Source organism: Aphelocoma coerulescens, chromosome 19 (assembly GCF_041296385.1).
Source record: "Aphelocoma coerulescens isolate FSJ_1873_10779 chromosome 19, UR_Acoe_1.0, whole genome shotgun sequence".
Lineage (NCBI taxonomy): Eukaryota > Metazoa > Chordata > Aves > Passeriformes > Corvidae > Aphelocoma > Aphelocoma coerulescens.
In genome coordinates this window covers 7384036-8449267 of record NC_091032.1, presented here as the reverse complement: position 1 = coordinate 8449267, position 1065232 = coordinate 7384036, and the positions used below count along the sequence as shown (strand labels likewise).

At 47.4% G+C, this 1065232-nt stretch overlaps 51 protein-coding genes, 2 long non-coding RNA genes and 5 other non-coding genes across 128 annotated transcripts; 25 read left to right on the top strand and 33 right to left on the bottom strand.

Annotated features, from left to right (window-relative positions):
* Nucleotides 1-16911: 16911 nt before the first annotated feature.
* YPEL2 (yippee like 2) lies at nt 16912-38798 on the bottom strand. Its single transcript, XM_069033183.1, has 4 exons — nt 38500-38798; nt 24052-24095; nt 23213-23321; nt 16912-21938 (listed from the first exon to the last, which is right to left on the bottom strand). Exons 1-4 carry the CDS (start codon nt 38614-38616, stop codon nt 21849-21851), a joined length of 360 nt encoding a protein of 119 aa, XP_068889284.1. The 5' UTR covers nt 38617-38798; the 3' UTR covers nt 16912-21848.
* Nucleotides 38799-54241: 15443 nt separating this feature from the next.
* GDPD1 (glycerophosphodiester phosphodiesterase domain containing 1) lies at nt 54242-70016 on the bottom strand. The gene is made up of 10 exons (XM_069033428.1): nt 69624-70016; nt 65331-65373; nt 62316-62451; nt 61665-61710; nt 60994-61112; nt 60308-60397; nt 59449-59582; nt 58879-58938; nt 58063-58114; nt 54242-57553 (listed from the first exon to the last, which is right to left on the bottom strand). Exons 1-10 carry the CDS (start codon nt 69757-69759, stop codon nt 57431-57433), a joined length of 939 nt encoding a protein of 312 aa, XP_068889529.1. The 5' UTR covers nt 69760-70016; the 3' UTR covers nt 54242-57430.
* A 1148-nt stretch (nt 70017-71164) lies between these two features.
* Nucleotides 71165-76041, bottom strand: SMG8 (SMG8 nonsense mediated mRNA decay factor). 2 transcript variants are annotated; one of them, XM_069033477.1, is made up of 5 exons: nt 74319-76030; nt 73405-73550; nt 72325-73020; nt 72145-72234; nt 71165-71608 (listed from the first exon to the last, which is right to left on the bottom strand). In XM_069033477.1, exons 1-5 carry the CDS (start codon nt 76000-76002, stop codon nt 71411-71413), a joined length of 2814 nt encoding a protein of 937 aa, XP_068889578.1. In that variant the 5' UTR covers nt 76003-76030; the 3' UTR covers nt 71165-71410. The 2 variants fall into 2 exon arrangements, with proteins under 2 accessions (XP_068889578.1, XP_068889579.1); XM_069033478.1 differs by having other exon boundaries at nt 72145-73020; nt 74319-76041.
* Nucleotides 76042-76237: 196 nt separating this feature from the next.
* PRR11 (proline rich 11) lies at nt 76238-81157 on the bottom strand. Its single transcript, XM_069033429.1, is given in 11 exon segments — nt 76238-76924; nt 77266-77362; nt 77451-77510; nt 77623-77732; nt 78235-78333; nt 78474-78722; nt 78990-79112; nt 79306-79453; nt 79874-79985; nt 80668-80707; nt 80710-81157. Coding segments are annotated over 11 exon segments (1221 nt in total). The 5' UTR covers nt 80827-81157; the 3' UTR covers nt 76238-76858.
* Nucleotides 81158-81295: 138 nt separating this feature from the next.
* Nucleotides 81296-90803, top strand: SKA2 (spindle and kinetochore associated complex subunit 2). Its single transcript, XM_069033430.1, has 7 exons — nt 81296-81403; nt 86034-86123; nt 86667-86843; nt 88007-88093; nt 89146-89185; nt 89796-89928; nt 90353-90803. Exons 1-7 carry the CDS (start codon nt 81371-81373, stop codon nt 90477-90479), a joined length of 687 nt encoding a protein of 228 aa, XP_068889531.1. The 5' UTR covers nt 81296-81370; the 3' UTR covers nt 90480-90803.
* Nucleotides 90804-91735: 932 nt separating this feature from the next.
* Nucleotides 91736-113289, top strand: TRIM37 (tripartite motif containing 37). The gene is made up of 25 exons (XM_069033225.1): nt 91736-91934; nt 93196-93297; nt 94605-94645; nt 95230-95346; nt 95625-95712; nt 96549-96671; nt 97806-97929; nt 98652-98719; nt 99181-99305; nt 99994-100044; nt 100309-100390; nt 101761-101837; nt 102444-102623; nt 103154-103268; nt 103390-103602; nt 103983-104119; nt 104814-104911; nt 105889-106089; nt 107712-108023; nt 108642-108770; nt 109247-109430; nt 110095-110213; nt 111656-111808; nt 112347-112425; nt 112722-113289. Exons 1-25 carry the CDS (start codon nt 91914-91916, stop codon nt 112723-112725), a joined length of 2943 nt encoding a protein of 980 aa, XP_068889326.1. The 5' UTR covers nt 91736-91913; the 3' UTR covers nt 112726-113289.
* A 2139-nt stretch (nt 113290-115428) lies between these two features.
* On the bottom strand, nt 115429-174838 carry PPM1E (protein phosphatase, Mg2+/Mn2+ dependent 1E). Its single transcript, XM_069033226.1, has 7 exons — nt 174357-174838; nt 126524-126642; nt 122019-122218; nt 120429-120617; nt 119776-119919; nt 119430-119523; nt 115429-119162 (listed from the first exon to the last, which is right to left on the bottom strand). Exons 1-7 carry the CDS (start codon nt 174758-174760, stop codon nt 118099-118101), a joined length of 2214 nt encoding a protein of 737 aa, XP_068889327.1. The 5' UTR covers nt 174761-174838; the 3' UTR covers nt 115429-118098.
* Nucleotides 147985-167864, bottom strand: LOC138120488 (uncharacterized). 2 transcript variants are annotated; one of them, XR_011155876.1, is made up of 3 exons: nt 167768-167864; nt 167323-167476; nt 147985-149108 (listed from the first exon to the last, which is right to left on the bottom strand). It is a non-coding gene; the product is annotated as an uncharacterized lncRNA (long non-coding RNA). The 2 variants fall into 2 exon arrangements; XR_011155875.1 differs by having other exon boundaries at nt 167323-167366.
* Nucleotides 174839-175005: 167 nt separating the features above from the next.
* Nucleotides 175006-183077, top strand: LOC138120487 (uncharacterized). 2 transcript variants are annotated; one of them, XR_011155873.1, is made up of 5 exons: nt 175006-175402; nt 181497-181594; nt 182254-182347; nt 182566-182635; nt 182996-183076. It is a non-coding gene; the product is annotated as an uncharacterized lncRNA (long non-coding RNA). The 2 variants fall into 2 exon arrangements; XR_011155874.1 differs by lacking the exon at nt 182566-182635 and having other exon boundaries at nt 182996-183077.
* Nucleotides 183019-198920, bottom strand: RAD51C (RAD51 paralog C). Its single transcript, XM_069033228.1, has 9 exons — nt 198730-198920; nt 197842-198100; nt 197431-197597; nt 196293-196426; nt 193751-193882; nt 191583-191649; nt 188865-188925; nt 186573-186633; nt 183019-183126 (listed from the first exon to the last, which is right to left on the bottom strand). The coding sequence occupies exons 1-9, from the start codon at nt 198845-198847 to the stop codon at nt 183019-183021; spliced, it is 1107 nt and encodes a 368-aa protein (XP_068889329.1). The 5' UTR covers nt 198848-198920.
* A 489-nt stretch (nt 198921-199409) lies between these two features.
* Nucleotides 199410-228683, top strand: TEX14 (testis expressed 14, intercellular bridge forming factor). 4 transcript variants are annotated; one of them, XM_069033224.1, is made up of 31 exons: nt 199410-199545; nt 206420-206534; nt 206798-206963; nt 207298-207434; nt 208055-208136; nt 208560-208690; nt 209504-209617; nt 209917-210040; nt 210415-210593; nt 211060-211211; nt 211877-212067; nt 212261-212411; nt 212722-213662; nt 214337-214440; nt 215415-215494; nt 216063-216329; nt 216887-216987; nt 217263-217376; nt 217732-217822; nt 218518-218608; nt 219714-219776; nt 220819-220943; nt 221666-221856; nt 223121-223172; nt 223671-223742; nt 224499-224576; nt 226128-226245; nt 226437-226532; nt 227178-227287; nt 227687-227750; nt 227933-228683. In XM_069033224.1, exons 1-31 carry the CDS (start codon nt 199410-199412, stop codon nt 227967-227969), a joined length of 4473 nt encoding a protein of 1490 aa, XP_068889325.1. In that variant the 3' UTR covers nt 227970-228683. The 4 variants fall into 4 exon arrangements, with proteins under 4 accessions (XP_068889325.1, XP_068889322.1, XP_068889323.1 ...); XM_069033221.1 differs by lacking the exon at nt 199410-199545 and having other exon boundaries at nt 206297-206534; nt 227178-227296; XM_069033222.1 differs by lacking the exons at nt 199410-199545; nt 224499-224576 and having other exon boundaries at nt 206297-206534; nt 227178-227296.
* Nucleotides 200317-200530, top strand: LOC138120803 (small nucleolar RNA U3). Its single transcript, XR_011155975.1, has one exon. It is a non-coding gene; the product is annotated as a small nucleolar RNA U3 (small nucleolar RNA).
* Nucleotides 201534-201747, top strand: LOC138120802 (small nucleolar RNA U3). The gene has a single exon (XR_011155974.1). It is a non-coding gene; the product is annotated as a small nucleolar RNA U3 (small nucleolar RNA).
* Nucleotides 202888-203101, top strand: LOC138120801 (small nucleolar RNA U3). Its single transcript, XR_011155973.1, has one exon. It is a non-coding gene; the product is annotated as a small nucleolar RNA U3 (small nucleolar RNA).
* On the top strand, nt 204242-204455 carry LOC138120800 (small nucleolar RNA U3). The gene has a single exon (XR_011155972.1). It is a non-coding gene; the product is annotated as a small nucleolar RNA U3 (small nucleolar RNA).
* LOC138120789 (small nucleolar RNA U3) lies at nt 205462-205675 on the top strand. The gene has a single exon (XR_011155961.1). It is a non-coding gene; the product is annotated as a small nucleolar RNA U3 (small nucleolar RNA).
* Nucleotides 228684-231963: 3280 nt separating the features above from the next.
* On the bottom strand, nt 231964-234228 carry LOC138120509 (pinopsin-like). Its single transcript, XM_069033264.1, has 4 exons — nt 233796-234228; nt 233068-233250; nt 232467-232612; nt 231964-232278 (listed from the first exon to the last, which is right to left on the bottom strand). Exons 1-4 carry the CDS (start codon nt 234226-234228, stop codon nt 231964-231966), a joined length of 1077 nt encoding a protein of 358 aa, XP_068889365.1.
* A 574-nt stretch (nt 234229-234802) lies between these two features.
* On the bottom strand, nt 234803-273656 carry DOC2B (double C2 domain beta). Of its 12 annotated transcripts, none has more exons than XM_069033665.1 (15): nt 273595-273656; nt 271865-272084; nt 270004-270268; nt 269660-269755; nt 269304-269445; nt 268231-268512; nt 263138-263678; nt 253229-253308; nt 248003-248077; nt 245784-245893; nt 239499-239625; nt 239134-239291; nt 237730-237811; nt 237442-237538; nt 234803-236840 (listed from the first exon to the last, which is right to left on the bottom strand). In XM_069033665.1, exons 6-15 carry the CDS (start codon nt 268288-268290, stop codon nt 236704-236706), a joined length of 1467 nt encoding a protein of 488 aa, XP_068889766.1. In that variant the 5' UTR covers nt 268291-268512; nt 269304-269445; nt 269660-269755; nt 270004-270268; nt 271865-272084; nt 273595-273656; the 3' UTR covers nt 234803-236703. The 12 variants fall into 12 exon arrangements, with proteins under 12 accessions (XP_068889766.1, XP_068889759.1, XP_068889762.1 ...); XM_069033658.1 differs by having other exon boundaries at nt 271865-272372; nt 273115-273647; XM_069033661.1 differs by having other exon boundaries at nt 271865-272372; nt 273595-273641.
* A 2475-nt stretch (nt 273657-276131) lies between these two features.
* Nucleotides 276132-311105, bottom strand: RPH3AL (rabphilin 3A like (without C2 domains)). Of its 5 annotated transcripts, XR_011155949.1 has the most exons (10): nt 311043-311105; nt 304196-304306; nt 302856-302999; nt 301209-301338; nt 297768-297854; nt 290357-290537; nt 284605-284718; nt 284008-284190; nt 281735-283875; nt 276132-278530 (listed from the first exon to the last, which is right to left on the bottom strand). XR_011155949.1 is itself a non-coding variant. In XM_069033671.1 (9 exons), the coding sequence occupies exons 2-9, from the start codon at nt 304270-304272 to the stop codon at nt 278496-278498; spliced, it is 951 nt and encodes a 316-aa protein (XP_068889772.1). In that variant the 5' UTR covers nt 304273-304306; nt 311043-311105; the 3' UTR covers nt 276132-278495. The 5 variants fall into 5 exon arrangements, 4 of the variants coding, with proteins under 4 accessions (XP_068889772.1, XP_068889776.1, XP_068889773.1 ...); XM_069033671.1 differs by lacking the exon at nt 281735-283875; XM_069033675.1 differs by lacking the exons at nt 281735-283875; nt 311043-311105 and adding an exon at nt 308463-308558.
* Nucleotides 311106-315439: 4334 nt separating this feature from the next.
* LIAT1 (ligand of ATE1) lies at nt 315440-316943 on the top strand. Its single transcript, XM_069033751.1, has 3 exons — nt 315440-315482; nt 315610-315783; nt 316582-316943. Exons 1-3 carry the CDS (start codon nt 315440-315442, stop codon nt 316941-316943), a joined length of 579 nt encoding a protein of 192 aa, XP_068889852.1.
* A 1723-nt stretch (nt 316944-318666) lies between these two features.
* Nucleotides 318667-324455, bottom strand: RFLNB (refilin B). Its single transcript, XM_069033381.1, has 3 exons — nt 324191-324455; nt 322630-322739; nt 318667-321373 (listed from the first exon to the last, which is right to left on the bottom strand). Exons 1-3 carry the CDS (start codon nt 324392-324394, stop codon nt 321043-321045), a joined length of 645 nt encoding a protein of 214 aa, XP_068889482.1. The 5' UTR covers nt 324395-324455; the 3' UTR covers nt 318667-321042.
* Nucleotides 324456-328768: 4313 nt separating this feature from the next.
* On the bottom strand, nt 328769-388778 carry VPS53 (VPS53 subunit of GARP complex). Of its 5 annotated transcripts, XM_069033205.1 has the most exons (22): nt 388684-388778; nt 385950-386030; nt 384852-384901; nt 383990-384056; nt 371186-371272; nt 370823-370938; nt 369587-369706; nt 364129-364207; nt 363081-363224; nt 361614-361756; nt 360860-361001; nt 359333-359434; nt 355944-356038; nt 351143-351385; nt 349561-349708; nt 348620-348702; nt 345075-345153; nt 340004-340152; nt 335158-335227; nt 332773-332910; nt 330136-330240; nt 328769-329818 (listed from the first exon to the last, which is right to left on the bottom strand). In XM_069033205.1, exons 1-22 carry the CDS (start codon nt 388765-388767, stop codon nt 329648-329650), a joined length of 2496 nt encoding a protein of 831 aa, XP_068889306.1. In that variant the 5' UTR covers nt 388768-388778; the 3' UTR covers nt 328769-329647. The 5 variants fall into 5 exon arrangements, with proteins under 5 accessions (XP_068889306.1, XP_068889307.1, XP_068889308.1 ...); XM_069033206.1 differs by lacking the exons at nt 383990-384056; nt 384852-384901; nt 385950-386030; nt 388684-388778 and adding an exon at nt 371692-371777; XM_069033207.1 differs by lacking the exons at nt 383990-384056; nt 384852-384901; nt 385950-386030; nt 388684-388778 and adding an exon at nt 371626-371643.
* Nucleotides 388779-388974: 196 nt separating this feature from the next.
* On the top strand, nt 388975-395001 carry TLCD3A (TLC domain containing 3A). Its single transcript, XM_069033153.1, has 5 exons — nt 388975-389214; nt 389840-389923; nt 391973-392186; nt 392284-392379; nt 392781-395001. The coding sequence occupies exons 1-5, from the start codon at nt 389093-389095 to the stop codon at nt 393048-393050; spliced, it is 786 nt and encodes a 261-aa protein (XP_068889254.1). The 5' UTR covers nt 388975-389092; the 3' UTR covers nt 393051-395001.
* Nucleotides 395002-395104: 103 nt separating this feature from the next.
* On the bottom strand, nt 395105-398400 carry GEMIN4 (gem nuclear organelle associated protein 4). The gene has a single exon (XM_069033151.1). It carries the CDS (start codon nt 398362-398364, stop codon nt 395167-395169), a length of 3198 nt encoding a protein of 1065 aa, XP_068889252.1. The 5' UTR covers nt 398365-398400; the 3' UTR covers nt 395105-395166.
* A 714-nt stretch (nt 398401-399114) lies between these two features.
* GLOD4 (glyoxalase domain containing 4) lies at nt 399115-402700 on the bottom strand. Its single transcript, XM_069033152.1, has 9 exons — nt 402583-402700; nt 402249-402298; nt 401507-401627; nt 400942-401086; nt 400604-400740; nt 400233-400319; nt 399977-400090; nt 399810-399896; nt 399115-399496 (listed from the first exon to the last, which is right to left on the bottom strand). The coding sequence occupies exons 1-9, from the start codon at nt 402670-402672 to the stop codon at nt 399431-399433; spliced, it is 897 nt and encodes a 298-aa protein (XP_068889253.1). The 5' UTR covers nt 402673-402700; the 3' UTR covers nt 399115-399430.
* A 53-nt stretch (nt 402701-402753) lies between these two features.
* MRM3 (mitochondrial rRNA methyltransferase 3) lies at nt 402754-405094 on the top strand. The gene is made up of 4 exons (XM_069033231.1): nt 402754-403028; nt 403592-403836; nt 404121-404288; nt 404452-405094. The coding sequence occupies exons 1-4, from the start codon at nt 402754-402756 to the stop codon at nt 404997-404999; spliced, it is 1236 nt and encodes a 411-aa protein (XP_068889332.1). The 3' UTR covers nt 405000-405094.
* Nucleotides 405095-406000: 906 nt separating this feature from the next.
* Nucleotides 406001-453868, bottom strand: NXN (nucleoredoxin). The gene is made up of 8 exons (XM_069033459.1): nt 453517-453868; nt 419467-419584; nt 417969-418102; nt 417538-417638; nt 417030-417136; nt 411877-412056; nt 409268-409392; nt 406001-407186 (listed from the first exon to the last, which is right to left on the bottom strand). The coding sequence occupies exons 1-8, from the start codon at nt 453832-453834 to the stop codon at nt 407004-407006; spliced, it is 1266 nt and encodes a 421-aa protein (XP_068889560.1). The 5' UTR covers nt 453835-453868; the 3' UTR covers nt 406001-407003.
* Nucleotides 453869-459038: 5170 nt separating this feature from the next.
* Nucleotides 459039-468281, top strand: LOC138120746 (multidrug and toxin extrusion protein 2-like). Of its 4 annotated transcripts, none has more exons than XM_069033683.1 (18): nt 459085-459169; nt 459669-459901; nt 461010-461111; nt 461514-461582; nt 461929-462077; nt 462222-462264; nt 462893-462937; nt 463329-463426; nt 463673-463770; nt 464093-464206; nt 464399-464466; nt 464755-464863; nt 465256-465331; nt 465633-465702; nt 466271-466403; nt 466685-466779; nt 467009-467090; nt 467459-468281. In XM_069033683.1, the coding sequence occupies exons 2-18, from the start codon at nt 459764-459766 to the stop codon at nt 467710-467712; spliced, it is 1743 nt and encodes a 580-aa protein (XP_068889784.1). In that variant the 5' UTR covers nt 459085-459169; nt 459669-459763; the 3' UTR covers nt 467713-468281. The 4 variants fall into 4 exon arrangements, with proteins under 4 accessions (XP_068889786.1, XP_068889784.1, XP_068889785.1 ...); XM_069033684.1 differs by having other exon boundaries at nt 459094-459169; nt 459666-459901; XM_069033685.1 differs by lacking the exon at nt 459669-459901 and having other exon boundaries at nt 459039-459169.
* Nucleotides 468282-469096: 815 nt separating this feature from the next.
* Nucleotides 469097-475180, top strand: LOC138120744 (multidrug and toxin extrusion protein 1-like). The gene is made up of 18 exons (XM_069033681.1): nt 469097-469172; nt 469490-469654; nt 469741-469842; nt 470007-470075; nt 470326-470474; nt 470572-470614; nt 470718-470762; nt 471096-471193; nt 471345-471442; nt 471970-472083; nt 472171-472238; nt 472482-472590; nt 472730-472805; nt 472884-472953; nt 473248-473380; nt 473661-473755; nt 474117-474255; nt 474617-475180. The coding sequence occupies exons 2-18, from the start codon at nt 469496-469498 to the stop codon at nt 474835-474837; spliced, it is 1788 nt and encodes a 595-aa protein (XP_068889782.1). The 5' UTR covers nt 469097-469172; nt 469490-469495; the 3' UTR covers nt 474838-475180.
* A 930-nt stretch (nt 475181-476110) lies between these two features.
* On the bottom strand, nt 476111-479794 carry LOC138120747 (aldehyde dehydrogenase family 3 member A2-like). The gene is made up of 10 exons (XM_069033687.1): nt 479594-479794; nt 479146-479377; nt 478963-479048; nt 478666-478874; nt 478412-478529; nt 478149-478290; nt 477809-477975; nt 477157-477256; nt 476260-476495; nt 476111-476152 (listed from the first exon to the last, which is right to left on the bottom strand). The coding sequence occupies exons 1-10, from the start codon at nt 479753-479755 to the stop codon at nt 476126-476128; spliced, it is 1479 nt and encodes a 492-aa protein (XP_068889788.1). The 5' UTR covers nt 479756-479794; the 3' UTR covers nt 476111-476125.
* Nucleotides 479795-481013: 1219 nt separating this feature from the next.
* Nucleotides 481014-488558, bottom strand: LOC138120429 (aldehyde dehydrogenase family 3 member A2-like). Of its 5 annotated transcripts, none has more exons than XM_069033076.1 (12): nt 488276-488558; nt 487381-487554; nt 486772-487003; nt 486589-486674; nt 485533-485741; nt 485279-485396; nt 485016-485157; nt 484676-484842; nt 484444-484543; nt 483773-484008; nt 482751-482874; nt 481014-482459 (listed from the first exon to the last, which is right to left on the bottom strand). In XM_069033076.1, exons 2-11 carry the CDS (start codon nt 487540-487542, stop codon nt 482794-482796), a joined length of 1533 nt encoding a protein of 510 aa, XP_068889177.1. In that variant the 5' UTR covers nt 487543-487554; nt 488276-488558; the 3' UTR covers nt 481014-482459; nt 482751-482793. The 5 variants fall into 5 exon arrangements, with proteins under 5 accessions (XP_068889177.1, XP_068889181.1, XP_068889178.1 ...); XM_069033080.1 differs by lacking the exon at nt 488276-488558 and adding an exon at nt 488087-488140; XM_069033077.1 differs by lacking the exon at nt 488276-488558 and adding an exon at nt 487737-487984.
* A 4021-nt stretch (nt 488559-492579) lies between these two features.
* Nucleotides 492580-528847, bottom strand: ULK2 (unc-51 like autophagy activating kinase 2). Its single transcript, XM_069033075.1, has 28 exons — nt 528145-528847; nt 526860-526952; nt 525612-525653; nt 517278-517310; nt 516878-516914; nt 515510-515683; nt 514357-514430; nt 513739-513840; nt 513330-513388; nt 512938-513020; nt 510899-510949; nt 510436-510521; nt 509673-509844; nt 508716-508776; nt 508383-508475; nt 505247-505384; nt 504096-504241; nt 503780-503860; nt 500764-501050; nt 500474-500667; nt 499869-499978; nt 498915-499067; nt 498074-498282; nt 496681-496859; nt 495691-495809; nt 495197-495354; nt 494536-494671; nt 492580-494446 (listed from the first exon to the last, which is right to left on the bottom strand). Exons 1-28 carry the CDS (start codon nt 528235-528237, stop codon nt 494379-494381), a joined length of 3231 nt encoding a protein of 1076 aa, XP_068889176.1. The 5' UTR covers nt 528238-528847; the 3' UTR covers nt 492580-494378.
* A 1178-nt stretch (nt 528848-530025) lies between these two features.
* NLE1 (notchless homolog 1) lies at nt 530026-542196 on the bottom strand. Its single transcript, XM_069033330.1, has 13 exons — nt 542185-542196; nt 541765-541911; nt 541464-541681; nt 541285-541364; nt 540950-541026; nt 539664-539761; nt 538105-538297; nt 537552-537687; nt 537227-537273; nt 536897-537099; nt 535872-536031; nt 535714-535784; nt 530026-535248 (listed from the first exon to the last, which is right to left on the bottom strand). Exons 1-13 carry the CDS (start codon nt 542191-542193, stop codon nt 535236-535238), a joined length of 1452 nt encoding a protein of 483 aa, XP_068889431.1. The 5' UTR covers nt 542194-542196; the 3' UTR covers nt 530026-535235.
* Nucleotides 542197-542824: 628 nt separating this feature from the next.
* On the bottom strand, nt 542825-561513 carry AKAP10 (A-kinase anchoring protein 10). 5 transcript variants are annotated; one of them, XM_069033766.1, is made up of 15 exons: nt 561170-561513; nt 557565-557612; nt 555285-555467; nt 554473-555012; nt 552957-553055; nt 552429-552513; nt 551971-552094; nt 550768-550904; nt 549689-549833; nt 548795-548968; nt 547296-547405; nt 546870-546952; nt 546261-546313; nt 545215-545310; nt 542825-544168 (listed from the first exon to the last, which is right to left on the bottom strand). In XM_069033766.1, exons 1-15 carry the CDS (start codon nt 561327-561329, stop codon nt 544163-544165), a joined length of 2043 nt encoding a protein of 680 aa, XP_068889867.1. In that variant the 5' UTR covers nt 561330-561513; the 3' UTR covers nt 542825-544162. The 5 variants fall into 5 exon arrangements, with proteins under 5 accessions (XP_068889867.1, XP_068889870.1, XP_068889868.1 ...); XM_069033769.1 differs by having other exon boundaries at nt 561308-561513; XM_069033767.1 differs by lacking the exon at nt 557565-557612.
* A 4306-nt stretch (nt 561514-565819) lies between these two features.
* LHFPL7 (LHFPL tetraspan subfamily member 7) lies at nt 565820-622030 on the top strand. Its single transcript, XM_069033096.1, has 3 exons — nt 565820-566126; nt 576309-576447; nt 621594-622030. The coding sequence occupies exons 1-3, from the start codon at nt 565839-565841 to the stop codon at nt 621818-621820; spliced, it is 654 nt and encodes a 217-aa protein (XP_068889197.1). The 5' UTR covers nt 565820-565838; the 3' UTR covers nt 621821-622030.
* A 2568-nt stretch (nt 622031-624598) lies between these two features.
* On the bottom strand, nt 624599-629467 carry SPATA22 (spermatogenesis associated 22). Of its 5 annotated transcripts, none has more exons than XM_069033092.1 (9): nt 629328-629467; nt 628959-629051; nt 628416-628544; nt 627633-627687; nt 627405-627500; nt 626688-626991; nt 626239-626368; nt 625789-625886; nt 624599-625452 (listed from the first exon to the last, which is right to left on the bottom strand). In XM_069033092.1, exons 2-9 carry the CDS (start codon nt 628999-629001, stop codon nt 625261-625263), a joined length of 1047 nt encoding a protein of 348 aa, XP_068889193.1. In that variant the 5' UTR covers nt 629002-629051; nt 629328-629467; the 3' UTR covers nt 624599-625260. The 5 variants fall into 5 exon arrangements, with proteins under 5 accessions (XP_068889193.1, XP_068889192.1, XP_068889194.1 ...); XM_069033091.1 differs by lacking the exon at nt 629328-629467 and adding an exon at nt 629140-629168; XM_069033093.1 differs by lacking the exon at nt 629328-629467 and having other exon boundaries at nt 628464-628544; nt 628959-629197.
* Nucleotides 629468-631969: 2502 nt separating this feature from the next.
* Nucleotides 631970-637734, top strand: ASPA (aspartoacylase). The gene is made up of 6 exons (XM_069033095.1): nt 631970-632384; nt 634235-634430; nt 635585-635678; nt 636106-636213; nt 636788-636897; nt 637418-637734. The coding sequence occupies exons 1-6, from the start codon at nt 632158-632160 to the stop codon at nt 637628-637630; spliced, it is 948 nt and encodes a 315-aa protein (XP_068889196.1). The 5' UTR covers nt 631970-632157; the 3' UTR covers nt 637631-637734.
* Nucleotides 637735-638791: 1057 nt separating this feature from the next.
* Nucleotides 638792-662990, bottom strand: TRPV3 (transient receptor potential cation channel subfamily V member 3). Of its 7 annotated transcripts, none has more exons than XM_069033085.1 (22): nt 661232-661253; nt 660713-660816; nt 659000-659113; nt 658434-658512; nt 657503-657589; nt 653431-653553; nt 650887-650991; nt 649228-649314; nt 648427-648584; nt 647960-648136; nt 647634-647774; nt 647160-647440; nt 646352-646528; nt 645516-645674; nt 644985-645086; nt 644336-644409; nt 643547-643712; nt 643004-643070; nt 642398-642669; nt 641855-641967; nt 641173-641243; nt 638792-640722 (listed from the first exon to the last, which is right to left on the bottom strand). In XM_069033085.1, the coding sequence occupies exons 6-22, from the start codon at nt 653547-653549 to the stop codon at nt 640628-640630; spliced, it is 2364 nt and encodes a 787-aa protein (XP_068889186.1). In that variant the 5' UTR covers nt 653550-653553; nt 657503-657589; nt 658434-658512; nt 659000-659113; nt 660713-660816; nt 661232-661253; the 3' UTR covers nt 638792-640627. The 7 variants fall into 7 exon arrangements, 6 of the variants coding, with proteins under 6 accessions (XP_068889186.1, XP_068889184.1, XP_068889189.1 ...); XR_011155864.1 differs by lacking the exon at nt 659000-659113 and having other exon boundaries at nt 639385-639451; nt 640184-640722; XM_069033083.1 differs by lacking the exon at nt 659000-659113.
* Nucleotides 662991-667361: 4371 nt separating this feature from the next.
* On the bottom strand, nt 667362-679844 carry LOC138120554 (transient receptor potential cation channel subfamily V member 1-like). Of its 2 annotated transcripts, none has more exons than XM_069033331.1 (18): nt 679236-679844; nt 677897-678080; nt 677191-677221; nt 675346-675661; nt 674632-674798; nt 674192-674344; nt 673684-673824; nt 672914-673212; nt 672158-672334; nt 671790-671954; nt 671408-671503; nt 671043-671113; nt 670453-670618; nt 669941-670007; nt 669196-669512; nt 668496-668623; nt 668125-668240; nt 667362-667674 (listed from the first exon to the last, which is right to left on the bottom strand). In XM_069033331.1, exons 4-18 carry the CDS (start codon nt 675645-675647, stop codon nt 667505-667507), a joined length of 2535 nt encoding a protein of 844 aa, XP_068889432.1. In that variant the 5' UTR covers nt 675648-675661; nt 677191-677221; nt 677897-678080; nt 679236-679844; the 3' UTR covers nt 667362-667504. The 2 variants fall into 2 exon arrangements, with proteins under 2 accessions (XP_068889432.1, XP_068889433.1); XM_069033332.1 differs by having other exon boundaries at nt 677897-678041.
* SHPK (sedoheptulokinase) lies at nt 679830-688144 on the bottom strand. Its single transcript, XM_069033333.1, has 7 exons — nt 687727-688144; nt 686396-686537; nt 683946-684129; nt 682636-682788; nt 681409-681584; nt 681102-681302; nt 679830-680247 (listed from the first exon to the last, which is right to left on the bottom strand). Exons 1-7 carry the CDS (start codon nt 687946-687948, stop codon nt 679853-679855), a joined length of 1473 nt encoding a protein of 490 aa, XP_068889434.1. The 5' UTR covers nt 687949-688144; the 3' UTR covers nt 679830-679852.
* Nucleotides 688145-688257: 113 nt separating this feature from the next.
* CTNS (cystinosin, lysosomal cystine transporter) lies at nt 688258-695952 on the top strand. 2 transcript variants are annotated; one of them, XM_069033335.1, is made up of 11 exons: nt 688258-688348; nt 688770-688843; nt 689624-689702; nt 690267-690351; nt 690442-690545; nt 691394-691525; nt 692204-692303; nt 692398-692517; nt 693540-693710; nt 693916-694033; nt 694389-695952. In XM_069033335.1, the coding sequence occupies exons 2-11, from the start codon at nt 688780-688782 to the stop codon at nt 694517-694519; spliced, it is 1104 nt and encodes a 367-aa protein (XP_068889436.1). In that variant the 5' UTR covers nt 688258-688348; nt 688770-688779; the 3' UTR covers nt 694520-695952. The 2 variants fall into 2 exon arrangements, with proteins under 2 accessions (XP_068889436.1, XP_068889435.1); XM_069033334.1 differs by lacking the exon at nt 688258-688348 and adding an exon at nt 688523-688579.
* TAX1BP3 (Tax1 binding protein 3) lies at nt 695374-699788 on the bottom strand. Of its 2 annotated transcripts, none has more exons than XM_069033337.1 (4): nt 699706-699788; nt 697549-697668; nt 697181-697258; nt 695374-696957 (listed from the first exon to the last, which is right to left on the bottom strand). In XM_069033337.1, the coding sequence occupies exons 1-4, from the start codon at nt 699742-699744 to the stop codon at nt 696820-696822; spliced, it is 375 nt and encodes a 124-aa protein (XP_068889438.1). In that variant the 5' UTR covers nt 699745-699788; the 3' UTR covers nt 695374-696819. The 2 variants fall into 2 exon arrangements, with proteins under 2 accessions (XP_068889438.1, XP_068889437.1); XM_069033336.1 differs by lacking the exon at nt 699706-699788 and adding an exon at nt 699130-699237.
* A 101-nt stretch (nt 699789-699889) lies between these two features.
* On the top strand, nt 699890-700710 carry EMC6 (ER membrane protein complex subunit 6). Its single transcript, XM_069033249.1, has 2 exons — nt 699890-700056; nt 700162-700710. The coding sequence occupies exon 2, from the start codon at nt 700204-700206 to the stop codon at nt 700534-700536; it is 333 nt and encodes a 110-aa protein (XP_068889350.1). The 5' UTR covers nt 699890-700056; nt 700162-700203; the 3' UTR covers nt 700537-700710.
* Nucleotides 700711-700874: 164 nt separating this feature from the next.
* Nucleotides 700875-715434, bottom strand: P2RX5 (purinergic receptor P2X 5). Of its 5 annotated transcripts, none has more exons than XM_069033710.1 (12): nt 715268-715434; nt 708247-708397; nt 707752-707871; nt 706896-706971; nt 706471-706567; nt 706032-706112; nt 705417-705555; nt 704690-704826; nt 704328-704421; nt 703740-703805; nt 703316-703398; nt 700876-702918 (listed from the first exon to the last, which is right to left on the bottom strand). In XM_069033710.1, exons 1-12 carry the CDS (start codon nt 715318-715320, stop codon nt 702843-702845), a joined length of 1173 nt encoding a protein of 390 aa, XP_068889811.1. In that variant the 5' UTR covers nt 715321-715434; the 3' UTR covers nt 700876-702842. The 5 variants fall into 5 exon arrangements, with proteins under 5 accessions (XP_068889810.1, XP_068889811.1, XP_068889808.1 ...); XM_069033707.1 differs by lacking the exon at nt 715268-715434 and adding an exon at nt 711116-711326; XM_069033708.1 differs by lacking the exon at nt 715268-715434 and adding an exon at nt 711116-711326 and having other exon boundaries at nt 700877-702918; nt 707800-707871.
* Nucleotides 715435-718784: 3350 nt separating this feature from the next.
* HASPIN (histone H3 associated protein kinase) lies at nt 718785-722911 on the top strand. Its single transcript, XM_069033705.1, has one exon. The coding sequence runs from the start codon at nt 718805-718807 to the stop codon at nt 721577-721579; it is 2775 nt and encodes a 924-aa protein (XP_068889806.1). The 5' UTR covers nt 718785-718804; the 3' UTR covers nt 721580-722911.
* A 7394-nt stretch (nt 722912-730305) lies between these two features.
* On the bottom strand, nt 730306-745273 carry LOC138120754 (transient receptor potential cation channel subfamily V member 2-like). Its single transcript, XM_069033706.1, has 21 exons — nt 745198-745273; nt 743787-743866; nt 743354-743489; nt 742817-742926; nt 741341-741602; nt 740588-740705; nt 739403-739698; nt 738627-738760; nt 738166-738318; nt 737464-737604; nt 736691-736989; nt 736116-736292; nt 735533-735691; nt 735311-735406; nt 734754-734824; nt 734284-734449; nt 733538-733604; nt 733149-733456; nt 732743-732861; nt 732206-732300; nt 730306-731488 (listed from the first exon to the last, which is right to left on the bottom strand). Exons 7-21 carry the CDS (start codon nt 739639-739641, stop codon nt 731358-731360), a joined length of 2355 nt encoding a protein of 784 aa, XP_068889807.1. The 5' UTR covers nt 739642-739698; nt 740588-740705; nt 741341-741602; nt 742817-742926; nt 743354-743489; nt 743787-743866; nt 745198-745273; the 3' UTR covers nt 730306-731357.
* Nucleotides 745274-747279: 2006 nt separating this feature from the next.
* Nucleotides 747280-749704, bottom strand: UBC (ubiquitin C). Its single transcript, XM_069033182.1, has 2 exons — nt 749567-749704; nt 747280-748811 (listed from the first exon to the last, which is right to left on the bottom strand). Exons 1-2 carry the CDS (start codon nt 749702-749704, stop codon nt 747432-747434), a joined length of 1518 nt encoding a protein of 505 aa, XP_068889283.1. The 3' UTR covers nt 747280-747431.
* Nucleotides 749705-756335: 6631 nt separating this feature from the next.
* Nucleotides 756336-759516, top strand: CENPV (centromere protein V). Its single transcript, XM_069033764.1, has 5 exons — nt 756336-756568; nt 757506-757604; nt 758355-758424; nt 758791-758905; nt 759250-759516. Exons 1-5 carry the CDS (start codon nt 756336-756338, stop codon nt 759372-759374), a joined length of 642 nt encoding a protein of 213 aa, XP_068889865.1. The 3' UTR covers nt 759375-759516.
* A 293-nt stretch (nt 759517-759809) lies between these two features.
* On the bottom strand, nt 759810-814392 carry PIGL (phosphatidylinositol glycan anchor biosynthesis class L). 3 transcript variants are annotated; one of them, XM_069033763.1, is made up of 8 exons: nt 814115-814392; nt 813214-813385; nt 809509-809608; nt 779067-779157; nt 773786-773853; nt 766244-766275; nt 761525-761658; nt 759810-760415 (listed from the first exon to the last, which is right to left on the bottom strand). In XM_069033763.1, exons 1-8 carry the CDS (start codon nt 814127-814129, stop codon nt 760317-760319), a joined length of 711 nt encoding a protein of 236 aa, XP_068889864.1. In that variant the 5' UTR covers nt 814130-814392; the 3' UTR covers nt 759810-760316. The 3 variants fall into 3 exon arrangements, with proteins under 3 accessions (XP_068889864.1, XP_068889863.1, XP_068889862.1); XM_069033762.1 differs by lacking the exon at nt 814115-814392 and adding an exon at nt 813599-813691; XM_069033761.1 differs by lacking the exons at nt 813214-813385; nt 814115-814392 and adding an exon at nt 812595-812864.
* Nucleotides 814393-814589: 197 nt separating this feature from the next.
* Nucleotides 814590-869093, top strand: NCOR1 (nuclear receptor corepressor 1). 6 transcript variants are annotated; one of them, XM_069033487.1, is made up of 47 exons: nt 814590-814608; nt 827903-828080; nt 829383-829522; nt 831014-831209; nt 832195-832377; nt 834257-834370; nt 835679-835735; nt 836179-836231; nt 836958-837024; nt 837415-837587; nt 839522-839612; nt 840126-840304; nt 840772-840826; nt 841449-841550; nt 845994-846124; nt 846633-846850; nt 848473-848535; nt 848884-849023; nt 849701-849827; nt 850483-851038; nt 851735-851864; nt 852154-852349; nt 852948-853118; nt 853860-854020; nt 854432-854552; nt 854656-854757; nt 855238-855335; nt 856158-856326; nt 856749-856889; nt 858156-858239; nt 858723-858979; nt 859092-859452; nt 859963-860187; nt 860981-861190; nt 861855-862004; nt 862535-862708; nt 863118-863283; nt 863520-864016; nt 864465-864593; nt 864706-864863; nt 865015-865238; nt 865654-865791; nt 866052-866194; nt 866679-866732; nt 866996-867217; nt 867506-867688; nt 867860-869093. In XM_069033487.1, exons 2-47 carry the CDS (start codon nt 827973-827975, stop codon nt 868045-868047), a joined length of 7605 nt encoding a protein of 2534 aa, XP_068889588.1. In that variant the 5' UTR covers nt 814590-814608; nt 827903-827972; the 3' UTR covers nt 868048-869093. The 6 variants fall into 6 exon arrangements, with proteins under 6 accessions (XP_068889588.1, XP_068889585.1, XP_068889589.1 ...); XM_069033484.1 differs by lacking the exon at nt 814590-814608 and adding an exon at nt 814704-814728; XM_069033488.1 differs by lacking the exon at nt 814590-814608 and adding an exon at nt 814704-814815 and having other exon boundaries at nt 827948-828080.
* A 2757-nt stretch (nt 869094-871850) lies between these two features.
* On the bottom strand, nt 871851-875126 carry TTC19 (tetratricopeptide repeat domain 19). The gene is made up of 10 exons (XM_069033489.1): nt 874907-875126; nt 874765-874838; nt 874585-874695; nt 874433-874471; nt 873917-873973; nt 873639-873700; nt 873416-873510; nt 873067-873221; nt 872624-872786; nt 871851-872162 (listed from the first exon to the last, which is right to left on the bottom strand). The coding sequence occupies exons 1-10, from the start codon at nt 875094-875096 to the stop codon at nt 872029-872031; spliced, it is 1080 nt and encodes a 359-aa protein (XP_068889590.1). The 5' UTR covers nt 875097-875126; the 3' UTR covers nt 871851-872028.
* Nucleotides 875127-875147: 21 nt separating this feature from the next.
* On the top strand, nt 875148-884646 carry ZSWIM7 (zinc finger SWIM-type containing 7). Of its 3 annotated transcripts, none has more exons than XM_069033492.1 (8): nt 875194-875277; nt 875777-875877; nt 877569-877590; nt 879605-879703; nt 879939-880041; nt 883587-883699; nt 883836-883940; nt 884374-884483. In XM_069033492.1, exons 2-8 carry the CDS (start codon nt 875799-875801, stop codon nt 884399-884401), a joined length of 549 nt encoding a protein of 182 aa, XP_068889593.1. In that variant the 5' UTR covers nt 875194-875277; nt 875777-875798; the 3' UTR covers nt 884402-884483. The 3 variants fall into 3 exon arrangements, with proteins under 3 accessions (XP_068889591.1, XP_068889593.1, XP_068889592.1); XM_069033491.1 differs by lacking the exon at nt 875194-875277 and adding an exon at nt 875324-875411; XM_069033490.1 differs by lacking the exons at nt 879605-879703; nt 883587-883699 and having other exon boundaries at nt 875148-875373; nt 875778-875877; nt 884374-884646.
* A 2221-nt stretch (nt 884647-886867) lies between these two features.
* On the bottom strand, nt 886868-899839 carry ADORA2B (adenosine A2b receptor). Its single transcript, XM_069033293.1, has 2 exons — nt 899331-899839; nt 886868-888041 (listed from the first exon to the last, which is right to left on the bottom strand). The coding sequence occupies exons 1-2, from the start codon at nt 899693-899695 to the stop codon at nt 887348-887350; spliced, it is 1059 nt and encodes a 352-aa protein (XP_068889394.1). The 5' UTR covers nt 899696-899839; the 3' UTR covers nt 886868-887347.
* A 10453-nt stretch (nt 899840-910292) lies between these two features.
* SPECC1 (sperm antigen with calponin homology and coiled-coil domains 1) lies at nt 910293-994586 on the bottom strand. Of its 7 annotated transcripts, XM_069033057.1 has the most exons (15): nt 994513-994586; nt 974236-974412; nt 972119-972254; nt 942075-943633; nt 940045-940252; nt 939330-939403; nt 938794-938972; nt 931159-931304; nt 930869-930969; nt 930012-930093; nt 927467-927617; nt 926447-926549; nt 912844-912960; nt 912258-912317; nt 910293-911630 (listed from the first exon to the last, which is right to left on the bottom strand). In XM_069033057.1, exons 2-15 carry the CDS (start codon nt 974401-974403, stop codon nt 911541-911543), a joined length of 3174 nt encoding a protein of 1057 aa, XP_068889158.1. In that variant the 5' UTR covers nt 974404-974412; nt 994513-994586; the 3' UTR covers nt 910293-911540. The 7 variants fall into 7 exon arrangements, with proteins under 7 accessions (XP_068889158.1, XP_068889160.1, XP_068889159.1 ...); XM_069033059.1 differs by lacking the exons at nt 972119-972254; nt 974236-974412; nt 994513-994586 and adding an exon at nt 961890-962086; XM_069033058.1 differs by lacking the exons at nt 910293-911630; nt 912258-912317; nt 912844-912960 and adding an exon at nt 918060-919437.
* Nucleotides 994587-994793: 207 nt separating this feature from the next.
* Nucleotides 994794-998372, top strand: TIMM22 (translocase of inner mitochondrial membrane 22). Its single transcript, XM_069033067.1, has 4 exons — nt 994794-995086; nt 995459-995655; nt 996625-996697; nt 997769-998372. The coding sequence occupies exons 1-4, from the start codon at nt 994861-994863 to the stop codon at nt 997843-997845; spliced, it is 573 nt and encodes a 190-aa protein (XP_068889168.1). The 5' UTR covers nt 994794-994860; the 3' UTR covers nt 997846-998372.
* A 1181-nt stretch (nt 998373-999553) lies between these two features.
* ABR (ABR activator of RhoGEF and GTPase) lies at nt 999554-1037415 on the bottom strand. Of its 3 annotated transcripts, XM_069033064.1 has the most exons (23): nt 1037362-1037415; nt 1023528-1023712; nt 1018979-1019083; nt 1018341-1018526; nt 1017826-1017933; nt 1017138-1017198; nt 1015023-1015075; nt 1014751-1014891; nt 1014306-1014427; nt 1014053-1014218; nt 1013817-1013939; nt 1013668-1013743; nt 1013418-1013522; nt 1012891-1012965; nt 1012655-1012752; nt 1012411-1012542; nt 1005361-1005420; nt 1005158-1005267; nt 1004780-1004919; nt 1004180-1004314; nt 1003812-1003917; nt 1002024-1002171; nt 999554-1001861 (listed from the first exon to the last, which is right to left on the bottom strand). In XM_069033064.1, the coding sequence occupies exons 2-23, from the start codon at nt 1023633-1023635 to the stop codon at nt 1001772-1001774; spliced, it is 2448 nt and encodes an 815-aa protein (XP_068889165.1). In that variant the 5' UTR covers nt 1023636-1023712; nt 1037362-1037415; the 3' UTR covers nt 999554-1001771. The 3 variants fall into 3 exon arrangements, with proteins under 3 accessions (XP_068889165.1, XP_068889166.1, XP_068889167.1); XM_069033065.1 differs by lacking the exons at nt 1023528-1023712; nt 1037362-1037415 and adding an exon at nt 1020761-1021134; XM_069033066.1 differs by lacking the exons at nt 1012411-1012542; nt 1012655-1012752; nt 1012891-1012965; ... (11 more) ...; nt 1023528-1023712; nt 1037362-1037415 and adding an exon at nt 1009447-1009786.
* A 4256-nt stretch (nt 1037416-1041671) lies between these two features.
* On the top strand, nt 1041672-1042403 carry BHLHA9 (basic helix-loop-helix family member a9). Its single transcript, XM_069033750.1, has one exon. It carries the CDS (start codon nt 1041672-1041674, stop codon nt 1042401-1042403), a length of 732 nt encoding a protein of 243 aa, XP_068889851.1.
* A 2690-nt stretch (nt 1042404-1045093) lies between these two features.
* LOC138120451 (trafficking regulator of GLUT4 1) lies at nt 1045094-1051856 on the top strand. Its single transcript, XM_069033140.1, has 3 exons — nt 1045094-1045483; nt 1050526-1050658; nt 1051228-1051856. Exons 1-3 carry the CDS (start codon nt 1045094-1045096, stop codon nt 1051233-1051235), a joined length of 531 nt encoding a protein of 176 aa, XP_068889241.1. The 3' UTR covers nt 1051236-1051856.
* The last annotated feature ends 13376 nt before the right edge of the window (nt 1051857-1065232 follow it).

The following is a 1065232-nucleotide window of genomic DNA, read 5'->3' as shown; positions in this document are numbered from 1 at the left end:
GTGGCAAAACTTGACTCTCCACACATTAATGTCTGATTGAATTATTGTGATTAGAAAGAAAACGTCCTGCCACGTTTTAAAATCTCTGACTGAATGATCCTGATTAGAAAGAAAACATCCTGCCACGTTTTAAAATCTAAGGGACAAGAAATAATCTCGAATTCTATCCTAAATCAGAGTAATATCTTCTTTCCATAGGTCAGCTAAGTGTCATATTGTGTTACATTAGACCATTACACAATACTGGACATAACACAATTGTACACCTACAGAAAATAATAAAATATTGATAAACAAACCTGCTTCCCCAAAACCTCTTTCTTAAGGAAGAAAAAGTTCTTTGATGTTCGATCTTTTTATACTTTCAAGCCTAACCGACAAGAAGGGAGATGTAATCTCTGAAACAGAGAGCAGCCAGCAAGCTCTAAGTGATGTGTTAGAAAAAACAAATTACTTGTTGTTAGAACTGTAAAAGTTTGGGGCTGGACAAGCTTCAGTGGTCTCAGACCTAGGGGCAGGTTAACAAAGCTTGGGGGAAAAAAAAAGGATGCCACAAAGAACACAGAATTTATGGGACATCTGGCAGAACTCCCAAGATACGGGAGAAACTGATAAACCCAACCCAGCTCCAAGCGGGTAAAAGGTAATTCTGGTAATTCTGTGACCACCGAGCCAAGAAACCCACTGACCCCAAAGAAGAGAAAGACTCAGCATGGCACTAATTAGCATCAGAAGCGAATCATTAACCAATAGAAGATAGAATACTAATTAACAAGAGAAATATGTAACTCGTGGCAAATGAACACTAATTCCTTTGTTTGCTAAAATGTATAAATAGTAGAAAGTTTTGATCGTTGGGGTGCCTGATCTGTGGGGTTCTGTTCGGTACCCAGGCTTGGCAAGGCTAAAATAAATAATCCACGTCTCTCTGGAGTGTGCCTTTATCGCCTTGTTGCACTCCGGGTAACAAATCTGATTTTCAAGGGCATTAATAACCCCAGAGCTCCCTGTGATGAACAAATGAAGGCGCTCGCCCCAGCTCTGCAGCACCGTCTGCGAATTCACAGCAGACCTGAAGGTGGCAAGCGCTGAACACTGAACACAAACCAGCTGCAGTCCAGCTCCCCCGTTTTCCCCAAAACACGATTTTTGTGGTGTATTTTGCGCGTACCTCAGAGTTTGCTCCCTTCACACACTGTTGTTTCACCCCCCATTAGGCTCTATCAGTGAAAAGAATCACACAGTAAATTTGGTGTCGCACCAGGAGTGAATTCAGGCCATCCACTGACTCTGGTTATCACAAATTCCCTCAATTTTCGCCTCTGGTGTGATGGGAGAAATATTTCCCCGCTGGGAATGTGCACCCTGAGGCTTGGAAGATACTCCGTCAGTGCCCAGTGTTGCCACCTTCAGCTGTGTCTAACCTCCAAATAACTGCTTAGTCTGCCAACAACCTGGCATTGTAAAATCCCACAATAAGCTGGTTTGCAACAATCTGGCAAAAAAACCCCAGAGGAATGTGCCAATACATTTTATGTTGGTACACCCCGTTATGGAGAATATCGCATTTATCGCCTCACAGTTTACTTGTGTCATGTTGCCACAATAATTGTAAATTATTGGTGATCATATACACATTGGGAACTTCAAACACACCCTCATTACACTTTTTGGTGTGTATATACCAAGAAGTATTTAATGGTTTTAATAGACACCCATTTATGCACGCACACTTGCAGTTTGCATGATTTTATTTAAATCACATCCTGCTTTTGGCAGACATAGGGCTAGGTAAGGTTTTTCAATTCTCTTTTTTTATTTTATCCTCCCAGGCTGGGAATAGCAGATTTGGTTGTAATCAACCCCTTTGCAGTCTTGAACTTTGTCCTCCTGGAATACAGTGCCATTCATTTAAGGATTTCCCTCTGTCTAATAAACATTAATGAACCTCACTTTACAATTCCCCTGTGATCTTATCTCAGTTTCACAGATGGGGAAAACAGAAACAAATTAAGGGGTCTGCACACACCACAAATCAAAGAGCTGGGGGAAGAACCCAGCAATCCTAGCACAATTCCTTGCTCCAATAACCGAGAAATGTGTTCCTACCCCTGCAGCTGCTCTGGCAGTAAATGCGTTGCACGGGGCAGCACTGTTACCTTCAGGCCATCCAGGAAGACTGAAATTGCTCTTTTCCTGACGTTTAGCTCCCCACCTAACTGCAAGTTCTCTGAGGTGATAGAAGGCTGCGGCCCCGCCAGCTTCCTCTGCTGGATTATCCCTCAGGATGTCTTTACTCCCTCTGAGCAGAGGATCTCTTTTCTTTTCTGATTAGCAGAGATCTAGCAGGATGTGGGGAATATTCCAGTCCCTACTGGTACACCGTGGGGTTTATCCATCTTCCCAGAGGAGAGGCCTGATTTCCTAGGGAATTTTCATCTCCTGGCTCTGGACAATGTGGTCCATTCCATGACGAACATGGCACCCCTCGGTGCCTGTGAAGAAAACCACATCTATTAATTACATCCAGCAAGGAAAGACAGGTAATTGCCTTGTGCCTGGAATCTCTAAGTAGGGCCACTTTCTAGAAGAACAATCCCCGAGCTGTGATTTCAGCAGAGACAGAAGAAACCAATGTTCCCTGCAAGCTGCACTCCTGTCAGCCACCCAGCAGTTTTTCTGACAGCCAGGATTTTTGTGGCACTGGCTGTGAGTCATTATTGAAGAAGTGTTATTCTTAAAACAGAGGAAGAGTGCTGGAGAAAGGAGGTGTTAGACAGGAAAAAACCCAAACCCCTTTCACACCTCCATCTGCTGTCTTACAGTGCCTTGCTACCAAACATTTACAAATTGACAAGTTTTATTGCAAATCTTGCTCCGCTTGTTAAAAATTGCTTGTTTTTGAAGACAGAATCAGACATTTAGCCTTCCTCCTCCATAATGAATTTCTTTTCCTTGTGTTTAGCTCCATGGAAAGCAACAATTCCTGCGGTGCAGCCTTCTGCCAGGACAGCCAGGTTATTCCTAACTGCACTCCCAGGTTTCTGATAAAAAAAAAGGTTGCAGGAAATACAGCACTGGCAGGAATCTGCACTGGCTTATCTTGGTTTGTTCTGCAGGTGGGCAGTGTCCGGCCAGATCCAGGCTGGGAATTGCTCTGGTGGAATAAAATATTTCTGTGCTGGAGAGGGATTTGCAGTTCTCTGCTGAGAGCCCATCTCGACTGCAGCACTGAGAAGCTCCTCAGCCAGGTCTCACTGAGCTACGCCGGCACAAAGGGTGAGAGAACTGCCACAGCAACTGCTCCTCCTCTTGTTGTTGGCCAGACAGCCCTGCCCAGCTCACGCTGAGGCCGGTCCCATTCCCCTTCCCAGCTGCTCCGAGGCGCTGGAGCTGTGTCTGCACATGGCCCAGACCTGCAGTGAGTCACAGTCACACACTCAGGTCTCTGTGCCCCAGTTCTGCAAAGGTTTCTACACAAACATCATTGTGTTCAGCAGAAGAGACCTGGCATACTCACTGCAGGCCTAACTGATATCCTTAAAAGCCCTGTTTTCTTTTTAAAGTTGGTCTAGGAAGTGATTTTGTTAATTTGCCCCCCTCAGACATTCGCCTGCATCACCCTTTTTAAATTTAACTCCAGTGTCAGATCTGCAGCTGTTTCCGAGGCCACATCCATGAATGATTGCTGCTCCTGCCAGGTGCAAGCATGAATAAAAAAGGTCACGGGCTGGGGAGAGGATTAAGCTTTGGCTCAGCTGTTTGCATTCTCACACAGAGCACGGTCTGTCCATCCATCTGTCTGTCAGCCCTCACACACCATCCAGACAGGTGAGGAGCTGAATATTGGAAACAATTCGGTGACGCTCATACAAAGCCACTACACCGGTGTCTGTGGTTTAAAAAAAGCTCCCCAGCAATCCTCCAAGCAGCCCTGGGATCAGTGAAATTATCTGTGCAGAAATATAAATGCAGAATGGCATGGGAACAGTCTCCCTGGAGACTGGGGTAGGGCAGATTGGAGAATACCTAAATCTCTAAATGGTGTCTGTGGTTTTCATGTTAAATTGGAACATTTTCATCCCACGCTTACCTAAGGAGATGAAGGAAGGCAGCTTATGGGCACTTAGCACATACACTGAGAGCAAGCAGGGAAAAAATGTCCAGGAGGCATGGAGCAGATCCATCTCCCTGGATCTCCACCTGAAGTGTTTCACTGATTCAAGGCCTTTTGTACCTGCAGTAGTGAATGCTGTTGGCTATTTTAAGACCTTCTCAAGCTTGCACTTCTGTTACAACCCATGGGAGGCTCCCAATCTATTTCTGTATATCAGACATCCTTCCTCTTCTGACTCCCTTATCAAATGTGCAAAACAATCAATAATTCACTTAGGCTCTACATTCCCATTAGAGTGCACCATGGCTGTGATTTAAATATATTTCTGTGACTGTAGAACAAGCAGATACCCTAAACTACCCTGGAAACGTCCTCTTACATGTGACAGCATCTCCTGCCACCCAAAGTAGTTTTATTTCTCCAGCTGTTAAATCTAGGACAAAATACTACTCTTTTGTTCTATATTAAGACCATGGAATAACAGCAGCTGACTTCCCAGCCTCTGTCCTCGTGGAGGGGAACACAGGATGAAGAATCAAACCCCAGCATGAGCTTTTCTCATGCTAAGTCATTAAGAAAAGCCAGATCTCCTTGATGCTCTCCCGCATTAGGTAACAAAAAACTGGAGGTTGATGAGCTGGGGGTTGCCTTCCTCCCCTTCCCATGGTCCCCACTGTAGGTCCAGGCTCACCTGTGATTTCCTTCCACAGCCTTGTTCTGAAGGAGATGAGGTTCATGTGGCTTAATTGAGAAGAAAAAAGCAGGTTTGAAACCCTTTATCCCTAACTACCTCCCAGTAATGAACTCATCCCTTACACCCCTCTGGGTCGGCTCATTTTGGAAGAGGGAGCTGAGCTCCAGGAGATCAAGTGGCTTGACCAAGGCTCCAGGTGAGAGAAGGTGTCCAGAGTGACAAATACCCAAGTGCTACATCCCCGAAACTTGAGAGATCTGTGCAGACCAAACAAGTAATTAAAACTTTTCCTTACCAGAGAGCCTCAAGACCCAGGGACAAAGAGCCTATCAAACAGACCACAAAAACCCCCTCGTATTTTGTCTGGGATTCTACAACCTCTCCCATTCCCTCTTGTCCCTGCATTAAACCTTTCCGTATCATCAGCTCTGTGTGTCCACAACATCCAGCAAGGAGGGCAGAGCACGAAGGAGCCACACACCACGTCCTGGTAATGACTTCACTTCTTCCACCAGCTCTGGAAAAAAACAAAAACAAACCCAAATCCCTGGTCCTGCATAATTGTGGCTCTGTTATTCATGGATCTTAAATCGTACTCCTTCGTGAATTTTTATGTGCAGTCCATTCTCTTTCCACTAATCCTACACTAGGCTGGAAGCCTTTATAGACTGAACATTTGCCCTCCTTCGCTTTTCATTCTCCGCAGCAGCACCGTGGCTGCCTGTCCCCAGGCACCGCCCTCGTCTCAGCTGGGCTGGCACTGAAGTTCAACCAACATGAAAGTGTTTTCTTATTAGATCCTCCAGTTCTGTGCATCCCTGGCAAAAGCAGCAGGGCTGCTGCACAGGCAGCCTGGGAACAGCAGCTCTTTATTTTGCCCACGATCTGGCAATCTCATGGTGTGCGTATGAGTTGTGCAGTGCTGATTGAGGCAACGCCTGTCTGCGAGTCTTTAGCACCATTCTTTTATAAAGCCCTTTTTCCAGCTAAAACCATCTCCACAAGCCATCAGGAAGGAGTGAAAGCCCTTCAGGAAATTCTCCTTTCCAAGGAATTCCTGACGAGTGGCACACAAGAGCAAACCACAGACGGTTCTGCACCACCACAAACTCTGAGATGCTGAACAGCCCTATTTTAAATGACGCTTAGGTTAAAAACCAGACAGGACCATGAGCTACTCTCATCTCACCTTCTGCAAACTGTGGTTTGAGCCTGTTCTTTCACTACTAAATTTAATAATTTGTTCAGCTGAAGGGAGACTTCCAAAGGGAAGATACCCAGACTCAGTCTGGATAGAGGAGTAAGCCACCATTTCCCTTGGAAACCATCCCTGAGGAATCATTCTGCCAGGTCTGCCACAAGGAGTGGAGTCTACAACAAAGTGAGGCAAGATGCTCTGTTTGTGTAAATTCCTAAGAATATCTCAAACCCAGCCCTTCCATGCATCTCACAGAACTCTTATTAGATGAGAAAGAAATGTTGTACAGTTCTCAGCTCTAAAAATATGAGAACTTTGATATATAAATCCATGTTGAGGACCTTGCTGGCGCTAACTACAAATGTTCCCAGTTACCTCTAATTCCACACCACTTGCAGAACCAGTGGTAATATTTCTTTTCCAAGATGTACAGAACATACCCAGTGCTCTAAGGATTCCAGCCCTGGGGATAGTTTGTGTGCCATCAGGGCACCAGGCAGGGGCAGGAGGGAATTGGGCTGAAAATCTGATTTGACTTGAACAACACTGACCTGATGAGAAGCACCGAGTCCCAACCAGGCCTGCAAATCCCATCTGTTTCTTATTTCTATAACGGGCGAGCTAAAACCCTAAATCCACACAGCTCTGAGCTTTGAAGCCAAATTTTGCAGCTTGAGTCCATTACTAGCAAATGATGACTGCTAGCCCAGCACGGACCTGCTCCTTAAATTAAAGGCTGGGATTTATAACTCGACATTAAATGAAGGAGATGTATTGCAGGGTGACTAACAGCTAACCTGGGAAGGCACTTGGAGACAGAAATTCATGGACTGGTGAACAAATTGCCCCACCTCTTTGCTCCCCATAAAATTATTATCACAGCACTTGTGGTTAATGGTGTTCTGAGGGTTAACTGATGTTTGAGAACCCCTTGGATGCTCCTCAGCTGTTGGCAGCTAATAAAACCCTGCACTGTCTTAGTTATTATATTAAGTTACAGTTTTTGCTGGGGTTTTTTTGCAGCAATTTGATGTCAGAAAAAATCTAATCTATAAAGCAAGCAGCTCTTTAGCTTTGTGAAAAATAAAACTGAGTGTATTCAGAAAAAAAAAAAAAGCCTCGTCTCTGTCCTTTAATTCCCAGGAACAAAGCTGGGGAAGGCTGGTCCTCGAGTGCAGATGGAATTTGGCAATTCCATTCCCATTAGTGCAGAGCAAACCCGTTAAATATATAATGGCTCGAGGACAATGTGGATTGGAAAAATAAGCTTGGAACTGTAAGGCTCCTAATTATTTTCCATCCATCTACCTTCACATTAAACCCCAGGGTTTGATGCTTCCGTGGCTGCTGGGGCAGCCATTGAGTTTTTGAAGTGATGCTCTGTTTATAGAATTGCAATTACTCAGTATCAGCCTTTGTTTGGAGAAGAATCCCTGTCCATCCTCGCTAATGGCTTCTTCTGATCTCATCCAGTGTGGAGGATTTCCTGAGCATATTAAAAACATTATTCACTCTGCCTTTTTAGTTTAGCCAAAGATTTAACGACTTCAGCATAAGAACTGTGTGTTTGAACTAGATTTGCTCCCTGACAGCTGATGCTGTGCACTCTGTTCCCTCCACGCGCTCACAGGCACAAGAGGAGTGCTTGAACTGCTCAGAGTAGAGATTCTTTTGGGGCAAGAACCTGTGAGGGTGCTGAGGAAGTGTTACCCTGAAAAACTGTGGCTGCCCCACCCTTGGAAGTGCTCAAGGCCAGGTGGGATGCAGCTCTGAGCAACCTGATGTTTTTAAAGAGTATTTAGTCTCTCACTGGAGAGATGAACGAGGATTGTAAAATACCACAGCAAAACCAGACTTAATTCCCCTCCAGGACACATGAGCTGGCGTGAGCAGCACTTCCAGCCACCTCATCCTTTGGACAGGGTGAGGCTGGGGATGTAATTGCAGTTACTGTTTGCCAGAGTGGTGCATTTTCATGGTAGATTTAATTTTACTCCCTAGTACTTCATTTTTTTCTTTCCTTAACTTACAATGAGAAAACAGCCCTGCAGGGCACAAGGGAGGGCAGGCTGGCAGTGCAGGGCACCTTCTCCCCTGCTGCAGTTCCTGGAGGAGAGGAGGTTAATTAGCAAATTGTAATCAGTGCAGGGGGAGATCAGCACCTGAACACCTTTTGGTGCCCTTGTGGGGCGATTTTGGGGTGCACAGAGCTCATTAAACCCATTTCTTAAAACATTCAGAACACAATTTCAGTGTGGACATAAAAAAAGATACCTCACTACCCCTGTCCTAGGAGTGCCGTGTTGGACACTCCTCCAGCTCTCCAGACTTTGCTTCCTCTCTCAAAAGAAAAAGGGAAATGAAAAGAAAATAGAAAATTCTCACTATTGGACTGCAGAAAAACATTTCCCCCTCGTTCAATACTCATTCATTGAGCCTAAACTAGCTCACATCTATGTGTCAAGCATAGCAGAACTGTTTACAAACAAGCCACTAAAGCAGCTGTGTGACCAAAATTTCCTTCAGCCATAATAATTTTCACCCTCAGACTCATCAGACACGTCTGAGACACACATAATAACTCCCACCGGTGCACACTGACAGGCTGAGTTACTGATTCTCCCTAATTCCTTTTTTCTGCCATGAAATATGGTCTCCTCTATCTAAAGCAAATTGATCTTTTCACCCAATCTATTTGACAGATCTACCATTTAGTATTCAATTACCATTTCATGACTAAAACCAGCTTGTGATGCAGACACCAGTCCCCAGCATGAACTCCTGGTGTCTGCATCAACCCCAGGTCTCTGGAAGGCAACGAAAAACCCCTTGGAGCAGCTGCTGCCTCTGCTCTCTTTATCATAAATAAAACTAATGCAAGAACTGGGGAGATAATCGGGGAAAAAGCAAAATGTTCTGGTCAGGGCTGTGTTATGGGCATCTGGGAGGTGCAGGATGGGCATGGAGGGGGATGGATCATCTCTGGAGGAACTTCCTTGGGCTCTGCAGCTAAACCATGACCACTTAATTAAATGTTTTGAAGTAAAAGACCTTAAACTGCAAATAGAAGGAGCATCAGCAGCAGCTTAGAGGGATCTCAAATTCAGCTGGCCAGGCTGTGTTTGCAGAGATTCCCGGGGTGGGTTTGCCAAGGAAGGCCAGGCTCCATCCCGTGTGCGACGATGACCCCGCTGCCCTGGGGTCCTGGGGGTGCGGCAGCCGCGCGCCTGCTCCTCGGCAGGAGACAGCTCCCAGCCTCATCCTAATTAATCATCTCCTAATGACTTTGTGAACCGGGAGGATTTCCTTAATTATACCACACATTAGACTTTAATCAAGAAATCAATTTTTCACGCCACCCCAAAGCCGCGGGTGCGGCGTCTTGGGCGGGGAGGGCCCGAGTGTCCCTCGCCCTGCACAGAGTGGAATTATACCTGGAATTTGGGAGCGGTGCGTGCCAGGGCTCATTCCCAAATCCAGCTGTAAGTGATTGAATTAAGATCCCTGCACAGCCCCGTGCCTGTGCCCTGCTCAGCCAACAGTTTTTCCATGTGTTTTTCAGCCACCTGACACAGATGCCAGGCACGGCGGGCCCTGGTGTGCTGGCTTAGCACCCGTGTGCCCGGCTGGACTCGGTGGGGAAGGATTTGTATTTGCAGCAAAGTGGTTTCACCCATTCCCACCAACACCAACACAGCCCCTCATGCACCTCCTGCCTTTGCAAACCCTGTGGAATTAAATATAAATCCTGAGGGCACTGGGATCTGCTCCGGCGTGACACCGTGCACGGCGGCAGTGATCCGAAGGAGAGAAGTTAATTAAATATTAACCTCACTTTTTGGTTGCAATTTTCAGGACGCTGCGAGGCTGAGCACAGCAAAGGGTTCATCTGAACTTCTTGTTCATTGGGGAGGATTGATGGTTGCTCCTGGCCTGATGCAACCCCTGATCCATTTCCTCTTTCCCTGGTTTTGTTGGGATTCACCCCAGCCCAGCAGTGCCTGAGCCAGCAGCTCCTTGCAGGGGGATCCCACAGGATCTCTGGGGTCTGGGGGTCTCACCCCAACCAGCAGCACATTCCCAGCAGAGTTTCACAGCACAGCACAGCTCAGATTCTTTACACTTGCTTAATTACTGGGGTTTTATTCTCTCCCTTCTGAGGAGCTCTGCGTGGCACAGCCAACCCCAGCCAGTTTTATTTTCCCTGGTACCATCCTTCCTCCCATCACTCCCCTGCACAGATGATGAGGCTGCTGGGACAGGGATGGGATTTCCTGTACCTGCTGCCTCTGCGAGGAACTAAAAATAAAAAAGCATCTGCTAAAAATACTGAATGATCAGTGAAAAAAAATGCTAAACCCTAGAGATCTCCCTGGACCCTGAGGATTAATTTTAATTTCCCTTTAATCCGGACACAAATTGTGACGTCACCACTGGCAGGCATGGCTCGGCTCCATGGACAGAACCTGCAGTTGTGCTTCCCCAGCTTTTGGGTGCATTCCAAAGGAAAATGGACACACGACAAGCAGGAGGCCACAGGGTTCAGTGTAGGGTGCCAGAAATGTTTCTTCAACCCCGTGGCTGCAGCTCCCAGTGTCTCCTTCCCCAGCTCCACTCTCGGATCCAGGTTTTGTGTGCCTGCCTACAGCCACTTTTGGGGTGCTCTGATCCTGTACCCCACTGTGGGAAAGAGGAGAAAAAGGGGCCAGCAGTCCCAGATTACAGCCTGGACTTCTGAAAAATAAGATTTGACAATACTCTCCCCTTTTAAGGGAAGGAAAACAGCGATCAGAGCAAGTTAATCTGTAATCTTCCAAAGAGACAACAGAATCCATTCCTGGAAGGAATTTCTCATCTAAAGGAGCAAAGGATGTTCTGTCCCCAAAAATCTCTGTGAGCACTGCAGTGACCACCTGCCCCCACACTGCCCAGGGCACACAGCCTCTCCCTCCAAATCCCTGGAAAATACTTCCCTGGCTTTATCCCAGCGGTGAAACAGGGATAACATGAGGAGAGGGGCACATGCTGGGCTCTCCCTGCAGTTCCCCTCTCCCAGACACCCACAGCAGGGGGGCTGAGCATCATTACACAGAAACTTTGCTCCCAGCTTCCCCAGTGATCAGATATATGCAAATATATGCATGAAAAATTTACATACAGAGCTCGCCTGGGACTTCCTTCCGTGCTGGCAGGAAAACTCCCTTAATTCCCAGAACAAGCCCAGCGTTTGGTGCTCCCCCCATGCAGCAGCTAAATTTGGTGTGGGGGTTTGGGGATGGTCAGGCTCAGAGGAAGGAGGCAGGAAGATATTTTGGGGGTCCTTGGGCAGGAAGGGCTCATCCTCAGGAATATTTGGAGCACTGAGGGCCCGTGAGCAGACAAGGGCTCATGGTTTGAGGTGTGATTTATGTGCAGCAGCACCTAAACACCTGAAATGGGGTCTTTAAAAACACCTCAGGCTTCGCCATAATGCTGCTGCTGTGGGGCTCCATGTGGAAAAAAATATAAGGAAAATCAAATGTAAGCAATTCCTTAAAAGCTGCTCCAAATGTGCTTTCAGTCCAGGAGTGATCAGAGAGGCAAGTCAATATTTTCCTGGAGAGGAAACGCCGCCGTGTTTACTCCTGGTGCTGTTTGCTGAGCGCTGCTCTCAGTCCTGCTCTGTGTTTGCCCAGGGCAGGATGTGGGGAAGAATTCAGGGTTTGTGTGGAGGAAGCTCTGTGGTTTCAGGAGCTGCAAGGCACAGGACCTGGGTCGTGTTTCTGTGAGTCTCAAACAAGGGGCTGCTGTTGGGCAAGGTGGATAAAACCCAAATATTGAATTCAGCGGGGCCCAAGCTGCAGCTCTGGCCTGCAGGACTCTTCCCACCAGGATGAGTTTGCTCTGCTTGTTGGGAAGATGCCCCATGTCTGCCTTTAAGATTTCCTCCCCCTTGAAGGCACCTGACCCAAAATTTGCTGTTTGTGCCACCGTCCTGTACCAGATGCAGCGATGCTGGGTGTCACATGTGACATCCCCGTGCCTGGCACAGCAGAGTGGAGAGACCCATGGGAATGAGCCATGCAGCACCTTCCCTGGGGAAAGCTGTATCTGTGCAGTTCCTCCTCAAAATCCCACCCAAATCCTGCACCCTTTGTTTCCTGGCACAGCCACTGCCCACTCAGAGCATGGAGCAAGAGCTCACCCAGCCCACGGTGGGAATCTCCCACAGAAAAACTTACAAGCCCCTGAAAGTGGTGGCCAAAATCCAAATATTGCCCTGGGATATGACAGGATGAACACACTGCCAGCTCCCTGGTGTGGGTAACAGGGGGCTGAAGGGCTCAGGAAGGTGCCCCCCGTGATCCCTTTGCTCACCAGCCTGGAAAGGAGCACAGAGCTCTCCCCTTCCCTGCCAAAGGTCAGGATTGAGCTCCACAGACCTTGGCAAGGGTTTGTGCAATGAAATCCCCTCCAACACCTCGGGAAAGGCTGGCCTGAGCTTCACCTCCTCTCACTCATTGGAGATTGGGGTGGTTTGGCTGGGCAGAGCAACCAGGGGACGTGGCCAGGCTCCCTGTGCCACCAGGATCTGCTCCAAATCTCCCCCCACGAGCCCTTAATCAGCTTCCACCTGGGATTAGCTCAAACATTCCCAGCTTCTGGTTCAAAATAGCTTTTCTTGCTTGTGGGCAACTAATCCAAAAGGAGCCCTGTCCCCGTTATCCAGCACTTCCAGCAGGGGTGGGGTTTTCCTAAGGCTTGAACCTTGCCTGGTTCCCAAATATTTTGGGATTGAGAACCCAGGGCATGGAATGCACATGTTCAGAGCTGGGTTGTGATGGGGATTCATGGAAGCAGCTCCAGTAAACCCAAGCAAAGTCTGGCCTGGTGCAAAGCAGGTACAAAGAGCACAGGAGCCCACTTTGGGCTGAATTATCTGTATTTGGGGGAAATTCAGGTTTGGCACAAGGGATTTCACTCAGGAGCTCACTGGGGGCAATGTGCAGACCCTTTCTGCCAATATTAAATGCAGACAAAGAAACTCCCTGTGTCTCTGAGGCCATCAGGACCTGGGGATAAACTGAGTAAAAACCAGCCCCTTCTGTAGGATGGATCCCCAGAGCAAAGAACTGCTGAAAACCCACAGAAAAAATCATCTCCCACAGCACCCAGAGGAGCAGGGAGGTTGGGAAGGGACGTGCAAGCAGTCACATCCCCAAGTGCAGCTGATGACGTGGCTATGATTTAATAAAGGACATTATTAGTGCCGTGCTAATGGCTCCGGGCGCCGGCAGCGGAGCCGTCCAGCTGCTGGCAGCTCCCAGCCCAGCCCAGCTCATTCCCACCAGGCTTCAGTGTTCTAAAGATTAAATTCACCTCCACAAGCCTGCAGAAGGATTTGCATCAACAGTCCCCCATCACAGTCCCAGTGACAGCCTCCTGTGCAGCCCCAATGACCGGGCACACGGAGGCACAGCAGCTCCATAACAGCTCCAATCCCGCAGTTGGGCAGAAATCCCACCTCAGATTAGAGATAACAGAGGCTCATCCCTTCAGCCACTTCATTTCCTCCCCATAAAACCTGCTCCCACCTGGCTCCTTCCCACTGACCTGCTGCAACACCCAGCAAGACTGAGCAGCAAAACCCAGCTGAGGTTCCAGCAGCACCACCACTCCCCAAAAAAGCTCCCTCCCAGGAAAAATATGTCCAGAAACCAGCAAAACCTGGGGACTGGGGGAGGCCCTGGTGATGGGCACAGCTGGTACCTCCTCAGGGGCACCTCAGCCATCACTCCTGGTGCTTCCTTACCCTTTATCTCTTCAGCAGTGATTGGGGTGTTGATGAGCTGCCCTGGGGGAGATAAGGGCCCCTTCTCTGTCAGAAATTGATATTGACTGGTGAGGTGTTCATTTTTGTGTCCTCAGAGAGGGAATTTTGGCTGAGCTCCCATTTTGTGCCACAAAGGCTCCTCTGCTTCCCCCTGGTTCAGGCAGCATCTGCACCACAGTTCACCTCCAGGCAGGGAACTCCAAAAAAAATCCCTGTGAAGCAGAGATGGAGCAAATCCCCCATTTCCTCAGGGTGAGACATCTGCCAGCAAAGGGACTTGGCAAAGACAGGGAACCTGCGTCAGAGGCTGAACCCTCCAGTGCTCCGGCTCCTCCAGCACCAGGGCTTGGCTGGGAGAGGCCCTCTGTTTCTGTCTGAAACCTCCATAAAAATAGCACAATTATGGGAAAATCCTTGTCCAAGTGGAAAAGAAAACACCAGTCTGGCTTTCACAGGGAAGCAGAGCTCTATAAAAGCGCTCCTATAGCATTTGCTGTTTCTGTCAGGCGTCCAAAGCCTCGCTCAGAGCCCTTCACCCAGGGGCACAGCTCCACGGGGTGAGGTCGGGCCCCTGCTAAAGGATTTTATGATTTTTTTCCCCCAGCATTTCACTTCATCAGAAGTTTCCATACATTGGGAACAAACTGTCTGCAGGAGCCTTCCCTGTGGAGCAGAGCGGGGCAGCCCCCACCGGGAGCAGCTGCTTGATCCCGAGCCATAAATAACAGGCCAGGCTGGAAAGCTTCCATGGGGTTTTTTTTTTCACAGAAGTCGAGCTGGTGATGTCTGTCACCCCCTGTCCCTGCTGTCCTTCCAGCAGCCTTTCCCTGAGTCCCCCAGTGCCTGCCCTCACAGGGCTGATCCCCTCTGACAGACTTGGGGTGCCCTGAGGGATGAAGGGATTTAATCCTGGAGAGATTTAATTAGAGGTGCCCATCCCTGGACAAAGTTTGTGCTCACAATTCCCCCAGATTCCCCAAAACAGAGCAGAAACCTTCCTGGCTCCGTGGTTTTTGGGGGCCACATGAAGAGGGGTGGCACCAGGGCTCTGTTAATTCCCCTCTCTGCAACCAGGGCAGGGTCCCTGCAGGGGTGACCACATTCCAGGTGACATTTCCTTCGTGCCTGGCCCGATTCTGTGGGACATTTCTCGGTCAGCAACAGAGAACGGCCTCGGCTCTATTTATACCCCACCCTGGAGCCGGGTAAAAATAACCCCGGCGTGTTTGGCAGCCTGAACACGCTACTGCAAATCCTCCCTGTCAGCAAGAGAATCCTGCTCGGGTCGGAGCCGGGGTCCCGCCGGGAGAGGAGGTGCTGGGGGAAGCCCAGGGGCATCCGTGAGGTTGGACCCCGAGCGGAGGAGGAAAGGGATCAAGTGAACCCATGGAGCAGCAGCTGGCAGCATCCCTGGCCGGTGCCAGCGTCCCAAAAAGCCGGCTGGGAAGCAGAGCAGGAGTGTCAGATCGCTCTTGAACCGGGATTAAAGGCCAGGCGCTGCTGTATTTTTAGCTTCGTGATCATCCTTTGGGAAAAAAAAACAAACCCAACCCTCACTGTGGCCGGTGGGATGGGAGAGGAGTCGGGAGCTGCCCCAAGCTCGGCCCCGCCGCTTTTTATGGCCACGGGAAAGGTCACGGTGACTCCTGCAGCGCTGTCACCTCGCGGGGACCGGGGACCCATCCATCCATCCATCCATCCATCCATCCATCCATCCATCCATCCATCCATCCATCCATCCATCCATCCATCCATCCATCCACCCATCCACCCATCCACCCATCCATCCCTCCCTCTTGCAGAGCCGCTGCCGGAGCCCGGGGCTGCTGCTGCCTGAGTCAGCTTTATCTGCCGGGCTATTAATAGCTGCTGCTCGGCTCGGCCCCGCTCTAATTGCAGGTTAATGAAACAGTCGGGGAGAGGCTGCCCCGCATCCCGAACCGCAGCTTCTCCCTCCTCGCCCCGGCTGGGAACAGCTCCGGGATGCGGGAGCCGCCGGGTCCCGGCCCCCCCCCAGCCCCGGGGGTCGCTCCACGCCGGGGCTGCCGCGGTCCTGGCACTTTTCCACCTCCATCCCAACGGCCTGATAAAGATTTGGAGGCTCTTCCCAAGGCCACTGCTCAGGGACGGCCTTGAGTCGTCCCTCCTGTTGTCACTCGGATGCTCGGGGTGGGAAATACTGAGCACGACGCTTTTTCCTGGGGGAATTTTCCCTGCAGGACTCGCAGCTGTGATGGTGAACAAGGAACGCTTCCATCGGAGGGGAGCAGCCTCATCTGTGGGTCCCCTCCCCAGCCCAAGGGATTCCCACTGCCCACACCACACAGGGTTAAAACCTTTGGGCTGCCCGAGTGCCCGGGCAGCAGCTCCGGGGGTTGTAGGAACAAGCCCAGCGCCAGGAGCCTGCACAGGGGCCTGAAGGTCATTTTTTGGCGATGCCATTGTCCCCAGGGTGGAGGCAGTGCCTGACTCTCCCGTCTCTTAGGGACACATCCAGAGTATCCCAGGCTGGTGAGGTGCCAAGAACAGCAAATTAAGGTGTTGGTGAAATAAAAGCTCCGGTTACCCTGACCGCAGTGCATGGACTGTCCTGCTGCCCAGGCCATGGGATGGCGGTGCCCAGTCGCATCTTCCTTGGTCCTTTCCCACCTCCCAGGAATCCCCCGGCTTCTCCTCACCTCCCACACCCCCAGCTCCTCCCAGGTGCAGCTTTTCTGGCCGTGGCCTGAGCTCAGAGTTCAGGGCTCAGAGTTCAGGGCCCTGCGCTCTCCAAAGAGGGTTAAGTTGCTTTTTCGGTCCCGTGGGGAATTAAGGGCACGCAGCAGCGTGGAGCACTGGCACAGGGCATGGGGACAGGGCACGGGGACAGGGCACGGGGACAGGGCCCTGCCACCTCCAGCAGTGGGATGAGCAGGGATTGCATCAGCCCATCCCGAAAAACCCGAATAAAGCACTGCCTTGCACCTGTCTGTGCTTGGATTTGAGGTGGAGGCAGCAGGAATTGCTGTATCCCATCCCCTGGGAGCAGCTCTGGATTTCAGGGATTTGCACAGAACAGAGCAGAAATTTGGACCAGCAGCTTTAGTACTTGAAAATTTTATTTTCTCAAATGAGCACCAACACATATTGTAAATATGACAAACAATACGCCTCCCTCTAATACTGAAGAACTATATACAATGTACAAATACATGAAAAGGTGAAAACCAATTATTTGAAAACAAACAATTGCATTTATGACTGAAGCAAACGACCTGAAAGAATATGCCAAAAAAAAAAAATTAAAATAAGATCAAAGAAATAAAAGTATACACAATTTGTAAACACAAGAGCATCCAGAGACAGGCTGGTATTGGAAATACTGTCCTTAGTTTTGTCAGTGGGGAAAGCATTCCCATTTCCTTAGGAAGAACAAAACAAAGGATACACAGTTGTAACGATGAGAACAGCTTATTTGTGGTTGTACCTTACACAATGCCATTCTGCTTGCATTTAAATATGTTGGTTTTTAAATTTTTTTTTTTCTGAATTCAAGATGATTTTGTTTCCCCTCTTCTGCTTGTTCTTTTTCACCAGGATTTCTGCAGAAAATCTCTGTCTAACCTGATTGTTTCTGAGCACTGAGGCCTCCCCTGTGGTGGGAAGAGCTCCTTCCCACTGAGCTGAGCTTGGTGTTTGGTGTCCCCTCTTCATCCCAAAACTGCTTCCTGTGGAAGCTCCTCTGGAAACAGGGAAGTGCAGTGAAATGCATGATTCACACTCTCACAGACCAGTTAGAAGAATGCATACAGAGAAAATTCTCACTTGATTGCCATGAGAACATCAGGTTTTATTTCACAGGGTTTGTTTTGTTCCTGGGTGTTTTGAAGTCCTGTGCACCAAACCCAGAGAATTCAAGAGCCTGCAACAGTTCTTGAAAAGCTCCTTGCTCAGCAAAACACAGTCCAGTGGTTTGTGCTGTTGGTCCACTTTGGGATAAACAAGAGACCAAATGAAATAAAAATGAAGAAGGGCGAGAAGGGGGGAGATTAAAGACAGAACGGAGAACAAAATAAATGAACTTTACTGCCAAGAGAGGTAAACTTTTACTCTAATTTGTTATGTAGCAGCCTGGTTTAAAACAAATAATAAACAACAAAAAAACCTCCCCTCAAAAATAAAACCAGGATCCAAAGATTTATGGTTTAGGTTAAAAACATCGAGTTAAAAAGCTCCATCCTCCATCCCTGCTGTCCCCGAGCAACAGCGAATCCGAGGCTGCAGCTCCTGGCCAATCCCAATTCCTACAGCTCCGGATCTGCTTCACTCCAGCCAATACTGGTGCAAGAGAAAGTTCCAGGCCTGGATCCTACAATCCAGGGCAAATCGGGAGCCCCACCGGGCTCCAGGGAATTCCTGGTGGGAGCACGAGGTGACGCTGGGCTCGGCCCCAGGGAAACCCAGAGGGAAACTGGAGCTCTCCTGAGTGCCTGCAGCCTCTCCCATCCCAAATATCCTGGGGGCTGCTGTCCCCAACCCAGCCCCAAATCTGCCAGCTGGGAGTGGGAGCGAGTCCCCTCTCCTGCCACATCCAGAGGAAACACGGATCCACTTCAGAGGACAATGTAAATTATGATTTTTGTTTCCCTTTAAACATATTTTCCAACAAATACAGAAGGCAACAGGATCATCATAAACAGCAACAACAAAAAAAGTGCTCTCAGGGAGGGGCTCTGAGAAAACAGCACCAAATATATTATTTCTTTAAAAAAAATTAAATATTATTTACAAAAGTATATTTCACAAGGTAACACCTGGGGGTTATTTTTTCTGCTTTGTATATATTATCATCTGAATATTTCTTACAGGGGTCAGGATTTCACACCAGACAATTCACCAGAGCAAGAACAATTTAAAACTTACTCAAGTCTGAGCTTTGGGGTAGAGGAGGGGATGTAAACTCGAGGGTGCTCGCAGCTGCCCAGACACAAGGCTGGACATCCAAAAAAGAAGGAAAACTCGCTGCTGTCCGTGTTTTCCCGAGGATGCTGCCCATGGAAAACAGCACCATGTGCTCAGGAGGCAGCTCCCATGGGCCATATGTCCATTTCTCCTGGGAAAAGACCCCACCTGGCTCAGCTCAGCAGGGAAGTTCTTTGGTTATCTCTGAGTGTGTCACTCTGTGACTCCCCCACTTCTCCCTGTGCTGCTGTGGGAGCCCCAGGAACACAGATCCCACATTCCTGCCAGCCCCCAGCACAGCAGCTCCCAGGGCAATTAGCAGCCAACTAAAGCTCTTCCTGCTTCCTGGACACACCCAGGAGCTGCACAAGCCCATCTCTCCTCATCCACCTGTGCAGGGCATCCCAGTCCCTCCCCAAGGAATCTCTGGGTGCTGGGGACAGCCAAAGTCACACACACTGATTCCCAGCAGGGCTCGAGGCCAGGCTCTCAGCAAGCGACTCTGGCAATGCTGATGGGACAAAACCAGTTAAAAGCAGATTAAGACCTTGCCCTATTCAAGCTGGGACTGGTTGCCATTAAAGCCCAACACCCGCGACCAGTAAAATCCAGCCAGGTCTGATGGGCACTGTCCTTTTTTTGTCCCAAATAAATGGATAAAAACATTCACACCTGGCAGCTCTCTGGAGCTGTTATTTCTCAGAGCAGTTCTCTGCACAGCCCTGCCTTTTATATCACTTTTTCATCAGCAGTCACTCCAAATACCAACATCAAACCACAAGCTCTGTGTGCTCTTCTCGACCTCATAGGATTTGGGATGATCCCTTCCCTCTCCCAGCTCCTTTAAAGGCCCTGTGGAGACTAAAGAGCTCTTTGAAGAACAGGAATCACTTCCCTCTAGTCAAAACTCAATAAATTGCCACGGATCCTCAACCACAGGATAGGGAAATGGCACCAGGTCAGTGCCAGAGTCCACAGGACAAGAGGTGCTGTGGAATCTTTGATTTCTACTGGATTTGTCACTGGAGGGAATGTGGCTGATGGAAGCAGAGACAATCCCAAACAAAAGCTGAAGCAATTGTTACACAGCCAGAGCAGAAGGGTGAGGGCAGAAGCCACCTCTGGACAGGCTGGTCACAAATGGATCCAACTCCATCCCCTGCAGGAGCCTGGCCAACTCCATCTCATTTCTCCAAGGTTGTCAAGAACAGAGCTTTGAGAGAGAAAAAAAACCCCACCTCTGCTTCATCAGGTTTGGGTTTCAGCACAAGGATCCCACACCAAATTCCACCCTGATCCTTAAGGAGAGTCTCTATTCCCATTCCCTGCCAACTTCACACCAAATGACTCTTCCTAAGCCCCCTGGAATCTCTCAGGGGTGGGGGCCAGTGACAACGGATTACATCAGCTCCAAAGCTTCTGTTTCATAAGGAGTCACCACCCCCTGCACAATACTCCTTCCTTCTGGATTAAGAAAGATTTCCCCCCATGGATTAACTGACTTGAAAGAATTCTGCAAACAGAAAAGAAAAACTCACTGAGGGAGAGATGAAACAAATTCAGCTCCTTAGTCTCGGGTTATGCACCAGGTACTGGCTGGACTGTTGCAGAGCAAACTCCGTGTTGTCATTCTGGCCTCACACAGTTCCCCTCTCACACACGACGCCCCTTCCCCACCACCCACCTCGGGAAGGTGCTCAGGAATCACAATGGAAAATTAAAATGGGAAGGACTCGTTGTCCCTTGCAGTTCTGACACCCACATCTACCCCCCAAAGGCATAGATCATTCCAGGGGTGGTGGGAAGATGTTTCATCTCTTTTTTTTTTTCTTTCCCATTCTCCCTGTGCCTGCACCAGGCTGCTGGGATTGGGAAAAGGGGGGAAGGATTTGGGGAGGATACGTCAGGGCTTGAAATATCCACCTGTGCAACACAACCGCCAGGAACTCGGCTCCCTCCTCGCCCCACTCTCGCACCATTTCTGTGCCAGGCTCCCACAGTGGGGCCTGGGATTCAAGGAAAAGGTTCTGTAACAGCATTTTCCTACTTGCACTTGTGAAAGGTTGGTAAAACACCGCCCAGGGTGCTCAGGGGAGGCCAGGAAATCCAGGGGTACCCTCTGTTACTGTTTGTCCCCATCCTCCTCTACGGAATTTCCTCTTCCTTGCCTTGCACGTGCCTTTAGTCACCCCTGCCACGTTTTCTAAGCTGCAGCTCCAGCCTCCTCGTGTCTGCAGTGGTTTTTTCCTCCTCTCTGAAGGGCTCAAGAGTCAGGATTTGGTTTCTCCAGCCGTGAGGACGCTCCCCACAGCCATGCTCTGTTGGGACCTTCGGCCTCGCTACCCTGAACCAGCAAGAAAAAGGAGAGGCAGGGAATCTCTCCAGCCTCCAGGTCCTGCCCCCTCAAACAACAAGTTCATAAATAGCAAACAAAACACAGATTGTGGGGGGAACTGGTTCTGCCTTGGGCTCAGCCAGCTCGGGCTGAGGCTCCGCCGATGGATTCGGGACTCGGAGAGAAAACGCAGCCGTGAGGTAATTTCTGTCCTTTTAGACAAGGAGAGATTTCTCTGTCCTTTTAGACAAGGAGAGATTTCTCTGTCCATTTAGACAAGGAGATGGTTTCAAGCCTTGCTTAACCAGGACTGAAAGGAGAAGCACAGCGTCACCTTCTGATGGTTCTCCTGCGGGCCCACTCCCCCACCCCTCTCCCACCTTCTCCTGCCCAAACCTCGGGGTGTTCCTCCTGCACCTGGGGAGGTGCCAGGAGAGCCCAGGTCAGGCTGGATCGAGCACTGGGCACATGGAATGGCTGTCGGGCATTCGGTGCATTCTCTGAGCCAACGCCAGAACAGAGAGAGAAGCAGCCAGGGTCAACTCACAAACAGAGACAAAGCAAAGAGACAGAGAGACAGAAATTTAGAGGCCAGTCACCAATAAAGATGGAGAAGGGTGTGAAGATGCTCCCGGATTGCAGAGCCTCTAAATGCATGGAACCAAGCGTTCAGTCACTCTCTCACTCTTGGATATAATGTTCGGTTGGATGGCATTCTCTTACACGCTGCTAGGGCTGGGCTCTTCCCACTCAATCCCAGCCATTATCCTTGATCATGTGAGCTAGTTCAATGATGTATTTGCCTTCTTTATACTTCTGGCTGCTTTCAAAAGCGTGTTCCTGAAAAAAAAAACCAAGGAGGAAGAGTGAGATCAAGGTGATGTTTGGATGTAAATCACGTTATGGATCAGATCTGGGAATGCTGGTGCAAGTCGGAGCCTTGGCTACAGAGAAAAAGTCAACTGCAGGTCTTCCTGTTGGCTTTCAGGAAAACTATGAGGGGAAAAAAGTCTTAAATCCTGCTTCTAGAACCTTAAATCCTACTACTAGCTGTCTTTACAGGCTGGGAAAAAGGAATTGGCAGCATGGAACGTGCAGATTTCTGTAGGCCAATGGCAACTGCTCCATGGACCAGGATGTAGGGATCACTGGTGGTAAAATCCACCTCTCTCCAGGGTGGTGTGGGAATTTATTAAAGTTTGTTAGAGATGAAGTGGTTCTCACTGAGAATGGGATCGATTATGGGGAATTAAATGTGGAAATGGAATCCCATGTGAAGATCCCACTCTGCACAGATCCGTGCCTGCAGCTGTGGAAACACAGGAAACCTCTGGGATCACCAATATCCCTGAGCAGGAGGGACTCCCCTTACTGAGGCTGCACCTCCAAACCAACTCAGCTCTGCTCAGGTGCTCTCCCTGTGCACCTGAAACTCACCTGGCAGGAGGTCATTCCTCGCTGTTCATGGAATTCTGTGTTTTCCTTTACTCAGTTGATGCCCTGAGTGCCTTGCTCTATTTGAGAGACCCACAATGTGTTTCTGCATGGATTCCTATCTCATTAATTTTTGATGCTTTGTTTTTTACAGCCTTTCAACTGATTTAGTGAAGAATATTTTTGCCCAGAGGCCACAGATAGAAACTAGGATTTGTTTAGACACTGGTGAAAACGTTTGGACAAAATGGTTTTGTCCAGAAGCAGAAATTAGGATTAACATCAGATTTTATTGGGAGGTAATTGAATTTATGGAGAGCAAACAGATAAACTCATGTTCAACAGCATTTCCAGTGAGAAGAACACAGCATTAATGGAGCATTCTATTATTCTGATAACATCTACCAGAATAATAGAAAGAAGACAGTGATGATCAAGACTGAAATGATCCTCATTTATGTTAAATGTCACTGAGGGGCACTCACCAAAACCAGGTGTAAATTATTAGTAAAAAACCAACTACATTAAAGCTGATGCTCCAAACACAACACACACAAGGCAGGAGGAAAATAGATGGTTACAGATGAAAACCTGCATTTTGGGTTCCCAAAACGGTCTTTCCACCCCCTCAAGCTGGAGCAAAGCTGCCCAGGGGCAAAGCCAGGGACACAAATACTCACATATTTCCAGCCCAGCGTGGTTTTGCAGTTTTCACAGTAAATATCTGCCACGGCGTGCAATCCTGTTAACAACACCCGCTCCTCTGCAGGGCCACAGCCCACGTTAACTCTGGGACAAAGCACAGATGCTCCCCATTAGTGCCTTTCCCCATCAAGATGCTCCAATAAAGCTGACAATGATTTCATTGCAGTGTTTGAAAACATGAGCAGGAGGTTCTGAGTTTCCCAGCTGTGCCCAGAACAAAGCTCTCCTGCAGTTCCAGAGCAGAATGAAAAGGTAAAATGGGATTTTTATTCAAAGCTTTGAACAGAAGATTAATAACACTCCAGTCACTTGTGCTAATTAGGCATTTGAGAAAGATTTTCATTCTCAAATTGATAAAATGGTATTTTTACTTTCCCAAATGGAAAATTGAAAAATGTGACTGAAATCAGCAGTTCTGCTGAAAGAGAGACCAGCAGTGACCTCCCCAACACTATTTCCAGTCACTGGGAAAATTATACCTAGTTTTCATGAAGTGCATATTTAGATATCTCCACATTTATAAAACTCTGGCTCTTTGGTCCAGCTACACCCTGGGAGAAGAGAATGACTCAGCCATTAGCTCTGATGGCTCAACCTGATGACGAAAAAAATCACCTTTTCCTTGCTGCTTATCTAAAACCTCTACATGACTCAAATATGAATCAGGGGCTATTTCTGCCTCTTTCTCCCACTTTTCAGGAAGCTCCCAAGCCCCAGGCAGAGGTTTTCTGACGAAAACTATGGTTTTTTTTCCTTTTCCAGGAGGGTTTTGTTAAATCCGCCCCGAGCGACGCGGCGCACGCAGGGTACTCACACGGAGTTGAAGAGGTATGCTCGTCCTTGGCTGCCCTGGAAGGACTGGAAGGCAAGAAAACAAAGCTCAGTTGGCTGCTTGAGAGGAAAGAGGCCTCTGTTATCCAGCTCTAACACCTGGCCTTTTCTCAGGACACACCTGGAATCACCAGTGTTCTCATACAGGCCCAACGTGCTGCTCAAGCGTTGAGTTTTCTCTCGTGTCCCAGCAAAATCCCTTTTCACCCTTTCAGTGTTTGTGAACTTCACACCACACCTCAGCCTCACCTGAAGGCTGCCAAAAATTGGTTTGAATCTCTTTTCAAACTGCACTTGCACACTAATTCCCCTTGGGAATTGCACAGCTAGATGCTGAACCAAGCTGAGGGATTGGGATCTATCTGTTCCAGGAGCTATGGCACACAAACACAGTTCCAGGGATTTCACAAAAGGCCTCAGCCCTGAGGTGTGTGCAAGCCTCATACTTGTACTGGGGCCTAGGAGATCTTCAGGACTGGGGTTAAACACAGTGGGAGATTGAGAGGAAGATGGACAAGAGAAGCACAGAGCAGCCAAACAACCCCAGATAATCCAGGCCCATCCTCTCCTGCCTCACATTTCCTCAGGATCTTTGAGCATCACCATGGAAAGGCAGCGTTTTGGAGGGAGCAGGGCAGTGCCAGCCTGGCAGGACACTGCAGGCACTCCCAGCACTTCCAGCAGATCCCACTGTGCCATGTCTGTGACAGTGCCTGGCTGACAGGCACCAAGTGCCACCTGCATTTTTAATGTGCTTTGACAAGCACACACTGAATTAAACATTTGGTGCTTGAGCGAGAGCTGGGCTGTCTGTACACAGGTTACCTTGTGGGACACCTCAGGGAATGTCTGCACTGAGGGGCAGGAGCTGAGGAAGTCAAAAAGCTGCTTTTCTGGACCATTTAATCCTTTACTTTGCACCTCACCAGGAACCTTGGAATGTTCAGTGGTTTTCTTAAAACCTCAGCTGATGATTTCAGACCAAAAACCCTTAAAAGGGGAGACAGGGTTTTGAGGGAAGAGAAACATTCATGTTTTACCTCCCTGGCCCTCTAACAATGGTCATTTATTTGGTTAAGAGCAACCCCACATCCCATTAAACAATCTCAGGGGGGTCCCTGCCCTCCCTGGCTCATCCCATTCCACCAGTGCACTCCTGCACCTGCCCAACTCCTGCCTCGTGGAGCAGCAAAGTCAAAGCCCTGACAGCTTCCTTGGGAAGATCCCCAATGGCAAAAGGATCCTTTCCACAGAGCAGAGGCACCTCAGAGGGCAAAAATGCCACAGGGCACCCGGGCAGGGAGCCACAGCCAGCAGTGCCAGCTGCCTGTGAGGTCTGCATGGCAGCAAGGGCTCTGCCAGCTATAAATTCCTTGCCTGGCACAGAATTCCCTCGGTCCTGCAGGAATAACTGTTCTTCAGAGCAATCTGAAGCCCAATATTAGTTGCCACCCAGGGCACAGAAGAGCCACTGTGGATTCAGAGAGGATGCCCGAGGCACTGGGATATCTCTTTGACTCAGACAAAAGCAGTGCCCCGAGGAATGCCTCTTTTCTTGGGAAGGAATTAAATAGGACACATGGCTCAAGCATGTTTGTGTAATTGCATTTATTAGAGAAGCTGCTTTTAATCCCTCTGCAGAACTCAGGCTCTGTGCTCCTGCTGCTGTCATACCCCCCATCCAACCAGCCTGGCTGCTCCCAAACACACCCTGCACCATCCCAGTGTCCTGGGGGGAAATCAAATGATGATTCCCTGGCCAGAAAGGAGGGTTCAAGCCAGACCTGGCTGCAGCAAACAGGAGGGCACTGCCTGTCCCTGCTGCACGACTGGGATGCCATGGAAAAGGGTTCAGGGATGAAACACAAAGTCCCACAGCAACGTGTGTGCCATCAGAGCAAAATGAAAGCAGATGAAGCTTGCTCACCATCCAGTCCTCCCCAGTAAACACTTTTCCATAAACACCAAAGTGGCTGAGTTTGCCAGTAACAGCAACTATGGGAGCAGAGTTTTTATTGGTACAGAAATAGGATTTTCCATTCCTGATGTACAAAGGCCTGTCTTTAATAAACAACAAACCCAATCCCATCAGCTGTGCTGGGGCCCACTGGACATTGTTCCACTCCCAGGGACAGTAGCATCCTTCCAGAGGTGCCTGCCCTTCCTTCCAGCTCAAGCCAGTGCTTGAGGGTATCTAAGGGTGGTCACTGGAAAAAAAAAAATCACATTATTTATCCCCTGCCCAAGCAGAAGTTTTCAACAAACCACTGCTCAGTGCCATCTTAATAGTCACCCTGCAGCCAGCAAAGGATTTGGCAAAACATGTACAAAGAAGGGAGAGAAGTCTGATAACCACAAGTTCCCCAGTGCATTTGCCCTCTGTAAGACTCAGCTGGCTGTATCTTTACAAAGGTGGCACAGGCAGCTTTTATCTGGGTGCTGTAACCTGAGCATTTCCTGGAGATGTTCCTACTCCTCTGGCACGCCAGAGAAACTGGCATAGCTGTAATGGGAACTACAAAATCAGAAAAAAACAGGTATATTTATACACGAGCAGACGCTCCTGTGTTTGTTTTTGTTGTTTTGTTTGTTTTTCTAAGAGACACGCAAAGACTTCCACAAGACACTTGATTTTCACTGAAGTGACAGCCAGCAGCCAGACCTACTTTCTATGCTCTGCATTTTCTCTGTGTAGATTTTCCTGATACACATTCAAAGGTGCATCTCACCCCACCTCTCACAGAAATCCAGACTTCTTGCTCTCTGAAATAACAGCTCCTGGCATCACTTTCCAGCTGAAAAAAATGGAAAGGATCTTTCTGTTGTTGTTTCTCACTGGAAGCCCAAGCACAGATTTTTTCCTGCACTGCTAATGCTCAGAGTCTGGCTGGAAACACATCTGGACATGCCAGCAACACAACCCTGCCTTCCCCATCCTGCCTGAGCCCTCCAAAAGACAAAACGAGCTGTTGGGATTTGAGATGCACGACAGCTTGTTCCTCCTGACACTCAGCTCAGGAACCTTCCCCACTCCTGGGCTGCTCAGAAGAGAGGCATCCAAAAGCTGCAGGGCCCGAGGAGGGCTGATTGGAGTATCCAGGTGGGGAGCCACGAGCCTGGAGTCAGCAGTTTGGAGCAGATCCCAGCCTGCCAAGCTCTCTCCTCATGGCAGAAGCTCCATGTTAAGATGCTTTGGCACCTGCTCTGGTTTAAGAAGCTCCTGCCACCCAGTTTGCAGGCACTTGTTATGGCCCCTCAGCTCTGCTGATCCCAAATCAGAGTGTGAAATCGTTGTTTTAAAAAAACAAATGTTTTGCAGGGGGTGAGGTGGGTTTGAAGGAAGTGGCTTTTCCCTCTTTACCCTGTTATCCAGGACAATCCCAGGGAGTGCTTCCTGGCCACAGTGTGGGGGCCTGTGGAGCAGGGAGTTCTCTACATGCTCTGGCAGAGAGGCAGAGTGCAGAACTGCAGCTCTGGAGAGAGACTGAGCGTGCAGAGAGGGATTTGGGGTTTCACAGATGCTGCTCAACCAGCTCTGCTGCAGGAGCAAGTGGGACCTGCACCCACATCCAGCTCCTCTGGGGCAGACACGTCCTGCTCACCCAGCCTGCAGGAGCCCGAATCCTGCTCTATTCAGCAGCCATGACCTTGGGAGCTGCTGGTTTGGGTGAGTCCATTTGTTACACTCTGCTCTCAGCCCGAAGTGCTGAACCCACTCTGAGCTCCCCTCGGCAGAGCCACGCACAGCAGGGCTCTGCCCTTCCACCCCTCCAGCCTGCTCCCTGTTCCACCTCCAGACCTTTGCTCTGGCACATTCCCCTCTCTGGTGGCACAGGAGGCAATTCTGACATTCCATCAGTGATGCCAGGGCAAGGCACAAACTCTATAAACACCGTCCCGCTTCCCCCTGCACCTCCAGCTCCTCATTCACAGCACAGCCCACTCAGCAGTTCCACTCTCTGAGCAGATGACAGGATTAATACCCCAAATCTTTGTGACGGTATTTGACAATAGGCTAAACACAAAAAGAGCTGCTGGAATCATCTGGAAAAAGAGGAAGCAGTTGCCAGGACTAAATGGCTCCACAGTGATGCTTGTTCCCTGCAGACTGCAGCAGAGAAAACCCCCACTTACCTATATCCAGCTGGCAGCCTTTTAACAATCCAATAAAACAGAAATGAAAAGGCAACTGGTCCCAAAGAGGTCCAAAAGGGAAAAGGAACAGCGTGTGCCCCTTCACGCTCTGCTCCTGAAATAATTCCCACTGCAGGGATGCAAATGGAACTGAGGGCCCAAAGCCACCCCGGAGAGCCACGGCCGTGGCACGTCCTGGGCAATGTGGAACGGCCGCGTCAGGAGGAGCCAAACGAGCACAGGAACCAGGATTTCCCAAACAGGACACGTTCCCTGGGATATCCCACTGGGGCAGTGGTGCAGTGAGAGAAGGGATGTTACAAACCCTCAGGCACTGAGTCTGTGCCTGAGAAATCCACCCAACGACCTCTCCAGAGAGATGTGGGATCACCGATTTCCCAGCTTTTGGGTTTGAGTTACTCCAGCCATAGCACAACACTGACTGGAAGCTTTATCCATTCTTGCTGCTGGTTTAACCCTTAAACCCATCAAAGATGAGATGTTCTCATAAAATACAGCTTGAACAGGGAGAGGACATCTTTAAGTAAGACAAAATGTGATGTCAATCCAACGTGACACCAGTCTGAGTACCAAGATGTGCCCCAAATCCCAGGTTTCCTCATGCTCATGTACTTAATCCCAACTCCTACCTGCTGCTTTCCCACATCCCACACAAAGCTCTGCCTTTATGGCACCTTTCAAGCCCTATTTGATCTGATTTGATTAAAAAGATGAGCCCTGGAATGTGTGTAGAGGAACCACTTCATGTAACAGCACCAGGTGTACGACGGCTCCGTGAGGAGTTTCCTCGTGAGTCACTGAGCAGCAGGGAGGAAACTGGAAAATAAAACTCTGAAAATTCCTGCTGCAGATTCCTGCACCAGCCATTCCAAACATCCACTCACATCACACTCCAGCATTTCCCATGGGAGCAGGAGTTCAATTACTTGGTCCCTGTATCCACACAGACTACAGAGACCTCCTCAGGGTTCATTAATTCCACCTTGTTCTCCCTCACAGAAGGGGCAGCCCATGATCAGATTAAACAGAGATTCAATTTTGCTCCGATTACACAAGGCACAGACCCATGTCAAGGGAACAGGTTCCATCATTCCACCTCGTGCACAGATGTGACCTTACCCTGTTCCAGCTGCATTCCTGAGTTTTAATTGAGTTTTAACACGGGTCCTTAATGCTATTTAAAGCCCAAAGTCGATATGGAATTAGTGGACCAAACTCATCTCTGAAATAATTCAATTAATTCAGCACGGCCTTTATTCCCCTGCAGTTTATGTCACTGTGCAAAAACACAGGGAATAGCCAGGATCTGCTGCATTCCATCCTCGGAACAGCTCCATCCCAGCAGCTCACATGGATTTTGTGGCTCAGGTTATGCAGCCTGTGAGCAGGAAGGTGCACAGATGAAAGGCTTTTTGTCTGGTTTTATTCTGATGGGAGATACCATTGCAATTTTTTATTCTGCCTCCCAACCCCTAGCCCTACTCCAACCCACAAGAATCCTTGTGCTCCAAAATCCCAGTGTTCCAGTGCCATACAACAGCTCCTGATCCTTAAAATCCTCAGGCAAAGCTAAGAAATGGTTCATTTTTAAATTCTTTTCAAGAAGGACTTTTTTGGTTCAGTTTGGTTTGGTTTTCAAAGGGGGATTCTCCCATCCTCTCACATTTCTGGGAGCTGGAGACAAGAAAAATCCTCATTTTCGGAATATTCTGTGAAAATGCTGAAGTATCATGAAGCTCAGTGGACATCCAGCATTATCTCTGGAATGTCACTCTGCCCAGGAAGATGGAAAACCAACAGGCACGTGGGGCTTCATGAATGGATTTAAATGGGTCAGGATCCAGGGGCACATTCCCAGTTAGCAATCCATAACCAGAGGGCAGGGCAGGGGATTTCTCTCAAAGGGGAAATTTCATATTGCAGTTGCAAAAGGGAGAGACAGAATCTCATCTGAGGCTCTGCAATTAATGAAGAGCAGCACTCAGGGAAGTACAAACTGCCTAAAATCGAGGGGGTGGCTTTTCCTCGAGCACTTGGATTTCAAACACAGATTAAGACACTGCTCTGCTGAGCTAAATCCTGAGCCAAACTCTATAAAAATGTCAAAATTCACAAAATAGTTGTGAACTGCTCTGTCCCCTTGTCCCTCATGTGCCTGCCAGGCTGTCCTGACTCACTTCAATCACAACACTGAATTCTCCTCGTGTTATCACAAGCCCAGTGCTATTCCCCCTCCTTCCTGAAGCCCTGGGCTCCTGGACTCTGTTCTTATTTATTTTTAAATGAGTTTCCAGCTCACAGACTTCAAAGGGAAATTTCAAAATGTGAATGCTAAGGGCGCAAACTACTGAAGGCAAATAAAAGAAATACATCAAATTTATTACTTCTATAAAACTTCACAATATTTTGGAGCTTCTCTTGTGATTTCCACAGTCTCTGGTTACTGCTGCTGTTGTGCTTCAAAACTTGACTTTAAGATGAAAAAGGATGGAAATACTGTGGGGAGAAAGAGCAGATGGAGTGTTTACTTTTAAAAGCAATTACTCCAATTTATTTAGGGGCAGAGAAAAGCAGAGCAGCTCCTGAGGCAGATCCCCGTTCTCTGCAGCCCAGGCAGGGAGGAGAGATGTGTGTGATTATGAATCCCAGAAGGGCAGGGAGCCTGGGCATTGGTTAACCCTGATCCCTGCACTTCCATGGCCTCATTCCCAACAGGCACCAGCATTCCCTGGTTGAGAGCTGGAGTTGAGATGAGTTTGGCACCTCTGGCACTTCAGTCACCAGTGACAGCCATTTACATTTGGCATGCAGAAGAGAATTTTGTTATTTACTGTGAAAAACTACAGAGGGTGACAATGAAGCCCTTTCTGGATAGACAGGGATGGAAAATGTGATTTTTCCTGTGGGTTTCATCCCCCACTTTTGAGTGCTGCTGTTTTCCTGCAAGCTCAAAGCATCCACCAATCCAGCCATTTTAAAAAGCAGCAGCAGGGGGAGAATAAAGCCCTTTATTTCCACATTAATTATTGCTGCTGCATGGGTTTTGGAGATAAACACAGAGCTGGGATGGAAGATGGAAACTGCTAATGCAACGAGTTATTTAATTAGCAGCATAATAGTGAGTGCCCACGTATCAGTGGAGCACTGTTTGCCATTAATGCAGCCCATAATAGCAGCAATGCTGACAGTGAGGGCAGACTTGCTTCTCAGCAAAAGCAGATCTGTCCAGGGCAGCAGCTCCCCTGTGTCCCTGGGGAAGATCCACTGCAGGGAGATGAAGCCATCAAACACCTCATGACTGAGAATTTCGAGTTATCCTTCCTTGTTTAATTCATCACCTAAATTCTCAATGTTTGTCTCTTGTCAAAACAAGTTTTGGTACTGGAATCTATTTTATTACTGTGGATGTGTCCTCAGAGCTGAGCTGGAACCCAGGTGTTTTTATTTGAGATGCTCCAGTTCAATCAGATTTTAACTCATTTTTTCCATGGCAATCACTGCTGAAAGGGATCATTGGAAATCTCCCCAGTTCCAGGTATTCAGCCTCAGTTTCTACCTTTGTTATTGCTACTTACCCTACCAGCTGTGATTCCCACTGTGCATTTTAAGAGAGGAGACTCTGGGTGGGAGTTTCCTTGTCTCCCTGAGCTTCAATCCTTGCCCATTCCAGTCCTGCTGGATGAGGAAAACTGCAGATGCTGCTCCAGGGAGGACAGGCTCCTACAGACTCCTACAGGGATGTGCTGCTGCCTGGCAGACACAACAGCTCCCCTAAAGCAGATGTGAGAAGCCCTCTGACAGCATTTCCTGCTACTCTAAATTAGGAATTATCATCAGGGACTCCTCAGGGTCTTCTCCCCAAAGGCAGCAGGTGGGAAAAGCCCCCCTGCATTGCCCCATATTTGTGTGGGTGATTAAATTACAGATTAAACCAGAGCTCTGTGTTGTTCCTGGGCTGCTCCTACAATGATAAACCAGATTAAAACCACACACCTGCAAGGGAAATTCCCAGGGCAGCTCCTTGCAGGAGCAAGCCTTGGAGCCTGCTGAATTCCCTCCTTTTCCAGCTGCAAGGGCCAACAGCTGAAACCCCCAGGAAGGCTCAGACCTCACCAGCTCCGAGCTCCAGTTGTTCAGGATTTGCAGCAGTTGCAGCAAAAACCCTGATGATTCAACTGTCCTTTGTCCCTGGCAGCTCCCTGGATAATAAATGGGAACAATATTTTATTTATGCCCAGGTCATCAATTCTAAGGCAGAGGAAGCAGCAGATAAAAGGAGAGCTGTTTCCATGAAGAAAGTGATGGATTAGAAAAATCCATTTTTACCCTGTTCCTCCTCCTTGAAAGGGAATTCTAAACTCTTGTGATTTATTGTCTTTTCCCTTCTTTTTTTGGAACAGAATGAAATATTTTTAAAATCGCACAGCAGTTAATTGCTGTATAAACACAATTATGCAAGGAGCTACAAATTACCTTGGGCTCATTCTATTAAACAACCATAACCTGACTACATGAAAGGCTGATCCTGACTCTCTTCAGTCCCTTTATGGACAGTAGGATCTGAGGGAACACAGTCACTTGTAGGGTAAACCCCAGAGGAAGCAATTCCACAGGACAGAAGGATCTAATTTAGGTGGCTGCATTATGGAATGGGCACCACAAATTCTCATTGCTCAGCTCAGATTTCACATCCTGACTTTTTCCTGCAAAGGGCACTTGTTGTTTGTTTATTCCCTCCCAAACACAGAGCTGAGGGACTCAAATAGCAACCTCAGACCCTCTGCCCTCCTCCCTGCAAACACCAACTTGCCTGGAAAGGGTTCTGGGGATGGATTTGTCTGGAAAAGTCTAATCAAGGCTCCATCTCCCGCTGAAGGAAAAGGCCCATTGAACAGCTTTGATGACACATTGTTCTGCTGAGGATTGAAATCCTCTCGACCTGCATTTAATTTTAAACTTCATGGAAGCCAAGAATTACATGGTGCCTCCCATCTCACGTTCACAGCAGTGAAATGGGAAGCTAAAAAACTCCTAATGACTTCTCCCAGAGCTGCTCTGCTGTTTATCATTTACTGCTTGAACTCTAATACTTGCAATTAAGAGCAAGCTCTGAATAATGCCTGGAAGTGGCAAATTCATTAGGGAACAAGAGCTGGCAAGGAGGATCCAAAAGCTACTGGACAGCTTCTAGAAATGTGCATAAAATGGATAAATCTGGTGCATGAAGAGCTCACAGCAAATAAATGAACAGAAGATTTCTGTGCAGTGCTGAGCCAGTGAGACTGATACAATTATGAAACGTGTGAGCTGAAAAGATGCTGCTGCTGAGTGTGAGGCTGCAACAATGAGATCAGCCCTGTTCCCATCCCTAAAAAAGATACTGAAATGCTAAAAATGTAGAAGAGAACCACAAAAATTATATGGAACTGGAAAAATTCAAATTGCACCATGACAGAGCTGAATCTGTTTAGTCTGTCAAAAAAGTGATCAAGAGTGACTTTGGTTACTGCAGACCCTTTACAGGGAGAAGAGTAGGGACTAGAGATGTATTTTATTAGCAAAAGAAATAAAATAATGGCCAGTGACAGGAAGCACAAATCTAAGTTCAAATCAGACAAATCTAAGTTCAAAGTCTCTGATTTTTAATAGTAGGGATGATTAACCACTGGAAAAAAAAATGACCAAAGGGAGCAGTGAATTTTCCCTCTTGAAGTCTTCAAATGGAGACTAAATGCTTTTCCTGCAAGAATTGCTGCAATCCCAGTGAAATCCACTGGCCCATGCTCCAGAGGTCAGGTGTGATGATGTGATGGGTGATGGCTCCTCCTGGCCTTAAGAGTTCATTACTGTGGAGCTGGGAACTTAAATTCACATTTGGGAAGGAACAAGATCTACTTTAAAGCAAGAATAAAACCTGTGTAATGAAATATAAGAACTTCACCCTTGAGAAGGGAATACCCATCTCACCTCATACACTGCTTTTTCCTATGATGGAAATGCAGGATTTTCATCAGACTTGTCTTGGACACCTATAAAATGCCTCTTTTTCCATTAAGTCAAAGATTACCACGTTGTAATTTAAAGATTATTCTTCTACCTTCTGTGCACGTTGCCCCCACACAGCAAATAACTTCACATCTTCAGAGTGAACTGAACTACAAATATCAGCTGGTTCCTGACATGTAAAGCCCTGAAGAACATTAAACACTGGCTTGTCCACATGAAAGAAAGAAAAAAGAAAGAAAAAGCAAAGAGCCAAACCAAAAAACCCAACAACTGCTGCTCCTTTCACCTGTATGTGGTGCATCAAATACTTCCAAGCAGCTGAATTCCTCCAGAAGTTCTCTGGGAGCACCAAAGCTTCAAATCCTTTTCAGATCCTCCAGTTGCAACATGGAGCAAAGTTTGAAGCTTTCAGCGAGCCATAAATCTCACCAAGAGGCTGCTGAACCACCAGGCTCAGTCTCCAGCAGCCAGGGAAGAGAGAGGCCACAAGGACTGGGAGGGAATTTTCCTGATAAACCTCCCAACTCCCGACTGAGAAGATCAAAAAGAGTTTCTAAGTGCTCCCTCATTAACAACCCAACCCCAAATGAGAAAGTCAGGCACACAGAAGTCCTCTATTTTTCCTAAATTCTCAGTGCTGGAGGAGCTGCAGCCTTTTGTGCTGAAGAATTTCCCATTCATGTTCAGCGAGGTTCCATGCAGACATCAAAGGAAAACATTAAACTTCCCCGGCAAGCCTCGGGCTAACTTCAGAGGATACATCACTGCATAATGTTTAGCAGTTGGATCACAGCAATTCGTGGAAAAAAAAGAAACTGCAGGACGCCCACAAGACATTCTCCACATATTTCCATAATCAGGGACATTTCTGCTGAATTACTGCTCACATAGCACAAAAAACCAGCACCCAAGACACTCCAGTGCCATCTTCGGCCTGGATCCTTCTGCTCTTGTTCCCAACCTCCTTGAAGGGCACCAAGGACGTGTGGATTCAAACAGAAAAGGCAGACAAAGAGTTGGAATGGCACAGAGGAGGTAGAAATCAGCATCACCCCTGCCAGTTGGAGAAACTTGTTTAACTTTACCTTGTTAAGTGTCTATTCTGTTGGCTGTTCCCTCAGGCCCCACTAGAAAATGATGCAAAAGAAAAACTCCCGTGACTCCTTCCTGGAGACATTGATTATGGAACATATTTTTTTCTTAAACATTCTAAAAACCATGGGATGTTGTGCCTGTAACAAGAAGTACCTTTCACTTATTTTTTTGGCATTGAAATGTGCTTTTTAAGTACAGTTGCCTGGAACAGTGATTTTGTTTTTACATTAAAATCAAAGAAGATTGGGACACCCTGTACTGATTTGGAGGAGCAGACAGGACCTCCTCCAAACTCTTCCAAGCAGACTGGACAAAGCAGCAGCATTTCAGGTGGGGAGAAGAAGGAATAAAGACATCCAGTGACTTATTCAAGGTCACACAGGAATCTGTTGCAGGGCAGGGTTGAGTTCCCAAAGTCTCAGCCCACTTAAGCACTGGAAAAAGCAATGAAACAAGAGTATGTACTAAATTTGGCACAGCCTTTTAAATGATGCATTGCTCCAAGGGAACAAGAACCTCCACTCATGCTAACCCAGACACCAAAGGAACACAGAAAGGAAAACTACTCACTCCACCCAATTTATCTGATCACCTTAATATTTCCTAAGTCAATAAGGCCTTTCTTGGCCAGACAGTCCAACCTACAATTCAGATCTTGTTACAAATCAGACACACTAAACCACTTTCTCCCTCAGGCTGCAGGAGATAAAAGGCCAAGTAAGAAACATTTTGGTAACTGGCTTCATGTAACAGCTTTGGATTTTCTTAAAAGCCTCAGCATCGATTGTTTTCTTTAAATAGCAGTGGTTTATTGAGAAACCTTCTCTACCCCTGCACAAGCACAAGGTTTTCCTGAAGTAGAGAAGGGAGCAAAAACTGCCCTGCCAAGGCATATTTGTCAAAGAGTTTTGGATACCTGGTCCTGGCAAAACACTTTGAAGCCAGAGTTAACACTGGTGCTGAAGGGCTGGGAGGGGAAACTTGGGAGATGGAGAGGAAATGAAAGTATGGACTGACACAGAACAATCCTGGGATTCAGCTCCAGCTTGTGCTTCATCCAACAGCTCGAGCCAGTGCTGCAACTTGTGTGCATCCAAAGGAGCTAAAAGCTCCTGGAGTGCAGAGCAGCCCAGCTCTCGTGTGGTCTCTGCACAGCTCGGGGCAAAAGGAGCAGAGGAATTAATTTCATGGAGGCAAATCACCAACACCCTGCTGTTCCATAAAAGCCTGTTTTCTTGGGAATGTTCCCAAGGATGGTGTCATTTGGGCTGTTTGGATTCGAGTGGCACAGTCAGGTTCAGGATGAGCTGCTCCACAGCCTGAGAAACGCTCCCGTTTGCAGAATCTCCCACTCCCTTTCCCATCCTCGGTTCCTCCCTTTGCTTCTGCCACGTTTTCATATGGAAAACAAGCAGTGCCTGGTTCAGGGATGTGAAAGTAAGGCTGTGATGAAAGAACTGAAACATCTCCCCGAGGCCTTCTGCAAACTGAACTCAAACAGATAAAAAGGCAACTATTTAAGTTTGCCTGGGAAAGTTCCTCCACATTTTGGAAGCCCCTTGAGGCAGGGACTGCCCTTCTGTTCTGTCAAACAGCCACTTGTACAAGCCACGATTGCACAACTACTTTTATAAGGTTTCCAATTACACAAAGAATGTGTTTTTATTCATGTTTACAACCCTGAGAAACAAACCCCGAAACCCCAAACCCTTTGCATTGAAATTCCATGACTTGCTAGTGGCTCCACCAGCAATGAGGACCCAACTATTTACACCTTGGTCTAGAATGAACTTTTTGAAGGAGCAGATCCCACAGCACACTTCCACAAGTCACACACAGCCTCACATTTTGCTTTCCTCCTTTCCCTCTCCCGTCTTTATTTTAGCAGTCAGCATTCCTGAGCAGTTTCTGCCTGCCTTGGGCTAGAAGCTCAAATTCCAAGCAGTTGGCAGCACTGGCATTGCCCTGCTGGAAGCTACTTAACCTGCAAAGCTGGCTGCATTGGAGCATGGACATGGAACAAGGAGGGGAAAGAAGCATCAAAGGTGAAAGCACTGGGAATGTACAGCCTTGTTTTTCCCTGGCTGGGGACCAGCTGTGTTGAGAAAAAAAAAGCAGAACACAAACACTAATCTACTGTAAAAGCAGCAAGTAAAACAAGCTTCTTTCCTCATCCAGAAAAGCACCTTCTGTGTCCCAACACAAAATCCAGGGTACCAAATGAAAATCCAGGGAGTCACTGCCCCATCTCAACTGGGCACAGGAGTCTGGAGTCACCCAGCTGCCCCCAAAGGTGAAGCAATTTCACCTCGAGGGCACAGATGCTGTTTCATTTACACTTCAAACCCCTTTCCAACTGGGCACAGCACCTCTGTCCCTGGTGATCCCGGCCTTTCCAGGCTGCTCCAAGAAGCTGAACTGTTTCAGCTGCACACACAGAGCTCACAGCAGCATTTCCACTCAGCTCAGCTCGTAAATCTCTGGCTGTGCCTGTTTTTTCTGAACACAGGCTTTATAAGCTGAATAAACTTTACGGAACAGTTATTCCAAGGCAGCCGAGACCTGGGAACTCGACGCCTGACCACAGCCAGGCACTGCAGGCTCCAGCAGACACTGGGAAAGTTTAGTTTTCCCACTTCAGAACAAGCTCCTCTTACTGGCCTGCTCCTTCTGCATCAAAACACTTACTGGCTCTGAAAGCTTTTAATTTAGCTTATCCTAACACCCCTCAAGAGCTGGAAGGGACCCATCAGGATCGGAGTCCACCTCCTGCACAGCACACCCCAAGAATCCCACCCTGTGCCTGAGAGCTTTGTCCAAATGCTTCTGGAATTCAGACAGGTTTGATGCTGTGACCAAACCCCGGGGAACCTCTTTCCAGTGCTCAATCACCCTCTGGGTGAAAAACATTCTCTTGATATCCAACCTAAACCTCCCCTGACTCAGCTCCATCCATTCCCTGGTCACGAGACTGAAGAGATCAGTACCAGCCCCTCCACTGCAACCTGTGAGGATACTGAAGACCCCAGTCAGTTAAAACAAACAGCAGCTCACAAATAGATCCTTTGGGCTGAGAGCCCATTTCCCAAGGAAAAAGGCAGCTGGATAAGGCCAAGCACTTCCACAGCCACCGATCCGCAAGGCGAGCGAACCATCCGCTCCTGGGAGCACCTACCTTGGAAATGAGCTCATCGTGGTTGGCCAGGTGGGCCCTGCAGTGGATGCAGCTGTAGGTCCTGTGGCATGAAGGCAGATATGCCTGGAAAGTCTTGGACCTTGTCATCTTCACCATTGGAGCCACTGAGCGCTGGCTGAACTCTGGGGTGGCCCAGGAGGCGCTCCCGCAGGACGGGTCGCACGGGAAACACCGGAACACGCAGGTAAAGGCCGTGGTTTGGCAGGGGATGGGTGTGTGGGGCAGGCTCCACACGCTGGTGATGCTCCAGAGGAAGAGATGTGGGCAGAGGAAGCGGGGATTTCACACCAACCTGTGGTGGAAAACAGACAGAACACTCAGCTCGCAGAGGTGACAGCGCTGTCCCAGCCCGCACTGGGATTTAGGGTTGGATTGAGGAGCAGGAGACGGGAGTGATGCCTGGGGATTAGATCAGCAGGATGGAGATTTATTTGCTTGCTGGCTGCCCTCACACCTCCCTGCTGCTGTTATCTCCATCCATTCCTCCAGCACTTAATGGCTCTGGAAATGACTGCAGAGGTGTGAAGATGCTGGGATGATTTCCATCGAGCCTGGTCTCCCAAACCCCTCTGGGGAACTCGGCACCGCCCCGGGCGCTGCCACCCAGGGAGAAAGTGAGGAGCAGAGGTCGGAAGACTTTCCCTGCTGTCCCCTGTCTGAGTCACTGCTGTGACACCCCAGAAGCCCATGGGAAAACTGGGAGCTGGACCTGGGTTTTCTGAGCCACCAGGTAAGGATATGAGTCACCAAACCAGTTTTTCTCCCCATTCTGCCCTACTTTCCACATGGGAAATGCAGGATTCCTTCATTACACTCTCCTTTATAACTCCCTGCAAGCTCTGAAGGTAGAAGCTACTCTATAAACTGCACTCCAGCATTTTATTTTTTTTTAATCTGAACATCTGACAGCAGCCAAAGCAAGGCACAGCCTCTGAAGACTACACCTGATAGCAAGAGACAGTTAAAAACCCTATTCAGGAAGGAAACACCATTTCACACTCTGACATCATGACAGCACCTGTGAGGCAGCTCAAGTCTGGGTCTCTTTCTGCTGGCAGAAATGGAGTTTTCAGATCCCACACCTATAGAAGTCCTACCAGCTACAAATGTTCCTTTTGAGGATGGAAAAGCATAAAGGAAGCAGCTCTCCTCCCTCCCGGATCCACGGCATGCATGTGTGCTCTACATATTAATCATGAACTCTGACTGCTCCTCCCAGGAGCATTTTCCTTTCCATGAAACATGTGATTCTGCTCAGTTTCTGAGCCTGCACTTTGTGTATCAAACATGGAACACCACCAGCTTCCCCACTACCACCACCACCCATCCCCAAAATAAAGAAAACAAGAAACAACATCTTAGGCACCCATGAAAACCCTGCCTCCAACACTTTCCCCAAGCTTGTCACAGTTGACAAAGCAGATTCAAGATATCCAAGCCATGGGCAGAGACACTTTCCACCATCCCAGGGCATTCAGAGCTCTGTCCAACCTGGCCTTGGACAATTCCAAGGATGGGGCAGCCACAGCTTCTTGGCCAGGCCTCACCACCCTCACAGGGAAGGATTTTTTGGTTATACCTACCCTAAACCTCCTCTCTGTCAGTGTGAAGCCATTCCCCTTGTCCTGTCACTCCCTGTTCCTATAAATGGTCCCTCTCTCTCTGTCTTGTAGGTCCCTGCAAGTACCAGAGGGACCATGACCACACACAGTGCTCAAAAGGAGGCAGAATCCAGTAAAGAGGATACACACAACAGGATACCCATTTTTTTGTTCCTTTTTTTCTGAAATATTTTTCTTCTGCTGTCCAGGAGGCAGCTTCCTCACAGTCAAATGGGAAAAAAGCATCTTGTTCATCAGGCAAACTGCTGATAAAGCATATCTATCATGATCACAACAGTCAGCACTTCCACAGCAGTGCTCATTCCTAAAGCTTTCTGCAAACACCAACTAATCACGATTAACCTTTTCCAATTCAAGTTACAGCCACAGCTAAGCAGCAACCATCCTGACACAGAAGGGTTAATTTTCCAGCTTGTTAGGAACTCACCCCTCTCTTGGTCAGTCCAAAGGGGGTCTTGCCAAGAATTTACCTGGCCAGTTGCTAAGGACTGGGCATTGTTTGCTCCACAGCTGCAGCTCTGGATTTCAGCAAGATTTGCTTTTTACACTCATCAGAGAAGGAAGATAAATCAGTCTCCACCTGTATCCTGCCCCAGTTCTCTGTGTGCACCAGAATTTTGACAGAACGGAGTTCTGCATTAGTCAGCATTGTTTTCCCATCCCAGGTGAGAAGCACTCAAGGACTGCACCCTAAATTTGCAACAGGGCAGAAACCAGACATAAACCAAAGCAGAATCCTCGTTTTCAGCTGATACAAAACCATCCCCGAATTCCAAGGCCCTGATTGAGCAGCTGATGTGTTTTGTGCCAGCCCTAAGAGATCCCAGAACCTGGAATCTGTGAGCATCCAAGTGCAGGGAAGCAGGAGACCAAGTGTGCCCTTCCTGGGGCCAAATGCAACTGCATCCCAAGGCACTGAGCCCTGGCTGGAGACAGATTCCCTTGGACAGAACACCTGGAGGAAAGCACCAGGAAGGACTGGCAATCACTCATTCCTGAATGAGAATCCAGACTGTGTCTAAACCTTAAACTTGACTGATTTGTAATGAAATGGTGCAAAGCCCTCTCTCCTTCACTTCAGCATGGATCAGTAAAATGCTCATCACCACTTTTACCACTTCCATCCTGTCGTGCCAAACTTTCCTTTCCTGATCAGCTGGAGAAGGTAATCCACAGGCACCCCCAGAGCCCAGTGGAGAGATAAATAAACCCCAACCAGAATAATATCACAGCAATCCCTTAATTTGTTGTTTGCTGACCCCTCTGTCCAGGCCTGCTAAGCATCAATGCTCCAGAACAATGAATAAAGCAGGAAATACTACAGCTGCATTTATCTGACAGAGCAATGAACACACACAGGAATTATCTGCTGCACACAGCTTTCTGCAAAAGCATTTCATGAGCATTCATTTATTTGACCTCATAACACACTGAACATCAGCAAAAAACATTTGACCTTTTAAAAGCAGATTAAAAAAAAATATTCAGGCGAGATGGTATCAGAGGAACTGCAATTCCTGTTCTCAGGGCTGTGCTGAGAAGGCAAACTCGATCTCTCTGCTTCAGGCAGGGCAGAGAATAAAGATTTGTGAGCCAAGATCTTGGTGGGAAGCCTCGTTAAGAAAATGCCTTGAATAAAAACTTCAGATAAGCTCAGCTACGGCAGCTATAATTTATCAAGACAGCACTTTCACACAGTCTGATCACATGTGCATTGTCTACCAAGAGCTCTGTCCTCATCCAAGTGTGGGAGAGGAGGGAAAACCTACAGGAAATGTATTCTGACATCCTACAAGCACAGCCAGCAGCTTGTAAGGACCAATTTCTGTCTTAAATATAATTTTGAAATGTATTCAGTGGCTCCCAGCAATGCAAAACCCAACCCCTTGGATTTTTCATGTCCTAATGACAACTACATTTGAATTAAGAGACAATTACCAGCTAACAGTGCATTTGTTCTGCTGCAGAACAAAGGCACGAGGATGAATTTGGGCTGTGCCTCTGGTTTTCAGAATGATGAGTTCATGTGCATCAGCATCACAGGCAGTGGGCATCAGTGGAGTCATTCCACTCACTTTAAAACAGAACAAAAGAAGGTTTGTTCACTTTATCATCATGGCCAGTACTGTCAGAGAGATGAGTATCTGTCACCAGCAACATCATCCATTATTTTTGTTTTCTCATTCAGGAGAAATTTATCTCTGGGATGGGACTCACTCAATTCAATGGAAGAGAAATTTGTGCCAATTAATTCACAAGTCAGAAAGCTGGTTTAGACAAAAGGAAGGAATTCTAAAGAAAAAGCTTTCAACATCATTTATTGTGGGTTATCAGTGAGAGAATCAGCTGAATGTTCTGCTTGCCTGCACTGGGTGTGTTGGGCTGTCCTGCTTCATCCTGCTGAGTTTTGAGCAGATACCAACTTCCTGATGGAAAAATCATGACACACATTTTGCCATTTGGACAATTTCTTGGTTCAGAATCCACCCTGTACCTGTGGGTGTCCAACACCCACTTTCCACACAAAGCTGTCAGCAATTCAGGAAACACAAAAAAAGGGAGGAAGTCTGTGCCAAGCACCTGCCAGACAAGGCCACTGCGTGTACAAGTCCATATGCCAGAGAATAAAACCATCACACACAAGTCTAATTTTGAATAAAATCCATTTGCAATGCGGCTCAGATGCAAATGTTCATTGTGGCAGGACAAACAACAGGTTTGTTGGGTCTGAGAGTTTGTTTTAGGGATTATTCCATTTTAAAGATAAATTTCAGCCTGTGAAATACTTATTGAAATACAGCAAATGCTACAGAAAGCTGTTTGCTGCAGCTCTAAAATAATCCAGATATTTGGAAATTCAACCTTTCTTCCTTGGTGGGTCTCTTCTCATTAATACAGAAAGAGTTTGAGCTGTGCTGAGTGTGAGGAAAGCACATGAGGAGCTGGGTTTGTAGAGTTTTCTGTGTCTAAGGTGTGGCAGCCTGGGTTGCTCCAGGTTCTCAAGGTAAGTACAGCCACTTACCAGGGTTTTCTTGACAAAAACTGCCTTAATATTCCTTACTGCAGCTTAAAGAAGGAAGGCTGGTCTCTAATTGGAGTCTGGGTTTGATGCCCAGTTTTGCTTTCCTATGGAATAGAAGTTATCAGTGTCAAGTGTTGGACCCTCAGAGACACCTGGCACTGCTAAAGGAGCATTTTATACTCAGATGGTGACAAAAAATCCTGGTTTGGGGCAGTTTGGAGATCCTCAGTTCTGGGAAAGATGAACTGGATCATCTGAAAGTGGGAAGGTGGGATGTACCTTGTGGAAGGTCTGGGAGGAAGGATAAGCATCCCGAATTTAAACAGGGAACACAAGGGAAAGCCAAGAAAGGAGCTGAAATAGCAAATGGGTGAACACAATGTGCTTCACTCCTTCAGCATCGAGTTTCTGAAGTGTACCAATTTCAAACCCTGGCTAAGGTGACACTGCAAAGAGCTCAGCAGCACCACTGATCCCAGAGTGTCCTTCTCTAACACCTGCACTCCCTCAGCTCATCCTCCAGACCCTGGAAGCAGGAAAAGAACATGAGAAAACGTGGAACAGGAACCTTTTGCACTTACTTTTATCAGCTGCATGGACACAACTACAACACAAATAATAATATTTAACCCCTTTTCCTCCTCTGGGCGTCTCCTAGCAAGTGACTTCATCTCTTCCTGCACTGCGAGGAAGCACTTCATGGTTTTGGGAAGAAGGGAATGGAGGGATGGAGGGATGGAGGGATGGAGGGATGGAGGGATGGATGAAGGTGATACTGATGGCAAACAGCATTCCAGACACCTGCCAGGAAACCACTAGAGGGCATCAGGAAGAGCTGCAGCAGGAGGCAATCCCAGACTCTCCAGCCGGCCACAGGGAATCCGGGACGGGCAGGATGCCAACCCTGCTGCACCTGCCGTGCTCCACATTCCACAGCCAGCCTGGCAGGAAAAACCCCGTGTTATCCTGCTGAACAGCTCCCACCACCAAACCCGGCAGAACTGCCAGGCTGATGATATTAATCACCTCTGAAAGACTGGGGTTTGGTGGTTTTTTCCCTCTTTAAGACCATCACTCCATATCTATCACAACTCTTCTCATCAAAAACAGACACAACACCCCACAACAAACCCCCCGCGGTGTCTCTGATGGACAGGCTTCCTATAAAGGTCATCTGGAAAGTACAGGAAAATGAGTTGAAACTTAAAAGCAACAAAGAGCAAATTTTAAAACTCACTTCGGGTTAGAATTTTGTTTAAGTCTGTGTAGTTTTGTCACTGTAATCCAGTAAAAACCCATTAAGCTTATTAAAAATATTTTTTTAAAATGGTTCTTTACATAGCTGATTTATGTTCTGCCAATTTGGAGATTAAATCAAATTTAAAAGTTTCACTTATTTTCATAACCCACACCAGTGCATCTTCAGGTTCTTAAATGCAAGAAGCAAGTCCAGAGGGCTCCTGCATTCCAAGCAGGAATTCTTGTGTGAATTACAGCATTCAGCCAACTGGAAAGGGAAAGAACAGGTTCAAATAACTCAGTGAAGATGGTGCAGAGGTGCTTTTTTCTGTCTCCTGACTACAGAGAGCAGGAGACAATGAGGATTTTCTGAGTTTCTTTACAGCCTAAGGCTGGGCTTGGACCATTCAGTGTCAGCACTGCTCACTCATCTCTCCCCACGACTCAAAGCACCATCAGACAACACTGGGAAGCAGAGAAGGGAAATAATTCTGGATATTTTAATCAAAGCCTTTCCTTTACAATTGCATCTCAAAAAGGCACGGGACAAGCTAGGACAGACATCACCTGGCTTCATAATTTATTACAGAAGGTTTATTTAAGCCTTTTTTTATTTAAAGGTATTACTGAAAGATTATAATTTATTACTTTTTCCAGGCCTGTCTCTGAAACCACATAAAGCAGGGACTGCAAGATTCAGCCTCTCCAAGGAATGACTGACACCTCTGGCTGAATTCTCTTCCCACTCTCCCGAGTTGCCTGGCAGCGATATCTTTGCAATGCAGAAGAGCCTGTGCTGCTGCTAAGGAGCAGCAGGGCGAGATTACAGCTGCAAGCTGCCCACCTTCAGGTCCCTCCAGCCAAATCCAGGGCCCAATTCCAGCAGGGGCCACTCCAGTGGTACCAAACAGAGCAGGAAAAGTCGCCTGGAGAAGCAGCGCGATTCCGAACGAGGCAGCGCTTCCGTCTGCTCCCACCAGCAAATCCCACTCGTGCCACAAATAAAAGCTGCAAGCTGGACTAATTTAACACACAAGTGACTCCATTTCCTCCTCTACATTTTGCAAAGCTCCAGCAGCCCCAGGAAGGGGTAAGAGTCCTGCAGCAGAACTGGCTGGGCTGCAGCTCCTTGTTTCAGACCCACCCTCGTGCTGAGCCAAGCCACACGTTCAAGGTGAAGGTCACATCTGGAGCCCCAGATCAAGGACTTTGCCAGCGTGTTCCACAAAATGAAACAAGACCCTTGCCTTGCTATTCTAACACCATCCTGAACTAAAAGCATCAAGGAAAAGCTCTTCCCATCCCACCGATCATTTACTGACAAAAAGTGGAAATGCTCTTCATCATCCCAACTTCTCAGCTTGATTTGCTTTAATTGCAAAACAGTCTGGCTGTCCAAATAAATCTTGTATCATTTCATTTGCTGTAGTGTTCCTCAGATCACTTTATTATCTCCCTCTCTGGCAAACGTAGGTATGACCAGGATTCAATTACCTGGGGCTGCTGCATGGATCATCCATTTCTCCCTGATAAAGCCAGGGAACACAGTGAGAACATTTATCTATTGCAAGGATCATTCCAATATCCTCAAAGACATTAAAGAAAGGTTTGCTATAGCTGCCTGCCATGACTCACTACTAAAAGCTCCCCTTATCAAATTCCTAAATTTTCGCCTGCCCACAAACCCCACCTGCTCAGAGGGTTCTTCCCAGGAACATCTTTAGCCTGGCCTTCCTCTGCCCAGCAGCTCATCTGTCATGGGACAGACAGGGACTTTATTTTCTACCCTGGTACATCTGACTCTTTTCTCAGTAAAGCAAAGGATAAGATGGTGAATTCTGACCCATCTCTGTCAGAAACACTTTTAATGCAACAGTTCCTGCATTAACAAGGGACAAACTGCAGCACTTCAGCCACCACCCTTCTTGCTTTCCTTTAGCAGCACCGTGCGTCAAGGTGGCAAAGTCAGGTGAGGATTTAGAGCTTGAATCTTCACATGACAGATACTTTAAAACTGAATCTAGTTTAAGAAGGTCAAGTCAGCTGTTACCTTGCCAGGTTTTGTCATTAGTTCCTCCTGGATATCCCCTCTAGCCTGCCAAGGCAGGTGAACTGACTCACCTCGCACAGTTCTGCACCTACTGACACATGTTTGAGCTGGGAGTTCCCGGGATCCTCGTAAAGATTTCTTATTTCCCCACAGTTAATAATTAACCCCATCTTTCTTTGTTTGTGATGCTGGACAGTCTGTTTTTAGTAACATCTTGCTCCAGCCATATTTCATCAGTGAAACCTCAGACTTTCCTCTGGAGCTCCACGGCTGAGCCGTGTAATGCCCAGGTCACACCACGCTATGTTTTGTCCTCGTGGTGCCAATGTGAAACAGGAGAAGTGGCACCACTCTGCCTTCTCTCTCAGCAGATCAGAAAGTTCTCTGAAGGGCAAATTCAAAGCATCCTCAGCTTTTGGAACTTTTAGTAGCCTTTGCTCGACTGCGGGAGTTTCGTTCTGTACAAGTCACGACAGCAGTGAAAAAGGAGTCTAAAAGTGATGTATTTTTGTGAGTCAGCAGAACATCTCACATTTTAACATTGTCCACCAACACCTGGGCAGGTGTAAAAGAACCAGTCTCTAGATGGACATGTCAGTGAGGAGACCGGAAGGCAGCTCGGTTGCATTCCCATAACTTCCAGTGACTCACAGTGCCTGGCACTATCATTTGTTAAAGCAAGAGTGAAGCAGGGATAATAGCTATTTACTAAAAACAGAGGAGCGTGATTAGCTTTAATTAGCATTGTCAAGTGACTTGAGATTGTCAGGTACAAGATGTGGGAGAACTAAGTCTCATTAATTATGTTATTTCCTGCAGCCTTAAGTAGCTTGGCCAGTCCAGTGACGCTTCCGGAGACGGAGCTGCTCCCGATGGCCAACGCATCCCACATCAGAGGGTGGAAACACTCCCACACAGGCCTGGAAGATGGGGCTGTCCAGTAAAGGGTTGCAGAGAAGGAGAAGAATCAAAACCAATCAGCTTATGTACTGCAGGACAGCCACAGACCCTGATAAACAGGGACAAAAAGGCAAAATGACATGGCAAAAACGAGACTTGGAGGTAACTGACTCCAAATTCCAGGGAAAGGAAGACCAGGACCAATAGGGGCAACAGGGAACATGATTCAGGCCCAGTGCACAGTACTCCTGGAAAACTTTTTATCCCCCCCAAAAAGACAAACTATAAGAAATCCACATTCTCAACCAGCATCACACGACACTGATTTACCACCTAAGATCTGCTCCAAAGAAATGAAAAATCTTTGAGTCAGAATAGTCCCTCTCTTCTATGGACTCCTCTTGGCTTCTGGAAGGAAAAGAAAACCTGTCCTTAGCCATTAGTTACTGTGACTACATCTAAAAGACAAGACCTGCAAATAAACAGGCACAGAAAAGAGGGAACATCCCGAAGGACCAACTTACAGGTATCTATCAAGGAGGGGAAAAAAGGCTCCTGTATCCTGGTTTCCAAGCAATAACTACACTCTGCTGCATCTTGGACATCCTGATCAGCTTCAGAACAGCCCAGTGAACTGAACTCTCAATTTCCCCATTCCAGACTCCACTCTGTGATCCCTGTGCTCCAGCACTCCACAGCTGACCTCTAATGAAGACTCTGCTTAAGCTCAAGCAAACACAGCTCTGTCAGGTAATGACCAAAGCCTGGCTTTACTGGTGTCTCTTCTTCCACACACACATGGTCAAAGGCAAGATCGTGATGCAAGAACTAGAAATAAATGGTTTTTTACTCCTCTGCAATCCCTGAAATGCTTTTGTAGTACCACACCAGATGAAGGAGCTCCCACTTTCTAAACTGCCAGCCAGGACCCAGAGTGACCAGTTCCTTAATTAAATTCCCTCTCAGCAACAGGTATTCAATCCATGAGTCAAGGAGCCTTTGAGGGAATGTGGATTTACAGGTAGGGATACTGTCTTCTTCAACACAACCCTGACTCAACTGCACACACCAAGCAGCAAGGAAAGGAAATAATTTATTCAGAATCTATGGATCCAGAGGACACGAGGGAGCTCAAGGACCAACACAGGTTTGCCAGTTATTCCAATCTTGGCACTGGGAAAGAGACACCTGCAAAGAAAACTAAAATAATAAATAAGAGAAGCACTTGACATCTCCATCAGATGAAAGCAACATCTCTGGCTTCCCTACAGTATTCCCAACTTCAGCTTCAAAGCACAGCCCTCACTTTCACACGGCCTTTCGGCAGGGAACAGGAATCAGGGATCCACGGAGAAAAGGAGAACATCTCAATTCCCTGTTCCAGCACTGCCGTTACACAGCAAACAATGTTTACAAGGAACCAGAGGTGGGGATCCAACAAGATGAGATCTTGAACAAAATCAGTGGGAGTGCTCTGTGAGGATGAAGTCACAAAACACATCCTTTCCAGGCAGAATCCTCTCACGGATTACAAGGCAAGCTCCCTCAGTATCTGCTTGTTTACAACCCTCTCACTCAGCACAGGCCTCCCTGCACTGCCCAGCTTTAAGTAACCATAAACGCATTAGGAAAAATCCTTATCTGGAGCAGGCCCTGAGGAAGGCAGTGCAGGAAGGCAGTGGCAGGAAGGCAGGTGCTGTGCTCTGTCCCGCCCTTGCCCAACTGCACGCGAGGAACACTGGTCTGACAGGCCTTCCTCGGGCTGTTTTCTAAGACAGGAAAACGTGGGGACAAAGCCACTCCAGTAAATCGTAGGGTAAGGAGGCAAGGATTCCACTTGGTTTTTTTCCTACCCCGTTAAAAATCACATTTTAAACAGGAGCATTTCAAGTCAGTTTGGCTTCACAAATCAGCATTAAAACCTGAAGCTATGGACCCGTGGCTACTTCTGCCACCTCGAATTTCTCTGGCTTTTCTGGATCACACCCAGATGTTTCTATGGAGATGCAGAACCCCGTTACCATTTCACCCTCAGCCCTGGCCCTCGGCGGAGCTCCGCAGAAGAGGAAGCTGCTACACCCTTATCGGAGGCGACAGCAACAACACAGACCAGCTGAGTTACCCTGCGCCCGGTTTCGGTGCTCCGTGCGCCAGCACTGCCCTGGGAGGGGCATCCCCAGGGTGCCCTGCAATCCCTGTGCCCCCTCGGGCACGATGTCAGCGCTGTAGCAGAGACACAGCTGGGCACGGCCCGGGCTCCGGGGACTCGCAGCGCCGCTGGCAAAAGGAGCTGCTGCCCCGCAGCCCCGAGGGAAGACGCTGCACCTCGGCGGGGTCACCGCCCGAGCCCCCCGCACGCCCTGTCCCACCTGCGGGGTCAGGGTTTATAGCGCGTTCATCGCCACAGCGAGATGGGTGGCGAGGAAGGACTACCTCTGCTCCTCCTCCTCCCCCGGCGTTTCCTTGTTGATCCCCGGGTCGGTGGCACCGAACCCCTCCCGGCCGGACCTGTTGCCCCCCGGCCTCCAGCCCCTCGCCCGGCCGCACACACAAAGGCCGCCGCTCGCCCAGCCCGGCTCTCCCACCGCCAGCACCGGGGGCTCCCCCACCTCCTCTACCGGCCCCGATGGAGCCTCCCGGGGATGTTCCCCCGGATTCACGCGGCCGCGGGGTGGGTGGAGGGGGGAAACACAGGGACACACGGACACAGATGCGGCTGTGGCGCAGCTGCGCCCGGCCGCCCAGCCCCGGCCCCGCCGCGCGCGGGCCGGGACGTTTCTCCTCGGCGGCCGCTCGCCCCTCACGCCCTCACGCTCTCCGTGCCGCCCTCACTCACCGCGGCCGCACCGAGCGCGTCCCGGCGCGGACCGAGCGCGGCGGCCGCCGACGCGCACAGAGCCCGCAGCGCCTCCCCCGCCCGCCGCCTGCTCCCTCCCCTTATACCCTGCCGGCACTGAACGACACCGCCTCCAGCCAATCGGCGCCCACCGGCACATAGCAACACGCCGCCGATTGGCTGCCGCCGGCCGCAGCCCATTTTTGCCGAGCCATTCAGTGCGCGGCGCTGGCGCGGCGCTCCCGCCCCTTCCCCCCCCGCGCGCCCCGCCGGGCCCGCACGCAGCGGCTGCGGCGGCGGCAGCCAATGGGAGCGCGGCTCGCGCGGCCGCACAACAAACACGGCGCGGCCTCTTAAAGGCGCCGCGCCCGCCCGGGGTGCGCGCAGGATGCGCGGGGGTCCGCGCGTCCCCGGCTTTCAGCGCCGCGGCGCAGGGGAAGGGGGCGGCTGTGGGCACTTTCCCCATGGTTTGTGCGTTATTTCCGTCTTCCCCCGCGCAGGTAATTAGCGCCCGTTAATAAACGGTGGTAATTAGCGGTGTCTGGTGCGTGGGGTGGGCTCTTGGGGTGCCCTCGGGGGGGGGGGGGAAAGCAGTGGCAGAGCACAGACACAAAATCCACCTATACTCACCCCAAAATTCACCAATATTAGCCCCCAAATCCACCAATACTAGCCCCAAAATTCACCAGTGTTAACCCCCAAATCCAGCAGCGCTAATGCAGCTTCTCCAACGCAGCACTGGGCTAACTGCAAAAACGAGGATATTCCATATTGCTCCTGGAAATCTCCATCCCTGCCCTTGCCATGAATTTTTCCAGGCGAGGTCTTGGCAATTTTATACCCAACCATCTGCAGATGTGCTCACACAGCCTGAGCACACGCACAGCAAACCCCAATTAAATGCCATCCCCTCAAAGCTCTGTAATTAAGACACGAGCACCCAGCAGCTCAGGCCGAGGTAATTCGACGGCTTCCCCCTGCACGTTTTTATTCCCAGCTCAGCCTTTGAGTGCTAATAACAATAATTCAGTGTGTAAAGTACAGGTTTAATACTCCCAGAATGGTTTGGGGTGGAAGGGACTTGAAAGCCCATCACATTCCACCCCTCTGCCAGGGGCAGGGACACTTCCCACTATCCCAAGGTTGCTCCAACCTGGCCTCGGACACTTCCAATATTAAAAATATTTAATTAATATTTTCGATCTGTCCATTTCTCACACCCAAGGATTAAAGTTCTACATCTTCGGGGATGAAACAGATTTGCTTTATGAGATTATTTCCTGTTCTAACACTCTCTGCTTAAGCAAATTCTTAGCAGTATTTTACTGCAGAATTCCTTAATTGGTAATTCCTGGTAACGGCAAGGGCAATGTTCTGGTTCAAATGTTAAATATATGGACTAATAAGGCAATATTTCTATTAACTGGGATACTTTCAGTGGGTAAAACAACATTCTACCTTGTGCTATAAACTATTTCCCTTCCACACAAGCCAACCCCAACCCCTCTGGATCACAATACTGAGCCAGCTGGCAGCTGGCTAAGGAATTCCACAAGCAGATTTTAAATACTAAATGACTTTTTTTTTTTCACCCCCTGTACACCCGTGGTACAATTGAAACACGCTGGTAACAAAGACTCAAGCACCAGGGTAGTTAGCAGCTATTAAATACACCCAATAAAGAGGAAAATTGCTGTCTTATCTTTAGGCAGCTGCAAGAGGAGCCTGCTTTGAAGGCTTACTTTAAGCTGCTTCTTGTCTTAGATAACCTCCTTCCTTCCCCAGCCAGCAGCAAAGAGCAAACACCACATTTTCAGCCCCTCTCCCCCGGTGCTAAAAGTTCTGTATTTAACAGATCTAGACAAGGTTATCAGCAGGAAGTGGTGACAGAATTTACTTGAACTTTAAATAACCCAGAAACCACAAGAAACCATCAGCAAAACAAATTTACATCATCAAGAGGCTGCTGCACAGCAGTGAAATTATTTTTTTTCCCTTCCACCTGTGCAGCAGAATTTTCAGTTTCATAATAAAAATACATTATTATTTATAAGGTGCACATCAATATTCTTTATATATATGTACACACACAAAGGTTTCTGTTGGAATAAGGCTGGTTTAGGATGGGGATCAATTGGAATTATATTGCTTTAATGTCAGCATCGCCACGGAAATCTGGGGGCTCACACAGCTTTGAAGTTGTAGTAAAATATCACCATAAAAAAGCCAAAATTTCTTCTTTATGTTCTAACCCCTATGATTTACAAAAATTTGAAGGTTTTTAGGGGTAACAGTGTTTTACCAGCAGCATTTCACTCACTTTTGCAAAATAAAATGCTGGTTGGATTAAATGCTCCTTACTAAAGCTTCAAGCCCCATTTTCACATTTGATTCTGGGTTACAGAGCCTGGCTGCAAACTTTGCAAGCACAGCTTGAGCAGCACCATGAAAACTTTTACTGGGCTGAGCTTTGAGGAAATCTATTGATTTTTTTCTTAAAAAAACCTGAATTTTGGCTCTACAATATTTGACAACTCGGCTTTCAACTGAACAGGATTTTTAATTTCACTATTTGCAAACAGCCATTTTTTGGAGCCTGAGCAGTACAGCTACTGTTTTTCCCTGCTCAGTCTGACATCAGTTTAAACCTTAATTATCATTTAAACAAGAAAAGCCCAGCTGATAAAGCATCACAGCCTGGGGGAAACTTTTGCCATGGCAATACTGAGAGGGGAAGAAATACCAGATCACCCACTGAGGTACTGCCTCAACATCTTGGGAATTAAATGTGTTTAAATCTGAAAAAAATCTCAGTTTCTTGGAATTCCCAAATTTTATCTGCAGCAGGTGTTAATTGCCTTGTAATCAAGATACATCAGGTGATGCTGCCCTTTTTCTTTATTTGTAAAATGGGAATACTTTACATTTTTTAGAGACATGAGGAAGCATCCTTCAGGTGTTTCCATCATTAACAGAATTAGGTTTTTTTCCCCCCAATTTGCAGCATCACTATTTTTGGTCCAACAAGAAACCAGCCAGCATCTCCCAGCGCTTTATCCTGCCCCCAAAATCACCAAGCCATGACTGTGCAGCTGTAAAACTCAACACCTACAGCTCATCCCTCGTTTTCCTTTCCATAGCAATATTCCAGATTTTAGAATTAGGAACTCCCCCTCCCATAAATCCAGTTTAATAAACCGATGGCAAAACTCAAAATCTGGGACCGAACGAGCATTTCTTTTTAATCCAGCTCTGCACTGCGGGTTCCTCATCCCGCTCTGGGAATCTCAGGGTGGAAGAGGGATCCCTATGGAAATCCATCGGGAATGTGCGGGCTGTGGCGGCCTCCCGCGGCAGGAGCGAGCACGGGCCGGAGATTCTGATTTACTCAGCTTTCCTACCAAAATTCATCCCTTCTCCAGGGGGACACTGGGAATTCCAGGGGCAAACCGGAGTAAAAAAAAATATCCTGAAAATTCCTTAAAATAATCGGCACCTCGAGCCTTCTTGCTTTGGATAAAGTGCTGGGAATTGTTCTGAATATTCTGTTTGAGCTGAAGATTTATGACAGTTTACAGCACCTGAAGTGAAGAGTTCAAAGACTCTTTAATGTCCCCCAGTTCCCTATTCTGCTTTACCAGACATTTAGGATGTATTTTAAGAAATCAAACAGCATCCAGAGACATCTGGAGAATCCTTTCAAAGTTACTAAACACTGTAACATACAGTGAAAACCCTTTCAAAGTTACTAAACACCGTAACATACAAACCCCTACTTCACCTCTCTCACCTAAATATGAACCCTCAAGGTTTTAAAATTACACTTGACCTTAAAACCTAGTATTTAATGTAATTTAATGACAACCCAGTAGGAAAGCTGGAAGTTTACCTCTAGGACAAGAGGAAATGTTATCCTGCTGATCATCAGAAAGGACAGCAACTTGCTGCAAGTGGAATTCCTGTGGAATACAAACTCAAACCAACTACACTGTAAACACAAAATCAGTCTCAGAAATTAGGTTTTTAGGGAAAGAAGTCACAGCTAACAAACATTCAGTTTTAGATCTTTTATGAGCAAAGATGTTTTAATGTGCCACATTTCAAAAGCATCAAATCTTTCTTCACATGAAAAGAAAAATCACTTCATAGCTTTGGAGCTAGAGAGTTCCACGAGACTTTCTGCAAATTAAAAGTGCATGAAATACATGCATCATCCTTCATACATAAAATAGTCTGCAACAGGGTTGAGAACACAGTGTTAAAACAATAGTTAAGAGTTAAAAGTACCTGAAAAGAATCTCTCCTCAGAGAGAGATTAACTGAACATCCTCCTGGACAGTTGTGCAAGTTCTCAACAAAAGCTTTTCTGTACAAGTGGTTAAAAAAAAAAAAAAAATCACACAGCGAGTTCTGGAATATTCAAAACAAGGATTTGATACAACAAATGTTTTACAGTTACCCCAATTCCATGTTATTTTGTTACAAACAGTTATCATGGCCTAAGCCCTGTGCATTGGTGCTGGGATTCATCCATGGCACATTGTCTGTCTCAAGAGATCAAACTTGAGCTCCTCTACTAAAGCCCAAACAGGTGAACGAATAAATCCAGCAACCTTTCCAGCACTGGACCCTTTTCCCCTCCCAATCAAATTTCAGATATTGAGCAGCAGATTTATCCAAGAGAGGTCAGTGTATAAACAGCACAGTCAGAAGCTACATCAGATGTAGTAACACTGGGGGTCTGACAAAAACGTGGTTGAAAAATGTGTTGAGAATCTTAGAAGGCAAAAATTTCCATCTCTACTACTACAGAGAGAATAAAAATATTAAAATTAAATATAAACCACTGTCACTTCAGTACCTGTGTTTTGTCATTCAATATAGAATAATGGAAAACTATTTATTGAGTGGTGAGGGAAACTTGAGACAAACTCAGAGATCAAAACTGGTATTTTAAAACTTAGCTCTTCCTAACAAAACAGAAAAGTTTTGTATAGCTAACCCAAACAGAAAAGTTTTAATGTATAAGAGCTATTTGATGGTATTCTCTAAAACCAGAATTGTATTTGCATCTTAATATCGGTGCATGTGTCAAAAATTCAATAGCAATAAAATTGAGTTTATAAAAACCACATTGCATAAAAACTATCTGGAGCTACAAACAGGTAATAACCCAGGATTAGGACAGAAAGGTGAAATTTTTAAATTTACTTACTGAGCTGCATGTGAAACATCTTCTGTAACTATTCTGTGACTTCTAAAAAGCAGGCAAGAGCTGTGACTTGACTGATTATTATTAGCACTTATGTGACCAGACAGAACTGGTCTGAAAGGGAAACAGAAAGCTTAGTACCTAATAAATAATTTCATCCTTTTCCCCCCATGAACAGTTAGGAAGTTACATTTTCCTCTCTTCCATTCAATAAGCAACAAGGCTGATTAAATTAGGAGGAAATTGAATCTGCAGTCATCTTCACCAGGCAGATATTCAAAAGGACAACATTAACTCATTTGCCCCCATCACCACATGTTCCCTTGAATCCTAAATGCAGTAGTTTTTTTCCATTTCAGACAGACATATTCCTCAGAAAGGAACTGGGGTGCAGAAACAAACACCCTCCATGAAGATGGATCTGGCAATTTCACAGCCTCCTGACAGGCAGTGGAACAGCAAAGATGCTCCACAATCATAAATATGGCACAGCAGCCAGGGGGGTGAAACAACAACCCTCCCAAATCTGAGCTACCGAGGGGAAAAAAATTACTTAAAAATCAGTTTTTAGCACAGTGGGTGCACCTTGCAGTAAATACACACTGGCTACTGTGTTTATTATTAAGTTTATCATTTTCACATGAAACTCCTTCAAGAAGCTGAACAAAACTCTTGTTTAGAGAGAGCATCTGATGATTCAGTGACTGAGCTCTATACAGTGGGTGTAATTAAGCCACAGTAATCAAACTCCTCCTGAACTCCCAACCATGACATGAGCACACCAAGGCACATGGGCACTGCAGGCTCCAACCTGTCTTGACACATGGATAACTCCTGATCACAAGGACAGAACAGCATGGGAAGCTTCTAGAAATACCTTCCTGCCTAACCCCATTCCATCACACCTGGGGTTTCCAGGCTTTTGCCAGTTATTTCCATGTCCATGCACATAAACTTAATGGATATTGAATGGATTTTTGTGGAGAGAAAAGACTAAAGTCTACACACATTCTAGATTGACACTTCCTCCCTTTATAATATACATATAGATCTACTTTGGGTGAATTCATTTAATAGGAACATTTTCATTTGTCCTTAAAACTCCTGACCAAATTTAAGTCTTCTTTGGTCCCTCACCCTAGAAACAACTTCCTGTTGTTCAAGAACCACAAATGTGCAAAAGACTTTTAGGACACTGTGAAAAGGCTATTTCAAAGTGAGTGCAACCTGTAATAAGTGCAATTTTCCATCCTGGAAATCCAGCTACTGCCATGCCAAGGTGGCCTGACAGGCAGGCCAGAACCAGGGGCAAGCCAGGAGCCTGCAGTGGAACTCAGTGTCAAACCCAGATCCTGATGTAAATCCTGGACCAACAAGCCACAGTGTTGCCATCACCTCAGGAAGGGTCTAAATCCAATTCCAACTCAAAGTCAACATTCCTGTCAGTGAGAATAATGGAGTCAATTTATACTGAGTTAATTTTGGCTAAAAAGTGACCACCTTCACTGAGTACACTTCACTACCTGGCCAGCCACAGGGTCTGCTTTGCTATTTCTCCTGTGCCTCTTTTTCTATTTTTTTTTCTTCCTCTAGAAGTTATCTGAAATCTAAAAGCAACACAAGAAATGCAAACACACAGGCTACACTTTCAGAAATTCTTCAGTTTCTGCTCACTAGACTATAACTGGAATAACTGACATGTCTTGACAGCTGCTTAGGAACACTTGTGACAGGTGAGATAATGCTTATTATCTACAGGTACCTTATCGGGCAACTTTCTCCCTAATCATCACCATTTGTGAAGTGTCCTGTTGCTAAATGAGCTATTTACAAATGTAAACTATGTAATTAAAGTTTTAAAATAAATAGACAACCTTTACATTAGGTAGTGACTTGACAAGATAACAGATCATCAATTATATCTTTCCAACAAAAATGATCTCTGCATGCTGCCCTCAATTATTTTTTTTAATGAGGAAAATCCTTGGCTCACAATCTGTTCTGGAAGGACTTTCTCAGTTTTCCTCCTTTATGCTGGGTAATTATGTAAGAACTCCTTCAGTTTTGTTGGATAGTCTGTCATCACTCCAGTAGCTCCAAGATCAAATGCTCTCTTGTATTCTTGCTCTTCATTCAGTACCCAAATGTACACCTATGAAATGGGATAAAAGAACCAAGTTATTACAGGAAACAGTTTTTTTAAAAGGTGACTTTTGACCCAAATTGTTTTATCTGAGGGAGATGCTGCTGCATACAAACATACCCAACTTTTCCTCCTCACCTTCCAAAAGGGACATTTTTTATTGGTGACTCCAACTCCACTACCTGAGACTTCAGATCCTTCTAAAAGTCAAAATGTTATTTTGTGAAAGCCCCACAACAGATAACCAGTTTTGCATATTTTATAGGCTTAAGTGTAAAGTGGGGGGAAAAAAATCCCTAAACTTAAAGAACTTCAACAGAAAAAAATCTTTTTCCAAATGCACAAATCTTCCTTTGCAATCAGAGCACTGCAAATATAACAGCAGCAGCTTTTGCTTAGGAACTAAACAGCAACTTACAGTCCCAGAAACACAAAGAACATGCTGGGGGGAACAGGAACCCCTTTTAAGGCTGTGTCTGTCTGGTTTGAATTCTCACTTTAGCTTTGCCCTACTGTACCTGGATGCCCCGAGCCGTGAGATGGTCAAACAGTGCCTTCCTCATCAGCAGCCTGGGGAAGGAGTGGGAGATTAATTAACAACTTCAAGTATATATGGAGTTTTCAGTGTCTGTTGATGTCCTGCAATGAAGTTCCCATAAAGTGTGTAGAGTCAATGTTTTCCACAAGAGAAAGCTAAATCTAGGAAACTCCTAGTTTAAGCAACTCAAGTATTAACTCTGCTGAAGATCAAATCCAGCAGCTAAATCCTTCATCCTAAAGGCACCTTATACCATGTCTGATGAACCAAGCACTCTGCTTTCAGGAGAGATTTTATCCTTCAAAAGACATGAAAATATCCTGGCCACTGGAGAAATTAAACTAACAGATGTCAGAGACAGGAGCAAGAGCCAGGAGACACTGCAGTCACTGAAAACCTATGACTAAATTCCCTCTGAAGCACAGATATTCTTAAAATGCAAAGTGCTCCTTGTAAGGCAAACAGTGTCTCTCCTCTGACAACACTGTGGAACAGTCACATCCATGAAATCTGCATTCTGCATTTAACTGCATGCTAATTAGCTGAGCACACTTAAGGACAGAAGCTTCACAGACAATTGGAATAATGCCCACTGTTACTGCACCTTCAGTGTATGGAAAATAAAAAGCATAAAGCACACCTACGTAAGATTTGAATATGATTTATCCTGCACTGACAAAAAAACCCTGGAAAAATATGATGCATAGATGTAGAAATAGCTTATCTTAGTTGCTTGAGTCAACTGTTAATCTAAAGGCAAAATATAAATAAAAATATAATCAGATGAAAATCTTACGTGTCAGCCAGCCAGATAATAAATTTCTGGCTTCTTGACATCTTCTCTGGTTCTTTCAGCCTGTTGAGGAAAAAGAAACCAAAGATTACCAGAGCACAGATTAAAATCTTAGTTGAGATGTTCCTACAAAAGGAACATGAGGAATTAATCTTGCTCAAATTAGAGCAGTAATTTCACTGCTCAAGACAGTGACTTAGAATTGGGTTATACAAGAGAAGTGAGCTACATTTAAGAAAAGCAGCAGAGATGAGAATTCTGCAGCACTTTGAGTGAAGAATGAGAAAGATTGTGAAATCTCATATCCATCCTACTGCTGACTTGTCTTCTGGCCCTATCAGACTAATTTGTTCTCAAGAAAAGAGGAGAAAAGAGCAAGCATTAGTTGTAAGTACAGAACTGCTGTGTATTACCAGGCACAGAATTCCCTCAGGAATATCCAGAAGTGCCTAAACCAACAGAAAAGCAACCTCAGCCCAAGGACACCAACAAAACCAGTGCTCAGGGAGGCATCATGGTTCACCTGCTTTACACTGATGCCAGTGCAGCACCCACTGATGGGCTGTAACTCACTTGAGGATGATGGAAGGCATGGGAATCTCAAAGAATTCCTCCTTGAAGGGAATGAATGGCAGCAGACCAGTGTAGAACAGGCCAAGAAGCAGGAGGACACGCTGGGCACAGAAGATGATGGGAATGTCAGAGTTCTGCAGGAAGCAGGGAAGAGATTCTCAGTTATCTTGGTAGTTTTTGAGTCTGCTGCAATTAGATTTACTCATCAATGCATGTCTGAAGTTCAGCCTAAGATTAAGCTGCTTTATATGAATAAACCTGACTGCTCTTTAGGTAGGAAATGGGGTGTTGTCCTGCACAGATAAATTGAAATAATCATCTAGACTGAACTATCAACAAGATGAATTTCACCCAGGTGCATAACTCCCTTGGACTTATAAGCACAGTTTTAATTTAATTCTAAATTGTAAAATTCATCAGCACAAAAAGGAGTTTGAGAATTATAGCTGTGAAACAACAGCTTTATGCTGATGCAACTGTGTCCACTAGTGGCCACATCCATTATTTTCATGCAAAGAAACAGACAATAAGCAATCCTTGGAAAAACTGCTTTTTATCAGATGAATGATGTGCAAAAGAGGCTCTAAGAACCCCTGGCATAAAATTACAATGTCCTATATTTCATAAAACAAGAATAAAGCATGAGTAAGCGTAATTCCTCAAGTATTTTATGGCAGGGTAGAGGAGTGTTAACTGTGCTTGTCTTACTTTAGCAGTATGGCAAGCAGAATACAATCTGAGCACAGAATTTCTCACCACAAGTAGGAGCCTGGCCTAGCTGGTTAAATCTTGATTTGCAGGGTGCTTTTCTGTAGGTTTTGTCAGCACAGTAACAAAGCTTAGCTGGACTCAGCCTTACCTCCTTGAAGCACTTAGATACAATCTCATAATTGACATTCCCCCACACGGTCAGATGCTCTCTCTTGTACTGACTCACCAGCTCTGAGACCTGCAGCACAGAAAGCACAACTCTCACATGGAGTCACTGGAAATTAAGTGCAGCATTACTGAACTGGAACTCTACTGGCTTTGGAGATCATTATAGAAGAGTTCTCTACTCTCTCCCATCATAAAGTGGTTGTGGTGCTTTGATGGGAAATAAACAGGTGTTCAGGACAATGAAAAAAGACCATTAGACCTCCAAAAAACCATAAAGAATTCAAGAAACCTAAATGACAAAACAGCATTTGCTGGAAAGATTTCCTTCTCTGTGCTGAACACATCTACACAATAACATCATGTTTTTATGTTGTTTTGGGGAGCAACAGTCCCTAAGAACATCCTCCCCATGAAGTACAATCCAAACATGTCTCCTTTCTCACCCAGATGAAGGGTCCTAAAGAGCTTTTACTGACTATCTTGCACAAGATCCCTTCTCTGTCTCCTTTATTACCTCACACACAGAGCAAGACCCAACATGTGAAGGGTGAAGCAGTCCAAGAACAGATCTTGGTATCACAGACTGCCACAAGTCCAAAAAACTTTTGGAATATCAGCATCATTCCACTGCTTTCACTCTCAGATCAGCAGAGATTCTCATGGTACCTTTTTGATCAACACGTTGTTGTTCATTTTGATGTCAATGTTGACAGGAGTTTCTGGAAATGCCTCAAACACCTCTTGCAGGAGTGGGATACGATTGTCCTTCCCCTCACACTGACATTCTGGGCAAACAAGAAACTTGTCACTGCTGTGGCCATTTTTAACAAACCACAGATAAAACCAGAAATGTCAGAGCACTCATTAACTTAAAACCTTTTATAAAGTTCCTAGGATTATCACGTTTTTAAACAAAAAAATTACTTCATTCAGCTGTAATTAACTATGACAAGCTCATTTCCATAATGAAAATGCCCTGAGCATGTTGCATATTCATGTTTTAACTTCATGAAATTCACTCATTATTTAGCAACAGTAGGAGTGCAGGCAAAGTTAAAATCCTGAAATAGCAAACACAGGCTCAGTTACCACACACCAAATGCAACAAGATAAATATGAAAAAGACCAAATAAGAACAAAATTTCCTTCTGAACTCTAAGTCATACCTACAGTAACTACTGTACTGGTTTCCACAGCCAGGACTATATTTTTCTTTTGAAACTTCTCTTATCATGATATTGAGAGAAGCAAATGCACTTTTCTACTCCCTTTGCCAAAGCAGGAAACAGCCACACTACAAAATGGAAAAGTGAAACAGCAAGAGACAAACATCTCACCTTTCTGAAATGTGACATCCAACTTGCAGAGATAAGGTGGAAGTTCCTTAAAAACAAAGAGAAATGGAACATTAATTCACATGCACGGATATCATCATGACCCTCCTCCAATAAGGCAAAAAAAAATCATAATTCATAAGCCACTTACCTTTAAAGTCTTTTCACCCACGAAAGTGATTTAGTAGCACCACTTTCAGTATTAACTGAACTATTTGGCATTGTTAGATTTTTGTCACCTGTAGTTGAATAAGGCAAAACATTCCCAGATGCCTGAGAATTCTGAAAATTCCAGTGTCAAGGCAGGAGGGAATCATCTCCCAGTTTTCCCACTAAGAAGCTGGTCACACCAGGAAGAGCTTGTTGATTAACCTTCCTCTGTCATCAGTGTGGCAAAACATCCCAGCTCCAGAGCCATTCATCCAGCCTGATACTGGAGGAGTTAATCACCCTTTGGAATGTGCCAGGTTTGATCCCCTGACTGCCCAGGGAGTTTAGTGAACTTTGGGGGTGGTTTGTTTGGTTTTTTTATTAAGATGAATCCTCCCCTTTGGTTTTGGGCACCAGGCACACACAGACATGCACGCAGCCCGCTGCCCACCCCACAAATGCATTTTTCAACACCCCCCAGAGCCCATTTTCTCCTCAACTCACCGAGTATTTGAGGTCAGATATGTTGACATCAACTCCTGTTGATCTCTTCAGGTTCTCATCATGGGACACAACCACTTGCTCATCTTTTGTCAGGTGACAATCCAGCTCCAACATGTCTGTCCCCAAATTAACTGCGCTGCAAGGAAAGTCTGCCTTGAACCACTCGAGCTCTTTGTGCAGCTCCAAACCCAACACATTCCATAAACTAATCCCACTGCAAGTACTTTGGATGCTTTATGGTGCAAGGAATCCTCACAATCGTGCTGCAGAGCAAGGAGCAAACAACTCTGCTGCAGTGGGAAGCTGACACAAGAATAAAAAACATCTCATGAAGCAGAGATGGGATTTTTGGCTCTGTCTCCCATAGGAATCAGGAAGCAAACCTATGGCTTGCAGCCTGCCACCCCAGGATTGAGAAACCTACTCCTAAAGGACTGGTTGAAGGTTTGGAGTGGGGTGTTTATTTGCAGCAGCACATCTGCCCACTGGAGGAAGTGAGGTTTTGAAAAAAAGTAATCAAATTTGCAGTAAGAAACAAAAAAATGACACGGATGTGAAAGCTGGGTTTTTGTTTTTTTTTTTACTTGATTTACATTAATCAGGAAGGGATGGATCAGGAAATTAGCAGTGGGGCTTTCAGGCTTTTGGCTTTCTTTTGGGCAGCAAAACAACCTTAAGAAATTATTATTTTAATGAAAATTTTTCATTTAAATTGAAAAAGAAATAAACCACTAAACATCCAGTCATATTTTGCAAAGCAAAGTAGCTATTCCTGTTCCAACACACTTCTTTGAAAAGCTCTACTCCAATCCCAAATCCATTCCATAGGAGTTTAGCTCACACGAGTAAAGAAAGCAGAAAGTGACAATGACATTGATGAAAAACAAGTACAAGAAACCTGACACCAGAATAAAAAAGAAGCTTTACTGCAATGAGCAGTGAATTGCTCATTTAATTAGAAAAGAGGTGTCATTCCAGCAGACAGATAGAAGTCTGAACTCTTCCTTCAAAACCTTCTTTTTATCCATCTCTGAGCAAACCTACACCACCTGTGAGTTGTGCCTACCTGACACTCAAAGCTCTGTAAATTCAGTAACAGCTTTTTCCTTACGGGCTTTATTGGCTGCTGAACACAGGCCATGAACATCCACAAATGCAGTAACAAACCAAAAAAAACTACCAGAACATACTCCCCAAAGTGTTTAACACAATTTCTGGTCCAGCTGGGATAATGATCAAGGAGGGCTGTCAAATTAAAGCCAATTTGTGAACTGTTCTCCAGTGCTGTTAATTAAGAATTAGGAGAGGAACAAAATCCTGTTACATATGGAAGAATCACAGGCTGTACTGGGTGATTTTTTTTCTCCTGAGGGAAAGCATCTCCAAATCTGCCACAGGAGATTTGCCAAATTTGTAGATGTTCCCATGTAGTACCAGGTTTTATCATTTCAACAGCAAATTTTATTAGCAATATTTCTTGCTTAAGAAAGTCAGGGCTGACGTTGCATGGAAAAGGGAGAACAACAACTTTCCTTGTTAACAAATTTGAGACTCTGCCAGGCCCTTACGAGCAGCTCACTGCTAAATAAGCTTCCTCAAGTGCTGAGCCTTCCCAGCTGGAAATCAGTTTGCTCTGTCAAATTCACACTGCTCCAGAGAAGGCTCCAGACTCAGAACATCGTTGTGGATTCAGATCCAACTGCTCCAGAACTCAAGATGTGAGGCAGACTCACATTTGCAAATGAGGATGAGAATGCTCTTGCTTAAAAGCTGTTATTTTATAATCTAAAACCACCACAAAAGCATTTAAATATGGTAGAACAAGATTACAGCCCCCCCATCTATTATGCACTTTACCTAAATAAAGAAAACAAATCAAAATATTGTCATTGGTACAAAAAGCTTGTAATTTCTGTCCAGAATATTTGTAAATTAAGCAGTACAGAAACAAGGCCTCATCCCCCTATACACACACTGTCTTCTGGATTCAACTACAGCAACAACCAATATTCCTGCTTGTGCAAACCTGCAGGAACAGCTCCTGCAGGCACACCCTGCTTGGCTTCACACCGAATCTGATGGATTATAAACTGATCAGCTCATACCAGCTGTTTGAGCCAATCTTGATAAATTTTCACCAACTAGATCAGCGATCTTCTACCCCCATTCCTTTTGCTACCTCACTCATGGAGACAGGAATGAGCAAATGCGAAGGACAAAGCCTTTTTACCCCTTCCCAGAAGGGGCCAGAAGAGTTTCCATTGCCTTGAAAAAAAGCAGGCCAGCAGAAAAAAAAAAACCAAAAAGCCACACAAAACTACACTGAGCTTCCATGGAGATGGAAAATAGCGCAGTGCTTTCTTTTATTTGGTTGGGAAAGCTGGCACCCCTCAGGCTGCAGGGAAACAGCAAACTGGTGAGGCTCCAGAGCACAAAGCAAATTAGAAAAATCCCAAACAAGACAAAGAGGAGCCCACATAATGGGGTCCCTTCTCAGCAGCAGCTGGAGTTTCAGATATGCTTCTTTTCCAAATGCCTTTAAGAACCTTGTTAAAATTCACTACTTAAATGCTGGAGGCTTAAAAGGCTTTCTGGTCCCAACCCCATTCTAAACCCATGGGTAAGAGGCTTTCACACATTTCGTGACTGCAGCGTGTGTGCAGGGAAAAAAACAAACAGCAGCATTTTTAGCTTTATAATGATAAATAAATTAATAGAAGTAATCACCATTAAGTACAGTATTGTTTCTGTTTTATTGGCTAACACAGATCGGACCTGAGGGGTTTGTTTCCATTTGTTCTTGTGCACAGACCATAATTTGTGGTATCTCAACTCCTTCTGGTGAAACTGGAGTGGATGTTTGGCAATCCATGAGTCATCCAGAGGAGAGCTGACTTTCAGAAACAGGACACTGTAACCCCAAAGAACTGATGAAATCCCACCTCCCTTGATTGCTGCACTCGATAAAGACACTGAGAACACCTAATTTAGGCATTCCCATCCTTTTGTACTCACTGGTGAAAGGCTGCCATTGTGTTCTCCAGGTTCTCTCCAGCACCTGCAGAAATAACAAAAACAAAACTTACACAAAATCCTTTTCCTCCCCCCAATCCCACTGAAAATAGATTTTAAAAGTAACAGAATTTAAAATGTACTTATTTTGAGAAATGAGTATGAAGCTCAAGGCAGAAGTCCCTGTTGCCACCAACCTACTGGAGAGACACGACATTCTCCAGGTAGAATGACTTTAGAAAAGAACTTATCTTGGATTTGTTTAACACTTTGAATAGTCAAAACAAAGTGTTTACTTTACCAGAGGTATAGCTAAGAAAATAAGCCCCACATACACAGTATATGCAAAAATCTATTTAAGAGTTGGTGGGACAAGTAATGAGAAAAAAACACAAACAAAAAACTATGAATAAAAGCACCCAAGACACTCTAAAACTGACACTCCCTAAATGTATACCCTAGCTGATGCTCAAAGAGGTGACAACCTCTTTTTTCAGTACAAGGATATTCCCCAGCAGCACAGATCTGTCAATAAAGGTTTGTGCTGCTGGAAAAAGGAGGTCTCACACATGAGGAATGAAACACACATCAATTTTAGTTCAGAAATGAAAGGACAAGCAAGTTTAATTTTCTCTCGGGCAAGAGTAAACTCTGCAACTCCTAAGACAGCATTCTCTGCAAAAAAAAATCTTTAAAAATCAGTCTGATTAGGGACTGGAAAAGGTTGTGCCTTCTCCCTACCTCAGAAATAGGCAATATTATAGACTGAAAAACAAAACAACCTCAGGAAGATACATGTGCTGATGAAGATATCTATGCAAATTTTAACTGCTCTTTGACAGTAATGAATGACAGGCTTTGTAAACAGCAATTATAAGAGCTTCAATTAAGGCCTTGCCTATTAACAAGGCCTCACCAGGACATGCTTACCTAAACCTGTGTTCAGTTAATTAAAGCAATGCACAGCTACCAATTTAAAATTGTTGTTCTCAGGTAGGTTTACAAAATGAAAGACTTAACTGAGAACCATGATGACAAAAATCTGCAGGGTTTAATGTAAAGCAATATGATGAGTCCACAGCAGCTTCTCTGATCAGACATTCACCAACATTTTATGGGATTTGATTGCAGAACTAGGAATTGGCTGAGTGGCAAAAGTGAACCAAGGGACAAAGGAGAGCACGAGAAGCTCATGGTATCCATCTGCTGTTTGCCTAACAAATGGGACACCCCTGCACAGGACCTGGCTGATTAGTTACAAATTAACTGCAATAATAATTAAGGTTTTTAGATAACTGATCAGCTGTGGCAATACAGCCCATACATCCTGAACGGTGAGGGAAGGGCAAAAACACCTGAGTCAGGTCTTCAATTTGTGAACGAAGCAAGAGTATCCTAACATTCCTGGGCAGAAAGTTCCAAACATAAAACTTTTAAGTGGCTGATCTAACAAATCACATGTCAGGGAGGAGGTCAAGAGCCAGGGATGGTGAGTCAAACGCCTGACTTGTAGCATTTGGGGGAAATAAGGAACAAAGTTGAGAGGTCAGCTGAAACAAGAATTCTAAATCAGCAACCACACGCAGAAAAGGGAACCACACAAGTTATTTGATCCAAGTAATTTTGTCCCTTGAAAAGTGAGAAGGCTGGGCTGACCAAAGGGCTTCTGACACTTCCTCAAACGCTCCTCCAGCTTCATGTGCTGTTGCATTCCCTACGTGGAACTGACCTTTCCCAGCCAAAATGGGCACATCCAGACATTGTGAGGGCACGTGTGCACTCTGAAAGCATCACCACGGCCAAGAGAGAGCCAACACCAAGCACTAGCTCAAGGAGATGACACTCAGAAGTTTTTGGGGCCAGCAGGTCAAGGGAGGTAGTCATTGCCCTCTGCTCAGCACTGGTGAAACCACACCTGGAGCACCACATCCAGTTCTGGGCTCCAAAGCACAAGACTGATATGGATCTACTGGAGTAAGCCCAAGGAAGGGCTGTGAAAATTAAGGGATGAGATATTCTTGTGTACAATGAGAGGCTGAGGGTGCTGGAATTGTTTTGTCTGGAGAACAGAGGCTGGGAAGGATCCTACACCTGTAAATACTAGATAGGAGGGAGTAAAGAAGACTCAGGCAAACTCTTCTTGGTGGTGCCCAGGGAAAGGATAAGAGGAATGGGAACAAATTTAAATACAGAAAATTCAGTTTATAAATACAAGAAAAAAACACCCTTTTTTATTGCAAGAGTGATCAAACTTTGGAACAGGCTTCCTGGAGAGGTTGTGGAGATTTCATCCCTGGATGTATTCAAAACCTAACTGGACCAGGACTTGCTCTGGTCAGATGAGATGAACTTCAGTTCAGATGATTTTCCAATCTGAACTATTCTCTGTAAAAATCATCATGCCACCCTTTCTCAGAGACCATGCAATCCAGGGCTGCTGCCATTGACAGAGCACTCCAGCACAGAATATCAAGACTTAATAATTGTTCTCAGAAATGACCAATTTTAAAATTATGCAAAATGTAGAAACAACTCAGGGACGATTCTACAAAATGAGGTGAGAAAATTCTTGAACGAAAAAGCAAGTGAAATCAAACCCCTCAGACTTAAAAAACTTCACTGTACAAGGTTTCATCTCAGAGAGGAAAAAGCCAAACAAAGTTAAGCGTTACCTTGATCTCCGAAGTTAATTGGAGTAATGCAATAGGAAACCTGACACTGAGTCTAAAGCTACAGCATGACTAAAGCCCGAGGAGAACTCAAGTCCCACAGGAATTTATGTTACAGGGTAAACACCACGTAAAGCATGAGGTAAGGGTAAAGCATGAGTGATCTTTAGTCTCGGACGAGCAGGAAGCTGCTGCAACGTTCAGGGCTGCGCTGCTGCCTCAGGTGGATTTCACAGGATGCAGAACAATTCACAGACAGTGGACTTTGAATGCCTGAGGAATAATCCTCCCTTAAGTGAGGCTTTCCTGCTGTTCCGATGGAGCTTAGAGCAACTGGCCCAAGCACTCTCATTCGAGGCTTAGGGCTGTGTATCTTAACTAAGTTCCTTGCAAAGGAGTGAGAACAGAAGATTAAGGGGATCATACCAAGTTCCAACAAAGCCACCTGCAAGTTTTTAACCGCTTACAAATAAAAAAAAAAAAAACCAAACAAACCAGGAAATCCTCAAAATTAAGAGCCTTTTCTTTCGTTGAAGGAATAATATACATACCAAGAAACAGATAACATACATATTCCACACCAAAAGGTGCATTTTATGCTATACTTAAGGCTATAATTATAAATAAACTTAAACCGTTGAATAAACTAAATTAAAGAAGTGCCAGGAATAAAATCATTAAGATATCACCTCTAGATTTTTTATTTTGATAATTCAAGGCAGCAGCAGTAGTTAAGGACCACTGGCTAAAACTGTGATCAACCCCTGCATAAACTGGCACTAAGTATGATATTGAAAACTGTTTAAACTCAGCATCAGACATCTCTCCCACAGAATATCGAAAGATACTTTCTAGAAAGCTGCCTATTTTCAAAAATTAGGTGAGGCAGCAGGGGAAAGCACAGAACTGAACTCTACAGGAAAGGAAGACACACCTTGCTGCATTTTCTCCCTCCCAACGCTTTGGAAATGTAGAAGAAACTTTAAAAACCTATTTTAGCTATTTTAGACAGAATCAACATGCCTGACTCTCAAATGGGATCGGTTTTACCAGGGCACTGAGCCATTCACTGTCTGCCTGCAACACCAAGGGGAGCAAGAACAGAGTCACAGCAAATTCTGTTTCCCCTGAACCAGAAACCAAAGCAAACAGGCGGTCACAGGCAAGAAGATTGATCTCTTGTACCTGATCTAAGCAACAGCCAGACGCCCCTCTGGTTGGGGAGAGAAATACCAGGATACAGAATCGTTAGAAGAAAAAAAATATAGACGCGTTTAAAACATCACGCCCCACGCAAAAACCAAAGCTGATTTCGGCTGGCGCGGCTGGACTTCGGAGATTAATTCCGCGCTGAACCGAAGCACTGGTCAGCAGGTGGCACCTAAAATTAGGCTGTGGGAGGAAGGTTTAAAGGGAGCCCGCTGCAAGCCACAGACACCGCGCAGCCCCTCACGACCCTCCCGTGCCCGGGGGGACAGAGCAGCGCCCCGGGGCCGTGAGGGAGCATCGCCCGGGGGCCGCGGAGCCCTGGGCGCCAGGAGCCAGGCGGGGACCATCCCTCAGGAGCGGCTGAGAGCAGGAAAGCTCCCGCATCCCCTCCCCTCCATCCCCGCGCCCCCTCACTCACCGCCGCGGTGCGAGATGTGCCGGCAACGAAAGCGCTGCCGCTTGGGCCGGTGGAGCAGCCCCGGGCACTTGAGGAGGAGAGCGGAGGTGAGGACGTATCCACCCAGCGTGGAGAGCACGTAGAGCGTGGCCGACATCCTGCACCTGTCACCGGCTGCCCCGGCCCGTCCTGCCGCGGTCCGTGTCCCCGTCCCAGCCCGCAGCCGGCTCGCGGCGAGGCGGAGCCGCTGCGGGACCCGGAGGCTCTGAGGCAGCGGAGCCTCTGCGCCCGCGCAGCCGCCCCGGCGCCCGGGGGAGCGCAGCGCGCAGGCGCGGCAGCCCCGCGCCCTTCCCAGCCGGCCGTGAGGGGCTGCCCGCAGCCGCGGCCGCTTCGCAATCGCTGTGGGGGCAAGTTCCAATTACGCTCTTTTGCACCCCACCGCGCCCTCCTGGCCCCCTGCTCGCAGGTGGAGGGATGTGTTTTCCGCACCCCCGTCCAGCGCCCGCCTCACGGGCGGGGCTGGCAGTGTCAAAAAGCATTTCGCAGATGCTGTGGGGAGAATCTTAATTACACGCTTTCGTTTTCCACGTGGCTGTGCCGGCTCCCTCCTCAAAGGTGGAAGGATGCGTTTCCCACACCCAGCTCCTCAGAGATGTCGTATTCCCAACGAAGGGATGTGTTTTCCCCCCCTCAGCGACGTCATATTCCAAAGGGGAGGGATGCGCTTTCCCCACACAGCCCCTCAGAGATCATAGAATCATGGAATGGTTGGGTTGGATCTTTAAAGATCATCTAGTCCGGCCCCTAATGTCGTATTCCGTACAGTAGGGATGCATTTCCCACACCCAGCTCCCCAGAGATGTCATATTCCAAATGCAGGGACGTGTTTTCTTCATCCAGCCCCTCAGCGACGTCGTATTCCAAATGGGAGGGACACTTTTCCCACACCCAGCCCGAGAGATCACAGAATCATGGAATGCTTGGAAAGGATCTCTAAAGACCATCTAACCCAACCCCTAATGTTGTATTCCAAATGAAGGGATGCATTTTCCTCACCCAGCCCCTCAGAGATGTCGTATCTGAGCAGAAACCAGGTCTCAGCTCCGGTCATGCAGTATAATTACTGTACTATAGCAAACTGGCAAATTAAATTTTGTGTGCGTGTTAATTAGAAACAAATATTCTAGAAATTAAATTAGGTCTCAGCATACAGCTGCTGTCACTAATACATCTTACCTCAGTTAAAAGTTGATTTTCTGTGGCTGACTTCTTGGCACCAAGAGTCACTTGATACAGGTGAGCAGCATTTGCTGTTATTACACATCAGAACTGCAGTATCTTTTTTTTTTCTAAAGACAAGATGATTTCTCCCATCATCACATTAAAAGAATCATCTACATACAAATAGCTTGTTCAGAAAAACAGAAAATATTTTGCTCATCACTGCCTCAATATGACAAAGTAAACTCTTGATTTAAGGCAATGCCAATTTTTGAATATTCCTAAATAGGTATGTAAAAAGATAGGATGGGGTAAAGCACTGTCATCAAAACATCTAGTAATACAGGATCAGCACTTTATGAAAACCAGCTTTTATTTTTTACATATGAAAACTTATTAAAAGGAAAATTTACATGCCTCAGATTCCTTTTCCTGCTTTGATATCAACTTTATTTCCAATCTGACCGTGTTCAGTGAAATAGTGGGGGCTTCACACAATTGAAGTGACAACTTCTGGGTAACCAAAACCCATGAATTAGACTGAAGACAGCCTTCTTAAACTAAAACAGATCCACCCCAAACCATTCTCATTGTGTAATTGCTTTCAGTATTCCTCGGAGAACTTTGTAGCTCATTAACTGTTGGCTTTCTTTGGGAGGGAAGCAGGGCCCCCGTTCTGTCACGTATGCGTAGGGAAACCTCAGCACCCAGAGTCCATCAGAGGGAAGGGTGATTTCCTGCTTCTCAGGGTAAAATATAGGACAGGGTGGTGGCCCTGGTTGAACCTAAAACCAGAAGAAAACATGCGTAGGCAATCAAACATCATTACTACCTCAAAAAGGTAAAAAAATGCAAATGGCGCTTTTTCAAATGTGTATTTAAAAAATGGAGAAGATGGTGAAGAGTTAAGAAAACCAACATTCTTTTGCCTCCTAAATTCAAACAGTAACTAATAATAACTATCTGAGCAATAAGTCACTGCTTTTCTCCATGACATTTAAAATGACAAAGTCATTCTTACAGAGTCATTGTTAGCTTTTTTTTTTTTTAAAAAAGCCATTATTACAGTAGGGAATGCCAATAACTCATCCTTGATAAAACACTTTTTTAAACTTACTTTATACAAAGAATAAATTTGGCATCTTGAAGTATAAGAAATCCCAAGTGCTTATGGAACAAACACTTTTGGAAATGACTGTCCTGGCTGAAGTTGGTTTGAGTTGGAGTTTCTTGAGACTCTTTTCCTGTCACCCATGTCAAATAATGTTTCCACAACCACCCCTGCCTCTGCTGTTCCCAGATTCCCTCCTGCACTCCTTACCTGAGGCGTTAAGGTGATCTGCAGAGGAGCGTCAGGAACCACCACGAAGAGCCTCATGAACTGGGCATAGTGGGGCTTGAGGCCGCGTCCCTGCGTCGAGGACAGGATGTACAGGGGCATGTCGGAATTGAGCGCTTTCAGGGCAGATTCCTTTGGCCCCCCTCCCATCACCTTCATCACCTTATCAGGCCCTGAACACATGAACCTCCTCCCACGTGCGTCTTCATATTCAAAGCCCACAAAAGCTCGAGCGATGTCGTCCCTCCGCCGGCCTCTTCCCATCACCACCGCGCTTCTCTTCCCAGGAACAGCCTTGTTGGGTGCAGGCCAGGAATTGGTGTCTAAGTCTCCTTCATCTTCAGTTCTCGTCCTGATGACAATGTCCCAAGGCATTAAATAGTTTGTTCCCAGGATAAAGCCCTGTTGATCTAAGCCTGTGTGGAAGTTGTAAGCCTTAGCAGGCCCCAGCTTGACCAGTGACCAACTGGAGAATTTGGGCAGAAGGCCTTTGGGGCAATTGGAATGGAGCATCCCGGGGAGGTACTCAACAGTGGATGCCTGGCGATCAACCAGGCTCGGCCTCTTCTCACTCTTGGAGTCCCCGCTCTGCCCGTGGCTTTCTGCATTGTCCCCTCCACCCTGGGCATCGGGTGGGTAAGTGCCCAGGCTGCCCGTGGACTGGCCCAGGCTCAGGGCTAAGCTCAGGCCTGTGCTCTCTCCCTGAGTCTGAGGTTCCTTCTCCTTGAGTTTCTCGATCTCACCTTCCGGAGGGGCAGGTGATGATTCGTCCCGAGCAGGCGCTGGGTCAGGTGTGCTTGGCTGAAATATGGGGAAGTTGATGTGCTCCAGTTTTCCACAGCACTTCTCTTCCAGCAACTACAAGAAAGAAAACGTGGTTTAGTATCCACTCCGAGATGAGGGAGCTCAGTCACAACACTGAGCAGCTACAACTAAGATTCAGGAGGTTTGCACCACGTGAGAACCAAAGCAGCAGCGGGAACACAGCCCACAGACCTGTATATTTAAAATTCACATGAACCAACACAAAGCGTAAACAGGTACATAACCAGGTGCTCCTGTGTGTGTGCACTGGTGAAGACTGGAACTGCCCAGCCTGGTCAGCCCATTTCTGCTCCCAGAAATGTCTTCCCCAAGCAAGAAGTTGATAAGGTTAAGAGGAAAGTTGTGGTCACTTCAGAATACAGACTCTGCAGATGAAACAAAAGCACTGCTTCAAGTACCAATAGACCTAACAGTTACCTGGTAAAAATCATAATTAGCTGCTTTGATATCAAAGGGGTCCTCCCGAGGAGCTTGCTTCCTTCCACAGTTACAGGCACCAGTGGAACGAGCCCGGCTGTTGTGGTACAGAATCGGAGGATTTCTGTCTGCTTCTGGCTTTTCCCCTAAAAGCAAAATCAATCAAACCTTGGGTAAATTGCTCACCATTCAAAACCTTTTTTATTCCCTTCATCCATTGCTCCCTCCCTGCTATACAAATACACAAAGTGATTTGCCACCAGTTTGTCAAGCAACTCCTCCCTTTCCCACTTTTAATAATACAAAGATCCAGTGGAGTTTATACCACTAAACCAAATAGTCTTTGTTTTTACAACCTCCTCCTGAAGGCTCAAAGTTCTTCTGCCTGCAATAAACGTGCAGAAGTCAGTTTTGACTCCCTGATCCACCAATTATTTAAAACAAAGGGGGACACTTATGCTTTTTAGAGAACTTTGTTCTTACGCCCCTGTTATTAGAAGGACTCCGGTGTAATGCTTCTAATTAGCAAGACAGAATCAGTTACCACTAAATCAGAACATCAGAGTAACTACAAAAATCAGAGTTACTACTAACAGTGGACTGGCTCCTAAACATTACACAACATAAAAGAAACCTGCACAGCAGCTCTGCTATGATCCCACTGTACAGAGATGATGACAGAATCATTTGGGTTGGAAAAGACCTCTGAGATCATCGAGTCCAACCTTTGCCTGGTCACCACCTCGTCATTTAGAGCAGAGCACCGAGTGCCACATCCAGTCCTTGAACACAACGCTTTAAAGCTGCAAACTTTCATCTTCTGCAGCATTTCAGAATCCGTGCTTTCAGCCTAAGACATTTTAAAGCAGGTACAAAATTAACCATGACACCAAAGCACAAGTGAGCATCTTTACCTGCTTTGGGGAGCAGATGGAACTTGTGCACGCAGTGCTGGTCAGTCAAGCTCCGCTCCTCGCAGAGCTGGTGCCCGTTGCTCCAGAACTTGTAGCAGTCCTCGTTGAGCTGCATGGCGTATTTGTGGAAGGCTGGGCCCCGGGCGTGCTGGCTGTACACGCGCAGGGCCTGGGCCAACTGGTTCTTGTGCACTGTCATGGTGTAATTGTGGGGCAGGTTGGACTGGTAGGCACTGTGGGCCATGGGCAGAGCCTTCTGACAACGGTTTTCGGAGAACTTGGTGTCTATGTCTAAGTAGCCTTCCAAAACTTTGATGCTGCTCATGATTTTTGAGCTCAGCTCGCCACAGGTGGGGTCATCGTCTTTGCCTTCGATGGTCACTTCATACAGTTTTAGAGCTGCAGCCACCCACTTCTGGTAGGTCGGGAGCTCAAAGTGAGAGGGCTGTGGGTTCCTCCCCACACTGTCTTCGAAGCCCTTCTTGCTGAGCACCAGCTCCACGTGCTGCCACAAGAACTCCTTGAGGGTGCAGTCCACGAGCTGCCCAGAGGAGCTGGAGCTGCTGCTGGTGCTCTCTGCGTGGAAGGAGAGCTGCTGCCGGCCGTGCCTCATCATCTGATACCTCCTGGGTCCCGACAGGGTGGGAGCCAGCAGCGAGTCAGTCTCTCTCATAGTGCAGTTGCTCCTCAGCTGGTCCAGAAGCATGGCCACGGGATCATCTCCATCCTGAGGCCCACCGGCCACAATGTACACGAAAGCCTGGTTGGCTGGCACGGTGAACAGGCAGTTGATGCTCTGGTTGGTCAGCACCCTGCTCTTGCGGAAGATGCGGTAGATCTGATCCTCCAGAGCGTGCTGCAGCCTCCTCTTGGGGGAATGCTTCTTGGGGGGCGGCTTTTCCAGGTGACCACAGGGGTCCTGGCCCCTGCTTGGCAGCGGATCCACCTTCAAAGCCCCGTTGAGCTGGAAGAGGAAGAGGAGGCGTGGAGGGCATGGCCTGCAGTTGAGCTTCCACTCCTTGCCGACCGGGCAGTCCTTGATGGCAGCCTTCAGGGAGGGCAGCACCTTCTGCCGCAGCCCGTCCAGCGCCCTGAACACGCGGTCGTAGGTGATGTCGAAGGAGCAGGTGGGATGCACCAGCAGCAGGATGTGGCAGACGGAGAAGAGGTAGAGGAGGCTCAGGCAGTGCAGCTTCTCCTGGTGCTTCCAGAACTCGTGCGCCTCGGCGTGGGGCAGCGGGGCCGGGCCGCCGGAGGGGTGGCCGGGCCCGGCCTCCCGGTTCTCGGCCGCCGCCAGGTCCCTGCAGGCGCGCAGCAGCTGCGGCGTGTCGCAGATGGAGGTGAGCACCAGGTACAGCACGCGGCTCTCCTGGCTGTAGTACGCCTGCAGCTGGTTGTAGTCCTTTGTCGCCGGGTCACCCTCCTGCCCCGCGGCGCCGTCCGCCAGCTCGGGATCCTCCTCCGGGAACAGCGGGAACACCTGCCGGTCGCACACGGTGCTCACCAGGGCCTCCTTCTCGGAGCACAGCTGCAGCGCGGTTTTGCCGAAGATGCCCACCACGCACACCTCCTCCTCGCCGCCCGCCGCGCCGCCCGCCTCGGCCGCCAGCAGCAGCTCCCGCAGGCTCATGGGCCCCACGGCCGTGCCCATGGCCCCGGGCGGCCCGGCCCCGGGCAGCGGCATCGCCCGGCCCCGGCTCCGCTCCCGCCCGGAAGCGGCGGAGCCCCGGGCCCGGCCCCGCGCATGAGCGGCCCCGCCCCGGAGGGCGGGACACGGCGCAGGGAGCGGCGGCTGCGGGGGCGGCACCGCGCCTCGGGTGGGACTGCACAGCCAACACCGCCCCCGCGCCTCGGGGCCGCGCTCAGGGCTGTGCCACCGGCACTCACAGTCTGCCCTTGGCCCGGTCCGTGTCCTGAGCTGAGCCGCGGTGCACGCACAACCTCTGCCCACCCCTGAACTGGACTTGGAAGGAGGCTTGGAGTTGCTTGTTTTTAAGCAGTGCAGCCTTTTAATAGTGATCAGACACCAGCCAGCAGTGATACAGGGTGCAGCGGCCTCGTACATTTGTAGCCACAGACTCGAACTGTTTGTTGAATCTTGCAGCTTTCCACTTTAATAACATTAGTGCATTAAACTGTTGCTTTTCTTTGAAACTGTACAAATACCGTCACGATATTTTTTGTTAAAAAAAGATATAAAAGATATAAAAATACTGAATTTCAGCAAACACACATATTTGTATGACAAGCAGCACCAGTGCTGGGAACATAATAGTCCCTGCTTCAGCAGCACCCAGGTGTCAAAAGACTTGGGAAATTTCCTATTTTTTTTTCCCCATTATGAATGAAGATGCAACCAAATCGAGAGACATTAGAGAGCTAAAAAGCACAATCTGCTTTACATGGTTTCATAATGGCCCGTTCTCCTGTGCACTAGATTTACTTACAAATACATGTGCCTGAGTGTGATAAAAATGGGATTCAAGCGGCTTCCTGACCACAAATGGAAAATACATTGTTCCATAAACCTACTTTCCTTTTTACTTTTCATCAAAGCTGTTTGCAGCACTCAACCGTGCAGGCGAGGGACTCTTTGGGTGAGCCATCTGTCAAAAGAAGGGAAGGGTCAGAACTTGGATATCTGAACTCATCATCACTGAGGTAAAACAGTGCAATTCGTAGCTGAAACCATGAAACAGACACAGCAAAACATTCAAATAAGAGATGCTATTAACCCTCCCATTTTCTTCTTCTGCAAAGTGGAACTACGACTTCTAAAGTCGGCATTGAGGCACCCAATTGGCCACCAAAAAAGCGATTTTTCCTCCTGGGATTGTCAAATAACCTGCCATGGAATGTCCATTCTGCAGTGTCCTTCAATCAGTAAGGAATTCTGTGGATTTTAAAGCCACCTTATGAGTCCAAGAAGAGAAACAGAGTGACTTGCCTGAAATTTGCGCCGTAGTGCCTGTGTCATTATTGGTGTCAGCCCAGAGCCACTTTCAGTGTTTTCTTTATTATTTAGAGGAGTGCCACCAGGACTTCTGAAAGGGGAATCACAATGAGTTTGATTGGTTCTCTATTTTTTCTAGATTAGAAAAATAGAATTCAAGAGAATAAAAAGGAGCAGACCTTTGTATATCGACTTTCTTCAGATGTTTCCGAAGATCAATCTGATTTTTAGGGGAGGTACTAAGAGAACAAAAGAAATGGGTACAATGAAGTATTTTCCACTCAGTAAAAAATGCTAACCACTGTTTAAAACAGAAAAATCTAATATCAAAATAAGGAAGAAACATCTTACATTAAAGATTTTGTGGCATGAGCTGATGGCTTGGATTTAGGTCTCAGACTAACACTCTGTAGATCTGTAACTGTAATTAATGCCCTGCATGGCTTCACTGGTGATTGTTCCTAAAGCAAGGAAAGAAATGTTACCCCAAATAAAACTTCAGAAGGTCTCACTACCCTGAAATCCATGTAATATTTATACTCTGAAAGATTTTTGTGGTTTATGGCTTTTATGCTTTTTTTGAATTAATAAGATTTGAATGCGTCTTGGATAAAAATAGATTTATTTAGGAAAAAAACAACAAAAAAAAACCGCTAAACACTTCTGCAAACAAAATTCCAGCTGGGCAAAAGCAAGTCCAAAATCTACTGATAATATACAAAGCTACATGAAAGCTCCATGCCCTTAAATGTAAAATTAGAGCTGTCCTGAGTGCCAGGTGAGATTGGAGTTTGTCACTTTATTTCTTCCCTTCCAAAGCCCAGGTGCAGAATTAGAATGGTTACTTGAAACTGATCACTGGGTGTTTGGATGAGCATCAATTTTGCAGGAAATACAGCATTTCCAGGGTGGATTTTCCCTTGATACACCACCACCTATTCATCCCCGTGTCCTCCAGTTTACCTTGTCCATTCTCAGGTTGCTGTTTGTCTTCTTCAGTTTAACATTCAGGAGGTCTTTGAGGGTGATGTGCATGGGCCCATCCTTTTTCACTGGTGGTGCCTGAAAGCAAAGGGGTTTTGAAGGGAAATTAGGATGGGAAAGTGACTGAGCGCTCACAGAGAGGCTCATTCCCGATGAATCCAGGTCCAAAGAGAATGCAGACATGAAATCAAAAATAGAGGAACTTTCTGATTCCCTACCAGCAGTGGTTTGGAGGCTGTGCCCCGTTGGAGGAGGAGAGGTGCTGGAGGCAGTTTTGGTGGGGGCAGCGGTGGTGGTGGTGGAGGAGGAGGAGGAGGAGGAAGAGGAGGAGGAGGAGGGGGTATGGACACAGGCACAGATGCTGATGGTGGTGCATCCATCTCTGTCCCCACAGGAGCACCCAGAACTGGCTTATGACACCTTTGGCAAAGAGAACTTTCTGAAGACAAAGCTGCCACTCTGTTCATCTGAAAGCGACACAAATAAATGAAGAGAACATTAAATCTGCCAGCAAAAGTAGGTGGGATTTTAGACAACAAAGGTGCTGGCTAAGGTTCAGCTATAAGGATATAAACAGTTCCCTCCTGCTGTGAGGTAGCAGCAGTTTAGCAACTCTTGAGTGCAGAGAATGCCCCTGAGGAGCTGCTCAGATTTCAGTGTCTCTGCACTGACCACAGTTCCTTACATTCTCACACAGGCAAACGTTACCCTGCCCCAGCCGGACTGAGACTGACCTGGAGTGCTCCTTGTAGCTTGGAAAATTCACTTTCCAACTTCTCCAGCTTCTCCCTGAACATATTTAGTTCCCTAAGGTAGACTTGTGATGGAAATACGGTGTCTTTAACCACCTTAAAGCTCTAAGCACAAAAAGAAAGCAGATTATGTGTATTTGTGTGTTGACTTTCTTCAGATGTTTCTGAAGATCAATCTGATTTTTAGGAGGGTTACTAACAGAACAAAAGAAATTGGTACAATGAAGTATTTCCACAAAGTAAAAAGCATTAATCCCTGTTTAAAACAGAAAAATCTAATATCAGAGGAAGGATATACCTGTGCAACCCTGCTCTGGCACCACCAGTACAGAAATGATGCTGCTGTTGTCAAGGGTTTTACCACATTTTTTACGCTGGGCAAGGCTAAGGACCAGAGGGAGCACCTTGGGACTGGTGATGTGTTCAGAGGGAGATGAGCTGGTGACCTGAAACAGAACATCTCAGAATGAGGCCAGAACTTTATTTATCATCTCAGCCTCTAAAAAAGTTAACTGTGACCAATCATCTGGAAACTACAGGTAGGTACCAGCAGGTAACAACAGAGTAGAAGTGATCACAGAAACCTGGAAAGGCCAAGATACATATCAATAAAGGAGAGGGAGGAATCCTATTTGAAACACTTTTTTATTCAAACTGCTTTTCCTGGTTACTAATCATAGAAACATTAAGGTTGGAAAAGACCTCCAAGGTCATCATGTCCAGCCTTCAACTGAGTAACAAACCGAAAGATATGAAGTGCCACATCTACTTGGCACAAATCCTTCCCTCCTTTCCATGAACCATTGGGAGCAAACTGCAAACCCAGGTGTGGAGTGAAAAGGCAAAGTTCAAGCTGAGCCTCTTACCGTGGAGAGGAACAAACTGAGCCCTGAGGCGTTACAGCATTTCTCTTTTTTTCCAGTCGAAAATTTGCTCGGGCTCTTCGTTTCCGTTTGCATTTCTTATACCTTGCCATTGCTGGTGAAAAAGACACGTTTAAAATGAATGTAGAGAGCTAAACCAAATTATACATTGGGACAGAGATGCCACCAAAGAGAATAACGTGGGCTGCACCTCAGAAATCCAGTCAGAGGTTAGTCACAGCTGCCTTGGTGGAATTATCATGTACCAGTGATAAAAAACATATCCTTAATTTAGTATGATCCATGGAGACGTGTTTGTGCACGAGTAGTGAATGCAGAAAGCACCATTTTATATGAGCTTCTTTTTCCCTTTTCTATTTCTATCATAGATAGATAGCATTAATAAATAGCTATTATAAATACAATAAAAATATGAATGAATTAAATACATACATAAATATATTATAAATAATATTACAGACACGTATATAGATAAAGACGTAATTATAATATAAACTAAACAGAAACGTGATAACTATTAATATATAAACGGATGTTCAGTTTTTCTTTATCCTGAGGTGACAAGTACTGAATTTGGGGAAAATGACGCTTGGGGAGAACGGTGACAAAAGACACGAAGAATCCAGGGAAGCATGCTGAGGGCAGCCCGGGCCGGTCCCTGACCGGTGACCGGTAACACCCCAGCCCCGCTCACCCAGGACCCCGCAAGAGCGGAGACTCCTCTCTCCCTCTCTCTCCTCTCTCTCTCTCCCCCTCACACCCGCACCTACACACACCTGTGGGGGTATCCCCGGGGGTGTCCCGGGGGTGTCCCGGGGCCGCCCGGTCCCCCGGCCGCGCTCCGCGCCCGCCGCCGCCGCCGATTCAAACCGCTCCCCGCGCCGCGCCCAGCCAATGGCAGCGCCGCTCTCTGCCGGCCCCCCCACGCGGCGCATGTAAGCCGCGCGCTGATTGGCCGTCGCGTCGAGGCGCGCCCGCGCTCTACGGGAGAGGGGCCGGCGCTGCCCCGCCCCGTCCCGGGCGCGCTGAGGCGAGCGCCGCCGCCATTGGACGAGCGGGCTCGGTCCCGCCAATCGGCTGCGGGCAGCGCTCGCCTGGGGAAGGCCGGTGGGGTGAACGGGGAGAGCAGCGGCCCCGCCGGGGCTACCGGCGCAACCGGGAGAGGAGCGGGGAGGGGGAGCGGCGCCCCCGCCCCCTCAGGGCCGCAACAGACGGGCCCGCGCCGCTTCCCGCCAGCGCCGCGCGCCCCGCCCCGGCCAATCACCGCCGGAGCCCACTCCGGGCCAATGGGCTCGGCCGTACCTCGGAGCGGGTTTACATTCTCCGCGGGCCAATGGCGAGCGCGTCCCGCGAGCCGCGAGCCAATGGGAGGCGCGCGGCGAGTGACAGCTGGCCAATGGGCGCCGCCGACTCTCCCGTGCCGCGGCGCGGGGGGTGGGGATCTCCCCGCCGCCGCCTGAGGAATGTCAACTATTCAACATGGAGACGGCGGTTACCAGGCTCGAGACCCTGGTGAGGGCGGGCGGCGGCCGCGCTGAGGGGCGGCCGCGCCGCGGGCCGGTGGCGGCGGCGCCTCGGAGGGCGCGGGGCCGCCGCGGAAGGGAGGGAGGAAGGGAGGGAGAGCGGGGGCGCGGGCGCGGCGCGACGGAAGAGCGGCCGCTCAGCCGCGCCCGCGTTCCCCATCCGGGCCCTGAGCGCGGCCCGCGCCGCCCTCGATGGGGCGCCCGCCGGCCGCGTCCGGGTCAGGCGGGTTCGGCCGGGCCGGTCCATTCCGCCGCCCCCCCCGAGGGGCGGGGCTTGCGCCGCTCCATTCACCCCTCGGCACGGGGCAGGGCGCGGCCATTTCCCGCGCACCTGGGGGGAGCGGTGGGGGTGGGCGCGCTCATTGCCCGCCTTGCGGGGGGACGCGGCCGGGCCGTCCATGTCCCCGCGGCGGGAGGGGGGGCGCGGGGCAGAGTGGAGCTCCCGGACTAGTCCATTTTCTCCCAGCGGGGGGCGAGGGTGGAGCGCTCACCTGGGCTGGACCATTTTCGCTGCGGGGGGGAGAGGCGGGCTGGGCTGGTCCATTGGCGCGGGCGCGCGGGGGAAGCGGGGCGATGGCCCCCTCGGCCCTCCCTTCCCGAGCCCCAAATTCCTGTAGTTTTTCCAGCCTTTCTCTCCTTTCCAGTGCTCTGAGGCAGCCCCCCGAAGCACGACGGGGCTGTCCCATATGTAATGGTCGCCTCTCTGCCTGCCCCACTCCTGGAAAAGTGAAAAAAGGCAAAAATTAACCTCCCAAAAAAGAGCTGTGCTGTGTTTCCCCTCATTGGAGGGGCACTGCGAAGCTGTGTCCAACCAGCCAAGTTCTTTGTGCTCTCCCTCAAACCTTGGTCTTGCTTCTAAATAATGTTCTTACATTTTTACCCCATAGTGTAAGCTTCATCTTCCCATATATTAGTATTCTTTTTTAAGGCTAGTTTAATTCAGAAATATGTATAGAGATACTTGAGTTAGAGGTTTTATTTATTTATAGTCATGGTTTGTTTCTGTGTTTTATTGAAAGTGATTCTCATTTTAGGACATGTGAATAGGGAGGTGGTTTTGCTCCCTTTAAGTTAACGGGTGCTTTTATTCTGGAATTCAGAATAATCTCACATCTCACAGCTTTGTGCCTCTTGCGTTTCCTTCTGCTTTGTTGTTTCCTCGTCCTGGATTTCCTGTGAAGTCAGCTCTCTCCACAGAAGTGTGATAAAATAACACTTCTAGTTTCCCTGGAGGTTTTGACATGAATTTCATGGAAAGCTTCTTTTTAAAGTCTCATGGAAGCAGGGATAAAGTAATTAGTGGGAGCTTGAAGAGAACAATGGGTATGAAAATACCAGGTAATCAATGGTTATTTGTGACAGGAGCACCATAACATCTACAGTATTAGATTAATGATGGAAAAGATCATAAAACTGCTAATTTAAATAAGAATATGTCAAAGCCAGGTCGGAGCAACCTCATTTAGTGGGAGGTGTCCCTGCCCATGGCAGGGGTGGAATGGGATGAGCTTTAAGGTCCCTTCCCACCCAACCCATTCCATGATTCCCTGAACTCCAGGCGCTGTATTTCAGGACTCAGGACTGGGCTGCACAAGTTCCTTGGAGTCAGCTGGGATTTGGGATCTTTCCAGCAGCTTCAAGATGCGCAGTCAGGCCTGCAATGAACACACAGAGCATCCTTGTGCACAATCATCTCATTTACCTTTAATGCCCAGCCTGCACTGAGGGAAACTTTGTGGAGATCCATTTGCCAAAACGGGATAACAAATGGTTAAACTGTCAGATGAGCTGCAAGTGCTTCATTCAGAGCAATTCGGTTCATTGCTGTCACTGTTTTTTGGGATACTGCACCTCCTCTGTCCCTGAGTGGTGTCTGTCCAGTGCCCTTTTTATGTTGTACTACTGGTGATGATGCACAAAAAGCAGTGCAATGTTAAAAGGGCATTGGCCAGCAATACAATCTGCATTACTCTGTATTCTTATTATGGTTACAGTCACATCCCAAGTCACTGTCTGAGACCAGAAGGTGATTTGCAAAACAGCTGTAAAATGAGATTGCCACTGGTTTGTTTTTTCTTACTCATTGTCTTCTACTCACTTGCCAAGGAGAAACATTGACTGTCATTTAATGACAAATGCCATCATCTCTGTGTCTTAGAAATGGTCCAGGTGACTCAGCTCTGTGTACATCAGCAAACATCCCCCTCTCTCCACTCCATTCCCAGGTTTCTTTGCATTTTGTTAAGGATCTCAGCACCTTCAAACCCCAAGAGTTCTCAAGCTCTCAATATGAAGTTATTGTTGTGTTAAAAAACCCCACCTTCACTGAGATTTATGGAATACACCCTCCCTGTGATGGTGCTCTCACATTCCAGTGGTAAAGGACATCCCCAGAGTTGGGAAAGGAGTGCTTAAGTTCATTTTAATGTGATTCAGCACCTGCAAATTATAAAGAACAAACTTGGCTGTCTAGAAGATATTCCCTGTAATGCAGTTTAAGAACATCTGTGTGATGGCAGTTCAGAATCTTAGCTTGCTACGAGGCAAATCCAAGCAATAAATACACTTGGAAAATGGAGTTTCCAGTTTAAAAAGAACCAAAGAGTTTGAAATCGAATTTCTGACAGATCTGTTGAGCATTTTATTGAGTGGTTGGGTTTTTTTCCCCTCTTGATCAGTGGAATGACAGACTATGAATAATAATAATGTGAGTTTTTGTATGTGCGTGTTAGGACTTGGTGAGCTTTAACCTTATCCAACTCTTCACGATCCACAGAAACCTCTGGCTGAGTTGATGTGGTTTTTTCCTTTTTTTTTTGGTGAGTGTGTGATTGATTGTTGCCCAGAATTGTTGCTGCTAACGAGTGCTCTGACTTTATTGCACTACTGTACTATACAGAGAGCAGTGCAATAGTATTGTCAAAGCATCTGAGAGCAGAGCCCTCAGCACTGGCCTCACTCTTGCCTCAATTTCTAACATTTTCTTCTAAGCCTGTGAGTAAATTACAAATTCACACTTCAAACCCTGCATTTTCTATGTGGTTGCCATGAAATAATCATCCTACAAATGCTTCTGACCTGGAACATTAAGGGGAGATTTTTGCAGGTGGATGTTTCCTGAAATGCAGCAAGAAATAAATATTTATAAAATAAAAGCAGTCCTACTGAACTGTGTTAATCTTGTCACAAATCTTAATATTCTAGCCACATTTAGCTTCACATCCAGTTTTTAATGTCCTGAATCACTGTAGTAGCATGATGTTAGTTAGCTCCTTATGGAAGTCTCGGGTTATCAGTATTGAATATTTAATGGCTCATTTTGAAAGCAGCTCATATTCGTTGTCTGCTTTCCCAAAAACTGATCAAATGGAGGAGCTGGAAAAAAGCAAAAAATGTTCTTTTGGGAGTGCCTGCTGTGGAAATGAAAACCTACAAATATTTCTTAGTGGAGGAGAACAGAAACCATTGAGCAGTCGGGGAAGAAATCCCTCATGAACTCTTTAAAAATGTACAGTGTACTGAAAAGTATTTTATTCTTGGATTTTGTCCTGGCTGGTTTCTGGGGCAGGTGTAGGAAGGAGTTTTCTTGGGCAGATGGTGAGTTATGGCAGTACTGGGTGAAAGCTTTCCCCTTGATTTATAGATGCACAGGCTCTTCACTAGATTTATTTTCCTTTTCTTAAGCTATTATTTGAAAATGTACTGGAGGTGTATGAAACATCATCCATCTTCACTCCCTCAGAAAGAGGCTTTCACTGGAGAGTATCCTGGATCAAATCCTGTTCCTTCAGGCTGAGTTTCCAGATCCTCAAAGGCATTAATGGCCATTCCTGAAGGTGGATCCCAAGGCTGATGTTTAATACATAAATTTCCCTTTGGAATCCCAGCCTGACCACAGACTCTGAATATTTGTTACTTTACAACACTGCCTGTAACAAATGCAGCCTTACTTTGATCCTTAAAAAAAAATCACTTTGGGGTTAATCTCAATATAAACAGTGAAAACCAAGTTAAGGAAGTCACAACCATTTTAAACTTGCTTTCATCATTGTCTCTTCTGTGACTGTAAAATCACTGAGTTATTATGTCAAAGAATTAATGAGTTGCTTGGGAGCTGGGAAAACTGCCTTTCTTGAAAGTGGAAGTCTTTAATAGATATTAAAATTGCAGACTAAAATTAATTAAGTAGTAATGCTATCAGCAGACTGTTTTACAAGGCAATTAGACAATTCTCTGGTGGCTTATTTATCCCAAGGAAAGAAAAGTGATGTCATCAATTTTATGAGCTGTTAGTCAGTCTGTTTTATCAGGGAATAATAAAATGTTTTGTGGGTATTAAAACCATCTGAAAGAACACATCCCTAATATGATTATTAATAAAAGCTCTGATGATACTCTTGGATCCTGAATTTACTCATAACCTCCTCTGTGTAAATAACTGAGTGTTGTAGTTTTGCTGACAGAACTCTTAATATTTGAAAAAATTAAATTTGAAAACTTTTATGGTCCCTGAACCTTTCAAAGGGAGGCAGCTGCCTCCTGCTTTCCTGAAACACAGTTTGGGGTTTGTCTGCAGTTTTTGGTTTTTAATATACTGTGCCTGACCTTAAATATTTTAGTTCCAGAAAGCAGAATCTGATCTGGATTATATTCAGCACAGAGTGGAGTTTGAAATATTGAAAAGTCTTCCTGATGATACAGCAGCAGAGGTAGTATTTTCAGATTAAATTCAATTTTTTTGCATGAAGTTGGTAATAAATGGATATTTTACTTTAAACTTGAAATATATGTGATTGTTCTTTCATCTGTTGTCAGGCTTTTATTATTATTATTACTATTATTATTATTATTATTAAGTATTTGCTCATATATCAAGATAAGTGGCCTAATATGAATTCAAACCAAACTCCTTTGGTTTCTTGGGACAGTGAAATTCTCCCATGTTTTGCTCTGAGAAATTAGTGGTGTTAACACCTAAATTCAGGCCACAGATTCCAATCTGAGCTAAAACTCACCCTTGCTCTGAGATCCAAGATAAACTTGCCAACAAGCAATGACCAAATTCAGCTTTGGGGGAGAGATGAGAGGAAAACAATAAATGACATACAAATAAGTCCTTTTCTCTGGTACATTTTCATTGTAAAGGGTCATTTCTTGTTAAATTTTGGTGTCTCCAACAGCTGCACTTTTAACTGATTTGTGGCCACATTAATTTTCTCATCTTACATAATTTAAATATTCTACTCACACAGGAGAATCCAGTTGCTCTCCTGAAAGAACTCCCAGTGCTGAAATCCCGTTACAAATCCCTGTGTGTGCAGATGGAAAAAATTTCCATGGAGCAGAAGGAATCCATGGAGAGCATCCGTGCTGCCCTGGAGAAGACAATGGAGATAGTTCAGGCACTACAGCAACGAACTGAGCTGGAGGTGGTATTTTCATTTAAATCACTTTGTTTTCACTCCCGGGAAGGAACATGAGCTTTGTAACCTTTATGTAGCACGAGTGGTTCCACTGGAAACTGTTGTTTGTGCAGACTCTTAGAAGATAAGGAGGCAGTTTCCCAGAAGGAATGCTGGCAGGATTGAAGCTCTTTCTGTAAATCCCAATCCCCAGCAGTTACAGCTGGTGGTGGTCAGATTTGGAGCTGAGGAGTGTGAATAGTGACACAGTTTGGGTCATTTCATAGGAATCAGCACCTCTGTGCACAGCTGTGTCCCAGGGCCACACTGACAGGTTTTAGAAGTAGACACCTTAACGAAAATAGAAAGTGAAGCCAGTTTTAAAAGGCTAAAAAGCTTTTAGATGGCAAATGTATTTTCACTGTCTGAAGGGAGAAAGTTAAAACCATTGTAACAAACACCCTGGGATTGCTGTTACTCCAAAGCTGTTTTTCCTAAGATAATGTTTAAGTTGTTAAAAAACCCAACAACAAACAACATTTTCGTAAGTGGTCTTCAGACACTGCTTCATTACTGAAGAGATTGTGAAAGCATTAATTTTGTCCCTTTACAAATAAGGTGATTTAGATCAATATTCCAATGACAGTGCCAGGAGATTGGGTTTAATCTGTCAACAGCTCTGGGCAAGTTACTGGTAACTTTTTATAGACAATATGGGCTGTATCATGATTTAAAAGACAGTAGTTATATGTCACAGAAAGGAAAACAGATCATATCTCACTGTGTTTCAAGGATATTTTTCCCAGAATAATTTTATACTTGGGATTTTCTTAAAGTGGAAGATCCTTTTCTTGAGTTATATGTAGAGCTTTAGGTAAAGATTTTCTTGTACTTTCTGTATTTCTTAAACCAAAGATGGATTAAACTTCTGGAGAAATGTAAGTCTTCTTGTTTTTAATTGAAAAAATTATCTTATTTGACTAATTTATAGTATTGGTACTAGAGGAAGATTATGGTTGATTTTTCAGAAATACTTTGCTTGTACATTTGCTTTCAGTGGAAGGAAATTAGGAGTCTACTGTCAGTTTCCATGAGCAAAAGGCTGCACAAGCATTGAGTCCTTCTGTAAATATCATCACCTCAGGAACTGAAGTATCAGACTTCTCTGTGTTTGCTTTTTTTTTTCCCAGAGCTTGCCTCTGTCAGCAGAAGAACAGACTGCAGCTCAGCAGTTAAACTTGCAAACTGGAAAAGAAGTGGAATTGCCAGTGGAAGAGGTAATTAGGGCATGGAGTGTCAGTATTCCAGAAACCTTTAATCCTGAGTGCAGCTCAATGCAGAAGGGGCTGATTTGGTGATTTAATACCTCTCAAATGAATGGAATTTTTCAGGAATGGGATTAAGTTCTTTAACAAACTTCTTCATTTTTATTCTATACAGATTAAGCTTTTTTAATTGTTCCAATTAGATGGTCCACAAAGGAAAAATTAGCTTTGATGGAAGACTTTGTTCCTGTTATTTTTTAATTGGGATGTGTTTATGTTTCTTGTCAGAGATGCAGTTGGTTGGTCTTGTTGATCTTCTTGATAAAGAAACATTTGGGTGGGAGTGAGGAATGTCATTGATTCAAACCAAAGTATCTCAAAGTGGGGAGAAATTTAATTTCCTTTGAAATATTCAACAGATTTTGGGATATGAGTAACAATCTATTCTAACTGCAATGCAATAGAACATAGATCTAAATTAATATTTGTTAAAAAGCCAGATCTTCTCCCATAGCTCAATATGTAATTATCCAATATAATTATCTGCGAATATTTGCTCTGGGTCTCATATTAAAAATATTAAATAAGCTTAACAGAGGGTGTTTCTCTGTTGGACCTTTTCTTTTTCTACTTCCCCTCACTGCCCACTGTCACAGGAGACCTCACTTCCTGTCCCTTTGTTGCTTGTTGGTTTGCATGAAGCCTGTCCAATTCCTGCAGCTTCACTCCCTCTTTGTTTGCAAATATCGGCTCCTCCCTTGATAAGTGCTCTCAGTTTATGTCCATTATTAATTCTAAATCGTGCAGTGCTTTCAGATCCATGCTGGAAAGCTGGAGACACTCATCTGACTTGCATATAAATCTTTCTGTATCCATTTTAAACTTCATGTATTTGAAACTGTGTTTAATCCCTAAGATTTTGCTGATGACTTCAGATCATAGCAAGATCTTTGGTTATCCAATGGTAAAATGTAATTAATGTCAATTTCATGCAGAAATGAAAGTGTAAAAAATGATTTCTAGGCAAAATACTAACAAATACTGACATTATTGTTTATTTTTAGCCATCCTGTCCAGGACCTACAGTCCCTGACTCAGCTGAAGGTGGGTGCTGAAAAAATAAACTTCCAACTGTTTTCTTCTCATAGAAGCTGTGATAGGCAGTAAATTCACTGTTTTCAGTCTCAAGCACCAGTATCTACTGGTTTTATGTGAAGAATTTAGACTTTACAAGAAGGACCTGACCCCTTAGTTACATTCCATGAGTAGTTGTCGTGTTTCTGGGATTTTTTTTTTTCTTGCTTTTGATGGGACTGAAGTGGAAAACTGTTGTGTTTATGGTCTGGAAGAAATGGTGCACTAATCTTACCTGAGAATAGCTCTTTTTAAATCCATTTATCCCTGCTTTGAGAAAGGAATTTGCACAGTTGGTTTTGGTTGTTTTTTTAAAAAAACAAGACCAACTAGTCATTGACAGACCAAATTTATCAATTCTCATCAGATCTCAAATTAAATGATTTTTTACTAAGTCTCCAGATACAGTGATTGTTTCTTCTTTCCTTTCCCTTGCTGGAAAATCTTCCTTTAGTCCCACCTAGGGGAGTTATTAAACAGTAATGGAAGTACTTTCTATCTTTGACCCAATTTCTGAAGAAACAAATATTTTCCATTTCCAGTTTTTTTTAACAAATATTTTCTATTTCCAACTTTTTAGACCCCCAGTTCAAACCATTGACTGAGGAAACATTTATGAGTGTGCCCAGGAGCGTCAGAAGCACTGTCAAATTAGCAGACTTGAACTATTTGTACAAGGGGTTATTTAACCACTTCGTTGTAAAGAAGAACAGGTAAGACTCAAAGCCATGCATTAAAAGAATTTTATAAACTGTAAAGAATTTCAGCCTTTTCAAATTAAATAAAACCAGCGATTTAAGCATTCACTGCCATGTTGTAACTTCAAAAAGCCCTGACACTAAACTGTGAGCCCAAACTCTGCTCTCCCCTCACCAACCCCTCTCTGGGGTGAGTGCTGGGGATTTCTTACAGGCTGATATTACAAAAACAGGAAGTTTTTGACTCAGAAATTCTGTCTCTTTAACCCTAAGATTAGAAATGACTGCTGTGATTTGAGGTATCACAGAAAAGTTGATGGTAATATGAATAAGTTTGAGATTTACAGAGCACTTAGAAAAATGCTTGATTAAACAGCATGTGCGTTTTAGCCTTTTTCTGCCAGACCTGATGTTTTACTAAATTGTTTTTGTCTTACAGAGCAGCACTGAGTATTTCACAGATGAACAAGATGAATATGAAAGCCACCGACTCAAGAATTCAAATCCTGAAAGAACTCGGGATTGTGGAACTCAACAAACAAGGAAATGTTAAATTAGCTGTGTAAATGAAAGCTCATCTGTCACAGAAGCATCTTGGTCACAGCTCCTGGATTATTAAGGAACAGGAATTTCTCCGGAACAAGAGTTTAAAGTCCACTGTTGGGAAGTTGTTAATGTTTATGTATACACATTCTGTTGATAATATTTGGAATTGGAGAGTTCAAAAACACTGAGGTTGGCACTTTACCTTGCCTGTTTAAAGGATTATGGTTGATGCATTTTTGAGGAATGTTGTGACACTTCCTTGCTGCATTCCTGAGGGGGTTCTAAAGCCTCTTAATTGTACTTGCATTCCTGAATAAAGATTTATTATACTTTTGTTTACATGACTCCTGACCCCTGAACCTGCTCCCTGACCTGATTAATTTTCCTTTGATGTGAAATCCTTTGGGTTTTTTACAGTCCAGCTGGGGTCAGAAGGGATTTCTGGGCACTGGCCAGTCCAAGCCCCTGGACTGCAGCGCAGGGCAGGGTCCTGAAAATTCCCAAGGATGAAGAGTTTACAACCTCTGTTACACTGTTTGGCCACCCTAACAGTGAAAACCATTCTTATGTTTACTATTTCTATATTTTTGTATTTTTATATATGTAATATAGATATTTTGTATCTTATTTTTTACATTGATGTTGTTACATTTCAGCCTAATCTGAGAAAGTAAGATACCTGAAGTTGTATTCAGTTTTTTTCTTATGAAAAATTGTGTCTGTCAAAGGAAAGTTTAAATTAGTGCTCTTAGGCAGGGAAAGGCTGGTTTCTGAACTCATCTGTGAACTGCTTTAGGGTTTGATGGGAAAAGAAACAGGCTGGGTATTGAAAAGAACAGGAACAACTTGATTTTTTGATGTCCGCTGCCAAGTGTGCCCTTTTACCTACGAGTAACTTATCAGCTTCAAGCAATTAATCGGTTTCACAAACTGATTTAGTAGTTTTTAATCACACTGATCTACTTCCAATAGAGGTCTCGATCCTTGCTGCCACTACAGTCAGCAGCGTTAAATATTTAATTTATTGGTGAACGCTGGTTATAACAACTGAAAATAGCCGTCAGCGGGGTGCAGAAACCCATCCCCGCTCCTGAAACCTCGCCGGTAAGGAGGAATTAATAGAAATAATAAAGAAAAATAAGAGAAAATAACGAAAAATAAAGGAAAACCCAAGCGCGAGGCGCTCGCGCCGCCGGCTCCCCTCAGGCGCTGCCGCGCCTCCGGCGCGCCCCTCGCGCCGCCACGCCCCCTGCGGGCGGCCCCGCGCATGCGCAGCACGGGCGGGGCGGGCGCGGCCGCGCTGCCGCGGTCACGGCCCGGCGGGTGCGCGGGGCCGGAGCGCCGAGTCCGCTCCCGAAAACAGCTCTCCTGGAGCCTCCGCTCCTCACCCGCGGGCACGGAGAGGGAGGCCGGGGACAGCCGTCCCCGCTCCCTCCGCCGGCGGAGCCGCAGCCATGGACGAGCAGAGCGTGGAGGTGAGCGGCGGGCGGGCGGGCGGCGCGCGCGCTCCCTCAGGGCGGTGAGGGGGCAGCGGCTGCGGCTTCTCCTCCGCACCCTCCCGGTTTAGCGGGGCCCCTCGGAGGGCCCCTGTCCCCTGTGTGAGCGGGGGGAAAAGGCCGAGTGGTACCAAGCGGCGGCGGCCCGGGCGCTGGGAACAGCCTGCGGCGCTGCGGGGCTTGGCTCGGGTGGGCAGGGAGGCGGCAGGTGGGGAGGGGGTCGGAAATGAGCTGGCGGAGCTCCGCAGGTGCCAGTTCCGGAGGTGGATGGATCTAGGGATGGATGGGTGGGTGGGTGGGTAGAGACCTGGCACACACGGAACCCGCTTTGGCACCGTGGCTGTAACCCGGCAGCTCAAACACCTGCTGGGGGCTGTGTCACAGCCAGGCTGGGGAAGAATGGAAAAGACCGGCTGTGATCACCTCCTGTAAACGCATATGGTGCGTTTCAGTGGCTTGCAACTGTTAAAGAAGACATTAATATATGGGAGATACTGTGGTATCTTTTAAATTAAAGATGTCGTGCTTTTGTGCTGATTCACAATCTCAATGATTTGGGGAGAAAAAATAGCACCTCTGAAGGACCTTATGAAGTTCCATAGTTAAAACCAGAAGGGTTATAGCTCCTGTATGATACAGAAGGTAAAACTTCTTTATCAGTTAACTATCTATCAATATGGAAAGCAAACGTTGCTTTCAAAATACCTTTCTTGTTTGGGAAATGTTTTTATCACTCAAGATTGATTAAATGGGGTACAAGAGAGTGTAGAAATTATAGAGCTGGTGCTAATGGTAGACCTTAAAATATATAAGTCTTTTAAAAATAAAAAAAAATACCCAATTCAATTCAATTCAAGCCCTCTTGTGTATAACACATACATGCGCTTACCACGATTCAGAAATAGTTCAGTGCCAGTCCACTGTCTGCAGGTACAACACCATTTCTTCTGGCAACCGCTCAATCACAAGCAGGACTATCTTGGCTACAGGAAGGACTGCTCCAAAAGAGATAAGACAAATAGAAGCTGTTCCTTGAAGAAGGAGAACAGTGTTTTAAAATGGGTGCTGGGAGCTGGTGCAGTGTAGAAGCTGAGGGGGAGAGTTGTTATGTCCAGGTTATATCTCCCTCGGAGGTGCGCTGTTTGGAACAGAACTGAAACCTGGCACTGTGCCTGGAAAACAAATGCAGCCCTGGTGTGTTTGAAGCATGCTTAACAATAGTGATAATCCCCCTTTGCAGAGCATTGCCGAGGTGTTCCGATGTTTTATTTGTATGGAGAAGCTGCGGGATGCCCGCCTGTGCCCTCACTGCTCCAAGCTCTGCTGTTTCAGCTGTATCCGCGTGAGTTTGCTTGGTTTAGTTTATTCTTTCAAATGTTCAAACTGAAAACTGAGCTTATGAAGACATTCTTTTCCTGGAGTTCCAAGGATTCTTTTTTTTTTTTCCTTCCTCCTTTAGTTTCCCTTACAAAACCTTTTATAACACCCCTGAGGAAGAAGTAGGCAGGCTGTGCATTGCCTTCAGTGGTGCTAATTATAGGCACCATCTGGAATAATTGCTTTAAGGAAGAGACACACAATGATCCCTTCTTTAGCACCTCCTGAGAGCTGGCAATGCCTGCATGGAAGACAAAAGTTGGGACAGAAATCAGATGCTGACTTTGCATCTGGTAAGGTCATAGCATCACCTCCTGTATCCTGGAGGTGTTTTATAATGCTTGTCAGGCTGGTGTGGTGTGATCAGGTGGGGCTAAATCTTTCTCAGGGGAGTCTGAGGCAGCACCTGAATCCTCATTCCTTTGTTGAGGCCGTGGTTCCCAGTGTATCACACTCCAGTTCCAAATCCAGATGCTGTTTTGTGTTGCTGTAGCAGCAAAAGGTTCAGCTGAGGTTTCCAGACCTCCAGTAGTATTTCCAGAAATTGGAACAGACGTTCATCCTTCGCTCTGGAAGCTCTGACAAGAGCTGTAGGTGAAGGATTTGTGCTGCATATTAAGGATTGTAGATGACATATTGTTGCTGGGTGGTGAGAGATTATTCATGAGACTCTTTAAATGTAGTAGAGAGCTGACAAATATAAACCCATCAACGGCTGAGCTTTTACACTTGTGAGCTGTAGTGGGCAGGTGAAGTTCTTTGCTCAGCTGTTTGTCCCTGGAGCTTTCTGGAAAAGAAACATTCCCAGGCTCCTTGTGGATTTGATCACTGAACTTCAGGTATTTAATTTGTCTATAAATAACCCAAGAGGAAGAAATAAATTATCTTGAAGACTAATTAGACTCTGAAAAAGATACTTGTGGTGTCTTTTTCTTTCCTTTATTGAAACACACTCTTTAGTCTAAGACTCTGGGAATCTGCCAGGTGGGTGGTTTCTAATGCAATATTTGGTACCTCAAAGTTCTCTGTATAATTTTAACTGAAGCATCTCTGACATATGAAGCCAAGTGGTTGCTTGTTACTAAGACACAAGTAGCAGCTTCTTCTGTGACTAAGTGGTTGAACAGTTAAATTGAAAATTTGTTGAAAAAAGGAAAAAATATAGGAAAGCTATAATAAAAATAAGTAACTCCTAATTAATGATAGAAGATGCTTGCCTGCAGTTCTTTCATTCCACTCTGTTTAAAAAGGTTTTTCCTTTTTCCATCACAGCGTTGGCTGACTGAACAAAGAGCTCAGTGCCCTCATTGCAGGTAAGGTATTTTTAATATCAGGAATTGGGTGGATTGTCCTGTTATGATCAATCTCTTTTTCAGTGCAGGTTGCACTATATTTATAAGCTTGGTTTTTTGGTTTTTTTTTGAGACCTGCCTGCTGTTTCTATAAAAATTGGCCCTGGTATAATACTTATTGTAAAATGTGTTCTAGTTTTGTGACAAGCTAAGCAGGATCTTTGTTCTTCCTACATAACACTGCTGTGTACGTAGCTGGTGTAATAAGAGTAACTAGAGGGAATTCCTCTTTATATTCTTCTTACAAAAGTCAGAGCCCAGAAGCTTCAGTTTTCAGTGTGAAAGTGTCCATTTTTTTATGCCTGTAATTTGTGTGATGTGCTCATGCAGCTGTATCATTTTAGGATTAAGTTCCTACCTCTCCCCAGTCCCCAAATGAGCTAATTGACTTTTTTTCTCTTGGAATAACTAGTACAATGTCTCCTTTTTTTTTCTTTTGCTTATGACTCTTCTGGTAGTGTAGAATTAAACTGAATTCACTTCAGTGCTTCTCCTTTGGCTCCTGGAGCCAAATTCCTGCTCTAACTGTGCCATCCTTCTTGCAGAGCCCCCCTGCAGCTCCGAGAGCTTGTCAACTGTCGCTGGGCAGAGGAGGTCACACAGCAGCTGGACACACTGCAGCTCTGCAGCCTTACAAAGCATGAAGAGAATGAAAAGGACAAGTAAATGGAGTGTTCTTTGCATGAAGTGTTTTGTGGTTTGCATTATAGGAGCCAATTTTAGTAATGTACTCTCTGTATCTGTGAAGTGCTTCTTGAGAGAATACTAAAAGCAACATTAATCTTACAGAAGGTTTTTACTGAATGTAACTGTTCTTGCAAAAGATGGTTTGTGCTTTACTTGCAGGATTGTGTAGCAAAACTAGTGAAAATATTAAACTGAGTTTGTAGAAAATTCATAGCTGTTTTCTGTTGGTGATATGTGTATTTTTTGGTTTAAGGTGTGAAAATCATCATGAGAAGCTCAGTGTTTTCTGCTGGACCTGCAAGAAGTGTATCTGCCACCAGTGTGCACTTTGGGGAGGAATGGTAAGAGGAGACTTGCTGGAATGCACATGGTGTGAGAGACTTCAGGCTTTGTGTCTGACAGTGGTTTTGAAGAACTAGAAATGCAGTGAAACTGCTGTTACAGCTGTTGGATTGCCATACAAATTCTGCAGTTTTATGTGTATTTATTACTTAATGATATTGCTTGTGAAACACAGTACTTCTTGTTTGTAGTTAGAGAAGGAAATTGAATTTTTGCCAAAAGCAGGTCAGAATTGCCTTCCTTGTTATAACCTTCATGATGTCTTGGACAAATTCTGTGTGATGGAGAGAGTTTTGTGGGCAAAGGAAGAAGCCTTGCTCAAAAAACACAGATAACACTTGTTATTTAATTGTCCTGGCCTCTAATCTCCAAAGCTGTGGCACAGTTCCTCAGAGTTTATCCATCCAGATGGGTATTTCAAGGAGAAACAGCTGTTGCTGTCTGGAATGTAAGTGGTTAACAGTGTGCTGCCTTTGTTTGGGAAGGGTGTTTTAATAATAATGATAAAAATAAACCTTCTATCAATATTTGATTTGGTAAAGGATTGTACAGTGAATGAAGCAGTTTATTTTCGGAGGACTCTTGAGACTCCAAATAACTCCTGACAGGAAGTTTTGATGGAATGAGAGCCAAATTCATGACTTCTTATAAAGGGAAGCGAAAGACTGACTTCCTACATACAATCTGCTTTGGAACCTTTCCAGAACGAGTGATACACTCATAGGCTTTCTTCCCTTCTCTTTCAGGAATTTAATAGGAGTGGAATAAAGTGGAAAAGAGATGCTCTGTTATTCACCACCTCCTCCTCCTCCTCCCCCTTTTTCTCTTTGAACAGCATGGAGGACACACTTTTAAACCACTGGCAGAAATCTACGAGCAGCACGTCACAAAAGTAAATGAAGAAGTGGCAAAGCTTAGGAGAAGACTCATGGAATTGATCAGTTTGGTGCAGGAAGTGGTAAGGAAGTTTTCCTGTAGTATTCCAGTGGCAAAGGATAACTGTAAAGTGGGAAGTGGGAGTAGTACCTGTTAGAAGGTGATGGGATTATTCCACAGAGAGATCTTTTTGCTTTTTCATTTGACTCTTCTTATACAATGTGAAAAGATCAAAATATTCTCGGTTCTGGTTTAGAGTTAGGTAATAGAATTTTTGTTTTGGTGAGTGCTGTTTAAAAGCTGGAGTTGGAAGATGTGTTTTTATCAACACTTAAAGTACACTCTGTCACGTTAAATAAGAATAAAAATGCTTTATTCTAGCAGCTTATTTTCCTTTTTCTAGGATAATAATCTGTAAATGCATTTGAGCCTGCAGGATGAGCAGCTCACCAATTGGAGATTTGTTTCTGTATCTCCTTTTTCTTCTCTGTGGAGTGAACGTGTCAAAGATACAAATATTGACACGTTCAGCTTGGGCAGTTTCAGTGGGAATTCCAGCAATTTGATGCAGTTTCTTGGTTCCCAGGAAGGATTACTTTTGTGTTACATTTATGATGTGTAGTCTTTGTGCAGATAAAATCAGGAATTTTTTGATTGAGTTTCTGTATGATTTTTGCCTGTTGTTCAGGTGGTTGTTTGCCACATGCACTGATAGTTTTGCTCTGCTCCAGCTCAGGTGTGACTTTATCACCACATGGGCCACTTGTGTTTATAAAATGCTGAGAGTTCGTGGCCTTCCCCTGCCAGGGAGACGGATGCTGGTTTTATCCGTTATTGTTACCACAAAGAGCTTTTCTGGTTTTATCACATCATTCTCGTTACCACAAAAATAATTTTTCTGTGCTGCACAAGTTGCAGAAGAGAAACTGGCAGCTGCATTTACAGGTCTGATACTAAAGAATCCCCATATGACAAATCCCTGTGTGATGAGACAATGTTGCTCAGCTTCCCAATTAACCCTTGGGCACGCTGAGGGACCCGGTGAAATCCTGGCTGCTCCAGGAGCAACGCTCAAAACCAACTCCTGTTTTTCCTCATAGGGGATTTAGGGAGACTTAAGCATTTCTGGGATCTGAGAGAGTGGAGTCAAGGTGTGCATGAGTGGAAGATGCAGATGTGTGAAGGCTTTTGTCCGTGTTTTTCCCGCTGCCTTCAGGAGCGGAACGTGGAGGCCGTGCGCAGTGCCAAGGACGAGCGCGTGCGGGAGATCCGCAACGCCGTGGAGATGATGATCGCCCGCCTGGACACCCAGCTCAAGAACAAGCTCATCACTTTGATGGGTGGGTATTGGCCTCTGTGAGGAGGAGGAGAAATTTGTTAACAATGTGTAAATCCACTGAGCAACTGTTTTCCTGGGAGCATGACTCCTTCCACACTGCCTGGTGTTGAGCAAGCTCACTGCTGGTAGAAAACTTCATCTGCAGCAAAGCTTTTGGTTAATGAGGTAGTTACTGTGATAAGTTCTAAATTTGACATAACCTGATTATATTCTGTTTAAAACTCCTATATAATATCTTGGAAAACATTCCCATCTAGCTGGAGGATGTTTAGCACCTTTCAACTAAAGTGCTTTTACTTCATCATTTATGTTGGTCAAGAAGTGCATCTTTCTAATTAGAAAAGTTTGAAAATTACATCTTTATGATAAATGCTCCTTTTAGTGTAATTTTAATATGAGTGAGGCTTGTCTGGATAAGAGTCAAAACTGCTTTTTTTTTGTGTCCAAAAAAGCACCCCAAAACAACAATCCTGCCATTTCTGGGACACAGAGGGTTTTGTTACTGACTTAACCTCAAATGAGTTCTTCACTACAGCTCTAATTAAAAATGTAGACTTGCTTTTCAAATGCTTTCTCAATCAACCTTGGTATATTTAGAAATCCTTTACCTCAGTATGTTCTGGGGCAGCTTCCATGTGAGGGAAAAAAGAAAACGAAAATTACACTTTCTTAAGAAACAGTATGTGGTTTTGGGGGTTTTTACCATGTCTTTTCTTTAAACAGGTCAAAAAACATCACTTACTCAAGAAACTGAACTTCTAGAAACCCTACTTCAAGAAGTAGAACATCAGGTGATTATGAAAAGAGATCCCTCCTCAGTTGGCTTTTCTTGATTTCTTTTTTATTTTAAAACTATTAATTGATGGAGATTTCTGGAGGATATCTCTTCACTGAAGTGGCCTTAGGTTGCATGATTTCTTCTTAAAAACAAGTTGATCTTCTAGAAATACTCAAAAGATGTTGTATTGCTTGAAAAACTAGTACAGGGATTGGCAATATCATACAAAACTACCCAGTTGTATATAAATTAGTTTAACCTAAGGGAAGTACACAGTAGTTGTTGTAACTTTCATTGTGGAATTCTGGAAAACAAAATAACCAAAACCTCCAAGCTCCCTTTTACGTTGTGTCGTGGGTAAACTTTCTGAAGCTGTGACAAACATGCAGTTCAGTTGTTTGAAAAGAAAAGTGGATAAAACCTCTGATTTTTACTCAGCTAAGGATATTTTTCCTTCCTTTTTTCCCTGCATAGTTACGGTCCTGCAGCAAGAGTGAGCTGATATCCAAAAGCTCCGAGATCCTGATGATGTTCCAGCAGGTCCATCGGAAGCCCATGGCCTCGTTTGTCACCACTCCTGTCCCCCCAGACTTCACAAGGTGAGTGTTACATTTCTGTTCTGTCTGTTCAGTGTTTAAAAACATATTTAAAGTACTTGAGAGGAGAGTTTTCCTCTTAGGTTACTCCTTGTAGTAACCTGTGCTGCAAGTAGGCTTTTCTGTCCCAGCAGGGCTTATTTTGTGTCTGTAGTCCCTGCTGGGGAGTCAGGACAGTGGGTTCCAGCTCTCAATTTTTTTTTTCTCTTTTACACTTAGTTTACTGATTTGTCCTTTTTTTCTCTTATTATTGGGTCATTCAGTATATAATTGCCAGGCTCTCATGAGATGCCTCTGCAGGTCACCTTAATTCAGAATATACAGCCAAAACCACTTCATAGCACAATTCTTCATCAGGAGAATGCTGCTGGTGCTGGGTTCTGAGGGAGCCTGTGCTGAAAAAATGCCTTAAAAAAATGGAAAGTCAGAGAAGTCTCAAGAATTCCTCAGCAAAAATTGGTTTGGCTGTGTCTTGGTTGAAATCTGAATGTTCATTTTCTAGTGGCACCAAGGTATCCCCTCCTAAGGAGGCTTATAAATGGAATTATACTGCAATAACCCAGTGTAGTCCTGGTGAATTGCAGTGGCTCTGGTGACCTAAATCATCTAAAATTCTTCTACAGATTGTGAAAGTTGGGATTTTTAATGCCATGTTATTCAAGTGTAATGTATTTATTCTTTTCCCCCACAGTGAATTGGTTCCAGCCTATGACTCAACTACATTTGTCTTGGAAAACTTCAGGTAAGAATGTATCTTAAATTACTGTGAATATTGGGAACATCCTTCTGTTCCTTCTCTACATGAGAAATGTTATTTAGAACACAGAATAATCTCCACAGAAAACTGTGAGATGTGGACTAAAACTACAGAAATTCCATTAACAATCTCTTGTTTGCCAGGTGAACAATTATTTTCCGTGAGAAGGACAATTGTCTGTGCAGCTCATGGCTCCATGAGGGGTTTGCTTTGTCCCAGTACCAAATATTTTTCCTCCTGTCTCACCAGTACCCTGCGCCAGCGAGCGGATCCCGTGTACAGCCCTCCCCTGCAGGTGTCAGGACTGTGCTGGAGATTAAAAGTTTACCCGGTGAGTTTTGTCTTCAACTGCAGCTTTTATCCCATCCCAGTTCATTCCCAGGCTTTCCAGTGAGGAATCATCAGTTTTTCTCATGCTGTATATGAAAAGCTGTAGGAAAAGAACATTTTAAGAGTTGATCACCAACCGCTGGAGAATTTCCTCTCTGCCTCCAGATCTCCAGTGAGAACATTCTCAGTATAGTTTGTCTGGTTAATTTAAAAGCAATTAAAGATGGGTCCTACTAATATGGCATAGGAACCTTAATAGATATTTTAATGTCTCAGTGATTTGTGCAGATGTTCCTTTACAGAACTGAGGTATAGAGTAACTTACTCTGAGTTATACTTACTGGGGAAGGTGGGAGGAGGACCAAGTATTAGTTGTTGACTCTGCATTCAATTCTCAAACTGGACATTAAAATGTGTATTTTGCTATGTCCCTTCAGTGGGCCGAATATTCCAGTTTCTGAAGCTTTGTCCATGTTGGAATGTTGACCCCCAAGCTGGGATCTTTCCACATTCCCTGCTCTGGTCAGTGCTGCTCCTGCAGCTGTGTGGAGAAGGAGGAGTTTGGTGGTGGAGCACCAGCTCTGTCTCAGTGATTTATTTTTGTGGCATCCTTGGAGAATTGACTCTGTAAGTGAAGCCCATGGATGCCCAGAATTGTATTATTGCAGTGCAGAGGTGGAACTGTGTGGAAGTTTCCAGAGTACTGTAAATTCAGGATTAGCTCCATGAGCTGTGCTGTCAGAAGGCATTAAAATTTATTTTTTCAATGGTAAGTTGAAATGTTCCTTCAAGCTGGAGGATTCAAGTTGAGCCATTCTTCATCCTTGATTCAGGTGAGTGTAATGGAGGTTTTGCTGCATTTTTTCTTGACTTCTGGTGGCTCTAATATTGTTTCTTAGTTAACTGCCCTAACTTTTCATGTTGCATGGGATTTTTTTCTGAACAAATTGCTCTTTTCTCAAAAATTAAGTAGCTTTGAAATGTGACTGTATGTAAAATATTTCAGAACTAATGTTTAACCTGAAATAATATTTTTCTGGTACATTAAGTGTTTGTCTATTCAGACTTCCACTTAATCAAATACCTAAAGTGCTATTAGAGTAATTAAAGCTTTGCCTTGAGATTTATATCTGAGATACCAGCACTGCACTGTGTATGTGCTTCTTGTTGATTCATGTTACAGTAGGAGGCCACTGAAGTCTAAAAATCACAACTGTAACATCCAAAGTAGATTCCTGCTGCAAATCCAGTGTTGATTGAAGCTATTTTCTAAACTTTTCGAAGTCTTCTGTATCAAAGTGTTTTGGGTTTTTTTTATTTTTTCTGGTTTTTCCTTTCTATTTTTAATCAACTTCTCAATTTCATTTCAAGGATGGAAATGGAGTAGTTCGGGGCTACTACCTGTCAGTGTTCCTGGAGCTGTCTGCTGGATTGCCAGAGACATCCAAGTAAGCAAACCTGCAGTAAGGGGTTTTTCTATCAGTGTTTGCAGAGACTGCAGAGCCCTTGGGAAAAGAATGGTGAGACTTCTGTTGTCCCTTGAGCTTTGAATCAGGCACAGAGATAATATTTTAAAGTTGTTACTCAGTGGCTTTCTTGAGATAAAAAAGAAGGTGGCAAAAGAACTGATAAGAGTATCTGTGTGGTAGTTTGGTCTTGGAGTTCACTCTACTCCTCCCCCCTTTTCCTCCCCCCTTTTCCTCCCCCCTTTTCCTCCCCCCTTTTCCTCCCCCCTTTTCCTCCCCCCTTTTCCTCCCCCCTTTTCCTCCCCCCTTTTCCTCCCCCCTTTTCCTCCCCCCTTTTCCTCCCCCCTTTTCCTCCCCCCTTTTCCTCCCCCCTTTTCCTCCCCCCTTTTCCTCCCCCCTTTTCCTCCCCCCTTTTCCTCCCCCCTTTTCCTCCCCCCTTTTCCTCCCCCCTGTTTATTTAAGTGTTCAGTAAAATTGTAAGCCCAACTCACCAATTCAGCTGAGCAGGGAAGTGTAGCTCTTAAACCTGACCCACTCAGAAATTCTGTCACCTTTTGGCCCTAATCCCTGTGCCTTTCCCCTGGGCAGGTATGAATACCGTGTAGAAATGGTCCATCAATCCACCAATGATCCCACCAAAAACATCATTCGGGAGTTTGCCTCTGATTTTGAAGTTGGGGAATGTTGGGGTTACAACCGATTCTTCCGCCTGGACCTGCTGGCCAACGAGGGCTACTTGAACCGACAGAACGACACCGTGATCCTCAGGTGGGGCTTCCCTGCTCTCCTTTCAAAGTGCCATCACCAATCTACTGCTGAAATAGGGAATAATTAACCAGTTGAATTTAAAAGATTAGTGATGTGTTTTGCTCTAAATGGATTTCACTGTCAGCAGCTTTAAAGACAGAAATGTGCCAAAGGGAGTTGTGGAAATGTTATCTTTCTTGGAGGAGTAGCTGCTCCTGGCACTAATGAGGGTTAGAGACCTGTAGCTACCAGAATTAAAGGAAAAAGATGCTTTCTCCCTCTCTTTAGAAACAGTTGTATTGAGCATTGGAGAACTTTGGGAATAAAGGAAGTCTGTGAGTCTCTCCTACAGAACTCACTGTGGCCAGTCAGGGTGTTCAGGACACTGAGTCCACAAGGACCTGTTGTCTGTTAAGTTTATTTCATCACTAGATTTTAGGTTTTAAGGTTTTTCTGCAGGGCTGTTTTGGATAGAGGAAGGGATGTTTTAGAAACAAGCCCCAAACCAAACAAACTGCTTCAGAAAACCCCTTTTGAATGTTCCTTTGAAGGTTCCAAGTGCGCTCACCAACCTTCTTCCAAAAGTGCCGGGATCAGCACTGGTACATTGCTCAACTGGAAGCAGCTCAGACAAGTTATATCCAGCAAATAAATAACCTAAAAGAAGTAAGTGGGATGTTTGTGAATGTAAATCACCTGTTAAAGTGTATCTGCAAGTTAACAAAGGTGCTTGATTTGGTGATGCTGCTCCATTGTTGTTTTCTCTGTTATTTTTGTCACCTTTTAGAGGCTTGCGATTGAACTGTCCCGGACTCAGAAATCCCGAGGGGTTTCCCCTCCAGACACTCACCTCAGTCCCCAGAATGATGAGGGCTCAGAGACAAGAGCAAAAAAACCTGGACAAAGCATTGAAGCACTGCTGGAGAATTTCACTGCTCCAGGATTAGCACGGGAGAACAAGGAAGAGGAGGAAGAGAAGGCCCAGCAGGAAGACTTCAATGTAGGAATTCTCTGTTTCCTGCCTCTATGTAGCTTTCTGTGATAAGGCAGCAATAGAAACAGGGGAACTTCTGAATTGTAAATGAGGTTTATTATCCTTGCTATGGAAATAGATGACACACTTGAAAGCTGTAAGTGAGAGGTGACTCCAGAGAGATGTTCCAGAACAGAGCTAAAAGATCCCACCACAAAAAAAGTCTCCAAGTTGCAGCTGAAAAATCTGACTTGTGTTTGTTCCCAACCTTTAATGTGCTTTGAGAGCCCCCTCAGTGCTGTGTGATAGTGACACAGGGGACAGAGAGTGTCTGCTCATAGCTTTTGGGGATGCATCAAGGTGCAAGTGAATGTTTCTTTATCAAAAACCTCCTGTTTTTCCTGTAGCACGAGCTCTCAGATGGTGACCTGGATATAGATCTTGCTGGTGAAGACGAGGTGAACCACCTTGATGGCAGCAGCTCTTCAGCAAGTTCAACAGCAACCAGTAACACTGAAGAAAATGATATTGATGAAGAAACTATGTAAGTAACTTTAAATGCCTTTCAGATCATCCTGTGCCTTGTACCCAGGGTAATCATCCCAATTCCACTGGAAACTGAGTAATTTGCTGGGGTGTGTGGGATTCCAGTGTGATTTGAGAGGTGGTTCCTATACTGGGAGCAACATGAACTCATAGAGTTAGTGCTAAACATTGAATTTTTGGTCAGCTAATTACTGTCTTTCTGATCTCTTTATTTATGTTAGTGCTGCATTCTGTCTTTGACAAGTGATAATCTGTGAAGGTTCTTTCCCAAAACACTATTAAGAAATCTGTCTCAGCACTGTAACAGAACAGAGGTCTGGTATTGGGAAGTGTTGTAGTAGTAGGAGAGTGATGATAAGGACAGGTATTTAAATTAGGGAATTCAAGGCTGAGCAGAGCTGATGTCAAATCCTGGAATCTTAATTAAAATGTGAGAATGTGCTGCAACACTTACAAATACCGGAGTTGCAGGATCAGATTTTGCAGTCTAGGTACATATGGCACTTTTGGCCTCTTGGTTAATGAGTCAGTCATTTAATTACTACACTTCATTTGTTCAGTTTGGGTAGCTTGGAACGCAGGAAATACAATTTACAGCACTTTCTGTTGTTTTTTGGTGCCATAACATTTAACAAGAGCTGAGGAAAGCTAACAGTTGTATTCTCCTTTTCACACCCTGATCATCCCCGAAGGTCTGGAGAGAATGATGTGGAATACAGCAGTACTATGGAGCTGGAAGATGGAGATCTCATGGAGGATGCAGCAGCTGCTGCTACTCCTGGAGCATCAGGTATGAAAAACAACTCCAGAATTCCCATAAAAGCAAAACGCTGCTGGATTCCTTCCCCTGCTCCTCTTGGAAGCGACTCCAAGCTGTGTGTTCTGCAGGCAGTTCTATTTTGGGAACTGCTGCATCATGTGGTTTGTACTGATTATTGCAGTGTAGCAGAAACACTTCATTGGTTCAATAAAAAAAAAAGGGGGGGGGGGCGAATAATCTGAAGATGCCGGTTTAAAAATGATGTCAAAGTTTGGAGGGCAGCTTTGTGTCTCTGAAATTCCTGAGAAGGAATTTTTACTGATGTCTGTGTGACCTCTGAGTGGGTGACACATTCACTTGGGGTGTAGTGCACCGCAAAACCCAAAGAATCTGGAGGGAATGAGGTAAAGAATCCTCACAAGTCAAGCAGAAATACATTTTAAATGCAACACAAAAAGGTGTTCTGGGATTTTTTTGCAGCCTAGAGATGATCACAGCCTAAATTAGCCATAAGATTCTGAAAGAAATGTATCTATATGGAACACAGAGATATATTATGGAATTTAAGTATATTTAGGACAAAGATGCCAGAAGTGGCATTCTCTGGAATTGGTATTTGTGCTGCTGTACAAGTCTGTTGGTGCTTGAACGACAGAATTCCCTGTTTGTAAGTTCTGAAGTTCAGAGAGAGACATGTTTGTCTCCTTACTCCTTTAGAGTAAGTCTAATCTTTGTCTTGATCTGTTAACAAATCTGTTTATGAAGAGATTTTTATAAAAGGTAGGAAGTGGAGCACTTTCCCCTTTCCAGTTGTTTTTATTTTACTCTTAAATTAGAAGCATATCTGATTGCTTTCAGCACCCAGAAATCCATGAAATACCAGTGTCTCCTTAAGTTTCATGGGATGCTTTCATTCCTAATCTGCTTGTGTGAGTCTTTTTATTTTTCCTAGGGAATAATGCATGCCTGTGTCCCACACATCCCACCTTTGTGTCTCTCCTGGTCAGGCACCAGCCACAGCTACAGCAGTGCCAGTGGGAGACCCTCACGGCGGGGAGCCAGCGCCCTGGGCTCCACAGCCAGCAGCAGTCTGCTGGATATAGATCCCTTAATTTTAATCCACTTGTTGGACCTAAAAGACAGAAATGGCATGGAAAACCTTTGGGGCCTTCAGCCACGTCCTCCTGCCTCTCTTCTGCAGAACAGAGGTAACTACACCATGCATCTGATGGTTTAATTCCAGCCTGGAAATGCTGTGGGATGACTGAAAAGCCCCTTTCGTGGAAGGGGTTGGCACTGGAAGCCAACACAAAACACAATTCTGTGCTGAGACAGCAGCTTCACCTCTCCCTGCATACAGCTGGAGTGGCTGGAAGTACTTGGAGCACGGTGCAAACCAACCAAATAAATACTGGAATTTAGAGGCCATTAGAACTAGAAAAATGTGACTGATTGTAAGGCTGGAAAAGAAAAAAAAGGAAATGGATCAAAATGTCAGAAGCCAAAAATAGTGATGGTATTTAAATAATTGAGGAATATTTGTGGTTCAGTTGGGACTCTTGACCCGAAAACAGCAATTAACTCCATGTGCAGCAGCAGCAGAGCTGGCAGTCCTGGCACCCCTGGCTCTTCCTGGAGGTTGCTTGTTCCTCTGGTAGTGAGAAATTAAATGTATTATTGAGGTTTGATTGAATTTTGTCATGATTGACACTTATTTGAGCTGCTGGCTCACAACCATTTGGTGACTTTGTAGAACAAAAGAGAAATAAATGTCCCTTTGCTCCAAGTGATGCTTGGGTTTGCTGCCACAATGCCATTGGTGGTACTGAATTTAACTCCAACTCTTTGTTCCTTTGTCATTAGCTTTTTAAATGTAGTTACATAAACAGTCATGAATTTTCAGTGAGTGTAATCCATATTTTCAAAAGTGGAAGTCACTTCCAGAAGTACCAAAAAAAAAAAAAAAAGGGGAGCAGCACATGAACTGTGAGTCCCAGTTCTATTTTGCTTTTGGAAAAAGCCCTGGACAAAAGGAGCTCAGGAGAGGGCACTGCACTTTGTGCTGTGCCACTCAAGCAGGTGAAGCTCTCCTGTTGTGCTGAGTTGTGTGAGTCTTTAGCTACTGAACACACAGCCAAAATCAGCTGTTTTGTGGAGCTTCCCTTGGGATTTGACTGTTCCCAGAGCTTACTGAAGTTGGTCAGTAAAGACAAAGCTGCTGTTCCATTTGGAGTTTGCCAGACCTCACCTCCTGAGGTGAAGGTTTCTAAGAGCCACTTGACTTTAGAGTTTGGAACAACTGAATTTGCAGTGAAAAACAGAATTTATAACACTTCAGATAGATCCAGGTTGATCTAATTCCAGCTGAGCAACACAGAGGCTTATTCAGGTATTAGCTGCTCAACCTGATCTTCTGCTGTGAGGTAATTAAGAGAACTCCTTCCCTATTTTCAGATTTCTTTGAGTACTCTGTGTTATGACATGTTGGTGGTCTGAGAATCTTCTAGACACAGTCAACAAGTTTTATAAAAATTTGAGATGAACTGGCAGCCTGGCTGGCAAGGTGGTAGCTCAGGTGTCACCAGGATTCCTGCAGCAGTACTGGGAGCCTGGCTTCTCCCAGTGAGCAGGATTGGGAACCTTCTTCCACAACAGGGAGCAAGCCCTGCTGTCCCAGCAGCTTGGCAGTGCTTGCAGCCTCAGTGTGGTGCTGTGCCAGGACAGAATGTGTGTCCCTAGCAGGACAAAAGGTACAATTCTTAGCTCTCCACGTTTATTTGAGAATGGTTTTCCTTACCTGCTGTGTTCTCTGCCTTTTCCTTTGGCAAAGCCTCGTCCTATTCCCTGAAGGATCGAGACCAGCGGAGGCACCAGGCCATGTGGAGGGTGCCCCCCGATCTGAAGATGCTGAAAAGACTCAAAACCCAGATGGCTGAAGTTCGAAGCAAAATGTCTGATGTGAAGAACCAGCTGTCTGAAGTGAGGAGCAGCAATGCTGGCTCAGGGGAGGGACAGCCCAGCTTCTTCTCCATCGAGCAGGGGGCCCTGGCTGCCTGTGGCACTGACAGCTGCAGCAAGCTGCAGGAAATAGGGATGGAGCTCCTGACCAAGTCTTCAGTCACCAGTTGTTACATAAGGAATTGTAAGTGCATGGAGGATTTAAATCATCTTTACAGCTGGTTCATGTCCCCAGCAGTTCCTCAAACTTGGGTTCAGCTGGAGATCAGAAATGTAAACCTGCTCTGCCATTGAGTTGCTGAAACTGATTTCAGCCCTTTCTGTAAAACACCAAAACTTCACCCCACAGCCACTGCCAAACCTGATGCAGTGACAATGTTCTGAGGTTTAACCCAGGCTCACACTGGTCTGAGCTGGTCACTCCCTTGACTGCTCTGCATCAGGCCCATCTGGGAACTTGAGGCTGTTGCAGGGAACAAATTAAAACAGTCCTGACTTGCTGGAATCTAAAATACAAGTAAGGCAGGATTTAGGTTTGTCTATCCTTTATAATCTCATGCTGGCTGAAGGAAGCTTTCTGAAGGATGTTTCAGTGCAAGGCAGGTGAACATGACTTGTGCAGTCTTGGCCAGGCTTCCCTCCAGGCCAGGCCTTTGACAGGAAGGTGTGGCAGGATTTGTGCAGGAGTGGGAGTTAATGAAAAATGACAATAATGTGGAGCTTCACTTACAACAAGCATAAGGCCGGGGTCTAGCAGTGCTTTGAGTGAATACTTGTCACATCTTTACACTTTTTTTTGCAGCTGCCAGTAAGAAAAGCACCTCAGGCAAGCCCCTTCGCTCGGGAGCAGCCGGGAGCCTGTCCCTGAGGAGAGCCATGGACAGCGGGGACGGGAACCTGCGCCTGAAGGGGGACAGCCACCCTGCTGAGGGTACACTGTCACCTGTGTGGGATGGAATTGGCATCTCTTGTACTAAAGCTTTTCAAGGAGTCTTTAATTTGGCAGCTGGAGTTTCCCTTAAACTTGCATGGATCCTTTCTCCCACGGAGTGTTACTGTACCTTTGATAGCTGAGCTGGGAGGCAGCACCTCACATTCACTTACCAGAACATAAATAGATGTGTTATGTTCTGGTGTCTCAGCAAATACTTCAGGAATGAACTTGACAGTGAAAATCCCGGATCACACAGCACTGAGCCAGGTTTAAATTGTGATTTAGCTTAGAGGGAACTCAAGGAAACTCCAGTAAGAATTTTATGGTAGTGCTGCTCCTGAGTTGCACGATGCCCTTCCTTTAGTGCAAGCACAAGGAAACCTCTACCACAGAAATTGGAATTTTGCCCCTCTCCAGCAGTCAGGGAAGGAGGGGAGGGTCGTGTGGATCACATTTGTGCTCTCTCTGCTCAGGAGGCCTGGGGAGCTCCAAGCTGAGTGCTCGGCCCCACGCCCGGGCCCTGGCTGGCCCCGGGGCTGCTGAGGCACTGCCAAAGCAGGAGGAGAGACCCTGTGAGGGATCAGATTCTGAGCTGGGAGCTTCTGGCTTGAATGGCTTGGCTGCTGTAGAGAAGAACAGAAAAGTTGGTGCTCTGGGGTAAGGGTTTCTTCATTTTTCCTCTTATCTCCTCCCCCACCTTCCCTTGGTCTACAAAAATGCCACAATCTCCTAAAACCAGGTGCTGGCAGCATGAAAGAAGAATTACTTTGAAGTTTACTTGGTTGATGCTGTTCCCTCTGGACAGCAATTTTTGGGTTTATAACTAGGTTACAAGTCTTCTTTCCTTTTTTTTTTCTTTTTTTCCCCTTTTTCTCTTATTTTGATCAGCTCTGGCTGGAGTTTGACACTTGGAATTGAAAGGCAGTCCAGGTCTGTTTTCCCACTTACCCTCTAACTGAAATTTAATCACTTTTGATTTCCTCATTTAAGATGACGCTTTTTGCTCTTAATTTGATTTTTCAGCTGTTTCATGATAATTCTCTGTTGGCCAGCTAAGCAAAGAGCAATGGAGTTTTCAGGTTATTTTTTCTAAATAAGTAGAGTCACCTTTTTTGGGAAAATATTAAAACTTTTCAAGGTTTTTTGATTGCTTTAGAAATACTAAAATGCTAAAAAAAAAGCTGGAAGTTTAAGTGGGTGTGTAGGAGACTTAAATAAGGAGCAAAACTCAATGTGGCACTAAAAGGCTTTGTTTCCACCACTGAGTTCAGGCTGAATTTCTAACGTGGGGTTTTGTATTTCTCCTAAATTCCTTCCCAAGTTCAAACTCCAAGGGATGTCGGATGGAAGGAGCCCAGTCTGCTGGCCTGGAGAGCAGCTCTGAGCCCGGGGAGCTGCAGGGGATGGGCTCTGAAGGTGCCTCTGCAGGACCAGAGGAAGGTAAATTGGGCGTTGTGGGGGGCAGGTGCAGCGTGGCCGCGCTCCGGGCGCTGCTGCTCCGCCTCTGGAGCGGGAAGGAACGAGAGAAAACCACCCCCAAAAGCTGCTTCCATGGCTGCTGAACTTTGCTGTACTTTGGCAGCTGCAGAATAAATCTGAGTGAGGAGAGAAGAGCTCTGTGTGGCTGCTGTTGGGGCAGGATCGGGGCTGTCGCGTGGGGCCATCACTCTCTGGACAAGCAGCTGCTTTTTGTACCTTGAGACAGCTCCAGGTCTCTGCTTTGCTGTTCAGTGGAGTGGCCTTGAGAAGAATTTCTTATCTAATTAAAATAGCAATCAGTGACCTTGGCTTGTAATTCTGCTCCCTTCAGGGACAACCCCCCGTGGTAACGTTCTCCACAGCCACACAAGAGCCTCTCCAGCACCTCATTCATGCTGGGTGTTGTACATAATCCAGTTTCCTTAGAGACTTGAAGGAAAGTTTTCCTCCTCCCTTCCTGCATCCTTTCCATGCTGGAAAAAAATAACGCTGCCTTTTTTTTTTTTTTTTTTCCTTCTGAAAGTCCACATAGAGTTTTTCTTATCTTGCTAAAACTCTCCTGCCTTCCACCCCTGCACTAATTTGAATTTCAATGACTGGATTGTAGCGCAAAGCCTATATTAAGGTGCCAGCATCCATCTCGAGCTGCAGTGTGCAATATTGTGTGGGAGTTGGCATTTACAGAAGGTCTCTCAGTGACAAAACTGAATTTCTGCTCTTAGTCACTGCAGCGTGATCATGATGTGCTCCTGCAGTTCTGCTCTCAGAGCACGGAGCCCAATAGGAAAACGCTTTAGAAACTGAAATACTTCATTGTTAAAAACCCCAGGAAGCAAATATTACAATTTTTTTCCCTTCAGAGGAAAAACTACAGTAGAGTTGGCCCCTCACTTTGCTTTTTCTTAGCAATGAGTATCAGCTCTTAAGAGGCCAAGCCAAGTAGACCCTGTGTCATCCACGGAGAGTTCTGGCTGCCCAGTGCCCACCCATGGTCACCTCCTGGAGACACCAACAGCTCTGGTTCTGCTTTGGAGGGGAAATTTGTTGTGTGAGACTCAAATACACTATTGCTGCTTGAAGGCTCTGGTAGGTCCCATCTACCCCCCAGGTTGTGCTGCCTTTTAGCTCCTAGAAAAACAACTTTTATTGTCTGTCCCAGTTGCTGAGTAGACTGAGCAGCTCAGCTGGTGGCATACAGGACAAATCCAGCTGTGTTCAGGGCTGGTACCCAGTGCTCTGCCAGACCCCTGAGTGCTTGGAAAGTGCTCCTTCTTCCCTCAGTTCTCCTGATATCAAATCCCAAGAACTGGCAGGAACTCTTCCATGGGACAAAGTCAGACGTTTCAGCTGTGCAGATCCTGCTGCCATCATTTTGCCCTGGGTGTCTCTGGTTTCTCTTGCAGCTGGGGTGTGTCAGAAGCACGTCCTTCACCTCCTGCCAGGGATGAGCAGTGACAGTGACATCGAATGTGACACGGAAAATGAGGAGCAGGAGGATGCCACCTCTCCCTCGGAGGTGTTCAACCAGGCCTTCTCTGTCCAGCCCCCCAGCGAAGGTAGAGCTGATAGAGCCCCTCTTCCCAAACATTCCCAGTCTTCCCAGAGCTCCTTGGGTACAGATCCCTGTGAGGGGCTGTGGAGGTGTTCAAGCTCAAGGAACTGCCAGTAAGATTTGGAACTCCTCTCTTGGGATCCCAATTAAAACAGCTCAAAACAGGAGAGGGAAACACTTGCTAGCCTTGAGAAGTCAGTTTAGGTGAGTCTCCTGGGAAGGGTTGGAAAACCCATAGCTCCAGTTCCCAACTGGAACTCCCTGTATGCCAGGATTGGCACTCTAAGTAGGCTAATTCCAGGGAGGTAACCGCTGCCTTAGACATGGATTTGCATCTTAATTGGCAGGAATGTGCTTCCAGCAGTTCAGTGGAGCTTCAGAAAGTCCTCTGGTTAAGCTTTCAGTTCCAGTCCAATGGATCAAAGCTGTGAGGCCATGGGGGTGAAGTGTTGGCCGGAGTGAGGGGAGGGAGCATTCCCTGGCTGTTCCAGTGCTAACTGGTGAGGGTGACTGGGTTTTTCTGGTGTTGTTTTCACCCTCAGAGCACTCCTCGGTGTTACCAGACGGGGATCAAGTCAATTCTGACGATCTCAGCTTTGTTCCTGGAGAGGACAGCACCAGGTAATTGGGAAGGTTCTCCTTGGCCAGCCCTGGGGCTGCACCTTCCCTGTGCTGCTCCAGGAGCTGCAGCCACGGAGCCACTACTCATCCTGTGTCAGGATCCTGAGCTCCCTCCGGCTCTGAGGCGGTCTGGGAGGAGGGAGGGAGGGTTGAGCTCTGAACACTTCCATAATCGGTACAAAACTGAGTGGGTTGAAGGAGCTGGCATAAAATTTTAACTCGTAAGATTGTGTTTGAAGCCTTAAAACTGCTCCAGCAAGAGAGTTTTCAGTGCAAACTGACTTTGTTTGGAGCAGGTAGAGCATGGGCTTGAGGCCTGAAGACCCAAGGCCGCATCCCTGGGGAGAGGGGTGTGCATTCCCTGGAGCTGAGCCCGAGGCCGCAGTCCCTGGCTGCGTGGTTCTTCTGCCATTGTCTTAACCCTGTCCTGGGGCACAACGACCTTTGCAGGCCCAGCACTGAAGGGTGGCACTCGTGCTCCACCAGCCTCAGCTGCTCTGAGGAGTGGTGGGGAAGGTGCTGAGCCCCGTCCCCGGGGGGCATGAGGGTCCTGCTGTGCTGCTGGAATGAGTGTGTGACTGTCCTTGGGAATGCTGGGGGAAAACAGCCACCACTCCAATTGTTTTCCCCAGTTGGTGACGTGGACCAGCCACAGCCATTGCCAAACTCTTTGTTCGTTGCATTTTGAGCTGCTGAAATCCTTGTGAAGCTCCTCTGGGAGCTGATGCCTGGTTAGTGACAAAGCATGAGCCCGGTGTTGTCCTCGTGTGGCCGCCTGTGCCCTGTGTCCGTGTGAATGTGCTCTACAACTCCTAGTTTAAAACTGTTTGCACTTTGTTAATAAAATGAATGTTGAAATCTTGAGTCTTAGGTGTTTGTGTGTGGATAAGTAAAAGGGTGGAGGCTGTCAGGGTCAGCTCCACCAGGGAGGGACTTTTTCCTGCCCTCCACCTGTCACTTTTTTCCTTAATTATTCAGTGAAAAGCACTTAAAACCCCTCTGGGATTCCGTTTGTAGAAGCCAGAGCAAATGCTTAAATCTCGATTCAAACAGGAATTGAGAAGGGTGCGGAGTCTTTCCCCAAATGTGGTTTATGTTTCTCAGCTGCAGAGGGAGCAGAGCCTGTTCCAGTGCTGAGCCTGCTGGGGGCCAGGGCCAGGCCCCACACCCTGGAGGTGCCTTGTGAGTGTTTGGGGCTGTGTGGTGATTACTGCACACAGCTTAATTAGGTTAATCATGGCACTCTGCCTCTTCAGCACTCGCAGCTGCTTTACTCTCAATGAGAGGCCCAAGCTGAAGGAAATGCCTGCTGAGGCACAGGGGCTGCTCTCGAGGCCGTGTCCAGCTGTTGGAGGGGCAAGGGAGGAGCTGTTGATTTGCTCACCTTATGGACAACTTCTTTAGAGTTGGTTTGTGAAGAACAGGGGGGAAAAGAGGCTTGAAGACATTGATCTCCTTGGGCTGTGCTGTAACAGCCCCTCCCTTTTGGGCTGTGAAACAGCAGAACTGGGCCACAATGGCTCCTGGGCAACCACATGGAAGCCAGAGCTCAACAGAGTAATTCCACGTCCCTATCCCACGACGGAAACCCCCTTTCAGCACAGTAAAGGCACAGCTGCTCGCTGCCTTTGTTAGCTCTTAAATAACCAGGCTATCTGAAGTGTGGTTTAAATTACTGTTTTATTAAGATATTGGTAAAACTCCAACAGTTTTTCCTGTATAAACAGCTTTCATAAATAAAATATGGATGACTAATACATGGTTAGAACTAAACTCGCGGGTGAACTGTAGAACAAGATTGCAAATGGAAAAGTCCCAACACTGGTACATGATTCAGCTTGAATTTATTCACTTGATAAAGAACATGTTTCATGAACAAGGTACTACAGAAAGGTCAGCAGGAGCACCCAGGAGCTGAGACGTGCCTGGCTGGCCACGAGCAGCAGCACTTGGGGTGAGCTCAGCCACCTCCCCTGTTCTCGTCCCGAGGTGGCTTCCAGAGGGAAGGAGAGGAAAAACCGGACACGACAAGGGTTGTATGAGACCCTGACAGGTGGGGGTTGTTTTTCTTTAGCTTTAACGCTGGCAAGGGCAGTGCCATGGCTGGGGTGCCAGGGCTGGAGCGGGGCACGGACATTGGAGTCAGAAGTCGTGTTAATGCTTCCTTATTATTGCACATGATACAAGGGTAGAAAGTTTTGTTCCTGTCGCAAAGAGGATGTGAATTAAAGAAAGATTGCCCTAAATTACAGACATGAACAAAGCTGCAGTATCCCCTTGGATGGCTTTGTTTATGTGACTAAGTGCTGAGTGACAAAATTGTGCTAAAACAGCCCCTAATTTAGACCAATCTTTCTCATTTTGCTTTATTCCTGCAGAATCTTGGGGTCGGGAGGATTTGGTGAGGAGAGAGTGGACCTGAACTACAGCAGCCATATCTATGCACACAACTCGTTGTGCCTCATCTGCCCATGGGACAAGTGACACACAGTGCTCCAAAAACAGGCGGAGTTTCTAGGATGCTGCACCACCAGCAACGTGGTGTAAGTTAAAGTCTGCTTGGCCATTGTCCTTCGGCGCCGCGGCGCCACCGAACCCAACAGCTCAGCTACGGCACGGTTCTCACTCGCAAGGACAATGGATGGCACTTCTAGGTCAAGAAAAGTTCCACACGTGCGTTTCCACCCACCTCTAGTGCAAATGGAATGGGTTAAGAGCTCCCTGCTCTGGTGCTGTTCTGCTCTCTGCACCGCACACATTCCTCAGAGCTGGGAAAGCACAGCGGCCCCTCCCGCACGGGAGCCCCGCGGTGCTCACAGTGAAGAGCTTCCGAGCGAGTTTTGAGCAGCTCCAGGCAAACCAGCCCCGAGCCCCTTCCTCAAAACCACCACAACTGAAACAGAACAAAAATAAAGTCATGTTGTCACTGCTACCTCCTGGTTCTGCAACCACGGTCACCACGTCGACCGAGAGGGATGCGGGGTTGTGTGAACGCGGAAAAGGGATACTTCAGCTCTTTATTGGAAAGATTTCGTTGTACAAATTTTCACCACCACTAAGATACACGATAAAAATACAAAACACAGGTCACAGACTGAATCTCAGTATCAACAGTTAATAAATACAATGAGATACTTCTCTATTAGCCTAATATTTTACACTGTCACCAGATAGACGATCAAGGTACGAGATACAGAACACTTAGATACCGTTAGAGAGGGATTATTGCTTACGTCAGCAAGCAGCAGATAAGGGCACAGGAGTTTGAACTGAAGGAACTACTTCCTATCACCAGTGGCATTAAGAGAAAACACTGCATTTCACAAGCACTGCTTTTTGTCTAGTGTGTAGAATCAAGAGCAGCATAATCAGACCAATAACCACTACTTTTAATATTATAGAACTTTAAAGGACTTACCTTACAAATGGTTCCTATCTACTCTATAAATATGCAGTTAGTGAAGAAATGAACACTTGCTCTATCTATACAATGGTTTTACCTGACCACACTGCAACTACGATGGTGGATTTTTTTTCTCCTAGCAAGATAAATGGGATGAGTCGCAGAATTACCATTTATGAATCCACACCTAAAAAGCTAGATCCTTCCCAAAACAGCACACATGCAGTCCAGTGCTCTTCAACTGCTCCTGCAGACTGGGAAGAAGTTTTATCATCCGTGACGGGTTTGCATTCTAATTTACTCACGTCAAGAATTGCACTTACACCACCTTTCTCTCCAGAACACGACAGTCAGCTAAAGATGGACTTTCAATGAGTCATTATTACTGTGAATAATTTAAAACAAAGGCACCACAGAGATGCCCCAGAGTTGCATATTTTACCATTTCATGGTTTCTCAAATTTCCTCGGTAAATCTGACTTGGAACAGAAGCTGCAGCTAAAGAGAACGTTGACAACAGCTAAGGCAGAATAAGATGGCAGATAAGAGCCAATGATCCCGTAAGATTAAAACAAAGTCTGAAAAAGATCAAAGGAATCTAAAGCCACACTCCAACTCCTGGTTGCTCACAAAGCCTTTTGCTGTTCATCAGATTGCTTTTAAAATAGTGCATCAAAGAGAGAAGCAGCGGAAATTGGCAGAATTCAAGCCTCGCCATCTCGTCGTGTTGAATAATTTTCTTGACTACTTAGTATTTTAATACTTTGCAAATTCTAGCTAAACACTAATACTGCTATTGTTACTGCTAAAATGATATGAATTGTTCACTAAGTGCCTATGAAGACTTACTTTATTCATACTCCTCCCAATGCATCCCTGTGACAAAGGGTAGTAACAGGATCTGGACTTAGTGGAGCTGATGGGAATCGGCTCTTTATTTATGTCCCAATTAGCGGCTCCCCTAAGGGTGTGACCTCACCTCGGGGGCGGGGAGGGGCTGGTGGCCGATGCTTATGCAAAGAAGGGCAGCTGAGTTCCTCCCTGGCCCTCCTGGACCCGGGGGAGCCAGAGCAGAGCCCTGCCCGGGCAGGGAATTCCACCCTCTCTGCTGAAGCCCCAGCGCAGCCCCTGCTCTGCTGCCTCCTCGGCCTTTCCATCCTCTTTGGATTGCTCCGGCATCCATCCCTACACACCCCGAACACACCCCATGGCAGCCGTGGTGCTGCATCCTTGCTGCTGCCATTGGATGTGAAATGCTGCCTTTGCCACCTGGGAATCCTCACCAGAACCACACAGCTCATCCAACAGCTCCTGATCTCTGCTGGGACGGGTGCAGGGACAGAGGGTGGGACTGGACACCTCCACGGGTTGGGTTCTCTTAAGACCTGAGATGAAGTTAAGGTGGGAAGAGGTTGGCTCAAAGCATTAAGCACAATCATGTTCAACTCATTGAGAACAATTTCCTAAACTGAGAAATGAGAAAAATGCCACTAAAAGCACCAGAAAGATACGAAATTCCCTACACTGCACCTCCAGCCATAGGAAATAATTTTTTTTAAAAACGGCAAGAAAGATTTTCTTCGTACTCTGCATTTTATATTACATGAGAAAAAAAAAAAGGTAAATTATGAGTCTGTACCTCGATGGGAGTCTGAGACCAGAGCAGCAGGAGCTTAGTGTGTCCATTCCTAAGGTACCTGGTAAACCCTGTATGGCTTTTAGTCATCTACCTGCAAAAGTGGATGCAATTTTCTAATTCATCTTAACGCTCACCTGGAACAAACAGAAAGCAGAACACAAAAAGAAAAAACAAAAAACCGAAAAACCCCACACCTCGACTCTATGGAAACTTCCCCCCGCTCTAAAAAAATTTGGCAGTTCTAACCCAGATCGTTCTTTGAGTATTGCTCCACAGACATTTCTCAGGCAGGTGCAACCTTCTGCGTGTTTAGGGGCCGTGCCCTGGCGTTGTCTGTCCACGTGCAGCGGCTGCTGGGCTCTCCCTGCTGGATGTGGCTGGACACTCGTGTGTGCGGGTGGTCGGGCGGCTGCGGCATTGCTCGGGGTGGCACCACCACCAAACTTTATTAGAGATTGAAACAACTACATTGGTTAATTCCTAGATCTATTTACACAGGGGTTGAGCTTGGCAGGGGACTGGAGTACAGTTCGGAAATGCCCACCTCTTTTTTTTTTCGCTTTCTGATGATGCCAGTTTTATTTTGGGAATGTCTACTTTGGGAGTCTGACAGGGGAACACGAGGGGGTGGTTACATTTTACAGCATTGATGAAGGTGTGGGTCTGGTATACAATGACTTTGTCTTCGCATCAAACACTCGCTGTAAGAGCCGTGGCTGGGCAGCCTCCGCCACGGGGAGGGTCGGGCCAACGCCCTCCTGCTCCTGCGGCCCCGGGCAGGGAAGGCCAGGCTGGATCCTTCTCCCTGGGAAGGCTCGTGAGCCGAGAGCGGTGTGTGAAACTTTGGTTTGAGCCTGGCTCCTCGCCGCCTCTTCCCATTGCAGAGCCGGAAGTGAGGGAACGCAGCTCGTTTTCCCAAGGATTTGAACAGTTCATCTTCCAGCCCAAAGAAGACGGGGGATAAACCCCTGACCCTGTAGATGCCCTGCCCTGCAGCACCCGAGCTCAGAGGGGCCTCGTCCTCCCTGGGATCGCTCTGTCCGCAGCCCGAGGACGCGCTGAGCTCCGGGGACTCGCTCTTCACCGGGGAGCTGCTGATCGAATCCGCACTCTTTGGTATGCCAGGACTAAACACTTGGACTGGTGGCAGACATTTGGCACTCTGAGGTGTACTAGTTTCTGTTTTTGTCAGGTCTAAATAGCCTTGATCATCCAAGGGGTTAACGCTGGACCCTATGCTTAAGCTAGTTCTGTCGGTGAAGGAATCCACTCGTCCTTCATAGCCTAAATCTGCAGGTGCTGAGCACTGGTGCTGGGGCCACGGCCGTTTGCAGTCTCCATGGTTCTCCTTGTCTTCCCCATTGTCTTCTTGCCCACCTTGGAAAGAGTTCTCTGTCCAGTCTGACTCCTCGCTGACCGCGACCGCCGCGTTCATGTCCCTGAGAAACACCACAATGACGGTGATGTTGTCGCTGGAGCCGGCATCCCGAGCAGATGCCACCAATTTATGTGCTACCATGCTGCTGTCACCATTATTCTCCTTCAGATGGTCAGCCACCACTTTGACTGCCTCATCGGGGTTGACTGTGTCATAGAAGCCGTCACAGGCCAGAATGAGGTAGTCTTCAGAGCCATCCAGCACCGTGGAGGCAGAGTCTGCGTCCCCACAGATGTATGGCTTGTGCTCAGCATCCCCTGTGGAAAAACAGTAGAGAAACACAACTGTGGGTTTGCAGCCACAGCTTCCATCAGCCCTTTATTAACTCAGTGTGGAGCCAATGACTCTTACCCCAAGTTAAAGCAATTATGTGGGAATTATTCCCTTAGACTGTAGGGGGAAAAATTGAGGTTATTGCTCATAGGTCTATCTTCAGCTGTATTTCAAATTTTGATGACTAGAAAATAAAAATTTTATAGTTAAAAAGCAAAGAAAGTCTAAAAAAGGAATGGAAGCCCACTCACCAATAGCTCTGGAGACAGAGAGGCTCCCGTTCACCCTCCAGGCTCCAAACCAGACCACGCAGCCACCCAGGGCCTCGATGCGCTTCTTCTCATCCTGAACAGCAACACAAGAGAGGTTTGGACAGAGCAGTCAGAGCTGCATCACACACTCAACTCTCCTGTAAGTACTTGGTTTTTCACAGACACAGCAGGCCCCATGAGACAAAGGATTTGCACACAGATCCAAACAAAGCAGGCTACGTGGAACACGTACTGCCACTCCAAGAGATCCTGGCATGGCAGCACTCCCCCAAAGCTGGTACCTGTGGTGTCACTGCCCAGGGGTGTTTAGGCAGGCCATTCTCACCTCTCGATCTGGTTTGTGAGGTTTCATCAGTTCCACAGCTTGGCCTCTCCTCACGAGCATGACCTGGGAGTCCCCAAGCCAAGCCACATGCAGCATATTCCCTCGGATGAAAGTCACCACCCCGGTGGTTCCACAGCGCAGGCTCTGGAAAAAATACATTTCCATTTCAAAGCATTTTCTTACTTAACTCAGGGACAGAACATGTTGAAACTGCAGCACAGAGCCTATTCCCAGGGAGGAACAGGCAGTGCTTTCCCTACGGCTACGACTGCTCAATAACAGCCCCTTGGAGCCAACCTGGCTGAGTACGAATTTTCCCCATGACATCCCTGCATGGGACCCACCTGCCAGGAGCTGGGCACTGCTGGGACTGCTCTGGCTGCCTCCTGCCACTGACAGGAACATCTGTGTGTTACTGAACCCAAGGACTGAGCCTGGTCAGCAGGTGAGCGTGGGAATGGCAGCAGCATCCTTAAGAGGAGCTGGATGCTGTGAGAAGCAGGAGGTGACATTTTTATGGGATGTGAAGCTATGGACAGAAAGCCACCACTGGGGACCAGTGCATGGACAGCTCTGTGCTGACCCTGGGCTGTGCTTGGAGGCCCCTCTGACAAAGGCAGGATGTACAGGTCAGTGCTTTGGGAGCCCCTCACCTCCCGGGCTGCCTTCTGCACAAAGCGCTCGTCAGTCACGCGGAAGGCTCGGCACAGAGCCTCGGCTGGGTCCTGCTGGAACATCTCCTGGTGGACCATGTTCACGTGCAGGTGGATGGAGGCATAGATGGCAGCATCCACTCCTCCATGACCATCAAACACCGCAAAATAAGCTTGTTCTTCTTGGTCCTGCCAGTGGAAACACAGGGAGGAAAAAACTCAGGGGAAAGCAATGCAAGCAGCTCACTGGATTGACTTAAACCTTTGAACTTGGGATTTGTGGTGTCCTCATTAAATTGCAATTAGAGACAGAGTCTCCACTGGAAAAGCAAAGTACCCTGACCACCTGCACTTGCATCAATGGGAAATTTCCACCTTGTTTTTGAATTCTACCTGCAAAGTGCAAGAGATGCCCTGCCAGAATCCCCTGTGCAGTGCTCTCAGTTCTCCTTAGGTCCCATTTGTTACAGCTCAGTCACACTACTCAAATAGGAAGTGCCATTCTCATCAAATTGTGCAGGAGATTTTGTGACTGCGAAAGCCACAGAGAGAGAAGAACATCCAATACAGTTTGCATGAAGTCTACATCATGATTGGAATCCACCAGGGATGAAATGCCAGTACAGTTAAAATGTGAAGCCAGCCAGCCTCTGCTTTCACTCTTTTCTTAAATCTAAAACATATCATCTTAGATGCCTGTGTTTTAAAAAACTGCATGTTCTCTCTCATCAGAAAATTGTGATTACATTCACAAATCAAATACAGCAAAATCACTCATCCTCAAGGCAGTTTTCTCAGCTTCCCCATCTCTGCTCAGAGAAACAACGCAGTACCAGGAGACAGAAACTCCTGTGCCTATTCACACACACACCACCAACCCACTGACAGAGCCAATTCAACCTTGACAGCCAGCTCAGTGACTGGAATATTTGCACATTGTAATTTTTAGGTAATGGGCTCCAACACAAATTGGAATAAGAAAGCTGACAACTGACAGGTAAAGGAAACATCTGCCTCTGTTTGGATTAATATCATTTAAAGGTAAGAATGTGGATGGGGCAGAAGATGGTTATTAAAGTGACAGGGTGTAATAAAGAAGGAATTATGCAGCAATTTGATCCTTAAGGTAAAATTCTTGCCACTTCCTTATATTTTCCATTCCTCAGTGTCCAGTTTTATATCTCAAGGGAGAGCAAGAATGAGTGTCTGACCAATGGCCACATCAAGAGAGTAATGGAAGGGAAGACAGGCTCCAGTTCCACCAAACTACTCACATTGCTAGAACTGTGTGTGAGCTGCACCCCACAGTCCTGTAAGCTTTGGGTTTGGTTTGGGGTTTTTTTTACTTTCTTTCCTTATTTTTGCTTTTGGCTTCTTCCTGCCAGGAGGAAGGGTTGAAAAGCAGAGCAGACCCACCCCCAGCTGCCAAATGGCTTCAGAGATGAACTGTGAGGTGACCTGGTCAACACCAACTGCCAACCCTCCTCAGGTCCATCACCTTTCACTTCCTTTCAGTGGAAAACTGCCTGGTTTCCCAGAATGGAAACCTCTGCTCATAGAACCTGTGTCTCCCACGTGCTCTGTGCTTACCTCGAGGTTGAAGAGCATGTTGAAGTCAGGGATGCAGACGTGCTTGTCCTCCATCTTCCTGCGCATGTTCTTGATGGCGTGGATGGAGGTCTCGTAGTAGCGGTGGGGCTTGGGCTGCAGAGGGAAATCTTTCACCCAATTGCTGCAGATCTCGTGCAGTTTGCTGTAAACTAAACGGGCCAACTTCACTGTCTCGATCTCTGGGGAAGGCACAAAGCACAAATGAAAGCCTTGAGAATGTTATAAAGTCAGAGTTTTCTCCCTTGCATACATTATAAAGATGAAACAAAACCGTTTTAGCCAAGCAGTTGATGTCAGCAGGGAAATTCTGGGCTCTGATGCATGAAAAGAGGAAGCCAAACTCACCATAATCAGCGTTCATCAGTAAGCAGCTCATTGTTTGTTTGTCTTTTTAACTTCAACATTTCCCCATGCCTTTGGGGAACTCATTTGCGGCAGCAGAGAAAATGAAAGGCACGAAAAGCATTGGATCCCTCACGTGGCCCTGACAGGGACTTTGTCATGGCACAGGGTGTCACCTACAAACCCCCTCCTCCATAACAGTGACACACTGGGTTTGGACCAAATTCTCTATTCTAAACACCACTGCACTGCAGAGCTGAGGCAAGACAGTGGAAATAATCTGCAGAAATTAGTAGAGTCATTTTAAGATGTTTTGTGCACTTTCAGCAGTGCACAGGTGCCTTCTTAGCTATTTCCAGATTTCCTATTATTCCCATATTCCTGACAACAGTGTGTCAGAGAAATCTGCGTGAGCAAATGAGAAAACCATAAAGGTCTCAAATTTAAGAAAATGCTGAACTGTCACTCCTGAGAAATTGTCATTTTAAAACATGAAAACTCAGGCACTTGACATTTGTTCTGAAATCCAGGAGAGGAAAACAGGAAGTCAGCATCAGAGCTGAACACATCCAAATCTCTTTGTTCATGATCGCTCACCAAAGCCAGGGATCTTCAAAGCTGAACAGCAGCAATTCAGGGGTGCCAATCACTCCTGGAGGAGGAGGAGCTCACATGCAGGGAGGAGAGGGGAGAGTTACAGCATCTCTCGGTTCACAGGAATTCTGTGAAGAGCCTAAAAGCAGCGTTTACTAATTTCTGTCCTAGGTCTGCAGTGACCAGGGGGCCAAGACCCTTAGGAACAAGATACTGTCCCAGCTCTGTTGATTATGAGCTGGTTCAATCAAGAGGCATTAATCTGGAAATACACTGGATAAATAACCAAAAGGAGTCTTGGCTCCTTGATCACACAGCTTTAAAACCAAGGGGTGGAAATCAGACCACTGGTTCATCCCACCACTGCCACAGTGTGGGGATGCCACAGTTCCTCACCCCTCCTGTACTGGGGGTTCCTCACCCCCCCGGCTCTCCCTGGTGCCACCAGAAATCTCTTTGGGTAATGTATTTAAAGAGGGAACTCATCCAGCCTGATGTGTCCAAGTGCTATTTTCCAGAGGAAAGCCCACAGATTTTGCTGTCCCATTTCTCCCCAGTGGGCAGAGGTGAAGGGAAGTGGGCACATGTCAGAGTCATGTGGCTGTGGCACCTCTGCAGGAGGATGGCAGTGAACCAAGTGGCCCCGCTGAGATCCTAACACCCTTCCCAGGGGACCCTGCGTGCTGTCAGCATCATCAGTAACTGCTCGTGAGGTTAAAACAGGAGAATAATAAAATACCACAATAAAAACCACCCCCTCACAGCTGGAAATTACTCATCAATTGTTAATGTTGCCGTGCTGAGCCAGAGCTGACTCAGCTGTCACTGCGGTTGTGTCACGGAGAATTTCATTTCCCTCCTGCTGCTCCCAAATCCCCAAGGCTGGAAAGTAATGCTGAGCTGCACCACAGTGAGTGGCAAATCCAGCCCAGGCATTGCTGCTCCCAAAGATGGCAGCAGGGCTGAACCAGGATGAAAAGAATACAGGGAATCAGATCCTGCTTTGTAGTGCCATATTTCGTGAGCTGTGTTGAAAACATGGACAGTGTGACAACAAGGGTCAGAACCAACAGCCAAGGTTTTCCTTAATCCAGGAACTCTAGATCTCTTTGGAGATCTCTAGGATCCATCTCCTAGAACCTGGAACAACTGGGTAATGGGACATTATGATTTGCTTTGTGACATCTCCTGGATATTTGATACCACCACTAGGTCACACGGTCCTGCTATCCATCCTCTTTGGTGGCTCCTTAACAATGGCAAACTTCCATGTGATTCTCTTCCTCCACAAAAAAACCCCAAACCTTAATGTCCTTAACCCGACCTTTCCAAAAAGAAATCCAACATCATTCAGTTCTCATGGAAAATCTCTTGCTCCTCTCCAGTGCAGCTGGAAGAGAAGAGTCATGGCCTGTGACTCAGATATTCAAAGACACACGGTCACCCCAGATATAACAGACCCCTATTCTTGCAATCCTATATTTGTGGACTCCAGCCAGTTCTCCTTCTTCTAACATTTGCATTCTTCTGTCATGGAGCTTCTCATTTCCTTTCCACCAGCACACCAAGAACCCTCCTAAGTACAGGACATGATTTGTCACGTTGCAATTCTCAGAGTGAAATGTGCCACTAAGGAAATTTGAAATAGCTTTTTTTTTTTATCTTCCAGCAAATTCAAACTTGAGGCAAATCAGGTAAATGTCTCCTTGTATTACACAGAGTAAAAATCTTTCTGGGTTCATAAAAAAGCCTGACACAGAACTGGATATTAAAGCCAGCCAGCTAAATTCAGCTTGGTTTCACATTCTGCAGCAGCTTGAACAGCATCAGGGCACAGCGAACTCTGAGCATCAAACTTCAAGATGTAGAAATCCCATTTTCACCACCTGCCACACTTTCCTCTGCCTTCTTCCAAAGCATGAAAGTCTCCCTGTATGCTACCACTGAGGGCAGACCTCCTCTCAGCACCACCCCAGGTTTCTCAAGGGACTCCCCTGGGAAGGTTCTCTAGGATGGAGCTGCTGCTCCCCCCGGTTTTGTTTGGGTTTTCTAGGCCAAACCTTGCACCTGTGGCTGATGAAGCACTGATGGAGCACAGGGTGCCCAGAGCAGCTGTGGCTGCCCCATCCCTGGAAGTGTCCAAGGCCAGGTTGGACAGGCCTTGGAGCAACCTGGGATAGTGGAAGGTGTCCCTGCCCATGGCAGGGGGTGGGACTTGATCTTTAATGTCCCAAACCATTCTGTCATTCTATGACACTTGAGCTGATGTTCTGTTTTGGAAAATTATCACTTAGGTTATTTGAAATTGCAGGGTTTTTATGAAACTGTTGCTTTACTACAGGCCAGAAGATGTTCTCTCTCTTCCTCTCCCCTTAAAGCCTCACAATTTAACACTTCACATTGCATCAGCAAAGGGATATTTTATTTCCAAGTACCCTCATTATGACAATTCACCTCAACAAACTGCATCTGGAGCCCTGTGCTTAGTGCCTGCTCCAGCCTGGTCCCATCTTAATCTATGTTTGCATCTGTGTCTTACAGACTTAGATATATTTAAATGGCAATTTCTGTAGGTGTGAGGGTTTTTTCCTTTCTTTTTTCCCGTTTTTTTGTTGAATTCTGTAGATATTCTGTGTGGAGGCTTAGTCAACATTTCCTTGGAGACTGTCAAATATTTATGCAAGTTTCAGAGATCTCAATTTTGAAATTAATGAAGGCTGCTCAGACAGAACAATGACAAATCTATTCCATTTACCTGCTCAGCAGGAGGAGGCAGCAATACCTACAGAAAGGGAACCCAGAGCATGTTTTTCTGTTTCTCAGGTTTCCAAGGGCCTCTGGGGAACACAGCAGCATCTTCCTTTTTGAAGAGCCAGATTTATAGATCCTCCTTATCCCCAGAATAATTTACAGGAGTTTTTTTAATCAAAAAAGGAAGGAATGGATGAAGTGGTTTGGGGACTGTATTTTCAAGATCAAATGACAGAATTTCTGTCAATGCACTGGTCTTTGTTGTAATGAACAACCCAACCATTTTTCAAGGTTAGTTAGGCCAGCAGAGTCCTGAAATGATTTAGGGTGCATGACCTTGAGCTGGATGCTGCAAAAATCTTGTCAGCCAACACAGATAAATGAGGAAAAGGAATTTTCTTCCTTTTAATAATGAAATCTCTTTATACTACCTTTTGCTAAAACCATATAAAAAACTTACAAGCCATAGTAAAAACCACACTGACTGAAATAATTCAGAATTAAATTATCTCTTCCCACATATATTTGACTTTGCTCCAAGGATGAGGGAGGACAACTGGCACTTGCCAGCAGAACCACATTGTATAAAGTGCTGAGAGAGAGAGATTCAGGGCCATCAGATACAGCCAGGAAGCTGCACTTAAAAGAGTGATTCCAAAGCTGAGAAAGCTTTGACTGAGAAATTAGCCCTCCAGCTCTATCAGGAGTGGTGGAGAGCTCTCCATTAACCTTTTTACATCGACAAGGGATGTTCCTGTACCAGAAATCCTGTCCAAGTTCCTTTAGGTGGCACTTACGGATGATGCCGTCGGCGTTGTCCACGTGCTTGGGCAGGAAATGCGCCGAGAGGTCGCTCTGCAGGACTTCATCTGAAGTTGCTCTGGCTAAAGCAGAGGCCAGGAATGAAGGGCAATTACTGGAAAAGAGAAATCCACAAAAAGATGTTTTAGTGTGATTCAGCAAGGTAACATAAAGGTATTTTTCACCAAGGTTCTTCTTCGCCAGACAGCACCACGACCCCACAGCAAGACCTCAAACTCTCTGATGGATTTCAGTTGCCCTCCTTCACTCCTGTGTTCCCTGTTTCTTAAGTTTTAATGTTTCAATTCATAACCTCTATTTAAATTCTTTTCAAATCTAGACTTGAACCCTCCAGAGTCTGTCACATGACTGTACATTTTTTACATATGTATGACACTTTTAACTCAAGTCCAGTTTCTCCTAAGAATTGAAGTCAGAATTCCAGAATTCTTCAGATTTCAAAGTGCCCAAAGCCTCTCCAAGGGGCACTGAGAGTTAAGGTTAACCCATAGGGAGCTGATGGGCATAAGGTTAAAAAGCTCCCTCAGGAATGATTTCTATCCAGAGCGAAGTGGCTTTAACTCACTGCAGTTTAATTACACCTGGTATCCCCCAAGGTTAATTAATCTATAGCAAGCTGAGGCCGCTTTAATGTACATTCTCTCATTCAAGAGGAATTTAATACCTCTTAATTTATGTATGACTTTGCATTTCCCATTGGTCAGCCTGAATTTCTCCAGGTGTCTCCTGCTGACACAGCCTGAAACCTCCAGTATCCACAGGTATTATTGGGGTAACAATGTCTTTCCCAAGACATTCTACTGTCACAGGGTCACAGAGAGGCACAGAGCCGATTTCAGCCCAGAAACTGTCCATCAACCACAGAATTCCATGTCAGAAATCCAGGGAACAGGCAATGAACACAAACATTCCGTAACCTATTCCTTCTGTTTAACATAACGATAAATGATTGAAGGACAAGATTGGCAAGAAATAGCTTTGTCCAACATTGTCATGAGACAAGCTCTGGCCCTTGAAGTCACACAGAGAGCCACTCACACCTCGTTGCGGCCCCATCCTAAGGTTTTCCCTGGAATTCGCAGCCGGGCATTCCGCTCCAGCCTCAGCAGCCCTCAGGAAGCCCCGCTGCTGGAAATCAGCTGCCTTAGGGCCGACTCTTCCCAGCACAGCTCAGAACTCTGATCCTATTTACATCCGGCAATTCCTGGTGTAGGAGCGATGAGCCAGAGGAAAACACACCGGGACATCCCTTGCTTCTGGCACGTGGAGGAGCTGATTTTCTGTCTTGTCTTTTCTGTCTTTATTTAGCTCAAAAAGAGCAGGTTTTTCATGCAGTGATGCTGGTTCTGCTCATGTTAACAGGAGATTCCCTCCAAAAAGGGAGAAATTGCAATGCCCGGGATAGAATAATTATGCCAGCAGTTACCAGCAGGGCACCCGCAGGAATCTGAGCTTGTTTCCAGTCCAAGGCTTCCCCTGAGCAGCTCAGTGCTGAAACTCTTTAGAAAAACCAAACTTGTTTTGTGTCACTTACAAACAACCCCTCAGAAACATCCACTGGGCAAAGAGAGAACCTGCTTAAGAACTGGGGCAACAACAGCGCCTAAAATAGAGACTCAGCACCTAAACAGCAGAGGAAAAAAAATATCCCTAACATGAGGAACCTCTGCTCTGCCTGGGAGGGGGGACAGCAATGTCTTTGGATACCCGGAGCCATGAACACTTGTATCTGAAATTTGAGATACTATTTTAACTGCAGTGACCGATGACACAAGTGAAAGGTGCATTTATAGGGGGTGTAGCCGGTCAGAGTATTTTCCCCACCAGCTCCATGTGCTATTCACGTGTCCTCACAGCCAGAGCCAGCAGTTCCACACAGCAGCTCCTTATGCAGCCAAAGAGTGCATTTCCATTACAATGCTAAACCTACACAAAAAGCCACTAAAGATGTTATTAGATAAATTAGAGGATTTTAAGTACATCCTTCCTGATTCTCTGGCAGCGTAGGTGTGTTTAGAACACCCACAGTTGCATTGCAGCAATCCTGGAATAACTCTAGGAAGGTATTAAATCAAGCCTAAAAGTGCTCTGCTGCCATTAATTAAGTTTGAGAAAACCAGTCTGAGGTGGGTTTAACTCAGCCCACATATTATTATGTTACCAGCTTAACACACAACTCCTCTCCATCCTGATAGCATTAAAGTGGGGAGGACTTTCCAAACGCCTTCCCTGAGCTATTCCTCTGTGCTCTGAATCTAATACAAACTCTCCTACTGAAAAAAAAAAAGAGATGGCAAATTTTAAATTCTTATTGCATGGGAGTTCACCACGGGGGTTTGAGCAACTGATCAATTTCGAGGGGAAAGGTAGAGAAAATAAATCAGCTCAAGGCTTTCCTTCTATGTCTGGCCACTCTCTGTCCTAATAATAGCAGCTGCTGGCCAAAGAATTAATTGCCCTTGACATTTGTTGATCACAAAGCTTCTTATGCAGCTGTTCCAGGGCTGTGCCATGTGAGCAGGGAAGTGACCACACGAAGACAGATGACTTCCTCTTCCTGATTAGCACCACTCAACATTTACTTCTCTCACTTGGCTCCTCAGAGCACTTTTAGTTGAATTACTTTTTCCCTTCAAGGAACAGCAGATTGCACTGGAGGTTTAAAATAGCTGTTGAAGGCAAACTGCTCTAAGGACACTTCATTACTGCTACACCAAGACAAATGAAGAGACAGCTCTGGATCTCTGTTTCCATCACCAAAGTGAGCACTCAGGTGAGCAGCTACAGCATCCCACAAAACAGCAATCCAAGGAGGGCAGTTCCCCCCTCTCCTCACAAAACCCAAAAAGTATCACCAGGATCCATGGGGACAGGGAGGAGCTTCCACCCTGGGATTACCTGCTGGCTACTGAAAATAAATTCTTCTGCCACATTCTAGATGCTCAAATGTTAATAGTCATGAAGTTTGAAACTGGGAGGGCTCGGTCTTGTTTAGCAGAGAGCTGAGAGCTAAATGCCTTTGTCTATTCATAGCTGTGCCACTAACTCAGCAGCTGACCTTGGACGAGTCACTTCACCACTCAGACCTTCATTCCTCATCTGCAAACAAGGGATGAGAATGTCATTCCCTCGGGGAGAGGAGAAGGAGGAGGAAGGCTGTAGAAGGCCTAAATCTGTGTTTGTGATGTATTCTGGAATTTCTTGATAAGAGCACAACTGAAGGGAAAAACACAAAGACGAGAGTGGGAGATGTTTTCAATCTATAGAAGATTTATACTTTCATACTTTTGATAGCCTTCCTAGCTTTTTCTCACTCTTTTCTCATACACTGCCAGAAGTGCTAAGTGGAACACACAGGCAAACAACAGCTCTGGATAACTCACAGTGTCATCAACAGCTGCAGGAAAGGGGAAAACCAGCAAACAGAGACCTCAAGTTCTTAAAACTTGTAGTTTTGGAGCATTAGCACTGCTGATGGGAAAGTGATGTTGCAGCCCCTGCCTAAAATCCACAATGAGGGCCACCAGTGCTGAAAATCCCAAAGGCTGTCATGGTCTGGGGTAGCTGATGAGGCATCACTAACCCAAACAAAGCAGGGAAAATGGACCGAAACGAACTGGGGCTTTTTCAAGGGGCAAAACGGGCAGTAAATCACAAAAGGTACAGTGTTCCTGTTACCTCAGGAATCCCCTGACACCACAGAACAGCAATTGTTTTAGTTAGAATGAGGAATGATTGAAATAGAAATGCTATTCAATCTGCTGAACACAAAACAAATCCACAGGCAAACAGGATAAAGCAGCATATTTGGTTTCACACAGCAGTCCAAGACCAAGAACATGACCTGAAAAGAACCAAGTACAGCACATTCCCCAAGGGCCTATAATTTACTGTGCTAGTAAAAGACTTCGTAGGGATGACAAGCTAACGGCACCCTTTCCAAAAGACATTCCACCAGGGATGCAGTTTGGGAAACACTCCCGCTCATGTGGCCTGTTGCAAGCTCTTGTTAGAAAGCAACTTTTGTTAGATTCAGTTTAAGAAAAACCTAGTTTGTTCCCTGCCTGTATTTACAAAACATTCCAAAGTCTCATGAGACTTCTTCCAGATGGAGCTTTGGATATGGCCTGGAAACTCTTTGAAGAAGCCTTTGAAATCTTTATTATTGAAAGTTCCCATGCTGTGAAGTGCAGCAGTAACGAGCAGAGAAATTCTTTGGGAAGCTCCTTTGGCTGTTTCCCCAGCCCTCCCTTCCTCCACCTCCTGTTTCCGTGGCCATCCAGAGGGACTTGGAGGCAGCTGAGGGGTTCCTGTTTGTCTCCAAACTCCTCCAGGTCACCCAGGACTCAGAGGGAAATATGCTGTGAAGCATTCCAAGACCCCAAAATGATTATGGATGCATCCTCTGGTTCTGCCAAGTGGATGCTATTTCCAGCTCCCATCTCTGCAGGTTCTCCTCTCCTCACTCCCAGAGCAGCTCTCTGACCTGTGCTGTTCTGCTGCTCTGCACAGCTGCTGGAAGTTTTGATGCTTATTTAAAGCCTGATCACGGTGGACAAATGGAGTATTATTTTTTTTCCCCTAACACATGGCGAAACCCTGCACTAGATTTTATCTGCTGCAGTGAGTTACTAAAAAAAACCTGGCACACACACACAAACACAAAAAGAAACAAATAGAAAAAACAATGCACCTTTTAAAAGCTTGCATAACCAAAGCTCCTTGAGAAGTCATTTGAGCTGGCAGTGGTGAGACAGTAAAGATGCTTGATAAATCTGTTTGAAGGAGCTGCAAACGTGCTACCCAAGGAAGCTGCTATCTATAGGCTTCCCAGAGACAGCTGCCTGCTCACATCCCCAGCGATCCTGTCCTTGTGCTGACAGTTGTAAGCAACAGAAATATAATACACAGGCATTGCAAAAAGACTCTGTTTGAGATACATTTATCATGCCCATGTCTGTGCAGACACTGCATTTACCAAATATTTAACCTTTTGCATTCTGCTCACTGACATTTTCTAGACCAATTTTATATAGATATGTTCCTGTAGTTAAGTCTATCTAAACTGGATGTTAAAAAATAACCAAACCAGAGGTGCTGCTCATCAGAAAACCTCTGCCACAGCTGGATTAAGATGCTTCACCACACTGTTCTCAACACATGAATTAGGCTCAGACCTCTAATGCACTTTCTGCTGTGTAGCATTCCCTTCTCCAGAGGGTGAAGTGCACACGACAGTACATAAAACCACCAAAATGCGAGCAAGACAAAATAAAAAGGTCACCTTTGTCTCTTTGATGAGGTACAATGTCACGAAGGGCAGCATGTATCTGAAACATAAATGCTTGCTGCCCACAAACCACTCATAAGCATTTGTGATTTAATGACTGTCAATAAAACACCATTGACCCTGCAGGGGTGAACTGTGAAGAATCCAAACCACACAAACCAGCCTCTCCCAAGCTCCTGGCTGGATAAATTGCCTGGGTATTATCTTTGAAACCAAATTCTATTCTTTCACTCATCCTCATAGCATGGCAGTTCTGAGGTTACTCATATTCCAATCTCTGGGGCTGATGGCATGGCTGCTTTAAAAATGACAGAAATCACCTCCTGTAGCACCAACAACCCCTAAAAACCAAGCATGGATCTGCCAGGAGCTGGAAGCCAAATAACTGCAAGAAATTGAATTCCCAGAAGTGACTGTGGGATGGTTTTCTTCATTACAGCAAAGAGCTGAAGATACAAAGTTTGCTGTTGAAAATCATGTCCCAGCACTTCACAGCCAGATTGTATCCATCTGTTATTAAAAGAAAGGGAAACCTGGACTTTGAAGGAATGCAGAGAAAAATGGACCACAATCCATGAACCTTTGGTATAACACCAAGATGTTGAGGATGTACCAATATAGACTCTCCCCCATCTAAATCAGAATATTTTCTGAGGAGCAAGATTCTGAGGGATTGGGATAGTTTTCTAATAAAATTTTAATTGCTGCTATGAAATGCCCTTTACAAAATTATAAAAATATTATTATAAAATATAAAAAACCCCAGCAAGCCACTTATTTGATGGGCATTGATTGTGCAGCTTAGATCCTCAGTATTCAGCTTTGCAAATGCAAACACATAGTGAAAATAAATCTGTGTTTACCCTATCATTAATTCATCAAAAGAAAGGTAATTTATTGGTATTACCCACTCATGTGACTTTCAGGGATTTATACTGAGAGGAAAGATCCTTTTGGATTTTGTTGTTCTTTTACAAGGATTATCCTGCATGTTTACACAGCACATTCTCTGCTCAGGGTGTGAGCGTGTCCAGAGTCCTCCAAAACCCACTCAGTGCCCACTTGGCACTGCTGGGAATGGAATGGGGACAAAGCCACATCAGTGCCAGGTGCTGCTTCCCTGGAGAAGTAAATTTCTTCACTGGAAACCCAATGTCAACAGCAGTTACCTCACACTGAGTTTCCCTGCCAGACCAAGGCCTGTTTAAAGCTCCACAGGACTTTAAAAATGTCATTGATTTTTCTCTCTTTGGTGCTCAGTCAGTTTGAAAGTCAGCATAATTCAATATCTTTCTCCTGGTTCCATTAGCAAAGAAAGGATTCCATGCTTCAATCTATGCTGCCTTATTGGAAAAAGTAATTTAATTTTACATCTGAAAGTGTGCCAACATCAGCATAAAAGCGTACACTGTATACATCAGATTTAATTTATGAATTCTGCATTTTGTCAAGCCAGAATGAGATGCTGTCTAAAATCAATGAGAGTATCCAAGCTCACTCTGAAGGTACTTATATACATTCTTATTATTTCAGATATTTTATGTCCTAGCTGGAGTTTTTGATGATTTCTCTCCTTGCTATAAAATATTAATGACACAGTCTCTAGAAAAGTTCATGTTGCAGCAAACTTGCAGAAGAGTTCAGGCACATCATTTACTTACCACTGATTCATGCCCTGATTTTTTCTCTCTGTTATAAATAAACTTTCACTGATACTTCCCTTAAGAGGAAGGAATATTCCATACAGATCTGATGCGTCCAGAAATACAAGTTAAATAAGAATCCCCCAATGCAGAGCCTCTGTTTTATTAGAGATCAGATTAACACACCCAAGTCTTCTGTCAAAAAGAAAAATGCATTTTGCTGTTATAGCTAATGACTTAATTTCAAATAAATGAAATAAAACGCTCCACAGCAACACATCCCCTGCTCTCTCCGGCAGATCATCATTAAGGCAAACAAATGTGAAATGACTTTTTAAAACAGGGTGAAGATGGTGCCTGTTCAAACACCCAGCTCTCAGTAACACCCCACAGAGCCAGGCCCCAAAGCTCTGTGCTCCTGTTGTAACATTTGTCTTCATGTAACTGAGAAAAAATAAGAGCTACAGGCCAGGATTTCCAAATGACATTTGATCACTTAACTTCTTTCAACCCACTGAACAAATATCAAATATAAGGCAAAACACACCCCGGAAGATTTATGGCCACTGAGTCAGCAGCGAATGTTCCCTCGCTGCCTTCTCACTCCTGTGCAATGCACTTCATCACACAAATGGCTTGGGTGTTTATGCCAGATGTAAGATTAGATAATTACTCATCCAAGTCCTGGATGTCAACTCTTTTTGGTGATAAAAAATTTATTCCAAATGCTCCATTTATAATCAGTGGACCTGCAAAAGCATTCTGGTGTTCTGCAGTGATACATCTCGGGATGTAATTCCGTGCAGGAACACGCTGTGTTTGTGCTGTACCAATGCCCTGCCTGATGTCAGCCCTTCCCAGCACGGAATTTTGTGTCTGCAAAATAGGGACAATGCTATTGACCTCTGGAAAGCAATTTCAAAGCCAATGATGAAGTGCCAGATATTATTAATTAAACCTAAAGTGGGGATGGAGCAAGAGAACAGCAATTCCCGTGCACTGATTCCCAGAAAATCCTGCTGCTCTTGTGCACAACATGCAAGAGAAAGAAATTAAAGCAAACATGAATAAACAATGCAGTACCTCTAAAAATAATTTTACAGGCAGATATGTAACTACAAGCAGATTCAAAGATTACACAGTGGGCACATTAAAGACTTTATTGGAACCTCAAATTCACAATTACTGACATTGATGCCCATGGAACAAGATGCTGGAGGGATAAAAGGGGCTCTATGATTGGGGTGAGCGCTCCTTTAAAGGAAAAACCCTTTAGTCACTCAGAAAGATCCCATCCTAATTCCCACTGTCACTTGTCCTTTGCAGAATTGCAAAGGATAATGGCAGGTTTAGGGGTTTAGGCTTTTTCTTTAAAGGATAATCAAAATGTTTTAGCTATTCTGTTTCACATTAAAGTCCCTAATGCATTCTGTTCTACTGAGCCACATAGTTATTTCAGTCATTCTTAATAAATAACAGTTGCCAGTAGTAGTTAAGCCAACAGATCTGAATTATTTATAGTGTTGAGGAAGAGAACAGTAGATAAAATACGTTAGGGCTTTGGGTTGTTCTGGCCTGAACGACACAATGGCAGCCTTTAGATGTTTTTCACCAGGCTGTAAAATATCCTGTTACCAATCCTGGTTTAAAAGATTTCCTAAAGAGGCAGCAGCCAAACCTCCAGCCATCCATCTTCAATAATCACAGTCATGAACAGCAGGTGAGAGACTCCCAAATACAGCACTGGCAGAAAGCTCAATTTCATTGGACAGGTTAAATGGCTACTTAGGATTAATCCTAAATTATTATAAATAAGCAGAACTTACTTATTTACATATCATTTAGCATGGATCTAAATCTTCCAGTAAATTATTTAAAATAGTGTTGATTTTAAATGTTTCTCTTCTCCCTTTGCCTATAATCCCCCTTCCATTCAGCTGGAAAAATATCACCTACATTTTACAATGGCAAATCCAACTTCCCATTCCAGGCTGGAGCATGGCAACCCCAGCCCCTGCCACTCCTTTTTAAGAGGCCACATCATGAAACATTGAACACACAGAAAACAACAGGGACAGAAATTATCTTGACATTAACTTGACAAATTATGTTACACACAGATGTTGAGTTTAATGCTCTTTGTAGCTTAAAAGATGCATTCCAGTATCTGTCCTGATGGGCTGCTGGGATAATGTGCCTCTGCTGGGCAGTGTCTGGGTGGAAATTTGTGGGAATATCTGACTTTCCCACCTTGTGCTGACATCACAGGGGACTGCACCAGTGGGAAATTCACTGTACAACAGATTCACAAGGACACTTGTGCCCACAAACGCCAAGGAGAGATTTACACTCAGATGCTGCAGGGAGAAGAACTGGGGGAGTAGTTGTAGCAACATAAGCTTCAACCACACAGTTTTCCTTTTATAGCTCACCTTCCACTTTCTATATGGATCTATTTACAGCAGGAAATGCTGCAAATTGTAGCATCTCTAAGGAGTAAAAAGAATTAAAAAATAACAAAAGAAAAGAAAATCTGGAGAGGTAAAAATCCAACCAGACTTTCTCCTACCAAATACTGATGAAATGGAGGAGGAATAACCCTTGGAGGCGATGTCAGGTTATTAAGGCCTCTGGAAGTGGCTCCATGACATGTCAGACTGTAGGAATGAGGCACAGCATCCCAGAGAGGGGCAGGCTCAAGTGACAGGATCTCTGTGCTTCCCTGCTCCCCCTTCCTTGGCTCAGCCTCCCTCCTCTCCCAGTTCCGAGGTTTATTGAGGATCCACATTCTGAGGTTACCAAGGTGGGGAAGATTCTGTGAGGTCCAAAGCTGAGAAATGTGGTTTTCCATGGGGCCAGGCAGGTCCTGAGCCCATGGAACACAGAGCCTGCCTGCAGTACACAGCTAAATTTAGCTCTTTTTGCTCACAAAGGCTCTAGGAATTGATTCCCAACAAACTGGAGATTTCAAACAACCCTGCAGTGCTGTGGCCTCTCTCCTGTCCTGGAAGGTACAGGGAATTATTTAAAATTTGAGAGAGATGTCTTAAAATTATTCCCAGCCCCATTTAAAAACAAATCTCTGCACATTTTCCAATCACTGTTATAAGGTCAACTGGAAAAAAAAGATGTGTCACCTTTTATAGCTGTGACATTACAAATCTCACCAGATTATGGATGTTGGTTCTTTACCATGGACTTCCAACACCACACAAATTCTCCCACACAAATCCTGCCTATTCACCAAAATTTGGGACTTTGTTTATGCAGCATAATCAGTCTTGTCTTTAAGTCTTATTTGTTGCATTTGATTTTCTATGAGATTAACACCTTCAAATCACCCATTTCAGAGGTGACAACTCTGCCTCAATCCAGTGCAGCTCATGTAAGAATTACCCAACAGCTCTGCTTTCCCTCTCCCCCTCCACAAAGAAGATTGCCAACTTTTCCCCTAAGCTTATTATCAAACCTGTGATCTCTTCAGAAGAGGGACGAGCTCTAAATATAAGAAAGAATCTGTTACATAATACCCTGAGCAAGGAGGCAGCACACAACAGCCTGTAGACAGCATGAGCCTGAGTCCATCAAGAGTGGAAAAGGGAGGGAAATCTGTGACATTGGCCAGTGCCAGGCCTTGGGTCCATCCTGTGCAGAGCCAAACCCTCAGAGAACACGGAATCATGTGCAAAACTTAAGGGTTTATCTCTGTGGAAGATAAACGAATGCAAACAGGTGACATTATCTGGAAGTTGATTCAGGATGTGGCAGAAACTTACTGAGATCAGAAGAAATCTTCCTCAAACACAAGGAGGACTTGTTTGAAGCTGCCTGAACCCGGATTGTAAATAATGCACAGGTGAGGACTGACTCACCCCCGTGATGAGTAGGCTCAAAGCTGCTTCCAATGGAGCAGTGTCACAGCTCTAATCAGCAGTTAAGAGAGTTCCTCAGGAGCCACACTATCAATTACCCCAGTAATACATATTCAGGGGTATGTAAGGATATGCAGGGATACCAGACAGAGAGAATACAAAATCAAAACATCAATAAAAAATAAGGAACCTTTGGAGACAAATTATTATCTTCTATGTCTACAGTGCTTTGTGCATTCCCAAAGGATTTAGAATCTAAAAATAAATTATTACTTCTACCAGCACTGACATCCAAGCTACCTTGGATGAAAAGCAGCAAATTGCTAACCATGGATAGCAATATTACACAACTGTTTTGAACAAACAGCAAGAAATGAACCATGCTGGAAAGAACGGCAGGACTCTACACAGAAATTGAGGCTAAAATTTAACCAGAATAATGTGAATATTACCTTGATTTTCTACACTTGTGGTGGGATATAAATTAGAACTGTCTGCCTTATATCTCATCCTCAGTCTCCATCATCCTTCTCTCATCATTCTTTAGCACCATACTGAGACACTGCCTTGAAGGAAAATACTCAACATCTGCAGCTGAAATACATTTTTATATATATATATACACATATATGTATTTAAATATAAGCAATCACCACAGATTCCTTGGGAAAAGGAAGAGGGAAGATTCCTAGAGCAGGTAGAACATCGAAGGTCACACAAACCCATGTAGCTAACCCAGAAATAATTAGAACTCTGGGCTAAGTAATGTTTTGAAAATAAATTCAATCAATTCTGTCTCCAAAACACACTATGGTAATGGTATTGGTAGATAAAATCTTCTAACAATGATTAAAAAAATAAAGAACCAAATGGGCCTCTGCAAGGCACAGTTCTGGATTAAGGGCAGCAGTAAATTAGAATAATAATTATATACACATAAAAGAACAAATTCAGGAGGAGGCAATCAAGGAAAGATCAAATACAAGTAGGTTTTCTTAGTTGGAGCAGAGATTTCTGTGAAAGAGTTTAGAGAAGAGCCATGAAAGTGCAAGGATTTTTATCTGTCAACAAAGCAGCAAACGTAAAAAATAAAATCAGTATTCTAAATCCACACTGGAAATGACAATGAATTATTTTTGCTGGGTTTATCTGTAAAACACTGCTAATAGCACACAATTGGATCTATCACATGTACAGTCAGGCAGCACCAAGATTCCTCAAGGGCAGAGAGTTTTCAAATCAAAATACAGGTGGTGCACCCGCCTGAGTGAGCTTTTTAATGAGGCATGGAGGCGACACAAGAGACACAACTGCAATGGGTTAGATTGAAAATAATATAGCAAGATAAAACTAAAGATTAGGAACACCAGCTGAGCTCTGAGATAACACAGGAGAAGTTACTGCTAAAGCAAGATTTGAGTTATAATAACCCAGCAGTGGTAAATTGGAAGATGTAACGTGATAGGAGCCTGAGCACTGCTCCCAGTTCTGGGGCTGACAAATGACACCTCTGCCAGCAAATCATTTAATCCCTGCACATCCATCCATCTAGGAGTCAAAGAGGTTTATTGCCTTAAAACTTTGGAAGAATACCATGAAATTTAATTTATTAATACCTGAAAACTATGCTTTAATCCTTGGGCAGAAGGTGCTGGGGAATGACAAGGTATTTACAAAGTTACCACTGCCTTATAAAATATTTCTGTATTTTGTTCAGTGAATTCTCATCTGTTTCTGTCCTGTTTCAGTTCACGATTCCACAGCACTTCTTGACTTAGAGATGTTAAAAACCAATAATGGACTGATGGCAAAACGCTCACTTTTATCAAAACTTGGTGTTTTCTAATATTTAATATGGTTTCTTTGATCAGGGCTGGTTATGCCATCATCAGCCATCCCACATTTTTGCTGAAATCATTCATTTGATTTGTAGATTTTTAGAAGTACCAAAGACAGGGAGACAATCACTTCATTCCCAAATAAAGCTCAGCAAGGCTGGAGCCTGAGCACTGATTTACTTTCACCTGGCTGAGATGGCAGCAAAGGAAAATGCTCAGGAAAATAAAATAGAGACATAAGAAACCACCAAAGAAAATAAAAACTGATGCCCAGCAGAGTGGAATTGACCTCACTCTGCCATTGAGAGCCCAGACAGACCAAACTCTCTCACCCACAGGGACAGCCTGTGGCAGGAAGGCTGAGAAATCCAATTAGGGAAACTTCCCAGGCTCCCTGTTTCCAGGGATATTGGATTCTTCTTGATATTTAGAAGAACTTGTCAAGAACAATTGCACAGTTCCTCCTGAGCCTTCAGCTCTGAGTCACCATCACATTAGGGAAAGGTGAGCTTCATTTAGACAGCACAGAAGGGTAAATTACCTGGTTTTTTTAAGGTCTCATGTAGCCTTTAAGGGACCACGTTATTTATTTGTTTATTTACGGTTGTATTTCTCACATCTTCCCTTTTTTAAAAGAATGATGAGAATGTCATTAATCTTCACAGGGATCAATCATATTTCTGGGCATGAGGGAAAGAGGTTTCCATGTTTGATGGAGAACTTTGTATCTCTGGTACTTTTCTGCAGAAATGGCTTAAAGGAACAAAGGGATATTCCTTTAAGATTCTTCCTCCTGCAAAATGTATTGCCCCAATCTTCCTAGCAAGGAAACTGGAAAAGCTGAAAAGAAATAATTAGCATTTATAGCCACTTCTTAAACACAGATCTAATCTTGTTAGAAAGAAAATGTCCATTTTGATAGCAAGTTTCATTTAGGCTAAAAAAGGAATATATGTGGCCCTTCAAGTACATGTGTTCAGTCTAATGTGATCTCGGTCGAAAACAAAAATGAATATTACTGATTTTAACACCTCACTGATCAAAGCTCTTCTCTGATGCAGGGAACAAGAAAAATTAGCAGAGAAAAGAACAGAGGACATGAAAAATTTGCAGGGAAAAGAACAATATTAAGTACAGTAAGACACGTCTGAGTAACTGCTCAGGTTCTCATATCTGCAAAACCTCACCAAGAGAGAAAGAAAGAAATAGAAAGAAAGGAAAAAATTAATGGAATGATTGAGATTAATTTGCCTACTTGCTGCCACAGTAATTAAAGACCTCTTTCTTATCATGTGAATGTCTCAGCCATCCCATTCATGAGGGAGATTGACATACTGATACATTTTACTTTCAAGTTAGAATGGATTTCTCTTCCATTTCAGCCACTCTGGACTATATTGAAGGAAAATAGTGCAGAAGACTGATAAGAGCAAGAAACAGTGAATAACATTTAGTCAGGATTGCAAAGAATTCTGCATCCTGGATCTACCTTTGATAAAGGAGCAAGATGGCAACAGGAATTGGACATTTCTCCTCTCTGTCTTTTCCATGGATCTTTTCACCCTCCCACATCCCAGCCCGTGCCCACACAATTCAAACCAGCTCTGCCTTGTGTTGCTCAAGGATGACAATTAACAGAGACCTCCCAACATTTTCCTTGCACATCCTTCCAGCCAGACCTCTTCCCTCCAAAAGGGATTGTTGTGAAGTGATGGTGCAGAAAAAGGCACAGGATGTGAAATGGTCAGGAAATAGGGGAAATTAGAGGAGTAAAAGCCCTGGCTGTACTCCAGGTTGTTCCAACAATCAGCCTATATCTATTTCCTTCTAAGTCTCCCTATTGGAATAAAATGCCTGTTGAAATACCAATTCTTAAAAATCAAAAGCAGCAACCAATTAAAAAAAAAAAAGGAAAGTAAACCCCCAGATTTCTCACTCCATATATTTAATACGAGGTTGTTTCCTGATGAAACCCTTAGTAAGTGGGAGTAGTCAGGGAGACACTTGGATTTACATAAATTTGAGACAGAAAAATGCTGTTAGAGTAAGTCCATGGCACTGCATGGTTGGGATTGAGTCTTCCAGTAGAAATTACTCCAGGCTGCAGACAGACACAGCGCTGAGTCTCAGGCAAAATTCGTAATTAACTTCAGAGTATGTCCTTAAATTCAATCATTGCCCTCCCCTTTACAACATTAGCACAATATTTACAGGTTGTTCATACACAATATGCCAGCTCTAAGTTATTATTTTACCTTGCTTTTAAGTCCATTTTATCATTGCCACACAAATTTTAAATACGACTCCGTGCCATTCCTGATATGATATGATTTTTACCCTTTTAAAAGGAGCAGTACACATATCACAGCAACACTCAGCAGTTAATATAATTTAATGCAAAACTACACACAATTTTCAAAATGAATAGTGGAATTTATTTAAGAGTTCTGCTAGACTCGATATAGTGCATCATCATACAGTGGAATAGGTAACAACTTAGGATTTTTTCCTCATAATGGCCAGTAAATTCAAATTCTAATAATTCTTCTATAAGAAATTCATCTGCTAAAGACCCAGGTGAAGCATAAGACACTCACCAAAAGATACCGACGTTCTCAGCTTGCCAAACGCAGAAGAGATTTAAAAGAATCATCCATTTGTTTTTTTGGCACAAAAATCCCAACATTCCATGAACAATTTCTAAGAGATCCAAGATGGAAATAGCAAGGAGCACACCCAGCAATGCCTGGTGAAGAGTTTACTAAAGGGACAGAGAGAAAGTGGCAGAACAAGACCCAAACATGCACCACAATCCTCACAGCCAGACGACTCCTGCGCAAGGTGTGTTCTTCCAGCCACTCCTATCTTTTTTCTGGTTACAATCTAATTTCCCTTTGGGGGAACAAAAAAAACAACAAAACAAACCACATTCAGATTTGAAAAGAAATGTGTAAGATGAATGTATGAAGGCTTTGGAGGCTGCAATAAAAAACAACAGATGGCTGAAGAGTGACTGCACGCCCCAGTTCACTTCTGGGCCCCTGGTCCCGTTCTGACGCCAGTGACGCCAGCAGAGCCCCTCCAGTGACTTCCAGCCCAAGGATCACGGATTATCCCACATGTGCTGGAGAGGAGAGGCCTTGCACAGGCTGTGCTTCCTCACTCCTCAAGCTGCAGCCATTCCATGCATCCTCCAGGATTCAAGGATAATGTCTATTTTCTGGTATTTTGTTCTCCAACTAAATTACTTCAGTTGCAATAAAGATTTTAACTTTAAGAATGCAAATCAGAGAGCAGTGAGAAGGACCAAAAGTTTAGAAAATGTTGCCCATGAATAAATGATGATGACCGAGGAAAACACCAGAATTCACGTGGAACAATGAGACTGAGGAAGATTTGATATTGTTTCCTGTGCTAATGAGGAAGGGATAAACATGACTGACAAAATTAACAGGAGGGATTCAGACTGGGCACTAGGAAAACTTTCCACCTGTAACTCCCATCACCAAGACCTGGAATAGCCTTGCAAAAGGACGTTGTGGGATCTCCACTGCCAGGATTTGAGGTGAGGTCAGAAAAGGAGCTCCCAGGATGGGTTTAGATTTAGTGAGTTCTACCTTGAGGTAGAAACATGGACTCAATGACCTCCTGAGCTGCTTTTCAGCCCTATTTTCTATGGTTTTTCTATTCTATTAAAAACATGTGAAATTTCCCTTAGCTCTTTTCCTTAAAGCAAGGAGGGTAATTCAAGAGACACCGGATCTCCAGAGCATAGTCCTTAATTAATTAACCTCATAACGTAACCTGCAGTCACATTGTGCAGTGTGGTGCACTCCCTCTCCAGCACCTGCCCTACATTCCGGTGTCTTCTGCCTACGGAATGTGGAGCTGGATCACAAAGAGAGTGGTGTGGCCTAACTCTCTGGGAAATCAATGGGAATTGAGGTGACTAATTAGGAATTGTAATCAGGCCTTTAATCCAAAGCAATAGAAAGACATGCCTTTGGAATCCGATTAGCTGCTTAATAATTCAAAACAGGCCCCCAATAATATATTGACTGCCTGGGAAAAGGCATCTTTTTCTGAGGCCCAGAGTCTCACATTTCCACTGAACTCCCAAGGGAAGAGAAGCCAACCCTCAGTCAAAGCAAAATCCATGAGGCATCTGCATTGACTGTAACATTTTGGGGTTGTTCTCAGTCAGGGCTGCTCATTTATGGCTGTAAAATGCTACAGGACCGAAGAACCAGCTCTTCCACATCTCTTTGTAAAGAATCGTTCTGTAATGATTTCAATTCTTCTAAGACTTCTCTGCCCTATTTAAAAAAAATATTTTAAATCATTGTTTTAGGGTAGCATCTCCCACACAGGCAGATCTTTGGGTGCATTACACTGGCAACACCCTTTGCTGATCCCCTGCTCTCATCCCAGCTGCTGAGAACCAGAACTGAGAGACTTAATTACTGCACCTTTCAATAAGGATTTAATTTTATTTTTGTTCTTTCTGCTGCAAATGCCCATGAATCAGAGGGTCACTTTAAACACAGAATTCAATTTAATTATACTCAAAGGCATTTTTATCATTAAACAGGTCAACTTATTAAAAAAAATACCTTGATTATGAGTAATGGAAAGCCTGGCAGGCAATCCAGGAGAGCTTCACTCTGAAAGCTCCCACATCCATTTGTTTAGATTTGTTTACTAAGCACTGGGCAAGGTCCCACTGAATGAACATGACAGCATTAACTGAAACTGCATTCAATATTTAATTGGAAGTAGATTTTAATGCTTCTTTACTGATTTTTGTTTTAAAGGAAATATTTACCAGTATTTGTAAACTGGGCTATTAATTTCTAATAAAGGCAGGGAATAAGAAAAGCAACACAAGGCCATTGACTGAGAATATGACCCTGAACTGGATCTGGCAACATCCTTCCCAAGGTGCAGAGTGATTCCATAGAATCAGGCCCAGCCCTCAGCTAGGATTGGATCCTTTCTCAGGTAGGACACTGTTTTAATTACATGCCAGGCAGGATGTCTCTGATGGACTATCCTCATGTGAACCAGATCTAAATAGAAAAATCCATGCTGTTCATGAAAGCCTTGATGAACAACGTAGAAGAGAGTAAACATTCTGGAGAAAAACCATTCTGGATAGGAGGGAGCAGAAGAAAAGGAAAGCTATTTTCATGCTTGGGTCTTTTCAAGGCAAGCATTTGCATATTTTTGCTTTATTTCGTATGCAACTCCGTGTAACATGATTTCTGTGCTATTTATAAGGCTAAGTAGTCAAGTAACTGTGTGGTTTTTTATATCCCCTTCCTTTATGCACCCCATTTTCATTAACTGTTTGTTTTCTAACAGTTCAACAGGCCTTGAACTCATCTGTTTATTTAACTGTATGGTCAATACTAATTTCAAAACTGGTTGTTATTTTTAACCACTTGCTGTATGTATAAAAATGAATTAATTCTATTAAGCTAAATGCTTTAAAAGGTGATTACACAAGGATGCAAGGCAAGAAGTAAATACAAGTTTTTACTGATTTCCAAAAGGTTCTTACCTTTATCTTTATGTCCTCATGACACAGAAAGGGAATCAAACTGCAGAGATAAAAAGCTATTACCTGAGAGGAGCCTGATTGCAAAGCCAGTTCTTCTCTGGACTCAGAGGCATATGGAACACATTCCTAACTCACCCAGGATTACTTTATGACCCTGATCATAGATAACCACAAACACACAGATATCTCAAATGGAAGAACGAGAAGCAATTTCTGTTCTTGGAAGAGTCTTTTGCTGATTCATGAAGCTATCCAGACACAAGAGTAGGAGCTCTCACAATCCACAAAGACAACGTGGTATTACCACAACCCTGGATTCTCATACTTCATTTTCAGCTTCCTTTTCTACATAAGATCAAACATCACACAGCTACAGCACCACAGAACTGTCAGAAAACCAGGATCACATGGATATTTGCCAAAAATTGGTTCTTATGGCAGATGATCTCAGAGGTTCATGAGGTTTGGTTTTATCAGGAGAACTGATGCATTATCTTCCTCTACAGATGTTTATTTAAAAAGGGATATATCCAGTTCTTCTCACATCAGTTGCTGGTGTTCCTTTCTCTCCCATGGCCTCGTCTCTCTCCTCTCCCAGCTTTGTAATATGCCCTCAGCTGAGGTTGTTACTCTCCTGTCCAGACTGGAAAGAGCAGCAGATTTCCTGGTAATGGATTCATCTGCTGCTCTCTGATGATCTATTTTTGCTCAGATGATTCAATTTAATGTTCCTACAGTGTACAAGGCTGACCTAAGCTCTCTCAGGTGATGACCTAAGGAGTACCATTACCTTCATTAGTCATAAAAAATTTCCAAGATTAAGTCTCTTAAGGAAACAAATCCGAATGAAAAGAAGAAGCAAGCAGTGTAAATACACAAACTTGCTGCTGCAATGTGACACTGAAGAGGCACTAAAATGTGCTTAATAGTCTCCAGTTAGGTCTCATACATTCATTTTCCAGGTATTAGGTAGTTGATAATTGTTTGGACACAAGAGCAAAGACCTTTCAAATGGCACAGCACTTGGATATTTAATTGGAATTCTCTGTAGGAGTTTGCCATATTTTTTTTGTTACCATTCTCACAAATTCCTGAGGTAGCTCTGTAAATAAGGTCACCACAAAGAAATGGGGCTGTGTATGAACATAACAGAGCAGCACTTGGTTCTTGTGCTGCCTCCTCGCCCTCTTTACTTTTGCATGTGCCCCTTTCAGCCCTTCTGCAGCTCTGTCCGTGAGTTTGGCAGGTGGCAGTGACAGGAATCCCAGTGATGTCATCTTTGTCACTCAGCACTTCTGAGGACACCATCCCTGTCACCTCCACGATAACGAGGAGCACACCAAGTGCAACAGCACTTTCTAAATGTTGAACAGGGTAAAGGAGCAACAAAGGCAAAGCAGGAGCAAGGGATGGTGGTGATGGAAAGTCTTAGTCCCCCCTAGAAGTCCAGGAATACACAGATATGTGTTGGAAGTTTCGGGATCTGGGTTGTCTTTTCTTGCATTCCATTGGAATTGCAAGTGGTGGCTACTGAGCCCTGCAGAAAATGCTCCGTGACCTAAGGAATTTACAATTTCAATATTGAAATTGTCAGTCAAAAGGAGAGGAAAGAAGGGCAAGAGAAGTGAAGCATTAAAGGCATGAAAAGAATAATGATTTGCCTCCCAGGTTAGTTCCACTCTTTGGGATGTTGATTTCTATTCAAATATTGTTTAGATTGTTATTATGAAATTAGGACAGGTAACAAGAGCAACTTCCAAACACAGAGGTCTAAACCACAACCAAACTGTGCTACAAATTAGCAGCACTCAGAATGATAAGATATCTAATGAAATATTAGTCTTGCTGCCACATATGTCAATCCCTAAACTTAGGGAAAGGAACACCCAGAATATAAATTGGACTCAAGGCAAAAGCAGCTGCAAAGCAAAGAATGAGCTGATTTGACACTTGCTAAAAAAAGTCCATTAATCAGAGGAGAAATATTTATGCTTTCAAGTCAGAATACCAGACTTGAAAAGCCAAATATCTGCATAAATCCCTCATTGTATTTCCAGACTTTCAGCCACAACACAACTATTTCTGTGAAAAACGTGATTACACAATTTTGTGTGTGCGTGTTAACAATTGGTGAGAGTAGAATTAACAGATGTCCCACATCAAGACATCTAAAAAATGCCACACAGGTAACATGAAGTATATTTCAAGCTGATACTGGACCACTTATTAAAAACAGATCATGTTTCATATAATCTAAAAGTGGTAGATATAACCTGCAAGTTGGAATTCATTTTATACTGCGGAATTTCTTCCTATTAAATCAGAGTGGTTCTTTAAAAAGCAAATTATTTGCGATGGGTATTTTTAATGGGAATTTTAAAAAAATAGCCAATACCTAATCTTAAAGTTCTCCTGAATTTCTGTTGCTATAACAACGCATGAAAACCTTTTTCCTGTTGAGGACATCTGTAGCTATTTTTACAGGCAACAGCTGGATTTGTCTGTCTGAATTTCACTTAGTGAAAGAAAAAGTGTTTTATTTGCTGCCTTTGAACAAGCTTTTAATATAATGACAAATGTCAGAGCCCAGCAGGCTCAGTAGCTGAATAATCTGGTATAAAACATGGATTACATGGCAAAACTGTAAATCAAGCAACAATTCGATAAAAAGCAGTGAGAGTCTCACACTCCCCTATGCACAGACACCTCCTCCTCCCAGATTTAGCACTGGAACAACAAGGGCACAACAAGTCTTTAGAAATGAGATCTTTGATCTCAGGAGATGCCACCTTTGTACTTGAAATTTGTCTAAAATTTACCAATACAGAAGACCAAGAGTCTGACTTGCAATTTCCTGTAGAACGAGGTGTGTCAGGCACCTGGGAACATCCAGCATTCTGAGCTGCCCAAATCCATCGAAAATGTAACAGCCAACCTTTCTCATCCTTCTCTACAAAACTTGCTCATACAATAAAAGCAGCAAATCAAGTCAGTGATGAACATGCAGATTTCTCCATAAATAACTAAACTCTCCCAGCACCTTGCAGGATTAGGCTTTGTGTAATCTTGCCCCCAAATTACAGATATCTGTAAGACTGGAAGGAGAAATTTGGGGCTCAGACAACCAGGCAACACCCAAATTGGCATTGAGAGAAGGCCATTTTAATTGAAAACTCCACTTTATGTTGTGCGGGATGTATTTATTAATATTATTATTCTTGCACATAATTTAGAATATAGGATCATTAGCACGAATCCCTGGAGTGAATTGTTTGAGGATTAGGGAAGAATGAGCTGTATCCTGATGCTGATTACAAAGCACTGCTCCCATGTGTGGGGAGAGCCTGCTGGAAGCTCCATCACTGCACCTCCAAGCACAGCAGCCTCCAGTGGTGCAGAGCCTTTCAGAGTACAAGGAGTCACAAAAGGCTACATGGATTCCTGAAAAATTCCCTCCTGCTGTTTCCAAAAAGACCTGGTACTGATTAACTGAAATCACAAACAGAGATAGCACAGAGACTCCACTGGGATGTTGCAAATACACAATATATGCATTACACAAAGACAGGAACTGCACCTATGATGGGGCACAGGGTTTAGGAGAATATTTGCTTTATTTTTCAAACAAAAGAGAGGAGGGCATGACATTTTGTGAGCAGGGTCCTGTATCTTTTTCTTTCTGACTTTAGCTGTAAATACATAATTACTGTAAATGCATTCAACACCTACACGACTTCTAAACCAGCACAGAACTGTTCCTATTGCATGTGCTGATCAATAATTACCAATTTCATGCAGAGACAGGTAAATTGCCAGTGCTTCACCCCAGGACACTTCATGTTCAGACAGACGCCTACAGTTTAAAGCAACAGTTTGCAACACAAAAGGCAAAACCAGTCTCAAAATTTTTCTTAATAAGTTGCTTCCAGCTGATTGCTCACCACATCAAGATGTATGAGTTCCTACTGCAAAAGTACTGAGTATGACTTCGATGTCAAGGAGATTTACAGCCCAGTGGCAAACAATAGTTTTGTTGACACTTTCTAAGCTGAATTTATTGGAGAGCTTCCTGAAGAGAGGAGAAGCATTCGATTACCCAGTAAATATCAAAGAACATGCTTGGTGCTGCTGTTCGTCCCTTGGACAGGAATTCCAGGCTTTGAAGTGTGACCTTTTGTTCAGGCCTACTGGAGTCTGTGTTTAAATTGTGTGCTGGAGAATTGGACACAGTGCTGAGCTTAGGAGTGATTTCCATGCAGGTTTATCCACAATGCAGGAAGCAGCACAGAAAGTAGAGACTGAAAGGCCCAAGGCAGTAGTTTTTCAACGATTCTCTAACAGAACAAACCAAGCCCTAAAAAAAGATTAAGAGCAGGGATATGAAACAATTGAAATTTAATATCTGAACTCTGCCAGGCTGAGGAGCACCTGGATGCTCTGCTGTTGGTAGTAAGGGAATAAAGGAAAATAACACAGAGAATAAAACTGCCTTGGAATGCAGCCAGGACAAAGCAGAGAAATTCTGTCCCAGGATTCAGGATCCATGTGAAGGCTCACCTGAAGGGCCACTCATTAATTGATTGTTCTGTTGATCTTCAAAATATGAGGCCAACAGACCCAGCAAAGTGTAGGGATGTGACAGGATGGGCACGGAGTGGAAAGCAACTTATTTGTTAGGATATTGCAAAAAACAAGTAGTTCAAGCAACTTAAAGAATTGGAGAATGACCTTGTGTTAATCAGGTTAGCATGCCCAAGGGAGTGGGAGGGAAATCTCCTTACTTAATAAGATCAGTCTTGATTTTAGAGATAATAGGGACATAATTACAAATTGGTGAGGATGATGTGACCTCCAACCCATCTTTTAAATCCTCATCTCGAGATACTTAATGAACCTAGTGAAAGTGGAAAATGAAATGGAGTAAGGAATAGTGATCAGAGCCAAAACCTGGTGGAGAAGTCTTCAACAACAGCCACACTGAATTTTGAGGAACTGAAAGAAACATTTTAACACCACGTGAAAGAAGATCTATATGCAGCAAAACCTTTTAACACATCCTGTAAAGCAAATTACTTCAACACACTCACACTTTAACAGTGTAGTTTGCAGCTTTAACACACAAAATGAGAGCAAAACACAGAGAAAATGAACTGGTCTTTCTTTGTAGTAACCTCCACACACATCATCTTGGATAACCTTCCCAAAATGTGGCCTTTCCTGTCTACTATTTATATTTACTGTGGTTGTTACAATGGGTTTTGGAAGTAAACTCTCAGCAATCAATCTTTAGAAACACAACAGGACTTGGGTTTTGCACAGAGGGATACAAACATCTGTAACCCTGCAGGTGCTACCATCTGCTCAGGCATTAGAATTTGTACCCACAAATACAAAACTCTTTCAGGCACTATAAATACCTTTGGTTTAATATTCTTGGTGATTTTATGAATGTTTTAAAAGTTAAAAGCTTATGCACAAACATTAGAAAAGATATATATGTTAGAAAAGGAAGAGAGAGGTTTAGAATGGGTATTGGGAAGGAATTCTTCCCTGTGAGGGTTTGAATTGCAGAGAGAGGATTGCTGCCAACAGTGACTGACCTTGAATTAAGCCTCAACATGATAGAAAACACTTGAATTTTCCTCATTTCCAGACCACCAGCATTCAAAACACATGAGTGACAATGATCCCCCATGTGCTGAAATTCTGAAAAGTTACCTTTAAACAAAAGGATCAAAGTAATACCACAGCATTAGCAAATCTCTTTACTACTGGTTTTCCAGATGAATTATTTAATATCAAAACCAAAGAAAAAATTCTAACCTAGTGACTTCAAGATGACACTGCTCTCTGTTCCCAATTACTATGTGATCCTCAAGCTGAAATCAAAAGTTGCAACATAAATTTAATGCTATATAAGAAATCTACGGTTTAAAGAAATTTAAAGCAGAAAAAAGAACAGAGGATAGCTTGGGGGGAAAAACAAATCAGTGGAAAGCCATGAAATTTCTCAGTGTTCCATCCTTCACGTCACAAATAATCTCTCTGGAGATATAAACACATTGGGAAAATTCAATTAATGCCTTCAAACTGACAAGAGTGGTTAAAAATAATAAAATTAAGCCTTTTTAATCAGAAAGCATTGCCAAAAGGTGCATCCAGTGAAGGCCAGCACTGATTCCAAGGCCTGGCCACTCTGACTGGGAAGGATCCCACTTAGTGAGCCCAGAGTGTTCCTAAACCTCCTAGGTCTGTCCTGAGCCATCCCCTCCTGTCAGAGCTCCCAGAAGTGCTGGAAGCTCTTCCCAGATCTCTCTGGCTGGAGGCTGGGTTGCTCTGATATATTTCTATGGAATAATAGAAAAAAAAAAAAGTGGAAAATGTGAAGATTGCAGGCATGTTCCCTGGAAAAAACATATTTGATCACAGGAAGTCAGCAGCAATCCTGACCTACGAATTCCTTACTAAAAGAAGTTCCTCCCACTGTTGGTTCCAATTTATGCTCATTTTGAGATGAATTAAAAAAAAATAAAAGGAGAAAAGAGGGGAAACAAACCAAGTATTTTGTTGAAAAAATACTAATGCACTATAGAAAGAGTTTTGGTGTTGTTATGGAAACCCAGAAAGCACAGGCTAGGAAAAAGAAAAGTGAATAAAGAAGCAATTTCAACTGCAAATATAAACATGTCCTTGCTTCCCGGAAAAAGTCCTTCCAAAGGATTTTGTTGATGCTGTGCATCCAAGCAACTGAAAACTACAAATTCTTCCCCAGAGAAACACAGATATGAAATCTGAAATCCACTGTAACAAAATAAAAAACAGGACAAGGAATAAAAAAAACCAGATGGAGTTATCAAAGTGTTGTTTTCACACCCACAAAGAAGCAGTTTGCTGAAAAAGCAGAAAACTTCAGACATTCTGTTTTAAGTAATCAATAGAGCGGTGGGAAAGGACAGGATTCTGTATTTATCTGGAGAAAAATAGTTCTCTGCTCCTCTCCCACATTTGTGTTTGCATTTCATACATTTTGAGCAGGTAGCCAAAGAAATAATTCTGTTCTCTGAACATAAATGACTTATGAAATATTGGTTGTTTTATACAAAGCTATTCTGAATATGCAGAATAGAATGCAAAAATCTCCATTATCTATTAGTCTATAGTGCTTTGCACATGAAAAGTTAATTAAAATATATTTCCTGACACAATCCTAAGTTGCATCAAAAAAGAATGGTAATTAAGTGCACAGATATAACCAAGTTTTGGCTTCAAAATTCTCATTCTACCATTAGGTAGAATGCTCAGTGAAATGGCACAAATCAGTCCTGCTAATGGCATAATGCTCTTATGTATCTGGATAATCTGCACTGCTCAGGTATCCTGGAACTTGTCAGTTCAGGATCAGGATGGATCCTTTAGGGAAGAGCACCCAAAAGTGGCCCTTTCTCTACAGAAGGACAGAGGTGCCTGCACTGAAAACACCTTTCCACTGCTTGAGAAAGAAAAAAAATGGATTTTTACTTGTAGCAATGATCATCTGCACATGTAAATCAACAAGAAGACAAGAGAGGGTTTCTCGTCAATTCTAAATATTCAGGGGGTAGATTGTCATTGAATCCTCAGTGGTTTTAGCACCAAACATCCCGCCTGCACCTACTGAACAATTACTGCTGCTGATGGAATAATGGGCAGGAAATCAACTGCACACATCCAATAAGCACTTCTCTAAATTAGCTAATCTTTGAAAACAGTTTCTCTTCCTCACCAAAATAAAACACCAAAAAAAAAAAATCCCCCAAGGGCAGCAGACCACAGAGTTCACATTATGGACCCAGTGACTTCTAAATTCATTCTGGAAAGAAAACCATTTTTACTGCAGCCATCCATCACTCACCCAGCTCAGGAGCTTTTTACTCCCTGCAGGGCAAAGTCTCTTCATCCTCACTTCTGTCATTTTAAACCACAGAAGGGAACAAATCACACACCTCAGACTGGGGGGTTATTCTTTCTTAGACCAAATTTTTAAGTCATTTTGTGGCTGGGAACTCTGAACTCAGGGATCTGAACTGTGCTGACAGTAATGGTACCAGTTAAGGAAAATCACTGAACTCTTCATGCACATACATTTGTACATAAATAAATAAAAATCAAGCAATATTCACAGAGGTGTTATCATTGTAGTTACAGAAAAAGACTGAACTGCACTCAATTACTGGTATTAACTTTGGTTTGTTGATTCTGTGCTCTTGCACACACCTTTAGCTCCAAAATCCTGTCAAACTCCTTAATACTCTTTTAGTAAAACTCAGAAATAGAAACATGGAACTTAGCAGGATCTAATGGGTCTTTTTTTGCAGGGAAAAAGAAAAAAACAGGTGAAGGAAAATTCATATGATTTTTCAAACTGAAGCATTTTACCTCATTTTGTGAGGATACTCACAGAAAGCCACCCTGCTTTCCAATCTACTTTAGCTACCCACACACACAAAGCCAAGGTTTTATATATTGAAGAACACAAAAGTGCCCCAGTAAAATAGTGTCACCTCTCTATTTGAACCACTGTATCTCCAGAAATACAGTTTCAAATTCTAATGTGTAACAAACATTCCCATTGAACATCCTGGTGGGCACCTTCACTGCCAGTTCTGAGCCAGGAGCAGAATAATTGCAACAAAGAACCTGGGGAAATGGTGCCAGAAAATGTATTTTCCTTTGGGTCAAGTGGGAGCAGGACTTGAGAAGCACCAGGATGGTGTCCTGCTGCCATCCTGTCCCTACAGCACTTATTTCTTTGGGGCACAGAATTAGTTACAATCTCTGCCATGAAAGATACAATGCACTGATTTACCCCTAATTAAGGATGAAGTAAAGAAACAACACTTGATTGTTATTTACCTTTCGACATCTGTCGGCCTCTTTCAAATACAGTGATTTGAAAGGGGAGAAGAAACCTCACTAATTGCTCTCAGAGCTGTGTGAAGAGTTCAGGCTTTCTGTTTCTGGGTTTTTGTAGGGAAGAGCTATGTTTCAGATGTAGTGTGTGTTGCTATGGTAATTATTATTTTACTGAATGGTATACATTCAGAACTGATTTCATATTGTCAGACAGCAATTAAACAGATTAGGCTGTGTATACTCACAGTTCTGAAATATTTCCAATTTGTTTTAAATTTTAGGGCATGTGAAAAGCACTGGCCTGGGAAGTGAAATATCAATTCAAAGGGCAGCTCCAGCTGTAGAGGTTTCCTCTTACCTCCTCCTCTACTCACAGGCCAGGGTATTTAGGAGTAGAGACACGGCAGGACATTTTGGGGCCTCAGTTCTCACTCTGTCTCTCTATCTCCTCATCTCCTGCTCATTCTCCTGCTGCAGACTTGAAATCTCTCTTTCCAGATGGCTGCAGCAGCAGCTCCAGTGGCCATCCAAAACTGAACATACTGGCTTCCATCTCCCAATATCACCCTGCTCCTCAGAGGAAGTTTTCACTTGCTAGCCACTGAAAAAACCTCAATGAAGATAAATTACTTTCCTCATCCTGCAGTCCCTTTGCCACCATCAAACCTCTGAAGGCAGGCTGGCATCACTGCAGCCCAATTTGATCCCCAGGACACCTGAACAACAGAACCAAAGCATGAAGTGCTCACTCTTCACAAATTCTCTGATTCCAGGTCCAACAAGTCCTTCAGGCTGACAATCATTTCCAGATTTATCCAGCCCTCCCAGGTTATGGAAACACAAAAGAAGTCAAGGAAGAAAAACAGGAAGCAACATGATTTAATTTTCCTGAGAGATTCCAAGTATCTCAGAGTAAACAGAGAGACAATATTCCCCCAGGACAAAAATGATGCTAAAATTTGTGTAACCAAACCCAAGAAACTCTTTGGAATTTTATTTGCTAGGTCTTAGCTTGGCATAGGAAGAAAGCATAGCAGCCAGGATAGGAAGTTAAGAAAACTCAGGCTTGTGCTCAGCTTTAATACAGGTTTTCTTTGGTAAACCAATCAATTCCAGAATCCCATTTTTCCCCATGCTAAGAAATAACTCAAGACAAAATTTAATCCATGTGAGTAGGGATAGTCATGGAGATGAATGATGAGTTTGAAAACTCTTGGATGAGAAACACTTGAAAAATGTCCAGAATTGTCAGGAAGGAAAGGAGCTGTGCAGCTTGTGAACAAAGGATAATAATCTCCAAAAAAACAGAGCAAATGAAGCCTCAGTTCTGTAGGTCCATGGCTGGATATGTGCAGTAATACAGGTAAAAATAGGGTGTAGCTTTAAGCTTTATGGGGAGGACACCTGACAGACACAGAACAGCAAGAGAAATGATAAGATTATCTAATTATCCATCTATTTTCCTGGTCATTCTTTCTCTCAAGTAAATTATTTTCATAGGTTGACATATTACAGTTTGTGGGAGCAGGTCAGTGAGGAGATCAGGAATGAGTCAGCAGTGGAAGGCTGATGGAAACATTAATCTTGAAGAAAGCTAAAGGATGAGAGGAAAACAGAATCATCAAAGATCAGAGAGGGTATAATGGGCACAGAGGGTCTGAAAGGTGAACAGACTGATGGCTGCACAAGGGAACATCAGCCTGCAGGAAGCTGGCACAGCACAGGTCATCAACAGAGAGGAAACAAATTGACTAAAATAAGATAGAACCTTGAAAATTAGGATAAAAATAATTTGGATTCCAAAAGGATACATAATTTACCCAAAGGATGTAATGTCCTGGCAACGTGAGTGAAGCAATTGTACAGCATTTGCTATTTCTCCTGGTGATAAGGAATCAACATAATCTGGGCATTTCAGACAGTTCACAAAGGATTTGGCATCCAGTCAGGAAAGTCTTGACTTATCTTTTTGTCCCAGTTCCCAACCCTGTGAACAGTGGGGGCTTTGTGTGGCACCAGTGTATTGCCACATAGCCAGGTTGTTCACAACAGCACTCACTGCCAAAAATCACCAAAACAAGAATGATTTTTTTATGTCTTTTGGATAAAGCTGTCATTTCTGTAAAATACACTTCGCTGGGTATCCCTGACATATGGTCAGAATAATTTGGGTTGTTTTCTTAAATACAACCTTCTCTTAAGGCAAATTTACTGCAAGAGCTATGGAGGGGAAAATTACGCAAAATGAATCAGTTCCAAGGGAACTTACAATACATATTTAATTCTAATAGATACTGAAACTCTCTGTTTGGCTTAATTTTCAGGCTAATTATGACTAAACCAAAGTGCTGATTCCTTCCCTTTCCTATGTGTTTGATAAAATTTGGGTTTGTCTGGAGAGAACAGGGAAGTACAGACAAGGTCATTCACCTTCAGCTGCTGAAAGAGCTCGAAGGAAGAACCTGAACTGTACTTTCTGCCTCTGGAAAAGGATGCAAATGGTTAACTGGTGACAGGATTCCACAATATGAGTTTAGGAAAGCTCATAATCCCCAGCTTTTCAAAAGGGCTGCCACATTAAAATGCAGTGGTGAAGGAACAGATCATTCTTTAAGGCCACACTGGCAGCTGAAGTGACTGTCACAGCAGTGTCCCCAACTTTTCCTTAAAATGGTTCTAACAATGTCCCTCAGCCTTTGCCGAGTTAACTTGCAGTTAGCACGTGTGAGGCTGAGCTCAAAGTTATTTTAGGAGCCAACTGGAAAGGAGATTCAGCCTTTTTAAAAATGGAATTGTTTTCTCTGGTTTAAGACTGTTTCCATGGAGAGACCACAGCATATGAACATCTTTAGGCCAAGTGCTTTGCTGCGGGATTATCTGAATGGAAGCACCACAGGAGGAAGGATAACTGAGGCCAGTTGTTTAAAATTCATGGGCCTCCTCCTATACTTAACTCAGGAGCAATTTATTTTCATTATTTTGATCTGTTAAGCATTTAAAAGTTAAACAGTGCTATACACACCTTCTCTTAAGTGACAGTTCTTAATATAATATTTACTCAGGGTAGAATAAACTTAGTGGCAACAATGTCATGCTGTTGGGTGAGGGTGACAAAGCGGCAGGAAAATCACACTGTAGATTAATGTAAAGGGATGCACGAGGGGAAGAAACATCCATCCTAAATTCACATACAAAACAGTGGGCTCTGAACAGAGTATTGCCTCTTGGGAGAAGCATTCTTCTGAGTTATAATGAATAGGTCTATTAAAAAGGCAGTTTACTCCACTAAAGGAAAATAAAGCCAACAGAGTGGTGGCAGTTACTGGAAACAGGGATGTTGTTATCCTACTTTGTAAACCCTGCGTGAATATTGTCTCTGATTGGGATCTCAGTCCAGCTTCTCTCCTTACAACTTCCCCTCCCAGTACAGACAACAAAAAGTACACAGAAGGCAGTAATAAACCATGAAAGGAGTAGAATATCTGCTCTTGGAGGCAGAACTAAGAGTTTATACAGTTTAAAAAGTAAATATACTGGATATGCTCTGTGCTCTTGCATGCCTCTGTAAGGCAAACCCAAAATTCAACCTTTCCCCTCAAAAAATGTTAATTGGAATTTGGCAGAAAAAAGTTTTGGGATCTAGGAGCTAATGTTTAAACTTGACAGACTGACAAAGATTTACCTAAGTCGTGAGAACATTTTCAGAGCTTAAAAATGCAGTTTCCCTCCAGTGTGCTCACCCCATCACATGAATTGCAGGTTTAATCTGTGTTTCACACAGTCCAATAATTCATGTTCAGGCTCCAGCTCTCAGGAATGTGGGTAGGAATGCCATGGGCCTTTTCCAGTCAGGAATGTTATGGGATGCAGCCCATTTGTGGTGGCAAAGCCAAACTAGGGCAGTCAGCACAGAACTTAGCACAATTCAGTGTAAATGTCTCAGTTCCATGGTCACATCTCAGGAAAATTAGGGTCAAACCACTCGGATATAGTCCCAGTTTTGGCTAATGGAAAATGATCACCTGAACTACCTTAAAATCCAGTATAAGAGCCCTCCCTTGTTTATTGCATGGAGTTGTTTGTTCTATGGCCAGGCCAGGAGGACACCTGCACACTTCTCCCAGGACAGAAGGGTCATTAAAAACCTGACTGGAAGAAGGAGAGGAAGAAAATTTCCTCTGGCAAGTCAGGATGTTGCCACTTGCTCTGGCTTTGCTACTCATGATAAATCTGAGTGTCAGACCCTCGGAGCTGAGTCCCAGATCAGACAAGCTGATCCTCAGAAGACAATGGTTGAGTCTAGGAACATTTTCTGTAGCTAAAGAAATTCCATTTAATAGCAGAACATTTACCTTTGACATCAGTACCTCTGTGTACACGAGAGGAACAATTTACCCTGACATTTTCCACAGCAATACTCTGTTCCATTACAAATGCATCATGTTCTTTCCATTCTTATGCATGAAGAATAATGACCTTAAAAGTAACATTTCAATTTACAGGAAATTTTAACTAGCACAATCACCATCCCCAAAGGAATATGATATTGAAATATTATTCTCTTGAACTTTGCCAAACACAGTGAGATATCAACACAAATAACAAACCTTTCACTGATTTAACATACTGATACTGTGGTGAGGTATTTTTGCAAGGAAAGGTTAATTTGCTCCTCTCTGCACAAATAATATTGATAATTAACAGACAGTCCATATTCACTCACTCAAACCAAATTTCCTGAGATGAACAGGGATACAAAGAAGTAAAATTACCAGATTTTGCCCGGGTTCTTTGACCTGCATTTCTTGGACTAATGAGAAAGTATCTCATTAGGATGCAAATGAGCAGCCCACGTGAAAGGAATTCCAGCCTACCAATTGCCTTTGTAATTTCCTGTATTATGACAAACATTTCTAAATACAGGCAGACATTTTCTAACCACTAACTGCAGATTTTCAGATTTTTTTATGTCAAGATCCCTGGTTTACTATCAGTATACACTATGATATGTATATATATAGGAACCCTTTTCTTTTCCTATAGAACAGAAACCAGTTCTGCAGCAAACACGGGTTAATGAAACAAGGACACTGATGAGCCACAGAAGTCCTGTCAGCCACAACTCTGTAAACAAAATATGTCAGCAGAAGGAAAATGGAAATGTTCATGTATTTTCCTTCTTGAAATTCAGGATCTGATTCTGCTGTTTGATTGCATCTCTGGGGATAAACTCAAAAACCAGACAGGCTTGCTTTGTCATGTTTCTCCTCTGGAGAATTTTGAAAAAGAACCCATTTGCACCAGTGAAGGTTGAAAAAATCTGAATCAACAGTGACACGCTCAGCTGGTTCCTCCCTCCAAGACAAGTGAAACAATAAGATTTGCATTTTTTATCCAACTGAAGCCATTGCCCCCAATGGATTTTACACATTCACAAATATATTTATGATGCCTCATTAGCCTGGCATGATGAATAAACTCCATCAATCAACATTTATTTTACTAGATTTAACTGCTATTACTCTTGAGTTGAAAAGGAAATGAAGAAAAATGTAGGCTTGTAGGAGCTGTTCGCCCAAGGGCTTTGTTAAGGATGAAGGAAAAAAAAAAAGTAATGGAATCATTTAGGTTGGAAAAGACTTTAAAGATTAAGTCCAACTGTTCCCCAGCACTGCCAAGGCCACCACTAACCCATGTCCCCAAGTGTCACATCCACATTGCTTTTAAATCCCTCCAGGGACAGTGACTCAGCCACTTCCCTGGGCAGCCTGTGCCAGTGCTTGATAACCCTTCTGTTTTGTTTTTCTGTTTTTATCAGGGAACAAGAATTACTCATCTGCTGTAATTATTCTTGTTAACAGCCATATCTTCCAGCAGGGTGAGGGCAGAAGGTGCACTGCCCCTCACAATAAGAACCTCCAAAGTTAATGGGAGCTGCATCAAGAGAGCTGAAAGTGATGAGCTTCTACTCACTTGGCAAGGAACTGAGATGTCAGGAATTGGTGACATTGTTGTGGCTCTTCATGTGCCACTGTCAGTACCACGTAAATCACCAGCAGAAGTGCCAGTGGTGTGAAATTTTAGATGAGCACTGACTGGGGAAGGGGAGCAGGAACGCTGAGCTAACCCCTGGTACTGCAGCTGGCAGAAATTGTGCTGAGATTTAGCAGAGGACTTGGGTTTCAGGAGCGAAACCACAGCCTCAATCAGCCCTAAATTAACATATATTTCTTTCCAGAGCCTGTACACGCACGTCTGTGTGTGTATGCCTTTAAAGATAAGCCAGCAAGCAGACAGATGTTGATTCATGGAGAGTTAGAATTAAAATTGCCTCCTTGCTGATTACACCATTCAGCATGAGGCTGTTTTGTCCTATTTGATGTTACTTTTTCATTGCTGAATGCTACAACATTGTCTCATCTCCAGTGTCCTTTAACACCATGTTCATAATGCCACAAAGGTACTAATTGACCAGAACATTCCAGTGTGTGTATTAAGACTTCCATCATGCAAAAATAACAACATAAATGGCTGGGTTTGCCTATGCTATCTATCTGTAGATAGGTAGCTATAATCCCCAAATCTCTCTATATCCCAATCCCTCTGTCTTATCTCCACAACAATACTGAAAAAACCCACAACAAACCATGCTTACATTATGGCATATTAAAAGCTCAGCACAATTTCATTAAATAGCTGCATTTGCTTTGTTTGAGATTACAAACACAGATCTCCCTCTTTCTGGCAATCCATAACCCAAGATATTTGGCACTCTATCAACAATTCCAGACTTGGAAGGATTATAGATGTGCTGACAGTTAAAGGGAGTTAGAGTTCCCTGCCTAAGACAGATAAGTAGCATGTACTCTTTGATAAGTCCTATCAGAGCCCCACTCTGACAGGAATTCCTCCACGATACCACTAAATCTTGCACCGTGAAGCTCATTAAAGGCGCTGCCATTTGTCCCACCAGAGCCTGAACTCCCCTGTCACCAGTAAATATATTCCATTTCTTTCCCCAATTACATACACACTGCTTTATATTCCAGAATCAGAATATATTCAAAGATCTGGGGGGGGGGGGGGGGGTGAGATGGAAGGCTTCTGCAAGAACACACAGAGATCCAGCCCTGTGCTTAATCTGGTGAGCTGTAAGACAAAGCTGTCCAGTGGCTTTGTGTCAGAGGAATGAGCTGAGTAGTACAACACAAATTCCACCATTTGTAAACATTTCATTCCCATCATTTGCACAGGGTTGCTCTGTTGAGATGAGGAGTTTCTGGAGAAACACTGCAGTTGGGGGGTTCAAGCTCAGCTCTTTAGTTGCAGTGATTCCTCCCCGTGCCAGGTTTTTGCATTATCATTACCCACACGCAGAGCACAAGGATCCCAGCCAGCTCCATTCAGGAGCAGCACATCTAAGTTGACTGAACATTTTTCTCCTACAGGAATATCACGATGATAGGCTCTGCAGAATGTGGTCAGACTTGTGCTCACTTCACTGGATGCTACACCATTACGAAATCCATTCTGAAATCTCTTCTTGCCTTCAATATAATTGGGAAAATAACAGAGCTCCAGCAGCAAAAGCCTTGCTGTATGTGTAATGAAGATCTCGGATCAAACATCTCAACAGATTCTCTTAAAATAAGTGTATTATAATTGCCTAGATTATTACCTGCCAAAGCTCAGTGGGTGGGCTCTGAAGGCCTACGCTGTCAGGAATCCCAGGTTCTTAGAATCCTGTCATATCTGTCTGCATCCACCCCCTCAGTGTTTCCAGTTTCCCTTCTTCTGCTTCTGAAAGTAATTCCCTTGGTAGCTGTCACATTAAGATATTGGGATACAGCCTTCCCACTGCACTTTTGGATTCCAGCTGAACCTGACTGTCAACTTCACTAACAGAAAGTGAGTACAACCTCCTCCAGTGCCTTGAGATTAATTTGCCTTGAGCTAATGAAAGTCAATTTCTAATTTCAACCCTTAATTGTGATCAATAGGGCTTGAATGAAACTTATCCAGACAAACAGGGAGAGAACTGATAGGCAGAATCCATATCCAATGTGGCCATTTAGGATTACGTGCCAGCCAGATTGGATTCTTCAGGTTTTGGTATTTTTCAGGAACAGGGAAATGACAGCTCAGAGTTATCACAGGAGCAAATCTGGTGAAGTAAATGGATTTAGAATCCCACTGATTATCACTGTTTTTTACATAAATGGACATTCCATAAGGGGCCTCATACACTTTATTGGGAGAGTTCTGTTCCTTGCTGGTGTTAAGGCCTAAATCTTGACCAAGCCATCACCTCTGACTCTTTACTCCCTCACTTTTACTCTAAATCACCTTAGAGCATGGTCAGCTTATTTCAGTTCCCACGGCATTCCCTGAGACACAATGGAGAGGAAAACGTCACAATTCTCCTGCATTCTTAATTCAGAACAAAAACCCCACCACAAGACCTTGCACATACACACACCAACGCATCATTTAACCGATTCTATATTTTTAATAAGCTTCCAATCAGGTTATTTTTAACTAAGAAAACTCATTTGATCTCACTGGTGGCTCATGGAAAAGCTTGTTGGCTACAGATTAAAGCTGTTACAGACAGGAGCAGGGCTGTGCATTTGTGTGCTTTTTTTCTTATTATTGAACACCATGGCCAATATTTTAGAGAGATAAAATAATCAGAACGATATTTTCAAGCCTGATATCAAGGGCAACACTTCCCAAAGTGCTTTGTTTATGCTGCCATTTTTCGTGAACTTTCCTGGTTTGTTGTTCCTACCAGTGTTATGATGAGGGCAACAATTTTAGACACTTCAGTGTAAAATTTCCTTATCATGTCACTTCCCCTTGCTCTAAGTGAGACTGGCAGCTTGTATTTGCTACTCATACTCGCAGTAGTAGTCTCTCCTCTTTTCACAGAGAGTACTACAGTGGTTTTATAACTACACACAGAAAGCAGCAGTAAAAGTGTCAGTAAAATTAATCAGCCTTGTATCTGTTTTAAAAATACTTGCCTTATCATGCATGTATTTTGGTTTTCCTCAGATTATGGTTACAACAAATGAATAATAAACCTTTGCAAGCAAATACAGAGAGGCATCGTCCTCATACAATTGAATGCGTTCACACAACAGAGATGTGTGAACTATCTTTGGATCCAGGAGGTGGAAAAGAACAGATGAATCTGTGGAGAAGAATAATACTTGTGGAATGTTTTCTTTTACAGGATATGTTGGATATCCTGTAAAAGGAAAATGGAATTGGGGGAGTTACAAATATACTTAATATACTATACTATATAGAGTATATACTATATAAATATACTTAATACTGCAAATTCCTTATCTTGATATTAAGTCAACACATCATTCCACACTTCAGTTCTGCCAGCAACAAGCAGAGAACCAGATCTCTTACAAAGGAGGAAGAACAAATTAATAATTACCAACTCCTCTAAGATATCAGAAAGAACAAATGACCAATCCCATCCGAACTGGTCTAAGTTCATCAGGGGTAAGCAACTGGTCTAAGCACATTCAGGGGTAACTTGCCATGTCAATGTCCTTCTGTTTGTTATGAGATTTCCAAAATATGAGAAATTCTTATTTCCCATGTATAAAACAACAATAGGAACTGGTAGAGAGCGATAGATTTATCTTTTCAAGCTACTCCTGGAAATCTAAAAGCACCTATAGCTGCTTAGACCACAGAAACACTGAATGAACAAGATAATTTGGACCATCTGTTTACCTTGTCAGACTTCCTTTGTCACACAAGAAACACTTAACTCTGGCAAAAGAGAATGGTGAAACTTAAGGAAGATAACAACTCTACAAATCCATAGTTACGATATTTCAGCTGTTGCACTACAGCTACATCATTGACTAAGTAAAGGAGTATGGTTGGGAAAAAGGTGCAGCTTTCCCCAAGGAATCAAACAGAATATCCAATTTTTCACCTTGCAGAGGGAGAAGTGCTGTAGTTTGTATCGATTTCAGCTGTCCAGCCTTTAACTGGAACTGATTGGGTGATTAGAGCAATCAGTGTTTTACTGGGAGGTTTAAACACAGCCTGTTTGGTGAGGAGCTGGCAGGTAGCTGAAGTGATCATCCTGACAATTCCTTTTAATTGTCTGAGCTGATCCAACGTTTCAAGTCTAATTACTCTCACAATTTTATTTTAAAAATTATTTTCAGTTGACACTGTGTCTATTACATTTTCTCACTCTGCCCCTTTCTTCTTGAAGTATTAATTGGTGACTGCCATGTCTGTTGGAAAACAACCCCACTGACATTTCAGACTGTTCTTTTTTAAAGGCAAGTTTCCAAGCTCTTTGATTGCAGAGTAAAAGTCTAAAATACTTCGAAGTACATTTTTCAGAAGCAAACCCAACACCAGAGTTTCTTCTCAATTATTTTAAATTTACATCAGTTGTATCATTTTGAGCTAAGTTGTGATACAGTGATTACTTAGTTTGGCAGCACTTTCTAACTCACCTTTTCTTTTGCACATTCTGGTTGTAGGAATTTTTAAGGCATTTTTTAATGCCATTTTTATTTGGGACTTTTCTAGAGGCATGAGGAAAGCACTTGTCAAACAAGACTCCCAACTGGATTAATATTTGTAGCAGCAGCACAATATAATTATCATTTAATTTATAACTACAGAAAGACATGAAAACTTTATCATGGAACAGGAAGAGGGTGGGAAGAAAAGATCAAGAATTAAAAGGATTTTCTTAAGTGGAGAAGAATTTTTGAATGTTTACTTTTAAACCAAAACTGACTTGCTCTTTTTTTTTTTTTTTCCCCTATAAATTTTTCCAACCTCCTGCCCTGCTTTATGTATTTATCCTTCCTTTTTCCTAGAAAAGTAAAACAAATCATCTTCCTTAAAATAAAGGATAAATATAGAGTAAATTAATTAACTCAGTTCTGAGACATAAGGCTTTATGAAACTGGAGGATGTGTTAGTTTATTCTTGGATTTAAAAGCAGCAATTTTTGAGGGTCATATCCTGTGCCTTTTTATTTAGCCCAAACTTCCTTTGACATAACTTGGAAGTCCTTGACATGCAAACAATGTGGATTAACTTACACACACACTGTGTAGCTTGGCATTTTCCTGGAACTTCCCAGGTTTATTGTTGCTACCAGGATCACTACCAGGGTTTAACACCTCTGAATGTTTTCTGTTCTATCTGCCAGACAGCCACAGGCAAAAAGAACACTGTCATACCTCGTACACCACTGAAAGGAGACAGTTGAATTATTTTATCAGTCTTTCCAAAAAACCTTAGAGTGCAGCCTAAAACAGCTCCCTGAAAAGCATCTGGAGCTGGTAGCAGGATATTAATAGCAAACCCCATGAAAGCAAGAGCATGAGAAAGCACCAGATCCTTCTCCAAATTAAAATAACAGCACAGCCCCGGTACCTCACAGTGATGTCAAAGTACAAACACAGCCCTGGGTAACCAACTTCAGCTCAGGAACTTGGCCATGATAAAGAAATTGAGGAGTTTCTCTGTTTTGCAAACCCCTTTCACACACTGACAGTGATTCTAAGGAACGAATGGGTGGGTCAGGTCTGTGGTATTATTTAACTCTTTCTTCCTCTTTCTGTTTTATTATTTCACACTACCTTGATGAGCTGGCTTTCATGTCTTTACAAACATAAAGCAGACTTCCTCAAAGTGCTTTCCTTTTTCTTTCTGTACTTCCTCAACAGATGTTCTTTGTTATCTCTGTTTCAGAAAACTAAAAAATAATACTGTCCCCACAAGGTGTAAATTCCAGATTTAATATTTTAGGGGTTTATTCCTGTTAAGATGCACAGACAGAGCATGGAAACAGGAATTGCACAACTTCATCAGTTTTCAGAGGACAATAAATTAAATTGAATAGTTTCTACTATCTTAATGCAAAACTAGCTTTTTATTAAGTAAACCATATATTTTCTAATATATAAAAATATATCTTGTAATTGGTTTTTTAAAGCTATTTAATATAAAATTACATTACCAGAAATGGCAGAACAGCTTTTTTAAAGAATGATAACCTAAATATTTAGAGTTCATTGCGTTCTGCACTGAATTTTCAACTAGGATGAATTAAAGAAGTATTTTTCAGACTTATTGTATTCTACTCTATATACTCTCTGTTGACAAACCTTTCTACTTCCATCTCCCAAGACACAGGAAGTGTGTAAAATTTGGGGGAGGAGAGAAATATTTTTAGGTTATTTAGTAACTTTGTAGGATAAACTATTTTTTCTCTAATCCCCAGAGCCAGATTTAGAACTTTGTGGCTTGGCTCACGTTTTTGGAGATGACTTTATTGCATGTCATGGACAGCATCAGCACTTAGGAAAACAATGTGAATGTGAATTGTGGGGCGCTAAACCAAAAGTATCTAAAAGCCAAAAATGCTTCTCTAAAATTAGTATACAATGTAATTAGTGAGATTTGAAGCATCCTGTATGATCACTTGGGTCCTTCCTAATCAGCCAAACTGAGAGAGGTTGGCAGCAATGAGGAAAGTTTAAAGCATTTCAAATTGGTTCTCAGCTGAGCAATGCACTGGGGAAGGGGAGCAGTTACTTAATGCAGGCTTGGCTCCTCTCCAGCCTGGACACACATCCCCAGAACCTGCAGCTGCATTTCCCCACTCACCCCAGCGGGAATTGCACCAGTTTTACACAGTGATAACTCTCACTCTCTGTTTATATAGAAGATAATTATTTCCATTGATTTACACAGTTTGTACCTCTGAGGTAAAAGGTTAAAAGCTCACACTTCTGTTTTATCAATGCTCATTTCTACTGGGGGCACTTTGACCAACAATTCATTTCAGCTTTGGATCAATTCATTTTCTGCTAAAATCTGGTACTTTGTATATTTTAGAATCTGAATTTTTCGGAGTGCCAAGAAGAGGAGACATGAAGTTCATGTTACACCAGGTAGATCCCTCACTCTCTGAGGAGCAAACTTCAGTGAGAAAGCAGAACCAAGAACAACCCAACACCCCCATGTTCTGCAAGCATGAAGTGCATCTGTCCCAAACAGGACTGTTGCTCTAATCACCAGAAATATTGAACTTCTGACTTCTCATTACCAAACATTTAGGTTTTTACCCAGCTTTTCAGAAGAAAGTGGTAATAAGAGAGCTGAGAGCATAAACTCTTTTTAGACAGGGACCTTTATAAAGAAATACATTAATTCAATCATATTTGCCTTAAACACAACGAGATGACAAACAGAATGACACCAGTTATAGGAAAAGCTTGGAAAAGCCTTAGTTTAAAATATATGTCATGTTGTGTACCATTAGTTTATAACTTACCAAAATCCTACTTTTTATGCAGTTTGGAATTTTAGATAATTTATCACTGTTGTCAGCTGGGCCCAGAGGTTCCAATAGGAACTGAATGTTTCCCTGGATTTTCAGGTGATCTATTACAAACCAACAAACCAAACACCTTATTTTTAATATTGATTTTGTTGAGAAAAAGAAAACAACAAAAATGTGTTGAATTCTCAACTAGAGCATGGGGGTTTCAGCCTTGCAGAACTTTGAGTTAGGACTGAAAGGAACAGAATCATTCTGGCAGCTAATTAATCTAACATGCAGAGCACCGTGTTTGTAACACTAACGAGGAACAACTCACCACGTTCATTTCAGCTCTCTGAACCTCAGTAAGAAGGTCGTAGCCTGAGGTGAAAGGAACAGCCCTTGAGACAGTGCCAAGAAGTTAAAATGCCAAGGGCCTATTTTTACACGCTGCTTCTATTTTTAGTTACACCGTGATGGAAGTACAGCGCCTATGAAAAAATCATATTCTCAAACGAGAGAAAGTACTCAAATTCTTCACTGTAAATGAAGAGCAGAAGAAAATAAACTGGAAAAATTGATATGTACAATTTAACAGGCTTTACTGGATCATCAAAGGCCAGCAAAAATAGCTTCAAAATCACATCCTCTGAGAAAATGAAGGAGCTACCCACAATTTTACCCAATTAATCAAACATTCATTTTCTTGTAATTACAGTTTCCCACTTCAGGTTTGTGTGCACCCAAGCCCATTTTCCCGTGATCAAAGTTTAGCAACCCACTTTGTAATCCTGCTCTGCCACCAAAACCCATCCAGCTTCAGAGTGCACAGAGAGTTCAGAGCTGTGAGCAGCACCACAGCTTCAAATGCTACTTCAGTTACTCAATCATTACTTGCCCTCAGCTGTTTTCCATCCAATATAAACATAAACTGAGGTAATCCTCCAATCTGGTTAACTTGTTTAACTTCTGTATTAATTATAGAAGTACCCAAGGGCAGCTATTTCCCACGCACTCCTAATTTATGGCTCTGATGATTACTTCTTTATGAAATGTCTTATTAAAGGCGGGTAATGTTGTTTCTTCCTAATGAAGTACAAAGGCACGGCAGAAATGTTTCTGTAAAACAAGTCCACAGTCTGCAATCATTTTATCTAATCACTAGCGTGTTATAACAACAAAAATCTGGAATATTTGGCTAGTAATTGAGATTTCAGCCAAGCCAAACAGGAGGCCCTAAACTACAACACATAGCAATGGCCATTTAGCGGTGTCATGGGTTCCTAACATGTCACACATGCATATTGTCCAGGATACATTTATTTTTATAATAATTTGCATTACATAATTGTGATTGCATTGCATAAGACAGTCTTGCAGCATGCTTCAAAGAACATCTAATGTTTTAAACTGCTAACTCCATTTCATCCCATTTCTCACGTCTTTCCTAGACAGCGAGAAGGAAAAAAAACAAAAATGAGCAGGCACCAAAGAATGGGAAGAAAGAAAATGGTGTGGAACAGCCAGAGAATATTTCAGAGTATCAAATATAGTAATAAATAGTATTCTCATTACCTGTGTACTGCATGCTCTGTTGCTTTTGCTTTTAATGTGATCATGTAAGCAATTTAGCCAGACAACAAAAATGAATGAGAGCAAACATCACCGACACAGCAGCCAAGGCACTGAAACTTCTGCTCACATAATGCAAAGCAAACTGAAAGTTTAACCTCCTTAAAGTTTAACTGGCACATATGAAAAGAACCACAACTAAGTTCTTCAAAGAACAGGTGGAGAAATACTCTGCCACTGTTGAAGGCAATCACAATGAGGGATTTTAAGGATAAAAATGTTCTATGCAGAGTGTTTTGTGCAAAAAAGAATTACCAAACAAACTCTCCAGAGGAATGAAGCTCATCACATCCAAAAGGTAGAGTCAAAAGTAGTTTCACACGATGGCCAATAAGATTTTTGTTTCAAAAGTGGTTGTGTAAGGTCCAGAAAAAGAATGTGTTAGCACAGATCTAATTCTTCAGTCAGTTTGTGCTCAAAAGCAAACAGCCTCACTTAGGAGGAGCAGAAACTGTGCAAATTGCTCTTGGGTCAAAAAAAATCTTGGTGTGAAAAGCTCCTAACAACATTAATTCCCTTTAATGTGTTGTACTACCAGCAACGTTCATTGAAATAAAAGCACTGGAATGAATATATTTCCATAATCTGTTCACTAAGAATGATTTTTTTAATGCTATATAAAGCAACTTCCAAGCATAGTCACCCTCATGCTTGAAAAACTCAGCATCCTTTCAATCATTAAGTAGAAAGTTTTGAAATGTCACCTTATATGTTAACCATTACTAAATGTAAATCTGCAATTTGGATAGCTCATTTGAGCTGATATTCCTTTTTTTAAAATGAGTATCAAAATATTTTATTTCCTTCAGTATTTTTAAAAGCGTGGGAGCACGAGCTGAATAGAAACAACAAGAAGAATCCTTCAATGTGTAGAGAATTAGCTGTGTTTTGAAATGTTTATTTCTAAACACCACCTCTTTTTATAATGATTTCCAGGCTAGAGGGGATGAAATGTGTCTGCCATGACATCACCAGCATCCAGCACACGGGTTCTTTTTGAGAGTGACAACGCACTAACAGCAATACTGAAGCTCTTGAGTTTCTGCACACACTCCTGTGGGATGATTTAGGATTTCTTTACAGAGAAACACCGGATTTCTAGCACCAAAATCCCTTGGGTCTGATGTCAGCATTCTCAGCCATACCCAGCCAGCTCAACAACCACCCTCTGGAAGGGATTCCTAATCATGGAGGGGCTCCTGGGAGGTGTTAGCACAGCTACAACCTGGGGATGGGAAATCCCAGACTGGTTTGGGTTGGAAGGGACCTTAAAGATTATCCAGTGCCACCCCTGCCATGGCAGGGACACCTTCCACTGTCCCAGGCTGCTCCAAGCCCCATCCAACCTGGCCTGGGACACTTCCAGGGATCCAGGGGCAGCCACAGCTTCTCTGGGCAACCTGTGCCAGGGCCTCCCCACACTCACAGGGAACAATTTCTTCCTAATATCTAATCCAAACCTAGATTAGACTAAATATTCCTAATATGGAGTCTAAATTGAATGTTCTCGATCCAATCTCATTAACCATAGAAAATGCCCCAACCAGGTGCACCCAGTATCCACTCCTGCCATTCATTGTGGGCACAGGCCAACATTATCATTTCTATTGTAAAACCTCACAAAAGATGATGAAAAAAGCACTATGTTAAAAAGGATGCAATGTCTTTTTTGTTGGTCCCTGTGATTAATATTAGACATGGCAAGTAGTTAATTATATTTCTTAAAAGGGCTTTGAGATTGCAATCAATAGAATTGATTATAAAAGACAAATTATGAAGGAGTAAAATATCACAGCCTATTTAATATGATGCTAAGAAAGCCAATCCAGCACCATATATGAATTTCAACTTAAAGTGACAACAGCTTTCATATGATAGGGGTTAAGAGAGCAAGATTAAAACACGTGTATCTGCTTTTTAAAGGGAGAGAATTCCATCTCTCCACTCAAGAGATGGAGACAGCAGGAAGAACAGTTTTCAAGAGCTTACTTTATAAATAAAAGGATTTCTGCTCATGGAAAATTACCATGAGAAGGTCTTCTTTAATTTAAAATTGCAATTTGAGGGGCAAAACCTCCATTCTCATTTAGTGTTCACATTTTACATAAATCCAGTGTTAAAAGGGTGAGCCTACATTGCCTTTCTTGATTTCTTTTTATAGTAAGACTGTGGGAAATCCATAACCAAAAAATGTCTTCTCTCTTTAAGAGAAAGGATCAATTAAAAAACTCACTTCAAATACTGCATTTTATTGGAATCTAAGTATTCTGTGAATGTTGCACAGCATTCTGTGAAGAAATCGAAAAAGGCAGTGCTTAGAAGTTTTTCTTTTCATGTTCCAAGTCAAAGCAAGATTTTTGCAATCCTCAAAATAATCACGTTGTCATCAGGGACTTAGTTAAGCACTTAAGATGACATAACAATAAATTTTAGTTTTATTTTACTTACCATCTTCTGAAAACTCAACACTGGAGAAGCAGGGCTACTTCCTAAGCTTGTTCAAATGAAATTGGAATTCCTAAGTGAACATTTGAAAGCAAAACTGTTGAACCACCAAAATCACTGTAAGTAAACCTGAATCTAGAAACGATACCAACTATATCTATTCCCATCAAAGCTTGGGGGGAAAAAAGAGAAAAAGAAAAGCAAGAAGAATATGCAGTTGAATTTTAAAAAGTATTTCATTTGCACAGGAAAAAAAGCACAGCAGCAAGACAAATTTGTTCTTCCTGGTGACACAACTTGTAAGAGTCTGGCTGTGTCCTCTCTTGGCAAGCACAACTTTGCTGACTTGTTTTTCAGAGGTCTTGTCGAGAACCAGATTTTTAAATGCATCAGATTTAATATAAGTATCAGGAGGAAGAGAAGAGCACACGATATGTAACTTTGTTACATCGAGTTAGTAACTTCCTTTAAAATGAGTCAGAAATCAGGTCTGCTCCTGATTCAGCAGGAGCAAGTGATGAGGTCTCAGAGTTAAAAGTTTTAAGGCCTTGGTATGTTTGTTTCTACAAAGAAACCATGTAAATTATATATTTTTCTCTTGAATAGCATGGTATATGAATGCTCATGGTAATGAAAGCTCATTTTGTGGTTATCAGCCAAGGTTCCAAGGCAATCCCTTTTTGACTATTTTCTCCATCTAATGCACCTCCTATTGATGGGTTTCATTCTGTGGAGGGTCACTAAGAAAACACAGTGCCCATTTTGTGGCATTTAGACAGATACAAAGATTACATTAATCTAATTTTCCAAGCATATGTTGCCTCTAGGAAAAAATAACAGGAACTGGAAACCTCAAAGGGGAACATGAGTCTTTTAGAAAAGGGCAGGAAAATCTCATAAATAAGAACTCTTTGATACTGATCTACACAGTGGCAGAAACCCATTATATTTTGTCATGATTAGCAATATGTTCTCATTTCTGAGATGGTCTTACTTTCCTCAAAAAGATCTAAAGCCCTGTGCTTAAAATAGCTGAAAAACAGCTGTTGGATTTTTCACAGCAATGGGTTTTATCCTCATGCTACATAGAATGCAAACCAGTCATTTGACTAATATATAGTTGCAGCAAACATGCCTTCAGAACAGAGTCTCTCCTGCTAATGACAAACCAAGGAAATATTCCCTTTTACATGAGTTTTAATGCGCTTTTTAATTTTTTTAAATTTTTTTTTAACACTATCACAGCTGTTTGGCACAAGAGCAGCTTTACTTGTATGCATGAAGTTTCCCACCTCTGGAAGCATCTGACCAGTTGAACCCTTGGCTGTAAAGGGTGAAAACATTCTGCTGTTGCCTCTTTTATAGTCTTATCACATTTTAAGTTTCTCTGGCGACTGGAGAGTGAACTAAAAATACAGTACCTTACCTGAAGAATACTTTTGCATATTTGCACTTACCTCAGATTCCACCATCATTCAAGAAAAAGCTATTTCAGTTTAGCTCTGTCTTAGCAGTTGTTCAATTTGTCTTATAATACTATTAAATAAGAAACTATTTTCTTACAACATGATCCCCTGCTCCCTCAATTTTGAGGTGGACCTTGGTTTTTGCCTAGAGAAGGGAGCCTGCATTGATTTCACCACAAACAAAGCCAAGGGATGCTTCATTCAGTGGCCATCCAAAGATTAATACTGAAGGCTGAAACGACCCAAAGAACCACAACCTGGCATGAGCTGTCTCTATAAAAAGAACCCTCTCAAAATGTCTCTTTTATTTTTTGCTTATTAATTTCAGCCATGAATACGAGCTTCAGAAACTGGGGAATCTGGAGTATGGGGACAGGCAGAGACAAGGGATGGGGGAGGAATTCCAGTTCATTTCATAGGTATACTTCAAATAATACTTTCAAATAATCTGCTCCACGTCTAAAACTTTATTCCCACTAACGTGACTTTGGATTTCACAAGCCTGTTTAAAAATAACCCAACAAAACACGTCCTAAATAGGTAGAAGGGACTTGCCTCTCTGCTCCCTACCACATCCTATGAATGTGCTGCTGTATTCCAGAGACTTTCCAAAGGTGGCAGGGCGAGCATGTGTGAATAGGAGAGCTTTGTCCTCTGCAGCTATCATTGTGTTGTCCCTACCGTCCACAAACGCAGAGGGCAGATGAGAACTGGATAGAAACAGACCATGCAGTTGTAAAACCCGGTTCTTTTCGCTCTTTATTTATTTATTTCTGCGACTGAGTAACACCTCTCATTACAATTACCGGCTCAATGGCAGAAAAGCTCCCCGGTGTGCTGTGCAGATTTTCACAGCTTCATTTGTCTCCTCCTGTGGCATCAGTTTAAAAAGGTTCCTAAAGAATCGCCACTAACAACCGTTTCTATTTCGAGCCTTCAAAGCCGGAGCTGAGCACAATACAAGGCACTGGTAACTGATCTTTAGGTTTCAGTCCACAGACTTTCCACACTGGGAATAGATCCCATCTGTTTCCTCTTTATGCACCAGCCTTTAGAAAGCACAGATCTGGAAACTGCCTCCGTACAGAACCGAGTATAGCCGGCTTTCCCCAGCTGACGGCAGAAAAATCCCCATGATTATGGATAGCTCTCTCCCAAGGTTTTCTGCTCCTCTTTTCTCCCCGCTCCGTGAACACACGGTGTGGTTTTCTCCATGTGCGGTGGCTTTTTGGAAGGGTGAGGGTGGTGGACCACCTCTCTTTTCTTGCCCCTTCTTTTCCATTCTTGGCAGAGGTTTCCCCATTTACAAACCTCACAGGGGGAACATTTCAATTTCAAGCCCCAGCACAATCAACCACAGGCAACCCCCCCCCCCCCCCCGCTTTGGCACCAGAGCGTGAGACATTTCCCCCACCGCTCTCCCTCCCCACCAAGCTGCTCTCCAGATGGATGCTCGTGGCTTTCCCTTGTCTCTTCCCTTCGCCTGTCCCGGCCAGAGGGAAGGAGAAAGCACCGAGCAGAGGATTCTTTGGGGCAGGGGCAGCCGCACAGAGCAGGACGCTGTGACCCCGGGCTGCTCCGCACCACCGAAGTCCTGAACTCTTTTGCCTCGGGGATCCCCCCTGTCCTCTCTTCCCTCCCTCAGCCCCATACTGGGGGGGGTCCCCTGAGCCCCACATTGGAGAGTCCCTCAGCCCCACACAGGAGGGTCCCCTCAGCCCCACACAGGAGGGTCCCCTCAGCCCCACACGCGGGGGTCCCCTCAGCCCCACACGCGGGGGTCCCTCAGCCCCGCGCCCTGCCCCGCTCCCCTCAGCCCGGCACTCACTACTTGTAGAGCTGCTGCAGGCAGAGGTCCAGGCACTCGCCTTCCACCTCCTCCTCCGTGATGTACTCCGAGAGCGGCCGGGGCAGCGAGGGCAGCGGCGGGGGCGGCGGCGGCGGGGCGGGAGGCTGAGGGTCGCCGGCGTCGCCCTCGCCCTCGCGTCCTTCTCCCTCCTCCGCCTCGGCGGCCGCTCCCGCTTCTCCCTCTGCCCCGGGCTCCTCGTCAGCGTCGCCCGCGGCTTCGGCAGCGGGCGAGGGGGCCGCCGGCTCCGACTCGGGCTCCGGCTCGGGCTCCGGCTCTGCCCCGAAGGGCCCGCGGAACTCGCCCAGGAACAGCTCGAGGAAGCGGCGGTAGGTCTTCTCCTCCGCGCTGCCGCCGCCGCCGCTGCCCGAGCCGCCCGCAGCCATCGCTTCGCATTCCCGGCCGCCCGCCGGCGGATCAGCACTGCGCCCGCAGAGAGCTCCCTGTCCGCCGCCGCCGCCGCCTCCTCCTCCTCCTCCTCCTCCTCCTCCCTCCCGCCCGCCGCCTGCGCGCGCGCTCCCGAGCCCAGCCCGCGGGGCCGCGCACGCCGCGGGGGGTGCGGGCGGGGGGGGGGGGGCCGCCCGGGCGTCGGGAGCGCGCGCGGCGCTGAGGGGGGCCCGGCGGGGTCTGGCGGCCGCCCGAGGGGGCGGCTCGGGCCGCGGCGCTGGCGGGGGAGCGGGAGCGGCGGCAGCCGCGCCGCTGTGATGAGTCATGCGAAGGCAGCCAGACGCGTAGGTTCCTCACAGGAACCCGGAGGAAACCTGAGCGCACATCGCCTGTTACCTAATCCCTGCCTCCTTCGGGGCTTCCCTGGAGCTTCCGCCGTCGCCGTCGGCGCCTCCGCGGCTGCCGGAGGGTGCGCGGGGCCGGGGCGGCAGCGGGGGGCGGCCCGGGCTCACCCCGCCGTGAGGGGACGCCGCTGTCCCGCCAAGCCGCGGCCCGGGCCGGGGCCAGGAGCAGCCTCGGAGAGCGGGTTTGACATCGGAGCGTGTTTGCGTGAGGGGAACTGGCCATGAGAAAGGAGGAGGGTAGGTTTAGTTCAGGTGTTCGTAAGGACTTCTTCGCTGTGAGGGTGGGGAGGCCTCGGCACACGTTGTCCGAAGAAGCTGTGGGTGCCCCATCCCTGGAAGTGTCCAAGGCCAGGTTGGATGGAGCGCTGAACACCCAGGTTCAGTGGAAGGTGTCCCTGCCCATGGCAGGAGTTGGAATAGATGATCTTTAAGGTCCCTTCCAACCCAAACCATTCCATGATCCTATGATAAATTACATATTATGCAGTATCTACACATTCCATGTTCTGGCAAAGGAGAACTTGTGAGAAGCTGAAGATGCTGCTCCAACCAAAACTTAAAAGATAACCCGTCAGTGGGAGACAAACTCTACTGAATATTCTCTTGCTGTCTAATAAATGTCTTTCATTTGTGAAAGGCATTTTGGCTTGTTTTATTCATTGCTACTGGAAGCTATTTTCAGAGCTATCAGGTCCATAAATACCAATAATGAACAGGTCTAATTGCCACACATTTAAAATAGCTTGTACACATGGGAGGGAACGATATCCTTAATGTCAGATATACCTTGAAAAATGGTCAAATCACGAGCCTCATATGAAAAAAGATCCTCAAATTTTTATGTATTGTAACAAGGACAGTATCTTGCTGAAACCTGTTGTTCTCTGCATTGTAGTAATTACCTCTGCATGTCAGGTGCTCCTGTAAATCTGTCTTCTATTTGGTGAATTATTTTAGAGCCAAACTAATTTTAGAATATTTCCTGCAACCTGCATTGGCCGATCATATTGCAATCTTGCGAATATGTAAAAGCCCTGAGAGGTAAAAATGTGATTGCCACAGTTAGTCTTGGTCTTTCACAGCTGACAGTGACAGAAAATCACATTGCTTCTCCTGCAAGGTTATCTCTAAGCAATATTTTTCTTTATACCATTTCTTTATTTTCAGTCTAACACTTGTTTATTTAGGGGTGCCAGGTAGGTTTGAAGGGTAAGAAATACTGAAGGGTAAGAAACATTGCAGTTCTTTTTGAGCAGAGAGCTCCCAGTTGCAGCTGACGATGTCATTGCTGGATTTTGGTTTGGTTTTTTTTTTTTATGTTTGTGTGTTCTGCATCATCAGTGAGTCACAAGCCCCGGGAGGATGCATATCAATGCAAGTATCACAAAGCAGTTTTAACTTCATGATTAGTTGTTTTTCACTAGGAATCCAGAGGCAGTTGGAGTTTCTAAGAAACTGTAATCCAGATAACCTTGGCATAATATGATCTGAATTATAAAAATTCCTATTATAACAATGTCTTAGGGAAGTAACAGCTAATTCAACAAGATGCAAGATCAGCTTCATATTGTATGACAAACAGCAATTAAAACTATCTAAGAAGAGATTCAAAAGCATTTAGGCAGCCTTTCTCTAAAATTTTTGTTAATTCTATGTACTTTTTAGTTGTTTCAAACAGCACAGAAGAGAATCTAGGAGTAATACCTACTCCGTTTCTTGTTGAAATGTTAAAGTTACCAGATGTCCTTGATTCATCTTGGCAGTCCCCATGTGCTTTTCATCATTTGTCTCGTGGCAGAAGACACTAATTAAAATGAAATAGAGTAGAACTCCACACTCAGGACACTTTGTCAACTTTTGGCACTACGGTCAAGTCGGGATTGTTTTGCTCTGATATTAAATAGAGAGCTGATGGCTCCCAGCCACGCTGACGTTGGTTTCTGGGAGGGGAAGGTGGAAAACCATTCCCATTAAGCTGGGAAGTGGAGCATACGGTCGCTGTGGGTGGTGTGGCTGAGCCAGGCAGGAGGAACCTGCTGGCCCTGCTCTCTGTGGGGCCACTGGGGTGGGCAATTCCCCCAGCAGGAGCCACCCTGCTCCTCAGTGCTGCCCAGAAAAGGAAGCTCTAAGCACAATGTGCTACCCACTGATCCCTCAGAGCGTGTGCTCAGTGCTGTTACGAAATGTTTGGAGTGTTCAGGAACTCTGGGAGCTAAATTTAGAGTGCCTGGCTACACTCTGGATATCACTGGGTAGCAGCCGGGTGGATGGTTCCCATGGGATGAGGGAAGGTGGATGGAATAAACTCAGAATTCACAACATATGAGTCTGGTACCATTGCAAATCATATGGAGAATGAGGTTTGGATTTGATGTGAGAAGGAAACATGGGTGTTTGTATCCATTTCAGCTTAATCATGTTGCTTTTTGTTTGAAAAAAGAACATTTTACAGTATTGTTTTGGAAGAAATCTGTTTTAATTTAGCCTTAAAACAATGCCTTCCTCTTTCTCATTTGCTGTTGAGAAATAAGCAGGGTTTGAACAGGCCTTGGGGTGGTGGCCTGAATTGTATGGTGGGCAAAAAGAAGTGCTTTTTAATTCTTTGTCACCTTTGGAAGTGATTCCTGTGGGCTGACAAACAGAAGACATGTAGGGTCATGAAGAGTGCTTTGACAATACTCAACATACCTGTGATATATGATCTGATACCATACAAATGAGTTTAATAGGAAAAATCCAATGGTAAATGCCTCTTCAAAGTAGGGCTTCTTTCTTTAAAAAGTAGGGCTTTTGCAGTAAACCTGAATTAATTTTAGAAGCTATGTTCAGTTTTAATAATTCCAGTTGCTTAAGATTAAAGCAAGAATTTGTAAGGAATACAGCAAGAAGACTCTTGTTGACAGAGTCAACATCCATCAAGCCCCAGTTAATTTTCTTAGGTTCAGTCTGTTCAACTGCAGCTTTAAAAAGCTGAGTAACTTCTGTCACCACAATTTTACTGACTCCTTCACCATAATAAATACTGTATTGGGGTGTTCCTAAACACCAAAGTTCTTCTCTCTTTTTCTTTCTCTTACTATTTTTCTTCAAAGTTTTTCAGGTCAAGTCAGCTTTTCCAGATTAATAGTCAAAGATTATTCTGAAATATCCCATCCTTTGCAAAACACGGGATTTCAGGCCTGAATCCCACTTCCAGCTGTCATGGAAATTTCCAGTCCCATCCCAAAGGAAAATTCCATTTTCGGCCTTCCATTCAAACCCCTGTTTAGGAAAGGGTGTGGTTTGAATTAGTGTCCCCCTCAAATCCCACTGATGCAGCTGATTCTAACTTCTTTCCACAGTCTCAAACCCTACGATTTAGCCACAGAAACTTGTGTTCATTTCACAAATTAATGAGTGAATGACTTTAGACAGCTAGATTTATGTGACATAACACATTTACTATCAAAAGCGTAGTAAGCAGTAAGCTTATCTAGTAGAAAGAAGTGTTACAGTCTCATATTGACATGCTGCACTTTATAGGCATTATTTTCTTGCTAAGGACTCAACTTGTTCTTTAGCCCAAAACATTTTAATTTAGTAACATATATGATACAAAAAGAATTACTGAGTGAGTGTAGTTGTAACTGTGTTGCTAAATTTGCAGTGGTTCACGCTAAATAAATTAAGAGTATTAGAAGGATATGTGTCAGAAATTTAAGCCCCCAAAATAATGCAAACTGAGTCGAACAGCATATTTGTGGCCTTTGAGAAATACACCCAGATCCAATTAGAACCATTTGTTGGGGTCTGTAGAGTTTCTTTTTTACTGTCCTATATATGTTATAAAATATTTTAAACATTCCCCATTCTCATTGTTTGAAACTGAAATGTGATTTATTTTTTTTTAATATCCCAATGCTTCTTTGGCTCTGTTTAAATCAATGGCAAGTAATTCTTGTAATAAAGTGAGCAGAATTAGCTATAATTCTTGAAGGATGACTTAGTAAAATACACACTTTTCTATGCATTCCTTTGGCACATCATCTAACATTTTTACTACTTGTGTAATGATGGAACTATTGGTTTTAATGCCATTTATTATTTCAATAGATAGAATTAAAAATGTGTAGAGCTTAGGCTCTCTAATAGATAGTGGATATTGAAGGAATATTTCTTGCTTGTGGGAAGCAAGACAGGAGCTGACAGTTTAACAGTGGGTGCATTTGTGGGTGAAATTCAGTACTGGGAAAGGGGCCAGTTCCCGGTGATTTCATTCTTCAGGATAGAACATTAATGCAGGCATCTTGCTCCAGCCAAGGGAAGCCAACTCCCCTGACCCTAATCATCCCAAATGAGTGCATGGCCAGGAGCCACGAGACACTGAGTGCCCAGGCTGGGGAGCAGGCAGAGGGAAGCCCGGAGCAGGTAGCAGCTGGCCCTGGTTCCTGGAGCCGAGGGGCTGCTGCGGAGGAGGGCTGGCCGGGCTGCTCCCAGACAGTGCCAGCGCCACATTCCCCTGCAGCCAGGCTCCCTGGGCGAGCTCTTAGCAGGGCCCTTGTGCTTGAGCTGCTTTGGGAACACAGACTGACCTCCCTGGGTCTCATCCTTTTAAAAAGCTGTTATTTCCCTTCTGTGCTCTGCTGTAATATTTGTGTTAGTGCCATGTCGGCGCTCTGTTTATTCCATTTCCTTCAAGGATAAGAAAGCATCAAACCATACTTCAAACTTTACCACATATATTTCACATAGAATTAACCAGTACAACACATCTTAATGTGCCTTTCTAAAGAATTATTATCCTGAGCATGGTAAAGACAGTCTCTTTTGAGAAGCTGGAGCACAATCACTTATCCTTCCAACTTTCCTATCTTCTTTTGTTCAGGAAAAAGGGTGGAGTTCAAAAAGCAGGTAGTAAGGATTTCACCTTTGTTGTTAATCCATGAAATACCTGAGAATAAATCTGATTCTAAATTTAGTCCCCCTGTAAAGTAAGTAAAGGAACAGTAACTGAAATTCAACAGGAAAATGGTTGTTATATTTTAAATGTACTTTTCTCAGCTCTGTACTCAACACTCAGGTTAGTGGCCAAATCTCCTTTCCACACGAATCAATCACTTTGTGATTGACTTCAATAGGAGACCGATTTCCTACCTTGAACCTTGGCTACACCTTTGTACCTCCAGTTAAGCTATTTCTTCTCCACGTTTTCTTATATTTACTCTACTTAGAGGCTAGCTGGTTCCTCAGTATTTCATAATGGAAAAGGTGCAGAACACATCAAATCAGGAATAAACAAATTGTTATTTTCCCTGTCCAAATGAAAGAGTTTTGAAGCAGGACTCAGGGCTTGAGAATTCTCCTGTGACCACAGTGTTTGCCTGTTGCCAAGGCCTGTGGTGGGATCTGGACTCTTGTTGTGGTGACAAAATAAGTTCCTCCACCGCAAGTAAATGTCGTCCCCACAAAATGGAATCATTTCAAACTCAGCATGACAGTTAAAGCCCTTGGCTTTCAGCAAACTGGGACTTAAGCAGCAAATCAAACAACCCATTTTCTTTTTGATGCAGTGCCATGAGGTTGGCTACTTAGAATCTTACTTTTTGTGCAATAATAAAATTCTCTTCTGCCCCTCGCTGTTGGGCACTGATGCTGTGACATGCATGAGAATTCCAGGCACACATGGAAAAAAATCAACTTGCCATGGAAGATTTACTGGTGAGGCAACGGTCAAATTTTTTCTTTCTCTGCAATTCTGAGCCTGGAACAGCTTCCTTGTCTCCAGCAGATGAGAACGAAATCTGGCTCATTTAATCTAATTTTGTCTCCGCCAACAGATCCTTCTCTCAGTTCTGGTCTGCAGAACTGATTTTTATAATAGCTTCAATAGGAAAAAAAGAGAGAAAAATTTAAAAATCTCAGCATAGAGAGCCTCCAATGTTTCCTCTGGACATTTTGTAGCTCCCACTGTTAACCAGTAACTGTGCATCTTTTTTATTTGAATAATGATGCCCATAACACTGGAAGCTCTAACATTTACTCAGCCAAAACCATTTATCTTGTTATAACAGGATCAGCATCTCAGCTGGGGCTTTTGGATGCTACTCTACTACAAACAAAATTAAAACCACAGTCAGCTGAAATTAATAGTATATGGGAGCCACACTGTTACTCTGCTCACACATGGAAGGACGTGGGGAGGGTGTTAAATCCCAGCACAATGCATTGAGAGAAATGGATTTTTCCATAATTACCAAACCCCTTAGATAGCAGCTATCACCAGGATCCAGGAGAGCTCCTGAAAATATTGCTCCAACATTCCTAATGGATGGTTTTCCTTGTGGCTACGTAGGCAAGAGCTCGGTGCCAGCTCCCCCCTCCTCCCGCACTGCAATACGTAGGAAGCCTTTATTCCCAAACGGGAGCGTTTGCTTGCTGACATCACATGCGGTAGGATCCTTTTGTTTGCCTGTGTCTCCTGCATTGAAATGTTTGTCTGAGTCACAGATCCCGCTGCCTCCCTTCCCTTATGTCATGCTGCTTGCTTCAGAGCTTCTCCCTGACTCACAGTTTTTAAATTTTGACACAGCCCGGTTTGCTGCATGGCAACTCAATACTTCTCCCTTTAATACTTTATTATGTAATTTTTATTTAAACCCTATAATGATGCAAAAAACACTGCCTTTTTTTTTTTTTTTTGCAGCCTTTTTTGAATAGAGAGATTTTATGACTCAGATTCAGCACTGAATTTTGTTTCAAGGCAAAGTCAGTTTAGTGTATACTAAATTAAAAATTTAAGATAGTGACTCCCACAACTTGAATTCTCCATTTAGCTGCTGGCTGAGTTTCCTCAGCTCTAACGTTACCGAGTGCTCTGCCAAAAGGGGTCATCTCTGTGCATGTGTACAAACACTTCTCATAATTGAAGTAATTACTATTTTGCAGTGCAGCACCTTTCTTCTCCTCTAATAATCTCCTCGATTTGTTTTCTCTTAATAAAAAGAGGACAAAAAGCTGCTGTGCTTTCAGAGTACATTCATTCTCTGGGTTTAGATTCTGGAGCTGCTGATATTGCTGGTGCCTAAGTCTGGGTTTCCTTTTTATTACAGCCACGAACAAAAGAGATCCTGATTACAGCCTGAAATGAAATGAAGAACATGGAAGTCAGAGCTATGCAGCAGTTTGGTTCAAGCCTGAGTCATGGTAAAATATTCCCACTTACTGAGACAGGAACATAAAATTATCGTGCTGGATTAAATCCTTTGTCCTTCAGATCCAGTCTTTCATCTCTGTTGTTGCCACTACAGGATAAATGAGAAGTTCAAAGCAGAGCTTTGATTGTCCTTGACCAAGGACTTTGCAGCAGGTGAGGGCTAAAGCCCCACTCTGGTGTAGCACTGAAAGCTGCATTTCTCTTCCAGCATCCACTGCCTGTGTCCTGCTCTGAGCCTGTGGTGAGCACAGTGCTGCATCCACCTCCTTAAAATTCAGGTACACACAAAGCCAGATGACTGATCCACATGTCTGTCATTAAATGTGCTGTGCTGGAGGCTCTCATTTCATTGTCTTTTTACCCAGTGTGAAAAGATGGAGTTGTAGCCCCCCTCCCCCAAAAAAAAACCCAAACAAACAAAAAAAAAAAAACAATGCCAAAGCTGAAGCCACTTGTTATAGAAAACATAGATTTTTATTATAGAAGTACAATTATGCCATACACAAAGGAATTTTGTGCCACAGAAACTTGCAGGTTGCAGTCTTAATATTAAAATAAAGTCCAGAGCAGGAACTGAAGTTGAAAGTCTCTCAGGCTGCCTTTGGCTGCACATCCACTCTGCCACTGCTCTCCCACAGGTTTTTAACATTCCACTTTGGAATCACTGCTGCTTCCCCTCCCCTGTCCGTGGCCGTTTCCGAGGGTTCATCTCAGTCCCCTCTGCACTGTGAGTGACAGCTGGAGGCTGCACATCTCGGAAGCCATGGGACTGGAAGATGGAAGGAAAATCATGAGCTAAGGCTTATAGGGATAGAAAGCATGAGTAACCAGTTCCCAGAAGATCAGAATGAGAGATGATGCTGCCATTTATGTTTATAGACCAGGTTAAGCTCAGCACTGCAAACTTTACAACACATGTGCCTCGTTTTGTTTTTTAAAGGTATTTTATTTTCACCAACCAGGCTATCACTTTCATTTTACTGTTTATCACCCCTATGGCTATGAAAAACTGCTTCTCTGTAAATTAACTTATGTTGCCTATTTAAATAAATCAAAAGACAAATCCATCAGCTCCCACAGAAGCAAGGAGATGACTGGATTAATTGCCTCAGTCATTTTCAGAAACAAAACTGTGAATTTCTACAACCTAGGATATTTTTGTTCCATGTACCTACTTAATGAACTGAAAACATCAATGAGACATTGTAAGAGAACAGCAGAGCTGAATCTGCCTCTAGACTGCAAAGACTGTTCCAGCATAGTAATTTATGGGACACAATAGGATGAAAACCTTTGACTGCCAAAAACTAAATGTAGAAGTGAAAACTACATGCTGCTACTCAGGAGAGTGCTTGAAGTGTTCTAGCTGGCCTAGTACCACTCATATTTTCTGTTACTGTAACTCACAATTTAATTTTTAACCATTTTAAAATATGAAAGGCCTCGAAGTCAGTTAGTTAAACATGTCATGGATGCAGATGGAGATGATGAGATGTTGTGTGAAGCCTGCAACTGTCTGAATTCCCATCTCCATACAAATGCTGTGCAGAGAGCACTGCTGACAGCTCAGTGAAGACTCTCAGTGCAGACTTAGAGAGGAAAAGGCATTAATCAGAACACAAAATTGCTTTGCTGATCCAAAACGCTCAGGTAGAGACAATGTGGGGACAAGAGCATTTCAGGAATGCTGACATTTTGGGTTGGTGCAGTGTGAAAAAAGCAGGCAGAATTACCATCAGATGACTCTTCCCAAATGCCAGTGTGTCCCACACCAAGATCAATCCCAAACCCGAGCAAAATGTCTTGTTTAAGTCTCCCCTTCCTGTATTTCTATTTCTGAAAGCCTCACCTCACCCAACCCGGGCTTTTTAAAGGAACAAACAGCAAGAGGTGCCACAAGGGCAGGATCTGTGCAGCCCCTCTGCTATTTATAAGCAACTCAAGTGTTATTCTAAAGAGCATAATGGGGAATCTTCAAGTTTAATGTTTCGCTGCATCTAATCTCTGCCATTTCCCTGAGGCACAAAGGTGGATCTGTAGCCAACTATCCACTTAATCCAGAATGCTGACTCCCAGTGAAAGCATTCCAAGGGTTATAAGGGCCAGAACATAAAGTAGACTGCCCAGGATGGTTGTCTTGTACTTGGTTACAGGCAGGCACCTTGAAAACACAAGAATTTTGTGTATATTTGTGAGGTTTGGGAGTGGGTTTTAGATGGTGAGGAGGTGGCTGCTGGAACCAAGGACAAAGCCCAGACTTCTGTCATTTTGAATTGTTCCTTAATGTCCTCTGGATTTACATCCTCTGCAGCCCAACTGGCAAGGGTAGATGGGTTTGTTACCTGAGCAGCGTTCCCACTGCTGGCCTGGCAGACCCTCCACAGCTCAGGGAAACACAATTCCTCCCTGGAATTTAGATCCTGGGTCTCTGTCTTTCACTACGAAATAATCAGGTCACATTCCTGGGAAATTCAGGTGAATCAGCTGAGCTTACTCCCTTGTGCATAAATCAATTTCCATTTCTATACTCTGCATTTAAGAATGAATCCTTATCAGCCTGTGGAAGAAAGGATTTCATGGGAGAGGAGTTCCACAGCCCCCTCAGAGTGGTGACTGATGCCAGTGTGCTGGAAAGGACAGGGATAAAAAAACCCCACAGCTCAGTCATGAATTTACACATTTCATCAGCTCATGGGCACTGAGCAGCCACTTTGCCAATGGTACCAAAGCACCTCATTTGAACATTTCTAAGTCCTAAGGAATTTATTTTTTGGTTTTTAAATATTTTTTTTGTATGCTGGTTATACACAAATCTGACTTGGAAACACTGGATGTATTGACATCTTCCAATTTAACTATGGAATGAGAAATGGTAACAGCAGACTGTTCTCAGACCTGAATTTCATGAAAGAGATGGGGATAATACATTTTTTACTTAAGAAATCATCTGCTGAAGCAATTCATCAGGATTAAGGGAAAAAACACAGGGATAATCTTAAATTTTAACTAATCTTTGATTAGGATTCACTCTCAACTCTATTTCAAGATTGTGTGCATTCACACAGAAGAGAGCATAGGTGTTTTATGGTGCTTATAAAAGTGAAAGAAAAAGGCAATTAAACTGTCTGAGATAAAATCCATCTGTTTGTCAGCTGGAGAAAAAAGGACTCACATCACATGATCCAAACAACCTTGGGATGCAATCCCACTTCCCCTTCCAATCTTTATAAAAGTATATATTTGCAATATTTCTTCTGTCCAGGTGAATACATTCAGGAGTGGAGGGGGAAAAAAAAAAATCTGATTTCTCTTTGAAAGTTTGAGGATCTCATCTGATGGCAGCATTAAAATCTGCAGAAAATGCTATGGCAACGTGTTTCCATGAGGACACGTAGCAAATAGTTACGGAGTTGTACCTATGGATCTGACGTTCGAGGATATAAGAGTTGAGTGGAGCTGTCTTTTCAAACCTAAATACAGCTTAGACAGCATCTCTTCTCATTTATATGTATCTAAGCACTCCACAATAGGAAATAATCACAGGATTTAACTAGGGATGAATAAGGACTCCAGCCATAAGCTGGAAGCTCCTTACATGGTAGTGGCAGAAGAGAAAACTCTGTGTATATTGGCTGGTGTAGGGTCAGTGTAGGATAAACACAATATGGTTGATACCACACATAAAGCAGAGATGGGGAAACACCTATGGAACAAAGCACTGGTGAGGCCTCTGGAATACTGGGTTGAATTCTGGTCATCCTGATCCTAAAAAGATGAACTCAGCTGGAACAGATGCAAAGAACCACCTGAGAAACAGCACCCTACCTGACCAGGGAGAAAACAGTTCAGGTCTCCCAAAACGAAGGCTCAGATGGTTCTTGGTAATTGCACTTAGGCCAAAAGTTAACACCAAGGGCAGATAAAATAAGCAGCACTAGCAGCAGAACGAGTGGGGACAGGCTGCCTGGAAGTTTGATCTGGAAATCAAACGTATTTTAACTCTGAGAGGAAAAAATGCTGGGTCACTTTTCTAAAGAGAAAAGGTGCAAATTACCCCTAAATCTGGAGATATCCCAGTATTACTGGTTCCCTTCAGAAGGCAGCTGAAAAGCAACACTAAAAAAGCAAAGACCATTCTCAGATTTGTCTGAAAATTCCTTTACAGCTGACAATGTGCTCCCATCTGTGAATCTCCATCCCCAAAGGAATACTCACTGTGATGTGATAGGCTATGGTGGACTCCTTCTGACTCGGTGATTTGTACAATGTGGCCAACCTGGTAAAAGAAACCCCAGGTAATTATGATTAATTAATAGAGTAATAAAAATTCCAAATAGCCCAGTGACCAGACCCAAGTTTTCCTACAGTACCAGTGGAATTCTTATGGATGTATTTTCATATAGGTCATTCAAACTGTGGATTCTCATCCTTACATGACCTGTCAGCTCAAACACAATCTAGACCTACTAAAAAGAGTGAATGATTAATTAGCCTTGTTTCATCACAGAATTTGATGACATTTTTGGAACAATATTCATTATGAATTAAATCCAAATGTCACTTTCTTAAAATGCAAACAAAAAAGGTTTTGAGCACAACTCTTCCCTACTCCATTAATCATTTGTTCACTGACTTCTCAAAGCTGGGAGAGACCCTCAAGAATTCCAGTACTTCTAGGGAGGCTTTTTCCAGAGATTTCACAAGCCTGTCAATATAACCCAGAGGCTGGAGAAGATGTTCTATTTCTATGCCTGCCCTTGCCACTGACACACAGCATAACCTTGAGAAAGTAGTTCCCCTTTCATTTCTCCTCTGACACTTCCCTGATTTGGTGCATTTAGACTCTAAGCAATACACCTTGATTTGTGTTCTACAGTAAATGCTTGCATAATACAGAGAGAAAATTGCAAAGCAGCTCAAAAGCAAAGGGGTTTTCAACCCTTGCCAGGGCTGCTGGTCTGCACCGTGCCCACCTCCCCAAAACTCACACTTACATAAGCCAATCTAGAAAGTGTTCAGCTCTCTGTAGCAAGACACCCTGCCAAAAATCCTGTTAATTATTTTCGGGGTTTTTTTTCCTCCCTGAGGTGCCATTCTATTAGAGAGCACGTAATTACAGCCTGAGGAACACTGCCACTTCATGTTAGCTACACAGGGAATTCCTCAGAACACTCAAATGCTGGGTTATACTTGACAAAATTGCCCAAATCTGGAGCTGCAGAAGCCAGGCTTTCACAAGAGCTCAGCTGGAGCCTCTGACTCAACAGGATCTTTCCTCCCAGCAAAGAGAACCCTTAGAATTAAGCTCTGACATTTTCAGTAGTAGACAGAAAGGAGGAGACAGGTACCAGAGTTGGCCAAAGCACATTTAAAATTTTTTTTAAAAAAAAGGCAAATGGATCCTCAAATGATCTTTGTGCCTCAGTAACCTGATATAAAAACAACAAAACCACAATGGATCATCAGCTATAGGCAGCCTTTGCAAAAATAAGACAGCATTGAGCTATTTCTGCTTTTACAGTTGTATCCAGAATTGCTGTTTCTGCAGGCTCCACTCCATGTTAGCTGCAGATTTACATCAGTAAATAAGCCATGTTTGTCTATCCTTGGCTTGTTTTCTGGAACTTCTATCTGCAGCCTTCCTAGCTCTGTTGCAGAAGAAAAAAAGTTCTTTTCATATATAAAATTAACTTTTGTTCACTGCAATCATTATGTTGATGCAACTTGTCCTAAAAAGACTGTTAACTAATCAGTGATGTTAATTTAATTCCAAATTAAACAGCCTGCTGTAATCATTCTGCATTGCCTTCAAACTTAGAATTTAAAAACAAAACTCCCCAAGAAAGTGTCACCGCATTTTTCTTTCAAATTCAACAAGCAAAACTCTGCACAACAACATTCCTGCAGCATTTTTGCTCACTGTTTGCAGCAGATTAGGGAATTGCAGCACAGCTCCTTAATCTCAAGCTGCTGCATGGTGATATTATACACAGGACAAATTTAACTGACCAGGAAAGAGAAATGACCTTGCAATGCAAAGAGGGGAAAGGAGAACCAGGAAACAGAGGAGATCTCATTGCAACAGACAGAATTTCACATTGTTTTTAGAAGGGTTCAACCCACCCTCCACAGCTCAGCCCTGTGCTGGCCATCAATGCAGCCCCTTCTGCCTCTCTGCAGGTCACTGGAACCTGGAATTGCACAGCTCTCCAGGATCCTCCTGCATTCCAAAGCAGAAGGGTCCCGTGGCTGCCCCTGAAGCTCAGGGTCAGCAGCCTGTCCTGAGGGTCACTGTCTAGGTGGTTTTAATGCCTTCCTTGGCATCTCTGGCTTTGGACTGACAGGGGATGAAAACACTGAAGCAAAAAAATTCTACCTGAAAATATTATAGTGGCTACAACCAACCAGAGCAAGGCAAGGAGTCAAATTCAAACCCGTGCTTCAGTCTGAAAGATTCTCCAATGCCACACTTGTCATTACATGGATTTTCCTCACATTTTCACTCACCTCTGACTGTTGTCCCAGTGAAAGATTAAACGGACGGTGGCAGCGTGTCCCCAGCTTTCTCCTGAGGGACACAAAATGACAGATCATTATCTCTTATACCACCACCACTGTCAGCAAGCTGAAATGAAATTAATCTTCAAAAACCCCCCATGATTAAAACAAAACATATCCTTTGTGCAGTGATGCATCACATCTTTTTCATACTTGCAAGGATTGCACAACAAATACACTGAGACAAGAAATAACCTCTGTAGTCAGTGTGTTTTATAGAAATCTTGATGCAATACTTCCATATTTGTAGAAAAATGTTATGGACGCCTAATAAAGGACAGGTACTAGACAAATCTTGAAAACAGAGGCAGCTTGAAGAAGAGATTTGTCTAATTACTACTGAAGAAGTCTGGTGAGGAGGTCTAAATCCTACTTCAGAACTGCAATATTCTGTCTCTCAGGCATAATTATGAGCAAACATCACTCCCTTTGGGATAGCAGCTTTGGGAGAAAGTCAATGATTATTAAAGTATTAAGGGCCCCTGAAGCAGTCTTCTGCTTCTGACAGCAAAATGCAAAATAACACAACCAAAAGCAAGGAGCAGGGAAGTGTGGTGAAAAGAGAGAAGGAAGTTTGGATTGTTATCCTGATTCAGGGGCACAGTCACTTGTTTCAGCTCCCACCTGACCACAAATCAATGTACAGACAGCTTTATTGGGTGCTTTTTCCTCTGTTTATCCCTGTCAGCCATCTAAAGATGGATTGCACTTTAAAGCAGTCAAGTCTCCCCTGTCTACCTGCTCTTTCCTGTCCATCCCTCCCTGGTCTCCACCACACCCCCAGCCCCTCGTGCCCCCTGTGCTCTGGTATTTATTAGAGCACAGAGAAGGAAAAAAATGATCCCACTGTAATGAAGACCTAGACCCTCTAGGCATCTTGCTAGACCTTGCTCCACTACATCTGAGTTGAGATTAAAGATTTTGGCTCTCAGATATGGCTCTGAGGCAGAGATCAAAACACATTTTACAATGGCTACAAATTCCACACCAGCACGTTTCCAACTGCATTGAATATGAGTGAAAAATGCTACTGTAAAATGAGATATTTCTGAGTTGAACTGCCTGTAGATTAATATTTGACCTCCTTTCTAAATATATTTAGTAGAAATGTTTAGGAACACCCAGCTTAGCTATCACTAGTGGGAAAGAAAGCTGTCCCCTTCATAAAGCTCTTGACTTAATACCTTGCAGCATCTGTGCTTTTTTCTTTTCTCCTCCCCTCCCAATTAAGATCTTCCCTTCTGCACAGGAGCTGAATAAGAGTTTAGAGATTATTGCTTTCATGAAAAAGCTGTTTTTCAGGCTTACCAATCAATGGGGGAAAAAAACCCTATTTAGTGGAGGCAATAGGATTGATTGATTTTACTTGGGGATTTGCTGCTGACCCTTCCCTCAACAGTTCCTTTGGCTCCACCAAACCATGGTGTGGGAGGCTCTTTAGGCCTTTATGATGAGACTTTTGAAATACCATCTCTTCAGAGCAGGGCATCAAAACCACTTGGTTAAATATTTTACCAGCTGGTACCAAACTGCATTTTTGGAAGAGTTCACACTACTCAGTTTAACAATGCTTTGGTCACACACACTGGGGAGAGTCACAGTCAGCTCCACGGGAGGTCATGTCAAATTAATTGTTTGTGAAAGAAAATATGCACAAGGCAATGCAGGATATCTGTGAATTATAACCTCCCCTGAATGTCTTCACATTCTTTACTGTCCCCATGACTCAGTAAACACAACATCTCCCAAACAATGCTGGCCAGTGAAAAAAAGACAGACTCTATTAGCTTTAATTGAGTTTGTAGCAAGAAAGGCTGCCAAAAATAATCCATCAGAGAGCAAGAGGCAAAACTGACAAAAAGGGTCAGATCCTGCGAGCTGGGTCTGCCTGCACAGCTCCAAATTCCACGTTCTTCACATTCCTGCAGGAGATGGGCTGTGTTTATTCATTTTACTCTACATCTGTGCCAAATGGTTTGGTGCCTGTACAGACTCTGGGAACATCTTTGCCTTTGTACTGTCCCCTTCTCCCTCCTCTCCAGAACAAGGGAATTATTACTTAGCTCACAGAAGCTGAAGAATTTGTGCCCTTTAAGTGAATCATAAAATAATGCAAAGCTACAGCCTGAAATAAGATTTAAATGCTGAACCTTTCCTTAATTTGTAGAAATCTCCACTTCAGAACTGTTTTATTTTCCCCTGTGACTGCAGCAGAAAGGCCTGGATGAGGTATCTGCTCATTACAGGGCAAAATTGAGCAGCTAGAAAAAAAACTCTTTAACCTGGCTCAGGGCAGGCTGTGCCTGAGGATCCCACATAGAACTTCCCTCTACATCATAACTGCAGAGAATTCCAGTGATGCAGCAAATATGAAATGCCTTTGCAAATAATTAATGGAACATGTTCAAGGGTAATGGGAAAATAAACAATTTAAACTGTTTGGGAGAGGCAGTGAATGGTTCTCAGGGAATTTAGGAAATTGCAGCTTAGTTTGGGGTATGAAACCATTAAGCTGGGTTCTTTTTTAGTGATTTAACCTCTTCCTCACCACATTCCTGCTACAGGATTACTCCTCCCAGGTACATTTTTGGGATGATTTTTCTTTGTACATAAAACCAAAGGAAAGGAAGTCCTATATCAATTTTCAACACAAAGATAAACTCTTACCTAAAGCAGGTACCAACGTGGACTGGGTTTGTCCAATCCTTGTTGTCATTTGGTTTGTCAGAACCACCTGAAAGAGGAAGCAGAAGCAAAGAAATAAGAAAATGTCCTGGAAAAACACCATATTGGTGGGAGGGAAGAGAGGGAATTTTCAAAAAGCTTTTACTGATGAAGCAGTTACTCAGGCAAAACTCTTGGCAACTGTGATGAAGCTCCTGTGTTAATGAGGAGAAACTGTAAAGGTGCCTCATCTTTTCAAAACAAATTATGAGAACCCTGCAAAATGTATTTTTGGTTTGAATGGGAGATTTCTTTCATTCAAGACTTTAAAGAAACCTCCATTTCATCCTCTCCAAGGGATGCAAACCCCACACAACTTATTTATCCCACAACATTTGTCCTAAATGCTGTTTGGATCTATGTTTAGCTGCAGGTGACTTGCTCCATGAGGAGCCAGCTCTCAGTCCCTGGGGTAAATGAACTTGGTGGTGCTTCTCACAACGTGCATTAGCCTGGTGATTAACTGAATTTCTGTGCCTTGTAGTCTAAAAATGCACAAGTGGGTACAACACAAAGCAGAATGGAAGTGAACAGACAGAGCGGGGGAGTGTTTTCGCAGCCCCAATCACTTGTAGGAGGCTCACAGACAGTCTAGGTTAGATCCCTGGTAGAAGTGGGGGTGGGTGAGACAGAAAAGAGCCAGGAATATTAATCACAAACTTCATTAAAAATGAAAAATTGTACCCATCCTAGACCCTAGAGAGTTCCGTTGTTTGACATGCTCAGAGGATTCATGCTGGAGCAGTTCAGGAAAGTGTGTGAGAGGAAACAATTCTGCTGAGCACACCCTAAAACATTTACACAGCTGGGAGCCCAGCACAGATATTGCACATTTTAGAGAAGTAACTCATCACAAGTGCATGGTAACAGCCCCAAATAGCCTCCTCATCTCCCTGCTGGAGAAGGGCTGGGCATCCTCACTCCAAGTCCAGGTTTAGGATCTGACTTCCTTCCATATTAGAGCATCCAGGCTGCCTGACGAGCAATCCCTGGCATGCAGGCTGGATTTAGCCCGCTCACAGCTCATGGAACTAACTCAGACACCACTAACAAGAGGGCAAATCCAAGCAAAACCATTCCTGAAGCTCTGACTCCTTCAGCAAGAGTTTATTTAGCAAGTTTGCACCAAACTGTGGCCTGGTTGAGAATAAATAATTTATATATTTTATCCTTGACCAAAGAAAAACACTGTCCAATGACAGCAGCTGCTGTTCAAGGTCACCAGGTACCAAGCTGTGAAGGAAAGCACTCAGGAAACCTGAGGCTTTGCAGACCCTGGAACATCATCTCCCTGGTGCCCAGAGCAGCAGGAAGGAGCTCCACAGCTCATGGCAGGACACTTTGGGAATGCTGGGCTCTTCCCTTCCCACAGCTCCCAGAGGAAGCACAAGGGGAGTTTTATTTTTAGCTGCTTGGAACAAAAGCCAACTGCGCCAGAGAGTTGTGGGTGACAAGGTCACAAGTCACCTGGATACTGTTAGAGGCATAAGCACCATTTTGAGGGCTGGAGAAGCTCTAATTCCTGAACAATGCTTCTCTGAGCTGCCAGACTTCCAAAACAACTTCTGGAACAGCTGCAGCTTCCCAGTGCCATCTGCTGGCTGCGGCTCTGCTGCCTCCAGACCGTCAGTGACGTAGAAACAATGCCCAGGAAGGAAGCTCTGGGTTTCCATGGATGCCAGAAGAGAAGGCCAATCCAGCAGATAAAGTGGTTCCATAGTTCATTTTTAAACAAAGAGTGGAAAGTTGTGTTGGAACTGCTGAATACTCTGAGGTATTTTTGTAGGTAAAGTCATCAGAGGAGCATCCCTTGTCCAACCAAATCATTGGAGATGATGGCAAACAGCATTAAAGATGCCATTCTACCACTTAATTAAGATCCACAGGATGCTGTTGATGCAAATTTTACTTATTTGGGCAAGTCTAGGAATTTCCCACCTTTTAGGTGTTTTGCCTTTGTGATCCCTCTACATTTAAACTGGCAAGAATGAATGCAGAGGACATTACTGCAGTTTTATTTTGCTATTTAGAGACAAAAGCAAATCACATCTCCTTGATTATTTGCAAAAAAAAAGAGCATCTTTTGGGATTTAAGCCTGCCCTGGACTTACTGCTGATTTATGGTCGTTGGCTATGATGATGAGCTGCTGGGCTAGCCCGTTCAGCAGCCTCGTGCGGAGGGCCAGGTCCTCAAAGTCGTGGCGAAAGGGAAAGGCAATTCCATCAATCACCACCAGCCGGACCTAAATGCAGGAGAAAAGATAAAAAACTGCCATTACCATCCTATTAAAAAATGACAAAAAGCAGCCAGACCTGTTCTTAAGTGCAGTGGAATGTTTTATTTCAGACTTAGGTGAATATGATGGGCAAAGCTGGACTCGAAGCCTTGCAGAGGAGAAGCTGGAGAAAATATTCATTAAACATCAGAACTGTACTTCAGTCAACTCTCCACAAACAGTAATTTATTTCACCTTCTCCCTAAAAAATCAAATCCAAATCAAAATCAGAATACACACTGTCTGAAGCCACTGCTGAGATAACTCAGCTCTTATCAGTGATCTGTCTTGGAAACACAGAGTTTAACAGATGCCTAAAGATATTCCAGGCACACTGCACTGGAGCTGAGGATCTATCTTGCCTCAAGATGTTTGCTTTGCTGAATTATTTCTTTTGTAGCAATCATTAGCTGAAGTCAGAGCACGCTGCAGCTGCTGGCTCATCACCCTCAAGACACTGTATAAACATTAGTCTGGGATTTTGATTTATTCTATCTTCATTTGTTGTGGCTGTTTTGATGACCCAAGTTTGAAATACAGGAGAGAGATGGATGGTCTTACAGTGCCTGCATGTTCAGATGTCACTCAAATCCTTGGTGTCTACAAGTTCTTGCATTACTGCACAAGATAACAAATTGGAAACAACACAAGAATCCTGATTTTCTGCATTATTGATTTAACTCATTACTGGGAAGTTCTCTTTATGACTGGAACATACAAGCCTGCACAAACATCACAATGAGATCGTCCTGGGCCTCCAGCTGACAAAAACAGACCCTTAATTTGCAAAAGAAGATGAAATAGTTGGGATTAAAAGAAGATATTCATCTGTATTCTCATTTCCCCTCCTTCCTACAAATTCTTTCCCATGAGTCTGTACATCTTCCTCATGTATCATTTCTTTAAGAACAACCAGTTTAACAGCATAAACATGACACATGCTAGACAGGAATGTATACATGGTTATAAAACTTGGCTATCACAAATATGCCCAGGTAGGATGCAATTTAGTTAAATTTCTCCCAGTTGCAATCGTTTTAAGGTAGGAGACAGGAAAACTTAAAGTATTTAAAGTATTAAGAGAGTTTGGTAACACCTGCCTTGTCCATGCCAGCTTGGCTCTAGCAGACCTTAAAGAATTGGGTTTTTTATGACAAGAATATTTTCTAACAGTCTTTCTCATATTATTAACAAGATCTCAAACTAATTCTTATTTCCAAACGGCACATTTGGATCTCTAACTCTACATCTTTCTTATCCCTAAACCTCTACAACTTTGTCTCTCTCATAAAAACCCCTAAAATCTGGAGGCTTCCTGTGATGCCAGACTTGGCTCCAGAGGGATCAGACTAATTTTAATGAGAGCTGGACTGCAATGAGCAATCTGTCAAGTCACTCTTAGCCTGTCCAAAGAATCAGAGGAAGGTCTTGTGGTTCTCCTGCAACCAACTCCAGGCTGCAGGCCAAGCCCTTATAATCAGCACAGATGGTTCCAGGGAACTGCAGCCCAGTGGAACTGTGCTAATGAAGCCATGTACTTTCCACAAGAGCAAACACAACAGGGCACCGTTAGTACCTGGCAGGGAAAGGGAAATACCAGATTACACCAGGCAAAAGTGAGGCTCCCATCTGTGTTTTCAAGAACACAGCAGCTCCCATAAATGAAAAGTTTTGGAGTATATGCCAAAGACAATCTAATCCAACATTGATTTGTGCTCTGATAGAACGAGGCACAGTCATGTTCCTCAGATCCTGACAGGGAGTGATCCGCAGTGCAGAGCCTAGAAATCTGGAGGGGAGGTGGTGAAAATCTGCCTTACAATAGCATTTCTCTAAGACATTAGGTACTAGGAAACTTTCTGGCTGCAGTCCACCCAAGAGTCAAGCTGCAGGCTCTGGTTGCTTGTAGCAACAGAAGATGCACTGAAAAGAAGAAGAGTCACTTTCCAGATGGTGCAGGATGTCTCTGGTCCTCAGTGATCTTCTAGGGCAAAAAAAGTGGCACTAAGCCTTTCTGATGCCACCCTCATGGTCACTACACACCCCCCTGGCTCAGAGGCTCTTGTGTGGAGCAGTTCTGTGGTGATTCACAGCTCAGTGCTCACAGAAATGGAACATGTGGCAGCACAGACCCAGCGTCCTCAACTCAGAGTGGAAATTCAGGAGGACGGCAAAAGCAAATTACTCTCAAGAGTAATTGGGATGGGAACGAAAAGGCAAACAAGCAGAAGGCTTTACATTTGTACTCTGCTATCAGCCAATATTTTACTGCCAAGCTGACGAGGTACCAAGGTGTTTACTCATGTTACTACAGCAGACAAAAATCTTCAGCGTGAGGATGAGTGACACCTCCTGACAAGCCTGCAATAACCCCTACCTTGGAATGCTCTGACAGGAATTCTGGCAGGAGGTAGACCTGGGCCAGCAGCTCTACGTAGTCACGACAACGGAAGTAATAGATGTGAGAGAGGATATTTTCCAGAGAGAAAGTCTCCAAAGCTTTCCGATGATCTGAGAACAAAACAAACAGATGAGTAAATGAGTCAGAAGTCTGTACGAGCATATTGTTACTTTCATCATCCCACCAAACCCTGCCCTCCACACATAGCAACAGCAAAGCCCCCAGAAACAGAACAGGCAAGGTAAGGAGTGTGGAAACATATTTTCCATCTGGCTTGAAAGTCAGGAAGGTGGTGAGCAGATGCTATCCCAGCATTTGCACACAGACACACTGGAGCCTCCAAAGGAGGCCTCCAACAATGAAAAATTTATTTCTGAAGCAAGAACTTCTCCAGTAAATCATTTTCAAGCCAGAACACCACCAGAGGACATCAGGGACTATTAATCATCCCTTGTTTAATATACAGGCAGTAGCTCATTTAATACAGTGTCTTTTTACCTCAGTTCAAACAGAAGTTTGGTGCATAAATTCTCCATGAGTAACATAAAAGTTGTGTCCTTATCCCCAAGTGACTGATGACTTAGAGAAGAAAACTCTTACTAAATGCAGCCTGGCTGTATTGACTTTATGGAGGAGCTGAATCCCAGCTATGGTTTTACTGTATGGGCCTTCAGCAGCAACACTGCCTCATAAAATTCTGCTGTTCCTTTTTTCTTTCCCCACCTGTTCCTGTGTTTTGAAACAAAACACTCAGTTTTGCTCAGCAGAGTTGTGTTTGAGTGTTGCTACAAACATGATCATTAGGGCACTAAAAAAATGGAAGGAAAGAAGGAAGAAAGGGAGGAAGGGAGGAAGAGCAAACACCAAAACCTCACACAGCACCTAAAACCCCCAAGACCAAAATGATCACAAAATCTCCATGTAGAAAAATAATTATTTTTGAAGTAGACCAGCTCAGTCTTCTCCAGACGCAGATGTAGTTCAGGGTTTGACACACACAGGTGGAAATAAAAAGCTGTCAGCAAACACTCCAAAAGTAACACTGCAGCCTACGAGACACTTGTTTCACTCCATCCTTGCCTGCTAGGCAGAAAGAAATGACTTAGCAACGTACCTTCTTCTTGCTGAGCCTCAGCAATAAGGTGGCAGTGCTGCACACAGGCAGCTGCAATGTCCACCACTCTGTCCACCATAAAGCTCCCCTCAGTGTCAATGAACACGGCTTCCCCAGCAACACCCCCGAAGCATTCTGGGATCTGGACATCGACTGCCAGCTGCATACTGCCATGGGAAACAGGGAAAAATGGAATATTTACACCCCAGAGCTGTCCCAACTCACTCCTGGAGTGATATTCCTGCTGAGGAATACACGGAACAGGGAGCAGTACAGCCATTATTATATTTACAGTGCTGGAGAAGAATCAGGGATTGCAGTCGCGACAACAAGAAAAATGAATTCATTTCATAGCTGAGTTAAACAAAAAGTGATTGTTGGTTGCACAGAAATCATGGAAAAATAAAATACCACAACTGTGTTTTGCCAACACCGGGTGCTCCGCAGATCTCTGTGATTTTTGTCAGCTGCACACCACCTCCCAGGATGTTGTCCAGTGCTGAACAGAAGGTGATGATGAAGCCCTGAGTTTGCTCTTCTTCCAGAAGCTCCAGGGCTGTGCACCTCCTGGTGGCACCTGATTCCCCAGCTGTCCTTGCTGCATCCCTGTGACATTCCTGCCTCACCACCTGCAGCGCTTCCAGTGCCTCTTCCCTCGAGATTCCAATTTCTAGAGAAGCCAAAACCACAAAACACCATCTTTATTTTATAAGCAGTGACTGATTCTGCAGCATGACACAAAATGATTCTTATTCACCCTCTCAGGACAACATGCACACAGCCCTGGCACTAATGAAATAAAACTACCCATCATCAAAAACCCAGACTGGTTTGGGTTGGAAGGGACCTTAAAGACAACCCAGTTCCATCCCCTTCCATGGGCAGGGACACCTTCCACTACCACAGATTGCTCAGAGCTTCATCCAACCTGGCCTTGGACACTTCCAGGGATGGGGCAGCCACAGCTTCTCCGGGCACTCTGAGCCAGGGCCCCGCCACCCTCACAGGGAGGAATCATGACACATTCCTTGAAAAAGGCAATTTTCTGACTTCAAAGAAGCTTATTTTGTTTAAATCACGTAGTAAAAACAAGAGGGAAGCTGGGGAAAGAAGATGAAAGAGCCTAACAGAAACCCTTTCGTTTTCCTGCATCACTCAGTGTCAGCTGATCTTTTACCAGAATCGTCTTTTTTTTATTATTATTACTCACTGTGCCCGTTTCCCAGAGGCCGGGATGGGGAAAGGGGAAGGGCCCGGAATATCCAGGGGAGGCCCCGCGGGGCCGAAGGCCGCCGGTACCTTTGCTCAGGCCGCAGGGGCCGGTGTCCAGCAGCTCCTGCGCCGTCTGGAAGCCGGCGGCGGCGAGGCGTGCGCGCAGGGCGGGGGCCAGCGGCAACGTGCCCACCTCCCGCTGCATGGCGGCACCGGGAAGCACCGGGAGGCACCGGGAAGCACCGGGAGGTGCCGACAGGCCCCGGTCCCACCCCGGCCCGCCCCGGTCCCGCCCCGGCCCCGCCCCGGCCCCACCCTGGCGCGGACCGGGCGGGCGGGGCCGCTGCGCATGCGCGGGGCGCTGCCCGCGTGTCGGGGCCGTTCGGGCGGCGGGTGAGCGGGACCGCGTGGGCCGCGTGTGTCCGTGGGCTCTGGGAAGGGGCTGGGGCGGGCAGTCCCGAGCCGGGAATGCCGCTGGGTGTGTTCCGCCTGTGTGCTCGCGGAGAGGCCGCTGCACCCGGCAGGTTCTGTGATTCCCCGGTTGTCGCCTCTCACGTCCCCGCTGTGCTCCCGCACCGGCCGGTCCGAGAGGAACCTCTTAGGGAAGGCAGAAGGCAGTTTTCCCCTTCTGTCTTTGGATATTCCTGCAGGAAGCAGCCATAACTTTAAGCTACTGCAGGTTCTGAAGTCAGAAATAAGTTACTTAAGCTGCAGTGCTTTGCAGCTTGATAATGTTTCCTACCTTTCCCCAGTTCAGTTCAGGAAAGATGGCTCATCCCATCCCTCCCCCATTTCCATGCCCAGTCAAGCTTGGAAGTATAAAAGGAGACTCCCTGGAAGCTGACCTGCATGAGTATGTCAGGGAAGGGAACTATGTGAAAGTGAAGAAGCTTCTGAAGAAAGGTAAAAGCTAAGTTTAGACAAATACTGGCAGAAAAGTGTTACTTTTTCCTGTATTCTGTTATTTCTGGTTTAAAATAGTCAGCATACTGCTTCTAGAACCCAGTTTTCTGAGCGAAATATATTAACAAAATGATTTATAGCTGCCGTTTTCCGTTAACTGGGAATAGTTCTTGAATCAAAAAATGTATTAAAGTAAGTTAATTGAAAAGAAAACCGATGTTTTATTAGTAAAGTGCTCATTAGAAATGATAGAGGCCTTGTAAAACTAAAATTCTGAAAGTCAGGTGTTGGAATATTCTCTTTAAATGGGATTTTAATTTGGATTGCCAAATTCTTAAGGGACGGCTTAGACACTGGGGATTTTGACAACCAGATTTGTACCACATAGGAACAGGGGATTTTGTAAATGAAACCCAATACCTGCTGCAGTTCTTGTTCGGTTTTAGGATCACAGATCTCAATGGGTTGTGCTGATCCAGAGCCGCCGGTTCTCAGTGCGGGGCCGGCGCTTCTCTCCGGGCGCGCCGGTGATTGGCCAGCGCCGGCAGAACATGCAAATCAGAGGGGCGCGTTCCCGCACGCCGCCACGCGCGGCCGTTCCGCGGGGCGGGAGCGCTCCCGAGGGGCTCGGGGCGCGTTCCGGCGGCGGCGGGGGCTCGGCGGGAACGCGCGGGCTCGTCGCGGGTGCGCGGGAGGGGGGCGGTGCGGTGTCGCCGTGCGGTGGGCGCGGGTGCGCGCGGGGCGGGGCTGTGCGTGCGGCGGTGTCGGGTTAAGACTATACTTTCAGGGATCATTTCTGTAGTTGGTCACTAGAGGAGAGTGATCGCACCTGACCGGCGTCACAAGCCACGAGGAGGAGCGGGGTGTTCTCTCCTGAGCGCGAAGCGGGCGAGCGGCGCTGCTTGGGCAGGAGCCGCTGGCCATTGATGACCGTTCCCGGCCCCGCTGCTGGGGCTCGGGAGGGAGAGAGCACGGGCTGAGTGGTTTGTGGCCCTTTTTTTACCTCGGTTCTAAGGAAAGATTCGCTCTGAATTAAAAGGGGGATGTTCCCTGCTAGGGGTGCTTCCTTCTCCTCATACGGAACCAGCCCCTTCTCTCTGCGGACGGTCCCGGAGAGGGCGGGAGCAGCCGCACGGATTTCGGCTTTAATGTCCAGTGAGGGTGTTCAGGCCGATGGTATTCCCGATCCATCTATTAGTGCAGGGCAGTGGGACTTTTTGGGTGCGGTAGAATCGTCTCTGATGAACGGTGCTGATCAGAAGGTGACACGGGACTGAGGGGAATCTGTTCAGGGTTTGCCTTTCATCACTTGTGGAAGTTGGTGTCGCTCAGGCTGCAGATTCCGATGGCGGTTAGGGAGAAACCGCTCCATGTTGTGCTCTTTACAGCGTGCGGTCGGCCGTGGTGTGGGTGTCCGGGGCGCTCTGGCTGCGTGCAGAGATGGAAAGGCCGGAGATCATTAAACGATGCTCTGTGGGGTGGTTGTGGTCGGTGCGCGCGTGTGTCCCTGAAAGCCTCGGGAGCGGCTGGGAGCCAGTGCACCGCCTCGGCGGCAGGCGACAGTCGTGCCGCGCTGCTGGCGATGGTACCGGGGCTCTTGTTGCCGCGGGGCGGCGGCAGCAGGGGCTGTGACGGTGCCTTGTGTGGTGTCGCGACAATGGTCACAGCCCGAGCTCGGGCGGCAGCGTCACTTCTCGTGGGAGGGGAGAGCGGGAGCGGAACGGCGCGGCCGCCGAGGACGCCGGTGATTGGCCAGCGCCGGCAGAACATGCAAATCAGAGGGGCGCGTTCCCGCACGCCGCCACGCGCGGCCGTTCCGCGGGGCGGGGGCGCTCCCGAGGGGCTCGGGGCGCGTTCCGGCGGCGGCGGGGGCTCGGCGGGAACGCGCGGGCTCGTCGCGGGTGCGCGGGGGGGGGGCGGTGCGGTGTCGCCGTGCGGTGGGCGCGGGTGCGCGCGGGGCGGGGCTGTGCGTGCGGCGGTGTCGGGTTAAGACTATACTTTCAGGGATCATTTCTGTAGTTGGTCACTAGAGGAGAGTGATCGCACCTGACCGGCGTCACAAGCCACGAGGAGGAGCGGGGTGTTCTCTCCTGAGCGCGAAGCGGGCGAGCGGCGCTGCTTGGGCAGGAGCCGCTGGCCATTGATGACCGTTCCCGGCCCCGCTGCTGGGGCTCGGGAGGGAGAGAGCACGGGCTGAGTGGTTTGGGGCCCTTTTTTTATCCTGGTTTAAAAACAGATTTTGGCATTAATCCATCCGTAGACCGTTCACTTAAAGCTGTGTGTCTGGCTTTAGTCCTGCCGTGGAGGGATCAGACTTTCTGGTACATTAGAGCCGCGCGATGCTGCGGGAGCTGCTGATACCAAGCCCATCAACCAAACTTTTCCATTTTTTATCAGTAAGCAGTAAGTACAGCCAAGCAGCAAAGATTAAACAATTGTATTATGAACCTTGGAGGCTTCGCTCATATTTTGTTTAAAGGAAAATGGGTCGCGGTCCCCAGAGGAATGGGGTCTGGAGAAGTCAGTGGGACTGAGCAGTACCTGGGGGAAGGTAATTCCTTCCAGCCGTGGGACATGCAAACACTGACCCACTGATCACCTACTCATAACAACGCCCCGGCCCAAGTGGAGGGATGAACAGCAGAAGCGGACTGATTACCCTGGGAAACGAGAGATGCAGCTAGTAAATGAAGGGATCGGTAGTAATTAATAAGCGGTGCAATTTGTAAGCAATTAATGCCGATGCCTTCATAAGAATGTATAAATTGTGTAAAGTCTTGATAATCGGGGAGCCGTCTTTTTGTGTGAACCACCCCGCTCCCTGCTTGGCCCAAACTAGAATAAAGCAACAAAAATCCTTCGCCTCGCTGCGTGAATGGGCTCCGCACACTGGCGAACGAGCCAAGGCGGGAGGGGCGGGGGTGAGGGCGAGCGTGTTGCGGCCAGCGAGCCGCTGCTGTCGTCGCGTCCCTGGGGGCTGGGTGTCCGTGGAGCCGCCGTGTCGGGAATGGGAGAGGAGCTGCTGGCTGCCAGCCCAGCGCGGAGGAGCGGCTGCGGGGGCCGCGGCGGGGCGGGGGGGAAACTCCGGGCGCGCGCCGGTGATTGGCCAGCGCAGGCAGAACATGCAAATCAGAGGGGCGCGTTCCCGCACGCCGCCACGCGCGGCCGTTCCGCGGGGCGGGGGCGCTCCCGAGGGGCTCGGGGCGCGTTCCGACGGCGGCGGGGGCTCGGCGGGAACGCGCGGGCTCGTCGCGGGTGCGCGGGAGGGGGGCGGTGCGGTGTCGCCGTGCGGTGGGCGCGGGTGCGCGCGGGGCGGGGCTGTGCGTGCGGCGGTGTCGGGTTAAGACTATACTTTCAGGGATCATTTCTGTAGTTGGTCACTAGAGGAGAGTGATCGCACCTGACCGGCGTCACAAGCCACGAGGAGGAGCGGGGTGTTCTCTCCTGAGCGCGAAGCGGGCGAGCGGCGCTGCTTGGGCAGGAGCCGCTGGCCATTGATGACCGTTCCCGGCCCCGCTGCTGGGGCTCGGGAGGGAGAGAGCACGGGCTGAGTGGTTTGTGGCCCTTTTTTTATCCTGGTTTAAGAACAGATTTTGGCATTAATCCATCCGTAGACCGTTCACTTAAAGCTGTGTGTCTGGCTTTAGTCCTGCCGTGGAGGGATCAGACTTTCTGGTACATTAGAGCCGCGCGATGCTGCGGGAGCTGCTGATACCAAGCCCATCAACCAAACTTTTCCATTTTTTATCAGTAAGCAGTAAGTACAGCCAAGCAGCAAAGATTAAACAATTGTATTATGAACCTTGGAGGCTTCGCTCATATTTTGTTTAAAGGAAAATGGGTCGCGGTCCCCAGAGGAATGGGGTCTGGAGAAGTCAGTGGGACTGAGCAGTACCTGGGGGAAGGTAATTCCTTCCAGCCGTGGGACATGCAAACACTGACCCACTGATCACCTACTCATAACAACGCCCCGGCCCAAGTGGAGGGATGAACAGCAGAAGCGGACTGATTACCCTGGGAAACGAGAGATGCAGCTAGTAAATGAAGGGATCGGTAGTAATTAATAAGCGGTGCAATTTGTAAGCAATTAATGCCGATGCCTTCATAAGAATGTATAAATTGTGTAAAGTCTTGATAATCGGGGAGCCGTCTTTTTGTGTGAACCACCCCGCTCCCTGCTTGGCCCAAACTAGAATAAAGCAACAAAAATCCTTCGCCTCGGTGCGTGAATGGGCTCCGCACAGTGGCGAACGAGCCAAGGCGGGAGGGGCGGGGGTGAGGGCGAGCGTGTTGCGGCCAGCGAGCCGCTGCTGTCGTCGCGTCCCTGGGGGCTGGGTGTCCGTGGAGCCGCCGTGTCGGGAATGGGAGAGGAGCTGCTGGCTGCCAGCCCAGCGCGGAGGAGCGGCTGCGGGGGCCGCGGCGGGGCGCGGGGGAAACTCCGGGCGCGCGCCGGTGATTGGCCAGCGCAGGCAGAACATGCAAATCAGAGGGGCGCGTTCCCGCACGCCGCCACGCGCGGCCGTTCCGCGGGGCGGGGGCGCTCCCGAGGGGCTCGGGGCGCGTTCCGACGGCGGCGGGGGCTCGGCGGGAACGCGCGGGCTCGTCGCGGGTGCGCGGGAGGGGGGCGGTGCGGTGTCGCCGTGCGGTGGGCGCGGGTGCGCGCGGGGCGGGGCTGTGCGTGCGGCGGTGTCGGGTTAAGACTATACTTTCAGGGATCATTTCTGTAGTTGGTCACTAGAGGAGAGTGATCGCACCTGACCGGCGTCACAAGCCACGAGGAGGAGCGGGGTGTTCTCTCCTGAGCGCGAAGCGGGCGAGCGGCGCTGCTTGGGCAGGAGCCGCTGGCCATTGATGACCGTTCCCGGCCCCGCTGCTGGGGCTCGGGAGGGAGAGAGCACGGGCTGAGTGGTTTGTGGCCCTTTTTTTTTTACCTCGGTTCTAAGAAAAGATTCGCTCTGAATTAAAAGGGGGATGTTCCCTGCTAGGGGTGCTTCCTTCTCCTCATACGGAACACCGCACTTCCCGCTGCGGACGGTCCCGGAGAGGGAGGGAGCAGCCGCACGGATTTCGGCTTTAATGTCCAGTGAGGGTGTTCAGGCCGATGGTATTCCCGATCCATCTATTAGTGCAGGGCAGTGGGACTTTTTGGGTGCGGTGGAGTCGTCTCTGATGAACAGTGACAATCAGAAGGTGACACGGGACTAAGGGGAATCTGTTCAGGGTTTGCCTTTCATCACTTGTGGAAGTTGGTGTCGCTCAGGCTGCAGATTCCGATGGCGGTTAGGGAGAAACCGCTCCATGCTGTGCTCTTTACAGCGTGCGGTCGGCCGTGGTGTGGGTGTCCGGGGCGCTCTGGCTGCGTGCAGAGATGGAAAGGCCGGAGATCATTAAACGATGCTCTGTGGGGTGGTTGTGGTCGGTTCGCGCGTGTGTCCCTGAAAGCCTCGGGAGCGGCTGGGAGCCAGTGCACCGCCTCGGCGGCAGGCGACAGTCGTGCCGCGCTGCTGGCGATGGTACCGGGGCTCTTGTTGCCGCGGGGCGGCGGCAGCAGGGGCTGTGACGGTGCCTTGTGTGGTGTCGCGACAATGGTCACAGCCCGAGCTCGGGCGGCAGCGTCACTTCTCGTGGGAGGGGAGAGCGGGAGCGGAACGGCGCGGCCGCCGAGGACGCCGGTGATTGGCCAGCGCCGGCAGAACATGCAAATCAGAGGGGCGCGTTCCCGCACGCCGCCACGCGCGGCCGTTCCGCGGGGCGGGAGCGCTCCCGAGGGGCTCGGGGCGCGTTCCGGCGGCGGCGGGGGCTCGGCGGGAACGCGCGGGCTCGTCGCGGGTGCGCGGGAGGGGGGCGGTGCGGTGTCGCCGTGCGGTGGGCGCGGGTGCGCGCGGGGCGGGACTGTGCGTGCGGCGGTGTCGGGTTAAGACTATACTTTCAGGGATCATTTCTGTAGTTGGTCACTAGAGGAGAGTGATCGCACCTGATTGGCGTCACAAGCCACGAGGAGGAGCGGGGTGTTCTCTCCTGAGCGCGAAGCGGGCGAGCGGCGCTGCTTGGGCAGGAGCCGCTGGCCATTGATGACCGTTCCCGGCCCCGCTGCTGGGGCTCGGGAGGGAGAGAGCACGGGCTGAGTGGTTTGTGGCCCTTTTTTTATCCTGGTTTAAGAACAGATTTTGGCATTAATCCATCCGTAGACCGTTCACTTAAAGCTGTGTGTCTGGCTTTAGTCCTGCCGTGGAGGGATCAGACCTTCTGGTACAGATTGATTCCACCACAGTTCACCTCATCCCGCCACTGGAGTGTCAGGCCCACCATTGTCCTGTTTGAGTAAAATTAAAGTCGCACAGCACTGGAAATCCCAGAGGGTTCTGAGTGGAAAAGGACCCACACGCATCATGGAGTTCATCTCTTCAGTAAATGGCCCGTGCAGGGGATTGAACCCACGAGCTCGGTGTTATCAGCACCATGCTCTGAGCAATTCCTTATTTATTAATTCTGTCCTCCTGTGTTGTGTGTTCATCCACCTCTCCTTATAAACCCATCATATGTATATGATATATATATCCATATATATGTATATATATCTCCATATATATACTTATACATCCATCTCTCTGATTTAAACAGTACACATAAGCACTTACTACTTCCTTACACAACACATAAAAGTACCATTCGTTACTTACACAACCTTTATTTCAAATCCTCGTGATCAAGCAGTGCCTTCAATCCTTATAGAAAGTCACACTCTTTTTTTTTTCTCAACTTCTGCTGCTGTATTTTCATATCTGCAGCACCTCAGAGCAGTCAGTTGAGTGGTGATCAACCACCAGCTTTTATTTAAACAAGCACCACCTCGGAATCTTCGGTTTCCTTGCAGGAATTTTTGTGGATGCCGTGAATTCCATGGGCCAGACCTCTCTCTTCACTGCTGCACTGCTGGGGCTGGGTAAAATAGTGGATGTGCTGCTGGAATATGGCTCAGATGCCAATCAGTTAAGTATCAAACTTTTTTTTTTTTAATAGAAATCAATCTTTGAGTGGGTTTAGTCGGTGTGAAACACAATATTCCCTGGGCATAAATGAACAAGTGCTTAAGATGCACGTTGGTATTTTAGCCAAAGCTCCTCAGAGGTAAACAGAGAAATAATTTTCCTTTCTTCATGGTTTATTCTGTTATTTGGGAGTGCATAAGCATTCCAGGAATGCTGCTTTTCCCCCTGCTGAGTGCAGCTGAACCTTTTTTGCTGTTCCCCAGTCGCTGCTATGATGGGAGCACCCCAGTCCATGCAGCTGCTTTTTCGGGAAACCAGTGGATCCTCAGCAAGTTACTGGATGAAGGAGGAGATCTCAGAGTCCACGACAAAGAGGGGAAAACTCCCCAGTACTGGGCTTTGTCAGCCAGGAAGGAAAGCAGTGCTCAGGTATTTGTGTCAAGGCTTATTCTTGTCTGCAATATTGATTTAAAACTCCTCTCTCCTGTTATCACAATGCTCTTCTTAAAAAGAAACCTGAAATTATGAGTTTCTGTAGGTGAGGTTTCAAGTTTTGTGGCCTGTTTGAAGTCAGCTTTTCTCCCATTGTCATGTAATTGATTTTCCTCAAATTTTTTCTCTTAATGCATTTCTCAAAATGTCCATTTCCATACTGTGAGTAACCAGTTATTTCTTCAATACTCCTGATTCGTGAATTTGAAATGGTTTTTCTTCTTCTGAAACCATATTTTTATTGTTTTTCCCTCCTCCTCCTCCTGCCCAGATGCTGGAATTTATCCAGCAGTGCACACTGCACATGCAGGCTGCCATTTGGAATTTTCCCTCTGATCTGCTCAGGAAAGTTGGCTCCTCAAAGGCCTTGATCTGCAGCCCCTCGAGGTTTGGTGGCCTTGTCCAAGGGTAACAAGAGATTCTATTTCCATATCCTATTTTCATAGAATTAACCAGTTCTTGTGTCTTTTTGCCAATAGTAGATTTAAATCCACTGTGATAAATTTTATTTCTGTTGTGACTGTTCCAAACAGAAACTTGATAGTTGTAAATATCTCTATATTAAGAGAAACTTTTTAATTAAACTCTTGAAATCACCATTAAAAGCACTGGATTTTAGTAGCATTGAAGTATTAACATGAAGTAGTTTGGGTTTTGACTTTTTAAGGTCACTGCAGATCTTTTTTGGGGGGTGTTTCCAGCTGTTTCAGGAGTTTTTGTGTCAGATACATGTTGGGAAAAATACAAACTTGTGAACAAAAAAGCAGTGCAGGATGCTTCTGTGTGTGCATATATACATTTATTTCTACTGCTTTAAATAAATAAACATCATAAAAGTGCACCTAAAAAAGTTTTAATGAGCTGCACAATGACTTGGAATTTTAACATCCACATGATGTGTGTGGGACCAATCAAATGCAGGGTTCTGGCAGAAATTCTGCTTTTTTTCCTCTCTGTCTGTATTTGTATTTTACTCCAAGCCTTGGAGTCAGTAAGTTACTCCTACTGCTTTTGTTTTTGATATTTAGAACTGCTGACAGTCCTCTGGGTAAATTACTGAAAGGACAACCCAGTGTGGCCAAGAACATTTACAGCTTTGGTTTTGGGAAGGTAAGATGCTGTGGGGAGTGATTTTCCAATGATATCAGAGCAGTTTTTTTCCAAAATCTCCTCTTCCTCACAGTAATTATCCCACCTGTGCTATTTTTAACTTTTAGTGCATTCTTATTTCTGCTGAAAAGATGGGAACCAGCCCATGAAGGGCATAAATATTCAGGCCTTTGGTGGTTAACATGTCCTAGTTTGGTTTGGAACAGGAGAAATTCCTGTTAAATGTCCCCTGTGGGGGTTCCTAAGGGCTGCTTCTGCTTTGCCTGTTCCAGCTTCTCTGGGAAGTTTAGGTTCTGGCACTGATTTTTCAGATTTCATGGTGATCTTTGAGCTAATGCTGCCCTTGATTACACTCAGGTTGTTAATGAGCTTGCTGGATTTGGGGAACTGTGGGATTTTCCTTTTGGTGATGCCCTGTTTCAGTTCTATCTCGCAGGCAGTGGCCACCTGGGCTACCTGGCCTCTCTCCCAATTATTGGGGAGAAAGATGTGGTTCAGGCTGATGATGAACCAGCATTTTCTTACCACGTTGGGCCCTACATGGTCATGACCAAGTAAGTGGAATTAAAGGGATTTTAGCCCCTCTCTGTTACTATTACACAGCAAATTGTTGTACCAGTGCTTTGTTTGGGTAACTTTCCACATCTCTTCTATATTTATTCCCCATTTCCTGCTTTGCACCTTGTTTTCTGCTGTTCATTGATTAATATCTGAGTCAGACTCTGCTATCTGAGAGGCCAAGAACAACCCTACAGGCAGTATTAACCCAATTATGGCTAATCATTGATGCCAGTGTTTCAGTATTGATCCCTTTGTGGTGGGAAATAATGTTTGGGGTTGTACAGATTGTGTTGTTCAGCATTTAATCCTTGTAAATGTTGGTCCAGGAAATCCTCTGGATATCCAGGTGTTCAGCCCACTTGCTCAAACCTGTGGTGAAATGAGAGTTGCAAGGGCAAGCTGAGCATTGGTTGAAAATCTTTGGTATCCAGCAATTGTTGTAATTATTGGTAACAATTATAATAATATTCTATTGTCTAATTATTGTGTATTAAGCAAGTGGATGTGTCTCAGAGGCAGCCAGAGAATTGACAGATTGGGGATTTGTGTCACAGGGGGCTGATGGCCTTTGGTGAGGGGGATTCCTTGTCATGGAAGGGGTGGGATTTGGGGCAGTGACCCTGCCCTGCTGCATCAATCTTCATCAGGATGCATTTATTGTCCATTTGAAAGAGCAGGACCCTCAGATTAAAATTCCTGACAGCGGGAGGCAGCACCAGAGCACCACAAAATTCTTGGTAAATAACCCCATAACTGGGAAAAACACTGCTGGAAGCATTTGGTAGGAATTCCTCTTCTCCTTGCAGCTTGGTGTGGGGAGGCAGCAGAGTGACAGTGAAGGAGCTGAGCTTCCAGCCCCACCAGAGCAGCTGGAAGCTGCGCCTGGCTGATCTCCTCCTGGCAGAGCAGGAGCACAGCAGGTGGGAAAGGCTCTGGGGTTTGGGGTCTCCAGGGATGGGAGGAATGGGATTAACCCTGGGGGAATTGTTAGTCTGGGGTTACACTTCTTCCCCAGATCAGAAATACAATTTTCTGTCTCTTCCCGCTCCTGGTCTTTTAAAATGGAGTATTTCAGTGAAAAATGCATTTACACTGAAATATATTCCAGTGAAAACCCAACATTCATGTCCTGTTGATAAAAACACTGAGCAGGCCAGGGCTTTTCTTCTTTCCATCTCAGATTTGCCTTGCAAATTTGCTTTTTCCTCTCCCTTTGCAGCAAACTCCGCCACCCTCACTTGCTGCAGTTGATGTCTGTTTGTCTGTCCAGTGACCTGGAGAAAACTCGTTTGGTCTATGAAAGGGTTCACTTTGGCTCTCTCTACAGCATCCTCCATGAAAGGGTAACTGGAATGCTTGAATTCTAAATAATAGTTAATTAGAAGTTTAGTGACTACATCTGACATCTTTACTCAAGAAGACAAAATCCTTAGTCTGTATCTGAGTTTCTGGCTCTTTTCCTTATTTTTTAAAGCAATTTATCTGTGTTTTATTGTTGTCATTTGGTATCTTTCTCTTCTTTTTAAGGTGGTGTTATTTGGTTTGGTATTGAGAACAAACAAATGAATTTCCTCTTTTCCCTCCAATTAATTTTGTTTGCTCTCTTTGCTGCCTTCTGCAGCAAATAATAACCATCAGAAATAATAACAACTTTCTCTTACATCAAGTTTAAAGACCTGCCATGCAAATTTGGTGCTTTTGGGGTTTTTTTCTGCAGCGTACAGAATTCCCAGTGCTGCAGACTGAGACCATTCTGCACATTTTGCTCCAGATCATCGATGCTCTGCGTTTCCTGCACTCCCGGGGGTTTATCCATCGCTCCCTCTCCTCCTATGCCATCCAAATTGTGTCCTCTGGGGAGGCCAAGCTCTGCAACCTGGAGTACATGATAGAGAGGTGAAAAACTCCCTCAGGGTTGCTGTGAAAGGGGAGGGTTGAACATCCAACACCTCGTTGGACTGGTGGTAATTAAGTGAGATAAAGAGTATTTCTTGTATGAGGGACCCCACTCATTTCACCTCAGTAAATTATTACTGAAATGCTCCTCTGGACACATGGAAATATAAATTTTTACAGGCTTCCTCTGTTTTATCCATGGTCAAAGCTAAAGGGCTGTTTGTAAAGCTCCTGATGGGAAATGTTCAGCTCTTTTTTAGTTCTTTTTAGTGTAAATTTGTTAAAAGAGGTGTTGCTTTCCCTGCCAAAAGACATTTACTGCACATTTCTATTTGCAGACGTGCCCTGAACCTTTTAGGTATTTAAACTAAAAGCTGTAACACATTCAGGAGTTTAATTCCTAAATATAAACCTTGTAGTTGAATGTGTTGTATGTCCTAATTTACAATTTTTTCCCTTTTTGCAGCAAAGACAGTGGAGAGCACAGTGATCTGACCCGAATTCCTGTCCCAGTCCAGCTGTTTCGCTGGTGCTCCCCTGAAATAATCCTGGAGAAACCTGGCACAGTCAAATCAGATGTTTTCAGCTTCTGTGCAGTGCTGCAGGAGGCCTTGACAGGTGAATCCACAGCTGTGGGCTGGGATGGTTTAACTTCAAAAATGAACCAGGCAAAAACCCCCCCAAAATTAATGACAATAACAAAGATTATTGGGAACTTCTGTAAATAGGATCAGAAAATTTAAAGTTGTGTGGCTAAAAGATGAAATTAATGTGGATATGGGAGGAATACAGTGATTTTCTGTATTTCTGTTGCTGTTTATTTTTCTTCTTCCTACCAGCACAGCAAATCATTGAGTTAAATCTTTTCAGTGTTCAGAACAAGCTTGTGCAGCTTTCATGTTTTTGATCTCTGTGCTAGCTTAGAGATGAGTTATTTTTACTCTGTTATTATGATGTATTGTTGCTGTTGTTACAGATAATGTCTGTTTTGTATTCACTTGGACTATTCTGACAGTGAAATGGGATAAACAATTACCCTAAAAATTAATCCCAGTGAAGAATCCAGAGCAGGGTTGTTTGCAGTGTCACTCTCCTCCAGATATTTCTGTCAGCTCCCTTTAAAGCATCCACTGTTGGAGTAAGACAGGGAGGAGATGCTGGTGCTTGTTTTTAGTTGTAAATTAGGGAATGGAAAGGGAATAACATGATTTTTTTTTTTTTTTTAATTTCCATTAACATGAATGTACAGCTGGTGACATAAACTCTGTACTTGTGTCTTGCAGAGAGCCCTCCCTGGAAAGGTGTGGAAGACTCGGCTGTTAAGCAGCTCATCCTGTCAGGGGAGCAGCTGGAAGCAGATGTCAGACTGCCCCTGATCTATTATGATGTTGTCAAGTCAGGGCTGGAACCCAAACAGAGGAAGCGCTCCATGAAACTTCAGGATATTCAATATATCCTGAAAAACGACCTAAAGGTGCCTCTCAGCATTGTCACCTGTGATGGATATGCTGTGTCCATTCAGATTCAAGTTGTTCTGCTTAAATCTAGAGGAAGTGGTCCAACACTGAGTGTTCTGACCATGGAGCTGAACCCTCTCAGAAGAGCAGGCAGGGACACACAGCTGTCAAATACAGTTGTGGTTTATTCCATTTGTTTTTGTTTTACAGGACTTGGTTAAATCTGAAAGTGGCCACGCTGATGAAATGTCCAAAGCACAGAGACCTGCTGTTCTTGCAGATGTGAACATCTGCTGGGCATCAGCTTTTAGCTTCCAGAAGAGAACAGTGGAATTCCAGGGAAAAGAGATAAGCAAGGCTGGTGAGTTTCTTGGAGCAGGGTGTCAACGTGTCCTTCACGTGTTCCTCAGCCCACAACAGCCTGACATAAATCATTAAAATGGGGGCACTCACAGATTTTATGGTGTTGTAAGTTGAAAATAGGAAGCAGTTGGCTTTGGATTTTAGCTACCACTTAATTGTTAATGTAGACTCAAGGCTCTAAATCTGTTTTGTTCAGGTACAGTTTTCAGCATTTCCAAATTTCTAAAATTAACTCCTAAGTGTGCAAAAGCAGCGTGGTTGCCAGACTTGTGGAGAAATGATTTAATGCTTAAAATTGAATTTTTCAGGTGGCTTTTGTACCCCCAAAGACTCTGTTTTTCCCAAGGAGAACAGTGGTTTGGTGGGGCAAGAGGCAGCAGCCAGCACAGCGCCAGCTGCACAGGACAGAAGTCTCGATGTGTCCTCTCAACTGCAGACAAGAGCCTCTCACTCCAGTGAGAGTGATGTGGATGGCAGCCTGTGCAGCTTTGAAATGAATGAAGTCTTAGCCAGTTATCCAGAAGGTCCCCAAGACTTCCTGGAAGGAGGACCTGGATTAGGCCAAGCTCTAAAGAATACAGAAAGGCAGCAAAAGGAAGATCAGAGCCCGTGGGAGGGTGAGGAGGAAGGGGGATCCTCAGGGTCCAGCACAGGGCTCACTGGAGAGGAGGAGGAGGAGGAAGAAGAGGAGGAAGAAGAAGAGGAAAGGGTGAGAGAGGCCTTTGCCCTGTCACAGGTGAGAAGAGATGCTGGCAGGAGGCTGAGCAGCCCTTCCCAAACCGAGCAGCACATCAGCAAATGTGCCCTGAACCTCAAGATTATGCAGAGCCTGCTGCAGGAGGCAGGAGATTCCCTGTGCAGGGCAGAGGAGAAACTGGACAGACTGAAGGCCATGGGAAAGCAAAAGGAGCTGCTCCAGGAAATCAGGATGAATCTGCTTCCTAAGGAAAGTTCTCAGGGAAGGCACTGGAATGGGTCTGATGCTGCTTCCCAAAATACCAACAACCCTCTTTCTGCAGCTGATATTTTTTTACACAAGGCTGTAGCTCCACCATCCAGGGACTACATTCCACCACCAATAACGTGTCAGGCACCAGGCAGAAACAGCTTCCAGGCTGTTCCCAAGACAGCCAAGGAAATAGAGGCCATTCAAAATGAGAAGTGGAAGAGTAAAATTGCAATGAACCATCATGATCCCAGCTGCAGCATGGGGAAGGGCCTGGATGATGAAGTGAGCCTAAACTGGGAGGTAAAGTGTTGAGCAGGAGGCCTGATTATCATTTCTGTGTTCCTTAGCAGGCCAAGGGATGTAGGGATGGGTGGTGTCCAAGAGGAGGGATGAATCTGTCCTTTGAAATGTACTCATGTGTGTTATATACAGGAATGAAAACAGCTCAGCAGTGCAGTTGTGTTATTTCCTCTTTCTCTCCACTCCTCCCAGGACAATACTGATCCAGTGGCTCAGAGCGGGGTTAAAATCCAAATCTTGCACTAAAATGGAGGTGGGACTCTCAGGGAAAGGCCAGTGGAGAAATATTTTTGTGTTGAGGCCTAAGCTGTTACAGGGAAGGGCTTCTGGATCACTTTCATTATTAAATACATAGACTAAAGACAAAGAGAGAAATTCAAGTATGTATTTCCTGTGGGGATAATCTTGAGTCATTCAGGTCCACTCATCCCTCCTGGAAGCTGCATATTTTGATTGCCTGCCTGCACCTGAAACCTCCTATAAATGCAGGGCAGGGTTTTTGCTAGGCTGAGGCCTGGAGCTGGTGTCCTTTTTCCTAAGCAGAGCAGCTAAAATACAACTTGGGCAATAAAGTTTCTGCTGTCCTGTTCTTAGGCTGCCTCACAGACAGCTCAGCCAGTAATTAGCAGAATGCCCAGTGTGTGCTGAATCAGGGCTTGTTGGACTCATTTCAGCATTTACTCCCACACGTGTCTGCGAGATGCCAAGAAAGGTTCAACTTGCAGTGTCAGAGAGGAGCTGATTCACATCCTGCAGCGAGAAGGGAAGAGGAGAAGTGGTGAGTTTTGATCTTATTCATAGAAGAGTTAATTCTGACAGATTCATCTGGAGAGAGACACTGTCAGAAGGAGGCACATCAGGATCAAGGCTGGCATTAAATGTTTCTCAGGAAGCCAAAAACCATCTGTACAGAGAGGAGCCTGCTGTGAGTCATTGTCAGCTGCAGAGCTGCTGGGGAGCTGCTGTGACAGGGCAGTTTGTGTTAAAGACTGGTGTTAAAAAAGATTTCACATGCCTCTGGGATGGAGGTCAGTGGTCCAAAACTGCACCAGTGCCTAAGGAGAGCAGTCTGGGAAGGTGTTAATAAAGGTGGTTCTCCTCTCTGGGCACAGCCTCCTTCAATTCCCAGTAGAAATGCTTTTAATGTCATCTCTTTGTATTTCTAAGCATGATTGGAAAGCACATGTTAAAATTACCTGGCAAAACTTGTGCAGATTAATCTTGGAGAGAGGGGGACAGACCCCTCCTTCAGTGTTTGGGTCAAATCAGGAAAACTGTTGCAGTTTTAAAATGGATTCATGACCTGTTTGGATCAGAAAGACCTGTTGCTAAAGGTTAGAACAGAAATATTCCAGGTGCTGACATGGTCAGTGATGGTCAGGGAGTGAACTCTGGTGGGAGAGTGGTTGTTGTCCAGGTCTAAAATTGAGATCACCTCAATAAAACAATCCCCACACCATCCATGGTGTGGTTTTGGAGCTGCAGCAGCTGAAGGCAGTCGACAGCTCTGAGATGCAGAGATGAGTGTACAGCTTAATCTGGTTAATCTGTAATAGACCCACATAACTGTCGGTGCTTTCCAAGCTTCTGGCAGCTCAATCTGCTGGTTCTGCCGGGTTGTTAAAAGGCTGAGAGCACACGTGCTCTAATTAAGGTTAAAACAACTTGGAGCCTTTTCCCGGCTGGAGAATACTTGACACAATATGCTCGTGCTCTGAAGGAGTTTGTGCATTTCACAACCATTTATTGCAGGTGCTATCCAAAACCAAGGGCTGAGTTCTGCAGCAAAAAAAACAGTGAGAAGAGGAGGGTGATGCAGTCGGAATGGAGGAGTGAGTAAATCAGTGTTAAGTCAGTGTTAAATCAGTGTTAACTCAGCATTAATATCAGAAATGTTGCTGCAGTGCAGTGCATTAAACCCTAACACATGAGGGAAGGTCTCTGTGCCTTTAGTGCTGAAGCTCCATGAGGTCGTTCTTGGATGGAAACCAAGTGAGTGGGATCCCGTTGTCTTGCACATTCCTGGCATAAAATCATCCCAGGCACGTTGAGGTGGTTTGGTTTGTGGAGCTGAAGGAATTTCTAGCCTGGTTTGGGGCTGTGTGTGGATTCAGGAAGGGCAGGATGGCAGTGCCCAGTGGATGGCAGCACGGGCATGGATAATAGAGAATCAAACTTAACAAACCTGGTTCCTGTAGAGACTTGTCCATATCAATCTGTGCAGGTTTTAAGCTTTATTTAAAATGGAAGGAAGTGTTTAGCTCTTTCCATGACAAAGGCTGTCCTGATACCAGCTCTAACTTCAGCATTTCCAAGTCTGCAGGCACAATGGAACACGGGGGATGCTTTGAAGGTCCAGGTTCTGTGGTGTGAAGTGGTAATTTTGTTCTTTTCGTGTAGCTGAAGTAAAGCAAATGGCCCGGAGAGTGGCCTCAGGACGGCTGGGGCTCAGCTGTCCATACCCTGCCAGTGAATGCACGTCTGAAAGTGAAGCAGAAAGTGTAAAGGAACCCTCCCAGCATGTCCCTGCTAGAGCTCCAGAAAGTCACGAGCAGCAGAGGTGCAGGTGGCAGCCAGGTGATGCTGCTGAGCCCTGGGACCTGGGCAGTGAGGATAGAACTGAATCTGGGGAGAGTGATCCGGAGCCCTCACTCAGGAGTTCTACAGGTGAGGCTGAGAAACAAAAAATACTCTGTTCTCTTTTTGTCTTTTTCCATTTCCAATCAGATTTCTGCTTCTGTGATTTTTCCAAAGAATTGTCCATTCTGTCTTCCAGAGTTTTTATCTCAGAGCAGGTCTGTCACTCCTTGATGGGCATAAACAGAGATGAGTATTAGGTGTTAATAGGTGGAGGGAATGAGAGCTTGGAGACCTTCACCATTACTGATTGTTGTTATCAGCATGAGAAACCCAAAGCTTTCAGACCCTTGAGTGTGCTTTCACACTTTATTTCTTCCAGTCTCACACAGCTGCTTCTTCTGTAGCAGCTCAGTGGGCAAAGCTTTTGAAAAAGTTGTGGACAAAGGAACAGGGCAAAGTTCCCCTGCTTAGATTAATTAACGAGGTGAGCATTTAAATGTCATTATTTCTCCGTGCTCCTGACAGACAATTAGTGTCACTGTCTGCTCTCACTGATATTCCAGCAGTGCCTCAGATCACTCACTTCACATCACTTTTTTTTTTTTTTTTTTGGTTAATAATTTTATTCCATTCTGACATCCTAGGGAAGAGCTGCCAGTCCCCAGCACCAGATGAACAAGCAGAGTCTGGAACAGCCATTCATAAGAGTTCAGTCCTTCCTCAGCAAGCTGAGAATCTCTCTAGAGTATGTACAGAAACCCAAGGAATTTAGTTGCAGCTGCTTATCCGTGGAAAAGTTTAGCCTGGTGTTGCATCCTGTGCTGATCTGAGTAACAATTCCCCTCCTCCTTCCCCCTTTTTATATTGTTCTGTTCTGTCAACCACCGAGGTAATTCGAGGAGCAGGAGGTGGGTTGAAAGTCGGTGAACAAATTAAATAGAATTTCAGAATTTCAGTGTTTTGTTGGCTGAAGTGTGTATTTGTTACTGGGATCGTCTCAGGTGATGATGTCTTTCACAGGGACATTCAAGGGAATTACATTGTTCCCTTAATTCACCTCCTGATGTCACTGAAGAATTCTTCACTCCTGATTATTTCCTTCCTCCTGCTCTTGAGGGAAGTTCAGAATCAGAGGTAAAAATAACATTTTTAGGACATAAGTTCCACAACACGTGGTTTAATTGTGCTCCCATTTGGTTTGAAGAGAGCTGTGGAAAATGAGAGATTTTTTTTTTTAATTGTTATTCTTTTCTTTTGAAATAGTACCTGCAAATAAAGATTTTGATAAGAGTAAGCAAATTAATCTTCATTAATTTCTGGAAGATGCAAAACTTTTCTGTATTACTTTTAAATCCAATCTGAGCTGTTTGATGAGCTCCTGAAAAGTTTCTCTCTTCACTCTCATTGTTGGGAACATCATCCTGGGAGGGTTGTCCTGCCCTTTGCAGCTTCTTTGTCAAAAATTTAATTAATTCCTTTCCCTTTCCAGACCTCAAACACTGAGGGCAAAGCAGAAGATATTTGTGAAGGATTTTTACAGAAATTACCTGGAAATGCAGGATCAGGAATTCAGGCTCCAGGTAAATGCCCTTTTTCTTGAAGCACTTCTGAGACAGGGACACAGAGTGGTTGCATTGATATTTTTGCCAGCAGCTCTCCTGTCACAGGACTGGACCTTCATTCTTCAGGTTTAATTGATGCCTTATTCCTCCTTATTTTTGGGAGAGTTCAGGACACTCAGGATTTGGGTTTGAAATCATTCCGGATGCAGTGTTGATGTACTTGCTGTGTTTCAGTTTAAAAGCCAAAACAAAAACTTATTTGAAACCTTTTTATTTTTATCCTGGGGCTAAGTTTAATCTTTTTATGCAACTTGCTGTGGTGCTGGAAACTGAATTAGAGTTGTATTTACACATTAATATTCTCATTGCTGGGAGGATCTTGGGCTTAAAAACAGTGAGAGCTGACAGAGTGCGTGTGCAGAATAATGGAGGAGTCATTGTTGTTTCCTTACTCTCTTGTCTCTTTTAGCTCAGATTTGTAAATGTTGTGATATTCCCCAGTGCTTCAGTGACTGCCTGGCAGCTGTGCCATGTTTATGAAAATGCATCTTTAAAACACATTTGTCTCTCGATAACAACAAGGGTCGCAAGAACTCGAACAAAACCAGAAAAAGAATTTTAATAAAGTTGCAATTTCCTGCTCAATGAGTTGTGTTGTTTTCTTTTGTACTTGCAAAAGCCAGTAACAGGGAACATTTGTTATTTGTATTCAGGAGGAAGAATACCCTTCTGCAGCCCAAGCCCACGGAGCTGTGGCAGTAACAAGCTGGGAGTGAATCAGCTGAGCCAAGTGCCTGTAGCCAGGTAGAGACTGATTTTCATTGTTCCTCCAGGCATGAATTAGCTTATAAAGTGTGCTCTCTTCATTAATTCTGCTTACATATCTAATATTCAAATGAGATGCCAGTGGTGGTTTTTAATGATTATCTACATAACTCAGCTCCTTGCCAAGGAAATACTGAAAGGGCTTTTCACTGGTCTCAAGGGGTTTTTGTCTTTTGCAGAGTTTGGTGGGGGTTTTTTGCTTTAATGAGGGAGCTAAAATAGGGGGAAAAAGCCATGTACATATCAGAATTCCTTTTCCACTGATAAACCACGTCCTTAAACAGAGCAAAGATAATTCAAATTAAGGCTTCAGTCATCTGCTTTAATTTTGTTGTGCTTTGGTTGTGGAGCTCAAGTGCAATGAAGATCCTGCCTTCTCCCTTCCCATGGGATCGGCCCAGCCCAGTGCAGGAACATTCACTGGATCTTGCCTGGGGGTAACATCAGATTTGGCAGTCTCTGAAATCTTGGAGATTTGGTTGTCTCCTCTGAAAAACAGGAAGGTTTCTTGTCCTGTAAATTTTGTATTTTACCAGCATGGAGAATATTTGGGCAGAGCCCTGTGCTGGGCTCCCTCCTCCCCTCACAGGAGCTGAGTTCCCTGGGCCAAAGGGAGGCACCAGCAGTGGAAATCACTTGGCTTTGGGATGAAAAAGAATGGTTTTGGTTGCTCCCTTCACTTAGGAACCTTTGCTAGCAGGACAGAGGGGATGTTGCTCTCTGAGCATCTGCCTAATCCTCTTTGACCTTGGGTGGGCTCATCACAGTCTGAGACAGATCAAAGGATGATGAAACAATGGAGTGATGTGTATTCCTAGATCTTGATTTGTTTTATTTAATTTCAGCTTTGTTCTGAAGCTGCAAATGTCAATTCGAAGTTTTCTCCTTACTGAAAACAAATCCGTAATCTCTTGAAAATGACTTTTTTCTCCTACTGCTGTCCATGTTTAGGCAATAATTTTTAAAAGCTTCAGTCTACCTCAGAGAGAAGGTAGTGCTTAAACTTCCTGAGAGAAAGGAAACCAAATCCTTCTATTTCCATCATTTTCTGAGGGTGAAAATGACCTTTCCTCCCTCATTTCAGTGTGGATGCAGCACGAGAAGCAACACTGTGGGAGCCACAGGAAGAATGCCAAGAAAAAGATGTGTAAGAGCCACATTTTAGAGCAAAACTTCAGCAAATTGGTCATTAACTGCAAAATTCTGTGTTGGTGCAAGACAGGGAGATGGGACAGACCAAGATAAAACTCCCCAGAGCATTGGGAGAGTGTTTTCCTGTGAAAAGTTGTGAGATTGGTGTAAATGAGTTGTCCTTAGTGTGAAATATTTTCATATTCCTAAGTAATTAACGTGGTGTTAATCTGGCTGTGCTTCTTCCCATTAAAGTGTGAGGATTCCTCGTTTCTTCTCTCCATATGGCACAGGGAAAATAAAATCACTTTAAAGAGCAAATAGTTCGTGTGGAGCCAAATAAATTTTATTGCAGAAATAGTCCTGTGATTCTCAGGGAAAAAAAAAACCCAGCAGAATATGTTTGTGACTCAACTAATAACGTTAATTTATTTTTACAGCTAATGGAGATTTGCATGTAATTACTGATTACAGGAGGTGTCTGTTCTTTCCATGGCTCTTTGAGGATGATGTAATCCAGGGTGTATCTCCCCAAAATGTTGGTTTGATTAATTTGGATTTCATTTTTGTCACTTGGGTGTGTGTCAGTGCCTGTGCAGATCTTCAGCAGTCTCACTTTATCAGAGTCATTCTTTTAAATGCTCTCAAGACCTAGATTTAGTCTTAATTAATGACCCATTAATTTTTGTTAACCCTTGAGGACTTCCCTTGGCTTTTGGGAGTTTTTTCCACCTTTTGGTTCACATTTGTATTTCCTGCCCTTTCTGGAGGCAGCTTCCTGAGCTGGTTTTATAGGGGGATTATTTAAGAAATCCTGGAAAGGAAGGGGAAGCAAATAATTAACCTTTTCTGCCTCTGCAACGTTCCTGAAGATGGTGATTTTGGGCCTTCCCAGATTCCTGTGGGAAGTTTCAAAGGGAACATCTCCCTCCATTCCAGTGAACTAGATAAGACTGCACGAAATTAAAATTTCAAGACTCTGAAAATAGCAGGATCTGGTGATTCACAGGTGCAGGAAGTGGCCATTCTAACTGTCAGAACATCTCTCAATAATTCAGATCAGTGGCAGATATTCAGGATTTGTCCAGCATCCCCTGCGAGCAGAACTTCCAGAGGGGTGTGGAGTGTAAAACACCTCGGCTGAGCCACGCTCCCACCAGTGTCAGCACCCCCCTGGGCTCAGGTAATGCAGGGAGGGGAAAAGAGGATTCACAGGGAATGATTTCACCTCTCTGTGCCAGCCAGACCTTTCTGCCAGGACTTTTTGATGGTAAAATCATCAAGGTGAATCATGGAAGCTCCACTCACACCGTGCAGAAATGTCAGGCTTGCAGTGAGTAACCACAAGAAATGCTGCTGTTCCTGTTTGAAATCCCATTGTCCAAAGACATTGAATTAAAGGACAATTTACAGGGGCACAGCAGAAAAAAAACCCCCTGCCTGAAAGGTCTCTGGAAGATATTTACTTGGCAGCCTTCATAAATCAGAAATTGTTTAAATCATTGAAATTTGAACTGATACCCGTGGATTTCAGCATTTAAAGGCAATTTAATAAGCACTCCCTATGGTTTGAGTGTTGAAAAGAAGTTAAATAAGGCGATAAACGTTTGTTTAACTGAAGTGCTTAAGGGTAATGAATTAGCATTTGTGCTTCATTAATTTGGTGTAACAGTGGCTGAAATTTCTCAGTTGGCAAAGTTTTGTCTGAGGTGGAACTCCTGGGTTATCAGATTGCTCTTTCATGGGTAACAGTTTCTCAAGAGTTTCTTGTGCAGGTGCCTGTTCCCTTTAAACGTTTTTCTGCTTCTGTTGAAATGTGATAGAGATGCAAAAATTCCAAAAATAATTCTCCAGCTTCACTGTCTTTTCTTTTTTTTTCTCTCCTTTTTTTTTTTTTAATTCTAGAAGAAAAAGTTCCAATAGCCCTTGAGAAATACAAACACTGCTGTGAGTTTTCTTCAGATTCTTCCTTTTATGACTCTCAAGAGACCTCCCCCACAGTGTTCAATACTTTCACCACAGCCTGTGAAGGGGAGAGGAGCATGGAAATTCCAGTGGTGGCTCCAAGAGTTTGCCCATTTGGACTGAAAGAGCCTGTAAGTCAGAAAATAACTTGTGCCATGAGTTACTTTAAATACTCGTTTGATGTTCCTTAAAAATATTTTTGAAAATACTTTTCCTAAAAATAAATGCAAGTAGAGAAATGCTTGTGGGTCGCTGTGAGTATTTTGGAATCGTGGCTCTGTTGATAAAATGATAAAAGTCCTGATTGATTTCAAGGCAGTGCTGCCACTGATTATACAAAGATTTGGGCTCCTTTTGCTCCTAAATGTTGGCCGCTCTCCAAGTGGCCCTTCCCTGCCCTCCATCCCTTCTCTGGCTCTAAGGAATTGTCCTTTCCCAGCCTTTGGAATGTTGGAACACCGAAGTGATAAAAACCTGTGAAAAGCTTGGCTTGAATGAGCCCTTTTATCAGAGGTTTGTCCTTTTCCTGCACATCAAATGTGCCCAATCTCATCAGCTCTGTTCTGTCAAACCCCCTCCCTTTGGAGTGCCAAGTTTCCAAGGTCACTGCAGTGATTTCCAGGCATCTTTTTGGCACTGAAGGTGTTCCCGAGCCACACAGCATTATCTCAGTTGTCTTTGCAGACAGTTTTGTATAAAATAATTGCCTTTTCACTTTTCTTATTATTTTCACTGCTGGGGTTGTCGTTTAAAGATGAAATCAAAGTTTGCTCAGGCAGGACAGCAGGGAGTGCTCATTGTGTGGCTGACCTGGCACAGGCAGCTCTGTGTCGTGCTGCTCCTGGGCCAGAACACTTGGAATTCATTAAATTCATTTACAAGGCAGAGCTGCCCTGAGTGGCTCTGCCGATGGTGTCACTTCTTATCCAAAATCTTATTCTAGAATTAAGTGCATATTTCCATTTTGGGGGCAGTGGGGATTTGCCTCTGGTTACAAATTCTTAATTTTGGGGGGCTTTTAATTTTTGTCCTGGCTTTAATAATGAAAGATTCCAAGCAGAGAATGGGAACTGAAGAAATCTTGGACCTGTCCAGTCAGAAAATTCCCATCCAACTGTCCATTCAGAGCATTGAAATAAAGATTATGTAGCTGATGGTATCTTAAAGCTAAAATAGGAGTGCACAGCAGCCCAAGCAAAATTTTTGACACATCAATCTTACTCTAGTTCCATATTCTGAACACATTGAAAAGCTTAGTTTAAAACTTAATGGTCAGCTCAGGCTTTAATTGAAGGTTCTGCCTCGTTTTAGATTTAGGATGTTGAAGGAGAGGATTGAAGACCTGCAGTTTTTCAATTTACCTTCTTGTGTTTCATTCTGGTTGATCTCACACAGGTTGGGTTGCCACCAGTTGCTTCATCCCTGAGAAACACCAGGCAGGCACCTGGTAAGTCTTTTATCCCAGCCAGCCCCAGCCAAAATAAATTGTTCAATAAACAGAGAAACAAACTTGAAAGGAAATTTTGCAGTTTATTAATTATTTTTCCCTTTTTTTCCCCTTCTTTTTTTGCTCCTGGATGTCACTTTTTAGAGGGATAAATCGCTTTGCACTCAACCGTGTACTGCTGGTGCTAATTGGGTTGTGGATTTTGTGTTTGCACCTGCAGACCAAGAACTCTGGCCTCTAAATCAACCTCTGTTTGAAGTGTAAATATTCCTGGCCTCCAAATTCTGATACAGCATTGAGAGCTGAATGTGCGAGTCTGGCTCGAAATGATTTTTCCATTATGGAATTATTTAAGGAAATTCGATAAAATGTGAATGAGCCAGGCTCGTGCTAAATGAAATATGTAAGCAAGATGCTATCAGAGTGTAAGCCTATGTCACAGTTATTAAGGATTAATCACTGCTAATTAACTAGAATGCTTTTTTTTCTCTGTCTCAGCACTCTCAGAGGCATCTCCCCCCACCATTGATGAGCTGCCTTCACCAGCCCAAGAGCTGCTGGATGAAATTGGTAAGAGGCACTTCACCCCAAACGGTGGGAGGCTTTCCAGCTGTGCTCAATCAGGATTTCTCCCAAACAATTCACTGCCAAAATACACAAGAGCTTCCAAATTAGTTGCAGTCAATGATTAGGAAGTTGGGCATCAACAGCTTAAATAACTGGCAGTTCTTGAAGCCTCTGCATTGCACTGAGTGGTTCCTTGCTGCTGCTGACAGCACACTGAGTGCAGGTGGAGTTGAACACAGAGAGGAATTTGGTGTACACTGAATTTTTCAAAGGTGTCCTGGAGCAATTCATGTTCCCCATTAGAGGAGGCAGCTGCACCCCCCCAGGTGTCTGTGCAGAGCTCAGTGATTTACATTTCTTTTTGTACTCACATCTCCAGGCAGAAAGTGTAAAAACTCTGCCTTTTTTTCACTGGGAGGATGTTAGAGAAGAGTTTGCTTTCCTTATTCCTCATTGAGCTCTTCCTAAATTAACACCAGACATTGGGATAATTAAAATGTCCGCAGCTCTCTCAGAAATGAGACACCCAGACACATCCTGAGCTTATTTTTATTTCCTCATTCACCAAAACAAGAACCCGTGGAGATTGGCATCATCAGTGATGCCACTGATGATGGTCAGGGGCAGTTTGTAGGTTAATAAATAAAATAATTATAACTCATGTACAGATTTTCCTCTAGAGTTGGGTACATAAAGTCATCTGGTACTTTAGTGTATAGCCAACCAAGATAAATATGGAAATAATGCTGTTTTTAACAGAACACTTAAAGCAGCAAGATTCCCTCTCTCCAGACTTGAAAGGGATGGGATTGCAAGACTCTGGAGTGCAAATGAATGGTTAGTTGCTAATAGTCCCAATGTAGAGATCAAAAATAGAAAATTCCTTTTGCTGTGCTGCAAAATGAGTCTGAGTCCTTGTCACTGTGTGTTCAGCTGTGACAATAAACTGCAGTTTTTAGCTTGGTCCCCCCCACCAGTGTTTGCTGCCTTTCCCTGTGCGTTCCCTCCGAACTCCACGGGGAGCTGCTGTGGGAGGTTTGCAGGTCTAACCATGAGAATTAATTTTCTGCTTTTATTATGCCACTGTAGCTTGGGCTGTGTTGAAACACAGGTGACAACACCCACAGAAGGAGAGGTGGTGGGCAGGTGATGTCAAAACCACTGAAGTTTCCATTCTGGGAGGGTGATTCAGTTCAGAAAGTGGCCAGTGCACCCTACCTGTTAATGTTCCTAATTCTCCAGCATGAGATAATGCCTCTGATTTCACAGAGTAAGAAAATAGCTTCCACTGGGGTAATGAATATTGTATTTCCTGCTCTGTTACAAAGACAGCAGAGTGGTGAATCTTTGTGCTGCTGCAAATGCAAATGGTGCAAAGTGGGAATCATTTTTAGATGTACAACAAGTCGTGTCAGAGGAGCAGAAAACCTAAATGTTTATAGGCTGTGCTTTTTTTTTCTCCTCAATGAGTCACAAAGTGAGCAGCAGTGAAAAAAAAAAAGAAAGACAAAAAAAAAGGCAGAACATGAGTTAAGTCTGTAAAAAGCTAAATAGCACAGTCACTGAGAATGATGCTGGCACATGTTTGGTTATCCCACAGCTTTGTTAAATCTTATCCTGAAGGATGGAAGTTCACTGGAGCTTGTTTTTAGGTGGAGAGGACTGCAGCAGACTCTTGCTGGCTGCTCAATCACTGTGCTTTTGCATAAAGCACAGCTATTTCAGACTCCCGTTTGTTGTGGCAGCCTCGTGCCTCCTGCTTAGCTCAGCCCGGCAGAAGGGGCTGAAATATTCCCTGTTAGGCTAAGCCTAAGTCTAACCCCATCACCATGAATTTCCAGATCAGAAAGTTGGAGGAGCAGCAATGCTGGGGCCTTGCTGGGATCACCATGGGATGCCCTTTCCAGCCCAGTGTTCGTGCAGCTGTAGGGTCTTTAACTCTCTCAACCCTCAACCCAACCTTAACCCTAATTTCTGTGGGGATCAGAACTTGCTGATAAATCTGTCTTTGAGGGAAAATCACTGGATTTTGATAAATAGGCTAACCAAGCTCCCATCCTCAGGTTTCCCGTTGATTTCTCTCCCATATCTGAGATTGGAAGGGGAAAGATTAAAGATTCCTTTCCACATACATTTTTGATTTCAGTGGGAAACAAAATGTTGAGTCCTGTGAATCTGGAAATGTGTTGGAGTGAAATATTTATTCTGCTGGCCACCTTTGACTGCAGGTAATGGGATTTTGTGTAACTGGCAGAAAATCAGGCCACTGGGGAAAGAGTGATTGAGAAGTGGGCAACTGGAAATTCCTCAAGTGCAGTAAAGAAAACAACATTTTAATGTCTTTATTGTCTTCCTTTGATACTAAAATCTTGCTGTTTATGTGAACAGCTCCTGATCAAATTAAAATGGAAAACAGAGAGTCAGAAAAAGAATCTGAGAGAAATGAGAAGACAAATCAGAGTTTATGGACTAAGGAGTCATTTAATCTAGCAGAGGATACAGAAAGGTATGAAAAAGGATGGGAAGGCGTGTTTGGCTTTGAGTTACAAAGATGTAAAATTTTGGGGTTTTATTTTTATTTTAACAAGATTCAAAGCTTACAGAAAGCTTTAAATACCCTGATAATTGTGACTGTTTTATCTGGAAATTTGCAGCATGAGCTTTGTCACCATCACTTTTAAATCTTTTATTTAACAGAGCTCACTCCAGCCTCGATGATATTTTGGAAAGAATGCTCCATGCAGTTCCTGGAGATGGGGAGATCCAAGAACAACCTCGGGGACTCACTCTTGGGTGAGCTGATAATTTATATTTGTGTTCAAGGGTTTATTTTGTGTGATGTGTACAGATCTGGGCAGCACTGCTCAGAAAATGGGCTGTGACTCCTTAGGGAGTGGAGTGTCAGGGAACTTGCCTGGTGACATCAATGTGAACTCACCTACTAAACTGAGAGGGAAAAGAATGTTTTGTTAATACAGTTTCCTGTAGGTAGAAAGCAAATACTTCATCAGGCTTGGAAGGCAGGGCTTGGTCTTCACAGAAACCAGAAATAATTTGACAAAATGGGAGAATTTTCTGAGGTAGAAAAAATGTGCATTAAGAGAACAGACTCATGAAAGCTCTTTATAAAGAAGAGTTTGTGAAAATGGTTCTGCTTTCATGTCAGTATATTAGGAAATTTGAAGAACATGGCAGAAGTCATTTAAACATCATTTTAAGGTAAAAATTTGTATCCCAAATAACCCTTTTTCCTCTTAGAACTAAAGATCAGAGCCCAGGAACTCTGAACAGCTCCACAGTGAGTGACCATAAGTCATCCCTAACTTCTGTCTCACTAAGGAACATAAGACATTCTTGTGTTTGGCATCAGAATTTCCTGTTTCATCCTGTTAAAAAAAAACAAAAACGAGGATGATACACAAAACTCTGTCATTCAAGGGCTGCAAGCCTGCAGGATCCAGAAGATGCTGAAAGGAAGAATGGAGTAGAGGAGAGCGGAGCCTGGGCTGGAGGCAGAGCACCAGGAAGCTGTGCAGGGACTTCAGCAGGTGCTCTTGGTCTGTAGAGCTGCTGGATGCACCCAAAGTTTGAAATGTCCCAAATCTCTGGTGACTTTGGGAAATATTGATGGTAGTTTTTAAATGTAGAAGTCTGGGAGGTGACATCAGTGTGTTTGTTATTGCACAGCATTTGCAGCTGTGCCCCTGTTTTCTGTCAGACCTCAGCACTGAGCTGGGATTGGGCTTCAGGGATGGAAATCAGGATTGGTTTCTGATGACGATGAGGCTCCTGTGGGATGCACCAGGAGCACCAGAGCTGGGGCTGGGTTCTGATTCCAAATGTGGCTGAATGAATCAAGCAGAAAAACCTGGAGCACTTGATTCACTTGCTGTCTCTGGAGTGTTGTGTGGCTTTCACATTCTGAGCTGAATTTCCCTGTTTTTTAGACGAGCACCCCAAGGATCAGAAACCCCACCCCCAGCAGCAGCTGGCTCCAGCTCCACCCTTCAGGTGAGGCTCTCTGTGAGTTAAACTGGAATTGTGGTAGAAATTTATGTGTTGCATGAGCTGCATTCCTGTTTTCCATGAAAAAGAGGCAGTATGAAGTCCCATTCCCTTCAACTGGTAGTTTTATATCAGAAAAAAACAACTGCATAACCTTTTTTCCCCTCCTTTTTTTTTGTCCCCTGCAGGATAATTGTTTTGGATGAGAGCTCTCTCCATGATTAAAACACAGAGTGAATAAATTCTACACATCACCTGCTTGCTGCTGCTTGCACGGTGTTTAGTCTGTGAATTACAGCCCTTTTCTGGCCACACAAGTACCTGTAAAGCTCAGATTTCCTTTAACAGCAGCAGGTACAGAAGAAAATCTAATGCTCTATGCTGTGATATGGTTTGTACTGGTTTATGCCATTGTTGCATGCCCAGGCAGTGTCAGTGTTGCAGAATGGAACTGTTTTTTACTGTCACATCCTTATGAAACTGGTTTTTATTCTGCATGTGCACTTTTTCAGAAGCTAAAGAATTTCTTGCTCTGTTGCATTATGCAGTTTTCACATTAAAGACAAAATGATTGTAATTCTGTGGGCTGCTGGTGGTGCTCAGGCACTGAAATGTTTCCATGCTGGAGTGTTACAGCCCATGTAGTGTCTGTTTTTCCTTGCTCATTAAATTTAACAAGGTAATTTCTTGTTTTCTCTTTACTTAGTGCTTTTGTGATCTAGTGTTGAACTGATTTGACTGATTAAAGGGATTAATTGCTGTGCAAAAAGCTAATGAGGAAAAGGCAGTGTTCTCCAGAGATTGCAAGTGCAGCAATATGTTCCCTGCCAGCATCAGACAAGAATGTGAAAAAAATGTGGTTGTTATGAAGATACCTGATGTTTAATTCAACCCCATTTTTGGTAGGCCTCATCCAAAAAAAAAAAAAAAAAAAACCCACAAAAATCCCTGGATATAATTGAGTTTTGGATTAGAATTTTGATGGGCACAGCAACTTCATATTTAACATTTCTTGTGATAAATACTGTTCAGGTGCAGGAGTGAAGGTTGTCCTGTTCCCTGTGTGACAGACACAGGGATTTGAGCTGGTTTTTGTACATCTGGGTGTGCCAAGTTTTGCATCTTCATTCCTGTTTTTGCAAGGAAATGCTCCAGTTCTGTACCTGTTAATTTGGTTTTGCAACACTAATAAAAGTTTCCAAGGTTATTGTGCTGCCATGTGGGTTTTTTTCTGGTTTGGGAGGTTCTTTTTTGGGGTTGTTCTGTTGGGTTTTTTACTTGTTTTTAACGCTGCTTCCCATCATCAGACTGTGATACAACCAGATGCTGACAGAGTATCCAGTTGCAGTATCCAGGGAGGATACTGCAGAGGTGGGGGAGCTTTCTGAGGATAGATCAAGAGAAAATAAAAATCTTTCATGTGTTTGTCCTGTTGTGGCAGTGACAGTGCCTCAGGATAACAGCAAGGCCTAGAACAGGCCTCGCCCCAGGCTGTGACACAATTCTGTCCCAAAAAAGGTTTCATATTCTCTAACCCAGGCTTGTACCAACCTGGATTCTCTGTGTGGGACTTCTGTGCTCCAGGCAGAAGGATTTTTATTCCTGGTAGGAGCTGCTGGAACAAGATCCTGCTCCCCATGGCCCTGGGGCTGTGTTACCTGCAGGGACAGAGAGCGCAAAAGTTAAATTGCAAATTTTTATTGTGTGATCCTGTCCTTGGCGGCTCATGACTCAGAACTGAGGGTAATTTCCTCTCACTTTGGGCAGTGTTTTTGTTTTGTTTCAGCCTTGTTCAATTGAAAAAAAAGTAGCTAAAGCCTGTGGGGCTGCAGCAGTGTTGTGGAGGAGAGCAGCACACAAGCGTTTTCACACGCACAGAATTATCCATCACTTTGGGCTGCAACATGTGAAATCTCCTCAGCTTCCTGCATTTCTTGTTCTATTTTATCTGTGGGACCAAATGGTGAGCAGACTGTGAACCATCTCCCTATCTTTTTTTAATCTTAATGTGCAGAATTTTTATTTCTGTTGGTGGAGGGCCTTTCAAGTAGCCCCATAGCCTGTCTGATCTCCTTATCGGGGCCAGAACACAACAGAGACTTCAGTTTCTCAGCTGCTTGTACTTTCCCAGATTTAAGTTTAGCATGGATGTAAATCATCCTGATAACATAAAGCAAAGGCACAAAAGCTGTAATTAACAGGAACAATTAAACAAGGACCAGTGCAAGACAGCAGAGGAGATCAGAGGGGCCCATCTAATGCTGCTTTTCAGCTTCCCCGAGAATGAAAGCCCAATTAATTAAATTAAAACAGTGATACTGAGCTGTTCTAATTCCTCTCTGAGCCCTGTGAGCTGAGCTGTTGTGCTCAGCAGGAGAGAGGGAGGCTGAGACACGGGGATGGGGATTGGTGTCCTGTCCCCCCACACCAGGTCATGGAATCATGGAATGGTTTGGGTCGGAAGGGATCATAAAGATAATTCAATTCCACCCCAAGCTCCATCCAACGTGTTTCATTCCTTTGTACTGGGCTGGTTTGGGGATTTTTGTTTTGTTCTTGGTTTGGAGCAGAGAATCTCAGGTGGAGAAAAAACAAACCCCTCAGTCTCCCAGATCTCATCATTCTCCAGCCCAGTGCAAATTGCTGGGGTGCCTGGCTGTGGATCGCCTCATTTTGAAAGCAATTCAAGGGTTCAGGCTTAAAAACCTGTAAGACAACTCTGAAGGCAGGCAGGCTTTTTTAGAGACAGAGGAATTGGGTGAAACCCAGTTTCAGCGACTTGCTGTCTTCAGTATCGCCTTTAGAAGCCTTTCCTGGGTTCCTAAATGACAGAATCTGCCTCCAAAACCAGAAATGTGATTGCAGCTGGGGTAGATAAACACTGAGATTTGAGATTCAAGATGAGGTGTGAAGCTGCAGAGCCTCCTGGAGGTTTTTTATCTTTTATTTTATCCTTTCAGGCTTTGGCATTTTTTGTTTGCTGTTAATGGGCAGTGGTGCCTCAGGGCCTGTTACCACTCGTGTTTTCAGCCTTGCTGGGAAATCAGTGGACTAAGACCTTTTCCTATTGCCTTAACTATAAAAAAACATTAACTTAGTATCTTTGCATTGTTTTTTTTCTGGTTTTCTGTAGCCATGTTTGTGGCACTTGACATGAGGGATGTGCCAGCTCTGGTAGCAGGAGGGGATGTGTTTTCTGTCCAACCCTCTGTCAGCCAAACAGATGAACTGCTTAGTATTTATTAGTGTTTATTAACACAGTTGGCTCTTAAACATTCCTGCTGGATTTATGCCAGACTTACAGCATCACCCTGAACTTCACAACAGGACCAGGCAATGCAGGCAGGGCTTGCTCTGTCTGGGGATGGTGACAGACCACGTTCCACCCAACTCTGGGCCAAACAGCAACCTGGGATGTTGTGCACTGTGGAAAAAAATTTTATTTTGTGTTCTTGAAAGGCTCCAAGGTGAGGGGCTGGGAGGGAGGGGGTTCCTTAGGAAATAGTGGAAATCTGCAGTTTCTCCCATAATGGAATGGCTCCTCTCCAGCAAGAAGACACTGTCATGTCTTTTTTTTTGCTGGGGACCTCTCCAACCTCTGAGAGCCCCCCATCAGCTGCATCCTGATCCCTTCTGTGCTCCTGTGGGTGGCACAGGCAGATCCTGGAGCTGGCACTGGTGCAGGCAGGATGTGGCAGCCGTCACACAGGATGCAATGGTGTCACCTTGTTTCTCAGCCCTTCTGCAGCGACCTGGGGACTGGGGGCAGCTGGAGAGGTTTTCCCCAGCCCCCGGGGGTAGTAACCACAGCACAGCATTCCCAGCAGGCAGCTCTGGAACTGGGCAGGGAAGGAAGGATCAGGTTATTTGTGGCAACAGAAACCTGGCGTCACCTCGAGACTTGGCGGGTTGGACACTGGTTATATTTTGGGAAAGATCTCTGTCTATTCCCAGCCCAACTCTTTGCAGTTTATGGACAATAAAAGTTTCATTCTGTTTGCTTAGTGCCTTCAACGAGCAGCCTGTGATCCAACATTAAGTTGCCTGACCCCATAAAACCATGGAAGCGGAAAATGAGCTCTTGTTCGGGCTCGCAGGCTGCTCCCTCCCTTTCCATTTTATTCCCCAAATCCTTGCTGCTTACACAGCAACCCCGGGATCGAGCCTGTGGCCACACTTCCAGATAGGATAGATAGTTCCTCCAGTTTTTTTGAGGCTGTTAAGCTGTTTCCAGCAGCCCCAGTGAAGCTGTGGTGGATTTGTTTGCTTGTTTGTTTGTTTGGAGCTTTCTCACCTGTTTGTTCATGAAGACGTAGATGATGGGGTTGTAAACCGTGGCCGTCTTGGAGAAGTAGGAGGGCAGGGATGCCAGGGCTGGCTGGATGACGATGTCCTTGCTGGTGGCCACCACCAGTGCAAAAGTGGCGTAGGGCAGCCAGCAGGTGAGGAAGGCCACCACCATGGCCACCACCATGCGTGTCACCTCCCTCTCCGCCCGCTGCGTCGTGTCCGACTCCTGCTGCTGCGCCGCGGCCTGCGGGGAGTTGGGGACAGAGGGAGATGCCTGTCAGCAGCTTGGAACAGCACTTCCATTCCTTGGGAGCCCTGAGGGCAGCACCAGGAGGTGCCAGCTCTGCCAAAACCTGCCCTGAGGCCCTTCATGCCGATGGGGACGCTTTGGGAGCGGAACAGCGCGGACTCACCTGAGCTGGGCGCACTTACCGCCCGCAGGGTCAGCAGCAGGTTGGTGTAGGAGAAGAGGATCAGGCTGAGGGGCATCACAAAGCAGGTGACAAACAAGGCCAGGATGTAGCTGCTGTTGTTGCTGCCACCCGTGTACCAGTTGGGCCCACAGGAGGTTCTCAGGCCTGGAATAAAGGTCGGGAATGAGCCCAGTTACGGGCTTGGATAAAGGCTCAGGAATGGGCTCCAAAACAGCCATGGCACCCAAGAACCTCTCACTTTTCCATCCCCAAGGGCCTGGAGATCAGGCACGGTGGGGTTTTGGCTGGTGAAATGCCCTCTGTGATTTGTTGTGGAGTTGTGCCAAGCCCCTACAAGAGCAGGTTTGGGCTGGGTGTGTGCTGGGTGCTGCTCCAGCAGCCAGAGCAGATCCTGACTCAGATAAGAGTGGCTGCAGAGTGTCCTGTGGTGGGGAACTTCCAAAGAACAGCCTCCAGGAGAGGATTATTGGCTGGGCAAGCAGCAGATATTAACAGGAGACATTAGCCCTTTAAACTCCGGCACAGACACTCTCCAGCTACCCCAGGCTTGAAAACAAGATGCAAGAAGACAACACAGTGGAGTCTGTCACCTCTCCTACCTTCAGGCACGTAGCTGCTCCAGCCCAGGAGTGGTGGGGTTGTCCAGAGCAGGGACCAGCCCCAGGTGAAGGCACAGCCACTGGCAGCGTGCTGGTGCTGGAACCGAAAGTCTCCCAGGGGTCTGCAGATCACCAGGTACCTCTCCAAAGCCAGGATGGCCAGGGACCACAGCCCCACGATGCCTGGGGGGACAGGGAGGGGTCGTGTCTCAGGGACAGGTTCTGCTGCCTCTGCTGGGACTGGGTAGATGATGATTTAGTTCAAGAAAATGTTGTTTGAACAAGAAGTCGGATGTTTTTTCTTACAGCAGGGAGAGCTGTGATATTTGGCCCTTAGAAATGAAGTTGGCAATGGGTGGCTGTGATGCCTCATGGTTACAACAACAGTGTCCTCAAGGAGGGGTTTCGTGCAGTTTCCTATCCCTGGTACACAGCCAGCCCCATGAGTGCTGACAGAGCTCCCAGCACCCATGAAATGCATCCCAAACAAGGATTCCCCATGCCCCCAAGAGGCATTTCCCACTCTGTGAAGACCAAGACTGGATATGTGGTGACCTGGCACACCCAACAGTCTCCCCAGCCCTTCCCCGCGCTAACAAAGAGCTGAAGGACACAAGTTTCACAACATGCAAGCATTGACTTTAGGTGGTGAACATCTCCAAAGCCCCTTTGCTAAACCCAGAAGCAGCAGCCGAAGCCCAAGGCAGGTGTGGAGTTCATCTCCTTACCTGTCAGGGACACCATGAAGCCCTCCAGCTCGCAGAGCCGTTGCCCGAACACGAAGAAGCCGCTGATGTTGTTGGAGAGGCTGACGGAGCTGCCACAGAGCGTCACCAGCAGGTTGGCCACGGCCAGGTTCACCAGGATGTAGTTCAGGGGCGAGCGGAGCTTCTTGTGCCTGATGGACACCACGATGACCAGGCCGTTGAGCACCGAGGCCGAGGCCACCACGAGGCCCATGAGCACGGCCACCGCCAGGTACATGGCCCGGGGGGCCTGGTGGGGCCACTGGGGGCCATCGAAAGGCCCTGGGGTGCCGTTGTTCGGGGGCTCCTGGGAGCTGTCCATGGAGCAGCAGCACCTGGGGCAGGTGACCCTCCCCAAACGCGGAGCCTCTTTATAGAGCAGGAGGGTCTGACGTGCCCCAGAGCAGCTGGGCATTCAAATATCTTAAGCTTTATTTTAATCTGAAGGGTTTGTCCTCCCTCCCTCCCTCCCTCTTTTTATAATCAGCTCTTTATTCCCGAGGGGATAAAGAGTGACTTAAACAAAAATCTGATGACTGAACAGAGCATCATTTAATTGAGTAAATATTTTTTTTCCTCATGCTTTCCAGCTGGAGTTTCCTGTAAGCCCGGCCTTGGCACCTGGGACTGGACATCATTCCCTGTGCCCTGGTTTGGCTGGGCTTCAAGGCAACTAAATACATACATAAACATAAATAAATATAAATACACATGTGGTATATATATACTTCATTGGGCCATATATATGTATTTTCCCTCTCCATCTATCTATATAGATATAGACATATATAGATATATAGATATCCCCATATATATATTTTTATAAATACTTTTAAGTACATATATAGTATTTATGCTATATTGGGCCAAGCAGCCCCCAATGCTCTGGTTTAAAAACCATTCATCCCCAAATCCTTGCCATCCCCCAAACTCAAAAGCTGCAGCACCAGCATCAACCTCTTTTTTTTTAAATTTTATTTTTTATCCTTTTTATGTTCGGTTCTCATTATAAATATTAACAAATCTGACCAAAAGTACACAGATAGGTAATACTGAAATACAAAAGTCTCTCAGGATGCAGGGAAAGACGGTTTCTGCAGCCTTCACATGGTAGCAAAACATTGGTATCAAACATTTCACAAGGCCTGGCATGACAACCACCAACTCTGCATGCAGCTGGGACGGACGGACGGACGGACGGAGTGTCCACTTAGAAAAGGCCGGGATACAAAGTGAAGGAGCCCACACACACATGTCCTACTCCACCTCAGGCATAAACCAGTTTCAGGTGCTGGAACAAAGGATGGATTGAAAGGAACTTTGCCAGAAAAAGGGAGGCACAGCCAAACCTGGTGCTCCTGGAGCTTCCCTGGAAGCTCAGATCCCAACCAGGTTTTAAGGTGCTGGACCAGAAAGGATTAGTGGGAACATCCGACTTGACAGGCTGCCAGCATTCCAATAAAATCCATGCATATCTGCAGGATGCATTACAAATATTAAGTTGTTAAAAAAAAAAAACCCTATGAATGTTGGTTTTTTATCTTTTCTCCCCCCCATATCAAACAAGGCGTAACACGATCCTCACTGGGAAAAGTAAACGTAGGCTTCCAGAGATTTCATTGCTTCCCAGGAAAAAAAAAAAAAAAGAAGTTGGCAACGTGTGCACAGGGCTTGGAAGCTGAGGGTGATTGACACTTGTAGGGAAAGAGCAGCTCTTCCTAAGAAATCATTGTTTAAAGGCTTCAAAAAATTTTGGGAATGGCGCAGCATTTCCCGGAAAGTTTTAGCTCATCCCACCAGATGTCTGGTGGCACGAGGCTGAAGAGACCAGCCAAGGTGGATCACAGAGGATGATATCTGGGATTGATGATATTAATATATTATTAGTGTGCCATATTAATATTACTGTGCCATACACAGAAATTTATTTGATTTGGATGCTGTCTGAGGCAGAAAATGGATCAACCTCATGGCCGTGCCGAACCACAAACACAACCCCAGCTCAGCCCCGAGGCTCAGCATCTTCATTATTTAACGGATGAATTGGAAAGGGATGAAAAAGGGAAAAATGACACCAAATTTCAGCCTGAAGGCTGGCTTTGCTGGAAAAACAGCCGTGCTGCTGCATGGCATGGTTTCATTAGGAGAGCGGCTGCTGCTGATCCTGGGAAGCAGGAACAGCCAGGCTGCTCCACTGAGCTTTTTATTTTGCCTCCCAAACGTGAGGCTGCCCGATCCCAGGAGGAAAGCCGTGGTCTGCACAGCTCTGCTGACTTCCCATGAGTTACTGGAGAGGACGAGCACAACATTCCTGGAAGGAAAGCAAACACTCCATCCAGGTTTACCAGGGACACGATCATTCCAACGGAGGAGCTTTAAATGCGTAAAAGATTGTTTAGGCCCAAACCACAGAGACTGACAAACCACCAGAGATATGGCACAAGCTGCCTTGAGGAGACAGTTCTGGGTTTTGTGTGTTTTTAGGGACGCCTTTTGCCGATGCCGGACACACGGACGCAGACGGACGCATTCATTGTTGCCACTGACTTGCAAGGCAGCGAGAAGGTAACTGAGTAGAGCCAGGATGTGGGAGAGGAGCCAGACTGCAGTGCATGCAGGGGTGCACACCTGTGTGTGTGTGTGTGTGTGTGCACGTGCATGCTCGAGAGTGGGGCTGTGAGTGTGGCAGGGCGCAAAGAGGCATTTTGGAAAAGCCTTGGGAGCCGGGAGCGGCCGCTGGAGCAAACCACCTGTGCCTTCTCCCCTGGGAAGGGCTTCCCTGCAGCCAGGCCCTGCTGTGGGGTGTCCTGCTCTCCTGGCTGTCCCGGGATCCTCCGTTAGCCAAAGCTGGGAGGAGTCCAAAGGCTGTGGAGCTGCGGCCCCACGGGGCTCAGTCGCTGAGGATGGCGCCTGGCAGCTCGTTGGTCAGCGTGTGCCAGCGCTCGATTTTCTTGTCCTTGTTCTTCAGGCAGTCGAACCAGTGCTTCAGCCGCTCCCCTTTGGCATTAATTCCTAACACGACTCCGCCTTGGGAGAGAGACAGAGAGAGGGAGAGGTGGGGGGGGGAGTATCAGCCCTGCAAGGGATGCTGAGAGATGCCGAGGGATGCCAGGGGATGCTGGAGGGAGCCGTGTGATTCAGCATCCTCACAGCATCCAACCTGATGTGAAATAGAGCCCATCCTCCCCACCCCCTCATGGCTGTGATCTGGGACCTGTCCCAGGCAGTGCCCCTGTCCCTTGTGCCAAGGGCTCACTGCAATCACAGCAGCTGTCAGAGGTACCGGGCACTTGCTAGTGATAAATCACAGGACCCAGCAACAAAATCACAACAAGCCCGGACATCCAACAGAGATAAATGGAACCTCCCTGTTAAAGATGTTTTTTACTCAGAGGAAAACATCTGAAAACAGAAGGGGAGAGGGAGACACATTTTCTCCCTGCTTGGATGCTCCTTGAGAGGCTCAGGTGCAGGAGAGGGATAAAAGCAGAACCGAAACCCAGCGAGAATGAATGTGGGGATGGAGAACAAACCAGGAGGCTGGAGGAGTGCAGGAAAAATGAGAGGCACACACAGTGAAGATAAATAAAAAAGAGGCCAAGGACACCCTCTGGAGTGTGCCACTCACCTATGAAATCATTTGATTTCCCGATATCATAGTCCCACACGGTGACTTCCAAGGTCTTCTTTGCCAGGTCACCGTGCTTGATCTCATAGAAAAACTCCTGTGGGGGAGCAGAGGCAGAGTCAGGATGAAACAGGGGCTGGGGCTGTCCATCCTCCTCCTCAGGCTTTGCTGCCCATGGGGATCCTAACCCCAATCCCTCACACGGTGACTAAAGTGGGGTTTCTTTATCTTTTAAGTCTGAGGTTGAGAAAAGCCCCTGGGTGAGAGCCACACCCACCCCAAACCCACCTCATTGAACTCGGGGTTCAGCGTTTTCTTCTTCACCGCTGTCTTGTGCTTGGATTTCTTGTCCTCATCTGGTTTCAAGTAACTGCAACGAGACCGAAGCAGCCCAGTGAGTCCCAGTGAGGAGAGCAGGAGGCCACGGGTGGGGACATCTGTGGCTGCAGGACCAGCTCCTGAGCAGAGCCAGGGTGAGGTAGGTGACTGAGCCCCCTGAACCTCCAGATCCTCCTCCCCTGCTCTCCCCCCTGTCAAAATGCTGGGGATGGCTGGGAGGAGGCAGCATTTCCCCACCTTAGAACCGAGCCAGCTGCTGGCTGCAATCAGAGAGCACCGATTATCCCCTCTCCAGTCCCTAGGGGACACTGGCACTGCACACATGCTCCCCAAACCCATCACTCCCAGCCCAGGACCAGTCCACACTCAGGAGTGTGTGACCAGCCTGCTCATCCAGAGCCTCTCCAGGAGACAGGAACCACATCCGTGTGGAAAAGGGAGCAGGAGGGAGCAGCTTTGAGCTGTTCCCTGCAGGTATTCTGCAGCACAGCACCAGAGCTGGACAGCAAAGATTAAAGTGTCACCAGGCAGAGAGGGGACCCAAAACGTGGGCCAGGCCAAAGTCAATCCATTGTGGGTTTGTGCTGGTGCTGTGTCTTTAAACATCGGTTCTGCTTCCTCGCTACACGTTCCACATCTTGTTCGTAATTTAAAAATTAGGGCTTGTACTGAGTAGCATCACTTTTCTATCTGCTCTGATCCCAGCCCTGCAGATGCAATCTCCAGTGAATGGCACAGGGGACACCCAAAACTGGCTGGGTGCGATGGGAATTGTGTTGCTCAGGGACTGAGCCTCCCATGGGCATCTAAAAAAGCAAGAAGGGATTTTTATACAAACACCTCCACCCCTAAAAAACAATTAAATAAGAAGGTGAAAGTGTGCTGCTGCTGAACTCCATTCCTGGTCTCCCAGGTGTGGTTTTTCCCAATAGCTCTGCAAATATATCCCTGAAAGTGCCCCAAGTTTGAGTCAGCACAGTGGGGACAGGGAGGCAGGACAGGCACAGGGTCCTTCCTCGCCATGGCCACCCCTTCTTTGCAGAGAATTTGAAAAATGCCATCCCCCCAAAAACCAGGAGCTGTGGTGAGTCAGGGCTGAACCAGCGGGGACAGCCCCGCTCCACCAAGCCCTGCACCCACCTCACCTGGAAGCTCTGCCAAAATAAGTGCCAGGGAATGACGCTCCAGGCAGAGGCAAGCTGCTGCCGTGACGGCCTCATTTGCATCTCCTAATGAGAGCAATTAATTCCCGCTCCGGGCAGAGGTGGGAGGGGACAGCAGGGAGAGGACAGCAGGGCCGTGGTGGCCGCAGGTCACACTCATATTTGTCACACTCACATTTGTCACACTCACATTTTGACGTAGGGGTCGGAGTAGCCATTGGCATCCATGGCAGCCAGGTGGGCGCAGCGCATGATGCCCACCTGCAGCCCCTGCTTCTGCGAGATGTACTTGAGCGAGATGAGGATCCTGCCACGCTCCTCCAGCGACTTGTCCTCTGTTTTATCTATCTGGGGAGGGAATGCACCCAGTCTGGGGGCTGTACTGGGATACAGCCACAGCCAGACACCTCCCCAGCCAAGGGATGCTCTTTCCCCCTCCCTGTCCCTGATGGTGTTTGAGGGGCCAAACAGCTCCATGATCCCACATGCCACAGGGAGAAGCTGCTGTATCTGTGATCCCATGGTGGGGTGAGGCTCTGAACCCCCTTCACTCACCGGCAGCTGCTTCTCCAGGCAGATGTTGAAGTTTTTGGTCTGGTTGGGCTTCAGTTTCTTCAGCGGGATGCGCGTCTCCCCGATGAACTCGTTGTGGCGGAACTTGTCCTCGTCACACACCGAGATCCTGCAATGGGCACAGGCTGAGGGGAGGGGCTGCCCCCCTGCACTCCAGGTCCCCCCAGTGAGGGAACAGCTGAGCTCACCCTTCCCCAGGCCATGGACAGGGCACCTCCTCTGCAGGCAGCTGGAAAACAGCTGGAATGCATCCAGCTGCTGGCACAGCCCAGCCAGGGCAGCTCTTGGTGTGAGTCGCTGGTCTAAACTCCCATCCCAGCCCAGGCACTGTCAGAAAACTGAGCTGGAGCCTCAGCCATCCTAATGACTCTTCCATTAAAACATCAAAGTCATCAGTGACCAAAGCAAAATTATTCAGAGTTGCTGGAGCTGCATTTTGCCCAGCCATGGAGGCTCTTCCTCAAGCCTCCCTTGGACAGCATGGCCAGGAGAAGCCTGCTTCCCACACAGCTCCTTCCCGAGGGGCTCAGGCACTGCACGGAGTGTGGCAGCTCCCAGGGTGACCTGGCTGGGACACAGAGCGGGTCTGCCACCTCCTGTCCCAACAAACCCACAATGCCAGCAGTGATTTCCACACCCAGCCCATGGAAAGCATCACACCCTGGCAGGTGAGGCTCTCCCAGCCCCGCTGGGGTCCCAATGACAGCAGCTGCATCCGAGGGCAGTGACGTGGTGCTGAGCCGAGGCTGTTTTCCATGAAAAAGCTATAAATGCCTTTCCCTGAGCTGGCAGCTAATGAGTCATTCCTCTGCTGCTTCCCAGCCCGCTCTGGGCGTCGGGAGAGACGACAGAAGAGCAAAGTTAGTGCTTGCAGAGAGCCTCTGCTTGCAGCTCCCGAAATCCCAGAGAGGGCCAGAAGGGTCCCTTGAGGGAGCAGCTGTTCCCCAGCAGTGCTGGTGATGGGGAAAGCCACCCCACCCCCCTCCAAAGGGAGCATCCTGCATCCCCTCTGGAGCCATGCAGGGACTGGCTGGGCTCCCTGCCCATGAAGGCATTTCCTTTCCCTGCCCTTACATCCTTTCTCCTTTTTAAAAAAATGCTCTTACAGAGTCTTCTCATCCTTTTGGTACCTGATTGTTTCCTCTTTCACCCACTCCCTTTGGTTTCCATCTGCTATGGGTGGCACCTCTGTCCCCAGGGACCACGGGGGAAGGGGGAAAAGCAATTCAAGATAAATAATGCCCTGTGATCCCACCTGAGAGCAAGGAATTGCACACCACATCTTTGGCCTGCTCAGCATCTTCACGGTTTATCCATGGATGGGTTATCTGTGGATGGTTTAGTGGCTTATTCAAGGATGGTTTGATCACCCTCACACTCACAAATGAGTAACAAGGAAGCAAGGAAGCCGTGGGAATGTCTTGGTGCCACTGCACAAGGATCATCAAGGCTGGGGAACAGCAGAGGAAAGGGATTTGGGAAAAAAATCGAGTAGGAAAACAGGGAATGCTGCTCTCCAGAAAACTGTGGCTGGATGCAGCGTTACTATAGATACCCACGAAAAAAACACCCCACCACCACGGTAAAATCCTCAAAGAGAATCTCAAGTGCAGGCACGATATTCCCCATTTCCTCTTGTCTTTCTTGTAAAGAACAAAACCTACAAAGGAGAAGCAGCAGCTCCAGAGTCAACGCTGCACTTGCCAGGCACGTGGAACCCCATCTGGGCAGAGATGGGGAGGGGCAGGAGGGGACATGGCCTCACAGGGAGCTGGCAGCCCGGGATCTCTGTGTATACCCAGCAGTTGTGGAGCTGTGCTGGCTCCCTGGCACTCAGGGAGACAGGATTTGGGATGGTTTAACTCTCAAAAATGTGAGTAAGGGTTCTGCTGACAATGTCCAGATACACCCCAGAAGCACAGCAAGATCCCAAACACAATGTCCTGCTTGCTGTGAAGACTCAGGAGCCTCAGGATGGGTAAGAGCCCAGGAAAGAAACGTGGAAAACTCCAGTGGTGGTGGCAGGGGAAGCATCTCCAGTGTCACACTGGGAGAGAGCCCACTGGGCCCTGGTTCCATGCCCTCAGGGATATGGGAAGTCCCTTAGGAAGTAGTTTTTGGCACATCGGCAGGACCTGGGAACTGCCACTGCCCTGAGCAGCACAATGGAGCTGGAGACACCTCCAGGTCTCTCCCAGCCCTGTTGTCCCTGTGGCACCTCTGGTCACCTCTCAGGTGGGTCCCCACATCTTGTGCCCATCTGTGTGGGACACCAAGAGAGGGTTTTGTGTCATCTCTCCCAGTGCCTCAGGCTCAGCCCCCAGTCCCAGTTCCTCTTCCTAGCTGCTGTTCATCCCCACTGGAATGGGATTTCCAGCTCTGCAGTACCCTGGCCCTTCAGTGAAGGCAGCGAGCTTTGAGTGAGAGGAGCAGGAAGCTCCAGCCCCAGCCCTCCCTTTGGGAAAAGGCGTAATGCAATCACAGCAGCTTGGATTTTATTACGAGAAATTGATGTGATGGAATTTTTATGCCTTGGGTTAGAAAATCAGCCCCATGACAAGCAGCACGAGATGCCTCTGGCAGCCTCATTCACCTTCCATCCCCGGCCTGTAACTGGGGCATCACCCCTCTCTCATCTCTCCTTATTAATCCCAATCCCTCCAGCCCGGTGTTGGGTTGGATATCCTCACTGTGGGGTCCTGATCTTTACATTAAGGGCTGTGAAAACCACCTTGGAAGGGAACTAAGCAGCAAATGAACAATCACTGCTCATTAAACTTCTCCCTCCTACTCAGCCTGGGCTCCTGGGTTAGAGTCCTGACTCACTGCTCAGCTCCAGCAGCTGACGCACGGCTTCTGCTCCCTCACACGAGTTCCTCAGCCTCTTTCCCAGCATGAAAAGGGGGAAATGGGGGTCAGCAAGGACCCTTTTCCACACAAACCACACAGAGCAGAGCCTGAGATGCATCCCCTGTGTCCAAGATCCCTTATGGCAACACAGGAGGCTCTCCATGAGGAGCAGGTGATGCTGGCTTGGTTTAAGGACAGGCAACACCAGGCAAGGAGACAAAAATAACATCTTGGGAAAGTCCAGTTGTCCAGAAAAAAAAGGAAGATTCCATCCTGGGCTCCATCACAAAATGCCTCAAAGTCTGAGTGCAGAAACCACAGCAGCAGTGAGTTATAATTACAAGTGCACCTGCAATTCCAGGCAAACCCCATTCACCCAGAGTAAAGCAATTTGGGACCCCAAACCTTGAAGTGGCTGCACTCCACTCATTAGTCCTGATCAAATAGTATTTTCTGAATAATACATTTAATGAGTCATGATGTTTGTCAAACACATGATTAAACAAAGAATTCCTGGCATTCGTGGGCTAGCTGAGTACTCCATGAATAATGCATCAACTCGCCAATATATCTGGATATGAATAATTGTATCCAATATCTGGCCAGCTCGGGTATTTATTATGAATGCAATTTATTTATTGCATATTACATGTATTATTTAAATGGAGGCGATTGTATTCTGCCTATTCCAGTTTCCCCTGCAGCATTTCTCTGCCTCCCCCTGACATTGTACCCTGTGGTCAGAGTCCAGGTGGGAATGGGGGCTCCAGGGTGGGATTTCCCCCCAGTGCTGGCAGGGAATCTGTCCCCAGTCCCATCCATCTGTGCACTGCAGTGTGTTCTGCATGGCTCTGAACCTGCCTTTTCCCAGGCTGGTGGGTGGTTTCATCCCTGCTAAGCCTTGGGCTACACTCAGGGATATTTAATTCAATGAATGGATGAGACCTTTTGAGATCCTCCCACCTGCCACGCTCCACGAAATCCCAAATATCTGGTGCTTTTTGAGGGGGTTGGTTCATTAACAAAATCCTGCTTGCCAGTGCTGCCTTCACCTCTCCTTCGCCTTGGGGAGGAGAACCCTGATGGCTCCTGGGGTTTGTGACAGCAAAGTCACTCCACCAATTTGGACAAGGCCACACAGGGATGAGGGAGAACCTTTCTGGGTTGGGGCTGGGGGGCTTGGGCAGGAGGGGTTCCAATTCCCAGCTCTCTGGGATGTCCCTACTCCAGCTGCTCTGACAAATGTCACTTGTCCCCTCCAAAAAGGCTGCAGGCGCTGGCAGTGTCCCATGCCAGCACCACCCCGCCAATCCATGCTGGACACGTCCCACCAGGTGGGCAGGGAAGAGTTCTGGCTGCTTTTCCAGCTTCCCTGACACATCTCCAGGCTGCAGGGAGGCGAAGGCTGGCGGCAGCTTTGATCTCCACCTTTATTTCTACATTAAAGAGACTTTGGAATTGAGTTCTCTGCCCAGCTCAGCACCAGGGAGGCTCCTGGGGAATGGTCACCACCCAGACCTAGGGAAGCATCACTAATGCTCTTTCAAGTAGCACCAGCTGCCTGGCAGGAGCCTCTCCTGATTAGCACAGGGAAAACCTGCATCCTCTTGGCTTTGAAGTTGGCTTTTCCTGATGGAAAAGGAGATATTTGGAGGAGAAGATGGATGGGTGAAGCAGAGCACCCAAGGCAGGACAATGCATGGAGATGTGTCCTGCGGGAAGCGGCACTGGGAGAGTGCAGGGCCAGCTCATAGAAGAGAAACAACTCAAGCCACACCAAAACACTGACAGATGGTCAGTTTAGATGGGATATTGGGAAGGAATCCTTCCCTGTGAGGGTGGGGAGGCCCTGGCACAGGGTGCCCAGAGCAGCTGTGGCTGCCCCTGGATCCCTGGAAGTGTCCAAGGCCAGGCTGGACAGGGTTTGGAGCAGCCTGGGATAGTGGAAGGTGCAAATGAGATGATCTTTAAAGTCCATCCAGACACATTCCCCTGCAGACTGAGGGGTCCCAGGTGGGGTACAGGGGTCCATGAACAGTTTTGAGCTTTGGGGAGGGCACAAGGAGCTCCATGACACCCAGGCTGGCAGGCAGGAATGGGATGGGGTAGCACAGGATTTCTGTGGGGAGAAAGGCAAATCTAGCCCCACACATATTTTGGTGCATCCCCCATCCCACAGCTTCCAGGATCACAGCCCTTCCCAAGGGAGAAGCAGCTCCCAGGACCCTGAAAGAGTGGGGGTCGAGCCCTCCTGCTCCCTGTTGCCTTCCAACAAACAACTCAGCCAACATCTCCTTACAAACCGATTTCCACGCTTCAGGAGGCTGCAAACTTCAAAGCCTGGAGTGAAAAAATACCCACCAATAATAACAACAAACTGAAGGCTTCCCAGCCCCACCAGCCTGCAGCCCTTGCAGTGTGACTAATGTTTTCCAAGTGAAATAATAATCCATGGTGCTGAATTTCCCATCTCCCTGCACACTGCAGGCAACAGGTGGGTTCTGCCCCGCTTCACCTCCGAGCAGCACCTCTCACAAGGCAGCTTTGTGCTCTTGGTGTGGGGAAAATCACAAACTCCCAGGGCACCTGCAAATGAGGAGGGTGGGATTCCAGCCACGGAGCTGGCAAAGCCCTGAGTCCTTGGAGAAAGATGCAAAATCCTTTGTTTGAGAGCGGATCTTACAGCAAAGCCTGCAGCAGGGTCGCAGATCAGTGTGGTGATGGAGCAGCCGAGGCTGCCCACAGTTCCTGCCCTCATCCAGGTGGGACAGAGGCCACAAACATGCAAATCTTCACACTCAGATCCCTGCAGAGCATCATTCCAAGCTCTGCCCCTGCCCGTCCCCATCCTCACACAACCCCTCTCAGCCCCTGGGAGATGCTGCCAGGAGATGTTGAATGCACAGACTGAACCAACAGAATAAAATAATAAAATAAAGACCCGCACTCTTTGTTTGGTTGGACAGTAGCTCACAGAGGCCTCCAGCTTCCTCCCAAAAAGCTCAGCTTTGAAAGGGACCCAGAACTTCCCTGAGGAGATTTTCTCAGCGAGACACGACCGCAAAGCCTCAATGTGTGCCAGTGAGAGCTGGGCACGAAGAGGTTAAACCCAAACCACAGCACCTCTGCAGGCAGGAGCCAGCCAGAGAGCTCTGAAGTTAATGATGCAGCAGGAACTGGTTATCCCAGCCCAGGCTGCCTGTAAATCATGCTCTGGGGTGATGGATGTGTGCAGGGCACTCACACAAACTCTCAGCTTTGCTGGGGGATAACTCTGCCCTGCTCTGCTGTAAGCAGCTCCAGGACCCTCCTGTGGGGCTGAGCCTGTGGGAAATGGTCACTGGGATGGGGAGGGACAGCTGGCACAGGGCTGAGGGAGGGGAAGGGACCCCGTGTCCCCCCAGAATCGAGCCCTACCTCAGGGTTTTGCGGATCATGTCCTCGTCGGTGATGCCGTAGTAGGTGAGGGTCTCGTTCCAGGTGGGGTTCAGGGTGTTGCGCAGCGTTTTGGTTCTCAGCTTGTTTGCCTGGAAAAGCAAAGGAAGTGGGGGTCAGTGGGATGTGCCCCAGGAGGCTGTTTGGGCAGGAGAGGAAGCCCAGTTTGGAGATGAAGGGGCAATGGGTGCTGCCACTCTTCTGCCCCAGTGCTGTAACCCAAATCCACCCCTAATCCAGCAAAAACCAGAGGGGCAGGGACACAGCAACTCCCTCATTTCCAACCCAACCCAACCCAATCCCACATCCTGGAAACAGCCAGCAAAGTGGGAACCTTGGTAGAGCACAGACCAGGATTTCATTTAAGCAGTAGAAGAGAGCAAGGGAGAGGAAAAAAATCCTTTTTGGAGTCAACAAAAAATGCCAATTTGCTGTTCTGGCTGTTTGCTTGCACTCCTGCTCCCAGCACAGCTCTTGATCCTGCCTAACTCCAAACAACTTCCTTGACAGGCGTTCTGTCCTGAGCAGGAGGATGGGGACAGCAGGGCTTGTGTCCCCTACGTGGATGGGACATCCTGGCACACAGCCACTCCCCAGCTCAGGGGACATTGATCTCCTCAAACCCTGAGCCCTCCTCACTTCTGGCGAGAGCAGAAAAAAGAGGCTGAGGCTGCAGATTTGGCTTCTCCAGCAGGCTCCCAGCCTGGCACAGCCTGGCAGAGCAGCAATTTTCCCTTTAATTAGGTGTCAGACAACTCAATCCCTGCCTCAGCTGCTGCTGGGCATAAGAAACTCTCAGCACATCAATACCTCAAAGTTGTCTTGTGGATGTTTATGGGAAGCTTCTGCATTCCCCACCTTGGATTCACGAGCCCTGAGTGACAAGGACAGCAGGGAAAGTGCCCCAATGGCCTGCTCAGACCTGTGGGTACCAGATCCTGGGGCTGGGGCTCCAGGGATTGGGAAGGAAAGTGGGTTTAGCCAAGGGGGTGACATGATGAGTGTCACCCGGCTGCTAAAGCTACCCTGGGAAGGGACACGAGTGAGATCAGAGGAGCTGAGCTCTGGAAGTGCCTTTTTCTCCCATTTGGAATGACTCAGGTGTCAGCAATCAGCTCTGCATGGGGCATGAACCCAGCCCTGCTTCCCACACCCCCAGGTGCCTGAGCCCAAATCTGGGACAGAAACACCTGAGAGACTCAGGGACTGTCCTGCTGCTGGAGCAGCTGTGCAGGAGCATCCAGCCCAGGACAAATCCACGATGCCCCCAGGGCTGCTCCCCTCTCCCAGGGCAGATCCGGGCAGTGCTGTTTGGACACAAAGCACAGGGACGGGGCAATCCAGAGGCAGAGGGGGTGAGGACAGGGTTCCCCCGTGGCTTGTGAACCTGCAGCTCCTGCATCCCCTCCCCTCCTGCCTCTCCAGTCTCCACCAGCTTCAGCAGAAATGCTAATCAATGGCTTTGCAAAACATGGAAATGACTGATAATATCACTGATGAAAGTGCTCCCGGCTCTGTTTCCAGCAGAAACTCGGGATGTGGTGAAAAACTCCCTCTGCCACCCTGAACGTTAGGAATTAATCCAGCTGAACCGTAACAAGTAAATACACCTCCCCAAAAAAAAAGGTCTTTCCTTTTGCGTGGAATAAGAGTGCAATTAATATTCCTAACACACACATCGAGCATTTAAATTCCACGTCCCCATCACTCGCACTGAGCTCTCACCACACATCAATATCTTTAATTACTCTTCTCTCCAGCAAGCGCTGAACCCAAGGAGATGGAAATATTTCCCTTATGATTTATACTCTGTTTTATTATGATCTGAGGGGTTTTAAATGCAAAAGAGTAAGGGGGAAAAAAAAAAAAAAGAAAATTAAAAGGGTCTGATTTGTTTACAGCTGAGATTGTTTCACTCGGTGCTTCCCAGGGGCTCCTGGATTGCAGCGTTCCCACCTCCTGCTCCCAAGGTAAGGAATCAGGGCTGGCACCTGGCTGCCAGCCAGTGGTTTCCCAGAAAGGCATTTTCTATCCTTATGAGGATGGATTCAACCCCAATTCCTACCTCCTGCTCTCTGCAAGCACCTTTTGCTCAAGAGATTCAAGGTCTGGTGCAGCTCTGGGTGAGGAGCTCATCCCAGGCCTGATTTCCAAGGAAAAAGTGCAGCCCCAGGAAAAGAAGAAGTGCAAAGGTGTCTCACCTTACTGGCTCCGGGGAGCAAGTGCAGCTTGACGTAAGGATCAGCCAAACCATTGTGGTCCATTGGCTTCAGGCCCTGGAGAGGGAACAGCAAAAAGCAGGAATCAGGATAACAGTGGCATGCTGGGCAGGCAGGGTGGCCTCACTGAGCCCATCCTGTTTCCCTGGGATATCGCTGGTCCATGGAGCAACTGTGCTTTCCCCAGGGCTGGGGAAGAAGGGGAGCTTGGATTCTGCAGGATCCAGGCTCAGCATTCCAGCAGTGCCTGTGGATCCTGGGAGGGGCTGTGGGAAGCTCCTCACCTGCACGTGGCACCATCCACTCCTCCCTCCCAGCAGCCGACTCTGCCACCCTCATCACGATTAATTTGGGGGTGAAGCAAATCAGCACAGCGATTTCCCAGCTTTGAAATTACAGGGTTCTGTCATTTAATAATTGCCTCAGAGCAAACACACACCTCTGCTGTTGTGGTGCCACTTCCAAGCGCTCCCAGAGGGTGTGATAGCACCTACCTACTCCCAGCTATTAAGGAAGAACAGCTCCAGGCCAGTGGGAGGCTGGTGCCAGCCAAATGCTGTGGTGTTTGCAGAGAATTCTGGGGTTGCAGGAGCACCAATCCAAGGAAACACTGGCTGTGGCCATTCCTGATGGATTTTCTACAAGCCCTTAAAGGATGACGTGGATCAGGTTTGTTATAGCAATGCCCTGCAGCTAGTCCTGCTTTGGGCAGAGGGAGGACACAAGCTGTGCCTCTCTTCCTCTTTTAAACCACCTGAAAATTATCCAGGGGTGATGCACAAACCCAGCCCAAAGCCAGACCTGCACAGGCTGCATGGAAAAAAAACTCCACAGGGCAGGGAAGCAAGGCAGGAGCGTGAAAAATGGAGCCTAAATTTTACCAGTCCTAAGTAGAAATGAGAATGGCTCCATCGTGGAAGTCCTTGGATTATTTCCAGCCTGGCTGTGGGATCCCTGCAGGAATTACTGCTGGGCTGGCTGAAGGCAATCCTGTGCCTGGATCAGAGCAGGGTTTCTCTGCAGAGGTACCCATCCAATCCTGGCTCCAGCCCGGGCATGGAGACAAGGCTGGGGGATGCTGAAGAGTCCTCACACCCTTTTTGTGATGAGCAGAGTGCCTGGATAATGAGTGTGTGCAGCTGCCAGGGATCCAGCGGCAGGGGAGCGTTTGTATGGAATGCTGGTGGAATGGCTGCTTGCAGAAGGAATGCAATCATCCAGGATTTGGGCAAACCAAGGAGGGAAATGCTGGGGGAATCACTTCCATGCTTCCCAGGTAGGGAATAACTCACCCAGCCTGACCCACAGCACCACAGGGCCCTCCCTGAGCTGCACAACTCGGTCCAGGATGCTCCTGACCTTGGGAGTGTCTCTGATTTGGAGCAAGGGCTCTGCTACAGAGACAAACGCACTGCCCTGGGGCAAGGGAGGCCAAATGGTGCCCAGCAAAGAGGATTTTGCTTCTACAGCAGAGCCAAAGGATAAAAATATCAGCAGTGAATGGAGGTGAAACGGCTCTGCTTTAACTGCAGCCTCTGGGGTGATGTCCCTGGTCCAGGAGATGCTGAGGATGGGCAGACAGGGCAGGAAGGGGCTGGACTGTCCCCACTCCTCAGGGATTCACCTGACCAATCCACTTGTGCTCTCCCCAACCTCCCTGGTCAGAGGTGCCCAACCTGCCCGGGCTGCACAGCAAATGAAATCAGAACCAAGCAGGCAGATTCCCGGGAAAATGGATGGAGAATGACAGGCAGCTCTGTAATTCACCCATCAATTCAGCTCAATTAAATTACCTTCTGAGGAGGCTATTAAAGGCTTTTTTAATAGATGTGCTATGGAAGATGGAATGACAGGAGCCCGGAAAATGGCTCCTAATGTCACGTCTACCTCCTCCCGTGTCACTTGATACGTGTTTGGCACAAACAGCTGCATTTAACAGGGCTCTGCTTTGCAAAGCTGCTCCTGTGCGGGGATGATCCCTCCCACGAGAGGGCCCACGTTGCTTCCCCTGTGTGGAGGGATCACCAGCCTGGAGCTTCTCCAAGAGGGATGAGAGGCAGAGAGGGACAAGGCACAGAGGCAGAGACTTCCCTCAGATCCAACTGGCTCCAACAATTCCTGCTGCTGCACTGACTTATGGAGCTGAGATTAAATTTCATCTTTTCCTCTACCCAACCCCAAAATCTCTGCCGCAGTCCTAAGGAGACCTACAGCTTCCTTCATCCAGGCTCTGCCAGCTGCTCCCCGTGCCAGTGACATTTAGTTAATCAATAGGATTTAATTACAAGTTGGGCTAATCAGGTTGCCGATTAATGCCACGCTAGAGGCGTCCAGTGATCACAGGAGATGGATTCATCCCATCCTTCACCCCACAACGAGCTGCCTGCCCAAAAACCAGCCTGGATAACTCCCAGGCTGAGGCATCCCATTCTGAAAGGGGGCAATCTGCGTTTCCACCCTGACAGCCCCAAGGAGCCAGACAGCTGGAGGAATTTCCCTGCAGTGATAAATATTTATGAGTCAATCCATAAGTAATGCTCAGTGCAGACCTCCAGCACTCGCCTCGGCTGGAAGGGAGGGAGCAGCCAAATGCTCAGTGGGGTGGAAACTCCTGGGTGTTTTCCAGCCAGAGGTGCAGGGAGAGCAGCCCAAGGATGCTCCCACAGGCAGCAGCTGCCTGGCATGGCCTGTCTGGGGCCAGGAGCTCCTTCGCCATTGCCCTACAGCCCCCTGAGGCTTGTCCCAGGCACTTTTCTCCCAAAAGCAGGAGACCACTGGAGCTATAGGCTAGCACAGCCTGCTGTGTCTGTGCTGCTGCACGCCCCTGTAAATCCCCTGTAGCAGGTTGGGCTCTGTAGGACTGAGCACAAAGTGAGACCCTCAGCGAAGCCATGGCATGGCAGGGCACAAAACCTGGTGCCTGCACGTTCATCAAATCCTTTTCCACCCCATTTTCTAGGTGGGGATGACACCCAGCCCATCCCAGCTCTGTCCCACACAGGACAGCAGAGACCCACACAATGCCAGGGCTGGTGCAGGGCAGCAGCAGAGAGGGAGAGCCCTTCTGCCAGCCTGGCTGCTCCTGCAGTCCAGGAACGAGCTTTACAATGCCCTGATTTATCCTCCTATTGATCCGAGCTGAGCTACAAAACCCGAGTTCAGCCGTGCCTGAAGTGTGACAGGCGGGGCTGCTGCCAGCGCCGAGAGCCATCAGTGCGAGGTGGCTGCTGGCAGCCTGGCTGCTCCTGCCTCTTCCTGGCTGCTCCTGCCTGTTCCTCCTTGTTCCTGCCTGCTCCTGTCTTCTTCTGCCTGCTCCCACCTGTCTGGTGACACCCAGAATCTCGCAGATCCTGCTGTGAACTGCCACCGAGAAACCCCTCACACGTCCCCAGGGTCAGCACCAGGGTAAATTCCCACACGGAGTGACTGTGCCAGCCTCCAGCAGCTGAGGTTTGCAGGGCAGGGAATCGGTGGTGGGGCACAACAGGTTGGATTGAACCTGCTGCTGGTGGCTGCTCCCTCTGTCCTGCTCCCCAGGAGCTGATAACAGCACTCGTGAGGAACAGCAGCAGATATGAGTGTGCTGGGGATTAAAAAAAAATAGAGAGAAGCGAAAAAAAGGGAGAGAGGGAGGTTGTGTGGGGTTATCAGAGAGGAAGAAAAACATGTCTCACGTGGCTGAAATAGCCCAGGTTTGAAAGGCTGCTGGCAGCAACCAAGGCTCCAGGAGCTGCTGGAGTTGGACACATCCCGAGGGCGTTTTCCCTGGAGGCTGAGACAGGTACCCAGGACCTGGTCCAAGGGTAAATCACATCCCAGCACTGCTGGGGCTCTCCCCCATCTCCTCCTCTCCAGCTCTGCTTGCAACACCCCCGGAGCCAGCTCCGGCTCCGCCGCCGGCAGCGGGGTCCTGGCCCTTACCTTTCTGTAGTCAAGTTTTGGCAGCTTTCCCCAGGCAAGAGATGAAATGAGAGCGAGCAGATGGCAATGTAAATAAAAGAGAAAAATGGGAGAATGAGAGCAGAATGGAAATGAACAGGACTCGAGAGCTTGAATGTCAGGGTGGCGAGGGGGGCTCTGCCCTCCCCGCGGGCGGGGGCGATGCTGGGGTACCCCCACACCCCCTGGGATGGGATCAGCTGGGTGGGCACGGCAAGGACCAGGGCTCTCCTTTGTCAGCCCTGCCTGTGCTCTCGCTGATGTGAGATTTATCAGTTGCTGCCCACAGCTCTCCTTCCTCCCTGTCTTCCACCCACTCCAAACCCAATTAGAAATCTCCTCCTTGGCACCGCTCCCGCGTGCGCCGAGGGAAGCCTGACCCAGAGGCTGCCGGCGGATTCACAGGAGACAGGGAGGGAAGCAAAGCCCACTGTCTGCCTCAGCCCTGCCCTGGCTGTCCTGCCGGGGAGCTGGGGCTACTGCCCTTGCCAGGAGCAGCTCCAGGAGGGCTGGGGCGGATCCTGCCACGCTCATCCCCAAAATCCCCAAGCTTTGGTGCTACAGGCTGTTTTCCAGACATGGAGAACCTTGGTGGGGGCTGCAAACCTGCCATGGAGGGGAGAGGCGCATCCTCTGAGGGCAAACAGCGTGGTCTGACCCTCTGGGGCTCAGTTCACAGCCTCTTCTCCTGCCTTCTGTAAAAACCCTCCATCTCTTCCCAAGATCCGCAGGGATTGAGGTCTTCTCCCCCCAGCCCACCTGGAGCCCTCGTTGCTCTGGTCACCAGGCTGGGTGACGCAGAGAGGAACCCAGCAGCACCTTCCACAGGCCTGGAGGCAGAATCAGGCCCTCAGCTCTCTGTTTCTGCTCCTAAATGTGCAAAAAGCCCCTAATTGCCTCAATCACGCAGACGGCAAAGGCGCTGAGGCGCAGCACTTTGGGGCCGTGATTAGCAGCATTTAAAAGAGCCATTTATAAACCGACAGCCGGTCACAGCGTCAAGTAAATAACAACATCGGGATGGGCTGCTCTAAAAAGCATCAATCCCTGCTCGTCACGGGGGATGAGCAGCCGGCTCCCGACTGCTGGGAACGCCCTGAGAGGCCGGGGTGGAGGGGAAGGAGAGGGCAGAGGTGTTGGGATGGCAAAGGAGTGGCTGCGGTCGGAGAGAGCAGAGCCCCTGATGGAAGCCAGGGATGCTTGGCACAGCCATGGGTTGGGTTCCTGTGGCACAGCCAGTCCTTGCTGTCACCCAGCTCTGAGCCGTACCTTGGCTTTGTTGATGGTGCAGTGGAGAGCGTTGTTCTCCTGGTCGTAGAGCAAACTGAAATCCAACGTCCCCAGCGTGGCTGCAAGGGAGAGGAGATGTGATTAACCCGCAGCACCCAGCAAGCACGGGCTGCTCTCCCTCTGAGCACAAAAGGAGTGCATGGAGATACCGAGGAGCAGGCTGCAGATGTTATAAAACATAAAGCATCCTGCTGGGAGCCCTGTTATGAAACGTGGCTTCGTGCTGGGAGGGCTGGTGGCCATTCCCAGGTTGGCTGGCACAGCCCTGGGGAAGAGTGAGAGGGAGGAGTTGGTACAGCTCACCCAGCACTGGCTTTGCTTCCGTGGGCTTTCACCTGGTTTATCCCCATCCCTCAGCAGCCTCACTGCAGCCAGGAGCTTCCCATTCCCCAGGAGATGAAGGGTGTCCTCTGGGAAGATTTGGGAATGGCTGGGACACAGCCGAGAGCTGCTGTTGGCACATCCTCCCCTCCAGCACCGCTGGCATTCCCAGAACGTGTATTTGTATAGTGACACCTTCAAACAAATGAGCCACCAGTGGGATCCTTTCCCAGCTCCAATCTGGCTGCAAACTGTAAATTAAACCCAGTGAGGATGGAAATGCTTTTCTGGTTAAAATGAAAAACACCAACAGCTTTTAATCAGCGCAGCGTTCTTTTATGGCATCCACAGGACCCAGGAACAGCAGCATCTCCTGGGAAGGGACACAGGGATGGGGCAGGGGACCAGAACAAAACCAGGGGAGCCTCAGCAGCAAAAGTACTTTTGATTTGAGAAATTCTTTCCCTTTGGACGGTCTGAGCACGTCTCACTAATCCAAAGCAGAGGAAAAGCCTTAAAAAAGACAGGCTTTCCAAAAACATGGCTTAACCTTCTCCAAGGCTCCCAGGCCTGATTTGCACACCAAAGCCTGGACATGGAGCAGCCTCTCTCCTGGCTCAACTTTACCTGACACCAGCCTGGAACTTCCAGGGTGGCTCTGGACCCAGCAAACCCCACCTTTCCATATCCACCTTCCCAAAAGGGGCTTGCCTGAGTGCTGCCCTGCCACCACACAGCATCCCACCGCTGTTTCCAAGGTAACTGCACCCTCCTGCCATGTTCAGAACGTGAAAAAAAATCCAAAATAAAACCCAGAACAGTTCTGCTTAATATCAAAGCTGGGTTTGCTGCCTTGGGGGGAGTTGGACAAACTTTATGGCAGGAAATAAGGTGCTTTTTTTCCCCCCCAGCATTGATAGCAGCAAGGCACCCACGGAGTTTAAGGGTATTCAGGGGACTGAAACCTTCCTGCTGCAATTTCACAATGATCTCCCAGCCCAAAGGCAAAGGAGCAATAGGTTTGCCCGCTGGCAAAAAAAAAATCATTTCTCCCAAGCAAATATCTTGAGTTCATAGCAGAGTAAATACCCAGAGAGGTTTCAGCCAGAATAATGTACCCCCCCTCCTTTGTGGAGCAATTTCATGGCACATTAGCTCCTGGTCTGGGTTAGTCACAAATCAGTGGGGTTTTACCTGCCAGGCAAAGATGAGGGGTGAGGCCAAACCTGCAGTACCATACTCTGGGTATGGCTCAAATGAGCATTCCCAGAGCAATTCCCAGCTAAACCCCCTGCACATCCCGCAGGGAGGAAGGAGCAGCAGTGTCCCCAGTGCCTCTGGGGACAGGGAGCTCAAGGATGGCAGTGCGAGGAGTGTGAGGCTCCACAAACCAAGCCAGCAAAACTTCCCAGATCTGCATTTTTCACTCAAGAGCGGAAGATGAAACCTCCGGTTTCGGAGCCTCATCATTTCCACCTGCCCTTTAATCAGTGCTTCCTGCCAGCCCCACCGCTCGGCCCTCTGAGTTCAAGCTGTTATTTTATTTTTATCACAGGAGGGGGCCCGCGGTTCAGCCTGCTGGATTTGGCAATTTATAAAACGAATTAAAAAGCTTGGCAGGCAAACAGAATTCGGCCAGGAAACACTGACAAAGCCCCAGCCTGCCCCAGGGGCGAGGACAGCGGGAAGTGCTGCTCCAGCAAGACGGGCAAAACCTAAAATCACCTTAGCACAGCAGCTGGAGCTTGTTCTGCAGGTGGGGACTCGGGTCTGCTCCCAGTACTGATAATGCATGAGCAAACATCCCGCAGTTCCCATTCCTCCCGGAGCTGACAGCGATGGGAGGGCACAGACAGGGGTGCAGGACTCGCCCCAGCGCTGCCAGGCTCCAGCCCTGGCTCTGCTCCACCCTGGAGGGGTTTCCCTCTAAACAGAGAGGGTTTTCTTGGTGGATGGTGAGTCTCAGTTGCCAAGGAAGGGTCTGCCTTTGGGTAGAGGGATGTGGAAACATCAGCGCAATATTTGCTAATGTGGCTGTTTGGAGATTATAAACGGGATGGGGAAAACATGGGGTTTGGCAGCCAAGGTGCTGCTGTGGAGCTGGAGGTGAGCACTGCCACCAGAGCCAGGAGCCAGCAGATGCCCAGGACTCACGGGACACATTAAGGGCACGGTGACAGTCCCACAGCCTCTGTTCCATCCTGGGAATGCGCAGCCAGAGATGGATCCAGCACAGCCGTGAAGGCAGAGACAAGGCTGGAGCTCCAGCTTGGGGCTGAGGAGGTGGCAGGAAACCTCTGACTGCACCAGGGGTGGGAGCCACCCCTGCACCCCACAACAGCACCCTGTGAACCCTCAGGAGCCTCTCCTCAGCCCTGTGCTCCTGGAATGGTCAGCACACCAAGACAGTGACCAGGCAAGCCACCACCACCACACCAGCACTGTCTCACTGCTCCCACTCCTGCAAACCCCAGCGGCACATCCAGCCCTGGCTGTGGGAATCCTGCATCCCCAGCTGGCAGAATTGGGCCCAAAACCTCTGCAGAGCAACCCAATCCCCCTTCTTTGATTGCTTTCCTGCTCCCACACGAGATGCAGCTCGATTGTGATCTTAATTAGGGGAGCAAGTACCGAAAAAAGAAAAGGGCAGCAATTAGACTCAAAGTGCTGTTAGCAGGATTATTTAACTCGACTGGGCTATTCTGAACACTGCCCTCTAATCACAGAGGCTGCAAATAAAAAATATAAATAAATGCCTTTGTCAGGCATTACAAAGGCAGCTTGGCGCTCTCCAGACAGCAGGCAGGATGTATCATTATTATTACAATTATTCTGCTCCAATGATAAAATAACCATTAGGAAAGCTGAACTCATTAGCAGGTTCTGACCTTCTTTCCTCTTCATGAACTGGGAGAGATTGATGGGAAGGTGCTGGGCAGGGCCTGGCTTTTAACATGGGCTCTAAAAAGGAAAATAAATCCCTTTTGCACGGGAAGGTGGCCTCTTCTCCCACTGACCTTTGGGCGTTTTGATTAATTCAGGGGGTCAGGAAATTATTAGAGGGCAGCACAAGCAGCAGATGTGTCCGTGGGCTCGGCCGGGCCCGTGGGCAGCCCGGCACAGCCCGCCAGAGTCGGCAGGAATTGTTTATTGCTGGCATTTCCCGGCAGCTCCCAGGGTGAGGTGAGGCTGAAGGAGCTTCTATTTATACCTGGGGGATGAGAGGCAAAAAGTGGTGATAAATCTGTGCTCTGCTCCCTTCCCCAGCCCCTGCCCTTGCAGGCACCTGGGTGGCAGATCCGCCCTCTCTGTAGCCTGGGATACTCCAAGGAGAAGAACTTCTCATCCCAAGACATGGAAGAGCCACTGACACTCACAGAAAAAGCTTTAGCAAGGCCTGGAAGTGATGATGGAGCACATTCCTTCCCTTGCTGAGGCAGGTGTGACTGCCATCAGAAAGCCCAGCACAGCTCTATGCCGGGAGAAGTTGAGGTGTGCACACAAAAACCCTGCTATAGAACTAATTAAAAAGAAGTCCAAAAGCCTTAAGTCCCCCTGCTTATCAGCATTGCTGCTCCCGAGATAATCTGCTCACGGATTTTGTGCCAGGGAGATCAGAGTGGAGCAGTAAAAAGGCTGCTGGGGATTGTCTGGATTAGCTCTCCCTTACAGAAAGCACAGGTTCAGTAACCTTCAGACTGGGTATTTTTTAATGCACTATAAAAGATAGGTCCCTATTCTTCCACTGCTTTAATTTTACCTTGCAATGGAGATAATTTTAAAGGTCCTGAAAGGCAGCAAGTAATTCTGTGCACTTACAGCCCCATATAAAATGTTGGTAAATGACTCCTCGGGAGGAACAGAAATTACCTCCTGCTGCTTCCAAGCAGGGCTGATGAAGAGTGTTTTGGTGGGTGGCTGTGTGTGTGCTCCTGCCTCCCTGGTGTCCTGACCAGGTCCAGTGGCACACGATGGGAAAGAGCTTGAGGACTGGCTCCATGAGGTCTGGAAAACCCTCAGGGTTATCCCTGGAAAACAGCACCATCAATTCCTGCAGCCTGTGATCTGTTGCTGCCAGCAGGGCAGGACATTCCCAGTCCCAAAAAAAACCCCGGCAGGGACCAGATCCAGCACACAGGCAGGAGACCTTCCCTCCTCAGGAGATCCACGGATGTGGCTGAATTCAACAGGATCAGGAGCAAGGAACAAACACAACTTCTCTCTCTTGCAACTGCTCCCTGCCTGGCCATGGGTTTTTCACTTAAAATCTGCAGCAATGAATATTTCTTCGTTTTGGAGACACGGCCTCCTTGGTAAGCTCTGGAGCAGGGAGCTGCTTCTTCAGGAGGTTGGTTGATGGATGCTCATCAGCTCTTCTGTCTTCTCCAGGAGGAGTGTTCAGAGGAACACTTATCTGCTCAGAACAGTTCAGAGATGCAATTATGTTTTACAGCACTAAATGGTCCCTGATGTCAGCAGCAATTAGACTTTCAGCAATTTCAATTTAGAGATGGCCTTCAAATCTCTCCCTCTCTCCTCCTTTAATGAAATACAGCATTGCAATTAACAACCCCCCAAAACTGCCTTCAGTGTTAAATACAAAGATGAGAGATCTGGGAACCCCCTTAGCTCGAGCATGGTGGAGCAAGGGGTGTCAGTTCTGTGTCTCCTCCTGCACCCTGAAACTGGGAAAGGTGAAGGGCCAGCCAGGCTGGTGGGAGGAGGGAACAACCTTGTTATCCAGCAGCTGTGTGGTTCCTTCATTAGCAGAGATGCCAGAGGCCATGGCCCATATGCTCGTTCTGTGGATTTTGGAGGAGGGATGCCTGGACAGACCCTTCTCAGCCTCGTGTGCTTTCCTCTCCTGCTGCCCCATGTTCCTCTCCAGCACTTCAGGGTGTCCCTGGCCATGGTCAGTCCCTGGGAAGAGGAAGGCTCCTTGGGGGACCAGGATGTGCAGGCTGCACCTGGATCACTGCTGGGACGGTCAGCGGGAAAGAGTGAGAGCTCACCCACACCAGCACATTCCAAATATCCATCTATCCCACAGGAAACCAGAGAGGAGCTAATCCAGAGCCACCCCAGTTAACCCCCCATGGGATGCCCCAAGGCTCCCCTGGGACACCTGGGTGTGACACTGCCTGGTACCCGCACACATTTCTTCAGCTCAGGCTGTGCTCTGCTTGGCAAAGCTGTGCTCTGCTGAAATCAGTTTGTTTAGTTTCCTGAGCAAGAAAAAAATACTTCTTTTGGCCTTATCTGGATTGAAAAGACGATTCAAAGCTTATAAATAGCAGTTGCAGCATATGCTAAGGAGCTACGTTTCAGAAGTAAATACCCTGCTCGTTCCTCGCCGTCTCCTCTGCCTCCCCCTGTCTGGCCAAAAGCACTGCCAGGTGACTTGCAAACCCTGCACCCCTTCAGACCTTCCTTCTTCTTTATGTCTTCAAGCAGCCAGTAATTAATATCTCCAAGATGGCTTTGCCTGCCTAATTATCTTCTTTGCTCAAAATAAGAGTCTTCCTAAATAACTTGTGCGGCGCTGCAGGCATCACGAGCCGCCGCGCACCAGGACTGGCCTCTCAGCTGCACTTTGGAGAAGTGGTTTTCATGCTGCTGCAGCTCCAGAGATCAGGAGCCTGCTCTTCCATGAATAAAACTGGGCATGCCGTGGAATTGGCTGGGTCTGTGCATTTAGGAGCAGTCCCAGAGTGCTGGCAGAAGCAGGATGGGGCAGCATTTCCAGGGATACCGGCTCCCAGCTCTCAGGCTCCTTCTGCACCTGAAAACCCGGAGCCAAACACATTCGGGAAGGGAGGAAATTCCAGTGTGACCAGAGCCTCTTTCCAAAGCCAAACAGCAGCTCAGGGAATGGGGCATTTCTCCAAGGGCTGGAAACTTGATTGTTAAAGGAGGATGGCTGCTCCCTCCAGAGCTGTCCCCTACGAGAGAAGCCCTGGCAGTGCTCCCTCACAGGGACTGTCTCTACCTCTGCTTGTGCAGAGGTTCCAGAGACCTTTAAAAATCCCTCAGGTACAAATTCCTGCTGGTGCCGTGAAGGGGAAGGTGCAGACAGCGGAGGGGGCAGCAGCATTTGGGTGAAATCGGTGGAGATGGGAGGCGAGAGCCAGCTCCTCGCAGGTGGCACATTGCCATCTAGCTGGCATTTGCTTATTTTCCTTGCAAACCAAGTTTCCCTGGCACTGTGCTGCCTGATTGGGTGCACTGGAAGCATCCCTGGTGGCTGGGGACCCCAGGGACCCGCTGCTGTCACAGGGCACCAGCCAGGGGAACCAAAGATGAGGTGACAGCCACGTGTCCCGAGGCAGCAGGAGCAAATCCCCCCTTCCCAGCCTCCTGCCCAGTCCTCTCAGCTCACAGCAGACGCTGGTCCAACAGCACCAAACCACTCTTCTGCACCAAATACACATTTCCCACTGCTCCTGCCTCATTCCTTCCACCTCCTCAGCAGTTCTGTTGGGGACAAACCCACTGCAGGAAGAGTCCTGTGATGAGTCCCTCTCCCAGGGAATGGCAGCGGGTGCCCACCGCAACCCTGCAAATTCTCACAGCAGAACTGCTGGCAGGTCTGATGGGAAGAGCTGGCTCCATGCAATTCCCAGTGATCCCAGAGCCAGCCCAGATGTCTCCACTCATTATATGCTGTGTTAGTTCCCTGGCCCTGCCTGTTCCCTGCCTCTCGCTGCATTCAACAGGCGGCTGGAGAGGTGCCCAGAGCCACAAAGCTGAGCCTCTGCAGCCACCTCCCATGGCTGGCCCCACCTGTCCTCCCACCTCAGCCAGGCCCCTGCCCATCTCTGGAAGGATTCCACCCACCTCCTGCAGCCTGGGGATTCTCAGTTTTCCAAAGCACCAATTCCATGCTCGCATCCCCCCTGCCACATCCCTGCTCTCTGAAGATGCCGAATCTCTGGGTCAGGCCGCCCTGCTTGGATGGGAGCAGACACTGCCCCACCCTGGGGAGAAGGCAGTTCCCACTGGCTCCACAGACACTCCAAGGTTTGCTGGTGGGATTTGGAGCACGACTCGGCAAAGGATTAAGGAACAGGGTGCAGACAACCAGCCCAGGTGAGCTGCAGCAGGGCCGGGCAGGACCTAGCCCACCCACTCCCCGCAGCCCTGACGGGGTTCTGGAGTGCGGGCTGGGATGGCATCTTCAGTCCTGCTGGAAAAAGACAAGAACCCCCAGGCTGGAACAGTAACTCCAGGCAGGAAAGAGCTTGGGGAAACCCAGACAATTGCTGCATTTCTCCAGGAAGGGGCAGCTCTCCTCCTCCCACCCAGCCAGCAGCAGCATTGCCTTGGCTTTGGAGGAGGGAAACCCGCAGGCAGGTGGGACAAAGAGGAGGGAGCCGTTCCATCTTCATCCTCCTCCTCCCAATGGATCCTGCCACGGCAAAATCCCTCTCCCTGCACCTCTCTGGGGCTGGGAGCATCTCTGAGGAGTGAGGCAAGATGTGCCTGGCAAAACCTCGATTTGTGGGTGCTGCACCTGGGCTCCGACACCACCATCCCCGGAGACCTCCTGACCTCCCTGAACTCCACGTGCCACCCAAGGGGACTGGCACCACCAAAACCCCAGCGCTATCCTGGCATACAGGCACAGAGAGGTTCTCCAGGGGAAATTTAGTGCAGGTGATTAATGCAGCTGCCCTGAATCACCCTCCAGAGGTGTGGGGGAGCTCCACGACATTCCCCAGCGTAGCTGATGGCTCGAGTCACGCTGCACGGATCCCTTCCCTGCTCCCAGGCTGCGGAATGGGTGCAGGGAGCTCTTGCCTGGATTTACAACTTGGCTGCTAAACATGGGGGAGTGACAGTCTCATCCTGCACATTCATGCCAGCCAGTGTCCTCAGGGTGTCTGGGCCATCCCGCACTGTCCCCAGAGATGTGACACCAGCATTGCCACCTCCCCACTCTGCTCCTGGCACCGCTGTGCCTTTGCCAGCCGAAACCCCAGCACCTCTGGCAAAACAGCCTCAGCAGTTTTCCTGACACCTGTTACACTGCAAGAAACACTTCCTAGCACCAGCCAGGGTGAGAGAAACACCCGCCGGCCCTGGCACGGAGCCAAGCTGCTTCCAGCATCCTGCATCCAGCATCCTGCATCCAGGATCCAGCATCGCCGACGGATAAATGCAGAATGCAGCGCCCTGGGCAATTTCCATGTGAGTCACCCAGAGAAACGCTGCACTCTGGGGCCCCGGGTGCTTTGGCTCCCACACATCCCCCTGGGCCTGCAGCCCAGCTGCTCCCGTTTCTACTTCCAGGGTGAGCCAAGACGATGGGATAATTAGAGCAGCAAATGACCCAAAGCCGGTTAAAGTCCCCGTTAACTGCCCGGCTGGGACAAACACGGCTTAGCAGAGATGTTCTCCCCGGCAGTGCCAGAGCTGTCACCTCTCCACGGAGAGCGTGACCCCGACACCGGCGTGGGGACAGAGGCTGTGGCAGTTCGGGGCTGGCACCCAGCCTCTCCCGGGGCTGTGCCCATTCGGGGACACAGGGAGAGCCGTGCCAACCCTGCAGCAGCAGAGCCCTTCGGGGAGCCCTCCTTGGGGCCACACTCCGGGCTGTGGAATCAATGGCAGCAGCCCAGTGGCCGGCAGCGAGGCAGCGATGCCGAGGCAGGGCTGTGACATTGTGCGAAGGGAAAGCCACCGCCTGCCCGGCGCTGGGCCGTAAACAGCTCAGCCTCCCCTTCCCCCAGGACGAGCACGCAGCAGCGCCCAGCAGCACCCACTCCCTTCCTCGGCATCTCCCGGCTCCAAACTTTGTGCTCAGCCCCTCGCAGGATCCGGCCCCCGGAGGCTGGGCTGAACCGAGCCCTTGGGGTTTCTCTAACTCCAAGGGAAATCGTGTTATCCCGGTGGCCTGGCAAAGCCAGGCAGCAGCTGCCTTGCAGCTCCACGGCGCCGGGTGGGAAGGACGTTTTGGGTGGGGAGGGGTTAACCCTTGCTGCAAACACCTGCATCCTCCAGAACCAAAGGCTTCTGCTCCAAAGGCTCCCTTGGTCTCCTGCAGAGTTCTGCAGGAATGGAGAGATGACACGCCAGAGTTTGCCGAGGGAGAGGGCAGAGATCGCCCGGAAGGATGTGATTCCCGACAAATCTCCCCGATGTGGAGCCGGGCGATGCTGGAGCGGATCGCCAGCTCATCAGCAGGGTGGCTGGAGCAGCCTGCACCACCGAGCCGGATTAAAGGGCTCTGAGCCCAGCTGGCAGCCCTTGGAGGCACGGAGCCGAGCAGGGACGAGGCACAGAAGTGCACCAACCACAACAGCAACTGGTGGCTCTTAGGAGACTTCCCTACTTCGGGTTCAGCAGCCAGCCTGGCTGCGGCACGGACACTCCCAGGGCCCCCCTCCACCCCGGAGCAGCGCAGGGAGAGCCTCCCCGGCTAAACCTGGGGGCTTCTTACTGCTGCAGTGTGATCCCAGGGGCGGCCAGCATGACTGGAAGGGTGCACCAGGATGGGCAACCAGCCCTAACACCCACCCTTGCCCTCAGCACCCAGCAAACTCCCATGGAAACTTAGGAACTTACTGCAGTCGTCGGACTCGTAGCCCTCGGGGTCCACCACCTCCTCGGGCGCTTGGCTCTTGGCCGGCTGCTCTGCGGGCGTCGTTCCGTAGGCTCCAAAGAGCTGGTCCACATCCTCATCATCCTCCCGGGGTGCCTCGGCGGGGCTGACCGAGGGCTGGCTGACCGCGGGGCGCAGGGCGCTGCTGCTGCGGCCGACGGCGGCGGGGAGCCCGCGGGGGAAGCGGGGGAAGTAGTCGGAGATCTGCTTGATGGGTTTGATGGGGCCGGGGCAGACGTCAATGGCCATGTGCTCCTGGATACTTATGGTCATTTTCTCTCCTTTTCGGAGTGTCATGCATGCGGCTGTCGCTGCCAAGCCCTGCCGGAGAAGCCCGGACCGTGCGGGAGAGGGAAGTTTCTGCCGGGGGCTGCGGAGGCAGGTGAGGAGGGAGGCTCCGGCGGGCCCCTTACGTGGTTGTCGCGCCCTGAGCCTCGGTCGCCGCACGCATGCTGCTGCTGCCAGCCCTGGCGTTCGCACAGCCCCTGATCCTGCCAGCGCTGCCTGGGAATAAATGAGCGAGACACAGAGACGGATAAGAGGCAGGGGGTGGGCTCTCGGGTGATGTCACCAGCTAGCAACAAAGCGGTACCCAGCAGCGGAGGAATGAGGGCTGTGGCCGGCCCGCCGCCCCGGCCACACGGCCACCAGCGTGGGCAGCCGGCCCCCCGCCCCTTCCCCAGCACAGCCCCGGACCCCCGGGGGCAGCCGGCAGAAGTTGGGGTGATGGGGTGTGGGGAGGTGGGCTTGGATTCATCTCCCTGCCAGAGCAGGGCTGGTCCCTGCCAGACCCCTCCAGGGGGTTGAGGTCACCGGGCAGTGTCAGGAGCCATCGTCCTGCTGTGCCGCATCCCGGCGCGCCGTGGAGAGGGACCGTGACAGCCCCCCGGGACCCTGAGAGCCCCCAGGGACCGTGGCAGCCCCCCTGCCCTCCCGGCTCCTCGCAGGCTGTGCCAGGGAGATGCTGTGCCACATCCTGATGGCACCGCTACCCTCTCCCCGTGGCTCAGCGGGGAAGGCACGGCCCCACTCGGATCCCTGCTGCCCTGGCTGCTCCAGCCCACAGCAATGTCCCCCCAGAGCTCAGCACCAGCTGGACGAGCTCCTGCAAACACACCAGGGGCTGAAGCAACACATGGTCCCTGCTCGTGGCCCCGGGTGGCACAGCCTCTGCCAGCCGGCGTGTGGCTGTGCCATGGGGCTGGTACAGCATCACGGAGGAGCGAGCCGTGGGCTGGGCCAGGGCTCAGTGCCAGTGTGGCCATGCTCAGCACCCCTCCTGCTCCTTCCTGGCCATGGCCAGGGCCCCAGCACCAGCCAGGACAGGGACAGGCTCCTGCCACAGGCTCCCCTGAAAATGCTGAGCTGCGCTTTGCTCAGGGAGCTGGTCTTAATCTGCTGTTTTTACTCACCTCCCCCTGTGTTCAAATCAATAAATCTGTGCCTTCACAAGCTACTGGAAGTGGACTTTTTAGCAAGGAGTGCCAGAAGAGAAACACTGTGAGAAAATGGTGCAAATGCTGCCCGTTAACTCACCCTGCCCAGGAAAATGTGTCTGAAATATTTCAGAGGAGCAGCACCCCCCGTGCAGCCTGTCTGCTGGCTCAGTTCTGGCGGGTCTGGAGTGAGGCTGGGACACTTGGCATGCTCTGGTCACCCACCACCATGTCCAGCTGCCCACAGCCAGGCCCACCAGGTAGCCTGGCACATCCCTTAGCGATGCACACAGGGCTGCAGTCTCCTGCAGCATGGCACGCAGGTGTCTATTAAAACCAAAGCTCTGTTCTTCAGAGGATTTCCCCCAAATCCTAACAAAATGACACCCAACCTTTCTGTCTAATGCAGAGCTCAGTTTTCATTCAGATTTTGGTAAATGTTAACGCACGTCCCTGAGTCATAACACGCTGACACCAGGCAAACCAACCTAATTTAGTCCTCACAGGGAAGTGAATGTTTCTCTCCTGAAGCATCCAAACTTGTCACTGCTCTGTACCTAGACACGAAGCACATCTAAGGATGCTCTAATGACCTGGGAGAACAGGAGACAGCTCATTGTTCCTTTGTGTCCCTGCCATATTTTCACTCCGAGGTGGCTCCTGCCTGTTGCAGGTCTAACAGCAGATCCACTCTCAGACAGTTTTGTCCCCTCCCCACATCCAAGGACTCCCAGGACATTAATTCAGATGGAAATGCCACCTGCTTTGCACATGGAGGCTGAAAATCTTGCAGGTGGGCCGATGCCGGGTGGGAACATCACGGCGAGCGCAAGGAGGTGCCTCCGTATTCGGGTGTGTTCATCCACACAGGCTCCATCTTTGGGTGCAGCATCCAGGATGTGGTGTGCACTCAGACAGAACGAGGCAGAAATTGGGCCTGATGCCCAGAAAATTGCAGCAATTTCCTCTCAGAAAGGGCAAATAAATAAATGAATAAAATCAAGTTACGTGTGAGAGCCTAATGCCGTTACTACCATTACAAAAGCGTCATCGTCATTCCAAATGTTTCCTCAAAGAGCACAAGACCCAAATAGGCAAAGATCATTTTATAGGACAGAGAATCAAGGCTCTGGGAATTAAGGTGAACCTCTGAGCTCTTCCTCCTCCTGCATCCACAGCCCACAGCCAGGATCAGGGCCCAGCTGCACCCACTGAGAGATGCTCAGCTCACCCAGGGATTCAGAAGAGCAACAAGGGGACAAAAAAGGCAGAATTGAAGCAGACAAACTCCCTGAAGCAGGGCAGAAGTGGGCCCCAAGGAACACCCCATCACCAGCCTCATAGACTGAGATAAACAAAAACCAGGACTCACTGCTAATAGCCCAGGTGGGATTTCTCATCCCTACCCTATCCCAAGCCTAGAAAGCAGCTGGAGCCTTTTCTTAGCTTTTAATGAGTCCCAGATCAGCTTGGTTTTGATAAACCACACTTTTCCTACCTTCCCTTACTGCCTCAGTGTTTCCTTGGGGGCTGCACAGCCCCAAATCTACCGAGGGCTCCCCAAGCGTGACTGGGGCTGGCAGCACACACGACAACACGGAAGGTGAAAGGGACAAAAATAGAGAGTTGGGCTGGAAGACAAAAGCAGGGCTTGCAGATACAAAGCCAGTTTCCAGGTAAAGCTCTTAATTCCCACCGTCTGTCTAATGCCCTGGAATGTGACTTGATTTGATCCCTGGCTCTGCTGGGGCAAGTCAGAGCTGCTGCTGTGCCCACGCACGTGGCCTCTGCTGCCCTGAAAGGGGGAATTTGACTTCCCCAGCAGCCCCCCAGGAGGGAAGAGACAGAGTTTAAATGTTAAAACGCCAATTTTAACCCAGAGCTCTGCCTGGCAGGAAGCAAAGCCACTCTGTCAGGGAATATCCATCCCTGTAGGAAGTGGGGGCATCCTTCAGGGAAGGTGGAGGTGGCCATCACAGAGCCAGCATCAAAGCAGGGATGGGATGAGGGGGAAGAGCAATTGTGCCTGTCAAAAGCCATGTTTTCTCCCAAGAAAACAAGATCCTGAGCTCAGCAGGGTGACACTGTACTTGGGATGTGGGATGCAGGAACCATCACTCCAACTCCAGCCCAGGCTCCGAAAACACCCAGGTTTTAATTTCAATGTTGTCCTGAACAGGGGCACAAAGCACATCCAGAAAAAGCCTGTGGCACTCACTCTCCCTGTGCCACAGCCCACCTTCCTCCTCTGGAACTGCCCTGCAAGTGGGCAAACAGAAGGGTTATTCCTACAGCCCCCAAAACTGCAGCACATGGATTAAACACACATCCAAAAGGACACAGTTCAACCCATTTTCTTACAAATGCTAAGCATCAAATGCTGCTGTTCCAGGGTTGAATCAATGAGAGCAGGGACTGATTCCAGTTTGACCAATTCCTTTCCAAATGGAAAGCACATCCCACTGCTTGCCAGGGATTCAGTGACTGACCCACTGGTTCTTTATTTATTACTTTGTCAACTCAAAATCTCTCGGAACCCCCCTGCTCTGCTAGTGCTGCTGGAGAAGAGCCTGGAGAGAGCACAAAGGGATGATGCCAAATTAAAGCCTTCATTTGGAGGCACTACCTCTGGATCTCATCCTTGAACTCGGAGGGGTGGGACAGGGAGGTTTGTCAGTGTCCCCAGGGAGGTGGCACAGGCAGCACCACCCTGCACAGCCCTAGCTGGGATTTTGCTTTTCCCAACCATTTTTAAGCCTGAAAGTACCCACAGCTGTAGGCAGGAGAGGGTGCCAGCAGATACCACCAGCTCAATCTGGTGGATATCAACTGGGGGGTATCAACACTGCTAGGGGATGCCAACACTGCTGGAAGAGACCCCTCCATCCCTCCGGCGTGGCTCAGGACTGACACTACCTTCAGTTTCCCTGGCTGGGAGCTATGAAACATATGTTTTATTCCTTCCAATGAGCCTAGCTCCAGCATGGCTGTGTGCATGGGAAGGGGGTTAATTGAAAAGCAACATGTGCCTGGCTCCTTGGCTCACTCAGGGCACTGTCTCCTGGCTGATGCACAGCTCCTGGCAGCTTCCCCTCAAAGATCCCTGCCCTCGATTGCTGGGGAGGCTCGGCTGAGCCCATCCAGGGGATTGCACTCCTTACCTGGTCAGACAGCCTTTGCATTTGCTAAGTAAAGCAATAATAATAATAATGATAACCGGGAAACTTGGCAAAAATAATCCTAAGGAGCTTATTCCAGGCTGTGCCGATTACGGCTCCTCAGCAGCGCTGATATCCCAGTGCACCCTGGCCCCCACTGCTCCTCTGCTTGGATAATATCTGAGGTTATCTGTGCTCCAACAGGCCCTGCTAACAACCATTATTTGACCAGATTTAACCAGCAATTACTAGCTGTGAACAAAATCGCTGTGGTGAAATACAACCCACATCCTATTACAGCGCAGACACAAACAAACCCTTGCAGAGAGCCAGGCGAGGGCCAAATGCCAGCAGGGAAGAGCCCTCTCCCCTCAAAATACTGCTTAAGGTTCCCAGAGACTTTGTGAAACACCCAGCCAGCAGCAAAGGTGGATGGAATCTTCCTGGCCAGCATTTTGTTACCTGGAGATGGGCCTGGAAAGGAGCTTCCAGGAGGGAGGGAGGCATCTGCTGTCCCTGCATCTTCAGGATGGGCCCAGAATAGCTCTACTTTTGGTAGGGGCTGATGTTTAGCGTGTAGCATATGCTGCCATTTCCATGTGAATCCCAAAATACTTGGTGTTTTCTTTTGTAGTTTTAATGCACTTGGTTTCTTGGAGTCCTGGGGAATGTCTGCCCTCCTGCCAGGGAGGGGCTGTGCTCTGCTCGTGCACCCTGACACGCCACTGCCAGCACTCCAGGCACCTGCAAACCAAGCAGAGGGGATAATCAGCTGCTGTAAATCTCAGCTCTGTGCAGCACAGAGTAAATCCACACAGGGATTCACCAGGGTGGATCTGTGCACAGGAAAATCCACCCAAACGGTGCCCAGGAGGAGAGTGACATCGATCCTGGGGCACAGCACTGCCAAGGGCCCAGTCCTCAGGGGCTTTTTTCTTAGGGATGAACCTTTTTAGACATTTCTTCTCTGATTTCCCTCATGATCTGTGGGCTCCTCTCAACTCCAGAGCCTCAGCAGGGGTTTGCCATCACCAGGCCGGGCAGAGCCACCCTCTCACACGGTGCTGGCTCTGATTGTTGTGTGCCTGTGAGATAAATGCAGACCCACTCCCTTGCAATCAAGGGAGGGGAGACTCCTGTGCAGCATCAACTCCTATTAGACTAATTTTATCTGCTCTCAGTGCCTTTCCAAGCTGGAGTCAACGTCCTCTGAGATTATCCAGCTGACTTGTCTTAGGAGTTTTACCCTGCTTTTACCTCTTCCCGACTGTCTCCCAGCTGCAGGAGGATGAGAACATTCCTCCTCAAGACTTCCCAGACAGGCAGGAGCAAAGCCTGGTGTTAATTTGGCAGCAGCACCTTACCCTGTGGTGACTGGGACATGGATGCTGGCCTGGAGAGCTGTGCTGGGGCTAGGCACTGCTGCCTCCTGCACCCCCAGCTCTTCCCACTCCATAAATGTCCAGAAACAGAGTTCCCATCAGCATTTAGGGCCCGGCCCCGTTGCCATGGAAATGGAGAGACTTTCTGCTCACATTTTGGTGGGAAGAGGCATTTCAGGAGTCACACCAGCTCCTGGAGTCAACGCAGGAGGAGCCAAGTGAGGGCAGAAAGCAGCCGAGCTTCACAGAGGCACCGCAGGAAACTGCTCCCACCCCACGCTCTGGGAATTGGGAGCTGGATGAGAGCAGAGAGAAAAGGCCACCAATAACCAGCAGCAGAGTGAGCTCCAGGGATTCACGAAATAACATCTTGGGTTTGCAGTATTAAAGAGCAATTTGGCTGCATTAAGAGAGCTTTATAGCTGCTCCTCTCCCACATCCTCATCAGGCTAAGGACATCCTGTCAAAAGCAATCTACCCAAACCACCCCCCCCGTGCAGTCCCTGTACCTGTCACAGCTCTGGGGCAGCTCTGTCCTGCCTGCTGCTCCTCCCAGGGCTGGGAGATGTCCTGCCCATCCCTGGATCGTGAGGCTCAGCCACGAGCTGCGAGAGAATGATCCGTCATGGATGGATGCCAGGACGTTTTCCTGGCCCCATCCACAAATCCCAGCATCATGCCAACATTGTGAGAAGCAACACAAATGAAAGAGCAGGAAGAGGAGCGAGAGGAGGAGCAGGAAGCAGAGACCCCACAGATTCACTGTGGGATTAGGCTGCTGCAGAGGCAAACAACCCCAGATTCCCTGACCCAGGCAGGGCTGCTCACAGAGGTGCCACAAAGACAAACTCACAGCAACACCTGCAGGTCAGCAGGGAAGAAATTGAGGCCAAAGCCCAGACAAGCTGATTCCTGCCTGGAGAGCAGCATTCCTGGCAGGGCTGAGGAAGGCAGGCCAGCCTGCAGGATGCTCTCGGATCCACGGGCTCTTCAGCTGCCTGACCTTATGTCACCCGACTCAGGACAAAGTTCCTCTCCACTGTAGGGAAGCCCAAGCATTTTCCAGCTCTGTGGTGAATCTGGGACAACAAAAGTTTGGAGCAAAGGATACCCACCAGCTGAAAAAAATGGGAGACAAAGGGATTCCTCAAAATACAAACTTTAAAATGAAACCCGTTGAGGGGGGCACCTCCCAGGTCATTTAGCAGCCAGAGGAGTCACTAGATGGCCCTGCTAGTCCTGTTCATCTGATCACAGCACGGATATCGAGGAATGCTGGTTTGGCTGCTCTGCAGGACCTGGGAAATCTGCTCCACGTCTCCTTCTGGGAGGAAGGGCCTCCCGAGGGGTGGCAGCCAAGTGGCACCTTGGCCAGGACACGTGGCAGGTGAAGGGTCCTTCCTAGTGCCACCATGCCCTGGATGTCCTCTTCCCTCCCTGAGAGTGGCTCCACCTGCCAGGGATGCTGGAAGCCTCTGCCTCAGCGTAATCGTGTTGACAGTGATGGGTGTAAGAGCCAAGGAACCATATTAATGAACCCCGTGTTGCTGGATAATCATGACATTAGCATTATTGGATTAACATTTGCATAATTTGGGCACGAGCTGCTACCTGCACGGAGACATATGTTTACATGAATTTACATCCATTTGCATCCCAATGAAGCTGCATCCTCAGCAGCTTCCCGGGTGACCAGTCACGGGCCATTGGCAGCTCCACCCCAGGGGACATCTCCTGCTGTCGGGGACAATCCCAAGCTCAGGTGCCGACAAACAGCAAAGTTTCCCCTCCTCAGGGTGCTCCTCACACAGGTTGTGCCTCACTGTGCCCTTTGCCGTGCCAGGAGCAGCATCCCCAGCCTCAGCATCGGGGTCACCCAGGCTGAAGCCGTCCCTTTCCCAGTTCCCACAAACTCCTGCTGCCTCCCAGGTGCCAGGATAACGGGCAGTTAAAGTCCATCCTACTCACAGCTGTGGAAAGGGATCGATAAAACACTCCCAGCAGGCTGCGAAGCTCAGAATTTAAGAGGCTAATAAAGGGAACCCAAAATGAACTCCTTTCTCTGTCTTTTCAAATCGCGTGCTCTTTGATTCAATTACTTGATTTTAGAGGAACGGGGAGGGAGATTCAATTACTTGATTCTTGATTTCTTAGCATAGGAACACGGACTCTGCAACCACGGAGCACAGAAAGGCAAAAAAAAATCCCTTCAAAGCAGCATGGCAACAATTTGGTGGCAACACCAGGTTTAGAGGGCTGTAAGAAATCAGCAGTTTCCCCTCCTGGGCTCCACAGCAGCCTTAAAGGAGTGCAGTAACATCTGAGCACAAAGTCCTACACCCCACCCACAAAACCACAGGGTGAGAGGTGGCGGCTGCCTGGCTGCGTGTCCCTGAGTGCTTTCCTAAAGGAGAGCTGCTCAGGGAGGCACCAAATCCCTTCACAGCCCCGGGAATTATGAGCTGGGAAGGGCCAGGAGCTGCACAGGCATCTCCAGCCCCAAAAAATTGGTGTTGGCTCCATCTGAAGGCTGCCATGAAAACAGACAGCAGGAGCAGCCCAGGGGCGTCCAAAGCATTTCCATGCAGGCTCGGGGGAACCACAAGCCTCACTGCCACTGAAAGCTCTGCAAATCACAGGGATTTATCTCCCAGTGCTGGCCTGCAAGGTGCAAAGAGCTAAAAACCCCAAAGTGCCCTTGGGATTAAACCTACCTGAACCACCAGCAGCAACGAGAGCAGCAAATCCTGCAGGGAGCTCACTGGGAAGTTTTTTCCTGGGATGCTGTGAGCTGGAGCAGCCCTCTCTGCCCTTATCTGGTGCTCACAACGATGCTGCCACCTCAATAAAAGCTCAAGTGGTGTTTTCAGGGTCTACTCACCCAAACCAACCCACACCCACTTGGTTTCTTGCTGCTTTCTGCCAATGAAGAAACTGGAAAGAAAAGGAGCACGGAGAAACCACTCACTTGGGTGAATCCAAGTGTGGGGGATCGGGTTCAGAGCCCAGCTCTGTTGTGAGGACGGTGAGGAAGGCAGCCTGGCCTTTTCCCTGCAGCTTCAAAGCCTGGCATTTAGCACATCTCTGCTTCAGCCACTCAGGCTGTTAAATGGGGACCTTTTCACCCACAAAAGCCACGTCAAGACCCCTTGGGAAACTTTTATCCTTATTTTAAGTTTTCATTGTATTTCATTCCAAAGTTGTTCCCGCATCTGGAAACCTCTGGAAGCAAAAAGCACATGACAGACAGAAACAGAGGGGTCAGAGGCACTCTCACCTCGACAGCAGGGGCAGCACCAGAGTTTCTGGCTGAAAAAGCCCTGCTTTGGAGGAGGAACACGTTTGCAGCTGATTGTGTCATTAGGTGCCAAAGCCAACTGCTAATGCCTGATGGCTCCGTGTCACGGGCAATGAGGCAAGAGCCCAACAGGAGCCAGCAGGAGGAGGGAACGTGCTGGAGCATCACTGCTGGGACCTGGACTTGGGCAGAGCACTGAAAATATTGATGGGACACTGGATGGAGGCCACTGGAGGGCTTGATCAGCCCGGGGCTGCCGGTGTGGCTCACAGCTGGACACACCAGATAACAGGAGAAAATTAAACCCCTTTCTCTCCCTCTCCTCTCTAGTGGGCTTGTCTTGGGAAAGAGGGAGGAGGGAGGAAAGGCAGCCCAGTTAATGAGTTCTGCTGCTGTACAGCAACCTCTAGCCCTGCATCCTCCCCAGGCTGGACCTCAGCAAGGGCTGTCAGATCCTGGGGGATGCAGAGATGCAGGATCAAGGGTGCAGCCCCTGGCACAGGTCGGGAGAGAGCCCAGGGAGCAAGGCAGGTGTGACTTCCAGCCGGGGAGGAGCAGGACCAGCCCCAGGCACAAACCTTGATCGCAGTGGGGCTGAGCTCCCTGCCCCACTGTGGGGTGGCTGTGCTGCCCCATTAAGTAAAACCCCTTTTCTGTCTCACCCACCTCCACAATACATCAGGACTGAGCCCGTGCTGCAAAAATCTGACTCCTGCACGCTTCCCTCTCCACAGAGGTAATGTGCCAGGCTGCATCTGATTTCTTCCTTCCCTTTCCAGTCCTTTCACCCTCCTTTCCCTATCTTCGAGGAACAGATGCACCCATTCATAACCATGCAGGAGAAAGTATGCATTCACTTTCCCAACCACAGTGCAGCTGGCAAAGCACAGGAGGGAAAGCGATGTTCTGCACAAATACAGAAATTATCTGCACTGATCTTATTAAGCTTGAATGGGGAACCGACAGGAAAAGAAAGGATGGAACTGAGAAGCATTGTTTGGGTGTCGCATCGTTATTGTTTATCCTCTCCAAGCACTCCATCATCCTAATCCCACCATCTCCCACGGTGACAGGTCAGGAGCAGGGATCTGGGAAACAGCAGGATCCAGAGCCTGCCAGAGGGATGCAAACCTGGCAAGGCAGTACCTGGGGGATCCGGCAGCACCGCGGGGAAGTCCCCCCTGAAATTCCCAGGCAGGCCCAGGCCAAGCATCCAACAACTCCCAAACGTTATCAGTGTTAAAAAGATTCATGTGGTACCAATTAGCACCAGAGCGCTAGGGTAGGCAGGGGTGAGGGAGAAACAAAGGCTCAGAAACTCCCCAACCCACACCCTCGAAGGGATACTCTTATTTATCACACGAATAAATCTGATGCCAAGATGCCCAGGACACAGAGGGCTCAGGCCAGCTCCTCCCTGGCAGTGGCATCTGCTCAGCCCAGGTGACAAGAGCCAATTCCTCATGCCACAGGCAGCACAGCAACTCTGGCAAGCACAGAAAAAAAATCCCAAGGTGGGAATTCAAACAGAACACAAGTCACCTGCTATCAAAACCGGGGAAATCTGGCAAATTTCCTACTTAGCACTTACCACATCAAGGCTGCTCAATGATGCTAATTAAACAGGTACCTCCCAGACACAGGCAGGAAGATTTACATCCCTAATTTGCATTTCTCAGTTTATTTTTCTTTCCTCCAAGGCACCATTTGAACGGCCACGGTGTGATTGCTTGGAGGAGTTTAATTTTGCACGACTGTCATTTGAAGATGAAGGTCTGTCCCGCCGGCAGCTCGATGGCTGCTCCTCCTGCCCCTGCTCTCCTGCAGTGGGGCTCAGCTGTTCACTGAGATTTTCTTGCTTTCTTGGGCTTGGCTTCACCAGCTGAGAAATAAATAATGCTGGGCTCAGCTGCTCTGGGTGATCCAGCTGCTGTCCCCATCCAGGGGCTGGGTATGGATCAGTCTGGGCATTCTTTTGAGGGTGAGTCTCTGAAATACCCAGCAGCAGTGCAGGGTTGTTAGGACCAGTCTCAGAGGTGTGATCTCTCCACCCAGCTCCCAAATCCAGCCCCAAAACCTGAGGCCAGGGCAGCTCCCACTCATGAGGGGCTGCTCCCATGGGATGGGACAGCATAGCTGGAACAGGAGTTTGTATAATTGCAAATAACTAAAAGCAGCCACAGTCCTGTGGTAATTTGTCACCTCTGAAATCAGGAGTCAGTCACACTCGGAGGGAAGGTGTCTCTGCCAGCACCTCTCTCCTGATAAGGCTCTGATTAGCAGCAATCTGATAATAAGTGCTTCCAGTGATGAGTCTGGTGGGAGAAGGGATGAGAAAAGGAGCTGGTGACGCCTCTTTGCTGCATTTGGTCAGCTCCAGAGCAACCTGGGGGGAGGTGATCGTGCCCCTGTCTGTGCTGCCATGGATCCTCATCTCTGTGGATGCCTCTCACTGCAATTCCAGCACTGCCTGGACGTGCTGCTGATCGAGGAGATGGTCAGGGAGGAATCTGAATAAGCAGCTCAGGATGAAAGTTTTCCACAAGGTGCTGACCCACCACCTGCCATCCCACACCTGCTGAAAGTCTCATTACGTGAGGGCAGCATCAGCCCTTCCAAAAACCTTCCCTGAACTCGCTGTCCATCACACCCACCTGCAGAACAAGGTGGAAGGGCAGTCTCTGAGGTGGAGAGGAACAAAGTGATGGGAGGAAGAGAAGGGAGAGGTGGGCTGGTGAGACACCGCTACTGCCAGCCCTCTCCCCTTGAAAGAAACACCTTCTGGGAGGGGAGCAACTGCTGCCAGGTTTAATTTAAAGAATGAACTCCAGAGGTTATTTGCCAATTTGTGTCACTGCCCAAGCACTCCTGCTGACTCTCCAGACTCAGTAATGGCCAGAACCACGTTGCCCAAACACCAGCTGCTAGCCCGTTTGCTTTGGCTACGCTGAATGTGCAGACGGCTCTCGCAGAGGAAGCACTGCCCTCCCCTTCCAAAACACAACTGTAAAAACCAAACATGGGAACTTGGCAATCCACGGGCAGTGTTTCTGACTCAGAGAGATCCCCCAGCTGACTCTCCCATCTGGTGGCTGTTGTCATGGCAAGTGGAGAGGGGAAGCAACAACACAAGAGCTGCTCAGTCCTTGACACGCTCCATCCTTGGACTAATGGCAGCTCCCCAGCAGAACAATCCCAACAGCAATTACCGAGGTGCTTTTAGAATGGGGAAAGCAAAAACAGATTAAAAAGCTCTTTGAAACCTTGAGGCTGAGTGCTGAGGAAACGGGAGCGGCCAGGGCCGCGTGCACTCGGCGAACAATGAGGAGATGCAGAGGCACTTCTCTGTGGGCCAGGTTAAACGGACCCCGATTGTCGGAGAGCCTTGGGAGGCTGAGGGGACAGCACTTGACAAAAGGACAATTGGTGCTGCTTTGAGAGTCGTGGCTGCAGCGTGGAAAACCTTCACAGAGGGGCTGAGGAGCAAATCTGTGCCCCTGCCACCGCCAGCATGCGTCACCGAGGAGGGGACAAGACAAAAGATGACTTTCAAGTGCAGAAGTCAGTTAAACTCCAGCCACATGAATCACAATTCCACTGGCTGGGTTATTGTCTTGCCTTGCTGGAGGATTTGGAGAGCATCTATGAAAAAACTTTTTTACTGTTTCAAGAACGGCGAGAAGTTGTCACTGAGCAAAAGCTTTATTGTTTCCAGTAGTAAAACACCAGACAGAAGATGTGAGGGATGGAGACGAGAACAAGAAAATAATAAACACAAATGACCAGGGCAGACTGAGCACATTCACTGAGCTCTTCTTGCCCACATTGAACCAGCTCAAAAGACAGGGACAGGTTTAGGATAATATTCCAACAAAAGCTGCAAAACACAACCAAGAGAATCACCACAAAGGGAAAACTGGTCTTCAAAATAAAATAGTGCACAGGGCTGCAGATGATCCTCTATCACATTCAGTTGGGCCTGCATCACATTGTCCAGGACCAGATCCTTCCCTCAGTCTTTCCACAGCTGACTGAACAACTCTGGTTCGAATTCAGGTGGAATTACCCCACGGAGTTAAAATATAGAGGTAAGAAAGAAAAGTTTCCAGTCTCACTGGCACCAGAGCTATGTCAAGTTTACCTCTGAGAGGGTTTTATAAAAGCTGGCCTCAGGTAAACATCAAGCTGATGCCTCACTGTGGCACAGCAAGCCAGCAAGGATTCCCAATTCCCAAGCTGGCACCCCACAGTGGGGGAAATGCTGTGGGAGGTGGGAGTGGGAATGGGGACACGACTGACCTGCCTGCACTGCCCAGGAGTGAAGCACAAGGAACTCAAGGGGAGTTAGAAATGACACTCAGGATTTTAAAAGCTCTTTCCAACTCAGTGTAGAGCTGGTGATGAGAAAGTAACAGGTTTAAAGAAAATAGAGTCAATTCCTAAAAGTCTTTTTCCTTCTCCTTCTGCTGTGGAATTAACTTAGGCTGGCAGGCCAGGCTGTCTGAGGTAATGAGCACGACAAGCCTCACTTGGACTGTCAAAAGCTTCAAGGCAAAACAGAACTCCTTTTGGTGGCTAGACATTTTGGAAATTGAAGACCCTACAGCTCTCAGAAGAAACAGCTCTGAAACCACACCAGTATTTCAGCAAAAGCTGACAGCTGGAGTTACTTTTTCAGATACAGATAATAATTCTGGCATTAGCCCTTCCAGAGATGCAGCTGGTCAAGCCTTAATGGCCAGGTTAACAACACAGACCATGCCATAAAATATCCCTCAGTGGAGAACAACCTCATCCCTTGCTCTCTCCAACACTGATAGTGTGGACCCCACATTCAGGGATTTCCTTTTCTGCCATCTCAGGGAGCCCATGTGGCCCAAAGGTTTTGTTTTCATTTGTAGAAGGGCAGGAACACATCACAGAGGAAGGGCTGGAAGCATTTCACCAGCAACCTGCCAGAGCACATTAACTGGGAGAGCAGTGAGGGAATGGTCCTCTGTTGGGCCATGTTCATTTAAAAAGAAAGTCGAGGATTGATTTCCGATCTCCTGCCGGAGTGTTCCAGCACCCAATCTCATTTATCTTCATACTGCAGCCATTTGTAAGAACACACACTACATGCACACAGAGTGCCCAGTGCAAAGGAAAACAGAACAAAAGAGTAATAACCGAGGGGAAAGGCTGACATTAATGGGCACAAATTGCCTTTAACTCCGTGATTTCAGAGGGAACTTTTTGGAATCCTTTGTTTCTTCATAATAGACAGGTCAGCTCCAAAGCATTTAATAAAATCCACAGACTCCTACCAGCCCAGTGTGGGTTTTGTTCAGGTCTTCAAAGATCTAATTTCTCTAGAGATGTGAGGTAATTTGATTTTTCTCATCTTTGAGGCAAATTGTCTGTCCCGGAGAATAAGCAGGACCAGGGCACGCAGTTTTCAACAGCCTGACTCATGATGACACCACCACCACAGTCAGCCAGATGCTCAAGACTTACAGGAAAAAGGCAAAAGAAAGGCCCTTGCTCATGTAAGGTGTGCATGTGGGAGGGGAATCTGCAGAGCTTTACAAGATAAAGTCATTTGAAAGCTTTTATCCAATTCACGTACTCACAGGCAACCAGCTGGGCCTGGGGGTGAGCAACCACACATTTCCCCTGACCCCACGCCCTCACACGGGCCAGTGCACAGCCAGGAGGAGTGGAAAAATCACAGCAAGTTCCTTGGAGTGTTTCTTTACCCTGAGCAGAGAGAGAGGGAGGGAACGGGAGCACAGCTTCACGGGCTGGCTCCTGGTGCCCACACCAAACTCACTCCAGTCAGAACAAGGACAACAAACACAAGGAGTGACCCTTCCCCATGGGAGCCAAGTGCAAATCACAGCCCCAGTGCCTCTTTTGGGGTTCACAGAGGACAGGCAGGTGCTGTCCCAGTGCCTGTGGAAGAGCCGGCATCACAGCGTCGGCCCTGGCAGCAGTCCCTGTCTGGAGTGAAGTCTATGGAATGGGAGTGCTGGATCCAGGAGAAAGCAGCTCCATCTTCTCCTCCATCAGAGTCGTGTTCTGGCGTGGAGCCGTCGTTTGCCTGCAAAATAAACAAAGACAGAAGTTTTGTTTGGAAAGCAGCGAAGGGGAGAGACTCCACCAAGTTGTTTTACGTTGCTTTTGCGTGCTCGGTGCCATTTTAAGAGCTTCCTAAAAATAATAAAGAGAACATCTATGCATCATTAGTCCAGCAGTCAGGGCCCATTAGACTTGATTAAAGGGAGAAAACACAGGGGAAGGAAAAGCGGAGAGGAGGAGAAATAAGGAGTTGTGCTGCTAGAACTGCCCCTTCAGTACCTGCTCCCCAGAAACCTCAGCTCTGAGGGTGACAGAGCAGATCTGCTGTGAGACCTTCCTGCCCTCCATGGGCCATGGACAGGAGCCACAGCAGGATGTGGCCCTTGCCCACAGCTGTGGATGGGCACAGGACAGGCCCTGCTCTGCTCCAGATTTGGTCTCCTGTTGACTAAACAAACCTGAGCTGATCACTTCAGCACCCCTGGCAAAACTCAGGCTCTGCTGGGACACACTGCTCCCCCTTTTGGAGAAAGGACAGGGGAATCACAGCACTCAACATGAATTGTTCAAGGCACAAGGAGTCCCAAGGCAAATTCCCCCCACCAGCTGCTGCCTGACATCCCTGTTAAAAGATAACCTCCCGAGCCATAAAACCCCTCCATGTGTTTACAAAGACTCCAAAATCCAAGCTTTTCACTTCTATCTTACTGACTTCCCCTGCTCTTTCCTTCCTGCTTTGTTTGGGAAGATGACATCAACTCTTGCCCTTGGTGCTTTGTGTAAATGCTGAACAGAAAGTTGGGAGCGTGAGGAGCAAACGTATTGCAGAGGGCAGAGAATAAGTCTGAGGAGGTGGGGGCAGGAGGCCAGACAGGCTGTTTGATCAAAGACCACAGCACAGACCTCTGCAATGTGAAAGAAGGCATAAAAATAGGAGTTCCATCTTCAGCAGCAGACTTGTTTCCTGATATATTGAGCGAAAGAGCCGAGAGAATGAATCTTTGTCATCCCTCTATTTTGAAGGAAGAAGCCTTCAATTTAAAACTCCATAAAGAATAAAAAACAGGAATAGTTGAAGTAATTTATTTTTTTAGTTACTTGAGCCTTTATTCACTTAACTTCAAGGCAGGCTTGAAAGAGCTGAAAATGTTTTGCTTCTACCATTCGAGGATGAAAATATTTTAATTCCTTCAAACATGGAAGGGGCCACAGGCTCCTCCTGAGGTTCATATTCACAAATGCATTGTATCTGGAATGCAAACCTTGAATCATTTCCTAACTGCCACTACCCAAAGCTGTGCTTTATTTATAAATACAGCAGGACCACTCGGTGCTCTGTGGATGTGAGGAGGCAGAGACAGCTCAAAGCTCCTCAGCCATGAAGGCACAATTCAATTTTTTCACTTGGGGAAAGACAGAAAACTTCTCCTCCTCGGCAGCAGGACAACTCAATCCCAGCAAGCTCTGAGCAAAAAGGGCATGAAGAGCAGTCCCCTAAATGTGATGAGGCAGCCAGTGAAGGAAGCAGAGGCTTGGCTGGGAGAGGCTGAGTGTGGGTGAGGGTCTTTCCTTCATATCTGATCCCTCTGTCCTTCCTAAACTGGGCCCTAAACGCAGGCAGAGGGAGGCAGGGCAGGGATTACCCACCTTTTCCACCCTGCTGCCAAGTCAGCCCTGGAAATCCACAATGGCTCACACAAACAAGGAACAAATCTGAAAACATTTAAGCAACTTTCTCACCAAGCACAGGAAAACAAAAGTCAACTCCCCAAAGACTTCATGAGGAAAGTCATTAAAGAAATTACTACCCCATTTGGAGCCTAATTACTGTTAGGACAAGTTTTTTTTTTTTCTTCCTACATGGAATGGAGTAGTCAGACCCACTGAAGCAAAATGTTACCTCCTCATCATCCCTGAGGGAGCAAAGCAGACATCTGAGAAGCAGAATGGAAGGGAAAATAGCAGTTAATGCTTTAACTTCAAATATGCCCAGAGAATTTCCTGCCACAAAAATAATGCAGAATGGCTCTGCCTGGCTCATGTATTAACAGCTTGAATATTTATGAGCAAAAGTGGATGCCACAGAGAGACACCACCTCATTTCAGTCAATTCCTGAAAGACAGGGCATAAATCTCCCCAAATAAAGAGAGCTGGAAGCAGCACTCCCTGTCCATCTCCCTCAGCTCCAAGCCCTTTTCTCAGCTCTCTCCCAGCACAAAGCAGCTCAAAGGAGGTACCTAGGAGCTGCAGAAGGGTCCAGGCTGGACCTGCTCACATCTGGGGGTTTTTCCAGCAGGTCTCACCCCGTGATTGCAAACCAGGACATTTCTTACCCCTCACCAGGCAGTGCCATCCTCATCTCAGCTCCCAGCCCAGCCCCAGCCCTGTTTAACGTGGCTCTGTTTAAGTGCCAGCTGCTGCACCACTCTTTAAGTATTAATGATTTAGACAACACATTGGCAAGCGGGCAGGGATGGGGAGGCTGTGATTTGCACTCCCTCATTAGCTTCTCTCGTGGCTGCCTCTCAAACCTCCTGCTTCCAGCAGGAATCAGAGCTTTCTCCAGCCCCACAGCCCATGCCAAGCTCGTTCACCATTCCCCACCAGCAAGCTGCTCATGGAACAGCAAACAGGAGTCACCCATTTCTGGGACAAGGCCCTCAGAAGATGCTGAGAACCCCATCAGCTGGCACCCATCAATGCAGAACGTGATCTGAGGGGAGATGCCTTTTGTTTAATTTACCCCCTGCAGCAGTCCCAAGCTCAAATTTGTGATCTCCATTAAAAGCTCTCCCTGGGCTAATGAAAACCGCTGTAAGATATTGATAATTTCTTTGTTTCACTCTGTTTAATATTCCCCTTCCTTAACAAAAATGTCATCATCAACACAGGTGAGGATTTTGCTCTTTTTCAAGGCATCTCTTAGCATCAGCTGTGCAGCCAGAACAAGGTGAGTCACCTGCCCTAGCTGGGAGCAAGTAAGAGGAAAAAAGGGAGATTGTGCTCTTTCCATATGTGCAAATTTAATTTTCTTTAGGATAAAACATTCTGCAGGAAAATGAGTGTGTGACCTTCCTCTTGAAAGCTATCACGTCAGAGCAGGCACCTCCAGGAACTGGAGCTTCAGAAGCAGCACCAGCCCCTCAGAAAATGCTGCTTTTGAAAGGCTTTGAGAGCAGGTGGTAGGAAAAAAAAAATAATAAAATTGGCAGCCTCTCAACTCACCACTCTTCTGAAACTTTGGTTCACGGGCTGAGGTTGCCTAAATCCCAATGCAGCTCTGACAATGAGTCATTTTATGACAAACTCCAGGCTTCATTATCTGCCTCAGCAAACCCCAGCCGGAGCTGGAGCAGCGCACTGGAAACCTACAAACTCTCCTTAATAGCTCCTTGTTTTCCCGTGGCCACCACCCTGCTGCTGGCTTGGCCTTCAGGCTGAAAGAGCTCAGGACTGTGAGAGCAGCTGCTTTTGCAGCACCACTCCCCAATTCCCTGTGCTGGAGGTGGCCTGGGATTTCGGGATGCTGAAGTGCTCTGTGAAGTTGCACTCGAGAGCAGAGTCAGAGCAGAGGTGAGAAAAAGAAGTGCAGACGAAGTCATCCGTGGAACAACACCTGAGGTGATAATATGAAGCAAAAATTGCTGCTGACATGGTGTTCTAAAGGTGTGGAGCCCTTCAGAGGAAGCGCAGAAAATCATCTTTTAACAGCCCCGTTCTGCAGCTGAGGCTCAGCAGCTGAAATGAGGAAGGATCTTTGTCCCTTGCTCTGCTTTCAGGGCAGGGCAGAGCTCGGGGGCTGTCCCACAGGAAGGGAGATGCTGCAAGAGTTTTGCCAGTCCTGACATCCAGCATGCATCAGCTCCATTACTCTTTAAAGAGATCAACAGCAAGAGCAGCCTCTGCTTGTTGGCAAAGAGAGGCACCCAAAGGGATCCTGAAGTACTCACTGCTGATTTCCTGCCTCCCTCCCCTGGATTTGGGAGGCCACGGAGTCACTGTACCAGGGCTCTGGTCTGAACAGAGCAGCCCCTTCTCCTGGGAAAGAAATTACCCCAGACATAATAAAGATCTTTACAGAAACTCCCTAGGCAGCCAACCTGGCTCAACCTTTTCCTTAGCAGGATCCTCTCCACATCTCAGGGCCAGCTTTAACTGGCCTCAGGAGATTGCTGCAGTTCTCCTTTTTTAAATACCTGCCCATGCTGCCTGTCATTTTAGCTCTCCCCCATCTACACGGGGAGATCCCCCTGGAAAGCTTTGACCCCTTGTGCCAAGCTTTGCATAAGGAGTTTTTAGCAGGAAAAAAGCTTTTTTTTCCTTTTTTTATTTTTTTTGGCCTCTGAAATGCTGATTGCACTGTCATGGCCAGGCAGCAGTTGGCTCAAAGAGCAGGCAGAGAAGCTACAAAATGCTGAGTACAAACACATTGTCCAGGAGTGGATCCCTCCATCAGAAGCAGCACCCAAAGGGGTCACACCTGCTATCCCCACCCATTCCAACCCCACAGGACAACCTGCAGCTCTCCTCCACAGGCAGCAGAGCCAACCCACAGCAGGAATCTGCCCTCTCTAATTCCACACACAACGGGAGCTTAAAATAAACCACCCAGTCCAGGACAGACTCTAATCCAGGGGGAGGAAGGACAGAGCAGAAGAATCACTTGTTTGACTTTTACTAAAATGAAAGAAAACTGTGAGTCCCTGAAAGCTGGGGAGGGAGGGAAGAGCAGAGAAACAATTTTATTCCGCCTGTTTGTAGCGGGAAGCGCGGGGAGGGGACCACAACTCCGTGTTGCACTGAAGGATGAACCTGCTCTCTCTAATCCAATTTATGCCTCAACATGCCCAGCACTAACCAGGCTCAGGAACAACAGGAGAGGCAGTTCAGAGGGCAGGAATGCTCGAGAGGGAGCAGTGCTGAATGATAACTTGAGGGGTTAGCGACTGAATTAGTGGGAACTGCAGAGAGAACACATTTGCATCTCTTTCAGCTGCTTCAGGTGTGATAGCAGCCTCTGCTTTCCCAGTCACTTAATTGTTCTGAGGTTTTTGAGGGGGGGAAAGTGTCTTTTTTCTGCACTGCAGAGTTCTGGGAAGAGCCATACTTGGCTTTAAGAGCCACCTTACTTCAGGAAAAATGTTACTCAGTCTCATAAAGCTGCTGGACTTCTTTGCATCAGGAGAAGCTCAATCTGTTCTGCTGGCTCTGCAGGATAGAGAGGAGCTCCAGACCCCTGCAGGGGCACAGCCCCAAGCTCTGAATGCTCCTGGCCGTGGGTGCAGGCAGCTCCCACCCCAGACGATTACTCATGTTGCAGAAAAGGTTTTGCATTCAGGGAAGAAGGTGTGACACTGAGACAGCATCTGCCAATACAAAAAAGGAGCAGGGAAAAGCGACCCTGAGGCCACAGCTTTGTGTGCCTCTGGGAAAGCTGTGCTCCCAGGGAATTCAGCCCCAAAAAGCAGGGATGTGCCTGGAGAGGGGGTGCAGCTTACCAGGGGCGCTGGTGCCGGCATCGCTGTCGCGCCTGTCCGAGGCTTGGTCACTCTGGCCACTCTCTGTGGGGCTGAGCTCGACCCCCTGCTCGCTGCCCAGGCTGCTGTGGCTCCCTGACAGCGTGGGGGGCTGGGGGGTCCCCAGGGCTCTGCTCACGGCCTGGCTGGGTCCCCTCGTGGGTGCTGCAGGGACAGGACAGAGATGCTGCTGAGGGAGCGGGAAGGGAGTGTGGATGTAGGGCTGGGTCCTGAAGGAGCAGAAACATCCCAGCTCCAGCCAGGAGCCCTCAGGAGCAGGGTGTCCCCCAGTTTTTGTGCTCTGCTCCCAAAAACCACCAGTGATTCCAGTGCTGTAAAGCCAGGAGCGAGGAGCTGGCCGGGGATTGCTGCCAGGAGCAGCTCCCATCTGCAAGGGCAGACCCTGGAACGCTGCAGGCCATGGAATGACCACCAGGAAGAAATCCCAGTGGGAAAGGCTCAGACCCTCACCTGGCACAGCCACAGCCAGGAGGGGAGGCAAGCAGCTGAGCCAAGAGCCAAACATTCAAGCACTTTACACTTCCCACCCTCCAGCCACAAGGAACTGCAGCTCCTCACCCATTCCTGCTTGGAGCTTTCTCCCTTGAGAGCCTTTTGATCCCGCAGGGATGGGCTTGTCATCCAGGCTGGAGGAACTGAGCTCTGAGTCGCTCTCACTGTCACTGGAAACCACTGCAGGAAAGATCAGGGGGAGGAGAGGAGAGAGACAGTTATTCACAATGTTCATAACACTTCCCAAAGAGGTGCCAGATGGATCCAAATAAAACGGGAACAAACGCTGACTCGCCGATCACGTTCTCCCTCTCCAAAGGAGACCCTACCTGCAGTTCCCCCACAGCTGCTCGCTCTTCCTCTCAGACATGATGTGGTTTTACTTTTTACAGATGATTTATAACTCTGCTGCACACACTCCAGCGGTGCCAGCACCTGCAGCAGGTGCAGACACCACCAGGGCTTCTCTCCTAAAGCTGACTGGGCCCACGGGGGACCGCAGTGCTCCTGTGCCACACAAAGTGACCCTCTAAGGGGTGGTTCCTGCTCAGCTGCAGGTGGAAGGGTCCTGGCTGCACCTGCTCCACCCCTGGGTAATGTGGGGAGAGGGGTTGTTTCCCTCCAATCTGCGTTTCAAGTGTGGCAGGGCCTCCAGGATCTAAGAGGAAAACGCCAGGTAAATCCTGAGCACATCAAACCATCCCCAGCAGCAAACTGCCCAGAACTATGGTACTCCCACACCCCCAAAGCTCCAAAGGCAAGGGTCACTCCTTTTCCTCAAGGAGACTGTTCTCTCGTTTCAAAGCTGCTTTTTTTCCTCTGTGGTTTTCTTCCCCCTGAATCCTGGCTCTCGTCCTGCTGCTTTCCACTCTCCATAGTTTCCAAAAGAGCTGAAGGAGCCTCGTTTTGCCAGACACAGCTTCCCAAACTGGCAGGTTCTTTCCACTTTTCCATGCAATTATGCAAACACCTCTCCTGCTTATACTGGTGTAAATGACAACTTGGCTGCCAGCTGCTCTGGGTAAAATGAGAAAGGCGTTTTTCCCAATTCCTGGGTTTTTGTGATGGTTTGATCTCAGAACAGGAATGGCGGGGCTGAGGAGGAAAGTAATGGGGAAAAAAAAATCTGTCTTTTGTTTGAGGGATTGCACCTCCAGCACTGCTCCATCTGACCAGGCAGATACCAGCTCCCCTGGCAGCTCAGCAGTCACTTCAAACAGCAGCTCACAACTCCTGGTAAAAAGTACAAAATCGGCCCATGAGGGATGTACCGTAGGCAACACTGCAACCTACAGCCCCTCCTGTGGAAAAAGGAAGCCCCAACGATTTTTTTAGGTCCATCAGGACGTCTTTAGAAGCTCACATTCCTGTGAGGAGCTGTTTTCTCTTCTCCTGAACAAACCACGTTGCCCCCACGCTGTGCTGCCCACAGCACCCAGCCTGAGAGGGACGTGGGTGCAGTGGTACAAGGGGACAACCACGGGGTAACCCAGAGCTGTCAGCTCCTCCCTCTGTGTCAGCCCAAACCCTTCAGCACTCCCCAGGGCAGAAGGATGGGAATCCTTCCCCTTGCACAGAGCAGGAGCTGTCAGATATTCCTGCCAAGCACCTCTGCAGGCACTCCTGTATTCAAGGCAGCGATCTGTACTACACAAACTATTTCATTAAAAAAAAAAGAGAAATGAACACCCAAAGCAGTGCTAACATCTCTGAGGATATTAAAGTTGGCTGCCAGTGTTATTGCAAAGCGTTATTGAAGTTGCCCTGGCAGGCACCTCCTCACACACACCCTGCACAGCCTCTCCCTGCTGCCTTTTCCTCCTGGCATCATCAGGAATGGGAGCTCTCACCTGCAGGGAAAGGGGCTGTGGGAGGGAAAAAAGCTCCTTTACAAGCTGGGGGGCTGCAATGCTGGCTAAGAGTCCCCAAAGCAAAGGTTTGTCTAAAAACATCTTCATTACTCCCCCAGAACTCCCTGGGAGAGGTGGGGAGTTCTATAGAAACACTGCTAAAAACAATCCATACATACCAGAGTGGGGTTTTTCCTCTAAAATCCAAATCTCAGCTGTAAGAGTCATTCTGACCATCTCATTGCTCACTTCTCTCAGAAAATGAGCTCCTGTTCCACTTGGCCATCACCTTTTTTTTTTTTTTCTTTTTTTTGGCCTCCTGGATTCATAAAATCCATTGCTGTAGAACAGCTCCTTCCTCCATGAATCCTCTGAAAACGCTGGGGGCCAGGATTTATTTGGAGAAGGCCCCAGTGAATCAGTGGAGGTGACTTTAGCTGCCTGTCCTTCTGCCATTCAGCAGCTCAGAGAGAGCCAGCACAAGAAGAGGAAAATATTAATGACACAAAGGCACTCACACCACAGGACCAGTCCTGTCTGCTCTCATTTCCTTTGCTGCCAGTAAGAGTGTATTTTACTCACTGCACCACCATCTCCCTTTCAGGTAATCCTTCATCCAAAGCTCCCAGACCTTCTGCTGGCACTTTCCAGAGCCCAGAAGTATTAAATCTGGTGTTCCAGCAGTTGCTGATCTATCAGTAAGAGTCATTGGACAGCTGTTCCTTCAGAGAACGGAACAGATTTATCCCTCCCCATCTCCAGCTGACTGGAAAAAAATAAAAGCTCATAAAATAAAATATGCCGAGATAAAACTTGCTAGAAAAGCTGTATTCCCACAGGGAATGGGTCACCCACTGAGGGCCTGAAGCCCTGCAGCTGCTGGCAGAGCCCAGTGTCCCTCCACACATGGTTCAATCCCCAAGCCAGAGGCATCAGAGAGCCATAGGGAACGGTGGAGCATAAGTGCTGGCTGTGCTCATCCCCAGAGGCAAATCAGGATGTGGGGAGGCTGTGCTGAGGCCAAGGGGAAGGAGCACTTGGCTGGGGCTGGGATCTGTTATTAGATGTGTGCTTTTGGCACAGGGAGAGTTCCTCGTGCTGCCAGCGCAGGGCAGGGCTCAGCCCGGCACACACAAAGCGCTTGGCACTTGCTGCAGCTGTCAAAAGTTCGGGAAAAGCACGTGGGAATCACAGCTCCAACAGCCACACAACCCCAGCACAGCCAGGATGAGCACAATCCCTGAGCAGGGCTGCCCTGCAGCACCCAAATTTTTGGCAAACACCGAATCCAGGGAGCAGGGAGGGCAACAGCTCCCGGTCACTGCAGGTGGGAAAGTGAGAGATGATGAGAATCATTACAGCCCAGGGTCCCACTGAGGGCAGCTCCTGTGCCAGATCACATCCAGCATTGCTCCAAGAAGGAAGAGGTGACTGGGCCCAACCCCTCTCCCTTTCAGGAGCAGCACAAGTTGCAGCTTTGTCACTGCAAAGTTGGCAAATTGGATGTTCCCCTTGGTGGCCTGCAGAGCGCTTGACACACCCCAGCACATCCCTCTCTGCTCCATCCCTCAGGGATTTGGCCTTCAGCTCACAGACACAGGACAAACCCACTGCATCCCCCTGCCCAGGTGCTGCTCTGGTGCCACTGGCACATCCCAGTGCTTGGAACAGGAAAATCCCCTGGAGACTGAGTGGAGCAGCAGGCAGCCCTCCTGCCAAGCAGTGCAACAGCTCAGGGATCACACTTCTGCTTTCTACCCAGCTGCTTTCCACATTTTCCCTGCAGAACTCAGAGCCTGGAAGAAGGAAAGCCCCGCTGCTCTTGCTCCCACCCCCTGACCCAGCGCAGAATCCCACCCACATTCCAGCACATGGAGCAGAGCTGCTGCCCAGCACAAGAAATACTGCTGCTATTCTCCTCCTGACAATACATTTGTGCCTTAACTAATAGCAGGGTTCCCATGGCAACTGCTTGTTTACAACAGAAAAACCAAAGGCACCAGCAAATCCCAGTGTCAGTGAGCACAGGAGAAATACCGAGTGTGCAAAAATAAAACTTCTGCCTGGTGGGATTGGCTTTGCTTCCTTGAGGCCATTCCTGCCCTCCCTCAGTCCTGCTGCCTTCCCACCTTTCTGCAGTAGGAGCAGATACCCAGGTTCTGGCACTGATCCCTTCCTTTTGAGGGGGAAAAGGGACATTTGAAGTTTGTCCCATCGCTGCTGAAAGGCAGCTCCTGGCATGGAGGATGTCCAGGGGCCGTGGCAGGAGCGTGCTGGCTCCTCCTGACTTGAAGCCCTGAAGAGCTCAGAGATGGCTCCGTCAGCACATCAGAGAGGAGCAGAGGGGTTGGACAGGGCTGGCCAAGATAATGGAAACCCCACGGAGAGCAGCCTGTCAGAGCTCATTCCCGGGAACATCCTGCCAAACAAGCACCAGGGCTTTGCTTGGAGCTGAAGGGACATGTCTGGGTGAGGCTGTACAAGGTGTGAGCTGACAAATGCTATCAGCCAGGCAGGGGGAACCAGGCTGCCTTGGGAAGCTCAGCCCAGCTCCCACTGCAGATTCACAATGGCAATATCATGGACACATATCTCCACGGGGGAAGGAGGCTGCCCTGCACATGGCAGAGCTTTGGGATGACAAACAGCAGGAGTCCTGGCAGTGGCAGCTTCAAAAGAGGTGAAAGGAGGGGGAGATGCACAAGCTGCCTGCTCCAGAGATGAATTCCAGCCCGCAGTGCCCACTGAAAGCCGTCCAGAGGACAGGCAGCCTCACAGAGAAGGGCAACAGGGAAAGAAAGCACCAGAAAATAAAGCCATAAATTAATATTGCCCGACCCATAAAACAGCAGCAGCCAGACAAACATCAGAGGGCAGGGAGAAAGGCAGCTCACCACCCACATCAAAGCTTACCAAAGGTCACTTTTTTGTCCTTCCCCTGCTCCTTTGCTGCTCCTGCCTGTATTTATGGGGAAGCCTTCTCCAAAAAACAAAACTCAGCTGAAAAGCTGAACTAAGCAACAGGCCAGGTCTGGGCTCAACAGCTTCAACTCAATGTTTTCTCTATCATGTGAACAAAAAACAACCTCATCAATCAGTCCCTCGGCTGAGACAACTCCTTCCAAGCATCTCCTGGAGGGAAACACAACCGTCTATTGCTGATCTAATTTGTCTTTAATTACAAAAGTTACAGTAGGGCTGGGAGTGCTTTCTTAGCTGGGCCCTGAAGGGAAGGTTTGTAAACCCAAGTCTCCTGAGATTTCTTTATTAAAAGGTTATTTCACCCTGCACTTCTGATAAGTGGAAGAGTGCACGCAGCTGGTTCACTCGACAGATCTTCTCCAATTGAGGGGATCTAACAGCAAAAGACAGAAGGGGAGAGAGGCCAGACAGTTCTGCTAATCCACACTGAGACAAGGGAAGAGAAATCAAAGCAGACTGGCAGCAGCTCTGATTCTGCAGCACTCACATGCTGGCAGAGCAATTTCTAACTCAGCTCACAGTGACTTGAGGAATCTGCCCAGCAGAGCAGCAGAAGCCAGGAGCAGGTAGCCCCAAGCAGGGAGGGAATGAGACCAGCCTTGGGTCAGCCCTGGCTGCACAGTGATGTCCACCAGGAGCAGCTCTTTAGGCTGTGACTGCAGGCAGGTGTCTGCTCCATGGCTCATCCCAGAAAAACAGTGGGGGCTACAAGGAACGGAGGAAAGCAGGGGTTGACTCAAGGATGGGGAGTCCAGGAGGACTGGGACAAGTCAGGGCCATCAGCACTCACTTAAATATCAGTGAATCCTCAAAAAACACACCACAGCACAAACTCCAACGTCCATGTGAGAAACACACCACACCTTGAGGGATAACACCTCCAACAGAGAACTTCCCTGATTACTGGGATCCTGCCGGCAGCAGGAGAAGCCAGGTCCTTCTCCCACCTGCTTCCTGGGTGGGACAACAAGCATGGGACAACCAACCTTTTCCCCTGGCCCAGGTGAAGGAGCGGCTGCTCCTGACGCTCTCAGGCTCCGGCACGGCCGCCTCGCCCTGCCAGGGCTGTGGCTGCAGCTCCAGGGGTTTGCTGCCAGCGCTGCTCTTCAAGGGCGTGATGTACTTGGGCAGCCCTTTGTAGAACCACGCCCCAGACCTCTTCCAGACCTGCCAGAGACACAGATGTGACAGTTCAAGCTGGGTGTGCACAGCAAGAGAGCACAGCCACCACAAAATGAACTCCCCACCAAGTTTGGCCCAGCCACTTCCTCCGACCCCAAATTCCTCCCCAATCCCTGTCAGCCCAGACTCATCTCTGTCCTCTTTCCACAACTACAAAACCCCAGCTGCTAAGAAGCAGCAGGTACAGATTGAAGGAGGGTGATGGCAGAAGTGCTGCCTCGTGCTGCACCAACAGCACAGCCTCAGTGTTCATCTCACAGAGCAATTCAGGCCAAGCCAGATCGTGCAACGAGCTTGAAAACCCCAGAACGAGAACGACACTCAAATAACCTGAACCTGCAGCAGGAAATGGACCTCAAGCACTAAACTGTAATAGCTCCTGTAAGAACAGCCTCTCCTCTCCAATTTAGCTTTAATGCAGCTTATGATGAAGGCACTCTATTAAGTATATTTAATATAAAGCCTGCTGTAAGCCAGGGGAAGGGAGAAGGGTGGCAGCTCAGACAAGGAGAAATGACCTCCTACAAACCTAATTCTTGTGTGCCTTCCAGCAGCCTGATAATGAGCTAATGATGCAGCCAGGGCAAAAAATAAGTTAACATAGTAAAAATATCATTTTTTATTTCTTGCATTTCTGTTCAGAGCGAAGGAGATCATCAGCGTTTCCACTCCAAGTTCCCAAAGCGTTTTACCCACAGATTCATCATGATGGCAGTGGGTGCAAATGCAGATATCCCCAATTGCAGCAATACATTTGCATTTTGCCTTTAGAGCTTAATCAAAGCAGAGGGCAGGGACAACACCTGGCATTCAGGAGTTGTTCTCATGCAGGCACAAAAAGCAGCACCGTGACACTGATGGTTGCCTGGTTCCCAGTCCAGAGAGCTCAAATCTCTGTGTTTGGGGTCTTGAAAGCCAAGTGCAGGTGATCTGAACTCAGAGGGGGACCTGGTAATATGGTTTCTAAAAGAAGAGCAGCCAGCAGAAGAAAGCAAACACCTCTGTGACCCAGCACACATGCAAGGAGAGGCTCGTGCATCACAGCAGGATCTGCAGACCAGGAGGTGAGAGCATCCTGCAGCTACACCAACGTTTTCCTGCTGGGTAACCACCCAGCAGGATGGTGAGTCTGCCTTCCAGGCAAAAAGCTGGGAAGCCAGTTTCCCAAGACTACAAGTTGTTCTTCTACAGAGTGGGTTTGGCAGCTCCTTCTCCACTGTGCCAACAGCCAAAGTGACCCAGCCAGGCAGGCACAGGCTGACACAGCTCCTTCTGTCCCTTCTGCTGGCACGTGGGGTCTGCACAGCACTCGGTGCAGTGTGTACAACAGCACAGGGACCCTGCAGGAACAGGCTCTGGTTTCCAAGGATCAGGAAATGCAAGAGATTTTTGAAGTGTGGGACAGACATCTCTGCACAGCACTCAGCCCACTGCAGCTCAGGTAAGCATGGCCCAGGCAGGAGCTGCAGGCTGGGCAAGCCCTGAGCTCCCTGAGGAAGGCTGGAGGTTTTGGGAGCAGCTGCACCCACGGGACACAGCGGGAGAACAGGGACAGCGTTGGCAGCTGGTGGAAATTGTCCATCCCTGACACACACTGGGAATCAGGTGCACACACACCTTCCCTGGATAAACTGCTGGGGAGGAAACAGCCCTCTGGTGCAGTCACTCTCTGAACAGACCTTGCAACATCTGTAATTTAATTTGGAGCACTGGAGAGACCTATTATCTTCAGGCGAGCTCCAATTTAGGCACACCATAAAACCAATCAGACACAGCACGGATGGCTGGAACAAAGGCTGGTCACCCCCAGGTTTCTCACTACCCCAAAGCAAGTCGTTACAGAAAGAGTTAATGACATAATACACCCAGCTCTGATGTGGTAACACTACTATAAAATTGATTCTCTGCATACATATTCCCTTTAAATCGGTGCTTCTAATAGAGTTTGGTCCTATTATGGCAGCAGTGAAATTGTTTTGAAATCAGCTCAAAAACAGCTGCAGCAAGATGCTCTCCCCTGTATGGATTCAGTCCCTCTGCCCCTCCAGGTTTGCAGCACTTTGCAGCACAGCCCATCCCAAAGGACCACGGATCACGTCCTGCTCTGCACATGAGCACAGGGGGCAGTTTGGGCATCCTTGGATCAAAACAGGTCGATGTTGCTGACTGCTATTGATGGCATTTGATTGATGGCCAGAGTGGCCTGACAGCAAAGTTCTTGCTTGATTTTAAATTAATAAATCTGTAACAGAGCCTTGAGAATAAAATTCCTGTCTATGAGCAGTTTACTCTTGCCAAGGAGGGGAGGATGTTGCTCCCACCAGTTCACGTTAAGGCGAAATTTGTTCCCCACGGCAGTCTGGGTTTGTGTGGAGCTGGAATTTCGCCAGGGAGAGGGACAGCCGTGGCCACAACAGATAAATGCCTTTTATAACCCTGATAATATTCCCATTAAAGTTGCATCGAGCCATCATTGCAGCTCTAGAGTGACACATGTAGAAGCAGATGGGGATTTTATTGAGCATTTTCAAGTGCAGCCTGGAAATGGGACCTAACAGAGAATCACTGGGCCCTGGTGAAACCCATGTTGCTGCTCAAACTTCCCCAAGCATACAAGTGCTAAAACAAGCCCCTGAACAGGCAAAAGATTAGGGCTTGCTGATAAAGAGATGGATCACAGCTGAGGGAATCATAACAAACACTCGCAGCCTCCCCAGAGATCTCCTCACCAAACCACATCCCCTAAACAGAGATGCTTAGGAAGGATCTTTGCTGCAAAGCCACATTTTGCTCTACCACCTCCTGCTCGTGCCATGCAGGAGCTGTTCCCATCCTGCAGCCCTTTCCTTCACAGCAGCCCGAGCTTGGTGAGAGGAAAACCACCACGTTTAGCTTCCCATGCTGACAGCAGCAAATACCAAAAGGTGGGGAAGCAGCTTCTCGTGGGCTACAGCAAAGAAAAAGGCACCTGCAGATGCAGCCACCCTGGGAGGACCTTGCTGGCATCCCCTGCCTGCAGCACATTCCCACACAGCCACTTTGTCCCAGCTCTCCAGCACGGCCCTGGCACGCTGCGAACACCACTGGCAGCGCAGAAAGAGCGAGCGCTCTTCAGCCTCGTTATTTGCATTCATCTGCTTTTCCATAACACAGAGATTTCCAATTACATTATTTACAGCAATCTGTTGTCAACTCCCACATTCAGCACTTGAGGATGAAGGAAATTAAAAGGCACTGAAATTACCATTCGGGGCTTTGTTTCCGGAATAGCAAAATCTATCGCCCCCCTGACCCCGACGCTTCTCGAGCTGCACTGGCTGCCAGCCTTCAACCATTTATCATCCCCCTTTCAATCAGGCCTCTTTTTTTTCCCCCCATGGCTCTATTCTAGAGGACACTATTTTGAGTCTAACTACTCGCTGCCACCCCCAAAATAATACGGCAGAGGCTATTGATGAGTTCTTTCAATTGCAAACAGGTGCACAGCGCTCCGATGTCGATCCAGAGTCGCCCAAAATAAGCACCCCCTCTCCATCCGTGGGGTGTCTTGCCAGGAAATCGTCATGCCAGGCAGGAATAACCCCGAGCTATGCTGCTTTACAATGTTCCAAGTGGTAGGAGTGGGTAAGTGAAAAGGGAAGCCCCAGGGGCAAAAGGGGAGGAGACGATTCCGTTCCTCCAGCGCAAAAATCTTCTTCCCCTGCGTGGTTTGTTGGGATAAACTGAGGAATGCAGGCAGCCATGAAAATGCCGTGCAGTGAAGGAGAAAGAATTAAAAGGAAAGCGAAGCAGAGGGGGCAAATTCAAACTTTTCACTGGTCCCTGGTAGCTGACGCTCTCTTTCATGTTCGAGGGAGTTTAAAAAAAAACAAACTCTCTCCCCCCACCCCACCGACACCGCTTTCATGATCCCTACAGTTCTGGATGTGTCAATTCAAATGTAAATGTGCACGAGTGCTTCCAAGAGGATTTTAATTACAATGATAGCACCGCTAATTATGGATATATATAAAAAAAAAAATTATATATATATAAAAGGGTAATTCAGGAAGGTGCTCTGCAGAACCTGGTGGGATCAGTGAAAATGAGGCTGTGCAGAGTTAAAGGGCTGGGCAGGGATTTGACAAAACCCAGCAGGTCCCTTTTCCCCTTCAGGCCAGGAGGTGAGAGGCAGATTTCGGCCACGCACAGCTAATTCAGCATGGGCACTGCTGCCCGTGCTGTTATTGTGCTCTGCCAGAGGCCTGGCAGCAGGGAATCATTCCAGCTGTGTATTTACCCACCACCACTCCTGCCAGGCACCTTCTGCTGCTCTGACAGCTGCTGCAACGAGCCCTGTGCACCGCAGGAGCTGCTCCCTTCCTGCCCTGGCATCTCCTTCCCGGGGGAGTTTCACTGCAAACCCACAGCCAGTGCTGGCTGCAGTCAGGGATCAGCATCCCCGACCTCCCCACGGCATCCCTGCAGGAGCAGCACCGCCCCAGGGAGGATCAGCCCTCCACACTCTGTGTGCAGAAAGGAAAAGCAAGATCACAGCCAAGACAGGCAGCGTGGCACGAGAAGGAGGGAAGGAGGAAGGGAGATTCTTGCCCTCAAAAGTGAACGTGAGCGTGGCTGGATTTGCTTCTACCCTTGCTTGCAAGGAACACTAAACCACAATCCACATCATCCTCAGTTCCACTGCCATCCAAAGACGTTGCAAAGAAAAACATCCACAGAATCCTGGAAGAACAAAGGAGGGGTTTCCATCAGCTCCCTCTGGAAACAGCTGGGACAAGTGGCTCTGGCCTGAGGCAGGTGAGGCCTATTTGATATATTTGGTGTGGGGGGGGTGCCTGTGGGTCCCTGGGGACGTTCCCTTTGCCAGCAGGAACATCCAGGCTCTGCCAGAACACAGCTCTTTCCTCCCAGCTCCTCCTGGCCCCTGGGAGACCCTGGCTCTGCACATCCCGATGCTGCTCTGTTCGGGATGGCTGGGATGCAGTCAGAATCCCGGGAAACAGCAGGCAGAGCCCATTCATCGCCTCCACTCTCCAGAAATAAGACAGTGTCAGAGCAACTCGTTCCTCATCGCTATGCAGCACAGCCTTCCCAGGGGAGGTTTTCAAGGAAACAGAAAGCAGCAGAGAAAGCTTCCGAGTGGCTGAGGCTGGGATTCCCAGAGGGATCTGTGGGCACCAAGCACTCGACTCTGACTGGAGAACTGCTGTAAACAACAGCTTTGGTGTTCATTTTCACCCAGGAAGGATGGTTATTTAATCACAACCGAGGCCAGCACCGATGTTGTCCACGCAGCAGAAGGGGGTGACAGGTACCACGTGTCACAAACTTACGCTGGTTTAAATCCAGCCTGCAGGGATAAATAATGCCATGGAAGATGTGTGGATAATGCCACGCACTGCAGCTGTTAGCTGGTGCATGGGAATGTCCAGCCCCACCATCCTGAGATGCTGGTGGGCCACAGTGCCTAAAGTCACTTTGAGAAGGGGACAGAGGAAGGGGGATACTGTTTTTTTACTCCACCAGCGCTCCAGTGCATTCCTGAAGCTCCCTGCCTGGATCCCTGTTCCTCAAACACCTAGGGAAGACCAAAGCCACCCATCAAAGCCAATTTCCAGGCATTTATCCTGATTTGCCTCAACTTCCTTGCCCTGGCTGACATGCCCCAAGGCTTCTGCTAATTCTCAAATCTCTCAAAATAAAGGCAGGGCCTGTGGGAAGACAGAGGGGATGTATGATTTGATGTCTGTGTGCCCACACTGTGACCCTTCCAACCTTCTCCTGTTCAGGGCAGCAGCACCAGCATAAACAAGAAAGGAGACAGACTTGAACCCACCTTAAAGGGAATTGAAAAATAAAGGAAAAGCTAAGGGTTGAGAGGCAAGTTGAGGCTACAATTTAGTCTGAGAAGGAAAGGTCCATCCATTTTCATCAGGGACACACTTTGGCTGTATCTCAGGACTCACAGAGAGTGCTGAAGGTTATCATACCCTCACACTCTGGCCACACATAACATGTGCTGGACACGTTAATATTCTCTGTCCAGTGACCAGGTTACTTATTATTTTTTTAAGAAATAGGAAAAACTCCCACAGTGGTACAGAGAGATTTAAAAAAAACCAAAACAGAATAAAAGAAATAAAGTAAATTTTAGTCCCTGTGTTTCCTTGCAGAGAATACCTGCACCTGCCTCGCTTCTATTTTGGGATCTCTATCTGGAATTCAAAACATCTGGATGATTCAGTGTATCAAATTATTATCAAAATCCAGGGAGCTGGAATGCTCTCCTGCCCTACCCACACTGCTGCTGATAAAGACCAGCTGCATCCATGCATCCCTCATCTTACCTGAACACGGATTTTGAGTGCTCCCACACAAAAAAATCCCTCCAAAGTAAAACCTAAGCAATGCAAAGTTTCCACAACTAATACCAAAAAAAAATTTCAGCACCTCCAACACCTGCACAAACACTCTCACTACACGTCAAAACTTGATTTAGCAGAGCACCCAGGTTACACTGGTCAGAAATAGCTGGACTGGATTGATGCTCAAGGACCACAAATGAAAGCCCAAAATAAATTGATGGGAACAAGTGAAAATCCGTCTGTAATCACAGAACAAATTCACAGGCCTCTCTTCAGCACAGAGCAGCGAGCCCTGATGTTGGTGGATGCTGGCTGGCAGACAAGAATTGAGGCAGCCCATTACTGGGTTTTTTTTGCAGTGTAAAGTCAAGGATGAAGGATATAAAAATTGAGAGACCTGCATTAGAAGTCTCACACACTGGCAAGTTATGGGATTTTGCAGGCAGGGAGGAAAACAGATTTAAAGGCTGCAATCCTAGTTATTTTTAGTGGGACAAATATTGCAGTTATGCTCTACATCTCTCAAGCTGTATTTAAAAAAAAAACAGTTAGCCAAGTTTATTTGCCACAGAGTGAGGAGGGAAAGGGTGTAAGGGAACAGTCTCTTTATGGCCAGAGCTAGAGAAACCCCACAAAGCCAGGCTCCAGGTGTGGTTTTTCTCCTTCACCCCCTCATAAAACAAAGTTGTCACCACTGTGTGTGTTTGAGCCTGCCTGGCCTCCAGCCAAGCCTCCCAAATGCCATTTTCTGCCTTCCAAAGCACAGGGAAGAGCCCACACACACTCTGCACAGATTTGGGGTGGGCAGGTGGACGCTGCTGAGCCCCATCTCCCCACAGCTGTGTTTTACCTCTCTCTGCTCACTGCAGATCTTGCACAACCACAGAGGGCGTTTCTGGGCTCCAACAGTTTCTATCCCACACTTGGTGCAAACTTTCTGAAACAAGGAGAGAGAAAAAAAGAAAAAAGGGGAAAAAAAAAGTGGTGTTAGCAGCTCCCCACAGCCCCTGGGGGAGAGGAGGCTGAGAAACCCCTGCTCCAACAGCTCTGCTTTGCTTTCCTTAAAAACCTAAACCATGGCACAATTTTCCTGTTTATCCTGGAGAACCGCTGACTGTAGGAAGCTGCTTGAAGTCTGTCTGAGACAAAGACAAATCCACAGCACAGCCCTTGACTTCAGGGTGGGAAGAGAGCTGAGAAGAAGAACAAATCCAACCCCACCACCCACAGGTGTATTTCCAGAGCAGCTTTTTTATTCCCCAAAATCCTACCCCCCAACCCCTGTGGCGTGGAAAGCAGCTGTAACCAGGCACAAGTGCAAGGCTGGGAATGTTCTCCTCCCTCCTCTCACACCCCTGGTCTTAAATCCCACATCTTCCCCCCCAGCTCAGCACACTCTCCTTGATCTGTGGCTGTTTAGGAAGTGGGCATGGCCACGGTTCCACACATTTCCTGAATGTCTGCTGGTTCTGCACAGCCTTTATTGCTGCACGAGGGAACTTTCAAGTCCCTGCTGGCATTCCAAGCCATTTACAACCTGAATCACCCAACATTACATAATGAAGCTGATGCCTATCAGCCCTGGCATGCAGCTTGAATGAGAAATTGGATGAAACCTTTGATCCTCACAGAGGAAAAGCCACTCACAAGAGGAGAGGAAAACCACGAGGGTTGGAGGTCCCCAGGTAAGGTTTGACATGTCCCCCACACCAGGCTGCTCCTGTGTCCAGGGATGAAGGTCTCATCTCCTCCATCCCACTATTCCTGCCCCCATCCTCATCCTCCCAGAGGAATAATGAACAACCTGTTGGGTCTGGTGCATCAACCCTCAACATGGTGCTCCCCAAGCCAAGGGGGATTTGCAGATTCAATTACAGACACCACCTAAACGACCCCAAACTCTCCCTCCTCCAACCCAAAACCTGCGGGAGCAGCTCAGCCTGAAATACCCTCCAAGATCCCAATCCCCACACGGATAGCACATTCAAACGCTCCCTCTAGTGGAAGTTCCCAACCCATTTTACTCCCAGCCATGAATTCTGAAGCATCCCAACATTAAAACAGCGTTTTCCTCCTCCCCTTCTCCGCAGAGTCGCTGGGAAACTGAGCATCGCTCACAACCCCTCGGAAGCAGACATAAAAATCAAGGGCGTTAAATGCAGCCCCATTTCTCATTAAACCCAAGACAAAGCACTTCTTTCTCCCACTCATCCTTCACCTTTTCCACACGACATCAATCCCCTCTGCATGGTAAATGGCACGCTGGGCTTTGTCTCACCGCTGCTGTTGTTAACACATCTGGCTTCGCACGCACCTTTGTCTTGCCACAAAGCCTTTATTTCCCAGATAATAAAAACTAATATCAAAAGCATTCTTTTTAAAGCAGGAAGTGGCACTCAGAAGACCCATCAGAAATGCAGGACCTCAGCTCAGCAGAAAGGACTTGCTGAAGGTAAATTCTTTGCGTTTCAGGTGCATCATTACAAATTCCTGTTATTGAATTAAATGGGCTGCAATGACACGGTAACAGAGCAGCGCCTGCCAGAAAAATATGAACTTTAAAAATCCATAATTCCCTGACAAATTGCTTATTGCACACAGTGCTGCATGAGTGATGGATATCCCTGGACAAGAGGGAACAAGCAGTTCACTCTGTGCTCTGCTGAAGGGTTGGCTGTTCCCTGAGTTCACTCCACAACATTAAAAAGCAGAAGGGGAGAAGCCCAGGGCATCCAGGCAGCATTGCCTTGGGCTGGCACAGAGCTGAAAAGTGCAGCCAGTCTGAAAGCAGCTGCAAAATGCACCCTGGAAAAGTAGGATCTCACTTAAATCAACCTGGATGTGAATGCTGCTGAACTGCCCAACAGACTCCAGACAAAAAGGGAATAAACATTTAAAAAAGGGAAAAAAACCCCAGCTTTTCTCTGGGGTTTTCTGGTCACAGCCCTCCCAGTGCCTCAGGCTCACACTGTGCCACCAGCTGAGGGTCACTCCTGCAAATGGACAGGGCTGGGAAGTGTCTGGAGCAGCCTCTGCCTCCTCAGTAGTGTACAAGGTTCACAGGAAGTTGGATAAAAGCCCCGTGGCAACGTGACTTAGCTGGCTCCTGACAAGGTGGGAGCAGAACTGCCACGGGAAGAAGGCAGGAATAGAGCACATCCTGTTATTCCACATGCCTGAAATACAGGAAACAGCCAAGAGTCTCCTGCCAGCCACCAGCCCTTTATTCTCCACAGTGCACAGAGACCACACTGCTCTCAGAGCTGCTCTCATTCCAACCAGACCTTTCACTCCCCACTGCTGCTTCCTTCCATACCCCTTCCTTAAAAGCTGCTGTCTCCGTGGTTTAGGACCCAGGGGCTCCAAGATTTGTGTTTCCTTTCCCAAGCACTGCCTTAGAAGGAATCTTCTGCATCATCCCTGCATCCCTCGAGCGATTTCTGCGCACGGGCTCCAGTGGAGGAACCTGCTCGGCAGCAGAGCTCACAGCAGCCTGCTCTGCACGAGAACTGTGTCCCACAAGAGCCAGCAGTGCCAACTGGCAGAGGTGCCAGCATGAACCAGCCCATGGTAAAGCAGCAGGTTTTACTCAGTCAGAAACACTCCAGCGCCCAGCAGGTGCCCTCACCTCGCCACAGGCAACACGCTGAGATGAAGGAACTCCCAGAGGTGACTCCCCAGGGAAAGATGGGCTTCAAGTGCAGGAAAACCAGGCTCCCAGCAGAGGCAGGATGAGGTGGTTGCCTTGGAGATCATCATCTCCGCAGCAATACAGATTAACCCCTTGGCTGTGGAGCCAAGAGCAGCCGGAGTCATCCCTGGGCTGCTGGCAGAGCAGGGCTCTCCCTGTCAACAACACACACAACACAGGCAGTCCCTGAGGAACAGGGCTGGAAAACTTACACTGGCTTGGAGCTTGAGGATGGACTTGAGCCCTCTTGGAAGGTCTCAGGGCAAACCTTGCAGTGAGTAGCAGCAACGCTCACAGGCTCTGTTGTGAGTTGCCTCTGATGGCTGCACATTTCTGCCCCTTGTTCCACTCTGCAAACCCCAGCTGAGAGATGCAGAGGGGGCTGGCACAGCCCATCCCAGCACTGAGTGCACCTCAGGCACTTCAGGATCCTGAGGAATCTCTTACTATCCCCGGGCTGCAAGAGAAAACTCGATGGTCTGACAGCACCAACGAGAATAAAATCAGTTAACCCTGCAGAGCTCTCCAGCTTCCAAGGGGCCTGGTGGCATTTCCTAGAGAGTTCTGCTGCCAGGAACAGGCACGTGTGACCAAACCCACCTTTTTGCAGTCCTGGCAGAAGACAGAGGAGCTGCCCAGCAGCCCCAGCATCTCCCCACAGAGCAGGCACTGCGAGAGGCCGTTCCCCATCGCGTTCTTCCTCATGTTCTCCAGCCTCTCCACCAGGCGCCTGCAGGCAAGAGGCAGAGCAGCAGTCACAGCACTGCAGGAAAAGCTTTAAGTGCTCAGACCAGGGCAAGTCAAAAAGCACTGGGAGAAGGCAAAGGAGTTAAACCTGCCAAGCTCTCTCCATTTTTCCATCTCCGTGAAAGCAGCACAGCAGGCACTTCCGTGCCCACGTCCCATCAGAAGCAGGAAGGCCAGACTGAAGTCCAAAGACCAAAATGAGCCTGGCTATGGCACAGGAGCGCCAGTAACTGCTCCCTGCTCTGTTCCACAGCCCATTTGGAGGACAGGAAGCACATAGGCATGCACAATGTCTGCAACAGCAGGGCTAGGAGAGGGGAGGAAGGCGGGAGAAGCAATTAGGATGCAGGGTGTGGAGAGCATGCAGAGCAAGGTTGCTCTGCCACGAGATCACTGCTTGGCAACCTTCAGGCCTCCATCTGTAGAGGGGGACAGCAGCAGCCAGGCCATTTATCAGCGGCAGCACCAGCAGGAAGCGATCCCGCTATCCATGAGTCCCATTCTCATTAGTGCTAATGTCCCATCCACCAGGAAGGGCCCATTCCGAGAGCAAAGCAAGGGCTGTTTGAAGGAGGTACTGCCCATGGCGGGGAGGTCCGGCTGCACAGCCAGACCCAGCCATCATTACTGGATTTATGACCCTCGACTTGGACTCCAGCACAAAAGAACTCCTGGGAGTGAACAAAGGCATTTCAGAGAATGCTTCACCACAGGATAGGTAGCACTTGCTGCAGCTCAGGGTCACTGGCCGCTGCTGGGGTCCCCCATTTATCACAAAAACATTGCTGTCACTTCTCATTAGCCCTCGCTAACGAGCGCTGCACAGGGAAGCAGAGAAGCAGGAAGCTGGGCCTGCTGGACATGGGCTGGGAGTCCCTGGGGTTTCCTGTCTCATGAACACAAACACTGCTGGAAATGCTGCAGGGCTGCCCAACTCCTCGGCTTTAAAGGCACTCAGTGTAGGACGATCACAGACACAGCTCAGGCCAGACCTCCAGCAGGACTGAGCACAAACAGGAACCTGCAGCAGCAAAAGGTTGTCTGTAAATTAAATAATTCAAGCTAGCAAACCCCATCCAGAGGGCTCAGCCAACTAGAACATAAACTCATTCTTTGCTCCAGGCAAAATCCCAGGGGCCTGATGCGGACAAGGGAAAACCTGACTGCACTGCCAGCAGTGATCCTGAGCCACCCGTGCACCAGCCCAGCACCTTCCCTGCCTCTTCCAGAGCCACTGCCTCAGCACTGCCTGCATTTTCCAGGGACTGTGTGTCAGCAATCCCCAAGGCTCAAAGAAGGCATGAAAAGACTTCAGAGACAGGGAAAACATGACATCCTCCCCAATGGTCGTCACCTCCAAACAAGCAGCATGGGAGGGGAAAATCACTGACCTAAGGGATGCTCTGAGTGATGGAGGCTGAGCTCAGGCAGCTGGGAGAGCCACTCCTGTCTGTGCTGACCTTTCCTTGGGAGGGAAGGGGACAATGAACGTGACCGTACCCGATGCGCTGCTGCTCCACCATGTCCAATCTCTCTGCCTTGCGGATGACTCCCAGGATGACCTCAAGCTCCTTCGGGCTCAGAGCCTGCATCTTCCTCTGCTTCTCAGTCTGGAATGTGTGCACCGACCAGCCCGTCTGGAGCCTGTGGGAGGGGGTGGAGGGCAGGACTCAGCTGGGAAAGGAAGGAAAGCACAAAACCCCTGCCCTGCCCCACAGGCTGCAGCTGCCCCGACACAGACCCACGTCAGGGTCCCCTCAGGGAAGTCTGTTCCATGACTAAAACCCAAAGTGGGAGTCTCCTCTCTCTGACCACATTTCCAGCAGCACTGAGTGCTGTGCTGTCTCTCCTTGCCCTCTCACCTCCCTTTCTGCTCCAGTTTGTATTTCCCCACTCCAAGCCCCCATTCCTGTTTGCCCATGAAGAGAAGCAGCGCCCCTTGGGCTGCCTCTCCTGGGGACACCCTCGCTGGCACCCTTGGCACCACAAATGCCAAGAGCAGACTCCCAAACACAGGGATCACCTGCACCCTCCTCCCTGGAAGGTCCCACATCCCTAATGCCCTCAGTTCAAACACACAAATCGCTGGGCATGCCTAGAAATACAAATTTGGCAACATCCTCCCTTGGTCCAGCCCAGGTTCACACGAGGACTTCAGCAAAGCCTCTGTGCCTCACATGCAGCAGCTGATGTTTCTCCTTGGCTCACTTGGCGACAGGCAGGAGCTTTCACAGCTCAATTAATTAATTACCATTCAGGAGGGGTTTGGAGGTCACTGGATAAACTTATGGCTGCAAGGAGAATGCATCCTCGGGCAAAGTTGTCTGTCTGAGGCTTTCTGCAGGCTGGGGAAGTGCCAGGGGAGTGCACTGCTCCCAGCCAGGCAGCCCCCTCAAAACATGGGGTGTTCCCCTATTTTCTAACCCTCTGCAGCAGCAGCTGAGCCCAGGGGCTCAGGCAAGAGCAGAGGTGGCACGGACCCTGCTGCCAGGGAAGGAAAGCATCCAAGAAAAATGCAGCTCTAGTGCTTGACTCATCCCCACCCTTTTAGTCTTTAGGTTATACAGTAATTTTAACTTCAGGGGAAGATGAGATCGATGACAAGTTCCTAAAACAAAAGGGTGCTGGCAGCTGGGGGATGCTATCAATTATATTTAGGGTGCTGCAGAGATCTGAGGCTGCCTCCAAGCTCTTCCTATCACCCAGGGGAGGGCTGTGGGATGGACTGCCATGGGTGCAGGATGAGGCCAAGAGCCCAGTACTGCACAGAGACACCAGGAAAGCTGGCAGAGCAGAGCTGAGAGTGGAAGAGGAGGAGGAGGAGGGCGGGGAGCACTCACTTGGCTCGCAGGGCCAGCTGCCGGTCGTTGGGGCAAACCCAGGGGCCCGTCCCGCTGCCAAAAATCATGTCAGCCATGGCCCCAGCCTGGGGAGGGGTGGCAGGGTCACACCTGAAAGAAGCAAACAGCAGCCACTCTTGCAGCAAAGCAAACAGAAGTGATCTGCCAGCACACAGACTCTCACCCACAGACAGAGATAAAAACATACCATCATCATCCTCATAAAATACAAGCCAATAAATACCTCCAGGTACCTTGAAGGCAAGGCTGGAAGTTTAGATTTTATGGTATACTCTCAAAAAAAAAAAAAAAAAAGCCAGACACTCTTTGTCAGTCCTGATTTTTCATTTCAAACTAGAGAAAAGCGTTGTCTGTGAGAATAATCTCTGCCTCCCCACCTCCAGAGCCCCAGCACTGCAGTTCTGACAGAGAAAGCCACTCCAAAGGACACAAAGAAGCTGCAGTTGCCTTTTTTTTAACCTCTTAATGGGGTAACAAACAAAAACCCACGCAACAATCAGCATGAATAGTGGCAAGTCATTTCCTTCATTAAAATTGCCTCCATAATAGCCTGATATTTATAACTCCAGCCTACAATAGCAGCTTGTTTGCATTCTCTGATGCTTAAGACAGCACCTCTTGCAGCAGATCTGCTGTGGCTCCTGTCCCTGCCATGGTCATGCCAGTGACTCCTTGTGAAATGAAAATTCCACTGAACTGATCAGAAAAGGCAGCAAGAACCAACTTCCAGATGCTCCTGGGAGAAACATCCTCCAGAGAGACTCCGCAGCTGAGCAGTTCTGAGTCCTATCAGCAGCTCAGATGAATGGAAAGCACCCAGGGACAGGCACAGCCAAAAGATTTCAATGGATGCTAAACTCGACTTGATGTAGAGAGCTTTTAACCAGCTGGATTTGCTCTCCAGCAGAGCGAGTGTCTCACAAGCCCTAATGCATGAATTTCCAGGTATTAATACTTGTCCCCAGCACAGACACTCGCCAGCTTTGAAACTGTACCTGCTGGGCAGAGATAACGTGTTTAATGCTGGTTGGCACCCAGCAGTCAGATACAACGGCAGGCAGGGTGTATCACCTGCCAGCTGTGCTGGAGTTCCCAAGCAAACACTTTTCCCAGTCTCAAACCCCAGCACGCTCAGCCAGCAGGGCTGTACCTACCCCTGCTATCTGCTGCTGCCACGCAGAGCTCTGTGCTGCTGTGCCAAGCACAGCCTGATGGCCTTGGCCCCCTCACACATCAAACTCTCCCTCCTGTGCTGAGCTCACACATCCCCCAGCACAGAAACGCCGACCTGTGGCACAGAACTGACAGCTCCCTCCTGCCAAACCCCACCTCAGCCCCCAGAGTTACAAACAAGGAGCCAGTTCCCTCCTCTCTGAACACCCAGTTTCTGGGGAAGAACCTGAAAATGCAGTGCTTGCAACAGGCAGGAGGGAAGAGGGGAAATGTGTGTGAAAAGGGTGAAGGCTCAGAACAGCACTGACTGTTCAGCAAAGTGAGGCATGGAGGAGATGGGAAAGCTGCAGGAAACAGGGCTGAAGGAAGGACAGACAGAAGTGTCACACATGATTTTTTAAACCTTTACTGCGTTAGTCAAGGTGATGGCTTTTGAAAGAGACCATCCCTAAAAGAAATCCTTGAACCCTGGCACCGACTGCTCTCCCCGCTCTGCTCAGTGCCACACACTGGATTTGCATTTCCATTCGGTCCCAGAACACCTCCTGCTCTTTTAATCTGCCTCACCATCTCAATCAAGGAGAGAACACCGAGAACACCTTCCCCACACACATCCTACAGCCTTTTCACACACCGGGGAGCAATCAGGCATGAACAGCAAAGGAACACAGAGGCTCCCGCCCTCAGGCCTGGGTTAGAAGCAGAGAGAAGCTACAATTTCACACAGAATGGCTGACCTGGGATTTTTCCAGAGATTTCCCAAGCCTGTGATGTGTGGTTACAGGATTATATGCACATGTATCCCCCCACACAAATGCATATATTAAATTACTCTTCAGCTGCACCATGTATTCCTCCCTCTCACTCAGGAACACCTGAAGAATAGCACAGCCCACACTCTGTGTCCACGCAGGGCTCCAGGCAAGCAGCCTGTGGTGGCTGGGGGGTCTTTGGAATAAAAGCTGGAGCTGGAGATGAGCCCCACAGCACAGCCAGGGCAGTAGAGTTTGCTCTGCCAGCAGCTGTGCTTTCAGGGTGGCAAAAGCTGTGCTGGAAGCATCTGCCCCTCCTCAACAGAGCTTTATCTGCTCTACCAGAGCTGAAGGCGAGTCAGAATAGAGCACATGAGCTGAGCATTTTTCTCAGGAGAGGCTTCAAGGCATTCTCCAGCCTCACAGCACAGTGAGCTTTGCTCAGCGTGACTGAACAAAAACAAGCAATGTCATGGTCTTTTGCCTCTTGTTACTCAGCATACGCTTTCTGTCCTCCACCATTCCCTGAGCAGCATCTGCAAAGAGAGAAGGCAAACAAAGCACAGCCTGAAGAGCCATCAGATCCCAAAAGAGTCTTCGGAGAGATTATTCCCTAAAATATTTACAGGAGCGTTGTCTTTCGGCGGCACCAGGATGTGCCGTCTGCTCTGATGGGAGCTGCTGGCTTTGCACCTTTGCCTCTGGAAGAAGCCTGGTGGGGACACACCTTGGAGAAGGAAACAGGAATGGGACTGCAGGGCACAGTCTGCTGGGGGAAAAGCAGGACTGGAGGGAAAGGACTGTCTCTCATGGGCATGGGAATGACGCCAGAGGAGTGGAAGGCAGGAAGCATCTTCCCTCTTATCTCAGTACAGGACAAGCAGTACAGGGAAACCAGGAACTCCCAGAGAGCAACACCACGCCAGCCTGGGGACTCATTTCCATGGGCTGTGGTGAAACATCCCCCTCGTGCAGTCCTGCATTCTGTCTCAGAAATACTCGTAAGCACTGAGCCATCCCCTCCCTGTCCTCCTCTCAACAAACTACTGAGGGGTAGAAGCAGCCAGTCTCTACCAGTGAGAGAGCAAGAGAAATCCACAGCTCCTGGCCCACCTGCAAGTGCCCTGCACACAGTTTGACAGCAAAGCACAAGCACTGAGTGTCACAGAAAGAAAACCTCCCACTCCAAGATTCTGCATTTTACCCGAATTCAGAATTCAAAAGGGAGCTCTTATCGATATTCTGTGACCTGCTTTAAAACCACTCCACCTGTTCATTCCTTTCCTGTGATGGAGGAAGTCATGTGAAACAAAACCTCATTAAATCTGAGTCCACCTGGCTGCCCTTGGCACAGGGGAGGAGCGCTGCCCTGCAGAGCCGACCCTTCATGTGGGGCCAGGAGCATCCTGGAGGATGCAGAACAGAGCACATCCCTGCCTGCAGCTCTGACGTGGCTCTGCCTCTGCTGTCTCCATGATAAGAGTTGTACTCTGGCAACCAGAACTGAGAACATGACTTCAGTCTGGGAGGGAGAAGCCTTCCAGTGGGGCCTGAGCAAAGGGAACAATGGCAGGCAGACACAGCCCTCAGACATGGTGCTCTTCAAAGGATTTCTGAGAAGGAAGCCAGGTTTTCTCAGCAGAACATCAACATGGACATCATGTATTGTACCTCAATAACTGAGCACAGACAGCAGGTCATACTTGCCACCTCACCAGCTACCAGAGCAGATGCTTAAAGAAGAATATAAGAGCAAAGCACAACACAGCAATGCTTATCCAGATCACCCTCCCAGCCTCCAGAGATTCCTGGATCATGCAGGGCCTGACCAAGCCTGCAGCTCTGTATTTAACAGCCTCAACCTTTTCCTGCCCCGAATTTACCAGCTTGCTTTTTCAGCATCATCTCACTACACCAAGTCCCTTCCCCACTCCTCCACCTCAGACATGTTGACTTTACCTTGACTACATCAAAGTTAAAGCTGAAGGGTTGACACTGGGGCACTCATGGCAGGAGAAAAACCTCCTCATGCAGTGAGAGCACAGCCTGCACCAGCTCATTACAGGTGCCCACGAAGCATCAATTCCTCAGAGCCCTGCAAATACAAAAATGTCCTACCCAGGCCCAAGAGGAGACCTGAAAGTCAGCTTTCCTTTGCCTGGTTATTTCAGCTGAGCAGCTTGTGCCTAGATTAATTTGTTTTCATAGGAAATTAATTAGACCATTTTTTTTTAAATACTTCATTAAAAAAGAATCAAAACTAAACAGTCAGCTAGAGCCAAGCTCCCAATTCCCAAGCCGTGCTGTGCTGGTGCAATTACCTCACCTGCTCCTGGGGCGTCACCTCCCCCAGGATTCCCAGGTACCTGCTGGCCCGTTTTTCCCTTTCAGCGGCTGCTCCCTCAAAGGAAGCAGTGTAATCACTCCCTGCTCCTGCCAGACCCCATTATCCCTGGGGAGCCTTGGCAACTGAGTGAGTGTTTGCTCGTGTTGCCATGACAGAGGGTAAATGAGTGGCAGGCATTGATAAGGTTAACCCAGCCCGCCAGCCGGTCCCTTTTCCTCCCAGACACAGCAGGGAAAGGTTATTTGCTCCAGACACCACTCTCCCCCTCGTGCTTTAAAGCCCCACGGCTGTATTTCAAAGCACATGGCTGGTTTGAAGTGGCAGAAAAGCCCTGGGGGCTGTAGGAGCGTGCAGAAGATGCGCACTTGGCTTTGATGGTCTGGCCAAGTAGAGCCAGAGCAAGGCTGAATCAGGGCTTCACAGAAGTTCTTTTCACACACAAACCACTTTGAACTGCTCATTCACACCCACATCCAGCAGTCTGTCAGCCCCTCCAGCGGGAGCCTGCTGGAGGCACCAATAAAACGCTGTAAAATGATTTTATAAGGGCTAAGCAGGCAGCAAGCACGAGCACAGCAGAGCCAGGAGATCCCCAGCACCTCTGTCAGGCAGAGAGACACCTGGGCATGGCTGAGGAGCAGCCTTTTGCCATTCCTTACGAACCCTCAGCAGCAGATGAGGAGCCAAGAGACACAGGGAAGCCTCTGTGATCAGGCTTGACTTGCAGCTCTGCAGCCCGAGCCAAAACACGTCATCCAAGCAAACACCACAAAGCTTTGGGACAGCAACTTAAGGACTCAAGCAGATTTTCCCCAGTCTGTCCCCCCATGAAAGCTCAGTCTAAGCCAGCAAAATGGGGACAACCTCATTCAGGTCCTCATTCTGGTTGGCCCAGCCCAAATTAAACACCAGCTGGGAGGTGTCCTCATGGTGTAAGGCCAAGCTGGCGAAGAACTGTGTGAGGATGAGGTTTGGGGGGAAAACCAGGAAATTTCCTACCCACCAGAGCTGCTTCCCAATCCCGGCAGCAGCAATAAGAAGCCAAACTGCTTTTAAGAAGGAATTTATAAAGAGCTTTTAAAATACAATGCCCTGGAGATCCATGCCAGTCCTGTGAGTGGGAAGATAAAATCAGCTCTGCAGGAAAGCCGACATCCAGCACCAACAACCCTTTATTGACGAGAGGCACTTGTAAGTGTGGCTAGTTGAGATATGGTGAGTTGTGAAAAAAAAACAGGTTTTGCCAAAGCAAAGCAGCCTCCCAGCACCCCTTGATGCCGGGGAGGAAAGCCAGCACTGTTCCACCTGCCAAGGTGTATCTTTATTTATCAGACTTTGGATCCATTTCCTCCTGATCCCCAGCCAGGCAGGTGCGTTATGCAAAGTGAATAATTCATGAAGACGGCAGGCTCTCTCTGCCTCGCGTTCCGGGGCAGGTTGATCTGGCATAGGCCTGGGAGAAGCAAATTAGCATCTAAATGGCCAATTAGAGAAACTCATTTCATTCTTCTGATATGCTAAAAAGCTCGGGAGGCCCGAGGCTGGCGTGTGGCATCTCCCAGCCTCCAGAGAAGCATCAGGTTTCTTAGAAAGAATGGGATAGAGGAGGGAAGTGCTGAACGCAGGCCAGCGTTTGTCAAGGAATCCCCTGCAGAAGAGCCACGTGCCAGGGAGTTTCACGGGTAACCTCGGGTGAACCAGGAAAAGAACAGCTCGTGGCCAGTGGAGAAGCTCTGCTGAGCAGCCAGGCCTCGCCAAAAATTCCCTCTCCTCTGAGCCACAGGCCTGCCAGCACATCTGGAAGATGGAATAACTTTTCTCAGCATCCTCAAGGCATAATACTGGTTTCAGGCATCCTTTGAACAACACCACAACCGTGGCCACTCCAAGGTTTTTATCGCCCTGGACATCGTTGCTATGAGCAGAACGAAAGCCGTGGACTTTGACCAGGTGCTGGAGAGCACCTGAGCCAACCTGCAGCCCCCCAAAAACCCCTAGGGTGGGCACAGCATGACGTTGTTACCCGCACATACAACACCCATCATCCCAGAGCGCCCAAAAATCAGGACACGCCATCTTCCACGGAATGCACGTGGCTTCCCCCACCTCACAACCTGCACAAGCCCAACAGCAGCTCCAGCTCCCAAAAGCAGGGCGTGGCTGATAACTTTTCCACATCGCTTTCACCTCCCACCTCCGGCTGGTTTCCCTCCACATCTTTGCCCCTTACAGTTCGTTCCCTTCAGGAGCCCAGCGCAGGCTCCCAGGACACATCCCGGCGATCACCCAGCTGCTCCCGGAGCGCTCTCCGCAGCCTTTCCGGGAACTCTCCCACCCGTGGAGCCCCGGCTGTGGGTGCCCCGGGCCCCTCCAAGCTGCTCCCCATTCCCAGAACCCGCGGATCCCGGGCACGGCGCTTTTCCTACAGGTGCCCGGCAGCCGGTGCGCGCCGAGCGCTGAAACTCAGCTCCAACTCCGCCCGGAGCGCCCCAAACCCAGCCGAGTTAGGCTCAGCTCAGCCGAGCAAAGCCGAGCCGCTGCCCCCCTCACCCACCTGCGCTCTGGCCTCAGTCGCGGCCGCTCCGCGGAGCCGCTGCCCCGGCGGGACGAGGCGGAAACGGAGCCGCACCTGCGCCCGCCCCCGCCCGCCCTCCGCGCGTCCCCTGCTGGCCACCGAGCGGCCCCGAGCGGCGCTGGGCACCGCCAGATGTGCGCTGGGAGAGGCTGGAGGGGATGCGGGCACCGCCAGATGTGCGCTGGGAGAGGCTGGAGGGGATGCGGGCACTGCCAGATGTGCGCTGGGAGAGGCTGGAGGGGATGAGGGCACCGCCAGATGTGCACCGGGACCTCTGTGGAGCTCCAAGCGCTGCCAGATGTTGGCCAAGAGCAGAACAGGGCTGTGGGCATAGCAAGATGTGCTCTAGGAAAGGCCAACGGGGATGTGGGCACAGCCAGATGTGCCCAGGACCTTTTCTGGGTGGTGGGTACTGCCAGATGTGCATCCCAAAACAGAGTAAGAAGCCACAGGAAAAATACACCCAATTATAAACAAGCAAAGGTGATACCAAAACAACCCCAGAAAGACCAAACAAAAAGTTTCCCAAAATAATAACGACAGAAGAACCCACCTGAAACGGAAACGAAACAAACAACCTAACCAAACAAACCACACACCCACACAAACAAAACAAACCCTCCAACAACCAAGAAAAAACCTCAAACAAAAACCCCAAAGCAAAAAAAAATACCCACCAAAAACCAACCCAAAATCCACACAAGAAACAAACAAACAAAATCCCAACCCCAACAATTTGCAGGGATTAAAAAAATGTTCACACCAAGAACACAACAAGGCCACGTGCCAGGCCTGGGACAACCACGGGGAGCTCAGACTTGTTAAAACTGAGCCCAAATCTGCTGAGCAATCCCAGTAACAGACATTTGCTGGTAACAGCAGCACAATTTGGTTTTGTGAAGGGATCTTCTGGTGAGTCAACAGCAATTCACAGGAACATAATTATTCCTTTGTCCCAGAACACAGGAATTTGGGCTCATTACTGTCTAAATGTCCAGCTGATGCTGTGAGTAAATTTGCCATGTGACAGGAAGGGATGGGGGAAAAGAGAGAGAGGGAAAAGAGAACGGAAGAGAAAATAAATTGTGTCTCCACTGCCTGTTCAGAGCCTGCTCTTGAAAAATCTGGAGCCTCTGCAAACCCTTTCACCTCCACACATCCACCAGCCCTCAGGATAAGCTGAGGGACCCTCAGCCACCTTCCACGTGAATCAAGTTCAAGTCTTAGCACATATTTTTCTTTTTGGTTCAGGCAACTGCTGAAAAATACATCAGAGGATGCATTTTGCATGAACGCAGAGCCTGCAGTTCTGTGGAAGACAGCACTTGATGATAACATTTCACACCAGGGTAGTTCTTCCACACAGTCAATAATATAAATAAATTAAACACACGGTTCAGCCAACTTCAGGAAAAAGATAAATGACCTTATTTAACCAGCTGTGCTGGCAGGGAAATGGCACACATCTCAGAGCCTGCATCCATCCTGCTGTTGAATTTGCTTGTCAGGGTCCCCACACAAATGCTTCGGAGTCTGCCTGCAAGGCTGGGCCTTGGTAGCCGGGTGCCACGGAGAATAAATATGACATTACATTAAAAATTTTTAAAGGCTAAATATGGGTTTTATCTTCAATAGCACCAAGTCAGTTTTTAATAGACTCGTTTCTCAGAAGGCAGGCACTTCCAGTTCCACCCAAAGAACCCTTCAAAGCCTCTCTTTTATCGATGATGGGTTTCACTGAATTATTCACCAGATCGCAGCTGCCAGAGATTTTAAATATCCCCGTGACAAGGACAATAAGGGATAACAACCTCCTCCTGCAGGCTCACCCGTGCTGCTGACAGGGGCACCGTGGGTGCCCTGAGCTGATCCCTTCTCCTCCCAGCCCAGCACACAGGGAACCTCTCCTGTGTCACCTCAGGCTGGGACGTTCCTCAAGGAATGGAAAATAAAGAGCGGCTTTTTGGAGAGGTTCAACTCGTGGCTGGGGTGTCCTGCAGAGGAACCACAAATGATTAGAAGCAGCTTTGTTGTACAGCAGAATGACCCAAGCTGGAACAGCCCTGGAGTGCTCCAGGAAGCGATTCCCAGTTTGGACACTGGGCTGGTGAGCAGGGTCTGGGCTCCTGTTCTCTGATCAGAGCTGAGGTGTGGCACTGCTGGAGCTGCTTCCCACAGCTTGGCTCTCATCCCTGGTGAACCACAGCCTCCTTCGGGTGGGGGCTGTCACAGTCTGCCCAGCATTTGCATGAGGGCTTCAGGTGGACAATTAAAGTGTAAATACTCAATAATAATGTTCATTATGAGCTATTTTAAGCACCAGGTGGCCAAACTGGCTGGATCCTTGTCTCTGAACGACCATTCCCCAGGAAAACAGGCTGACAACTGGCAAGGAGCTGGCACTGCTTCCCCATCTCCCTGACTGCCCCAGCTCGGTTCAGCTGCTTCACAGTTCACAGCAGGAGGCGCAGGGCTTTTCTCCAAGCTGGTGCTCTGATTGCAATCCTCTGATTCAATTTGTGTTCGTCCCTCTAATTACCTTTCCTTAATAAAAAGGTCAATGATTCCGTCCCTAATCTAAACCAAAAAAGGTCTTGTTTACAGAGCACACCTGCTCAAGGATGTACAAGACAAAGCAAACGCTGGCAGAATATTGATGCTTCATAGCAAAAATCTGCTGCTTTTAAAATCTGTTTTAAAGGAAAATTCCCAGTTCTGATCCACATTTTGCTTGCATGGGCAAGGCTCAGGTCTAATTCTCCTTTCCTTGTTCCCATTGAGCCTGCAGCACACACAGCACCGTTTCACAAGCCTGTGTGTAGATCTGTACACACCTTCTGTGCTTCTGTGGCATGGAAAAATGATGCGCATTTGGGAATAAATTGGAAAATTTAGAGGAAATTCTCAGTGTAGTTGCATTCAAAGTCAACAAGTGCACCAGGATTTGCCTGGGGATGATGCCAGGGACACCCCAAGTGCCAGCCTTCTGCAGCAGCAGAAAGGGCAGGTTAAGCAGGAGAACACTGGTCCTACCTGTCCTGGCATTCCAGGGAAAAGCTGTCAGGAGATGATTTTCTTCACAGGCAGCTCAGGCCAGCAGCTCCCACTGGGCTCTAATTTTGGCTGGCGAGTCAGGTTTTATCATAATAAAATTAACAACAACCACCACTTGTCATTAGCAACAAGTAATCCCCTTCCCTCAGCTGCTCTCCAAAAACACCACTCTCCCTTCCCAGTCTGGATGAATTATTTACACCCCATCACTGCTGCTGTTATTTTCCTTGTCTTTTGCCCTGTGTCACCATCCCTTTTATCCACAGGCAGGCTTTGGGGACGTTCTGGCTGCTGTCCAGCATCAGTGATCACCATCACTGCCAGCCCCTGCTGCTGCTGCTGCTGCCTGGGAATGAGACCATCGGTGGCAGGAGCAGGAGTCTGATGTCACCATCACCTGTCCCAGTGCCACCACCAGCGCCACATCTGAACAGATCAGGGGAAAAGAAGCAGGTGGGGAGGAGAAGAAAACACCCAAAAAGGATTAAACCACATGTTAATCCCAGGGAGTAAGAGGAACGTTGCTTCAGCAGCTGTTCCTGGAGTTCTGAGGAATGAATTTCACCTCTGGAGGAGATGTGCTGATCTCCCTCGCTGTGAGGGTCTTACAGCACTTCCCACCAACACCCAGCAGCAAGGGCAGGGCTGCACCAGCCCCAAAAACCTCGGGAGAGATGTTGCTGCCTCAGAAACTGTGCTCTCATGACTCTGGTGGGAGTAAAGGTGGGGAGGGAGGGAAAGGAAAAGGCAGACTGGGAAAGGGGAAGGAAGGGAGAGAGGTTTCCCTCAGCACCTTGATTTACAGGGCTGAGGTGTTAGGAAGGGGTGGGAGCTGTTCTCCCTGCGATGATTTGGGGTTTGGTGCTTCCCCTGCAAACCCTGCGGCACCTCGGGGCTGCACTGCCTGGGACAAGGGGCAGGGGACACGGGACAAGGGGCAGGGGACACGGGACACGGGACAAGGGACAAGGGACACGGGACAAGGGGCAGGGGACACGGGACACGGGACAAGGGACAAGGGACAAGGGGCAGGGGACACGGGACAAGGGGCAGGGGACAAGGGACAAGGGGCAGGGGACACGGGACAAGGGACAAGGGACACGGGACAAGGGGCAGGGGACAAGGGACAAGGAGCAGGGGACACGGGACAAGGGACAAGGGACACGGGACAAGGGGCAGGGGACACGGGACAAGGGGCAGGGGACAGGCCACCCGCAGCACCCGGTGACAAAGAGGCCAGTCCGGGCTTGTCCCTGTGCCACCGCTGCCCTGGAGACCTCGCTGGAGCTGCGGGGAGGGAAGGGCGGAGAGAAGGCGCTGGGATGGAGGGGAAAAGGCTGGAGGGAGGAGAGGTGGAGGGAGAAGGTGAGGAAGAGGGAAAGGGGTGGGGGGGAAATGGAGAGGGAAGGGACAGAGGAAAGGAAGATGGAGAGGCAGACAGGGGGGAGGCCATGCCGGGGCTGCTGAATTTCCTTCCCCTGCTCCCTGCCAGGCTCGGTGGCAGCTCGGGGAGGCCATTCCAGCGCCATTCGCCTTGGGCAGGAGAGGGATGTGGGCAGGAGGCGGCGGGACCCGGGATCCCCTCCAGCACCAGCACCTGGCAAGAAGCCACCACGGAGGAAGAAGCCACCACGCAGGAGTGCCACCATCACCAGCACGAGGGCAGGTGAGGAAAACCAACTCTTCCCGGGAAACCACCGATGATGCTTTAAAACCTTCCCCTGAGCCCTGTTCATACACAGATTTTCCTGCACAGCTACAAATGCATCCCGGAGATGGAGCGCATGTAACTACAGCGAATAAGCAGTAGGAGGCATAAGGCACCTGCCAGGGAGTAGAGAATTCCATGAACTGCCGGGGATTTGGGATGCTGTAAATATTTAATATTGATATTTAAGTATTCACGCTCCCACAGGTGTGGGTCACAGCGCTGATCTATCAGTGGGGGTGAGTGGTTGGTAAAACTACAGAAAAGGGAAGGGTTATTTCCAAAAATCTTCTGTGTAAAGGAAAAATTCCATTTATCTCCAGTATCTCAGTATAAAAGATGCCTGAAAGTTTCCAGAAATCCTACTATTAAAAAGAACTACAATCACGTGGCTCGCTGTATTAATGGATAACAGCTTAAAAAAATCCCCAACAACTCAGAATCAATTTCCTGCTTTAATTGAGTCAGGCAAACACGGTAAACCTGATGCCAGTGCAGAAGTGCTATTAATGCATTAACAGCCTCAATAAATACATTTTACAGCTGTGACAATCCCTATGTTGGCCAATCGGAAAAATAGATATTTCCTACTTAAAAATCAGAGTTTTTGGCCATTACTATTTTTCCTGTAGATTTGGGGTTTTTAGTAAGGCACAGCAAGCAGTTGCCTCATTTCATTTTTGGTTTATGAAATAAGCAGGAAAGCCTCAGAGGCACCACTCACCTTTTTGCTAACAGCATTTATCATTTTAACAGAAAACCAGCACCACAAAAGCAGAAAGCAGCAGGCCCGCTGCCCTCCAGCACTTCAAATCCCAGCTCCTGGGAGGAACCCTGACTCAGCCCAAAACACTGCAGAGGAGAATCAGGAAGATGCAAAAATGAACAAGGCTGTAGCATCAACCTGCAGCATTTTGGGTTCTAGTGGAGCAGAGGAAGGTCTCTGTGCTCAGCTGAGCCAAAGCCTCCGGTGGGATGGGGTTCTGGAGGATCCCGTGGCAGAGGAGGAAAGGCTGCGTGTTTATAGGGTGAACAGGAGGAAAAGGTATGAATTGTATATCCAGGAACACTGCCCAGCTGCCAGGCATCCCCCACCCCTCCATGGCAGCAGCATTTAAAGAAGATTCCTGCAGTCATTTTCTGGAAGAACAAAGCATGAAGCGAATGCTGAAGGAGCCTCTGAGCTGCATCAGGGGTGTCACCCAAAATCCCAACAATTTCTGTAGCTTAGCAGTGGTTACTCACTGTCTGTGTCTGTGTGGAGGACAGAGCACTTATATTTTAAAAACCAAACCAACCTGTTAAAATATGGATGCAACTCAGACTGCATCAGCAATTAGAAGTGTCATGCTGTGTGTCTGTCCTGGAGTATTCCTAATATTCCTAATTACTGCTGTTGGTTTATTTCCAAATAATACTCCTGACCTTTCCAGGTATTCACACTGTACATTGCAGATTTGTGAGCAGATGAAGGACCAGACCCTGTTTGGAGGCTGAAATGATTTCCAGGCATAGGGACTTACCTTCCTTGAAACTGAGCGAGCTGCAAAGTCAGGATGGGAATCCAACCCTCACCTCCTGGCTTTTGATCCAACTGTTAGGTTGAATGTTTTATTTTGTTACAAAAATTCATTGTCTCAGACCCTCAGATGTGACATTCTGGATAAGCACACGTGAGAGGGAAACAGCACATCCAGAACAATGGGGTTTCCTTGGAAGGTACTAATTAGAAGCTCATCGGGCCAACATGAATTAAAAATCACATGGAACAGCCTTGTACTCCCCTCCTTCAAATTTTATAGAGAAAGAATGTTTTTCATACAGAGTGTCATGGAAATACTTAAGGAAAACAGCTCAGCCCTCACTAAAGGAAACATTTGAAAGTTAAGTGACATCTGAAAGTCTCCCTGAACTCCCCTGAAAGACACTGTGCTGATTTTTAAAGTTTTTGTCTTAATGGCTCTTCAAATAGACCCTTTTACACAGAATTGATGCTTCTATTTGGCTTTTCTCCTGTTTAATACTTCAAAACTCCAGGATACCCAAAAGCTCTCAGAGCCTTTTGCAGGAAGCAGCGGCTTCAGAGCAGCTCCACGGCTCCCCAGACCCCAATAATGTCATTACACGCAACTCTAGAGCTTCCACAAGCACATAACCAGATGAACAATAAAAAGTAAGCAAAAAAATCCCATTAGGAATTAATTAACTGATGTTCAATTACATCCACTCCTGCTCTGCCAGAGTTGCTAACAAAATCAGCACGCCTGCAAATGTGGAAAGGTTAAAAGAACAGATTAAGCATCCAGAAAAACACCACAGCACTTCTCTCGACACAATAGCTTATAATCATCTAGTTTGGTTTTATAAAGTTTAATGCATAACACACTCCAGTCTTACATTTATGCTGTGTTTACTAATGCAGCATTTGAGCATCTACATTTTAAAAATAAATTCCTGCCTGGTTAAATACATGTTCTATTTGAAAGGGATTAGTTCTTCACTTGTAGGATATGCTGAAATCCATACCAGAAACTCTCTTTGAAAATAAAACTATACCAGATGAACGACTCAAACACATTATGGAGAGGATTTTCAGCTGTCTCCAGAGTACTTTTTCAATGTCTTACTAAACTGACAAAGCCACAACATTTGGTGTTGGTTTGGTTTTTAATATAGACAGTTTTATATAGGAAACACCCTCCTAGAATATGTAAACAACAAATAGAAGAGAAAGGAGGGGAGCTGGGATTGGCAGGAAATATTATGTACTCATTTCTAAGTAACTACCACAATAAACACTGAAAAGCTTTGAATGAGAAATAAAGAGACTTCCCTGCAGGATGGTTTTCAGATCATTTATTACCAATAAAGTAAAAGACAAATTGAAAATCAGAAGGAGGGGGGTGGGAAACATCACAGACACCAGAACACTTGCACAGAGCTAATCAGAGCTTTGCAAATGTTGGAACATAAATAATTTAAAAGGTATCTCTACCAATTAAAATATTCTTAAGAGGTACACATTAAGTTTGCTTGCTTTACAAAAATCAGGTGCTTTATCCTAAAACCAGAGCGTGAGGGGTATTTTGTGGGTTGTTTTGCTTCTAGGAACGACTAATGGCTACAACTTCAATCCTCTTAGATCTGTTCCAAGTGGATTCACTGGGAGAGCATTTGTGGGAGTGATCCAGGGTCCGTGTTCTCCCAGAATCCTGTGTCCAACAGTGGCCAGCACCAGCTGCTTCAGGAGCGAGGTGCGGGGAGCGAGGGATGGAGCAACCCCATCCCACAGAGGGGAGTGTGAAAGCCCACGGGCTGTGGGGTGAGCTGGGCCTTCTGTTACACCACAAGGACATCCTGGGGCAGCAGTTAGGGCAGGATTGCATCACATTTAAGACACATCTCCCCAGTCTTGCAGCCCGAGACCAGGATGTTTAAAGGTGACACTGCGCTGCTCTTAACTCCGGAGCGCTGCCTGCCCGACCATGTTCTCTCTCATCCTGGGATTGTTTCAGGAGCTGCCTTTCTGAGGCAAGTACCAAAGGTGAAGGATGTTCTATTCTGAGCTAATAAATAAGTAAAAAACCCTAACAACAACAACAAAACCCCAAACCATACAGACTCAAGGCTTCCTTCCTGCTGCACTCTTCGTCTCCCAACTCCTTTCAGTTCCCTGGGATACACTTCCACACCATCCATCACACTTGCACAAACACACATTAAAGCACAGCTCAAGAACAGGCTCCCGAGGTTGCCACTGACAAAACTCACCCCTGGGGCTGTGCATTGCCAAGTCCTCTTTAAAAGCTGCTCCAGGACTGGTTTTGCACACTCACACCTCGGAGGAGTTTTGGAATACATGGAAAAGCTGTGTCCAGCTAAGACAGGTCTATCAGGTGTTTCTGAGAGACTACACCCCACAAAAAACCAGCACAACCCACGCTCCCCAAAGCAGACGCTCTCCACACTGCACTCTGTCAACACAGGAAAAAAAAAATCTGGGAAAAGAAGGAAACCTCTGTCTTATTTTCATCAAGGCACACGATAAACGAACTCACGTAACATCCAGACAGACTTTCATAGTATCTGGAGCTATTCCCTTTGGTCCCCAAACTCATCATGCACTCATGAGAGGTTTTTCAGCAGCCTGCAGACAGGCAGAGGCTGCCCCATCCCAGTGACATCCCTGATCCCAAGGACACGGGTTTTGCCATGACAAGCTCAGCAGGGAAGCAGAGCTAAAAACCTGCCTGCTGTCCTTTGCTACCATTTCCCTCCTCCCAACCCCACCACAACGGTGTCTCACACCCAATCCAGCACCTCCTTTGCCATTCTGGGTCCTTCTGTCCAGCACTTTATCTGAACCTTGCTTTGGTTACAGCTCCCTTAGTGCACACAGTCAGTGTGGGTAAAAACAAGGCACTTGTGGTTTTCCACCTCCAAATCACCAAGATCCGACTTTCCGACAACAATGGGATAATTTCTGGCCTGGTATTCTCTGTTACAAGCTGTACTGCAGGCACAGAAACACTCGTGTGTCACACAGAACACAGGTGGTGTGAGCACAGAGGATTCCTCATCACCCGAAGAACTGGAATCACACGATCCTTTCTCTGCTGCCTGGAGCTGCACAAGCAGTTCATCTCCTGCTCTGCTCAGAACCCCTCTTCTTCCCAATTTACACCTTCACACAAGACGTGAATGCCATATGTTAACATTTTTGTGTGTGCTAAATGCAGAATTTTTCTCTGTTAGCCTTTTCCAGCAATTTCCAGGGGATGGTTCTTCTGGAGATAACACAATCTAAACTGAAATGCCTGACAGCTCTACGTGTAACCAAACGACCGGGTGGATTCTCTGCAAGAGAGTGAACTGCCCTTATTTTCTGCACATCCCCACGAAGCATCAAATGGATCTCCACCTGCCAGGCACTACCCCACACTCTTCCTTACCTGTCAACTTCTCCTCTGGGAAAGCACTTCCCATAATTTTCACCTGATTACTGCGCTGCGGGGAAGGGGAGGGAACTCACGGCTTTTAGAGGCGAAGAGACAAGTCCCTTACTAAGTTATGTTCCCACAGAAAACCGCGCTCGGGCCCGTTCTGACGCTTGAAAGCAGGAGTTAGGAGCTGAGAGAGAGGGTCTGTACCTGCTTTTAGCAAGTGGAGTTAGCACAGTACACGAGGGGTGGATCAGAGCGAGAGGGGCAGCCGCGGTCAGCAGCCATCCAGGCCGCAGTCGGTGCCGAGGTACTCCGAGGTTTCCAGCTCCACGCTGGAGAGGAACCTGCGCGTGGCCTTGCGGCAGTTGTAGTCCAGCGTGGTGGTGTAGACAGTCTTGGCGTGCTTCGGGTAGATGATGGTGGTGCTGGTGAAGCGCCGGGGCCTGTGGCGGGGCTCGAAGCGCACCTCGGCCTTGTAGCTGCGCCACGAGCAGTCGGGCACGCAGACGACGGTCTGGCTGCACGAGGCCACGCTCAGGCCCACGGGCAGGTACACGTCGTCGATGAAGTGCTTCTCCGAGTCGTATCTCACCGAGGAGGTGTACCTGCAACGCAAGGGAGGTGTGAGCTCTGCTCGGGGGTTTGTGGGGAAGAGGAGCTGCTGGGTAGCGGGGTGGCTCCCCAGCCCTGGAGCTGCCACCTCACGCAGAACCATCTGCTGGTGTCTTGCACGTTTATGGGATGAGAAAAGAGCCTTGTGTTAGCAGCATTCCCAGGATTATCACCGCTTAGCCCAGCTGCCAGCGCTACCGAAACTTCTTCTCAGCCCTGAGCTCTGTGAACGTACAAACCTCCTGCAAACTCCTAAACCCAGAGGCCTTGATCCACGTTTAGGCTCGGCACACAAACATCCCAACTCCTCCGAGCGCCGAGCCCGTGGAAGCACACGTTATCTCCTCAGCTTTGCTCTGCCAGGAATCACACGGGAGTGTTCTGCTATCACCCCTGGCACGGGGCACTCTCTGAAGACAAACTCCTGAAGATTCAGCTGGCAGGAAAACACTGCAGTTTGCACACCCAAAGCCTCCCTGCCTGGGTTGCAAAAGAAAGTTTCCACCTCCTTTGTGCTGTGACAACTCTGTGCTGGCTTTTCCACTAACTAAGGAGTTAACTGCCTGCAGTTCCAGCCACAGCACAGGCTCCTTCCCCACACCAGGACATAATTCACCCTACCCTCCCCTGCATTAGGCTTCCATTTGATTTTATCAGCCTCCCTCCAATTGCACAGTCATCAACCGAGAGCCTTCTTTTCTCATTAGTGCAAATCATGGTGTTCAAAGGAATAATTCACAGGCTGTGAAGTGATGCAGAGCATTAAAAAAAAAGAATTATGCACTCCTCTGAATGTTACCATTTCTTTTAGCTCACACAACCAGCCACAGCTGTTAAGATAGAAAGTGCTTATTATAAAACCATGAGGTTGCAAGAGCAAAATTCCTTTCCTTTAATGAAACCATCCTAAAAAGATCTTTGAAGCTCTTCCCTGATGATTAACTCCTGGTTAATCAGTTGAAAGGCAAAGTTTTGGAGCAGTGCAAGGAAGGAAAAGCAGGAAAGTAAAATACATTAAAGTCTTCCTGGAAAAATAACCAACAAAACAACCATAGGGGTGGGATTAAAAGAGGCTGAACACTCCTTCAGCCTGTACAAATGTCCAGGTCCAGGAATGTAGAGCTGCGGTGAACAATGGCTCTGCAAATAAATTAACTTGACTCACAGGCACTGATAAGGCCTAGCTGCTCCTTTGCAGGCTAACTCCTCTAACTCCTTCTAAACGAGATGACTGTAACACCGTATTTACCTTATTTCCTTTGGTGGTAAAGGGTCAAACTCAACTCCTTCGCCAAAGGATAAAGGACACAATCTTGGAGGGCAGCTGGAGAGAACGGGGCTGGGGGAGAACACGGAACTCTGCAAAAAAGTGCAAAAGGGTTTATGTTACCATTTTGTTGTAACTTTTATGTTACAATGCAGTACATTCTCAGGAAAACAGATTTATTTATCCCTCAGTATGGAGCTGTTGAGGTTCAGGAGGATCTGGTAGTCCAGGATGTGCTACAGGTGCATCCTTCAGGCCTGACTCCACACTGGTCTACAGCATCCAAGAGGTGGCCAGGGGCATTTTTTGAAGAAAAGGTCCTAACTTCAGGAGCTTAATTCAGAGAAGCCACTCTGGGAAATGAGAGAGGAATGCAACCCCTTGGTGCAGTGTTCCCTGTATGAACCCAGGCTCAAGTTCTAACCAACATTTTATAGGTGTCTGAGAGCTCTCTCCTTGCTGGATTCACCCCATACACCCACAGACAGACCGCAGCAGGAAATTATCACCAGGCACCTTGCTGTGAGCCACCTCCTTGCTCCACAGCTACGCCCTGGCTCCTGTTGGAAGGCATTAAATCCAACCTAATTCACACACAACTTGTTGGGAAGGATGAACTCATTCCCACTGAGCGGTGATTCATGGACTGCCCCTGTGCCCCCCTCCTGGACACTCAGCACCGTGAGCTGACACCGAATCCCACAGCCCAAGGAAACCAAAGCAGCCCTGAAGGGATGGAATCCAAGCCGTGTGTGTTTTTGAAGCCAGCTCTGCACGTGTGCTTACTATCGAGGGGCTAGGGGGCTGTGAGCATCTTTCCCTCCTGTGGCCTTTTCCAATTTCACAGCAGCACCCCTGTAGAAAGCGGATTTTTCCTCTAAATCTGCAGTCTCCAAAGTATTTGTACCACCAGCTCAACATCCAAAAACTATTTGGTGAAAAACCAAACTAACCGAAACCATTGTTTACGCAGAATAAAGTTACTACTGCGGGTCGCTCCGGAATAACGGGAGTTCCCTTTCCACAGGGATTTCCAAAGACGTGCTGCCATGCCGTCCCAGCCCCGACCTGGGGCAGGAGGGAGAGGAGCTTCCCTTGCACCAAGAGTCGACCCCAGAGCTTTGTAAAAAGCCCCGGCCGGCCCGGTTCCCGGCGGGATCCTTCCCTCCCGGCGCAGACCCGTTCCGGGACGCGACAGCGGCCGAGGGCTCGGTTACAACGGAGGGAAAAGGCGGGCGGCTGTTCCAACCCATTCCCACGCCGGCCAGCCCCGCTCACCCCCGCGGGTTTGTTTCCACCCTCCTTTCCCCGCGGGATGCCCGGGGCCGCCGGTGCGGGGTCCCGGCTGCTGCGGCACGGCGGGGTCCGAAGGGCAGCGGCTCCTCCGGGGCCCCGCACCTGCCGCGGCGGCACCGGGCCGGGCAGCGGGTGCGCGGAGCTGCCGGTCCCGCGGTCCCGGAGGGCGCCCGATGGTCCCGGAGGGTGCCCGATGGTCCCGGAGGGTGCCGGCGGCCCCGGGCAGCAGGGAGGGGCCGGTACTCACCGCGGCGGAGGGCGCGGGCGGCTCGGGCTCCGGGAGCCCGTTGGCGGCGGCGCGGTCGGGGCTGCCCGAGGAGAGCAGCCAGGGCGGCGGGGCCGGGCCGGGGCTGGGGGGCAGCCCGGAGTCGGGGCTGTCGAGCCCGGAGTCGCCCCGCTTCCTCATGTCCGGGAGGTCGGGCACCTCCCGCAGGCTGAGCCGCCCCACCATGGCCGAGCCGCCGCCGCCTGCCCCGGCCCCTGCCCGCGCTGCGCTCCCTGCGCCCGGGCGGCGGCGGCGGGCGGGGCGGCCGCGGAGCCGGGGAGGGGCCACGCCAGGGGCGGGGCGTGTCCCGGCCCGTGTCCCACCGGTGTCCCCGTGCCCCACCGGTGTCCCTGTGTCCCTCCGGTGTCCCCGTGTCCCTCCGGTGTCCCCGTCCCGCTACTGTCCCTGTCCTCCGGGCTCTCTCCGTCCTCCCGGTGCCTCCCTGGCGTCCCGGTTCTCGCCGTCTTCCCGGTGTCCCTGTCCTCCCGGTGACCCCATCCCCGTACCCCCCCGTCCTGCATCCCAGCCCGACCGCAGCCGCATGGGGTTAGGCACTGGAAGGTGGCGGAGTCACCGTCCCTGGTTAAAGACAGACCAGACGCGGCACTCAGTGCTCTGCCCTGGTTGACAAGGTGGGGATCGGCCCCGGGGTGGACTCCATGACCTCGGAGGTCTTCTCCAACATAAATGATTTTGGGATTCTGTGAAACCAGCCCCGACGAGCTGCCCTCCACAGCATCCCTGGTCCAACCCACAGTGCACCATCCCAATGCGCTGCCAGCAGAGATTTTGGGGAGCACTGAAAGAGCTGCCAGATCCTGGTGGGCTGCCTCCACCTCCAGTGGTGCTTTCCCCAATAGCAGGGATTTTGGCAGCCGGGTTAAGCCGCCCAAGTTTTCCCTCCAGGCTGCTCTTTTTCCCTCCCCACTCCCGAGCATTCGGACTCAGGCAGCAGAGCTGCCGCCCCTAATTGCATTTTTCAGGCAAAGCTGCCGAAGCCGAAACAAGAGAACAGAAGGAAAAGGTCTTTCTAGCACTACAGGAGACCGAGGGAACCTTTTTTGGAAAATCCTAATGAAATAATTGCGCCATGTCATCAGATTCGGTGGGGGAATACTCTTGTGGAGGGAAAGCAACTCTGCAGCTGGCCAAAGTCAACACTCCCCTGCACAGAAAGCAGCAGTCTGGGCTGACGGGCCCAGCACAAGTGAACCCAAACCTCTGAAAAAAATTCCTTCCCTGCCCCAAAATTAAAAGCAGAGCAGAACTTTCAGCCGTAGGCGTCTGTGGTTTGCAGCTATGCGGTGCTGGGAACTCCGGAGACTTCCTCAAGGAATTTACATTCCTTTGAAGAAATACTATGAGGCTGTTTGTCTTTGCTGAAAAATGCAGATGGAAAGAAAAAGAACATTAAGAATTTTGACTGAAATCTTTGGGGTCTGAGCAAATGTGCTGGACAGGTGTTTTCTTCCTTTTGATTTAACTGTATCCCCCCCCCCCCCCCCCCCCAAAAGAGATGCTGGTCTCTGCAAGCAATAGGAAAGCTGATCACTCCTCACTCCAAAATCTCCCATAAAAGCCCTTTATGAAATCAGATGCCTTGGAAGGCACTGGAGTAGTTTCCAGATGAACACAATCATCATTTCAGAACTGCTGTGCAGCTCCTGGGTGAAAACCCACACTGCCAACAACCCCCAAAGTGCACAATTTAGGAGGAGGGAACTTGTGGCACATCCCAGCAGTCACCTCCGAGGGCTGTGGGTGCTTCCACAGCCACTCCCATGGGGATCAGGGTCCAAGTGAGAGGGATCTCAGTGCCTGGGAGAAGGAGAGCCCCACAGGCTTCTGGAAATCTTCCTGCTCCTTATTTACTAGCAAAAAAACCTCCCATTCTGGCATGGCTTGACACAAAGCAAAAATTTTTTGTGCCCTTCCAGGCTCTCTCGTTTCTGGGCTTTGCAGCCCACCCGAGGGTCTCCTGCAGCACCAACATCCAGACCTGCAAATCTGCCTGCCAGGATGAAAAGGAAGTGTTTAACCAGAATTTTAACTGCTCAATAACTCAAATACTATCGAGTCACTGTGTACAGGGGCTCTGCTTCTCAGGATGTGTACTCTGCCCTCTCGCAAAGTCTGACTGGTTTTAAGTCTCTCAAACCGTACCAACCTCTGCCATCCCTGATGGCATTGGAAATCTCTTCCCCTGCCTGTTTGCCCACATTATTTACTCTTTAACTGCCCACACACAGGCAGGACAGAACAGATACAAGCCTCTTATCAAGATCCTCCTTCCATAAAGGACTTTCCACCAGGCCGGGCGTGCTCGGCTTTATCAGCAACCCAACAACAGGTGATGCCACGCAGGGGCTGTCACCGGGAGAAGCAAACCAAAAGGATCCCGTGTTATTTGACAACGATGGAAAGCTCTTTCCAAAGGATTGGAAATGCCAGGCTGTGCCACAGAGGAGCTGTGCTCACCCAGCACTGGACTGACGGCAGCGCTGCAGGGATGAGCGCTGACAGCACGTGGCCGAAGCTGCTGAGGTTTCATCAGCTTTTACAGCCCTGCTGCCACCGCCCTCCTGGAGCCAAGGAAAGGCTCGTGGAGGTTGGGACATCGTCACTTGGATGCTCAGAGTCCTGGCTGTAAATCTGGAGAAAGAAAGGAACACCCAGCGCCCGGCGCAGGCTCTGCCCAAGGGCGGAGGGGGCAGGACCGGCAGGAGAAAAGCAAATGAGTCATTAATTCTGCGAGCGAAAAGAGCTGCTCCAGCGTCATGCAGCGCGTGGAAAAAGACACTGCCCCTTGATTAATTTCAAAGGAAAAATTAGGATCTCTCAGAAATCTCTCCTGCAGTGGCAGACAGCAAAAATGATGCGATTATTTAGGGGCATAAGGTCGGGAGCGCTGAGCCACCCACGCGGTGCAGGGAGCTGCTGTGAATGCGGATGCTGCCGGAGAGGAGAACGTGGAAAAGGCAGAGAGGAGCTGCAGGAGCAGAGGGACAGCAGGGAGTGCTGGGTCCAGCACGTTTTGGGTGAGGTCCATCCCGGCCGCTGGGGTTTGCAGCGTGGCAGCTGTACAGAAAACACCCAGCAATGAGCATCAGTAACCATTTAATTCATTTTAGTGTCACACCCCACATACAGGCAGAATTACACCCCGGCCTGAAACCATAAAAAGTGGCATTTAGTACAGAAAACACATAATCATCCTTTATTCCCCAAAGCTGTAAACTCCAAAGAGCTAATGCACAAATAGAGACCTGCCAAATCTAATAAACACCCAAGAGCCAGGGGCACAAAACTCTTACAGCAAAAGTAGAAAACTGTGGATTTGCTCTCTGAAAGTGGAACTCCAAACCCCCAGCCCTGTGGCGTTCTTCAAAGGCTGAAACTAAAAATTCATTTCTCCTTTTATTTCCTCTTATCTACAGAATGAAATGCAGAGAGTGAAATGGGGGAAGCCTTTAGGTAAGACACATGATGATAACTTCAACATCATCTTCAGCTATTCATAATTTAGTAAGTGACTTAGCCTTAGACAAAGCAAAGAAAAACTCATCTAAAATAAATAATTCATCTCCCCGTGGGAATAATGAATCTCTGCAAACCCATGTTCCCTCCAGCTCTGCAGTGTGGTAACTCGTGAGCCATCCTGCACGTGCACCTTGAGGTAATCTGTCCTTGGGGAATGGCTGCTCAGAATCCCAAAGTGCTTTCAACCCTTCCTTCTTTGGCCACCCAACGGGAAATCAGGAGAGGAAATAAACGAGGCAACAGCAGATTTGTAAAACTGGAGTGATGAGAAACTGCTGTCCCTCCCCACAGGTGGTGTTGCTGATGCTCTTCACTCCCCATCCCAGTGGCTTTGTGTGGATGGAGCTCATGTTCCTGGAGTCTGACTCCCCCTTCCTGATGTGCAGCAGTGATTTTTACAATCCCTGTGAGTACAGCCCCTAAATAAATACAGTCCTAAGGCCCAAACTTGCCCTGGTGGGGAGCATGACCCTCCCAGGAAGGCATCTGACAGCATGGTTGTTCCTCACCTGCCACACTGGTACAGGACTTCTTCCTCCTGCACATGCAAGTGAAGCTGAGTCAACACAGGCACGACTGGTTTGTCTGCCCGGCACCCCTGAGGGATTCATTCACAGTTGGGCGTACGCCTTCCAAGTCTCCCAGAAAGGGTACAGAGGAGTTTGGGAAGAAATCCAGCAGTGCTAATGATAAGGTGAGGCCTCCCTGCACAAAGACTCCTTGGGGAAGCATCCACTGATCCCAACCCCGCTCCATGCTGGCTCTGTGGCTGGGAGCCAGGAGCTGGGCCATGGGAAGAGGGGCCTGGGTTATCCAAAATATTTCACTGCTGGTTCTCCTCCCCTCTGCACTGCTGCAAGCTGAAACTCAGAAGAGGAGGTGAGGAAGGGTTTTGAAGCCTGAGGCTGCTGTAAGCCTTCTGTCCTGGGCTCTGGCTCCTTGATAGAGCCAACATTTCCAGCACCTCTCCTTGCAGGTCAGCAGAGGTGCCGAGAAGGCACATCCCTGCTCAGGACACGCCCGCTGGAGTGAGAATGAGGGGCTGGAGCAGTCTGACACTTGCTACATGAAGGGCTCTTTGTGGAGACGGGCAGAGATGCTGGCCAGGAAGGATGGGAACTCCCACTGGGGACAGCGGGCGAGCCCAGCACACGCCAGGGAAATACCAAGCAGCTGGAGAGGGCTCCATACATGTCCTGCCTGGCCTTTAAGCTGTGCCAGCTGGGTGGCAGGAGCTTTGCCAAGGTGCAGAAGGCATTAATTCAGCCCTTTCCTCCTGTTCTCAAAAGGATTTGCCTTGCTGTTTCACGGTGCTTTATGCATGCCTGTCCTGGGAGCAGGGGAGAAGGCTGCCTTGGGGTTCCCTCCTGGGCATCCCACTGATTCAGTGGAGCTGCAGATCCCAGCTGTTAAAGGGTTGGGGTTTTGGTGGCGGTGACGGTTTGGGGTTGGTTCCCCCCACCCCACAATAAATAATGAATCAGAGGAAAAGCTCTGCAGCAGGGAGTGAGCAGTAACACAGAACTCAGGCAAAACCCTCAGTGCTGCAGCAGGAGCTCAGCCAGGATAAAAGCTGCGACACCAAGTATATCACAGCCAGACAGTCTCTGAATCCACCTAAATTGTTTCTGTAGCTGCTGGCTTCCAGATGCCTCTATTTTCTCCATCATGTGGACCTGGCAATGTCCTGGGTTTCACTCCTGCTAAGCTAAGGGCAATCACCTTGGTCAGATTCTTCCTTGGTCTGAAAGCGTCGCAGTACGCGACGGTTAAGAGCTCACAGGGATCGGAGTGACGGCACACGGGCGTTTCAGCAGCACACTGTAAATCACAAGCCTGACGAGCTCTGCTCCCCCTCACTGCCACCAGTCCCAAGCCACGGAGTTTCCTTCTGCTCCCTCAGAGTCTCTTTTTGATGAGTTTCTCCAGTTTCCGTATCCGAGAGGATTCCTGCTCGGGCGTGGGAGCGCTCAGTGAGAGGGAGCCGGTGCTGTCCCCGCCGGGGGGAGGAGCAGGGAGGCGCAGGCGGAAGAGATCCAACATGCTGCTCTGCTCACTCCTCTTCAGGCCCTGAGGGAGCAAAGGACAGGAGTCACTGATCTGGGAGCAGCTGCAGCAGAGCCCATTTCAAACCTCGACCTCCTGTTCACCCACCAGGAGCTGCACAAAGACCTCTGGGTGACCCCGAGCTCAGCTCCAGGAGCAGAGCAGGTATGAAGATGTGGAATGAACTGGAAATCTCTTCTTCAGTAGCAACTCTACTTTCAGAGTCTGCCTTACAGTGCTCCTCTTACCCCCAAGCCCCTCTGAATTCACACTGAAATAAAGTCCCCAACGATCCCAAAGCAGCACTAGGGGATGAGCAGAAGCCCTGGACAGGTTCTAACCTTCATGTCAAGGATCTTCTGGAATGTGTCAGTGCTGCAGTCAGCGAGGAGCTTGATGTAATTGTCCACAAACACAACTGGGGGCTCATGTGGAGCCATCACCACCTGCCAAGACAAGGAAGAAGAGATCACACAAATAATAGGAGTTAAAGGCAGTGCTCAGTCAACTCTGGCACAGGAGTGACAGCAGGACTGGCTCCTAAAATGAAATGCTTAAGGAACCAGAAAGAGGCTGCTTATAAGAGAGGTAAAGGTGAGTGAAGAGAAGCAGATTAAGGAGCAGGGAGGAAGTGCTGGGTCTCTTTCAGCACAGCAGTGGTGCTCAGGGGCTCTGCATCATGTTTCAAAGAGCAGCAGGACTTTGTGGCCTGTGGGCTGGCAGGCACTGGTCTATTGCTAAAGCTCCAGATTTTATCTTGTTGCATGGGGAAGACAAGCTGGGGAGTCGCTCAGGGGACAGCGCTGGCGGCGGCGGTGACACTCACAAAGTCCCCAGAGATCAGGCAGCTGGGACACAGTCCAGACCCTCACTTCAGCTGTGTGTCCCTCTTGCTCCCTCTGCCTGGAGGCTGGACACACAATGTGTCACAGGGGAACATGACAACACTCTGTGGCCACTCCCTTGGTCCCCAGGACAGCGTGGGGCAGAGCTCTCTGCTCTGCAGTTCTCCTGACATGTCACCGATGGGTGAGCAGTGCCACATGCAGCCACTCTGCCCTTAGGGTGCAGCTCCTCCTGGACATTCCTATGGAGAGACTGGGATGAAGGATGGGAACCCTCCACCACCATCTGCCCAGGAGCAATGGTAAAAACACAGGAAAAAAATCAAAATAGCCTCAAAGTTGGAAAGATGATCCCTTATTGATGTGCTTTTCTTACCTAAGCAACAAGCTCCACAGAGAACACATCTTTCGATAATGCTGGGCAGCCAAACCATCTTTCTGGGGAAGAGTGTACATGTGTGTGTGTAAATGGGCAGAAACAGCACCAGACCAGACTCTTCCCTGTCTCCAAAAACATTTCCATATGTTTGCATTGACCCAGCTCACCCCACACTGTATTCTGTCACCAAGACATTTCTTTCTTTCCCTGCACTTCAGACCAATGAAACATCATAGCCATGTATACACTTATAAATCCTTAATTTACAGCCCTTGTAAAAATCTTCTGCCAAGATGAAAAGCTGGAGCTTCAGACAGCACAGCCAGAGGAGAAGGGGAAGAGCTCTGCGGGATGTGCACGGCCCGGCGCCCTCCTCCCTGCTCCCATCTGTGCTTCGTGGGGCTCAGCTGAATGGGTTTGTTTGTGCTGTCCAAGGGCCCAAAGTCTGTCTTCCTGCATTACCTGCCCCAGAACAAGCCTGGGAACACACACTGTAGCTGCCAGTGCCATTAGCCTGGGGCTGTTTGATTCCCAGTTACACTGACACAGAGCCCTCGCTGGGGGCCACAAGTGCTTTGTGCAGCAGCAGGGCCAGCACGGGCTGGGTGACACAGCCTGGGGACCTGCAGCACTCCATGTGCTGCTCTCCTCTCCAGCGTGATGCTAAGGGCAGACAAATGAACTCCATTACTCTTCTCATTCACACATAAGCTCCAAGGAAAGACCTGTTCTGTACGCAACAGGCACCAATCTTCCCCGCTCCCATTAGCACAAAGCAGGATATTTTTATTCAGGTCATTTCTAAGAAAATTTAGACTACGATTCACTTATACCTCAGTCACCTTATTCCAAAAGCAAGGAACTGGAGAACTAATGTCTGAATGCAGAGCACAAACTCAGCTGTGACATTCCCCTGGGCACGGGAGCAAAGCCACACTGAGCAGCAGGCCAGGAGGGACAGCTCGGGCTCCTCACCCCTCCCTTGCCTTGGCTGTGGTTTACCGGAGGCTCTGGCTGGCAGCTGCCTGTCCTGCCTGACCCCAGGTCCCACTAATTCCTTCAGAGGAATGCCTTCCCAGCATTGCTGGCGAGCAGGGGACAATCCCATCACCCGGGAGGGCACAACTGTACAGCTCCCAGAGCTTCTCCTGGGATCAAACCTGACTTCTCCCTCCAGCACCAACTGGGAAGGGCAGATTGCTTTGCTTGTTGCTTTTTACGAAGACAACACACTGCTTTCGGGTCATTTTCCAGGCACCAGGTCTGGAAAATGAAAAAGGGCTCTGGTGAGTACAGTAACCCAGACATGTTTGCACTGGCTGTTACACTAGACAGTAAACAGGTGACTCAAGCACGGCTTGGCTCCCCTGCGTGACGGAGTCTGCACAAGGGCCTGGAGTAACCTGAACCCCGGGGTTTGCCCCACAGCACACACTCACGGATGCAAACTCTGATTTTCACAAGCTCCTGAGGGAACCTGGTGCCCCAACTCTCCTAGCAAGCAGAACTTGAGCCCGTGGTTGCCTTGAAAAGTGAGGGTGAGAACTCAAATGTGGTATTAGAAGAGAGTGGGGGCAAACCCAAGGGGAGTGAGCCAGTTCTGCAGAGCAGCTGGCAGAGCCCCTGGACAGGCTCACAAACGTTCATGTGCAATTGCAGATTGCTGCATTCAAAGGAAGGGCCCCCTGGAATTCGCTCGCTCCGATTCCCAGTCCAGCAGTCTGGCTGGCAGGTTATCAAAAGTCTTGAGTTACCTTCAGGATCATTTCAGCCCGAGTCATGCCTTTCACCACTATCTTTGTGTAGCTGGCAGGAGCCTTCCTCACCACTTGGGACCCAATGGAGGGCAGATCCAGGAGAACCATCTTCAGAGAGTGAGTGTCCAGCAGCAGCTGCAAGAGTTAACCATACTCTGTTACTCAGGCCCCTTCTACCAAGATCCATCAGTTGCTGTAACCCAACATCCTTAAAAGTTTAACACTTCCCACACTGGGAAAAGTCCTGGTAATTGGACTGCAGGAACAGGAGGGACTGACTCATGTAATGACACTTCCAGGAGACATGATCACCTGTGGCTACACATCAGCATTGTGGTTGATTTTAACGGAGCACTGCTCTGCTGACTGGAAATGACTTATGGCAGCCCAACATCTGGCACATCAGGCACAGATTTCCAGTCCTTCCCCCCAACAGGACAAAGTGAAACAATCTTGATTACCTGGAGCTGTACCATGATTTAGGTACCGAGGTCAAATGAACCAACACCCCGCTTCCTCCTGCACCCAGCCACCCACAGTGTCAGGTTTTCTGCCTTTACTCAACCACTTGATTGGGGTTTCTTTCCTCAAAAACTGTCACACAGTGCAGCTACACTGAGAACTGCTCACAACCTGGATGTTGTTTGTTACTACCCCAGCAAATAAATAAGCAACAACCACGAAATTGAGCCCAGACAGAGCAGCACTGTCTGACAACAGAATGCTGTGGGTTAGAGCTCCTTAGGGCAAAATGATCCTCCATACCACACTCCTCTGATTGCACAAAGGATGTCTGAAGACACAAGACCAGTGAAGAACAGAAATTTGAAATCAAACTAGAGGAAGAGCAGCACAGTTTTATTTAGAGAGCAGTGAGTGTGAAAGCCCGCTGGGCTGTCGGCACACCCAGAGCATTTCCTCAAAAAGGGAACTGGTGGAAGCTCGTTCTGGAGGGACACACAACACTGTGGGCACTGCAGAACCCCCAGCAGCGACCACAGCAATGTGAACACTGGATTCAGCACATGTGGGAATTCAAAGGAACGCAAAGGGCTGAGCTGTGGAGGAGGAGGAGAGGCGGGTCAGGCCGGCTGCAGTCTGGACCCCGTTATCTGCGGCAGCGTGTCCTTGCTGGGAGCTGCCTTCTCATGGCTTACATGAGAAGAATCAATGCCATCAATCTCCTCCTGGGGAGCCAGGAAACCACAGCACAGATGAGCAGCTCTGTGCACCCCAGGCTGCTGGAGACCACAGCTCAGGCTGCCATAGCTGGATTCCTGTGTGTCCACCAGGGATCCCAGAGATGGAAGATATTTCCATGGCTGGGGAATTCACGTCTTTCCCATACAAATTCTCTCATGGCTAACAGGAGTTCTGCACACTCTGCAGCCTTTCCTACAGGCACAGCTCTTGCAGGATCTGTCCCTTCACCTTTACACATTCCAGGTCCCTGGCATTGCTAACTCACTGCCAAAGCGCACTGGGATGGAAAGTTGTTAAATCAGAGAAGAAAACACAGAAAGCAAAACCCCACAGGTCTTGTTCCCTGCACTGAACACCTTCATAAATACCACCCCAGTATCCATATTCCAACCATAATTATTAGCAAACAGCAGGAAAAGCTTTGTGTAGGACCAGAAAGGCCAGGAAAATGTATTCCCCAGCAACATTTGCACCAGGGAGGACAAAGTGGCATGGAAAGATGTTGGTGGGTGACCAGGAGGGTTCAAAAGATGTTAAAGGAACTGGGGTTCTACACAGTGCAGAGAGAGAGATCAGCTGCTGAGACCTCTGTACCTCTGGCCCCAGGGAGGTATGTCCCACTCCTAATGAGATGTATTCACTGGGAATCAGCCTAATAAAAACCTTCCCAGTCTGCTTTAGAGAAGCAAATTGGGCCTGTTATTCCCATACAGGAATACTAAAACCTTTTAACATTAGACACAAGCCCACCGCTGGTTAATCACTTTAGAAGCTTATTTAAAAAAGACTCCCTTTAATCACTCGCAGGTTATTGCTCATCACACAAGACGAGCAGGCACCGAGCTTCACTCATTTGCTTTCCATTAAGGACGAGGAAGGTTTTGATGTAAAGCTCCTGTTTCGTTTTGCAGACACTGCTCAGAACCATCTTTGATGCCTAAAACCCAAGCAGCTTTGAAGGCACCCATTTGAAGTTCACGGCAGGCCCATTAGGGATGATCCTGCTTTTTTTTGCTTTTCCTTTTACTTTTATGAGCCCACAGGCCTAATAAGCTCAATGTGCAGATGAAACCCTGCCTCTTCCAAATCCCATCCTCACGGAGCAACAGGGTCCCAGCCTCCATTTCTTGAACCCAAAAGCCATCAAATATGACAGCCAACGCACCTACTTCTTCTTACCTGCTCAGCACCCACCATGCTGATAGGTTTGCACTTGAAGAGATGGTTAATGAACTTGGGAATGAAGGAGCTGCAGGAGAGACACAAAATGACACAATTACATCAGAATATTTGCAGTCAGACAGTCTTCTGTGGTGACAAGGCATGCAGAACCAAACCAGGATGGCTTCCACAGACACCCCGAGTGCCAGCTTCCCAAGCTAATTCCAGACATATTAAATATACTAAATAAAAAAGACCCCAACCCCTAGGCACAGTTCTTTTGCTTTAATCCCTCCTAATCTCAAAGTTCATTGAGAAGCTAGGTAAATACTCTAGGTAAATAAACTGCTATAAACTAAATATGAAGTATTACAGTACAAGGTCAGCAGACAAACTATTGTGCATCACAAAAACAGCAACACACCAGGATTAGTCTCACTGACCATGAGTGGAAGTATCTTGACTGTATCCAGAACCTACATTTTCCTGCACACAAGTAATTCCATAACATGCATATTACACACTGAACTTGAGGTCCAGCCAAGGCTGGAGGTCTGCTGGGCCCTGGACACTCACACAGAGGCACCCTTCCAGAAAGCTCTTGGCCAACACAATCAAGACAAGAAAAAGTTTTGGGAAAAGGAAAACACCATTACCATATTTTACTGTCATGGACTTCAGACTCAGAAAAATGACTGCCCAACCAGGGAGAGCTTAGTGAGAATGGAAGCCCAATATTCACCACTTCAGAGCATCAGCTTTGGTTTCAGCTTTTTGCCTCTTGATTTGAGGCTTTCAGGCAGTTCCATTCCTCAGTGGAGAAGCAGATGCTCCCTCCCAGCAAAAGCACTGCCTGGGCACCTGCAGGACAAGCTCCTGCCCAACCCCTCCACCAAGGAGTAGCACCAGGAAAGCTCAGGAGCTGCATGAGCAACAAACTCTGTCAGGACCACACCACTTGAACAAGTCTTCCTCTTGCTGCCTTGTTTTTAATGTACTCTGCTTCTTTCACGTGTCCTCCTTTGGCTGAATGCCTGCAGGGCTCACATTTCCAGGACTTGTCCATGACCTGGTGGCAGGTCTTAGATTTTAATGGCTCTGTCCTAAGTGAGTTTCTGTCCTTTGGGCTGAGGCTGTTGATGATGATGATTAAATTCAGCGTGGTTCCCCCCTTACATCTGTTAAGCTATTTGTTTCCTCCCCACAGCACAAGGAGCACGGACAGCATCTTGTTTGTCCTGCCACCTGTTTTCCAAGCCAGGACATTTATTTCTCATCCTTTCTCACGGAAGAATGACAAAAGTGTAGCTCAGGCACGCAGCATGCCAAGCTGCTGAGCAAACCCAAAGGAATGGTTCAAGGAAGAGCCCTTTCAAGCAAAGGTTCCTTCCCTTCCCTCAGACACAGTCACTACCTCTCTCAGTGAATCATTTTATCCTGGAGAGGTGTCAAGGAGAACAATTTCAAACTACTGTTGAGAACCAGCTACTGGGCTGCCCCAAGCAGCTTTGAATTTGGCCACCAGAGAAACAACCTTGGCAACGAAACAGGAAGAGGAGGAGGAGGAAAACAAACCCTGTCTCCTCTTGCACAAAAGCATTACAGTGCAGATTTAACCTATCTGTTTTTAAAGTCCATTTTTCAGGTCTGTAACTAATTCCCAGAGGGCAATTAGAGAGTGATGAGCACAGCTGGAGCTTAGGTGATCCTACAAAATGATGAATTGGCAGCAGGTCTGGATGCAGCAGCTCGCTGCTGGCAGAACAGTGCAGGAAATTAATTGTGCCTTTGATAGTGTAGGTAGATCCAATTGTCCCTCCCTCTGCAAGGTCAGGCATGGAGCTAAAGCTCATGTTGTGTATGAGAAACAGGGTGAGCCTTTCCTTCTGCAGGGTGGCAGCCTGGCAGCCCAAGGCTCTCCTTTCCCTGTTGGTTTTAATCTTCTTTTCTATATAAGCACACAATCTCCCATAGACAGCATTCTGCCTCACATGAAACAATTCCCAGGCCCCTTTGGATGGCCACCCACCATCAGTGCAGAGGGGTAAAGCGACCTTCCATCCCCACATGCCTCTTATTTCACGCTGCCTTATTGGAAACAGCTTCCCAATTCCAGCAGGACAGACAAGACAAACTGTAAGAGCCATGGGCTGCTCTGGAATTTTTTTCCCCTTGTTTTTTTTCTTTTTTTTTGGACTAGCAGAGACCATCAAGAGCAGTTGCACTTAACAGAAAAATGCACTGGAGCCTCTTGCCTAGGCTGGACTCGATGCCTGATAGTCTCAGAGTACAGCAGGCAATCCTGATGTGAATAATACGTGCATGTTCAGAGGTAGTGCTCTGCACGAGGCTCTGTGCTCTGAATGCCTTTACTCCCTGCACAATCCCAGCTAGATTGGATGCCAGAATTCATTTACAGCTTCAGCTATAAAACTGAACCCAGCAAACCCTCCCTAGAAGCAGATAAGTCCCCAGTGTAATAATAAAGCAGTGCAAGGCAGATGAAGAACCTAAAGCACAGAAACCACAGCATCTGAGAGGCTCCCATCCAACGGGAGTGGCTCTGCCAAAGCCTTCCCCTAATCCCCTGCACTGATGATGCATCAGACACAATGCCTTGCTGAAGGAGGCACAGACAGACATGCAACCACAGTCTGTCTGTCTGATGGGCTGAGCATCCCTCAAAGGTTCTGGTGTCGCTGAGTCATTACAGCCAGGGAGGGTTTTGCTCTACCAAGGTGGTGACCAGCTCTTGCCCAGGCTGAGCTCAGCCCTGAAACCTCCAGGAGCCTCCACATCACAACCTTCTTCCCACCAAACTCCTCTCACTTTTTAGCTGCAGCACCTGGAAGGACACAGCACCCACCACACTTGGCTGCTGGTAACGGAGGAGCCGCTTCCCCAGCGAGGGGGAGAACTGTTTGTTTTTCCTGTCTCTCAGTCCTAATCTCTTCCTCATTGAGGTCAGGTCACAGACTTCCCAAACACATCCCAGCATAGCAGCCACGGCTTTGCTGCCATGGGGTTTGATTTCAAAGGATAAGGTGCAGAGAGAGCTGAGCCCCCCACCCTGCCTGCCAGTGCCTCCCGGAAAGCTGCCGGCAACCCGCCGTCCCCAGAGAGCGCCGCTCACACATCGGTCAAAACAAAGCAAAAATGACAAATTAGGTTAGAGGATTGATGCAATTTCTGATGGCCATTTTTCTTCTCTCCAGACTTGGCTCAGATCCCGCTGTTTTAAATTTAGTGACTTTAGCTGCCTTCTCCCCTGTGGTCCTGTAACTCAACACTCGCGCTTTATACAATCCATTAGAGCTGAGAAGTGGCAGCTCACAAAGACACAGGCATTAACATGTGGAGAAGCACAAGGACTGTTAAAAGGATTTTCAGCATTGTGGGGCACACAAAAGGCCAGGTATTTATATTGGCCCAGCCAGCATACTCCATAAAAATTCAGAGTTTCAAAAATACAAATATTTGTACGTATTAAAATGCATTTTAAGGAGATTGGTGCTCCCTTAGCACTGGGCTGGTTCTCCTTAACACCAAGTTGTACAGACCCAGCAAAATCAGTCTTTAGGAACCCATTTTCCCCTTCTACATCTGATCCATGGCACAGTGAGCTCAGGACGGTGTCTTAATTTTAATGTGCTGCAGATCAGAGCTGCAGTTGTCTTAAAAGTTTTTGGAGAAGAGCAGTGGCTTCTGTGCTCAGGGATGAGGACACTCAGATGAGAACTTCACTCGTATCTGAGAGCTGTTTCATCTGGAGTTTACTTGGTATGTGCCTGGCAATGAAGTTAAAAGGGAGGCAACTAAGCTGAGGTATTAAGAGTGTGCTGTGAACAGCTGAATAAATGGGGGGTTTTATTTATCACATAAAATTCAAGTGTAACCACACAGAAGGTTTTCATGCAATGAATTCTCACTGAGACAGCGTTTCAAACAGTGATTATGGGCAACATCATCACATGATTTATCAGTAACTGCTCCTTAATTCAAACTCATGAGCACTCTGAGACACAGAGGGGGATGAAACTCTCAGGCCAGCCTCCCTGCTGTGAAAGCTCCCAGTTCCTAGGATAGCTCCTGCATCCCACCCTGCTGAGGCAGGAGCTGCAGCTCCAGTCTCCAACCCACACAGTCCCTGCCAGGCCACTTATTTCAGGCTGATTACCTTATCAGAGATGAATGAAACGTTAAGGTATTTTAGAGCGACACATGACACGCACACCACTGCTCACAAGTCCACCAGCACGGTCACATGCAACACCAAAAGCAGCAGCTACAACTGGCACAGCCCTCCTGAGGGCTTTTCTTGGGGCATTGCCACGTGGGGCTCAGCTGGCCACAGGCAAGCAGGGAAGAGCTCAAAGTATCTTCCCAAAGAAGTGAATTTTTGTTTCAGACACAGAGGTGAAAGTTGGGATGTCCACCCTGAATCCAGCAGCAAGGGGTATTTCTGTTTCATCTGCCACTTCTTTCATGCTGCTCAACTTTAAGTGACTTGCCAGGAAGATGCTTTAATATCCCCCAACATTTGAATGTGAATTTTCCCTCCTGACTGAGCTATTTTTGCACAGAAAAGCAGCTTTTAGGCTGTGAAGGTAGAACATACTCCTCACACATGCCCTCCTTATAGTGCTTACTGTTAATGTTATTTTGAGGCAAATTTCTCAGTACCTGGAAGCCCCATAGAAGAAAAGTAAGTTTTCCCACAGCAAGAATCGTGTCTGAAGTCAGATATTCAAAGTCTTTTAAAGATGCCCAACCCAAAACCTTCTGCACTTGCCAAACAACACCCAGTGATCATCACACTGTTTTATGGGATGACCTGGATAAACTGTGTATGTTGGTAACTTACTTTGCAAATTTTATGCAGAACTGAGTGAAATACTTCCTTGTGGAGGCCAGGTTGTCACGGATGATGGGGACATTCTGTTTAATGTGGAGGATCACTGAGGTGACATAAGGACTCTGGTCACCGACGTGCTCCACGTTCTGCCACTGCATCTGCACAAAGGGGAAAAAACAACCAAAAATGACTGCTTAATTCATTAAGATTCAAGCAATAGGTAAGGGAAACTGTACAAACTTCCTGCCAGGGGATCTCTGAGGAATCATTTAAAGACTGGCTCTGCAATTCACCACCAAGGTCAAGTTCTTCATCATTAAAGTGGTTGGGCAAAACCCTTCCACAGAGGACACAAAGAAAACCCAGAGCAGCCCCCTTTTGCACCAGAGCAGAGACTGTGACCAGTAACCCACACAAATGGGGATCATTAGGATTAAAAAAAGCCTTTGGAGCACACCAGGCTGCTTTAATATTTAACTGTTTCCAGTTTGCTGGGATGAAGTACCCATATAAATCCTGATTACAGGCATTTGAGAAAATATCTGCAAGCTTGCAAAGTCTGGATTCCTGTAGGGCAGCCAAGACTTTAATACTGGTGAGACTGATGACAGATAGATGGAAGAGGTAGAAAGTCTTAAAGTCCAAAGCACTCTACACCAGTGTAGCTCACTGAAAACACTGCTGGTGTACAAGCCAGGATGCCCAAGTCCAGCTCTTCCAAATGCATGTAAAAAGTACAAAATAAGAAGAGTTACTCAACCTCCCATTTTGTTTTCATTTATTCTCAGCAGAACTGCAAGAGAACCCCCTGTGAGCCAGATGTGTGGCTCCCTTGACTCTCTCTGAGCCTTGTTTTCAGTACACAGGGCACTCCCAGTGTAAGTCAAGTGGAAAAACCAAAAAAGAGGTGATTGGGTCTGGCCTGGCTTTATGTATCTACCAGAGTCTCACAGAGGAACACAAGCATCCAGAAAAGCACTCTCAGCTCTGCTGCTGCTCAGAACTCTGCAGTGTTCTCCCAATAACTCTTTGGAGATCTGTTCCTCATGCTGGAGATGAGACAGGAGGAAAACTCATAGGAAATCAGGAGAGGAAACTGGGCACATATGGAAGATGAGCTTTTTCCTTTGAGGGGCTGTTTGTCCTCAAACTTGTTTTCTCAATTTCTGGATTTTGCATACAAAGTTTTTTATTTCTGGTTTTAATTTAATTTAATATGGCTACTTTGCCCCCTGCAACTCAGCTGACTCAATTCCATCCAAACAACACGCAGCCTAAGTGACTTAGTGGGAAAGAGAAGCCAAATTCTTTGCAAAACCACAGTGTCTGAGTCTACACATGTCCCACTAAAGCTGTCTTTATTTAAACCAAACAAACCAACCCCCAGCCTGCTGCTCTCACATCAGCTGGGTGGCTGGAAGGGATCCCTCTCTCATCACCTGCTCCACAGGTTTTCACAGAGTCACAGAATACCCTGAGTTGGAAGGGACACACAAGGAGCATCCAGTCCAACTCCCAGCCCTGCACAGCAATCCCACCCTGTGCATCCCTGAGAGAGCATTGTCCAAACTTTCCTGGAGCTCTGGCAGCCTTGGGGCTGTGACCACTCCCTGGGGAGCCTGGGCAGTGCCCAGCACCCTCTGGGGAAGAACCTTTTCCTGACATCCAACCTAACCCTCCCCTGACACAGCTCCAGCTGTTCCCTCAAGTCCTGCTACTGGTCACCTGCTTTTCTACTCCTCATGGTGCTGGTCTTATCCAAACAAAATACTCTGTGCCTTTCTCCCTGCTGGATTCACACATTCCCTTCCTGACAGAGCAATCCTCACCCAACAAACACACCATCCCCATGGAGTGGGAGCAGCCAGAAAGTGGGAAGGGACTGCTGAGCTGAATTATTACACCAATAATGAAACAGTAGCTCTTTCATTTTGTTGGTCATCATTCCAAAAGCAATACTTTACAACCAAACCTTTAAAGCCTGAACAGTAAAAATAGCCCTTTTGTGTGTGTGTGTGTGGATGTGGGTGTGTTTCACCCGAAAAAAACACCCAGTAGCTGCAGAGAAAGGAATAGCACACATACTGAGAAGTCATCAAAAGAAATATGAGACCAACTCTGCTGGTAAAGCTTTGTTCCTGTCTTTTTAAATTTATTCCTCCTTTTCCCCTTGTCCTATGCTTTTCTTGGGATATCCACATAGTTTACATACACAAGCTGGAAATGAGTCCAAGGAACAGGAGCAGTGAGATTTCACTGGAAGGGAGAAGCCCCAAGGCACCTGCAGGCTGGGAGGACACGGGGTGTCTGCAAGGGTTGGGAGACCCGGTGCTACTTCTGGTTCTCACAACAAAACAGTGTTTAGGTTAAAACAGGCAGGAGGAAAGAGAAACCCTGAGCAAAACTGGGCTGGTTTGGCACTTCACAAGAGCTGTGCTGCCTCTTGGGAATGGCAGGGGCTCAAGAGTGCTCCTGTGTCCCCAAAGAGCCACCAAGTCCCTCCTGTGTGTCCAGCCCTGGGTCTCCAGCAAAGGAGCTGCCTCATGACTGAGCAGAGGATGAATGAATCTCCAATTCTCCTTGTTCCCAGCAGCATCCCACTATCAGCTTCTCCTTGCAGGCTCCAGACTGGGCACCTGCTGCCTTGACCTCGTGCTGCTCCTGCAGGAAGGGGCAGGAGGGGAGCGGGAAGCGGCAGGAGCAGATAGTGCTGCTGCCCCCGTGTTTGGGGACACGAGCTGGGCTCTGCACTGTCACACTCTGCACAGTGTTCCAGGGCTGAAATGCTCTCCTGGGGGCTTTTAATTAGCAGCTGGCAGCTCTGATTGCTCCACTCTCGGGGTTTTCCCTGTGTGGAGTGGAGAAATGATTAAAGCCCCGCGTTGAGGCGCTCGCTGTTGTCCACTCTGCTGTGAGGACACTGGGAATTGCAGCTGTGCCAAAAGGTTTTAGGAAAATGTAAAAAGCCAGCAAGAGATCGACATGAGGCACTAAAATGTCCCCCAGCCCCACTTACAGGCACAGTTTTATACATAAATTGATGCTTAATTCAGCAAGTAAATCAAGCCTTACCCAGTGCAATCCATAAACTTAATTGGGGCAAAAATAGCCCATGCAGATTAGCAGTTCCCTCATCCCAGCGATTAAAAAGGAAGCACACCAGGCAATAGAAGTGCCTGCTACAGATCAGTACAAACACATTAACAGCTCTTTGTTATCCAGAATATCACAACAGGGAGTTTAGGGTGAATTCCCCTCCCACCCACATCCCAGCTCCCCATCCTACAGCCACGTTTAATCATTCTACACCTGCTATAAAGTCTGAGTAAGGATTATCACCTACAAATTTTGTAATATGGGGCCTTCTCAGCATTTACCATTTCTGTCAGAACACACAAAGTAAAGAATCGTGGAAACCAAGCAGCATTCCCAGCTGAAAGCAATATTCCTTATGCTGTTTTCTGTGTTAAATCTCTCAACATGGCCTGCAGCCAAAGTGGATTGAGAGGTTTAAGCATTTCATAATTTACCTCTATAGTTCCTGAACATTTTTGCAAAGAAAAAAAAAAATACCCAAAGACAGACTCTAACAAAGGACTGGGAATGTTCAATCCTGGAGGACACCAAAGTGAAGTAAATGAAAAGAAGCTAAACAAAAGAAAAGCCCTAATGGAGTATAGGTCTTGAGAGAGCAAAATTGGAATGGATCAGCCACATAATCTTTATTTCTTTAATATAGGCTGAACTTTTACATTTCCAAATACTAACTCTGTGTTTAAATAATTACATGCATTTCTTATTCAAGTATCAGAGTAATAACCCAGCCCTGAAGGAAAGGGAAGAGGAGGAAGGGTGAAGGAAAAAACCCTCTTGCACCAAATCCAGGTCTAATAAAAATCATATAAAAGCAACTCTGTCTGATGCAAATAGTGGAGTGTGTGCACAAGTGACAAGTATTTATTTAGCTAATTTCATAACACTTAAACTTGTTTATATATCATCAGTCCCATCACATGTGCTGCATTTTACCAGTGTTCCAAAGACAAAAATAAATGGCCTACCAGCTGCTGCTTTCTCAAGGTTGTGGTTTACTTGGGTATAAACAGCCAGAGCTAAGTGATTCAAATATTCCTGTAATCTGTAGGTTCAGGAGATCTGAGGGACTGCCACAGCACACAGGCAACACCTGAAGTGCCGAGCCCTTCCTAGTGGTGTTATTTTACTGGGCAAAAAAATCCTCTTTCCATTTGGAACCTGTACAAGCTCTATTACCAGCTGCATTCCACTTCAAATATTAGCTGGGGGTGGCGGGGCTGGTTACAGCTGGAATACATCATAAAGCAGAAAGCTATTAAAATTCATGGCAGCGAGACAGTGTGTTGATCCTACAAAAATGGAGCTCTATGTTTAATATTTCTAATTAAAAAAAAAATAGTTCAATCCACTTTTGTTGTCTTCACCTCTGTCTAAAGCAGTCTGGGTTTTCACAATACTTTGGCAAGAAAACACAGCTCTGTATTTCAAACATATAAAAGCCAGCAGTGTAACTGCAACAAAATCCTTAAGCTCCAGCCATAGGGGCCTCTCCAGGAATGGCTCCATATGTCCTTGAGAGGATCACAGAAGCAATAAGGCTCAATCTCAATTCCACATCACCTCCATTTGAGTACCTCCATTTAAGAGCCCCAAACAAGCAGGCTGGTAAAACTCCCTGCCAAAGAAGACAAAGGGGAGAGCAAACGTGAAGGTGTATTTGAAATTTCACACTAACCAAAGTTTTCCCAATTTTAAATGCTCTCACTGGCATTGGGAGTGGAAAGAGAAAGCCTTGAGTACTTACTGAATGTATTTCATTGTCTGTAGGTTTTAATGTGCTGCAAAAAGCCTGAAAGCTCTAATCTGAATAATAAGAGGGCTTGGAGTGAGGGATGTATTTATAAATAGAGCAATTGCTGCTCTAAAAAGTAAGAAAGAAAAAATCAGAGTAAAAGAATATATCAGTAGTGAAATCAAGCAATCAAAGCACACAAGAACTCCACATGGATCTTAAGGTGACCTCTTCCTGCAAATCCACCCCTACCTTGCTCATAGCAGTCAGGGCAGGGTCACAGGCTGCATCCAGGTCCTGCACTAACAGCTGGATGCTGTTGGAGATCACACTGCAAAAAAGGGGGAAAAAAAAAAAAAGAATCAAGCATGAGTTTTAGAATCACACTGAGTAACAGAGTGCCAGAACTGGAGCATTTGACTGTGAGAGGAGGAAAATCCTCTACTGGCTGACAGTAACACTAGGATGTGAATGCACATGGCTACAACTTGGACTGGGGAGAGGCTGGGAAATTCTGCAGGGAGCTGCACAATGGGCTTCAGTGCAGAGAGGATGTTTTTGCAGTTGACCTTTCTCTGGTTTAACACAAATCAGGGGCTGGGGATCAAAGGTGGCAGATAAAGAGGAGAAATCCCCAAGTATCAAGCCCAGACTGGGATTCAGCTTCAAATTCAATCCAGTCTGTGTAACACCAACATTTTATCATCTCTCCATTTATTCAGAGTCAATATTCTACTGCTCACAGGAACTTGCAGAGGGGATTTTAAAAATGACATCTGCTTGAGTTCTGTCTCTCCCATGTGTGAAGATGAAGGCAGATGTCTTATTTACACCATGTCTAGGACTGCCGCCATCCATTGTTTGAGTCCCTGAGACATACACCAGACTAAAGGACACATAAACCAAAAAAACTAAAGGGGGAGGGAGGGAAACGTGTTTGACTACTTTTTAACAGCACAATATTGCTTAGAGCCATATTTAAGGCCACCATATTATGATGTGCATAAAGGTGCAACTGATCCTAAAACAACAGCCGAGAAACCCAGCCTGCAGCAGCTCGGGCCCCCCTCAGGGGCACAGAACCAGCACTCCCACTGCAGACAGCTTCTGCTAGAAGCAATAACTGATTCTGTTTCCCTAAGCACAGTTTTTAAAAACAGTGTCAACTTTAAATCTGCCACAGACGTGTGTTTACAACCCCAGGATTATATTTGTAAGAAGTGGATTTTACTTTTGCTCTTTCTCATGACGGTAGCACAGATGAGAATCACAGGACTGTGAGAAATCTGAGCAATGCTTCCTCAAACCATCTTTCCTCCCCCTCATTGTCTTTGTGAAGTTCTGGATGCTACTCTGGGGTTCACTGTTCAAAATTTTTTTAAGTGTCCACCTCCTTACCAAGATACGGTGTCACCCACACTTAATTCTGACCTGAGTTTTGTTCTTCACCATGACCCAGAAAGGTGTCCTGTTCCCTTTCCTACAGTTCCAGCACATAAAGTCTGGAACAGGATGCAAAGTAAAAGACTTCCTTCAAAGCAATTAATTTGTTTGTAAAGGCAAACTCATCCAAAATTAGTTGGAAAAATTAGCATGGGAGATGAAGTGACTCCAGGCTTCAAGTTACACGATCTAAAACTCGCGTTGGGATAAAAAAAGCCCGTGACTGTTTCTGCTGGTGCCTCTGCTGCTGCTGGGCACTACAGAATCCACTCCCTGGGGGATTCCACCAGGCCAAGGGAGCCAGACTGAAATAACCACCCCGTGGACACAGCTGATTCCTGCAGGGCACCTGCTGCCACTGACTGGGAGGGGAGAGCTGTGGTTCACAGCACCAAAGAGAAACACAAAGCTCTGAGTGGATGGAAAATGACCCATCACTTGTGTGCCCCCACTCAGGAGTCTGTCAGAAGCTGGGTCACCAAGTGCAGGCTCTCACCTGAAAGCACCAAGTTTGCAAACAGGGAGAGGAACCCGTTTGTCTGCACTTCAAGATAAACACCTGCTGTGGAGGGATGGCAGTGCAGCAGGAAGTGTGTTGGGAACACAAAAGATCACAACATGCCAAGAGGGTCTGGAGCCTGGTTCTGCAGGAAAGTACTTCAAATCCTCACCCCAGGCAGCACACAGCAATGGGTGACTCCTCACACAGTCCCTGACATGCATAGAAGGGATGGATTGGGAAGCTGAGGCCATAAAGGAGCAGTACAGTCCTAGTACAGCAAATCCTCACTACAGTGAGCCCAACACTTCAGGGGTTCTCTGAATGCTGCCTCACAGGGCAGGAGGTGGGAATGAAGGATTTCTGGATTTACATTACAATAATTTTTCTTTTGTTGAATTTTAAGAAGAGCTCAGCATTTCTCCCACTTTCCCTAAAGAAACTGCTTTGTGACCCCAGGGATAAAACCCTCCTTTTCTACACATTTGGGGTGGTTCTGCACTTGCCTTTCTCTGAAAGAACACTTCCCAGGGCGCATAAACAGCGTTTTATCTCTTATTTTATGGCTGTGCCTAACAAGACATCAAATCCCAGAAGAAACAACTTGTTTGATGCTGAACGAGCGAGTGCCAGCGAGGTTTATAGCTCTGACTTACACTGACAGAAGGCTGGACAAAGCCCTCTCAACTGGAACAGAATGAAAGTCAATTAAAAGCCTTTGTTACAAGATGTATCAGCCCTGTCAGCTGGACTTTAAAGCTGTCCAAAACAGCAAACGTGAATTATACATTAAACAACTTCCAAAACACTTCACATTGGCTGTCTGGGACCAACCACCTCGTGAGGCAGCCACTGTGGAGACCAAGCAGCCACTCGAGGCTGCTGGTTCCTGCTGGCAAAAGTCACCCTCCACTTGTCCATGTTAAGAAAATCCCATCATGTGGCACATTTTATTTCTCCTTCCCTGCCACCTTGCTTGCTTTGGCTGAGTGGACACAGCAACCCCTGGATTTCAGGCAGGGATTCACTCTTAAAAAGGTCTGAGAACAGCCTGAAGGGAAGGGAGTCTCTGCAGCTTGGAATGGAGCCTGAGACCATGTGAAAGAGCTGGATGGAGATTCAGTGGGATCCCATCCACTGCAGCAGGAGAGGCATCACAGGAAGGAAGTCTTCTGAAAAAAACATCTTACTGCTATCTGGGCTGAATCTTAGTTTTAGAGAGAGGGGGAGCTGGTGATAGGGATTATTTTCCCAGTCTTGCCAAGATTCTCTTTTGTCTGATATGAGGCAAAACAACTTTTGCCTCAATTTTCTTCTCAAAAAAAATATTCAATCTGTCTGTCAGGGGTGGAGAGGAAGGGATGTCAGAGCAGAATATTTTTAGCACCGTTACATGAAAAGTTATTTTAATGAATGATAATCTTCTCTCAATTATAATCCCCAAATATAAGATTGGATCAGTCTTTTATGTCATCTGCAATGGGGTTTGATCATACTGACAAGGCTGCTGATTAACAGGGGGAAGTTAAAGCAGGAAGGAATGTACTGAAATAGCTTCCTTTCTTGAAATGTAACAGCCACCTCGCAGAGCTGCCAAGATGCAAATGATGTTTCAAATGGAAACTCACTATTTCCTTTCCCTTTTCCAGTGCTCTTGTTCCTTTGGCTTGGACCACAGGGAGCAGCTAAAGCCTGGACTAGTGCTGCTCTTGGAGCAGCCAGAGGATACCATTCCCTCACCAGGGAAATGCCTGTGCCCAGGCTGTGGATCCGGGTGGATCCTGGGATCGTTATTACTCCAGCACCATCTGGCTGACAAAAGGGGATGTTTGGTAATTGTGGGAGGAGAACATACATGCTGAAAGTGTCCATCTCTCCTGTCAGGTTGATTCTCTCCATTAGGCTCGCATCCACTTTTTCTTTGAGTTTCTCTTCCAACTGTTGGGAAACAAAACAAGCAACAGGGAGATCAGGTTTCTAACTCGAAATAATCGCTCTTGAAAACTTATGCCCTGCAAAGGTCAGCTTCTTAAAACTTAATCTGTGACCAAACTACATCCAAAACTCATCCAGTGACACTGGAAATCTTTCCTTCTTGGCATCCCAGACCCGTTGATCTGCCAGGATGGGCCATGGTGGCTCCACGTCCTCAAAGAATTAAAGCTCCAAGGTCAAATATGTAACTCTAGCATGACATGCTACCGTACTAGCTTAGCACTGTGGCATCTGTCCTGCTAATAAAGATGTTTCTCAACACTCTGCCTGTGCCCAAACTGCAGAGGAGGAGGAGGATTGCCAGACCTAGTGGTGGAGAGGCCTGGATGCAGCCAAACATCACAGCTCATTCCTGACCTATGGCATTTTGGAAGCACCTGAATGTAACGAGCAGCGCGGCTGCAAATCACATCAGCATAAATTCCTCCTCTCTCCACTGCACATTGCCCCAATATTTCATGCAAGTATTTTCCCAAAAGTATTTTGAATTATTGTTGTGCTTGTATTTGTGAAGGGGAGATCATGAACTGAGAGTCTCTTTTTAAAAGAAATGTGGTCCCCAATCCAAAACAAATTACGTAACAAGTAGAAAAGGATTGAACCCAAAACTGATGCTGCAAAGATTACAAGCAAATCACTATTCTCAGGTGGAAACAGCAAAATCAATACTTTTCTTTCTTTGAAATACATGTTGAATCATGTAGAGCTCAATAATCAATAGATATTTTTGTACTTTTGGCTCTCCCAGTCTCCACAGCAGCACAAAAGAGGGGCTGGGTGCCCCCTCAGAGGAAAACTGACCTGCTGGGTGGTGGCCAGGCAGTACTCTGCAGTACTTAGGATGCTGCAAATGAGACAGAGCTCTTCTAAAGTAAACTTTGCCACTTCAGAGCCTTCTTTTTCTTTCAGCAAACTTGTGATGGTGAGCCCACCACTGCTGCTGGTTGTCCTGGAAAAAAAAAACCAAACCAACAGATAAAACCTGTGTGGTTTTTGGGTGTACAGACACACAGAATGCAAAATTACTGCTGGATTTCAACGCCATAAAAAGGCTTTAGGACCACAAAGCCTAACACCCTGTGCAACACAGAACATCAAACCCACAACTGCTCTTTTGGTGAAGGAATTTCTTTTACAAATAGCTTTGTACCAGGTCTTCAAGCAAAGGACAACTGACTCATTGACAAGAAAATAGATTAGGATGCAAGTGGAACACAGCCTTCCCCAGGTAGCTTCACCTTCACTGCCAGTTATTCAAAATCTAATTAAAGATTACAGAAGAATCTCAGAACTATCAGGAAACTTGTCATATTTATCTTTGCAGCACTAAACAGCTGCCCACATGCATTTGAGACTTTGGCAACCTGTTTTAAAAGCTGATGTTATCAACAAAGTAAATTATGGAAGATGTGCCCTCCCCTCCACTGTCTCCCAGTGATCAACGTTCATGTATCAACAAAGAAAGACTCAGAGCAGTTTAGAGGCAGGAAATTCCCTACCTCTCAACTCTTTATAATCCAAATCCATAAAAAAAAAATAGGACAGTGATATTTATCTTGGACAGCAAAAATGGAGCACTCAAAAAAACGTGGATAAAGAATGCAACCGAGGTCTGATGGAGAACACACATTAAATTTATCTTTCCACTTGTCTGGATGGAACCCTCCCCCCCTCCATCTGTGAAAGATTTTACTGTTTTCAGAAAGTCATTTCTTCTGCTCCCAGGTTTACAAAGGAAACAAAGTGAAGATGGTAAATAGCAAATAAAATTATCTGCGGTGGAGTTTTGGCAACATCTCAGGAGCACCTTTAGCCTCTACCCTGACACATGTTGGTACAAACTCATTATGATTTCCTGTACTTTCACTGGATTTACATCTACATATCTTACTTATACAGAGATCAAATGTTCCAGAGCAGAGGGAGGTACAGGTAAGCACTTTAGCACCACAGAAATAAATCACCTTCGTTATAAGTTACCATATGAAGATGTTGGGCTAAGGCAGCTGAGAATCACAGTATGAACTGGTTACCCAAGCAGCAATTCTGAAAGCCAGGCCTCTCTGAAGAGACTTGGGCTGGCATTTCAAAAGGAACTTCAAGAAACTGCAAATCTGGCTGCTAATCAAAGCCAAATATGAAGCTATTCTCCAGGGGCCCTTGAAAGAAAAACAATGTGTGCCTGCCCATTTGCTCTCCTGCTTTTTCCTCAGTGCAAGAAACTGAACTTTGGAGAAAACCACAAAGTAAATGGAGTGATACTGCTGCTACCTGGGGTGTTTGACAGGGAAACAAGTGTTCACCAGGATGTATTTATCAATTATCTTTACAAATCATCTGCTCCCCAGTGGAATGTCTGCAGCACTGGGGAAGCCAAACTCACTTGGGCAGGTTTCCAGAGAGAATTTTCCAGGCGTATTCCCGCAGGTACTTCTGGAAGATGGTGGTCAGGGCTATCATGGGCTCACCAGTGCTGAGCTGGGAGCACTGCACCATGCACTTCTTGTAGTACACAAAGAGGTCAGCACAGCTGGGCAGGACGGCTCCTCCTTCATCCACGTTGGGCTTGGGGGGACCCTGAGCCTTGAAGTCAGCCACAAACCTGTCAATCAGCTCGCCCAGGTTTCTGAGGTGGGGAACAAAAAGATATTTGAGTCTGTTGAGGGAGGAGTTGGAGTGCAAAGAGGGAATAATGCTTACAATGAGATGCCCTGTCTTGTGACACCAGCAAGTTCAGGTTTTAGCAGCTGGGTATCCCCAGCCCTTTCTTATCTCCACGCTCCCAGCACAAAGCTCACACAATTCCACAGCCCGAACCTTTTGTGCTCAGGAGTTTTAGTGGCAGCTTCAAATCTGTTCTCCAGCCACACATAAAAGCTCCCAGGTCTGCCAGGACTCGGTTCAGCACATTTGATGCAAGTGCATAAAGCCTGTGCTCAAGTTTCCTTCCTGGCACCAGGAAAAGGAACAGTCAGGCTTCCCATCCCAGCGGCCTCCAGAGGAGACCTCGGGGAATATGGATTTTAAAGGGATGTGCTCAAAATGGTGTGCCATTTGCCATTTCTTGGTCCCATTTGGATACCACCTGGTTTTGCACAACTTCACACATCCTTTAAAGAAGTTTTATTTAGCATGAGCACAAAGTGCACTTCCTACTTAGACACTTTTTAAAAGCCCAAAAAGCCCTCTTATTGTCTCCAGTGATTCATTACAGCCTGGTCCTTACTCAAATATTTCGGTCTTTAGGCAACAATAAACTTCACTCCATCCTTTCACCAGGACAAAAAGGCTTTTGAGCATGGCAGAGGGCCAGAGCCATCAACACAGAACCAGAGAATCTTCTGATGTTGGGGAGTTCCTCTGGTCCTACTCCTCCAGAGACAGCACATCCGTGTCGGAGACCAAGCCCAGCTCTCCCGACACCAGAGCTCAGTATCATGGAATAATCCTTGCCAGATGAACTGAATTCCAGCAAAAAACCTCCTCCCCCAGACACACACACACAGCCTTCCTCAAAGAAGTTAGGCTTTTGGGAAACAGATAGGCCTTTCAGATGAGAGAGGTACTCTGCCAACCAAAAGGAGCTCCTGTATTTTATAATCCTATTTTGAATACGATCTTCCTGCAGCTCTCCTCTTCACATGGCACAACCTTCACCCCTTTGAGGGTGTAATGGCTGTGCTGTGATCCAGGGTTCCTAAGGAGAAAGCCAAATCCCATGAGAATGGCTGAGGCTCTGCAGCACATTCTCACTTACCTCTGCCAGTGAAAGGGGAAAAACCCGCCAACAATGACAACTTTCCCCCAGTTTCTATCCCTTTTTGCTTTCCCTCTTGTGAGAGAGAAAACCTCTCCGATTCCAGTTTACCAGAGAACCCACAGGTCTCTTCCCTGATAAACTTAAGAGGCTGCTGCCTCAGAATGGATGAGCTCCTACCATGGGTGATCTGCTGGGCCAAACTTATCTACAGAAATGTGCTTGGAATATCAGGACACTAAATCACGGAGCAACACTCGTTGGCTTTAGCCAGGCTGTTGCAAAGACAAGTAGCCCCTTTTTCCATGCCTATTGCTTGAGCACTGCACACAGCTCTGATTCCACACACACAGTTCCTCGGCTGTGTTACAAGCACTGTAAAAACATCAGGCTGCTCCACTGATGTGATAAATCTCCACACTGGCAGGAGCAATTGAAGGCTGAAGCAAAGCATTGATTGTGTTGGGCCACAGAGAAGCAGAATTTACCTCCCTCTGTAGCTGTAGCAGAGCCAAACAGATGGCTGCTGCAGGAGGGCTCACACGTGCTGCAGGCTGCAGATTCCTGCAGCTTCTCAAGGAAAGCGGACGTGGCTCACTCCTTGTCAAATCCAACAGCTGCATCTCCACCTCTGCATCTGTGCTTGGCTCCAGCTGGGCAACAAAGTGGAGCCTTCTTAGCAGTCACCAGTCACTTGATTTTTTTTTGCCTCCTCTCAGTCTCAAGACACGGTCAGGAATGTCAATGGCTTTTGTTTCTTTATGCTTAGCCCACATGTTCTCCTCTTCTCCAAGGCGAAGTGAAATGGATCTGCATTTTCCTGGTCCCCCAAGGTCTTGTCAACTGGGATGCAGGAGAAAATGCAGCTGTTCTGAAGAGCTGGGAGAGCAGCGCTGGGGCTTCAGGCTTGTTCTGATCCCAACCTGGATAAAACTGCCCATCAAACCAGGCTGTGGGACTGCTCCTATTTCAGCAAGCAAAACATCGGGATATTGTGCACTAAGAGAACTAATACATCATTAATGCAGACCTCAGTTGATGGCAAACTTTCACATCAGTCTCAGTTGGCCCAAATATGACATAAAATCCACGAATCTTTGTGTGGCACAGTGGGAGCACAAAGAGTCTGGCAAAAAAAGCTGCTGGAGATGAAACATAAAAAAGGCAGGAGAGCTACAGAAAATGAGTATTTTCTCCACAGACTCTGCGGAAAAGCTCCAAGAAAATTCTCTGGTAGTGCAGATGTGGTATTTCCTAACAGTAGCATATTTATTGGGAGAGAGAACTCGCCAAATCTAACCAAGAGAAAGTATGAAATGAAATCACATAAAGGGAATTCTATTCTGGTTCTTTTCATTCCTGCATTCCTCTTCCTTTTTTTTTTCCTTCACTCAACCTATTCAGGGCTGTTCTGCACCTCTGGCAAACACAAGAGGAACCAGGAACTCCCGAGCAGCACGAGAGAAGAACAGGGTGCTCAGGAAACTGGGTCTGCCCAGTGACGTGCTCAGTGCTGGGCACTGAGGAAGGGCCATGGCACTGAGACACCTGGACCACTGCAGAGCAGTTTCCATGCACTGGGGATTTTGGAAGCCCCTCTGCTGATGAGGCTGCAAACACACAGCACTAAGTGCCAGTTTTCCGAGCACTCTCGACTCGGACGTGCCTTTGAGCAGATTTAAGGAGGGCTCTGCACACTCTCAGCCCTGCAGCCCTGACAGAGCTCTTCCTTCTCTCCAACAGAACAGCTCAGCTCACGTCTGTGTGCTCCTGCTGCTCCAGCTGACCACAAAGGAGAGCTAAAGACGCACATCCCAGAGGGGCAGGAATGAAATCTGCTTTGCTGTTCAGAAATCTGATATTTACTCTGCAGCTGAGGGTAGAGAGCAGCATCTTTAAACTCTTTCTTTCAGGTGTCTCCTCTTAAACTGTTACAGATTTTGGCAGCGTGTTTCTTGAAATGGGTATGGAAACAATTTTTTTGGCAGAAAACGTCCAGGCTTTTTTCTGCCATAGATTTAAGGCAATGATGAACAAAACTATCATGCTACTCTCACTATTCAGAGCTCAAACATACACTTAATGATCTAAGAAACATCTCATTTTCAGACATCAGCAACAGATTCCTCAACAGTTCAATCAAAGGAATAAGAGAGAAAACCATGAAGGAAAGCAATTTTTGGCAGCCAGGGGCAGCATGGGGAATACTGTGGCAGTTTTTCTTTGAACTCCCTGCAGCCTGTGGCTATAAAGCTAATATAAAACATCTCATGATTGTAAAGGAAAAGGAGGGAAAAAAAAAAGGCAACTGAAGGGGCTAGGAGCACAGTGGGGTAGAATTACCAAAATGGGGATTAAAATGGCCCCCAGTGAGAAGGGAAGAAATACTCAAACAAGTCTGTGCTCAGTTGGCTGAGGGCAGAGGGAAATATCAGTTTCCCTTTGTTAGGCTGCAGAGCGGAACCTAGACCCAGCAGGACACACCACTGTGCAAGGTTTCAGCTATTTAATGGGGGTTTTTTAAAGCATAAAAAGTTGATGGGACATGGAAAAGCTTTTTCAAGATGGTTATCATGGAGTTTGGACAAAATCAGGACACTGCAAACCTCGAGTTACACACCCTCTCATGTGTAAAGCCTTGGGAGACAGAAGAGCACACAGAGAAGAGATACATGAAGCAGGCATCTCCTTCTCCTTTCCAGCCACTAATCTTTGTTAAAAGACTAAATTGAACCTTTTTCAACTATCTCCTCTCTCAGGTGGCACTGCAGTTGTTACTGAGATGTTATTTAAACCCTGGTGTGAATCAAGGTGCACAAGAAAGTGTGGTGAGAGCTCTGAAAACTCCTTTCATTGGAATTGTTTTGCTGCAAGTCAAAGAGGAAGATGAAGAAGGGTGCCAGGGATTAAAGGCCCTGACAAAGTCCCAATCTGTGAGCAACGATAATGTTATCTTACAGCCAGCTCATCTACAGCAGCTTTCATCTAAGGATCTCAAATAACTTATTTCTACAAAGCAAATCTTGCAACTCCTCTGCCACAAAGCCACATATGTATTTTACAGAAAACCCAACCCTATCATTTGTGGAAGACATGAGATGAAAGAAAGACATATGTCTGCAGTGGGAATTGCAGAGGCAACAGAAGTAATTTCAGGAATACAAAGCCTCTTCCCCAGAAAGGCAGCGGGCACCACTCCTGCAGCCCTTTGCAATTACACACAAAACCAAACTCCACAGCCCTCTGAACACTCATTTTGTCCAAGCAAAGGTCCCACTCAAAGTTTCTCAAACCACAATCACTGCTCCTGATGAAATCAGGCAGCAGAGTTTCAATAAATTAATTTTCTGCAGCTTGAGTACAGAATCCAGTACAACCCAACACATCCAGAAGCAAACGAACCCCAAAACTCAGGCTGGTTACTCACTTGTCCTGGGACTCAATATACACATAAAGGTGAGGCTCAAAGCACTTGGAAACAATGCCATGGAAAGGATTGTCAGGGACCTTTGGCTTCTTTGGCTGCAAGAAAACATTCAGAGTGTTGGTTCAAACCTGCCCTGTAAGACCTTGAAGGAACAGCAATGCAACAGCACAGAAGGATATAAATCTTTAGAGATACTGCAACACAGAAACTTGCTGTCAAATAATCAAAGCATATAAATGTCATTATATCCAAGTCTCCCCTCCTTCTTGGAGAGCTGTTAGCAATCCAAGGAATTATCTTTCCACTTGTAAAATATTCTTAGACTTAAAGAGAAGGCTGCTCTGTGCTAACAGGTTTCAGCTGAAGAATCTTAATGCAGTTTGCAAAATAAAACTCCCTGAATCCTTCAAGCAGTAACAAAGCTCCACTAGTCCCCTCTGAAATCTAATGCAGCAGTTCTTTGGAAGCAAGATTGAAGAATTCTTACATTTTGGAATATCAAGGGTAATAACTCAAAGTTACAGGCTTCATCTGAGTGAATTTTATTTAGATAAACAGCATGTAATTACTGGAGGAGCCAGAATTATACAGGCAACATTACAGGCCTGCTTTCACTGCGAAACTCCTTTCTGGGGATGCAAAGATTTCTATTTTTAAATCACATTAAGAGCATTAAGCACATGTGCCATTTGGGAGCCATCCTGTTTACCCTCATCTTAGTTTAGTGCTGCACTCTAACCATGGCCAAACTCAGCTCACCAAAGCCACTGGGACTACTCACACACTTAAATTTGTGCATGTGTAAGCACCAGGCTGGGCAGGGTCTTTAAGCTCCTTTTTGCCCTACAGCTAGATTGTTATTATTTTTTACTGATAGGTAATTTCTCTTGTTGCTTCTCAGCAAACCAGCAACTTTTCACTGGCTGCAAAGAGAGCTGCAGTGACTCTGGAATGGAATTCTTGCTTCTCTCCCCACAAAAAGCCAAGATCAGCTCCCAGCCAATGAAGATATGAATTTTTCCAGCTGATTTTTTTTTAGTGCAATAAAAGCCAAACAAAAGCAGCGAAATGAGAGAGCCTTAAGGACTTTTTCTGCTAAACAACAGAGGAGGTGGCACTAAGAATGTGGCAGAACTACCAGAGTGTGACAGGGCAAACATTTCTCAGCAATAGTTAACCCCAGCCAATGAATCCCAGCTTATGGCTGCAAACTTAAAGTGAGGAAATGGTTTTATGGAGGCCAGACCACCTCTATGAGCCTGGCATCACCAAGAGAAGAATGTAAGTTTTAACAGCCTTGGGACAGAACCTGGGCATCCTCCATCCAAATCCCTCTGCCAGTGCCCATTTCTGCCTGATGCACACACTCACTGGAGCTGGGAGGAAAGCAATGGCTGGGAACCACAGAAACCTCACATTTGCCAAGTCCCTGGCATGGCAGTGCCAGCACGAGGCTGCAGATTCACCATGTTTACCAGGCTGGAAGAGCCAGCTCCTGAAGCAGGCCTGGCTCTCTGTGCATCTCTGCATCACGCTGCTCCCAGCATGGCTGGTGGAAGGAATACTAAATCTTTTAACAGTAGCAGTGAAGCTGTATTTCTGAGTGTGCAACCCTGTCCAAAAGCTGCAGATGTTTAAGCTATTTCCTCCTTGAGTTTGATGGAAATAATAAAAGGTTACTGTTGTCACAGTAAGGAGGTCTGCAGCTGGCCCAGTTTCCTTTCATTACTATCCAAAGTAAACAGATTAAATCCAACTGCTAGGATTACCAAAAGAGGTGCTTTTTTAGCATGGATTTCCCCCCCAAAATTCTTGTGCTCCCTCTTAGATTCCCAAGAGTCTTGAATTCTCAGGACTGGTGTCTTGGAAGGGCTCTTCCACTGAAACCCCTTCAACACTTTGTGTCCCTTCTGCTGCTCATGCAGTGACAGCAGCAGATGAGACTTGCAGCACTTCCAGACTCTCAGAATGATCCAGCAGCTGCTGGCACTGTGACACTGAAATCTTGGAGCCCACTTGGCACACAGGAGGCTGCAGGGCAGCGGAGCCCAGCACTGTGACACTGACACAGGGCATTCCCAAAAGGAGAGGGCAACCTCATTACCAACACCATTTCCAGGGATATCTCCATGGATGGCTTCACAACAGCCACCCCAGGTACCAAGAGCACAGCAATTCCTCTCTCAGAAGCTCCTGAGCTGCTGCTGGGTTCAATAAACCCAGCCCTAATTGTTGCAATTATCTCTTCACCTGCCTCCTAACACCACTGACTTCTCCAAGGATGTCCTCTCATCCCAACACTGCACATCAAAGCCAACCTTCCAGCCGTGAGATATCGGAAAGCAAAAATGCATCAGAAGTGTCTCCCCAAGTTCCCAATCTCTGTCTCACTGATAAACTCCCCACAATACCAACTGTCCAAGCTGTATTTTAGTGAAAAGAGCAAAACTTTGCTTAAATCATTCTGCTTCAGGACTTTGGCTGTGGATGAAGGCACAGGGGCTGCCCTGCTCATGTGAAAATCTGGAGGGGATGCAGTGCACCAGACTGTGCTGGTGGACAGCTACCATCTCCTCATCTCCCCAGGGGCATGGATTTGAGTAGGTCCTGAGGCCCTGGTCACTGATCAGGATACACCTGTACATGGTCCATTTACAGGGTTGTAAATCCCCTAAATAAGAAGATAGTACCAGCCTCAAGTAACACACAATTGAACATTTAGAAAACCTCCATCTGCTGCATAAAAAATACAGCCTTTGATATTGGTGCCAATTAAAACAATTGCATTTACCATTCACCCTTTAATGTTTGCAGAGGGCTTTGGAAGCCCTGTGCTGGTACAAGCAGTTAGGTGTTGCCTGCTTTGCAGAGGCAATGGATGAAAAGCACTGTAAAGATAAAAATCCCAGAAGTGATTTATCTGGAGTGAAAAATCTAAAGCTGACACTTGAAAGTCCAGTGAGTTTCCTGGTGACTCCAGACAGTTTGCTTGGCTGACAGGGCAAAATATGAATTGCAACTGTTTGTAGAGGAGCTTCTTTGGGGATCTGAAAACCCAAACAGCTATTTCATCTTGCTTTGACAGAAATCCTGTAGTTACATTTGAGCTGTTGCTGTACAGGCTAGAACAGAATCCAACTCACTCTCACGTGGCAGGATTGTCTCCACGCTATTAACTGGAATAAGGATTGCTTTGGTTTCAGTGAAGTGAGCCAGAGCAAAGCATGGTCGTACTGGGAGCCTGAATGCTGCACAAAGGATCAAAACTGCACTAAATTAATTGCTGTGAAAACAAACTTTACAAATCAATGGGATGGGAAAAGCTTAGGCCCCACTGGAGACTCTGACAGAGGCTGCCTTGCTGACAACTGAGAACTTCAAAGACTTACTTTGTCCGTATCACTTTTCTCGATCACAATCTCATCTGTCTCTGCCCCAGTTTCATCCTCCAGAAAGGGGTTGGTGGAGGGAGGTGGCACTTCTGGCTTCTTCTGTTGGAAAAGAGGAAGCTTCTTAGAGAACAGGCAGTTTTGTGCCCTCTGGCACACAGCTGCATCCATGTTTTGCTTTCCTGAGCCCTTCAAAGCACTGCCCAGCAATTTGCCTCCTCCCACCAGAGGTGATCAGATCCTGGCTCCCTCTCCATCCCTCCCCAGCACACTCCATTCCTCAGCCCCTGCTCTGTTTGCACCCACACTGCCTGAATCCTCCCTGAAGGGCCATTCTGACCAGTGTCGCATTTCCACTCTCCCAAACCTCACTCCAAAGTGTGTGGTCTCTGCTGGGATAAACCACAACAGCAGCTTCAAAACCTTACCTGCAATAAACCCCAAATTGCTGCTGCCACTGCTTGTCCCCCCTCTGCACTCACCAGCCAGCTATTTATAATGGTGGCCTTCATTTTGGGTATGAAACAGGGCAGATGATGACAGCCAGAGTGGCACAGCCTCTAGGCATGTCACAAAGGGGGAAACATGGGGTTTTCTGTCATTTGAAACCATACCCTCCCCTTCTGTTTTCCTCACTTATAACAACCCAGTGAAGCCAATTTAATTAAAGCTGCAAATTTTGTTTGAAATTTGTCAGAAAAAATAAAGCCATATTCTTGAGAGATCTAAATTCAGACAGGAGGAAAAACCTTCCAGGACTTCCCTTTTTAATTAGCAGCACCCACAGCAAATGACAAATGGGTCCAGCAGGCTTTCCTTGGAGGCTGAATTATCACATCCAAGTAGGCTTCAAGACACCAGCTGGACAGAGAAGCCAACCTCAAACCAGAGTGGCTTCTGAGGCACACATGCTCTGTGCTCCCAGGGCACTTGACTGACAGAGCTCTGGGCTGAGATTCCAGGCAGGAAAAGCTCAGAGATGGCTCCAGAGATATTCCCTGAGTTTTTTCTCTTGGTTCTGCCTTTACAATCTACCAAAAGAGACAAAGCAGAAGCTACCAATGTCCCTGCAAGCCAGAGTGACCCAACAATGTGGGACTGAAAGCTGGCACCATATGGGGAGTGTGTGGTAACCAGAAAGGAAGAGAAGAGGGGACTTTGAGTTATAATGTGTCACTGACACGTAGAGAACAAACACTACAAGGCAGTTACTACACCATAATCACTCCGTGGTTCTCCATAGCTATGTGGATTCAAACAGCACAGGACCCCAGGAGAACCAAAAAAAGTACACAAGCACTGTGTTTTTATTCTTGTGAGCCTTGTGCCATCTTCTCTACAGTCTACACAACCAAAAACCACTTTTCCAGCTACAGGACACTGAGCAGAGTCACATTAAACACCCAGTGAAGGAGAGGCTGCAGGTGACACCTTTTGTAGTCTCCACTACCTGAGCTATGTGTGAGAGGGTTTCTTTCTCCTGAGAAAGCTGCTGAGTAAAGGACTGCTCTTCAGAAATCCCCTTACCACTGTGCCATCAGCAAGAGTGCAGCCTGAGAAGCGCTTGGCCAGGAGCCCTTCAAAGTTGGTTGTTCTCTGAATTGCAAACAAAAGCAATTTCACCTCAATCTCCTTCGCCCTCGTGCGCATGATCTTGGAGAGCTCTGCCCTGCAAGAGAGAAGGGATATAGAAAAAACAAATGTGGTTTTCTATAAAGATCTGAAACCTAACACTGGAACTCAGTCCATTCCCCACAGAGACTTTCATCACAAAATTCAGGCTAATTCCTAAGAGGCTCTCTAACATAAAACTGCTTTGCAGATCCCGTTTCAAACACAACCACAGTTGTTCCGAGCTCTGTGGGTAACAGGACCCCATCTCCTAGCAGCAGCCAGTTGGGAAAGCCCTCAGGATCCAGCCTTGGGAAGCACTGGGGTCCCAGAATAAAGGCAACGGTGCTACTGGGACTCCACCTGGCACCTTCCTCGGTTTCCCTGTCTCTGGCTGGCAAAGAGCCTGGCCTGAGGCACGCACACCACAGTCAGCTCATGCTACTCCACTTGGCCTGAAATACTACTGATTTTTACCTCTGTTACACTGAAAATTGATTTTCACATCGCTTCAATTTCTCCCCGTTTTAGCGACGCTTCTTGGGGTCTTTCACTCCTCGCTTCCTTTAAATCAATTCCGCAGAGATATTTTGCAGCCTGCTTTTAGACGTGGATCAGTGTGGCAGGAGCCAAGCCAGCCTTTTATTTCCAGGAGCTGCGTGGGGCTCACCTGGTGACGTGGCAGAACTCCACGGCGATGCGCTCCGTCATGCACCACTCCGCCGGGAACATGCGCCCGTACTTCTCCTCGTAATCCACCAGCTGCCTCTTGATCCAAGCGTAGCGCCGGTCGATCTTATCCAGCCAGGCCACCTGAATCCCATGGACAACAACTTTTTTTAGCATCAACAGCATCTTTAGCAGCAGCAGTTGCTAATATTAAGAACTGTGCTGCTGCTGCTGCTGCTCTGCAGAGGAGCTTGGGTGATCCATCAGAGCTGATTGGACATCTATTAATATCCTCTGAATGCTCCAAGGGGAGGTTTAGATTGGATATTAGGAAAAATCTCTTCACTGAAAGGGTTATGAAGCACTGGAACAGGCTGCCCAGGGAATTGGCTGAGTCACCATGCCAGGAGGGGTTTAAAAGGTGTGTGGATGTGGCACTTAGGGACAGGGTTTAGCGCTGAGCTTGGACACGGTTGGAATCAAGGATCTTAAAGGTCTTTTCCAACCTAAATGATTCTGGGATTCCAAGTGCTTAAACACATGCCAGACTGAAAATCCTATCTTGTGCGAATTAAGAGAGCAAGTTCTGTTGAAAATGAGGATAACAGTACTCCTAAATCATGCAGAGATTATTGAAAACTCAATCCAATAATATTTCATTTGATCCCACCCTCTTTGTTTCACAGACAGAGAGGTTAAAGTCAACAGTGGGACGAGAGTGCAGGAATTCCTGGATTCTTACATTCAACTCACATTTAAACTCCAACTAAAATTCTTACAACCTGAGCATGATGGGATTTTTCCCCTCAATAACTGTGCTTTCTGGTCAAGAAGTAGAAAGATTAATCCAGAAATCTTTGATGGAAAAATGTTATTTAAACTTAGGTAATTTAGCCTTTCTCTATTCTATGTCAAACATTTGAAATTGATAAAATACATTTTGATCTAAAGGTGAGTTTGGTTTGTGTGGGTTTTTTTTCTCCAAATTCAAGAAGGTTATGGTAAATTTTTAAAAAGCTGTTAGCATCAGGACAGGAAGTCTAAAAATTAGATACAAAGATAATTAACTTCCTAGAAATCCCTCCCCCTCATATTTCTAAGCATTTTGGGGTGTTTCTTGTTTGTTTGGGGGGTGGTGGTGTTGGGTTTGCAATTTTCAGAGTTTCATTTTTCAACCCTTCGCAGGGCAGGAAATCAACCTGACATGAATTTATTTCTTTTCTACATGAGGGGAGAAAACATTTCTAGTGATGATATAAGAAACTGAGGTCTAAGGTGGGAGGAAGCCATCCTGGCAGAGATAACACCGACTCACAGCTCATCAGCCACTCCAGATCACACCCACAATCAGTTTCCAAGCCCTTGGGATTAAAACTTTTCACCACAGGAACCTGTGGAAGCGTGAATTTTGGGAACGCCAGCAGAGCAAAATGTGAAATCCAAATGTAGCTTGCTAAGCTTCCCTTACATCTTGATTTTCCTGGAAAAGGACCAGATACTCCGAGAGATGTTGTTTAATAAATTTCTTGATGATTTCCTGTTTGATCCTGGGATCCAGGACATTGGCTACCAGGCAGGCATCACGTAGGACATTGCTGGGCCCACCAGTCCTCTGTCAAAATAAACAGGAAGAAATGATTTCAGGTTAAAGAAGTTGAATGGGTGATTGTAAACTGTATTGCATTCAGGTTATCTTGGGTTTATCCTTTCCTATTATTCTCTTTGCTGCTGCTACTCTTTAGTTATTGCTGCACCTTTCTTCTGCTGGATGAAAACTGAGCTGCTTCCATTTCACTGGCCGTGAAGTTGTTCCATGGTAAAGACAGAAAATTTACAAACTTTCCTTTAAAAAAGGCTGTTTTCGTGCTGCTTCACATGGACACAGATCTGCCCTCCACCAACTGTTGCAAAGAGTTTCCTCATTTCTGTACTTGTCAGTTGGATGAAGAAACGAGCAGAGCTCATACTTTGAAAGACAGAACCGGTGTTTCCTTGGAAGTAAATTTAAATTCACACCTACTTACTCCCTTTGCTGTTTGCAAATGTTTGGATGCACAATGTTGGGGAAGCACAGTTGGTGCCTTAGCCCCAGCCGTGGTTTGTATCTGTGCTGAGTAAACCAGAGACAAACTTGGTGGCACTGCATCAACAGCCAGCCTGTGCTTGGCTTCCTCTGGACAAAACACAAATTTTTGTGACAAACAAATACCCAGGGACTGGGTGAGACCCCAAGGAAATCCCAGTGGGGCTCCCCCCCATGAATTAGTGGGGCATTCCCTGACTGGCTGCAGCCCTCTCTGCAGTAGCTGTGTGCAGTGTGACAGGGGAAGGGTGGCACTTCCCTCCCACATTCCTGACAGGAACGAGGAGAAACCACCCTTGCTTTCTAAAGGAACTGCTGAAACAGGCAGAGACTAAATCGAGAGGAAAAATGAGACTAGATCCAACAACAAGTATGCTGAACAGCTTTCAGTGACACTTTTCAGTGGGAGGAAGAGGGAAAGTGAGAGCTTTACCTTTGTACCTTGAGAAGGAAAGGCTTCCTCAAAATCAGCCAGGATCTGCTGCCCCAACTCGCTCTGTGCTGCCTTCACCCTGAGGGGGACACAGAAAGGGCTTTGGTAGTGGCTCAACAACCTCCCTGTCCCATTGCCTGCAAACATCACTGCCAGGTGACTGAAACACCAACAGCTGCATGAAGGTTTGTCAGGGATACAAAGGATGCTGAAGAGGAAACATCCACACTAAGAAGGTCTGTGTGTCAAAACTGGGAGTGTTTGCTCCTTGAATGACAACTCTCCACAGCCCTGACCCCTCAGCTGCAGCTGAACATGTCCTGGATTCTCCTGCCCTGCTGCCATTTAGTATTTTAATAATATTTCAATAAGGGCCAGTTAATCAGCTGAGAAATCAGCAGGGCTCCTTTAATGCCAGCGTGATCTACATTTAAATTCATTTACGTTGATCACATTGCAACAGAAATATGTTTCCAACACGTAAAAAGCTTCACAATGTCCCAATCTTCACCATGAACCTTTCACAGTTCCAGGTGTACTGATCCACTTCTAAATGAATACTGTTGGCAGCAGTTTTATCCTATAAATTCTCCATGTCTTAGAGAAGCACAAAAGAGCAAAGGTATGAAACGGGAGTAGAATAAACCACAACCTTGCTCTTTATTTGGCTGAGAGAAGAAAGCTTCCAATTTCCAGAAATAAAAGTCAATACAGCTTAATTGATACTTCTAGGGAAATGGAAATGCCTACACACACTAGAAAGTGCCAAAGCAAACACTGATGCACTTCTATCCCTCTGCAGCCCTTGAATTCTTCCATCAGTTTTTATTATACTGGAAATGCTTTCAGGGCTAAACTGATCACTCAAAGCAGTGGATTTTTCCACTGAGATTGATACTTTAGCAAGACTGGCGACATTTACTGTTGTGAAAATGTTTGCTCAGACTGTGGGGAGAAGACTTGGGAATTTTTTTCATGCTTGTTTAAGGCTCCTCCACCTTATCAAGGGATGATCTGCTTCTTTAATCTTCCCATTTGAGTTCCATTAGTAGCAAAAACCTACGGGATGATCTGACAATGCTGGATTCTTTCATGGTGCCAAAAGCAGAAAATTCTAGTCCTTTAAAAGTGATGGCTGAAATATAACTTTATATCTGTGATTTAACTGGATGTACAACCTGCCTTCCCCAGGATTTATTTACAGGGATTTTGTTGGAAAAGCTTCCTGCCTGCTATGTCAAACATAATTCTCGCTTAAGCTCTCTGCTTCACAGGAATGTTCAGAAACTCCTCTGCTCTTCCAGGTGAAGATCCCCAGTTAACAACTTCATAACTGGGAAACAAAAGGAATTCTCATAGACATTTAGATAAGAGTGAGAAATTTAATCAGTAAGGATTCAGCTACAGGTTTACTCCTACTTCAATTCTACAGGAAAGCACTTGCAGTTCATGTGAGAAAGCATTGCAGAACCAAACCCTTTGATTCTCCAGGAAAAGAAGGAGGGCAAAAAAGCCAAAAAAAAAAAAAAAAAAGACACTGAACACAGACTGAAAATTTTTATCTTCTAAATAATCAAGAAACAAGAAGTGTGTAGAATTAGGAGTCACAGAAATTAATGAGCTTGTATAAACAACTGGAAGCTGTTAGCAGTGATACGTCTTTCCTTATGAGTGGCTGTGGGGACCTTTCTATTTGACAACAGCTGCAGTGCAACACAGTGGAGGCACTGAAAAGAGCAGCAGCCAGATTCCTAAAGACTCAACAAATTTAAAAGAGCCTCTGTCAAGCAGTTAAAAGCCCTGTCCACAAGCTTTGTTGTTTTAGGCTCTGATTCAGGAAAGTACTTAAGGATAGTCTTAATGGGGATTCTCGTATCCTTAAATGAAGAAACTTGCAGGAATGCCTTGCTCAAGTAGGATGTTAAAAATACCTATTTTTTAAAAAATAGGTCCTGCATAAAAAATCTCTCAAAAGCAGACAGGGAGAATAAGTTTGAATTTTTTTTTCCCCTTCATATTTTCTAAGAGAGGGTCAAGGCAGAGCCATTCAAGTAGCCAAAAGTTTAGGGGTGTGTGTGAGCAAGGACAGGGAGCTCCAGTGCCCTCCCAGAAAATATCACTTTTTATGTAACCACACAGACAGACACACTCAATTATTTTCACAATTATGAACACGCACCCAGGAGCAAGAAAACCTTTCTGCCACCTCTGTAGAGCTCAACTACCTCAGGCAGAAAACACAGGGGGCACTTGCTTTAGCCAGTGGAGATTACTGCCCCTGTGAAAAGCTGCCAGCTTTTCAGTAATTCAGAATATTCTCCATGCAGTGGAAACTGCAGAGATAAAAGCCCCGACATTCAGCACTGAAGGAGCTCCCTGCATGTGCCTGAGTGTGTGTGTGGAACCACTTGCACAAAGTCAATTGGCTCAGCAAGCCCAGATAAGAGATTTAGGATCTCTCAGAGCCTCAGGTGGGCTTGATAAGGCTTCTTTCCCTGGGCAGGTTCCCCCAGAAACACGCTGGGATGTCCCAGCAGCCATCCTGCATCCCACACAGCAGGGAATTGCCTTTTCCTGGGGTTGCCAAACCCTCTGGTTATCCAGCTATTAATGATTTCTGTTCCTCTGACTTTTGTTTTATTATTAGTGGCTTTTGTTCTCCGTTTCCCCCGCCTTTGAAAAATAAAAACAAGAAAACCCACTGCTATGTTTCAAATGACATTCAATTACTAGAAACCACAATTCCTTTAGCCAAAGCTACCAGAAATCTTAAACCACGCCTGGCAGCTTGCTGAGATAAAAAGAGGCTGAGCCAGCCTGCTTTCCTGTGGCAAACTTATAATTATCTTTCTCCTAAATACTTTCCAGGCTTTTTTCCACTATCTGCTAGGCCTGCAAGACCACTTTTATGGGTGGGTTTGGGACCACTAATTGTGCCTCCCTCCACAGACAGAAAACAGCAGAGGATTGGGAGATAAGAAAATATTCCTGTTTACTACAGCAACTACCAATGCACCGCATTAGAAGTTGTTTTAGGAACACTCTTAGGAAAATATTTACATTTGGATACGAACTGTGACATTTTTACATCAATACTCAACAGGATCAGCACAAGAAGCCAACTAATTGAGAGTTCAGTCCAGGTTTCCAACGAATAATTACAGGATTTTTGTTTGGTTATCTTCAAAGGGACAGAACAGGTGGAAAACAGCATTAAAAACACATCATTACTTCTCACAGCATCCAGAAACAGCAACCTAAATTGAATACCCCATGAAAAGAGCACATCCAACACCACCGAGCAGGCACTTCTCCTTCCCATGGTTTCCCATTCATACTTGGCTTCACTCCATTCACACCATGAAAAAAGAGGCTTTTTATTTCAGAAAGCAACAGAATCTGCTCGTTTAGAAGTGTGTATAATGGGCTTATTGTATATAACAGACATTGGTTACTGTCACAGGTCTGTGCCAACATCTACTAAAGCATTTCTTGCCTTCCCAAACATCCTAGAGGCTTCACTTGTACCATTAAAACAAATCCATGAGATATCAAACCCCAGCAATTTCACAGTCTAAAAATATCCCTGCAAGAAGCCAGGCAAACTTCCTCTGATGTTTCATGAATCACGAAAGGATTTCCAAGCAAAAGAGAGAGAAAAATCAACTCCAAACCAGGCCCTAGCACACAGACATGGAGTCAAACTCCAAAAAGCAGAATTACGGTGCCATGGACCTCCCTGTAGGAATTTTCTGCCTGGATGTGGAGCAGTAAGGAGCTCCCAGCAGCACCCCAGAGCAGCTCCTTTTGCCCCACAAGCAGCCTCCTCTATCACTACCAGATGGTGCAGCTCTCCCTGTATAAACACTGCAAGGAAAACCCTGCCGAGGCAATTCTAAAAATAGGAGGAACAGACTTTCTCGAGCTTTTCAGATCCTTATCTTGAAGGCAGAATAAAACAAAAGAAGTTTTCCTCCACGTCCTTGCCATCTCGATGGTGTGACTCGAAACCACCAGGCCTTTTAGCACGAGCCTGAATTGGCTTTTGTAACAATCAGCAACTACAAAAGTGTTAAATAATCATCCACCAGAAAGGGAAAAAGAGCCAGAATTCTGGACCAAGGCTTAACTTATATTTGGCCTTAAAATGGCCAATGACAGCAGGTTTCTGCCCAAAGGGCATTACCACTCTGGAAGAAAATGAAGCAAGCAATCTCTCTGAGCACAAGGTTGGACTAGACAACAGCCTCAACTCAGAAAAGCATTGACATATGTTTACATTTCCTTGATGTTCATGTTCATTTAAGCAAATGCTTATGGTCAAATGCTTTGTTAAACAAGGCCCCATCCCTCTCTCTAGATCCAGAGAGGATTTTTCTTTTGCTCTGTTTCATGGATTCCATCTGTGTTTTCTGGAAGAGGTATCCACACCATAAAGAAAGTCCAACAGATTTACATGAAAACATTACAAACAAATCATTCAAACTCCGTTTCCATCACTAAACAACACAGGGAGCCAGCTGCTGTCTTAGCAAAGGGAGTCACCAAAAAAAAAAAAAAAATTACTGTGCCTGGAAGACTCCTTCGAGTACATCTGCAATGAGCAAAGTCACCTCAGGCAGGGACAGCAATGTCCCCTACAACAGGGAGGGCCTTGTTCCCTCAACTCCCAGCTGTCACACCCCAAATTGAAGCCAAGACCAAGGAGAAATAGTGGCTTAGTGACCACTGAGCCTTCACCTGCTGCTGCTGAGGGTGGTGGGGACTTGCCATGGGAGTTGCACCAAAACTCACCAAATTAAAGCGTAACTCTGCTTCAGAAAATCAAAACTGTACAAGCCCAGCAGAAGAAGATTGGCTATAAGCCTCAAATCTCAGCAGAACTGGGCAACGGGAGCAGGTTTTGGCAGAAGAGACTTAAGGTGCTCAGAATAACCAAGTTTGGCAAAGGCACAAGGAGAAATCCTGCCTGTCTAAGCCCTGGGGCTCTGCAGGCTGACAGCAGCTCAGCAGCAGTTCGTGCTGAGGCAGAAGGGGGCCCCAGACATCACCACGTGCATGAATAGGTTTGTGCTTCATGCCAGACTGCTGAGCCCCATCACTGAGCTGAACCAGAGCAGGAGAAGGCATCTCCTCAGGGCTCCCCACAAACACCTGCACGTGAAGATCACACAGAACAATCTGCACTTCCACAGGTTCCTCCAGGTAAGAAAATGAAAAGCCAGCCAGTAAAAAGCACAGAGCAAGCTACATCCACACTGATTACTGTTATTTAACAGAATGGGCTACTCCAGATTTGAGCAAACTCTGTCCAATTTTAACCTGTTTGTTTTGGCTGTAAAGAAGCTCCGAGGACCATGTCCAGACTTCACATCCTTGAGACTCTGGATCTGCCTAAGACATTTCTTACCCTTCCTTCCCAGCAGGAAAGGAAGTGCTCAGGGTTTGAACCTTTTACCTTTCAGAGAGCTGTCGAATCTGAGGGATCCCCATATATTTGTTGAAGTGCTCCAACACATTCACGACACCTTGAAGAAGGTTGGCAACTTCCCCATACTGTCTCCTCCTGGTCATAGCCCTGCAGAGGAAATTAAGGATTTACAAGGGCAGATTCAATGAAAATCCTGGGTGGTAATTCCACAGGTTACTTCACCCCCACTGGGTCACGCTGGTCCCTGTTGACATTTATTTTTCTAAAATACACAGCTCTTCATTAACATTCCACTGCAGCATTAAAATTTCACTTAACCCATGCTAAAATAAACCAATCTGGCACACATCTAACAATGCCTCAAAAAACCAGAAATGTCAAAAGCAACACTTGGCAAGGAACATGTAAACTACTGAATGCATCCGCTTCCCAGTATGGGTCCGGAGGCAGTAAATGTTATTTCACTGTAATGACCTGAGTGAAGCCATTCGTCATTACACACAAAGTGTGAGCTAAAGCTTCTCTGGAGGAGAACGATGCTGAAAAGCCATTAGCCTTGACTTCTCTGTTAATAACTTTCACAGGGAACTGACAGCGAAAAAAGAAAATCAAGTTAATTTGTTTTTATGTCATCCTTTAGGATCATTCCAGTGGAGACAGCAGGCTAAGTAAAATTTTATTCTCAGCGCTTCACGAGGCGGCGTTCGTGCAGGATTTGCTACAAACCGAGAACAGGCTGTGCAACTTCACAGATGCAACATGTACAAAACTGTATTTTCCTAGACTGTGTGTTCCTCAAGCCTATTAAAAAAGCCACAGTGGATTATTAGAAATATTTAACCCCCAATTCATACACAGTACAAGCTGTAAGGTTTCCTTAAACTCGGGCTAGAAAACTAGAGTAGACCTTTACCAAAACTCATTGCAGTTTTTAGATGCAAGACTGATAAAAATTCTCCAAATTCCCAAGAGTTAGGAATCCTAATGGGCTGCCTTACTCCTCAATCAAGCCAGACTCATTCCTTATCACCAAGGATCAACAGAGCAATTCAAGCAATCAATGCTGCAAACTATTAAACACAACAACACAGGCTGAGGGTCACTCACAGCAACACGGAAAGGATCTGCCAGCAGAAATCCAGACTGTGAAGCAAAATTCCCCTCCAAAAAACCAGGCAGCTGTAACAGACCCATAGAGAACACTGCACAAACTTCACAACTCAGCAGTGGTGTCAAAGCACCACCAAAAATACCCACACTTACTCCAGAGAATCCACCCCCCCTGCCAGCATGTGGAGGTGGTTGAGGGTGGTGATGGAGGTGGTCAGGTGACGCTTGGCATGATCCAGCTGCTTGATATCCCGGGTGATTTCCTTCACCTAGTGAATGAAAAAGGATTCTGGTTAAATATCAAGCCACAGCAATAACATTTTCAGGAGAGAAGAAGCCACTCTCCCCTCTTTGGGACTGACAGAGGTGTCAGCTCAGCAGCCCTGTGAACATTACAGGTTCAACACAGGCTCAGGAGGAAATTAGCAACCAGTCAGGACCAAGGACAAAAATGTTACTGACAGGAAAAGCCAGTGTCCCCTCCCTCACAAAGTCCAGAGAGAAAGTGCTGCTCACCATTTGTTCAGATTTTTCAGCCTTGTCTTTAATATCCTTAATTTTACCGAAGAGCTGTTGAATGGCTTTCTGGGCTTCTTCCAGGGCCTGGAAAAGAAACAAGGTCAGAGTGGAAAGAAAATCTGCATTCAGTTTTCACCTTCCTAAGAAATACACAGTTGCTCTTTACAGTCCCTGGGGCTGGGGCAGTGCAGGGGAGCAGCTTTCTTACAAAGAAAACATCAGCACAACAAAAGTCAGTGTACCATGTTGGAATATTGAACCTGAGTGGGCCAGGGTTTCAGTATCCATTTTACAATAATGCTTTGGCAAAATTTCATCAAGATATTCAATGAAAGCAGCTCTTTAAGGTTACTGGATTATATTTTGACACACTAAGTGTGGAAAAATAGGTAGAACTCCTGATCAACGCATACTTAGAGCAGAAAAATGAAACCTACACAAGACTCTTATGCTCTTCATTAATTATAAATAAAAAATACACATATAGAACACTGAGTGCTTGCCTAAACCCCTTGCTGAATTAGCAGGATATTATCCTGGTGGAAAACATGACGCTGATTCCTTTGGAATGGGCAGCTCAGCCTCCCACCCACCTGCAGGAGGAATGGCTCTTTCTAAGCACAGGTTTGGCAGGTAAAGAGGTTAAGCCCAGGAAATGGATCTCACCTGGATTTTAGTGCTATTTTCTGTGGCACCTGGTCCCTTTTATTACAACCATGGCACACCCTGACCTCACACAACCAGTGTGAACCACACGTGGATTCAGTGAGCGAAGCCACATGTCCAAAATCACATGTCCAAAATCTGCCTTCTGAAGTAATTCAACACGTTTTGCCTTCCCAGTCTGATAACATTTCCAGCTCCACTTTGTTTCCCGCTGTTAAGTGGGCTTCTATCCCTCTGTTTTTATATCCAGTCCCATGACCAAGGTTACAGCACAAGCTACAAGTTCCTTCAGCAAATAAATTTAACACATCTTCATTTGGAAATGGATGAGGAAACTATCTGCCAGCAGCTTTTGCTGGAATATAGCTGGGTTATAATAAAAATATAAAAGTTGGAGATGGTTTATAAATAATTTTCCAGAGGCTGGGGGGGAGGGGGAAGTCTCCTCTGAAATATCTTCTGAATCATGTGGAAGTTAACACTTTATCAATTGGTGTCACAGAGTTGCCAGACAGATGTTCACTGAGGGACATGAACACACAAAAATGTGCAGGGTGGCTGCACCAGGGCTGAACACCCCCAGCAGCCTCTCCTTGAGCACCAGTCACCTTTAAGGATGAAATTTTCCCCTCCATTTAAATGCTTGTGGATAAAGTGCAAAGCAAAGAAGCAAAGAATGCTCCTTTCAACATCTTTAGCTCTGTCTTTGTACTCAGGCCTGCAGCACATTACTCAAGTGGGTTATTAAGCAAGCAGCAATGGTCCTGCACAGTCTGAGCTTTGGATAGGTCTGTACAAAATTAAAGAATCACCCTGAAATTCTTCACAGGTGCCAATTGCTGTGTTTCCCTTTGCTTCAGCACTAATGGCAAATGCTAATTTTTCTGCATGATCCCAGGGAAGTCAGAGCTTCTTCAAAAGAACCTATTTTTCTGATGGTGATATTTAATAATATTGTGATAAGAAAGAGCAGAGACCATTTACAGGAAAGCGGGTGAAGAATTTGTTCCTGCTGCTCAGTGGAAAGCGGCAAACTCAGGGTGGGCAAACTCCCCACCTAAAAACTGCCCCTGGAACACTGAGCAGAGGAAAATGGGATTCTGTCCCCGAGCACTTAAATCTGCTAAAAATAAGGCAAACTGGTGTCATCACTGGTCCTGACACTTTTATCTCCTTAAAAACTCTGGAAAAACACAAATGAGACACCATGTGCTCTGCCCCATCTGATGAATTCAAGAAGTGTGATCTCCTCCTGTTGGATGAAACCAACATCTAGGGCATGAAAGTAGGTTTAATTGCTCAAGGTGTAATATTGAAGTTTATTAATGTAACTAATGACTATTCTTTCAGGTGAAAAAGAAGAGGGGAAAAGACAGCCACATTGAAGGCTACACTGTATTGGAAAAAATGCATTTCCCTTCACACTCTGCTCCTGCTAGAACAGCGAATCATGAATTTTTAAAGCATTTTCTTACTGCTTTTGTTACTATTTTATTAATAGGTTTGTTTTGGACAGAAATTCTAAGGAAAAACAATATCAAGAGGATAGGAATTGCTTTTATTCCAGTCTATCTAGTTCCCATGATGGATGACAGGCAGCAATCTCCCAGCTGTGGCCCAGCACAGGGTTCACTTTGCATCACTAATTTATTGGTTTCCTCATCAGTGCAACTGGGAAACATGTAAATGTTCACACCCCAAACAGCAACCAGGAGTGAAGTTACTGCATTTCCTTTCCTCCACCAGCAGTTCATTCTGGGGGCAGAGGACCATGAACAAATAGAGAGACTGGAGACATAATCTGTTGTGGTTATACGAAACAAGGATGTTGAAACGAAGGTTGCGACGTACTGCAAAAACACCATATGACTCTAATCAACAACTGAGCCTGCAAGCTACAATTAACCCATCAGCATTATTTATTCAACTTTGTGCAACCTCTGAGTCCCAGCACCAGCTGAGAAATACGGTGTGGAGAGGGCTCGGCCGCCGAGAGGCAGAGCCAGCGGTCAGCGGCGTCCGAGGCTTTTTCCGGAACGTTTGACCCCGGGCTTCCCAACTGCTCTGACAGCTGTAAATTTAGCAAAGAGGGCAGGACCAGCCATGGGGGGAGAGGCTCCAGACAGAGTGCTTAGTACAAGGCTTCAACCACGGATCACATTCCTCCTTCTGTGGTGTAGTGTGTCCCACACGTCCTGGATGCAGGAGGGAAGCAGGGGATGTGGGGTGTCCCGGTTCCAGGTGTGTCCTGGTTCCAGAGGTGCCTTGCGGGCACTTCCCAGCAGAAGCAAGTTCCAAAACCACCATTCATGGAGAGGAACACACAAGTGGATCCCCCAGTTTAAGCCCACGATGTGTTTTCAGCCATCCCTGTTTCTCACCCAGTATTTATGCAGTGGGAGCTCTTGTGTTCGCAGCAGAGAGGAAATGCAGAAAGCTGAGACGTCGCACACAGGAGGTGGAAAACCCAACTCCAGCTCACAGCCAGAGCCCAGGTAAGCTGGGCAGCCAGTGAGCAGCTCTGCTGTTTGCCAAATTCTCCAAAGTTGGAGGGAAAAACACAGCCCATGAATGGGCTACAGCTCTGCAACCTCCTTCACCTTGAGATGCGGCAGGAAAAGACTCCAAAGGCACGGGTGTAAAACAATAGGGAGCAGAGGTAAATCATGAATCACTGAGAGACTGCCTAAAAAACAGCTTTCCTTGGCATTGTCCCAAGCAACTCCTAAGGTCAGACCACACATCATTCCTTGTGTCACCTTTTCACACGAGATCATCCAAGCAGCAAAAGGAGGGAAGAAAATAACCCAAGCGAGAGGTGGGACCAGACTATGACTTGTCTGTTAAATTTGGAAGTGATGCATTCTTTAAAAGGTTATGTTCCAGTGACTTACAGTACCAGGCTGACATTCATACACACAAAAACAGTGTTAGCAACATTTATTCCAGCCAAAAAAAAAACAGCCCAGTGAATTACAGTCAGTCTCTCCAAATCCCTGCAGTGCTGCAGATGGACACAGCCTCCTGCTCCCCTCCCAGCCCAGGTACGGAGCTGTCACATCACTCCATCACCCAGCAGCTCATTAGTGGGTGTGTTAATTTCTAAATACCTCTTCGTGCATCTTATTGGGAATCTTGTGCAAGAAAATACTTCAATACCAGGAAATATGCAAATAGGAATTAAGAGGCCTCTGTGTTCCTAGAAGATGTCACTGAACTGGAGGGAAAAACAAATTTTCAGATGAAATTTCCTTGCTTGGGGATTAACTGAACTAATACTGTTTTTTTCCCCAGTAATGGTTAAAATACCTCCATGGTTTCTATTTGCTTGCTGCTGTTGTGCTAGAAACATGTTATTTTTATTTGATTCTAGCCAATATATAGCTCAATTGAATGTTGTTATTCACATCAGAAAGCTGCCCTCTACCAAGTGTTTTATAGACACTTGACATCTGCCAAATTCACAGCATCCAAATGTATTTTTAATGTTACAAATAGGGCTGTGGTCATGATGCTGAGAATTTAATGCTCTGGCCTGGTCCCTGCTCTTGAATACCGAGTGTTAATGCTTCTTTCATTTGCTGCCACACTTACAGCTCAGATCAATGAAAATCTAGACCACAACTAAAAATAAGTTCCCATCCCCAATTCTCTGAGGAGCCTCAGCTGCGGAGATTTCAAAGAAACCCTCACACACTGGAACCAGCCTCACAATTTCTGCTCCTGAAACCTCATACAAACGAGTCCCTCCAGAATGAGAAAGGATGGAAATATACTTTGATTCTCAGACTGATTTCACTTCAGAGAAAACCCTTAAGTTTTACAGCCAGGGATAAACCACTGCAGCTGAAGCCTGGGCTTGTCTCAGCACAGGACAGTGCCAGCTGATTTCCCTGAGCAGACAAACCTGAAGGGCTCAGCACCCTGGGGGTTTGATTTTAGCAGATTTCTACCCTGGGAGTTCAGCAAATAGTACATAACTACTACAATTGTCACTGAAGGAGACAGTTTTGTGTCATCAGCTCCAATCCCAACCACTCAGGCTGCACAGGACACTTTATATCAGCAGATTACATCCCACACTGTACGAAGCTTAAAAGTGCTGTAGCTGCCCCTTCACTTAACCCCAAACTGTGCTTGGAAATCAAACCCCACGTTCTCAACAGCTGCACAAACACTGACAGACACACAGGGTGAACTGAGAGGTGATTTCCAGGCAGTTCTGGTCAAAACCTTGCAGCTTAACTGCTGAACTGCACCCCTGGGCTGGTCCAGCACCTCTGTGAGCTGTCAGTTTTTACTGCATCGCCCAGCCCTGCACAGAGGCGTCTGCAGCACCAGAAAGGTGCTGATGTGCTGGGACAGAGGTTTGAGTGGTTTTGCTCCAGTGAGTAATTTTACACGGGTTTTACAGACAGGCACCTAATCTGCACCAGAGCTGTGTGGCCGCTTAAATGCTAATTGTGGAAGTTGCACAACCTAAAAAAGCTTCTGGAGCTTCATCAGGCTTGGCCCTCATGGTTCAGCTTCATCATCACCTCATGGCAGGCTACTACTGGCAGGTGAGCAGCTACAGCCTTGCTCCACGCCCAACATTAAACACTATTATCACGCAGCAAAAACTCCCCGTGCAGACACTCATTATCCTCTTTATCGATTTCAGAATAGCCAAGCTGTGAGTCTCTGTTGACACCCTGATTGCAGGTGTTTGCTGCACCTCCCTGTGCCCAGGACACACCTTGTCCTGCAGGGCCTTGGATAACCGAGTGCCCCTGGCAGTGCTGCTCACCCTCACTCCATCCTGGAGCTGCCTGGGTCTGTTTGATCAGAGGGAAAGCACATTAAATTTACTTGGGAAGTCTGTAAATGACTGAGGGACTCCCGCTGATTTGTGTACTGATGTGTTTGCACACTGCAGTCGGTGATATTTGCAGTATCAGAGCCACATCTGCAACAGCAGAGCTTGACTTCTGTGGGGGGTAAGTTTAGCAACAACTTGAATTACATCAGATTTTGCAAGGTGAATTCAGATCCATGTTCATACGCTGGTTTGGGTTGGGGTAGAGTTGATTTTCATCACAAGTATGGGACTCTTCCTCTGCCCCAGCCAAAACCAACACAGGTTGAGACCTTAAAGGCAAATATAAATGGGGGGAAAGGACAACCACACCAGGAACCCTCCAAGCAACCAAACCTCCAACCCTCCAAACTGAACTGCTGTCAGTTTACCTGCTGTAAGCATGGAAGCAACACAGCTGGAATAAACGTGACCACACACCAATAATGTGAGACAACAACAAAAAAAAAAAGACAAAAGAGGGAAAAAAGTAATTTTAAATATCCACAGCAAGACACAATCTCCTCCCTGTTGGAATTCTATTTTCAGGCTGGGTTTCTTGCTTTGTTGGCATCAAACCCACACTTGACCGGTCACAGTGCAGCTTGCACTGCCTTCAACACCACCAACACCAGCACCGGCCTCTTGCCAGCACAAACACAACCCCATTCCCAGCCTCAGGCTGCAGGACAGGCACATCCCCACTGAAGCACAAGGCAAGGTCAAGCTCAGACTTGCTTCTGCCTTGCAGCAGATGGCAAAAGTTATGCCAGAATGAGAATAAACAGCACTACTTCTTGCTGGCATGCCATTCACCTGAAACCCTGTTCACTGAACGTGTTCTGGGCTAGAACAAGCTCAGTGTCTCTACAAGGGAAGGACATTGTCCAGCTGTCACAATTCACTAGGGAAATGACTCTGAATGAAACTCACTTTTGATTTATTTTGGCAGCTCAGCTCCTGCTTATTATTCATGGGTTACAAAAGAATATTATGGGACTTTAATCACTCAGCTGGAGCCTTACAGAATCTGTGTCACGACTTTTCATAAAATATATAAAGTCACACAGCTTAAAACGCCATATTTAACCCCAATCCATTCACCATCTTAAAAGGTATTGAAATCTAACACAAGTCATATTTCCTATGCTCACATTGCAGAATAATGACGCATTCATTAAAAAAATCCAGGAGATAAAGCTTAGCCAGGCAGGAGAGAATGAATATAACTAAAAGATGGTGCTTACAACATCAGGGATTGTGACACCAAATAGCCCCCAAATATTTCAGAGACTTAGGTTTAATTAGTTATTAAGAGCTTATGACAGTCAGTGCTGTTCCAGCAGCAGGGGCACATCAACACCTTCCACGTGAACCAAACCTGGGCACTGTGACCAAGGCAGCAGGACTGGAATTTGATTGCTGGAAGTGAGCATGTGTTTAAATAGATAAACAAATGGCAGGAAGGAGGTAGGAGATCTGCAGGCACTGACTGCCTCAGTTCAGCAGGAAACACAACCTGCAGCCTGAAGAGCCACCCGCACACAAGGGCCTGCCAGGCTGACACTGCCTGCACCCAGCCCTCACAAAGCTGGAGGGGACAAGCCACTGACTGGCTGTCACCATCCACCAGCTGCCCTGAGGCTCAGGACACTGCTCAGAAAAGCAGCAGAGGACCCCACTCCCACTTCCCTCTGCAGCACCTGCATCCCTCTCTTCTTGCACTCACTGTCCATCTTCATCTCCTCCTTCCTTCCTCTATTGATTCTCCAAAGTGTTTCCTGATCTCTATTTAAAGAAGAGAAAAACCAAAGGAGTATTTCACGTACTTCCAGCTATGACCTTGTCAAACCCACAACCTGTGGGCATTTTTCTCTGCCAGACACAGCCTCCTCCTTCCACAGGCTTCAACACTGCCAGACACTGCAGCACACCCAGGGCAGGGCAGGCAGTTGGAGTCTCCCCAGAGCTGCAGAGCCCAGATGTTCATTTTCCCATGCCAGGAGAAAGGACAGCCCTGGCTGACCAAAGGATGGGATGGCCAATTGAACTGTCTGGGCTCAGGCTGGACAGCAAGGATATATTCATATTATTTGACCACAGCAGCTGCCATCCCTTTTCTTGTACTGCTGGAGTTATGAGAAAGAAAATATATATCACTGTTTTCATGGAGCAAAACAAAGAAGGAGCCAACCAAAGCAATCCAAGTTATCAGCCAGTATCTTCAGCCATGAGAAACATCCAAAGCTTTTCCCAGCCCAAGCACATCCATTTGCTCTTCTAGTTAACACCTAACTTTGTTCTAGCACTAATTGAGCCAGACCCTAATGGAGTCAGACACATTAAGCAGTAAACCCCAATTTTCTTTGAAACACAGTCCTTACTTGATGCAACTTCAGTCATTTAGGCATGTTGTGTGCACAGGGCAGGAAGGGGAAGATGGACCAGAGATAACAGAAAAGAGTTTGTTGGGTTTTATTCAGATTCAAATCCATTTGGGATCCTGGGACTCCTCTGGGGCTCTCAATTCTTTCCAATATGGATTTCAGCTGAATCTACCTCACCTTTGCCCACCCAGGCACCTCATCCTGGTTGCACAGACACTGTCAAGGGTTAAACCAGCAGCAAACGCAGAGGCTACTTATTACAAGGACAAAAGCCTGATAGGTGAAGCAGCTTCAGCCAAACAACCAGTAAAGGCATGTCAGCAACTGTCAAAAAAATTACAGCCAGTCCATGCAGAAGCTCCAGCAATAAACACAGCTGAGGAGTGACACACCGAACCGTACGGAGTGCGTTAAACGCTCCGTGGAAAAATCTATGGGAACTTTTTCTACTACACCCTAGGGCAGAGAGGAAATTATGCCACAAATGGACTGCAGCTCTCAGCAAGGTCAGCCCACACTACAGTTCAGCAGCAGCAGCTCTGAGAAAAAAACCTCACAGAGGAAAAATCGCATCGCACAGGCTCCCTAGAAACTGTTACAACTGAACCACAGCAGCTCCTGCATTCCCAGCCTCTCCCAAGGCATCCAAAATAGTCCAAGTCTGGGACTCCCAAGGAAAATTTTGTTACGCCCTACAGAGGAATGTTCCACCCACGGCTGTTGTTTCCTCCCATAAAAGGACCATTAGTGAGATAATTGCTGAGGTTCAGGGCATTGTCTGCAGATTTTACTGAAATATTGCACCAGGAAGGGGAAGCCAAATGAGCCAGACTATTTTAAGGCTTTTGCATTTGGAGGAAATTCTAGGGCAAAATTTCAAAAAGGCAGATGCTTTGAACCGAGAAACGCTATGCTTTGTGGAGAAGGGGACATTCCTGTCTTTAGAGCTGCTTAAATAACCCTTGTGGGGCCACATCTATTTGATGGCCTTTATTTTTAGACTCAGAATCTGGTTTTTCAGACACCTTGCTGCTAATTTATACACACACGTGTACGTGAGCAAGACTGCTTGGGGAACAGTTTAAAAGCTGATAGACTATAAAAAGCTACTCTTACATGAAAATTTCTTACTGAAATGCCTTCTCATAGCTACAACTCACCTCAAAGCCCTGCTCCATCATCTCAGTAGGCAGGAGTGTAATCCCAAACATTATCCCAGCCCAGACAGGACAGGAGACTCCATCACAGGGAGCACAGCAGCTGGATCTGCAATTAGAATTTTGGACTTCCTATCCCTAAGGTCTCCTTTTCCTCAGGGAGCACAGAGAGCACATTTCCATAGCTGCATACTCCATATTCCCCACTGGGTCAGACTGGGATTTAGATTCCTCTGACTGGGACAAAAATGCAGCACTATCCAGATTTGTCTCTGCTGGCAGCGCTCCCTCGCCATCAATTATCAGCAAAACGTTATCCTGCTCTCAAAACCAAGGCTGGGCTCCCCTCTCCTGGACAGCTGGGAAGGTGCAGCTCTCCACAAGGCTCTTCCACAAGACAGGGAAAGCTCTTTGCTGGGCTCAGTTGGTAAATAACCCAAAAAATCCCTTCCAAAAAAACCCCAATCTGCCAAGGCTGATAAACTCAGCTTGTCTTTTAGGAACCTGCCTGGATCACTGGTCTCTAAAAAAAGAGACTGGGGAGGCTGATGGTAAACCCCAGTAATTTGGGCAGCACATGAATCAGGTGGCTACACAAGATTCCCAAGCATTTTTTGGGCAGCTCTGGCTGACAGGAGATGGGAAAGCCAAGGCTGAGCTTTCCAGGTGCTCCCTCACCTGCAAGGGCAGCACGGACAGCTGAGGGCAGGGACTCAGCAAAAAAACCCCTCCTGGCTTGCTTTGACTTAACTTTTTTGTTCTTCTGCCACTGCATCCAAGGTTTGTATTTCCTTTGGAAGGAAGTCAGAGACTGAAAGGATGTTTATTCAAACTCTTATTTACCCCTCAGACAAGGACATCTCCAACACAACGCAGTCAGGCAAGGCTGGCAAACACAGTTTGTATCAGGGGTTGTTAGGAGAGAATGTGACTGAAGGGAAGAGGTTTTTGCAAAACACCTTTCAGGCCCAATCCTGCAGTTAAATACACAGGATCCTGATCTCCCACTGAAATTCAAGCAGCCACAATCAAGAGTTCAGATGCACTTTTATTTACAGCACAGGCTTTCAAAGAGACAATGGATTGCAGTGCTCCTCTTGGATCTGTGTGCCAAGGGATGGAAACCAAAAGACAGGAATTTTCCAAAAATTTCTGGCTTTTCCAAAAGCCAGCCTGCTTCAAGTACTGTGCACTACAGGCTGTAGGCACCTCTTATGGGAAGAGTTACAAATGGAAGAAGATTAGAGATTAAACTTATTGATGTGGATGCTTTTAAGCTTTGTTTCAAACCTCTTGCAAAAGCTGTTTGCCAACTGTTTCCTTACTAATCAAGGGTGTCTTGCAGTTGTGGTTATGATGATAAAATGCAATAATGATCTTCATCCTGGGCTGCCTGAGGGAGAGGCTCACAGGGTGACACTATCTATCCACGTGGATGTGTCAATCCAATTCTGCAAGGGAATACTGGTCTCGAGGATACAAGTTTCCCACAAATTTAGTAAGAATACAAGATCAGGAAGGAAGAACTTAATTTTGCTGTGGGACCAAATTACCAGAAAAAGTAAGTAAGGGAAGCAGCAGCACCAACTCCCTTGCAAGCACACAACTGATTTGCCTTAGCAGCACCTTGTTTTCAGTTGTTTCAAAACAATTTCTTATCATGCACTGGAAAATAAAACCCATCCTTTCCAAGTGGGAGAAGTCAGGCCTCCTGCTCTATAAAAACATTTCCAAGTGTCCTTGATTCCTCTGAGAATATGCTGGTAAAACAAAGGCCCTTTTCAGCACAGGAACAGGCAGCTGAAGCTGGGAAACAAGGTTTTCACCCCCACAATCTGCTATCAACAGGGTGGTCATGTGAAAAGGGCTGCCTCACTCCCCCACAGCACCCAGGATACTCGGGGAACACAGTGCAGGAGTGACAGGAACAGCAAATGTTTCTTCTAGGTTTCCTCTGATTCTGGGGTGACAAATCCTGCCACTCCAACAGTCTGGTTCCAGCAATTCACATTAAAAAAATGTATATCCAGGTATGAAATGATGGGCTTGGGTTAGAAACATAGAAACATAGAAAGAAAAAGCTCACAGCATTTCAGAATCAAACTGTTTTTCTTCCCAGAGAAGTAACACTTTAAATAATTGGATGGTTTCAGTATTTGTCAGGATCTCAAAGTAAGAAACAACAATTGTGCTCCTGGGAGATTGTCTGGCCTCAACCCATGCAACTGCAAGCCCTGGCATCTGTCTTAAAGTTTGCTTCTACCTTACAAAGCAGCAAAGTGAGGGAAAACAGGAAAATCCACAGTAAATACAGGAATATTTGTGATTAACTGAAACATGTCCTGCGTGGACACACATGTGCACACTTGAAGGTTTTTACTTAGTCAGGAGTTAAACAACCAAACTAAAGGAAGGGCAGCACAGACAGCTCTACCTTCCTGGTGCTTCAGAGCAGGACACAGTGCAGGTCCATCTGCACATGCCTTGGAGAACTTCAAGGGGATGGAAGAGTGAGAAAGCACAGACACAGGACAAAGCTCTGAACAAAGCTTGCCAATCTCCACGGCACAGAAATGCTCCTGTTATCCCACGGGCACAGCTGGTCATGGCACTGCTTGTGTTCATCCCTCTCTCCAAGTCCTGAGGCACTCCAGGCAATTCTCACCCCCAGCTCTTCTCAATCCCACTCTTTTTTGGTCTTCTCAGAGGATTTATCTTCTCAAATGGGCCCAAAAGGCTACAGCAGCACCAGCTTTCCAATCACAAACTCTCCAAGTACTGCACAAGTTTCCAGTCCCTCCTCAATTTCTGTAATTGCCTCCCCACTTGATTTCTTGTCTCATTCCTGCACAGTAATTACAGGCAGCACCACTCCCAGGTAAGCCACATCCTAAGCACATCCCCAGTTTAATAGCAATACTCAGACATCCATGGTTAAACTACTTCTTCTAGGAGAGATGAGCATCTCTCATGTTTTTCTAAAGCAATACAAAAGCATAGACAGGTCAAATAATTCACTCGAGGTCACAGGCTCTGTGGTAGAAATAGGATTAGAAATAGATACCAATTGCTGTGACAGCAAGGAGTGGAAAATAAAGAGTCACTACCCCATGCCAGTCTTAAGTCTGATATTAAGAAGTCACTGAGGAACCTTGACTGATGATTCAAGGTTGAATGTTCCTGCTCTAAAAAGGACAAGAAATAGAGCCACACCAGGTGACCCCTCAAAACCAGCTGACACAGGGGCCAAGCTGAGCACTCCCAACTCCTGCAGCCATGGCTGTGCTCACCAATACTGTACTCCCAGCAAACACATCTGTCAGGCAAAAAACAAGTGAAAACCTGAGGGCTGAACAGGAGCTGCAAGAGGAAGTGGCAGTCAGTGATCGGCACAGAGACCAACAACTCGGGACACCTCAGCAAACAACTCAGTGAAAAGGACAAACAGCCTTGTCTTGGCCCCTACCCAGGGGGTCAAATGTACTCATACCTATTCAGTGCTGCTCATTTTACCATCAGCTTCAGAGTGGCACACAGGCCTCCTGCTTTTGATCCTTAAATCAATCCCTCATTCACTTCCCTTCAGAGAGTGAGGGGAAGATGGGTCAGAACAGCTGCTGAGCGAGCAGCTCGTCAGTGTAAGAGGCACAGAAACATCTCAGTAACAACAGCAGTGGAGTTTTGCCTGTCAGAGCCATTCCTCAGTGTGGCATCCCCAGCTGGGACCATTCCTGGCTCTCCTGGCTGCACGTACCTGCCTGCCATCCTGTCCCACGTTGGTCTGTCCCCTCACCACTGTTCGAATGTTGTCATCCAACCTCCTGCAGAGAAGAGCCCAGAGTGTCAAACCCAGTCTTTAAATGCCTGACCCAAACAACTGGGGGAATCCTGAGAGCTACAGAACCAATTTAAAGTAAAAAAAGCTGATGCTACCAAAGCTAAACTCACTATTTCCCCTCTCCCTCTCTGTTCCATGTCACTATCTGGCATAATTTAAACGTCCTGTTGCAAAAATAAAAATCCATTTCCTAATTTAACCAGGGTTTCTTGCATTCCTGTTCCCTTAAGCAATATTGTCAGCTCTCCCTTGTCTGTTTGCATTTCAACTTCCCACATGTTGAAGTGCTGTCTCAATCCTTTCATGTTGGCAATATCAGCCAGCACAGAAAATTTAAGTATTTCACGCACACTTGTGTTTATTTTGTACTTTTAGGGCCGATAATGACAGTTCAAAAATACATAGTGAGTTTTTACAATTTATATTCTTATCCCACAAACAATAAATTCTTGGCAACTGAGTCTTTTGGGTAGTTTGCTCTCTCAGCCTTTAAACTGTACTAAAATTTGGTACTTTTTGATTCTTAGTTGTTTTTCAAAGCTGCACTTTGCAACCCATCAGCTTAAAGAGCCTGAAGGGCACATATTATACAACAGAGATGAAATATAAAGAATTGTAATAATTGCCTCTGTGCCACTATTAGACACCAGGCTGATCCTATCCATGCCTTTTAAGCAAACTAAATCCTGTCAGCTGTAGCACAAAAGCTGCATTTATTAAGCCTTGCTGACAATCAGACCAGGCCACCTGAGATGCAATGAAATGGAGAAATATTTACCTTATTTTCAATCTGATTTTGTTCACGACTTCATCAATGTTTGCCAAAGACTGGAAGACAGAAAAAAAAAATCAGAGAGAAGTGAAATGGTGAATGTTTTACAGAGGAATATGCCAGTTGTGATCCCAAACACTTCATCACACGGGGCACTTGAGGAAGAGGAGAGCAATGGCTTTGTTTTACAGGCGGAGGAACTGAGACACAACAACTCAGCTGCTTCTGTGTCACATCATAAAGAGCAGAAAAACACAGCTCAGGGCTTCCCCCATCCCTGAGCTCTGCCTTGTTCTTCGTCAGCAAAACTGTGTGACAGTGACCTCCAGTGGGCAGCGGGGATGGGGACAGAGCCTTTGCCTTTGGGTGAGACCCCCCTGCAGAGCCCAGACAGGCAGAAAATAGGCTGGAAGGAGATGCAGTGAAGGCACTGTGGGAGAAACAGCTCCTCACCGCTGGCAAAGGGAAAAAAGCCAAGCCACACCACCAGCAAGAGCTGCAAGCCAAAACCACCAGTGCTGCAGAGGATCTGAGACACGGTAAATGTTGGAGCAGCCTCCCAACATAAACTTCAGGCGTAGAAACATCTCTGTTTTGCAAGAGGTTAATCCAAAACTCCCCCTGGGGCTGAAGTCGGGAACACAAAGGGAGGATGTGGGCCCACAGCAATCTCATTCTTTAAATCTCAAAAGAAACAATAGGGCTCCAACTCTCCTGTGACATTGTACAGGCAACACCCACCTGATCCGGCTGAAAACCCCAGGAACTCACCAAGTACATGGCAAGTTATGAAATTTACTCCATCTAAATAGAAAGCTGATTTATTTCTACAGATCAAAGCAGGGCTTTTAACTGCAACCAAGCACTCTGGGTGGAAAGAGACCACATAATGACAGCAAACCCAGTGAGCTGCAAATTTAAGAAGGGATTATTGTTATAGCTTTATTTCCTGTGCTAGTGTTTTAAAAGAAAAGGCTTTGGTCCAGGTTTAAACACTACTTTGGTCATTTGCTATCAGGTTATCCTCATAGTAAAGAGTGAAAGTAAAATCTGATAGTAAAAAGTGTGAAAGTAAAGTGTGAGAGTACTTGGAGCATCACTTACTTGCTCAGTGGGAAAGAGAGCATTAATATACTCCACAGCATTGAAATCTGCTCTGTCCAGTGGATCTTGGCTGGGAAATACCTGGAGAGAGGGAGGAAAACAAACACTGTCAACAATCTCCAGTAATTTCTGTAACTTTACACAGTTTCTACTACTTTTAATTCCTTCAGCACCTGCCTCCAGTTGTGTTTCACAGTTGTGTTTCTCTAACAAGTGGCCAGTCTCTGCCCAGGAATAGAGCAGCCACGTGCTCTGCAGGGCTCTGACCTCCCAAAATTCCTGTGGATATCAGCCTGGATAAACACAGATAATTTGCACACACGATTCCAATACAGCCCTGGCACAATCCACGCAGGAATTCCCAAGACACACGAGTCATTAATCATGTATCCCAAACCATCCTGATGCTTTTGCTGTTGTCTGGGATCAAACTGAAGTTCTGGCCTGCTCTTGGCAAGACCTTTGCCAGGCCCCATGTGACAGACAGAGGGTTTGCTTTCCACAGCCTTGTAATAGGAAACGTGATGAATTAAGGAGTGGTTGTACGAGTTCTCTGGAGACTTAGGTTTGCCACTTTTCACAAAAGATGGAGAGAAACACAATCTGCTGAATGATTTGGGAAGGGGGAAAGAGCAGCTGTGGTGCAAACAGATGTCATCTCTCCTCAGAAGCTCAAACCACACGAACACGACTGCCAGGCTTTGCTTTTTGTCCCCACAAAGTGTGGTGCTTTCCCTTCTCTGCCACCATACTGAAGCTGTGCCCCATCCCTGGAAGGGTTCAAGGCCCACTTGGATGAGGCTTGGAGCAACCTGGGATGGTAAAAGGTGTGGAAGGAATGAGGTGCTCTTTAAGGCCCCTTCCAACCCAAAGCATTCCATGATTCTGATATTTGTTCCACATTTACAGAGCCATCAGCTCTGCACTCCATGGCCAACACCCCACCTGGCAAAAGCAGAGCTGACCCCTAGCATCCCCCTGCTCACTGAAAGCCTTCTCACCTGGGCACATGAAGCACTGATGCTGTTTTACACATTCTGCACTGTAAAATCAGTGATTTTGTGAGATAAAAGCAAATTCTGCCTGAACCAGCCCTCTTGGGCAGCTTTCCCAGTCACTCCTGCAGACGAGGAGGAGCAGGCAGCAGTTAAACATGCATGAGGTCGTGGTGAGTGAGGAAAATGCTCTGACATCACCCCACTGTAAGAGCACAACTGTAGCGTCACACCCAGCCTTGTCCTGCTCATAACTCACACTCAGTTAATCCCCACAAACCCCAAATCTCCACAAATATTAAGAGTAGATGAAACAAGAGGTGAGATGTGGAGATAAAGGCTGGTCAGGAACTCCACTCAAACTGCAGATAGAGATCACTGCTGCAGGCAGCTGGAGCAGCTGCAGGAGTTGTTACTCCCAGGAGTTTGTCACAACCTATTAATCAGAAATGCCACCCCAGGTTTGGTGGGGCACCAGTTCTGCCTGTGCTCCCCACCCCGCTTCCGGCAGGGCAGCTGAGCCAGCTCTGCTCATTTAACCTGAACTGGGCAGGTTTTGCCCAAAACTGGTTCAGGAACACTGATAGGAACAACGAGATTACTGGGTTGAGAAGAGCCAGTGAGGAAGTTGGAAAGCAGCAGGTGGTGTCATCCTCAACATCTCCCAGTGCTCAGGACGTGAATGTTTTCCTACAGCTTTACTGCCTGTTAAAATAACTCAGCCAGGCACGTGGTGGATCCTCCACTGTTCAAAACCTCATAAATGCAGAGGATTCTTCCTCTGGACAGGCTCTAGACCCCCTTTAGAAGCTGCCATTTAATTTACTAGTTCCCAAGGTTTCCCCTTGCTCTTCGACAAGAGCCACCAAAGTGACCCATAAGCCTCAACGCTCAAGAAAGCACAAAAACTTATTTGAGTGATGTTTTGTGAGATGGATACTGCTGCTGCCCAGACTTCTGCGACAGGGAAGAGCCCTCGAGACGGAAGGGTTGGCCACAGGTTGGCTGCAGGCAGTGCAGGCTCAGTCACAGAGGACAAGAGTTGTGGTTTTACCCTGGGTTCTCACGGGATTTTGATGGACTCTAAGTGCCAAGAAGGGTTTCAGGGAACACTGGAACACAGAATCATAGAATACCCTGAGCTGTGGGGGACCCACAAGGGTTATGAAGTCCTGCTCCTGGCCCTGCACAGACACCCCAACAACCCCACCCTGGGCATCCCTGGCAGCGCTGTCCCAACGCTCCTGGAGCTCTGGCAGCCTCGGGGCCGTGCCCATTCCCTGGGGAGCCTGGGCAGTGCCCAGCACCCTCTGGGGGAAAACACCCTTGTGTATTCAAGCCAAACCAAGACATTTCGATCATCCTTATTTCAACCGAGCCCGGGCACTGGGCTGCACCGGGGTGCTTTCCACACCACGTAACACGCCTGCAATTAGCGACAGAGACGCCGCAGCACCGCCAGCACCCCACGTCTGACACTGACGGGGACACGACGAGCCACGCTCAGCCCCCAACGCCGGCCCGGCCCTCGCATCGCCGGCACCGGGAGGTCCGAGCCCACCCGGGGCTGACGGGGCTCGGCCCCACGCCGGGCACGGCCAGCCCGGGGCTCGCCGGGCCCAGCTGCGGAAGGCCCGGAGCCGGCAGGGAGGGGCTCAGATCCGGCCGCGGGCCCTCACCGAGCGGCCCCGCACCGCGCCCGCGCCTGTCCCCTGCGCGGGGGGACCCGCCCGGCGCACCTGCTCGATGGCGGCCTGCACGGCGGGCGCCAGCTCCAGCGCCGCCTCCAGCCCGGCCTCCAGCTCCGGCTCGTCCTCCTCCATGGCGGCGCCGCTTCCGCCGGCAGCGCGCGGGCGGGGCGGGGCCGGCGTGAGGGGCGGGCCCGGGAGGGGGCGGGGTCCGAGCCGCCGGGGCGGGGCCTGGAGGGGCGCGGCCCCGCCGCTGGGCGGGGTTTGGGCCGGCGGGGCGGGGCCTCCGCCCGGCGGAGCGGGGGCGGGAGCGGCGGGGCCGGTCCGAACCGAGCCGAGCCGAACCGAGCCCCAGCAGAGCCGAGCTGAGCCGGGCCGAGCTGAGCTCAGCCGAGCCGGGCCCTCCCGCCGCCCGGCCGGCTGTTGACAAGCGGCGGCGGGAGACAGCGCGGTCGTCCCCATGTGGCGGACGCTGGTCCTCGCCTCCGCCTTCTTCCCGGGGCTCTTCATCCTCTGCATCCGGTTGTTGCGCTGGGCCGCCCCGGGATGGAGCCTCAAGGACCGCATCCTCCTCAGCGGCAGGTACGGGCGGGAGCGGCGGGAGGTGACGCGCACGGCGGCGGGACCCGCCGGGACCGGGATGGGGACCGGGATGGGGACCGGGAGCGGGAAGGATCCGGGCGGGCCGAGAGCACCGAGACCCGCTGGCTGTGAGCCTGGACTCGGAGGTGCCCCGGCCCGCGACGCTCCGGGGGACAGTCCTTGGCTGTCCCGAGCCCAGATCCCGCGAGGGGAGCAGCGACCGGAGGCAGGAGCAGCACTCCGAGCACGGACATCCCCCCCGAGGGAGGGCATCCCCCCCGAGGGAGGGCATCCCCCCAGCATGGGCATCGCAGCCCGGCCCTGCCCGGCGGGACCCCCGCACTGTGGTACCGTTGTCGGGGCGGGGATGCTCCAGTGCAGCTCTGCCTCTGCCCACGGGGAACCGGCAGCGTTTCCACGGGGGTGGAAGGGACGGGACCTGGCAAGGATCCCCCAGGAGGCAGCGCCTGGCACAGCCACCCCGACACGTCCTCGCCGTGACGAGGCGCTGGGGTGTGCACGGAGTGGGCGTCTAAGTGCCACCAGCTCTGCGGGTGCCAGCTCTGAGCCTCGGCCCTCGTGGGGTCACATTTGGGGTGACCCCTTTCCTCTCTCTCCGTTTCAGGCTGGTGTCAACGGTCCAAGCCACGATGGCAACGGTGTCAGGGATCACGGTTGTCCTCAGCTGCAAGAACGTGGTGCATGACAGGTAACAGAGACCCACTCAGGTCCCACTGCCCCATGGGGAGCGTGCCAAGGATGTGCTGAGCCAGCTCGGGGCTGGAGGGTTTTCTGCCAAAGGCCTGCCAGTACAAAGGGGAAAGGAAAACCAGTTTCATGTTCCTCTTTCCTCCACTTGGGCTGAAAGGGTTGCGCCATGTGGTGGCTGTATGCCCCCTGAACAGCAGCGGCTTGCTCTGGCCTAGGGTTGCTCTGCCAGCACAGTCTCCTCCAGAGGATGGGCTGTAACATGGGCTGGGTATGAGCAAAAAATAGAGACATCATCAGCTCTGAAGGGGTAGGGAGGTTCCTTGCTGGAAGCTGAAATTGCTACAGAGTCAAGCAGACCCGATGAGAACTGATTTTAGAGGTGCAAAAAGCATTCTGAAAGAATCCAGAAATGGTAAAGTCAGAACGGAGTTTGAAGGAAAATCCTGCTTCTTTGTCCTCAGTGCTCTGAGATAAACTGCCCAGAAGTGGCTCTGAGGAGGAGTGATAGAGTAATCAGAAGACTTAAAAACAGAGCTATTATCCAGACTAGCAGAGAAGATTGCAGGAGGGAAGAATATAATTATGCCAAGCTGGAATTCGACCGTCACACACGGATTTTAGGGTGATTTTTAGGAAGGGCTGCCACCCTGGTCATAGCAGACTTGTCTTTAATACACAGATATGAATTGTCCTGCCTTGCTCTAGGTGGTGATATCTATCCAGATTGCTCAGACCTGCTTAACCCAGGCAGTCTGTGAGTTACCTTTTTGTTCTAAAATAAAATTCCTGCTGCATAGATAAGGCAGATGATGAATCCCAAAGCCACACAGACGGAAGGTGTTGCCAGCAGCCCTCCTTCCCCCGGAGCTGTCTGCTTGCCCGGGTGTACTCAAGGCCAAGGGCTCTGTGCAAACACTTTGTGGACAGAGACCTAGATTTTCTTTGAATCTAAAGGAAATTGAGCCCAGGGCTCAGCAGGGAAGGCCTCATAGAATGACAGCAAGACAGCAAGCCAGGAAGCATCACAAAGATTGCAGTAAAATTTGCCAATTTATTTACAGGGGCAGACAATCATTATATCACCAGCGTTGTAATTGCCCTCCAAAGCCCTGGGCAAGTTTTGCAAACACAATCACTTGCCACCCCTGCTTCACACCACTTACATCTTTCCATCTGGAACAGGAACTCCTGCAACAGAATTTTTCTTGGGATGGCAGGAGAGCAAAAAGAGATTTGAGCCCCAAGCTACATTTCTTCAAGCAACAGCATTGGGTGGTTTTGTCTTTGGTTTGTTTTTTTTTATCAGTGTGATTCCACGCAGGACTTTTTAAGGAGGCTGGTGTCCCTGCAGAGCAGGGCTTGCTGCTGCCCAGATTGTGCAACCAGGATTCCAACATGCTTTGGGAACAGGCAGCTGCCTGCAATTATTTCCCAACTGACAAATGCCTCATGGGGGTTTATTGCCTATATTGGATATTTCACACTTCACTCTCCAAAGGCCAGGCCAGCCATCCCTGGTTAACTCTGAGTTCTCCATGTGCTTCCCAAACACTCCCTGGGTTAGGCAGCCAGCTGATGCAATGTGACAGGCAGGAGGGACTACGGATTGGGAGTTTTCCACCACCAAGCACCAGCCCTGGGGGTCCCAGGGCTTAGTGGAGGAGATCACCTATGCAAAGGTGTCAGCTTGGTGCTGGATCACAAAAAATGCTGTGCCCCTGGCCCGTGCAGCAAACACCTGGCTGTGGAGCTAATCAGGATCCTTCCTCGGTGCTGTGTTTGTGTTTGGCCAGGCTGAGCTCAGTGCCTGGCACAGCCCAGCAGGAGCGGGGTCAGCACCCAGAGCCGTCCTCCACATGTACCAGGCACCTTTTCTCTGGGTCAGTCTGCACCTGCTGAGCCAAACAGACTTAAAATTCCCCCCCTTTCAGCTTCAAACTCTTACTGAGATGCTGCCACTTCAGTCCTAAAAACTCTTCTACCTCCCAGAGCATCGCGAGGCGCTCAGAGCCGCTGCGATGCCTCTGTGTGTGCTGCTCCTCCCCAGGCACTGGCTGGCCGTGGAGTACATCTGGGTCCTGGTTCCCTACATGACCTACGACATCTATGTCATGTACCTCTGCCACTGGCACAAGAGCCAGGAGAAGGGCATCCTGGAGAAGAAGCACTCGCTGGCCAGTGTGTGGAGCTTCCTCTTGCAGGAGCGGCTGATGGTGACCCACCACCTCTTCATCCTCATCGTGCTCACCCCCATCACCCAGGTGAGGGCTACTGCAGCAGCCCAGGACCCCCTGGACATGCTGGGTGTTGGCTCCTGGCCACCTCTCTGCAGGTGCTCACTGCTGGCTTTCTTTACAGCACTTCAGGGGAGAGTTGGGGGACTTCTTTGTGGGCTGCATCTTCACAGCAGAGCTGAGCACGCCTTTCGTATCACTGGGCAAAATCCTCATGCAGGTAGGTGAGGAGGGCTGGGGCTCAGGGCTGGGAACCCCACAGCAGTTCATCCCCTTTCCCTGCCCCAGGCAGTGGCTGAGCTGGGGGGATCTCAGAGAGGGGCAGCTCCACAGCTGTACCCCAGTCTCCCCTGCGGTGCTGCCTTTCTCCCAGTGTCCCATCCCTTTCCCCCAGTAACCAGCACGCCCAGGGGCACCCTGGAACTGGGGGCTGTGCCGTGGGCTGATGCTGCCCCCTCCTGCCTGTTCCTCCCTGCACCACGTTCATTCTCACCCCAGCCCTCTGCCCTCAGCTCCCTTCCCCCTGCCCTCCTGGATGCTCATCCCGTTGCTCCCAGCACCGCCAGTTCCCCGGAGCGCTGGGCTGCTGCTCACCCCACATTCACCTCCTTCCTCCCCCAGCTCAAAATGCAGGACACGCTGCTGCACAAGGTGAACGGGATCCTCATCCTGGTGACCTTCTTCCTGTGCCGCATCCTCCTCTTCCCCTTCATGTACGCGGCCTACGCCCGCCAGGTGGGGATCCCGGTGTACCTGGTGCCGTTCCGCATCCCCCTGCACTGCAACATCGCCAACGCCTCCCTCATCGCCCCCCAGCTCTACTGGTTCAGGCTCATCTGCCGCAAGGCCGCCCGCCTCTACGGCGGCTCTCCCGCCCACCGCAGCAGATAACGGAGCTGATAACGGCCAGGGGCTGGCACAGGGCAGCCCCCGGCCCTTCCATCGGGAGCAGCGATTCCGCCGGGCTGCCGGAGCTGGAAGCAGCCTCCCGTCTCCAGCGCCGTGCCAGGCAGCACCAGCCGGGGCTAGGAAGGCTTTCCTCCCACGCCGCGGCAGTGCCTCGTGTCCTCCCGCCGGGGTGGGAGCCGGCTTGGATGCACGACATTCCTTCTGGGATTCAGCTCTGCGGCCCCGCAGAGGGTTACACGAGAGGGGTTTGTTGCAGCCCCCCCGGCGCGGCTGCCGGGGCTGACACCGGACACCGGCACAGCGGCGTGCAGGAGCCTGCGCGGGGATGCTGGAGCGGGCCCGGCCCCAGCAGCGGCGATGGGGAGCCTGTGCCGGACCTGCCGCAGCCCCAGCCAGGCCTGGAGCCGCAGCACAGCTCTGCAGAGCCCTTCCTGGCCTTTACTGACTTCAGCTCTACATACACTACAGCCCTGTTCGGCCTCTGACCTCCCACATGCACCTCACCTCCTGCTGCTGCTGTGGCTGCTGGGCTCAAGCTCCACTTAACTCGATGGTGCTTTTCACTAAAAGCGTCCGACAGTCCTGCGGGGGACTCCTGTGTTGCCAGTTCTGGTGTTCCCAGCAGGGCTGGAGGGGAGAAGCTCATGCCAGGACAGAGGAACGGTTCTGCTGTCTCAGAGCGACATCTCATCAACACACAGGGCACTGTGCAGAGCCCCTCCTTGGCAGAGGGTGCAATTTTCCCTCCCCTCCCCTAACCACAGCTGCTTTTATCTGGCTGCATCCCCTCAGCAGGTATTTAAAACCATCTGGCACACCCTGCTCTGCTCTGCCCTCCAGCTGGCACCACCAGGCCCTGGCAGCACCCGTACAGTCCCATCCCTCCAGCCCCATCCCACCCCCCGTGAGGCTGCCAGGGACAGAAGTGGGGCTGCACAGAAGGAACCAGCAACCCCAGAGCAGGATGCTGAGCTGGCCCTTCACCAGTTCAGCCCATTTCCACTTTTAGCCACAGCAAAATGGGTATAGGCTCCCTGGCTCGCCCTGCACCACAGGGTTCAGGAGCCCTGCAGGTGTGTGCAGTCGGACCACAGCTGAGTTCATTGCCTGTAGCCAGCACCAGCCAGGGTAGCCACCTTCTCCTCCTCCTCCTGCAGCCTTCTGTGCCTGCTCCAGGGCAGGGAACTGCACTGGCACAACCCTGGCACAGCCCCGGAGACCTGCGACCACTCTGTGCCTTTCATTCTGTCTGAAACCAGCAGCTGAGCTCTGGGAAACCTGGATCTTTTGGGGGTTGGATCTCATCCCAACCACGGCTGTTTTTCTGGATAGAGTGTAAAAAAACAAAGAAGGGCCTCTTCCAACCTGTGGTTGTTGTTGCAGAGCCACCACTGTCACAGAAACCACCGAGAGCAGCTGATGTTACAAACCGCTTGCAACTCGTTACAGATGTTGTATCTCACTGTTTTCATTGCGAATAACGTGCCTTATGTAAGGACAAAGAAAAGCCAGCCAATGAGGCACCTCAGTTTGCACTAACACTGCCCTATTTACTATCAGGAGACCAATAAAGATTTCCTCTCTGAGTCACACCACTGGCTGGCTCTTCCACGTGCCGTTCATTGCTGGGTGGGGGTGTTACATGTGGGGTTACTGCTGCACCCCCACCTCCGGGCAGGAGCAGCACACACGGATTTCCAAAGGTTCCTGCCTGTCCTGAACTCACTCAACTCGCTTCCCAGCTTCCAACTTGTTTTCCAGCCTCCGGCAGCACGTGGCAAAACCAGCAATTCTCCCGGGACTAGGAGAGGGCTGGTGGCAAAGCAGCCAGAGGGAAGTGATTTCCTGGATGCTGGAGGCTGCTGTGTAAATCCAGAGTGCCAGCAGGCAAGGCTGCAGCCACAGAACTGGCAGCTTGGCTCAGGAACAGCTGTGTCCAGTTATTTCAATGGATAACTAAAGTGCTCCTCCTACACATCTTTATGCAGCCACTTCCACTGCTCAGTGGAAGAAAAAACAGCAGGGAGGGAATACACTCAAAAGAGAAAACACAAGGGTTTATTACAGATCTTACAAGATCCAGATCAGAGGTCCCTCGTCAGCGCTCTGAGTGCACTCCCAGCTTGCTGAGCTTCTGCAGGAGGGTGCTGCGCAGCTCCTCGTGCCCCACGTTGTCCGTGATGGACTCCAGGAAGTGCCTCTCGTTGGCTCTGCGCAGCGCGGTGCAGGGAGCCGTGTCGGCGCCGCTGGACGCCTCGTACTGCGACAGCACCTCCAGGGCCACCACCAGCAGCGGCTCCCCGCAGCCCCCGGCCGGCAGCATGGCAGCCACGTGCAGCAGGTGACAGAACATCTGGATGCACACGAAGGACACCTCCTGCGTGCCGGCGCCGTCCTCGGCGGGGTGAGACGGGGCTCTCGCCGTGGCCTTGACGGAGGCCAGCAGGTCGGTCAGGCTGGCGCAGTACAGCTGCACCACGTGGAGCCAGGCCTCTGGCGGCAGCCAGGAGGAGCAGCTGGAGCTGCAGAGGAGCTGGAAGCCCCGCAGGAAGAGCACGGAGAGCTGGAGGTGGCAGGCGAAGGGGCGGAGGTTGAGCAGGGGCATGTGCTGCACGTACTCCAGCGTGTAGGGCACGTGCAGCACCTGCCGCTGCAGCAGCTGCTCGACCACGGGCGCCAGCCTCTTCCACTCGCCGTGGCTGCACCACGGCAGCACCTGGATGAGGGCCACCAGGAAGCCCTTGCTGAAGAGATTCACTTCTTCAGGGTTGTCCACGTTGACGGTGAGCAGCGCCAGCATCGTGTCCCTGAGCGCTGGGGACACGCAGCAGCACTCCATCCACGCCAGCAGCCCGCTGCCCGGCCCGTAGGCTGGCAAGGACTGGGATGTCCACTCGTCCTCAGGGAGCCTGCAGATCTCAAACAGCGTCGCCGGGACCTCGTTCTTGAAGTGGTCCCCGTAAAGCTTCTTCAGACGGAGCCCGACAGTCCAGTCCAGTGGTGCCACCTTCCTGTGGAGCCAGGCCAGCGACTGCCCCCACAGCTCCGGGGAGGGGACGGTCTCTGGTCCCACCAGCTCGCACAGCTGGCAGAGGATGTTCAGAATCAGGTCTTTGGTCTCCAGGGAAGGGAAGAGCTGCTCCTTAGGCTGATGCCAGTACTTGGTGTAACCATCTAGAAGTTTGCAGAGGCTGAGGAGAAGTGGGAAGGGGTGGCAGGATTTGATCCAGTGCTCTTCTGAACAGGACGGTATTCCCAAAACCTTACTGAGGATCTGCAGGCTCAGCTCAATCTGAGGAGAGTCTGACTTCAAATAGGGAAGGACAAAGGCTTTGGTCACCTCTGCAGGTGACACAAGTGGGGTGGCTGAGCCTGGCTGCATGAGAAAGGCCAGGAACTGAAGGAATTGCTCCTCCTCCCTCGCTGTGGAAAGCTTCCCCCACACTGCCTCCTCCAGACACCTCACCACCAGGCTGCATGGCCTGCCTGGATCCTCATGGCTCTCCAGGAAGCTCAGTGCTGAGAAGGAGCAGAGGATTTGGGCGAGGAACTGGTGTGCTCCGAGGTTGACCACAGCAAGATGACAAACCTGCTTCACTGTGGCCTCGGGGTACAGCAGCGTCAGCCTGGCCACAGAAGCCACAGCCCTGGTCAGGCCCTCATCAGACACACTCTTTGTGATCTGGTTGAAAGTCACATTCAGGTCCTCCTGGAACCCGTCCCTGACAACCTGCAAGTTCTGGGACAGACCTTGGCCACCCCAGGACGCCAGGACACCTGAGATCACTTGGTTTTTATCAGTTAAAGAAAGCTCAGTGTAACACTCCACGATGGCTTTGGTCACTTGCATCTGCAGCTCTCGGGCCTCCTTGTCATGGTGGGACGTGGAAAAGTTCACCAGCATCTCCAGCAGTTTGAAAACTAGCTCAGGGTTCTGGAACAGAGCTTTGTTTTTCACGAGGCACTCGACCCAGGCCTTTGAAAAAGCCCAGGTCTTTTCAGATGCAAAAACAGAGCACACGTCCACATGGCGGTCCAGCCTTTGTGCAATGATTGCCATGGCAACTGAAGGCTCGAGGCTGGTGTCCAAACCCTTCAGGACAGCACTGGAGTCCCTGAGAAAGTCCTTGGTGAGCTGTGTCAGCTCTAACACTACCTGTGCCTCGCCCTCCCCCAGGTCTCCGGTCTCTGAGAGGAAATCCAGGTTCTTCCCAAGGGTGGTCAGAGTGTCCAGGAGCCGGTAGCTCTCGTAACACAGCTCCTCAGAGCCCTTCAGAGTGTCCTGCAGCTCCTCTCCCCAGGCCTGTAAGAAGCTGCAGAGCAAGTCCAAGCCAACAAAGAGCTCCTCACGAGAGAGTCTGGTCAGGGGCAGGAGGCTCACGCTTCTCTCTGCTTCCCTCACCTTCTCTGCCAGCCCGCAGGGGTGGTACTGGCTGTCAGTGTCACTGCTCCAGAGGCTGACCAGGGCACTGACCTTGGCCAGGTACTCTGTGATGGGCAGGGGGCTGGCCCCTGGCCCCAGCCCAGAGGACAGGCACAGCAGCTCAGCCAGGTTGGCCAGGGCGTAGCACCTCAAGCGGGGCTGGGTGATGCTGCCTCGGATCTGCTTTAACCCCTCCAGCAGCAGCATCGGCAGCCCAGTGGCACCTGGGGGGTTCCCAGGGTCACCCTTGAACCTCTTTGGGGGCTGCAGACCATCCTCCAGGGAGGGCTCAGCCCCGTGCTGATGTATGAGAGCGCTGAACGCAGACACCGTCGCATCCTCCTGTCCCTCCTTGTGCTTCATCACCTCCCACCACACGTCCAACAAGAACCTGATGTCCGACGGGGATGTCTCGCTGGAGATGTACTCCACCAAGTTCTCCAGCTGTCCCCGGCACACATCTGGAGGCAGCGCCAGCAGCAGCTGCACGAAGAGCCGCGGCACTCCCAGCGCCTTGACCAGCTCGAAGAGGGCGGTGTGGTTGACATCGGGGATCATCGCGCCCACGGAGAAGAACCCGTCATCCTTCCAGCCCCATTCCAGCGAGGCGGCGGGCGGGGCGGGCAGCAAGATTTTCGCCCAGACGATGGCCACGGCCTCCTTCTTCCAGACGCCGCGGCCCAGCGGCGAGGGGCAGCGCTCGCCGATCTCGCGCAGCGCGTCGGTGATGGGCACGCCCGCGCGGGGCCAGTCGGCTTTGCGCAGCTCCCGCAGCGGCCGCGGCTGCAGCAGGCGGGCGGCCAGCAGGAAGCCGCCGTGCAGGATCGCCGTCTCCTCGCCCACGGCCCACGGCCCCGGGCCCGCCGCCTCCATGGCGGCGCCGCGCTCTGACGTCACGCGGGCGGCGCGCTGACGTCACGCCGGCAACAGCGCCCCCCCCCCCCCGCCGGCAGCGCCCCCTGGCGGCGCGGAGACGGGCAGGATCAGTCAATTAATTAATTAATTAGTTACCGTGCTCCAATTTAATTGGATGAGTACGACTCAAACCCGTCGTTAAACGTGAATTTAAAAGCTCGAGCAAAATCGCAGCGAGGGATTGTTCCTGTTTCAGCTCAGAAGTGCCAACACTGCTGATCCTGCCTGCTCTTCCCTGCAAAACTCAGTTTCATGATGAAAACCTGATTTAAGATACTTTATTTAAGGTTCTCATCAAGAAAATGCTATGCCAGGCAGCATACCTGGCACAGAAAATGCCAGGAATGACTCCCTGTATTCCCAGCTCTCATTCCAATGGAATAAACCCTGACCTGCTACTTCCAGAGGCAGCTTCTCACCAAAAGCTCATTGCAGAACTTATTTCAAGCTGCCCCCTGGCACCTCAGCAGACAGTGCAGCTACAAACCACAGCACAGCTTCAGCTCCCTCCTGCAATGTGGAAATCTCCTTGGGAAGGGGTTTGGCAAGATCCTTTCTTTGTTCCTAATAAAGGAATGCACTCCCTGTTCCCTGCCCCAGTTCCCCCTGCACAGCCCCACTGGAGAGGGCAAGGAGTCACAGAGACCTGAAAACCCTCCCCCAGCCTGCAAATAAAGGACAGCTAAAGCAAATCAATCAGAAAATAAATGAATTAGAAAATACCATCTCTATTAACCTTTCTTTCAAGTATAACAGCAACAGAAACGTGAGGTTTTCTTGACTGATGACGCCTGTTATGAAGCCAAGGGCTCAGCCTGCTCCTTTGCTGCACAGCCCTGCTGTTTGGAAGGAGAAGATGTGATTTGCTGGAAGGGAGAGAGCAGCAGCCAGAGACATCAGCTTAAATCAAACCAAAAAACCACCACGGGACACTCCAGCACCCTCTGATTGGGAGGGCAGTGCAATTGGCATTTTCCTGGAAGAACTCCAAGGCACAGAGGAGCAGCCCAGTCCATTGCTCCAGCTAAGCTGAAACCTTCTTCATGTTGTGTTCAGCAAACCACTTGTCACTGTTGTCTGCAGCCATGGCCTGCACAAAGACAAGTGGGAGTGTGGTCAGAACAGGGGGAAAGCTCTCTGCAGGGATAAATCATTTTTTAGCTGCTTGTAAGAAGAATGGACACTGAAAACCAATGTTCTCTGCCCCAGGAAATAACGTGACCATACCCCAAGGGGAAGGCTGGAAAACTCCACCCAGGGCACTCAGTGAGCTTTAAAAATGGATTTATTTTCCTTACCAAGCCTGGGCAATTTGCTTCTCCAAAAAACACTCAGCATGGAATGAAAATTGGATTCTACAGGTGTCTCTAAATCAGGAAGAAAATGAATGTGCAGCCACTTACATCATCCAACAGCTTGTCACCATTAGGGTCCACCTTGGACAGCTCTCTGAACGCTTCATCTCCCACAAAACAGATTTCATGGCCATCCTAAACAGGAGCAGCTCAGTCATAACCAATGGCAGAGAGCATTTGAACCCAATTTAATCACTGTTTCCAGAGTTACTCACAGGATCAGCCAGAATAACCACTTGCACCGTGGCTTTGCCAGGCGTGTCCAAGCTCACCAGAGGCGTCAGAATTTTCTGATTCTCCTTTTTCATCAGGGCTTCGATGCTTGGCAGCTTAAAACAGAAAACCAACCAAAACCATCCCACTGCCAGAAAGATAAGCAAACTATCTGCTCAGAGATATTCTGTGCACCTTAAAAAGCTGCCTTCCCCAGCTGTGGGGTAAGGAGAGGCGTGAGGGAAGCGTGGCTGTTACCTCGTCCTTGGCGCAGGAGAAGGCGATGCGCCCGAACGCCGTCCCGTGATCCACGGCCCCTCCACCAGCCTTCAGCTCCAGCTTGCACTGCAACAGGGAAAAACCCAGCCTGGCTTCTAGGGACGCTGCAGCTTTTTCTCCAGGATGTGGGTGATTCCAAAAATCCCCCATTCACGCCCTTCCCAGCAAGGCAGAATCACCAGAGCAAACCACAGCTTTGCTTTTTTTAAAAACGCAGTTGAGCGTACACAAGCTTCGATGAAAACACTCTTAATTAAGTGCACAGTTGCTTTAATTAAGAATTTTTTTCCTTTTAAGATGCTGTTCTCATAAAATAAGAAGTTTTCACGGTGAGGTTTCCAAGGACTGACCTGGTTATCAGCGTAGCCCAGCAAAGCCCTTTGTTTCTCCTCATCCTTCTCATATACTTTCATCCCAAGCAAACCAGACCAGTAGCTCACAGACTTCTGCAGGTTTGAGACACCCAGAGTTACCTTCCACACAGGATCTTGAGGATTGCAACAATTTCAAATTAGTTACAAACGTATTATAGGTTTAAATGCAGTTTTGCATTCTTGAAAAGTAACAAAGAAATGATTAAAAAGTGCTCTGTTTTATAAAATGCCATCGAAATAAACACACAGCCCACTCTGATAACCCACTGGTAAATCCTCCTGAACACCAGTAAGGGTGAGGGTAAATATTTCACCTTGCTTGAGCTGTTCCTTGTCTTCCAGGTAGAACTTGTACCCTCCCGGGGCTTCAGCTTCAAAGACACCAGAGGTGACTTCTTTGAGGGGCCACCCCATCTTCCTGGCATTGCTCACAGCCTGGCTGGACACCAGAGTGATGCCCTAGAGAGGACACAACAAAATTCACGGGGTGGCTGCAGAGACATCACCTGTTTTCACACAGGAAACGTGAGATCTCCATCTGCTGCCAGCCACCAAATCACAAAAAAAATGATTAATAATAAATATAAGAGTGTTTTGCTAAGCATTCCGTGTTGGATCCGGCAGCCAGTACCAGCTGTCCCACACACACAGCAGAGGCAGAGCTCAAGGAATGCTTCCTGGACATTAAGTGAGCCCAAATCTGCTCTGGTTTCTGCTCTTCCAACTTGGAAACAACCACAAAAGCAACACTGAAGTGTTTAAGAAACCAAAAAAGCATAAAAAAAGCAGCTGGTACAACCCATGTGACACACAAGCTTCTAATTATTAAAGTAAATAAGCTTATCATGAGAAGGTTTGGCTGCTTGGAGTGGAACTCACCAGGAAGTCATTGCCCAGGCGATATTCTCCAATGCCATAATTGTAAGTCAGCTCTGCAACAAAGTGGTTGTCCTCTGGTCCATAGCCCACCATGGTCTTGCTCCATTTTCCATCATAAGGGCTGGAATATCCATGATGTCCATATTTTAATGTCACGAGTATTAAAAGTAACCACCAAGAACTGCAAGTATTTGCGTTTCAAGGAGGAATTGCATTGTTAGAGTGAAATAATGGCATTTTGACCCTGGGCTGTCATTCATGGCCGTGTGATAAAAGCAATTCTACCTCATTAACAGCTCCTGCTTTAAGAGCACAGGCTGCTCATTAGCTGCAATTATACAATCACTTCCTTATTGCTAAGTAGGAAAGGGCACCAAACTGTCAGATTCCTTCAAGTTCAGAGAGAAACGCATTCCTATTTCTTCTTTCTTTCATTCCTCTGTCTTTACAAAAAGCTTTTGGGGCTACCAGGAGGGATTTTTAACTCAAGAACCTTGACGCCACGCCTATATAAATAATCAGTGGAACCGAACGTAGTGACTGCAAATCTCAGAAATAATTTGCTACAGTTAAGTACCAGTCTATAGGTGTGGCATTTATGTTCAAGGTGAGCATCACACCTACACAGACCGAGGGGGCTGTAGGTTCCAAGGGAAGCAGCCTAATGAAGAACAACACGACCCTTACTGTCCTGTGAGCTACCAGCTGGCACACGGGCGGTCACGGCGGGCAGGGCACTCACCCGTTGCAGCTGGCCTTGCAGCCCTCCTCGAACTCCTCGTGCCTCAGCACCTTGAGAACCACACAACGCTTTGGGTTGGGAGGGGACCTGGAAGATCACCTCGTTCCAGCCCGGGATCCCTTTCCTAGGCCCGGTGAAGCGGGCGAGAAGAGGGTGAGCGCGGGCAGGACGCGGCTCCCATTTCCACCCCTATTTCCACCCCTATTTCCACCCCCATTTCCACCCCCATTTCCACCCCCATTTCCATCCCTTCCTCTGGGCCGCGGTCCGGGGACACGGCGGGCGCAGAACCGCCCGTTCTCCGGCCCAGCCCCGGCCCGGCCCCGGCGCTCACCCTCATGCCCAGCAGCTCCCGGTAGAACCGCGCGGTGCGGGCCCGGTCGCCCACTTTGAACACGAAGTGCAGCGCCCGGCGGGAGGCCATGACTGCGCCCGTGACGTCACGCGGCGCGGTGACGTCACGGGTCGGTGCGCGGTGACGTCACGGGGGCGGGGCGGCCGCGCGATGGCGGCGCTGGGCCGCGCGTGGCGGGCGCTGCTGAGGCCCCGCGGGGCGCGGGGGGACGCGGGCGGGCGGCGCGGGGTGCGGGCGCTGCGGCGGAGCCCCGTGCGGGTGCTGCAGCCGCAGAGCGCCCAGGAGCGCCCGCAGAGCCCCGGGGAGAGCCCGCAGAGTCCCCGGGAGCGCTCGGAGCCGCCGCCGCCGCCGCCCGCCGTGGAGCGCTGCGCGGCCGCGCCGGGGCTGTGGTACGAGAAGGCGGCGCCCGGGGACCGCAGGATGGGGTGAGCGCGGGGAGCGGGGCCCGGCCGTGCTGCCCCTCGTAAAACTCCCTGAATGGGAGGGAAATTCCAGCCTTGGGAGGAAGCGGGGAGACTGACACCGGGGGTGCTTCATAGAACCGGGGAGTCGTTGGGTTGGAAGGGACCTTAAAGCCCATCCCGTTCCACCTCTTGTCGTGGGCAGGGACACCTTCCACTATCTCAGGTTGCTCCAAGCATCACCCTGCTTGGCCTTGGGCACTTCCAGGGATCCAGGGCCTCGCCACCCTCACAGAGAACAATTCCTTCCCAATATCCCATCTAATCCTGCCCTCTGGAAGTTCAAGGGCATTCCCATTTGTCCTGGCACTCCAGGCCCTTGCTGAAGTCCTTCTCCAGCTCTCTTGGAGTCCCTTCAAGTACTGAAAGATGCTGTAAGGTCACCTTTCCAGCCTTTCCTCTTAGGAGAGGTGCTCCATCCCTCGATCATCTTTGTGACCTCCCAGTGAAGCTCTCAGGAGCTGGTGAAGGACAGACTGAAGGTGGTGCCAGCATCACAGCCACATCTCTGAATAATTTCTCCACAGAAAAGTGGTGACTATCGCCAAGTCAAAGAAGTTTCGGGATAATCACGGGAAGATTCTGCTGGAGGGGCACAGGCTGATCAAGGACGCACTGGAGGCAGGAGCTGTGCCACAAACGCTCTTCTTCAGCACTGTGGGGCACCTGAAGCTGCTGCCTGAGGCAGAGATAAAACCAGCCAGCTTAGTTAAGGTGAAATTTGAAGACATTAAGACCTGGTCTGACCTCGTGACTCCTCAGGGGCTTCTAGGTAAGTCGCCTCTGAAACAGTTGCAACACTGCCCAAAGGGAAGCTTTTCTTATTTAGGATAATGACTCTTAATAATCTTTCTTTAAACACAGCACAATGCTCCAGCCCTGCTGGAAAATAAGCTTTCCTTGCAAAGTGACAAACTCTGCTCCAACTTCCTTTAGGTGGTGCTTTTCCTAACACTTCCTCCAGCACATATTTATTGAAATTGGGGCCAACTCTCACAGAGCAGGCCTCTCCTTAGGGTGGGTCAGTCATAAACCTGTCACACTTCATTTCCTCAGGCATCTTTTCCAAGCCTGACCCTGCCAAGATGTCCTACCCTGCAGCTCAGCTCAACAACTCCCTGCCACTGCTCCTCATCTGCGACAACATCCGAGATCCGGGAAACCTGGGGACTATCCTGAGATCTGCAGCAGGAGCAGGCTGTGAGAAAGTGCTGCTCACCAAAGGTAAGAGGAAAGTTTGAGTTACCTGGGGGTAAGGCAGGGAATGAGGTGCTTGAAGACGTTCCCCAGAATTTGTAAGGAGTGGCTGGCGTGGTTCGCTGTGGCTGCTGAATCCACCTTTGGGGGAGTCCCTGCGCTGTCACCGTTTCTCCCTCTTCCTTCCCAGGCTGTGTGGATCCGTGGGAGCCAAAGGTGCTCCGTGCAGGAATGGGGGCTCACTTCCGTGTGCCCATCATTGCCAACCTGGACTGGGAATCTGTTCCCACCAACCTTCCTGATGGCATCCAGGTCTGCGTGGCCGACAACAACGACCCAGATGTCCCGGCCAGGACCACATCCGTGCCGAGAGGAGCTGGGTCTGCTCCTGACAGCCCAAAAGCTCCTGTGAAATCCAGCCCCAAGGCTGCTCCTGAGCACGAGGATGAGGAGGGAGCAGCAGGAATCCCAGAGCTGGCTGCACAGCATTACTACGAGGACTGGGCACAGACTCCAGTGGCTGTGGTGATCGGAGGGGAGACCCACGGCCTGAGTCCGGCCGCGCTTCGGCTGGCAGCCAGCACAGGGGGGAGGAGACTGGTCATTCCCGTGGTGCCAGGCGTGGACAGCTTGAACTCTGCTATTGCTGCTGGCATCGTGCTCTTCGAGGGCAAGAGGCAGCTGCTGTGGAGGCACAAGCAGGAGGATGACAGGCAGAAGCTGCCTGTGTCAGGCTGAATTGCTGTGGTTTGGGTGCTGAAGGAGCACTTCTTCCCTTTGGTTACCTTGAGAGTTAATAAACGAGCGGCTCGGGCTGTTTGGTTTGTAATAAATGAGTATTTAAGGCTGGAGCCGTGCTGAGATGAGTGCGTGGCTCCCAGTGGATGTGGTGGCCACATGGTGATGCTAGAGAGAAGGGAAGGGTGATCACCGCGAGAAGGGAAAGGCTGAGTAGCAGCCCTGGCCTCACCTCAGCCGGTTTCCCCCCCCTGCTCCAGCCCTTTCATCCAGCAGATCCGTGGAGACCTCAGATCCCTCGTTTGTGCTGGCCCAGCCAGGCTGCTGCTGACAGCGTGTGTCCTTCCCAGCCTGGCTGCTTGGAGTAGTTTTGGGTCAGGAAGGTCAGGTTGCTGCCACCTGAATGGGTGCTGCCTGTGCTTACCCAAACCCCATCCTCCAACACTCGCTCCAACCCTGCCAAGGGCGAGGCTGGCTGGGGGTGGCTGTGGTGTGGGGTGTCCGAGCTCCAGCACTCCTGACCACACCACTGCTGGGAGGTGCTGGGCTGCTCCTGGAACTGCTCACCAGTCAGTTCATCACTGCTGAACACGGGAACAACCTCTGAAACGTGCAGAACACAGGCTGGGTTTATACAGCCCGAGCTGGCGGCTGTTCCCAGCTCCTGGCAGGGTGGGAAGCTGCAGCAGGATAAAGGGGGACACCATAATCCTGCCATGGCTGACTAATGAGCTGAAAGGGAAAAGCAGTGGCTTGCACAACACGCTCTATTCAGGCTGGGACATCGGGCTGGGAACGCCGCAGTGGCCACCAAAGGGCTCCCTCCCTCCTGGGGAGCTCCGACCCACCCCAGCAAACCAGGCACAGGCAGGGGCTGAGTGAGCCCAGGGGGGAATCCCAGGAGCCACCGATCCATGGGGTCAGGCTGGGGGCTCCTCTTCCCCCCACATGGGCTCCCTCTCTGACAGCAGGACAGGCAATCGGCACCTCCGGGGACGAGGTCATTGTAACAGTTTTATTACAAAGTTCCAATCACCATGTACAGTTTTTACAATGTCACTTTTCAAGGGCTCGGCTGTGCTGCTTGGGTTAGGGAGGGAGGGTTTTTTTCCTTAGGGTTTGGGTGGGTTGTTTTTTTTGGTTATTTTTTTAAAGAACAGCACCATTTACGTTGAGTTTGGGACACACCTACGAAAAACAGCTCAATCAACTAACACAGGGGAGAAGACAGTTCATACCAGAGAGAGGGACAAGAGGGGACAGGGAGAGCACAAAGGAAGAAACAAGAGGTGAGGGCAGCCCGGTGGTGATCCTCCTCCTGGCTCAGAGTGGGAGGGACAGAGGGAACACCCACCCATGGCAGGGGGATGGACCTTGACACGAACAGCCAGCGCTGCCTAAGGCTGTCGGTGCTTGGAGTGAGGGGTGGGAAACCCACGAGGGAAGGTCTCACCCCCAGGAGGAAGAGCTTGGCTGTGCCGTGGTCTTTCAGAGGTTGTCAGCAGTTAAGACTTGTCTTGGCCTTGTCAGGGCACTTGCGTGGGAGAGAAAGGACTGGCCAGGGGCGATGGGGACAGTTTCCTTATTGCTTCCTGGAAGTCATTTAGTCAGCAGGGGTGGTAAGAAAGGAAAGAAGGGGGAGGAGGAGAAAGAAAAGAGCCCCAAGAACCCCACCCACTGCCTGATGCATACGTTGGGAAGAACACCATGCAAAAAGATTTGCCTGCTAGCTAGTGCCGTGTATAAAATAACAATACAGTAACAGTTCTGGCCTGGTTATTAGAGAATAATATCACCATGAAGCACAAGCGAAGTCTCCAAACGCCAACAACTCCCTGCTGAAAGTGCATCTCAAGGAGTTTGCTTAGGAGAAGGATTCACTGCGTAAAACAAGGCACCACAAGAAGGTTGGATACTGGGTCGGGCGTGAGGACACGCTGGAGAATCCACAAGCGGCGGAAGAGAGACCTAGTTTTAAATAACGTCTGTTGGCACAGAGGCCCCTTAGATGGGCTCGGGTTTTAGCTTGTCTGCTAGAAAGTCGCTGACAAAGGCTTCCACGATTTCGGGCGTGATCTCCTCCACATCCATCACGTACTTGGCCCGGGCTGACATGTCCAGGATGGTGAGCAAGGGTGCAGCCTCGGGCAGGTTGGTGTAATCCCGCAGGGAGTCGGTCATGTCGTCCTGGAAGCCAAAAGGAGAAGGACAGAGGAGTCATCAGCAGAGCCAGGACACCAGGAGCAGTTTGCTGCTGCCACAGTCCAGCCCACAGTGTATCCCAAGGGACTGGGCCTTGCACCAGCACTGCAGGACCACGAGCACAGCAGGCAACACCCACGTTGCTGCCGGCTCTGCTCGTGGTTTGTGTCAGAACCAAACAGGATTGGTTTATCCTAGGCTGGAATGGGACATGCTCTCCTCCAACCCCTGCTTCCATGCTGACCCACTGCCCCGGCCACCCCAGAGCCTCTGGGACATCCATAGCTTGAAGAACTGAATGTGAGGACTGCCAGCCCTTTGGCAGCACAGCCACCTCCCTGCTCACCAAGGGTGGATACCAAAGGGACCCAAGTGCACGCCTGGAACAAAGCAAAGAACAGGAATGGGATGAAGTCTTGTGCTTTGAGCCAACCGTGAGACCCCATCAGCAGGTCCCAGTGTCTGGGCACACACAAGAGCACCAGGCTGCTTGCAGGGGGAGAGGGCTGCCCTCCCCTCAGCCAGGCACAGCTCAGCTCTGGTCAAAGGCAACGATTTATCCCTCCCGAGGCTGTGGGATGCAAAAAGCCGGCACTGGTGCGATTCATCACCAAGCCCACGCTGTGCCGCACCCGGAGCGGGGCGTTCCTGCGCACCCCTTCCGAGGGGCAGGAATGGAATCCATCCACCTGGTTGGCGGCCGGGGCTCTGCAGCGCGTGGCGGCAGCGCTGGGGAGCTCCGGTCGCGCCTCCCCTTCCTTTGCAGGGGTTTCTGGCGCAGCTGGACCACGTGGCTGGAAGGGCGAGCAGGGCTGGGCTCGTCGCCTTGGCCACCCCCCACCCAGGTGTCGGGACGCCTCGTCCTTTATTTACAAAGGCACCAAGGAATATTTTTAATCAATGCAAAATCGGTCCAGACAGTGCTGGGAGAGCAATGGGAGGCGCCTGCTCCGGCCATGGCCGGGCTGCTTTGTGCGTGGGGGCCAGCGGAGCCCCGGGGCCAGCGCTCCCGGCTATTGAGGTGACGGATGAATGGGACGTGCCGGACGCTCCCCATTCTTCGGGCCGGCCGCTGCAGGGCCGTCGGGAGCTGCATGAATAGCAGCAATGTTTCAGCTACAGCCGGCGAGCGGGAGGAAAACGCTTCGCAGGCTCTGGGGGAGGGGGGAAGGTCTCGGACCCTCCCAAAATAGCCCTTTCCAACAACGGACTTATTCAAGGGTGCGGGGCTGAGCTGGGATGCTCAGAGACCCGTTATGGTGGTGGGAGCGGCTGCACAGAGGGGCCAGTGGGGCTGTGGGTGGTGGCAGTGGGGGCCTGTCTGGCTGGGGGGGCCTGGGTGTGGCAGTGGGGACCCTTTTGTCGCAGGGCGGCTCCGGAGGGCTCCGCGCAGGGAACGCTGCGGCTGTGACGTGGGCATGCAGGGACGGAGCAGGCGCAGCGGCTGCCACCTGCCCAGGCCCTGAGCAGTGATGTGGGAGGGGAACTGCAGGCCTGGGGGTGCTGGGAGCATTTTTGACCCATAGACAAAACCTTCATTTGCCAGACTGCTGCAGGGCAAAGTGTCTGTGCAGGGGAAAGGGAGGCCAGAAGTCCTCCAGTTTTCCCATTTCCCATTCTCTCCAGCAGATCTTTGACTCCGAGCACTGCAGCCGGCACATGCCTCAAATACCATCCCAGCCATGAAAAGCATGGCCAGCTCAGGAAAACAGCCGAAATTTCACTGGCTGGGCCAGGCTGAAACTCAAACCCTGCTCCTCTTCCCCTGCCCACACAGCCTCAGGGTTGAGTGGGGCAGCAGCCCCAGTGTGGCAGCTCCGCTCCCTCCCACAGCCCCACTCTGCCTGTCCCTCTCCCATCTTCAGGTTTTTCCCCTTCTGACCAAACCCTTTGCTAGAAGTAACACCCAGCAAGGAGAGCATGGACTGAGCCAGGCCTCAAGTCTGGTTTTGCTCTGTGGTGCCTGACAGCTGCAGTAGCTCCGTGCCTCAGTTTACCCATTGAACAACAACAACAGTGGTACCCATACCCAGCAGGACACAGCCCTGTGCCCTCCTTTCACTTACCTCACCCGCCACGAAGAAGAGCAACGGTGCCTCCTCCTCTTTGGCTTTGTACTTGGCTATGATTTTTTCAGCTATGGGCTGAATCAGTTGTTTCGCTGCCTCCGACTCCCCATCATCCTCTGAATCTGCAGGGCACGGGGTTGGGGAGACAAATGAAAAGAGGCAAGGCAAAAAAAGGAGGTTAGGAGCAAAGGATGCAAACCAGCTCTGTCCCACTGCACACCACCATGCAGGAAGCCAGAGCCTGGATGTGCCGCATGGACTTCAAAGCCACACGGCTCTGGAGAAATTAGGGAGCAGCTGAAATGCACTGCAGGGAAACACGTAACAGAAGAGCAACTCCTGCTCCCCAAATACTCCACTGCTTGCTCCCTGGTGCTGTTGGTGATACAAACAGGCACAAAGAAGCTGCTTTGTGGTTTGAGCACGTTTTGAAGACCAAACAAAGGTGCTGATCTGAGGCTGCTGCCTCCCCTGCCCGCCACCCACCATCCCTCTGCCTCGGGATGGCTGAGCTGCAGCTCTGCTGCTCCAGTCTCAGCGCTGTGAAGGCAGCTTTGATTTGACAGAGGGAGGGTAGAAAGAGATGGCAGCATCAATCAAACACCAGCCACCACTGAAGTTCAAATAGTGAGCTGGAAAGAGGAGAGTCTGCGTCCTTGGGAAGCACTGAGATTAAAAGATTCCAATTCGGGGACAACTTTCAGGCATTAAAGGAAGAAGGCAGAAGAGAAGTCCCTTGTCTCCCCTCGTGGTCCCTGATGTAACCACCATGACAGGTCCAGCCCCCAGCTGGGACAGGCCATGCCCAGAAAACTCTCTGCCCTTGCTCCACACATTCCTGTCCTCCTTTCTGGCTTCTCCAAGCAAAGCAGGAGATTCCAGAGACGCTGCACGCTGGATTTCAGGGTCTGTCCTGCGTGCAGGGCAGTGATAAATACGCTGAGTTGCGGGGTGTCTGCAGGGATTGATTTTCCTACAAACATTGGCTGCTGGCAGCACTCCAGGCAGCCCTGCACACTCTGGCTAACCCAGCCCTAACCCCTCTGGGGAAGGAGGTAGATCAGTCAGGATTTATTCAGCACCAGCACTTGCTAAGCCTGCCTTCTCCTGGGGGTGTTGCTGCCTGTGCAGTGCAGGCACTGGTCTGCTGGGGGGGTCTCCCAGCAGGACAAAGCTGGCCAGAAGCCCCCATTCCCAGTGCCTGCCTTGCTGCAGCACCAGCTGCATCTCTGCCCCAGCACATCACTGGTGGATTTCATCAAGACCATCCACCCCCAAAAGCAGCAAGCAGGAGCCCCAGCTGTTCTCCTGATGAGCTGTTTGCAGCAAGGTGATAGAAAAACTTTGCTCAGAGCAAGATAAAAATAACTCTTTCCAGAGGCCTGCAGCGCCAGCCCCAATCCATCAGGCTTGGCGTGGCCAGCCAGTCCTTCCCGCGTGAGGAGAGGATTTTTGGCTCTGTGCTCACATCCCCCGCTGGGCTCCGCTGAATAAATAACCAGGGTCAAAAGGAAATCTGAAAGGGAAGAAGGAAAGGAGCGAGGGCCGTGTTATCAGCGCTGCAGAGGAGGGTGTGCTGCTCACAGAGGGCACACGAGGAAGCGGGACATGAGCCCTGCCCTGGGCCTGGCACAACACCAGCAAGGCAAGGGGGGCTTCTTCAGCAAACTCTACACAGCACACAGGGGACAGCTGCACCCCCCAGAGCCCAGGACCCTTCGACTCCCTCCCTGGGATGCTGTGTGCACCCCAGTGCTGCTCACCCAGGGCTCAGCCTGCAGCACAGCTCATCCCAGCCATGCCCTTTCCTGAGTTATTGTGTCCATTGCTGGCAGGGAAGCAATGAGGAATGAGCCATCCATGCTTTGGGTGAGTCCTAGTCCTGTTTCTAACTGCAGGAAAGCTTCATGTGTGGGTTAGCAGTGGAAGGACAGGAACTTTGGGGAAAAACTTGCCCCGTCCTGCAGCCAGGGGAATTGGGGAAATGGAGGACCAGCAGAGCATGAAAGGCTGCTCTGATTGTCACAGCCCTGTTCAGCCCAGGGACTCAAGTCCTGAGCTGTGGTTTCCAGCACTGATCTATAATCCCTCACAGAGACACTTCCTCTGCCTCCTCTGTAACATCACAAGTGCCTGAAGTCCCTGCTCCAGAAAGGCTTTTCCCATCTCCAGCACCACCAGCTGTGACAGTGTATTTCTCATACTCCCAACACCTCATCAGCATTCCAGTCCACAGCCACCACCACACCTTTGATATGACAGCTCCTCTGCGCTGTCAATCGCTGCTCCACCGCATCCCAGGGTGGTGTGTGGGAGCCATGTGGGCACAGCAGGCTCTGGCAAGCTCCTGTGAGCTGCTGTGGCACAGGAAAGGCTCCAAGTCTGTCCTGAGGGGCTTCCACGGGGAGCTCTCTCCCCGCACTGGCCTCTCTGTGAGCACACAGTGATGGAAAATGGACATGGAAGTGATATCCCTTCCCATGGACACTGTCATCACCAGAGGCAGGTTCCCAGCCCTGTGGCCAGCTCTAGCCAAGCTGGCAGGTCGCCCAGCCCCCTTCCCCAGCACAGGCTCTGCTGTCACAGCAGGGATGCTCCATCCATACCTACAAAGAGAACGAGGCAGGGGCCCTCATTCAGCTGCACGGCGTTGGAGTCCGTCAGCTCCAGCACGGGCTTGGGGTGCCAGGGGAACTCGCGGCACTCGATGTCGTTCAGTACCTCCACCCGGCCCTGCCGCGTGATCACGTCTCCCTTGGAGTCCAGGACGATGAGAGTCGGGATGCCTGCGATGGAAAAAAACAGGGAGGGGGATCAGCCAAAGCATGAACTGGCCAGCAACAGGGTGTGGGGAGAAAGGCCTTTTTCTATGGCCTCCGGCCCTGGCAGGAGCCCAGCGAGCCTCCTGCCTGTCCGCAGCTCATGGAGTGGGGATCAGGCTCCCTGGATCCTGTTTCCGTCCTAGCAGAGCACTGCAATTCAGGAGCCAGAGCAGGAAGCTGAGAGACAGCTCTGGCACTGCCTGCCTCTCCCTACCCAGGTTCAGGCAGGGATTGCTGCTGCCTGGTGCCCATGAGTGCGAATCCCACTGTACCACTCAGGGACCCTCCCTCTTGCACCGTGCCCCCTGTGCATCACCATCCCAGTGCTGAGATGTGGCTGCCTCTGGAAGGGCCCAATTCCCAGGAATGCACACAGCATGCAGACAACAGTGGCCAGGAAGCAGGGTGTGTTCCTTCTGGGAAGGATTTTAGCCCCCACAGCCCTCCAGCACTCTGCACTAATGGCCCAGCCATTTCCACAGCACATCCCTCTGGAGATTAACAAAGCTGTGCAGGAATGTCCAGGTCTACAGGATCCTGGCAGGATGTGGCTCAGGGGATGTCCAGTGATGGTCTGGCCCTTGGGAAAAAGCAGCATTTTGCCCTGAGCTATGGGGCTGGAGAGCTCTGCCATAAAGGAGAAGCTTTGTACAGGAAGTGAACACAGTTGCAGCAGAGACATAGCACAAGTCACCAACTCAGATGTCACTGGCAGTGGGGCAGGTTGGACACCAGCTGGTGACCATCCCATCTGATAAGGCACCGGCTTTCCGGCCACAAAACAGCCACGGGTGGGTCAACAGGAGCAGCTCATGTTGGTGACTTCATCTGGAAAGCACACCATTCCTCTGTCATCAGGGAGACAAAGAAACATCCCACAAGGAAGCAAGAGGGGACAGCAGGATCAGGCACCAAGGGACTAATGAAGTGACCAGCGTTAGTGCCAGGGACTGCTCATCACTCAGGCTTCAACCTGCTCCCTTCTCCAGAATCTCTTTCACCCAGCAACATCCCTGGCAAGCTGAGGCAACTCAAACACTCCTGCCCTTCATCTCAAGGTTCATTTTAAAGCTCCTTCCTCAGAAATACCCTGCAGAACCCCTCCCTGAGCAGGGGGCACACAGCACGTTTTCCCTTGCCGGGCTCCTGGCACTGCAGTCCCATGTTTGTCCAACAGTGGGCTACTCACAAGCCCTCTGAATTCGAGGCATTTCTCTAGGAAATACACGGCCATCTGTGTGTCCCAGCCTGCCTGCAGGTCCAGGCGAGCGGCCGCATTCCCGTCATTCCAGCCCGGCGCATTCCTGCCTGCGCTGGGGCTGGTGCTAAGCAGCAGTGCAGGAACCCGCCCAATGGCTGCGCTTGCAGATCCTAAGGGTACGCCAAGAAAACCATTTTGTATCACAAAAAGGCTTATTCATTACCTGCTGGTAATTCAACGTAGCCCCAGGGCAGGGATGGGTTAAACAGACTGGAAGGAATTGGGAAATCTCACGCTGGCCCTGCCCTCACAGGCACAAAGTGCTACTGACACCAGGAGAAGCACTCGGTGCTCAGCAGCACACAGGATTCGGATCTTGATCCATTTCTGATCCCCAACCCCACCCCAAACGCCTGCTTTGCCATCCATTATACATGAGGGACAGGCTAGAGACTCTCAGGTCATCAGTCAGCCTGAGCAACTCCCAGGCAGAGGTTTCAAATAAGCTTTGCTGATCTGGGAAAATTAAGGGCCCAATTTAGAAACAGATCGCTGTGATTCTGCAGCTATCAAGGATTTCATCCACTATTCAAAGCATTCCTTTAGACTTCACCTAATCTGCATATGCAGATGCCCCCTCCCCCCCCCCAAACACCCAGCCATCAAACCTCCAACTGCAAATACAAAACTGAATCAGAAAACAGAGTATTTTTAAAGATAATTCACATCCCCGTCTTCCCAGGTGACCTTTGTGACTACTGCCCTAAAAGACACACCCTGTTTTTAGGGGACACAGACCTGCAGGACCAGGGAAACGATCCTTAATGTTATTCACACCTGCTAACCCAAATAATTCCCCCTTTTCACTCGTCCCAGCCACTATTTGTTATTTTAGTGCCTTTTGGGGGATTTGGTAATTGCCTTAAGTCATAACACCAGAATTTACTTATCAAGAAGAATCAGCGATCAGACACTGCAATGAATATTGTATAAGCTTGGATGAGAATTAGCATAGACAGGCTTGGTTGGATTTTATGCACTAGAAAATGGATTTGGCTCCCACGGGGCCAGCATTTTATGAAAACACAGGGGCCAAATGGTTTGTTACCGAACCTGGCAAGACATTTACATATTTATATATTAAACCCCACACCCCTCATGGAAATCTCATCTGCATGAAGTCTGTTGGGTCAGTAATCACAATCTACGTGACGCAAACCCTACACCAACCACAGGACAGGTGGTGCATTTTATCGCTGTTTTTTCACTTTTTCAGAAGAAAAACTCCAGGAATCTCCTGTAACAGTGACTTCCAGGCTGTGAGAGTGACCTGCGGGTGTCTGGGGAAGGGGAGAAACAACAGGGTTTGGAAGGCATTGCAAATCTCAAAGAGACATCACAGAGTCCAGGGGGAATACTGAGGAACCCAAAAGGTCTCATGAGATACACAATAACAAGGGGTGATTCCTATCAAAGCATCACGTTTATCACTGCTCCCCATCCCATTGGAAGGAGAGCTAAGGCCAGGGGATTTCACCCAAGGCAGGACTGGGAGCTGCCTGCACAAAAGGGAATTATTTCTACGCAGCCACAACACAAGACATGACTCTTTCTCAGAACAGCACTGCACCAGAAGCAATTTACTAGAGGTGGTATGGTACAGCCTCTGACTGCACATGAGTTATGAATAGAAGCATTCAAGTAAACCCAAATAAAGGCCAATAACTCAACTCACATTTTATACTGAGTTTTTAAATGTTGTAGGGGCCAACACGGGACTAAAACAACAAGAGATTTGACTCTTGCTGCTTTCCACCACTCAGGAACTTAAAGCAGACAGGGAAGACAAGCTCTTCTGTTGTTTCAGTACCCAGCCTTCAAAAACCAGTGGGAAACCTCCTCACGTTGTGCTCACAACCCAAGCACCACGATGGTAACCTGGACACTCTCACTGATCATTGGTGCAGCTCCAAAGAGAGCTTTCAGGGAGGCAGCAGCAGAGCCATGAATGTGGGGAAAGGCAGACGAGGTTACACAGATCTGATTTTTCATTTAGGTGGAATAACCACGCGTGGTGATGAGCAGAGCCCACGACACCCAGCTCTGTTTGCAGGAAGCTTTTGTTCCAGCTGGTGTGAAAAGCTTGACTGCAAACAGGCAGGCAGCCCCAAAGTCTGCATGGAGCTGAGATTCAGGGATAATACGGGAGCTACCTGGGCACAGAAAGGGATTGGCGTGCAGGGGAACAGCCAATATTTACATTTTCAGGTCAGCACACAACAAAGAGAGATACCTTTAAGAAGGCAGCAGCTGGAGTTGCAGGGAAAGCTGTTGTCACTGTTTCCCTGGCTACAGCATGCCTGGTGCTCAAGTATCCATGTCTGGACACCTTATTTACAGAAAGTCCCAGTGAAACTGGCAGCAGTCCTGCAGCGATCGGCCGAAACCAGCACTGGAAAAGGTTGTGAGCAGGCCGGGGAAAAGACGGATGAATTTGGAAAGCTCTCGCCTCATGGGAAGGTCATTAAGCAGCAAAGTGATGGCTGTTTAAAGTAGGCAAATGGTTATTCTTGGGCTAAGGTCAGGGAACAGAGCTGAGTGGCAGCACCTGAGCTCATGCCAGAAGTGGTGTTTGGAGAGGACCCCAAGGAGGGATTATTTCTCCTGTCCCTCTCCCATGCCCTCGGCCACCTTTGGCAACACTCCTCCTTCCCTGCAGACCACACCGACCCTCTGCCAGCCTGCACCCACCCAGCCAACAAGAAGCTGAGTCAGGGGAGGTTTAGGTTGGATATCAGGAAAAAGTTTTTCACCCAGAGGGTGGTTGAGCACTGAAAGAGGCTCCTCAGGGAAGCGTTCACAGCACCAAACCGGTCTGAGTTCAAGAAGCATTGGGACAAAGCTCTCAGGCACAGGGTGGGATTGTTGAGTGTCCTACATAGGGCCAGGAGCTGGATCTATGATCCTGATGGATCTTTCCAGCTCAGAATACCCTATGATTCTATGGCATCATACAGAAACAGATGAGAAGCAGCCACATTGCAGCAAGATCCTTTAACCACAGGGAGAAACTATTTGTACATACATGAGATCTCACCAGCCAGTCACCTTACACACCTCTGTGCTGCAGTTTGTCCCCTGCTGGAACAAGTTGCCAGCCCCAAGGAAGGCTGCTGTGAGCTTTTATCATCTTCGTGACTCTCTGAAGCCATCCAGACATGCAGAGTCTCTCCCTGCCCCTACGAGCAGCCAGGGCTGCTGGAATTCTGGCACTGGCATGTACAGTAAAAGCAAAGCCATGGTTTACATCAAACACTCTCTCTTTTGTAATTCATGTCACTAACATAAACCAGATGCCATCTTCCTCAGCCCCTGCACAGGACGATGGCCTGCCTTTGCATTACATAAACCGGCAAGAAAATGAAATTTAAACCAGCAAGAAAAAGCAAAAATAAATAAATCAGTAATTAGACTAAAAACATCCAAGCCAAAAACAGCTTCCAAGTTTCCAGGAAGAATTAGGTTGTTTATGGAAGTCCTGTTTCAACTAACAGCCTGCCTGGCAGGTGGTAGGAATGTGAGTTTGTGGAAAGCAGAAACATGAAGCGGCTCTGCCTGGGGCACTGTGCTTTGCTTTGCTGTTTTCTTGGTTTAGTTAAACAAGAGGAGACATTACAAATACTCAACAAAAGGAGGGGGGAAAAGGAGATCTGTGTCTCAGTGTGGCCTTTCCTACCTTGGATGCCATAGAGTCGGTTCAGGCGTGACCGTCTGGCCTCGTCAGCGTAGGGCACAGCCACCCAGGGCATCTCACTGAAGTACTGCTTGAAGGAGTCCTCCGACCTGTGCAAGGGGAACACAGCATGGCATGCAAAGCCCTCCACTTGCCAGGCTCCCTCCTCATTAAAAACTTGGCCTGCAAAGCCCTTTATGCCTTCACCAAAACCCACCAGTAAGTGCTGCTGGGAGACAGTCAGACCAAATTTGAGATGTCGTCCCTGGTCTATTTTTCCCCAATAAAATATTTCAAACTCTCCAGGGTACCTGGATGCCAACCCATGGTGACAGCAGCAGCTTGAGCATCCTTCAGAGATCAGAGCCACAAGACACAAAGTGAAGCACAGACCTGCTTTTGCTGACCCTGTTCTGCATTTCCCCACTGGGCAGAGGGAAAGGACTCAGGCAGCCCTTCTGATACCAGAGCCAAACTGCTCTGCCTGCACAGGGTGTGAGTGCTGCCTCACCTGTCTGCGCTGACAAAGAGGATCTCAAACTTCTGGCCTGCCTCCTTGATTTTCCGGTAGGACTCCACCAGCACCCTCGTGAGGCTTCGGCATGGCGGGCACTGCAAAACACAAGCACAAGGACATTGTCTCCTCCTCAGGACCACTCCCACACCCAGCAGGGCCAGGTGACCCAGTGACCATGAACTGGTGTGACCTCATCTTTGCTGCAGTGCCTGAACACGGCTGGGGTTTATGGTCTGTAATTTACCAACAAAACCTCTTCCATTTTCAAAGTCTGACCACTCTCCCACTTACAGGGCCAGCTGAGGATGACAGGCCACTGCAATGCTGATGATCAAAGCATCTTAAATTCTTCAGCACCAACCAAACCATGGTCTTTACTCTCCCTGAGCCCACTCCAACTGCTCTGCACAGCACCTCCCACTCACCCAGTGCGCGGAGAAATAGACCCCAACGTGAGAGCCCTCCAAGGCACTGCTGTCCAGTGTCTGCCCATTGTTCCTTAGCAGAGGCCCAGCAACAACTTCACTGAAGGGTTTTGGCCCCCAAGGGAACTCCAGACCTGGGGAGGGGTCAGGATAGGGGTGGAAAGAAGACATAAGACAGTAACATGCATAAGCAGCTTTTACAGTTTCAGAAAGTTCCACTAGAAAAACCACCCCACCTTCTGCAAGGATACAGGGGATCCTGTCTGAGGAACCCTACTGGGGTTTATTCCCATCTAAGGGGGATGCAGAACACCTCAGCTGTCAGGCACCACCACACCCTTGCCCTGAGGTGAGGAAGCCAAGCTCTGCACTGCAGCCAGGGTCACCTCTCTCTCTCAGGCAGGCTGCACCCAAGGCAAAGCACCTTCAGCCTGACAAAGCCTGCTCTGGTTTTGTGCCTGCTGAGGCATCTTTTCCTTATCAACAGCGTTTATTTTAGCAAGAGAGGGCAAGGTGGTACGTGCTCAGGAATGCAGTCAGACTGTGTCCCTTATGCTGATACTAACCATGTATTTCTACACACATCCATACATGTCTTTATTTATAAACCTGAGCTATATATATGTAAAAGATGGTGTGTTTATATCCATATATCTCATATATATCTTACACTAACTCTCTGCACCCCAAAGCAAGCTGTGTGTGTATACACAAACATGCTCTGAATCATCTGCTGCCAGCTCCCAGAGCAATCCATCCATGTGTTCAGCCGGAGAGGAGAAAACATCACAGATGGCTCAGGCCACAACATGTTCCTGCTGTACAGCTCCTGCCACTGAACTAAAGACTCTGTCACCACGCTCAGTATTTACTGCACCAAGAAACAATGAGCCTGTAATAAAAAAAATGGATGGACAACTACAGCAGATGACTGATGGGTCTGCAGGGTCTGTGAGTAAGGGCACACATTTGGCTCATTCGGGTTTTTTCCAAATTGGAAGAAGATAGATTTAGCATCAACTCCCGGCACAGCAAGCCTCAGCAAGGGAGAATAGTAGTATTTTTCTGTTTAATTTGTAAATAATGGGAAACTCATTAACCTGAATGTGATGTCAATGATAAAAGTCCCACTCAGTATTCTGGAAGGATTCTGCTCCTAAGGTATGGAAAGTCTGGGCCCTCATTCTGTCTGTCCATGTGCCTCCATCAGGGAAAAATCCAAACTTCATGTTTCAGTTAGCCTAACCTTTTCCTCATTAGCACTCCAGACAAAAATCCTGGAGGGAAATTCTTTGTTCTTTTCAGTAAGCAAAACCAAAACACAAGATCTGGCAGGAATGAAGAAGAAAATTTTATGCCGAAAATAGCACAGTGCTTTGAATAGTTAAGTATGACAATAGTTCTTTGTTCCCTCCCCCTCAGGCCATTCAGAATGAACTGGAATGAAAAAGCAGCTGTGTCCCCATGTTTCTGTGGCACAGGGGACTCCAGGTCTTACCTTCAGGGTCATCTCGGATGACCAGGAGGCCATTCCTGCAAACCACTTTCCCAGTGGAGGCATCGATAAATATTAGGGAAGGAATGTTGGAGACTCTGTACTTGTTCCACAGCTTCAGCTGTAAAAAAGATTGGGAGGGGAGATAAGGAAGGTAAACTTGGCAGCGTGAAGAGGAAGATTCTGGAGCATTAGCATCTTTCAGAGCAGAGGTCAGAGGTGAGCAAACAGAGCTGGTGCTTCAGGGATGAGCGTGAAGGAATGTGAGGAAGAGCTGCTGGGCCAGTGCCCACAGAGACCCTCACCATCACCACCATCCCCTCAGAACCTCAGGTGAGACCCCCATGTGTCTCATACCTGCTGTGGGCTTGCCTGTGAGCACAGGCAAAGCTTCTCCTCCTCCTGCTTTTACCTCTTTGCAAGTAAAATGGGGATAATACTTGCCATGCTTTGAGCTCTTTGTTTAGAAGACATGGTAAGCACAAATACTTTTAATGCCACTGCTCTGAAGCAATTTGTAATGCTTCCCTGGCTGTTTCCTCCCCTCCCACTTCCATGTTCATTAAACAAACCAGCAACCCCTGCCAAAACACAGCCAAGCTGAACACAAGGCCAACACACAAAAAAATTATTCTTCTGCAACTGGGGCTTCCCGGGTTTGCTCCCAGGAGTTGATTAAGGGCTTTGACATCAGCCTGGGGGCCCAGCTCATCCATCCTGCACTTCCAGCTCTGCAGGCTGATGGACACGCTTTGGGCATCCCAGTCTGGATGGGCCCGTCTGCTGGTCACTACATTTTGCAGCGAGCTTGGCTCTGCACAACACTGGTGACAGAGTGCTCTGGGTGTCACACACTCCTGGGCTCACATCCCCCAGGATATGCTTCTGGCACAGGATAATTTAGAGCTTAACTCATGCACAGAAGCTGGCTGGGATGAGGAGGAACAGGACCACGACAGCTGCTGGCACAGCACAGGCTGCAGGTGTGGGCTGGCAGAGCCGCTCTCCCCACCACGCATGGAGGAGCTGCTGCCATCACCTCATTTTCCTTACATTTCTCCAAGCATTTCAACCCAAACAGCCCAGTGGTGAATTATCAAACTCTCAAACAAAAGCCAAACCATAGCCAAGAGCCAAATGGGGAAGGAAACTAATCTCCACCTTCCCCTAACATCAAGCTCTGCTCTGCAAAGCCCCTCGGGTTCCGTGTGTTTACAACGTGCTCCAGTTTGGAGAATAAAACCCAGGCACAGGAGAAGCACAGAAGGGGCCCACCAGTGTCAGCCAGCACGAGAGCCAGGGAAACCATCACACGATGCACTGCTGCTTCCACCAGTACTTCTCAGAGAAACTGCACCCACGTGTTTCCAGAGGAAGAACTCTGCAGATCACTGTCCCTGATTTGCAAAGAGAAGCAATCCCATTTCCCGAGATGGGAATGATCTGGGGAGGAAGAGAGAGGCAAGGTTTTGTGTCCCACCCACCAGCCTTCCATTTCCAATAGACATATTAATGGAATCACAAACCAAATGGCTTTGGGCATGAAAAGAATAAAGAAACTGTACTCAGTGCAAACCAGCCCCCTCACAATGATGGTGTTCAAACCACAGAAGGTAAAATCCACTTCTGTGAAGTTTAAAGGGTGGGGGAAAGCTCTTTGTAAGGATCACAGGCATTTAACAGGGTGCTGCAAACAATAAGGAAATTACAACTAGCAATCGGATCGTTCTCTTTAAATAGTTGCTTACATTACACTTCATTTTGCCAAGTCCTTTGTATACAGAAGCAGCTCCCCCAGGGCATCACGGCGGGTCCTAGCAGTTTTGCTTGGCTGGGGAAGCAGCAGGGTCTGCACTTCGGAGCCAAGAGGCTGCATGGACTCGCTGTGCTCAGAGGGATGGGGCTGGAACACCTCAGATAAGGGGAAAACACCAAACCAAACCTGCTCAAAGCACTGCAGCAAGTGTGGCATGGCTGGCTCCAGGCAGTCTACGGGGTCCAGCACATGTGCTAACTCTTGCCAACAGCTGGTCCTGGGTCTTCTCAGGATGTGTAAACCATCAGGCCCCACTGGACCCAAACTGCAGGCACTTGTCTTGGTTTCCCAGACATCCATGGCATGGGCAATCTGCAATCCAGACACTCTGTCCCCATGAAATCAGGAGCTGCCACTTCTAACTCATCAGTGAGAATGCCTCAAGCAAGCACCAAGCCACGTGTGTGTCAAAAGGGTCAAAAAGCATCAAAAGAGGTCAACATGACACCTGTTGCTGCTGGGGGAGCATGTCCATCACTAAGCTCTGAGACCTGAACCTAAAGAACATCATGTCACACTCAGTCACACCTTGGGTGAATGAGAAAAAGCCATTCAAACGGGAAGGTTTTACCTTGCACCTGTGCAAAAGCTCCCAGGCAGAACCCACTGGCCCAGGTAACACCAAACCAAGTTTCAGAGCTTTGTACAGGCTGAGCAGCACTTCCTATTTTTAACAGATTTGCTGCCTGGGTTATCAGTGAAACCCATCACAAGACACCAGTGGACAAACACAACAATTGCATATAAAGCAACTGGAACTGGGTGGCCATTTGAAGCCTATTATAAAAGCCTTGAATTGGAAGTTAGTGGTCTCGATGCACTAACCATATTAATTCCATCCAGGAATGTGCTGTTTAAAGTGGGAGCAGTTTAGTTTGATGACTCCCCTGTGCGCAAGGAAAGCTGATGGGGAATGAGAAACGCACGCGCTGCAGGAGGAGTGCCAGGATCTACCACAATTCCCACCACCCTGGCCCTCATCAGCCAGATTCCAGCCTTTCCAGAGCCTGTCAGACATTTGGGAAGGAAGCCTGATGGCTGCTTTTACTGCAGGTCTGACCTGAAAGAGCAGAACCTTGGTGGGAAATGGGCTGGTTCATTTTAGCCAAGCTAAAGACAGCTCCCAATGGGATTCCCACGCTGTGCCACTATTTTGCACCTAAACTACAGCTTCCAGCCAGGACATCTGATCTCCACCTAAAACCACTGGGATGACCCAACCTGTCTTGTGGCAAACTATTGCACTAGTTAGCTTTTCTCGGGGTAAAATGCCAGGGATTTGCACATGTGAAGGTTCTGCAAAGGGGACAAGCTCAGCTTACACCCACTGGTTGTGGTCCATGCAGAAAGGGAAATCCAGGAGAAAAAAGGCATCCCTGGAATGGGTACCTGCACAACCACACACCTCACAAAGGATTCTGTGTCAGGCTGGGTGTGGGATGCAGAAAGCAAATTACAACTTGCTGTGAGACCGTGGGCTGATGGGATGATAGCTCAGGCAGCAAGGCAGAATGCTGCCTCAGCAATTCTGAAAAGCTGTTTTTCCTGCCGTGAAGAGGATGACATATAAATAACATATTCCACACACTCTAAGGATTTGATCATCCATTTAAAGAGGGGATCTCTGCTCCGCTTCCCAACAGCTGTTGTAAATCTGTGGGATCAAGCCAAAGCTAACACAGATGTGGAAATAATCTATGGACTATTCAGCCTGAAAGCAGCTGATCCTCTCGCAGCACCCTTTGCTCCTGGTTCAGGCCTGCTACAGTCACTGCTCACCCCAGGACACCCACTGGAGAGGACTGAGGAAATACAGCCCCTCACAAGACTCTGTGCAGGCTGAGCAGCCTTACAGAGACTTCCCTGGCTCCTGTGCAGGTGGTTTAGTACAGCCATCCAGTGGAAAAAACAGAGTCACCAGATTCCTCCAGTAACTTTATCCCTGCACGAAAGCATCACCACGCTGTCCTAGAAACCACAAGCCCTGGGTTCCCTCCATGACTCCATCCACAGCCAGCTGTGAGAGGCTTTCAGAGATCACTCATGATCTGAAGAGGGCTGAGGCGATCCCCAGATGTCGGCCATGCAGCAGCACAAGGCTGCTCTCCCCACCAGTACTGGCTCCATTATTCCCCTCATCCTGGTGACTGGGAATTCCTGGCTGAGAGGCTGGGGAGACATTTGCAGACAGCCACAGTAATTTTTCCAGATAAAGGTGTCAGACGAGAGGTCTCCCCAGCAGCCCACGGCTGTTTCTGCACAGGGCTGGCACCCGGCCGGGGCGGATGAAATCCCCTCCTGCTCCGCTCATTCTGGTGGGGAAGGGATCCCCCACTTCCAACAGCTGCCGGCTGCTATTTTGGGTTGTGCTGATTGATTTATCAGTCCTGGTTGTATTCACTCGCTCACATAAATCCTGAGTTGCAGCGGTGAATGCTGGCAGAGATAAAGCACAACTGCCTGCAGTGCACAGAGCCCTGGCTGCTGGGAAAGTGGTCCTCCCACCCTCCTTGGGGGCTGCATTTCTCTGCTGTTGTGTGAAACTGGACCATAAAAGCTCTCACGCTTCCCTCTTCCATAGCATATGGAGCTGACTCTGCCCAGAGATGCAGAGGACAGAGGCTCTACTCATCTTGCAACCCACACTTTCACCCTGATCAGCGATAGACAAAGCCAGTTTAAACACTCAAAGGCAGCAATAAAATGAACATGTTCCTGCTGTGGATGGCTGCTGCTTTTTACTAAAACAAATGTAAAGCCACATTTCTAAAAATTTGCTCTTCAAGACAATACCCCCAAGGGCCTGGAGAATTCTGGTGAGGCATTGGAAAGATCCCACCTTCCAACAGCTGCACGATCGACCGTGGGAGAGCGCAGAGGGGTTTCCTTCACAGCAGGGGCTCAGCTCTTGCTGGTCTCTCATTCAAGAGAATGAAACATGAAGTCTGTCTGAAGAACACATGAGCAGCAGTCAGGTGGAAAAGTGCCCTTGGTCCAGGGCTGCAGGGACCAGCAGAGCCCAAGGCCCAGCTCTGCCACACAGAGCAGCTCCAGGCTGATGAGATATCCATGGCCATCCCCAGTGCTCCAGCGCTGCGGGAACCCCTCTGTCCTCGCTCACTGACAGTGTTAAACTGCAGCTTTTACATCGTGCCTTAAAGGGTTTACAAGCACCAGGGGCCACCCAGGCTCTGCAGACAACAGGCTGCTCCCTCTCCCTGTCAATTTAAATCTAGTTCACGCCTGTCCCTACGATTCAAGCTCAGCTTGGGCAAAGGCTCCTCTTCCAGCCCTCCCTCATCGCTCCTTTTCCTTCGTGCATCAGGGAACCCCCTCAGCAGAAGTGGAACACGGTGAGGGAATGACACACAGCCAAGAAGTGGGGGGAGAGCAGATGGTGCACGCCAAGGTCTGACCCCATGACATTGAGGAGATGGAGCGAGGCTTGGGATAAATTAATGTCCATTGTGCTGCCGCTTCACTCTGAAAGTAAATCAAAATCTAATTACAAAATACAATGGTGAGAGAGATGTCTGCTCCGGGAACGTTAATGAGCTGAGGAGGGAGGATTTGGAATTGTAATAAACAAGATTGATGTGAACAGCTGAGACAGACAGCACAGGGCACTGGGGCTGCTGGTCCATACAGATCCCATCGCTCCCCTCTGTGTGCACACTGCCTGCAATGGCTGAAAGCCCAGTTAAAACCAACCTTAGCAGCAGTTTCCTCTGGCCTTCTGCCCAGCAGCACCTGCTGTGGACATTCCAGCAATACAATTCGGTGCGAGCAAAAAACTAAAAAAAATCAACCCAAAAGTTCTGCTTGTCACTTCCATCCTCTCTTTGCTGCGGCTCCACGGTGGGAGACTGGCACAACACGGTCCAGCTTGTGGCTGCCCACACCAGCCCACAGCTGCTAGGGGGACAGGGGAGACCCTGGCAGGAGCCAGCTTGTGACCCCAGGCTTTTGTTCCTGACCAGGGAACACAGCAGCAGAGGGTTTGGAGGCGAAGCGGAAGGAAATCCTCTCTGCGGGTTTCTGGCACGGCGGCCGCCAGCCAAGGGCTGCTCTTTGTTCCCCTGAGGAGCTCCACAGCCAAAGGCCCGGGATGAGGGACCTGGGCCAGCCCAACCTCATGTCCTGGCGTTTCCTCCCATCTTCTTCCTCTCACCACCCCAGCACTGGATGCTGTTCTTTGCAATTTCCCGGGCTGTGCCATCCAAGGGACTGTGAGCTGAGCATTTTATTTGAGGGCAAGGCAGCTTATGGCTGGCTCCCCTCCCCCTGACACACATGCAGGCTGACAGGCTGGATCCTCCACAGCCCACATCTGATAGGAAAACATTTAATTTGAGCAGAGCTGAAGAGCAGTTAACATGATCTATGGAGAGCAAAGCCCCAGGGCCCGCAGCAGACACGGGAGCTGCCCTGGTTGTTTTACATGTGCAGGTTTCAAAGAGGTGCTGGGATGGCAGCTTGATTTGATCCCAGGATCAGGAGGAAGCAGCATTTGACTAAACAAACAGATAACAACCCAGGCAGGAAATCAAGCAGGGAGGATGCCACCAGACAGGCTGGTCCATCAACACTGCGAGGATGTCTTTTATAAACTTTTTTTTTTTTCAAGTGTTTCTCAAATTGTATTCAATAGCCCAAAGATGATGCAGAATTTAAGGATGCAGCACTGCACCCACGACTAGGAAATATACCTCCATGTATTTCGAATAAATGGGGTTTTTTCCTCCATGTGCACACCTTGCTTTACCTCTTAAAAGGGGGCTTGCACGTGAGCAAGGTATTTCATAAACACTTTTTCTTTCTGCAAACACACAAAAAGCAGTGAAGGTAGCAGGAGTTAAAGTGTATGTGGGAAAAATTTCAGACACATGTAGAAGTATATCATCCATGGCCCCTATAAATTACACCCCCAAATGACTAATGCTGAGTAAGAAATAGCTGTGTAAACACAAAGGCAGTAAGAAAAAATAACAATTTCTGTCTCTCTATGGGGAAGGGATATTTTTCCATCTGTTTATAGGAAAGGCAAGGGGTGGGGTGGGAGTCTGGGACGTTGAATTGGAGTTCAGGGCCTCCCTTGGTCCCATGTCTCATCTGTCACTGCAAGTGGGACAGCTGCCAGAACACAGGTTTCCTACCCACTGCCTTTGCCTTTGCTGCTACTGTTCACTTGAGTGCTGGCAGTAATCTCAAGGTCAAACACCTTGCAATCCCGGATCACTAAGAAACAAACACTTCTGAAAAGCCTTGAGTTTAGACAGAGTTCCCACCAAACACAAAAGCCTTTTAAATCAGCAGGGAAATTGGGATTTGTTTTTTTTTTTGTTTTGTTTTGTTTAATGCACACAATGAGGTATTAGTGGGGTTTCTGTTTTGTTTTCAGTGGTTAATCTGAGAGGGAACCTTACACAATCAGACCAACAAAATCCTGGAAAACAATGGAGTATTTGTTAGCACTGTAACACACCCCGGGGAGTGAGGGCTCCAGGATGCCGCAGCCAGGAGCCTCCTGAGCAGTGACAAGCCAGCACCAGGACATCCCCCAGGCCAGCTACAGAAAAGATTCCTGTAAAACTATCAAGACATCTTAGATACCCTCTTGTGCCCACTGCTGCTTGTACCCACACTGGGTGGATGGGAAATTTGCTTTTCCACAGAACCTTTTGAAATGCAATAGCTCATCCATCGCATCACCATGATGCTTCCTAACAAAAACCTCCACTCAACACAGCTCTTGCATCACTGCAAACATTCAGACAGTTTAAAGGCAGCCACTTTTCTCCAGCTGATCTCAGGAGAGGTTTCACTGGTTGGTCTGGCCCTCCCTACAGCTGCAACCGTCTCGGCATCTCAGAGCCGACAGCGTTGAATCTCACCTGGCAGCACTCCTGGTTTGTAACCCAAGGAGGATTTTCATGCAAAGGTTACACAGCTGCAGAGCTACAAAGGCCACAACCACGGCCCCGACTGCGGGGGCAGCTCTGGGCTTTGCATGCAACAGGCTCCGCTCACAGCTCGGGAGGGCGGCACAGCTCAAGGGATTCACTCTGTAACCACAGCTCAAAATATGCCAGGAACTAACCAGAGCCAGGTGCTCTCAAGCTCCAGCTGGAAAGAGCAATCCCTGCCAGTGACAGCTCCGAGTTATCCCGCTGCTCCTCGGCTCTTGGGGTGGAAGGAATCCCACAGCCTGTGCCGACCCTGAGCAGCTACAGAGCTCATGGGGACTTCTCCTTTGGAGCCCCAAGCCCATCCTGAGCAAACATCACACCACTAAAACTGCTCTGGGCTAAACCACTGATGATGATGATGATGATGATGATGATGTGTTTTCAGGGCCTCTGTGCCCTCTTATCACACTTCACCAGCACAGCTGAGCCCCAGAGCTGTGCTGGCCTGAGCCAGCACTGGGTGCCCTGCGGGGAAGAGCATCCGAGTGACGAGTGAGGTGTGACACGGGCAGGACAGATGTAGCACAGGCTGCTGGAAAATGCTCTCCTGCTGAGCACTTCTCCTCTCCCTCCTGCTCCCCAAACTGACACTCAGCCCCTCAGCAGAGAGGCTGCAAATGTAAACCTGCCCCAGCCAGTGATCTCTAAATGGGAAAATGCCACTGAGAGTCCCACATTTGCAATTAATCACCTGCACACACAAAAACCAGGGCAGAATAAAGCTGCCCAGAGCTCAGATACATCAGCACCTCAACTGCAGCACCAATCAGCATGTGGGAAGCTGGAGAAGCCATTTCTTCACCCACTCCTTTGCAGAGCAGCTTTTCCATCACATTGTGCTCCAGCAAAGCTGGGGAACAGGGAAGGGGGGGCAGGCAAAGGAGCAGAGTTGTGGTGTGGGCTGGGCACAGAGGAAGGGGAGGGACAAGCAGTATGGGGCCAGCAGACAGGGCTGAGGGGTTTATGACACACACACATGGTGGGCCAGGTGCAGGGCAAGCGAGGGAACCCGATCCGTCCCCGAAACCCAGCACCGAGCCACAAGAGGCCTCCAGCTCCAGAGCCATCGACCGGGGAGGAATGGGACAGCAGCCTGAAACTCCCTCTTCTTCATTTTAAGGTGTCATGCAACAGCCAAACCAGTTAGGAAGATGAGCAGGGACAGTGAAAAATCAGTAGCAAGGTCAAAAGCTCCACTTTTGTAGAGTTTTCCAAAGGGGCAAGAGCCTGTAGTCAGCACACAGATGAAGGCAGGACACTGGTGTGAGAGAGTTGGCCACCATGTCCCTCCTGCCACCCCGAGCATGGCACAGACAGTCATGGAGAAACAAGGAGCTGCTGCCAGGAGCTGATGAAACGTGAATCCCACGGGGGTGTTCAAAATGTCAGATAAGATGCAGTGTATTAATTCCCTCTGCTGACAGCCAGCCCCAGCTGGAGGGGGAGGCTCGGAGACCGCAGGATTCAGAGAGCCAAGGATACCCAGCACCAGTCCTGCCACTGAGTCTCTGAGTCAAGAGCAAAGCAGGAGGTGACACAGAGGGCTGGGTGGCAGGAGCGATACCTCATGTTTTTGGTGAGAATAAGGGAGATTCTCTGCAGAGAAAAAGCAAACTGTGTGTTCTTTTACAACATGCCGAAAACTTCTGTGCGCTGGCAGCAACCCTCCTCAGATGGGGCTGTATTTCAGTTGTTACTATATTCAGTTTGTAAAATGCTCTGGGATGATAAAAATCACTCCAGAAACAGTTACTAAAACTGTTTCCAGGAAATAGATCCATGGAGTTGGAGAAAGCCTGGTGTTTTTACAAGAGCTTCAACTAGAGAGAGACCAAAGTTAAGCAGGAAGTTTTGCATCCTTGTCTTTTCGGCAATAAAAAGGAGCTGCACTGGGGTTTATTTGATTCTGCAACACACAAAACCACCATCAGTTGTGTCCTCAGAGGGGAGCCTGACTTGAGATGGAAAGAAAACACCCCTCAAATCACCTGGAGCTGAAGGTTTCTGCCTTAGTCAAGCTCTGGATTTGTCTGCTTGCATTCTTGTTTTATCCTGTTGCTTTCCATGATTACTGAATCGTCCAGAAGATTATCCCAGGATAACTAAATCCATGCTGCAGGAACAGAGATTTTATCCAGGAAAAGCACCGTGGGAGCACGGTCTATCTTCCCATCCCCATTCCAGCCTCAGTGCTAGGAAGCAACGTGTTTGGAGTTGGATGAGCCACAGGAAACGCAAGCAAATCATCCACTTGTGTCCAAGTGACTTCTTCCAAGGATCTGCCATGAAGTTTCAGACTCAGTCACCCCTTTCCCACCCCTGGGTCAGAACTGATTGAATGCAGCCATCCAGTCAAACTCCAACACACTCATCTCGTTTGGCAGCCCTGCGGTTCTGCTGAGAGCTCCAAGCTTTTCCCCTCCTCTCCCTCTCCCTCCTCTTGTTCAATTATCTTGCTTCATCTTTATTCCGTTTCCAGGAACACTTAGCAACAGGCTCTTGCAATCAGCCACCGGCAGGCAGGATCTGAGGAGACTGCAGTTTCGATGACCTTTTGCTACACTCATGCAAATTTTAAAGAAAGTATGTGAACAATTTGCCTTTTAAGTATCCTCTGCTTACATTTACCGGGAGTTAATTCTCCTTCTCTGCTTAGAGGCATCAGAAACACCAGATTTTCTGATTTTACACTAATGAGAACAAAACCTGTGGCTTAATTCCGGCTTACTTTGTGGGATTTTTTTTCTGTATCTCACGCTGTGAGCAGAACCTGAATGGACAAAAATTAACATGTGACACCTCCCCTGGCCAAGACCTCAGGTCTGCTTGGACACCACGTGTCAGAGCAAAAGCCAAGTGTGGAGCTCAGGGTCCATCCCAGCAGCCAGCCAAACTCATCCTGAGATGGACAAGATGCTGTTGCTCCTCTTGGTGAGCAGCTTTCACTGATCACCATCAGAGACTTTCATCCCAGGACAGCCCCAGGGTATGCCAGGAGCCAAACATTGCCTCAGCCTCCCAAGGAACATGAAGCATTTGTGATCTCCGTAATTAAAGCTCATCAGCCAAGGCAGCAGATAAGGGCTGGGACAGCAGTTAAGGACTCTCATTCCCATGGGACTGCTGGAGTGCTCCTGCCAAATCCAGGGACTTTGGCAAGTGACATCCTCCAAAACAACACACCAACAGGGCTCTGGGAGGGCAACGCTGATGCTGGATAGATGGAAATGGGTAAATAACAAGCCTGGGTTTGGAAAACCACAGCAACAAACTCACAGCAGCCGTTTTTACAGCCACCCCAATGGGTGCTGGCAGAGGAGAACAGGCAGCAGCCTTGATTTTCATCAGATTTAAATCAAATCCCCAAAGCTTTCCCAGCACTTTCCCTGTCACTCAGTAATTTTCCCACATACACAAACAAGTTTGGAGACAACCCAAAGTGCACACCAGGACAGCCAGTGCAGCTTGCAGGGCACAGGGGCATTGCTGCATTTAAGTACTTTCTCCTTGAAACAAATACTCTGTGTTTGGAATAAAAAATCCTGTATTTCTTGCAGTGGCTCGAAGCTGAAGGAGGGAATGGGTGAATACCCAGGTACCAAGGCAGGCAGCTCACCTCCTGCTTTCTGAGTGGTGCTCATAACCAGGGAAAGAATTTGCAGGGCCCTGATCCGGGAAACAAACAAAACAAAACCCCTCACAGATCTGTGATACTTCAGATGAGCTTAAAAAGCATAATCTACTTTTTTTTTTCCCCTTTCAAAAATGAAAAGTCTAAAAAAGCACGTCATTGATCCGATTGCTGAGAACAGCATCTGGAACATCAATCTCTGCCTGAGACTGCAGAAGCTGCAGGAGAGCTCAAGGCAGCCAAGGCTGCCCTCGAACCAGATGCCACTCGCTCTTACAGAAACGCCTCTGGATTGGTGTGAAAATGATTAAACAAAATTGCTCCCTCTTTTTTCAACTTTAGAACTCAAATCTGTTTTCTCTTAGAGGGCAGATGGTCATTACATATCCCACAGCACATCAAAGGGCAGGAAAAGAAGGAAGGCAGCCACCCTGCCATGCACCAGTGCCCTGTGTCCTGCGTGACCAGCACCCACCACCTCCCCTCCCCAAAACCCCTTGGCTTGGGGTACAAAGCACAGAGGGTAAAAATGCCTCTTCAAGCTTTGGTCCTCACTTAGTGACAGCATGAAAGATGCCAATCAGGGGCTGTTCCAGCAGCAGCAAACAGAAGCCATATGTTTTGTAGGGAATTCTCTTGGGGCTTCAGAACAACTCCAGCTACTGCAGCACCTTGGGGAGCCCCAAAGCTGAGTATTTCTCCAACATTCCTTCCCCATCAGTACTTGAACACTCACAGAGTGGTCCCTTGAACACAAGGGACCACCAATCCAATCTGATGCTGACCAGAGAAGGAGGAGAGGGAGGATTTGCCAAGGGAAGGCTGCTCCAGGGCAGGGACAGGAGCTGCTGTGAGGCAGAGCAGAGCCAGCCCCATTCCTGCTCTGTCCCAGCACGGCAGCTTCACATCTCCCATGGGAAGTGAGCCCTAATTATGCTGTGCCCAGGTGCCAAACAGCAACACCTTCCCCCCTAAATCAAACAGGGCTTTTTTCTCTCATGATCAGGGCAAGATATTGGGGCTCCAACACACTCATTTCCCCTATCAAAGGGTCTCACATTTTCAACCCCACAGGCAACTTGGTGATGAACTGACTCCAGTTACAAAACCAGAATTCATTAAATACCTAAAACATGATGATGCTGTGGTACAGTCCCCACCACTAGCAGAGTGCCTTTGCTCCCACAGATGATACACCTCTCCTGTGCCCTCCCAAATCAGGATGAACATTAGTCAGAGTTTCCTAGAATCCTCTCCCTGAACATTTGAATCTGGGATGTAGATGAGATATATTCCTGTTCCATGAAAACTTACCCAAAGAATGGCAAATGAAGACCCTGAAATCCCAGGAATACCACGCTGCCTCTTATCCAAAGCCTCCTTCATTCTTTCTTTACTCAAACTCAATGGGATGATGCTCAGATCTATAACTCTTGGGGTTTTTGGAACTTTATCAGCTCCAGCAAACACCCAGCAGCTCAGGCAGGCTCAGCAGGATGCGACCTTAGGGACACCAAACCCTGTGCATTTAATGCCACACCTGATTCAAACCCCTGTGCTCAGAGGTGAAAGGCAAGTGACCGATGGGAGGCCTCATTCCCAGAGCCCTTCCCATTCATTTTAGTTCAAAGACCTCAGAAAACTCGAGGCAATCACTCACCAGCTGGATATTTAAGGAGGAGTGTGGGGAAGTACGCCTGGGAAGCAGGAAGCACAAAGTCAGCTTCATCCAAGATCCAAGAGAGAGAAGTCACAGCCAGGCTCTTACTTAACAGCTTCTTCCAGGCAACCCACTGCCTCATCCATCTTAATCTTTGACCGCTGAGAGATGAAAACAATTTATCCTCATTCCCTGCTCTTACTGAGAGGTTACAAGAAATAAAACTAAACCAAAGATCAATGTTATACCCCTTCTCAGACAAACTCTGCCTGACCTGGACTTTCATCTAGAGGAGTGTTTTGGCTCAAGCTTTGCAGAGGAAAGCCGTGTGAGCAAGCCAGTTAAAAACCTGGTGCTTTCATGTTTTTACAGCCAGCTAAGCAGCACACTACAAAGCCTTTTATTCCAAGTCTCTCCTGACAAGCCAGCATCGATAAATTACATAATCTCCCAGGAATTATGATGCACGGGAGAAAAAAAAACCCTCCAATTCCCTAGGTAGGAACTAAGGGCTCAGAAACTGAGAACTGAAGGAGAAGTCTGTACAAAAATCATCCCAAGATTAGGAGGCAACTTTTCTGTACTAAAAGAAGACAGCAAAACCAGATGCAGACATACTCCCTCCCCATGGCTACCAAGAACTCACCAGGCCCACAGCTGAAGATAGATACCTCAGAGGTCTCTCTTCTCCCAAATGTCCCTATTTCCAGAAAAACCAATCTGAAACAAGCCCCTGTGTTTGACAAGCAGTGCAAGTGGCTACAAGCATGAGAAGAGAGGAGCTTCCCAGTCTGAGAGGTGCAACTGAGCAATGAATGATAGAACAGAATCATGGAACATCCTGAGCTGGAAGGGACCCACTAGGATCATCAAAGCTGCTGTCAATGGGGTGCATCCAAGTACAGCCTGAATTCCTGGGTTGCACCAGGCTTCACACACTGATCGTGTACTGAGCTGTGTTGGTTTAACATGCTGTGTGTGCAAGAGCCAGGGAAAATCCATCTTCAATGTCATAACAAACCCTAAGGTAAACACAAAGGCAAGGCCATGCATATTACTCAATTAAACAGGCACATAAAGGAGAAGGCAGCCCTGGCCATCCATTTGCTCCTGATTTTTGCTGTTGCTCACACATTTTTGCTGTGAGCACACACAAAAATGGGCCATGTTAAGCCCTGCACGAAGCAGATGCTCCCCTCTCCAAGAACAAACCTGCTGCTCCTAATAAAAGCCAAAAGCAAAGTTTTGCAAAAGAAACCTGCATTTCACAGTCTTTGCACTGCTCTACTCCACCATGGAGTGAGGAAGGAACACACCTTGGCCCCCTTGCAAACACAATACTCCAGAGGCTGCCTGGGGCTGGGCAGCTGGGATAAACACTCAAGCCCAGGAAATTCCCAAACCCTGAGAAACTAAACCAGAGCCAGCTGGTCTGTAAGGCTGCAACCCTACAGAAAAACTTTCTCTTCAAGTTATGAAGTTTATGGCATTTGCCCTGCACCTTATAAACTACACAGGTGGTTTTGTAGGTGGAGGGCAAAGGAAAGGGTGTCTGAGGGTCCAGGTGCCCAGTCAGACCAGGAAGCAGCCAAAGAAGAGGTCCACCTGCAAGAACCTTTTACAGTAGCTCTAACACAGCTGGATTGGGTCTTCTGTGCTCTCTCCAAGAGGGCTGAGCAGCTCCTCCCTCCACCTAGCAGAGCTGGAGCCTGACAGACGAAATTCTGGGCACAGAATAGGCGGCACTTTGGATTACTGACAACTTCAAAAGGACGAGAAAAGCCCTTCTCGGGTAAGTTCTTGCTGCTCAGTTTGCTGAAGGGCATCAGGACAGCCTGAGCCAGCAGCTTTGCTGAACATTTCCAGACTCCATCTGGCAGCCTGGCATCCAGCCTGCTCCTCCTGTGCCAACAGGGACACCCGGATACGCAGGACCCGCGCTGGTTACGGCAGTTCCGGAGCAGAGGGGAAAGGATGAGCAACTTCTACAAGAAAGATGCTCCTACAGATTGTAACAAATTAATGATTTCCAAATCTGTGCTTGCTTAGGAAAGGAGAGATTTAAAGCTCCAAACCCAGCCCATTTGTAAAAATAAATAAATAAATAAATAAATAAGCACAAGTCCCAGATTCTGTTCTGAATCCCAGGGAGTCAGCAGGTGACAGATCATTAAAGCCAGAACAAGGTTGTTTCAGATCTGCAAGCTGAAATATCCCCCCTCCATCCCCCCTGCAGATCTACAGGAGAGCCACAGGGAAGATTTAGCACATGCAGCTTTGGGTTGTTGTGGTTACCTTTTAGCCCATTCAAAAGAATATTACAATGTATTCCCCAAGGGAGTCCATAAATAGCAAAGGATTCTGCCCTAATCCCCTATCTACTCCTTTCTGGATAATATGGCGTTTGGACAAGCACTGCCAAAACACAGATTTATGGCAAAGCTGAGAGTTTGCATGGCCAACACATGCTCTAAAAACTCAGGATTCCAATGAATAAATAAAGACTCTCCTAGGATATAGACAGCTCTTCAGCTATGGAAGCTTCATGCAGATACAAACCTGTTTGCAGGATTTCTGCTTCCCTCTCCCATCCCAGGCAAAAGAAGTTTATTCTGCCTTTCTCCAACACTAAAATCAACTGTTCTCACTGGGTGTTCTTGCTGATACCACCACCACACAGTCTTCTGCTCACTTCCCATTTCATTACTAATACTTTATAAGATCTATCAGCTATTACCTATCCAACAAGCTTCAAACTTCTTTTCTGACAGTGACCAACATCAAAGGGAAAAGAACTAAGAAAACTGCCGACTAAAGGAACTATAAAAAGTACAGCTGATGAGTGCTACAGTTTTACTGCTGCACTGGAGACACCAGGGAGCTGTGTGTTCTTAGAAGTTCCTCAGAGAATGGTGTATTAAAAAAAAAAAATAAATAAAAGGAACTTAGCAGACAACTCAGTGCTACTGAAACTAGATTTTGTAATGGAAATGCTGAAAAGCACCTGAACAACAGAGCCAGTGTAACACACACACATGTGGCTGTGAGGGGCTGACCACAGCAGAACCGACAGAGGCAGAAAATTCAGCACCAAGTGAAAGCAAAGACATTCTGCCCACTGAAAAGTCAAGCAAGTGAAGACACATCCACACTCCCAGAGGCACCAGGCAGGATTGTTTCCTACCCCACACTCCCCAGGTGTGATTTTAAATTACTCACTGCTGGGGCTGTCACACACCTCCCTTGGGTGCCTGCACCACAGCCCCGTACAAAGGCACGGATCCTGCCTGCTGCAGGGGATGAACAGCCAGGCACAGCAGCAGCAGGCTCAGGGAGGTGCATGCCAGGATACAAAAAAAAGAAGAAAAATGCAGTCATTTTTGACAAAAGGGAAGTGCTGCATCCCTGCCGAATCTCTGTGGTTGCCTACGCACCCTTTGGATCCTGGCTACTTGCAAGCAAAACATAAAACCAAGGATATTTGCTTAAAACCCACAGGCGGACACTGTGATTCTATTGAAGAAAAAAAATACAACTGGCATTCATTCTAAAAACTTCCCACCACTGGGACTGGGATTCAAAACCAGCACTGGGCAGCAAGGCCAAAACACACTGAGAGCAGACGCCTGCAAAAGATTCCAAGGGAAATTAGTTATGTGCGTTTTAACAAAAATAAAACTAAATCCAATGTTTACAAAGGGAAAAAAAGGCAGCTTCCCTAGGAGACAGAGCTGCAAACACCCTTTGCAGATAAGTCAAGACCTGTCTGAGGCTTCCATGGATTCCTCTGCCAGTGAAGTTTCCTCGGATTCCTGTGCCAGTGTGTGCAGCGAGGGGAAAGGCAAAGGCAAATGCTGAGCAGGCAGCAGCTGCCTCCTCCCGTCCTCAGAGCTGGCAGGGAAGGGTGCCCTGCCCTGCCCTCCTTCCCAAGCCAGAGCCACGGCAGCTCCAGGGCTGAGCGCTGGCTCTGCCGGGGCAGTGGAAAGGGAACTCTCCATCCGTCCTCTTCCGTCAGCCTCAGGGAGCTGTGGCCAGGGGAGGATGAGCTCCTGGGCTTTCACTGCTCTGCTTCTCCTGTCTCATCTCTCTCCAGGAAAAGACATGGTATGCTAAGGCTGGACAAGCAAGTGGATTTACAGAAAGCCCCAGCTTCCCTTCTTGTGTGCTCAAGTCAGCCTAATTCCGTAAACTTTTTTTTCCTTCAGTAATTTTTCTGCAGCTGAGTCACACACAGCTTCTGCCAGGAATTTTTATAATTACTGAATTAGAGCAAGGTTTTGCCTGTGCACGCCTGACAACATCTGCTGATAGAAGCGAGCTCTGCTCAAACCCTTGCACAGCCCTGGAGGAGCAGGGCTGAGCGCTGCCCTTCCTCCCAACAGCACCTCTCATGGGGCTCTTCCTGCTGCTCCTCCTGCAGAGAGCTCTGCAGCTCCTAATCCACGTTTTGGGAGGAAGGAGATAAGCTGGAACAAAGTCCAAAGGGTATTGAAGCAGGGGGAGGAATGCTGGCTGCCTCTTGGCTCTCCAACCCTCTTGCTGGAGCATCCCTGTGGCAGCATCCACAGTTATGTGCCTCTCCATCAGCTGCATAGCTGCAAAGCCATCGTGCGTCACATCTTCCTTGGAGACAGACAACGGTATAGGGTTCCATAAAACCACAGAAAAAAATAACTCCCTCGACCTCCTTCTTCAATGGACACAAGGAGTTATTCTGCAAGTGAGGCTCCAACACACAACACTGGTCCAGCCTAAAAATCAAACGCAACCCACATTCAGATAAGCCAAAAGCAGACATCTGGCATTAGCAGGCTAAACTACACACTTCCTGGATGATTCAAAAACCTCCCACTTTATGCTACACGTCAGAAATGCAAAGGAATTACCATCTTCAGGACTGAGCTGTTCAGCCTCCTCCTTGTTACTGTTTGCTGGAGAGCGATGCCTGTACCCTCCCGGTATTTATCCCATACTGCACCAGAAGAGCAAGCGAGGATGTGCTGGAAATATGCTGTCTCTGTAGCATTAATCTGGTCCACTTGCAGGGGTCTTTACAGCATGGCCACATATCAGGTGTGCACACAGTCCTGACACAGTTAGAACTGAGAATAGATGCTCAACAACAGAGGAATTACTCAGCTCTGGGTTTCGGCTGGTTGTGCATGCACAGCACTCAGCTCTCCTCACTTCACACTTTTCATGTGCTGCTCCAAGGCAAAAATGAAGGCGTCTTGCCACTGCAGACTGGGATTCTTCTCAAAGGATTCTGAATTTATTTTCATAAAATCCTAGAGAACTACGTTCACAACACCTCCGGTTTATAGCCGAAGAAAAGAGTTACAGAGAAGCTCTGGGCATCCAGTTCCAGAATCAGCCTCCAGCTCCCTTTTAAAAAAATAAATAGCACGGAGCGGCATTTTAAATGTTTGACGTACAACTTCCCATGAGATCATCTGCAGCAGGAGCACTCGGCACTTCTGCAACTCAACCCTCACCCTGGGGACCTGGGAAATCAAGTCCCTCGTTGTGCATGAAAAGCAATTTACCCAGCACCATCCCGAGCCCTGCGGCAGCAGCAGAGCAGGCATTCCCGTCTCTTCAACCAACACTTTACCCTCGCTTTTTCCATGACTTGCCTCACTCCTCTGCCTCCAAATCCAGCACCATGAAGGGCTGAGGTCCTACACATGGAGCCCCATCCTTCACTGGGCTGCCTCAGCTGCCCTCCAGGGGCAGCAAGGGCAGAGGTGCCACGGAAAAAACCCATATGTAATTAGAAACGGCATCGTATCATATACAGGGGGACAAATTAAGGTTGCAGAGGAATACTGTAAATTGGATGCACATTTCTTGTTCCATTTTACTGCTATTTTTTTTTTTGCCCTCTCCCTTATTGGGCTTTGGCTGCACTTCAGATTAAGCTCCTAATAAGGGCTGGAGTTGGATGAGATTTTTTCAGCCCATCAGATTGCAGCCTTCCAAGCCATTGAAATGAGATTCAAGCTGAACTTGAATTTTCAATAGTTTGGCCTAAAGGCAAGGGTGTTAACAACAGACCTGCCAACACCTTCTCCATGCGAAATGTCTGAAAATGTCTACGCATCAAATGCTGCTCAGGCTCTGCTAGACAAAAGCCACAAAGCCAACATCTCAAATCCACTGCGGACTTGCTTGGCCGGTTCTCCTGCCAGTGAAGTTCGTACATTTTCTCTGAAAATCCACTGAACCTCAATATTCTCTCCAGGAAAAGGGCTTTTCCCCCCAACAACCCAGCTGTTGTAGTTTCATTACGATAAGACAAGGTGGGGATTAAGGAGAGATCAGGTAAATCAGGTGGACATATATAGGAAGCAGACACACACCAGTTCACCCAACACTGTCTACTTAAATGATACATCCCCAAAATTAAAGATACCCCAAAGACATGCACGGGCTTTAATCAAGACCTCTACCAGTACTCTGAACAGATTTTTAAATGCTGAAGTCTGTTTTCTTCAGGACATGAATGCTTCAGCTTCCATGCCACCAAAATAATTTCCAGTTCACATTTCCAGTATGGTGGGACTGAAGAACATCCATGGCTACTTTAGCCAGTGCTGCAGGGAGCAGGGCAGTGAAGGGAAGGTGCTCCTCTCCTTTGATGAGAAACAATATGAGAAAAGGAATGATGGTTTCTTGAACTGCATCCAAGGGAAAGTAACCCTGCTGGAGTGCCTGGCAGGGCATCAACAGCAATGCAAATTTCAGCTTTCAAAGAAATCATACTCAAGAAGGGGGTGGGAATATCGTGTAGGAGCTGAGGTGACACTAATCCCATGGACTGTTTTACAAACCGCTGCTTCTCTCCAATGAAATTAAATCCTCTGCAGAAAAATCATCTGGCTCCAACATCTTTTGTTAAGTGGAGCATAAACAGAAGGAAGAAGAGCTCATAACTGAGCAGAAAATGGGCTCAGATGGGCTGCTAGAGAGTGAAGGGACAGCAACCAGACCACTGGCATTTTGCTCTTTTCTTTGGAGGGTCACTGCAGGATCTCTGAACCCCAATGAGTCAACAAGGCTCTTCCAACACATCAGGAGCCCTCTGCTCACTGCGAGGGGAAGGAAAGCAGGGTGGGAGAAGAGCATGGCAACTCCTGCAAAAAGGTCTGGACTTGATTATCAACTTATTTTCTTTAGTAACATTTAGCTAAGCAAGCAGGAAAGAACCCTGTGGTGTCCTTCAGTGGCTCTTACCAGGGAAGCTGGAATGAGGCTGTTCATTCACCTGAGGAGCTGAACAGGCTCGGCCCAGCAGCAGGAGCTGCTCACACCAATATCCATTTCTCTGTCAGGAGCTGCTTTCACCAGCACAAACAAGAAACACTGAAAATGTGTGAGTAAATGGCACTTTGAAATCAGAAGGTGTCTGGCAGCTCTGTGTCAGCATGATGTACCCTCCAGGGCAATTACACACCAGTTCACATAGCTTGAAGCTCTGAACAAAGCAAATGCTGTGAGTAATGGTCGAGAAAAAAAGCACAAAATAGCATGAAAAGCATTTGCCCAAGCTCATGTCAGGCAGGAGTTTTCTATCTCTGTGACACAATGTCCAATCTGCTGAGCTACAGAAGAAGTTTAACTTCTTTTTACAAGGTTCATGTTCTCAGCATGGCTCTGGCCATGAGATCACAGCACCAACACCCCACGTATCACTGGTGGGCTCTGTGCATTTTCAGCTACTGCAAGGACGACTGGAAGTATTTAACAATGGAAGGAAAACACAGGCACAGCTTGTTTGCCCCTCACTTTTATGTCACTAAGCAGCTGTAGGTGGACACAGGCAAAGCACTGACTTGTGCAGGAGCTGCTCAGGGCCAGGCACTGTCTCACCAGTTGCAAAGGGTCAGAGCAAACATCCACATGGATCCTGATTCCCCAGCATGTGCTTTTGCACAAGGCAGGTTTATCCTCAGGGCGGGCCAGCAAATGCCTTGTGAGAAGTGCACACAGAGCAGCAGGAGCAAGACAAAATCTGTAACTGTGCTAATTGCTGGAGTAATTACAAGTAAAATACCAAGCTAAATACCACAAGTCTGAGAATCAGCAAAGAATCCTTTTCCTTGCTGGGAGCTGCCTCTCACAAATGATTTTCCTCACCAAGAACCACCTCCATGGGCCCCGACAGACGTTTGAGCAGATGACCAAAAAATGTCAGGTATTTTTCTTTTCAATAGATTTTCATCCAGACAGGATGAAAAGACCTTTCTCTTGAGCAATTGAGTTTTCCCCATAACAGACACGAGCTGGCATGTTCTGATCATTTGGTATTTCAATCCCAATTAAGTAAAATAGTAATTGCTGCACCTAAGGGGTTCTCAGCTCCCTAAGAGGAAACACTTTATACATACACAGATTTTCCTAAGCTTTACCACTACATACTTAAGACATAAATTGAGGGATGACTCACAACTTCAAATTCTTCACTACTAAGCCTGGCAATCAACACTACCACTTTCTGGCAAAGAAACCCTAAAAACCTTCACCTGTGATGTCATCTGCTAACAGATTTATGTTCCACAGGGCGCTCCTGTCCTGTGACTCCTTCACTGAGAAGGCAGCTGGGTAACAGGATTTGTTCTGGATAATCCCTGCTCTGGCTCTCAGGAGGGGAGGAAACAGATGAAGATGCACTCAGCCAGAGATGGTAGCCACTCCTTTTAGGGAACTTATTCTGCCCCAGCCACCTGCCAGACATAAATCCCATTTCCCGTTTCAAACCTGGAGAAGGCAGCACAGTGAAGACAGAAGAGAGGTGTGGGAAGTCTGCACTTCCCCTTCCAGATCCCAAACCTGTGTGTCCACAAGGCAGGAGGCATCAAGCCTGGCCTGTCACTGTGGGTGAGGCATCCATGGTGTTGGGGGGGAGGTAACACACAGCCCTATATAACCAGCTGTCGGATAAGGACCATCTCCTTCAAATGCAGTTCTCTGAACAGGGCCCAGCACAACAGACCCTGAGCCACCAGCAGGGTTGTAAGCTTTGCCTGGGGTTATTATTTTCATAATTAGAGGGATGGTCACAGACAGAGGTGGTATTTGGTGGCCTCTTACCCTAGAGACTTACTGTGGTTTATGCAGATGACTCCACTTTTTCAGCGGCAAAGCCTGCAGCAAATCCTCGTGGGGACAAACATCAAACCAGGATCTGGATGTGGCTCAACACAAGGCCACTGCTCGGTCAGCCCAAGCCAAAAAACAACATAAAACATGCAGGGCTCAGAGGGAGTTTAATTCTTAAAACTGAGTAAAATCTGGAGCCTTCCTGCAATTCAAATCCGGGCTGTCTGCAGCAAAGTGACTTTCCAGGTGAGGCACCACTCCTTGCTCCAGCCTGGTCCTCATACCTCTCTCCCTCCATCCATCCCTCCATCCACCTGCTTCTCCCACATGCACCATCCCTCTCCAAAACAGCTCTTCCCAACCTAGGAGGCTCCTCCCAGCCTACCACATCCCCATCTTTCCATCTGAAGAGCCACTGGTCCCACACAGCCGGCAGGGACGTGCCTGCAGGGAAAGGCAGGGACAGCCACCTACCCTTCTGCTTCACAACGTAGCAAGTAACTGGTTTGAAAATTGCCTCTCTAGGCAAAAACCCGTCCTGGGTGCCACCAGGGTGACAAAAATCTACTTTGTGCACCACCTAAGAAATAAACACCTTTTGCCAATCGAGGCCCTGGATGCTCCTGTCATGCACAATAATTAAACCATCAGTCGGGACACAGAATTAATGCAGACAGAGGAGGATAAAGGAATGAAATAGTTTCGTTTGAACCTCACAGCTTAACAAAAGCAAAACCAGGTCAGACCTAATGAGGAAAAAAAGCAAAAGATAGAAGAAATCTCATTTAACAGTTGCCTTTCCCAGAGAGAAAAGCAGAAAACCAAGCATGCAGCAAACCAGGATCAGGCTGGGATGAAGACAGGCACCAAGGGCATTGCTGCGCCACAGGCAGCACACACAGGACTCTCCTTTCTTGATCATCAAGAAAACACTGTAACAGAGGTGGTCTGCAGGTCTCTGAAGACAAGGAGGAGGCAGAATCCCTGGAACAGCAGCCCGTATCATTTTCCAGTCCTTTAAGAAGGAAAGGAGTGGAAGCTGTGCCATACGTTAACACTTAAATCGTCCCTACCCTCAGTTTCCCACCATCTGTACTACTCTCTGAAACTCCCCAACTCATTTAATTTATTGCTGCGTGTATCTGCCAAAATCAAAGACCTAAATATCAGCAATCTTGGTGGGAGGCATCCAGCTGCTCCGGCTCATTGTAGGAACAAACCCTGTTTGTGCAAAGTTGCACTGAGAAAGCCGGGCAGCAGATCTCCCTAGGAACAACTTCCCATGCTTTCAGATTAGCAGATCAAGCTGCAGGCATTAAGACCTTTCCCCTTCTCTGTCTGTGAAATCCAGCGCTTTAGGACACAAAAATGGGTCTTTTCTAACCCTGGAACGAAGCGATTTTGGAAGCACACGGCACCGTGGCAGCGGGGGGCAATGGCTGAGGGAAGCAGAGCGCAATCTCAGGGTCACGTTCACGTGCTGTGTGAGATGGGGCTTTTCCTGGGAGACTGGAGTGCTGGGACCTGGAAATCATGGCAGTGGCAGAGCTCCACTCTGGTCACTCATCCAGCTCCCAGCCCCCTCTCACCTCTGTTTCCCTGCTCATGGGGTGAAGCCAGCAGGATTTCCCTAAGCACGAAGCAATTTGCAAATTTCTGAGCAGAGATTACAGGGAAGAGCTCATTGAAGCAGCCTGTAATGTGACAGCACAGGGACCTCTGTCCTATGGCCACAAACCTGAATCAAAAAGGGAGCATCCTAAAAAATCAGCTCGTAGAGTCATCAGCCTCTCAGAAGCAAATAAGCACAGCTCCCTGCCCTCTTAAAACACCAGATATCAGCTGATAAAAGAGGAGCAATCCTGCAAGCCAAACATCCAGGCGGTACTTGCAAGGCAGGATTTGTAGCCTGGTGTCCTTTGATTTGCTCTGAGAGCGACAGAACAGTAGTCAGAAAAACATGAAGGGGAAGAACATTTCTAATGTTCTGGTGACCTGTCTGATGCTGAAAATCCCACCAGACGCAAAACTGTGCACAAGGACCAGGGTGGTGCTGTTGCTCAGACCCTGAACTGCACTTGGAAGGGCAGAGGGAGAGGGGTCCCTCGGTGGGGCTAATGACACCTTGGTTCACTTGGTTCTCAGGGGCTGAAACAGTCACACAAAGGAAGTTTCATCTGCTTCACAGATCTAACAGCAGATCTGGAAATTGTCATCTCCTTCCCACGCCATCACACAGCTTGGTTCATTTGAAACCTGTTTTACCCTGGCTCTGTTCAGCTTGCCTTGTTCCTGCACACAACAGCAGCAGCCAAGCAAAGACTGGACAAACTGGGACCCCCAGTAAGGGCTAGGCAAGTGGATGCTGAACTGCAAACACAACCAAAACACTCCACACACATCTCCAGCCCAGCGTGCAACCTTTTAACCAGCAGCGAGCACAAGGGGATGGAGCCGAGATCCCTGGCAACACTACTAAAATCCCTGTGTTTCTCCTTTATTTTGGGAGAGGCAGAATAATCCTTTTGAACTATCCAAATGGGGGAGAACCAACATCTGTTCAGATTCAACAGCCTGGGTCTCACTGCTTCAGCTCCAACTCTTTCCCAGCGGGTGGGGAAGGTCTCTAGCTTTTATTCAAAGGCACTGCCCTCACGCAGGGCCTTTCAGCAGAGACTCGCAGAGCACCTCACAGACATTTAATTAAATCCTACAGCCCGCCCCGGTGAGGAAGGGATTATAAACAGGCCCCCGGCTCAAGCAGCAGCTCAGCAGCACAAGCACCTCTTTCTCTGGTATGGCTGAGGCACTCGGCTCAGTTGCAGGAGTACAGCAGCCCCAGCTCCACTGAGCTGCTAAATACACATCAAACAGTCCAGAGACTTTGAAGAGCCAGCAGAGCAGAACAGAGAGACCAGGAGCATCCTCTGATGGGATGGGTAGGGGCCCCTCTCCACTGACAGAGCCACAGAAAGGAGATGGGTTTAGAGACAACAAATCCGTGGTTTGTTACCCCTCTGCAAATTAAACCACACATTTCCAAAGTATAGCATTGCTGGTGACCAATTCATCCACCCAACAGCCCTGGGAGCTTCATAAAATGGAAAAAACCCCTTTTTTAAGGTTTTTCTCCTTTCTTTTTTTTCCCCCGTGCTTACCTATGGACTGAGACTTTTGCTGGCTGAATTACATCTATTTAAACAAAAGTAAGTTCAGACATCTGCCTTTGCACAGTGTCAGCTGCGAGAAATGAGCTAACATCCAGATGCAGTGGCATGTCAGGATTAGCCCAGGCTGGGGCAGGAATGCTTCCATGTATGGAAAAATATTGGAGCAGTGAAACCATAAGCTTGGAGCTGAGTGAAGTGAGAGGCCCTGTCAATGAAGTTGCAGGCTCAGGTTTAGAGGATTTAGCAGCTCAGATCCGCCATAAGATCCTCAGCACATATTACAATAAATTTCACACTTTTTCCAAAAGGGACTCCTACAGCAATGCTGAGAGTCATGAGGGTGAGATCCTACACCCCTCTGTTTGCTCTGGAAGCCAGGCTTGAACTTCTGGGCACCATTAATGCTCCCCACGCCAGGCACAGGCTCGGGCGTTGACGGAGACATTTTGGCTACTGCAGAGCTGCTGCTCGCCCATCCCTGGGCTGCTGCCTTCTGCCCAGCAGGATTTATCAAAGCCAGCTCAGAGCTGGCACAAAGGATGAAGCGGCGGCAGTTCAAAAGCAAATGCTGAGCTGGATCAGCTTGGCTGCGGAAGCGGCGCTCGCTTCTGCCACCGTCGTGGCAAGGGCAGAGACTGTCAGGGCACAGGGAGAGAGCCAGAGCAGTGTCCTCGTCAGCTGGCCCGATGCAAATCTAGCGGGCTCATTTGTCAGCATCCTGAGCTAACACTAATGAAGTCATAGCTATGACTTCATCTCTCCAGTGGGAATCTCTTGGGAACGAGGGAGAACTAGAATTTCTCTCTCCGGCTCGCTCATCCAGCTGCAATTCGTTTCAGTCGCCTTATACTCTCTTCTGAAAACATTACTTAATTCTCACCCAGATTTTTAAATCCTTGCCCTGAAACGTAAAATAATGTTCCCTTCTCAGCTGTCAAGGCCCAGCCTTGCTGAGAACCCTCCTGGTGGGTTCTGACCCCTTGTGCCAGTTGCCACCCACTCCCTGGGGTCTCAGCCCACAGCTGAGGATGCCACCAGATATTTTTTTATACCTCAAGCACGTAATTAAAATCTGATTCCTCTTGGCAAATTCATTTTAAATAGGGACTTTTGCACCTTTTATCCATTAAAATATTTTTAAGTCAGGCTGGATTTAGCCACAGTTGCAAAGACAGACAAAATGTTGCTGGAGGACCCTGGAGCTTCTCTCCTTGGCTGGGCAGGACAGATTCCAATGCTGCAAAAACCACCCAGCAATTAATTTCTCATACCACCCTGCTGCTACAGCGCTTTGTCTGCCTGGAGAAGCACACAAGCCTTGTCCCAGGGTATCCCTGCTGCCTTCCTCATCACAAACCTTCAGCTGTGGTGAGGGTTTGCTCCCCTCCCGTGCACCACTCCTGGTCTCCACAGCTGGAACAGCACCTATCACTCGGAACGCATCGTTTACAAACCAGATTCTTCGTGGTGTTTAGGATCTCCCCACACAGGCAGGGACCCTGCACCCCCACATTGCCCTGTGCCTTGTTGAGGGCTCCCATCCCTTTGTTTTGAGGCCAGAGGGACTTGCTGAGCCCCAGCATGGGTTTGATCAGATTGCAGATGCTCAGCTACCGCCCTGACGCAACTGAGCAGTCAGTCACTCACACTAAATAAAGGCTGCAAATTCTTTACATATTAATTGTTGGTTGCAATTGTTCACAGTGCTGAAAGACAGACGTGAGAGTATGCAGAAAACATTCCTGCATCTTTTTAGTTCCACCCTTCCATTAGTTGTGTGTACTCTATGCCAAATCAATAAGACACTGCATTTTCCTTGGAAAACGGAGATGATGAAAATGTGATCAGCTATCAGACAAGGCACTCATGTTGTAATCTGAAATACTCATACAATTCACTTTCCCATGAGAGAATTTAACAGGTCTATCTGCTTACTTGTCAACTCATCCCACTCCCAGCTTCTCCATTGACCCTGTCTTTAATTTACAACCTACAGATTTAACTATGATTGTGGTTTTTTTTGCCTACAGAGCATCAGCTGAGAAGCAGCAGTTCTAGCCAGCACAGAGGAAGCTGCTCTGCAGAGGGACATCAAGGCAGTGCTGGAGAAAGCCCTCTCCCCAGAACACCCCCAGGTCCTCCATCTGGGCTCCCGCCACAAGAACAGAGAGGAATTAATGTGCCCAAAGCCCAAGCTGTAATGAATCCAAGCACCCTCCCCAGGCTGGCAGTACTCCCTCCTTTCCCAACCATTATTATCTGGAGATGATGGCACGAGCACAAAGTGATCTGTCTACAAAAACATTTTAAACCTATCGCGCATTACACTGTGATGTGCCATGGAACCAGTTTAGAGAGCACACGCATCTATAAAGTCGTGATTATTCAGTATTTAACCCAGCCTGAAAGCTCAGGAGTCAGCTTGTTATTTCCTGAAAGCGGGGGGCCTGAAATTATCTGTGAATAGTTCAAAGCTGCAGTTAATTCAACATCTCGACTTTCAAAAGCATAAAAATCACAGATTCCTGGAGCGTGTAAGCTTTTCAAAAATTACAAACTACTAACTGTCAAATCAAAGCAGCAAATAGAAATCCACATGGCTGATAAGACAAATAGTTGCATTTTAAAGAGTAATTAAATATCACTTTGGAATATTTTGCTTGGAACTTGTTTCCCTGATAAAAAAATGGGGAGGGGAAGGAGGAGGAAGCAATCCACACACACCAATGAGCTTCTCATCAAACAAATGCTCAGGCAAGCGCTGCTCAAATGTGTTTTGTTGAATTCAGAGTTCAGCCTGCTGTACTACAGCCTCCCATGCCCTCTTAGTTTCCCTAGATCCCTAGATTTCACATCAAACTCTAGCAATAAGGAGGAGGCAATCACTGTGTTGAATCTGGATTGTTGGGGAGGAGGGTTGGGACAAGAATCCCCATGGTGTGGTCACCAAAAAGTGCAGTATTTTCTGACTTGACTTAGATTAAAACCATGCCCCAACTTCCATGCTGGGAGCATGGATAAAAAAAACAGGAATGCAAAACAGAGAGCTCTACCCAGAAGCAATTCAGGAGAAGTGAAACCTTACCCCAGTCCCACACATTCACCCCACCATATGCCGCTTTGAAACACTAAAAGTTTGTCCATGAGAAAGGATCAAAAAACTCCAAAACATCCTGGACTCTTCCAAAACCCGAACCTGTCAGCAATGAACTCATAATGAATCTCACCCAGACTTTCTAGTACTAAGCAATACCTGTGGGCAATAGTACCAAAAGATTGTATGGAGTAATGAACGAGGAGACAGCTACTGCATTTCAAACTAAAATGTTATCGAACCACTTGAAGAAGCCACCATCCGAAGGTGATGCAAACCTGATGTCAGTTTTTGGGATGGGACGTGTAGAGCCCTGTTCAAGAGCCAATCATGTGATCAGCAAACTGCTTGTCCCCCCCACCCTGGAGCCAGGAGGATTTGATAATGGAAAGATGCCCAAGGACTTTCAGAGCAGGTCCTAAAACATGGACAATTACCCACCAAAGGATGTAATAAACACCACAGCAGACAACACGTCAGCAAGGCTTTTAAACTACTAATTCTCCCCCAGGGAAAGCGCTCAGGCAGGCAACAGTTTGGATATGGGGGGAAATCCAACCTCCATGGACATCAGTGATCTTTTTGCAACTCTTGCAGGACCAGGACACAGTCCCCAGACTCGCAGTCTACTGACGCTTACAGGGATTTCACAGAGGATTAGGGTCTTGGCATGAGAGAGGACTGCTAATTGTATGGAGGGTGTAAAACACAGCAAAGCTGTGTAAAAAACACATAGAAATAATTTGGAAAAAAGGCATCAACAACAAGAAGAAGAAGTCAAAATGTTTTGGCTTCGATGTCATCTGCACAATGTGGAAATACTGAATAGCTTATTCCTCACTCATAATTGGAGTTCACTGTTGAACGTCTCCAAAATCACAGGGAAAAACACTCCATTGTTCTGCACTTTCTTTTGTAAAGCTGTTACGTGTTCAGCCTCTAAAGAATGCATTTTTGGAGAAGAACTATGCACGGATTACTTTACAAAGTAAAGTTCCTTTGCTCAGTCCTGCAACCTGAGAGTAACAAACGAAATTGTCAACCGAGCATTTTTAAACAAACGTTTTCATTTCAACATCTGGATTAAGATGCCACAATGAAAAACAGCACACAGGCTTCCCTCTGCTCCCTTCATACATCTCCCATTCTTACGTTTCAGAACCAGCAAGTTTCAAAGCAAACAAAGAATCAGTTGGTGCTGCTAATGCCTTGCTTCTTACTCAATAGCCTGATGTCATGAAAAGACCATATTTTTCAAATCTACAGCTCCGTGAGCCAAAGAGTCCATATACATTCCCACCCCAGAAATATAAAGTCAGGAATACAGCTGAAAGTGATTACTTAGATATTTTTATATGATGAAATTCAAAAGCTGCTTCAAGTGAATTACAAAATCTTCTGTAAGACAAATCCCACATCTGTGCTGACCACTTGCCTCCCAGATCTCAGCAGATGGCAATTTCAAACAGAAAAGTTCTGAGTCCCTGAAAATCACGGTGTACCTTAAACTGTAATCAAGGGTTTGAAGATTTCTCCTCCACAAAAATATTGTGTACAGTCTAATTTAATGACATTTCTATCTTCTCCCCACCATTTCTTGCACAAAGACTACCTACAAAATTAGTACTCGGTGTCTTACTAGGAGAGGTTCCCACAATAAATGATCTTTTAAGAAAAAGGGAAAACACTCTGTCCCAACCAAATGGAATTTACCAGTGTGAGCAAAGGGAGATCCTCAAATTGTTTTCAGATACTTGACTGAATAATCACAGAAAAACAATCAACATGTTCTGCATTTATTTAAATCCAGAACAGAAGCATCTCAGCCTTCCCAAGAAAAATCTGTACAACACTCAACCAGATGCATAAATACAGCAGAAAAACACAAAACACAAGAGAGGCAAAGCACAGCCCCAACACCACTGTGGTGCTGTGAGGATGCACTGAACAAGCGTCAGGAGAAAATTCAAGATTAAAAAGAATGAGGAATGAGGAAGATGACTGGGCCAAGAAAGTAACAAGTAAAAACAAAAGCAAAGGCAAATAAACAACAGCGAAAGATAAACTGCTGCTCCCTCACTGTAGAGCTTTTTCTCCTCCAGCACCCCAAGTCTCCTTTCTCCCACTCCTGTGTGGAACTACGTGAGAGATCTATGCAATGAAGAATGTGGACAATTTATCTTTTTCTTAGCAGAAATGACCAAGATGTCCCACAGCAGCACAGCATGCTCTGCCCTCCTCCAACAGCCTGTGTGCCATAAGGCCTAGAAGAGCACCCAAATTCACCCCGAGTGTAGGTGGACTCTGCAGCAGGGATGGTGTGGAGCTCACCAGGAGAAGTCTGGGATCCTTCTGACAGCAGGAAGGGAGACACCTCGTTGTGGGCTCTGGGGGACATCAGGGCATGTAGGCAGATGGGGGCTGTTTACACTACTGAGGGTCTCAGCAGCAATCAGGAACTAAAGCTGTTATTAAATCAACCTTCCAGAACTCGAGCAGATGTCCGTGCAAACAGATAACAACGCGGTGATGGTAAACCAAAACCGCAAACAAAATGAAGACACAGAGCAACATCTTCTCCCCCATGCTCTGCTCAGCCACACCAGGCATTATCAGAAGACAAATCAATTACCAAAAGCTACCTTTGGATGCCCAAATCCAGGGCTGAACAACTTAACTGAGGGATGTGCACCACAAGTTAAAGGCCTCCGATCTCATTTGGCGCATTCCGGGTTTGTCCTTGAAAAAAACCCACCCAATAATAGGTCTGGCTGTGGCTCAGACGGAGGCATAATGCCATCCTCCTCATTAATCAAAGGCTTTCCCCATGGCCAGATGTTTGCTGACTTGTACTGCTTTCTTTTATTACTGGTTTGGAGGCAGAAATTGCTGTGTGCTGAAGTTACTCCAATTGGACTGGTTGTCCCTGGTAACTGCACCCCAGCATTATTGAGTTACCGAGGCATTCAACAGAGAGTGGCTGTTTGCTTTGACAATTTCTACTACTTTCCCCAATAATCATCAGAGTTAGATGCTAATTTACTTTTAGGACTGTGGGAATTTTACTGCAAACCCAGATAGGAGCCTGGGGTTTAAGATCTATCAATGTCTGGTGCCCACGGTCTGGAAGAAGGAGAGATGTAGAAAAATGCAGAGTACACGATGTGCACAATGACAGATGGACCTTAAAAGTAATATTTTTCAATAATTCTGAGCAACAAAAGTGATGCTTTTATATAGGATAGGAAGCCATCATCTTTCCTCAAAGCTTTCATGGCCTCAGTAGATAAAGTAACCAAGCCATAATGGGAAGTGTTGGCTGGAAAGGACTTCTGGAGGTCTTTGAGCCTGGGCATCACTCACACTCAGCCCTGCTGGGGAGAGCTTCTCCCAAACAAGCCCTGTAACCTGCAAGGACAGGGAGCTGAGAGCTCAGGGACAGAGCTCTTAGTGTTCCCACCTCTCTCGCTGTCTCTACCCTGCATCCATAATATCCCTTTCTTCTCATAAATCTGTGTAATTCGCTGGGGTTTAGGAGTATCCCTTAGTGCAAAGGAACCATAACTCAAAAGCACTGCCTACATTCCTCTAATGCTTTTGTTTTAAAACAAATTAAGCCCGTGAGGTACTGAACATATGCTCGACATCCCCAGCTCTCGCTGGCATGTTTTTGAAAAATAGAAAGTTTGTGCTTTTCTGGGGAGTCGGGTCATTAACCCGACTATTTAAAAAATCAGCCTATTATACAAGGAAACTTCTAACTGCCTGAGCTACAGGTTATAAATCTCCTGTTTAGAAATCTGATATCCTGACATAATTGCCCTTACAACTTACAAATAGGTCCTCTGTTATCCGTAGATTAAGCTTCCTCCAAAGCCACATCACATCTGCTTAGTTTTGAAAATATACAGCACGAGCTTCAATTACTTTACACTCCACACAAAAATAATCCTGAATTTAACTCAGGGCTTCTTGGAATAAGAGTTTAAGACCCCATAATCTTTTTATTTCATGTTTTCTTGCAATCTAATAGATGGGAGCATTGGCCAGCATGTAAAATTAATGCCACCTTCCACTTCTATGATTTCCCGACCATTTAACTACATTGCAGTGGAATTTTTAAAGCAAATATGGCAAGCAGAAGTCCCACCATCTAAATAATCTGAAATGTTCTGTAGGGAAATGGTCAGCTACTAATTGGAACCACAGTGTTTTCACATCCCTGTAGGAAGAGGGGTTGGTTTAAAAGAAACCTGAGTTAAGCTGTAGTTTCTCTGAAGGATGAAGCTTCTGTTGCAGCTCCTCTGATTAATGAAACTGCTCAGATCCTGACCACTTGGGCGAGCTCCCAGTTAGAAGTGTCGGGACTTCAAAGGGGCAAACTGGGGGCCTTGGGCAGCACTATTATCCAGGTGCACAGTATCAAATATGTGAGAGTTTTTGCAGAACTGCGGGCTTAAAAAAACAGTGGCAAACAAGATAAAAAAAAGCCAAATCCATGTTTCAAAGCTACATCTCTTCTCAACAGCAGGGACATCACATGGCACTGCCAGACAACGGCCAACTTTTCCTTAAACAATTCCTTTACCTAAGGAATAGAGCGGAGTGCTGGCAGAGCAGGGTTCAGAGACCCATCCAGGAAGATGTCATCCCTCTCATCCCCTTCACCCCAACACAGCCTCGCAGTGTCCACACACAGGGGATGCCTGAGGGGGCTCAGCCACCCCCAGCCCTGCAAGTACCAGCGTTATCCCAATCCCAACCAAAGCCCAGCCAGAGCCTGCCCGCTGCTTCCACACCCGCGGCCTCAACCACTCACCAGAAAGACGTTTAGAAATGGCACTGTGGGGCACCATCTTTTCCATTCTTACTCAATTGCTTCCAGAGATTAGATTTGTAAAGAGGATTTTTTTTTTTTTTCTTTTAAGCGTTGCGAGCTCATTGGGAACTGGAGGCTCAGTCTGTGCCTTCCTCACAGCCTGCCCCGTCTGGGTCTTAGCATGCTTTCTGTCCATTATCTTTCAGATTAAACTCTACGGATGAGAGGCTGTAACTTGCAGAGTATCGAACACACCGAACGAGAGGAACAAACCCCATCCCACAACCCGGCCGGCCAGCTTCCCCAGCAGCTCCCAGCCGAGCCGGGCTCACTCGCACCTCAACCACCGCGTGTCCTTCCACGGCTGGCAGAGGCCACGGCTCCTTTCTGTGCCCAAGCCCACGCAGGAGCCCACGCCAAGGTCTGGTTTCCTCGGGCGCCAGCCTGAACGACGCCGTGCCCGTGTCTGGGCTCGGAGGAGCTGCTCCCCTCACACCTCACCTGCAGCCCCGCTCCCGCGCGGGACCCGGCGAGGCCAGCGGGTCCGGCCCCCGCACAGACCACGACGCCCAGCCCAGAGGGGCTCCCCCGGTGCCGCGGCTCCCAGGCCCCGCAGGAGCCGGGCGAGACGGCGTCGCCCCACGGGACAGCGGCCGCCACCTCCCCGCCGCTTCCCTGGCTCCCCCGGGAACTTTCTGGAAGGCGCCCAGCCCCGGCCGAGCCCCGCGGCCCCCAGACAAAGCCCGGGGCGCGCCCCGCCGCCCCCCGCCCGGCCGCGGCCGCGGGTCTCACCTTGCGGTGCTTGTCGGCGAAGGGCAGCGCCAGCCAGGGCATGGCCCGCACCGCCTCCTGCCACTGCTGCTGCTCCTGCTCCGCCGACACGAAGACGATCTCGAGGCGCTGCCCGCCGGCCGCCGCCGCCTCCCCCCTGAAGCGCCCGTAGAAGGCGGCCAGGCTGGCGCCGAGCTGCGCGCAGGGGCCGCCGAGGCTGCAGCCGAAGTAGAGCCCCACCAGGGAGACCCCGCGGGCGGCTAGCGCCGACACGGCCACCTCCTCGCCGTCGGCGGCCACCAGCACCTCTCCCAGCACGTCGGTGAGCGCGCCCGCCATCCCGCTCCGCTCCCGCTGCGCGCCCGCTCCGCTCCGCTCCGCGCCCGCCCCGCCCCGCCAGGGGGCGCTGCCGCGCCGCACGGCCCCGCGCCCGCCCCCGCCTCGGGCAGCGCCGCCCCGGCCCGGCCCGGCCCCCCCCACCCCCTCAGAGCCGCGGCCGGCGGAGCCCGGGCACGGAGCAGCGCACGGAGCAGGGCACGGAGGGACAGCACAGCGGGGAAGGGCTGCACGCTGACACAGCGCGCGGTTGGGTGGGCTACTGGGGAGAAATTCGTCCCTGGGAGGGTGGTGAGGCGCTGGCGCAACTTGCTCGGAGAAGCTGTGGGTGCCCCATCCCTGGAGTGCCCAAGGCCAGGCGGGATGCGGCTCTGAGCAACCTGCTCCAGTGGAAGGTCTGCCAGCCCGTGGGAGAGCTTTGATCACACACACAGGATCACACAGAACCAACTAGGATGAGAAAAGACGTTTGAGATCATCGAGTCCAACCTATGACCAAACACCACCGGAACAACCAGACCCTGGCACTGAGTGCCACATCCAGACTTTCCTTAAACACCTCCAGGGATGGTGACTCCACCACCTCCCTGGGCAGCCCATGCCAGTGCCCAATCACCTTTTCTGTGAAGAGCTTGTCCTGATGTCCAGCCTAAACCTCCCCTGGTGCAGTTTAAGGCTGTCCTGTTGTCATGTCGCTGTTGCCTGGAAGAAGAGGCTGACCCTCACCTGGCTACAACCTCCTGTAGAGAGTGATAAGGTCACCCCTGAGCCTTCTTTTCTCCAGGCTAAACAGCCCCAGCTCCCTCAGCCGCTCTTCACAGGACTCCTTTTGTAAGATCCCTCCCAACCCAAACCATTCTGACTTCCCTCTGGCCCCGTGGGGGTAGATCCAGCCTTCCCAAAGGAAGAGTTGGATCCTTCTTTGTTTCCAAAATCGAACATAAATACTTATTTACCCCTATCAAATGCATGCAGAGAAACCTGAAAGCCAATCCAGAAACATAAACGTGAATTGGGCTGCACTGAGTTACACCGTCTGTCTGGCTGGGATACAGAAAGGAAATAAAGCAGAGACACTGACATGCAAACCAGGCTGTAAAATGTATTTGCTCTTTGTAATCAAAGTCTGCAATCTGCAAGCCTGCAGAATTCACTGTGGGATCCTCAGCTGCTCCCAGCTGATGTCCGTGTGTCCATGCTGCAGAAGAGCCCCAAAACAGGACACTTAAATGTTACTATCTACTGCAATAAACACCTTTATTTTTACAACCCTTCCTTATTTGGCTTCTCGTTACTGTTGTTGCTTTCAATTGTATTTAAAATCGTTGTGTATCATCCAGAGCCATTAGGGGATGCTTTATAAATACAATTAATTATCATTATTATTATTATTACAGCTTTACAATCTCTCTTTTCTCTTGCCAAGACCTGCTCCCTAGAGGTGGTTCAAAGCAAGAGAAGTTTTGTGTTGTTTTTCATTTGTCCTGCCTTATCTCCCTTAATTAAGTATCTGGGTTCTTCAGGGCAGGGAAGCTGTTTTTTAAGTCTGCAACCCTGAACTCAACCAACCCATGCAGCAAGATAAATATTCTGCTGTAAAAATAATATTTACGGCTGCAGTTAATACGTCTGTCCCCTCTTTTAGTGAACAAAGCAGGAGGAAGATGCTCTGAAATACAGAACAAGTCAAAAACATTTCTCTCTTGAAGAACAATGAAATAAAATGAGGAAACAGCTGTTCTTAACAAAAAAAAAACCATCATAAAGCGAGCTGTGACTGGACTGAGGTCACACCATGAGAACGCTTAAAATGTGGTGGGCGAGTGCCTGCCCAGCTGCTGGTTCTGCAGCAGAATCACAGATTCAGGATGCCCATTTGGGAACCAGCTTGAGGCACTGGAATTAAAGTGTCAGGACAGCATCCCAAGGCTTTTAATAAGCAATTTCTTGTCTATCTAGAGCCAGTACCTAACTACACTTTCCTAACTCGTATTCATTTTTTATAAGCACTGTTACCTTTTATACTGCACGCGGTTTGACTAGTAGAGACTATATTTTTCACTAAAGTATTTAGCAAGTATTGTTTTCCCGAAGTATTTGCCAAATATTTGGCGTGTATTTGGCAAATGACTGGCAAATTTTGGGATTTCCATGGATGTTTAATAGTCACCCGGTGCTTATTAAAGTCTTGTCGGCACGGAACAATACAAACACTGACGAGATGCGGCAGGGTTAAAAGTGTCGAGCCAGAGGGGCGGAGACAAGAACGGCTGGAAAAGGGGATCCGTGTCCCCCCTCGGTGTTCCCTCCCGCTGCTCCCGGAGCTGCGGGAGCGCCTGGACCCGCGGGGCTCCGGTGCCATCTGCCGGGGCCACCGCGCACGGCAAGCGGGGACCGCGACCGGGACGGGAGCTGGGGGAGCTCAGCCAGGAAAAAAGGAGCCTCAAAGGGACCCTATCGCTCTCCACAACTCCCTGGAGAGGCATTGTAGCCAGGTGTGGGTCGGTCTCTCCTCCCAGGTAACAAGCGATAGGACAAGAGGAAACGGCCTCGAGCTGCAACAGGTTGGATATTCGGGAAAAATTCTTCACCAAAAGGGTGGTCAAGCCTTGGAATTGGCTGCCCGGGGTAGTGGTGGAGTCATCATCCCTGGAAGTGTTCAAAAACCATCTGGATGTGGCACTTAAACAGCTGAGTTACCCTAAAGTATCCACTGATGGCTCTGATCATCTGATCCTAAAAACTAATTTGATTGCAAAAGGCTCTTTAGTTTTTAATTCAGCTGCATTCTGAACTCCACGTTGCACTGAGGGGAGTGGATTTTCCACAGTACACAGACATCAGCCAGCAGCAAGGTCTCTTAAAGGAAGGGACATAATTCAAACAGATCAGTGCTTGACATAAATCCATTGTGTGCTGACATTCTCCTTATTTGAGAGCTCTTAATTACGAGTACGTTTGTGGGGTGTATTTTAGCAGCAAGATGTTGGCTGTGTTTCAGATTATGGACATCCATATGCAGAGAAAGCCTGGTGCAGCCATCCTGCTGGGAATCTGCAGGGGGGGAAAGGGCTAATTCTGCTCTGCACATGATGCAAGTCAACTGCAATCCTTCTCCTCTCCGTTTTTTTTCTTCTGGAGTCACATCAGCATCGCTGATAACTGAACAGGGTCCCAGCTGCTGAAACCAGCTCCAGCAGGGCAGGCCATCTGGATTGTGGCTGGTCACACATTAACTCCTTTAAACATGTCTGCGTCAAGGTATCAGCCTCCCAAAATGCTGCTCCGGATTCACTGGAGGCCTAAAATGACCGCATGGAATTTGACCCTTCAAATTCTTCCAACTGGTGTTGCAATCCTGTTAATATCTGGATTGCTGAGGGCAGCTGGTGGTACCTTTGACCCTCCTCATCATCTGTGGCTCCGGAAGATGAGTCCTGCTGAATCCCATCGGGCAGCTGGCAAGATCCTCGTCCCTGCCACAGAGGCAGAGGCAGTGCCAGGTCTGTTGTGCCAGTGATGGGGGAGGCCTCAGGGTATCCCTGCTCATCCAACCAGGTCCTGGGGTACCCATTCTGCCACTTCCCAGCAGGATTGGCATCCACGTTTCACCATGGAGACAAAGAACAGCACTTCTGAAAGTGACCAGAGTTGATTTCAAACAGCACCAGCAAAACACAAGGGAAGGGATTTCAATCACAGCCCTTCTTGTGTGTATTTGGCTCTCTGGGGGTTAGCCCAGGACCTGGCTCTTGGGACTGGGAGGCAACATTTCACCCCCAAGCCTGAAAAAATGGTCATTTTTATTTTCAAAGTCCTTTTCCCACAGGTTTCTGCCTGATTCTCTCCCTGCTCTTCACCAGCCCAGGGTATTGATCTCAGCAGGGTCCCAGTAGACTTCAAAGGGACTCACGCTTGCACTGCTCATTTAGGACCATGAATAGCACCATCTGAGCCTTATCATTTCCCCTATGCCTCCACGGGAGATAACGGCACCTCAGGAACCCTCGGGCCGTCTCGCAGCCAGGCTGGTGACAGTCACACCACCAGCCTGTTGCCACCTTTTCCAATAACCATTTCTGTTTCTTCCTACATCCTGCAACCACTGGCCACAGGGGAGGAGGGAAGGATCATTGAGAGGAGCACTCTTTTGTCTGGAAATACCCTGATTTCATCAGGGCACTTAAAATCAGAATGACTGTGACTCACCGCTACTACTATACAATTTTTTTGTGAAGTCACATCGTATTTGAAAGGACAAGGGGATAAGTGAAACATTAACAAGACATTACATTTCGAGCTGGTGACACCACAGCTATAAAGCATCAGGGCAGCATTTAAACAGCTGGAAAACGGAGACCCACTTTCCACTGCAATTTTCCATGCATTAGCAATAGGTTTGGTTACAGCTACTTGGTTACGAGTCCCTGTGCTTAGGTAAAATTCCACTAACAACCCAGCCTCCCACCCAAACCGAATCTGCTTCTTGCCAGGTGCTGGGCAAACACAGCCATTCCAACCTCCTCACCCTGCCAGCTGCACCACTGGGCACCGGCCTGCTGGGTGGGAATCCCCGGATCAGGGACAATCCCTGCTCATGAGGTGTTGGTGGGTGGATGGAGGAGAAGGGCAGGCTGCCCAGAGCCAGCTGCCGTCCACTGTTTCCATGATGCTGATGGCAGAGGGGACATTCCTTTGCTCAAATGTCCCGTTCCTGCCTTTGACAGCCCATGTGTTGGGGGACCCACCTCACAGACAGCACTTAGAGAGTCCTAAACCATCATCCCTCAAGGAGTTCCCCAGTCCATAGCCACCACCTGGGGGTTTCTGGACCTCTGGTGAACCCCTGGTCAACACGTGGCTCCTCAGGGGATCCCCATCCCAGAGCCGATGAGCAGGAGCGCTCCAGATGTCGGTGAACAACCAGGGGCGTCCCCTGCCCTTTGCCCAGCAGATCCCCAAACCACTGACACAAACAGGGGATCCCCAACCCCCCAAAACCCCACGATGGGCTCTGGCTCCGGCCCACACGTGTGTGGGGAATCCGCAGCTGCCGCCAGGCGGTCAGAGCACGGCCGTGGGGGTCCCACTCCCGTTCTGCTCCCGGACCCGGAGCTGCCCGTGCCGTACCGAGCTGTGCCGAGCCGTTCCGCCCCGCCCACAGCCCCGCGGCCCCGGGGGCGGAGGCGACCGGGCCGTGCCCATAAGGCGGCGGAGGCGGCGCGGGCGGTACCGGCGGGCGATGGGGGTAGCGCGGTGCCTGCGGGGCGCCCGGCGCCTCCTGCCCGCGGGAGCACGGCACGAGTGCTACGAGCTGGCCCGGCTGGCGGGGCCCGTGGTGAGACCCTGGGCGGGGAGAAACGGGGGGGGACACGGTGCGGGATGGTGTCCCCGGGACGTGGATCGCGGCGGGGCTCGGCCGCCCGGAGCTGGGCAGCGCTCCCTGGGAGCTCCGGGATGCCGAGGAGGGAGATCTCGGGCCCTGCTGGTCCCGTGCCGCCGGGTTTCGGCTGCCTCCAGCCTCCGGGCGCGGATCTGCGATCGGGGATGTGCCTCCCGCCCGCGCCGGGGCCAGCGGGGTCCCTCCACCACCCTTCATGCCTGGGTTGGCGCCCGGATCCCTACTCCTTGCTCCAGGAGCTCTTGCTGCTGCCCATCGTGGTCCCTGCTTCCCTGCAGCACGACTTTGGAAGAGGAGTGGTGGGCTCGGGGAGGGGGACTAAGCTGTTAAACTGCTCTGTGAAACCAGGCTTGAACCCTAGCACTGTCACTCACCCCTTGTGTGACAAGCGAGTCACTGTGCGTAGTGCCAGGTCCATAGCTGGCCCTTTCAGCAGGCTCTGGGTGCAAAGGTGCCTTATGACTCGCTGTCCTGAAATTCTCCCTGGACTGGAGCTGCCGTTTGCCATTTGTCTGGACCCTCTGGAAGGAAATGGACCCTTTGGCAGTTGGCACAAACCGTGCTGAGCACATTTTGCAGAGGCTTCCGCCAAGGGGAACCACGCACCACAGCCCTGGTCTTAATCAATTGCGTGTGAAATTTGGTGCTTTTAGTCTTCTGCTATATCTGGTAAATAAGTACCGACTGTTAAACTTCTCGGAGGCACCCTCCCTGACATCAAATCCCTGACCTGCTGTGTTCAGTCAGCAGGGGAAGTCTAGACTAGTTTCAGTTTCTGTAGTTGAACGCATCAAGCCCTCAAGCGTCCCGCCTGCAGCACAGCCTGCTCCTCCTCCACGTGCACAGACACCTCGAACCCATACCTACAGCTGCTGTTTAATGATCGTTTCATGATAAACACTGTGCTGAGATGATGCTGGTGGTACAGACCCCTCCTGTGGGGATTACTCACAGCAGTAAGTCGAACATGCCTGGGCCTGGCAGCAGGGCTGCATCTGCAGGCAGCAGTGGGAGGTCTGCAGAGGAGAAGGGATTGTTCTGCTCTTCCTCTGACCCCTCAGAGCTGCTTCTCCAGCATCTCTGGGCTCTTGGCTTGCCAACTGCTGTGTGGGGAGGAGCATGAACAGCTCCTGGGCATGGTTTCCAGCTGTGCCCACCCCTTGGCGGGTATAAATGTCCCTAACTCCTGCCATCTGGTTCGAGCTGTGCTCTGGATGTCTGTAGAGGGCACATCCTCCTGCCAAGGGAAAATGAGGTCTGGAGATCAATCTCTGCTGCACCATTGTTACACACTGCTGGCAAGGAACACGCAGACTGGCCTTGGTGTCTCTCCAGGAGGAGAGGATGTTGTGGTTTTGGAGGATAGTTTTCCACAGATGCACGCAAATGTGGAAAAGCACTGGGATGTTTTATTTTCCCTTCTCTATGCGGCCTTCGTCTTGGGAAAGAGGATTTCTAGTGAAGCCCTTAAGCCTCTCTTAAATGAGGTCATCTGGCAGATTGGCTGTGTAACACCAAAACACCACAGGGCAGGTAGATGTGGGCTTTGAAAGACAAAGCCACCGAGAGCCTGCGTGAGTCCTAGGGCTGCCTTCCCTGCCCAGCAGTGTTGGCAAGCAGGGATGGGTTCCCAGGACCTCAGCAGAGCCCTGGCCTTGAGGCATGGACAGAAACACCAGGAAACCTGAGCACTCATAGTCCAGCTCCTGGGGAACGGGTGGTGTTCCACAAGCCTAACAGGTCCTCATCTTACCATCTCCTTCTTCTCTCATCCCAGTTCTTTGCCCAGCTGCTGGTGTTCCTGATCAGCGTGGTCAGCTCCATCTTCTGTGGCCACCTAGGAAAAGCCGAGCTGGATGCTGTGACCCTGGCTGTGTCAGTACGTATTGCTCCAGTTCCCCTTGGGTTTCAAACATATGAATTGTGTGTCACCAAAAAAAGGAGAGAGAAAAAACCCAAACCTGTAAGAATGTATATGTGAGGGCCCTGTTCTTTCTTTTGCCCTGAGCACAGGCAGGAGAGGGGAGCTGGGCACTCAGTGCCTGTGCCAGTGCAAGGCCAGCAGCTGGGAGCCTTTGTTGTGGTACTTTAGATCTTCACCCCTTGCTAGGAGATCCTTTTCCCCACCAGAGGGGAGAGGAGGCTATTTAGTTAAAAAGACTGTTATTCTGAGAAATAGAGAAGGACTGGAAAACTTCCCAGAAACTTGTAGCAGAACTGTCTCCCCACCCAGCTGGGAGGGATGCAGCGCTGTGGGCCAGGTTCCCTGTCTCTCCTCCAGGTTATCAACGTGACAGGCATCTCCATTGGTTCTGGCTTAGCCTCAGCATGTGACACGCTGATGACCCAGGTCAGTAGCAGCTCCCCCTTTCCTGTGCCTGGGGGGATTTACTGGTGGTGTCTCGCCTCCTGTGCAGTGTGATCTGGGCACAAAGGGCAATGGGGTGGCAGCTGCCAGACAGAACGGGGTTGCCAACACTCTGGCTGGAGCCTGCTTCCTCCCCAAGGAGCCCTGGGTCATGCCTGGGTACCAAAGGATGTGCAATCTGCCTGAGAGTGAGTTACACCCAGCCAGCCTGGCATTCGCAGCTGCAGGGCATGGGAAAGGCATTTAATTGTCCTGTTGTTGCCCTGAGCATTTGCCCAGACCCTTTGGCTCCCTGTGATGCCCACCTTGATCCTCTCTCCTGACCCAGACATATGGCAGCAAGAACCTGAAGCAGGTGGGCACCATCCTTCAGCGGGGCATCCTCATCCTGCTGCTGTTCTGCTTCCCTTGCTGGGCCCTCTTCATCAACACTGAGAGGATCCTCCTGCTCATCCGACAGGACCCTGAGGTCTCCAGGTCAGGGGTGAGATCCAGCCCTTCTGGATCAGATATTTGCCATGGATTGTTGAAATCAAGGCTCTCTGGAGCTTGAGTGCAATGCTGTTTGGCTTGGCTCTTGCTTTGCTGTATCATTAACTGGGGAAACAACTCTCTTTCCAGGTTAACTCAGCTCTACGTGATGATCTTTATTCCAGCACTTCCTGTGAGTCTCTACTAAAGCTGTTGGAAGCTCTGTATCCCTTAGTAACACCAGGGAAAGGAGGGAGGGCCTTTGCTGTGTGGCTCACAGGGCAGGTTTGGGGTTTTACAGCGTGCCCCTTGACCTCGTGCCGTACCAGATGTGCAGCTCCTGGACCAGCAAACAGGAGCTCTCTCATCTTCCTGTGCAAAGGCTTTTGCTGTGGCCACGTAACTGGTGGTGGACATTGGATCCAGGGCCTCCAGCCTCACTCTTAACCCTGAGATAAAGGCTGGAGCTGTTCCCACACTCACAGCTGCTGGGCTCTGACTCCTCTGAGGCAGGGAGCAGTACCCCTGTGGGATAAGGATCTGCAGGTTTATCCTTTCTTCCAAGCTTTCCAGGCTGTCTCACGCTGATGAGGAAGCATTGGAGATTTCCCAGTGGAGAACTGGTCCATTGGAGACTGATCTGTCTTCCCAGTGGGAATGGGATGTGCTTCCTGTCGCTCTTGGTTTTGGGTGCTGGCAGTGCTTCAGCTGGAGCACAGGGGTTTTGGAAGAAGGTGGTGGGGGACTGATCTGTCAGTGTTCAGTGGGCACTTGGCTGTTGAAGCACAGTGTGCTGATGAACTGAATCCTGACTTTTGCAGGCGGCGTTTCTGTACCAGCTGCTGACAAGATATTTACTGAGTCAGGTATTGTACAATTAGCCAGCTTCTGGACATGGAATAAAGGTATTCCCAGGAACGTGGTCAGACTTGGGAATCTAAGTTCACCCTGTTCTGGGGAGAGCTGGGCTGAGGAATGTCATGCACAGCTCCCCAGCCAGCCCTGGCTGAGCTGTGGGAATCTCCTTTAACTGGTTTCATTTCCTACTTCCCAACTCTGTGTTTTATGGGTTGCACCAGCTCCCGAGCTCTGCTTGTCACCTCCTGCATGTCTCACACAGCTCAGCCTCACCTGGAACATGAGCTGCCTTCTTGGCTTTCTCCTTGGGCACTGATGGAGGTCTCCCTTGTGTTCAGTGGATGGGGCTTCGGCCGCATTTTGGGGAAGCAAATTCCAAAGTTCCTCCTTGGCTTCCAGGAGATCATCATGCCTCAGGTGGTGACAGGGATTGCAGCCAACATCCTCAATGGAGCCATGAATGCCTTCCTCCTCTATGCTCTGAAGCTGGGCATGGTGTAAGTGTGAGAAGGGCTGGTGACAGTCTCTCCCTGGGTGCAAGGGTTTGCTCAGAGCTCGGGGGGTGCCCTGGGTGCCCAGTTGTGCCACCTTCTCCCCCCAGCCCCCAATCTGCAAAGCAGAGGCTGGAGGGGTCTGTCCCTTATCTGCAGCAAGGTTGCTGTGGTGCCTCTGGGTCTGTCCTGCTGTGGCTGAGGAGGTGGGGAAGGATCACTTGTAACCTGCCTGTCTCTTTCTCTCCCCAGGGGCTCTGCCTGGGCTAACATGGTTTCTCAGTACACCCAGGTCATCCTCCTCGTCCTTTATATGTGGTGGAAGAAGATCCATGTGAAGACCTGGGGAGGTACTGTTCTACCTTAATCCTTCAGAATACCAGTGTCTGGGCCTGGGAATCTGGCATTGTCACCAGCACCTGACAAAGGGATTGCCATCCCCTCACAGTGGGAAGATGCTGTAGCCATGTCCTCAAGGCCTTTACTGTAGCTCCAAACACATTCTTGTCAAATACTCTGTCTCAGGAATACAGCATGGCACAGCAGCAGTCCTGGGCTGATGTCCTGTGAGCTGCAGGGGTGGTTGTCCTCAGAGGGTGTCCAGGAGAGGATGTGGCTCCCCTTTAGGGGAGGAGATGGAGAACACATGTTCATTCTGCTTCACCTCCTCAGGTTGGAGCAGGGAGTGCCTCGTGGACTGGGGCTCCTTCATCTGGCTGGCAGTGCCTGGCATGGTCATGATGTGCATTGAGTGGTGGACCTTTGAGATTGGGAGCTTCTTGGCTGGTGAGTCCCAATCCTCTTTTCCCTCTGGTTCCTGGTGGCTGCTGCTTGAGCGTGTCCCCAGAGCCTCCCTGCCAGCAGCAGCCTCCTCACCTACAGGGTTGGGTCTGCAGGACGCTGCAAGTGTTCCCATCTATTCCATGGGGATAGATGCCTCCTTTTCAGCCAGTGAAGGAGGTGGCAAATCTTTTCCAGGGCTGCTCAGTGTGGTGGAGCTGGGTGCACAATCTGTCATCTACGAGCTCGCCTGTGTCGCGTACATGGTAAGGGCTGGGGGTGTGAAACCCCAAACAGCCTGGGAGTAACCCCAAAAGAGTGGCTCTGTGGATCAGTGCTGAGGTGGGAAGCAGGGCTTGGTACCAGGCAGGGGATGCCTCTCAAGCCTGCCATGCAGCTGCACAGCCAGGGTGTGCTGCAGGTGGAAAATCCCTTCACTGCAGCAATGCCAGTTTGTCCCAAATTCCCCACTGGGGAAGAATAAAATCACTGCAGGCTCTGCTGTCACTGCAGGCTCTGCTGTCACCCACCTCCTCTTGTCTCCTGCTTCTCAGGTGCCCCTGGGCATCAGCGTGGCTGCGAGTGTCAGAGTGGGCAATGCCTTGGGAGCACGGGATGTGGCACAAGCCAAGACCTCCTGCATCACTGCACTGCTGTGCACAGGTCAGTGCAGTCCTGCAGAGCAGAAGAAAGGGCAATTACCAGCAAATGGTTCAGTTTCCCTCTGACAGGGGTGGGGACACCCCCATAGGAACCCAATCACACTTGTTCGGACCCTTTGGGCAAGGCAAGATCCTGACTTCTCTTTCCTGTTACAAGCCTGGTGCAAAGGCTTTGATAATTAAAAATGCAGTTTAGTGTTCTGTCCTCACACTCCAGAGGGTAGAGGGAGTATCTGGGGAGAATGTGAGGAAAGCAGATTTATCCTCTGCTGCAGTACCATTTGAGGTCAGCGAAGTCCAGTCCCCACCACATGAAGCCCCTGAGGTCTGGGCCTGGGTCAGGAGCAGGCTGTGCTGCCCTTGAAGGAATTTGACTATTCCTTTTTCTTTCAGGGGTTTTTGCTGTGGTGGTTGCAGCATTACTGGGAAGCCTAAGGGACGTGGTGGGATACATCTTCACCAATGACACGTAGGTTAACAGCTTTCTTTTGAGTATTACTGCTTTCTTGGGAGGTGCTACTTATACCCCAGAAGCTGCTGACAGATAAGAGTTCATAAACCCCTATCTGGCAAACGTTCCTCAAAGGTTCCTCCCCATTTCCCTGGGTCCCTGGGCAGCACAGCTGCTTCTAACACTGGAACACTACCATGGCAGCAGGCTGGGATCAGGGAACTGGGATCAGCCTTTGTGGCTGATTGAGGAAGATGTGTGAGAACCGGGGACCGCATGGTGCTGCTTCCCCTGATCAGTCCATACATCTTCCCAACAGGGAGATTGTCAGCTTGGTGTCCAAAGTGATGCTCATCTTTGGTCCGTTCCACTTGCTGGATGCAACAGCAGTGAGTATTCCAGCATGTGGAGTGATTCCTCTCTGCAGCTTGGGGTGCAAAGCTGCCTGAAGCCCGCTCTGGACCTGCTAAAATGAGAGAAGCAAACTGAGAAACTGTCACAGCAGCTGCTTGTGTTACCTGTAGCACCTCGGTGTCCTCTGTGCTTGTAGCTGCCCCTTGGCATCCCTGCAAACAGCCCAGTTTTTCCTCCTCTATTCCCCTGGCCAAGGCTCCAGCTTTTCACAGGTTTATCAAAGCAACACAAATGAGCAGCTGGGTCTTCAGAGATACCAGGTTCTCCCAGCACACTGGGATACTCAATAGACAGTAATTTTGGCCCATTTTCTCCTTTCATGTCCTGGGGAAGGGAGGGACATGGACACTGTGGGGAAGCTCCTTGGGATCTATTGGTGTCTGGGTCGGCAGCTGGAGCGAGAGGAGCCCCACGCCACCTCCTCCAGAACGTGGCTTTGGTCCCTCTTGGCTTGGTGGGACAGTGCTGTGGGTTTCCCTGTCCCCAGGGCTGTGCCATGGCCCAGAGTCACCTGGCAGTGACCCCTCTGCCCGCTCTCCTCAGGCGACCTGTGGCGGGGTGCTGCGGGGCACGGGCAGGCAGAAGCTGGGTGCCATCGCCAACGCCGTCGGATATTACACCATCGGCTTCCCCATCGGCATCTCCCTGATGTTTGCAGCCAAGATGGGGGTGTTAGGTACGTGTGCCCCCCAGCTGGCATTGTGTTAGCTGTGTTGAGCAAAGGCTCAGCCCTGGAACTCGTGCCGGGATCTTCCTTTGGGTCAGCGGGGCTGGATTGCACGCTGCTGTGTTTGGGGCAGGCATTGAGTATGTCCCAGGAAATCCAGGCTTACTCCCAGCTCCCCCAGGAACTGTTTCCTTGAAAGTTCTTGGGCTGAGTCCCTGGGCACTCTGGCAGTGGCTGGCAAAGGCAGGTTTTCCTCAAGCCCTCCCTGAAGTAACTTCCCATTGCTGCAGGTCTGTGGGTTGGGATGATCATTTGCATCTCCGTGCAAGCCCTTTCCTTCTTGGCTTTTGTCATCCGCATGGATTGGAGGAAAGCTGCAGAGGAGGTGAGAATTGTGCTTTTCTCTGGTAATTCTTGAAAGGTGCTGAGTTAATTCCTGTTTCAGTACAACACTACAGCCCTCTAGGAGGAGGCAGAAGTGAACTGGGATCTGTCCTCCTGTAGCAGAGGGGCAGTTTGGTGCTGAGAATGCTTGTCTTGGGAGAATAGAGGGTTTTTTGGGCTGGGCAGGACACCCTTGCCCTGAGAAGAGCAACTCTTCCCTGTGTTTTTAGGCTCAAGTCCGAGCTGGAATGAAACAACAAGTGGAAGACATGAACTCCAGTGGCACAGCTGCTAACAAAACATCTGCTGTGGGTATGTAGCTGGGCCTGACACCAGGCAGAGAGCCCAAATTCTCCACCCAACCCCTTCCTTTCCTTCCCAATCGTGGCAGCCATGTCCTGGAGGCTCAAATGGCTGGAAAGAGCACAGAGCCTGCTGCTGGCCCTGGCCCAGTGGCACCTCTCCTGCTCTAATGGGGTACAGGATAGGCTGCTCCAGGGAAGAGCCTGGACTGCCACCCCATGCCTGCCTCACCTGGGACAGCTGCAGCTGCGAGTCCCAGTGTCCCCAAGCCTTGGGAAAGGACCCTCAGGACTGTCACTGCTGCTTGTGCAGCATCAGCCTGGAAGCCCCTGGCTGGGCAGCTCGGCCTCCCTGCAGTGCTCGCCTCTGTCCCTCAGGTTACACCTCCCTTGACACGGACACTGGGGACACTGGGGACACTGGGGACACCACAGTCCTGCCTGAGAGCATCGTGATGGGCGAGAGGCAGCCTGGCCACGAGCTCAGCCCCCAGGAGGAGCCTGTTGTTGTCCCTGTTCTTCCCCCTGTGGAGTGGAGGGCTGTGATCATCCGCCGTGTGCTGGCTGCTGCTGCTGCCGTCGCTGTCCTGCTGGTGGGAATCCTGGTCCGGCTCCTGACTGGCAATGGCTAAAACCAGGGACACTGGGGAACTGTGCACGGAGCAGGAGGGCACGTGGCAATGTCCCAGGGGGATGGTGTGGGGAAGGAATTCCCCCTCAGTGCCTTACAGAAAGTCCCTTTGCATGGTTTCTGGTTAACTCACGATGTTTTATCCCACACACAGAGTTCTTAAAGGGGGTGAGGATGTGGTGCCTGGGAATAAAAGTGCTTGAGAGCTGGTTCCTCTCCTGCACAGCACTGGGATGTCACTCGTGGGAGCTGGGAGTGTAGCCTGGGGCTGACCTGGGAACGAGACAGGGTCCTGGTGCTGCTGGCAGAGTCTCCTGCTGCCCATAGCACTTTTCCTCACACACCAGCCTGTGCCAGCATCTTGGGGTGGCAGATCCCACTTGCAGCTGCTGTGGCAGCACAGAACAAAATGGAATTTGCTGGAAGATGTCTGACTGCTGCTGGGCTGTTGGGTGCTGGCTGTTGGCCCTGACCCCGCTCTCCCTCTGCAGGGCGGGCACGGGCCTAAAGCAACTCTTCTTTGCACTTTTGTAAGGTGGGATTTTGATACAATAAAGTTTTCTGAGTAAATGTTAGTCTGTTTAATATGTTGCGAGCATGACCCTGGTCACTGGCAGGGCTGTGCTGTTAAGAGGAAAGATGTGGGTCTGGTCTTGGCCCTGAGGTTTGGGGCTGGCTCCAGACACAGTCTCATCACTCTTCCCCTTGGGTATGAAAGCAAGATTTGTCGTTGTCATGGGTGTTGAGCACCACGGAAGAGGGAGGTTGTGTTGCTTAACCCTACAGAGCCATCAAAGAACTGCCCTATGTCATAGTGCAAACACCCCAGCACTGTCTCTGGGCCTGTCCAGGCCCTTACCTGCAGCTGGGTGACTGTGACGTGTCACCTGCTGGGCCCTGGGAGGTCAATACCTCAATCCAGCAGATGCCTGGCACCTCCCTCAACTCTCCTGGTGCTGGTGGCCCATGGGCAGGGAATGAAAAAATGTGACACAAACAAGCTCGAAAGTGCCATCATCCCCAACACCAGTGGGAGGACGTGGCAGCCTCTGCCCTGCTCAGAAGCCCGGTAGGTTTGGGGTGGGAGTGTGGGGAGAGGAGGAAGGTGTCTCACTCTGTCCCATGAGTTATCCCAGCCCACCGCCCACTCCGTGCAGGTGGGGTCTGCACTGCGCAGCATCTCCCCTCCCCTGGCTCCCCACCGGGCCGAGGACGGTATATTCGGCCTGGGGGAGCGGTGCCAGTGAAACCCGACACGGCGGGGCTGTGCCAGGGACAGCTGGAGCCAAGGGGGCCGGCTTGTCCTGGCCACTGTGATGAGAGTGAACGAGGCACTGCCCCGCCACTGCCGGCAGCAGCTCGCCAGAGCCGCGCACACACCCAGCCCTCCTCCACCGCTGCTGGAAGAGGAGGACGACCCTCCAGCCCACTGGCCGGTGGAGCTGTGGTGAAGCAGGAGAGGTAGGAGGGTTCTCAGGGTGGATTTCGGAGGGCTCAGCCCCTAACGCTGGCTCAGGACAGGCAGCAAGTGCCTCGCACGGTGCGTCCGGGCTCCTTTGCGCTGCCCACTGCACTGCCAGGACCCTCGCTGGGCTCCACCAGTCCGTGCCCTGCCCTGACCCACTGCCCACCCTTCCCATCACCAGCCCAGCCGCGGGGAACATGTGGCCGGATCGCCCGGCCCCGGCTGAAGTTCACCCCAGCGTGGTTACACATTGCTCACCGCAGCGGGGTTTAACAGAGCGCGGAGGAAGGGGCTTGTTCCACTCCCCTGGCAGGGCAGCATGAAGCCGGAGACCTTCCCCGAGGAGAATGGCTTCGGGGAGGGAAGGGCCGCCGGCCAGGGCAATCTCACCCCCGGGAGCTGCGGGAAGAAACGCCGCTGGATTCCGGAAAACTTCTGGGAGGACGTGAGGAAGCTGCTGGTGCTGGCGGCGCCCCTGGTAAGGACCCGGGAGGAGAGACTCCCCCCAGCACAGCTACCCCTGCTCGCCTCCGCTCCTAACCTTCAGCTCTCCTCCGTGCTTAGATCCTGATCCAGCTGCTGATCTTCCTGATCCACCTTGTCAGCTCCATATTCTGTGGCCACCTGGGCAAGGTTGAGCTAGCCTCTGTCACGCTGGCCATCGCTGTAAGCATTCCCCGGGCCGGGCACCAGCTCCGTCCCTGCTGACACTGGGATGAGATACGGCAGGGGAAAAGGACAGAGGGAATTTCAGACTCTCACTTTTCCTTTCAGCCCCTCTCCCTACCTGAAAGCCTTAAATGCTCACCTCCACCCTGTTTAACCCCCAGGTTATAAATGTCACTGCCATCTCTGTAGGTTATGGTTTGACTTCAGCGTGTGACACCTTGATATCACAGGTGGGTAGGACATGCTGGCCCTTGTCCTGGGGACACGGGGGGTTTCCGGCATCAGCTGATGATGCCCAGGCACCTCATGGTGCCTGGCTGCTCCTGCAAGCTGGAGAAGCTTATCCCCAGGTAACAATCCCGTAAGGAGGAGATCTGTTCTCCAAATCCTTCCCAGGTGGTCTTCAGACTGCTCCATGCTCTACAGGGTCCCCTTTCCCCCAGCACCATCTGATTTCACTGCTGCCCTTTCACCCTGTAGACCTATGGCAGCAAGAACCTGATGCGTGTGGGGGTGATCCTGCAGCGTGCCACCATCATCATCCTCCTCTGCTGCTTCCCTTGCTGCGCCATCCTCATCAACATCGAGCAGTTGATGCTGCTCATGCGGCAGGATCCCGAGGTCTCCAGGTTGGGTGGTGCCCTCATCCCTCCTCGGTGTGGAGGGGCTGAGAGGAGGGTGACCATGGCCATGCCCCTCCCTGACCCCGCCCGTGTGTGTCCCCAGGTTGACCCAGCAATACGTGAACGCATTTCTCCCTGCCCTCCCGGTGAGTGCCCGTGGGCACCCTGGATGCCACCTGCACATAGGGACAGGCTGTCCCCATCCTACTGCTCAGCACTGGCTCATCTCATCCAAAATTTCCTTTGCAGGTGGTTTTTCTGTATAACCTGGAGACGAGATACCTGCAGAACCAGGTGGGTCCTGAAGTCCTCACACCCACCCTGGCTCAAGGCGCCCTTCCACTGTACATCCAGGGTTTCCATGCTCACCCTTCCCAGTGCCCTGGTGCTCCAAAACAGCTCTGACCCCGTAGATCACCCTATCCCACAGCCAGCTGTATCCATCCACCTCCCTTCATGCTTCTCCACACCAGGGATTTACCTCTATCACGCCCATTTTCCAAGCAGGCAACATCACTGGAAGTCTGGGGTTTTCTCTGGGAAAGGCACTGAGAGCGAGGCTGCAGGGACCTTCACACCTCCCTCCCAAAACTTTTGTGAAGACTCCCCATCTCCTCCTCTTTGCAGATGATCATGTGGCCGCTGGTGCTGAGTGGGGTCATCGGCAACATGGTCAACGTAGCTGCAAACTACGTCTTACTCTACGTGTTCCACCTGGGCATCACGTGAGTAACACCTGTGTCCCCTGGAGAGGAAAATAGGGCACCTGGCAATGGCAAGGGAACACTGAGCTCACAGGGGCACGGCCGGATGTCTTTTTGCACCCTGAGGGAGGCATAAGCAGGATGCCAATGACCTTTCTCACTTCCTCTGCAGGGGCTCTGCCTGGGCCAACACCATCGCTCAGTATTCGCAAACCATTTTCTTGTTCCTGTACATCATAGGCCGGAAACTGCACGTGAACACCTGGGGAGGTAAGGGCATCTCCCCTGCTCCCTCTGCTTCCTGCTTTACCCAAAAGTGTCCATAAAACTTCTATCAGGCATTCTTGATAGAAGAGGAATTCTGCTCGTCCTGATGGTGAAATATTAACCCCAGCCCGAGGTGCCCTGGGTACCACGGTGCTGCTTCAGTGGCAGCTCGTCACGCGCTGGCGCTGGCAGAGCTGCGTGCTCAGCACTGAACACTGAGTCTACAGAAGTGAAACTTTCTGCTGAGGCTTTGGAAGGTTCAGCCCCAAAGCCTGATGAGCACAGACATAAGGAGGAGGTTGTCCTTGGACACTCTGCTCCGGGAGGGATGAGCTGAGGGCTGTGCGGCTCTGTGGCCCATGGGAGAGAGGTTGTAGGTGGACACTGTGCTGCTGGAGATCCTGTGGAGCTGAGGAGCTGCTGGTTATGAGAACAGGAATGGCACCTCCAGCTGCCTCAGGTGCTGTAAGTCAGGATGTAACGCGTGGGCAGTCTGGTCATCCATCAGGTGCCGTTTCTCCTCTCCACAGGCTGGTCCAGCGAGTGCCTGCTGGAGTGGGACAGCTTCACCTCCCTGGCTATCCCCAGCATGCTCATGATGTGCATCGAGTGGTGGACCTACGAGATTGGGAGCTTCTTGATAGGTCAGTGGAGAGGGGAGCTGCCAGGAGATAGCCAGGGTTGACCCAGAGCAGCACCCACAGCCAGGGCTGACCCCTCCTGTCCCACAGGCCTGCTGAGTGTCATCGAGCTCTCTGTCCAGTCCATCATCTATGAGGTGTCTGTTGTGGCTTTCATGGTAAGGGCTGAGTTATCCCTACAGACCAGGGCTCCGTGGGGGCCATCCCGAGACGGGCACACAGCAAAAATCAGCTCCAGCAAACCTCCAACTTCCCCCTCCGCACTTGAGTCTCTCCCTGCTCCTGCCTATCCCTCCTACAGAGATGCTTTAAATCAAATCCGCAACTCCATCCTGCTCTCTGCCGGGTGGTTATCCCACTGTCACTGTGACAACCCCATTGTCAGAGCCCTGTGGTTGCAGATCCCCCTGGGGCTGGGCACAGCTGCCAGTGTGCAGGTGGGGAATGCGCTGGGGGCTGGCGACGCCGAGGCAGCCAAGAGATCCTCCACCACCAGCCTGATCTGCACAGGTCAGTCCACAACATCCTGGGAAGTCTCGTCCTGGGCTCCTTCCTGTGGAGCAGGGAGGGTTTGCAGACCTCTGCCTGCCTCTTCTCCCCAGCTCTCCATCACGGCTAGGCTGGGCTCAGCTCTGTGCTGTGTTTTCAGGGGTGTTCTGTGTAATTGTGGGGGCCATTTTAGCCTCCACCAGGAACGTGCTGGGATACATCTTCACCAAGGACAAGTGAGTGCCCCCAGCTCCTGGCCTCGGTGTGTGGAGGTCAGTTCCCAAAAGTGATCCTTGGCTTTCCTCCATCCTCAGGGAGATCATTGACTTGGTGGCGTGGGTCATGCCTGTCTACGTTGTCTTCCACCTGTTTGAAGCCATGACTGTAAGTCCCAGGGAATGCTGCTGTTTTCCATAGGGAATCTTGGTGTTCAGCAGCAGCACCATGGATCAGTCAGCTGAGGGTCCCTCAGGCTGCAGCTGAGCACCGGTGCCCACAACCAGGACCCTGCAGAGCTCCTGGGATCATCCCTTAGAAAACATCAAGCACACAAAAAGAGGGTGACCCAGAGGACTGGGCAGGGACACAGAAATAATGGGCAGAGGCAGGGAGCTGGGTCATCTCCCGAATTTGGCTGAGGTGATGCTCCCTGCCCCAGCCCCTCTCCCTTTCTGGCAGGGTGCCTGCAGTGGGGTGCTCAGAGGCATCGGGAAGCAGAAATTCGGTGCCATCCTCAACGCCGTGAGTTACTACGGTGTGGGCATGCCCCTGGCAGCCGTGCTGCTCTTCGTGGCCAAGATCGGCGTCATGGGTACTGACCCCTGGGCACTGCACCCCCAAACCCCCACGGGCAGATGCAGCTCCACTGAGGGCTCACCATAACCCTCGTGCCTGGCTCTGTCCCCCCTCTGACCTGCCTGGGCACACTGGGGTGGACTGGGAATGCTCCTGCAGCTGCTGGGGGCTTTTACTGGGGAAAAGTAACTGGTGCCAGGTGTGCCAGCCCCACAGCAGGCACCCATGACCACCCCATGTCCCTGCTGACCTGGGATGCTGGGTTGGCTCTGGCTGATGCCGCGTGGCCTCTGCAGGCCTGTGGATCGCGATGCTCGCCTGCGTCTTCATCCTCTGCACCTGCTTCATCACCTACATCTCCCGCCTGGACTGGGAGAAGGCAGCCAAGGAGGTAATCCAGGCACTGACAGCACGTCCCTGCACTGGGAAGGTCCTCAGTGCTCTGCTGGGATGAGACAGGCTCAATCTCACAGCCAGCACTGTCCTCCAGTGCCCCGGAGTAAAACCCAGCGCTCCCATGACATCCCTGTATTCAGCTCCCTCCTGCACAAGCACTCAGTGCCCTCAAGGTTTCCCCCTGCACCTTGTTTGGGGACACGAAACTCAGAGCAGATGGGGTGACCAGGGCTACCTCAGCCCTGCAGCCCTGAGCATCACCTCGTGCCTCAACAGCTCCAGGGAGACCCCAAGAGAGGCAACAAAGCTTTTCTCGGTGGGAATTCCCTGCTAAACCCAGCGCATTCCCTCCCCAGGCTCAGCGCCGTGCAGGAGTGACCCAGCTGCCACCACCGGAGCTGCCAAGCCTCGAACCCTCCCTTAAGGATCTGGATGTGGCAGCAGCCCCCCAGCCCCACACTTACCTCCCTGCCAGGGCGGTGTTGGGGTCTGTTGGTATGCCAGGAGCTGGGCACTGCATGCAGGGGAGGGTTTGGGTGCAGGAGGGGTCCCTAAGGGTTCGCATAAGCCAGGAACAAGCCACAAAAGGGGGAGAGTGTCATGCTGGTGACACCCTCAGTTACTGGGAGAGCAGTGATTACAAGCGTGGGCTCAGGAGGGCGGTGACAGAGGGATGACCTGTGGGCAGTTCCCACCTTGCAGACACCAGGTGTCACCTCTGAGGGCAGGACCCGCTGGAGAGCTGGAGTTCTCCACGCTCTGGGCTGCTCCTAATGTGCATTCAAGCCCTGTGACAAAACCCTCCCCAGAAACCCCTCAATCCCTCCCAACCTCCTCAATCCCCGTTCTCTTGCAGCGGGATTAGAAGTGCAGAGCGACGTCGTGCTCACGGGCATCACCAGTCTGGAGGAGCCCACGTCACAGCTGGAGCTGCGGGAAGCCACATCTCCCCCCTCCGAGCCGGCCACCCCCGTGGTCACCAAGCGGCTGATCCTCCGGCGTGGGCTGGCAGCGGCCGTGGCCGTGGCCGCGCTCGCGCTCGGCATCGCCATAAAGCTGATCACCAGCACAGACTGACTGGCACCAAGGACTCTGGGGACTTGTTTTTGGGGTGAAAGCCTTTCCTGAGGGACAGATGTACAAAGCATGGACCAGCCAGCGAGAATATTGAGCACACGCCTGTCCCACGGGAGCCAAAGGGCCTCTGTCAGTGTCCAGCAGTGTTTGTGCAGATATTGATTGGGAATGGGCCCCGAGGCTGCTCTGGCACCCAAAATGCTGCTCTGGGTTGCCTGACACACACTGAGCTTGTGGGTGACCCCCTCCAGCCCATGCTGTCACCACCAGCTGGAGCCCAGCATAGCCCAGCTCCCAGTGCTGCTCTGTGACAAATGCCCAATAAAGAATAAATCCGGCTGGAGTGGGGCTGGCTCCTTGGGGTGGAGGCTGAGGGTGGGGCTGGGGCCAGAGCAGGGAACACCCACACATGGGTCTTGCCCTGCCCTAGGTGGCCTTTGCAGTAAAACAAAGGTTTTATTCAGCAAGGATCAAGGTCAGCTCTCAGTTACAAGTTTGGAGGTAAAAGACTATGCATAAACCAATAAATCCCTGAAATTCAATTACAGAGGAGGCGGTTGTGGCTGCCCTGCCACTCTCGCCAAGGACCTCCCAGACCTGGGACTCCAGTCACAGCAGTGCCCCTGTCTTTGCCCCAGCAGCCCCAAATGCAGCAGCACAACAGTCCCTGGCACTTCTCGAGTCCTTCGGACAGCATGCCCACAGCTCAGGTGGCTTTTGCCACCACCTCAGATGGCCTTTGCACACATTGGATGGCTAAAGGTGGTTTCTCTGCAGTGAGCATCACCCATTCAATCAGGAGTCCCTTCAAGGATGAGATGCTGCAGGTTCTTCGAGGCTCCTTCCCTCTGATCTGGGTACAACCAGCCTGAACTGTCCCCTGCTGTGAGACCCATATTTCCAGGCTTTATGCAGAACCAGCTTCCTCTGGGGATCAGGTGAGGCATTGCATAGATAACAGGCTCAGTAATGACTGGCTTTGTTTAGATACCCTCCCAGTTCCCAGGAGGTTTTAGAGGAGTTCCTGTTGGCAAAGCAGGGTGGATGTTCTTTCCTTCTATCTGCCACTCACTGCTCAGGCATGACTCATGGCCTAGGTCTGGATAGATTCCTGTTTCAGCAGGAGCTGCAGCCTTTAACTTGGGGGGTGTCTCTGCTTTAGGTGCATTTTGTTCTTTTCTGCCTCTTCAGTGCACTGGCTGCCTTGGAAGAAATGAAATTGCAGCGAAGAAAAGTTCAGCACTAGGACTGCAGGGAGCGAGCAGCGGGTCCGAGGGCCGGCTGCCCATCACCCCTCTCGCCGGGGGCACAACACCTGGAAAGGCACAGGAACAGGGATGAGTCCTCCAGGGAGGGAGCAGAACCCAAGGGAATGGGGTGATGGAGGCTGAGGGCAGGTGGGGCTCAGCGGACAGAGCTCACCTTTGCCACCAGGGCTTTCACAGCCGCCAGCAGGGCCGAGATGAACTGTCCCACTCTGCTCTTGTTACACGGCTTCAGGAATAAGAGCTTGCCCAAATGCATCATCTCCATGCTGCCAGGTGGGTACCTCAGTCTGTTCACAACCTCCAGCTTCAGGTCCTTGATGAGGCAGGCGCGGCGGTGGGAGAAGGTCTCGAAGCTGTGCCTGCCGTGGTAGGCGCCCATCCCGCTGCGACCTGAGGGGCACAGCCAGGCAGGGTCACACCAGGCACAGGGACACCTGCGCTTCTCAGAGTCAGTTTGGCAGCCCCCAGGACACGGGAAAGCTTGGTCATGCTGCTTCTCAGGGCAGAGAAGCAAAGAGCAGCTTTTTTAACTGCACAGAAATAAGTGAGGACCTGCTCACTGCCTTGAGCTGCTGCTTGTGTGCACCCACCCTTAAAACGTTAATGACACCAACTCTCTCCTCACAGGGCCAGTCTTGCTTTTCCCACAAAATTCACACAGGGGTTGAGGACAGGAGGAATAGGGTCTGTGATTTCAAGGAGTGGGACATGAGGACATTTAAAAACACCCAAGACCTCAGCCCTCTGCCCACCGCCAGGTTGTCTCTGCCACATGAGCCTGACAGCAGCTGTGGAAACTCAACCAGGCCATGGACAAATTCATCCCAACCCCAGCACAGGGGAACCACAGCTCACTTATGTGCCAGGGGGTTTTCCTCTCTCAATGGGAGGCTTAACAACCAAAACACTAACGAGCCTTTTTACGAAGGAACCCACCCCAGAAAATAACATTAATGGGAAAATGCAGCTGGAAGTTCCTGAACTGCCAAGCAGGCACGAGAGCACCTGGGTGAGAGGCTGCTGCTGACGGAATGCAGGTGCAGGGACTCACCCACACCACCGAAGGGCAGATCTGGAACCATGGAGTGCATGATGACATCGTTGGCTGTCATGCCACCACTGGAGGTCTCTGATATCACCCGTCTGATCAGCTACACGCAATGGGAGAGGGCACAGAACAAGTCAAGATGGGACACAACACCATGTACCAGAGCAGGGAGGGTTCAGGGTGATGCTTCCAACCCCCTTTGTGGGGGGCACAGGCTGTGCCTTGTTCGATGAGAGAGGCCAGTTTACACCACTTAAGCACAGGATCTGCCCAGCTGGAACAGCCACAAAATGAAAAGGCTTCATGTCAGCCCAGGGTGCTCCTCAGCTCTCCCACCCAAACCGCCGGGGGCTGTTGTTCCAGGGCGAAGCCCTGACCTGAATTCCTGAAGTGGCACAACAGAGCCTGGAAGCTGGGGCAGGAGCATTGCAGAAAGCAGCACCCACCTGCATGGGTGGAGATGAACAAACCTAGAGCCCTTCAGCAGGAGACTGGGAGCCTCCAGCAGCTCTGGAGACTCTCATGGCCCCCAAATGCTGCAATTCACACAGAAAAGGAACTGACACAGACCCTGCAGGAGCTGTGTCTGGGATCAGCCATGTTCAGGATCCAGCTGTGCAGAGATGTTTCCGGGGGAAGCACAGCCCAGACCCACCTGCTTGTTGTTGGAGAACACATAGAGGGCAAGCGGCTTCTCCCGACGGTTGATGAACTCAATGGCTTCCTCCACGCTCTTCACAGTCACAATGGGCAGCACTGGTCCAAAGATTTCCTCCTCCATCACCTTGGACTCCGGGGAAACATCAGTGAGGATGGTTGGTGCTGAGGCAAACGGGAGAATGGGAGAACAGCATGAGCAGGACACAGGCATGGCCCATCACAGGACCTTGTCCTGGACTCGGCCTGCATCCAACACAACCCAAGGAAGACACAGACACACAGAGCCCAAAAAGCACCCACTACCACCTCCCCTCCCCAGCAGCTGCCAGGAGCACCTATGAAGCAGGAGGCCTCATCAGTCTCTCCCCCATGAGCAATCTTCTGCCCTTCCAGCAAGCCCAGGACCCTCTTGAAGTGACGTTTATTGATGATCCTTTCATAGTCTGGAGACGACTTCACGTCTTCCCCGTAGAATTCCTGGCAAAGGGCACAGCAGAAACAAAGTGCTCAGCACAGCTTCCAACAGCCACAGCTCCAGGAAATCACACCTGGCCTGCAATAGGCACCGTTCCCACTGCACGAGGGACTCTTCCCTCACCTTCAGAGTTGTCTTGATGTTCTCCACCACCTTGCTCTGGATGGATGGGTCACACAGGATGTAGTCTGGGGCAATGCAGGTTTGCCCACAGTTCATGTATTTGCCCCATGTTATCCGCCTGTGATGAGGAGAAAGGGAGATGGTTTTTCCACCAGGCACCACCTGAGCTGGGCATGCTGGCCCAGAGACGTCCCCCTGCCTCACAGGGTACCCATTCCACTGCTCAGGGCCCACCAGAGGTGCAACAAGCTGACCTGCAGGCGACAGCCAGGTCACAGTCCTTGTCAATGTAGCAGGGGCTCTTCCCACCCAGCTCCAGGGTGACAGGGGTCAGGTGCTTGGCAGCTGCTGCCATCACAATTTTGCCCACTGCGGTGTTGCCAGTGTAGAGGATGTGATCAAATCTCTGGGTCAGCAGCTCGGTTGTCTCAGGAACTCCTCCAGTGACCACGGGGTACAGATCCTGCAGGGCAGGGGTGTCAGGGTCACCCCAACTCAGCACATCACTGTGGCACAGAGAAACCTGGGGACCAACATGGGGCCACACTTGCCTTGTCCAGGTACTGTGGCAGGAGCTCAGCCACCAGCCGAGCCGTGTTCTCGCTGACCTCCGACGGCTTCACCACCACCGCATTGCCTGCAGGGCACACACAGCACCCACACTGAGCCCTCACATCCTCTCCCCAGCACCCACCCACCACCCCACGAAGGATGGGGCTGTGCTGGATCCCCACCTGCTGCAATGGCCCCGATCAGGGGCTGCATCACCAGCACAAAGGGGTAGTTCCAGGCCCCGATGACCAGCACCACTCCCAGCGGCTCGTAGCCGATGTAGGCCTCGTCCCTCATGGTCAGCAGGTTCTTCTTCACGGGCTGAGGGGCTGCCCAGGACGGCAGCTTCTCCATGGTCAGGGCCAGCTCCCCCAGCACACCCAGAATTTCATGGCTGTAGGCATTGTGCCCACACTGAAAGAAAAAGGAGTTTGGGGAGGGGATGGCAAGGACACCCACCTCCCACAGCCACTGTGGCACCCTGGAGAGTCAGAGTCCTCCAGATCCACAGAGGGGGACATGACAAAAACCATCCTTCACTGCAAAGGCAGCCCTTGGCCTTCCTGCTTTGCTCAGGGTTACCCACTGTCCACGCACAGCAAGAGGGAGAGACCCCCTGACAACACAAACCTTGTTGAGATCGGCCTTGAGGGCTGCCAGGATGTCCTTCTCCTTCTCCTGCACCATCCTCTCCAGGGCCTTCAGCTGCTGAATCCTGAACTCCAGCGGGCGGCTCCGGCCCGAGTTGAAGGCGGCCCTCGCCCGCCCCACGATCTGCTGCATCCTCTCCATGGCTGCTCAGCGCTGAGGAGACACCGGCGACACCCAGCTCAGCACAGGGCCAGCGAGGGCTGCTCAGCCCTGGGGACACCACCATGAGGTGTCCCACCCAGAGCAAGGCTGGGAGATGTTCTCCTTCTTGGAGAGGAGCTCCTGCTTCCAAGCTGAGTGCTCAGGGCTCACAGCATCCAAGCCCCGTCCTACCTGCACGGGGCACCTCTCACAGGGGGGGTTTGCTGACTGATCCTGTTCTGTAGATGCTTTCTCTAAGTTTGGGGGTACCCTCAAACCCACCAGCCACTCGACCCTCTGCTCACAGGGGTGTTCACAAGGAGGTAAGACACAGAGATGACCATGGCCTGGGTTCCATGGCTGGACGCAGAGCTGTGTGCCCGGAGCCGGCCTGCACCCGTCTTCCCCATAGCCCCGAGGCCCTCACATGTCCTCACAAGAAATAAGACAAAACACCGCAGAGGCTTCACCCTGCTTCCCAGGAGCAGCATTTCACTCTTTAGTCAGGACCAGACATCTGCTCCTGCATCCCTGCCCAACCAAACGAGACACCAAGATCCCCTTACAACGATTAAATCCTGCCCTTCCCAGCCCACTGCCACAGCTGTGTGACACAGCCCAAGAAAGCCACTCATTAAAAAATGAAGGAAAAAAAGCGAGTTACCTTCAGAGAAGCTTCTCTCTCCACCAGCCTTCTGCGGCGAGTGCAAGCAGGCACAAGCCCTTCCCCTGCCATGGCTGGGGGCGATCCCTCCTCCCACGGGAGAGCTGGCCCTGGCCCAGGGCTCTTGCTGGGTATAAGGTGCCCTTTACCCAACTCTGTCCTGGGCTGTGGAGCCCTGGATCGCTGCCTCCAGCCAGGGCAGTGACTCAGCCCCGGTGTGGGATGGCAGGGACCACATGGCTTTGCCCACGCCAGGGCAAAGGGGACGCGCGGCCCAAGTGCCACAGCTGCTGTCGGGAGACAACACTCACACTTGGGATCTAAAAATACCCCAACCAGGCAGGTGGGAGGCCATCCAGGGATAGATTTGCAAGGGCAGCTCCTCTACTGGCTCACCCCACTCCCTGCCTGGCTCCAGGAGCATTTTCAGTGCCCAAGAGAGCTCTGGGGGACCCTTTCCCCACTGTGCCAGGGACGTGTGCTGGGGTAGAGACACCTCAAAACACACCTGTGCCCTTCTGCCAAGCCATGGCCAGAGCTGGGACCAGCAGAGCAGGATTCCTCAGGAGACTGCAAGGACTTACCACACTTGGATTATTATTTAAATTCTTAGTGTTTATTTAGTGGCTTGCAAAATGTATCATCAAAAAGGCTTAGCACATGGATTTTCACCAGACATGAAGAAATCCCACTTATTGCACAGTAAATATAATTTTCTACTCTATATTAATTGCATGTAGTAATAACTTTTTAATTTGCTTTAACATTAATATTTCTAAAGCTCTTTCACCTTCAATTCCTTCCGCATCCTTCTCCCAAGCTAGAACAAGCCCCACAGTATTCCCCAGTGCAAGATTACAGCATCCTGAGAAGCTCAAACATGAAGGAGCACACACACTCTTCCAGTAATTGTTTTCCCTTGGAGGAATCTGACCAGGAACAGCTTTGTGCTGGCTTTGGCTGGGATGAAGTTAATTTTCATGGTAGTCACTAAGTTCCTTCCCAGTAGGATGGTGCTGGTTTGGATTTGTGGCATTGGGAGTTATGGTGTTCGTCTTCCCAAGTCACCACCAGGATAGACAATGCCCTGCTCTCCTGTGGATGGCTGAACACCTGCCTGATGAGGGGAATTAATGAAAGAATTCCTTTATTTGCTTTAATCTGCCTGCAAGCCCAACTTTCACTTAACCTATTAAACTATTTTTATCTCAACATACAAGTTTTGTCACTTCCTTCCAATTCTCTTCCCCATCCCACTGGGAACAAGCGAGTGGCTGCGTGGGGCTGGGATAATCCACAAGGTATTTGTCATTCCCACTTCTTTAAACAGGCCTGAAAGTTCTTTTGCACCAGCATTAGGCACTCACCAGCACAATATAGGCAGTGCAGGCATCACCTTTGGGATTTTCTAACTGCTAAATAACTGCTAAAGGCACATGGTGAAACCCAGAACCCCCACCAGCTGTGGATGATTCCAGTTTGCAGAGATCCACGGATGTTTCACCTCAATTAAATGGCAAGGGGAACCTCACTGGGTTTATTCACCACTCTTGGCCAAATGCATCGGGCAGCACAGCCTGTCTCAGGCTTGTCACCAGGAGAGCGGGTGTTCAGGGCACAACAGGAGCAGACCATCCCCAAAACTGCAGGGAAAACACTGTCAACCCAGGGACTGCTGAAACTTCAGCTCCTGTTGGTCGCTGAAGGAAGATGAGTGGTTTGGTGCAAGACACTGTGTGTCCCTGGAAGCTCTGCATGGCACGGGGTGGAGGTACGGACTGGAATTTCTTGCTCTGCAGTCCTCCTTTGTAGAGCTTGTCCCCATTGGTCCCTCTGCTCCAGCATGGCTTTTAAGTAAACAGGAATCTGAGCCTTCTCGTGGTTAGTGCCTCTCTAAGGCTACTCTGTGTGCTCGACAGCTCACTGAAATTACCCAGAACAAAAGAAAATAATGACTCCCCAGCTTAAGGAAACAGACACAAAGCGAGCACCCAGAGTATGACGTGCACGTGGTGCCTTCTCTCTTCATCAGTTAACCACCTGTGAAAGCAAAACACAACACCAAGGGCCTGTGAAGGATTTGCTGAGACAAAACCAATTCCCCTTCTAGAACAGCCTGAAGCAAAGCCCCTTCAGTCAGGGAGTTCCCCAGCGTGCAGCTCTCCTGCCTCCTGCCCCTCAGCATGCACTGGTTATCTCAGATGCCAGGGAAAGCTCAGAGGGAGCTCTGGCTCAGAGGGAAACCTTCTCCAAGCCCCACATTCACTCATCTACAAAGCTTTTCCCAGTCTCAAACTAGGTCTACACACAGGAGAAGAAAAAGGCTCCTACCTCACTGTGACAGCCACAGCAGTGCTCTGAAACCTGCTCCTCCTTACCACCCGCTGGGCCAGCCCAGCCTCTGCACAGCCAGCACAACCAAGAGGGCTTTTCTCTTCAGCACAGACTGGTGGCTCTGAGAAACCCAAATGATTTCAAGATGCTGTGAGTTTCCCCCCCTCATTCCCCTCCCTGTCTGCTCCCTTGAGACCTGAGCCAGTTCTTGGCTCTTAAATCTCCTTCTGGATTACGTGGGCAGGTTATTTCCCCTGGGATGTTGGGCTCCTGAGTGTCTCCTTGCAGCAGTAACTACACAGACTGAAGGGCAGAGTCCTGATCCACCCTGCCACCTCCTGTCCCCTCAGGAGCTGCTCACTAAACCCCACAGAGCAGTCAGTGAAGGCACATGCAGTGCCTGGTTTGTCAGACACGGACAACCAACAGTGATCACGCTCAGAGATTCGGATCTTGCTCCTCCACCTCAGGAGGTATCCTGAGCCTCCTGCAAGCCTCTGTCTCCTGCAGAGAGGAGAGGACATCCCACCCTTCCGCACTACCCAGCTGGAAAAAAGGGAGGAAATGGGAATAATTGAACTGAGGTCAGACAGGGGCTGCAATGGGCAAGGAGGAGCAAGAGCTCGTCACAGACCCCGGCTTTGGGACACAGCTTCCCTCCCCAGGATGCCATGGCACAGACTCGCAGCTCTCTGGGCTGTGAGGCAGCTCAAACGCTGCTGAAGGAAGCCCAGGAACTGAAACCACTCCTAACGAGTCTAAAACTACCAACCTCTGCCTCTGGAGTGAGCATCCCACGGGTATCACCTACCAGGGAAGAGCAACAACGAGCACAGCAGCCTGTGAGATCTCTCCTGGGATATTCCTATTCTACAGACTGCTTGCAAGAGTGAGAAGGTAAGAATTTAAGGCGGGACAGATATCATAAGACAGAAAAAGAGGTCAGGCTTAATGAAAGGGCTGCAGTTGCAAAGAACAGATCAAGTAAATTGCACAGACAGCAAAGACCCTCGACTCACCTTAATCATCACCGCTGCCACAACCGCCAGCAGGGCCAGGACAAAGAGCCCAATTCGGGCCTTGTTAAACCGCTTCAGGAGGAAGAACTTGGCCCAATCCACCTTCTTCTGGCTGCCAGGTGGGTACCGCATTTTGTTGGTGCTCTCCATCTTCAGGTCCTTGATGAGGCAGGCGCGGCGGTGGGAGAAGGTCTCGAAGCTGTGCCTGCCGTGGTAGGCGCCCATCCCGCTGTGACCTGAGGGGCACAGCCAGGCAGGGTCACTCCTCAGGCTCAGCCAGGCAAAACTCTGTTGAGGACAACTGACCTTTCCCCTGCAGCACTTCTCAGTGTCTATGATGTCCATCTGTACTCCCAAGGCTCTTTTTCCTCACCTCATTTTCACCTGCAATTTCTGCCAATCACCCTGATTGCAGCTAATGGTTTTAATGCACCTTTCCTATCAGGCTGCACTAAATGTTTCAGTCTTTCCAAAAATACACCCAAAGGTTTTTGCCTCCTGGCCCCTGTCCTAATCCACTCCCAGAACTTACCATTATTATCAAGATCTGCTGCACAGAGATCCTTGGGCTGTAGCAGGCACAGGGATACCCAGACACAAACCATGAGTTGTTGTCCCCTGGGACACACTGTGCAGCAAGTCCCAACTCTTAAAGAGCACCGGTAACTTACCAACACCACCAAAAGGCAAAGTTGAGAGGAAGAAATGCATAATGACATCATTTCCAGTCACACCCCCACTGGAGGTTTCTGAGATGACTCTCTTGATCAACTAGAAAAAGAAATAAAAAAACCCAAAACATTAAAAAGGCTCAGAGAGGAGACCAGACCATAAAACTGAAGATACTGGGAAGGGAACTACATGTCAACAGTGTTCATCTCCTCTGGCAGAGCCCAGACCCACCTGCTTGTTGTTGGAGAACACATAGAGGGCAAGTGGCTTCTCCCGACGGTTGATGAACTCAATGGCTTCCTCCACGCTCTTCACAGTCACAATGGGCAGCACTGGTCCAAAGATTTCCTCCTCCATCACCTTGGACTCCGGGGAAACATCAGTGAGGATGGTTGGTGCTGAGGCAAACGGGAGAATGGGAGAACAGCATGAGCAGGACACAGGCATGGCCCATCACAGGACCTTGTCCTGGACTCGGCCTGCATCCAACACAACCCAAGGAAGACACAGACACACAGAGCCCAAAAAGCACCCACTACCACCTCCCCTCCCCAGCAGCTGCCAGGAGCACCTATGAAGCAGGAGGCCTCATCAGTCTCTCCCCCATGAGCAATCTTCTGCCCTTCCAGCAAGCCCAGGACCCTCTTGAAGTGACGTTTATTGATGATCCTTTCATAGTCTGGAGACGACTTCACGTCTTCCCCGTAGAATTCCTGGCAAAGGGCACAGCAGAAACAAAGTGCTCAGCACAGCTTCCAACAGCCACAGCCCCAGGAAATCACACCTGGCCTGCAATAGGCACCGTTCCCACTGCACGAGGGACTCTTCCCTCACCTTCAGAGTTGTCTTGATGTTCTCCACCACCTTGCTCTGGATGGATGGGTCACACAGGATGTAGTCTGGGGCGATGCAGGTTTGTCCACAGTTCATGTATTTGCCCCATGTTATCCGCCTGTGATGAGGAGAAAGGGAGATGGTTTTTCCACCAGGCACCACCTGAGCTGGGCATGCTGGCCCAGAGACGTCCCCCTGCCTCACAGGGTACCCATTCCACTGCTCAGGGCCCACCAGAGGTGCAACAAGCTGACCTGCAGGCGACAGCCAGGTCACAGTCCTTGTCGATGTAGCAGGGGCTCTTCCCACCCAGCTCCAGGGTGACAGGGGTCAGGTGCTTGGCAGCTGCTGCCATCACAATTTTGCCCACTGCGGTGTTGCCAGTGTAGAGGATGTGATCAAATCTCTGGGTCAGCAGCTCAGTTGTCTCAGGAACTCCTCCAGTGACCACGGGGTACAGATCCTGCAGGGCAAACAAGACCCTGAGAGTTACCTTGATTCAAAGCACTTACATGAAGGCAGCAGCTCTGCATGTGGCAGAGGGCAGACTTATTTGTGGCCTACTTCATGATAGGGACAAAATGTAGCGATATCAGAGATATGCTCTGCTCCTTCTCCCAAAATGAAGTTTCATTTCCCATTTTGTGCCACGTGAACTAAAAGAAGTGGAGGCTGAGGCAAGGGCTGAGTCTGGCTGTGGAGCTGCTCCCACACAGCAAGAATCAGGGTACATGTGACTGTCAGGCTCTCCCAAGGACTGTCTCCTTCCTCTGCTCCTACCTCCCACCTGTGGAAGGCGGTAACTCCTGGAGAAAACTCCACAAAGGCTGTGCAGTCACAGCAACAGTCTGTCTCAGTGACACAGTACAAGGGATGACAGAACTGCCAGGCAAGAGGAGAAACAACACCTCCTCCTCCTCGGACACGAAAACCCAGGACATCTTGCCACCGAACACACAGTGCCCAATTCTCAGGAAGAGCCAGGCACCACCAGCATCCTACACAACCTGTGCTGACCTAAGGGCATCCCCAGCACAGCTCCAAAAGAGCAGCTCCTGTAGTGAGAAGTACATACACACCCCTCTCCATATGGCCACGGGTGTCAAAAAGGCTGTCACACTGCAGCAGCGTTATGTAAGCACACACACAAACACTGGGAGAATTTGTCAGTGTACCTTTGGACTCTAATTCAACCCTTCCTGTGCCTCCTGCTTATGCTCCTTTGAAGAGGGCAGCCAATGGATTTGGCTCGAACCTGCAGGAGCCCTTTGGAAGCAGGACAGTCATGTCAAACACGGGGCCACACTCACCTTGTCCAGGTACTGTGGCAGGAGCTCAGCCACCAGCCGAGCCGTGTTCTCGCTGACCTCCGACGGCTTCACCACCACCGCATTGCCTGCAGGGCACACACAGCACCCACACTGAGCCCTCACATCCTCTCCCCAGCACCCACCCACCACCCCACGAAGGATGGGGCTGTGCTGGATCCCCACCTGCTGCAATGGCCCCGATCAGGGGCTGCATCACCAGCACAAAGGGGTAGTTCCAGGCCCCGATGACCAGCACCACTCCCAGCGGCTCGTAGCCGATGTAGGCCTCGTCCCTCATGGTCAGCAGGTTCTTCTTCACGGGCTGAGGGGCTGCCCAGGACGGCAGCTTCTCCATGGTCAGGGCCAACTCCCCCAGCACACCCAGAATTTCATGGCTGTAGGCATTGTGCCCACACTGAAAGAAAAGGGAGTTTGGGGAGGGGATGGCAAAGGCACCCACCTCCCACAGCCACCATCACAGCCCTGCTGCTCCAACGTGTCTGTCACTGGCAGCGCTGCCCCAAAGGATCCCCGGCCAAAGACAGCCAGTTTGGGTGTGTGAGGCAGAACCAAAACCTGACAGCCAGGATTTGCCTTTGCAGTCCTGCCTTAGACTAACTTCTTAGAAATGGTGGCAGGAGACCTTTTCAGGCCACAGTAGGAGCCAGGGCCAAGGGGGACAAGAGCAAAAGCCATTTAGCACAGCAAAGGCAGCCTCTGCCCTTCCAACTTTCCCTTCAGGGCTGACCACTGTCCGTGCACGACTGAGGAGAGAAACTCCCCGACGCAGACCTTGTTGAGATCGGCCTTGAGGGCTGCCAGGATGTCCTTCTCCTTCTCCTGCACCATCCTCTCCAGGGCCTTCAGCTGCTGAATCCTGAACTCCAGCGGGCGGCTCCGGCCCGAGTTGAAGGCGGCCCTCGCCCGCCCCACGATCTGCTGCATCCTCTCCATGGCTGCTCAGCGCTGAGGAGACACCGGCGACACCCAGCTCAGCACAGGGCCCTCCCTCCGCCGCACACACCCCGGCCCGTCCCCCGAAGCACCGGACACGCTCCCACCGCCCAGCCGCACCCCCCGCCCCATCTCCGGGGAGCGATCACGCCGCCGTTTGTCCCGAATTCTGCCGCATCTCTCTGAATCCTTACGTAATTCCCGAGTTAGAAAAGTTTCAAAAGCAGCGCAGGGCGTTGGTGGGAGCGCGGGGCTGTCACCGAGGGACCCGGGGGCTGCTCCCGGCGGCACCGCGGTACCGAGCGACACCGGGCGAGGACACGGCGGGATGGGGACCCCCCCCCCCACCTCCCCGAGGAACCGCGGGGACCCCCGAGCGACACCGGGGTTAAGGCGACAGCCGTGGCAGTGGTTGCGGCACGGTGGTTGCGAGACCGTGTCTCTCCCCGCCGCCGCTGCCCTCCGCCCCGGGCAGGACCCTCCGCCCCGGGCAGGACCCTCCGCCCCGGGCAGGACCCTCCGCCCCCGCGGCCCCGCCGCCCACCGGGGCCGCCGCCGCTGCAGGCGCTTCCTCTTTCCGCTCACATGACGGAAGCGGAACGGGCGAGGCCGCGGGGCCGCCCCGCCCGGGGGTCTCGGTGTGGGAGAGGGGAAGGAGGGGGGAAAAAGAGCAGAGCAGGGGGGAAGGATGTGTCCCCACGGCCGCCCCCGCAAGCGGGGGTACCGCCGGTACCTTGACTGCCGCTGTCGGGGATGCTCCTGCCGGGCTCGCTGCACCGCCAGGCTGCCGCAGTCCTCCGTGGGCTCCGGCGGGTCTGGCACTGCCGGGCCGCTTGTGAAACGCTGCCGGGGCGTGGGGCCGCTCTGCGGACGGAGGGCAGAGTCCCTGCGGAGCCTTATCGGGGCAGGGAGCGGGGGACGAACGAGGCGGCGGCACCCGCGGGTGGCCCTGCCCTGCCCTGGCAGCGGCCTCCGGCCACGGGGCAGAAGGAAAGTGGGGCAGGGGCTGCTTTGGGGGAGACAGGACAGACCCGGCAGGACGGTCGAATTAACCTTGTTACAGTCCTGGCGTGGGAAACGGGCCAAAAAAAAAAAAAACGCAGGGAAAGGAGCTCAGGCAAGGCTGGGCACATTCCGGTTAAAAATAGACCTGCCACAACTTATTCTAAGAAAGGCACGAGGGTTATTTAAAAATTACACGCAGGTAGTTACACGTTGCCTTTCGTGACACGATTTACCCGGGCCATTTACTGCTAAAGCTCCTCAGCTGGAGCTGTACCCCACTAAATCCGTGCCTACCACACCTCCGTGACACACGGGGCTGGCACCTGGGTGCTCCTGCCCAGGTGATGCGAGCTCCTGGCATAGACCACCCCTTCTCCTGCAAAGTTTAATCCCATTTTCCCACATCAACACGGCCCTCCGAAGCTGGCAGTGTCCTTTGGCTTCAGATTGTGCTGAACCACAATTCCCCTGAAACACCAAGCTTGGCTTTTATGGTCAGTTGGCTTCACTGCTATGGCTCAGCAGGAGCATTTCACAAGCTGTTACACAAATTTCAGCAGTGAACACCCCACTGTGGAGAAGAATGACACAAACAACTGCTAAAACTTGCATGTAGGAGGCAACATGGGAAGGAGAAAGAGGCTGGGCTTGACAGGGTCCTTCCTAGGTGATGTATGGAAAGAAACTGGGTTTGCATTGAAGAAAACACGGGTAGAAGCAGGAATGTTCCTCACAGGACCATTGCCTGATGTAAATACTTCCCCTTACCTGTCAGCATCCTTGCAGACACAGCAGGGTGGAGCTCTGTGCAGGCCCAAGGGCACTTAATGCTACTTCAATCCCAGTAAAAGCCTGAGCCCTCAGCATGAAGCATTAGATGGTGCCTGGGGAAACAGTGCTGCAATGCACCCACTCCAGGATGTCAGCAAGAGCAGGGAGGTGGATGGATTCTCCAGAGCTTGTAAAATTCTCACCCATCAGCCTGGAGGGTTTTTCACGTCACAACAGTGCTGCTTGTACTTGGCAGCACACACTGGAAGCAAACATCCCAGCTCCCAGTTACCCCAGGGGGCAGCAGGGATAACCTCCGCAGAAATGAGGCAGCGTCCTGGGAGACAGTCCCTTTTGGTCCTTGTCAGGGACATATTTTGGCCAGTTAGGGACAGGAAACAAGGCTGGGGGTGTTTTTAGCATTGCAGAGTCTCAGCTGGGTGAGACACGTGGATTTCAGGGAAGTGTGGGATCCCGAGTGAGACAGAGGAATACCCCGTGCTCCCCACGCCTGGAAGCTGGCAGTGTTTTCTATTTTAATTCAATCACTAAGAAACAATAAAGGGAGCTATTTATGGGAAAGCAATGGAACTCCAGAGAAACTGGGAGGTGAGCAGTGGTGGTGGGGGGGCTCTAATCTGTACTTACAGCAGCAAGAGGTGTTTTATTGAGAAGCTGAGCTCGAGATCCCTGTCTCCCCTCATTCCTTAAAGCCCTCACTCCCCTCTTGGAGTGAATTAACAGCAAGGAAAGACAGGCTCCTGCCCTGCCCTGGGGAACAGCCCTTTGTGCTGATCCTTACCTTGCTTCCAAAATCATCCAGCAGAGCCTGGGGAAGGAGGACTTTGATTTGGAAGATAAACTGTGCAGTATTTGCTTTCCAGAGTCCACCAAATAACACAGCTAATCAATAAATGTCCTTTTATCTCGCACACCACACTCACAGAACTTCAAGTTTTCAGCTGCAATCCTCAATCTCTGCTTAAATGTCTGCCTAGTCTCAGATTCCACGTGTTTTCTGGAAGTCACACAACCCAGCCAGTGGCACAAGATGGGCAGATACAAAACCCAAACAGCACTCGACCATAAAAGCGGGTTCAGAAGATGAACAACAGGGAGAGGTTTTAAGGAACCTACAGGAATCAATGCAGCTCAGTTCATTTATGGCATCACTTGTTTTGAAAGCTGTGGCTGATCTCACATTCGCAAGAAGGAGATACTGTGTCACACAGAGCCCTGGTCTGTGGGCTGCATTGTCGCCAGAGTTCAGGCCATGGAAAATGTGAAAGGGACACAAAGAAACAATGGGAATGATTGGCACAAGGACTGCAACAAGACTCAACAGCCCCACTGGCACTCGGTTGGCTTTCAGGCAGTGAGGAGGGGGGAGCCTGCCGTGCACAAAAGCCTATTGAAAAGGTGTTTGTCCAAAGGAGCAGTGCCAAGGCTTCCTTCAGCTGGGCTCCAGCTGACTTGGAGACCTCAGGAGAGGGGTTACCCTGATAGACTTCACTCCTCTGCAGAAAGGAGGAGCTGTGGGGGCACTCTGGAAAAAGCCACAGCCAGGGCTATGGCTCAGGTCAGATGGGGAAGTTCAGGATGAAAAGAGATTTGCTTATAGACTTAAAAGACATCCTGGACAGTCAAAAAAGATAGTAGCAAGCAGAGCTAAGAGAAGACAAAAAAGTCAAAGGATCAAAATTTAAATTTAAGATACCCCCCAAAATAGGAGAGGAAGCAGGAATCAAAAAGCTGGTGGGTCAAAAGTCAGGTCACGAGCCAGCCTATCTGAATTTCAAAGCCTCAACGAGCTTTGGAAGCAGCAGGATCTGGCTTTCCCTGCTCCAGATGAAAAGCAAGTTTCCCTTTTTGATGTAGCTGGGCACAGCACTGTGACAGGGGTAAATCACAAGTTACTGCCTCTGAACCCTGAGGTGATGTGGTAATAACTTGGTGTAGCTGTACAAGGTAATAGCAAGAACTATGCAAAACCCAGCGAGTCCCAGGAACAACTCACCCCTCAAAATGCTCCTTGGAATAACTTGTAGCATCTTGGTTGCAAGTTAAATTAACTGGATTTCCTCCTCTGTGTCAGAGGAAGGGCTGGAGAGTTCAACTTCTTGCTTGTAAAAAGCAGCAAATGTCACAATCAAAACGTGGTTTAGATTCCTCAGCTGACATTTTGCACTATGGACAGAGCGGAGCAAGTGCAGAAGACTCGAGGAGATGCTGGAGAGCTGAGCTAGAAAAGCACATCAAATCTCTCCTTTCAAGTTCTATCTTTCAAAGGCTGGGGGGAAAAAAAAAAAAAGTATTTGGTAAAAACAAGCACCTGCTGTTCAGCACAGAGAGCCAAAGACAGAGGACAGCTTCAGGATCTTTGTGGAAGGAGTTTATGCAGAGAGACAGGCCATGAACATTGGTCTCCTCCTCCTGAAAACAGCCAGCAAGAATAGCCCTTTTCTTCTCCTCCTGTTTGTGCAGCTGTAGCCTTGCTGGCAAGAGGGGAAGGAGAATGAGCTTGAATCCTGAAAAGAAAGAAAGAAAACCAACAAAACCCAGTGAGTTCCTGAGAAAAGCAGCCTATCTCCTAGACTCATGCATTAAGGCTGTTGCTTTGTTCCTAGATTCGGGCTCAGACATATCATTAGCATTCCCAGCTCACTTCTTCCTCATCTTTATGTGCCACTCACAATTGGAGGGTTTTCTAATCATAAATTGGGGAAAACTTGATAGTACCACTCAAAAATACAACAGCCACATAGCAGCTACCACAGCACACCTCAGCTGGGCAGAGGGCATGAGCTGTAAGGTGAACAAAGCCCATTTTTTGTAAACTTTGGATAGAAATTGTAACTTCCTGCCAGCTTTTGTCAATTAGCTCTGTATATGCTGTTTTGGCAGCTCAGACAGCTCCTCTTTGCTAGAGGCAACAAATAAGCACCTCGTTGAAAGATCATACAGCTGTTACCCAGGATCCTACTTAGCATTTTCATTTTCCAATCCAAGTTAAAAAAATAAAGAAATAAAGAAAAAAAAAAAAGAAGCAGGGTAAACTGTCTCCTAAAGCCAGGGGAAAACAAACTCAGGGACACTTTGTGCCAGAGCTATCCAGAGATAATAAACTCAAGGATGCTGCCTCATCCTGCCCTGGTGGCAGGTCCAGCTGCTAAGGGGAACATTCAGCAACTTCTTCCCTTAGTCAAGTAGAGATTTTTTCCTAAATTTAACACCTCTGGTCACAGAGACACAGAAGCTCAGTTGTACCATAGAAACACTTCTAGTGTCAGTATTTATTTTTACCTTAATATACATTTATACAGGCCATAATAAAAAGGCTATTACGCAACAGTTCAGTGAGTTATTACCTAGTTCCAAGAATAATGCATGCAATTACAAAGGAGAGGTAGAAACACCGTATTAAAGACCTAAAAATACAAACATTATATAAACAAACACTTTCAAATTAACTGTTGGAATTTCATACAGATAAATAAGGTAAAAAGTACATTACTCTGTCAAAGTAAAGGAACACATGGTTATCCCAACACTGAAACAATATTTTGATGTGTAAGCCCTGTACAACTTTGTCAAATAGTTCAGACCACTGTGTTTAAGAGGATTAAAATGATTTTGTCCTGGAGAATGGTTTATTCAAGTATTCAAGCAGTTGAGTAACAAAAAAGTCCCAAAAATAAAGTATAGGAACCATTTCCAGAGAAGCTGATCTGCCTTTAAATGCTTTGCAAATCGCTGTCCTGATGATCTCATGGGATGCTTGAAATGACAACGCCTATAAGGCTGAATGAAGCTTCCCACCTCTCCCCCAAAATGCACACAAAAGAATCCTGATTTTTCACACACTCTATATGTAGAGATTCTACATCATTTTATCAGCATCTCAAACCACAACATTATTTTCTGCTTTGTTTTTTTGTTGTTTTTTTTTTTTCCTTTTTTTTGCATGGTTCCTTGCAGAACCTTTCAGTTTACAGTATTTATTGTAATACTGCCCAAGAAACAAACTACAGAGAACTGTCATTACACCCCTAAAGACTGCAGGCATTAATGCACATATTGCATGCACAACAAAAGATGCAACCAAATCTATAGAAAAAGCAAACAACCAGCAACTCAACATTGCTATTACTGAGAAAGTCCAGAGCAGTAGTTACTCAAGTATTAGACAAATAGGTATAAAATGGAAAGGTTCACATGAATACAAGTTTTTACACAGTTTGTTTGAAAGTCTTCTAGAAGCTACATTTGAAATTCTGAAAAGAATTTTATGTACACTGAAATGAAATTCAGCCAAGTCCATTGTGCCTTCTTTCTCTAGATTTTTTTTTTATATAGTTCTTCAAAAATGAATATACAGTTGCTTTAGTAAATTAGTGCAAAACAAAATATTTTGGAAGAAGATCATCAAATTGTATCCACATCAGCTGAAAACCCCCTGGGGATTTTGCACAGATGGAGAGAATTTCTTCCATCCCCACTTTTCCCCCAGGGAAGAGCGTGTTTGCCATCCCTTCATATGACAACCTGAGCCGTGTGTACAACAGGTGAGCTCCCAGACAAGGCAGCTGAGCCCCAAAAAGCTTCAAGCAGCACTTGCACATGGTTAGGGTTTCCCAAATTCACTCAGCCACATTTTACTGAACAACTTAAAAACTCATGAGGGAATCTTCGGAGGGAAATGTCTCTTTTGTACCTGATGCAGAAGGATCCTCTCTCCAGAAACCTCATGAGGAAAAAAAACAAACCCTGATCATTCAAGTTCAAAGCACACGTACAAGGATCAGTTTGAAATGTGAAGAGAGATTCTTTTAAATTCTGTTGCTAGGAAGGAAAAGGAGCTGCTGGATTGGTAAGGCAAGTGTACTTTTGGAATTTCTCCTCTTTGAATATGCTGCTGTTTCTTTGGTAGTCACCACAGAAATGTAAGAATCATCTTCCACATAGGGCAGAACAAGGACAACAATTAAGCTGTAGTGAAAAAAGTGCAGTATCACTGATGTGGTCCCTTATGTTCACACCATCTGGTCCTCAGGATATTCCTACTGCTCATACACAGCCACTGTGCTGTAGCAGAGTGCAGAAAGCCTTCGCTCGATGCTGGATTTATCTGCAGAGAGAGGCACAAGACAGGTGATGACCAGAGTTATTTTACAATGTGTTAATCCCATGTAATCTTCATTATTCAGCTGAACTTACACTTGTGTACATTTTCTATATCTGCAGGGTCTTGCAGTATTTTAGTCAGTCCTTCCAGCAGCAGGGCTGCCTTGTGGTATCGATATGTGATATCTTCAGTTTGCTGGAACATCTCATCCAGAGCTGCTGACTGCACCTGCAATCAGTCAGGACATTCAGTTTCATAAACTCTAATAGGCAAGTAGCAAAACGAAACATTCAAAATGAATCATCTAAAAGTGTCATTAAGAAACCATTTTTCAGCTTTAATTTAGCTGATGTGTTGTTATAACTCAGACAACAGAATGAAGGTGGAACTAGATGATCTTTAAGGTCCCTTCCAAGCCATTCTGATTCTGAGAGAAAACTGAGGTAACTGAGAATATTCTGTACAAAAGATCTGTAAAAGCTCTTTTTGATCTTCTGTGTTTCCATGCTCATTTTTACACCTGCATTCTCTTGTAAAGAAAGAAACTAATGGTGCACAACGACACCATCATCAGGGTCAAGCACAAAACTTGACAGAATCTTTTGTGTGACACAAAGAATTCCCTCTCATCACTAAAGCAGTTAAATTTCCTGTGTGGTCACTGAAAATATCAATTCTATTTTCTGGTTATGTAGAGAAGGTATGTGAGAGAAGGCAGCAATTCCTATTGTTCTGGGAAAAGGAGGGACTTACCATTTCCACAGCACAGCTGTAGATGAGCTTCTCTGCAGTTACACTGTTGATTTCATCAATGAATCTTTGCTTGTCCGAAAAGAAACGATTCAACTTTTCTGTCAATTTTTTGCACATTCCAATACAGAATTTGTATCTCTCGTTGAGGCTTTTCACAACTGGCAGAAAGGTAAGAAGAAGTTTTTAAAAATCCCCAAACAAAATCCAAACAACAACTCAGCCTAAGTCCAAAGTAAACTTGTTTAAACTTGTGCTTTTAGTGTTTATTTACTCCACCACTTTTATGACTTGAGTGTCTATCAAATAATTTCCATTTCCAGTCAAAAATACCCATTTCCTAACTGTTTCTGGCTGTTTACTACCAGAATTGTGCAATTGTACATATCTAAAATTCTCCTGTAGAGAAGAAAAACAAAACAAATGTTGCAACTTAAACTTACTGATGTATCAGCAAAGAAAATTCACAAGCAAAGCAAATTAGATGATGCATCTACCTTGCTTAACAGCAGTGGATGGGTTCAGTTTCCCAGATTTGACCTGTGCTTTGGCAAGATGCAGGGAAGATGCCAATAACTGGGCAGCTTTCATATACAACACCAGCTGCTCCACTTGTCTAGGGAGAAGAGGAGGGAAAAAAGTAAATTATGCATCAAAATACCTTTCTGGAATGCATTCAAGCCAGGGGCAGACACCACTTTTTAATCACAACACCCCACAGGAGCCAGCAACAGCAGAAAAGGAAGACAGATGTTTAAAATGCAGCTCCACCCCTCCCCTCCCCTCCCTTCCCAAACACTCTGTCACGGGGTGAGGGGACATCTGCTCATTTAGGAGCTGCAGCAGCAAAGACAAACTGCTTTAAATGCAGACATTTTAAAAAGGAGCACTTATTTGTGGGGACTCTCTGCCCGAGGTCAACGTCTCACCACAAGTGACTGGGTGTACTTTTCATTTCCTATCCCCCTGGAATTCTCAGTTGTGAAAAGCAAACACTTTGCAGGGGTTTTCTGTTGGCTTTTGATTTTTTATTACTTCAGGAAGAAGGCAGGAAGTAGAACTGCCCTTTCCCACCACTTCAAATTTCTCATATTTCTCCTTGCTTTTGATTTTGTATTGATTGACTGTTTTTCCATTGAAACCAAATTTGGACCCTCCTTCTCCCCTCCCAACCTCCAGCTCAGTGCTTCAGTCAACAGGAAGGGATGAGTGCTCAGATCTACCAGAAGCTGGTACACAAATTTCCATGCTCAGAAATGCACTGGTGCACCTCAAGCCTGAACTCAACACTTTCCCCAGCTCATGTGGCAGACCAGAAAAGAATCTTTTGTCTTTGTTCTTTCTGATCTGTCTGCAGTTGTTAAAAAAACTATTCCTATAGAGATTCTATACAGGAAAACAATCACTCCCAGCAAAGAGAGCAGAGTTTAAACACATTTTTGATGTGTTGAATCTTCACTAATTCTCCTATTTGACTGCATACTCACCCCCATTCTTTGCTGAGCTGGCTGATCTGATCCACAACTATGCTCTCCTGGATTTGGTACAGTGACACAGCAGAAGTGCACAGGTCTGGGTTTCCTCCTCTCACTGCTGTCAGATCCAGCACACACTCTGTAAATGTCAGCATCATGTTTAGGTGGCGCAGTGTGTCTGTGTGCTCTCTCTGTCAGAGGGAAAGATGACAGCAATTTAACCACTCTAAGCCATCAGCCACATTTAAAACTCTTGTTAATCATTTAAGGATTTCTTAGTATGTCAGTTCCATGCAAAAATCCCACTGTGGTAGAGCCAGCATTAGGGATGACAGAACCAAATGAGCCCCAACAGATCTGAACTTGTTCTCTCTTTGTTAATGAATTCAAGATATTGTAGCTTATACTTAAGAGTCTTTCAATAAAGCCAAAGAAATTGCTACATGGAGTTCTATGTTGAAACCTGAGGAACTAAAGGAATTACAAGTGGGACAAATTACTTTATTGTATTATCAGCAACACAAAGGGATGTTTGGCACTTGTGTGAAGAGCCAGGAGTAACATTTGGCTTTTATTATGTAACAGACTTAATACCTACAAAAGAACTGATTTGCTTCACTCTAATTTACACTTAGCTCTAGAATTATATTGTGTTAAAAGGTGGCTGTTACCAAAGCTTACACTTTAGACTAAAAACTTCAGTTGGAGTGAACAACTCACTGCTGCTCTGTCCTTCAAAACTAGTCAAAGATATCTTAGCAATATTTATAATATTTTCATTAATAATACAGGTCTAAATACATTTTAAACTCTTTCTGTGGGAAGAATACAGTGGACTGGTAAGCATTCATGTTATAAGAGAGATTCAATAGGGACCCAAACACCTTCCAGCAAGATGTGAATGAGAAAACAGAACAGCAATCTGTCTTGAGAAATGTACACTCCAAGAATAGCATTCTGGTGAAAGACCACCCCAATTTGTGTTTTTAAAGTGTCACTCCCCCACACATTTAAAAAATATAGGACGGTCTTCCCACAAGTAGGATTTAACATCATTCCCTGACCGTGAAGAAGCAATGAAATGCCCAGAGGGGCTTTGTTACTGTCAGCACCCACATCCAGAAACTTGGCATTAAACAGAGGCCTCTCTGCGAGGCTCTGCTGGACAAAAGCAGTCATGTTCCTTTGGTTACCTATTCAAATATATGAAATTCCAGCAATAACTACCAAAGAGAAACTGGCAATTACTGATACAGGAATATTTTCAAGATCTTAAACAAAAAAAACCCAATAACACATGAGACAGCACAGAGGAAACTACAAAGCACATGGAGCAGCCCTGGTTTGACCAGGTCTGTTTCAACAACATCACACATAAGAAAACATTAAATGATTGTTTCTATACCTCCATTAAAGTTTCCTCAGGCAATTCAGGAGCTTCAAAAGTGATAAAGCCCTCTAGGCTGGGAGGGGAAGTACCATAAGGGATGTACTTCAGACTCGGAGCCGCCTCGGCCCCCGGAGGAGAGGAGCCCATATAAATACCAGGAGGAGAGCCCATATAAACACGGCCACTAGTGGAGCAGAGAGACCCTCCGGAACTATTTGATCCAACTACAAGAAAAATAACACACACATTCAGTCTGATTCAGCACTGGGGCTGTGGGTGACAGCAAGTGACACATCAGGAGCCAGCACAGAGTCCCCCATGGAAGGCTCTCCTCACTGCTCCTTGCATGGCTCTGCAGAGAGTGCACAGGCTGTGCTGTAACAACAGTGGTAATTCCTAACAGATTCTGGGATTCATGGCTTTAGGATCTGGTGAGTTCACACTGCTCACCTGAAGCCCTTAACCTTGAGGTCTTTGATATTTGGCAGCACAGCTGACACATTCCAAAATGCAGGCAGCTGCCACCCTCGGTGTGCTGTTTCTGGGACCATGCACGGCAGCAGGCAAAAATCAGAATTCTGACTTTTCCTCTCCACTTTTGCCAGAGAGATTACACTCCCTGTGAGGGAGTAAAGCTGTGTACACAGGAGGTTACTCACTGCTGGATTGTAAATCTGTGCCTCTGACCCTCTTCAGCGGGGAAAAGGCAGAAACCACCTGATTTTGATCTCTGCTTTCCAGAGCACTTTTACTGTACGCCCTGTGCAAGGCAGCAATCAGGCCACTGGCCCAAGAAGTGGACAAGCCTAAGTGCTGCCTTTGAGAAATGTGCACACAACTGCCAGGAAAGTCTTACCTGAGGTGGTTCTTGTTCTGAGGACCATGTGGGTGCAGGTAGGGGGGGTGGCACTGCTTGGAGGGGACCCCACGGTGAACATGACAGCCCGAGAGCTCGCCCCGCTTCCCATGGATGGAGTTGCCATTGCAATTCCATAGGCTCCTGCTGGAGCTGGGAGAGAACATTTCAGCAAGTTAGTTCCTATTCCATATAATCACACCAAGATGTAATTATATGCAGCAAACTGGAGCACTGCACTACAACGTGCTTTGATGCAGATCCAAGCCCTGGACTAGTTAGAGGTTCTGACAGGAAATAAAACAAGCTGAGTGGACAGTCTTGGTGAAACACAAACAGTCAAGGTGCAGCTTAACATATCTTTTAATTTTCATATCTCAGTGTTCTACTCTCAGCAACAGAGACTCCCTGAGAGGCTGAAGATGTCAGTTTTGCAGCAAAAGATACAACAGAAAAATTCTTAAGGCAGATCATGACAGGTCTGGAGGCTAGAGACAAGCTCTGTCTGCAGAACTCCTTCCACCTGCTCAGAAGGGAGAACTTCTGGTGGCAAGGGATAAGCTCAGGGAGGAGGAGAAAAAAACCTTCAAACATCCAGAATTACATAAACTGTCTTTCATATAAAATCAAGGTGGAATCAGGAAATGAAAAGCCACAAATGCTGAATTAAAAATAAAGCCAGACCAGAAAATCCCAAACCCCTCCAGCCAGCATAGGCAGTCAAGATGTTTCTGTGTTTAGCACAGAATAAGTATTTTCCTGTCTTGGTTATTTTTAAAGCTGTGCTAAAGAAATGGAACAGATCCCCTTAAACATTAAAAAAAGCCTTCTGTGCTGAGGCTAAAAATTGTCAGAACCAATTATTGAAGTTGGAAGCAGAACTGTGATCCAGCTGGCATTCCATAAAAACCCAGGCATACAGAGACAGCTTGGATGTATCACTCTGATCCTTACCTGTATCCATTGGCCTCTCTGTGTTGAGGCTGTCTGTACTGCCTTGGTATAACTGGCCCCCAAGGGTGGTCTTTACCTGTTGATCTGACAGCTTCCCAGTACTAACAGATCTGGACAGGAAAACACATGAATTCCAAAAAAAAAAGTTATTCAGTAATATCATCCAACTTGCAACTAAGGATGACTAAGATTCTTGGTATTTACTACAGAGAATCTTTCAACAAAAATAGAGAAAGTATTGAAATCTTGCTCGTTAGCATGGATCTACTAAAATAGAGCAAACCATAAAAATAAAGAGACCTTTTTCTCTTAAAAAAATTATATTGCAAATTTTGTCATAGAGATTTTCAAGCAAAAACTGAACAGGCTTTACAGAGGCAATGAAATTCCAGATTCAGCTAATCAAAACAAAAGGGAACTAGACAGCAACACAAAGTGCTCCAGGAAGTCCCTGCTATATTTATAGCCAGTACAAAATGTTTCTGTTGCACACACCAAACCTCAGCATCCCCTCACAGCTCACTCGCCCTCTCAGAGCTGCTGTGTGCAGTTCTGCTGCTCAGCTGCCTCCCCCAGGGATGGATTACGAACCCTGCAGTGCCTACCTGCCAAAGGTGGTTTTGCTGTGCTGCTCTCCTGCCTGTTTGTCAGCTGCCTGGCTGGAGTGGAAGTGTGTGAAGTCCCTTGGGTCAGTGATATCTTTAGGCTGCAGTGGGGGTTCGGTCAAGCCCTGGCGATTTGCCAGGGCCAGCAAGTTGGAGGATGCTTGAGTTTTAGGTATTTTGAAAGGAGCTGTTGCCTTTAAGGATCAAGAGCAAGAACAAACAAAAAAACCAAAGTTAAAACCCCAAAATATTCTTGGTTTCAGGCACTGAGAATTGCAAATGTAACAAACCTTAGTGGGGGAGCCGATGATTGTTGGTAGTGGGGTTTTGAAGAGCCAGTCTGAGCTCCTGGGTGAGGATCCCATGTGCTTGGTAGGTGATGTTCCCAGGCTACCTGGCCTGCTTGGCTGTGGAGAATGACTGTATCCATATCCAGCATAGGAGGGGCAAACTGGGTCTGAGTGCTGCTTTCTGAGCTTCTGCTTGTTTTGGTAGATATCTGTGAGAGTAGGAGCACTCTGCAACCTCGCTCCCATTAAAAGTGACTGTGGAGATTGAGATGGTGGTATAGGAGAACCTGTGGAGATGACAAACAAGAAGGTAAAATTCTACTTGCAGTGTTTGGAAAGTGTATTGATGAAGCCCAAAATGCCAGAGAACAACACTAAACTGCAAATACTGAGATGTGTTTGATCATTAGCTCACTAGATAGCAAGGAGAATGGAATTAGCCCATGGATTATTTGGACTATTGCTACACCACACTGATGAGACCTCCAAGCTGCCAAATAGGCACAATTTCAGGCTGACAGCTGTCCTGGCAGCTGCAGTACATCTGGCAACCTGCACCAAGACAAATAAAGTGGTTGGATTCAGCAGGAATGGCATAACCAGCATTGAAATTCCAAGCTGAATAGAGGTTCTCAAGGCCTGGAATGATATTCTTGCAAACAAGAGCGTGAATGCGACATTGCATGTTAATGACTAGTTTTGTGTGTAATGACTTCATTTGCAGACACAAAGGCAGTTCATGTTCCTGAAAGAAAACTAGGTGCTAAAAAGAACCAAATTATTCAGCTGGAACAGTTTGGGGACATTACTTTGAGCAGTTGTTTACTTTTTAGTCTGTCAGACTGAATCTTTTTTCAAAAGCTGACAAAGGAAGTCCACACTTAGGTACGAGTGCAAAGTTTCTCCTAAAGCAAATGGGAGAGCTCTAAATCATTATTTAAACAGAGGGCTTTGGGGAAATATCTCTTATAAACACCTCACCTACTCAAAGATGCCCTTCCTCTTTCAAAATTAGGCCTGAAATTTGATGAAATGTTCTGCTCCCGGTGTGTGTTTTTATGTCTCATGATAGGGAACTGTGCAAAGTTACAAACAGAACATCAGACTTCAGCTTTATGGTCACAGCTTCCCAGAGAAAATGCCTGTCTGTAACCTCCAAGAATTGACACTGAAGTGACAGCTTCATTCATGTTTAAAAAGAAAAAAAGAAAGAGAGAAAAACTGAAAATGAACCATACAACTAGAAAAGGTTTATAAAAACTGGCCATGAAAATCCTCTGAGACAGGCTTCATTTCATAAATGTCTGCTCAAAAAAACCACCACAAACTTCTTGCAGTTTGCTCAGTAAAGTGCCCAGCTGTTACAACACATCTTTCAGCCTTCTTAAGCTCATGTTTTTGCTAGTTGGATTTTGAATATGAGCTACTTCATCTTGATTTCATTCCACTCCATTAAGCAGTATGTTTCAGAGCAGCCTGTCTGCCTGCAGCTCTAGCAGAGGGATCAAGTCTATTTCTCATTAACTTTCCAGCCAAGAATTTGCTTGCCTGAAATCCCTCTGCTTGTCTGTCTCACAGCACTGAAAGTCCTCACCTGTCGTTTTAGAATCAGTCTGAAATCTCACTGGTTACTGTTCCAGGGTTGTTGCCACCCCAGGGAAGGTTTCTGAATTAAAAGTGTGTCCTCTGCTGCCACTGGCAGCAAGAACAGCTCAATTAGTTCAGAAGCCACATTACGAAAGACATCTTCAGCCCTTAGAAAAATCTCAGCTCAGATGACCTCACCTCACCCAAAGCAAAAAACTGCTTCCCATCCCCATTTAAATGCTGAGAAACAGACTTGCTGCAATTTGTGGTATTGTACAAACAGAAATACCACTGCAGTCATTTCAAATTAAGAAGTGAAGCCAAGGAGGAAAAGAATGCAGGAATATGAAGAAATGAAACATTAAAATCCCTGCCAGCCATGAAAACAGTGCTGTGGTGTGTTACAAGTCAGTTTGATACTGGCAAAAGGCACTAAATCAACAGCCTGACAAAATTCCATCCAAAGAAAAGTTGCAACAAGAAAAGCAAATCCAGTGCTTTGTATTCTCTTCACACACACCCTTTTTCACTTTTTAGGAGACTATTTCAAACCTAAGGATTCACTCATTCCTTTTGTTGAACCAGCCAATGGCACAGCAATTATAAAGGCAATTTTTAAGACACACCATTGAACTTACTTCATATGGATGAAACCAAGCAGACATGGCTGCTCCAAGAAATAAAGGCTCTATCATCTCCAGATGGTTTTGGAAAAGTGTTTAAATAGGGGAAAACCTCACAATGCAGTTTCAACACCACATCTTACAAAGTCAAAATAAAATGTATAACTAGTATTTTAGATAGAGAAGAAAAGGCACCCAAAATGTGCACAGAGCAGAAGAACAAACTGCTGAATTGCATATTCTTATACCAAATCCTTCTGGCATTACAGTGCAATTCCATCTTTAACAGTCTCAGAACATCCTCAAGTCCTATTTCTTCCTGATCTTTTTTTTTTTTTCCTGCTGGCATGCCACAATAATTTATGACTTGCAAAGCTTGCTGACTGCTTAGCAACAGTAACATCAGATCCCAACCGATTTCCCAAGGGAATGACGAAAACGTGTTGCACGCTGTACACTGGCAGCTCTGCCTCCCTTTTCTGAGAACTGGCATGACAGAGCTGGTCTATCAAAACCAGATTCTGAGCAGCACACTACTACCATTCATTATAAAACATCCCTCTTTAAAGACAGGCTTCATCAGAGCTGGTTTTTCATCTTGAGAGTAAGAAATTTCAGTCGCTGTCTTGTTGTGTAGGGAATTAGTTATGGGCAAAGGTGCCACCCAGGCCACAAATGGGCTGTTTCCACAAAAGTTCAGCGTCTCCTACTAGCCCATTCTAATGTGTGTTGGCTCTCTCCCCTTCACAAAATACTCTAGAAGCTCTATCAAAACAATGCTGATTGCATTGTCCAAAGTCACTCACCTGAGAAGTTCCTACTCCTTGATTCATGTCCTTGGAGTTGTCCACAACAACAGTGCCCAAGCTGCTCAGGTATGGTTCCAACTATGCAAACAAAACCAGAATGTGTATTTACACTTTATACTTCACTTACAAACAACAACAAAGCAAGTGAAAACCTAGTTAGTTTACCTCTGTGGGCCATTTAACAGAAATTATTTCTGCACATGTGACCGAGCTGGGCAGGTTGGGGTTTAAGATTAATTTCAAGCAAGAATTAGAGTTCTGAATTACTGTTCCAGATAAAGGTCTACTAATTGCTAAGCATTTCTGTGCTTACCTAGTGGTGAAGGAGAATATGGCCTGGAAGATCCTGTGGACAACCTGCGCCCAACGCCCTGGGCAGTGTCAGCTGGCACTGGAGAGCACGAGCCCATCTTCATGAAACCCATCGGGCTGGTGTTGGAGCGTCTCACAACTCCAGCTCTGGCAAGGTAAAAGAATGGTCACACACACTGTGGTCACTGGTTCCTTGAGATAAGCTTCAGAATCCCTCCTGAGGAGTCTGATCAGTTAAAGGAAATACTGGTGTTTCAAGAGAAAGCTAAGAACTTAAGCTAAGCTTTCCATACTGACAATAATCATTAATTCCTTTTGTTCACAAACACTTTTAAACTTTCAGTGCCATAATAGTCTGCTAACTGGAGGACATTAAAATAGACTTCCTTCAGTACACCCTAATCTTCAAACAGCTTGATGATCAAATTTTTTATTTCACAACCACGTATTAATGTAAATGTCCGTTTTTTAATCAGCAAAGATTCTGAGAAAGTTTTCATATTGGGTCTGATATATAGCTCAGATAACTAAAACCAGATTATTTAAGGGAAAGGCATTTCTCCAAATGTAGCAAGTATAATCAAATCAGAGATCCTGGTAAAAATATGCAAGAAACCCTGGGTTTTGTTTTTGTAAAGATCTTCAGAGTTCTGAGTAGTCTATTTATGAGTCTTTGACCTTCACCAGCCTGATCCTGTAGACCACAAGGCAGAGAATAAGCCTGGCTCACTAGAGCTTTGTAATGGGACAAGCTGGTTAATTAGCATGCCAAAAATTGTTTCCTTGATATTCTACAGAACAAAGCATTCATCTCATCATTACATGTGTGGAAACAAAACATAACTTATTACTGACATTCCAGTTCATGATGTAATGCCATGCAATACACAAAGAGCAGTAAAAAAGCAAGACTTCATCTTTTTACCTTCTTGGGTTGCATTTTGAGTGAAAGAACAAGCTCATTTTGTTTTCATGAAAATATTTCAAGTGCCCATCCAACAATCTTGAGATTGTGAAGGGCTTTTATTTGTTATCATTGAAATGTCTCTTTAGTGTGGAAATAAAATGACATCAGCAAGAAAGCAGGGACATCTTCCAGGGTACAAACACCAACCAGAGCCAAGAGAAAGGAGTTAAAAAGCCCAGCCTCACCTGGGTGATCCGTGGGGGTTGGACACGGGGCTGGCAGTGGAGGAGAGGTTCTGTTCTATGCGCTGGTAATTCCGTAGCTGGGTGGGAACCGGGATGGGCGCCGTCTCGCTGCGGGGGGACACGGAAGGTTGACAGTGCCTGGAGTTGGAGGGTGTGGAGACAGGAGATGGAGACAGGAGATGAATACAGGTAGGCAGGTCTCTCTCTCAGGATTGGACTGTAGGAATTTTGAGGAAATCTAGGAAACAGGCAGATAAACTTCCTCTGCGCTCACTGGGCGCGCTGCGATCTTGGCTTGTCCTAACCCAGCTCCAACTCTGCACGGAGAAGGATCAGGAACTGTTCAAGCCTCGCTGCCTTCCCTGCACTGGCTGGGATCACACGGAGCTGGGAGTCAGCCCTTGGTCACACATCACTGAGATCTCCAGATCCCTCTGACTCCCTGCCAAGCCGCCCGCTGTGTTTACCACACTTGAAAATAGCGTTCTAGGAAAACCCAGCGCGCCAGGGACAGGAAGTTCAGAGCAGGCTTGGAATGTGGACAAAAGCCACCGAAGCACAGGCAGAGATATCCCCAGAGACACTGTGAACTTGCAGGGGGAAAACATGTTACGTAATAGCCAACCCCTGGCAGGAGGAGCAAAACCACACACCTGAACATTAATCCACAGATTCCAATTGCAGATTGGCCAAGTTCAGCTGGAGTGGCAGTGACCTGCCTCGCCTCAGTGTGGCCCCTGATAAGGGACTCCAACCACTGCATGTAATCAGTAACCAACACTTTTATAGGAAAACAGAATTCAACGGAAAGAATTTCAAACAAATGGGTTGTTTGGAAGATAATCACTTTATTATCTGGCCCTTTATTGACCATGTCTTTAAAGAAAGATTACAAATTCTTAGAAGAAATGTGAAAAAAGTTCTCTAGAAGACAGGTAATTACAGCACTCACTGCATAGCTCCAGCTGAATAGAAATCTGGGGTTTTTTTTACTCTATTTGTCCTATTCTCTTTGCTACCTCTTAGAACGAAATATTACTTCCTAATATGCACAGAACTTCCTAAGCAAAAGAAAATAAGTTTGTCCTGCTATTGCCACCCAGCTTCTGGATCCCAGAGTAATTTCGAAGTTGGCTGTGGGCACACAGTCAGCAGAAAGCCTGAAAACTTCCAAGCAAGGAGAAGGACTCCCAAGTGGAAACCACAGGAAGGCTGTGGGCAGCCTGCCATGACTACACAGCACACTCAGGGAGCACAGGGAGCCTCTCCCCCAGGAGAGGGAAGCAGATGTTATTCAAACTGTGGCAGTGACACTCAGGAGACCATGAAGGCACTTCAACTTTTAAAGAACTCAGCATGGAAAACGCCTTTCCCTGCTCTCACACAGCCTTGCAGGTAAGTCCAGGCAAGCTCTCGAACTGTGAGCTAACTGGAGGCAGCAATGCTGTGGTGCAGAGGCACAGCCCCATTGGGGCTCCCCAGCTCAGGCCCAAAGCTGAGCTCTGGCCAGGCTTCCTCCAGTCTGATGAGGTTTGTTACCAGTCAGAGAAAATGCAATACAGATGTGTGCAGAGCTGCATGCAAATCTTGTTTCTCTGAGATCCAGAGAATAAAACTGGTAATAAACCACAGGAGAGTGAACCACCTCGACCTAATCTGCCCGTTCTGGTTGGAGACTGTCTGTGAAGACACACAACATAAAGCAACATAACTATAGGCACAATTAATTCAGTTTGATCAGTTAATCAGAAAGATTCCCTGTTTCACAGGGTATGACCTTTTGTAAAACACCAAAAATCTAAAAGGAACAACCCACAAACAATGAAAGAACATTTGTCAGGAAATAAAAACCCAAACCCCAAAACCAAACCCAGCATCTTGTAGAATACCAGACACACACACTGCTTTCTTCAGACCATGCCCCAAGCAGCCTCAAATGCAATTACTGAATTAACTGAGCCAATAATTAAATCAAACTATTAAAGTACAAACACAGAGTGTGAACAGTAGGCACCTGTTTCTAATCACATGACCATTTAGCTCTTAGTAATGTACAAATGACACAAATGGCATATTTTCATAAAACTTCTAACTCTAAAACTCTGCCTGACACAACTTAAAACATGAAAAAACAGTGTATTTATACTACATTGTACGTGGCCAATTCAGAGCAAATGGACCTCTACAGGCAAACCATCCCCATTATCTGCCCTTAAACATAAAACATGAGGCTAAAAGCTGTATCGACAGCCCCTGTCAGCAGATTGCACCAACTGCACAAAGATCAGCACAAAGTAGCAAACTTTTCTTGTGACAAGCATTTCTAAACAAATAATGCTGATTTGCAGCCCTCTAGCACTGGCACAAGCCAAAAATGCACCCAACATAATAGCTCTATTCCCCAGTTAGCCACTCATCCTCTTTCTGTTCTGAAAACATCACAAAATTCATCACTTGAACAAATTCTGCTTAGATATTCCATGAGTAGTTAAACACCATCATTAAGCTTTACTTTTTCCAAAATAACACAGGAAAGATTTCAGGCACCACTGATGAAAATCAGTTCTATTTTAAACCAGCAGAAACTGAAGCCTACAGCCATGTGGAAGAAGGGGGACTAATTACCAGTCCTGCTGATGGAAAACCTGCAATACACGTTTAGCTCCTTCATGTGACTTTGGCATCTTGTGAGACAGAGCCATGAAATTCACGGTAATCACTTCCACAAAAGCCACACCCAGTGACCAGACAAACCAAACCAGCTACGAGATACAAATCCACAGCAATCTGGGCTTTCAAAGTTCCTCTTCTCTCACAACCACTTCTTAAAACATATCTGCATTCAACATCTTGACTTACTACATTAAGGCTGTGCTGTGCTTCCCAGCACCAAAAAAGACAAGTCAGTTATGTCCTTATATTTGTGCTTTTAAACAATTCAAAATTTAAACAGACAAAGAATGCTCTCAACTCCTTAAGGAAATCTTTTGGGGATATACCAGAGAAGGCATGCAGTGTAGAGAGGCTGGAAAAAAGAGGTCTGGCTTCTATTTTAGCCCAGTTTCACAATTTAAAAAAATAAATAAACAAAGCCAAAACCATAACATAGCAGAGAATCTAAGGCCACATCACACACCTGTTAGCTGTACCAGAGGCAGCACTTCGAGAAGAGGCTGAAGATGGTTTCTGTACAGTTCCTGAGCTTCCAGAAATAGTTAATGGTGACTGCCTGTGAAAACAAAAACCACTGTCAAAAGACAGGTCCCCATACCAGAGAAACTCTCTACTTGGCAGCAAAACTTCCTGAATTCAAGCTGTTTAGATACTCATATTAAAATCAATTCTTGGTAATCTTTCAGAAAGTCCACAGAGCTATGACAACCCAGTGCCAAAAGCCCAGAACCCCCTTCTGCAGCTGCAGCATCAATTTTTGAAGAGATTTCTTTTGGAAGAAGCTCAGCACACCTACCCTCCACACATCAAGAACTCGCTGGAAGCCCGCCTGCCAGCTGCTCCCAAAGGCATATCATCTGCAGGAGGGAACACACACAAAACCCACATCAGGAAGCAGAATCAGAAAAAAAATTACATTTCCAATATTGCTGTTGTAGAAAAAACCACTTCTGTGAACATACAAAAGTTTTCCACAAACTATTTTGTGTAGGAAAATACCTCAAATGTGACCCCCAACATAAATGGAACTGGGGAAGGGAGTTCTTTAACAAGTTTTTTGCTGTTTGTTTGTGAGTTTTTTTCATATTAACAACAGTTTGGAAATAAACTCCATTGTTTAAGGGTACAAGGTATCAACACTGGGATGTTTACAACAATGGATGACAGAAACCCTCCAGGCAGTCATTTAGTCAAATATTTACCACAAGTTGGTGGCATTGTCCAGAAATCAGCTGATTTTGTGCAATTCAGGTTGGGGCCCATGTCATAAATGTGCTACATCCAAGTCTTTCCTTTGTATAAGCCCAGGCTGATGTTTTACCTTTCATGTTAGAAGTGTTTTATGTTTTTAGCTACACTTGTTATTTAAAGCTCTAGAGCATGAGCTATAAATGTTCAGGGAGTCTGGAGGAAATAAAGGGCCTGCTTCCACAAAGAATTCCAAGAGAATCCTTGTGTCTTTTATCAGCAGTTGTTTACAACTGAATCTCTTCTTCTACTGCCAAGCCCCACTATTTTCCATTACTTTAAACCACCCCTCTTACATATTTGGCTGCTTAACTGAAGATGAAAATGTCCCTGATGGACGTACAGTACCAAACAGTTTCCCTCCAGAGAGGAATCAAACTACAGAAATTAATTTCAATGTGAATTCAGACACATTTAGAGCAAAGAGAGCCAAAGAACAACGGGAGGTAGAAGTGTGTTATGAATGAAAATTGGTTTGAGATGTAAAAATAAGAAAGGCTCTTACACGAGTGGTCTGAAGAGATATTGTGTGGGACAAGAACAAAGTCATCTGTGTCACAAGAGGAGTTCTTGCTACTGGTACTGGCAGAGTCTTTAGAGACTTGAAGATAGTTAGGAGGACCCAGTGGAGGGGAAGACAAATTTTCTTCTTGAATGTGCTGCATGTCTGGCAGAGACTGGAGGGGGGCGTTGGGAAAAAGAAAGGGAAAAAAACCCACTGTAAATCCAGTGATTCAGAAAGTAGAAATGCTTTTGAACTATGAAATTTCAAATACTGGATAACCCTGTAGTGTCAGTTTAGACAGTACTGTATTGATTAGACTGTGAGTTTAAACAATTGTGATTTATTCAATCATTCCTGGTGATACAGATGTACCTCTTCCAAATGTCACATCAAATTGAAGCCACTGGTTTGTAATAAGGGGCCTTAGCCAGAAGGGCCAATTCAAAATTTATCTGTGACAGCCATTACATTGCAAACCATATTAGAACATCTAAAGATTTGCTGCTCTAGCATTTGATACTTATATGTATTTTTTACCTTAACCAAACAGAACAACAAAAAACCCACAAGATACAACCCAAGGAGCAAGAGAGCACCAAAATGTTAATGTTATTTAAGGAAAAGACACAGGTGTTCCTTGCTCTTTGCTCTTGAACATGACAGTTTACACTGTCAGAATTAAAAGATCTAGAAAATTCATGAACTCTTGACTAAACATTACAGAAAGCATTTTCTGGAGATTGTTGTGTAACACAGAACTTACTGGAGGAGAAGCAAAGCGACAAGGAGAGCTACCACAGGAACTGCCAGAGACTGAGCCTGGGTACGTGGGCACTGGTACAGGACAAGCTAGAAGAGAAAAACCCAGAGGGAAAAAAAAAAAGGGGACTAAGACTTCAAAAGGCTGAATTTCAAACAAATTTCCTCACTGCTTCTCATTCATAAGCCCTTACACAGCTTATAAGAACAGCACATCCTCAATCACACGAGGGTATTTAAGTTCAGTGGAAACGTCAAAAGAACAAGTAAATAAGTATCACATTTCAGTCTGGCATAACACAAAAAAGGATTCAACACTCGGCCTCATAATAGAGCACAACAACAGGCAGGCTGAGGAAAATGTCTCATAAACACTTAGTGTGATATTTGGCAGATCTTTCTCCCTCCCAGCCTGCAACATTCATCATTTACACAAATAAGTGACAAAAAACCCAAAACCTACTCACATTTTTTCACTGTTGAAACGTGATCCAGGAAAGGGTGGTTGAAAAATGCTTCTGTAGAACAAGAAACAACCACCACTGTAAGTAGATGTACAAATGACAGAATTTACAGACTATATTGCAGATGGTGATAAATGGTTGCCTTCCCAGAATCAACATTGCAGAGCCAGAGGGTGAAGAGCTTATAAAAGATTAAAGCTTTCTATGGTATGTGCTGCTGAAGAGTTTGGAAAGGAAACAAGAATCAATTGAATAGCTTCAAACATCAGTCAGCAAGGCAAATCAGACTGAATCACTGGAGGACATCTTATGACTGCACTTAAAGCCATGAAGACAAGAAGCCTTCCTACACTGCTGAGGAAATTATGTTCTCTGTGGTAGTAATTCAGTTTTAGTCTGCTCTTCAAAACAGTGAGCATTTTTCACACCAGACACTGGAAGTATTTTCAGCTCTGCCTTTCTCAAGGATTGACATTTATTTTTGAATTCCATTAATGCTACACCTTAGGTGGCAAAAAAAAAAATCACAGCAGAGCCATTCTCCTTTCCACTTCCCAACAGCAGAACACGACCTGTGCAGCCAGTTCATGGCATAAAGCAGAATTAGACACCATTTCTTTAACAATTCCTCAGTGAACTCACTGTTGTTACATTAGAAATAGTTTGCTTTTGTGGTAAATGGATATGCTGAGGCACTTTTAACTGAGCATAACCAACTGGCCACCAGGTTACATGGAAAGTTTTGTTCTGCAAGGAGCAGTGTTCAGCTGGTTCAAGGAATTTGAGGGTTGGTGGGAGCCAGCTGCTGAGCTGGGTGAACTTTAATGTCCTAACACTTGAGGCAAAACAATGCTGTGCCTCAGACATAAGCAAATAACAAGGAGGAAAAAAAAAAGAGAAGGAATCTGAGGACTGCAGTATCTCCTTTCCTTCAGCAACACTTTTCTCCCTGACCCAATAAGGGAAGGAATCAAGCTGTAATGCCTGAACTATGTAATTATTAACTTGAACACAAGGATCAGGTGCTCTCCAGCTTTTGTACAACACCTGCTGTTCTACTTTATATTGCTGGAAGATCAACAAGACTTAGAGTGCTATTTTTACTTTAACAACAAGAGACTGGGCTCTGTTATAAACTCTCCCTTTCACTCCCTTTGCTGAGCACATTCCAGAGCAGCCCCTTTGAGGCCCTTTAAGTGGCTCAGCCAAGGAAAACATGACTTTCATCACTGCCATTCTGCTTTCTATTTTTCTTTCGAAGCACAAATGCTTTCTCCCACCACCACAAGCAATACAGTGAATTCCCCATGTTTGAAGAAACTGTAGGGATCAGCACACCCAGAGTGCAGAGTGGAATCAACTACTCACAGTCCATGTTTGTGATGTATTATTTCTCCTACACATAGAGATTTATATATTGACCTCTGGATACAGTCAGTAGAATTTATGACATTTTACCCAATTATTGTGAGCTTTTTCTGGATCTGAACTAAAGTTTTAAGATTAATGTTTCCTGGCAGCTATGATAAAACTGCATTGACAAGTAGTGCTATAAAATTTAAATAACCAGCATGAATATAATGACATACAAGATGCAGCTAAGAAGAATTAATGAAGATTTAACTTTTCAATAGTGTGTTTCTAAAGTGGGTTCTTCCAGTACTTTGTTACATTTCTGCAACCACATGGAGATCAGAAATATTTGCTCCCAGTACGATGCCAAAACACCAGTTAAAGTAACAGAAATAAGACTTCAATATGAAATTTAAGGTATAGAGCAAACCCTCAAAGGAAAGGGCACAACTGAAATAATTAAACTGATTTATATTTCACTACTCAACAACATGATTTATGTGTATCACTTAATACTGACAGTGATTTATTTTAGCTACTCTGCCTTCTTTACGACAACAGAGAAGAAAAAAACCCGTTCACTTCTCACGTAATTGGCTGTAGACAAAAGGTCAAGATAATTATTCTGGTCACATGAATACAACTAACAAGGAAAGTCAAAAGAGCAAGAGGAAAAGAGAACTACATACCAAAGTCCATTCTATCTTTTTGGTTTCTCTGAAGCAAACCCAACAGCAGGTCAGCCAGGTAAGCTGATGTTTCCCTAGGAATGCTGCACACAAGAGGAAGTAAAACATGCATTAAATTTAATGCATGCATTGAATAATGCATAGCACATTGAATTTCAGGAAATCAGCATTCTGCTATGACCTAAGTCATCACTATCTGTGCTTTATTGCCTTGGTACACCTAGTTTCAGCTAGGTACAAGGAAGGCAAGATGCAACATGACTCACTGGTATCACACTACATCCTTGTCAAGATAGCAGCAGCAAATATTTTTATGGACCCCAGGCATTCCCCAAGATGAAAAAGTGTTCAATCAACAAGTGTAAGTGACAGGAAAGGCCATAGTGACATACCTAGGAATCAAATTCCTGTTCTTTTCATAAAACATTCTCAAATCTTGAGGACTATTGGCCTGCCAAATAAAAATGTACATTAATTAAAGCTCAGTTTCATGGAGGAAATAGCTTTTGTACCTAAGCACGCATACACAAAAAGGAGGCTTTTGCATATGGGCATTAAGGGGGAAAAACACCAAGCAGAGCAGTGACTTCAGCACTGAGGATCCTTATTTATGTATTTCCTCTGGATTGAACACACTCATCACGCAGACTAAGCATAAACAACTTCTCCCTTGGTATTCTCAAGCCTTTGCAGCACCAACACTACACTCAGACATGACTTGCTTCTGCTTTCCTGACTAGAAGCAAGAGCCCTAGGAATGTCCTTCAGACTGAGAAGATGGAAAAGGAAAGCAAGTGTTACCTGAAAAGGTGGTTTTCCAACAAGACACTGATAAATCACGGTTCCTATGCTCCACAGGTCTGCTTTAGCATCGTAGTGTTGAGACATAATCACTTCAGGGGCCTGGAAAGAACAGCAAAGTCTGAGAAGGGAAAACAAAAAAAGCAAAGCCACAGCAATATGACTCTCCTGTCAGAGCAGTATTAGCAGAGACCACTTTATTGCAAGAGAAAATTAAGATTTTCATGTGCATCACATGGCTTGAGAGGTAAGAGCTCCATCTAAAATGAAAGCTGGGTTTCAAAACCACAAAAAAACTAGAAATGCTGATGTTCTGAAGAAAGCATCCAGAATGTGGCATGCTTGGGAAGAAGAGGGAAGTGTTGTTTACTTGGCTTCTGCAGTTCTTCTTTGGACAAAGAAGCACTAAAAAATGTTCAAAGTCTCTCTGATTTTAACAATCACGATCTCCAAATCCCAAGCTAAAAAAAGGTAGTAAAACTATGGAAAGGGGAACTGCACTCTGTCCCTAATCCTTGTAAAGCAACACGAGGCATTTGCCAATCTGCAAGCAGTCAATTATTTTGTTCTGGCAGGAGAACGTTTGAGATAAGCAAGATAATGTGAAATGTCCCTTACCATGTACATAGGGGAGCCACACAGAGTTGCAGCCATCATGTTGCTGTGCAGATAACGAGCAAACCCAAAGTCAGCTGTGTAAAGAACAACCTTGGTCAATGAAAAGAAAGATCATTTTCAAATTTTTACAGCCTAGAAATCACCTGTCTCTGACTGAAATCTGCTACAAATAACAGTGGGATTGAAAAAAAGACAGGTTTAATATCTAGCCAGCTACATGGAATAGTAGAATCTTTGTCATGCTGAAAGAATAATATATTATCTTTTAAATGAGCAAGCCAAGAAGCAGCAGTGACATCATTTGCACAAACTGCTGCTCAGGCACCTCCCCAGCTGCAGAACAGCCTGTCTGGCGTCAGCAGGAAAGGATTAAAGTCACTGGCTAAATATAAATGGCTCATTAAGGGTGATGAATATACAATCTGCCTGCAGTAAAATCACATCAGGTACAAGTTTAAGAAGTCAAGTTTCAGGTGCTGAATTTTCCATGCAGGCAAAAGCATCTGAAGCTATCAAGTAAGGACAGCAAGGGAAGAAGTTTTGTCTCCCCTGGGCAATTTTTGAGCAAAAGCATAGGAAAGAACTTGCTGAAAGCAAGGTATTTTTAAATAGATGCTTAACAGACAACAAGGAGTGATTAAAACTCCTGGAGTGGCCTCTGCAGAGGAGTTTGGTAGTATCTTGAATACTTGACATCTCTTCCCTGTTACAAGGCCAAGCCTCCCCTCTGCCATGCCAAAAATAGGCCATAACCTTCATTTCTACACTTCTCAAAAAACCCTTAGAAGGGTCTACCACTAAAAAAGCAAACAGCTGGAACTGCAATTGGAGTCTTGCATAAACACAGTTTTGAAATGGGTTAAAGGCTACTCCAAGTTTCAAAAGTTAGATTCATGCCTAATTAAAATAGTTTAGTACTAGAAACATCAGCTAAATAGATTTGTCCTGCAGATTTAATCAAAAAGGTCTTTATGATTCAATCTTTTTTTATCCTGAGAATGCATCACAGCATGAAGCTCATCATTCTTGACTTGCTGTCTGATTTGCATCAATTGAACGCACTCCATATCCAGTACTTGAACTAGAGAGACATTTCTGAGGAGGGAAACAATCCAACAGTGCTGATTTACCTTTCCAATCAGAGAACATTTACCTATTTTGATGCGAATGCCGCTGACACTGGATTTCCGACGGCTGGCGTAGGACAACAGAATGTTCTGGGGTTTGAGATCCCTGTGGATGATGCCTTTGCTGTGCAGGATGCGCATGGCTGCTGCAATCTGCTGCAGGAACACTCGGATGGTGTCCTCACTGAGAGTCCCCTTAGCTGGGAATGACACACACAGGAGCAGGGGGGAAAATAAATATCAATATCGTTGGGTAAAAGCAATAAACTTCACAGTGATCAACTGAAAACAGTGAATTACAGTCCAATCATTATGAATCAGATCCAATCCCCAGTGGTTTTCTACACATGTAAATATTCTCAAAAATATAGACATCATTATAGTTTTACAGCAGCTACAGAACTCTGAATCATCTGTTTTTACAGTAGTTTATTCAATTTGGTAGCATCATATTTGTAAAACTTCTCAATCGCCATTAAATCCTAAACTGGCTAAAAAGGCAAAGGAGATAAGAAAATAAAAGAACTTCATATAAAGTGTATCCAAAAATCACAGTAAAACCTGAAGCCATAAAACTTGTTCTTTAAACAAATCATTATAGGGATGCTGAGAACCACTCTGCTCAGAAATTTCATCCAGGATAAGATTAATTTGAAAGGAAAAAAAATGAGATCTACTTTAGAAAGTCTCTTCAGAAGGTATTATCTCATTCTGCAGTCTGAAAAAGCACTGAACACAGGAGCTGGATTTCACTGTCTGAGTCTTTCCAAAGGTTTTAACAGCAAGTGAATTAAGCTTTTAATACACACAGTTACCATAACAATAGATGTGCACAAAAAAGATTCCTTCAACACACTGAGATACAAGGGCAAGTAGAACATTTTCATCATGAAAAATATGAAGATTAACATCTCTGCTCAAAATTTTGGTTGTAAGAAGAATCCATTTGCCATGATTCTATAAATTCTGTCCTCACTTTGGGCAGAATCATGGAAAATCTCTCCTAAGCCAGCACTGCCTCTTTCTTGAGAGCATTATTATATAAGTAAATCAGTGCTTCTAAGTTCACATCTCGGAAAAGAAAACAGGTGGAATCAAAACACTGGGAACAGCCCCCAAAATGCAGTTTTAGAAATAGAAACCCACACATTTTTCAGCATACTACTTATGGTTAACTACAGCTTCTCCCTCATTGACAAATAAGGGAATGTTACATTCAGCTGTGGCAAAAAAAAAAAAAAAAAAGCATTTTCTGTCTGTGTATTATCACATTCACCCTCATTCACCCACATTTAAAGCACAGGCAGAAGACTCAGAGAAACACCAATGGATGTCAGGAACACTGAATATAAACATGTAAAGCAAAATAATAGGGAAATACAGTAATCAATTACCTTGTAAGTAATCGGCCAAGTCCCCACCATTGCAGTACTGTTAAAAACAAAGGGTTTTATTCAAAATACAACCACTGAAATACCTGCTACATCATTTCTACTTTGTAATCTTTTAATGAAAATTAGATCTCTTCCAGCTGTTTGCCTTAAAATTTCTTTGTTAATTATTTGTAATTAATAATTTGAGGAGTCACACTTCATCAATACTTACAGTATCATAACATGAAACTGAATAATTTATGAAACAAACAGTGCTGATAAATTTTGTGAGGCATAGGAAATTCATAATTTACTTTTCAAAATTGTTTGTTTTAGTAAGCCATGGTTAGTTTGCAGCTGTACAAAGGAGTAGGTCTAAAAGTCTTTAAAATCAACCAGAAACATACATGTTAACACATACCTCCATGACCAAAAAGACAGAGTTGGGCATTTCCTAAACGAGGAGAAGAAAACAGATTTAAGAATGCCAGAAGACAAAGTCTGTACCTGCATTAACCAAGTGTAACATGGGATTTTTCAATCACTGAGACATCTTAAAGTTACAATTTCAGAGCATAGCAAAAGTGTAGATTCTTCACCATGAAATATTTTTACATTTCCAAAAACATTTTCATATGTAAAAGAATAAAATCACCAGGCAATAATTCCATAAAGTGTCTCCCTGAGCAAGCCCTAGGCAGAAGCACATCCCTGCCATGTTCCTCATGGCAGAGCTGTGAGCTGTGTCCATCCTCCTCAGATTTTCCAAAGCACTGACCTCCCATGACCTATCTGCAACCTGAATTCCCTCTCTTGTAATTGTGGAAAAGTTCCTGAAAGACAGATTGCCTAACTTATACTGTAAATTATCTACACACTCCACAAAAGCCTGTTAAAATATATATTTATCTGTGCTTAAACCTGACTGCAACAAAAACATTCATCCATTTTCCAAATATTTATTTTGTGTGGGGGAAGAAAGGCCTGACCTGTCTCTGCTAATAATCAACATTGTTTTCCACAGTCTCCTGCAAAAAATAGTTCTGCTGGGCCTACAAAGTTGAAGATTCTGAGAGTTTTTATAAAGTAAAAGTATTTTTTCTCCCTCTGAGCTGATTAAGATTGAAAGGAAAGAACACAAAGAGAACTGGAAGGAAACATAAGGGAAGTGTACAGTAAACAGGATGATGCTTTTAGTTACAGAGTATGTTACCTCCCTTTCCCTTTAAAAATAAACTTAAACAAGAGGTGACAGATTGAGGGAAAATATGGTTTTTAAGACAGTTGAAGGAAAAGGGTGAGATGGCACCAGACAAGGCCAGGCACCTGCCCCAGTGGGAAGGGGGATTGCAGACAGTCTGACTAAATCCTGCTAAACAGTGTCACAAGAAAGCCAAAAGGGACATTGCACAGCAAAATAAATGCTGTGAACTCAGCCACCTTTCTCAGTGCTTGCACTGAAACTTCAGCAGATGTTCAATTTGACCACTCTGGCAAGAATTACCACTAGGGTGCCATTGTCAAGGGCTCACTAATAGCTTATGTTAGAAAGCTTGAAAAAGAGAAATAAAAGCAAAAATGGGCCCTTGGGCCCAGGCTGGAGAAACCAACAACCCTAAACACCACCCAGAGCACAGAGCTCAGGGATGGCACAACCCATCAAAGCCAATCCATCACAGACACAGATATCCAGACAACTACAGATAATGGTAATAATTACAGTGCAAGATGAACAGGCTGGTTTAAGGTTAACTCAAGAGTGAATTAGTCTGCTTCATCTTTGGGAAGCATTTAGGCACTCATGTCTCTGTTACAGAAATGCATTTGAGGTTCTTTCCAGCCCAGAACATCAAGCACATTTTGCAGATTTGTTTACATTTGGAAATTAGCTTCAAAGAAAGCAAGTTTCTAGGAACATGAGTCAAATCTGTTGGGAATAAAAGGCAAACTCCAACCAATATAGAATATTAAAGCAGCAGCAGATCACATCTCAGGAAGTCCCAATTGTTCAATGTTTCTGCAACAGCTGTGGCCAACATGAACCCTAATTTACATTCCTATAAACACCTCAAAACCTCAGTGCATACAGCAAAGCAAAAAAACCATTAGTAATTACTTGCTTTGTAAATTACTGAAAATATAGAATGATAATTCTTCCTTTCTGCAGTGTTCCTCTGCAACAACACCTTCCAAGACAGAAACTCTCTTTCAGGAACCCCAAAGCTGCCAAACATCAACTGAGATCCCAATTCATCGAATTGAAAATTCTGCCAACTAAGGATCACTTCACCTAAAGGACAACTGTGACGTGGAAAAGAACAACCCAGATAAGGACAGAAAATCCATTCTGCAGTGACAAGAAAGCAGCTCAGCTCCTGGATTTGCACCCGAGCATTGCAATCCCATGAATCAGAAAGATGTTCCACAGCATCAGAGCCTCCACTGCACAAAAACAGCAGCTTATGGCAGCATGAAATGCTCAGCTCATGACAGACATTTATTCATAACAAAACTAAGAGGATGTTTTTGCTGGATTCCCTTGGAAACAAAGTCCTCTCAAATTAACTTCTCTCTTCAGAAACACAGAGCTGATGATTTGCCCTGTTGTACCAGTCCTCACCTGTTTAGAAAGTCATTTCTACAAATCACACTGGATTGCCTTTATATAGCATTAGTCATCTTTTTTTTGACTGATACTCTTGATGAAAAATAACAGATCAAGTCATCAAGTGAAGTCATAATTAGAAGTAGAGTGTGTTTCCTTAATGTATCTTGGACAATCCTTTTTTAATAAATCAGCAGAGCAGATTAGAGATTCCACAAAGACATTTTCCCAGGCTCAAAAGTCCTCTCCAATTCACAGTGAGGAAGTGATAGCTTGCACAGAACTGATACCAACCTCCCCAGCCACAACTTGTCCCAGCTTGAACTCCCAACCAAACACTTTTCAGTATCCCACCAACACAAGCTTTAGTTCAAAACAGCTGAACTTGTTCAACCCTTCAGAGTTGCTCAAATTTTACCTTACAGTTCTTGGCCAGCCTGACTGGGAATGTGATCTCCATTGTGGGAACACCTTCAGAAAAGACAAGTCAGTTCTGGAGACACATTTTTCCCTTCTAAATTATTTTGCTGAACAATAAAGCTCTCCCTATCAACATTCCCCAGACCTCTGATTTCTGTTGACTTGCAGAGCAAAGCGCTCAAAATGGAAAGATTAGAAAACCAGCATGTTTCAGATCTAACATTCAGGAATAAAGCTGATCTAGCAAGTTATTTTAAACTGCCTCTTGAAACAGATAACAAAGCTTTCAACAATTTGCATTGATGTACAGATCACAAAATTAGTGCAGCTGGAGTTGTTCTGACCTACACTTCTACCTAGATAAATAATCAAGCAAAACAAATATCTACTGTGTTGCAACAATTACCAGTTTTGCCCAGCAACCCTTGTTTTGCTGCTTAAAGTTTTCTTGACAAAAACCCACTTTTGCTCCTTTTTATTCTGAATCTAAGTTTTACTTGCAAACTGAAGTAAAAGATGGCAAAGGTTAATAAGAAACCATTTTACAATTCTGAAAGGTAAGCAGATAAACCTAAGAGAAAGAGGTTAAGAGGCAACACATTTGCCAAAATTTGCTACGTTTTAATCCAAGGCTTCCACCAGTTGTCCTGGGGAATGTGAAGTTCCAACCTGAATCACAGTCTCAGCACAGTAGTACCATTTAAAAAAACATTAATTGAAAAAGAAGTCAAAACATCCATGGTTACTTCCAAGAGCTGTTGCTGGATCTCTGGAGTACTGGCAGAAACATTCCCTAGATTTCATTTTGGTTCACAAGTCCTCCTTTAGAACAAGCTGAAGGTCTGCAAGGAGCTTAGTGAGCTCCCAAAGCAGACACTGTGGCAAGTACTTTCTTCCTTTTTTTGCTTTTTTGAGCCTGTAGGTTTTATTTCATTGCAGTTTATGATGGGAGTCCCAAAAGCACGAGAGTTAACCTGACAGCTTGTGCACTGCTATTATCTGATTAATTTTCTGCTATGTTCATTTGTGCTCTATTGGATATAATTTTTTGGCCAGGAACATACTTTTTTTTTCAGCTTTAAATACATTTGGCAAAAATTCTAGTGATTTAGTGAAAAAGGACAGGTCCAGATCTTTTAAAGGCTGTTTCTCTCTGTATTATAGACATTCTTGGTTTACTTTGTGAATGTAACACAGCAGCAACTTCTGTGTTCAGCTCCTATCATCTAAAGGGCTGAACATTTTGTTAATTCTGACTAAATGTTAAATCTCAGACTAAATGTCACTTGACATGTGCCTGTAGGATTCAAACAGGGCGCATGCTGCCAATTATTCACATAAAAGAGCAATCAGCCATGGAGAAATCATTCATTTGCTGCTATGTACAATGCTGTATTTAACCAATATATGGCAAGTGGGGAAAGGGGCTGCTCTGCTGCCCAGCACCAAGGAAAAGCAGAGCTCTCAGCACAAAGGTTCAGCACATTTGTGTGCCAGAAAATCCTGTGAAACAGTTCTGAAATTCAAATTACAGCATCTAGGCGCAGCAGGTAAGCTAAGGCCTGTGTGGTAACTCCAACTCTGGTTCTGTGGGCCAGAACAAATTCTAATTCTGGTTGTCCCCAGCCTCCAGCATCTACACTGGCATCATTCCTGCACTGTCATAACCAACCTTTCAGCTGCCATCAGCTGCCAGGTGGTGTTTCAAAACCTTTACAGTTGCTACAGGGCAAGATTTTTCTTTTTATCTGAACAGCATGTTCTCATATGATTATTTCCACACAGACACAGAGGATGGATACTGACAAACACAAAGGCCTTAAGCAAGGAGGTGAGGGGACAAAAATAAAGCTATTGAGACATCCCTGTTCTGAAAGATCTGTGATGGGAGTATGGAGGCAATGAAAGCTGTGAGACGCCAAGATCAGGAGCACACACAGGATGCCTGCAGCAAGTATCTCAAGAAACACATGCAATAGTACCAGACCAGCTGGAGTCCTTGGGTAAACCAGAGGCATTTAATTCCTGCTGCTGAAACAACAGTTCCTCCCCTCCATCCCTACTAAGAACTCCTGGGCTCTGCATACAAGCAAAGGCTGAGCTGTAGGTCCCAGAAGGATCTCTGGCTCCATTCCCCCTGGCTTTCTCTGCTTCCAAGGACAGCAGAAGCAGCTGCAGGTTTTTTGTCTGCTCTGTACCAACAAGCTAAGACAAGAAACAATTTTTATCCAGATACTATTTCTCCAATAACACTCTAGAAATTACTTCTCCCTAAACTACTGTTCTAACAGCAAACTTCAGACTGCATACAGTGAGGACATTAATTCACTCTCCTAAAATGCTATCTCCAAGATACATTACAGGCTTTCATTCTGAGGGCTGATATTCTAGAGAGGTCTTGAATTAAATTATTTGCTAAAACAGGCACTGTCTGGCACTGTGTAAGAGATTAGTCCTACTCAGCACACACTTGGGATCATGAACTGCACAAAACTGTAAATTCATGCCCTAAATATAGAACATTCCAAATAACTTACTGATACCTTCATACTTCAGTGGAATACTTTATCCAAGGATCTCAGTGTATTTTATGCTGGCGAGTTAGAGGTTATTTTAGACTCCTTTTGCTTTTAAGAAACTCTGAGCTCCACTTCCCCAATTAACAGGACCCAAGATTGATTTTCTTTTGCAGGATCAATGACATCCCACAGCACCACCATGGGAAAAGAGTTACATCCTCAAACTATTTCAGAGATTTGGGAGTTCTTTTATTCTTGAATGACAGACAATCAAACACTTGCCCAAGAAGATAAGTGAAAAACATCTCTCTTGCTATCCATCTATTTTACCTGAGTTTCTTTAAGCACTTCACAAAAAATTAATTTCACATTTAGAGGTGAGCTATTTTACTGCTGAAAAACATTTGTCTCTCACAGATGGAGGGTTTTTATTTGAAAATCTCTACAAGTTCCCTCAGTGGCTTCCACACCTTGGTGTGTGCAGCTCCCCAGCCCTGGGAGGTGGCACCAACAGCAGTGGTGTGCTCTGCTTACATAAAATGCTTATCTGCAGCTCAAACCTGCCAGAGCTGCACATCCACCTCACAGAAATCAAGGGCAATTACCCTGCTGGCTGCAGAACAAAACATTTTTATGCCACCATTAACATACACCAGTTCACTAGGGTGTGGCTCCAGATGAATGGGCACTTCTAGTAATTTAACTCTAGACACACTAATAACATATCAAAATGCTATTCCCAGGAGATGAACGATCAGCAGTGGAGAAGGTTTTAAAATGCTCGTGCACAATCAGCAGCATGGCCCACAAGTTCTTCTTGGATTTAATTAAAACCTTCGTGGTGTGTCTGTCTTTATTATGCTGACTTGTGTGACTGGTCACTGATCATGCAACAGGAACACAACCATAAATGAAGAGACATGAAGGAGAAAGAACCTCCTGAAAATCAATTCAAATCAAGCTTTTTGCAGCATATAAAAAAAACCCCTACTTTCATTCTCAAAAGATACATTCCAAATTGCTATGCAGGGATATAGCTTTAATCTCAAAGTATAATTTAATATTATGAGATGTGAAAATATTTATTCTTGATCACAATCAATTTACACTTTTTTCACTTAGTTTTGCCACTTTCATTGCACAGCATCTTTTCTGTCTGGAAACTCAGAGCAACAATCAGCTCTTGGCTTATTCAGCTAAACAATCTGTCAAACTGCATCTGAAACAGGACCATTTTCTTATTTCAAACTGTCTAAGGTTAAGAAAAGCTTCAGCCCAACAGAACTACAAAAATAAAACACTCCTGTTCACACTGAGAACTTCCTACTGTGACACAGACTTCACTGGCTCCAGCACTGAGGGAAAAAAAAATAGCTTCTGTAAACTTGGAAATAGCTTGAAATCCTAAAGTCTTATCTGCTGGACTGTATCACTGTGTTCACAATACTCTGGCAAACAAAAAGGGCAGCACATACTAGAACATGAAATGCTAAAGAAAATTAGTAGGTGTAACAGCCTACTAGACATGTGAATGCCTTGCATAGTGTTCATTCTTGCTGGGTTATAAATTAATGTAATCGCAGAAGTTAATGATGTCTGCCACTTCACAAACACAGCAGAAAGGGAAAAGCTTATTTGTGCAAGTGGCACACTGCTTATATCACATTTTGCAAAGCAATTCCTTCTGTAACAGCAGCATGCTGCTGCCAAGCTTTGTGTTTGCTACGAATGCATTTGAAATGTATCAAGGTACAAGACACAGGTTTGCCTTTCTCTTTGCTTTAACTGTTCATTTAATCTAAACACAATAGTTGGTGACAAGCAGCAACATCCCCTTCTCAAATGGAGCAGCACTGACCATTCAAACTGTCCTGTCACCCTTTCCTGTGGCAGAACAGAAAATCCTCAAAGTTATGTTTATAAGTAACCTTTATGTAAAGAAACCATAGGCAAGTAGAGGGCTCTGTCTCTCTTTCCTTGTGCATAAATCAAAAGAACAAGAGTCTCTCCAAAGCTCACATGTTAAATCATCAAGATCCTTAACTAGACCACTCCCCCCAGGTTGAGCTGCAGAGCTGAGTAAGGAGCCTTCACATACAAACAACTGTAAATGGTAAATCTGAAATTCAGCTGCTTACTCACACACCAACACCCTCAGTCAACAATTCCAGTTGCTTTTGAGATGTCTGGATGTACTAAATTTAGGATGCTGACAGATTATTTCCACTTAGCAATGCTCAGGAAAACCTGGTCTCCTCCAGAAGCGTAACAGACAATACTTTCCCTCTCAGAGCAGAAAGTATCATTCAAAAATGAAGAATTTTGAAGTCAAGATCCAGGAAAAACAGAGTCTATAGATTGAAACTACAAGTTTTGATGCACAGTCAGTTGCTACATGAACATCACTGCTTTTTACCAAAAGTCACTCGTGTCCTACAGCCCTAGAAAACTTGAGCCCACCTAATTTATGTCACATGAACACAGCTTTCTATAGCAAAAGATACACATCTACACTAACTAAAAGCTTTTAGCATGTGAGTGTGTAAAGACAGGAAATATTGAATGTCACAATCTCTGTTTTGTGTTGCTTTAACCATGCAATGCCCCAAAGGTGCTTCTCAGTAATTTTTTTCCATCAGTGTAACTCTGTATTTAAAATTAGATCTAAGCCCAGGAGATAAATGTATAGCTCTCATTCAAGCAGAACAAATGGCTGCACGAGCTACCTCATGTCTTATTTAGCTTTGCTCAACACTGGCAGGCCTTAGGATACAAAAATGTACTTCCTACTAAGCAGAATTCACTACCCTAGATAAGCCTGCAGAGTAACTCCTCCACTTTATCAGGCAGGACTCTGGGAATAAAGAGAGGAGAAGCAATTTAATTGAAAAGATCCAAATGTCTGCTTGGTTTTTTCACTGTACCCTGTCCTTCTGAACACACAGGCACTGGCAATAGATACATGTGATTGTGGTTTTCTGCTTCCTTCAGTTCCTCCTCACTGTGACACAAGGCTGAACACCACATTTCTTCCTCACAGAGATCTCCAAGATGCTGCTCTTGCTGCCACTTGTTTTTGCTAAATACCAAACTGATGACAGCGACAAAATAAATGGCCATTCAAAGTTTTCTACTTAGTATACACATACACATATATTTTTTCATAAATTAATTTTAATGAAAAAAAAAAAGGCATCAAAATATATTTTACCTGGACATCATAAAGAGCTACAATGTTCTCATGCTGAAGTTCCTGTAAAACAAAATATTTTTATTACGAAAATAGGTTAGTATTATTGCTATTATTAATACTACTATTATTATTAATTTAATATGCTGATAATGCTGATTTGGTGATAATAAAAGAGATTTTTTTAAGACCATCTGATGGAATTTGGAGAAAATCCCAGCTATTTTGACAGTATTTACAGGATAAGGAAGTTAGGCAACATCTTCAGAGGTCATAAAAACATTGGGTTCCAGAACTTAATGTCTGTGACTTGTTGCAGAAAGTATCAGAGCACAAGATTCTCTAATGAGCACTGAAAACTGACTAGATTTAATTTTCTACTCCTACACAATTTCTTTCTTAGTGAAGTAACCAACTAGACCACGCTCAAACCAACCTTGCTTTTAGAGTACAAAGAAAATTAAACCAAATAACATTAAATGAAACTCATGGGACAGCTCATGCTTTATTTTTAACTTTTGTTTGTCAAGTACTTGCAGCACACTCATACACCCAACACTACAACTTCTGGTGTATAATAAGTAAATGAGTATATAATAGTATATAAAGTAGTGATGTATCTCGAGAAGCTCAGAAACATGGGAAGAAAGCAGCACTCATTATTACTGCAAAGCTGTGTGAAATGAGATGTGAAATTCAGAGAGCAGGGAATGCTGAATGACCACCCAAGGAGATGTTTCCATAAAATAACACTGAAAAACTGAAGGATGCTCTGTTACATTTCCTCTGTTAGAGCCACACTCCACATTTTAAGGCAATTATCACAGGTCAGAAGTGGGCAGCTGCTTCAGGAATCAAAGTCAGATCACTGATTTCAGCTTTCAAGGCAGCTTTGAGCAAAAAAGTTGCAGAAAGATCAAAGACTGATGCTTCACCCTCAGCTATGATCTGCTGGGAAAAGGTGCCACATTGGCCATCCAGAAGGACAAAGTCTTCCACACGTGCCATAAGCAAAGCACAGAGACTGGTTCCACAGCACCTTCTGCTTTTAACTACAAAAGCATGCTCATAATCTGTTCTGAGACATTTCCAGAACTAAGGCTGTATCTTTTTCTGTTTTTCTTAGTATTTTTATTTCTGGATCCCTAACAAAGAAACAGCACAACAGCAATTACTGTGATACCACCCATGACCTGGAATGAACTAGGTCAGAAGTCTCTTTTCCTTTTCAAGGAAAGCAGCTTTAAAAATCACTGCAAATTAGCATACCTTTAAGATTTTTATTTCTTTTCCAAGTAGGATTTGTGACTTCGACAAGTTCTTTTTGTTAATACTCTTTATGGCTACTTCCCAATCAGTTTTCTGGAAGCAAACAAAAAAAAGTATTGTCAGTTTACTTTTTTTTTGGTTTTTTTAACTTTATCCTCTAACAACTATCCAGTAAAGCATTGAGAAAAAGTTGCAAGATCACCCCTCCTCTACCCACCAGCGATTACTACATCACATGATACCATCAAGAACTATTTCATTCCACAATAGCTTAGACAGCTATTAAAATCCAGCTTCAGCTACATTGCATTTTAATGAATTCCAAAGCATTTTAAAAAACCCCCAAAAAACAAGTAACCATATCCCATTTATTTTTTGGTAGCAGTGCTATATATCTGCTTTTTTAGCCTTCTCACAATGATCAAGTTACTTTTAGTGTCCTTAAAGGACTTCTCATTTTCAGCCTTTTTATGCTCTGTGGATGAGAACTGCTCCGTTTTAAGTAAGCTTATATATTTTCTATTTATAAATTATTCAAAAATAAACTGACTATTTATTTGTGAGGTGGGAGTACCTCCATTGGCCTTTAAAGTTTCCGTTTCCCTTTCTCCCCCCTTTTTTTTTTTAACCCCAAAATCACTGCACTGTGCCTCTCCAAGATGTGAGTGCCGCCTTAATCCTCCAAAATGTTAAATCTGAAGGGCTGTTTTCTGGAAAGCAAAGCTCTTTAGGCACCAGAATAAACTCACAGCATCAAGAAACCATAACGTAACTATGAATATCCGGGGAGATTAGCAAGTCACGCCAGGAAACCAGACACCTCTGAATTTAAGAAATCTTCAGCCAATCCCAAAGGAGACAATTTTCCATTAGATCCCTCGTTATCCAGCGAGATAAACATGACCCTCCCGACAAACAAAGGGCTCAGCCTCCCCTACAGCTGCAACTCTCCCCTCGCCGCTATGTCAGGGAGCTGCCAACAGCGGGGAGGAGCGGTGGGACCGCGGACAGGCCGGTGGGGTTGAAGGAAGGGAAAAAATAGAGGGTTTATGGATGCCGGGGCCGGATCCCGGCTCAGGGCCGCGGGGCAGCCCCGGGCCTCTGCCCAGCCCGCACCTCCTTCGGCTCTTTTTTCTCCCCGAACACCCAAACCACGTCAAAACTCCCCAGAGGACACAAACACCACCACCACCGCCGCAGCTGTCACCCACCCGAGGGGCTCTGTCAGCCCCGGGTTGTGTAACCAGCCCCGCTCCGGCTGCGGGCGAAGCCCGTCGCTGTTTACCTTGCGGTGGCGACCTTTGAAGACCACAGCAAAGGCTCCGTGTCCTATCAGGTCCTTCTTGCTGTACTCAAAGTCCCCCACCACCTCCATCATCCCTCAGCGGGGCATGAAGCCCCCGGGAAGGACGGAGGCAAAACAAAGGGGCTTCTTCCTCCAGCTACAGCCGCCTCACGGCAGCCGGCGGCGGGGTGGGAGCCTGCCCCGGTCCTGGCTGCCCCCGGCGGCGGGGGCAGCTCCTCTCATTCCGCCGCAGACCCCCGGGCCGGCGGGGCTGCTGCAGGGCGTCACCGAAGCGAGGGGCTCCGTCGGGCATGGGGAGGGGAAAGAGGGGAATCTCAGGGGCCGGGTGTGAGCGGACAGCGCGGCATCGGAGCCGGGACGACGGGCCTTCTCAGCGGGGAAGGGAGCTCCGTGCCCTGCCGCTGCCCGGCCCCATGGCCCCGCCACAGCGGGGGCTGCCGGCGCCGCGGCCCCGCTCAGGGACCGAACCCCAGAGCATCCAGCGACGCGGGGGGAGGCGCGGCCCACAGCTCCGGGGGTGGCTGTCGCTGTCGCCGCCGCAGCCCCCTCGGGAGGGGAGGAAGCAGTGAGGGTGCGGACGGGGGATCTCAGGCCGCCAGCGCCTCCCGGGGCTCCTGCCGCTCGACCAGCTCCTGCACAGAGATCCGCACTCGGCCAGCCCCGGCTGCGAGTGCCCAGCCCTCCGCGCCGCCCCGCGGCTTTTATAGGCCGCAGTGCGCAGGCCCGGGCGCTCGGGTTGCTTCCGCCGGCGGCCAAAGAGTGCCTCACCCCGGGTAACCCGGCGGTCTCGCCACCGCCAGCGCCTCAGAGCGGACCGGACCGGACCGGATCGGATCGGATCGGGGCCATAGCCCTGAGCCCGCCGAGCCCTCCCCGGGCCGCACCCGTCCCGTCAGGGCTCCAGGGGCCCGTTCGGGTCGTCCCCTCAGGGAGGATGGTGACCCAGGCCTCTGGGTCCCCCTCTGCACCCACCCTTGCCCTCACGCCGGAGCCGGGGTAGAGAGGCGAAACTCAGCTCGCCACGCCCGGCCATCACTTCAGCCCTTTCCTCGGCCGCCTCAGGCCCACCCACCCAGTCAGGACAACGCTGAGGGGCCACCAGGAGAAGAGGGAGGACCGGAGGTGCACAGGACAAGAGCCGGGACAGCCAGCAGCCAGAGTGGGAAGGCAGGTATTGGATCATCCCAGGGTTCCAAGGCAGTGGCACTGTTTACACAACACCTCCGGGTCACACACTCTCAGCCCTGTCCCTGCTCCAGCAGAGAGCAAGACACTCCCTCAAACCTGAAACAAGGGATTTCAATGAATGGAGAGGCAATGGAGGAACGGGCACACAAAGTGCTGCGAGCCAAAGACACTTGGAGTTGTTTTCTCCCTTTATAAGGAGAACAACGCCTGTAATTTATAGCGCCTGCCTCCCAGCGCTTTTAGATCAGCCTGGGGCTGTTTACAGCACGTACAAACATTAAAAAAAAACCAACCAGCCACCGAACAACAGTCACATGGTGCCTTTGACCTTCACCTCCAGGTTTACGTAATTATGCTCCTTTCCTCTGTTTTCCATTCCTCACTGCTCTCTTCACCCCCCCTCCATCCATGTTCTCCATCACACCACCTCCACATCCCAGTTTCAGGCTCTTTCAGGCTTCCCCAAGATCCCCACGGGCCCCAGTGGATTCAGGGTGTGCACTGGGGTCACACAGGACAGAGCTGTGACCCCACACAGCTGTGCTGTGCCTTCCCTGACGTGACACAGGCTCTACTTTCAGTGTCACCAGATCAAAATACAGACTGAGTGAAAAGTTCTGCACTTGGGCCTCTCCCCATTCTTCACTTATCTCCCTTGGCCTTCCAGCACTCAAAACCAGGCACACTACTGGAGCTGTGTGCTATGTCAGAACCTCCAGAGCTAAAGACTTCTCCACAGTGCACTTAAATTAAAAAAATATCCAGCAAGAGATTCTTAAGGAAAGATTGACAGCTTTATCAAGGACATTTTAAGCTATTAGAGGCGTCCTAAGAAATCTGTTTAGTGCCAAAGAGAACCAAAGGGCTTTAAAACCCCTCAAAAATGAATCCCCCCTTTATTTGGTGAAGTTTTGAGCTCCCACCCAAAATCCACCCATGGCACTACCCCAACAAACAACGTTGAGAAAGTGAAGTTGATCAATAATTTCAACAGCTCGGAACACCCCGTGGAAAGAATAAATAAGATGTAAAAATATTCCGAGTTAACCATAAATTAAAGTGTTGGTAGTAACAGACACTTTGTGATACGCTTCACAGTACCCCTTTAAACCAGGAAAAAAGCCCACAAGCTTCCATGTGTTAAACATTCTGATTCATAATTTCCCTGAGAACTGGTTGTCTATTGCCATCCACCAATTCTCACTTCAGTATTAATGCTCTCAGCGCCAGCGTGTATCCTCACCCCAAAATCAATGTCACAAGCTGCATTTAAAAAGGAATTCATTCAGAAGATGCCTTTTGAGCAGATGAAAGTCACAACAGCCATTACTAAGCCACCCATTCTGCATCACACTTGCGAACCAAGACACATTTCCCAACACATTTCCCTTCGGCAGCAGCACTGCCTGATGTCCTTTTGTCCTCGTAATGGGGCTGGAGCCCTGGAGCAGGTTTGTTTCAGCACAGCAAGGACAAACAGCCAGGAGCGGCAGGGAGGTTTGACCGGAATAACTAAACACCCTGCGCTGGGATCCGAGCGGGATCCGAGGGCTCAAACAGCGCTCGCTGGAGGCTGCGGGATTTGCATGCGGGTCACTCCTTCCAGCTGGGTCCTTGACTGGCAGCTGGGGGAGCTTCTGGGTGTCAGTAACTCCAGCATCCAGACTACAAAGAACCTAGGAACAGCACCTTCGCTTGCTTTTGCTGCTGGAAGAGCTCAGAGACAGAATGGACTGAATTCACCCCTCCCAAAGGGAGGCTCGTTACTGGAGATGTTGGGAGTGATGCAGGAAAACCCCAAGGGGCTCATGCTGCTCCTACACACAGATATCTGACATTCAGCCCTGTATCCTGCAGCACCCGGGGGATGCTCTGCTCTGACGATGCAGCAGGACACTGAAACACTCAGCGTGCTCCAAAAGCACAGCCAGGGCACCACTACCCTGTCTGATCTACCCCAGGGATCCCTCAAAAACACGGAGCACTGTGTCCTGAGTTGGTTCATTTTTAACATCACGCTCTGCAGGAGCTGCAGCCCACTGAGAGAGACCACCAGCAACCTACAGTTCTGCAACCACCCATTCACAGAGTGAAGAAAACAGAACAGCAGTACTGAAGATGGCTCTGGGGCTCCTTCCCAGCTGCACTGCTTTGTTTCAGACAAATTAGTCCCTCAGTTGTGAGCCAGGACTTCTGATCACAAGAGCCACACATCTAGGAAGGAATTAGCAACTTCCAGGTTGCTTGTCTGAGTGCAGAGAAGGATGCTTTCACCTGGTAGCAGCTCCACAGAGCACAGACATCACTGCCCTGAGTTTTCTTAAGACCTTTCGTCCTCAAAAAGCACTAATGGACTTCACAGCAAGCCCATTTCTGCCATACCACACCACCAAAATGCAGCCCTGAGGTAGAAACATCACCTGAACAGGGCCTGGGTTGACCCAAAAAAAAAGCAGAACACAGCTGCTTTTCCTACTTTTCATGCAGAACAATGAATGAAGTTCATTTTCTTCCTATTCATTGAAAGATTTTTCTGGTCTGTCTCTCCCCAGGCTATAAACTTGCACATGGAAATTAAATTACAGATCTGGGAAAATATTCAAGAGATCATCTGAGTTGAACAGAACAGGAACATGTGGCTGCAAGGACCCAGGGAGCACAACACACACTCCACTTGCACAGATAAGCAGGACACGGTCCCAAGAACATTTTCACAGGGATTTTAAGGCATCACTTATCTAAATCAGCTCCCAAAGGCAGGAGTCAGTGCTATCTACTTCACTCCAGGTGTTCTTACCACATCCTTCTATCCCTCCCTCCATCACACTCAGGAATTCATTAAACAGGTAAACCTTCCTCAGAGGACTGGCACACTTCCCAATCCTTATCACCACTGTCCTCCCATTGGGATTTGCAACAAAATTAATGGTGGCATCGGCTGAGCTTTTAAAGGAGAAAGTGTCAGAGGGCTCTGCAGGACAGTTCTTGGTTATGCTTAAAATTATTCTTGTATTACCAGTGAAAAATAACGCCCTTGTGGTAAGAAAACCTGTGTGGGATGTTTAATGAGTAACTCAGGAGGAACTGGACTGAAAAATGGGAGCAGACCCCAAGATTCCTATCAGACAGCACTGGAGCTCAGGCATTTCAGTAGGTTTTCTGTAAGGTCGGTGCTGCTGAGGCCAGAACAGCAATCAGAAAGCTCCAGCCTACCTTCTAGATTTGTCCTTTAACAAAAAGTAACATCTTTCCCATTAATAACGCCATCAACCCAAATTTGCATCTGCAATTGCCCAAATTAGCTAATTAAAGCTCCCATCCCCAGCGCCGGCGGAGCGAGGGAGGTCACGCGCTCGCTGCGGCTCCTGCCAAGCAGGAGCCAGCTCTGGAGGGAAGGGCAGCAGCTCTTCCTTCCCCGGTGCCTCAGCAGGCAGGAGACTGCAGCCAGGCCCGGGAAATGCCGCATTCAAATAAAACTGGGAGGGAGGAGTGTTAGGGAATTGCTTAGGAATACAGCTGGAGCAGGGCCAGCACTTAGTATGCATGGAGGCTGGTGCTGTGTGAATGGTAAAAATAGCAGCAGATGCTTAGATAAGAAAATACAATTTGGTGTACATGCAAACCCATCATAGAGCGTGGTTCCAAAATCTACCCGCTATCAGATCAAAGGAAGATTAAGGCTGAGAGCTTATTTTGGTGTAAACTTAGTTGCAAGGCCCTTTCTTTCTTCAAGAGGTCTCACTTCCCTTTGGAAAACCTTTCTGCTCCAGCATTAGGAAGGTGGGTTTTAATCAGGCTTTATGTCATAGAAGCAGAGCCTGAAGGGACGGCAGGAGCAGGTCAGAGGGCACAGTGATGGCTTTGGTTTGGAAATCAGGGGACAAGGTGCACTGATTTTTTAGGTACACCTACACACATGCACAGCCAAGCCAGTTCCCACAGGCAGGATCACTTCCCTGAGCTCTGATACATCCCTGCCTCCAACACAAAACACACCATGGATTGACAGGGCACGGTGACCCTGTGCAGCGCTCCAGGGGAGGAAGCAGAGAATGATGATTCTTCACTCAGGAAGAGCCACGTGCAACCAGGAGCTGCTGCTTCCAGCAAGTCAGACTTGGGGACGGAGAGCTGAACTCCCAAAGATGGATCATTTCCTTTAGCACAGGCACGCCAAAAAACCTGGAAACCAGGCAGGCTTCTTGGCTGTTACCAGTGACCTGTTCCTCTTCTTCCCAAGGGCACAGCAGTCCATGGAGGCAGAATTATCAGCTGGTTTTAAACCACCCTGTCCCACAACATTTACCTCAGTGAATTACGAAAGGTTTATGCAGATGGACGCAACGTGGCCCTCACTGTCAGCAAGAACCAGCTGGAGGAAGCACCCTAATGAAAGATCAGGTATGGGATACTGAGCTCTTCCCAAAAGATCCCATAGAGATAGATCCCTGCTGACTTGGCTGGCAGAAAGAGACACTAACACCAACAGGAACCACAAATTGTCTTCTCAGTCATATTAAAGATTTAACCCTTTGTTCCACCCTTTGGCTCATCTGAACACTTGCAGACAAGCAAAAGGCCACTACTACACGATCTTAATTCTCCAAAGCAATCATGACAGCAGGCATAAAGTCCTAAAATGCATCTTTGCAGCTGGGAAGCGTCTGAGACCCAAACTCCTATTCTGAATTGTAGTACTCACTGAGTGTGAGGGCTATGGAGAACGTTTTGACCTTCATGCTAACCTGCTGCAACTGAATCTGACAGTGTAATTTCTGCTCCTTATCAATCACATCTTGATTTTCTCTGTTTCATAAGCATCCTGGAAATAAACACTTAGTCCAGGTCTATTTGCCCCACAATGGCTGGAAGCCTGAACTGACTGTCACAAGCAAACTTACAAATACCCAACTGACAGTGTGAATCCCTCTCACCCACTGGGCAAGTAAATGCATTTTAGAAATTCCAGGAGCCAGCTCTGTGCAATGGAAATATTGCTATTTTCTGTGTCAGTTCCAGCCCTGCTGTCAGCACCTATCCAGGGCAAGGGACAAGTGCCACACAAAATTCCTGCTCCATTCTTCCCCTTCCCCACCCTATCCTTCCTTCCCCCCGAGCCAGTGGTGGATGGGAAATGGACACTCTCTCCCCTGTTCAGAGGCACAAGAGTCTCATTTTCCCATTCCCAAGAGCTGTTGAGACCTGAAAACTCAGCACAGCTCCAGCAGTCATTTGAAGTCCATGCCTGTTGCACCCTGAACAGATTAGCAAAGGAGTTATCTGCTGTGGATGAAGAGGATCACTGGCAGATAATGCTCAGCACAGCCCACAGAGAAACAGGCTGTGTGGAAAGGCAAAGCCTTACTGGAATGATGAGAAGCCCCAAGTCCTCATTCTCAGCAGATCTTTGTCCCAGACACACAGCCAAGCACAATTCTGCAATGTAATGATGTGCTGAATTTTCCCATTTCTCTCTCTCTCTGAAGGCCACACAAGGACAACCTTTTCTGTTCCCACTAAAACCCTCTTCTCCACAGGATTCTTCACAGAGCAAGAAAGGGCACGAGCAGTCTCCACCCTTTGCTTGCCCCTTTCAGGACAGTGGCTACTGTGAGGCTGAAATTCCAAAAAAAAAGCCAGTTGACATGGAGGCAGATGAGATATCCCTCCTGTGATGTTCAGAGGAAATCATCCTGCAATGCACAGCTCTTAATAAGAACTAAAATGAAAATTTCCTGAAATAAATATAAGGAAAGCATCCATGAGGGAGAGTTGCCAGTGGGAACATGGAGCCGTGTTTGGGTCAACCTCTGTCATCCATCACCTTGGAGATCTCCCAGGATCGTGCCGAGGGCAGGACCAGCAGCTCCATGTCACTGTTCCTATCGACGCCATCTGGAAAGGGAAAGAGCTGCTGTGTCCCTGTGGTGGGGCACCAGCTCTGCCACAGGGCCCAGCAGGCACCAGACAAGAGCAGCACAGCAGGGACCTGGGGTCACCAGCCACAGTCAAATGGCAACCAGCTCCTGGGAATTTGTCTGCATAACTGGGAGAGGGGAGAAGGTCAGAAAGGAAGGCCTGACCAGCTGGTGCAACTGCTCCTTCCCCTTTCCAGGAGTCAAAACATCTGAGTCAAATTTCACCCTGACTGCTCGGCTGGAGGGGCTCTGCTTCCTAGATATCTCCCAGCAACAGTTCCTGCCCTGAAAGAGGTCAGGTCTCCAAGCTGGAATTTGACCCAGTGCTGTGCTCTCTGCAAGGAGATCGTGCCCTAACCATGCAGGTCTCTGCAAGGGCACTGTGGCTCTGAGGGACACGTGGAGCAGCTGCAACATCCTCACAGACAAACAGGTTACTCACATCCGCAAACACTTGTCCTTCCCTCCGCTCGCTACCCTCTGTCCGTCCGGGCTCCAATCTGCTGCATACACCTGGTGTGATGGAAACCACAGTCACCTCTGCTGGGAGGAGGGATCACTCCTGCCTCCCAAACACCTCAGCTCCACCAGGGACCTCACCTCATCGGCATGGCCAGGCAGATCGATGGCCAGTTTCTTGGTCTTGGCATCCCAGACCTTGAGGGTGCTGTCGCTGCTGCCGCTCACCAGCAAGCGGCTGTCGGCTGACCAGGCGATCTGGTACACGGCCGAGACGTGGCCCCTCAGCGACGTCAGGTACCTGGGGACAAGGACAGGCTGTTAGAGCAGCAGGCTTTGGTCCAAACCTGTCCTTGCCTTCGTGTTTCTTCACCAGCACAGTCACGGGATGCCCAGAACACTCCAGGCAGTCAATTGCTACACAGAGTCCACCTAAAAACCTTCCCAAGTGGGCTCAGAACCTTCTAGAGGATGACTCTTCATCTCACCCTCTCTGCCAAGAAACCTTTATCCAGCTTCAGCCTCACTGCACAGGCATGTTCTTCCCTCTCTGGCTGAGCAGCCTGGATTTAGAAGGACCTTTAAAATCACTGACATGAAAGCCAAACTCATGAGCATTAAGGTTGGTTTGCAAGGGAGGACTGCTGCCCCCAGGAGCTCACCAGTACTCCAGCTGAAAGTTAAAAGCTGGATTACAGGGGCATCCAAATACTAACAGCACTACTTGTAACTACAAGAATTTGCATCATCCAGAACAAGCTGTTCTCTGGCACAAGAACTATTTAAACTGGGTCAGCCTCCAGTTCCCAACACACACATCTTCAGGAGATCAGTGGAGTGGAACATCCCATCCCACCACAGCTGCGCCTGCCCCGGAGAACTGACCCTGCAGCAACAGGGTGTGCACACAGGTGCCAGGCAGGGCTGTGGTTGAGTCACAGAGGGGCTGCACACACTAAGCCCAGGTACCTTGACACAAGAAAAGCCAGACAAGGGACTTCCTGAGGGCAGAAAAAGGCAGAGGCAGCAGAGTGACTTTGAGTTCAAGCTACAGAACACACCAGGGAGCTGCTGGCAATGTCACTGCGGCCCATCCCTGTGCATCCTGTGTGTTCCACACAGACTCCATAGCAGCACCACCCCTGTAACAGAACAAACCAACTCACTTTCCTGTCCTACCATCCCAGAGCTTTATGGACTTGTCAAAGGAAGCACTAGCTATTATCCGGGTGTCTGGTGAGAAGAGGACTTGGTTAATCAATGCTTGGTGGCCTGTCATTCTCTCCAGCGGCTTCTTGTCTTCTGCTGGTCTCCAAAGAAACAGGGTGAAATCATCTGACCCCGAGACGAGCCTTTCTGGTTCCTGGCCCTGAAAAAGGGATGAAAGTCTTGTACAAGCCAGGTGTGGAGAGCTCGGAAGCACACCAGTGTTGGGGTGTCCACTGCTTTCACCAGTGACAGTGTTAGAAGTGACAGCAGGGACAAAAGGGACTTACCCGGACTTGGTTGTACCTCTGCAGTGCCCTGTCTTTCAGTTCTGCCACTGAAAAAAGGAAAAGGAGAGTGAAAGAGAGATTGGCAATCCTTAGATGAAAAGAAACTTTATAACCTTGTCATGCCAATTCCAACCCTGGCTCTGTGGGTTAAGCAGGAGCATTTGAGATTGCTTAATTTGCTAAAGGCAATTTGGGAGCAAAAGCCCGTGGAAACAAAGCGGCCTCCCCATCCCCCAGACTGCTCCACCCTGGCACAGGCAAGGAAAATCTTGACTTCCAGCACGACCAGTCCTCCCCCAGCCTCCAGCACGGGTGCTGCACTCACAGGAGCCTCTGACATCCTGGGGGTTGATGGTGGCCTCGGCCGGCTCGAAGGCGCCGGTGCGGAGAACGTAGTCGGTGCTCAGGGCCATAGTGTTCACCCAGTGAGCGTGGCCCTGCAGCGTGCGGCACAGAACCCCCTGGGGACAAAGCCACCCTCAGACAGGGACAGGCAGGACACAGCCAGGCTGCACAGCAGACCCAGCGGGCTGCAGGGAACAACCCCAAACTTTCCAAACCTGCCTGCCCCAGCTGCAGGCAGGCTAAGCAGTGAAGACACAACACTGTTAAGCTTCAGAAATCAGTTTCCCTTGCACAACACCCATCAGCTCAGGTTGCTCCAGGGATGTTTCCAGCTTTTAGTCCCATTTAATGCTCTTAAGGATAAAAACATCATACAACAGCTACCCCTTGCAAATGGTGTCAAGCAACAGGTCAAAAAGATACAGCAGCTCTTGTTTTTCAGGGCACAAGTTGTGCCAGGAAGAGCAGACAAAGCTACCCCACAATGTGCCCAGCCTCCTTTGCCAGCAGCCCAAGGGCAGCCCCTCACTTACATCCTGGCTCCTCCAGACTTTGATGGTCCTGTCCTGGGAGGAGGAGTAGAGCAAGCCATCGCCCCCCCACTTCACACAGGTCACCGACTGCGTGTGGCTCGTGAGGATTTTGTCACAGCGGCCCATCAGCGTGTCCCAGATGCGGATGCTGCCATCCTTGGAGGCGCTGGCCAGGTAACGGCACTCTGGGTTTCTGGCCAAAGAGATCAAATCCATTTGTGCAGCTCCCCTGAGCTCCTTCCCCACCAGCCCCAGAGGATTCAAGGGTCCAGCAGGCAAAAAATTACAACTTTCTTTGGGCTCAAGATCAGAGAGAGGCCAGAAAGGGGCAGAGAACTGACCTACAGAGAACAAGCTCTCACAAGGCAGGGGAGAGGCTGACAAATGCTTCCTCCAAACCGACTCCTGGGATGCACATTGGAGGAATCAACCCATGGTAAACCTGGCAGCTGAGCCCTTGGCAATGACCCTGTTTGCACAGCTCTAACCCACTGGCTAACAAGGGCACCACAAACTGGCACCTTCCCTAGGCACAGGTTGGGAAGATACCGGGGCAGAGGATCAGCCTCACAGATAGCACAGATCCATGGCATTGGGAATGTGTTGGATGTTCCCCTGCCTCTACCATGCTTCATTTCCAGCCTGTGGACAGAGTGCTGTTGTGCTGGCAGGGCCGAAAGGAGCAATGTCCATCCACATGGCTAAGGAGGCAAATTGAACACATCTGGAAGCAGCTGGCCACAACCCAGCAAGGACAGGGCAGCCACAACCCTTTGTCCTTTGCACATCATCACTCTGCATGGTGGCACCAGCAGTGGGGAAGAGCACAGCCCCTCCCATTGCACTGGAACTGGCTGAAGATAGAGAACTGCAGCCTTGGCAGGGTTATGTCTCTCCATTTCCTCATCTTCCTCTACAATCATTTTTTGCTAATCCAGTTAATTGTCTGCAAATAGCTGGAGCTTCCTACTGGCAAATTCAATTTGCAGGGCTCTGCTCTGAAGGGGCCCTTTTTCTTTCTTTTTTATTTATTTCTGCAACATCTTGGATTAATGGCTGCAACTGGCCCCCTCCACCCACCTCTCCCAGAGGGAGCTTTAGCTGATCGAAGGGATAAGGGGATTGTACAGTTAATCATCCCTCATGATAAACCAACGGGATGACAGAGGCCAGCAGGGTCAGGACAGCAGACAGGAGTGCTCTGCCCTTGAACACCACCAGGCTTCCCTGCTCCCACCTCAGCATGCCTGGAGCAGCACATCAGTGTTTGTCCAGCACCACAAAAGCAGTGTTTTCCACAGGCAGGTGTGTCTTTTTCCCAGGGGAAAACAGACACAGCCTGGCAGTGATTCCCCAGCAGCTCATGGGGACTGTGAGCAGCAGCTGGGACTCCTGGCTCCCAGCTGCACACATTTTTCCCAGCTCACCTTGAGAGCTGTTCTCCTACATGGGCTTTTTCTCCATAACAGGAGAAAGGCAAACAGGAGCAATGCCCTTCAGGTCAGGCTGCTCTTTTCCATAGGAGCAAAGGGGAAGGGCTGAGCTGGCCCTACACTTACATGTGGAGTGGTTCCCAGCACAGACATGTGATCCATTTGGAGTGGCCAGAGAGCACCCGGCCGATCTGGCTGCCAGTGGCTGGGTCCCAGAGAAAGATCTGTCCAAGAGAGGAAGCACGAGGGTCACGTCAGGCCACAGACATCATGTGAGTCCCAGAGATGTTGGAGCTCCATTTAGAAAGCAGAGGTGTCCTTGGGATCGTGTTTGCTCGCAGGGAGCAGCAAGGGAAGGGGGCTGGATGCCTTTCCAGGTCCCTGCAGCAATCAGCTGACACCCAAAAGAATGAGACCTGATTGCCCTCCTCTCTGCCTACAACACTGCTGCTACAAACTTATCTGACTCAACTCAAAAAGAATACAGGTCCCCAAAAAGCCACCTGGTTCCAGAGACTCAGTGAGTGTTTGCAGAGCACAGTGAAAGCCACAGCGTGCTAAACGCTGCTGATTATCGGATCCTGTGGGTGGGACACATGCTGGTTTTCTCTTGTTGATTCTCTCTCTACATAAATGTTCATCTTAAGAGCCAAGGCATTAGTCATCTCCTACTTAAGAACCTGGGAAAAATAGGGAAAAGGAGGACAAGCAGCTCTCTGGGTTCAGTTAAAGGCAGACCAGCACCAAACCACGGCAAAACTACCCTGGCCCAGGACATTTCCTCGGGATTGGCATCACAACTTTGGCAGCTCTGTGAGTGCTCTCATTGCTCCCAGACCATTCAAAAGGTCAGACAGAGCGACTGCCCCTCAGCAGCGCAGCTCCCATTTAACCACATGCTCCTGCTTCCCCAGGCATTTCTGCACTTCAAGCACACAAATTCTGCCCCACAGCGGGGTATGAGCCCCCTTCACATTCCTGCAAGAGGGAATTTGGCCACATCTGTTGGGAACACTGAACAGGCTGCTGCTGCACGTCTGGGTCACGCTAACAGCAGCCCTGGCTTGGCCGGGTGATACCCGTCCTCACTCCAGACACCTCCCTTGTGATGGAGCTGCTTGCCAAGGACCACATCCACAGCCTGGACTCTTTCTGGCACGGAGGGAAAAGCGTCTGCCACAAGACAGCAGGACTCAGCAGCAAGAGCTCCACAAGGTGACAATGCCAGAGCTCTGCCTGGCACAGAGATGCTTCTCGCAATACTGTGACACATCCACACACAAAGCTCCTCTGGGGAGTGGGAATCCTGCTCAAAACAATGCGATACACCCCTCACGCCCCAGAAAAAACAAGCCTTTGCCCTTAATCCCCCACAGACCCCCCAGCCCCACACCAAGGGAGCCCACACGTACCTGGCTGTTCTTGCAGCCCGAGGCCAGTTTCTTGCCATCAGGTGACCAAGCGATGCTGAGCACCCAGTGCCGGTGACCTGGCAGAGAGAGCGTGAGTGGGTGTGAGTGGAGAGCTGTGACTGTCCCTGGTATCCCAGCAGGAAGGCACTCCGTGTTCCTCCTGGCCACCCCCTCTTGTTCCACTTTGTTAGAGAGGTTCTCCCTCCCCAAGCTGCAGTCCCAGCCTGGACAGCTCAAGCAGCACCAGGCTCTGCTCTGCTTGTCCCCTCAAGCAGACAGGGGGTGCATGAGAAACGGGGGCATGAGTTGCCCTCTTGGGACACCCCTGCACCCACCTTTGGCCGTGAACTGCGGTGTTTCCGTGCTGAGGTCCCAGAAGCGGACAGTGGTGTCTCCAGAGCCACTCGCCAGGTACCTGGGAGGGGAGGAACAGCTCAGCACAGTGTCCCCAGGACAGGACAACGGCAGCTGCTGCCTTGCCCTGATCCCCCCCTCTGCAGCCAGACCCTCGTACTTTCCAGTGGGGCTGAAGGCCACGGAGATGACGGCCTCGGTGTGTCCCTCCAGGGAGCTGGTGCAGCGCGTCACTGCCCGCACCCTGAACACCGCCTGCGGCTGGTAGATGATGTCCAGGACCTTCTCTGTCTCCACGCTTTGCCCTGCCAGGGTCTTCTCCAGAGACGCCACGATCTCGGCATCATGGACGAAGAAGGCCAGAGGCACCGGCTCATCCTGCGGGAGAATGGGCAGGTGAGGCAGCGAGAAGCCGCGCTGGGCCGGGCTGGGGATGCCGGGGAGTTCGGGAGGGGTCTCACCTTCTGTAGGAGGGCGTTGCAGACCAGCTGCAGCTTGTCCGGGGTGATGGTGACCGGGACGTCGAAGGGGGAGCCCAGGCACTCCCCTGCCTCATCCCGGAATTGGATCAGGAGCCGCTGCACATCCTCCTCGTCCGGCGACATGCTCTGCGGGACAGTGGGCTCAGCGCCGGGAATCCCACCACGGGCAGCGACACCCGCGTGGGGAGGAGGAGACTCTACAGGGGGACCCCGCGTAGGGCCCGTGGGAGGGAGAAACACCCGGCACCGCGCAGGACCCCGCACGGGATGGGGTCAGCAGGAGCCACACGGGGGAACCCCAGACGAACGAGGAGACCCCGGAGCGCCGCAGCACTCCCACCCCTGCAGCGTCCAGGTGCTGCCCATGCCCATCCCCATCCCGATCCCGCTCCCGCTCACCGCGGCCATGTGCGCGCGCGCCCCACGTGGGCCGGAAGCGGCGTTGCCGGGCGGGAGCGCCCGAGCGCGGCGCTGCTGCCCCCTGGCGGCCGGCGGTGCGCGCCGCGCTCGCTCCGGAGCCGCGGGTTCGAGGCCGCGCCGGGACAGCTCCCGCGGGGCCCACGCGCGTGGATCTCACCGCGGCTCTGAAACCCCAGGGCTGCGATACCAAAGCGACCCAAGACAGGCCGAGCCGCTCACGCTCAATCCGGCCCACAGCTTAAGGAAACACAGCGCTGAGCAATAGCCATACCCTAATCCGGGCCCTGCAATCCCTGAACACACCCAGGGTTAGTCGGGATCCTGCCCGGGGGGAAACTGAGTCAGGGGTGCACTAAAATGGGGGAGAGTTTATCTCAGAGAATTCAGAAGTGTGGTTCAATACTGCACTCCAGGACCAAACCTGCCCCTCTACCCCTTTCCCAGCCCAACTTGTGCCATGTCCTGTGACTGAACACCTTATTTATTATTTGAATAAGAGTTAATCTTACTCACCACACTGCCTTTAACGTAATCCATTAAGAAAGGTGGGCAGAATTACCCCTGAAACTCTCATTAAAAAAACATCCTCTGTAACTTCAAACCCCATGAAAACAGAAAATCGACGCAAATTTTAATATTTATGTATTTTAAATCAAAACACAATTAAATATAGTATGTTTTAAGTACATGAATGCTTGGGTATGAGAGAAATAAGAGGTGGTACATAGTACCAAAAACCTATACACAGCCTTTTCTGCTTTTTCATAACAATACAGTGTGTCTCTATACAATCAAATATTGCAACAGAATAACACTTTCCAGTCAATCAAGATATTCTGAACATTGGAAATGATTTGAGTTCTTCGCATAGTGATTTCTTTGCACAAGTTTGAGGAAAAAAGAAATCATTAGAGTAAAAAAAAAAGACCCAAAATAAAAGTGTTGTATACTAAAAATGCAGCAGTAACGTAACGGTGAGACACTGAGTACTTCTGCTACCCTGCAAAATCAATTTGCTGGGGAAAAAAAAAGAGGTGCTGTGTAACATGGTAAGTGTTAACAGTGTCAGGAAGAAGGCCAGAGGTCATTAAAAATTGTTTTTTCTTTGTAAACCAAACATCTGGAATTAGATACTATGTTGGGTGGAGGACAACAAGCGATGGAGAATGGCAGCAATTACTTTTTTTCTTGCTCGTGGGATGGTGAGGACAGAAGTGGAGCAGTCTCTGCAGGGTCCAACCTGCTCAGAAGGTGAGCTCTGGGAGCAGAGGGGCTGCAGGACCAGCCTTGGAGCTGCTCCATGGTGGAAGCAGGGGAAGGGTGTGTGTGTTTGTGTGTGCAGGTGTAGGAGCTCGACAAGGAGGAGTTCCTGACCCTTCTACACTGCCTTCAGAGTTAATGCAGTTATGAAGTAAAATACATTTATCTTACAGTTGAATACTCATCTATTTCAAGTAACGGAAAATTAAACTCGGAGCTTTCCAGGTCATTCACTGCCAATGGATTCACCCTTCCAGGATGTGCCCCATGGCCCTTCCAATTCTGAGTTTAAAAATTACAAGCAGTAGAACTAGAAACTACAGCAAAACCTTCCCCTCTGTTGTGGCCTCTGTGTCCCATTCCAGATTATTTTGCTTAAAAGCCTTTTTTTGAGACAGGGTCAAGTATTTGTGAAGTCGATCACAGTTTCTCAGCGACACATTTGTAAACTGCATCTTCATCTCAGAACCATCATTATTGTGAATGCCACATACACCAGGAAAAAGTGTTTCTTCACTCTCTACAGTGGAGGTCCAGGATTGCTTCTTTTTCATTCTTCCTTAGAAATGAGGGAGATTCCGGTGGTTGGAGTAACAGTGCTTTGTTTTTATTGGCTGTGTTAAAGAATCGACCAATAGGGAAAGTTCACTCGTTCTCAAAGTGGAAAACCAGATTTCCTGTCCTGGAGTTTCTAAAATCATAGCTGGAAAAGGGAAAAACAGTTCATTTTACCCTAAAACATGCAAGGCAATTGCTCAATAGAAAGACATTTTGTGTTTAAAAACATTGAAGCCAGGTATGTTTGAGTTTGGGGGAGAAAAAAACCCCAAACCTAATCCAAACACACTCAACCTTTTGATTACTTGCTTAATTGAATCCAGAGCATCTGCAGCCATTTGATATTTCTAAATACTCTGCTGAGCGACCTTTTCATCCAGGCAGACTGGAATTGTATCATTTGCAGCCAAGCTGTTAAGTGAAATCATTATACAAGTCACTTAAATGTTACTGCTCTGTTAGAAAGAAAACATTCACACAGTGAAACTATGGATCCACTTATTTGGATCACAAAACTGGGCTTTGGCACATGTTTACCTTCAATAACTGAACATAATGCAAGTCAGTTTTTAGAAACTCAGATGCCTGAAAGTCAGAAGTATCAGACATTAACTTGGTAACCTGCTGTCACCAATATTTCACAAAATCCAACTGCTACATCAGAACTGGGATTTTTTAGACAGAGAATACATGGACAGTACAACAACATAAACAATACAGAACACTAAACCTATGGACAGGGCTACTGTGTCTTTTTAAAGTCTGGAGACAGAATTGTGTAAATGAGTGCACCCAACAAGTCAAACTCACAGCTGCTGAGTTTTACTGACACCTCAGGCAGAAATTCCACTACTGACTAAGAGGAACCAGCAAGTGTGAGCTCAAGTAAGGAATTACACTATTCATCCCACAGCACAAATCACCCTTTTAACTAACGAGGCAGTTTGTAGACTCAAACTAAGCCAAGTTTAATGCTTTCACAGCAGAACCACCACAGGCATCTGTTAAGAAATTCCCACATCACACGTAGGCCAAAACACTTCCAATCTTTGTTTCTTCCTCTCATGCTCTGTGGGTTTGAACATTTACCAGCGTGGGTTTCAGCCACAGGAGGAAGGCAAGTGAGAGCTCTGCTCCTCCCACAGCCTGGCTGGAGCCAGATGAAGACAGGCAACCTTTCCACCCCCCTACCTTGGTGCCCGTCTCCGAAGGCTGCTCACACTGCGCCTGCTGCATGACGTCGTTGACAATCATCTTTGCTATCCTCCAAGCCATCTCTTCTTGAGCCTGAAAAAACAGCCCAAAACACAGAGAGCTTCAAGTTCTTAAAAGAAACACACAGTGCTCTCAGCAGAACACACAGCCTTGGAGTCAGGGTAAGCTTCACAACTCCATAACCTGTATAAACATATCCTCCCTTGTGGATACAAAAATGCTGCTAGCAAGGATTTTCTTGCTATTTTCTAAGCCCATGAGAGACTTTTCTCTCTCACAGAAGAGGCAGCAGAGTTATGTAAACAACCAAACCACTTGCAGCCTTGAAAAGTCTTGTTTATAGTACAGTAAAAAAAAATTTTGACAATGGATGTTTCAGGATTTTAGCCAATCACCCCCAAGGGGTGGCTGATCCTTTGTCCAATTAAGACTATGAAGAAAAAAGTCTATAAAAGAGTTTGTAAAATAATTAAATAAATCAATCTTGCTGCACAATTCCTGCCTGCTGGATCTTCTCTCCTCCCTACGGCTGCAGGACACAGTAATACACCCTAGGGCATTTATTTCTTTTTAATATTCCCTCAATGGAAACGCACCTGGCCTCCAAGTACAGTGATAACTTCAATTAGTGTACTTGTGGCTTGATGCAATTTCCAAGAAGTTAGTGGAGGTTTTAGATTTATCTCTTGGTGATTTGTCCAAGCCCCTCAGAGGGGGAAAAAATGCAGCCTGGAATCCATGTGCAGTGGTCACTTCACCTTAAAAATCAAACAGCACTTCCACCCCTACTTGTAGATATATAAAGCCACACAAGCACACACTTAATTAGTTCAACCAGCAAGCACTGGCAAAGATCAAACTAGCTTCACACATACATGCAATCAAATTATATTTAGCACACAGAATCAACCTGTTCTTGGTGCAGCAAAAAGATACTCAGAGATAACAGCCAGGATTCAGAACATTAACCCTTTATTTCTCTAAAGTGTGAAGTCACAAGGAGAACGTGAAAGGGGACACACCTCATCTGTGTTTCCTTGAACCCATTTCTTCATTGCTTGTGAAAACATGGACCCTGGTTGAGATAAAAACAGCAAGCAAGGTATGTCAGCAAAGTGAGGTACAAAGCTGATTCCTGTCATCCCTCTGAAGGGTGTGCTCTGCTGGTATTCAGGACGTGGAGGAGTGGCAGGAAAGACAAGGGACTGCCTGGAGCCATTTGGACACTGAGCCTTTCCCAGAGCTGAAAAGCAGCACCAGCAGCAGGTCCCAGCCTGGGTGGGAAGCATGTGGAGAGCTGCAGTTCTGTTTCATCTCAAGACCAAAGCTTTGAAGGTTTGATCACCAGCTCAGCTGCTGACACTTCCATCCCTGCCAGGTTCCATCAACAGCTCCAACTCCCACAGGCTGCTCATGCTCCCCGGAGTCCAGCTGGACCAGAAAAGCAGAATTTGGATAGGAAACTGGGCCAGAGATGGGTTTTGCCTCAGTTGAGGCCAATCCCCATGGCATCTCTATCTGGCTTAAAACAGATCTGGAAAGAGTCAAACATTTTGCCTATCTTAACTGCAGTAGGGAAGAGAGCAGCTCTGCAGATGTTTACAGAAATGGAGAGAAAGAGCAAAGCAAACCTTTTGATTTTTTGACATCAGGCTCTGGTTCAGATTCTCTGATGAACTGGCCCAGGTCACTGACTCTTCCAAATGTCATCTTCCTGAGGAGAGGAGTGAAGAACCATGTGGGTGATCAAAAGAACTCTGGCATTATGGAAAGCTACATTTGGCTATACACTTGGCTATATTTTGGAATCAAAGAGGAAGAATAACTAAGAGGAAGAGAAAAAACAATTAGAAATATTTTTCTGGCTGCCACTTTGGTCAAAGAAGCATTCATTCAGTGTTAAATCACACTACTGAAATAAATTTAGTTTCAAATATTAGGACATGGACTAAGATCTTGCATTTAGGCCTACTCTCCATGAAGGAGGACACAGCAAAAATGAAACAGAGGTGAAACATGTAACCAGAAAGGAAACAATACACTGAAAAGAACCTTACCCTGCATATGTTCGTTGATACAAAGATTCTGGATCCAGACTTGCAGCATCTACAATTATTGCTTCATCAAAATTTTTCAGGATTTTAACATTAGCCTTTTTGACATTGGACTACAAATAAAAATTCTAAGTATTAGTGCCCAATGCAGACAGCTACTAGCCTCTTAACAAAACTGCAATTTTAGTGCTTTTAAAACAGACAAACCTCCATCAAGTCTCTAAGCAAGAGTATAAAAGAATTAGAGAGTGTCTACACAGCCTGGAATTCCCAACTCACAGGACATTGTTTTTAGCAGAGGATGATAAAGTTCTCTGGACAGAGCCAAAGACACAAAGCCCAGGTGAGCACACGCTGCTGCCTGAGCATTATCAGCTCAACAGATTTGTGCGTGCTCGCAAATCATTTGTTGTGAGTCTGGAACATCCCTCTCCTGCACTTGGTAAGCAATTCCCAAACACAGATGCCTCCCCCATGCACAGAGAGCAAACATTTATCTTCTGGCTTGGAGTATTTATATAAGATTATGAAAAAAAGCCAAGGAAACATCAGAGCAACAGCAGGAAGAGCACAACACACAGCGATCCATTATCGCCTCAGCACGGAACAGGAATACTGATGGCAGCTCCTTTCCTGCTGCTCTTTATGCAAAAATATGCAGAGACCCAGAGATTCTCCTATTCAGACAAGCAGGAATGCACACCACAGAAAGCAGCACCTCATTTCCTAAATTGCCCAGCCAATTACCAGCAGTTCCTCCTGCTCAGAAGATCAGGCAGCAGGAGGCTTCAAGAACACGGATTTTATTCCCCACTTCGCAGCTAGGGGAGGAATATTCCCTCCTTGCAAATTAGGAGGTTTAAAAATAGTACAAGCAGGTAGTACAGCTTCCAAGTTGCTGGAAAGCCAGGACATGACTAACATTGGTGTGGATACTGGATTTGAAGCTCAGGGTAGCCCTGCAGAGTTCAATAAAAGCAGCTCTCGCTTGGCTCTTCTGCTCTCAGCTGGGCTTGCAATTTCCAAGCTGCCCTTGTTACAGGTTAGCCAGAATCTGCTGTGTGTTTGAGCAGATTGATGCCTTCAGCCCTGGGAATGAGTTTACTCTTCAGGACAGACGATCTGGCACTTTAAAAGAACTGAGCACACAAAGCTTGCATGTTTATATTTAAATTCGATAGCATATTCACGTGTGTCAATTTTTACCTGAAGTTGTAACTATGGTATTGATAAAATAGTGTTATTTCTAATAAAAAGCATTCCTAGATGTTATGGCATCATGAAAAAGTCTTCAGTAACAGTAACAGCTTAATAAAAACATCACTGATGCAAAAAATATCGGCAGCACAAGGCTTTGGGTACAACACATACCAGAGACACCCCTCTGAGCAGCAGGCAGATTAAACACATCCTAATACAACACAGGCCTTAAATAAAAATGGAATGGTGTTTCCTTACAGGGTGAAAACTTGGATATGGACACAGAAAACCCAACGTGGTACCTGAGAGGCAGAGCCATCCGTGCTCCCTATGGAATCACTGTCAGGAGAGCTACCAGGGCCATGAATACTCAGTGCAATGTTCCCTCCTGGGAATTCATCTCCTCGTACTGAATGGATGAGGTCATTCAAGTATTTGTAGTAAAGGTTGCTGGACAAGAAACCAGGTAGGAAAACCTGAGGGACAGAAGGAGTCCTCTTTAATCAAGGCTGGTCTGCACAGCTAGAGAAGAACACACCAACACCTCAGTCCTTGTGCAGATGGAACACAAGTAAAAGCACCCACACTTGGAATTACCGTGGATTAGCCAGTGCATTGCTTTAAATTTTAATCCTACTGCAAAATGAACAAACCCAACTGCCTATTAATCAAATCCCCCAGTAACTGGAACTGAAGTTCAGGGGTTTTTTTCCCCTCTAGAAACTAAGCTTGAGAACCCAACAGGCTTTACAGTTATTCTGCTTCACTGTTCACAATTCTCTGCAGCTCCACAATCAAATCATTCAATTCTGGTATCTGGGTATCCCAGACTTACATTATGAACCACAGCACTTGTATTAGACTTGAAAACAACTCCTACTAAGAGGAAGGAAATTTTTCTGAAGATATAAAATAAGCTGTTGATAGCAATTCACATGGGAGGAAATTCTGTTACTTCCATTAAACTGCAATAATCATCCGAGACAAACATTTCACAGAGCATTAACAGCAGCCAGTGGGTGGTATCTTCAAATCAGGCTGGGGAAAAGAGTCTGGCAGATTTTCCTGAAGCTGTTCTATTATCCAGGTAAACAGGAAGTCAGTAAAGGAACGGGACAAAGCAGGGATGCTGCAGGGGACACCTGGCACACATCACCTTCACTAAGTGTGAACCCCACCCTGAAGAAGGATCTCACCGTCTCCATGGTTGTCCACGCCTGCCTTAAGGGAGTGGTGAAGCAGTTGGGGAGAGGCCCCCCCTCCCTGCAGATGTTGGATTCAATCTCCAGCCTCACAGAGTCATCAAAGCCCAGAGGATGCGTGGCCTGCAGGGAGAAGTACCTGGGGCAGGGCATGGAAACACAAAAAAGATTTGCAAACCTCTGTAGGTGCCCAGGGCCCACCTGTCCCCCAGACACTGCACACACCTGGTCCCCACTGACTACAGGTGAGACAACCCCTCCCAGAAACGGTTCTGAGAGCCCTGCCCTGAAACACAGATGAAAAACAGAGAATGGGAAACAGGAATGCAGCAGGAAACACCCACAACTCTGAAGCAGCATTGGCTCCACTGCTCACACCCTTGCAAACCAAGTTTAAGGCAGGGGAATGACCAATGAACCTCAGAGTGAAGCATTTGCTTCCTCTCCAATTATTTTTTCCTCCTTGGGTAATAACTCAAGTTGTGGTAGAGTCTCAAGCTTAAGAACAAACATTTCCTGGAAGCAGTTGTGCTGTCTGTCTCCCAGCTGTCTTATTGCTACGGTGAAGCACAAAATACAGGAGGAAAGGTCCTCTCCTGAAAGTCTGATATTAAAAAGGATCTGATTGCTTCCTTAAAAAAAGGAAACATTTCACAATACTAAGAAGAAGCACTACTTGGCTTTTATTATGTGTGAGAACAGTTTCTACAGCCTACTTTACATGGATAACACTATCTGAACACTAAGGTTTTTCTGCAGTGCTGTATCTGCTATTAGGCTTAAATGCTTTCCATTTTCAAATGTCAACCAATCAGCTTTGATATTTCCCAACCAAACAAACTCAAGCAATCAAGTCCTGAAAATTCTGAATTATGTTTAAGAATGGAATCCTTGTAAGGATTTCCCCTCATGTATATCAAAAAATTTGAAAAGTTCACGTGTGCAAACACATCAAATGCCACCTTGATAAAATGCACCTCAGCAGAACAGCACAGGAGTGCAGAGAAGTCCCTTCTGCACAGCACAACACAAAACCACAGGTACAGAAACAAAGAATTCTGGAACTCCCTCACTTGTCATACAAAATCATGGCATCGTTCTGTGCTTCTTGCCCATCATACTGGCCTTTTTTGGCAGCAAGTTGAGACTGGAAGTTATCTGCTGCCAACCAGAACTGCAATACATTAACTGCATCTTCCTTCTCCATGTACTGGAAGGGAAATCAGAAAAAGAGGAGAGATTAAAGAAGTTCTAGCAAGAAACTTTTATTAACTTTTTAACCTTCGTCCCATTTAGAACAAGGAACATAGTCCATATATTAGTGGTAAAATTACCACCAAGACACAGTATTTTGAATTTCTGTTGCAGACAGATTTAGCTTGCTTGGAGAAAAAAAAACAACAACAAAAAAACCCCAAAAAAACCCCCAAAAACTTCTGACATTTCTTTTCTGTACTCATTTTTACACTCAGTTTCCAAAAAACTATTTGTCTCATACTAGGACAGGAAACACCATTTTCATGCTACATTTAGCTTATACTGAGCTCAGCACATTGTCTCAGCTTCCCAAGCTGCAGTTTCAAACTGCATCAGCTCCTCAGACTGTCAGGACAAATATGTCAAGAGCTGACTCCTTAAAGGTGCAGGAACCTGAAAATGTGAAATCTTATATTTAACCTATCACATCCCTAAAGGTGCCCTCTCCACATAACACTGGTGAATGAATTGTTATCTCTAATAACACTTCAGCTTTCAAAGCCACTACAATGTGAAGATCAAGATGACTATGTCAAAGCTTCTACAAAGCAAAGAGACTCTGAGAAGCACTCCCTAACTGGAGAGGAAGTCACAAATACTCATTCCACAACACAATGGACAGGTCTGAACATTTGAATTAGTTCTACATAGGGGCACGAAAAGGTTCAATGCATTTTCTCTCAGAAAAACACACACCTTGGGTTTTTTATTGTATCATAGAATCACAGAATTGTTTGGGTGGGATGGGACCTTAAAAATTATCCAGTTCCAAGCCCCTGCTATGGGCAGGGACACCTTCCACTATCCCAGGTTGCTCCAAGCTCCATCCAACCAGGCCTTGGACACTTCCAGGATGGGGCAGCCACAGCTGCTCTGGGCTCCCTGTGCCAGGGCCTCACCACCCTCAGAGGGAACAGCAATTCCTTCCTAACATCCAATCTAAAGCCATCGAGGAATGAACAGATTTTTTTCATTTGCTAGAAAGAGATCTAAAAGCAAACCCAAATGTTGACACTCACCTCAGAGAAGTAGAACAGGGCTGACTCACAGAACAGAATGTCAGCCAGATACACAGTCCCACTGGTCAGCACCTCAATCTGGTATTTACAGAAGTGGTGACTCCGCAAAAACTCACTAAAGTGCCTGCACAGAGACAGGGACAATCAGTTATCAGGGTCAGCAGCATCCAAGGCACCCTCAGAACCAATTAGCTGTTGCCCAGAACTCTGATACTTTTGGTAGGATAAAAGCAAAATAAGCAAGAAACAGGGCAGGTTTGTAAAAAGAAAGAGATAAAGAACACAACAAGTGTGAACAGCCAAGTTCAGCAAGAATGGATTTGGAGGAGGGGATCTGGGCAGTTTCAAATCTAGAAGACAGCACAGAGAAGTGCTGATACAGTTATGTCCCCATAAACATTTTTAACAGAACCTTTAGGACAAGAGACACAAGAACCCAAACCATGGCATCAACTTACTCTTGTTCCATGGCATTAAACACTACAGACTGTGCTGTCACAAAGCAGTTGGGATCCACTTGGCCATCCTCCCCACAGATCTTTGCTGCAAAGAAAGAGCAGGTTAATTTTAACATGGGTTTGGCTGATGGAGCTGAAAGGCACGAGCAAGGACTAGTTAATGAAAAATTGCAGTTCAAATTCACCAGAATCAGCTGGTTCTGACTGAGCAAAGAGCTTTCAAAGTACTGCAGGTGGCCAAATGATAATAACAGGGCTAAAATATTTGATTGAGACTCATATCTGGATCCACTCCATAACCACCAAGAATTCCTTCCCTAATTTAAACAAAATCTCTGGAAGTTTTTCTGAGGATATTCACAGCACTGCTGAAGATCAGACCCTCTGATACTTGTAATCTACCATCTTTTTACAGCTGCCTTTAAAATTCATAAAAATAAAGATAAATACAAGTGTGTGATGTATCAGAGATAAGTTTTTATGGGGACAGAGCAGCTCTGAAATGAGGAAGCAGTTATTCATTCTTACCAACTATGTCATTTCTCATTGCTTCTGTAATAGGGATTGGTTTAGCAGCATCTGGAGAAATATATTTGGTAAAAGTACTAACTGCATCCCGTTCTATACCTGCAGGGAAGAAACACAGAATCAAACTTGGAATTCCTTGGCATGAGTGAGTAACAAATGTCTGCTCTTCAGAAAAGCAGGTGTCTAATTCCAGTCCACTACAGGATATTCATATTCTGCTCCTGACCAGCTGCAGGGGCTGTGTGAGCTCCAGCCAGGTCACAACAAACCCAGCATGGATTGACTAAGATGGAATAAAACAACATAGCTCCAAATTTTCCCTACCACCACACAAGACAGAACCCACTTCCTCAGCTGCACACCGTAGTCCCAGAAGCAACACCTTTCAGGCAAGTGAAGTTCCTGGTTTTTAGCTCTCATCAGAGAAAAGAAATCACTTGCATTATAAAGGAATTACAAGGAAAAAAAAAATCTTAAAATGGGATGCCTCAAGTGTTTTACACATCCTCTTTTGAAACTTGGGACTCGGCTCTGGAAGAGAGAAAAATTTACACTCAAATTCTTCTCTGATTTCTCAAGAAGGACCCTGTGTTTTCAAATTCTTTTTGGACATCAGAAAGCAGAGGTGCTTTCATGACTTTTCCTTTTTCCTGGTTTAAGTGACTTTGGGGCTGAGGTTATGTATTGTGGAGGCACATGATAAATAACTACATGAGAAAGACAAACAGCAAGAGAAAGGGATGCAACACAAGGAAGCAGTTGGGCAAACAAAAGGAACCAATATGAAGAAAGAAGTGTTTCCTTTTTGCCTGCAGACTTGCACAAATGAGGGAGGACTGAGTAGATGCAAAGTAGAGAAATATGTTACTGTGCATGTAGCTCACTACCAAAAGGAAATATTTTAATTTCATCCTTACTTCCAGCAGCCTCTGAAGAGGTGGAATCCAAATGACAACAAATCAGTTACAAGGGGAGGAACTCTATCAAATAAATCCAAGAACAAAAACAGTACATTCCACACATAAATCTCTACAAGTTTCTTGCAACCACTACTTATGTCATTTTATGTAATACAGAATATTTACCTTCCATGGCAAGTTAATTATCAGTTCTCAGCCCCATCACCCAAACTTTCTGCAGTTCTTTCAAGGTGGGATGGGATGGGTGAGGGAAGAACTGGACATTGCAATGTTCATCTTCATTTCTAATGATTACACATGGAAGAACAGAAGCAACCTAAGCTCATTGAGCACACAGTGATTTTGAAGTCTCTTCAGCAGCTTTTTTATTTTTAAACAAGTCAAACAATACACAGCTCAAACTGGTGAGCAGCAAGTTAACATCAGTGATACATAAAACTTTCTTCCTTGCAACATCACATCACATCACATCACATCACATCACATCACACTTGCTAAGCCCCTGAGAACTGAGGCAGCTCCCTGCACAAAGCAACAGCAGCAAAAACATTCCCCACTTCCCACCTTTTTCACCAAAGGAAACACACAGCACTTACTTTTCATGAGTTTTCCTGACAAGTCCTTTAGTGCAGAGGAGGGGCTGTTTCTATTTGATACTGGAAGCTTGGAAGATTCTTGCTGATCAGCTGGAAGAGACGGAGTCCCTGTCTCTGCTTTGCTCAGACACAGAGCACCGCTGCTGGGGCTCCCCTGCCCCGGCAGCCCCACGTGGTTCTGGCTGCTGGCAGTTCTGTCAGGCTCGGGCTGGAGCAGCCGGGCTGTGCCAGAGCCCTCCAGCCTCTCCTCCAGCCACCCAGCAGGAGGAGAGGAGGCCAATTCCTGCTGTTTGGAGGGGGAAACTGGCTCTGCCAGGGAGCTCTGCTTCACCGTGTTCAGGCTGTGCGCGCGGATGCGGGACCAGGTCGTGGAGTGGAAGCTCTCGGCCTCTAACCAAAATTTCACCAAGTGCTCCATCCTGCGCAGCTCCATGAACTGGATGAAGTAAGGGAGGGCTACGCTGTCCTGCAGGACTTGTTCAAGGGTCTTGGAAAGGCTTGATTTGGTCTCTTGAGCCTGGTAGTTCAGACACGATCTGCCTGAAGGGAAATATAAAAGGGAGTGAGTCCACATTGTACCATGTCTTGGATACAAAAGTGTCCTGTAATGTAACTGTGACGAGGCAATTCAAACACAATGACACAGTAAAGGAATTGTCTGTTCTCTTCAAAACCCTCCCAGGATAGCACAGATGCTACTGTAACAGCAGCCATGCTTTTATTACCTATTTGTTTACCTGAAACCCAAGGGATGGTGAGTGCACCAGGAGCACTCAGAATAAAAAGAAAAGTTGACATAATTACAGCCTTACCTAAGTCTCCAAAGTGAGCAGCTTCCATGTGACTCGGCTGCTTCTTGAGGGCAGCTGTGCGGCTGCTGGAGAAAGAGTCCATGTTGGCAGAGATGGCATTGATGGCCACATGGCTTGGTCCTGCAGCCTCCAGCAAGGCATGATTCCTAGTGCTTCTCTGAGGGGAATGTAGTGGGATTGGAGCTGGAATCAAGACAGGAATTGTTAAAGAACAAGGACCCCAAGACCTCTTCTAAACATTGCCTGATGCTAACCACCCCAAAATATACCAGGGAGTTTGCAAGAGCCAGTCTGATTAAAACCTCACTGTACCACTGTGTGTCATGTCTGATCAAGGGTCTGATTAAAGACCACAAGTTTTATTACAGCAAGAATAAACTCACTCCCACCCACCTCTATTTTCCTTATTCAGCAGATGCCACGTCTAAGTTTACACATGAAATATTCCTGAGTCTTCCTGCTTCCTTGATAACCACTACTGTGACAGCTGAATATTCTGCCAACAATTTAGTTTAGTTCCAATGCTCCTGCCAATCCATTTCCATGCCTTTTTGAAGGTTAAAAAATCCTAAACTACAAACCTATCTGTGAGGTTTAATGAGAGTATTTCTCAAAAAAAATTTATTTTTCTTTGCTTGGTTGCAGGAGAAAAAAAAAGCAATAGGGAAATACCTCTGATGAAACCCAGGTTATAAACTTAACCCCCTCTGCCTGCTTTAGGACATGAGTGGCTACTGGAGCTCAAAAAAAACAATTAAGAACTTCCTCACACAAAATTCTGCCTAACTGTTAATAAAGCTGAAAAAAACCCAAACATGCTCACAGCAGATTCCAAAGCTCTCAGGAAGCTGCATTAGGTGAGGATGTTGTGCAGGGACATCTTACACCTCTGACTCAAAAATAAAGCACATCAGATGAGCTGATTATCTCAGCACCTCGCAGGGATGTGTTCCATCAAGGTGTCAGCCAACCTGGGTTTCATTACTTCCATGCTGCACCACTTTATTGTTATTCCAAATTTTATGACAGCAGTTGACAATTTCACACTTGGATGGCACAGCACAGGTACCTCAGGAGCGATGGTACAGGAGAGTGGAAACACTTAAATTATTGCCAAGTGTTTGTGCAGTTGCAGGGTTGCATCCCAAGACACCACTTGCTGCTTCTTACAAAGCCTCTGGGTATTTCATACCAGCAATAATGGAGAAAATATCTTTTTTCCAAGGCCAAGGGATGGCAGCAATGGGAAAATGTGGTGGAGGCTACTTGTGTAGAGCCAGAGGCACATTCCTCATAATGCTACAGGCTTTTGTCAATTAGATTTAAATTTAATTTTATATTATGGACATGTGAGAAAAAAAAAGTTCTACTTTCTTTAAGGGTCAAACAAAGGTGCTTTCTGCTGCAGCAGCTCACAATGTGCAATACTATAAACTTTCAAGTTTATTTTTATTTTCAGGGTCACCATACTGGTAGTTGCACTGAAAGGCGAGGTGTGGCTATGGAATGGGTGCAACTCACTGTTTCCTGCATTTGATTTGTAAGACAGACCACCAAGGTGAAAAAAACCCTGTAATTTTCTCTTGATGTGCAGACAACACATTACCAAGTACAGAAACAGGATTTTGTCTGAGGGTATAAAAGTAACAGATCAGATTCAGGCATTTACCTCATCTCCTTTCAGTACTGCAAGAAAAACTGACAGGATAAGCAAACTTGTTTACCCACAAATCTTATATTTATTTATAAACAAAAGTTTATAAATCTCTTTTCCACCAAGATCTTGTCTCCTTTCCTAAGAGATTTATTTAGCAGCAGTATCTCTGCACCACACAGAGCAGCAGCAGAATGGCTCATTCAGGATTTGGATCTTCAGCCTCATAAGCCACATCAAAGTTAAATCTGCAGCTTCTTCTGCAAATCAGACACAGTGAAGCTGCACTTTTCAAACTCCAAAGGACACTGCACCTGAGCAAGAAACTTCAGGAGCAATTTGTTGTGGATAAGGAACAACCACCACGTGCAAGGTGACCGGATTGCCTGATCACTTTGAATTAAAGCTCATGCCTGACATAACTTAATAACCTTCTGCACCTACAGATTCAGCAAGATGAGGAGGAAAGATCAGTTACTATAAATACCCAGAAACAGAATTAACTTTTGGGTTTGGTTTGGGTTTGATGCACAGGTCAGCTCTATGCTCAGGAGTAAGGAAATGATCCTGCTGGGTAAGATAAAAATGGCAGAGATCTGAATTTACAGACAAAAGTTTGATCTTACTTTTAATTGCTTTCACATCTGTGGTCTTTTCTTGTTCTTTGCCTTTCACTGTAAAATACAAGGGAAAATGTTAATGCTGTTTCAGGTCACTAATGGCATTTACCTGAGAAGGGACATAGAATTCCCAACATCAGCAAGTATCAGAGGCAGATGGAAACTATAATTTTGTTAAAACTGATTTCTCATTTAAATTGCACATCCAGTAACTGGCAGAGGCTTTCAAAGCTTTTCTGTTGCCTTACTTTCAAAAGCAAAACCTTATCATCCATTAAGTTTAATGAAATACAGTCTGTTAAAATTACCATGGAGGAAGATGTTTGCTGTCTACAGATTAAAGCCACATTCAGGGTGACTTTAATAAACAGCACGAACTGGGAAGAGTGGGAAAGGTGTGTTTCAAGTGCAGGTGCTCTCTGTGGACCAAAAATCACCTAAAAACATCTCCCTGGTATTACAGGAAGAGCAGCACAATACCCAACGCTGAGGAGATGTGGGCTGGCTCTGGCTCCATGGAGCTGCTTCCATGCACAGGATGGGTACCACAGAAATGCTCTGGAAACTCCCTGCAAACAGTTTAATCTCTCACAAATAGTTTTGCTTAATCATCATCAAACCCCGGGTGAGCAACTGATGGAGAGATAACAGTGTAAAAAGCAGTGATGGAAAAGCACTTTGAGGACTTCTTTTTTAAAGAATATTACTATTTTTTAAAGGAAGCTCCTAAAGGAAGTGAAGGAGAAGGTCTGTTTAACACAAGAATAAAGGAGCACATAAACAGGATGGCAGAGAAACAAATGCAGGGGTGATACTGGAGAGTGGGATCTACCAGGGAGGCTGCTCCAGGCAAGGATTATTACTACAAATAGGTCATCCCTGAACACCGACTGTGGAGCCCTTCCTGAGGTAACCACAAGTCACAGCCCAGCACAATCACACATTTACATCACAAAACACATTTAAAAAAAAAACAAACACCCAAAGCATTCCTATTCCGACCTAAGGATTTTAAATATTTTAAAGGGGAACTTCAGTCTCCGGTTACATAACTGCCCTGCCCCGGTGGCTGCAGCACTGCCTGCCAGCCTCCCCTGCGAGCACAAACACTGCAGGGCTGCAAACTGGCAACTCGGGGTCGAAAATTTAAGCTGCCAAGGAGCACATTCTCTGACAGAGGGGTTTAGGTGTCCCTTAAAAGAGGCTGATTCTCTCCACACTGACCTCCTGCAGCCCGATGCAGCTGTGAGCAGGGAGAGTAACCAGCCTTTACATAACGGGAGCCGATGGGCAGGGGAGAAATCACCGAGAAAAGCTGCATGTCTGAAGAACACTGAGGCACAAAGGGAACCAAGAGACCTCTACAAACCCTCATCTTTCCCAAATCACTCAATATTTCATCAAACCAGTTCCTAGCTATCAGCAGTAATTCTTGGCTTTCACACCAGAGTCCTCCATAAGCCTATTTTCAGTTTAAATACCTCTGTTCCCTCTTACCAGCTGCTCAGTTCCTCCCTAAATACCTACTTACTACTGGACATACAGACTCCAGGGTCGTGTCCCAACCCTTTCCACACAGGCTGCTTCTGTCCCCAGCAGCTCTGAGCACAACCAAGTGACATCAGTAACAGCAGGGGACAAAATCAGCTCCAATCCAGGACAAGCCCAAATTTTAGAGAGCGAAGTTTCACTATCAGAGTTCACTTTCACTTCCCCCAAAAAGCGGATGCTGTGTGGTGCCTGTGTGAAACCAGATGGAACCACAGAACAGGGACTGAGGGTGAGGCTTCCAGTGGCCAATCCCATTCCAAAGGGTGCCAAATCAGCATGTGACATTCCGGAGTTTTAATTCACATCCTGAAATGCTCTTAACGAACCCAAAAACTGTTCACAGTGTGTCAAAAAACAATGAGAACCTGCTGAGGTCAGCCAGGCTGTGGGACTGCATGTTATTCCCAAGATATCCCCAGGGATGAGCTGTTCCACTGGCAGCAGTTTCATAACCTGCCCTCGAGCACCCAGCTCACCTGTTACACTTTGATTTCTCAACCCATTATCCACCCTCAGTCTGCCAGACCTTTATTTTAAGGCCCGAGCTATAAACACACTTCACCCTCGGTTCTGATTTTTCTACAGGTCAGTTGCTTTATGATCCTTGCTGCAGTTTAATTTAAAATTAGTTTTCATTTTCACCCACTGCATTATCGTCTTAAACAACGACAGCTCACCCCAGGAACACTGGTGTTTGTAGGATTTTGGACTGCACGTGGCCAGAGTTTTATCCTAAGCCTTAATGTGCTGCTTTCCTCACAGCTTCAGTTTAAATCTTCTCTAAAAGCCAAATCTAAAAACGGAGATTACACCAAGCAGTGTTTTATGCACAGCCCAGATGAAAGGTTACTTTTCTCCTCTCCTTCAGAGCGTCTCTCTTGGGCATTTAGTGTTGATTTGCCTCTCTGACCAAAGATCCTTTAATCAAAGGAACACAGATCCTCAATTACACTTCTCAGATAATCAGACCTTTCATGGCTTTCTCCCTGAGAAAGTTTCCACCCAAGATGACCTTGTCCCTGTGATCCCACATCAGGATGGAACCTCAGCTCCACAATTCTCAACAAAGCAGCAGGAGCTCTTTTTGAAGAGTTTATAACCACTATCAGAGTTTTATTCTGCAGCTTAACATTTGTATATGAACACCCCAAAAAGGATCGTGGCACTTGCAAAGCCCTCAGTGGCTTGAAGAGTCTTTAGATCTGCTAATAAGGACAGAAATTTAGACTCATTTCTCCCACAGCTACTGCGCTAACCTCCCCAAAGAATGACATTTGCAATGCTGCTGCTTTGGTTGAGCAAGCTCCAGAGGATGTGTGAGACAAGAGCATCAACATCACCCCAGGTACCACGTTCTTGCCTCCCAGGATGTGCATTTTGGGTTCAGTAACCCAGAAAGGCTTTAGGACAGCGCTGCATCAGAAGATCAATGGTTGCATTGCTCGAGCTACAGCATCAAGAGGTAACAGAACTTTTCCAAGGGGTACTTCCAACAAAAACCACCCAAACCACAACTCTGCGAGTCGAGAGCGCAGGGCCCTTCCTGCAGCACGAGCACAAAGAGCCTTCAAAACGCTGCACTCCCAGAGAACACTTAAACTGCACCCATTTGTGCCGTCGGAGTATTATAAATATTTCAGGAGCCCTGAATTTCAAATCCTAGCTTGCGTCCCCTAACAAATGCATTACAGAATAAACTCCCAAGGACTCCTTTGATTTTCACGGAGAGCTCAGCGCGATGAAGTCCCTTTTTCACTGAGATTTGCAGCTGCTGCCGTACATTCTCAGCCCATTATATTTTTTTACGCAGCCGGTTGTGAAAAAATCATCTGTAAAGTGCTCAAAGGCTCAAACCCCGCACGAGGCGTGGGAGGTGCTACAGCCCCCGCCCCGGGCACCGTCCGGAGCCGCCGTGAGCCCCGGCAGCTCGGGGGCCGCACCCGGCGGTCGCTGCCGGTCACCGGAGAGCACCGGCGGCAGCCGAGCGCCCCGAGCCCCGCCCGGCCCCGGCCCCCCGAGCCCTCCCAACCCCGCGGGAGGACACGGCCGCCGGCACTGACCGTCATTGGCGGGAAGGCCGCTCCTCAGGGCCCGAGCGTCCTCGCGGGGCCCGGTGGCGGTGCCCGGAGGGGCAGGGCCGGGGCCCGGCAGCCGCGCGGGGGACGAGCCCGGCGGCCGCCCTCCCACCGCCCCCCTACCTTTCCGCCTGAAGAAGGACATAGCGCCAGGGAGGGGGCGAGGCGGCCGCCGGGGCGGGGGAAGGCGGGAGGGAGGGCAGCGCGCCGGGTCCTATGAATGAGGCTGCTGCGCCCGCCCGCCGCCGCCGCTCCCTCCGCCTCTTCCTCCCGCGGCGGCGCCCGCGGCCGCCATGTTGTCAACAACCGCCCCGCGCCCGCTTCCGGCAGCGCTGCCCGCGCGGCAGGACGGGATGCGGCCGCACTCAACATGGCCGCCGCGCCCGCCGCCAATGGCCGCCATGCCGGGTAAGGGCGGGAAGCCCGCGGGGGGGGGGCGAGGCCATCTTTGATCAGGGCTGGGCCCGCGGCGTGAGGCGCCCTCGGCCGTCCTGGATGAGGGCAGGTTGAGCTGGGGACGCTGCGGCAATTTGAGAGCCCCGAGGGCAGGGGACGGAGTCTGGAAAGCAGTGGACAGCGGGCGAGCGCCGTGGCAGGGCCGTGAGAGCCGAGGTGCCCTGCAGACCTCAGGGACGCGTCCCAAAATGTCCCCTTCGGCCGTGGGGGCCGCAGCAGAGGGGACGGACGGACAGAGGGACGCATGGACAGCCGGGCACCCCTCGCCCTGTCCGAGCTCCCGCCCGCGGTCTGAGGGCTCTGCGGTGCCCGGTGCGTGCCGGACACGCGGTGGCCGCGGCCGCTGCCGAGCGCGGTGCCAGGAGCGCCGCGGCTCCTTCGTTCCACGGCAACCCCCGGACACGGGTGCAGCAAAACCAGAAATCCCTGCCAGGCTGCTCGGGACGTGGGGACACCGCCGGGCGCTGGGAATCAGTGTCTGATAAGTCGGTTCCGTCTGCGTCCCGAATCCTGCCACAAAAATCCTCTTAATCATCTTCCCGATGCAAATCTGCTCTTCCCTCAGCTACCAAGGACGTTTGTCACTGTGACACAGTGCTAAGGTTGATCTCTCAGGAGCAGATCTCTGATCTAAAAGCTTTACGAACACTTTGTAAAGACTGTGGTTATAAATTCTGGTTTGTGTGTGAGGAAACTGAGGCACAGAGCCAGAGGCAGCTCTGCCAGCCTCGTGTCACCCCTCTGCCGTGTAACTGTCCTGCCCGTGCTGCCTGAGCCACGAGAAAATGATGTAATTAATAATCATTGCGTGAGTTTCTGCACCATCTTTCATCCAAGCATTGCAAAGCTCTTTACAAACACTCAGTAATTAAGACTCATTAATTGTAAATGGTATAAAAGGTATATGGGGATCTTCCAGGGCTGGGATGGAGCTGTCTCCTGGGTGAGATGGTGCTGCTGATCAACACCCTGTAGCAAATGCATTTGCTCTTTTGATATTATTTTTGTTAACTGATGCTCTTTGATACAGTTCTGTACACATGCCCAGAGGCTGGCTGGAGCATAATGAACTATTCTATATGGTTTCTGCATAATGAATGGAGTTATTTAATTGGCACATAACCTCAGAGACTGCTAATAGACTAAAACATTCCAAAGATGAGCAAATTGGAAAGAATGGGATGATTCAGGGAACACTAAATTAATATCTTCTGCCAAAAATTTTGCACCCAGTCCTCTTGGGATTCAGGGTATACATGGGGGTTGAACAAGGATGCAATGATTTACACAAGAGTTCGACATGAGTTACCTTCCCTGGACTAAAATTTTCTCTCATTTTTGGGGATGCAGAAGGGCTGAAGCTCCAATCCAGAGTTGCTCACTCAGCCTTGGACCTGGATCTGAACTGGAAGTGAGTGACAGCAGGTGCTGGAGTCTTTAACAGAACATGACAGTTTAATTATCTGAGCAATCAGTTAAATATGACTTCAGGACACAGGTTGGCCAACGTCAGAGAAGCTGAGGGACTCCTCCCTAAATTATTCAAATAAAAAAAATCTGTCTCACTGCCTGATTTTTTCCTCTCCACAGCTAGAAAAATAAGCAAACTTTAATATTGAAAAGATCTGAATGGAATGATCTTGTTTGGACAGATATAATAAAGCAGAACAAGACTTTGTTGCCTTTGATAATTAATTGCAGGGCACTGCTCTGCTCAATTACAGCATAAAAACACGTTAGAGGCCATTTCCATTTCTCCCATCTTTGGGACAGTCCATTTATTCACGTGATGTTGGGATTCTCTCTCATATATAGAGTTCTCACTACTTTGGGAATACAAATACCAAGAATTATATGACTAAGGGCTTTAACAGCTGGGATCTTACTTTGGAATAAATAATAATGTCCTAAACACATAAGGAATCAAAGATGTCTTTGCCGAGAAACTCACAGCACCTTCAATTAGAGACTTGTATTTTTGTCCTAATTTTTTTCTTTAATGGGAAAACAAGTGTCTGCATGCACACACACAATTCCTGGCAAATTTGGCTGTGGCTGACCTCAGTCCATTAACCCTCATGGGAACGGCAGGGTTGGTACCTGCTTCCCGACTGTGCTGAGCATTTCAAAGAAGGGAATTCTCCTGGGAATATCCCAGCCTGGCAAAAAGGAACTGCTTTTATTAAAACATTGCAATCCCTCCCTGTCTCCTTCCACTGAGCACATGCCCGAGGAGGGAGGGTTGTTCCTCTGTGTCTGGGCTCAAACAAGGGGTAAAGAGTTTCTACCTGATTCTCAGTGGGTGAGTTAAAATTCGAGGTTTGACGTGTAAAATTGGGGTTAAAAGGTTAAAAAAAGGCTCATGCCCAGCAGGAAGAGCTGTGTTGGTGAGCTGCTGCTGCAGATGTGCTGGACAGCAGAGCTCTGGGGAAGCAGCACGGAGCAGCAGAAAACAGAAAATCCCCCACACCAGGTGCTGAGCTCTTCCCAGCCCCGCCGCGGGCTGCTCCTGTAGGAACGGAGCCTTTTCTGCAGGGCTTTGGAGCCACTCTGGAATTATTCTGAATCAGTGAAAGCAAACGGGCTCGTTGGCACCTCCACTCTGCCCAGGCGGCATTGCCAGCGCTGTGTGGCACTCACCTCAGATGACTTTCTCCAATCCACAGTGTTTTTCCCAAGTTCTTGGGCATTCTCTGGTGTCATAAATACTTGAAAAAGAATAATCTAGTTTAAGTTAAAAGTTAAAAAAAAAATCTAGTTTAAGACCATCTTCTGTTTCTCCATTCTTCCATTTCCCCCCTCTTTTGTTTTCTTGATGCCTCAAGGAGTACAAGAAACGATGCAGCACATGACAGCAGTCGAGTATTTCTTCAAACCAGAGATATGGGGAAAAAACCAAGGCTGAGTGTCATTTTGTCCCTTCAAAACTTTCCTGCAGTCACAGGACGAGCAGAATCCTCGGCATTTCTAAATGCGAGACACAGGCACACCCCCATGAAGCCAAAACGCCGCACCCAGGCAGAACCGCAGCGCGTTCCCCGGAGGCTTTGCCCGTGAATTCAGCTGTAGGAGCGGATGATTTGCCCTCGGTTGGCTCCCGGGGCAGCCCGGCTGCTGCCGCAGCACTCCGGGCGCACACCAGGAGAGGGTGCCAAGCCCCCGGCTTCTGCTGCCGGGATCCGCACGGGCTTCCTAGGGCTCGGAGCTCTCTCCAAGCGCTGCGCTTAAAACACCAACCAATGCATTCTGGATCTAAAGGAAAACCTCTTTTTTTTTTTTTTTTTGACGAAAAGCTGCCCAAATGTCTTTAACTGTTTCAGCGATATCGGCAGTAAGCGCCCGAAACCCGCCCGAGGACATAGAGCAGGATAAAGATATTTTTTGCTACATTTTAAAAAGGATCTGATTCTTTTGGCGGCTGATGTACGTGGGAGTGCTCGGGGGGACAACTGAGCTCCTGGAGATCGAGAAAACCCCGTAAAATCTGCGAAGCACAAGCATAAGACATCAATCTGCTGCACAGCCACCGTGAGGTTTAGCAGGAATAAAACCTGATCCGTGAAGTTTTTAGAATGACTGTTATAAAAATCCATCTGCACTGGGAGGCGCAGCTTTTACACCTCGAGTAAACGCAGGCTCCCGGGCAGCCGCTCTGCCTCGCTCCCCACTCTGCCTCCAACACCTTGGGGAAACCTGCGGGATCAGACGATAACGCTGCCCGAGCGAGCAGACCCCGAGTACGAGACCTCCCTGCCACGGAGGGTTTAAATCCCCCGCGCGGTGACACCCGGGCTGTGAGGAGTTCCCCTCAGCCCCGCATTCCCCACGCGTGTCCCTGTCCGGAGGAGCTGCAGGAGCGGAGCCGCAGCATCGCCGTCTGCGGGCACGGAGGGAGGGTTAAAAATACCGCCGGTAATTAACCGCAGGAATAACCCGACTCTTTCGGGGCCGCTCCGCCGCCTGCAGCGGGCAGAGAAACGGCGTGAACCCCCCCCAAACCGTGCGCGCAGGTGACCCCGCTCCCCCCGGCCCGGATTCCCCCCGCCCGCCGCGGGTGTCGCAACCGCGCCCGTCCTCAGCCGCGCCCCGCGGGGGGGGGCGGCGCAGGCAGCGCGCAGGGAGCGCGCAGGGAGCGCGCAGGGGCGCGGGCAGCGCTGCCGGCCCCGCGCCCGGCCCCGCCGGCCGCCCCGCGCCGCCGATGCTGTCGGTGCCGGTGCCGGTGGCGGGCGCGGGGGCGGCGCGGGGCGCGGGCTCCCTGCCCCGCCGGCGCACCATGTGCAGCGGCGTCGGCTGCTTCTGGGCGCTGCTCTCCGCCGGCCTCCTGGCCGCCTGCGCCGCCGCCTTCCTCTCGCCGGCCTGGCTGCTGCCGCCCGGCCGCGCTGCCGCCGGCTTCGGCTTGCTCTGGCGCTGCGCCGGGCCGCCCCGCGGCTGCCACGGCTCCGCCGGCCCCGGTGGCTTCGGAGACATCCCCTCCGGTTCCTGGCAGGTGAGCGCCTCCCCGCCGCGGCACCCCCACCGCTTCTCCTGGGCTGCCCGGCATCCCCCGTCAGCTCCTCGACATCCCGCCTGCCCTTCCCTGGACTCCCCGGCATCTCCCATCACCTCCCCAGCATCCCCCGTGTCTGCTTCTGGCTCTTCGGCATCCCTCATCACCTCCCCGGCATCTCCCGTCACCTCCCCGGCATCCCCCCCGCCTGCTTCGAGCTGCCCGGCATCCCCCATCACTTCTCCTGCATCCTCCCCTTGCCTGCTTTGGGCTCGCCGGTGTCACCCCATCACTTGCTGGCATCCCCCCAGACCTGCCCCAGGCTCTCCAGTATCCCTCTGTCCTCCTCACGTCCCTAAGGTCCCCTGTCATCACCCCAGTATCCCTTGTCCTGTCTTCCAGACCTGCTCCAGCATCCCTGTCCTGCCTAGAGCATCCCAGGCATCCCCTGCATCCCCCATGCTGTCCTCGAGCATCCTCTGCATCTCCCTGTGCTCTCTCCATCATCCCTTTCATCCTCTGCATCCCACCCGTCCTGCTTCTGAGCACCTCCTCAGCACCCTTTGGGTATTCCGTGGTCCCTGTGGGGTCACATCCCTTTTTGGGATGCTTTGGTTCTTGGGGTGCTGCATGGAACCCCCGTGCCAGCTTGGTGGTCAGTGCAGCCCCAGTGTGGCCGCGGTGCAGGGCCCGGCCGTGGCCCCGGCAGTGCCGCGGGGCTGACCCGGCCACCCTGCCCCGTCGGGACCCCAAATCCCCCCGCCCTGCCCGGGCAGGCTCCTGCTGGGTGTGCGGGAGGGAGTCAGGGAGGAGCTGGAGAGGTTTCTGTGCTTCCCAGCGGGGCACTGAGCATCACTTGCCGGCTGAGTTTGCTGTGCAGGGGGGAGCAGGGAGGTGGCTGGAACTGCTGCCCCCGGGACGCGTGGATCCACAAATCGAGCCTGGATGTGGGGGTCCGTGTTTGTCCCCCTGCCCGGCCAGCCGGGGGGATGCCCTTCTCTTTTGGGAAGGAAGGAAGGATGCAAGGAGGCCCAGCCCTCTCCGGTGCCCCATGGGGCCCGGGCTTGCTGTGGTGTCCCGGGGTGACAAAGAGCCGCCCGTCACACTGGGTGTGTGCAGGGACCGCACAAAGCCCGGCCCGGCAGCCCACCGCCCGCTTGCCCCTGCCCTTTCTCCCTCCTCTCCCTTCGTTCTTAGCTTCTTACCCCGAGGCTGTGAGTGTGATTTCCCTGCCTCTGCTCAGAACACACGAGCTTGGACTCTCTCCAGGTCACTGTGTGGCAGGATCCCCAAACCGGGGCTGGATCCCCGGGAGGTCGTGGCTGTGCCCGGCACAAAGGGTGTCAGCAGTTGGATTTCTCAGCCTGCCATGGAGCTGCGCTGTTATCTCTTCCAGGACACCAGGTCTGCGTGTGATTGCTTAAATCCCATCACGGTCCTTAAAATTGGCATTAGAGACAAATATTGTGAATTGCAAAAAGAACCAGCTGTATAAACTCCTTCCTATTTATATAAAAAGGTGCAAAAATGCTCTTGTTTCAACGGGCTGGCCTTTGTTCAGATGTTTTTGCAAATGTGATGCAGATAAACACTTCCAAGCAATAACAAACTTTAAAGATAAGAACGAAGCTCAGCAGTGACTCATTTGAACAAGCTTCAGTCTCTGAACACACTGAGATCCAGAATATAATGTAGCACAAAGTCTCTGAGTTCCTGAGCTTGGGCTGTGGAAGAGATGAATAATCACAGTACTGAGGGGAGTTCAGAGGGCATTTTGGTGACATGTCCATGTCGCCTTTATTAATATCACCCAAGTAATTAATGAACAACAAACAGTGCAGATTCTTTCAGAATCTTTCAGAGGAAAGTGCTCCCTTACCAGCTTTCTGCCATGATGAGGGGGAGAATACCTGTTGTGATGGTTATTTGATGGGCTGGAATATAATAAAATAGTCCTGACAGCTTTGCTGAGGCAGGCGACAGCTTTGGCTTTCTTGCATGAGCAGCCTCCGAGCCCGCACGCCTCAGTGCTCAGCACGGGGGGAGCCGAGTGCTGGGAACCCTGTCCACGAGTTCAAGCAGGAGATTTCTCTCCTTTTTGGAGAGATGGGGAAATCGCGGCTCTTTTTTCTTTGCTTTCAGAGCCGTGACGTTCATTTCCAATCTTTCCAGCGATCTGATGGGCAGCTCTCTCTTTAAGTGAAAGCTGAACGTGGACAGGAATCTGGGAGCTCCTGAAAAGAGCCTCCAGCGTTTGCTGAAGTGGAGTTTGCTGGCAGGAGGGTGGGAGCTGGGGCTGCCGGAGGCAAAGGGAGCTAAAGCTGATGCGGGGCTCAGGAGCTCTTCTAGAGTGAAGCTGGTGGTGGCACACGTTGGGAGGATGCTGAGAGCACACCTGGGGAGGACGCCCACCTGCAGCGCACAGGGGTGGGAGCAGCCGGGATGCCCATCCCTGGGGAACATTGTTCTTTTTGTTTCTGCAGCGTGCAGGCTCAGTGCTGTTCCAGGGTTTCCCTGCTCCAATGTGCCGATTTGTTGAAGGGGTGGGGGAGCGTTCAGTCCTGCAAATGATCGTTAATGCCAGTTGTGTGTGCACTTGGGGGATTATGTTAATCATGCTACAAATGATGCTTTGAATCATGTCTGGAGGTTAATTAACATGCCTTTCTTCTCTTAAGAGGGCCTTCATGTCTGCTTAGAGTTGCTGGCTTTTTTCTGCTTCCTTTCATAATTACTTTGCAGCTCTCTAATATCATGGGTACCTTTAATTTAACCCTGTTAGTGCTGCTGAGGCTTTGCACTGTGCTCAGCATCATGATGGTTATTTGATGGGGTGGGATATAATAAAATATTCCTGATGGCTGCAGATGTTGTGGATGAGCTGAGACCTTGCAGGAGCTGATGGAAACCGGAGAGGATTTGGCTGGAGCTAGAGAGGAGAAAGGATGGTGATGGTGATATGGCCCAGCCAGTTTGTGAGTGAGCCCCTTACACAGACAGCAAAAGGAAAGAAGGATCTGTTGTGGGAGGACTTGGAGCTGTGAGGGCTGGAGAGGGACATCCCAAGGGGTGCAGGTACCGTGGGGGAAGGGGATTGCTCCTGGGAGACCAAGTGGAAAAAACAGGTGAACTTTTGAGCTCTGAGCTGTTTCATTGCATCTCACGACTTTTCTTTTTCCTGGTGCCAGATCACTGTGTACGTGCAAAATAGTGCTTCATCCTCAGCTAATTTATTTTCTCTTTCAGTGGGAGCATTTGGCTCATGGGTTCCTGTCTCAGTGCTGCACTTCGGAAGCTACTGCTGCCACATTTCAAATTTCTATTTTTATTTTTCCAGATAGTCTCCAATTATTTTCAGGCTTTGCCAAGCATGTAATCTAAAATAACTAAGAAGCTGATCAGCCCATGATATTCAGGTTACAACCACATGGACCATTTGCCTATGGAGCCAATGATGCCATCCTGCAGCAGAGCCTAAAATGACCTGCTCAGGACAGGGGGGCTTTGCACAACCCCAGCAGTTCCTTTAGTGGGTCTTTCCTGGGTTTTAAAAAGATTCAGCAAAGCTTAGTGAAAATGTACAATAAACCTGCTTACCCTTTTATTAGGAAATGCTGAAGGGCTTCAGAAAGCTCCATCGCTGTTTTCTCACTGTGTCAGTTCAGCCTGGGTTCCTGATGTCATCTGGGGTTTGCCCATTGGGGCCGGGTTTGCAGAGTAGTTACACAGCAGCCCTGATCCCAGTGAAAAAGCACGTGGAGTGCTCGTGGAGATGGGAAGGGATCTGTCACTCTGTGGAAAATCTGTCACTCCTCTTCTAGCACAGGCTCTGGGATAAGGGAGAGATGCAGTGTGACCCCAGCAGGGACTCGTGTGCTGGCTCTCAGGCAGAGTCTGCTCTGCCTCCAGAGTCCTGTATCAGGCCAGCGCATTAACTTAGGATTATCAGGAAATCAACTTTTAGCTCCTCATCCTAAGAACTTCCCAAGAGACCAGACTCTGTCTGCCAGTCCATTTGATTTTTAATTGCACTTACACAACCTTGGCGAGAGTTGTAAGCGCTAAGTGTAAGGAATTCTCGACATCACCACCTTCACACACATTACCCCGCAGCAGACTTTATCTGCTTTCATCAGCCACCCAGAGTTTTTTGACCTACATTAACAGGACAGAAAATACCTGATGCTGGGGGAAACTGTAGATCCTGGGCTGTTGGCCCCATGTTTCAGTGCCAAAGTCACAAACCATCACCAGGACTCACTGACCTGCTCTCTGCTAAGCTGGGCTGAAAGGGGCGCTGAGACAGGACCAGCTTAAGGGTGGGCCGTGGGAGGTCAAGTTGATTGAAAATGCAGCCAGGCTGCTCTCAGGATTAGTTCTGTTCTCTGCTCTCAAAGGGAGAGGGAAGCTGCTTTGCTTAAACAAAAAGGTGGTGTCAGCTCCGGGACTGCAGGGCCAGGGCTGGGCAGCAGCCGGGGCTCTGCTGAGCTGTGGCCACTCCTGACAGCGATGGTCAGGTCACACGGGGTCACCTGCCCACACAGGCCCTCCACAAGAGCAAATCCTGGACTCTACACCTTGGGAAGGGCATCCTCTGGGCACACCAGAAACATTCTGGGGTGAGCGTTGCATTTCCCGTTTGCAGGGCCCAGAGCAGAGTCTGCCCCAGGCTGGCAGGGACATGGCAGGGACATTTTGACAGTGGGACATTCCCTCCATCCTCTTAAGCCGGCAAATCCCACTCCCTTCGGGCTCCTCCTCTGGCTTTGTGAGGAAAAGCCAGATGGGAGAGCTGTGTGACCCGCGGGGCATTCCCTGGCCACGGCGATGAGCCCGGCTTGGCTGCCAGCGCCAGGAAAGGGCTTATCCCAGGGAAGGATAATAACAGAGTGAGGGGGAAAAGGGCTGATCGGGTACCCAGCACACTGCACTGCTTGCTGCCTAATTAAAATTTCATTAAGTTGGTTCGAATCCCTTGATGGAGGTCACAGGCACACCATTGATGTGCTAATGTCTTACTTTTTCCCTTTTCTCTCTCTTTCACTACTATCCATCATCCTCTTAGATAAAGCAGTGCCATTAGGAACTGCTTTCCAGCATCCCCAGATGCAATGGCACTGAAAGAGAGACAGCCATAATTCATCAGACGTACTATCTGTCTCTTATTTTCTCTCTAATTAAAAAAATGCCTTCCCCCCCACCTTGAATCAGTTTGGGCATTAACCACTCTGGTGTTCTGTTGAATATCCTGATTAGCTGGAAAGTGGAAAAGTTGCCTGGAAGGCCAGGACTGGCTGAGCTTTGTTTTAGTGGAGGTGGTGCTGAATTTTGTGCAAAAGCAGCTAAATCTCGGCTGGGCAGAGGCACCCTCTGTGCACGTTGTGGTGTGGGCAGGTCCCCATCCCCCAAATCCCCCATTTGAAGGGGAAGAAATGAGGGCTAGAGCCTCAGTGCCTCCTCTGCATCCCTGTGGCTCAGCCCAGAACATCCCAGTTCAGGGGACTGAGACATCAGCCACCTCCCTGGTGGCATCGCCCCCGGAGCTCTGCAGTACTGCCTGGTTTGGGGATCGGATAACACTGGGCACTTCCCAGCGCTCCTGGGCAGGGATGTCATTTTATGGGAGCAGGATGGAGAAGGAAGATCAAACAGGCAGGAGAAAGCTCTCAGATGGCGCCCAAAGGAAGGTAATTGCCGGGGAGGAGAAGCCGAGGATGTGTGGGATGTGTGGGATCCTCTTCCCGGCCGTCGCGTTAATGCCGCCCAGATGGCGGCTGTTTGTTTCTGTGCCTCGTGTGGGGGAAATACGAGCGAGCTGCGAGGCTCCATCCGCCCACCCCGGCACGCAGAGCCTCCCCGGCGGAGATTCCTGGGTTTTACCGAGATCCCCGGCGCCTCTGCCCGAGGAGGAGGCAGAGAAGGCACCTGCCCACACCTGCATTGGCCTCCCGGGTCCTGCCAACATTCCTGCAAATCCCAAAGCTCGGGTCCCCCACTCAGCAGCTCCATCCAGCACTGATTTGGTTTTTTAACAACGTTAAAATCTTGGTGTCCATTCAGTTCCTACCTCTGCAGGTACAGCACTATGCAGTTTAACCCCAAAACAAATTCCCATAATGAATATTTAATCACATAGAGCTCTGATGGGAAAGGGCTGCATTTAAAAACGAAAATGGTTGGATTAATTTTGCCACCTCTTCTCTTACAATTGACTTTGCAGTTTTTCTCCAGCTCATTTGGGGTTTCTTAGATATTTTCTCTCAACAGATACCCCCAAAAAGCCAGACACACTGTGACCTTCACTTTCTTTTTCTCACTGAGCCTGTGGCTTTATTTCCCAGTTTTTCAGGGCATTTATTTCCTGCCCCCATTTCCAAAGGTGCTTAAGCATCTGAGCAGGGCTGGAACACCCCAGCAGTCTGTAACCTTGCCCTCAGCCTGCTGCTTGGGGTACCACAGGTCCCATCCAGGATGGCAGCTGCTGGGGGTGGTCAAATGCCAATTAATAAATTAAATTAATAAACTAATGTGCAGCATGACCCAGTTCATAGTGATGGCAGGAGCTTTGCCAGCTTGGTTTATCTCTGCTGAACCAAACACCAGGTACTGTTTCTCAGCACTAAACGTTGGACTGGAGAGTTTATTTTCCCTTCCCCCTTCCTGCTTTAATTCTGGCTTTCAAAGACGAGTTAACTTTTTTAAACTTTTCATTAGGGTTATTAAGGAATTCTTCCCAGGACAGCCATTATGTGACATTTTAATTTTGATTTTTCTGGTGAATGAAACAGCATCTTCAGCAGATGTATTGCTTAGTGAATGGCCCAGCCATGGCATGTGCCAGACCTGTAAAACACTAAAATAACGGGCAGGGGATTGCTGTTAATCGGAATTTATTACACTACATAAAGGCATATTTACAGTCCCACCAGGGGACGATTAATTTGTTTGGGGATAAACAATTAATCTCCCTGGGAGTGGGAGCAGAAAATCTGACACGGTTTTATGTCTTTTCCCAGCGTGGCAGAGGCAGGATTGCTCAGAGCCCTGGGCTTCTGGGCTCCCTGGGGGCATCTCCCTGGCACTGACAGGGGTCAGCAATGCCCAGGGATGGGGATGGGCAGCCCTGCTCCTCCCTGGCAGGATTTGCACCGGGAGCTGTGCTCTGTGCTGGGATGAGTGGGCTTTCTCCTGCCCTGCCTGAGCTGGGCTCTCACAGGCAGCCTCCTGCATCCCTGTTATTCCTCCCCACCCGATCTATTTTTGGGATTCAGCCTTTGCATCTGTTTCCTGCATCCTCTCCTTTCTGCTCAAGATGCAACAGGCACAAACAGGAGGAGAGAGGGAGGTACTGCATGGTGGGAAGGAGAGAATTTTAGCTGCTGTTCTTTGGTACCTTTGCTCCATGGACTTCTTCAAACTTAAACCTTATTATTTCTCTTTGGAAGCAGCTTTTTGATCTGCAGGAGCAATTCCAGTACAGGGCAGGAGCACTTGGGATAAATCCTAGCTGAGGCCCTAGAAAGGTTATGACAAAAGCAAAATTTCTGGTTTCCAAGAGCATATGCAGTGTTTTGGCAGATAATGTCAGCACACACCTTGTGTTCAGGCAGCTCTGGCCGTGGTGCCCCCACAGAATGTGGGAGCCAGACAAAGAGCAGAGGTGTGTCCTTTTCTACTGTCAACTATTTTTGGGGCAGCTGTGCCCCTGCCACCCCTTCTGCCCCCAAGAGCTGCCTGGCAGCCATTCAGTGGCTCAGCATTCCTGGCCCATGTAGCAGCAACCAAACCTCACCATCCACCTTCACCTATTGCCCACATGAATTTCCTCACATTTATTCACAACAAGACGTGTTCCCTTTGCCAAGGCCTGGCTGGATTCTGGTTTTTGGCCACCCCTGTGCACATCAGGGTGGTGCCAGCCCTGAGACCCTTCAGTCTTGTTGCCAAACCAGACCAGCTCTTCTGCCAGTTTAGCACTCACCTGCACCCATCCTGTTTAAGTCTTTTTCCTGTCACTTCATCCTGAAAAAGACCTTCACACCTCTCCGTGGGGATTAACAGTCTGAGCGCCTCATCAGTTGTTTCCAGCAGGAACTGTGAGTTTTTAGGGGATTTGAGCTACCACAATTAAGGAGAACCTAGATCATTAAAAATAATATGCTTCACACAAGAGAGGAACCAGCCTGCTTCACAAGACCCCTTTCTGCTGAAAAATTCATTGCTCTAAATAATTAATGGTCCTCGCAAAGGAGGATGGTTTTGCCGGGTGGAAGGTGAAATGCAGATGCCAGGCAGAGTAATCCTTTTTTTGTTATGAATCCAGATTTCCTGGCCATGCTGCTGCCCTGGGAGCAGTAGGGGAGCAGGGCTGTGGCTGCTTTCCCCATGGAGTCCCAGGCTGGGAGAGTGTCTGTGCAATGGGGTCACCCATCCCATCCCATCCCATCCCATCCCATCCCATCCCATCCCATCCCATCCCAAACCCCATGGGTCCCTCCAGGTTTAGGGACAGGGTAGGGGTCTCTGCTGTGGGTGTCCAAAACTCGTCTATTAAGTCCTGAAGCAGCACTTTTCTGTTCAGGTCTCTGTGGCTTGGAAGGCTCTGGAGAGGAGCAGATATCCCTGCTGGAACAGCCTCTCCATTTCTCTGGGTAGCTGTTGGCACTGCTGTTCCTTTTGCATTGCATGTCAGGAATTAATTTATCGCTGGGACAGCATTTGCATTGCTCAGTGCATAAATAGGCTATAAATAAGATGCTGATTTCTAATCACTGCACAGCCCCAGGAGAAGCGCTCACACCAGGGTGTCAGGTGGTGCCCACACTACCCTGGCCTGTCTTTCTGCAGTACCCATGTGTCCCTTCTTGGAGCAGTGGCAGCTGCTGGGTAGGACCCTGCAGGCAGTGGCTGTGTCACCCAGCACCAGCCAGTCCAGCTGCTGGACACCAGCTCAGCAGTCAATAGCACAGGTAGATGTAGGACAGTGCCAGACCTGTGGGGCAGCACCACTAATGGGAGGGGGTTTTAGCCGTTTGAACCCTCCACAGCATCACAGGGTAAATCCAATCCCTCTTCCCCTGCTCAACCTGCCTGTGGTTCCTGCAGGATGATTTACATGTGGCAGATTATTTGTAACCTCTTTGGTGATGGGAGGTAAATGGAAACCTGAATTGGGGGTTGTTTCAGTAATAACCACGGCTGCCCAAAAGCTCAGATATAGGGGGAAAAACAAAAAAGGAAAACTGTGCATTGCTAACCAGAATGTCTCACCAGGACAAGAGGGCTGGACAAGGGTGGAAGTGGGACCTGACCTCCTCAGAGCAGCTCCCACACAGGTTATAACAGCGAGACTTTTCAGGAAGATGGGAGTGAGACCTCCTTTAGGGCTGTGCTGCTTTAGGGAGCTGAGGCGGGTGTTACTGCAGGGTGACTCACCAGAGCCAGCAGCATTCCATGGAATTCGCTGTGAAGTGACAGGAGTTGATGTGGCTGCCGCAGTGCTGGGACTGAGGTGTCCTCACGCTGTTTGAACGCTGTCAAGAGCTGGGTGCTGGAGGAGGAAGGTCCCTTCACTGCCCCCGGCCACACTGCGCCCCTGGCTGGACTGGCACGTGTCCCTGCTGCCAGTGCCATCCCACTGGCAGGAGTGGTCACCTGCAATGGGGACACAAACAGCAACAGTGCAGTGATTGGACACCTGTACCCAAGGGCAAGCTGGTTTGCCATGAATTAGTGCTTTTCCCAGTTTTTAGGCTGCTGGAGGTGGGAGCAGCCTGCCATGTCAGCAGAGCTGCAGTGAGAGCAGCAGTGGGATCTCCAAAATTCCTCCTCATTGCCAGGCCTGCTGAGGCAGGTTCTGTCATGAGATCCATTTCAGCGCTCAGCAGAGGCACTGACACACACCACAGCCATCTAATGGCACTCGTCTTAGTGACGTGGCCCTTCATGCATGTAATGCACTTGCTGTTGTCACTGCAGCCCCAATGCCAGTAACCCCTGGGAGCAGGGGATGGGTGAACCTCGGGCTCAAGAATTAAAAGTGAATTGAAGCAACAGAAGGTGGAAGGGAAAAGGTGGGAGAAGTCGCCCATGACAGGGCTGCACTCCCCACTTCCAGAGGGGGATTTGTGGGGAGGTGTGGTGGTGGGGTGGCCTCTCTGACAGCCCCCTGTGTCCTTTCAGACGAGCGCTGTGCTGTGTGCGGGCGGCTGTGCCCTGCTGGCCCTCAGCTCCCTGCTGGCCATCGTCGCTGTCCTGCTGCCCGGCGGAGCCTGTGAGCGCCGAGTCTGCACCCTGGCTGGCTACATGCAGACAGCAGCAGGCAAGTGATGGGGCTTTGCTCTTTGGGGGGAAAGATGGGGTGTCTTTTCATGGCATCTTGGAGCTCAGCAGCATGAGGAGCTTGCAAACCCTAACCAAGAGTGGGAGAAAAGCAAGTGGCCCTTCAGTTTAGTGATTGTCTCCTGCATTCACCATAAAATCTATTGAAGACCACCTCCAAACAGATACAGAGGGCTGTGACAGAGCCTGGGCTGCAGGTCCCACTCACTGCCCCCAGCTCAGGATGCTGTGTAGGACAGGGGGCTGTGGTGAGTGCTGCTGCACCTCTCGGGGTCCAGTGGATGCTCCCTGTGAAGTGTTCAGTTCCATCTTTGTGGTGAAGCCTCTGGAGGGATTCCCCTCTCAGAGCTTTACACCTGAGCCAGGTGGTTGCCCAGCCTGTCCTGTATCTCCCCCAGGCTCCCCAGGCAGCCCTGGTGATGATTCATCCGCTTAAAATTCCCTTGCAATTGCCTGTGCTTCTGCCTCGGAGGAGTGCTAGCGCAGAGGGAGAGGGCAGGAAGCTGGGGAGGAACAAACCCCACTGGAGACTGGTCACCACTGCAGGGAGCCACGTCTGTGAGGGTTGGACCAAACCACCCCAACTGGACATGAGCCACGACAGGAGATTAAAGTGTCCGTTCCTGTGTGTGCCCGAGAATAAACTCCCTTCCTTGGGGAAATTCTCAGGGCCAGCCAGGCTTTGTTATCTGCCTGGAAGTATTCAAGCTGCTTTGGGGGGAAAATCCTGTTACACGCTCTCCTCTCCAGGACTCATCCTGTGGGATCTGATTTGGGACAGATGGAGAAGGACAGATTTTAGCCATGACTGCTCCAGCTCAGCCAGGCTGTGGGTCCACAGAGACAGCTGCTTGTGCCTGCTCCTTCTCCCAGTTTGGAGATTCCCATCTATGCTGGCTGGTGGCCAATGGGTCCCCTGGGTGTGGGACAGAGGCTGGAGGAGCCCCATGGCAGCAGATCTCAGCTCCAGCCCAGGGATGGGTCACTGGGAGGTGGCTCAGGGTGGCCTTGCAGGTGGTCTCCCCTGCAGGGGATAACTGGGGTAGAAAAGGGTAACCCCACATTACCTTTGCCTGGGGGGGTGGCACATCCCTGCTGCGTCTGGAGAAGATACAAAGCAAAGCATTAGGAAGAGTCCCTGGAAAGGAAACTGACTGTGGCAGATAAATACAAATGAGGCGCTGTGAGGGGTTCTGGTAATATTGAACAGGCTGTAAATAAACTGTAGGCTCTAAGCGTTATTGACAAATGAAAATTTACTGGGGACGTTTGAGCAAGCTAATGGGTTGCTTTAAACCCTGGCATTGCCTGCTAAGCATTTTGTCTTGTGCTTTTTAATTTTGTGCACTGTGGATTAATTCCCATTCAGAACCAGGCAGCCCTGAGTCAACAGAATTAAATGGTTTAATGTATTTGGATTCAGAAATGCTGCCCCTCCATAATTTCCCTCCTTGTTCCCCCTCCCTCCCTAGGAGGAAGCTTTTCAATAGAAATCAGCTGCAGCAAGGTGACAGGGAGAGAAACTCCTCCCTAAAAATCACATTATCTCAGAGAAAAGCAGGGATTTTAGGACAGATGAAATTACATGGCAAGGAAGGAAAGCAGAGCAAGCCCAGGTGGTTTGGTAGAGCAGCTTTCTGGTGTGGGGCAGCTCTGCCAGAGGGACCCCTTGAGATGCTGGCAGAGCAGTGGACTTTTGTTTCTCCCAAACCCCAGGTTTCCATGAAACACAGCAGGTCCTACAGCCACCTTTCCTCTGCCTGCCCAGACATTTTCCCCCTGAAATCCAAATTTTGCTCCCATTTTCCCATTTCACAAAGCCAACTTGAGGTATTTTTTTAGAGTACCAAAGGCACAAGAGCTTAATACTATAAAACATTGAATTGGGCAATCCAATGTCCTAATAAAGAACCAGGTGCATTCAGCCAGGATCATGAAACATGCCAGGAAGTGCAGGAGCAGAGGTACCAGCAGAGCCAGAATCAGCCCCCACAGGCTCTGCACTGTCTCAGAAAGATGCCCTGAGCTGCTCTCACATAAATCCAGGTGCAGAGGCCAAGGACTGATTCCTGAACCAAACAGGAATCAATCCTGAGAGCAGCCCCACAGCAAAGGCAGTCAGGCTTAAGCTACAGCTTTAACACTTCCCTGCTGTATTTTTAGAGATCCAAGCTGTGCCTTTTGCAGCCTCAGAAGGGAGAAAGATAAAAACCTCACGCAGATAGAGCAGAGCACTAATTGCAGATGCAGACAGGCCATCAGGGTTCAGAGCTGGGCTAATTGCCACCATACGTTCAACACATGAGTCCTGATGCCTGGCATCCACTCCTTAGGAAAAAAACCCAACAAACCAACATATCCACACAAATGACAGGAGGATGATCCCTAATCAAAGAGTAAATGAGCAACAGGGAGGGGGGAAGGATAAAGGAACATTTGCTCAGTCAAAGCTGTCCCTGAGAGATCAGAGATGGGGCTCACTCCCTGTTCATGGTGTCAGCTCACTAAAATTAAATTTCTGGGGGATCCTTCCTCCCAAACCTGCATGGCAGCACTTCCAAAATGGCTGAGGTTGCCAAGGTGGCCCATTTATGTGTGGGGTGCCCCAATCCTCAGCTGCAACCCATTGCTGCTTCTGGAGAGGGGTCCTGAGGCTGACCCCAGGGACAGGGAGGGCAAATGGGGGCTGAAATCCTGCCAGTTGTCCTTCAGCAAAAGCCTCTTTGCTGGGGTTTTAAAAACAGGAGTTAATTCCAGGAAGAAATGTCTCCTGCTGCATGGGGCTGTAAGGGAAGGACAGGGAATGTTCTCCAGGGCTGATTGTGCCTGTACAACCTCTCTGGTGGCTGCCAGGTGCTGGTCAGGGGCCTGTGGTTTATAGCTGGACATTTCAGTTCATCTCTGCACAGCTCTCAGAGCAGTTTTTGAGTGACTGGCAGTGGTGAAGCTGCTGGAAGGAGCACGGGGCCATCACAGTGTGTCAGGCACTGGCTTCACCCACAGGACCTGAGGGTGATGCCCTGGGGAGCCCCAAGGCTCTGCTCTGAGCTGTCACAGCTCACACAGTCCCCAGCAGTGTCACAGCCTGACAGGAGTGTCCTGAACCTGGAGGTGCTGAGAGCTGGAGTAGCCTCTGACAGGTTTCCAGCATGGACTGTGCTCCATGGCCCAGAGCATCCTCACTCCCATGGGAATGGCCTTCCCAGGGCAGTGAGGCTTCTACCAATGAAAACTGAGATTGCAGCCAAGGTTGAGTAAACCCCATCAAACAGCAAATCTTGGCAGATTTCTGCTTTGGGGGCTTGTGGGACTAAGGGAAGGATTATGGGGGTGCTGTAGGATTAAGCTGCTTGTGACCATGCTCCAGCACTGAAGCTGGTTCCATCTGCTGCTTAGGAACAAGTCCTCACAGGCAGGATGAGCAGCCTCCCTCCACAGCTCCTTTTGCTGCCCTAAAAGCCTCAATAAAACCAGGGTTGTTTTAATAAAAACCCCCAGCTTTTGGGAAGCTTTTCCCCATGTGCTGTTCAGGCAAAGGGCTCTTGCTTTGCTGGCAAGGGGTGGCTGATCCAGCCTCCCAGTGGCCCCATGGCTGCTGATCCTTTCCCTGGTCTCTGAGGCTGGGAAGTGGCCTGGCAGGAGGAGGCTGCAGAGCTTTGCACCTCGGTGAGGGCACAGACGCAGTCGAGCACAGGAAGCCTTCAGGGAGACTTTTGCTTTCACCCCACGCTGCTTTCTGTCCAATCCTACCACCATCAACTCACTGCTCAAGACAAACCCAGTGCTGAGGGCAAATGATCCTGACCTGCCTGTGCCTTTCTAAGGTTCTTTTTGTTTCAAAGAACAATTTCCCAGCATCGCCACGACAGAATCAGAACATTCACAAGACTCCAGCAAGACGGGCGGAAACCCCCAGTTATGCAATTCCCTCATTTAGCCACACTGTAATCCCAGGTTTCATGGTAGTCCCAAGAGCTTCTTCCTGGAAATTTTGATTGCATTCTGCAGCCAAGATCCCTCTTACTGGCAGCAACACGACGGCATTACAGAGATGGCCTCAGCTTTTGGTCAGTTAAGCAGCAGAGCAAAATGAGGAGACCTTGTGATTTTTGTCTGTTCTTCAGACACTGATCATCCAGTAAGAACACATAAGGAGAGAGAATTGTTCATTTTCACATCAGTGGGAACATTTTAAATGTATCAATGCCCAAGGACTGAAAACCAACCTAGATTAAAATGGCTTGTGCCATTCCCAAGGGATACCTGCAGGATGGGTGGGAGCTTTGGCGCAGCCTGGGGACAGCACGGCCAGGGCAGATCCCTGGCATGGACACTGCCCCAGTGTCTGTGTCACAGTGTTATTTAGGAAAGCAGCAGATGATCCTTCCCCCTCACTGTGCCTCCCATCCTGCCCTGCATCCCAGCCCACCTTTGGGATCGATGGTGCCCTGTTTCTCCCAGCTTGTGCAGGCTCTGAATGGCAAACAGCACCGTCATCCACATCCGTATTGATCCCTCAGACTCCTATCGATCAGCCTGGTGACATACAGGTAATGTGTAATTAGTAACTTAGATAAAAACAGCACCAGGAGGGAGCTGCCTGGCAGCTCCGACCTTGGCTAGTGTGTCCATGGAGCAGCAAACAGAGGGGTCGTGGCTGCCTGGTAATTGCTGACCTGCCATTAGTCGCTGAAACTCTTCCCTTCCCTTCCCTTCAGCCATTGCTCTCTTGCTGTTGCCTGGGAGGTTTTGGATCCCTCCCATTCCGCCCCTCGCCCGGAAATCCCGATTGGAATAATGGCATGAGGAAGGCATTCTGCCAGGTATCCCTTTCCAATGCACTTGTGGCACCGGCAGCTGTTTGGGATGCTGGAGAGCAATGTGCAAGGATGTTGCAGGGGCCAGCAGACAGTGGGGACGTGCTCTGCTCTTGGGTGCAGCGTCACAGCACCACTTTGAGGGGACAGAACTGGAGCAGACATCTCCCCAACGCAGGGGACAGTTTGGGGTTGGGAGCCCAGCGCTGCAGCCGACACTAAAAATGCTCAGGAATGGCAAAGGAGAGGAGGGTCGGAGCCGTTCCCAGACCGTGCAGCCTTTCCCACCCCCTCCCACACAGCCCGGGGCGGGGGCAGACCCACAGCCGGTTTCCTGATGGGCGTTTTTGTGGCTGCGGAAGCCCGGGAGCCCCATCCTGTTGACGCCGAGGGTTGTTTGTCAGAAGACGTCTTTGGGATTGGGAAGAGGAACTTGGCGGTGGAGGCAGGGCAGAAGCAGCGCCCTGTTGTCCAGGCATTGATTTGATTTAAAATCACCCAAAGCTTCCCCCATCCCTGTTTAAAAATAACATCTTGGCTTTTATCACAGAGCCCACGCGGTCCCTTCTTCTTGTGGCAGTAGCTTATTGAAAAACATGCTCAGTCCTGATGCAATGGCATTGCTGAATGTGTTCAGGTCCTCACTGCCGTCCTCACCCTCTCCCCTCCACATTCCACGTCTTGTCCTTGCAATAGAGACACCACTCACACTGTTGGAAGCCCTGGTTCCTCCCCTGGTGCAAGGCTTTTTTTCCCCCCTGCTTTCTTTAATCACATTAGCAGAGTCAAAAAACTGCCTTTGGCATGTTATTATCCAGTCAGTGAACTCTCACTAATTCCTGACACAACTAATAAATATCTGAGGGCAGGAGCGCACTGCCAGGCAGCTGGAGAGGGGCTCAGTCACAGCCCAGCCTGAGAAGTGCTCTCTCCAGCGCCAGTATTGCTCAGGCCTGGCTTACCTGTGCTCTCATTTTGTTGCCTTGCACTGATCCAGCTCCTCTTCTGCTGCATTTTTTGCTAATTTCCTCCAGAATTCAGCTCAGTAAAAGCCACAACCATCCTGGGCCTTGGGCCGGTTTTTCCTGGAGCAGGGACTGCTCTGAACCCTGTGGAGATGCTGGGCACCAGCACCAGGCCCAGGTGTTGTTATTCCATCACTCTGTGTGCTTAAGAAGCTGATGAACTCCTATGTTACAACCAACAATTGACTTTTTTTTCCATCTACCTCCCAGCTGGGAGAGGTTGCCTGGGAGGATGTTGCAGGGGAGGAAAATGAACTTGTCAGATCTGCAGATCGACGGGCATGAAACTGGAACCACAAACATCAGCTTCATCCTTTCAGGAAATTTTTACTTCTGCTGAAACTGTAATTTCTCTGTGCTCACTCCAGTGCATATATTCGAGTGACAGATCATCTTGGTTTGAGAACAATTTCATGATTTTACTTCCAAAACCTCAAATCTTCATCAGAGAGCCAGGCCATTAAACATAGCAGTGAAAGGGAGAGGGGCTGGCAGCTCTCCTCACAGCCAGGCTCCCTGCCACAGGTTAAGTGTAGATCAGCCTTCCCTGGAGCTTCAGCTTGTTTCATACAAGGTGCAGAGCTGCTGAAGGAGAAGGGGCCAGACCCTGGCTGTGCTGTAGAGCAGCTGAGCCCTGCTCCACCCCAGTGATGGAAGACAGGGATTCATTTCCATCTGACATTTGGACAGTTTTCTTTCCTCTGCTCAGTTCTCAAACTGTGCTTTGATTCTCTCCAGGTCAGTTTTGCCATTTGGCACAAAGCTGCTGACTTGGTGCCTTTGCCCTCCCTTCAGGCCAGGTCCCAGCAGCAGCAGCAGCAGCAGCAGCAGCGTGCCTGGGCTAATGCCAGGAGCAGAGTATTTCTCAGTAGCCTCATTTAGAGAATAAACCAGCCATGTCCTTTCATTGGTTTCATGGAGAGGGACAATACATTTCCAGTGGCATCAGTGACAGAAGCAATATTCTTTCATTGCTATCATCAGAAAAGAGCAGCTTTATACTGCAAGAAAGAACTATTTCACTTGTACAAAACATATTTTTTGTTCCCTTAAACCTGGGGAAATCCTTGTCATATTAATATGTGGCTGAATTGCTTCTCTTTCAACAGTTCTCCCAGGGATTTGAGCTTAGACCAGTTATTGCACTTGGATGCAGTAACAGTCCATAAAAAAGTATATTCTGTAAATAATAACAGTGCTTTGTAATAAATGGAAACTACAAATAACAAGTGCCACTGGGACTCCAACACTGCTGTCTCCGAGGAAATACAAGCCCCAAGGAACCCAGCACTGTGCCAGACCCACGTGTTTCAGATGGGAAAATCCATATTTCATTTGATTCCCTCTGTCTGTGACTCTCCCTTCAGTTTAGAGGCAGTTGTTCCTTCTGCTACAACACAGGACATTTACCTGGATTCTAACACTTTCAAGGCACCAGGGTGGAACTCAGGGGTGTTACCAGAAGGCTTCTCAAGCCGTACCTTTCTAAGCAGACTCCTTGTATTTTTGGTGAGGGATGGCCTTGATAATGGCTCATCTTTCATGAAGTTTAATTGAGCTTGTTGGTTGTTGCAGCAGAGAACCACTGCAGAGAGGGTCCCTCTTCCCTTGCAAGTTCAGCTTGCGTAATAAACCAGATCCTGCAAAGCTTGAGAGCATTTATCATTTAACAGCTGTCATTAGTGGCTGCCCAGCCTGCCCACAGTGCTGAGAATTATTTCTTTGCTATGTAATTACGTGTTCAGCTGATGTTCCTTTTAACAAACAGTTTGACTCCTCCCTTTCCCCCTCCTTGCTTGGCTCGTGTTTGTTGGCTGTTGCTGGGAAGATGGAGACAGACCCCTGCAACCCCCCTCCAGGGCCACCTGAGTGTCCTCCCTTGCTGTGGGGAGGGAGCTCATAGCTGAATTTCATGCATCCTGAAGCAATTGTGTAGACACCGCATCATCTTTATTGACTCATCCATCTGGACTGAGTGTCGGGTGTAATGCTGAGAAAAAAGCCTCCCTGTCCTCTCTGATGCTGGCAGGGAGCTTGGCACTGTCAGGAGAAGTTTGCAGTTCAGTCTGCTCAGGGATGCGTTTTAAGGAGCTTTGGTCAGCCCAGCCTTGTCTCTGTCAATGCTGGAAGTTTTTGGCCTGTTGCTAATACCAATATTAGCAGCATGGAGACAGTCTCTGGCCTTGGGGGGAGAAGCAAATGTTTGCTGGGCTGGTTGGATCCTGGCTGTAATTTAAGAGGGGGGACAAGGACCTGTCAGGACACAGAGCAGGGCAGTGAATAGAGAAGCCATTACCTGTCTGCCAGGACCAACATGCTGCTCCAAAACCTGAAGGCTGATATCAAATTTAGGGTGAAGCAGCGAGCCCCCCAATGCCTCAAAATCTGTTTTGCTGAGATTAGATGAAGCTCATGCTATTTGTATGCCCAGCCTTGGTGAACACAGTGATAAATCTGGGTGGCAGCTGCTTGCTGTCCTTTGTGTCACAGATTGCCCAGGCAATTGGTGTCTGTGCACCAGCCAGTCTGGCTTTAGGAGCAGGGATGCAAAGAGAGAGAATTTCCCTGAGAAAGGAGCCATGAAGTTCTGACAAATGGGTCTTTCCAGCACCTACAATCCTGGCTGACTGTGGGTCAGACCCTTTGGTGGGACATGGGGCCTTCCAGTCCTGCTTTTCTTGTTCTGATTTGGCTTCAGTGTCCTGGATAGTTGAGAGGGGGTGCTGGGTGAGCTGGGGCGCCAGCCCTGGGAACAGACAGAGGAGCAGTGGCTCTGGGCCAGATCCACTTCCTTTTTGCACAGTCTGACAATGCAGGGAGTCTGGCAGAGGTCTCTGTCCTCCTGTGGGCACGTAGCACAGCTCCCAGGCGAGCTCTGCTTCGGAAATGTTTTGCTCTGCCTTCCTGTCTGAGTCTGTGCTGAGCCGGATTCCTTTGCTGGTAAGGAACAGATCTGCTCGGAGGAGAAATTTACCCTGCACCAAATGTAAACACAGATGGAAATGTGGTGAAGCCCTTTCAAAGTCAAGGGAATAAATCTGTTTAAAAGGCTGAACATCTGGGGCAGTGAAAGAGCAGGTGGAACATTAACCCCAGAAAGGACAGTGGTGCTGAGGGAGAGGGCACAAACTGCACAATAGGGGAAGTGTCTCAGTGGAAAAATTACCCCAAAGAGCATAACAGAAAGGAGAAAAGGATTCTTTTTGGATCTTTTTAAAGACTTTTGCAGTTTTTTGAGTCCTATGAGTTGCATCCCAGGCACTTTGGATGGAGCAAGCAGGTAGGCTTTTCCCCTGGACGAATCTCATCTGCCCTCTCTAAGGCAGAATGTGAGGGATGCAGTCACATGTGTCCTCCAGCTGCCAGGAGGGATAAGCAGGATTTTGCTCCCTGGTTAGGCAGCTATTGCTGTGCTGCAGAAACCCTGGAAGGGCAGGCCTGGCATATTCACACCAGTGGGAACCAGCTTCGTGATGGTTTGGTCAACTCTTCTGGTCCAAGCCAGTACATTTTCTATGTTCTACAGTAACAGCACTCCTGAACAAAGGCCTTGGTCCTGCAGGGCTTTATTCACTTGCCTAGCCAAAGAGCTAAAAAAAAAGGATAAGCCTTGAATGGCTGAGAAAATGTTAAATTGGGTTCTCCTCCCAGCCGTAACCTTGGCAGAAGCACAGCTCTGGCTGCTAAAGCCCATAAAATGAACAGACCCTGTTGCTCCTGATAGGGGTATAAAATTATAATTACTTGAGGAGTGACTTACGATTCAGTGAAACAAGGATCTTCTCCTTTTTGATTGAATTACTCAGTGGTTATTCCTAGAAGACTGGAAGCAGATGGCAAGCTCTGGCCAGGCGTTTAGCAGCCTGAGTTATGGCATGGATGGGATGGAGCTGAGCTACAACCTGCTGCTCCTGCCTTCCTGCTTGCTTTGGGTCATCATCCTGTTGTATTCCCTGGGAAAGGAGAGGCTGGAGGCTGGGGCAGGATGGTTTGCAGCAATGGATGGGGATGTGGAGCACGTCCAGTAGCAGAGGACTTGTTTTGCAGCTCTGGTGGCAGCACAGAAATGCAAAGATTTTGTTCCTGTAAATCTAGTGTGGCTTTGGCCCAGGTAGGCACACCTTGACAGCAATCCCAGTGTGTTGTCTCAGGACCCTGTGGATCTGGAAGATGACAACTGTCCTTCTGTCACACAGGAAAGCTCCCCATCCCTCCAGGCCCAGAAGGAGGATGGATGAAGGCAGACAGTCCCCTGGGCTGGGGTGGAACAAACACAGCTGTATAATTTCTGCCTCACTGCTCTTCCTGCTCCCACATATCTTGAGCACATCAATAAAATCAAACAGACTATTAGCAGCATGTCCTGTTATCAGCCATGGATGCATGTGCTGGGCATTGGGCAGCCATGCAACCTGCATTTTATGAAGTGCTGCTCCTACCACTCCTGGGGCTGCAGTGATTATCACATCTCCTCTCAGCTGGGCCACACCACAGCTTTTATGAGCTACCCTACATCAAAGGCCCTTTCTTTTAGAAGATAAATTAACAATTCACTCCCTTTCTTTTTATTTAATGGCATAACAGCCAGCTGATTACTAGGTGAGACACCAATCTTATTGCCGAGCTGTGCTTACTGCATTGTCTATTCGATTATTTTTATTGAATAAGCAAATGTTCTCTCGGAGCTCTGAAGTCCTTATGAGGGAGACTCATTTTCTGCTACTGTGATCTCTTTGTCACGGGTGGGTGATGTATGAAAACGAATTGCAAATAGCTGTTTACAGCAAGCAAAGTCGCAGAACAGCCCACTTCAATTTCTGCTATCTGTCGGAGGCTGTTGTTGGCAATGGTCAAAATTAATTAAGCAGGAAGGAAGAGAGCAGGGAGGCACTATGCATCCAGTTCTGACATTGAAATATTAATGGTGAGCTAATCAAGAAAGAGTATCTATGAATATCTAATCAGTTCACAGTTTGCAGTTTTACTGAAGCAGTGAACTTCTGGGCAGCAGCCCTTTACAGGAGGTGTCGGGAGGGGAGGTGGACTGGCTGCTCCTGATCACTCTATCTGGGAATAAACAAAGAGCTCCTGCCTGTGACAGGGGGTCAGGGATGTTCTCCTTCCACATCTCACATCCCTGCTGCCACTGGATTCTGCTGCATCCTTCCTGCTGTCACCTACAGCAGCCAGGTCAGAGTGTCCAGCCCACAGCATTCCCAGTGCTGTGTTCCTTCCTCTCCAGTGCCAGAGGGCTCAGCTCCTCCAGGACTGAGCTGCAGCACCTGTCTGCATCCAGGTCTTGGGAAAAGGCTCAAAACATTGTACCTTAAACACACAATCTGGCCCTCTCCCTCCATGCCTGGTACAGGCACCCCACGGGAGGCAGCAGCAGTGTCCCTGTCTCTCCTGCCAGTGTGTTTCCAAGTCGAGTTTCCAAGCCTTTCAGGGGGAAACAGAAGGTGATGGTTGTGCTGCAGGGCCAGGGTACACTGCAGACCCCCTAAGCCCAGCGCCTGCTCAGCTCCTCTCTCCTGCCCACCACACAAGCAGGGAAAAAAAAGAGGAAACAATCCCATGGCAAAGCTGGGCCAATTCCAATCAAAGCCACAAAAGTAAATGTCGATGTTGGGTGCCAGGAGTCGTCAAGCATCATTTCTTTCTTCTGTGTCAGTGTAATGAGGGCTGTGGCTTTGGAGATTTCTATTGCTGTGTTTCTGCAAACAGTTCCCTCCTCTAACCTCTTGGAAATTGGATTTTGTGGGGCTGAGCAGTTTGTGTGCAGCAGATAGCAGCAGGACTGATAAACAGAAACCTGTTTACACACTCACTCTCATCTAATACTACGACTGAGCAGGCAGCTGCCTAGATTATTTTTTAAATTTCTTTTTTTTTAAACACTATCAAATGCAATCCTTGTTGGCTGAATGTTTTGCTGCTTAACTGGGAGAAATCTGAACTGGACAGTTTTAGCACGTAACAAACATGAAAATGATATGAAGGAAAGGATAAAGGTAATAAGTAAATCTTAACTGACACAAAGGAAGAATCGAGTGGTGATCAGGAGGGAATAGAAAACCTAGGCTGTCCTGTGTGAGGTGGTATTTCATGTCTTGCCAAGGGAGTAGGACTGGATACAAATCCAAATGCAGAAAGGAGAGAGTCCTGGCACGTCACTCTGACAGCCACAGGAACTTTCTGGGAAAGGAAAAGCAAAGCAGATGGTATCAGTTAAGAATAGTGGAAGGTACCAGGGATGTCCAGGGAAGTGCTGGAGCCCAGTGGCTGCATCCATTGTCTGTGGGAGGGAGAAACCCCCTCATGCAGGTGTGTCAGTGCTGCAGTGCCCAGCTCCAGTTCCTGGGGCTGGTGGGGGAATGAGCAGCAGCATTTCTCCAGAAGGAGCACTCTGCAATGTGCTTGCCTCTGCTGCTCCAATATAACCCAAATCTGTCAGGCTTTAGGGCTTGCTGAGAAGGTCATCTGTGAGCATGGCTAATTATTTCAAGCAAAGCAGCAGGCTAATGCCACTAACCTGCTCCCAGGGACTGAGCTCTGCCCTGCGCTTTGGCTCTGTAGCTGCACACAGGCTGCAGGGAATTACAGATCCATGGGGGTGTGTGTAAAGCTCATGGATATAAACAGATCCCACTGGCATCTACCTTGAGCACAGAGAGAGAAATTCACATTTTTCATAGCGATTCATTCAGCTGTCATGAAAATGCTGTTTGAGCCAAAAGGCAGAATCTCTTCTTTCTGCCATTTAATTTTCTTTAATCTGCTCTTGACATTTATTGAAAGAAGTATTTTACCCACATCAAAGGCAAAGATTTCAAAACATCACATGGAAAAAAAACTTAAGGTCAGTCCAAGCAAGGATATGGTGGCTAACATGAGATGAAAGACTCTGGTTTCCACAAGGAAGGTCTTTGCAAAACAAGAGGCCACGCTCGTGTGTGCTCTGAGGGCACTGCTTTTGCACCCCTGGCAGGAGCTGCAAGTGGTGGGCTTTGTGTGTTTGACACCTTCAGCAATTCAAGCAAGGCTGTCCTTAATATGAACAGGTTCAAAAGCAAAAGATGCCTTGATAACATAACTTTCCAGAAGGCTCTTCACAGGGATAAAGTGTTTCCCATGGCTCTGCTCAACGTTGGCCTAACTCTCTTTGCCTGGGGCAGTGCTTACAGGCAGAGCTGGGCCCTCCTTTGCCTACACTCTCCATGAGGGAGTGGTGCTGCTTCTCACATGATTAAATGAGCCAAAACACTTGACAAACTGAACAAACTGCTGGAAGTGCATCCAGTAGAGGGGCCAATCCTGCAAGGTGCCTCCGGATGTGTGGAGCATCCTGAATGCCAAAACTGAAGAAAGATGTAAAATGTAAAAGATCCTCAGAAAACTTCTGCATTTAGTTCATTTTGCATGGATAGAGGTAACAAGCTGACATAGGTTAATTTATAGCTTGGTTGTATGCTGATTGCAAAGTACACATTTCCAGTCAGCCACCATGAGTAAATCACTTTCCCACTGGTTCTCTTGGCATATAAAAGAAATTTCTCCCTTCCCGACATTTAAAAAAAATCCTAATACGTTATACACTCCATGACTTTATAGCATCTTTAATATTTAAAAGGCTAGAATCTATAACCTCAACCTTTAACAAATGTACAGTAACGTGATAACAAATTTGCCTCGAACAGCTGCTATCTTGGTACCAACTGGCATGAGGAGGAGGGAAGTAATTGGCTTGTTTTCAGATAATTACCATAATTGTAGTGACACCATTTGGATCACATCTAACTGCGTTCCTGCTGCAAGTTGGATAATTTAATAATTGGCAGAATTTAGACTGACAGTAAAGGTAAAGTCAGCATATGGTGGGGAATCAGCAGGCACCTCCCTGCACTGCTGGTACAGGCTCTGCTGCTGTTGCTGTGAAGTTTAGCAAAATCTTTAGGTTTTGCTGCTTTTCTTGAGCTCTGCAACTGGGTCACACCTTTGCTCCTTTTCTGATGCTTGACCTGATGAGACCACGTTTTGCACCTCTTGAACCTTTTGATTTGAGATCAATCTGTTCAGTCCAGTCCTGCCCAAATTACTACTTCCTTTGTGCTCTTGAGTATTTTTAGCTGTCCTAGTTCTGCTGGGGGCTCGTCAGAGCTCTGCACTGAAAGGGGATTAAACCACGGTCAGGTGCTTCCAGGCAGCAGCCAAATGCCTTTCCCAGAGGTTGAACCCAGCCTCCCTGGAGCAGGGCTCGTTCCCCTGGCTGAGCCCTGCCGAGCTGCAGGGGTGCTGGGGAGTGGAGAGTGTTGTGCTTGGCACGATGCACTGCAGGGAACTTGTTCCTCTTGTGCCTTCCTGTCCTTGCTGCTTGTGGCCATCGTGAAGGGGACTCAGCATCTCCTGTGCCTCCAGTGCCGAGAGCTGCCCAGGCAGAGCCCCAGGAGCAGGGGCTGCAAGGTAAGGCCAGGAGGTGGCTGTGGCTACTGGGGAAAGACAAGGAGGTTTCTCAGATCAGCTGGGCACTTTTGCCTGGAGTTGCAAAATGGAGCAGAGCACTGAGCTACTGCCCTGCAATGCCTGTCCGTGGCCTTGCCCTGCCTTTTTCTGCAGGGCAGAGGTGAAGACAGCTGACAACAACACTGACAGTGCCCAAGGAGAGGGGGTTGCTGGAGCTTCTCCAGTCCCCAAATGAGAGATAATCCTAGGGCACATTTACTTGTTTTGCTTGTATGGCTCTTCTGCTTTCCCTGGGCTGAACCAGACACCAAGTGTATTTTTCCATGGCTGAGGGGACTGGGGATACACCCTTAACTTAGGTGTGCAGTGCAGCCCAGGCCTGGGGTACTGGGGGATCCATCAGATGCTGGAGAGAACTTTGGCACAGAGCAGGGGAAGGGCTCATCTCTGACAGACCCCTCTGCCAAGATGAGGTTGACGGCTCCATTCCAGACTGGGCACACGCAACCCTGGCACAGGAGGGAGGGAAGGGGGATGACTAAAAAGTAAATCCCCATGTTCTGGTGGGTGGTCTCCAGTGTAGTACTGGGAAGGAGTGGGATTGTGTGTTGCACCAGGTTTGTGATGCCTGGAAGCAGCTGCTGATCCCCACACATCCCATCTCCCTGCCCTGCACACAGAAACTGCAGTGGATCCGTTTCCTTGCAGCATTCCCTCCCCCTCTGTGATTTATTGCTGCCAGGAGGCTGTGCATGTGGAGGTGGCATAAATCTCACCAAAAAGAGAGAGAAGGAGGAAATTTGCATTCGCTTCCTCACTGGCATATTGAATGCAGCTTTCCAGTTCACTGCTAAAACCCTGGGCAGGTCCCAAGCAGAGGTACTTTCCTCAATATAAAACAGGGCCAGCACTGGGGCTTCCTTCCCTGCTGGACGAGGCTCCCCCAGCCAGCAAGGAGCAGCTCCCCCACTCTGCCCAGTTATCCTCAGATTAATTTCAATCCACTCCTATTTATATTTTGTGGTATCAACCTACATAATTCTGTAGTATTTGCAGGCTTCAAGCATTCACTGTGCTTCCCCGTGCTGATCTGCCAACGGCCACAAACCCCTTTCCTCATTCAGACCTTCCAATCCTCCAAGTCATTTCTGTGTCTCACCCACCTCCCTCCAAGTTGCTTCCCCCTGGACTGACAGTCCCTGTGCTGGAGTTAAAATCCCCCAAGCTGCTACTGGAGGCTGCAGAAAGCAATTAGGGAGATTACAGTCAGAGCATGGTCATGCTACTGCAAGAGGTCTGGATGTCCTGTCACAAGCAGCCAGCCTGGACTAAAAGGCTTTCAAATAACAGAGCATAAGCAAACAGAAAAGCCTGGCAATCGTTGTCTCCAAGACTGCATTTTGCCTGGAAGTCCATCAGTGTTTTCCTGTGTCAACACTAAACTGGATACAGGGCAAAGCAAGAAATGCAAAAGAGCAAGGAGAAAGCAAGGTGGATATAACACATTAATCAGAGGCAAAAGTTGGAGGCAGTCTGCAAACCTCTGCTCCTGCAGGGGCTGACAGCTGTAAATAGCATATTGAAGCCATGGAGGAAGTAAAGAATTAATTACAGTGCCAAGACCCAATCCCACTTCCAGCCACAGGCAGCATTTATTAAGATCTCACTGAGGCAGGAAAGATTGAACAAGGGGCTCAGGGGACTATGAAGGGGAAAAGAATTAATCAGTTTGTCTCAGGAGACTGGAGAAGTCAGATTAAATAAAAACTGGAAGTGAAATGAAAGGGGGAACAAGATGGTTGGAAACCTGGACCTGTTTGAAGGAGAAACTCTGGAGTCACAGCTGGGAGCAGTCCCAGGGGCTCTACTCTCCCACTACAGAAGTTGGAGAGCTTTGAGGACAAAGGCTGAAAGTTTGCCTTGACTTTTTAATAGGTTTAGAAATGTCACTTTAGGCCTCTTCCTTCCTTTGCCTGGCAGAAGGAGGCCAAGAAAGACATCGCCAGCTCTCCCACCTCTGATCCTTGCTCCAGTGCATCACCAAAGAGCTCAGATTCCCCACATCCCCACTTTAACTTGGACCTGAGAGTTACTCCCCAGCCTGCTGAAACTCCCTGATAGCCAAGCAGGGCAGCAGGGGAAGCTGCCCCCAGCTGAACAAATAGAAGTCCGAATCCCAGAACCAACACCCTAAAAGGAACATTTTTGTCCCTGCCCATTGTCAGCCCAGTGTTTTCCATCACAATAACATTCAGTTATTTATCTTCTAAAGTGTATAACATTTTCTTCCCTCTTTTGTGTCGCTGCTTTTCTGCCTGCCCCTCTGGGAAAGGTCACTGGGCTTCCACATTCCTGTTGTGTAATGAGCTGTGACAAACGCTGGTGACCAGACACCAACATCACAAGGAGGGAGCCTGTCCCCAGCTTGTGAATGGGTGACCCACTGCCAGGCTCCTTCTCCTCCATGCAGCTCAGTGGCAGAAACTCCCTGGAAGCCAGATTAGAGACTTTTGTCTTATTCTTCCCCCTCAAAAATCCCAAGCCTGATAAATCCAGACATAAAATAAAACTTTTCATGTAATCAAAGTAAAGAATGAATGGAGGAGCCCACTTTGTCCTCCTTAGTAAGTTTTCATCTTCAGGAAACAGGAAAGCATTCCTACTTTTCTTGCATGTGCAGACACAAGCTGCTTTGAGAGAGCCCTTACGGAAATGCAAAGTGCATATCCCAGAGCAGGGTTTGTCCAAACCCCAACAGCATTGATTCAGAAGAGAGACACCAAAGCCTTGCTTGTTGCAACAGAAACACTTTCCAATGAAATTGCAATTTAGAAAGTTTCTGGCTTTATCATATCAGTTTCTTTCACAGAAGTACAGCTCTGTGCCTACTTTTTGAGCAACCTTCCAGATTACTGGAATTCGCTGATTACATAAAGAACAGGTTGTAAGGAATAGACATTCCATTAACAGCTGCATTGGATAATAACCCTTAACATCAGAAAGCATCATAGCAGGATGCTTTTTGTCCCATGTTATGCCAAAGAACAGTAAAAAAAGGTATTTTCTGCTTATTCTGTGGTAGTGTTTCCTAGAAAAACCACTAAACACTGTTTGCTGGAGTTTAATGTGCACGAACGATGGGAGGGAGGGATGTGCACTGTAATAGAGCTCCTGGCTGTTGAAACCTGGTGCTCTAAAGCTGTGTGTGCATGTGATGCATCCCCAGCATCCCAACACCCCAGCGTCCAGTGGAGGAACAGCAGTGACTGTTCCTGGTCACTCTGACCCAGAGCATGAGCACCTGCCTGTGTGGAGCCAGCCCCTTCCCCTGACCTCAGATTTAAGGTGAACAAACCACCAAGCCACAGCTGCAGGCAAGACTTAGAAAAACCCACAAGCCACCAAAAATAAAGATGTTTCTCTCCCAACACGTGTAATGTTTGAAACCAAACCAGCCAAAGAACTGAATGTGAAACAGGTGCAGAAATAGATTCTCCTTCAGAAAATGAACAAAAAGGATGTTTGTTTGGGATACAGAAAAGACAGAAAATTAGAGGTAAAACCTGAAAGGTGGAGATGGACAAGCCTTCCTGAACCACCTGTGCTTCTTGGGATCCCATGAGGCCCCAGTGTCAATCTTTGGGCTGTACAGACCCAACTGCACCATGTGCTTTTCAGAGCTGGTGCTGCCCAGGGACACCTCACACCTACACTGGCTGTTAACTAACCCAGAAGAGACAAAACTCTCCCATCCCTTTCCAGTCAGCTTTTCCAACACTATGGTGGTGGTGAAAGCCTCGATGCATGTCACTTTAATGTCCCTAGGGCTTATCAATGGATCCCAAAATTAGATCAGCAGACCCCAACAGGCTCAGGAGTCTTAGCTAGGCTTGTTACCTTAATGAAATGCTAATTGCTGCTTCTGCAGACTAAAAAAGTGCCTTTGGTCCTGCTGCAGCTTCAGTTAAGCAGTGTTAATTGCCACAGCTAATTATGTTGCTGTTGCTCCTAGATACTGGTTCAGGTTAGGTCTGTAAACAATAAACCCAGTAGCCAATGCCTTCCATGGTTTCTGTGCACAGCGAGGCACAGAGCAGGGAATGGGGGCTACATCCTGAGCTGATGCCACACACTCAGCACAGGACAGGACCAGGCAGGTGACAACCTCTAGACAAGAGACCTCACAGCAAATCTTCTTGATAAAACTTTTAGGATTTAAGTTTTGAGAGAAAATACTGAAAAAAACAAAGCTGATCTTCCCTCAGTTCCATAGGTACAGGTTTTATTAATTTCTTTAACCAGCTGTCCTAAAAAAAGCCTCACATTTCTTCCGTGATGCAAGAAGGAGCAAACAGATTTGGGGTTCCCCTTCCCAAGGAAAATAAAAACACTCCAAATGCCTTTTTTGTTGTACATCCCACATCTGTTTCACTAGTGAAATTCCCAGCTGAAAAGGTGCATTATATCAATTAAACCACCAGACTTTTCTAAGATCTTTCTGAAAAACCATTAGGATAAAATATTTGCTGGTTAGAACAGCATTGGATAATTGCTCTAAAGGGGCTTCACTTTACCAGGCCCCTTGGAAACCACTGCGTTGGGACTGGAGGTAGAAGCAGCCTTGTGTCAGCAGCTGTGCTGTCATTGCAAAAACCAGGATGAACCTTCCCTGGGACACTCCCATGGCAAACAGGAACAGCCTAGGAGAGCCAAAAGAAAAATTCTATTGAGTTTGGCCATGCTGCTTTACTGTCCTCCTTGTGCTGGACAGAACAAAACAAAGCAGGCAGTGCTATAGGTTGTTATTCTAGAAAGAACTTTACAGAATCCTGCTTAGGGAACAAGCAGTAAAACAGATTTTATCCCAGATCCAATTAACAGCTGAGTTACGGGACTCAAGTGAAATAAAGGGCAGTGAATCTCCCAGACTATTTACATGATTTATTAGAACACGGCTGTCTGCAGGAGCGGGCGGCTGCTTTATGTTTAATTTATGAGGACACAAGGGGGTAAAGGCTCAGTTGCCAAGCTGTTGGGGGGTTCCTACCCCAGCAGTGCTAAAATTCTCCTACAACAAAGGCACTAACAGGCCCCCTTGCTCCAGCACTGCTGGCTGTTCATGGCATGTCAGCCACGGCTTCCCGACTGGGCTTGGCAGAAGTGCCGCTGGAAAAGCACCATTCATTTCCTCTCGCTCCTTTCAAGGTTTATCTGGAGCAGAGAGCCAAAGCTCAGACATCCAGAGAGAAAAAATAGATGAGTTCCCAGCCTTGCAGCTGAACTGGCAGCGAGGGGTAATGCATGTAGTGGGAGTTTCTGTAACAAGCATGGAGAAGCTGGGACAGGAGTCTTCTCATCTCTGTTTCTGAAACTTCCCTTTCTAAGCATTTTCCAGGCCAGAAAAGGGTATTTGAGCTGACAGGCTTGGAAGAGCTTCACCATTTGATGTTTGTGTGTTTGTAAAGGAAGCACAGAAGGATTTTCAGTGACAGATGAAATCTGCAGTCCTTCTAGCACACCAGCTCAAGAGATTTTGCCTCTTGAAAGCCAAACTATAAGGTTTCTATTGGAGAGATGTTAGATACCAGGAAACCAAGTGTTGTGAGAAAATTAAAGTGTCCATAGTTTTCTCCCACTGCAATCAGTATTCATATAAAATAGCTGCTTTCCCTGTCTTGCATAGCACTGCAGCAGTGAGACCAGCTGCTGTTTCATTTTTTCCCTTATTTTTCAGAAGTAGCTGATATACAGTGACAAGAAAATACAGTCACAAGGACTGCGACTTTCTCTAAGTGTCTGTTTTCAAGAAAAGTGTTTTTCTGTGTGTGGTGGTTCTTAACACTTCAATGGTGTTCTGAATAGCTGTTAAGATGAGAGGCTCCAATGCCATGTTGTATCAATATCACAAAATTGGGTGCTCCTGAGGAAAGGAGCCTAATTAGAATTATTATTTATTGCTAGAGAAGCCTTAGATTTGGCAAGTCCTCTGCCAGCAAGACTGTGTTCACTCCTAGCATATGTTGTTTGGATCCATCATTTGAACTTAAAAGCTAAAAGTACTTTTTCTCTAATGGCTAGAGATGCAAGCTCTCCTCCAAATCTCTCCAGGAGGTGGAAGGCTCTCCCGGGGGGGTGCCGTTTTCTGTTAAGTGTTTCTCTAATGGTCTTGGAGAGAAGCAGCACTGACGTAGAGCAGAAGGAGCAGAAATCAGCCTTACAATTGCAATTTAAAGCTTCTGTTCTCAACCACCTTCTCTGTTCACCTTATCCACTCAATCTGATCTCTCAAAAGAAACCAGAGAACTCTCATGTTTGTTCCCAAAAACTGACTTAAATAATATTTAAAAGCCCATGAATACAGTCAAAATATTTTTTGCAGAGAAAGTCATCCATTAAAAACCAGGTTGCTACTTTTAGTTTTCTACTGTCAGTAGAGAACCAGGCTGCTTGTAAGGTGAACTTCAAATGGGACCAAGTTTTAACAGAGTAATTTGTGCATCCTGCTCCCTAAGATGCAGGCACACACGCATCCTCCAGGCTTTGGTATTCCTGAGTGACTGCTAGCACAGCTCTCAGGGGCATCCAAAACACCACAAAATAAGACATTTGAGCCCTGTGGGGAGTTCTAGGCAATTGCTGTCAAGGGTATCTCATGTCCCAGTTTAGGGAGCTCAAGAGAAATAGCAGAAAACATGGTTTTAAATGAAGGGCGAGAAAAATGTTAGGTTAATGCACCATTATTTAAGACTCTGACAGAAAGTGCTGTTTTTCCAACAATATTTCCTCCTGTTCCTAGGCGTGAGACAATAAACCCTGCACGCTCATCTTAATAAGGGATCTGTCTTCCTTGGGAGTGCCAGGGATCGGCATGGTCTGCTCTTGCAGGAGCAGTTTGAGTTTCACTAGAAACCAGAAGAGAGAATTCAGCCTCTCAGGAACACAGGGTGGTACTAAGAATTAAAACCAGGTCTCCCAAGACACAGACAGTGCTAGCCCAATCCCCCTTCTGATTTGAAATTTTCTCATTTCCCTCATTCACACTCACACTGGCAAGGGAGTTGCTGCTCGCAAATTTAGCTAAAAGCTTTCAAGCACATTTCCACAACACCAGTGCAAAGGCTGTTGCACACAGGTGCCAAAGAAAGCATTGTTTGAAATACAGACTTTCAGGGTACAGCTCCCTTCCCTTTGCAGCAGAGTTCAGGCAGGTTTTGTTGGAGCCACCTGGGATGGCCAGTCTCCAAGCAGGGCTCCCTGGGGTAGAAGCTCTGTTGCTGCAGAGTGAGGACTCAGCAAGGAGCTCCCTTCCATCCTACCTGACTAAGGCTGCCAGCAGGGAAGCATTAGGGGCAAAATGTTTCCTCTGGCTCTTTTTCAAAAGTCTGGAATGGACACAGCCCATTTTATCATATTATTTTAGGAGGAAATCAGCAGTCAACCCAGACCAAGTTCTAGAAAAGTCAGTGCAGCACTTCAAGGTTTTAGTTTTATCGAGTTATTTAAAGTTTGGCAGCCAAGTAGCAAGTGTGAACAAACAGCCATTACCAGTGTTGTTATTATTATTTACTGCCCTCAATTATCCAGTACTGCAGAGGGAAGGAATAGGCTGGCACTTGTCCTCAGAAACCTGCAGCTTAGATTTAGTCATAGCAAAGCAAGAGCTTCTATCTGCATCACACCTCCCTCCCTCCATCACAGTCACTGTGAGCTCTTAGTTTGAGGACAGTGTTGTCACTGACAGTAATTAAAGCCATAACAAGAGGCACAGGCCGTGTCTTTGCTGGGCTGGGTTGAACCTGGCTCAGCCCCTCCTGGCAGTTGAGTTTCCCTGAGTTTTGTGTCACAACAGGTCTGGTCAGCACATACCTGGGCAGTTACTGAGCTCAGACAAGTAGTACCATGAGCTGGCATGGTTGGATGACTGGTAATCACCACTCCAGACTTTAATAGTCACTTACAACTTCGATAACCAGCAATTGCTTGACTCAGCTCCTCTCCTTTCCCCACTCAGCCCCCTCAGGCACTCCCAGTTTGCTCCTGGGAGCTCGAGGCTCCTCTTCCCCATTAAGCTCCCCCCACCCCTGCTGACAAACCCATCTTTAAAAACTGTCAGCTGCGAGGATGCAGATGGTTGCATATGCATCAAACAACTTTTAAATTATCATTCAAATTAAATTAAATTGAAAATGCAATGAGCTGTTCCTGTAGAACTCTGCGCACAAAGACAAGTTAATGAAGGTCACATTTGTAACCAGTGAGGAACATTTAAAGTGTATCATGCCTAGCATGGGATGCCATCAGAATAACATGTCTTTCTAAATAAGGATAAATTACACTGAAAGGCCTTATGCAGGATTACTCCCTGCTCCCAGAGCAGGCTGGTCGTTGGGCCCTCTGTAGTTCAAACAGGGAAGAGCTGTGCTGGGTGCAGCAGAGCACCAGCAAAACTCGTTGGCCATGAGTGAGAGGCCTTAGGCACCAGCCTGGGCCATGCAGGTCCTGCCTGCTCTCCTTGCCTGGATGCAAAGCCAGGCACACCTGAAAAGGCCTGCAGAGCTCAGCCAAGGGAGCTGATTGAAAAGTGCAGTCCCCATGCCTCTGGCTGTAATTGTTCTGTTTACACACACACGGAACTGGGTGTCTTTTGCCGTGCTCTGTGTTTGCAGCCATTGAAAAATTGCCCTGTAATGGTTTGGGTGACATCCGTCATCTTCACAGCTCCGTGTTGTCACAAGGAAGTCACAGAAATGAGCCATACCCAGTTCTGTGTGCTGAGATGACAAATGTAACCTGTTTGGCTCCCTGCAGGCTTCCCAGGGACCAGGTCCTGCTCTGATGCCAGGTTGGGTTCCAGAAAAATACTGGGTGAGTGCAGGAGCTGAGCCCTTGACCAAATGCCCCGAGTCCAGGCAACCACAGAGCAGCACCCCAAGCAAGCCAACACAAAGCAGAAATTTGTAGTTACTCTTCTTTCTCTCTCCTTTGCATGATCCTGCACCTTATCTACACCTGCTGCAGGCCACATCACATGTTTCATCCCAGGAAATGAAGTAGCATTTAGTATAGGGGAATAAATAGCAATAGTACATCCCAAACGCCCCTTAGCAACAGAGCTCTTGTTTTTACACGGTCTCTGCTCCACACTCAGGTGCAAGAGAGATCAGAGAAACCTGTGAAATGGAGAGTAATAATTGACACAATTTTTGGCATCTGCAAAGGCTTAAGAGCTGTTGGTTCACTACAGGAGTAGCCTGCTGTCTCAGAGAAGAGCTAACACCTGCCATCAAAAGGGAACTAAAGTACTTTGCTTTAAATAGCTACTGAGGTTTTAGTTGCTTTGAAGTGATTGAGTGCATCCAAACTCTTAGAAAGCAACTGTTCTAAAATCCACCCATCCCCATTTCTGCCATTATAACAAAAGCAGTCAAGTTACAGCTGAATGCAGCTCATAACTCCTTGCAGAAGGAATCACCAGGTTCAGTTTCTGAGCTGAGGACAGTGGCTAAGTGGATTGACCCTGTCTGCAGAACATTGCTGAGAGGCAGTGATGTGCCTTTGCTTACTCTGAGAAGAGCATTGCTCAGATGTTTTGTCCTAAATGTTCATAACAGTTGTAAATCTGAGGAAAGCTCTTCTGATCTCTGTGGATGATGGTCTAATTTGTTATCAGCACAGCTGAGAACAAAATCTGGACCTGAATGTTCTACTCAAAGCAAGCTTTTGTGTGATGACATCTGAGAAATTGCGACAACTGGAATTAAACTATTTTACATAATCCATTCATAAGATAGAGCTCATAAATAATAGTAGGAAAACAAAATGTCAAGCCAAACTGATTTCAAAAAAGCTTGAAAGCTGCCTTACAAATGAGTGACACAATAGCAGCTCAGCAGTGAATGGTGATTTACTCTCTGCTTTGTAAACCAATTTATTTATCAATAGCTGAAGTTCAAAGATTATGCAGAAGTAACAAAGTCAAGGATATATGACTAGGAGGAATGTGTCACCACTGCTGCCTATCTGGATTCAACAAAGGAATTTAAGGCTTTGTCTTATTCCTGATAACTGTAGAACAACTCTCTGTCTAAAGCCACAGCTTCCCTCTGGGCATGGGAGCAGACTTCCAGCTCCAGTTTCTGTGCCTCCTTCACCAGCTCTGGTGAGTTAAATGGTCCTGATCAAGGAGGTCACAGTTTTCTGGTGCCTTTTGCCTCTGTTAACTGCTGTGGTACATGACCAGCCTGTGGCTCGGACACAGCTCAGGTCCTAACCCTGGAAAACTCAGTGATGTTTCAGAAGAGATGAAGACTGTGAGCGTGGCCACTGAGTTCTCTTGCACAGCACCCAAGTGTTGCAAAGAGGAGCCTTTGCACTGTCAGTTCACGTTCTCCTCAGAATTTCCATGGGAAGGAAATTTTCCCTCTTTGGATGTTCCATTAGAAACTGCTGATGCAGAATCCATCAAATGCATTAAAAGTCCATTAACTCTGTAAGGCTGCTGTTTGTTTATCTGTGTTGTCTGAAGAACTTGGAAGACTAGAAGCTGTATGTTGCCTGTGGCAGATTATCCTGTGCTGGCCGTGTGCTCTAGCAGCAATATCCTGTGTGCAATATGGATACGTGGTTTTGAAAGATGAGAGGATACCAGACCCTTTCAATCTGCCTGGAAGGCCGGGGCCACCCCTTTGAACTGTGTCACACAAAAATGACAGTAGTGGGAGACAGACAGCAAACGAAGCCCAAGAAGTTTGTCCCAAAATAACCACGTTGTTTTGCATCAGAACAATTCTATCTGAGACATTTGCTCTTTAGTCTGTTGTGAAGTGCACATTCTTCCCTAATAACTGCATCAACAGGTGACACTTGCTTAAATTATAGCTAGATCTTCATTAAAGTAAGTTGAAGTTGATGGTACTGAAAAATTCATGTAGGATAAGTGTCCTGGAGCATTTAACACACTTGTATGAATTCATCAATATTAACTTATATGCAAAGGATAATTCCAGGTAACACCATGAAATAGTTATTTCTAAAATAAAATAAGGCACAATGATTCTGTGCAACCCAGGATGATCAGGGGATTTAGGCAGGGCAGACTGACTGGGACACAGGATTAATCTTTGCAAACTGATGTCAAGCCAAGGGGGGAGTTTCAGCGAAAGCTTGTTCCAACAGGTGACGTGCAGTGATTTTGATGAATCCTCACAACACCCTGTTGAGAATTGGTGATGCTGTATAAACGTGCAGCATCTTGATATCTTGCAGAGAGCAGGGATACACCTGGTACAGCACAGAGGTCAGAGCCGAGCATGTGAGATGCTCATCTGGTCTGTTGCAGCCTCCTGGGAAATTTGTTTGGGTTTGGTTAACTTGACTTTTAAATGCAGGCATCCTACGGAAGGAAACTTCCCTGAATGACAAGTCTGATGTAGTTAAACAAAACCATTTTTGAAATGCAGAGCTCCAAACGTGATTAAAATGCAGGTTTTCCAATGTATATTTCATCAAGGCTAACCATGAGCAATCCTTTTAAAGTATTTCCTTTGATGGCTGACTGTTTATTTGGATTCAGTGAATGCAGGTTTGGTGAAAGAGGGTGTCAAACAGGTCAAGAGGCGAGACGGACACTGTGCCCTGGAAATTCAAGCCTTTATTATCTGGTCTCCACGGGATTTCCTTTCCTACATGGAAAAATGTGAGGTAATGCCATAGCAACAACAAAGGAACAAACATAGCAGGACATGTCTCTGCTGTTTGAGGCTTAGTAGACTGGATTTTGTAAATGACTGCATTTCCAGAGCAGTTATTTTGCTCAGAGTACTATAAACAATGAGAAGCTGAACTAAAGGCACAAGAAATAAGGATGAACAGCTTTCCATCTTCTCCTTGAGGATTTTGTCCATAAGGCAAAAGAAGCCTTATAAATATTAAGGACAAGTTGAAAAATCCTCATTTTAATTTTAAACCAATTCCTCTTCCTCGTCTCATACCACACTTATAAAGGAATTATCCTTAAGCCCCACGATAAACTCCTCACCCTGGGTGGGTAAGCACAGACGTCTGCAACTGCACGTATTCTCTGCCAGCCAGTTCCCACAGACAAAATCTGCTGCCTGCTCGTTAGGCAGAGGGACTTTGCTGAATGATTCAAGGGTTAAATGGCCCTTGGGGAACTGGGGTGTCTGTGGAGATTCACAAAATGGGAAGAGAGAGCGGCACTTTAAGGCTGGGCAGCTCCTGGCATGGAGGTCCTGCTCCTGGATGGTCCTGCTCCCTTGTCATGTGTGCCAGAAGGATACAGAGCAAGGCATAATCCACCTTTTTCCCTATGGATTTGCTCTAGTATGCCACAGGAATGCATGGCTTGCCACCAGCTCTCTTAAAGCCACTTGCAAACAGTAGATCAAAATGATTTATCAAAATCAGTTTATAATCGTGACACTGATCTGCCAGTCAGCAGCCCCAGAGGAAAGTTTTTGCAGCCCTCCCAGACCCTTTAAGATCCTTGACATGAAATGCAAAGCTTCCTGAGCTGCCTCCTGACCTTTTTTGTAACCTTCCTCTCACAAGCCGTTATTCTTCACACAGTGGGCCCCGACAGCAGAGCCCATCAGCACCTGTCACAGAAGGGGTCTCGGCTAAAAAGTCAGTCTGGCTGTCATTTTTCAAACCAGCTCTTTATCAGAGGAGACCAAAGTCATGCCAAGAAAAGATCTAAGGTGGTGTATGTAAGAAGGAAAAAAATCCCTCCAGTTTTCAGGACGAATGGGTAACTATAACTACATTTCATGGTTACCCTGTTTTTGCTGGAGTAGATCTCAGAGACCGGGTTGCAGTGCCTTCATTTGCAAATCTATTTCCCATACCCATCCCAAGCTCTAAAAACCAGTACCTCTGACCTCAAGCTCTGCCCATTTACCCACTATGATCCTGCCTCTGATTTCACTATGAGTGTCTTTAAAAAGAGTAGCCAAAGTTGGGCAGTATCCAGAGCCCATCAAAAAACCTAATGGGTAAAGGTCCCAAAACGCCTCAGTAATTAACGTGAGCACATGACCGACAAACTCACTGATAGGGCTTCATCCAAAAAGCTCCTTCAAAAATAAGAACTGCCCTAATTATATGAATTCTCTAATAGTTCAATGCATGCTGAAATCATTTCAGTAGGCATAAAAAGACGTATTGTGAGATTAACACTTAAACAGATTGGAAACATCTGGCTTTGGAAAGTGGATTGGTTAGACAGCAGCTTTTGCAGGGCTTTGCAGGGTTATTTTCCCCTTTGGATTAATCTGCTCGACTACAGAATAAGTATTTTTCTGACCTGCCAGCAGAGACAATATTAATAGTTTCTAATTCTTTAGTCAGCAGAACAATAAGGCAAATGCATGCTTGGGATTGGATGGAGGGGAGTCTTTATGATCCTCCAGCATCCCTTTAAATTCTCCTTCTGTCACTTGCAACAAAACAGGCACTTTTTGGTATGGAAAACACATGGCACACAAAGAAAAAGGAAAAATAAGCCTGCCACCTTTAAAGGCAGAACTGCACTCAGATTTATGGCATTGTGGCTAAGGAACAGAATAACAGCTGATATCTTTTTATGGGTGATTGGGAAAAAGCAAATGTATTTCATATACCGTTATGTACTATTACACAATGGTTAGTCATCTCAAAGAGACATTAGATAGACTTTTTTTTCATTAAAATGCCATTAACAAATGAAATGGGTGGGAGGAGCCATTGGCTTGGTAGTGGTAAATGACCTGATCACAGGTGAGTAATAATAATTGTGCATCAGCAATGATCAGTGCCAACTTGACAGATAGCTGAGATTTGACCGGTAATATTTGGCATCAAACCTCATTTCTATGCACCCAGCTTTCTGCCTTCTATCTTTATCACCCAGTGCATTTTCTTTTCTGAGAGCAGGCTGATTGCTACTAATCTTCCAGCCTGTAACCTAATGCTCTCTCTTTAAATGAAGTCCCCATATTGTTGATAAAGAGTCATTGTGTTCGCTTATCTCCCTCCTCTCCAGAAGTGATAGCAGTAAATCTGACTTCTCAATTAACCTGTGCTGAATTAGAATCTTTGTGATCAAATTGGTTGATGTCAATTTTTTTTTTTTTTTTTTTAAATCTGGACTGCTTGAAACTCAGTGGGAATTAGGATTTGTGAATCTCACCAGAGCCTCTTTCTGTGTGTCAGATTGCTGTGGTGTACAGAGATGAGAAGCCATTTTCCTGTCATTCTTACAAATTGCTTCTCTTCCTGAAATTTTCGAAGGAGGAATGAACGTGGCATTGTGTTGCAGGGAAAGCAACAGAAATGAGATCATTTACACCATGGGAAAATAATGGATGTTTCACAGATGTAGCACGCAAAGGCAAGTACGGCATAGATCTGTCTGTGACACAGGAGCCAGACCCTCTACGGATTCATTAAAATTATTATTTTAAATGTATTTTTCTGGGATGCAATGTTATACATTGGCATGTGAGAATGAAGACATTCAAAACTCAGTATACTTATGTCGTCTGTATATTTTCCAAAACGTTCTTTTCAGATGAAAGTAATCTGTGGCTCACAGATGCCACATCCCATATGGGAATCTCATCAAAGGTTGGGGAAAAAATTGAATGAGTCAAGAGGGCAAGAATTTCCAACTAAGCTAGGGGAAGAAGCTCGTGGGCTGCTGGGCTGGGAGCACATCCAGCCCTCCAGCCTTGACACAGCACCATCAGCCTGGGCTCTCCTTTGCTCTGCTCCACAGGGGATCTCTGGTATAGGGATATCCTTCTGCTCCCCTGGCAGCTTTAGAAAGTCTTGTGTTAGACACCGTCTTCCCTGAATATCTTGGATTTAAAGTGGGGCTTAACCTGGATTGCTCAAATTCCTTGGCATTTGACATAGATAAACCAAGTTTAATTACAGAATGTTTAATTAGAGACTGTATCTAAAATCATCAGAATGTCTCCTACTTTAAAAAGCATGTAAATTTCACTAAAATATGGATACCTAAGAAAAGAGATTTAGAGGCTAAATGGAAGCCCTGTCATTACTGCCTCATTTCCTTGCTGCTGTTTGAGTTTTGATGAGAAGGGCACTGGCAGATGAGCCTACTCTGATTAATACAGTTCCGTTTAAGATTTCACCTATAATTATCCCCTGTAGGAACACAAGGACCTGGCCAGGTTTAAATCAGCATGCCCCAGATATCTCCTTTATTCACCACGTAGATACTTCAAATATTTTTCTTGTTCAAACAGGGATGTGTAGCAGTAGTTCATCTAGACTATGTTTATCTGGCACAAGAAAGCCTGCACTGACACACAGAGAGGCTGGTACAAATCAAATTTTCCATCTCTCCACTAGACTAAAGCACAAACCGAAACTAATGCCATAAAATAAAAACTGGCACAATGCAAAAGCTGTGCCAGAGTACACACTTGCACTGGTTCCCGTGTGCAAGATGTGCTTTAAAACTCCAGCTCAGAAGTGGAGACTTTTCCTAAGAATACTCCTTTGCTGAACATTTCAACAAATGCTTTCTCCTTTCACCCAATATTTATGTTTTCCTTGTTAGATTCTGTTTAAATTCCCATTATTTAAAGACCGTCTTGTAATGTTTGCGTAGTATTTCAAAGCACCTCCCAGTTAAAAGACATTAAGGTAATCTATGGTACTATAAATAAGAAGCTTTTTTAAGAAAGTCCTTGAGTCATTTTGCTGTAATGACAGCAGGGCTCATTAAACAGCTGCATCTCCTGCACAGAGCGGGGACGTTTGCAGTGCCTGCAGTTTGTGACAGCCCCCAACGTGACCCCTGGGAACACGGCAGGGACAGAGCCGGGGGATGTAAATTGGATTGCAAAAGGAGCAGAGAGTCAAAGAGCAGCCCGGGAGTGCCTAGGGTTCTCCTCCCTTCCTCAGCTCCTGCCGCCCCGCTGTGCTCAGCAGGGTGACATTGTCCTGGGCATGGCAGCCACGTGCACGGCACGGCTTTTCCTAAAGGAAATCCCACAGCTGTTTTGTCCAGAGTCTCCCAAGCAGTGTTGGTGTGGCAATACCTTTCATATGGGCACACTTAGCTCTGTGTTTCAGCTGTGCTGGTTTGGGAATTTATCTCACCTGGGTATCAGGACCAGGGAGATCAGACTTGCTTTGAAGGGCCCTTTCCTCCTCCTGCTGGGGATGCTCACGGCTGAGAGATCCCTGCTGAGCACTTGTTCAAGCTGCTGAAAGTTCGACTCTATGCTACAGAGGCAAAACATTCCAGTGAATACATCCAGGCACAGTGGGGAGGGACTGATTAGAACTTTGTAATTTGCCACTGGACAATCTGGAGTGTGAATTTGCCTGCAAGTCATTTCACAGGGTCCAAGGGGTTATATCCTCCATGAGTTGCTGAACACAGGTGAACTTTTATAAAATATTGTTCCTTCAGCCCTTCACTAAGTGTGTGCAGAATACCAAGCCTCCAGGCTGCTGAATTAAAGCTGTAAATTTGAGCTGTCAAAGCCAAAAGATGTTGGACCAGGCAGCAGGTACCTTTATGACATTTCCTTATTACAAGCACTGAGATGCAATTGTTCATGGAGGACATTAAATCAAATTGTGGACGGAAGCTGTGACAGAAACTCCCCAGGTTCCTGACTTACTGCAGGCACTGCAAAGTACTCACAATTAACCCGCGTGGCTGGAGAGCTGCAGAGTGGAGATGCTTTTCTTTTGGATGGATTTTGCCATCCTAAATTTAACTGTGCACTGTGATGCAGACCAGTTGCAATTACCTTAATGAACTAAAGCCTGTGGAGCAGCTATTCCATCAGGCTTTCAGGACAGCATCTGCTGCACTGCCCTGTTGGCAGTGGCGCTCCACTGAGCTGCATCCTCCCAAAATGGCATCAGGCTTGGAAGAGCAACCACCATGTCCAGAGACACAGGAGAAAGAATGGAGTGATAAAATTAATGATGCTAGAAGGGTACCCTGTGTCGAGCAGGTTACATGGCTGTTGGTTGTATCTTACATGACCTGCAGTAGATCAGCAGGTGCAGTGTCTCTGACAAGAGCTCACCTGTCTGCACTGAGTGAAAGGTTTGGGGTGGACACATCCCTGGGGACAGCAGAGGTAAACACAGAGCTGTCAGACTCATTCAGCCAGGCCATGGCTTCCCATCAGAGCAGTTTACTTGGGCTTTGTTGTTAATTGTTTCACTCATTGTTCTTTGTAGTCCATCAAATTAAATTCTGTCCGTGGATCCAGTAATTACACGTTCCTGTTTTTATGCAGGGCTAATAGACCACCTAAGGCTTTGTGTAAATTAGTTAATGTTTCCTCCTGCAAAGCTGCTGTTTGTCCTGTGTTGTGGTGGCAGGTGCAAAATGTTTCTTGCAAAAGCATATGGAGAATCACTGAAGTACAGCGAATGCTTATGGGCTTTCCAAGGGCAGGGTTAAAGGATCATGTTCTTTATGATATATATGAGCATGGGGTTTATTTTATATTTCTTCTCTAGCCTGAAAAGCCTTAAAATTGCTGCTGAGAAAGCAGATACCTCAGAGGAAAAATATTCTTATAAAGGACATGGAGGCAAAATAATAATTTCAGGAGGTGCTTAAGCCAAATGGGAATAGTGACAGTGAGCAAACAGCCTAAAAGGAGCATGGAACATTGTCTGGTTTGCACTGAAACACAGACTTGTGGAGCAAAGTTTTTTGGCTGGCTGCATAAAAATTAAGGATTCTGTAGGGAAAGATAAACTGGTGTTGTCAAATATTAATCTGCTAGTCACACTACAAGAAAATTGTGGTTTTTTGTAGATATCTGGGGCTAAAACCTGGCCTAATGAGGTCAGTGGCAACATTTCTATCGACTCATTATGTGCAGGATTTCATTCTAATTCTGTAACTGTTTTTATTTCCTGTAAATAATCCCACCTAGAGCTGAGGAACATTTTAAAGTGAGGGCTTATTCCTCAGTGCTTAACTATAATACATTAATAAATCAGTAGCCAAACTAAATAACTACTGGTTTTCGATTATATTTCAGACTTCTCATTTATTTCTGGTTTTCCTCTTTCTCATGTTATGATGAAACAAGTCCAAAACCCACATTTTCTGCCAGTTTTGAGATGCCTATAAGAAGGGTAACAGATACTCAGTTCTCCACCAAGCAATCCCCTGTGTTCAGGCAGTGGTGGAGGCAAAAGCACAGCATTAGTTCAGCTTTGGTTCCTTCCCTTTCTGCTGATCCCATGAAATTGAAAAAGCAAGTGGAAAAATATCAAAAGATCCCATCACATTTTCTCCAGTTTAAAGTACTAACTATCATGTTATGCAAAAGCCTGAGGTAAGCCTCAAAGCTGGATCTCTTACATGGCAATTTCCTTGAAGAGTTGTTGGATCACATTTTCCTAAGAGTTTCTTCTACACACGAGTATTTTATTGCATCTGTTTATCCCAGTAACCTGGAATTCATTTATCTGACAAAGATATTTCCATGAATGTGCTTCCAAGCACACAGAGAAAAATATGACACATCTGCTTTTAGTTTGTCCTTTCTGTGGCTAATTTTAAAATGAACACCAAGAGAAATATGTGTCATGCACAGAGGATTCACCTCATTTCTAGCAAACTTCCAACTCAGAATATAAAATAAAATCTGAAATAAAGATTTCAAATGCCACACTGCAAATGTCTAGGTGGCAACAACTGTGCCAAACCACAGAATTAATATGGCTCTGATGGAGCAGAGGAAGGATTGCAATAGGTGGGTAGTAAAAAGACAGGCAGGGATTTAGATCAGCTGGTGAAAAATCCTTTAAATCTTCTAACTTGTTCCCAAGTCTCTTGCACAGTGATCAGATACCACAGCTGAGGCCTCGTGTCCTCCCCTGAACAGGGTATCTAAGCAAGCAGCAGGGATGCCTTAGTTTGGGAGCTCAATGCATTCAGAGTCTCTAAAATGGATGTGAGGCCTCTTTCTCCCTTTGTCAGACAAAACCCTAATGGAACTGGGACCAACAACAAGTGCTGTTGTGTCCTTTGCTGAGACATGGGGGTTTTTTTCTTAGAGGGAAAATGAGTTAAATGAATGGAAACTTTTGGCCCCTGATTCCTGCTGTGTGCACTTAGGGTTCATCATTTGCCCTGCCTAGATGCACATCACTTCTGCCAGAACAAATGAGTATTTCCCTGATTAATCAGGAGCCCTCAGGGAACTGCTCTTTCTGTACATATATTATGATCATTAAGGAGCCTGACTATCCTGTGCTTGTTGCAGGATGTGGGAAATGCAAAGCAAATTGTGCAAACTACACTCTGTTTATTGGATACATTTCTCTGTATCTCTTTCAGTAATGGTGTAATTCAGTGTCCTGAGATGACAAATGATGTATTTAAGTTCATTTTCCCGTGCTGCCCCATAAATGTTATTAACTCAAATATTTAAATGCAGGAAGATGGAAAGCTGTGGGGGTTTTTTTTGTCAGTGCTGAAGGAAGCCCCTGTCACATGGCCTGCCCAGGGCGTTTCTCACTACTGTGTGTGGGGTTGGCAGTCTCAGCCTATGGCAAGGGGGGGTCCCAGCTCTCAGCAGGGTGGGGAGGAGCTGGGCAGGCACAGCTGAGCAGGGCTGGCTGCTGGAGTCACACAAAGCCAGCTGCAGGGCTGGCACTCCTCCCAGAGCATCCTCACACCCCCATGATTTGGACTGAGCAGCAGCACAAAGGCAGGACAGAGGACAGAGCCCTCTACTCTGCTTGAAAGCACACCTTTCACTCTGCAAACAAATTACTGCTTAAATCACATCTGACAGGCTCCGGAGTAATTGCTGTGGGAGCAGTGCCTGAGTTTAGGAGGCAGGAGTGACTCTGTGTTCACCTGACAATCAGGGGGCTTGTCCCACCCACACAAGTGTCTCACCATTGTATGGTACTGGACACCTAATTAAAGAGCAAATTAACATTAATAGGTCCCCCTTCTACTGGCACAACCACCTCATTCTGGTACTGCATAAGGCTCGTGGAAGGCTTTCCACTAATGCTTTTCTCACATGAAAGAGAATTTTTCTGATATTGTCCTCTGCTGGGCCTACATTGATTTCTTTTTGAAGTTGAAAATATACGATGCAGTGCTCTTGAAAAATTAGAAAAACAAATCATCCTGCAGCCCAATAGAATAGGTAATGTTTCAAATGCTGGCTAAAACCTGTGTGAAGGGAGAGAGAAATATGAATTTTTTGATTACAAGACCTGAGCTTAGAAATTGGCTTCACTTCTCTGACCCCCTGGACTGAAGGGCTTTTCTGGCACTCTCACAAGTTAACAAGGTCATCTGCACTCCGAGAAGAAACTCAAAATTCGTAACTGGAGTTTCAGCAGATAAAAAAGAGAAGAGAGATATACTGATTTGCAGTTTCTTTACATAAAAATATATTCAGGGAAGTATTGGGATTTTATTGCTATGGTTGGGGTCTTAAGTAGTTCATTTATTAAGAAAGTTCAATGTTTATTTAAGCATTTCAGCTTAAAAAAGAAAATCTAGAAAATAAATAAAGTTCAATGTCAAAAAACCCACAGCAGAGCTATTCTTATACTAATAAAACAATGGGAATAACACAGATGTCCTTGAGAGTAACTCTTTCTTGCAGAGATAAGGTAGTGATTAATGGGAAATTTGTTCTTGCCAGAGGTGGCTTTCAACAGTAAGTAAATAAATAGTATGGTCCCATTCTTGCAGTCTACCTACCATAAATATTATTAATCTGGTAATAGGAAACTGTAATACTGCTGGCCATTCAGAGGTTAAGATTCTGAAAACACCCTTGCCCCTAAGGTTATTTTGTTGATGATGTCATTTACTATGATGCCAGAGGAAAAACAAATGGCATGGCAACCAATTCAATTCAGTTTTAAAATAATTTCCAGAATAGAATGTTTATTTCTGACAGTGCCACTGCACCTGGTCAAAATCAGCTAAAGATCTTAGCCTCCAGGAATGGAACAGCCTTTATGAAGCTGGATTTTAAACCTGAGGGAGTGCTGGAGCAAATTAATATGGGTTATGTCCAGTGGCACATGTGCTGCAGCAGCTGGACTCCCCCTAAGCACTCAGTGGGAAGCAGGATATTGCCAAAAGGCACCAGCCTCCTGCAGTTCTCCTTAGCCTGGAGTCACTTGCACAAGAGACAGAGGATTTCTAACACAACCATAACCCAGAGATAGGAAAAAACCCTCCTCCACATAGACATTCAATTGTCCCTGTGGTTTATTTATGGATTTTGGATTTCATGGGCCAAATTTATAAACTAAGTTATTCTGTCAAGAAATATAAACGATGCTCATTTGTTAGCTGCACTTCTTGAATAAGTGTATCAAAGTGTAATAAAATTATTGAAGGGATTTATTAACCTGATGAAGTAACTCATTAAATCCTTGAAACGCATTAATGAAGGAGGATGTGTGGGCCTTTTGGTATAATTGGAGATGGGAAATTGTGCAGCTGGGCCAACCTGATAAGAAGGATCAGACATCCCAAAACACTTTCATTTAGCAGGTAATTTGGGGCATTTCTATCACTGCTCTGGATTTCTACATGATTTTTCTAACCTAGGTAGCTCTGCCTCAGAACTCAACTATTTTTTTTGTTGTTGTTTTACTACTTTCTTCCTGCAGCTTTGGACTAAATCAACCTCTTGTGTGAAACGTGGCTGGGGTTCTTTAAGTTAGATCTGTCTGCTGAAGGTGGCTGGACCAGCACAACCAGCCCAGGACAGTTTTGACCACAGGTTTTAAGAGGCCACAATCCTCAAAGTTGCTGTGCAAGACTTGACTAAAGAACACAGGGATCAAACATGGCTGAAGTCAAAATATCAGATGTGCTGTGCTGATGCCTTTGCACAAACAGCCAGCAAACCCTGCTCAGGGAATGAAAAGGTGGAAGTTAGAAAGAGGGTGGGAGAGGATCAGGGCGCCACATGCACCTGAGGATCAGCCCTGGGATCACCTGCTGCATTTCCAGGCAGCTTTCAGTGAAGAAGCAGTTGCCATCCCATCTTCCATCTGCAGAGAGCATCTGGCTCAAGCCAGAGCTGATTCCATGTATAATGTTTTTAAAACCATTGAATGAGTACCCCTGCACTGTTCCAGTGTGCAGTGTTAGAGAGCTTCCAAGCACTCAGGGAGCATCACTGCTGGAGGTGCTGCTGTAACCCACTTCAGCAGGACAGGGTCTACATATGGCTACAGCTGTGTGGCACCTGGGCTGCGAGAGAGGGGAGCTCTGGAGCAGACAATTATTTCCAACATTACTTGTGGTGTGGCTGATTTATGTGGGCTGGAATCAGCAGCGTGAAATGAGGGTTGTTACAGAACTGTTCTTTATGATCAGGTGGTGGCACGTGAGCTTCTGCTGACTGATGACATTCACAGGACTAGGACATCTGAGAAACAGAAAACTCTGCTTTCAACCCCCTGTCAAGCAGTTTTTATGAGGAGATTTGAAAACATGCAATTTGTGTCTTCCTGGTAGTTCCTGTGCCCTGGGAAAACTGAAGCTGGTCTTTGTAGCTTAAATCAATTAGGAGAAAGATGTAGGATGTCTTTTTTGTTTTAGGCACGCATTTTTCATGGTTGCATTCCAGATAAAATGCTGTTGTGTCAGGGATTCTAATCACCTTTCAGCCATATATGTAAAATACATGTCTCTGAAAGAGGTAATGAATGTGATATCCCTGAGGCTTGGAGACTGCTGGGATGTGAAGTGCAGCTGTAATGAAGTGAGACATGGGCATTATTCTCAGACCTCCCACCACCACTGCCTCGGCTGCCAGTGTATGAGACAAGGTAGAGAATGGGCAAAGTCAAAATAAATTCACTCTACAACACTTTACAATAAGGTCACCTCTGGTGGAAGGCTGGTATTTAATGGCCACCAGCTTCATTATAAATCTGTTTTCATCAGTGTCTGCTCTGCTTAAATTGTGAGTCTTGGGAGAGGTGAAAAGATTGATTTAAGACAGACCTGTGGGCTGAGCAGGTGGGGAGGAGAAGGGAGCAAATGTGTCATGTCGAATCATGACATTTCAGGTGATCTACACATCACTGCCTGTCTTTTGGACCTCAGCCCCTGTTCTAAATAGCTATTTAAGAACTTGGATTTGACAGGCAGAGCGGGAGCCAAGACCTGCTGCAAGCTGGGCAGCATCCCCTCTTCCCAGGTGAGCTGGCTCCAAAGGAAAGACAATATAAATGTGTCTGTTCCCTCACTCCTTCCAGCGGCACATGGACCCAGGCTGACACTGTTTCTTTAGTGAGGGAATGCATCAGATGGTAGGTGGAAGCTGCTCTTGTTCTCAGCCAAAAGAGCACAGAAAAAGCATGAAATTAAATTTTCAGTCATCAGTTTCCTTCCCTGCTTGTGCTGAAGAACATAGCAGTTTTGGCAAGGCTAGGTTAATTAAGAAGAGAAGCAAAGCGTTTGCCACCCTTATTGCTATTTGTAGAAATGGAGTTGCACAGTTAACCAATGTGCATTGCTTAGAAAATGTGTACCATGTTATGTTTACCTAAAATAGAACAACTGAAATATGCACTTTTTATTAGCACTTCTTAACTGTTGAATAAAATGTGACAAAAAGATAAGGGAATACAGGCACATTACAGGCATGATACATTCTGAACATGCTGCTCTCAGCTAAAGAATCCAACACTTAAATATGTCAATATTATATTATTAGTCTGCTTCTGTGTTTGCTGCTCTGAGAGAGATGAAGTGAGCATGACTTAAATAATTTCCAAAAGAAAAAAAAAAAAAGAAAATCTATGTAATTATTGAAGCAGTACAAAAGAGGAAAATCGTCATGATTTCCAAATGAGAGTGCCTCTGACAGTCCCCATTTCTTAGCTCTCTGACTCTTGTAAAATTTTGTGTAACATGCTGCTATTTTGAGAAACATTAGCTCTTGTCTCTCTTTTACAGTCTGCTAAAGAGGCTGTATTTCTCCTAACCTTGCAGATGATAAAATGCACTCCTTCACCATAGTCTACACAGTGCTAGATCATTTCAGGCTTTTTGAGTAAATGACACGCAACTCTATAACGGTATGATTAGGCCCATAGATTACCAGATTACAGCTATAAATCTTCACCATAGCTACCACTCACTTGGCAGGAATAGTCAAGTTTCATCATTTGTTCTCATGCAGAAAACATGCTGTGAAATGCAGCCTCAAAGGTCACCAGGATGGCATTTCCTTTTGTGGCCCTTAATAAACTTGCAGCTAATGCAGTAATTACCAAGCCCAATTACCTCTGTGATGGCTTCAGAGAATTTCTTTTCCAAAGTCTGGATAGTCAGATTCTACTCCCTTCAGTTAGTAACTGAGATAGATTCAGCTATTCCTACAATTGTTAGACATTTCTGAAAGAGGCTATTTGTAGAATGAGGGCCTGAGGGAGGGAGTTGTGCCAACAGAACCTGAGAGGGGTATTTCAGTGGCACTAAAAAGATTTGTGTGAAAAAGGTGCACAGACACTCCTATTTCAGTGCTGGCTTTATTTAAAATAACGAGTTCCTACTCTACCTCAGCTAAATCCAAATAAACTGAAATGGAAAACATTGCCCAGCTTTTGATATACACATATTTCCCCATAATTTTGCATATATGTACATACATAAAAATACAACCTACTATATCTGATGCAGTTCCTTAGCTTGTGAGCTGGAGTCACAAGCTCAGCATTTCTTTAAACACAGAGTTTGGAGACATTGAACAAACGAATCCATTCCCTTTGTTAGCTACAAAGGGGTTTGACAAGCTACACAGCTCTCGTTATAACTACATTTATATTACAGCTGCTAAGCACTAACTTGTGAGTTGCACCATTTAGAAAAGCCAGAAAAGGAACTGCTATAATCTACTTCTTTGGCATCAGTCCAGCACTGATAGAAGCTCCTCAAATCACAACATGTTTGACTGAAATGACGCCAGTGGAATAATTCTTTACAAAGAAGAAGCTAAACTGTGATACGTTAGAAGTGGCTGTGCCATTATTAGGAGTTTCAGCTCTTTATTCAGTTACAAAGGAAGGCAGCTACATCTTTATACCAAGCATATGGGCATTATTATCCCTTCTCCCTGCTCTTCTTTTTGGTTTCCTTGGAGGGAATAATTGCTAGGGCTGCTTCCAAGAGTTTGAACTCCAGGTACCTGACACGCACCTGCCACGAGTTCAACAGAGCAGAGTGGCATTTAAGAGTCTCCCTGTTTGCCTCATCCTCCAAAGTTCAGCTGTCACAACAGTAGGATTTTGTCTGGTTTCTTTTATCTTTGAGAGGTCATTTTCCTGGTTATTTTACAGTCCCTTCCCTGTTTATTTTACTTATGTGTGATACGCATTTAAAATGATGACTGCTGATTTTAGATATATTTCAGCTCTCCCCAAATTACTCTGGATAATTCTTCCTTTCCTGAAGTAGTCAAAAGGAAATCACTAATTTTCAGATAAGCCCAAAATTCCATCTTGTTTCTTTTTGTACACTGATGTCCAGCTATTACTAACAAAAACCTTGGATCTTACTGTCTTCAAGAGATAGATATGGAAGAGAAATATAGGTACCTCCTTTTTGTACGAGGGAATTTATGCAAAATACCCCAAAAGTAGAAACCCTTCAGGCATGCTACAAAAATATTTGCTTGGGAAGAGTGCTGGGAAGGATGGAGTGCATGCCAGCCAGGGCAGTGGCATAAGAGGTGATTTTTTGAAAGATGTCTGGCTGTGTTACTGGCTGCTAGGTTTTCCCTGTTACCTGTATTTCTGGCTTGGTGTTGAGCTGTCTGTGGCTTTGGATCAGCACCTGCTTTCTCATTTAAAATTATGTAAGTAAAATCACATAAACATAAAGAAAAGCTGGAGAGGAGCTAATAAAATTATTAGGTTAATAAAATGTATGAACCTGAGAGGAAATGTGTTATTCCAAGTCAACTGATTGTGCATATGAAGAACTGCCAGGTTTAATAAGGGAGGTAATGGATTACATGTAAGTGGAAACTTCTTGATGAGATGAGTGAAAATTGCTTTGGTAGATTAAGCTCTGTCAATAAAAATCTTCCAAGTAGACATAAGACTGTGATAATCTGTAATAAGGCTGGAATAATACCCTTGCTTGCCTATGAATCAGCCGTAATTCCAATGATTGTCTGATTCGTCCCACAAGCTTGCAATTAATCCGTCATTGTCACAAGTATCAGGAATATAATACACTCCTAAAGTAAGCAAATTAAATTTCTAAGACAAACTAATCTTCTTACAGCAGGTAATTTCAGAGAGGGAATTCATGCACACAGCATATTTCACTACTACACATCACCTAAACATATTAACAAATAAAATAAAATAAAATAGCATTTTTTTGTTCTCTCTGTTTATGAGCCACCTTTGGATTTCCATCCATTCCAATGTTAATATGGAAGGATAAACATAAGCTTAGCCCAGTTTAAACATTCCTGGTTCACAATACAGAAAACTATTCAATTATTGTGTTTCAGATGTTGGAAACTCCATTAGTCTTGCCAAAAGAAGTGGAATGGAAATAGCCTTTTTTTGTCATGGTATCTAAGAGTGTTGTACATTGGTGCCCTCTGCACACACTCCAGAGAACTGCATTGCTTTGCTTTGGTTTAAAATCAACTTGGAAATGGTGTGATAGATTTAAATAATTGAACAGTTGTAGAGGAGCTTAATGAAATGAATAAACCATTGCAATGACAAAGAGTTATATATTATTAATTTTAACAGAGCAGAAAATGCTATTTTCCCCAACTGGAAGTGTCATTGATTCAGTGTTTACGCCAACAATTTACAATTTTTTCCTACAAAAATAAGTGTCCTCCTTTCAAATAATACCTTATTCCTATTAAAGTTATGTTATTTAGAAACCAACCAATTCAAAAACCTACTTTTTAAAAATAAAACCAGGCCTTGGCTAGCAAACCCTTCAGAGAAGAAACTGCCATTTACCATCTGGCTGTAGAACACCAGGGAAGCAGAGAGGATGAGGGTGGGGCTGTAACTGTTTGGGATTAGAAAGCAGAAATAAAATATCACTTACTGTTGAACCAACAACTGTTGGCCTTGTCTCTGAGCTGCCATCAGCACCGGCTGTGAGTTGCTGCAGAGGACTCAGGTGGGGAGGACCCAGAAATAACAAACACCTGTGTGGCACATAATAAACAAAACAAAACAAGCGCTTTTTAACCAGACCTAATAGCTGATGGGAGATTAATCAAATGATCGAGCCATGCTAAAAAAGAACTCAACTATGCATTTTACCAGCAAGTCCTCTCCAGAGGCTTTATGCTACAGAACAGACCCAAATATGTTGTCTGGCCTTATCACCTTGTGTGACAGCAGGATTACACCACACAGAACGGTGAGATGCACTCGCTGGTGCATTGTGACACCTTCTAAAGTGATGTTTGTTGTTGGAAAGCCGTGCAGAGGCGTAAGTGTTACACGAGGAGCCTAAATGGAGCCCCACTGTTTCTTTGTGCGCTGTCCCAGCTCGCTGTGCTGCTGACAGACAGCACCATTAAGCAGTCATTAGCACCATGCCTGAAAGCTTGGCTTCTGCAGATAATAACAGGGCTATTCAATATTTGGAGCCTTTGTAAGAAAGAGGGCACCTAAATGAGAATAATGAGGTCATTCTATGACATGCCTGAGGATATGAAACCATGGGTAACTTTTTAGCCCGTTTGATATGTGAACACATACATTCAGCTGTGACAGATTATTTCTAGCCTTGGAAAAAAATAAAGCTGCTTCCATTAAATCCCACCATGCAACATCAGCACCAAGTGGTAATCAAAACACTGTAAAACACAGCCTTCAAAACAATTCTGTGTAACCCAATCAAAAAGAAAACATATAATGAACAGATATGTGAAGCAGAGCAAGGGGTTGAGACAGTGTCAGAAAAACAGTGAAATGTAACAGTCAGGAAAGGATTTTATAACTGACAGGATTGTTTCCAATTCTGCATATTTTTTTTTCACCGAATGAGATGCTATTTTTGAAAAGATGAACAAACTGAAATTTCAATTTTAGACCTGCTTCTTGCTTAGAGCAGTGGCTGTTTCTTGTAAAAGTGGCTCACTTTCCCAACGTTTCACAGAAGGTTTTGCACCCCGGAGCTATTTCAAGATTCCTGGTGCAGTGGAGCAGTCTGGGTCGCAGCAGGGTTGTGCTGAGCACCCCCTGTGCACCACAGGCTCTTGGGCAGCCCCTTGTTCCATGTCCCAGCTGTGTCAGAGTGAACCTACAACTGCACAGGTCCATGGTTTAACAGGGTTTAGTTTGTGGTTTAACACTCACTGCTGGTTACAACAGCAGCAGAAAAAGTCTCCCTTTTTTTGAGTTGTTTCCTATGTTTCTGCCACCAGAGGAGGTGCTCTGGGAATTTTCCTAGGTGTGCAAAAGTGTCACGTGACTCTCAGGCTGTGCTGGCCCTCAGCTCTTTCTCATCTTTTGGGAAAGCTCAGTGACCTTTACTGAACAAGATGACAGAAACAGGGAATAGTTTGGGTTGGAAGAGACCTGTAAAGCGAGAGAGCAGGGATGTCTTCAATCAGATAAGATTGCTCAGAGCCCTGTCTGACCTGACCTGGGATGCTTCCAGGGATGGGCCATCCACCACCTCTCTGGGCAACATATGCTGGTATTTTACCACACTCATCATGAAAGATTTCTTCCTTCTGTTTACTCTGAATCTACCCTGTTTTAATTTAAAACCATTACCCCTTGTCCTTGTCTAGTTTAGCTTCATTTTTACTGTATTTTCATTATATATTGTTTCTAGTGGTATCATGTGTGCAGTTAGGGAGCTCTGCATAACACAACTTACTTCTTTGTATTCAGCATGTCTGGCTGGTTACTGTTTGGTCCTAAATGCAGGAACACGGGTGCTGAAATCTCAGATCTGTGAGCTCCCCCTGCCCTGGGCACCCCCAGCAGGTGCAGCTCCCTGAGGATCAGGAATGGTGAGCTTGGCTCAGGATGCTGCTTGTGCTGGGAAGGACCTATCCCTTGGCTGGCTCCTACAGCATCACCCACCTTGTGCCTGGAAAGAGGGGAAGGCCACAGCAACCACTGCAAAATTCTTGCTGAGGTTTACAGGAAAGAGGGTGGCTGTTGGAGCAGGTGAAACACTTGGCTCTCAGAGAGTTCCACTTTTTGGCAGGCAGCTTCTCTTTGTACCCAAACATGAGATACCCAGAGGGAAACAGACTGGCAAGTTTGCTGCTGCTCTACTTCCTCTCCTTTTCATTTCCATTTTCTTCATCTTATTGTTTTCTACAAGGGATTAACTCAGAGGTTCCATTTGGACTAGAAGGAAAGGTTTAATTCAAATTATTCAGGGACTAAACTGGTTGTGTGTTAAACTTTTTGACTTCATCTAGCCCTCAAGCTTATTAAAGTGTTTTTTAATTAAAAAAGATTAATGAGTGATTGTTTTTTTAGTGGATACTTTTAAGATTAAGCCTCTCCAATATTATAATTGGAGTAATATGCATATGCCCTACCTGAAAGGCAATTACAAACACAGAGAATAGCACGTAGTGTTTGTTTTATAATCCTAATGTTTCATTAGATGTTTGCTGGTTATGAATTATCTATCAGCTCAAACATAACTGTTAATTCTGATTCCTTCTTGAATCACTACCCTGAATTTGAACAAAACACTGTCCTGGAAAAATGGGAAGAGAGGAAAAGAGACTGCTGCTCCATGGTGTCTTTTTATTATGTAAAATAAAGCCTTTTAAAATAGAGCAGAGATTTTAAATGCAGTGGTAATTTCTTAGCAGAAATAGGATAGAAATAGGATAGAAAAGAGAACATGTTTTTTTCAGTGCTCTCTCAAACAAAAGGTGGTGTAACCCCTCACACTAGCCTGGCTCAGCCCCTCTTCACTTCCAAGGTGGGCAGAGTCAGGCTCCAAGAGTTGTTCCTGGAGAATTTTAGTGCATCTTTATTGTACTCATGACTTGTACCTTGGGCAGTCTTATTTACAAAGTTGGAAAAGTGGTTCTGCTGTTGATTCAATTGCCTACATAAGTTGATATTTGAATATGATGTGAATTCCTTAAAGATTAAAATCTGTGAAGTTATATTAAAAGCCAATGGATAATGCAGGGTAACTGCAGAAGGCAAGCCTGGCTTTCCAATGTCAAGAGACACAAAATAAATAAAAAGAAGATAAATGGTGTTTTTCATCAATGGGTCAAGTGCAGGATGTTTTAAACAATTTGAGTCAGTACTAGTGAGTCTCACATTTTCAGAACCTTATCAGCAGAATTTGAAAAATTACATTTGAACTCTTTCATTGAAAGTTTCTATTTGGCAGAACAAAGTAATTGTTTGTCTCAAGCACAAAAATGCTGTTGAGAAGAAAGCGAAGCTGGTTTGGAATCTGCCAACTTAGGAATTCTTCTCCTCTGGATTCCATTGTATCTGAACCACCTTACATTTTACATGGCTACATAATTTGGATTACAGCGTTTCTGAAGTTATTTAATGGCAAGAGTTCTCATGAAAAAAATCCCAACTTGCTGCCTTGTCACACCACTGCTGTCCATAAGAGGTAATTATGAAAAGGAAGATAATTGGCCAATCACAAGGGGATTTTATAAGCTATGACTTTTTCCATTGATTTTAATATAATATTTATATTTGCCTTTCTAAAATAAGGATTTTTTTTTTTCCCAAAGGAATTAATGTTTGGTAATAACTGGTGTGATTTTTTTTTTCCTCTCTAGTGTTCATAATGGCTTCTGGGCTTTTGGTTTACCCTTTTGGTTTCAACTCTGCTACTGTGAAGAGATTCTGTGAGAACTCAGACATCTACTATGCAGGAGACTGCCAGATCGGATGGGGGTACATGCTGGCAATTGTTGGGGTCATGTTGTCTGTCTTTTTACCATTCTTTGCAAAATATGCACCAAAAGAGCACATATCTCCAACTCCAATACCTACTATTTTATAGTATTTTATTACTGTTTAAGAACAGAACACTCCTGTCTACAGTAATGGGCAGAAATTATTATAGCACTTCCAGTTGGCTGTATTGCTAAAGAGAGGAAAGGAGATGGGGAAGAGAAGGGGTCAGATTGACAAAGACCAAAAGTGCATTGAAAGTCTTCCGTAAGCACGAGCAGTGAACACTCTGGAATTGAAATAGGATTAATCAGCAGCCTTTACACTGCTCTAAACATATAATGGCATAATGCCTTAGACAAAAAAAAAATCAGTTTATCCTCAAAACATCTGTCTACCTCCCAGTTTCTTTTGTGTCTCAAAATTGTGAATCTTAAAATCTTCAATTCACTTTTGATATATTGTTAAATGTCAGAACTTTTATGAACCCAGTAACTTTAAAATCAATAATGATATTTTGTTACAATTATTTTGATTAGTGAAAAAAGCACCTACTAATAGCCACAGCCTAAAGATAAGATTGATAGCTAAAAAGAATTGTATACAAGAAAAAAATTCTTTCTAATCTATATATATTAGCAGCACCTGCATATTTTAAGTTCTGGGCACAGTTTTTACTACTGCTCTAATTGCCAAGATTTAGAGACATCTTCATGAAGTCTTGGGTAAAACTGAAATTTCTTTTTTTTGAGAGATCTAACTACTTGCAAAGGCTTCATGATGATTTAATAGTTTAAAAACAGGAAAAAAAACCCTAAGACTTTGTTTTCAGTTATTTCTTAAATTATAATTCTAGGTGGACTTTAACAAAATGTTTAGATTTTGGGTTTTGTTGTTTAAGGCTGAGAAGAAAAAATCTCTGTTTACAAAAATGTCTGTGCCCAGTGGCCCTTGTCTGTAGTGATAATACAAGCCAGGATGAACTAATTCCAGTATTTCCATTGCAACTAAGAGTCCAGTTTGTAAAAAAAAAAAAAGTGAAGTGAAATGCTATTGAACATGACTAGCAAAAATCTGATGCTGTGTCAGAACTAGCAAATGGCCATATTTCATTAGTCTGTATGGGAATTCTGTGAGGTCTGATTTCCACAACAGCACTGAATTCATTCCTATCAAGCATTGAAATAAGTGCACTTGATTGCCTTAAGCAAAAGAAACATTGGGTTCTAATCTCACTCCACTGTTGTGTTTTTTCATTTAAAATAAAAATTTAATTCTAATTCTATTCTCATATTTTATTTTCTATTATTTATTAAAAAGAAAAATCACATAGATTATATTTAATTCAGAGCTGTACTTCTTAGTTTTGTATTTTGGCACAAACCTGGTGATCAAATTTATTATTCTTCACTTAGCTGAGCCCAACTTATTCCTGAATTTTTATTTTTTTTAATGGAAGGTGTACATGAAGGGACAGACAGAGACATGTTGAGGATGTGTAAGAAAATGCAAACAGATAGAACAATCACTGTGTTATTTTAATATACATCAAAGACTTCTGCAGTCTTGTTTACATTCCTCACCCTTCTAAACTTCAATGGAACATTGCATTGTTTCCAAAATAATTGTCAATAAATGTTGTTACATTTCCATGCACTCTAAAAGCAAATTCTGCACATAAACTTAGCAAATTCTTTGAAAATACAGATTCCAGTGCAGAATTAAGTACACCGAGAAAGAGAGCATGGGTGCTCTGCACTTTTGCTCACAAGGACTGAGAAATTAAATCTTCCAAACACTTAACAAAATAGGTTGTAGGAATGCCCTAAAGTAAGAAGAATAAATTTCAGTCACTTTTGTATAGTTATGTGCTTTCAGTGATGTCTTACACTTTTTTTAATGAATGGCTGAGATTGATAATTTTCATGTAAGAGTCAGAAAAGTGAGGAATAACAAACAACATGCAAAAAGAAAATAATCACCACGAAGTAGAGAGACAGAGATGCAGGCTTTTCTTTCCTAACCAACCTGTGCCTTTACACTAGAACCATTATACAAGACAGGATCAATATGGTCAAGAAAAAAAATCACCCAACAACTGAAAAATGTTGAATAGTGTGTATAAACTGTATTGAGTAGGGTTTTTTCTGTTTTGTGTAATGTTTACGACTGTTCACTTAATGTTTCACTAGAAAAAGTGATTTGTTAGTGTCAAGTAGAAACTTTTTTTGCAAAGATCTAAACACTTATTGAAAAGTGAAATTATTTTAGATTTTTATTAACAGCCATAACACACCTAGTAGACAAAGGACCTATTCCTGTCATTACTTATTAACGTAAGTTTCACATGTGCAGAACTGGAAGCATCAATCACTTAACTGGAATCAGTTTTAAATTAGTTACAGCAGAGTCTTACAATTTACAACACTGCTGTACCAAATCTTTTACTTCTCAAAGCCCAACTTCTGTTGTGCAAATCGTCAGCCTCTGCATCCTGCAATATTCTGCACCTTTTATGAGTCAAGCTAACGCTTCCATTTGGAGCTTCCTTTAACATTTTATAATATTTAAAGGGAATCAAACGTGTACAACTGGATTGACAAAACTCTCCTTGAAGCATCCATGCTCTGAACTGGCTTCACACTGAAGGCAGAGATGATAATGCCAGTGATTCTTGCAGCAGTTGCTAAAGCACATCCTTTACATCTCACCTGGAACACGAGGGGGCTGTTGCTGACAATGCCTGTGCTCACACTGACAGATCACTTTTTTAAATAAAGACTGTCTGCGCGTTAACCTGTGTAAAAGCGTTTTCCTGTTACAATTTGCTGGACCAGGTTCAAGTTTTATTCTAAATATATAATTTTTTAAGTGTAACTAAAAGCTGTATTTTCCATTAATGTGTTTCTGCGTTGACTAGCTGGCTCCTTTTTAGAATATTAACTGTTTTCTGTATTTGACTTGTTGGATACAATATTTCAATTATTTTAAATGTGAAATTTCCAATTGCCAACACTGTATAATAAAATAATAAAAAAAAAATCCCCATACTGTTTGCTATTTTCTTGACAACTCTTTTGTTTTGCAATTCCCAAGAGATCTGCTACAAAGCTTCTGAAGTAGGGGAAAAGGAAATAGGAACAGCAAGAATTATCCATGAAAGTTAAAGTTTGAAGGCACATAAACATGTAACATGGTCCATCCCTCATGAAAGATGTTTCTATGACAAAGGCAAGGAAGTTCTGTGTTCAAATAATTCTTTTTTTTCTACTTCCTCTGTGTCCTTGGGAATCTTTCTACAGCTTCAGAGTCTGTTGTTATTTTATACAGGTATTATACTGATAATTTATTTTTCTGAAAAAACATGAATCAGATACACATAAAGGGAACCCAATGAATACCACACAACATTTGTTGGATAACACAGCACAGTGATATTTCCAATTATTTAACCAGATTTTCACTGGTAGTTTTGGTAAATGCTTTAGCATGTCCAGCCTCATGGGTAACAATTAGTTAAAACTGGGGTTTGGACAACCATTTTGACTTCTACATTTCATTCAGAGTTTTTACATATGCTGTCATCTCAACATCTGCAATTTTAACAAAGTCTTGGAAAGTGTTCTGTTCTTGAGCACTTGCTGGTCTTACAGAGACGCACTTGAAAATGTTCCTTTTTGCATCATAGTTTCCCATGCACCTGTGCACTCGACCTCTAATTAGTCGTGGAAGCTCACGGTCCTTCATCAAAGCATAATAAACACATAAAACAATTATATCACCTAACATAAAAGCTTTCCACATGGCTAGTTTCTGAGGAATACATCAAACAGAAGACCTTTATATCAGCTTTGTTGCTATTATCAACTACTTAGAAGGTAAACTCAAAGTCTCAGCTTTTTTTCTGTAACAGAAGTCCGAGGATGCCTAAGTAGTGACTATTGCTCTAGTTTGGGAACAATACAGTATAAACATTCAGCCTGCCTTTTACACAGTAAATTTATGTTTTATTTTTGCATTCATAAAAAGGATTGGAGCTAGTGGTGACTGTGTTATGTGTGGACACAGAATACTCACAATTTCATAAAACACGCAAGGCAGGGTCTCCTTTCCATCTCTCAGAAGAAAGTTCTTTGCCCCATATGCTCCAGGTGTGACTGCAGAATCCAGTGTGCCTGCCCCATTAAGCAAGAATTAATAATTTCTAGATTAATTCTATTAAAAAATATTGTAAAACTGTATCCCTCTACAGAAGACTCCTACTAAAAAGGAAAACTTATTCTAACAAATTCCAAAAAAAAAAAGGAAAGGAAAGAAACAGGATGGAAAAACTTCAATGTTGGAGGATGACTGAATTGTTAATTTTGTACCTGTTTCAGTCACCTTTGATGGCTGAATGGAAGGAAAATTAGAAGGTGTTCATGCCAGTATTTTGTAGGTTTAAGTATCTCAGCTGTTCAAAAATTCTCTCTTGTTGTTGCCCTACCATTATTATCAGATTATATTATTATAATCTACTATGCTTACCTAAAACTTCAAATAACAGTGCAGTTTTATAGGCATATTGGCTCCAGTGCCTCACACTTTGAATGACTGCAGACAGGATTCGCAAAGAATTCTTTTTTATTTTAGTTTTTACTTGAGATGTTGAAATTTCCTTTCAGAGGAAGACAAAAGCTTAAGTTAGACATACACACTTGCAATTTTAAAGGGCACACAGGCATTTATATATTACGTTAAATAGGCAATATTTACATTAAAATTAGAGCATTTGTTCAGAATATACAAACAACTCCCTGCCAGTTTACTGAGGATTTTAGGGTACTACAGTATGAAAATTTCAGTTCTAAATTTCCAGAAACTTCAGGTTTCACTAAGGCAGCTTGGGCTGATGAAAACCTCATGTTCCATTAGTTTCCTTTCTTTACTGCTTTCTTCATTGTGTCTTTCCTATTAACCCTGCCCATAAGGTTTACCTGACTTTTGTCTTCTGGGACACAATCAAATCGGTTTTCATTCATTTTATTTTGTTGAATATTGTAGTTAAATTTATATGCTGGACTATGATCCTGCAGACTTCTTGACACAGTGTTGGGTTTCACTGGCCACTGTCCTTTGCATGTGTCTGTTTTGATGAGCTGAGATGGGTTACGATTGTCAGGGTGTTTTTGCTCCTGGACAGTTTTCAAACTGCTTGAAAAGTTCTCAAACTTTCGAGTAGTTCCATTACCAGACCTTGAATTTGCTGGGTTACCTAAAGGAGTATATTCATTTCTGTTCCTGCAATACAACAGTTCAGTATCACAGCACCTCTTCTGACTATTCATATATGTGATTAAAGTATATAAAAGCACTCCATACATTGTTTTAGCTTTAAATACATCCAGACTCAAAGCACTTGAGTATACACCAAATTTATCCATATACAGGACAGTGATTACACCTGTGCACAAATCCATCTGACTTCAACAGGCCTTAGAACCTGCTCAGTTATTGTCCTGCCCTGTGTAAGGGATCTTTCCTGACCCAAAATTCACATATTTTCATAACTCTAAAATAAAATAAACAAGGTTTCCTCTGAGAGTGATATGAAAAGGGTTTCTCTGAATGCTCCGGGCATATGGGAAAATGTAAGATGCTTTTTCACATAAGAACAAAAAGGAAGGATAATAGACATTAAAGACTTCACCAACCTGCAGGCAGCCAAGTTTTTTCCAGCATTTGCTAAATTAAACTTTGATGCATTTGGTGGTTTCGTAAGGGAAGGAGCCGTTGGAAGTTCTGTTTGGCTTTCAAAGATAAGTTTAAAGTATCAGTGACACAGCAGCAGCTTTATTGTAAGACACACATGGATTGTTCATGAAACAATTAGTATCCAAATAAAAATCAAAAAAGCAACAAATAACTTGTTTTTTACGTACCCACTGTTTGCTGCTTTCTGCAGTTCATCCACTTCTGTGTTTGCAGTTCCCCAGCCTAATTTTCAAAAGACAAAGGATTGAGTATGGATAAAAAGGGAAAAGACTGAAAGGTAATGAGTCTGTGTAGGCCTCCTACTCTGCTTAATGTCCCCCAAACAGGCTCACACAGGAAGGAGGAAGAAAAAAGAAAAAAAGGGAACGTGATCCTTTGATATTTGTAATTGTAAGACAACTTCTAACAAGTAGGTTGCTTCTCTAGACAATGGTTCAGTTACAAACATTAGACTTATTAGCAACAGAGACTTTATTATAAGAAAACTTTTAAACTTTGTTACGAGTAAAACACAATGAAAGCACTATAAGCAGAATTCTGCACTGTTCTTTCCAAGCCCAATTTGAAGAACAGAAGTTCCTTTCTGAACTACAAGAAAGACATCTTACAAATTGTTTCTTCTTGTAACACAGGACTTGAATGTTGATTGAAATCAACTGAAAACAGAAGGTCAGTTTCAAGAGACTCTATTTAAATGCCAGTGCTACTTCATTCTCCATCACACAAAGAGTCAAACTCCCTCTAGGCACAAAGTATAAAAAGCTCAATTGTACAGAGGAGAAAGAAATTTCCTGGAGGACAATTTTTACATAATGAACTTTTCAGAAATAGATATAAAGGATGCATATAGTTCTTGATAAAGACAATGTCTGATTTCATACAATACAATCAGGAAGTTAAGATTTATTTCAATTTAGAGGCAGCAAAAAAATAAAATATGTCATATTTACCAAAGGATGTGGGAGAGAAGTCATAACTACGAGTCCCAGAACCAATACCTGGCTCATTTTTAAGTGGATTTGAAGTGAGGGGCTGTCTAGTTCTTTTTTTCTGATTGAACAGTGGTACAGGCAGACAACCTAAAATTAAAATTTAAGCAATACTATATTAACAGCAAAAGCACACACAATCCACACTTAAAATATTTTTCTAAAGTTACTTAATTATTTTACATTATCTATAGGAATTACATTTCACAAACACATAACAGTCCATTCCCTCACAGAATTTATATTCCCAGCCCTCTGTCCTGCACATAATCCTGTGAAAGAAACCTTTCCCTGAGTGACCAGTTTCCTGAAACCATCTAAAATCTCTCCCTGTGCTGCAATAAAAAGGTAGTCCATGCAAGTTCACTCAGGAAATGGGGATTTAGGGCTAAACGCTGAATATCCTATATGAATAGTACATATATAGATGTATTATACAAATTATATATATATATAAAAGCATAATGAGGTGTGAACAGGAAAGCATAGAAGAAGGGCTGGTACCTGCTGTGCTGCGAGTTGAGGTGTCAGCTAAACTCCTTTTCATTTCTTTGCTGAATCTTAACAGGCAGCAATGTATCGATTACTCCAAATTTGCTGTATGGAAGTTAGATTTAAAAAGTAAACAAATTAATCGTGCAAACACATTCAAATTTCACCTTACTTTATGGCAGTTTCTCTTAACTCTGCAGCCCCACTGACTGGCATCATTTCAAACACAAGCCCTAAAACACAGAAGCAGCTGTATTGAATTTAGAAGATCCACAGGTGCATGGGTAAGATGCAACTGCTCTTTGCAGATTCCAGGCCCTGAGGAAGAGCGGGCTGAGGGTCAGGGCCAGGGCCAGGGTCATGTTGAGGGTCAGCGTTTACCGGGCTGAGGGTCAGCGCTGAGGGATGGGACTGAGGGTCAGCTCTGAGGCGAAGCCGTGAGGGACGGGACTGAGGGTCAGCCCTGAGGCGAAGCCGTGAGGGACGGGACTGAGGGTCAGCGCTGAGGGTCAGCCCTGAGGGACGGGACTGAGGGTCAGCGCTGAGGCGAAGCCGTGAGGGACGGGACTGAGGGTCAGCGCTGAGGGTCAGCCCTGAGGGACGGGACTGAGGGTCAGCGCTGAGGGACGGGACTGAGGGTCAGCGCTGAGGCGAAGCCGTGAGGGACGGGACTGAGGGTCAGCCCTGAGGCGAAGCCCGCCAAAAATAACGGACGCTCGTCCGCGCGCTCGCGCCTCAGCCGGGGCGAAAACGGCGGGAAGGAGCTGAGGGGACAGCGGGAGCGGCCGGGCCCGGCTGAGAGACACAAGAACGCTTTAATCGTCCCCTCTGTGGGATTTCATTAATTACCCCCGCCCCCAAAGAACTGGTGTGGTGTCTGTCCTCCTCAGAGAACCCGGGGCAGGAGCTGAGTCTCCACAAGCGTGTGGACACAAACGTGGCTGTAAATTAACCTAGCAGCATTCTTCACCCTGTCTGTCTCTTCAGCTATTCTGGCTTTTACACATGACTGGCTCCTGTTTAAAATCTGAGTGCTTGGCACGACTGGATCCTGTCCTGTTTTAGTTTTTGTTTTCCTTCAGCCTTGGAAGGTTCTTGTGTGTGTATATATATATGTCTTTAAGACTTTTAATATCTAAGCTTCATTTCCTTTACTTTTTATAATTACGTTTATAAAAATATAAAGAATATAAAATACGTTTTCCAGCTCGTGACACACATTCCAAGCTTTCTGAAGTGCTCCCAAATATCAGTATGTAGCACATCAAACCAATCTGGATTCTTACTAAACTAAATATCCCACATCCTTTTTAAGAGTGTGAGTATTGGCAAAGCACAGGGATAAGGGATGGTTCCCAGTGTTTAACCCTGAAGAGTGAAAACTTTCCATGTGTCTGTATTCATCCCCAAATTGCCAGGTCCTGGGACACCAGGAGTTAAAGTGTTTGGACAGGAACTGCTCTAAGGGGATAAAAGAAGCTTCCATGGATTTAGTTCCGAAACTCATGTTTGGAAATTCACTGTCTCTGTCCTAAAAACTCTCTTCTTAGGAGACAAACTTCTTGCATGTTAAGTAAGTGCACAGACGATCTCTGTGTTTCATTCAGCGCTTTGGAAGGAATTACAGCCATTACAGTGCCAGCAGCAATGAAAGATAAACTATATGTTCCAGCCCTGCATATTTGCATTTTGCTGTTTACTCTTCAAACTGCTGCTGTGTTTAAATTCAGCAAACCCAGATTCAGAGTGAGAGTTGTGTTTTTGGGTGTTGTGTCACTCACCATTCTGGCACCACTGCTGAAGAAACAGGGGTCAAAGGACAGTACAGACTGTCCAGTGCTGCAAAATGCAACTTTACTGCTTCGTTTAATAAATTACTTGCTCTGATTAAATATCTGACAGCTTCTAAGTACAGAGTAATACAGTTGAGTGTTTAAGTAAACAGTCTCTCTGTATTAACTCGCTGTAAGGTTCAGCAAATCTGAAAGCATAAACCGAGAGTGCAGCTTTTGTAGAACTTGACTACAGTCAGCCAGTCTGGGTTTTAAAGCCTCTCCCAGGCATTAGCCAAATACTGTCTCAGTCACTGGAGTATAATCTTAATAAAAAGGAATTTTTCAATAAACATTCTTTATTCTCTTGCAATCTAATATTTGTTATGTTTATATCATATGTCGGATACCAATTGCAAATACTTCTGTCGGTTACAGCAATAAAACTTATTTTTTTGTTAATAAGACCTTTTATTCTAAATGTTTTGATTCTCAGGATGGAAGTTACAGCTGCTCTTTGGCTTAAGCTTCAGAAGCCTTTCTGAACACTTTTGGAAATGGAAGAAAAGTTGCTGACTAAAGTTTTTTGGGGAGAGAACAGAACTATTGTCCCATCGTGGTCTTAGATCTGTTTCCTTTTTAATAAGAGACTGCAGAAGTTAGAGGGTTGTCCCTAGCAAAGCTGTTTCAATGTGTTAGAGGTCTGTGTTAGCAGATCCTGAGGTAGAACTGGAGCCAGAACTCTGGGTAAGCCAGTCGTCATAAATTGCACTGTAATTTCAGCTCGTGTTCCTTCTAATCGCTGTTCTTTGGATTTCTAAAACAAAGAAGGTCGTACAAGCCACGACATGCTTTGAGGAACTCCGCTGTTCTTGGGTTTTTTTAGAGGAAAATACTTGATGTTTCAGCATTATGTGCTGGACTAGAGCCAGGATAAAATTCTTATTTTGCTGGGTTTGCTCACTTTAAATCATTCTGCCCTTGTATACTGTAATACTTAAGTAACTTATATGTGAGAATACCTGTTACACCTCGTGTGCACTGCAAAAATGCCTGACATTTAAGTGTAAAAACAATGTTTTCCACTGTTCATTAGTACAGGATATACCAATAGTTCATATATTATAAAGACTGCCCAGAGTTAACTTTTGGACTATGTAACAGTGCCATTAACAGCCTTGGAGATGTTACTAAATACAGAAACTGAAGGGGAGGCTCCTTGGGGAGGGAGGTGGGTCAGGTTGGAAAATCCCGCCTCAAAACGGGAGTCGAGAACTCTTGGGGGAAATTAATTCACTTTATTTTGCGTCTGACCTAACCAGAAGAAAGAATTTCCTACTGGAATTTTTTTTTTTTTTTTTTTCCCACCAGAGACAAAAGTTTTCCTTGAACATTATTCTGTGTTTTGCCCTCAGCAATTGCTGGAGCTGCTGCAGAGCATGAGTTCCCCGTGTGCCCCGGTGAGACGGGTCGGGCTCTTCGGGGGCACTCACGGCAATGAATTATCGGGGGTGCTCCTGGTCAGGCACTGGCAGCAGGATGGAGCCGAGATCCAGAGACCAGGAGTGGAAGTGAAACCATTCCTCACCAACCCCAGGGCTGTGGAGAGGTGCACGAGGTACATTGACTGTGATCTCAACCGGGTTTTTGACCCCGAGAGTCTTGGGTAAGAGCAGTTGTGCTTTCTCTTGTTTTACTTCCTCCTTTTTAAAGTTTAATACTTCCCAGATTAAAATGTTAAACACAAGTTCCCCTACTGCTTTAACAGTGTAGTCACAGAACTGAAATTACTGACCTTTAATCCAAAAAAAGAACAAACTGCATGAGTGTTAACATATTCATTTCTACTGCTGGTGAAATCAGTCTCAAACCAACACATTACCCTAAACAGCATTTTAAATTCGCCTTACATGAGCTGCATTTGTGTGAATTGGAGTACCACTGTTCTGAGTCAGAGAGTCATTATTTCTCATGTCTTGTGCAATTCAGTTTGGGAGCTCTTCTGAATACAATTAGACTTCCAAGAAATAATAGATAAAAGCAATTTAAACAGACATCTGAGTGTCTGACAGAATGGCACAGAAATCAGGGTGGTGTGTTTAATTCCACTTCTGTACAGTAAAAGGTGAAAACCTGAAATTAGAAAACCTCGAAGTTAGAAATAATCTATTCCAAGGCAAAAGGATAGCCAAAAATCTCAATAATTTCACTGACTCCTTATTTTAGAAGAAATACTGTCTATAACTACTGTAAAATAGTAACTGTTCTTAAATTTTTAATAGGGTTTGATGTTTCTGTGCTTTTGAGACATCTGTTCCAGAGGAGTACTTTGCTATGTAAACATTCTTGGTATAGTTGTTAACCAGGTAATTCTGTTTTGGAAAAGTTTTAATGGTAAAGGTGAATATCACAGAAAGAAATACTTACTGTGTATATTTTGCAAGCACAGTTACCCTACACATCTTGCCATCTGGCTTTTCATCTTAGAATTTTGTTGTTGATTATTATATCTAAGATAAGCAGATGTTAACACAGAAGCATTGAGGCCATTCTTTTAATTGTTTACCATGAAAAAACATACCAAAAAAAGAGTGGTTTTGTTTGATTTCAGCTGCTTTGAACACAGAACACTTGAAAAAACACCATATTAAGACACCTGCAGGTTGTCTTCATATTTTAACTAATATTTCTCAGTAAATACTGTGAAGTTGTCTGGTCCTATTACAGCACTACTGAGTGTTTGGAGTGCCTTCCCCATGTCCCTTAAGTGTAGAACCTTCAAGATTACAAATTGTTTTACAAAATCAGAAAAAGGAGAGTGAAATCCTGATACTACTGAAAGTAATGGTGGAAGTCCCATTGGCTTCAATAAAAAGTATTAATTAACAGTCTTACGTGACAAAACGTTGAATTTTAAGGGCAGAACTAAAGAATACAAAGGTGAATTATGCGATATACAGAGTCTCCTGAAATTGCAAGCACTAAAACTTTGGAGGAGCAAATTTGAGGCAGCAAAATCTTCACTGAGCCTTAAGAATTTAAAGGAATAGACTGTAAACGTCTGACCAGATCATGAGAAGACAAGAAATGAAACAAGTTAAAAAGACCTTGAGGGTGATGTCCCAAGGCAAAACATCATGAACTGATGTCTGAATATGGTCTACAATAGGAGGTGGATCCAGTCTTGGAAGTGCTGAGTTGTTGCTAAATTTTTTGTTAGTTTTATGCATGGGGGGAAATTTTGGGGTGTAAGGAGAAAGAAGTAGTTTCCAGCCAAAATTTGATTGAGTAATTCTAATACCCTTCTGCACAAGACACATAATAATAAGACAATTCTGAGACAATCTTAGCTGCTTTCATCAACAAATTCAGCAAATTTTAAGTTTGGTAATTAAACAGGTGATTTCAACTCCAGTCAATTTTGGAATCAAAGTAAAAAGAAAAGGCTAATACATATTTTGTTGATTGTAAAGCCATGGAATGAGCTTACTAATTTCTTTGTGCTGATATTAACAGCAGGCCAGTGGTGGAAGATATTCCATATGAAGTGAGGAGGGCTCAGGAAATCAATCATATATTTGGTCCCAAAGGTAGTGATGATGCCTATGACCTTATTTTTGACCTTCACAACACCACTTCTAACATGGGTGGTACCATTATTCTTGAAAACTCCAGGGATGACTTTACAATTCAAATGGTTCATTATATCAAGGTAAAACTAATTTAAATGAACTATTAAAATAGATTATTAGTTGTAATGTTGTATTACTATATATTATTTTGTAGTTTCTTTAAATATACTATTTTTTATTATGCAAAACCGTTTAAAATATTTCATTACTCATAGGATGATTTTTTTTTAATCAGAGGCAATTATTAATTTAATTATAATATCAGGTAATTCAGATTTAAATTTATCATATCTTCATGTATTAAAATGAGCATTATTAAAGATTGATGGGCAAAGAGGAATACTTAGAATAACAACTATGAAAATTAATGCAGTTTAATCTGCTTTCACACTGATCTGTCAGGAACTTGGGGTCACACAGGCTAAATAGTTAGACACTAATTTTTTTTAAATAAAGATCTGTAAAAAAATAATGGAAGTAGGTAATGACAAATGTTCCCTTATCAGTGATGTGTCCTTAGAAGCTGTTTGATTCTGCTGTTCCTGAAGCTGATAAATTTTGGTAGAATGAGGTTTGCAGAAGTGCTGGTTTAAATATAATTTGGTTGAATTCTGGTGACCTGGACAGTGACTGATGGAATCCAGGTTGGGCCAATGGTGTGGAATTCTATTTTTTTTTTTTTTTCCTTAGAAACAAGGTCTTTTTTAACATTTTTTTTTCTTATTACATGTATTCTGTTAATATCCCTATAAAAGACCTAGAAAGCTTATGACTAAAATTATATGAAGAGTGGTGGTGGGCAGAAATCAAGAAAGAAGCCTCAAGTAGCAAAAATGTCAATAAGGAAGATTAAAATAAGGCTTAATTCACAATCTGTGTCCCCATAAGAGAACTGGAGTCTAACCCCAAATAAAATAGTTGAAATCTGCTTTATGGTATTTCAGTTCTCAGTTTTGGAACCGTGCTGAGGAGATTTTTTTTCTCTGCTGGCAGTTCAAGACTAGAACTGTGCTCAGTTCTGGTTCAGCGGAGCTGCCTGGCATCAGCTAATGGAACAGACACCAACAAACACAGCTTTGTGCATTTTCTAAAGATGTCCTACTTCCTTGAGGGCCCTGAAAGAAAGGCAACATATTGAAGACATTGTGTAAATCACTTCTGCATCAGTAATCTTTTGTGGCACAACTTTTTAAACCATTTGCATAACAAAGGCGTTTTTAAACCATCTCCACAGAACGCTCTGGCTCCAGAACCTTGTCCTGTTCTGCTGATTGAACATCCCAGCCTGAAATATGCAACAACTCGATCTGTGGCAAAACATCCTGTTGGTAAATATCAAATTTAAAGGCTCTTCCAACCCACCGTAAATGATTTTAAAATATGGCTGTTTTCAGATGTGTTCACTGCCTTCTGCAGAGTGCTCTGATCACCAGAAGCTGTTTGTTTGACAATATATTTACCAAAACAAATGTATATGATTATCCATTCTTCTGAAGAGTTCTGATTTACACAGAGTTCTAGCTTACAAAATACAGAAGCCTGATGGAAATCCTTAAACTCAATTAACCCACTTTTTGCAGAAAATATTTATAAGAAGGACTTACTTGCCTTAAAAAGCCTGTGATTCTGTGCCTTACTTTCCCTCTTAAACATTAAATACTGATGTATCAGACGTATTTTTGGTGTGCAGTGTAAGCATGTGATGTGTGATGGTGACATTAAGTGACATTAATGATCTCCCTCATCTCCAAACAGGTGTTGAGGTGGGGCCCCAGCCACAAGGTGTTGCTAGAGGTGATGTTTTGGACAAAATGAGGAAGATTGTCAAACATGGCCTTGATTTTGTGCAACTTTTTAATGAAGGTAATAAGAAATTATAGCTTCCTGTGTCATGTTAGTGGACTATCTCATGAGAATATTTTTTAAAAATTGCTAGGTCTATAACCTTCTACAGTTAAACAGGTAAAAGGTGGGGGAGAATTGTTTTCTAAAACCAAAGTCAGACCTATGCAATATCTAAAACACGCTCTGGCAAAATAAATGTTTTTAATTATTTCAGAGTATATTTTTGTCATGTTTTTTTGGAAGTAGAAGGAAAATAATGCAGTTATGCACGTCAGAATTTCCATTATTGTGCTGGAATAGTAAAGATTAAATACCACTGATACCACTCTGTGCTGTGCAACACAAGCAAACAGACCTTTCATTGATTTCCTCATCTACAAAATAGGTCTTTTTAACTGAAAAGTAACATTTCCGTGGCAAATTTAGACCTGGACTTCATATGCCCAAATACATGACTGGACCATCTTTCTGCAACTTGGCTTTGAGGGGACAACCTGATGATTTGAGCCATTCTACAGAGAGTAAACAATGCAATGTTCTTTTTAACAGGCAGTTTTTCATCTTGACATTAAATTACATTTATTCTTTCTAGGAAAGGAATTTCCACCATGCACCATCGAGGTGTTTAAAATAATGGAGAAAGTAGATTATCCCAGGAATAAGAATGGTGAAATTACTGCTATAATTCATCCTAAACTACAGGTAAATTCTAGAAGAGTTTCCATTTGTGACATTTTTTACTTATTCCTGTGTTGGTTCTGCTACATTGTTGTATATTTTAGTAATAAATATTTAAAATGCCAATACTGCCAATGGGTTTTATTGAATACTTTAGACCTCCCCTAGGGTTAGGTTCTCTCACTGAGGTCATACATTCATTATTTCAGGAACTGTCTTGGGAATCACTGAATCTAAAATCACGACAAAGAAAAATACAATAGGATAGCTTATATTTTAGAATATAAACCTAATTTTTAATTCTAAAATGAGTGTGTTTTCAATCAATTGTGAGCATCTGCAGTTTCCTTCTAGTTCACTAGACCAGTGAATTCTGAAAATGAGGGCCAGACACACAAAATTATGTATTAAGATTAAAAGGAATTATTTTAAAAGCATTTGCCATAAACTGCAGAAATTAGCATAATTAGCATTAACTCAGGAATCACATAAAATACACAAAGACTTGAAAGTAAATGTATTCTATTTATTTTCTTTCCTTAAGGATCAAGACTGGCAGCCACTAAAGAATGGTGATCCTCTATTTTTGACTCTTGATGGAGAAATAATTTCATATCAGGGGAACTGTACAGTCTATCCAACATTTATTAATGAAGCTGCATATTATGAAAAGAACCAAGCTTTTGTAAAAACAGAGAAAATCAAACTCACTGCAAAATACCTCAGGTCATCAGTCTCAGACCAGAGCACTTCTTAAGAGCTTATTACAGATTTTTCATAGAAAAAGTGGGTTTCTTTGTGAAGTCCAGGGTCATTCAGAAGTAACTCATGGGATAAATAAATGCAGAATCTAATTTTAAATTGTAATTTAATTAACCTTGCTGAGCACTTTGAGACCTATTGTCATAATGCTGATTATGACTCTATTGTTTTAATAGACTCCTATAGATGCAAAGAATTTATAAATATTTTTATGGAATTTTTATGAAGAAGCTCCATCCACAGTACTACGTTGTACATAAAAATTACAGCTTTTCTACTTCAAAACCCCAAACCTCAATAACCAACACTTTTTACAATGGGTTGATCCTTGAAATTAATTCCTCAGGTAAACACAGAAAATGTGAGACAAAGGAAAAGCTGGGCAGAGAGAAACAGGGGGAGGGTGGGTATAATAAATGGTATTATCTGCATATGTGACTGACCCCCACTGTGCTGAAGTGAAAGCCTTGGGGTTTGTCTTGTTTTTGTTTTTATAGGTGGAAAGATAAAAACAAGCTAGAACCAGGATTTCAGAGAAACACAGTCTAAAAAGGCTTATATTTCAGTGTATTTCACAATTAATTCAAGCTGTTTCTGATTTAAGTCAAGATTTAGGCAGTTACTCTGGTTTTGATGAAGAGCAGTGCACAAACCACACCTGAGCATTTCAGAATGGAAATTAGGAAGAATCCCATATGGGGAGACTTGTTCTGTGTCTGTAGAGACAACGTCTGTCATAGTATCTTAAAAAGGGGAAAAAAAGGGGGTTTAATTAATTTTCTAAAGTTGTTTTTAATGCAATTGACAATTTGGTGATAAACATTAAGAGTTTTGCATAAGGATACATTAATTATTTACTGAATGATTAATTGTCCAGATAACTCCCATATTCTACCTTTGAAAAGTGATGTTGTCCTTATTTACTACTAAATTTAAAGTATTTTTTCTTTGCCTTTTTTTAACCCCTGTGGCAATAAAATAAAAACACAGGGCAGAATGTTTATTGAATGACAAGTTTTATTTCCTTAATTTAAATAAACATGGTATAAAAAGCACAGAATGACCTGCTCTAGTCATTATTCAGAGTGTCCTTGGTAAGAGCCTGGAGACAGCAGATGCTTCATGTGAGGTGGCTGAGCTCTATGGCCACACAAGGAGGGTATTTCTTCAGTGAGAGCTTCTAGAAACACCCCCCAGCTTGCTCCTGGGTTCATCCACACCATTTTGTACCTGGACAGTGGCACAGCACATTCTTTTAGGGTTTTTTGTGCCTTCCCTGTTTCACAGCTCAGAGTGGCCTCAGCACAGCGCAGAGATCTCCGTGTTTCCAGTGACCACAGCCTCATGGCTCAGCCTGGTTCCTGAGTATGTGTGAAGAGGTATTTTTTCCCTTTGTACAAAAACTGGCACTGAAAGAATCCAAACAGACCTGTGCAGTCCTTCCTTGGCAGCTTCGGTGCAAAATTAACCAGCAAAGCTTAAAGATTCCAAGACCGCCGGCATTTTTCTTCTCATCCTCACAATCTCCTACTGAGAAAGCCAAACAGTGCTCAGGTGTTACGTGGTCTGTGGGCACACAAATGTCCTTCCCCTCAAACTCCTGTGCCCTGCCAGGATACAGCTTCAGTTTCCTTTGGATCCCATCCATCCAGGCCATGGCTGGAAACTCAGGACACAGCATCTGTAGGAGGCTGGTTGGGCAGCAGGACCCACGTTCACCATCCCTGTAAATATCTTTGCATTATCCTTCCCACTGGAGGGTTCCCTCATGCTCTCTTCTGTCTTAAGAAAGTCTTTTGGATCATTTTGCCCACAGCTGCAAAATCCAATGCAATTCTTATTATCATTCAAACACAGAACTGAGTTCCCCTGAGTCTTACCCAAAATAGCACCTTTAAAACAGGCACCACATGAATAATTCTGATGAAAAGCCATGACACTGGAGACACATGTTGATTGAAATTTAAAAGTACACAGAACAAATGTTTCTCCTTACATATACACACATAAAATAGAAAACTAAAAATATAATTCATAGTACTTGGTCATCTCAGGCAGTGAAATAAAGGCTACAGAAATGCATTACAGAGTCCTCTGAATGAGAAATAAAGTCTGGAATTGCATTGCATTGAACTCATTTTGTTCATTTGGGGAAGAAATACTGACTACTTATTTTCCTGAAGTGGTTGAATGCAAAAATTAATTCAGAAGGACTTCCCGTGTGGTAACTTTTTATGTAGGAAGATGCAACAGCATGGAAAAGCCAAGGAGGAAAAGTAAAGAGATGTGACTGGAGCAAATGTCCTCCATCAGGAATTATATTTCTGCCCTGTTATTCTATGGGAAGGCACAGACACACAGCAATAAATAAACAGCAGTAAACTCCACATTATACCCTGGGGATTGCACAGAGGAAAACAGATCAGGCAAAGCTCCTGGGACGTGAGGAGGCTTTTTCCAACTTGTGGAACCAAGCCTCCAGTAACACTGACAGTCAATGCAAAAGCTGCAAATGTGCCCAGAACATTGTTATTTCAAAATAACCTACTTCATTTAGTCGTCTTCAGAACTGAAATGCTTTGCTTTTCTCCATGACAAGAACCTTTTTTTTCTTAGTGTACAAAATGAGTTTCTCATGAGTTAGAGATTCCAAAAATCAGCAGATTGGGATCATGATGACCTTAATTTTCCACAAAAGGAAGAAATATCTCACATTTGACCTTTTTTATCCAGTTAAACATCTCGAGCCAAGTTTGAGGAGCATCAGGCAAACTTGGACAGCAACAGTTTGAGAGGCTCAGAACTGACCCAGTGAAATAGTCCCATTTATTTCAGCTCAGCTGCTCTGCTATATGGGTTCAAGCCATCAGACTGTGTCACTGAAAGTTTGTGTTCCAGCTGGTTACAGCTGTCCAAAACAGCCACAAAGCTTTCAGCATCCACTGCTGATGCTTTTAACCTTCAGAAGAGCCACATGTCAAGCACAGCACAACTAGACAGAAGTTTCAGGCAAATCATCCATTTCTTCAAACGTATTCAGGGTGTTTTTGCTATTAGTTCTTGAATTATCTTGAATTTTGCTTGGATCTGCAAAAAAATGCATTGTAAACAAAACAGGATATGGTAGAAACTGTATAGGCAAGATCAGAGTTTGGCACTTCTTTTTGTTGTAAAAAAGATGTATTTATTAAACAGCAAGCTCTCAGTTTGCTACCATATCTTCCACAGACTTTTTCCTCCCAGAGGGAGCTCATTTCTCCAGGACACTCCTGCCCTGGCAGCAGATGGATGTCTTGGATTTCCTGGCCAACACTTATGTCATCCAATATATATATATTACAAAACTTGTTTGTAACCAGCCCTCTCTCCAAGTCTTTAAAAGTAATTAAACACCACTGCCATATTAACCATTAGTTTCTCTAGCAATAGTGTGTGGTTTAATAGAAGAGTTTATATTTTTAAAGGTATAAAACTGTATCAAAAAGCATTTCTAAGAAGAAGCAATTGTACAAATAAGGTGTCAAAATTCCACAGTACCTGTTGGCCCTGGATCTTCATTAATAAATGAAACGTGGGTTTTCCACTCGGTCCATTTCACTTCATTAATCCTGTTTACATTGTACATAAATTGTGTTATCACCATGCATTATCCCCCAGCTACATCATTGATCTTCCCCCTTTATTCCTTCCTGTGATTGTGACATTTTACCACCTGCTTTGTTGGGACTAAAAGCCTGAATGTCTTTTGCAGTGTTAGGCACTATATGAACATGAGAATAATACTAAGACAACTTCATAATTTCACACATTGGTAGTACAATCTTGAAATATTTAAATATTTTTCATTAAACAGCACAGTTCTTTAATATGGTAATCATCAATTACCAATCAACTTAACTATGATTGCTTTAAAGCTGACATTCAAAGGAGATTATGATAAAGTGACATTTACTGCAAGCAGATTTGATGCTTCTACAGTAAAAACATAGGAAGATGAAAATCTGCTTTCTTACCAAAAAATTGTCTACATAAAAATTTATACATTTTCCCTATTTAAACAATTGGTTACAACTGAAAAAGAAACCAAATCATATTTTTGTACATATAGCATAATTTGTAGAGATAATAGAAATATTTTAAAGAGGGTTTTAAGGAGAAATAAACTTGAAGCAGCATAAAAAGAGCAGAATTGATAGCACATGATTCTATTTTGCTTTACCTTAAACACACCCTGGTGTCATTTTCAGCCACTTTACACCGTTCTCCCAGCTGGAATTTTTTCCTCAGACATTTTGGTAAGAATTTTTCAAATTCCAAAATAGTCCTGGCTCTCTATTGACAGTAAACAGTTACACGAGTATGGTTAGCCATGCTCTGATTTCACAGCATGCAGTTTATGACAGGTCAAACCTCCACCCACAGCCAACACCAACAACAGCAAATAACACATCACTGATGATTTGTGCAAATAGGGATTCACAGATTCCTGGAAAAATCGTGGAACACACCATCCTGTGACATATCCAGGGGAATGAAAGTCATGAAGGTGTGTGACAGTGCATGGGTTGGAAATCCAAGCCATGATATCACCTTTAGGATGGTTAATTCCAAAGTTACCACAATTCTCTAATACTGCAATTACTTATTTCTGTTATCACTCCCAAACACAAATGGGGATTATTGTTAACACCCAGCCTGTTCTGTCAGCGTGAGGATTTCACCCCAAGCACCTGCACTCCACCAAGCAAACTCCCAAACAAACCTGGAGTTTCCAGATGTGCTCACTCTCCTTAGAAATATCCTCCACTGTTTCTCCCATTAATGCAATCAGCATGTTCAAGAGAAGAACAAAAGTCAACACAACAAAAGTTATGAGGAGCAGGAGAAACAGAACGGGGTACTTGGAGTTCTGCTGGATCTCCAGGTCACCCAGTCCTAGGGTGAGCTTGAAAAGATCCATCAGGACAGGTCCCAGGCTGCTGTTGGAATGGCATTCCCCACCCTCCTGGCACGTCTCAATCAGTGCAGCAAGAGCTGGGAAGAAAGCACAAGGAAATTTCAGTCACAATCATTATTTAGGAATACAGAGCATTTCATCCCAAAGAACTCAAAATGCTTAAGAGAGCCAGAGCTGCCCAGCCACAACACACAGCCAGATGACAGCTCCAGGAAGCAGAAAGAGCCCACATCCAAATGAAATTCCAGGGATTTGAGACTGAGCCAAATCCCTCATCTGTTCACATCTAAACTTAACATCCAGAAGAAACCCCAACATGAGCTCTCATCATGAAAACAGGGTTCTTATTCATAATATTGCTAAAATTTTTACTCACACAGAGCATCAGTGCTTTTCTCCAGTAATATTTACCTACACCAAATCCCAGCAAAAACACGATATAGACAACTAAAAACTTTATCACATCTTGCAGGATGACCTAAAAATGGAATGAAACAGTGGACAGAAATTAAAATTCACAACTAGTTTTGTGCTTATGAATTCTACAGGGATACAGGGGAGGCACACACTAAAGCATCAGGCTGCTTCCATTGAGCAAACAAACCCAAAGGTCTGATTTTTTATCTCAAGCCTGGTGTGTTCTTCTGAGAGTGACTAATTCTGTACAATACAGACATTACAGATTCTGATGCAATTAAATTGCAGAACTACATTAGCTGGAAAAAACACAAGCTACTCACCTATTTAATGCAATAAAATGGCAATATTAAGATATAAACTAGTTCCTGCTATTGAAATGATATAGTGTGTTCTGCTGAAATAATAGGTAAAAACTGGAAAGAAAACATTTCAAAATTAAGTATAAATTACATATAATTGCTGAATAGACTTGATTTGGATTGTGGAACAATGGAGTATCATTGTAAAACAAAGGAAAACAAAGGAAAAACTTGCCTTTTGAATCATCACACTGTAAATGCCCATGGACTGGAAACCTCTGGTGAAATAGAGCATATTGGCCCAGCCAAGGGCCATTGCCAAAACAAGACACACCAGGTGTTCTTTGTAGGAAAACAAGTACAAAAAGACAGAGAAGATCACAAGCAAAGCTTGTATAAAACTGTTAAAAAACAAACATATATGTAAAAGAGAAATTACTAGCACAAAACCAACAACAGAATGGAAAAATACGAAAACAAGATTTCTTTGCTCTTTATGCTTCATTTGTTATTTCTTGCTGCTTTTTATTCTCCCCATGAAATTGCCATTATAATTTAAAGATAAAATAGGTCAATGCAAGTGGTATATTAACATATAAGGATTAAATTTATTAAAGCTTAATTTAGGTAAACTGTTCTCCCCAAAACAGCTGGTTAATGCAGATTTTGCTGTCAGAGACATTAAAAATCTGTCTTTATTATAATAATATCTTAGAAGCTATTTAATTGCAGCTTTAGCTTAATGAATTGATAGAATAATTACAGATTTTCCACAAACAGGGAAGACACTGGCAGGTGGGAAAAATCCACTCCATGCACATCAACCCTGGTATTGTTACCAACAGAGCAACCAATAGTTTGTGTTACAGAAAAGCTGCAGGTAAACTTTCATCCATCCCTCTAAAACTGATAATTTCAAGGAAAAAAGTGAACATCTGTTACAGGAGCACATTCTCTGTGACCATGAGATAGGGAAGGATTTTATATATAGTATAAAATATACATATATACATGTCAGACTTACAATGCAAAGTGGAACCAGGCGTCAGAGAGAATTGACTGCAGGTCTGAGGGCCTGAGCAGGAAGATGGCTACACTCTGTGCAGGCAGATACATAAATTACAGGCATGGTGGAAGAGAAAACAGGCCTCAAAATCTATTTTTCAAAATAGTTTAACTGGTGTTCAAAACTAATCCAGCTACTGATAACACATGGTAACTTCTAGAATTAATTTTTTTATACGGCTGTGAATTCAAAGGTTAAAATTCTGCTGTCTCTGGCATAATTTCAGTTACTGTTTTTAATTACTTACATTAATTGCCATTACTTACTTACATTTGCCATTACTTACAGTATATGGCAAAATTATACCGTGGGATTTTTTTTCATTACCAGTTGCAATTCAATTGTCCTTAAAGCCAATAATTTGACAATACTGATATTGATCTCTGCATTGAGAATTTGAAAGGAAAATACCCTCATGTTTGTGTCACAGTTGTATTCAAATATATAAAACCAGGCTCATTCTGAATAAGTGATTGTACCAAAGATTTAAAAATTACATATATCACAGATACTCCACGTGAATTGCCAATATCATCATCAGTGTATTCATAAATTTAGAGAAGTTCTTTATGTATTTTGTTATGTATTTGTTATTAAAATGTCTTACCTCTTTTATGGCTAAAAATAGTGCTCCTAACATAACCATCACCTGTCCTGACAACTGCAGCCACCCCACCCCACGGGTCAGAGCGAGTGGGTAAGGAGGAGCCTGCAAGACAAATCCAGAATGAAAATCTCAGTTCCATCCCTGAAGGGTAAAAGGCAAAGCACCAGAAACCCTCACACCCTGGGTTCACAATTTCTTCCCTTCCAGTGAGAATTTTCTTCTTATTTACACAATCAGCCCCCTAAAAGAGGTGAAACTTCTGAAATATCAGAAGTTTCTTTCTTAAAGGAAAAACAAAATACCCTCTCCACACTTTCAGGAGTTTAACAGTCTTTGTATCATGTATTTGTATTTTAGGTCACTTCCACAAAATGCAAACGTGATGCTCCTACCCTGATGTAGGAGAACCTGGCCTCTCTACACCCAGATATTCAAATATCTGGTTTTATTTCAGCATTTTAAATACAATTCAGGAAATACTCATGCATTTTAAGACAGTAAAATTTGGTGAGATTCAGCTGCTGTACTCACTACATTTTCATTAGGCCTGTGGTAGGAAACCAATGTTAATGTGACATTGTACAGGAAATAAAAACAGCAGGACATGAAAAACATGTGCCGTGCAAACTTCTTCCATTTCATCCTCAGCAGTGAATTCAGAGGCTCCAAAGTCAGCATTTCGTGACGATTCTGAGGAGAAAGAAAGAAGATTTTTTTAAAAATTAAATATTTCAACTTGCCACCTGTAAGGAAACTGAATTTCAGGCATGAATTTTGTGTATTTCATTCCATTCCATCCTTGCTGCTCTGGAAACACCTCTGTGCTCAGGGATGTGTCAGACCCACCCTGAGAATGGACAAAGGGACAACTCCCCCTCCTGCTGGGATAAGCTGCCGTTCTCAGCCTGGTGAGCCATGACTGAGCTAAAACTGTCCTGTGAACCTCTGGTCCTGCTTCCTTTGGAAGTTTTGTGGCTGGATTTGAATTCAGCAAATGCAAAATTCTGGATTTGAAAAGCAAACACTCCTAAACACCTAAAATACAAACCTGTTAAGTAAAGTTTATTTGGTCTGACCAGCTTGGCCATATTTATGTTCCTATGCAAGGCAGATTAAGGCTTCAAATGCAGGAAAAGACCCCCCCAAAATACCTCACCCTGTGTTTCAGGAGCTGAATATGCATATTTGCTTACAGTTGACAACGTCCAGAGGTACAAAAATGTATCTTGCTCTTGATACAAAAACTGAGAACCAAAAATTACTGTTTACTTTTAGAAGTAATTCAGTTGATTGCCTAGGCTAACACATCTGAAATGGGTGTGCTGCTAGAAAAAAATGTATCTTTTATTTAAAAATAGGTAACTTACACCAATATTTGTATTATAGACAATGATTTCCAGCACTGAGTTGTCAGCAGTGGTGTCCAGTTCTGTCAGATCATACAGAGAAGACTGAACAGGACCATAGGCCCAGTCTGTGAATTTTCGTGACAGGCTCCTGTTGGGTTTCTCTCTGATCTCTCTGCTCAGGATGTACTTCAGAATCTAAAACATGAACAGCATCATTTGTCAGCAGCTGTGGTGTTCATGGGAAAGGAGACAGCACATGACCATACTTGCCCAAACTCCCACCTTTTACCTGTTATGTACAGTTGTGCAATTTAATGTATTTGTAATTGTGTTACTCAGTGAGGGGTGCTGAAGGTAGAAAACCTCTAAGAAATAAGTACAGTGTTTTTAATGCCTTCAGATTTTCTCAGATATTTTTGTAAAGCATGAAAGCACAATTTTCTATGTGTTCATTTATGCCTTCCTGTAACTTAATTACTTTCTAAATCATCCCATTGCCAGTTCTTTATGCTGCAGTTGATTTATTGAAACCAAATTCTACAGCAGCACAGCAGAGCAGTTCTAGTGAGCTCTCTGGAATTGTCTGGTGGTGAATGCAGAACTTCTGTACAACAGAAGGCTGGTTCTAAACAGCTTGTGTAGTTTGTAGAGGGGGGGGAGTTACAGAGAAACCTTGAAGCATAAAAACAACATTGCAGTGGAAATATTTGTTTGTGCTTTGAACCAAATTAGCTCACCAAATACTGATACAAAACAGCATAACCAGCCTGGGAAGAGATGTGTCAGAGCACCAGTTTCTCTTAGATGCTACTGAAATCACACCCACCTCTAATTTCCCAGTTTTTGCAGCTAATTGCAGTGGTGTCAAACCCTCCTTATTTTTGGTTGTTTCCAGATTTCTGTCTTTACTTTTCAGCAGAATCATATCATACATTCTGATCACAAAGTCATTCTGGGTTTTGGAGTCCTCTGCCACGGTAACTAATGCATGGAGGATATTGTTTCCTCTGGAATCCTGAGAGGAAATATTGGTCCTGGCATTGTCCATTAACAGTTCAATTATGTCAGGCTGGTTGGTACATGCAGCTAAAGCCAGTGCAGTTTCACCTACAGGATCATAAAATGCAACAAGGGGTCATGTTTTATTTCAAGCATTCAAATCAGAAGAGAAAATATTGTGTTAAGCATACTAATATATGAAAGCACATTTACATATTGATTGTACTGGATTGAGCTCTTGTTTTATAAAACTTTGGGCATTCCTTCTTAACTTTTCCAGAAATATCTCAATTCCACTTACCAAAATAAAAGCCTTCATGCTTGTGTTTGGGATTAAAGAAAATGCCCTGGGCACGAGCATTGACATCAGCTCCTTTTTCAATGAGGCTCTGGGTGATTTCATACTGTCTCCTCTCAATGGCAATATTTAGAGCTGTCTGGCCTGAAAAAACAGACACAGGAACTTAGGGCTGAGTCTCACAAGCACATTCTGAAACATTAATGATGTTTCACAATGGATGGCACCAGGGATAATGAACAGAAGTTGGTTTAAGGGATTTAAACCATCATTATTTTATGGATGGCATGTTGAACCATATACCTGAAACTGCTATCAGCTGGCAATACCTTTATATGCATCTTCTGTGTATGCTGCATTAATAAATCTCTCCAAAATGCCATTTTCCTCTGCAAAGCACAGGAGCATGTTCACCATCTCGTTTGTGTTCTGGTTGATGTTCAGCAGAGCTTTCATCAGACAAGTTTTGCCGGTGTCTGAAGCTGTGAATTTTTTCATCAGGTAATCTACAAGAGTGAATTCTGAGATCAGATCACTGTTACTCATTAAACTTCTGTTCATTAGGGGTGAAATCCGAGGGATACAGAGGAGTGTAAACCATTTGCCAAACCATGACTCCATTCTGCTCACTTTATATTTGAGCACCAAGGCAAGCAATGCCCTCGGTTTTCCTGTTGGGTGTCCCAGTGCCGTAACTCCCAAACTCACAGGGAAATAAAGACACTTCCCAGGTTTAGACTGCACCTGAGCCACCAGAAGAGCTGGCAAGCCTCCCCCAGGTTTGTGCACAGCTCACCTGGCACGGGCAGGTTGGTGCAGGCACTCGATCGCTCCTTCAGCTCTGCCAGCAGCCGCTGCAGCTCCTCCACGTTCCCCTCGGACACTGCCCGGAACAGGTTCCTCTTCAGCTTCTTCCTGGCACTTGTCAGCTCAGGGCCTTGGGATGTGTTAGCACTGAATTGTGAGAAAGCATCATGAAATTGCTGGTTACTTTATCCTGGTTTATTTTATTTTATTAATGAGAGGAAAAACAAATACAATTACTCGCCCCAGACCACACGAAGTTGCCCCACTTCCATGGATATCTCAGAACATTTCTCACATTGCTTATTTGCAAGTAAGTGGGCTATTGAGAGGGGGTTTATAATAAAACACCACAATTTTCAAGTATTTTGTGTTTTTTCCAATTTATCCATTCTTCTAGGAAAAAAGCTGCTCTCCAGCTGCACCTTCCCTCTCACAGCAGAAGAGAGTTTAACCTCACATCTTACACCACTTTCTGATCATCCTTTATTCTGAAAAAAGGAAGGATTTCATATTTCCCCTGAGCAGAAATAGTCCATGCCTAATTGTGGTGTGTAGGTCCTGTGTTGCCATTATGTAAAACACACATTATATATAAAGGATCCTCACACTAAGTATGAGATTTGAGAGATTAGAGTTGTTTATTTCAACATTTAATTATTGAAGAATCAGAAAGGCATGCACACACATGACCTTTTTTCCTAAAACACTGCAGGAAAAATAGGTAATATCTACCCTACCACAGAATTAATCAGTTGAAAATGTGCTGAGAAATATTTGTGTCTCCACTCACCCACAACTCTCAACATTGGGGCTGTATTCAGTGGCATCATCCTGAAGAGACTGTGGGGAATCCATGTCTTCCCCATTTCCAGATGCACTGCAGAGAACAGAAGAGCACATGTGCCAAGATGCTAGCAGGTATTTTGGCAGATTGCATGAAGAAACAGTCAATGGCAGGACAGAGTATCTACACTGGAGCTTAAATTACTCCAGTTTGACATTGGCCTTTTAATTCTGTCATTTTATCTCCCACAGGAACTTTAAAGTGAGTGATAAAAATGAAGAGTCTCGCAGGATTTTATTATATTTTTTAAAAGACCACATTAGGAAAGCAATCTGCTTTGTGTTTTATTATATTATTTCACTACAGATCCTGAAACCGTGGGAACTTTTCTCTTTTTTTTAAATGATCACTGCTTTTTTATGCATCATCCTCAATGCTTGAAGCTGACATTCTTCCTTTTCACATGCTTACTTTGTCATCTGGCACAAAACAAGTGTTAAATCAGTGGCAGTGAGTGGGTTGCAAGCCCACAATGAAAGTGATTTACCTAAAGATTGACTACACAGAACACTGTAGGCAACTCAGGAGTGTTTTGTGGCTGACTTGAAAGAAATTGAGGACTGGGCCCTAAATAGATATTTAGATGATACATTTAAAGGATTTTCAATTGCATTGATATTTTGTAATTGCTGTACATAATTTCCACACAGTCCTAAAAGGAGATCTGACTTAGAAAAATTAGAATAAATGAGATTTCTATTTGTACTTTTGTTTTCTCTAAGGTTCAGATTGGGTGAACTAACTCAGGTTAATAATTTAGGGAATCTGAGCTATTAAATATTGATCAAACAGATGCATGGATAGCAAGGCAAGGGTTCAGCACTGCTCTGCAGGTATTCCTTTCCCTTTGAAATAAACGTGGGAGCTCTGAGTCCATTCTTACTCCATCTGCCACTTGTCTGCAGAAAGCTGAGTAATGTGGTGACAAAGCACATGTGCAGATCACTTCCTGAGGAAGGGGGAAATTTGGACACCTCTCCTCTGAAACCAAAATCAGCCTGTCAGCTCATTCCTAAAAGCTCACCAGACACAAAAACCTTTGGCCACTCTGGGTCTGTGCCAGATTTGTTACATATTTCCCTTACTTGTAATTATCAGCTGTTAGCACCCCACACATTTTTTTAAAATTAAGTGTATTCTTCCCAGTCATAATTTTTCTCTATTCATTCAGCATAAATGGCTGCTTTGAATATTTCAGATTCAGCATTTCCACGTTTGATTGTTAATGAGCAATAGAGGGAAGATAGCAGCAGCCAGCTGGGAACAGGGGTTGCTAAATTAAGCTGTGGCCTTCACACAGCAGAAAACACTCAAATGAGAGCATGGAGTTTGTTCTAATGCATCATTAATAAGAGGCTAAGATTAAAAAAAAATACCTATTTTAAATTTATTCCAATCTGAGGCCTGATTTATTCCATGCAATCGACAGCAGTAGATAAAACCAAAGATAAATCTCCAGTCAAGTTCTGTCTTTGAAGTGACCAAAACCTATGAAAAGTCATGTGAAATCCTGGCTCTGAGGCCCAAGAAGAATTAAGGGGAAGCTGCTGGGAAGCAAACAGGTGTATTTGCAGCAGGACCATTGCTTGTGCAGCTGTAACTTACCACGGGCGGATATTTGAATCCATCGGTTTGGAAAACACGGGGGGAGAGGTGTTATTGGGAGTTGCATTGCTTTCAAAGCCATCAATCTCCAGAAAAAAGTGGGAACTGTTGAAGATAGTGCAGTTAAAAAATATCAGTGATAAAAGGCAAGCCCAAATGTAAACCAAGAAAAGAACTACCAAGGGCAAGCTTGACAATTAATCTCTCCTGGCATTAAACCTGACTGAGCTGGAGCAGCGGCTTATCTGCTTTCCCCTGAGGGGATCCCAACCTCCAGCCTGTGCCCAGCTCTTCCAAGCAGGCAGATGGGCAAAATTCCCAAGGTATTTTTAGAACACAGGGCATCAGATCCCGACATGTGTAAGCAGCAATCTCTAAACCAGCCTTGCACCCAGCTCCTGTCACTGCCTGGCCACACGTGTGTCCTGCACACACAAATGCTTTTTGCTTTTAATCCCAGCCCCTGCTTCTCCAGCCAGGAACCATCAGGATGGATCATTTCAAGCCCATCAGCAGTGATAATGATGAAATCAGAAAGTTTGAAAGGTCACATGTTCAGTGACATCAGGCATTTCCACCAGCCAGGCCTCAATGTGTCCTCTTGCCTGCATGACATTTAACTACTTTCCCTATAAATAATTCTATAAATATTTATAGTGAAAAGAAATAAAATTTGAAACAACACAGAAAAGGTAATAGGAAAGATTTCACCTTTTAAAAGCCTACAGAGTTGAGAGGCAAAAATCAATGGCTTGTTTTTACTGGATCTCAGTAAAACATTGCTACAGCTCGCCACAGGCAGAGGAGTTTTAGTGGTGGAAGCAGCAACTCCCACAGGGGCTGTTGTTCAGAAACCATCTTACATTTCTAAAATGTTGCAGTAGTCACCTGGAAAACCTTTCCAATTTTCACCTAATATTTATGGATTTGTCCATAGGGCGTTTTTTTTCTAACTGCATCTTCCCCCAAAAAATCTTGTTGAAGTAAAGTACAGGTACTGCTGCTAAAATGCAGTGTTTCATTACTGAACAACCTGCTGATACTTGCTAAAAATAGCATTATCCAGTTCATCTCGTTTTCCAAAGGCTTGGTGGTCGAGGTGTTAATTCTGGCACCCAACAGCTGGAAAGGGAACCCTGCTTTGGGGGCTGACAGACCTCACCTCTCCTGGCTTGTGGGGATGTCATGGGGGGAAGAAACACCCCAAAAGCCACCGTGCAAAGCAGGGTGCCATCAAATAGCCAGGTGCTGACGTGGCCGGGTGCTCTGCCCACAGCCATCAGCAGCCTCTGACAGCCTCCTCCCCGCCTGCCCCTCGGATTTCCTGTGCTTAATTACAGACTGTCAGTCCACCCAAATTCCAGGACCTTCAAGCAGGGAATGCCGCTGTCTTTCAAGAAAGCGAATATTGCCAACACACGCTGAGAGTGAGAAACGCCACCCTGGGAGTGCAGCAGCCGCTGGTGGGGTGGTTGGAGGCAGAGTTTTGAAGGAACAGGATAAAGCAGCATTGGAACATATAATTAATAGAATATGTTAAAGCCTTGCATTAAAATCCACGTGATGTCGGTGCTGTGTGTTACAGGAATGCTGGCAGCCACACCCTGAGCTCTGCGTTGAGAGGTGGGAAAAACCTCAAGGTTACTGTTCCTGAGGCCACAATGACTGTGAGATAGGAGTTAAGTAATTGAGGGCTTGGCTTTGGCAATGTTCTTGTAACTACACGGTCTGCCATGGAATCGCCCCTTTTTGAAGTGCTGGGTGTATCACGAGCTGTTCAGACACTTTGTCTCCCTCATTTGCCACTAAAGAGCTTCTCTTTTTGAATTTAATGGCAAAAAGATAAATTGGACCACCCAAGCAGTGGATCTCAAATAACTAATGGCACAATTCCTGTGAAAAGTGATTCCTCTGATTATTGAGAATTATAAATGTCAGAACAGCCACAATTGGCCGGGCCTTCAGAGTTTCAGAAATTGCTGTAATAACCAATAATTATCCAGAATGAAAAGTTTATGAATGAAAATTCATCCTCACTCCACAGTAACTTAGTTGACTTCATAGTATCAGGCAGGAATTACAGCTTTTATTTCTCCATTCATATTAAATACAAACCCTCAATCCCTTTATTAATACTCTAATATAAATTATGAATGAAAGTGAATATTTTATAAAACAGCAAAGAAGTCTCATTCATCAGAATAATGAAAAATAGAGTGAATTTAGGTTTCTGTTTGTGGTAGGATTTTCCAAACCTCCTGCTCTCCCAGCCCTCTGGCTCTCCACAATCTGTCACATTTCCATGTCAGGCTGAGTTTGAAATGCTCCCTTTTTTCAGGCCAGCAACTCTTACATAAAACCTGGTGTGTTCTTCCATGTGATCTCTTACAAAAAGATCGCTGTATGTATGAAGCATTAACCATCATTAGATCAGATTCTTGTGAGGTTATACAGAACAAAGATGTTGGTGGTATTTCAGTGCAAAGATCTCCTAAAGGAGATAAAGCAGGGAGTTTTAGTGGTTTAGACTGAGCTGGAGCCTACCTTTTCTTGGTGGGAGTGCCTTCAGTCACCTTTTTCTCTTGCTGGTTTGCAGGGGGAATTCCAGGTGGGTTTGTTTTCTTGCCCATTAGTGGAAGAATTTCGTTGTTATCTTTAATCATGTTTCTGCAGTAGAGAGATGTCAATTAGTTGACTCCTGTTCCTTTGAAGAAAGTGTAGTGACCAAATTGCCTGTTTACAGCCTCTTCACGTATAAACACACAAATATTGATTCTTTTTTCCCCAGAGTTTTTCATTTTTCAATTGTTAAGCACACGCCCCCACCACTTCATGCATCAAATGTGGAAGGTTATACACATGACTCATTAAATTTCAGTCTATGGCAAGTGCCATTAAAAGTGGTACCAGGAGAACCATAAATTCAAGCCTGTGCCTAAATTAAACTGAAAGGAGCCTGTCAGTCACAGGGACAGTGTGTGTTATTTAGAGAAACATAAAGAGCACGATGACTTTTATAAGTAGCCCTAAAGTTGTGCACGTTTACAGTTAATCTGAGCAGTCTGCTCTTGTCCAAGATAACTTCAGAAAAATGGCAGATTCCAGGAAGATCTGTGCAACAGAAAACAGATGAAGGAAGGTTCCAGATGTGAAGAGAACAAAGAAAAATCCCTGAAGGTTCTCACAGCATTGGAACAGCAGAAGCAGCAGACTCTGAATACGATGCCCAGGCTGAGCTCAGCTAAACCATCACATGGAAAACATCCAGGACTCGTATCCTGGTGATGTCCCAACATTTCCTCAGGAAAAAAAGAAAAAACCCATGATTCTACTGGATGGAAATGACCACCAGCACATGCCACAAAAGGATCTTGATGCATGTTACCTGCCTAGGAACACCCACAGCCTGAATTCTGTCAGTAATAATGAATAACCATCTCCCTGTTTCTCAATCTAATACTCAAGGGCATCATTTTAAATCACCCAGGATAATTTGAAGGCAAGAAGGTGAATTCAGGATACATTAAAATTCACTGAAGGTAAACCCTGTAAGATTTATGAGGTCAGGGATTCATTCCCAAGGAAATCAGGGGAGTGCCCTCCATACTCAAGGACAAATGGTAAAAATAATTTGCCTGCAAAGTTTGAACAAAATGAACTACACATTTTCTCCCCTCCTACTCCACTTTCCTCAATGTGACAAATGTACACAGAAACTTTCTGCTCCTGTCACAGTGCTGTCAGTGTGCCTTAGCACCAGGATTCCTTCATTATGGGAGTATCAAGATACAGAAAGCAGATTGGGAAGAGTGTTTGAAAAGACATGACACCTGGTATGAGAGAGGAGCCAGGAATATCAAATACACTGGTATTTGAGTCAAAGTCTATTAATGCATAAACAACAAATGTTTAATTATGGCAATTTTCAATCCCAAGTAGAGAGAACTGAGAACTTACAGGGTCCAAACACTCCTAAGTGCAGCTGTAATCTCTTGGCACTCTGTGGAATAGGAACTTGAAACATTGGAAAGGACTCCTTACCTTGCAAAGGCTGGCTGAAGAAACAGGCATGAAAATAAATTTTTATTGTGCTTTCCACCATTGGCAGGTGTGTTCACCCTAGGAAACATTCCTAGTTTGGATGAATTCCCTAAGAATTCATATCACAGCTTTCATAGAAATAATTTATAAAGAGAAAATATTTTTACTTGCATGTGAAGTACACCACAGCTTTTAGTAAATGCAGAGAAGAGCTGAACTTGGAGTTGCCACGATGGAGGTGGGAAGAGGGGGTTTGTCTGTGCCACTGGAAATGCCACTCACGTAGTCCCCAGACACATGTTGTGTCAGTGAATACACTGATAAACATTTAGTCTAAACACAGCTAAAACAAATGACTGTTGTCTTGCTTAGTTCATAAATAATTCTGCTATTTGCTTCTTACCAAGTACTTAAAGAATACAAAGCAGTGTGTAGCCAAAAACATTTCCCATCCTGAGGAAGATGCAAATGGGATACTTGGCATAAATCAAATATAAGGGGACCGTGGTGGTGATGGACATTAAATAGATACACAAAAGAAGTGACTTTAAAGGAAGAGAACAGTTGGGAACGGACTAAAATGTCCAAAAGTCAACAAAAGGAGTTGCCAAATTGAGAAGGGCACAGCTGGGAGGGGTGTGAAGTCGGAGGGGTGGGAGAGTGGAATGAAAAGCTGGAGAAATAAAGATCAAATAAATTTCTAAGGCACACAGGGAAGAGCCTCTCGTTTGTGAGTGATGCTGGAGCTGCTCAGAGATGGCAACACCTTCCTGCAAGGGCAGCAGCTCAAAGCCCCATTTGCAGTTGGTTTTCACCACAGAGATTTTAGCAGTGACTCAAGAACAGGCTGCACCTCTGAGGAGAGGTGGGAAATCATCAAAGATAGCACTGAAGTTGTGTTGGATGATGAAGGACTGCTGAACCATCAGTGATGTAAGGAAGCAATTTGGGAAGGAAAAAGAGAACAGATTTCCTTAAGTACAGAGGGACTATGCTTTCAAAAGCAGAGATGTGACTGTATCCCAGCCAAAAAGTCTATTTAAAATGAGATTTGAGTCTGCCCAAGTAAATAACTGCAGGCACCACAGCAGAAGTACCTTGTTACAGTGCTGAGGTAGCGTCTGTTTCATTTTTAATCACGATTAATTGTGTGCTGAGATGAAAACTAAGCTGGGCTTTCATCAGCAGCTTCCAGTGCACTATCATTTTCTGTAATCTATGACAGATAGAGAAAAATAGTGCAGCAGCCTGAAAAGTGTCAGATCTAAGTAGTGTAGCTTGTGTAACCTGATACAGAGTCTTGTCTTTGGTTGTAACTATTTTCTACTCCCATTATCTCGTTAATTGTCACTTACAGGCCACCAGAGAAGTGGCTTATTTGAAGTGGGCAGCAAGACAAAACCCCTGCATTGATTTACAGTATTAAGAATTACTTTGAAGGGGATCTGAGGACACTGAGGGCTTGGTATCTGACCTCCAGCGTGCTGGGGGTAAGAAAAGGGAATTTATCTGTAATGGTGAATGGAATTCTGCCGTTCCTACACATTATCACAGACTCACCTTCTGCTTATCTGAGAACAAGAAAAATCACATGTATAGGTATCTTTATATCTCAGTAACAGTTTATATGATGTGGCTAAAGAGAGAATCCTACAAATCAGAAGAAACACTCAGCTGTGATGTTGTGGCACAAAGGTCTCCTCTTCCCTGGGGGCAGAGGAGGGGAAGTGACTGCCAAGAGCTGTTTCATTCACAGGGGCCTCACAACAGACCATGACACTTTCCAGCACCTACGACCTAATTCTTACTGGCCCATAAAAAATAAACCCCCTCCCTGAGGGGAAAGCTGATAAAACTTCATTCTGACTTTTCTGCATTATTTATGAGTCCTATCAGCAGAAAGTTACACTTGGTAGGAAGAGCTTCATCTTCTTGTGGGATATTTAAACTTTTGAGGGGCATTCATAAACATCAGGTGCCATCAAAAATGTTCTTGGTGAGAAATTTTTACTTTCCCATGAAGGTTTTTCCTAACAAATTTTTTTTAAAACTCTGAAAAGCAATGTTTTTCCCTGAGGAAAAATGCTTTGAGATTATTTACCTGCCTACTTCTGAATGAAATAAAAAGAAGACTTTTCCTAAGTTGAAATAACTTATTCTACTAGTCTAGGGATTGGACTTTCAATGGTCACTAAGTAGCTGAAACTTTCAGTGGAAGATGAATATTTTAGGTTGGACTCAATCTCAAAGGTCTTTTCCGACCTAGTTGATTCTGTAAGTTTAACTTGTATGATATTACGTTTTGGATCCCCTTGGCACAGGAATTAGGAAGTGCAACAGTGTTCCAGGCTGACAAATACAAATTAAATGAGGCCTATCCTTCCTCACTCCTCAATGCCCAGGAATCAGCGTGGCACAGCTCAGGAGAGTGATTTACAGACTAGAAAAACAGAAAGAAGCACAACAGAAACACATTCTCCCTGTGAAGGATGGGTTTCATCTTTGTCTCTGGAAGATTTCCCTCTCTCCAGAAGCATCACACCCCAAACACCCCCAGAGCTCCCGGAGCACTCACCCTGCTCACGACACCTCCATGCCGGCATGGATGGATCTGGGCGGCGAAGATCAAAGCAGGCCCCCACTGACAACATCCAAAACTCATCTGCCAAAGGAGTAAAACCACATTCAGGTTCCAGACTATCCTAAAAACACAAAACCACCCTGCTCCAGGCATCCGGTGTGCTCAGCTGGGAAGCAGAGCCAGGGAAGCGCCGAGGAACCGCGGCCGTACGGGGTTTGCTCCATCTGAAATTAGGGAGCAGGGAGAAACTGGCCAGACAACAACTCTTGACTTCAGAGCTGCCAAAGTGGGATGACACACACACAATAATTACATGCTGGAGTGTTACTAAAGCTGAGTTGCTCACAGGTGTCTTCATGGCAGCACTGGAGTATCTCAAGCAATCACTGCTCTGCAGTTGACACGCTGTTTGCAAAGGAAAATGGTTATGCACCTGCATTTGGGTTGTAAATGACACCCTTTATGTCACACTCCGTTTAGTATATAGCATGGACCTACTCAGAAGGCAGAAAGCAGAAATGAGGAAACGATCTAAGTGCTCCAACAAGCAAAAAGTTTTGCTGTTACTTTGAAAAATTACAAACTGCATTAGAAAATCTTATTCTTTCACAGTGCTGTCAGTGACAACATGGCAGGTGTGTTTAAATTTTTCCCTGCCTGTAAGAGTTTTTAATGAATATGTCCCCACAGGGGCTGTGGGAACACAACCAGTTGGGTTTCACATCTTTGTGTCACTCTGTGCTGCACCAGTGACAGGGAATGGCTTTTCTACTTTGGAGCTGTTGAGCAATGGTGAATGCAGAGGGACAAACCAGAGGAGTGACCAAAAGTTCCTCTGCTCTTTTTATAGTCTTTGCATTATCACCAGAAATAGGATGTGAAAAACTCGTATGTCTTTGCAGTCAGACCTGCAAGGTGTACTTACAGCTGCTGGTCTTGACTTAATCATCAGATGGGAGTTCAAGGGGAACTATGCAGGCAGCAAAACAGGAATCTTTTCTCAGCTGTAGACAAGGGGGGAAAAAAGAATCAAGTTTGGGTGGGTTGTTTTGGTAGGAAGTAGACTAAAAATTTGGAGGTAAAACCAAAATATCTTCAGATACTACAGCCTAGATCTAGACATTTTAATCCAAAGACTATGGCATTAAAATGCATCTACAAACTTAAGGTAAGCTCCTCCTGTTCATAAAGTATCTTTAAAAACAGGTCTGCTGGGTATTACATTTGCCTCAGATCTCATGTGAAATGCCAGAAGCACTGCACAGTTCCTGGTAGTGAATCAGCTCCCCAGGAGCTGCGTGGGGAAAGGGGCTGTGCCTGGGCTGGTTGGATTTGGCACTGGGGATCCCTTTGGTTGGAGGTGCTGAGCACACATCCAGCTCTGCCTGACACAAATTCATTCTCTATTCCAAACCTGTGCCAGGAAATGTTGTTCACATCTTGTGCCTAAAATGTGACAACCAAGAGTCAGCTGCTTTGATGGTCTTTTACCTGCTGGTGTAAGAACCTGGAATAAGGACTGGATCCTGCCATTCCCTCCTTCCTGGGAGAGCACCAGCTTGGTTCTCAACACAAACTGAGAGGAACTGTTTAACTGAAGTCACTCTGAGGATGGAAACAGGCAAAGCCACATGAAATCTGGGTGAAGGTGCATTTGAGGACTTGCTTTACCTCTGATCAACCACAGTAATAGAAATCCTTTTGCTAAGGAGAGAAAATGAGCTTGGCAGCGAGCAGGACTTTGAACTTGGAAAGCAGCTATATCTGAAAGCACCCAGATCTGTGTGGTTTAGCAGAATACAGGACCCAGCAGCAAGGTCTATTTATAATGTTGTTGTGGAAGTTATCCAGAGAGGAAAAACTGGGACAAGATGCAGCAAGAAAGGCAGAGCCCTGCTCCCAACCTGCCCATGGAAAGGTGCAGGGACTGCAGGAGCTGCCAACAGCTCCCACACAGCAGCTCCACTCCTGCCTGCTCTGTGTTAACAGCTGCTCCCTGCACTGTGAGGGCAGCCTTGACTCCCTGAACCCCAGCGTGGCCTTTCCTCTGCAGCTCTCAGATTCAGGGAGCAGGAGCCCTGCCTGGTTTTGGCTGATCTCCCTGAAAACAGAATTTTGGGGTGGTGTGAGCCTGAGCTGAGCTGCTTGTGAGGACAGACTTAAGAGCCAGGAAATGAGAGGCAGAGCTGCAGTCAGTCACATCTGTGCAAACATTTTCTTACAATTTTAATCATTAACGTGCTCAGCCTTTATGTTCCCTGCTCCACCCCAATGTTTCTGACAAGGCCAGCATTTTCAGGAGCCATGGAAGGTTTTGCAAGAGGCTCTGTCATGACCATGACCATTTTATAGAGTTTTATAGCAGTCACCAGCTGCTTCAGCTACTGAAAAGATGCCATAAGGGTCAAGAACATTAATAACACCTATCTCATATTAAAAATTACTTGAAAACTTCATCTTTGGACAGTCTGTGCAGCACAAATAAGCAGCAGAATTAGTTTGTTTTCCTAGCAAGCGTTAGACTCAGTAGAAACCAAAATAAGCAAGATGCAGGAAACCCCAGATGGGAGGGAATGAACATTTGGAGATCTGCCATCTGACATCAGCAAGTCAGAGCTGCATTTGCTCTTCTGCTCATACAGGACACCATCCCAGGCAAACTCACATTAGAAGTTATTCAGGTTTTATATTCAGTTCTGTGATTTTTCACTACCCCAGCAGAGTCACTAAGGGGAAAAGCCATTATCTAAATGCATTTGCAACCTTGGGTAACAGCAAGAACAATTGTAAATTACTTTTTGTCATCATTCCACTCCCCAAGCTCCTTAAAAATAATCCAAAATTTGAGAATTAAAACACTGGGCATACCAGTAGCAGCCCAGTTCCCCTGAGCATAGCATCTATTTGATTTACAGGAGTCTTCCATGATTTTTCACTGTGCTCTCCTCACCCCTCCCCTTGGAGTTAAACTTGTCCTGGGATCACCTCTGTGTGCTGCTACACAATGAGCTTTTCTCACCTCTCCAGGCAACTGAGTAGCACTTGCAAATATTTACATATTATGCTCATAAATTGCAAGATAAGAGGTTGCTTTATGCAACTGAGCAACAGGAAAATAAATTAGCCTGCAAGTGTCTGACTATCACCTAGCAGGAGACAGCCTTGTGGGAAGTCATTCCAGGAAAATACTGGGATGTCACTTACCAGTTGGTGCAGTCTGGGCTGCAGGGACAAGTCAGCCTCGTTAGCAGTGCTGTGATGCACATTTGCATAGCACACATGCCTGGAGAGCTGATTCCCAAAGAGCCCTGCCATAAAAGAACAGCCCCACGCACAAGAGGATGGAGAAGGGTCACAAGAGGATGGAGAAGGGTTGCTGGAGCCTCCATCACAAGTATATTCCCTGCAACTGTGGCACTGAGCAGCTTATTCTTTTTGCTCCAGCAAAAATGATCCCAATTATTTCCTATTCCTCCAAACTACATTTTTGGACCCAATTCAGGCAGCTCTCCAGCTCTGCCCTGAGAGTCCTGCTCAGCACAGTGAGGAGCTCCACTTGTGACACTCAGTCTGTCCCTGCTGTTGCCTTCGTTTCTACAGCAGGGAAAATGAACATTTTTGCTCTGCATTTGAGCAGCACCCAGCCCAGCAGCGCCCTTCTGCATCATAGCCAGGGTTCACATTAAGAGCTACAGAAGAGCAGATAAAAGCTTGATCCTCTACCTCAGCTTCTACCTATCCCCCCCAGCCAAAAAAAGCAAAGCTCTCTCCCTTCCTCCCTTTTTATACCCTCTTCCCACCTTATAGAGTGCTCACTTCCACCTGAATCTCCCTAATTCCCACATCTGTGGCCAATTCCCTGTGCAGGGATGGGCTCAGTAATGATTAAGTTTGAAATAAGTGCAGTAAAAATCCACTTCATGTAAGTGGCATCAATATTTGACTTGAGGACACAGTTATCCCTTCTCTTGGCAGAGTGACAGGGCTACCTAGGAATGAGATAATGATAAGCAATGGGAAGAATGGATTTGGTTGGGTTTTTTTCCAGTGTCTTTTCCTGCCACTGTCAGTGTCCCCTGCCACTCCTGAGGGAAAAGCCAAAAGCCCAAACCTCCAGAGTCCTTTGTCAGCCCCCACTGTCCAGATGTGCAGGTACAGATGTGCAGGGTGGTGGCTGCTTCTCTTGTCCCTGTCCTGGTGCATGTCCTGCTGCTGGTGCTGTGGGTCACAGGCTGGGCATGGGCAAGGGGGAGGCTCACAAGGCCATAAAACCTTCGGAGGGAAAAATAAAACCAGTTTTAAGACCAGGAGAGGGGTTTTCCTGCTATTGACTCTTGGTTCAGTGAGCCAGGAGGGAGCCAAGCCTCCCGTGTGACACAGCTCAGTGATGTCTCCCAAAGCACAGACCTCTCCTGGCTGCTGAGCCTCACATTCCCAACTAGGTCAGGGTTGCTCTGCAGCTGTTTCAGGCTGAGTTTGTGAATCTTCAGTTGTGGTGCAGAGTTTCTGGTAACGCTGAGCAGCGCTGGGGAATGAAGTAACATGAAAATGCCTCAAGGAATACACTGTGAGGAAAGCACGGCCCCACCTAAGTGCTACATTATTTTTGGCTCAAGTTTGTGCTGCCACTGTTTGACTCAAGTAGTTTTTGGAGGGTGAGCACCAAAACTGGGGAGGAACCTTCATGTTATAAGAATTTCAGGTTGAACCAATGGTCCAGTCATTTGGTTTTTAAAAACATCAAACCTCCTTTTTTAGAATGGAAATATTTTTATCTGTCTCATCCATCGAAATCTGGGGAATGGTTCATTTCCATTCCCCCTCCAAAGATCTGTTTAGACCTGTAAAAAACATGAGGGGAACAAAAATTCACACACTATCATGCCTTAAACTGAGAGCTAAACTTTGCATCAGCTGTAGCACTGTATGAGATGCTCAGGAACAATAACAAAATTAACTCCCTGCAGGCCCCTTCCAGTTTTTGTCAAGTTCTTTCTGGAAAATAAATGAAGCAGAATTGAAGGTGAACATCTACCTGTTGAAATGAACCCTCAGATGCTTTGGGTCCCCAAAAGAAGAGCCCTAAAACCTGCAGGCCCCTCGTTGCTGCAGTCAGGAGGGCACTGGATAAATCTGCTTCCATAGGCTGGTGACTGAAACTTCCAGTGACTCCAAAGGGGAGTTCTTTGGGCACACACGTGTTGTATGTGCCCCAGCATCTTTTCAGGATACCTTTTCCCTGCCTCAGTTTCAACCATTATTCTAATTAAGACCTCTTTTATTATGCAAATCATCTCCTCTCTCTGTCAACACTTCAATTTTCAGTTATTTGGTGCTTATTTCAAAAACAGCTGTTTCTACCTGTCCTTGCAAATCATCCTCTTGTGCAAACCTTACCTATTTCCAGCCCTAAACTCCTGTATCTGGTGAGGAGGGATGCTGTGTTCCTTGTGTGTTCCTCTTTGCCCATTAAACACTCCAGGCTTTCCCCCTCTGACTAACAGGAACTGAGGCTCCCTTTTCCCTGGGTGGCTCATTATCCACATTCTCCTTTGGAGTAAGAGGAGCTGCCTGGGCTAAAGCTCCTCTGTGAGCTTGGAAAGAAGTGCCTTTGACTTGGTGACATGGCTGGAAACTGCTCTTTCTGGCCCAGTGAGTTGGACACTTCCTTCAGTTCCTGTAACTGGGAGCTGCTCCTGCTGCCTGACACAGCAATTCCACTTTTCATACCATCATCCAGGTGACTAAAATGTTGATTTTAGAGGCTGATTATAGCAATGACTGAGGAACACAGCTCTGAGTGATGATGGAGCCTGAAAAACTTCAATGATCCTGTGAATGTCAGCGTCTCCTCATGCCCACTCATGCCCTGAACACGGAAACAGGGAATGTTACTAATAGAGATGGAGCTCATCCACAGCATCACAAACACAGCAGGAAAAGTCCAGTGAGCTCAGCTGGTTGATTTCTTCTTCTTCCCAGAGAAATAAGTGCTCCTCACCATGTATTTTGAAGATTAACATCTGCTGTAGGAGAAACTGGGTGCATATTTCCTCTGTGGAAACTATTCCAGAGTGAGAAGTAATCCCAGCCTGCATGGTGTGGGTGATGGAAAGCACTGCAGAGCCCTAGAACCACATCAAGAAGACCCAGGGTGTCTGTGCTGCATCTGGCAGCATCAATTAAATCCTCTTCCTCCCAAGGCCTGGTAAATCCATGCCTGTGCCAAATGGAGCAGACCTGGAGACTTGTAAGAAGCATCTTGCACCTCAACAGGGTTCTCTCTAAGGCCTGCAAGCTGGTCTTAACATATCCAAGACACGGCCTGATCACCAGCTTGTCTGGGATTTTTAATGTCCATGGGATTTTTTTGAGTTTGGAAGATTTACCACAGCAGTTTTTTTCAAAATTGCTGTATAAAATTCCTATTGATGGGATTCTGAAAACTTCAGGCCTCAGAAGCTGAGTCCACTGGCTTTATCCCCTAAAGCTGTGGGGTTGGCAGGATCCCCCGTGTTTTGTAGCACAGCAGCACTTGCTGGGCACATACCTTTGTGGGGTTTTGAGTACTGAGGCCTCCAGCAAAGATCCTTGGGTGAGTCTGATATCCAGGCCACAGAAGAGTGACAGAATGAGCTGGCATTTGGCAAAGATAAATCTGATTCTGTGTAATTTGAGTGGGGGCAGCAAAGCAAGACAGAGGCATCAGAGGGAGAGGGGCTGTCCTGGGGCCAGGGGGACCAGCAGCAGCCCCACATATGGTGTGGGGGTCCTCTTGTGGGCCCTGCTCTGCTGCAGACCCCACAAAAAACCTGCCCATGAGCTGCCTCAGAAGGGATTAACATTCGTGTTTGATTAGGACAGGGGCTATTCAGAGCCCAAGGCAGCTGTGGCAGAGGGCACACACGAACAACAGGCTGTGTGGCTCCAAGGTTTTCAGGCAGGATGTGTGTTTTTCTCAACTAATTCAGGAATTATTGGTGTTTGAAAGCCACAGCAGCTCAGTTTTCATGACTGACTCAACCACTTGAATCTCAAGTATGGCAATGCTGTAAATATTGAGATTGTGTTGTTGTTTTTCCATAGGTTCATGGGTCCATTTTCAGCTCCCAGGGAAGTGCAGCCCAGCTCACCTCTTCCTGCTATCTCCATCCCACACACATTTGCAGTCATTGCTAATTACAGCTGGCACCCTCAGCTGGGAGGTGAGCACACCAACACCCTCCATTTCTCTTGCTCCAGTTCCACTGTGGTTATTGGGAGCTGGGGGTTATAAATACATATTTATATACAGCTGTCCAACCTGATCATCTCATATTAAGTGTACACACAAATTAATGTAATTAATAACTGTGAGAGGACAGATTTTTACCACCTTCAAGCCTCAAAGAACAGCACAGGAGCCATGTGCTCTTTCTAACCCTGTTCAGCGTGAAGTAATTACACAAACTTCAAACTAAAAGACTTTTTCAAGACCTGCAAACTATGTCAAGGTGAGCAGAACCTCCACAAAACAACCCAGATAAAGAAAATTTATTGCAAGGCCATGCTCCTCCTCAGTGGAAGAGCCAGCAGTAGGAACAGAAAGGTGCTGATACTGGCAGAGCTATTCCTAAAGGACAAATACTTCCTGAATTGGAGTCATTGCCAAGCTGAACCTCCCCATCTGTGGGAAATAAATCTGTGCCCATTGCAGGAACTGAAGTGATGACAGAGCTGGAAATTCTGAGAGGTTGGTAATAACTCCCTCTAGAAAAGTGGGATGATTTTGTTTGCTTCCCAGAGAAGATTAAGGGATTTTAGAAATACAACCAAAAACCTCACCAGCACCACCCTATCCCACAAACAGAGGGCATTTACATTCTTAACCACAGCATCATTCTGATGGAGGTTTTCAGCCTGAATTTCAGCATTTCTGGTTTTAAGAAGTCCTCTGCAGTCGTTGTGATCTCGTTGGAGCAGGAAGGGACAGGAAGGCAGAGGGGCAGAATGTGTTCAGGTTACCCAGGGCAGTGATCAACCCTTCTGGACAGGCTCTTGATGTAAATCAGGGTGGACTTTAAACAATGGATTAAGTCTCTGCCCAGACTGGTAATTATGAAAAATGGATTCCACCCAGGGAAAACAGAAAATTCATGAATGCTATATCTCAATCCTGGTATCCTTCCAAACATAATTTGCCCTGGCACACAAAGCATGGAGACAACCAATTGTGTTTTTCTGGTCAGCCCCTTTCAATGTTTATTCTTAGTAGTTTAAGTAATAAATTATTTCACTGCCTCAGCTTGTCTGGCCTACTCAGCTGTGCTTGTTTTACCTGTGGATTATCTCTTGCCATGTTCAGTGTGGAGCATAATGAAGCCTTGAGTGGAATCTAGAGACTGCTACCAAGGGTTTAGAGATAAGAAGCTAAACACACCTACTTTAAACATCTTCTATGGTTTCCTTGTCCACCAGAGACATTAAATTCCAATTATTTCCAGTTCAAATTCTGACTTTTTCAAGCAATTCTTTGAAATCCTTGGTCAGTTTTCTCTGGTTATACCCTGCAAACTCTGTGAAAATAAAATTACATTTGTCCTGAGTGATGTTAAGCAAAGAAACAAGAATTATTAGTCCTCTAGATGGTGCTACTATTTCAAATAAAGCAGCTGGATGCTTGAAGATTGCTTTGAAATATATTCTATAGTGCCCCATGAGAAAGGACCACAGTGAGAAATCCTGACTCCAGTAGAAGAAGTGATGTCACACAAGCCAAAATTTCATCTCACAGGGCAGTCTGCATGCAAACACATTGCCTGCTTCTCTTTAAAAGCAGTGTTCCAGTATTTCAGTAAAAGCAGCAAAAGCACAAGATTTATTGATGAAAATTATCTGCACTTCAGGTGCAGCCCCAGGAAGAGCAGAAGGCCCTGGTTACACACCTTGGTGACACAGGGAGAGCTGTGTGTGCACTCTGAGGGGGGTGTTAAAGGCTGTTAACTCAAGTGCTTTAGGGATACAAGGAAAGGATATAAAACCATTTACCTTTTCTTGCCCAGCACAGCTGCACAGGTCCAGCACTGAAATATGGGGCCAACTGTCTGTAAGACAAATTTTCTTGTCCTTAGTTCCTCTGTGCCCAGTCACTTTTCAAGAAGATGCCAAAGTTCCTCCTATTCTTTCCTCTCTTTCCAAGGCTCCCATCTGTATTTTCAGAACATCTGCCTGTTTTCTCTCTCAGGTATTTTTCCTGATTCTCTTTGTAAATCCAGCCAGAAGGATTTTCAGCACCAGATTTTTTCCCTGTTGCTGTCAAAGTCAAGAACAAAAACTTTCTAATTTCAAGATTATTATTGCTGTACATTGTTATACATCTGACCTTTGAAATATATATTCTCTATAACCACAATCTCTTACTTTGTGCAAAGTTCATCTGTTATCTAAATAAATGTCATATTTTGGATCTTGTTAAGCTTTTAGCTTCAGTAAAATAACCGTGAATTTCTGGAGTTTACTCAGACAGTGTAAGAGAAACATTTATTTCATTGATTTTGACTATCCAACCTTTAAAATTTCACAGAGTGTGTTTGTTCTTGTGTTATGAGAAAGTGATTTTGTATTCTTTCCCTGTCCCCATTTATCTGCTTTCCAAGAAACCTTCCCCACAGGAACATCTCTCTGGGCCCTTGGTGATTCTTACTGTTCTTTTATGAGTGCTTTTCCAGTGTCATAATAATTTGGTTGGTTGGTTTTTGAGGCAGCAAAGCCACAAAATCAGGACCTGTGCATGCTCACAAAGAGAATTTTTTAATGCAAGAGACTCTAAAAGCAGACAGAAGGTTGTATTAAAAATAACCATGAAGACATGAGCTTAAACAACAAGTAGTTTATTTAGCATACTTAGTAAATCCTTGCACATGGTAATTCCCTAAATCCTCTGACCTTTTTCCAAAAGTCCCTGCTCTTGTAAATGAAATGCTCTACTGTCCTGCTTGTGAGGACCAGCAACCAGAATTAGACTGACTTTGGAATTGACTCTTTCAACACCTCAGAACCTTCTGGCTCAAAATAAGGTTCCAAAACAGGTTTTAATTTGACTTCTTCTGGCAGCTTGTGAGTCTCTTCTCTCCTCTTCTCTCCATCTTTTAAGAGTGGAACCAATGTTTTCCAGTGCTTCCCTGAAACTAAAAAGAAAGAAATGGTTAATTGTTTTTCCCCCTCCACAGAAACAGAAGAAAATATACAAGTGGTTTGAATAGGAAGCTGATGAAAGAAGGAGAAAGAATCAGGAAGAAAAGACTGTGGTTTTCTTCCCCATCCTGTTCCACAAGTTTTCCATATTTCAGCTGGCAAGCACTGACTGCACAGTTAAACACTTTGGTGCTGGATGCTGAGCTCCCAAACTCTAGGGCTTGGGGTCTCCAAAGGCTCCTTGGTTTTCACTCCAGAGAGTGAAACTGTGAGTAATGAGCCCCTTTCATCCTCTGCATTTTGTGCTGGCTGAAAATGACATCAACTCAGTCACTGCATTATCAGTAAGTGCAGAGCACTGACTGCCCTCTATCAGTTAATCCATGCTGCTGCTATCAGCAGGGTGCAGCCCATACCAGGATTTAGGTCCCTGAAAGCCTCACCTCTGCCAGGCCTAATAGAGAAACTGGGATTTCGTCTGAGGTCCCCAGAGTACCCAGGGTCTTCATTGATTATGCCCAGGTTAGTGTTCCACGTGGACCAGTTCACTTCATCAACCCTGGGGAAACAACAACAAACCCAATATCTATTCTAAGGATCAGCAGACAACTCCAGGATCAGTTTATACCACAAACTGTCACCTCTCTAGCCTCAGATGTGACCCAAAAACCAGATTAATCTGACCATTGTAGACATGATTCGTGCTCTATTCTTCAGAGTGCTCCAGGGGGAAAGTTCTGCTTCCCACCACCAGATACCTTGAAGCTGTTTGTCTACAGAAGATTGTTGGCTTGATACACAAACAAACAGGTACCTGAAGCACCATCTGTAATCATCTTGGCCATCAGGTGTGATCCCCACCAGGACTTGCTTCCCAGACCGGAACGAGTGCCTCAGACAGTTCAAGTAGCTGTTCTCAATGTCCAGGATTGTGATGGCTCTCTGCCAGGTAAGAGAAAGCAGAGCACTGAGAGGCTGCTGGTCAAAGTCAAACAAAGCCTGAATTCTGTCTTTATTTTAAAAACCTTGAGGTTTTTAGCATTGTCAACACCTTAGAGCAGACACTGTAACTCTGTAACATCACCCAGTGTTAATATGTCACTAAAAATGCTGAATTACTGCCCTGTGAATAAAACTATGAAGTTCCCTTTCTTACCTCAAACAAAAACTGATTCTGGTAAAAATTAGTTTTTCCCCTTGCATAATCCCTCTCTTCACAGTCTGATCAGGATTTTCCATCATACAAAGCCTAAATAATTGTGTCCAACTACAAAAATACTCCTTTTCCTAAATTCTGAATATCTCTGGAACATTGGAAACATCTGCTTAGGCAAAACATCAAATATACATGGAAAAGGAACTAATACTTTTTTTTAGGAGCTGTTCAGATGAATCAGAAAGAAGCAGTGACCTGTTATTTAGACACATGTCAGCTCCTAAAGATTCTCTCTGAACTCTCTTAGCATTCCCCACACGTTTTTTTTTTGGACAGCAGCCTCACAGAACCAACGTACCTGGAGTTTCCAGATGCTCTTGCTCTCCTGTGCAATTTTGTTGACAGTCTCCCCCATCAGTGCAATGAGCATGTTGAGCAGGAGGATGTAGGTGAGGATGACATAGAGAACCAGAAGGATGACAAACACAGACTTGAACCTGTAGTTCTCTGTGAACTCCAGGTCCCCCATGCCAATGGTGAACTTGAAGAGCTCCAGGCAGGTGTAGTAGAGGCTGTTGTAGGAGGTGCGGCCTCGTTTCACGTGGCAGCACCGGGCATGGTCAGAGATATTTATGTCCTGCCCCTCATTGTCATCTTCAATTAAAGTCACCACAGCTGTGGCAAAAAGAAGAATCACATTCACAGGATGGAAACACAGTTTGAGATCGTAAGTTCATTTCAAGCAATGAAAATGAGCAGAAAGGTAACACGTCTGCTACACAGTACATTGACCCCAGGGAAATTGCCCTATAAAATATTCCCCAGAACTGACACCCTCTTAGCAGGTGCTGTCTCAGTTCTCTCCACATAGAACAGGATGACTGGTTTTCTATTCAGCTTTGCAACCCAGGGATGAAAAGCTGTATGAAATTACTACAAATAATTGTTATTCTGAAGAGATTTCTTTTTGTAATTAGGTTGTTAGTTTTTAGTTGGGAACAAAAAGTTTTTAGTTGGGAACAAAAAGTCTAAGCAACTCGAAAAATAAAATTTTCTGAGATTCTTTAAGGTAAAAAAAAAAGTAACTCCAAGTAGAATATTACCTGTTGAAAATCCCAAGAGGAATACAAGATAGACAAACATGAAGCGACATAAATCTCTAAGGATCATCTGTAACATGGAAATAGATGAAAAGATTTTAAAACTTGAATGTAAACTGCAGCAAAAACTGGTAGAAAATACTGCTTTAGCTCAAGAGGGCATTTGTGAATGTGAACTGGCTGTTCATGCATTAAACTGTTGTTTATCCAGCTGAGGTAATAAACTCGCTCTCCTTGCATCCATGTTTACCCAACTGTAGTTATTTTGAAGCATGGCAGGTAATAAAAATAATCATCATCATCATCCTAACAAGACTGCTATAAAACACATGGATGAGGAGCAGGAGGTTTTTCTACATCACTTAAATTTTATCACTTCACTCAGAAAATAATAACAAAGTCTAGCAGAGTCAATGAGAGGCAAACATGGCCAGGTGTGCCCTGGAAATGGGGCTGTTGGCAGCAGTGGCCTGCTCAGAGCCTCTGCTGCTTCCTCACCTGCCCCCTGCACTGACCTTGGCAATCATGACGGAGTAAATTCCCATCTGCTGGAAGCCACGGGTGTAGTAGAGCATGTTGGCCCAGCCCAGGGCCAAGGAGAACACCATGGAAGCCACATACAGCTCCTGGCCACAGAAGTACAGCACCACAGAGCTCAGGAGGAGCAGGGAGTGGACAAAGCTGGAAGACAAGTGTGGTGTGAATGCAGAGGGCTGAGCTGGCCACAGGTGCTGGGAACAGAGCAGCCCCATGGAGTGGACAGCAGAACAAGGGATTGTCCAGTTGGGAAGAGAAAGGGCCTTGGAGAGGCAGAGCTCCCTCAGCAATGGGAGGATTTCTGCATATCCAATGCATAAATCCAACCTGGAGATCTGTTCCTAACTCTGCTGCATGACACACTGAACACTCAGACACTTAATTTGCTTTACCTCCACAGGAGATCACTGCTCCAGACCCATTTGTTCAATGATATCCACTGGTAACTGTTGTAAAGACCCAGGGAATTATAGCAAAGCACCTATTTCAGGTGGCTTCAGCAAAAACTACAAATCCCACACACTCATCTGTTCCAGGCTGAGATGCAATCAAAGGTACTGGAGCTTACAAAAGAACCTCACTGTAGCCATCAACTATCAGTGTCTTGAGGGATGGGCGCCTCTGCACGAAATACTGGATCTGAAAAGGGAACAAAGAGCAGGTTTGCATCAAGGAAATATTAAGTATCCCCTGTGAAATAATTAACTAAGCACTGACCCCAGGGAGCTGGTACCCATCAAAGACCTCAAAACCAACACTAGTGCAAGATCTAAGGAGGATCCCTCCAGTGACACCAGGTCAAGGAAAATAATCTGTACCTCTTGGCTAAAACACGGATTATCTAAGCAGCCAGTGCTAACGACTAGGAAAAGCTTGTTTGATTCTCTCCTACACCTACCCAAACAGCAAAAGGAAAACTTTCAAATATCTTACCCCTCTGAAAAAAAAGTAGAGGCCTCCCAGTACACTCAGGATCTCTCCAGTTACTCGAAAATATTCCCCAGTGCTGTAACCAAAGGTGAAGGGAGGCTGCAGAAGATGGGAAAATAGAGATGTTCAGCAGAACTGGAGATAGCAAAGACCTGGCCCTGCCAGCAGCTGGAAGCAACTCCATTTCTGGGGGAACAGGGAGTGGTTACGTTTCTGAACATGCTGCAGCAAGGGGACAAGGCTGGGAAGCAAGGAGGGTCAAAATCTCTCTCCTGCCTTCAGGAAAGGGGAAAACTTGGATGTTAAGAGCATGCATTCAAATGGGAGGCACATTTGGGATACTGTGCAATGGGTGGTTCCCTCACATAGGACAGCACTAATGTACCTTTTCATTCTTCTGTACAGGTCTGTAGTAAGCAGCTGCAGTGAGGATGGTGATGTGCATGGTGTAGACAAAGAAGTTGAAGTAAAATAAGTGCTTGACAAACCGGTCCCACTTGTCTTGCAGCAGCCTGTTAAGAGGCTCCACCAGCAGCATCTCGTGACGGTTCTGAGCAGGAGAAAGAGGAGAATTTTGCTAGGATCAGTATATACTGGACTTTGAAAAAACCCATATTATATAAATCTTCAGCAAATGATCCCTCTAGTTCCCTTAGGCTCAGGGTGGGAGGTTGCTGTTTCATGGAATTGAGGGAAGAGATGCTCTGTGTGGAACATGAGGCTCTCGCCCAGCCAAGGAGGTGCAGTACTCACTGGTGTCTCACTGCTGTAGGCAAGAATCTCAAGCACTGAATTTTTCTCACAGGTGTCTATACAGGACAGGTCATAAAGAGAGGAGTGGACAGGTCCATAGGCCCATTCAGTGAACTTCCTGGACAAGTGTCTGCACTCGGGGTCTTTGATCTCTCGTCTGAGGATGTAAGCGAAAATCTAATTGCAAAAGAACAATACAACCAACATTTCAGTGCTAATGGACTTCTCATTCCTCAGCCTCTCCACAACACAGGAAGGGTAATTTCTCCCTAGTTCAACTGAGCTGAAGCCAAACCACTGGAGCACTGCAGAGATCACAGTCTGAAATACACACAGTTAATTTTGTCATTGTGTGCTAGGAGATGAGAAATACAAATACCTCTGGCATATCTGCTTCAAAACTGCAAGAGAAAAGCAGAGATGTTACACATCTCTGAGCAGAGTCACTTTGAGTGGGGACTGCCAGAAGATGAATTACATCAGCCAGTCTGAAGTACAGGGGTTTCAGGTGATATCAGAGACCCACTTTCTGTTTCCTCTGCATACTAGTGGTGTGTGAATAACACCAGCTGGGCACAGACACACACTCACACTTTGCAGCCTTTAAGGACTGTGCAGTTAAACTGCAGCATCAGTTCCTCTTAACTAAAAGGCCCCAATAACAAAGTTCTAAACTCCATTCTGCATAAATGTTTTACACATTCTCTCTATAGTGTGATACAGCAATGGGACAGTCAAACACCTTTGTTCACCTACCCCTATCTTCCCTGTTTTGGCTGCCAGAGTTAAAGGAGTCAGCCCTTTCTTGTTGGTGAGTTCTTCCAGCTTGAGCATGGGATTGATCTTGGCACCAAGGATCAATATGTTATTATACATCTTGGTTACAAACTTGGTGTTATCCTTGGTGTTATCTGCAATCTCCACCAGTGTGTGCAGGACCATGTTGCCCATGGAGTCCTCAGCAGTGATGTTGGCTGCCTGGTAGGGATTCTCCAGGAGGAATTTCACAATGCAGAGCTGGTTGGTGCAGGCAGCCAGGGACAAAGGCAGCTCCCCTATGGCAAGTAATGGGAAGGAGTGGTCAGAAAGCCCAGTACTAGAGGTTCATAAACAGAAACATCACATTGTTTTCATCTTTCACCAGGAAAAAATGTGAGTTTCTCTGTCTGGAACAGCACCAATTCTTGTGATAGCTGTTAGAATAGGTTTTCTTTGGTTTAACTGCATCACAGAAACACAGCTGCTTAAAAAAACCCTGACAGGACAGGAGCAGAAGGTTACAAAGGATACAGTGCTCAGAGAACAAAGGAAAGCTGACAGCAAGCTCACACTGAACACCATCAGCTAGCAACTGTATTTCTTTATAAGATCAGTCTTTGGGAGGAAATATTTGGCCTAAAGGTGGAACAGCCCATCTGGTACTTCTGAGCCTCCAGTGCCACATAAACTGGATTATTTAACAGCTTGCACTTGAGATGCTGCTGGGACAACTCAATCAATAAAGCCCATACTGTGCTCACTCCTACCAAAATAAAAGCCAGATTTCCCTTTGATTTTCCTGAAGAACTCCCCACAGGCTCTGGCATGAACATCTGCTCCATTCTGGACCAGGAGCTTCACCAGGTACATGTTCCTCCTCTCGATGGCGATGTGAAGAGCAGTCTGGCCTACAGAGACACTCATCAGACAGAAACCTTCAGCATTTAGTACAGACTGGGAGCCTTCAGCACTGCAGATCCCTCAGCTCCATGTAAGATGGTGGAACTGAGAGCTCTGCAGGCTAAAGAGCTCTAGAACTGAACAGGAAAAAGAGCAGGCAAACAGCAAATACAAACCATTAAATCATTGTGTATCAAAAATGGCAGAATATTGCCCTAACAGGACACAGCCCCACAGCACAAATGCACACATTTTTAATCACACACTGGAACTTTGGGGTGCATAAGGCCTCATGCAGAAGACTTTGACAGCCCTGCCTGACCCCATTTCAGTCTGAGCACCCTGAGTATTCACTGCAGCAATTGTTTCTCTTACCCTTGTAGTAGTTGTCAGTATATTCTGCATTAACAAACTCTTTCAGAGTTCCAGTTTTCCTTGCAATATCCAGCAACAAGGGAATGGTATCATTTTTCCCATCGTGTAGATTCAGCATGGCTTTCAGCAAACAGGTTTTCCCAGTTTCAGGCTCTGTAACACAAAAAGTTGCAGGTATATAAAAGTGATTATAAACCTACCATCTATACCCAGGCAAGCAGGAATTAATGAGGTTCTTCTCAAAAGACAAGAAACCTCATTTAGTGTTTCACAGAAAATTTCAGCTCCTGTAACCTTACAATCAATGGGTTGCCCAATCAATAGGGCTATCAAAGGACCTCCTGCAGACATGGAACATAATTATCTTTTTTTGTTTTCATCTCAGGAGCACTGCTGGAAGAAGAAGAGGGCAAATCAAGGTATGTGACACTAAAGGGTACCTTTGAACTCCTCATCTGTGAGATGCTTGAAGGTTCTGTTAAGGTAGAGTAGCAGGTCACTGAGGTCCTTTGTGTTGCCTTGGGCTACAGCATCAAAGATCCTTCTGCGGTCATAAAATTTGAAAGCTTTTTCTGAGCAGCCTGTGATGGAATCTGTAGATAGGAGCCTAACAAGGGGAAATGTCAGTTACCTAAAGCCAGATATTTAGCAGGCTTTTTATCAACTACCAGAATATTGTTTTTCATTTGCTTGAGAGAAGTAGTAAACACTGCAGATTAGAATAGATACATCTGCAAAGAGTAAAAGAACAAAGTCTGCATGCAACTCTCCTGATGAAATTATGATTCTGTTGCTGAAAAGCTGAGAACAAGACTTAAAAGAGGCATTGAAGTATGGAGGTGTAACTGCAGGCCTGGAGCCAGGCAATCACTCGTTCTCACTCTGAGCCATGTCCATTCACTGAGCAGCCTCAAGCAAATGAATTAAGGCCTACTGCTAATTTTGGGCATAACATCCACGGACTGAATTTTTAGAGATGCCAAGAGACAACAGTTACTGTCACTTTCTGTTGCAACACTCCTTAATTTGGCATAGAAAATGGTGAAACTGAAAAGATGGTCATGCTCAGGTGGAGAGAACAAATGCTGCTCCAACAAACACAGCCTGCAGTCATCAAACTATTCATTACAACAAATCTCACAAGGCAAACTTACTTGTGAAGTTTGCCCCTCTCCATATTCACATGGAATTTGATGACAGAAGGTGCCATCAGGTGATCCATCTGGTAGAAGGAGTCCATGGGAGCCATGTCCTTGTCACTGTCCCCCATCACGAAGCGGCCCCGTCTTGCAAAGATGTTGCTTTTGGGTGGCTGCACCTTGGAGCTGAGTGGGCCCTGGGGGTTGTCAGGGGCTTCCTGGACAGAGTCCTCCCCTTCTGTGTGTTCATCTGTCACTTCAGATTCCTCCATGTCAAAACTGCCAAACTTCTTCATCTTCCCAAGAATGGAGGACATGATGAGCCAGCAGCCTGTGAGGAAGGGCACAGACACCTCAAGTCAGCACTTCAGGGAGCCATGAGTCCCCCTTTGCTTAGGAATGTTTTCCAGAAACAACAGGGAGTGGATTGGTTGCTCTCATCCCAGAAATGAGGCAGAGGGACACATATTCACTGTGCCCACAGCCAGAACAGTTTAGCAGGTCATTACCTCCATTCCATTTGTTCCTGTCCTCACTGCCCTTACCCATTCCAGAATGGAGAAAGGAAACCAGAACATCCCAGAGCTTCCTGTCCACCTCACTGCAGAGCTGAGCCTCAGCTACTTCTGCTTAAAGCCAGTGCCTCATCCTCCTCCAGTCATTGGTAAAGCCAGAACAATCTCAAACCCCAACAAACTCTGCTTTTCTTCTCTACTTTCTGACTGGTTTGTGCCACAAACCATTCTCATGATTCTATCGGGGATGTGAAAAAAGCCCTGCTTGTGCCATAACCTGATCTCTGGGATGCTGAGCACAGAGGGCTTCCTGCACCCAGGAAAATTATCCCTTAAGGGCTTTGCCAGAGTTATGGCAGTGCCTGATGGAAATTGGAGTGTGTGATCTTCAAGAGATGAGTGTCACCTCAGACATGACACATGGAAACAGAGAGGGAAAGGTTACCACAGGTAAGATGTGACTGTAACAACCACACAGCTGATCTTGTCTGATTCACAACCACACAGAACCTGACACAAGCAACAAATACAGAATCAGAGAATGGTTTTTGTGGGAAGAGACCTTAAAGCTCATCTCATTCCACCCCTCTGCCCTGGGGAGAGACACCTTCCACTATCCCACATTTCTCCAAGCCCTGTCCAACCTGGCCTTGGACACTTCCAGGGATGGGGCAGCCACAGCTTCTCTGGGCAGCCTGTGCCAGGGTCTCCCCACCCTCACAAACCACACACTCTACTGAAGGTAGAACAGGCTGCCTTTTTTGGTTTGGTTTCTTATCAATCTGTTTTAATCAGACAAATGGTGCCTTCATGCTACTGAATGCAAAATATCCTGGAACTCCAGCAGTGCAGACAGAAACACATCATACCTGAACTGCTGCACAGCTGGCTTAGAGACACACTCTGACATCCTACATTGCTTGAAAATCTTACAGGTTTGTGCAGCACAGGAATATCACTAAATGTTTAAAAAGCCTCGAATTGTAAGCCACATTAGAGTGGTCAGTAATCTTCTGTGTACATTCAGTGTGAACACAACACCATGAACCTGCTTCAAGGTTGTTTCTCTTCACAAGAGAAACATTCTGAGGGTTGTGTGCAAACCTACATTAAAGCTGGATTTTCAGTTCTATGGGAGTACTTCATATTTATATCAATGGTCACATATTTTTTTGTGAAAGTAGGACAGGAAAGAAAATTTTATCATTTTCATTCATTTTCTATAATTTTGTACAACATACATGTAAAGAAAACATCAATTTGCAAACTTGCACGTTTAGGGTTACTGGAAGCAAACCAGCATAGCACAGATCAAATACTAATGACTGCAATTTAACTTGCTCACCTTTCAAGTTCTTTGTCTCCTTAGAATCACTCTGAAAGAATAACATAATATCTTATTAATTGTCCTATTAATAAGAAATAAAAATTCTTGTTCCATTTGGAACAAGGTACTAAAATTACAGTAGAACTATTACTTCAGTGAAAAAGGAACAAAAACAGTTCTATAAAATATAGGAAAAAACACAGTGGGAATACAGTCATGTGTAACTTTAACTTTTTGTTTTATTTAAACTCATGTGGATTGAGCCAAAAACATCAGTGAGTGGCTACAGAACACACAACCACTTATTTTCCATAGAATAAATATAATATTAAAATGTGCAGAATAGGTTCAATCCTGTCTCCCAGGCAATTGTTCAAACCTACATTATATGTGCTTTCCTTTCTAAACCCTGCTGGTAATACATTTGATAATGAAGACAGAGCTGCTTTTCCTCACAAGTATGAATTTCCAAGGGAAATAACCTTCACAAATCTGTCAAAGGATTATTAAAAAAAACCAATAAGCATTACCTAGTTTAAAAAATGCCCAACATATTTGAACTCCCTGAAACCCGCATACCTAGAATTTTGATACAACACCACAAAAATAAAAAAGGAAATATTTTGGATAGAATGCTTTGCCACATCACAACTTAGAATAAATAATAAAGAGAGTTTAAAAACAACTAATAACCATGCTATTCAAATATACATGCAGAACTTACAAATATTGACCAAAATCCTGTCTTCCAAAAAACAGTCCGGTCTCAGTAAACACCTGCTGATCCACAGGAATTTGGTGCCAGATATTCCTCTTCCAAGGTGCCTGGACTGAAAAGCCCTCAGAGTTTGCTTCTCCACTTCATTTGTCTGCAAAATGTGATGATTTTTAGAACCAAGGGAAGCTCACTGGAAAAAACAGAGAATAGAGCAATAAGATAATTAAGAACAATTCTGGAACCAGAAGCATCAGCGGCTTCTATTCCCAGAGGTTTAGCAAAGCTCTTTACAAGAATTGCAGTAAGTTGCTGTTGTTTTTCCCTCCCCTTTAATTGCATTTAGTAATGGATATTCTTCTCCAGATTTCCTCTTGAGTAAATACACTCAAGTATGCAAAAAAAAAAAGCACCCAAACCACCAGACAGCAATTGTTTCTGGGGGTCACAGTTTCAATTCAATTTACAAAACTCTGTAAAATATGCCACAGTCACCTTTCTTGGGTACCTTTCTTGAGTGGCTGATTTAAAGAGAAATATTTTAAAGATAAGCTGATTCAGAACAGAGTTGAGGAAGAACCAAGAAGTCCTAAAGCCTTTTTATTGTTTCATGTTCCTCCTATGTTTTATTTAAATTTTTTATATATATATATATAACAGTCAGCCTCTAAATATTAATGTCATGAGGAAAAAAACCCAACTTATCTAATCCAGGATGGATCTAACACCCTCAAAAACTCAGAGCTGTGTCATATGTTGTTAAATACAATTACATAAGATCTTTCTGACAAAAGCTACTCTAGAGAAACAGCTTTTTCCAGAGGCTGTTAGGCTGGGAGCACCCCCCAAGCTTCCTGAGGTTTTGAGCAGAATATGAAATTATTCAATGAAATTATCTGTCTTTTGTTTTGCAAAAGGTGGCTGGCTCCTTAGTCTTGCCATTTATCCATGGATGTACAAAAGAATTATGTATTTGCCTATTTAATAGCAAACTAATTATACTCCTTAGATCTGTGGTACTCAAGAGTAACAAGGCTGTTTATTAATGCATTAATATAGATTACCAATGGGCATGTCCTCAGCAGCATCCAAGATGCTGCAAAGGCTTTTGATGCAACAGCATCATCAGCTCCTTCCTGTTATTCAATAAAAATGAAAGCAGATCTGCTGATAAAAAATATATTTATAATAATGCAAGAGGGAAAACAACATATAACAAATTCAGACTTTTTACAACACCTTTAGTCTACATTTTCTCTGTAATATGCCAACAGTTCCCTTAACACGGCATGGAACGGAAATGCCATCTTTGTAATTAAGGTCTCAGAACTCAGCACAGCTTTCTCACCATAAAAATGTCAGTCCTGATGCTGCTAATGAGCAAGGGATGAATCCATGTCCATATTCCAGTGGAAACATTCCAGTGCTTCCTAGGAATTAAACTGTATCCAGATAACAGGAAACATCTTTACTTGCTTCCCAATGTCATTTGAGCAAAAGAAACATACATGTACACAGAAAAGTACAAATGTTTTAACAATAAAATAACAACTAGGAGAAGAAAGAAATTCTAAGAGAATAACACAGGGGATAAAACTTGGAAATTTTAAGGGAGTGCACACAAGCATCAGACTAAATTACAGATAGCAGCTCATCTCTCCCAGTCCTTTCCAATACATTTCCTACCAGGAAAATGAGCCTTGCAAGAAGTGTCTTTTTATGCAGAAAGTTAATGGATCTTTCCCAGTCACTCAGACAAATTTAATGTGATAATTACTTCTCATTTCACAAATGGGAATGACAGAGCAACAAAATGTGCAGACCCAGGAGAAGCAGACATTAGATGCAGGGGTTTTGTTCCACTGTAATGAGTGAGAGTGCATGTGGAATAAAGTGAAAAAAAAAACCACTGTACAGCCAGGAAAAAACCAGAAGCTGCATCTCAGGCCATTCCAAATAATAACTTTATTTACTATGGGACATCACCATAGCTGCCCCCACAGCAGCATCCACATCCTTCCCATAAACCACAGGGAATGGAAAAATTCTTTCCACTTCCTGCTTCAGCACCTCATTCCTGGCAAGGGCACTCCCACTGCCCAGGATCCTCCTCACTCCCGTGTCCTCCAGGTGCTGCACAGGTAACATGGAGCAGAGGTTCTCCACGATGCCACGGCACAGGGCTCTGGTGACATGGCCCAGGGACAGCTCAGAGGCACCAATGCTGGTCACTGATGCCAGCTGCTCAGGAAGGTGTCTCTCTCCAAATATGGTTGGGTGGACTGAAAGTTTGCTGTGCTTTTGGGCCAAGGCTGCTTGGATTATCCTTGGGTAGATGGCAGATTCCTGAACCTGAAGTCCTGCAGATGGGAAATATCTTGTTAGCAATCTGAAGGGGTCTGGTGTAACTCACATGTGGACACTTAAATGGACACTGATGCACCTAGTTCAGCAAAATACTGAATATCTTTTTCCATGCCCTTAAGGGAATTGTGTGTCCAAGATTAGGAACCACAGTCCTCCCATCCAGTTGTATCCAGAACGTGCAGTATTAGAAACAGTTTCTGATTACAGCAACTGCCTTTCCTGACAAGAACAGCTACTGCTCACTGTCTATACTGTGCTAAGTTCCACAAAATATATTTAAAGGGACTAACAGCAGGTTTCAGCTGCAGTGGCTGGACTCCATGTGAATGCAACATTCACCTTGAGTACTACTGAAAGAACAATTTCAGAGCTTATTTCTGTGGTGCAAAACCCAAGAGATTATTCAAAAACCTGCAAATGCCATGCTTAAAGCACTCAAAAGATATTCCATGAGTTTGAGTCTTAAAAACCATTAGAGTGCTGCAAAATATGCACCAAAAGGACTCCTTTGGACTGCAGTCACACAAAATTAGAGGCTGTTGTCCTCAAATCTGCCAACCTTACTTTTTGAAAATCAACTTGCAGAAAATAATTCTGTCCTTGAAACAAAAGAAGGCCTAAAGGGAGCATGAATGGTGGAGTCCAAGCATGACTGTCCCAACATGTTCAAAAGCTTCAGCGGGAAATTCCAGAGATCTAGGAAGTATGACCCAGGAATTACATCCTTGTTCCCTTTATGGCATGATGGAACAGCTCTAGGCTTGTTCTTCTGCCTCAGCTTCCTTGTACCTTGATGATCAACCTCAGTTTTAAGCTTCAACTTAAGCTTCTCCATGAAATGACTTACCCAGCTCTTGTGTCCACTGTGCCACCATGCCCACAAATGTTGCAAGCACATTCCCTCCATTAAGTGATGCTGCCACTGCCAAGTAGTCACCATTGAAGTAGGGAAAATAAGTGATAGCTGAGGAAGGATCTGGTGCCTCTGGAGGCTGGAAACCCAGGGGCATTGAGATGGTCAGCTGAGCAGAGGTGCTGACATTAAGAACTAAAACACACCATAAAAAGGGAAAAAAGAAAATAATCAGTATTTTACTAAGCTACCCTGAAGGAAGACAATGAGAAAAACGAATCAGGTACCAAAATGACCATACCTGCATCAGTCCTCTCAGTCAGACAGGAATAAACAGAGCACTGGAAATCTCCCAGAGCAATTCCCACTTTTGCTCCTTTGGGTATTCCATGCCATGCACAGGTTGTCCTGCCTGCAATGCTGCCAGGGTCTCCCACCTCTGGAAGCAAGTGGACAGGAAAGCTGGATTTTTTCAATCTGGAAGCAGAACAACATTATTGGAGGAAAGCAGTTTGGGAATGTGTGGCATAACTACAAAAAACTCGCTGAAGTCACAGATGAATCTGGCCACACATTTGTGGCTGCTGGATTTATGGATGCCTTCACCTATTTAGAAAGCTTTGTCTTGGACAGGGGCAGCATTCCAGTCCAGTGGGCTGGGTAAACCAGTCTGGAAGAATAAACAGTTTTCCTTTCTATGCAATCTGAGTACCTGAGATTATACAGTACATGTTCAGTAAGTTTAACATACTGATGGTCATATGGACAAGCAGGTCCAGGGTAAAGGGACAATCACAAACCCAGCAAAAAATGCAGCTAAGTGTGAAAGAACTTCAGTTGTCATGCAATTAGTAGTTCACAACCAAAACACAAAGAGTTAAGTCCAACAAACTCCTTACACAATCAGCTGCAGGTGCTACAGCAACACCACCACATCTGTAAAAGTTCAGTCAGCAAAATGCAAATTTCTGTCACTCTTTCATACCTTGATGAGAAGATCTTTCACCTTGGAGTCCTGGCCTAACCTAAGCCCTGAAATATATAAGGCCTTAGCATTCAGCCCTGAAAGAGCAAATCATTAAAATAAATAAGTAAATAAATAAACTGATTCCCTGTAAGATTTCCTGTAGTTTAATAGCTCTTAAGTATTCCCACAAGTAAGTCCCAGCAGTTAGGAAGCTCAGCTCAAAGAACTAGAGAGTGGTAACTGTGTTTAACATGGCACAGGTAACACTGTGGCTGCACTTGTCCACCCCACCCCACCACAGAAAGGGAGAGAACAGCTTGGTCTCACTGCTAAGTCTCTCAGCTCTGCTGTTTGTAGGTATTTTTAAAAATGCTGGGCCAGATTTTATCAGATTTAAACAGATGAAACTCTCAATAGCTCTTCAGTACAGGCCACAATTGATTAGGAGTAACTTTCAATCCCTTTTTATCTGTAGCACATCAACACTCATGGCCCAAAGAGATGCTCACACTGCCTGACACAAGCAGTGCACAAACCCCACTGAATGGCCTGAGCACTTACATGTCAGTATTCCAGCTCTTGTTTCTGCAGTTAAAATATCCCCAGCTGGCAGCATTCTGGACAGACATGAGTGGCTTCTTCAGGTCACACAACATGGCAACCACATAGTCCTGGATAGTGCCAGCTGCATCATAAGCCTTCAGAAAATCTGGACTTTTAAACAAGACATTTGAAAAACAGGAAGTTGCTTTAAGACAGTGAGAGCAAGACAACTTTCATTGCTGTGGGGAACTTCACACATGTGGGCCCATTTAAAAATTAGACAGCCACCTCAGGGATCAACCTGCATTTTGTTAGTTTGGTTTGTTTTTTCAAATGGAATTTGTTTTCCAAGCTGCAGCAATACTTATCTCCAGATGGAAGATGGAGAGGGAGCAGCTTTAAAGAATGAGTTGTCTAGGTTCAAAAGCACAGCATTGCAAAAGCTACCAGGAAAGTAATAATTGTTTGCATGAATAAAAGGCACTTGGTTGATTCTGGAGCATTTTTCAGAAATAGTTAAATTCCCACTTGCTCTGGGATCCACAAATCATATGAAAGGAAATGTAACAAATGATGAAGCAAAACAAAGCAGGTGGACTCATGACTTATGCAGCTCTGAAGTAAGATCACACCATGCTCCATATATTTGCTGGACACACACTGGAAGAAATCAAGATCTAATAAATTTTCCCCTTTTCTTGAACCTGAACTCATTGCAGAGGAAGAGACTGGCTCTTCGAGAAAGATGAAACTGAAGAGCAAATCTTGCTGATGCCAAATCCTAAGTGAAAAACTTTATCCTTGGCAAACATGCCACAACAGAGCAGAGCATCTGTATCACCTCATGAGGATCTGTCATGGTGTCTGAGGAAGGAAGGAACTGAAATTAATTTAGAGACTCTTTGTTTTAGTATCTGGCAGCAACCAGACCAAGCAATCCTGTTACTGTTTTAGGCATGTCTGTACTTCCCACAGAGCAGTACAAGGCAAAATGACAATGTTCAAACTGCATTAGCAGAGCTACTCTGAGCTCTAGTATGGACTAGAATTATTCTAGGATACTTCAAGGCTTCTGTTCCTATATGGTCAAAAGCTTTTCTTTTTATTAGAGATCTGTAGTATTTTTATGAGGTCAGGGACTCTTGCATGCTTAATTGCATATAGTCTATATTAAATACTGCCATTTTAAATATTCTTTGACTACTTAATTAAGATTATGATTACAGAGAAGCGCAGCCCCTCAGCCTGTAGCAGCACTAACATGCTACAGGAATACTAATTGTCACATAAATTCAAGATGAGAAACAGCCTTTTGAGAAGCAATGTACCTGTTCTTTAAATACCAGTAGACCGTGGCACATCCAAATCCCGTAGCCAGGCTCACGTGTGACTGTGGCAGAGGAAGAGAAGAGAGGAAGGTGGGGCTGCAGCGACCATCCTGCCAAGTGACCAGGTGGCTGACCTTGTCTGGCTCAAAGGCAGGGCCTGTGCCACTCTCTGACCACTTGCAACCTGGAAACAGAATAGAATCCAAGAAATCCAGTGACTCCCTGCAGCATAGCCTGCCTGGCATTCCTCATTTCTGAACACATTTGATAATTTGTTAAATATACCAGAAAAAGAGCCAGTAGAGATTGTAATCAAGCTACTCTTAGTTTTCAGCCCTAGATAATGTCATAATGCAAATCATCCTTTGATAACACAGAGAATGGTATCCAAAGCCTTTCTTCTCTTGAAGAGAGCTATTAAAGACACAAACAGGTGAGCCACAAAAAACCCCAACCACAGTCTGCTATGAGAGGTTAGGAGCTGACATGGCAGCTCTCACCTCAGCTGGGATGTGCACATCACCACCTGGACAATGCTGCATCAATAATGAACTGCCCAGGATGGAGAGCACAAAGCTGCATCACCTCTTGAGCCAAAGGAACAAGAAACCTGGATCTTTGAGTATTAAGCAATGGACTACAAAGTACTAAAGAGTAAAACCCTCATGTACTACACAAAAAAGTTTCACCAAAGGTAGGACAGGGTTTAATTCAGTTTCCCAGTCCAGCATGTTCCTTTTGAGCAGAGAACACCACACCTTTGAGGAAACCTTCACATTCTTTCATTGCAGAGGAGAGGCTGGGCTCAAGCACTGTTTGGCAGCACATTCCATGGCACAGCTCTGACCCCTCCCAGGCCATCCCTGGACACAGGGCAGGGATAGGACAGGCCACTCACTCTGGAACTGAGGCAAACCCTTGGGTTTTGGCCAAGGCAGCAGAGTTTCAAGAGAAGAGACTCAGCTGCCTGACTTGCACAAATATGGCTAAAAAACTTAATTCTTAGGCTGGATACAGGGGTTGGAAGTCACATTCACACAGTAGGAGAGCAGCCCTGAAGGCCAGGAGCTGCCACAAGAAACATGCAAAACAAAACACATACTTTTTCTTGTTCCCTCAATTCCCTGTTCTACCAGATCTGTTTGAACTGATTTTCCAATTGGTTTGCTTTTCTAGTTTTAAATGGATTCTAAGAAATATTATTAATCATAAATCTAACCCTAAAGGATGCCACTAAAATTTTTATTTGTGTCCCCAAGGCCCTGGATTCACTTAGTCCACTCAAAGCAAATGAGAGCAAACACCCTCTTTCACTTGACAGAAATGAAACTAAAGTGGCATGTGGCTTTAGGACATAAAATATTTACCAATATGACATAAGAATCTGTGCCTATGAATACACAAGGCTTTGTTATGCACCTCCTGGGACAGCTGGAGAGCAACAACAGCTCCTTCAGTGCATCACCCTTTGGATTGCTTTCTTTCTAATCATTTTTAGTATGTAATGTAAAATTACAGCCAGTAATGAATAGTACAGTACCTCTTCAAGCAATTAAGACCCTGACAATTTCTGACAGGCAGTGACCAGCACTTTTGGGAAATCTACTCTGTGGTTTCTGATAAATCTTTACTTAATCTGCATAAGTCCTGTTATAGTAAGACTTGTATAATTGTCCAGATGAGCACACTACAGGTTTAAGAGAAAGAAGACATGGAATCACACTCTGGAAGCCTTAGACTTCAGTAGGTCTGTAAGGCATTAGCCCAGAAGATAATCCATCCCTATCTCACAGGGCTGGCAATCCAAGGCCTGGATTCTTCAAATATCCTCACTGTCACAAGGATTATCTGGGTATTTGCACAACAAAGCCCCACGTGACTACCTCACTGCAGCTGATTCTGTTTCTGAGGTCTTGGCAAGCAGCTGAGCATCCACAATCATGACCACAGTCCTTTCTCAGCTCCTACTAACAGAAGCATAGGCAACAAAATGAATGCAACGCGACAGGCTACGACTTGCTAGGAAAAAAGAAGCCTTGGGATTTTGGGGGGGGAAAACCCAGAAAGCTGTTGAGATGCTGGACAGCATCTAGGTAAGGGTTTGATGAGGTGAATAAAATCCCCCTGCAAGTTATTCGCATGACGCAGAAGTTCTTTCAAATGGCAGCAGATAGCATGTGATGGAGAAACAATTAACAAGCCACAAATATGCTGCTCCTCCTTCATGCTAACAATTGTGCTGACTCTGCAGGGATCTCATCAGGCTAAATCCTTTATCATTAACTATAGCAAGTAGCTGAAATTTCAGTAAATAAAGCAAAATTCTCTATTAATTCTGTTTTAGAGAAGACCAAAGCGACGCAGCAGTTTAATCACAGAATCACTTCACTTACAATTCAATTTTCTACATCATAATACTTTGAACAGGAATGTTTAAGAATTAATGTTACCTTTATCACTTTTCCAAAACACAACCCCATGCATTTGTCCAGAAATACCAATGTGGGTGACTCTCTGAAGCTGCTGCTGAGGCAGAGCAGCAAGGCATTCATTCAATGCTCTTATGATTTTCTGGACATCCTGCTCCATTCCCTGCAATCACAAAGCATTATCCTGTGCATGAAGCCATTAGGATTCACTCAGTGTATTTATTAAACAAGGCTGCTGTAGTCAGAAGTGAAGGAGGGAATTCATTTAATTCAATAGCATTTATTAAGAGTGATATTCACCACTAAACTGCAAAAAGAAAAGAAAAATTGCAGAAAAACCCACAAACACACAAAAACTAAAAATCAATGCTAGCAAGTCAAGTCTCTTAAACTTAAGGCCAAATAATTCTTTAATTAATTAATAATTTCCTAAATTACCACACTCAACCATAACTTTTAAAAAGTCCAATAGCACTGACTACAAGCTTTCATTAGTCCACCTTATCTATTGCTCTTCATTTTCCTCACAAAGAGAACTATCCATGTGTGCTGACAGGCATGCAGGCTCCCCTACATCTTCCTAAAGCTCCTCCCTACCAACTCACTGTTGAGCTTGATGATGCTGATATTCCATTTCTGGATATTCTGTTCCTAGAACCACCCAGCAAACTGACACAACTGCTCCCCAGGAGAAGCTTTCACACTTCCAAAGCTTCAGATTACTTTGTGACAGACCAGTATGAAGATTACAAAACTATTCAAACAGAGTCTACAAATAAACATGAACTTTGTACATAGGTACTTTTGGCTGCATAAATTGGCAGGAGGAGGGCTGGCCTGTTTGGTATCCTTGGTATCAGAAATTATGCATATTTTTAATGATTCTGATTCATCCTTTTTTTTTTTTTTTTTTAATGACCAACACAATGGATGTAAAGATCTTTAACAGGAGTACACATTCCTGGTTATTTCCACAGGGAGTTTCCAGTTTTAACTCCACCTCACATTTAAGTGCAAAATAAAATACCCTTCCAGTTGGCAAGTGGTTGCTGTTTGCTGACTGGGAGTGTCAAAGATAAGGTGGTGGCTCATGAGAGAATAGTTTTAGAGTGTCTTAGGCAATTTTTCAAAACCTGCGTCTTTCTTAAATCAAGCAGCTCTGCTTGACTTCCTTGAACAGTGAGCAGGGGGTGTTTTAATTCTGCTTTTTGATGTCCAGACACATGCTGCCAATCTAGGCACAAAAACAATCCACGAAAGCCACTGGAGCCTGCACAACGTACCAAACCCAGCCACTACAAGGCAGGGCCGGTATGCTGCAATTTCCCTCAGCGCTCCCTGCCAGCCCTTACCTGCGGTCCGGCTTCCAGGCTATCGCTGTGTGCCAGCGTCTCCCTGGAGCAGCTCTGTGCCAGCGCCAGCCCTCGCTCTGTCCCTGTCACCAGGGCTGCCTTCACCGACGTCGTGCCCAGGTCAATACCCAGCACACAGGTGGGCCCAGGCCCGCCCGCCGCGGCCATGAGGGGATGGCCGTCACCTTGCCCAGCACAGACGGGCGGACCGACACCCACCATGCTGAGCCCCACACGGCTCCTGGTGCCCCCGAGCACTCGCAGCGCGGCCTCCCAGGGACAGGGCAGGAGCGCGACCTGGACTTCGCCCTCAGGGTAAAGGTGCCTCCCTCCCCTCAGCACTCCCCCTCCACCTTGAGAGTGACAAATCGCCCCTTCCCCAGCTGTCCCACGCAGCTTTAAACCGCGCTTTTTGACAAAACCGAACCACCACGGCGCCGAACCCACCCCGTCCCCCCGCTCACAGCTCTGCCCCCCTCATAAACCCGCTCCGCCACACCCAAGATGGCCCCCGGGGGCGGCCGCAGCGGCGCGGTGGGCGCTGGGCGGGGAGTCCACAGGCCATCGCCTCACGTGAGAGCTGAAAAGGGAAGAACCGGGAAGGCGCCGGGCATTGAAGAAGGTGGGTTCCCGCCCGCTCCCCGGTACCGCCGCCTCGGGCAGCGGCGCATCCCAAAGCACCGGGTGCCGCGCTCCGCCGGGGCTCCTGAGGGGAGGGCGGCAGGACTACAAGTCCCTGCGTGCATTGCGGCGCGCCGCCAGCGGCAGGGGCCTGACGGGGGCGCGGGGGCTGCCGAGATTTGTAGTCCCGCCCGTTGGGGTGGGGCGGGTCCGTCACGGGAGCAGCGCGGAGGTAAAGCTGTGCCCGGGGAGACCGGACAGGCACAGGGGCGAGGAGATCGGTGCCCTCCGAAGGGTGCTGGGGGTCCCTCGACCGGGCTGGGGGTGCTGCGGAGGGAGCTGTTTGCCGCGGCTGCCAGTGGAGGGGATGGGCTGTTAACCGTGTGGGTGCTGAGCAAAGCTTCTCCCCGCTTTTTCTGCAGCGTTTCCACCATGAGGACGCGATACCTGCTCCCCGCCCTGCTGAGCCTCTCGCTGGCGCTGATGCGGCCTGGCGGTGAGTTTTTGGTCAGCCCAGCTTGGGCCCATAGGGCTCCAGACCAGTAAGGGATGGAGAAGAGCAGCTCTCCTGTTATCCCACTACATCTCTCTGGGGATAGCTGTGCCACGCTTCCCATCAGCTCTTCTCCCACACGTTACCTTGGCTTCTTGAGCTCCTATGCTATACTGAGGCACTGATTGTACACCCCATGCTCCAAAATCACTTCTGCGGATTAAATACTGCCTGGGGTGCAGTAGGTGATAAACTAGGGAGCTCCTCTGCACTTAACTTCTTAAGAACACTGTGTAATACGTGGCAACAGAAAAAAAAAGTGTCCAGGCCAACCTGTGCAACCTGTTTATCTCTCAATTTCTGTAAATGTACATTCTCTTGGACATCTGGGTAGCAGGTTTGCATTTGTGGCCTGAGAAACAATTTTGTATTAAACTTCGGGCATTTATGACTCCTAAATCACTAGGATCACATCAAGAAACAGGGTGGGTTTGCAGTACCCTATAACCTTCCCTTGGCATGAACTTTTGTTGCACTTCAAGCATTTAAATTACTTCCTTGCAACATGTTCAAGTGACAGTTATTTACTTCTCCTTTTAAGTTGTTTGGATGCCCTGAAATAAGCTGTACTCCCCCTTTGCTTTTTATCACATGTACTTATCTGATTGATGCTGCGGGGACCAGTGAGTAAAATGTCTATGGCACAAGAATAAAGTAGGTTGTTCTTCTGAAGGAGCTGTTCATAGTAATTGAGATTTGTGTGGGTGTTTTTTTTCCCCCCAGATGGAGTCTCTGTGTTGTCTGTCCCTGAAGTGGTTTCTTTAGAAAGTGGAAGTTCAACAAACGTCACTGTCTCTCTGAGGTAAAGTCATGATTACAGCTTTACTTTCCCTTTGGAACACTGTGCTCCATAAGGGAATTTACAGTTCCTCCCTTTCTGAAAACTGATGCTTAAGAGAAACTTGCATTTCCTAGAAGGATCGTGTCCTCGACAAATGCTCAGTGGAGTTCTTTAGGAAAGCTGTGCAGGACTGTGTCACTTGGAAAGATTTTATTTGTTTTGTTTTGTCTTTCTGCTGTAATTTCTGTCCTTCATCACCCCAAGTACGTGTGCCTTGTTTCTGCCCTGTTTCAGCAAAGGGTAGTGAGCACAAGGATAGGATAGGATCCTTTGGTGACTTTGCCACTTTTGTGGAGAAGAGGGAGGTACAATGTGGCCATACAACCATCCAGTGCCATCACTGGATCAGACAAAAGAACCAGTGCAATGCTCACACCCCTTGGTGCTGGTTCCTCTGAGTATGAGGCAGCTTCTGTTGTGTGTGGGCTACTCATTGCTGAGAGGGTTGAGCAGATGCTCCCCTGCAGCCCTGAAGCAACCTCTGAACTCAGGCCCCAGCCTCACTTGTTTTTTCTGCCTTCTCAGGGCTCCACTGAACGAGACACTGGTGATAACTCTTAATATTACACACTCCTCAAAGCACAGCACCATTGTTGAACTGCCTGATGAGGTAAGTGACAGAACAGACTTGTGACCTTATGCAAAGAGCTCCTGCTATTATGGTGCAACTCTTCTTTCTTCCCTGTGCTCTGCCTTGCAGGTACAGTTCCCTGCAGGTCACACTAAAGCAGACTTCCAAGTGAAAGCAGATGATGTGGGACAAGTAACAGTTTGCCTTTATGCCAATAATTCCAACTCAACTGGGTGAGAAACTGATTTTTAGTTCCACTTACTACCCTGTAGCTTCCTAAACTTTGGAATAACTGTTCCCTCCTTGGAGTTAAATGGGTAGGATGCAGTTAAGATGTGCTAACCGTGCAGCAAATCCCCAGGTATTGAGGTAAATAGAGGGCACAGAAGCAGAATGGTATCTTAGATTTAATTACAAGATGACTGAGTTCTCATGGCTCCTTAGTCTGGTTTTAATAGTGCCTCCCAAAAGTATGAAAATTGCATGTCAGCTTTTCTGGTCTGGGAAGCATTTGGCTGTCAGTGTCTAGTGGGATACTGTTCTTACTGTGCAGGATTTGTTCTGGAGTTCCTGGGGTGCATCAGTTAGGGGAGCCCTCTTCTCACAGATGCCAGTTGTCCCTCCTAGGAAAAGCCTAGCAAGATGGAGAAAGCTGGATTGTGTTTGCTTGTGGCCCAGATGTTACTGAGCAACAGGATACTCCTGTTTCACTTCCTTGTTTTGCTTCTGCTTTTGAGACTGGAGGCAAAGGCAGAGGTGAGCACGTGGAACGCTCACAGGGCAGCGCGATCATGAGGCGTGAGAAGTGCAGCTGTGCTCTTTGCTGAGTGGAAGCCATAGGCACAAGATGACCTTTGGGAACATTCCCATGGTAAAAGGATGGAAAGGAAAGACTCAGGAGTGGGAGGTGTCCCAAACATAACAAGGTCACAAATGAAAAAGAGAGCAACTCAGCTGAACCCAACCAAATCTCTATTGTCTTGTCTCAACACCTGATTCTCTTTCCTCTCTCAGAGCAGAACAAGATAAAATCTCCTGAAGAAAGCATGAATTAACTGATTATTTTTGTATTAACCATCAGGCCTAGGATTCAATTTCAAGTGATTCACAGCATCATAGTGAGATATGCTGATGAGGTGATTGGCTGGATCTATTTCCTTGCTTGGTCCATCTCCTTCTATCCTCAACTCTTTGAGAACTGGCGACGGAAAAGGTAAAGAGATGTGTTTGCAAGTCACTAAAGCACTTCCACAAGTCATGTTCAGTTACATCCATCTTGGTTATTGGGAATTATCCATGGAAAGATGGCGAAAAAGGCAACATAGGGTCTGAATAATTGCAGCCCCAGTGGGCTTTTATACATGCAGGTTAGAGAGAACCTGATCCTAAGATTTGTCATCCAATATGAATTTGTAATAGAAGAGACTTCCCTATTCCCTTTGGTGTCATGTTGTAAATCATCTGGCTGAGCCAGCTGTGATGATCACTTTTCAAAGATTATCAGCCTTGAGAGCTGTTTCTCAGACACCTCCTTGTAGTGTCATCCTTAGGCCAGCTCCCCTTGAACTAAGTGACTCGAAGTAGGAACATTATCATATATGAAAATGAAATCATTTGATCTGGCAATGATGCACTCATGCTTTATGGATTCAGGCTGGAAGGGCTTCAGCAGACAGGCTGGGCTCATGGAGGGGTGCAGTTAAACAGCAGAGACACAAACTGATCCACGAGAGCTCTGTTATTTCACCCAGCTTCCTGATGAACTCACAGCATTGTGTTGTCATCATGCCTGAAGCTTTGCCTATAAATCAGTACTTTCCAGGGTCAATTTGTCCCTGGACCTGCCTATAACTCTAATGCATGGTTCTCTTTTTTCTTTTCCCTTCTCTAGTGTGGTTGGGCTAAGCTTTGACTTTATAGCATTAAACCTTACTGGCTTTATAGCATACAGTGTATTTAATGTTGGGCTCTTCTGGATTCCCTTGATTAAGGTGAGCATGATTCTCTCTGAACACGTGCTGGGGGGTGGGTATGTGCAGAAGGGAGTTAAGACACGTGGCTGGTTTTGCTTTCTCTTACCTTTAGGAGGAATTCCTGGTCAGTTATCCCAGCGGGGTGAACCCTGTGGCCATCAATGATGTTTTCTTCAGTCTCCACGCAGTAGCCCTGACTCTCCTCACCATCATTCAGTGCTGCATCTACGAGGTGGGTCTGGGTGCTGGGCTCACCTGTGGGCTCTGCCAGAGCTCCCTCTGCTGGGCACCTCTCTGCTCCTTTTGGGCTCCAAAATCCCAAATTCCCTGCACTTCACCGGCCTTTCCAGGAGCCAGGCTTCACAGTCCAGCTGCCTTCACCTTTCCTGAGCTAGTAGCACCTCCACTAACCTTACCTACTTCAGCCTCTGGATGTTCTGAGCTTATAAGTAAACTCCTTAGGGACTCAAAATAACTGAGGCAAACAGCCAAGTTCATAAAATTCCCAAACAGATCTCTAGCCAGCACATAGATTACAGCTCTTCACAGCACAAATGCTTTGCTGTTTCCTTGCTACTTGGAGCATTCTTCAAGCTAGGATAGGACTTTAGATACTCCCTGCAATTCAAACACAGTTTTTTTTCAACTTCTTCTCTCCTAAAACAGCTGTAAATGCTGTTTCATAATTCACACCTTTTCAAGTGAGATTGATTGTTACAGTCAAGTGGTTCTTATTTAATTTTCATTGCAAAAGCTTCTTATCTGAACAGGCCAATTTTATCTAGATGGTAACTGTTTCTCTCTTGGACTTCTTCCTTTGGTCATGCTAAACCCAAAACTGTAACAGCCCATCTGTCATCATTGCCAGGTACCACAGACTTTTCTAGTGAAGAATTAGAAAGCAACCATAAATCTTTTATCATAATGGTATTATAAGCCTTTTGCACATACAGGAACTCTTGATCTCATCAGATTGAGTTTTGGAGATTTGTTACAGCTTATGCACCATAAATACTCAAGAATACTGTTCCCCCTTGTTCAGGGACAGCAATGTTTTAAATAATTGATATGAATATTGCTCATCAGCTCTTGCAAACCTCCAGGTGATTGCTGTAGCACTTAAAGTTCTCCTGTGGTACCAACCTGACTGGTAAAACAGGTTTGGACTGTAATGTTGCAGAGTCCTGAGCAAACTGTATCTTTGTGTCTGGGGATGTATGACCAGGCCCAAACATATCTGTGTTTCTGTTCTAGAGAGCAGATCAGAAAGTATCCAAAGTTGTTGTTGGACTCCTGGCACTTGCATGGATCTTCACCTTCACAACGCTGTTCCTGGCTGCAGCTGAGGAGATGACATGGTTGCAGTTCTTGTTCTGCTTCTCCTACATTAAATTAGCAGTCACACTGATAAAATACTTCCCACAGGTAAATCTGAACTATTCTGCTTGGATTCCATATCCCTGCCACCCTAAGCCTGCAGTGTGTGCTCTTGAAAGTCTGAAAAGACTAAACCACCAATGATTATTTATTAATAGTGGTGAAACCAATAGAATTATACTGAAAGCTGCTTACAAATTAATCCCAAATGCCTGTGCATGACACTCTGCCTGACTTCTTGTCACCCTCCCAGGCCTACATGAATTTCCGTCGGAAGAGCACTGAGGGATGGAGCATTGGAAATGTATTACTGGACTTCACTGGTGGAAGTTTCAGCCTTCTCCAGATGTTTTTGCAGTCATACAACAATGGTAAGCCTGGAACTGAGGTGCTGGAGCCTTTCTTAATGGGGTGGGAGGTCCCACTAGAAAGCAGATATAAACCCAGTAAGTTATCTTGGAAAAATGATGTTTGTGCTGTGTTGTGGGGAGCTGTTCTTACAGAAAGGACAAAGAATCTGTTCATATTCCCTCAAGGTATAAAATGAAGTAGCTATCCTGAAGAAACCACAGGAAGAGTTATTAATTAGCTTTGCATAAGGTGTGCACTGCAGTCAGTCTTAGGTGTGTCTGAGCAGTCCAGGTAATAGACATCAACTTCTCTAAAGTGTCTTGAGACAAGACTACACTTGAGGAGTCAGACCTAACTCAATTTTGTGTTTGACAGATGAGTGGAAGTTAATCTTTGGAGATCCAACCAAGTTTGGCCTGGGTGTCTTCTCCATCGTGTTTGATATTGTTTTCATGGTGCAGCACTACTGCCTGTACAGGAGACGAGGGTATGAACCTTGTGAATAACAAACAGCACTCGTGGAGACTAAAACTATAAACTGAACTTGTCCCTACCCTGTCTGAGGGCTTTCAAGATTCTTGCTGCCAGTTGAAATACTGATTCTGATCTCTGTCTATGACTTGATTCTCTCTGGGATGGAACACAAACTGTTGCCTTGCCATGCACTGACTGCCAGATGCCTTAAGGACAGCAAGCTCTCAGCTGCACATGGGAAACTCGTGCCTGTTGAAGCTGCACACACAGCTCAGTGGGAGCTGTCCAAGCAACACGTGGCTCTTTTTTTCATCAACCACAGGGAAGAGAAAGACCAGAGTGATGTCTTTCTGATTGGAGGTGATGCACAAAGAGCAGAGTTCTGTCTTCCAAAAATCTAAGGTCACGTTTAAGCAACCACTTAATATCTTTAAGTAATGACTGAAGACTGTCTGTGGATCCAAGTGCTGCTGCTGACCTTTCCCAGACAGCTCACAGTACACCACCACTCAGGCTGGCCACAGTGGTGCACCACAATAATGAAGTTGGTAACAAATGCACAAATATTACAATTTGAACTTTTTATTAAAAAAAATCCTAACAAACAGAAGCTGTATTCTTATTTCCCTGAAAGCTCTTTCAAAGGTGCTAAGACAGGTAATTAGAAGGGAATCTATGCATAAATACTTGAATGCTTAAAACCTAATGTGTCTTTCTAGGTGTCATCCTAAGGAAAACTAGAGCCCAGGTGAGGTTTGAAAGTTCCCCACCAGTGAAACCAGACCTTATTGACTTCAGTAATTCCACAATCTACTCTGAGCCAAAAAAAAGTCTCAGCTGGAGGCACCCAAGTGATGTGGCACTCTTAAGTGTAAGAAGAAACAGCTCAGGAAAACCAACTTTCTTTTATTGTGTGTAAAATCAAGTGAAAAAGCAGTACAAATAGCAGTGTATCTTTATAATAACAAAAATAACTTCAACATGAAAGACTTAAAATTTACCACTGAATTCTTAAGTTACAAAATTCCAAAGCAGGATTGTAGTAATTCCAGAGATATAAAATTGGTAAGTAGGCATCTGCTGGTGTGCACAGAACAGTCTGAGATGCATCAATCACAACGTACATGGCACAGCAGTAATGTACTGAATAAGTTAGTCTGCCACCTCCTCGTGCTCTATTTACAACAGCTTACCTCAAGGCTGCTTAAGGAAAGTATAGATATGTATAGATCAACTGAAGAGGATTAAAAACTCCAGTTTTTGGATAACTGTAAAGCTAACAGGCTAACAAACCACAGGATGCTAGATCATGGACTTAGTGTTGCAGCAAGAATCTTCACTCCTGTGGCATGTTTATTTAAACCACTTAGTATCCTACTAGAAGTTTAAATTTGGTCAAGAGGCACTTCTGCAAGTTACTGGCATATTCATCTCTTCCATCCAATAAATCACTGATTTAAACAAAGTCTTCTAAAAGACAAACTAAAATTCCTCCCATTTCACATCTGATAGAAGTGGAATGAAGAACTGAAAATTCTAGAGCTATGAGCAGCATTGCTGTAAGTTCAGGAACATTGTTTTGTTTCCTGCTCCATATTCCTTTAAATTAAACTCAATTCAACTGATGGTACAAATGGGAACAAGGAGAATTCAGGTTTTACCCTGTCAGTGAGGTTGAACTGTAGTGTCCATGAAGCTGTAGTGTACTTCACAGGCTTTCATAGAACACTTGTGTGACTCAGTTGTTTCTTGCCTGAAGAGGCTGCTTTGTCCAGGGAGTCTTTGCAGGAAACTGTAATGCCCCAAACCCTTCAGCCACTCTCTGTCTTGCACACAGTGTGGGGTTAGTACAGTGCTCCTCCCCACAGCACCGTGCAACTCTGAACTCTGGCATTTGAATTTGATAGTGGGGGGGAACAGGACAGCTCACTTCTAAAAGCTTAGGCACAGCAAACCCTCTGGTCTCCCATAGCAGAAACCACATTTCCCCCTAAAATAGGAGGCTTTTGTGCTACAGAAGAATCCTGTCCAAGTTAAGGCTTTTCCAGTTGCTCTTAGTTAACTTGAGTCTGTCCTGTCCTGAAAGCTATAACTACAGAAGTCTTGCCATGTACCTGCAGGGCAGACTTCAGAGAAGCACTCTGCTGAGGGGAGTATTGTTTTACTACTGCCAGTTACACCAGAAGAAGTTAAAACAAAAAAAAAGTAGTGTTTACCACAGGTAGGAACATGCACTCCTTCCAGAAAACCTGTTCCAGTCTAGTATTTGCTTCTTTCTTTGATACCAGTCTATGCATCTCCCTCCCCACCCCTTCCCCAGCTGGATGATGGATTAGGACATCATGGATTGCTGCACAGCCTTCTGCAGGGACTGCCTGGTCACCAGCAGCCGTACCACCTCCTCATTCCTTTTGGTCAGCCTCTTCCTGGCCTGGTCATGGGTTACCATTGTCATATCCCAGCCATTCACCTGGGAAAAAAACCCACAAAATGAGGCAGGTGCAGGGACTCAGAGGTGTCCTGTAACTGTTCTATCAGAACCACGTAGTGGATATGCTTATGCCACAGCTCAGTTTATTTATAAACTCCACAAACTGTCCTGGGAAGTTCCCAGAAGATTATTTTCCCCAGCAGATGCTTCTCTGCAGTGTGCAGCTGGTACTACATCAGTTCTGTCTTATCTTGGTGCTTACCTGCATGATCTTGTCTCCAATCTGGAGTCCTGCAACTTCTGCTGGGCCTCCCTCTGTCACCCTTGTTACATAGATGCCCTGGAAAAAATTAACTGTTCATTTACTAAATATGGGAGGATTTAGTACTCAAGGGCCATTTGACTGACAGTACAAAAAAAACCTTGTAGTGTATTATGAGGTTTTAGTTAAAAAACAGGCTGATGCAATTTTGGAAAATAGAAAAGGTGGAGAAGTCACTTGAATAACCTCAGCCTGCAAGTGATAATGGGGCAACAGAGTAGCTGTGGTAGAGTGCAGAGGGCAGATGATGATTTGGGTATCTCAGCCTTTAGGAGAGGGAGTTGCTACAGAAAAAAAGAGTATCTGACCTTGTCAGTCTTGTCTTCAGAGAAAGGATTCTGAGTAGGGTCCTGATCAATGCCACCCCCAATGCTGAATCCCAGAATCAAATTGTCACCTTGCCGAAGCTTATGTATTTCAATTCTTTGCTGAAAAGAGAAAGAGATCAAATAGCTGAGTATTCTGACAACTGGAGGAAATTTCAAGTGCATTTCAGACACGGATACTTCAGATCCAGTTAGATTGTCTTTCACAGAGATCCCCTGCCACAGCCCAGCACCTCAATTACTCAGAGCTTTCCTGCCTGCCCAGGAATAGAAGGGAACAACACTAAAACCAGAGCAGGTCTCTTTAAACATGACTCATGCCTTGATAACCAGCAGTAACTCATGACCAGCCTCGTCTTGCTCATTATCCACATGCCTTATGTTCCTGCTAGTCCTATCAGCAGAAATAACGACCTATTATTAGGATGGTTCTTTTTCAGGATAACTTATCCACAGACTTTTGTAACCCGGGGCAGGTTCCTCACTGCCCGATGCACAGAGGCATCTGACAAGCTTTGTGCATTATGTCAGCATTGTAGTAATGCCAGCTGGTGCAATTCCTGAGCCAGGGTGAAAAGCCACAGTCTTAACTGACACAATAACCTCTCAAAAGGTGCTTCAACCCCATCTAATGGAAGATGTTCCTGTTCATTGCAGGGGGTTGGATGAGATGACCTTCACAGGTCCCTTCCAACCCAAACCATTCTGTGATTCTCCTCTCACAGCCCTGTCACACTGACCTTGAACTTCCCCACTAAATTCCAAACTCGCTGGGCACAGCAGCACAGCATCCATGTCCTCAGGGTTGTCAGCTGGGGCCGCACACCCAAGCACAACCCCATTTACCATTCCAACCAGGGGAAAGCACTGCTCTCTCACTTGCACTGCGTGTTGATTGAAGTCATTATCTCACTTGAAAAGCTCTGCTTCCTAAACCCCACCCAGACAAGCAGGTGCTTATCCTGCCCTGCCCTCGCAGAGACGGCACCGCACCGAGCGCTGGGCTCGGCTGCCGCAAGGTCCCGGTACCGGCAGAACGCGCTTCTCGGCGGGGCTCGCTCCCTCTTTCCTCAAGCAACGCCCGGCAGCCCTGGCCAGGGCTCGGTCCCTCCGCCCGGCGGAGTTTCCCCTCGGTTCTCCCCCCCGGTATTGCGGACGGAGAATCTGACAGCCCCCGCGGCGGGGAGCGGCCACCGGGGCGGCAACCGGGGCCGGCGGCGCTGCGGAACGAGCGGCCGCGCCCTTCGCCCGCGGACCGGGGCTGCCCGGGGACTTCCGTCCCCTGACTGCCCGCAGGGCGCTGCCGGGCGGCACCGGCACCGTCACCGTCACCGGTGCCCCCGTCCCAGTCCCGCACCCTTCGCCCGCTCCTTCACGCACCCGCGGACCGGAGATGCCCTGGGACGACAACTCCGCCCGCTGACAGCGCGCAGGGCGCTCCCGGGCAACACCGGCATCCCCCTCTCCATCCCCGCCAGCAGCCCCCAGCACGGTATCCCCCGAACAGCGGTGACCGGCTGCCCCGGTACGAACGCCATGTCCGCCCCTCCCGTCCCCCCTCACCACGACGGCGGTGACCGGCTGCCCCGGTACGAACGCCATGTCCGCCCCTCCCGTCCCCCCTCACCACGACGGCGGTGACCGGCTGCCCCGGTACGAACGCCATGTCCGCCCCTCCCGTTCCCCCTCACCACGACGGCGGTGACCGGCTGCCCCGGTACGAACGCCATGTCCGCCCCTCCCGTCCCCCCTCACCACGACGGCGGTGACCGGCTGCCCCGGTACGAACGCCATGTCCGCCCCTCCCGTTCCCCCTCACCACGACGGCGGTGACCGGCTGCCCCGGTACGAACGCCATGTCCGCCCCTCCCGTTCCCCCTCACCACGACGGCGGTGACCGGCTGCCCCGGTACGAACGCCATGTCCGCCCCTCCCGTTCCCCCTCACCACGACGGCGGTGACCGGCTGCCCCGGTACGAACGCCATGTCCGCCCCTCCCGTTCCCCCTCACCACGACGGCGGTGACCGGCTGCCCCGGTACGAACGCCATGTCCGCCCCTCCCGTCCCCCCTCACCACGACGGCGGTGACCGGCTGCCCCGGTACGAACGCCATGTCCGCCCCTCCCGTTCCCCCTCACCACGACGGCGGTGACCGGCTGCCCCGGTACGAACGCCATGTCCGCCCCGTCGCCGCCGCCGCCCGAACAAAAGCGCCTCGCCCGGCCCCGCCCCCCGCTCCCCGCCAGCCAATCCGGCCCCGGCCCCGCCCCCCGCCAGCCAATCCGGAGCCGCCCCGCCCGCGGCGCACCGCCCGCGCGGCCGCGGCCCGTCGGCCCCCGCGCCAAGATGGCGGTGGGGCGGTGCCGGCGGCGCGGTCGGGGCAGGCCGGGCCCGGCGGGCGGCCCGCGGTGACGGGCGGTGTGCGGGGTCCCTTGGCAAGGTGCGAGGCCTGCCGGAGCGGCGGGGCTGCGCGCCGCCGTGGATGAGAGGTACGGAGGGAGGGGAGGACGGGCAGGAGGGCCGCGGGGCCGCGCAGCTGTCCCGGCGGCCTGAGGGCGGGCGGGCTCGTACAGCGTGTGTTTGCTTCACCCCAGTGTCGGTGCGAGCGAGGAGGTGCCCGAGCCCGGCGCGGAGCCATGGCCGCCGTGGTGGCCAAGCGCGAGGGGCCGCAGTTCATCAGCGAGGCGGCGGTGCGGGGCAACGCGGCCATCCTGGACTATTGCCGCACCTCGGTGTCCGCCCTGTCGGGCGCCACGGCGGGGATCCTCGGCCTCACCGGCCTGTACGGCTTCATCTTCTACTTCCTGGCCTCCGTCCTCCTCTCCGTGCTGCTGGTGCTGAAGGCTGGGCGGCGGTGGAACAAGTACTTTAAGTCGCGGAGGCCGCTGTTCACGGGGGGGCTCGTGGGAGGGCTCTTCACCTACGTCCTGTTCTGGACTTTCCTGTACGGGATGGTCCACGTGTACTGAGCAGCTCCGGGGCTAACGGAGCAGGAGGACTGTTGCCAAAAGTCACTACACAATAGGCCAGCTCACCTTCCAAACTGTTGTCCATGGCTCGTGTCGTTAATGCTGTTGGTAAATTATGTCCAAGTACAAATTAATCAGTAGCACTGTTCTAATTAAACTGAATGTGAAGCACCACTTGGATGCCTCCTGTATTTGTTTCCTTGGTACAGAAATGTACGTGCAAACGTTCTCTTCTACAATTGCCATCAGTAAATGACACTGTCACAGGTGTTTGTCACTGGTCACCAGAAAAGCCACTAAAGAGGATAATTCCATCACCCACCATCCAGGTAATGCCTTGCCTATAGCCCTGTTCCTGCAAAAATAAGTGATTCATTGACTTGCTTACATCAGTGTATCACCAAGAGAAGGTGCTGTGACCTGAAAAAACACTGTACAGAACACTCTCAGGGAGCAGTGGCCTACAGTGACACATTTTATTGCTGAACATGAAACACAAGAAGGAAAAAAAAGTCAAAGTCAAGAAACGAGCTCCTGAGAAGGAATCTGGTTATGTTTTATTAACAGCAGGGGTTGTAGGAATTGTGTTACACAGTATAAAGAAAGGAAACATTCTAGGGGATCTGGGAGGCCTGAAGACTTAGATTCAGGAAACAGCTTTAGTCCTCCAACAAGAGGATGTTTTGGCAAGTTAAAACAATGGTTTCAGCAGAGCACACTCAGCTTTGCACGTTAGGAGGAGCTGCTTGGTCGCCAGGAGTTGTGCCAGGCCCTGATGTCACATGGGGGGTTCACCATGTGTTTCACCATCCAGAAATTACTCAACTCGAATTCAACCCTGACAGTCAAAAGCCTGGGCTGCCTGTGGTAACTCTCGAGCAGTTCCCCACGTGGTGACTTGTGTTTGCCTAGAGGAAAAACTTCTGACATGGAGAGAAGGTTTTAGATGAGATTAGAGCACCAGAGGTACATAGCTTATCCTAAATTAACTCTGCTGTTTAATTCTACTTTCTAGCCCCATTTTTGTCTCAATACACAGAAGCAGAGGGAGGGAACTAGACTGGGTGGGGTTTGCTATCAGTGACTGGGTTCAGAGTTTGCTGCTGCTAACAGAGGTGAATTTTAATTGAGGATGAAGCTGTACCTCAGAGTAACCACCTTAAAGAAGTTAAAGCAGAGGTGGGTGCAGCTGCTGGTGCCATTTGTGCAGACACTCGATGGCAGCAGCTCCCTGAAGGCCACGCTCAGATGCTGCAGCAGGAGCCCTTTAAATTTTGTTATTCAAAGAGTGCACAGACACATTTAATCTTCATCAGGACAGCTCCCAGTCAGTGGTGATGGGGCAGCATTTACAGAACACAATGATATTCCATAAGCCCTTTTCTGAGATTACATCCCCGCTTGTATTTCCTGGAGGTTACTGGTGTTGAAGTAGCAGGCAGATGTCTTCTAAATTCCCCTGCTGTTGGTGTATTTGGAGGAAGCTGACAAGGCCTGTGTCACTGGCAGAGCTGCTCTTTTCAGTCTGCAGCACAGCCCAGGGTGCTGTGAGAAACAGAAGCATTGAGTGCCCCATCCAGATCTCCCCACCACGAGAAACCAGGAAGTGATGCAGGAAGGACAATCCTGAGCAAATGAAACCAGGCACTGAACCAAGGAGGCAGAACCTGTGCAGGTGCTTCCAGGGCCACGTTGCTTTCCAGTGCATGAACCCCCCATAAGAGTGACTGTCCCCCCTTGCCTCAGGTCCTGCAGGGTCACAGCCCCTTCCCCAGCTCCAAGAGCTGCTCCAATGCCACATTTCCCTGCACTTCCCGAGCAGAGCAGTCCTGCTGCTTCACACCTGATGTCACATCAGCCAGGCAGGAGCTGGAAGCGGTGGCTGCCAAGGCAGCAGAGCAGGAATTAGGTTGGATTTCAGCTTCAGCCCTTCCCAAAGTGCCAGTGGTGGTTCCCATCACAGCTTTTCTGCACATGGAAGCAAAGCACAGCCACAGGACAATGCTGGCTATTGGCATAAGTACAGATATATCTATCAGTGGACATGAAAACATTCCTTTGGTGCCTTCTTTGTCCTTTTATAAAAATCATTTTATAAATCCATAGTGATGACACACTGTTGCAAGCTCAGGACACCAGAGAAATCTTAGGGAAGAAAGGCAGTCTTTAGAGGAGGCTTTTTCCTCTGGGAATCCTGATAATAGTAGGCCTGATCTGGGGTATGTCCACCTCCCAGTGCTGGTGTGGTGCCACACCTGTGTGGTTTTCCTGGAGCACGAGTCCAGCTGGCAGAGCCATTGCTGTGCCTAGAGCGTGCCGAGCTGGTCTGGGCTCTGATTCCCGTTCAGCGTAGGGCTCGACAAGGACTTCCTGGAACTGGACCTGGGGGAACAAGCACAGGTGGCAAAGAGGATGAGCAGCCTGGGTTTGTTTCAGGAAGCAAAGAGGTTCCCAGCCAGGCCTGTCTCACCTTACCCCAAAGGCCCCTCCACACAGTGAAAGCTCCAGATCTCAGTTTTATGAGGCTGTTGGAGCTGCCCCAATTCCACCCTGGGTCATGAGGGACCAACAGCACGAGGCCATTGCCAGTCCAACCATGACACAGCAGCTCCCTCTGCTCCCCAGCTCACTGCAGCAAGGAATACAGAGGGAGACAATAACTTGGCCAAACTCATTTGGAGGAATTCATTTCCCTGGAACTGTGCTGCTGTACCTCCTCCTATTTCTATCACTCATAACAAAAAGCCATGATTTTTAACACAAATCCAGGCCCACTTACTTCACTTCCTCGTACTTTTTGCCTCGATAAAAGTTGCTCTTCTTGATCAGATACAGCAGCACCAGGTCACAAAAGAAAGCTCCCTGCAAAAGGAAAGAACTTGTGTTTTATCTTTGAAATGGGAGAGGAACTGTTCTGATCTCATTAGAAATGAACATTAATTGAAGAATAACTTGGAGAAGCAGTACTTTCCTTCATTCTCCATGCATTTCCTGGGGCATATATATATTATATACCCCCTGTGGAGGTGTTTTAGGTGCCAGGTACATTAATAAATGCCTTTAAGACAGGACACAGACACATCTGGCTGAGTAGTCAGAGCAGTAAAGATTCTGCTGGAAAAGATTTCAACACCCCATCCCATTTTCATCCCATTTGAGGTCTGGGTCCCAATATGTTACTTTAAGACAGAACATTCACTTACAGCTCCCATGAGTGCCAGCCCTGAGCTGATATTGATAATGGTGGGAATGATGTTAAATTTCCCTGCCTGGAAGAAGAAAGGTCATGAAATCACCACTGAGAGAACAACTCACAAACAAACTCAAGGGTGTGGTACTACACTGGGGAAGCTGCTGCTGCCCCATGGGTGTGTTTTGTTCACAGGCACAACCACGGGGGATTTGCAGTGAACAATCTTGGAGGCTGAAGGTCTGTGTGTCTCAGATCCAACTGTCCTTGGCTGCATTTCTGAGCTGGCATCATCCCTGGATTAGGTTTCCTTTTTCTCTGCAGTGCTTGCACATGGAAAACAAGTCTCTGGGGCACATTTACTTCTTCATGTAAAGCACTGGGCTTTACATGAGCCGGGTTTTAAGTAGAGGAGTTGCAGGCTCAGCTGCACTCCAGGTAATCTCTCTTACACAGGGTTAGCTCCACATGGACAGATGGGAAAAGCCCTTTCCTACAACAAGGCAGAGAGGCTGTCTCACCCCAGAACTGCCTTCCCACTGAGAAATGTCCCCACCTTCTTTCTCTCCAGGCTCTGGGACATTCTGGCCTGGGGCCTCACCTTGCCGTTCACCATCACATCGAAGCGGATTCCGTACGCTTTAATGAGCGTCCGGTAGTCGACCCCCTCAGCATCCCGGTAATACTTGGCAAACCTGGAATGCAACAATGCTGGGTTTAAGTCCACCTGCCCCTCTGAATTCACAAATCTCTCCAAACAGATCTGTTCCCTTAGCAAAATGAGCTTTAGCCTGCCAGAAGCACTCCCTACCTCCCTCCCTCCCTCCTCTGCAGCACTCTGTGCTTGGCTGGAGCAGTGGCTGGTACAGGCTTGGTGCCACTCCACTGCCAACCTCCAGCACCTGCAAGTCCAAGCAGCCCAGCCCAGCTGTGGTACTGCATTGTGCCCTCCTCTGTACCCACCTGAAGTTGTACCCAGAAGAGATGGATGTTTCTGCAGACTTGTTATCCAGCCGGCTAAAAGAATAGTGAGGATTACATTCAGAAGGGGCTTTATCAAGATCACAGTTCCATTCAATCTGAATTCCTATCACACCACCCTTAAAAGAGAGAGACAGGGTGAGTTGTTTAAGCTTAGTTCAGTTAAAGTGTCTTCAAATTTATCAGACCCTTGGGCAGGTTTTCCCCAGGGACAAGAAACAGCTGCACTTCTGGTCACAGACAAGGGGGCACACAGGCCTGGCTGGGCTGAGTTCAGGTGTGTGACATTAATCCCATTAGTACTCTACAACCCACTCTTCCCTGTGCTGGTATCCTGAGGCTTCTCATCCCAGGACATTGATTTCATTCCACACTTCAGTGGGGAAGATGATCTTTTATGCAGGGATGGAGTTCCAGGGTTCTGGGTTTAAACCAACAGTGTAGTAACACTGAAATTAAACAAAGAATCCCCAATGGCAGAGCAGCAGTTTGGGCAGCCCTGAATAGAAGATAGCTGACCCAACCAGCTCTTTTAGAGGACCCCCATTCCCTGGGGACAGGATAAATAGGACCAGCTTGACTTTAAGCACTGGCACCTCTGCAGTGCAGCCTGGACAGGAGGCAGCTCCCTGGGCAGTGACTCCTCACAGCCTCCCAGTGAGCAGTACGGCCAGCTGGGAACACACATGAGCCCGAGGGGCACTCCTACCTCCGAGGCCATTTCCTGGAAGTTGCCCCCAGCCCAGCGGACGATGTTCCCCAGCACGAAGATGGGGCAGTAGGGATGCTCCTGGCTGTAGCGACAGCTCTTCAGGTAGGACTCGTTGTCAGTTGCCAGCACATTCATCCTGCACATAGGAAACAGGGGAATCCACCTTGTCTCCCTCTTTTCTTGCCTTCACAGCCTACAAAGACAAAAGGCTTCTCCAACACCCTCTGTGCACACCAGCCTTGTCATCCTGCGAGTGTCTCTGCTGCTGGCCTGGAGAAAGCAGTCTGTCTCCCCAAAAATGACCTCCTGGCCAGAAAAGGACTTGGCCAGTTGAATCTGGGCTTGCATGGTGCAGGCTGCCATACTGCTTCAGGGCCACCTGGTTTTCTCAAGGGAAAAACAAAGGGATGCTAGAGCTGCCTATCTGAGCCCAGGACAAGAACCAGAACACGCACCTTTCTACACTGCTTTAGTTTGTTCATCTTGCAGCAGCAAAGGCAAACAAATATTTTTAAATTTGCCTTTTTTGCCAGCCTTGTCCAGGGACTTCATTTTTCTGGAGGAGGGGGAATATCTGTTGAGCAGGAGCAGCTCAGGAACCTGTGCACTTACTTGGAGAACTTAAACTTGGGGAAGCGAATGGAGTTCTTGATGTAAACAGTGAAGTTTTCTGCGCTGCCCAGAAGTGGTTTCCTGGAAGAGAAGGGTTTGTTCTCTGTCTTCGTACCCTGCACACATGTGAAATCTTGAATTGCCATTTTAGAAGCATCTTCATCCAAAAGGTTGGATGGCACCAGGCCAGCCGTGCCACTTCCCCCACAGTGCCAGCAAGGGGTTGGTGAGGAGTGTGCAGGTTCAGGGACCTGAGAGCTGGGAACAGCCAGGGAACAAAGCAAGGGGAGCAGAGGGCCAGTCCTGCCAGAGGGGCCTTGCAGAGCCCCCTCCTGCACTGAAGAGCCAACATTTGAGCAAGCATACAAGCAGAGGGGACACAGGAACTGCCCTGAGTGACACACAAGCCAAGCAACTCAAGTTTTGAAACAGGACATACTTGGGCTTGGATCTTTTCTCCACTGGGCACCAGGCCAGTACCTCACAAGTCCCTCTGGTGCTGTCCCTGTCTTTCAAACAACGGCCAGTCTTAACCCCTGCGAGCAGACATCACAGAAAAGGTCACACCGAGCAGTCACCTCCCCTCCTTGCCTACAGGGCACGTGAAAATAGAGGATTTTCCCTCTCCTCCCTGCTGTGAAAGGGCCTCTCAGCTGGAACAAACACCCTCTTGTTGTGTCTCTGAGCAACCCAGGGTTCCCTGGCCCAGCCACCGATGCAAGCAAGGCAGGGATCTTAAGAAAAGAAAGGAAAGAAAAGAAAGGCCTTGGTGCTCTCTGAAATCAGAGATCAGGGGGTGTAACCAGGCTGAGGCCTCTGAAGGACACCAGACACAGCACAGAGAGGACATTACCCTTCCCTTACCATTGCCAGCCACCACTGCTTCCCCTTCCAGGCAGTCCGTGTCCTTGTCACACAGGGCATCGGGAATGCTGGCACTCTGCAAAGTGGAAAAGGACACAAGGGACAGTGTGACAGGACACCAGAGCTGGAGGGGTGAGAAAGTGCTGCTGACGTGGGGTGAATGCTCTGTATGAGCACTAAAACCACGCAGCTGAACTGGTAACTGGGCGTCATGCAAATATATCCCACCACCAGGAGCACCAGGATTCACTCACACTGTCCTGGTTTTGGGTTCTGCTCAGTCTGGAGAGGGACAGACTGAAAAAAACCAACATTAGTACTCACCAAAACCAGGCAGGAGGTCACTTTGCTTTAAGATAGCCCTACCTTGGATCTAAGCCACCAAGTTCTCTGGCCCAAACCTGCCCCTGCACGGCCACCAGAGGACAGCAGTGCCCTGACCACTCCAGCTGTGCTCCGGGCTGTGACATGGAAAATCCATGTGCTCCGTGGACACAGCACTCCCTGCACAGCCAGAGACCTCCTCCCCCGGGCTCCAGCCCATTCCAAACATCCCTACAGAGGATGGGGCTCTTAAAAAGTCTCCTCTACCCATAACTACCCTGAAGTTGTTTTCCCATGGCCTTTCCTAACCCTGAGCAATCTCTGCCAGGTCTCATCTCCAGCTGGGAAGAAATCCAACACCACCTAAAGTCAGGAAGGCTCTACATGATCAGCACCTCTGGAAATTAAGACAGCTGAGCCTCCCAGGTTTACAGTAATCTCCCTACTGAGGTATTACACTACAGGAAAAAAACACTTGTTTTTCATCCTTCCTTTCTTTGTTGCTCCAGAAGTGTCCTCTGTCAGTTCTTACCCCTGGTTTTGCACGGGTCTGGGGGTCAAGGGGCTCAGTTCTTCCTACCTCAGGACACGTGTCTTGTCTCTGGTTTGGGGTCACAATCAGATTTGTCATGACAAAGAAGACGCTTTCACCCTGCAATAAACAAAGAGTTAGAAAACCTGGTTTACTTTTAAAATACTTGTAACAGGGAGGGTGCAGCTCTCTGCAGAAGAGAACAACCCCCCTCTCTCCAGAAGCTATTCAGGCTGAGATACAACATCACCCTTTGTGTGGAGATTTGTTTGGATGAATTCCCTCACGCTGTGGGTGCACACACAACCATAAGAGCCAGCCCACGGTCCTGGGGGGAGGCAGAGCACCCCAGCATCTCAAATAAAAAGTCACAGCAGAAAACCCCTTCCAGCATTACTTCCTTGTATCCCAGCTCCAGCTAATTCACAGGAAAGACCTGGATAGCTCACTTCAGCACCCACCCGGGCAGAGACAGGAGCAGGGGGTGATGCCAACCTGGGGAGGGATGACATAGTCTGCAACATCCCACAGCCTCTCCCCCAGCTCCGAGGTGTTGGTGAAGGCCACCCCTTTTAGCTTGGTAATGACAGAGCTCTGGAGGGATGTGTCTGTGTCCTGGTAGCCTTTCTTGACAACAAACACCCACCTGTGTGAACACAGCAGCGTTAGATGTGGTCAGGGAATGAGTAAGACAGAAATTCACACCAAGGTCAATACAAAACATGCCAATGACACCAAACCGTCTGTAAGTACTACTGCTAATAAAGGATAAACTCTTGGACACAAGCTGTGCTTGTCAGCAGGGGAGAAATGAGTAATATCAGGTCATGAAGTAAAAAACCAAAGCCTCCCACTTCTGTCTGTGCTACACTCAGCAACCTCAGAAAGACAAAGGAAAAGCAGGGCTGTGGTTCTCAAGATGAAAAACAATACAGGCTGTTGCAGGGGAGAGCGTGGTTGGTTTCACATGTGCCACTGAACTGCCAGTCAGCAACAGAGCACGGCTGGGGAGATAAAACTCCTGCAGGTGAGCTGGGTATTCCTCACAGAAACCTGGAGGGAATGTTCTCAGCTGGATACAGGGTCTTTTGTAAGCCATTGTGAAAAACGAGGTTCACTCTCCTGTGAGAATTTAAAGGGTTTAATATAAAGACAATAAGAGACACATCAAATAAAGCAGAGGGGTAACGGCCGGGTGCCTTGGTGCTCTGCCAAGAGCACACCTGATGCCAGAGGTCAGTCCTTTTTATACCATTTTTACTGTCTGTTCTTCATTCATATTAAAACTTTTCCCGGAGCTGTTCTGCATGGCCACTCCTTGGTTCCGCCTTTTTAGAGCAGGCGTAGTCTTCTGCCTCGTGGTTTTATTTCTCTTGATTCTTGGGGTTGGGCCCGCTAGGCAAGAGTCGATGGTAGGGTGGATTTCTTAATTCTCCAGACAGACAGGGCTGATTGCAGCTTTGGGCCTCTTCGTCTCTCCGGGCAGAGCGGCGAGAGCGGCTCTGGGCTCTCCTGGCCGCCTGTTCTCCGGGCAGAGCAGCCTTTGGGCCCTTTTGCTCCCTGGACAAAGTGTTGATCAGCAGCTCCTTGGGCCTCATCCTCTGTTCACTTGGAGGTTATCTTACGTGCTCACACTTGCTAACATTCTTGCTAAAAAGAGAGAAAACTACATCCACACAGTAAAAAGCATTTCTAACATTATATAATATCTACTTTTATACTTTGCGAGAAGCCAATATAATACATGTTTATAACACCACTGTGATGGGAACAACCTGATTGCACCCTGGGAGAGCTGCTGCCTTGCCAAGCAGTCCAAGGGAAGGCTTTGCTTACTTCTCCCCACTGGAAAGCAGCAGGAGTTCCATTTCCCTGGGTGAAAACCTCTGGCTTAAATGAAATGCTTCCAGCTCCCCCACAATACTGCCAAAATCACCTGCCAGGACAATAAACCACCCTTGGAGAAGCTGAGGGTGCTGGGGCAGGTTGGGAGAGGGAGAGAGGCTATTTCTGTGGCACAGCTCCCTTTTGCAGGGCTCTCCTGCCCATGAGGAGGGGAAGGGGCTGAGCAGCACTGGCAGCACACAGCCCTTCACCTGCCACGTGTGACAAACCTGCACATTAACATTCCCCACCCTGGCAGTTTCCTACTTTTCCCAAGAACACTGACTTCCTCTCCCAGGAGAGCTCAGAAGCAGACCCTTGCCTTTTCCACAGTGAATCAATGAAGGAATGGCAGCTGCACCCAAGAAGTAATCCAGAAGATTTTGATGATCCCCACCCCAAGCCAGCCTTTGAACAGGAACATGTTCCTGTAAGCCCCAGCCACAAAGGAGCCACTGCAGGGACCATCAGTGACAGTGCCAAGGGTTTGCAGGAGGCAATAGATGCCAAGGGAGAAAAACAGCCATTCCCTGTCCACACTGTATCCCTCTTAGTCCTTGGCAGGGTTATCCACAGGATTCCTCCTTCAGCCAGTCCATGCCAGACTGCTGAGGTTTCACTGGTGCTCTGCTCACTAGAGCAGGTTCTGGGGCTGCACAGCTTTCTATAAATACACCTGGCACATAAAAATGACTCTGCTATATTTAATCAGTGGAAACACGAGGTGTGGGAAAGGTGACGGGACTCAGAAGCACAGACAGCGAGGGACAGACAGTAAGGGAACAGAGTTGGCTGTCACAATCCAAAAAGCCTCAGAAACTCAGGAATCAACAGCACAGGCTGGATAATTCCAGGTCTGAGCCTGCAGGGACGATCCCTGTGCCCATTACACACCAGTGTGACCAGCCTGCTGCAGAACTGGGCCTTTCCCGAGCTATTCCTGAGCCAAGCCGCCCTGCTCTGAAATGAATGCAAGGCAGCCGACATTCCTGCTGCCTCAGCCCCCACAAGCCTGGCTGCTGCAGCCCACTCCAGCAAAGAAATCTCCCACTTTCTGCTTGCTTCCCTTCCCTCTAGAGATGAGCAGGTCATGGTGCTGTGCAGAAAACCCAGGTGTGCCTCAAGGCTCAGCAGCGTGGCCATTAATGCCCGTTGTTCCTGATGAGTCTGGTGTTAAGGTTTGGCACCATTCCCACAAGATATAGAAATAAAAGCATAAATAATGCAGTACAAAGCCATAGTCACTGGGTCTATTTTTAACCTGAGCTTAATCTGAAAGGGAGAGCTGAATCTAACCATCCCTAGCAGGTGAAAAATCAGCTATAATCTACTAGACATTACAAAATGCAGGTGTATAAACCTGTCTAATTACCTGCATTAAAATCAGGAGGCACAGCTATGCAGAGTACCCTAATCCATCTTTATCACAGCAAAATTCATCTTTATCCCAGCAAAACATGAAGCAGAGAGTGATTCTTACCCCACCAGGTAAGCCAGGATGGAGAGCTGCACCACTCGGTAGAGGACCCCGACCTTCTTGTTCTTTGCAATGACGTATTTCTCCGTTTTATAATCAAAAAGAGACAGAAATAAAGCCTTCCAAGCCACCTGCCCCATGCTCCCGGCTCGCTCGGTGGCTGGAGCAGGCACAGCTCGCACCACCCACACGTGCAGTGCACGGAAACCTGACACACCAGCCCTGATCTCCTCCTCCTCCTCCCTCCCTCCCTCAGCTGCTCTCCGGCAGCAGCTCAGTCAGAATCCAGCAGCTGCACTAAGTCACATCCTTCCTGAGCTGCTTTTCAGCTGATTCATCCCTTGGGGAAGCCCTTCTCCCCGCTTAGTTTTGCCCCCAGGTTTCATTCTCTCCCCCTCCAAAATGCCCAGAATGAAATATATTCTAGTGTAAAGCCATGTTCACACAATCACAGAACGTGCTGAGCTGGAAGGGACCCACAAGAATCAGCGAGTCCAACTCTTAGCCCTGCACAGACACCCCAAAAATCCCGCCCTGTGCCTGGGGCATTGTCCAAAAACTCCTGAAGCTCTGTCAGGTTGTGAGCATTCGCTGGGGAGCCTGTTCAGTGTCCCACCAGCCTCTGGAAGAACCTTTTCCTGACATCCAACCTGACCCTCCCTGACACAGCTGCAGCCGCTCCCTCGGGTCCTGTCACCGGTCCCCAGAGAGCAGAGCTCAGCTGCAGCATCCAAGGGGACACAGCTACAGTCCCTCACGATTTCTTAATGATTAAGGTCTTTCTTCAGCCTTTACAGGATGACAACACATTGGGTTAAATTTTTGATTTCTTAAATGTTTGCATGAGCAATGAGAACCAGGGTCCTCGACAGTCACCCAAAATACCTGCCTGGCTCCCACACCTTCACACCCAAACCCGAACTAAGAAACTAATGAATAAATTCTGCATGTGCCTGAGGGTAAATCAATGATTTCCAGGAACTGGACCTGGGGAAACAAGCACAGGTGACAGGATGAGCAGCCTGGGTTTGTTTCAGGAAGCAATGTGCGCAAGAGGTTCCCAGCCAGGCCTGTTTCACCTGGCCCCAAAGGCCCCTCCACACAGTGAAAGCTCCAGATCTCAGTTTCATGAGGCTTTTGGGGCTGCCCCAATTCCACCCTGGGTCATGAGGGACCAACAGCACAAGGCCAGTGAGAGTCCAGTGACACAGCAGCTCCCTCTGCTCCCCAGCTCACTGCAACGACGAATTACAGAGGGAGCCAGTAATGGCTAAATTCATTTGAAGGAACATAATTTCCCTGTAATTGACCTTTCTTTGCCATTAACAGTTACTGTGCTCCTGTATCTCCTTTTATTTCTATTAGTCAGAAAAATAAAGCCACTGCCTTGCACAGCTCCCTTCCCTGGAAAAATCATTCTCATGATCACAGGCTTTATGAAAATTTTGTCCTTCGTCCTCCTTAAATTCCATGTTGAATTTAAACAGATGGATCTGGTTTTTAATGAAGTTGCTCCAAATCACAAGAGAATCACAACCAGCGTCATAAGGAACAAAACACTGATTTTATCCCTCATCCCAGAGCCATCCCTAGAGTTTCTCTGCAAAGGGAAAGAAACCTTTCTCCAGCACCAGCAAAACTAGAACACAAACCTGCCTGTGGCCTCCTTGTAACCTGGTGGCTGCCAGAGCAGCCCTGCCCTGAGCCTTTGTAATTCTTTACCAGGTCACTTAATCTGAGAAAGGATTTACACTGTCAATTAATCTGAGAAAGGTTTAAAAAAACCCCATTCCTTAGAGCGAGAAATGTTCTGCCCCAGGTGTGGCCTGAAGGTGTAAACTACATTTGATCACTGAAATTAAAACAAGAAAGCGAAGGTAAAACTGTTATTTTCTTGTGGTTTTGTAGGCATCAAGAAGAAGCACTGGTGCAGTAGCTGTTTTGGAATAAAAAGTTTCCATTTGTATCAAATGTGCCTCAGAATACTGCTCAGCACAAGCCCAATTTTTGCTGACAATGCTGCTGCTGCAAAAAATTTAGCTCGTGGCATGCTCTTACAGGTGTTGTTTCTATCACCTCTTTTTCACCACCTTGATTTTCTTTTCTTGCCTGGAAATCAAGTCTACTGCTGGGTTTGTCAAAGTATCTGTGGGTGCTCAAATGAAAGCAGTTTCGTTCACAGCAGGGGGATAAATAACCCAACAAAGCCTGATTGTCATCAGTTAAAGATAAAAATAACCTAGCATCTCAAGGGACAGAGGTTGAATCTTCTCTGCAAGGTATTTCCCTTTTTGAGTTCAACATCCTGAATTTCCCATGAAAAAACACCCCCAGTTCTGCTCCGTTCCCTCAAAGGCTGTTTGCTCAGTCTGGGAATTCTCCCAGGGAGGATTTCTCCTCCAGGACTGAAACTCCTCCTTTCTCATTTTTTTCAATTCCTACCATGCCACACCTGTACCTGTACGTAATTCCTCACACTGCTGACAGTGATTGCCTTCTCATAATTCACACACACTCATAGGATACACATCCCTGTCTGCCCAGACTGCTCCTCATCTACTTTTCCTCCACCTGTCAGTGTTAAGCTTCCCTGGAGTTTATCTCAGCCTCTAAATGCCACCTGAAGGGACTGTGAAAATTAAACTTTCAACCTCTGCCCCGATCTGGGGGCATTTGAAACGCTGCAAGGTCGCATCTGACGCTGTGGCATGGGAAGATTTCAACATCAGCCCAGTCATATCTTCAAATTACACCCAAACAGAGCACGTGCTTTCCAGGCAGTGGCAGACAGCCCTGGCCAGGACAGTCGTGATTCACCACAGCTGCTGAAGTGCCGGGTTTGGGCACTTCTGTTCACTTCCCGTGCCAAATGATCACCCCCAGGCACCGATTGTCCCCGTGGTCCCCACCCTGCCCTCCACCCTGCTGCCAAGTGCTACAGAACCCATCGGCTCCCGAAGGCTGACTCAGAAATGCTGAGACATTTCTCCAGCACTGAAATGCTCCTGCAGCAAATGTCTGAGTGATGCAGATCCATCTTCTCTTAGAAACAGGCGCCAGGGCAGCTACTGAAATAGCAGAGTGATGGGGAGGAGGTAAATAGGAGATTTGGCAAGGAAATGAAAGGAGAAAATGCAGAGGTCAGCTCTCCCCTTTAGCGGTTTGTTGTCACGCTGTCATACTTGTCAGTCAACATCTACAAAAAAACAAGGTGAAGAGTCAGACAAGTTGAGAGAGGAAGTTCCTTCAGACCACAGCTCATGCCCACAGAAATCAGTGACATCAGGTATGAGCTGCTCTCTGAAGGTGATGGGTTCAGGTGCAAGAACAAAGAAATATGTGCAGCTCGTGGTGGAAAATGCTCTGTTCAGCTTCTCCTGCAATCCTGGCTGGGACTTGGCAGGGTAAATCAGCCTCTCTTTATCCTCCTAACCAGCACAGCTGCACACACCCAGCCACAATGGAAAGGGAACTTGTGGGAAGAGCTTCTGTCACAATCCACAGGAGCACCCAGAACTGTCTGAAGGAAGAGAAGGGAAATGGGAGAGTGCTGAAGTTGAAGAATATATTTTGTCTTTGATTCAGCCTTTCATTTCCAGGAGAGCCATTTTCAGCCTTTGAATGGGTTCCATGTTCCTCCCAAGTCCTGAATCTCCTATACAGAATGCAGGAATGTTGTCATTATTACCTGGGACATTTCTCCACTCCAGTCCCCCAAACCAAGAAGGGAAAGTGCTTGAGGAAGAGGATCAGAGGGAAAGGAAAAATAGTGCACATCTAATGAAACCAACCCATCACGCCCTGTTCTGTGGGAGAGCTGGCACTGAATCAGGTAGATTCAGTACCAGAAATTAATAAAAGTGCACATAAAACACTGCTGAGAGACTGAGTGCAAGGATAGCTGGACCAGCAGTGCTGTGCTGCAATGAATTTACCTCCTAAAGTCAGACAATAAAAGCATCCCTGGGAAATAAGAGAAGAATGTTGAATCAAAGCATGAAAGTTGAAGGGGTTTAATAAGAAGTGTATTCACATTAACCACTGGTTTAAAGGTGAAACCCTGCTCTTGAATACACCCAACAGATCAGTATTTACTTCTTGGATAACACAAAGACATGAAATTGGTCCTGGCTTGATACCTCTGCCAGGTCTTACCTTACTGCAAGTACTGGGGAGAAACCTTCATCCCCTTCCTTCACCTTCCTCATGGAAATAGCTAGAAAGAATAAGGCTTCTGACCTTTCCTCCCTGGAATTACCAGCTGGTAACTCCTTCCAGTCCAGGAAAACACAGCTACTATTCAGACTTGACCCCCAGAGGAAAAAATTTCCTGAGCAGCCCCCTCAGCCTGGCACCTGACCTCACCTGAGGTCTGCTCCAAACCAGTGTGACCCTGATGTTCTAAACCAGTTCCCAGTTCAGCAAGAGGCTGATGTGTCCCAGCTGTGCTGCACAGACCAACTGGAGCCAGCTTAGCCAAGCTGGGAGTGGGAGAGCCAGTGCAGCATCACTCAGCTCATTCACCCTGACAGGAAATAAGGACAGGAAATGTCTCTTTAGAGCTGAAATTCAATTACCCCCCAAATAAAGCTGCCCCAACAGGCCCTTGAGCCCAGCAAAGCACTCCATGGCTCATCTCCAATGCCCTTATGTCTGTGCCCTGCACTTTATAATGAAGAACTACTGACACCCTTCTCCTGATGAGCTGAACTCACTTTCTCCTGCAAAGCCCCAGGGCACTGCATTCCCAGTTCTACACAAACCTGGCATCTTCTGAACATGCTGAGGGAAACCCAAGGTTTGGGAATCTTCCTGACATGTGAGAAAGCCATAAACAGCTGGTGTCATCCCTGATCAAAGCAGCATCACAAAACACGTCCTGTCCTCCTGTGGGAAGCACAAAGCTGTAAAGAAATGCAAAGCTGGGTCAGGGAGGGGGCCCACGGTGATGAAACCAAGAAGTGGTTCTGCAAACCCTCTGCTGCCTTTGCATGAGGCAGAAAGGTCATGAACCATCCTGGCAGCTCTGAGGCCTCTGGAAGATCTGCAGCAGCTCGTCTGCCCACAAAACCTGGCCCCCAAACTGCTGCCAGCTCCTTCACCTGGCTGGGGGCAGATGGTTCCTGACCCTGAACGAGGGTCATTTGCAAATCTTCTGTCTTTCAGGGATATGCCACAACTGTGCCACTGCCACAGAGTCAGGGCCACACAGACAGGTCACGAGGCTTCTGCACAGGGGATTTTATTCAAAATGTAGATTGCAAATAAATTTAGAAGCAGACACAGCAAGGCTCCCATGGAAACAGCACAAAAAGCCAGCTGTGGTTTGGATGAGTTGAGTCTTGGCAGTCTTGACTAATCCCTTAAGTGCCATCCAATTACTGCAAATGTGTTTGGCATCTGCTGCAGAGATTGCAAAGAATTAAATGGTCGATGGCACTCGCCGGAAATTACAAGTCACAGAACCCTGTAATGCATTTAAGAAAAAGCATCTAAAAAGGAAAATAGCATTACCCACTGCAAGAGCTGACCTCCTTGAGAGCCATAAGGGACAACAAAAGGCATCCAAGTAATGAAGGAAGCTTATTTCAGAGAAGAAAGTAGAAAAATATAGGAGAGGAAGATTGTTTGTTATTTTTCCACCAGGCAATATTGGTTAAGCCAAAGGAGACAGGGACTCTTTTGTCTTCTGAAGGTCTGAATGAGAGATCTTTGTTTAATCTTTTGCTGTCTATAAATACACATTAGATCTGTGGGGTTAATGAACAACCAAACATAAGTAAAACAACCACAAAAACAGAGAGACAGAGAAAGGAACACTACCAAGTGTCCATCCTTGACCTTCTTTGGAATCCACAAAGGGGGGCCTAAGATCCTTTCACTCAAAGAACACAAGGTCTGGCCAGGCATCTTCTTTCCCCAAACCCTCCAAATTACTATTACTGATAACCTGCAGCTGATAAATCACCAGTGTCAATCTCTCAGATTAAAGAATTAAAGATTTCCCTGTGTTCAGTAGGGAAAGGGGAGTATTCATTATGAAATCCCTGAAAGAACAGGAGGCCTCTGCTTTAGCTGCATCAGTACAAGAGTTCCACATGGAACCCTAAAAATCTGCTCTGCAGTACCAAATATCCTCCCTCTGCTTCTGTCCTACAGTCAAAACCTGGTTTCACTGAATTCAGAGACAGAACAAAAATCCAGAATTGAACTCTGGGACTTGATTGTTTCTCTAGGCTCAGCAAAACCATCTGGATTTCTCACTTGTTGCTGCCCCAAGGGAAGGTCCAAGCTGCCTGTGCGATCCCCACACCTCAGCGTTCAGGTTCTCCTCTTTCAGGCCCAGGTAGAGCTCTCTGCTGAAGATCATTTCCCCCTGATTTTCCCAGGGATCAGCAGAACAGCTCCGCTTTTTAAGAACAATAGAAGAAAAAACTTAAGGAACAAAACATCAGCTGCTTTCCAGCAACCCCTGGCTCAGACTGCAAGGAGCACCCAGTGCTGTGCTGCCACCAAGCTGTGTCCCGTGTCCACAACCTGAGCTACAGCTGCGGCACTGAGACACGAAAGCCTGGAGGGCTTTAAGAATAATTCCACGAGGAGCAACTCTGCTAAGCCCTGGGTGGCTCCCGGGAGATGAATAAAACATCCCGCTTGCTCTGCGGGGTGAGGGAATAGCATCACACGTGGAGAAGCAGCGACGCCACTGCAGTGCAGGGCACACCCTGACCTCGGGAACGGCAGCTGAACGCGGCCCTCGAGTCTGCCTGCGGTGGGATACACCTGAAATACATCGTATTTTTAACACACGAGTAAAATACATGAATACATAGAATCATAGAATGCTGGGGTTGGAAGGGACCTAACAGATCATCTATTCCCAACCCCCCTGACATGTGCAGGGACACCTTCCCCCAATCCCAGCAAGTTGCTCAAGGCTTTATCGAACCTGGCTTTGAACGCTGCCAGGGTTGGGGCAGCCACAGCCTCCCTGGGCAACGCGTGCCGGTGTCCCCGCAGCCTCCCGGTAGAGCGACACGCGTTCTGTACCCAGGTACAGCACACGTGTACACACATACAGCTGTATCCCACGCACAGGTGTAGAATACAGGTATCAAACCAGTGAATTCTGCCATCGCAGCGACGCTTCTCAGGGCGTGCATGGAGCAGCGCGGGCACCGCGCATCCCGGGGGTCCTGAAACGCCACGGGGTGCATGGAGCACCGCGGGACACCCGGGAGCGGCACCGGGAGCGGCACCGCGGGACACCCGGAGCGGCACCGGGAGCGGCACCGGGAGCGGCACCGCGGGACACCCGAGAGCGGCACCGGGAGCGGCACCGCGGGACACCCGGAGCGGCACCGCGGGACACCCGGAGCGGCACCGGGAGCGGCACCGGGAGCGGCACTGCGGGACACCCGGGAGCGGCACCGGGAGCGGCACAGCGGGACACCCGGGAGCGGCACCGGGATCAGCACCGGGAGCGGCACCGGGATCAGCACCGCGGGACACCCGGGATCGGCACCGGGATCGGCACCGGGAGGGGAGGGCGTGGCCGGCGGGCGTGGCCTCCCCGCGGCCCCACCCCTCCGTTGCGGGCGGGGCGCGGCCGCTCTCGCGCGCTCTCGCGATACCCGTTCGAACGGACGGCGGGCGGGCTCCCTCACAGGGCCCGGCCCGCCCGGCCCCGCGATGCCGCTGCAGCCGCGGCTGCTCCGCACCTACTCGCGGCGCGCCGGGTACCTGCGCCCGCTGCCGCCGCCCGACCGATGGATCTCGCCGCCGCAGGACCGCAAGCGCCTCTTCAGCTCGACCTCCGCCGCCTCCAGCGCCGCCTCCAGCGTCCTCTCCGCTTCCAGCGCCCGCTCCAGCCCGTCGGACGACCCCGACTTCTCGCCGCCCGAAAAGCGCCGCCTGCAGCCCGTGGGTAAGCGCCCCGCCTGGGCCAGGCGGCTGCGGGCCCGCAGGAAGGACACGCGGGGGCCGGCCGGGAAGGAGAACCGGGAACCGGCCGGGAAGGAGACCCGGAAGCCGGAGAACCGGGGGCGGGGACAGGAGACCCGGGGCCGGGGGAAGGAGAAGCGGGAACCGGAGGGGAAGAAGAAGAAGTGGAGCCAGGAGAAAGAGCCCGGGCGCCGCAGAGAGGAGCGCCGGCAGTCGCCGCCGTCCCTGTCCTCGCCCTCCCCGTGCCCGTCCCCGCCGCGCGGTTCGCGGCGCCGCCGGCAGGGCCCGCTGTGCGCGGCGCGGCGGCCGCTGCTCTGCAGCACCCCGCAATGGGCCCCGCCGCCCCGCCGCGCCGCCCTCGGGCGCCTCGGCCCGCTCAGCTCCGCCACCGACAGCGCCTCGGGGCCCGGCGACAGCCCCCCGCGCCGCCGCCGCGGCCCGCCCGTGCGGCTCAGCTCGCTGCTGCTCAGCACCACCATCGAGGGCGGCTCGGGGCTGGGGGACTCCCGCCCGCCGCACCGGCTGCCCCACAGCTCGCCCGAGGGGGGCCCCGGGCGGAGCCCGTCGCTGCTGGATGCTGGGGAGGAGGTGCCTGAATGGTTCCGACCAAAAGGCGCGGCTGGGAGCCGGGAGCGCGAGCTGGGGCTGCGGGGGTCCCGCCGTGTTCTGAGGTCGTCGGTGCGGGGACCCTGCCGGGCACAAGCTCTCCCGTCCCCCCAGAAAGCACCAAGCACTCCCCAGGAAGCGCTGGCCCCCACTGAGGGTGAGCCACAGCCCCCTGAGCCCTGTGACAGTGCCACTTGTGAGGTTCCAAATCATCTCACGAGGAATTCGGCAAAAAGAAGCTCGAGCTGTCACAGAGACCTAGCCAAGGAGTACCGGCTTGTGCCAGTGGTGGTCCTGGACCCTCTGGAAGTGCCGATGAGGTTGAAAAGCATGGAACTCCACAAACAGGCTGATGCTCAACCTGCCTGCCTGCAGCTAGGCTCTCCCGTGGGCCGCCAAGGAATCTTGGAGAACAAGCACAAAAGGACCAAGGGTGTCCCTGGGGAGGGCAGCACCTGCAGGAAAGCTTGTATCAGTGGCTTCAGTGCCAGCCGGTGGGGCAGGCACACGAGGTTCCGTCCAAAAAGGCACAAGAACAAGAGACAGCAGCAGCCCAATAACTCCCTTTTCAGACTCCAGACAAGGCAAAAACAAGCTCTGAAGGGAGCTCTGGAGATGTCTGCAGATGTCAGAGACAATGACTTTTCACTCCTTAATGGCTCTTATTCCTGGGCTAGAGTTCGAGCATCTCTGTCCTTCCATAAAAAGAAGAAAGTGACCACAGATGAGAGTTTCTGCAGCAGCATCCTCTTTAGCCCTTCAGGGAAATCCCAGCTTTCGGGGTACCAAGCCAGCCTGTCTGCTGGGAAAGCTCAGGGCTGCTCCTGGTTTGCTTCCTCCATGGTCCTGCTGGCTCCCAGGGATTCATCCTCTGTCCTGGAGCTGCTGCTTACAGATGCAGAGAAGGTGTTTGGGGAATGCAACCAAGAAGGGCCTATTGCTTTTGAGGAATGCATTCCTTTAGATAAGATGAAAGATTGCAAGAAAATTGGAGAAGGGGTGTTTGGAGAGGTGTTCCAGATTGACAGTGAGAGAGGACCTGTGGCCTTAAAAATAATTCCCATTGAGGGGACTGAAAAAATAAACGGTGAAGCTCAGAAGAGCTTTGGGGAGATTCTGCCTGAGGTAATAATTTCAAAAGAACTCAGTCTTCTGTCTGAGGGCTCTGTGAACAGAACTGTGGGGTTCATCAGCCTGTACTCTGTGCACTGTGTCCAAGGGCCCTATCCCAGGTATCTCCTGGAAGCCTGGGACAAATTCCACGAAGAAACAGGATCAGAAAATGACCGACCAGACTTTTTCGGGGCCCAGCAGCTCTTCATGGTCCTGGAGTTTGAATTTGGAGGCAGGGACTTGGAGCGCATGAGGAGCAAGTTCTCCTCGGTGGCATCAGCCAGAAGCGTTTTGCACCAGGTCACCGCGTCCCTGGCAGTGGCAGAGCAGGAGCTGCACTTCGAGCACAGGGACCTGCACTGGGGGAACGTGCTGGTCAAAAACACAGACGTGAAAGAACTTCAGTACGTGCTGAATGGGGCAACACACAGCATCCCCACAGCAGGGATCCACGTCAACATCATCGACTACACCCTGTCCCGCCTGGAGAAGGATGGATTGACCGTGTTCTGTGACCTTTCCACAGATGAGGAGCTCTTCCAAGGCACTGGGGACTACCAGTTTGACATCTACAGGCAGATGAAAGAGGAGAACTCCAACAGCTGGACTGACTATCACCCACACAGCAACGTCCTCTGGCTGCACTACTTGGCAGATAAACTTTTGAGAGGCATGAGCTACAAGAGGAAGGCATCAACTCCTGCCCTGAAGAAAATAAAGACGCAGCTCAGCAAGTTCCACAAGGAAGTGCTGAGCTTTGAGTCTGCCCATGATGTTCTGCACCACAGCAGCCTCTTCCAGTGAGCAGGGCTCCAAGGGCTAAGCCATTGGTGCTGCCTTGCTCCTCTGCTTTTTGTATGTGTTGGCACAATGAAGTGTTGCAATTGGTTCCCAACGTGTTTAATACGTTATCAAAAATGTCCTTAAAAATCCCCCCCCAATGCCTTCTGCTCTGTTTCCATACCTGCTGGTTTTGAGGGGTGTTGGAGGGGAGAGAACAGAGCTGAATGTGGAGGAAGGAGGGGAAAAAAGACTTCTCCAGGCTCAGTTAATGCTCTGAATTTTACATACATTTTCTTACCATTTTAGCTTTAGATTATTAAAAGTTCTTTTCTTACGGTATTGTCTTTCTTACAGATTCTTTTTTTAAAGGTAAAAAGCCTTCACTGGACAGTGAGGACAAGGATAAATACTGTTGGCTCACTGGAGACAGAGGGAAAAACCCACCCTTTGATTTAATTTTGGCAAAATTTGTACCTGGAATGAAGGTACAAAATGTATATATGTGAAGTTGCAGCAAAGGATTTTAAACCCACTAATCTGCACTTATCTGTTTCTTTCCCCGCTCTTAAGGACCAAGGAAGAGGTACCTGATTGTGATAAAAGTAAGACAAAGTACCTGTGTTCCTGATTTTTGATGGTTATAATGTTGTGGCCTTGTACTCTGACAGGAACTCAGCACTGAAGCAATTTCTCCATTTATCTACAGAAGAAAATGCACAAGGTAATAAATGTTCTTTAGCAGATGGACCAGGTGCCTTAAACTGGAACCTCTGCTTACATTAAATCCCAATTGCCTGTTTTCAAGAAGTTCTTTGCTAACATTCATGTTTGTTAAAGAAACTGGGCTAAAGAGAACAATAAATCAAACTAAAGTGAAAAGTGAATTAAATTAAAATCCAGTGACACAGATGCATTAAGAAATTAAGAGGCAGCATCATCAAATTCATGATGACTGGAATGTTGTCCAGGCAGTCTAATAAATAAATGTTGTATGTGTGCATCTCAAAGATGCCTCTTTGACTCTCTCTTGAAGTCTCCTTTTTACAAACCCAGCAAGGCAACCCCGGGACAGTTTTATTGTTCTGCCTTCCAGACACTGCAGAAAGTGACCTGACAATCTGCAGTGCTTCAAATGATGAAGATGGAAATTGTGCTGGAATGTTCCCAGGCATCCTCTCAACCCTTTTTTTTCCCCCTTTAATTGAATAAAGTAATGCACTGTAATTGAATACTCTTAAAACCCTGTAAGGCCTGCAGTGAATGCTTATCTGCCATCAAGGAGTGTTCCTCAGTCACAGTGGTGCTAATTTCATTTCTGCTTTAAAAGAAAAAAAACAAGGATGGATGAAACCACGTTATTTTTTGCCTGTCTTGGTCCTTTGTTTCTTTGCTTTGAGAAGTGAATTTTGGCTGTACAGGAGGGATGGGACAGTGGCAGGAATTAATGCCAGGAGAGGTGACAGCCCCCAGGGGGACTCGGTGCAGTAATGTTGGAGATTCTGAAAGCTGAAACCTTGGAATATTTCCCTGCAAACCAATTTGCTGATTTGTGAAGAGGTAGTAATTTTCATCAGTCAAAATTTAAAGCTTCTACCCCCACCAAAACTGGACATTAAATTCATATAGAAGTCTTTGCTTTAAACTGTGCTTGCAAAGAAGTGCAGCTGCCAGAGCTGAGCCCTCATTTCCTTTTTTAAAGATGCTCTCTGATTAAAAAAAAACTTAGAAAAAAATAACATGTACTAATCAGCCCTCATAAATTTTAATGGAAGGATGGTGACATAAAAGGAATTGGAATAGTAAATTTCCCCTAATCAAGTAAAATGCCCTGAACATGTTTTTATCTGAGTGAAAGCTTTACTTGGAGCAGAGCTGGATTAAATATTTTAAGGATCTGCTCTCCCTGCTAAGGAAAGAGGATGCCAGAACCCAGATTCCCCTTTCAGAAAACCCAAGTTTTTTAATACACACCACACTGAAATTAGAGCCTTAAAGGGTGCTCCATCTTTTATTGAAATAAGAAAGTTTGAGCAAAGCTAAAATTATTCTAAGGGAGGGAAAGATTTTTCACATGGATCCAAAGGCTTTAGGAGGCTGAAAAGAACAAGCCTAGTTTTGTGTAATTGGTAAATCAGGTGGATTCCAGGTCAAAGTGGATTTTACAGTGAAGACAGCAACACTTGGTGATAATAACAGTGAGTGCAGACTTATTTTGGAATATTCTTTTATCTAAGTGCCAAATCTCTGAAAATTTTGCCTATTTTAATGGAAAAGACAGATAAAATACAGATTACTCTGTGAATACTCTGTAACTTACCAGGATGCTGTTAAAAAAATGTATTTTTTGCTCATTCCGTTCTGGAAAATGAGACATTAATTGCAAGAATATGAAAATTCTCTCTTGCCTTGAGAAGCTGCACCCCAGCCCTGAGCTGAATGAGAAGGAAGAGCAGCTCTGGCCTCGATGTAGAGAGAGAGGATGAAAAGCAGCTACTCAGAGTATCATTCACAGGCAGGAAAAAAAGGAAAATAGTAATTTCTGCCCAATTCTGCAGTTCCAGACTGCAGCAGTTAATGGTGCTGGTTGGCCACAGCACCCAGCACGAGAGGAGGCTGCCAAGGGAACAGGAATTCTCCTTAGAGCTGAATAAAAACAGACTGGGGAAATTCAACTCAGCCTGGGACTGCTCCCATAAAACAAATTAGGTACAAATAGCCCAATAAAAGCTTGGGAGTCTTAAATCAGATAAATCCAGTATTTAGGCTCTCCTCCTAACAAGGGAAATGCTCCCTCCCTTCCCTGGAGCTTGTTGCAAGGTTTGTTTAGGTAGTAAATTACTGGTGGCTGTGCTGGGTTTCCTCTCAGCAGTTTGCTGAGGGCTGTGGGGCTGTTCTACAACTTCACCTGGATTGGCATCTTCATAAAATGTAGATTTTTGGGGTAGTTCAGGACCAGAGTTGTTACACAGAGTCATCTCCACTGCCTGTCAGTGACACATTCATGGTCACTTGAGTGTGGCCCCTGCTGATTCCCTCCTAGGAGCAGACACAAAAAGGGGTTTTATTTCATGAGAAGCCTGGAGCATCCCTGTTCTTGGAATTTGCAGGAATTGCTCTCTCCAAATGCTCTCACACACAGGATAATGCAGCAGCCCAATTAATTATTCAGTATTCTTCAGGGTGTGTAGGAAAATGGTTCCTTTTCAGTATCAAAGGCAGAGCCCTCCATGCTTTATGTAACATTTTATCATTCAAGGTTGATTTTAAGCACGGTTCCCCTTGATCAGCTCCTCAGCCAATGTGCAGGGTGGATTTTCACAATGAAGTGATGCCTTCTGTTAGATGTGAACTGAGCAGCTCTTTGCTGCAGTGCTGTGCTGTTCATCTGTTCCTAATGAAATGCCAGAATTGGGATTTTTAGGATTATTGTTGTTTAAACCTCGGTCTCTGCTTTGGGATTTCCTGTGACAGCCACAGAGATCAAGCACTGTGTGAATGGGATGTTATGGAAAGGATGAACTGCAGGGAAAGTCAAAGAACACCACTGAGGGTTTGAAGAAAACACCTTATGCACAAAGATGATGTTTTATATGAGCTCCAAATGCAAAATCTGGGAGTCCAACTCCTCTGACTCACTGAATCTGACTGTCAAAGGCAAAGGAGAAGTGCAGATGGTCTTGTGGCTGCAGCCCTTGTGAGGGCACTGAAAGCAAACACATCAAGTCAGATTAAACAGTCCTCATTTTCCTAAGGTAGCAGATTCAGAATGTCTTCACATGCACAGAAACAAAATTTCCAAGACCTCAATGGACAATTAAAACAAAAAGACCCTCTAGTGATGAGTTCAGCTCCCAGGAAAAAGTTTATAAGCAACAACATAAAAAAAATCTTCCCTGGGGACAAGGTCTTGGTAAAGAAACTCCAGTTGTTTACCCCAGATTACCACAGGGCAATAATATTATTTTTTTCCCAGTGATGACAAGTTTTCTTGAATAAATATGTCCACATGCTGTGCCAGCTGAGGGGCACAGCTTTGTAGAGATGAGATTTCTTCCTTTTTCTACTCACCAATAAATATCTCCTGTCTATGGCTGATGTTTCTGGAGAAGTTCAATAATAATTAACAATTAGATGTTGTGTGAGGTACTAAGCAATGCTGACCAACACTCCAGAATCTCATGAATTATTAGGAAATAAATGTACAACAACATCAGAATCCCTGAGGGCACTGCAGCCACAGTCATTAGTGTTCATTACTGCTCAGGGCTGAATGTTGTCCCCACTTCTGTGTCCTCTGCTTTATAAACACCTAATAAAATATTTAAATCGTGGTAAAGACTCATAATTGCTACTAAAGCAGCAACACATTTCAACTTGACCAGAATTCCCAGTTTTTACCTTGCTGAGATGCTGGTAATGCTCAGATTGTATTGAAACACAATTTCACTGCAACAACACTGTTATTTTGGAAAATCAGGATTCTCTCCGGGTGGAATCTCGTGCTGGTGAGACAGGGACAGCAGGTCTTGAGTTAGTCAGTGAAGAGCAGATAAGGAACAGAATCAAATATAAATTTTGGAGCTGAAATATTACAGAAAGAACGGTTTAAGGAAGCCTGGCAGCAAGAACAAGAACTGCTCAGTGTTTCCATGGTGTGTCACCTGGACCAGGCTGGCCTATTTACAGAAGTTCCAGTTTCTGCTGGGAATGTTCAGAACACACAAAATCCCAAGAGCCTGAAGGAGCAGACAGCCAAAGTACACCAATATGGGCAGAGCCTGAGGATTAAACATGGTATTTATGTTTCCATTAGATAAACACGTTATCTAGCGGTTCCAATTCTTTATCTAGAATTTGTTTTCAAATCCAAAATGCAAGGAGAAAATCAAATCCATCTGCCCTGCCTCTGTCTTTGTGAACTCCATGGGGCACTCAGCTGCCAGGAGTCTGATTGAAAATGAGGGACAGTATGTAAATAAATTATTTTTTATATAAATAACCTAACTTATCAGTGCTGAACTGCAGACATCAAGGTCTTCTCAGACCTTCATCTGTGTTAATTCATGTTCACTATCTCATACTTGTTCAAATCTTTAGACATACAAGGCAAAACCCTTTGTAGCTTGGACTGAAGGGTTTATATTTTAGATAAAAAAAATCTTTCCCAGTGATAGAAATTATGTCCCTCTGATTCTGAATTAAAAATAGAATAATGACACATTGCATGGAACACAGATTCTATATTTGTCTTTGAAGCATTTCCCCAGCACACTAAAAAACACCATTTATTACCTACCAGAGCACGATCACATCCTCCAGAGATCCTGCAATGTCCTGGAGACCATCAGGGAAATCAAAGATTGTCCCAAGGAGAGGTCACCTGCACATTGAAGTGGCTTTTCAAGGTGAATGAACCAGCCTAGAAAACATCAGAGAAGGATTTATAGCAAATGTGGCACAAGTAGCTCTTGCATTTAAAAGAAATCTGACTGCACAGCCTTTTCTTAAATCAGCAACTGAGGGGGTTCCCAGCCTGCTGCAGAGCAGGATCCATCCCTGTCCTCGCCCTGTGACAGGAACAAGCCACGAGAGGGTGCCCATTGTGTGAATCCTGATGTGCCCAGGCTGTTGCTTTCTGCTCCCAACCACCCCGAGCAAATTCCAGCAGCGCACCAAAGGCTTTCCCGCTGCGCTGTCCAAAATGCCACAATTAACTTTTATCCTGGATATTGTGTAGGGCCACAAAACTCTTTGTTTTCTGCATGGCCCCAGGAGCAAAGTTTTAGCAGCTCCCCCAGCACGTTTGTGGTGCACAGAAGTGCCTGGCAGGGCAAGGGCTGCACCAACAAATTCCTGCACACAGGTAAAAATCAGGATTTTACCACGCTGGGATGAAAGCACACCTTAGGGACAGAATAACTTTCTTTCTTTATTTCTCTCTTATTTTCTAATGCCTAAGCCAGGAGCTCTGGCTGCAGCCTGCAGTCCTCTACCATACAGGGAGAGCACATCCAGCAGGGAGCCCAAAGCAGGAATGTTTTATTTGTCACTGCTCAGGCACGGTTGGAAAATCCCCAGCACGGAGTGTTTACGCTGCCAGTGTTTTCACCTCTGTCTCCAGGCAATGGACGTAAACCCTTCCCTCTTCCCTCAACCAGCATCAAACAGAGCTCCAGCAAGGAGAGCATCTGTCAGCCCGTCAGGCTTCACATCCATGGGCAGAGCTCAGATCCCAAGTAAGACCCAACCTGTGCTCCAGAAAGAGACAAGCAGCCCTTTCACTGGAATTCTCTATATATAGCTTTGCAGAATTAGTGTCCTTTGCAGCAGTAAGGGCAATTTTTAGAACAAAACATCACATATCTACTTATATGTGGATCGTTTCCTATTATTTATTTTCTTCCAGCCATCCTCAGGGACAGACCCTGTAGCCAGTTTAGCAGCAGCAAAATCATTATTCAACAGTCTGACAGCGGAAAAAGGAATAGCACAGCTGGTGCCCTCTCTCCCTGTGACCCCTGAGAGGGGAACAGAAATACAGCACAGCCCAGTTAGGTGAATTTTTTTCCCAGTCTTTTTTCCAAATTTCATTATTCCTTCCAATGCACTTGCTGCAGAGGTAACACACTGCAAGCTGGAAGGGAGGAGCAGAGGGAAATTGCTCTGGCACTCTGCAAATTCATTCTTGTCCTGATGGACCAAAGTTTTAATCCAGAGGACTCCAAAAGAGCAGAATTCTTTTTTTTCTGCAATGATGGAGTCCCTGAGTTGTGTGTTGGAGATGTGAACACCAGCAAAACCAACACTGTCAACTGGGGATAGCTCTTCTGCCCAGTGAAATAGAGACATGGCTCTCCTTGGCCAGAAAAATCTATATCTTCCAAGAATTCTCAGAAAAGATTGCAACAAATCCCATGGGCACTTTCCAGCTACCTCCACCTCTCTTCCTCTTTGTGTTTAACATTTGACAACCATCCTCACAGTCCAGAAATGCTGTAACACTCCACATGCCACAAATCTGAACTGAAAAAAAAAAGATTATGGCAAAAGACAAAGCAAAAAAAAAAACAACAAACCCCTCTTGCACTCAGATTTAGTAACAGTTCTGTCCCACCCCCAAGGCAGGCACAGGTCACATCTTTCTGACCCTTTGCCTTGTCCTGTCTGGCCCCAGGTTTGGGTTTTTTTGTGCTGCAGAAGCAGATGTGAGGTTGCAAAGTGAAAGTTTTCTTTTAAAATGTTTTTCCCCCCTCCCCATTTTTATTTTTGTTTTTGTCCCAGAGCAAGAAATGAAATTTCTTGAACACAGCAAAGCCTAAAAGTAAGAGCCAGCCCCAGGAAGAGTCCAGCTGCAAAATCCACCAGCTGCAGCCCTTCAGGCCCAGCCCTGGGCAGATCCTGGGACTTACAGAGAGCATCTGGTCTTTGTCGGGGCCCTGGGGCTGTCACATTTCAAAGGCTCCCTCTGCGAGCTCCAGAGGCAATGGAAAGTATGTTCAGTTGCAAGTGGGGTCACAGGGAGATGAAGAGAGAGGGAATCAGCTCATGGATACAGCTGCCCATGCTGGCTCCAGCTTCAGAGCAGGCTTTGGAAAAAGAGGGGGAAAAAAACCCCAAAACATGCAAAGCATCTGAGGAACAAGGAAGGCTTGGTTCCACCTCTGCCCCTGAGGAAAATAGGGAATTGGGAACCACACACCCCAGACATGGAGTGCCTTTTAGGGAACTTGCACAGATGAGCTGTGAGAGAGCTCTGTGAGGTGGGAAGACCTCGAAGCCTATACAGAAAAATCCCCCTTTTTCCAGAGCACATCAAAGAGCTGGACAACAGCCTCTGAGCAACTGGACATGTCCATTTGTGCAGGGGCCTGTCCCTTCCTGCTGCTCTATCCTTCATCCATGAGACTGCTGGGCTGTGGTGTGACTGGGAAGCTCTGGCAATGCCAAAGCCCTGCTTCACAGCAGAACATTTTTGATGCAGATCAAAAGATAAACAAGTGCTGCCAAGCTTAAAAAGAGAAGCAGGTTCAATGAATAGCTGAAGAGGAAGCTGATGCTGAAAGCTGTCAGTGCCCACAGCTTCCCCAAACTACCAGCAAGGTCTTTTATTTCGACTCCAGACAGGGATGGCAGATTTGATCCTGCATTTCTTTAGAATCTCCAAGTGTCCCTACCACAGCACAGCACCAAGCACAGTGATAGATTTATCATATGCCAGATGAGCCTTCCGTGCAATAGGAGCACCTTGCCAACTGTTGGGAACACTTAGGACAAAGCCATAGATGGAAAAAGCAGCTGAAGGCTTCACAAAGCAAGAAAACAACAGAAGCTGGAGCAAGAAAAGTCAGTTCCCACTCAGAGTCCCAATGCAGTGAGGCTGGAGGGGGAATTGCCCAGCACCAGGGGAAGAACCCATTGAAGTGTAGGGAATAAGTTTTAAAACAAATTTTTTGCTGCCAGTCACGTGCATGCAGTGAAGATTGAGATGGTCTCTGAAAGCAAAACCTCCAAGCCTCACTCCCTCAGAGGGGAATTGAGACAGAGACCTCAGGCTGCACAGCTTGTCTTACTGAAGGGAAAAGTGCTGCCAACCCTTGTGGTCTGCAGCTTTCCTGGGATTGTCACCAACCTTTCCCTGGGCTGGAAGGTGCATCCAGTGCAGCATCAGCAGCTCCATGCTCAGGGGTGGCTGCACAAACAGACACGAGGCCATGAAAAACAAGAGTTAACTCCCACAGCAGTAATCAGACTTTATAGTCCCTAGTAACACCTTCTCTCCCTTTCTGAGAAAGGATGAAGCTCTGAAAATATACCCCAAGATGAACATTTTCAATGAAGTACACTTGCTGTATTGTTTACAGAAATATTACAAGTTATTACTGTTAAATAGAGTGAAAAGTGAGACAGCTCATTTTTATCTTTTCCACAGAGTTTACAGCACTCTGCCTGAGGCAGGGTGCACGTCACTAAAAGTAATGAGGTCCTTGCAGACATTTGCAGCAAGACAGGATGCCCATCAAGAGTAACAGGAAGCAAAAACCACACAAAAAGTGCTGGCCCATCAGCCTCTCAGGGGCCACGAGCAGGATTCTGCTGCTGTTTATTACAGAGACAAAGCAACCTGTGAGAAACAGAAGTCCCAGAAATCCACCATGCAAAGTTTCAGGTCCGGGAAATCCACATCACTCTCGGTGCTTTCAAGCAAAGAATTATGCAAAGAATTTCATTTGAACAGTGTAAAATGGGGATCCTGGTGTGGATTAACCACGGAGCACTGCAGGTGCTGCCACAGACTCAGTGCAGCTCTGGCTGCCTGCAGGGTGAGTATTTGGCCACTCACATCTCACACCAGCAGTGCTTTGCACAGAAGACAACTCCACCCTCAGCAACTTTTCACGACTCTACAACACTCTTTATTCCAAAGCACCTCAGTGCAGTCCCTTGTGACCAAAGAACAGGCTGGCCCATTCTCAGCCAGGCCATTCCATGAGCATTATCCCTGCACAGCTCAGAGAGCTCTGCCTTCCCAGAGAATGCTCCCCACTGCCCCAGGAGCTCGCTCCCACCATTGTACCTTTAGGCATAGTAATAAGAAAGTGTCAGGCAGAGAAAGTCGAATAAAAACAGTTTCTTCAGAGGAAATGAATCATTAAAGTGCATGACTACTGAAAGCCACAGGCTGCACCACAGTCCTCCACAAAATGCACTTTACTGCTGACAATGCCTTCAGTTCTTCCAGCTGCCAGAGGAAGAACTGCTCCTTTGAAGATGGGGGCAAGGTTGCAATTCCAAAAAGCTGTCAAAGCCCTCTGGTTTGTCCCTGCAGAGGCACCATCTCTGTGGCTGGTGGCTGGGGCTGCAGCAGGGACTGCTCCTCCGAGGCAGCTGCTCGGGGTGGTTTCTGTGCTGGCCGCTTCCAGGACCTGGTCTCTGCAGCAGGGGACGCAAGGACAGCCCTTCATCAGCAGGAGGCTGACAAAGGGACCCAGGTTTAGAAGAGTGCAGGTTCAGGGAACACCCAACACACACCAGAGAATGTTTTAAGCATTGCAACCTCCCCAAACCCAGGAGGAATCTACACTGGAGGTTGTGTCTAAATCTCCTGGAGCGTCTGCCCAAGCTCTGCCAGTCTGAACAAGATCTTTCTAGAGAAAGTAACAGCTCTGTTTTCCACAGTTTCCTCCCAGGTCTACCAAGGGAAGCAAACAAAGATCTCAGGCAGAATCTGACAGCATTGCCAGAGATAATGTCCATACTGAGGCTCTAAAAGCTCTGTGATTTTAACATGTGCAGGATGAATGATCCTAAATGTTACCTTCCCTAGGAAAAGCATCACATATTTGGGCTACTGAGCCAAAAGGAAGAGCAGCCCTTGCTTTTCCCCAGCAGCATTTCCTGCCCATTTCTCCCAGAGCTAAGTAGGGATGGCATCTCCTTCATCCTCAGTTTGTTCCCAAACTCTGGCCAGGTCCAGACTGACACTAAATCTTTATTTTCTCAGCTCACAAGTGATGCTGCTGTGGGGGAGCAATTTCAAGTTGGCCTGCCTGAAATTCTGTGACCAAAGACATAACAACATGCCAAGAGCAGCTTGCTGAGCAGGGAGCTAAAAGGATACTGCAGACCTTTCTTCATCATTTAATTTACCTTCTGGATTTATTTCTGAATCACTGGTGCTCCCAGGTTCTTCCTTCAGAACTCCCACATCCTTTGCCCAATCTGTCCATTTAATTTCCTCTACTCTGGAGAGAGAAAATGCAACAAGACACTGATGCCTGGAATGCAGCATTTCAAGCCAGATCTCACTGCCCTGCAGCCTCCCAGCCCAGCTCATCCTGCCAACACCACCCTGATGGTTTGGCTGTAGCAACAGCACCTTTGAGCAAAGATCTTCTGTAATCCAAGCTCCATGAGGTAAAATAACTGCTCCCCCTGCATATTGTCCACTGGTCTCTGTGTTTTAAAATTCTCCACTTCAGGGAATGTTCTTAATACAAAAGGTGACAATGCTGGAGGATCAATCAGCTCTCAAACCTCCAGCCTGGCGATCACCAACAAATCTGAATGTACCCAGGAATGTGTGGTTGAGTCAGTGCTGAAATCCCCTGGGGTGCTCCAGGGTTACCAGGCTGTGAGCCCACTGCTAGGCTGGAGTGTGAGGGGGGAATGGTGCATCTGTCTTACCTGAAACACCACCTCTCATCTTTCTTATTGAGCCCCACTGACATGAAGCAGCCAGATCTCCTCTTCCCACCCTGGCGCCACAGCCAGGCCTTCTCTATTTCTAGAATAGCAATAGCCCTCTGAAAGAACAAAACCCACATCAGAGAGAAACCAGGCACAGACAGAGCCCAGCCCAGCCTTTCCATTAAATCTTCCCCCCTCAGAAACTCCTTGGACTTAGAGAATCACTGTGGAACCCAACCCCAGAGTGCCCCAAAGTACTGCCTCGAGCTACCTGTGCACGAGGATCATGCAAAGAGTTGTAAATGCACCTAAAAATGCACTCCCAAATTAATAGCTGAGCTTAGGACAGACAGGCACAGCCCCCACTGACTCTGTGAGACCCCAGCAGAGCTTTGGGCCTCACCTGCAGCTTCCAGACACTCTTGCTGTAGCCAGAAATATCCGTGACAGTCTCGCTCATGAGGGCAATCAGCATGTTGAGCAGCAGGATGTAGGTGAGGATCACAAACAGCAGCAGCAGGAGCATGACAAAGTATCTGAACCTGGCGTGCTCCTGGAAATCCAGGTCACCCATCCCGATGGTGATCTTGAAGAGCTCCAGGGAGACACTGAGCAGCCCCCCGTACATGGCGTGGCTGCCCGTGCTCTCCAGGTGAGCCAGGGACTTGTTCTGAGACACTGAGGGGGCATCACCCATCAGTGTCACCAGAGCTGGGAGAAAAACACAGTTTGAGTCCTCAGGGAACTGCTTCCCTCAGCTCAGCCTGCACATAACACTGAGAGAGGGCTCACCTGCAGCAAAGCCAAACAGGAAGATCATATAAACCAGGAGAAAACGCAGCAGGTCTCTCATGATGGTCTGAAACACAAACCAGGGGGAAGTGCTGTTCTTGACCTACATGAAATCACCAGGATGATCCCCTGTACTCACACATCACAGCCCAGCCCCCAGGAACAACACTGACAGCAGGGTTTCCACCTTTTATCCAGCCTAAGAAACTGCTAATATGTGTTAAATTACTTCCACAGGTAAATAATATCACTGGCAGCATAATCTGACAGTACTATGAGCTTATTTGTTGCTATAGTTGTATGAACAGATCTTTGAAACAGATAAATACCCTGTGGGGTGTCCAATATGGCTGTTTCCAAATTATTTCAACACACACATCTTTTTCCTTTCCATCTCCATTGGCTTTACACAAATGGTGATCAGGATCTTCCCTGGCACCTCGTTTCACCTCTGCTTTGCCCTTCTAGTCCCAGATTTCTCTACAGCTCTGGAAAGACTTCTCAGGCCAAGCTGAGCAGCTTCAGGGAACTCACAGTGGTTTTCAGTGCTAGTTTGGAGTTGGTTTATGACACACAGCTGCTGCCACCTGGGATGCTCAGTGACAGCAAAGGAGTGGTTTGCTGCATCTGTAGCTGAAGACACTGATCTAACCTCCTTCTGCAACATCTCTGCTTCCATAGCACACCAAATCCAGTTCCTCACACCCCAGAACCTTCTCCTGCAGAGGTTTTCCCCCAGCACTGACCTTCTGGATCATGACACTGTAGATGCCGGTGCGCTGGAAGCCCCGGGTGTAGTACAGGGTGTTCACCCACCCCAAAAGCAGGGAGAACACCATCACTGCCACGTAATTCTCCGAGCTGGCTCCGTACAGGACTGCTGACAGCAGCAAGGAGAAGGCCTGGATGAAGCTGGAGAGAAAACAAGAGGAAGTGACAGGGACTCACCTCAGCAAAAAGGCCCCTTGCAGGTGTTTGCAATGAAAACCAACACATTTGAGGAGGCTGCGAGGAGCAGACAGACCCCACCCAGAAAAGTCCACTACAACAAAGGCTTAGGACAAAAGGCAGCAGTAGGAGAAGGCAGCAGGGGTGGGAAAAGTGGCAGAGGATCCGTGTTTCCTGCTCTCCAGCTCTGTAGCAATGTTAGGGCAACGCAGCTGCACACACAGAGAACAGCTCCGAGCTGGGATTGTGCCAACCCCCCAGGACGTACATCAGGATCTCGATGCAGCTGTCAGAGCACATGGTCTTCAGGGACTGGCGTCTCCTCCGCAGGTACAGGCTCTGGGAGAGGAAGATCAATCCATCATTCATCAAAACCAGGCTGTGTGAGAGAGGGAGCCCTGCCCAGCACAGCCCATGGCCCACGGGAAAGCTTTGCTCCACGTGCTCCTCCTTTCATCTTCAAGATCCCCAATTTCATCCCTCCCAGATGAAAAAAGGCCTTATTTATAAAGGGCAAGGATAAACAAGGGCTGAATCATGGCTCAGCCCAATGTCTTTATTAATAGCCTGCATTAAATGCCAGGGATGCATTTTAATGCTGTAAATCACAGAAGTCTCTCAGAATTATTTGCTGTTGTGGAACCATGATTCCCCTGGCTTGTGCTGCCCCTGTCACTGCCAGATCCCACTGAGTGTCCCAGAGCAGGATTCCCTCCTGCCATCCACTCCTGCACATCCTGATCTGAATCTGCTGCCTCCATGCCAGTGATAGCTCCCTTTTTTCCCCCCTGTCTTACAATGAAACCAGACAAGAGATCCCCCTACCTGAGCAAAGATCAGATAAATGCCTCCTAACAAGATAATGATCAGTCCAGAGACCCACAGGAAGCCTCCAGCTGTGAACTCCACTGGAAAGGAAGGCTGCAAGACAAAACCAGGAACACCCAAAGCAGTGGAGACAGGCAGAGGCAGTGACAACAACCACCCCTAACCTTTTAAACCCTGCTCCATCCATCCAGGCCTTCCAGATCAAAAGACTGGACCTACCTTTACCCTTAAGGGCTGATAGTAAGCAATGGCTGTAAAGATGATCATGAATGACAAGTAGGAGACAAAGCTAAAGTAGAATCTCTTGGAGGCAAATGTTTCCCATTTTTGCTGAAGCAGTTTGTTCAGTGGCTCCAAAACCACCATCTTGTACCGATTCTGTGGGGAAACAAGCAACAAAATTGCACCTGTGGGCCAACAGCAATGTGAATTCACCAGAGGATTGTCTTCTTAAGGGTTGGAGCTGCGTGGCTCCAACTGGGGAGTTGCTAAGGGGTTATTCAGTCAGGTCTTTTAGTGTGAAAGATATCAACCATTGCATAGAAGTCACTTCATCAAGGTACTTGGACAAACCAAGGCTTAGAACAACAAAAGGATCCAAATTTCTCTCAAATTATGGACAGTCAGAGCCATGCCAAGCAGCCTCTGAATAATAAAATATGCAAGCTTTCCCATGAACCGTTTCTTTTTTCAGAGAAATGATCACCTGAAAACCCCCATTAACCTGAAACGCTTTGCACACTTATCCAGCAACACTATAAAAGGACAGAAAGAGCTGTCTGAGCCCTGGTGAGAGCCTCACAGGTGTGTCACTGCTGTAGGCCAGGATCTCCAGCACAGAGTTCTCCTCGAAGCTGTCCAGGGAGGACAGGTCATAGAGGGACACGTGGATGGGGCCGTAGGTCCACTCGGTGAACTTGCGGGACAGGTGCCGGTACACGGGGTCCTTGATCTCCCTCTGGATGATGTGCCTGAAGATCTGACACAAACAGGAGAATATTCCTGTGCTGAAGGTGCAGAAGGACACCATGTACCCAAAGCACCTCCCTGTGCAGCACACCTGGATTTGTGCCTTATCAAAGACCTGGATCTGGCTAAAAGCAGGCAACCAACCACATCTGGCTCCCCCAGGAGAGGAACCAGCTTCAGTCCAGGGAACAGGGACAGGGCAGGGAGAGCAGCAGCAGCAGCAGCCAGCTGAGGCTCTGCAGAACACAACTGAGTGCCTTGGAGGTGGCCTCCTTTATGGTCACCTGTGGCACTGCCCCTGTCAGCAGCGTCACCACGGGCTGGGTGCAAGTTGTTCCCACCCCAAACCCCACTGGACACCATCCCTGTTCCTCAGCAACCCCAGGGCTCCCCTCTGGTTGTCTCTACCTCCACTTTGCCTGTCTTGGCAGCAAGCTGCAGGGGATTTAACCCATCATAGTTCACAATCTCCTCCAGTTTGCACGTCGGGTCGAGCTTCACGCCCGCCTTCAGGAGCTCAACGTAGGTCGTGCTCACAAACTTGGTGTTCTCCTCAGTGTCATCTGCAATCATCACCAGGGCATGGAGGACTGTGTTGCCCTGGGTGTCCTGCTCCTGCAGCCTGGCTTTCTGGTGGGGGTTGTTTAGGAGATAATCCACCACATCAAGCTGGTTGGTACAGGCAGCCAAGGAGAGGGGAAGTTCACCTGGAGAGATCAGGACACAGCATTTGGAGAAGAAGCAGAAAGGGGTGAGAAAGAATTAAAGAAAGGGGGGAAAAAAACAATCCCAGAAAAATATGTTTAGCCCAGAGTTTTATCACTGAAACAGAGAACAAGTTCTGTCTCAGCATCTCTAGATTAGAAAGGGTTTTGTAATAAACAATTACTCTGTGTCTGGGGGCAGCTGAAACACCCTCCCAGATCTCAAACTGATCTCTAAATCCAGACTAACCAAGTACTGGTCTTTGCCTGAAGCCACTCAGGATTAAACACATAAACCCAAAGATGATGGAAATGCTCAACGGGCACCCCAGATGTGATCCTGCCATTTAAATAAGTCAAGGGCTTGATTAAAGGACACTGAAGATGGCAACAGAGGGGCAAACCCAGCTAAAATTAGTGGCATAACATAGAGTAGGGCACTAAAAACCCCAGAGGAACAGGTTCCACGTGACTCACCAAAATAAAAGTAAACTCCTTCTTTCTTCTTCCTGAAGAATTCACCATGGGCTCTGGCGTGGACATCAGCTCCATTCTCCACCAGCAGCTTCACCATATCAAGGCTCCTTTTCTCTATGGCAATGTGCAGGGCTGTCTGGCCTGAGGACAGAGCAAACCCTGTCGCTCTGTGCCACTCTCAGGGGGACAGGACCCCATGGCACCAGTGCTGGCTGTGTGTTCTGCACAGCAACAGCAGCCTCAGGGCTGGCTGGCAGCTGAGGGCTTTCAACAAGCCTCAAAACCATCAGAAATTCAACACCAGAGCAGGCAATTCCCCCTGCCTGGCACTGAGAGCCCAAGCAGCCATGAGAGGATCGAGACAACCCCACAAGTACACGGCCACGCTGCTGTTCAGAGCACAATCAAACAGCAGAACTCACTTAACAGTGACAGACCACTTCTTTTTCATTTTTACAAGTGCTTCTTATACTTTCCCAAGCAATTCACCTCATTTCTTGAGTTATTAAACAGGTATCATTTCTGTTCTACAGACCAAGGAGGGTATAACTCAAGACTGAAGAAGATGCAGCACCAGAATCAGAACTAAAAGGTGAGTGGGCTGTGTGTGACTGCACCAGAACCCTGGGGCTGCAGTGCTGCAGGAGCTCCAGTTCCCCTCTTTTTCCTTTTACCTGCTCATCTCACAGAATCCTTCCTTACCTCTGTAGAAACAGTCAGAGCACGACACATTGACCAGTGGCCTGGGATTCTGTGTCTTCTGGTCTATTTCCAACAAGACTGGGATTGTGTCATTCTTCCCATTTTTTAAGTTCAGCAGGGCTTTCATTAAGCAGGTCTTCCCAGTCTTTGCATCTAGCAGAAAGAGAGGATTGAATGGGTTTTGTGTGTGTGCTTTGCTCACAGCTGTAGTGCTTGATTCAGAACTTAAATACAATCATAATTTTAAAGGTTTTTATCAGTATTTTTAGTAGTCCTAAGGCAAAAACATTAGGCTGTATTTAATTAATGGCATTCTCCTCAACATAAGGAAAATAAAAGGAGACAGAGGGTTGGAGAAAGCAAAGAACCACGAGCAGGTTCCCCTGCTCCCCTCCTACACTGACTCGTGCTGGCTCTGCTAACCCTGTGAATTACAAACAATTCCAGGAGCAGGAATCTACCTGTGTATTCGGAATTGGTGAGGAATTTGGAGTTCCTCCTTAAGTACTCCAGCAAACCATCCAGTGCCTCGGGGCTGCCCCTCACCACGGCGCTGAACAGCCGGTCCCTGTCAAAGCGATTCGGGTCCTTCTGGCTGCGGGACAAATGCAAAGTGTTAGGAAGTTCTGGAGAGCAGAGACAAGAGCATGTCACGAGTTCTAGTGGAAGAAAGGAGGGAGACAGAGGAGAGTTTATTAGGGGGGAAAAAACACTCAAGTATTTTATTTTTGAGTCAAGGGAAAAATAGAGACAGTTATTTCCCAGAATTCTCTTAAGCGGCTGCTCTTTCCATCAGTTGGAGCTGGTCCCAGATCCAGGCTGATGTGCAACCCTGGCACGCATCCAGAGCAGAGAGAGAGAGCCCAAGATAGCTGCAGGACCAGAGTCAGGCCCATCACATGGTGGGAGCTCTCTCAGGCTGGTTCCCAGCGCTGGCAGGAGCAGCTCAGTCGTACAGGGCTCCGTGGGAGGCTGCTCTGGCACCCAGCGTGGCTGGCTGGAGTTAGTTCACACCCACCCAAACCACACCCAACACACCCCACACACGTGGGCACCCTCCAGAACCCCAATACATCCCCTTGCTGCTTTTAATTACCTCCCACCACATGCCTGTAATATTAATACATTGCCACTTTTAGTTTAGACTTGGGAAAATCCATAGGCTCCCACCAGCCAGGATCAGTGTGGATCACCTGGATCACAACCCAAACTGCTCAAATCCCCAAAAGTTACTCACTTGCTGACAAGTCCTGGCCGATAGTTCAGATTAACCTTGATTTTAGGGGCAAAGTCACTGCTCTCCTTCTGATAAGGTGTCTCCAAGGGTTGGGGCTCTCCTTTCCTTCCATGTCCTGACCTTTCTTCCTTTTGACTTGATGCAGGTTTGTCTTCCTGGATGCTGTCATCAGTTTCTAGCAATCCCATGAACCTGTTCCTCTGAGCTGGGCCTGGCTGCCCATTTGTGAACTTATCCATTGCCAGGAGAGATGGTCCTGCAGATCAACAAAGATGTTCCCTGTTGGGGCACTAAACCTGCAACGGATGGGGAGAATTAACACAATTTCTGCACAAGCCCCAGAGGTGTTCAGTGCGACACAAGGAAAGTTCCCAGGTTGACCACAGGTCCCTTGAGAGGGAGATTTGGTAAAACTCTGCACAGGAGGAGTATTTGAATAAAGGATCAGGGTCTTAAATGGGGTTCCAGTAGAGGAGAAGTTTAAAAGCAATTCATGAAGCACAGGCAACTCGTCTGCAGCACATCTGAAGCCCCTGTGTGAGATGACCTCACCTGTTGGCAGCAGCACATGTTCCTGACATAAAAGGCAAGGAAAGTGGCTCTTTAGGAGTCTGTGATCATTGTTCTTGTCTCAGTGCAACCAGCACAGGCACAGGCTGGTCACCAAGTGGCCAAAAAGATAAAAGTTCACTGTAGGCCTGCTTTGGAACAGTGATGAGTTTGCCCACGGTCCCTGCTGGGAAGCTTTAGGCTGTTTGTACAGGGAAAAAACACCTGCACAAGCTGTGTTCCCCCCAGGCACTCTGACATTTCATCCTGGGGCAAAATGAGTGTGATCTCCCCAACATTTGGAGCTGCTGGCTATCCATGTGAGCACAGAATTTGAGCTCCCAGCTCCACAGCCCAGGCAGACACACTCCCCCTGCCCTGCGGACACTCACAGCCCTGGGAGCCTGCAGAGAGCACAGCTCGACCAGATTTGCTGCACAGAGAGCATCAGTAGCCAGCAGAGCCCCCAGCCAGCCCCCTTCGTTCATCTAATGCTTCCTGAACTCTTCACTGACTCTTTGGAGACATCTCTTCATGCCTGAGTACATCTCAGACCACACCCAAGGCACGCTGCCTGAAGTGTGGCCACAGATTCACAGTTTGTGAGGCAGCAATTAAACATCCACAATTACCAACTTGCAGCAGAGCTTTGGTTAATAACTCCTTCTCATTCCCATGCACTCCCTCCAAATGGTTAACAGGTTTCCTCTGAAGAGAAATCTCCCTTGCTGCGACTACAGCCAGACTCCATAGCCTGCACCAGCAAAGAGGTAAATGGACATAGCTTAAGCATTCTGGCTTGGGTTAGGGTGTGAAAAAACACAGGTCTAGGCAGAAAAGGGCCACAGAACATCTTTATGCAGCTCACAGCAGGAAAGCCAAGGGCTGATTTGGAGACAGACCGTTATGATAACTCAGCCATTCAGTTTAGTCTGCGCTCTAGTGACAAACATTCCTCTGCACACACCCTTTAATCCCACTTCAGACCTCCTTCCTCCCCCAAAACACTTACTGGTACATTTGCCGAATCCTTTAGAAGGATATTTGCACTTCCGTAACAGTTTGCTCGTGCTTTTCTGTCTTCCTCTCCCCAAAATCATTTCTCAGCTGCAGTTTCCATCTCTCCACAGCACTCAAGAGAGTTATTTATTGTCAGTCTTGCACAGACAGAGCGTCTGGGTTAAAAGCAAGAGCAAAATGGTCCTATAAAAAAGGACCCTCTGATGTATCCACCCACTTTGTGCATCCCTGGGAAGCACAGGGAGCACTCTCTGCTTGCCAGCTCAACTTCCACTCCTCAAGAACTGAGTTATTTCTCTCTGAGACCTCACCAAGCCATTTGGAGCAGCGCAGCACCAAGCCCTGCTGTCAGAAGAGCACAGCACTTACCAGAAGTTGCTGCAAGCTCCACCCAAGGACTGATCTGACAAGGAACCCCAACGGATCCTTCAGAGGGGAAATAACCTCGCAGCAGAAACCAAGCCAAGCACCAAAAAGTGTTAATTGGCATGAAGGCAGACCCAAAATTATTTACATCCATGGGTGAGAGTCCTCCGCTCCTGCAGAGAAGCCCACGTTCATTTCAGCAGCCTGGTAATGGCACAGAGTTGAGCTCCTGGCTGGAGGTGCTCCATGAGAGAATCCAAGCTGCCTGTGAGATGGAATAACCCCAGATCCCTGTTATTCACTCAACTGTGTGGCTTTTTGCAAAGTGAAGGAGGGCTTGCACAGGAAATGACTAGAGAGATTTCTCAGTAGAGGGGAGAGCCAATGAGTGCAGTGCTCTTATATGGGAAAGCTGGCTGCCTACTGCAAATTCAGAATGCTTAACCCCTGCCTGCACACAGGGAGGAAACGCCTCGTGCCTTCCCACCACAGCCCCCGTGAGGCTGTCACGAGGCTCCCCCAGCCCCAGCACAAGCCCCTGGAAACAGCCGAGCTCAAACTTTGTGTGGGAAGCCAGGTCTGCTCGCAGCTGCACAGCCCCAGTGACACAAACTCTGTGAGCAAACGAAGTGACCCCACAAAGTGCAGCATCAGCTGCTGCTCACGAGCACAGGGGACTGCACAAAGCAGCCCAAACACTCAGGCCACTGGTTACTTCATCTGTTCTAGTGCCCCTTTTTTCTCCAAAGGAGAAAAGTCTGGGAGAGGCTTCTCCTGGGAGCAGGGATTGCCCCCCCCACCCCACAACTGACTGTTCTTGGGCACACACCCCCCAAAACTGCTTCACTTTCCCCTCACAAAACAGGACTCCTGGGAAACAGAGGACACCAGCCCACACCTCCTGTTTCAGCTCTCCCTCTCCCCAGGAGGCAGCGGGATCATTTCCTGCAGCACCAGTACAGGATGACACCCAGCACCCACTGCCTCAGTAGCCTCTCTTTCCCAAAGGACTGCTGCTCCAATGATTCCCACCTGTACTCCTGATCCTTCACAAAGCCATTAATGTGTTCTAGAGCTCAGCTAGGAAATCTTATTAATGAACACGATGGTGAAGAGCTCTTCTAATCAACACCTTGACAGTAGGGGCACATTCCAGGAGAAATCCCAGGAGTGAGGTTAACCATTGGCCCAAAAACACAGAGAAGGGGTGTCACAGCATGACACACTAAACTCTGGCTGTGACTTCCTTCTTCCAAACCTATCCTGAGCCAAAGGAGAGCCTGAAGCAATCCTCATCCCACAGGGCTGCAGGATGCTGTGACGTTTCCTGGAATGTGGTCGTCACCCACAGAAACATTCCCAGATGGCTTCGGCTTTGAGTCAGATGCAGGCTCTGAGACGACCTCCCCATAAATACACCAATTAAATGGCACAGTGCCTTTTTCCTCCTCATGGCTTTGCAGGAGATTACAAACTTACTTCTCAAGATTTCTGTGTTTCAAAATGAAGCTGGCCCAGGGACAATGCAAAGCTGCTTTTTCTTTCCATGAGGGTTTCTTAATGATTTATTAAGACCCGCAGAACAGCCTCTAAAGAACAAACAGATAAATGCAAGATCAGATCTAATCTCTCCAATCCCTCCTTCATTCCAGCCTTGCACTGATTTAGCTCAGTTTGCTTTAGCTGTGTTACACTTCATTTACTGTGATATCAACAGAGCTTCGGGCCTAGGAGTTTAGCTCAGACTTATGGGATTAAATCCTCTTGGGCTTCTTCTCCAGCTTTCCTGGGAGGCATCCCACCACTCCAGCCAAGGAATGAAATCAGCCCACAGAAGTGCATCATAACAGAGCTCTCCCTGCACATCTGCTTTTAATAGCTTGCACGGAGGGAGGGGAATGTGCAGTTTGCTGGGAAAGGAATCGCTGCCAGCTGAGAGGTCACCACAGCCAAACAGAGCCACGGGGAACACAGAAACACAGAGCAGGGAGAATAAAAGCAGCAATTTAATGTCACCTGTCTGTCAGCCTGAATTCTCCTCTTGCTTTTTGAGGCTTTTCTCTGGAGGAACATGAAGGAATCTCACAATTGCTTCTTTTACTCATGAGATGTGTCCGAGTTTCTCCTGACAGGAGAGACACGCTCTGGAAATCTGGGAAGAGAGAAGTCAAACTGCCACGTGAAATTTCAAGGCAAGTGTTTTTCATTCAATAGCATTATCAAATATCTTCATAATTATAAATCATAGATGAGTATTTCACAGCAGAAAAAGCAGATGGAGACTGCTTAAACAAAAGGCAAATGGAAGCATAAAGAAGAGGAACTTTGGAAAAGATGGAAACAAGCACATTTCACCTCAGTTCCCATTTTTACCAAATACTGAAAAACATAATAGTCTTATGATTAGTACCATGCTTTCAGTATGCTGTAAATAGAAGTTCAAAGTCACCTGGAATTTAGCTACAGGATTGATCTATGGCCACTCTCAGGTGTAGCAGCTCAAAATCACCTTCACAGGAGGAGGAAAACCTGTAATAACAACATGCAAGGGTGGAGAATTAAAATTCTCTCAAATACAACAGGTAGGCCAGCAAAAGAAAAAATAGTTTCTTTTAAAGGTGTATTTTCATACTTGGGAAAACAGCAAGTGTTTTTGCAAGGCCTGACTTTTTTTTTTTTTTTCCATGTAACTGTTCTGTAAAAGCCACACTGAAGTGATGAATTTTAGTAGCTTCATTTCTTAGTTACAGATGAAAATCAGTACCTCTAGAGACACCAGCCAGTGCCCAATCTGAAACATAAATATTCTTAAATATAATCCCTTGTCAGAACTTGTCTGATAGCCCAGGGAACTCAATTAATCTCCATGATTATTTCCATCTTATTTCTGGAACTGCAAGTTCCACATCATAACATTTCAAGGCTCCAATCTATATTCTTCTCAGGCCTTTGAGGGAACCATCCAGCTCTCTTATTCCTAAAATGGAAGTATCTTTCTACTTGATGTATGCCTTTCTGTAGGATCACAGCCTGTAGGAATGCTCTGCTGACAATCAAAGAGCAGCAAAATAGGAAATCCAGCGGCAGATCGAAAATCCATCCCTTTGTGGAGGAACAGTGACATCCTGTGGCCACCGAGGCAATCGGAATTCCTGCCAAATTGGGCGGCCAAGGATCTTCAAACACAGCCTTTGTTGCTGTGGACAAGATCGCAGGAATACCGAGGGATTTATTCCCAGTGCTTATCTGCCTTAACCCTCACTTTCCCTATAGGATTATGTTGTGGGGCAGTTGCTAAAGGAGAATGCCCCAGAAGTATCCAAACCCCAGTATAATGAGTTACACCCAGCATAATGGGTTATTTAATTTACCTTTTAACAGGTGTAAGTGCTTTTTTTTTAAGCATAGAAGACAAAACCCCTGAAATCTTGGCTGGTTTTTCTTGTTTGTGGTTTTGTTTGATTTTTTAAAGGGAGAGCAGGCTAGAAATTAACTGAAGCAATAAGAAAAAAACTCAAAGGCCAGTCACAAAACTCAGATTAGAGCAGGATTAAAAGATATTACCAGAATCTGTTGTAAATATGGGAGCATTAAGATTATTCTAACAGCATAGAGATTCTGGGTAAAACCTATTAAATTCTTATTTTAGTTACGGATAGTTGACTGTAAGAAGACTTTTGAGGTACCACCATATTGTAGGAATAAAAAAAAAAGAGTGTATTTTAACAACATCAGTCATTTGTATTGCCTGACATCTTTGTTTGATGCTAATAACTTCAGTGTAAACAATGCATGTTATACAAATTGATATTCCCATTTCCTTGTGATTTATATACATTTCCCTAATTCACATAACTTACAATAAATTGCAAGGATTTTTTTCTCGTGAATGAAGAAATCCCTGCAGCCATCTCTTCCTGCATGTGACTGTTATCCCTCCATCAGCTGGGGGATCCCACAGCTCCTGCAAGGACACAGAATTCCAGCACAGGTGTCCCTGTCCCCTCACAGCAATCCATGCCCAGCCCAGCCCCACACCTCACCCAAGGACTGCTGCAATGCCACACCACTGGGAGATTTCACTCTCTGGCCCTAAGGATGTGCCATTCTGGGCATTTCTAAGAAGAAATGCAGAGTTAATTCCCAGCACAAGCTTTAACTTAGGAAATCTTCCCATGGGGAGGGCTGGGGAAAGCAGCCTAGGGACACTCAGTGCCACACAATGGGCCCTGCTGCCTCAGCCAGGCCCGAGCTGTTCCCCACAACCACAGAACGCCTCAACATTCCCACTTTTCACCCTGCTCACACCTCAGTGGGCTAAAGCAGGCTCCATGTGCAGCTCTGGACCACCCACACCTGGAACACCCCAGGTTACCAGTGCAGGCTGGGGTTGAACACCAGTTTGGCTCAGGCCAAAAACCAGAGCAAAGAGTGGGGCCTGTGCAGACCCTTCCTGTCACCTCCCTGGGATCCCTGCAGGCCACCCCAAACCCCAGCAGGAAGATAAGGAACGGCAGCTCCTTATCTCCTGTGGCCTATGAACTGCTCAGGGACTTCAGACAGGGCTGAACACAGAGCAGGGCTGAAGAGACCCAGTTCAGAGAGGCAGGGAATGGTTGGGGCTGGAAGGGACATTTGGAGGTCACCCTGTGAAGTCTCCTGCTTAACCAGGGCCACCCTGAGCTGGGTGCCCAGAACCATTTCCATGGCTCTTGTCTGTGGCCTTTCAGTCCCTCCCAGGAAGGTGCCTCGGCAGCCCCTCTGGGCAGCCTGCCAGGTGGTTAAACTGCAAACACCACAAAGAAGCGATTGCAGGAAAACTCAAACTAAGGGAAGTCTCTCTTATGGCAGAGACAGCAAATATTTACAGAACTTTGTATTTCTGCCAGCTCAGCAGACAGGGAAGCAAGCCCTGCTCCTAAAAAACCAAAAATCCTATTATGGCTATAACCCTCAAACCCACACAGAACTCAGTGTGCATTTTCTATGAAAGAGCAACTTTTTGGCTTTATTTCCTGTTAAGTGCAACACTTACCACAGATGCTCAGAGGTGAAATTTAAGAGGAACAAACTTCCACAGCAGCACTGCAGGGGATAAAAACAGGGACCAAGATGGTGCCTAAACAGCTTTTGGGGGAAAAGCACAGAGCAGCAGCACAGACTCTGCACACGCAGATGGGGCCAGGACTCCCCATCCAGGGCAGGCAGCTGGCAGAATTCAACAGGTGAAGACACAGAGCCACCCTCACAACCTGGGGGAGTTTTTGGGGGAGGGTACATGGGTATTACAGCCCCCACCAAAGACCCACCACAGCACCTCAACTAACCCAGCCCAATCCCACCTGAGATTCCTTAACCCACCCCATAAAAAGAACCAAACACAAACCCAGACTTCAGTGGGAACTACCTCCCTTTTTGGCACAAATGATTGTGTAGAACAATCTATCAACTCGGGCCGTTTTTACACTGCTCAGACACCTATTGCCATTTACCCTGGAGCCAGCAAGGGGCACCTTCCCTCCCACCCACCACACAATTCCCACTGTGACCAGCCCTCCCCCCTGACCGTGGCCCAGAGAAACACCCCCACCCCCAGAGTCCCTTCAGGGCAGTGTCAGGCACTGCAACCCCTCAGGCCCAGCACAGACAACTTTAACACGCTCCAAGTTCACAACTTGCAGCAAAACCCACCCCCTGCAAGGACCACCACACCCCTTTTGTGGGGTCTTTATATCCCACCTGGAACCAGAGTGCTGCTAAACTCCAGGAAAAAGAAACAACATGGTATTATTAGCACTTAAGATTTTAATCTAGATCCATTTTAACCACAAGGTTGGTCCTCATTATACATGCAGAGAGGCTAAAGCTGCCATGAGAAAAGCCAAAGCATTTCACTTAATACACCAGTTTCACTTGCTTGAACTCAGACAGACTACAGGCTGTAATGTGCAACAGAAAACTTTATTAGCATTTCAACAGACGTTGTTCAGCAGTTACTCAAGCTTGCATTAACTTAATATTAAGACATTGAAGAACTACAGTGCAAACACAAGTGCCACTGGCAATCCTGGTGTCAAGCAAGATGCACAAGAACTTAACAGCCACCCCTGAGGCGCAGCACCAGGTGCAGGGTGGATTCCTTCTGGATGTTGTAGTCAGAGAGGGTACGCCCATCTTCCAGCTGCTTGCCGGCAAAGATCAGCCTCTGCTGGTCTGGGGGAATGCCTTCCTTGTCCTGGATCTTGGCCTTCACATTCTCGATGGTGTCACTAGGCTCAACTTCCAGGGTGATGGTCTTGCCTGTCAGGGTCTTCACGAAGATCTGCATCCCACCCCTCAGGCGCAGCACCAGGTGCAGGGTGGATTCCTTCTGGATGTTGTAGTCAGACAAGGTGCGTCCATCTTCCAGCTGCTTGCCAGCAAAAATGAGCCTCTGCTGGTCAGGAGGAATGCCCTCCTTGTCCTGGATCTTGGCCTTCACATTCTCGATGGTGTCACTGGGTTCCACCTCGAGAGTGATGGTCTTGCCAGTCAGGGTCTTCACAAAGATCTGCATCCCACCCCTAAGACGAAGCACCAGGTGCAGGGTGGATTCCTTCTGGATGTTGTAGTCGGACAGGGTACGCCCATCTTCCAGCTGCTTGCCAGCAAAAATGAGCCTCTGCTGGTCGGGAGGGATGCCTTCCTTGTCCTGGATCTTGGCCTTCACATTCTCGATGGTGTCACTGGGCTCAACTTCCAGGGTGATGGTCTTGCCAGTCAGGGTCTTCACAAAGATCTGCATCCCACCCCTGAGACGAAGCACCAGGTGCAGGGTTGACTCCTTCTGGATGTTGTAGTCGGACAGGGTACGCCCATCTTCCAACTGCTTGCCAGCAAAGATCAGCCTCTGCTGGTCTGGGGGAATGCCCTCCTTGTCCTGGATCTTGGCCTTCACATTCTCGATGGTGTCGCTGGGCTCAACCTCAAGGGTGATGGTCTTGCCAGTCAGGGTCTTCACAAAAATCTGCATCCCCCCCCTCAGGCGCAGCACCAGGTGCAGGGTGGATTCCTTCTGGATGTTGTAGTCAGAGAGGGTACGCCCATCTTCCAGCTGCTTGCCGGCAAAGATCAGCCTCTGCTGGTCGGGAGGAATACCTTCCTTGTCCTGGATCTTGGCCTTCACATTCTCGATGGTGTCACTAGGCTCAACTTCCAGGGTGATGGTCTTGCCTGTCAGGGTCTTCACGAAGATCTGCATCCCACCCCTCAGGCGCAGCACCAGGTGCAGGGTGGATTCCTTCTGGATGTTGTAGTCAGACAAGGTGCGTCCATCTTCCAGCTGCTTGCCAGCAAAGATCAGCCTCTGCTGGTCAGGAGGAATGCCCTCCTTGTCCTGGATCTTGGCCTTCACATTCTCGATGGTGTCGCTGGGCTCAACCTCAAGGGTGATGGTCTTGCCAGTCAGGGTCTTCACAAAGATCTGCATGTTGGCCTGCAAAAAACAAATGTTTCAGCTATAGCCACTTAATCAAGTAAAGCCTTTAATAAATCCTAAACAAAAGCATTACTATTATTATTTCCCACCAGTTAAAATTTTTTATTTTGACTGTAGAAAATGTGAAAAAAATCCTTTTTTAACTTGAGTAATTAAACATGGTTTTGAAACACGGTCAGCTGAACTCTTTTAACAGATTCCTCCCATTAGAGGGCCCCCAGATCCCCTCTCCTTCATGCCCACAGTGCAGCAATGCGGCAGCGGAGCCCCCCCGAAGCCCCTCACATTCTCTCCCCGCAGGGCAGCACTGGACTCCCCGACCTCCCTGAGGGCAGCGATGCGGCAGCGGAGCCCCCGGCCCCCCCGCGCTGCGGCAGCGGACGGAGCCCTCAGCCCGCCCCGCGGCCCCGCCCTGCGGCAGCAGCGCCGCCGCTCCCCCGCCCCCGCAGTGACTCACTGCCGCCTTCCCGGAGGGACGGCTCAGCCCGCGCCATCTTCCCCGTAACGACACCGCCTCCCCGGACAGCAATTACCCTCAGTTCTACCCCCCCCCCCCCCCAATCCCCCCAGCTCTCACCAACACGGTTCAGAGCACTACACAATACCGCGCTACTCTGCCCCGCGCTCCCTCCGTTACCCTCCCGCCAACCGCCCAGCCGAGTCCGCCCCGCCTGGTGCGGTCCTGCCCAGAACACCCAGCCCGTCTCTCCCCCTCACACACCCCAATTTCCGCCCCCCCCCAGCGCACTCACGTCTGCGGCCCTGTGCGAAAAGCTCCCAAAACGTATCCAGCGGTACTGAACCGAGAATCTGCCGCGTAACGCGCACCCGCCCGTATTTATAGGGCTGCTGGCCATACAGTCCCCGCCCACCAAAACGAACGTGTCCATCCGCCCCCCCCAAAGTAGTTCCCAGGAAAAGAGCACTATTCTGGAAAACACTCGCCTTTTCCCCGCTCCAATCCCTCTTCCACAGGTAAAGGGGTCCCAGAGTTTCAGTAGAGGGGATCAGACCCTTAAAAATCTGCAAATTTCGGAGGCTGCGGATGGATCTGGAACCGTTTTCCCCGCGGCGCTGTGGTGAGGCGTTGGTGGGAAGACCGGGAAGTCCGCCGGTGATTGGCGGAGCGTGAGGCAGGGCGGGCGCTGATTGGCTGCTCGGAGGGGCAGTTGGAGAGCGGCGGAGGCGGCCGGGGCAGGGAAAGCTCTGGAAGCTTCGGCGCTGCTCGGCGCTGATTGGTGCGCGGTGAGGTCACGCTGTTGCTGAGGCGGAGCCGCCTGGCGGGGCAGATTTCGGCTGGGGGGGGGGAGCCGGGGCCATGAGGGGACAGGGAGAGGGATTATGATGGGGACTGGGGTTAATGATGGGGATAGGAACGATACTGGGGCTTCTTTAGCCCCTGCCTGAACCCCAGCAGTGGTCAGGGAACAGCCTGGCACGGACTGGGGGAGAAGTGCCCTAAAAAGGGGGGGGGTGAGCCTTGGCGGCCGTGTTTTATGACCCACTGGTGCCTCTGAGCAGCCCTTTCCCCAGGATGGCTGAGGCATCATGGAAAAGCCTGGGACAGGCTGTAGGGCTTGTCCTGGCCTGTAAGGTTGAGAGGAAACGTTGGGAAAAGCAGAACACGGTTAGCAAAGTTGGGAAAATAGCATAATGTAGGAGCGTTGGTGGCTCCCGGTGCGTCACACGAGCTGCCCCAGTCACGCGGCCCAGTTCCCGAGCTGCCTGTGGAACTGGTTGGAGCTGGCTGACGAGTTAATTCTCTTAATGTGAGGCTGTAAAACAAGCCTTGTGATGAAATGCTGACATCTGAAATTCAAATGGTTGTTTACTCAACTCCAGAACAGGAAGCTTTGATCAGTTACGAGGCAGCTGCCTTCTGTGAACTGATGTGGAAACGTGCCTCGGGTTAATTAAACTTCCTTATACCTTTCAGACTGGCTCTTAACTAATTTTATATCATATTAAAGCTGGAGTGCACAAAATCCAAGATGGTTTTTATGTGTTTTTTAGCAGCTTTATCTGCTGTTCCTTCAGTGAAGCCAGATGACCTTGTTAAATCCTCCACTCACAAAGCATCAGCACACGTGTGACTGGCAAGCTTCAGTACAGAGCTGCTCTATTTCCCCCTAAAAAAACCTCAAACCCAGACAAAAATACAAAACCACCAAAAAAAAAAAAAAAAAGAAACCCCAACAACAAAATCCTTTTGCTTTCCTTTCTTCTAACATGGTTTCAAGCACCTCCTGGTTTATAGTAAAAAGGAAATAAATCATCCTAACAATAACTGCTCACAATGTAGAAACAGGAAGAGGGGAAAAGGGTAACTGGAAAGTTCAGAAAGCTCCGTGGCAATAGCCAACCTTGGAAATATTATTTGGCTACATAAATTTAGGACAAAAGGCAGAGTTGGGCAATGTCCTGTTTGTTTGCTTTGTGCTGCCAGTTCTGCTCAGTGTTTCCAGCACGGGTTTCGTTTGGTGGTGCCAGGGTGGCTGAAGGTTTGCTCTGAGTCTGGCCTGTGCTTGCTGCACATCCCAGGCCCTCTTCCCAGAGGAAAGGCCACGAATAACTAATATTTACAAATGTGAAAGGCCACATCTTGTAAAGCTGGAGATTAATGTAAAGCCTGGGCAGTGTTTGAGCACATTACACATTTATTAAGGATTTTATGGTGCATATTTCTCTTTTTGATGTCCCTTTAGATGGAGAAGGAGGAATTTCTGTAATTTTTTTTTTCCTTTCTGTGTAAACCAGAAAACACAGGAGCCCTCCCTTGGTTTGTTGTTTTTTTTTTTCTTTCTAAATATGGCTAAATCTGTTCTGGCTGTACAAAGCACATGCATTTAACAAACATTCCACTTTCTCTCTGGTAGCTCTCGGTGAATAAAAACCATCGAGCAGCTGACTCTGAACTGTATATAAATAAATGCAAAGCTGAAAACCCCAGAAATCTGTATCTTGTGACTGCTCTCACTGCACAGGTGGCTCCAGCCTTTGCCAGGGCATGGGGCCTGCAGTTGGGAACACACATTTCTTTTTGAAAGTAGGTCACTGGGCAGTAGTACAGAGCAACCTACTTTCAGGAGAGAAGAATCTGGGGTCAGGGAAATGTTTCCAACGAATCTGTACATTCTGGAACACAAGCTGGGTCTGTTTTTTATGTAGGCTAATGTCCTAGCAACGAGGTATCACTTTTACATGAGCAATGTGGAATGAGGCAATCTGTTTATCTTTAGCTACCAGGTTTAGCTTGGGACAGCCAGCCTGGCCATCAGAGGCTGTGTGGCAAGTCCAGCTACTGTTCTTTGTTCAGACAAAAATAGGGCTGCTTGCCACAGGGAAAAAAAAAATTATATATATATATCTATATATTCCTTTCTCATAGCATTACTCACACCTGCCTCTCACTGTGTATGACACAGCATAATTATATTTACCTGTTTACAGTTGTACAGATAAATATTGCCTCCCCAAGCCTGTCCCAGTGCAATAAGGCCCAGGCTTGGCTGCAGTTCCACCCAGGAGACAAACACAGCAGTGGCATGTCACTGCTTGTCCCTGTGCTGCCAGCCTGGAGGGTTACACAAATAGTGAGTCATAATTCAAAGTCCTGTGAGATTGACTGTGATATTCTGAGATTGCCAAAAAAAGACAACTCCCTCAGTTTTGTTTTTATAGCCTTATGCTAAAAATACCTTCACTAAACAAAGTTTTTAAGAAGCCACCAACTTCAGGAAGGGAAAGAAGGAAACAAGTTTTAAGAAAAACAAAGAGATCGGTAGTAAAAAGAGGAAAATGAGTGATACTCCTCTGTCTCCCTGTTTGTCTAGAGTGTATTTTAACTTTGTAGGACACATGGGACTCAGCTTTCAGATCTGTGCCGCCACGATAAACAGGCTTGGGCAGGTCTCCCTCGGAAGGTCTGGGTGACCCAGAGGGACATGTGACAGCTCCCCGTGCTCTGCTGGAAGGAGACGTCCGAAGGGCATTTCATAAAGCCACCCTGGGCTGAAATCACAGCTTTGTGCCTGCGTGTTGTGCCAGTGAAAGCAACAGCTAATAACTAGGTCTGCTCTAAAGCTGCTTCTCTGCATCTCTCCACTCTGCCTCCTGCCCGGGAATGTTTTGGATCCCATCCAAGCTGCAGTGCAGAGAGGGAGCTCTTTGTTCACCTCCTCTCTGCTGCCTCTGAGCACGTTTAGCTTGTGCTTTCTGGGGCAAGGTTTTCCAGCACTGCTGGAAATGATATAACTTTTAAAACTTTTTATGGAAGTACCTTGGAAAACAGGCAGACAGAAGAAAGACGTTAATCATTGTTAATGTGTTCAACAGAACCTCTGTAACAGTGAACAAAAACAAACATTGTCAAGGCCGTTCTGAACAGCCCAGGGGTGTCACCTCCCTGCATTTTGTTTTCAGATCCAGCTTGGGTCCTTTGATGGTGAGGAAAACGTCCAGAATGCTTCCCCCTCCACCACAGGGAGACTAAAATCCAAGCACGGACATTTTTCCCCCCTGAACAAACCACGTACTTTTAACCACCTCAGGTTTTTAAAGTATGCTGTCAGCTATACACAACTCCTAGTTCCCTGCTTATTAGATAAAAAAAACATCCACAGTTCCTAATTCTCTTTCACCCACAAACATGCGGCTGCTTTCAGTGCTGCTTTGGGAATAAAAATGCTCTTACAGGCAGAATTTCAATGCTGGCTGTGAGCCAGGGCTGCAGAGCTGAGTCATTGTTATACAAGCAGAGCTGAGATGCACAGAAAAGCCCCTTTGTACTTTAAAACTGAACACGTCAGCCGCTGCTGGCCTTTGAGCATCACAAGACACCTACACAGAACCAACTGTAATTTACTGGACTTTTCCTCTTGTCCATCCCATCATCTGTCTGAATAATTCTTCCTTTTCCATTCTGCCTCTCAAGCTTAACAGCAAATGTATTTTTCATCAAGCTGTTGGCCTCTCCTAAAACCTGGCAAACCTGCATCAGCTTTGGAAGCAGTGAAATGAGAAGTGTTAACACCGGGCCCTGGGAAGGTGCTGCCCAGGTACACTGACAGTACAATACTTGACCACTGAAATTTAGGGCTTTCAAACACCTGTGACATTTATCCTCATCCAGAGTTCCACTGTAAAGCTCTTGAATTGATTTTTATGTGAGACTCAGTTTTGTGTTCTGAGTCCTTTGTGATAAAATATGAAACTAATGAAAAAAGAGAAACAATTTCTTTACTAAGGCCTTAGGAAACCAAGCTGCATTTTGCACTTCCATTTTTGTCCTCCAGTTCTTTATCCTGAAACATCACAAGGGAACAGAATTTAGCTTCTCAAAACAGCTTCTACATTTAAAATAAACTGAACTAATTGTGGAGAGGCACGGAGAGTGACAGATTTGCAGATATTACGTGGACAAACTCACTCCAGTTTTCTCCTGGAACTGCTTTTTGAGCGTGTATGAGTGCTGGTGGCTCTTGTCTTACAGCGAGGGTCATTTGTGTGAAACAATCACTAACAAGATCCTAAAATGAGGTCCTAAAATACACTCTGGCTTTCAGTGTGTTGAGTTCAGGGTTTTTGGGACAGGACAGACTGTGTAGGCTGAAACCTGTGAGTGGTGCTGGCCATGCCCGAGGGGAGATGAATCCCTGCTGCAGCCAGCACAGGCTCAGTTTCAGTGCCTTTCCAGGCTCAGTTTCAGTGCCTTTCCAGTTTCACCTCAGTGACTTTTTCCTCCCAAAATACAAGGTGACTGACATGTAATCTGGTTTGCCTAAAGGTCTGGGAGTGGCTCAGATCAGGAGCTCCAGACGAATTTGTCACGCAGGGTGTATTATCGTGCTTCCATTAGAATGAGTAACCGGAGCAGAGGTTCGCAGAAGGGATGACAGGAAATTGTAACTCGGTGCCCTTTCCTATCATCGGAGAAGATGTGCTGAGCCACAGGATTCTTATGCAAATCCTGGCATGTGCCATCTCAGGAGGCAGCTTGAACACTGGAGTCAAATGTTTTTAAAGCTCTTTTCCAGACAAGAGTGCTGATGGATGTTTATTCATCACTGTCCTCTTGCTTTGCCATATTCCTGGCTGCCACAGGACCCTGTGATGCCTCTTTGCCTCTCAAGACTCAGCTCACTTGTTTACATCTTTCCCCTTCTTGGAAAGAGCAAGACATTAAGTCCTGATGACTACAAATTCTTGATTATAAGTCAAACAAAAGAAGTTTCCAGTCCTGCAACACTGGGCACAAAGCTTTGTCCTTGGAGTGTTTATTTTTTTCCCCAACCAAATGTGATTTGGACGCCTCCAAGTTTTGTACTTTTCCCTGCATTGATAGTTTTACTTGAGAAACAGCATTGGTGTTCAAGAATAATCTTTTGTAAGGTATTTACCACTAAAGGGGTGATTTCACATTTTCCTGGTTTTTTGTTGTTGTTTATTTGGTTGATTCATTGGGTTTGGGGGGTTTTTTTTGATTGTTTGGTTTTGGTTTGGTTGTTTTTTTGCTTTTTAAGGTATGTACTCTCTTGTTTTCAAGACTTTGGTAACAGAATTAGTGAAAAGCTAAGTGGGATTCCTGTTAGAAGCCATTTCTCTGCAAGGCTGACACAATGACTTCAAACCTCAGGGAGGCCTGACACTTCCAAAGGCACATCCTGTGCTGTCACAGCAATGTTGTGTCTAAATGAGGGCTGTTCATAGCAGAGATGTGAAACACCACACTTCAGCAGCACCTCAGGTCTGCTGAGCACCTTCACATCCGTGAATATGTGAGGCATCATGTTCAGAATGAGAGGGAAAACCTCAGACTCGTGCCTGTGGATAACTGGCATGCCGGGCCTCAGTCCTGGAAGCATAAAATCATAGAATCCTTAAGGTTGGAAAAAACTTTTAAGATCATGAAGCCCAACTGTTAACCTAGCACTGCCAAGTCCACCACTGAACCACGTCCCCAGGTGCCACATCCAGTAGTTTCTTGAACACTTCCAGGGCTGGTGACTCAACCACTTCCTTGGGCAGCCCGTTCCAATGCCGTAGGGTGGCCAGCAGGACCAGGGCACTGACTGTCCCTGTGCTGGGCACTGCTGAGGCCACACCTCGAATCCTGGGGTCAGTTTTGGGCCCAGCATAAGAAGAGGGACATTAAGGGTCTGGAGCGTGTCCAGAGAAGGAAGCAGAGCTGGGGAAGGGGCTGGAGCACCTGGAGCACCAGGCAGGGCTGAGCCTGGAGAAAACGGAGCTCAGGGGGGACCTTCTCCCTCTCTACAACTCCCCGCCAGGAGGTTGTGGCGAGCTGGGATCGGTCCCTTCCCCAGGCAGCAATGAAGGATGGACCAAACGCCTTCAAGCCGCGCCAGGGGAGGTTTAGGTGGGGTATCAGGGCAAGGTTTCTCCACTGCCGGTTCCCCGCGCTGCCCCCCGGCCCCTCCCGTGCCCCGTCCCGCCGGTGCCGCCGTTCCGCCCCCCGGGCCGTGCGCGTCGCGGGGGCGCCCCCCGGCGGCGGCGGAGGCGCGCATGGGGCGCGGCGCGGCGGGCGGCGCGCGGCGCTCCCGGCGGGGCAGCGCGGCCGCGGGCGGGACGCGCCGGGCCCGGGGCAGGAATGCGGGGGGAACCCCGGCCGGGGCCAAGGCGGGGTCCCCCGGGCCCGGCGCCATCGATCTGGGGGCGCAGAGCGGGCGCTGGGCCGCCTTCCAGGAGCGGCACCGGCTGAGCTGCGAGGAGGCGGCGCGGCTGCTGCTGGACGCGTAGTGAGTAACGGGGCCGGGGCGGCTGCTCCGCGCTCCTGCCCGAGGCCCGGTAACGGCATCGTTCTCTGGGCGGCATCTGCACCGCGGGTCCCGGGAGCTGCCGAGAAGGGGGCCGGCGGTGGGATGGGGAGGGGAGCGCACGCACCACGGAAAGAAGTGGGTTTCTGTGCTAAGGCTGCCCGTGTTTTAAGGCTATCCCATCAAAAATGCCCTTGGGGGGCTCCGCGAGGCGCAGCTTCTAAATCTCCACCCATTTCCTGTGCTCGCTCTGTGCAGAGCACGGCACGTTAGAACTGTCCGTGGGAGGGAAAATCTGGAAAATGTTTTTCCTTTGCATTTTGCGATTGACCCGCACGGTGACTGCCCAGCTGCTGTGGGGGCGGCTTGGGGAGAGGGAGCAGCACAGACTCAGAAATTCCTTGGTCAAAGTTCCTCTGCAATTACAACTCGAAATAAAAAGACATTTCAAATATTATGTAGAATCCACTTATCTCTGCTTTCCCCAGCTTTTAAATGGAGGAATATTAGTGGTGTTGGAGGAACTATGGGGAAAATTGTGGGGAAATTCAGTTCTCAGTTCCAAGCAGTTTGTTTTGAGGTGATAGCCCTGGCTTCTGTGTAGGGTTGTGTATGGACACAGCTGTAGGGTCAGCACTGTGACCCGGAGCTGTGTTGTACAGCGTGAAGTGTCCTCACACTGGTGCTCTTCTTTCCTTTTCACCATTTTAATTAAACCCCAAAAGTAACTGCTGCAGAGGACAAAAGCCAACCTCTACGTCATTCTGACACGTTATTAAATACATCTGAGTGGATACATTTCTTGGTGTTCTGCAACAGCTCAAGACAGAACTGAATAATGTCATATATAGCCTTACTGTTCTCTTGGCCAAAAAACAAGAGAGGATGATCCCAAAAGCTCTGTTGTCTCTCTCTCCAGTGAATACAGGGGCTTGGTGAAGCACACAGGAGGCTGTCACTGTGGAGCTGTCCGCTTTGAGGTCTGGGCTTCTGCAGATCTGCACGTGTTTAACTGCAAGTGAGTTGGTTTGTTCCCTGTTCCCAGAGATGATTTGTCAGCTCTCTGCTTTTCCAACCTTAGAGCTAAAGATGAGACTGCTGCAGAACACCCTCTGAGCTGTTTCCATACGGTTTACCCCTAATTATTTCCTGATCTGCTGTGAGATCAGTGTTGGTGATTTCAGGTGCTGCTTTGGGCAGGACTTCATGTCTCACAGCCAGGCTCACACGGAAAGTGTCAGGAGAGATCTAATGAGTCCAGGTGCTCAGCCATCTGCTTTCTGTTTCCTCTGATGCAGTGGGCTCAAAGCACATTGGTCTTTTTTTAACTTGTTCTTCTCAAGTGACATTACAGCTCTGACCACATGCCTCAAACTAAGACACACTCTGGTTTCAGTAGTGATCCCTCTTTGCCTGCAACTCGTTTGCTTCTAGCTCAGGGGTGAACTTCTGAACTTTACTTTCTTGTTTGCAAGGTAATGAATGTTGGCAAAATTGGCCAAGCGTGCTCTGAGTGATTAAGTGGATTTCTCAGGGCTAGAGTTTGTCCTCAAGAGTTGTGTGTGAGAATATCTTATTGGGGTACCTGTGTAGGGTCAGTCTGTTCCATGGGTGTGCTCAGCCAAACACTACTGACACCACAAATCCACTTTTGCCGCTTACCTCTGAGCCATTCTAGCTGTCAGTGGAATTTCTGTTGTCAAGAGGTCCAATTGCTGCACTACAACCTGTCCACTTCTTCTAGAAAGGTCTGCCTTTTCTTTTACAGTTGCAGCATTTGCACAAAGAAACAGAACAGACACTTCATTGTGCCAGCGTCGCGTTTCAAGCTGCTGAAGGTAGAGTAAGAACACAGTAAGAGCATGGCCATGAACACGAGCAGTGTTATCCTCAAAGAGCCAAGAACAACCAGTTTTCTGCCCTAAGTTTGGCTGGTTGGGGGAAATGGCTGCATTTTAAGCTGTCTGGTGTGGATGTGTTAGTGCATCTGGTTTAGAGCTCTTGCAGTTCCCAGGCCCGACTGTTACGGACACGTGTGCATACAAAGCACAGGGGTTCAGAAAAGGAGCAGGAATGCACAGCTCTGCACCTCAAATAAAGACAGGAAGGTGGCATTTTAAATTGTTCATTTCTTAGCTACAGGCCCAAAGCAATTAATCCATCTGTTTCCATGGAAAACTTACACTTCCTTTTCCTTTGCTTAGGGTGCTGACAATTTGACAACATACACCTTCAACACACACCGTGCCCAGCACACGTTCTGCAAGACCTGTGGTGTTCAGAGCTTTTATACTCCTCGTTCTAACCCTGATGGTTATGGTAGGTACAAAGTAAGCTGTCCTAACCATTTAACCACCAGGCAAACCTTGGATAAAGACTCCACTGGATGCTGATAGGACAGCAGTGAGCAGCATGTGTCCTAAGAGTTTGTTCCTAAAGTGTTAATAAACATATGGAACTGCAGGCTGAACCTGTAGCTCCTCCATAAGAAAGAGTCTTACCTATAATGTCTGGGCTTTTTCCTGGGAAAGATTCTCATCCAGGCTCCTCAGCCTTACAGCAATAGCATTTACAATTCCCTGAGATGCCCCATCCATGGAATGGAGTAGGCATCTCCCACGTTTTATGAAAAGCAGGTTTCTGTGTACTCTGTTTTTCTTCAGGAATAGCTCCCCACTGTCTGGATGATGGCACTGTGCAGACCATTATCACAGAGGATATCAATGGCAAGGAATGGGAGAAAGCAGTGAGGGAACACAAGACCATCAGAGACATGTCAAAACCCTGACACACCCTTCCAGCAGCCCTTGGAGCACTGCCATGGAACTGCAGTCTGGGGTTTCCTGGGTGATGGTTGGTGAAATCAATCTCTACATTACTGTTACCTGTTCTCTGTTTCTTAAATAAATCTTTCTATGCTGATTGTCTCATTCCTTTGTGACGTTCAGTTTTCAAACTGCCTCTCCTCTGTACACCACTAGTTGCTAGTTTGGCACTTTGCCTTTAGCTGTGCTAAAGTTTAAATCACAATACAAAAGACCTCATTACAGTCACTTGCACCTCATTCCTGTGTCCTGCTGAGACTCTTGTGAGTTGATCTTGAGCCCTGTGTTCTGAGCAAGAAGAAATGCTCATATTTCATGAGGGACACTGTGAAGGTGGAGCCTGCAACACAATGTGTATAAAAGCAGCAGCAGCAAAGATCAATGCTATTAGAAAAAAATTGCATGATTTCTGATGTTTTATTCAAAAGCTTTGGCTTTTTAAAGTTCTCACTGAATAACAAAGGTGTTGTGGTTGTGGTATCTGTGGAGATAGCATGATCTTTGAAAAGTTACTCCTGATACCTGGATTTTACAAAGGCACCAAGAGATGGTTGCCAAGCAGTCCTTGCAGCTGTATCTTCTTGGGGAAAGAGTTTGTGCCGTATCTTCTCCAATGCAGAATCCTCCTGGGCTTGACTCCCAATTAAAGTTAATCCAAATTTCTCACTTTATTTAAGCTTCTAAGGTGAGAAAATAGAGTAGGTGTTAACCTTGTTCTCAGTGTATCAGGCAACAAGATATTCAGGAGGAAGTTCACCCAGCCTGGGCTTTGTAGTGCGAAGAATGCCACACAAAGAGCACCCTGTCCTCTTGAGCACCTAACATAGGAGTTTTCTGGAGTCCTGGGCCTGGCACAGTCTTTTTTTGCTCACTCTTTTACTCCTGGAGCTGTGAGTGATGTCCTGTCAGAGCAGGCGCAGTGAATTGACCACCAGGTAACGAGAGAAGAGCAGGTAGAGCTGGCGGAACCAGAGGAGTTGGCTGCGATGGCACCGCATGGCTCTCTAGGAGGAAAAACAGTGCAGAGAGCATTCAAAGAACCTTCCAGAGCTGATGTGAGGACACTTTTCCTGCTCCTGCTGTGAGGGTCAGTGCCCATTCATAGGACAGCCTGTTTTCAGTGAGCAGGGAGAAGCAGAGGAGGTGGAAGGCTGCCTAAGCTCTGGACCAGGAGGGCAGGAGAGGCCTGTCTGCCCCCAAGTCTGGTGTTGTGCTGCCTGATGTTCAGAGGGTCCTGCTAGAAAGGAGACTTTATATGTCACTTCTAACTCCTCCTCCCCAAGTGATCCCTGGCCTCAGTGTTCACATGCTGGGAAGCAGGACCCTGATAGGTGTCTCTGGGAACACCTCTGCTCCTGACCATACACTGCCAGCTGCAACTGAGTCTATTTATAGTGCACCAGCCTAGAAAGGTCAGATTTCAGGAACAAAAATACATGGGAATAATGAACACCGCCTTTATCCAAGCTGTTTCCGTAAGTAAATCTATCTTTTAGCAGCCTCAGAAGCAGGAAAAGTCTTAATTTGTGAATTAGCAGCACTGTTTGCTGAGTAAATATTTTCATGCTATGGAAGAGGAGCTAATCAGATTCTGATACAGGGAACTGTGGAGTAAATGTGTGAGATCCTGTGCAGCAAAATAGCTTAAAAATGTACAGTAAAGTGAACTTGTGAAGAGCTTTGGACCACAAGTTCACCGGCTGTCTCCATCTTTAGTTAGAGCTGTGATCCAAGGATGCTGTTCCTGCCATGCAGTCATGCCAGTCTTTAACAGGCCACTCACATGTTCAGAATATTATGTTGGATCCAGTTTCCTTGGAAATGCATCCTTGGAAATGCACCCTACATCCTGGAGACAGTATAAAACTCAGTGCCCTGTGGCTCCTGGAGATCTCTGAGCTGCAGATCTGCTCAGCCCCATCCTGTCACGCAGCACATGAGGTAACCTGGCTTGTCCCTGTTTTAAAAATCACTGCAGACATGCCTTAGTGACATTTATAACTCATGGATACAACTATTTCTGGCATTCCCTGGGAATGTGACACTTGTGACTAAAGTGCTCACAATGATGATGAGCCACTCAAACAGGTCAAGCAGGTGCCACACATCTCACCTTGGCTTGTTCAGTCTCCTCCTCTGTGAGGATGAAGAGTGCATCCCTGGGCAGGAGGCAGGAAATGAGGACATCCAGGAAGGAAATGTACTTCCTGAAGAGATTCACTGATTCCAGCACGAGCACACGGCACCCTACACAGAGAAAGAGGATAAATATTTCAAAACAGCAGCATTCTTGTAAGGTGCCCTTTTCTCCAGGCTCAGCAGGTCTTTGCAGCTTCCCTGTGCTGCTGGCCTTGGGAATCTTTTTTTGTGTCTAAGGGGAGCAACTTCTGATGCTTTCACCAGGATTTCTGTGTGCCCAGTGCACATCTATGACCATTTGTATTGGCTCTTATTCTGTATATGACCCTTTGTACTGGTTCTTGTTCTGTAATAGCCTGTGGAAAGCAGAGCTAGCTTTGAATACCCCAAAAACTGGGTGGTTTTTTTGCTTATAATTTAAATTATTCCTACATAATTAGGCTCAAAGGAAAAGGTGCAGATGATTCTCTGAATGCTGGCACTGTATCATGTAATGGAATTTTAAAACAGTAGTTTCTGGTTCAGCTACCAAAATGAAATTTTATCTTTTTACTCCAATTCTTAGCTACAGAATAAATATTTACAAGCCTCAGGAATCAAATATTAACTCAGGCAGGCAGTTACACTTTAACAGAGTTCCTGAATTCATTGTTCAGATGTTTGTGATGAAGCAGATGAAAGTAACATGTTTAAAGATTCTGCTGATGTTGTAGGGGTTTTTTTCAGTTTTAAAGATCCCTTTGAACTTAAAAGTCAATTGCTGGTTTTTTTTACCATGGCTAAATTGCCTTCACTGATGAGTTCAGAGCTACTGATGGTCCCCTTAAGAGCCTGTAGCTCTCAAGGGAGCTGCTTTGGGATTTCCTTGGCTTGGAAGCTGCTGTGATTATGTTCCACACTTCCCACATTGTATTAAAGTTTGACAGAAGAGGCCAAAGTCACAGTTTACACAGGTGGTCAGAGATGCAATTCGATTTGCAATGAGATTTCCTTCAGTGAGCCCTGAAACAGTGAAATTACACAGAAGAGACAGAACAAAGGTCTCATGGACTCCCTCTGGCACATCTCCAGGATCTTTCAATTCCTTTCTTTCTTTTCTTTTCTCCAAGGGTGTTGTTCCAACTTTTTAATAGCCTCTCCCACTCTCCAAAGCAAGACTGGTTAACTCTTCATTTCAGCATCACAGAGGGCTCCAGGGCCATGCTTCCCTTCCACTGAAGGGGACACGGGACACTGGGACCTGCCTCCCCAGCAGGTCGCACAGAGCATTCACAGGAGAGATTTTCTCCTCCTGTGAGCAACAATGGGCAGGGGCAGAGCCCTTAAGGGCAACCACCGGCGCTTCCATCCGGACAGGCGCTGACGAGCCCGTGCTGTGCCGGGAAGCGGCGGAAAATCCCCGCTGGAAGCGGCGGGCGGTGGTCGGGAGCCGCCGGGAGGTGGCGGCGTCCGCCGGCCGCGGGACGGGAGCCGGGACAGCGGGGCCCGCATCCCTTCGGCACCGCCGCCTGCAGCACCTCCTGTCCCACCCGTGCCACCGCCGCGTCCCCACCGCCGTGTCCCCACCGCCGCGTCCCCACCGCCGCGTCCCCACCGCCGCGTCCCCACCGCCGCGTCCCCACCGCCGCGTCCCCACCGCCGTGTCCCCACCGCCGTCCTGCCGCAGCCCCGGCCCCGCGGCAGCTGGGCAATGCCGAGCGCCCGGCAGGGCCCCGGGACGTGCGGGAATGCGGGGGCTGCGGGACCAGCATGGCCGGGACACTTCCTGACCCCGAACCTGAGCCCCTCTCCCGCTCACAGCCCGCAGGGACAAGGGACAGGCAGAGCTGTTCGGCTGCCGTCCGCTTCAGTTGCTCTCCCAAGAAATGTTCTGCAGGCACAAGTGCTGCAGTTGCTCACAGAGTGCCCTGACACTCCTTTCACTCCCACTGGAGCCGTTTCTGATTTCCAAATAGCAAACTTGTGATGTGCTGTGAGTGGGGGAACCACTCTTCCTCTGTAGAGATCCTCTGGGCTGCTGCTGCGGTAGTTTCAGAGGAGAGAATTAGTACAGTGCTGCTCCTGTCAGCATTCCCACTGGCACCTGCTTGCTTTTCAAACACGGGACAATGGGTCTTTCCTTCCCTGGATGGTTTTAATGGACTCTGGCAATGCCACATCAATTCCTACTCACAGTGATGGGAAGAGAGGCCTGGCACAGGGTTACCCAGCACCAATCTCTGAAGGAGGCTGCTCTGTTAACCAAACGTGCTCTCCCTTTCCTCAATCTCTTTCCCTGAGAAATATTAATTCATGGAACAATTACACCCTTTTGTTCCCCAAAGCTAAGCAATAAGGGCTCAAAACCATGGCAAGTGATTTTAGTGTGGATGGGTCAACCTGCTGGGCCTTCCTCGGTCAGATCAGGCTAAGGGGTGGAATTCAGCTCCCCAAAAAGAAGGGCAGTGTAAGAGCCCTCTGTGTCAGTGATCTGACCAGGATTTCCATGTGCTGACAGCAAAGCCTGCTCTGCATGGCAACGTGAGATGACATGAAGCAGGGAAGGAATGTACAGTCCAGGGAGAGATGGAAAAGTGTTCAGAGAAACATGTGCGGGGTGAGAGCAGTGCTGCCATTGAGGAGTCTGCTCCTGTGACACCGGCAGGTGAAGCTTGTCAGAGCCTGCTGTGCCTGTGACCTGGGCAGGATGGGATTAGCAGTGTAATGCAACCTCTCCAGGTTGGCAGAAAGGGCAGGATCAATATAGCTCATGGATTAGGCCGAGAATAGAAGTGTGTGAAGCCTGCAGCCTGCTCAGCTTGGCTTTCTGCTTCCAAATCGCTCAGGCAGCAAGGATGCCTAGAATGAGGAGTGCCTGAGTGAGCACTGTGTATGCTGCAGGCCTGCACTGCTCCTGATGGAGGGAGGCACAGGTTCTTCTGGAAGAGCACTGGTTATAGCTGGAAGGGGTCAGTGGCAGGGGTGGGAGCACATCCAGCAGTTGTCTTGGCTTCTTGAAACAAGTGCTTGTGCCTGGGCTGGAGAACTTGATTACAGATTATAAAAAGCCTGTTGTGTTTGTGCTGGCGAAAGGCATTAGAAAGCAAAGCAGGATATTTAGGGTGCTCATTTGCATATCACTGAGGCAATGCAAGGCTTAGCTGGCTTTTGCATTTGCAGGGAGATTTTCTGTGGATTCCCTGATCACATGGGCTTACACAGGCTCACCCACAAACAGTTCCCTTTTACCAAGAGCAGCGCAGCACTTTTCCATGGCCTGAACATGCCTTTCAGCTCCATCCAGCCAGCCTCAATCCCAGCATCACTCATTTCATTAAGCCCCTCTGATGCACAGCCCTGCATGCCTGCCAGATCAAATTATAAATACTGGGAATTTCAATGAGACTGGAACTATATTTGGAAAGGCTTAGCGTAAGCAGCAGCATGGGAGCTCCCCGTTCCTTTGGTGTTTGTAGGTCATGTCAGATGTGATGTAATCAGAACAGCAAGGCTTGCACAGAGCTCCAGCAGTCTCTTGATGCTGCTGGAGAAATGGAAATGTTCTCTATATGTGGGTCTGTTTCAAACCTGAATGGATTTGAGGCACAGCCCATATTCAGGACCAGAGTGAATCTCACAAACCTGCATGAGCAGCACATGAAAGTGGCTCAGTGTAGATGGGGCCTGACAGCCAGCAGTGACATCAACCACTGCAGGTCCTTGTCCTTTGTGCTGCACACAGCACACAGAGGTCTGCTGCATCTCAAGGCTGAACAAAGAAAAGGTCCTAGGAAAGAAGCTGGCACTAATACTCCTCTTTCATAAACTGGGGAACTGAAGGGACTAGAGTCAGAGCTCAGCTTAAGGGCATTCTGCCATCTTGGCTCATGCTGTCTCATTAGGCCTGCAACTTCCTGCTAGCAGAGAATTAAAACTGATTTGCTGTGACTCATTCAAATCCTACAATGATTTGGGAATTAGCATTAAAGGAACACAGCCTGGATGGCTGCTGAGGGAGCAGGAGGTTCACTGGGTGGGCCTGGCTGAGCCACCTTCCTATGCTCTGTCCAAACAGCTGAGTGACAGCTTTGTGCTTAAACGAGGTCCATACATTTGTCCCTGGGCAGGCACTGTTTGCTAGAGATAAGGCTCTACTCTACAAAAGGGCTCAGTAGCAACCTCCTTCTGTACTTTGTTTCTTTCCTTTCCCTACTGGTACAGAGAATTTCTCAGAGATTCTTGCTCATTTACAGGTAGAAGAAGCCACTACAGTTTGTTGTGCCACTGCAGATTTCAGATTCCTTTCCTGAGCACATTTTGGTGGAGGCTTAACTTGCTACATGCAAACATTTTTGGCTAAGGTGGTAATTGTTTCTGAGGCTTTTGTCATAGAAAAGGAAAAAGGCTTGTAAGCAAGACGTGACCAAAAACTCTGTAACTAAGCTGAGAGACCTGGAAAGAGCACTCAAATTCACCCAAGAGGCACAGGCCAGACACTGCATCACACCACTGAGGCAGGACAACCCCAAGGGACTGAAAAGTGACTGTAGAGAAGCCTGAGCTGGTAAAAAATTGCAGGGAGATAAATGTTCAGCTGTGGGTTTCATTTGCAGTGCAGGGGTGAGTTGGGCAGCTGGAACCCTGGACACAACAGTGATGTAAAGGACTGCAGGGTGGGGATGTGAGGTTGGGATGGGAGGTGATGGACTCCTACCTTCAGGTAACTTCCCCTCTGAATGCAGGTACCTGTGAAAGAAGAGATACAAGGTGGTCAACACTCAGTGGAGTTACTCAAACCCTGATTTTACAGGTATAAACTCTGCACACTAAACCAACCCTTGTCATTTAACACACACACACACAGACAATGGCCAATCTTGTGAGAAGCTTCAGGATCCCATACTGGATGCACCTCAGGCAAGGATAAGCCTCATTCCCCACACTATTCTGCCATTCCTTTCCTCATTCTGGCTGCTGGGACACATCACAAATAAGCTCCATAAATCAAATTCACTCTCAGACATCTCAAGGGAAAGGCAAGAGGCTACCAAAGGCTGTTCACCCCTGAGAGCACCTCTGGCTGTTTAAAGCCCAGGCTCTGCTGGCCAGGGGCATTGTCTCAGTGGCTGCTCCTCTTGGGGCACCAGCTCTTTTTTTCTAACCCAGGCTGGCACTGGCACATCTGAGAAGATGCTCTGGCTTTTTGCTCACCAAGACTTTGATCCCTTCATGACTTTGTCCTGAGGAGTCTCTGTAGCAAAACAGAACGACAGGAGCATTATGGGGGATGGGAATGGTGATGGCACTTCCATCAAGAAGTGTAAGCAAATGACCCTGAGAGGGTGAGGGCATCAGAGAGTGTTAACTTCAATTCCTTTTTAATTCTCTTGTTTTTTCTGCTCATGACTTCGGAGCACTTGTGCTGACATTCCCATCTGCATTGCCTGGATTTGGCCCACGGCAGGGCTGGGAAGCAGCAGGTCTCCAGCAGATGGCACTCAGGTCTGTCCCACACCCAGTCCTGCTCTTCCAGGAGAAAAAGAAATCCAAACAATGGAACATTTGCCAAAAGGATAAAGGAAATAATAATAAAAAAAAAGTTATTTAACCCTGTGTAATATTTAAAGAGATTGTTATCACCTTACAGTGGTGTATCTAACAAAGGACAATGTCCCAGTTCATGTGTAAATCAGCCAGGATAAAACATGCATTATATGTAAACTGCTGTGTTTCTCCAGTCACTTTCAAACTAGGATTATCTCTGGCTATTGGTTAAGTTCAAGGAAAAGGATTAGCTACACAGGCCCAGACAAAATAGGAAGCACGGAGTGATGAATACCCAATGCAATACAAAGCAAAAATCAAGCCAGAAATGCAGGTCATGACAGAACTCAAACAGCAATCAGAAAACATATTTAAACAGACTCTCCTGCCAGTGGTGTCCTCTGCTCCAGAGCCAAAGCAATGCCATCTCCTACTAAACAATGGCCTTGGAATACTGACTTGACCACCTTCTACCCCACCACTCAAGTCTTACTGCTCTGACAAAGATTGTTAAATGTTGCCTTGTAATTTAAATATCTCCATTAATATCTGCTCTGCTCTTCTGCCAGAGGTTTCCTCCCCCACAAGTGGAATCTGGCCACCCAAAGAAATGATTCAGCACTCGGTACAGTTAGCAGGGTGGGAACCTTTTAGAATAAGCTTGGAGATAAAGCAGTGAGTGGTTGTGAAATCTGGCAAACTCTCTAAAGGGCCAGTGTCTGCTCTGGGTGTGCTGCTCTGCCATGAAGGCACCGTCAAAGCACTGAGCTGCTCCAAGAGGGAACTAATAATAACCATTCCTGTCACTAGAAACAGGAGTGAGAGATCCAGCTCATAGGGAAATGTTTCAGCAGGAGCAAGGAGCATCTTCAGCAGGGAAGAAGAGCTTGATTCAGCAGCAAATTAAGGAGTTTGTGCTTGTGTAAAGGTTCAGGGAGACACAAACTGTGTTTAGTTACTGAAAGGTCCTCAAAGCTGCTACCAGCAGAACTGTCACTCATCTGGAAGAACAGGCATGAAGAAATTGCATCTCTCCTCATCCTTTTTGTCCCAATCCAAATGCTTCAGTTCTCAGCAAGGCTCAGTGCAGAGCCCTGGGAACGGGCTCCACCCAGCTCTTATGTGCAGAGGAATTGCAGCCTTGCTCATTTGTATTTCTCTGTGGTTGCAGAGAGAGAGAGAAACACGAAGCTCTACCTCCTGCACACGTTCACAAAATGAGCCAATCCTCTCCCAAATCCATCTTCTCGCTCCCATCTCCACCCTGCTGGAGCGTCTCCGTGGGACACTTCCAAGTAGGGGAGAGGTTGCAGCTCTCAGTTGTTGCCATTTTGGGAATGTTGTTTTACAGATTGGACTTGCTGTGGTTTGGGCGAAATGAAAGAGTTTGGCATAAAAAAAATCTCAAAAAGTAAAACACAAACAGGCTCTTTTTCAGGAGATTTTTCCATATGGGTGTTTTTTTTTTTTTCCCCAGAGAGACTTTTTATAATCCTTTTTAAACATGAAGTGACCTAAGGTGGCTTGTTCCCACCCACTGCCCAAGTGCCAGAGGCTGGTGATTACAGGACACCTCTCCCTGCACCCTCTCTGTTATGCCTGTGGTAGGTTCAGATCCACATGTGAGACCCTCTGCAGTGAAGAAGTTGCAAAGGCTGTGAGACATCCAAAGGCTCCAACCATTTCTGCCCTGCAAGAACTCAGCCCCAGCTCCTCCCTCAAGGCCCAGCTGCTTTGAAGGCTGTTGCTGCCTGCAGCCATCAGCTCCATCTGCTCAGCAGAAACACTGAAATGCAAACTGCAGGACGGAGCTCACTCCCAAATTCCCTGTCTTTACTCAGGCATCCTCAAGAAAAGGTGTGAGTGGGTCAGCTCCTATGTGGCACTGACCAGTGAAACCTCCCAACCTGTTCCAAGGGGAACAAGTCAAGATGGAGCTGAAACCTCGGTCCTGGGGAGCACAGAACTCCTCTGGGGCTCATGCCCACGTGGGTGTGTTACGGTTTGGGTGATGTTCTGTTTGATGAGAAGTTGTTCATTTAATTCAATGACTTCACTCTCCAAATAGTTTCCCAAGCCAGAGGCAAAACCCTTCACTGAACTGACTGCTGGCTGCTGTGGAGCACTGGGGAAATACAGTTTTGAAGAGCATGGCAAAGAATGGATGTCTTAAAGCTGTGTTGGGGCTCCATTTAGGATTCCAGCCTCTAATCTGCCCGATGAATCTGATGAAACAGATGTGAAGGAGGAAGAACAGGCAGTCTCCTAGGAACCACAGAGACATTAGAAGGATATACTTGCCAGATGTTGAATGTTTGCTCTCTGGAATGCCTCCTCCCTCCCTAACTGGACTTTCTGGCTCCATTTCCATGCACCCTGAACTACACCATGGAGCAACAGTTTGTACAACTCTGTACTCACACATGGGACAGGGGCAAAAGATGGTTCTGCCAGTGGCAATTCAGAGATCTTCCAGCTGATAGAGCTGTCCCTGGCTCTGTGCTTTGGGCCCTGCACTGTCTGGGAGGAGAATGTGCAGTGTCACTGCTCCACTTGCTGCTAGCAGCCCAGTGATACTGGGAAGGACACCCCAGCTTTAATCTTAATGGCTCTTGACAATGCCATGGAAGGGCACTGGGATGGATGAACTTGGCCAAATTAAGGAATGAGGGAAAGGAATAAAAGAATGAGATAAAATGTAGAAAACTATGGGATATATGCCAGTGCAGAGAGCTTTGAGGGGAAGTCTCAAGGATAGACAGCAGAGGACAATTCTGTCTCAGCCTTATGGGGACAGTCTGGCTGCAACCACAGCCATCACTCACATAAGCTCCCCCAGGACATTGAAGATCAGTAAAACAAGTGAGAAATGCATGGGCTGCAGCTGCTGAAAGGAGGGAGAGATCTTCCAGCAACACACTGTAAGAAGGCACCAAATAAAAATGGTAAATGGGATATTATCCACCATTATCAACCTAATCACCCAAACCTGGCTTCCTCCCTGTCCTTTAAGACCTGGCCTTGGAAACTCAACACAAGAATTGTGCTTTGTTGGGGTGGGATGCACTTGGTAGCCTCTGAGAATGGCTCCCACCAAGTGGCATTGGCTGCACACTGCTCTGCTCATTGTTTCCACGCACGGATTTGCAGCTGGCATTTAACCAACCCTCCTCTTCCAGGGAGCCTCAGTGCAGCCCTTCTGCACAATGTCCAAGGCATTCAGGAATGGGGCATTCAATGGCCAGGCTGGGACATGGAAGTGCAACAAGGCATTGGTGGCACTCAGGCTGCATCCTAATCAGCTGCTGAGTGATAAAGCTCCCAAATATTATCTCTGCACAGCCTCATTTACAACCTGCCACAGAGCTGGTAAATGTTAAAAAACATCCTGCAGGACTGAGAGGTGTTTTTCCAAATGGAATTGACGAGAATAGGCTCAGCTAATGATTCCTTGATGTAGCTTTTTATATGGCATCATTGATAGAAGTTTTATGGATGCAGTTGCTATAACAACATAATGCACAGTGGTTAAATATAGCAGCTCCTATTTTCCACTCAGTTTGCTCTGCCCTAAGCAGACAAGACTATTCTTTTCTGTTCTAGCTGGGATGAAATGGATTTAATAGCTCACTAAAGAAAACAAGTGGTACAGTCCTTCCTCCTCCTCACAAAGATGATTCCTCTCCATCCTAAGCAAGCAAACAACAAACCAAACAGCCCCCATTTGCCAGGCTCCTGGGCAAGAGGGCTTGTTTAAAATCAAAATGCACAGTGACTCATGCAAAACTAAACCACCTTGATATTACATGTGATCTCAGTGCAGGCACTGTCATTTCAGAGTGCAGGAAAGAGAGGTTCTCCAATATTCCTGTCACACAGTATTTACCAAGCTCATTACCACAGTGCCTAGTGACTTGCCAAATGCTGAAGGGGGATAAAGTGACCTGGTTGTCACTCAAGACCTGCTCTTCCTTGGGGATGAGTGTAAAGGATCCAACCTCCCATGGCCACAGGAAAAGCTCCTGTTTTGAGGGATAAGAGAGAATGATGTTGCCAAATCAAGCTACAGGAGATTGCTTCCAGTTCTTCCTGCTTTGCTGCAGTGGGTTTTTCTTGGGTTTGGGCTGGTCTTTTTTCCGTCTGGGAGCCAGAACTGAAATACTCCCAGGGGAGACTGAAATCAAATAGCAATTTGTGTTCCTCTCCCACCCTGTTTTTTCTTATTTTTCCCTTGCAGAAGAACAAATCCACCCTCAAACCTTGGTATTTCCCAGTTCCTCCCAGATCTGAAGGCCAGGCAGGCACACAGCAGCAGCTGGACTCCTGCAAGCTGTCAGGAGGAAGGTTGCTGCAAGGGAAAGAACTCATTTCTTCTGAGTAGTTCCTGCTCCTTTGAACATAACTTCTGTTCCAGACACTGGAAAGAATATTTATGCTCTTAGCAGACAATACTGAGCATCTGCTCAGCTACGACCATTTCCTGAACTGTTTCATTCCTTGAAGCTGTTCAATAATTTGCACCTCCTGAAGAAAAGAGCTGTGGGAGGAGTCAGCCTGTTCTACCCCTGTTCTTGCAGAAAGTACTGTCATGGAAAGTGAGCACCAGCCTGTCTCCCAGAGACTGGGAGCATCCAGAAGAGCTGAGGATCACTGCACCAGCCCTCTGCTTCATCCTTTCCTCCACTTTTCACAGTGGAGGCAGAACCCTGCAGGACTTGTTTAGAGATGGTTAATAAATACATTGCAGTTGATACCTGGAGGGGAGAGGTCGTTTGCCTTTCTCCTGCCATGTAGCACTGGGGCCCCAGGGGCAGCCTCTGCTGCTCTGCAGAGCTCTGCTGGCACAGGGGGACAGGAGAAGCCTCAGTTTATGCTCCCAGTGCTGCCTGTACTGGCCAACATGTGAGAACTCATGAGGGCACCGAGAGTCAGGAGTGATACAGTCACGCTCTACTTCCTCCATAACACAAACTGAAAAATAATGAGGGCAAGCAAGCCACTAAAAATAAACTTAACCTTTCAGCAGCCAACAGTGTCACTCCTGCCACATGCAGATGATGGGGCTACCATGATTAATTCTGCTGATTCAGGACTGGAAGGGAGACAAGACATAAACCAGCCCTTAGTTAATGAGAACTGCTCATGCTCTGGTGTCCCTATCAGCACAGATCTCATCAGCCCAGACAATGTTCTGCTCTAGCTGAGGACCAGTGCAAAGCTCTGAGTTCAAGGGAATTGTAGACAATGAGCATTTCCTGGTAACATGCTCTGAGACAAGTAGAGGGTTAAATCCCCACTGCACACACAGGAAACCTAAAGCATGAAGGTGGGAAAGTGATTTCTGCAGAGCCACAAAGTAAGACATGAGTAGAACTGGGATCAAAATCAAGAGTTTTCCTTAAATTTCTCATATATAACTCAGCTGCTGGCTTGTTTTCCCATGATCTCTTCAGGGTGGAGGAGGACACCTAACAGCCTGCCCTCCATTCCTCTTTGTAGGTCATACAGCAGTTGACTGAGCAAACAGGCAGCTGGAAGCTCTTTAGTCCCTCTGTGCCAATGGTGTGAGCATTGGTCATCAACCTCTGCTCCTCAGTCATCAACCTCTGCTCAACCTCTGCCCCTCGGTCATCAGCCTCTGCTCAACCTCTGCTCACTCCTCAAACAACTGTGCCTGAAACCATCTCCACACTCAGCCCAAACAAAGACACTGTTTGCTTTAACTCCACCCCCTCTCCTCTGTTAGGCTATTTCAGAAGTTGCTGGGAAAAGCCATGATCCCCCTCTAACACTGAGTTCCAGCCATCAAAGCTCTCAGCATCTTCCCAGAGGAGCTGAAGGTCCCAGTATGGGTTCTGTGGCACTGCAGCTTTCTCTAGGCAAGGGAGAAAGGCAAATCACTGTGATGTTGTCAGCAAGGAGAGCCAGAAGAATTTGTTTACTTGAATTGCACAGATGATTCAGAAAACAAATGGGTGCTATAAATACAAGCTATACTTGCAAAGAGTTCTTCTCATGCCTGGGAAAGGCAGGGGCAGCTCTGGAAGAGATCTCTCTAGGACACAGTAAGGTCTGAATGAGCAGAGGGTTAAAGTAAAATACAGTGGCTGTCTTGCCAGCAAAATTTGAGTGATTTTAAAACAGGGATTTTTGTCTGTCAACCTCGCCACATCACACATCACCACAGCACAGAGACAGAGGGTCCCATAATGTAAGGAATAAAATGGTGAAGGAACTAATGGACTAATGGACTCTTCCTAAAAGTGGTAAATAGGGACAGCTCCAGCGAAAGAGCAATGTCCTTGGGTCGGAGAGGGAAATTCAGGTACCTGGGCAAGATGGCAACATCCTCTGGAACAGTGGTGCAGAACTTTCCAAAACCCAAGTGCCACCAGCTCAGGCATCAGCTATTCACATACTCTCCTCAAAGCAGAAGGGCAAAGTGATCTGTGGCATATTTTAGTGGGATCAAGGACAGGAAGAGCAAAGAGGGCCCAGTGAAAGTGAGACTGGCAAGGTCCCAGCTGATGGAACACTGAAAGATGCTGTAGGTTATTTCCAGAGCTGTGGCAGTTTCTCCAGACAGTGTTGTGTCCCACAGCCTGGCACTCAGTTGGAGCAGTGAAGTCAACACTGCCTTTGGTTCTGCTTCCACACCAGCACCACGTTGACCCTGCAGCCCCCAGGGAAGAGAAGTGTGCAGCCACTGTACCTCACTGCAGTGTGAAGAGAGATGTGGTTGGCATGGCCACTCACTCCTCCCGCATCAAATGTCACCACCTGCAATAAAACCACACAACAAGAAGCATTTAGGAGAGAGAGGAGGAGCCTGTGCAGCTCCCAGATTTGATATCCAACACAGCCCTGTCCCAGCCCGTTGTGTCTAATGAGTTGTTTATGTGTTGCACAATGAGGCCTTGTGTGTGAACTCCTCATGCCACAGAAACACAACTAAACAAACAAGCCACTCTGGAGCTAGATGACTACACAGCCTAACAGCTTGAACAACAGAAAGATGACAAAGACCGTGTCCCCATTGGCAGGATGCACTTGTTACTTATTACCAGGGCAAAAGGTCACTTTCAAAGTGATCTGTTGCAAATGTGTTCCTGACCCGAGAGGTCCAGCTCTATGAATCACTCTCTCCTGGATGTGAGAACATCCTCCAGTGCCTGGGGATGACAGGGTGAAGCTGCAGTTTGCTGTGCTGTGAATCAGGACATTGCTGCAACAAGAGCCACACAAGCGTGTCTGACTGTCCTGGTCCTAACGAGGCTTCACCAGAGAATTAAACAGTGATAAAATAATCTGATAGGAGAAGAAGCCTTTTTAAACCATCTGACTGCACTTTTGTACAAAAATTGATTCTCTGCAGGGAGAAACAGGAACTCCAAAATGCAGAAGTGTGTGAGCACAGCAGTGACCAGTCACTGTCCAGAGCCACTGGGGACTCACTCCCACTGTGGGGCTGTGCACTGGGTACTTAAAGGCTCCAATGCCCAACCAAGAAGCCAGACTGGCAGCACAGAGTGTAGAGCAGACAGGGAATGTGTGCCCATCCTCTTTCCAGGGGTTGAAAGTGACAGTCCCTGGACAGTGCAAAGCTCAGTGCTTGCTCTGGGAGAGGCCCAGCAGCAGAGCTCTCCACAGCTCCCTTCTCTGGGACCAGGAAGAATTCATCAACTCCCACATTTCAGGCAATGTTTGCTTCCTTGCAAGCTTGTTCTCTCTTCAGGGAAGGAAATGCTACAGCCTTGCTCACTCACTGCACCTCCCTTCTCAAAATCTATTTTATATGCAGGGCCTGGAGCACTGGGTTAGAGATCAAGGGAAGATCAAAAGCCACCGTGCCCATCCTGCAACTTGCTCCTCCACCCTCCAGCAGGAGAGGCCCTCTCAGACATGGGATATTGAGTCAAGAGGGAGAGGAAACACAAAGGCAGTGGTAAACACTTCAAAACCCACAAACTTCAGACAAGCCTGCTTATAAACCCACCCAACCCAGGACATGCTCACAGTTAGACCTTCACTTTGCCCAGTGGCTGCCAGCAAGCACCAGGTTGCTTTGTGCTGGCAGGAACTGGTAGGACCAAAACTGGTTTCATTCAAGAAGCATTTTCTGGTTAACCCCTATTTTATAAAGAGAAAAAGGATGTGTTTAACCTTGGCTGCTGCACATCAGCACTGCCAGAGAGCTCTGCAGGGCCTGCCATGGTGCTGAGGCCTCCCTATGGATATCAGCTTTTGGAGGAGCTCATCAGGGAAAGACATGAAATTCAGCACAGCTCAGGGAATGAACACAGCACCCTGTACTTTGCAGATAAGAAAAAAACACACTCTGAAGTCACTCCTACCTAGAGTGGCACTTTCCTAAGATGACAACATACCCCACTCAATGCAGGCAGAATAAATTCCTATTCAGGTGAGTAACAGTGTTAGTCTGATATGGGCTGGACTTGCACTAAACCCTTTTACTCAATGGAGACAGAGAGAGGGTTTGTCTCTTCTGCCTGGTCCCTGATTTTCATGTAACCTGTACAAACAGAACGTTTTTAAGAGTAGTACCCTTCTGTCAAAAGTGGCTCAAATTAGCCAATGGGCTCTAAAGTGTTCTGAAACATGCATGTGCACATACATATAAATACAATTGCATTATTCCTGCTTCCTTAGGAAATCAAGCTAAAAACCCCAGGCAAGCCAAAACACACATTTTTCCTTCTGCAAAGGTTACAAGAGAACAAACCAGAAGACTGAGATAAGAGACTACAGTGAGCAGACTAAATAAACTAATCATTGTTTTTACAAAACTGGCTCAGGCCAACTGTGGGAGCACAAGGCTGGGTTAGGAAATATTCTTGACATGAGAATTATCTGTTCAGAAACACCTTTGGAGGCTTTTCTTCTTCACATCTGTTTTGAAATGGAAGCTGCTGAGCTTATGTAACATCTGAACCAGCTGAAGAGACTACACAGAGCTCATTTTCAGTTACTGTTGTCCAATTTACTGTTAGGACATTTACACTTGAATTGCCTGTCTCTTCAAATAAACGAATTTTTAAGTACAATTCCCAAGGTATCTGCACAGTGACTTGGCCACGGTGGCATTCCCTTTGTCTGATCCCTCAGCACACACCTGGCTCTGGGACAGCAGGGATGTCCCACCCTAAGTATATATCATCTAAATATCTATATATGTCATCTAACAGGGCTCTGATTCCACAGCACCACTGTGCTGTTCATGACTTAAAGCAGGCAGCAATCACATGTAAATCAATCCCTCTGGCTTCAGGGATTCATTTCATTGATAAGGAATTTGAATTTCTTTCTCACATGCTGAAGATATTTTCACACGGGAGCATTTGCTCCTTCCACACAGTGCAGCTCCTGCTGTGCTGGCTTTTAACTCCTAACCTGAACCAGGCTGATGATGAAATCAAGCAAACAATCAGGACAGGATGAGAAAACCTGAACATCTTGAAAGTGTCTGGGTTAAAAACAGGCTTAGCCAGTTCTGGGAGCGAAAGGCTGGGACAATAAATATACTTCATGTGGAAATTATTGCTCAATGAAATCTTTAGGGCAAGGGGGAGTTCCCTCCCCACACCTGTTCTGAAATGGGAGCTGCTGCTGTTGCTGGTTTTTCTTCTGGGTGACCTTGGTATTCAGGAAATGGAGCTTTCACTAGTGGAAGCCAGAGCAGCAGCCAAGACAAACAGGTCCAGAAATCCCTTCCGGAGAGGGGAGAGCACAGAGGAAATTACTCAATTACCAGCAGAAGAGAAAACTCCTGAGAGGCCTGGAGTCCATGATCCCTCCCCACACCTCAAAGCTGAGGGTCTCCCTCCTCTCTCTGGTGTCATGCAGTGCTTCAAACACAGCACACATCTGCTGTGGGCACACAAAGGTCTCTGCTTTTTAGCAAGGGCCATCCCTTAAAATGCCACAGCAAGCAACTCCATTTCTCATGGCCTTCCCCCAAGCATCACTCCTTACACTCAGAGGCCATTGAGTCTGAGTTTGGAGATGTCTTTTGAGTCTGATTAAGGAGCAACAAGAGCCTGCGTGGAGCTCACACAATACTATGTAACTTCTTTTTTTACACACCAAACACTTTCTAATCTGGATCAAGACAGAGTAGCCTTGGCTGCCTCTCCCTGCAACACTGCCTTTTGCTTGTAAATCCAGCAGGCAGGAAATAATTTCCCAAGTCTATAAATTAGTTTTGGCTTTGAGTACACCAACCATTAATTTCTGTGTCTGCACTATTTAATGTAGAGCTTGATGAAATATGTCCCAAAAAGATTGAGCTACTCCTGTATTTGGGCAAATGAGTAACCATGTAATGGAAGGAAACTACACAGAACATGGTGGGACTCTTTGCCTTGCAATTCTTCCTTTCAGACATGCTGGAATTGCAGCCCCTGCTCCACTGCCAGATGGCACACAACATGTTCTGTAAATAAAGATACCACTGTCGATGCTGTGACTACTGGGAGAACTGGGGAAAGTTTTCCCACTGGGATAGAAACAACAATACACATCTTCCAGTCATGTTGACTCCACTGAGTTGGTCTGAAACTCTGTTAGTTTTTGTTCTTTTCAAGGCTCTTTTAACATGTTCAGCCAATTCTATCAATTTCAACATTAGTAAAAAATGGACTCAGTTTACCTTTCAAGGCACAGCTGTTGGTTTAGGACAGCAGAGACATCACAGATAGCAAACTCTGAAGTTTTAAATTGCAGGATGTTTAACAAAAGTAATTAGGTGCTTTTGCTGTTGTCGGCAAATTCAGTCTGCTCCTAAATGAATGGTATTACAGCAAACACCTGAGACCTGTGTGATTGCTTGGGACACTTCAAATAATGAACATTTCCGGAGCAGTTCATTACCAGCAGCCCTGAGAAGCTGCTCCAGCTGCCCTTGGTGCTGCTGATGTGTCCTGCTGCAGTGATTTGTCCTCGGTGCTGCTCAGGGAAGAGCTGATGGGAATGCAGGGGGCAGGGACAGCCCAGCAGAGCCAGCACCATGCCCGGGAATGTTTCCTGCTCTGCAAACCCCACATTTCCCTGCTCAGCTCTGCTCTGATAGTGGCAGACTCCAGCCTCCCCCAGCACAGCTAGAGTTTAATTTTTCCCGAGGCAAAGATCTAATCCTTCCTAACCATCCAGAGGAATTCTGGTGTTTTCAGAATTTCTTCTGGGGTTTTGGTGCACTTGTCCCTGTGCCCCTGAGAGTCACAAACATGCAATACAAATCCTCCTGTGTTTGGAGCTTTCAGATTAGATTAAAACCTATCTATTCAGGGGGCCAAAAGGCACAAAAGGAGTCCAGGAAAACTGCGTTTGTCTCCGTGCACAGCAATGAATTTCATGGAAAATTAGCCTCAGAATCAATACAAAGTTGGATGCATGATGCTGGTTTTGTGCTCGTGGGGCTTTCATGCTACAGGAGATGTGGTTTCTTGTTTTGTGAAGTGCTGAAAGGCTTTGAGAGTTTCGTGATTTTGCTGCTAATCAGTGTGTCACAGTGCCATGCCTGATCAAAGCAGGGTTCAACAGAGAGGAACAGAACACAACCCTTTCCATGCTTAGGCCCTTAGTCCTGTTCTGTGGGAAAAAAACCCCAAACTATACCAGTGCCAGGAAATCTCCCCAGTTTAATATTCTTCAATCCTGACCTATAACCCTGCTAATCAAGCTCTCTAACACACATCTGCCAGTGGGCTTCAAATCTAAGCCTAAATCTAAGTCTAAACCCCAGATGGGCTCTCTCCATCACAACATGGTTACTTTAAAACACAGAAACCATTTGAAGAGTTAGAAAAGAGAAATTCCTCCACTGTTCATTTCTCACTGGGAAGCAAAGAAAGCTCTCCTGAGAGAGAAGATACATCCTAACCTTAGAGGCTCCAAAGAAAGCTTCCAGAGGGAAAGGGAAAGCCCAGAACACTCAGAAGTAATGTGGCAATGTGCTGCAGAAAGTGTCACATTACCAGGTTGACGTTCTTGGCTGCTATGTGCTTCAGGACAAGGGTGGCGAGGAGCTGTGTGTCCCACTCCACAGCAGGACTATCCGGAAGATCCCTGAAAATGAGAAGGACAATCAGTCACTTCACTGCTGAGAACTTTGTAAGGACCACACTGGACAAGAGAGATCCTCTTAAGCACAGAATTAAATCAAGATAAATTTATTTACCATATAAAACCACTGAACCTTACTTAAAAGCCTTACAGGCCGGGATACTAGAGAGTTGGAAGGGAAAGAGCAGCTCCTACACCCTCCTCATGGACCTGCCAAGGTCTCCCTTTCCTCTTACCATTAAGGCAGACTTTGTGACTGCTTTACTTCAAGCAACATCTATTTTGTAAATTCTTTTTCTTGATTTATCCCAGTCAAATTTAAAACCCCTTTAAAAACACATTTTTCTGAAAGACTTCCCAATCTTAATCTACTGGTGAATTACATTGGGAAAGCACCAAGCAAACTCCTGCTCTCATTTATTCAGGAATAACCCATTAACCACAACCAGAGGACAGCAGAGTTGTAATTATATGGCTTGGATTTGATAGTAGTTGTTCATGTGTTTATTTTGTGCTTTGCATACCCAGCTGGTATGCAGAGCATACTGTGACTGAACTCCCTGCCTGGGTATTTTGTACTGCAGGATTCTAGGGGCAGGGAGCATGAGCCAAATGCAAAATAGCACCAGACAGCCAAGAGAACATTCCATATTTACACAACTGAGAACTGAATGTGACCCCCCAGTCATTATGTTTGAATGATGCCAAGAAAACATTGCTCACAACGTTGCAAAGGTTATTAGTAACAATAGGATAACACACAGCTGCTAAAGCCCAATAATGACATGCTAAACCGGTCTTTTTCTCAGACCTTTTCCCTCCTCTGGAAGTCTGATAGTCGCTGTGAGGTGGTTCAGCAGCAAAATGACTACACAGCATTCTCCCACAGACACAGGGGCCTGGAACTGAACTGATCCAGCTGTTTGCAGCAGAGAGCAGGAGCTACATCCCAACACTGCTCAGGCCTTGCTCACTCCCCAGACTGCAGGGACGGCAACATCTGCAACAGAACAACAGGGAAATGTCTCCTTGGCACATTCCAAAATAAAGCTCAGCCTGGGTCTTCAGGAGAGGTCTTCTGGCCACAGATTTTCCCACTGCTGTTAACAGTAGTTGGAGTGGAAGGCAGAGCTTTATGTCCAAACTGACCATTAGATTTTCCCTGTTGTGTTACGTGTTCCTGTTCAGTTCCGGCCCAAATAATGTGAATTAGAAACCCCAGCACAAGAGAAGGAGTTCCTACACCAGGCTACACATTCCAGCTCTGGTCCCTGTAGCAGTACTACAGCAATAGAAAGTTTTGTGTTGTTGGCAATTCCCTCTGGCACAGACAGCGTATTGGCCTGATGTACACCAGACACCTGAATTTCACCACTGGAAAGATGCCCTGCAACATCTGGTGGCTGTCTCATCAGCTTAACAAACCTGCACCTCATCTGCTCACACACAAACTTTCCCATCTCTTGTTTGAGGAGGAAGTGGCCCTGGTGACCCCGAAGGTATGACAAGTCCCAGCATGTCACAACAAGCCTTAAACTTGCACATTTAAAAATATGGTTCACCTAAAATATCACCAAGAAACAACCACACTGAGCCGAGTCCAAGTGCAAGTCTGACAGTGCTTCAGTTGTTTGAATGATACCTCTGAGGTCTGTCAAGGCTTAATCTGATAATATTAAAGCAGCAAATTAGTGTAACAGGGATTCTTACACTGATCACTTACAGTGCAAATATCGTGCCCCTTTTTGGACAGGGGTTAGTTAAATGGAGGAAGTGAAGAGTCCCATTAAAACAGGAAGGGTGCTCCAACAGTGAGAGGTCAGGGGAAAAAAAGTAGGGTTTGGAATTTATGATGTCCAGGAGGCTTTGGTGTCATAGCCACCGCACTCAGCTTTATTGGGCTGTCTCCAAAAAGGCTGCTGGGTAGTGGAGCAGGTTTTAACTAGTTTAGACAGATAAAGATCATCCTCGTCAATGGAAATGAACAGCTGGAGGCAACGGTTTAGAATCCCTGGAAACAAAACAATCTGAAGGCATGAGCAAATTAACTCCATCAACACTGAACTGATTAAGCAGGAATATTCCACCCAAAATTCTGCTTCTACCCAATTACTGCTGGTCAGAGATCACTTACTCCCAGCAAGGAAAAGGAAATCTTTTTCTTGCATCGGATTTATCAGGTGCAGAAGAGAAACTGATCTTGTCAAACAAGAGACACATGCACAGAAGCACATTCCTAAATCATTAATAGCCACGATGGCCCATGGAAGTATTCCCAGCTCATTCTGCAAACATAAAAACTTACACACAGCTAAATGACAAACCCAGAGTCACCCAGAGAAGTCAGCAGCAGAACTGGCAATAAATACATTCATCTAGACTGCTCCAGGAAGTGACTTTTATGGTAAGAGTTTGTATAATACTTTATAAAGTTGGAAAGGTGTTACCGTGATTGTAAGAACTCACATGAGAGCAGTACTTTTCTGCCTGTGCTCTGGATATCAGTAACTGGGTATAATAAGGATGAAAAGGTGATGAAGAAAAGCGAGTTCATACACAGCATGCAGCCATGCACACAGGACAGGCTTACAGGAGGTCTCCACATGCCCAGGGAATTCTGTAGGGACATCAAACTTTGAAAACTGCTCACAGAACCATATATAAAAAAAATATTTTTCTTAATGTCATAAATAGGTTCTCACCAAACCTGAACAGTCCCCTGATGTGCTGCACTACTGAAATGAGCTGCATTCATTGCTTTTACCTAAGGATTTTGTATCAGAGACACCCAGCATTTCAATGGTTAACTGCACGCTGCCTTTCTGGCTAAGGCTGATAATGCCTCTGAGCTCAAGGTCGAAGGGCTGAGATAAAGGACTATAAAGGAGTGAAAATTAGCACATTCCCTGGAGCAGACTGGAGCTGGTCCCAGGAGACACCGTTCCCCACCCACCCTCCCTGTCCCCTGCCCCAGAGAGCTCCTTGTTGCTGCTGTCAGTCACTGCCACAGGTCAAGACATAAATCCTGCACCAGAAGCCTCCCAGGTCATGCTGCTGGAGGGGGCTGTGGGAAGGGCAGAGGGGTTTGGGCACTTGGCCATATTTCCGTCAAACTATTATGGTCTGGAAGGGATGTTTATGGGATTCCACGTGTCTGATACTGAATGCAGGTGGCTGCTTGGATGCAGGGAAAAAATGGGGAGATGCATAGGAGAAAAAAAAAAAAAGGAATAAGGCTCCAGAAGAGTTGTCTTCCCAAGAATTTTCAGTGAAAGCCATGCTGTGCACTGTACAGGGAATTTACAGCTGTGCCAGGGGATCTGCAGCCTCAAGAGGGAAATAGAGAATTACAGTGCTGCAGTTGCTACAGTGTGGAGAAGGGTCTGTCTCTGCTCACTGATTTCAGCAGTCACAGGAAACATCACGTTCAGAAAGCAAAATCCTGCACCTGCCTATGCATCCATCCACTGGTAGCAAGAACCAGTCAGGACCCCAGGTTTTCTCCATCTCACTCCTTTGCTTTTCTCCCTGCCAAGCTGAGCAGGGCAGGCACTGGCATCTGCAGTTCCTCTTCCCAAGGTTTGCCCAGGAAGGATGCAGCAGATGTCCTGGATATTCTGGTCCTTGTGGAGAGCTACAAGGGCTCACAGCAAATCACATCAGCACAGTAAGCCATCATTCCACCTTGTGCAGGTTTTGCCCAGCAGCCTTACAGCTGAGAATGAGAGATGTCAAAAATCACTGCCTGGTGCCAGCTCCTCTCCAGGCCTCCTCCTCTGCCTGCCCTGGGCTGGAGTTCCTCTCCCACCTCAGCCTGGCCATTAGAACACGGTCCACTCTGCCAGCACTGCTGGCCCTGCCAGCAGCACAGTTTTGTAGGGTTGTCTTTCTAGGAACATTTGGGCACAAGATGACCAGATTCCTGTCATTTGGGAGGTCACTTTTGGCCAAGGTAGAGAGTTAAAAACCTTCACAGATATGTACTGCCAAGTTATACCCTTCTCACATGATACACTTCTCAATCCCTGTCCAATTTTCCACTGCTCATCTCCCCCAGACCTTTCAGCAGCAGCCAGTGCATTCAGATGGACAATCCTCTCTTGAAGCCTTCCGTGTAATTTATTCTGCTCATGAACTAAGCTCTCATGACTGCTCTCAAGGTTAAGTTAAACCCAACAGCTGGTCTGTGTGATGTCCACGTGGCTCCACAAACAGCAAATGGGCTATGGGATAACCTTGAGATCCGACCCTCTGGAAATCTGTGAGCTGGGAAATCCCCAGGCCCTGGGGGCCTCTGGTTACCTGAGAGTCACCCCATCGGGACCAGCAGGGACCTCTCTGCCCTGACATGAAACCTTTGTGGGAGAGGGCAATAGAGTGACTTCTTGGAGATGTTTAGGTGTCCATTTACACATTCCAAGGCACCAGTGCAAAACTTCCAAGGCACCCATGTGATTTTCCATCCCACTACACACCAAAAGGGTCAGGATGAAAGAGCTTTCCCATTTCTTATTGCCTTTTTATCCTGCAGCACAACCTTAATTAGTCCAAGGCCAGGGACCAGGAAACATTTTGGCATAACTTCTCCTCCTTATCCCCAGTGACTGATTTTACATTAAATCAGGCCCAAAGGTCGGTGGCTTGATGGTAGAAGCAGGTGAGCTGCTGTGCACGAGGTTCCCAGCTGGGAACAACGACCACAATGTGTTTGTTGGAACAGAGGATGCCCTTTGTATAAAGTTATAACTGTATGAAATGAACATGTGGGCAATGAAACTGGATCAAGAAGCAAAAGATCCCACAGAACAAAATGACGTGAGTGCACAATTAGTGAAAAAGCCATGTGATGACTAGAGGCAATCAGTGACCTTTATATCACAGCATCAAAGTAATTGAAAAAACTGTGTAAACAGAAATTATTTCATGCTCTCCAAAGTAGAGCAGAGAATTCTTATTTTTGAGATGATGCTAAGATAAGCTAAGACTGGCTAGCCCTAGCTCTTGAAGCACAGCCTCTGAATCCTGACTTTTATAACTATTTATAAATTTCTCTTCCTATAATGGGCAATTACAGACAGGAGGGAATTATTGCTGTTAGGCTGCATGTACATCTCTGATTCAATTGAAAAGAGCCCACTCAGACAAATGATCAGCATCTTGCAACATCATGTTCTACAGAGAACAGATGCTGTGTGCTTATTGGAATGTAACAACCCACAATTTGGGAGAGAAATGGACTCGAGCAGGATGCCAACTGTCAAATGAAAAGCCACCTACGACAGGGAAGCTCAAGAAATTTTTACGCCAGCAGCATCCTCCCTCTCCTCATAGTAAAGAAACACAAATTATTCTGAGAGTTGTATTTTAAGATTGGAAATAATCATCTTAGGGTTTGGTGTAGGTAGAGGGTAAAGGAAGTGGGGAAGATGTTAATGACTGGAATATTAACAGTAAAATACTTTGGAAGAGCTCTGCATGTTCCCCACTGAGCCATGAACAAACCCAGCACAACTCTTGACAGGTGACACTCCAGCTTCCTCCATACCTCCCCAAAGAGAAATGGTAATTAGGTCGTGAGGGAACACATTTTTTTGACTTGGGCATGATCAGGTGTTTCTCTTCAAGAAACAAGCATCCTTTGGGTTTAAATTCATAGCAATTATGACAGAACACAGGACTGGCTGTTTGCAAAGACCTATCCAAATGGCCCTGTACTCATTTATTTTTTTAAATGAATTATTGATGATTTCTCAGCAGAGACTGATGTCTATTCACAGAGATGACACAATTGCTTATCATAATTTGAAATCTGGTATTCATTTGATGTCTGTGCCTCAGCGTCCTGTTGATAAATTACAGCACAAAGCTCTGTAGGAACAAGTTCATATTCAATGTCTTCAAACAAAAACAATTGATGGTTCCTGTCAAGACCAGAAATACATAGAAGCTATGATGGCTAAAGCTAATTTTAAAAAGTAACTTTAAAAAACTACTTTGGAGAGGGTATCAGGCCCTGCTGTGTAAGACAGGAAACAAAATTCAACTCAATTATTTCTAAATTGATATTTAGTCACAGCATTTGAATCTTCTGCTGTTCGTGCCTGTGAAATGGAAATAATTGTATGTTTACCCCTATGTAAAGAAGTTTGGGATCCTTTTAAGAAAAGTGTTCTGTCTGTTCTCTTATTTCTGGATGGAAATCGAAGATGTGTCTCAGCAGTCCTGGGTACTGGGAACCCCACAAACCTGTCCTTTATTCCTTGTACTGTCTTCCCATAGGGTATTGAATCAAGTTCAACATCTTGGTACTAATTTGAAGGTCTAGCCCAAAATATACAAAATACTGCATAGAACTCCAAAATTATGAGTATGGTGAACAGTTCTGTCCATTTGGAGCCGAGGAACTCTGCAACAAGGGTAACATCTCAAGCAGTCAGGAGTTCCTTAGAGGCTGGTGCCAAACACTGAATGGGCTCCCAAATCAAGTAATCACAAACTGCTTTGATTTCTACTGCAAATACCAAGAATACTCCTTGGAACCTGTCCTTTTCAGCAAAAACCAGCAATATTTAGTTTAAAATTCCCCAGGCTCTCCAGTGCACATAAGAAAGCTGAGACATCTGGGCCAAATGTCATCCCAACAATGGAGACCCCATTTGCCAAAGCATGTGACAGGGGCTGGGTGTGTCACCTACGGGGCACCTTGTTTTGGTCACGTAGGTGTCACCACTCGGTGCTGCAGCTGAGGAACATGATTTCCAGGAGGGACACACCAGTGGAGAACAATATTCCTGGCAGATGTCTACAACTCCTTGTCCAACCCTCAGTTTCACAGCAAACCGCACTCGAGGCTGACAAGCCTTTGGGAAGCAGCACTGCTTTTTGCACAGACACTACACCCCAAGCCAGGCCAGTGACAGCCCTGTGTCCCTGACAGCCATTCTGGGACCAGACTGTATTTTGTGCCTGTTGACTGAGTGGGGCCCACAGATCCCACGTCAGTGACACATTTCCAGCCACCATGCAGCCTGTTCCTAGCACAGCCAGCACTTTTCAGCCCTAAGGGACTGCCAGCAGTGATCTGCCAAGTGCTGGGCAAGAGGCCTCCCTTTCATTTTATAGCAGCTGGATTTGTGTGGGATCTGTTGGGGCCATTTGCAGAGGTCACTGAAAACACCAGTCAGAGCCCAAACAGCATTTTCAGGAGATTTGGGGCTGCCATGAATTATGGGCCAGCAGTTCCTCCTCTGGCCCACTGCAATGTGGTTTGGGCAGCAGACAACAGGGCAGTGTGAGATGAAGACAATTCCTCTCCCACCTTGGACAGGCAGCCTGGAAAGGAGAGCACTGAAGTCCCTACCTAGTTCAGCAAAACAAGAATACACCAACGTTTTTCTGAGTACCTGTTGGCAAAGTGCATTTCTGGTACTTGCTGAAAAGTAACAGATCTATTGGCAACAGCTGGCAATTTCATCTGTAGATCTCTAATAAGAGAAACATCTTCAAACATGCAGCTGTCTGGGACCAAGGAGCACAGTTGCTGGGCAAAGGGATACATGCAGCAGCTTTTCAGTTCAGCACCTTCCTAAGCCAGGAAGGTGGATGGAAATGCTCAGTGGAAAGCCTGAACAGCAAACATGGACCACAGCAGCTGGTGGCCTTTGGGAATTTTGGACCACGCTCCTAGAACCATCTGCTCTTGTCTGTGTCAGCTCCCAGGGGAGGGACAGACTGACCTGATCCCAAAAAAAGATGGACTGGCCTCTACTAACACCCTGGGCTCCATCAGGTACCACTTTGGGATGCCTCTGGCCACTCTGATATTTTGCACAGTAACAGGGGAAGAACAGAGCCCATATTTCTCCCAAAGCACCATCTGCACTGTAAGGAATGAGATCACTAGGCCCATATTAAGTGATCAGGCAGATCCCAGAATAGCTCCCAGCCATGTTCACTTCCTCATTATTATTGTTGGCTTTGCCATAGTGCCTTGGAATTCATCTGGGCCCTGACAGTCTAAGTTGTCCTGACTGAGAACAAAAAGCCCAGCAATCCCACAATCACAACTGATGTTTTAAAACTGAAATACAAATCACCAGCAAAACCAGGACTCTCTGAGGAGCAGACTGCAGGACTTCACTCCTCCCTTACTTAATTTTGTTTTGTAAAATGCTTTGAAGAAAAGAAGAGCTCAGCAGGACAGGGCTTGGGACAGGGTGTGTTAAGCCATTCACCAAGAAGCCATGTCCAGCTCACACAAGTCCTGGCACCACTGGCTCAAGGACAGACTTCCAGTTTCAAACTGGGGCAGGAGGTCTCACTCTCCTGGAAGAAGAGCTGTAAGAGCACAGGTAGAAGGCAATATCCTGTTGTTCTTAGCTAGGTTTGCACTGCAGTTCTGCCACACAAAAGGTCACATACATGCATCCTAACATGCCCAGGACCTCACAGTGGAAAGGCTACAAACCCAAGGGGAAGGAACAAAAAGTCTCTCACAGCAGCCAGCAAAATCTTTCAGAGCCAAATGACTGAAATACCACAACCTTCATATGCCAAATAAACCTGGTGACCCTTCATCACAAGCTTAATATTAAATCTGTTTGCTCTTGGAACGATAAATACACCACACTGTATAGGCAAAACTGCAGTTCTGGTTCTGGCCCAGGAAAGTCAAACAGGACTTTGCCACTGACTCAATGGCCAGACCCTTAAAAAGCAGGAGAGCCAAAAGCATAATCACTTCAGCCAAAGAGATAGACCTTGGTCTATTCCACATAACAAAAATACTACAGTCAGAAACCTCAGGAGACAGCTTGTAGCCAAATCAATCCCTCAGCCACTTCAATTAATCATCTAGAAAGGGAAAGCACAGAATAGTCACTTTATGGACATGGATTTTGCAGGCCAAAACTTATGCAAATGCAGATGCAACTTCAGCAGAGATCTCCAGAGGATGATGGCCTGATTCCAAATGCAGCTTCCCATGCTGCAGTGTTCCAGCTTCCCTCTACCAATTCCATCCAAAAAGTTTCCCGACTTCTCAGCCTCCCACAAACTCCCATCTCCTGCAATCCATTTGATCTATGCAATGATACGGGAGCATTAATTCTTGCAGTCATGCTGTACCCACATAATGCTGATGTTCTGATGCCCTGAGCTCTCTAGCAGGGTGCAAATTTAGTACTACATCAAATCACTTCCTTTTAGAAGACAATGTATCAGGAAGTTAAACACCTATCTTACTCCCACAAACTTTACCGGCATGCAAAGTTTCTGCTCATGCAAACAACCCTCCTGCAGGCACTGCCCTGCAGTGCGAAAGCCCCAGTTACAGGGTTCCATGAGCAAGCTCCTCTCTCCCTGCTCCCAGTGCAACCTCCCACAGCAGCCCAGCCAGGAACTACGCCTGGAACTCCATTTGCGACAGCAAAGTGGGCCTCGGCAACAATGAACAAACCGAGCAGAAGGAACGAGGGGCCCTTTGTGGCCGGGGCCGCTGCCAGCGTTATGCAATGTTCGCTATGGCAACCCCGCGGCGCTCGGCAGTAACCCCGCCGCAGCCACTGAACTCTGCCCCACTGGCGAGCGCCGAGCCGCCCACTCGCCCGGCCGGGCTGTTTACACTGCTCACATGACAGCCCGAGGGAGGCTCCTGGCAGCCGCTCCAGCAGCCAGCCGGATTTCTAGGACCGGCCAGCATTGCCAAAGGCTGGCAGCGATTAACTCCTGCGAGCGGGGGCCGCCCGCAGCGCCCCGGAGAAGGGAAGGGCACCGGAGCTGCGAGCGGGGCTTCGTCCTCCCGACATCAACCCATTGAGGCATGCAGCGAGGGGACAGGGAAATCAGGAAGCTTTAAAGAAGGGAACTATATTGTTGAAAAATGTGGAATATGTAAAAATTCCTTTGTTTGCTAAAATGTATGCTAAAAAGTCCTGATGGTTGATATGTGGAATTCCACCTGGCACCCAGCCTTGGCAACTCTGAAATAAATAATCAATGTCTGTCTCGAGTGTGCCATTATTGGCTTGTTGCACACCGGGTAACAAATCCGATTTTTGCAGACAACAGTATCTTTTTTCCCCTTAATGAGTGGCAGATGAGTGAAGATAATGAACTGGAGCTGGGCACATAACACTCGTCAAGAGCTGTGTGCTATGAGCTGCACGTACGTACCTGGGTTACACGAGGTTGCACAGAGCTCCCAGAGTGGCACAGAACTGTCCCAGCCAGGGGCTCGGGAGCACTTTTAAGTACCAGGGCACAGAGGGGGATTTGGAGACAGTGATGCTGTGCTCCACAGGTGCCTTGCTAAAATGGTGATTTAGTCTTACAGCACAATCCCGTAGGAAAAAGCTGCAGATTCCCAAGCCGCTGTGCAAGCGCTGCTACTGCTCTGGCACTTTCACAACGTTTATTTCCACACATTAACAGATGTTCATTAACTCACACCCCTGTGAGGCTGGTATGGGGAAGTGAGCAAGTAATAACCTCCACATTTTCTAATGAGAGAATTAAGAGCTCAGGTAACTCTCCCTAGAGAGCCCGAGGCACCAGAGCCGAGTCAGGGGCAGAGCCTGGAACGGAGCCCTGAGCTCCCGGCTCGGCGCTGCAGCACCCACACACACACTCCAGGAATATGTTTCACTGCCTGGGGCAAACAACAATCCAATTTTCTACAGGCCTCTTACTGGTGCTCTGCAGAGCCTCCTGTATTCCTGGGCATTCGAACTGTACAGAAAACCCATTTACAGTTGTAAATGATCCACCATTACCACCAACATCAAAGGAACTGCTTAAACGTACCCCCCAAAACTTGCCAGGGGCCAAAGTGTGACCTCGGCATCACCTAATTGTGCTCTGCTATGACACAGCCCTGGATGACTCTTTGTGTCAATACTCTTGTCTGCTCTTCCTTTTGAGAAAAAAATCATGTCTTGCCCTAAAATACTGTACTCTCCAGTAAAACCTTGTTATACTCAGTAAGAGGTTGTGTGGATTTCTCTTCTTTGCCACGATGACAAGTTCATTGGCACAAGAATGGACACTGCAGATACAGCAGGGAAAAGCAGTGCCCTGACATCAGAACTGCCTTCCACATGTTCATCCAGTTATCCCTACATCCAAACATAAAAGTTGCATTAAAAAAAGTAGAAAGGAAACTTGTTAGGTCTGGTTAAAAAACTTAACGCAAATTTCAGTCTAAATCAGTGGCTCAGTCTCATTTCTGCAGGAACAGAGACTGTTCAGTGCAGTTCTCTGACCCTCACTGGTGAGAGCAGCTGTGGGAGCTCTTCAAGCCTCAGTCTCTTGGCACCAATCCTGCAAACCCCTCACCTCTCTCCCCCACGGGTCAAACCTCTGCCTGCAAATGTTTTATCCTGAAATATTATAAAATGCCTTTCCCAAGGCAAATGATAAACCAGCCTTGGCAGCCCATCATGTGGCTACTTACAAGAAGAGGAGAAATGCTGAGTATTTGGCTTATGAAACAGAAATACAGGAAGAAAATATTTATAACAATGCTACTGTTTAAATAAGGGAGACCATAATTTATTACAGATGTGACCCTTCTCCAAAACGAAGGGTTTATATCTTGCTGATGCAATTTAATGACAAGAAGTAGAATGGACTTAATGAAGAATTCAACCAACTTCAATTCTGAATTGCCCCCTTCTATCGCCTGCCATTTTGTACCCCAAAATAGGAACAAAATTTGCTTCTTTCAAGCACTGTTTGTCAGACTTTTCAATGCTCAGATTAAAAACTGATTGATAGGAAAACATCCATCCTTCATCCTAAAAGAGACTGAGCACTTCTACATTTAACAAAATTTGGTTAATTATTAACAGTTAAAGAAGAGAAAATAGCATGAAATGTAGACAAGATTTGTTATGCTTACAGTCACACATAAAGAACAAAGAATGTATGTGCAAGGAGGGGAGGATATGCAATTACTTATTTCAGTGCAAATGGCAATTGCAGAGAAACAGACTGCAACACTGAAATGAGAAACCCTGAAATTACTGTACAAGGAGTCTGCAGGTACAATGAGATAGAGTTAATATGTGACTGGTTAGAAGAGGGGGCATGACTTGGCATGGAACTGTAATCAAAATGCTTTCATTTAATGCTTCACTTGGCACAGAAGAATCAGATAACAAAATATTCACCCCAAATCCTTTCTAAAAAGGTATTTCAGTTTCCTGCACTGCAGTAAAAATACTGTTTTTCATTTTAACCAAAATGGATTGAAGAAGCTACAAGAGGCAAAAGATGCTCAATGATGTCCAGCAAAGAGTTCATTTTCCTTCTTCCTGATGGAATAAAACTGAAATTATAAAACAGCACCCACATTTGCTAAACTAGTGCACATTAGGAAAAAGGTGAATATGTGACAAATTAAAAGATTCATTTCCTATTTGCTTCATCAAGTTCTGTTTTCTTTTTTTTAAAAAGCTGGTGTTGCATCATCTCAATAGCATTTCCTTCAGAACAAATTATCTGAAGCCCTCAAAATTGGCTTCAGTATCTCCACCAAGAGCAACAGTAAAACTCCATGAGCAAACTAGTAAAATTGATCCAACTTCTTTGAGATACTGAGCATCTTTTACACTGTTTTACTCATGATATCAAAATACCTAAATATGTGTTTAACAATTTGCCAGCATCACCTACCTGCATACAGAACATCTAGTTCTATTCACAGTTGCTGTATGCTGGGAACTCTGCATTGCTGGCACTCTTTGTTGGTGGGCTGGGTTCTCTTAAACAAAATTCCTGCTTGGTAGTAGGGTTATGTTAAATGTTCTCCCAACCTAGCAAGTGTCCTTTAAGGAATTGATTCTTTTTCATAGTTAGCTCTAATCTGAAGTATCTTCACCCACCATCTTCTAATTCAAGTTTATACTGGAACAAAAAACTTTGTAATTTCATGTACACTGATTGAACTAGGGCCAAGGGGAATAAAACCATTAAGGTTTCACGTGAACTCACAGAAGAAAGACTTCTTTGGTAATATAATTACAGAGCACAGATCTCATAAGAGGAAATGAACTACAGGGATTTATTTGATTAGACGTTTTTTTCCTTTTCCTTTTTAATGATAGCAAGGGCTCTCCTTCCCCCACCACTTCCAGTCTAACAGTAGATATTAACCAAACTCTTAGCAGGCAGGAACTGGGACTGTCACAGAGATGTTTCAATGGACACTGTTATGGGATGGAGTGTGTCCGGTTCAGTTTTGAGTACCTCGTCCATCTTGGTTGTTGCTGCTGAGGAGCCCTGAACAACACTCCAGCTGTATGAAGAGTTTGTTTGTACAAGCAGCTGAGGCTGTGTCCCCCCACATCACCTTTCCAGCATCAGGACAAAACTGGAGCAGGGATCTGTGAGCCACTTCACGGGCTGTGCAACACTCAAGGGCAGTGACCAGTTTACTTCGTTGTCTTGGTAACATTGTGGCTGACCTGGGTTGACCAGATCAGTGTGACTTAATCATCCTAAGAAGGAAACAACTGCAATAAGCGGCAGAGCTAATTACTGTAGGTTCCCTCCCAGAATGGACTTCCTCAAGCTCGTGTCTCACGTTCACAACCTTTGGCCTGCCTAAGCATTCAAACAATTCTGATTGTGCACCTCCCTGGGACAACCAAGTCACCTACAGCACTTACTGTGCACTCCGTACTGTGGATCTGTACATATTCAGTACTCACACACTCCCTGGGATCTCAGGAAGCAGCAGGTTATAAACTCCTATTTACACTCTGTCAATATCGAGGATTTTACTGACAGTCTGTTAGTTACAATGTAAAGTGCACGTTTTACCTACTCAGTGTGTTTAAACCCTGTTTTCCTCTCTCTGTACAGTAATGCAGCTGTGGAGATCATCTGAGAGACTAAAACAAATGGTGCCCTGATGTAATCATAACAGAGCTGGAGGAAAGGCAATTTCAGCAAAAATCTTGACAGCAGAATCTGCTTCTGTTTAAGTCTGACCTGCTCTCCTTGCAGAAGCAGCATGACAGAATGTTTTGCAAAAGATTTGTATTTATATGCTTGGCTGTCAGCTCTAGATGTTGCTCCTTGTCTGTATAATAATTACATGGAATGCTCAGTGGAGATGTTCTCTAAACTGAAATAAACAGAATCAATACAGACTTGAGTTAACTGCCCTGTCACACCACATGAATAAAACACGCTGATGGATTCTCCTGGCCAGTGTTCAACAGGGATTTGGTCATTGCTATTGCTATGCAAAGTGCATTTTAAATGGTGTGCCAGCAGTTGAAAAATGCCATTTCTGTCTAACTTTTACCTACTATTGTTACAGTAACTCCTAGGATTCCTCAAATAGAAAGAGTTGCATATTTATCTCAGTCACACAGCACAAAGGAAGAAAAAGAAACATTTCAGAAAAGAGCTATGTGCAATGGATAACAGTGAATAGGGATCTAGGGGACAGATCTTATATAAAAAATGACTCAACATAATTTTACAAGCTAACTTCAAATCCTCTGCCTTTCTTGTATGTATTTCTCCAACAGCAAACCATCCTTTTTTCATGCTGCCTGATGAACTGCTACAGTAAAACTGACTCCTGAACCTTCACTTGGTTTTGCAGTTTATGTGTCCTTTAGAGGGTCTCACAAAATGACTGCCAAACCCCTGAACGTGGTCACTTCCTTCATCATCCCAAGCAGACAAAGGTTGTTTCAGTTCACTGGAAGGCTCTGAAGCATGTACAGGTCTCATCTAATTACAGAGAGCCTATAATGCCCCGAGGCCACTGAGACTGTCAACACAGCTGTCCCTGTGTGCTGAGACAAATGTCCTGCTGGGCAATCCCTGAGTCAAAATGGAAACACAGCTTCTGAAATGGATTAGAGTTAAGGACAAGGACTGTAAATAGGCCAGGAAACCAGGGAAGTTTATTAGATATTACTAAAGGAGATTCTATTGAGACGTTAGAAAGTACCTTGACTCTGGTGCTGTTCTGCAAATCCAAGTATTCGGAAGTATTTTACTTCTCTGGTCACCTGTTGCTAACATAACATGTAAATGAACATTTTTTGAGCATGTCTCAGACACACAAGACCACGCAGAATATGCATAAAGCTCACAAAGAAAGGAGGTGCAGAGATCTGCACTCTAATGGCATAATTAGCTCTTGTGAGAAAAGCAGTCTTGCTGCATCAGCACTGAGCAGCTCCCACCCTCATCCATCCCACACCCTCATCCATCCCACACCCTCATCCATCCCACACCTTCACCTTCACCCATCCCACACCTCATCCTCCCCACACCCTCAGGAAAATCCTGGCAGAGCTGCAGTCAATGGCAGAAATTCTGTTTCCTGACACAAACTCTGCAGCAGAAACAAACTGGAGCAATCCAGTCACTGAAACCACTGAACAATCTCCTGAATGTACATCCTGGGGGTTAAACGTCCCCAAATAAATTACTGTTAATGCAGATCACTTTATGGGCAAATGAGTTTGGGCAACATTGTTTAAACATTAAGTTCTGCATGTTTATTTTTCCAATATATCTTCATATTCTTTCTTTTTCATTAATTTTCTGGTCATCTGTGGCTTAGAAAATGATTGATTCAGTAGGTACCTGCTCCCACATCTGGGCTTTCTTTAAACAAAGTCACAAAAATGATGAATCTTCTCCTACATAATACTTTACTGCTTCCTACGTTCATGCTTTTGGTGTTTTAATCATAACTAGAGGCTCACAGACTCCCATCTCAGCAAGTACAGTATGCTGGGTAAGCCAAAAAACCATTTTCAGTTGAAGGCTTGCCAAGACATCTAATATCTTATCATAAAAATCTGAAATTTTCTTTTGCTCTGAGTCACCGATAAAAAATTTACTTCATGGAACATTTCAAACAGGAAAAAATAAAGGAAAACAGCCCTGTAAAACAGAACTCAGAGCACTGGCAGGAGCATTCCCAACCTTGGGCCTTGTCCCTCTCAGTTCAGCTGCTCCAAGGGTCAGAGGGTGTTTGTGACACCACAACAGTGATGGTGCCACACAGAAAACTCAAACCAGGCTGTGGTGAGGGCTAAGCCAGCAAAATTCCTACCTACCTCTTTCTGCAGCCCAGGACAGGTGGTTTTCAACCCATTCATTTTAAATAAGTGATTTAGCTCTTTCTAAAACAACCCTCTATCTAAGGATATAATTTAATTTCTCCAGTTTGTTGTATTAACGCATGGAGTGATGCATTTCTCCTCACTAAATGAACTTTTAGTCATGGTTTGTGCAACTTTGAGTTGAGATGGAAGCTGGAGCTCCAAGTCATAACAGTGTTTTATAATTGTTTCCTAACAACTGGGTAAATTATATCAGAATTTCTAGAAGTAATGGAAAAGCTTATCAAAACACAGTATTAAAAACTAACACACGCAGTAAACAAAGATAATATTAACTTTAGTTAAGGAGATAAAACAGTTGGTTTTGGATCACACATGCTGTTCAGGCATCTAAAAAATTAGTAGAACAGACTTTCACATCTATTTTTATTCACAGACCACAAGATGAAAAAGGATTTCCTCCTTCAGTTTTGAATGAGCTTCTCAACTCTGAATTACTGGGTGTCTGATAAGACAACTCAAAAGGAGCCTCTCACTCTAAAATAGTCTAGTGCTAAGTGAGAGGACTCCATCCATTCTGTGGTTTTATTTTCTCTTAAACAGTGGAAGGAAAAAGCACAGTGCCTGCCTCTTTAATTTCATGTAAGTTATCGTGTTAAGACTATATGGAGTTTAGTTCTTAGTACAGATGGTCATAAATGCATATTAAATCACAATGGTTTATTTTAAACCATTTAATTTAACATAATAAAGTATTAATAATTGCAATAAATTTTAATCCATGCTGCTCCAGTGGCTTTTGGTTTTACAGGGAAAAATCAGGCTTGCCTGATCAGCTAATTAATTCTTGTAACTGACTGTAGTTATTATCAGTGTCACAGACTTTTACAGCCAGCAGGACCACTGTGTTCATTATTCTCATACAAAACGTGTGTAACACTTCAACAAACCCCACCCACCAAATCTCTTCCCTGTGTTGGCCCCCCTGTGTAACCATCAAGTCATCTCAGGGATAAAGCAAATAGCTCAAGCATTTTTCACATCCACTACTAGGCCTGTTTTCCACTTCTTTCATCATTCTGGTAGCAGTTTCCCAAGTATTTTACACCAAGATATTGAACTAGAAAAAGAGACTCTCAAACAACACCTGAAGGGGCAATAACAGCTCCTTACTCCTGTCTGACACTCAAAAACTGGGACATACATACGTATGGGTGAAGAGATTTGGTCCAAGTGACACAGTGCACCATTCCTTGAGCTGGGCTTGGCTTAAAACAAAGGAATCTTGGCTCTCATTTGCACGTTCAGATTCCTGAATACACTGCCTCAAGCAAATGAGTTTGTGATAATTCTGTGTAGGGATCGATTCAAGCCATTCATCTGTTCACAGGCAGAGGGAGAAGAGGAAAGGGCACAAAGGTGCAGCATCAGCAAACTGGGCTGGTCCTACTGCTGGTCATTTAATGGTACAATAAAGAACTGAGACCCCTGTGCTTGTCCCCAGGTTCTGCTGAGAGGGCAAAAAGAGCCTCTGGTCATCTACTTCCCACGACTGAGCTGAGCACAGGGACTCACTCGTACGGGTTCAGTGTTTGCCCTTGAACTGGTGTGGGCTGCATTTGGCACTCTGCTTTTTGATCAATATATAACCCAGCAGTAATCTTATCTGGCAGGAACAGGGGTATTGGGGGGAGGAACACAGCCTCAGAGGTGAGGAGAGCAACTCTTCTAAATGTTAATGGGTTAAGAATAGAAAGGTCAAATGCCTGCCTTATCAGAAGGCCCCATGTGCAAACAGGCACTGAGCTCAGCAATCAGAGCACCAGCTGGGTATAAATGTCAGAAGTTAGTTACTGTAGCTGTAAACACCAAAAGCAGGATGGTGCAACTGGGAAACCTCCCAAGACACTTCTGGTTTATACAGATCACTGGGAAAGTCCAACTGCCAAGCCTGGCTGGAAATTACTTCAGTCTTAGAGCTGCTGTGGAAGCAGACAGCACCTGTGAGCTGTGTGGTGGCCCCAGAGCGAGCCACTGCAGGAGGGGGTGCTGAGCGTGTCCTGGATCAAACATCCTGTGCTGGCTCCAGATTGCTCTTGCCAGAACTCAACACATTCTCCTGGAATGAGGATGGACAAGGATGGAGACAAAAAGTCTTTCCTTACCTCCCTGTAGGTACAGAGGGCACTAAACAGCAGAAGCTGCATGAGGACTCTGAGCACAACGTGTAATGGATTGGGGTGGAATAAGAGATGAGGCAGCACAGTAAAAATATATCTCCCTTAAATACAAATACATTTTTAGCCCTGTTCTAATTAATCTTCTTATTGGCATCCAAGGAAAGAGGCCAGAAGTTGTATTACACTGGGCAGTAATCTTCTTACAGATACAAGCAATCAGCTTGCAGGAATGATGAAGAGCACAAACACACACTGGTGTGAGAGTTACTGTGAGGGGCCTGTGCCAGTCACCATTGCTTCCAGCCTGGCACCTTTTGCCTGCAATAAGTTGTCAATAAAATTAATCAGCTGATTCCCATTCTCTGCAAAAGACTGGCAGTGAGCAGCCATGTTAAGAATACTGCTGTTCCCTGTCTCCTGGTACTGGGATTGCCCCAGGAGAAGGTTAGCTGAGTTTGGGAAACAGATACAGGATACCTGGCACAGCTCCCTGCTTTCTGCAGAACAAAGAGCACCATTCTTGTCAGCCTGTTCCCAGCTGTAAACAACTATCAAAGGAGAGGGTTAATTACCACGTAAAACACGAAGAAGGAATAATAACTACAAATCCAGCAAAGGCTAAATATATTTTATCCCACAAAAGGGATAAACAGGATCTGTGCTCATAGCTCAGAGATCATATTCTAACCATTGCATAGTTACTTTAATTGGTAAAGATAGGGTTACACTGGAAAACAAAAAAGGAATGCACTCATATGAAGCCACTGCTCTCTGAAAGATGATTTTTTGATGTTTGTACCACAAAGTGACACTCTGCAGTTAACTGGCCAGGCCTCCAGTCCCAGCCATAGGGGAGAACATCATAACCTACTTAAATCTGCAGGCTGCATGCTCTCTGCAGCAGAGCTCCCAAACGGGCACAAATGGCTCATTCCGTACACCAGCCTTACTCGGCATCTGTTTATCCCCCGGTCTCCTGCCAGCATCTGCTCCTTTGCTGACACACACGAGCTGCTCCTCTGCATTACCACCCTCGTTTGCAGTCTGGGAACTCGAGTTCATCCATTTGAAAGAGCACAAATATTCAGCAGCACACGTTTCACACACATGGCACCACTGAGCTCTATTAACAGTTCTGTTCAACCCTGAAGCTACTGGATTTTCAGTGACAGCTCCAGCATGTTAACGACTTGGGATGTTTTCTGAATTCATGTAGGGAAGAAAAAGCTCTTATAAAAATACAAGATTTTACCTTTTTCTATTCACAGCAAGAATGACCAAACTTATTTATCCTATGAGTCACATCCTGAAAGCTTCACACGGCTGACAGCCTCAAGAGATATAATATACATTCTGGAGAGCCACTGCAGGAGAGAGAGTCTTTTCATCTCTCATTTCTTGAGCTGAGAGCTCAACTGAACTTAGTTCAATTTAGGAATAGGAAACACAACCCAAGTCTTCCAGCAGCACAATGACATCTCCCGAGTTGCTGCGAATTTGAATGAAATAATTTGCCAACTCTGAATGAAGCTGTGGAGATTCTGCCACAATTCCTCTGTTTCATTATGCAGGAGGCAATTTTGAGAATGCTGCCTCAGCTCTGCTGTTTATTGTGTGGACGTGTCTGCCTGCTTCAAGTCCTGTCACTGCCTCTCATTCTGACACACGCTGGCGTTTTCTTGGCTCTCAGTCACAGCAGGGGAAGAGCACAAGGATATTGCAGAAACACCTCCTTTCTTCATCCCTCTTTAACATGTTCACATTTCAAAAGATCACTCTGTGAGCACATTTCTTGCAGCTGAAACTGTTTTATAGAGATTCAGAACTGGACAATTAAAATGTATAGCTGACCACAGCATTAAATGCAATCCAGGAGAGACCACATGCAATTTTCTGACCTGTGTTATTTCTATGCTGTCATCATTCTGAGGCATTTGATATGCTGCTCTTTGGTTTAAACCCAAGAATGGCATTTGAATTTTTACCATAATAAACTTTCTCAACAGACTTTGCATTCTCATTATTGTATCCATGCAAGCCACAAGGATTTTTTTCCTCCTTAAATGTCCAATCTGCAGGCAATGGTTGTGAAACTCCATTATTTCCAGGAACTGCTGGCAACCTACTGCTGTCTGCTCTTCTCAGTACTGCCTGTATTTTCCTTGTTCAGCCTTAAAAGCCAAACTTGGTTTGCAAAAATGTCTGGGTTTCTTGATGCCAGAACTGAATAAAGAGTAGAACGGGACAGAATTCGATGGTTTTATTATGCTGAAAAACCATTAACTCACATTAAAGTCTGTAAAACAACAAGAGCATAAAACTAGAAATAGATGCTCAGCCTTAAATCCCATTACTCAGAAATTTTCCTAGGCATTACCAATCTTTTTGGTAATGTCTTTTTAAGATCCACCTTAAATCTTTTTAAGCTCCACCACCCTCATCTGATCCTTACAATCAAAACAATGTAGGATATTTTTTAAAGTTATAACTACTTGGATTTTCATCATTCAGTAAAATCAAAATAATCTGTAAAGGAAAGCAGCCTGAATTGTCCAATATAGATGATATCTGCCACAATTTTATCTTCAACAGGCAGAGGTAGAACAGGCAGGCATTCTCAGTTGCCTGGGAAGAGAATACACAACAGGAAATACAGCCAAGAAAGCTGGAAGATGTGACAAGGATTCTGGATTATTCAAATCTTTCATCAGTCAGGATGATCTAAAAGTTGTAATGGAAAACTCCCCACCTAAAGGTTATCTGCAGGACCACACAGTGATCTCAGCCACCCACAGCAGGATCTTCACAGAAAGAAAGGGAATTATTCCAAATTTACATTGGCAGGACCAAGATCAGAATCTGACCAGATCCAAACAAAAACCAAACAATGCCACAGGCTGTAAGAACAATCATCAGTCCATGGGGTGTAAAAGCAATGGAGACCGCTGAAATTCCGACACACTTCAGTGACTGAAAATATTCCAGCCCTATTGTTCTTTCTCTCCAAAACATCTTGGACCTCATTCTGTGTTCCTGAGCACTCCTGACAGACAGCTCTAGAAAGATAACTGACAAACTCACAATGGCCTGAGCTTCTTCAGCTGAGTATTCCCTTGCATTCCATTTGGGAAAGCCAAAATGTATGGAGCACTGTCTGAGGCTGCGTCCTGGGAAGGGGAAACCGACCATCCACGATGTCAGCCGAGTTCATTCCTAAATGCAAACCACATTGGGCTGTCGAGCACAATAATAAAAACCTGCTGACCTAGTTTCCTGCAGAACAAAATCCTCTGTCTCCCCTCCTCCTGTGCCAAATCTAAATCAGATCTCAAAATTAACCCTTTGACCACCAAGGAAAACTCTAGTAACGATCCTCAACACTCATACAGCGTCTCAAACCATGAGAATAGCATGAAAACAGCAACTGGTCCATCCCCACAGCTCTGCAAAAAGGGAGGGTTATTGCATGATGAAAGTAAGACACAGAGAAGGTCAGAGACATTAGCAGAGTTCAGCAGAGAACTTAAAATTTCTCTTCCTTCCAAAGGATTTTGAAGCTCTGGGCTCCAACTGCTTTGCTTGGTAACATTTCTCCTATGCAAATATAAAACCTTCATTCATGATGTGGCAAAAAAACAACAGCACAGCTCGGCTTTTTGAAAAACTGCATCAAACCACTCAAGAAAGGACCATTGTTCTTCCCAAATTTTCCAATGTCAACTTGCAAGTCCATTTCTGGAAGATGAGAGCTGATTGTGTTTGCTCCAAGTGTCTGGCAAAAGTGTTCACTTGTAATGGCTTCACTTCCTCAGTGATGCAATGTTTCATTTGAAGGGATGCCTGGGGGAGCTTCAGAATGGACCCAGAATGCAAAAATAACAGGACATGTCACAACAAACTCAGCCAAGAAAATACAAATGGGAATTCTTTGGCTGTAGGATGCTTCCAAAGGCAGCTCTGGATCATGCTGCTGCTGCAGAGCAGAACCCACTGCAATCAGGTAGGAGCACTTGGGGAGCCTCAGATTCCAGACTGCTGAGAGCACCTTTGCTGGCTCAAACTGACACTGTCAATTGGAGAAGTTTTCAGTCATGTGTCAAAGAGGGTTTTATTAACAGAAGAGTGGAGATTAACAACTGCTATAGAGCTTTACAAATGGGTTTTTTAGAATGAGGCAACCGATGTGCAACCTGCAAGTGGAATTGCTGACTGCAGCCAGAGCTTGCAGTTGCTGTAAGAAAGACCCTGCACTGAATAATTTAATCACTTGTTGCTCCTGTATGAACTGAGAGAGCTTTGCCTACATCCAGACAGTACCCAGGACCTGGAATGACTCCAGAGTTTCCTACAACAGCGTTTGAGAAAAGAAGGAAACAGGAAAGTGACAACTACAAGGCATGTCAGCAATGCCACTTCACCTGAGAAGAGGTTCCTGTCTGTGTCACTTTGTCAGTCTGCAGGGACGCAAGCTGTTAAGGCTTACAGAGCAAAGACAGCACTTAATATACTGTACCCTCCAGGGAGTTTGAAGTGAAGAACAAAAAACCTGGACGAGGGAACACTGCAAAGGTTGTTGTAACTATATCTGTTCTCTGGATGCTGCACCTTCACAGGTAAAACTCCACAAAAGCTTCTGCTCCACCTTGGAAATGAGGAAGACAAAAGTTTGAGTTCCCATAGACTTACCACTAACATTGGTCAGGGTTAGAAACATGATGATGGAAAAAGAACATCTTATTCATCATATCTGGTCCCTGAGGGGTTAGGAGTTGTATATGCTTTTTTTATTGACACAAACAAGCTTTAACTTCTATTGTCTTGAAGAGGAAGAGAAGGCTGAACTCAGTTCTGGCTCACACATCATCTGCAATTCCAGCCAAATCCCAGCCACACAACTTTTATTACTGGGAGGATGTCAGAGGCAAAAGACACAGCTGGATACTCAGATCCCAGACTGAGCTTTGCTGTGCTGGCAGGGAGACAAACCAGCTTTTGATTTGTATGTAAACAGAGCCAATCTGAACTGGAAGGTCATTAAGAGAAAACACATTTTACACAACACCCATTGTACAGTTCCCTTTCCAACTTTCCCCATACCAACTTTTTCTTTTTTTAAAACAAGACTTTGTCTTCTCCTGTTGACTGTTTCAGTGATGATTCCTGGGTGTGCTGAAGTCAATGGCCAACCCCCACTGGAATTGATGTAACTGAAATTCTTTAGATTGGATCCCAAAGAGGAGTTTGCCAAAGAGAGAATGCAAATCCCCTCCTCTGCTTTCCAGTACAGTAATTACCTGCAAAAAACGCAAGTCCAACGTAGATGCAAAGGGTGATGCTTCCAAAGCATGTCACAGCCTCAGATCTCACAGCTTTACTTTAACTGAGGCACTCACATTTTCTACTGTAACTACAATTAAAATAAGATTATGAGAATCCACAAAGCAACCACACAGTTCTTGTGATCAAGGCGTTAACGCCCGATCCATTATTGTGAGAAGGCTGTTAAGAGCATTCCCAGCAGAAATAGGAATATATTCTCCCTGAGTAAGCTTGGAGGAATGCAGAGATTCAAAAGCTTAAGCAGAATTCCTGCTAGATTTTCTTCTGTTTGTTCCTCCTTTTTGATTAACTTGCTGTGACTATTTGATATAATTGTTACTCTTTAAGGGTAAGAGCGAAGCATTTTTCTGAAAGAAGACTTGGGTCTGCCTATAATTAACAGCTGCAGGTTCAAATGAGGGACTAACAGAGATGTTGCTGGGCTATCAAAGCAGGGAACCTCCAGGAGCAAAGGGAAAACGCCTGTCATTCTCCATTAGTTCCTCAGGGTCAGTGATGGCAAAATACACTGAATTGTTCCATGTGTAACCAGCAAAATAAAGAGGTTGTTGTAGTTTGCTGTGTTTAAAAGGGTACTCCTGGGTATAACTGTTGAAAATAGCTTTAATCTAAAGACTGTATCTTTCTATAGCTTCCTGAAACCATGAAGAAAGTCCACTCAAAATGTTTTAACAGGAAACCAGCAAACCCAAAGACACTTCCTTCTGCTTGGACACAAGTGTACTAGTGACAGAATGGCTCCCAGCCAGGAAATCTCTGTCCCCAGGAGACAGCAAGCTGGGACAAGAACCATCTGCAAATCCAGGATGGCTCCTTGGAGCTTTCTTTGCTCTGAAGATGACGCCTGTCTTTAATGTAGATGGAGGACTTTCAAAAATCATTCATGAAAGAATAGTAAAAGGCAGTTCTGAATGAACTAAGAAAGCACAAAAGAAAAAAAAAATACTTGTAATGGATTTTCCTGTTCTCCTGCATGCCCCTATCTTCAGCCCCAGACTCCTGAAATGCAGCCACTATGCACAGCTTTATTTCTTTTCTTACCATAAGCTTAGCAATGTTGATGGTTTTTAAGTCAAATCAAACTTTCATCAGCTTCAGGGGATGGCTGGGATCCCTATTCTCATCTTTCATGTTTTGAGATCAGTATTTCATAGTTTTTATCCTGCTAAAATCATCTTGAGCATTAAAAGTATAAATCTCAATGCAGAGTATTTTGATTTGATTTCCATAAACCATTTTGTCCTCTAGCTGTACTCCTTCATTTCCCCCTGCATTTATTCTGAGCCCTTGGCTTCTATGGCCAGGCTCTTTCCCTCAATCAGTGCCTGCTGTGACTTCACTGATGTGCTGTGAGAGGTCTCTGTTGACACCTGAGGGAGAATCCTTGAGTGTTTTCAAAGGTACCACTGCTCATTGCCCTGCAGAGGGAATCCAGGGGATGTGGTCCTCTGGCACTGAAAGATCTTTTTCCCTTTCACCACAGACCCTTCCCCTTGGTGGACAGCAAGGAAGTTCATTTTGCTGGAAAGCTGAGGAAGAATCTGGTTCATGGCAGCCCCAGGGATGCAAAAGGGCAGATTTCCTTACTGACAAAAATATCTAACTTAGGACAAAATAGCTAAACCTAATTTAGTGCAATACAAGGCTTTGTTTCAGAAAGCAGCTTTCCTGGAGGGCTGTGAGACAGCTCAATCCCCAGAAGAATTTCCTCTTAAATTATTGCATAGAGCAACACTTATAAAAGCAGATGCCTGAAGGCAGACTTTGATATAATCCTTTTTATAAAATGTTTGGGGTCCTAAAATGTCAGCAGGAGCTGCCATGTGGGAAAGCATTTTGAAAAAATTATCTATTTAGAAATGTAAATAAAAATAGGTGGCCAACTATTTTTTTGTCTTCTCAGAAGGAAAACAATTTACATTTCCAGAATTATACTAAACAGAAATGAAGTTTGGCTACAGATTGATAAATATCAAGATCCCCACCTGACTGACAAAGTGCCTTCTTGTCATGGTGCAGTTTGTTAGTGTTCAGGATGATTTTAAGTGTGTTTGGCTGATTCAAGGGATGTAGGTTTGATTTCCCTGCAATACACACTGAGCATGTGATCAATTTACATGTAAGATTTCTGGTCCCACAAATGTCGTTCTTAATTAAAGAAAATTCTGCAAAAAAATAAAGGCCTGTACAGCATTGCTGGGATAAGGAAGATTAAGAAAATCCCATCACTCACTCCTGAAATATGCAGCTCTTCCAGAATAAAGCATGGCAGCAATTTTAATCAGCACATAGATCAGCTTTTTAGAATTAGCAATAAAATAAAATGTCAAACTATGATACCACAGGGAACTAAGGAAGACAAAATGTAACTCATTACCACAATTACTTCAGCAGAATTAAAATTATTAAATACTGATCCCAAAATATGAAATATGAGAACAGGAAAGAAGAAATATTAGGGAATAATATCACCTTTGTGATAGAAACACATAATAAGTAAGATAAATATGTTTTTTAAGAATCCCACAGCTCTGTGCACTCAGCACCCACATTCCCAATCAATAAACCCAAGGACAGCAAATCCAAACTGGATCAATGGGATGGACTTAATGATTGTGTTTCTGAATTCTAATAAAAAGGCTCAGACTTCCAGTGATATATTTCATTCTCTGAAGGGCCTGAGTGTTTTTATATCTTTGTGATCAACACAACCAGACACACACACTATTTACTTAAGGATATATTTTTCCCATGACCTTACAGACTCATTTCTCTGCCATGGAGAGGTCATGGAAGGAAGTTCGTTAGAAGTTAAATATGAGGAAGTGCAATAAAGCCTATTTATCTTATAGGAGGGAAAAAGGAGTCAAACAGCACAGAATTATTACATAAAAGTGTAAAAAAAAAAGGTTTTGAGCCTCTCTGCAGCCTCATAAAAATAGCCTGTGATGGTGCATGGGCAGATGTCCTCTCTCCTGTGCAGTGTGTGATCAGAGCCCTTTTGGACTACAGTGAAATAATAATAACAAAAAAACGAAGGGAGTGCAATTTCCATGGAAACTTGGAAAGAGATGTAACATTGTTTGCCGTAAGCGTCGGACTGTGAATGGAAAATTTTCCAGTTTACACAGATCTCAGCTATTATTTTCTTTGCAGTGCAAACTTGGGCCAAATATTTTCTGTCATATTAAAGATGCAAATAGTCAGTTTTACTTTCTGTCCAGAACAACTGTGCACAAAAGCTTCAGAATCTGCAGTAAAACATCTGATATTTATCTTTCCATGAACCCAAAACACACATTAGAAAAAAAGAATAATTTGGGCTTCCTTTTATCTGCTTCTCTTCAGAAAGTGAAAGCAGCTCAGAAATCATCTCCTGTTTATGTGCAATGTTTCAGACCAATAGCCAGAGCATTGGCAGATGTGCCCACTGTAATTGGGAGCTTAACTTACAAGAAAATCTACTGTTGAAGCACATAAATGATAAAAATATACCAAAAGTACAGAGTTTACATTAACATTTATATAATTAATGAAGTGACTTCTATCTTACAGGAGTTTCAGAACTCACTTTCTTGCTACTCCTCCTTTACCCAGCAGCAGGAATAATTGTGACAGGCCAGAAACCAACTTTGAACAATACAAGCCCAAGTTCTGAGCTGGGCTGCTCCGAGTGTTAAGCCTTGTGTGGGAATGGTAACAAACGTGGATTGTGAAACTTTTCTCCCCTAAAACCCAGCTGGGTGGTGTAGTGTGGGAGCTATGGTAATGACATGGCAGCTCAGGGGACACCTCTGCAAATCTGGTGCCTGGTCTGTACTAGTCACAAGTTGGAAGAGTCCAGAGCTCAAATCTAAACTACTCTGGAACACGTCTGCATGCCCAGACATTCCTGCCCTTCCCACTCCTGGACATGTCCCATACAGCAAAGAACTTTTGTGCAGAGATTTGTGGGCACATCAAATTTCTAGGGCTGAAATGTGGGTACAGTTTGGGGCCATATTTGTGCACATTTGAGTTGTCTTTAACTGAGATAATAAACACAATGGCAACATCAAACACAGCTCCTGAAGGATCAGGGCAAAGCAGTTGTGTGATAGAGACTGAACTGGTCCTGCTGGGAATCCTGGATATACTTGAGAGAGTCATTGTTTAAGGCAAGGCACTGCTTAATAAGGCTTTGGTGTTTAGCTCAGATTTCATCATAGGCTGACTGAAGCTTTCTCTTCACAAGTTCACACACAATTCCAAATGTCATGTTGATTTTATACCTGTCTGCCCAGTGAGATGACAGAGCAAGTCAATCACCTGGATTTGCAAATCTATTTCCCCTTTTACATCTTGAAAATTCTACTCACTCACTTGTAGATCACACAAAGAAAGAGGAAGCAGCATGACTCAGCTCCACACTACAATGGCTGGAGCAGATCCAGATCTTGCAATCCTTTGGGCTTTCCTTACCAAAACACAAAGCTGCAGCTTGGCTAATGTAAAGCATGTAGTGTTTGTGTAAGCAATGGTAGATGGGCAGCAGGCCAGCAGCTCTCCCAGAGCAATGTGCTCCTTCTTTACATTGATGGCAAATTATCTTCTGAAGAGTTCAGCAAGGAACTAAAGAGCCAAAGGGCTCTGATCTTAAACAGTGCCTACAGAAGACAAAATGCTAAGGAGGAACAGCCTCCTGAGCTGTATTCTGTAGGCATGAATGTACATTGAAATCTAGTGGTAAATAATGTTTCACTTTAGCAAGTTCCACATAATGCCACACCAGCAAATATTTTTGTATAATCTGCAAATTACATAAGTCTTAAGAGACACAGGAAAACTACTGACCTTAGGGAATCCAAGAATTTTGAGTCCTAGTGATTTGTTGAAACCACTGGGAAAACATATCTAAAAATTAGCTACACTAAAAATTCAGTGTGGTCTAGAAATTAATCCTGATCCTCTACCAGTTTGCTAACACCTGATCCACAGATGTCTCTCATAAAGAGCATCCCACATGGTGAGTTATGGCACAGTAAATAATGCACTGTAAACACACAACTTCGCTGTGTAAACAAGCTCAGAGCAAAATTCATCAAGAACTTCACTTCATTTACTCCCCAAATGCACAACAAAGTTGAAGGATTTGATGGTTATCTCATAGCAATCTCACTCAGAGATAAAGACCTCAAATCTAAACCTGTTTCTTGGAACAGTGATGTACATTCCAGCCCACCTCTGGGCTATGGGATGGATCTGTCATTTCAGGCACTGCCTTCACAGGGAGACATCACAGATCAGTACAGAAATGTGTGCAACAGTAATAAGGTAAGAAAGAGACATCACCCAAGAGGTTTCTCTGAAATAGCCCTCACCTTCCTACCACAGCAAACCAAAGATTTACTTGCAAAAAGCAGCTCTCTGGGCTCTGTGTGTGTGGGGTGACTGAGCAGTATCAGAACTTGCATCACTCACTAACCAACCCCACATTGCTTTAGAGGATAAAAGGCCAAGTGGCTTCTGGGCTCTGTTAACTTCAAAAGATGGTTCACTGAGCAGACTTTATGCTTTGCAAAGCTTAGCAGCTCTTTCCTTATTCCTCCCCAGAATGTTCTGGGCATTGTCATATGCTTGTACTACAGAACTTGCAGTTATCCAAAGCCAGTTCATGAGAAGTGAACGGAAACATCTCTTTTCATTCCAGAGGAAAAACAACTCCTATGCTGTTTTCCTCAGTGAGCTGAAAACTTGGAGAGAAACCTAAAGCTAAAAAAAGCAAAGAGCTCAAAAAGATTCATATTCTGGACTGTGGTTTCTGTTGCCTTAGCTCAAGGGAAAATATGTTCATGGGAAAAGGGCCTGCCTGGAGCCAGATTTTTTTTTCAACTCTAACTCTTCTAGCTGGAGTGGCTTTAAATCAATATGTTGCTATTATTTCTTCATAAACAGAAATATTCTTTATGGGCTGTGTGATAGCTGTTTACAAGTGAAACAACCACTTGTATCATGTTTCCTAGCAATCAGTGGCTCATTCAGATCTTATACACAGACAGTGATTGGGCAATTTGAGAGGCCTTTACAACACTAGTTCGAAGTTTCACTGATTCAAAGTGTTAAATCACCCTCCCAGAAGAGAGTTCCTGCACAGAGAAGTGTCAGCTCTGTCACCTACCTCTGCAGCTACACACAGCTAAAGAAAACAACACCACACCTTAGAAAAACAAATCTTGCATGGCTCGGTTTTCAAGAATCTTACTGTCATGTTATTGTGGACTGCCTTTAGTACTGCAATTCACTTTTGTCTTTAGCCAGTACTAAAGCAGATTATAAATGTAATAGAATTCCACAGTAACCCTGCAAAGTGCAAAGACCACCTACAGACAAACCGGCCCCAGGCAATTCAGAGAGTTTGTAGCTGTCTAACACTGCAGCAAGCTGTTATACAACAAAATGTGATCATGCTGCCCAGACACACAGCAACAGATCCCAGCAAGTGTGGTTATTATTATTCTAAATGCTGTATGAACAGAGCTTCACCTAGGAATTGTGTTCCCCATAATGCAAAACAATTGTCTTTTGCATTAATTCGATTTATGAGAAGAATTAACAAAAATGTCTAATATTGTTTTTCTTGAGATTCCTCAAGGCTTTTTAGCACAACACAGTCAGCTCTCCTGAAAGTTAAAGTGAACTTCACCCCCGTCTAAAAGTGCAAAGGAATTCTGCTGGAACTGAAAACCAGTTACCTGTGATCAATGACTGTGACATCAGAAGCAGGAATCCCCAGGACACAACAACTCTGTTCCAGCTCTTTCTTACGAATCTCTCCTTGATTGTAATAATTTCCTGAAAAGAGCAAACACAGCAACACCATCTAACTTAGTTTGGGTTCAGATCAAGGGGTCCAAACAGTCCAGTATCCTCTTCCTCGTTCCATTCAGAGAGGAAATTCAGGCAAAACTGACATGGCAAGATTGCAAAAACTTACAGAACCAAAAGATAGAAAAGCTAATCAAGATAAAGGCAGTTGGGAAAAGTTCTAACAGAGATCAACAACTAACAGGGAAATGGATTCATTATCTTAAAACATTGCCTCCCTCTTCACAGAATTATTTTCTCATCTTGCCCTGACATTCCCTTATTTTTTCTTGGCATCAGCCATGCAAAGTCCCTGCCAGAGCTGTGATGCCCCTTCCAGAATGTTGCTCTATGCAGGGCAATACTTGCAACTCAGTTTTAACTTTGAAGCAATAAAATGAAAAAAATACAGTTGAGTATTAATGTGTGATTCAAGTCCGTAGTCAGCTGTCTTGAATTACACTAGAACTTTTTATTGTTGTGGGTGTGAGTCATCTAAGTCTAGAATTTCTCTGGAGCAGTGCTGCAATCTGAGCCATCACTAGCAAGCTTTGTAAAATTTTCGAAGAGGGAAAGAGTAACTAGGAAAAAAAAAAGCCTCTTCCCACAGCCTGTGAGTGAATGACTCTGGGAGATTGACAGCGACTGACTGTGGGATGAACCTTGGATTGCATGTTCCAGCTCCAGCAGAATTAACTGAAGTGTGCACCTTGTCTGGAATGACTGAATGAGTACAAGAGGGCTCATTTCAGACTGATTTTTACACAGTGTTGTAAGGTAACAGCTTTTGCTGCAATGCAGTGTCACAGCTGACTGCAGGTGATGCTTTATCCAAACAGTACCACTGCTCTCAAATACCTGCCTTCTGCTGAACTCAAAGGAACAGTTCCACAGCTGCAGAAATGTGTCAGGACATCAGGAATATATAAATGCTTACAAGAAAAAATGGGCAGCTACTGAGAGCAAAACCAGCTGAATAGCTGATGCTGCTGGACCTCATCCATGAGCACTCACAATAGAGTCAGCTACTACAGAGAGCAGAGCACATTTAGACTGAGTTATTAATTCAATCTAAGATTATTCAGTGTGTCAAAGACTGATTTCTTTTTCCCAGTGCTGTAATTCTAACTCATTTCTAAGTCAAACTGATTGATAACTGAAAACTGCAAGTACAATGGTTTTTAAGTAATGATTTTGTCTCAGTGTTAACAATTTGCAGTGTCTTTGATGAACTCACTTGTCATCATCAATCACTCAAACAATGAGAGGATGAACCATCTGAATCACCCACAAGACTAGTAAGAGGCTTTTAAAATAAAAATCTCTTAGCTCATAAAGGTGCTCTCCCCTACATGGGCTGCTCATTTCCTTACAAGTGAGAGAGTACCTAGAAGGAAACATCAAACACACTGAATGTGTCTTGTCACTGAATCAGGAGTAAAGAAAAAAGAAAATTCAACAAAATAAACAGAAACACAACACTTCTTTGGACAGTTATCTACCAGCAGCAGTGTATTAGTCCCCAAAACTGAAATGTCAGAGCTGCACTTCAGTAATCTCCCCCTAGCTGTGAAAAAGCCAAAGGGGATGCACAGACCTCTCTCCCTCAGCAGAGACAATGAAAGCTCTGCACTAAATCTCGAATGGGAAGTGTGCAGAGCCATCAGTGAACCACCACACCGTGGGACTTCAGCAATAGTTTAATCCCTGTCTCCTCACCTAGACGGTCTGACAGGACAGAAAGCTTTGGAAATGACAGTGAACTGGCAGTGAACTGGCTGGAGCTGCCAAAGGCACAGAGGGCTCTTTCCCAAAGGCAAGCAACTCTCAATGTAGGAATTCTGGTACAGCTATATGGTCTGAAAGATCAATTCAAACGAGGTTGTTTCTTATGCACAAAAAAACCTGAACAATGGAATAACTGATCAGGTGTCAGATGGTTCTGTAGAACAATCTGTAGCTTTAGCAGATCACAAGAACACGAAAGTGTCATGTGCTGTGAGAAGTTCTTGTTCTGGGCAAACAGCGGAGCCTGTAAGAATCTTTCCACTCTATTCAGCCCGAGCAAGGCCTCAGCAGGAGTGCTGCTTCCAGTTTGTGATCACTGCCCTTCAAAAAATGACATGAACCAAAGGAAGAGTCCAAAGGAGAGTGCTGAGAATGATTAGAGGTTTAGAAAACATGATCTGTGAGGGAAGATCGCCAGTAATCAGGTTGTTTAGTCTGGAGAAGAGAAGACAGAAGAGGCAGATAACAGTCCTAAAATATGTAAGAGACTGTTACAAAGGGATACTCTGATTTCCATGTTCCTGTCAGGCACGAAAAAAAATAAACAAACAAGCTTAAATTACACCAGTGACTCAGGAAAAAGTGATTTGAGGGAGAGCTAAAGCAGCACTGACACAGACCCCACAGGCTGAGGCACCTCCCCGGACATTCTGGAGAACAAACATTCGTCTGCAGCAAATGAAGACACATCAATGCTGCCACCAGGTCAACTGATGGACAGCACGGCCTCGCATTCCCTTCCGGGCTATTGTTCCATGATCGGATTGTAATGCAGCCGCTATTTTTAGATGTGTTACAGTGAATGTATCGCGACATTAAACCTGGATCATCCAAACAAGCCTTCTGCAAGACGACATTTTTACAAGGAGATGCCAAAAGGCTGTGCTAAACAGCACCTTTTACAGCCCACTGAAAACTGCCACACAGTCTGAAAGTGCCTCAGCGTTGCAACTTTCAATTTGAACACATTCATTTCTTTTCCGTCACGACATGCTCTTGTAAAGGAGAGGGGAGGCGAGGGACGGGGATGGGCGGGCGACGGCCGCACCGTGCCTCAGTTTCCCCACAGCCGGGGACCTTCCACCCCGCGTCACAGCGCGAGGCCACACGCGCGGGGAGCCATCGCGGCGGCCTCCCCGTGCCCCGGCGGTGGGTGTGTGTGGGTGTGTGGGTGGTCCCCGCTCACCTGCGGAGCAGCAGAGCACGGCGGGGGCGGCCCCGGCGCTGCGCAGGCCGAGCAGGGCGGGGGCGAAGAACATGGCCTCGTCATCGGGGTGCGCCGTCACCACCAGCGCGCGCCCGCCCCGCGCGCCCACGCGGGTCCCGGCGCGCGCGCGCCCCCGGCGCAGGCGGCGCGCGCCCCCGAGCAGCAGCAGCAGCAGCAGCAGCGGCGGCAGCGCGAGCGCCACCGGCGTCCCCCAGCACCACGGGCCCGCTGCCATGGCGACCGCCCCGCGCCAACGCCGCGCCGGCAGGAAACGCGAGCCGCGGAAGGAAGGTTCCGGAGTACGAAAGGGTTCCCCCCCCCCCACGGCCCTCCCCTCCCGTCCCCGCCTCGGGGCGGGGCCGCTCCGCCGCTGCCGCGGAAACGGGGCCCGGGCTGTGCCGCTCTGGGGTTCCCGGGAAACGTGTCCCGGTACTGCTGCCCCAGAGGGCCGCCCCAGCAGGGTCCCGCCCGACAGTGTGCACTGAACACGGGCTGTTCTCCTGGGGCGGCCGGCGGCGAAAGCCGTATTGCCCTGACCCTGCTGGTAGCTCAATAGTGATTAATAGTGACAAAAGTTGAGCTTTGCAGCGTGCGGTACCTTTTATCCGTGCTGTGCTGCGGTGGAAGAGCTGTTGTGGGTTAAGGGGAAGCTCAAAAGCAGGGCAGGAGGAGCTTATCTTCAGACACGTTCTGTGGGCTATCCCGAGCGTGGTTGCAAGGGGGGAAACTTTTGGATATGGTTTAGAAGTGAAGTCAGCCACTGGAGAAAACTGCAGAGGAGAAGGAGATGGGAAGCGTTACAACAAACATAAAACAGTCAATCAGATGCACGATGGCTTGGATACTTCGCTTTTCCAGACAAACATGCAATATGGAAGACAAGTGTACAGAGCAATGCTGGAGTGTGGGAGTTAGGTGGGTTAAAGTGTAAATAAATGGTGAAAACAGTTTAGAAGAGTTCAGAGGAGCAGCTCAGACCTCACCAGGTGAACGCCTGACTGGTCTTCCCTGGCTCTTCTTTGGACACCTTTAACTTGCAAGTGATTCCAAGTGAGAGTCATTGGCTTGTGTTGGGATTAGAGACTGCAAACACAGGAGATGTGCTGTGTCACCTTAGCGTGGCACTTTTAACTACTGTAATAACACAACCCTTAGCACAACATGTGTTTTCTGCGTGATCCTGTTTACCACAGGGTGAGCCCCAGCTTTTTTAGTCTGAACCAGTAATTGTGTGGGCACCCATTCTGCAAATGTGGGCACTTCTCCATTTAATGGAAATTGTGACAATGAGGTAATTTAATCTTGCCTAATGGTATATCTTTCCCATAATAAACCTGATTAGAGATTAATTTGTGATTTTTAGCAGATCCTGAGTTACACATTTGCACGTACGACACCCTGCAGATTTGAAACTCCTGAGAATGCAGGGAACAAGTTACACACTTCTCATTCCGTGGGAGGAATGGACAGACACTTAACGAAATTTAAACCTCTCTCACAATTTCGGAAGTCATTCGTCGCCAGGGCACGGGCCCGACCTCAGGGGCAGCGCGGGAAGCACGGCGGACGGGGCGGGAAGCGCCCTGCGGGACCTGACGGGCTCCGGGCGATACTCCCGTGAGGGGCTCTCGAGGCCGCGTTCACCGGCACGGCCGCAGCCCGGACCCACTATGGGTTATTATCAATTTACATCAGTCTGGCGAGGGCCACCGGGGCGATGTGGCTCCCCCGCGCTCCCAGCCCACGGCAGCCCCAGGAGCCCCTCACGGGCCGGGCCCCGTTCGCCTCATGGCGGCCGCGCCCCCCCCCGGCCCTCAGCGGGAGGGGGAAGGAGCCCCTCCCCACCGCACCGGCCAGCGGTCCTGGAAGGGGCATAGCACCCCACCCTCTCACCGCCAGGCCCGCCGGTGGCTTCTCTCGGGATATTGCTGCCTGTGCACCACCGGACATGGCACAGCGCGAGGAAGGGGAGAGCCACCGTGGCAGGTGAAAGGTACCGAGCCGCGGCGCCGCGGCTTGTTCGGTATCTGGCAGGACCTGGCGGGAGGGGGCGGAGCGCGCGGGGCCGGGGGAGGGGAGGCAAGATGGCGGCCGCGGCGCTGCTGAGGGTGAGGTGAGACGCCGCGCCCGCTCAGCCCCGCCGGGAGCCGCCGGTACCCGCCGGTACCCGCCGCCCGGGCCGCCCCCGCGCCGCGCCTCGGTAAGCGCGAGGAGCCCGGTGGGGCGGCGCGGGGGCAGCGGGTTGAGCGCCTCTGCTGTGAGGAGGAGGAGGAGGGGGAGGAGGGGGAAGAGGCGGGGGCCCGGCCATCCCGTCCTCCTCCCTCCTCACGGGGACGGAGCCCTGTGGTCTCCGGGGGGAGGGCGCTGGAGCCGGGGGGGGCCCGTGGGGCGGCCGCCGGGGGCGCGGGGGGTGGGCGGATCAGGGGCGGGGGGTGCCCGGTGCCCGCGGGGCTTTCCCCCCATTGACGCTGTGGATGCGCGGGGGGATGGTGGGGCACGGAGAGGTGGCCCTCGCTGGGAAGTTTCTGCAGAAATCCCAGAGCATCTCTGTGCTGGGTGTTCATCCTTGCGCTGTGAGCAGGAGAAGTGCAAGTTTGAAAAAAAAAAAAAAAAATTCAAAAAGGGTCAGTTCTTCAAAATGGTCCTCTTGGAGGCTCGGCCAGGAGCGCGGTAGTTCCTGAGGATGTGCTGCGGCCACAGCTCCGTGTCGGGGGAGCATCGCGGCCGCTGTCAGTGCCGGGGAGTTGTTGCTGATTCTGACGCTGAATTATTCATATGGGACCTGTAAACATCCCCGGCTTCTGTCATCTCCGGGCTGCTGCAGGGCACAATGGAAGTGGCTTTTGCTAGAATTATTCTGACTTGATGGTAAAGAACTTCGTGCTTGCTGATTTTTCTGTACTTAGAAAACCTGTGTTTATCAAGTCGGCTGCAGTTAGGCGAGATTCGAGGTGGATGCATGAACTGTCAGTGTTAGACAGGCTCAAGTAAGCAAGTAGATAGTGTGAACAATCTGTTGTCCAAAACCTGCTTCTTCGTGTTCTGCAGATATGGTCTTAACAAGTCTGTTACCTTTTCATGACTGTAAATACTGGTGGAAACTAAGACAACTTATTACAGTGGGGATGTGTAGTCTTGAAGACTTGATTTTTGTGGCAGTATTCTTTTATTAATTTTCGGTACGGCACTATAGTTATGAACTGTTTGAGCTCAGATAGGGATTTTTATCCTAGGCACTATGATTTGAGAGATAGGAAACAGGGCAATTACAACAAAAACTGTGGTGGTAAGTAGGATGGCACAGTGTAAGTGCCTGAAGAAGTGGACACAGTTATGTCACTGCACACGAGGACCGTGCAGCTCTGTTGCAGTTTTGCACTGGAATTTTATTCCGCAAAACGTTGTTATTTCTGATTAACTAAACAACCTTGACATTTGGAAAGGAAGTCTGTAATATTTGAAGTGGATTTCTAGTTAGCTGTAATGTGGTGTCTTGTGCTGGGGGATGAAAGACCTTCGTGCTTAGCCCAGGGATTCAAAAGTTCAGGGGAAAGAAGCCAACTGCAGTGACCCTTTTTTGCGAAAGCGTGGTTAATTTTTTCTTTACGTCGCTTTTCTTTGTGATATGGTATGGGCTGCTGAGGAAAAGGAGTTCTTTTGTCATTTATGTGCAGGGTAATTTGTCTGTTTGAAATACACTGATGTTGGTTACTAAAATGCCTAAACTTGTTGCTGAAATGTGGGAAAGAGCAGCATTTTGGAATCTTCTTTCTGAGAGTTATAACGTGTGTTTTTGAATGTGTGGAGAGGATGTTACAAGTGCTTGCTTCCACAAGTTGCTTCTCTCTAGCTTGTTCATCATTGCACTCATCAATTAAAAGTAACTCTCCAGGTTGAAATTACATGCACAGAATCTGAATATATTCATTTTGTTCCATTGTACTGCTGCTGTTTTGTGTTGAATACACTTTGTCTCCTATAACCACTCATTTTAGTTGCTCTTATGGGGCAGACATGTTTTCCATTGTGATCTAAAAGGATCTACAAAACTCTCTTAAAAACTGTGGTAGAAATAGGGACAGACCCTAAAGCGCCTTTCTGATTCCCCCCTCAAGTCCCTTTCCACAGTTCTTGTGCTCCTCTGACTGCATCTTCTGAGTTATTTCATTTCTCAGTTGTAGCATGAATGAAAGATGCTTGCAGGGAAGGGAAGCTGCCTCTGCTTCAGCTGCTGTTAAATGCATGAAAGCAACTGAAAAAAATCTTCTGTAGTAGAGAACAATATTTCTTATAAATAAGAAATTTATACTCTTTCAAAGCTCTCCGCCAAGGTTTTGGTGAAATGTTTTATTCCTCTATATGTCCTTTTGCCTACAAAACAATTTTAATGAAGATTTTCTTGCCCGATTGAAAATACTATTTAGAGTTCTGGTGTAGGGATTTACATGTAAGATTTTAAGAATTGTTGAAGCTGGAAGGGGTCTATTCCTTGTGCAGGTGCAGTGTGACACAGAGCAACCTTAAGAACAGACTTGTAACCAGACAGTGGTTTCATAATGCAAGCAACGTTTCCTGGATGCCAGGCTTGAACTCTTCAAGTCATTTATGTTCTTTAGTCAAATCTGAATCAGTGTTTCGATGTTGGGCTATTAACTGTACATGGTACCTTCCCTCCCTACTGTAACTGGTCCAGATAAAAATTCTGACCTATGCAGGACTGCTGTCTGTAAATATTTACTTTGTGATACTTCTAAATTAGCCAGGACAGTGCTGAATGTATCTTCCATTTCGGTGTCTCTCTCCTTCAGTCATTATCCATCTAGTAATGGACTTCTGTGAGGTTCCCTTTCCCTTCCTTGCTCCTTCAGTGTTCTCCCACCATCTGTTAAATCACAGCCTGGGCCTGCTGGGGCTCAGCTCTGAGTTGTGTGAGACAGAGGGCTCAGTCTTACCTTGGAGCTGTGTTTCTTCCCAGTATCCTAAGAGAGACTCCCGTGTCCTTGCCCAGCTCCACATCTAAACCACTTGTAATGTTGCTCCTCCCAGACTGATTTGATAGATCTTTTTTTCTTCAGGCTCAAGGAAGGTGTTGGTCTATGTGGTTTTGAAGTCAGCAACTTCACCTGCTTATGATTGCAAAAGTTATTGCAAAATTAACAGATATTCTCTTAAGATGCACAAAGATGTACAAAGATGCATCAGCCATCTCTGAAAAATCCTATTGTTCATAACTTCCAGCAGTAAAAAATGTAGAAATTATTTTTTTTTATGCAGACAAATTACCTGGACAAATTGTTGGCCGGGACTTAAAAATTCTGTGCATGTTGAGTGACTGCTCTTGGGTAAAACTGAAAATGAAAATACAGTCACAAAGATGTTGAGGAAAAGGACACCTATAAATGAAAAGGGATGATGTTAAGTGTAAAACATGCTTAAACTAACGGGGTGTTTCTTTTAGTACTCCTCTGGTGTCATGCACTTGTTTGTGCCTTGTGCTGCAGGGAAAGGGCATTTGGGTAATTCTCCTTTATGTCCTTTATGTCAGAGGGCTCTTGTGCCCTCCGAGCTGCAAACAGCCCAGAGCATTCCCTGGCTGTGGGACACAGAGCACGCACTCCACGTGAAACCTCTGCTGGTCTTCCTGGGCAGAGCCCGGGGCTGCCTGGAAAAGCAAATGCTCTCCTGAAGGGATTAAAATGCGTTCACGTTTCACGGAACACGTCTAACAAATGTGAATATAAATCAGGTGCAAAACCGACTGATTCCTGTCCTGTTTGTCAGTGTTATAGAGTTAACAGAGAAGTTCATGACAAGTTCAAGTGCTGTTCAGCAAACGAGGCAGGTATATGATTTCAGATCAGCTGCACTCTTCCCCGTGTTAATACTATTTTGGGGAAAAAAAGATGAATTACTTTAAATCAAAAAATTGTATATAGCCTACAGAGTTTTGTCTCACCAGGTTCATATTTTTCAACTCTTGTTCTAATTCTATCTGAAATGTTGGATTTGCAGAGGAGGGGTGTTTGAAAAGTGGGAATTCTCCCATATAATCATTGTAACTTCATGGTTTAGCTTTCTTGGAATATTATTGCCAGAACCTGTCATAATAAATGTCACTTACCTGTTCCATTATAGCCATTATTTGTATAGGTGCTGGTGTTTCACTATGGTCTCAAAGATCAGGCTTAAACATATATAGAACCTTGAAGTTCTGGGTTGTTTTTATTTTTTTTTACTCCAGATCCAAAAGATTATTTGTACCATTCATAGTCCAAGATCTCTTCCATTCTCTGCATTTTTCTGTGACTTGGAGGCTGTTTTAAGACTCCCAGTTGGAGTTATATCTTTATATATTGTTGCATTTCCTGTGAAATAGAGTACCTTAAATGTAATCATAAATGTAATAACAATAAACTTTGTTTCCAGAAGGCCCTGGTGCATTTCCTGTGGAGCATCGGTATGGATCAAGGCATTGCTCTTAGATAGAGTTAAAAAAATGTTATTTTAGCCTTTTTGTATTTTCTAGTTAAAATCTAGACTTGATTTTATCTGAACTCAGTCAGCTGAGGGGAATTATGAGGCTGATACTTGGTTTTCCTGACCCTTTCTTTATAAGTGTTTTCTCTTACAGTCCATCATAGTTTGTGGGTTTAGTCAGTATGGATTAGTCAAGTTATATTTCCTTTTCCAAACCAAAGCTGTTTTTAAAAGCTGTCACTACAGATCCACTTTTGATAATCAATGATCTACAAGAAGATGCTGGAAACTTAAAACTGTGACCACATAATTTCTTGGATGTTAGGTGATGTCAAAAACAGTTTTACCTGCAGATGGATTAACAGTGGTGGAATAAATTCATGTGCAGGAGCTGTTCTTGAACTGTGTACACTTTCAGTCCAAAAAAGGAGAAGAAAAATTGTTTTGAGAGAATATTTTATGCATAGTGTGTGATGCATATGAAGTTTGAGGTATGGCTATTTCTAAGTCCCAGATGAAATGTGAGAAAAAAGGTGAATTGGAGCAAACCTCAGTGAATTGTTGAACACTCATGAGTGAGGATGAGTTGCTGAGGAAGGTTTTTTGCAGTTCTTATCACTGTCGTTTGTGTAGCATCTTTTGAGTCTCTTGTCTGCTGCACATGGGTGCACTGGAGGATGCCTGGGCTGGTTTCTGTTTCACATTACAGTTCTCAGGGTGAAGTTTGAATGCTCCAGTTGATGTTTCAAAACCAGTTGAATTACCCCTGTGGCAGGGGTTGGGCCCTTCAAAACGCTGAGGGAGATGTTTGGGATTTGGGAAGTGCTGGAGTCACCTCAGAAAAAAGCTGTCTTCCCTTGGGAATGAGAGGCCCTACATGTGCAGTGTTTGGGCTTTGTAGGGTTTGCTTTGGACATTCAGTTCTGGAGATTTGGGTTCTTTGGCTCATGCCATTTTTTTGTGGTGTGCATTAACTGTGTGCTATTTGCCATATTGGGACAACCAGGAATCTGGTGTTCCTTGGAAAATGTCTTTAGGAAATAAGCTATCTTTGTTTCTATGACATACTTTTAAAACCAGAAAACCCTGATATTTGTACCCTTCTCAGTTTTAAGTCATCGCTCTGTGGTATTTTTAGTCAAGGAAATGTCTACATCCTTAATTTCCATTTCTGAAGGGAGGACTTCCTCCTACCTCTTTTGGCTGATTTTGGTGTTTTTGTGACCCTCCTTGGCAGAAGAGAGCTGGATAAGCTCCATGGCAGGGTGTAAGAGCTGTTCCTCCATGAAAATCCAGGAGGATTTTCCTCCCTCAGGGATTCTCTGTATCCCAGGGTGTTATGTGGTAACTGGTGAGTGGATGCTGGAAATATGGACTCTTATTGGAAGTGGATGTGCTCAGCATCCCTCTATTTTTATTTTTTTGGTGAGGCAAGTGGGTAATTGATCAGAAACTTCCAAATGTTAATGTGATCTTAGTTTTTCCCGTTATGCTCTCCCATATAATGCAGCAAAGTTGTTACATGTCCTGGGTCCTGAGATCATGTATTAGCAACTTTTCTGTAAGATCATAAATTACAGGAGGGATTAAAATAGAATTTCCAGGAGAAGAGTATCTTGTCAGCTGAATTTGATCAACCCCATTTTGGTAGAGCACAAATTCTATTTGTATTTGTAGCAGGAGAGAGAGAGAGATAAACTGTTATTTAAAGATGAAGCATAACAATGTGATCCTGAGATTTGGCAAGAGTTTGGATGTAAATTACACATGTAAGGATGCAACCAATTTTCACCTTTGGAATGGCAACAAAAATCGCTTTGAATGACTCTTTAATAGTTAATATTTAGTGTTTCAAAAACTGTTACTTGAAGTACTTTAAGTGGCTGGTAACCTGTGAATGGGGAATCTTTTCCTATTAAAATATGAAGTATAAAAACCTATTTTATTTTTTTGGCTCCCTTGATGGAGATGGAAAAGTATTCCTAGGATAGAGTCAATGTGACATCTTGAATTGACAGCTGTAATGCTCCTTAACTTGTGTCACGTCTGTAATTGGCTAAATTAAAGTTTGCCATGTGTCATGGAGAATATGTCAGGCACTGTACAGCGTTGTGAGTTACTGCTTTGGATGTTCAGAAATAAGATTATGTTGTACATTAATGGAAATTTCAGGGTGTGAAAAGGGTTGAATTCAGATGTTTGGGCTTTTCTTAGCATCTGTTTTTGAAATACTCCCATTGCTTGATTTATTAATTATTGTATTAATAATTAATGGAGAGAATGTTGTTCAGTATTGGTAGTAATGTAACTTTTGTACTGTATTTCTAGCAAGGACAGAAATAGTGATTTTTCCATCAATAACTTTGTGAGTAAAGGGAATGCAACTGCGTGAGATTAAAATTCTTGGGAATTTATGGTGTATTTGGGAATTTATGGTTCTGTCTGTCACAGAAGAAGAAAAGGCATCTGCACATGTGGAATTGTCATGGAAAATTCAGTAGTTAGTTGTCCTCAACTTGGAGAAAATACATTCATTGTTTCTATTCATTCCAATAGCATATGTCCATGTGCTTTGACTACAAGTTTCTGAGTATTCTGCAGCATAAAACTGAGTGAAAAAAGAGTGAACAAAAGATTGGAGAAAGTGTGGGAGAGGCCTTGAGCTTTGAGGGTGATGCTTGTGTCCTGCAGAAATGGGAAGCACAGTACTCTGGCACATCTTTAAATGACCATTACTCAAGTTGTCTTTAATTTTAGTGTTGACCTTTTAACTTTTTTTTTTGCTTGTAGCATGCAAAGAATTTTTCATCTTTTGGAGGGGATGCCCAGCAGATTTTCATACATCTATCTGTAAGCTTGGATATTGTAGCTGGAATACATGTCCTTCAGTTTTAAAGCACAGAATTATCTTAAATCTGCTCAGGCATCAATCTTCTGGTAGGTTCTTGAATGAAAACCTTCTGTCTTGTAGGATTGTCCTATATATTGATATAGTAGCTCACTTACCACCCCATCCCACAATACTTTGCAGAATTTTGTAGTCAGGCTTCAGGGTTGACACAGATCAGTTCGAACCCCAACTTCTTTTCTTTGTCACTGAATTTTGCCATCTGAATAGCTGCCATATGACTGCTGGTAAGTGGATGTTGAGGAGTGACTGAAGGACTAATGACTGCTCTGGAAGTGTTTGGTGCTTTTTTACTGAGGACTTTCTACACTGCTCAGTCAGTGTGAGCCTGCAGCCCTACTGTTAATGCTCTGAGCACTGGGATTTCAGGTGGGAGATGATACTCAGCCTTGTGCTGTGTCCAGTAGTTTGAATAAATAATTTTTTATATGGAAATTGGACCCATTAAGCTATCTTTAGCAATCTGTCAGGAATGGATGTGTTAGTATTTTCTGGTGTATGGCATATCCCCAGGATGCAAAGTTGGTGTTTTTGTTTGTGTTTGAACAGGTTAATGATTATCTGGTAAAACAAAATGCTACTGGGAAGATTTGTTTTGCAAAGCTAGCAATACACTGAAGGGTTTTACTTCTGTGACTCTTGACCTGTAGTTTTGATTTGTTTTATGGGAGTTGAAGCATTATGTCTTGAAGGGTCTGTAATTCATGAAATCTGGTCAGTGAGGTTTAATAGGTTGGTCCATAAATACAGCCTGATTTTGGTTTTTTCCATGAGGTAGTTTCATTACCTTATTATGAAGTGAAATCACAGAAATAATTATTCACAAGTATTATTATCATGCCTTGGATAAAGCCTTTCGAACCAACTGCTGAAACACTCCCTTCACTCTTCATTTTTTGCCAGAGTAAACTTCAAATAAATATCCCTGAATTAATTTTGTGATTCATTGTAGATCCCCTGTGCAAGGCAGAGCCTCCCTTGCTCTGCCATGGGTTAGTTACATCAGAGCTCAATTTACTAAAGCTGCTGATTTAAAAACAAAATCTCCCAACTCGGGTTAGACTATAATCTCATTCTTTGCTCTCTTTATATCACACTTAGTTTGCTCAAAAACAAGATGAGGAAAATTCCCAAAAGGATGTGAAATTTAATTAGCAAATGTTGGTTAAGCACTTCAAGATGGCACGAAAATTACTCTAAATGCAGAAATGTCAGTTTGTTTTGGATAGCTGAAGGAAAACTGAGTCTACCCATGAGACTGGTCTTTTATCCCTGAAGGTAAGAGATGGAGACAGGATATTCCAGCAAGTGGCTCCATGGGCATGGAGCAGGTGACTGCCCTGCCCTGGGACAGCTGCTGTCAGGTCTGTGTGGCCGTGTGGTGAAGGGGTTTGGGGAACTGCTCTGCTAAAAATAGTCCCAGTTCTTAACCTACTGTGTTTTTCCAAGTGAAGAACTGCTTTACTCAGGCAGTGCCTTCAAAGTGCTGCAAGAATCGAGTCTTATTTCTGATTCAGACTTTGTCTATTTCCTGGGGAGTCTTTGATAGATTTTTTAACCTTTCTGTGACTCATTTTCCCACATGTCTGCTGAAGATAGTTTGTACTTCTGCTTCTGAAGCATTTTGAGTTCTGGAGATCAAGCTGAAATTACGCCGTGATTGTTGCCATTATAATACTGATTTCCAAATTATTTCTAACTTACTCAAAATTCCCTGCATATGGTGAATGTAAGTGTGAACAGTAGCTTTTAAGAGAATTCTGAATTTGATCTGATTGGTAGTTTGAGCTGGCCAAAGACAAAAATATCGTCATACCTTTAGAAATAAACATTGTTAAATCATTTCCTTGCCCGAGAAGCTCAAATTAACACAAGGCCAAGTATCTCTTCAGTTCCTGAATCCATTACTCTTATCGTTGCTTTTTCTCCCCTGGCTATCTTCACTTAACTGCTTCTTTTTTGATTCTTTGCTCCTGTGTGTCCTGTAATTTTTATTTTTTTAATATTATCCATTTGATGCTACTAGGTTTCCCCATCTGTTTTGCCATAGAGTCTGGGAATGTCAGTGAAATGGGACATAATAACACAATTTCTGGCTTCTGAACTGCAAAACAAAGAAATATTTCTTTCTGCCCCTTCTAATTGTCAGTATTTGGTGAGACAGACAATTTGCCAGCCTGGTTGGCAGCTGTATGAAAGTATTCATGACCTAACTTTATCTTTGTGAGACACGAGGCAGAATTCCAAAGTCTGTAACAGCTCTTTTAAATGTGTATATATTTAACCTCTGAAATTTGCAGGATAATATGAAAAGGTAAAAAATGCTTGTCTGAAAAATAGAATCTTGCTGTCATTGATTGAGCAGAGTTGGAAGCTGATTTCTGGTGTTGTAGTTTATCAGGGATGCTGAAAATGAAGATGAGCAGCCTCTGTTCTGGCAGAGGAGGGGGAAGCAGTGCAAGGATCAGAGAGAGTTAATAAACAGTGAGGAACTTTACAGGAGGATTCTGGTTGGCTTTGGGTAGAGCAAGAGGAGGTTTGTCATGATTAGGGAAAGGATACAGCAGGGAGGAAAGCCCGGATGAGGTTGTTTACAGTCTGCACACACAGTTACAGTTTTATGCAAAAGGATGGCTGTATTTAAACATAATCTGGACGTATGGAAATTGGAGAGGTTACAGCAGGAAGCTGGCACTGCCCTCACTGGCCAGGAACTAGACTGATGAAGAATAATCTGTGTCTGCTGCAAACATGTGAGCAGATGCTGAAGAGAGAGAGGCAGATGCTTTTGGCTGACAGGTCATAAGGTTGCTTGCAGAGAAATAGGAGTTGAAGTCAAGCACTTACATCCACAATTCCAGAATTAAGGTAGTAAGACAGGGAGAGATGAGCAGAATATTGGTGGTAATTCTACTGGCAAAAATTAGGAAAAAATCTCTCCCTCCCCTTGCAGAGAGGATAAACAAGCTCATGCTGTAGGAGCCTGGGAGATAAGGGGGGGTCTGAAGGGCACGTAGAGAGGTCAAATCAGGAGAGTGTGCAGGCATGTGGATGTGTCTGTAACAGGAAAAGGAGGCTTAGAGGGAGGGACTATTGTACTTCAGTGTCATTTTACGTGTTGTACTCCAGCGTTGATTTTATCTTCAAAGAAATGAGATCCCATGCAGGATCCCCATCCTTTAGTTCCCTCCACACCTTGTAATTGCCAATATGTGACCATGTGTTTTCCTCTACTGTTACCCCCTTATCTCTGCTGCTGTTTTGCCAGTTCCCTCAGGGAGGAGGAAGAATGGTCCCCCACCACTGATAACTTCATGTTTTCTTTTTTTCCCTCTCTGTGCTTCTCACCTCTCATATTGACCATGATTATAGGCTCCTTGTTGCCTTCCTCTGCTGGCAATTTTCATTTGTTTGCCTTTTAAAAACAATTCCATTATGAACATGATCACACTTGCAGTTTTCAGTAGGAAAGTCATCAGATTCAGTGTTTTCCTATCTATTGTGTAAAACTTGTGGGTTATGAGGGGGTTTAGGTTGACATCTTTGGGTGGATGCCAGATGTTCATTCTTGTACTCCACGCCCTCTCTCTCATCTTTCCATGTCCAGTGCAGAATCTGGAGAGATGGTCAGATGCTCTCACTGCAGTTGGTTGTGAAAGATTTCAAGATGAGCACAAACCTAACACTCTGTCCACTGCAGTTCTGGTGAATGGAGAAATAGCTTTTATAGCATCATAGAAAGTGAGCGTGGCTTGAACTTTCAGCACCTGGGTTAATGATCAACTTGTGGGTTTGACTGAATATTGAGAAAATAAGGAGCAGATGTAACTTGACAGAGAGAAATGAGAAAGGACCTTGAATCATGCAGAAGTTGACCTATATTTGTGTGTGATTTTCAAGTGGTTGCTCTCCTGATCCCCTCTGCATTCCCAGATTCTTCAGATCTCTGCACATGAAGCTGCTGAGGGAGCATAGGTTGGGGCATCAGCAATTCATCAAACTAAGATTTGTACTTTCATAACCTTTAAAGTGTTTGAGCATCTTTATACCATGGAGCCAGTTCATTTAATGATGAATGTGCACCAGCCTGTGACAGGAGTAGTTATCACATCAGTAAACATTGGATTGAGCTGACAGCTGTGTGCCATAGCTTTAATTCCTGTGAAAGTCCATGTAAGAAAGGAAAATTAGAGATTTTCTTTTGGCCGTGGCTGGGATTTGGGGGTACATTGGGATGCTCATGGGTAGCTCTCTGCTCTCACAATGTGTGCAGCTGAACTTGCTGGCTTTCTGACACTGTGCCTTGATTAAATGGGAATCATATGACTCAGACCCATTAGACCATCACATAGTAGGTAAAGCTGTACTCTAATGAATGCAGTGTGAATGACGAGGTATAATAAATGTTAATGGTGAAGCATTCTGTTAGAGCTTGTCAGTTGGATATGAATTATAGGTACTATAATAGATCTATAGGTACAATAAAGCACACTACAGTGATCTGTAGTATTGCTTTGAAAGATAAACTGTTGTTTTTTCCTTTGATTTTTCATAGCTGAAAATCAGCTTTAAGAGGTAAGTGTAAATTTGCCTCATTATTCTGGTAGTCCAACACATAAAGCTTTGTTTGATGGAGAGTTAAGGAGGAAAAATCCCCTGACCAGAACAGGAATGATAAAATATGCCAGATACACTTCCAAGATCTGCTGAGCTGATTTTGTCTATTGACTGATAATGGAAAATGCAGTTCAGAAGTATAACTTTATAGGTGATGTTTGTGAAAGGATGTGGATTAATGTGCTTTGAAATGTAGCCATTGAGGCAGGGATCAACAGTTACTTCATTTGAAGGTCTGATATGTCTGCTGGTCTCTGGGCAACAGGTTGAGAATGTGTTCCACATCTGATAGAATTCTGGATTTAATACATAGGCTCCAAGGATTACATCTTTTGAGCTATCAGAGAAAACTATTTTCTGTTAAAAATATATTTATGTCCCACTTTTTTGCTTAGAGCCATAATTTACCTGCTGAAAACACTGATGAGGAGGGAGGGTTTAATCAGTTTATTTGGATCTTTAGCAGCTGGAACCATACCCAGCCTCAGGCATGCTCAGACTTTGATAGGGAACTTGTCTGGATTTCTGCAGTATTTTAAATCTTCCCCCAGTCAGTTTGCAGTTCAGTGTTTGCTCTCCATCTGCAGCTAGAGAATGCAGTAGAGGCAAAGTGGTCATTGATTGTCAACTAAGCAGGATTGTTTTAGGGCTTTGTAGTATATTCAGTTTCTGGCATCCTGTAGGAGCCAAACTATGCTGGCATTTGAAGCTGAGCTGGTTTTCTGCTTTGTGAGTGCCTTTTTTACTGACTACTTGAGTTAAGCTGCTGTTAGATGGTGATGGCATTCAGGGCCTGACTAATGCACTGGGATTTAATGAACTGTGGGTGACACTGAGTGCAGCCCTAAGACTACCTGAATCTGAAAGTCAGCAAGAGTTCATGGAATCCAAAACCTTTGTAGAAGAAATGAAAGTGAACTTCATGTTGTGCTAAGAAAATTTACTGTAAATGCAGGGTCCAGCTATAGACTATTATAACCTCTTTAACATTTATTTAAAGTGACCTACTTTTCTTGTCAAATTCTCCTAACCCAACTGGTAACTGGTAAAAGGATGTATTCTGACAATATAATCCTCAAATCTTTGTGTAGACAATGCTGACACGTCTCATTTTGAGCCCATTTAAGACCCGTTAGCATGTTTCAGACTGAAGTAACCTATTAAATAAATACATCAGGAAAAAGCTTTTACTGGTAATGGTTGTTTTGCTTAGGTGACTATGGCTGTAATGTATTGTGAGTACATCTGGTACTTCAGTGCTTATCAGCGATCTTTTTCCCTTTAGGCGGTTTCCTAGAAACATGATTGCTTGCTGGTCTTGATCTCACAGCTTTGTGGAGACTCCTTCCCTGATAATGTCAAGTTCAGGCTACCCTCCGAACCAAGGAGCTTTCAGCACGGAGCAGAGCCGGTACCCGCCCCACTCTGTGCAGTACACCTTCCCCAGCACCCGCCACCAGCAGGTAAGGGGGACACCCGAGAGCCTCAGCCTTAGCCAGGCTGCAGTTCAGGTGTTTGCTGTGCCAAAAAGGGATTATTTCTGGTGTTTGAACGAAGGTGACACCAGTCATTCGTGTTTGGAAACACATCCATGTGCCCCCACTGGGGAGAGCTGCTGCCAGTCTGCTTAAATAAATACTTGTGGGGTGGCTTCTTCTGTTTTGTTTTGCCCTCCTTGCTCTTTATTAATATAAACGTCCTGGTTTTATCATTGGTTTCTGATGGTTTGAATAAATTCAGTAGGGGTTCTGTTCCTAAACTTCTGTTGCAGTATTGGACTAGAATCTCTCTAAGTTAAATGTGGTACTTGTCAAAATTCTGTGCAAGGTGGAGAATGTGTAAAAACTTGTGTTACACTGATTTTTTTTTTTTTTTTTTCTGAAGCAGCCATACCAGTGCTGCCAGCTGAGTTCTGCTGGCCAGAAAGGGAGTAAAGGATTTCTAAGGGTATCGTACTTGCTCATTTCTGCCAAGCATTTATTCTGCCATCCTGTGCTCTGTGCTGTGGTGGGCTGTGGGGGACAAACTGTTGGCTTTACAACAGTTCAGGTTTCCCTCATTTTAATGAAATTCTCCTCCTGCTGCAGATACTTTGGATGTTTTCATCTACTTCCATGTTAGCAAAAGGAAATTAAAAAATTGAAGCTTTTTGGCTTGCTCTGTGTTTATTTTTAGATAATTTATGAAAACGAAATCTCATGGGTAATGATCTATTACATGTCTTGTAGAGCTTTTTTTCTTCGGTTTAGTGCCAGCTGCATATAATTTTTAAAAGCGAGTGGTTGATGACACAGATATACAAATAAATAGTCTTGTACCTCACTTTGATTGTAAATTGTATCAATTGGAAGATGCATCTTGTGTGACTCTTAGTCCTGATTTATATTGTCTGATATAAAAATGTCTTGAGGTGATAACAAAAGAAATTGCCTCGAGGTTGCTCTCATTTTACCACGTTGCAGTTGGATGTGCAAGACTGATTTTAAAGGATATTTTTTAAAGGCTATTCATCTGCTGCTGACTCGTGTTTTGTTAGAAGTTGTTAATAAATTAGGTGGAATTCCTACTATAAATATTTAGTCTCTTTAGAGTTTATTTAAATCTCGGAACTGCCATTTGCAAACGTTATTTTCTGAGCTGGAATAAGGCCTCATCGATCTGGTGTTACTCTGTATTTAATACCTTTGGAAATGATGACGATCACCGAATGCTTTTGGTCCTGTCTCTACCCTTGTTCCTATTAACACAAGAAACGTTTCCCTCAGGAATTTGCTGTTCCCGACTATCGCTCGTCTCACCTGGAAGTCAGTCAGGCAACGCAGCTCCTGCAGCAGCAGCAGCAGCAGCAGCAGCAGCTCCGGCGCAGGCCCTCCCTGCTCTCCGAGTTCCACCCAGGCTCTGACAGGTGAGGAGGCTGAGCTGCAGGAGTGCAAACACCAATCTTGTGCGTGCAGCTGCTCTGGGGTTACCTGAGGACACCAGTGGACAGCAGCAGTGAATCAGATGTTGGAGTTTGCTTCCAGTTTGCCAATATCTTCCTGCCCAGTAAAGGGGTCACTGCATGGGGGATGTTGAGGGATGGTCGGTGTGCATCGGCATTGCTGGTGCAAGAAAGTTTTCACGCGGTGTCAAGCGTTTATTTGAGGAACATTGAATGTTCTCTGAACGTCAAATTTAAAGATTAAAATCCTACTACAGATCAGAATAATATTAACTGGATTGTAGTAAATTAGCAGGAACATGCTTCTGTTTAGGGGAGAGATTAAAATATGATTTGTGCACTCAATTCTTTAGTGTATTAGTCTGCTGGTGTACAGTCATAAGCAAGTGTTAATGCCTGTAACAACCTCTTCTTTTCTTGCACTCACTGCTTGTAAAAACCTTTTTTTGCATTGGACTCTTAGTGAATATATCTGCTAGGAGCAACTTTATATGCAGGATTACTGCTGGAGGTTTATTTTGGCTATAACTGACCAATCTGGTTCTGAACAAATACCCATGATGAATGTTATGTAAATACTGGTTTGGCTTAAAATCTCATTAGGATATTCCCAGAAATAACTTGATGATAGTGAAATCTGGGGCTTCCATATTGCCTTCATCTTGTGTCAGCAAAATGTCAGTAAGGCTCTGTTTTAATGCTGAGAATCACAGCAGCTTTTAGAGTTCTCAAAATTGAGTTTATAGCAGTAGTAAATCACACCCCTCCCCACACTGTAAATTTGTAGAAGCTTATTTGGTAGTTCTGGCAAACTGCAGGAAACTGCTGCTGTCATCTCTTCAGTGGCACTTCATAGGAAGATGTTGAAGCACATGAGGGTCTTTTATGGACATCCTGTGCACTGCAGTGTGAAGCAGCAAGTGATAACTGTTGAGCATTTTTCTGAGAAGGAGGAGTCTTTAAATGACTCATGGATTGAATCAATGACTGCTTCTGTCATAGAGTAGAATTTTAGTAGAGATCAAATTCCAAACAGGCTCATGGCTCATCTCAAGCGTTCTGTATATATTTAAAAATTATTTGGCTACAAAAATTAAATAATGGAGCTGTTGTGGCCATCTTCAGTGGAATATAGTACTGTCTTTTTCTCATGGATTTTTGGTGTGTTTATAATTTGAATCAGAGCTTCGATTTGAACAATATCCTTGTAGCACTGCTGAGTTTCTTTAAGGTTGTGTAATGATAGGAGTGCCTTTAATTTGAGATTCAAGTTCACTTTCTCTTTTCCAATGGATTTTAACTGTTGTGTTTTTAAAGATCATACTTAAACGTATTTATCTGCTTTACTGTTTAGAAGGAGCTTCACCAAACTGCATCTTCTTTAAAATTGAAAAGTGTTGAGGATTTTTCTTGTATCAAAAATGTGTATTTTAATAGTTTATCTCTTCTGTATAGGCCTCAGGAAAGGAGAACTGGATATGAACAGCAGTTTCATCCAGGTCCATCTCAGACAGATCATGATTCACTGGAATCTAAGCGACCACGTCTTGAACAAGTGTCTGATTCTCATTTCCAGCGTGTCAGTGCAGCCACTGTCTTGCCTTTAGTACATCCTCTGCAGGAAGGGCTGAGATCTGCAGATATTAAGAAGGTAAAGCCATTTTCTGTTACAGTGCTGAAGGTCTAAGTTTCTATGTTGCAGTGAGCTAATCAATTTTTTTCTGTTAGGTAATTTTTTTGTTTGTTTAGGTTCTTTCTTTAATCCCAAAGATTTACTTTTACACATTATCAGAAGCTGTGATCATGAGTCAGTGTTACTCTCTTACACAGTCTGACTCAAACACAGTAAATAGACTGGAATTCTGAGTTGCCACTACTCTCTTACATCACTAAAACCTTAGCTGTAAAATGATTATAGCATAGTGCATGAAATATTTCTGCTTTTCAATTGAAAGTTGCTGGCAAATGCATGCAAGTCCATTTTTTCCTGTAATTAACATTGGTACTGAATAGTCAAAGTACTTCCTTCCGCCCCCTATTCCCTTTTAAGCATTTGAAATGAATCTGCTTATTTACATAACACTAATTATACTTGTCACTGTCCCATTTTGACTAAATCTAGGACAGTCTAGTTTAGGGTAGGTATTTTCTATTGTAGATATTGAATATTAGAGCTAAATTCAAGAGAATTTCACGTTTATAACCACAGCTAACTCCTGATGTGCTTTATCAGGCTAGTCATGATTATATTTGAGAATATCCTCCTCAGTATAGGTGCAGAGTATTGAGGAGTGGCTCTCAAGTAACCCTTCCTTTAAAAATAAAAGTTACTGTTTACATTTATGAAGATGTATTTTTAAGAGGGAGGCATTTTGGTCTTACTTTGCTTTCAAGGTAAATATTGCAGTGTGGTGGTTTTTTAAAAGGTGGACTTTGAAATTACAGTATCATAAATAGGCTGTCAGTTAATTCTAAAAGATTTAGAGCATTATTAAAACTTTAACTGACTTCTCAACAGAGCTACAGATAACTGGAAATTGTTTTTAATTCCTGGCTGTTTGGTTTCTGAGCACTCATTCCCATGTTATGACTGATTTCTCTCTATCCCCACCCCCCATCTCCTGTCCCCATGGAAGGACCCAGCTTTTGGAGGAAAGCATGAGGGACCATCTTCTCCAATTTCTGGTCAGCCTTGTGGGGAGGACCAAAATGCTTCACCTTCCAAGCTGTCAAAGGAAGAATTGATCCAGAGCATGGACCGCGTAGATCGCGAAATTGCGAAAGTGGAACAGCAAATCCTGAAACTGAAGAAAAAGCAAGTAAGCATTGCAGACACTGCTCTTGTTTTCTGCCAGTGAAAGAGGTGTGGAAAAACTTCTTTTGGTGGTGGTGAATTTTTTGGTTATATGAACCAGATGAAGAAGTTAAAAAGGAAAGGTTATGTGTATGATTTTATTTTAAATAAATTGGACATCACATAGTTTTAAGCATTTTTGAAAGTAGGAGAAAGCCACATAGGAACAGCAGCAGCAGATGGGTTTATATTTGAAACTGCTGTGAAACAAGGGCACTGTGACTGTAATTTCAGCTTCAGAGCTGCCTGCTGGCTGAGGGGAGGATCATCTTTCTTCTTTCGCAGTCTGTGCAAGGGGAGAATCCCTTGCATGCATCTCCAAAACCAGAGCTTGTACAAAAGTCCCTGGATCATCTGCTTTCCCAAGGGCAAGAGATCCTAATATCTGGAGCTAAGGTTAGCTTTGTGGGAAAGTGCAGTAGGAGGGGTGTGAATAAACACAGAGAGCAGAGAAATAAAGGAGGAAATATCTTTTTTTTTTTGTATGGTTGTGGCTATGCTTTGCATCAGAGAACTGCACTTCAGCCACTGGAAGCAAAGGAAATGTTTGCTGGCAGAAGTTGTTACTTTCCCAGTAGCTGTTGTGGCCAAGTAAACCCACCCTTCAGTTGAGGCATCTGTTAGTCATTGACAAAAACAAAGTCCTTGTTTCCTTTTCCTTTTCTGACTTTCAAAGATCCAGATAGAAAAAGTGCCAGCTTTACTTTTTTTTAGTTTAAACTCTGGAGGAAATGAGACTTACACTGTAGGATTTGTTAACTTGTAAGTCCAGGATAACAAACGGACAACTCTCAGGAGCTGTGTGTTTTTATGGTCTGGAAACATTTAATTACTGAATTTTAATGATCTGTAAAGTGACCTCCAGCAGAAAACCAAAAGAGGATGTCACTGAGTACCTGTTTGTGTGTTAATGATGCTTATCTCTCTGTGCATTTTTCCACAAAATCAGCAAGTACTGTGCATCTCATCTATGAAGGGTCATTTGTGCACATTTGTGTGTGATTTGACTTGAAAAAACCTACAGAGTTGCTGTTGAAATAATTGAGCTCATGTCTTAGGGTATTCTGCTAAAATTTTAGGGAATTCTTGCACAGCAATGCAGCACATTCTAGCCAGGACTGCAAGGCAGGATGGATCCCTGGTGTCACAAGTTCTTCGCTGTATGTTTGTGGCAGGCATGGGTGAAGGATATTTGAAAAATGAAGATGTCACTGAACCAGATTTATTTGATGTGAAAGTAAATCACAGCATTGTAGTAGCTAGGAAAGGATTACAGGGTGGGTTTTTTTTTGGTTTTGGTATTTTCTTTTTTTTTGCCTGTTTGGTATTGTAAGTCTTGGAACTTTAATGCATGTGGAGTGGTTTATTTTTGCTGTGAAGTACCTTTAGAATGATGTTCTCTGTGGAGTGCTAGAAGGACTTTTGTACCTTTTGAAACCATAAGACAGCAGTAATGGTGACACTTGAACATCTACAGTACAGGAAGGCAGCTCTGGTTTATTTCCACTGTGAGAAGGCCGCTCTGGTGTAACTGTTCTCCTAAGTTGATACTTTTGTTTAAAGTTAAATAATGATAAATTACGAAGTGGCAGTGGCTCTGTCAAGCTGAAATAAGTCTGATTCAAGGCAGGTGAGTCTTGTAAACAGGTAATTTGGATTACCAGTAGTACAAAAAATAGTCTTGTTATTGTTCCTGTGGGCATTAAAACCATTTCATTCATTCCTTGTCAGTGCAAAGCGAAATAAGAGGCAGTGCTGACTGATCAGCTGCGTATTTTATCTCTGGTGACTAATTACTGGTTGGGGGAACATGGACGGCTGATTTTCTTTCTTTGGTCTCTTAGCAACAACTTGAAGAAGAAGCTGCTAAGCCTCCCGAGCCTGAGAGGCCTGTGTCCCCTCCTCCCGTGGAGCAGAAGCACCGCAGCATTGTCCAGATCATTTACGATGAGAATCGGGTGAGTGTCCTCTGCGCCTCACCAGGGGGGCTCTCACTGACCCACAGTGCTGACATTCTTTAGGTCTTCATTTACTTCCACGGGGCAAATTTTACTTCTGTTTTACTGATTTACCCACCCCTCTTTTACTGTTTGTTTGCTTCTCTAAATGAAAGACATTTTTATGACTTTTTTTATTCTCGATCACAGGAATCTTCCTTGTATCTTGTAAGCAGTCTGAGCTGTGGGTCTTATCCTTAGACCCTTGTGCTGAGATACATGAATTATAGATATATATAAACACACACATGCATATCCTTTCAAGTGTGTGATATGAAAAATGCCTCAGAAATTCATCTTGAGTTCCCTATTCCTCACATGAGCTGACAAACTTGGCTGAAGACTCTACTTTTAAATGAGCTGAAGGGAAAAAAACTGCATATGTTGTAGGATTTTGTGCCTTCTTTATAAATTCTGACTTCTGGCACTTAAGATTTGGATAAATGAACAGATATTAAGAAGTAATATATTGGTGAATTATGAGCTTGTGTTGTTTAAGTGGTGAGAAAAGTCCAGGAGCTCAGTAATATTGCCAACAGTAATAGCAAAAATGCTTCCTGCCTTTTTTTCCCCATGGTAGTTTGAGATAAGGGAGTCAGATATCTGGGGATTTTGAAAGTATTGTGATCTTCTGTGAGAGTGGTATGTGTTTGTTTAATTTCCCAATTTTATTCTGTAGTTTAGAGGAACAGCTAACTTCTATGACAATAGACTATTTTTTTTTTAATTTGAGGAGGTAAAACCCCTTTTCAAAACAGTACTAGATTTTGTACAGCAGAACTGTGTCCCAAGCATTCCATGGGAGGAAGGGCCAGAATTATTTTGTGGTCTTCACTTAGTGTGAATGAAGGACCTTTGACAGACTTTGTGTGTTTATGTACACATGGATTCGCACTCCCAGATTTGGCAATTGGAGAATTTAATTTCCTTTATTCCATTCTTCAAAGCTAATTATACTTCATTTTATTGGACACCTTTCTTCCTGCTTGTAATTATTTGCAGTATTACTTATTACATTTTGGTTTTGAACTGCAGAGGTCAGTTTCTGCTTTTATGCTCTATCAGCTTCCAGACTTGGAGATCAGAGTCGTAACTGCACAATTCAAGTACAGGTTTCTTTATTTGCTGAGGCAACATTGCAGAAGTAGGTTAAGAAGGATCTCACATGGTCAGGCAGGGGTTTAGCAGAGAACACAGAGTTCAGATCCACATTTGACATGAACTTCAGAGGATTTACTCAGACTATACGAAAAAAAATCTTGTTTGCAGAAAAAAGCAGAAGAAGCTCACAAGATTTTTGAAGGTCTTGGTCCTAAAGTTGAATTGGTAAGTTGTGGAATTCTGCTTTTTTTCTTTTGTTCTATTTCCTGTGTTGCCAGTTGCTCTAATTCTGTTGTGCTGAACAGCTGCAGTTCTGTGATGATGTATAGAAGAAATGTGTGTTTAAATGCACTGGTGAGTTGGGGCTTGATTCAGTTCATTGGCCACATAAAGTGTGATTTTTTAAATAGATTTGAATCTGTTTGAGAGAACAGGTTGGAGTATGAAGAAATGAAGTACTGTTATATACATAAGTAGTTACAATCTAATTTTAAGTAGTGAAATCTATGCTTTGTGCAGAATATCTTCTAGTCCCTTCAGCTCTGCTGCATCTCAGATTAAGTGCACTGTTGCCAGAATACTAAAATATTGTTAAATGTGTTGCATACACTTTTAGAGTTCCATGCATTGCAAAGTGCTAAGTGTTCCTTTCTCATCCAAAATTGCAGCCACTTTACAACCAACCATCAGACACCAAGGTCTACCATGAAAACATCAAAACGTGAGTGCTTTAATACCCTGTCATTGTCCCATTCAGGGCATCTGGATTTAAACATTCCCTCACATTTTTCATTGCTGTCATTTCCAAGTAGGATGTGTGAGTTTTAACCATAATTAAAAGCTTCCTGTCCATGTAACTTTCTGATTTCTTTGTTGTAAAATAGCTCTGCAAGATGTGCATTATATGTGCTGAAGGCAGAGGGAAGCCCTGGCTTTCCATCTTCATTTAAAGATAAAAATAAATAGTAAAACTTAAGATGGCTGTCCTTTAAAAACTTCTCTTAAAAAAAGTAATTATTGCTCCACTCCATCAAATAGATTCATATAGAAGTTCCAAAGTACTTATTTCTTGAACAATATATTGGAAAACTTAACTTTAGGGCTGAATTGCCAAGACTTTTCCCCCCTAAAAGCATAATAGCTTAAACCAAATGTTCTCATTTTAGCATATTATCCCTCTTGTGGTAATGGAGAGCACCTGCCTTGAAATGGGAACCTTTTGTGTCTCAATTGCTTATTTCAGCCAGCTTCAAGAATCTCCTCTCTGAAAAAATACAATATTAGGTGATTTAGCTATCTGGACTTCATTGGGAATTTACCCTATTTTTTACCCTGAAACTGTTACTCATAATGAAACTCTGGCCTCTAGGATTGAGATGAGTTTTGAGTAGTTTTGAAGCGCCTGATTCTTACATAGTTCACTTTTTCCCCCAATTCTGTTTCCCAGAAACCAGGTGATGAGGAAAAAGCTGATCCTATTCTTTAAAAGAAGGAACCATGCAAGAAAACAACGGGTAAGAGCTCCATGATTTTCTAAAAGCAGCATGTGGCTGGTTTCCTGTCTGGACCCTTGTCTTGCATTCCCAAATGTAGTGATTAGAAAAATAAGACCTCAGGCTAACACAGGTACCAGAAGGTGGGATAGTTCTGGAAAGCAGTAATGACAATTACCAAATACCACTGGGATGTGTAAAGCAAAGAAATAGTGTATAATATTCAAAATCTACATTTTTATATCCACTTCCTCACTTTCTCTGTGCTGAAAATTTGGTATAAGTTATCTTCTTAATGGAAGGGACTAGAGCAGGAAAAATCTGTGCATTCCAGGAGCTTGTCCATGTGACATGTTCTGATCCACTTGGTGTATTTTGCTTAGTTCAAGGTTTGCTTTTGGAATTTAACAGGAACAGAAAATCTGTCAACGTTATGATCAGCTGATGGAGGCATGGGAGAAGAAGGTAGACAGGATAGAAAATAATCCACGCAGGAAAGCCAAGGAGAGCAAAACACGGGAGTACTATGAGAAACAATTCCCAGAAATCCGGAAGCAGAGAGAACAGCAGGAAAGATTCCAAAGGTATTACTGGAGATTTGAACTATTCCTGCAAAATACCTCTTCAGTCTTCACTTTTAAAATTATTTATTATAAAATTGGTTAATTTTAGTGGTTAAGTTTTATGTTCATCACCTTCTTGCTTTAAAAAGAATTTTAGTTTGTCATGAAGTGAAATGTTCTTCCATTTGTTCTCTGTGTTTCCATGGCACTGAGCTCGTGTTTCATTTCCCATCCTAAGGATCTCCATGACTTTATCTATCCATTGTCATATGTCCCCTTTCCTGTCCCTCCCCTCCAGCTGTGCCAGTCTCATCCCTTGGTGTCCTCTCAGGCTGCTGTGGTGATGTCCACGTGGTTCCTTTCCCATCTCCCTTTTCAGATCTGCCATCAAACCCCATATTTTCCAAAAGGAACACAGGAAAAGGGCCAATTAGCAAAGGCTGCTTAGGTTGTGGTGTCAGTGAGACGAGGAGAGTTAAGTTGCTCAATAAGGAGTTTGTGGAGTTCTGAAGACAGTTGGAGCATCAGCTTCACATGAGCCTGTTCATTTTGGGCACACACCCTAATTTATTCTGGTATTTTTCTGTCACTGGGTGTCTGTGTTACTCCTGTGTTTCATGATCCCTGTATTCATTAGCCCCCACACTCAAAACCCATTTGTCTTCTTAATTAACAATTTGACTGATCTTTTGTTGTACTTGCCAGGTAATTTTATTCCAGACGTTTTTGCATTTTAAAATATTCAAGGTGCAACAATTAAGGCCCTATTATTTAATTTTAATCTATCAGACATTTGTTAGATGGAAACTACAAGGAGTCTTAAAAGGAATGAAGTGCAATTCATTTAAGAGTTCACCTTGCAGTACTGTAGGTAGATAGATAAGATTCAAATTAGAATTAGGTCAAGTTTGATTCAGTGTTGAAATCTGTTTATCTGATGTTCGAAATAATTTCAATACACCTTTGAGAGTTCAAGCCCCATAAAGATTTAATCTCATCTCTTATAACCATCTGCCTACATCACCTTTCTTCATAAAACATGGGGAAAGCAGAGAGTTTGCAATACATTGTGAAGGCTGCAAGATTTTGTGGAATCAAGAAAAGAAGAAAGTAAACTGTTAGAAGGAGAAGAGCACTCATACATAAGAAGCTTTCCCTTGAAGAATATATCATGTCTTTGTAATTGCAAACTACTGGGGATGGGGCCATCTCTTTATGTTATATTTACATTCTCTAATGTAATGGCCTCTTTGTCTATAGCTGTGCTGTAATACTATTGCTATGTAAATACTAAAGGTTTTTTCCTCAGGTTTTGTGCAGATGGATTAACTCAGTAAAATCTTTGAGGTATTTTGTCTCTCCATTTAGTAGTGATTTTTACCTCTGAAATGCTTTTTGACCCATAAGCTGTGGTATATTGTTAGGATGTTCCTGAGGGTAAAGATCACAAGCTGAAAAATTCTTCCAAATTACAGCTCTCCCCATCAATTCAAAAGTGGAAAAATTTCTTTTGTAAAAGTTTTAGTGCTGTATTAGTGACTTGACCAAATTGATAAAAGGCAAATTTAGTGTGGTTTTCGTAAAAAAATAAAAGGCTCTTTCAAGGTGTATCAGTTGTACTAATTAATGTGATAATTTCTGTGCCACTGATGAACATTTCTCATGCTCAGCAGAAGCAAATTCATTTATCTGAAGCACCTACTTTGCAGTGGAATTGGTGCTAACACCTTTTTCTGTGCCCTTTCTGCTGAGCTTTGCAAATTCACTGTAAAACCAAGCAGGACATGACGAAGTTTGTGCTCTGACTCTCTTTGAGAAAGACTGGTCCTAACTGATTTTAGAGACTGGCAACAGCCTTGTAAGGAATTGTGAAAGTTGTTGTGGTGTGAAAAACCTGCAGATAGAGCTAATTCCCACATTATCCTTTTTCCCCCTCTGTGTTCTCCTCATCCCAGAGTTGGCCAAAGAGGGGCTGGCCTTTCAGCAACGATTGCTAGAAGTGAACATGAGATTTCAGAAATCATCGATGGACTCTCTGAGCAGGAGGTGAGGCTGGTGGCTGTCCTTTGCTGTAGAAGCACAGCCAATAAATATCCTTTCATTGGCAGTGAAAGGTCTCTTGTAGAGGGTTTGTTTCTTTGATAAGAGAAAGCTCTTCTCTCTTGGAAAGAATCTGTGTGAAGTGTGGCTTGAAGCAAGTCTTACAAATACTTTTCTTTTGAGGGTTTTGCTTTCTAATTGTATCTGCCCTAGATTTTTCTCATGTGGCTGTACATTGCAGGCTTGCTGCAGCCTAGTTTTTTACAGCTGTAACAAACATGTGAAAACTCTTCTCAAACCCTCCATCATTTTGGTTTTTCAGCAGTTGTGGCACTGTTTCCTTTAGCTGACTGTAAACGTTCACTGGGATAGTGACAACTTCTGCAGGAGTTAAGACATGTACAAAAAGAAGTCCCAAGCTAACTGTGAATGTGGAGCTTTAAGAGTTGTGCAATTCAAGAGCTGTTAAGAGCAGCAGCAACACTTTGTGTGTTCTTTACTTTTCCTTTTGTTGTGTAGAATAACGAGAAGCAAATGCGGCAGCTCTCTGTCATCCCTCCCATGATGTTCGATGCAGAACAGAGACGGGTGAAGTTCATTAACATGAACGGGCTGATGGAGGATCCCATGAAAGTTTATAAAGACAGGCAGTTCATGAACGTCTGGACAGACCACGAGAAAGAGATTTTTAAGGAGAAGTAATGGCCTTTCTTTTCTTTTTATTACGTTGAAATGGCAGTTAATTTCCCAGTCATGTAAAGCTAAATCAGGAATGCCGAAGCTTATGTGCAGTAATGTTTGATAATGTTCTTAGTTGGCTGTAATAAATATTGCAAAAGTTTTAGACTTTATTTTTCAACTGAGTATGCTCACATGCATTTAGTCCTTAAATACAAAATTCTCACAGAAGTACCTTAGTTCCTTTAGTTACTTCAGTATAATGAGAAAAGTAGAGATATGATCTCATTTTATCAGATCATAAATTTATCAGTTAATTTTGAGTGCTTAGTTGTAAATTTGCACAGTGTGAAAACTGGGCTTTTTAGACTAATTTCACTCGTGTAAATGAAGGGCTTGCTGATGGAACAGATTGTGTGCAGGATTATTTTGCTTGTTTGATCATGAATAATGTTGTTAAACTGAAATAATTTCTGATTTGTAAAAGGTTTGTCCAACATCCCAAGAACTTTGGTCTAATTGCTTCCTACTTGGAAAGAAAGGTAAGACTTTTTTTAATGTAAATAGAACCTAGGGTGGGATCCCTAACTTTCCAAATATAAGTCACTTACCCCAGCATCATTTTGTCTTCCTGAAAAAAAAAAAAATTAAGTCCAAAAAAGTTATCACTGTAACAGAATTTTATGAGACTTGATCAGTAACACAATCAGTGTGTGCCAACAGAAATTATTGCAATGACACAATTGGTAAGGATTAAAGACAATGGCACCTCATTTAGTTTGGATGTTTGCTTGTTGAAGCAGGTAAGCTTTAACTATAATAACTATAAGCATACATAAGAACAGCATTGCCTCTGCTGAGCTGCTGTGCTGACCCAGAGAAACCTCCCAAGTCAGGGGGATCCTACTGCCAGCTCAGTCTTCGGGATTAATTTTAGTCTTTAGAATTTGATTTGGCAGAATTGATGTAAGAATTAATGGAGAATTAGGATTTGTTAAGACATACAACAGAACCTTGAATGTGTACACTTACTGTAATAAATAGAAGCTTTTTTATTTTAGTCTGGGGGCTTGAATAGTTTTAAGTGTTCAGAGAAATTAAAAACTCGAATCTTATCTTTTCAATAGGAGTAAACCCTACTTTTTCCTGCTTTTTTCACTTTAGAATGTTCCTGACTGTGTATTATATTATTATTTGACCAAGAAAAATGAAAATTATAAAGCCCTTGTGCGAAGGAATTATGGTAAACGCAGAGGAAGAAACCAGGTATGTTGAATTTATTCATCACTTGGGTATTGTTATTTTGTTGCTTCATGCTTACGGCTGTTTCATTATCTGAGATAGCAACATGTTAGGGGCATGGGGGGAAAGAATTATTTTTCCTTTGTTGCATACTTGCCCTTTTAAAATTTAAGTGATCTGATCTCAAAGGTGTTGTTGGTTAGTTTGGTTTTAATTCTGTGTAATATCTTTCTCCTTTGCACATTTATTACTTGTTTTAATATGACAATTCATTTTTTTTGAGGACCCACCACAGACATTGAGATTGAATCCATCATTAAATCCTATGTTGGAGCCAAGAGAAATTAGGTTTAGCATGTGACTTGCAGTGGAAAATGTATAATCTGTTCATAATGTCAGTGTTTGTCAAAAAGCAGAAATTAATAGTGGTCTTTATTTGGTGGTCAGGCTCAAAGTCAAACTGGAACTTCAGAGCGAGAAGAAAGAGACCAATTTAATGCATGTGAACAGAAAATTCTGCTGATTCAGGAAGTGTTCCTTTGGAAGTCTTTGGAAAGGAAAAGAACAGCATTTTATGTACCAAAAGCTTATAAATACATGTGCTGGGCTACCAGGATTAATGTGGGTATTGGAAAACAAAATAACCCTGGAACTTTGAAGCTGCAAAAATCTGCTCTGCAAAACAGTAAATGCAGTAAATATAAACAAATGCACTGAAATACACAAATACTGAAAGTTTTCTAGGAGTCCCAGTAAATGTATTTTTTTAATATAAAATTGCTGCAAATGGATTCAACTGTTGACTGGATCCTGTTCAGTAAAAACAGACACCAGGTTGTGCTTCTGTGGTGCTGTTGTTTAAACCTTTTGAATTATGGGCTGGTGTTCTACAAGAAGAGTCCTGTCATGGGAGGGTACCTTGTCTGTACCCCACAAATGATGGATTGCTTAGGATAAGTCGTTGTCACTGTGCACAGGATTTCATAGAACTTCTGCTCTGATGGGAGAAATTACTGGAAATAACCTGTATTTTGCCAGGATTTCTGTTAGAATTTCTAAGCCTAATAATGCTTCTTAATAGGAAAGGGTATTGTTGTTGGAGTAGTGATTGGGGAAGGATTGCAATTAAAGTCTGGATGTGTGACAAATGAAAAGAAGATGGAAATAAACAGGATTGTCCAAATGTGGACAATCACTGGGGACACTGAACAGAGGTAGTGCTGCCATTTGGAGTGACTCCTTTTTTTGTGCCATTATAAAATGAGGTTGGTGTGATCCCAGGAAGTGTCCCACGTTGAGGGGTATCTTTGCTAGGTGCTGTTCTAAGGGGTGAGGAGACAGAACTGGCTTAGCTGTAGTGCAGTGGAACTGGAGATTCTAAGATACTTAGGAAGTCATTACTGTATATTTAAATGTCTTTTCCACGTTGTTAAACTTTGGAATATTGGAAGTGGTAGAATTCAAAATTTGGATGGACTTTTCTATCCATAAATGGTCGCTTTCCTTGGATAATGTATATAGACCAGAAAGGTTTTCATTCCAGCCTTAGACACACAGGGGCATGGATTTGCTTGGTGAATTCAGCTCAAGGTGCTCTGCCTGACTTTGTGACTACTCCTGTGAGTGCTGATTTATATGTGAGTAACTGAATACCTCAGTTGGAACACTGAAGGTTTGTCCAGCTCAGATTACTTGCTCTTGGAATTGTAGCAGAGTTGTACTTCGTAATTGCTGGTTCTTGATCCACATGAAGTGCTACAGCAGATCCCTAAACTTTGGGCAACTGCTGGCCAGGCTTAATGTGTGCTCTGTTAAGGATGCAAGTAAGTGCCAGGTTTTTAGCTCTGGAGAGGGTTGAGCCGGATTTGCCAACTCAAGGAAATACTCTCAGCACTCTGAAAGGGAAATTTTACCACTTCTGGAAGTTTAAATTCAGAAGTATTGCAGTTAGCATGTTAATAGTAAGGAGCTACAGGGTGCCAAAAATCATATTCGTATTTATAATTTTATTCATGATTAATTAGCAACATCTATAACAGCTAGTAAAAAAGAACTTGAGAGGGTTGAACTGCCTGGCTTGCCAGAGCTTTTATCTTACAGTTGCAGAAAGCAGCTCACCCCTTCCCCCTCCTGTACCCCAGCTTTGTTTGAAGCTGATATTTTTCATATCTCTCAGTAGCAACTTGAAACTTTCTTGCTGATTGGCAAACACGAGTCATGTAAGATTTATGAGGTGCTCCAGGATGGGCTTAGGCCAATAACAGGTGCTTCAGCTTAAACTCTTAATAGTTCATATATTTTTGTAAATTAGAAGGCAAGCAAGTGGAATATTGCAGCAGAGGAGATATTAATCATGGTAACGACGTTGAAGTCCTTCAGAGAATGCAGTGAGCACAACTTGGCTCATGTTTCAGTGTGGGGGCTTTCACTTGAGAGAAGCTGAGTGCTGGATCAAGGATGTGAAGCGAAGAGATGCAAGGCTAATAAAATTCTGATATGTGTCCTCAAAAAGATCTAGAAAGGGCTTTTTATAAAATGCTGCCTAAACTGTTCCAGACTGTCCAGACAGAGGCAACTGAACAAGTGTGTCTTAAACGAAAGCTTGTCAAATGTAGTGCAAGTTTTTAACATAGAATTGAGAGAAAGCCATGGCTGTATGATGCTTTCACTTCCCTATCCCTGGAAGTGTTCAGGACAGGGCTTGGAGCAACCTGGTCTGGTGGGAGGTGTCCCTGCCCATGGCAGGGGATTTGGAATTAGATGATCTTTAAGGTCCCTTCAAACCCAAACCATCCTGTGATTCTATGATTACAGAGAATTCCTTAAATAACTCATTGACAGAAGGTTTCTTTAAGTGAGGCTTTAAATGAATTTGGTAGCCAGGCAGTGGTGGGTGCTGGCTGTGTCCCTGCAGTGTGTGTGGCTGGAGCCTGTGGCCGGGCAGCAGGTGGGAGGCCAGTGATGTGAGCAGACAGAAATTCGCCTCGTGTGTGTGACGGGGATCACCTCTGGTGACTCCGGGGAGATTAGAAGGTGCTGTGTGAGAGGGGCAGCACTGCTGCAGGCAGCTTAAGTGGCAGAATGACACAATTTCCTGGAATAAACACGTTGCTGGGTCAGGCAGCCTCTGCTAAAGAGTTGTGTGATGTCGCTGCTGGGGTGGGTTTTGTCCTTTTGAGCCGTGCCCTGAGCTCAAGCCCATCCCCTTGTGTGGACAGTAAAAGTTTTAATCAGCACATGAATGTGCAGGAACGTCGCTGACCGAGGCTTCGACTCCTTTAAGGTTTGTGTTTATGCATTGATTATGCAGCTTAAACAGAGAACCAAGTGATGTTGAGTTGGCCAGGTAAGAACAGGATTTTCAACAACTGTTTTCTAAATAGATTAGATATAAAATAATTTTCTTTAAATTATGGGTTTTTTTAAATGCAGTTTTAACTCCTCGCTTTTCAGGTCAATCTATCTAGCAAGGTGGAAATAAATTATCTTAGCATGTGTCTGACATCTTGCTTGAAGGAAGTCTGCATAATCAATAATCAGCACTTTAATTGCTAATAATTTGCAGTCAGATGATAGTGGTTAGTGTTTAGGGTTTCTGCTCCAGTTTACGGTATTAAAATGTCAAAACCAAGTCAGTTTTGTGACTATCTCCAGCCTCAGTTTTGTCAGTGAAACAGTGACACCTGCTGCTGCACTCACAGGGAGGTTCCTTCCTCTGTGAAGAAGAAAAGCCTGTTTTTGAGGAGTTTTTCAGTAGATTGTAAAATCCGAGTTCATGAAGTGCTAGAACAGCAATCTTGTAATTCTCTGTCGTTGTCTTGTGGTTCTCTGTCCTTGTGTTTCCATGAATTGCCAAGTGTACTCTGGGTATCTGTTTGAGACAAGCACAGTGTTTACTGTGCTTGTAAAACTGTCATTTCAGTAGAGAAAAGAGCTGGTTTTTAAATAATTCTTTCTGTAAACCCACTGGAAATGTAAGTCTAAAATTCCAAACCAAATTTTTTTAACAGTTATATTTCTTAAATACTAATGGCAGTTTTGAGAAAGCAACTTGGAGTTGGTTGTAACTTTCATGCTACAAGACCTTCTGCTCCCCAGTTGTAAGATCATGTTTCACTATAAAATGCACAAAGTTAAAAAATAGAATTTGAGAGGAGCAACACCCTCACTACGCAGGTCAGGCCTCGCTCAGCACTTTTAAAACATGGCTGTTCATTTTTAGTGGGGCACACAGCAGCCAATGTGGGATTGTACACAATCCACACTCATGCTGCAGAAACCTCCTGTACTTCCATGGAATTTATAAGGCAGAGATATTCTATTCTTATGCTGACCACTGTGCAGTGCCTGTAACTTAAAATGTTATCAAGTGGGAAGTAAGGCAGCATCAGTTTTTGTGCTGCTCTGAGGACAAGGTGCTGCACCTTTGTGTGATCAAGTTATCATCTAAATCCCATTTCATTTCAGCAACAAATTGCTCGTCCTTCTCAAGAAGAAAAGGTAGAAGAAAAGGTAGAAGAGGAAAAATCAGACAAATCAGAGAAAAAAGAGGAGGAAAAGAAAGATGAGGAGGAGAAGGATGAGAAGGAGGAATCTAAGTAAGTGTATACATACTGAAATGCATTAATTCACCCTAGATTGCAGGTTTTGGCAAAGATCAGAACAGGATTTGCATTAGCCTGGCAGTGAAATCTGGACTGAAAACTATTTCTTTTGTGTATTAAACAATTGTTTTGGACATACGAATTTCTCTGTCTTGCTGAGCTAATCAGACCAATGGAAAAAGCAATGGGGTTATTTTTTGCACATGTAATGATTTCCATGTCTTGTTAGTTTGGGCTTTTCTCATATGTTCTAGCACATTTTTCATATTTTCATATTCATATGTTCATATTTTCTTTGAAGTTGACAATATCATGTATCTGTGTTACTCTCTAGCAACTGGAAGTTGTGGGCAATAAGTGAATTCTGTTTCACTAAAGGCATCTTTTGGGTTCATGGAGTTTTGTTCGTGGGGCTTAGGGTTAGGTTGTACATTGATATTCAGGGATATCTGCTCACAATGGCTCTCTGAATGTGACTGAATTACATTTTACCTGCTCCCAGAGAGAATACCAAAGAAAAGGACAAAACTGAAGTTGCACCAGAAGAAACAGAGGAAAGGGAGCAGGCGGCTCCTCGGGGCCGAAAAACTGCCAACAGCCAAGGTCGGCGTAAGGGCAGAATCACCAGATCAATGACAAATGAAGCTGCTCAAGCAAATGCTGCTGCAGCTGCAGCCACTGAAGAACCACCACCACCTCTGCCACCCCCACCAGAACCTTGTGAGTAGCATTTACAGGACTCCCAGGGCCCCAGCTGCTTGTAGGCTCCTCACTGACATGGAGCCGTTGCTGGGCATGCAGTGCACTTCTGTTTTCCTGTTTCATATTCCAGCTTTATTATTTATAATTTTGTGACAGTGTGGAACTGTTAAATTTCACAAGTGTAACTTCATGAACAGTGCATGTGCAATCAGCTGACTGTTAGAATGATGTGAGGGGAGAAAAGGCAGTTCAGCCCTTCTGTGATAACACCTTGTCTCCCTGACCTCTCTGCAGGGTCTGCAGAGATCCAGATGCCTGTGACACAGATTCACTTACAGGCTGCAGCTCACAGAGGATGTTGTTAAATAATTGGCCTGGTATTTGAGTACTTCAGGGAGTTTCATAAGCTGAAATAGATCTTGGCAAGTTGTTGTTGTTTCTGCATTAGATGGCAAGAAGCATTTTTTAAAAAAAATGTTACTTTCTTGGCTGGTTTGGTTAAAAAAGACGATGCAGTCTCTGAGTGTATTTTGGAAAAGGCTGACCTAATTTGTGGTGGTGCAGAAATACCAGAATATCTTGTGGCTGGTAAATAATTATCCAGGATGGCAGGGCAGGTTGTTTTTTTTCTTGTAGAGCTCTGCTGTGGCAAAATTTGTTGCTGCTTGTGCTTCAGGTAGTTACAGGCGGCTGCTATTCTAGAACTTGTTACAACTCTTTTTTTACTCAGATGTTCTGACTATAAAGGACAGAGTAAGTGGGAACATCAGTTCTTGTATAACTTAAAACAGCAGAGATTCTGAGAAACATTCTTGCTCCATTGATACAGTGGGGTTTTATAAGCAGTTGGTTTTTTAAGGCTGAAGCAATAGTGGGTTTTGCTTTTGTTTTCTTTTGCTTTATTTTTAAACCATTTTTGCAGGGTTTTCTGGAAAATCCAAAATAGCTTTTCAGTGGATCAGATACTTTATAGTGTCCTACTTTTGTGGTTTGTTAATGGAAGCTGTTGCAGGGTCTTTGTTACATGCTGTGTGTAATGGCAGATTTTATGGAAAGGAAATGGAGGCTGGTGCAGCTCAGCGCTGTTCAGAAATTTAAACAGGATGATACAAAATCCAGAGGAGTGGATGAAAAGCACTTTGCACTGAATCATACTTAGTTTCCTGCTTGCTTTCACTTACTGGTTTTTTTTTGTTTTCTTTTCTTTTTGTCCATTTATCCAGTTGGAGACTCAGTTAATGCAGGAACAGTAGATTTCTTGACACCACTAACAGCACTGAACTAGCTTATCACATGTTGGATTGCTGCTTTTAGTAGCTGATGGTAATTACTGACATTTAAAATAAAATTTTGGTGATAAATACACCTAACTTACTTACAAATCTTCCTTGACAGACAGTTAATCACAGTTTTGTAGGCAGAATAGTTTTGAACAGTTTTCTCTTAGATTGTGATGGTTCCTTCTGTATCTCTGACTTGGTTTAGTGGAGATTGACTGCTTCCCTCTGACAAGAGAGCTTTCCCCAGTGACCTGAGCCAGCCAATATGTAAAGAGATTTCTTGATTATGGGATGCATAATTGGTGCCATGATAATGAGTCCTGGTCTTTCCTCTGCTCAGTGTCTTTGTTTCTCTTGCAGCTTCTACCGAGCCTGTGGAGACATCCCGCTGGACAGAAGAAGAAATGGAAGTTGCAAAGAAAGGTAAACCTTGTAAAGCCTTTGACTTCCTTCTGGGTACTTGCATTTACAAAACTTCAAGGATTTACTGAATCACTGAATACATTTGCTGTGACTTTCACCAACACTATGCTGAATAATTTGCAAATTGCTGTTGGTATCTTAATGAAAAAAGAGAAAAAGCAAACGTCTTTAAGAGACAAAATGATTTTTGAGACTCATGTTGACTCTTTTCCTATGGGTTACTTAGAGCTGTTTGGACAACAGTACTTCCTATCTTACCCTCCCATAGGCATTGTTGTTCCATTTGCTGGGGTTTGGATAGCTGAGTTATTCATCCTAGTAAATACTGGTTCTTTTATGTTTGACCAGGTCTAGTGGAACATGGGCGAAACTGGGCAGCAATTGCCAAAATGGTTGGGACAAAAAGTGAAGCTCAGTGTAAGAACTTCTACTTCAACTACAAAAGGAGGCACAACCTGGACAGTCTCCTCCAACAGCACAAACAGAAGGTGAGTGCTGTGGACATTGAATATTTTGCAGGGGAAAACTTGTATCTTTCTGAAGTCATCCATCACACTTCACTAAGGCTGTTGGGCAATCTCCACTTGTTTCCTTTTCTACTTGTTTTTTTGTTGTGACATAAATCTCCTAGAAAGGGTGGCTGGTACTCACTGACCTGTGACAGTAGCCACTCCTTGCTTTGAAATGCAACAGAAAACTTTGTACCAGGTAAAACACTCGAGCCTGAAGAGTTCTTCAGCGCTCTGAAAGCCACGTTCCTCACCAGTGCATGAGCAGCTGTAGATGTACAGCAGCTCCTTGAAACACAGCAAGCACTGACCTTACCAAACAGAGCAGGAGAGATGGTAGAAGTCCTGGAAGTGAAAGTTTGGGGACATTTAAAGTAGAATGCTGTGTGTTGAAATCCTCTAAGCTGCAGTGCTATCCTGGTCTTTTTGCTGCAGTTGTTCTGTAGTCCCACAAACATGTCGTGGTTTGTTCCCAAACTTGTTTTTAGTCAGGAGCAGCAAAAGTTGGCCTGAAGTTGAAAGAGTGTCCCCTTGTTGGCTGTGCTAAACAGAGATTCTCTGTCCTTCATTTCAACCTCAGACTGGTAAATGGGAATGCAGTAAAAGGCAGTAACAGCTGTGAATTCTCACTACATTGTCAATGCTGTGTCTCTCAGTCTTCACGAAGGCCCCGAGAGGAGCGAGATGTGTCACAGTGTGAGAGTGTTGCTTCAACTGTGTCAGCTCAGGAGGATGAAGATATTGAAGCATCCAATGAAGAAGAGAACCCAGAAGACAGTGAAGGTAACTTTTCTGGGAAGGAAACTTGTGTGTGCACAGAAAGGAGTCTATGTTTGTGCTAATTGTCTGCTCAGAAAGCTGTGTTCCACTTCATGATGTTGTTCAAATGCTCTTTCAGTTGGGTTTCAGCAATTTGAACTCACTTGAGAAGATGAACCTTTTTTAGAATTTAGCAGCCCAAAGATGTTGCTGCTTAGTATTTTGAGATGCTTTGATTATGCTGTCATCTGGAGTGTTGAAACAAGTTGAATCAAATACATGTAACCTTTGGTAGCTGATAGTCTCAGTAAAGCTTCAGACAAGCAAATTCAAGTGGTGGTTTTTTTTGTTGGTTTTTTTTTTATATATATATTTGTTGGTTGCAACTGCTAATTTATAGACACTCAATGTCAGTCAGTCTTGGCTGGCCTTTTGTGGAGCAAAAGGCAATATAATTCATGAATGATGAATGAGAGAAGATGACTAAGTGTTGGGTTTTCAGTAGTTGGTATTTTTTAGCTGCAGTGTTTGTGTAATTCAGCCAATTGTTCATTTCTATAATAAGTCAAAATGAATTGTTTTGCAGATGGGTTGGTTCAAGTTGATGGATCCTTTTTGCACCCAATTTGTCAGATTTCATTAACGTTGAACCTTAATAACAAAACATTTTTTTCCCCAGGTGCTGAAAATAGTTCTGATACAGAAAGTGCTCCATCTCCAACTCCAGCAGAACCTGCTAAACCAACTGAAGAAACTCCAGCTGAGACTGCTGCTCCAAAAGTAACCACTGAGGCCCCAGCAGAGCAGGAATCAGCCATTAAACCTGCAACCAGCACATCTCCCTCCTTAACAGCTCAAAGTGTATCAACAGCTGAAACTCAGAACCCCGAGCCACAGGTCAAAGAAGAAATAAACACTGAGGCAGAAGAGCCTATGGAGGTGGACAGTAGAAGCCATCCAGCTGAAGCTAAGCCTGTGATTACTCTTCCAGTTCATACCAAAGTAGAACCTGTAGAGACTGAAATGAGGCTACCAGAGAATATTCAAGTGAAAATAGAGAGTGATACCAAAGAGAGAGAGATGGAGAAGCCCAAGGAAAAGTCAGAACCGGAGGAAATGGACTATAGCCTGTCCCAGCAAGTTACTACAGCCAGACAAGAATCCCATTCAGATAATGATTCCAGTGCCACCTGTAGTGCTGATGAGGAAGTTGATGGAGAACCTGACAGACAGGGGTGAGTAGGGCTTTGAATGGACAACCTTTGGAGCTGTTTCTCTTTTGGGAATGGCTGACACCACTGAGGGTATTTGAAATCTTTTCAGCATTGTGTTGGTGCAGTTCCTGTGTCACCCCAGCGTGGCACTGGAGCCAATGCCCCCCTCCCTCTGAGTGGTTTAATATACCCACAGTACCAGGGATAGATGTTTAAATGTCAAAAGTATCCAGTGTCATGGAGTGCATGTGGGCTTTGGAAGAGTGCAGGTGGTGGTGTTTCTGCACTCTCTTGCCTCTTCAAACATCATCTTTCCACAAATGTCTTAGCCCTCCACGTGAAATTGTTCTGTTGTAGACTACTGTTTATTTTCTGTGGACTAAATACATGTAATCCTTCCTACCCACTGTGCTTTTCCAAAGCACTCTCTGTAAAGAAGGTTGCATTGTTGGAGTACTGCATACATAAATTTCTGATGTGGGAGATTCTGAGCTCATATTTTGGTATTTCTGTGCATTATGAAAATGTAGCAGCATCTGTTGCCTCTTCTACTACATGTGCTGTGGGACAAAACACAACATGGTTCTGACTCTTTAACTCTTTGTCCAATCTGATAAATGTGTTGGTTTTTTGAATTTAAAAGTTTTGCCTGTAAATTTTTAAAGATGTGTAATCTTGGTCCTTTTGGTGATATTTTTCCCTTCTGTCTTTTTCCAGTATCTTCAGCAGAGAGTCAAAGCCCTCACTGTTAAATCCCACTGGGTCAATACTGGTATCATCCACGATAAAGCAAGGGCAGATGGACCTGCAACAGCTTCACCACCGAGCTGCTGTCATCCCACCTATGGTATGGGGGATTTGCAGTGCTGTTTCAAGGAGTGTTTGTTACCCTTAGACCTAGTCACAACACTAAAGCAGGAAAAAATTATTAAACAAATGAAGAAAAATATGATTTATTTATTATCATATTTTTCAGGGGGAAAGGAGGTTAAGTACAACCAAGTATAAACCCAGTAGCTTAAAACCAGGTGTGGACCTTTTGAAACACCCAGACTGCAGGGGGAAGTTGAACTCCACAGTTGCTCCAGGAAGTGCCTGTGAGGGTGTCCCTGACATTGTCCCCTCGCTGTCCCCAGGTTTCCTGCAGCCCCTGCTCTGTCCCCATGGGCACCCCTGTGAGTGGTTACGCGCTCTACCAGCGGCACATCAAGGCCATGCACGAGTCAGCCCTGATGGAGGAGCAGCGCCAGCGCCAGGAGCAGCTGGACATGGAATATCGGAGTGCTGTGAGCCCCTGTGGCACCTCCAAGAGCCCCAGTGTGGAGTGGGAAGGTTGGTGTTCCCACACCTGGGCTGGGATAAGCCCGTGGTGTGTGTCAGTGTGTTACACTGCTGCCTCATGGGAGAGCGACAGTTTAGTGTGATAAGGAACTGATAACGAACTGCTCCTTGCTGGAAGGAACCTGCCCACTCTGCTGCACTTACTGTTGAAGGGCTACCTTGTAGCCCCTTTATATAAAGGCAGAAAACTGGTTCCATTTGGGTCAAGCCCAAAAATGAGTTATTCCTACAGAGGAAGATGCAATGTGTGGGTAAGAGGAGATGATTCTGTTCTAGGGGAGCCCTTTCAGAAGCTTAAGGTGAAGGTGGGTGTATGAGCAGAGTTAAAAGGAATATTTTACTGCATGGAGTGCATACATGGACACTGAGCAATGAAATAGGGCACAAAAATTTGGTGGAACACAAGTTTAATTTTAATTCAACTTTAATTTAAAAGTTTAACACTTCTTTTTAATTGCACCGTTTGTACCTGATGGGTGTGTCTGGCATTGGAATAGGCCCTTTGTTAAAACTGTGCTGTAAGCTGGACCTTTTGAGTCCAATTTCTAACTCATGGTTCTTCTCTTTCTGATACCTTCAACCTTCCCAGGAAAACCAGTGGCCTATATGCCTTATGCTGAGGTCAAGAGAATAGAACAGGAAGCACAAGTGCAAAATCCAGCCACAAGGTCAGCATCACCCTACAGGTTATCACCAAGAGAAGTCAATAAAGCCTCTCCCCAGCCTGAGATGAATGCAGCTCGCTACAGTGTCCCTCCAGGTAAAGATTTGGAGGATCAAATTATTCTCTAAACAATTTGTGAATTAATAGAAGAATAATAATTTTCTCTGTGTGCGTGTGAAGAGGTGCTCAGTGTTTTTCTAGCCCTGTGAGGCTGTGTTTTTGTTCTTCATTGTTGCATCAACTGCATAATGTGTATTTTAAAAAGCAAATAGAATGGTCTGAAAAGTATCAGAACAGCAAAGAGGCAGTCATCAAGAGCTTTCAATTTTCATACAAGCACTGTCCTATTCATGGGTGGCCTTTCTTATGAAGGGAGCAGTTGAGGAAAAGGAAAAGCAGCTGCTATCCCTGGCATTAGTTTCTGACTGTAATCACTCTGTATTAAAGTCTGAATGTCTTATAAAATAAGAATAACTGACAAATGACTTACAAATAACTGACAAAATAACTGACAAATCTTACTTCTGAAATAACTGACAAATCTTACTTCTGAAACTTGGATTGAAGCTTTTTCCCTTCAGATTATAATGTCATGCTAAGACAAGACTAATCAGGGAAACTTAGATTATGCTTGACTCAGTTGCATTCCATGTAGAGAATAAGAACTTTTTAAAAATGGGAAAATAACTAAATATTGGACATAGTGAATTGCAGAGCTGTAAATACAGCTAAAGTAGCTTTTGGATATTGTGAAGCAATTCCCATTAGAAGTTGTCAGCTGAACTGTGCTAGTTCTGTTCACACTGCAATGTTTAATGTACAATTTTCCCCCTCAAGTTCTCCAGCCAGCCCCTCACCAGGTGATAACCAATATTCCCGAAGGAGTTCGCCTGCCCACAACCAGACCCACCAGACCACCACCACCACTCATTCCATCCTCCAAAACCAGTGTGCCATCAGAAAAACCTTCTTTCATCATGGGAGGCTCAATCTCACAAGTAAGAGAATTATTATTTGAAAATCTGTTTTACGTCTTTTCTTTTTTCCCCCCTTTCTCCAATCTTCAACTTCTTGTACTCAGTTATGGAGTCACAGCATTAACCCTTAAGACCTACCTGTACATGTCATTCTAAAAGTCTGGGAATTACAGGAGCTTTAGAAATGGAACATTTACTAACATTTAAGGGCATTTTAAGGGCATTAACTAACATTTTAAGGCACCAGTTTAGGTGACCTGCATCTCCAAACTACCAGTGATACTCCACTCCTGCCACTCTGTGCTTTGGGACATGGCAGTGGGGTACTGTAGCATTTCCAGATGGGATCATAGTTGTTTTAGCATTCTCCTGTAAAGAGAGATATGAATCTTCATTCCAGAAACAAGAATTAACATCTATTTGTTGTTTCAGGGAACACCTGGCACTTATTTAACAACCCATAGTCAAGCTTCCTATGCCCAAGAAACTGCAAAGCCATCAGTGGGTTCTATATCTCTGGGGCTGCCAAGGCAGCAAGAGTCAGCTAAATCTGGTAAGGAGAGGAAAGCTGCCATGTTTTATACAGACTATTTAATGATCCACAATTAAAGAAAATCAAAAAACCTCAAACTTTTTCTTTTTCTTCTCCTCAATAGCTTCCCTGCCCTATATCAAACAAGAAGAATTCTCACCCAGAAGCCAGAATTCCCAACCTGAGGGACTCCTGGTCAGGGCACAGCATGAAAGCGTGGTGCGAGGTAAAGAAAGTCACACAGATCAAGAAACTCTTGTCAGAGCCTGAGAAAACCAAGAGAATTAGCTGCTGAAGTGTTATTTCAAAGTATTCTATGATTATATAAGTATCATAAGATTATAGGGTTAATCTCCTCCCTGTTTTCCAAGGCATGTGTATTTGTAGCTGGCTCCTTCTGCCTGCAGGGCTCACTTAAAAATATTTGTTACAAGACATGCCATTTTGAAAATAAAGTTGCTCACTAGAGCAAATGCATCAAAAGAAAATAACTGCCATGAATTCATGCTGTAAAATACTTAAAGTCTGTAAAAGACTATATTAAAAAGGAAATAGCCTAACTGCCTCAAATGCCTACTGTTAAATTGAAATTTCCCCTGTATTTTAATGTAAATGAACAATTCTCACTAGAATTTTTAATTATTTCAAATGGAGTGGATTTTTTTCATTCTCTTATTTATCAGGATGTCTTATTATTTCAAATCAGGTACCACAACGATACAGGAGGGAAGTATAACACGAGGAACTCCAACCAATAAAGTTTCAGTTGAGACCATTCCTTCTTTGAGAGGCTCCATAACTCAGGTATTTTACCTTTTGCTGGGAAGGCTGTGGCAAAACAGCATCTTCAGACTATCACTGTGAATGTATTTGCATGTCTGAAAAAGTAAATTAATATCACGGGGTAGGAACTGCCTTGAAACAAGAACTTTCAATCCAATCAGATGTTCAAAGCCCACTATTGCTGAAGTCAGCATTACCACAATTTCATCTTCATATGTATGAGTTTTCAAACCTTCTCAATACTACCAGAGCTTTTGGTAAACCTAACTGAGGGCAACTTTCATGAAAATTGCATTATACCTGAGTTTAAATATTCAAACCAAGTGTAAACAGTCTTGTGCAGATGCTATTTGAATCCAAGAAGGGAAATTCAGGCCTTTTGTCTTATTTTAAATGCTGCTGTTCTGGTTGGTTTGGGGTCCCAGCATACAGAAAGCAATTGCCTCAATTCTGCTTGAGATGAGAAGGGGAGCTTTCATTGCTTTGGACAGAAATAAAACCTAATGGCACCATTAAGTATGTGGTATGTGTTATCTTCCCTGCAAATGGTATTTATAGGGTAAATGTTCCAGGCTGTGAAATGCACTGGTAACCTTGTCCTTCCCATTCTTCTCTCTGTTATATGTGTTACATTAATATTTTTTAACAACGTAGCAGAAATAACCTTACTCATTAGGTTAAGTGTCCATAATAGAGGCAGAAGTTTAAGCCATACTTGATAAATTAGTTGGTTTTATAGACCTAAAAAGTTTCTTTGGTTTTGTTGCATTTTCCCTTCACTACTGCCTATTCTCTGTTGACTCAGACCATGTGAATTTATTGATGTGCTGGGTTTGAACACAGGGTACCCCAGCTCTGTCCCAGTCCGGCATCGCCGCCGACGCGCTGCTGAAGGGAACCATCACCCGGCTGGCTACGGAGGACAGCAGCCCAGAGAAGTGCAGAGAGGAGGCTTCAGCCAAGGGCCATGTCATTTATGAAGGCAAAAGTGGGCATATTCTATCTTACGATGGTGAGTATTTGTATATTCCACGTGATCAAAGTCAGGTTCTGTTTTGGTAATCCATAGCTGAAGTGTTTCTGCTTCCAAGTGGATGCATGTGTTTAAAATATAGTTAAACTAATCCTTTGCCATTTATTTCCTATTTGTCGTGGAATGTTTTTATTGTGAAAGGTTAAATAACCAGGCTTAAAATGACCTGTATTAAAATAAAAATGTATCATGTAACTTTAAACTTCAGTTGAAATACTGATGAGTAACTGAACAAGTAACTTTTTGACAAACTATAAAGGATCTTTTTAAGATTGATATTTAATGTTACAATATTACATTGAAGTTAAGTATTAATGACCTGTGGTCTCATTAATGTAATATTCATGTGTCTTTTTTTTATTGTCCACATTTCCTGACCACACTCTTGTACATTTTGCCAGCTATTAAAAATGTCCGTGAAGGAACAAGGAGTCCGAGAACTGCTCACGAAATCGGATTAAAGAGAACATATGATACAATGGAAGGAAATATAAAGCAAGGGATGTCACTGAGGGAATCTCCAGGGTCTGCACCACTGGAAGGTAAAAACAGCCACTTCCAAGATATTTTATCTTTTATCCATCGATGTAAGAGTATTTAGAGTTATCTTAGGGTGCGGACTAACAGAGAAGTTAGATTTAAATCACACTACTGACCATATCCATGCAACAACACTGCAGCTAAGAGTGTGCTGGAAAAACGACTGAAGTAGATCCCAGTTTTCTTTTCTGTTTTACCACAACTGCAGCTTCTTCAGGTGGCACTTCCTGCTCTCAGCACATCTGACACATGTCCCTGGCTCTCCACAGTCCCAGTGGTGCTGTCGAGCTCAAACGCTGGGTCACACCAGCACAGCCTCTGCCGCACCCTTCAGTTAAATATTGGTACCACACTGCCCTGACCTTTTGCATTCCTGCAAGAAACCTCTTTGAACTGCAGGATCCTGCTTCAGGGCATCCCTAGTGCTGTTGTGTTTTAATAAACTGTAATCAAACAAAGCCTGCAGAGGCCAAGGCAGGTCATTATATAACTTTTCTGATTGCTACGTAAAAATACAAATGCAAGAAAATGTTTTCTGCTTCAACCATGGAGTCTTGCTCCTTAAAAGCATTTTGTCCCATCTTCAGGTAGCCCTTAGAGGCTATTTTGGGGACATGTTCATCAGATGGCACAATGTGAGTGTGAGGTTTGTAGGCTGTACACAGAAATTCAGCGTTGTCTCTAAGTTGCTGATGCATTTGGCTCATCTTTGGGCTCTTTTGGCATCTGAGAACCTGGTCTGATACTTTTATGCTGTGTCTCATCACTGACACATTTTCTGGCCTCAAACTGTAAAATTATGAGTGTTTTGAGGGCTTGGTTTAGGTTCTTACTATAGGCACAGTAAATTCATCTCTTCTCCAATGATTCACTCTGAACTTTGATAATTTGGAGGATGCTGAGGTATATTTTGGGGTGTTTTTTTCTTTTTGTTTCACTTCCCACCATGAACACCTTTCTTCCTAGGCAAGGAAAGTGGAGTGTGAGAAAAGCAGGGACTGCTTTTGAAACAAAGGTTAAGCTTAATTATAAAAAACACCTCCTGTTTTCTAAATATGTTAAAACTTGCAACTGTGCAATAGCACAAATACTTGAACTGTTTATAACATGTTGCTGCAATGCCTGGCATACTGAGGCTTGGCCCTCTGGGCACTGCCAGGATACAGATACCATCTCTAATGTGTGAGAAGGAGGGGGTTTGTTGGTTTGGAGGTTGGGGGTTTTTAACACTTGTTCAATTCTCTAAATTACCTTCATTTTAATTTTAGGTTTAATCTGCCGAGCGCTGCCTCGGGGTAGCCCACACGCTGAACTAAAGGAGAGAACAGTCTTGTCTGGCTCTATAATGCAAGGTGAGGTATTGCAGGTCTAGAAAGGGGAGCATTAATTAATCCTCAAAAATCTGGATTTCTGAACCTTAAACTGTGGGAGCTGTGTTAAAGGTGGGGCTTATTTTATGAAATGTTTTCAGAGCAGAAATCAGCAGCTTTCTGATATGCTGTGTTCAAAGCTAGTCTGTAAACACAGATTTTATTTCTTGTTGGAAAATAAACCTTTTAATATGAATACTTGGTAATTAGCACGTTTTTTTTAATGAACACTAACAACTCTGCAGATTCGTTTATTTCTTTTATGTCAGCATCTGAAATAACATGGGAGGTTTTCAGTAATATATTGAGTATTTGTTCAGTATTATTTTTGTGATGATTTTTTTAGACTTCAGAGGATCTTAGCATAGACTACAGCAAACCAAAGTTCCACTGTTACATGTGGTTGTCACTCTGCTTATGAAAACAGGGACTTAGCAGCTATTCATACCATTCTTTCTGTAAAAGGCACCCCAAGAGCAACAGCTGAAAGTTTTGAAGAAGGTTTGAAGTACCCCAAACAGATCAAGAGAGAGTCACCTCCCATCAGGACGTTTGAAGGAGCCATCACCAAGGGGAAACCATATGATGGGGTCACCACCATAAAGGAAATGGGTCGGTCCATCCATGAGATCCCAAGGCAGGACCTGTTAAGCCAAGAGAGTCGCAAGACTCCTGAAATGGTGCAGACAACCAGGCCAATCATAGAAGGCTCCATATCTCAGGTAAATCCAGAAAGCACTGTAGCACTCACGCAGATTCAGGAGTGAATCAGGTCAGGCTGTGGGAGTTTTTTACCACAACGTGACCTTAACCTGAACTTTTTCTCCTCTTCAGGGCACACCCATAAAATATGAAAGCAACTCTGGCCAGTCTGCCATCAAACACAATGTAAAATCTTTAATCACTGGACCAAGCAAGCTGCCCCGGGGAATGCCTCAGCTGGAAATGGTGCCAGAAAACGTGAAGGTGGTGGAGCGAGGAAAATACGAAGATGTGAAGACCGGGGATGCCGTGCGGTCCCGTCACACGTCCGTAGTCAGCTCTGGTCCCTCTGTTCTCAGGTCAACTCTTCATGAAACTCCCAAATCACAGCTGAGCCCTGGGATTTATGATGATACAAATGCTCGGAGGACACCTGTGAACTATCAGAGTCCAATGTCCAGGAGTTCACCTATGATGAATAGAGTTAGTGAGGGTATGTCATTCCTATCCACAGTAAGACAAAAAGTTTTATTGTTTTCGTTTTTATGTACTCCATTCTTCTTTATTTTATTCCAGTGGCTTTTCTCAATTTGGAAGTTGACTAGAATGAATTTTAGAAGGCTGTAAGGTGTTAATTCAAATAAGAAAATGAAAATCTGCCATAATAGAAGGGGAGAGTGGGAAGGCAGTTCAGTCTCAATTTGCATTTGATTATGGATCACATTGAAAGTGGTACTTACAAGGATAACTTTTTAAGAGCAGAAGCTATTCCTGAGTTAGAGGTGTCTAGATGAGGAAGATGATATAGTGAAGTATAAGCAATCTTAGTTTTAAAGTACAGTTCTTTCAGCAGAAGTGTTTTGTGATATAAAATGTTCTCTGTGCTTTGTTGTATCAGATTGCAGTCATCAAGAATGTTCCTTGGGAACCAGTGTATTTTTACAGTTAAATTTTCAGTAGAAAAATAGGCATTTTGTTAATTTGGGGTTTTCATTGCTTTTAGCTGGAATATCTTCTGGGAAGCCAGCAAATCATGAAAGGAAGAACACACTCACTCCAACACAGAGGGAGAGTGTGCCAGCAAAATCTCCAGTCCCAGGGGTTGATCCTGTAGTGGCTCACAGTCCTTTTGACCCTCACCACAGAGGAGCAACTCCTGAAGTCTACAGGGGTCACCTCCCTCCTCATTTAGATCCTGCTATGCCATTTCACAGAGCTCTGGATCCTGGTAAATACATTTGTGTTGGCTTTTTTTAGTTTTAGAAATACTGTGAGCTTTGATGCACAGAAAGGATACCTATATAAGGCAATTATCAATGGCCAAATATAATTTATAAGGTTATAAATATTTATTGTTGTGGTTTGATTTCAGTTTAGTGGGAGTTTAAGCAGGAAACTTAGTAAAATAGTATTGTATAATGCTGTAACTTCCCTTCAGAGCTGCCAGCTTGCTTCTGTTTTGTTAAAAAGTTCAGACAGTATTTTTAGATAAGTATTTGTGGAATGTATTAAAAGCTTTCAGGAAAGCTATGCAAAGAAGGATGTGGAAGAGGCTAGAGAATTAAAGTATAGTTCTATATAATTATATATAGACTTATGTATTCTTTATAAGTCCTCTGTTCAGGACTGTGATTATTCTCACTGAGGGATTATCAGGTTATCCCTGGTGATATTAAATACAGTAGACTGTATATTTAATAATCCTTTTAACCCTCCGTTTACTTCTGTGAGGTATTTTCTACCTTCTTTAGATATTTCAGCCTTTTACATTTTCAGATTTCAGGATTTATGTTTTTATTAAAGTCATCTCTCCAATCTGGTTTGTTTAGCACTCTCAGTGTGCATGCAGAGCAGGAATTCAATACAACATCAGTATTAAAATGCTATTTTCACTCATTTGGCACTGGCTAGAGAGACTTGATAGCGCCTCTCATTGAAGTTTTACAAACACCTGAAAGTTTGATTTGATCCAGAATCATCCTGCTTCCTAAATGCATCCTTTTGTCTTCTTTCACCCTCAGCTGCTGCTGCTTACCTGTTCCAAAGGCAGCTGTCCCCCACGCCAGGGTACCCCAGCCAGTACCAGCTGTACGCCATGGAGAACACGCGCCAGACCATCCTCAACGACTACATCACCTCCCAGCAGATGCAAGTGAACCTCCGGCCCGATGTCACCAGGGGACTGTCCCCCAGGGAGCAAACTTTAGCTCTCCCTTATGCAGGAGCACGAGGTGGGCCTGGCTCTCTTTCTGTAATGCTCTAAAAAGTGTGTTTTGGCAGTGCCAGCTGTGGCTTGAATGCACACATACATAGATGTGTCGATCCTCTAGTGATCATGGATGTCTGACAACTCACTTGCAAACTGCCTTTTGTGGAAAGGAAAACCACCTCTATAATCAATATTTTTAAGGAGAAGGCTCTGAGAGTTACTAGAGAGCCAGATTGTTTTCTGCTCATTTAAACTGATGGTCAGAACCACGTTTAGCTCATCGTCAAATTTCAGAAAAGAAAATTATATTGAAATGATAACTTCTTTAAAAAGAATATAAAAGCAACATCTAAAAGTGTAATGTTTGTGAAAACCATGCTGATTGTTTTATTTTTTGGGTAATACCCCAAATTGCTAAAAGATAGGATTATTGAGTAGAGGTGAAGTGCATTTTTCCAAAGGGCAATTAAAGGGAGTTGATACAAATGCAAATTCTGACTTAGTATGTTCCTAAATTGCTGATTGCCAGATCTAAGAGACTATAACCAGCTGGAATATAATTCTACACTTGCTTTATTCTTATATTTCCACTTAACATTTGTTGCTGACTGTTACCAGTGAACAGAACATAAAATGTGTAGACCCTGTCCTGGAGTGGCCATTCTCACGTGTGTCATTCCTGACAGGAATTATTGACCTGAACAATATGGCTCCCACTATCTTAGTGCCTCATCCTGGAGGAACGAGCACCCCACCCATGGAGAGAATCACATATATCCCTGGCACCCAGCTTACCTTCCCTCCCAGGCCTTACAATCCTGCTTCTCTGTCACCAGGTAAGAGCTCTCATGGCTTGGTGACATCTCTAATTGTCTGACATGCTGAGATAATTGACCATCTTTATTCAGCTTTCATTAATACCATGTTTTGATGTTTTCTCAGGAGATGCTTTCTGCATGCATCTCTCACTTGGATAGCAAAGGGTTTTTGATGATATCCTGTGTAGTTACAGTAGAAGTGCTGTCAAATTCTGAATTTGCCTCATTCTGTCATTTGTAGTAATTTGATTATAATTCACTAACCCCAGTTTACATGTGTTGAAGGGTGGAATTGGGGTCTATAATGTGTAGTCTGTGTAGTTTCTAACTGTATAGAAACCAGTTCAGTAAAAGGCTTTTGAGCCTTCTACTGTCACTGTATGTTAAGCTTTTGTCTTCCTAGATAAGTGGAATTAAAATGTATTCGGGAAATTTTGCTGTCAGTCTATGGCAAAATATATTGGCAAGTGTATCATCATGAAGTATCATCATGCTTCACTTAAGTATTTCTTTTTTTGCTCCTTCATTTTACCTTGTGGACCTTCCAGGACACCCCACACACCTGGCAGCTTCTGCAGCTGCAAATGCTGAAAGGGAACGGGAAAGGGAAAGGGAGAAGGAACGGGAAAGGGAGAGGGAACGTGAACGAGAGCGGGAAAGAGAACGAGAACGTGAGAGGGAGAGAATCACCTCAGTCCCTGCTGAACTTTATCTCCGACCAGGTGAGGGCACATGGACACACTTGGATCAGTTGTCTTGTAGACTGTAACTGTTCATTTTATGCAGTCACTGTTAGCAAATACCATTTACAGTTTGCATTTACTCTGCACTTCAGGCAGGTTCCTGTTGCCGAGCAGTTCTGGTCATAATTTCAACATCTGCAACTTCTCGAACTTTCTCTCAAAGCAATGCAGCACCTAAAGGGGAGTGAATCCCAGCTGTCACTGGCACAGCTTGCATGTCATTTAGAGCATTGTAAATACATTTAAATCTTTATACCTACCATCACATCCAGAGCGGTGGAGACAACTGGGAAGGGATGTGGAGGAGACAGCATTGATTTACAGTGCTGCACTGTTGTGAGAATAATCATTTATTTTGTTTGTTCCCCTTCCACTCTGTGTCCTGCAGGTGCAGAGCAGCCTGGCAGACCCGGCAGTCACGGATATGTCCGGTCCCCATCCCCCTCTGTCAGAAGCCAGGAAAACATTCTGCAGCAAAGGCCAAGTATTTTCCAAGGAACCAATGGGACAAGTGTAATCACACCTTTGGATCCTGCTGCTCAGCTACGTATCATGTATGTTTTAGAAGTTACTGGTGTAGGGGTATCTGTTCTAATATGTGAGCTTATTAAAAGGTGCATTTAGGGTTAAGGATATTTCACTATATGAGTGCTCTTGGATTTATCAGAGCATTTTCACAAGTGCATTTTGGATAGAAATCAGTGTCAGAAAAGCTTTGCCTTTTTGTCTGCGTGGCTGTAGTTCTTTTTTCCATGTGATGTAATTGAGGCTATTCAATGTTTACCCACAGGCAGCTCACCCCTGGAGCTCCCTCTATCACTCAAGGCTTGCCAGCTTCCCGTTACAACACTGCTGCTGATGCCCTGGCAGCACTCGTGGATGCTGCAGCCTCTGCTCCTCAGATGGAAGTTGCCAAAGCAAAGGAGAACAAGCATGAAGGAGCCAGGATAGAAGAGAACATGGGACGCCGGTCAGCTGTGGTGACTGACCAGCAGCAGATGGAGCAGAAGACCCTGGAGGTAGAAAAGAGGCCTGTGCAGTGCCCCTATACATCTGCAAATTACTCTGGTGGCAAGTCCCAGGGACAGACTTCATCAGTAGTCTATTCAGAGGCTGGTAAAGAGAAAGGACCTCCTCCTAAATCCAGGTACGAGGAAGAGCTGAGAACTCGAGGAAAGACCACAATTACTGCTGCTAACTTCATAGATGTGATCATCACTCGCCAGATTGCTTCAGACAAGGATGCTCGAGATAGGGGCTCTCAAAGTTCAGATTCTTCCAGTAGTTGTACGTATCTTAGTAACTCTCTACTTCTTTGCTGTCTGTCTTAGCCTTTTAGGGAAATGATAAGATGTGAAATGATTCAGATGTTTAATGATAAAATATTCAGCTCTGCACAGCAGAAACACTTGATAGACAAATACAGTTTTTGCATATAGTGACTCTTGCAAAATCAGAGTTGCCTGCTTGATTCAGATGCCATGCTACAGCATGAAATGCAGGATCGTAAGAGTAACCTTACCAGAAGTCAGGAAACTGAAAATTACTTGGTGTATGTTGGAACAGTGTTTCATGGACATATTTGTATCACCATGGTTATCATGAGAAGGCAGCAGTGTTTTGACTTTCATTCACTGGTGCCATTTTAATGGAAGCACCCGTGTTGCTAAGTATAGGCAACAAAACTTTTCTGTCATATTTACATCTTATTCCACAACCTTTGCTTGATATTCAGTGTCCTCACACCGGTATGAAGCTCCTGGAGATGCCATTGAGGTGATCAGCCCTGCAAATTCACCTGTACCTGCTCAAGAAAAGCTACAGCCCTATCAACAAGAGACCCCCAAACCAAGCCAGGCAGAGAGTAAGTTTATCTCCATATGCAACATATTCTCACTGTCATCTTTTTTAAATTTGTAAGCACAGAAATTTCAAACCTTGAAGCTTAACAGAGTGACCTTTTCTTTTTCAACCAGCTGACCCCAACAGGCCGTACGAGGGCCCCATTCACCGCTACAGGACACAACAGGAGCCCCCCTCACCCCAACCACCTCCACCTCCCTCTTCCCAGGCAGAGGGGATGGCACATGTGCCCAGGACCCATCGGCTCATCACCCTTGCTGATCACATCTGTGTAGGTTTTATAATTATGGGTTTTATTTGAGAGTATTATAAAATATTGTATCTGAATTTATAATCTCATTTGTTGCCATCAGTCTCATCCAGTTCACTGTGGCCAGTGTCTAACCATGATCTCTTTTCTACTTTTTTTTGGTCACATCCAGCAAATTATCACACAAGACTTTGCTAGAAACCAAGCAGCTTCTCAGGCCTCTTTGCAGCCTCCCACCACTACATTCCAGAATTCCAGCCCTGCTCCAACGCCTGTTTCTGGCCGGGCAAAGACCTCGAACCGCTACAGCCCCGAGTCGCAGTCGCAGCCTGTGCACCACCAGCGCCCAGGGGCCAGAGTGTCCCCTGAGAACCTCTCTGACAAGGCCAGGGGAAGGTAATGCATGGATTCAGTCTAACTGCAAGTTTAACTGGTGCCCAGATAAGATATTGATATAAAATAGCACAGTAATCTTGGTGCAGATTGGAAGTAAAGGCACCTTTTGGTCTTATTTTTAGGCAAAATCTGTCTCCTACTGTTTTGCCAATTGCTTGGCTCCATAACATAACTTGTAACTGCTTTCCCTTTGCTACTTCTGCTTAATTTCCAGTCTTTAGAGGGCTGAAGATGTTTAATTACTTAAAACGTAGCAGAGTTGTTATGGATAATTCAGTCATCTTTTTAAGATCACCAGGCTGACTAAAGCATGTAACATATAACTACACATAAGTAGTTCTCCAGTTGCTACATGAGTTAACTACTGCTGTACATGCATTGAGAGTAATTATCTGTCTCTGAATTGTGGATGTAGGCCTGGAAAATCTCCAGAGAGGAGTCATGTCCCTTCAGAGCCCTACGAGCCAATCTCACCACCTCAGGTCCCGGTTGTACATGAGAAACAGGAAAATGTTCTTTTGCTTTCCCAAAGAACTGAGCCTAGTGAACAGAGGTAGGTGTAAAACTGACTTGGGCTAGGATACCTAGATTGTTTTTTACTTTATTTTTAGATTATTTTTTAATTTATGTACGAGTTGTTTGGTTTTTTAATTCAAGCTTATTTGTCAGAGTGCTGCTGCTTAAGCAAACTCAGTTATTATGGAGCCCCACGGTGTTCATATGACTGTTGTGGTTTCTGCCTGACTGCTTTTGGGAAGATTTAAATGTGCACCTTACAAGTTCTGTCTCTTTGACACATGTTGGTCTTGGCAGGACTGACTCTCGCTCTCCAGGCAGTATCAGTTACCTGCCTTCGTTTTTCACCAAACTTGAGAACACTTCACCAATGGTAAAATCCAAGAAACAGGAGATATTTCGAAAGCTGAACTCATCTGGTGGAGGTGACTCTGACATGGGTATGCAGGTCTTGCCTTTTCACTCAATTTTTCCAGCTTAAGCTTTATGTGACTTCCACCTGCAGATATCCTGACCTAAATATGTTCAAATAATACAAATTTAATGCTGTTTTATGTAGGACTGTCACATTTAATCTTTTTAACAATTTGAGAAATGAAAACCACATAATTAATGAGAGAGTCGTTAAAACCTGACATTATTCTAACTAACTGTGTGTTTGTAGTTTGCTTTGTATCAACTTTAAGTAACGCACATTTTCCTTTTTGGAAAGATGTGTTGAAACTAAATGGTTTGTGTTTTCTTAGCCCTTATGATTGTCTGTTAAATGACATTTTAATATAGTTCCAGTAATGAACACTGACATGGTGGAATATGATACTAGAACTATATTTTTGCTTTTTTCTTGTGCAGTAGGGCTAGCAGTGCTCACTTAGTGATCATCAGTACTGAAAAACTCAGTGAAATGTTGTGTTTTATTTGCAGCAACTGCTCAGCCAGGGACTGAAATATTCAATTTGCCAGCAGTCACTACCTCAGGTAAGTTCTTCAATAAAAGAAACAACATATGTTTCAGAAAAATGTAATGTCTTAAATATCTTAAATTTATATTCTCTGGGGAGTCCAGTAAAAGAGGAAACTGGTGAAATTTTAAACACCAATATCCTACAAGAAAACTTGTTTGCTGCACCATAAGGAAAAGCAAAATGACCAAATCTTTCCCCACACCCCTTTTAAATTTCTCCAAGATGCATTTTTTGCCTCCTTTCCCACCTTTCCCTGTGTTTTCTCTTCTCTCCCAGGTGCAGTCAGTTCTAGGGGTCACTCCTTTGCAGATCCTGCCAGTAATCTGGGTCTGGAAGACATTATTAGGAAAGCACTGATGGGAAACTTTGATGACAAGAGTGAGGAGCACGGGGTCGTAATGTCCCAACCTCTTGCGGTGGCTCCGGGCAGCTCCGGCGCCGCGGTACCAGCGAGTAACGAGACACGGAGGGAAGAAGCCAATCCATCTCCAAATTCAGGTATTGCAACTCCCAAACATCCCAGGGCCTTAAAGAAAATAAATAAATCAAGGGTTTGAATAACCTGGTGTCACTGAAAATCACTTTCTTTCCTCTGGAAGTGATAGAGGTGGTGTTTGCGTTATCATCCTGGCTTTTCCAGGAGCCTGTGACAGCACTGATGGAACAGGAAAAGGAGAACCAGGTGTATTGGATACCTGAAGCTTCTCAGTGCTGCCTGATAATTTATAGAAACAAACACAGAGAGGCTAAAATGTGGTTGGTGAAATCTGTCCCTTCTGTTGCCAGGTGGGGCAGTCAGCAAGCAGAAGCTCATTGGCAAGTCAAACAGTAGGAAGTCAAAGTCTCCAATTCCTGGGCAGGGATATTTGGGAACTGAAAGACCATCTTCTGTCTCATCTGTACATTCAGAAGGGGACTACCACAGACAGACTCCAGTGTGGGCCTGGGAAGACAGGCCTTCATCAACAGGTGAGGAATGGGCTTCTTTCAGAGAGCTCAGATGTTGTACTGTAACGCTGGATAATTGGCCAGAAGTTTCCAGCATGTGGGGGTTTTCTCAAGTGGATTTTCTGCTAATTGTCACAACCCAAGCCAACACAGATCTCTCAGAACAACTCGTGTTTTTGCCTTTTGGTGCAGGTTCCACCCAGTTTCCGTACAACCCTCTGACCATGAGGATGCTGAGCAGCACCCCCCCGACCTCCATCGCCTGTGCCCCCCCGTCCATGAGCCAAGCAACCACTCACCCACAGAACAGGATCTGGGAGCGAGAGCCTGCACCACTGCTTTCAGCACAATATGAGACTCTGTCTGACAGTGATGACTGAACTATGCAGATTATTATTTTTTTTTTAATTTGCGGGTCAAAAAAAGAAATCTATTTTTGACTTGTGCCCACAGAGACTTTCCAAGAGAGCAAGGGCCACACAATGAAGAATTGCTGGAGAGTCCGTGAAATGCCTTCTGCACAGGCTGTGTGTTGGAGGATTGTGGTCGAGAAGGTTGACTTACTAAAGATAAATATGTAAAGAGTTTTTAAAAATGTGGACTATTCCTGCTCTACATCTATTTGTAAAGAAAACCATAATGTCTTTTAAATCATTCTTCTGTAAATAGAGAGTACTTTTTGCAGTGTTTTTTTCCCTTGCTATAGTATCTGGTGTACTTATGTTCAAATCATTGCCTAAACTTTGGGGGTCATTTTGTAATTTTTTTTAAGCATTTTCTCCAGTGTAGAATACTCTTCATAACCCTAGCCTCCCTCTCAGCCTAGCCTAACCAGAACCCCAGCCTCCCAACCATCATTGCCCATTTAATGCCATGCCACTTCCTGCAGGCATTGTGCTTTTATATAATTTTTTTTTTTCCTTAGACACACTTTCTCAGTGGTGTTCAAGCTCTTGTGAAAATGTTGATTTTTAAGACTGACCCCTTAGTGACTTCTGTACATTAACATACTCCGGTTCGCTGGAATAAGATGATATATTTCTTTGGAATTTTAAATTCTGCCACATTGTAAATTTTTGGTGCAGTTGGTTTTATTTAGCAACACTGCAGAAATATTATTGCATGGGTATGTTATGGTTCATTTTTAAAAGGTTAAAGAAACAAAAAAAGAACAGCTTCTGGAGGCATACCTCACTGTTATGCACACTGGGAATTTTAACTGTGCCCTAAAGCCTATTCTTAGTGTTCTCTGTTTCTGCATTGTATGCAGTCAAAACAGGCTACTAAATTTTACTGTCATATTTAACCACAGCAAATGGCTTTTCTGAACAGAGGCTCTGGGTGGGTTGATAAATCCTTTAAGAAGAAAAACCTCCACATCCCAAGTTTAAATAAAACAAAGTGCTTTTATAGAATAATTGAGCAACACATGAGTCAACTACGTGGCTTCTGTTACAACCAGTTTGAAATAGGTACTGTGATTTTTGCCTTCCTCCAATCTGATTTTAAAATCTTTATGTAATAATTATTTTGAAGTCTGCGTCCCAGTCCCTGTCCCTCTAAGCAAGCTTTTGGTGGAAGTCCTTACAAATGCTTGGCTTAACTCCTGAAGTGTGCAATACTTGTTAGGGTGATGTTTATTTTTAGATTGTATATGGTACTAGGAGAGTCTCCTTAATCATTCATCTATCAATGCTTGCTATGGTATGCTTGTAGCTCATGTACACATCCGTCTGGGTAGCGATGTCACAGGGCGTCCTGACATCCATCTCCAAAAGCATCTTCATTTTATGCTGCACTGACCTCAGGAAGTGAATTCAAATCTTCCAGGGTAGAAGGACTGATTCACAGATAGCACTGAGCTGGGGGGTGGCGTGGTCTGTCAGATTCCAAACTGCTTTTGCATCTCATTGATCAGCAGGGTCTTTGCCTTCGAGTTATTTTCCGTGAAAAATATTTTGGGTTTTGCCGCTGTATTTGTGATGCGTTGTATGGAAGGTGTAACGCAGTGTGTAACCTTGAGTCGTGTGGCTCTGCATCCCTTCAGGGACTGTGGTGATCCACTTACAAACAGGAAGAAGCACAGAACTATTTATCAATAGCAAATTTATTTTCAGTCCTTTATGGAAAGCCTTTTTGCCCCAAGTGTGGGAAACAAAATTCCAAAGGAACTCATTTGGAAACTTGACACTGTTGAAAATACAGAACTATTTTGCTACTTTTTTTAAAACACTGCATCAGAGTAGACCCGTTGGCAGTCTTAATCTTCTTGCAGTCTTTCTCTGAGAAAGATTTCTCTCATCCTCCCGTCCTTTACCCTTCTGGCTTGAAGTAGTGAAGTTTTCATCCTGTTTGTAGACCTGTGCTCTTATTTTAACTTTCTTTTTTGTTCCCAACAGCAACATATACTGGAAAACGAGTTGATCTGCCCTTTTTGTAGATTTAAATTGGGAGTGGAAAGTTAAGTTCCATTCTTAAACTCACTCGTTCTCACTTTCTTAGTGTAACAAATACAATGTGAAAGAGGCATGTACAGACAAATGTCTTTGCTACCTGTACAGTAAGTATAGCATGTTCATTGCAAAGCTTCATGTTACTGCTGCAGCAGCAGCAAGATATCCAAAGTAGGATAGTCACTATCTCCTAAGATACAGCTTGAGTGGCATTTGCACATAAAATGTTGCTGCTTTTTTTGTTTGTTATCCAAGTTTTAACCTCTCCAGTGTAAAAACCTCCAGAGCCTAAGTTAGGGTTTACCACAATTCCAGTAATCTTCAAGTATGGAATTACATCTGCCCTGTTTCAAACAGGAAGGTGTTTGTAAGTCATGTTTACAAAGTGTAGTTTACTACAAATTTTTACCTGATTTCTGATCAGCGCTTTCACAATGCTTTCATCTTGATATGGTTCGTGATTCTGATATGAAATCATTTAAGACTTGAAAAACCCATGCATCATAATTTCCACACAATGTCTTCACTAGACAGTGACTTCTGGATTCAGACCAATCAATAAAGGGGATCAGTTCTCCACTTGCTTTTCCTGTGTCTCCCTCTTGTTTTGCAGCATCAGGCAAGACCCTGCTCCCAGGGGTGCTGCAGGGTTCCCAGGTAACACTGCTGTCCTCCAGGCTCTGCCACTTCAAACCCCAAACCCAGCACTCTAGGGAGGGTTGGCTCTAATGTGCCAGAGCCTTTCTGTCAGTACAGCCATATTTTTACTTCCTAGCTTGCTGAGAACAAAGCTGTGTATGTGACTGAAATTCTCCAGCTTCAATGAACTTCTGCTCTAGAAAACCTGTGTGCCTCCTCCTCTTAGCTCAAAGTTCAGCAGAGATGAACCTGCTACTGTAAGTAAATTAACAGTGATGTAATTACATTGAGGGTTGTACCAACCAGCTGCAGTTCTGACAACTGAGAGGTTAAACTTGTGCATGGTTAGTGACAAAATTAGTTCTACTATCGTAAGTATGGATTTGCTAATTTCTGGTTTAATTCTCTTTCTTTAACATCAGGCTTCCTGGCAGGGCAGAACTGAGAAATTCTGTTGTCTAAAGCAGCTGTTCATACTTGATTCCCATGAAGGCACGTAGCTGACAAAGCTGGGTTTGTACACACCATCTTTTCCAACAGGAAGCCTCAGCATTCTAGCACTGCCCTATCCAAGAGAGGAGGACAGCTTTGGCACTCTGTGTGCTCTCCACTGGAGCCAAGAGTTTTATTTCTGACAACAGCTCTGCGTGGTAACAGTCTCAGCCCTCCTCTGAGAGGACAAGTTCTATCTTTGGATGCTAAATGAAGAAATATACTTGATCTCCAGGCAATCTGTTGGACCAGGACAGGGAGCTACAGCTCTGTTGCAGTGCAGGTACAGCCTGGGAAATGCTCCACTGAAGTTCAAACACACTGAACTGCAGCACTGATAAAAGTGTAGCCCCTGTTGTGCTGTTCAGCGTGTAAAGAATGAGACAATTCCTGCCTGTTCCTCTTCAAGACTTGCTCTAGGACAGCTATGTTTTGAACCTGAACATTTCTGTGAGCAGGCAGGAGTAGCAAACTGCTACTCCTTGATTTTAACACAGGTTTTAATAATACCAGGCCAGACTTGCACTTAGGCAGCCAAAATTAAATCACTTAGCACAGTAGGTCAGTCAAACCACAAACTACACCACACATTCACGCACTTAAGATTTCACACCTTTATTTTGGGCTGTTAAGCAGTGGCAGCCCCTCCTCTTAAGCAGTCCTGAAACTCCTCATTGCTGTTTCTCTGGAGAATTGCACCGAGCTGGTCCCAGGCTGCCTGTGCTGACCAACCCTTGCTGCCTTCAGTCACCTCAAGGTTGGACTCTGTGGCCAAACTTACTTGGAGCCCTTTCTCCTCTTGGCCAGCTCAGCTAGTTCCTCCTGGATATGCTGGACAGAAGCAGCATCTCCCTTCTGCTGTGCCTGCTTGAGAGCTTCTTTGTACACTTGTTTTGCTTGCAGGAAATCTTCTGTAGCAAGAGGGAAAAGAGGCCTGGCTACCCAGTTCTATCACCCATTATCAGGGCCCCCTCCTGAAGCTGATCACATGCAAAGGACAAGGACTACCTGGAACACATCAAGACCTAGGGAGGTTCAGAAAACATCCTGACAGGTTGCCAGCTCTGAGAGCTGGAGAGCAGCAGTGATGATGGGACATGGTGCTGCTTCAGCATTAAAATCTTGTAGAAACAAATCTCATGCATGCCTTGTGTCCTTTTGGAAAAGTTACTGAATGCATGGGAAACAAGACCTCCTGGCAACCTTTTGGGTCAGGCTAAATTCAGTTTGTGAAAGCAATTCAAAGTCTGACCTACTGCTTAAACTAAAACTAATAACCCCGAACCAGCACTATAGCTCAGCCCTACAATACAGATCCAGATCTCTGCAGTCAGCACGAGCTCAGTGACAGGCTGGGCGTTCATTCACTGACCTTTGTGCATCAGGATTGCTGCCAGGTTACTGAGCACCATGTGCTCCTCGGGGTGCTGAGTGTCCCTTGCCAGCTCTGCCGCCCTCCTGACGTAGGTGAGCGCCTCCTCGTAGTGTCCCTGAGCATCCAGCACCGTGGCCAGGTCATTCATCAGCACCACACTCTGCACCAGGAGGGAAAAGGGAAGCTTGTGGAGCAGTCTGGAGCAGCAGAAGCACCACATTCATTCCCTGTCACACTAGGAAAAGCAGCATTTGCCAGAGAAGCTTTCAGTAAGAAAGTGTCCTGGATTTCTGTATTTGCATGCTCGTCCTTCCTGGCAGGAAACCAGCCTCAGGTAGTGCTGGCCATGTCTGAGGTCACCAGAGCTGCTCCAGGGCTGCCTCATTCCCTACAGATCAGCCTTTCCTTCCGTAGTGTCCAGCTACTGCTGTACAAATCACCTGTGGATGAGTCTCTCCCTGAACATCATTTGATATCTGCAGAGCCTTCTCATACATTTTTTGTGCTGCTGGGAGCTCACTGATGTTCAGGAGGTAGCGGGCATAGGAGTCCAGGCTCATCCCAAGCAGGAGCCGTGTGTTGGCCTTTTCTTCAGCTGCAAACAGAGAGGAGTGAAGTGATCACTGCCACAGGATCCAGCATGAGCCTCCATCCTACCACAGCAGGAAACTCAGGCAGTGTGAAGACAATGGATTGACATGAGGATGGTACTTAGGCAATACAGAAACAACATCAAGGACAGGGAAATGGAGAAAAGATGAGAAGCCTTTGGCAGGCCAGGCTGCCCACCTGATAAGACATCCTCAGGCAAGTCCTTTTCCTTGGCAATCTTCTCCTCTAGTGTCAGGATGCAGAACTGGTAGCCAGCTACAGCTAATTTGTGCCTGCAAAGTGCAAAGCAAAGCTCCTTCCATCCCTGAAGGATCCCTCCTTAAAGAGCCTCTGCTTGGCCACCCCACCACCACTGCAAAGCTGAGATGAAAGCAGATGACACCTCTTGCTGGGAACTCACTGGTTTTGAGCAGCGTAGATACTGGCCAGCTTGAGGGACATCTCAAGGATGGCGTTGTCATCCTGCCAGGAGGACATGCAATGCAACTGTTACACTTCTTGTATTTTCCCCAAAAGAAACACCATTGTCTCAGAGAGTTTAGACCCTAAAAATCCCCATCTTTTTGACTCCAGAGCTGCCATCCATTATGGTATTGCCAATCTCCAGTAAGAGGCATTGCAGCACAAGAAATAAGGTAAAGAGTAGGGCACCACTGGAAGCCTCTCAGAAGAACATACCTCCTTTGTGTCCCCTGCAAGCATATAGCTCATAGTTGCTTTGTAGAGCTTTTCTGCCTGAAATGAGAATTTTGAAGAGCATTTTAAAACAAAGCAGAAGCAGACTACAGGGAGGGGCATTTTTTTTGTGGCATTTACACTACATCAAGACCAGAAGGGCTGACCAGAGCCCAGTGGTACTGAACCAGTGGGTTCTTTCAGTTTCTTCTTGAGCGCTGCTGCAGCAGCCAGACTTTTACCCTGTCTGTGTGAGCTCCTTGGAGCAGCCATCTCCCTGCTCAGCTGCAGCATTTCACAGTAAGAAGTACACCATGTTGGAGCTCAGACCTTAACCGTGAGAGCATCTTTCTTAACGTGATGTGCTCATGGGACTGCAGTCCTGAGGGGGATCATTCTGCTTTGCACTGGGTGATCTCTGCTCTCAGTCCGCAGCTTGTGCCAGCACCCCACACCTTCGAGACCATGCACAAGATGTCAACCTCTAAAAATCCAGAGGGAAAAACAAGAGTTACTCACATTGTCCAGCTGTCCCTGCATATAGGCCACGTTCCCCATCTGGAAGAGACAGACACTGCTGAAGCTCCACCAAGGCAACGGCGACGAGCCTCAGCCGCTTCTCCTTCTCCCTCCAGCTGCACCCCGAGCTGGGCCCAAGCCCCGCTGCTCACCATGCTGTAGGTGTAGATGACGGCCTGCCTGTTCTCCTCCTGGTGCGCCCGCCGCAGGGCCTGGTGCAGGAGCTGCTCGGCCTGGGCCAGCTCCCCCTTCCCGGCGCTGAGCTGCGGGGGGACGAGCGCCGGTCACCGCCGGGCCCCGCGCAGGGACCGCCCGCGGGCCCCGCGCCTCACCTTGGCTCTCTTCAGCAGCAGGATGATGGCGTCCTCGCCGTCCTCCTCTTCGTGCCGCGGGAAGAGGGAGAACCCTGCGGGGACAGGGTGGTGGGTGCACGGTGCTGGCTGCGCGCTGCCCGGTGGCCGCCGCCCCTCTCACCTCCCAGGAAGGCCAGCGCAGCGCCGGCCGGCCGTGCCCAGCGCGGCCGCGCCAGCCCCGCGGTGCCGGTGTCCCCGCGGTGTCCCCGGTGTCCCCCTGCCCAGACGGGCCGGGGCAGCAGGGCGGGGCAGCGCCGGGGGCACAGCCGGGACAGGGCCCGCGGCAGCGCTGCCGCCGCCGCCGCCGCCATTCCGAGCGGGCCCTTTAAGGGCGCGCGCGCGCCGTGCGTGACGTCACCGCGGGCACGGGGCGCTGCCGTGACGTCACGCCCGGAGCGGTACCGGGAGCGGGAGCTGCTCCCGTCGGGAAGAGCCCCGGGAGCGGGGCAGGGAGCGGGGCAGGGAGCGGGGCCCGCCCCTCTGCCCGGCCTGGTGAGGAGCGGCCTGTGCTCTGCCGGGCTCCTCAGCACGAGAGGGACACGGAGCGGGGCGGACAAAGATGAGCGAGGGGCCGGAACATCACCCAGGAAAGGCTGAGGGAGCTGGGGCTGCAGAACGGGGATCATGTGTGTAAATCCCTAAAGAGGGGTGACAGACCAAGCTCTGCTTGTCCGGCAGTGGCACCAGAGAAACGGGCAGAAATGATGCCCAGGAAGTGCCACCTGGACATGAGGAGGAACATCTTCCCTGGGCAGTGACCGGTCCCTTGCACCGGACCCGTGTTTATGTGGGGGCATCTCAGCGACACCCGTGTGTTTGTGGGGAACCGTGTGTTCCCAGAACGTGTAAAAAACACATTTTATAAGTTGCCGAGGGTGCCGTTCCTTGGCCTGGTTGCTGGGTTGGGATAGAGTGCCCAGATAAGCCCTCCCGACGCACAGTGGCCGTGGTGACCCTAATGATTTCCCACTGTCTCCTGTCTCGTTTCCAGGGATGAGTCCGGCGCCAGTGGGATGGACAGTAGTACCTTGCCAGCAGTAGCAGAAGAGCTCTTGAGAGAGATCAAAAAGGCTTTTCAGGAGAGCTCACACGGTATGTGAAGGATCTCTGCAGGCAGTGGCCAGGAGCGGGGCCTCTCACACCCCCACGGAGTGATGGGGGCCCTTGGCCTCCCCTTTCTTACCAGACCCTGTTGTCTCAGGGCTGGCCTTTCTGTCCCTGTTTGTGACAACAGACAGGTGTGAAGCACAGATAATGAGGAGCAGCCCCTTCTCGAAGTCAAATTCAAAAACCACGCCAGTTTGGACACTTTTTTTTTAATGTGAGACATAGGGGTAATTCTGCTTCTCAGAGCTCCTGGTGCGCGTGGTCACACTTGAGGGATGATAAATTAGTGCCTGTGGCAGGAATTTTGCTGTGCCCTCTGCGCTGCTGGTTCTACAGACTCACCAATCCCAAAACTTAAGAGTTGGGAAGGGAAATTTCCCAAACCCGTTGCCTGTCTGACCGGCAGAGGGGGTATGCTGGTGATCCCAGGGCAAGCAACAACTTCCCAGTGCTTCAATGAAACGAGCACAAGCCAGCAGTGACATCCTGGCCAATTCCAGCAGCTAGTTAAGAACAATTACCTTCACTGCTCTGTGACCTGTGCTAAGAAAATATTAATGTTTGTGTTTACTGGATGAGTTGCACAGAATGGCTCTTCCTAAGGAAAGTGTCTGCTGAAGGAATATTTTTAACTGCACAAAACCCAAACAAATAAGAATTCAGATAAATCTGTCTGAGCACTACATGGGAGTGAGGGATGGGCAGAAACTTCATGTCTAAACTGTCAAGAGTGACAGCTTTTTGGCAGCCTTGCACTGTGGCTTCTGTCAGGTTAGAGTAGATCCAAAATCTACATGTGACTTTTAAAAGAGCTTTATAAATCCTGTTCTAAAGTATGCAAAAAAAAAAAAAGAGTGGTACTAAAGCAGAGTGGTACTAAAACACACTGAGACAGAGCTGTGGACACAAAATGATCGATCCCTTTGCAGAATTAAATTCAAATAAAGCTGGAAAATTCAAACCGACAGTGCAAGTCATAGAGAGTATTTTGAATTGTTGGAAGAAAAAGATTTTAAAGTCAAAAATCCAGATCTTCCAGTGGGATATGGAGACAGAGTACACTGTGTCCCCTGGGTGATAACAGAAAGATCAGACTGGACAAGCAGAGCCTGAGCTGTCAGCTACAACAAACACACTGCTTTGCTTGAGTGTAACTTTCCATCTTAACGAGCAGTTCCAATAAACGAAGACACAGCGTTTCAGTGGGCTGTATTAAAAGCCATAAACCAGTGGCGCCCTGCAGGACTCTGCTGGGAAAAGAACAACATTTTTAAAGTTGTGATGCCAGAGCTCTCAACTCATGCCAAGAGAGTTTCAGGGAAAATAATATATATATGTATTTTTAACCGGCTTCTTAAAGTGACAGAGTAAGACGCTGAGGCCTCCTGCCTTTTATTGTGTGCTTTTAAAAGTAGGATGTCATAAAAGAAAGTACATTTGGGCTTCTGCATTTCTTCTTAAAACGAATCTCTGCAGTTGTGATTGCTGTACTTGATAAGTGCCTTAGCCCTGCCATCATGGATCATTTTGCTGCTCCTTGTTGCTTTTTTGGTGGCTAGAGAGGATGGTGAGAGCCCTGCAGTTCTGTGTGTCCTCTGGGGATACCCTGGGGGGACAATGATCCTCCTGTGATGTGAAATTCTGCAAAATCACGTTTCCTTTTCTTTCTGTTGCAGTCCCCGATGACCTGCTGCTGGGGTGAGTGTCTTCTGCTTCAGTTCCTGCCCCAAGGCCCTGCTGAAGGGCAGTTGGTGGTCAGCTCTCATCTTGGGGCTGCTGGTTTTCTCCTGTGTTTGACCAAGTGCTGCTGAAACACAAAAATGCTGCATGGTTTTGGTGGTGGTGCAAATGAAGGTTCTGAAGGGGTTTTTTTCCAGAGATTCATGAAATTAAGTCTGTATCACTGAATTTCCTGTGATGACTTGCTCTCATTTAAACAGGATATTTAACCTGAGCTCTGAGTCCACTCTCAGATCTGGAAGGAGTTAGCTGTGAGAGTGGACTGTTGCAGGGTGATTCATCCCTCTGCCTTCCTATCACTGTGAGCACACTGAGGTCACTCCTGCTGTTTGAGTCATGGGCAGGTGTGATAGAGAGGCAGAAGTGTTCTTATCATCACCCTGCACCAGGGAATTGTAAACGTGGAGATTGAGAGTTTTCTTCTGTTGAGGAGCAGTCTCAGGTCAGGTTTGTCACCCTTGAGAATACTTCAGTGGTGATCCAAGTTTCACAACTTCAGCCCTCACCAGTTGGTGTCAAGGCATTGTCTCAGTGAAAGAGACTTTTCAGATTCGTCTTTAACCTTGTGCTCCTGCCTGCCAGGGGATGAGATCACCGGGAACCCTCCAGGCCTTAATGCCTTTGTGTTAAAGTTATCTGACACTTGTGAAAGGTGTGCTGCCTCCCTCTCCTGGGACCACAGCGGCCTTTGAAAGGTGGGATTAGATTTGACCAGCCTCGTGCAAGCTTTTGTTTCCTTCTCCTCAGAAGAGAAAAGAAATTACTTTGTTAAGTTTAATAATGGTTGGGTGGTAACTCTTGGCAGCCAAATTTCCATCAATTCCCTGCAACCAGCAGCTCAGAAGTATTCTGATTTAATTTCCCAAACTCTTCCGAATCTCCAAAGTCCTTGAATTTTCTGTGGGCATTTCCTGTTGAACTGATATACGCAAGAAAAGAATTCCCTAAATTTGAAAAGAGTTCCTGAAACTCACTGAGCTCAGCCCCCTTCTAGTCCCAAACCTAATCATCAAGGAATGTCTTACGTGGAGCATTCCCCCACCCACCTCCTCGCAGCCCTCAGAGGGAGCCAGCCGTTTTTGCCTTGAGTTTGTGAAAGTTTTGGTCTTCCTGGAATTTGTCTGTCTGCTTGGCTGCTTATCAATGAGCTTGACTCAGCCGTGCTGGGGCTCTGCCTTGCTGTGTCCTCCTTGGATTTGGAAACTTTCCCCTTTCTCTTGGTCTCCTGCTCGTGTTTGGTGCTCTTCTCATCACTGCTGATTTCCTTGTTGTTTACCCTTGGAACCAATCTAGACTACACAGAGTTTTCTCAGCGGATGAAAGGTCTGTACAGTTAACTGAGTTGCCCCTGAACTCTTTGGAAACACTCAGAGCAGTTGGATTTATTGGTCTAAAATGACTTTGAAGCCTGTGAGCTGCCTGGACAATAGGCTGAAGGTGCAGATGTCCATATTTAACACACACCTTATCATATACCCCTGCACAGCACCAGCAGGAGATAAAATCCCCCTTGCAGGGATGTGCAGTGGTGCCCATCCCAGGCACTCCTTCATCCATAAATGCTGTGCGTCCCTGCACGTGTCCTGCCTGAAAGGGAAAGGGCTTTTAGGGAGAGTGGAGGGACATAAGGCACGTGCTGCCCCTGGGTGTTTATCTGGAATAGCTTGGCTGTCCCGAGCCCTGCTCATAGCTGGGTCACAAATGCAAAACTGATGCTAACTGGTGTCTCCATGTGCAGTGGAGTGTCTTAAGTAATTCCCTGATGCTCTCCAGCTTCCTCCTGATGCAGTTTGATGGGTAGGGAAAGGATAATTTATCCCTCAGTTGTGGCTGTGATGGAGGAGATGTGATCACTACAAAATGACTCACTTATTCCCCAGGGTTTGAACTGATTTCCAAGGGATGAGGAAGGAGCCCTAGTTCCTATTGCTCCAGGAACTATGGATCATCCTTGCTCTCTCCTTTCTCCAAGGAGATGTGTGGTCCATGCCTGGAGCTGGGATTCAAGACCACCTGATCAATCCTCTGATCCAGGGCAGCGCATTCAGGACAGCCTGGAATTGCAGTTAAGGTGTCCCAGAGCATGAGCCCCTTTTCCCCTGAGCACTTCCAAGTCTGGCTCCATGTGATCCCCTAAAATCCCTGTTTGTGCCTTTTGTGCCCAGGGGACATTTTCACAGTTACTGCAACAAGGAAAAATGTCTTACTTTTTGCAATGGGCACCTTCTGGGCTCCACTGTGCACTGGGGCTGAGCCAGGTGGTCTCCTTTGTGCTGTGACCTAACTAGAGACACATTCTCTTCCAGGCTGAAGTTCATTTTTGGCCTATCTGCAGTCCCAGCTCTGGACTTGGTGGATCAGCGTTCTGTCACCCGAGTCATTGCCCCCAGTGGAAGGACTCTGTACCAGGTACATGCTCCTCTTTGCTCTTGCTTTCTGGTGGTTTCCAGCTGGCGTTTGAGCCAGTGTTTTCCTGACTTGCAGAGCATGGATAAACACAGAGAGAACACCAATGTTTTACAAGCTCCTGAAGTGACACTGGAGAGCAGCAGCCATGGGCTAGAATTAAAGCAGCACGGTTCAGTACCATTTTCTTTGTGGCTCCCAGCCAGCCAGAGACAATTTATGTGTTTGTGGGCATCACAGTCAGGAGGAAGTTTTCCAGGGACTGCTAATTTTGCTTTATTACCCTCATCCTATCCAGCAAAGGAAGCTCTTCCTCTTGACCAGCTGTACTCAGCTCAGTGTTATCTGCCATCACTGCGTTTCTTTTCCCTCCTGACCTCTGCTTGGCAGGGCATCTTTGTGGCCTGGGAGGAAGCAATGCAGGCCAAACCCGTGGGTTTCGTTCTGGTTCAGTGTAGCCAAGTCTGTGAATCACAGAAATGTCTCCATGAAATGGCATTTTGGGGAGAAGAGCTCACCTCAGCCCTAAGATCAATTACAGCACAGGAGTGAGGAACAAGTAGAACATTTCCAAGTATCCCCTCTGCAAAGGACCTTCTCTCCTCCCCTGGAGGTGCTTTGGGGTCGTGTAGGGTGAGAGCAGAGCTGTGAAGTCAGTCCTGGCTAAGGGCACAAACCCTTCTCACGTGTTCAGAGCTTGCACATGGAGCCTTTATCACTTCTGGGGCCATGGGGAGGACACGGGCCCCTCCAGAGAGACATGAATCATAACCAGGGCTCGAGAACGCAGCCTTGGATTCCAGTTGAGGGCTTGCCTGTGGATGTTTGGTAAAGCCTAGGAAGCTTCCAGCACTCTTAGACAGCAGCTGCCTTGCTGATTAATTGAGTGCTCAAAGGCTTTCCCTTTTTTACTGTTGCTTGTCTGAAAATGCCACTGGGCAGAGAATGGTCACACTCTCCTTGCAGAGCTTTGTCAGGCCCCTGCAGGCTGAGGCAGAGCTTTACTGGGCATCAATTAATATCTACTGATGTTAAGAATGGGCTCCACTGGTGCACACTGAAAAGGAACAAGTGTCAGAACTGCTCTCCTGCCTCTGCAGGGAGAGGGAGCCTCTGGTTTCCATGTGGAGAAAGAACCCCTGGACAGGAGGGTCAGGGAGTTAATGCAGGACAAACCTACAGGAAGCAGGTTCCTGTGTGCCTCCAGCTGCATTCCTCTTCAGTGGAGCTTGATTGCTGATTAAGGCCACGCTGATGAGTTCATTAACAGAGGAATCTGAAGAGATATTTTCTCCGGGGGTGTGAGGTTGGTGCCATTGTGAAATTCTTCCTCATCACAGCTGTCTCAGATGCAGAAACAAAGAGCAGAGTCTCCCCTGAGGCTGCTGGCTGGAGCAGTGACAGGAACACGATCTGGGATCCTAGAAGCTGAACTCCTGGGTGGGACACTGCACTGGAGTCCTGGCTCTTCATTCCTGTGTGGTGTAGGAATGTGTGGAAATGTCCCCCAGCTGAGTGCTCCTGGGGAGAGGGGCATCTATGGCTGCCTGGACACTACAGAATCATCCCTGTTAATTATCCCCCACAAAGTCAGCCCTGCCATTTGCACCCAGATGTGGTTGAGCTGGAATGTGAGGTGGTGCTTCCACTTGCAGCAGGGTCTGGAGAACTCTTTGAGGCCATGAGGTTGGTTCTGTTGTGAAACTCCTTTGGGTCATTAGAGCCAAATCTGAGCTGTTGATAATTCCCTATCACCCAGCACATCTTAGGTCCTGCTCCAGGGGAGGAAGGCTCTGCTCAGACAGGCCCTGTAGTGTAGGCAGCTCTTGCCCTCAGGAGCTGAAATGGGAGAAGAAGGCCCTCAGCAGTCAAATGAAAGCTGTGATTTGTCTCTTAATGCCTGGGCATTAATGCCCTTGCTGTTTAACAGAGGAGCAGCACTGATGGAGTGTCCAAGGGCTGGATGCCTCAGAGCTGAAATCATCCCAAGAGAGCTTGGACAATACCTGCCGTGCTGAGGTCAGGGATAAATGTTACCTGCTGCAGGGATGGTGGATCTGGCTGATGGGGGAGCTGTGCTGGATGTGGCAGAAGCATTTGGGGCACCCTTTAGTTGTTCCCAAGTGGCAGAACTGCTGAGCTGTGGGAGTGAAGCAGGGCAGAGGCAGTGCTTTAGCCCTGCCAGCTGGCACTGCTCACATCCTGCACTTTTACTGGGTTCTTCTTTTTTTATTATGTCTTTTTTCATTCATTTCCTAGAACTGTGTGGCAGATGCCCCATGGTGAAGGGTTTGAGCAGCAGGCCCTGGCACAGGCTGTGGTGCTGCCTGCCTGTCTGTCCATGTGCTGGTGCCTCAGCTGACCCTCCTGTGCTCCCATACCCTGGCAGGGACACCTCCAGGGGGATTTTTCCTCACTGAGCAGCCAGCAAATGCCCAGGGATGAGGACAGCAGAAGGAAATCTCCCCTCAGGGCCAGGAGAGCACCCCAGTGCCTGGCTGGGCTGCAGCTGGCCAGGAACAGAGGCACCTTTTTCTTCCACTCTTTGGATTTTAGATTTTGCCTTATTAGGCAGAGGCTGTGTTCTTGCCATCTGGGTCAGGATGGGGGAATGCTGAGCTCAGCCCAAATCTGGCAGTGTCTGTCTGTGGCTTCCCCCCCTCCTCAAAGGAAAACACTTCTGAAGGAAAGGCACCATCAGAATACTTCATCTTGGAAAAAACAATCAAAGGGGCTAGAGGAAAACAAACTTATCACAAGTGAAACAAACTCAGCCTGCAGTGAAAAGAGGACCCAGGGGAAAGGCCAGACTGAAAAAAAAGTGGTTTACCCTGAAATGGGAATGTGAGGTTTGTGTCCTGGATCTGCTGAGAGTGAGGGGGACTTTGAGGCATTGGCACTTCTGTGGGAGAGCCCGAACTTCTGGATGTTCCCTGTTGGGCAAAGGGTGCAGGGAGAGCTCCAGGGGACAGGGGAGGGCACCCCTTGGAAGTGCAGCTCTGGACCATGAGGGACAATGTTCCTCTGGAGGGGCTTGGAATGCCAGGGATGTACTGGAGGGGAGCAGCACTCTGCAGAGCTCCACTGCCTTTTCACTTCCTGTGTTTGTCTTTGGATTTAGGTGTGTGTGTGCCACAAACCCAGCCAGAGTCTAAAGCCTGGGGTGGGAGAGGGCTGTGATGTGCCCTCAGAGCCCTGGGGCCTGGGCAAGTAAGTGCTCTGCTCTTGCAGACCCTTCCCTTGCTGTGGATTGGGATCTTAAAGGAGTTTCCCAAAAGCTGTTTTCCAGTCTTGAAGAAACCAAAAGAGAAATAACAATCATAGGTTGGCTTTCCTGTATCCTGCAGTCAGCTCCAGCAGTGCACAGATTGCTCCACGCTGGAAACAAAAGCTTCCCTCACCTGTTTGCTGCACCCCACGCCCCTGGTGCAGCCTCAGCACCAGCCTTGCAGGGAACAGCATGTGGGAAAAGCAGGCAGTGCTGTTCCCAAAGCAGAGATGGAGCAGGGAGGCTTCTCTGGAGACTTCAGCTTTGTTTATTCAGGCAGATCTGGATTCCAGTAGCTGCAGCTGGTTTTGGGAGCAGAACAGCCTTCAGTGGTTGGGAAAGGAGAGGCCTCCCTGCAAGTGCTCAGGGAAACCTGAGGAGCTTCAAGCTTAGGTGGGTCACTGCAGTGTTTGGGGACACTTCTGTACTGTGACACCTCCCCCTCACTGCTGGGTCAGTGCAGACCCAGCCTGAGTCAGAGAAATTAAAGTGAATCCTGCCTCTGACTCCTCATCTGCCTCTGTTTCAGGTCCTTGGGAGCTCAGGGAAACTCTACACCTGCTACAGCTCCTGCCACTTCTGCACGTGCCCTGCCTTTGGGTTTTCTGTGTTGCAGAAGAGCGAGAGCCTCCTGGTGAGTTCTCTGCCTCATCCCCTGGGGCAGGGATGGGGAGAGGGGACAAAGCTCTGCCCTGCTCCCGGAACCTGAAATTTCCAAACAAACACACGCGTGGAGTTGGCCATGCAGGCTGAGCCCGACCCACTGTGCCACTGGCCTCAGAGCCCCAGGTTTTGGATGCAGCCAGGGCTGGGGAGGGCTTTTGGGGGTCTGCAGTGGTGGGGAGGCTGTCAGGAGCCAGGATCTGTGTGCCAGATCCCTGGATTGCATTGTCCTGGCAGCAGAACTGGGGACACTGAGCACCACCTGTGCCAGGGCTTGGCGTGCCAGGAGGGAACCCCGTTCCTGGGAGGGCTGAGCACTTCATTAAACACATTTTGGGCAGGATGGATTCCTGGTCCAGACAGAGCCTGACATTCCTGTGTTGCTCCTGCTATTAACTTTGCAGTGCAAACACATCCTGGCTGTCTACCTGAGCCAGGCCATGGGAGCCTGCCAGGAACTGTCTGTGTCTGAGGAGCAGCTCACAAACATCCTCCTGGCTGAGGAAGAGGATGAAGGATGAAGGATTTGGATCACTCTGGCTGTGTAGCTGGCATTTTTACTATCTACAAGGCTGTCAAATGCTCGTTGTGGCTGGTAGGTTTGTTTCTTCCTGTGCTGCAGCCAAGAGTGACATTAATTAGCAGCCTGGCACTGATAAATTAATTAATTAAGCCTGTGTTGACTTCAGTTTCATTTATTTATTCTGTTCTTGGGATTTCTGAAGATGTTTGAACTGATCTGTAATAATTGTGATGTGGGGATGCAGACAGTCCTGCAGTGATCCACAGATTAAAGAGCTGCTGTGGCTCTTTGCAGGTGGCAGCTCAGAGCAATTCCTGATCCATCAGTGTCAGCACCCTGAGGTGCTGGCAGCTCTGTGCTTCCACTGGAACAGGATCTTTGGAAGCATCATCCTGGTTGCTGTGCTTTAAATTGACCATTTTCAGGCACATTGACCACCTCAAGGCTGCTTCCCTGTCCACACAGCAGCCCTGAGCTGGGAACCAGCTCCTTCCAGCTGGGATTCCCTGTTCTCCCTAAATGCAGTGTGGTCTCTCGTGCTGCACCATGGGAACACATCAGCCACGAGAAATAATGGGGCACAGGCTGAGCCAGGTGGTGTGGGGGTAAATGAAGCATTCTGTATGTAAATAGCAGTTACTGCAAACACAAAATCTCAGCAACACCAGAACAGATCCACCCATGTCCATCAGAGCAGTGAGCAGCGACAGCTGAATGGCCACAGCTGCACTCACTGCACAAAGTTCCTCTGCCCTTTTTGCTTCACATTTTTATAGAAACCTTCAGAGCTTTTCATTCAGGGGGGCAAGGGAGGTGTCCTGGTTTTATTTTGCCTTGAAATGTCTTTGGCTCAGATCCACAAAGGCACTTCCTTGCCAGTGACTGGGACCTGGGCCAGAGTTAGTGCCTGACAGCCCCATGGCACGGCTGGACTGAGGATGCACCACATCCATCTGCAGGAATTCTGGCTCATGAAAGGTGTGGGAAGGGAGCAGTGGTGGGTGCTGAGCTGCACTGGAAGCTCTCACATGTGGACAAGTGTTCTGGGACCTTCTCTCTTGGTGTTAGAGCACTGAGAGTTTCACTCTATTGCTGCTGTGAGAGTTTGGGTCGTTTTCAGCCAGCCAAAGGGAGAGATTACATCCTTTGTTGTGGGGATAAATGTGGCTTGCAACCACTTGGCAACACTGCCAGAGCTGCAGGTGAAACCCTGCTCGTTTCCAGCCGTGATTAACAGGAGGAACACGGCCAAAGATAACACAGAAGGGACGGAATGAATGGAGGAGAGAGTCAGGCCCTGCCCAAATGGCAGGAGGTGGCTCCCTGTGTCAGCTGGAGCCCGACCAAGGCAGATGCAGCAAAGCTGAATGGGGCTGTTAAAGGAGAAGCACTTGGGACAGTGACTGGAACTGCTCAGACTCGTGGTGGAAATGCCCATCTCTGAGCCACTGAGCTGTAGCTAAATTTGGACATTGCATAAACATGTACAAACCCATTCTGAGCTCACTGGTGATTCCACCCAGGTCTGGGGCTGAGTGCTGCAATGAAATCCAGCGCTCCCAGGGAACCATTCCCTGTGCATGGTGGGCCCAGAGTCATTCCTGCAGCTCTTGCCAGCTGGCAGAGCTGGATATCTTGCAGGAACAAGATATCTTCAGCTTTTCAACTGATTTTTACACCGTATTTGTCATTATATATGCCAGAGAAATGAAACTCTTGGGGTCTTGTATTCCCCCCCTTGTAGTGCAACACAGTTTAAAAAAATATAAAGTTGATTTCTATGTGATTCAAGTACAAATTTTCAGGGATAAAAATATAAAAATTACTATTGGGGGAAAAAAAAAGCATTCACAGCTTCTGGGAGTTACAGGGCTGCAGGGGAGCCCCAGCCAGACCAAGCTTTAGGAATCAGGTGAGCTGCAGCGTCCAGCTCTCACAGCTAAAACCTGCACTTCTGGAAGCTCTGCAAGGCTGGCAGCAGAAACCTGGGAGCAAAAACCTAATTGTAGAGCTCGTGTCCCCAAGGCAGAGTGACACTGGCCTCGGTGGCTCTGGTTCAGACGAGCCAAGACCACTGGGGCACTTCTGCCTCCTGCATTTGGATAGCTGGAAACAGATCTGGAAGCAAACCTGAAGCACTGGGCTGCACAATCCTGTGGACTAAAGTGATTGAAAGGCAGTAAAACCTCTGCTCTAAACTTTGGTCAAGTCTTTTCTCAAATCTTGCAGTGAATGGGGTTCCCATGCTGGGCTGGCCAGTTCTGACCTGGTTTTCCCATCCACACAGTCCCTCCCCTCAGTGCCTGGAACACAGATTCAGTTTCACACCAGCAACTGGGCTAAGTAAGACTTTTTCCCATCGGAGAATACAAGCTGCATCAAACAATTGATGGAATAATTAGGGTATTACCAAAGTGCTGTCACGTACGGACTTAGAGAACAACTCAAAAATCAGACACAAAATTATTACTCCTAAATGAATCAAAATATTAAAAAATAATAATAATAATTAAAATAAAGATCCTATGACTTGACATGAGCAGCACAATTGGGGAAACACCCCCCCAGCAGGTGAGTCTTCCCCAGTCAGTGTCCAACCTGGAAAGGAAACACCTGGAAAGGAAACACGACAGGATCCCAGCTCTCACACCCCCTGGGGCTACAGAGGAGGGCGAGCTGCACTCAGTGTCCCCGCTCAGGTCACTCCTCTACGAGGCACGACGTTAATTACAAAAATAAAAATAAAAACACAGAGTGGTCATCTCTGAGCGCTCCTGGGAGCTCGCTGGGACTGCTCACACGGGGAAGGGCAGTGCCAGGGACGGGCTGGACATCCAGGGCCAGGAGGGGCAGGGTCATACGGTCACCGAGGCCGTGGGGGAGCTGATGTTGATGGCAGTCAGGTGCTGGTTGTTGTCAGAGGGGCACTTGGGGAAGTCGTCGGCCTTGCAGAGGATCTTGGAGAGGATCTTGCGGAAGGTGTAGCGGAAATCCCGGATCCTGTAGGCGTAGATGATGGGGTTGATGACAGAGTTGGCGTGGGAGAGGATGATGGCCATGTACATCACCCACTCGGGCTTGGATCTGGAGAAGTCCTCGTGGAAGTGCGTGATGCAGTTCAAGATGTGCAGGGGCAGCCAGCAGAAGGCAAAAAGCCCCACGATGATGGCCAGAGACTTGGCTGCGTGGACCTCCTTCTGCAGGGTGGTCCTGGAGTTGCCCATCAGCTCGATCTGGTGCAGCTGCTTGCAGGCCACCATGAATATCTTGATGTAGATCCCCAGCATGATGACGAGCGGGAGCAGCACGCAGCCGAAGAAGTTGAAGTAGACCATGTAGCTCATGGTGACCACGTTCTCGAAGAGGCACGAGATGAAGCAGCCGTCCTGCTCTGTCCCAGGCTCGGTCCCTGTCTCGTTGGTGCCGTTGGGACAGCCACTCATGGCTTTATTCCAGCCCATCAGTGGGGTCAGTCCAATTGCAAAGGACAGGAGCCACAGCACAGCGATGAGTCCCCTCGCCCGCTTGCCGGTCACCAGGCTGTTGTACCTGCAGTCCCCGGGACAAAAGCACAATAAATGTTATATAAGTGAGCACTGCTGACTTCCCTGCAGTTAAAGCCATCAGTGTTTTGGTTAAGGAGACAAAAACCACACCCACACCCACGCGGGGGCCTCACCTCTGTGATCACCCGAGGGGGAAAACTCTCACCTGTGCTCTCCACCTACACAACGTGATTTGGGGAGGTGACTCATTTACTGTTCCTGAGAGGCGCCAGGCACTGCCCCAGCCCACAAACCCCCTGCAAGGGGAGGGAAAGGACTTGGAGGCTTAAAAAAAGCTCCATCATTGCATGATCCTAAACCACCAACTGCTGGGAGGGCACGGACAGGGAGGCTCCCTCTGACTGATGCTCTCTCTGGCTCTGAGCAGCCACTGCTGGGCACGCTGGGGCAGCTGCTGGGCCAGTTCCTGGACTGACCCCGTCCAGCTGGGGCAATGCTGGTGCTCAGTTCTACGTTGCAGTCCCACATGGGTTATGAAGAAGCTCTGCTGTGGCCCAGGGACAAGTTGGTGCAGTGCTGAGCCTGGTGCTGCCCCACACCTTCCTCACCCCGTGGACTGAGTCCCCTCATGGCCCCTCCGACCCTCAGATGCTCAGAGACACAACCAGAGCTGGAACCTAAAGCAGCAAAAGTCACAAGTCTGGTTTGGGTGCAACTCAAATCAAAGCATCAGTCGGATCCCTGTCTGGAGATAGGAAGAACCAGCGAGTGCCAGAAGACAGCATGAGAAACCCATTCCTGTCCTCTGCACAGCCAGTCAGAGTCTGCTGGCTGACACACGTCCCCTCCTTCCCACACCCTCTCTCTGTGCTTGTTTACTCTGGCTTGGCTGCCCTGCTCCTCCTGTCCTAAGAACGTTTGTTCTGATTTTCTTCCGGCCCGTGAGGCAGGGGAGGGTTTTATTCCCACAGAACTGCAGCTGTGCCTGTGAATCACTGTGTGAGCTGAGCCTCCTGCTCCTCCTGCAAGGACAGGAGGGGACAGTGGGGGTCTGCCAGCACCAACTGGGGGCTGGGGGAGCCCTCGGCTCCTTCTTCAGGCATGAGCTGGGCTGGCTGGGAGGCTGCAGGAGCAGCAGCCACATTTAGGCACTGCTGAACTGTGGGCACAGTCCATGGGTTGATGTCTGAAGGGTAGTTCCAGCCACTGAAGGGCTCCCCCTGCATTTTTCTCTCATTTCTGCTAAGTTTCAATACTTCAGAAGATGAGAAGTTCTCAAACAGGGCATCAGTGAGGCCAAGCCTGTTGGGTTTGAGACCCTGCATTAAGTTTTCAGAAGCTGGAGCTGGTCTGGGGTTGTGGGACCTGAAATCATCAAGATTTGAGCAAGTTGACAGAAATCCAATCTTTTGGCAAAGTCTGAGTCTTGAGCTACAGCACTGGCCACGTCAGTCAGTGCTGCAGAGGCACCAGGAGCTGCTGCTGCCCCTCAGCTCTGCACGTGGAAAGGGAAAACTGCAGCTCCGTGGCTCCTGCTTGCCCTGCTTAGAGGATCTCTCCAGGTGCTCCATCCCAAAAAGTACCATGGTGAGACTGGAAAATGCCAAAGGGCCCATTGTTCAGAAACAGAAACTGAAGGAGTGGAGGGTTCTGTGTGCTCAGGAGCAGGAGGAGCTGCTGTGGCCATGCTGAGGTCCCGGGCTGGTGACATTCAGTGCTGCCTCTTGCTGAAAACATTTGACCCTGAATGTCTTCTTCCATCTGCTCTTCTCCTGAACTCTTCTGCAAAGATAAGACTTGGCTTGAAGGTTTACAAGACCAGTCAAGAAGCCACTCCTAATGTTCCAGTGGCTGTACTGGTGGCCTGTTTATTTTAGAGCTGCTCGCTCTTCCCAGCGCTCCCAGTGGAGCTGCAGCTGGGATCGTGGCAAGTGCGTTTTTACAGCGTCTGGGAGAAGATGTAAAAACATTCTGGGCTCCCAGTCTGCAAGAGCCAGAGCTGAGCCATGGGGAGGGCCAGAGATGGTTGTTCACCAAGTGCCCTGCTCAGATCAGGTCTTTATTTCCCCAGGATTTGCATTGCAAATCCCTCCCACCCTCTCTCCATTCAGCTGGTGGCAGGTGCTGATGGATGGTCATGGTTGTGGCCAGCCAGAAGAGCCCAGGGTGAAATTTGGAATAGCCTGATGTCCTAGAAGTGTTCATTAATTACCTTGTTACCACACTTACTTGGTGGGACTGCCTGTATTGCCCTTAAGTGAACACAGGTTAAGCACATGCTTAAAAAAAGAAATGAATGACAGTCACCAGATCCAGGTATGAAAGTCTCACAAGCTCTTCCCTAAGCTCTGTAAAACAGGGTCAGACGGTGAGGAACCGGCAGATCTTCATAGCTCAGAATTCTCCAGCAAAACCCTCCTTCATTCTCTTTTAGGTTTAATATTATTAGGCAAAAAAAAAACCCTATTAAAGTAAATTTACTCACCTAAGTCTGCTCAACTAATGTATAACAAATATTGAATCACCTCTACGCTTCTGCCCGGAGGCATCAAATGTTGCTTTAATGTAAATAACGGCTGACTATTTTAAAATGATTTATTGGGATTAAATAACCTGGCGATGCATTAGTTCCTCTTACACCACCAGTCAAGGTCTCTTTACTGGTGCAATCACCATGAAGGCTTTAATTACCCCAGCTCCCACCCTGTGGACACATGGGAGCCCCGAAGCCACCACGGGGTGAGTCAGGTTCCTGTCCTGATGGATGGAGCTGTGCCTTGGCCACCGATGTCACAGGCACTGCAGGAGGACAGGGGCTTTAAGGAGCTCTTGCAGCGTGTCACCGTGGGCAGCTGGGGCTGTCCCCGCTGTGCCCTCACCCAAATGGGCCACAAAGGCTCCAGCTGGGGCTCCACTGGGGCTGGATGAGGTGGCCCCTGTTCCTGGTGGCCTTCCCACAGCAGGCATCCCCCTCCAAACCCCAGCGTTGTCCTGGGAGAGCATCCCAGCAAACACCAGAGGAGCGAGCTCTGTTGGGGAGGCTCGCTGTGCTCTCCAGGAGCTGGCAGGAGAGCACTTGGGGTTTGGGCTTTCTGCATTTCTGCTGCCATTTCCTGGGGCTGGGAAGCAGCCAAGTGGCCCAGGCTGGTGCTGAGCACAGCTGGCACAGAGCAGAGCCCGGCCTCTCCCGGGCAGGAGTTTGGCTCCCAAAGGCAGGAACTGAGTCATGTCCTGCATGTCCCTGGCATCTGCCACCAGCCCCTGCTGGACCCCGGGGAGGCCACCCCAGCCCTGCTGCCCCTGAGCTCTGGAGAGCAAGGAAAGCACAGCAGGAGAAATTCAGCCTTTGGGGTGATGGACTTGGGGCAGAAACAGCAGCAGCCTGGAGGAAACGCTCTGGAATGGGGCTGTTATTCCCACACTATTTATCTCAGAGAGCAGGGATGGAGGAGAATCCTGCTTGCCCCCAGGCAGCCCTGAAGGATGGACAGATCAAAGCCATGAGGTGCCACACAGCTCCTCACCTGTCCATCACATCCCTGTGCCACAGCAGAGGCTGCTCAAGGACTTTGGGTTCTCCCACTGCCTCCAGAGCAGGATCAGCCTCTGATGAAAAATTTCGGAGCTTAAACTCTGAACTCACACATGGCTTGTGCTGAGGGAGCCTGGGACCGGTGCTCCCCAGCTCCCTCCCCACTCTGCCCCGTGCCCAGGCTGCTGGATGCAGGGAGAGGAGCAGATGGAGTTTGCAGAACTCAGATCAGGCAGGTGCTCTGCTACAAACAAGCAGTGACATTTTATGTATTTCTATTTTAAGTGTGAAGGGAAATACACAGACACCTCCATTCACAAGGGGTGAGAGCAGCTCGGCTGCCAAGTATTGTGTCCTTGACACCTCCTCACAGCTGTACTTTGCATCTTGCTCTTTTTTTTAAATGTTTTTTTAGCTATAACAAAATAAAGCACCGTTGCTGCCTCTGAGCTCCGTGCACAGCCACGGAATGGAGATCACACACCAGCTGAAATATCCTGGCAGGACATTTTAAATGAATCATAAATTGCACCTTAGGGAGGAGTGGGGAAAAAAAAAAAAAAAAGAAATAAAAAGAAAAAGCTGCACTGTTTAACCAGGAAGGAGTTGGCGGCCGGAGATCTGATCAGTGGTAACGCTATCAGCCGGGGAAGGGGACATCTGCGAGTGTCCCTGTCCCGGGCAGACAAATCACTTCCTCCCGCATCTGTCCCTATTGTGCGCGGGGACAGCGGCAGCGCTCCCGGCCTTCCGCTGGGCAGGCACCGTCCCTCTGTCCCTCTGTCACCCCGCCAGCCCCGGCTCAGGTGAGCTCACGGGTCAGGAGGCAGGAAAAACACACAAAACCCGCCTGGGCTTCACGCCCAGCCCTGGGGATGCCTCTCGGGTGGAGGGGAGCGTCCCCACCCCTGGGTCCCCGCGTCCCCAGCCACGCCAGGTCCACAAGCCGGGACTATCAAACACCCGCAGGTTTAAAACCGTGTCGGAGATGTTCTCACCCATGTGCTGACCCCTGCTGTGAGCGCTCCTGCCCTGCCCTGCCCTGCCCCTGCCCTGCCCCTGCCGTCCCCACACCGTCTGGGGACAGGGGACAGCCACGGGCCATCGGGTGTGTGGGAAGGAGGAACACAGAGGAGGTATAAACCCTACAAATGGCACACGGCTGGGTGATCTGGGGGATTCATAGGGGGACCTGCAGCTGAGGATGCTGCGAGGGGCTCGCAGCCCTGGTGTTGGTGAACGCTGACAGGGCTGGCGAGGTGTGGGTGCCTCTCTCACGCCTCTCACAGCAGCCCCGAGGGATTTGCGTTTGAGATCTCGGTGTCTGTCGGCGTTCGCTCGCACGGCAGGGTGAGAAAAAGTGGCTGAAAGCTGAGATCAGACACCGGGGGCGTGAGCGGGGCGGGCTGGGCCACCCCGGGCTGGGGCAAACAGAGCCCAACAGAGCCCCGGAGCACAGGAAGGAAATGAGCTCAGCCCCCTCTCCCTGCACGCTGCTCTCACACTGCAGCATCCCCCGACATCCTAACAGCAGCAGCTGCCCCAAGACGTCCCTGTGCCGGCAGGAGGATGCGATACTGGTCTGATACTGGTGTGGAATCAGTGTGATACTGGTGCTTTGTGCTCCATGATGTGTTTCTGAGTCCTAGAACTCAACCCCCCACATCTCCACTCTCTAAGACCTGAGCCCCTCCTCAGCAGCAGCCTCCCCCGGGGCTCTGCAGCCCCGCGTTATCAGCCTGCTGGGGCCTGGGGCTGGGAATTTTTGTCATTCCGAACCTCCCTGAGGGTCAGGCCTCGTTGAGTTAAAGGTGCCTGGCAGAGGTGAGATAGGGACTGGGATTCAGAGCCAGCAGTGCGGGTGTGATCCCAAACAGTGCTGACCGCTGCCCCTCCCAGTGCCCTGCTCACTCCGATAACAGATAAGGGTGGGAGATGGCAGATCTCTGCTGGATCCCTCTTTCTGCCACGAAAGGGGTGCTAAATCCCTTCCCAAAGCTTCCAAACCGCTGCCTTCCCACCCGCCAGCCCCACCCAGCTGCTGCTCACCTGCCCTCACTGCAGAGCCCTGACCAACCTCCCCGGGGGCTGGGGGATCTGCCAGGGTCAGCACCGAGCCCACCGGAGCCTCATCCCAGCCTATTCCAGCAGCTCCAGGAGCCCATCCCGTCCTCTCCTCCCTGCCTGGGCACTGCCAGGCTGCACAGAGCTCCCAGCCCTGTGCCAGCTGTGCCACTGCAGCACAAGGGGCACATCCATGGAAGGTTTGAGCAGTGGGAAGGGGACTTTGAGCTCCTGCAGGGACTGTGCTCTGTCCCTTGTCCCCAGTGGGTCCAGCAGCTCTGGTCACAGTGACACCAGTGCCCACATGGCCCTGAAGGGACACACACACAGGGACACATCCCCACTGATGCACTCCCAGGTTATTTGTGGCTCATGCCAAGGCCTGATGTCATCCATTGGATTAGGAGTTAATCCTCCCTTTGGATTGCACAGACTCCCTAAACCCTGTCCCTTCTCCAAGCCTGAGAGCTGGTGGGGCGGGGACAGGACTGACACATCTGTAGGCACAGCTGGAGTCACTAATTCCTGGCATCTTGCAGATCAAGTACAGTAAGAGGAGTCCCCAAACCCCCACGTGGTCACTGCCTGGGGCAGCCCAGGGCCGGGGCAGAACACTCCTCAAAGACTCAGTTTTGTGGTCTGTGCTCACTGTTCTGACAAACAGAAAATTCATAAAAATCCCCAGCAGCAGCTCGATAATTAACAAAGCAAAAACTTGCAACTTTAAAACAGTTCCTGCCAAAACATTTCAGTTTCGTGTATTTTTTGCTGGGACAGGTCAAAAGATCTTCTGGAGCAAAATTCTGCTGGATTTCAAAAGCTGCTTTTTTTTTTTTTTTTTACATCTTAAAATTAACCTGTACTTTTACAGATTGAGCTGGCCAAAATGGAAAAAAACTTCCTAAATCCGATCTAGATCTGGGTTCTGGCTCAGCCTGGAGAACAGTGCCCTCAGCCAACAGCCTGGAACCAACCCTGACATCCCTGATGCTCCCTGGCATCTCTGTTGCCCCCAGCTCTGCAGGAGGGCAGAGCTCCCAAAGACAATTCCTTTTCCTGTCATGTTTTTTTTGGGAGGGAAGTGGCCTTGGAGGTGCAGGAAAGATATAACAATCTGGGACATGCATTTTAAGGAAACCAGGCTGCTCAGAGCTAAAAGTAGCTGCGATTTCCCCTCTCTACTTTATTGCCACGAGGGCACAAGTGATTTTTCCCGATTTTGTTGTTGTGTTTTGGCTGCATCCGAAGGCTGGAGCGAGTGGCAGCCCTGAGAGATCCTCCCACGTCCCCTGAGCCCAGCTTGGCTGACACAAACTTCCCTAAAGATGTGACAGCTCCATTGCTCAAGCCAACACCCCGGCCCTCCTGCCCTTGCTGGGTTTCTGACATTTTAAGTTTATAACTCAGTGATAACCAAGGCCAGGCACAGCCTCCTGAGGGATGGAGAGGCTCTGGAAGCAGGAATCAGGAATCAGGATGCCTCCTGTGCTGCTCAGGGAAGGGGCACAGCACGAGAGCCACACGGGAGCAGCAGAACACACCCGGGCAGTGCAAGGACTAAAGGAAATGAGGCAAGGACACAAGGAGGAAGAGCAGCTGCTGGTGGCACACACAGAGGGCCAGGTGAACACCAAGAGGATTTGTCCTGCTCCCCAGTGGCTCCAGCCCTCCCACTTGGCATCAAACCCCACCGGTTTGCTTTGCTGAATGACAAGCTGGGAGCTGAAAGGGATCTGGGAACAAATCTGTGCTGGGGAACACAGAGGGAGCCCCTCCTCTGCTGCAGAGGGCAGGCAGAGCCTCAGCATCAGCCAAGCCACCTCTGCAAAGGACGAGGGAAAAGCAGCAACAACCCAAATTTAATCTGTCCCACGAGCACTGCAGGAAGGAGCTGCACTGTTGCCTTCCTCATGTCACAGCTAAGGGGAGCAGCAGCAGCTCCTGTGGGAGCCTGGCAGGAGCAGAGGCAGATTAGGGCAGCACCATTAACAGATCCTGATCCCATTGACTGACTGTGAATCCGTACGAGGATCCTCTGGCTGCAGGAGGGGCAGCGAGGGCTCAAAGATGTGCAAAAAGGGAGGGGATGTGGCTGATACTCTGCTCCAGTTCATGGCAAAGCTTCCCTGGAACATCAGTCCTGCACTTCTGCTCGGGGTAAAGTTGAAGATGGGAGAGAACTAAACCCAGGGCAAGCAGCAGATCAGCTCAAATCCCAGGGAACTGGGGATCATTTTCTCTCAGCAGGTGCCAGCTGGGATGTTTGCCAGGCAGCAGCAGCACATTCACTGTCCTGCAGGAGCTGCCAGTGGACAGGGGCACACACAGCGTGGTGTTACTCCGTGTTCCACTCTCCCTTTGCTCTCTAAATCCCGATCCTCTTCTCCCTCCCTAATCCCTGACACGTTTGTTCCAGGCATCCACCCGTACCTACAATTTTTCACCATGCCAAAGGATTTGGGTTAATGCAAATAAAAGGAAACTGTTTTATTCCACCTACAAATCTTCTTTGGCTCCCAGCTACAGGACTGTGGGGTGAAATCCAGCCCCGGAGGAAGCCAGAGAGCAAAAACCTCTGTGCCAAGTGCTCTCTGCAGGATGGATTTGCTGCTGCTGCTGCTGAGAGATGCTTGATTCCCTGGCTTGGATATTCTGCTTAGAGAAAGTGCTGTGGGAGGTCAGGCTGGCAGAGGAGAGCTGGGATGGAGCTGTGTCCCTGGGCACAGGGATGGGCACACTGGGGTGGCAGTGGTGGGTGTGGGAAACGAGGCAGGGACAGAGTGTCCGAGGACAAGGAGCTGCATCCTGGTGGGGGCCAAGGGAGAAGGGACCCAGGGAAGGGCTCAGAGCTGCAGCTGCACAGAATGGGCAGCGTGCGTGGGGGCTTCTCCACAAACAGTAAATTCATCAAAAGCAAACAAGAAAAAATACGAGTTTTGAGGGACAGAAAGGATTCATGGCTTCGGGTCAAATTCAGCAAATATTTTTAGCCAGAAGAGGGAGGGTTCGAAACCACAATTTTTAAAATGAGATTTTTGTTCTGCAATTCTCCAGATGAGAAGTTGTCAGTTCCTCCCCCAGCAAGGAGGTCTTGGCCTCCAAGAGCAGCAACAGCCACATCGGAAGGGTTGGGCAACCCAACCCAAAATCTGCCAGGTTGGTCAGGATCACTTTGCTTCACTGAAACCTCCCAACATCGCTGTTCCAGTTTCACTGAAACAATTTTCCTCTTCCCCATGGGATTTTTCAGTTCAGCCACAGAGCTGAAAAATCCATTATTAGCCTGGCTGTAATGCAAAGTTCTGCTGTGCACCCCAGCCCACAGGCCTGCCCAGCCTCTCAAACAGCTCTGAAAGGGTATGAAATAATGTGCCACAGCCAGTCCTTAATGTCCCTGCCGAGCTTTCCACAGGGAGCTGATGGAGCACTGATGTGACAGGGACACTCATCTGCTCTGCAACAACCTCGTTATTTCTTGTAATTGCTGGACAGGGCTGGGCACAAATCATTTTCTTAAACATCTAATACTCCATGGCTTGGTATCAGCCTCTGCACTGGCCTCCAGAATAAGTGTTTAAATGAGGAAAGCTTTTCCTACAGTCTCCATTCCTAGAAACTGATGACCTGCTTCCAGAAATGGCACGTGCTCCTGCCCAGAGAGGGTGGTGGAAGTTTCTCTCCCTTCCCTGCCAGCAGCACTGTGGAGCACCCCAGGAATAACAATGCTGATGAGAAAACTCTCCCCAAGCCTTGCTGGGAAAACCCTGGTGCAGCAGAGAAGTGTTTTGCCTGTGTACATTTATAATCTCCTCTTCCCCCTCTTCATCTTGGCTGTACAACTAAAAAAAGCCTTTCAGTGTCAGTCCCTAAACCTCCTGTCACCGGGGCAGTGGCCTGTCCATTGTCCTGCTCTCCTCACAAGGGCAACCCCCCTCCTTTGAAAGGAGTTTTTTACTTGCTGGTCCCTTCTTGAGAGCAGTGGAATGGGTCTCAATGCCAAGATGGAGTTTAATCCAAATGTCGCACTTCAGCCGGCCTAGGATGGGACTCCTTGGTCTCCATTTGTGTCCAGCTTGAAAGCACTCATAGGAATAAAGACGTTTGTGCAAATGGAATAAAAGATTTGGCCTGAGATGGGGTGAGGAAAGCGACGCTGGGAAAGAATCCCAAAGCAAGGCAAAACTGCCCTGGGATGAACTGCCCTGACAGAGAGTCGAGCAAACCTGCTCAAGACCAGGACTGGGGAAAAAAAAGAATGGAGGAAATGCTGGCTGTTTTGTCAGTTGGCAAAGCCACTTCCCTTCTGCAAGCACAGGAACGATCCCTCGGAGCATTTCTGATCCTCTGCTTCCCCCCAGATCCCAGCAGAGCAGAAACCCCTCACAACAGTTTCCTCAGCTGCAGAAAGTGCTTGTGGTACAAAAACAGAGTTATTGCCTGACAGCTTATGGCCAGGGGTGTGATTAAACTGAAACTTATAAATCTGACCTGCTTCTGTAGCTGCTGCTGTGCCGCTGCCCCATCCCGAGAAAGCCGCAAGTGAAAGGATGGAAGAGGCACCAAAACATTTTCCAGAGCCCGGCTGGGTGGCTGGGAGGGTCAGAAACAAGGTCAGGGATGCTGGAAACAACCTATCCCTGCCCCTATCCCTGCCCATGCCCCTGTCCCTGCCCCTATTCCTGCAGGTCTGCTCCCGCTTGCGCGACGTCCCCCGGAATTTCCACGCGCCGAGCTCCGGTGACACACAGCCACGCTTTTCCACCTCTGCCCCATGACTAACTAATATTTGCTCAAACTATGGGAGGCCTCTGATGCAAGGTGCCAGAACAGAGTGAAAGGGTTGGGTTTTTTTAAGTCATTTTAGGGTGACTTCATTGCTCGTGCAATGAAGGGAGATGGCGGGGAGGAGCAGAATCCAGGAAAGCTGCGGCTTTCCGGAGTTCAGCTGAGGTCCCTGCACCGCATCTGCCCTGCTTCCCCACAGCCTCTGCTCCTGGCCAGTCCCTGGAGCTGTCCCAGACTCCCGAGGGGGCTCCATCAGTGTCTTATTCTCAGGGAAGGACAACTGAGATACAGAGGAGACTGAGATGAACAAACTCAGGTCGTTCATAATGCAAAGCCGGGGTTTGGCGCACTCCAGCTCAGGGAAGCTGCTGCACCAGCTCATTAGTGATGAGTCTGTAACTTATACCCATGCTGTTTTCCCCATTTTAATTCAACTCCCATGAATTAGAAGGAAATCAATTCATGTCTTGGATGCTGTACTTGGATGTGACTCTGAGCTATACATCTCTAAAATCTGACGTGTGAAGTTTTTCTGCTTCCCTCTTCTTTTGCAGGAGGAATTAGGAAAGAGTGGCTGCTCCTGTATTTAATTACCTGGGAGATGCCGGGACACCACAATAAAGGGGCTGTATAAATACCTACACAGATGAGCCACAACCATCCCAAACACATCATTACATCACGCACGGCCCCCCCGAGAAGCCACTGACCCTCCCAAGGCAAACATCCTCAAGAAACTGAACTTCCAGGTGTATTTTGAAGCAAGAGGTGGGATGCTGATCTCAGTCCTGCAGGGAGTGAATGCAAAACCTCTGTTATTTCCATCACCTGTGAGCAGCAAAACTTTTGGGGCAGCGCAAGAGATTAGAAGTTCCTGCACGCTAAGAGCAGGAAGATCAGAACCCGGGCTGTCAGGGAATGTGGCTGCTCATTCCCACTCCAATCTCTTACCTCAGTGGGATCTTAATAGCCAGGTACCTGTCGATGGCCACCGCCAGCAAGCTGAAAATGGAGCTTTGTGTCAGCACCAGCACGAAGCAGGCGAAGAAGAGGCAGCTGTGAAAATCCACCTGGAACCCGATGCTGATGGTGATGGCGAAAGGGATGGCCAACAACCCCACGGCGATATCAGCCACGGCCAGCGACACCAGGAAATAGTTGGTGGCGTTCTTCAAGGTGCTGTTGATGGCCACAGCCCAGCAGACCAGCACGTTGCCAGCGATGGAGAGCACGGCGATGATGAGCTCCAGCACGATGTAGGTGGTTTTCATAGTGTCCATGGCGAGAGCCCAGCGCCAGGAGCGGGCGCTGCTCATGGGAAGAAGGGACTTTCCACCGGGCGCCCTCCCGCAGGTACCAACACGCCACGGGTCAGCCGAACGCCCATGTCCGGGCTCCCCGCGGCCCTGGGGGGCCGGAGGGGCGCGGCGAGCCCCGGGTCGCGGCCCCCCGCTGCCCGCACCGCCCGGCCCCGGCCCGGCATCCGCGGGTCCCGCTCAGCGCCCGCCCGCCGCCGCCCGCGGGGCCATCGGGGCTGCTCCGCCCGGGATGCTCCGCCCGGGATGCTCCGCCCGGAACGCTCCGCCCGGGGATGCTCCGCCGCTGCCGCCCGCTCCCCGCGGAAAAGCCGCTGCCGGCGGCGGCGGGGCTATTTCTGCACATGGGGCGAGCGGGGCGGGGAGTGCGCGGCGCGGAGCCATTGGCCGGGACCCGGCGGCACCGGCACCGCGCCCCCGCAGCGCCCGGCCCCGGGACGGCTCCCCCCGGCCCCGGGACGGCTCCCCCCGACCCCGGGACGGCTCCCCCCGGCCCCGGCCCCGGCCCCGCTCCCCCGGCCCCGGGACGGCTCCTCCCGACCCCGGCCCCGCTCTCCCCGGCCCCGCTCTCCCCGGCCCCGCTCTCCCCGGCCCCGCTCCCGCACCCCCGGCCCCGCTCCCGCTCTCCCCGGCCCGGCGTTGTGCGGCTCCCCGGAGGTTCTGGCCACCGCTTTGCTCAATTCGGAGTAAAAAGTTGCCCTCGCTGTCGCCAAACTGGAGGGCTCCGGATGCTGCTGCTGCTCCGGGACACCGGAGTTGCCGCACCAAAAAAAAAAAAATATTCGCCACCAGCAGAGTGCTGACCCAAAGGAAGAGATTTCACAAAATCCTGGCAGCGCTCCGTCTGTGGATGGTTATGGCACAGCGGGGCATTTCCTGATGTAAGAAATGGCAAAATACCACGGATTAGCAAATGCTGTTACTCACAGGGCTGAAGTGGTTGAGTTTCGGTCTAAGGAGCTTAAAAAAAATTATACCTGATGCAATCACCAAAGAAAGGGGTTGTCTGCTCTGGTGGATCTTAAACCAGCAGGGAATGTGAAGATAAATATAATTTAATAACTGGTTACCTTTTCATCGCAGGTTTCATGCTTTATATCGTGTTCACCATCAAAACACAGAGCAGAGATTGAACTTCACACCACTGCTGAAGCATCCAGCAGCACTGAAAAATCCAGGGTAGAAAGTGGGAAAAATTCCAAACAATTAAAGAAAATAAACCTTCCTGCAGCAAACAGAAAGTAAAAGAAATTGCCACTGATTTCCTTTTTTTTTAAACAAAAATGAAAACTAAATCCTGTGAAAGAGAATGCTTTCTAAGGATCCAGAGTTAAATCAGAGCAAAAAAACACATGGGAAAAATATGATTGAAATTATTCCTGTGGGTGTAGTGCAAATGGAAACACTCCTGTTCATCAGCAATGCTTTGGGTCAGACAGATACAAAGGGGGACTCTTACTCTATATTGAACAAAGTCATTTTTATCAAGTTGGACATCTCAGGAGCAGGATGCTTAAGGCTGACCAGGATGCTGGAAATTCGATGGGGACAGAGAAGGAGCTGCACGTAGGAGCATCGCTGCACTTTGGATTCCAGGCACTCTGCAGTCACAGGGAAGGACCAATTCCACAATGGCATTAACTGGGAAGCCCATAACTCCGTGATTCAAGCCCCAGTGTTTGACTGGAAGTGCCCTGAAAGGAGCAGCAGAGTTTGAGGTGAGCTCAAGGCTCACAGCCCCAGGTCTGGCTGCTCCATCAGCGCTGCCTGGATCCTGAACTTGCCCACACTGGTTTGGTTTATTTATTGTTTTGGAATGAGTGCAGCTTCCCTCGTGCAGAGCCTGTTACAATCCTGTAAACTATCACAGAAAAGCACTTCTTCCCCCAAAGCAATGGATTTACATCAGGGTTTTTACACACATTGTTTTCCTAGTGCAGGAACATGTGCCAACAGCCACTTTCTGCTGCTTTACAGCACCTCAGCAAAACCAGAATTAACTTTCTGCAGTGGATACATTTTATTACAGAAAGATCTGCTTTTGTGATCATGGAAGCACTTATTACAGGCTGAGCCCAGGGAAATTGTGGTTTATCACGTCAGACACGGACAGAGAAACCATTATTTCAGGTTCTGATGGGTAGGTTGCTTGGACAAGGTCTCTGTGAGACAGGTAGTGAGGCACTGAATATCGTGGATTTCGCATTACATGGAGATTCATGGCTCTCCAAAGCAGCAGAGCCTGTGCCAAGGTCCAGTGGTTTATTCTGGCAGTAACTGGTGCAACTGAACTTACTCCCAACACAACTGCTGCAAGGGGAGCCAAGGACAAGCGTGCTCAGCTCTGTTGTACCAAACATGGTTAAATCCTGCTGGCAGGAAGAACAGGATGAGCCCATTCCCAGATCCTGCCCTCCAGCTGTGCTCTTTGAGCCCTCTTAAAATATCTGGCATCACACGCCCTACCATAAAACAGCAGCTGAATGCGCTGCCTTGTGGAGCAACGACCTGAGCACTGTGAAACCCTGCAGTTCCCGGGGCTCAGGGGATCCACAGGTAAAAGGGTGCAAATTTATGTTCTGGAATCCATAAAGGAGCAAGGAAATCACAGAACCATCGAGGTAAACACAGCCCAGAGCCGGCAGCCCGATGGATGATGAAGAATTCAAGAACTGGAGTGCAACAGTACCATGGCAGCACCAGAGCACTGCTGGATGCTCAGATGTCAGAGACACATGAATCACCACTACTATTATTTTCCTGGATTCCACTTCCCTCCAGGGATTCGCCTCCCAGCACTCACGCAGGGAACAGCAGCAGCAGCCTCAATCTGCTGCTTTCAAGTGCAAGAACTGTCCCGGCCCCTTTGTTCCGAGGGAAACCGATTGAAACGGATCCCACGTTGTGAACGGCGCTGCTGCGCTGGGAGACGGGAGCGGCACCCTGGAGTGGCCACAGCCGCTGTCCCCGCGGCTTGGCAGGAGCCCTCCAGCCTCGTACGTGCTGTTCCTTCTGTCGCTGCCGTCCCGGGGGAGCGGAGGGGCCGCCTCGGAGGCCGAGCTCTTCCTGCAGCCCCTGTGATCTCTCCTGAGCGCGGCCACCGCACAGGCTCCGCCTGCACCGAGGACTTCCCGAGCAACCTCTGCCTTCACACCTCCAGTGCTCCTGGCCCGGCCACAAAGAGCTGGAGAGGAGCCCCACTAACACATCCCTGCACACACACCCAGCGAGGGGCCCGGCCGGCCCACGGGGGCAAGGCTCTGAGCACAAAGAAAAGCTCCCGAGCCACTGAGAGCTGGGATGTTCTCGCTGGTCCCACAGCCAAATTTGCCAGCTCAGACACTCCTCGGCAACCCCAACAACAAGTTTTCCTCTCTAAGCCCACAGAGTTAAAGGACAAGCACTGAAGTGGGACTGTCTCTGCTGCAAAGGGACACAGACATCTTCTGGCTATCAAACATAAAGGCGGATGCCACACAAAAAGTTCACCTGTCTTGCTGCTCCAGGCACATTTCGTGTGAATGTCACACACGGGAGCGCTGCAGGAGTGGGCAGAAGTGGCTCAGCCCAGCACCGGTGGCTTTGCAAGCAGAGCAGCTGCCATCCATCCCTTCTCCCTCTCTCCCCAAAACTGCCCACGACACGGGAGAATAGAAAATCAGGAGACAGAGGCACTGCCACCAGCCTGGCAGAGCTGGCACTGCCTCCTGAGCCCCATCCCTGTTCCCACTCAAGTCTCCACTGGTACTTCTGAGCTGTTTTGCAGGACAAGACACAGCCTGTCCTGAGCCTGACTCCAAGAAAGGATTCCCAAGACACAACACAACCCCTAAACCACACAGCAGGTACAAAAATCATCTTCAAAATGGTGCTGCCAGCGACAGGCTGAACTGCTCGCTCTGCCCAAGCCAGGTGGAAGGAATGGATGGCTTTGGATAACTTGGTTATGCAGGCAGTGACACCTCTGCATGTTTATTACCCACACTGTGCTGAGCATTAGCACGTCAAAGGCTCCTGACGAGCTCTGAATTAAATGATGAGGAGAGGAATGGCCCAAGGTGAGGTTTGTAGCTGTAGGGCTGCAGGCGTTTTGCTGGAAGAGATGGAAAGTAAAGAGTGAAATTCCAGGGAAAGCTATTTCCATGCTGGAGATTTCAATCATTCGGCAAAACCCTTGGAAAACCAAACAGAAAAACGACGTTAAGATCATAAACTGCGGATGAACAAACTTGGATTTTCCTAGTCCCCAGGGTCATTGCCAGATAATTTTTGTGTATTATCCTGGAATCTCAAACCAGTGCTTTAAATTATCTCCAAGAACTCATCTCGCAACAATGCAGGTGTGTGAATTCTTTAGAAGTTGTTTCATTAGAAAACAAAGAAGTCACCACAAGACTGAAAACAAATAAACCATAAACGGCTCCACCAAAGCGGTTGAATTAAAAAGGACAGATTTTGGCTGAGCAGAGGCCAAGGTATGAGAACATCATTTTGAAGAAACTTTTCATTTTTCTCTATGTTTGGTTTTCAAGTGCCTCTTCCAGCAGGACTCGTGAAGCAAAGCTGCTGCTCAAGCCCCACGGGGCTCCCAGTGGGTACTGGGCCCGGCGTCTCCTTTATGCTGGTGGAGCTGGTACAGCCAATTTCCCTGAGAAATCGGGAAGCGTTGTGTTTCCAGCCCAACATCAGCCCTGGTGAGGCTGGACGGGCACTGATGCCCTTTGCAATTCAAACAACCTGTGATTGCTTCATTCAAAGCTGAGCTGCTTCCTGAGCTTGCTGAGCATTCTCTTCACTCCCAATCAACACTTTATGGCAAAAGGAGAAGTGGTTCTGCTCCCTGCCAAGCCCTGACATCAAGGAAATGAGTCCTCACCCCGAGCCTTTAAAGCTATTCAGGTTCATGTACAGATGTGACATTTGGAGCTCCAAGTGAATGCAGTGAAAGGACTTGAATGGGTGCAACACAACTGCTCTGAATGTGGAGTTATGCTCAAATAAATACAAGAGAAAAGCAAGATTTAATTCAAATCCCTCAGCCGGCTTTCTCTGTGCAAGATGAGCTCATGATTTATAAACATCTGTTATTACTATTATTGTCTGTGGCTGTCAGAGGACTTAGAAACCTGTGGTGTTCTAGGTCCCAGCCAGAGCTCTGAACACCACTTGTGATCCCCAAAAATCAGGCTCCTTTCACAGGCAGGGCCAGGCAGGTCACTCAGGGGTTGAAGAGCAGCTTAGCTGTGGTGAAGGGAAACTGCAGAACACACACAAAAATTCAAATGAGCAAATGCAGAGGCAGGACCAACCTTCCTGTGCACAGGCAGCTGCCAGCAGATCCTGAATGTGCACTCCAAACCTGTCTGAACCCCAGCATCGTTATTACACAGCCCCTGTTGGATTGATCCACCAGAGATGAGGATTTTGTTTTGTCCAGGCTCCACAACCGCTGGCAAAAGGAAATCCAGTGCTGTTAAGGCCCAAGAACTTGGATGGTGTGGTTTCCATCCTTGCAAAACAGAAACCCTCTGAGCTCAGTCCCTCTGAAAGCAATGTCTAATCACAGCTGAAGGGAAGAACTGGCCTGCACTATCCCCTGGCATATTATTTATTATTAGTATTATTAACCCCTCTGCAAGCCTCAGACAGAACTCTCCCTTCCCAGAAGTGCTCTCCAGGGCCTTGGCAGTGCAGTTGCTCTCCAGGACTGAGCTGTACAGAGATTATTATTTATTAATAATTTTTACTCAGATATATTTGGATTGCCTGGACCGAACACTTTCACTCATGGTTTTCACTGGACCTGCCCTGGCTGTAGTTTAAATTTGGGCAAGGAAAATGACAAATGCTTTGTAACTGAAAAACCCCAAGCAGAGCCATGGTTGCAGCCTCACTTCCCAGGAGTTTGATCCTGTTGGGAGAATGTTGGGAATGTCCTGACGAATCGCTCACCTGGGGAGTTCCTTTGTCTCCATGATTAGAGCCCGGGAGTGGCTTCCTGTGAGAGAAAGGATGAGCTGCCTGAGGAGCCAAAAGTTATAGCACATCAAGGTGGAACAAGGGTTTGAACTGCTATAAAGTCTTTTTTTTTAAACCAACAGAAGTGGCAACACGGAGCTTTGCACAGCAGGTGTGCAGCTGTCTGCGTGGAGCAGGTTAAGAAAGGCATTTACTCCCACGCTAATTCTCTCAATCTTGTTACTTTCTCTTTAACCAGCTTAAACTCTTGCTGAGGGGGTGAGGATGAAGCCTCGGTCATCGCTGTGTACTTAAGAGGGGACAGCAGTTCACTTTCTGGAGATGTGAATGATGTTTACCCACGCTGGCATTTTACAGCTTCATTTTCTTCCTGTTATGCTCAATAAAACCAGTGACTGCCCCATCATCTGCCCCTCCTGGGTGACATTTACTCCAGGGTCCTGCTCCATTCCAGTATCAAACTCTGAATAATTCTGTGAGGCTTCAGCCACCTGGTTCTGACCTTTGCAGCCCATCTGGAAGACTCTTTTATTTTACTCACATTGCTTATGCTCCTCTTCCATCTGTTCTGGCTTCCATCTTTCACCAGTCAGGAAGGGAATTCCTCTTTCCATGCCAATCCATGTTCTCCAAGCATCAGGAGTCACTAAAAGCACACTGAGCCACAAAGCAGCCCTGGATCTTGTAATCTCACCTCACCTACAACCACCCACGAATCACCCTGGGAGAATATTGGCCTTGGCTTTTGTGTTCAGTCTCTCTTGCTGAACCAAACCTATCCATGGATATCACTCACAGATAATCTCCACAGACAATCCAGCTTTCCCAACAAATGAATCAAAGCACCAGGAGTGTATTCTGAAAAGAGACAGCAGAGCCTGGGAGCATCATTTAATGCCCAGCACTAAAAAAATCTCACCTTCCACTAGACCAGATTGCTCAGGGCCCCATCCAAACTGGTCGAACACTTCCAGGGATGGGAGATCCCTACATACAATACAAAATCCAAAGTAACAGAAACATTTCAACAAACCTCAGAAACAGAAAAAGATTTATTAGAAATATTACACAGATTTTTGCATCATACATTTTAATAATGTTAATATTTAAATATTAGCATGTCCAAATCTGCAGTGCTTAGTATGTACATTCTAATGTGCTCTTTGTATAAATTAGGTTACGATGTAACATCTGCACCCAACAGGGAAAGCTAAAACTGTCAGAGGTGATCATCCCATATGACAAACTCAAGCCTGGACCAACAGTCAATAAAAACATTGTGTCCAGCACTGACCAATGGGACTTGGCACACGTGCAAGTCAAAAATGGAGAGACCATCAGCTGAGAAAAAAAAGTGACTTGCAGTTCAGTGAGAAGCTGGTTCTGCACCGTGTCGGTGAGCGAGTGTTGATGGCACTGGGGTTGGTACAAACCAACACAGCTGAGCATAGTAGAACTTATTGCTGGGTTTAAAAATGTCTTAATGCTCCATGCCCTGAGTCTTTTTAGGCAAAAGCCCTCTTGTGACAGGAAAATGCATAATCTCATCCCATACAGACCCTGCCTGTGATCAGATGCACAAGGCTCAGCTTTGCCAAGAGCTGGCCCAGTCAGATCCTTGCTGCTGGTACCCCCAGCACAGCAGGACGAGGGAGGTACGAACAAACCAACAAGCCCAGGCTCGTGCGGTCATTGCCAAGGAAGGGGGAAAGTCAGGGAAGCAAAAAGGTGGATTTTTGAGGAGTTCCAGGTCAGGAATCAAACTGGGAAGAACCAGTCATTCTGCCTGCATGTGCTTGGTTCAGACAGAAAGCTTGCACAGAACTCGCTGCATGTACAAAACAAGAGAGAAAACCTGAAAAAACCGACTTCAAATCACAAAAAGAAAACTGCCAAAACTCAAAGAGACCCTGCATAAGCCCCAAATCCCTCTGCTTAGCAAGGCTGCCTTGCTGCAGTGCAGAAGAACCAGGAAGTCTTTGTCCCCTTTGCACTGCCACAGCTGTCACTGGCACAGGAAGGGGAGCCTGGCAAAGGCAGCAAACTCTGTGCTGTGTCCCCTCCTCACCTTCTGAGACCCCCCAGGCTGCACTCGTAGGAGGAATGCCCCTCAAGCTGACAATCCACAAGGACTCTCTGATGTCCTCTGTCTGTCCCCTGTCCCTCTCCTCACACACTGGGCTCTCCCTCAGTCTCACCAGGAACTTTCTGAAACAGCTCCTCAGCCCTTCTAGAAAACCTTCTCACAGGGCTGACTCTGGGCTTGCTCCTCACACCTCTGTACCTTCCCAAGCCATAAAACCATTTGTACCTTCTCTGTCTCACCTGAAATTCCAGGAGCCAGACTGTACCTCCCACACTTGAATTTCCTTTCCTCTCCGACACTACAGTACAACAGTCACACGCTGCCATATCCCTCCATGGAATGTCACTGAAACCCCCTTCCTAACCATTCTTCTCACATGCTCATCCCAAATCAGCTGTTTGGTTCCCACAGACTCCCCAGGTACACCCAGAGGCAGGTGCAGGTGGTGCCTAGGAGTGACAATTCAGGGAGCAAGGGAAGAGATTGATCTGCCTGCACATCAGGGAAAGATCCATTAATTCTAAGAGGCAAAGTCAGAAAGGATTGAGGCAGTTTAGGCAAACCTACTACTCAACACCATCCTTGTCCTATCATCACATCCAGGACATTTCCAGAGAATTCTCAGAACTTCTGTAAAGACTATCCATACACCTTCTTGCTGAACTTAATTGAATTCCCTAGCTTTAAAGGCAGCTTGAACTTTAATTTTGCAGCTCCTATCTGAGATGTTTTACAAGGGCCTGTAGAGTCTCTGAAAACCAGGCCAGTCTGCAGCATTGAGTAGGATAAATTTAAATTCATCTTGAAATTTTAAGGCAGCATGAAAAAACCAATAACGACCTGTGAAAATCCAGGTCTAGAAATGTAACTGTGCAAGGTTTAAAAGGAAGAACCATCCCCTCCCCCCCCCCAAATATTGTAACAGTTAAATGAACAAATAAACAATATCCTTAATTTAAAAAAATAATCTGGAAAACCATCTCTCAAAGTATCAGCTTTTTAAAAATGATATGTTTTGCAGGTTTGAGGACTGAAAAGTAACATTGAAGAAAAGGTAAAACCAAGTATCTTCTTCCCTACTACACCTCTGTGTTCTAACTCCTAGCTAAGTAAAAAATTTAGGAATACACCACTAGAATTGGACAGAATTAGTGTTTGGTCTATGCTGCTGGGGGGCATGGGAGAGCAAGCTGCAAAGAGATGACAGAAACATTGCTTTGCACAAATCATTTGGAAAAAAACCCAACTGCTGGAGCCCACAGAATGGTCTGTAAGGGTAAAGTGAGCCTTGGAGAGACAGAGCAGTGTCAGAAGAGCCCTCAGAGCAGAGGATGCTGACCCAGGAAGTAACACACAGCCAGTGGACACTGAGCCACACTGGATGGGTCCCTTCCAGTGGCCACAGGGTTAAGATTCCTTTGTTTTACCTCATTTACTCTGACTTTGAGGGGACAGACACTGGGAATTAGAAGTGTTTTTCTCATCCCTGCAAGTGCCTGATTCAAAGCTCACTGAGGAATATGGAATTTTCTGTGCTGACTTCACTACAGCTTTGAACTACAGCCCGTTGGGGAGAACTGGGATCCCTGCCAAGGGACACCTCCAGGGAAAAAGAGCTGCTGCATCCATGAGGCAATGGAGCTCTGCAGTGTAAGTGCCTCAAGGAACTCTGCTCAGCAGAATTCTCCTCTTCCATCTTATCCAGTATTTGAGAACATGGAGAGCAACTCATTCTGGGTTCTCTATGGAGAGCAGAGTGTGCTGAGAAATCCTGGAGAGTGAATCCCATCTAGAAAGGACTGCCCTGCAAGGAACTGCCTGTGGCAGCATTCACAGCTGCTTTCTCACAGTACAGGATGATAACCCAGTGTGCAGGGGCACTGTCAGTGCACTCCCCTGCCCATTTTTATCACACAGCCTCTCCAAAGATTGGAATTGGACTTTCCCAGAGGCAATGGATTAGAATATACTTCAGATTAAAACCAAGAGCAAGTGATGATTTTGTCCTCCTCCAGAACAGGCACACGCTGCCTTCCTCCAGCATCCTCTCTGTTCCATGCACTCGCTGGCCGTGGGCTCTACCATCTATTCCTGAATCCTGTGTTTTGCTGCGAGAAAGCCAAAGTCTGAAATATGTTGTTTATTAATGAAATAGCATTACAAAGTAAAATCAAATCAAACAACAAAGCACTATGGGGCGGACAGAGCCTGAATCAGCCACCTGCAAAGCCTTTGAAAGCCTGAAACCAATCTTGTTCTGTGGAAATCTCTTGTTTCCATTTCATGAACCTTTTTCCAGGAGGTAGGAGCAGTGAGCACCAGTATTTTCTGTAAGAGAGAAATGATCCCTAGCTCCTTAGGCCTAATGTCCACAAAGCATCAGGGTTAAACACAGTAACTAAATATCAACCTTCTTCTACCAGCATGCCCCAAAGAAGCCAGGCAGCCTTTACACGCTCTCCCAGCCCTGCTCCTACAACAAATCCAGCAGCCTGTTGGATCCTGCCATCCTTGGAGACAAACACAAAAAATTAACTTCATCAGGTGAAATAAGAGAAACAGATAATGGACATTTAACAGTGTCTATCAGACATTTTCCTAAGAGTATTACTGAGGTGGGAAGCCACTCTCTGGCGCCTGATTACAGACACAGAGACCGGTTCCAGTTATGCTGTTTGTAATTTGTGGAGTGAAGTTGCAGCTTCCATTGGTACTGATATATGACTGCGTTTCTTTGCAGGATAACATCATTTCCAAGCATGTAGCAGTGCCCTACAGATTGTATTTCATGGCCCAGGGCACAGGCTGTCTCTGGATTCCTGCCTCTAGGCACCAATGACACAGCTGTGCTGACTACACAGGAGCAATATAGAAGGAAGAAGTTACTCCACTCACTCCACAGAAAATAGGAGATGTCACTGTACTGCTCACCTGATTACTGGCACCTTCCAAACTAAAGCTATTAAATTGCATTTGCAATGTTCCTGTGATAACTGTGCCTGCACAGTCAGCTGGGAAACTGAGCTCTGGCTTCCCAGAGTAATCAAGTAATGAAGTTGGAGTAATAAACCTATTTTTCCTCATAGAGATTACTTCTGTTTGAGCTGAAATGAAGTCCCAGCACCTAACAGGATCTTTCAGAGTTATTTCACTAACTAGTGATGAACAGAGGGTGGTTTCTGAGTTACAAATGATCCTGTTACCATCCTGCTGGTTATGCTATGAGTAAATTAGTGCAGTTATTGGGTGAGATGTGTGAGAGTAACTCAGGTTAAGGTTCTACAACTTAAGTGCATCTGTCAAGGTGTTTTATAAAATATATGGAGGCAAGAAAACAACATGTACTTGGGATGAGTTAAGCATGTTTTGGCAAGAAGAGCATTTTTGTGAACTTTTGTATTAATATGAATCTCCCAGCCTCCCGTGAGTGCCAGCATAGTCCACATTGACTTAGAACTTCGTTGTGTTGTAGGTCTCCTGTCGAGGCAAACGTTGTTAGCCCAAGGGATCCTCTTCAGAAATATCCCATGTGTGCTTGAAAACGCTTTGCAATTTCCATGTGGGAGTAAACTTACCAATGGATTTGGTTTGCAAAGATGGACAACAGGGAGTTATTTGGTTGCAGTCCCAGATGGAATCAAAACTACGGAAGAGCTTCCTTTCACACTAAGAGCTTGGGCTGGTTGTGGAAGAGGAGCAAGCGGGTTTTTAAAGTGATCGAGTGCATCTGTAGCATTCTTTGTTCTCTTCCCCACTTCTGTCCAGCTCTTGCTCTGCAGCTCAGGTCTCGAAGTACTTGTAAATCTGGGCCACGTACTGCATCACGCTCTGCCAGTCGGGCCGGTCCGTGTACATCATCTCGCTGAGCTCCTGCACAGACACAGCACCACGCTCAGGCATCCCCACCACGGCTCCTCTGGGCAGCTGAGCCCACTGAACTCTTCTGTTTCTACTCCAGAGCCCTCTAAAGCCATGTACTTAAAGGGCCATTGGAATGATCCACTGGCCAAGTGCAATTCTGAAATTCAATGCATTCTACAATCTAAAAGACTTCTGCCACCTGCAAAGATCAGTTCTTTATGTAACTTCATTTAAGTTGCTGCTTCTTTGCTTCTGTATCTAGCTCATGAACCCCATAAGAGTTTTCTCTTCATATTAAACTTCTCTCTCCCTTGTCATACAGTTAATTTTGGAAAAGGTTTTTTTGAACAGTTTAACAAACAAATTATCTGTTTCTTAAAGCACTAAAACAAGAGAAGGACATAATCCATATCCTCATTTTAATACTGGATGACCTTCAGCAGCTCCTTCCAATTATATTAATTCTGTGATTCTACAAACTCTTTCTGAAGTTCTCCTAACACTGTGAACTTTCAGAGCCTTCCCCAGCACTGTGTGACACTTTGAGGGCAAGGTCACTGACTGGCCACATGGCAGCAAGGAAAGGTGTTGGAATGGTGCATGCAGCAAATGCTCCCTTGCTAAAAGGTTACTCACCAGACTGGGTTTGATGCCCACACTTTCAGCAGCTTGAAATGCCAACAGCAGATTTCTCTTCTGTAGAAATAAAATCCAAAAGGATTAATATCAAAGCACTATTCCTGAATCTTTCCTTGCATCTGGTTAATCAGTAAGTTTAAATGAGCAGGGATATTTGAAAACTAAACTACTGGATTCCATACTTGCACACAGACTTTTTTGGATTAGTCAGGCACACTCACAAGTTCTTTGTCTTTGAATAGCTCATCTTCTTCTGCCTGGATGACACCCTCTGTTTGTCTGTGACAAAGAGGTTGTTGTGAATCTGAGTACAACTGGGAAAAAAACCCACTGAAGTTCTGTCTTTACTATGAGCAAAAGGTTTCTGCAGAGGTGTTAACTAATACAAGGCATTCCTGTACATAATTTAATTCTTACTGTAACAGATACTGTCTTTGTGTTTATCTGCAGCACTCGCTGGACTCAGGCAACTTGTCACTGACTTTTCACCCTGCATTTCTCTCTGGGAGTTCACTGTTGGTTTCCTTCCCCTTTCCATCCACCCTGTTCACTGTGAATTCTGCAGATGTACAACACAACTCACTTTGTCTTGGCTGTTGAGCTCCTGGTAAGGAATATGTGCAGGTAAATACGTGTGCAGGAGAGCACAGAAGGCCAGTCCGTCACTCCAGCTGCTGCTGAAGTTGGTAATATCAATATTCTGTAAGAGAAAACATGAGCCACCCTTGAACAGTGCTACACAACAACAAAAAAATTCTCCAAACAATTGTTTTTATGCAGCCATGGAACAAAAACCCCAGAGCTGAGCTAGAAACATCTGTGGTGACCACCACTGCCAGCTCCAAAAGGAGGGAGGTGAAGAAGAAAAATTTGGAAAGAAATAGTCTGTTGGAGTTGGGAGTTTATATGGACAAAAAATACCTTCCTCCCCTTGTTTCTAGACACTGGGATTGTTCTTTGCCAGCCACATCTCTTACTACAAAGCTGCACTCAGGTGCACAGAGCAAGCCCAGTTTCCCTGCCCATGACAGCTGAGGTCCAGAACCATGGGGGTTACAGTGACTACAGAAACAGAAAATGGTATTTTAAAGTCAGCCCATCTGCAGAGAACTCCTTTAAAACACAAGATATTTCTGGGGGTACAGACTGCACTCGGGGTTCTTCCCTGGGATGATCTCGTGGGGCACAGCTGCAGTTAAAACAGGCCCGTGGCCCAGTCCTGCTCCTGTGAACAAGGTGACCTTTCTGATGCTCCTGTTTGCCCTGACTGGCCACACCAGCACACTAAGGAATTCCCATGGCCCAGTCTCACTGCTGGAGTAGCAGCTTTAGCTCCAAATGCCAGCTAAAAATGAAACAGTGAACTGACACAGCTCAGAAGAGCAAGAGCTGCCGGAGCAGGGAGGCTCCGGGACACGATGGAGCTGCACCATCTCCCACACTAGAGCAGGTGTGCAGTCACCTCCAACCCTTCTCAGCAGCCACATCCTCCTGTGTGCTCAGCTTCTGTTCACACCCCCTGCCCCTTCATTTTCTTTATTTAGCTATTTCCTGGTTTCTTTCAAGACTCCCCCAAAGAAAAGGCTTTTACTGCATCTCCCATACAACAGCTGATGCAGACACACTAAAGCCCAGACAGGAATTATTTCAGCATGTGCTCCTCGCTTCTAATGCCTCCCTGATTAATTGTCCAACCTGGACTTGATCCAGTCAGACAGGATTTCAAATTAGTAATAAATGTCCATAGCCAAACATGACTCAAATTGAAGCAGTACAGAATATTTCAGGTTACAATACTCTGGCTGTAATAAATGTACAACTCTAATGGGCTCAGAAAGCAGCTGACATCCCCACACTGCACCAGCCACCATGCTGTACTGGGCTCTGTTAACATCTGTCAGTGGAGGTAATACAAAAATGAGACACTGGCTGAACACTATCACAAGAAAAAAAGATAATTTGCTCTGAAGCTGCTTTGGCACTGCCTGTTCCATAAAGATGCACCATGGAAGCCCATTTTTGTGTGTATGGAATTGGCTGAAGCTGGATTATTCTGCTTTCTTGAAGTTTCAGACAAACAAGTTCCTTTCTATTTATCAATCTGCAGTTAGTGGGAAAGGATTGACTGCCAAGTTACAGAAGTGTTTTTACTGAGGCCAGTATGTTTTATCAGCAAATAGCCTATCATCAAATGCCAATATTCTCATTTTATATTGTAGGATAGAAATGGAAAATGGAGGTTGTTCCTCCCCTCTGCCAAAGGCCATGGAAACAGGAACAAACAGAGCCTTAGTTAAGCAACAGGACTAGACAAAAAGGCAAGGCTTGTTTGTGCGGGAACGTTTTATCTATCCTCATTTTCACAATGCTATTAGGGGACATGTGAGATACAAAACTGCTCCTTCACACAGTGTTTCACTATCCCAGCATCAGTTTAATAATTTTACTTAACCTTTGTAATTTTAAATACACCTAAAACCCTTCTCCTCTTCCCAAATCACAGTATCTACAAAGTGTTAATGTCTACGAAAGTCAGAACTAGGTCCAAAAATCCTCACCTCCCCAACAGCATTGTACAGACAGTCATCCTCAGAAACTTCCGTAGCTAAGTCTTACAAACAAGCAAAAGTTCAAGGATGGGGTTCTGCTGACCATATTTGAACCACAGATGAAATCTGCTGCAAAGTGGTTTGCCATAATCAACAGCCAAAACGAACTCAAATCTGAATTTTTGTCCTAAATGCAAACCCAAAACGAACGTTCAAAGGTTCAGCTCAACTGTTCAGTTCACAGTACAACAAAAAATACCTAGGCATACTCAAGCCCTCTTAGTTCCATTTTTACATCTAGCAAGAATCAACGAAGTTTGGGTTTTGGGTTTTTTTTTTCTCTAAACAAAGGCATTTTCATTTCATACACAGTATAAACCCCTCTCCCTGGCACTTCACCTTGGCTTCTTATATACTTTTTGGTCTGGGATATAAGGACATGGTAAATGCAAAGTGATCTGTGTTTTGCTACACTGCAGCTTTATTTGTAATACCTCCCCACTCCACCACACCAAGAGGAATTAAGTCAAAATAGAGCCAACTCTGATTTCTCGGAAGATCTCTGGCTCCCCTGAAGACATTTAAAAAAAAAAAGGAAAACAATTTAGGGAATGAACACCTCGGAAACTATTCCCTTCTCTTGATGACTTTGGCAGTGGAACCCGTCTCAGTCTTGCTGCCACACCTCTCTCCCTATTCCTCAACACAGTCCCAGAATATATGGGAGCTATTTGTGTCCATGCTGGTTGTTAATGCACAAGTCCAAGCTGCAGGAGGGTGATTTCTGTGTCCCAGTGTGCTCACAGCAGAACCCCTACCCCGAGCTCTGAAAAACCACATGTGGCTTCTCATGAGACACCCAGAAAGGATGGCACCACTCAGGAGGAAGGTGCACCATCAGAACGAGTGCAGGGAGAAATGGGAAAATGGAGTAGGGATTCAGATCAAACTGAGTTGCAGCATTCACCAGGAAGGGGGGAAAAATTTGCTGTCATATGGCCACATTACATCTTGTGGTCACTGGTACCCCAGGGTCTGTCCTCAGCACACCTGCAGTGTCACCAATCACTGAAAACACTTAATTCTCTTCAAGCTCACAAGTGAACTCCTCTACATGCACTGGGAATGTTCAGAGACTGGAATCTGGAAGCAAGGCTCCAAAGTGCCCAGCAAGGTTTGTTTCTATGAACATAAACTAAATTTTAAAAAGAAATATCCAGGCAATGTTGTTTAGACAACAAATGTACAATCTAGGATATTAGTGTCAGGTCAAGCCTAAAAGACACAAAACACCTGGAAGTGATTGACCTTAGCCCCCCATCCCGGGAACAGGACCTTTGCCTGCAGATAACAGAGCCCTCAGAGAGCCATGGTAAAGACACCCAGGGAAATCTGTGTGATCTGTTCTCATTAAAAACATTCCTTGTTTGTCTGAGAAAAAAACCACCACCCCATTAGATTTCACTCGATCTTCAACTCCAAGCAAAAAGCAACAATGACATCATGCACTCTTCATTACAGTCTGAGCACGTTACAATCCTGACACAAGATATTCCCACTATGCACATGTTACTGTGCCCACAGCAATGGCTCTCTGAGTCATAATTTTCTCTCTGAGACTCAAAATTATCAATTACAGACATGAATCAGCTTGAATCTGGCCTGGAACTCTGTGGAAGAAAGCCTCCAATAAATATGACTTGAGCATCATTATTCCCACCCTCCCCTCAGCATCCAACATCCCCTCCTGCCTCTCCCAAGTCACTGGTATGGAGTGGCACACCAGGAACCCGCCAGGGTGGCTGATCATGGAGGTTCAGCCCATGCAGAATATAAACTTAAATACTTTAAAATAAGTATGTTGAATAAATGAAAGGGAATTGCCTTGTTTTTAATAGCAGCTCTCCCTCAAGTGGCTCAGCTTCCTGCTGTCCCTCCAGCTCATCACAACCCAGACCCCCACAACTCCTCTTGAACAAGCTCAGCGTTTTTAAGTGGATATATTTAAACACATGTCTGAACAGGAGCCACAGCTCTGCACATCTGACCTCTCTAATGCAAAATGGATCAAGGTACCTTGAAAGGCAACTTCCAAAGAGGACCCAAACCTACCCATCTTTAACAACAGCTGCACGAAACTGCAGATCTAATTTGATTTATTACACCCTAACTGGCTGGGGCCATGTTAATAGGAATCTTCAGGCTCTGAGTAGAAAAGTTCTAAACACTTCCTAAGAAACAACATGAGGGAAGGATGGCTCCTTTTAGCATGACCAAGCCTTATGAACAAACAAAACACTCTTGTTCATCAGAAATGCTTCAGCAAAGACATGAAACATCTGGGCAATCTACTGGAAATATGGGTGAATGAGAAGTGTGGTCAGGTCTGGTTAACAGGGAGGAAAGGCATGAATGCCTGAAATTAAAGGCTGCCTGGATTCTTCTGTAATTGCAGGGTGCACCCAGATGACAATTGCACACAGCAATTCTCAATGGGGAGCTGCAAGTCTGAAGTGATTTGCATATCACACTGAGTCCATCTAATGCCAGGAACCTTTCTGAATTCTCTTACCAATCTTCTTCTTTTAAATGGAATACAGGATAAAGTAATGCCTTTTGATTAAAAGAAATCAAAACAGCAGTGCTGTGTTTTGTATGGAGATTAAGTAGGTAGCCAAGACTGGGAAGGAAGCCAGGTGACCTCCTATCCTCCAGCCTGTATTAATATCCCTGGTTCAAATGGTTCAGGCAACTGCAGTCTCCATAAGAATTGCTCTAAATTTCTTTGAAACTTTGTGTTTCTATCCCATAATCCATATTTCTAATGCTTCTCTCAGCATGTCAGCAAGCCATGCATCTTATTGCTGATTACACAGGCATGGAACAACCGAGCTCAGATCACAAAATGCTCTCTGAAAATGCAGTTAAATCATGTAATAACAGCACTATGAACTGAAAAGGAACTGATGCCAGCTCTTTAAAAGTCATGCCATTTACTACATTTCTTTTTATAAAGAATCCCTGCTTCCCATCACATTCTAGGTTCTGCTTGCTCCTTCCTCCACTGCTGCCACAGGTGCTGCTTTGGGTTTACCATTCATCATTTGCTTCAGTAAGAGTGAATTAATGAGCCCTTTAGCAAAGACAAGATATTAAGAGGATTTATGGCTGTATTTTTTTTTTTTTTGCAAAAGCATCAAACATCCATTCGCTACAGAATTCACGTAGAGCAGAGACACTTAAATAGAGGAAATTTTAAAAGGATATTATGCATCCTACACAAACATGTTTCAGCTCCCAACTATTTCAGTCTCAAAAGCCAGAGAAGATACCAAAAAGTCAGGCAGATCCAATTTTCTTACATTAACTTTCCTACTTGAGGCAGACTGGCAAGAATAGGTGGAATGATGCTCTCTAAAATTCTGTGTTTAAAACGAGATCATCTGGACTGGAGTTGTCCTACAGACATGATTCAGAGTGAATTGTAAAATGATCTGTGCACTCTTCAAACTCAGCTCCTTCTTCCCGTGGTTCAGGACCTCTCCAAGGCAGCTTAGCTCTGGTTACTGTGGTTACAAAAGAGAGGTGGTGCTGAAATAGCTGAAATTTTCATGAGAATAAAAAATGAAAGTAGTAGCAAATGGGAGACAGTTAAGGTAATAGTGATAAAGTAATTCTGGAACCTCCCATTTCCTTTGCTTGCAAGGCAAGATCCTACTGACACTGAAACCATCCCTGCAACCATGCAGTGAGTAACCACACAGCTCTATTTGTGCCTTCAGGTCTATTGCTCCTTTTTATTTGCATTTTTACATATAAAGACTGACTTTTTATAATGAAAACAAGTTCTAGTGAACAAGGACTGAGAGCAGCTGCTGGCACAGCATGTAACACACAGTGGATGAATTTGGACCTTTCCTAGCAAATAATGTGAGTTGTTTTGAATGTAAATAACCCCGTGACAACATCCTCATTAGTAGAAGACACCTACTCCAAAGGTCTCACTAAAGGTTAGTAAAGTTACAGGGGTTTGTACATATTCCTTGGTTTGGGTCTCAATTTATTGCTTTGCACGAGAGAGAGAGAGAGAGAAAACGTATAAAACTGATTTCCAGGGAGCTGGTTGGTTGTTACACAAACATACAGGACCAAATGAGAGCTGGCCTAAGCAGAAGTGATTTTATGGATGTGTCTGGGTCATTTCAGAGATGAGGTAATGGTGACAAAAGATATTTATCAAGTGGTATTTCTGTAATTTCCACCACTCATATTCCATGAAAAGGCAGAGCAAGAGTCAGTTCTGTCTGGAGAGGCAGAGGTGGATTACACAGCAAGACCAGGGATTAAGGAGTTCTCCCTCTTGCAATAATCCCATTAGATATTGATGAGTTCTGGGTTTTGCTCTGTGTGTCTCTTGTGCTCCTCAGCCTAAATGACCCTTGTGATGCTGAAAGGCAACTCCCTGCTTGCCACACAACTGCCACTTCCATCAGTTTTCTCACCAGCTCCTATAAATGACACTGCTGCTGAATGCCACGGAGAAGAAACAGGCTGGGCTGAGCCCCTTCATTCCCAAGGCTGCAGCAGTGAAGATGCAGCAGCACAGCTCCAAGGACCACACAGATACCCTGGGGAGGAGGGGAGGGAGAGAGGGAGGGAGGAATTAGCTCCACTCTGTGTCCAAGACAGCAACACAGCTACTTCCTGCCTGGAGCCCTGGTGCAGAATTGCTAATGACCACACTGGCTGCTCCCACAGCCCTTTCTAATTATCTGTATTGAGAATTCAGAGATTAGGCATGCCCTGGAATTCCTGGGCCAAGGGGCAGGCTGCAGACTGTAGCAGGCTCAGGGTAGAGGATGGAAACAAGGTGGGGAGAGGTCCCACCAGCAAAGGTTACTGGTGGACCAGCAGCAGGGCCCAGCTGTCTGCCAGTTAAATTCCCAGTTTGGAGCTGTTCCAGCTGGTGACCAATCAGTTCAGTGTTTTCACTGATTGTCCGTGCATCCAGGCAACACAAGGGAAGCATCTTGGACTTTGGGATGGACAGAATGTAAATGCTATTTTTAAAATCACCCAGCAGGACAGAAAGTTACGCATGAGAGAGCTGCATTTATTTTATCCCTCCAATCAAGAGCCTTCATTTACAGGATAAAGCCCTCTGTGTGAAAAAAGGTAGAGCTTGGCTCAAGTTATTTGGCTACCCTAGGGAAGCACATTTGTGCACTGGCATCACTGAGAAGAGGGTTTGCACATTGGTCATCAGCCTGGTTATTCCCAACATGCCAAGATTTGGCTGCTGCATTTTAATTCCAGACACCAACCCTGGGTCCAGCTGGGACATACAGACAAACTGCATGTACACATCCAGCCATTAGTATTTTTATTTAGGAAAATAACACTTTTTTTGCTTGCTCAGCAGGCTCTGGCCAGCAGCCTCTGATTCTGGAAAAAAAATTGGGACTATCTTGATATTTTCAGCCTGTATTTTCATGAATTAAAATCTTTCAAGATTGCCCTTTTTATCAGAGAGCATCTTTCCAAATATTACTGCAGTTTACATCCAATTATATGGTTCTATGACCTATATTTTAACTGCTAGGAAGATCAAGGCAATGCTATAATATAAGAATACCAAGGTCACAAAGATGGTCCATAGGAGACTTGGGAGCAGAATTCCTCACCAATGTATTGTCGATTTTTATTTAAACACAGGAAAATCTCTCCTATCTGAAGAGCTATTAGCAAAACTCCTTTCAACTTTTGTACAGACAGGAAAAGTCAACATCCTCCTCTTCATCAAAGATCAGAGAAATGCAGAGAGAGCCAGAAACTTCATCCACTTCTCAGAAGCTCCCAGAACATACTAATAACTTCCTGAGAAAAACCCATTGCTCATATATCCTGCTTCTAAATGTTAAAATGTGACAAGTGCTGTGGACACCGAGCTCTGGAAGCTTGCACAGCCTCTCAGAACAGAAGGGCTGCCACTGGGACTTCAGGGGACGTGTCACTGTTCACCAGAGCAAACAAGGCTGTGTCACTGGTGTGACTCAATGCTTTTTCCTGCTGGCTCAGCAGGCTCTCATCTCAGGCACACAGGTTGGTGTGGTACAAGGGAAATCTCCCCAGCCCTGCCCAGAATAGAAACTCTGCCATGAACTGAATGAATGAATGGATGGCTGCCATGCCAGTCTGGAGGGGGGTTCAGTGCAGGTGTTTTTCTTCACCCACATCACACAGCCCAGGAGTTATTTGTTTTGCTGTTAATCTTCACAAGGCCACAGTTCTGTGGGAATTCCAGCCTTTCCAGGCTGCACATAAACTGTGCAGAACAGCAGATGGGATTTAGCTCCTTGCTTAGAAAAGTGAACCTGTTCATCTGTTCCTCAGTGTTGCTGCTGAATTAGGCAATGCCACTGCCTACCTCCTTCTCATGACCAGCGAAATATTTAGATAGAAACCTGGTTAGTTTAGCCAGAAACCTGAGAGAGAGATTGATACAATTTGGAAATGCACTGAAACAGTTTTAGGCTACTTGTTGACAGGAATACAAAATGTAATGTAGAACGTGCACGTCTGGTGATTAAGAAACCACTGAGTTCTCTTCTGTATTTCCTTAGGACAGGGCACAGCTGTGCTGGGATTCTCAAGGCTCTAAAACTAAGCTCCATTATACTGCTGTCAAAGGAAGTGTTTGTGTGAGCCAAGTCCCAGGAATTACATTCTGACCAGGTTCAGAGGGTTGATCCCGGGTTTTGTCTCACTCAGCTCTAATTCTGGTGAAGAATCAACTCTGCTGGAACCACCAGCCTCATCACCAACCCTGAGGATTGTGGTAGCATTTATATATTTTATATATACATATATATATATTTACATTATTTACACAGCTCTGTTCACACTCTGCAGCCCAAGATGATGCCTGTGAGGCAGAATGCTCAGCTGACAGTTAGGAAAGATTAATGCCTAAGGACACAGAGAATGTCAGCTCCTCACACTAATGACGTACAAAGAAGTAACAGACTTCTTGTTTCTAAATATAACCCTTATTTTCCAGAATAAAAAAGAAATCTTCAGACATGGATATGTTGAAGTACAACTGGCCATGAAGGAGGATCTTTTGAGATCAGTTGGGATCGCCTATAAAGCAGGTCCTCACAAAGTGCAGCCCCAGGAATGCACCTGCTTGATGCATGAGCAGTCCAAAAATTCCCATCCTGGCTGTGTGACCCAGCAGAGTCCATCTCCCAAAGGAGAATGGTCCCATGACCACCTGACCAGAGGGAATATGTTATGTCCATCTTTGTGCATCTTTGGGTCACACTTAATCCATGCTGGATCTCATCCAGGCAGCAAACAAGGAAAAAAAGCATCAGAAAAAGCAGGGGCTAACAACATGGAATAGGGCTTGAGAACAAGGAGGCTTTGGAGGAAATACTGCCTAGCATAAAAAGAAAAGGAATGTGAATTCCTGTGAGAAAAAGCAAGCCACAAATTCGTAAACAAAAAGCTGGTATTAGTTTAAACTGAACACAAAAGGATAAAGAGCTTTATATTACACCCACTGCCAAACCACCAGTCGAGCAGCCTCTTGCTATAGTTGCTTGACAAACAGCAAATACTGCAACAGCTTTATTTTCCTTCCTAAGCTTTTGTATCTCTGCCCCATGAAGAGCTGCCTTGATCCACAGCTGGGGCACTGACACTGCCATAGGGAGGTGATACAGTGCAATGGCTTGAAAGCATGAAACACAAACACTACAGCTGGCACTTCCCTTTATCGGTTCTAGGACAATCCTTGTCTGCTCCTATTTATCACTCTTCTACCTGAAACAACCACACAGCTTTACTGCAAGAGATGGTGGATCTTCAACCAGTGGTGGATCCCAAATAGGGCCTGTTAAACTAAACATAACCTGGAACAAAAGAATAACCATGAAAACGCATGGGAGGGAAGAGCCAGTCTCAGATCCTCTTTTCCTCTGTGCCACAGGAAGGGCGTGTAGTGGTTGGAAAGAGCATGAAAATAGTTCATTTAAGCAAACCATATTCATTAACATGGTAGCAATTCCTTCCCCTCTGGAGAGAGTGTGTGGCAGAAACAATAACCCTCACTTCTAACGATCACGGGTTAAGCGCCTCTTAAAGTTCAGTGTTTTCACAATGCATCTGTGAATAGCAATAGACTTTCATCTAGAGAGGTTTGGCCCCTTGACAGATGGTCTCCACAGAGAGAATCAGGGCACTTAAATGACACCACAGTCACTAATGACATGATTATGGAAGGTGATAATGCAACAAGAATGACTCTCAGCAGCTTCCAGGAGTTCCAGCTCACAGGAACTGAGCCTGTTAGAAAAGAGGCACCCAATTCCTACTTCACACTGCTGCTGGGATGTATCATCTTTTTAAACAGATGAAAAAAAACCCACAAGACAACAGAGAAAAAGCTATTTTAACACAAATAGCATACTCTCAGCAGGCTTTGTGGTTTAAAGGACTTGTGGTAAATGACTTTCAGAGCCACAAAGCATTTCTCAACCCTGGTCACCTCATGGCCCTACATTACACACCATGATGTCAACAAACTCAGAGAGGCAGAAGGAACAGCCTGTGTATGGCTGGCAAAAGAGAGCCTGTGCCAGTGCACAATTCTTATAGGGAACCATAGGTTAGATTAGTTCCTTAAGGTGGAGATTTTCCACCAGGAAGTTTTGCACAAAGACACTGAGCCCAAAGCCTGATTTCACCACAATTCTTGTTACTACCGAGATTTTTTTAGCACCTCCCCCGCACAGTTATTCAGAATCAGTGGCCAAAATGCCAGATAACATTCATCTGGGCACCAAAACATGACAATTGAAACAACATGATGGATCATACTCCAGTTTATGCAATCCCACTTTCATATTCTTTTCTCCCAGTCATTAAATTGAATTTCCACTTTATTTTCACTCTAGTGATTCTGTTTTCATGTTCCCAATACTCTTTCTCCTTAGTATGCATATATTTTTGATATCAAATCCTTGTTTAAATAAGGATCTTAGAACTGACATAGCCAATTACAGAAACATAGATGCTTTCAATGTTTCCCTTCAGTTACTGTAAACTCATGCAATTTCTTTTTTTTAAAAAGCAAACAAAACCCTCCAGGCCACTGCTAATTTGTGTTGCACTTCTCCCAACTCACCCCAGTGTCCCTGGTTTGTTTTACAAGATTGCCTCCTGGGGAACACGCTGAAGTTCAAAGCCAGGGAATGTTCCCACTGCAGTCCATGCAAGGACACTTTATGGCTGGACTCGATCTTAAACTAAATTAAACTAAATGATTCTATGTTTGCCAGGAGCAGGATGACAATTTCTATCTACAGCGTAAGTTTTGTGTGAATTAAAGTGTTTAAAAAGTGAAGTCTCGTGTGCTGGTCCCTAGGTCTCATCCCCAGATACCTTCCTAGGTCCCAAATTCAGCTTTCCTCAGGGAATCTGGGACATGGGGAATGAGAGTATCAGTTATTCTAATCCATTTTGCTCATACTGCTTAATGAAATCATAATTTAAACAGAAAGGAATCCCCCCTCTTCCCCCTCAGCTCAGATGAGGAAGTGCTATCACACATTTTGCCACTGAAAACAGAAGTTAGGCGGCCAAGCAGAAAGCTTTTTATGCTCTCATTCTACTGTGGCACAGGGCTGGAAAGAGTTTGCATCCAAACTTCTCCCTGGTTCTGGGCTTCATGTGAGGAATTACATGACAGATTATCCTGGAATTTGCACAGATGATGCCTCACAGACAGGGGTGTTATCTCTGGGAAAGAAGTCATGCACGTCATCGGGGTTCTGCTCTGTGCAGCTCATTACCTCATTCCACCCTTGCAGTGGCTGAGGCAGGAAGGAGGATGACGTTCTTTACTCCACTTCTTGTACACAAGGATGATAAAAACTCCCTGTGGAGCTTAACATCAGCCTTATCATGGGAGTGCAAGGGTCTGGGAAAAGCAAGTTCATGACGAGTTAGTGAATGCACAGCAAGGAGTGCAATGGCAATGAGAAGCTGAGGAAGAATGTCCAAGAGAGAGTCCCTTTAAACAAAGCAGTGAAGGTAGAGAGGCAAAATTCTCACCATAAATCAATACTGTGATTGGGCCTTGGTTTTTCTGACTTTAATATCTACCCTGAGATGTCATATGGGCCTCTATATTTGCAAAGCCACATCATTATTTCTAAAGTCAATTATTTTTAATTGACTAAGTTCATTTAGTCGAACTTGGGTGTAAATCAGAGAAAGAAACCTACAGGCTGATGCTCAGAGAACACTTCTAACAGTGAACTCATCAGAGTTAGATTGTTTTAAGAGAGTGGAAGCAGCTCACCACGGGTGCCATTTCAAACAAAAAAGGGCAACACTGCCAGGAGAAAGTGTTATTTGAGAGAAGGGTTTGCTGGCTTAAGAGAAATTAGACTTGGAAAAGCTGTATTTCATTAATTGTTTTCTGAGGATTGCATGGGAATGTTCCCACATACTTTCAAATCCAAGCCCAGGAGAATTTTCGTAGAGGAGACAGAAAATAAATCATCACAGCATAGAACACACAATCAGCACTGTAGCCTTTGAAGCAGTATCACAGAACTGGAGGCTAAACTCTTAACCCTGGCCTTATTCTTTCTAAGCTGGGTCTAAAGTCAAGAGCTTTCTCCAGTACCTGTCCTTCTGGGGAACTGCTGCAAGCCAGATGAACAAACCAGTGCTAAGAAACAACTGAAAGGAAAGCTACTGTCTTCTCTTCCAAACTCCTGCACCCTGCAGCTAATGCCTCACAAAGAGCTGGCTGGGAAGAAAAAAAATATTTTATTATTGACTTTAAAAGATGGAGTCTGCTTTTATTAGAGACTTGCTCCAGGGTGCACATCATGTGGTGATAACTGCTTTTGTCTTCTGCTCCAAGTAACAAACAATATTATTCTTCAGAAAAAAACCTCCCAGCATTATACCAAAACCAAGACTTCCCTGCACACCCAGTACCTACCACAGGATGGAATATTGTCTGTAATTGCCTTCCTTGCAGAACCAAAAGCTTAACTCAACTGCACACCAACACCAGCCAGGCAAGCACAGCAATGGCCATGCAAGACCTGGACAAACCATTATTGCTGCTGAACAGTGAAAAGCACTCTGCAAAGAAATGAGACAGCCTCAGGCAGTCTTTGTAAAATCAAGGTGCAAACTTCATTTGGTCAAGGCCACACAATGAAATATTTCTTTGGCTTTGCAGACAGGACTAAAGAACAAACTCACACAATAATGTATTGCCCACAGAAACCTATAGAAAAAATATTAGGATGTACTTTCAAAAACTGATGCTAAATTGAGGCTGCTGCACATACACACTCTGCTTCTCACCACCAGCAACCTTTGGTGCAGTAAATATTTTGGTGGCTGTACACAAATTACTTTTGACAAGGCAGTTTTGGGGACTGCAGTGTTAAAGAAAGGACTGAAGGAAGAGGATGGAAACACCCCATGGAACTAAACATGCAAAAACCAACACACAGTAATATTCATATTTCTTTGAAGTGACATTGCTTACTGCACACCTGTAGGAAAGTGATTTAAGTAGAAAGGTACCTATTCCCTTACCTGGTAACCTTCAGTCTTCTTTTGGCACCATTTCAACAAAGCATTCCTCTTGGAACCCCCATACTCCCGAGCCAGGGCTGCCAGAGGGTCCTTCCTCTCCACACTAAACCAGGGAAGAAGGGAGAAAACAATAAATACATTTGAAATCTCTTAATTTTTTACCAGTGAGTAAATAATATCTGTATGACAAAGCAGAATGGCAGCACAGAACATGAACATAAACCAGACTGAATTAGCTTTTGGAGCTTGCATTTAGTATTTTCCTTTACACAAGGCAAATTCAGGTGATGTCACTGCACACAAAGAGCTTAAAAAACAGAACCTGTGGATATCCAGTGGTGTGTGTTAACCAAACATTTCTGCTCTTATTTTCATCAGCTTTACTTATACAATTTTCAAGTAATCTCTTTATTTTATATATTGAAAACTAGGATTTAGGGTGTAAAATTGAAAGAAACTGCCTAAAGAATCTGTAACAGCAAGGTCACACCCAGTTGAGCTGCTGCAGAACAAGTTCTTGAATAAGATGAAAAATGTGAAAGCTGAAGGCAGTTGAAGGCCAACAATCAAAACACCCACATTGTCTCCACTCTACAGCTTCTACTGGTGGAAATAATGGTGGCAATCACAAGGAAAATATATGTTTTTTCTCAGGAGAGATAAAAATTATGTGTCCAATTTCCTTCAACCCTCAGAGCCTTTGGTTTTTAGCTCACCACAACATGAAAAATGACAGTAAGATAATGAGGGCTGACCACATGTACACGATGGAATTCCTGGGTACAACTCAGTAGCTGCTGAAAGCTTGCTATCCTCATTTCCTCATTTCTCATCTTACAGATAACTGTGATCATTACAATTTAAATTTTGATATCTGGATCTGACAGAACCTGGTAATTCCCAAAAACCAGCCAGCAGAGTCTGCTCTGGAGACAGGGTCCTCCAGATTAAAATATTTATCTTGGTGACAAGGTAATGCTGTTGGTCTTTGCTGTTTTTCCCAGGAAACTGGGCTGGCACCTGAGTTTGCTTTGGGGTTTCAAGCAGCTGGGGGTAGAGGAAAGCATCCTGCTGCTGAAGGCCATCGGGGGTTTGCCCAGGGATTCCAGGGAGGGGCTTTTGCGGAGGTAATGGTCTGGTTTCAGCTCTTCATTTCTCCCCTTCAGAAGGTCTGTGGGAATTAAAAAAAAAAGCTGTCAGTTTGTAGCCTGAGGAATTTGATTAATCACTGTGCTGCCACCCCAGCACACAATATGTAGTCTGTTGTTTTGATTCTAAACAAATGTACTCATTTGTTCATTAAACACACATGGGGCTAGGAAACCTTGAGCAGATTAGAGGTGACCACAACAAGGAATGGCTTTGATGATTTCAACAGTACAGGCTGCCTGGTTTCCTGTGATTGATACTCCTGCTGGGGGGTAGGGGCCTCAGGTGAATGAAGGGAAATACCAAAATCTACAGTCCTAAAGGTTCAAAAGCTGAGCACCAGATATCTTCACCAGATGACTGAGCAGCCCTAGCACAATGATTTATTTTCTGCCATTAGTAGACTTGTAACAAGAAAGCCTCTGGTCTCCTGAATACAACCCAGGGAAAGGCACTTATTCCACATGGTGTCTGGCATCCACTCTGACAAAACTTTGGGAAGGCTCAATATATTCCCAGCAGATGCATCTGTATTTTTCTTACACGCATTATGTATATTTACAGAAAGTATTTATGATATATATTGTAATACAGTCAAAAGGAAATCACTGCCCATCGATACAAGAGGTGATGTAAGAAGCCAGGACTGCACATCATGTTCTCAGAAATTAACTGAATATGGGACACCACTTCTTCTTCTCTTTTTTAGTCACCTCCCTATAACAATTATCAATTAATGCCATATCACCAAGGTGTGAATTCCCTCTTAGCTTCAGCTCCCTTTGACTTACTTCTGGGTGCTAGAAATTCCAGATGGAGCCAGTAAACCTCTGACTCTCAAAGATCACAGCCAAAGACCAGCTCTGGGTGAAGTAATCCATGCTCCTCTCCAACTATGTAACATTTGGGTCATATTAGGGACATCACAGAACCCTGCTGTGACACTGGTCAGATGGAATCAGCCAGATTTTTATTATGGAGACTACTTCACTCTGAATTTCCTTGGGGATAATTTTTGATTCAGTGTTGTTTGCATAGGGCTTGGATCAACTGCCTTCTAGGATTATTTAGATTGGAACCAGAGCTATTATAGCTTTACAGTGAGTAAGCCTTTGCTATGGATTATTGGAACTAAATTAAATCCAGGTACAAAGAGAAGCTGTAAATACAGGAACTTGTTAGATAAGCAATCATAAATTTTTACCATACAATGGCTTATAAAATATCTGTTGATTTTAACAGATTTTCACAGAACAACTGTCTATGGGTTATAATAGAAATTATCCACGGCCCAGAGTGGGATATTTATTGTCAAGGACTGGCATTATATTACACAGCTGATAAATTATTTCACTCTACAGTAAACTGGTAGAGATTAAAAAGGTCTTATGTTGTGTTTGGGATCTATACACTCATGCAAGACTTCCTGGAAACCAACTGATACAAGTAAATAAACCCTGTCCATTCCCCTAGACAGAAGCAGACACTTCTGCTTGCTTAGCATTTACTCCTGCAGGAGAAGCCAGTGACACACACAAGATGTTACTTGTTTTTGCTGCCATCTACCCTATCATCTGTTTTGCTGTTCTCCATCTCTGAGTGATGGAAGTGGAGCCTTGGCAGAACATCTGAAGAATCTAAAAATGAAGCCAGGTTCTAATTTCTCCCCTGTATTAGCAAACAAGTGCAGAAAATCCAGGCTACCAATCAAGAAGTTGTGACTGATTTTTTTTTGTCCATCCCTGCAGTTTCACTACAGGAATATAATATTTCATCTGTCCTTAAAAGTTCAAGAACCTGTTGTTGCTAGCTTTGATTCCAATGCAACAACTACATTCAGGACCAGATAATCAAAATAAAGGGCCCTGGAGAAAATGGGAAACAAACAGTGGTAGAAAAGAATATTAAATGACGAGAGAACAAAAGCAAAGTGTGAAATGAAAACAAACTCATCTCTTGAGAACTCTCAAAACAAATTATTTCCAGCCCAAATATGACTGCTCCTAAAAGACTCACATCGGTATCTGAAATGTTTGATGTATTTCAAATGAAGCTCAATTTAAAAACAAATAAACCCTCAGAAGACAGTGCTTTGGGCTTGTTCCAGAGACATACATGTTGAACAAAATCCAACCCTCTCCAGTTCCACAGTGTGGATTAGAGAGGTGCCGTGGATACTTTGGAATAAAGAAGGCGAGTTTGTGTTGGCAAACCACCATAAATCAGCTATTTTTTAGTTATGATCAAGATGGGAACAGAAGCACAACAAAATTAATAAGGTCTGTAAAACAAAGACACTTTCCAGGTTTCCTTTGACCATGTAAGAAGAGGAAAAATGGCTCAGGCAGAGGCCAACAGTTAATAACAAGTTTAATTAACAAAAAGAGGCAGTATCTGTACATTTATCACAACTTACCTGCCAGAGGGAGGTCTGACAGATCTGTGTGTCTGGCAATGCCCTTGCTGGCTGGCTTGGCATTGTTATAGACAGAATGTCTCTGTGAAACAAAGGTACAAAAGGTAATTAAAGAAGTACTGGCCATCATGCTGAAATAGGTGAGCAGAAAGAAGTTTCTGCTATCTCAAGATCACAAAGCACATGGAGAGACATGAAAACCTTTCAGCAGGATATCAGCTAGACCTAGAGCTGGGTAAATAATCATGACAAATAAAAGGACACAAAAGGACAATATTTTACCTGGTACTACATTTGCTCCTGAACCATTTCACACTTCTATTTGTACGATTTTTTCTCTCGTCAAACACAATTTAATGTCACAAACCAAAAGTAAGGATGCCTGTGCTCAACCCTGACTCTGTTCCCAACACCTTGAGTTGTATGTCAGGAGGATTCTCTGCAGCCCCAGCACGAGTTTTCACATTAATGTCCCATCATCAGGCATTAATACAAAGTTCCCAGACCTTACTGGATAACTGGGAGCACACATCTTGGAAACTTCAATCCCATGTCTCCCAACTCACATGCCAGCTCCCTTGTTCACTGTGACGTTTCTGGAATCTCACTCCCAATAACTGAAACTCTTTTCTGGTCCATGGTGAAAAAAGGTCAGAACTGTATTCCACAGAGTTCACTGAGACCTCTAAGCTGAAGTCAGGACAAACTCACTTTGATCCTCTTTGTTAGGACCACAGCATTTGATGTTCCACAGCAAACAAACAGATGAGTTTCTCCTTCCCCCTGTCAGCAGATGCTGGAGACAGCACTGTGTCCACCTCTTTTGTTTCTACAAGGACAGAAAGAGCTCCTTGTACCTGCATTGGGGAAACAGCAGCTGCTGGGGCTGTTCTCACTGGAATTCCACTGAGAGGGCTCCTGGGCACCTTGTGAACAGGGATATTTTGTCCACTGCTACCTGCAAGGAAATAACATGGAAACATCTGGATTTCAGACCAAATTCTTGTCAGAACAGGGAACCACTGTGTAGTGACACTCCACAGGTATTTATGCACCAAGCACTGACAGAAAACACCCATTCAGAAGCAAGAAGCAGAGCTGCTCGCTGCTAGAAAACTTTTTATGACAAACTACAATGTTCAAATACCTGAGCATCCCAAGTCAAATGACTTTATCAGTGACTTCACAGTGGCTGCAGATTCTGGGGGCGTGGGAGATGCTCTGCTGAGGCAGACCCCTTGCCAGCGGTTGGCTGTGTCTGACTCCAGAGAATCCACCTCTTCAGCTGCCAGCCTGCAAAGCACAAACCACAGCAAAGTCAGGGCCAACAGGAAGTGCAAGCAGAGATTAAATGTCTTCACAGGTAGCGAGGCAAATCCAACAATGTGCAGGTTTTTCTGCAATGCCCAGAACAGGGACCACTCACTCTTAGAATATTCAGGTTCTTTTCTTGCAGTGCCTGGCAAACACTAAATCACTGAGTCTAACAAACTTTTCTGCACTGTTCAACATTTCATCCCCACTCCCAATCCTCACACAGGAAGGAGGATTTTCATAGGAAAAAAAAGCAAAGCAGTTTACTGATGATTACTCAAAAGTCTCATCAATTACCTGAAGATGGGCTTTCCATACAGCACAGGTGACAAGAGGCTACTGTGGCTCTCAGTTTATAATGAAGAAAGCAACCAAAAAGCAAATACACTTCAGAGTAAAAACTCAACACTTACACCTTATCAACAGAGACATCTGCTGAATAAATGAACCCTCAATCACAGTCCATAAGGACTTATAAGGGAATTAAACTGTTCTGTGCTTCACCATAGCAGACACAAGAATGCCAAAATCCAATGGCTGGAATGAAGATAGACAAATCAAACAGAAAGGGTTTCATATTTTAACAGGACAGATAATTAAGTTACTCCTTTGAAAAGAAATTCTGAAGTCAAGATCAGGTGCTGGACTTACAGGAAAGCCCAGAGCTGTGTTAAACATCAAATACAATCATACAGTGAAACTGTTACTTCTGGTCAAGTATTTTACATGATATTTTTTAGACACTTACCTGTATTTCTCAGGTAGATTTGGAGTGCAACTACCTAGCTTTACGTTAGGAAAGCTGCAAACAAATAAACTCTAGTCATGTAAAAAGAGATTATTTGTACCTCTCCCACCTGCTCAGAACCTGCACAGGAGCTGCTGAGCAGCAGGTTCTGAGCTATCACCACATCTCCCTGTATTTACAATGTCTGATACACACCAAGAGTTACATGAACACAAAACCAGAAATTATTTCATAAGGTGGCTGAAGGACTCCATCCAGAAAGTGCCTATGGGGTTGAACAACTTCTGTGAGCTCAAAATAGAAGTCAGAGCCTTTTCCGTTCCCTTCAGCCATCAGAAAATGAAAGAGGCTAAAGGGTGTCAGTGAGTAAGAGAATAAGAGTGACTCAAGTTTCTATTTCTGGCAGAGCTTAAGGAGGTGCTTTCTTTAAGCAGACTTTTGCTATTTCTTTGCTAATTCATGGAAGCTCCATGTGTGCCAGGGGAGCCAGAGGCAGATGGCTGGAGAAAAAGCCATTTCAGTTCCGTTCTTGTTTAATCCAATAAGGAGGAAAGGCAGATTGGATAAGATTCACTGAGCTCTGAGCAAGCCAGTGTTTTGCTAGCTTTAAGTTCCAGCCTTGACTTTTCGTTCTGTGGTTCATAAACAACAAAGCATTAGGTGACAGCATCTGCACCTGAGTTACACAAACCACAAAAGCTAAAGGAGTCCTGCTTCTAGCAAAGTATGGAGGAAGGATAAATTTCTACCTCAAGATCCCAAACCACCCAGTGCAACCTATTACACTTTCAGTCTAGCCTTTGACTGCAAAAGGATGCAAACATGTTAAACAGAGTAACTAGACCAGTCCCTGTGCCACAGAAGACTTCACTGAGAATCAGGTGCCATTATTCTGTCTTTATGGAGATTCAAGTGCTGGAGCTACAACCAGTTTCAATTTTTTTTAGGATGCTTCCTGTAATCTTCCATCTGTATGTTTGTAATAGGCAGCCTGAAACAACCTCCTTGATTAAACACAATCCCAACAGAAAACCGAGGCCTCCCATGCTGCAAACCTTGGCATAAAAGGGAAGAATAGTAGTCCAGAGAGCCACTTGCTTCAACTAAAACAACATGTGCCAGCCAACAAGCAATGGAGAGATGAAATTGGTGAGCACTTTCCAACCTTAAAAAGAACAATCTGTATGATAGAGTGTGTGTGTACAGAGATGGGCTTCTTAACAGAGAAGCAGAAGAGCAAGAGCTTAACTTGCAGTAGCTAATTCAGGAAGAAAGTACAGAGCACAAATTAGAAAGATTAATGACAAGCCATAACTCCAAACCCAAAATGACTCCTCCTTATGCACAGAGTTTCTTCAGCTCAGCACAGCTTAGGCCATCCAAGAGACTACACAAGCTCTGCTACAAAAATGAGGGATTTGAACAAAATGTCACCAACTGCTGTATGCTTTCCTGGAAACAAGAATGAATGGTTCACACAGATAAATGCTGCACGTGCAGCTGGCTGAAGTGGAGCAGCTCCAGGAGGAAGCAGAGCACTGGAGCCACAAAGGAATTAAACTGTGCAGTCCCTTTCACAAAACCACTGAGTTTCATTCATGCACTGGTGAGAGAAGTAGATGCAGTGAGCTTTTCTCTAAGAGTGAGTCTCCTTGTTTTCTAGGTTTGAAATATGTGGACAACTGACTGACAACAGGGTGCAAGTCTTCCTGGGCCTAATGTTTAGATTTTTGGCAAACTCAGCCTTCTCTTGTAACATTTCTAAACTGCTCTGATGACTGTTACAGGAGGCCTAAGGCCACTGGACCACATTTTCAGAAATAATGGCTCCCCAGTCTCGTTTTTCCCAGTTCCTATCATTGTGACTCCACCTGAACTCCAAGGCACACAAAGTAGAAACACACAGCTACAAATGCACAGAACAGAAGAGAGGCCAAGGGCAGGCAGCAGACAATTCCAAACACTTAAACATTTATTTGGCACTTCAATGTATATTTCTTAAACATAAAAAACAACATTCAGCAGCTGTCAGCACAGCAAAGAAAGGCAACACAAGTGTGCATATAGGCAAACACTCCAGCAGCACGGCACAAAGGTGGGGGCCATGCCAAAGCCAGGACATCCTGTGGAATTCTCCACTAGCTCAGCCTGCTCCCACACCAGGCCCTTGCTAGGTCTTCACATCCCGAAGAAAAGCACAGAAATCCCACAGCCAAAACACAGAATTCCAGTCCTGGACCAGATCGTGGGAATCTCCTGGTAGAGATGGTGATCTCTGAGTTTTTCCTCAGCATCCATGGAAAGCTCTCTCCAGGCGTCTCCGGCTGCAGAGCTGAACTTCAAGTTCTCCCTGATCATCATATACTTCACCTGAGTTAAAGGCATGAGAACGACTCCTTTCTGAGAGGGGGTTTACTAAGGGCTTGATATGTTCGTTTCTTTTCCTTCTGTTCTCTCCATCTGCAGTTCTTACAGGAGGAGAAACCTCGCAGGGAACTTTCTCCGGGAAGGTCACAGCAGGACACGCTCCGTGCTCGTCCCTTCCCAACACCACCGGGTCGGCCGTGCCACCCAGTGGCGAGCGCCTCGCCAATGCAGGAGTGAAAATCTGAAACCAGCAGGGCAGCTGAGAACGAGGCACGAAATCCGTGTTTCTACTCAGTTTTCCTCGTGGATTTCAGTGACCTATCACCAAGTTCGTGTGTCTGCACAAACCATCTGTTCTCTTACACGTGTTTAGACACACAGAGATAGATCAGAAAATATAATACTGTATGGAGAATTCATGTATATGCCATTAAATTTTACAAATCAGACATACACACTCGGTTTTGTTCTTGTTTAAGCTTAAAGTAGCATGATTGAATGTTTGTTTAGAGGAAAATAGCCCCATCCCTCAAAAAAAAAAAAGCTCTCAGTTATTTCAGATCCCCAAATCTGTGATTACTTCTTATGGCTTAGCTGGCTTTAGAGTAATTCAGAACTTCTTCTGCCTCCTGGTGTCTTCTGAAGAGAAAAGCCTTCTGAAACAAAGAGAGAGGCTCTTGCCCATGGGGAAGAGGTGGACCTGAGCATTCACACTTTGCAGTACACTTGAATTTTGCAGGATAATAAAAAAACCCGAGATGCTTTCTTGAATTGAAACTTCCCTTTTTCAGCTGGGAGTTGAAGGCAAGTCCTGCAGTGTCTCACAGGCCTGGCTGTGCCTCCTTTCAAGGCTGTGTTAGCTGGCAGAGATCAGGCACCTGTGGAGAGACAGACAGCAGTCGGGGAGGTTATGAAAAGCCACACAATGCCCACCCTGAGGTACAGCTCTCTATTTTACATCATCCCATCACTTCTAAATTAAGGTGAGTGGGGGAAAGGCCAGTGGTGTGGCTAGAACAGTTAAAGGAGTGCCTTAACACTCCACTAATTTGGCTTTGAGATGTGATGAGCAACAACAGTACAAAATACCAAATAAAAAAAAAAATCTATATTGCTCAGATAGGAAGAAATTAATTATTTAAAGCCAGGGAATCAATGTAGGACAGGGATGGTAGTGCTCCTGCTTTCCTCTCCTCTGGTCATTTCAGACTATTCATTCAAAAGGAGTACATAAACCCATCCAGGCAGCTGAGTTGCTCTACCTCAGCCAGAGTTTCAGGGTCCTTGCACTAAAGGGGATGGAATAACCTCACCCAGCGTAAAAAAATCCCCACCAAAAACTCCCTAACAAACCCAAACCCCCACACCAAACAACTCTGAGGAGCAAACTGAGCCAACAAACCCTGCTTTGAGGGCCCTGCTCTGCCATCCTCCTTTGCTTGCTGTGAGAGCAGGGTGAACTATGAAACCTCTGTGTGACAGAACAGCTGCAAACACAGGCACAAATGAGCAGCACATCAGCACATACAGACTGACAGCAGAGTTTAATACACAGAGTACAAGCTCATTTCCAGGAGAAAAGCATGTGACACTGCCATGCCGTGGCATTTGAGACTTTAGGAGGAAGAACAGAAGCAAATTAGTGGAATGCATCACAATGTTCAGTTTAGGCTTCCGTTTGAAGAGCTGGTTAATTTTTTTTACTATTCTAAGAAGTCGCTCATTTAATTACAGGTTTAATTTCTCTAAGTACTACTCCTGGCCCAAATGTCTTCCCTCCATGTTCTTGGTCCAAGGCACACAATGCTTTAGTGCCAAAATAATTTTGAAAATTTGAAGCCAAAGAGTCAAAGCAAGACCTTGAAACTTTTACTCAGGATCTTATCCTGTCTGGTCTTGAAAACCTCCAAGGATGGAGACTATTTAACTTCAACTTCCACTGCCTGTGAGGAGACAGTTACACAACAGTGGATTGTAAGCCTCTGCATTTTACTGCAGAGAAATAACATTAATTAGGATGTAAAATACCATAGAAGACTGCCTGAAGCATGGGTTAATCAATTTGTAGCTTCAACCAGTCCTAACTTGGGACAAGTTAACTCCTTTTTCCCTTACTCCATTTGGTTGATGCTTGTCCAACCTCCTCCCCAACATTCTTAGTCATAGAACTAGACATTTAATCCGTGTTAAAGATGCCTTTGGGAGGCTCTTACCTTCATTCAGTTGAACTCTGATGACCTCATCAGGATTTTTTCTGCCAGTTCTTTGGCTGTTCCTAAACCAAAAATGACTCTTTGTCTGATTAGAAGAACGTAACGGTGAAATCAAACTTGGAGGCAGGAACTCAGGCAGCCACAGGCAAACATTAAAATGGCAGGATGTCGGAGGAGATAAACTGGCTTCAAGATGAATTTATGAGGTGGAGCCTAATGACCCTCAAGAGATGGCTGAGATTTTGCCAAAAACCTTTGAGTAGCAAGCTCTTTGGAAGGTACATTTTCCAATAAGAGCTTAAAAATCAGACAGGAAGCTTTCACTAGGGACTGTCAGACATTCAGCTGAGCATGCAGCTGCTCAGCATTAGCAAACATGAGGAATACTTTATAGATTCTGCTAAGGTATCATGCTACAAACTGCTTCCACCAGTGCTGAGCACACATCAAAATCACCACAGGTACCAGAATCTACTGCTGATTCTGAGCAGTGGCAGTTGTGAAAGCCGACAAAGTGACAATGAGAATACCCCCAGCATTTCCTGGGTGAAAGAAGCTGAGGTGGTGGGGAAGACAGAGACCTCAGGAATGCAAAAATATCTGGGAGTGTAGAACTGCCTCTCAGCAGGAGCTTTGGCGACTTCAGGAATTTGTTTCATAGGTCAGCAGAGTTTTAGAATTCCAGTGTTTAGCTGCTGATCACTGGTTTGTTTAGACAGTGACTTCAACAAGCTTCATTATGTTCCCCATACCACTCAGTACAGACATTTTGCACACTCTGAGAGTCAAATTAATTATCCTGACAGATGCAAAATTTGGTTTCATTACCTGCCTTTGAAAGAGAATCAATATTGCCCACTGCAGACAGCATATCTGGCTCCATGACCAAGGCAATACTCAAAGCAAGCCACACAGAGAGTCAACATGACAGAGACAGACAAATCCGTGTGTGTGTGTGACAGAGGGAGACACAAATGCCAAAACTGACTTCATTAAACACACATCTGAACACCTCATCCTGGAACTACAGCTGTATGGATTCTGGGCTTCCAATTTAAAAAGGACTATTTGCAGCTCAGGCTTCTGATACCAGAGAGCTGATAACGTTCCTTCTAGATGGAATATTCCTGTTTGCAAATTAGCAGGTCATCTTCTATTCAAGTACTATCAAATATATCTTAAAAGCCAAAATAATACAGAGGGGAAACTATAAGAATATGATTCCCCACCCTCATATAGGAACCCTGCTTTCAACAAGAGAAATTTCATTAAGAACAAATTAGGAATGGAAACAGAGCCCAGAACTTAAACACTGTCTGGTAATCATTTTGTCTGAGTACATAGTCTGTAATAGCTTTTCTGTGCATCCACTTGGGACTCTGCTAAGGAAACTAGAGCCTAAAAACATTCCTTTATTTTCTGAAAAGAAGTTTTTCTGTTTGTTCAATCCAGGAATTCTGATCCATGCACCTCCACAAAAAAGCTCTCCCATGTTTTTAGTCCCATCTACTGTACAGCTGCTGTGGAAACTCCTCAATGGAAAACAGTGAGCAAATAAGTGCAATGTAGAGCCAGACTGCTACTCCACCTGAAAGAAATGACAGGATTCATACTGTTCCTGTGGCCATTCTGCCAATGGCCATGGATTTACCAGGAGACAAATTAAATGGCAAAATCCAGGGGAGCAAAATTAATTTGACATGCATTTCTGATGAAAAGATGACTGCTTGTGGTACTTTGTCTTTCTTCGTTGACTCTCCTCAGGTTAGAAGTTCTCTTCTGGATGTCCCATGGAATATCTGTACCCAACCAACCTTTCCACAGATGGTTTAATACAGCTGCACAGATTTATGAAGGCATCACCATATTGAGAGCAAAGCTATCAGAGGATACTGGCAATTGTTACTACTTAATATTTGCTGATTAAAACCTTCATGGCTTAGTTGACAGAACTAGATTTCCAAAAAGAAAAAGAACAGAAACTTCTCAGAATAAGAGACAACAAAATCTGCCAGAAGAGTTACAAACAGACAAGATGCACATCCAAGGCAGTGAATAGTTACTGACAAAGCACTGTTTGCATGCATGTTAGCAGGCACACAGATCAACTCTTGGCCTTGGTAAATGATAAACAACCAACCTGTTGCTGCCCTTCACTTCATCCAGCTCCTTCTGCAGTCTGGCACTCTTCTCTTCCTCCTCCTGCAGCTTCCTCTTCACCACACGGAGCTCCTGCTGAGCTTCACACTTAATGTCATTGGCCACAACCACTGCAGTCTGCAGGTCAGCCTGGAAACGCCTCCACTCCTCTGTGTCCTCCTGGAAAGGAGCAATTACAACCCCAAACAGCTGTAAAAATGCACCCACTCGAGCTGAGCACTTAGTTATTGGTCTCTATTGCAGAGATCACAAGCAACCAAGATTTCCCCACAATTTTAAGGTGGTGCTGGGGTCAAACTAAACACTTGGCTCTTTATAGTACTAAAAACATGGCCAAAGAAACTCATGCTAAGCTTTCCATTCCAGTACTGCCAAGAAGTCCAAAGTGAAGAGAATGAAGACTTAAAGGGTGCAGGAAGAACTTCTACATTTGTTCTAGGAAAACACAATGCCTCTCTCAAACTCAGTATTGCAACAAAAGCTCAGCTTAGCTTTGTCTTGGGCCTTAAACCTTACCTTCATCTGCTTAGTCAGAGCCTTCAGCTGCCTCTCTGTATCTTGTTTTTGTTCTTCCAGCTTCATTGCTTTACCTAGGAATGATAAAAAATGTGAAAAGATTATTAAACACATGAGGGCGACAGTGAAAGTGAAAATGGGAGGGCAGAGCAGCTGATTTGGTTTTGCTTCTGGTAAATGCCACTAAAACAGACTAAAGAGAAATTTAGCAAAGCCATTAAAATAGACTAAACTGAATGATCAGGAATGGAACCAACAGCAGAACTCAAACATCTCCAAAATACATCCTGTTATTTTCAGGTATTAAACCAGACTGAAATTTAGAGAATCCCACGTGGATTCACTTACTCAGCACACACATCCCGAGGGATCCCCGATGTGCAGAACAGCCACTGGTTCCACCAGGTGGCAGCTCCCCATCCACAGCAACCTCGGCTTTACTGCTCTTCCCAGTGCTTTGCCCTAAAAGCCCTTTAAAAGAGCAATGATTCCAGTTTCTAGAATGGGCAATACTTCCTTCACTGAAGAATGAGGCTTGGAGACTGTCTCCAGTATTCCATCTCTAGCACTCTCTGTGTAAGTAGCACTTCTGTGCATGAACAGAAGGGAATATCCCAAACTGGAATATTTGTAAAGGACAGGCCTCCTCCCTGTTGCAGCCATACTGAGCCCTCCAAATAAGTTCACTAAAATCCCTTTTTCCAGCTCCACCTACTTTCTAGGTCACTGATGAGCTGGTTATTGTGGAGTTTTATAGCACGATGTTGTTCCACCTGGTCTTCCAACTCGAAAATGGTCTCTTTCAGGTTTTTGATATCTGCTTCATTCTCTGATGTCTTCTCCTGCAGCTTCTGGCTGGTTCTGCTCAGTTGCTCAGCCTGTCGGTCACACACCTCCTTCAGCTGACCATACTCGTTCTCAGCCTGGGAGGGAGGAAAGAAAGCTGCAAGTTTGTCCTTATTTCTTAGGAGATCTCATTCATGAGAGGTTTCACTGGGCACCTCATGGATTTAAGAGCTGAACCTGTGTTCTAAGCATTGCGTACACCCAGTTTCAATGCCAATGAGAGTCTCAGGAAGCAGAGATGAGCTATGAATGTCAGTTTTCTTTCCTGGCAATAAAGATAAAACATGATGCTGTAAAGGAAATGAAATTTTCTATATGATGACCACAATTCCAAACCAATCTCTGCAGTTAATGAAGGGAGAAGAATTATATACCCAGAAAGCTCCACATCTATTTCTGTATCACATTATGAAAGTGATATCACTGCCTTAGGGCCAGGATGATGATCAGCTCATCCACATTAACATTTTGCTGCTTTTACCATGTGCATTTTCAATGGACTGTGAAAACACACACAGCAGAGGCAGCTACTGCAGATAAGTGTATTTCTGGATATGGGACATCTGGAATTACTGAAGGGGGAATCTGCTGCACTTCAGTTTGTTGGCTCAGCCCACTGATCAATGCTTCCAGGTTTGGGGGGAGCTCTCTGAGTATGAACAAGTTATGGAAAAGGTGCAGGCTGCCAACTCAGTGAGCAGCACTGGCACAGCCTCACCGAAGGGCAGCCTTACAGAAGCCTGTGGTCTTGTTTGGGTGTCACAAATAGCCAGTGATTCAAAACAGCTTAATTCAAGGGAAGGGAAGAGTAAAAAGACGGAAATCTGTGGTTTCCAAACCAAGCAATAAAAAGTTTGGTACAGAGTCAGCAGTTTTTCATTTATTCTTCATGAACTGCAGCTCCAGAAAGCACTTGGGAGCTTCCCCTACTAACTCCATTTGCTGTGGTCACCTATTTTAGCTGAAAGGACATCTGGATTTTCTAAATCACTCAAACCATGGAGGTGCTTTTTGGCAATGCTCTCTTCCTCTGCAGCCAATTTTATCATTCTTCTCATGCTCCCTTCCCCATACAGGAAAGGCTGCACACTCTCACTCCTTCTGCAGCCCTGGGACATTATCACTGCTTGTGCTTTATTAACACTTGTTGCATGATGCCTCACACTGCAGCTCCTCTGAACATCCAGGATCACACAGAAAATAGGGACAGTAACTTGTTTAAGCTTGTTGGGAGCAAAGCTGTGAACTCACAAATGAAGTAAATTGTTCTAAAACTTTTTTTTCCCATTACTTTACCTATCCCAAAACAGAGTATTTCTCTTTTTTGTAAAAATATTTGTTTTATGAGAATTATCTCATCTGGAGCTTGACTGTTCATCATTAGCCATGTTGCTGGCAACTATCAGCTTCTCTGAGCATTAACTCATGTCCTTGTGTTCTCATGACCAATGACACCTATAATTCACTGCTAATTAACTCTGATTATTCAGAATTTAATATTCACAGCTAACTATTCATGCCCTTCTCTCCATCTGATTAGCAAGTGATTTACACTATTTGTTCACGTAATATCAAAGTAATTTTTTAATTGATCTGCTCTTTGCTCCAATTTTGATAGACACAACTCTATTGATTAAAAGAGTAATTTTCTACTGAAGGTATTGGGACAAAATAGTTATGAATTTATAAACACAGCTATGCTAATAGTTATTTCTGAAAAAATACGGATATAGCAGCAGAAACTGAGACAATATCATATAACCCCAGCTTCTATTCAAAGCTAATCATACAATTTAAATCCTGAAACTTATAATCAATGGCTCAACAACAATGTAAAGACCAACCTATTTATGGAAGGACAGAAACAACCACTTTATTTTAGAGCTGTTACTGCTTTACCTTAGAGAGCAGCCCCTGAATGTGCTTCAGTTCACTGTTTGCCTTCAGCAGCTCTTGTTTCAGCTCAGTGCAAGAGGCTTCTAACTGAGCCTTTTCTGCATGGGCTACTTTGAGCATCTCCTGCACCTCGGAGTTGTCAGAGGTGCAGCCCATCACGTTGATTTCTGCAGCCTTTTGTTTCTCGTTCTCCAGCTGAGTTTTGAGAGAGCCATTCTCGATTTTCAGACCTTCCAAGGCAATTTTACAGTCCTCCAGACTTTTTGTCACTGTGCTGTTGCTCTGCTGTTCCACTTCTAGAAGTTTAAGCAGCTTCTCATTTTCTTCTCTCAGGCTTTTAATCACCTGCTGGGCATCCTGATGCTCCCTTTCTAAGCTTCGAAGGCTGCTGGTTAACTGTTGCTGAATGTTGAGCAGTTTCTCTCTTTCAAATTGTGCTTTTTCAAGAACTTCTGTACATTTCTGCTCCAGCTCGAGGACCTTCCCCTCTTGAGCTTCATTCTTGGATCTCTCTTGGAGGAGAGTCATGAGCTTCTCATTTTCCTGGCTCAGCTGCTCGGCTCTATCTCTGTGCTGACGGAAGGAAGTCTCCAGGAGAGCTTTCTCTTCCACCAGCTTCTCATTTTCTGTTGTCAGCTCCTGCACCATTTGCTGCTGATCTGACAGCTCCTGCAAAGTGGCCTGCAGTTCTTCTGCCGTGCTGTGGTGATTCTCCTCCATCTTTTGTATTCTCTCTGTAAGAGATGCGACAGAGAGGTCGCTGATGTTGTTTGGAGAGCTTCCTGCAGTGGAGCACTTGGAGCCTTTGAAGTGGTTGCTGCTGGCAGATGTTGGCCTGGAAGGTACATCTGCTATGTGTTCGAAGTCGGATGCATCGGGGGACAGGGAGGCTTTGGTGACATCGCTGCTGGAAGAACCGGAATTGCGCAGGGCACCCCCGTTCACGTGCTGCCTGTGCTCCTCCACTTCACCCCTCGACGCATTTTTGGATGGGCTTCCAAAACTGGACTCTTGGGTAGTTGGGGTTGGGAGGCTGCTGTCGCCCCCGCTGCTCGTGGTTGTGTCTGAGAGAGGAGAGTTCTCCAGATAAAGCAATTTCTCTTTCAAAGCACGGTTTTCTTCTCCCAGGCTAGCAAGCTCTTTTTGGAAAGTCCTGTTTTTTTCCTGAAGGGTCCTTATTAACGGATCTATGTCAGCAGGTGATACTGATTCTAAATTTTGGTTGGAAGCACCCATTCCTTCAGCATTCAGTGACCCTTTCTCTTTGCATTTCTTCAACTCACAACGAAGTTTGGTAATTTCCGAATCTTTCGTCTTTGCTTCTGCCAGGAGCTCTTTAACCTGAGATTCCAGAACAGCCTTGTCACCAGTTTCATTCTCTTGCTTGGACTTGCTGGTGGGGCGCACGTGTTTGGTAGGAGTTGGTGCACCAGAAGAGGTGGGGCTGGGCTGTGTTTTCCTGGTGTTGGCTTGACCACGCAGCACAGCTCTCTCCCTGGACACGGAGGAGGACAATTCCCGGGGTGCTGGGATCCCTGTGCGCTTCGCAGCCGAAACCGGTCCTTCAAAAACGAGGGATGAAGTGAATTTGAGTTAGTGCATGAAGAGAACAGGTCTCACAACAACAATGCTGAAGCCTAGAGCAGTCCTGGAAAAAAACACCTGAGTGTTTGAATAGGTTTAGTCATGACTGACTGTGTGGATTCATGTTTCAAAGGCTTGTATTATTCTGCATTTCTTCCTTTCCCACCCCCTGCAAAGGAACACAGCCTGGTGAACTTTTTCCCAGTGTAATAATGTAATACGTAAATGCTGCAATACATGAACTACAGCCCCCTATTAATTAAATTGATGTAAAGATATAAGGATATTAATTATTTGAAAGTAAAAGTTCTTCACACTACTTTGTGAAATGCTGGATCTAATCCTAATCATTTCTGGGGAAAAGTTCAGTAACAAGAAAAGACACCGTCTTTGAAAAAAATGTATCTCACACAAAACTATTTGCATTATTCTCTATTTAGGCAGACCATCATAAGAGGACTGAAACATTTATGCTGAGCACAGATTCAGTGAAATATAAAACTCTTCTGGCATTTCCAACACTAAGACAATTGTGTTGCTGCAGCTTCTTGCAGAGATGGATGAGAGATTTTCCATGTTATAAATTCCCATCCTCTTATGGAAGAAGAGCAAAAGGAGCTTAGAGAGTTGATGCTGTTCTGTTTGGTTGTTGGTTGGGTTTTTTCCCCACCAACCAACAATGCAAAGCATTATGTGATTACAGGGGAAATGAAGTTTATGAGTTGCTGATTTTCATCTTTCAAAGTTCTCTTGAAATACAGGACCCCAGGCACTAAAGAAACAATAAGAGACATCTGAACCACAGAAGTTGTAACAAGTTGGTTAAAGAGAAGAAGCTGGTTCAAAAGGAAGGTATGACATGCCACTGCAAGTGACAACACGGTGAATTTAAGAAAATCCTTCTTTCAGGACCTTATTCAAAAGGAAAAGCCCTAAAGTACAGGAATAAAGTGTGGGGATATGGCACAATGAGGAGATGTTGTCCAATGTAGCCACATAAACAGGATGCAAGAGTGAGTTATGCAAACAGAAAGGGCTTGTGAGCCAGTGTTTGCAATAAAAACAAGTTCCAGAAGGACTCTGGGGGGAAATCCTAGAATGAATTCCATCTCCCCACATTCGGGAGGCTCTTTGCTGACACACATGTGCAGCGCTCACAGAAAATCAAAGGGCATTAAGAGCAAAGGGGGAGCAGACCCCCCACCTTACACAGCAACCTCATCACCCTCCCACAGCCTTCTCCGCGACGCAGGGCACGGAAGGGTTAACATTAACACCACCCCGTTTGCTCAGCATCTCTTTTGAAGAATGCACTGGGTTTATAAAGCCCACACAAACAGGAGCCCCTCCTCCTCCCCCCCAAACACACACTCTCTGCAGCAGCACAATAAACACCCCGAGACAAAGAGCAGCTGAAGAAAAGCCCCCTGAACCCGGCAGCGCTGGCAGGAGAGCACAGAGAGCCTCTGTCATGGCAGGGGCACGGTGAGGCCAGACACAAAGGCTCCAGTGTTTTTGGGAAGAGCTACAGGGACAGCCAGGCCCACGCAGCTTCATTCAGTCACCTACAGCTGGAGGGGACAGCACAGCTCCGGGATCTCCGGTGGAAAGCACCACGCGAGCGGAGATGGGAATTCTCCCGCTTGTCAGAGCCGGAGGCCCCAGCTCATGGATCGTCCCCTTCCCAAGCCAAGGAGTGCCAGGATCTGGCACCCGTAAAACGTACTCAGAGTGAGCTCAGCACACGAGCAGAGCTCCTGGTGCTCATGCAGCCAACGCTGTGAGATGAAGGACATGCAGAACACTGAAAGGACCACGATGTGATGTGACTTCCAGCAGAGAAATCCCAGCTCAGGCACAGGCAGGTGTCCAGGTGGGAGAGCACTTGAATGCATCTTGACCATGGAGTAGGACGAGTGTCCAGCGTACAGAAGCAGTTTTCACACAAGCTGTAACCCTACTACAGTTTTAAGACATAAAATCCACATTACAAATGGTCAGAGATGCTCTTAAATGGAGTCTAAGGGGTGATTTAAAGCCTTCTCTATGTCCTGGGCTTTTATTTGATCTGAGAGGCTTTTCTACCCTTCACACAAAATTTTATGACAAATGAAGTGCTCTGAAAAACTTTTTTAATGCCCAAGCCAGTTCAATAACATGACTGTGAACTGGTCAGTACATGACTACGCAGTATTCCATATACAGTGGGTGGTGTTCTGTACATTACAAGAAACAGTGAGGCAATCACACATTAGTACAAATTGCTTGGCACTAAGGAAGCCACCTTTTCCTAGGAGATATGCAGCACTTGTAGAGATGCCAGCGTGTTTCTAATCACCACCAGATGACAACTGCAACATGATCCTGGAGCAATGGAAGGCATATACATAAGGATAACAATTAATGATATTTAACTGGGATTATCTGTACTCCACCAGTTTGCCAACCACTGCAGGCTTTGAGCTTACTCAATGTGCCTCGTGTTTTGCAAGACTCCACGCTCTGCTGACTTGTTCTGTCATAAATCACAGAGTCTCTGCTATCCATCAGTAACCATTAACCAACCTGGTTTTTTCATGATGTAGAAAGACTTCCACATTTTCCTCACTCCACTTTCCACAAGCACCACACGGTACTAAAAAGTCACAAGGAGCCCAGAAAAAAAAACAGTTCTAAGTGCATATGTTGATCACAAAACACCAAATCAAGTACAAACACTACTTTAAAGTCTATTTTATGGGCAACCCCCCTCTGAATGACCTTGGAACTGAGCAGTGTAGCAGTTGCCAATGACTGCCAACCCCACAGCCCGAGGCTCCATAGGCACAAACTGCATTTAGGGCTGTGCAAGTCCCCCTGGTGACCTGATTAACTGGCCCCCAGTCTGGTGAGGGGCGGTGGGAGACTCCAGACGGACACGTGCCCCCCAGGCTGCTGAATCCAATACAGCCCTGATTTATGCTGCTGCTTTAGGTGGCTGGAATCATGCAGAATTCCAGCTCTGAATCTCAGTGGAGGTCACCTCATCACCGTGTTCCTCACCTGGGTGCCCAGTAAGAGCTCCTCCATTTTCAGTTGTACTTTTCAGGTGTGAGGCATTAAACCATAACAATAGATAGAGCTTATAATTTTCCAAGTGCTTAAAAATTAACAGCTATTTAACTCAAATCCTCTGAAACACATAATTAAGTTTAGGTTTCGGGACAGGGAAGCAAAGAGAAATGAAACACCTCACCCAAGGGCACACTAAATCAGGATTAGGACCAGGGCTCATGCCCTGCTGTGCAGCTTTCCATGCATCACTTGCTGCCAGGGAGCACTCCTGACTTCCCACTGGCGTCAAAAGCCAAAGTATCACTTTAATGAGATAAAAGTTGACCCCTAGAGATGATCTTTCAACATTTTAATCCCATTTTCAACACAACTACAATGTTTCTCACAGAAGGATCAGGATTACTCTTCAGTTTTTACACATTATGATGTATTTTTGATCTGAGCTCTTAGCTGCTTCCATAGGGACATCCATAACCAGGAGAAAATGGACTGTGGAATAGAGGAAAACATTTCCCAATCCTCCAAGGTGAAACACACAGGATTCTTGACCAGAAGTAACATCCAGGCAATATAGCCAATGTAATTACAGTGATAGCAGGGTAAGGGGGAGTAGGAGGCAAACATTTTACCAGTCACAGGGGGACACGTGTGACACCTTGGAATGAAGATTCAATTCATTCATCTGCCTTTACATTCCATGTGCTCTGAGATAGCACATATCACTGCAGTAAAACACCAGCCTTGAATTTACATTTATTTTACTTGACCCTTAATTATACTAACAGTTCAAACACCTGCTTCCTCAGTCCCAGAGCAGAGGAATAATCTTACTTGGGAAGTGACAACATTTGACTACATAAACATCTTTGAAAATGTTCTTATTTCTGCCTTGAATCTATTTTTTAGAATTGGAGTCAATACAAAATTATTTGCCTCTGGCCTTTGTCCCATTTGTATCCCACAACCTGCCCTTTTCTTAATCCTTCCCTCCATCAACATATTAATAACCCAAAGGTTAATGCCATGGCCTTCTGCTGTTTCATAGCGGAGTTAACAGGGAATGTTCCATTTAGTACCTTATTCCTCAATTTTAATCCTGTCATCTCTTAAGCAAACAACAATAAAAACACATTTTTTCCTTCAACATGATCAAAATTCCACGTCAGTAATTCATTGTTCCATAGTTTAAGCAGGTACTAAGCCTCCTGCATGCAGAGCCCATCTACGTAATTTAAGCGCTGATCACGGAGTCATCTCACAAAGCATTTCAGTCATGTAAGACTAAAGCATGGAGACAGATGCAGCCCTGGTGTGATGTTTTTAAACAATGGATACCTTATTTGAATTGCAAGGGCAGGATAACTAACAAGAAATAAAAGAAAGCTATTCATAGCACTCTGCAATGTTCGAGTCATACATTTCAGAAAGGCAAACTGTTGCCTGCAGACAAGTTTGGCCTCTCATGAGGGATGTTACAGCTTTGTCATTCCAGCTCCTGCTCTTGTAACAGATCAGCAATTTCACTGTCCCGTGTCTGTCATCCCTAAATCCACCTCAGAAAAGACAGTGCAGCAAGAGATTGCAACAAGAAATTAAGGACTAACTCACAGCCTCCCTGGCAACAGAAGACTGGGGTGGTTCTGTCATTCTGGAATTCTCTTCTCACACGCCACAATGTTTTAATAAAATTTCCCATCTGAACAGAACTCCCGAGCCTCAGATAGAGAAGGGGTTCCTTGAGGAAAAGGTCAGTCTAAATCAAGTGGGCTGGAAGCATTTAGCACCATGGCTAAGTAAATGGAATATTAACAGCCCACGCTTGTACAGCAAATAAAAAGAATTATTTAACCACCCCACACACTTTTGCTGTGCTCTAGCACTTGTGGTTTAGCTGAAATATGTCCTTCTTATCAATTCTGGTTTTCAGCTCATCCTCTGGCTGTGACTCCAGTAGATCCTGGACTCAGCATGAGAGCACTTCCTCAGGCTTTGCCAGGATGTGCTGAGAATCCAGAGCAGCACCAGGAACACACAGTGACAGCCCTGCAAGGCAGGCGGGTACCCTGTGCTCAGCTTTGCCTGGGAAAGGTCCTGTCACCGCTTTTAGTTTCTCAGTAAAACAAACCCGAGTCACAGGAGCATCTTAATTCCACCTGGTTTATGACACCTGGTCTAGGACACCAAAATACAGCTGTCTAGTGCCATTTCAGATGACCTTTAGGTATATTTAAAATACCTTCACTGCACTGAAAGATTTGACAGCACCTGAGGGAGATCTGTCCCCTGCTCCAGAGGCAGACAGAGCAACTGGGATGTCTGAAGACACCTTAGGTGCCACCAGACATTGAAATGAACACTCAGACTTTCAAACAGATTTACAAACTGATGTTAGAAGGCAGATAACAGCAGCTTTTCTTGTGCTATATTCAGAATTCTTCCAGTACCCAAGTGCTCTTTAGCTGATTTCCAGCTACACAATGAACCATTTAACACAATGGATTAATATGGGATTCATGACATCATCGATCTGAATGGAGTCACAGCCAAGTCACAAAAGCTGGCATTAGTTTGGAGTCACCACACTCTCTGTTGACTCCCTATGATAAAGCAGCACATGTTACAGGGAGCCTGGACGTGTTTTCTGACTTCTTTTGTCAACTCAGAGTAAAGTTTTCAAGAACCTAATTAACTTGGTGTTTAAAATCCATTTTTCAAAAGCGGATAAGCCACTAAGACCTCAAAGCTTAACTGAAAGCCCAGGGGACTTGGCAGATCCCTTTCACTCTGTTCCAGAATTGATCCTGAGATTGATACTGAGACTGATTAAGAGTCAGCTAGGGATGTCCTTTGGGAAATGGTGACTGTAAAGCACAGAGGAAGGATTGTTGTACACTGACTTCTTTAAAGTACTTTTTCATTAAAAGGTTTCAGCACACATCTCTTTTATTGCAACACCCTATTATCTACTGCCTTTTAAAAAACTTTGTTTAAAGCAAATGAAACAGTTAAAAAACAACCTCCCTGCTGACCAGAGATGACACATTTCACGGCGGCACGAGGAAAAGCAAACATTGAGAAGTAGGGCAGATATAACAGCAGCCCTTACCTGCGGTGCTGGGCTACTTCATAGCAAACCTACAGAGACAAAATCCCTGCACACATTCTGCCACCCTGCTTAATGCTCCTATCCTTAAACCTCTGGGAATGGTAAGACAGCTTGGTAACAAACACTTCAGGGATGCACACAACTAAACCAAGCCATGAGGGAGATCTGAATCAGTCCTGAGAGCTTCTTGGGGGCTGAAATGTGAGTGGGACTGGATGCAAAAGGCTGGATTTGCAAAGAGACACCAACCAGCACCTACTAATATTTTCAAAACTGCTTAAGCTGTTTAGAACTTCATATTTGAGAGTGAAACTTCTGCTCCATCATCGGCTCAGGCAAAAGTCAGGATAAAGAATGACACTACTGTACTGTGGCAAACCATCAAGGCTTGATCTGCTTGAAACACAAAGGGAACACGAACGGGATCGATGTCAGCATTCTTCCATGACAACAGCACTGGATACTCCTTCAGATAAACCTCAAAAACTCAGAAGAGCACACCGTTTTCCATCTCTTTTAGGGCTGTCCTACAGAAAGACAGTGCTCTCTGCAGCAAACAAAGCAAACCAAGGCTTGGCCAGTCATGGTGGTTCCGAATTAATCAGTGTGTTTGCAGAGTGTTAGTCACAGAGGCAACACCTTCACAGGTCAGCAACTCCTTGGGAAGGTTCACTTGTACTCCACCTAGCTTTAAAAAAAGACAAGGAGATGGCTCCAGAACAACAAATGTGGTTTTGATAATCCAGCACTAATTATATATAGAAGCTTCTGCTCAAATAGGGCCTTTTACTCACTTAGCAACACAGACTAAGAGTAATTAAAACATTAGCTTTTTTTCTGAATTATTTTAATGGCTTGTTGGACTGTCTGGCCTCGCTGATTGCAGTGTCTGTGGAACAGGCACAATATGCAACAGGAGGAAAGAGCTAAAAGGCTTAATGCAAAGATTTTGATCTATGTAATCATTGTGGAGAGTGTAGGAAAGCAATTCAGGTGCTGAGATTTGAGATGGAGGAAAAGAATAAGAGACTGAACAGAAATAAAAATTATATTACAAAGTATTAGGGAGCAACAGATGACTATACTGAAAAAGCTACACTAGCAAAGAAAAAGAAAAAGTAGCAATGAGCATCTTGATTTGAGTAATTCCTAATTTAAGACTACAGAGACCCCTGACATTTGAGCTGAACACTTGGTAAAGGTTGGATGATTTTTTTAGTTAGAAATATGAGTCTAGAGATCTGGAGTGCAAAAAACACACAAGAAAAGGCACTTTTGGTAACTCAAAGACTAAGTCATGATCAAACTACTTGTCAATGGTTTAAATCTGCAGATGAACTATTGGCAGGACATTCTTTTCAAGGGTGGCCACCACAAGAGACTCTCCCATGGCAGGAATGTAACCCAATAGTAGAGATGACCTTACAGTTGAAGCATCTTCATTTAGTTCAAATTTTAGCATCTAAACAAGTACTCAGAATCCAGAAAAGCCCCCAGTAAGTTTCATATTGGTTTTAGAAGAGAAAAATGTCTGCTGCACAATTAACGAATGATCACACATGTTTTATTTTCAGCTTGTTGGATTCACCTGATCAATAACTCTGTCATCTTGTCCTTGCACAGAAAGTCACATTTAACTCTTCCAGAAAAGTGTTAAAGTGAAAATAGAAAGAGGTCAGCTCTACTCAGTATCTGGTGGTTCCAAGCTCAGCACAGCCACAGCAACTGAATTTCAAGTTCACTTTGCCACAGCTCAATTCTGTTACAGTGAAAACAAGGTCGCATTCAGAAGGTAAATGAGACGAGATCTGATCAAAACCCTGTTCACAAAGTCTCATTGTGAATTTCAGCTGACTTTCTCTGCTCTTTATGGGCCTGTTCACATACAATTCCTCTCTGAATAACAGCACGAGTAGTTAAAATCTCTTTACCCTGAGAGACTTGCCAGTGTCCACACAAAAGAGTCCCTCTGACCATTTCTGATGCTATTTACTTGAGTTTCCTGCAAGTTTTTAAAGTCTCAAATGAAAACTCAAGCCTGGATATCCCTGTTTTGAATAAAACTTTAAACCCAGAAGTACAAAAGCAGTGCAGGCTCTACTGTAAAAGAGGGAACTTTAGCTCCCGAATCTCAGGACCAAAGATACATCTGGAAAATGCATTGGCTGAGCTAAGAGACAAGAACTGCTCAGTGCATGCCCAACCTTTGCTCTCACAAATACAAACCTCCCTTTCCAATCTGCTCAAGAGTCAAGGAGCATCCAAGGGGCTCCAGGGCTCCACAAGGCTCTGGCACCAAGAGAATCATGAGGGTGCTGCTGTGTTCACCCCCAAAGTGAGGGAGACAAACCCACATTGCCAACATGGGTGCAGGTCCCAAGTGGGATGGAATCTACCCCTGAGCTGCTTTGGATTTCTGGAGTACCCAGCAACCTGGCATAACAAACACTGAGCCACCCAAAGCAAATGTTCAGGGAAACTCTATATCCCACACTTGCTGGAATATCCCTACGGTAAACTCAACACTACTTTTTTTGGAACTGTTAATACCACTGGGCCTGCCAAAATCTTTAGTCATCTACAAGTTATACCCCTTGTCTACCCCCACAAAAGAAGGACTGAAACTTTCAATATGTAGCATTATCTCCAAGTTTATCTGGTGAAAGTTAGAGAAATAGAGAATTTTTCCTTTTTAAAATGAAGTACTCCTACTTGCTGGTTTTAATGCAAATTTGTAATTTCCACAACCATCACAGCTCATTATTAAAAAAATACATAATTTTTATATTCCTTAGGGGGGCCTTGACTCTATATACTTGTGACATTAGCAGACCAAAATTATTGGGATTATTGTACTATGACACTTCCTGATTTTGTTTGTTCTGGAACATTTCCTGCCTATGCACCTGTGAAAACATGATAGGATCAGGTAGAATCGTCTCATACCTACAGCAAAATCAATTTTATGCCAGACTCTATTCTGGTGGTTTTTTAAACAACAATTGTTAAAAAATCTTGAGGAAAAATATTGACAAATGTGAGCTTTTCTGTGAAGAGGGACAAAATCACTGCTGTTTCACTGAAATGAGGGATTTTCTGTTTGATCTGGTTGGTAAGTTTGGAGTTTCCTTTGTTTTCCTACCTGTTAGCTCTGAGGCTTCAGCTGTCCAGAAGGTGTTTAGCAACTACTGTGGGGAACATCCTTGGAGTTACTAACAGAACGTGCTGTTCAGAAAAAGCAAGGATTTGCTCCAAGATAAAGCAGAGAACTAATTTGTCAACTCCTATGGCTGTACTAGGAATATTCCTGAGATAAATGACCACTAGCTAGAGTAAGAATCCCAGGATTTTCTTTGATTCTAGCTTGCAGACAAGGAGCTAATTCTCCTCAGTGCACACAGCAGCTTCCCAGCTAATCTAGCCCACAAGTTCTTCATTCAGCCATTGCTGGGTTAACAGTGGTGATAAAACATCTGCACTTCCATTTCTGGAAAATACAACTATAAGGGATAAAATACTAGTGTTGAATATTTCAAGAAGTACAGGAAATTAAAAAGCAAACAAAACCAACCAGTCCTAAATCTAACCTTACCAACTCACTTGACAGTGGCCATCAGTAGATGTGTTTCTCCATGTACAATGGTTTTTACAACTGAATGTGATCTGTGGCTCAAGCTAATGAAGGAGTTGCCTAAAACCTCCCACTCCCAGAATCCAAATGGAAGGAACAGTGAGAACCCTGCTCCTTCCAGACAAGCCAGGTGCTGTGGATCACTCCTCTAATCATCAAAACACACCTGACATCTCTCCACAAGCACAAAGGATAACCAAAAGTAGATTTTAAGAGGGGAAATGCTTAATATCAATGTTTTCACAATTAGAAGGGTCATTTACTCAACCTTTAACTGTTCAGGAGCCCATGCTATGGACTGAATCATAGAACTGATGGAGATACCTGCATGGGGCTTTATCACCCTTTTGCTTACTTTGTTAAAGGTGGATCCCGCTCTAATTCATTGTCCTTCCCACTGAGAGAGCAGAGCCATCACAGAGGAAAAGAAGCTGAAAACGCCTCTCCAAGCACTGCTGTGGAGTGCTTTGTGTCAGGAATCCATGATCCCAACCTTCAGTTCGGGAATGCTGCCCCACACTCGGCCAAAAGGCCAGCGCTGACCGAGCCAAAATAACTTCTTTCCTCATGAATTCCCAAACCCTGCTAATCCAGAAAGACTGGGGGGGAAAGGGATCAAAAATGGAAACATGAAAAGAGGTTCCTCCTCCTTCCCTAAAAGGGCAGAACTTAAAAGCTACAGACTTTTTCTTTTTAAATTGTTTGCTTAGTGCTTAATAACCAGTTTGCATTGCCTCGGTGTTACAACTGCCTTTTGTTTATTGAAATGTGATGGCCACATCATAAACCCAGTTTTATTGTCACTGCCAGCCTGCTTCTGTGAGGGGGTGGGGAGAGGACTCTGATTTAGTCTCCACAGCTCATCCAGAGCTTCAGCTCAGCCCAGCACAGCGCTAAGGGAGCTGGAACAGCCAATACTGGGAACTGGGCTGAAATCATTAGAACTATCAACACAGGATGAGAGACATCAGGAAAAGAAATGAGACAGAAGGGGAGAGGAGAAAGCTCATAACATAATGAGATGTTTATCTATAAAACATTGCCCACTTCAAAGCAGGAAGAGCTTCAACTCCTTGGTTAAAAAAAAAGAGCTTTTAATTAAAAGATCAGTCAAAGATTTTCCACAGTCAAGCAGCCTCAAAGAAACTATGTGTGGAGGAGGCTGAGAGTCATTTTTAACATGATTAGTCCATTCTTCAAACTCAACAAGGTTTTATAAAAGCATTTCTCAAGATCTAGAAGATAAGGATTGTGGAAATATCCCCAGCCCCTCAAAAAGGGGCTCTTCCCCTCTGACACCTCCATCCTCATCAGCTTTTGCACTGGAAGAGCCTGGAAATAAACTATGAGAGCTCTGTGCCTCCCACCTCGTGGCAAGATAGATTGGAATCCTAGGACCCATGGCTTTGGGTTAAGCAAAGTTATTGCCATGGACTTCAGGAGGCCTGGAAACTTGACTTGAAATATTTCTGAACAACATAACTTGAAATATTTCTGTACACTGCTCTAGTCAGCTGAAAACAGGCTGTACTGAGCACACAGCCTTCCACTAGACAAAGGCTGAAAAGCCTTTGAAGGTTTAAATGAATTGCACCACTTTTCTGGAACGCTCTTTCCATTCAAGGAATGTTTCCAGACAGGGATGGACATGACACCACCACCTTATCCCCTCCCAGCCTTACTGCTGACACTACATGCTCTGGGGAACAAGACTGTGAACCACTTCCCTTTGGTCACAGAATTTTTTAATGCTTTTTCTTTTCTGAAAAAAAAAAAAAATTCCAGGATTTTTAAAAAATCCAGGATTTAGCCTTAAATAAGTAAAATGCAACATGTTCTCTACAGGCTGCACTTTAGCAACTATTTCACTTTACTGCAGATAGACAACACCAAGGCTATTGTACTCTGGAGAAGCTTTCCAAGCAGAGAATACCAGTCCCTGGAATGACTCCTATTCATGGAAACTCAGTCATCCTCACTTACCAGCTGTTAATTATGACTAATGAACCTTCTGCTGAGTTGGTTCTGCTCTGCACGAGCACAGGGAATTACCTCTGTTTTATTTCAAGAATCACAAACATTTTTGTCAATGAGAGTAAGTATTCAGTGATACTTTCAAAGGACTTTCCTGTATTGCAGAGAACTCAGTTCCTGCCAACAAATGTATCATTATCCACACCTTTGTGGAAACAACCCCTATAAAAGTGATTATATGAGCATAATTATTTGGTATCACACTGATTTCTACATCTCTGCAATGGCAAAATGAAGAAGACCTTTGGGATGTGAAAAATACAAAAGAATATCCTCCAGACGCAGGGAAGAAGCCACCTTTGTATTCTACATTGTTCAGACTAATTAAAACTGCTTTCTATCCTTAGTACAGGATGGGATTCCTTAATTCAGTTGGGGAAGAAAGAAAAGTCATCCAACGTAAGTAAAATGTGTCAAAAGATTAACTGCACCCCGTCCCTAGTGCCATTTTCATCCCATACATTAATAAATATGATTCCATTGGAGTTACTGGTAAAATTCTTCCTTGCCTGAGTAGCAATGATTTTTAACACTTAGCACCAAAGCATCCATCAGGACAGGAATGTGAGAGGAACATAACTCTGCTCATGGGATATGGACACATTTGTTTTGCTCCTCATAGCTTTCCTAAGCAACTGAACAAATTCCAGTCAAGAAACAAAACCTACAGAGCTGGTAACAAATGGAAAATATACATCCCTGTTTCAGCCAACACATCCCCTACACATGCTCAGAACTGAACCCTGCAAACTCCTGTTAGCCCTGTGCTTTCCCAAGAGTGCATTTTTCCAGTGATGAATACCAAATTTGCCTGTAAGAACTTCAAATGTAAATTTTGCTGTTGAGAAAAATATAGAGCTTGTTAGTTGTGTGCTACAGAGCCTGATGAAAAGGGCAGAAAGCTGCAGCTCTGATGTAATTTATAGCCTGAGAGAACCGACCGATGATCACACAGCACACAAGGACAGAGTGCTCTGCCCCAGAACATGCAATCCATATCTATTGATGCTTGTGGAAAAACATTGCATGAAATGTAATAGATGGAACATTCCAAAGAGACCTGTGAACACACGCCTACTTTGGATTACAGGAAGAAAAAAGTTGATGCATGGAAAATCTAACAGTGTCTGTTACCATCATCAGAGATCACAGTTTTAGATCATCTTCAATCACCATGCTCAAATGCTTGGAGATACAGAACGGGAAAGTATCAGAAAATAATGAAAATATCAAGTATTTGTCAATCTTCGAGTGTTGGTCTGTAACAATCACAGAAAAATCAAATTAAGTTCTCCTCAAGCAGTGCAGTACAAATGAAAACAGAGAAGTACTCTGCCTCAGTTGTACAGCCTCATGGTGTGCTGAAAACTACACTCCCTGTGGAAATCAGATTTTATGAAGAGTAAATTAGTAAAATTGGGGAAGAATTTAAAAGAGAAAAAAATAAGATTGATTACTTTGCTGAAATACTGGTAGAAGGTCCAGAACACAGGACTGCTTCTGAATAAACTCCTCAGTACCTCCAGAGCTCTGGCAGGTTTCAGCGGGAAGACCAAGGGACAATTTTTGCTCAAATTTCTTTGGCCAGCTCTACAACTGTAAGATCTTGAGGAGCCAAATATAGCCCAAATAAAAAGAAGCAAGCTTCTCTTTTTCTCCAAAAAGCATTATTCCCTTCTCCTTTCACCCTTTTCCCTCTTTCAAGTAATTTAATACTGTGTCAGAACCAACACAATCACAACTATCCCCTGGCTGTTTCCTCATTACTCTGTAGCTGTCAAGCACATTAACTAAACTAATGAAACAATCATCAAGAAAATTAGCTTTTACATTTACTATCATGTTAGATCTACCACTGGTAGGTCCTAAAACACCACCAGCACTGGGGCAAAAGCACAGTCCACAGATCTGGACTCACAGGACAAGTTCTTGCTGACCAGCTCATTCAGCAGAATTCCCAGAATCTCTCTGCCTTCATCCAAAAATGGCTTTGTTTTGCTGATGGAAATTAATCTCACACAAAATGCATAAACCACATCCTGCTGCCTGCCATGCCCTAAAAGTTCTTCTTGTAAAAGCTGTTGTCCTGCCCATGGAGAAAGTACTCCCACTCAGCACATCCTCCCAGCCAATGCAGAAAACTGCTGGGAAGGCCCTGTAGCGTAGCAGAACTTATTGATGATCTTTTCCATTAATTTAGCATTCATTAGCCTTTCAACTTGGAATCAGGGGACCTCAGATTATCACCTAACGCTGCCTCAGATAATTTCAGAGGTAAATTATTCACACTCATGACTAAATTCCTCTAAGAGGCCAGTCCAGACTGTGACAGTGTCTGGCTGTTCCCATTTCGCTGGCCTGGGAGCAGAGGAGACTCTGCCCCTGACTGACGTGTTTGTCAGTCCTTCTGAAATTATTTAATTGTGTCAGTCCTGTCAAGTCATCTCACAAGACCAATCAACAGAGCCAGCCCTCACTGGCCTTGGAAGAAAAGCTTAAGTCAAGTAAAAATTACCCTCCAGGGGAAAATAAACTTCTTCAATACCAGTTTAATCAGCAGTGTGTTACTACTCTGAAAAATGAGAGCATCTGTAAACCCCCCATGCAAGAATGACTTGTGGGAGGAAGAGGTGACTAAGGAATTAAACTATCCAGTGGAGAGCAAATTGTGGTTTGCTGGCTCCACTGGGAACAAAAGGTCTATGGCTCGCTGCCCGAGCTCCAAGAGGACATGACTTGCTGTCGGTATTTCCATGAAAGCTGTTACGTGATTCATTAGCTTTGCTGGCCCCTCTCTCCTCCCTCCCTTCCCCCCAACACCATCATTAAACTCATCTGGTCTCTCGAGCTCTTGCTTGGCAGAAATGGTGTTCTGACATCCAACAGAGTTAAAATGAACGGCTCCCATGTTTGAGAGAAAGGGAGGGAGGCAGATGAGGGAGACTAAAGACAGCACCCAGAAAAGATCTGACTACACACCCTGAAAACAAAGGACAGAAAGGACAAGAACATGTATTTCTACAATAGCATTTATCTTGAAATTCTTCTATGTTTTACACTGAAAAATCCCTTCCTCAAACCTCAAACGAAGCCACCCCTGGGCCAGGACAAAACAGACGTAAGAAAACAGATCAATACTGACTCAGTGCATGCACTGACACTTGATATTCTCATCCAAGCCATGTAAGCATGTTTTACAAATAAACACAATTCCAAAAAAAGCCTAACCCTTGGATAACCCCACCCATCACCTTGTTCCAACAAGAGAAGTTAACATTTCCCATTCAAACGATTCTTTCACCAAAGTTTTTGTGGGTATTGAGTCATTTTTTTTCCACCTCTTCCCAAAGATATTAATCATCCATCACCTGCAGATGTTTAGAGGATAAACACCCCCCATCACCGTGTCAACCAGTGTCAAAGAATGTCAGTGCTCCTGTTCAGAAATAACAGGAGGCCTCCCTGTTTCCAAGGCAAACTATGTTTGAAAGGCTTTCTCCCAATAAATACGGTGCACTGGATAATGCTGGATTCTTCTGTACAGCTCCCAGGAAATGTTCCAGCTATTCCACAGGTGCTCTGGCCTGTGTTTGTATACACTAATACTTCCTTTAGCTTGGACAGCCAGCTTCAAAAGCAGAAAACTAATTCTGCTGACAAACTGCTGCAATATTCACTCCTGTTTCACGTCATTTTCTACACTACTTTATAGGTGTTTTCATTCTAAAACCTCCACTGGTTTTAAAAATATGAATATTCAGAGCACTGGGGTATAGCAGGGACACCAACCACTTGCAAGAAGCAGAGTTTTGGCAAAAAAGAGATGCAAACTTGGGTCACACCCCACAAAGTTCTCACAAATGATTGTAAGAGTTGTTTAAAATAAGTTTTAAATTAGAAGCCAGGAAAAGCCTATAGAATATAATGTTATTACAAGCAATCGTCTCAAATCCTTGTTAGACACTCTTACACTCTTAGGAAGACAGAGATTAATTTGAGATGATACTGGGCTGTTAGTCTTGTCTTCTGTTCAAAACATTCCCATCGGACACCAGCAGTGGATTTCTTTCCTCTGTCTTCCCTTTTCCACAGTCCCTTGCTCAGGCAGTCCCATTTCTTTGTATTAATGTGTTACTTTCAACTGCTCAGTTTGGAGGCAACAATTTCCTTCCTGTTCCTGGACAGCACTGACCAGCCCACCCAGAATTTACACTTAATAGGAAAACCCACTAAAGTATATAATACTCTCATAAATAAGTGAAAGTAAGTATTTTACTTTAAATTATAACCTGTATGGTAACAGGATCAGATATTTAAAGACTTCAGTGCCCACTAACACCAAGAGGAGGAACAAAGCTGTCCCCAGTACCCCAAGATGGTAAGTTTGGGGTAAAAGAGAGGAGCCATAAGATGCCCATCAAATTTCCTAAGAGGGCAGATAAACAAGATGAATGTCGTGCCCAGGGAAACAGGTCAATTTGGTTGTCTGTCGCTAAAGCTGGCTCATGAGCTAGATCAACAAAGCAACCCATTCCTGAGGTTTAGCCTGGTTACTCCAAAACACGAGCTTAGGAGTACCACGTTCAAAATGCTGGTGTTCCTGAATGAGAGCTGAATTAAGTTCACTCAAGCAGAAACAAAACTCAGAGATACTACGACGTATCACATTCTGGTGTGAGAAGCAGGTTTTTGTATCCTAGCTGTCAAAAACCAACACAAACTCTGAGTTCCAAAGCCAGAGCTCTCACACACAATAAGGAATATATTGTCAGAATTTTTTTTTGTCAGCAGGAAAGTTCCTGACACTTTTTCATGGTTAAACATCAGAGTTTTGAACATGTAGTTCAATACAAAACACTGCTCTTCAGTCCTATTCATACCTTACGAACAGTGAGGCTGTTAACACAGGACTTAGTGCAGCCTACACTTAAAAACAGAATAGTTTAAAAACTGCTTAGGTGCAGCAGAAGTATAACTCTTTCCTCTTCAATAAAAAAATAAATCAAGAAAAAACAAAGGATGAAAGAGATTTTTCAAACCCACAGGGGGTCTGCACACTCATTTATCATCCGTGTTAATAGCAATAAGCTGTTCAAATGGCCCTGTGAAATCAGAGGCTGTTTGCTCCAACTGATCAGAAGTTAGCAGTGTATCTCCCGGGCTATTTATCCAGCTCTCCCTTAGTTTATTATCAGTACTACCCCTCCTAAATGACATTAACACGTTTAGCTCCAGCAAAACTCCGCTAGCTGGCAGTGGCCAGCGGATTTCGGGGGCTGGGGATGTAGGCAGCCATCCTTTCCAGCCTAAAGTTTAGCTTTCCCTTAGGGCAGCATTTCTTCTGGTGACTGGATACTGGCAGCTTTTGTGTTCTTCATTAGCGCGGTGATTAACATAGTGCTAGAGAGTTCTCACTACACCTCACTGCTGTTCCAGCACTCGCTGGCAGATCTATTGTGAGAGATCCCTGAGCAGCAATGCAGCCCTAGCTAACAATACCAGAGATCAGGTATATTTGTATTTACTCTTAATACCTACATATCTACCCGAAGTCATAGAAACCCCTGACCAAGCAATAACAACTTTAATGGGATTTTGTGAATGAAATTCCCATGGCAACAGCAAGAAACAGAGTGCCAGGAAATACAACCGATTGCGGTCTTATGTGTGTTAGAGGGTTCTAAATTCGGAAAGAAACTAAGAAATAAGCAGCAGAAATCAGTGGACCCACGGGGTTTCCCCCCTCATTCAGCATTTGAGAAACAAGCAAAATAAACCAGAAGGCAACCAAAGCAGCACTACGGCATCAGGAACAAATTAGCAGCCGTGCTGGGGTACGGTGCAGACATCTGGCACACGGGGAATGCGATCTACCTGATACCAGCTCTCAGCTTTCTATGAAATCTGCTCCTGATTAACATGCAGAACACTACACTTCTGAAAGGACAATGGTGGGAGACCTTCCACAAAGGCATCATTTCAAATTCTAAGGCCTGGAAAATTTCAGGCCTCAGGCCACGAACAATGGTGAAGGCTAACACAGCCAAGCTGCAGATCCTGACAAGTTCTGTGTATATCACTACATCGGCTTTGGACTTTTTAGCTGCATCGTGCAGACTATGCAAAAAAAAATAATCTGACAGCGAACAGGGTCCCTCCCTTGCAGGCGTTCTGCTCCAGAGGACTCCTTTCAGCAAAGCTTCCCTAAGGACGGTGCTGTGATCTCAGGTACGGAACGGCAGTAAAGCGCATTTACAAGGCAAACAGCAGCAGTGTCCCCAGCAGGCTGGAAGCCACCGGCGTTCGCCGTGACAACAGCCCTGTGCCGGCTCAGCGGGCGCCGGGCTCAGCCCCCGAGAACAAAACGCCATCCCCGCGGCTGCCGCCGCCCCCCGCCGCTCGCACACACCTTGCTCGTGCTCCTCCGCTCTGCCCGGCTGGTTGCCCATCTCCGGTGGCCGCCGGGCTCCTCCCGAGCTCCTTCAGGCCCCCGGCGCCCCGCTCATGCCCGGTCCCGGCGCGGACCTGCCTTGTCCCTCTGCCCCCGCTCCAGCCAAGTCCAGCGGGGCGCGGCAGGCAGCGCCTCGCTAGGAGCTGGCGGCAGAGCCGCGCTGCGGCCCCCGCCGAGGCAGCTGCGCCTCCGCCTCCTCCCTCATTCCGACCTCGCGCTCGGCGGGCCGGGCTGGGCAGGCAGCGAGCGGAGCGGGGCAGCGCCGGGGGACACCCAGCGGCCGCCGCGGGAACCGCAGCGCTCCGGCACGGGGGTCGCCCAGCGCCGCTGGAGCCGCGGTGCCCGGGCTCCGAGCCGGGAGCGACGCGCCGGCACCGGATTGAGCGGAGCCTGCCTGCCCTGGAACAGCCGTGGCGGACAGGGGGGGGATCGCACAGAGCCCGCTCCGGGCCATACAGCAGGATAGTTCTAAGCAAAACGCTGAAATGCGGCTGGGAGTGAAGGAGGGCAGAGGGGCCCTCGGCAGAGACCTGAGCAGCCAAATGCCTCTAAAGCAAAACCAACATTAATTTTCCACAATTTCACCACCCGAAGCATGCTTACGATGGAGCAAACAGACCCTGCCCACAGATCTAACTACACTGCTGAGCACAGCACTGACATGTCTGGGCAAGGGCAGCTCTTAACCGTCACAAAAATGAGGGGACCCAGTTTCAGAAATGCTCAGCATCTTGTGAAAACATAGATACCCAAAGGATGCTGAAATGAAGACTGGACTCCTCTGAAAACCTGACCGTGATTGAGAGCATGAGCCATTTCTGACAAGTCCCATCTATCAGATCTGCTCTGGTATCCTCTGGGGCTATGCTGGGGTCAGCCCAGCACTGTCAGCTGCTCTCAGCCTCCACTGGTGCTGAGAACAGCACAGCAGGTTCACATCTCTATTATATTAAACAACATACAGGATACACTGGATACTACTAAAGCCTATTGCTCTTTATTGAAGTAATTTCCAAATTTCCCTTCATACTAGTAAGCAAGCACTTCTTGATTACTTGCTTCATACAAGCACTAATAAAACAACAATCAAACCTGACAGCCACTACTACATCCAGACCTACAGCCACAAAGAGGAGCAGATTTCATATCATATCTCTATCATCAATATTTTTGCCTGTGATTGGCACTGCAAGAGCGGCTGCACAGGACAGGCCCACCCAGAGCCTGGGCAACAGCCCATCTTTCAAAAAAATCAGGGTGCTCCACACTCATGGAGCCCTGATGTACACGGGGAACAAGGATACTGAATGACTCCAGTGATCAGTTTCCACTATGTGGATAATTAACAGAAACATCTTGAGGCTTGTTGAAAAACAAGAGGGTTAAAAACAAATTCAGAAATAATAAACTAATGTGTCTCCCATACTCAAAACATCCTGAAACTAAAACATGGAGAATTAATCTAGTTGTGAATCCATCACTTCGAATAAAATATCTGGGGACCTTTCAATATGATAGAAGCAGAATTTTGCTAATATTTCAGTGTAATAGGATGAGCTCATTGTCAGTCTTAAGCTTTCCATTGTTCTTCTTCTGACACTTTATGGATGAAGTGAAAAGTTTTCATACAGCTGTCTATATTTGGATGACATTAAACAACTCCTGTCTGCTGCTGTCTTATGACATGTCAAACACAAAACGCTTTGTTTAATGAATAAGCCATCAAAGTTCTAGGAAAAGGAAACAATGATACTTCATTCTTTCTCTAAAAGTTGTCTTATGATGTCTTAAGTCTTATATCTTACTGTGGTGGGTACTGAGTCTGCCCTTTCCGAGGTACAGATGCAAACATCCTCCAACTGCTGTTGAAAGTATCTCCCCCAGAGATTTTCTTCCATTATAGACTTCTGCTTTTCTTCAACAGGACTCACCTGAGGGGCTGCATTAGCTGAGAGAGTCTGTTGGGCTGATAAATCCTGAAGCTGAGCACTTATTACTTCATCACCTGCTTTCTATTTCTGTAATCACAAAAGGGAATAGTCTAACAAGGCCCCAGTGCAGCACTGGTGCAAGCCTGGAGTAATTATAAAATGTAATCACTGAGTCAGAGCAAACACACCTGAAATCTGAGCACTGTAGAAGAGTCAGGACTGCAAGAACCAATCTGTTACTTTTGACAGTGGCACGAAACATAAGTCAGAACATTCTAACACCATGATAGGGAAAATGATGTCAGGCCAAAGACTTCTAGCCCAGGTCCATAACGAAAGGTAAAGCACAAATTTTTAAATACAGGTACAGCATGAGCAGAAGGCATGGATAAGAGATTACTGCTTAGGGAGCTTGCAGCTCAAGCTGAGGAAAAAGGAGGAACAGCAAGCATGGCATGGGGACTAGGTAATCAATTACAAGAGATGCATGGCTAAATCTTTAGGCAGCTACTTGTTACCTGAACATTTTACATTACCTTCCCTTCCTCTTCAGTAATAAAGGTATAAAAATGAATGAATGAATTTCATCCCTATAATGCAGATTAGCTGGTCTCTTCCTAGGCGTGAAGCTTGACTCATCCCTTTGCACTTTGTTGAACTGCCAGTAAAACTTCACAAACACTCCTCTCCTATATAGTGAGAATAGGAATGAATTACTGAAGGTGTGACATACATAATTCTTTCATCTCTCTAGTCAAATGACAGGACTTACTTGCCAGGCATAACCTTTCTTTGCATCCTACTCACAACACAGCAAATGAATGAGTGTAGCTTCTGTTCAAGCTGTAATCCATGCTCACAAGAACAAGTGTGAATATGCCACCAAATCTCAGATTTGGAGTGACCAGGTAGCTGACAGTCTCTCCAGAAGGCTGAGGTCTAAACAAGTTACAGATACTGATGCTGGAGTAAACAGAATGGGCCCTTAGCACGGGCATCATGAACACCAAAGTTCACACTATCACACTCTCCTTCTTCCACTGATGCTAAAGATTTTACGAGCACCAAGTACTTAAGCAGCAGGGAAAATAAATCTACAGAAATTGTGTATCATTCCCAGTAGTTGACCCCAAAAGATTAGGAATATAACATCTAGAGCTGAATCCCAGATGAGCAATAGCTTTTTTTAACCATGCTAGAAACAAATTTTTTGTAGTGAAGATATTTGGTGAGGTCACAGTTCATGGCACAGACCAACAGCCTTCTAGAAACCCATCTGAGATGGAGCTGTCAATCCCCCTCCTCTTGCTTTACAGTATTAAAATCTAATGTAAGCCAAAAGCTGCTGAAAAAAAAACAGTGGAAAAAAAAATACTACAAGGAATGCCAAGCCCTCCCCGATCTGCATACTTGTCAGACCAGGCCAGCTTTGCACTCCTTTCCTTCTCCCTCCCATTCTTTAAGTGCAAACACAATGGCTCTCTGCCAAGGCACACTGGCTGCAATACATTCAGGCCCAGAGAATTTGTGTTAAGGATCATTTCTCTTCAAACCAGCTGAAGGAAAGCTGATAATTAACCTAGGGCAGGTAGTCAGAGCAAGGTTGTGTTGACTTTGCTGAACAAATTCAGTGAAAAAGCCTGAAAAGAAATTAAAACAAGCTGAGAGAGCCTAGATTTGTGCTATTCCTGGAGCATCCAGGCATGCTTCCCTCTCTGTTTAGGTGTCCCTAACAGGGCTTTTGGGATCACCACAGTTCCCTTACAGCTGTAATGGATCCTCCCTATACATGTTGGCTTGAGCCAATTAACTGTCAACAATTTAATGAGTTAAGTCATTACAGCCTTCAAGATTTAGCATTTCAGTATCCCTACCACACACACTGAATCCTCTTAACTGGCTCAGGTCCCAGAGGGGCCCACGTGTGCCAACAAAGTCATTCTCAGGAGAATACACAGAGGAAAGTGTCTCTGTCACAGGTGGTTTTAACAAGAAGCTGACTGCAGAATCTTGGAATGTGTTAATAAAGATTCAGCACAGGAAATGTAAATTCTGCAGTAGATTAGGACAGCAAGAAAACTGAAAAAGGTACATTCTGCAGACAGTGCTGTCAGCAGAAGTTAATTCCTACTTGTTTAATAATGCAAGATGACTGCAGCCAGCCTGTGAATGCCTCTCAAAAAGTCTGTTACCCATAACAGGATCAGGTATCAGAAATCCTACCAGACAGCCTCTGAAATGCAATGGTCTCACTACACCCCCAGTTATAAAAGAGGAAAAAGATGCCTGAAGAACAGTCATGTGAAACAGCCCCACTCCCAGCCATTCTGGGATGCAGAACTATCCACGGCTTAGGGAAGGAAAGAGCAAAGCTTCAAAGAACATGGAAAACAAAAGCATACAGGAACATTTTCAGCAAAGGCATCAGCAATCAACAACTGTATTTGCAGGCCATGGCAAGAAAAAAATCCTTGTGAGAAGAATTAAGAGAAACTTGACAAGTAGCAGTCATAACCTAAATCTGGAATGCCAAATTTGATATACCTCAAATCTTGAGCTTTCCCTTTGGAGGATAGTGAGTGAAATCTTCTAAACTGGTGCTGAAACTCACTCTGACTACTTGACACCTGGGGAATCACACAGAGAGGAAACCTTTTGCTAAGGAATGTCAGGGAGGTTCAGGTTCATGTTTGTAGCAATATGTTAAACATCCTTGCAGATATTGAGAGGTGTGGGTAGATGTCAATATGCATATCCAGCTGCATGTAGAGCTGTGGATGTAAATGCAGACACATTTCCATTCCTTTGCCTGTTCAATTCCTGAAGCACTTCTTGCCAATTTGAATAACAGCCTGACAAAGCAATATTTTGAGTCTTCCTTTCCTTTTTATACACCTTTTGGAGCTAGAATCTCTTTGTAAGAAAGAATAATTATGCAAGATCTGTGTCTTGTACCTGGAAGGGGGGGGGGGGGGGGGGCAAAATGCAAGTGGCTTTCCAGATGAGGTTTTGAAGCATATTTACAGCTCCTGGGAAAGCCCAGATGAACTCAGCCATTTGGTTGCAGTGAAGCCTGGTGGAACAGAACATACCGATCTCATTAACGTCCCTCACACTTGGCACTATCGTTCACAAGAAAAATGAGACAGTAACGAGCCTCAATGCAAAGTGCAGCAACCTCTCCCAAACCTATAGCAGTGCTTTGATGTGACAGATCACAAAAAGCAGGCGCTGTCAAAAGCTGATGTATGGCAGAGTAAAAAGGCCCCAAGGTCAGAGAGCTGTCCTTCAAAAGCAATCACTTTCCTTTTTCCTGTCCTAATTGGGGTGCATTAGCATCTTATGAACTACTAAATTGTCAGTTGGATTTTTTTTTTCAAGGATTTTTTTTTAAAGAAAGCTTTTATTTAAAAGATAGTTTCTTGAATTTTCTGGCTGCGGAGGGACAGCTTCTGGTCTGGATTAGCTTCAAATTAATCTGAATTTTTACCCTACATCAGAAAGTGGCACACACTCACCAAGCAGGGAAGTTAGCTGAAAGAAGACAGTAAATTTGATGAAGTCCATTTATCACTATCAAATAGCAAGCTGAAAATGACAATTCTATGAACGTGCATGAAGCTCTGAAACCTGCAGTGAGCCACATTTTCAATTTTGCTGGGAAAGAAGCATATCTAATGAGCTGTGTGCAATAAAACCATACACCAGTCTCCCCTCTGGAATCAGCCACAGGTGAACAAGTCTCACCAGTGATATTCAAGCTTTCCCAGCACTGACAGCAGTGCTGGCAGGGGCCAGTTGGCCTCATTTAGTTAAAGCCTTTCTTTTCTGAGTATCAGCACTATGTACACAGAAAAGCTGCAAGCAGCTGTTTTAAGAGGCAAATCAAGACTTTTCACATAAACTACAAGAAAAGCAAACAATGATGGACAAATGGAGTCATGGTATGTGCTCTACTAGCACTTGGAAGGAATTGAAAATACACAGGTATCATATTTAGTCACTGGGACATTAACTCTGATTCTTGGGCAGGAATGTGGATGACAAATCACAGAAAAACTCATCAAAACAGAGCCCCTCCTTATTGCAGCTAAAGATTGTTCAACCCAATATAACCTTCAGGCCCTTCTATAGCTTTCACTGATTACGCCACATTTCTTGATACTTTTGTTTCCCTGTTTAATTTGCTGGGTTTATTACAACAGTCTGTGTTGCACAGCAGCTTCATTTCCAATGCTGGCAATGTTCCTTTCTGGGATTAGCAGCTTTTGTCCAGGTAACCTGCAGAGTTCAGAGCCTCGACATGAGATGCTGAGGAGATAATTGAAACTCTTAATATCTTTGAGCTCCCCTCCCCTATGCTCCTGGATTGGCACCATCTCCAGCCTTGGATGTGGATCAACTCAGCAGGAACACACAGAAAGCAACAAGCTTTTGTTATTTTGGCTGAAAACTCAGGCCAAGTATTGATTTTTCCCATTTTATGCATTAAAATAAATGGTAATTTCTGATGGAGGAGGGGGTGACACAGCAGGCCACCCCTCACAGTCCTGCTGGCATCTTGGCTTCTCCTAGCCTCCAAAGATGTAACACATTCCACTGTCACTGTGGGAAGGTGTGGCACCTGTCTCCTGGTCTGGGCTTTAGAGAGAACCTGAGCTTGTCAGCAAAACAACCAGAATTTCTAAAAGTACTGAGGTAGGTGATAATAGCATTGTTATTGACAGTTACCTATTGTTTCTGAGGCAAAAATCAAGCTGTCTATAGAGATTTAGCCTGTATTTAGCTTTAAAAAATAAGCTGATGAAGCAGCCTGAGAAAACAAAGTACAGCTATCTCTTAATTACATTTCAAGGATAACTGATACCTCATATTGGAGCTGGCAGCACTCGATATAAAAATCAATATATTTCTGAGAAATGGGAATGGCTGAAATATTCTCAATGCTTTTGGATGATGTGTGACTGGACTGTGCCATGCCCACATCCTGGCTCTCTCTCTTTTCTGATGTCCAGCATAAGACTCCTTTTGGTTCCTGTCCAACCTGACAGATAATAGCAGCTGTCACTGAAATCACATCAAAGCAGCACAGGAACATGATTAAACCAGACAGCCTCCAGGGAAGTTTTCAGAAAGTGCTTGAACTGGGAGTTTGTAGGGACTGAATGACAGAGCAAGGATTTGGAATGACTTCCAGGCTCCATTGAGAAAGTAATTTCACCTGCCTGAACCTCAAATTTTCCATTTGCATACCAGTCCTGCCATGCAGTGCTCTTCCTGAGAGGTATATGATCACATAAGAAGCTTTGAAATTCTCTGTGAAATTGCATTTTTTAAGGTTATTTGGCTTGCAGACCTCAAAGGAGCAGAATCTGAAGTCATTGATTTCCTACAACCCTGAACCTTAGGAGAAGAGAGTCCTAGTTTCTCATGAATATACAAACTTCTCTATTTATACATTTCACAATCATTTCTTTACTATATGGCTTCATAGCCTGGATGGCTTTACAAGTGCATGCATTAAAATCAATATTTTCCAAGATCAGTGAACTCTTCCTCCTGTTCCACAATTTTCACAGCTCTTTTTCATCTACTGAGACACTAAAAACAATGCCAGACCTCTGTAAGCTTGGTTTTAACAAACCCAAATGGCTACTTCAGGACAGCACATGGGAAGACATTACACTGAGGATAAGGAAGCTGAATACAAGACATTTATTTCTCCCTGTGTGTCATTTCCCACTGCCTAGGATTTCAAAACTGCCAAGCAGTTACAAAACCAAACATCACAGCACAGAACTTCCAGCCAGAATCAGTCTCCAGCTCCATTTGCTCAACTCCACTCGCCAAGGATGGGTACATGGGCTTGGCCTCATCCCCCTTTAAGTTGTTTATGACTTACTGTGTTGGCTCCCAACAGGACAGACAGGGGTAATTCCATCAATAAAAGGGTGGAATAAATAACTGAAACTCCACCAAGGGCAGCGTAGAAACAGCTCTATTTAAACAACCAATCTTGAGGTCAATTATTTATTATCTGCAGCATTTGGCACATGTGTTATTGCTCAAGGTCAACACACAAATGGTGGACAGCCACACCTAAAGAAGAAAGAAACCTAAGCTTTTTTATTTCCATACCTTTTTCCCTTTAATTTCTCTCACCCAAGACTATAATACCAACTGAGTACCACCAGAGTATTAGTATTCTATTTGTTCCAGAGTGGCTGGAACTAATAGAATATAATTTCAGCAAAATAATCAATTCACTCACTTGAGTAACAGACAAAGAGAGCCCAACCTAAAGCAAAAACAAGGGGGAGAAATAATGCCTGCAGCCAGGACATGAAATGAAAACACAGAACAGATGAAGGCCATCAAAGAAACCAAAGAAAGTGGTTTCAGAATAAATTTCTAGATTTACACATTTGGCTACATACACAAACATCTGCATTTCCCAGCTACTGGAACATTCTCACTTGGATTAGCTCCACAGTCAGCATTGCATCTTGATCACAATCAGACTATTTGGGATGCCATTGCAATAAAATATAGCAGCTGAAAACGTTCTCCCCTTTCCTCCTTCTGTTCCCTGGAACACGCTGTGCCCTCTGTCATACTCACTGTTAGTTCTCCTAGCAACAATACACCATTTTAGTGGGACTATTGGTATTTTTTTCAGTGTGACAAAATATTTAGCTTGTAGCCTTGCTTACTAAGATCAAGCACCTTCCAGTGGCCCTGACAGTGACACATTCTCAGAATATAGCTGGATTTCCAAGCACTCTTTTGAACTATGAAACCACTGTAAAAACAGACATGTAAGGCACTGTACACCCACTTATAATAATCCCCATAAGAGCTGGGACAGTTCTAAGTTAAAAAAAATTTTAGAGGGGTAGCACATATATTCTTAGTGTTTATCTACACACTTGTACTCTTTTCATTCTGCATTAATATTCCCATTCATACTTCTAGAAATGCTGATGCCAAGCAATAGATGATGTTATATCCAATGATGCAATTTAAAGTGGCAAAGCAATACCCAGATGTAACTTGACCTCCATAAACCATTTCAGGCTTTGTATTTAAAGTAGTCATCATCATAAATCTCCCTCCTCCAATCCCAGTTATTATAGCTGCATGCAGAAGAGGGCTCTCTATTCCAGTGCTTGTGTTTTGGTATCTGACATACGTATTCCATTCTGGAATCCCTGCAGTGCTGTTTCCCTGGCTGCATTCCCAGGATCCTGTGCTGCATCATCTGTACAGGTTTTCTTCTCCCTGCGTGGCTCCTCCCAAGCATCATGCCTCTTTATTGGCTTGTGAATCCCAAATTCCTTTGGATACAGCTAGTCACTATTAAACTTGAGGATTTACACACTGATTAACAGCAGAATGGGGTCTGTCTTTGGGTTACTATGAAACATTTGTGCTTACAAGACACATCATTTTCTTCCAGGGGTATATAAAGGTTTTTATACTTTCTTTTCTTAAAGAAATCTCTCTCTGAGAGTAACATTGTTCTGTCACACAGCCAAAACCTGCAGAGGCTGTGACAAATAGGGAGGTCATGGTCAAATTTAATAAGAGCTCACATTCCCTTGGAAATGCCACCAGGGAGCAGACAAAAGCAAGCATTTGCTGAGCTCCTGGGGGACAGCAGAGCGTTTGCACTGAAGCCCTTGGTATGCAGATGGTGTCACTGCCTCTCGAAACAGGCTTAGGTCTGAAACCTATGGGAATTAGCTGATGGGGCTGAGGCTGCTGGGGAGAGCGTGCCCCGGGGTAGCTCGGGCTGCACGTGAGGATGCCCAGGGCTGGCTCTTTGCTCTCACGCCTCTGCCGTGTCCCAGGAGCAGCGGGGAACCAGCTCTGCTCACTCAGTAGAGGGAGAAATTGTTGATAAATGGGGAAAACGTCAGAGGGCAAGCTCTCCACTGCAGTACTGCTCTGGAGACGGGGGGCTGGGTCCACCCCGCCCCGGCCAGCCCGGACCCACAGCCGGGACGAGCGCGGGCCACCGGCGCCACCGCCTGGCTACTGGGGCTGCCCAGGCTCCTAAAACCATCCAGCGCCTCCCTTTGAAGCTCAATTCCCTGGCTCGTGGGGTGTAGGGTGCAAGGCACAGCGTCCTGTGGCTGCGACAGGGGGAAAGGCACGGCTGTGCTGCAAGGGGGCTAGGGAACACTGCAGGGAGCTTGGCACACCAAGTGACACTCAGAGCACGGGGCTGTCCTCCAGAGTCTCTGTGCCTACCTGGGCTGGGCTTCAGCCGACTCTCAGCAAGCTCAGAAATTGCTCCAGTTGTGATGGTCTTCTTCAGCCTGGAGACTCCCGAAGCTGCTGCTGCCCCAGGTTTTGTGAGCGTGTCCTCACTGCTCGCCCGCTTCAGCTGCGACACAGAGGGTGGAACAGGTCAGGACCCTGAATATTCCCATCAATTAGTTCAAAATGCAAGATTCCTTGGGAAAAAATTAACATTTCCATACCATAACCCCATGGGAATATTGCCTTGATAACTGGACTACATAGTTTTTGTATTTGCTTTGCATTCCAGGTTTTTGTGAAGTGGGTTAAGAGATAAAACACTGTTCCAACGATGAAGAATGAAAATAGGAAAGACTGTTCAAAAATGCAAATAATTAAAAAGCAAGGAGAAAATAGTTTACAGGAATAGTCTACTGGCAACTGGCAACTTTTTGGGAAGGAATCTCTGGTGACACAAGTCTGCTCTAAGTGCCTACTCAGGAAACTCATGGAACACAAGTACAAGGTAAGATTCAAGGAGAAACACTGAAATTATCTTGCTTCAGCAAGCAGAAGTTGTAGTTTATCTCAGAACTTTGGTCAGCTGATTTCCCATTTGTGTGCCCTCTAGTAACAGTCTCTAATTAATTTCAGGAAAAATACTTAAAGTATTTTAAAACCAAAGCTTTGCAGAGTCTCCCCAGAGCAGTAGTTTTTCTATACTTTTGAGTTTGTGGACACCTAAAGTGTTTTCTCAAATGAAAATTCACTTTCTTTGAAGCTGTCCAGTGACACCCGGGGGTCCCTGAACCACAGGCTGAAAACCACTGCTGGGTTAAGAGAAAAGACAGCACACAACAAGCACTGTTCCTATTTAGTGGTTCCTGAACGTGAAACATTTAAGCAAAATGAAATCTTTCAACTCTAATTCCTTCTCCTTTTCATCTCCTCCTCTGACTCAGAGTCTGTGGTTTCCTGGACCCTGTGAGCCCATAAGTTTCAATAGCTGAAGTGTTGATGTGCTCCAGGATACCAAACAATGAACGTTTTGCCTTCTGGCAGAGGTTTTGTCAGCTCACTCTGAGGAGGAGAATGGAACAACCTGACTTGCTGACCTTTAGAGAATTCTGAAGTCTCTCTGAAGTAATTTCTTCAATGTGTTCTTTCCTATAGCAGCAACTATGGTGTCTTTTCTACTCCCTTTCTTCAAGGAAGCCACTTTGATGATTTTGAATTTGCAGCTGGACGACAATTTGAAGGTATTAGCTGTCATTAGGAAGAAATCTCTCCACAATTAACACTAAATTTAACAAATCAATCGTATCAGATTTCCTGATTAGTCTCCTCAGCAGCATTCCTTCAGAGATGCTGCCTCAACCACACCGCACAACCTGCCTGGAGCACCAGACTGAAATCTCCTATTAATGAGTGCATCTGGGAGTCTACACAGCAAGTTAAATAAATTAATCCTTTCCTTGAAAAACTGTGACAATTAATGAAGATTTAATCAAGAGGAGATCTAAATGCTGTACCCTGCAATGTGCTGTTCACTAATCTTTGTTACTGGGAACAGTTACAACCTTGGTCTGGATTTGGATGACCAGGTTATTTCTCTTTGCTGGCTGCAAGGGTGCAGATGCAGCAGCATTTCAGGTGTATTACTCCATTTCCTTAAAAACATTACTTTGACAGAAGTTTCTGCTATTTTTAAAATATATCTTTATAGAAAAATAGGATTCATAAAATGCATTTGTTACATTGCAACATCTGCTGTTAATATGTTTTTTACCTTGAAGGGAGAGGCACAGGTTTTTAGGAATGCTGGAAATTCATTAATAAATCTCTTTGAATTTCTTTACATGTGTAGCTATCAGCTGAACTAAGAATTTGCCATTTGTTTTTCTCCATCTTCAAAGTGTAGGCAATTCCCTCACCCACAGAGCGTACAGAAGCAGTGTCTCCCCCAGTACATGCAAAACACTTTCAGAAATGTGTATTAATCTAATATACAACAAAATTTAGGTCTCCCTACACTTAATACAGTGGGTGTAGTAGTCTGAGGACTAAACCAAATCTTTAACCTGCAACAAGACTGGAATGCTTGAACAGTCTCCATGGATTAGTACCTTGCTGAGCCGGGATTCAAAGGCAAGGGAAGTGGAGGACTTGGATGTCTTCATTCCTGTGGAGGTGGTGGAAAGAGGTTTTACTCTGTCAACCCCATGGCTCCCTTGCTTTGCTATTGTGCTCCAAGGCCTGGCACTACTCTTCATTTTCTTCTCAAGTAACTCCATCTACAGACTCTAAAAAAAAAAAAAAAAAGAAAATGTTTATATGTATTTATACACTCTCACAAAAATATAAGTTGTCTTTATGTGACCTGAAAGGGTAACAGAGATATCTGGCACAAGTTTGAAGGGCTGAAAAGGCTGCGCTAAACTTGATTCCCTCCCTCAGACACATTAGAACTCAGCCCAGAGGAACCTTCAGAGCAGGCTACAGCCACCTTTATTTTTCATACCAACAGAACACCACAGAAGGAACATTAACTTTTTTGGGGACTGTTTAAGTCCAAAAACCTCTCTCAGGCACAGCAGAACACCTGTGAATGCTGAAGCACAATGAAAGAGTAGCTGAGAACACTGAAGTCCGCAGCAATTTCAAGCAACCTTGGGATAAAAAGAAAATTACTTATTTTACTGTTAGATCCAGCATCTTCAACCAAAATAACACTCACTTTTAGAAAGTCACATGAGAAGCAAGTTTCCTCAGATGGATGGAAAATATATCTTTAACTTATCAGTCTTCTAGAGGAGCAGCAGTTGATGTTGCCACAGTGATAAAAAGATGTTTCACAACACCAAGATTCACAAAACCTAGAAAAAAATATCAACTTCCTTGCAAACAAAGATCCAGATCCACTATTCCTCAGAGATAAGCTTATGCAAGAGAGAAATCCTGCCAGGAATCAGCAAATAGACGTGATTTCCTTTTTTTGGACGTAGCTGAACACATTTCAGCTGCCAGCAGGAACAACTAGCCTGTTTCTCTCAGTAGGCTGACAGCTGCCAATTAAACAACTCCCTCAACTCCTGGAGATCTAAACCCATTTATTTTCACCAGCCATTGCCCCATCCAAACCATGAGCAGAATAAAGGAATTATTTGGATATTTTTTCAAAGTCTCATCAGCCTGCTGGGCTGGGAATGTGAGGGAGGGGAGGTGGCCTCATATCTCCTGTCCTCCTCCACTTCGTATGAGCAACACTTTTCTTCACTTTCCAAAATAGACGCAGGATGTAGCTGTGGCTCAGCCTTGTGTAGGCAGAGGGTAACTTGCTCCTTGTCTGTTAAACAGGTAACCAGAATATCCACAGGGATCAGCCCAGTGCCTCAGCAATGTGCTCACAGAGGAAGAGTGAACTTGGACAACATCACTTTGACAGAGACACCGAAGCAATTTATCCCTGGCTGAGTCAGGAGTGGCTCTGGTCACATTTTACATCTCGTAATTTGCTTTGTACCTGATTTCACATTCATAAGTAAGAACATTCACTGAACTCCCAGGACACAGATCTGTCTGGGGCCAAGGTGGATTTGACAGTGACAGCACCCTCCAGGTGCCACCACGGTCTGTTCAGGGAATGTTTCTGCACAGAGGCAAGTGTCAAGTGCTCTGCTGCTGTTCTGGAGAGAACAAAGCCAGCAAGTGACATTGCCTCTGTTCGTCCTTGGTGCCTCTTGCAGGGAGGGCTGTTTACTGTCTCCACAGCAGCAACCTATCAGCTCCTAAATAAAGGAATAAAAAAGTTACTAGCTGTTGCTAAGTATAGTCGTTACCCCATTAAAATTCTCAACGCATCCAGTGAGGAGCCATCCACTGATCTCATTAAAAGTCTTTGGTGATGATTATGCTGATCACTGTTTTAAAGCCCTGACAGATATGTAAACTATATTACAATAGATAATATTATTTAGCATTCCCACAGCTCATGATCCACCTTAGCAAGCTTTGGTGCTTTACGGTATTTAAAAACCTATTTTTTAACAGGTTCTTAATCCTTTTAACAGGCTTTTGACATTCACTGTATTTATATGGGTGAACAGGCAACTACACATGCAAACTCTCTTGCTGATTAGATCTCCAAATTATGCAGATTTTGGTTTTCTGCAGATCCAGTGGTTGCACATACATTGCTTTATCATACCCTCCGGTTTTCTTCATAACCGTACCTCATTTTCCTGCCTTAAGCTGTACAGATGCTGTCTTGATATCCAAAGGAATTTAATCTTGAGTCATCCATGACATTTTAAAGTTGCAGTGGAGTGATAGGCTCATTAGACCATGATGTTAGGGGTAAAAGGAAGAGGTACTTTAAAAGAAAACAAACCCAAACCACAGCTCAAGAAATCCAGCCAGTAGCCTGAGGCAAACTGGCTTTTTCATGTAAAGAGAGCTGAATTATTCACCATGCGGATTCAATAACATTTTACTGCACCAAGCAGATGAAACTAAAATTGAGAAGAAATACCTGGATTTATTAGTGTTTATTATTAGTTTTCCATGTATTTATAGGAGAACTGGCATTTGTAAAAGATGGAGTTAAGACTTCTCGGGTATTTGGCTAACCTGAATTTGCCTTGTAGATAAAGATTTCTATCTCTGAAGTGGGATTCCAAGACTTTCCACAAGCCTTATATGTACTTCAAAGGATCAAGCCAGGTTGCACACATCCTAAGCTGCTTTCATTCCTAAGTAGGTGACACATATTTGAGTTATTAGAAGTACTGCTTCAGGAATAGTGCAAAATAAAACTATTTCCAAAAAAAAAAAAAAAAGAAAAAAGAAAAGAAAAGAAAGAAGAAAAAAGTTAAATAAAAACAGTCCTGCTGTTCTTTGATGAGAGCAGAAAATCCATTCTCAGAGTCAACATCAGCTTTCCCCCTCCCCCAAATGCAATTTATTGCATTACAGTGAAACAAATAAAACAAAAAAAGCTCCATGGAAGTGGTGAGCAGTGGGGACAACAGAAAACTGCAGTTCAGCATCAAAAAATTGTTCATGGAAGGAGCTCATGGTAGCAGGGAACAAAAAATATTAACTTAGCTATCCCAAATGTCTGCAGCAATCAGGACAGCAAACACTGGCAAGGAGGTTTCTCTAATCCTGGTGTAGAAACAGCACACTTATTAAAAACATCAGATCCAGCTCTTATCTACTTGTCTTAGAAGTAACTCTACTGTATTTTCAGTAAATATCAGCCTTTCCTTCCACAAGGACCCCAGAGAGATTGATTTGATCTCTAGGCTACCCACACAAGGAGATTTGAAAGAGAAGCAGCTTTCCACAAGAGACACAACCAAGCTGTTTCTGCAAACGCAGTGACACAAATCACTTGTTTTACACCCATTCTGTTTCAGCAGTTTCAGATGAGAGCTGCTTCTGTCCACTCTCATGGGAAAATGACTCGCTTTAAGCAATGCCTGGAGCTCTGTGGTTTTATTTTTCATTTTTTCACATTTCACAGGGAATTTTCCTTCAGAAGCAAACAGAATTAGTGCCATCCTGAGATTCAAAGTCTTTCTTTGGCATCAGGCAGAGCAGGGCACTCAGCTGGACAAACTAAATCCCTGTAGCATGCCCTGCTTGGAGCTGTACTCTGAAAACATGAGGAAGCAACCCCATGCTGAAATAAATGAGAACTCAGCAAGATGGAACTTCAGAGCAGCAAAATTGGTTCTATTGCCAGGCACTTCCAGACTGCAGGGGTTTGGGGTTGGTTTTTTAAAAACCTTTTACACCCCAAAGTGGTGTCTGAATACACCTCTGCCCTGAAACAGGTGCTGCAAATGATAATCAGAAAGTTTACCAAAAATGTAAAGCCGGTCCTGACAGAGCTTTTTCTCTCAGTAATCCTCAGAATTCCCTGCAGGCATCAGCCTTTAAAAATTCAGGCCATGCTATACAGTTCATCCTTTCTTACGGGTATTTTTAAAGGGTATTTGGAATATTTTGATGAGGACTATTTGGGCAGTTGGCAGAAGTTCTGCAGACCATTTTACTTGAAATTTTACTGTTTTATTAAAGGCTGAGAATCCAGACGTTTCTTTATTAGTCAGTCCACATGCATTTATTAATAAGTCTTTAGAACCAGCCTAGAATGATTCCCATTTTACAGCTAGAAAAACTGGATTAAGAATTTATCCTAACTCACAGGCAGTCAGCATCAGCAGAAACAGCACCAGGGCTCTGGGATATTCAGACTTGGCTGTGGATCAAAGGAGGAATTCACCAGTTCTCTGGAATAAACTTCTAGGATACAAATTCTGCTGATTATTAAAGGCTATTTTATTCTGAATAACTAAAAATAATAGGTTGATTTGAGTGATGATGAACAATATTATTTCACACTCAAGAAACCTAGGAGTTATACCGTTAAATAAATTAAAATTATCAGCATATCTGCAGAAATGAAATTACACAGGAAAATCTCTGATGGGGGATGGAAATTATTTGTGCCCCACATACTTTACACAATGTAGGTTTTGGTGCCCCTGTCTGTGTGTCAGGACTAAGCAGGAGACTCAAACTAAAGCAGAGTCATGCAACAAAGATGCTTTGGGAAAAGGAGTGAAATAAAGATCTATGAAAACTCATTTCTGAATCTGGGCAGGAATGTGCCAGATGGTAGCTTCATCAGGACTTGGGAATGCCCAGCAGTTCTGAAGAATGAGGCCAAAGTCCCAACCCTGCAGCTTAAGGCTCTCAGGGACACAAGTGTGACTTTGGTGGGTTAAACCACACAGTCCCCAGTGCCATTTTCCTGTAATTCAGTTACTTTTCATTACATCCAAAGGTCAGACTATTCCAGAAGCTTTATTACACACACTCACAAATTCAAAGCATGATTTTCTTTTATTTCTTAAATTTTTTTTTGGTAAAATCTGCATCATGCTTCTACTATTTTCCTTCTAATCAGCTTCTGCTATTTTCAGACAAACTATCAACTGGAACACAGAAATATCTAACAAGTTCAGTAAACTGTAAAGCATTTTCTAGTGGCACGTAGGAAGCTCTATGGCAGGATAGACAGCTGGGCTGAAATAGAATTCTTTTCTGCCTTTCACATCAATTAACTTTAAACAACAATTTTTAGGCTTGACAGATGCTTCCATATGACTCATCTTGATTTCTTAACTGATATTAGGAATCAAACCAGGGAAGCTGATAGTCCAAATACAGGAATTGGTAACTTGGAGATAGATGGCATGAACAAAAATCCATGTGGAAATAAGATCAGGCTAACAAATAAAAACAAACTCCTTACTCTTTTGGTCACTTCTAGCAGCTTTCCTCAGGCATCTGCTCCTTTTCTCTCAGTAGTATTTCTGTGACTATTCATTCTCTCTTTGCTTTAATTTCTATTACCTTGGTTTTGGTGTATTTGAGGTTCTCAGTGCAACCTTCCTCCATCACTCCTCCAAGCAGACACTTGCTGGATTCTTGCTAGTACAAAGCTCATCTTTAATTAGAATTGGATGAAAAAGCCCACAAAAAAACCCCAAGCCAGAACACCCGCTTCCACCCTAACACAACTCAGACAAAAAAAGACCCATTTCCCAAAACCTCATCTCTAAGGCTCCTCTTGCTTTTGCTGCCCAAAAAGAATCCATTATAAACCTGACCCCAGACACTTCACAGTTTCCTCTGGTCTACCTCAGCAGACTCACTTTCCAGTCTCATTTGCAGCTGAATTTTCGTGGTTTGCTGGTAGAGGACCAGGAGACAAGACATCACTTGGAAATTTTCATGTCCAGACAGCAGGGCAGATTCTGCTGGTTTTATTCATGCCTCAAGCAAAGGTAGTTTTAGTGTTACTATTATTTTTCAGCTTTTAAGAGTGAAGAAAAATGTACTACAATAAAACAGCTAGGCAGCTGTAGGATACAAGTGATTTTGCAAGAAGTTAAAAATGCTGTTAAGCTTTAGATACAGAACTACACAGAAATTAAGACACAGACATTCCCAAGGTCATTCATCCAGTCACTCTTTCGTGTTGTAGTTTGCTTTGCATTTTGTTTTAATGATTCTTCTGTAGAACTCCTAAACATCAAAAGAGCACTTCCACTGTGGCATCAGATGAGAATTTTCTTTCCAGGGGATATGGCTCTACCTCTCCTCTATAATCAATTATTGCAGAGTCAGTTCCTTTTCTTCCCCCCCTGGTGTCAGATGGAAACAGATAATGGAAACTCCCTTGAACTTCCCATAGACAAAGTTTATCTGTGGTTACAGTGGTAAGTGATCAGCTCACATTTTTGTGTTAAGGCTTTTCTTGCTTATTTCCTTAGTGTGTTTTCAGTAATTCTCTACAATTGGTATTTATTAAGTAGTACATAAATATACTAAAAGGTTCCAAGGATGTCTAAAGTACATCAGACATGGCCTAGGCAAGGACAGGTCCAGGCAGCCACACGTGACAGCCATCAACTCAGCCTCCAAAAGCATCCCAACAAGGCTGCCAGAGGCCAGGTCAGCAACTGCAAAACTCCATGTCTTAACATCATTCAAAATAAAATCCTCTTCCCACAGCAACCATTAGAGTCATTGATGACTTTTCCAGGCGTGGAGAGCACTGCAAAACCTTCTGCCCACCCTCCTCCACAGAAGCTCTCCGTGGAGTTTTGGATTTGTCAGTCTTTCACTCATCATTAGATCACATGAGAAAAATGCAGAAATCACAACAAAATCCTCATGTGTGCACATGGACAAGGAATTGGTTGGGCTACATTTCCCTTGTCCTTGTTCCATGCTACTGGCCATTTATGAGGCAGGAAAATACAGACATCTTTACTGTCATCCAGCACAGTGACTGATGCTGGAAAACTGAGCCAAAGCTGTACTCTGAGATGTCTGGGAACATGCTCATCCTGTAGTTTGAATTACACTGTTTGTACACGGATTCTCCATCTCCTCCTCCTCCTCCTTCCTCACATTGATTATCTAACCAGTCACCATCACACAGCTCAGAAGAGAAACTGCTACCTCCTTATGACCCCTGATCTTATAAACGTGAGGATAAAGAAACAAAAATCCCAACCCAGCTGTAATTTTCTACCCATTAGCAATGATGTGGCAATTCTGAATCACAAACATCATGTTGCTGAAGGATGCACAGGAAGATTCAGGAAGGCTAAAAATGATGCATTGATTCCAAACTCCCTTTTTGAAGTTAACAACCATGTTATAATCCTGAAGAATTAGGTCACCCTGGCCTTTACCCAATATGACTCTGTCCCAAATAGATGGGTTTAATTCATGTTCAGTATATTGCAGGTGGAGAACAAAAACATTTTAGAGCCATTTCAAGGCAGCTATTGCTCATTAATCCAGGTTCTTTGAACTACTGTCCCAGTGAATACAGCACAAAGCAAGTGACACATACGGTCACTTCATGTTTTGCCAACCCACAAGAAGGAAGAAAAGGAGGCTTCATTTCAGATACAGAAAGAGCTATATAATTGCTGAAGAAATTAAGAATAATTACAAGTGGTTTGCCTGATAATTACCTGTCATTACGTTTTTCTGTAGCATAGAGGGTAGATACAACTACAAGAATGAAAAGGAATGATGATGTTTTTTGGAACAGCAGAGATGCACAGCATGTGGATACAGGGTGGTCCTGTCTAGTGCAGAGACTGGCAGCTTCCCTGTCCCCTCAGAGCATGGAGGGATGATACCACAGGCAACACATTCCATGGAATTCCACCTGCTTCCATCCTCAGCTCCAGCACAGAGTCATCACACCCCCTCAGCCATGCAATCTTCCTATGCCTTAGTTTTTCCATTTGTAAAAATGGGATAATAATTGCTTGCTAAATAGGGTATTTATGAAGATGGACTCATTCGTTTGCCTTGCACAGGAACCCCACAGAAAAGAAAGCAAAAATTAGATAAATCAACATCTGTCACGCAGCACGCAAGCGAGCAGCCTCACAGATTGCCACATGCTGGGATGTTTCCCTGACTCCCGTTTTCCATCCATCACAGTGCAGAGAAATAATTGAGATTTGGAAGCTATCCCTTAAGGAGATATTTATCTCCCATTAAAGTGCAGAATAACTCACTTAAAGTTAATAAACTGGGAACTTCTGAGCGTTTATGAGCGGCAGCGTGAACTTCTGACAGAAAGGGCTCTTTGCAAAGATGAGGACATAACTCCAAAGCTGCAGGAGAAACCAGAGGACTTCTGCATTTTAAAAATATTCATAACGAACAGGAACAGAACAGACCTAAGCAACAGTACCAACAGTTTGCAGTTGTGACTTTGGGGGCCACTGATGGACTGAATGACCCACCCTGGTGGGCTACATAATGAAATTAAATTGGTTTAGAACTGCACAAGAAAGGGAAGGGGTAGCACATCCACGTGTGCATGTTAGGATGAGGAATTTCTGTGGTAGTTACCTGTCAAATTGTGCAAACAACACTGTTTCAGCAAATCAAGTATCCTCTCTGCTACTGAGGTTACAGGGGCTAAGAACACTTCAATTTAGAATGAAATATGCAAACCAGAAGGGATTAGTAGGGGATATCTAGAACTGTACACAAGAGAAAAAGGTAGAGAATCCCTGTTTTCAAACCAGTTCTACCACTAATCCTTTACTGCTACGCACACAGGGCTTAATTAACATCTCTACAACTTTGCCATATTACCCACTCCATAAATGCTGTTATTGCTACAATTGTTATTATGCCCAATCTTCATCCACAATACAGTTTTAAGGACAACAGTCGAGGTGCTATAATGAAAGGGTCCTGCTGAGAACCTGACCAGCTCTGTGCTGTGGGGCTGTAAGAGGTACCTGCTCGAGTGCCCCAATGCTTTCCCTGATTCCCACAGGTATGAGCTGCCAAAGCTCTTGGCTTAGCAGCCCCATTCCCTTCTGCCCTTCCTTGACTGGACTGTGCACATGCAGTAGCAGAGGAAACTCTGCTTGTGCTCCTGCTTCGTTTCACTGTCGGGGAAAAACCGTAAATTGCCAGAGCAGAAAGCAGGAAGAGAAACAGCTTCACCCCTTCTGTCACTAAATGTATGTAGCTGAGCAGAAAATACAGTAGCCAGCTCTCACAGGGGAGGGGGGGATTTCTTTCTGTGGTTGCAATGGCTTTTAGACCACCCCCAGCTCATTTTCAGCTAACACAGACCTGTTCACACTATACTTTTTATTAATTCAATTTAGTTTTACATTGAGATACTATGAAAAAAGTGTTGCTGAGCAAAGCAGGTTCATTCGTTTAGTGAATATATTACTGACCCAAGAATCCTTCTAGAGATAACACAGTTCCCACATTTAAAAAAAAATTAAAAAAAATAATAAAATACTTACAGTAAAAGCTTGTTCTCTTTTCTGCGTTAAAAAGAAAAGTGTCTCCCACTAGCTTCTGACAGCATGTGCAAGCCAGACTGAAAATTCAGGGCTTGAGTGCTTCCCTGAGAGGAAAACCACATTGCAGAGAGACACAGAGAGCTGCTTGAGAAATGATTCACACACGGAAGCGAGCTGGCTCCACCGGCGCCTCGGCATTCAGCACACACACAGGCACTCGCTTACTCAGGGGAATGACAAATATTATATTTTCATCAAAGCAAGGAGGATTTATGCAAGAAAGCAATTTGTAGCCTACGTCCAAAACACTGAGATGCTTCAATCCTTAAAGCAGAGGAAGAGCTTCTTTCAGTGTCCCATCATCCCCAAGAGCAGAAATGGACACTGGGCAGAGCAAAAACCCCAGACTGGTCTGGGTGATCCAATCAAGCAAAAACATGCAGCACAGACCATGGAGAAAGGGCAAGGAGGTGGCACAGAAAAAAGGCATTTTCAGAGGAAAACACAGAAGCAGCTTTCAGAAGCTTTTATATTCCACAATAACGCATCCCCCAGAGTGCCAGCAATCACAGCCAGGACACCTTATGACATTTCCCTTGCCTCCATCATTGCTTCAACAAAGTGGAAAAGTGGGTGTAGGGAAAGAATATGCACTAAGACAGAAGCTTTTACAAAACACCAGAATCAGTCCTGAGCAACTCGAGCTGCCCAAGAAGGGTCAATCTGTTCTTTATTTAGAAGAGAGCAAATAAAGGACAAGAGTGAACAAATGCTTGAGAACACCCCTCTTTAAGATTTTTGAAAAGAATTTTGTGTTTGAAAACAGGAAGAAAAAGGCCAGAGGTCTTAACAGAGTTAAGCAAGCAAAGGTAGTGTCAAGTTAAGGGAGACAGAGGGGATGCAAAGACATGAAATCCAAATTCAAACAGAAAACGAACATGTTTAAAACAGGGGTTTTGTCGAATTCCATCTAGAGAGGGTCTGATCACCTCTGGTGTCTTTGACCAAAGACATTCAGACTGTGACTACAGATCAGGAATTCTCCCTCCCAACAGCAGGAACCTGATATATGTCATGTTGATACTACAGTAGAAGTTTCTAGTAGAGAAATAGGGAAGATTTTTAATATTTGAAAAGTATTGCTGGATCTGAATAGTCCAACATTATTGCACGCTCCTTACTCCAGGTGCCAAAGGGGCCTGAAGGAAGCTGATGTTATGCCAAGAGTAAATTTATGTTTCAGTTCAGTGTTGGCACCACTACTGTTACCATAGAGTAACCAAACCTTAAAAACAGACTGAGTGCAAGCCAAATTGCCTCTGAAGATTATAGATTTGGGATCCAACTTTATGATATTCTTGAGAGTAACAAACTCTTGCCTTATCTTAAAATGCCAGAACAAGACAAAAGAGCACACCATGACTTGTTTAGCACATGACAAAGTTCTGTGTTTGGCAGGTCTCAAGCAGACATTATTGAAGTCCCTAAACCTTCAGTCAGGTGCAATTCCAACTTTGCCAGCATCCACAATGTACCAATCCTTCTGTCCAGCCCACTTTGACAGTTTCTTCAATACCCAAGGACAGGCTGTGTGCCCACTGGTAGAACTCACCCATTCTGTATTTTTCCACATTTCGAGTTTTTGAGATTATTCACAGCTCAGATAAGGAGGAAGTTCCTGTAGATACTTGATCTGAATGCAGTGTTCCTCCTCCCTGAGGAAGTGACCCCACACATGATGCATGCATAGGCAATAAGGTCACTTAGGTAGCCAGGGGAGGGACTGCAACTCACTCCTTCTGCTCTGAGTATGGACCATCTTCAAAACCAAACAGATGCAGCACAAAAATACCAGCTCAGGGCAAACAGCTGCAGGTGCCTGGACCCTGAGCTCACCAATGAAGGGGACATGAGGTACAGACACCTTGCTGAGAAGCTTCTTTGTCTGAAGAAACCAAACCCTTTTTGGACTGCAGCGTGCTGCCCCTCTGCCATTGCTGGTGAGTTTGTTTGGGCTCAGAGGGACAGCAGTGTTGGCAGCTTGATAGGTTTTCCTGTCCTTCAGCCAAGGGAAATAAAGAACTGAAATGAGGGAGTGGGGAGGCAAGATGAGCTACTGTATTGCACTCTCAAATATCCTTGGGATACATTTGATAAATATAACTTGACTGAAACCTAAAAATGAAATGCTTGGCTGTAAGGAGACAGTCACAACATTTACATACTTCAGCTTGGGTAGACAGCCTGGAATAGTGGTGGAGAACTTCCCCAAACCCAAAAAGACCAGACAGTATATTTGTTTATTTAGAGGTTTTCTGGTAGCACTAATGGCTATAATTATCTGATCTCTTTAGTTAGACCAAAGAATTATTCAGCATAAAACCTTCTGAATTGATAAATTGCCTTTCTGTTTAATGAAAAAACAGCTCAGAAACAAACAGCTAAAATGAGTTGGCCAGGCTCAAAGAAAGCCAGGGCCTTAACCATAATTACTTTCACACAGCCAGGGTGAGAAAACAATTCCAAGTAGCAATATAAACTTTTTTCAAGTATCTGCCAGGTTCTCACCCAGCTGGTAAAATTGGTTGACAGACAAAATAACAGTGAACATATTGCCTGCATTCTGCTCCATGCACTTGCTCCCACAACTTCCCAACAAGGTATGAGAGAATAAGATCAAACCTCACCATTAATACACCTTCAAAATACTGCATTTGAGGAATTTAAAGGCTTTATGTTGCAAACTGCATTAATGGTGCAATTCCACAAGAACAAATATGGATGAGAACTTAATGAAATGGGCAAAGGGCAGAATTTTGAGTGGCACAGCTTGTTTGAGAAGCAAATGCATAATGTGGAAAAAAGGCTCACACAAGGAGCAAGGCTTAAAATATCTTTGCATTTACAGATATTTATGCCATATTTAACTGCTTTTGTGCATGAAACAATCTTAATTACAAAGGAGAGAAATTCCATAAACAAGGCTATTATGTCAATAACAATGTCTTTTTAAAGCAAGTCTCTAACTCAGCTATAAGGCTTGGAACGTTGCTGTCTGGAGTTATAAAACCAAAAGTAATTACAAAGGCAAGCCTGCATCAGACAGTGGGTATTAGTGGAGTCAGGCCATGGCTTTGGGACAGCATTTACTCTGTGCTGTCTTCCCTTTTGGACATAACTGGTACAAACTTCTTTATTTTCTCAGTTGCAGTGCAGATGTCAGGAAGTTCACTCCGCTGGTGGACGTTTGCAGAGTGAATCACGGGGCACCACTTTCCATTTTGACAAAAACAACTGCTGCTCAAGTCAATGAGCTGCTGCTGATCGAATGGGTGGATGGAACTCCTGCAACTGCTGCCAAAAAGACTCCACCAGCACAAGCAAGCTGTGTGTGCTGGCTTGGAGAACTGGGATTTATTTTTTCTTCCCTCTTCTTAAGAGAATACTCACAGTTTCATGTTCTTACTGAACACCTGAGGGGCTCAGCCTGTGGCTACCAGCTTTGACCTGCAACTGGAGAAAATGCTTATTGCTGGAAGAGACTAGAATAATTAAACTGGGGGGGGCAGGGGGAAGGCAGATAATGTTTTATGGAACATGGAGTGCTATAGGAGACAAGAAAAACAGCTTCCTCTGGTGCCTATTGCCAAAATTTCAGAAGACCAGACAACAACTTGAGAATTTCCAAGGGAACAGCCACTGAGTCAGTCAAAAATAGAATTAGGAAACTGACTGTTTCAAAAGTAAGAGTCTGTAAGATGTGCCAGCATTTTTCAGTATTTCTGTCATTTCCAAGAAGAACACTCAAGAGTTAACACACATTTATCTACCAAAAATAAAAGCCAACCCACAGAAAAAGGCAAAATGAGAACGGAAATCTATGTACCAAAGGAACACTCATCATATTTCATACACTTAAATGAAAATCACTGATCACTTTTGCACACATTTATATGAAGTTTATTATTCTTCGCAGTTTTCAAATGTCTCTACTTCCTTAGGCATCATCAACAAGCCAAGGACAGCTTTCCTGCAGTCACCCTGCTATTCAAAATGTGGATAAATCGAAACGTGCAAGAAAGGCAATACTCAGTGCTCTTCCCTGAAAGAGGAAGATAACACTTACACTGTTCTTTTTTACTAACTGATTTTTTTTTTAATTTCACTGATTAAAAGAAAGAAAGACTTAAGGGAAAGGGAGCAACTTTCTATTTTATTATTGCTCGCTGCTAGTTTTCTGATATATAGGTTATAATGTGGCACTCATTAACAATTCATAGAGAATTACCATATTCAAGTAGCACAGCAAGTTTTTACTACCTAGCCAGGCAAAATACTGCACAACCCTACTTGCTCCCTTTACTTATTGTCCCAGAGGGATCTCATGCTGGAAAAGCTGGCATTTTATCACCTAACGGGAAAGGAATTCCAAAAGGTTCGACACTCCAAGGAACCCTGAACAGAACATTCCATGAAATCACTGACAATGCAGAGCTGCACAGCAAAATTAAGCACTGGAGAGGATGTGTGCTGGAGGCTGCCTTGGAATTAAAAAGCCCAACGGGATTCTGGAGCAATGTCCCACTGCTTTGAACTTCTCGGTGCGTTTCAGGGGGATGCAAATGAGAGACCTGAGGTATGGGCTTTGTTTCCGAGGGATTCACGCTGGAAGTGCCGACAGCCGGAGCGGGAGAGGAGCTGTGGGATCTGCCCAGAGCCACACGGAGCATCACGGGGAGCCCAGCAGCAACCAAACCAGGACAAATTCACAGGGGGCACTGAGGAAGCACGAGGAGTTCAAGTCCCAGGAGAAGAACAAGCCCTCTAACGCAGATCAGGATTTAAAAAAAAGGCTCTTGGCAAGGTTTGATTCCCCACACAGCGATGCCCTGAAGTTCCCATCTCGTGTTTCCTCTCGGCGTCTTTTACAGACACTTGATCATTGCAGTGGCTTAATAACTCATCTATTTTACAGGTTAGCAAATGAAAACACCTAAATTACTGACCAAATATCACAAATTAGCAAGGGTGTACAGTGCCCATTGATTTTAACTCCCACATAAATCAGCAGTTTTGACAGACATGCACACTCTGATACAGAGGCACCCAGAAACTCAGCGTAGAAATTTGGCTTTGATTATGTAATCAAATCCAGAAAAAAGGGAGAATCTAAATTAAAGTTCAACAATTCCTTTCTTCTAGACAGCTTGTATGAACAAACGTGTCTGCTACCCCTTAAACTTTTAAATCAGCTTAGCAGACCTGAGAAATTGAACCATGCAGCTGATATTTGAAGTGGCCAAACACGGAGATCCTCCCAGCGTTAACCACAATGCTACAGAGGAACCATTAAGAAACAAGTAGTGGTATAATGCAGGCAAATTCCATTCTGAGACCCAGGTTCTGCTTTCAAGACTTCTTAGGAAATTATTTCCTTGGATCTCTTGGTTGGCTAGCCTAATCACTTCAGATTTTAAACCCTCAGTGCAAATCTGGCATTCAATAAACCTTGTAGCTAAAATGAACTATAAGCATCTTTAAGCTCAGCAAAATAAATCTTGGTATGTGGCTCACATTGCCTACGAGGCAGGTAAGGACAAATATCAACACTTCACCAGCATGAGCTCATCCTGCAGGCACAATCTTCCCATCAAACGTGCTCAGTGCCACTCGTGCTGGCTCTGCTGTGCCAGTTGTCCCCACACACACACAGAAAGTGGATGCAAATTGCTCCTCTCCTCAAGGTCTCATTTTCTCGTGCAGCACAGCCACACCAAACAGCTCATTACCAGAGCAGAAGCCTCCCTCACCAAAAGGCCTAAATGCCAGAAGCAGGAGGCACAGGCAACGAAGTGGGAAAGCAGCAGGAATAGGTGCTCAGCTTTCCATGTTTCTATAAAAGCAAGTGATAATTTAAAATCTCCAGCAGATATTAAAGTAGGAGGGCAATGAAGCAAGAGAACAGATTGCATGAAAAGGAAGAAGTGCCCTATGGAGTTTATGACCTGTTTACCATAAGTAAATAAATAAATGAAAGCAAAACAACCCCCTGAGGTGACAGAGTTTACATGAGGGACATTAGTGACTCTGTCACGTGGAAGCCGATAGAAACAACTGTCATTGCAGAGCAAAGGATTGATTGGCCACACAACAGGAACTGGGGAAAGAAAGCAGATGTGAGAGAAGGGAAGATTTGGAAATCAGGACAGCAGGGAAGTCCCTCTGAATATCACCCACTAACCCTGGTACACAGCAGCTGAAGGCCGAGAGGAAAAAGAAGGAGCAGTCTGAGAAAACCAGGAAAGAAGAAAACACACAAGCCAGTTCAGTTCTTTCTACTTCACATTGAATCACTCAGCAACTCTGCCTGCTCCTGTGGCAGGTGGAATATCACAATTTTGCATCCTTCATTAGGGTTAATTAGTTCTCTTGGTGACAGTATTGAAAGAAAGGCCAAGTGTTGGCTCAGTCAGAGGGAGTGACGTCTTCCCACTCCTGCAGGAGCCTGCTGTCCAAGGAAAGCCTGGGCTGTCCCTGCCTGTGTAAGTGTCCTCTATTCCCTGGTCTGAGGACAGGCTCCAAACCAATCTTATTCCTTTCAGTTCCACTAACATCCACTGCTATTAAAATCAGAAATACGTTATTTTGTCCTCTTTGATCTCATCCAAACCGTGAAAACAACAGCCTAAGCATTTTGCCCTGCTGTATCTTGGGGAGCTGGAAACCTTTTACCAGCAAGAAACTCTTACAGCAGTTACCATGGTGACACTGGTAATAGATATTTAAAGGCAACTCACTCATAATCACATCTATTAGATATCAGGAGGCTTTAGTAAGAGAGGCACAAAAAGCTTGAAACCAGGGAGCCAACCAGGCTTGGTGATGGTATAAGAAATTTATGGGGAGGGATCTGCTTATCCCATCATTTAGCTGGACACAAAGGGCTGCTGTTCAAATCTGGAATGGCACTAAAGCTTGCAGAATAAACTATTTTTAGTTGGTCATTTAAAAAGTGGTTCTGAAAGCCTCATTTCAATAGTGGTACTTCAATAAATCCCTTCAGAGTGGTCATTGCCAGAAATATAATAAATAGCTGTACCACAGCTCCATCCCCCATTAGAACCAGGCTGCTGGGAATCCCCTGGTCTGCCATCACTCAATGGAAACTCGAATCTGGATAAAGCTCTCTGAGTTGAAGAGGTATGTTTGGTCATATAAATGTTAAAGAATTTATTTCTTTAGGTTCTAGTCCACAGCTTTCCAATCCACTGGAACACAACCAAGAGAATCTGCAGAATCAGATCTCCAGATAGGAAGCCACTTCACCAGGTTGCCTAAGCCTGTGTAAGAGTCATCAAACCAAGATCTCCTTTCTCTTTTTACTGCATATTTCCATGACAACTTTCCTGCAGTATCAACTTCTTTATACTGGAAAGGTCTTTCAAAGAGAATTTAGGCTTCTATAGCAACAGCAGAAAGCCCTGGGAGATGATGATGCCTGAAACTTTACCCGGATCTTTTTTTAGACCACACAAGTGTGTTTCAAATTTTATAGGTGAAAACAAAAGTATGTGTAATATTGGGCAAACTGTGAAGAGGAGAAGGAGTACCTTGCTGAAGTGGAACAAACACAACGAAACCACCTTACTTTCAAAAGGGGTGCAGCCTTTGAGATCTAAAACGTTAGGGAGAGCAGACAGGATCAAACACTCATCTTGAAAAGCCACATCCTGTTCCTTTTCTCTGAGTTACAGAGCACAGTCACAAGGAACAAGTCTGCTGATCCTAACAGGGGATTTTAGCCAAAGATCTCCCTCTGCAATCTATTTTATATTGACCTAAAGCAGAAAAAAAACCCCAAAAAAACCCATGAAAAATCAGTGAGTCGGGATGTCTTTTGAGTTTTAACTCCAATATACCTGCCACCTACCTATGATCTAACCTTTTTTTTAGTACTTTAGCTGTTTGCCATGGTAGTGACAGTATTCTCCAACACTGAAAGCTACCTTAGAAGAAAAAAACCCCAACTGCACTCTCAAACAAATAAGTTTGTTAAACTCAAAAGCCAAGGAAAGTATAGAAGCTGAAGCAGCTTTCCTTCACCGATTTTAGATCTATTTCACAAAGCACTTCTCCAGTGTGCTTTCAAACCTAAAGTCTTTAAAGAAAAAAAAAGACAAAGCACTACATTCACAAGCTCAGTGCGAAGTAGGAAAGGATCACATTTAAGGTATAGATGAAAATACCATAGGGTGGAAACAAAGCTCAGCAGGTCCCAGCACCTTTCCTTTTGCAGCCACTGGAAGCCTCTTTGTACACAACAGGTGAGATCAGCAGTGTGACCACCTGCAAAGCAGCCACACTTTCTTTTGCTTGTGGTAATTGAAAGCTTTTCCTTTTGTCATTAAAATATCCACTAATTTATCTCCTCTTCTTCTCATTCATCCCTACATTATGACAGTTCTGATAAGGAAAAAAAGGTGGGAATGAGTGAAAAAGAATGGACTTTATTTAATTCTTGTTGACTTCCACCTTCAGCCACTTCCTGCCCAATTGGATGATTTCAGAAAAGACTTTGGAACCAGCAGTTTGACAAAATAAAGTTGAGGACTGTGAAAACTTATTTTAATTTTTTAATAGCACTGCTAGAGTCTCTTCAAAACCTGGGAACTCTAAAACGGAGACAATATGCAAAACCAGGATTTCTGACAAACCCCACATTATTTCCAAGATTTACCCTGTCTGGAGAATACTGAAGTGTGGGAGTCACTGAGTCACTGTAAAGGTCAAGTGAAACGCAATTATTCAGTGTCGCCATGTGCTGCCCTCTGCTGAAACAGACACCGAGCTCCTTGGAGCAGCACAAAAGCTCGGGATCATCTGCACCCGCTGCTGCCGTCACACTCAGCCGAATTCAAAATGTTTCATTTCATGGGACTAGGCAAGGTTAAAAATAACCTAAGCTCTTGCACTGGACTGAACAGCTCCAGGAGAAAAGAGCGGCTTCAGGGACAGCAGCCAGGGACTGGAGAAGGAAGAGGATCGGATGCGTGGGCTGCGCACTCTGCGGTCATGAAGGTTCGCAGGCTTGTGAAAAAGAAACAGCCGAAAGTTTCATTTGAACAACTTGTTTATCAAAGATGTGTTGAACTCTCATATTCCCCTCTCAAATCCTTAATCCTCCATCTGATTTCACCCACACGAAAAATCTGTTCAGGCAGATGAGATTATTCAAATACTCAGGCACAAGAATTCGTTCGTATGTAGAACATGGAACAGTGTGAATGGGAAAAGGAGGAAACTATTAAATATCTAAGGGGGGAAATAACATATAATTCCATATTAAAATCTATAAATAAGTATACTTTATATAATCATATTTACAAAATATTTATTAAAATATTTTATTTACAAACAAATAGTAACCCAGCATTTTCTCCAAAACTCAGAGAAAGAAAGTCAAAGCAATATTTCAACTATACATATAAACGCTCACTGCTGAAATTCCCAATCCAACATATATGGTTTTTTCCCCTTAGGCCTTCGGAAATTAGGCTTTGCTGTGTGACTTCCGAGATCAGCCCAGCAAGGTTATTTTGGATCAAGGAGAAGATTGAAATCTTAAGTTCAGGGTTCCTTAGGGAGATCATCCTGCCAGCAACCTCCCCTACCTTGTAAAGATCCTGCGGTAGTAGATTTAAATGAAGTGCTTTTTCACGGGTTTTGACCTTAAAAAAAAGGGGGGGGGGGGAGGGAACACCCCTAAAGAAACAATTAAAAAAACCCCAAGGACATAAAAAAAGAGGGAATAGCAGCGGGCAGGTGGGCCCCTCTGGTGCAGCCAGTAGAGGGCAGTGGGATTTAGAGGAAAGTTGTTGAACTTCGTCTAATGAAGTATTTGAAGTGATAAAACCATCCATTTAAATCTTTATTTGAACCTACCTACGCTAAGACATAAGCAGGACAGAGAGCAAAGGACAAGAGTAAGAAAGAAAATGTATTACTTTGGGATCTCTAAAAAATTGTGTTTCAGGATATCAGGAAAATTTCGTACCAACGCATCACGTATTCAAATTTTTACGCAATTTTCAATTATTGAAACACAACAATTCCATGCATCCTATTGAAACCAACACGGCTGTTTCTCACGGGTTTAAAAACCTATGGGAACTTAAAAATAAAATAGAAAAATATCAAATAAGAAGAGAGGTATTTTTAAGGCAGACCTATCATCACTTGCGAAGATGAAAACTGGTTCTAGTCCACAAGAACAAGAAAGCAAAACAGGTGAAGAAAAAAGCAACACAAGCAAGGAATGTAGGTTTTTAATGCGCACTGTGCCTTGGTTACCAAAGGGAAAAGCAACACTTCTCACCTTATCACCAAACACCACAAGCTTTCCAGAGCCAAGGCTCCTGCACGATTTGACACGAGCCAAGTTTGCATTTTGCGACGGAAAAACCGATTGTGGATATTGTCAGAGCCCTTTTGAGCTACACCCGTCCTGAAGTGACACCGCTGCCCTACGCCGGAGGAGACCGAGCTCTCCCCAGGGAGGCAGCCGGGGATGTGCCGCTGCTCCGCTGTGTCCGCCCGGCCCGCGGCACAGCGGGGACACCTTTGCCAGCCTCGGGTGCCCTGGGCTGTCCGGAGCTGCGGGCACGACCCGCCCGTCCTCCCGCTGCCCTCAGAGCCCCGCGGGGGCTGCGCCTGCCGGGCTCGGCTCCGGCGGGACGCTGCGGGCACAGGCAGCGCCCGTGCGGGACCTGTTGCCCTCAGACAGCGGCGCGGGGCCGGAGTCAGCCGTGGGGAGGCTGCGGGGACACGGCGGCGACACCGCGACACATCAGAGCTTCCCGCTCCCTCCTCGCAACCTCAGCCAGGGCACAGGGACTCGGTCCCGCACTGCGGCACCTCGGCGCTCCCCCGGCACGGGGCTGGCCCGCGCGAGGCTGCCGGTTCTCCCCAGCCCAGCCGGTCCCCCCGCGCTGTCCCTCGCCTCCCGGCGCTCACCTGCAGCCGCCGCTGCCGCCGCGCTCGGGGATGCTGCGCAGCCGGGGCTCTCCCCTCACCTGCACCGGCCGCACCGGCCGCCAGGGGGCTGGCGCACGACACGCCGGGTAATGTAGTCCCCGCGCTGCTCGGGACGGCCAATCCACGCTACGCGCCGCGGAGCATGCCGGGAGCGGTAGTTCTCCCCGGCGGCGCCGCCGCGAGGCATTCTAGGAGATGTAGTCACAGCGCGGCGGTGCGCGCCCGGCGCCTCGCCGCCGCGGAACTACAACTCCCGTGCCCTCCCGCCGCGGCAGCAGGAGCGGGCCCGGACGCGGCGCCGAGCGGCTGTGGGTGTGCGAGCCCGGCATGGCGGCCCCACCGCCTTCAGCCCCGGGAGAGCCGGCACCGCCGCCGCCGCCGCTGCAGTACAGCCTCCTGCTGCAGCACCTCGTGGGCGACAAGCGGCAGCCCCGCGTCTGGGACCCCGCCGCCCTCGGCGGCATCCCCTGCCCGCCCAAGAGCGAGGAGCAGAAGATGGTGGAGCGGGTCATGGAGAGTTGCCCCTTCAAGGCGGCGCTGGCTTGTGTGGGAGGTGCGGCGGCTGGAGGGACGGGGCAGGCAGCTGTGGGGTGGTTCGGGGGTCCCTGTGGCGTCGGGAAAGGGGCGGATGGAGGAGAGGCTGCATCCCCCGTGTTTGATTTTTCTTCTAAGCCTCCTGCAGTGCCTGTGACATGTCCCAGGGAGCGATCTCTGTCTGCCTTCCTTGGAGAGGCACAGGTGCTCATGGCCTTTCCTCAGCACAGCACAGGCTGTCGCAAGTGTCCGTAGCACCAAGCGATTCCTGCCCCTGTCACGGTGCAGCGCTCACAGGCAGCGGGACGGGAGCAGAGCCGCTTCATTGCCTGCAGGGAATGTGCTGCTCCAATCCAGCCAAGTTCATTTCATATTGTTTTATCTTTTGCAGGATTTGTTCTGGGAGGTGCATTTGGTATCTTCACAGCTGGTATTGACACCAACGTGGGGTTTGATCCCAAGGATCCCTATCGCACTCCCACGGCCAAAGAGGTGCTCAAGGACATGGGGCAGCGAGGCATCTCCTACGCCAAGAACTTTGCCATCGTGGGTGCCATGTTCTCCTGCACAGAATGCGTGGTAGAGTCGGTGAGTGGAAACCTCTCAACCATTAAGAAATGTTTTCTTGTACTCTTTAAAAATCTTTTACTAGATCCAAGTAAGTACGTATATCCTCTTTGCAATAGGGCAGTGGAATAGGCTACTTTGTTCTTTTTTGGCCAGCAAAGCTTTTCAGCTTTGGGATCTGTCTTCAGAGCTGCTGTTCTCTGACAGAATGAAGATCTCTTTTGCAATAGCTAAGTCCTGAATGTATTGGCAAGCATAGGCATTACTTTTTAAAACCCTAGCTACAAGTGCTTGTGTAAAACGTCAAGCTGTGAGTTGCAACATGGCAAAAATTCCACATGCAGAAAGGGATCCTTTGATGAAAGTTCTTGAGTAACAGGCCAGTTTTCATCTGTCCCCTACAGCCAGAAATGACCTTGTGCAGCTCAGTGGTAAATCTATCATCTGCTTTTTTAAAATAGGAAAATTACCCTGTTATGAATTTGAGTCCTGCCTTTTAATTGAAAGTCACAATTACTTCTTAACTCATCCAGAAGAAAAGTGCATCTGCTTGCACAATGGAGCAGAACAAAGAGATCTCTGCACTGGTGAAAATCCAGTGTGTCCTGGCTATGGAAATAGTCCATCTTTGTCAGCAGGTGCTGTGACTCTCACCTGGGCCAAGGACCAGCTGCATGGCCGGGCTCAGGGCTGCTCTCATGTAGTTATTGTCCTTTTAAACTCAGGGCTGTGTTCTGGGGGCTGTGCTGGCTCACCTGAGGATCCTTCCCACAGCACTGCATTGCACCATACGGTTTTGTCTTCCCTCTCCCCCTTACCTGCTCCTTCCTCTCCTCCTGGCCCTGCAAGTTTGGGAGTGCAGGGCCATCTGCTGAGAGCAGAGGGAAGAACATCCTCAGCTGAGAAGGGGATAGAAGGTCGTTGCTGTTAGCACAGATACTGAATGGTTATTCTGTGTTTACTTGTTGACTCTGATTTCCAATTCCACAGTATCGTGGGAAGTCAGACTGGAAGAACAGCGTTATCAGTGGCTGCATCACGGGAGGAGCCATCGGCTTCAGAGGTTGGTGGTGCCTGCTGGGAACTGTTTCTGTGGTAACTGTGATAGGACTTGAATTTGGCTATACAGCACACAATGTTCTTAGAGGAACACACACTGCAAACCTCTTTGCATGGGGTTGTGGTGAATGTGAGAGTGTGCTTCAGACTGGCAGAACTGCACCCTCGCTTTCCTGTCAGCTCCAAGGATGAGTGTGGATAAGGAAGGGTTGGTTATACAAGACAGTGAGATTGGAGGAAAATCAGCAAAATTCACTGGAAAGAAAAATCAGATTGTGGTGGCTGTCCACACTCCTCTGTGGTGTCATGGGAGAGAGCCAAAAATACAGAGCAACTCAGAAGCTCGTGTTAACAGAGGTCTGCTTAGCTCTACCATTTCACTGTCTCTGCTGCTCTCCTTTGAAATTAGGACTAAAGAACTCTACTCTCTTCTTTTGTACCGTGTGTAAAATGCTTTTCTCCTTTCTCACATATCAGTTCAAACAGACAATTCTACTTACATGTGAAAGAGAAGGAGCACGGGGGTTTTGGTCCAGCAGCACTAGTGGGGACTTTCCTTTAGTGATAACAGCATCTGGGAAAATCCCCAAGTAGGAGAGAGCTGCTCTGCTCATCAGAAATATCAAACTTCTCTCACCTCTCCTTAAGAAAAAACCCTGTCCATGGAGCACAAAAGAAAAGAAAGCTCTTGCAAGTGCATCTAATTGAGCTTGTTAAGTTATGTCTGTCCTCGACCTAATCCTCTTAGAGTTGTCAGAGCAGTGGCTGCTCTTCCTATCCCTCCCTAGTCCCACCAAACCACTTGTAGGGCTCAGATCAGAGCACACTGAAATCAGCAGTGGCCACTGGAGGGTTCTCTTCTGTCCCCTGGGTGAGGCTGAGGACACAGCACCCAGAGAGCAAATCCTGCCGGCCCTGCCGAGGGTTGTACATCAGGCAGTGGCAGTGCCAGAGTTCCCTCGGAGGGGGCACTGCCAGATTCCCGCTGGTGTGAGCTCTTTGAGCCAGCACAAGTTAGTGGGGAAAAAAATTAATTTCCTACTTTGTCTCATTGTTTCCCACCCTTGCCTTGCAGCTGGGCTGAAGGCCGGGGTGATCGGCTGCGGAGGGTTCGCCGCTTTCTCCGCCGCGGTCGATTACTACCTCCGCTAACAGCCGGATCCCTCGGGAGCAACATTCCCTGTTCAGTGCTGCTGCTGAGAGCCTGCATCACGGCACAACCATCAGGCTTACCTTTCCACTGCCTCTGGAGTCCTGGTCAGTGCGAGCGGCGCGGCGCTGGCCGCTTTCTGAATGACTAACAGCAATCTGGCTCCGAGCCCTGGCAAGCTGCTCCAGGCAGGCTTGTGGGAGCACGGGAGGATGGAGCCAGGCACAGAGCAGCATCTCCAGGATGGATCAGCTGACTGTCAGTTTCCAGGAAACACGCCTGGACTCTGAGCTCTTTCGATCCTTTGGGGCTGATTTTGATTAAGTCTGTTGCTGGCATCAAAAGAAGGCAGGAGGACAATCTTCAAAGAGAAATGCACCGATTTAGGTTACCACATATTTGAAGGTGCTGCAAGTGTTCTAACAGTCACCAGTTTGCAGCTTGCTACTTTGTTTGGGAGAGGTAAGATCCTGTGGAGAAATAAGTTTGTTCCAGGCTTTTCTTAAAATACCATCTGAAGACAAACCACCATCTGTACAACTTGTCTTATTTCAAGTACAGAGATGAGCGCCAGATTTCTTTACCATGTTTTAAAGGGAAAAGCAGAAAGGAATCCTTAGCCTTAGAGCTGTGTGGTTACTGGCAGATGAACAAAACAGTTTTAAGGGAAAAAAAGAGGTTGTTGCTGAAGTATAATTCTCTGTAGCCACTTGGCTAGCCTGATGTAACCTCACTGTGGGAGTACAAAAAATCTTGCTACTGCTTTAACTGCCCCAGGCTCACCCCATTAGTTCCAGCAGTTTGATATGAGACTTAGAAAGCAGAGTTGTGAAAATAAACCAGTGTTTGACAGATAACTGGGCATTCACTCAGCACACAGCCTGCTTCCCATCACGTCCCTGTGCCACCACAGTGCCCCAGCGTTACACAGGGGCAAGTGAAGTGTTATTTCTGCACTACATTGGTGCTGAAATCAGCACATCTGTTTGTTAGCTTAAGGAGCTGCTGCATCTTTGATCTCTGTTCCTATCTGCCCTCCTGCTCTTCTAACCAAGCTCTGTTCTCAGACCTCAGAGGCTCATTTTTAACCTTCATTGAACCACTCCATAAAGGCAAGCACTCCCTCTCATCTCTTTCAGGCAGTGGGATTTCAGATGCAGTGCACACACCCAATAGGGGTTCTCCCACCCACTTCCCCTCCTTTGCGTTCCCAGTTTGACATCCCAGAACAGTGACAGCCCTTGTTTACCTGGAAGAGCAGTACTAGCAGTGTGTTTTGGCTGATATGGTGGTCAGTGGTCAGTTTGGAGGCACGTTGGCTCCCATTCCCACATGGAAAGAAGTGGGGAGACAGCACCATGTGATCTATCAGATGAGGTTTCCAGATCTCCTGATGTCCCTTGCTGTGCCTGTTCAGTATCCTCAGGCCAGAAGCTGTGCAAGTCAGCTGAATTTTAAGCTTGAGTAATTCTAGGCTGATTAAACAGGCTGGCTCCAGACAGTCCAGGTTTTTTTCCTCCAAAATGCAAGGATGTAGCCCAAACCATAAGAAGTCTCTTCTAAGATTGCCTGGCACAACGCCTGTGCTTATACCACTGGCTTGAAGTGCAACTAGCAAGAATTCCACGACAGAAAGAGAGGAAGCTGTTCTGCCAAGGTGATCAGTTAGTGCAAACAGCAACACCACAGGGCTTCTTTTGTGCAAATATTGGGGCTTTGCATTTTTATTAACATTTTTTTTTTCCTCACGAGGTTTTACAGCCATTTAAAGTTTATAATCTACAGAAATTGAAACAGAACACAAACAAAAATATATCCTTAACAACTTTTGAAAGTCAAATATTAATTAACAGTTCTATTCTACCTGTAGCTGCAAGAGTCCACCCCCCTCTTTTCCTTCCTGTAGGGACAAGCAGAAGCCAGTCATGGGGTCAGCCACAGCCTGTTGTGCTGGGCTGTGGGGACCGGGCCTCCAGCCACTTTAGTGGGGGGAGATTTGGCTGTACAGAGTCTCCATCTGGAATGACAGTGTCGTGGACAGAGACTTGGACACATGTAACAAATCAGACACACACAGGGGTCTGTTGTGCAGTCAGATCTAAAGCTCGGCCTCCTTACTGGGTCCAGGGCCAAGACAGACGCCTGGTTATTTTCTGCAATGCTGTTTCCCTTCTGTTTAGCTGGTAGTCAAGAGGAGCAGGGTCTGGAGTGTGAGCCCTTTGGAGGGGGACTGAGACCACCCCTCCTTGGTTGCTTTGCTGGTGCAGGGCTGGCAGGTGCTGCCTTCCCCAGGGAGGTGGCTGAGGACATACCTGGTGCATTGGTGGCTGGGCTCTACCTGGAACAGTCCATAGTTGGGAGGGTAAAGGCAACGCCGCTGTGAGGGACACGCTTGGTCACTTCTCATCCATCTCTGTTTGGCACAGGAGAGTGCAGGGCCAACGCAGCTGGGGAGCTGGGGGGGCTGTTCCCACAAGAACACGGACTCCGCTCACAGAGCGAAAGGTTTCGTGTCCCAACAGGTACCAACACCTATGTGGGAGTGTGGGGGATGCCTGGGGAACCGGGGACTCGGGCAGCCTGTCCTGCCTTGGGACATGGCGTGGTAACTCCAGCCGTCAGCTTGGGAGGGGTCAAGAACTGGAGCCACTAAGAAACAGACCTGAGCTGGCCGGGCACAGCTAATCCAGCAGCAACCGCTTTGGGAGAAAGACAGAACGAAGCATTTCTGCCTTCAATCATGAGGGCCATGAAGGCTTTCCTCCTCCCACCCTTCTGTGCTGGTTCCCAGGCTGGGTGACCATCCAGCTGCTGCAGAGCACTTGCCTCTGGCAGACAGGCTGCCACCAAGGCAGGGCCATGTGCTGCCATGTGCCCAGTGCAGCAGAGAAGGCCAAGGAGGAACAAAACCCCTCCTTGTCCCCATGGCCACGGCAGGAATGCTGGTGCCCTGGCAGGCTCTGCCATGGGGTGCATGGCAGTGCTGGGCTGGCAGGGGTGTGAGTACCTCACCATGGCAGAGACAGAACTGTACAGCAGGGACCCTGTTCCCCACCAAATTTCCAAATTGGGGAGATTTGGGACCCCATCAGTGCCAGAGTAAATGTGGGGTCAGCCCATGGTGATGGAAGCAGACCTGCCTGGCTGGCCGTCCCTTCAGCCTGCTGTGGATCAAGACCAGCACAGCACCTCTGGGTCCAGCCTTGTGTGAGGGGTTACCCCAAAACGCTACTCGGAGGCGAAATCCAGCAAGGGGAGGAACCGCCACGCCACACACACACAGGCAAAGCACAGGGCTGGGGCTGGAGAGGGGACTGGCCTGAAAACACCCAGAAGAGCCATGGCAGGGAGGAAGCAGCACCCTGCTCCTCTGCTCTCGTGGTTGCGGGTTTGCTCGGGCCGGAGCAGGATCCAGGCACAGGATCCAATGTTTGCGCAGGCAGCGAAGCCAAAGCAGAGCTGGTCGTCACCGTCACCGGGGAGGGAGGCCCACGAGCTGCCGGCCTTGGAGCGAGCCGGTGCTGCACATGCAGGCGTGGGCAGGGGAGCTGGGCAGCAAACAGGCACTCGTGGGGCACTGCAGGCTTCAGGCGAGGGGTGCCTGGTAGGAGTGAGTGGGCGGAAAGGAGTCCAGGAGAAAACTAGCCAAGGGGGAAGCCTGTGTCCACAGCCCTTGTCAGTCACTACCTCTTCCGTTGAGCAAATATACATAAAAACAATTCTTGAACACAAGAAGGGACATAAGACACGACTACTTTACAGAGAGGGCCTGGCACCTGGTGGGACCGGGCCACTGGAACGCGATTGTACAGGAGCTGCAGGCGGCACCGTCCTGGGTCTGGGCTGGTCTCCCTGGGGGGCTGTGATCCAGTCCGTGTCCCCCAGCAGGGAGCTGGAGTGTTTGCAGCTGGTGCCTTCTGCCTGCAGGCTACACGTCCGTGGAGAAGTAAAGTGTGTTGCGTTTCAGCTCGGTGAAGGAGATGGGAGGATGCTGCAGGTAGTAGAGAAGGACCTGGACCTGTAGAAGGCAAATGGGGGTGTTACTCCAGAAAGGGAAAGAAAGAGCTTTCCCTTTCTGGAGTATCAGCTTGTAAAGCCACCTCCCAGCTTGTCCCATCCAGCAAAGAGTAACAAATCTACCCAGACAGGCAGGTGAACCCCTCCATTACCCAGCTCTTACCTGAGCCATCACATCATGGGACCAGATGTCAGAGGCCAAGGTGAGGTGTGCCTTGCTCTCCCCCTCTGAGGGTCTCAGCAGTGTTGGCCCAAAGACCGTGGCCAGATTGTGGAGAGACATTTTGTTGATAGGCTCCTTTTCAGCCACCCTGTGGGGTACAGGGAGAAAGGCAGTGTCAGCCCCTAACGCTGTTCAGGAGCGGGGCAGCAGTGGGGTGAAGTGGGGGGCAAGGGCTGCTCTCCCTTCTCCCAGCAGCAGCACGGCACCTCCAGCTTTCCACTGCCCCTGGCAGCCCTCAGAAAACCCAGGTGCAGGGCAGGGAGCTCTGCCCCCTTCACGGCCTCTGCTGGAGCCGCCGGGCCTGGCCGGGAGCCCTGGGTGTGATGTGGCAGCAACCAAGCCCTCGCTCACTTCTGAGCTGCAGGGCCTCCACCCTTCCCGAGCCTGCAGGGTACGGGGAGCTCTGCACCAGCCCGTGCCCCCTGCACCCACTCCCCTCGAGGCTCCCTGCCCCGACAACCCTGTGGGAGCCCTGCCAGCACCGAGGGAACCAGGACCACAACATTGCCATGTTAGGAGGCAGCTGTGCTCCCCAGCACAGGCTGCTCGCTTGAGCCCCGGCCAGGGGAGCAGATGTGGGAACTGGCTGTGCCCGGTTCTCAGGATGGAAATGGATTTTTCCTTCTCCATCCCCCAGCATCAATCACTTTTTCTGTTTGGTTTTAGCCAAACCAGAGGAACAAAAAAAAAGTTTCATGATGCAAGTAACATGAGCCGTGAGCCCCAGTCCCAAGCTCTGGCCAGGCTCTGTGTGCTGCTCTGCACACACAGCCTGTGCCTTCCACGGGTTTTGGGCCCCCCAGAGAGCCCCAGTCCATGAGTCCCCAGGTTCAGATGTGCCTCATGTGGGCCAAGACAAAGCCTGTCAAACCACACACTGCTGCACTCACTCTGGGACAGGTGACACGGGGTGTCACCTGCAGCTCTGGGACACGTCCACAGAGCTGACTATCCTTGGTTCTTGGCCACCCCGCTGCTGACAAGTGACAGGCATTGTTGCACCTTATTTTGCAAGGGCTACTGCTGGACTAGTGGGGAGGGACACAGAGCTGTTTTCCTGCTAAGGGGGACACTGCACAGCTCCCAGTTGATCCCCATCCTGTGCCGAGGCCAGCTGCTCCCTGCAGAGCTCATCCAACCAGCTGCACACAGGCTGCAGCAGCCAAGAGTTCCATGTTTCCAGAGGTCGTATGCTCCCTGCAGAGCTGACCCGGATCACTGGCCAGGCATGGCACAGACCCTGCTGGTACCATGGCCAGTGGTCCTGGGACACCAGGGGCTGCTCTGGAGGGGCAGAACGGCTCCAGGATCCCCCCAGCATCCTACAGGGCCCAAGGAGAGGAGATGTGGAAAGCCAACACAGACATCAGTTGAAGGGTCTGAACAAGCTGCAGCCTGGCAGGACCCTGGGGAATGTGCCAGAGCCCAGAGACAGGGCAGGTGGGATACACCTGGGGCTGTACCCTCTTGGAATGCCTGGGAAAGGACCCCTCTGTGCCTGCCCAACACTGAGCTGCTGTTGCTGGTGCCCTGGCTGCTGCCCACAGCCCTGCTCTGCACCAGCCCAGCACCATCTGCCTCCAGTCTGGGATCAGCCTGCAGCTGTGCAGGCACCACAGGAATCAAACAGCAGCTCTAACTCCATCCATGTCCCATCCCCACAGCAAAGCAGTGAGACAGGCCCGTCCTGCACCTCCCAACCATCCCAGGCAGCCCCTGAGCCATTACCTTTTCAAGTGCTCCAGCAGGAAGAGGAAGGTGATGAGGTTGGGGTCAGGCAGCGAGCGGAGAAGGTGCATCATGCAGTTCTCCTTGGCAGCAGGATCCGAGAGGGCTGGAAGCAAGGAGAGAGAGGGCTCAGGGCAGGATCTGGTGCAGCAGCAGGACCCACCATGGCCAGATACCTCCTGGCAGCCAGTGTGTGAGCACTGGGGAGCAGCACCATGAGCTCTGAGCTGGCCTGGAGCTGGCAAGAACAGCCAGGACTGAGTGGGCCGAGCTGGGAAGGACCCTTGGGAGTCTCCCATCCCAGAGCAGGCGATGCCAAACAAAGCCACGTTTGTGCATCAATGCCTTCCCCATCCCCGAGTCCTTACCAATCCCCTCCATGAAGGCAGGGTAGAGTCTGTCAGTGAGGAGGGGCTCGGGCAGCTCACGGAAGTACAGCTTCAGCGTGCCAGCGATGGCATTGATGTCCATGTCACTCAGCATCACCAGGATGTCCTTGTTATCTGTCCAGAGAGCACCCACATGTGAAGCCTCCTGCCCTCCTTCCCCTCTGGGTCTCTACCCTCTGTGTCACTGCAGCTATCCAGACAGGCTGCCAGCTGGAGGGCAGGGACAGCACTGCTGGGATCACAGCCCCATTAGCCAGGCTGAGGCTGGGAAAAGCCGAGTGGTTCCCGCCTGGCTGGGCAACAGGACGTGGAACGATTTGCAAATGCATTTGCAACGTTTCCCTGACTCAGTGTCTCCCAGGAGCCAGCCAGGAGCGGCAGCAGCTCAGAGGCATCAAGGCACAAACAGGGCTGGGATCTCTGGGTGTTTCTGTCCCTCCTCACCCCCAGCCCCTCCCTGGACACAGAAGCTCATCTGTGCAGTGCAATAACCAAACCCTGGCCTTGCAGAGGGCTGGGGGGGTCTCGGTGCCTGTGAACCCTCCCATAGGAACATCAAACTCCCCCCAGGACACTCACTCGCATCAAAGACAGCTTTCAACGCCTGGATGTCAGTGGCGACTCCAGAGATCCTGTAGATGCCGACCTCCTCGATGCCCCTCTTCTCCACCTCCTCGATGCACTGGCGCACGATGTAAGGCACCTTGGAGCGCTCACGCCTGGCTCGGGGAGAGGAGCCCTCAGCAAAGATTCCCAGGGGAACCCGCGGCAGCCAGCCCAGCCCTGCAAACCCTGGGCCAGCAGCACGATGGGCGTGCAGGTGGGAAGGATGGGGATGGTGAAGGGAATGGGCAGGTCCCCAGCAAAGGCCAAGCTCCCCGGTGTTGGCGGGAGCAAGGAGACTCAGTGCAACCCCACACCCACAGAGCACATCAGCCCCCACAGCCCTGCACTTACTTTGTCACGACACTGATTTTGACCCCAAAGACGCCAGTCTGCTTTTTGGATGGGGTCCTCTTCAGGCTCATGTCCCTGCTTGTGAACTTCATGGAGAACTCCACCTTGATCTGTGGGAGACAGGGGGTGAGTCCTGGCTGGCCTGAAGGCAAGAAGGGGCTGCATTCACAGCGAGGGGCTGTGGGTCCCCCAGCCCTGCTTACCCCATTCATCTCAATCACGTCCATGTGCCAGTTTTTTGTCTGCACGGCCTGTGGGTCCAGCTGTGGGGAGAGATGGTCTGTGATTTCTGTGGGGACACAGCCCCATGCCAGCCCCGCTGTCATCCCAACCTGGTGGCCCCCAAAGCCCCTGATCTGCAGATGGTGTAGGGCACAGGACATGCTTTTCCTGGGCAACGTGCTGCTCATGACCCGAGGATGGAGAGGTTCGTTCCCCTTTGGGGTCTGGGGTCACTCTGGCTATGCCCTGAAGCCAGATGGGCTCAGCCCCCCTGTCCTGCCCTCTCCCCAGAGCCCCTGCAAGGCAGTGCTTTAACCCACACTCGAGAAGCAAGAAACTTCCAAGAAATTAGGACTATTTCTGGCAGCAGATTGATGAAACAGAACTAGGGCAGCGTTTTCCATGCAGAAAAACAACATCTCCCCATAGCCAAGGCTATTTATAACCCCTGGGAATGACAGGCTCTGCTATTTCTGGCTTTGGGGCTAGCGGGGGACTCGGTGACGCTGCCCCGGCACCCGGGTGCCGTGGTGAGGTGCTGGCATTCCCAAGGCCCCGGCACGTGCCGTGGTGGGTTCCGGGCCCCAGGGCTGGGCAGAGGCGGCTGCAGTTGCCTTTTGGGGCTTTTTGGTCCCCAGCTGGTGGTATTGATCCAGCCCCATTGATCCCTGTAATGCACGGGGCGGGCAGCCAGGCACTAATGTCCCCTTGGGGAAGGGGAGGGGATGTGGGAGCTGGTGGGGGCTCCCAGGGCTGGGGACACGCAGCTGCCAGGCCACACTTGTGCCAGGCATGCGGGGTCACTCCGCAAGGACACGGGAGTTTCCTGCAGCTGCTGGGTCAGGAGATGCTCTGGGCGAGTGTAAAGATGTCCAGAGCTGCTGCTCCAGCCACAGAGCTGCTGTTCCCCTGCCGATAAAGTCACTGCATGTCATGATGGGGGGCACTCTGGGGTCCCTCATGTCCCTTCTTGCACACCAAGACCCCACAGTCCCACGGACAGGCACAGACCCAGCACGGTGGTATTGCCACATGCCCAGCCCTGTGTCACAGTGAACCCGAGCAGCTCCTCAGCCATGGGAAAATTGTGGTCCCCAGCAAGACAGAAATGCTGCTGTCTCCAGCACAGCCCAGGAATGGCTCCTGACACGGAGCCCTCCCTGATGCTCCAGCCCAGCACATGCAAGAGCCCGGAGAGTGCCACGCTGCTTCCTCCGTGCCAGCCCTGCGGCTGCTGGAGAGCGGGAGAAGGAAGGCTGCAGCTGCCCTGAGCTCCCATGGGACCGTGCAGCAGGTCTGGACACTGAGATCACAAGACTGCAGCCAGACCACAGCCAACCCCGGTCCTGCTGCTCCAGCTCCTCTGTGTTGCCCCCCAGCACCGCATCCCCCACGGTGCTGCCATGCAGCCACCACGGCCAATTCATCCATCCCTGTCCCACTCACGGCAGCGAAGCCCCTGTGTCCCCCAGCCAGCTCAGGAGCCTCCCTGCTCCGCAATGCGATTTAAACTGCAGCCACCACATCCTTCCCCTTTCCCATCCCCATCCCTTGGGTCCCTCCAGCTCTGATGGCCCTGGCAGCTCACATCTGGAAGGGCTTTAGCAGAGCTCTGAAGAAAGCTTTAATGAAAGCCAGGTTGGCTGCCGCCAGTGCCGCAGACCTTACCCTGAGCACGTCACTTCCCCACAGCCCCTTCCCCCTGCATGGGCAGAACCATCCCACAGCAAGGCCCAAATTTGGGCTAGTTCTGCTGGCACCATGGGCCTGAGCCCCCTTGCAGCTGGGGCAGGTCCCTGTGCCCCTCTGGGGCACCAGCTGTGGCCTGGCCCTGGTGCTCTCTAACCCTCCTGGCCAGCACCCCGTGCAGCAGCAGCAGCAGCAGACGACACTGCCACTCCCCAGTTTAAGCAAAGCCACATCTCCAGGTGTGGGAGGATGGATGGGAGCATCCACCCACAGAGCCAGAGGCAGCTCCTGCCCACACAGTGCTGGCGAACGCCCTGTCCCAGCTCCCAGCACCATCTCCTTCTCCTCCGAAGGGAGCTGCCTTGCTCCAGCAGGATGCAGGGACATCCCAGGTCAACGGGGAACTCCTGGGCTGGGAGCCCTGGGGAACAGCCCCCGAGGCAGCACTGTGCAGGATGAGCTGTCAGCTCCTCTTTAGAAGGTCAGATGGCTTCAAACACCAGCCTGTGCCTGGGGAAACAGCCAGGTCACCAGCACGTCTCCAGGCTGCTCCCTCCTGCATCTCAGGGACTCTTAGCCATGGTGGTATCCATGCCCACTGCGGTGCCGCGCTCATCCATGGCGAGGTGAAACACCCTCTGTTTGTTGCCACAGGGATGTGCCATCATCCTGGTTTCCCGAATTATCTGAAGGTGTTGCCTTGTAGGACAAGGCCCTGGGATGTGGAGGAACAGACGATGAACATCCTAGCAGTCCTGCAGCACTGTGTCTTGGGGAGATCCAGCTGGTGCTGACCCCCTCTCCTACTGCTTGTCTTGTCCGTGGGACAACTCCGGACTTAAGGTGATGAGGCCATATCCTGGAATTTTGTCCTCAAGACACCTCCAGGTCATGGCACTGTGACAGACCCAGGCAGAGGTCCAAGGTGAGGAGCTGAAAGGGCTCGAAATCTTCATGGTGGCTCCCCAGGGCCCCAAACACTGGGATGCTGTGGTGGGGCAGGGGCTGCCAGGCTGGGCACATCCCTTCCTCACATCTCAGGCCCATGAGGTCAGCCAACCATCAGCCTGGGTGAAGCCATCAGGAGCACACTGGTGACTCAATCAGCGAGGTCATCTCTGCCAGGGCCCTGGGGAGCGGGATCCCAGAGGAGCTGCTACAGCCAGCATTGCTTCCCATCAATGTGGAACCCACAGACTCCCCAGCCTGGCCTCCCGTGGCTGCCCAGGCAAGCAGATCCCTCACCAGACCTCCATGCCAGCAGCTCCCTCCCCAGGGAACAGCCAGTCCCCGAGCCCCTGGCGCCATGGGACAGAGCAGTCCCCACACCAGCAAATGCTGCCAGTAGCAAAGCACAGCTCCCCAAAAAAGCAGGAATTCACAGACCCGTCTGAGAGCAACCTGAGGAGCAGCAGCAGCACCCACAGCCCACCAGGACCCCGCACAGACCTGCTGGGGCCACATCCTGCCCCGCAGCCCCAGGACTCCCGGGCAGCAGTGGGCAGGGAAGCCAGCGGCTGCAATGGGCACGGGAGACGAAACCCCTTCATGTTTTGACCCAGCAATAGCCGCCAGGCAGCCTCCCCACAGAGCCCTGGCTGCCCCTTAATCCCCTGTGCGGAGCAGTGGCACAGAATCGAGGTTAATGCCGCTGCGTCACACGCGGCCCCGCCGCTGCCAAACCGAACCCCCACGGGCCCAGCCAGCTCCTGCCCGCGGCCACAGCTGAGCCCCGAGCCAGCAGCTCCCTGCGCAGGGGGATGCCACCGAGGGAAACCCCCAGAGTCCCCCATGGGGCTTTTGGGACAGCCTGCAAGGGCGCTGTCCCCCTCCCTTGTCACCTCTGTCGCACATCCCTGCACTCTGTGCTCCCACGGAGACGGGCAGCACTGGCTGATGTGGCTGCGACACAGCTGTGAGCTGGGGAAAGCCTGGATCGACCCGGGTTGCAGGAGGGGGGGGACGCAGGCACTGGGTGCTGTGGCACCGCAGGAACCCGGCCCCAGCCAGCCCAGAAGCATCACTGCCCCTGGGCAAGCTCCAGGGCTGGGCAGGGGCTTCCCTGCCCTGCCTGTGCAGGACCCACCGGTGCAAACAGCTCAGCCTCCCTGATCCTGCCAGCACACAGAGGGAGAGGGAAGGAGCAAAACGAACACCTCACAAGCTGCCAACTGCATCGAAGAGCTCCTGAAGCACCCAAACAGCCTCCCCGCTCCGTGCACAGACCCCAGAGCACTCACTCTCCACACAAACAACACAGCCGCCCGTATCAGAGCCCCCCCACCAAAAAGCCACGGTCGCCACGCACAGCAGAGCCCGGCGGAGCCATCCCAGAGCCCAGCACCGTCCCCTGCAGCCACCCCCCGCACCCGGAGCACCTTCTGCCGGAGCAGTTTGCTGCGCACCCTGCCCCAGAGCCGGGCGCCCGTGTTCGGGGGCCGCTTCCCCTCGGGCTCCTCCACGCCGCGCTCCGGCTGCTGCTCGCCCCCGGGGCCGGGGCTGCCCTCCGGCTGCACCAGCACCTCCGTCATCGCCACGACCGCTTCGGCTCCGGGCAGGCGACACGAGGCTGGCCGGGAGCGTCCCCGCGGCTGGGTCAGCACAGCACCCGCATCCCTTCTGCCGGCGGGGAGAGGTCAGCGGGGGCCGGCCAGGGGAGCCCTGCTGGGGCGGCGGGGCGGCGAGCGGGCAGGGCTCATCTTCAGGGTGTGAGCCAGGCTGGCGAGGCGGCGAGGCAGCCCCAAAAACCTCCCTCCCCCTGCGAGGAAGTGACTCAAAGGCAGCCCCCCCCCGCCGGCGGCCCCCACGCGTTTAACTCTCGCCCTGCCGCCCGCCGCCGCTCGGGAGCGCTGGGGGGGTGCCCGGGCTCCCCGCCGCCGTTATCCCCCGTTATCCGCCGTTATCCGCCGTTATCCCTCTGCCGTTATCCCTCTGCCGTTATCCGCCTCGCCGCGCCAGCGGCAGCCGCGGCCCCGAGGCACCGCCGCTGGCGGCTGCAGCGCTCCCGGCTCGGCGCAGGAGCCAAGCTGGCTCTCCTGCTCTCAGCAAGGGGCATGGGGATGAGGCTTTTGGGGTCTGTTGTCATGCCTAGGGACAGCTGGGGACCCCCATGTCCCCTCTGTGCACCCTCGCCCTTGTCAGCCCCACTGCCAGGGGGTGATGTGGGCAGGGAAGCCCTGGAAGGGTCCCTGCCTGCTGCTTCTCCTGACAGGCAGGGACATGGTGAGGTGCAGGCTTGGGGGGACTTGCACTGCCCCCCAGTCCATCCCTCAGCAGCCCCTGGAGTCCATATGGGTCACTATGACTCCGTGCAGCTCTGGGGTGTCCCAACATCACAAATCCCCCCATCCAGGGAAGCGGACAGACAGGCAGGCAGCTATTACCTGAGGGTACGGCAGGCACCATGCCCATGACAACACAGGCTCTGCTCCAACAGCCACAGCCCCCCTGTGCATCAAATGAGCTGAGGAAGGGGCTCCTGAGACCCCCTTCATGCAGCCACTGCCTGTCTCCTCACGTGCCCCAGGGCATGGGGGCCAGATCCATCCTCTGTCCTCTGCAATGTGGGCACAAGTACTCACAGCCTGCTTTGCCCACCACAGCATCTGCCTGCCGTCCTGGCACAGCACCACGCACCCCTGCCAGCACCCAGCAAGACACGGCCCAGCTGCTGGGAGCAACTGGGACAGCTCAGAGCTGAGCCCTGCAGCGCAGGGGACACAAGACCCTCATGGGGGGACAAGCCAAACGTGGCAGCCCTGTCCACAGCATGTTCCAGCTTTAAAAACTGCAGACAAAATGGGGTTAACAACAACAAAGCAGGGTTAATGCCAACCAGGAGTCGCACCTTTCCACTGAGCAGCCAGTGCTGCTATGTGGAACCAGCAGCAGCTCATGATGAGCCCAGGGACCAGCCAGGGTGAGGAACATCCAAGGCAGCATCTCTGCCTAAACAGCTCAGGGACAAGAAGGGGGGCAGCTCTGGGGCTTGACTACAACCCACTGCCCATCCTGTCCTGCCCTGTCACCCAGCCCACCCCTGGGGCAAAGGCCAAGCTGTGGCTCTGGGCAACAGCAGGACAGCCCCAACCCTGACACTCTTTCATCCATCCAGATCCTCCTTGGGATAAGCAGCTCCAGGGCCTTCTCCTCTCCCTTTCTGCCCCCACAACTTTTGCACAGCCGGTACGAGCTGTGCTGTCCCTGTCCCGACCCCTGCATCTCCCAGCATGACTCATGTTTGTTGATCCAGGCTATTTCCGAGAGTGCAGCTGGACTGATCCCCGCGGGATACCGAGCCCCTTCCCTGCCCTGGCCTTCCCACTTGGCCCAATGCCACCCCCACGCCACTGTTTCCTGGGAGAGACAGCAACAGACGGGTGATTCCAGGTATGAACAAGCCACTGGTGAAGCTGAGCCCCCACCTCCCTCCCTGTGCCCCCCTCCGGTGCTGTTTCCCCACAGCATCCCCTTCCCAGCAGCATTTCCATGCTGCTCTCTGCTCCCCTGGGACCTGCCCTCAGTTGCTTTCCCACGGAGCAGGCGGCCATGATGGGCCCTTTGAAGTGGCCCTGGGTCGAGGGCTGTGTCCCAGGCATGCCCCATCCCCAGTACTGCCAGGAGGGCAGCCAGGCTGTGGTGCCCACCAGGAAAACACAGGGACACCCCCATCCCGAACTGCGTTCCCCTGCCCTAGGCTTCCCTGCAGCCTGGCCAAGGTGGGTGCAGGGGGACTGTGAGGTCTGGGGGCTGCCTGCCCCCTACTCCATCCTCCTGGTCCTGCTCACCTGAGAGCATCTCAGAGCAGCCCAGGCCTCCATCCTCCCTGCCTGACAACCGCCAATCAGAGGCGGCTCAGCTGTTGCCCTGGAAACCCCTGTTGCCATAACAGCAGCGGATGGAGGCACAGGGAAGGCAGATGGTGGCAGAGGGGGACACAGGAGGGACAGGGGGCTGCACATGCAGAGCCCTCCCTGGGGCAGCTGCCAACCCCTCCCCGCAGCCCCCTGGGGCCATGGCACGGAGAGCAGTGGAACAGAAACACTTCCAGCCCAGCTGGGGCTGGATGCACCTCTGCGGGGTAGGTCTGGCTTTGCCACCTCCACAGGGCCCCTCTCACTTTGTCCCACCTTCTCCTGCATCCACTGTGCCCCAGGACCATCCCCTCCATGCCTGATGCCCACCCACCTCACTGCCTTCAACCCCACAATTGCTGTACCCTGCTCCCAAAACCAGAGCTCTCTATCCCAGGCATCACTCCAGGACAACCCTCCCAGCCCAGCAGCCAGGCCCTAAGGGGTCCACCTTCAGGTGAGAAGATGCCCAAAAGTCCCAGTGCATACCTGGATCTGCCCCTTGCCCATGATCTTGTCCACGATTTCATTGTTGTCCTTGTTGAGTTTGGTTTTGTCGTAGCACTTCTCGTAGCAGAGGATGCGCAGGGACTGGGAGCCCTCCAGCTCGATCTCAAACTCCTGGGGTGTGGAGGGAGGGTGGCTCAACCCCAGCACCCCAGAGCAGCTCCAGAACAGGGGTTGAAGGGAAATGGGGAGCACAGCCCCCTCCCTGCATCCCACCTTCCCTCACCTCATTCCACTGCGGCTCCGTGGTGTCCCGGAACACCCTGGTCTTGGCTTTGCTGACGAAGTAGCCAAAGGAGTCCACCTCCAGCGTGCAGTAGAGGTCTGGGGGAGCAGACATTGCTCAGCACCCCAGGAACATCCCCACCATCTCCCAGGGGATCACTGTGGCCAGAGCAGGGCCACGTGCTGGACCCCAACTCTTCTGAGCCCACTCCAAGCAGGGTGGGCACCCACACTTACTGGCTGACTGCTTGAAGCCCTTGGCAGAGTGGACAATGACGTGCAGGAACCCATAAAGCCCTGGGGACTCGTCATCTGTGGCAGGAGAGCAGAGGCTGTGTCAGGGCCTGGGGCTGGCCTTCCCCGAGGCCACCTTTGCCACAGCAAGCACAGTGCCTGCAGTGACACCCAAATGCCCCCAACCCCCTGGAGGGACATCCCTAAGTTCTGTATCCCCCACTGACAGATATCCCAAGCTCTCCTGCTGCTGGACGGTCCTGGGGGAGGTTCCCAGTGGGGCTGGCTGGGTCTCACCCTGGGGACACTGGTCCTGCCCAGCCCATGGGGGTGCTGGAGAGAGCCCAAAAGCAGCCCCGTACTGCAGCCGGGATTGCGCTGCCTGGGAGCCCGACGCTGCTCCAGCAGTGCCACCTGGTGGGAAGCTGTCCCCTGCACAGCAGGGTCCCCGCTCCAGCCCAGGGACCCCACAGCTCCTGCCCAGCATCATCCCGAGCAAAGCAGGACCCACCAGCCCAGTGGTCACTCACCGTCCTTGTTGCTGGTGACCGGGATGTTGTGGACAGTGCGTAGCTTGAAGCAGGATCCCGTGAGCACCTGCAGCTCCACTGAGCTCAGGACAAAGGCCTGGAGGTCTGGGAGAGGACAGAAACTTCAGAGGAACACAGCCAGTGCTGGTCATGGAGACTGGAGAGCACCAGGCTGGGATCCTACAGGACCTCCCTGTGGCCTCTGGTGGGGCCAGGAGCCCCAAGGGGGCCTCTGCAGCCCCAAACTCACCCTTTTTCTGCAGTCTCTGGATGGCCTCCCTCCACTCAGACCGCTCGTAGTCGGAGGAGAGCAGGAAGAGGTAGCTCTGTAAGAGAGAGGGGGATGTGGCAGGCTGTGTGCAGGCAGGGCTGAGCCCAGCCCCAGCCCGCCCTCCTCACCTTCCCGTTGCGGTTGTGGATGCGGAAGGGAATGGCAGGTGAGTTGAGGAGCAGCCAGAATTCGTTCTCAAACATCTTCTTCTTGAGGCGCTCGATGGCCCGGCTCTGCCCCTTGTTGGCTTTCTGCAGACGGGGAGCAGAGAGGACCTTCCACAGGTGCCCCTGTCCCCCATGTCCCATCCCTGATCCCAAGCAAGGCACCCATCCCGGCAGCAAGTCCCACAGCCTTCTCTCACCTCCTTCTGCACCTCGCTCTTGATGGCTGAGATCTTCATCTTCATGTCCTCCAGCTCATGGTCGGGGATGACGTGGACCTGCGGGCAGTGCTCCGACTCCTCCGGCGAGGGGAACACCAGGTCGGCCAGGGGCACGTACCACTTGCAGTCGTACTGCTGGTGCTTCCTGCAGGCAGGGCACGGATGCTGACTGATGCCTGACCCCTTCCCTGGCACAGCCCCTGGCCCAGTGAGGGCCCAGCACCCTCCTTACCCCACCGCTGTCTTCTTCAGCTTGGCACAGAGCAGCACGTCGGTGAAGAGGAAGACGTGCCGCAGCTTCCGCGAGCCCTCCGACAGCTCCACCAGGAAGCCATCCTTGACAAGCTGCCGGGTCTGTGGGGCAGAGAGGCTGCTGTGAGAGCAGGCAGGGAGCAAAGGCCAGCAATCCTTGGGGAAAGGCTGACAATCCTGTCCCTGTCTGTGGCTCAGCCACCAGGAGCATGGAAAGGTCCATGTCCTCTATGCTTAATAAGGTACCAGCAAGCAGCAAGGACCAGGTAGAGCCCTAATCTTGTACCTAGAACTGTATCTGGAGGAACCCCTCCAAGTCCTACCCAGGCACCATGGAGCTCTTCAGGATGGAGACACCAGCCAGGGGCTGGCAGAGAGCTCAGCCCTCACCCTGTGCCCAGCCACTGCCCACCCTGCGGGCTCACCTCGCCCTTGGGGGTGGTGACCGCTGTCCTCCGGGGATCGATGTCCTCATTGATGCTGGAGAGGAAGTTCTGGGAGATGCGGAGAGCATCCTGGAGCAGCGGGTAGTCAGGGTGGTCAGCTGGGGTGTGCTTGAGGAGGTCCTGGAAGGAGACAGACACAGGTGAGCAGCTCAAAAGCACCCACCCTAGAGACCCCCTCATCAACTGCAGATCCCCAGGAGCAGCAGAGACAGAGCTCACCACCGTCCCCCAAGGACTGGCGTCACACTCACATGCAGGACGAGGGTGCTCCGTGTCACTCGGTCGATGGGTTTGTACAGCAGCGCTGAGGGGAGAGAGAAGGTGTCAGCAGCCACCTGTGGCTGGAGCCCTGGCCCCTCTCCCACCTGTCACAGACAGCACAGGGGCAAGGAGGGGAGCCCAGATGCCTAGAGAGCCCCCCTGGTCTGCACAGAGCCCCGGGCGAGCATCTGGGATCAACAGTCATGGTAGTGCCGGGAGCAGTGGGGAGCCACCAGTGCCAGAGCCCCGTGTCCTGCTGTGCTGGAGGCACGAGGAACCACAGCCAGGCTGGTGTGTGGTTGTGGGTGGTGAACACCACTGGCACTGCAGGAGGAGGGCAGGGCCTCCGTGGGAGGGGTGCACCCACGCTTGCTGTGCAGTGGTTGAGGAGCGGAAGAGCCTCTCATCACCCTCAGCAGCTTTTTCAGTTTCCCTTTTGGCTCAGCACTGGGTCCCGTCCCTCACCGTGCTCTGCCACCCCACGGGACACCCTGTACCCACCTCTGTGCACCACCCTAACCAGCCCTGGGTGCAAAGGGGACCCAGGCTGCTCCAGCAGCAGCAAAACCCCTACCTACAGGAAACACGGGGGCCAAGGCATCATCCCAACACCGTGTCCTTCCCCACAGCCCCCCATGAGGCCCCACTCTGGCCAGGGGAGCAGAGCTGCCTCACACACAGGGTACAGACAAGCCCTTTCTCCTGCCATGCACCTTCCCAGCAGGAAACAGCCCCAGAGGCTCTTCAGAGGCACATTTCAGTGGAAGCAGACAGACCCTTCTCATCCTCCCCAGCTCTTTGGGCAGGAAAAGGCACGGAGCCCACTCACAGTGCTGCTCCCTGTGCCTGGCCACATTCATGTCTTCCCAGGCTGCTTCCAGCCAGGCTGATGCCTCTGTGTTTTCCCTTCACTTTGGAGCACTTCCCAAAACTGCTAGGGCTGAGAGGAGCCAGGTTTCAGGCCATGGGAGAGAAGGGAAACATGCTGCCTCCTCATCCTGGGCTGAGTCGTGAGGAGTTCCCATCCCCTTTATCCCAGAGGGTGCTGCCTCACAGCAACCCGGTTCTGAGAGAGGGTGAGCAAGGGGTCTCTGCTCAGGAGGTGAGGATGCCAGCCTGAACCCTAACCAGAGGCTGCACCCCCACAACTCCATGCCAGAGGGTAAAACAAGAGCCCTGCTCCCTGTGACAGCCAGCAAGAACCCTGCTCTGGGATAAAGGGAGGCAGCCAGGGTATCCCCCCTTTTCCACCACCCTAGACCCACAGGAAGGATGGACTCTCCGGCTGCCAACACCACAGGCATACACAAAGCTCCGGGGAGCCCCAGGAGGGGTTGTCCCAGCACAAGCAAGGAGCAACGGGCTCCTTGTGCACACAGTCCCACCACCCTGGGACCCACGGGCAGCAGCAGGCAGGGATGCCTGGTGCCTCTCCTCCCAGCCGTGGAGAGATGGACATTCCAGCCCCCACGATGCTGGGGCAAATGGGGACCCCTCCCCATCACCACCCACACGGCACAGCGCGGGCAGAGAGGGTCCCCAAGCCCAGGATCCCCCTGCCCACCCCAGCTCCTTCTGTCCCATCACCGGCACGAGCCCCTGCCCGGCGGGGACAGCGGCCGCGTGGCTGCGTGTGCCGGAGCCAAGATGATTCAATCGAGCCTGGAACAAAGACGCTCCCAACTTCAGCCTGCAGAGCACGACGCAGCCTCCACCCCCCGGCAAAGACCCCGCGGCACCACTCCCCACCGGCACCCCAAAGCGGAGCCGCCCCCCTCGCCTCACCATAGGTGCAGTTACAGCAGAGCCGGACAATGACGAGGATTTCCATGGCAGCCCCGTGTCGGCGCAGCCATCGCTGCCGCCCCGCAGCAGCTCAGCCCGGCTGCGGCACAGCTCCGGCCCCTCCGCACGGCTCCCGGCACGGCCGCGGGCGGGGAGGAGCGGTGGGCAGGGGCTGGGGGGCTGCCGCACGCCCCCAGCATCCTAAAGAGCCGTGACCCTCCCTCCCCGCCGGCTCCGGGCACACAAAGGGCTCAGCAATTCACCCACGCCGATGCCGTGCACACAAAAAGGCTGCGTCCCCTTCCCCACGCCCGCCGTACCCTCCATGGTGACGGACGTGTGGCTCTCCTTCGAGTCCTTGGGGCCCTTCACCTTCAGCTCCTAGGGAGGGAAAGGGCCATCAGCGCAGCCCGCGGGGGGCTGGGGAGGGGGGGAAGGTCATGGCTCAAGGTCATGGGGTCCCCCCGCAGCCTTCCTGCACCCTGCTATCGCCCCCCGGGCCCAGCCTGGCCGTGCTGGAGGCCACACACGGGTGCTGGGGGGAGGAGTGGGGGATGCTGCCTGGCTGGGAGCAGCTCTGGCTGTGCCCAGCAGCTGGGGCACGGTGGTGATGCCACCAAGCTGAACAGGACAAGAGGGGGCAGGTTGTAGCCACGGAGATCCCCATTTCTGTAGGGGATCCAGGCATGGAGATGCAGGCAGCAGGAGATGAGCCACAGGTGCCCAGCACCCACTGACACTGGATGGGGTGGTGACAGCACGGGATGAACCCAACCTGAGCTTGCACAAGGTGGGGACAAACTTGTGCAATGCCCAAAGACCACAGCCCTCCAGCAGAGCCCCCTGTGGCCCAGCCCTTGGGGACAGTCCCTGCAAGTCCCCAGGGCACGGAGAGCATCTCTGCGGGGCAGGCATGGTCAGCTCAGCCACGAGGACAGTGTTCTCTGCCCTGTGTGGCACAGCCCAGGCACAGCCCTGTCCCACTGGCACAGCCACATCCCAGCTTACCTCCGAGATCTTCTGGAACTGGTAGTTGCTCTGGCTGCACTTCTCTGCAGTCTCCAGGGCGATTTTGTAGTTATCCACAAAGGCCTTGTAGACCCCCAGCTGGCTGGCCTGTGGGGAGTGGGGGGTTAGCTGGGCACCAGCAGGGTGCTGAAGCCCCCTGCTGCACCCAAGGGCTCAGGCAACCCTTGAGGTGACACTGCCCAGAGCTGTCCACTCCTGGCAGGACACTCAGCCAGCTGGGAGTCACATGCTTGGCTCCTGCTCAGGGCAGGATGGTGGAGCTCCTGCCCAGCCCTGTGCCTCCATAAACCTCCGAAGTCCAGCAGAGAAATAACAAGTGCCTGGACAGCAGAAGCTGAAGCTACAGCACTTCAACCTGGCCTCTCCTTCTCCTCTCCCCAGCATGGTCATGGCATCCATGGGCACAGCCCCTACTGGCATCGCAACTCCAAACTCATCACACTCCAAACTCATCTCCTCTTCCAAGTGGAGCAAGACCTGGGGAAGGTGCGTACCAGCTTCTGGAAGAGGTGGCCCATGGTGACGTTGCTGTCCCACTGCTGCACCTTCGGGCACAGGCTGTCGTAGAACTCCTTGTGGATCTCATAGATATCCTGGATCTTGTAGAAAATCGTCTCGATCTGCTGGAGGGTGAGGACAGGCTGCGACGTGGTGGCCGTGGCCTTCAGTGGCTTCATGGGCTGCCAAAGGGAGAGTCTGAGATGAAGGCTAAGAGAGGAAGGCTGGGGATGAGGAGGATCTGAGGCTGGGACAGATGGACCAAGGGGCACTCCGGGCTCGTGCATCCCCGGACTTCCCCGCGGCAGTGGTGACCCTGTGTTGTGCAACAGCGTCTCGCCATGAAGGTCAACTAGTCCACAAGAGGAAGCAGGGCTATAAATATGTCCCCAGCAGGGACAGGGACATGGGCAGCGGGGGAGGTGAGATGGGGGTAGCCAGGACAGGGCAAAGCTGGCTCTGGTGTGGCTTCTGGAGCTTTGCTCCCACCCAGGCTGATGTGGCTGGGAGAAGCTGTCCAGGAAGAAATTACTCCATCCATCCATCCATCCATCCATCCATCCATCCATCCATCCATCCATCCATCCATCCATCCATCACTGCTGGGGGTGTCCAGTCTGGGGGCTGTGCTCACCAATAAGAGGGCCTCCAGCTGGTTGATGTAGATCTCTTCACTGGCCAGGAAACCAGAGAGCACCAACTTCCTCATCTCCAGGCCTTTGCCAGCATCCCGCTCGCCCTGTGGAACACAGCAAGGAGCCTGGCTGAGCCAGCAAATGGCACAGGAGGAGACCCCTCATCCCACCAACCCATTCCTGGCATCCCCACACGGCCACATCTCCCTGCCAGTGTTGGCGAAGCTCCACGGTATGTGCCCAATGGGCAGCAGAGCCCATCGGGAGCCAGCTGGGAAAGCGACGAGCTGCGCTGGCTTCTCTCCCCTCCCTGCTCCAGGCTGGCCACGAGCCCGGCGCCACTGGCAGCGCTCCAGGATGGCGCACAGCATGGCAGGACTCTCCCAGGGCAGAGTCCAGAGACGCCCAGTGAAATCATGCTTGGCGCTGGATGGTGCTGCCACGTGACGCGGCACCACCCTTTCCCTCGGCTGAGGTTTCCCTTGGAAAGTGCACCCCAGCAGGCACTGCCCAGTGGCACTGGGGCAGGTCCCAGCGCCCAGGTCTGCTGCAGCGCTGGTGCTCCGGTGGCATGACCCTCATGGCAGGGGGATGGCCGGGCTGGGGGGCTCTGGGACCCTCAGCGAGGATCTGCCAGTGCCCAGGCACGGACACCCCAGCCCCTGGACCATCCTTGGTCACGCCTTGGCCCCTCCCCTTAAAAATCACACTTGAGGACCAGGCTTTGCCACCCAGACAGGGACCAAGCAGAGCCATGAGGGCACCACTCTGGGCCATTCAGGATGGTTTAGGGGGGGACACTGGTCCTGTCTCACCTCTGCCCGTGCCAGCCCTGGCTGTTGTGTCAGGGGAGGTGGCAGCTGCAAACACCTGGGGGGGCACAGCCCCAGAGTGGGCATGGCTGAGGATCAGCATTTCCCCACCCCACTCTAGTGTCCATCAGCCGGCCCTGGACACTGCTGTGACAACCAGGGTGTCCATGCTGCCACGCTGCCCCATTAAGGCTGGGCCACAGTGACCAGCGCAACAGGAGGGTGAGCGGGGGGGCCACTTTTATTCACTGGGAGCTCGTGGGCTCTTTGCCACAGATTAGTCACGGGCTCTTCCTGCTTCCCCCAGCCTGGGCCCTGTGCAGGAGCTCAGGAGATAAGGGGCCCACCCACGCCCGGGGCCCGCACACCCCACGGGGACGACGTCAACTGGACCCCCGTGACCCAGAGCAGTGACTCTTACTCAGGGCTCTGCGGCTGCCCTGTGCAGGAGACCCCAGGAAGAGCAGGGCCAGAGCCCTCTTCCAGCACCGTGGCAGGGTAGGCATGAGAAGGATGCTGAGCTACACCTGCCAGCACAGGGGTCTCTCCAGGTCCACTCCCCAGCTCTGTTTTGGGACTCCTGAGGAGTTTCTGGTGGCCGAGCAGTGGGGCAGAGTGTGAAACCAGCCCCTTCCTGAGCATCCAGTGCCAGCTCTGCTGAGCCACGCAGCCCCCACCAGCAGCACGTGTGGCCCTACTCCCCCCTAAGAGGACAGCTGGGTGGTCACCCCACTCCAAGCCCTTCACACCTGGAGCCTGGCACAGCCCTGCCCTGTGCCCCTGGCCACACTCCTGGGGGAGTGGTGGGGCCGCAGTGATGCTCCCGTCGCCCCCAGCTCTGCCCCTCGCCATCACCCACCGCATCGCCCCAGGAGCTGCCCCAACACCTGGCCATCACCTGCACCAGCAGGATGCCCCTTGTCCCACACCCACTGCCCAGCACGGGAGCAGGGTCCCCCCGCTGCCCACCTTCTCGCCGGCCGAAAACGGAGACACGGGGCTGGTGGGAGTTCCTGGCTCAGAGTCATCTTCATCCTCCAGCACTTTATCCAGGTACCCTATGGCCTCCTCTTCCTCCTCCATGGCCGGCCGGGCAGCGGGGCGCAGAGGGGACCCCACAAGGCTCCAGGCAAGGGGCTCACGCGGCTGAGCTGTCCCAGCCTGACTCAGCTCTGGACGCCGGCCACCAGCGCGGGATGAAAGGAGCCATTATGGGATCCCCGGTGCTCCAGCCTGACCCAGCTCCGGCCTCCCAGTCCCCGGCGGCCCGGGCGCTCCCGGCGCGGCTGCGGGGCCGCCTGCGAGCGGCGGCGGCTCCGGGCTCGGCAGCGCCGCAAGCACGGGGCCAGCCCCGCTCCCGGCCGGCTCCGCTCGGCCCCGCGGCCGCGGGCGGTGCAGGGGCCGCTGCCCGCGCCCTGCGCCCCAGCCGGCCCCGCCGCTCCGCCCTGCGCGCTGCCACAGGAAATGCTCCTCGGCAATGGAGGTGGGGCTGCTCCGCCGCCGCAGCCCGGCTGTGGTCAAGGCTGGGGCGAGCGGCAGCCGCCTTCCCCGGCCGGCTTTCCCGACGTGTGTCCAGCAAGAGCCGCGGGGAGGGGTCCCCTGCCAGGCTCCCCGCGCTCTCACCCGGCAGTGGGAGAGCATCCCGTGTGTTGTAGCCCTCTGGAGCCCCGTGTCCCGAGGGAAGGCGGAATCGGACCGCGGGGATTGCCACCAGCGAGAAGTGACCTTGGAGGGCAGCAGCATCACCAGGTCCCACATGGGGACCTGGCTCTGCACCCCCAGAAGGTATCAGACCTCTCCCTGCCCCAGAGGGGACTTGGGGCAGTGTCACACAGCTGAGCCGTGTGTGTTCACACATCTCTGCCGCACATCCACTGCTGCCCCAGCCTGACCGAACCCGGGGCAGCCAGGACATGGGGACACCAGCAGTGGACATGGGGACACTGTGGGCCTTGGCAAACGGGGCAAGAGCAGGCTGGAGGAGGGGACACCAATGCAAGAGCTGTTTCAGCAGTTTCCCCCAGGCTCCTCTGAAGCAAAAGGGGAACCAGCGGCTGCATGTGCTCTGCCCACAGGAGCCATCTCTTCTCCCTGCACCCATCTGAGCCTGCAACAAACTCCTGCTGTGAGATGTGGGCAGGGAGACAGACACAGGGACTTTCCAGAGCCCGTGTCCAGCCATGCGTCCATGTCACAGCTCAGCTTTTGCCCTGCCAGGGCACCACAACCTTGCCCAACCCCAGAGTGGGGAATGGTCCCTGTCCAGGGGAACGCTACCCACAGTGCCAAACCCAGCAGCACCCAAGCAGGGGCTGGGACACCATTCCACAGTATGACCCATGTTTCCCAAGTGGGAGAGGGAGGGTTAAGATGTGTCTGCACCCAGAAGTCGCAGGCCCCAGACATGGTTCCAGCTGCCCCAGGAGCTTGCAAGATGAGATGCCCCACCAGAAACTTCCTCCAGCCCTCTCAAAGGCAGTGACACCAGTCCGGCCTCACTGGAGGAGAGCAGTGGGGTGAAGCTGGCACCTTGTGCCACCAGCCACACAAGCACAAGCCTGTGCCCCTCGCAGGGCTTGACACACAGTGCTTGTATCAGAGGCGGCTCTGCCAAGCCCCAACACAAGCAGCTCCAGATAAAGAGATGGAGGCGGAGTTGGCACTGGGCTCCAACACTTCCCAATCCTGTCAGTGACAACCAAGCCAACGTCCCTGCCTGTGCCCAGATCCAGCTGGCCCCACCACCCCTCAGGGACACCCCTCTGCCAGCATCTCCCCCCAGCCCTGCTCCCCAGAGCCACCCTCTGCTGTCCCTGCTGGCCTCGGGGTCGGAGCCCAGCGCCCACAGCCCCGGCACCGGAGTGTCAGGGCTGGGGCTCGAAGGGCTGGGGCACAAGGAGCCCTGGGCCCGAGTGGTTTAGAGCCAGCTCCGGGAGGGCAGCACCCTCCTCGCCCTCCCCAGGGGTGCTGGGTGCCGGGACGACGATGCTGCGCAGGGCGACCCTGGGGAGGAAGCCACACCTCTCCCTCTTCTGCCTCAGCATCCGGGTCAGGAGCTTAACTCTTTCCACGACAAAAATAAAACTTCACTTTCCCCAGCCCGGGCAGCGGCAGCGCCAGGGGATCCCCCAGCCCGGGGCTGTGCGGCTGCTCCCCGCACCAACCCCAAGGGGCCGAGGCGCCTGCCTGGACCCCACCGCTCCCGGGCTTTATGGAAACTTTCATTCCAGAGAAAAAAACACTTTTTTTTCCCTTTGGATCCCGCCCCGCAGCTCTCCGGGCACCCCTCCTGCTTTGGAAAACCGAAGGGCTTCCCAAGGATGCGCTGGGAACAGCAGGGGTTACATCTAACTTGTCCAGAGCGAGGGGGGCACCGCGTGTCCCCACCCCTGCTGGTGACCGGTCCCCGAGTGCCACTAGATGGAGCCGGCAGCCCGGCGGAGCCGCTGCGCCCTGTCCCCAAGGGCTCCCGGAGCTGGGGACCCGGCAACTCCCCGCTTCCAGCACGCCCGGCCGTGCTCCCAACCCGGGACCCCGCTCTCCGGCCAGCCCATCCCCTGCGGGCTCGGCATGGCACGGCGGGGCAGGGACACGGCGCGTCCCACGGGCATGGCATGCCCCGAACTGCTGCTCCCCGGCGCCAGAGCATCACAAACACCGCTGACACCCGAGCTGAACACCCAGAGCCCCGAAGCCCCCCGCCCCCGGTGCAGAGCCCCGCGCCGCCAGCACCTACCCCTGTGCCGAGGCCATCGGTGGGCGTAGGCGAGACCCCGTCCCCGCTCTCCTGGCCGCGGGCGCTGAGCTGGGGGGACATGGTGGGCGACTCATCGATGTAGGGCATGGTTTCCGAGCCCTCCGGCAGCGCCTTGGGCTCCTCGTTGCCCTCGGCGTCGTATTCGTCCGCACCATAGTTGAAGTCTGCCGGGGTAAGAGAGGGTGGCCGTGAGCATCCGGGCACGGCTCAAGGTCACCGTGTGGCACCACGGCCACCCAGCCCAGCCTGTGGTTACCCGAGGGCAGCTGACCCCACGTTCCAGGGCCACTCACGGCCACACGTGCCCGCACAGCCCAGCCCAGCCTCGCTGCCTGCTCAGCCAAGCAGGCAAGAAGACATCAGACGGCACACCGAGCATCCCCGGCCCCGCAGGCACCCTCTGCTCGACACACTTCCCTATATTTGAATAATTAACGGAACCGAGAGGCCGCCGGCCTCGTCTGCGCAGGGACAGCTGCTCTGCCAGACGCTCCAGCCCCATGCAAGTGGCTGTGCCCTGCCTGCCCGCCGGCCACCATCCCTGTGCCATCCCCGGGGAGAGATGAGCTGGGCTGGCAGCCACAGCCGCCGTCCTCCCCGCTTGCCCATGCCCACACACTCCTTGGAGAGTGGGAATGAGCGCCAGGCCGCCTGGATCCACAGCACGGAGGGCAGTGCCACCCCCCTGGCACAAGGGCTCCGTTGCCTCCCTGATGGGGGACAGAAGGGGACTGCATTCCCAGCGCAGGATGAGGCCCCCGCCCCCCCAGAACAGCACCTATTTTTGGGTGCCTCACGCTGACCCACAACCCCCCATCACCCATGGCCCAGGGGAAGCCATTTCGGGGAGCCAGAGCCCCAAGTGGGAGGGGAGGGGGGGCTCCAGGGTCTGCAGTGGTCCCTGGGACGCAGCGGGGGACGGGGGTACATCCTAACCTGTTACCATGGGAACGGCAGCGGCTCGGTGGCGGCGGGAAGAGGTGGCTGCAGCAGCCCCGAGATGCTGACAAAGGGGAGGGGGAAGGGAGCCCGGTTGCGGCAGGGGCGGCCGTGGGGTGCAGCCAGCACCCCCCCACCATGCCTGCGGCCAGGGCCCCCTCGGCAGCTCCCAAAGAGGCGGGGGCCCACCCAACACGGCCCCGATCCCACGCCAGCCCCACGCTCCCCTCCCATCCGACAGCCCCGTGGATCCCTGGAAGCCACATCCCCACAGGCTTCCTGGGCACAGACACTGGGGAGACCCCAGCTAAGACCCCAGCTGATAACCTGGCCAAAATGGGGTGCACTGGGGTCGGAGCAGCCATCCCAGACCAAACCCCACATTGCTGCCACTTCATGTCCCCACGGCCCTGCCATCCTGGACAAGGACTCCCCTGGCTCCCACCAACACCGCTCAGCACATTAATATTACATCCTGCTTCCTCGGGAAAGTGGATAAATCTTTAAATCAAAGAGCGCTGCAAAGCAGGCTCAGGCCAGGAGCCCTGCCAGTGCAACTGGGGAGGGATGGGGTGTTCCCTCCTGCAGCTGAGGGGGGTTGGAGGAGAGCTGTGACATGGGCCAGAGGCACCGCATCTCTGCCAGGACACCACAGCCCCTCTCAGGCCTTACTTCTTTAGCAATTAGCTAGTAACAATCCCTCAGAGGCTGTGGGGACACCCTCACTGGGCCATCACAGCCCACCTTCAACCCAGGAGCTGACTGGATGGGCAGAGAAGGGGGTGCCCATAACACCCCCTGGTCCTCAGGAAAACAGGATCCCTGGCTTTAACCTGTCCTGCCTCCTCACGGTGGGATGCCCATCATCTCTCCTGTCTTGGACGGGTCCCAGCTGTGATGCTTCCAGCACCATCCAGGAGCATGGCAGCATAAGGCTCATTAGCACTGCTGTCCCCCATGATGGCCACTCCTCAGGACACCCACCCCACACAGCTCTCCCGAGCCCCCTCAACCAGGGACTGTCCCCAGGCTGGGAATTCCCCAGAGCAACCCAAACCCAAGCACCTTTCCCCATCAGGTGGGGTCTAAGGGGGAGCCAAGGCAGCAGAGAGAGGCCAAAGCTGATGGTCCCCACCAGCTTGGAGGCCACCAGGTGCCTTCCCTCCACCATGGCAAGATCTGCAGCTCCAGGCTGATCCACAGGGACACCCAGAGTGGCACTATCACTGTGGCAGTCCTGGCAACCCAGGTGGGGTGGCTCAGCAGCCAGGAAACGAGGAACACAGCGTTAACGAGGCACCTGGGGACCCTGGGAGGTGACACCCGCAGCAGTGCAGGGAAGAAGGTGGCATGGAGAGGGAAGGGACTGGCCTTCAGGGGTGCAGGAATGACCTGGCTCCTGTTGCTACCAGTTGGAGCAGATCTACATCCCAATCCCAGACCAGAGCTGGGGATGAGATCTACGTGCAGTGGCCCAACAGGCACCCAAGGAGAGGGACCCTGCGCTGCCCACGGGAGGAAGGACAGAGCCATGTCCCCATGGCTCCAGCTGTGCCACCCATGGCTGTGCAGCATTTGAGGGGCCTCACCTGGGGAGGCAGAGGAACCTCCCCAGCACACCCAGAAGCTGCTACAGGAAGGGAACCAAGCACCACCAAGCAGCCAGGAAGGGCAAGGGAGCCACTGATGGGCGAGGGGACACAGAGAGGTTGTCCCCTGCGTCTCCCTGCCTGTGGGGTGTTAGTGCCACCCAGGCAGCCCAAACCCAGTGCCTCCCTCCCTCCTCCCCCACAGCTGCATTGCCCCTGCAGCCTGTTCTGTGCCTGTGCCAAAACCGAGTGCTATTTTTGCTCCTGATTTTTAGCAGCAGTGGAAATCCTCCTGCTGCACCCCAGGCATGGAGACCAAGGGGAGGGAGGAAGCCTGGCCCAGGGGAGCCACTCTGGGGGGCAAGGACACCCCGACCTGAAACAGCCTCGTGTCCCAAACCCCACACACAGCCCCGGGGCCCTGAGCTGGATCCAAGCCCACACTGCACTGAGGGATGCTGACACCCATGAGATGCTGACACTTATCAAGACAGAGGCCCTGTGGGCCAGCACATGGACCCAGCAGGGTGACAGAGCCAGGAACACATCCCCGTGAGGGATTATTTTCCCCAGGCAAATGTTTCTGCTTTGCCACATCTTCCCAGGCAGACCCAGGCTCATGCCAGCACGATGGTCCCCACGAGGGAGCTCAGCCAAGGGCAGCAGCTGGCTCCTGCCCAGCCTGGACACAGGCAGCACAGTCACAGCAGCTCAGGGTGGCATTTCCAGCTGGACACGTGCTATTCCCCGACACCCTGTCAGTGTGTTGGCACACCCCAATGCTCAGCCATTCCATCCCACTTCCAAGAAAAGCCCAACATTCACACAGAGCCTGTGAGATTTTGGGGAAACGCCATGGTTTCCCTGTGCCTGGGTGAAAATTCACCATGACAACACAGATGTGTGAGCTGGCCTCGGACCTGCCTCCGTGGGCCTCTGCTAAAGGGTGGCTCAACACGAACGGCATCTCCTCCACACCATCACTGCCTTGCCCAGTGTGATGAGGGCTGCACTCTGCCCTGCATCCCCCAAAACATAGGCATGCCAAGCAGCCTCCCCCCATCCCTCAGGGAGGGCAGCTGGAGCAGGATTTGGGATGGCAGAGCCATGGCTTTGCAGAGATGCCGCGGCCGGGAAGGAGGATGCAGAGGCTGGGGCTGGATGTGGCCCCTGGGCTTCAGCCCAAACGCCTGCACAGCCACCCCAGGCCCCGGGACTGCCACTGCTGGATGCGGCCTCTGCCTGTGGATGTCAGAGGTTTCAGGCTGGAAAACCTGGGGAGGGGGCTCAGCCCTACACAACGTGCCCCTTGGCAGCCCCTGCTCCCTCTAGGGCATGACAGATGCCAGATCCACGCATGGAGCATGCTCTGGAGCATCCCACCTTCCCACGCACCCGTGCCAAACCTCGCTGCCCCACCAGCACCAGGCTCCGAGCTCATCAATGCACCCCAAACCCCACCCGGGATGCCCACGCAGCTCGACGCTCCCCCAGAATAACAACGGGGACCCTGTGACCGAGCCCCCTCATCCCTCGGCCACATCCCTGGTGCCGTAGCCGCTGCTGAGACAGCTGCCATGGGAGCAGGACCGGGCTCCGGGCTTCACTCCTCCCTGCTGCCCGTCCGTGGGATCGGGGGGATTCGCATCCCCAGGCTGCTGCAGGACGCCCCCGGCCCCGCCGGCTGCCAGCCCCCGGTACCGACACCGCGCCGACACAGCACCCTCGGCCCAGCGCCGGGAGCTCGCTGAGAAAATCACGGCTGAGGGAGGGAGGGAGAGGCGCCTTCCCACCGCCACGCGGGGACGGGAGTGGGACCTGGCGCAAAAAAGCATCCCCATGCCCAAAGCGCCCTGCGGGCAGTGCCAGCTGCTCCAGCCTCAGCGAGCCCTGACGCGCTGGGGCCACCGCCACCGTCACCCATCCTGCTCATGCAGCGGGTCCCCAGAGCCTGGGGGATGCCGGAGCGATTCCGGCCGGCGCCGTCCTGCCAGCGGATGCCCACAGAGAGGAGCACAACCCCCTGCCAGCATCGCCAGCCCCCTGCCCGGGCTCGGCTCCGCCTGGACCCCCAGCCCAGGCTCCCCGGCGCAGCATCCCTGCCCAGCGCGACGCAGCGTTACACAACAGGTAGGGGGGACCCGGCCCCTCGCCCCTCTCGCCCGCCCGCCAGCCCAGGGCACGTACTGCTGTAGAGGGTGTCGATCCAGGAGAGGCGAGGCAGGCCGCGGTGGCTCAGCGGCTCCATGCTCGGAGGGCTGTGCCGGCGCTCAGCCCGCTCTCATCTCACAACAAAGGCGGCGGGCGCGGGCGGGAGGCGGGGGCCGCGGGCCCAGGCGGGGGCTGGATGGCAGAGCCGGACACAGCCGCCTGCCCGGGCGCACGGCCGCGCTTCTGCCAAGGGTGCCCAGGGAAGGAGGTGCCGCCTGGCAATGGCAGCGCGTCCCGCCTCCCGCCCCTGCCTCGCCGGGGGGAGCCGAGCTCAGCGTCCCCCCGCACGCAGCCACGCCGACCCTCCGCAGGGGTCTGGGCACCGGCGAGGAGGAGGAGGACAAGGAGGCGATGGTGGTGGCACAGCAGCATGTGCGGCTGCCCCCCCAGGCCACCCCAAGGAGAGCGGCGGGAAAGGCCCCATCACCTCTTCCACCACAGTCTTATCTCCTTGCTATGACCTGGGGATGCTGTGCCCACTCCACAGCAAAACCTCTGCAGCCCCTCAAGCCACCGAGGCTGAAGGACACAGGCTCTTCCCGGCCCTGCTCACCCTGGTTTTGGGAACCAGGGCCTCCAGGAGCCGGAAGCAGCCCTGCCCCACACAACTGGGGCTGGCAGAGCGGGACGCGGGCAGGCAGAGGTTAAACCGCCCTCCCCAGCTGCATGTAGCCAAAGGAAATACGAAGTGCCAGAGTCATCAACCCCAATATGTCAGGGCGCCAGCCAAGCGTTCAAGTGCAGAGACTGCCCTGGTTCAGCCTGTGCCGGCACCGCTGCCCCGTCCGGGCAGTGCGGGCAGCATTCCCTGCCAGCGCCCCCGGCCGCATCCTGCCCGCGGGGCCAGGGTGCGGGGAAGGGCCTGGACCGGGCACCGGGGCCAGATGGGAGGCGGGCAGGAGGGATAATGCTCTAGCGGGCACACGGGGAAGGTAGAGCCACTGGAGCGTGAAGTGCCAGGACACGGGTGGGAGACCTGAGGGGACCCTGCCGGGGCACTGCCACCACCTGATTCCAGCTCCCAGGGATGTCCATGACAGGCTCGGACGCAGCATTTTGGAGGAGCCCAGCAATGCCAAAGCTGTGGTTCAGCATGGCTGGAGCACAGGGAGCCGTTGGCACCTGGCATCCAGGATGAGGAGCCACTGCTGCCCCTGGCTCAGCCCTGCCTGCCTGGGGGCTGCACCCAGCCCTGGTGTGGCAAGGACAACCCAGAGCTCCCTGCACCCACGGGCTGTGAGTCACCCGTGCTGAGCCAGGGGCACAGGGTGCAGCCCTACAGCTGCCATTGCCCACCCTCCCCCTGCCCTGCCCCCAGGTGCTTCGGGGAGCCAACACTCCCCTTGTCCCCAAGACATCGGCACAGGCAGTGCCAGCCCAGCCCAAGGGTGACCACAATGTCTTTGCTGCTGTCCATCCCCCACCAACTCCCCCATTCACTCCTGCTTTGGCTCAAGCTGAGCACGTCCTCGCTTTGTCCCTTAAAGGCTCTGATGGAGAGTTTCCTCCAGACTCCACAGCAAACCCTGCACCCCCCAGCCCCTCAGAGCCCGAGGCCCTGCCAGGAAGGTGACAGAGGTTTAGCTGAGAGCATCAGCCTTGATCATGGCAGGAAACCACACTCCGTTCATGCCTTGGAGAGCCCTGCACCAGCACCAGCACAAGATGCAGCTGCTCCCCCTCGGCGCCGCGGCTGCAGAGCCACGGGGGCAGCAGGCAGCTGGTTTTCCATGCACAGCTCCCTGCATACAGGCAGGGGCTTTTTTCCACATGCTTCCCCCAGCCGGATACACTTCCTGGCCACTCCCACCCACAGCACCAGTTTCTCCATGCCATCATGCCCCCCTCTGCACATCTGCCTCTTTATCCAACACAGGGCATGAGCTGAGCACTTGCGTGAGCTGCCAGACCCCCTGGAGCCCTCCCCAGGCTGGTCACCCCCAGCCTGACACCACGCAGCAGGTCCTGGCAGTGCCACGGCCAGGAGGACCAGGCGGACAAGTGCCCCACAGCTGGGTGAGTGTCCTGGGAAGGCCAAATCAGGACCACCTTGTGCTGCACAACCAACCCAGGCAGGGGCCCATGCACAGCCCACACCAAACAGCCCCACCAAACCACTGGGCTGTATTTTTAGTTTGGTTTTCGTGCTCTTTTCACCTTTGCTAAAACAACAACAAAACCTCAAAACCTGCTGAGCAGCTGAACCTTCCTCCTCTCCCCCTGGCTGTGGGGAGCACCCACCCACACCCTGGCACCCATCAGCCCTCGGTGACAGAGACCAGTCCTGTGTGAGGAGATGCTGCCAACCATGTTCTCAACCCCCGCCAACCACCCCCAGCTCCAGCTGGGAGCATCCCTGCGGCAAGAACCGAGAGCTGAGCTCCATGGTTCCTCCCCACCACCAGCCAGCCCTGCACAGCCTGCCTGGTGTCTGGCTGTCTGCCTGGCATCTGCCCAGCCCCTGCCCGCCAGCCCACGCATCGCTATTTCTGGGCTCTTGTGCAAGAGTCCTCCAGTCGCAGCCACAGGAGCTGCAGGAGCCCCAGCGCTCGCCCAGGGCTGGGCAGGGGCTGCTGTTGGGCACCCAGGGCTGGTGTTGGGCACCCAGGGCTGGCAGCAACCAGAGAGCAGCTCCAGAGCCACCTGCACCTCCCAACACTGGGGGTGTTTTCCCACAGGGAGAGAGGAATTGGGAGAGCGAGGTTGGGGAGCACCATGCAAGTGGCTAAAGAATCTGAGGACTAAAAGAGCAGCCAGAGTGCTTTGGTTTGGAAGAGGGGAAGCCTCTGTGTCCTGGAGCCATGGCAGGAACACAACCAGGGCTGCAGAGTCTGGGGCTGAGGTGGGAGATGCCAGAGGAGAGCCTGGCTTCCCCAGCTCCTCCAGTGCCTGCTCTGCCGGGCTCTCAGGAGGTCCAGGCTCTCCCTTGCTGGTGCAGAGCAGCAGCTCTCCCCTTGCCAGAGGTGGCAGAGAGGGAGGAGAGGAATAAATGAAGATATTTCCAGCCTCCCTGCCAAGGACCACAGAAGGTCCTTCCTGCTGGGTGTCCTAAACACGCTGCTTCTCAGTCCAGCACTAAACTTCTCTTCCAGTATCACTTCCCTGTGGAGTTGAAACCCTGAGGTCTGTGCTGCATCGGCCCCAAGCTGCACTCGCTGGGGCACAGTTGAGAGGTGCCTGGAGCACAGGGCAGTCACTTGGAGCATCCTGCTCTCAGGGCAGTGCCAGGCAGGGTGCCAGAGCCCAGCAAGTGTGGGGAGGAGGGCAGAGACCCAGCCACAGCAGCACTGCCCCCGGCCTCTCTAAATACCAGATGGAGAAGGAATGAAAGGTGGTGGCTGGTCAGAAGAAGCCTTTAACTTCAGCTGAAGGCCTGGGCCAGCTACTGCATCGTGGTTCTCTTCTAAGAGGGAGGCAGCCGTGCCTGTATCTGCCACAGCCCCCAGCTGCTCCTCTCCCCCCAGCCCTGGTGCTGAGGCTGGGCCAAGTTTGCTTCCCAGCACAGGAGCTGCAGAGTAGGAGAAGGAGGTGTTGGTTCGAAGCCTCGGAACAAAAACCGCCCACGGAACAAAACCCCTCCATGGCAGAAAGCCCCGTTCCAGCACAAAGCTCTCCCTATCTGCCAGATCTTCAAACAATCCCTGAACTTTACAGCTGGGACTTATCTGGAGGCAGATCTGCAGGAGTCCTCTGGGATTCTGCTTAGGCTGGCCAGGCTCCGCTCCGGCTGCAGCCAAGGGAGCCAAGAAGTGCTGCTGCTACTGATCTACACATGCCAATTATCCTGCTTAGCAAACACTGATAAAGTAATTTGGGGTGGGAAAGCCAAGCCTGCTCGAAGATGTCTCTTGGGGATGGGGTGAGTTCTGCGTGTTCCCTCGGGCTGGCTCCCGGCGCCTGCTCCAGGTGACCTCAGTGGGAGGAAAACCCCAGCAATGCCATGAACCAAGGGGGCACTTTTCTGGGGTGGAGGGACACTTGGTGAGCTGCCCTGGCTAACCCAGGCTCTCCTCTCTAACCCAAGGGAATATGAATTCCCTGCCAGCACAGAGGAAAGCTTCTCCCTGCGACCACTGCTGCAGGGTTGGCCACAGCAGACAGCATCCAGCAGAAGACAGAGCAGAGCCATCCACTGGGATCCCAACTGGCGGCACGGCTGGGCAGGAGGGGAGGAGGAACCCGAGGAACAAAGAGCCCCTCCGCACAGAAGTGTCTTTCCAGGGAAATAGAAAGAAAACAAACCCCAACCAGATTTCAATAGACTTACAATGCAAATGAATTCAGGCCCCGCAGGGCACTTCTGGCTCTATCCAGACACCTAATGAGGGTTTCTTGCCTGCCCTGCTGCTGCCGTTGCTTCTACCTGAGGCCACTGATCACCCACAACCAGCCTGGGGGCCACCTCCGTGCTGAAGTGCTCGCCCCCATGGTGGGCACAGCCCGTGGCACTGCTGGCACCGAAAGGCAAACTCCATCCCCTCCTTCCCTTCCGCAGGGAAGGTGCAGCCCAGCACCACCGCCCAGCCCTGAACGCTGCTGAGCTGGGGGAGCTCAGCATCGGCTCTGCCCCAAACTCTGGGGGCCAAAACCCAGCCAGTGGGACCGTGCCCAGCTGACAGAACACAGGGGTGCACAGGGATGCTGCATCCAGACCCACCTCCTCCAGGAGGGATGTTGGCATCTCTGTGCCATGCCAGGGGAGTGCCCCTGCCCAGTGAGACAGACAGGGATCCCCAGCCCTCTGTGCACCCATCCAGCCCTTTGGAAGGGCTGTTCCCCCACCCAGGAGATGCAGCTGCTGCCATGGTGGTGCCCGCAGGCAGAGCTGGTCACAGGTTTCCCCTTTGCTCTTGCAGCTCCTTTACAATCACAGGGCAAACTCCAACAAGCAGCACTTACTGCTCTCACCTAAAGCTTTAAACATCAACTCTTCTACTCAAAGGCTTTTCAGCCTCATAAACTTCGCATTTATTTATGATCTTCTTCAGTGACAACCTGTCCCAGAGTTAACCCTGGAGTCCCCATCTCAGGCAGCACCTGAGCAGCATCTCCAAGGAAGCAGCCTCACGTCACTCAGGGGCTGCTGTCACAATGCCATCGGGGGGTTTGTGGAGAGAAATCACTTCCCCAAATGCTGTCGGGCCCCAGAGCAGATGGAGACAGTTCAAAGGTCCCCAGCAGGCACACACACACACACACACACACATGCTGCGGTTTTGTCCTCGCCTGAGCAGTTAAAATTAAACACTGACACTCTGCCTGGCCTGCCCTGGCCAGAGGAGGAACTTCCAGCCTCTTCAGAGCCAAACAAGCACTTTCTAACAATAGGGAAATATGACCAAGTAAAAATTTAAAAACTAAATATGAGGACACAGAGGTGGTAGAGGGGCTCTTGGGGAGACACAGCTGCCCCCACTGCACCTCCCTGCTTCGGCACCAAGATCCCATCCTCACGCTAAAGGAGGGGACATGGATGCACAGACCATGTAACATTTCACCTTCCTGGGGCTGTGGAATCACCAATTTTCACCTCCTGCACACCGTGATCTACCACAAGTGGAAAGAGATGTACCAGGACAAACTCTGGACTTTGCTCACTATTTTCCATTCTCCTTCTGCTGAGGTTTTAGGGAATATCCCAAGAAAGGGACGAGGAACCAGCAGGGTTTAAACATGGCTTGAGACAGCAGGACAGAGCTGCCCCATCACCTCCATAGCTGCAGGGAGTTTTTCTGAGACAGACAGAGTGCCACTTTTGCAGCAGCACAAGCTGAAAGCAGGGATGGAGTAGCAATTTGCCTTTACCCAAATCATGCCAGGAGCCCCCAGCATGGCACCCATGCCAATCCAGCCCCCACCTGGGCATGCAGGGATGAGGTGGCCAATGCCCCAGGAACTCCATATGCCCCAGGGCCCCTTCCTCATCTCAGTGCTCTGCTGCACACCCTGACACTGCTGCCTTTCCGTGCTCACTGCCCTCCACGGCAGGACCCCACTGCTGCCGGCAGCTCCCTTCCCATTTCCCGAGGTACCAGGGAAGGTAGTGCAGCAGACCGAGGAGAAGAGCCCACGTGACTCCAGAATCTTTCCTTGAGAGAAACTGTAATTCCAGCTAAACAGAGGGCTTGGAATTCACTTACAGCACATCCTGCAGCCGCAGCATCCTGCCGTAACCAGATCCACCAGCCCACGCCACCACGGACTATTCCAGCTATGCCAGCGCTCCCCACCCCACAGCTCACATTTCTGGGGTGTAGGGTGCTGCACAGGGCAGCTCAGGCACTCCCAAACCCCACAGCCTTCCAGAGGAGCTTCAGCTCCATGGCAAAGCCAGCCTCTTTCACCACTTCCCAAGGACAAAGCGAGGAAACCCAGCACCGAGTTGGTTCCACCTCCGCGCTACCTGGCTGCCGGGCACAAAGCATCTCCGCCGAGCATCACCGCGTCCTCCTCTCGGCCACCAGCACCATCTCCTGCTCAGCTCACCCTCTCCTGGCTGGCACCAACCCACAGCCCTTCGTCCCTTCCGTGGCAAACGGGAGGAGATGGAAGCAGCACCCAGCCCCGGCACAGCCCGGCACCGCGCATACTCAGCTGCGAGGCCAGCTGCGTGTTTAACCACAGGGACAGGTGACGGCCAAGATGAGGGGAATTTCAGTCCTTTCCACGCTTTGTTTGTAGCCATCTGCTCGCTGACGCTCAGATTTTGTTGGTCCCGGGTGAGCTGGCACAGGCGTTATCTCAGATGCCAGGATCGTGTATCTGGCTGTCACACGCGCCGCTCTCATGCGATAGCCGCAGACAGGGGCATCTTGCAGATTTCCTCGCTTTAAATCAGATTAATCGCAAGCTACTTAAAGGAAAACACTGTATTTCCCTGGTAATTCCCATAAAGATGATATTCAACACTCCTTCACTTGCTGTCCAGAGGGTGCTTCCACAGGCTGATACAGCTGGGGACTGGCTGCGCTCAGCCACAGCACCACTAAGCTCCAAAATTCACATTAAAATTCTGAGGGGCCCAGGCAGAGCAGTACTAACCAGGTCACACACCGCCAGAGTGCTGGCAGGAAAAGCAAACAGCACCACAATCAGGAATTTTCAATTACATCTGAAACATAGAGAAGTGAGAAGAAAATAACAGGAGCACCAGGTTAACCAACTGTCCTTGAAAGGGGGATCCAGGCAATGACTACACACCTCTTACTGCACTCTCAAACGCTGCTCTTAAATGTCAGTGCAGTCAGCACACACAGGGGCCCTTATAACGCCCAACAAAGAAAATGCTGATGCCTGGGAAAGGCTCGGGGCAAGGCTGGGGAGGGCAGAGCCCAGCCATGTCACAGGGCAAGGAGACAGGCAGAGGGAATGCTTCCTCCTCTGATGAGTGCTGGAGGTGCTGACCCTAAGGAAGATCCATTTAGGGGAGGAGAAAGAGGAGGAGGAGGAAGAGGCCACATTTAACCACAGCAGATGCAAACTTGGACTTCAAAGTCTTGCCAAAAGACTCACCCCCACCAGCTGCAAAGGTCTCAAAGGGTGGTGCAGGGCTGGACCCCTCCACATTACAAAGCCAGGACCCTCAGGGGTTTATGCTGTGCGTCAGGGAAGCCCCTTTAACAACACTCACCAGCCTGAGAGCAGCCTTGCACCATCCTGGGTTTGGAAACATCCAGGAGCATAATCCAGATATAGACAAAGCACAGGTCCGAGTGTAAATCAGAAGGATTTGTGTGTGCTTGGTCGCTCTGATGCACTCGAAGCACTTCAGCCACGGAGCAGCTCTCCAAGAGCCACAGCCCGTGCCTGTGATGGGAGCTGGAGAGGGGCTTGGAGCAGGCCTTTGAAGGCAGCATTCCCAATGTCCTTGGTCCTGGCTGCAGGGCTGGGCACAGGCTCCCACAGTCGACTGGGGAGCGGGACAAACACTCACATGTGCAGCCCAGCACGGCACGGTGACAACACCGAGAGCAGCCACGTAGTTTGGACATTTCACCTCCAGGCAGCCCAGGAAGGTGAAGTGGAAACTTCCTCCAGCGCTGCAGACTAATGCAATAAATATAAATGAACTATATATTAAGCATAATTTGACATCAGAGTACTTGCTCTCCAGGCAATCTTAAACCAGCACGATACAGCCTTGGGGGAAGGAAAACCATCACCCCAAACAATCGAACAAGAACAAAATTAAGTCAGCTGCAGAATTAGCAGCATTAAAAGTGACATTCCCTAGCTGCCAGGACTGTGTTTGAGCCGGGTTTAATGCTGATGCAATAACAACTTCCAGGCCGCTGGAAGTAGGACAGTGTGACGGCTGACAGCGCTAGCTGGCTGTGCCTTCAGTGCCACCACACAGCCAGGCACTTGTGAAATAACATTGTCCTCAATCCTCCTAGAAAAACGCCCCGGGACATGACACCAGCCCGGCATGCTTCTGACTTCCCCACAGGAGGTCACAGGGTGCCACCTGAGCAGAGGTGTTCCCATGAGCCAGGTCACGCCGGGAGGAAGTGACTCCTCTGCAGCGTCCCAGCCCCAGAGGTGGCTCGTGGGCCACTGGCACATCACCAAGAATCAGCCACCCTCCCTCCTCGCACACCCAAGGATAGGGCCTTGCCATGGGATGTCCTTGGGAGTGGGACAGGGAGCAGACAGGGGCTTGGGGTGACTTTAGTGGTGGCACAGAGACAGCACAAGGGCTGGTACGGCATTAGCTGCTTGACGGGGATGGCAAAAGGAGTTGGGGCATCCTTTACTATGTGACAACATGGGGTGCTCCTGGCTCCGTGATGGGGACACCTGGGGGTTCCCTGCCGAGTCACAGCACGGGCTGCACCAACTGTGTAGCAGGGATGGCACAGGGATTGCCTTTACCCGTGGCACGGCATGGGGCCGTGGGCACGGCGCGCCACGGGCACGGCACGGCAGCGCAGGACAGGCAGCGCCAGGGCTGGGGATGCCCTCGGGCCGTGCGGCGGCACATTCGCCCTTGACCGTGCGGCGGGGACGGCGCAGGGGCTGGGGACACCCTCGTCCCCTGGGGCGCGGGGTGGGGACGGCTCCCCCTCACCCACCTGCCGAGGAAGCGTCCTCCGCGTCGGAGCTGCCGGCGCTGCCGCCCTCCGGGGAGCTGCCGGCGGGGCGGGGGGCGGCGGGCGGCGGCGGCGGGGGGGCCCGGGCCAGCGCCGCCTCCAGGTAGCCCACCTTGAAGCGCTCCTCGGCCAGCGCCCGCTGCAGGCGGCGCAGGTGGCGCCGGCAGCGCTCCAGCTCCCGCTCCATGGCCCGCACCGAGCCCAGCTCCATGCGGGGCGCCGGCTCCCCCGGGAACTGCTCCTGCCAGTGCCGCGCGAAGTCCGCCCGGGCCGCCTCGCCCGCCGCCATCCCCCGCCCCAAAGCCGGGCTTCCCCCCACCCCCCGGCACCGGCACCGCCGCCTTCCGCCCCCCGCCGCCGCCGCCGCCGCCGCCGCGGGGCCTGACGTCGGTACCCGCCCCCGGCCCGCCCCGCCTCGGCTCGGCACGGCACGGCACGGCACGGCACGGCCCCGCCGGGGCGGGGGCAGCGCTGCCACCGCCCCCCGGCTCGGCCCCGGCTGCGGCCCGCGGCGGGAGCGGGCGGGGACCGGCGGAGGGAGCTCCCGGGGGCGCCGGCAGATGTGGGATGGGATGAGATGGGGACACCAGCGGGGTGCGGGTGCTGCGCTCCTGCAGCTCAGACCTTCGGTCCCACCGCCCCTCTCCGGGTCTGCCCGAGGAGCTGCGGGCCGGGGGATGCGGCGAGGGAGCGCCTGGTGCTGGCAGCTCGGGGAAGTAAAAACATGATAACTAATGCCAGAATCCATTCTGCGCGCTGCGGGAGATCCCCGAGCCGGGAACAACTGAGCCTTGAAGGCTCCTGTGCCATGGGGTGGCTCCTGTGCCCTCTCCAGCTGCCCTGTGCCCTGGCCTTCACTGCGGAGCTCTGTCTGTCCCATCCTCATCCTCTGGCCTATGAAACTCTGCCAGCCCTGTTGGTCTCAGGATGGGTGAGCCATTCCTGGCAGATGGAGCAGCAGGCACAGGCTCCTGTGGTGGGAAATGAAGGCCTACAAGTCCCCAAAAGGAGCGTGTAACCCAGTGGGGGTTTGTCCCTGCTCCCAAGGAACAAGGGCCAGGATAAGAGGAAATGGCCTCAAGGCTTAAACTGGATTTTAGGAAAAATGTCTTCACTGAAAGGGTGGTCAGATATTGGAACTGGCTACCCAGGAAAGTGATGGAAATGTTAAAAAAACCGTGTAGATGTGGCACTCAGTGGTTTAGTCGTAACAAGGCAGTGCTGGGTTAACACTGGGATTCTGTTAGAGGGCTTTTCCAACCGGGACGACTTTGCGGTTCTGCGAAGGCCCGGGTAAGCCTTTTGCCCACTCCCTGCCACATGTGCCATGTTTAAGCACGTGCCCATGGCTCACTCCCACTCCACAGGATGTGGCTTTCCCAAGCTGTGCCCTGAGCAGGGCTGTTCCCTTGTGTCGTGCAAGGTGCTGGAGCACGGGACCTCCTCACCCGCAGGCGCCTGCAGGCAGCACGGCCTCCCAGTGCCCTTCCCTGCCTCCTCCCGTGCCCTGCGGGATGGCTGCCTGGGGATGGATGACTCACCACCCCGTGTCCCTCGTGCCACCTGGTCGTGCCCCAGCAGGAACAAAGCGCCCTATTTATTTACCCGCGGGGCCCCGGCAGTGTCGCAACAGCCGCCTCCTCCTTCCCTTCGTCACCAGCAATGGGCACCTCCCCGCATGCCAGTTCCCGGCTCTCATCCTTCCCTGCCGCAGGCTTCCTTGCTTTGCTCTGGCACATCCATGCCTTCCCAAGGAGGATGGATGGTGCTGCGACACTGCCAGGAGCTGGGCAGCCCCCCAGGCCGTGTCAGCTGCCTCTTCACTCCATCACGGTTTCACCTCCAGTGAGGGCCGTGCTCCCAGATGACTCCAGCGGCTCTCACTTGGAAGCATCGGCAGCTTGGGAGTGCTAGACGGATGTGGCAGCCAGTCCAGGGCTCTCTGCAGGAGCTGAGGCCAGGCTCAGCAGCAGTGTTACGGGTGGACACCCAAAACACACCTTTGGGCTATGGGACCCCTGAGAGCTGTGGCAATGCTGCCCAGCAAGGGCAGGTACCCAGCACTCAGCAGTGCTCCAGTCCAGAGTGACACAGGCTGGGAGGTGGGGAGTCCCTGAGGGCCAAAGCCCATCTTGGAGGCTGGGGAGTGCCATGAACGGCCTGATATATGTGTGGCGACAGATAATTACGGCTCTTTCATCATCCATCAGGCAGACGGGCCCAGCAGAGCCTCACAACACGTTTCTGGCTCCCCATCTCAGCCCATAAATCTCTCCAGCACACGGTGATAAATCAGCAGGGACCGGGGGAGCAGGGCCTGGCTGGGTGTTCCTGCTGACCTCCCAACCTGTAATGGGCACCTAGGTCGGAAGCGCCCAGGATGAGGTGGGGGTGGCCCGGTGGGATGTGCTAATTACAGGTGGCAGGTGGCATCAGATGCCCCATGATTTATGGTCTGGCCTTGCCCGCTTCCGAGAGCTGGGGCTGGATCCCTGCAGCCAGGGCTGCCCAGAGCTGAGGTGCTGAGAACCCCGGCACTGCTTCCCAAGGAGCTCCTGGGGGCTGTGGGCGGGATGGGAGCAGCTTTGGGACTGCTGCCCCTGCCCAGGCCCCACCCAGCTGGGACTGGCTTTGTGCCCGGCTCAGTCACCTCCGTGTCTGCTCTGGACTGCACCTCCTGACCTCCAACACCAGCAAAAACATCCCCGTGGCAGGGATCTGTCCTGCCTAGCTGGGTTTTAGACAGGCACATCTCTAAGTGGGTCTGACATCTGCCGGCATTCAAGCATTCCAAAGATCCCCTGGCTCCCGAGCTGAGCTCGCTGGGTAAGTCAGTGGTCGAGGAGGCTCCATTCCCAGCAGAGCAGGACTGGGAGGTGAGAAGGATGCTGGGGAGAACAAGAGGGTCATAGTGAGCACAGGTGAGTGCTCACAAATATTTGCAAGCTTCACCTCCCTTTGAAGTCCTGCTGCCTTGTTCTCCCATGTCCCCGAGGCCCTGGCTCCTGATTTATTGGGTTCCTGGAGCAGAGGCACCTAAATTAGTTTCAGCTTCAAAGAGCCAGGAGAGGAGAAGGGCAATAGACAAATAACCCCCCACTAATTGTGGCTATTGATCAAACATGAGCTGGGATGATCAGATAGGAAGGGATGGATCAAGGGGGGGCACATTCTCCCAGGGCTCTGCTTTTGCACCAGACACCCCAACAATTTGTCAGACCCACTCCTGGGCCATTTTTCAAAGCGTTACCCCTCGAACAGGAAGTCATTTAGCGCCTGCTCTCTAATGAGATGATGGGCAAACACACGTGGCTGTCCCCCACTGCTCAGAGGTTGGGGACCTGGCCCTGCCCATGGCCTCCGGACCTGCTGCACCTGGCAAGTCCCTCATCCCACCAGCTCGGGGATGCAGGAAACAAGGAGCTGCTTTCAGCATCGTCTTCCCCAAGTTAAGTGCCGGGCAGGCCCGGGAGCGCCAGCCCAGACAGCTCTGCCCCCAGGCTGCTGGGAAGGGACAGGAAGGCTCTGGAGGCAGGTAGCACTTTAGCTCTTTTATCACCTGCCCCAATCCCCCCCCCACATTCCTGCTTCCTGCTCCGCAGGGCAGAGGCGTGCCAAGCCCTGCACATTCCTGCACCGACTCCCGGGGTCTGCCCCTGCTCAGGCACCCACCCACCCCTGTGCCCACGGGTGCTCCCAGCTCACTGGGACAGGAGTAACTGTGTCTTCTGTACCCAAGCACAAGACTTGCTGCTTTTCTCAGCAATGGCATAATTCTGTGCCTCAGTTTCCCTTAGCTGAGAAATAACAGAGGCGCTGCAGGACCCATGAGCAGGGGGAAGGGACAGCCAGGGTGGTGATGCCCCATAGGGCTCTGCCTCATGGCACCATATAAAACCAAGGGATGACCTGTCCCAGGCTGAGCCACCAGCCTGCCCAGCAGAGGAGAGGGCAGAGCTGCACAGGGGAACTCCTGCAGTGCCCAAATTCTTAGCAGACACTAAAACAACCACTGAAACGTGTGCTTGGTGGAGGTGCTTTCCCCGGGAGCCTGCAAGCATCCCACCACGAGCTCTGGGCACCCCAACACTGGTCCCTCACGCTCAGAGCAGGGACCAGGCAGGGCTCTCCCTGTGCCTCACCTGCGGCAGGTGAGGAGGGTCGGGGCAGCCACGTGACGAGCCCTGCTGAAGGTTTTTAGAGGCGGCTGCCTGTCCCTGGAGGAGTGTCACCCACACCTCCCAGGAGGCAGGATCGCAGCAGCTCCTCTCCCGCTTCCCCTCACCGCTGCCATGCCCGGAGCAGCCACGGGGAAAGGCACGGGGCCAGACAGCTCGGAGGAGGACTTGGAAGCGGGGGACGCGCCCCAGGGCTGCTACAGGCAGGGTTTGTGGGTCTCCCAGGGCAGGGAAGTAGACGCCAGCCCGGGGCACACGGAAGGGATGAAGGTGAGGAAGAGGAGCAGGCCGGTGCGCTCCAAGGCCAGGAGAATGGCTGCCAACGTCAGAGAGCGTAAGAGGATTCTGGACTACAACCAAGCCTTCAACGCCCTGCGGCTGGCCCTCAAGCACGACCTCGGTGGCAAAAGGCTTTCTAAAATCGCAACCCTCCGGCGAGCCATCCACAGGATCACGGCTCTGTCGCTGTCCCTGCACGGCGCCGGATGCTGCTGGCCCTGTGCCCACTCAGAGTGCCGCGCCCAGGCCGGGGTCCCTGCGCAGGAGCCGGGGGTGAAGGGCAGCCGCCCACAGCTGCCCTGGGAGCCCGGTTCTGCAGGTACACGGTGCCCTCCGTCCCCTCTGTGCGCTGGGTTTTCCCCTCAGAGGCAGCTCCATCACTACGAGAACCCGAAGGAGACTCGCCCCGTGCCCAGCCCCGCCTGTTGCTCCAGCGCGATCCCGCTCCGCGGCGCCGGCCAGCAGCGATTCACGGGCAGCCTGCAAGAACCGCTGGCCGGGGCCGTCCCCTGGCAGCTGGGCTATTGCCAGGGCTGGGGACACCAGCAGTGCCTCCCCATCCGCTGACCTGCCGGGCTGGGGTGGCAGCACGGTGACGGGAAGGTGACGGATCCGTGGGACAAATGGGGGGAGCGGGAAGGGACTGTTGGGTGAGGGAGAGAAGCGCTGCAGGATGTAGAGCTCAGCTGCGATGCTGGCGAGCTCAGTGAGCCCCCGACACGCTGTACAGGACCCTGCTGCGGGTCTCCCCTCCGCGGGGAAACTGCAGGAGGTGGGAAGTCCTCTGGAAGTCCCGGCTCTGTGTTTCTCGTCGCGAGGGCTCACTGCTGCTGATCGCCGCTGTCATTTATTCTCTCTTGCTTGCTCTGCGAGAAAACACGACTTCCAAACCCAGCAGCAGGGCACTGGCTGTTAATATGTGTGGGATGGACAGATGGGCCGTGGGGATCACGCTAAAGCCCCTGGCTGGCGGGTGGCTCTGGCTCCTGCCGGTGAAGGAGGGGAGCAGGAGCAGGCAAAGGTTACTGCCCTGGGACTTTTGACGCTAAGCTCATTGGTACAGACGTTTGTGCCTGGCAGATTTGCGAGGCCGGGAGGGGAGACAGATGTCAGCTTTCATAAAGCCCACCCATCCGATTGCGGTTTCCTTCTGATCCCAGTGAAGTGGCTCTGTTGGGACAGGCCAACAGCGCGCTCCCGGCCAACTTCTGTGGAGGGGAGAAAGGGGGAATTTTACTGGAAAGGTCCCTTTTGTCCCTTCCCTCTGGCTTAGAGAGCTTGGACCAGCTGTGAGGGCTCCCTCTTGCCCAAGGCTCAGCAAACTGGAATTGCTGCAGGAATCAGGCAGGGATTTACAGCCACACACACCACAGCTGGCAGATTTTTGGACAGGACAAATTGCACCGTGTGATTCCCGCAGTGCTGAGCTCTGCAGAGCTCCTCCAGCCCCGCTGCTCCCACCCCAGTGCTACCAACATACCAGGGGCAGTCTGAGTTCTCTTCCTGCCAGGGGGCACATGCTGGAACAACCATCCCAACCTTCTGCTGTTCTGGACTGGAATCTCCTCCGCCTTCCTTAAACCCTGGTGGGACAAGAGAGCTGGGATGGGAGCAGAGGAAAACTGGTGGCAGCCAGGAGAGAGAGCTCTTTGCTCGGCAAAGGAGCCTCTTTAAAGTGCTGGTCCTGGCTTCAGCCTCTGACAGGTATTCCCCTCACCAGAAGAAGGCCTGCAGCCACATCCACTGAAGGAATCCTGCTTCTCCCTGCAGCATCCCTACTCTGGGTGGCTCTCCCTGGAGCAGTGCATGGCCCTGCTCTGCCCTGTCAGCAGCCATCACACGGGGAGTGAGAGCCCAGCAACACCAGCACTGAAAGAAGGTTTAAGCGACACCCTAATTCAGGCAGGAGCCCTCCCTCCTCCCAAATTTTCCTCTCCATGTTTTTCCCACACCAGCTTTGCTGGTCAGCCGAAGTGAGCCAGATGGAAACAGATGGTCACAGAGGCAGGAATGGAAGGGAGGCAAAACCCCCTGAGACCCCACCGAGCAGGGTCACCCCACTGCTCTCAGATCCACATTCACAAAACGCGGGTCCTAATTCTGTCTGGAGGCTGCAGGACGGGATAAGGCTCCGGGCAGGGCTGGGCAGCAGGTCCCGGCTGGCAGAAGGCTCTTCGGGCACCTCTCAGGGAGGCAGAAGGTGCTGGGTGTGCCCCGTAGATGGCACTCACTGCCAGGGAAACCCCTGGCAAATTTGGAACTGAAGCATAATACAGGAGGGGTGGAAAACATCCATTTTTTCCGGGCATCTGAGGGTTTTTTTAGCCTTCCCTCCTGCCCCTCACAGCATCCCTGTTCCCGAGGATGGAGAAGTTGTAACTCACGCTGCACCAGCACCCTTTCTGCTTTGCAGGTCCTATGTGGGGACGCAGTATGTCACTGATCTGGTGTCCCTGTCCCCAGCTGTGGTGTCTCCACGGTCACCCACGCGCAGCGAGGGCAGGGTGAGCCCGGCACAGCGTGCCCAGAGCCCACCCCCCCCAGCCCCGTGCCCCGGGGACGACGTTTTCCCAGAGCGGCTGGAGCCAGAGGTGCCACCGGGCACCCACACATTGCCCAGACCCCGTCACCCTCCGGACAGCCCTGCCCAGACCCAGGGCACCTCCAGCCCCTCTCCGCAGCAATGAGGGGCTCGTGGGTCTGCTCTGTGTCGCATGTCCCCCACCCGCCTGGGGACAGGCTGCCAGCCAGCAGGGACGGCAGGGCTGTGTGTGCCCCGCACGGCGCTACCCTCGGCATCCCCCGCACCTCCGGGGCTGGAGGCGGCCCCGAGCCCCGTCGGCACGGGCGGAGCCCGGCTGGGCTGGGCTCTCACGTACCGCTGCAGCGGAGCGGAGCCCGTGGGAGCCCCGGCAAGAGCGGGGGGTCGGTGGGGCGGGACAGAGCCTTGGGCTGGGCCGGGCTGAAGGAGGCGAGGACTCCCCGGCTCTCCCACCGCTCCGCTCCGCCCCGCCGCATCCCCGCCAGCATCCCCGGGGGCCGCGGCGCCGCACGCACCGGGTCGGGCGGAGGCCGAGCGCGGTAAGGGGGCGAGGAGAGGGGGACCGGGGACACCCCGGGGGCGGTCCGCGGCCCCGATCCTGCCCCGGGGGCCGAGCCGGGCTGGCCCCTCCTCCGGCTCGGCCTCCCGCGGGGCGGCGGGCCCCGAGCGCAGAGCGGCGGCGGCGGGGCGCTGCCGGAGCCCGCTCCGCCGGGCCATGGCCAGCACCGGCTCCGCGCCCGGGAGCGCGGGCCCGGGCTCGGGCACGGCGCTGCCCACCCGCTTCCAGGAGACAGAGAAGCTGCTGTCGGCGACAGAGGGCCGGGAGGAGAAGGGCCTCCGCGGCTCCAAATCCTTCACGGCAGCCTTGCCCGGCGAGACGGAGCGCAACGGGCACGGGCTCGGCTACAAGTCGGTGTCGGTCGGGCACCTGGAGGCGCCGCCGCTGTCGCCGTCCCGGCTGAGCCTGGGCAGAGCCTCCTCCACGGCCACCAGCACGGCGGCACCGGAGCAGGGCCGCCCGCGGGACTACCTGGTGCTCGCCATCTTCTCCTGCTTCTGCCCCGTCTGGCCCCTCAACATCGTGGCCCTCGTCTTCTCCATCATGGTGAGTGCGGGACCTGCCGGCCGCACGGACCCGCCCGGTTCGCCCCCGGCTCCCCCCGCCACCGCCGCCCCGACGGCCGCCCCGGAGCTGTCCGCGGTGCTGCACCGCCGGCCCCGGGGCGCGGCGGGGCGGGAGGAGCCCGCTCGGCTCCCGCAGAGCTCGGCCGGGCTGTGCCGCCCTGCTCGGCTCCCGCGGCGCGCTCCGGTGCGGGTCCGGGGAGCGCGGGCGGGCGGAGGCGGGCGGGGAGCGGCGCCGAGCCCGGGGCAGCGCGCGGGGAGGCGGCGAGATGGAGATGGAGATGGAGATGGAGATGGAGATGGAGATGGAGATGGAGATGGAGATGGAGATGGAGATGGAAAAGGAGGCGGCGGGATGGAGATACGGGGAGGTGGCGGGATGGAGATGGAGATACGGGGGTGGGATTCCAGGGCAAGGCTCCGGGAAGCCCGGTGGCTCCGGGAAGCGCGGTCCCTGCTGCCAGGCAGCGGTCCAGACCGACTCGCCGGGCTTCCCCGGGAAGGAGCTGCGAGGCGAAGCACTGAAAAGGGATCTCCCTCCGCCCCTCCTCGCCCAGCCCTGCAACACCGGGGAGACCCTGGCTGGAGGCTGGTGCCTGGCCTCAGGCACTTCAAAGGAACCGGCTGCACCTGCAGCTCTTTAGTTGCCCCGGAGAAGCAATTTTTCTCCATTAAACGTCCCCCACACCTCAGCAAATACACCGGGAGCCGAGCAGGGGAGAATGAAGGCAGCCGGCCTCCCACCCATCTCGGGTACAGGTGGCTCAGTCAGCACAGCCCTACAAGCAGAGCCACCCCCTTTTCCATCACACGCTGCTCTCTTGTACACACCCAGCACCTTCAATGCCTTTGATTTGCAACACAGGCAAACCTTTTCTTTGAGAATCAGCTCAGTTACCTGCTTACCACACAGAAATACACTGAGGGGCACCTGCAGCCAGCACTTCCCCCCTAAACCACCAACGACTTGAAGGCAGGCACGGGCGCTTGCCACAAAAAGCCCTCTAGAGAGACCAATTTCCATTTTGAGGAGGAATCATCGTTTCTGCCAGTGCCAGCTGTCATCTGCGTAGTACAGTTGTGTGGCAGAGCCTGTTTAGGCAGCACACAGGGAAGCCAGCCAGCCTTGTTTGGCTTTGCACTGCAAGGAGAGGGAAAGCAGCTGGGTATTGCATATCCATGGTAATAAACAAGGTCTCTCACGGGGATTTTCCAGCCACATTAGCCTTCATGCAAAATAGATCCTCACACTGTCCCTTGCAGGCATCAGAGCCTCCAGGGTGGTGGGGATGTGCCTTGGGCCACACGAGCCCCGTGGAGGAGAAGAGTGAACAGTGGAAAAAGAGCAGGAGTTGGTTAATCCTGCCAGGCAGAGAGGGACTGGGGTGCAGTGACTGTCACACCCAAGGGGAGGCAGGACCAGCAAGGCAGTAAGATCATTTGGCTGCCCTCTGCTTCCAAGGCCCCTGGCAGCACTGACCAGGGCACATCCAGAGCTGGGGAAGGCGAGGCAGAAGGTGCATTCAGCTGGGCTTGTTCTCCAGGACAAGGTTTATGGCACATTAATAGCTGGTGCCCATCCTCTGGCCCCTGCACAGTCACCCCTGCCCTCCCTGTCCTGTGGTTTAATTAATTTATTACAGCCCTTTCTAGTCCCGGCCCTGCCTGCACCATCACCCCCTCCACACACCCACCTGCCAGCCAGGGACCTCCACACGGCACCAGCAGAGCAGGATGAGGAGTGATCCATCCTTCCTCCCTCCCTGGGGAACCAGGAAACATCTGGCTGGGCCGTCCTGCCAGCAGGAACAGCTCTCAGGGCACGGGTTGATGTTTCTCCTGCTTACAGCAGGGAGGAATTGAGCTCCTGGTGACCCCCAAGGCCCCCCCAGGCTTAGATCTTCTCACAGAGTAAGGCCCAAGTGTGCCTGATAATGCACAAATCTGAGCAGGAACCAGGTTTTTGTGATTCCCATCACCTGGGGAAACAGGAGGACCTTTCCACAATGTGCTGACATTCCTTTAGCTCTGCAATTGTGCTTTTCTTTCCTGAGTCAAAGCTTTTGCACATGAAAGCTTTTTTTTTTGCTTTTTTTTTTTCTGGGTAATAAGCAGCGTCCAGAGAGGAAAGTAAATGAATGCTTTTGAGCTTAGTGTCTCATAAATCATTTTTCAAAAGCTGCTCTCAGATCCCAGCAGGGCCTATGGCCAGAGGTGGAAAAAAACCCTGCTCTACACCCCCCAGCCTGTTCCTGCTAATGATGGTTCCATGGAAATGAGTTACCTGGAGGCTTCTCCGTGGACTCTTGGATGTGTTTTCCTCACTGAGTGATGATCTGGCTGCTCTAAGGGGTTCAGGTCACTCCCCAAGACAGAGAGTGGGACTGGTGGACACAAGGATGGTGGGTCCATCCTGTGGGATCCATCTCACAGTGCAGGGCAGGGCTGGGTACCACACACCCCGCTGCATTCCAGCTGTGAATCCTTTCCCCTTCCCACCAAAGTGCAGCCACACTGGGGGAGGAAGCAGAGGAGCCACATACCAGGGTACAAGACTCCAAACAAATGCAGGGAAGTGAAAAAAATCCAGCCAGAACCACCACATAGTAACATCAAGGGCAGTTCTGCACAGCACTTGGTATCCAAAATAAGTTTTGTCGTTCCCAAAATATGCAGGAGAAGTCAGGTTATCCTCACCCATTTTAAGTGCCACAGTCATCTGGCTCACTCTGGAGTTGACTTATACTTCTCTTGGAATGTTTCCTTCAACAGAAACACCAAGTGTCGAGGATTAATGATTTATTCTGAGTAACTGGTGGAAGGCAGCAGAGAGCATCCAAAGCCAGTTCATAAATCGGGAAAGATTGCAGGAAAGAGGATGTGATGATTTGTCTTCTCCATCCCTAGGACTAGCCCAGGAAAGTAATTGCCTTCATTTGCAACAAGGCCACTTAGGGAAAAAGCCCATTTTGAGCAGTAAGTGGAACAGATAGCAGTGGGAAACAGGTAAGATTAATAACTCCTGAGTCACCCAGACTTACCTGGCCCACGGGTGCTGCAGAACAGCACCCACTCCCCAGGTCCTGCAGATTTTCCAGCTCGGGGCTGTACCAGGGAGTCCCTTGGCACTCACACAGTGACTCACTCCCCCTCAAGTCTTTTGGAGATGTTCTGCCTTGGTGAGCCTCGATTAATAAACAAGATGTTAATGTTTTTATGTGGAAAGCAAAACATGGGATTAGTGGTACCAGAGAGCTATAATCAACCCGTTCCACACCGATGAATAATATATGTACAGTACCAAAGGCTTGCTAAACACCCCATGCCAGTGCTGATATGTTTCTCATAATTGTTCAGGATAAATGAGCAATAAACACTTCCAGGAGCTGGAGTGATAAATATACTGGATCCCTTAGCCTATATATTTTTCCTATTTCACTGCAATCTAACCCACACCCTGCCAAAATATTACACTGGTTGCAAAAAGCAGAGGCTGAAAAACCATCTCCCCAGAGCTGGAGCTGTCAGCGAGCAGGGCTGGGATCCTGTCGATCCCTGGGCTCCTGCATCCTCTCCATCTCTCACCACCAACCCATGAGGCTTCATTTTGTCACCTCCTGTTCTGGGATGAAAATAGCTCTTGGCTGCATCCCATCGCTTTCAGAGCGGGTCTGGCAAACCTGCTGGTGAGACCAGGAGGAACAAGGTCCTGAGCTCTGCTGGTGTCACTGGTGGGGACACTGGAGCAGGACATTGGCAGGGGTGCAGTGGGAGCAGCCTCCCGCCCTTTTGGGGCTCTGCTGTGTTATTTCCGTGGTGACACAAACTAAAACGAGTACATGGGAACCTCCAAAGCTGTGTTTTTCCTACAGAGCAGCTGCCCGTGCCCAGCCTGGGCCGGGGATGTTTTGGTCACAGTGCTGCCAAGAGGCAGTGGAATTAAAGCAGGACGAATGGGAAATGGGGCAGTAACATCAAGTATTTGTTCAGATTCTCAGTGATGTTTCATGGTTAATGCTGGAGCTGGATGAGGTCTCCCTGCTCTTAATTTTTAATTTTTTTTTTTAACATGTGGCAGGGGATCCTTTCCAGCACAGCTATTTCTGAATACACATTTTTTGAAAGGAAACTGGGATTGCTTTAATCCTCTCCCACCTTTAACTGTTTTTAACTAGTACACTTGGGTTTTTTTAACTGAGAATTTCCCCAGTTTTAGCAGGGAGGAGCTGCCACACAGCACAGGGCTCTGGGAGCTGCTGGCCCCACAGCCTGCCCCACATCCCCCTCTTCTCCTCCAAGGCAGCATGGCTGGAGATGGATAGGGCAGGGCAAGAAGCCCTTAACCCATATTAAAGTGTGAAATACTTCAAAGCAACCCTAAAGGAGGAATATCTGCTTCAAAGCAGTTAAATCATCAATAAAACCCCATTCCCAGTGAAGTTTAGGGGAGCTCTGCCTGACTCCTCCACAGGATCAAGGCTGCTGGTCTCCCTTCTCCCCCTATCCTACTTTGCTTCTCTTGTCCCTCACTCCAAGCCTTCCCAACCAGGTGAAAACGTCACCAATGGCTTAAAAACCCCTTACCCACTTTCCCTCCCTCCAAACCCGCTTCCCAATGGGTTTTGTGGGTGGCAGAAGGGCACTGCACGAATCTGGGGAGGCTTTTTGGTCCGGAGAGCCAGGCTGGTGGCACTTGTGCCGCACAGGCAGCAAATGCTGATGCACGGTGAGTAATTCCACCACAACTCCTCGCACAGCTGCCCTTCTGCTAAGTGCTGGGTGCTCCCTCAGCCAAGGGCAGGATGCCCAGTGCTCCCTTCCCAGCAGGACCAGGAGGCCCTGCTCTCAGCAGTGGTGCTTCTCCCTCACCAGGAATCCTTCCTTCCAGTATTTTCCGCTCGGGAACCAAGTGATTGCCAATTGGAGGAGCAGGAAAGAAAATGGGTCTCAGTTTGGGGCTCCACAGCCAGGGAGTCACCCCAGAGGTGCTGCCACTCTCAAGGGGCTCTTTCTGTGTCTCCCCAGTCGAGGAACAGTGGCCAGCAAGGGGACACGGACGGAGCCCGGCGGCTCGGACGCATGGCCAGGCTGCTCAGCATCGTCTCCATCGTGCTGGGGACCATCATCATCGTGCTCTACATTTCACTCACCGTCAGAGGTAACGCTTCCTTCTCCTTCCCCCAGCCCAGCTCCAGCAGGAGCCTCACCTGGCTGCCAGCTCCAGCCCAGGGGATAGGATAGACCTGCCCCCAATCCACCCCCACCCCATTCCCAGCCTAAGTGCTGCAGGAGGGCACTGACTCCAGGCTGGTTTGGCCATCACCAGCTGCACACACACACAGAAAAAACACCTCAGAGAATGGGCTCCTTCCAGTAGAAACACACATTGCCCAAGTGACCAGCATGGAAAGCCCTCCCTGTGCTGTCCAAAGTGCCCTGGTGACCATACAAGGTCTCCCTGGTGAAAGGTCCTGCCCTGGCAAAGCCTGTGGTTGGTTTAGAAGAGTGAAGTGCTGTAAAAACAGGAGGGTTTCAGGACACAAATCAACCTGCCCAGAAACACAATCCCAAAATGTCTTGGGAACCTCCCAAACACAACCCCACCTGCCAGACCAGCACAGCTCAGGCAAACAGGGACCTCAGAAACACCCAAAGGCCCAGCCAGGAGCATAAGGGGAACATCTGCTGACTGCTGGAAGCTGCCCTGAGCCTCTCTTTCTTTTACAGGTTCCTAGAAGACGTTTCAGCATGCAAATACCTTGAAGAGGAGGAAGACAACTTTCCTTTTGGGGTTTTTACTTTCAGCCTTGCAACAAAACAAAAAATTGTCACAGTGTAGGTGGGCAGCCCTAGCCAGCCTGCTCCGGAGCGCCGTCGGAAGGAACGCATGCTTCAGTTCACCGCCTCTTGGGAATGAGCCTGTACAAGGGATGGGATAAAAATCACCCTCAGAAGGAATGGGAGAGGCCACGCGGAGAGGAGAAGGGGGAAATCCACTACCTCATTCCCCTCCAGCAGAACTCACGGAGTGGGGAGACAACTAAAGTGCAAGAGGAGGAGAGAGTCTCCAGAACGAAGCTGGTTTTGGAAGAAAAATACAAGGCGAGAACGGGACGTTTTGAGGAGACCTCCTGAGAATTTTGGCACAAGTCACTGGATTTTTGGGGGGGTTGTTGGTTTTTAAATCGTCAAATTCTCTGTCTCTACAAAAAAAAAACCAGACAAGCAACAAAACAAAACAAAGCTCAAACTGCCATCAGGAGCTGAGAGCTGTTCCACGGAGGAGGGAGAGCAGAGCTGCAGCAGGACCACGGCTCTGCTCCGAACGAAATGCAGCCGCCAGAGCTGGAGGATGTGGTGGGTGCTTTTGTATTTTTGATGAAAAAAAAAAAAAAAAGAGACAATGACCATTTGCATGCCTTTGGGAATGTTCTCCATGTCTGTTCCTACGAGCTCTTTTATCACTTAGGGCAGATCTCAGAGCTGGCAGAGCGGGATGTTGCTGCATGAGAACCCCAGGCTCCTCCTCACCCCCATCCCATGGTGGGCTTTTTAATGGAAGGCAAAATAAGGCATTCCCTGTGAACCCACACGTCTCTCTGTGCACCCCAAGGGAGGTGAACACCCCTGGCACCGAGACAAGAGCCTGGTTAGTGCCCAGCAGCAGCACCAAGGCACGGAGAGCCCGTTCCACCCACTCCCACCCCGATGTCACGGCACGTCCATCACGCAGAGGCTTCAGCGTGATCCGGCCCCCACCACTGCCAGTGCTCATCTCCCCAACCTTCTGGGGCTTCAGCTTAGGGCCCTCCAGGAGGTTTGCAGGGGCATGGAGGAGTTTTAGACCCCTGCTCCTCCCCTTGCACCCCTCACACAGCTCTCCTGCAGCTCTGAAAATCTCCGGCGTCCCCGGAGCTGCCTGGGGTCAGTTCAGAGTTGTTGTGTTATTTTTTAATGTTTTGTATTTAACAGGAAAACAGACTTTGCTCCCCCCACTCTGTCTGTAGGTAGCATGGGCCCTGTCACGTCTTCCACACCACCCGGCTCCCTCGGCCCATTCCCGTGGGATCCAATCCCCACACGCTCCCTCGAGGCTCCATCCAGCCCCAGCCCTTCTCTTCCCCGCTCACCCCATCCTTGCTGTGGGGAGTTCCTGGGGTCGGCCCTCTACCCACCCACCCAGACTATGCAAAGCTCCATTGCCTGTTGTTTTAGTCAGGCTTGGTGACTTCTGGCCATGTCCACTGGCTCCCTGTTTCCTGAGTCCCTCTGATCCAACCTTTGGGGACACACAACCAAGAGCTGCACTCCCCAGCCTTTCTGTTGTCTCCCACTGACAAGCTGCGACCTAAAACCACGGACTGACTGAGAAATGTGGTCCTTCAGGGCACTTCTGCTCCCTAACACCAATCTCCTGTAAAACACCCCAAATTTAGACCAAATTCAATGCTTCCCAGAGCTTGTCTACGTGGAGAATCCACCCCACACCTTAAGAAACTTCACAGCATGGTAACTGCTTGGCACTGACTCCTTCCCTGGGCTCTGAGTGGGCACATGGGGTTAGCACAGGGTAGGGGTGAAGTGCAAATGCACGCTGTAGTTGATCTGTAGTAACTCATGTGCAAAGCCACAGGCATGGCTGTGAAAATTCTCCTGTCACCTTTTCGATTGCTCCTCTTTCAAGTGTTTCTTTCCTCTAGATGTTATTTGAATGCAGGGGGTGAGGAAGCCAAATCCCCCAGACACGCTGTCAACATTTTTCTCTCCACCAAAAGGGATTCCAGGGACTCACAGCAATAGCACATCACTACAGCACTTTTTCGGGCTCCATTCCCATCCACCCCTTTGCCAGCACTCCATCACAAACTACTGGCACCTAAAATGGACCAAATCTGCAATTTTTCTTTTGCAATTTATCTTTTGTGAGTTCAGCAAACAGGGACTGCTGAGTGCTGCTGGGTGGGAGCTCCCTCCTCCCTCCTCTGTGCAGGCACTGCATCTTTTCCTCCTGAGCTCTTCAGAAACCCTCCCTTGCATGTCCAAACTTTCATCTTTTGACTTTTGAAATCCCATCAAATCCCCCAAACGTTTCCTTCTTTAACTCTTGGACCCAAAAGCTGCTTGCTGGGGAACACATGGGGTTTTTTTTGGAGCCACATAAGGGCAGTGCTGCCTGTCCCTGCATCTCCTGCCCCTTGCCCATGGAGCTGCTGGAATTTGGCTGATGGGAAGAGCCCAGGAAGCTCCTCCTCTGGCAGGAAGGGACCTTTTTCAGGGAAAAGTGCTGGAGGGAGTTATAGGACTTGAGAGAGCCAAGCGTTTATTAAGTAAGAATTTAAATGCTCTTTTATCATTGTACAAAGCCTTTCATCTAAAGTGCTTCCCTGCATCCAAAGGATCAAACCCTGCTACCCCCCACGAGGTGGGTTCACATTACTGCTCTAATTGCAGGGATGGCAAATGCTCAGGCACCGAGCAGCTCCCAAATCAACCCCTTTTCCTCCTCCTCCTTAACAGAACCATGCATGAGCACAGATTTCCTTGGAATCTGTTTTTTATTCAGTGGGATCTAGACAAATTGTACCCCGCTGTGGTTCCAAATGGGATTCCTGCAGCTGGAGGAAGGAGGATGCTCTGTGAGGCAGCTGCAGTGGTCCTTGCCAGGGGCAGTCCCAGGCCAGGGCAGCTCAGGGCAGTGGAGGTACCAGGATTCCCCTGGAGGCAGGAGAAGGCAGAAGATTTCCCCAAAAACCCCCATGGTGATGATTTGTTTGTGCCTCCTGTCTCACTGGACAGCTCAGGTGATGCTTCTCACCTCACCAGTAAGTATAACAAAAAAGAAGAACTGGGGCACCTAAATCCCTTTCATTCTAAAATCTTCCTGAATAGATGCCACTGTACTGCACCCTTGAACTCAGCTTTTTTCCTTATCCTGCATTTAAACCCAGAGGAAAGCCTCTGCAGTTATCCCTGACAAAGGATTTGCTCTGCTTGTAACCTGCCTATCCAGTGCTGGAGAAATAAACTCTCCAGGGACATCCAGAAAGCCCCTTCTCCCTGCTCCCCCATCAACTTCTCCGCACATTTTGCAAAGTTTTTGCCACATTGCTCTTCCCATCCCCCACGGTTTTATCCCAGCTCAGCTGCCTCTTTGGCCCTATTTCGATGGAATTTGCTCATATTTGTGAAGGAGGAGGTTACAGAGCCCCCAGCCCTCAGCACACACCTCACCTGTGCTGTGTTACAGGGAGGTTGATGATGGCTGAGCTTCACCCTGAGGCCACGAGGCGCAGTCACTCCTTTGAGTGCATCCACCAGGGAACTCTCCTTAATTCGGCTTGTAGCACACAGGGGGCCAATCACAAAAACTGTGTCGTGAGACCTTTCCTCTCCATCCCCACCAAGCAGCCCTGTTTCTTATCCCCCAGCTCTTTGCCACCTGCTGCAGCCTCCTCTGAGCACACACGTCAGAGTTCTCCGTGTTTGCCACTAAAACAGTCCCGAAATCCTCGGGGTCTGGCCAACTTCTCCCCCCTGGTGAAGGAAAGGTGAGAGCACGGTGACAATCCAGCCCTACCTGCCAGGGAAGATGAGCTGGTAGGAGGAGAGCTCGCTGAAGGGATGGAGAAGGTGGGAAATGTCTCTAAATGTAAGCTGGAGTAGGAGTTACGATCGACAAGTGCGAGGTCCTGGTGGGATATAAATACATGGGAAGGAGCCTCTGAGCAGAGCACGGGGCTGGTGGCACCTCTCTGCCACTGCTGTCCCTGGGCTGCTTTCCCAGGATTTGGGGCAGAGCTGGGCTCTGTGGGGTGGCACAGAAGGGCTGCTGCCTGCATCAAGGCTGGATTGAAGCTTTAAGCTGCACCAGCATCAAACTTGGCTTGGTTTTGTACCAGCTCCTGGTAGGATGCAGTGAGCGAGGGTCAGGAAAGGTGTGGCACGAGTCACTGGGTCACTGCTCCACGCTGCAGAGACCAAAGGGATCTGAGCACAGCCAGAGGAGAGAAAGCCACACAAGGATTTCAAAGTTTGCCGTGTTAAGGATGGGTTTGCATTTCACCCCGTTCCAGTTTACCCCTCTCTCCCCGCTCTTTGCCAGTTTTGCCACGCTGTCCCCTCAGCATTCCTCCCCCTGGAATATTCCTGAGTCCCACGGCTCGTTCCTCCCACCCTCTGCCTCTCCTTTAACCCAGACAGGTCTTGCTGCAATGAGATCTCATCTCTGGGCTCTGCTGGAAGGGGTTAGAGAGGGCAGGGAACCTCTGCCCCAGCTCCCTGCAGGCTCCAGCATGCTGTACCCGACCTTCCCCTCACAGATTTCTCCATGTAGACAAGGGGAGCAGATCCTGCCTTTTATATAAAATGAAATCTCCATTTCCATTCATCCTGAGCCCAGGGAGAGGCTGCAGAAAGGCACCCACTGGGCTGGCCCCACCCTTGCCCTGTCGCCTTGGTATTTGTCACAGAACCACGGCCAGGGTTGCACTGTCAAGCTGAAATAATTCAGATTTAAGCTCGTTTTTCTTTCAGTATACAGCCTTTAATTTTGGCAAAAACCAGTTAGGTTTGGACTGAAAAACTCCCCTGCTTGGGCACAAGCCAAGGGGGTGTGGGGAAGGGGGAAAGCAGCCTTTTCAAAGTGGGAATATTTGTAAAGCATTTGCTGACACCAGTAGGTAGCAAAATTCCAACCTATAAATACCCATCCAGGATAAGAAACATCAGAAAGGGAACGTGTGCAGGATTCACCAAGGCAACCCTGAGACCACCTGGGAGCCCAGGTTGGAAGGTGCCAGGACTTGATCCTTGGCATGGCAATGCAGGGTCCATCCCCCCACTGGGAGAGCCACAGCTCACACACAGCATGCACACACCAGGAATTGCAGCTGGGTGCTTCTCTTTGCTGACAAATGTTTCTTTTTCTGCAGGATGGTATGGTATATCTTATATACTTTCTTTGTATTTCTTGGCATGAGAAAAAAAAAAAATTAAAATGTAACATGCATGGTCAAAGCTGAGCTGGTTTCTTCTGTCTAAACGAGGGGGGAAAAAATTATCCAAGCTGCTCATTCAGTGATTGCTTCACACTCTGAGAGCAACCAGTTGGTATTTTGGGTGCAGTGGGTTGCAAATAATATGTACAGGCAAAGAGTAAAGGAAGCAGCACAAGTCAGAGCAGGGAGAGGTGCAGACAGAGCAGCCTCGTGCTGGTTTTTACCCAAAACACTGGCTGTAGCCTTCCCAGGAGATTTTCCAACCAGACTGGCAGGCTGCTGACCCTGTCACACCCACCAGGGTTTATCTGTGTGTGGTTGATCAGTCAAGGCTACTGATCCTCACTGAAGCTGAGGTGCACAACCACTTCGTTCAGCTGAATCCTCTCACTGCCCATCCCTGGCATCCTCTGGGAATGAGTGGCAGCACAGCTGCCAACCCAGCCCAGCCTGGAGAGAAGACCTGCCAAGCCTGCAGGATGTCCCACACAGCAAACTCTGAGTCTGGCCAGGCTCCAGTGCAGGGTAGGACTTGCAGGAGGTGGCACAGTCCCACAGCTTCCCCAGGACAGCCCCTTCCCTCTCCCAGCAAAGGAGGCAGTGCCACCACCACCAGCAAGGCTCAAAACTGAGCCTTCCAGGCCCCTGGTATCAGACACAGCACTTCCATCCGTGTGTGATGGAGGAAGACAGAGGTAAATTCTGCAGCATCATTCAGCAGCAAATGGACTTCATGGCCCTGCCTGGAGCACATCCTGCTGGGATTCCCTCCCAGGCAGGGCCAGGTCCTTGCCACCAGAGCAGCCACAGGGACCTTGGAGGGCTGAGCCACCAGCACGAGGGGTCTGGGACTCTCCTCCCTGACAGAAACACCAAATAACTCATCAGCAAACGCTGCAGTGGAGCAGATCCAGCTGCTGGCCTTGCTGTGGGCACTTTCAGGAAGCGGTCACAGGCAGAGGGTGAGCAGCCCCACCCCTGGGATCCAACCCCAAGCTCCTCTGCTGGGACCATCTTTGGCCTGCCTGTTATTTTCACTCTGACAAATGCCTCTTGCCCTTTCTTAAGGATGCAGGCTGTAGGGTTTTGGGGCATTGAAAATTGAATAATCAGCAAAACCCCCATAGGTACTCAAAGCCAGAGAGGATGGAGATTAAATGTTTGTGAGCTCATAAAAACGGAATTGTTATCCTCACAAGCATCTCAGAAACTAATCAAAGGACCAGGAATTAGTTCTTCTAGATCAGCTGCTGCCTACAACACAAAGACCAACCCTTAAACATTGGCTCAACATTGGATCTGTCCCTCAGGCTTCCTGTGGATCAGGCACCAACCATTCCCCAGGGAGACAGAGCTGCTCCACAGCCTCCAACACACCAACATCGTGCTCAGCCTTCCTGTTCACCCCACAGCCCTTCTCTGGCACTGCATTATTCCCCTCCCCAGCTCTGCAGCTCACTCGGGCATTTTTAACAAATTAAGCCCATTTCTTTGGTGCATCCATTCCCCGTTGCTTTGAGAATTGCAAGTCTAATTAGATCTGCTGGTTCTTCCTCCTAAACACCCTCCCCTTGTAACACCACCTAAATCAGTGCTCTTGATGTTCAGCTTCACATCCCAGGGCTCAGAAAGCAGCTGCTCAAACCTCTAAGAGCCATCAGCCAGGGTTAATTACTCACAGCAACGCAGGTCCAAGCTGACACCACGCTACAGCTACTCCCATTTTACACCAAGGCTGGGGTCACACAAAGCCTCTGCTGCTCAGCCACAGCATCTCCCCACTGCCTCTGCTCACCCAGCAGAGCCAGAGGCATCACTGTCTGCACTTTTGGCAGCACAGCTAGGATTACAGGGCGGGTCTGAAGAGCTGCATTTATTTGTCCTGATGGGAGATACAAAATGTAGGTGTTTAGAAAGTCCAGTGTAACTCACTCCCCATGATTCAGCACAGCAAAGAGGGTTGGGGCTGGTGGTACCTGTGTGCAACAAAAAGCACGGAGGCATCTTGGAGGGGAGAACTTGGAAGGAACAGATGCCATTTGCATCCCAGCACAGGATGTCTGAGGCTGCTTTAAACCATCTTCAGCCTTCTTCGTGCATTGCCTAAAGAATTCAGCAAGCCAGAAGACTGAGCCGAAAAAAAAGCAACGGCTTTGTCCTGGAGGCAAAGGAGGAGGAGGATTTGAATCACATAAAAACCCCCACGCCATGGAGAGATTCCCCTTCATGGCGAGATTCCCCCCGGAGCATCCTGACCATGTCACCCTGCAGCCGGGCAGATGCAATCCCAGGCTTCAAAGGCCGCCGCCGCCAGCCCGGGCTCTGATGTTTCACTGAAGGCGAGGCAGTGCCAAGTGCTTCAGCTCCTGTTTTATTAATACCCTGCTCTGATGGGCTCATGTATAATAGATTCACAGAGGAACAGCAAGAGGTTTACATCCAATTTCCACGTTGCATACGTTCCCTGCTCAGCATTATGGGCTCTCCCTTCATCTCCCAGTGTTTGTCTTCATCCATGAATTTGCATGAGTTTGGGGTTCAGGCAAAGGATAAAAAGTTGGCCACCAGTTCCTCTACTGGTTTCCATGACTTTGCTCCAGTCAGGAGCTAGGAATTAAAAGCGCAGGGAGAACATTTCCATTTTCTCTCTGGCTCCCAATGCTGGCTGCTGTTGAGAGTGAGCAGCTCAGGGATTCCTTGGGCTCTCTCAAAGCCTCTCGGGAAGTCATTTGGGAGGTGATGGAGCTGGAGCCCTGGGCTCAGCAGCCACAGCAGGAGAGCTCAGGGCTGCAGAGGTGCAGAGAGACCTTGTGATGAGCAGCACATGAACATCCCGGCTCTGGTGTGCAGAGCTGCAGCCCCCAGCATTAGGCCAAAAAAGAACAGATTGCCCCCCAAATTCTCCCTGCTCACAGAACGGGGATCTGTGGGTTGGCAATGCACAAATTCTTAGCTGCAGAGATTCAAAAAAGGTGAAATTTGGATGCATCATGGACATCTTCAAAATCTGAAGCAGCTCACCAAACACACTCCTGGTACACAACAGTAAAAGAGCACAGAAAAAATGAATTTGTCTTTGTGAGGGTGCTGAAAGGCTCCATCTTCCTATTTTCCTACCCAGATCCAGCCTCCCCTCTTTGCAGACAGGAGCTGCTCTGCAGCTCTGCACCTTGCATCCAGCTCAAAGCTGTCGCTGCTCCCCTGCAAATGCAGCAGGAGCGACACGGCCACGGCTCCTACATCCCCACAGAGACCTTGGATCAGGAGTACAGCTCATCATGGAATCAGCGAGGCTGGAAAATGCCTCCAAGATCATCCAAGCCAGCACTGCCATGCTCACCACTCAACTGTGTCCCCAGGTGCCACATCCATGTGCCTTTGAACGCTTCCAGGGATGGGGATTCCACATGATCCCACATGGTGGATGTTTCTATCACATCTCAGAGTGATTTTTCAGTCAGGCAAGACATGTTTGATAGACTTTGCACAAGCTTGGGTTAGGTGGTGAGGATTTAGGATTTAGGTGTTGGAGGAGAGCCTGGCGTGCCCAGGTAGGTGGGAATTGCACCAGCAGATCTGCTTTAAATGAGGACTTTTGCTTTATGGTGGTTATTGCTGGATTCTTCAGAAGATGAAACATCTTAGAACACCTGAAATAGAGAAATGGGGATTTCTCCATGAGCTCAGCTACCTCGTTTACGGGCTAAAAAAACCCAACCGATGACTGCTGGCCCTCATTGTTTCCAGCTTAGCTGTGATGTGAGATGCTATTCTTGGTCAAGAGCTGCCAATGCTTCTGAAGCTTGTGAAGTTGTTTGCTTTAATAGCACACAGCGTGAAACAAAGCAAAGGCTTCCCAGCAAAATGCCTCCTTCTGCTGAGCTCTCTGCACCTCGCTGCCTCCTGGAAATGTTTAATTACAGGCTGCAGATTCCAAAGCGTTTTCTTCCAATTATTTGATCTCAGGTATAATTTCATAAAACCCATGTTTTAGCCTCCTTCCCAGCAAGGATCAATGCAGATGGATCATTTCATCAGCTCCAGATGGGGAGAAAAACAGCCCAGTCCCTCACACCCTGCAGTGTCATTCCTCACTGGTTTGAAGCAGCTGGTGCAGGTACACAGCAAATGGTGATCAAACAAAAGGAGCTCCTGTCTTTAAAGCAATGCTCTGCTTTTACCTTGATGTTTGACTGCAAAACAGAGTGGGTATAAGCTGAATTGTCCCAAAAAGTGAGTTAACAGCTCTTCCTCCCCTGCCCAGAACCCCCAGACCACGGCGACCCCAGCACTCACCTCCCAGAGGCACCACAACTGCAGAAGGATCTTGGCTGCGGAGTTAAGGAATAGCATTTCCCGAGGAAGAGTGGGAGAGGCTCGTTCCCCTGGGATGTGGTTGTGGTTAGAGTGGAGGATGCTGGTGGCAGTGCAGGATGGCCAACACGTGCCTGCCTGCCACGGCAAAGCTGACTCCAGGAACTCAGGTTTTCCAAGACCAAACAGACACAAGCGGAGTGAATGAAAAGGATCCAAATAGCAAAACCCCCACGGTAGAATCCCTCCTATCCCTCCTTTGCTCTCCCAGAGTGGCACAACTCAATCTGAAGTCACCCTGAACTATTACAAGAATTGATCATTCCCCATTATTTGTTGGTTTTTATTTTAAAACATTTTTGTCTAAGCCACAGCGTAGGCTTGGAAATTATTTACGTTTCCTGAAATGTTTGGAAACACAGGAAGAGCTGGCCAGCAGATCCTGCTCTAAGGAACACACAGCCTGAAGGTGCAATTTTTGCCCAGTACAAAGACCTATTTATGTAGAGAGGGCAGACACACACCAGGAATGGTCCCTGCCGGAGCCCAAGCCCCCTCCTGCCTCTTTCCAAACTTATTTCTTTACATAAGCAGTGCATGCTTTTATAGACCTGAGTCACAAACCTCCCCACCTCAGTAATATTTTGAAGTAAATTTAGCACTGGTGATACATGCCTGACCTAGAGGGAACTGCATTTATAGCACAGCAGGGAAATATCCACATATTCCCCCCTCCTGCACTTGGGTGTTGTCCCACATCAAGGCTGAGCAAGCCTCAGGCTGATTCCAGCCTCCCCTGACACTGAAAGTGGGGGACACTCACAGGACCCCACCAGGTTCCCACCAGTCTCCAGTGGGGACAAGGTCCTTCCTTGCATGGTCCAGTTGCTTTTTAACGTAATAAATTGTGGTTTGTGTGTTAAAGCTGGGCCTGACAGCACCACCTGATCAGCACTTTCCCAGCTACTCACGATTTCCTTTTACACCTGCAACGTTCCTGAGCGTCCTGCAGAGTCTTTAGAAAAGGCTCCCTTAAAAATCTGATGTTTCAGCAGCATTTCACCCTGGAAGAAGCCAGCTCAGCACAGGTCTGGAGCCGGAGGGCTCTGTAGCAGATGACATGCCCAGGCACAGGTAGCAGCAAACATCTTGGGGAAGTTTCCACTGTACAGCTGGCAGCTCAATGGGGCTTTGCAACCTGCAGAGAGGAGCTTCTATTTTCAGTGCAGCTTTAGAAATGCAAAAGATGAAGAATACTGTCCCCACTTCCAAGAACTCTGCATCAGACGGATGGGTATGGGCAAGGGAGATAAGAAAAGAAACAAACCATCGAAACCCTCCCTGTTTACAGCATTTGTGGGAGAGCCCCACACTGTGCTCGTGCACCTGGAAGGTTATCAGTGAATTTCCTTCAGGTTTGGCTTTGATTGATAAGCTTCAAGTCACCCTGGACAACCCTTCTGGATTTCAAAGGATGGATTTTTTTTAAAAACAAACGAAAATTATGAAAGCAAAAATAAATTCACGTGTTTGAAATGTCTACGTGAAGCCCAACACCCAGGAAGGAAGGGAGAAGAATTGGATGGGCAGTGCAGGGAGAAGACAAAGAGCAAAACAAGAGATAAGATCTGAACAGCCACGATTGCAGGAGACCTCTCAAAATCACACCACTGGCTGGCAGAGGGACCACAGGGTGCCAAAATCAAGACAAGCAGAGAACAACCCACAATGAGAGAATGGCAAATGCTGTTTCAGGGGTGCAGAGGCTCCGATTTACAGCCAGGCTCCTCCTGCCTTACTCGCAGCGCTCTGGAATCTGGGTTAGCAAAGCCTCCGGGTCCCATTAGGAACAAAGAACACGGGAAGGGCTGCGACAGGCGAGGATGGAGAGAGGGAAGAGCTGCAGCACACGCTCCAGCGGCCCCAGCAGCTTGGGAAGAAGGGGAAGAAGGAGGTGACAGCAGGCTCCGAGTGCTTAATGAGCACAGCCCAGCTGCCAAGGCACGGGCGCTGGCAGCCCAGCTTTTCTACCTGGAGATGGTGGATAAAAGGCTGGCATTCAGGAAACGGGAATAATACCAACTGTAAACACTGAGGTTTTCTATTAAAACACTCAAAAATCAAGTTCACGGCGCTGTACACCGCCCACGTTCAGCGAAAGGGAGGAAACAAAGACACTCCTGTCTCTCAGTGTGAATTTCTAATGGAGCGCTCAGCTCCCTTTCAGCAGGAAATCTGCTCGTGGAATGGCACCGGGGCTGAGGGAGCAGAGCACGGCTCATCCATAATGCAGGAACACCCACTGCGCCGGAGCCTGTCAGGAAGGACAGCACTTCTCAATATGAACAACAGTACTCTGGGAGGCGGATGGTTAAAAATATATACCCTATGCCTGTGCCACTATAAATTATTGACTGTACAGGGAGCTGGAAAAAAGGATTCAGTGCCATTAATAATTTATTTTCTAATCCAAACGAAGATGGAATTTTATGCACCACTTATTACCAGCGCCACAACTGGAAAAACTCACTGCACTTCCCACTATCTGAAACCAGAACTGCCTTTCCATTTTCAAAAGTTTTTTTGAAGTTTCTCCTTTAGCTTGAGACATACAAAGCCTTCCCTTGAGAGAGCATCTGGTCACTTCTGAATATTTAGTAGGCATTAAGGATACAGAGATGTATCTCTGCTTTAAAGCAGAGTTTCCAGGCACAGCACGACAGCTCTGCGAGGAGAAATCCCTCTCTTCACTCCCAGCCTCATGCACACAGACATGTATCACACTGCCAGGCAGCTCTGCTGGCTTGACAATACAAATTTGGAGTGGCACTGAAAGATTTAGCATCGACTGCAAAAGCACCAGGTACAGGTGGATCCTTCAGGCACGACACTGCCTGGCTGGAACACCTGAGGGAGGGGGACCAGACCACAGTGGTGCTGGAAAGCTACAGGGTAACAGAGCCCTGTCTGTCCTGAAGACAGAAATTCACAGAGAAAGGTCTTCCTTTTTAGCACTTACCTCTAAAGAAAACCAGCCTTGTTCCACCTGGTGAAGAACAGCAGGAAAAAAAGACCACAATTTAATCAGCCCCTTCCCAGATAGGAGATGAGTCCAGGACTGCACACACAGGCAGGAGGAACACATTCCATCAAACCATTTTAGGTCAGGAAATGCTCCATCACACCTGATATTTGATATAAAATGAGAATACACTGATCTGTGTGTTCAGGGACAATTCCAAAGTGATGAAATGAATCCTCTCAGCATATTCCCTGAAGTTTAGGTAAGCAATGATTGTCAAGGGGAGAAAGAACCAAGCACCTTGCTTAGAATTCTAATTTATTATTAAATTACATATCAAAGCCTTTTTATTTTTTAATACATACAGAGAATGCACAATAGGTGAGAACAAAAATAATTACAGTTACAATAGAAGTTTCAAGAATGTATATGAAACGAAAAAAAAAAATCAGAAAGTGCAATCAGAAACTCATTTACAAGGTCTGGGATGTTTTGTGAGAAAGGGCTTTGTTTTGGGTGTAGAGTGTTTATTTAACTGCTTTCCTCACTCAGTGCCACACAGACCAACAGCTGCTTCTGTACTCAGAACTAAAACATCACCACTGGTTCAAATGTGCAGTGACAGGAGAGGTGCAGGGCACAGAGGGGACTCGCAGATGTCACCTAGGACGTGGCTCAGTTTGTATCTCAGTGCAGTTTCCTGTCCTGCACATTTCATAATCCAATTTTGTTATAAGGAGTTTCAGAATCACTTCCTCCTTCAGCACTGACAGCTGTTACCTCTCCTTCCGGTCTCAAATGAAAACTTTGGGACAAAACCAGTAAAAATAGGAAATGGTTATGCCTCAAGTGATCTTGGGAAACAAGTTGCTACATTTAGAGAGTTAAAACTCTCATTCAGTCGTGACTAAATGAGCTGCACCATCAGGAGTGGTGGAGCAGCCTCGGCTCTCTGTGCAGCAGTTTTGGGAAAGCAGCACCCTCAGGGGACACAGCCCTGGAGAACAAGCTGTGAACAATTCATCTGACACTTTCATATCACCTAAAAATCTACTTTTGCTCTTTCATTTTCAACATCCAGCAAGGAAGTGACTCTTCGCACACTAATCTTAAGACCACTCAACGAAAGGACTTCTAAACTACAAATGAAAATTCTAGTTGATTACTCAGTGTCATGAATCCAGCAGGAATTTATACCTCACTTGGATATGCAAAACTCCTGATATCAATACTGGTTAAGAAAAAAATGTTGCCCAGGAAGGGCAAACTCATCTTCCCAGCAGCAGAACAGTGCCTGGTCAAGGTCCTGGCACTGGCCTGGGGAGAAGCCACAGCTGTGGACACAGTTCTGGGTGTTGCCCACATGCCATTGCTCTGCTGCAGCAACCAGAGAATGAAG

Excerpts from the sequence above, each read along its gene's own strand:
- YPEL2 (XM_069033183.1), bottom strand. The coding sequence starts at position 38,616 with ATGGTGAAGATGACAAGGTCCAAGACTTTCCAGGCATATCTGCCTTCA. Across the intron at positions 24,096-38,499 it reads ACGATGAGCTCATTTCCAAG|TCCTTCCAGGGCAGCCAAGG; the intron begins GTAGGTGCTCCC and ends CTTGCCTTCCAG. Across the intron at positions 23,322-24,051 it reads GCATACCTCTTCAACTCCGT|AGTTAACGTGGGCTGTGGCC; the intron begins GTGAGTACCCTG and ends GCTTTGTCCCAG.
- GDPD1 (XM_069033428.1), bottom strand. The coding sequence starts at position 69,759 with ATGTCGGCCACGCTCTACGTGCTCTCCACGCTGGGTGGATACGTCCTC. Across the intron at positions 61,711-62,315 it reads TATCTGACCTCAAATACTCG|GAACTTCCACCTTATCTCTG; the intron begins GTGAGTTGAGGA and ends TTTGTTTTTAAG. Across the intron at positions 57,554-58,062 it reads TCACGGCTCGGGGCATCCAG|GTGTACATTTGGGTACTGAA; the intron begins GTACAGTAGGGC and ends CCCATTTCATAG.
- SMG8 (XM_069033478.1), bottom strand. The coding sequence starts at position 76,002 with ATGCCGCTGCCCGGGGCCGGGCCGCCCGGGGCCATGGGCACGGCCGTG. Across the intron at positions 73,551-74,318 it reads CCATCTGCTCCCCAAAGCAG|GGGAAAAGCCAGAAGCAGAC; the intron begins GTAAAGATGCTC and ends TTTTGCTTTTAG. Across the intron at positions 71,609-72,144 it reads AGATCACCTTAACGCCTCAG|GTTCAACCAGGGCCACCACC; the intron begins GTAAGGAGTGCA and ends TTCTGGTTTTAG.
- SKA2 (XM_069033430.1), top strand. The coding sequence starts at position 81,371 with ATGGAGACGGCGGTTACCAGGCTCGAGACCCTG. Across the intron at positions 86,124-86,666 it reads CTGATGATACAGCAGCAGAG|GAGAATCCAGTTGCTCTCCT; the intron begins GTAGTATTTTCA and ends CTACTCACACAG. Across the intron at positions 86,844-88,006 it reads AGCAACGAACTGAGCTGGAG|AGCTTGCCTCTGTCAGCAGA; the intron begins GTGGTATTTTCA and ends TTTTTTTCCCAG.
- TRIM37 (XM_069033225.1), top strand. The coding sequence starts at position 91,914 with ATGGACGAGCAGAGCGTGGAG. Across the intron at positions 109,431-110,094 it reads AGAAAAGTTGGTGCTCTGGG|TTCAAACTCCAAGGGATGTC; the intron begins GTAAGGGTTTCT and ends TTCCTTCCCAAG. Across the intron at positions 110,214-111,655 it reads CTCTGCAGGACCAGAGGAAG|CTGGGGTGTGTCAGAAGCAC; the intron begins GTAAATTGGGCG and ends TTTCTCTTGCAG.
- PPM1E (XM_069033226.1), bottom strand. The coding sequence starts at position 174,760 with ATGGCTGCGGGCGGCTCGGGCAGCGGCGGCGGCGGCAGCGCGGAGGAG. Across the intron at positions 122,219-126,523 it reads CAACGCCGACGGCATCATCC|AGATCGAGACAGTGAAGTTG; the intron begins GTAAGTGCCACC and ends TGCCTTCCCCAG. Across the intron at positions 119,920-120,428 it reads TGCAGAAGGCAGCCCGGGAG|AGCCTGCGCTGTGGAACCAC; the intron begins GTGAGGGGCTCC and ends TATTTTTTCCAG.
- RAD51C (XM_069033228.1), bottom strand. The coding sequence starts at position 198,847 with ATGCAGCGGGAGGTGGGCACGTTGCCGCTGGCCCCCGCCCTGCGCGCA. Across the intron at positions 198,101-198,729 it reads CCCCTGCGGCCTGAGCAAAG|AAATTGGAATCTCGAGGGAA; the intron begins GTACCGGCGGCC and ends TGGCTTCTCTAG. Across the intron at positions 183,127-186,572 it reads CCATAGCCTATCACATCACA|TCCCATGGCTTCCGAGATGT; the intron begins GTGAGTATTCCT and ends TCCATCTTCCAG.
- TEX14 (XM_069033224.1), top strand. The coding sequence starts at position 199,410 with ATGGCTCATCCCATCCCTCCCCCATTTCCATGCCCAGTCAAGCTTGGA. Across the intron at positions 212,412-212,721 it reads AAAAGAGATAAGCAAGGCTG|GTGGCTTTTGTACCCCCAAA; the intron begins GTGAGTTTCTTG and ends TGAATTTTTCAG. Across the intron at positions 218,609-219,713 it reads AGCCAAGTGCCTGTAGCCAG|TGTGGATGCAGCACGAGAAG; the intron begins GTAGAGACTGAT and ends CCCTCATTTCAG.
- LOC138120509 (XM_069033264.1), bottom strand. The coding sequence starts at position 234,228 with ATGCCCAGCTGCTCTGGGGCACGTCAGACCCTCCTGCTCTATAAAGAG. Across the intron at positions 233,251-233,795 it reads CTTCATGGTGTCCCTGACAG|GCATCGTGGGGCTGTGGTCC; the intron begins GTAAGGAGATGA and ends CTGTCCCCCCAG. Across the intron at positions 232,613-233,067 it reads GAGCAGCTACGTGCCTGAAG|GCCTGAGAACCTCCTGTGGG; the intron begins GTAGGAGAGGTG and ends CCTTTATTCCAG.
- DOC2B (XM_069033665.1), bottom strand. The coding sequence starts at position 268,290 with ATGCAGGGACAGCAGATGCCTCCCTCCCTCCTGGAAGCTCCTTTCCAG. Across the intron at positions 248,078-253,228 it reads GCACCATCAACAAAGCCAAG|GGCCTGAAGCCAATGGACCA; the intron begins GTACGGCTCAGA and ends TTCCCTCTCCAG. Across the intron at positions 245,894-248,002 it reads TGCTCCCCGGAGCCAGTAAG|GCAAACAAGCTGAGAACCAA; the intron begins GTGAGACACCTT and ends TTGCTTTTCCAG.
- RPH3AL (XM_069033671.1), bottom strand. The coding sequence starts at position 304,272 with ATGGCTGACATGATTTTTGGCAGCGGGACGGGCCCCTGGGTTTGCCCC. Across the intron at positions 297,855-301,208 it reads TCTGCCAGGACTGCAAAAAG|AAAGTTTGCACCAAGTGTGG; the intron begins GTGGGTTTGGTC and ends TCCTTGTTTCAG. Across the intron at positions 284,719-290,356 it reads CACCTGGGCCAGGGGAAAAG|TGGTTTCCAGTGACAGTGAG; the intron begins GTTGGTTGTCCC and ends TCTTTCCTGCAG.
- LIAT1 (XM_069033751.1), top strand. The coding sequence starts at position 315,440 with ATGGAGGGGAAAAGGCTGGAGGGAGGAGAGGTGGAGGGAGAAG. Across the intron at positions 315,483-315,609 it reads AGGAGAGGTGGAGGGAGAAG|GCTCGGTGGCAGCTCGGGGA; the intron begins GTGAGGAAGAGG and ends GCTCCCTGCCAG. Across the intron at positions 315,784-316,581 it reads CATCACCAGCACGAGGGCAG|AAAACCAGCACCACAAAAGC; the intron begins GTGAGGAAAACC and ends TCATTTTAACAG.
- RFLNB (XM_069033381.1), bottom strand. The coding sequence starts at position 324,394 with ATGGTGGGGCGGCTCAGCCTGCGGGAGGTGCCCGACCTCCCGGACATG. Across the intron at positions 322,740-324,190 it reads CGCCCGCGCCCTCCGCCGCG|AGTTCCGTGTTCTCCCCCAG; the intron begins GTGAGTACCGGC and ends ACTTTTTTGCAG. Across the intron at positions 321,374-322,629 it reads TTACCACCAAAGGAAATAAG|GTACACCTCCTCGGTGAGAT; the intron begins GTAAATACGGTG and ends CTTGCGTTGCAG.
- VPS53 (XM_069033205.1), bottom strand. The coding sequence starts at position 388,767 with ATGGAGGAGGACGAGCCGGAGCTGGAGGCCGGGCTGGAGGCGGCGCTG. Across the intron at positions 364,208-369,586 it reads ATTCGACAGCTCTCTGAAAG|GGTGAAGGCAGCACAGAGCG; the intron begins GTAAAAGGTTCA and ends TGTCCCCCTCAG. Across the intron at positions 348,703-349,560 it reads GCCTGGCCACCACCCAGCAG|TTGGAAGAGAAACTCAAAGA; the intron begins GTCAGTTTTCCT and ends GTTTCCCAACAG.
- TLCD3A (XM_069033153.1), top strand. The coding sequence starts at position 389,093 with ATGTGGCGGACGCTGGTCCTCGCCTCCGCCTTCTTCCCGGGGCTCTTC. Across the intron at positions 389,924-391,972 it reads AAGAACGTGGTGCATGACAG|GCACTGGCTGGCCGTGGAGT; the intron begins GTAACAGAGACC and ends GCTCCTCCCCAG. Across the intron at positions 392,187-392,283 it reads TGCTCACCCCCATCACCCAG|CACTTCAGGGGAGAGTTGGG; the intron begins GTGAGGGCTACT and ends CTTTCTTTACAG.
- GEMIN4 (XM_069033151.1), bottom strand. The coding sequence starts at position 398,364 with ATGGAGGCGGCGGGCCCGGGGCCGTGGGCCGTGGGCGAGGAGACGGCG.
- GLOD4 (XM_069033152.1), bottom strand. The coding sequence starts at position 402,672 with ATGGCCTCCCGCCGGGCGCTGCACTTCGTGTTCAAAGTGGGCGACCGG. Across the intron at positions 401,087-401,506 it reads GCCTGGGCAATGACTTCCTG|GGCATCACTCTGGTGTCCAG; the intron begins GTGAGTTCCACT and ends TGTCCTCTCTAG. Across the intron at positions 399,497-399,809 it reads GTGACAAGCTGTTGGATGAT|GCCATGGCTGCAGACAACAG; the intron begins GTAAGTGGCTGC and ends GTCTTTGTGCAG.
- MRM3 (XM_069033231.1), top strand. The coding sequence starts at position 402,754 with ATGGCGGCGCTGGGCCGCGCGTGGCGGGCGCTGCTGAGGCCCCGCGGG. Across the intron at positions 403,029-403,591 it reads CCCGGGGACCGCAGGATGGG|AAAAGTGGTGACTATCGCCA; the intron begins GTGAGCGCGGGG and ends ATTTCTCCACAG. Across the intron at positions 403,837-404,120 it reads GACTCCTCAGGGGCTTCTAG|GCATCTTTTCCAAGCCTGAC; the intron begins GTAAGTCGCCTC and ends TCATTTCCTCAG.
- NXN (XM_069033459.1), bottom strand. The coding sequence starts at position 453,834 with ATGGCGGGCGCGCTCACCGACGTGCTGGGAGAGGTGCTGGTGGCCGCC. Across the intron at positions 417,639-417,968 it reads TCTATTTCTCCGCGCACTGG|TGCCCGCCATGCCGAAGCCT; the intron begins GTGAGTGGGAGG and ends TGTGTTTTGCAG. Across the intron at positions 412,057-417,029 it reads CCGACTCTATGGCATCCAAG|GCATCCCGACTCTCATCGTC; the intron begins GTAGGAAAGGCC and ends TTTCCATCGCAG.
- LOC138120746 (XM_069033683.1), top strand. The coding sequence starts at position 459,764 with ATGGACCCTTTGGCAGTTGGCACAAACCGTGCTGAGCACATTTTGCAG. Across the intron at positions 462,938-463,328 it reads CAAGATATTTACTGAGTCAG|GAGATCATCATGCCTCAGGT; the intron begins GTATTGTACAAT and ends CTTGGCTTCCAG. Across the intron at positions 465,332-465,632 it reads TACATCTTCACCAATGACAC|GGAGATTGTCAGCTTGGTGT; the intron begins GTAGGTTAACAG and ends TCTTCCCAACAG.
- LOC138120744 (XM_069033681.1), top strand. The coding sequence starts at position 469,496 with ATGAAGCCGGAGACCTTCCCCGAGGAGAATGGCTTCGGGGAGGGAAGG. Across the intron at positions 469,843-470,006 it reads CTGTCACGCTGGCCATCGCT|GTTATAAATGTCACTGCCAT; the intron begins GTAAGCATTCCC and ends TTTAACCCCCAG. Across the intron at positions 471,443-471,969 it reads GCACGTGAACACCTGGGGAG|GCTGGTCCAGCGAGTGCCTG; the intron begins GTAAGGGCATCT and ends TCCTCTCCACAG.
- LOC138120747 (XM_069033687.1), bottom strand. The coding sequence starts at position 479,755 with ATGGAGAGGATGCAGCAGATCGTGGGGCGGGCGAGGGCCGCCTTCAAC. Across the intron at positions 477,976-478,148 it reads TGAGGCCTCCTGCTTCATAG|CACCAACCATCCTCACTGAT; the intron begins GTGCTCCTGGCA and ends CGTTTGCCTCAG. Across the intron at positions 476,496-477,156 it reads TCTGCCCTTCGGTGGTGTGG|GTCGCAGCGGGATGGGCGCC; the intron begins GTGAGTCCCTGC and ends TGTGCCCCTCAG.
- LOC138120429 (XM_069033076.1), bottom strand. The coding sequence starts at position 487,542 with ATGGAGAGGATGCAGCAGATCGTGGGGCGGGCGAGGGCCGCCTTCAAC. Across the intron at positions 485,158-485,278 it reads ACATCAAGACAACTCTGAAG|GAATTCTACGGGGAAGACGT; the intron begins GTGAGGGAAGAG and ends GCCCTTTGCCAG. Across the intron at positions 484,009-484,443 it reads TTTGCCTTTTGGTGGTGTTG|GTCACAGCGGGATGGGCGCC; the intron begins GTAAGTTACCGG and ends TGTGCCCCTCAG.
- ULK2 (XM_069033075.1), bottom strand. The coding sequence starts at position 528,237 with ATGATGGAGGTGGTGGGGGACTTTGAGTACAGCAAGAAGGACCTGATA. Across the intron at positions 516,915-517,277 it reads CTGTCTTTTTGGTCATGGAG|TACTGCAATGGTGGGGACTT; the intron begins GTATGTGTTAAC and ends TGTTTTTAACAG. Across the intron at positions 501,051-503,779 it reads AAGGAGTAGGAACTTCTCAG|GTTCTCCTATACCACCATCT; the intron begins GTGAGTGACTTT and ends TCATCTCCACAG.
- NLE1 (XM_069033330.1), bottom strand. Across the intron at positions 539,762-540,949 it reads CGGGCTGCAAGAACAGCCAG|ATCTTTCTCTGGGACCCAGC; the intron begins GTACGTGTGGGC and ends TCTCTTGGACAG. Across the intron at positions 537,274-537,551 it reads CCAGGATGTCAGAGGCTCCT|TGGCAGAACTGAAAGACAGG; the intron begins GTGAGTGCAGCA and ends TCCTTTTTTCAG.
- AKAP10 (XM_069033766.1), bottom strand. The coding sequence starts at position 561,329 with ATGTCCTTCTTCAGGCGGAAAGGTAGGGGGGCGGTGGGAGGGCGGCCG. Across the intron at positions 549,834-550,767 it reads GCCATGATTTTGTATGACAA|GTACTTCTCCCTGCAGGCCA; the intron begins GTGAGGGAGTTC and ends GCCCTGCCCCAG. Across the intron at positions 546,953-547,295 it reads TATCAACGAACATATGCAGG|GAAGATGACATTTGGAAGAG; the intron begins GTAAGGTTCTTT and ends TCCTCTCCTCAG.
- LHFPL7 (XM_069033096.1), top strand. The coding sequence starts at position 565,839 with ATGCTGTCGGTGCCGGTGCCGGTGGCGGGCGCGGGGGCGGCGCGGGGC. Across the intron at positions 566,127-576,308 it reads TCCCCTCCGGTTCCTGGCAG|ACGAGCGCTGTGCTGTGTGC; the intron begins GTGAGCGCCTCC and ends GTGTCCTTTCAG. Across the intron at positions 576,448-621,593 it reads CTACATGCAGACAGCAGCAG|TGTTCATAATGGCTTCTGGG; the intron begins GCAAGTGATGGG and ends TTTCCTCTCTAG.
- SPATA22 (XM_069033092.1), bottom strand. The coding sequence starts at position 629,001 with ATGAAAAGGAGTTTAGCTGACACCTCAACTCGCAGCACAGCAG. Across the intron at positions 628,545-628,958 it reads CTCAACTCGCAGCACAGCAG|GTTGTCTGCCTGTACCACTG; the intron begins GTACCAGCCCTT and ends TTTTAATTTTAG. Across the intron at positions 627,688-628,415 it reads CTTCTCTCCCACATCCTTTG|GCTGGGGAACTGCAAACACA; the intron begins GTAAATATGACA and ends TTTGAAAATTAG.
- ASPA (XM_069033095.1), top strand. The coding sequence starts at position 632,158 with ATGAGTTCCCCGTGTGCCCCGGTGAGACGGGTCGGGCTCTTCGGGGGC. Across the intron at positions 632,385-634,234 it reads TTTGACCCCGAGAGTCTTGG|CAGGCCAGTGGTGGAAGATA; the intron begins GTAAGAGCAGTT and ends TGATATTAACAG. Across the intron at positions 636,214-636,787 it reads TGTGCAACTTTTTAATGAAG|GAAAGGAATTTCCACCATGC; the intron begins GTAATAAGAAAT and ends TATTCTTTCTAG.
- TRPV3 (XM_069033087.1), bottom strand. The coding sequence starts at position 653,549 with ATGATTAAAGATAACAACGAAATTCTTCCACTAATGGGCAAGAAAACA. Across the intron at positions 645,675-646,351 it reads TCTATAATACAAATATTGGT|AATCGTCACGAAATGCTGAC; the intron begins GTAAGTTACCTA and ends CTTTCTCCTCAG. Across the intron at positions 642,670-643,003 it reads TTTGCTGGGATTTGGTGTAG|CTCTTGCTGCACTGATTGAG; the intron begins GTAAATATTACT and ends CTTTCTTCCCAG.
- LOC138120554 (XM_069033331.1), bottom strand. The coding sequence starts at position 675,647 with ATGTCCTCCATTCTTGGGAAGATGAAGAAGTTTGGCAGTTTTGACATG. Across the intron at positions 673,213-673,683 it reads GAAATCTGGCTTTTATTTTG|GGGAGCTGCCTTTGTCCCTG; the intron begins GTAGGAGTGAGC and ends TACTTGCCATAG. Across the intron at positions 670,619-671,042 it reads GGCTACAGTGAGGTTCTTTT|CTTTGTCCACTCCCTGCTCC; the intron begins GTAAGCTCCAGT and ends CTTGTCTTCCAG.
- SHPK (XM_069033333.1), bottom strand. The coding sequence starts at position 687,948 with ATGGTGGGTGTCGGTCCGCCCGTCTGTGCTGGGCAAGGTGACGGCCAT. Across the intron at positions 682,789-683,945 it reads TACTGGTATTTAAAGAACAG|TCCAGATTTTCTGAAGGCTT; the intron begins GTACATTGCTTC and ends CTTGTTTAAAAG. Across the intron at positions 681,585-682,635 it reads AAGAGCTGGAATACTGACAT|ATTGAAAAAATCCAGCTTTC; the intron begins GTAAGTGCTCAG and ends TTCTGCTTCCAG.
- CTNS (XM_069033335.1), top strand. The coding sequence starts at position 688,780 with ATGAGGACGCGATACCTGCTCCCCGCCCTGCTGAGCCTCTCGCTGGCG. Across the intron at positions 690,352-690,441 it reads TTGTTGAACTGCCTGATGAG|GTACAGTTCCCTGCAGGTCA; the intron begins GTAAGTGACAGA and ends TCTGCCTTGCAG. Across the intron at positions 692,304-692,397 it reads TCTGGATTCCCTTGATTAAG|GAGGAATTCCTGGTCAGTTA; the intron begins GTGAGCATGATT and ends TCTTACCTTTAG.
- TAX1BP3 (XM_069033337.1), bottom strand. The coding sequence starts at position 699,744 with ATGGCGTTCGTACCGGGGCAGCCGGTCACCGCCGTCGTG. Across the intron at positions 697,259-697,548 it reads CTGAAGACAAGACTGACAAG|GGCATCTATGTAACAAGGGT; the intron begins GTCAGATACTCT and ends AATTTTTTCCAG. Across the intron at positions 696,958-697,180 it reads TTGGAGACAAGATCATGCAG|GTGAATGGCTGGGATATGAC; the intron begins GTAAGCACCAAG and ends TTTTTTTCCCAG.
- EMC6 (XM_069033249.1), top strand. The coding sequence starts at position 700,204 with ATGGCCGCCGTGGTGGCCAAGCGCGAGGGGCCGCAGTTCATCAGCGAG.
- P2RX5 (XM_069033707.1), bottom strand. The coding sequence starts at position 711,252 with ATGGGGCAGGTGGCTTGGAAGGCTTTATTTCTGTCTCTTTTTGATTAT. Across the intron at positions 704,827-705,416 it reads TCCAGGAAATGGCCTCGGAG|GGTGGTGTGATAGGAATTCA; the intron begins GTAGGAGTGCCC and ends CTCTCTTTTAAG. Across the intron at positions 703,806-704,327 it reads ATGTGATGGTGAACGGCAAG|GCAGGGAAATTTAACATCAT; the intron begins GTGAGGCCCCAG and ends TTCTTCTTCCAG.
- HASPIN (XM_069033705.1), top strand. The coding sequence starts at position 718,805 with ATGCCGCTGCAGCCGCGGCTGCTCCGCACCTACTCGCGGCGCGCCGGG.
- LOC138120754 (XM_069033706.1), bottom strand. The coding sequence starts at position 739,641 with ATGGATAAGTTCACAAATGGGCAGCCAGGCCCAGCTCAGAGGAACAGG. Across the intron at positions 736,293-736,690 it reads CCAAGACAGGCAAAGTGGAG|ATCTTCAGGCACATCATCCA; the intron begins GTAGAGACAACC and ends TGTTTGTGTCAG. Across the intron at positions 733,457-733,537 it reads CCTGTTTGGCTTTGCTGCAG|CTCTGGTGACACTGATGGGT; the intron begins GTGAGCCCTCTC and ends TTTTTCTCCCAG.
- UBC (XM_069033182.1), bottom strand. The coding sequence starts at position 749,704 with ATGGACACGTTCGTTTTGGTGGGCGGGGACTGTATGGCCAGCAGCCCT. Across the intron at positions 748,812-749,566 it reads TTTCGCACAGGGCCGCAGAC|GCCAACATGCAGATCTTTGT; the intron begins GTGAGTGCGCTG and ends TGTTTTTTGCAG.
- CENPV (XM_069033764.1), top strand. The coding sequence starts at position 756,336 with ATGGGGCGCGGCGCGGCGGGCGGCGCGCGGCGCTCCCGGCGGGGCAGC. Across the intron at positions 758,425-758,790 it reads CGCGTTTCAAGCTGCTGAAG|GGTGCTGACAATTTGACAAC; the intron begins GTAGAGTAAGAA and ends TCCTTTGCTTAG. Across the intron at positions 758,906-759,249 it reads TTCTAACCCTGATGGTTATG|GAATAGCTCCCCACTGTCTG; the intron begins GTAGGTACAAAG and ends GTTTTTCTTCAG.
- PIGL (XM_069033761.1), bottom strand. The coding sequence starts at position 812,850 with ATGGCAGCGGGCCCGTGGTGCTGGGGGACGCCGGTGGCGCTCGCGCTG. Across the intron at positions 773,854-779,066 it reads CAGCCAAGAACGTCAACCTG|GTGGTGACATTTGATGCGGG; the intron begins GTAATGTGACAC and ends GTTTTATTGCAG. Across the intron at positions 766,276-773,785 it reads TCTCTTCACACTGCAGTGAG|GTACCTGCATTCAGAGGGGA; the intron begins GTACAGTGGCTG and ends CTTCTTTCACAG.
- NCOR1 (XM_069033487.1), top strand. The coding sequence starts at position 827,973 with ATGTCAAGTTCAGGCTACCCTCCGAACCAAGGAGCTTTCAGCACGGAG. Across the intron at positions 849,024-849,700 it reads TCCAACAGCACAAACAGAAG|TCTTCACGAAGGCCCCGAGA; the intron begins GTGAGTGCTGTG and ends TGTGTCTCTCAG. Across the intron at positions 854,758-855,237 it reads GCATGAAAGCGTGGTGCGAG|GTACCACAACGATACAGGAG; the intron begins GTAAAGAAAGTC and ends ATTTCAAATCAG.
- TTC19 (XM_069033489.1), bottom strand. The coding sequence starts at position 875,096 with ATGGCGGCGGCGGCGGCGGCAGCGCTGCCGCGGGCCCTGTCCCGGCTG. Across the intron at positions 872,787-873,066 it reads AGGGAGAGACTCATCCACAG|AGTGTGGTGCTGATGAATGA; the intron begins GTGATTTGTACA and ends CTCCTGGTGCAG. Across the intron at positions 872,163-872,623 it reads AGCAATCCTGATGCACAAAG|AAGATTTCCTGCAAGCAAAA; the intron begins GTCAGTGAATGA and ends CTCTTGCTACAG.
- ZSWIM7 (XM_069033491.1), top strand. Across the intron at positions 883,700-883,835 it reads CTGAGGAGCTTCAAGCTTAG|GTCCTTGGGAGCTCAGGGAA; the intron begins GTGGGTCACTGC and ends CCTCTGTTTCAG. Across the intron at positions 883,941-884,373 it reads AGAAGAGCGAGAGCCTCCTG|TGCAAACACATCCTGGCTGT; the intron begins GTGAGTTCTCTG and ends TTAACTTTGCAG.
- ADORA2B (XM_069033293.1), bottom strand. The coding sequence starts at position 899,695 with ATGAGCAGCGCCCGCTCCTGGCGCTGGGCTCTCGCCATGGACACTATG. Across the intron at positions 888,042-899,330 it reads GCTATTAAGATCCCACTGAG|GTACAACAGCCTGGTGACCG; the intron begins GTAAGAGATTGG and ends CGGGGACTGCAG.
- SPECC1 (XM_069033057.1), bottom strand. The coding sequence starts at position 974,403 with ATGGAGTTACTTGAGAAGAAAATGAAGAGTAGTGCCAGGCCTTGGAGC. Across the intron at positions 926,550-927,466 it reads AAACCCCAAAGCAAACTCAG|TGTGGAGAGGAAGGACCCTC; the intron begins GTGCCAGCCCAG and ends TCCCTGGTTTAG. Across the intron at positions 912,318-912,843 it reads AGCTCAACAGCCAAGACAAA|AAGAGAAATCTGCTGTTGGC; the intron begins GTGAGTTGTGTT and ends TTATTTCTACAG.
- TIMM22 (XM_069033067.1), top strand. The coding sequence starts at position 994,861 with ATGGCGGCCCCACCGCCTTCAGCCCCGGGAGAGCCGGCACCGCCGCCG. Across the intron at positions 995,087-995,458 it reads GGCGCTGGCTTGTGTGGGAG|GATTTGTTCTGGGAGGTGCA; the intron begins GTGCGGCGGCTG and ends TATCTTTTGCAG. Across the intron at positions 995,656-996,624 it reads CAGAATGCGTGGTAGAGTCG|TATCGTGGGAAGTCAGACTG; the intron begins GTGAGTGGAAAC and ends CCAATTCCACAG.
- ABR (XM_069033065.1), bottom strand. The coding sequence starts at position 1,020,874 with ATGGAGGAGGAAGAGGAGGCCATAGGGTACCTGGATAAAGTGCTGGAG. Across the intron at positions 1,013,744-1,013,816 it reads TCCACAACCGCAACGGGAAG|AGCTACCTCTTCCTGCTCTC; the intron begins GTGAGGAGGGCG and ends TCTCTCTTACAG. Across the intron at positions 1,013,523-1,013,667 it reads CCAGAGACTGCAGAAAAAGG|ACCTCCAGGCCTTTGTCCTG; the intron begins GTGAGTTTGGGG and ends GTCCTCTCCCAG.
- BHLHA9 (XM_069033750.1), top strand. The coding sequence starts at position 1,041,672 with ATGCCCGGAGCAGCCACGGGGAAAGGCACGGGGCCAGACAGCTCGGAG.
- LOC138120451 (XM_069033140.1), top strand. The coding sequence starts at position 1,045,094 with ATGGCCAGCACCGGCTCCGCGCCCGGGAGCGCGGGCCCGGGCTCGGGC. Across the intron at positions 1,045,484-1,050,525 it reads CCCTCGTCTTCTCCATCATG|TCGAGGAACAGTGGCCAGCA; the intron begins GTGAGTGCGGGA and ends GTGTCTCCCCAG.